This window comes from Aquarana catesbeiana, linkage group LG13 (assembly GCF_042186555.1).
Source record: "Aquarana catesbeiana isolate 2022-GZ linkage group LG13, ASM4218655v1, whole genome shotgun sequence".
Taxonomy (NCBI): domain Eukaryota; kingdom Metazoa; phylum Chordata; class Amphibia; order Anura; family Ranidae; genus Aquarana; species Aquarana catesbeiana.
The window spans coordinates 120,021,949-121,175,381 of record NC_133336.1 but is presented as its reverse complement, the minus strand read 5'-3'; the positions used below and the strand labels follow the sequence as shown (position 1 = coordinate 121,175,381).

Below are 1,153,433 nucleotides of genomic sequence, written 5' to 3'. Positions count from 1 at the left end.
TAAGGAGGGCTCCGCTGATCGGGACACTGATGTAAGGAGAGCTCCGCTGATGAGGACACTGATGTAAGGAGGGCTCTGCTGATGGGGACACTGATGTAAGGAGGGCTCTGCTGATGGGGGGACACTGATGTAAGGAGGGCTCCACTGAAGGGGACACTGATGTAAGGAGAACACCACTGATGGGGACACAGATGTAATGAGGGCTCCGCTGATGAGGACACTGATGTAAGGAGGGGCTTTGCTGATGGGGACACTGATGTAAGGAGGGGCTTCGCTGTCTGCTGGGGACACTGATTTAAGGAGGGCTCCGCTGGCGGCTGGGGACACTGTTGTAAGGAGGGCTCCGCTGATGGGGACACTGATGTAAGGAGGGCTCCGCTGGCTGCTGGGGACACTGATGTAAGGAGGGCTCCGCTGATGGGGACACTGATGTAAGGAGGGGCTCCGCTTATGGGGACACTGATGTAAGGAGGGGCTCCACTGATGGGGACACTGATGTAAGGAGGGCTCCGCTGATGGGGACACAGATGTAAGGAGGGCTCCAATGATGGGGACACTGATGTAAGGAGGGGCTCCGCTGATGGGGACACTGATGTAAGGAGGGACGCCACTGACTGCTGGGGACACTGATGTAAGGAGGGCTCCACTGGTTGCTGGGGACACTGATGTAAGGAGGGCTCCTGGGGACACTGATGTAAGGAGAGCTCTGCTGGCTTCTGGGGACACTGATGTAAGGATAGCTCCACTGATGGGGACACAGATGTAAGTAGGGGTTCCGCTGATGGGGACACTGATGTAAGGAGGGGCGCCGCTCACTGCTAGGGACACTGATGTAAGCAGGGCTCCGCTGATGGGGACACAGATGTAAGGATGGGCGGCACTGACTGCTGGGGACACTGATTTAAGGAGGGCTTCGCTGGCTGCTGGGGACACTGATGTAAGGAGGGCTCCGCTGATGGGGACACAGATGGAAGGAGGGCTCCGCTGATGGGGACACTGATGTAAGGAGGGGCTCTGCTTATGGGGACACTGATGTAAGGAGGGGCTCCACTGATGGGGACACTGATGTAAGGAGGGCTCCACTGATGGGGACACAGATGTAAGGAGGGCTCCGCTGATGGGGACACAGATGTAAGGAGGGCTCCACTGATGGGGACACTGATGTAAGGAGGGGCTCCGCTGATGGGGACACTGATGTAAGGAGGGGCGTCGCTGACTGCTGGGGACACTGATGTAAGGAGGGCTCCACTGGTTGCTGGGGACACTGATGTAAGGAGGGCTCCGCTGGCTGCTGGGGACAGTGCTGTAAGGAGGGCTCTGCTGGCTACTGGGGACACTAATGTAAGAATAGCTCCACTGATGGGGACACTGATGTAAGGAGGGCTCCGCTGATGGCGACACAGATGTAATGAGGGCTCCGCTGATGGGGACACTGATGTAAGTAGGAGCTCCGCTGATGGGGACACTGATGTAAGGAGGGGCGCCGCTCACTGCTGGGGACACTGATGTAAGCAGGGCTCTGCTGATGGGGACACTGATGTAAGGAGGGGCGCCACTGACTGCTGGGGACACTGATTTAAGGATTTAAGGAGGGCTTCGCTGGCTGCTGGGGACACTGATGTAAGGAGGGCTCCACTGATAGGGACACAGATGTAAGGAGGGGCGCTGCTGACTGCTGGGTACATTGATGTAAGCAGGGCTTCGCTGATGGGGACACAGATGTAAGGAGGGGTGCGCTGATGGGGACACTGATGTAAGTAGGGGCTCCGCTGATGGGACACTGATGTAAGGAGGGGCGCCGCTGACTGCTGGGGACACTGATGTAAGAAGGGCTCCGCTGGTTGCTGGGGACACTAATGTAAGGAGGGCTCCGCTGGGTGCTGGGGACACTGATGTAAGGAGGGCTCTGCTGGCTGCTGGGGACACTGATGGAAGGATAGCTCCACTGATGGGGACACTGATGTAAGGAGGGCTCCGCTGATGGGGACACTGATGTAAGTAGGGGCTCTGCTGGTGGGGGCACAGATGTAAGGAGGGGCGCCGCTGACTGCTGGGGACACTGATGTAAGCAGGGCTCCGCTGATGGGGACACTGATGTAAGGAGGGGTGCTGCTGACTGCTAAAGGACACTGATTTAAGGAGGGCTCCGCTGGCTGCTGGGGACACTGATGTAAGGAGTGCTCCGCTGATGGGGACACTGATGTAATGAGGGCTCTGCTGATGGGGACACAGATGTAAGGAGGGCTCCACTGATGGGGACACTGATATAAGGAGGGCTCCGCTGAAGGGGACACCGATGTAAGGAAAGAACCGCTGATGGGGACACAGATGTAATGAGGGCTCCGCTGATGGGGACACTCATGTAAGGAGGGGCTTCGCTGATGGGGACACTGATGTAAGGAGGGGCTCCGCTGTCTGCTGCGGACACTGATTTAAGGAGGGCTCCGCTGGTTGCTGGGGACACTAATGTAAGGAGGGCTGCACTGGTTTCTGGGGACACTGATGTAAGGAGGGCTCCGCTGATGGGAACACTGATGTAAGAAGGGCCTCTGCTGATGGGGACACTGATGAAAGGAGGGCTACGCTGATGAGGACACTGATGTAAGGAGGGGCTCCGCTGATGGGGACACTGATGTAAGGAGGGGCTCCGCTGATGGGGACACTGATGTAAGGAGGGCTCCGCTGGCTGCTGGGGACACTGATGTAAAGATAGCTCCGCTGATGGGGACACTGATGTAAGGAGGGCTCTGCTGATGGGGACACAGATGTAAGGAGGGCTCCGATGATGGGGACACTGATGTAAGTAGGGGCTCTGCTGGTGGGGACACAGATGTAAGGAGGGGTGCCGCTGACTGCTGGGGACACTGATGTAAGCAGGGCTCCGCTGATGGGGACACTGATGTAAGGAGGGGTGCCGCTGACTGCTAAAGGACACTGATTTAAGGAGGGCTCCGCTGGCTGCTGGGGACACTGATGTAAGGAGTGCTCCGCTGATGGGGACACTGATGTAATGAGGGCTCCGCTGATGGGGACACAGATGTAAGGAGGGCTCCACTGATGCGGACACTGATATAAGGAGGGCTCCGCTGAAGGGGACACTGATGTAAGGAGAGCACCGCTGATGGGGACACAAATGTAATGAGGGCTCCGCTGATGGGGACACTGATGTAAGGAGGGGCTTCGCTGATGGGGACACTGATGTAAGGAGGGGCTCCGCTGTCTGCTGGGGACACTGATTTAAGGAGAGCTCCACTGGTTGCTGGGGACACTAATGTAAGGAGTGCTCCGCTGGCTTCTGGGGCCACTGATGTAAGGAGGGCTCCGCTGATGGGGACACTGATGTAAGAAGGGCCTCTGCTGATGGGGACACTGATGAAAGGAGGGCTACGCTGATGAGGACACTGATGTAAGGAGGGGCTCCACTGATGGGGACACTGATGTAAGGAGAGGCTCCGCTGATGGGGCACTGATGTAAGGAGGGCTCCGCTGGCTGCTGGGGACACTGATGTAAAGATAGCTCCGCTGATGGGGACACTGATGTAAGGAGGGCTCTGCTGATGGGGACACAGATGTAAGGAGGGCTCCGCTGATGGGGACACTGATGTAAGTAGGGGCTCTGCTGATGGGGACACTGATGTAAGAAGGGGCGCCACTGACTGCTGGGGACACTGATGTAAGGAGGGCTCTGCTGATGGGGACACAGATGTAAGGAAGTATGCACTGATAGAGACACTGATGTAAGTAGGGGCTCCGCTGATGGGGACACTGATGTAAGGAGGGGTGCCGCTGACTGCTAAAGGACACTGATTTAAGGAGGGCTCCGCTGGCTGCTGGGGACACTGATGTAAGGAGTGCTCCGCTGATGGGGACACTGATGTAATGAGGGCTCCGCTGATGGGGACACAGATGTAAGGAGGGCTCCACTGATGCGGACACTGATATAAGGAGGGCACCGCTGAAGGGGACACTGATGTAAGGAGAGCACCGCTGATGGGGACACAAATGTAATGAGGGCTCCGCTGATGGGGACACTGATGTAAGGAGGGGCTTCGCTGATGGGGACACTGATGTAAGGAGGGGCTCCGCTGTCTGCTGGGGACACTGATTTAAGGAGAGCTCCACTGGTTGCTGGGGACACTAATGTAAGGAGTGCTCCGCTGGCTTCTGGGGCCACTGATGTAAGGAGGGCTCCGCTGATGGGGACACTGATGTAAGAAGGGCCTCTGCTGATGGGGACACTGATGAAAGGAGGGCTACGCTGATGAGGACACTGATGTAAGGAGGGGCTCCACTGATGGGGACACTGATGTAAGGAGGGGCTCCGCTGATGGGGACACTAATGTAAGGAGGGCTCCGCTGGCTGCTGGGGACACTGATGTAAAGATAGCTCCGCTGATGGGGACACTGATGTAAGGAGGGCTCTGCTGATGGGGACACAGATGTAAGGAGGGCTCCGCTGATGGGGACACTGATGTAAGTAGGGGCTCTGCTGATGGGGACACTGATGTAAGAAGGGGCGCCACTGACTGCTGGGGACACTGATGTAAGGAGGGCTCTGCTGATGGGGACACAGATGTAAGGAAGTATGCACTGATAGAGACACTGATGTAAGTAGGGGCTCCGCTGATGGGGACACTGATGTAAGGAGGGGCACCCCTGACTGCTGGGGACACTGATTTAAGGAGGCCTCCACTGACTGCTGGGGACAATGATGTAAGGAGGGCTCCGCTGGCTGCTGGGTCCACTCATGTAAGTAGGGCTCCGCTTATGGGGACACTAATGTAAGGAGGGCTCCGCTGCCTGGGACACCAGATGTAAGGAAGGCTCCGCTGGCTGCTGGGGACACCGATGTAAGGAGGGCTCCGTTGATGGAGACACTGATGTAAGGAGGGCTCTGTTGATGGGGACACTGATGTAAGGAGAGCTCTGCTGATGGAGACATTGAAGTAATGAGGGCTCCGCTGATGGGGACACTGATATAAGGAGGGTTCTGCTGATGGGGACACTGATATAAGGAGGGCTCCGCTGAAGGGGACACTGATGTAAGGAGAGCACCGCTGATGGGGGCACAGATGTAATGAGGGCTCCGCTGATGGGGACACTGATGTAAGGAGGGGCTCCGCTGTCTGCTAGGGACACTGATTTAAGGAGGGCTCCGCTAGTTGCTTGCTGGGAACACTGATGTAAGGAGGGCACCGCTGATGGGGACACTGATGTAAGGAAGGGCTCCGCTGATGGGGACACTGATGTAAGGAGGGGCTCCGCTGATGGGGACACTGATGTAAGGAGGGCTCCGCTGGCTGCTGGGGATACTAATGTAAGGAGGTCTCCGCTGGCTGCTGAGGACACTGATGTAAGAATAGCTCAGCTGATGGGGACACTGATGTAAGGAGGGGTGCCGCTGACTGCTGGGGACACTGATGTAAGCAGGGCTCCGCTGATGGGGACACAGATGTAAGGAGGGGTGCGCTGATGGGGACACTGATGTAAGTAGGGGCTCCGCTGATGGGGACACTGATGTAAGGAGGGGCACCGCTGACTGCTGGGGACATTGATTTAAGGAGGGCTCCACTGGCTGCTGGGGACACGGATGTAAGGAGGGCTCCGCTGGCTGCTGTGGACACTGATGTAAGGAGGGCTCTGCTGATGGGGACACTGATGTAAGGAGGGCTCCGCTGATGGGGACACAGATGTGAGGAGGGCTCCGCTGATGGGGACTCTGATGTAAGGAGGGCTCCACTGATGGGGACACTGATGTAAGGAGGCTCCGCTGACGAGGACACTAATGTAAGGAGGGCCTTGTTGATGGGGACACTGATGTAAGGAGGGCTCTCTCTCCCTCTCTCCCTCCATCCCTCGTTCATCTCAGACTCTAACCACAGCCCGTTTGAGCCACGCCCCCTTTAAGCCACGCCCAATATTTCACTTAAACTGCCCCCAACATTCAACGCAGTGCACTTAGCACACCACATTTTTCTTTCCCCGCCATCTACAAATAAATGCCCCGCCCCCTAACTATAATAAGACTCCGCCTACAGGCAAAAAAGTGTCCCTATAAATTTTTTTAGAATGTTGGCAACTATGGGCTGTCTGAGGCCTATCCAGAAGCAGGAGAGCAGCGTAGGGTTAGGACTGCTGGCCTGCAGTTCAACCAGAAGTAAAGGTTCAGCCAAGCGGGGAACCAGCTGTGGTTGGAGGTAGATGGGGAAGCTGTCGCCACTAAGGGACCATCCACCTTGACCCCTGGTGGAGACCCCTGTGAATAATCTGAAGTCAGTACCTGAAGTCAGTACCTGAGCAATCTTTTCATCATCCGGGGACGATGAAGAAGTGGAAAAGCTTCAGTGAGTGCCAAGCCAGGGACCCAGCGGGACAGCAGAGGTGAGGCTTGTGGAGCATCAGTGGGTGCCAAGCCAGGGACCTAGAGGGTCAGCAGGGGTGACGCTTGAAGAATATCTGTGTGTGCCAAGCCAGGGACCCAGCAGGGAAGCGGGGGTGACGCTTGAGGATACTGAATGCTAACAGTGAAAGAGCTCAGGGGATCTGGTGGCTAATGAATCTGATGTCTAGTGAAAAACTGGGAGTTCATTGAGCGAAGATCCACAGTGAGTGATTGTGGAGGAAACAGAGAACTGTTTGTGTTGTCAATAGTTGAATACATTACCGTTAGTAACTACTACAAGATTGTTGCAGAAGTGGTGTCTGGCTGGAGGCCTTCACCTGTATAGCTGTCTTTCTATAGAAGTCTCAGAGTCTGCTAATTATCATTGCATCTGCCTAAAGCGGAGTTCCACCCGTTTTTTATTTTATTAAGTCAGCAGCTACAAAAAGTGTACCTGCTGACTTTTAATAAACAGACACTCACCTGTCCCACAGTCCAGCGATGCAGCCACCTGGAGCCTCTCTCCTCTCCCCCCTCCTTTCCGCGGCGCCGTCATTGCAACTGTGGGCACCCGGCCGTGACAGCTTACGGCTTCACGGCCGGGCACGCACTGCGCATGCGCGAGTCGCGCTGTGCTCTGCTATTGACCAGGCAATCTTCTAGGACCTGTGACGTGTCCCAAGAGATTGCAGGGAGGGAGGGGCCACCTAGGAGGAGAGGAGGAGTTGCCTAGGAGGCCGAGAAGCGGAAGTAGGAATTGGGACAGGAAGTCCCTCTAAAAAGAAGGTACCCACTCCCCCCCCCAAAAAAAATGACATGCCAAATGTGGCATGTAAGGGGGCGAGGAGTGCTTAAAGCAAACCTTCCACTTTTGTGTGGAACTCCGCTTTAAGGGTGTCCTGGCCCTAACCCTCTCTCCCACAGTTCTGTTTTTGCATTGTAAAAGTGTCTGGCGCCCACCATGTCATCATGCATTACACCAACCATGCCTTGCAACCCACTTTACACAGAAGAATGTCAGCTGTCCCTAACTCTGGAGGTCATCATTAGGCCTCGAGGGGCCCCGGCACTTTGCTACATATAGTTAATAGTAAATTTTTACCTGAAAGATACAGTACACTTGCATTTTCACAAAGAAATTCAGCATCTGGCTACATGCAGATGTTTAAATATTGGAAAGTACTTTACTTCACACTACTCCACTCTGTACACCGTGGTGTTTATTATATATTCTACAGTACACCACGTCACTCTTAAATTCTAACATTGTGCTGTATACTGCACTGCACATTACTCAACTCTGTACAGTGTAGTGTAGTGTATATTATTTATATCACATAGCTCTATTCTGGACCCTTTGGTGTATATTATACACTATATTATATCCATATATTTCTCTGTACACTATATAATTCACATTTTTTCACTCTGTACACTGGTCTGTATCTTATGCATACTGTACACTGCTCCAATCTGTACACTGTGCTGCACATTATATACTCTATATAGCTCCATTTTATACACTGTGAGGAACACTACACTGTACACCTCTCCACTATGTACACTGTATATACTGCACGCTGCTACATTCAGTACACTCTGGTGTTCATTGTGTACCTTACATCACTCTATTCATGACTCGTGCTATAATTTATATACTGCCACTCCACTATATACTGTGCTTTTTAACAAATCTTTGTACTCCAGTTCATGTCTTGACTCTTAATGTCAGAAGTCATTAATTATTTTTTAACCTTTGTACCAATAAAAATTTAAACTTGATCATTCCATCATCTTCTTTGAATTATATACCATTGGCTGCATTAAAGCCCCGTTTTAGGTTTTTTTTTTTGGTTTTTTCGTTTTTTCACTATATACTGTGCTGTACATTTTATATTGCACATTAACTCCATCCTGTACAGTATGCTAGAGTACAGGATTCAAGAGTATGCATTGTACAAAGTGCAGAGTTCAGCAGTATGCTAAGTACAGAGTGCAGTGTTCAGGAGTCCGATTTGTACAGAGTGCAGGGTTCAAGAGTACGCTATGTACAGTGTGCAGGGTTCTGGAGTACGCTACCTACAGAGTGCAGGGTTCAGGAGTACGCTACATACAGAGTGCAGTGTTCAGGAGTACGCTCCCTACAGAGTGCAGGGTTCAGCAGTATGCTTCGTACAGAGTGCAAGGTTCAGGAGTATGCTTTGTACAGAGTGTAGGGTTTAGGAGTACGCTACGTACAGAGGGCAGGGTTCAAGAGAACGCTACCTACAGAGTGCAAGGTTCGGGAGAGCGCTACGTACAGAGTGCAGGATTCAGGAGTCTGCTACGTACAGAGTACAGGATTAAGGAGTGTGCTATGTACAGAGTACAGGGTTCAGGAGTGTGCTACCTACAGAGTGCAGGGTTCGGAAGTGTGCTATGTAAAGAGTGCAGGGTTCAGAAGTGCACTACGTACAGAGTGCAGGGTTCAGCAGTGTGCTATGTACAGAGTGCAGGGTTCAGTAGTGCATTATGTATAGAGGGCTGGGTTCAGGAGTGCGTTACGTACAGAATGCATAGTTCTGGAGTGCGCTACGTACAGGGTGCAGGGTTCAGGAGTGCGTTATGTACAGAGTGCTGGATTCAGGAGTGCGTTATGTACCTACTGCAGGGTTAAGGAATGTGCTACATACAAAATGCAGGGTTCAGGAATGCGTTATGTATAGAGTGCAGGGTTCAGGATTACGTTACGTACAGAGTGCAGGGTTCTTGTACAGAAGGTAGGGTTCAGAAATGCATTTCTCACTGGTCAAATCCAAAAAATTACTCCCCTTTTCCCCCCAAATCTTTCTCCTCCCCCAGTACAGTGTTCGCCTCCAACCAATATTCCCATTCTCGACAGGATTGCCATAACAATGCCCCCCTATCCCAACACAGACCTTAGATACAGCTCAGCTCTGTGCGGGCGGGATATTTTATTCCTCCTAAGCTTCTGTCATAAGGCAGATTAGAGCCGAGGAGGAGCCTAGGGGAGGCTTCCTCGGCTGTTGGCTCTTTTACACAGGCGGCAGGGAGAAATACTGCAGGTGTCGGCAATCACTGGCACTAGTGATTGCATTGGCGCTCACTCCTATCCTCAATCCCCTTGTCATTCCTGTATATCACAGTAGCTGTGACCAGGGATGGCGAGGACGGTTCATTGCAGCCACTTAGAGAGGAGCTGTCACTTCTAAATAAAGACAGCAGGCTTCTGTGTTTACAAGTGAAGATAGTGAGCGGCAAGCACAGTGGCGTGTGATTAGGGTGTGCCCAGGCACACCTGGCACACCCCGTGCACACGCCTATAGTACTATCTTAAAAATGTGAAGTATGGCCTTTTGCTCCCCTGTGATCAAGAATCAACTGACAACTGGCGTAGTTCAATGGCATCTGATGTGGCAGAGCCTCTCCAGGCTCTGAAAAGAGAAAGTATGTCACTAGCACACCATGGATGTTCAAAATGGGTTCAAAGCCTTATTCAGCGATCACATCATAATGAGCTGAAGCAATGTTTTGGAGCCACGCAGGACCCCTTAATCAGACATGTGACAAAGTGCAATACAGAAAGAAAACTATTTCAAGAACCATCCACCAATCAATGTACACATAATTGGCTTAGACCCACTCCCTGATGTCATAATGACATCATAAACCTGCCATAAGCTCATAATTCAAAAGGCTCTGGAAAGATCCCAACAATCTTGTTGGGATCCACCCAGCTGAGAGCTGAAGTTGGATGTGCCTGCCCGCCTGGCACTCCAGTGAGCGCTGGAGGAGGAGAGCAGGGAATGATAGTCACTGGTCTTCACTCTGAGCAGACCTTAGTGGTTAGCGGTCATGTGATTGCTCAGTTCTCGTGCTTAGAGCTGGGGACAACTGCAGCATAGAGATGTGTGGATGTTTTGTTTTTTTTTTACAACCCTAAAATCCTCCTTTAAATTCCCCCTATAGACAAGTTTCTGATAAATATGCCGCACAATCAGAATATGTAGACATTATTGGAAATTCAGGTTGACTGAACAATAGTTGAGAGGTCATGGCCTCCATTCCATGACACAATATTCCTCCATCCACAGCCAGGTATTTCTGTACAGCTGTATCAGGAAATGATTAACAAGCATAGAGCTTCTGAGAACTGACAAGGAAGCCTCCAGCACTTGCCGTGCCTGCTCACACTGAACTCACCACGTAGCTGGTGTCAGCTATAAATACTCATTACAGTGTGTATAAAGTCTGTCAGATTTGTGGCAACTTTTCAATGCAATCTCTTTTCAAGCCTGAAAATATCCGGTTCCAAATGTAAAGAAGGGACTTTTGTATCACGCTATAAAATCACTTCCATGAAGCATGACTTTTTTTCTGTACAAAAAAAAACATGATAGGGCTTCACATGATACAATCAAATACAATATTCTCTGCTCATTATTCACATAAACATGTATAATATTAGTGTAATCTTGCCTAAATCTTACTCCAGACATCTAAATATCTTGTTCAATAGGCACAATTATACTGTATATACAATATCTAACAAAAGTGAGTACACCCCTCATATTTTTGTAAATATTTTATTATATCTTTTCATGTGACAACACTGAAGAAATGACACTTTGTTACAATGTAAAGTAGTGAGTGTACAGCTTGTATAACAGCAGTGGCGGCTGGTGAAGTTTTAGGATGGGGGGGCAGACCCCGCCCTTCCTTTTTGACCCCTCCCACTTCTCATAAGCCCCATCCCCTTATAAAATCCACCCACTCCGTCCCCTGTATTCCACTTGCTTCCACCCAAAGTGTCAGGAGTATACAGCTCAGCATCACAGGATAGAGTATATAGCCCCAGCATCACAGGACAGAGTATACAGCCCCAGCTTCACAGGACAGAGTATATAGCTCAGCATCACAGGACAGAGTAAATAGCTCAGCCTCACAGATCATGGTATATAGCACAGCCTCACAGATCATAGTATATAGCACAGCCTCACAGATCATAGTATATAGCACAGCCTCACAGATCATAGTATATAGCACAGCCTCGCAGATCATAGTATATAGCACAGCCTCGCAGATCATAGAATATAGCACAGCCTCGCAGATTGTAGTATATAGCACAGCCTCGCAGATCATAGTATATAGCGCAGCCTCACAGATCATGGTATATAGCGCAGCCTCAGAGATCACAGTATATAGCACAGCCTCACAGATCATAGTATAGCACAGCCTCACAGATCATAATATATAGCACAGCCTCACAGATCATAGTATATAGCGCAGCCTCACAGATCATGGTATATAGCACAGCCTCGCAGATCATATTATATAGCTCAGCCTTGCAGATCATGGTATATAGCACAGCCTCACAGATCATGGTATATAGCACAGCCTCGCAGATCATGGTATATAGCGCAGGCTCCCAGATCTTGGTATATAGCGCAGCCTCGCAGATCATGGTATATAGCACAGCCTCACAGATCATGGTATATAGCACAGCCTCTCAGATCATGGTATATAGCGCAGCCTCACAGATCATAGTATATAGCACAGCCTCGCAGATCATGGTATATAGCACAGCCTCACAGATCATGCTATATAGCAGCCTCGCAGAACATGGTATATAGCACAGCCTCGCAGATCATGGTATATAGCACAGCTTCGCAGATCATGGTATATAGCACAGCCTCACAGACAACGTATACCCCACAGGTCATATCTGTACAATGTGTACCCCACAGGTCATATCTGCACAATGTATACTCCACAGGTCATTTCTATGTACAATGTATCTACACAGGTCATATACTGCATATATACATTGTATGAACACACAAGTCAATTACTGTATGTACACCATAACATTATGACCATTGACCAACCATCTGTGAATAATACTGTTTATCTGATTACAATGGCATCTGAAAGTCGGTGGGATATATTAGGCAGCAAGTGAACATGTTGTCCTTGAAGTTGATGTGCTGATATTTTTTAAGTGTCAGGGACTTCTTTCCTGCATTTCTTTGGGTAGGACAGCCCTACACCCAGCACACAGATACACAGATGTGATCCAAGCCTAGGGGCTCATTCACACATGAGGTTTGGGGACAGTGAAACCATGCGGTTGAGCTATGTTTTTACCACCCCCAGCTGCACCGCCTTTAGCTGCAGAAGCAGCGGCTGAGGTCGTACACATGCTTCAGTCACAGCAAGAAATTTACCCCGTCACATTCAATGGCACTATCAGTTAAAAGTAACATACATACATATACATACATAAACTCACAAACTTTCATATACGGATATAGACTTACATACACACAGTATATACACACACATTCATACATAAGGTCACATACATACACAGCACATATTTACATACATACAAACACACATACATATACACACAGGTATACACACATAAGCTCACATACACATATTTACATACATACATACTCAAACATTCATACATACCCACACATATATAAACGCACATACATACATATACATACATGCACACAACCCCGTTTTAGCGCTAAAAGCCTGTAAAAGCCTGTAAAGCGCCTCTCTGCTTTCACACTGGAGCGGTGCGCTTGCGGGGCGATAAAAAAAAGTCCTGCAAGCAGCATCTTTGGGGCGCTTTAGGAGCGGTGTATACACCGCTCCTAAAGTGCCCCTGCCCATTGAAATCAACGTGCTATTAACCATCGGCCACTAGCGGGGGGTTAAAAGCTCCCCACTAGCGGCCGAATAGCGCCGCTAAAACAACGGTAAGTCGCCGCTAAAATTAGCGGCGCTCTACTGCCGACGCCCCCCCACCCCCCCCACCCCAGTGTGAAAGTGCCCTAAGGGACAAAATAGGTTGTATATCATTTTTTAGAAATGTATGCAGTTATAAAAGATCAGTTATATAGTTGAACAATCCAATGTATACAACAACATTTACAGAAAGAGTGTCACAGAGAACACAAGAGCTTACTTACATTAACTATTAATCAGGGGCGTTTTCTCTGAGGCACACAACAACCACACTGGTGAGCCAATAACAGGAATGGAGGAAACGCCAATGAGGATGGATCTTATTCCAACTATATAGCAAGAAGTTGAAAAATTAAATAATCTTAATATGGGAGATGGGCTAAAAATGAAGAGATATTAAAATTACTAACTATTTTAATGTAGTCAGCAAAAAGGATGGAATGCTTTCACGAATGCATTCATTGAAGCCCAAGTATTATAAAAAGGCATTTGCAGAGTTCATTAAACAAGGGAACTTAGTAGTGTTTTTTCTTTCATTGTTAGGGAGAATTGTTAAGAATCATGGTGGAATTTATTATAGGAAAAATATGTTAAGATTTTTGGAAATTTAGAAATTGACAAATGTATTCCCAATGCATATTGTGGTATGGTATAGCATTTTCAGCCAACATAACTAATTCAGCCAACAGCAGCTGCAGGAGAGAGAGCCCTCGACAAGGGTTGGTAATGCCTGGGAGTGGTGACATCACCAGCTCCTATGGCCCATCCATTGTCGGTGTTTCCTCCTCTCCCCTGCAGCTGCCGCTGGCTGACACAGGGAAGTCGAATCGCATGACCAGACCAGTGTGGCCTGAAAATAGACAAAATATTAATGGTTAGGAAGAGTATAAAGGCATGTGATAGATTGGTTTAAATTTTGTTTTACATTCTAAAATGTTTGAATAAACTCCTTTTAATATTACCATTTATTTCAAATCTTTATTTTACAAATGAAGACAAAATACACAATGTACCTATGATGCAGGATTTACAGAGCAATATGTATGTTTAAAGATAGAGCAAAGTGTAAACTCTTTGCTTTCATACTCATCATTCTCCCCTGAACAGTACAGGGAGGGCGGGGGTCATTTCTTTGACTCATTCACTTGTATGTGTAAGTATGAGCTTAAAGAGAAGCCTGGAGCAGCCGAGTAAAATGAGGTATGTGCAGGGCGCACATGACGGAGGTAACAGGGTTAATGAGTGAGGGGGTGGGAGACAAGGTGCCGAGGGGGAGGATAACACAGGGAGGGGACTGATAAATAGAAGGCCCGCCCTGGGAGGTACAAGCAGAAAGTTGTGGAAAGTTGGCAGCATGGCGGAGATCGAGAAGATCATGGACAAGCTGAGGGAAGAAGCGGCAGTGCGGGGCACAGCTTGGCTCCAGGCAGCGATCGGTTCTGCGCTGGCAGGGGAAGAGCGGCTAACTAGAGAGAGCGGGAGAACCGGTAACAGAGCGCGCCGCTCTAGGCCACCGGAGCGTTTCTCCCCAGAGCATCCGGGGACATCACAGTGGCAGCTGGGTAGTCCCGGTGCGGGGCTCCCGGCGGGCCCACCGTCGAAAAAAGCGGCTGGAGTAGGAGGGAGCAGTGGCTATGCGGCCGCCGAGGACCGGAATACGGGGCGGGATAAGGAGAGAGCGGAGTTGAAGCCTAGGCGGAGAGGATCGGCAAGGAGCGCGAGCCCCGCCCCCATGAACATGGCGGGCGGCCCAGCGGGAGCACAGGCCAGGACAAGAGCGGGGGTGCCCGGGCCATCTGCATCTGCGGCAGGGGATCAGAGGAGGGGAGAAAGAGGCCGATCGGGCATGGTGAGCAGGAGAGCGGAGGCTGGCAGGACTGCGGTTCCCCACACCGGTCCTGGGAAGGCCGTCCGGAAGTCAGGAGGAGCGGTGAATACGCAGAGGAGGGAAAACACGGAGGTGGCTGCGGCAGCTATGGTCGGCAGGCTTAGCGGGCCCTCATCAGAGGAGGAAGAGGAGATCCCTGGTGTGCTGTAGGAAGGATCCGGATTGGAAGGGGAGGCGCACCCCCCTTCCAGGAGAGCAGCAGCAGAAGCGGGCGGAAGGTCGGCTGATGGGGCGTTACCTATGCAGCCCGGTAAGTCTCTTACATCAGGGCTTATTAGGGGTAGTGTTGATATGGTGGGGACAGGGGTTACTGTCGGGGGGCCAAGTGTTAGTGGGGTAAGCATTGGGCCTGCTGAGGAGGTTTCTGGTTTGTTGGGATTTTTGGCGGGCATCAAGGAGTTGGTACAGAAGTTTGAGGCGGCAGAACGGTCGGCTCCGGTACCGGCAACGGCGTGGGTCTCGACAGCCGGGAGTGCGGAGGTAAACATAGCTTTGCCAGCGGTGGCGGCAGCGGCACCACCTACGAGGCAGGAGGCAGCGGTGAGCGGGGATAAGCAGGGAACGGACACTGCAGTGGCGGCTAAGGAAGTTGCGGTTAGGCAGGATATAACTAGGTTGGGGGACGCAGCGCGTTGTGAGGTGTAGGTGTGTTTTGAGGGGCCATTAGGAGCTCACCTGAAGCAGAAGGTTCAAAAAAGCTGTGGAAGGGTGAGTACGTAGAAATTTTTTCGTTGTTGCCCCTAGAGAAGTTTAACCTGGATAGGGTTAAACCCGATAGTTCCAAGAAAGATGACGAGGAGAAGAGGAGATATCGGTTAATACCTAGGACATTTACAAATTGGTTTCAGGCCTTTGCAATTATGGCAAGCGTGATCGGGGAAAAACAGCCTGAACACTGTTCGGCGTTATTTTGCTATCAAGCTGCGATAGGGGAAGCGTACAGAGTTTACGGTGGCACAGCGTGGCTTAGGTATGATGAACAGTTCAGGCAGAGGCGAGCGGTGCGTCCAGGAGCTTCACTGGGACCACAAAGACATCAGCCTGTGGATGCACTTGATGACAACGGTGAGGGCTCCCAACCAATTTTTTCAGGGGGGAGCCGGTGGACCTTCAGCCCAGGGACACTCGGCTGGAAACAAAAAAGGGATCTGCTGGCAGTACAACACAGGGGCCTGTAAGTCTGGGGCCACGTGTAAGTATAAACACGAGTGTACAGCCTGCGGGGGAACGCATCCAGCGTCAAGATGCTTTAAGCAAAGTAAGGGGCGAGCAGGTGAAGCTGGGAACAAAAGGGAGGACTCCGGTGAAGGTGGAAAGGATGCGGCCGTTTCTAGGTAGGTATCCGGATAGGAGAGCGGCAGCCCTGCTAGAGGAAGGTTTTTCGGTAGGTTTTAGGATCCCATGCACGTTAATGGTTACTCCTCCTGTGCCAAAAAACTTACGTTCTGCATTGCAACATCCGGAGGTGGTTTCAGAGAAACTGAAGAAGGAGGTTGCAATGGGTAGAATGGGTGGCCCTTTCGCCGAGGCACCTCTGGCAGATCTGGTTGTATCTCCATTGGGGGTAGTGCCCAAGAAAGAACCCAATAAATTTAGGCTCATTCACCACTTATCATTCCCTAAAGGTGGGTCGGTGAATGATGCTATTGAACAGGAGGCGTGCTCGGTGATTTATACGTCATTTGATGCGGCAGTGGGATGGGTACGGCATTACGGTAAGGGAGCCTTGATGGCAAAGGCCGATGTGGAATCGGCTTTTCGCCTGCTGCCGGTTCACCCGGAAAGTTTTTGGCTGCTGGGCTGCCATTGGAATGGAGAATTCTATGTAGACAAGTGCTCGCCAATGGGCTGCTCAGTGTCATGTGCGTTATTCGAGCAATTTAGCTCGTTTGTGGAATGGGTGGTGAGGGACGTATCAGGGGTGAGTTCAGTCATTCACTACTTGGACGATTTCCTCTGTATTGGCCCGGCTTCGTCCAGAATCTGCGCGGTGCTCATGGCGACGCTGGCACATATCACGGACAGATTCGGCATTCCATTGGCGGTGGACAAGACGGAGGGACCATGCACGGTCATCAAATTTCTGGGCATAATACTGGATTCAGAGGCAATGGAATGCAGGCTGCCGGACGACAAGTTGGATGATTTAAAAAAAGAGGTTGCAGGTTTAATAGGATTGCAAAAAGTTCAGTTGCGAGTGTTGCAATCTGTGCTGGGTAAACTTAATTTTTCGTGCCGGATACTATCAATGGGGAGAGTCTTTAGCCGCAGGCTTGCGGCTAGCACAAGTGGCATACAATCAACAAGGCATTTCGTTAGGATAAAAAAAACGCACAGGGAAGATTTAAGGGTATGGCATACCTTTTTGGAGTCATTTAATGGCAGGGCAATGTGGATGTCGGGCCCAGTCAGCAATTTTGACTTGGAGCTCTTTACTGATGCGGCGGGGGCCACAGGTTTTGGTGCGTTTTTCCAGGGGCAGTGGAGTGCTGGTCCTTGGCCACAATCTTGGGTAGACGGAGGGCTCACGAAGAACTTAGTGCTGCTGGAACTGTTTCCAGTGGTTCTGGAGGTGGAATTATGGGGAGCATCTTTCAGGGATCGGAAGGTGCGTTTACATGGCGATAACTTAGGGGTGGTGCAAGTGATAAATAGGATTACGGCGTCCTCTCCGCCAGTGATCAGGTTACTACAGCACTTAGTGTTAAGATGTTTACAATTGAATGTTTTCATTCATGCTGTTCACTTACCTGGGGTGGAAAATGTGATAGCTGATGCGTTGTCTCGATTCCAGTGGGACAGGTTCCGAGAGTTGGCGCCGGAGGCGGAGCAACGCGGGGTGCCTTGTCCCGAGTGGATGTGGGACATAGCATTAGAGTCGCCGCAGGGTGGATCGAGCGGTCGGTAAGTGGGGGCACCTGGTCAGCATACCAAAAGGTATGGAAGGAGGGATGGCTTTCGTTGAAGGGATTGGGGAGGAACCGATCGGACGGGAAGTGAATTTGCTACTGTTATATTTCATTATTAGAAAAATGGAGGAAGGTTTGTCGGCATCTGTTATTAATGCGAAATTAGCGGGGTTGGCTTTCTTGTTCAAGTTACAAAGGCAGCCGGACGTAACAAAAGATTTTCGAGTGAGACAAGCGTTAAAGGGTTACAGGAGGTCGGTGGTGAAGCGGGACTCCAGGAGACCGGTTACTTTCAAAATTTTGGGGGGTGTTGTTTATCATTTGGAAGGGGTGTGTTTATCGGAATACGAAGGTTTGTTGTTTAAGGTGGCTTTCGTGTTAGCGTTCTTTGGGGCCTTCAGGATAGGGGAGCTGGTTAGTACTGCTAAGAAGGTAGAAGGGGGTTTGGGGTGCCAGGGTGTGAAGTTGGATAAAGGGGTGTTGCAGTTGTTTTTCAGGAGGTCAAAAACGGATCAGGTAGGGAAAGGTAAGGTGGTACAAGTTTTTCCGGTTCCTGGTTCCCCATTGTGTCCAGTGGCCACGGTCAGGGAATTTTTAGCGGTGCGTCCAGATTTCAAGGGCCCATTGTTAGTGCATCGGGATGGTAGTTGGTTATCCAGGTTTCAGTTCGGGCAGTTTTTAGAAGATGTTTAAAGGGGGTGGGTTTGGACGAGAGGGAATTTTCTTCCCATTCGTTCAGGATTGGGGCTGCTACGGAGGCATCCAAGCATGGTCTTGACGTGGAGTCAGTGAAGCGTATTGGGAGGTGGGAATCTAACAGGTTCCAATCGTACGTACGTCCTCATTTGGTGGTAGGAATATAAAAATAAATAAATAAATAAATTAATTAATTAATTAATAAATAAATAAAAAGAAGAGAAATATTGTAAGAAATGTTTAGTTTGGTTAATGTTTTCAGTTATTGACCTTAGTGGTTTTTAAGCACTGAATTGTTAGTGGTTAGTTTTCTTGTCTTCTTCTGATTTCAGGTCCGGTGACAAGATTGGTCTGGATTATGGGCCATTCTTATGTGTGCTGGGGGGCAAGAAAGGAGGATGCTCGTTAATGAGGGCAGGCAGTTGGGGTTTAACAAGCGAGATGTTTGCATAAAATGGTTGGGCATACCGGGCATGTTATGGGGTAGATTAGTGCCAGAAATGCAGCGTCACTCTCAGCGAGACAGACCACCTGACATCTTGGTGGTTCATGCTGGGGGTAATGACCTAGGATTGCGTTCCATGGTGGACATCACGCGGGACATCAAATGTGATGTGTGGCGACTGATGGCAGACTTTCCCCACACTATTATAGTGTGGTCAGACATGGTGGCTCGTAGATCTTGGAGAATGGCTAGGTCGGTGGCAGGCGTTAACAGGGCTAGGAAGAAGATTAATTGGGAAGTGAGTAAATTTGTAGTTAATAATGGGGGTTTGGCTATAAGGCATATGGAGTTGGAATTTGAGACCTGGAGGTACTTGAGGGCTGACGGCGTCCATCTCAATGAGGTGGGAATAGATTTATGGAACCTGGGATTGCAGGACAGGATTCAGCGAGCTCTTCGGGTTTGGGAGGGCACCCGCGAGTAAGGTTTTACTCTTGGGGTGCTGTGGCGGGCGTTGGTCTGTGCAAGGGAAGGAAGATGGTAAGTAAGAGTGGGATCTGACTTTGTATGGGTCCAGATGCTGGTTCCCGGCTAACGGAGGTTAGCCGGGAAGTGATATGGGGGCACTGCGGTCACTGGCAGTCTCTGAGCCAGCTTGTCGGCTTGAGGCCTAATTTTTGATATATTGATAAGGACTGCGGTGCCATAATTTTGGTGATGGCCATCGGATTGATTGTCAAGATGTTATTGCCCAGACCAACGCTCTCTTTTTTCCGTACGTTATTGTTTTTGTTTTATTTGATGGATATTTTTCCATAGTTAATTTTGAATAAAGTATGTTACGGCCTTTTATACCCCAAGAATGGTGTGGTCTTAATTTGTAGGGGATTAAGAATAAAGGGGGGTATAAATATGGTCAAGAGTAACATCTGGTATCCAACAGTCATGTACTGAGGTCTGTAAACCACCATTTCAGTAAAGCAGCTAAGACTTGTGAACATGTGACAAGACACCTGAGGATAAACCACTGCCTGGAAATGTATATATTCATATTTGTAAGCAATATGGTGCATATAATCGCATCATGCACCTCAATTCCAGGAAGCCTCAGGACCGTTGGATATCTGATAAGTGCTTATACATTTTAATATTGTGAGTAACTAGTAATTTTTATTACATTTCATCCTGTGGTTTTACACTATGTGGTTCTTTTGGCTCTTTTTTCACTGTACGGCGGAGCTTTGGATGTTGGAGGAGGATGTTTTGCCAATGGAATAGCTGGACCTAGAGGTGTTTCATAATATTCTATGTGGGACCTCACAGACACAGATGCGTTTTTTTGACTCTTTTGATTGAGAGAGTCAATTCCTTCTGGTAAGCGTTTGAAAGAGAATGTGGTGGTGGGTCACTGTGGTGATACATTATATGAAGAATTACTGAAATCTGTGGATGAAGATTGTTTTTTTTTTTCTTCTATCACTTTGGGACTCATATTATCTCTTTATTATATAGACTCACTTATATTTTATGATTTGTTTTTGGTGTTGGATATTTATTGATTCTGCACAGCACTTTTGTTTATATCGTTGATACAATTAGCTGCCATATAGTCATCTATTATACATCTCATGTGAGGAATAACCAAAGCTGTATCCTGTGATATATATAGAGGGTGTTTTAGAAAATCTGCCCCTTTAAATCCGTCTATAAGCCTGATACACACAGGTGTCAAATGCGTTGGAAAATAAGTACTAAACACATTTCCATTAAACATAAAACGTGTTGAATATTATATCATCAGTTTTAATTTTTTGAGACCTAAATTGATTGTCAACCCCTGAAATGAAAAATGAACAAATCATATTCTTCTGTAGTGTGTACTAGCCACATCCCAAAGCACCTAGTGTGATTTCTGTCTGCTATGTTTTTCCTCTGTTATCTGCATGAGTCACTCCTAATGCCGCGAACACACGAGCGGACTTTCCGGCGGACTAGGTCCTACGGGATTAGTCCGGCGGACAATCCGATAGTGTGTGGGCTAGTCCGATAGCTTTTTGGGATAAAAATCTGACGAACCTAGAAATAGAACATGTTTCAAATCTGTCCGACGGACTCGAAGTCCGACGGACTAAAATTGGGAAAACTGTTCGTCTGTGTGCTGGTTCGACGGACCAAATACCACACAAGGGAAGCTATTGGCTACTGGCTATTGAACTTCCTTTTTTAGTCCCATTTACGTCATCACGTTCAAACCAAACGGATATATGAACGGACTTAGTCCTATCGTGTGTGGTCAAGTCCGTTGGTTAGGAAAGACCGTCGGACCTAGTCAGAAAGTCAGTCGGAAAGTCCGCTCGTGTTTATTGCTCTGTGTTTATGCCGACACCGAGCAATCTCGGGAAACAGTCCCGCCACCCCCTCCAGCACACAGAAGGTGAATATCAGCCTCAACTGTGTATGTCTCCCTATGAGACTGTAGAGATGGTGTGTCCTTTCCCTCCACTCAAGTCTCAGATTGCACTCAGTTTAGAAATGGTGTGTAAAATGTATGTGTTTAAAAGGCTGTAGAGAAGAATGGGATGCAGATAAACAGGTACAACTTATGTAGAAGGATTTGTTTCATCTTTGTGTATCACCTAAGGCTAGTTACTTCACTGGGTATATATAAGAGTTTACAACAACTTTAACCACTTCAGCCCTGGAATAATTGGCCCATCAATGACCAGAGCACTTTTTACAATTTGGCACTGCGCTGCTTTAACTGGTAATTGCACGGTCATGCAATGCTGTACCCAAACAAAATTTGCAACCTTTTTTTCCCACAAATAGAGCTTTCTTTTTATGGTATTTGATTGCCTCTGTGTTTTTTATTTTTTGCGATATAAACGCAAAAAGACCAAAAATTTTGGAAAAAAATGATATTTTCTAATTTTTGTTATTAAAAAAATCCAACAAACTCAATTGTAGACATACATTTAGGCCAAAATGTATTAAGCCACATGTCTTTGGTAAAAAAAATGTCAATAAGTGTATATTTATTAATTAATTTTTCTTTTCTTTCTTCATTTTTATAACAATTGAGTTCTGAAGCGAATCCGATCGTTGCGGCCGCCGTACTGTAACGTCGCTCCGCCCAGCCGAGCCAACCTGCCGCAGTACAACTGTGGCGGCTGGTCCGAAACTGGTTAAGTTGGCTATACACTAGTAGTTTTTGTTTGAAATTTTTTAAGAACATTTGTTCAGTTTTCTAATTGTTAGTAAGGATGAGCTCAGGCGTGTTCAGACATGAGTCTGAACATGCCTGATGTATCCCGGTGGGAAGCTGTTAAATCTGGTGGGCAATCATAGGGCAGGAAGCATTGCCCCACAGCCGTACATATACACACCCCTGGCATACATGCAGCTGCGGGGTGGGGAATGCCTCCTGCACCTCATGCCTCTGCTTTGACAGTTTCCTATGGGATAGCTCAGATGGGTCAAGACTCGTATCTGAACATTCTTGAGCTTATTCCTGATCATTAGAGATGTGCTTGGACGTGTTCGGGATCCCACCTGCCTGATCCCGCAAGGAAGCCGACACTGCACACGGCTAATCACAGGCAGTGAGACATTTCCCGATCTGTGCAGCTGTGGATCGGGAAATGTCTCACTGCCTGTGATTAGCCGTGTGCAGTGTCGGCTTCCTGGCGGGATCAGGCAGGTGGGATCCCGAACATGCCCAAGGCCATTCCTACTGATCGTTAGTGGGATCAAATCAGTGTTCATTTTCACCTGCAGTGACTAGTGATATGGCCAGTGAGCAGCTTTATCAAATTTTTAACATAAATGAGAGTAAAAAATTCTGCCAAATAAGTGTGAATGCACAACTATACAGTAAAATCATATAAATAAAACAAACAAATTTGTATTATATCAAGCATTATAAAAGACACATGGATATTTCTAACCCTGTGTTAGTGTTTGGATGACTGGTGGTGCCAAGATTTCTTTGATGTTTATTTCCTTGTTTTTCCTGTAATCTTTGATTTAGCATTGAAGCCATCTGGTATTTATATGGAAAAGCCAAGATTTTCCTATACAACACTTTTTGCTGCAGACAAAACATACAAGTCAGCTGAAGGGTTGTTTTCAGTATCTATTTTTTCTAATCTGAAGACAGCATCCTATATTTAACAAAAAACAAAGCAAAAGAGGATATGTTTTATTCCTTAGGGCTGTTTAACACTATATTAAGCAACAAACAAAAACTATGCTATTTTTGTTCCTTATCAGAGGATCATATAAAGCTGTTGTAGCAACGTAACCACAAATATACAGGGATTTTCATAAAATTCACTAGAAGCATTTTATTTTCTTGACAACTCCATGTCCCTGGATCGAAACACTGCCCTCACGCCTTACAGGACCAGTACATACTGCAGATCTTTTCTGTCTCAGTTGTTCTGGTATACTTTCATTTACACTGGCCTTACACTATTACATTTTCGAAGGGACGTTTTTACATAACTTCATACGAACATGTATGAAAATTTTCAGGACATTCGCATATCTTGATGAATGTCGTTCAAAAATCAGTTTGTTAAAATTTAATTTGCCTTTATATGATTTTGAATTAATGTAATTTCCTGAACAAAAAACACATACACTGTTAGAAATTTGTTTGTCAGAGAAAGATTTTCTACCCTGCACCTTAGAATTTCCTCATATCTATGGTCGAAAATGAATGTCGATTTGACCCCACTAATGATTAGAAAATCAAACAAATGTGCTTAAAACAAAAAAATTTAAACAAAATTCTAATAATGTAAGGCCCCTTGCCAACTGCACTATATCCGAATGACGGCTACAGCACGGACAGCTAGTTCTGGGAGGCTGTCATATGACGGTCTCCTGGGATCGCACCTGCCGTGCGTCTGCCATGCGCCTGCCGCAGGGCGAAGGCGATGCTTTCTGTGATCACAGATTGAGGTAAAGAGCCAATCAGTGGCTCCTTACCACGTGATCAGCAGTGTCCAAACACAGCTAATCACGGATATCAATAGGAGCTGGTTATCGGCACTTCTTTCCTCATGCTGACAGCATGAGGAGAGAAGAAGGGGAGCTGATAACTGGCTTCTCTAAAGGGACATGTACACTGTTAATCAGGGCACTGATTATTAGTGTCCTGATTATCAGTGCAGTCCAAACAGTGCCCACCAGTGCTGCCAATCTTTCCCACTAGTGTGCTACCAATCCGTGCCCACCAGTGCTGCCAATAAGTGCCCATCAGTGCTGCCAGTCAGTGTCCATCAGTGCTTCCTCATCAGTGTCACTTATTAGGGTCACCTACCAGTGCCCATCAGTGCCCCCTATCAGTGCCCATCAGTGCCGCCTATCAGTGCCTATCGGTGTTGCCTATCAGTGCTCATCAGTGCCCCCTATCAGTGCCGCCTATCAGTGCCTATCGTTGCTGCCTATCAGTGCTCATCAGTGTCCACCAGTGCCACCTCATCGGTGCCCAGCAGTGCAACCTATCAGTGCCCATCAATGCCCATCAATGCCACTTCATCAGTGCCCATCAGTGCAGCCTCATCAGAGCACATCAGTGAAGGAGAAAAATTACCTGTTTCCAAAATTTTATAATAAACTGAAAACATTTTGATTTTTATTTCAAAATTTTCGGTCTTTGTTTATTTAGCAAAGAATAAAAAATCCAGTGGTGATTAAAGACCACCAATAGAAAGCTCTATTTGTGTGAAAAAAGTCATACAAATTAAATTTGGGTATAGTGTTGCATGACCGCTCAATTGTCATTCAAAGTGCGACAACACTGAAAGCTGAAAATTGGCCTGGGCAGGAAGGGGGTAAAAGTGCCCAGTAGGCAGTTGGTTAAAACCAGGCATGATATAAGTTTTTTATTTTGGAATTAATGATTCAGGTTGATTTGACACATTTGTGTTGTATTGCATTTTTATCTGCGTTGTCATGTATTAGAATGTCTTAACAACAAATGCTGATAGGCATTCTAGGTACGTATGTTTTCAACAGAGTTGTATTTGAATGGGTGGGGACAGAATTGTGCTTTATTTCTGGGTAGTGCCATATCTTGAGGGCTAATGTGTATACCCATTGCAGACTCTATTTTTAAAAAATGCATATTCCTTGGCCTTTCAACTAATAAATTCACATGGTATCTGTGGTGTTCACCCCAAACAAGTATAAAGCTAATAAAAGATAATTTAGTAACAAACAAATTGTGCACAATTTCCTCCAGATATACCAACAACTAGTAGAACTATATGTGGGGCACCCCATAATTAATTATGGTATTTAGGACAGTTGTGATGGCACAGAGCCTATTTGACTCATTGCCATAGTGGTAACTGTGACGATACGTAAGGCCAGACCATTGCCCTTCTCACCAACTCGTGATAAAATACTGGTCAACCTCACCCCATGCTGGCACTTACGCAACAATGACACTCTCAGCTGTGCCCTGCACAAATATTTTCCAGGTCGATGGATCACAATCTAAGTGCCAACAGACTGATGCCCCGTACACACGGTCGGACTTTGTTCGGACATTCCGACAACAAAAGCCTAGGATTTTTTCCGACGGATGTTGGCTCAAACTTGTTTTGCGTACACACGGTCGCACAAAGTTGTCGGAATTTCCGATCGCCAACAACGCGGTGACGTCAAGCACGTACGACGAGACTAGAAAAGGCCAGTTCAGAACCAAGCTCGGCACCCTTTGGGCTCCTTTTGCTAATCTCGTGTTAGTAAAAGTTTGGTGAAAGACGATTCGTGCTTTTTCAGACTCGTGGTTTTCAGATCGTTTTCTGCTGTTCAGTTTATGCTTGTGGGTTTGTATCTGCTCTTCAGTGCGTGCAGTCAGTTCGTATTGGAGTTTTCTGTGCGATCTTGTCCACTCGTTGCTGTTTTTCAGGTCGCTCTTCACAGGCCTTGCTGTTCTTTAGTGCGTTCTGTTACCTCGTTCTGAGCAGCCGACCGTTTTCTAGCCATGTTGCGTATGCGTACTCCTCGTAGAGTTCGTGCTGTGCGGGGGCTTGGTGTTGGGGTCCTGACCTTGACACAAGTCCAGTCCATGCGCGGCACCCTTTGGGCTCCTTTTGCTAATCTCGTGTTAGTAAAAGTTTGGTGAAAGACGATTCGTGCTTTTTCAGACTCGTGGCTTTCAGATCATTTTCTGCCGTTCAGTTTGTGCTTGTGGGTTTGTATCTGCTCTTCAGTGCGTGCAAGCAAGTTCCGCGTGACTTTAATTAGTCATTGTATTCTTGTTCGTTCGTTACTGTTTTTCAGGTCGCTCTTCACAGGCCTTGCTGTTCTTCAGTGCGTTCTGTTACTTCGTTCTGAGCAGCCGACCGTTTTCTAGCCATGTTGCGTATGCGTACTCCTTGTAGAGTTCGTGCTGTGCGGGGGCTTGGTGTTGGGGTCCTGACCTTGACACAAGTCCAGTCCATGAACAGGGTGGGGAGGAGTTCATGGACCAAGAATTGGTTGCTTCAGTGTGACCAGTTCTCTCATATGCCTTTGCTCCGTGAGATCCGTGAGAATAATCCTGATGATTTCAGGAACTTTCTCAGGATGACGGACCCCGTGTTTCACCGTCTATTGGCTTCGCTGACCCCTTATATTAGCAGGCAGGATACCTGCATGAGGCAAGCCATCACTCCGGAGCAGAGGCTGGTCGCTACCCTGCGGTACCTGGCGACGGGGAGAAGTCTGCAGGATTTGAAGTTCTCGACAGGCATCTCCCCCCAGACTCTGGGGATCATTATCCCAGAGACCTGTTCTGCCATCATACAGGTCCTGCAGAAGGAGTATATGAAGGTAAGATTTTGATCCTTTAATATCACATTTTATTGTATTTAATGTTTGCTAATATATTGTATTTCTTTCCTCATTCCCTAATTACCATGATTGGAATATGCTGTGAATGTCCCCTTTGTCCTCATGCATGCTGGATTTTTATGTAATTAATTTTTTACGTCCTTCAGACAGATTGTCCTTCACTAACCTCTCCAGCATGTTAGAAATGGTCCATGAGAGGGGGGGGGGTGGAGGGGGAATATGATAGGTGTACCTTATACTTTGGCGTTGTTAAATTCCCTTTACTAAATGCTATCTGGAGGTTGGCCAAGAATGTTTGTGTCTAATCTGCTTGCCATGTTTATGTGCAAAAATACTAATTTTTTTATTTTTTCCTCAACAGTTTCCTTCCACGCCACAGGAATGGCAGACTGTGGCCTCCCACTTTGCCCAGCGATGGGACTTTCCTAACTGCGGAGGGGCAATTGATGGGAAATATGTCCACATCGTCCCACCACCCAACTCGGGGTCGTACTATTTCAACTATAAGGGGTTCAATAGTATAGTGATGTTGGCGGTGGTGTCGGCTAATTACGACTTCTTGTATGTGGACGTGGGGAAGAATGGCCGGATGTCCGATGGTGGAGTCATCGCCCAGACGGAGTTCTACAGGCATCTCCAGAATGGCAGCTTGGACTTGCCAGCTCCAGAGGACAATGTTGAAGGACTCCCATTTGTGTTCGTTGCTGATGAAGCTTTTGCGCTGGGGGACCATCTTATGCAGCCATTCCCTATGAGGACCCTCACCCCGGAACAGAGGGTTTTTAATTACCGGCTGGCCAGAGCCCAAAGAGTGGTGGAGAACACATTTGGAATCCTGGCCAGCCGGTTCCGCCTATTTCTGACACCTATCCATATGGCGGAGTATAAACTTAATCATATCATCATGGCGTGCTGTATTCTCCATAACTTTTTAAGGAAACATTCGGCCAACTATGCTGGCTCTGTTGGGCCTGAGGACGGAGTGATACCTGAAACAACACTGACGGCGCTTAAAAACGGCCGTCCTGGCTTGCCCTCCCTGAGTGCCCATTACGATACCTGGAGTTCTTTGCGGGTAGGGGGGCCATCAATATGCCAGCAAATATGTGAAGCCTTTCTCAAATAAAAACAAAAAAAAGAAAATATTTGTGGACATTTACTGCTTGTGCTTGTTTTAGCTGACCCTGACAGAAATGTGTTGAGTCCAGAAAATGGCGTGATTGTGTAACCTTATACAAAGCACTATTGGCTGTTATTTACTAAATGCAAAGACACTTTTCACTACAAGTGCACTTGAAACTGCACTGAAACTGCACTTGTAGTGCCAAGAGGATTTACCCTTAGGAAATAACCCCCATTTTCACCGAAAAAACCAATTACATCACCACCAAAGTGTTTTAGCGTTGACACAATAATCCACACATTCTTGATTAACACACTTTTTAATACCTGCACAATCACATGTGCATTTAGCAAAGGTTTTTCTAACAAACCAACATGTTTGTTGTATAACAATTTTTGGGGTGGCATTATCACAAATAGAAATGTCCATTTAAGATAAAACAGGCATGTGTAAAACCAACCAGAAAGACACAAATCTTGATCTTACAACGTTCACATTTGGTAGAATTTGAAGGCAATATCACACATGAGTATTTAGGAACTGTGTTTGATATTGCGTTCAGATGGGGTAAAGTCACCCCAGGAAAAGCCAAATTTGGAAGATGCACAGCAATTTACGAATGTCAACATGTGCTAGCTGCCATCACGGGGGATCAAGGGACGTGTTTTGGGGGAGAAACCCCTTCCTCTCAGCTACTTTATTATTGAAGAAGGGTTTGCACCCCCAAAACGCCTCCATTGATCTCCCGTGATGGCAGATAGCACAAATTGACACACTGTGTGTATCCTCCAAATTTGGCTTTGGGAAAAATCACAAAAACATTTTTCACATTGTAGCACACCAAAAAACAAAGGGATTTGGAGGGGCTTTAAACTCGCCCCAAAACATCAATGATGTTTTGATGTTTTTGAATAACATCATTGATGTTTTTCTTGAGGTTTTCCAATTGTAAATTACACCCCATGATCTCCCCGATCAGGATCTGGGCACTTTCGGATGTGAAAGGATCTGGATCCACAACATCACGATCACCTAAAAAGAGAGGAACCCACAAAAAAAATAGGTATCAAAAATATGCCGGCATCCATCTCTTACCTGAGCCTGTGGTCGCAGACACTCACCTGTTGTGGTGACTAGTTCCACCACGTCTTCTTCCTCCTGCTCAGCTTGTGTTGGGGGGATTTCCCCTTCTTCCAGAGGGTGGTGGGCTCTGGTCTCCTCGGATGAGGGGTGTCCTCCGAGTCTTTTCTCCCCTATGTAAAACAAAATGGTATACTTAGCACACAGATATTTGATGGCAGAACTATAAATAGTAAACATTGCTTGGAAGTGTGGTACAATTGTCAATTTTAGCAGAGTTCAAAAATGTAGCATTTTCAGTGTCCTTTGTCAAGCTTCAATACTTTACCTGTTTGGTACAAGCTTCACAGATGTAGCCCCCCCTATAGTATACACTGGAGCACCTGTGTGGCCCCCTAATAAAAATGGTGTTCTTTTGTCCCACACTAGTGCTGCAGTGTCCAGATGTGAAAACAGCTGCTCAGTGTCCTCTCCTTAAACAGAATCTAGTTTGCATTTCATTCTAGTAACAAAGCCATCTACACAACCAAATTCGTTTCAGACAAGTATAGGGCGTAAAAATGGTGGCCAAATGCATATGGCCTAAACAATGGTGTTTTATAGGCCGAAAGAAAAATGTTTGATACGAACGAATAATGTGCCCATGAACCAGAAAGTTGCCATTTTAAAATGTACACTTGTAATAAAAGCACATGGAGCAGCACGAACGTAATAAACACAAAAAGAATAGGAACACAGCACAACTACTTACTTTTTTGCAGCACTCTCCGGATATTTCTGTACTGCTCATGTTCTCTTAATTTGAGGTCCGACCACCGCTTTCTGAGCTGACCTTTCGATCAACGTACCCCGAATTTCCGGTGCAGACTCCTGACCACTTTCACCATGATCTTGGCCTTTCTGACTTTGGGGTTGGGGTAAGGTCCATACTTTCCATCATAGTAGGCCCTCTTCAGGATGTCCAACATCTCCCCCAAGGACATATTTGAGGCCTTAAATCTACTCCTTCTGGATTGTGACGTTTCTGGATCCGGCCTTTCCTCCTCCTCCTCCTCGTTGCTACAATTAGCACGATCTTGCTGTGTCTCCGCCATGTGCTCTTCCCCCACTGCGCTGATCGAAAAGGGGCGGGGAATAGACTAGAAAGAACATCAGGGGCGGGCTGAGTTACACGCATGCGCAGTGTGTATAAAGCGTAACACGCGTACCTATTACGTACAATCTGTGAGCGGAGGAAGGAGCATCGGAGGCGCCGATCGTGATAACGAGGGTAAGATCTAAACTTGCGCCTATACTGCTTCGAAATGGAAGCCTATATTTTAACAAGATTAGGGGAGTTTGGCCTGACCTTAGGGTTTGTCTTGTGTTGTGTCTGGCAGAGAAAATGGATGGGTTCAACAACCACAACTTCCTCCCCCTGTTCATTGACAAATACAGGGAGCTGCCCTGTCTGTGGCAGGTGAGACATCCCCATTACAATAATAAACAAAAGAGGCAGGCAGCGCTGGAGAAACTGCTGGAGTTGGTGAAGCCGGTGGTCCCCACAGCAACCATCCCTTATTTAAAAACCAAAATTGGTGGCCTGAGGAGCACTTATCTTAGGGAGCGCAAGAAGGTCACAGATTCCCAGAGGTCCGGAGCTGCAGCAGATGACGTTTATGTCCCCAGGCTGTGGTACTTTGAGAGATTGCGATTTCTGTCAGACCACACTGAAGTCAGGGAATCCCTCTCCATTCTTCCTTCCACGCTTCCTTCCACCCCAGCTGAGGCTTCCGATGTCCAACCTGGGCCTTCCAGCCAGGAAGAAGTGGAGGAGCCCAGCTGGAGTCAGGTATAGCATTCTTCTACAGATTTCTGGTCAATAAAGAAATGATGTTTACTATAGATGTTATTATTAATCACTAATTGCTGATTGAAAAAAAGTGTTTTACTTATTAATAGACAGTAGTGGGCACACAAAATTGGTAAAAAAGAAACAAAAATGCTGGGCTCAGAATGATAGTCTGTTATATTTGTTAACATTCAATTTGCAAGGGTCAGGAGGTGACAATTGTGTGTGATTGCTGAAGAAAATACTAAAACTATGTCCCTTTTTCATACACAGGAAGACCTCAGCCAGGAGGAGGTTGTGGAATGTGGCAGTCAGGAGGAGGCGGGGATTAGTGGCAGCCAGGAGGAGGCGGGGCTAAGTGTCAGCCAAGAGAAGCCTGGGACAAGTCGAAGCCTGACTGAATCTCAGGTTCCTCCCCTCCGCCTTCCATATAAAAGAGCCAGGAAGACGACTCCCATGCAGGATTCAGCGTTCAGGCTAATTCAGGAGGCTTCGGCGTCCCTACGAGCCTTACCCACTCCTGAAGAGGCCTTTGCCTGCATGGCTGCCACCAAACTGCAGGGCATGCAGGAGGGTCAACGCAAGCTATGTGAGGACCTGCTTTATAAAGTCCTAAGAAAGGGGGTGAGTGAGGAACTAACACCCAAGACCGACGTGGTTGAGTTGGACCATCCTCCTCCTCCTCCTCCTCCTCCTGCTGCCACAACTCCACCACCACAGCCACCGCGTGGAAGGAAGCGTGGAAAGAAGACCTGAGAGTGATGACCCTGGGTTCAGTCTGGTCTGACAAAAGCTGCAGTCTCTCGTATGACCACAGCCTGGGGACACAGATGTCATCTGCTGCTTTCCGGATCTCTGGGACTTCTGGACCAGACTGCCCTCCCTTAGATAAGGACTCCTCAGGCCACCAATTTTGCTTTAAAATAATTGATGTCTGCCCTGGGGGCCCAAGGCTTCGCCAATTTCAGCTGTTTTTCCAGCGTTGCCTCCCTCTTTGTTTAGTTGTGAGCCCTTAATAAAAGTTTTTTGTTGTGAAATTCTACTCTCCTGTGTGTGTTTTCATCCAAAAAAGACAGTTTGTTGGTGAGGATTCAGGTACATTTCTAACATAAAATGTGAAATTAACAAGGGACAACAACACCAAACAATCTCCTACAGATTAAATAGAACAACATATCAATGGTGTTGTGGTAACTTGACACAAAAAACACACTCACAAATTTTAGGGAGTACAAATAAATATCCTAAAAAAAAAAACCCTTCAAAAAAATACAAACACAAAAAAAATCATCTACATTAAACACAAAAAAACCCCCAAAAAAACACCAAAATAATGTGGTCAGATGTGAGAAATCAAAATATATTGACTGAATCACGATAAATAGTAACGAAATAAGTTTGTGAGAAGTGTGTGTGAATATGAGCAGCAAAACTACTTAATTCTTGTCACATTATAAAGAAGAAGAGAGTGCGCTGTATTAAACCATTTTTAACATTGCAGCGTGACGAAAGCGCTGTATCCATTGCGAAGTTTACCAGACCGAGCTGTTCCGTGTCGGAATTTCTTCTGAGCATGCGTGGCACTTTGTGCGTCGGAACAGGCCACACACGTTCGGAATTGACGCGATCGGATTTTGTTGTCGGAAAATTTTATCTCCTGCTCTCCAACTTTGTGTGTCGGAAAATCCGATGGAAAATGTCCGATGGAGCCCACACACGGTCGGAATTTCCGACAACATGCTCCGATCGGACATTTTCCATCGGAAAATCCGACCGCGTGTACGGGGCATGAGAGTTATTGTCACTGGGTTAATTAAAGCAATTAAGCCTTTAAACTGCCACCACCTGTTTTACCGAAAAGCAGGAAAATTTCACAATTTTAGCAATAGCAGTTATGAAAAATAAACATCTGTACACACGCTGTCACCACAGACAGGTGTGTTAAGAGGGTTATACTATAGTAAGTAACGCTCTTCAAGAGACAGGGATTCTTTTAGTTTGCGTTAGCACATTAGAGATAGCTTTAACACTTTACCTAGGAGTTAAGGAGTTCCCTTGGTTCCTCATAACGTCTACAATAGGGGTGTTTGGGCTCAAAATGCTACCCAATAACCGATGAAGGTGAATATGACTTTATTCTGGCTATACTGTCATCAGGGCCAGCGCTCCCACTAGGCAAACTAGGCAGCTGCCTAGGGTGCACTGCTGCCTAGGGGGAGCAGCCACGGCCACTGACTTCCCCACGAGCCTGGGAACACAAGGGGCCCTACACAGGGATGGGACACTGACTGATTCTCCAGAGAAAGCAGCAGATGTGGGGCACATCCGTCACGGTTGCAGCAGAGGAGGTCAGCAGCAGCTCAGCCTGTGAGGAGGGCGATAGCGGAGGATCCCCATGACTAATCTAAAGGGGCGGAGTTAAATGCGTTGGGGGCGTAGCCTGGCCAGAGTTCAGGCTGAGGTTGCAACTCCATTCATTGCAGTAGGACATCATAGATAGACTTCCAGGGGTTACCCTTCCTTTTTTGAGCAATAGCAGAGGAGGTGAGCACAAGGACAGCTGGGGAAGCAGAGGAGGCGGGCACAAGGACAGCTGGGGAAGAGGAGAAGGTGGGCATGAGGACATCTGGGGAAGAGGAGAAGGTGGGCATGAGGACAGCTGGGGAAGAGGAGAAGGTGGGCATGAGGACAGCTGGGGAGCCAGAAGAGGCATGCACCATGTCTCCGGACATAGGAGAAATTCTGCTGCCCCGGTGAGTCCGCTCTGACCCTGTTGGCGCCGGGGGGGGGGGTTAGTCTTGCCTAGGGCACGAAATAGTCCAGCATTAGCCCTGACTGTCATGGTTTCAGAAAATAAGACATATGCTGGAATGATGGATTCTGCTGAAAGACATGTTCTAGGGATTACAACTAAGGTATTTATGACCCAATGTCTGCTAACATTCTAGTCCCTGAAGCTGTTAAGTCAGACACTTTTATTTGCCCTGAGAAGTGTATTAGGGTTAGATTCTGATAGTCCCATTAACAGGCAGATAAGAGATGTCTGGCATGCAACAAAGAGGTTGTGGATTGTATGAGCTGAAGAAGGGAGGGGGAAAGGTCGCTGCAGCAGTCTTCTTATGACAAGATGGCACGGAGGACCCTAACAAAATGGCTGCTACACACACAGCTATTTGTGTTCCCAGTACGCACAACCATTATATTAACAGCCATTGAGTGTACAGTGCATTCATAAAGCATTCAGACCCCCTTCACTTTTTTCAATTTTGGTATGGTGGTGCATACTACAGTTGTTTAAACTAATGTAGAACTATATGATTTTTTTTTATAAGGGAGGGTTATAATCCCTATCAGATTTTTTTCATCATCTATGTCCTATTGCAGAGATATCCCTTCACTTCCTGTCCCATAGCCAAGCAGGAAGTGAGAGGAAATCCATACAAATTAAGGGAATTCTTTGGGGACTCCAGGTCACCAGAACTAGTTTCCCCATTGGAAGGTTTCCCCTTTATTACTTTTCTGGGGACAACCCAAAAACTGTGATTTTCTTTTACTTTCATTTTGATAATGGTAAACAGGACAGAGAGACTGAATCTCCTTAACGGGTGCACAGACAGCAATGAAAACGGACAAGCATTCTAATCCCTTTGCACTCTATCCAAAACTAAAAAAAAAAAGTTTTTCATTTAGTTATACTTTAATTTTTTTCTCATTGAGCTACACTCAGTACCCCATAATGGCTAAGTGAAAATAGAATTTTAGAAATGTTTGCAAATTAATGAAAAAGGAAAAACTTCAATATCACTTTGGCATAAGTACTGTACTCAGATCCTATGCAACCATCAACACTTGAAATTTAGCTCAGGTGCCTCCGATTTCTCTTGATCGTTGCTGAGATGTTTGTACACCTTGATTGGAGTCCAGCTCTGGTAAATTATGTAAATGGATTGGACATGATTTGGAAAGGTACACACCTCTCTATAAAAGGCCTGACAGTTGACAATGCGTACTGTTTGGGAACAAAAGCCATGAGATCAAAGGAACTGCCTACAGAGCACAGAAACAGTATTATTGCAAGGCACAGATCTGGGGAAGGCTACAAAAAAACTTCTGCTACACTGAAGGTCCCCAAGAGCATAGTGGTTTCCATACTTCTCATATGTTTGGCACATCCAGGACTCTTCCAAAAGCTGCTTGCCTGGCCAACTGAGCAATTGGGGGAGAAGGGCCTTAGAAAGAGAGGTGAATAGGAACCTGATGGTCACTCTGCCTGGGCTCTAGAGGTCCTGTGTGGAGATGGGACAAAGTTCCAGAAGGACAACTGTCACTGAGGCCCTCCACCGATCTGTGCTTTATGACAGAGTTGCTAGATGAAAGCCTCTCCTCAGGGCAAAACACATGAAAGCCTGATTGGAGTTTGCAAAAAAGCCCCTGAAGGACTCTGACTGTGAGGAACAATATTCTCTGGTATGATTAAACCAAGATCGAACTGTTTGGCCTCAATTCTAAATGTTCTATCTGGAGGAAACCAGGCACCGCTCATCACCTACCCAATACCATCCCAACAGTGAAGCATGGTGGTGGCAGCATTATGCTGTGGGGGTGTTTTTCAGCAGCAGGGACTGGGAGACGGGTCAGTAGGGATGAGCCGTACACCCCCAGGTTCGGTGCGCAGCAGAACATGCAAACAGGCAAAAAATTTGTGCAAACACACGAACCCCCGTTGAAGCCTATGGGACGCAAACGTGAAAAATCAAAAGTGCTCATTTTAAAGACTTATAAGCAAGTTACTGCCATAAAAAGTGTTTGGTGACCCGGATCCTCCCCCAGGGGACATGTATCAATGCAAAAAAAGTTTTAAAATCAGCTGTTTTTTTCGGGAGCAGTGATTTTAATAATGCTTAAAGTAAAACAATAAAAATTAAATATTCCTTTAAATATCATGCCTGGGGGTGTCCTTAGTATGCCTGTAAAATAGTGCATCGTTCCCATTTTTATAACAGTGCCACAGCAAAATGACATTTCTAAAGGAAAAAATGTCATTTAAAACTGCTCGAGGCTGTAATGTATTGTCTCGGCAATATAAATAAAAATATATAAAAAAATGACGTGGATGTCCCCCCAAAATCCATACCAGGCCTTTCAGGTCTGGTATGGATATTAAGGGGAACCCCGCACCCAAATTATTTAAAAAATGGAGTGGGGGTCCCCCAGGCCCCCAGGCACTATATACTCTGAACAGCAGTATATATACTATACGACCTGCCCTATATACACTGCAGAAAATTAGGCCTTAGGTGTTGGTGGTACCAGAACACTGTAAGACCTCACAGTTACTCTTGTTGGGTGCAGGAATGGGCCCTGCTGTGAAATATTATATCAAGAATTGTAATTGCATGCCTAACAGGGGCAGAAAAATTGGGCCTTTGGTTTTGGTGGCGCTAGAACACTGTAAGCCCTCACGGTTACTCTTGTTGGGTGCTGGAACGGGCCCTGCGTTGAAATATTATATCAAAAATTGTAATTACATGCCCCTGTTAAACAGGGGCAGAAAAATTGGGCCTTGGGTGGTGGTGGTGGTGGTGCCACAACACTGTAACCCCTCACAGATACTCTTGTTGGGCACAGGAATGGGCCCTGCTGTGAAATATTGGATCAAAGATTGTAATTACATGCCCCTGTTAGCCAGGGGCAGAAAAATTGGGCCTTGGGTGTTGCTGGTGCCACAACACTGTAACCCCCCACAGATGCTCTTGTTGGGCGCAGGAACGGGACCTGCTGTGAAATATTGGATCACAAATTGTAATTACATGCCCCTGTTAAACAGGAGCAGAAAAATTGGGCCTTGGGTGGTGGTGCCACAACACTGTAAGGCCTCACAGATACTCTTGTTGGACGCAGGAACGGGCCCTGCATTGAAATATTATATCAAAAATTGTAATTACATGCTCCTGTTAAACAGGGGCAGAAAAATTGGGCCTTGGGTGGTGGTGGGGGTGCCCTAAACCAAAAATATTGTTGGAAGCTAGCATCATCAAGATTGAGGAGGAATAGGATAGTCAGCATAGGCAGTAGGCACCTCCATAGCAAATTCATCAGGTGCTTGATAGCTGCTGATCCAAGACTGATTCATTTTTATGAATGTGAGCCTATCAACGGAGTCTGTAGACAGGCGCTCTCTTTGATCCATTACAAACCAACCCTCCAGCAGCACTGAATGTTCAGAAAGCAGGCTGGATGCAGGACAGGCTCAATTGCATATTGAGCAAGTTTTGGCCAGTGGTCCATCCTCAAGACCCTGTAACCCAGTGGATGCTCTGTTTGAAACGTCTCCAAGTCTGCTCTTGCACCTAGATATTCCTGCACCATGTAATGCAGATGCTGGCCATGGTTGCTTGAACCAATCAGACCTTGGCGCTGAGGACTGAAAAATTGTTTAAAGGCATCAGTCAGCCGGCCACCTTCTCCACCATTCTTCCTCTGACTGAACGAAGCCTCAGCAACATGTTGTCCAGCACCAGGAAATTGTAACCTCCCAGGGTCTGGAAATGCGTTGCACAAACTTTTCTTCAAGGCCTCCTGAAGATGTTTCATCCTCTGTTTCCTCTGCTCCCTCTGCGAAGGCAGGATGAGTTCTGCAACCTTACCCTTGTAACGTGGATCAAGAAGGGTTGCCAGCCAGTAATGATCCCTCTCCTTGATACCACAAATCCCAGGGTCCTTTAGCAGGCTTTGCAGAATCAGGGAGGCCATGCAGCGTAAGTTTGCAGAGGCATTCGGTTCTGAGTCCTCTGGGTCACTAAGGATCACATGATCCGTAACTACCTCCTCACAGCCACGTACAACTCCTTCGGTTTCTGGGGACTGAAAACCATCCCTTGAAGACTGCTGCTGAGTGTTATCCTCTACATCCATGTTGACACAATCCTCCTCCTCCTCTTCTTCCTGTGTGTTTGGCGGGCCCGCAGGAATGATATCTGGATAAAGGGAGCCTTGAGAGAAAAGGAAGTCCTCCTCTTCCTCACGCTGTTCTGCCTCCAGTACCCTGTCCATGATTCCACAAAGTGTGCTCCAGCATGAGGGACAGTGTCACTGATGCATGCATTGTCGCTGCTCACCATCCTTGTGGCGTCCTCAAATGGTGACAGGACAGTGCAGGCATCCTTCATCAGTAGCCACTGGCGTGGCCAAAAGAAGCCAAACTCCTCTGACCCTGTTCTGGTGCCATACGCGCACAGGTACTCATTGATGGCTCTCTGCTGTGTGCGCAGCCGCTGAAGCATTGCCAACATTGAGTTCAACCTGGTGGGCATGTCACATATCAGGCGGTTGGTGCGCAGGTTGCATTCCCTTTGAATGTCAGCCAGACGAGCACTGGCATTGTATGACCGGTGGAAATGACCATAGACTTTTCTGGCCTGCCTCAGGAGACCCTGTAAGCCTGGGTACCTGCTCAAGAACCGCTGCACCACCAAATTCAGGACGTGTGCCAAACATGGAACATGGGTCAAGTGTCCCTGTCATTCCTGGCTGAAGCTGGCGTGGCATCAACCACCGCTGAGCCTGCCCTCGCAGAGCTGACAGAATCTCTGCCCCAGTGTGGCTCCTGTCCCCTAGGCAGACCAACTCAAGCACTGCATGGCATCTTTTAGCCCGACTGCTTGCGAAGTCCCTTGAACGCTTACAGAGCACCGCTTTTTCAGAGGACAAATCTGCAGAAGAGGCCATAGAGGAAGAAGAAGAGGAGGGGGAGGAGAGAGCTGTGGCAGAATCACCACTAGCATTTTGGAGGCGTGGTGGCAGAACAAGCTCCAATAACACTGAACCTTGTCCTGCATCCTTCCCAGCTGCCAGCAGAGTTACCCAGTGTGCCATGAAGGAAAGGTAACATCTCTGCCCATGCCTGTTGGACCATGAGTCAGCGGTAATATGAATCTTACTGCTGACCCCCCTGTCCAATGAGGCCAAAACATTGCCTTTCACATGCCGGTAGAGAGCCGGAATGGCCTTCCGTAAAAAGAAATGGTGTTTTGGAACCTGCCACTGAGGTACAGCACATTCCACAAATTCACGAAAGAGGGCAGAGTTTACCAGCTGAAAAGGCAGCAGTTGCAGTGCTAGCAATTTGGCCAAGCTAGCATTTAGACGCTGAGCATGTGGATGGCTGGGACCAAATTTCTTTTTACAGTTCAGCAACTAGGGTAGGGAAATTTGCCTGCTAAAATCAATTGGTGATGTACTGCTAGCAGATTGGCTGCAAGTACTTGGGACACCTATTGCTATACCTTCATTTCTCTCAGTGCAGGTTTTTGAGAGGACTGGAGGTATAGTAGGGTTGGAGATCCCAGATGAGGAGCAAGGTGAAGTCCGCCTTTTTCTTTGATGTGGGTCTTTCGAATGCTGTTGCCAATGGACTGCATGGCAGGTCGTCATATGTCTGGTCGAGCATGTGGTGCCCAAGCGGCTGCTGTTCTGGCCACGCTTGATCCACTTCAGACATAGGTTGCCAACAGCAATGGTGCAATCTGCTGCATACGTGTCGAAAAAGGCCCACACCAAGGAACTTTTAAAAGTCAGCGGTGAGTCAGCAGTGCCCTGCACCTGCGGAGTTCTGTGGTGTGATGCAATAGGGTGGCTGCCCTTAAGCTGCCCCCTAGAGGACATCCTGCCTCATTGGAGTTGTGCCTCCTCCTCCCCTCTTCTCTCAGGCACCCAAGTACAGTCAGTGACCTCATCATCCCCTCCTTCCTCATCACTGGAGCAATTTTGGCAGTATGCTGCAGCTGGGGGAACAATAATGCTAGTTTCTTGTTCTTCTTGGGCACCCCCTCTCTCTAGGCTCATGTTACTCTCTTTTTCAACCTGGGAACCAACATCAGAGCCTTCAAATTGCTGCTCATCCTCCAGCAGCATGTACTCTACACTGTGGTCAAATAATTCTGGGGACTCCTCGTGCATGATGATGGGGCTAAGGAAGGAGTGACTGTGGACAAGGAGCTGGTGGAATAAGCTGCTTTGGCAGCTGTGTTGGAAGGCAAACTACTCTGAGCCTGGGTGACAGAGGATGAGGAGGATGAGGGCGGCTTTCTTATCCACTCCACCAACTCTTCTGCATGTTGTGGCTCAATAATACGGCCAGCAGCAGAAAAAATGGACAAGCGTTCCCCCCAGCCCCCTGCAGAGGATGCACCATGTCCATGACCACCACTGTTGACTGTAGACAAAGAAGCTGCTTGCCCACTTTTAGTGACCTGTGAGCGTCTGCCTCTCCTTGGTGGCCTTCCAGACATGATGTATTTTTTGTTTTGCAACACCACACTTCACTGTATTAGATACTTTGTACACCGCCTGAAGTGTATTAGAAACTTACACACTGTATTAGATACTGTGTACACCACCAGAAAAGTAATAGAAACTGTACACACTGTATTAGATACTGTGTACACTGCCTGAAGTGTATTAGAAACCGTACAACGGCTGCACTGTATTCTATACTGTGTACACCATCAGAAGTGTAGCAGAAACTGTACACACTTTATTAGATACTGTGTACACCGCCTGCACTGTAGTAGAAACTGTACTACGGCTGCACTGTATTGTGTACTGTGTACACCACCAGAAGTGTAGTAGAACCTGTACACACTGTATTAGATACTGTGTAGACCACCAGAAAAGTAGTAGAAACTGTACATACTGTACATACCCAAAAAGACATGATGCTGTACTTGCTGCCAAAGGTGCTTCAACAAAGTACTGAGTAAAGGGTCTGAATACTTTAAGTACATGTGATTTTACATTTTTTATTGTTAATGAATTCATAGACATTTCAAAAAATTCTGTTTTCACTTTGTCATTATGGGGTACTAAGTGTAAATGAATGAGAAAAGAAAGTAATTTAAACAACTATAGTATCAGGCTGCAGCATAGAAAATTTGAAAAAAGTGAATGAGGTCTAAAACTTTATGAATGCAATGTACATCATGTTTGTGCACAATATTTACCTAATTTATCCCTTATACCCCTGGCCAAAGTTCTTATCCTTTCCCACAATAGCAATAAAAGTACTTTGACTACTGTTTGAGTCCTCTTTGAACAGGTCTTGCTCACTTCCTGTTCTGCTGACACCACAGACAAAAAAGGGAAAATAACCAAACAAGGCACCCAAGACAGTAGGAAAGACCTGTCACAGGATCCAGCCCTTTCTCATTGTACAAAAATTAGTTTTTGGCTGGATGGGTGATGTCACTTCCCCAATTCAGGAGAAAATGCAAGCCAGAAGGTTTATTGGTGGAGGTGAAGCGTACACATAAATGGATGGGATTGTATTTTGCAGTTCTTTAAGGCAGTATAATGATACCCTGATAAAAAAAACATTGAGAAGCAGGGCTGTATTGGGATGGTGTTAATTTCTTTCTGGAAAGTAATCCCTTCTGTATTCCGTAATGGTTACATCAATGGCTGCACATTCCCACCAATATTCTTTGTCTCCCCAAGAGCAATATCCAGGACCGTTTTTAAGTCAGGGCAAAAGGGGCAGCTGCCCTGGGCCCTGTCATTGTTGTGGGGCCCAAACCAGCTGCCTCATACTTGCCAACTATCCTGGTTTAAATTCCCTCGTCCCTTGAGGTTTTAGTCCTGTGCTATGTCCCGATATCTCAGTGTGAAGTGCTGCTACTAATGCTGCCCAGCTCTGCCCTATTGTTGTGCACAGATGACTCACCTGCAGACCCTGTGTTTACATGCAAATTACCGACATTCATATGTAAATAGTGGCAGCATTCATATGTAAATAGCAGCGGCCGGCAACATTGATTTATGTATATCATGCCCCCCTGAGGTCATATGCACAGTAATCTCTAACAACCAATCAACAAGCAGAAATCATGTGCTATAACCTCTAGCAACTAATCAGTAAGCCGTAATGTGTGCTGTAACCTCTAGCAACCAGTCAGTGAGCGGTAATGATACACTGTAACCTCTGGCAACCAATCACAATAGCTGCCTGATCTCATTCAGTAAACTAATTTTGAGTCTAGCTGCTATTTATTGTATGTCTTAGAGCAGGTGAAGAGCGAAAATGCATGGGGGGGGGGCCAAGAAAATTTTTGCCCAGGGTCCAATCAATATTAAAGACGGCCCTGGCAATATCACAAGGCCTCAATCTTCTTTTATGAGGGAAACCAGTACCTCCTGCCCTCATTCCATCCCCAATATGGTAGGTAATAGATATGGTGATACTTATCCACATGGATCAATCCTCCACAGGCCATCCCAATCACTCAGAAGCTTCCGCAAAGTCACTGTTTGTTACAAACGAGTTTTCTCCTAGTTGATCAAATACACCAATGCAGGCGACAAGAAACAACAAAGAGGCATGGAATGCTGTCAGAGAAATAGGTCTTCTCTCTCTTCCTTATAGACCAGTCTTGCTGTTTCTTTAAAGCCTAAATAATGTAATGATTAAGGCTGGGTTCACACTGTATTCGGATGAGGCTCACAGCAGGGGTCCGGTGTGTCCCCGTTTTCCATTTCAGGGATGAATCAGGCCTGTTTTTTTTGCCCGAATTCAGACCTGAAATGGAGCCAAAGACACACAGGACCCTTGTGCAATCCACTCCACAGCCGGAAACCGCAGCTTGGCATGTGACATAAGAAAAAATTACATCTTATTTAGCACAATTCTTCACATAACATACATACATTTATGTTGGTGTTATAAAAGTTATCTTGCCAAGGTTGATGAATTGTGTTACCTTTCGGTATGACTTTCCCTTAAATGTTACAACAAATGTACAGACATCTTAATCTTTTTCTTCCCAGGCACTGATTTAAAATGGCACCAGGAAACATAACGATTTTACATTGGTGTGATACCCACCATAGCCTCGGTGCTCTGAGACAAATCAGGTTTCATTGCCTTAAGATGGCCACTCTTTCTTTTTCTCACTTTTCTTTTACACTAAGGTTAATGTCAGAGCTAACAGTAAGGGTAGGGTGTGAGCCATATCTCCGACTAGGGTTAGCTTTACGTCTACAACTGGGGCTAGGGCTATGGCTGGTGTTTGAACTAGCATCAAGGCAATGAGAAAGTTCAAAAGCTTTGCTTGGATATCATATAGCATATGAAAGGGGTAGAGGCTGTAGTTACAGCAATCACAGATGCAATTGGGCTTCTGCCCAAAGGGTACCCAGGCGAGTTCAAATTCTACATCCCCTTTTCACTTGTATCAGCAGACTGGCATTTTGCAGAAGTTTCTATAAGCAGAGCTGGGCAGAAAGCTGTTCATGACCATCACAGCAACTCTTCCCTATGCGTCCCCTCCACTTGGTTATCTAATCTGTGATATCACAAGACCAAGAGCAAGGGTGTGACAGTGGCGTCTTTGCACTTACCTGCATAGCACTGTCAGGGACCTTCTGATATTACCTCTTTATTGGCCTACTCTGTGTGATCATAAGGTTCATTACTTTAGTATTGTGGGGTAGTAAAAATGGTAAGCCAAACATGGTGGATCACTGAGTGAACCTGGTCCAGAGCTTTCAGAAATTTTTAAGGTAAACATAGACAGTAAAGCCTCGTACACACAGTCAGATTTTCAGATGACTGTTCATCCATTTTTTGTTGCATGCTAGTCTCATGTCGAAAGTCTCATGTCGAAAGTCTCACCATACAAAAATTCTCATATGACAGAATTCAACTTCGGAAGTGATGTAATGTGTTGAATTGTTTTGTACATATTCTTTCTTTTCTGAGCATGCGTAGTCTTGCTCTTATGAATTTTTTTGGACAAAAACCGTACTAATTATGCGAAAATCGGACATTGTGTTCACACACGATTCAAATGTATGGTCTGCACATCCAGCTTTTGTCTGAATCGGCTGTCGAAAGCACCATACTAACGATCCGAAAATCGGCAGATCGTTCGTCAGACGAAATTTTACTTCTGATTTTCGTATCGTGTGTACGGGGCTTACAGTAAAGCTAAGACTACAAAGAGAGTGTATGTAATATTTTTATTGTGTGTGAGGTACGAACGATCACAATGAAAGATGAGCAATGCACGCTGAACAGGTTTGGCAAGCTGAAAAAGTATAGATCATTAGACCCCATTCACACAGGGACGACTTGTCAGGCGACCTAGTCGCCTGACAAGTCGCCTCCCGTTCTGTACTATGGAGCCGTTCTAAGGGGAGCGACGCAAGTCGCTCCGACTTAGAAAAAGGTTCCTGTACGACTTTGGGGGCGACTTGGGGCGACTTGCATAGACTTCTATGCAGAAGTCGTTTTGCAAGTCGCCTGGCCATTCGTTTGCAGGTCGCCTCGCTGAGGCGACCTGCAAGTCGTGTTGCCCCTGTGTGAATGGGGTCTTACCATTGTCCTATGCCAATAAACATATTGAGTTAAAAATAGAAAACAGCAGGGTGACTTTAGTTTTGGATAGAATAGGGAAGAATTAGAGCCTTCTTCAGGCTTTTATGGCTGTTTCCTCGCCAGGTAAGTTTACTAAACTTCCCATACCATGCTGGGAAGTAAACAGGAACACATCTGAAGTTGTCACTGAAGGAGGAGGTAAGGGGAAATCTCCAAATAGGGTCACTTGTTCTGGTAACATCTGTCAAAGTACTTTGGGAAGGTTTTCTATCACTTCCTGTAAAGGAAGTGAGGGGAAATATGTTTGTGGGGGGCACAAACCGTCAAACCTGACAAAGATTCTAACCCTGGTTGGAGGTCCACTTTAAAGCAGACATTCTTTGTATGTTACCGCCCCATAATATCGGGCCCAGTCCCTTCCCTATAAGCCATAAAATGTAATAGAGGTCAATAAACACTTACCTTTGCTCCAGAAACTACTGCTCAGCGTTCTGACAATGGCTGGGAAAAGCCCAGGAATTTAGTCATGTGCTCTGTTCTGAATACGAGTGTCAGGATAATAAAGTGAACAAAGCTTCTGTTTCTGCCATCAACAGAAGTATTTTAGAGACTCTCCTTGAGTGAATAAGGTAGCAGGAAGGGACTTTGGTTCACTGTAAAGGGCTCTGCTAAATGTTGGCCAGGATAGACAAATGTATTAATACATTTAGTATTAAAGGTATAGGTATTAGGCTGAGCACCTCCTTTCCTCGTCCCTATAGCATCCTTACTTAAACTTTTTACCCAAGAAGAACTCTTGAAATAGATTTCATGTGTCAGGGAACGCCTGCTAAAATTACGTCACGTAAAGTCAGTTTGAAGAATGCCCCTTGCAGTAGCGGTCAGAATACCACCCTTACAGACATCTAAAAAAAGATCATTGGTATCATTCTGCTGGCTCCGCCAACTGATGTTGGACACAGAACCATCAGAAAGGAGGTCAATCTGCCACAGCCCAAGGAACCCCCAACAGCCTCCGAAATAACCGTAAGGTCCCACAGAACCCTAATTGAGAATGGTCGCTCTATAGGGAAATGTAGGTGCCAAGTTACAGGGCAATGGGCAGTAAAGGATGATTAAAATGTATTGTTGGAATAAGTGCACAGCTGTGCTACAATGTTACATTATTGTAACATTAAAAAAACATTTTGGAGAAGTTACTTTTTTATTATGGAAGGTGTTGTTTGAGTGCTGACTCAATAGAATATTATAAATAGAATAGATTATAGAATAACAAATCATTAACTGTCTAAATGCTGGCTCTGTCTATTTGACTGATTAATAATAAAATTCCTTGTAAAAGAATAACTAATCATAACAAGTCATACAATACATCAATACTGTCTCTGGAACTGAGCAACTATAACCATGAAGAACAGCAAAACTCAAGATTTTGACTAGGCAAATAGAAAGGGCAAATTGTAGATATATAGTATGCTGAGCTGATGCTGCACTACACATTGTGAGTCACATCAGTTTACAACCTTGCTGGCTTCCTCCCAAGCTTGGTTTAAAGTTTCATGCTAATGCTATTTCGACAAACGAATGCAGCTGAACTGGGCGATTTCTAGGATACATTGTACAATGTTTAAACAGAATCACTTCATGTCATTGCACAGCTGTTAGTTCAGTTTTTTTTACATGGATGAGTTGGTGCATTGTAATTAGGCTCCCAAGTTTTTATCAGTTATGTTTTTTACATGATAGTATTTTGTGCTTTTGTCACTGGGATGATACCCTGTTGTCACAGTGATAGTATACATTCAAATTAAGGGTTCTAAGAAGCTAGGAGGACCTTACACTTGTAGAATTTTGTTCGAAGGTTTGGAAGAGAAAGTATAAAAATCGCTCATCTGACCATTCGATTGTGCCTTCATGGACTTGAGTAATTTTTATACAACTTTTCATTCGAGTACCATGAAAAGTACCATGTCAATTTCTCAATTCTCCTGGAATAAACTCTCTACCTCTAGAAAAATGTCGACGAGTGCATGCACATATGACTAGTTATGATTTTTCTCCTCTGGGATTGAATTCAACAATTTGAATTTCATTCCTTTCCATCTTGACAAAAACTTTCCATCCTTGTCCGTTGATTTTTTTTTTTGCTTGCCCTGGTCGAAACCAATTGTCAAATCGTTCCCTTTAACTTTTAGATAATCTAATACTACAGTTCTCTAATGACATTCTACAGATGTAATGCCAGCTTTAGGACTATAGTCAGTCATTATAGTAAGTACAGTAACGCCCCGTACACACGGTCGGACTTTGTTTGGACATTCCGACAACAAAATCCTAGGATTTTTTCCGACGGATGTTGGCTCAAACTTGTCTTGCATACACACGGTCACACAAAGTTGTCGGAAAATCCGATCGTTCTAAACGCGGTGATGTAAAACACGTACGTCGGGACTATAAACGGGGCAGTGGCCAATAGCTTTCATCTGTTTATTTATTCTGAGCATGCATGGCACTTTGTCCGTCGGATTTGTGTACACATGATCGGAATTTCCGACAACGGATTTTGTTGTCGGAAAATTTTATATCCTGCTCTCAAACTTTGTGTGTCGGAAAATCCGATGGAAAATGTGTGATGGAGCCTACACACGGTCGGAATTTCCGACAACAAGGTCCTATCACACATTTTCCGTCGGAAAATCCGACCGTGTGTACGGGGCATAATAGTTAAAGGTTACACCGAGTTTAAAGTCAGCACCTATTTGAGTGTAAAAAGCTAATTTTTCTGATTTATAATTTAATCTTCTGGCGTGGTAAGTTAATAACGCATATAATAAAAGCTGTGATAACATGCCAAATATTTATGCTATACCTTTCCTATAATCACGGATTTTGTGGCTATAAAGATCCATATATCTTATATTAAATACATGTGTGTATTCTATATGTACCTGAAGTTATATGTTTATCCTTGCAGGCTTATATTAGAGAGAATGTGATAATTAAATTGGACAGTTTGGCAAATCCCTAAAATGCCATCTTTTTCATTTTTTGCACAACCCAGGCCAGGCTAAATCTATATGTGTACAGAAAATCATTCTGTCTGACCTCTATCATTTCAGATTAAAAAAAAAGTGTTTAACCAATAACCTGCCGTATTTACTTACATTCAGAACATGCTTATGCCTAACTCTGAGAGATGGTTATTGTGCCCAATCTGAATCTAACTACTTCAAAAGACAGTAGAATATTTATAATAACATTATACATGAGAGATTATATTTTATAAAGTGAGTTAATGTGGTTTGGTTACTGGAGTTTCTTTACCCATATAAAGGCATGTTTTTTGGCATGTTGGGTTTGAAATAGCCTACTCTGCCATGATAATCCAGTTGTGTGTTGTCACCTTTAAATTAGTAGATTTGCCAGTTAACTGCTAACAATTGAGTTTACTGAAATTAGACTAGTTTTATTTGTTATTATTAGTTATTATTATTATTATTATATTATTATTGTTAATATTATTATAGTTATTATTATTAGTTATTATTAGTTCTGATTGGGTGCTGTGGGTTACTGCACTTTGCTGATTGCACTGTTTTACTGTATAAGCCTAATAGAATAATTTTAGTTACATTAGAGTGCCATTTACCAAGAGACTGTGGGGCAACTTAGATCATGCTATTGTAATTAGTTTTAGCTACAGTGTATGCTAAGGCCAAGAAATACTGTGTCAGTTTGTCAAATGATTTTAGATATGTGGCCATGTAAAAATATATTCTATTTTTATTGAGAAGTCTAGTGTAGACTAGTACGTGATTTGGATTACACCTGGTATGCTGTTCATTGCACATATTGTTTTTTGTTTTTTTGATGGGTGGTGACTAAACAAAGGTGATGACACAGGTATGTTGCAACGATTTCGGGCAGGCATGTCTGTTATGTTGCAGTGGCTTCCAAACTTTGTGGTACGGAAATGAAAAAGGACGTAATGTAATTAATTCACATTGTAGCCTAAAGGTATATACTGTATATACCTGTCCACAAGGGTTAAAAACAGACTGTTATAGTTCACATAAACACAATTCCATCATAAAGCAATCCTGCCTGAAGGACTAGAACTGTCTTTTTCAACCAGGGTGCCTTGGCAAAATGCCTAAAAATTGTCCAAAAATTGTATAGAAGCTGGTGTGTAGATGAAGCCTGCCTTTTAGTTATACAAAGCTTTTATTGTGCACCATTACGACCTTCTAGCTGCCAGCATCCTAATGACCAATGGCATCATCAGTTAATATGGAGGATGTCGGTCAACTGCACAGCATCCTTGTATCCCCCTCTCTTGCGTTGGGGTCACATTAGCTGAGTGATGGAGAAAAACTGAGGGAGAAGAGAAACATTGAAATACTAGTTATACCAGTTTGCAAAAGTGTATTTGCTTTGGAAGAATAAATACCCTCTAATGTTGGATATCCTACCTGTGTGGATGTTGCTGGATTCTGTAAAACTATTAAAATAGTTTTTACATTTTAGAATGGGTTGCCTCGAGCTTGTCCATAATTTTTAATGGGTGCCTTGACTGAAAGAAGGTTGAGAAACACTGGACTAGAAGCTTAAGCTGGAAACACATTATACAATGTTTATTGTTCAATTTCCTTTACATTTACTTTCAACTATGTAGTGCAAGGGCCTGCCTAATTGCATACAATTTGAAAGTGTTTAGGTTTGACCTTATATTATATGGTTTTGGTAAATCTAAAGGAAAGCTGTACAAGAAAATTGGATAAAAATTGTATAGTGTTTAGCCAGCTTTAGGTAATGAGCATACAAGTGTCATTCGTGTTTTTCTTTTTTTTACCTACACATTCTAGTTCCAAAAGTTGATCAGAGGCAGGTTGGACATTGATCTCATTGTGAATTAGAAACCCTATCCCAAAAAATGGGTGTTTTAAAGTAGTCTAGTGGAGTTCCTTTTAACTCTTAAGCCCTTATAATATATTTTCCCATGATACACTGGGCTCCCATGGTCCACAGGACTCCCAGACACACAGGGGAATATAAATTCCACAGTTTCCTGCCTTCAGGTGCTCCAAGAGTCCGCACCTGATGGGACAGCAGTGACTGGGCACGTTAGGTGCCACCAGATAGGTGAGCTGCTGGACAATAGCTCAAAATTAGCAGCTTTACCTTAAGCTCCAGTCTTTGTGGTGGTGGTGGTGTGTGAGTGTGTGTGGGTGGGGGGGGGGGTCACTGTGCTATCTGGCCCTGGAATAGTGCCTTTTCCGGGGTGGTCACCTCATTGTAATTCATCCCTGGTACTACTGCTGTTACCTATTCATCTAGACCAGAGATTCCTTCCTCCTTTCCTTTGTGGAACCTGTCCAGAGATCTCTGTGATTGACCACTTAGGCTACCTGCTTAAAGGATTTTAAGAACATTTGGCTATTTAAACACATCTAGCTTTTAGTGTATGAGGGAATCTAAACTGAATAATTAATAAACTAGTAATGCCAGATCAAAACCATGTGGACTGCTTGGTGATCCACATTTGGCTGGATTTTTCCCTATTCATAATTATCAAAGTAGTCATACAACAATATATTTAGCAATCAGTATTAAATAAATCCAACGTTTTATTTTTAGTTTCTTTTTGATTGTAGACTCTGAGAAGGGAATGTTTCACAAGAACTAGCTGTAGATTGCTGCTTGAGGCTTTATATTGTTTCAGTGTTATTGCAGCGAACGACACATAGTGGGTGGGTGGTAACCACACCCGTACCTCAGCCCTTTCACGTTTGTAAGTTTATCTACCGTATCTCAGTTTGTACGTGATGAGGAGCAGATATCTGTAAACCGCTCCCATGCTGCATATGATGTTAGACCTCCTCTTTTAACCCCATCTAAACTGTATCACATTCCAGTATTTTGCTCTGTGAGATGAAGAGATGTATGCAAAAGAGGGAAAACTGGGCAGAGGGAAAATAAAAAAAGGGGCAGTTTACCCAAAATTGAGTTATGTTTTTTTTTGTAAGATGCCAGAAAATTAAACCCCACTTTTCGGTGCGAACTAAAGCTCAGAGTTGTGAGATATCTGTGCTTGCATTTGTTGGTCTACAATGTATATATTTGCTGCCACCATTATAAAGGGGTCACTCTCACCCGTTGAATTTATGATTTAGTAGGTGAACACTCCAACATAGGTGGAAACAGAGTCAGAAACTATGGAAGAGACATATACAGTATAAGAAGCGGAGGATGACTCAGTTCACCAAACTACGACCAAAATATCTCTTTTCGGTGGACTGACCTTTGAACTTCTGTATAACCCTTGATTAACAGCTACTGAGAAGTGTATACAGAAAGGTGCTTACTTCATAATTCATAGTACAAAGATGTGCAATAAAGGTACAAGTGGGTTTTTGATTGTTTCATCAGGAAGGATTAAGTCTCTTGGAGCTTTGCTTTTTCATCAGACATGCATATCCACTAAACAGCAGACACTAGTTATACTCCACATAGGCTTTATTACATGGTTTTGCTTATGCCTGCTTAATCAGCAAAGAACAGTAAAAAGTAGACAAAATGTTTAAACATGTTTAATCAAAATATCACCAGCATTGATTGGACGTAATTGTTGCCAATCAATGGTCAAATGATCACATTGATTAAAAGTCATCTTGATTATGTCTTTTTATGCATATATAATACATCCTCTAGCCTCAAGATCAGACATTCAGGCTGAGGCAAGTTTTCTTAAAGTTCAAGAACCTTGCCCTGATGTCTTCAGTGGTCCCTATGTAGTGGTACCCCCGTAGGGGCTGCTGAAAGTTGTGGCCCACCTGTCACCCTGCCCAGCCCGGCATTCACTTCCCAATCACCTTGGAGATAATGAACAATCCATGTGCTTGTTTTTTGTATTTTTATTGAGGGATTTGAACTTGGATAGGGATGGGAATATATGGGATGCCCAGTAGAATGAACAATTGGTTGAATGTATCTCAATCAGTTGGGACAATTATATTAAGCTCCAGTCTCCTCCAGCACAACATTTGCTTGAAGACTGTTTCTCTCTCCTGCACAACACTTCACTTCCAGGTACAGCTAGCACATGATTAGGCCCAACACTGACTCAGTCAGGCTCTAGAAATTGCTATTTGTAGGCAGGGACCGTGGGTCCCTTTTAATGTAGTAGAATGAGAAATAGGAAGTCTTTTAGTGCTAGCTGTCCTATGGTGGACTGCTGCTTCCAGTAAGTCTTCTTCAGGCCCTGCCAGCACTCCTGGCTGCAGCTGCCCGACTTCACTGCTTGTGACATTGCAATCCTCACTGGCCTCACACCCACCCCCCACTGTTTCCTCTCAGTCCTCTCTGGCATGCCTCACCAGTCCTCCCAACTGCCAATATCACTCACCAGCCCTCCTTGCTGCAAACTGGTGGTTCCCTCCTGTAGACTTGGCAAAAAAAAGGACTGTGCTATTAAGTGGAGTGCTAAAGCTGCAACTTAAGGTGATATACAACACCAGCAAAACTATAAAACAAAAGCAGCTGCGCTAATGGTGAAAAAAATAGGTACAAAGGAAAAAATAATATATATATATATCACACACATATAAAAATTATATATACATATGCATTACACCGGGAATGTGATAATATTAAATGGAACCTCCAGACACAATATCAAAAGTGCTAAAGGTTCAAAAGTAAATGTGCACAAATACAGGAAACATAAAGTCTATAGTGATTGTAGTCAACACGTTGGTAATGTTGCAACACCCTGTGGCAAATCTTCATAAATTGTGAGACAGTGTAATCCACCACCTTAAGAAATGTAGGCTTACCAGATAAATCAGGCATGTCACCCACTCCGGGGCAGTGAAGATCTCCTGCTGTCGTCTGCAACCACTGTGAGCTATTCACCAACCTGGCGTTCTCATTGACTTCCGGCTAAGGGGATCCAGCAGTCCCGGTATAGCTGGCAGGCTCAATAGCTGGTATTAAGGCACTCAATCCTGCAAGTGAGGAATTGGTGTAGTAATCTCATCACATGTAGGTGACCATGGAAAAAAGACGAGAGAGTACCGCCATAGGTAAAATCCGATGGTTTAATAATAGTCAGAAACATACAAAAAAGTGCTATGGACCTAGCGCGCTGACCAATCCCTGAATCCCCTCCTCTCCCAACGGATAGTGTGGGGGATGGTTCAGAGTAGAGAGCGGGGAAAGGGGCCGGTATATATGTTATTTACTGTCCCCTTTCTTTTCTTAATGAACACAGTGAGTGATCAGCACTGATCACTCACTGTGTTCATTCATGCTAAAGCATAGTAAACTGTGTTTATGATGCTTCCGTTTGTGAATGAACAGGAAGCCACTCAGCAAAGAGCACCATTCATTCACTGTCCAGTGCAGCTGAAGTTGCAGAGAATGGGACTGGGGAATCTCTGTCCTCAGTCCCTTTCTCTGTCTGAAAAGTGAAACATCAGGGTTTAGACCCCTGATATTTCACCAAAGCCCCCCAATGGGGCTCCTAAAAAAATTGTAAACAATAATAAAAAAAATAAAAGACAACAAAAAGGTAATACAAAAAAACTACTGACATCATCCACTGCTCTACTGACACCATTCTCTGTCCTACTGACACGTGCACTGCATCACTGACTGACGCTGTCCACTACCCTACTGACACCATCCTTTGCCCTACTGACATGTCCACTGCTCTACTGAAACCATCCTCTGCCCTACTGACATGTCACTTTCCTTACAAAACTACTGTGTCTTGTAGTGACTTAGGGCAGGTAGATAGAATCAAGGTGTGGTGGTGACGGGACCCACACATTCAACACTCCTGGAAGTGTATGTACAGTATGTAATGATTCTGATGGTGGCTGTACTGTTTGAAGACAGCGTAGTTTGTTCTTGCCCGCTGAAAATGTTAGTATTCAAAATACGCTATTGGAGGATTTTTCTTGCAGAGCTTTAATTACACTGAGCAAAATTATAAACGCAACACTTTTGTGTTTGCCTCTATTTATCATGAGCTGAACTCAAAGATCTACGACTTCTTATATGTACACAAAAGACCTGTTTCTCTCAAATATTGTTCACAAATCTGTCTAAATCTGTGTTAGTGAGCACTTCTCCTTTGCCTAGATAATCCGTCCACCTCACAGGTGTGGCATATCCAGATGCTGATTAGTCAGCATGATTATTGCACAGGTGTGCCTTAGGCTGGCCACAATAAAAGGTCACTCTGAAATGTGCAATTTTACTGTATTGGGGGGGGGGGTGTCCGGCGGGTAAAAACCAGTCAGTATCTGGTGTTACCACCATATGCCTAAAGCAGTGCAGCACTTCTCCTTTGCATAGAGTTGATCAGGTTGTTGATTGTGGTCTGTGGAATGTTGGTCCATTCCTCTTCGATGACTGTGCGAAGTTGTTGGATATTGGCAGGAACTGGAACAGGCTGACGTATACGCCGATCCAGAGCATCCCAAGCATGCTCAATGGGTGACATGTCTGGTGTCTATGCTGGCCATGCAAGAACTGGGATGTTTTCAGAATTGTGTACAGATCCTTGCAACATTGGGCCATGCATTATCATGCTGCAACATGAGGTGATGGTCATGGATGAATGGCACAACAATGGGCCTCAGGATCTCGTCACGGTATCTCTGTGCATTCAAAATGCCATCAATAAAATGCACCTGTGTTCGTTGTCCATAGCATACGGCTGCTCATACCATAACCTCACTGCCACCATGGGCCACTCGATCCACAACATTGACATCAGCGAACCGTTCACCCACACAACGCCATACACACTGTCTGCCATCTGCCCTGTACAGTGAAAACCAGGATTCATCCATGAAGAGAACACCTCTCCAAAGTGCCAGACGCCATTGAATGTGAGCATTTGCCCACTCAAGTTGGTTCCGATGACGAACTGCAGTCAGGTTGAGACCCCCCCGATGAGGGCGACGAGCATGCAGATGAGCTTCTCTGAGACGGTTTCTGACAGTTTGTGCAGAAATTCTTTATTTATGCAAACCAATTGTTGTAGCAGCTGTCCGGGTGGCTGGTCTCAGATGATCTTGGAGGTGAAGATGCTGGATGTGGAGGTCCTGGGTTGGTGTGGTTACACACATGGCCTGCGGTTGTGAGGCCGTTGGATGTACTGCCAAATTCGCTGAAACGCCTTTGGAGACAGCTAATGGTGAATTAACATTCATTGAATTGACTTTCAATTCAAGGGCAACAGCTCTGGTGGACATGCCTGCAGTCAGCATGCCAATTGCACGCTCCCTCAAAACTTGCGACATCTGTGGTATTGTGCTGTGTGATAAAACTACACATTTTAGAGTGGCCTTTTATTGTGGCCAGCCTAAGGCACACCTGTGCTATGATCATGCTGTCTAATCAGCATCTTGATATGCCACACCTGTGAGGTGGGATTATCTTGGCAAAGGAGAAGTGCTCACTAACACAGATTTAGACAGATTTGTGAACAACATTTGAGAGAAATAGGCCTTTTGTGTACATAGAAAAAGTCGTAGATCTTTCAGTTCAGCTCATGATAAATAGGGGCAAACACAAAAGTGTTACATTTATAATTCTTCTCAGTGTACAATATTTAAAGCAACAGGTTGCTTCAAATTCATTTTTTTACAATGCAAGTCTACGAGTCTGCAGATTCATTGAACACAATGCACTCCCACTGTGGCTGATGTCTATGACAACAGTTGTTAAATGAGAATGAGCCAAAAAAAGATTTCTCATTAGTATTTAATCCAAAATCTCTATATGTAATAAAATAACAAAACAAAGAAAGATAAAGCATATAAAAAGTGAATGTCACTTACAAAACAACTTTATACTAAATCAGACAAAACTCTGTAGCTTTCACAAATAATAAAGGCTTATAAAAATAGTTGTTTCATAAATAGTAAATGCAGCCCACTCCTTTGTTCCAAGCCCAGGAGTCTGAGAAGCCTGAACCGCAGCCAGTTTCAATATAGTTTGCCTATCTCGGTTACCTTATGACTATAGCAGATCTTCTTTCAACTTGAAAAGGATGCTCAAAAATAATTCCAGGGAAATAAATTCTACTGGACAGAGTACATAAGGTCAGATAAATAAGCATGTGTGCCTCATATTAGCACCCCCACTAAACTGTGCTAACACCGACTTTATCATCAGCGTAGTATTCTCTGTAGAGAAGCTACTAGTGCTTAATGCTGAACTCCAGATAGCTATAAATTACACAAATTAATGTAGCTCTGTATTTATTAATGCATCATGATTTTTTTTTTAAATGCCAGCAGTGTATGTCCTTGAATCTGACTTGCAATTAGACATCTGCAATTCGTTTCATAACGAATCGAAATTCGGCCGAATTTTGCATCTTTCGGACATTCGGACCCATCCGAATGTCTGAAAAAAAAAAATTAACGAATTTCAACTAATACGAAAGAAATTATAGCGAATATAACGAATTCATTGGACATGATTCGGTAGTTCGTTAAAGATCTAATGAAACAAAAGGTCAACTCAAAGTAAATCCTACAGTCCAATCAGCTGATTCATTTTGTGCTGGAGGTTGGATTACTGGCAAAGTGCATTCCTGAGAACTGAGTGAGAAGGGTGTTGTATTGTATTTGAGCAAAGGAGAAGAGATATTGTCATTGTGTGTGTTAATAGATTCAATAAACAAATGACTTTCCAAACTACGAATCATTATCATGAATATATATACATACATAAACATTGAATTTTAACTAATACGAAAGAAATTATAGCGGATATAACGAATAAATTCGACATGATTCGAGATTCAGTATAATAAATATCTACTCTCTACAGAAATAACGAACTATCCGAAAACGAATTAACGTAACATAACGAATATAACAGAACAAAATTGTATGTATTTTACGAATGACAACGAACCGAAACTATACAAAATTTTCCATTTTGCACAAGTCTACTTGCAATCTCTGCACAGCAGAGCTCAGACTGAGGGAGGGAGAAGCAGCAAAAGGACCCAATCAGTTGTACTGCAGTGCACATGTGGTGACAAGAAACATGCTGCTAGGAGAAGAAAGCAGCGTGGCAGAAAAATAAACTCTTCAATTTGTTGCTTCTCCTTTCACTGTCCAGCCACAGGCCAGGTGGAAGGTCAAGACCTATAAGTGTAACCACACGTGGCCACAATTTGTGCTAAGAAGGAAGTTTAACCTTAGATTGAGGAAAGAGTTCTTTACTGTTAGAGCAGTAAAAATGTGGAATTCCTGCCCCCAAGAAGTGGTACTAGCTAAGAGTGTCGACAACTTCATAAGACTTTTAGATGTTTTCCTTAGGAAGCAGAATTTACAAGGCTATAAGAATTGGTATAGAATAAAAATCACACACTTGTACACACACATAGGTCAAACTGGATAGACCTGCGGCTTTTTTCAACCTTATGTACCCTAGAAACAATGTTATTGTTGCTTAAGTACAGCAGAGGAAAATAAGGTCCCTTGCCATGCCAGAGAGGGCGGTGGTATGTGGCAGAGATGTGGAAATCTCAGGACTTGATGGACTGAAATGCAAATTCATTGGCAAGAAAACCAGCTCCCTTCTATATATTTCATCTAAGTAGCTGTAGTTCAGCTTTAAATAATAGAGTTATTAACATCATGAATTTTGAAGAATCCAGAAATAAGCGGTTTGGAGACTTTTTGTAGCTTGATTGACAATGTAGTCTGTAGTCAATATGTAAAAGCAATTCAGCCAAATTACATCACACTATACAAAAAAAGGAAAAATCTGACTTGGGATCACATTTGGCATGTCATTTTTTTTTGGGGGGGGGGGGGGGGGGTGGGCGGAAACCCTCTTTTTAGAGGGTCCCAGCTCCCACTTCCTCCAGAGGCACCGTGACGCCGGAAGTAAGATCACCTCTCCCCCCCTCCCTCTCGGCAATCATCTGGGACACGTCACAGGGCCCAGATGATTGCCTGACCAGTCACAGTGTGCAGTTCTGCTCACGCATGCGCAGTGCATGCCTGTCTGTGAAGCCACAGCCGGGCACCCACAGTGACAATACTGACGCCGCAGAGATGAGGGAGAGACGAGCGAGGCTTTGTTCCCCCGCATCTCTGCACCCTGGGATAGGTAAGTGTCTGATTATTAACTCAGCAGCTGCAGTGTTTGTAGGTGCTGACTTTTATTATTTTTTTTTTTTTAATTGGAACTCCGCTTTAAGAATTTTTATTTAACAACTTCAATACTGGGCACTATCGCACCTTCCTGCCCAGGCCAATTTTCAGCTTTCAGTGCTGTCACTATTTAAATGACAATTGTGCGGTCATGCTACACTGTACCCAAACTAAATTTTTATCATTTTGTTCCCACAAATAGAGCTTTCTTTTGGTGGTATTTGATCACCTCTGCAGTTTTTATTTTTTGCTAAATGAATAAAAAAAGACAGAATATTTTAAAAAAAATAAGTTTTTCTTTGTTTTTGTTATAAAATTTTGCAATTAAGTACGTTTTCTCCTTCACTGATGGGGACTGATAAGCTGCACTGATGGGCACTGATAAGGCGGCACCAATGAGGCGGCACCAATGAGGTGGCACTGATGAGGTGGCACTGACGATAGACACTGATAGGCGGCACTGATAGGTGGCACTGATGGGCACTGATAGGTGGCACTGATATGTGGCACTGATGGGCACTGATAGGCGGCACTGATGGGCACTCATAGGTGTCACTGGTGGGCACTTATTGACACTGATAGGCGACACTTATGGGCACTGAAAGGCTGCACTTATGGATACTTATGGGTGGCACTGATAGACGGCACTGATGGGCACAGATAGGCGGCACTGATGGGCACTGAAGGGCATTGATGGGCACTGATAGATTTAACTGATAGGCATCACTGGTGGCACTGGCACTGGCAGGCATTTTATTTTGGCACTGATTGGCAGCTGCTTGGGCACTGATTGGCAGTTGCCTGGGCACAGATTGGCATTTCCCTGGTGGTCTAGGGTGGCATACCTGGTGGTCCAGTGCGGTGGCCATCCCTGGTGGTAGTGGCAGCATCCTGGTTGTCCTGGGTGGGCATCCAAGGGGGGGCTGCACTGATAAACAATCAGACCCCCCCTGTCAGGAGAGCAGCCGATCAGCTCTCCTCTACTTGCATCTGTCAAACGCGAGTGAGGAAAAGCCGATCAACGACTCTTCCTGTTTACATTGCGATTTACCTACATCGGAGTTGCGGTGCATCAGACTGACACACCGCAACAATGATTGCTGTTATGTGCGCCCCCGGGTGCGCGCAGCGGCTTGATATCCTGGCAATGTCATATGACATCTGGTCAGGATATCGCAACCACTTTGCCGACATCATATTGCTATATGGCGGGCGGAAAGTGGTTAAAGAAAAAAGTTCCAAAGACTCCTTTCACACAGGCAGCCAGGGGAAGTAAAACAGGTAGTTGATCTGTGTTGTTAGCACCTCCCAACTGCCCACCTACAAGCAGACATTTTACTGCTCAGGTGAGTACACTTTGTCGCTACTGTGATATTTTGTATTTTACCATCAGATATCGATTTTGACAGGTGGTACCCTCTGTCTGACTTTTATGAGGGTAGTAAACACTGCTGGTAATGTGAAAGCAGTCTATATTTTTTCAGTTTGTTTTACAGAAAAGTAAGAAAACAACACATGCAGAACAAAGTGTAAATGAACTGAAAACTGGCTAAAGGACAGAATTCAGAGAGTAGTGGTTAATGATTCTTACTCTGAATGGTCTAAGGTTATCAGTGGTGTACCCCAAGGTTCAGTGTTGGGACCCTTACTTTTGAATATCTTTATAAATGATATAGGTTCTGGGATTAAAAGTAACATTTCTGTCTTTGCAGATGACACTATACTATGCAGTGGAATAACGTCCTTATAGGATATCTCCAACTTACAAGCCGACCTCAATGCACTGTCTAATTGGACGACTTGACCAGTGTAGATCAGATGTTACCAACCTTCTATGTCTGCTCGACCACCGTACTCAGCTTACCCCTTAATATTAATTCCAATTAATGAGACCACACCTGGAATGGAGTACAAATGGCCATAGCAGCCTTCTTTATTAACCAAAACCCTTATTATTTCACATAAACATCTGAAACATAACAATTTTCTGCCTGATTGGTCTTTTGACGGTACCCAGAATCCAAATACTATTCCACTCCTGCACTGTGGGCCCTTTTACCATAATAGGCCTCCAGCCGTGAAAAACACCAGCTCGGAGACAACCGCCACTACCCGCAGTGCAACCATTACCATCTTCCAGTTAACCTATTTAACTGGAATACACCAGAGGGGATCATACCACCTATGAGTCCCCCTACTCTTCCATCTCCAAAGTATTTCCTTACACCGTCAAAAGACCAACCACTGCCATCCAATCAACCGATCAGCTGCCATGACTTCCACCGCAAGTCTTGCACCTGAAATGAAAGAAGAAACAAACAAACAAACAAACAACACAGGGAGGGTGGGTGGGAAACTGCCTGCTTTGTCACCTGTCCTCCCACTGAATGCCTGGGAGACCCCTCCTCCAACTTAAATAAACTACCTGTGCCCCTCCTCATTCTGTTACTCCTGACCAGTCCCAACTTTTCCCCTTTTCACATACACATCCTTAACCCTATGGTTGCCAACCCTTATCACACTGTCATGCTGCCCCTTTGCTATCCTTTCCATTTCATTTCCTTGTCAAAAGAAGTTTATTGAGTATACAATGTTATAAAGATACATAAAGTAAGTTTACAAGGATCTATAAAGTAAGCTCATTGTTTTACAGTAGGGTTTATATAGGTAAATATCATGAAATTTCAAATATTAAACATTGGGTTCACGTAAACCTAAATTAAAGATATATATCATTTCCTTAGTTACTTTTGTAGGTATTTAAATGATTTATACCTACTATACATATTGTTTACAAGTAGAGTGTATATAGGTCAAATAAATTCTGATAATGAGCTTTAATCGTAAGGTGGAGAAAAGGAAAGAGAAAGAAGAAAAAGGGTTGAAAGGTAGAGGTATGGTCCACAAGGTTGTCCCGCTCGTCAGTTTATTATTCTTTTTAGTTCTCTTTGAAGCCTTAGAATGGGTGTCTCTGTAAGTCATTTAATCTGTTACCATGGCAACAGGACAGAGTCATTGAAGTTTGACAGGAACTGTTGTTTTATCCAAGGATGCCAAAGTTTTTCAAATTTTGGAATTTGATTTTGATCGATGGCAACCATCTTAGCATGGGACATTGTATTATTCATTCTGTGAATTGTTTCTGCTAGTACCAATGTAGGAGATTTCCATGCCTTGGCCACTGTTTGTTTTGCAGCCGTTATTAGTTGGATCATAAGTTTGAATTGAGAGAGTGTTAACCATTCCGGTTTTAGATTAAGTAAAGTTAAATATGGATCTGGTTGTATTATTTTTTTAAATATTTTAGATGCAATCACGAAGACTTCCTTCCAGAAGGTTTGGATTACTGGGCACGTCCACCATATGTGTAAATATGTGCCTATTTCTGGGCATCCTCGAAAACAAAGAGCTGAGGTATTAGGTGAATATTTTGCCACTCTAGCGGGTACAAGGTACCAGCGAGTTAGGACTTTATAATTTGTCTCCAGTGCTAAGATGTTGGGTGAAGATGACTTAGATGTGAGCCATATGTTAGACCAGTCCGTGTCTTCTAAAGTTCGTCCCAGGTCCTCCTCCCACCTCTGAACGTAAGAGGGTCTATTAAGATTTGCTACTCCATATAATTGATTATAAAGTGATGAAATTGTACCTTTAGCAAATGGATCTTTTATACAGATTGATTCAAAAATGGATAATTGGGATAATGGTGTATCCCCCTTTAGGAATGGTGTATAGAAATTTTTGATTTGGAGATATCTAAATATCTCAGAGTTTGGTAGATCATATTTTTCTCTAACAGAGTCCTGCCTCTTTCAGAAAAAAGAAGGACTGTTGCGGTACCATAAGGAAAAGACTTGTTTTTAAAAGAATATAAATTTATTTCATAATAATAAAAAGTCCTACAGGGGACATATATTGTACAAAATCAACATGCTGGGTGTCCGTCTGGTGCAGTAAGCAGCTGAGTCTGGGCATCTTAAATGCCTCCAACCCGGAAGTTCAACGGCGACACCAGTCGCCGTGATTACTTCCGGGTCCGGTCCTCCACTGTTGCGCATGCGCGGGGGAATACCCGGCGCAGGCGCACAGCTCAAAAGTGATCAGTGCCTGAGCATTGATCATACGAAGCAGTAGCTGGGCTCAATAGAAAAAAAAAGCCGGAGGAGCGCAAGCCCGCCGTGGGGGGAGAATTAACTCCTCACATCCCTCCAAAGCAGAGTGGTCAGTGCAATGTTGATAAGGATTTCAATACAAACAATGTAAAACAAAGAATAGACTGGGAAGGGGGAGAGAGGGACGATGCATAGTCTCAAACGGTGGGGGCACAAAGAAACCCACAGTTACAGAGATAAGCATCATGACCCATCCCAGGACATATAAAATAACAGTTCAATCTAGGTATACATGGCTTTAATAAATAAAGCAAGCAATCTACTGAGAATTTGGAGTCAGCCACAAAGGAAAAGCATCAAAATTATCAAAATTAACAAGAATTAATATAGTGCAACCACTATATATACAGAGTCCAATCATGTACAGTCAAGGGGGAAAAAGGACCTGAAATTCTGCAAAAGGAAGCCCAAAAGTTTTTATATATGGTGGAATCACGGCAGAGACTGGGGGGGGGGAGGAGGGAAGGGGGGAAAAAGTAGCATTGTTACTAATTTATTCGAGAAAATATTTATATGAATGTGCCTCGTTGATACCAGGAGGAACACATGCATTAAGTCGCTCAATCCAGAGGGATTCACGTTTTAAAATTTCCCGGTCCCTCTCTTTGACAATCATTTATATATTTTTGCCTGTCATGTTGATACTATACTGTTTTCTCCCTTTCATAGACTATATACTATCAGACGCCTCCTGAAGAAGCGGCTGTGACCGCGAAACTGTAGAGGTCACGTCTGCAAGTATTACATTAGTCAACTCTCGCCTATGCATCTGTGTGGGCATTAGTTATACCAATAGAGTGTCAACAATGCTGTAAACAACCATTATTGTTTGTAAATGTTGATTTTGTACAATATATGTCCCCTGTAGGACTTTTTATTATTATGAAATAAATTTATATTCTTTTAAAAACAAGTCTTTTCCTTATGGTACCGCAACAGTCCTTCTTTTTTCTGAAAGAGGCAGGACTCTGTGGGAGAGGTCCCTGCTTTTGCTTCTCTTTCAACCCCATGTCTCGGCCCTATTCATATTCAGGATGATGGTACCTAATTACGAGATTATACCCCCTCTTGTAAACTTTGTGGCACATTTGTTAATTCTAATATTTTTCTCTAAGCGATGGGAATGAAAGGAATGATTTAGATGCTATGAAGTCATTTAGTGTCTGAATGCCTGATGTTGTCCAAGCTTTAAAAGAATTTGGGTAGATCCATGCCGGATAAAAGGCCGGATTTCTGATAAAAGAAAGGAGAGGATTGTGTGGAGATTGTAACTGATATTTGGTTTTTAGTTTATCCCAGAGAGATAAGAAGTGTTTAGTTATGGGATTATGAATTTTAAAGAGGTCTTTAGGATCAAGCCATAATAAATTTGATATTAATAGAGGGTCATTTTCTGAAGCCTCTATAAATACCCATAATGGGATTTCCTGTTTTGCATGGTATTTGGACAGACTGGCCAAATGTGCTGCTCTGTAGTAGTTAGTAAAATTAGGGTATCCCAGGCCTCCTTTATTTTTGGGAAGATGTAGTGTGTGTATAGGTATACGTGGTTTAGAAGAGCCCCATATAAACGAAGTTGCTCTTTTTTGTACTATTCTCAAAAAATAGGAAGGAATTGGAATAGGGAGGACTCTGAATAGATAAAGCAATTTGGGTAGAATAGTCATTTTGATTGCATTAATCTTCCCTATCCAGGATAAAGGAAGTTGCGACCATTGTTTTATTAGATTTGTGATCTGTCTTAATACAGGAGGATAATTGGTTGAGAATAAGTCAGAATGACATGCTGTTAAATGAATTCCAAGATATGGGATTGATTTTTCTGCCCATGTGAATGGGAGTGCAGCCCTAGCCGGGATCAATTCCATGTTTGTGAGTGAAATATTAAGCACTAGGCATTTCTTAGGATTAATCATAAGGCCGGATAGGGCTGCAAATCCATCAAGAGCTGGTATTAAGTTAGGACCAGAGACCTGTGGTGATGATAGAAAAAGTAATATATCGTCTGCAAATATACATAATTTGTGTGTAATACCTCCTACTTCAATGCCAGTTATAGTTTGGTTTGTTCTGATGTATTGGGCCATGGGTTCGAGTATAAGGGCAAATAATAAGGGAGATAATGGGCAACCCTGTCGGGTACCTCTTTCGATATTAAAGGTTTCAGATTTGTATCCAGCATATTTTATATAGGCTTTGGGTTTATTATATAATGCTTTGATCCATGTTAAAAAGTGGGGTCCAAAACCCCATTTTTGTAATGAATAATGCATATATTGCCAGGATACTGTGTCAAATGCCCTCTTAATATCGAGAGATAGAAAACATAAAGGGATTTTCCGTTTTTTAGCAATATGTGCCAATAACACTGCCCTGCGTATATTATCGCCTGCCTGTTTATTTGGCATGAAGCCTACTTGATCTCTATGTATTAATTTTCCTATAATGCTATTGAGGCGTTTTGCTATTATTTTTGCTAATAATTTAATATCGAGGTTTAACAGAGAGATAGGCCGATAATTCACACAGGAAGTATCATCAGAAAGGGGTTTTGGGATCATACAAACAATTGCCATTAGTGTTTCTTGCCGAAAAGAATGTCCATCTAGAAGTTTGTTAAAAGTTTCAGTGAGAATGGGAGAGAGTATTTCTGAGAATGTTTTATAGTATAAAGCCGAGTAGCCGTCTGGGCCTGGTCTTTTGTTAAGTTTTAGGTCTTTTATGGCGTTAGCAACTTCATCTATAGTTATAGGCTCATCCAAACTGCTTTTTTGATTCTGTGATAACTCAGGTAAGGTTATTTTTGAGAAGAAGGATTCAGCCTCTGTAGGATTAAATTCATTGTTTGTCTTGTATAAAGTTGCGAGATGTGAGTGAAATTTATGGACTATTTTAACTGGATTACAAGTGTAAACATTTTTTGATAATTTCAAACGTATTGGTTTGAAAGATTTGTTAGTTGAATTTAATGCCCGAGCCAAATATGTACCTGGTTTGTTTGTATTCATGTAGAAATTGTGTTTGGAGCGTTTGAGGGATTTATCAACTGACTCAGTGAGAAATAGATCGTATTCCAATCTAGATTTTTCCAGATGAGATTTTGTACTCTGAGATGGATTATCTTGAAATGATATGTAGGCTGCATTAAAATTGAGTTCTAGTTTTTTTGCTAGATTTTTGCGTTCCCGTTTAAATAGTGCCATTTGTCTTTGTATTGTACCACGCAAGACAGGCTTATGAGCTTCCCACAGTGTTATTGGGGAGATGTCTGTTGTATTATTAATTGATATGTATTCCTTTAAAGCTTGTTCAATGGCTATCTGATGTAGTGGGTGTTTGAGCATTATGTCCGGTAAGTACCACGTTGGGTCATGCGCTTTTGGTATGGCTGAGGCTATAGTAGTGTATACTGCATTATGGTCAGACCACGGAATCGGAATTATATCTGATGCAATAATTTCTGGTATCATTCCTATTGTTAGAAAAATATGATCTATTCTGGTGAAGGTTTGATGAGGGTGCGAGAAATAAGTGAATTTCTTTTTCATTGGGTTACTTTCTCTCCATGAATCTACCAGATTGTATTTGGAAAGAAGTTGAGAAAAAGGTAATCTAGAGGTTATTTTGGATGGTGTAAAAGGTGATTTATCTAGAAATGGGAGGAGGACCTGGTTCGAATCCCCACACATTATCACTGTTCCTATTTTGTGTGTATTAATCACTTGTAATATATGTGAGAGGAATGGTGTAGGTTGTTTGTTAGGAGCGTAGTAGGAAATCACCGTGATTGCTGTATCCATTATATAACCCATGAGTATCAGGTATCTACCTTCTGGGTCTTTAATTTCTGATGATAAGGTGAATGGTGTGGATCGGTGAAATGCAATTAGAGTTCCCCTTTGCTTGGTACAGGCAGAAGCCGTGTAAATTTGTTGATAAAAAGGAGAAATATATTTTGGAGTAGAATCTTTGGTGAAGTGTGTTTCTTGGAGGCATACTATGTGAGCCTTTTTGTTATGGAAAGTACGGAAGGCTTTGGTCCTTTTTTGAGGGACATTTATTCCCTGAACATTCAGGGAAAGTATATTCAGTGGTGCCATGGCAATAGATCAAATAGTTTTGACTTACTTTTTGTTCTGCAGAGCTGACTGCGCAGATCAACCTGTGTGGACTGAAGAGATGAATAGATAGAAAAGAAACCCGTGAATTCTGGAGTAAAGAGTAAACAAAAAACATATGAGATTAGATGATACATTGTATAAATTATTTTTTGCAAGTAATCACAATTTACCCGTGAAAGAGAATAAATATCTCTCTCAGGGGAATAAGTGCCTTCGTCACACTCCCACATAATATGGTTGGGAGAATGAGGAGGGCTAATGGGGGTACACGGATCTTCCGCTTACAGGAGAGAAGTGCTATGTCAAAAGACATCAAAATGATGTTTCATTAATTGGAGTGCAGAATATAGTTTTTGTTGAAATTATTTATTCCAGGTTGTATATGGTTAGTCTTGCCCTAGGCTAAATAATTCAGTTAGAAAGGTACTGTTAATAACTTTGGTATTGATGAAGGTAGTTTGAATTATTTTGGGATTTTAACCCTTTTAGAGTAAACAATTACATATTTTATTCATATGTAACTGTTTAGATATGTTAACTCATAAAATTGAGGTTGTATTGCTTCAGATTAGAATAAACAAAAACATTATTCTAGGAACTAGTTAGGTAATAATATATTTGTTTTAAGAAAAGAAAGAAAAAGCTTCCATTACTTCTGGGTTATTGAACATATTTGTCTTAAAAAGTAATAAATCTATTGTTATTACCTGATAATATATAACTGAACAAGAATTTCCTTATTTCACTTATATATTCTAAGGCTATATGAATCAGAAGTAATAAGAAATATAACTGGAATGTAACATGATCCCACACAGTGTGTGACTATCAGAATGCAGTTACATTCAGTTATAAATATAGGTTTTTTATAGAGAACCATCTCTTAGTATAATAAATGAAGAGATACCAGGAATTAGGATGTCAGTCCATTGAATCTTCTTGGTCCATGGATGATGTGGCATAACGGCCTCTTTTGTGAGAATGAGGATTCCCATTTTGTTCTGAAATTTTCTGGGTGCTGCCTGAAGGTGAAGATGATGCCATTCTTCTGCGTGTGGGAGTGTTGCTGCTTGTGGGTTCTGTCAGATTTAATTTTAAAAGGGTTTGTTGTAGTTCATCTGCTGATCTGCTTCTGTAAATTGTACCTTGGTAGTTAAATCTGACTGAAAAGGGGAAGCCCCATTGATACATAATGTTGTGGCGTTGCAGTTCCATTAGTTGGGGTTTCATGGATCGTCTTTTAGTAATAGTAAGTTGGGATAGGTCAGCAAAAATGTGATAATTGTGTCCTTGAAAATTAAGTTCCTTTTTTTCTCTTGCAGCAATTAGTATTTGTTCTTTCGTTCTGTAATAATGAAATTTTGTGATTATATCACGTGGCGGTCCATCTTTCTTTTTGGCTGTGAGGGCTCTGTGTATTCTGTCCAGTTCTAAACGTTCAATAGGGATATCTGGCTTTAGTTCTTGTAATAGAGCAGTAATAGTAGATTGCAGGTCTGTCACAGTTTCAGGTATTCCCCTTATGCGCAAGTTTGAACGTCTGGCTCTATTTTCGTAATCTTCGAGCTTAGTTTGAAGTATTAAATTCTCTTTTTTTAATTGTTCCAATTCTGTTATATTTTCTTGGGTTGTAATTTCAATTTCATCCATTTTTATTTCTAAGGCTGCGGTGCGGTTTCCCAGCTCTCTTATTTCTTTGGTTAGGCTTTTTGTTATTTGGTCTGAGGTTTGTTTTAAAGCCTTATGAAGCATCTTTTCAAATTGTAATAATATTACTGGGGATACTGAGGAGGCTTGTGGAGAAGTTTGTGAGAGGATTTGTTCTGTATCTGACTCAAATGGAGAGTCTTGCTGTGACATTTTCTGTCTGTGAGAGCGCCCTGATGCTGTATCTTGTGAGGTGACTGGAGCTGCTTCAGCTGCAGTGAGTGCCTGTGAGCTCTTTGTGAGGTGATTTTTATTTCTGCCACGGTTTCCTCCCAGTACCATATTTCCTGCCCAAACTTTCACAGTTTGTTCCCTGGGGCAAAAAGGTTCAAATGGATACCTTTTAAGCCTGCAGGCTCCGCTTTGTCCTTCTCTTCTCTCCTCAGCGGTGTGGAGCTCTAACAATGCATGTCTGCTCTGCTAGGCTCCGCCTCCTGCCCCTCCCTTTCCATTTCATTTCACTCGCTCCGGGCTTTCCTTGACCAGTGTAGATCAGATGTTACCAACCTTCTATGTCTGCTCGACCACCGTACTCAGCTTACCCCTTAATATTAATTCCAATTAATGAGACCACACCTGGAATGGAGTACAAATGGCCATAGCAGCCTTCTTTATTAACCAAAACCCTTATTATTTCACATAAACATCTGAAACATAACAATTTTCTGCCTGATTGGTCTTTTGACGGTACGCAGAATCCAAATACTATTCCACTCCTGCACTGCGGGCGCTTTTACCATAATAGGCCTCCAGCCGTGAAAAACACCAGCTAGGAGACAACCGCCACTACCCGCAGTGCAACTATTACCATCTTACAGTCAGAGGCGGCTCTCTAATTAGGCAAATTAGGCGGTCGCCTAAGGCCTCGCACTCACAGGGGCCTCGCGGACGCCTAATTTGCCTGTTCTCAATCACTGAAGTTGACGCCGGCGGCTCCGCCTACCCCCACTGGGACTCTGTGGCTTAGGAGCTGAGGACAAATCAGATACTGCCCGCAGCCTGAGGAATAGCGGCCTCATCACGGAGCGTCCCAGTCCGTGGGGCCTCATGTGTAAGTTTTGCCTAAGGCCTCACAAAGCCTAGAGCCGCCTCTGCTTCCAGTTAACCTGTTTAACTGGAATACACCAGAGGAGGTCATACCACCTATGAGTCCCCCACACTTCCATCTCCAAAGAATTTCCTTACAAAAGACCAACCACCGCCACCGCCCAAAAGGGTGACACCTTACCCTTGCGGGCCCCTCCACACCCAATATGCCCTTTTTAATTCCATCCTGCACCCCAGGGGCCACAAATCTAATCCCGCTGCAGAATAAATGGACTCCGTCCCTTCTCAGGTGCAACCCAGTGTCAAATTTTTAATTCCAAACAGCGTATAACATGCCACCTTTCCGAATAAAAGCGCCCCACCACCTTATTAATCATTATGCGAGTCTTGTTGATACAAACAACCGACCTCACCATGCACCAAGTCGTCCAGGCCACCGTGACGGACCACCAAAAACAATCATATTGGGGAATGCCGTACTTAGCCCAGGAAATCTCTTCTGATGTCCAAACTGAGCTACATACTGGAACCAATCCCAATATCATTCCCACCAACATAGAGTACTAGTAAGCCTGGTGACCTGTAAAGGCCTGCAAATGACTACCTCAGGCCCAATCCTGCTCCACATTACCCTGGCACCCCCAACCATCAAACACCCACCTCCCTCCTGAAACTCCCCAGCTGTCACCTATCGGGTCTAACAGCTGCCTGCCTTGGCCCCCAAAAACTTGTAAGTGGCCCAATATCCAGGTGAGTGGCTGCCCTCCAGCTGCAAGAGAAAACAAAACCCTGGATAAATCAAGCACCCCACCAATACTCACCCGCATAACCATAACCACAAGTGCCCAATCCGCAAACAATGTGGGCGAATGTAATACCGAAACTTCTTGGAGTTCCATCAGCCAATTCAACTAACATCCGCCACGTCCAACCCGCACCAAGCGGCCCCTGGTGACCTCCCCGATGCGGAAAGAGTACGAAGCATACTGATTTCCTTCCACCCTCCGCCCGAAGCCCTTTCCGGAAGATGGCCGTAAACTGAAGCCTGTGCCGCAGGGACCCATCCCCATGTATAAAATGGGCCCTTACGCCTGGGCGCCTATCCATAACTCCCTCACCGTCCTCCCCAAGCAGGTTGTGGAAAACTGTCAGTGTAAAACCGTTCCACCATCGCACCGTCACCCGCCTGGTCTGTCTTCGACCTGCGCAGCAAAAACCCTTAATCGGTCCCACCTACCGAGTACATCTTGCACCAATATACCCCCAGGGACCCAACGAAATGGACCACTAGCTCGCTGACCGGGAAGCCCCAAAACTTGGCAGAAACAAGGCCGCCTGGAATAAGGCAACCTCGTATATGGAGGAACCTAGTGAGCCCGATCCCGCCAAATGGCCTGTAACTTACCAAACGCAGGCCGCCTTGCGGTCTTGTGCTTATGCAACTTACACTACCCTTCAACCACCTGCTGAACCCAACACTTCGTAAAAGAAACATTTCACCCCATCCTGTAACTTATAGAAAATCCGCCATACCTGCCAATGTTTATTTAATTATTTATTTATGTATTATTATTTTTTTATTCTTATAATTACTTATTTATTTTTTTATTGTTTTATCCAGAGCGGACCCTGACATTCCGCGTTTCAAAAACCTAGATACCAATCTTAGAACCACCAGCCGTACCGCCAAATCTCCCCGTTCCACCCCAGCTAAGAGTAACCTCACGCCACTCTCGCCATACCTTTCCGTAGGCCTTCAAGTAGCCGTGCTCCACAGACCTTCCAATCCCTGCCCGACAACAACAAAGCAATTCCCCACAACCACCCGCGACTTTGCTGCCGCCGGTGCAAGCTCCCCAAACCTGACCCACTGAAGCCAAGACAAGGCGTCAGCTATCGTATTGTCTACCTCTGGGAGGTGCCCAGTATACAAATCCTGAACCACTCCCATCTCACCCCCATCTTTCCAAGGCTAGCACTACCAGAAAACTACTAGAAGTACTATGTTACCGATCAAACCCTCGCCTATCCTTGAACACAGCCAGGGGTCCGCCTCCAGTTCCCCTGGTAAAAAGGCACCATAGCCTAGAATGCCCCGCCGCGTACGTACACATTCCAGGTCAAAATTACTCCCCGACCCTAACATCCCCCACCGATCGCCCAATATATTGTTCCAGAAATGAGAGCCATATCCTCCAATGCTCCCTCTGCTCCCCCTGACTTATAAAGTGTGAAGGGGATGTAACCCCAGTTGTGGCAGCCGACCGCCGTAGGCATAAACCTTGCCCATGGGGATAATGTGGCCCGCAAAATGCAGCTTACCTAAAAGGGGGTTGTAGTACCCAAAGCCAAGCCCACGTATCCCCCGTCTCAAGGTACACCAATTTATCCCCTGGCCGACAGCACTACCTGGTGATCGAGTACGAGACTAGCCCTAGAATCGAAAGCATCCAAATAAGGGATGACGAGTACACCCCGATACCTACCGCACTACCCCTTCCACAAAGGAACTAAACTGCTCTAACAGAGCACAGGAAATTGAGCCTCCCATGGCAAACCACTCTCTACATAGAAGTTGTCTTGCCAATAGTACCCCAGAGGTCGGAAACTACCATGTGAACCAGGAGCAAATGAAAGGTGGAATCAGTGTCCACCGTGTGCCACCGGCGCCCCCCTCCCATATCTGCAAACCCAGCCAACAGCCATAGGTGGAGTAGCAGGCAACACTTGTGCGGCTCCCCACTTAGGCACCCTGCCCCTGCTTTTTGCCAGTCTCTCCGTTCCTATCCCCCTGGTATTGTGCCATGGAACTCAAGTTCCTTGCCATAGGAAGCACTCAAAACCAGTGAACCTGGGATCCCAAAGCCCGCCAAAAACAAAAACCCCACCCTTAGTAGCTCCACGGCCTCCCCCGTCTGGATATCCATTTAGAAAAGGTGGCATTCTGTTAACTTACCAAATCCCTCGTTATACTACCAACCGAGCCCCCCACTTCTTACCGGCCGGTTGTCCCATGTCGGCAGGACCCCCCCCCCCCCCGAAAAGACTGGTTCGGGGGCCCGAGCTGATCACACGAGCCGCTTCCAGAGACTGACGACCTGCGATTCTACAACTGTGACGGCCCTACCGCCCTACGCTGCAGAAACTTGTTCAGTGCCTCGTAGCCGCGCAGACCCATCGTAAACCCTACACGCTGCATCCTTATAGCAAAAGAGCGCCGAACGGTGTTTAGGGTTCCTCTCCCCTATGACGCTCACCAGAACAGCAAACACCTCCACCCAGTTGGCAAAATTTCATGTGAGCAACCTGTACTGCCGCCCGACTTCCACATCCATTTGTATCATCCGACTCAACCCAGCCAGGTTGAACTTTTCCTGCGGCAGCAGGGAAAATTCTCCACATACTCACACTCCCAAATCTTATCCCCGACGTCCTGTTGCAAATGGGCCCTAACTGCCCTGCCAAACACACATATATCTCCTGTTGCAGAGTCGGCACCGCCTCCATTTTCCCCCCACTGCCTCCTCCTAGGCCCCTGACTCCCCAATAGCGGCCGCTTCTGCTGCTACCCAACCCCATTGCAGTAGGGAAACCTACTGTACCCAGCGGGAGGGGGGGTTGGTTGAGGGGGTACCACCCCCAGGCCCCATACCAGAAGCACCAGTATCTATTCCACTACCCTGCTGGGCCCCATGTGCCGTTCGTGGGGCCGACCCCCGTTTCCCCCCGGCGAAGTGCTGACCTAGGTCCCGCAGCCACCTAACAAAGCCTTTCTTGGGCTTCCGTACCGGACGTGGCGGGTTGTAACACCCCCCACCTGCAGGGCGGGAGGTGGGTGGGGCCCACCACTATTTGTGCGGGACCCCCTCGACACCAAATTGACCCCGTCTGCAACCCCCACAAGTACCCCCAACACAGTGCCAGCATACGTCAGCATGGTAGTAGACTTACCGGGCTGACCTGGGTGGTCCCGACAGCCGCAGCTCCCGAATCCCCCGATGCTGTCTGGCTCTGCATCTCCTCCTCTCCTGAGATAGCCCGCTCACCCTCTGACTGGGCATCTGGCTTGCAGGCCTTCCGCTCATAACGGCCCAGGCAAGGAAGGTCTGGCCGCCATGGAACTGCACTGTGTTTTGGCTCCGCCTCCCCAGCGCCAGCTTCGCCCCCTTTCCTGGTGGGTGTTCCCGCTTCATCCTCAGAGCTGCTGGCCTCGTGAGGTAACGGCCCAGCAGCCATAATGACGCACGCACGCTACGACCCCCCCACCCCGCAACGTCAGAGGGGGAGGAGTCGGGTGGCGTCAGGTGATGGCCCGGCGGCCGTGCATAGCCTCTGTCATACCGCGTCTCCCCCTCGTCCCGCAACGTCAGAGGGGGAGAAGTCCGCTTGTTCCGGGCGATAGTGCAGGGCGGTGTCAGGTGACGGCCCAGCGGCCGTGCGTAGCCTCTTCCACACCGCGACTCCCCCCCCACCCCGCAACGTCAGAGGGGGAGGAGTCTGCGCGTTCTGGACGATGACGCCGAGCGGGAGGAGGAGCCGCGCGCCCTGTACCTGCCCCTCCGCCCGCCGGGTTCCGCCTCCGCCGCAGCTCCCGACCCGGCCCGCCACCTGTGGAAGCCATAAGATGTGCTTCCTGGTGCGCCGGATGGGACGATGGTACAAAGCCCAGGGGGACAATCTATTTGAAGGACGCTCCGGAGGCCTAGACCTCCTCGCATGTGAGATGTCCCACCCCCCTCAGCCGATCCAAGCACCTGGTCTTCCCGCAGGGCCGCGACTTGGCATTGCAGCCATGCAGGCCCCATTAATGTAGCCGCTGCCCATGACTGGGCCAGAATCCAGTCGATGTCGCTCTTATGTAATGTGACAAGCAGCAGCGTGGAAACCGCCTGCCTTGTCACCTGTCCTCCCACTGAATGCCTGGGAGACTCCTCCTCCCTCTTAAATAAACTACCCGTGCCCCTCCTCATCCTGTTACTCCTGACCAATCCCAACTTTTCCCCTTTTCACATACACACCCTTAACCCTATGGTTGCCAACCCTTATCACACTGTCATGCTGCCCCTTTGCTATCCTTTCCATTTCATTTCACTCGCTCCAGGCCTTCCTATGTGGCAGATGAGGTTTAATGTTGATAAATGTAAAGTTATGCACTTGGGGGCTAAGAATGTGCATGCATCATACATACTAGGGGGAGTACAACTGGGGGAATCAATGGTGGAGAACGATCTGGGTGTTCTGTTAGATCATAATGAAGTGTAATAATGGCATGGAATGCCAAGCTGCGGTTTACAAAGGGAGCAAAGTCCTTTCTTGTATTAAGAGACGTATGGACTCCAGAGAGTGAGATATAATTTTGTCCCTGTACAAATCACTGGTAAGACCTCATCTGGAATATGCAGTTCAGTTTTGGGCACCAGTTCTCAAAACGGATATCGGGGAACTGGAGAGAGTGCAGAGAAGGGCAACCAAACTGATAAGAGGCATGGAGGAGCTCAGCTATGAGGAAAGATTAGCGGAACTGAATCTAGTTTCTCTTGAGATGAGGAGGTTAAAGGGGGATATGATCACCATGTATAAATACGTGGTAAATAAGTGGTCCATATAGTGAACTTGTTGTTGAGTTATTCTCTTTATGGTCAACACAGAGGACAAGGGGGCACGCTTTACGTCTAGCGGAAAAGAGATTTAACCTCCAAATACAGAAAGGTTTCTTCACAGTAAGAGCTGGGAAAATATGGAATAGACTCCCTCCAGAGGTGGTTCTGGCCAGCTCAGTAGCTTGCTTTAAGAAAGGCCTGGATACTTTCCTAAATGTACATAATATAACTGGGTACTAACATTTTATAGGTAAAGTTGATCCAGGGAATATCCGATTGCCTCTTGGGGGATCAGGAAGAATTTGCTATTTTTTTTTGCCTTCCTCTGGATCAACTGTGAGTATAGGATTGTATATATGGGATTGTATGATTTTTTTCCCTTTTTATTGGTTGAACTAGATGGTCTTTATTCGACCAGACTTACTATTTAACTATGTAGCTAAAGCAAAGGGACTTATAGTACATGAAGGGGATTACGTGCAGTCTTTGAACTTTTTAGTGCAGACATACAGTATCACACAAAATAACTGTAAAGCGCATTTGTGAGGAAAGTCACTGATGTTGGACGAGAAGGCCTGACTTACAGTCTCCACTCTAATTCATCCCAGAGGTGTTCTATCGGGTTGAGGTCAGGCCAGTCAAGTCCCTCCACCACAAACTCGCTTATCCATGTCTTTATGGACCTTGCTTTATGCACTGGTCCAAATCATTTGGTAGAGGGAAGATTATGGTTTGAGGTTGTTATTCAGGGGTTGGGCTTGGTCCCTTAGTTCCAGTGAAGAGAACACTTAAGGTGTCAGCATACCAAGATACTTTGGACAATTTCATGCTCCCAAATTTGTGGGAAGGCCCCCTTCTTTTCCAACATGAATGCGCACCAGTGCACAAAGCAAGGTCCATAAAGACATTGATTAGTGAGTTTGGGGTGGAGGAGCTTGACTGGCCTGCACAGAGTCCTGACCTTAACCCGATAGAACACCTTTGGGTTGAATTAAAGCAGAGACTGCAAGCCAGGCCTTCTCGTCCAACATCAGTGCCTGGCCTCACAAATGCGTTTCTGGAAGAATGGTCAAACATTTCCACAGACACACTCCTAAACCTCGTGGACAGCCTTCCCAGAAGAGTTAAAGCTGTTATAGCGGCACAGGGTGGGCCAACTCAATATTGAACCCTACGGATCAAGACCGGGATGCTATCAAAGTTCATGTGTGTGTAAAGGCAGGCGTCCCAATACTTTTGACAATATAGTGTACATATTAATATCCAGTTTTGTGCATTTAGGAATGCATCCAGACCTTTTTTAAAAGTCTACTGTGCTGGTCAGAACTAATTTTTCAGGAAATCTTTTTTAACAATTTTTCAGCTCTTACTGTGAAGAAGCCCTCCATATGTAGAGGTCAAACCTCTTTTCCTCCAGTCATAAAGAGTGCCCCCTTGCCCTTTGTAATGACCTTAAAGTGAATAACTCCACACCAAGTTTACTATATGGACGACTTATGTATTTATACATGTTGACCATATCCTCGTCTCCAGGATTTCTCCAGAGCCTCTCGCATCTTCTGGAACTCGCTACCTCCACCTGTCCGGCTATCCCCTACCTGTCCGGCTAATCCCCTACAATCCCTGAAAACTCATCTCTTCAGGAAAGCCTATCACGTCTCCAACAAATCTCTTTTTACCACTTCCATCATCTCATTCCCCATAGTTACAACCTTTTGTACCATCTGTTCCACCCTATTAGATTGTAAGCTCTTCTGAGCAGGGCCCTCTTAATCTTCTTGTATTTTGTTGTATTATAACTGTATTGTCTTCTTTTTATATTGTAAAGCGCTGCATAAACTGTGGCCGCTATATAAATCCAGTATGATAATAATAATATTAATAATAATAATAATAATATCCCCCCAATCTCCTCTTCTCAAGAGAAAATATATTCAGTTCCTCTAATCTTTTCTCATAGCTGAGCTCCTCCATGCCTCTTATCAGTTTGGTTGCCCTTCTCTGCACTTTCTCCAGTTCCCCGATATCCTTTTTGAGAACTGGCGCCCAAAACTGAACTGCATATTCCAGATGAGGTCTTACTAATGATTTGTACAGGGGCAAAATGATATCTCTCTCTCTGCAGTTCATACCACTTTTAATATAACAAAGGATTTTGCTCGCTTTAGAAACTGCATTCTGAATCCTCATTATCTATTAATGTGTTTTTGGCTTTTCAGTTATATCATATCATTATGTGTGTAATGGTTTGTTTTTTATGAAGACCATTTTGTGCCTGGAGTGCTTAGATGTACTGACTAAGCTGCAAAGTGCAAATGGACATCATTTTCAAAGCCTGGAAACTATGGGAAGGAAGTGATCTACACAAAACCTCTTTATGTTGATTTTTCTATGACCTTGTCATACAGACACATTTGCACACCTCGCCTGATTCTCTCAGATGGTGGAAAGAAATGATACACACATCCTGCATGTTTCAGGCTGTTGGCAGTAGGACAGACAGGTGTCTTTTCAGCAGTGACAAATGTGTCACAGAGTCTTGTGTTCGTGCAGCACATCACGTTAATACATTCCTTAGACATCACCGGGATTGGTCCTCTTTTGGTTCCCTCCCACAACAAACATGGGTTTAAAGATTGATATAGATGTTCAGATATAGAAGAGTATAATCATAAAATACAACATTTTATTTTGCTTAACCTTTTCAGAACCTTAGAAAAGTGTTATTTCAAAGGTTATTTGTTATTTTATTTTATAATCACATGCACCTTCCAAAAGTTCCAATGGAACTATAGGTATAAAGAAAAAAAATGATAATATATACAGTACAGTGCCTTGAAAAAGTATTCATACTCCTTGAAATTTTCCACATTTTGTCATGTTACAACCAAAAACATGAATGTATTTTATTTATTTATTTATGGTCCTGTGCTGTCTGTCCTGCGGGAAGAAGCCGGACAATTGAGAAGACCCAGGGGAGGACCCGTCTTTGGAGAGGACCGAGCGGAATGCTGGTGTCTGAAGAGGGGAATGGTGACTCGATTGGAGGACGCATCTTAATCTAACCTATCACACAAGTACTGCCGGGTCGGCTTAAAGGTTCTGGTACTGTGTTGTTGTTCATCTAAAACTACTACATCCTGTGACAGAGGATCGTACAGTTAGATCGCTTTTCTAAAGTCTGTGGCAGAGACTTTTTGTTTGTGCTACGCTCCAGCTGCTAGGTCAGTGAGAGAGACCTATCCGGGTGGGCAAAGATTTAATCCTGGACTGAAGGTATAATCATTCCCCAAGATCTCAAATTCCTTAGTGTGCTAAAGAAAAGGTATTTGAACCTTCCTGCAACTCTTCTTCTACCTCTTTCCTGCTACTTCTTCAAGTTACTTCCTATTAAAGCATTGAAAAAATACTAAAGTGACTGGTGCCTACATTGTCAGAGACAAAGCTCAACATGGACTCTAAGGTGACGGTAACAGCCCGATTTAACTCAGCAGCTCCTTCGGGGGTTAGTGCTATATATATATATATATATATATATATATATATATATGTAGCAGTCACTACCTAAAGGTAGGTGATCTAGAAGTGTTTTAGTGACAGAATCCAGTTTCAGGCAAATTTAGCCAGGCCTGTGTTTCTATTTCAGGCCTGTATGTTTTGATCTGGGAGTGGGGGTGTTAGTATAGTGGGGGGTGTGACCACCTACATTCTGGCTCAGAGATCCTCTCCTGCTTTCAGTGGAATTGTTCTGGAAGGGAGGTTAGACTTGCATAGTTGCCAACATTGAAAAAAAAATATGTGGGACACTTTTTTGGCTGTAGGTGGAGCCATACAATAATTAGGGGGCGGGGCATTCATTGTAGGCGTGGCTTAGCAAAAAACCCATAAGTGCGGCACGCGAAGCGCGTCGCGGCGAAAATGGGCGTGGCTTACGTGAAAGTGGACGTGGTTTATGTGAAAAGTGGGCGTGGCTTATGTGAAAGTGGACGTGGCTTGAATGGGCGTGGCTCAAGAGGGTGTGGTTAGAGTCTGAGATGAATGAGGGATGGAGAGGGAAAGGGGGAGAAGGAAAGGGGGAGAGGGAAATGACGGGACAGCAGCCCCAGATCCTACACAATAGAAATATGTGTATTCTAGAAAGTTTAACAATCATCAGATAAAGATACTCCAAACGCCTGGTGTTAACGCTTCAATCATCCCGGCACCATGGTTGTTATGGTGTCAGGATGATTAAAGCGCATTATTTCTATTATTACATTGTAATATAAAAATTAAATCATTCAACTCACCATAATGCCGAATCAGTGGGATCCCTGAGCGTGTCACTAGCCACGTCGCCTGCCACCAGCAGAGTCTGTCCTTGCATCAGGTGCCCCCGCCAGAGTCTGTCCTTGCATCAGGTGCCCCCGGCAGAGTCTGTCCTTGCATCAGGTGCCCCCGGCAGAGTCTGTCCTTGCATCAGGTGCCCCTGCCAGAGTCTGTCCTTGCATCAGGTGCCCCCGCCAGAGTCTGTCCTTGCATCAGGTGCCACCAGCAGAGTCCGTCCTTGCATCAGGTGCCCCCGCCAGAGTCCGTCCTTGCATCAGGTGCCCCCGCCAGAGTCTGTCCTTGCATCAGGTGCCCCCGCCAGAGTCTGTATAGACCCCCTCAGTGCAGACCCACTCCATCAGTGCAGATCCCCTCCATCAGTGCAGACCCCCCCTCAGTGCAGCCCCCCCTCTATTATTGCAGCCCCCCTCAGTGCAGCCCCCCCTCTATTATTGCAGCCCCCCCTCAGTGCAGCCCCCCCTCTATTAGTGCAGCCCCCCTCAGTGCAGCCCCCCTCTATTAGTGCAGCCCCCCCTTTATTAGTGCAGCCCCCCCTCAGTGCAGCCCCCCTCTATTAGTGCAGACCCCCTCTATTCATGCAGACTCCCCCTCAGTGCAGCCCCCCCTCAGTTAGTGCAGCCCCCCCTCAGTGCAGCCCCCCCTCAGTTAGTGCAGCCCCCCTCAGTGCAGCCACCCCTCAGTTAGTGCAGCCCCCCTCAGTTAGTGCAGCCCCCCCTATTAGTGCAGCCCCCACTCAATGCAGCCCGGCCCCTGCTCAGTGCAGGAGCGGCCGGTGTTCTGCCGAGAAAGTTCCACTCGGCAATGGAGGACCCCCTGTACTGCGCAGGCACAGCGCTTGCGCAGTACGGGGCTGGGAGCTTTCAGCAAGACACGGCGACGACGCCGTGTCTCCTGCTCGCTTCAGTGGAGAGGGGAGGGGCCGTGCAGCTAAAGAAGGCGCTTCATTGGCTGCACGGATCGAGCCCCCTTCCCCTCTCCACTGAACACTAGAGAAAGAGAGAGCGGCGGCGCCGGCCGCCATTTTGCTGGAGCCCGCTGCTCCAAAAAAAAAAAACATTCCTGATTTTCCTTATGTAAAATCCCAATTCAGGACACTCTCCAATCGGGACGAGGGTCCCAAAATCGGGATTGTCCCGGGAAAATCGGGACTGTTGGCAACTATGGACTTGAGACCTGAGTGGCAGGCAGCTCATGTGGGGGGCTCTGACCAATCATTAATTTGCATTGGCAGAGGGCAGACCTCCTATATAAGTTGGGGTCACATGCTTCCGTCTATCTCTTTGAAGCACAAGAAAGACAGCATGGCATGCTGACGGGCCATACCGGGCATCCCCATGCGGGGGATGTGCCGTGTGCGTGGAGGAGGGATGGAGGAGCCACAGGGGAAAGAGCTAAAGTGGAGGATCTTCATCCCTGTGGAGTGCATCGGGTTTCTGTGGTCGGGGAACACAGTGCTTGATTGTAAAGAGGATCAAGCGAAGGAAGTAGAAGTAAAGCGGCGGAAGTGAACACGCTTATCGGATTCCTGTGACTGAGGAACACGGGACTATGATATAAAGAGAAGGTCATGGGTGATGATCTATCCTTTTGAATTCTTTATGGGCATCTCATACATCCCTGATATCTCTCAAAGTTTCATCCCATCAAAAAAAGCAAAGAAAAGGGAGAAACTGACTGTTGTTGTGTGTCTAAGGATTGACAAGGGGATGGGGCAGGGTGAATGGCAGATTGTACAACTAATTCAGCAGCTCCTTCGGGGGGTAGTGCTCCACACACACACACACACATATATATATATATATATATATATATATATATATATATATATATATATATATATATATATATATATATATATATATATATATATATATATATATATATATATATATATATTTTTTAGCAGACACCCTAGTGAATAAAATGGTGGTTGCAACTTTTTATGTTACTCAGTATTTGTGCAGCAATTTTTCAAACACCTTTTTTTGCAGAAAAAACTGTTTCATGAATAATAATTTTTAAAAAATCACTAAAGTTTGCCAAATTTTTTTGTATAATGTGAAGTTACTCCAAGTAAATTGATACCTAACACGTCACGCTTTAAAATTGCGCACACTGGTGGAATGGCAATAAACATCAGTACTTAAAAATCTCCATAGGTGATGCTTTAAAATTTATTACAGGTTACATGTTTAGAGTTACAGAGGAGGTCTAGTGCTAGAATTATTGCTCACGCTCTAACGTTCGTGGTGCATGTAACCTGTGTGTATCTGGCTCTTGCCAGTGCCTCGCCACCAGCCACTGACCTCACCGCACGTACCTGCTGAATACAAATGCATGCCACACTTTTCAGATATTTATTCGTAAAAAACTTTTGAAAATCATTTATCATTTTCCTTACACTTCACAATTATGTGCCACTTTGTGTTGATCTATCACATAAAATCCCAATAAAATACATTTACGTTTTTGGTTGTAACATGACAAAATGTGGAAAATGTCAAGGGGTATGAATACTTATTCAAGGCACTGTATATATAACACAGCAGTTTTAGGTTTTCTATTTTCTGACACATACACACCCATAATATAGTTTTATTACCCATTGATTGTACCAGTAGTTCTGTTGAGTTTCAACTTTCTTTAACAGGGTGAGCACACTGTTCATTTTGCAGTGAAATCACTGCAGTGTTTCCTCCCTGTGAACATATAGGGGTTGATTTACTAAAGGCAAATAGACTGTACACTTTGCAAAGTGCAGTTGCCCTCTGCAAGTGCAGTTGCTCCAGAGCTTAGTAAATGAGGTAAGGCTTCACGTTGCAAAGAGTACCTAATCACATGCAAGGAAAATAAAAAAAACTGCATTTTTGCTTGAACATGATTGGATGATGGACGTCAGCAGAGCTTCTGCTCATTTACTAAGCTTTGGAGAAAGTGCACTTGCAGAGTGCAACTGCACTTTGCAAAGTGCACAGTCTTTTTGCCTTTAGTAAATCAACCCCATAGTTTCACATATTTGTTCATTGACAGACACAGCCTTCTTTATTCAGAACAGTAGGGTTATATCATCTCCGCAGGAGTAGGACTAGGCAGAACAAAAAAGAAAACGCCCATGGGCTGATCTCCATCAGTATATAACCCCCTCCCTGCTCTAGGTATTACGTTTTTTTCTGCCTAGTCAGGAGTAAGGACCTAGTTCCCTGCTGGGATCTCTAGTCCTGGGAATTTTTTGTTTGTTATTTTCTCTTTTTCCTGGATTTTTTCCAGAGAGATCTACAATCAATTGCCAGGCTGGGCGACGGGCTGGACGCTTGATCCAGTGGCCACCCCAGTCTGGCCAGCGAGCGCGCGCAGACTACAGCTACGCGCTAGGTTGGCCGCAACATAGCCCCACTGGACAGGGGCTGGCCCCGCGAGTTAAAGGTCTCACGGGGTCGCATACGACCAGGTCTTGGCCTGTCTCGCAGCATTCCTCATGGCCAACAGCCCCCCCACTTCGGTGGCGAGGAGGATCTGTCTGAGAGCTGTCGCTGGAGAGGTAAGTAAGGGATCCCCTCCTCTCCTTCCCTGGAGTGGTGTGGAGCACGCGTACTCCCTGGAGTGGTCAGTCCCTCCAGAGCTCTTCTCCACCCCCTTCCCCCCTTCCTTCCCCTCTTCCTCCTCCCCCCCTTCTTCCTTCCCCCCCCTATCCCGGGTGAGGCCCAGGCTCCGGCCTAGGGGCTTTGGGACAAGGTTCCCCGTTTTTCCACCTTCGGGTTGTTACTGGGGGGGGGCGGGCATCTAGGGTAGAGTTGCCACATCATCCCTTTAATCCAGGACACATATTAATTACACAGGTTCTGTGGCCGATTAAGGTGGTAATTAAACTTACTTGGTGCCTTATCTGCATTAAATCAGCCTCAGAACCTGTGTAATTCATATGTGTCCTGGATTAAAGGGATGATGCGGCAACCCTAATCTAGGGTTGAGCCTGGGAGGTGAGTGGTTGCCGTAATTTAGGCCGCGGCTTTGCGGCCTACCAGCTGGGGGGCCGCTTTTGCGACCGGTGGCTGAAAATTTAGGCCATGGCTTTGCGGCCTACCACACTTCTCAGCCTACCGGCTTGGAGGTCCACAAGTTTAGGCCACGTCCTTGTGGCCTACTGACCGGATGTCCTGTCGGGCGGTCCGGTCCCATCGCGGGCCACGTGCTCACGGCCAAAATTTAGCCCGCGGCTTTTGCGGCCTTGGGCCGCGGCTTCTGTGGCCTCCTGGATCGCCGCCCCTGTGAAGGGCCCCGGTCTGTGCCCCTGTGCGGAGCCCCGGTATATGCCCCTGTGAGGGTCCCCAGTATGTGCCCCCTGTGAGGGGCCCCGGTCTGTGCCCCCTGTAAGGGGCTCCAGTATCTGCCCCCTGTGAGGGGCCCCGGTATTTGCCCCCTGTGAGGAGCCCTGGTTTTTGCCCTCCTTTGAGGGGCCCCGGTATTTGCCCCCTGTGAGGGGCCCCGGTATTTGCCTCTGGTGAGGGCCGTTGGTATTTGCCCCCTGTGAGGGCCCCCGGTATTTGCGCCCCATGTGAGGGGCCCTGGTTTGTGCCCCCTGTGAGGGGCCCTGGTTTGTGCCCCCTGTGAGGGGCCTGGTTTTCGCCCCCTGTGAGGGGCCCCCGGTCTGCGCCCCCTGTTAGGCTGTGAGGGGCCCCGGTATTTGCCCCCTGTGAGGGGCCCCCCGGTCTGCGCCCCCTGTGAGGACATCCCATATGTGGACCTCAGGTGGGAGGGGTTCCAGTAGGTGGCCCCCTCCCCCTGTGTTTTTTGGGATAGAGCTTAGGCATATAGCCTAGTATATAGCACCCCTGCCCTCCCCTCCCCCCTTTGTCTCCTATCTGGCACTTAGGACGTGGCCCACCTTGCGGGGTGGTGGCCACGCTCCCTATCTTGCCAAGGAGTGAGGGTAACTGCAGTAGGGCACGAAAAAGCGCTGGTATCGCACTTATTACATCTGTGCAGGAACCTTGCAAGATGGGGGATGCAGCGGTGGCTGCGGCGGAGAACTGATACCTCATAAGCCGTCTTGCGCGGCGAAAGCGTTCCCTTTTCCCTCTTATCTTGACAATATTGTCCTTGAAGACTGGGAGGGTCTAGAGTGCATTTGTGTTTCAAAAAAAAAAAACAAAAAAGAAAAAAAATGCTTGCTGTGAGGTACCCATTTGGGAATTCCCCTGCCTTTGCTGCATTGCCGGACCTATGGTCTAGGCACTCACAAGGACATTGTGTTTCCTTTCTTGTGTCCCTGGCAACACATCTCAAGGAATTTGTCTTATCTGCCCGGGATGTGGTTTGGGGGTTTCGGCTGTATTTGCCAGCCACTGAGTCTTTTGGAGGTCAGGCTCTCTGTACTCACGGACAGGCCAAGAAAGGGGCTGTCTGCTTCTTCTGCGACCTTCTTCTGGATGGATCAGACAGATGATGACTCTGGGCTATTCTGTCAGGAATTGGGTTCCTGCTTTCCCTGTTACGGCGCATTCTTCTTGGGCACCTAATGCGTCTTGGGCCTTCTGCTTTCAGGCGTTCCTGGCGCATTTTTTTGCAAGTTCTACAAAGTGGATCGGTTGACATCTGCGGGTGCCTTTTTTGGCCGCAAGCTTTTTGCAGGCTGCTGTTAAGAGGGTCTAATCCCTCTTGAAGGTGTATCGTTCAGGTTGGGTTCCAGCTTGTCCTGTGTGAAACTCCTGTTGCCTGGTTGGCTTTTGTGTTAGCCTTGGGATGGATTTTTCCCTGTCCCACCCCTCATGTTCAGCACTGCTTTGGGACATCCCTACCGTTCTGAATAAAGAAGGCTGTGTCTGTCAATGAACGAATGAGAAAATAGGATTTTTTACTTACCGTAAAATCTGTCCCTCCGAGTTCATTGACAGACACAGCACCCACCCTTCTATGGAGTTTTTTTGATACTTCTATTACTGCTTGCTACTAAACTGAATACCTAGAGCAGGGAGGGGGTTAAATACTGATGGAGGACAGCCCATGGGTGTAGCCAGGGGTTGTTTTTTTTTTGTTCTGCCTAGTCCTACTCCTGCGGAGATGATATAACCCTACCGTTCTGAATAAAGAAGGCTGTGTCTGTGAATGAACTCAGAGAAACGGATTTTACGGTAAGTAAAAAATCCTATTATTTACACAGCAGTTTTAGGTTTTCTATTTTCTGACACATACACACCCATAATATAGTTTTATTACCCACTGATTGTACCAGTAGTTCTGTTGAGTTTCAACTTTCTTTAACAGGGTGAGCACTGAAATCACTGCAGTGTTTCCTCCCTGTGAACATATAGTTTCAGCGAGCACAAAAAGTTAGTGCAGATTACCAAATAGGCAGATTAGGCAATGGCCTATGGGTATGAATGCTGTTCAATGGCCCTGCAACAACGAATCAAAATAAAATTAATTTGATCTTGAAAGAAAATTACAACAAAGCTTTCTTAACCACCTCAATACTGGGCACTTTCACCCCCTTCTTTCCCAGACCAATTTTCAGCTTTCCGTGCGCTCGCACTTTCAATGACAATTACTCAGTCATGCTATACTTAATTTTTTATCATTTTGTTCACACAAATAGAGCTTTCTTTTGGTGGTATTTATTCACCACTGGGTTTGTTATTTTTTGCGATATAAGTGGAAAAGTGAAAATTTTGAACAAAAAAAACCCCCCAATATTTTCTACATTCTGTTTTAAAAGAAATCCAATAAAATCCAATTGTGTCATAAATTTAGGCCAAAATGTATTCTGCTACATGTCTTTGATTAAAACAAAATCCTGATAAGTGTATGATAATAGGTTTGTGTGAAAGTTAGAGTCTACAAGCTAGGCTACATATCAGTGAAAATTGATCAATCCTGATGTACTGACGGCCTCATTTCTTGAGGCCCTAAAATGTCAGGACAGTACAGATACCCCCCAAATGACCCCTTTTTGTAAAGATGACAGCCCAAGTTATTTAGTAAAAGGCATAGTGAGTTTTTTTGAAGTTACAATTTTTTGCCTACAATAGTTTGGAAAATGAAGATTTTTTTTCCCCACAAATCTGTCATATTAACAAGTTATTCCTCACATATGGCATAGATAAACTTGCAGTTACACCCCAAAATATATTCTGCCACTCCTCCTGAGTATGGTGATACCACATGTGTGAGACTTTTCCACAGCCTGGCCACATACAGAGGCCCAACATACAGGGAGCACGTCAAGTGTTCTAGGATCATAAATTACACATTTAGTTTCCTGATTACCTATTACATTTTTGAAGGCTCTGAAGCACCAAAACAATGGAATTACCCACAAAATGACCACATTTTGGAAAGAAAACACCCCAATTTATATTCTATGAGGCATAATGAGTCTTTTATATATAAACAAGAAGGGTGTGTGGCGCTACCTGGAAGTCTTTATCAAGGAGGAATTGAGTAAAGGTATTGTATGTGTACTTGAATAAGCTAAACAATAATAGAGGATCTCCTATCTTAATAGATAAAATAATATAAAATATATAAAAAGTAGGAAGTATATTGTATAAGCCTAAATATCCATGCTAAGGCTCTGTGTGGTGTATAAGTATGCAGTGGGGAAAGAAACTATACGCATAAACCACCTTCAGCCCACATATACCAGTATCACATCTTCATAGGGAAAACTATGTCACATCTCTGAGGAATCAGAGACCCACTAAATATGATCCTCCAAGACAGGTACAATAATTAATGCAGTATTCCCTAAATAATTAAGCTAATAGCAGAGAAAAAACAACAATGTCTCTAGTATGCAAAACAAACAATTAAAGGAAGAAAAAATAAAAGTCCCATATGCGTAGTAGTGTCTGCATCAAATCTGGACAACATCAAGGTGACTTTGGTGCTTAAATATTATTCCAGGTGACTTCTGTGGTCCCCCTTCAGAATTCCCACTCACCGGATCCAGATACCCCTGCAGGGGTAGTAGGCCTGTAGTGCTTTTATGGAGGTCACTGCTCCCTGGTGTCCGCAGTGGGGGTTCCGGATGTGTCCTTATTAAGTGGTTGGTCCTGGTATGCCCATCATTGATATGTCAAAGAATATACAAAGAAAGAGCTCCCATGGTGTAGTAAATTTAAAAATCGGTCCGCTTATTCATAAAAAGCATAAAACAAACGCCAGGCAAATAACATCCAATAAAAACTTAAATTCCCATCAATGGCACCCGTAAACGGCGTGCATGTATTGCCGATACGAGTTAAGACAGCCAAAACAGCGTGTAACGAGATAGGGGATAACGCCAGCTTTTGCGTTCCACCTTCTCGCAAACACGGAAGTGACGTAGTGTGCGTCTTTTGAACATGTCATCTTTTTCCAGAAGTTTTTGGAAAATGTGGAAAAAAAGTGAAAACCTATTTTTTTTTACACAAAGTTGTCAATTTATAAGATTTTTCTTAGCATGTACATAGCAAAAATTACCCCCAAAATACATTCTGCTACTCCTCCTGAGTATGGCAATACCACATGTGTGAGGCTTTTATACAGTCTGGCCACATACAGAGGCCCAACATGCAGGGAGCACCATCAGACATTCTAAAGGCATAAATTACTAATTTCATCTCCTGAGTATCTATCATTATTTTGAAGGCCGTGGAGCACCAGGACAATGGAATTAGATGTGGCAGATGATCACGGACAGATGTGGCATATGATCACAAACAGATGTGCGCAGATGATCATAGACAGATGTGTGCAGATGAGCACGGACAGATGTGTGCAAGATGTGTGAAGATGATCACAGGCAGATTTGTGCCAGATGTGCGCAGATGATCACGGAGGACAGATGTGCACCAGATGATCACAGACAGATGTGCGCAGATAATGACAGACAGATTTGCGCCAGATCTGCGCAGATGATCACGGACAGATGTGCGCAGGTGATCATGGATAGATGTGACAGATGTGCCAGATGATCACGGACAGATATTCAGTGGGACAGATGTTTACTGGGACATAAGTGGGACAGATATGGGACAGGTGTTTACTGGGACAAGTGTTGGTGTTTTCACTGTTTGTGGACACTAGCTGGGTGATCAGTGTGTAAAAAGCTGTAAAAAACAGCTCTTAACACACTGATCCCCAGCTCGCAGATTCACTCTCTATTTCCTCACTGACTCTGTGTGAGGAGAAGCAGAGCCAATTGCCTGGCAATGGCTCTCTGCTAATATTACATGATGGCTGTTTGGACACAGCCTTTATGTGATCAGGAGGGCCAATCACAGAACCCTCCTCTTGAGCGACGTTGTCCTGTCTCTGGGGGACACGAGCACATCAGGATTGCGCAGCTTCGCGGGCACGCGGCCACGCGATCCCTCTTCCTGTGACCCCCCCAGGCTGTTTACATCACATGATGGCTGTGATTGGACACAGGCATCATGTGATCAGGAGGGCAAATCACAGAGCCCTCCTGCCAATCCGAGATCCGGGGGACACACGCGCATTGGGATTGTTCGGCTGCGGGCACGTGGCCGTGTGATCCCTCTCCTTCTGAAGGACATTCACCCAGAAGGAGGAAGCGCCCACCCGGCCATTTATGTGCAGTGGCCAGCTGGGAAGTGGTTAAATTGTTTACATAAGATATAAAAAAGTAATCAAGTTAAAGAAACTAAAACTTTTACATTAGAGACTAAAAATACAGTATTAATATAATTTTCCCAATAACAACTTAAAGTACATAATCTATAGAAATCAGGTTCAGGTCAATTTGTAAACAATTTTGGTGCAACCTATTTTCGTGTAATGTACAGTAGTGATGGACATTCCCATCTAGCGGCCAATGTTGACACTGCTTAGTTCAATGTTATCCCACTAGAGCATGCGCAAGAGAAATCTCCAGAGACCTGAGAGGGGGCCTCAAGGTTGCGACTGCAGATTGGCCTCCACAGAGTTTAATCCTGTAGTGCAAAAAGTCCAAAAAGTTAAAGTCCAACTCCAGCTACTACTTTTTTTTTTTTTACCAAGCAGTAGATTACTATTAGATGTGATTTGTTTCTGCACAGTTGCATGGGGAGTCTAGATTAGGACTAGAATCTAGAGCTCCAAAGGGATGAAGCAAAGGGGAAAATAATACTGGGAGTATGCTATAGGTCCCTAACCTGAGGGAGGAAGGGGAGACAGATCTCCTATCAAAATTTGGATTAGCAGCAAGGATGGGAAGTGTTATCATAATGGGGGATTTAAACTATCCAGACATAGACAGGGCGGAGGGAACCGCACATTCATCTAAGGCTCGCCAGTTCCTAAATGTCTTGCAGGACAATTTTATGGGTCAGATGGTAGACGCACCAACTAGAAATAAAGCGTTACTGGATCTACTGATTACCAACAACACAGACCTGATCACGGATGTGGAAATACGGGGAAATTTAGGCAACAGCAAATACGGTCAATTGGCTTCAGTATAAATCACACAAATAGGAAACATAAGGGGAATACAAAGACACAAAGCCAACTTCCCTAAACTACGAGCCTTGCTAGAAGGCATAAATTGGGATAGAATCTTAGGAACAAAGAACACTGAGGAGAGATGGGTTTGCTTTAAGAGCATATTAAATAAGGGCATTAGCCAATGCATCCCACTGAGTAATACATTTAAAAGAGCAAACAAAAGTCATGGATGGCTCAACTCCAATGTAAAAATGCATATAAAAGCAAAGGAGAAGGCCTTCAAAAAATACAAGGTTGAGGGATCATCATCAGCATTCACACTTTATAAAGAATGCAACAAGAAATGTAAGGGTGCAATAAGGACGGCTAAGATAGAACATAAAAGACACATAGCGGAGGAGAGCAAAAAAAATCCAAAGAAATTCTTTAAGAATGTAAACAGTAAAAAAGTGAGGACAGACCATATTGGCCCCATAAAGAATGAGGAAGGGCATCTGGCTACAAAGGATGGGGAGATGGCGAAGGTATTGAATTTATTCTTCTCCTCAGTCTTCACGAGGGAATCAGGGGGCTTCAGTAACCAAAACTGCAGTGTTTATCCTCATGACACATCACAGGAAGCACCTCCATGGTTAACAGAGGACAGAATTAAAATTAGACTTGGGAAACTTAACATTAATAAATCACCGGGACCAGATGGCTTGCACCCGAGGGTACTTAGGGAACTAAGTCAAGTAATTGTCAGACCATTGTTCCTAATTTTTACTGATAGTCTTCTGACTGGAATGGTACCAGCTGATTGGAGAAAAGCCAATGTAGCACCAATTTTTAAAAAGGGCCCAAAATACATCCCTGGGAATTACGGACCAGTTAGCCTAACATCAACATTATGTAAACTCTTGGAGGGGATGATAAGGGACTATATACAAGATTCTAGTAATGAGAACGGTATCATTAGCAGTAATCAGCATGGATTCATGAAGAATCGTTCTTGCCAAACCAATCTATTAACCTTCTATGAGGAGGTGAGTTGCCATCTAGATAAAGGAAGGCCCGTAGATGTGGTGTATCTGGATTTTGCAAAAGCATGGGACACAGTTCCCCATAAATGTTTACTGTACAAAATAAGGTCCGTTGGCATGGACCAAAGGGTGATTACATAGGTTGAAAACTGGCTACAAGGGCGATTTCAGAGGGTGGTGATAAATGGGGAGTACTCGGAATGGTCAGGGGTGGGTAGTGGGGTCCCCCAGGGTTCTGTGCTGGGACCAATCCTATTTAATTTGTTCATAAATGACCTGGAGGATGGGGTAATCAGTTCAATCTCTGTATTTGCGGACGATACTAAGCTAATCAGGGCAATAACTTCTCCGCAGGATGTGGAAACCTTGCAAAAAGATCTGAACAAAATTAATGGGGTGGGCAACTACATGGCAAATGAGGTTCAATGTAGAAAAATGTAAAATAATGCATTTGGGTGGCAAAAATATGAATGCAATCTAGGGTCTGGAGGATCTGGAGGATATTAGTTATGAGGAAAGGTTGCGAGCACTGAACTTATTCTCTCTGGAGAAGAGACACAGAATGGAGTTTAACAAGACTCGTGGCCACTCATTAAAATTAGAAGAAAAGAGGTTTAACCTTAAACTACGTAGAGGGTTCTTTACTGTAAGAGCGGCAAGGATGTGGAATTCCCTTCCACAAGTGGTGGTCTCAGTGGGGGGCATTGATAGTTTCAAGAAACTATTAGATAAGCACCTGAACGACCGCAACATACAGGGATATACACTGTAATACTGACATATAATCAAACACATGGGTTGGACTTGAGGGACTTGTGTCTTTTTTCAACCTTACCTACTATGTAACTATGTAACTATGACTTCAATGACCTGATCCAGACCTATATACTGTACAGAAAGTGATCCACTATCTCGATGACTTCCTGCTCATCGAGAAACCCAGTGAGTCCCCAGTAAACTTGGACAGCTTAAGGGTGGTATTTGGTAATCCTAATGTGCCCATAGCAGAGAATAAAGTAGAAGGCCAGGCACAGTCCATCACCTTCTTGGGTGTCATGCTCGACACACACTCTATGCAGGCCAGCCTGCCTCCCGATAAGTTGACCCGGGTCAGATCGGTCGTTCACACCTTTACCCTTACTTGAGGGTGCACCAAGAGACAGCTGCAATCTCTGCTTGGCATGCCTAATTTGACCATGAGGATCATCCCTCAGGGGGTGGTCCTTCATTTCGTGCCTCTTGGTTTTTCTCTAGCAGGCGCAAGATCCCGACCAATTTCTCAGGCTGGCAGCAATAGCGGATTTGTTAATGTGGGACGAATTTCTCACAAACTGGAATGGCATATCAATGTTCATTCCGCCAGTATCCTCTTCTTCACTTCGGGTAGTCATGGACACCACAGCCTTTACAGGCTTTACTGCAATTTTTGGCCATCATTGGTTTACAGGGCCATGGCCATCGAAATTCCTCCTGATCCCCGGGTTCAGTCAGTCATCCTCACTATTCGAACTCTACCCCATTGTGGCAGCAGTTCAGGTCTGGGGCAGCACCTGGGCAGGGCAAACAGTGACCCCTGCCACAGACAATCAGGCCACAGCTAATATCATAAATAAAGGCAGGTCCAAATCGCTAACCATCATGTCCTTCCTGCGCAGGCTGGTGCAACTATCCCTGCAGCATCAATTCAATGTGCACTGCATCTATATCCCGGGTAAGTGCAATGTCTCGGCTGACGCACTGTCCTGCTTTAAAATTCTTTTCGCAGGAACCTGGAGCTGACTCGACCACTTCTCTTATCCCACCTTGGTCGCAGCTGACACTGGGTTAAAGGAACACCTACACGATGCGACCCACCTCATAAATCAGTCATTATCCTGAAGGCCTACCACACCGCCTGGAACACCTACGACAGGTTTCTAGCCTCATACCCCAGGGCAGTGTCGGGAGACGTCAAGAATGTCCTGCCCTTCATATCATACTACTACAGCCAGCTGGCTCTATCACATAAGACTCTACTTAGCTGGCATCCAGCATTTCGTCCCCTTACAGGACCCTGCTAAACCATCCCTGTTTGCAGCCCACGCAGTCAAATCCATCCTACGCGTTATCTAGAGGCAGCGGCCTGTAACCAATAGCAAGCTCCTACCTGTCACTAGTGCCATCTTCAGGAACATGTCTATCATCCTTTCACACTCCCCGTTCTGGTTCTTACCCAGCCTGATCATCCAAGCAGCCATCTACCTGGCCTTCTACGGCTTCTTACGGCCTAGCGAGTTCACCGTCACCGGCCCCAGCTGTCAGGTACTGCGCAGACGCCATCTGACACGCCAACAAGATCACTTTGTCCTACACCTCATAGTGTCCAAAACGCAACAGCCCGAACCCAGGGTAGACATCAAGCTATTCCAAACCCACAACGCCTGGTGCCCAGTGGTGATTCTAGACCAGTTGTTGTCTCATCTGCCAGACCTATCGGAGTCCAGCCCTTTGCTACCTTTCCTTACAAACCCTCTGAGTGGTAGTCAGTTCACCAGACACATTAGGATCCTCTTGCTTAACTTTCAGATTGGAGCAGTGTCAGCTGCATCACAACACACGGTACCGGACCATGTCATCAAGAAGTTGGGCAGGTGGAAATCCACTTGCTTCGCTCAATATATTCCGAATCCTCAAGCCTTCGGTAAGCTCGCTCAGTAGTACGTTACCAGTTCAATAAAATAGTTACCTCCCTATCCAAATGTTCTTGCCCCCTTTTCTTGGCATACTGTCCAGCCGACCAAGGCACACTTCAGTTCTACTTTATGTTGTTAGTCTTGTGGCGTGTTTATGTGGTTCACATTCCTTACGATTATAGGTCTCCAACCATAAATAAGAAGGCCAGTATGGTGGCCTGAATTTATGGGAGGAGCCTGGGGGTATTTAAGCAGACCGCCCACCCATGGTCTTTGTCGGTTCCATTGCGCGATACCCTCCCACCCATTCCCATTTTCAGGGCACTTCTCTAAAAACACATCCTCTCTACAACCATCCACTCACTTATCTTGGGTATGCCCCCTTTTCTTGGCATACCGTCCAGCCGACCAGGGCACACCTCAATTCTGTCCAGAAGTAAAATGCAAATGTTTAATTTGTACTTTACCATTACAAATCAAACATACTGTATATTCCTTATTTACAACTATTTAACAGACTCTACAAACCCAAAAAATTAAAAACGTATGATCAAAGGAGAATAAAGAAACTGTCTCCTATTGTTAGTTATATACATGTTTCATCATTTATTGTACAAAGTTATATCTTAAAAATCATGGTAATCTCAAATACCACATCTAAAATCACTATTTTTAGGATATAACTTTGTACAATAATGCTCAAAAATGTATATAACAATAGGAGAGGGGGGCGTGGCCGGATGTGAAAGCGGTAGGACGTGATCTCCAGGAACTCCGGCTAGTGTCCGCTCTATTATCCTGATTGTACCCGACCAACTACCCAATCCCCGCCGCCTGACGGTTCAAAATCAAGGGGAAGAGAAGGGGAACGCAGCGATGCCATCCTCGAGCCAGAAGAAGCAGGCCAAACAGCATTCGCAGCCGCCACTAGATCAGAGGCAACTGCGATCACGAGAAAGCATGGCGTCTGGCTCCTCCCACATCATCACACTCCCTGTGTCGGCTACACAGTGCGCCAAAACACAGGCAGGGAAGATGGCGCAGCGTGAGTCTCTCCCACAGCAGGCTCCGGAGACATCTCCCTCTCTGCCACAGGAAATTGAGCTAGACACTGCTGCAATCACGGGTCCTATTCTGGAGGCCATTGCCGCTTCAAAGTCAGAGCTGGTCACCCGCATAGACTGTTTGGCGTCGGAGTGTAATCTAATCCGCCATGATCTCGACAAAATTAGAGGCAGATTAACAACAGCGGAGGACCGTATATCTGAAGTGGAAGATACTACGCATACACAAAGCTCCCAGATACATGAATTGAAAGATATGGTCCGGGCGCTGCAACATAGAGCGGACAACGCTGAGGACCGCCAACGCAGAAATAACGTAAGAGTGGTGGGGCTCCCTGAGGGGGTGGAGGGGTCATCCCCGTCGACTTTTGCAGAACAATTCTTTAAGCAATTATTATCATTGGGGGACCTACCACCAACATATGTGGCGGAGAGGGCCCATAGAGTCTCTACGGGAACCAGGCCTTCCGGAGCCCCACCCCGTCCGTTCCTGGTACGCTTTCTAAATTATAAAGACAGGGACATGTTACTGGCTGAAGCACGGAAGCACCAGGACCTCAGGTATGAAAATGCCAGAATTATGCTGTTTCCAGATTTCTCGGCGGAGACGCAACGCAGGCGTAGATCTTTCACGGATGTGAAGAGAAGGCTCAGGGAAAAAGAATTGAAATACAGCATGTTATATCCAAGTCGTCTCCGAGTGCAATATAAAGGCTCTGTAAAGTTTTTTGATACCCCACAAGAGGCGTGTGATTGGCTGGATGCAAACCCATAATTTTTTCAAGCACTGTCAGTTGACTCGGTAACATGTTTCGGTTTTTTCTATATACCTTTATTTTTTATTTTTTGCGGGAATTTTGTTATCTTCCAATTTAATGTTCCTGGCTGAACTAAAGTGAGACTCCGTGGCAAATTTGGATTGCTGAGGGGGGGTGATCCCCTGATGATCACTGCGTCATTCTTGAATACTGAAGGGAGACATGCCCTGTCTGCTCTGCTCTCTCTGTTTTCCCAAATTGATCCTGGGACTCTTAAGATGGGAAGGGAATGGAATCCTCACTACAGCTGTGTTCCTGATTAATTTTTCCTGATTTTTTGTTTTTTCTAACGTCAGTCTGTTTTACACGGGTGGTCGGGTGCAAGCTGTCCCTTATTTGAACTGTTGCCGGAGACCTCCTGGAAATGCACGGACATTTTTCTTTACTCAACGGATGCTAAACTTTCGTTTTCCAAGGTGGAACTCTCCAAGGGTTGTTTGTTTTTGGGATCAAGCTGCATACCGGACAATTGTTATTTTTCTTTTCCTTTTTTTTCTTTTTCTTTTTCAGTTTCAGATTGAGATTGAAATTTTGTTATACCTGATTTTAGGTTGGAACCATTTTTTAGGTTCCTCAGGTTCTGGTATGATAGCAAGGGGGGTGTTGTTAGACCACTGTCGCGGCTGCTTTAGTGATGCTGCATATATGTATCTAAAGGTACACATGTCCTCACATAGGGCTCTCCAAACATCTAATACTCAACTACATGTTATACTACAGGTCTTTTATTTCTTAATATCCATAGATGGATAGTAGCGTAAGGATTTCCTCATGGAATGTCAGAGGCTTGAACAGCAAATTCAAAAGAGCAACGGTTTTCCAATACTTGAAACAGGTAAAGCCACATGTCGTCCTCCTGCAGGAGACCCACCTAGAGGGCAGCAAAATTCTATCCCTGCAAAAACCATGGATACAGAGGGCAATTCATGCTACCTATTCCACTTATGCAAGAGGAGTATCGATACTAATAAGTAAAGCTATAGCTTGTACAATTCACTAGGTGGTTACGGATCCGGGGGGACGGTATGTGGCGGTCTCCTTAGAAATATATAATCATAAATTCCTATTGGTAAATTTATACGTGCCTCCTCCATTCCAGGTGAAATTTCTGTATGATTTAAGGGTAACACTGGCTCCATTTCTTCATTTGCCAGTTCTCATAATGGGTGACTATAATGCCATTCTGGACGGGGTACTGGATTCATCCAATGCCGCTAGGCCGGCCTCGGTGGATTTACGCTCCTGGGCAGATATGGCTGGCTTGACAGAGGTGTGGAGGTGGAAAAACCCTGATGGTACGGTCTACTCGCATTTATCTTCTGCGCACAGGTCTTCCGCAAGGATTGATTTAGCATTTGGAAGCGCAACCTTGTTGAAGTACGTGTGTGCAGCGGAGTACTTGTCGGGAGGAGTTTCTGATCATAACCCTCTTCTGTTTACTATGAAGTTTCCTTCGGGATCTAAAAAAGGGTGTTGGAGGTTATCACCCGACTGGTTACTGGAGGAGCAAGTGTGTACCCATGTTCAAAAATCAGTAGAAACATATTGGGAATGTAACGAAGGTTCAGTAAACCCTAACATAGATTGGGATGCCTTCAAAACAGTGATTAGGGGGGAATGCATTTCTGCTATCAGCTCAGCAAAAAAAGACCAAAAATCTGAGGGAGAGGCTCTTCTTACCAAGGAACGGGAGGCAGCACAGATGCAGGCAGACTCTCCTTCCGAGAAGGGGTATCTCTCGCTTCTAGAAGCAAGGCGCTCGATTGATTTACATTTTAAAGCTATGGCTGGCAAGGAGATTAAACAGAGGGCAGAGGTCATTTTTGCTGAAGGAGACAAGAATGGTAGGCTTTTGGCCAATCTGGCTGCTGACCAAAAGGCACCGGTTAGTGTTCCGGTGGTGAAAGGTGAGGGTGGGACTCTCATAACTGAACCAGAAGGCATTCTAGAGGAATTTGTACGTTTTTTACACAAAATTATATTCTCCTATACCACATTATAATGTTAGAGAGTTGGATGAATTATTACAGACCCTCAATATGGCCAAAATATCAGAAGCTGATGCTGCATCCTTGGATGAACCTATCTCTGTACTTGAAGTTGACTCCTTCTGAAGCCGGAAAAGGATCATTTGCAATGTTCCTCGTATCGCCCTATAGCACTCCTAAATATGGATCTGAAGATTCTTGCCAAAGTTTTAGCTATGCGTGTAGCAAAGGTCCTCTCAACGATAGTTGATATTGATCAGACGGGTTTTATGCCTGGTATGTCAACCGACACAAACCTGAGAAGACTATTTACACATATTCAATTGGAAGCATCTGAGTATCCGGCAAGGGTTGTTGTCTCTATAGACATTGAAAAAGCTTTTGACACAGTGGATTGGGGATATATGCATAAAGTGTTAGAAACTTTGGGGTTTGGTCCTGTGTTCTGTCGCTGGTTAGCGATGTTATACAGTGAACCCAAGACGGCAATAAGGCTGGGAATATCAACTTCTAAATTTTTTAAAATTAATAGGGGCACTAGACAGGGGTACCCTCTCTCCCCATTCCTGTTTGCAATGATGATGGAACCTATTGCCAGGGCACTAGTGAGATCTGATGCGGTGGGAGGAATTCAAGTGGGGACAATTCGGGAGTGTGTGGCGCTTTACGCAGACGACTTGCTGCTGTTCCTCCGGGATCCGGGGCCTTCCTTAAAAGCTGCTCTTGAGATTCTTGATAGATTTGCCATCTTCTCTGGCTTGAGAGTGAACTGGGGCAAGTCGTCTATATTACCACTGGGTCCAGGGGCACAGGGTGTAAGAGATAATACCCTTCCACTACAATGGGTTTCCACTATCACGTATTTAGGGGTCAGGATCACGGCTAACATACACGAATATATGAAGCTAAATCTTCTCCCCCTAGTGACTAGACTAAAACACAAGGTTCAATTATGGCAGAAGTTACCACTGTCGCTTATGGGAAGGGTGAGTCTATTAAAGATGAAATTTTTGTCTGTCATACTTTATTTTTTGCGCCATTCCCCCACTTGGATACCGAAATCTTTTTACTCCACTCTCAATGGAATCATTGGGTCCTTCATATGGCACCCACAGGAACCAAGGATAAGCTTAAAATCCCTTCAAGAACCATGGGGACAGGGAGGTTTGGCACTTCCAGACTGGCAAAAATATTACCTGGCAGGGCAAATGGTTTTTGCCAGACGCTGGCTGATGGCAGAGGGTGGGGACTCTGCTAATGTTCTGAAAGCAGCCTACATAGGGTCGTATGAAAGTTTGAGCTTAGCACTATACAGAGGGCCAAAGTCGGGGTTACCCATGACTACTTCTATGAGAGCCACTATTAAAGCATGGGGGGTTGCTACTACCTTAGTGTCCCCTAGTTATGTGGGAGTCACACCGTCTGCACCATTATGGTTTAACCCAAATCTTTCGCATTTCTGCTCCATTCCAGATCCTGTTGTATGGTCTGGTAGGGGTATAAAGAAACTGGAGGATATTGTCAGAGAGGGAGAGCTTCTTACTTTTGATCAGCTTAAGGCAAGACACGACCTTCCAAACTCTACCTTTTTTCGATTTCTCCAGCTGCGCCATGCTTTCGGGGCGCAGTTCGGGAATCAAAGGGTGGAATATCTCCCTTCTTCACTGGAACTTATGTTAAAAGATGAAGACTTGGCCAAACCATTATCAACTATATATAAATCTTTATTTAAGAAAACACAGAGTGGGGTAGTTAAATGTAAGGAAAAATGGGAGAGGGAGATTCCAGAATTGCAAGGAGAAGACTGGGATGATATGTGGGACCACCCATTTAAAAACCTAGTATCAGCTCGTGATCGGCTAATTCAATTCAAATTTCTCCACCGCATCTATTTAACTCCAGCTCGGCTGTCGCGGATTTTTCCATCCTCAGATGGAAAGTGCTGGAGATGTATGCTTTCCCCGGCAGATGCGAAACATATTTTTTGGGACTGCCCGGAAATACATATATTCTGGAGGGAGGTTACAGATTGTCTGACAGAAGTACTCAGTGCCCCGGTACCCTTGATGCCCAGAGTATGCCTCATTGGGTTGGTGGAAGAAGTGGTGCCATCTTTGGTGCACCGCACTCTGCTGAATATAGGCCTATTTTATTGTAAAAAAGCTATCTTACTGAAATGGAAGAACACGGCGGCACCCACACTTTCCTTTTGGAAGGGTTTGGTCAACTCGGTCATACCCTTGTATAAGACTACATATAGACTCAGAGGTTGTCCAAAGAAATTCTCAAAAGTATGGCAGCCATGGTTAGATTCAACAGTAACTGTAGGCTAATTAACCAATATGCTGTAGGCTGGTGAATTAACACCATGAAGTGGGCCTAGTGGGGATAGATGAAGTCATAAGTTCTTGATGTCTTTATTTTATAGAAGATGTCAGTATCTCCTGTTCTGTGTTTTCTATATAAAAAGTGAGGACAGTACTGTGTAATACAGAGGACAATATAAATGTATATTTCCAGGGTATAAATATTTCATTTAACACTGCAGCCGTGATAGTTGGTCGGGTTAGGGGGGAGGGGAGGGAGTTCAAGGGAGTAGTAGAATATGTTAGGTAAATGTACAGCCCTACGTGGCGGATTCGAGGATGGGTATGTTGCCCGTCTGGTTGTTGATGATATAGTGTTGTATTGTTTTTTCTTATTTGCAAAATAATAAAAAGAATTAAAAAAAAAAAAAAAAACAATAGGAGACAGCTTTGTTTCCTTCTTTGGTTTAAAGTTGTTAATATGTTTTTAATTGATTTGTTACTGGTAACTCCAAACCATACCTTGAATATATGGTCTAAGGTCTTGAGTCTAAGGTTAAGTGGTGCACATAAAATCACAATGCAATATTGCTTTAATCAGCAGGCTTTGTCTGTCACATTTTGGGGTAAATATCTGGACGTATTTCACCTTATTACGAATATCCCCACTCCCTAAAAACTTTGTAGCTCTGATAAATAATGAATCCGGTGGATTTTGAGGTACTATAAGAAGCTCATTTACTTCATCTTTGTTGTAATGAAAATTTTCATTGCTAAGTCATGGGAATCCTCAGCATAAGCTCAGATATGATGAAGTACAAAGTTATTTGGATATTGATCCATTAAAAAATAGCAAGCATTACTAATGACTAGGAGGAGCTCATGAGAGGAGTGGAGTACCTGAATTACAAATGTAATGAGAGAAGTATCTTATTATATGATAGGTTAAAGAAATATATCTCTTGGGCCGGGTTAACATATGTGTGGCCGCAGTTTCCAGCATGGGTTCTGCAGGACCCTTTTGGAATGCAGGACGCGGCTGACTCGGACCTGTGTGAATTGGCTTTATTGCGAGCCGGGCACACTCGCATGTCATGCAAATTGGATGCAGGGAAACCCGTATCCAATTCACACATATGTGAACCCAGCCTTAGGAGGGAGACCTAACCAAGAGGACCACACACACAGAGGGGTTATAAGGGGGAGGGGAACTTAGGGTGGTGAAGTATTGGTGACTCCTATTCTTTCCTGTTCTGTAACCACTCTTTGCTGCCCGTGTCTGCTAATACTGCTACTGTAACTATATTGGATATTGCAACCATTCTAAGTTCACAGTCAAAACAATTGATGAGGCCTATGGAATTCATGCATAGAGGAACTTTGCTGTCCTAAACTTGTAAAACACAGATGAGAATGCAACAAAATGGTATACTTAGAACAGGTGTGACAATGTATAACTGGTTTGCCAATATATAGACATGTATTTCTTCTTGTTGAAAAAATAGTAAAAGCTTTTAAGAACAAGAAGACTTTCATGAAAAACAATAATTAATATGCCAGAGTGCCAAGTTATTCCAGTAACCTTTGCACAGATTACTCATTAGATTTCCCCTTAACAAAAACAATAACAAGGCACAATTCCAAGTTTTGGTGGTAAATACATAACATTTGTAATGATTAGAATGCATATACTTAGTACCTGGTGGAGATTTTTTGGAAGCAGCAGTGCCCAATTGTCAGCCTTTCTAGCCTGTGGTAAAGACAAGCATAACCCTTACCCAACTAAGAGGCTGCGCAGCAGGCTCCATAAGGTAGCTGCTCACACCTTCCTGCACCCCCTGCTGCCCAATCCGCTACAAGAGCACCTTGAAAGTCCTGTTCAAATTTCTACTTTCTTAAACTCAAAACTTGTAAAGCTAACCTCACCCCATGTGAAAGTAACTAAGCCAGAGAAAAGGCCACTTTAGACACCAAGCAGTGTGTGATTCAGAGGAGAAAGTCAAGCATTACCACATACCCATAAGTACCAGGTTGTCTATCAGAGTGCCCATTTATTCATCAGACTTAGATGCAGGTGCTGGCCCCTTTACCTCCATCTTCCACAACTCTCTGGGTTCCTGGATGCCCAGGGAAGCTATGTTCCTAAACTTTCCTCCCTCAGCAGCTCAGACAGAATATACCAGATGAAGCATGGGTAGCTGAGTAAGTGGTTTGCAGCCAAGTGAGCGGCCCTCCACTATCAGAAAGAGAAGGGTTGTCCCATAGTGCTGAACATCCAAGGTATTCTAAGAAGGTGAGTGGAGTGGCAACCTCAGCCTGGACTCCGAACAGACCAGGGCGTGGCCTGGTTGCAGTCCAGGTTGAGGTTGTCACTCCACTCACCTTCTTAGAATTCCTCGGATGTGCGGCACTAGGGGACACTCTTTCTCTTTTTGAACTGCTACAGGAGCCAAGCCCCATCCCCATCCAGCACTCCTAGCAGCAGTTGCGGAGGAACCTGTTTGTATATATCCCCAGTATATCGTGCCTGAGCGGCACACATCCAGAGCTGCCCCTCCACTGTCAGAACCGGCATGTAGAAAGCCAGCCCAGAGCCTAACAGCATGAAGATTCTCCGGAAGACCCAGATACTGTGGGGAACCCCATCTAGTTTCTAAGGCCTCTTGCACACGATACTCCTGTTTGAGCATCTATTAGACATGTGCATTCGTTTTCGTCCGAATGCATTTTCGTCTGAATTTCAGGTATTTTCATTATCGTCTTAACAAACGATAACGAAAGTGCAGAATACGAAAACCGAAAGATCCAACATAAACAAATGCTTTATTTTCGTTTTCATTGCGACAACAGTTCGATATAGATAGGAGATTCGACATGACGCTGACAATAACAATCTGTGTCTATCGAACCTGTGGTCGAATGCGCCTAACCTTAACTCTATTAGTCCAAGATTATTCTACATAGACAGAAAAGATTCGACATAGAGAGAAAAGATTCGACATAGAGAGAAAAGATTCGACATAGAGAGAAAAGATCACTGCTGGAATTGGGTGGGGGAAGTAAAATAAAAATAATGATGATGATGATGAATGTTATTGGCCGATTGTAAACAAAGAGGAGGGGCAGTAAAATAGCTAGAACTAAGTACACACTTACAGCCAACTTAATTTCACTTACAATTTGCTAGCAGAGAGAGACACACACACTGAATCATTTCAGAAGCCAGTCAATCTTAGCTGGTCCGTTTGTCAGAGAACCTGAATTATATAGCAATTAAGCATAAGCACAGCAGCAGAACAATAGTGAAGCAAGCTACAGTTCAACTTAACTTTTTCATAATAATCTGCAGCTATTGTGTTAGTGTTGTGAACTTGATAGTGATACTAGTGTTGCTAGTGTTGTGATAGCCTCAGAGGCTGCCCGTGTTGTGGGGGGGATTTATTATTATAGATTCTATATTAGATTGAGATTGAGAAACGAATGTGAAAGTTGGCTGACTGTTGGGGTAGAGTAGACCACTCAACATGATTGACGTAGATTCGACAAAGCAACGAAAAACATACAAACGTCGAATCTTTGGCTTATGATGTCTGTCGAAAGTTCTAAGAAGATTTGATGGAGCAGCTAAACTGTACGACACTGCAATCGTACATTTCCGGTCAAATGTATCCGCCCATAGAAAAATTCTAATGTTGGTTGACTAGTAAAATAATTAATAAATATAATTATTACTAGTCATACAACATTAGAATTCTACCATAGCTAGCTTGTAGGTGGAAAATTCAACCGGAAATGTACACGTACAGCTTAGCTGCTCCGTCGAATCTTCTTTGAACATTTGACAGACACCATAAGCCTTCAATGACAGATTCGACCTTAATTAATTTGGATTTTTGGACGATTTTTAACGAAAAACTAAATAGATAAAAACGAATTTCGGACATAACTAAATACATTTATTTTTCGGGCGAAAATGAAATTCCGAAACAAAATATTTCAGTGTGCACATGTCTAGCATCTATTTTTCAGCCATTTTTCTTTTGTAAGTATTTGCGTGTATTTTCATGCATATGCATTCGCGCATTTTCATGCGCATGCGCACAAGCTTATGTTCGCGTTCACAATATGTTAATGGACATTTGCCCGCAAATGTGCACATTTTTGCGTGCATTTACGCGCATGAGCCAAAAAATTGCTGACTAAAAATGCAGATTTTTTTTTTTTTTTTACTGAAGAATACACAGCGCTTGTTTACGTGCCTGTGTGCATAGGCACATTACAATTAATGGGCTGTATTTTAGCTCAGTAAAAAAATAAGTTGTACTGAGCTTTTTCAAGCTGCAGTGTGCAAGAGGCCTAAGAAAGTTCTCCAGTTCCAATGCGGTCCTCTTCCCCCCCATCCCTCTAGCTCAGTGGTTCTCAACCTGGGGGTCGAATGACGATTTGCCAGGGGTCACCGAATCTTGGGCTATTCCTGAAGCCCATGCTGCTCTCCCAGCCTTTTCACAGCTGCCCAGCAGGGCTGTCCCTGAAGCCTGTGGCCGCCCAGCTGGGCTGTTACTGGAGCCCGTGGCCACCCACTCAGCCTCTTCGTAGCCGCCCATTCAGTTCACAGCATGGCTGGGAGGCAGAGACTAGAGGTCAGCTGACTAGTGAGGAATGTGAAGTGGGAGGGGCTGGAGGAGACCCTATCTCCTTATTTCGGCATAGGTGTCTGCTACGAGACACCACAAAGTCGGAGACACAGTGAATCCAGAGAGACAGTGAGTAACACTACCTGTGATTTATAGTTGCCATTAAAAGTCCCCACTACAGTTCTCAGATCAGCAGATGACCTTGATCAAGAGCACCTAAGTTGGCTCATCAGAACCCCCCCCAACACTACCACTGATCCCATTCCCCCCACCCTCCCACCAAGGAGTAAGAGCAGGCCCGGATTTACACCCTTTGCCGCCCCAAGGCCGGGTCCTTCAATGACCCCCCCCCCCACACACATACACACACCACCATTCTCGTCCTTTATCGATGACTGCTACAATAGATCAATTAAAAACATATCTCCACACACGAGAACACTGAAAATAACTGGCTTTAATTGTACAGACTGAAAATAATCTGTAATGCAGAAAATGCCTTTTAAAGATTATAACAGTAAGAAACGCCCTACAATTTTTTAATTCTAACTTTTCTTTTGGCAAACTCATTGATAATATCTTCGTAGGACAAAGTATTTAAAAGTTCTGACTCAATGGCAATATGCATTTTGCACCACACTGCTCAGCACGCAGTGGCGCTGTTGCAGTGTGAACAGGACACATAGAAAACTATTGTTTTCTATTGCCCTTGCAGAGACCTGTGTTTTTCTAGTGCAGAAATCACAGACCCCCTTTTACATCAGTGTCTTCAGTCCCCCCCTTCACATCACATCACAGACCCCCCCTTTTACATCAGTGTCCTCAGTCCCCCCTTTACATCACATACCCCCTTTTACATCACGACCCCCTTTTACATCAGTGTCCTTAGCCCCCCCCCTTATGTCACATCCCCCCGCCTCATCACAAACCCCCATCACAGACCCCCCATTACAGACTGACCCATCACAGACTGACCCCCCCATCACAGACCCTCCCATCACAGACTGACCCCCAAATCACAGACCCCTCATTAGAGACTGACCCCCCATCACAGACCCCCATTACAGACTGACCTGACCCATAGCAGACCCCCATCATAGACTGACCCCCCATCACAGACCCCCCCATCACAGACTGACCCCCCATCATAAACTGGTCCTGACCCATCACAGACTCCCCATTACAGACCCCCATCATAGACTGACCCCCCAAATCACAGACTGACCCCCCAATCACAGACTGAGCCCCATCACAGTCCTCTCTCAATATCAAACTCCTTTACAGCACAGCACCCCCCCCCCCCCAAAGAACCCTACCTTATTCACACAAGACATGGAGCCTGGCCGACCAGGACAACAGGTGGGACTTTTCACGTTAAAAGTGAGTGATTTATTGCTGGGACCGCCCCGCTGCCTAGCAACCAATCACCCACTTCTTAACTTAAAAAGTCCCGCTCTTTGTCTAGAGCGGTCGCGCTTCATGTTTTGTGTGAATAAGACAGGCAGTGTGGGGAGGGGGCAGTGCAGTTATATTAGAGAAGGCACAAACCTGCCGCACCTGCCATGCTGCTATGTTAGTGCGGGGGGGCGGCCACGAAAGCCGAGAAGTCGACGCAGGAGCGGCACCGCCCCTGCACCACTGCCGCCCCGTGGCAGTGGTGGGAAATCCAGCCCTGAGTAAGAGAAGGAATAAAAATAGAGAATACATGGAATGGAGAAGAAAAGAGGGGGAGGAACAAAGAAAAAGGGAGAGGGAGAATAAGATAAAGAACAAGAAAGACAGCTAGAGAGATGGATGGGGAAAAAAACAAGAAATTAGCATAGAGAGAGATAAAAGGAGAACAAAGAGAAAGAGCAGTGCATCCTAAAATGTACCATAAGGGGTTTTAATACTGTACAAGTGGAAGGGACTCAGGGAGCGCTAAATGTCCATGGGTTAGTGGTGCAAATTGTCTTGCCTTGGGTGCTGACAAACAATGCTGCAAAAATAATTTTACTATTAGGCTATGTTTCCACTATTGCGTCCCCAAAGTCACACGATTTACACTGCGACTTTGCTATGCAATTTGTGTTGCTATGTCATACGACCGCTGCAAGCCATGAGAGAACAAGTCGCACCGAAGTAGGAACAAAGTAGTGCAAGAACCTTTTTTGGAGTCGCTGCGACTTGAGTCGCACCAATTAGAACGGGGGCCATTGAAATACATGGGTTTTGACTTGTCATGCGACTTGACATGTGTCAAATCGCACAACAACTTGCAGTAGTGGAAACAGAGCCTTATGCCGCGTACACACGAGCGGACTTTATGGCAGACTTTGCTCGGCGGACTTTTCGACGGACTTTGTCTGCTAGGTGCGCCGGACTTAAAAACGGACGGACTTGGACACACACGATCACTCCAAAAGTCCGATGGTTTTGAACGCAGTGACGTACAGCACGTACGATGGGACTAGAAAAAGGAATTTCAAGCCCCACTATGGCACCCTTTGGGCTGCTTCTGCTAATCTCGTGTTTATCTCGTGTTAGTAGAAGTTTGGTTAGAGACGATTTGCGCTTTTCATACTTCAGCTTATTTCGATCGTTTTCTGTGGTTCAGTTTGTGCTTGTGAGGTTTGTATCTGCTTTTCAGTGCATGTTGGTCAGTTCGTAACCTGCCTAGCAGGCCGTTCTGGTCCGCTCGTTCCTGATTTTCAGGTCGCTCTTCATAAGCCTTGCTCTTCTTCAGTGCGTTTATTATAAGTTTGTTTGTTTGACCAGCCGACCGTTTTGAAGCCATGTCGCGTGGACGTACTCGTTCTCGAGTTCATGCTGCGTGGGGACTTGGTGTTGGGGTTAATACTTTGACCCAAGTCCAGTCCATGAACAGGGCGAGGAGGAGTTCATGGACCAAGAATTGGTTGCGCCAGCGTGACCAATTCTCGCACATGCCTTTGCTCCGTGAGATCCGTGAGAATAATCCTGAGGGTTTCAGGAATTATCTCAGGATGACGGACCCCGTTTTTGAACGTCTGCTGGCTATGCTGACCCCCTATATCAGCAGGCAGGATACCTGCATGAGGCAAGCCATCACTGCGGAGCAGAGGCTAGTTGCCACTTTATGTTACTTGGCGACTGGGAGAAGTCTTCAGGACTTGAAGTTCTCGACAGGCATCTCCCCCCAGGCTCTGGGGATCATAATCCCAGAGACCTGTTCTGCCATTATTCAGGTCCTGCAGAAGGACTATATGAAGGTAAGTTTTATCCTTTAACATTACATGATATGTCTTAAATGTTTGCTAATGTATTGTCTAAATGTCCTCGTTACCTAATTACCATGCTTGGAATATGCTGTGAATGTCCCCTTTATCTTCATGCATGCCTGTTTTTTTTACATTAATCATTTTTTGCCCTACATGCATATTTACCTTCAATAACCTCCCCACCATGCAATCCTGGGTCCATTTATATCTCTAGCCTCTAGTCCCTTGAACAATGTATATTGTCAGCTCCATTGTACTGTTTTACTCTCCCCCACCCCCTCAAATGTTTGCAACTGTCAGGTGTGTTTTTTACCCAAATTAGAACCCCTCCCCCACCCCCTCAAATGTTTGCAACTGTCAGGTGTGTTTTTTTATCCAAATTAGAACCCCTCCCCCACCCCCTCAAATGTGTGAAACTGTCAGGTGTGTTTTTTTAACCAAATTAGAACCCCTCCCCCCACATTCAAATTGATCAATGGGCCATCAGAGGGGGTGAGTAATCTTATAAGTGGGCCTTATGTTTTTTAGGATGAAAAGAAAAAAAACACATATTAATAATGTTTGACTGCTGTTGTTCAAGAATGTTTTTGTGTAATCTGATATCCAAGTTATGTTTAAAAGTACTTATCTTATTTTTTTTATTGTTTCACTCCACAGTTTCCTTCCAGTACACAGGAATGGCAGACTGTGGCCTCCCAGTTCGCTGACCGTTGGGACTTTCCCAACTGTGTTGGGGCGATTGATGGGAAGCATGTCCACATTGTGCCACCACCCCATTCGGGGTCTTATTTCTACAACTATAAGGGGTTCCATAGTGTAGTTTTGATGGCGGTGGTCTCGGCACATTTGGAATTTCTGTTCGTGGACGTGGGGAAGAACGGCCAGATGTCAAAAGGAGGAGTCTTTGCACAGACCGAGCTGTGCCAGCGTCTCCAGACTGGTGGCCTGGGATTGCCACCTGATGACCAGAATGTTGATGGACTCCCCTCAGTTTTTATCGCTGATGAAGCGTTTGCTCTCGGCGAGCACTTGATGAGGCAGTTCCCCCAAAGGACACTCACCCCTTATAGGTGGGTATTTAATTACCGGCTGGCCAGACCAAGAAGAGTTGTGGAGAATGCCTTTGGGATTCTGGCCAGCCGGTTCCGTTTGTTCCTCTCGGCCATAAATCTGGCGGACTATAAAATAAATCATGTGATAATGGCTTGCTGCATTCTCCATAATTATTTGAGAAGACATTCTGCTACATATATGACCTCTGTTGGGCCTGAGCCCGGACTTGTGGTTGAACAAACACTCACAGGCCTGGAAAGTGGCCGTATTGGCTTGGCCTCCCAAACCGCACGTCAAGTGCGTGACCGATATGTTAATTATTTTAATGGTCGGGGGGGCATTGCTATTCAATAAGAGCTATAATTTCTTACCAAAATAAAGGGAAAACATTTTTTGGAAAATGTCTTGTTTTTATTCTTGTTTGCATTTAGTTTTGTCTGTCTCCTAGTGCACTTGTAGTAGCAAGTGCATTTCCCTTTAGTTAATAAGGCCCTTTGTCACTGTAACCACACAAAAATTAGCAAAACACCTTATTAATAAATAATCAGCCACACACATTGTAGTAGTAAAAACATTTTACTGTGTGCACATTGAAAGGTGCATTTTTTGGAAACGTATTTATTTATTTTTTTGTTTTTTCAAAAACAATCTTTTCTTTTTTTTATTTTAGGCATATTTAAACAAAAATAGACCTTCTTTACAAAATGACAATTAACAACAGTGTTTTTAAAAACATACAAAAAAAAAGATCAACATGTTAATAACGGTGCTGGTGATGTCACCCTTGTAAAGCCTAAAATTTGCAGATGCTCAAAATTGGGTATTAAAAAAGGTTCTAGTCAACATGTGCTATCTCCCATCATGGGGGAGCAATGTACGTGTTTTGTGTGTGCAATCCCTTTGTTCCTCTCACAAATAAACATTTTTATGATGAAGGGGTTGCAAACACAAAACAAGTACATTGATATCCCCTGATGGAAGATAGCACATGATGACACACCGTGTGCATCTGCAATTTTTTTAATTTTTAGAAAAAACATGATTGATGTTTTTAGGCAAAACATTATTATATTCTGCCCAAAACATCAATCATGTTCTTCATTTCCTGTTGTATGGTGTCCAGCCGTTTTTTCATGCTGTCAATTTGGTCACGCATTTGATCAATTTGGCCATTCCACACCATTATCTGGCCAATAAGTCTTTGTGCACTGTCTGTGCTAAATGGCTCCTCCGCTTGGCCTTTCACAAGCAGAACCTCACCTAAAATGTTTGGATAAAAAAAGGGTTAAAATATGCACGCCTAAATAGATTACCTTAAGCTGGGGTGTCAGTCACTCACTTGTTGGGGTTGAAATCTCGCACACTTCCTCCACCTCTCCTTCCTCCAGCTCGTCGGGTGGGCGTGGTCTTGGGCTGGGGCTTGGGGTAATGTCAGCTTCAGGCTGGTGACTTGGGGGGGTCCTGGGATCCTTGGACTGTTGTCTGAGTCTTTTCTCCCCTATGATAAATAAACAACAGGTATAGTTAAAACACAGTGATATTTCTTTTTTTCAAAAATAATATGAAACGTTGGTTAGGAGTTGGGGACAATTGTCATTTTTTGGCCTCAAAAATTTAGAAGACAGGATGAAAATTCCCTCTGAACCAAAATTATAAACAATACACATTTTCATGCAAGTTTCACAGATGCAGACACCTCAATGATCTCCTATGTGTATTACCCCTCAAAAATTTCTTTATGGTCACATAGTACACTAGTGCTCGTGAGTCCAGATGTGGAAACAGCTGCTGTGTCCTGTCCTTACATTACACTGAATCATTTTTGAAGAAGCATTATATTTTCAAACACATCTACACAACATCACCACATTTTTGGAATACGACAAATTCTCAAGACCTAAATGTATGTCCAACCCTGTACCATAGTTTTTGGCGAAATAAATACGTCATTTTCTTAGTATCATATGTATTTTACAAAGAACGGTCTTTACGAACGATGCTGTCTAAACGAAAAAAATATGGATCAGCATGCAAGTTAAGTATCTCAATAGGAACACACAACAAGTACTTACTTTTTTTAAGCAGCTTCTTTATTCGCCAATATTGTTCAGGCTCCCTACTTTTGAGGTCAGACCACCGCTTCCTCAATTGATCTTTAGCCCGTTTAGTGCCAAATTTTGCTTCTAGAGCGGTGACAACTGAGGCCATTATTTTGTCCTTCCGCATATTGGGTCAGGTGTACGGTCTTTTTTTCCCATCGTAGTCCTCCCTTCTCAATATGGACACCATCTCCACCATCTCTTCAAAAGCCATGTTGGTGGCCTTATATCTCCTCCTGGATGTGGATGGTTGTGGCTCCGGGCTTTCCTCCGCGCTACTTCCAGTTAATCTCTCTGCCATCTTTCTCTATATACTCCCACTGCGCAACGAAGCGTGAAGGGGCGGGGACAAATCATACTAAAGAACGTCAGGGGCGGGCGACGCAGGGGGAGCATGACACATGCGCAGTGTATATAAAGCTATTACGATGGCCTACGTATGTCCGTGCGGAAGTAGCGAGCGTCAGAAACGAAGGTATGATGAAACGTGGGGGTGTATGTGTGTGTTTGGTGAATGTGTTTTGTGTGTGTGTGCGTGTGTGTGTGTGTGTATATATGTGTCCCCTAGATTCTGCCAAAAATAATCCTGGGAGTTCTGACTGACATTACAGTTTTTATCTTGAATCCCTTTAAGGAGGCTGATTTTTTTGTCAAGATTCATTGATTTGTATCAGGAAAACAAAAACCTGTGGGAGGTCAAACACCCATTATATTTCAATAGAGATGTAAGGAAGGCAACACTGGGCACACTTTTGGAATTTGTAAAGACTCGAGTCCCCCAGGCAGACCTCAAGTTTGTGGACAAGAAAATTGGTATCTTGCGCAATATGTACAAGCAGGAACACAATAAGATCCAGGAGTCGCTCAGATCCGGAGCAGCAGCCGACCAGGTTTATGTCCCCAAGCTGTGTTACTAACAAAAACTGCGATTTCTAGATGACCAGACAGAAGCAAGGCAATCACTTTCGACCTTTCCCCCCACCCTTCCCCCCATCCTTCCCTCCAGCCTTCCCTCAACCCCAGCTGAGGAGTCCCAGGAAGAACTGGGCCCTTTCATCCTTGATGAAGTGGATGCGCCCAGCTTCAGCCAGGTATCCTTTTTTGTTGAATTTGTGATTGTGTAAATATTAATGATGTAAACGTCTCAAATTTTTAAGTGCTTCTGAAAAAATGACTTCATCACAAATATTAATATGTAGACATATCACAAGACAGCAGTGGCCAAAAATATACTTCACTTCAGATATTGGTGAGCAGCTGGAATAATGGTGGGGTCAAATAGATAGCCTTTACTATTTGTTTTGAATTATATTTGCAAGTCATGAGCTGAAAATTGTGTGTGATTGCGTAACCCAAAATTACAACTATGTCCCTTTTTTTTACCAAGGATGAGCTCAGCCAGGAGGAGGCCTTGCCCAGTGGGAGAGAGGAGGAGGCCTTGCCCAGTGGGAGAGAGGAGGAGGCTGTGGCTGGGCCCAGTAGAAGCGGAGTCAGGTGCCTCCCCTCCGCATTACCACCAAAAGGCCCAGAAAAATGACCCAAACTGAAGAGGAATCACTAGTCCTCATTCGTGAAGCCAGCAAAATCATCAGCACACCACCCAATGCAGAAGAGGCGTATGGGACATATATGGCCAGCAGATTGCTGGGACTCGAAAAGGGGCAACACCTCCTCTGCGAGGGTCTGATTTTTCAGGCCTATCAAAAGGGATTGAGAGGGGCGCTTACTGCTAAAACATATCTAGCAGATGAAGCCACTCCTCCTCCTCCTGCCCCAAGTACACCACCAGAGGCACAGCCTCCGAGGAAGGCTGCAGAGACGCGTGGAGGGAAAACTGCAGAGAAGCGTGGAGGGAAGGCTGCAGGGCAGCGTGCAGGGAAGGCTCCACGGAAGAGTCAAAAGTGATTGCCTGGCTTCTGTCTGGTCTGACTGTGCTCCCTGTGCTCCCTAGTCGCAAGATACCAGTTTTCTTGTCCTAAAACTTGATGTGTGTCCTGGGGGATGAAAGGGTTCACAGATTCCAAAAGTGTCTCCAGTGTTGCCTTCCTCATTTTTTTTTCCCTAAATAAATGGATTTTTTCTTTACCTTACATTATTGACTATGTGTTTTTAATCCAAAACGACATTTGGTTTGGGAGTAGGCAGGTACAGGTCAAAAAGACTATGTGTGTTTTTTCCAAAAGGCTAAATCATTTGGAAAGTCAAGTGCAAAGTGCACTTTAGAAATTGCACTGCAAGTGCACTTGTTGGAAAAGCAGTCGCTGTAAATCTGAGGGAAAGAGCTGAAATGAGGGGAAGCTCTGCTGATTTTATCATACAATCATGTGCAAGAGAAAGGTTTTTTTTTTTTTTTTTTTTGTGGTTCCTTGCATGTGCCCCTCGGATCCACAGCAAATGCACTTCAAAATGCTCTTTCTGTGCAATTCCAAGTACAATTTGCACTTGTAGTGAAAAATGAATTTGCCTTTGGAAAATAAACCCCCCTATGTCTAATTAACAAGGGACACCAACCTCATTAAGGTTCATTAAAACAACACAAAATATTAAGGTTATTGTGGTCACTTGAAACTCCAAAACTAAAAAAAAAAAAATATATACATTTTGTATAATTTAGCACACATTGTAAAATAGACAGTGTTTAAATCTAAAAAAAAAGAAAGATGAGTCCAAAATCTAATTTAATACTTTATTTATGGAGATCTGGCTTTTTAAAAATATCATATTAGTCATGGCATGAATAAAGGAGGATAAATCATGAAGAAAGTAGTTTGTGAGAACTCTGTGTGAATATAAAGCAGCAAAACAACTTCATTCCTCTCGCATTATAAAATAAAAAGCGCTGTATTAAAAGATCACAGAAGAGGAATGTGCTAGCTTCAATACGAAGGCTAGTTTTACCAGACCGAGCGCTTCCGTCTTGTACTTACTTCAGAGCATGCGTGAGTTTTGGTCCATCGGACTAGCACACAGACGACCGGTTTGTCCGCTAGAAAGCAGAGTCCGTTGGATAGATTTGAAACATGTTTCAAATCTAATGCCGCGTACACACGAGCGGACTTTACGGCAGACTTTGCCCGGCGGACTTTTCGACGGACTTTACGATGGATTTTCTGAATGAACGGACTTGCCTACACACAATCGACCAAAGTCCGTCAAATTCATACGTGATGACGTACGACCATACTAAAACAAGGAAGTTCATAGCCAGTAGCCAATAGCTGCCCTAGCGTGGCTTTTTGTCCGTCGAACTAGCATACAGACTCGAGTTTGACGGATTGATTTAAAACATGTTTCAAATCTAAGTCCGTCCAACTTTTGAGAAAACAAAGTCCGCTGGAGCCCACACACGATCGAATTGTCCGACGAAATCCCGTCCGCCGGGCAAAGTCTGCCGTAAAGTCCGCTCGTGTGTACGCGGCATAAGTCCGTCCAACTTTTGAGAAAACAAAGTCCGCTGCAGTCCACACATGATCGAATTGTCCGACGAAATCCGGTACGCCGGACCAAGTCTGCCGTAAAGTCCGCTCGTGTGTACGCGGCATTAGGGTTCCCACAACTTGGAAAATTGTATCAAGGGGTAACGCCACTAGAAAGGTTGAGATCCACTGCTCTAGCTGATCGCCTGTGTTACTAGAGCTACCCTGTACTTCACTGAGAGGTATTTTGTTTATACAGATAGCAAGTAGCTATTTGTGTTTTTTTACTGAAGTAGTGATTCTCAACTGGAATCTCTGTTGTTATAGAATTGTATAGAGACTATGCTTTGCAGTCACATTTTACTGTGATTGATTCACACAGATAGTGCTGTGAAAAGTCCATGATTTTGCAGCTTTCATAATATGTCTTGTATTATTATGCAGTGTACGCATGCCCTTTGCTATCCTAAACCTGTTTTGCATTAGTAAATCCAACTTTGCACCTGATTAGTAAACTGGAAGTTACAGTTGCTCCTTGTGTGATGATTCCACAAATCACCTATTCTTTTAAAAGTCATAGGGCTCTGACTGTAGATAAGGAAGCAGAGGGGCATGGAGAACATATGCAGATACTTCCAAGTTTAAAGGTTTTCTTTGCTTTCACTGCAGAGTTTGTTTTTCTGCAGTCAGTACAGTAGTCACTTTTAAAGCAAGCATGTGCCACGGCTGGTGTTTGGTGAATGGTGCAGCACTGTTGTATGTGGGTAGAGAGATAATGAAAGGTATATCAAAATTGCCAACAGTCCCGAATTTCCAGGGACATTCCCGGTATTTGGACCTTTGTCCCGCTCTTACTGTGTCAAAGAAATTCCACGGGAAATTGGCATTTTCCCGATTTATCGCCAGAGCCGCCGCTAAAGGTCCAGGGCCGGCACTGGTGACTTTGTCTCCGCTGCCATTTTACAGAAGACCAGCTCTCGTGAGGAAGAAACATGGGTGGCAATGAAAGTGGCTTCCAATAGAAATGGAGCTACTCCATTTCTATTTGCAGATGCTTTTATTGCCACCCAAGCTCCGCCTCTTGTTTCTTCCCTTCGGCCTCCATGAGAGCTGGTCTTCTGTAAATGATGCAGAGACCGAATCACCAATACAGAACAGCGTGGACTAGCTGCATCTGTGGTGACAAAGTGACAAGCTGTATCTGTGGTGACAAAGTGACAAGCTGCATCTGTGGTGACAAAGTGACAAGCTGTATCTGTGGTGACAAAGTGACAAGCTGCATCTGTGGTGACAAGTGCGCTGCATCTGTGGTGACAAAGTAACAAGCTGTATCTGTGGTGACAAAGTGACAAGCTGTATTCGTGGTGACAAATGCATGGCATATGTGGTGACAAAGTGACAAGCTGCATCTGTGCTGACAAGTGCGCTGCATCTGTGGTGACCAATGACAAGCTGTATCTGTGGTGACAAGTGCGCTGCATCTGTGGTGACAAGTGACAAGCTGTGTCTGTGGTGACAAAGTGACACGCTGCATCTGTGGTGACAAAGTGACACGCTGTATCTGTGGTGACAAGTGCGCTGCATCTGTGGTGACAAAGTAACACGCTGTATCTGTGGTGACAAGTGTGCTGCATCTGTGGTGACAAGTTGCATCTGTGGTGACAAGTGAGCTCTTCTTCTGTGGTGACAAGTGAGCGCTGCATCTGTGGTGACAAGTTTGCTGCATCTGTGGTGACAAGTGGCACGCTGTATCTGTGATGAGAAGTGACACGCTGTATCTGTGATGACCAGTGAGCGCTACATCTGTGGTGAGAAGTGACATGCTGTATCTGTGGTGAGAAGTGACACACTGTATTTGTGGTGACAAATGAGCGCTACATCTGTGGTGACAAGTGATAAGCTGCATCTGTAGTGACAAGTGACACAAACTGCATCTGTGGTGACAAGTGACACAAACTGCATCTGGTAACAAGTGAGCCAAGCTGCATCTGGTAGCAGGCGATGTGGCAAGTGACACGCTGCATCTGGTGGCAGGCAATGTGGCAAGTGATATGCTGCATCTGGTTTTAGGCGACTGTGGCAAGTGACACACTCAGGGCTCCCACTGATTCTGCATTATGGCGAATTGAACTATTTCATTTTATATTACAATCTAATATAAGAAATAGTGCACTTCAATCATCCTGACACCATAACAACCATGGTGCCATGATGATTAATGCGCTAACACCAGGTGTTTGGAGTATCTTTATCTGCTGATTGTTAAACTTTCTGGAATACACATATTGCTATTGTGGTGTAGGATCTGGACCTGCTGTCCCTCCATCCTCCTTTTTTCCTTCCTTCTCTCTCCTTCTTCCCTCTCTATCGCTTTCTCTTTCTTTCTCTCTCCCTTTCTTTCTCTCTCCCTTTCTTTCTCCCTCCACCCCTCTCTTCCATCTCCCTTCTTTCATCTCAGACTCTAACCACACACTCTGTAAGTCACGCCCCCACATTTTCCCACCCCTGCTACACCACGCCTACAAATGAATGCTACGCCTCCTAATTACAATAAGACTCCGCCTACAGATAAAAATGTGTCCCTATACATTTTTTAAGAATGTTGGCAACTATGCTATATCATTCTAAATGATCTGGTCACCGTGTTATATGGATTATACTGACTAGGCGGAAAATACAGTGCCTTGAAAAAGTATTCATAACTCTTGACATTTTTCATATTTTGTCTTATTACAACCAAAACTTAAATGTATTTTATTGGGATTTTATGTGATAGACCAACACAAAGTGGCACATAGTTATGAAGTAAAAGGAAAATGATAAATGGTTTTCAACATTTTTTTTACAAATAAATATCTGAAAAGTGTGGCGTGCATTTGTATTCAGACCCCTTTACTCTGATACCCTTAACCAATTTAAGACCGGGCCTCTTTTTTAGATATGGTGTTTACATAAAATGGCGGTCGTTGCAATACTTTCTGTCACACCGTATTTGCGCAGCGGTCTTACGAGCGCACTTTTAAAAAAAAAAAATCAACTTTTTTGAATTAAAAAATAAGACACCAGTAAAGATAGCCCAATTTTTTTATATTGTGAAAGATAATGTTACGCCGAGTAAATTGATACCCAACATGTCATGCTTCGTGGAATGGCGACAAACTTTTACCCTCAAAAATTTCCATAGGCGACATTTAAAAAATTCTACAGGTTGCATGTTTTGTGTTACAGAGGAGGTCTAGGGCTAGAATTATTGCTCTTGCTCTACTGATCACGGCGATACCTCACCTGTGTGGTTTAAACACTGTTTTCATATGCGGGCGCTACTCATGTATGAGTTAGTTTCTGCACGCAAGCTCGGAGGGATAGGGCGCGTTTAAAAAATGTTTTTTTCTTATTTATTTTACCTTTTACTTTTTATTTTTACACTGTTTAAAAAAAAAGATGTGTCACTTTTATTCCTATTACAAGGAATGTAAACATCCCTTGTAATAGAAAAAAAGACCTCTTAAATATAAGATCTGAGGTCAAAAAGACCTCAGATCTCACTTTACACTAAAATGCAATAATAAAAAAAAATTGTCATTTAAAAAAAAAAAAAAAAAAAAAATTGTCCCTTTAAGAGCTACAGGCGGAAGTGACGTTTTGACGTCGCTTCTGCCCTGCACTGTCATGGGGACGGGTGGGGGCCATCTTTCCCTCACTCGTCTCCATGTCAGCCCAGGGGACAGACGCGATCGCCTCCGCCGCTGCCGACGGCTCCGGTAAGCGGCGGAGGGCACCAAATCGCGGCGGGAGGGGGGGCCCTCTCCCCCACCGATAAAAGTGATCTTGCGGCGAATCCGCCGCAGAGACCACTTTTGTCTCATAGCCGACCTCCGTCCGAACACGGGGATACCGGGATTATGGCAGCTAGCTGCTGCCATAACAACGATATCCGTCCCCAAAGTAGGGACGTACATCGGCGTGAGGCGGTCGGCAAGTGGTTAACTAAAATCTAGTGGAACCAATTGCCTTCAGAAGTCACCTAATTAGTAAACAGAATCAACCTGTGTGTAATTTTAGCTCAGTATAAATACAGCTGTTCTGTGAAGCCCTCAGAGGTTAGTTAGAGAACTTTGGTCAACAAACAGCATCATGAAGGGCAAGGAACACAACAGACAGGTCAGGGATAAAGTTGTGGAGAAGTTTAAATCAGGGTTAGGTTATAAAAAAATATCCCAAGCTTTGAACATCTCACGGAGCACTGTTCAATCCATCATCCGAAAATGGAAAGAGTATGGCACAACTACAAAACTACCAAGACATGGCCGTCCACCTAAACTGACAGGCTGGGAAAGGAGAGCATTAAATAGAGAAGCAGCCAAAAGGCCCATGGTAACTCTGGAGGAGCTGCAGAGATCCACAGCTCAGGTGGGAGAATCAGTCCTATTAGTCATGCACTATTACTATTAGTCGTGCACTCCACAAATCTGGCTTTTATGGAAGAGTGGCAAGAAGAAAGCCATTGTTGAAAGAAAGCCATAAGAAGTCCTGTTACAGTTTGCGAGAAGCCATGTGGGGGACACAGCAAACATGTGGAAGAAGGTGCTCTGGTCAGATGAGACCAAAACTGAACTTTTTGGCCTAAAAGCAATGTGGTGGAAAACTAACACTGCATATCACCCTGAACACACCATCCCCACCGTGAAACATGGTGGTGGCAGGGTCATGTTGTGGGGATGCTTTTCTTCAGCAGGGACAGGGAAGCTGATCAGAATTGATGGGAAGATGGATGGAGCCAAATATAGGGTAATCTTAGAAGAAAACCTGTTATGCCGCGTACTCACAAGTGGACTTTCTGGCAGACTTGGTCCGGCGGACCGGACTCTGTCGGACAATTCGATCGTGTGTGGGCTCCAGCGGACTTTTTTCTCCCAAAAGTCCGACGGACCTAGAAATAAAACAGGTTTCAAATCTTTCCGACGGACTCGAGTCCGGTCGAAAAATCCACTCGTCTGTATGCTAGTCCGACGGACTAAGACCGACGCTAGGGCAGCTATTGGCTACTGGCTATCAACCTCCTTATTTTATCACGTACGAATCCGTCGGACTTTGGTGTGATTGTGTGTGTCCAAGTTCGTTCGTTTGACAGTCCGGCGGACCTACGCTGCAAAGTCCGTCGGAAAGACTGTCGGACCTAGTCCATCGAAAAGTCCGCTTGTGTGTACGCGGCATTAGAGTCTGCAAAAGATTTGAGATCGGGCAGAGGTTCACCTTCCTGCAGAACAACGATCCTAAACATACAGCCAGAGTTACAATGGAATTGTTTAGATCAAAGCATATTCATGTGTTAAAATGGCACAGTCGAAGTCCAGACCTAAATCCAATTGAGAATCTGTGGTAAGACTTGACCATTGATGTTCACAGACGCTCTCCATCCAATCTGACAGAGCTTGAGCTATTTTGCAAAGAAGAATGGGCAAAAATGTCACTCTCTAGATGTGCCAAGCTGGTAGAGAGACATACTCAAAAAGACTTGCAGCTGTAATTGCAGCAAAAGGTGGTTCTACAAAGTATTGACTTAGGGGGGGCTGAATACAAATGCACGCCACACTTTTTAGATATTTTTTGTAAAAAGTGTTGAAAACCATATATCATTTTTCTTCCACTTATGTGGCACTTTGTGTTGGTCTATCACATAAAAAAAAATGTCAATGAGGTATGAATACTTTTTCAATGCACTGTATATAGTACCTTTGGTGCTTACTGTAAAAAAAAAATGGGAATGAAGAAAAACCAATGTGTGCATGGCAAGCTTAAAGCGGAGTTCCACACAAAAATGGAACTTCTGCTTTTCTGAACCCTCCCCCCCTCCGGTGTCACATTTGGCACCTTTCAGGGGGGAGGGGGGTGCAGATATCTGTCTAAGACAGGTATTTGCACCCACTTCCGGCATAGACTCCCATGGGAGTCTACGCCTCTTCCGTCCCCACAGCTCCCAGGAGAGAGCGGGGACCACTTGGGACGCGCAGCGCGACTCGCACATGCGCAGTAGGGAACCGGGAAGTGAAGCCGCAACGCTTCACTTCCTGATTCCCTCACCTAGGACGGCGACGCCAGCTGCCGAGAACCGAGCGGGTTCTCGGCGTCGCCTGCCGACATCGCTGGACCCTGGGACAGGTAAGTGGCCATGTATTAAAAGTCAGCAGCTGCAGTATTTGTAGCTGCTGGCTTTTAATATTTTTTTTTTTTGGCGGTGTGGGTGGACCCCCGCTTTAAAGAGGACATGAAACTATAGAAACTGTGTCCAAAAATGAGGACAACGCTCTAGTCACCAGTATTACTGACATACTATGCCTTGTTGTACTGTGTCTCTGTGTTGAGAGACACAGATCTACAGAAAGCAGATCCTTGTGTACAGTTTCCTCTCCAGGATGCAGAACGGTGAGCAGCACAGTAGTGACATCACCAAACCTTATTCCAAAATGTGTCAAAAATAGCACTGCCTCACTCTGCAGATCTACAGCTATGAGGCTCAATGCACAGTCAGTCAATAATTATTATTATTATTATACAGGATTTATTTAGCGCCAACAGTTTGTGCAGTGCTTTGCAATGTAGAGGGGGCAGTACAATTACAATACAGTTCAATACAGAAGGAATAGGAGGGCCTTGCTTGTGGTGCTTACAATCTAAAGTATAATAGAGATATAACCACATTTCACCCCATATCAGTATTAGTATCTCACCAAAAATGGCATTTTTGTTGCAGTGGATGCCTAAAATCTGTCTTGTATCTTTGTGCATACTTCTGGAAAAATCAGTGTGCCAATCACACAAGCAGCAAATGTCATTTCTGGGGGTGTTCCAGGCTGCCAGATTGCATTGAATTTTAGAGAAAATTACAGTGCTGCAAATTGTAAAGGAATGGTTATTAATAGTAATTAAATTACAATATGGCTTGTGTAGCATTTTATATGAAAATGGAGTTACCCTTTAACTTGACCTAGAGACACATCAGTAAGAAATCTCTCTGAAGTGAGTGTACATAACACCTTTGACAATTGTCATTGGAATCACAATGGAAGATTAGTTACTTCCTGTTTCGGGGACAACTGTAGAAAGTTGGATTTCCTCTCACTCTGAACGCCCAGGTTCACACTGACTGAGGGAATGAAATTGTGCGAGTTCAGCTGAATTCGCATAATTTTATTCCCACCTGTCAGTCCTGACTTGGGGGCGATTTCAGAGACATCAGTGTGGGTTGCTGCCCAGATGTCAATTGAAATCGCCCCCGAAGTCACCAAAAGTAGTACAAAAACTACTTTTGGGAATCGGGGCGGAGCTGCAAATGCAGCGTCGCCCCGATTCCGACAGTGCCATTGCCAGAAATTGCCGCCGATTTGGCATGCGATTTGACATGTCAAACTGCATGCCAAATCTCTCCAATGTGAACCAGGGCAACAGGTAAAAACCATTAGATTCTGGATTTTCACTCACCTTCTGTTCTAATGGTAACCCTAAAATTCTGGATGTTCTCTCCCTTTCATTCTTTATAATAATTGTTGGTGGGACATGCTGAATCTAATAGAAGAAGCACTCTGCACTGCTTTCGCTTGCAGTTACTTAGATTAAACTTGTTTTCCTCAATTTGAAAGGGAAGTTTAGTTCCCTATTTTCTTTTGTTTTTTTTCTATTTCCATTATGAAAAGTATTACAAAATTGTCTGCTCACATTTTACCACTTTAGAAGTTCAGTTAACTCTCCAATTCTGTCCTCACACTTCAAACACTTGTTCTGGTTCCAGACAAACGGCCAGTGAGCAGCAAAAACAGTCACCTGGGCTGTGGTTTTACCACCCCAAGGCTGCTCTCCTGAATTGTAAAACAAAGCTTTGTGGCAGCATGGTCCCACAATGTTAAATTGCTATTTGGCAATTTAAAAATTAAAAGTAAAATAAAAGAACCCTACAAAACAGGCGACAGGAGTTGGCAGTAGGACCTCCTGAACACTTGTTGGCTGGTGCTCCACAGCCCTCTGAAAAGCAATCCACCACAGATTACTTCTCAGAGAACAGTAGGCAGTAACCGCAAGCCTGAAAGTCTGAGAAAATTTAGAATATACCTAACCTCTATTCACACCTAGGCAATTTGAATGGCGGGCAGAATCTCTGCGCTTCTGCTTGCGATTCCAGAATCGTGGCAAAACACAGGGATGCATTTGCAAAGCCATTAATTGTTAATGGCACCCCAAATCACGCTGTAATCGTGGCAAAATCGCAACACGTGAAGCTTGTCGCTCAAAAAGGAGCAAATAGGCATGTATGAAATTCTTTTCATATGTTTTAGTTCAGTTTTTTTTTAAGTCAAAATGAAAAAGGGATACATTTCACTTCCCTTTCCCATTTTTGATACGGAACATATAAGGAAGAACAGAGGTTGCCACCATACAGAGCCTGATGGATGCAACTACAGGAGACCCAGTTACCTTGTAAATGGATGCGCCACATAAAATTCACCATCAGTCCTTCCAAGAGTCATATAGGTATATGTGTACAGGATGCGCACTAAATACCCTATGGAATCAGTTTATCACCGGTCATTATATATATATATGAATATATGAATATGTATAAGTATGAATATATAAGACCTATCTTGTTTGCTTCTGCCTTTAAATAAATAAGGAATTTGTAAGAAAAAAAGGAAATAAACACTCACCAGGTCTATATGACTCTCTAGACTTTATCCATTGACATATAAATATATATTCATATAGACAGTATGATATATTCATTTTTGGTCATTCAATCATTGTTGCATGCTTGTATGTGTATTTATGTTCTTTTTTTGATATGATGCTAATACTGTCAAATTTTCAAATACCATTTTCAGTGGATTTTAAAGGCAATTAATGTATTATAAATGGAATAGTATTTTTTTTTCAATCAAAAATGTAACTCCAATGAAAAACACAAAAATATGTGGCAAAAAGGGGAATCCTAGATGTGCCTAGACAAGTACTAGTCAGGTCTCAAACCGCGGACCTTCAGCTGCTGCCAAAGTCCCATGAGGCATTGCAAGGCTGACAGTTATAAGAATGACTCCCAAAGGCAGAGACATGATGGGACTTGTAGTTCTGCAACATCTGGAGGGCCACAGTTTGACACACTGTCTAGTAGGTCTGTATTTACCTCCTCTAATGGCTGCAGTCTGGCCAGTAAAAACCTAGTATCTAGCATTCCATGTATGGGCAGAACTTGATTCATAGCTCCCAACTGTCCCTGATTTGGAGGGACTGTCCCTGATTTGGAGCAATGTCCCTCTGTCCCTCATTCCTCCTCATTTGTCCCTCATTTTGGTCTGGTCTGTATAGTTGTATATAAAATGCACTTTTTATCTTTCAAAAAGTGTTTCCCAGTGCTAAACCTTTCATCCAATTTCTAAATTGCTGCATTTGTACATTTTAAAAGCCAACATAAGGGAATAGTAGTGGTAAAAAAAGCACTTGTGGATTTAATTAACCTTTTTTTGGGTTAATTCTCCTTTAAGGGGGTGTGGCAGGGGGCGTGTCCTATGCCTACATACATTTGCTAGTAGGTGTCCCTCATTCCCATCTCAAAATGTTGGGAGGTATGCTTGATCTACTGATCGACTTCTGTACAATCGCCCAGTCAGATTTTCCCTGCTTGATCAGTGCTGTAGGCTATAGCCTGCAATGCTGATTAGTGTATTGTGACGGCGGGGAAGTCTCCCCTCTATCAGAATACAATAGCTCAGTGAGGAGGATTCCTCATCCACATGGAGTGTGTGGATGGGGGAATCAAGTCAGTTTTCTTCGTTTGACCTACTGGTTAAACAAAAAAAATGTACTCACCCATGGGCTGCCTTATTCCTGCAGTACAGGTATGTGCCATTTAAGTCCAAAGGATTTTAGCTCACAGGAGCAGGCAGCCTAGCACTGGATTTTTACTGGCCGGGCAAGAGTCAACAAGGAAGACTGCAGCAATTGAACCTGAAAGGATTGGGGGATGACAGAGCTCATCAATCATTCCCTTGCACTTAAAGTGGTTGTAATGGAAGAAGAAGGATTTTTATCTTCACGCATATAATGCATACAATGCGTAGGATGCAACAGCCCCCCTAATACTTACCTGAACCCATCTGTATCCAGCGATGTTGCACAAAAGACTCGGCTGCCTGAGACTCTCCCTCCTGATTGGTTGAGTCAGAGTCAGTGAACCAATGTGGAGAGAGAGGGGCCTAGCCGTGGCTCCGTGTCGGAATGGATACATGGAGCTGCGGTTCGGCTTGGGTGCCCCCATAGCAAAATGCTTGCTATGGGGGCATTCGGCAGGAGGGAGGGACCCAAGAAGAGGAGGATCGGGGCTGTTCTGTGCAAAACCACTTCACAGAGCAGGTAAGTATAACATGTTTATTTTTAAACACAAAGAAAAGAGACTTTAGTATCACTTTAACTGGGTATTTAGGCCCCTTTCACACTGGGGCGGTTTGCAGGCGGTATTGCGCTAAAAATACCCCCTGCAAACCACCCCTAAACAGCCTCCGCTGTTTGTTCAGTGTGAAAGCCCGAGGGCTTTCACACTGAAGCGGTGCGCTGGCAGGACGGTAAAAAAAGTCCTGCCAACCGCTTCTTTGGAGCGGTGAAGGAGCGGTGTATTCACCGCTCCTAAACCGCTCCTGCCCATTGAAATCAATGGGACAGCTGTACGAGCGGATTTAACCCTTTTTCGGCCGCCAGCGGGGGTTAAAACCGCACCGCTAGCGGCCGAATACAGCCGCAAAAACGACGGTAAAACAGCGCTAAAAATAGCGCTGTTTTACCGCCGACGCCCCCACCGTCCCATTGTGAAAGGTGCCTTAGTGTAAACATGTCTTTATCTTATTCGCTAACATTTACTTTGGTAAGAAAAAATTCTCTTTGCTTTTGGAATAGGTTCACACCTTGTTCCTGTCATTTTTAGCACATTTTTAAAGTGTGTTTTCATGCATCCAACATTGTTTTGTTTAATCGATGAAAGTCAAATAAAGTAGAGATTTCAAAGGGGATGGAGGTTTGCTCTCATGTGCTAAAACACACAAAACTACATGTTTTTTACGACACTACCTGCCTCCGGTTTCCTCCCACACTCCAAAGACATGCTGGTAGGTTAATTGGATCCTGTCTAAAATTGGCCCTAGTATGTGTTTGTATGAATGTTACATAGTAGGTGAGGTTGAAAAAAGAAAAAGTCCATCAAGTCCAACCTATGTGTGTGATTATTTGTCATTATTACATTGTATATCCCTGTATGTTGTGGTTCTTATCTAATAGTTTTTTTGAAAATATTGATGCTCCCCGTTGAGACCACCACCTGTGGAAGAGAATTCCACATCCTTGCCGCTCTTACAGTAAAGAACCCTCTACGTAGTTTAAGGTTAAACCTCTTTTCTTCTAATTTTAATGAGTGGCCACGTGTCTTGTTAAACTCACTTCCGCTAAAAAGTTTTATCCCTATTGTGAGGACCCCTAATGTGAGTTATGGACCCTAGAATTTAAGTTACTTGAGGGCAGGGACTGATATAATTGTACAATAGATATGTAAAGCGATGCGTTAATTGATGGCGCTATATAAGTACCTGTAATAAAATCAATAGAATAGAATGTTCCTGTACATGTATCTTTTGTGACTTGCTATTAAAACAAATGGGGCCAAAACGTGCCTGTATTATTTTTCAATTATGTTGCAGCGCAGGTGCACGGGTGCACATGGGCGCCATACAAAAGAATGGCTATCTTTTGTCATGTATTGTGAATGGGCCTTAAGTGGACATACACCAGTAGAATTTTCTATAAAAATTTGTCTAGCTTTAGTAAATGAGTCCCCATGTGTACATGTCTGCGTATTTTGTGTTCTGTGTAGAAAACAGTTGTGTAGTTTGGGCTCATAAACCTTTTTTTCTTTGGTAGCTGTGAGTTTTTTCTTGTAGTGTGCAAGTTTACATGCTGGCTATATATTTTTAGCTATGATTAGATGTCAGGGTCACTACAGGCCAATGCTCATTCAATTATTATCATCTGCTCATACTCTTTAAGCTGCCCATAGACAGTAGGTCCATTGTTAATGTAGAAACCCCTCCCCAAGCCAGGTAGTAGAAAAAAAACTATTATGCCGCGTGCACACGGTCGGACTTTTCGTCTACAAAAGTCCGACCGACGCAGACGGACTAAAGCTGGCTGACAATCCGATCGTGTGTGGGCTTCCCCGGGCTTTCAGCGACTTTTCCAGCCGCAAATCTGACGGACTTTAGATTTGGAACATGCTTCAAATCTTTACGTCGTAACTACGCCGGACCCAGAAATCTGCTCGTCTGTGTGCTGGTCCGACGGACAAAAACCCACGCTAGGGCAGCTATTGGCTACTGGCTATCAACTTCCTTATTTTTGTCCGGTGTGCGTCATCACGTATGAATCCGTCGGACTTTTGTGTGATCGTATGTAGGCAAGTCCGTTCGTTAGAAAGTCTCTTGCAAGTCCGCCAAAAGTCCGTCAAAAGTCTGTCGGACAGGCTGTCGGACTTTTGTAGCCGAAAAGTCCGACCGTGTGTACGCGGCATTAGAATAGCTGTATTCTTCCTCGGCTTTATTATTAAATTGCAAATAAAACCATTGCCAGCGGGGAAACAGTAGAAAATTGATGCGTTTTGCGATGTACACACGCTTATGCCCCGTACACACGGTCGGACTTTGTTCGGACATTCTGACAACGAAATCCATGAATTTTTTCCGACGGATGTTGGCTCAAACTTGTCTTGCATACACACGGTCACACAAAGTTGTCGGAAAATCCGATCGTTCTAAACGCGGTGACGTAAAACACGTACGTCGGGACTATAAACGGGGCAGTGGCCAATAGCTTTCATCTCTTTATTTATTCTGAGCATGCGTGGCACTTTGTCCGTCGGATTTGTGTACACACGATCGGATTTTCCGACAACGGATTTTGTTGTCGGAAAATTTTATAGCCTGCTCTCAAACTTTGTGTGTCGGAAAATCAGATGGAAAATGTGTGATGGAGCTCACACACGGTCAGAATTTCCAACAACAAGGTCCTATCACACATTTTCCGTCGGAAAATCCGACCGTGTGTTCGGGACATTAATCGTAACAGGAGCCATATGCATGCAAGGGATTGAGAAGGTGATCTGCCCTAGGTTCACTTTTAGCATAGGGTGGTAGTGTACCATGGCCTATATTGGGCTTTTTTGAGGGTGGACAATGTTTCTGCCTCCTTCTATAATCATATTGATAACAAAAGGGTTTATAGAAAGTATAAAGAGAAGAGATATGTGTTGATCCCATATAAGGCGCTTTTCACACGGACGGATCGATCGGTATTGGCTATCACTTTTCTTAAGCGGACTCTCTATTGTCCTCTATGGAGCAACTGGTGTCAATGAACTTGTCTGTTGACACCTGCCAACATCCGATTCGATCCTATCCACTAGGATATTCGTCTAGCGGATCGGATCAGATGTGTAAATGGACAGGCGGTCTGTTTACATCCGACCACCCATAGAGGACAGTGGGCTGTGTCTGTGTCCGCTCGGCATAAGCCATCCGCCTGCTCAGCGGGAATTAGTGGACGGATTCCCCGCTGAGCAGGCAGACTCCTGGCGAAGTCCACCCATGTGAAAAGAACCTAATGCCCTGTACACACGATAGAATTTTCCAACAACAAATGTTCGATGGGAGCTTGTTGTCGGAAATTCCGACCATGTGTAGGCTCCATTGGACATTTTCCGTTGGAATTTCCAACAAACTAAATTTGAGATCTGGATCTCAAATTTTCTGACAACAAAATCCGTTGTCGGAAATTCCAATCGTGTGTACACAATTCCGACGCACAAAATTCCACGCATCCTCGGAATCAAGCAGAAGAGCCGCACTGGCTATTGAACTTCATTTTTCTCGGCTCGTCGTACGTGTTGTACGTCACTGCGTTCTTGACGTTTGGAATTTCCGACAACATTTGTGTGACCATGTGTATGCAAGACAAGTTTTAGCCAACATCCGTCGGAAATTAATCCAGGATTTTGTTGTCGGAAAATCCTATCGTGTGTACAGGGCATAAGTGTGGTCCACATACGTGATTGTCTCTTACATTATGCGCTCTCACAGACCTTGATTTATATGGTCTGTGTTGATTGTTTCTATTGAGATATATTTTATCTTTTTGCATGAATTTTTTTTTATGTAGCAAGCATATAGGGATTCATAGATTCCGGTCCTCCAGGGCTTTCTAAGGTTACAATTAGGCACTTACACGGTGCAAAACGGATACATTTTCTGCTGTTTTTCTGCTATGTGATGGTTTTATCTGCAGTTTAATAGTAAAGCCAAGGAAGAGTGCAGCTATCTGAATAGTTTTTTTTTTTTACTTTGATGTGCGGTGGGCGAGCCAAGCTGGCACCTTCACAGAGTATTTGAGCAGCAGAGCAGTAGAAGGCAATCACCTGGAGCAGTGTGTATCTATTTTGTGTTAAATTGGACCCATCCAGCTGGGACATTATATTCTGACAGCATACCCACCGCTGACAGTGGGACTCATCAGAATACACTGAACAGTGGCTGCAGCTGCTGATCAACAAAAGTTTTCAAAGAAGTCCCTTTGACTACTTCTCTTGAACAGAGCCAGTCACCCATGGATTGAAATTTGAACGGTCCCTTATTGTCCCTGCTGTCTTTGACAAGCTTTAAGGTTTTTTTTCTTGCTTTAAAATTTGCTTGTATTTTTTATTCTGTTTCTGATAAGCATAAGGTAGTAAAAAGCACCCTCACCAGTTGTAGCTGGTCACAAAGGGAGATTTTTTAATTTACAAGGAGGGCAATTCTTCTTTCTTGTATGAGAATCAAAGATCCAAATTACTGAGTGATGTTGGCCATAATCTCTTATGTCCTGTACACACGATCTGACTTTCCGACGGAAAATGTGTGATCGGAGCTTGTTGTCGGAAATTCCGACTGTGTGTGGGCTCCACTGGACTTTTTCCATCAGAATTTCCGACACACAAAGTTTGAGAACTGGCTCTAAAATTTTCTGACAACAAAATCCGTTCGTGTAAATTCCGATCGTGTGTAGACAATTCCGACACACAAAGTGCCACGCAGGCTCAGAATCAAGCAGAAGAGCAGCACGAGCTATTGAACTTCATTTTTCTTGGCTCATCGTATGTGTTCTTGATGTTTGGAATTTCCAACCAACTTTGTGTGACGGTTGTGTATGCCAGCCAAGTTTGAGCCAACATCTGTTGGAAAAAATCCAATGGATTTTGTTGTCGGAATGTCCAATCGTGTGTACAGGGCATTTGTTTTTTTTCCATTTAACCACAAACAAGGTGGATGGAGGAATCCCCCTCCCACGGGGAATTTGTATTCCGACTTTGCTGCCGCTAATTGAGAACATTTTTTCCAACATGTCCCTTTGATAGTCAAATAATCAACTACTGTTGAGCGGGGACTGCCAAATACTGACTGAAATTTGACCAGTCCCTGCTGAACTGGACAAATTTCATTTATTGTATAGCCAGCTTAAAGCAAGTCATGCACACAGCACACATAGATTTGCAGGCTGCCAGTGCCGGCTTTTGTATTCTGGCAGTCGTCACCACTGCCTGTAAAACTACCTGAACAGTGCATGCATCTGATTGGATGCAGAACTCTATGGCTGATAAGTTTACACCTGGGAGGTTGACGCTCTGACGTCATCGCCATCCTAGTGTGGACGGGTGCTCACAATGCTGGCCGGCTATTTGCTGTTTTTAATCTACTTATGTAAGTTTTCTACCTTTTTTTATTAAACTGTCCTGCCAGTATTACACTATGGTCAGTTTCCTTTCATTCACATGCCTGTGAGACGAGAGTTTGGGGTCCTTGCAACATCCTCTTAGCCACGCTGTATGCAGTCAAGTCACACCAGCTGGATTTTCCCATACCAGGACGGAACATAGGCTGGTTTTTGCTTGCCTTGTGGTAAGCGCAATATTTGTGCGGTGGCGGATCACTGAGTGTGGTGTCTCTTTCATCTTTACCACCAAGTCTGGTTGTGTCCATTCATGGGCTTCTCTCTGTGACTGATTCTGGTCAATTATCATATATAAAGATTTCCATCTACCACATATGGACATCACCTTTTGATTCACAGTTATATGTATGGACTTATATATATTTTTCTGATTATCGCAATGTTTCACATACATACATTAATTTTCTAACAGAGGTTTTTGGGACATCGATATAGGAATATTTCACATATCTTATTCATATATATTTTAGCGCGGTTATTTCTTTTTCTTTTTTCTTAAGTTTACACTTGCCTCCTTAAATTTTTCAATCAAAGGATAAAGGATATTGGACAGAAGGATGCCAATAGGACAAATCCCGGAGGGCGAATCCAGGAGTGAATTTCAGCCAGTTTAGCAGGAACTAGTGGAAATTCACTCTGTTTATGGCCAGTGTTAGTGTCACTCTCATTGTTGGGTAAGTATATTGGTGGGTGAATCGAGTGATGATGGGCAATCTACCCAACCATCTTTTTTTTATGGAGATCTCAATGCAGGAGATTTAAATGCTGGTATTTTTCCTAGAAAAGGTGACTATGCCCAGTGCAGGTTTATATCAACTGAGCAGCAGCAATTGACATATACAGTCATTACACTGAAGAAGCTCGTTCTCATTGGCGGGCAAAACGCGTCAACGTGATGTCATCACTATGGTTGTAGACCTGCATATACATGCATTCACGTTAAGAAAATAACCAGCTTGAAGGATCTATGTGATGTTGAAAGTACAAGAGATGCTGTCCAGGTGAGACGCCTGCATTGACGGGACTGACTGGATGGGCTGTGGCAGCAGTGTTATCTGCAGACAGTGCGTACCTATTTCTGCATGCCACTGGTATGGTTACTATGAACTTACCTATTGCAGCAGCACTGTCTACAGCTGTCGGACTGGCTGACACCTGACCCGCCAGCAGAGATGGCTAACTAAGGATTTTATTTACCCCTTCTCCTACCCCTTCTCCATGGGCTGGAATTTATAGACAGCAGAAATAGCTTCCCAGTTCAGTCAACACTCACCAGGGCATATCAGTAACCTGATTCTGCTCCAGTGATCCATCCGGGTTTTTCTCCACTGACACCCGCATCCAATTACGAACACTTCCATCTGATGGGGGCTCCCATGGAAAGGTTTACCTCATCTGAATTCCACCTCACTGTTTGATAGTGGCTGAGTCATTATTATCGGACTATTGTAATCCGTGCTTCTCGCCCTATTCAAGTTGGACCATACATGCCCCTCTTCCCTGGGTCCCTGTGGTGTATATGTGAGTAACATATGAATGTGGTGTGCTGCTATCCCAGATCTGACAACGTTGTCATCTATTGCACTGGTAGTAATGTATGTTTTTATATTTTTCAACATTGTTCCAATAAAGCTGTAAATTTTCTAAACACCCCATTGTCTCCGTATAAGGTATTCTTGGGGATCTGCAATCCTCTTTTTTACATACACTGCAATTTATAAAGATTTGAATGTGCCTTTTTTAAAGTATATATTGGCTCAATCACTAAAATTACATGAAAGATTAAACATATTAAAGCATTTTCAAAAGTAATATTTTTTTAACCACTTACCGCCAGCCGCCGCCAATATACTGCGGCAGGTCGGCTCATTCATACGAATTGCCGTAGGTGTACGTTGGATCCTTCCAGTCTTGTTCACAACTACAACAAAAAAAAAAATAGGCACCTGGGTCTGTGTTTAAAGCTCTTCAAATGTGCCAAACAACACGCATTAATGCTAAAGGCACATTTGTTCAGCATCAGTATTTTGAACAAGTTTGAAGAAGGCCTTAAGATGACATATGTAGTGTCCCAGCAACTAGGAAAGCCACAGAGCGAATACTTTCTGTGTGAGTTACTATGCAACGCATTTCAGGGCTCCGGCCTTTTCTGTAGAATCTTACAATTAATTTTCTTCAGAAAGCAGCCAGAGCTGGAGTGAAAAAAACCTCCCCTGTGTCAGCATGCTGTAGAGAAGAACCCTTGCTTCATGTGTGGAACCAGTGGTCTGTTTGGAGGTCTAACACATACTACATGTGCAATTAGTTTCAGCCCGAATACAAATTCAGACATATTTTTGGTTATTCGGATGAGAAAAAACCCCATAACAGGATATTACCACCTCCATGCTTTACTATAGGAATAGTGTTATTTGGATGGTGAGCTGTATTGGGTTTCCGCCAGACCTATTATTTGGTGTTGAGGCCAATTAATTCCATTTTAGTCTCATCTGACCACCTTAAACGCACCTTGAGGATTTTGAGGCCACATGGAAAAAGGTGTTATGGTCAGATGAGACTTAAATTTAATTATTTGGCCTCAACATCAAATAATATGTCTGGTGGAAGTCCAATACAGCTCACCATCCAAGCTCACCATCCAAGTAACACCATTCCTACAGTGAGCATAGAGGTGGTAATATCCTGTTATGGGGGTTTTCTCTGCAGCAGGGACTAGAGCACTTGTCAGGATAGAAGAAAAATGGATGGGGGAAAATACCATAAAATTCTTGAGTTTCTGCCCTCTGCCAGAAAGTTGTCACTGGAAAGAAGGTTGACCTTTCAACATGGCAATGACCCAAAGCACACAGCAAAAATTACCACACAGTGGTTGAATGAGAAAAAGGTGAATGTCTTTGCATGGGCTAGTCAGAGGCCAGACATAAAACCCATTGAAAATCTGTGGAATAACTTGAAGACTGCAGTTCACAAACGTTCACCATCAAATTTAACTGAACTGAGCAGTACTGCAAAGAAGAGTGGACAAATATTGCAAAGCCTAGATGTGCAAAGTTAGTAGAGACATATACCAACAGACTGAAGGCTGTAATTAAAGCAAGAGATGGTCCAACAAATTAATGACATGGGGGGGGTCATCCTCTCTCCAACTCAGTGATTCTGTTTTTGATTATTTTTTTCTGACATGTTGGTGTCATATCTTTCACTTGGACGTTATAAGTTGCACTGAGTAAATGCAGCTGGATAAAACAAAAACTGTCTCTGTCTTCATTGCAGGCTGCAAAGCAACAAAATGTGAGTATTTTAAAAGGGGGGGGGGGATTCTTTTCTATACCCACTGTATGTTTGTCCCAGACGTATTTGGATCCATCTTTTGTTGACTGATTCCAAGTCTGTTCCAAGCATCAGCTATTATTTTGTGTAAAGAAATCTTTCTTAGGTTATTTTTGAATTTTGCTCTACTAGTTACTTAACCGCTTGCCGACCAGCTCACGCAGATATACGTTGGCAGAAGGGCACATACAGGCATATTAACGTACCTGTACGTTGCCCTTTAAGATGCAGCATTGTGGGCCCGCCGCGAGCTCCATGAGTGTGATCGCGGGTCCCGTGGACTCGATGTCCGTGGGGATACCCGCGATCGTCTCACGGAGAGGAAAAATGGGGAAATGCTGATGTAAACAAGCATTTCCCCATTCTGCCTAGTGACACTGACACTGATCACAGCTCCCTGTTACACACAGCCCCTCCCCCCCACAGTTAGAATCACTCCCCAGGACACACTTAACGCTTACAGAGCCACCTAGTGGTTAACCCCTTCACTGCCAGTCACATTTACACAGTAATCAGTGCATTTTTAATCGCACTGATCGCTGTATAAGAAGAATACGTATCGGCCTAAACTGAGGAAAAAAAACTTTTTTTTATATATTTTTGGGGGATATTTATTATAGCAAAAAGTAAAAAATGTAGCGTTTTTTTCAAAATTGACGTTTTTTTTGTTTATAGCGCAAAAAATAAAACCCACAGAGGTGATCAAATACCACCAAAAGAAAGCTCTATTTGTGGGGAAAAAAGGACGTCAATTTTGTTTGGGAGCCACGTCACACGACCGTGCAATTGTCAGTTAAAGCGACGCCGTGCCGAATCTCAAAAAACGCTCTGGTCTTTTGGTAGCCAAATGGTCCGGGGCTGAAGTGGTTAAATAGAACAGGACCTGGTACAGAGCCTTGTGGTACACCACTAGTGACTGCTCTCTGTTCTGAATGAAGCCCACTTACAATCACACCCTGATATCTATCCTTTAGCCCACGTTCACACTGATTGCAGGTTTGAAATCGTACGAGTTCAGCTGAACTCACATGATTTCAAACCCACATTTCATTGCGAGTTCAGGGGCGATTTGACAGACATCTGTGTGGGTTCATGCACACATGTCTATTGAAATCACCCCTGAAGTCGCCAAAAGTAGTGCAGGAACAGTGTCGTTGCCGGCAATAGGCTCCTATTTGGCATGCGATTTGACATGTCAAATCAGCCCAATGTGAACATGGGCTCAGCCAACTGCATATCCACTGAACCACTCAATGGTTAAGTCTTAACTAGTACAACTTTTTTATTCTGTGGAACCATATCAAATGCTTTGCTGAAATCCTATTTAATTTGTTTATAAACGACCTGGAGGATGGGATAAACAGTTCAATCTCTGCAATAACTTCTCCGCAGGATGTGGAAACCTTGCAAAAAGACCTGAACAAATTAATGGGGTGGGCGACTACATGGCAAATGAGGTTCAATGTAGAAAAATGTAAAATAATGCATTTGGGTGGCAAAAATATGAATGCAATCTATACACTGGGGGGAGAACCTCTGGGGGAATCTAGGATGGAAAAGGACCTGGGGGTCCTAGTAGATGATAGGCTCAGCAATGGCATGCAATGCCAAGCTGCTGCTAATAAAGCAAACAGAATATTGGCATGCATTAAAAGGGGGATCAACTCCAGAGATAAAACGATAATTCTCCCACTCTACAAGGCTCTGGTCCGGCCGCACCTGGAGTATGCTGTCCAGTTCTGGGCACCAGTCCTCAGGAAGGATGTACTGGAAATGGAGCGAGTACAAAGAAGGGCAACAAAGCTAATAAAGGGTCTGGAGGATATTAGTTATGAGGAAAGGTTGCAAGCACTGAACTTATTCTCTCTGGAGAAGAGACGCTTGAGAGAGGATATGATTTCAATTTACAAATACTGTACTGGTGACCCCACAATAGGGATAAAACTTTTTCGCAGAAGAGAGTTTAAGAAGACTCGTGGCCACTCATTACAATTAGAAAAAGAGAGGTTTAACCTTAAACTACGTAGAGGGTTCTTTACTGTAAGAGCGGCAAGGATGTGGAATTCCCTTCCACAGGCGGTGGTCTCAGCGGGGAGCATTGATAGCTTCAAGAAACTATTAGATAATCACCTGAATGACCGCAACATACAGGGATATACAATGTAATACTGACACATAATCACACACATAGGTTGGACTTGATGGACTTGTGTCTTTTTTCAACCTCACCTACTATGTAACTATGTAACTATGAAATCAAGATATGCTATGTCCACAGCACCACCCTAGTCCAAAACATTTGTGATACAATCAAACAATTCACCCAGATTAGCCTGCCATGCTCTGTAAAGTAAAGCTCAGTAAAGCCATGTTGATTGGGTCCAGCAAGTTGTGCGTTTTTAACCACATGCCAACCAGCACGTGGCGATGTACATCGGGACAATGGCATGGCTGGGAAAATGGGCGTACAGGTGCGTCCCCTTTAAGTCGCGGTATTTAGGGCGCGCACGCCCGCCGCGTACTCCGTTACTGTGCCCGCGGGTCCCGATGATCATATGACCTCTGTTCTCGGCTGTATAAAGGGCTTAGAGAGGTGGGAATGGAGATTGTATGGGGTTGTGTACCTTTAACAAGGGGTGACTCTCCTTCAGTCCACCTGCCCTTATTTATCCATCTGAATGCATGTGCCTCCACTGACACTTATATTTTAGTGTTAGGACCACAGATACCAGGATGCCGTGACGAGGCTCTGTGGCTTATGCATGCGTTTGCAAATGCGGACGAAACCCCTGTTTTTAACGCATACTGTTATGCCCTGTACATACAGTCGGATTTTCCGACGGAAAATGTGCGATCGGAGCTTGTTGTTGGAAATTCCGACCATGTGTGGGCTCCATCGGACTTTTTCCATCGGATTTTCCGACACACAAAGTTTGAGAGCAGGCTATGAAATTTTCCGACAACAAAATCCGATTGCGTCAATTCCGACCGTGTGTGGACAATTCCGACGCACAAAGTGCCACGCATGCTCAGAAGAAATTGCGAGGCGGAACTGCTCGGTCTGGTAAAATTAGCGCTCGGAATGGATATAGCACTTTCGTCACGGTGCAATGTTTGAAATTGTTTAATGCAGCGCACTCTCTTCTTCTTTATAATGCTAGAAGAATGAAGTTGTTTTGCTGCTTATATTCACACAGACTTCTAACAAACGTATTTCTTTATTATTTATCTTGATTTCATCAATATAATATTTTGATTTGTCTCATCTACTGAAAAAATTATCAATGTTTTATTTTTTGGTTTGTATTTTTTTCAAGCCTGATCTTTTTTTTTTACCAGAATATTTTTGGGTGTTTTGTGTGTCAAGTTACCACAACATCATTATCTTGTATTATTTAATCTCAAGGAGATTGTTTGGTGTTAGTGTCTCTTGTTAATTTCACATTGTATTTTTGAAATTTACCTGCCTCCTCACAAACTGTCCTTTTTGAATGAAAACACACATAGGCGAGTATAATTGAAACACAAATTCCTTTATTAAGGGCTCAGAACCAAACAAAGTGGAAGGCAACGCTGGATAAACAGCAGAAATTGGCGAAGCCTTTGACCCCCAGGGCAGACATCAATTATTTAACTGCAAAATTGGTGGCCTGAGGAGTCCATATCTAAGGGAGTTCAATCTGGTCCAGAAGTCCAAGAGAATCATGAAAGCAGCAGATGACATGTATGTTCACAGGCTGTGGTCATACAAGAGCCTACATCTTTTGCCAGACCAGACTGAACCCAGGGCCATCACTCTCTGGTCTTCCTTACACGCTTTCTTCCCGGCCGTGGCTCTGGTGTTGGAGATGTGGCAGGAGGAGGACCTGGAGGAGGAGGACCATGGGTGTGCTGACAAATGTGGCTTTCACATGTGAGTTGGTCCCTCAACCCCTTCTGTAGAGATTCTAAAATGACACACTCACATAAGAGGCGTTGGCCCTCCTCCATTTCCATCATTTTGCAGGCTGTTATGGCAGCAAAATCCTCTTCCACACTGTGGGGTGTTCTGAGGGCCTCAGTAGCCTTCCAAAATAGGCCAATTGCAGCCTCCTGCAGGTTACTCCTCTTCCTGCCACTTTTTCTTTGAAGGCGGAGGGGAGGGACCTGGGTATTGGGCAGCCTGCTTGGCCCGGCCACCTCCTGGCTGAGACTTCCCTGTGTATGAAAAAGGGACATGGTTTTAGTTTTTGGTTCATCAATCACAATCAGAAATGATTACTCCAAACTAACATCTATTTTAAATCATTAATTTGACAACCAGAAATATTTTGAAGAATGCTATACCTGGCTCAAGCTGGGCTCCTCCACATGTTGCTGCCTGGAAGGCCCAGTTTGGGCGTCAGAAGCCTCAGCTGGGGGGGAAGGAAGCATGGAAGGAAGACTGGAGAGTGCTGCCTGGGTTCAGGCTAACCTGCCAGAAAATGTAGCCTGTCATAGTACCACAGCCTGGGGACATAAATGTCATCTGCTGCTCCTGATCTCTGGGAATCCTGGACCTTCTTGTGCTCCCTTAGATAAGTGCTCCTCATGCCACCAATTAGGATCTTCAAATAGGTGATGTCTGCCGTGGGGATCACTGGCTTCACAATTTCCAGCAAATTATCTAGCGCTGTCTTCCTCTTTGTTTGGTTCTTATAATCAGGGTGGTTCACCTGCCACAGACAGGGCAGCTCCCTGAACATATCTATGAATATGCATATAAAACACTGATTCTTCAAGATATCCATTTGCACTGCAAGACACAACACAAAACAAACCCTAATGTCAGGCTAAAGTCTCCTAATCTTGTCCCAATATAGGCCTCAATCTAGAAGCAGTATAGGCCCAATTTAAAATCTTACCTTCGTTATCACGATCGGCGCCTCCGATACTCCTTCCTCCGCTCACAGATCGTACGTACTACGCACGCGTGTTACACTTTATATACACTGCGCATGCGTGAAACTCCGCCCGCCCCTGATGTTCTTTCTAGTCTATTCCCCGCCCCTTCTCGTTCGGCGCGGGGGGGAAGAGCACATGGCGGAGACACAGCAGGTGTGTGCTAATTACAGCAACGAGGAGGAGGAGGAGAAAAGCCCAGAGCCAGAAACGTCACGATCCCGGAGGAGATGATTTAAGGCCTCAAATATGTCCTTTGGGGAGATGTTGGAGATGGTCCACATACTGAAAAGGGCCGACTATGATGGGAAGTATGGACCGTACCCCAACCCCAATGTCAGAAAGGCCAAGATCATGGCGAAAGTTGTCAAGAGTCTGCAGAAGAATTTTGGGGTATGTCGATCGAAAGATCAACTCAGGAAGCGGTGGTCGGACCTCAAATTAAGGGAGCACGAGCAGTACAGAAGGATCAGGAGAGTGCTGCAAAAAAGTAAGTAGTTGTCCTGTGTTCCTATTCTTTGTTTTTCTAACGTTCGTGCTGCTCCATGCTTTTGTTTACTGTTGCTTTTCTTTACTGTTGTACAGTTTAAAATGGCAACTTTCAAGTTCATGGGCACATTATTCGTTCGTATGAAACATTGTTCGTTCGGCATAGAAAACACCATGTTTTGGACATATGCATATGAATACATTTTTGTTAGCCTACTTCTCTTCAAATAATTTTGTTGTCTAGATGGGTTGTTAACTAGAATGAAATGCAAACTAGATTCTGTGTAAGGAGAGGACACTCAGCAGCTGTTTACACATCTGGACACTGGAGCACTAGTGTGGGACACAAGAAAACCCTTTTCATTAGGGGGCCCACACAGGTGCTCCAGTGTATACTATAGGGGTGACTCCATCTGTGAAGCTTGTACAAAACAGGTAAGTATTCAAGCTTGACAAAGTGACAAAAATAATTCTTCATCTTGGAACTCTGCCAAAACAGACAATTGTACCCCACTTTCAAGCAATGTTTAATGTTCCTATTTCTGCCCTCAAATATCTGTGTGCTAAGTATACCTATTTTTTTTTTACATAGGGGAGAAAAAACTCGGAGGACACCACTCATCCGAGGAGACCAGGGACTCCCCACCTCAGGAAGAAGGGGAAATCCCCCAAAGTCAACAGGAGGAGGGAGACGTGGTGGAAATAGTCACCACAACAGGTGAGTGTCTGCGACCACAGGCTCAGGTAAGAGATGGATGCCGGCATATTTATAATACATGGTGTGTTTTTGTTTTTATATTTTTAGGTGATCGTGATGTTGTGGATGAAGGACATTTCACCAGTGAGAGTGCCCAGATCCTGATCGGGGAGATCATGGGGTGTAATAGGGACTTGGAAAACATCCAGAAAAACATCAATGATGTTCAAACCAAAATGAAAAACATCAATGATGTTTTATGGAGAGTTCAAAACACCTCCGAATCCCTTACTTTTTTTGGTTATTGGAATCGAAAAATGTTTCAGATTTTTGGACATATTCGAGAAAAGACAAATTTTGAAGATGCACACAGTGTGTCAACATGTGCTATTTGCCATCACGGGAGATCAATGTAGGCGTTTTGTGGGTGCAACCCCTTCCTCAATAATAAAGTAGCTGAGAGGAAGGGGTTGCACCCCCAAAACACGTCCCTTGATCCCCCGTGATGGCAGCTAGCACATGTTGACAATCGGGAATTTGTGTGCATCTTCAAAATTTGGCTTTTCCAGGGGTGACGTCACCCCATCTGAATGCAATATCAAACACAGTTTATAAATACTCATGTCTGATATTGCCTTCAATTTCTAACAAAGTTGAACTTTGTAAGTTCCAGATTTGTGTATTTCTTGTTGCTTTTAAACATGCCTGTTTTACCTTAAATGGACATTTCTACTTTTATTAATGTGACCCAAAAAATTGTTATACAACAAACATGTTGGTTTGTTTTAAAAACCTTTGATAAATGCATGTGTTTGTGCTGGTATTAAAAAGATGTGTGGATTATTGTTTCAATGCTCCAAAACTTTTGTTGTGTTAAAATTGGTGTTTTCTGTGACAATGGTGGTTATTTCCTAAGGGCAAATCCACTTTGCACTACAAGTGCAGTTACAGTGCAGTCTCAAGTGCACTTTAGTGCAAAGTGTATTTTCCTTTAGTAAATAACACCCAACAGTGCTTTCTAATGTTACACAATCACGCCATTTTCTGGACTACCCACATTTCAGTCAGGGTCAGCTAAAAGAAAAACAAGCAGTAAATGTCAGCAAATATTTTAGTAGTTAAAATTATTTTTTTATTTAAAAAATGTCTCAGACATTGTCTGGCATATTGATGGCCCCTCTACCCGAAAAGTATTCAAGGTATCTTAGACAGACCTTGCAGGCACTCGGGGGGGGGGCCAGGACGGCCAGCTTCAAGCGCCGTCAGGGTTGGTTCATTTACATGAATTCCGGCCTCAGGCCCAACTGAGGCAGCATAGTTGGCAGAATTTCTCCTTAAAAAGTTGTGGAGAACACAGCACGCCAGGATGATATGATTCAGTTTATACTCCGCCATGTGTATGGGTGTAAGAAATAGGCGGAATCGGCTGGCCATGATTCCAAACGTGTTCTCCACCACTCTTCTGGCTCTGGCCAGCCGGTAATTAAAAACCCTTTGGTCCGGGGTGAGGATTCTCATAGGGAATGGCCACATAAGATGGTCCCCCAGCGCAAATGCTTCATCTGCAACGAAGACGAATGGGAGTCCTTCCACATTGTCTTCTGGAGGTGGCAAGTCCAAGCTGCCATTTTGGAGATGCCTGTAGAACTCGGGCTGGGAGATGACTCCACCATCCGACATCCGGCCATTCTTCCCCACGTCCACATACAGGAACTCATAAGTAGCCGACACCACCGCCAACATCACAATACTATTGAACCCCTTGTAGTTGTAATAGTATGACCCTGAGTTGGGTGGTGGGAGGATGTGGACGTGTTTCCCATCAATTGCCCCTCTGCCGTTAGGAAAGTCCCACCGCTGGGCAAAGTGGGAGGCCACAGTCTGCCATTCCTGTGGGTTGGAAGGAAACTGTGGAGTCAAACAAGAAAAATACATTAATCATTTTTCACATAAACATGGAAAGCAGATTAGACACAAACATTCTTGGCCAACATCAGTATAACATTTATTTTAGGGAGTATTTAAAGACAAAGGTATAAGGTCCACCTATCAGATTCCCCCTTCTCATGGGCCATTTGTAAAATTTTATGGGGGGGAGATGTTTTGGACAGGTAACCCTTTCCATTTCATTGAGAGATGAATGCCTAAATAATGTGTATTACTTTGGTCAGCCCCTCCTTAATTTACACTATTGGAAGCCCACTGGACAGGTAAGAAGTGTCATAATACAAAGAGATAAATACACACTGTACACATTTTAGCACAATTTTACATTGTGATATTACCTATCAAGAATATAATAGGATACAAAAACTTTAAACATTACCATTTGAAAGTATTCAGGCAGGCCCTTGCACTACATGCTTTGGGGAATAAAATCTGACCACAAAAGAGGTAGGTATAATGTGTATGGGTTTGGCAAAGTCAGCAGATAGAGGATTGGTATTAGCTGAGTTAGCAGTTGGGGGGTGGGAGGGTTCCAAATGATTTTGGGACACCAAAAAAAAAGCCTCTAGCACTCTGCCTGAATTTAAAGCACAAATCACAATTTTAAACATTTTAGGGGGTATTTAGGGTAATCCACTACTATGGAGCTGGCAAAATACATTAAGTGACTACATGAGGTGAATATAGTTCCAGGAGATCATGCTGGGGAGGTTAGTGAAGGCAAATATGTATGAAGAACAAAAAAAATTTACATAAAAATGCAGCATGCATGAGGACAAAGGGGACATTCACAGCATATTACAATCATGGTAATTAGGGAATGAGGAAAGAAATACATTACATTATCAAACATTCTATACAATAAAATGTGATGTTAAAGAATAAAAAATCTTACCTTAATATAGTCCTTCTGCAGGACCTGAATTATGGCAGAACAGGTCTCCGGGATAATGATCCCCAGAGCCTGGGGGGAGATGCCTGTCGAGAACTTGAGGTCCTGCAGGCTTCTCCCCGTCGCCAAGTACCGCAGGGTGGCGACTAGCCTCTGCTCCGGAGTGATGGCTTGCCTCATGCAGGTATCCTGCCTGCTGATATAAGGGGTCAGCAAAGCCAACAAACGGTGAAATACGGGGTCCGTCATCCAGAGAAAGTTCCTGAAATCGTCAGGATTATTCTTACGGATCTCACGGAGCAAAGGCATGTGATAGAACTGGTCACGCTGGAGCAACCAATTCTTGGTCCATGAACTCCTCCCCACCGTGTTCATGGACTGGGCTTGTGTCAAGGTAAGGACCCCAAGACCAAGCCCCCGCACAGCACGAACTCTACGAGGAGTACGTATACGCAACATGGCTGGAAAACGGTCGGCTGCTCAGAACGATGTTCGCACAGAACGCACTGAAGAACAGCAAGGCCTGTGAAGAGCGACCTGAAAATCAGTAACGAACGAACACGAACACAATGACAAGTCAATTGTACTCGCTGCACGCACTGAAGACCAGATACAAACCCACAAGAACTGAACAGCAGAAAACGATCTGAAAGCCACGAGTCTGAAAAAGCATGAATCGTCTCTCACCAAACTTTTACTAACACGAGATTAGCAAAAGGAGCCCAAAGGGTGCCGCGCTTGGTTCTGAACTGCCCTTTTATAGTCTCGTCGTACGTGGTGTATGTGACCGCGTTCTTGGCGATCGGAAATTCCGACAACTTTGTGTGACCCTGTGTATACAAAACAAGTTTGAGCCAACATCCGTCAGAAAATATCCATGGATTTTGTTGTCGGAATGTCCGATCAATGTCCGATCGTGTGTACAGGGCATTAGACAGGTTAAATCGGTTGTCTGCGAGCTGGTTGGTAAGTAGGCTTTGTTTTTTTCCTCAACATTCACCAGGCCTTGTTGTTATGTGTTAGCAGGAGGCAGAGAAAGAGCACTGATCTTCCCAGTGAAGAGCTGTGCGGGGGTGGGTTGTCAGCACAAGTGTTGGCCATTGGATTACAGGCAGGCTATACTTCCAGCCAGTAGTGTAGTGTGGGTTGTCAGCGCCCGGGGCAAGGCAAGTAATTTGCGCCCCCTAACCTGCAGACTTTTAGCACTCCCTGAGTCCCTTCCCTTCCTTATTCCTACACTAACCACTACACTACACACTAAACTGCCCTCTACACTACACACTAAACTGCCCACTACACTACACTACACACTAAACTTCCCACTACACTACACACAAAACTGCCCATTACACCACAGACTAAACTGCCCACTACACTACACACTAAACTGCCCACTACACCCTAAACTGCCCACTACACACTAAACTGCCCAATACACTACACACTAAACTGCCCACTACACTACACACTAAACTTCCCAACTACACACTACACTACACACTAAACTGCCCACTACACACTAAACTTCCCAAAACACTACACATTAAACTGCCCACTACACTACACACTAAACTGCCCACTACACTACACACTACACTACACTACAAACTAAACTGCCCACTACACACTAAGCTTCCCAAAACACTACACTACACACTAAACTGTCCACTACACTACACACTAAACTGCCCACTACACTACACTACACACTAAACTGCCCACTACACACTACACTGCACACTAAACTGCCCACTACACACTAAACTAAATACTACACACTACACTACACACTAAACTGCCCACTACACTACACACTAAACACTAAACTGCCCACTACACTACACAGTACACACTAAACTGCCCACTACATTACGCACTAAACTACACTGCCCACTACACTACACTACACACTAAACTACACACTACACTGCCCACTACACTACACACTAAACTGACCACTACGCTACACACTAAACTGACTTACTGGCTGCTCCATCTCCACAGACCATGTCCACTCCCCCCAGGCCAGCAACGTGACTCACAAGGGAGTCTCTCACTCACCTGCTTTTCTTCCATCTGCTCTGCTCTGCCTCTGTGGTCTGTCACACTGCCAGACTGCCTGCCACAACAGGGAAACAATCTGGGATCTGGTCCAGACTCCGGAGGAGAGGAGGAGGGGGAAGACAGCAGCGGCTCACAGCTAAGTGGAGGCCAGCCCCACTCACCAGCGATCGAGGACAGGCCAGCCCCCCCGCCGCTGCACATGACCCTATTCGCCCAATCACAGGGCACCAGGGGCCATCCTGTGACACAACATGGCGGCCAAAGCGCGGAGACACAGGAAATCAAAATTAGGAGGACGAAGCCGGGGAGGACACAGACTGGCGTTGGATTTTGCCCCCCCAAATGTTGCATGCGGGGCCACAGCCCCCCTCACAACCCCCACGCTACGCCACTGCTTCCAGCACAGCCAGAAAACTCACCTTGCTAAGATGGGTGTTGTAACGGAACGTCCCACACTCCGCTTGAGTGCTTCCATCATATACCGCTTCCTCCAGTCTGAATATAGATATTAAATATTAAAGCCGCATATTACAACCAAGAACAAACCAGGTCTCGTTTGGCTGCAAAGCTGGAACATGAACTGTTTATTTGCACAGAGGCACACAGAGATATACAGTAACTCACAAAAGTGAGTACACCCCTCACATTTTTGTAAACATGTTATTATATCTTTTCATGTGACAACACTGAAGAAATTACACTTTGCTACAATGTAAAGTAATGAGTGTAAACTTGTATAACAGTGTAAATTTCCTGTCCCCTCAAAATAACTCAACACACAGCCATTCATGTCTAAACCACTGACAACAAAAGTGAGCACACCTCTAAGTGAAAATGTCCAAATTGGGCCCAATTAGCCATTTTCCCTCCCTGGTGTCATGTGACTCGTTAGTGTTACAAGGTCTCAGGTGTGAATGGGAAGCAGGTGTGTTAAATTTGGTGTTATCACTTTCACTCATACTGGTCACTGGAAGTTCAACATGGCTCCTCATGGCAAAGAACTCTCTAAGGATCTGAAAAAAGAATTGGTGCTCTACATAAAGATGGCCTAGGCTATAAGAAGATTGCCAAGACCCTGAAACTGAGCTGCAACACGGTAGTCAAGACCAGACAGCGGTTTAACAGGACGGGTTCCACTCAGAACAGACCTTGCCATGGTTGACCAAAGAAGTTGAGTGCACGTGCTCAGCGTCATATCCAGAGGTTGTCTTTGGGAAATAGACGTTGGAGTGCTGCCAACATTACTGCAGAGGTTGAAGGGGTGGGGGGTCAGCCTGTCAGTGCTCAGATCATACGCTGCACACTGCATCAGATTGGTCTGCATGGCTGTCATCCCAGAAGGAAGCCTCTTCTAAAGATGATGCACAAGAAAGTCCGCAAATAGTTTGCTGAAGACAAGCAGACTAAGGACATGGATAACTGGAACCATGTCCTGTGGTCTGATGAGACCAAAATAAACTTATTTGGTTCAGATGGTGGCAACCAGGTGAGGAGTACAAAGACAAGTGTATCTTGCCCACAGTCAAGCATGGGAGTGTCATGGTCTGGGGCTGCATGAGTGCTGCCGACACTGGGGAGCTACAGTTCATTGAGGGAACCATGAATGCCAACATGTACTGTGACATACTGAAGCAGAGCATGATCCCCTCCCTTCGAAGACTGGGCCGCAGAGCAGTATTCTAACATGATAATGACCCCAAACACACCTCCAAGATGACCACTGCCTTGCTAAAGAAGCTGAGGGTAAAGGTGATGGACTAGCCAAGCATGTCTCCAGACCTAAACCCTATTGGGCATCCTCAAATGGAAGGTGGAGGAGCGAAAGGTCTCTAGCATCCACCAGCTCCGTGATGTCATCATGGAGGAGTGGAAGAGGACTGCAGTGGCATCCTGTGAAGATCTGGTGAACTCCATGCCCAAGAGGGTTAGGGCAGTGCTGGAAAATAATAGTGACCACACAAAATATTGACACTTTGGGCCCAATTTGGACATTTTCACTTAGGGGTGTACTCACTTTTGTTGCCAGCGGTTTAGACATTAATGGCTGTGTGTTGAGTTATTTTGAGGGGACAGCAAATTTACACTGTTATACAAGCTGTACACTCACTACTTTACATTGTAGCAAAGTGTCATTTATTCAGTTTTGTCACATGAAGAGATATAATAAAATATTTACAAAAATGTGAGGGGTGTACTCACTTTTGTGAGATACTGTACATATACAGCAGCAGGTTGGCTCTCCTGCACGAATCGCTGTATATGTACAGCAGCTCCTTTAACCGCTTGCCGACCAGCCGCCGTCATTATACTGCAGCAGGTTGGCATGATCCCGACGAGCCGTCGTAGCTGTACGTCGGCTCCTTTAAGCAGGATACCAGGCGCACGCGCGATGCACTCGGGGGGTGCCGATGCTCGTGGCCAACGATCGCGATGACCGCCGGCCACGAGCGATCGCGGGCACAAGAGGCAGAACAGGGACGTGTGTGTGTAAACACACACATTCCTGTTCTGTTCTGTGAGGAGAGACAGATCGTGAGTTCCTATTAGCTAGGAACCACGATCCGTCACTTCCTCTAGGTCAATCATCTCTCCCTACAGTTAGAAACACACATAAGGAAAAACAGTTAATTCCTTGATCGCCCCCTAGTGTTAACCCTTTCCCTGCCAGTGACATTTTTACAGTAATCAGTGCATTTTTATAGCACCTATCGCTGTATAGATGCCAATGGTCCCAAAAATGTGTCAAAAGTATCCGATGTGTCCGCCAGAATGTCGCAGTCCTGATAAAAATCGCAGATCGCCGCCATCACTAGTAAAAAAAAAAAATAATAAAAATGCTATAAATCTATCCCCTATTTTGTAGACGCTATAACTTTTGTGCAAACCAATCAATATACGCTTATTGCAATTTTTTTTTTTTTTTTACCAAAAATATGTAGAAAAATACATATCGGCCTAAACTGAAAAAAAATTAGCTTTCTTTTTTTAAAAAAAAATGGGGATATTTATTATAGCAAAAAGTACAAAATAGTGTTTTTATTTTTCAAAATCGTCGCTTTTTTTGGCAATGGATAAAAACCGCAATGATGATCAAATTCCACCAAAAGAAAGCTCTATTTGTGGGAAAAAAGGACGTCAATTTTGTTTGGGTACAACGTCGCACGACTGCGCAATTGTCAGTTAAAGCGACGCACTGCCGTATTGCAGAAAATGGCCTGGTCATTAAGGGGGCAAATCCTTCCGGGGCTGAAGTGGTTAAAATATAAAAGCACAACATAAACAGACAAAAAAGAAGACAAAAACCCCAAACAAACTGACCCTGTTTAACGATCAAATTAAAAAACTGAGTTTTAGTTGCACACATTTGCAAATACAGTATATGTGGAAGGCGCAGTGCCTACGTCAAGGCACCTCTGTGTACTGCAGTTCTAACTCTATATTTTTGAATCTCCAAGTTGGAGCATATAAACCAGTGGTTTGCCTAGAGGGAGCCTATGGAAATGATTTATTGCCGGAACCCGCTGATTGGCTGAACGAATGACAGAAGAGAGCCGTCTCTACAAACAGCAGCAATGTGCTGGTTTTTACTCTCTGCCTAGCACCGGCATATCGCCATATCGCTTGGTAAAACAGCACACAAACAGCTTGGTAAGACTGCACACAGTTAACCCCTTGATTGCCCATAAATGTTAACCCCTTCCCAGCCATTAGTATAGTGACAGTGTATGGTAATATCACTGATCACTGTATTCGTCTCACTGGTGAAATCAGTGCCAGTTAGTCATTTCCTCCCCAGAGTCAGTTAGTGTCAGATTCTCTACCGCACTATCACAGTCCCACTATAAAAAAAATTAAAAAAAGATATATATACGATCGTTTGTAGACACTTGAACATTCACGCAAACCAATCAGTAAACACCTTTTGTTTTGTTTTTTTTAACAAAGAAGTAGCAGAATTTTGGCCTAAATTTATGAAGAAATTACATTTTTAATTGTTGTTTATTGGATATGTTTTATATAGGGAAGTAAGAAATATCCTCTTTTTTTCAAAATTTTCAGTCTTTTTTTATTTATATAATAAAAAATAAAAAACCCAGTGGTGATCAATTCCCACCAAAAGAAAGCTTTGTTTCTGAATAAAAAGATATAAATTTGATGCGTGTACAGTATTGCATGACTGTGCAATTGTCAAAGTAGGAGCAGTGCTGAAAAGGAAAAAATGGCCTGGTCATGAAGGGTTAAAATCTTCCAGGAGCTGAAGTGGCTAAAAAAAAAAATGCTGCTTCTATGAGAGTTTTGTGTTTTGCTTGTAGAAGCAGCTCAATGTTATCCTATGTGCCCATGCACATTAGGACGTTTTTTTTTATTCTTTTCTATTCTATTATAGTCTATTATATTCGAATTTCAGAAGATGGTTATAATCTTTCAATTTAATTCTATTCTTTTTTTATTCTATTCCTTTCTATTCTGTTCTTTTATTTTCTATCCTATTTTGCTCTGTTTTACTCTATTATATTCTATGCTTTTATTTTCTGTTATTCTTTTCTATTTGTTTCTATTCTAATTCAAAAACGTTTCGAATTCGAAATTGATTCGAAAACTTTTCGAATCGATCCGAATTCGACCTGTTTCGAATACGAATAAACAAAACAAATTCCAAAAACTAATTATTATTATTATTATTAAAGGTACTTATATAGTGCCCAAAAATATCCAAAGAAGGTGTGAGATAAAGAGTGCAGGATCACGATCCAATAATCCACTCGATAGTGCCGCCCACCACCGGGAAAAAAATGGAGGCTTACCAGAAAGCCTGCGACCGCCCTTATTCAGGGGGGTCAAAACAGGCTTAGTAGATCACCGTTGATATCCTATTGGAACTGCAGCCGATGTCCCTCTGACCTCCTTCAATGATGGCTTCTCAGCAACAGCAGGAGACACTCAGGAGAGAATGGTGGTCCCAGAAACATTCCAGCAAGGATAAATCATAAAAAAGAAGAGGGGACTCCAATAGTGCAGAGAACCAAGTTCCATTTATTTAAAAAAGGCAGATAAAATAGCAGATACACTGCATAGGATCGCATATACAGTGCCAATGAAAAACCAGCAGGGAAACAGCAAAAAGACTCCACCGCCGTTTTACATTGAAAACGCTTATGCGCGATGCGAGTTCACGTTGTGACCCTACGGCCGTTTTGTCACAATTGACGTCATCGGGGGTTTTTGATGCTGGTTGCTAGGGAGTGAGTCAGGAAACTGCTGAATGTAAAAAAAGAATTGCCGGCAAAATAAATTGTGAAAAAAGTGGTGTGAGGTCCCCCCCCAATCCATACCCACACCCTCAGGTCTGGTATAGATCTGGAGGGGACCCCCCCATGCCAAAATGTAAAAAAAAAAATGCTCTTGGGTTCCATCCATACCAGATCCCTATCCAAACATGCAGCCCGGCAAGGGCCTCTTCCCCACAACCCTGCCCGGTGGCTGTGAGGGTCTGCAGGTAGGGGACTTATCGGAATCTGGAAGCCCTTTTAAGAAAGGAGGCCCTTGAATCCCGCCCCCCCATGTGAATGAGTATGGGGTACATTGTACCCCTACCCATTCACCAAAAAAAAAAAGCAGTGTAGTGTTACAAAAAACAAGAGACGGATTTTGACAAGTCCTTTATTAAAAATGAAGAACGCCCCCCTTCATAGCTCCAACGTGTCTTCTTTTTCTGGTACCGCCACCGATGTCTTCTTCCTGCGGTGATGTCTTCTCCCTCTGCTTTCTTCTTCCTCCGGTGAGGTCTTCTTCCTCCGCCGCCGATGACTCGCTAAAAATAAAAAAACAGTCCTCCTCTGACTCTGGTGTTTGCCAGTTCTTACAAAGGATATAAAAAGTCTACACACTGCTGTTAAAAATGTCAGGTTTCTGTGATGTAAAAAAATGAGACAAAGATAAATAATTTCAGAACTTTTTCCACTTTTAATGTGACCTATAAACTGTACAACTCAATTGTACAACTGAAATATTTTAGGTGGAGGGAAGTAAAAATAAAAAACTAAAATAATATGGTTGCATAAGTGTGCACACCCTTAAACTAAAACTTTTTTGAAGCACTTTTTCCAATTTTATTACAGCAAGTCTTTTTGGGTATGAGTCTATCAGCATGGCACATCTTGACTTTGACACTCTTCTTTGCAAAAACACTCCAAATCTGTCAGATTGCGAGGGCATCTCCTGAGCACAGCCCTCTTCAGATCACCCCACAGATTTTCAAACGGATACAGGTCTGGGCTTTGGCTGGGCCATTCCAAAACTTGAATCTTCTTCTGGTGAAGCCATTCCTTTGTTGATTTGGTTGTATGGTTTGGGTCGTTATCATGCTAAAAGATGAAGTTCCTCTTCATGTTCCGCTTTCTAGCAGAAGCCTGAATGTTTTGTGCCAATATTGACTGGTATTTAGAACTGTTCATAATTCCCTCTATCTTGACTAAGGCTGTTCCAGCTGAAGAAAAACAGCCCCAAAGCATGATGCTGCCACCACCACCATGCTTCATTGTGGGTATGGTGTTCTTTTGGTGATGTTCAATGTTGGTTTTGCTCCACAAAGTTGCACCTTGGTTTCATTAGATCATAACACATTTTCCCACATGCTTTGGGGGACTTCTTGTTTTTCTTCGTAAGAAAAGGCTTCCGTCTTGCCACTCTACCCCATAGCCCAGACATATGAAGAATACGGCAGATTGTCACATGTACCACACAGCCAGTACTTGCCAGATATTCTTGCAGCTCCTTTAATGTTGCTGTAGGCCTCTTGGCTGCCTCCCTGACCAGTTTTCTTCTCGTCTTTTCATGAATTTTGGAGGGACGTCCAGTTCTTGATAATGTCACTCTTGTGCCATATTTTCACCACCTGATGATGACTGTCTTCACTTTGTTCCATGGTACATCTAATGCCTTGGAAATTCTTTTGTACCCTTCTCCTGTCTGATACCTTTTATCAGTGAGATCCCTCTGATGCTTTGGAAGCTCTCTACAGACCATGGCTTTTTCTGTAGGATGCGACTAAGAAAATGTCAGGAGAGACCTACTAGAACAGCGGAACTTTATTTGGGGTTAATCAGAGGAGGCACTTCAACCACTTGCGGACCACCTGCCATCGTTATACGTCGGCATTTTGAAGGATATCGTTGTTATAGCAGCAGCTAGCGTCCATAACCCCGGTATCCTCTTCTTCAGTGAGCGGTCCGCTTTCAGATAAAAGTGATTCACTTTTATTGGCGGCGGGAGAGGGCCCCCCTCCCGCCTTGCTCCAGTGCCCTCCACCGCTTACCTGACCTGTCGGTAGTGGCAGAGGCGATCGGATCCTTCTCGGTCTGTGGTATGGAGCTGACTGAGGGGAAGATGGCCCCGCTCGGCTCCATACCATTGCAGGATGGAAGCGACATCAAAATGTAGAAAAATGTAAAATAATGCATTTAGGTGGCAAAAATATGAATGCAATCTATACACTGGGGGGAGAACCTCTGGGGCAATCTAGGATGGAAAAGGACCTGGGGGTCCTGGTAGATGATAGGCTCAGCAATGGCATGCAATGCCAAGCTGCTGCTAACAAAGCAAACAGAATATTGGCATGCATTAAAAAGGGGATCAACTCCAGAGATAAAACGATAATTCTCTCGCTTTTCAAGACTCTGGTCCGGCCGCACCTAGAGTATGCTGTCCAGTTCTAGGCACCAGTCCTCAGGAAGGATGTGCTGGAAATGGAGCGAGTACAAAGAAGGGCAACAAAGCTAAAAAAGGGTCTGGAGGATATTAGTTATGAGGAAAGGTTGCGAGCACTGAACTTATTCTCTCTGGAGAAGAGACGCTTGAGAGGGGATATGATTTCAACATACAGATACCATACTGGTGACCCCACAATAGGGATAAAACTTTTTCGCAGAAGGGAGTTTAAGAAGACACGTGGCCACTCATTAAAATTAGAAGAGCAGTGAGCATCAATAGTTTCAAGAAACTATTAGATAAGCACCTGAACGGCCGCAACATACAGGGATATACAATGTAATATTGATATATAATCACACACATGGGTTGGACTTGATGGACGTGTGTCTTTTTTCAACCTCACCTACTATGTAACTATGCAACGTCACTTCCGCCCACAGCTTCTAAAGGAACATTTTTATTTTATTTATTTTTTTATTTATTTCTATTTTATTTTTTCAAACAACTTTTTTTTTTTTTTTTTTTTATGTAAATGTGAAATCTGAGGTTTTTTGACCCCAGATAATAATATTTAAGAGGTCCTGTCATGCTTTTTTTCTATTACACGGGATGTTTACATTCCTTGTAATAAGAATAAAAGTGACACTTTTTAAAAAAAAAAGAACAGGGTAAAAATAAAAAATAAAAGTTAAAATAAATAAGAAAAATTTTTTTTTTTTTTTTAAATGCGCAACGTCCCGCCGAGCTCACGTGCAGAAGCATATGAAAACAGAGTTCAAACCACTCATGTGAGGTATCGCCGCGATCGGTAGAGCAAGAGCAATAATTCTAGCCCTAGACCTCCTCTGCAACTCAAAACATGCAAACAGTAGAATTGTTTAAACGTTGCATATGGAGATTTTTTAAGGGTAAAATTTTGTCACCATTCCACAAGCGGGCGCAACTTTGAAGCGTGACATGTTGGCTATCAAGTTACTCGGCATAATATCATCTTTCACAATATAAAAAAAAATGGTCTAACTTTACTGTTGTCTTATTTTTTTATTAAAAAAAGTGTATTTTTTCCAAAAAAAGTGCGCTTGTAAGACTGCTGCACAAAGACGGCGTGACAAAAAGTATTGTAACTACCGCCATTTTATTCTCTAGGGTGTTAGAAAAAAAATATATAAAATCTTTGGGAGTTCTAAGTATTTTTCTAGCAAAAAAAAAAAATATTTCAACTTGTAAACAAGTTTGAAAAATAGGCCCGGTCCTTAAGTGGTTAAATGATGGTGGGTGTGTACTGACTACAGTACTATTTAACATGAGTTTGAATGTGTATGCTTAATTCTGAACACAGCTACATCCACAGTTATAAGAGGATGTGCACACTTGCACACTTATGCAACCACAATTATTTCTCAATTGAATTGTACAGTTTATACCCCATTCCTGACCAGAGCCCTTTTTACAACTTGGAACTGCACTGCTTTAACTGGTAATTGCAAGGCCATGGAATGCTGTAGCCAAATAAAATTTGCGTCCTTTTTTTCATACAAATATAACTTTCTTTTAGTGGTATTTGATCACCCCCCACCGGTTTTTATTTTGTGCAATATAAACAAAAAGACCAAAAATTTTGTGCTTGGTTTTTGGGGTCCTGTACGTGGCTAGGCTCCCAAAAAGTCCTACACATGTGGTATCCCCGTACTCAGGAGAAGCATCAGAATGTATTTTGGGTTGTAATTTCATATATGCCCATGGCATGTTTGAGCATAATATCATTTGCTGACAACTTTGTGGAAAAAAAAAAATATATTGTTGTTTTCTCCAAACTTATGGCAAAATATAAAATAATTCATGGACTCAACAGGCCTCTTAGCAAATAGCTTGGGGTGTGGGGTGTCTACTTTCCAAAATGGGGTCATTTGGGGGGGGGGGGTTGTGCTATCTGGGCATTTCATGGCCTCCGAAACTGTGATAGGTAGTGAGGAGTGAAATAAAAAATGTACGCCTTTAGAAAGCCTGAAGACGGTGCTTGGTTTTCGGGGTCCTGTATGCGGCTAGACTGCCAAAAAGTCTCACACATGTGGTATCCCTGTACTCAGAAAAAACAGCAGAATGTATTTTGGGGTGTAATTTCACATATTCCCATGGCATGTTTGAGCAATATATCATTTAGTGACAACTAAAAAAAAAAAAAAAAATTATTGTCATTTCCCCAAAACTTGTGGCAAAATATAAAATATTCCATGGACTCAACATGCCTATCAGCAAATAGCTTGGAGTGTCTACTTTCCAAAATGGATTCATTTGGGGGGGGGGGGGGTGGTTTGACCTGTCCTGGTATTTTATGCACAACATTAGAAGCTTATGCCACAAATCACCCACTCTTCTAACCACTTGAAGACAAAGCCCTTTCTGACACTTTTTTTTATATGGAAAAATATTTTTTTTGCTAGAAAATTACTCTGAACCCCCAAACATTCCATATTTTTTTTAAAGCAAAGGCCCTACAGATTAAAATAGTGGGTGTTGCAAATTTTTTTTTCACACAGTATTCGGGCAGCGATTTTTCAAACGCAATTAGAAAAAAAAACACTTTTTGGAATTTTAATGCACTAAAACACACTATATTGCCCAAATGTTTGATAAAATGTAAAAGATGATCTTATGTCGAGTACATAGATACCAAACATGACATGCCTTAAAATTGTGCACAACCGTGCAGCGGCAACAAACTACATACATTTTTAAAAGCCTTTACAGGTTACCACTTTAGATTTACAGAGGAGGTCTACTGCTAAAATTACTGCCCTCAATTTGACATTTGCGGTGATACCTCACATGCATGGTGCAATTGCTGTTTACATATGACACGAGACCGATGCTTGCGTTCACCTTTGCGCGTGAGCTTGGGGGGACAGGGATGCTTTTTTTTTTTTTTTTGCTTTTTATTTTATTTTTACACTGTTCCTTTCATTTCTACTTTTTTAATAATTTTTATTGTTATCACAGAGAATGTAAATATGCCCTATGATAGCAATAGGTAGTGACAGGTACTCTTTTTTTTTTTTTAAATTGGGTCTATTAGACTCTAGATTTCTCCTCTCCCCTCAAAGCATCTGACCACACCAAGATCGGTGCGATAAGATGCTTTCCCAGTTTCCCAATGGCGCTGTTTATATCCAGCGAAACCGAAGTCATGAAATGCTCGTAGCTTCCGGTTTCTTAGGCCATAGAGATGATTGGAGCCCCTCAGCTCTATAGTCAGCTGGCGGAGCCACCAGCTGCATTATCAGGTTCCCCAGGGGGACAGGAGAGTCAGAGAAAACCAAGGAAGACTAAGGGGGGGGGTACGTTCCCTCGCCCTGCTTGTAAAAGCGGTCTAGAGGCTAATTAGCTGCTAGGATTGCTTTTACATAAAAGCTGACCGCTGGCTGAAAAGAACGACGCCAAGATGATACCTAAACCTGGAGGCATCATTCTGGTATAACCACTCAAACCACTCCGGCAACATACCAGTACATTGCTGGTCCTTGTTGGGCATATATTGTAATGTTCTTTTTTTTCATGCAGCATGTGGGCTGAATGAAAAAAAGATATTGATTGGTGGGTATGCCCACCATTAGAATATCGCCCTGCATCCACCCAATTCTAATGATGGGCATACATGCACCGTTTTTTTTTTTTAACTGTGGTGGTGAAATCACCTTCTGCAGCGCTGGAGTCGTTGATTTAAGTATCCTGAGAGCAAACGCTGTTGCTGTCAAGATACATAAATCAGTGCTGCAGCTGAATGGTGTACCTGAAAAGGAAACAATGGTAACAATAAAACATTAACTCAATAAAACCACAACAATCTGTTCCAAAAAAGAGTAAAAATATATGCCGAAGCATGGGGGCAATCCGCCCCTAATGTTAAGGGCAAATCTCCCCTCCACCCCTGCCCCCATGCTTCGGCATATATGCTTTTTTTTAACTGTGATGGTGAAAAAATCACCTTCTACAGCAATGAAATCGCTGACGCTGATGCTGTCAAGATAAATAAATCAGTGCTGCAGCTGAATGGCATACCTGAAAAGAAAATAATGGTTAACAATAAAACACAGGAAACAGTAAAGTATAAAAGAATTACATACCTGAAAAACAAACATCACAAAACAGTAAACATAGTAAAAAGAGCAGAACAATAGAGAGAGAACTATAGAGAGAGAATAGAGAGAGAGAGAGCAATAAAACGACTATTTTTAGGGGGGGGGGTTTTAACCTTTTTTTTGCACTTTTATTTGTAACTTTAACGGTTCCAGGTTCGGGTCTCTCAAAATGCGATGGCATATTTGGAGACCCTGTGAAAGTGTACCCTAGACTGTGCTGTGCTGTACCCTACGCTAATACTCCACTGGTGTGTGATAGCATTCGAAACATTCACCAATGCAAAGACCAGGATGGTCAGGACAGGAGGGACAGCATAATAGCGGGTGTCACGCCTATACCCATGCTTGCTACAGACACATCTTTTTTGGGGTGATCATTGGGTAGGGGTACCAGGGAGGACATACGGAAAATGGCTCTCATGCAGCAGGCTCACTGCATTTGCGTTGGGAAGGTGGGGCACAGCACCATCTGGAAATAGAAGGGCTGTGACAATCCCTTCCTGGAATTTAAGGATCCAGTTCATCCTGACGCTTTGTATAGCACACAAGGGTTCAGCAGAGCCAATTGGAATAAGTACACAGGCACTTTTTTGTACCAGCGTCTGGCCTTACGGGCAATTAAGTACAGCGTCATCAACTGGTCATTGAGGTTCACCTCTCCCATATTAGGGTTGTATTCGTGGACACAGAGGGGTTTCTCCACAACACCAGTCGCCGTAGAAAGTTGGACTGTCGTATCTGTATAAAGAGGGGACAGAACGAAAACATTCAATGAATCCCTCCACTTTCCTTTGAGCAAATTATTACTTCACAAGCAGGCTCTCTCCCCCAGCCTAAGACGGGAATCTACAAGTCGCTGGGGTAAGTACCGGCAATTAGATTGCATGGTACCAAATGCGCCAATTCCATGATCAAACAAGTGACTAAAAAGTGGCACGCTCGTGTAATAATTGTCCACGTACAAGTGGTACCGCTTTCAGAATAAGGGTGACACCAAGTCCCACACAATCTTACCAGCGCTCCCTATGTAGTTTGGGCAGTTCTGCGGCTCCATGTGACTATCTTTTTCCTCGTAAGCCATAAACTATATGTATACCCTGTCACAGAGCTTATACATCTTGACCCCATATCTGGCACGCTTGCTGGGAAGATACTGTTTGAATGACAAGCGGCTAGAAAACTTAATCAGGGACTCCTCAATGCAGACAACTTGATCGGGAGTAAACAAGGCTGCAAACTGTTGGTTGAAGTGGTTTACGAGGGGCAGAATTTTATGGAGCCGATTGTATTCTGGGTCACCCCGAGGACAACAGAGTTCTTTGTTGTTGAAGTGCATAAATTGCAAGATCTGCTTATATCTAGCCCTGGTCATGGAGGCAGAGAACATGGGTATATGGTGAATTGGGTCAGTCTACCAATATGACCGCAACTCACTTTTTTAAAAGTGATAGGTCTCCAATCTCTGGCAAGGGTTTAACTGGGGATTAGCGGCGATGAATTGACCAGCATACAAATTGCTTTGGTCCACAATAGATCTATAGAGAACTTCTGTGAAAAACAGCGAATACAAATCAAGTGACGTAAAGTCAACTGTTTCCACCTGAATTCCAGGTTGGCCAGTGAATGGGGGAAGTACGAGTGCTGCAGAAGTGGTGGGCTCCCAATTAGGATTGGCAAATGCAGCAGAAAAGGCACTATGGGCTCGACAGGCCTGTGTTTGTCTTCTTGGTGGCTGTGGGACACTACTTGTGCTAGCCACTGCACCAGCTTGAACTGCACTTATGGGACTCGCCAAGTCACCACATGATACTCTAGTGCTGGATGTACGACCAGGGTGCACTAGGCCGCTGGTGCTTGCCAGTTCACCAGAAGGATAAGCGGCACTAGTACTGGCTCTCTGCTCTATACGTTTCTTGCACCTCAACAACAGAAGAAGAACAGGGTCGGGTACACCTGACCTTAGCAGGGACCACTACTCTGTCATCAGAGCTATCTGTCAGGGTGCTGCTGCTGTCTACTGGATCGTATTCTAAGCCTAAATCTGACAGATGGGTGACTTCCTCTTCGCTCTCATCTGTCATGCTCAGAAACTTGTAGGCCTCTTCACTAGTGTACCTTCGATTGAAAATTGTGGCCTCTAAATTTTCTGGTACAACTAGTGAAACTCACAGGAAAAAAGAGCACCTGATTGTCAGCGACTGCTTCAATCGCTACCAAAAAAACTGTTAGCGTTCACAGGGATCAGGCCTGTCTCTGCGAACGCTGCAGTTATGTGTTTTGTAAGTGACAGTAATCGATTGATACTGCACATGGGTGGGCTGGGCGGAGGGGCTAAACGCAGGTGCTAGCAGGTATCTGGGCTGATCCCGCTAACGCTGCAATTTTGGGAACCCTAAACTGCTGGGGATGCTAGTATAGATCTGATCAGATCAAAGATATTGATCCGTTCAGACACTATACTACTAAGGGAGGTGTATGGTGTGTGCGTGGGTGTTAGCGCTACTGGCACTAATCTGACGCTGCCTGGGGCGACACAGAGCCTAACTGATGTTAAAAACAGATGTCACCCACTGGGTAATCAAGGGGTTAAACATTTATTAGGTAATATAAGGCGGGTACCCTGACGCTATAAAAAACTAACTAACCAGTTTCACCCGTGATACTAATACGTAGATCACTGGTGACAGGGGGTGAAAGGGTTAACTAGGGGGCAATCAGGGGGTTAAAACTTTTATTAGATAATAAATGGGGGTACCTGACGCTATAAAAACCTGACGGTGAAACGAACTAACTGGCTAACTAGCGTCACCCGTGACACTAATGTGGCGATCCAAAAAAAGATCTATTAGTGACACTGAGACAGGGGGTGAAAGGGTTAACTGGGGGCGATCAAGGGATTCAACCTTTATTAGGGGGGTTTAGGGGTACCCTAGACCTACTACTAACTGCCCTAACACTGATTAGAGTCACAAGTGACACCAATGCAGCGATCAGTGAAAAATCTAAAAAACTGCAATTGGTGACACAGTGACAGGGTTAACTGGGGGGGCGATCGGGGGGGGGGGGCTTGGGTGACAAGTGTGCCTACCTGTACTGTGTGAGTGTAGTGTTGGTGCAACTCACTGTAAGATGTCCTCTCTCTGGAACGGAAAAGAATTCCAGCGAGGGAGATGACATCACTTCACCTGCCTGTGTTTACACTGGAACACAGAAAAGGGAAGCATTTTCATTCACCAGAACCGATCAAAGACTGATCAGTTCTGCAAGAATCCGATTGCCACGGGCAATCGACGTGCAGGTACATGGTTTTGCGCACCCGTGCCACTTTGCTGACATATATCGGTGTGAGCCGGTCGGCAAGCGGTTAAAGGTGGAAAAAGTTCTGAAATTATTTATCTTTGTCTCATTTTTTTTTACATCACAGAAATCTGACATTTTAACAGAGGTGTGTATATCCACTGTGTATAGCCATGGGGCATGGCCATTCAGTAACTTCACCCAGAGAACCCGCCCCTTGTGACATCACCCTTCCCCCAAAGGACCCGCAATGTTGAGGGCATGCGGCCTGGTATGGTTTGGGGGGGCTCGCTTGTCCCATCTCTTTCCTGAACTGCCGGGCTGCATGTTCGGATAAGGGTCTGGTATTGATTTTGGGGGGGACCCCACGCCATTATCTTTTTACATTTTGGCATAGGGGGTCCCCTCCAAATTATACCTGACCCAAGGGGCCTGATATGGATTTTTTCTCAATTTTTTTTTTTTGCTGGCAATTCTGAGAGCTGATGACTCATTGGTTGTTAAGGATGCCGCAGATGGCTTCCTGGCCCGCTCCTTAGCAACCAGCTATATACAGTGTGTTTACAGAGAAAGAAAAAAAACACAAAATGCATGAAAACCGCAAGCAAAAACGCATCACAAACGAGGGTTTAAAAACACAAAACACGCTGCAAAATGTGCCTCAAAAATGCATCAAGCGCAGCCTGCATAGATGTGAACCTAGACTTAGAGGCTTAAAGTGGAACTTTAGTCAGAAAATTAACGTGGTTGTAAAGCCTTAAAGTGTTTGTTAAACTAAAAAAAAAAAAACTTGGATCCTGTTCCCTTAAAGCATGTTATACAGCACAGTGCTTGTGCTGTGTATTTTGCCCCCCTGCATCACCTGAAATACCTGGCTGATCCTGTCAGTTTTTGCCCTCCCCTCTGTAAACTGACCACAGTATATCATGGCTGTTGAGCCCTGACACCTTGGTCAGTTTATGTGCCTCCGTCATCCGCATCTCTCTTCTGTGTCATCCTCCCACCTCCCCTCCTTGCCTGTCAGCTCGTACCAGAGCCCCAAACTCCTGCTGGTATCATAAGACATTGTTGTTGCTACCATCCCCTCTGTTATAATAAATGCTGTGCCCCACTGTATGTTTTCTAAAAAATCCGCGGATAAATACCTTACTTTATAGCGCCGCTCAGCAGTCATGTGACCAGCCGTCTCTCCTCTCGGCTGACATCCGCGGGGGTTTCTCGGCTCTGCCCACTACAGCTGTCAGACCTGGAGAGGAGAGAGATGGCTGGTCACGTGACCACCGATTGACGCTATAAAATAAGGTATTTTATCGGCTGATGTTTTAGAAAACACATACAGTGGGGTACAGCATTTATTACAACAGAGGGGAGGGTAGCAACAACAATAAGTGGGTTAACAACCACTTTAAAGTTTTTCACCTTAATGCATTCTATGCATTAAGATAAAAAATGTTCTGTGCTGCAGCCCCTTTTTCTTACCTGAGCCCGATCAGATCCAGCAATGTACAAGAGCGCAGTGGCTCCAGCTGCTGTCTCTCTCCTCATTGGACATATAGATAGCATTTGGCTCCCGCTGTTGTTAATCAAATTATGAGACGCAGGGGAGGGGCTGGGGCCGAGTCCTGCTGTCTGTGTCAATAGAAGCGGCAGCGGGACTTGGGAGCAAGCCGCACAGGTGCCCCCAGGGAAAGTGAAAGAGGATCGGGGCAGGTAAATATAGGCATGTGTGTTTTGTTTATTTTTTAAACTCGAAGGTTTACAACCATTTTAAGTCCTGCAGAGTGGCCCCTTTTCCAGGTATAGTTGTGTAAAACATTCAAAATAAGAGCCTATATGGTTTAAAATCCAGTAATACACTGTCTCACCCCGCACTGCACATGCTCAGTTGCTCTCTAGTTTTACACACTGTGCCAAAGTTGCAGAGGCTGATCGGCAAACAGCCTAAAGGTTTACAGCTGCTCAGGGGTTCTGGGCTTCAACAAAATGGCATTCTCCGGCAAGATTAAACAGGAGCAATTGCTGGAGGCAATTTACATCACACAGTAAGCTTAGTATCATAATTAACATGGCATGTATGTTCATTGCTAAAGAACATTATTTTTTATCAAGTTGTTATGGGTAAAGTTCCACTTTAATATTCTGCATGTTATAATTACCCGTAATGAAAACCTCTCCCTTTGTGAGTTATCGTATCAATCAACAGATTATTATAATTCTCAGACTGTCCATCATATTGCCCCCACCACCCCCCCCCCCCCCCCCCAATAAAATTGCCCTCTCCTCCTTCCGCATTCACACTGTCCCCCTCCCTGACCTCCTGTGCACCCCTCATGTTCCTCTCTCCCCCCTCCCCCTCATCTTCCTCTCTCTCCCCTCATCCTCCTCTCTCTCCCCCCTTATCCTCCTCTCTCTCCCCCCATATTTACATAGTAGGTGAGGTTGAAAAAAGACACAAGTCCAACCTATGTGTGTGATTATATGTCAGTATTACATTGTATACCCCTCTATGTTGCGGTCGTTCAGGTGCTTATCTAATAGTTTTTTTAAACTATCGATGCTCCCCGCTGAGATCACCACCTGTGGAAGGGAATTCCACATCCTTGCCACTCTTACAGTAAAGAACCCTCTACATAGTTTAGGGTTAAACCTGTTTTCTTCTTATTTTAATGAGTGGCCACGTGTCTTGTTAAACTCCCTTCCATGAAAAAGTTTTATCCCTATTGTGGGGTCACCAGTACGGTATTTATAAATTTAAATCATATCCCCTCTCAAGCGTCTCTTCTCCAGAGAGAATAAGTTCAGTGCTTGCAACCTTTCTTCATAACTAATATCCTCCAGACCCTTTATTAGCTTAGTTGCCCTTCTCTGTACTCACTCCATTTCCAGCACATCCTTCTGGTGCCCAGAACTGGACAGCATACTCCAGGTGCAGCCAGACAAGAGTCTTGTAGAGTGGGAGAATTATCGTTTTATCTCTGGAATGAATCCCCTTTTTAATGCATGCCAATATTCTGTTTGCTTTGTTAGCAGCAGCTTGGCATTGCATGCCATTGCTGAGCCTATCATCTACTAGGACCCCCAGGTCCCTTTCCCTCCTAGATTGCCCTAGAGGTTCTCCCACCAGTGTATAGATTGCATTAATATTTTTGCCACCCAAATGCATTATTTTACATTTTTCTACATTAAACCTCGTTTGCCATGTAGTTGCCCACCCCATTAATTTGTTCAGATCTTTTTGCAAGGTTTCCACATCCTACGGAAGTTATTGCCCTGCTTAACTTAGTATTGTCCACAAATACAGAGATTGAACTGTTTACCCCATCCTCCAGGTCGTTTATAAACAAATGAACCACCGCCGTTGTCATTTTATGTCGCTACTTTGAAGAGGAATATTGTTATGGCAGCAGGTAGCTGCCATAACCCCGGTATCCTCTTCTTCAGTGGGCAGTCCACTTTCAGATAAAAGTGGTCTCTGCGGCGGATTCGCCACAAGATCACTTTTATCGGCAGCGGGAGAGGGGCCCCCCTTCCGCCACGCTCCAGTGCCCTCCGCCGCCGGCAGCGGCAAAGACGATCGGGTCTGCTCTCCTGTTAGGTATGGAGACAAGTGAAGGTAAGATGGCCCCCACCCGTCTCCATATCATTGCAGAGCGGAAGCGACGTCAAAACGTCACTTCCACCCATAGCTCTTAAAGGGACATTTTTTTTTTTATTGCATTTCAGTGTCTTTTTGACCACAGATCTCATATTTAAGAGGTCCTGTCATGCTTTTTTCTATTACAAGGGATGTTTACATTCCTTGTAATAGGAATAAAAGTGAATAAATTAAAGAACAGTGTAAAAATAAAAAATAAAAGGTAAAATAAATAAGAAAAAAAATATGTTTTAAACGCGGCCCGCCGAGCTTGCGTGCTGTCCGGTCGCCTTGAGGATAGGTGACAGATGCACACCGTTGGGATCAGGGGTGCTCCGCAAGGTAGTGGACCCTACGGCTGACTGCTGCAGATGGGAGTCAGGGTGGTAAGGAAGGCAGGGCTGCTGGAACACCAACACGGATCCCACCGGGGTTAGAGCGTAAGATTCCCTAGGGCGCGGAGTCTAAGAGCCAGCAGGTGTTCACCAGAGCCTCTATTGGTGAGGATGAACTGGGCTGCAACTGGCTCCAGGTCACGACCCCCAGCTCACACCCACAGTAGGCAACAGGAGGATAGGGATAGTAAGGGAATAAGACAAGGTCGGAGCCAGAAGCATACAAGGACAACAGAGTACACGCCAAGGTTCAGGGTCGAAGGCAAACAGGGATAGTCGAGGACACGTCAAAGGTCAGGGTCACAAGCAGACATGAATAGTTGGGAACACGCCAAGGTCGGTAACAGAAATAAACGTAGAGCACACGGCAAGCAGGAACAGGAAGCCAAACACACAAAGGATACACAATGGTTGATCAGCACTGCTGGCTTGCAGTGCACAGGTTAATATAGGGTTCCCTGATAGGGCCTGGGGTGGGGCCATGCTTAGAGGAGAGGTTATAAAACCAGCCAGGTGTGAGGGGCTGGCCTCTTAGTCTGAACACATGAGGAGCAGGTAAGCTGACAGAGAAAGATTACTGCATAACCATGACAGTACCCCCCCCCTCTTATGAGGCCTCCCCCTCCCCCGCCTGGACCCAGGCTTAAAGGGAAACTCCAGATGAAACCTCCTCAACAGACGAGGTGCAAAGATCTCAGATGCAGTGATCCAAGACCTCTCCTCAGGACCAAACCCTTCCATTGTATGAGGTACTGAAGAATGCCTCTACGGCGCCGAGAATCCAGAACTTGACTAACCGCGTACTTAAGATTATCCTCAGAGACCAAAAGACCAAAACCGAGGTAGGGAGAGGACAAGAGGACTTATTGAGGACGAAAGGCTTCTTAGGAATGGGTAAGGGCATAAGACGACCATCAGGAGTCTGAGCAGGGTCCCCCAGACCCTTAAAGATGAGCTGGACATCCAGCACAGGATCATCAGCCTGGGCAGAAGTCAGTGGATCCCTGAGACCAGGTTGGTTAGAAAGTAATGTGTCACTGAAGTCAAGCTGGATAACTTCACTGGGTACAGGCTGAACTGGTGCAGAGGCCGACTGAACAGCATTGCCTGGTGCAGCGACCACCAGAATCGCATCATAGCAAATGTGGAACTGGTGGACGAGTCAGCCTGGGTGTGCGTCCAAGGACTGGCAAAGGTAAATGGCTATGCAAACTGGAGTGAATGATCTGTTCAAGTTTACAGGTGGGCTCCTCATCCAGAGTGCCACACGACCCAAAGAGTGCCTCAGCCCGACTATTGCAGGAGACATTCCAGAAATCGTTATATGCAGCGGGAAGAGCAGAAGATACTGGGATGGTGGCAACAGGAAGTTTCTCTTTTGGGGTAACCTTGAGTAGGCAGGAAGAGGAACAGGAGCAACCCTAAGCCAGGATCCATCCAGCAGTCCAATCAACGTGTGGAGAATGGAACCGTAACCAAGGAAGACCTAATATGATAGGTGATGAAGCCTTAGGTAAGACAAGGAAGGATATCCACTCCTAGTGGAGTGTCCCTACCGACATCTTAACAGGGAGGGTTTGGAAGTGGATAGGGCCCCCTGGGAGAACAGTGCCATCAATCGCCAAAACCACCAATGGCGTTGAAAGGGGCAAAAGGGTAAGTTTCATGGAAGATGCAGTTCCCCAATCCACGAAATTGCCAGCGGTTCCCGGAATCCAGATGTGCCGAGACCGAACGAGAGGAAGCGCCGACATGAAGGAACACAGAAAGAAGACGAAAAGTTGAAGGTGATATTTCAGGTCTAATACTCCACCTTCCAGATGTATTAGCCCCGAGCGTTTTTCCGGACGAAGAGAACAAGTGTCACGAAAATGACCTTTGGCCCCACAATAGAGGCACAGGTCCAGAGTCCTGCGCCTAGCGTGTTCTTTGGGAGATAACTTGGTCCAGCCCAGCTGCATATGTTCCTCAGCAGGCAGGGAGTGCTCCTCGGATCGAAGAGAAGTGACTGGGAGCTCCGGCTGCCTAAGGAACGGGGAGTGCTGGTGTCTTTTTTCCAGGGCCCTCTCCTGAAAGTGAATATCGATCTGGTTACACAAGGTGATGACACCATCCAGATCAGCAGGAAGGGATCTTCCTGCTAATTCATCCTTCACTCTATCAGAGAGGCCATGTAAAAAGGTTGCAACTAGGGCCTCATTATTCCAGCTCAATTCGGCGGTGAGGATACGGAACTGAAGAGCATACTGTCCCACAGAAGCGGACTCTTGACGGAGACGTAAAAGAGCGCTAGCCGCTGAGGAGACACGACCCGGTTCCTCGAAGATATCCCGAAAAAGTTTCAAGAAATCAGACCGGCTAGAATCCACTGGATCATTCATTTCCCACAGAGGGGCAGCCCAAGCTAGCGCCTCGCTGGACAGGAGGGATATAATATAGGCTAATTTCGCCCGATCGGACAGGAAATTTTGGGATTGAAGTTCGAAATGAATTGTGCACTGGCTAAGGAACCCCCTGCAAGCCTTGGAGTCCCCAGAGAAACGGGCCGGAGCTGGAAGTTGTAATGAATGTGTGGCTGCGACTGGTGCGATAGGTGCGGTTGAGGTTGTTGAACCGGGGGTCCTAATGAGGCCTGAAGCTGTTCAAAACGGGATGCCAAATCCTGAAGGAATCGCATCACCTGGGTCTGATGCGATTCCTGGGTCTCAAGCCTGCGAACTAAGCCCTGCAAAGGATCATCTGCGGGAAGCGGCACATCAGCTGGGTCCATGGCTGATTAAACTGTCAGGTCACTTTGAGGCTAGGTGACAGATGCACACCGTTGGGATCAGGAGTGCAAGGTAGTGGACTCTACGGCTGACTGCTGCGGATGGGAATCAGGGTGGTAAGGAAGACAGGGCCGCTGGAACACTAACACGGATCCCACCGGGGTTAGAGCGTAAGATTCCCTAGGGCGCGGAGTCTAAGAGCCAGCAGGCAGCAGGTGTTCACCAGAGCCTCTAGTGGTGAGGATGGACTGGGCTGCAACTGGCTCCAGGTCGCGACCCCCAGCTCACACCCCACAGTAGGCAACAGGAGGATAGGGATAGTAAGGGAATAAGCCAAGGTTGGGCCACAAGCAGACAAGGACAACAGAGTTCACGCCAAGGTTCAGGGTCACAGGCAAACAGGGATAGTCGAGGACACGTCAAAGGTCAGAGTCACGAGCAGACAGGAATAGTTGAGAACACACCAAGGTCGGTAACAGAAATAAACGTAGAGCACACGGCAAGCAGGAACAGGAAGCCAAACACACAAAGGATACACAATGGTTGATCAGCACTGCTGGCTTGCAGTGCACAGGTTAATATAGGGTTCCCTGATAGGGCCTGGGGTGGGGCCATGCTTAGAGGAGAGGTTATAAAACCAGCCAGGTGTGAGGGGCTGGCCTCTTAGTCTGAACACATGAGGAGCAGGTAAGCTGACAGAGGAAGATTATTGCATAACCATGACACGTGCAGAAGCGAACGCACACGTGAGCAGCGTCCGCATAAAACGGTGTTCAAAGCACACATGTGAGGTATCGCCGCGATCGATAGAGCGAGAGCAATAATTCTAGCCCTAGACCTCCTCTGTAACTCCATATATGCAACCTGTAGAATTTTTTAAACGTCGCCTATGGAGATTTTTAAGGGTACTAGTTTGTCCCTATTCCACGAGCTGGCGCAATTTTGAAGCGTGGCATGTATGGTATCAATTTACTCGGTGTAACATTATCTTCCATAATGTTAAAAAAAATGGGGCTAACTTTACTGTTGTCTTATTTTTTAATTTAAAAAAGTGTATTTTTTTCCAAAAAAAGTGCGCTTGTAAGACCGCTGCGCAAATACGGTGTGACAGAAAGTATTGCAACGACCGCCATTTTATTCTCTAGGGTGTTATGCTGCATACACACCACCGTTTTTTCCATCAGAATAAACTGACGGTTTTTTCGACGGAGTTCCGCTGAAACGGACTTGCCTACACACGATCACACCAAAGTCCGATCATTTAGAGCGCGATGACGTACGACGGGCCCAGAAAAAGGAAATTCAATAGCCAGTAGCCAATAGCTGCCCTGGCGTCGTTTTTTGGTCCGTCGGAACAGCATACAGACGAGCGGTTTTCCCGATAGGAACTGATTCCATCGGAAAGATTTGAAACATTTTCTATTTGTAGGTCTGTCAGAATTTTCAAAAGAAAAAATCAGATGAAGCCCACACATGATCGGAATGTCCGATGGAATGATTCAGTCAGACCTTTTCTGCGGGAAAGTCCGGTCATGTGTACGCGGCATTAGAAGAAAAAAAATATAATGTTTGGGGGTTCTAAGTAATTTTCTAGCAAAAAAAATGTTTTTAACTTGTAAACACCAAATCTCAGAAAGAGGCTCAGTCCTTAAGTGGTTAAATAGGATTGGTCCAAGCACAGAACCCTAGGGAACCCCACTACCCACCCCTGACCATTCCAAGTACTCCCCATTAATCACCACCCTCTGAACTCGCCCTTGTAGACAGTTTTCAATCCATGTACTCACCCTATGATCCATGCCAACAGACCTTATTTTGTACAGTAAACGTTTTTTGGGGAACTGTGTCAAATGCTTTTGCAAAATCCAGATATACCATGTCTATGGGCCTTCCTTTATCTAGATACCATTCTCATTACTAAAATCTTGTATATAGTCCCTTACCATCCCCTCCAAGAGCTTGCATACTATTGATGTTAGGCTAACTGGTCTGTAATTCCCAGAGATGTATTTTGGGCCCTTTTTAAATATTGGTGCTACATATGCTTTTCTTCAATCAGCTGGTACGATTCCAGTCAGTAGACTGTCAGTAAAAATTAGGAACAATTGCATCTGGAAATTACTTGACTGAGTTCCCTAAGTACCCTCGGATGCAAGCCATCTGGTACCAGTGATTTATTAATGTTAAGTTTCTCAACATCTTCCCCTCATCCTCCTCTATACCCCTCATCTCCCTCCCTCTCCCCTCACCCTCCTCTATACCCCTCCTCTTTCTAGCTCCCCTCATCTTCCTCTCTCCCCTCATCCCTCCCCCTCGTCCTCCTCTGTCACCCCTCATCTTCCTCTCTCCCCTAGGGTGTCCACGTGTCCAATTAGCAGGTCTATTCCGGGTCCCTTCATTCCGGGACAATACAGTGTCCCGGAATGAAATTGACAGACCGAGCAAACCCCACTATAGCACTACCGCTCGTTCCGCCTCCAGCTCCATCTGAGGCTCTGGCCACTGGTTGCTTGAGCCGCCTAGCGTCTAGCAACCAGTGACGTCACAGTCGCGACTCCTGCCCAGCACGCAAAATGGAGAAGTAAACTTTCTCCTCCTTGCACCACTGCTCTCCACCATGCCGGATGACCTGTCAGCAGGGGCAGCACCAAAGACACTGCACTCTGGGTCACTACGATCTGCGCCCCGGCTGTCTCCCTGCCTCTATTAGCAGAACTAACCGATAATGCCACCCCCTCCTTGGCTGTTTACATCATTACATGTACACAGGAGCCGGAGGAGGGACACCGCTGTGCATTTCTCACACTGATCTGAGGTCTGTTCTAAGCTTATTTCATTGTAGGTAGATGGACAGAGGAGGGGAACAGGGACAGTGATCAGTAAAAAGCGCCCCCCCAGCACATATCTGACCCCCCTCCCTTCTAGCACAAGTGGAGAGGGGGGTCTGTATTTAATAGGGGGGGTCTGTACTTAGTGGGAGGGTCTGTACTTAGTGGGGAGGGGGTCTGTACTTAGTGGGGGGTCCGTACTGAGGGGGTTCTGTACTTAGTGGGGGGGTCTGTACTTAGTTGGGGGGTTCTGTACTGAGAGAGGGGGATCTATACTGAGGGAGGGGGGTCTGTACTTAGTGGGGGGGTCTGTACTGAGGGGGTCTATACTGAGGGAGGGTGGTCTGTGCTTAGTAGGGGGGTCTAATCTTAGTGAAGGGGGTCTGTACTGAGGGGGACTATACTTGGCGTAGGGGGGGTGACACCATGTTTTACCACACCGGTGGGGTGACACCAACCCTAGCAAAGCCACTGCCACCCACCTCCTCTATCTTCTCCGGGCCCGCTCCAGCATGCTCTAAAGCAGGGGTCCCCGGGCCGCACTGCCACTGGAAGGAGCCACATCGGCAGCCAGCGGCGGGAGGAGCGTTCACCTTCCCGGGGCTCCGATGTGTCGGACTGGTGGCAGGCTGCAGGTGGCAAGTGACACTGCATCTGGTGGCATGCTCTGGGTGGCAAGTGACGTGCTGCATTTGGTGGCAGGCGAGGGTGGCACGCTGCATCTAGTGACAAGTGACAAGCTCAGGTTTCCCAACGATTCTGCATTATGGTGAGTTGAACTATTTCATTATATATTACAATTCAGTAATAGAAATAATATGATTTGATCATCCTGACACCATATCGAGCATGGTGTTGGGATTATAATATAAGTGCTAAAATCAGCCATTCACATGACAAATCACTTGCCCCCGAAATCCCAGAGACTACATTCAATAGTTTGGAAATGTCGTCACCCTACTCTCCCCCCTCATCCTCCTCTCTCTCCCCTCATCCTCCTCACTCTCCCCCCTCATCCTCCCCTCTCTCACTCTGCTCATCCTCCTCACTCTCCCCCCTCATCCTCCCCTCTCTCTCCCCCCTCATCCTCCTCTCTCTCCCCTCATCCTCCACTCTCCCTCCTCACTCTCTCCCCTCATCCTCCTCTCTCTCCCCTCATCCTCCTCTCCCTCTCTCCCCTCATCCTCCTCTCTTTCCTCCCTCATCCTCCTCTCTCTCCCCTCATCCTCCTCTCTCTCCCCTCATCCTCCTCTCTTTCCCCTCATCTTCCTCTCTCCTTCCTTATCCTCCTCTCTTTCCCCTCATCTTCCTCTCTCCTTCCTTATCCTCCTCTCCCCTCATCCCCCTCTCTTTCCTCCCTCCTCTTTCTCCCCTCATCCTCCTCTCTTTCCCCTCATCTTCCTCTCTCTCCCCTCATCATCCTCTCTCTCCTCCCTCATCTTCCTCTCTTTCCCCAAATCCTCCTCTCTCTCCCCTCATCTTACTCTCATCCTCCTCTCTCTCCCCTCATCCTCCTCTCTCGCCTCATTTTCCTCTCTCTCCCCTCATCATCCTCCTCTCTCTCCCTCATCTTCCTTCCTCTCTCTCTCTCCATCCTCCTGTCTCTCCCCTCCGCCTCGCTCTGTTTACTACACTCAGCACTACTCAGTCAAAGGCTACATGCACATCCAGAATTCCTCAATGGCGGCTGACACGCCCTCTAAGACGCCGTCTCCTAGTAACCCGCTCCCACCCACGGCCGCCTCAGCCAATCAGACTTTCCATACATGTATCCCCTGAGCACGTGCGTCCCGATGCATTGCCTGCTAGAGAGCGGACAACGCCCGCCGAACACCGCGATTGGCTCGGGACCTCTGGGCGTGTCTGTCGACTTTAAAATGCAGGGACAAGCCCCACCCTCCTAGTGGAAAGAGCTCATTCTGCACGTACAGGGTTGTATAGGGCTGGCGGGGGCAGGGAGACATATATACAGACACGTAGCCGAAGCCTTATAGGAGGTGATCAGTGACAGCACATACATAGAGCCCTAGGTACATAGAAGACTGATCTCTAGTCATTGCCTGAACACTCTCCTCCATTGTGGGGCTCATGGACATTCCTTGTGTCATATTGTGTGTCAGGCAGGTGAAGCTCTTCCTTCCTCTGGTACAATGTTCCTAGAGAATTTGTAACCTGTCACCCTGGGACCTGCTTGTCACCTTCCCCCACCTGCCATGCCTCTCAAGCATGGCCCCTCGGTGGACCTTGAGAAGCTGGCCCTGGAGCACATCGTGCCCCGTCTGCGCTCGGCCGGCTACTGTTACTTGGACAACATCTTGGGAGAAGAGTTGGGGGACCAAGTTCTGGCCCAGGTCAGACACCTGCACCAGGAAGGGGCCCTGAAGGACGGCCAGCTAGCGGGGAACCTCCGAGGCGTCTCCAAGAAGCACCTGCGGGGGGACAAGATCGCCTGGATCGCTGGCACCGAAGAGGGATGTGAGGCCATCGGGCTGGTCCTTTCGGTGATCGACCGGCTGGTGGTGTTGTGTGGAAACCATCTGGGCCAGTGCTATGTGAAGGAGAGGTCCAAGGTGAGACCCTCGTCGTACTGGCTGTACCCTGCAACCTATCACCCATCTGTCTGTGTGGAGAGTTCTTCCATGTTTGGGAAAATCAAAGCAAAAATACCAAACCACATCATCACCAGCTCAGGTGTCCATCCACCAAACCTCTGGCCAAGTCTAACCTCTTCCATGCATCTGTCTTGTTGGTGTGTGTTGTGTGTGTGTTTATTTTTTCTTTCCTTCTTCTTTTTTTTTTTTTTTTTGCTCTAATATGTCTGCTTAGTTCATGTTGTCACGTTATGCTTTGAAGTCTGCTTTCATCTTGATGCTTCCTCCGCTCCCCTGTAGAATCCCATACCAGGACTCATTACATCCATCTTTTACCCCCTTTTTGTGCTTGGTGTCCTCGGCCTTCTGATGACTTTGTACTCACTGTATTTTACTTCCTCTACTTTCCGAATTAATGAAATGCACATTCTGGATTATGCTTCTATTGTCCCCATGCTTACCTTTAATCACCACGATGATCCTTCTCTTTTTTTTTTATTCCACATTCTCACCTTAAATTGTATCTTTAGGCGGAACCTAGGTTTTAGTTTTATAGTGGGGAAGGGTTGGACCATCCTGTCAAATTTCGATTGCAGTTTATATCCCCGTTTGGAGGAGGGGGGGGGGGGGGTGTTAGCCCCCTATTTGTAGTGGTGACCATCATTGAGAGGGGAAATCTAGAATTTTAGAGTTGTCCTCAGAACAAGGGGTAACGGAACATCTTCCAATGGTTACAAAAGCCACCTACAATAAAGTGTTTTTTTGGATAAAGTGGGGCAGAGATCCACCCTCTGTCACACTTTGATTATGTCCTCACTGGGGAAATTTCACCTCTACCTGTACAGGAGACCAAGAGAAAACATGAGCAGAAATCTAAAATGTTAGCGTTGTCCCCAGAACAAGAGTTAATGGGACTCTGCCAATGGGGACACTTGCTGTGGGAACAGCTGTCTATGAGGAGAATACACTTGACTTTGGGAGATTCCCTCTAACTTCCTGCTATGTCTCTAGGGCAAGAAGTGAAGGGAACCATCTCCAATGGTACAGACAGCAAAACCTATACTCACAAGGCTTAACCCTTCCCTACTCTATCCAAAACTAAAAGAAAAAAAACTTTTGACTAGATGAGCCTTTATATACCCCTCATATACTATTAGGTTAGCGCTCGTATTGCTGTATTGTCTTTTTTTCTGTGTTTCCTCTTTAGGGAAGTATTCACACAGCTAGTGGTCACATTGGGGGTTATTTATGAAAGGCAAATCCACTTTGCACTGCAAGTGCACTTGAAAGTGCAGTCGCTCTAAATGTAAGGGGTTGATCTGAAATTAGTGGAAGCTCTGCTGATTTTATCATCCAATCGTGTGCAAGCTAAAATGCTGTTTTTTATTCTCCTTGCATGTCCCCCCTCGGATCTACAGTGACTTTACTTCCAAGTGCAAAGTGGATTTTCCTTTAGTAAATAACCCCCATTGCGTTGAAATTGTGTAGTAATATGGAGGACATTTCACAGAAGGGTAGATAATCAGAGGGCACAATTTTTTATTGGAGGTAGGCACAAACTGAGCGGGGTGCAGGTCACGGTATAGATGGTGGATGTTGGTCACATTTAGCTGGACTTGTTGAAGACACTTTGCAGCTTCCAATGTGTTGGGAACATACCTCTACAATTATAGCCTTTTTAGATTTAGGTGACGGAGTTGCATGTTTAGATTGAAGTGCTTGGGAATGTTCCTGATACTTGTTAGAACTGAAGAAGGTGCTCAGATAATGTTGGAAATACTATCAACAAGTCCAACTGGATGTTACAAAGTTCTACCATGACCTGAACCCCTCAGTCTGGGCTTCTGCTAGACACACAGGAGTTGATTTACTAAAACTGGAGAGTACAAAACCTGGTGCAGCTCTGCATAGAAACCAATCTGCTTTTTTTTTTTTTTGTCAAAGCTTAAGCTGAAGATAGAAGCTGATTGGCTACCATGCACAGCTGCACCAGATTTTGCACTCTCCGGTTTTAGTAAATCAACTCCAAATTGTCAGTCCCATTCTGAATACACACTACAATTTTTCTTTAGATTTTTTTTTTCCTTTAGATTTACCGAATATAATATGAGGTCAAACCTAAACGCTTTGAATTTGTATGCAATCATGCAGTTCCTTGCAGTACGTAGTTGACGGTAAATCGAGCAAAAGTTGTATAGTGTGTATCCAGATCTCTCTGTACACGGTGCATTCTATGACCTGGGTGTAGTCTTACCCTGCTCTTACTACATCTGTACATTGAATTGCCTTTCCTCTACTTGCTGGATTATTTGCCCTCATTTGAATACTCTGCCCTCAATGATCGCTCCTAATATTGTTCACATGCAGCATTCTCTGTAGCTGAATCATCAACTTAAAGCTGGTCCTACATCAGTAATCATTTTGTAAACTTTTATATTTAGAACCTTCATTTGATTTTCTAATGATATTGGGGACAGATTGGCATTCGTAATGATGGGAAAAGTCAAAGAAGCAGGAGGCAAAATTTTTGTGCATGTGGTTTTTTAATTGGGGGAAAAAATGGTATATTATGTAAGGAAACTTGTTTAATACGTCTGGGTTTCCCTTCAAAAGCAGGTCTGAAAGGCAGTTTTAAAAGCTTTCAATTAAAATGAGTTGATTCAATGATAAGAGAGAACGTTCTGTTGAACAATTTTTCAGAATTTTCAAAAGAAAGAAAAATCCAATTGACTATTCAGTAGAAGGACTACAAATGCAATAACCTTTCTGATCATTTCAGTCTTTCGTCTCCATACTTGGTTATATGATCATGTAAAGACTATAATGGAGCTTTGTATTCCCGGTTACACTGCAGTACAGGAGCCTTGAACGTGATCCAAAGGCTTTGCCCCCATTCATTATAGGATTCTGTAACTCCTGCCCTGCAATAACTAAAGCAGTAGTGTGGTGAGGCACGTTGTTCACTATTCTGTACACTATTGAGACATTCACAATATCCCCATTTGAGGGGAGTCCAGTAAATACACACCCCCCCCCCCCCATAGGGTCACCATACACATTACAATCTGATATTAAAATCTTTGTACAATCTACTTTTATGTACTACAAGGAGCTCTCTAATTTCCCCAATCAGTTTGTATCCAATCACACAGGCCCTTGCACTACATAGTAGTTGAGAGATCTGTACACTCAGATTGTATAGTGTGTGGTGAGCATTATTCCATCAGATTTAAAAGCTGTACTTGACATTGCTGTCTTATAGTTTTAGTGTCCACATTTATATCCAGGACATCAAAGATAAAAATAAACATTTACAGTTGTTCGGTTCCCATGGATTACTGTTTTATTAGTTCCCATTTCTTTTCTAGAGCAGCCGATCGTAGCAGTCAAACATTTACATAACAATATGACAATAGTTAGACAAAACTGGTTGCTGTTGGTTTTGTATCGGTAAGTCTCTTGCATGGTGTAGCCAAGTGGTTCTCAACCTCGGTCCTCAAGTACCCCCAACGGTCCATGTTTTCAGGGCTTTCCTTTGCTTTGCACAGCTGCTTTAACCACTTGCCGACTGCCCGCCATCAATCAGAATGGCACTCCTGCGCAAATCACCGTAGTTGTACGGCAGGCCATTTAAGGAGTATAGGGGACGCCCGCCGCGTCCCTAAGGAGCCGGTGTGCGTGCCTGGTGGCTTCGATCTCTGCTCTGCGAGAACTGGGATTTGAACCCACAAATCCACGTCTTGTCAGGGGAGAGGAGACAGATCGTGTGTTCCTAGTATATATGAACGATTGGTCTCCTCCCCAAGTCAGTCCCATCCCCCCACAGTTAGAACACACAGTAAGGGAACACATTTAACCACATGATCGAGCCCTAGTGTTAACCCCTTCGCTGCCAGTGACATTTATACAGTAATCGGTGCATTTTTATAGCGCTGATCGCTGTATAATTGTCAATTGTCTGAATTGTCCACCACAATGTTGCAGTCCCGATAAAAATCGCAGATCGACGCCATTACCAGTAAAAAAATAATAATAAAAATGCCATAAATCTATCCCCTATTTTGTAGACGCTATAACTTTTGTACAAAGCAATCAATATACGCTTATTGCGTTTTTTTTTTTCCAAAAATATGTAGAAGAATACATATTGGCTTAAACTGATGAAGAAATTTTTTTTTTTGGGGGGGGGGGGGGGGTATTCTAGCAAAAAGTAAAAAATATTGATTTTTTTTTTTTTTTTTCAAAATTGTCGCTCTTCTTTTGTTTATAGCGCAAAAAATTATGCAGAGGTGATCAATACCACCAAAAGGAAGCTCTATTTGTGGAAAAAAATGGACAAAAATTTTGTTTGGTTACAACGTCGCACAACCGCGCAATTTTCAGTTAAATTGACGCAGAGCCGTATTGCAAAAAATGGCTTGGTCAGGAAGGGGGTAAATCCTCCCAGGGCTGAAGTGGTTAAATCAACATCGATGACATGGTATTGATAAGAGCTATTTTATCTAAGGGAAGTTCCCAAAACTTGGCCCCTTGGGAGTACTTGAGGACTGAGGTTAAGAACTTCTGGTGTAGACTAGCTTTAGGTAACCTGTGGTGACAGCAGTCTACCCCAAATGCAGGCCATGCTGGGACTTGTAGTTCATGTAAAGTGTCATATAAACAGTGCTTTCCAGGAACTTAAAGGAACAATTGCTTTCTTATTTTCCAGGCAATGGTTGCTTGTTATCCAGGCAATGGTGCTGGCTATGTGCGCCATGTAGATAATCCAACAAAAGATGGACGCTGCATTACTTGCATCTATTACCTGAACAAGAACTGGGATGCAAAGGTAGGTTGGAAATGCTTAAATTATTGTCTGAGCAACCCAGAACAAAGAGCCACAATTCTTGATTGAGCCGTAAGACCCTAGAGTAGCTTTGGATGCTTAGACCCCATACACACTACGACTTTTGTCTGATTTCCTTTAGATTTATCAAAACCATGTAGTGCAAGGGCCTGCCTGATTGCATACAAATTGAAACTCTTAAGGTTTGACCTCATATTATATGGTTTTGGTAAATCTGAAGGAAAAAATCTACAGAAAATTGTATAGTGTGTATCCAGCTTAAGGCTGGTCATACATGGATCAGTTTTTTTTTTTTTTTTTTTTTCTATCAGCCAGCAGTCAGATGGGGGGTGGGGGGGGAAACAATGGGTTTCCCCATCCACACAAGCAAAGTGGATGAAGGAATCCTCCCCGCTGTGTCATTGTATTCTGACAGCAGGGATTCCTCCCCTGTCAAGATACAGTGATCAGTACTGCTGCTAACTGGACAAATGTTTCCTAACAAGCCCATTCGTGAGAAGTCGATCATTAGATCAGCTTCTCATGAACTGGAACAGCCATGGATGGATTGAAATTCGGCTGGACCCTTCTGAACTGGCCACATTTTGATCCATATATGGCCAGATTTAGTGGCCAAGTTCTGCAGTTTGGCTGTTTTACAAATGATACAGGAGAGCACTCCTAGGGAGTAAATTGTCATATGAAAAAAAAAAAAAAAAACAGATTGACTAAAGTGGCCATACACAATGCAATCAACTTTTAAGGTCACCATACATGTTCCAATCTGACCTTACAATCGTTGTGCATTCAGCTTTAGTTATACCAAAACTATGTAATATGAGGATGTACCTAAACCATGCAATCAATCTGTAGCCAGTCTGGAGGGCCCTTTCACTACACTAAATCTAAAGGAGATCGTACAGGGAGAATGTAAGGAATGTATTGAGGTTAGGAGTTGCCAAAACTATGTAATACCAGGACAAAGCTAAACAACCAGTGAAATTAGTACCTAACCAGGAAGGCCCTTGTATGATATAGCTGCTGGTACACCCAAAGGACGTCCATTCAAATTGTAGGGTATATGGTCAGCCTTGTTCTCAGTTGAAAGTTCAGTGTGAGCAACATGGGCTTTTGTGTTCTATGTTACAATAAGGGCACTTTAATACTGAGCAGCGCCGCGGGTTGGCGGTAAAGCTCTGCTATTTTTAGTGACCCTTTACCGTCGTTTTTTTGGCCGCTAGCGGGGAGCATTTAACCCACGCTTACGGCTGAAAAAGCATTCCTACAGCGCCTCAAAGATGCTGCTTGCAGGACGTTTTTGAGCATCCTGCTAGTGCACTGCTCCAGTGTGAAAGCATTCGGACTTTCACGTTGGAGTGAAAGGAGAGGGGTTCAGTGTTCAAGGGTTCTAATAGACACCAGCATGTATGTCTCCCTATTTGACTTTAGAAAAAATACCCTAGTCTGATAGAGAGGTGTGTGTGTATACAGTATCTCACAAAAGTGAGTACACCCCTCACATTTTTGTAAATATTTTATTATATCTTTTCATGTGACAACACTGAAGAAATTACACTTTGCTATAATGTAAAGTAGTGAGTGTAAACTTGTATAACAGTGTAAATTTGCTGTCCCCTCAAAATAACTCAACACACAGCCATTAATGTCTAAACCGCTGGCAACAAAAGTGAGTACACCTCTAAGTGAAAATGTCCAAAGTTGGCCCAATTAGCCATTTTCCCTCCCCGATGTCATGTGACTCGTTAGTGTTACAAGGTCTCAGGTGTGAATGGGGAGCAGGTGTTTTAAATTTGGTGTTATCACTCTCACTCTCTCATACTGGTCACTGGAAGTTCAACGTGGCACCTCATGGCAAAGAACTCTTTGAGGATCTGGAAATAAAGAATCTATATAAAGATGGCCTAGGCTATAAGAAGATTGCCAAGACCCTGAAACGGAGCTGCAGCACAGTAGCCAAGACCATACAGCGGTTTACCAGCACAGGTTCCACTCAGAACAGGCCTCGCCATGGTCGACCAAAGAAGTTGAGTGCCCCTGCTCAGCGTCATATAAAGAGGTTGTCTTTGGGAAATAGACGTATGATTGCTGCAGGTTGAAAGGGTGGAGGGTGAGGCTGTCAGTGCTCAGACCATACTCCACACACTGCATCAAATTGGTCTGCATGGCTGTTGTCCCAGAAGGAAGCCTCTTCTAAAGATGATGCACAAGAAAACCTGCGAACAGTTTGCTGAAGACGAGCAGACTAAGGACATGGATTACTGGAACCATGTCCTGTGGTCTGATAAGACCAAGATAAACTTATTTGATTCAGATAGTGTCAAGCATGTATGATGGCAACCAGGTGAGGAGTACAAAAACAAGTGTGTCTTGCCTACAGTCAAGCATAGTGGTGGGAGTGTCAAGGTCTGGGCCTGCATGAGTGCTGGGGAGCTACAGTTCATTGAGGGAACCATGAATGCCAACATGTACTGTGACATACTGAAGCAGAGCATGATCCCTTCCCTTTGGAGACTGGGCCACAGGGCAGTATTGCAACATAATGACCCCAAACACACCTCTAAGATGATTACTGCCTTGCTAAAGAAGCTGAGGGTAAAGGTGATGGACTGGTCAAGCATGTCTCCAGACCTAAACCCTATTGAGCATCTGTGGGGCATCCTCAAACGGAAGTTGGAGGAGCGCAAGGTCTTCTAACATCCACCAGCTCCGTGATGTCCTTATGGAGGTGTAGAAGAGGACTCCAGCGGCAACCTGTGAAGTCCTGGTGAACTCCATGCCCAAGAGGGTTAAGGCAGTGCTGGAAAATAATGGTGACCACACAAAATATTGACACTTTGGGCCCAATTTGGACATTTTCACTTAGGGGTGTACTCACTTTTGTTGCCAGCGGTTTAGACATTAATGGCTGTGTGTTGAGTTATTTTGAGGGGACAGCAAATTTACACTGTTATACAAGCTGTACACTCACTACTTTACATTGTAGCAAAGTGTCATTTCTTCAGTGTTGTCACATGAAAAGATATAATAAAATATTTACAAAAATGTGAGGGGTGTACTCACTTTTGTGAGATACTGTGTGTGTGTGTGTGTGTGTGTGTGTGTGTGTGTGTATGTATATATAAATTTATATATATAATATTTACCTTTATTTGGGTTGAGTATTTCCTCTTTACATTCTTTCTTTCATATTATCAGTTCATCTATAAGGGATCGTTTTTTTATTGGATCATGGAGTTGATGTTCTGATTCTATAACCTCCCTGGTTTTACAGGTTCACGGGGGAGTTCTGCGAATTTTCCCTGGTGGCGGCTCAGAAGTGGCGGACGTGGAGCCACTCTTTGACCGGCTGCTTTTTTTCTGGTCCGACCGTCGCAATCCACACGAGGTTCAGCCTTCCTATGCCATTAGGTAAGCCCCGACTCATGTGGTGATTTGATGTATAATTGTCGTGTTTGTGTAGCATGCCGGATCCTCGTGGTCATAAGCACTTGTGGGGTTAACGCCCAATGCCCAGGATGGATCCTGCTCTTTTCAGTATGGAACAAAAACCCAGAAAAGAGAAAATGAAACCAGCAGCATTCCATATAGTGTAGTATGTTAAGATCCGCTTTATTAAACAAAAAAAAGTGCTCACTTACACTTTTAAGAAGTAGCGCTATGGCTTATCTCAATACAAATCCAGATAGGTAAGCCTGCTCAGATCGCTCAGCCGACAGCTCACTATGCGTGATGACATCATAGGGGATCTGGGAAGTAGTTATGTTTGGATGCTTACTGGATTTCCCCGCCAACCTTATCACATATTGAACATTGCTGCACATTGGAGTGGTTCCAAGTTTTTAAGTCGACTTTTTATGCACATCCAGATTTGTCAGATTGTTATATATACAGTATATGCGACTGCACCTGTCACTGATTGTTATGTGTATGGATGATTGGCACTATTTGTAACGAGTTTTCACGTGCACAATTATTTTTTTGCACTGTGTAATTTAAAGCTCATTACACTTTTTATATTTTGTATTTAGCGCTGTACTTTTTAATTTTGTTGTATATACATTTGGTTTTAGAAGTTTTGATGTTGATTTTGATTGATCACAGACCCAAGCGTGGAATCACATTTATATTTACATTACAGGTATGCTCTGACAGTCTGGTATTTTGATGCCAAAGAGCGAGCAGCTGCTAAACAGAGGTTCAAAAGATTAAGTGGTAAGTTGTGTCTGTGAAATAGACTTTCAAAGGCTATTGTAAAAGGCTGTTCTTTGGATCCCCAGCCAAAACTGAACATATATGTTTACATTGTTGATGGAGTGGAGAAGGATTTTTTTTTTTATCTTAAATAAATGTGAAGGAATATTAATGCGCAAAATCAAAACAACCAAAGAGCTGGAAAGGAGCTGCCAACATAAAAAGTGTACTCGCATAACTAAACCATTTATAAAACAAAATATGTGGCGCTCACTAACCTAAGTGAAGTACCTAGTGTAGAAAACAATACATCCGAGTGCAATAATATAATGAATAAAGCATATTGTAAAATAAATAAATTACAATAATGATAATAGTACAGTATTTAGTAAAGTGCAATAGTGCAAAATGATAAGGTGCAATGTGGAATCAATAAGCAGTCTAGAGCTGTTCATATTTTGCACAGCTCTAGATTGCTTATTGATTCCACATTGCACCTTATCATTTTGCACTATTGCACTTTACTAATTACTGTACTATTATCATTATTGTAATTTATTTATTTTATGATATGCTTTATTCATTATATTATTGCACTCGGATGTATTGTTTTCTACACTAGGTACTTCACTTAGGTTTGCTGTCTGTGGGAAGAATTCCCCTTATCAGTTCCAGTGGGACTATAATTTGCTGTAAGCCAAAATTCCTGTTTGTGTAGATTCTTCAAAGGAGTGTACTACAGAGAGGGGAATCAGGAAATCTAACTCATAGCCATGCTCTAGGTGTCACCAGAACAGGAAGTGAGAGAATCTTGGTGAATAATCGGGACAACACTAAAAAGAACTGCCCTTCCCCGTTCTATCCAATACACGTTTTGGCTGGGAATCCACTTTTACTGCAAAACCTCCCCTTTAAATTGTATGTAAGCCTTCAGAATAAACGTCTCTTGCTGCCTTTTGGATTGTTGATTTTATACCATTGATGTCTTGTGAGCTTACAACTTTCTGTACTATGTGCCGACTGTTATCAGGTAGAATTCTTCCCAGCTATCTCTGTGGGATACAAAACGCCTCACCATTATACTTGTAGAAGAGGAGAGGGAAAGATATTATATAGTCCTAAAATACTTCCTGTCTTAGGGTGACCACACTGCTCTTCCATAGATATTGTACAGGGACAGGACATTTTACTTGAGAAGCTCCAGGTAAACATAACGAGAAATTAAATGGAAAACAAAGGCAGATATTACATAAGTTTAGATGTTTTGTTGGGGGGGCATTAAAAATGTGTGGCTGAGCTGTGTTTTTAGTGCCCCCAACCAATGGCAGCTGACAGGGTTGTTTACATGCTGTGGTTGCAGTGTTTTACTTTCCAACTGCGGCAAAAGCTTTCCGACATGTCGTGATCAGAGGGCAGCAAGCGCACTGAGCGTGACCCATTCAAGCAAACGGAGAAGCTCTGCAAATGCCCCACAACTGCGTGCAATGTATGAGGTTGCAGCACATTTGTTGGTTAAAACAGGCAGTGAGGCGTCACATTGCCTCCTCGTCGCCTGTCAATAGCCTCTGAATAGCGATCTGAACATGGATCAAAGGAATAATAGACTTAGCTGCTTGTCTAAATCCAGCTTTAGCCCCCATTTACATTGAGTGCGGCTTGGAAATCGTGGTTTCACCTGAAATCGCACAATTTCAAGGCTGCATCTCAGTGCGACTTTGGAGACATCTGTGCAGCTTCAAGCATAGATGTTCAATAAAGTCGCACCCGAAATTGCCAAAAGTAGTGCATGTACTATTTTTTTCAAATCGACGCGGCACCGCAAAGTCGGCGTCTCATCAATTTGAACACTGTCAATGCCGGCAATAGGATGCGGCTTGTCATAAATCGCTGTAATGTGAACAGGGTCTAAAGGAATGGGAAACTACACCCCCCCTTTTTTTTTTTTTTTTTTTTTTTGCACATTTTGTGTTTAGATACACTGTAAGTTAACATTTTATTTTTTGTTATTTTATCCATATCAATGCAAAACCAGCATCGACTCCTATGGTATTCTGTAGGCAATCCAGAATGTATGCAGATATTACTGTTTTGTATCCACCCTCCACAATCTGTCATGTTTTCTTTGTGAGCCTTTCCCCCTTGTCAGACGATGCTGGGATCCCATTGACCACATCTCTGCTGAATGAGTTTAGCCCAATGACACCGCTTGATCATAACAATCACTAAATGACATGACTTGGGGAAAAATATAGTATGACCCGAAATACTTATTTTGGGCTGTGACTATCTTTTGATGTGTGACTAGCTTTGTGTTTTTTAGTTCTTTATTTAGGCTTCATGCACGCTAGCATTTTTCATAAGCTCAAGAAAAGCTAGAAACAATGCTGGTGGCTTTTAGAAGCATTTATGAGCATTAGCTTTTTATTGTTTTTGCAGTACATAAGGGGGAAAAAAAGCTGTTATTTGCATTTTTTTTATTACTAAAAAAAAAAAAACGGCTTCTAGGAGCTTAAAAAATGATAGTGTGCATAGAGCCTTTTATCCTCCAAGCACACTAGTGGTGTTTGTGTTTTGTTTTTTTTTTGTTTTTTTAGCTAAAAAAAACACTGGAAAAAGTGCTGGTGTTAGTGTTTTTATTAGCATTTTTGCACTTCCTGTAAAGACAAAGGGGGGCTTTAAAAATGCTGTTAATGGCGTTATGAAGTGTTTCTGTGGCAAAACGCTCCAAGATGCTGAAGCTCAAAAAACACTATTAGCCTAAAGTGGTGTGCATGGACACATAGGATAACACTATTTAGCTTCTGGGAGCAGAAAAAATTCGAATAGCTTCTAGGAGCTTAAAAAACCCCACTAGTGTGCATGGAGCCTTGTACCGGTGTTGGGTTGTTCTGCTTTGTTCATGGCTACAAGGACAGTTGTTTCGATCATTGTTGTGCTGTAAGCTATAAGAAGCACTTGGCTTTCATCGGCTTGGATAATGAGTTGCTTTGGCTAACTCCATTTCGGACATTGCTCTTCCGGTCTTTCAGCTTTTACTGAACTCTGGAACTCCATAAAGATCGCACTCGAATCCTATAGGCGTATAATCTATGTTTGTGAACTTTAGTCTCTCTCCACATTGTTGGAATTCAGAGGACGGTTTCTAACCATTTTCCTCTCAGGTTCTGTAGATGGGTTAGGCCCCTAAACTGGTCACGTATAGCTGGTATTTATAGAAGTGTGGTAGCACTTCTCTGGTTGCATTTCCATTGCTATTAAGAGCTTTGTGTTGTAGAAGCATCCAGATGTGTGTTTCCTGGTCTGTGAAAACATGTGCAGTGTGTGACTGTGTACGTGTGTGACACGGTGTACGTGCCTGTCTGTATGTCATAGGAGGAGCCTGACTCTGAAGGTTTTATCACACTTCCAGTCACAAGCGCTTTGGTGATTAAAGCAAGCAGGAAGCTGTCCTTATCAGAGGTCACAATGTCCCCTTATAGAATGTACACATTTACATTCATTGTTCTCCTTGTATTCATTCAGCCGCTGCTGTCACGGCCCTATCTGCTGGCAGAGCATATGTCAATGATGTATGTGAGCGAGGATTAGTTCTGGTATAGGCTCAGTTCATAAAGCCTAAGGGTCTTCATTCCAGCCAAGTGACTGCCATTTACAAAAAAAAAAAAACTGTTATAGCAGAACTGAGAATGCATTAAGGTAAAAAACCTTCTGCCTTCAGAACCATTTGAACTCCTGTGTATTAAATATTGTATTTTAAACTTCTACATTTTTTTTTTTTTTTTTTTTAAGTACATTTTTTAATATGTCTCAAAGCTCTATTTACCTACATAGGGAAATAAGGCATAAAGCACAACAAAACAGGCATCCCATAAGCTAATCTGTACTTTTTGTCATGAATAAATTAATTTATAGATCAAATGGTACTCTTGAAAGAAAAGTCAGTTTTAGGCTGGGTTCACACCATCACCGCATCCGGCTCACAGCTGCGGGTCCGGAGCGCGCTGGTTCACCGTTTTTCAGTTTGAATTTTGGGCTGAATTCGGACCTGAAACGGACCAAAAGACGCACCGGACCCGCTGCGGAGATATGTAAACCGGCTCCATAGAAAGCCGATCAAAATCTGCTATTGCGAATTGAATGCGGGGAACCCACATCCAATTCACCATGGTGTGAACCCAGCCTTATAGTGGAATTTGCAGTTCAGTTTTGGGCTCCAAATCACAAAAAGGATATCGGGGGAACTGGAGAAAGTGCAGAGAAGGGCAACCAAACTGATAAGAGGCATAGAGGAGCTCAGCTATGAGGAAAGATTAGTGGAACTGAATTTATTCTTTCTTGAGAAGAGGAGATTAAGGGGGGATATGATCAACATGTATAAATACATAAGTGGTCCATATAGTGAACACCTGGAGGAAAAGAGATTTAATAACCTCTACATACAGTAAGGCTAAAAGTGGATGTATGGCAACTGGCAAGATTGACACACCTATGAAAAGCAATCTGTATTAAGATTGCTTTTCAGAGGCATTTGACAGGCAATAAGAAGGCAATAGGTTGTCGCCTTAATGCCTGTTTTAACCCTATAAATGCTGTATTACAACTGCATGCGGCTCCATTTGCTTGAATGCGTCACATTCTTTGGTGCTGCTGCCCCTCAAACATGACAGGGTGCCCTCATTTTTGCCAAGGGTGCAAAGCATCATGGTTCCAGCATGTGAACATTACAACAGCAGAGGGAGACCGTAGTTGTCAGATTGTGCCTCGCTGTTGCAGGGTGGGTTTTGTCTGTGTTGCAACCCGCCCTTAGACACAGGCAAAACCCAGCATTCAACACACCAAACCTGTCCTGCAACACAGACAAAACCCGACATTGAGCACACTGTAAACCCGCCCCACAACAGCGAGGCACAATCTGACAACTACGGTCTCCCTCCACTGTTTGCATAGCTTTCAATTGTGCCTGTCAAATGGTATCTCCGGTCGAAAAATGCTTCCTATGATGTGCGTGTGCTCTATGGTGATATTATGCCAACTGATCTGGAAATCAGCTGGAGTGCCCTTCCGTACTGCGCATGTGTGAGCAGTTTTCGACTGAGGGCACTATTCGATAGAACACCAGCAGCACTCATACAGCCCCAGACCATGACCCTCCCACCACCATGCTTGACTGTAGTCAAGACACGCTTGTCTTTGTACTCCTCACCTGGTTTCCACCACATACACTTGACACCATCTGAACCAAATACGTTTATCTTGGTCTCATCAGACCACAGGACATGATTCCAGTAATTCATGTCCTTAGTCTGCTTGTCTTCAGCAAACTGTTTGCGGGCTTTCTTGTGCATCATCTTTAGAAGAGGCTTCCTTCTGGGACGACAGCCATGCAGACCAATTTGATGCAGTGTGCAGAGTATGGTCTGAGCACTGACAGGCTGACCCCCACCCCCACCCCCACCCCTTCAACCTCTGCAGCAATGCTGGCAGCACTTCTACGCCTATTTCCCAAAGACGACCTCTGGATAGGATGCTGAGCATGTCCACTCAACTTCTTTGGTCTACCATGGCAAGGCCTGTTCTGAGTGGAACCTGTCCTGTTAAACCGCTGTATGGTCTTGGCCACCGTGCTGCATCTCAGTTTCAGGGTTTTGGCACTTTTCTTATAGCCTAGACCATCTTTAAGTAGAGCGACAATTCTTTTTTTCAGATCCTTAGAGTTCTTTGCCATGAAGTGCCATGTTGAACTTCCAGTGACCAGTATGAGAGAGTGAGAGTGATAATGCCAAATGGAACACACCTGCTCCCCATTCACACCTGAGATCTTGTAACACTAACAAGTCACATGACACCGGGAGGGAAAATTGGCTAATTTGGCCAAATTTGGACATTTTCACTTAGGGGTGTACTCACTTTTGTTGTCGGTGGTTTCGACATTAATGGCTGTGTGTTGAGTTATTTTGAGGGGACAGCAAATTTACACTGTTATACAGGCTGAACACTCACTACTTTACATTGTAGCAAAGTGTCATTTCTTCTGTGTTGTCACATGAAAAGATATAATAAAATATTTACAAAAATCTGAGGGGTGTACTCACTTTTGTGAGATACTGTAGTTTGACAATAGAAGGTTGGAGCAGATGTTGTTAATGACACTGTGCCACAAATGATAGATTTAATTTAGGATGGAATAGGACTTTGGATATGCTTTTGGTTTTGTTTACAGGTGGGTTGTAAAAGACCTTTCTGTTGGAGATAATGACCTATGGATGTAGTATTAGAGCAACGCTGTTGACCAGGTCATCTGATGAGTCGGTCATGCTGTACTTGTCCCGGCTGGATTAAAATTGTGTTTTGATCTTTATACCGCCTCCACTTGCAACCTTTCCTGAAATGTGTTACTGCTAAAGGGCCTCTATGGTGCTGATAATGGCTACTGCCTAATTCAGTGTTAAAGCAAGTCTATGGTTTTCCCATATTGGGCATAATGGATTACAGGTTTAGACTAATCAGACTGCACCCTTTACTTTCTAAGTGCTACCCACCTACAGAAGCTTGTGAAATACCTTGTACTTCTAAGCACTGGAGAATGTGTGACATACTCATTGAGGAATCAAGGAAATCAATATATGCAACACAAGGCAAACATATATGCAAACAGATCTGAAAATATGCAGCACTATGCAAAAATCTTTATTCTGAATGTTCCTGATTTTGCATAATGCATGAACACACAAATACTGATAAACATGTAACTGCATATGTGTCCATGTGAGAGGGACCGACTAATTTGTTGGACACTTGACATGGTAAAACATTCCCATAATGATGGCTGACTAGTGTAATTAAAGGATAAATTCACCTTCTGTAACTGGTTACACGATTCACCCATATTCAGGGTGTAACATGTTACAAATGTACAAGTCTCTGTTTTCACAGTGAGCTCGCTGTTGCAATCAATTCAGTTCCATTCAGTGCTCGGTGAATGGGAAAACTACAAGTCCTGACAGCCTTTGCAGATGTCTTGTTCTTCTCAATGAACTACCAGGGTCTGTTGAGTGCTTCTAGGTAGTTAATTGAGCTTCCTGTCAGAGTGTAACTACCTGCTCATATTGGAGGTATGGGCAAAATCTACACAGTCTGCAGGACCATGGCATTGCACCCACAATCTGCTGATCGTGGGTGCAATGCTTTACAGGTCGCTAACAAATAAAAATAATAAATGCATTTTTTTTTTACCTGCAAAAAATGCATTTATTCATGTTGTTTGAAACTGAACTTAACCTTTAACACTGATTCCTGAGTTTATCATGTCTATATGCATTCTGTAGAATTTTAATATGACTACAAAGCCATAAAGATATAAAAATTGTTCATACAAATATATAGTTGTTTCTACATTTTTAGTTTTTATGTGACTTGTATTTTGTCTGTAGGATATTTGACTTTTTTTTTTTTTTTTTTTTTTTACACAGAATCCAGACAGGATCCTACTTCCAAGGACAGCTAAATGTCTATCACATGAAAAGATGGCATGTTGGTCTTTCTCCTGCATAGTGTCTGTGTACAAGTGAAGCTGGGGGTTATAAAGAGCCAAGACTTTGCTTGTGACCCTGCTACTGCAAAAGCACATCCTTTTCACAACCGAAGAAGACCACCTCCATCATTATAGAAGTCTAGAAGTGAAAGCAAGGAGCTCAGACTGAGTTATCTTTCAAGGACACTTTCAAGGCTATAAACCATAAAGCCAATGCTCAAGTCAAGCTGAGGCACTGGAGCCACCATCGCTGTCAGTACTGTAATCTGTTGGATGACAGAGTATTTGCCCATGTGAACTGTACAGGATCATCAAAACCTACGTCTGACACCTGCATTATTATATTTTGGTACAGCATGTTTTAAATACTGCAGAGTCTGAGACTGAACTGATAATAATGTATAATATATATATATACTATGGAAATAATTATGCATTTATTGATAGAGGGAATGGTACGGTCACTGACCAGAACACATGCCTGCGGGTCAGAGCATGTCTACCTTGTGATGAAAATGTTAAATAATTTTCTCTTGAAATGCTTTGGTAATATCGCTGTCTGTTTTTATAGCAGGCAGCATTGTTCAAGGATATTTGTAAGAGGTTATGCTTTTTAATTTTTATGCAGTCTTTGTTTGATTTTTTTTTTTTTTTTTTTCCCCGGAATAAACAGTGTAAAAATTCCAGTGTCTTGCAGTGTGACTTAAAATTTAAGTAATTTGAGTAATGCCTCGTACACACGGTCGGATTTTCCGACGGAAAATGTGTGATAGGACCTTGTTGTCGGAAATTCCGACCGTGTGTAGGCTCCATCACACATTTTCCATCGGATTTTCCGCAACACAAAGTTTGAGAGCAGGATATAAAATTTTCCGACAACAAAATCCGTTGTCGGAATTTCCGATCGTGTGTACACAAATCTGATGCACAAAGTGCCACGCATGCTCAGAATAAATAGAGATGAAAGCTATTGGCCACTGCCCCGTTTATAGTCCCGACGTACGTATTTTACGTCACCGCATTTAGAACAATCGGATTTTCCGACAACTTTGTGTGACCGTGTGTATGCAAGACAAGTTTGAGCCAACATCCGTAGGAAAAAATCCATGGATTTTGTTGTCGGAATGTCCGATCGTGTGTACGGGGCATTAGAGTTGGTCATTATTAAGCTTATGCAAGAAATTGAAGTCCTAAAATCTTTCATATGCATATTTATAATATTTATACTGGAATGGAAAGTCACCACTGACCCCTTACATCTGGTGTTTGCTGCCATGTCAAATAGCCATATAGTCTGTCTCTTGGCTGAGTGTGCATAACTGTATCAAATAACAGTAAATGCAGTGGTGTCCTGTAACATACAGTTCTCAGTATATTAGTAGCTGGATGGGTTTGAGCATTGCTGTCATATACTGTACATTTAAAGGCATGTTCTGTTCCTAACTAGCAAGTGGGGGAACCTCTTCACTTATGCTCTGTTGGCAAAGGGAAAATACCATTCTGCTCTAACCCCTATTAGTTGGCTATTTTAGGAATGAGAAACAACATCCAGTCATTTGCCCTTATATTAACAGATGTCTTAGGCCCATCCTGCTGAACGTCATGTATCTTGTGCGTTGATGGACTTACGAGAACATTTTGCTTTTGGTTTAGCCTTGATACAGTATTATACATAGTTTTTGTGAAGAGGCAAGTACACGCCATAGAAATTGTTGACTTTTCAAACACATTTGAGCAGGCAAACTTTAGATCTTTATTCTAACAGTGCTTGATGATAAAGGTTTTAAACATACAGCATAAAGACACAAGGAAATTGTTTCTTTTTCAATTTATTGGACTAAAATATTAATAGATGTAAAGGTGTGCTGTAGAAAAAAGTAAATACGCCCTTGGCCTTAGAAGCTAATATCGTCCCCTTTAGCAGAAATTACTTGCAGGCATATTGTATAATGGGCCAACCGTCCTTGTGGCCTCCATGCAAAATAAGTTGTTAGAGTTGCTAAGGTGTTCTGAATCCTTCAGTACAAACGGAAACTGCCCATCCCTTTAATTGGCCTTAACAGCAAGGAGCACATGGAAGGGTGATGCGTGTCAAACAACAACAAAGAAAAATTCCCATCTCTTCTTGCCAGCCTGCAACAAACCGAACTGTCCTGTCTAACAGTTCACGTTAACGGGGGCTTCATTTGCACACATTTTCAAATACATGCGTAAGCCACAGAGGCTGCCACAAGGCACCCAGGTATTATCTACAGTCCTAACTCTATCAATTTTGAGATCCTCAAAAGTAGACTCACATATAAAGTAATGGATAGATTGAGGGCACGTATGTCTGGAGGGAGCCCACTCAAAGGCACAGGGGTGCACTGGACACCCAGCAAATAGCACAATGGCAGCGAAGGTGACCAGTGTGCCCCCTCACCAAATAACCAACAGTACAAACAAGTGGCAAATACGCCATCCTATAACTGGCCTTAACAAGAATAGAAGGGCAACGCATGTCAACAACAAACATTTCCAGCCAGCAACAAAGCGCATTATCCTTTCTAACCGTTCACATTAAAAACAGGGGTTTAGTTTGCACACATTTGCAAATACATGCATCCTGAATCCTTCACCTTCATTAACTTCAACTTTCGGATAGTTTTTGATAGTTACTTTCTCATTGAGCATACTTTGATATATTGCAGTATTCATGGTTAGGGCCAAATCTGGGGGGATGCTGGGGTAGGGCTGCTTCCCCTCTAGGTTAGTCCCCAGTACCAGTGTCAGTGAGGGGCGGGAGCACTGTGCAGCCTTAGCAATGCCAAGTCAGCATGGCTACACAGTGCTCTGCCCCTATCCACAGTACTGCATTATTTGTTTTCAGGGTGGGGGGGATGGATGGGCAAAACGAGTATGTACACATGGTGCTGGCCATCTGCACCATGGAAATGTATGATGTTGATTCAGGGCAGGCACTGAGCCCTATTTCTGTCCAGATCTGCTCCACCTCTGTCATTCTGCCATGATAGAAGATTTGGAGGTATTTGTGAATGATGTAATATGGGGGGGGGGGGGGGGGGGGGCACGCATGTGGTGGCTTGGAGAGAGCGAGATCATATTGAGATTTTGAATACTTCCTATAATTGACTGAAAAAGGGTTTGGGAAATAACACTGGCCTAATACATGTGTTTTTTTTGTTGCAGCCATGTAGATAAGCCAAGAACTAGAACCACCTCTGCACTACCCGAAAGCAATGTCAAATATGACTGCCGGGTCGTGACTTGTGGTACAAACACACGCTGAGTGAACAGGGAATACAGGTTCCCTGCATCTGTCATACTCACAGATCATAAGTGCCATCAGGAAGATGGAGAGGATAAAATATAGGTGTGTTGACAGTAAGCCCCCCTGGACCTTTTTTTTTTTTTTTTAAATGCACTGTTAAATCAAGCCCTGCATGGTTAATATAACTGCAAACTGGCCATGCCCTAAGGCAGCAGCAAAACAATCCCAAAACCATAACATGCTTTACTTTTGGTATTTGACAACACAGCATTTTTGTTAAATTAGATTACAAGAATAAATACATGCCAATTGTATGTGTCATTTGTCTAAAGTGATTGTAAAGCTTTTTTATTAAAAAAAAACATGACATGACAAAACCATTGCACAGAGCAGGCCCAATCCTCCTTTTCTGGGGTCCCTCACCAGCGCTCCTGGCTCCTCCCCCTTCTGGGTACCGCCATAGGAATCCCCTTACTATGGAGCACTCATGCATGCTTGATTCCAAGCCGGGCTGTTTGCGTCTGCTCAGATATATGACGTGGTCAGCCCTGCCCCCGGCTGTCTGCTCACAGATTTTGACTGATAGCAGAAGGAGCCAATGGCTCCTGCTCCTTTCAGCCAAGCCTGGGAGAGATCTACACCATGCTGAATTGAGATCAGTCTCAGGTAAGTATTTAGGGGGAGCTGCTATTAAAGTGGTTGTAAACCCTTACAGACCACTTTTTGCTACAGGTAAGCCTATAATAAGGCTTACCTGTAGCTATCAAGGAGATCTCCTAAACCTGCACGGTCTAGGAGATCCCCTGTATCTGTATGTGCCATTTGCTTCAGTGAGTGGGCCATTACCGGCGGCTCCTACGCGGGAGTGATGCCCTCGCGGCTCCGGCCAATCACAGCGCCGGAGCCGCAATACCCGGAAGTAACCCCCGGAGTGATGTCGCCGGCCGGTGCTGTGTACGGGCACCGCAGCAAAGGCTTCAATCTCAGGTGAGTATTACATAATGCGTTAGTATGCTATGCATACTAGCTCATTATGCCTTTGTCTTGCAGGTGTTAGTTTTTTTTTCAAAGTGGGTTTACAACCACTTTAAGTAGTTTTTTTTTGTTGTTTTTTTTTACCTTTTAAGGCCAGGTTTACACAGGTACGACACGATTGTTGTACTACTGTCATCCTATTTTACCCTGCGACTTCAGTCCTACTTCCATCCGACTTGAATGAACAAGATAAGATTTTGCGCCAACTTTGAGATAGTCTGACTTGTCCTTTGACCAATCAAAACAATACCAGTGTGACATAAATTCCTTTTACTGCTGCTGTAATCACCATGTCGGATTCCACAAGTCGGATGGTTAGGACAAGGATCGGACTTCAATGATATTCAATGGGCTAAAGTAGGACCAAAGTAGTGCAGGAATGTTCAAAGTCGGACTGACTTGTGTCAGACCAATTAAGACGGCTCCTATAGGAAATCATTGATTTACACACGTCAAGCGACGTGCTCCCAAAGTTGGAGCGTATGTCGTACCAGTGTGAACCTGGCCTAATACAGAGAATGCATTAAGGAGAAATCTCTTTTACCTTTTCAACCACGTTAAGCCACATTTACCTGTAGATACTGATTAAATAAGTATGTAATCTCTAATACCATCTGTTATAACCCAAATTTACTCCACTGTACTTTTCATTTCATTTTCAATTTTAATTTCTACAGATATGCATGTAAACAAGTTTAATGCTTAAATAAACTTTAATGTTAAAAAAAAAAAAAAATAAGTATGTAATGGTTGCCTGTTCAAAAATGGCAACAATTTCCTTGGGGGTACTTACTTTTGTCCGTGTGTGTGTGTGTGCATATATAATATATACATATATATATATATATATATATATATATATATATACGGTATATATATACACACAGTCATGGCCAAAAATACTGGCACCCCTGCATTTCTGTCAGATAATGCACCACTTCACCCAAAAAATTGTTGCAATTTTTTGCCTAAATGTTTTAGGCATTCTCATGTTTATATCTTTTGTTTGTATTGGTATGACAGAAAAAAGTGGAGAAACAAAAAGCTAAATCTGACACATTCCATGCAAAACTCCAAAAATAAACTGGACAAAATTACTGGCACCCTCAATTTAATAATTGGTAGCGCACCCCTTGGAAAATATAACTGAAATCAATCGCTTCCTGTAATCAATGAGTTTCTTACACCCCATTACTGGAATTTTTGACCACTTTTCTTTCGCCAACTGCTGTCTCTCAGATAGGAAGGGTTCCTTTCCCCAACTGTTGTTTTGAGGTCTCTCCACAGGTGCTCTATGGGATTTATATCTGGACTCATTGCTGGCCAGTTCAGTACTCTCCAGCGCTCTGTCTTAAATTATTTCTGGGTGCTTTTTGATGTGTGCTTTGAGTCATTGTCCTGCTGTAAGACCCATGACCTCTGACGGACGCCCAACTTTCTGACACTGGGCCCTACATTGCACCCCAGAAATCTTTGGTATTCTTCATAATGCCATGCAACACGGTCAAGACATCCAGTGACTAAAGCAGCAAAGCAACCCCAAAACATCAGTGAACCTCCACCATGTTTGACTGTAGGGACTGTTTTCTTTTCTTTAAAGGCCTCATTTCTTTTTCTGAAAACAGGAAAATATTGGGCTTTACCAAAAAGCTGTAATTTTGTTTCATCTGTCCACAGAACTTTCTCCCAAAAGGATTTGGGCTTCCTCAGGTAAGTTTTGACAGTTTTTGGAGTTTTTAATGGAATATATCTGATCTGACTTTTTGTTTCTCCACTTTTTTTGTGCCATACTAATACAAACAAAATATATAGACATGATAATGTGCAAACATTGTAATTGCAACAATTTTCTGGGCAAAGTGTTGCATTATCTGACAGAAATGCATGGGGGGGGGGGGCAATATTTTTGGCCATGACTGTGTGTGTGTGTATATGTGTATATATATACAATATATACACACACACAGTATAGGACACTGCTACATTTCACGGCCATACATGAAGAGTCATCTTGACCATGGTGTGTGGTTTTCAAATATATTTGTGAATAATGGAACTGAATCCTCCTTCACTTTTAGGTATAGAAGCAATGAGATCTTGTAATGGGTATCAGGCCTGATGAACCATTTTTTTGCACCAGTTACTATTCCTTTCTTTGGGTAGCTACTTAACCTCTCCTAACAGAAATATCTGGGTTACCACTGTTGCCCATCTTTTAAAATACTAGTTGCCTGGCTTGTTTTTAGGCTGGTTAGGGCTGATATCACTCCTTAGGATTTCAGTGCAGCAAATGTAGCTTCTTGCCTTTTATTGTGCTCAGCAGTTTTTGCCCATTTTGATTAACTAGGCTGGAATAATGAAACTCCTGGGCATGCACACAGAATATCATTTATCCCATCATCCCTAACTTATTTACACCATCTGTACAATGCTGAAATTGTACACTGAGCTGCACATGCATGGCTGTGAGTGTACAAATCATAAAAAAAATGCTAGCAGAGAAAGAGGAAATGGCAGGAAAGACATCCAAAATCTCTTCTACCACACATATTTATCTCTTAGCAGTTTATTTGCAGGTTTAGTTCTACTTTAACTGCGCATTTCCAGTATTATTTAAAGCGGATTTCCAGCCGCAAAAGTTTTTTTTTTTAAAAGCAGCAGCTACAAACACTGTAGCTGCTGACCTTTAGAAAGGACACTTACCTGTCCAGGGAGCTCGTAATGTCGGACCCCGAGGCCGGTTCGTCCATCAGATCGGGTGCAGGCGCCCCCATTCCAACTAAGGGAAACCAGCAGTGGAGCTTTCAGGCTTCACTGCTGGTTTCCTACTGCACATGCCCGAGTCGCTCGGTGCTTCCTGAATGGCGCCGTCATAATCTAGGAAACACAAAGGTCCCAGAAGCAGCAGGGGAGAAGAGGGCGTGACGCACTTGGCCGCGGTGAGGCTGGGACACAATGCACTTCATAAAAGGTAAGTAAGGAAAAAAATAAAAATAAGATAGTTATCCAAAATCGAGCAGTGGAGGGGTTGTTATTCCTTTAAGACAAAGTTGTAAAAGTGGGTGGAACTCCACTTTAAGCATCCTGGTTCCACTGAATTCTTACCGGTTTCTTGGAAATCTGGATCTCCTCGTAATAGTAACTAAACACATGAGGGTTGATATACTAAGATGAATGCGCTGCGCCAGTTCATACATTAATTGGTGCGCTGGAAAAGTCATTAACCGAACGTGCAAACCGGCGCACTTTGAAGCGCAAATAACGATAATAAATACCCGCGTATGTAAACTGAAACTGTCGCTAGGGTATCTGCGGTTTTCTCATTGATAATAGCGCACATCCAATTGGTTAATTTCATTTCATTGGATCTGTCTTGTCAGGCAATCAGTAGGTATTCTCAGTTAATTAACCCTTTTTATGCTAATCTCATTCCTATTACTTCTAATATATCTTTGAAATGTTTTTTTTTTCTTTTTTTACCCAAATCTTTTAATACATTACAATGAAAAGAGAAGTGTTTCTAAAACCAATAAATGTATATTTTCATCGCTCGATCTTTAACCACCTCAATACAAGGCACTTACACTCCCTTCCTGCCCATTTTTCAGCTTTCAGCTCTGTCACACTTTGAATGACAATTGCACGGTCATGCTACACTGTAACTATGTGAAATTGTTATTATTTTCTTCACACAAATAGAACTTTCTTTTGGTGGTATTTAATCACTCCTGGGTTTTTTATTTTTTCCTAAAAAATAAAAAAAGACCAAAATTTTTGAAAAAAAAAAAGTTTTTCTTAGTTTCTCTCAGTAAATTTTGATGGGCATTGATAGGCTGCACTGATGGGCACTGATGAGGTGGCACTGATGAGGAGGCATGAGTATGGTGCACTTATGGCCACTGATAGGTGGCACTGATAGGCGGCACTGATGGGTGGCACTGGGCACAGATAGGCAGCACTGGTGGGCACGGATAGGCGGCACGGATAGGCGGCACGGATATGCAGCACCAATGGGCACTGATGGGTGGCATTGATGGGCAGCAGCGATGAGCTGCAGTGATGGGCAGCACTGATAGCTGGCACTTGTGAGCACTGATTCCTGGCACTTGTGGGCACAGATTGGTGGCAACTGTGGGTACTGGTTGGCACTGATTGCTGGCAGTGGTGGGCAATCAATTGTAATCAGGGCACTGATGATCAGTGTCCTGATTACATACCTAGCTGTCCCCTGTGAGGAGATGCCGCTGATCAGCTCTCCTCTCCTCACACTCTGTCAGTGTGAGGTGGGGAGCGCCGATTACCGGCATCTCCGCGTTTACATGTGACTGGCTGTGATTGCACACAGCCAATCACATGGTTAAAGAGCCACGGCTGCGGCTCTTTACACAGATCGGGGTCGCACCGTGTCCTAGGGGTTGCCCCCGGGGCGCGCAAGAGCAGTCGTTCTGGGAGGCCATCATTTGACGGTGGGCGGGTGGCAAGTGGTTAAAGGTGACCATACACTGCAATCAGTTAAATCTTAAATAAATTAGATTTAGTGCAAGAGCCTGTTTGATTTCCTATAATTTAAATTAATTGTTCAAGTGCGTCTTCCTATTACCTATTTTGCCTAAATATCGAGTTCGACAGAGATTGGCCAATCAGATTGCATAGTGCATGACCATCTTAAGTGCCAAATTTGGAATGTAGATGTGCCATGATGACCAACTTGTATTTTCCAAACAATATTTCTTGGGCATTATACAAGGCACATGAGAAACCACTTTTTTTCAAGACATGCTAGAGTGATCAGAAATCTTCAAACTACGGCTCTCCAGCTGTTGCGGAACTACACATCCCATGAGGCATTGTAAAACTATGACATTCGCAGACATGATTTGGGAGTGTGGCATCTACCCAACTTCTCTCTGCTGGTGGACAGAAGAACCTACATCTATAGATATATATTTGGGCAGCACAGTGGTGTAGTGGTTAGCACTTTCACCGAGCAGCAAAAAGGGTCCCTGTGTCTGCGTGGGTTTCCTCCAGGTACTCCGGGTTTCCTCCCACACAAACACCACCCCATGTAAAAATAAATAAAAAATGATCTTAATTTGCAAATAGGGATCATCTCTTCCTCAGAGAACAGTGAGCGGGACATGGCGGTGGGAAGAAATTAGCAGCAGTACAAGCAACTTCCTGTAGGGGCGTGATGTCATTCCTGTGTGCTGGCCACCACTTCTGGGAACCAGATATGCACCAGGGGTACATACCCCCACGCACACAGCGGCTGTGCATCTAACTGCAGGAACCCAATTTTTAGGGAAATTATGGGAAAAAATGGGCCATCAACATGCATCACAGTTGAACTTAGGAATGTGTTTTTGCATAGTTAAACTAAATGAAAACCTTTCTTATTTTTGCTTGGGGATAGAGTGCAGAGGGATTAGAAGTCCTGTCAGTTTTGGGGGGTGTCTGCACCCCTGATAGGGTGAAGACACCTCCCAAATTTTGACACTTTCTCCTTCAAATTTATTCCTATCATATAGCCAAACAGGAAGTGAGTGTAAAACCCTACCAATGTCTTTCCTTGGGGACACACAGGTCAATCTAAATAGTTTCCCCGTTAGGTAAATTGCACTCTAGCATTTTGCTGTGTACACCCCAAATTTTTAGGCATCTTGGACTTTGGAGTTTATTTACTAAAGGCAAATCCACTTTGCACTGCAAGTGCACTTGCTGGATATCCAAGGGAGACATGCAAGGAAAATAAAAAACAGCATCTCTGCTTCTACATGATTGAATGATAAAATCACCAGTGCTTCCCCTCAGATTTACAGCAAATACACTTGTATTGTAGAGTGGATTTGCCTTTAATAAACCCCAAAATACCTAATAATTTGGGGTGTACACAACAAAGTGCTAGAGTGCAATTTGCCTAATGGGGACACTAGTTAGATTGACCTGTGTGTCCCCAAGGAAAGACATTGGTTGGGATTTACCCTCACTTCCTGTTTGGCTATGTGACAGGAAGTGAAGCCAATTTTCAGAAAAGAGACACAAAGCCCCACCTAAAAAAAAAAAAAAAAAACAAGCAGGGGTTCTAACACTCACTTGGTTTCCCTCAAATGCCCACAATTAGAATAGGATTGTCTTGAGCTAGATTTTAGCCTAGTGCTCTAAATCAGTGCTTCTCAACCCTGTCCTCAAGTACCCCCAACAGGCCATGTTTGCAGGTTTCCTCCATCTTGCACAGGTGCTTTAAATCACAGTCAATGGCTTGGTATTTTGGCCAGCTATTTTAAAAATTCCCAAAACATGTCCTGTCGGGGGTACTTGAGGACTGAGGCTGAGAACCACTGTGCTAAAATGGAAAATTGAAAACTTACCTCTCTGTAATTTTCCTTTTCTGGTGCCTATCCATGGCAGCATACACACAATCCATGCATATGCTGCAATGAAGGCACCAGGAAAATAGGATTTTTATAACATTTTACCTGTAAAATCCTTTTCTTGGAGTACATCATGGGACACAGAACCTTAAGTAATTACTTAATGGGTTATAAGCCACCTTCAGGTGATGGACACTGGTTATACCCAATCCAGGAAGTTCACTCCCTATATAACCCCTTCTCCTTCCAGCAGCACATCAGTTTTTGTAGCAAAGCAATATACTTAAATACCAAAAAAGAGGGGATGGACCTCTGTATCCCATGATGTACTCCAAGAAAAGGATTTTACAGGTAAGCTGTTATAAAAATCCTATTTTCTTTATCGTACATCATGGGACACAGAGCCTTAAGTAATTACTTAATGGGAGGTCTCATAGCAATGCTACTTGAGGGGAGGGAGACACAACCCGGAGGGTACCCCCAGACTTGAGGATCTATTCTGCTGCCTGCAGCACACTGCGTCCGAAGGCAATATCCTCATACCTCCTTACATCCAGCTGATAAAATTTTGTGAATGTATGCACTGAAGACCAAGTTGCGGCCTTACAGATCTGAGCCATGGAGGCCTGATGATGCACTGCCCAAGAAGCACAAACCGCCATGGTAGAGTGCGCCTTAACTTGAAAAGTGAGAATCTTACCCCTTAAGTCATAAGTTTGAATTATCACTTGCCGAATCCACTTAGCGACAGTGGATTTCGACGCTGCCTGTCCTTTCTTAGGACCTTCTGGCAGAATAAATAAGACATCAGTCTTACGAATCTGAGCAGTTGCCTTTAAATAGATTTTCACTGCTCTCACCACATCAAGACAATGTAGTGACTTTTCTTCCCTGGAACATGGTTTTGTAAAAAACGATAGCAGGACAATATCTTGGTTCAGGTGAAAACCTGCAACTACTTTTGGCAAAAAGTCTGGACGAGGGCGTAACACCACTCTGTCCTCATGAAAAATCAAACATGGCTGTTTACAAGAAAGAGCGGCATTCCGAAACCCTCCTTGCTGAGGATGTAGCAACCAAAAATACCAACTTCCTTGTCAAAAGGACTAAGGGAATATGTTGTATCGGTTCAAATGGCTGTTTTTGTAACACAGACAAAACTAAGTTCAAGTCCCAAGGGTTCAAGGGAGGTTTGACGGGCGGATTAAGCCGCATTACCCCTTGTATAAAACCCGGACTAAAGAATGTGTAGCAAGTGGTCTTTGAAATAAGACTGATAAAGCTGAGACTTGGCCTTTAATAGTACTCAGGGCCAACTTCTTTTCTACCCCTAATTGTAGAAAGGCAAGAATTCTGCCTATGATATATTTCCGAGGGTTCCAACCCTTGGATTCACACCAGGAAACATAAGCCCTCCAGACACTATAATATATAGTTCTGGAAGCTGGCTTCCTTGAATTAATCAGGGTAGAGATAATTGACCCGGAAAGCCCACGTTTCTTTAGAATGTGGGTTTCAATAGCCAAGCTGTTAAATTTAGAGACCGTAAGGAAGGATGGAATATCGGTCCCTGTGAGAGCAGATCTGGCCATAGTGGGAGGGACCATGGGCCCTCCACTGCCATCTTTATGATTTCTGCATACCTTCTGGGCAATGCTGGTCCCACCAGAATTACTGGCTTTCTTTCTAGCTTGATTCTGCAAAGAAGTTGAGGCAGCAACGGAATAGCGGGAATGCATAGATCAGTGAAAACTGATTCCATGGGGTGACCAACGCATCTGTTCCGCATGCGAGTGGATCCCTTGTTCTGGCCACAAAGTTGACTAACTTCATGTTGAACCTGGACGCTAGAAGATCTACGTCCGGAGTCCCCCATCTTTGGCAAACAGCCCGAAATATGTAGTCCGCCTGCCAATTCTCTACTCGGAAGGAAGACTGCCGATAGGCACATAACATTCCTTTCTGCCCAAGTTAGACTATGGTTCACCTCTCTCTGCGCTGAGAGACTCTTGGTGCCCTCTTGGTGATTGATATAGGTCACAGCTGTGGCATTGTCGGATTGGATCCTGGCAGGACAATCCCGTAACCCAAAAGTCCAGGCCTTTAGAGCCAGACCCACTGCCTGAATCTCTAGGATATTGATGGGTGAGGTTCTTTTGGTTCTTGACCACTGTCCCTGGACAGTTGTCTTTTTTAGTACTGCTCCCCTGCCTGAAAGGCTGGCATCCGTTGTTACCACTTTCCAGATGACTGGTCTGAAGGATTTTCCTTTCAACAGATTCTGGGTTAGTAACTACCAAGTGAGGCTTTGGGACACTCTTGGGGACAGCCACATTGGCAAGTCTAAAGCTTGAATTGTTTTGTTCTAAGCAAACAGGATACTGTTTTGCAACAGTCTTGAATGAAACTGGGCATAGGGAACTGCTTCGAATGAAGCCATCATGGTTCCTAGCAACCTCATGCAAAGGCGAATGGAGGGATCGCCTTTTGACCTGACCATCTGCACCAGCTCTTTTATGGAGTTGATCTTTGCCTGTGTGCAAGAACACCTTTTCCTGGGCTGTGTCTATGATCAGACCCAAGTACTCCAGCCTTTTTAGCGGTATTATGAAGATTTCTCTAGGTTGAGAATCCAACCCAAACTTTCCAATTAGTTGGTTGTAGTGCATAAGCTTTGCTCCAAACGAGCCACTGACTGATCTATTAGTAATAGATCGTCTAGGTATGCTACGACTGTTATGCCCTGTGCCCTTAACCTGGCTAGTGGGGCCAGCACTTTTGTGAACACCCGGGGTGCTGTGGCTAGCCCGAAGGGCAGGGCTACAAACTGAAAATGCTGCTGTTCTAACTCGAACCGCAGAAACTTTTGGTGAGCAGGAAATATAGGGACATGCAGATATGCATCCCTGATGTCGATTGATGCCAGAAGTTTTCCTCCTAGAAGGATAGAAACTACTGACCTGATTGTCTCCATGCGAAAGGAGTGGATCTTCAGGAACTGATTTAGATTTTTTAGATCTAGAATGGGTCTGACATCCCTATTTGGTTTTGGTACCATAGAAAGATTTGAATAAAACTCCAGACCTTGCTCTTTTGTGGGGATCTGTATGATTACCCCTTGAGATATTAATCAGTCTAGTGCCTGAAACAGAGATTGTCTTTTCGCTGGATCTTTCGGAAAGCTTGACCTCAGGAAGCAAGAGTCCCGTAATTCCAGCTTGTACCCCAGCGTTACCGTGGAGATGACCCATCTGTCCTGAATTTCCTCTTTCCAGACTTCTGAAAACTGCAGAAGTCTTCCTCCCACCTTGGTGAGGGGGGTTGCCTCTTCATGATGAGGCTTTAGGATTCTGCTTTGCAGGTTTCCGACCCCAGGACTACTTTTGAGCCTGGCTCTGACCCTGAGGTTTTTCTCTAGAGTCTGACGGCGGAGGCCGTCGCCACTGCCTAAAGGCAGAAGCCCCTGGCGCAGGAGAAAGAGCCAATTTAAATGAAGGGCATTTATACTTTCTTTTGACTGGTAAAAGAGTACTTTTCCCACTAGAAACTGTTTGGATATATTTGTCCAAGTCTACTCCAAATAGTCGCTCCCAATGAAAAAGGAAACCAGTTAGGAGATTTTTACATGGTGCTTCGGCTGACCAATTTTTTAACCACAGGATTCTACGCATATGCACAAGCATAAGCGTAAGGCGGGATGCCTGGTGAATAGAATTTTTAATGGGATCTATGGCAAAGCATAATTCTTTTGGTAGTTCAGCCAATTCCCAAGCTTGTTGTGCAGGAATCTCTCTAAGGGCCTGTTTAAATTGGCCCTTCAGTGATTGACAGACGCCTATTGCTGCGACTGCAGGCTGAGTAACGGCACCTGCCAAGGAAAAAGTAGATTTTAATAGGGATTCCAACTTTTTATCTGTTGGATCCTTAAGCATTTGTGCATTGTCTACAGGACAAGTTAGGCCTTTATTCACACTACAAATCGCAGCGTTAACTGCTGGTACTTTCCATATTTTGGAGAATTTCTCCTCCAGGGAATAGAGAATTGAAAATCTCTTAGGAGGGAGAAAATGCTTTTCTGGGTGATCCCATTCAGCAAAAATAAGCTGTTCTAGTAATGCATGTGCTGGAAATGCATGCAAAGACTGAGAAGGTTTTAAGGAACCCAAGGAAGAAATCAAGCTTTCAGGAGACTGCGTTAGGGGCAGCATAAAAGTGGAACAAACTATCTCCATAAGAGTTTGTATCAGCAGTTTCATACAGGTTCATCTACCGTTGTTTCCTCCACAGAGGAATCATCGGTTTGTTTTTCCTCCTGATCGACTGAGGGTAACACCTCATCCTGAGCCAACTGTTCCCCTTGCAAAGGTTCTGAAGTGGGGTAGGGGGATCTAGCACGCTTTCTATCCATTTGAATGGAGGATGTGATTAAAGCCACTAATCTTCCTTCCAGACCCTGCAGGGAGGAGGAAAGGACATCTTCAGTCAGGTATACAGGGGCTGAGATGTGAGAAGCAGTTGCACCATCAATTTGTTCCAATGGCTCACCCTGGCTTGCCATAACAGGCAATTCAGGCGAGGATGACAGCATGGAAATGCGACTCGAGATCCTAATGCCTGGAGGTGAAAGCTTTACTTTTTTGGTTTTTGTGGTGTCTTTTTTGGTAGGCATAGTCCTAAGTACAAAAACAGAGGCACTATACAAATTGCACTTAATTGCTGAATATAGTCATGACATTTAAAGCTGCTCTAAACTTCAGAGTATATAAGATAAATCCGCGCTATGGCTAAGATGCTGTGAAATGTAGAGCTGCTGCCTCTACGGATACAATTCCACCTAGGTGGAGTGTATTAAAAGTGTGTGGAAAACAAGAGTAGATATGGCGCTGATCTTATGGGATAAAATATTGGTGATCAATTACCCTATTTGGTGCTTAATGTGGTTACTTAATTTCTGTGAATCTTAAATAATGTGTATATATGATAAACTAGCAAAAAACATAAGTAAATCCCTGTGTATACCAAAGATAAATTATTTCTTATCAAAAATTAAATCCGTGGATGATTTGGATCAAAATATATGATTATTTATTCCTACAAGGTTACAAGTTCTATTTTCACTTTGATACATAGTTCTACCTCATTATGATATGGGTGAAATTCCAAAGTAAAGTGCCACAGTCTTATATTTCATTATCTATATGAAAAACAACAACGTGCAAATAGTGCTGATATTACAATCAAAGTGACTTGTGCTGAATTTTACAAAAAAGTGACTCGTGCTAGATTGTACAAGAAAGTGACTTGTGCTGAGTTATACAAAAAGTGACTTATGTGCTACAGAGCCAGTATTTTTGGATAAGAAAAGTTCCATTAATTGCAAAAGTCTTTTAAAGTGGATCTGAGGGGAACCCCTCGCAGGGAACAAATTAATATGGGAAACTTCTCGTCCAGGTGTTGGCTGGATAATGGTGCTTCAACAGCGTGCTCTTATACTGCTTGCACTCACCGGACTCACTTCCCCCTGCAGGGGTACAGGCAGTCACAGTATTGGCCACTGTGCAGCCCTCCTGGATGTCCCCGGTCTGTGCTTTTAAATGTTGTTTCTCGGATTTACATATAAAAAGAAGGGAGGGATGCCCATAGTGTAAAACCGTAATGGTAAATTTTATTAAAGATGATAAAGTAATATTGTCTCCATTGTCTCCATCTCCATTGTCTCCAAGGCAAAAAGCAAACATAAAAGAAAGCGTTAGTCCTGTCATAAACAGCCTGTGTTCATTAGACTGGAGGTGCTGCAAGACGTCCGTAAGTCCCGCCCTACGCGCGTTTCGTCATCAGTCTGAGCATGCCCAGAAAAATCCAAGTGCTGTTCACACACAAAAAAAAAAAAACAAAGTCCCTGAGCATGCCAGCCCAAATGCATTTCACACACCAAAAGCCACAGGAAAAAAAATCAAAGTCCCTGAACATGTCCAGAATAACCCATATGCAGCTAGCACACCAAAAGCCACCCCTCTGTTCAAAGTAAGCACATCATCCAGCATGCTACAAAACTACAGATGGGACAAACACCCCCCCAGTCCAGGTGGTCAAACAAAGAGCCTAACATGGGCAAAAGTTATACAACAAATACCATTGCAGTCTATTGGAACTGACTTATTAATTTTGCTAGTCCCCACTTGGCTGGCTTATCTTCTTTTTATTGGCCTTAAAATGGGTATGGGCCCCAGGTCCCACCCTGAGGGACATATATCACTGTCACCAATTTGGACAACCCCAATACAAAACAAGGAGAAGTGCTTTATAAATGCAAAATTGCTTCAAAGCTAGTAACTTGGTGGGGGTAGGGTGCTAATGATGAAACCTAAATATGAGTGATTTTTCTTATTTTGCAAATGGCGGACTTTGCCTTTTAACGACATAGTTTGTGGTCATATCTTTTTACATATACAGTATCTCACAAAAGTGAGTACACCCCTCACATTTTTGTAAATATTTTATTATATCTTTTCATGTGACAACACTAAAGAAATTACACTTTGCTTCAATGTAAAGTAGTGAGTGTACAGCTATTAATGTCTAAACCGCTGGCAACAAAAGTGAGTACACCCTAAGTGAAAATATCCAAATTGGGCCCAAAGTGTTAATATTTTGTGTAGCCACCATTATTTTCCAGCACTGCCTTAACCCTCTTGGGCATGGAGTTCACCAGAGCATCACAGGTTGCCACTGGAGTTCTCTTCCACTCCTCCATGATGACATCACGGAGCTGGTGGATGTTAGAGACCTTGCGCTCTTGCACCTTCCATTTGAGGATGCCCCACAGATGCTCAAAAGGGTTTAGGTCTCTAGACATGCTTGACCAGTCCATCACCTTTACTCTCAGCTTCTTTAGCAAGGCAGTGTTTGGGGTCATTATCATGTTGGAATACTGCCCTGCGGCTCAGTCTCCAAAGGGAGAGCATCATGCTCTGCTTCAGTATGTCACAGTACATGTTGGCATTCATGGTACCCTCAATGAACTGTAGCTCCCCATTGCCGACAGCACTCATGCAGCCCCAGACCATGACACTTCAACACCATGCTTGACTGTAGGCAAGACACACTTGTCTTTGTACTCCTTACCTGGTTGTCACCACACATGCTTGACACCATCTGAACCAAATAAGTTTATCTTGGTCTCATCAGTCCACAGGACATGATTCCAGTAATCCATGGCCTTAGTCTGCTTGTCTTCAGCAAACTGTTTGCGGGCTTTCTTTAGAAGAGGCTTCCTTCTGGGACGACAGCCATGCAGACCAATTTGATGCAGTGTGCAACCTATGGTCTGAGCACTGACAGGCTGACCCCTCACCCCTTCAATCTCTGCAGCAATGCTGGCAGCACTAATACATCTGTTTCTCAAAGACAACCTCTGGATATGACGCTGAGCACATGCACTCAACTTCTTTGGTCAACCATGGTGAGGCCTGTCCTGTTAACCTCCCTGGCGGTATGATTATTTCAGATTTTTGCGTCTCAAAGCGGTACAATTATTTTGCATAGAAATTTGGCGTTTTATATTGTAGGTCTGTAATTCTTAGCAATAACACACTTAAATCTGTCCACCAAGATTCTAGTAGATATCCCAGGTAAGATAAAGTTTGAAACACAAAATCATAAATTATAATATAATAAATAAATATAAATAATAAAAAAAAAAAAATAGTATAATAATAATATAATAAATTTCCCCACGATTCACTATCGCTCAATTCTGCAAGTGTTCTAATTTACTATCGCTGTTTTCTAGCTGGTCTAAAGCCACTTTTGACGTAAAGGGACACTTTTTGGTTGCTATGGGCAATCTCAAGTTTCCAGGCAGAAAGAAAAGTATATATCATATAAAACTGCATGCAGGGCATGGGCCAAAGCATTGGGAACAAAAGGGAAGTGAAATGATTTCATACAGTACTGTAATCTGTAAGATTACAGTACTGTATGTGTTATGTTTTTTATATTTTTTTTAATTTGCCACCAGGCTCCGCCCCCATGCGTCGCGACGCTCACAGGGAACGGAGCCTGGCACAGAGAGGCTTCGGGCAGAGGACGGAGCCCGCGGACACCGCGGGGGGATGCCGCAGGATCCTGGGGACAAGGTAAGTAACCTGCACCAGGATCCTGAGATGTAATCCCGAGTGTGGCTCGGGGTTACCGCTAATGGTGCTGAAATTTAACCCCCGAGCCACACTCAGGAATACCGTCAGGAAGGCTACACAGCTGTATGGTCTTCGTCACCGTGCTGCAGATCAGTTTCTGGGTCTTGGCAATCTTCTTATAGCCTTGGCCATCTTTATGTAGTAGCAACAATTCTTTTTTTTTGGATCTTCAAAGACTTCGTTGCCATGAGGTGCCATGTTGAACTTCCAGTGACCGGTATGAGAGAGTGAGAGCGATAACACCAAATTTAACACACCTGCTCCCCATTCACACCTGAGACCTTGTACCACTAATGAGTCACATGACACCAGGGAGGAAAAATGGCTATTTGGGCCCAGTTTGGACATTTTCACTTAGGGGTGTACTCACTTTTGTTGCCAGTGGTTTAGACATTAATGGCTGTGTGTTGAGTTATTTTGAGGTGGCAGCAAATGTACACTGTTATACAAGCTGTACACTCACTACTTTACATTGTAACAAAGTGTAATTTCTTCAGTGTTGTCACATGAAAAGATATAATAAAATATTTACAAAAATGTGAGGAGTGTTCTCACTTTTGTGAGATACTGTATATGCTAAATAGTAACTCTACTTTTGTTGAGAAGAAAACATTCCACTCTGGGTGATCTAGGTACATTGCAGGGATTTTAAAAAAGGGTGTTGTAGATTTCTAAGGCTAGCCATACAATGTTCTTGTACAATTTTCCTTTAGATTTACCAAAACCATATAATATGAGGTCAAACCTAAACACTTTCAATTTGTATGCAATCTTGCACTACATAGTTAAGGTACAGTTAATCTAAGGGAAATTGAATAAGAAAATTGTATAATGTATGGCCAGCATAACTTTTGTTATTCTGAAGAAATAGTTGTGTGTTTGTCTGTGTCCATGTCTGGAAGTGATTTTATAATTGTCAATCAGCTGCTTCACCTGCAGGTCTCTAATGAGGAAAGTAGCTGGGTCTGCATCCCTTTAGACATAATTTCCCCTTAGGAGTATCTCATCAAAAGTGACAATTTTGTTGCAGGGGATTCCCAAAATCTGACTTGTATCTTAGTATGTATCATGAATAAATCAGTAAGCCATTCACACAAGCAGGAAATTACATATCCAGGGTCGTTTTGTACACAATCTGTGTACAGAACACCTTGGTTGCCACATTGCATTGCATTTTACAGAAAATGACAGCGATTGAAAAGGAAAGGTGGTTTTTATTACCATTTAATTACAGTATGACCTGTCTCTCCATTTTTTATATTTTCCAACGAAAGTGGCGTTACCCTTTAAAAATAGGGGATTGTATGGATAAGTTGTAAAAGGGGAATTACTTTATTAACTGAAAAAGATGATTGCTGCTCTGTGAAAAAGATATCGAACTAAATAACATTCTAAATAAATATTTTTTCGTTATCATAAAGAATCTTTATCATTCATCTTCCTTTAAGAAAAGAACTCTCCTCGCTTGCTACTAGGACTGCTACAAGGGTTAAAGGGGTTCTAAACCCTCCATCCTATGCATTTAGGTGAAAAAACACCTGGCAGTCATCGCCCCCCCCCCCCCCCACGCCCCCGTTTCACTTACCTGAGCCCCTTCATCTCTTCGGCGGGGACGCGCTGTCCCTCTCTCCACTGGGTCTTGGATCTTGATTAGATAGATTGATAGCAGCACAACCATTAGCTCCTACTGCTCTCAATCAAATCCAATGAAGTGGGCACAGGGGAGTGAGGCCAAGTCTGGCATTTGTGTATGTGGACGCAAATGCTGGACTCGGGAGCACGCCTGTAAGGTAACCCCCTCGGGAGAGCGCTTATCCTAGGGGGTTATCTGATGCGAACCACAAGAGCCTCTGGGGAACCCCAGGAGAGGATGTTCAGGGCCACTCTGTGCAAAAAGAGCTGCACAGTGGAGGTATGACATGTTTTTGTTATTAAAAAAAAAACAAAAAACTACTACTCTATTATGCATAGGGGACTGCTAAAAGCACTTTTACTTCCCTGGTCCTCTGCTCCTGCAGGCTCCTCTGCACTGCTAGACTGGTCCCTGCATCCTTTTCTGCTCTATGATACAGCAGTTGGATGACATCTGATGTCATCAGGACCAGTGCAGAACAATTGCAAAAAGAAGTCAAAACTTTCTGAAAGCTCCAAACAAGTGGAAGGGAGGGGCTGTATAAAAAAATAAACTCAATAGAATAAATAAGAAAATAATTGAAAAACACATGCAGAGATAGCCACAGGATGTGTGTTTTTTACAAAAGGGCAGAAACCTAAGAGCTACTAGCCTGGGTGGTAGGTGATATGTGTATGTGTATACAACCTGCAAACAATCTTGACAATGTATACTGTACAATAGCAAGTGTCTAAAGGCACTAATGGCCACTGGTGGTTAAATGCTAAATAAAGACATCTGACATCTTGCTACTCTGAAAGTCCCATGCTGCCAGGAAACCAGAGGGGGCACTCCAGATACATGAAAAGAAAAAAACAAAGAGAAACCAGCACAAGGCATTGAAGTGTAGTAAAAACAATAGGTGTTTATTAAAAATTGAATAAAAAGCAGATGTACTCAAAAAAGACAGTTGCAGAGGCTGTGGGTATAATGAGACGTGTACCTCCCGACCTGCTCTTGTCATCCAGCTGATCCAATGGGGAACTGCCTGGCCAGTAGGGATGGGCCGAACACCCCCCCTGTTCGGTTCACAGCAGAACATGTAATTTTGCTCTCGGACTGTTGTAAACACGGGAAACATGCACCACTTTACAGGCATACTATAGACACCCCCCCAGGTACGAAATTTAAAGGAATATTTCGCTTTTATTGTTTCACTATAAGTATTATTAAAATCACTGCTCCCGAAAAAATGGCAAGTCTCTCCCTCTGGCCCCACATCCAATCCTGGCATGTCTCTCACAGAGCTTCTCACTCTGCTTCCCACTCACCGACCCGGCATGGATCCTTCCTGAATGACTTTCCTGGCCGTGCTCCCCGCTGTCTTCCTCCTGCTCCTGTTCCAGGACACCTCTCAATGACCATGTAAAGAGAGGCTCCCTCCCAGCTCCCGAGCTCCAGGCCCGAGGTCACCCCCCCAGAAAGGGGGTCCCTCAAGGGCCACCACAGCCTAACACGCCATCATCTCAGTTCTTCTACCCGACAACTCCTCCCCCAACAGGCTGATCATGGGTATATATAGGCCTGCCCCCTGCCAATCCCAGTTGGGCTCCCAAATACACCTCAAGTCACTCCAACTGTCATGGATGTACTGCGCATGGCTCTGCAACTGGCTGCGGGCGCATGGGTCCATTGGGATCTGTTCCAGTCCATAGGCATTCAGCAGTGAATAGACATGCGCCAGTGCGCTAGTGCATGCACACATCACGGACGTGCGCACAGTGACACAGCTTTGGCGCCCAGTGATCCTTAAAAGGGGCCTCTTCAGAATGCATCCTTGCTGTCTGATCTGCAACTCATCCTGTACCCGATCCTGAACCCGCATCTGCTCCAGTGTTACCCGGCTTCTCCTGACCTCGCTGCTGTCTCCAGTCCTGACCCCTTGGCTTGCCTTTGACCTGCTCTGTGTTCCTGTTTGTTTGATCTCCTGTTGCCGATCCTGCCTGGACTTTGACCATTCTCTGCCTGCTGCTTCTGTCTGATTGATCCGCTGCTGTGACCTGGCTTGTCTGACCCTGCTCCTGCCTGCCGCCCTGCGTCTGTGTGCATCTGCCTACAAGTCCTGCATCTGTGAGCATCTGCCTACAAGTCCTGCATCCGTGTGCATCTGCCTACAAGTCCTGCATTTGTGTGCACCTTACTAGCTATACAATTTAAAGGCTGCGCTGCTAGTGCAAATACATGATCATATTAACTGAAAATACCATAATTATGAATGAACACAAGTGAATTGTTTCATAACACAAAAAAAAAAAAAATGCACATAAATCGCATGCAAAAAAAAAAATGCCCTGACACAGCTCCCACATCGTCACAACAATTACCTAGAATACATCAAACCCAACAGACTTCAAAAAAACAATCAAGAAATGTTAGGGGTGACAAGAGAGGGAGGAGGGCCTCTTACCAATCCCCACTTAGGGTGAGGGGTATGCCCGGAGGAGGATATCCAAAGAAACTCACAGGGGACCATACTCTTCCACCACAAAGAAGGAATGGTCACTATGAATATGGCTCTCCACACTACAAGGGTCCCTTCCGTGATCAGGGGAGAGAACATCAATACCCCAGAAGGGAAATAGATAGAACGCCATATTATGATCATGGCCCTAATAGGCATTATGATTATGAATACCGCTACAGGGACCGTACTTATTCTGAAAGGGATAACGATTATGGTTATGACTTTAGAATTGATACCCAGAACCGGTTTTTTCCCTTGAGTGACAGGGAGGGACCCACTGAATTGAGATCTGGTAATTCCGCCAACTATGGCCGTGATTATGAACATGTGAGACCAGGTCCCTCTGGTGAATATTCTAATAACCGGAAGGGGGCAAACCATTCACAGCAGGATTGGGGTTTTCCCAGGCCAAATCAAGGGGTCAAAAGACCGGTGGAAAACAAAGAGGAACCAGAGGGGGGAGGAGAGCACAGTCAAAAAAAATCAAGGAAGTGAATAGCGATGGGATCTTTAATCTCAGTTCTCAAGCTCTCACTGCCGCAGAGACCTCCTTGTTGAGTAAAGGTTTGAAATTTGCACCCCCTAAAAAGTTAAATAAGTTTCAAACCTATATGGATATACATAGATTTGTTCGCAAGGTAAATATCAAACGACATTTTGCGACCAATCAAACTATCCATACTATTACTGAACAACAACAAATCCAACACTCAGGGTTATCTAATGCTTCAACGTTCAATCCCCCTGGAACTTTGGCTCCTTCACTGAGGGTATTCAGGGATGTCCTTATACGGGATTTGGAACTTATAAAGAATCCGAATCCACGTATGGATAAGACCCTTGAGGAAGGGCTGGATTCACTCTGTAACAAAAAAAACATAGTGATTCGCCCGGCAGATAAGGGTGGGGGCATCGTCATTTTAGATAGAGATGCTTATCTCCTGGAAATACAGAACATTCTAAGTGATCAAGACACGTATGTCCGATTACCAGGTGACCCAACCCGCGACTATAAAAAGACGTTAATTCCTTTAGTTGACAAGGGTTTTAGATTGGGCATTTTAAATGAAAAAGAAAAACTCTTCCTCATTCCTAAAGCCCCGAGAATTCCCATTTTGTATTGTCTACCCAAGATTCACAAAAGTCTGACTTGCCCCCCGGGACGTCCCATTGTTAGTGGGATTGATTCCATCACGTCCCGGGTGGGCAAGTATATAGACCATTTCCTCCAACCATTGGTGCACACCATGCCCTCATATGTGAAGGACACCCGACATATAATTAATTTACTGTCGGAACAGAGGCCTAATGACCAGACATTGTTAGTGACTGCGGATGTCACATCCTTATACACCATCATCCCTCATCATTTAGGAGTGGCAGCCGTGGAACACTATTTGAAGAGGTTCTCTACCCTACAGGCACAACAACAGACATATATTTTGGAATTGCTTGAATACGCAGCTGGCCATAATTATTTTTGGTTTAGTCATCAGTTTTATCGCCAACAACGTGGCGTGGCCATGGGGGCAAAATATGCCCCCAGTTTGGCCAACCTATTTATGGCCAAGTGGGAGGAGGACGTCATCTATAAAGACCGAAATCCCCATCTTAAGTTTTGGGCTAGGTATATAGATGATGTCCTCCTCCTATGGGATGGGTCCACCTCTCAGCTTGAGGACTTCTTCTCCGCAATTAATGACAACAATAGGGGGATAAGGTTTGTCCATGAGAGCAGCTACGAGAGGATTAATTTCCTCGATCTCACCATCTCTAAGGAGGGTGATATGTTTACAACCATTTCCTTTTTTAAGAAAACGGATCGGAACTCCTTTATCCCCATTGGGAGCTGCCATCATGATCCGTGGCTTAAATCCATTCCGAAGAGCCAATTTACCAGAATGAGGCGTAATTGCACTGACATTAAAGACTACAGGGTACAGGCTGATATCATATCCAAAAGATTAGAAGAAAAAGGATACGATAAAGAACTTCTAGTTAGAACTAAGCAACAAGTTGAAGCCCTTGACAGAGCCTCACTATTGAATGAGGCCCCCAAGGCTAATTTGGGGGGACCGTCATTACCGTTCATTACGGGCTTTTCCACTCAACATTATCAGATCACGAGGATCTTGCGAAAACACTGGCACCTTCTAGAAAATGACAGGATCATTAAAACAATCTTGCCCCATAAACCACAGATTGTATTTAGGGGGGTCCCTTCGTTGCGGGACAGAATTGCCCCTAATGTTGTGGACCCACCCACTCAAAAGGTATCCTTCTTCCAGAATTTATCCGGTTACCACCAATGTCGAAGGTGTCAGATATGCTCACTCAACAGAAGCAAACAGAGAAAAACAGAATCCTTTGTATCCTCCAGTACCTCTAGGGTCCATAAGATCGAACCTTTTGTCACTTGTAGCACTAAAGGGGTGGTGTATTTATTGCAATGCCCTTGTGGGCTGCAATATATAGGCCGTACCAAACGCCCCATGCAGGTCCGCTTAGGAGAACACATTACTAATATCAAGAATGGATATCAATACCATTCGGTATCAAAACACTATGCTTTACATCACAATAGGAACCCTGCTAACACTCTATTTTTGGGGATAGATAGGTACAGTGCACACTGGAGGGGTGGATCCTTAGTCAGAGAATTATCTAGATTGGAAATGACTTGGATCCATCGTGTCCGGTGTTACACCCCTTATGGTTTGAATATAGACACTGATGTGAACGCCTTCATTGATAATGGTTGATTGTTCATGTGTGTAACCTTCATCTGAGATCATGGTGTCCGGAGGTGGGCTAATGAGGTATGGGAAAAGAAAAACTCCCCATAGCACATTCTTCCTTTTTTCTGTTTATTTATTTTTATTAATGAAATTTGGGACATGGAGGGCTGTGTTTTTTATAGAGCATCATTCTCTATGTTCATTTTACATTTGGACTTTCAGAGGGCATTCTACAATCAAACTTCTCTTTGGATTCTATGCTCCATTGTTGCAGAGATGGACCAATATGTATAGGTACACACTGACGGTGTGATCGTCTTTAAGTTTTATTATTATTATTCATTTAATTTTTTTATTAGAACACAAAGGGTTACTCTATACAAGAAAACCTTGGAACCTAAGGGTTAAATTTTCCTTGACTTGATGTTGCATTAGCTCACTAGGGTCCCCAGTGGCGAATCTACCTAGTTTCAGCCCCAATTAATGATAATATCAGGCCACCTGGGCATTTTTACATAGATTTTTTTATTTAAATAGATGTTATTTATTTAACAGATAGTTTGTATTTTTGTTTTCATTTTTTGCTTATTATGCATCTAATATCAGATGCGGTATTTTCCGATCTGAATTTCTGCATCCCTTTGACATCCATTTTTTTGTGGTCTATACGCTGTTGGCAACAATGGAGCGTATAATCCTATTCGCCCTGTTATAACCCTTTTTGCCCGGGTTGTGACGGTATACATGGTAGTGAATCAACAACATACAGTTTCCGCTTGCCCCATACAAAGATGGCGGCAGCGGCCTCGGACGCCCTGATCACAGAAGGGGGCGTTCCTCTGCTTTGAGTTCCCATATAGGTGGTGTGTCAGCATGCCGCCCGTACCCCAGGAAGACGACAGATTTGTCGAAACGGCGTAGGGAGGAGCGGCGTGCTGACGTCACCACCATACCACGCTGAACCCGGAAGAAACGGGCAGCAGCTGAAGCCGGCCGGCGCTACATGTTTTTATAAGCGATCTTTACTGCACAAATTGTAAGTGCTTTTCTTTTATAAATTAAAGTGGATTTTAACTGTATTACGCTATGGAGCATTTCTTTCCTATTTATCCATGGTCTGTGAGCGGATAAATCACGTTTGGATTGATTTCCTGGAGAGGTGGCTTCCGATCTGCGCACTGACAGAGACCCAGTGGCTGGGGGACACAGCCACATGTGTGCATGATCTCTGTGACAGGAGATCTTTGGATCTGGTCTGTGAGCGGATAAATCACGTTTGGATTGATTTCCTGGAGAGGTGGCTTCCGATCTGCGCACTGACAGAGACCCAGTGGCTGGGGGACACAGCCACATGTGTGCATGATCTCTGTGACAGGAGATCTTTGGATCTGGTAAGGGGCTTACCTTACTTGAGGTGGAGGATCTTCTCTCTATTTTAACATCACGCTCCCTACGGAGATAATCTTTATATCACTTGAAGGAAGGGTGTCTTTCTCCCTCTATCCAACCATTTTCTACACCCACAAGACCTACAGTTCATTTCAATCTATGACTAAATGGACTCTACTTAATCGTTTTTGTTTACTGAATGTTCCACTCATTTTTTTTGCATGCGATTCTTTTTTTTTTTTGTATGCGATTTATGTGCATTTTTTTTTTTTTTTTTTTTTTTTTGTGTTATGAAACAATTCACTTGTGTTCATTCATAATTATGGTATTTTCAGTTAATATGATCATGTATTTGCACTAGCAGCGCAGCCTTTAAATTGTATAGCTAGTAAGGTGGAGGTTGTTTCACATCTAAGGTTGCAGCAGCATTTTACATTTCAATTTTTGGTTTGAGATATTTGTCTTTTCATCACACACATGTGGGGATCATTTCCACTTATGGGATAGCGCAGTATTTTTTACGATATTACATTTGTGTGCACCTGCCTGCTACTTCTCAGCGTTCCTGCATCCGCAGCAATCAAGCCTGTTCCTGTCTCCACCAAGCAGTCTCCATCTTCAGTCAAGCAGAACCTGCAGGCTTTCCTACGCCGCTGTGCTCCGAGGGTCACTGTTTCCACTCCAGTGATCCCGGAACCAGAGCCGTACGAGAAGTCTCCCTCTGCATGTCAGGCTCACCTTCAAGGTACGTTACAGTATCAGACAGCCATGCCTGAGCCTGCAAGAGGGACCTCTCCCACAGATGAAGTGTGCCAGCACCTCTCTGCTCTTGCTCAAGTGGTGGAATCTCTCCGGGACAGTTACAAGCATCTGGAAGAGCAAGTGCAACTCCTGGGTACCCCTGCTAACCCTGCTATTGACCGGTCACCTTCAGAGACCCTCATCACACCTGCAGCAATGATGTGTTCTCCAGAACCAAGGGTCCCTACCCTGGAGAAGTTCTCTGGGGACCGGAATAAATTTCGGGCATTCAGCAATGCCTGCAAACTGTATTTCTCACTACAGCCCCGGACATTCACCCAAGAGACTATCAAGGTGGGGTTAGTTATTTCTCTGTTACAAGGAGCACCTCAGTCCTGGGCCCATCATCTGCTTGAGGGTAGCCATGTTGTACTGGACTCTTTGCAAACTTTCTTCAACGCCATGTCCTTACTTTATAACGATCTGCAGAGGTCTTCCACTGCAGAGGCTGCCCTTCATGCGCTCCAGCAAGGCCACCGATCGGTCGAGGACTACATTATGGACTTCAGACACTGGAGGGCAGATACCCAGTGGAACAGTGCAGCCCTGCAGCATCAGTTTCGTCTCGGCCCGTCCGAGGAATTAAAAGACGAACTTGCCCAGGTCAGTATACCAAGCTCCCTGGAAGCCTTGTTTTCTCTGACTATACAGATGGATCGACGCTTTCGTGAGAGTAAGGCAGAGAGAGCAGCCCAGCAGACCCATTCCACCAGTATACTACCCCGAGTGCCTGCTTCCACTTGTCCTGCTTCCTCTCACTCTGCTCCAGTACATGCTGCACCTAACAAACGGACTTCAGAACCCCTCGGACTTAAGCAGCTGGGGTTAATAAGGCCCGCTCTTTCCCCTGAGGAACGGTTACGACGACAGCAGAATAACCTTTGTCTGTACTGCGGGGAAGCCGGCCATTAAGTATACGCCTGTCCAGTAAAGCTCCGGAGATGTCTATCCATATCCTCGTCCAGTTACTCCGCACCTGTTGTCAGCACTACACAACTGGCTCTCCCCATCATTTTCCAACTTCCAGGAAGGACTGTTCCGGTCAAGGCAATTATTGACTCTGGGGCTTGCAGTTGTTTCATCGACCTAAACCTTGCTCGCCAACAGCTCATTCCCCTTCCAACCCAGGGCTCAAGGACTTTCCATTTTCCTAGCAGACGGGTCCTGCATCAAGTCAGGTCTGATCACCCAGCAGACCCCTCCATTACCTGTGATCTCTGCCACTAACCACAAGGAACTGTTAATTTTGGATGCAATTGCGTCCCCACTATTCCAAGTCATTCTAGGACTACCTTGGCTTCAGGCCCATAACCCGCAAATTGACTGGGGTTCTGGAAGTATCAAGTTCCAATCTCTCTACTGCCGGGAACATTGCCTGCCCACTCCTCCCAGAGCTTCTGGCCCCCTAGTATGTATGGAACCCAATCCGGAGGTACGTTCATTAGTGCCTTAACCATACCTTGAGTTTCTGCACGTTTTTAGTAAACGGGGTGCTGAGACTCTCCCTCCTCACCGCTCCTATGACTGCCCGATTGAATTACTGCCCGGGGCAGAGATTCCCTTCGGACAAATCTTTCCTCTGTCTGAGCGGGAGTTTGAGGTACTGAAGGAATATGTGGATGAGAACCTGAAAAGAGGATTCATCAGACCATCCACTTCCCCGGCAGGAGCAGGAATCTTTTTTGTTGAAAAGAAAGATCATACCTTACGGCCCTGTGTGGACTACCGGGAGTTGAATAAAGTTACAGTAAAGAACCGTTATCCTTTGCCTCTGGTACCCGAGCTCCTCCAAAGATTATGTACCACAGCTGTCTTCACCAAGCTAGACCTGCGAGGGGCCTACAACTTGGTGCGAATTCGTGCAGGGGATGAGTGGAAGACTGCTTTCTGTACTAGATTCGGCCACTATGAGTACTTAGTGATGCCCTTCGGTCTGTGTAACGCCCCTGCAACCTTTCAGCACTTTGTGAATAATATTTTCAGAGACTGCATAGACGTTTTTGTGATCATCTATCTGGATGATATCTTGATTTTCTCCTCATCCCTGGATCAGCACCGAAAGCACGTTAAGACTGTACTCTGCCGACTCCGGACTATATGCTAAACCTGAAAAGTGTGAATTCGAGCGGCAGAGTATTCAGTTCCTAGGTCTGGTGATCTCCACTGAGGGGTTCAAAATGGATCCGCAGAAAGTCACAGCTGTCCTGGACTGGCCTGCACCATCAGACAGGAAAGGGGTACAGCGGTTGTCGGATTTGCAAACTTTTACCGCAGGTTCATCAAGGGGTTCTCCAACATCATTTCCCCAATGACACAGCTGACTAAGCAAAATGTCCGGTTCCATTGGAATTCCGAGGCCCAGAGGGCCTTTACCACCTTGAAAGTACTCTTTACCTCTGCCCCCATCTTGAGTCATCCAGATCCCTCCTTACCTTATCTACTCGAGGTGGACGCCTCAGAAGTGGCAGTAGGAGCAGTCATCTCCCAGCGCCAGGGTCTGAAGAATTGAATGCATCCCATAGCCTTTTTCTCCCGTAAACTTTCTCCTGCCGAGAGAAATTATGATGTGGGTGATCGGGAACTCCTGGCTATCAAGGCTGTGCTCGAAGAGTGGAGGTACCTGCTGGAAGGGGCAGCACATCCCATACTCATATACACAGATCACAAGAATCTGGAGTATCTAAGAACGCGCTTGTTCTAAGAACAAGCGCGATGGGTGCTATTTTTCTCCAGATTCTTGTTCCATATCACCTACCGGCCAGGGTCAAAGAACGTCAAACCAGATGCTCTCTCCCATATGTTCGATGATCCTAAAGAGACTTCAGTTCCTGATACCATCTTATCCCACAACAACTTCCTTCTCCCTCAGTCTGATTTGATGCCCAGCCTAAGACAAGCCTCAGCAGGAATATCCAGTCCTTCGGGAGTCACCCTGTTGTCCAGGGATGGGGTACTTTGGAAAGACAATAAAATTTTCGTACCAGAGACTTTCCAGACAAAGGTACTCAGTCTTTTCCATGATAATCCTCTGGCTGGCCATTTTGGGGTCCACAAGACTCTGGAGCTGATTCAGCGCATGTTCTGGTGGCCGAACCTTGAGAAACACTGCAAAGAGTATATCAAGTCTTGTACTGTCTGTATTCAGAACAAGTCCACTAGAACTAAGTCTTGGGGGCTTCTCAGACCACTACCCATCCCTGACCGACCATGGAGCATGATTGCTATGGACTTCATAGTAGAACTACCCCTGTCTGAAGGATGCACGGCAATCTTTATAGTCGTTGATCGTTTGTCGAAGATGGCCCACTTTATACCATTGAAAAACACACCCTCCGCCATGGAGACTGCCCGGGTTTTCATCAGGGAAATTGTCCGGTTGCACGGAATTCCAACGAATATAGTTTCGGACAGGGTAGTCCAGTTCATTTCTCGTTTCTGGAGAGCATTATGTAAAGTCTTGAAGATTGATCTATCTATGTCTTCTGCTTACCACCCGCAGACTAACGGCCAGACCGAGAGGACAAACCAGACCCTCGAACAATATATCAGGTGCTTCACTACATTCGTTCAAGACGATTGGGTAGGACTGTTACCCCTAGCGGAGCTCGCTTTTAACAATGCCAGCCATTCTGCTACAGGCCAGTCCCCGTTTTTTGCTAATTATGGGTTTCACCCAGTCTTCTTACCTGACATTGTTCCGGAGTCTCCGGTCCCAGCGGTACAGACTACTGTTGACTTCTTGAAACAAAACAACAAACTTCTGGAAGAAACTATAGTCAAGGCACAAGCAACTAACAGGAAAACCTACGACCGGAAAAGAAGAAGTGAATTATCTCTCCACCCAGGTGACCAAGTATGGTTGTCAACTACCAACTTCAGAATGGCCTGCCCCTCAAAAAAACTGGCACCTAAATTCATTGGCCCTTTTCCGATTAAGAGAAAACTAAACAAAGTTTCCTATGAACTTACCTTACCAGACTCACTCAAGGTTCCCCCAGTTTTCCATGTGTTCTTACTTAAGCCCACGATACCAGACCCCTTTCCGGACAGGGGTTCCGGCCCTCCAGAACCCGCAATAATCGACGGGGACCAGGAATTTGAGGTGGAGGCTATCCTTGATTGCAGAAGAAGGGGTAATCAAATAGAGTACCTCATTAAGTGGAAGGGGTATGGCCCGGAAGAGAACTCGTGGGAACCTCAGCAGGATGTTCATGCTCCAAGATTGATCTGGGCGTTTTTTCACAGTCACCCCCAGAAAAGAGTTCTGTTGGGCACCCGGAGGTTGCCTTTAAGGGGGGGCAATGTCATGGACGTACTGCGCATGGCTCTGCAACTGGCTGCGGGCGCATGGGTCCATTGGGATCTGTTCCAGTCCATAGGCATTCAGCAGTAAATAGACGTGCGCCAGTGCGCGTGCGCACATTACGGACGCGCGCTCAGTAACACAGCTTTGGCGCCCAGTGATCCTTAAAAGGGACCTCTTCAGAATGCATCCTTGCTGTCTGATCTGCAGCTCATCCTGTACCCGATCCTGAACCTGCATCTGCTCCAGTGTTACCCGGCTTCTCCTGACCTCGCTGCTGTCTCCAGTCCTGACCCCTTGGCTTGCCTTTGACCTGCTCTGTGTTCCTGTTTGTTTGATCTCCTGTTGCCGATCCTGCCTGGACTTTGACCATTCTCTGCCTGCTGCTTCTGTCTGATTGATCCGCTGCTGTGACCTGGCTTGTCTGATCCTGCTCCTGCTTGCAGCCCTGCATCTGTGCTACTTCTCAGCGTTCCTGCATCCGCAGCAATCAAGCCTGTTCCTGTCTCTGCCAAGCGGACTCCATCTTCAGTCAAGCAGAACCTGCAGGCTCTCCTACCCCGCTGTGCTCTGAGGGTCACTGTTTCCACTCCAGTGATCCCGGAACCAGAGCCGTGCAAGAGGTCTCCCTCTGCATATCAGGCTCACCTTCAAGGTACGTGACACCAACCCTCTGCCCTGCCTCTTTTCCAGAACCTTCTCACTGGAAACAAAGGAGGGGCCAGAGAGCTGAAGCACAACTCTAGCACCTACCTACCTAAGGTAGAGGGTGCTACACTCACCCCCCCCCCCCCCCACCAGAATACAGCTGGTCCCCAGCTGAAAAAAAAATAGAAAAATGGCTCCTGGGCCTAGGAGCAAGGGCATCCTATGAATTAGTTGGATGGGGAAGGGAAACAACTTGGACAGGGCTATGGTACAAATAAGTTACGTACAAAAATAAATATGTATATTTTTCTCAAGTATATACATTGTACATCACCAATATACAACCCTAGCTACAGGTCATTGCAGCTAGACACATAAAACACTTCTGAGCCAGAGCATTTCTCCCAAGGGAAAAATGTTCTGCTCACAGAATTCTTGTCCTCTGGAATGATGGAGATGGACAGCTGTCCCATCCCTGAAGATCCTAAAAGAAGACATAACTCATAACATCCTACACTTACATGTTACCTGTACACTGTACATCACCACTGAAAAGGGGTTATGATCCTTCCAGCAGAGAAAATCAAATCAACACCACCACATATATTTCCTGCTTGTTTTGTTCTGTCAGAAGGGAAATACTAACCTAAAAATAGAACAACAACAAAACATGTACAAACTTGTGAACAGTCCTTCTTTGGCTCTTGATAGGAGGGGCCCCTCCTCGGACAACAGGCTCCAAAAGAGGTAGGCAGGAACAGTACATCCAAAGTGTCCATGATCAGACAGTCCCTCTATCAGGCACACTGGGTGGCAGGCATAGGCTGTTCCCAGGCATGTACTGGCCATTGGGACTACCGGGAGATTCCCGGTGGGCCGATGGCTCAGTGGGCCGGTCAGGTGCAGTCCTGGAGCCGCTCCTCTCTGACAGTGAGTGATCGCAATTTCACTCCTGTCACCAAGGAGCAGCTGCCGACACTTGCTGGAGAGAGAATTAGGCTTTCTGCTCCCTCCAGCCTGCAGGGGGAGATAGACAGCCGGCAGACTTTCCTTTCACTCTCCCCTTATCACCTGTCACTTATCATGTGACTTGAGAGAGAAATGAGATGCTGCCTTTAGAACTGTGAGTACACGTGGGAGGGGGAGGAGAGGGGGGACACTGATGTAAGGGGAATGCTGATGGGGACACTGATGTAGGGGGCTGCTGATGGGGACACTCTGATGTAAGGGGCTGCTGATGGGGACACTCTGATGTAAGGGGGCTGCTGATGGAGACACTGATGTGAAGGGGCTGCTGATGGGGACTCTGATGTGAAGGGGGCTTCTTATGGGGACACATTGATGTGAAGGGGGCTTTGGATGGGGACACACTGATGTGAAGGGGGCTGATGATGGGGACTCTCTGATGTGAAGGGTGCTGCTGATGGGGACTCTCTGATGGGGACACACTGATGTGAAGGGGGCTGCTGATGGGGACTCTGATGTGAAGGGGGCTGCTGGTGGGGACTCTGATGTGAAGGAGGCTGCTGATGGGGACTCTCTGATGTGAAGGGGGCTGCTGATGGGGACTCTATGATGTGAAGGGGGCTGCTGATAGGGACTCTCTGATGTAAGGGGAACGCTGTTGGGGACACTCAAAATTAAAGTGGGCCGGTCATGATGAAGTCCAGGGCCAAATTTTTGTCCCAGTCCAGCCCTGGCTGTTCCTGCAAGAAAAATGTCAGAAAGGAAAACCACACACAACTCTGCCACTTCCCTAGTCCTTATGACTGCTTCTATGGTGGCTGTACAGAACAACAGTCGTCCTTGGACATAGAAGCGGGGATCCGGCAATCTCCTCCTGCTATCCCCTTCCTCCCTGACAGAGACCGAATGGCTCCTGGTAGGCCGACCCGCCTTTACAACCAGGACTCGGTCCCTGTAAATGGCACATCCCAGCTTCTATTCCTCCTGAATGTCCATAAACCAGGCCCAGGCATAACTCTCTGGCACCCGCAAAGGCTTTGGGATGTGCATAAAATCGCAGACAAGGTAATCCTCCCACTCTCCCCGGGAGATCTCCACGATGTCCTTTATCTGGGAGGGGACATATGGGTAGTCCAGACCCCCCTCCAGAGCAACCCTTCTCTGTATATCCCTCTGCAAGTGAGAAAATCTGGGTAATTCTTTAGGTTTCCCCTTCCCTGGCAAGACACATGCATCCCAGGATCTCACCACCCACTGCCTGTAGGCGGGTGCTCTGGTCTGGGTAGTGGAGGGTCAGCTTACAAAAAGTTTGCTGCAATGGACAGGGGTCCATACTGTGGGCTGAGTATCTTCTCCTGCCTTTGACTGGGTCTCTGTGGGATGAGTATCTCCTGTCTCCCACTCCTCCTCTTCGGAATTCTCCTCAGGGGATGACCACTCAAAAAGTCCCTCCAAAGACCCAAACTTTTCCAGTGTTCTGCGGGAACCCCAATCAATGACCCAGCCCTCGCTTACCTCATCCAGCTCACCTGTAGGCACACCTCCCTCTAGCATGGGCTCCTTCCAGAGAGGCACAGAAAGGGACTTAGAGCTGGCCAGCTCTTCAGGGATGTCATTCGGCTCTTCAGGGATGTCATCCGGCTACTGCACACTGGCACGTGCAGTCGCCAGGCCCCTGGCCAGGCCACAGATAGTGACAGCATCCTCTTTGCCACATATGTCCTTTATCTTCACGCAGGAGTCACCAGGCCGCAACACCTCTCTGCCTCTGGCTGGTGATCTTTGGCCCTCTCCGGCCTTCCGAAGCTCAGGCGGCTGCGGTGTACAAAGTCCTGAAAGCAGGTTAATATTATAGTACTGCGGCTCCTGCTGGATGGGTCCCAGACTGGTCAGTGGCTCCTCACAATGGCCACACTGTGCCAAAGCAGTCACTCACGCCGTCGGAATCCGGCACTTAGGGCAGAGCAAACACAGCCACTCCACTCCGTCAATCACCCCCAAGGCGAGCCCTTCGCGAAGCTCCATCCGGACGCCAGTATCCACCAGCACCCGCTCCTGCACATTAGGTAACCACTGCAATGTGGGCATCAGCCAATAACCCTCTGCTATCTTCAGCTGCCTCATGGTGTCTGCAGCTAGCTGGAACCTGAAAGTTTCCTCCAGGGCATGGCTCTGCCCTCCAACTTCCCATCTGCTCGGCATCTGAGGAACTGATAAGCAGGCTCCATTCTGCATGCGCTGCGTTAACCCCTGGTGGAACAAACTGGAAATTGCAGGCACATGCTGATGCTAGCAGATTCTGCCCAGACATGTTGCTCGGCGCAGACTGCGCCATAGTATTTAGAGACTGAAAGCAGGTGTATTGTCCAGTGGTTGCCTATGTGTCAGATAAGGGTACTCACCGAGGCTGAGATGCTGAGAGCGGTAACCTCTTGCGACTAAGTGCACTCCACTCCTGGCGATGGTACAGGGGGTGAAGGGCACAAAGAGGCACGAGTCACCAGCAGGCTGGGCAGGTCTTGCGTGAAGGTCACCGGCAGGGAGAGAGCTGTGCAGGACTGGAAGATGCTGAAGCTCAGGAAGGAGGATGAACAGCTGCCAACAACAGGCCAGGGGTCAAACACCGTTGACTAGTAAGAGTCTCTGGATAGGCAAAAACAGTCTAGTGCAAGGACTGTTAGCAGGTCTGTCAGCAGGCTGATGACTAGTACTGAAGACTGATAGCAAAAGTCCCTAGGCAGGCCGAGGGTCAAACACAGGTGCCTGGAAGCAAAATCTGTGAGCAAGCCAGGGGTCGAGCACTGAAGACAATAGCAAAGTCCAGGAGCAGGCTGAGGGTCAATCACTGGAGACAGGAAGTAATATCCGTAGACAGGCCGAGGGTCAAACACAGTAAGCAAGTGGAGAAGTCTGAGAGGCAAGCCGAGGGTCAGATGCAGGTAGAGATCAGAGCAGGTCAAGGTCAATCCGGGTCACAACAGGTAATCAAGAATCAGGATACAAAGCAGGAAACACACGGGGAGCTGAAAGACAAACCAGCAATCTGGTCATGGCACAGAGTGGCTTTTATAGGCCAGTGGGAGGCTCATGTTGTGTGCACTATTGCGTACGCGCGTACGCCGTTACGCTGAATCGCGCACGCGCATTAGCCGTTTCACTGAATTGCACACAAACATTAGCCGTTTAGCCGAATTGCGCACGCGCATTAGCCGTTATACTGCATTGTGCCCAGGGATGCGCCAGAGTGCCGCTCTACCGCGCATGTGTGAAGGAAGGCAGCGATATTGGCGAGACTGGTACTTGCCTCTTTCCTGACACTATGGCAACAATAAAATCAACAACCCATGCCTGTAACCCATGTAACCGACTGACTTAAAATAGTCCCCCCAGGCTGCTTCCTATCACCCGGGGTAACAGTAGACATTCTCAAACACACTTTACTGTTTTCAAGCAGGAGTTTGGAGTAAAGTTCAAGTTTCATGTAATCCAGTGGGAAATGTCCACGCTGAACAGAGCGATGGACATATTTGTAATCCATGGGCACGATCGCCCGCCGTGGTTGCCACGGGTGACGGCATATATTTTACAGCCACTGAATTGCAGGATAGGTACAAGTGTCCGCCCCAGCACTGGTTGGGGTAACTGGGTAACAGGAACAACAATATTGACAATCCTGGATGATTGCTATTGACTATCGGCACTTGTAAAAACTGAATTGCAGGCAAAACACACCTTATTTGAATCCTCTATGCAACGGGACAAGCAAAGTCTTCTGCATTGCTAGGATAACCGTGATGGCGGATCTCGTGGGACCTCCAAATGTAGCGGTTCCCCCGTGGGGTCTTTCTGCAGTCAATGAACAGTCTCCTGCTTGTTTTTGTTGTTTTTATTAGGGGATTAAACTTGGATGGGGGGAAGGGACATGGGATGTCCACTGAAGAATATCACTTAGATAAAAATAAAGGTAGTCTCTGTTACTTCACATATTCTCTAGCACACTACTTGAGATCACTTGCTTTCCTCACACTGTCCAATTCTAGATTCCTGTCACCGTTAGCACATGGCTAGGCCTCACTCTGAATAAGTCCTAACATTTTCCTAGTAGCCATTTGTAGGCAGGGTTCTGCAGTCCCCTCTGTATTAGCAACCATTTTAGATGAAGAAGATAATTGTGCTAACTGATCCTCGTGGACTACTGATCCCACCATGTCCGATGCAAATCCTGCCAACGCTCCACCGACTAGACTTCAACAACACCAAAGTCTCTCCCTCTGGCTCCACATCCAATCCTGGCATGTCTCTGCCAGAGCTTCTCACTGTGCTTCTCACTCACCGACATTGGCATGGATCCCTCTTGAATGACTTTCCCTGCCTTGCTCCCCGCTGTCTTCCTCCTGCTCCTGTTCCAGGACACCTCTCAATGACCATGTAAAGAGAGGCTCCCTTCCAGCTCCCGAGCTCCAGGCCTGAGGTCACCCCCCCAGAAAGGGGGTCCCTCAAGGGCCACCACAGCCTAACACACCATCATCTCAGTTCTTCCACCCGACAACTCCTCCCCCAGCAGGCTGACCATGGGTATATATAGGAGGCCTGCCCCCTGCCAATCCTAGTTGGGGATTGGTCAGGGCTCCCAAATACACCCCATGTCACTCCAATCCTCTGCCCTGCCTCTTTTCCAGAACATTCTCACTGGAAACAAAGGAGGCTACAGAGAGCTGTAGCACATGTCAGTCACCTACTGCTACACTGAACCACTCCCCTGCCCCCAGATCAAAAACAAACAGGCCTAGCTCACAGCTAGGCCCACCCAAATCTACCTGAACTGGCAGTAAAACACAAACACTACTTTAGCACCTACCTACCTATGGTAGAGGGTGCTACACACTGGTCTGGTGACACTGGCACTAGTGTGGCAGTGATCAGGAACACTGTTGCTGGCTTACACTGGACTGGTGATTCTGGGATTTGTGTGGCGGCAATCAGGAAAACTGTTGCTGGTATACATTGGTCTGGTGACACTGCAATTGGTGTGGCATTCATAAGGAACACTGATGCTGGCATACCCTGGTCTGGAGACACTCGAACTGATGTGGCTGCAATCAGGAAAACTGTTGCTTTCTTCACTGATCTGGTGTGGCGGTGATCAGGAACACTAGGGACACTGTGGGGCTGATTTACGAACGTGTTGGCGCATTTGCGTGAGCAGGAATAGTGGCGCATACTTAAAGGAATAGAAACCTGCTGGTGACTTGCGCCGGATGCGCGGAATCGTTGCGCGCATGGGCGCAGACACATTCTTAACCTCCCTGGCGGTATGATTATTTCGGATTTTAGGTGCTGAAAGCGGTACCATTATTTTGCATGGAAATTTGGCGTTTTATTTTGTAGGTCTGTAAATCTTAACAATAACACACTTAAATATGTCCAAACCAGAGTCTAGTAGATATCCCGGGTATGATAAAGTTTGAAACACAAAAACATAAATTATAATATAATAAATAAAAATAAATAATTAAAAAAAAAAAAAAAAATAGTAATAAAATAAATTTCCCCACAATTCACTATCGCTCAATTCTGCAAGTGTTCTAATTTACTATCGCTGTTTTCTAGCTGGTCTAAAGCCACTTTTGACGTAAAGGGACACTTTTTGGTTGCTATGGACAATCTCCAGTTTCCAGGCAGAAAGAACAGTGTATATCATGTAAAATTGCATGCAGGGCATGGGACAAAGCACTGGGGACAAAAGGGATGTGAAATCATTTCATACAGTACTGTAATCTGTAAGATTACAGTACTGTATGTGTTATGCTTTTGACATTTTTTTGAATTTGCCGCCAGGCTCCGCCCCCGTGCGTCGCGCCGCTCGCAGGGAACGGAGCCTGGCACGGAGAGGCTTCGGAGGAGGACAGAGCCCTCGGACACTGCGGGTGACATCGCAGGATCCCGGGGACAAGGTAAGTAACGCCGCCCCAGGATCCTGCAATGCGATCCCGAGTGTGGCTCGGGGTTACCGCTAATGGTACTGAATTTTAACCCCGAGCCACACTCGGGAAAACCGCCAGGGAGGCTACATACAGAACAGACATCGGGCACTTGCTCATTGTAATGCTGATCATGTTAATGAGCTTTTCCTTATCACATGGAGAATATTGCTTCCAGTTTTATTCCATTCATTAATTTCTTTTTGAAACAACTCAATAATTATTCTAGAGATCTTCCTCCTATCAACAACTGTGCGAATATTCCCTGGACTTGGAAATCAAATGTCATAATTGTCAAAATGTAATTGTGTGCATTTTATGGTGATAATAATCTATAATCATTGGTGGACCTGAAACTTCCATGAAAACATCTTCTTAATACATGTCTGTGTATTGTGCATTCTGGACAACTCATTTCCCCATACACTGTGCAATGTGATTGGATGACATATAAATCTTCTCATCTATCTGAGCAATTCTTTCCCCATACACTGTGCAATGTGTAAAGGGTTAATACCCAAAAAGAGAAAGCAGCTTGTGTCTGGTGGTGTAGCTGATTAGTAACTCCTATTCAGAATGTGTCAGCACAAAACCAGATGCAGTTCCGTGCGTTTTTTTTCTGCCCTAAGGCTGGATTCACACCTATGCATTTTTAGTGCTTTTTGCATTTTGCAGATTTGCACTACAGAACGTGTTCCATAGGAAACAATGTTAAATGGACTTTACTGCAAATCTGCAAAATGCAAAAAGCACTAAAACTGCATAGGTGTGATTCAGCCTCAGGGCCAGTTCACAACAGATGCAGTCCCATGCACTTTTTTTCTGCACCAATACAGTCAGTTCCGGTCAGTTTCTGCACCAGAAACTGACTGCATGGTGTGAACTAGAGCCATTGGAATACATGGAAAACACTGTGCATGCATTTTTAGTGCAGAAAAAAGGGCACGGAACTGCGTCTGGTGTGAACTAGCACTAAAAATGCATGCAGTGTTTTCCATGTATTCCAATGGCTCTAGTTCACACCATGCAGTCAGTTTCTAGTCAGTTCCGGTGCAGAAAAAAAGCACTCGGAACTGCATCTGGTGTGAATTGGCCCTCAGAACTTTAGTTCTTAAAGAAACCAAAGGTAGTATTGTTGTAACCCCTTTTTTTGAACAAGCGAGAAAAATATATTGCTCACAAAGAGGGGAGTATTTCCAGCATATTATCTGTGTGATCATGTGTGTGTCTATGGGTACCCCCCCCCATGTATATTATCTGTGTGATCATGTGTGTGTCTATGGGTACCCCCCCATGTATATTATCTGTGTGATCATGTGTGTGTCTATGGGTACCCCCCCATGTATATTATCTGTGTGATCATGTGTGTGTCTATGGGTACCCCCCCATGTATATTATCTGTGTGATCATGTGTGTCTATGGGTACCCCCCCCATGTATATTATCTGTGTGATCATGTGTGTGTCTATATATATATAATATAATAAATCTATATAAAAAAAACACACACACACGGCATACATTAAGGCCCGGTTCACACTTGTGCGATGCCAGACATGTAATTCGCAGCACACTGCCGTTCACATTACATGATATCCATTGTACTCTGCTAAAAATATATATAATGTTTGAGGGTTCTAAATAATATTCAAGTAAAAAAATACAGATTTTAACTTGTAAATAGAAATAGGCTTGGTCCTTAAGGCCCGGTTCACACTTGCGCAATGCCTGACATCGCATGTAATTCGCAGCGCACTGCCGTTCACATTACATGCGATGTCTGTGCGATGCAATATCAGCCACACAGATAGTATGGCTGACATCGCACCGCATTCGGTGCAAACACGCACAGGACCCTTTTTTCTGTTCGGACCAGAATCGATTGCATGTGTGTTCACACATATGCGATCCGATTCATGTCCGAACTGTCGGTTCGCAGTGCGATATGCTAGCTGAACTGGGGGTGTTGTTAACAATGTATTGACACTCCCCACAATTCGCATATGGCAGTGTGAACTGACATGCGAGTCGGTGCGATGCGGGAACCCGCAGTGGATTCGCAGTGTTCTCGCATTGCACCAGTGTGAATCCGTAACTGGACTTTACAGAATGTGGAAAGCCCCTTTAAACTAGTGGGTACAAGGTGCTTTGTGGTTGGTATTGGGCTGAGCCCAACATGCCCCAAAGGCAGCCAGCTATGTTGAGTGCATGTGGCCTTGTATGGTTCGGGAGGGAGTTGGGCGATCGCTCTTCTCGCCCCTTTCCCAGCTGGCCCTGTTATTTGCTCTGAAAAAGGATGTGGTTTGGATTGGTGAAGGCAGCTCACAGCCTTTGGAGAATGGAGTGTGGAGTTCCCCTTTAAAAGCAAAAACTAGCCAAGGAAATCATATGTATTAGAGGGAGAAGGTTAACCTCCCTGGCGGTATGATTATTTCGGATTTTAGGTGCTGAAAGCGGTACAATTATTTTGCATGGAAATTTGGCGTTTTATATTGTAGGCCTGTAATTCTTAACAATAACACACTTAAATCTGTCCAAACAAGAGTCTAGTAGATATCCAGGGTATGAAGTTTGAAACACAAAAACATAAATTATAATATAATAAATAAATATAAATAATTAAAAAAAATAATAATATAATAATAATAAAATAAATTTCCCCACGATTTACTATGGCTCAATTCTGCAAATGTTCTAATTTACTATCGCGTTTTCTAGCTGGTCTAAAACCACTTTTGATGTAAAGGGACACTTTTTGGCTGCTATGGACAATCTCCAGTTTCCAGGCAGAAAGAACAGTATATATAACATAAAACTGCATGCAGGGCATGGGCTAAAGCACTGGGGACAAAAGGGATGTGAAATAATTTCATACAGTACTGTAATCTGTAAGACTACAGTACTGTATGTGTTATGGTTTGTACATTTTTTTGAATTTGCCGCCAGGCTCTGCCCCCGTGCGTCGCGACGCTCGCAGGGAACGGAGCCTGGCACAGAGAGGCTTCGGGCAGAGGACGGAGCCCGCGGACACCGCGGGGGGATGCCGCAGGATCCTGGGGACAAGGTAAGTAACTCCGCACCAGGATCCTGCGATGTAATCCCGAGTGTGGCTAATGGGACTGAAATTTAACCCCAAGCCACACTCGGGAATACCGTCAGGGAGGCTACATGCCCTTTTAGGAGGATCTAGAGGAGCGACAGTCTTTTTACATAATTTTAACAAGGTACATGTCACATGTTGGCAACGTAACACGCTAACATGACCTGTGTGCAAATAGCCGACAAAAAAACACATAAAAGTGAACCAGCGTAAGAAAAAAATGTCAAGTTTAGAGGTGCGCCCGTTCAATCCACGCAAATGCATTTACGTTACTTGACATTTACTAAGATTTTGGCCGTGCAGTGAACCAACGCATTTGAATGAGCGCAAATGCCGCTTGCGCATGCGCAGTGCTTAAATTGACCTCACGCAGTTCCAAACGTACTTGCAGGCACAGCAAACTTGTTCAGAAAAAGTTACTTTCTCATTCTATTTTGGGCATATTTGTTACTTGGGCAGTTATTACTATACTTCTTCACATCACCCCATAATATTGGCACTTCCAGCTTCTTTTAATTTTGAGTTGAAGATGTCCTGTGCCATGTCCATAGTGCGCACCGATCGCCTCCTCCCATGCGCCGAGATTACTGTAGTAAATGCGGAATAGCGCTGTGTTTTATGCATTTTGCATTTTGCATAAATGCATGGGAATTTTTTACATGGGTTCCTATGGAACATGTTCACATCAATTTTTGTGCCTCTGCATTTTTGGAAAGGATCGGGGACTTTTTTTCATGCAAAAAGCAGCGTTTTTCATGTAATAGAATTCAATGGACCCGCATCCAAAACGCAAGTACCGTGTTTTTACAGCGGTTTTACCGCGTTTTTGCCGCGTTTTGCGTTTTTTTGTTCATGTTCAAAAACGCGGCAAGCACCGCAAAAAAGCACTGCAGAAACGCTCAAAAGCAACATGCATAGATGTGAATCGAGCCTTACCGGTGCAAATGTTTCATAAATACCAAAACGTACGTAGCGCCTCAGCGTGCACCTCAACTCATGGCGCAAACGGTTCGTAAATCAGCCCCCGTGTATGGGGAAATGAACTGCTCGGACAAATGAGTGTATTTAACTGATTCAGTCCCAGAAGATTTTACCCCCTTCCTGACCAGAGCACTTTTTGCGATTCGACACTGCGTCGCTTTAACTGACAATTGCGTGGTCGTGCGACGTGGCTATCAAACAAAATTGATGTGCTTTTTTTCCCCACAAATAGAGCTTTCTTTTGGTGGTATTTGATCACCTCTGCGATTTTATTTTTTTGCTCTATAAACAAAATAAGAGTGACAATTTTGAAAAAAACGCATTATTTTGACATTTTGCTATAATAAATATTCCCAAAAAATATATAAAAAAAACATTTTTTTTCCTCAGTTTAGGCCGATCGTATTCTTCTACATATTTTTGGTAAAAAAAAATAGCAATAAGCGTTTATTGATTGGTTTGCGCAAAAGTTATAGCGTTTACAAAATAGGGGATAGTTTTATGGCATTTTTATTAATATTTTTTTTTTCACTAGTAATGGCGGCAATCAGCGATTTTTATTGTGACTGCGACATTATGGCGGACATGTCGGACATTTTTGACACATTTTTGGGACCATTGTCATTTATACAGTGATCAGTGCAATTAAAAATGCACTGACTCCTGTGTAAATGACACTGGCAGTGAAGGGGTTAACCACTAGGGGGTGGAGAGGGGTTAAGTCAGTACTAGGGATGTGTTCTAACTGTAGGGGGGATGGGCTAGCTGTGACATGACACTGATCTCTGCTCCGATGACAGGGAGCAGAGATCGAGTGACACTGTCACTAGGCAGAACGGGGAGATGCTTGTTTACATCAGCATCTCCCCGTTCGTCCTCTCCGTGAGAGGTATCCCCACAGCGATCGAGTCCGCGGGACCCGCGACCCGACTCACGGAGCTCCCGGCCGGCGCGCGCGCAATGGCACGGCGGGAAATTCAAATGGACGTACCTGTAAGTCCATTTGCCCAGCTGTGCCATTCTGCCGACGTACATCGGCGTGCGCCGGTCGGGAAGGGGTTAAACGTCATCCAATCAGATTGCACAGTGTATGGGGAAATGGATTGCTCATACGAATGAGTGTATTTAAACATCATCCAATCAGATTGCACAGTGTATGGGGAAAGAATCGCTCAGACAGATGAGTAGATTTATACGTTATCCAATCAGATTGCACAGTGTATGGGGAAACGAATTGTCCAGAATGCAAAATACAGAGACATGTATTGAAAAGATGTTTTCATGGAAGTTTCGGCTCCACCAATGATTATAGACGATCACCATAAAATGCACAATTATAAGTGCAGGGAACATCCGCACAGTTGTTGATAGTAGGAAGATCTCTAGAATAAATATTGAGTTGTTTCAAAAAGAAGTGAATGAATGGAATAAAACTAGAAGAAATATTCTCCATGTGATAAGAAAAAGCTCATTAACATGAATAAAACTACAATGAGCAAGTGCCCAATGTATAAACAGTTGTGCAAGCTGGAGAACGCAGATGCGCCTGTGTGCAACACACATATTTAACAAGCTAAAGTGTGTGTGCCCTGTCAGCGAGGATGAAATGGTGAGCTTTGACAATGCGCATGTGCAGTTAAGTAAGCTGAAAGAAGTGTGTAAAAAGGCTTGATTAGTTGTAAGACAGATCTACATGTTCTGGACAGAATTTGTGCATTTAAACAATATTATATACATACTTTTTAGCCTGGTAACAGAAGATGGTAAACTGTAGTAAAGTTATCCACAGTATTCAGACAAAAATGTAGAAGATTACATTGGCTGCGCTTGCTAATGGTAGGCGCGAAGGATTGCGCAAGTGCGCAATAGCGCTTCCTATGTAAATATGGTTTGGTGCATATAAGTGCACAATAATTTTTGATAAATGTCTTGAGTCCCGTTTTTTGTGCAATCGCTCCAATTTCTCCACTGCACCACAGGTGCAGGTCTTTAGTAAATCACACCCTGTAACTGGTGTGATGGGGATTGGAGGCAGAGGGGATGATTTACTAAAACTGGTGCACACATGATCTGGTGCAGCTGTGCATAGTAACCAATCAGTTTCTAACTTCAGCTTGTTCAATTAAGCTTTGACTATGAAACCTAGAAGCCGATTGGCTACTATGCACAGCTGCATCAGATTCTGTGTGCACCAGTTTTAGTAAATCTGGTTGGACTGGCTGCACTATTAGGGCTCATTCACATGTGAGATTGGGAAGGGCAATAAAACCTTGTGGTTCAGCCGTGGTTTTACTGTTCCCCAATTGCTACCCCTCTTTAGCTGCAGAGGCAGCAGCTGGGGGGGGGGGGGGGGGGGGTGTACACATGCTGCGGCTGTGATGCTGTGTTTCACATCTGTGGCAGGGATTATACCACAGAAGAGATCCTGCTCTGCTTGAGCTGTCCTCACACCTGTACCCTGCAGGATATGACACTTTTAATTGTATTTGTGAAGATGTTTAAGCCCAGGTTCACACTTCCCCGACATAATGTGACTTTTTACACTCTATGGCATTGAAGTTGTATCAAAGTCGGACCAAAGTGGTGCAGGAACTATTGGGGATGCCTATGAAATTATTGGGGATGCTTGTAACATTATTGCCTGAATATGTCCACGTGGGAGCAAATAACAGAAATACATTTTTAGAGATTACATACGCTTTAAATCAAAATGGTCAGAGAGGGGTATACTCAGGATCCTAATATCGCTCTTAAAGGTTAACTCCACTTTTGTTCAAAAAAATATAGCAAATAAAAAATATTTGATTGTGAAAAATAATAATAATAATAATTTATCAGTTACAATTGCTACAGAAGCCATTCTGTAATTTAATGTTATTAAAAACTACCTTTTTTCAAACTGTAGTTGGTATAATTTTCTACAAAATTCAATACAATATGGCAACCTGGATATGTTCTGTATGATGTTGGTGACAAGAACACCTCCAAAAATGTAATTTCCTGCTTGTGGAAAGAACTCTGCACAAAGATACACATCAGGGTCTAGGCATCTTCTGCAACAAAAAATGTCAATTTTGGTGAGACACTCCCTGAGGGTCGGTTCACACTGGGGCGACTTGGGATCCGACTTGTACGCCCTCAAGTCGCCCCAAGTCGCCCCAAGTCGCTTTGTATTTAGATTAACATGGTAGGCAATGGGAGCATCTTAATTGACACTACTGAAGTCGCTCCGACTTCAGAAAAGGTTCCTGTACTACTTCTATCTGACTTGTAGGCGACTTGTACCCATTCAACTCAATGTAAGTCGCCTGCAAGTCGGATCTCTCTGTAAAGTCAAGCGACTTTGCAGAGAAAACCCCTCCCTCCCCCCCTCCCTCCCAGAGAGGTGATTGGCCACAGGCAAAGTCGCCTGTCATGGAGGCGACTTCAAGTCGCCTCGTAATTTGCCGAAGTCGCGCTGAAGTCGCGCTAAAGTCGCGCTAAAGTCGCGCTGAAGCCGCGTTAAAGTCGCGGTACAAAGTCGCGCTAAAGTCGTGTTGCCCATGTGTGAACCGACCCTAAGCGTTTATCACTTCTAAAGGGATGGAAACACTGCAACTGTTCTCATCAGAACACATAAAGGGGATCAGCTGACTGATAATGAAAAAGTCTCCCATTCAGAGTCACTGTGCACAGGTCATTGCCTAACAAAGAGCTATTTCTTCAGCGCAGCAACAGGTAGGAATTTCCAACAAAAGTTGTTAAAATTATTGAAACGTACATTGATCTCCCAGAGTTTTTTGTCTCACATTTTTGCAGATAAAGAAGAAAATGAAGACTCTCTGTTCTGTAAAACCATTCAGTTTATTGAATATAAATGATAATACGTGTGTTTTCCTCAATGCAGCCGAGCTCAATGATGCCATTGGTGGGCAAAGTGGAGTATTTAAAAGATATATAAGGATTTTATAAATTATATTTGTCATAGCTGGTTATCACAGAATTATATTTGCACAATTATGAATTTCACTAAATGCACTTTGATTTGATTTTGCTCCTTAATATATTTTATTATTTGATTGCATACGGGAGCAATTTTTATTGGTATTAAAAATTTTGTAGTATTTTTTATTTTATTTTTTATTTAGATTTTATGCAGGTAACTTTTATCTAGACATTATTTAAATAAGAGCCCTTGCACACTGGGGCGGGGGGGCGGCGTCGGCGGTAAAACGCCGCTATTATTAGCGGCGTTTTACTGTCGGTATGCGGCCGCTAGCGGGGCGGTTTTACCCCCCGCTAGCGGCCGAGAAAGGGTTAAATACCACCGCAAAGCGCCTCTGCAGAGGCGCATTGCCGGCGGTATAGCCGCGCCGTCCCATTGATTTCAATGGGCAGGAGCGGTAAAGGAGCGGTATACACACCGCTCCTTCACCGCTCCGAAGATGCTGCTGGCAGGACTTTTTTTACCGTCCTGCCAGCGCATCGCTCCAGTGTGCAAGCCCTCGGGGCTTGCACACTGGGATGACAGCAGCGGCACTTTCGGGGCGGTTTGCAGGCGCTATTATTAGCGCAATAGCGCCTGCAAACCGCCCCAGTGTGCAAGGGCTCTAAGAGCAATGGGGTTCGTTTACTAAAACCGAGCATTCAGAATCTGGTACTGCTGTGGATGGTAGCCAATCAGCTTCTAACGTCAGCTTGTTCAATTAAGTTTTGACAATGAGCCCTCGTTCACACTGAGCACAGCTTTGAAATTGTACAAGTTCATGTGAACTTGCACGATTTCAAAGCCACATTTCAGTCCGACTTTGGGGGCGACTTGAAAGACATCTGTGCTGGTTCATGCCAGATGTCTACTGAAATTGTCAAAAGTAGTGCAAGAACTTTTGGAAATCGGTGCGACGCAGCAAAGTCGGCGTTGCACTGATTGCGACACTCCTATTGTTGGCAATATGCTCCGATTTGACAGGCGATCTGACCTGTCAAATCGCTCTGATGTGAACGGGGGCTAAGGCCGGGTTCACATTGGTACGGCGCGACAGTTGTATGACTGTGGATCCGACTTTGCCCTGCGACTTGAAGTCCGACATCAGTCCAACTTCAAGGAACAGGGATCCGACTTTGATCCCGACAATGCAGGCACCTTCTGTCTGGTATGAATCTTTAGGGGGAACTCCACGCCAAATTTGAAAAAAAAAGGCATGGGTTCCCCCTCCAAGAGCATACCAGGCCCTTCGGTCTGGTATGGATTTTAAGGGGAACCCCCCACACTGAAAAAACAACATGGGGTCCCCCCCAAATCCATACCAGACCCTTATCCAAGCACGCAGCCCAGCAGGTCAGGAAAGGGGGTGGGGACGAGCGAGTGCCCCCCCTCCTGAACCGTACCAGGCCGCATGCCCTCAACATGGAGGGGTGGGTGCGGAGTCACCGGGTGACATCATCCAGAGGCCACATCCCTTATGAGGTCATCGCCCCATCATGCCATGGCAGTGACATCACGGGGGGCATGGCCTACAGATGACATCACACGGTGACCCCGCCCCATGCCAATATAAGTAATGGCACACCGCGCACCCAGCATTAGAGCGGGAGAGAGCGTTGAGTCAACATTGGAAGAAGAACAAAGGGAGAAAACAGCGGAGAAGACCCGTCCAAAGAGCGAGAAGACAGCAGAGAAGACCCGGCAAATCAGAAGACAGCAGACAGGGGGAGAAGAACCGGGGAGAGCTAGAAGACATCAGCGGAGAGCGGAGAAGACCCAGAGAGGGGAGAAGAACCAGCAGAGGCAGAAGACATCAGCGGAGGAGACAGAAGAGGAGCTGTCTTAATAAATTACTTTAAAAACCTGTGTACTGCATTTTATTTTTAACACTTTTTTTAGGTGAATGGGTAGGGGTACAATGTACCCCATACCCCTACCCATTCATGTGGGGGGGGGGAGGCCGGGATCTGGGGGCACCCTTGTTAAAGGGGGCTTCCATATTCCGATAAGCCCCCCGCCCACAGATCCCGACAACCAAGGGCCAGGGATGTCGGGAAGAGCCCCTTGTCCTCATCAACATGGGGACAAGGTGCTGTGGGGTGGGGGGGCACAAGGCCCCCCTGCCCCAAAGCACTCACCCCCCCATGTTGAGGGCATGCGGCCTGGTATGGTTCAGCCCACCCCCTTTCCTGACCTACCAGGCTGTGTGCTTGAATAAGGGTCTGGTATGGATCTTAGGGGGGACCCCTAGCCATTTTTTCAGTATGGGGGATTCCCCTTAAAATCTGTGCCAGACCGAAGGGCCTGGTATGCTCTTGGAGGGGGGAACCCATGCTATTTTTTTTAAAGTTGGCGTAGAGTTCCCCTTCAAGATCCTCAGAGCACAAGTCGCATGCCAAAGTTGGATCAGTTAAGACCGCGATCCGACTTTGATCCGACTTCAGTGATATTCAATGGGCTGAAGTAGGATCAAAGTCAGACCAAAATAGTGCAGGGAGCATTTTCAAAGTCGGACCGACTTGTGTCAGACCAGTTAAGACGGCTCTCATAGGGAAATATTGATTTTTACACGTAATGCGACATGAGCTCCCAATATCAGAGCATTTGTCGTACCAGTGTGAACCCGGCCTAAAACCTGGAAGCTGATTACTACTACTACTGGTTACTATGCACAGTTGCACCAGATTTAGCACTCATCAGTTTTAGTAAATCAACCCCACGGTGTTTAGTGTGCAGCATAGCTAGGTTGTAGCTAACACTATTGTGTTGTATGGTCAATGCTACCACCAAGTGGCTCTTTTTAGTACTTCAGCAAATCCCTTTTACTACGCTGTATATGTTGGCTGTACTTTAGTTTTGGTTTATTTTGGGAAGAATTCTAGTAATGTACACATTCAATCACAGTTATGTTGTGACTATTTATGTTTCCGATGCAACACATGAAAGGGAAATATTTCTCCCTGTTTAGTTTCTGGGCGCTTATTACCCTGAAAGCCTCCCAGTGACTTTGGGATTCCTGTGTGGCTTTTCTGATTCAATCTACCAGTAAGAACTCTTTCCTGCTGGTGTACGCCTTTATTTCCACATTGTTGTGTGATGGGTTGATTTGTGACTTGTGGACCTAAACTCACTGTGCCCTATGTGCATGGATTGTGAGGCTACAGTACCCTCTGACAGTCAAAAATCAAACAGCTAGTTTTATTGAATCTGCAGTGTGTAATGGTGATAGATACTTTGGAATTTAAAAGAGAAGTATGGGTTTGGGGGGTTTTCCTCCATCATACTTACCCAGGTGGATGCAGCATCAGAGCGATGCTGCATCTGTACCTCGCCGCTTCTACACTGAGAACCGAGCCATCGAACATCGCCACTGGCTCAGTTCTCACAGCTCCCTAAGCAGAGAGCTGATGACTGTCAATCAGCAGCTCTCTGCTCTGCTCCTCCATGCTCACTGGAGCGCTGAGCTGTGGAGGGGCGGGGATAGGGTTGCCACCTGTCCAGGATTCACCCGGACAGTTCGGGTTTGGTTATTATTATTGATATATAACATTATTCAGACTGGACTATGGCTTCCCAGCTGCAGTTATCTAAGCTTAGAGTGTCTGTTACACTCTTTCACACTGCCCAAAGCCAGCACTAACAATTACCCCAAACACAGACGGGAGAGAGGAGAGAGGGCTCAATCTGCACCTCTTCCCCCCACCCCTACCCCTCTGTGTTTGCCCACACTCCAATCCCCGACGCTGTGCCTCAGAAAAGGAATAGAAATTTGAAGTCCAGCAGCCTCAGATACATCTGGATGAGAGGTGATGACTGCCAAGGGGTGAGTGAGCTCACCATCCATCCCTGTCTGTGACTGAAGTGACCGAAGTCTCCCCCCTTCTCTCTCCTGCATCTGAGGGAGTACACTAAAGTAAATCAGAGTTCTCAGAGTTCCCCTTTACACCAGAGGCCACAGTGTTTCCCCTTACACCAGAGTCCCCTTAAATCAGAGTCTTCTCCGTACATCAGAGTGCTCAGTGTTCCCCCTTAAATCAGGGTTCCATGAGCATCCCTTATGTTAGAGGCCCCAGAGTTCTCCCTTACATCAGAGTCTGTAGAGTCCTCCCTTACAGTGAAAGGGAACTCTGTGAGTTCAGATGTAAAAAGGGGGACTCTTGTTATTAACTTCATATGATTAGAAATGTTATTTAATAGCAAAATATATGTATAGTTTTTTTCTATAAAAAACTTGCTGTGGGCTGCAAAAATGTTCGGGTTTAACTTGAAGAAAAGGTGGCAACCCTAGGCTGGGAGCGGCTGTCTCAGGCTCTCAGTGGCTCGGTGAGAGGCTGAGACAGCATCAGTACAGGCACCTGGCGGATCCAGACTCCCATTGTCGGGATGATGTGGTACCTGGACTGATTTCTGTATACTTCAGTCTGCTCTGCTGAAAACGAGTCACAGGAGTGCAAAACGAATTGCACTCCTGTGACCCATAAGAGAAGCCCAGCCAAACAAGCTTTGGCTATACTTCTCCTTTAACTTCCACTAAGGCAAGCACTAAGGGCCGTGAAATTGCTATGTTTAACATGTTTTGCTATATACACCAAAATGGGTGCAATCTAAACCATTACTACTCTATCCATAAGAAACGAAAAAAAAAAATGTTTGTGCTATAGATACACTTTTAAGGCCTTGTTCACAAAGAATGTACTACAATGTATGCCTTTGCATGAGGCCGTGTTTACCCATATGGGAATTGCAGAATATGTATGTGTTTCAGACTTACATAGCTTTGTGAGGAACTCGGGGTGGGAACAGGAAGTAGGAAGTTATGAAGTGAAACTAGAAGAAAAGGCTTTTACATGCAGCTCACTGCTGGCTGGAATAAACAAGTCCTTCACAAGATTCAGCTGACTATTCATCATTGCTTCTACAAAATCTGCATGGTGACAGAAGTGGATTCGCTGAAACATCATGGCTCAGTTTGTCCATATGTAATATTTGCGAATAAAAATAAGTGTCCATATATAGTAACAGAAAATAAAAATGTGAAGTAATGATCTGGGGAACGTTCCCCAGACGACGCTATTTGTGGTGAAACGTACGTCGGGAGGTTGACGCTCTGACGTCATCACCATTTTCAGTGTGGACGGGTGCTCGCTATGCCGGCCGGCTGTTTGCTGTATTTTTACATACTCATGTGAGTTTTCTACCTTTATCTATTAAATCGTTTTTATCAGTATTACACTATGGCCAGTTCCTTTTTATTTACATGCTTGTGAGATGTCATTTTGGAGTCTCTGCTGTATCCTCCGGTTCCTGCCGCAAGCAGTCCAGAACGCCAATGGATCTCTCATACTGCTATTGAACATAAGCTGTGGTTGGCTTGCCTTGCGGTAAGCGCATTATTTGCCTGGTGGTGGATCACGTAGTGTGGTGTGGTTAACCGATACTGAACACAAGCTGTTGTTGGCTTGCCTTGTGGTAAGCGCAATATTTGCACGGAGTGTGGGGTCTCATCTTCACTACGGAGTTTGCTAGTGTTCACTCTAAGTTCCCTTTTTTTCCTGCTGTATCTTTATGCACTAGTGTAAGTTTTCTACCTTTTCTAAACTTTGATTAGTTTGGCAGTATTACACTATGGCCAGTTTCTTTTTATTTACATGTCTATGAGATGGAAGTTTGGTGTCCTCATTACATCCTTTCAGCTACGATGTATACAGTCTAAGAGCACATCTGGATTCTCCACACCAAGACGTGATACAGGCTGGTGTTCGCTTGCCTTGTGGTAAGCGCAATTATTGGGTATTTGCGTATACTGTATGGGTTGTCACTCATATTTTTTACACCATTGACTCTGGTTGGATTCACCCAAGGGGTCTTTCTTGGACTGATTTCAGATCATTACTTCACATTTTTATTTTCTGTTACTATATATGGACATTTATTTTTATTCGCAAATATTACATATGGACACTCATGTTTGATTCATACATACATGTGTTGACCCATGTACTTTTCATAATTTAATTTTTAAGATTTTTCAACATTTTTGTATTTATATATGTACTTCCTCACGGAAGTCTTTGAGATTGCTTCACGTGTTTCACTTATATTTAGCGCGGTTATTTCTTTTTTATTATTTCTTTTGGTGGTATTTGATCACCTCTGCGGTTTTTATTTTTTGCACTATAAACAAAAAAATAGAGACAATTTTGAAAAAAACGCATTTTTTACTTTTTTGCTATAATAAATATCAGCCAAAAATAAATAAAAAACAGTTTTTTCCTCAGTTTAGGCTGATACGTATTCTTCTACATATTTTTGGTAAAAAAAATCGCAATAAGCGTTTATTGATTGGTTTGCGCAAAAGTTATAGCATCTACAAAATAAGGGCTAGTTTTATGGCATTTTTATTAATAATTTTTTTTTACTAGTAATGGCGGTGATCAGCGATTTTTATCATGACTGTGACATTATGGCGGACAGATCGGACACTTTTGGCGCAATTTTGGGACCATTCACATTTATACAGCGATCAGTGCAATTAAAAATGCATTGATTATTGTGTAAATGTGACTGGCAGTGAAGGGGTTAACCACTAGGGGGCAGTGAAGGGCTTAAGTGTGTCCTAGGGAGTGATTCTAACTTTGGGGGGCGTGGCTATGTGTGACACGACACTGATCACCGCTCCCGATTACAGGGAGCGGTGATCAGTGTCCTGTCACTAGGCAGAATGGGGAAATGCTTGTTTACATCAGCATTTCCCTGTTCTTCCTCCCCCGCAGACATCGGGTCCTGGGGACCCGTGATCACACTCACGGAGGTCGCGCGCGAGCGCCCACAAGCCACTTCTTAAAGGGCAACGTACAGGTGCCTGTATGTGCCCTTCTGCCGACGTATATCGGTGTGAGCCGGTCGGCAAGCGGTTAATAATGACATTCCTAACAACTGGCTGAAATTCAAAAGAGAATGGTATGTGTACAGCAAAGCAGGACTCTCAGACAAGTCAAAAAAGGTACAAGCTTACACAATTTTGCTGGTTCAGATGCACTAAATAAATATGAGTCATTTAATTTTCAAGATAATAAGGACAGAGAGGATCCTGATGTCTTAATCAAGAATATACTTACCACAACGTAATTTGATAATAGACAGACATGCATTTAACATGATGGCTCAGAAACCTGATGAAGCGATGCAATCCTACACAGCCACACTGAGACTGTTGGCTAAAAAAATGTGATTTTGGTGCACTAACAGATGACCTGACGGGATTGTATGTGGTATCTTTAATCATGCAGTTCGTGCTCAGTTGTTCAGGGAGAAAGATTCAACACTGGAATCAGCTATCAGAATATGTATGTTGTTTGAACATTCTGAAAGGGCCACAAGGAACTAAAAAGAGAGGCAGAAGTATTTGTGCTGCAACCAGTGGCGACTGGTGAAGTTTTAGGATGGGTGGGCGCCAGAATCTGCCCTTCCTTTTTAACCCCTCCCACTTGGTGAAAATGGGCGCGGTTTCAACGGAATAGTGGGCGTGGCTTAAATTGTGTGGCTCTAAGGGGGTGTGGTTAGCGTCTGGGAGGAACAAGGGATGGAGGAAGAGAGGGAGGGAGGGACAGCAGGCCCAGATCCTACACAACAATAGAAATATGTGTATTCTAGAAAGTTTAACAATCAGCAGATAAAGATTCTCCAAACACCTGGTGTTAGCACCTCAGTCATCCCGGAACCAAGGTTGTTATGGTGTCAGGATAATTGAAGCGCATTATTTCTATTATTACATCGTAATAAAAAATGAAATCATCTCATCAAACTCACCATAATGCAGACTCAGTGGGAGCCCTGAGTGTGTCACCTGCCACGTTGCCTGCCACCAGATGCCATCAGGTGTCTCCAGCGGAGTCCGCCTTAAATCAGGTGTCCCCAGCGGAGTCATCCTTACATCAGGTGTCCTCAGCGGAGTCCGTCCTTACATCAGGTGCCCCCAGCGGAGTCCCTCCTTACATCAGGTGCCCTCAGCGGAGTCCCTCCTTACATCAGGTGCCCCAGCAGAATCCCTTCTTACATCAGGTGCCCCCAGCAGAGTCCCCCCTTACATCAGGTGCCCCCAGAAGAGTCCCTCCTTACATGAGGTGCCCCCAGCAAAGTCCTCCCTTACATCAGTGTCCCCAGCGGAGTCCCTCCTTACATCTGTGTCCCCAGTGGACTCCCTCCTTACATCAGTGTCCCCAGCAGAGCCCCTCCTTACATCTGTGCCTCCATCAGCGGAGTTCCTCCTTACATCTGTGTCCCCAGTGGAGCACCTCCTTACATCAGTGTCCCCATCAGCGGAGTCCCTCCTTACATCAGTGTCCCCATTAGCGGAGCCCCTCCTTACATCACATCTGTGTCCCCAGCGGAGTCCCTCCTTACATCAGTGTCAGCAGCGGAGCCCCTCCTTACATAAGTGTCCCCATCAGCGGAGCCCCTTCTTACATCTGTGTCCCCATCAGCGGAGCCCCTTCTTACATCTGTGTCCCCAGAGGAGCCCCTCCTCACATCTGCATCCCCAGCAGAGCCCCTCCTCACATCTGTGTCCTCAGCGGAGCCCCTCCTTACATCTGCGTCCCCAGCGGAGCCCCTCCTCACATTTGCATCCCAAGCGGAGCCCCTCCTTACATCTGCGTCCCCAGCAGAGCCCCTCCTTACATCTGTGTCCCCAGCGGACCCCCTCCTCACATCTGTGTCCCCAGTGGAGCCCCTCATTACATCTTTGTCCCCAGCAGAGTCCATCCTTACATCTGTGTCCCCAGAGGAGCCCCTCTATACATCTGTGTGCCCAGCGGAGCCCCTCCTTGCATCTGTGTCCCCAGTGGAGCCCCTCCATACATCTGTGTCCCCAGCAGGGCCCCTCCTTACATCTCTGTCCCCAGCTGAGCCCCTCCTTACATCTGTGTCCCCAGCGGAGCCCCTCCTTACATCTGTGTCCCCAGCGGAGCCCCTCCATACCCCTGTGTCCCCAGCGGAGTCCGTCCTTACGGCTGCATCCCCAGCGGAGCCCCTGCTTACATCTGTGTCCCCAGCGGAGCCCCTCCTCACATCTGTATCCCCAGTGGAACCCCTCCTTACATCTGTGTCCCCAGCGGAGCCCCTCCTCACATCTGTGTCCCCAGCGGAGCCCCTCCTTACATCTGCATCCCCAGCGGAGCCCCTCCTTACATCTGTGTCCCTAGCGGAGTCCGTCCTTACATCTGCGTCCCCAGCGGAGCCCCTCTTCACATCTGCGTCCCCAGCCGAGCCCCTTCTTACATCTGTGTCCCCAGTGGAGCCCCTCCTTACATCTCTGTCCCCAGCGGAGCCCCTCCTTACATTTTCGTCCCCAGCGGAGCCCCTCCTTACATCTGTGTCCCCAGCGGAGCCCCTTCTTACATCTGTGTCTCCAGCGGAGCCCCTTCTTACCTCTGTGTCCCCAGCGGAGCCCCTCCTTACATCTGTGCCCCCATCAGTGGACTTCCTCCTTACATCTGTGTCTCCAGCAGAGCCCGTCCTTACATCTGTGTCCCCAGCAGAGCCCCTTCTTACATCTGTGTCCCCAGCGGAGCCCCTCCTTACATCTGTGTCTCCAGCGGAGCCCCTGCTTACATCTGTGTCCCCAGCGGAGCCCCTCCTTACATCTGTGTCCCCAGTGGAGCCCCTCCTTACATCAGTGTCCCCAGCGGAGCCCCTCCTTACATCAGTGTCCCCAGCGGAGCCCCTCCTTACATCTGTGTCCCCAGCAGAGCCCCTCTTTACATCAGTGTCCCCAGCAGAGCCCCTCCTTACATCTGTGCCCCCATCAGTGGACTTCCTCCTTACATCTGTGTCTCCAGCAGAGCCCCTCCTTACATCTGTGTCCCCAGCGGAGCCCCGTCTTACATCTGTGTCCCCAGTGGAGCCCCTCCTTACATCTGTGTCTCCAGCAGAGCCCCTCCTTACATCTGTGTCCCCAGCGGAGCCCCTCCTTACACCTGTGTCCCCAGCAGAGCCCCTTCTTACATGTGTGTCCCCAGCAGAGTCCGTCCTTACATCTGCGTCCCCAGCGGAGCCCCTCCTCACACCTGCGTCCCCAGCAGAGCCCCTTCTTACATCTGTGTACCCAGCGGAGCCCCTCCTTACATCTGCATCCCCAGCGGAGCCCCTCCTCACATCTGTGTCCCCATTGGAGCCCCTCCTTACATCTGTGTCCCCAGTGGAGCCCCTCCTTACATCAGTGTCCCCAGCGGAGCCCCTCCTTACATCTGTGCCCCCCATCAGTGGACTTCCTCCTTACATCTGTGTCTCCAGCGGAGCCCCTCCTTACATCTGTGTCCCCAGCAGAGCCCCTTCTTACATCTGTGTCCCCAGTGGAGCCCCTCCTTACATCTATGTCTCCAGCGGAGCCCCTCCTTACATCTGTGTCCCCAGCGGAGCCCCTCATTACATCTGTGTCCCCAGCGGAGCCCCTCCTTACATCTGTGTCCCCAACGGAGTCCCTCCTTACATCAGTGTCCCCAGCGGAGCCCCTCCTTACATCTGTGTCCCCAGCAGAGCCCCTACTTACATCAGTGTCCCCAGCAGAGCCCCTCCTTACAGCTGTGTCCCCAGCGGAGCCCCTCCTTACATCTGTGTCCCCAGCGGAGCCCCTCCTTACATCTGTGTCCCCAACAGAGCCCCTCTTTACATCAGTGTCCCCAGCGGAGCCCCTCCTTACATCTGTGTGCCCAGCGGAGCCCCTCCTTACATCAGTGTCCCCAGCAGAGCCCCTCCTTACAGCTGTGTCCCCAGCGGAGCCCATCCTTACATCTGTGTCCCCAGCAGAGTCCCTCCTTACATCTGTGTCCCCAGCAGAGCCCCTCCTTCTTTAGGTGCCCCCAGCAGAGTCCCTCCTTACATCAGGTGCCCCCAGCAAAGTCCCCCCTTACATCAGTGTCCCCAGCGGAGTCCCTCCTTACATCTGTGTCCCCATCAGCGGAGCCCCTCCTTACATCTGTGTCCCCAACGGAGCCCCTCCTTACATCTGTGTCCCCAGCAGAGCCCCTCCTTACATCTGTGTCCATCTTACATCTGTGTCCCCAGCAGAGCCCCTCTTTACATCAGTGTCCCCAGCGGAGCCGCTCCTAACATCAGTGTCCCCAGCAGACCCCCTCCTTACATCTGTGCCCCCATCAGCGGCGTCCCCAGCAGCACAGCCCTCCTTCATGTCCCGTCTGTCTCTCCCCTTCAGCTACTTCCTGTCTTTCTCCGTAAAGTTTGCTCACAACAGTGCCTTGAATTCTGCTTCCTGATTATCTCTGTTTATGGCGAATTATGGTTTCCAACCTTCCATGTTGCCAGACTCGTTTGTTCCGCAGAGTATTCCTGCACTAGAGGAGTATCTCCGTGGTCTTCGTTCCACTTGGGCACAAGTCAAGGAGGCTTTTCGTCATGCTAATGATAGGTACAGACACCATGCTGACCGCAGACGCCTGCCTGCGCCTTCCTACCAGGTTGGGGACAGGGTCTGCGTGTCATCTCGCAACCTCCGACTTCGTGTTCCCTCACTGAAGTTCGCACCTCAGCTTATTGGGCCTTTCCGTATCCTTTGCAGGATTAACCCAGTGGCTTACGCCTTGGACCTTCCTTCTAGTATACTCATCTCAAATGTGTTTCATGTCTCCTTATTGAAACTGTTGGTCTGCAACCGCTTTACCACCTCGGTGCCACGTCCTCACCCTATACAGGTTGAGAACCATGAGGAGTATGAGGTACAATCCATTGTTGACTCCCGTAGGTTCCGTGGGCGCATACAGTACCTGGTGCATTGGAGAGGGTACGGTCCGGAGGAACGCTCCTGGGTCTTATCCTCGGATGTACATGCTCCTGCCCTCCTCCGTGATTTTCATAGATGTTTTCCCCTCAAGCCTAATGGTCCTCCGAGGGGGAGGGGTTGTTGAGGAGTTGGGTACTGTCAGGGCTGGCTCAGCCCTTCCTTCTGTGAACTGGCCGCTCAGCTGTCGGCTAATTTCCAGCTCTCATCTCTCTCCACAGTTAACCAGCTGTTGTGGATCTGCTCGTCAGTCCCGCCTACTTAAAGATCTCCAGCTCACTTCATTCCTGCCTTTGCCTTGGTCACATCACAAGAAACCATCTCCTGCTTTCCTGTGTAAAGACTGGCTTTGCTGACATCCCTTCTGGCTCCTTATCCTGCTTGCTGTTCCTCTACTTGGATCCCTGACTTCTGGCCTGGCTGATTACCCACTCTGGTTACTGAACTGTAGGTTTTCAGTTTATTTAATCATTTTTGTTCCTGTTGGTTGAATAAGATGGACTTTTTTTTTTCATCTTGACTGTACTGTAAAACTGTAAATGAACTATGACGGATAGTTGAACAACTAAGGTACATTAACACATTTATGCAGGTTCTTACACCAGTAAAGAAGAGAAAACCCTATAGACCCACATTTACTGGTAAGGGAAAGAAGACTCTACTGACCAGCATTTTCTAGTGAGGGAGAGAAAACCCAAAATACTAGTGTTTACTTACTAGCAAGAGAGAACCCTATAGACCATCATTTACTAGTAAGGTAGAGAGGACCCTGTAGACTAGCGTTTACTAGTAAGGTAGATAAAACCCTATAGATTGTGTTTACTAGTAAGAAAGGATTCTTTAGACCAGTGTTTACTAGTTGGAGAGGTTCCTCTAGACTAGTGTTTTTTAACAAGTAAGAGCAGACTGTATAGACCAGTGTTTACTAGTAAGAGAGGACACTCTAGACCAGTGTTTATTAGTAAGTAAGAGAGGACGCTATAGACCGGTGTTTGTTAGTAAGAGAGGACGTATAGACCAGTGTTTATGGGTTTTGCCCTGTACACACGGGCGGACTTTTCGGCAACAAAGGTCAGGCAGTCTTTCCGACGGACTTTCGAAGGACTTTTGACGGACTTTCGACGGACTTTTGAACAAACGGTCTTGCCTACACACGATCACACCAAAGTCCGACGGATTTGTACGTGATGACGTACGACCGGACTAAAATGAGGAAGTTCATAGCCAGTAGCCAATAGTTGCCCTAGCATCGGTTTATGTCCGTCGGACTAGCATACAGACGAGCGACTTTTTCGATAGGAACTGGGTCCGGCGGAGTTCCGACCCACACACGGTCGGATTGTCCGCCGAATTCGGTCCGTCGGACCAGTCCGGTCGAAAAGTCTGCTCGTGTGTACAGGGCATAAGAGAGGACACTCTAGACCAGTGTTTATTAGTAAGTAAGAGAGGACGCTATAGACCGGTGTTTGTTAGTAGGAGAGGACGTAGAGACCAGTGTTTACGTAGGAGAGGACTGTCTAGAACAGTGTTTACTAGTAAGTAAGGACCTTATAGACCAGTGCCTACTAGTAAAAGAAAGAGGACCCTATAGACCAACATTTAATCATAATTAAGAGAGGACCTTATAGACCAGTGTCTACTAGTAAGAGACAGAGGACCCTATAACTAGCATTTAATAGTATGGGGACCCTATAGACCACTGTTTACTAGTAAAGGAGAGAGGACCATATAAAACCAGTGTTTACTAGTAAAGGACAGAGGGGCAGCACAGTGGCTAAGGGGTTAGCATTTCTGCCTGGCAGTATTAGGGTCGTCGGTTTAAGGCTGGGTTCACACTAGTGTGAATTGGATACGGATTTCCCCGCATCCAATTCACACAGCAGGAGTTTGTGACCGGCTCACTTTGGAGCCGATTCACATATCTCTGCAGTGGCTCCGGTGCGATTTACACAGGAGCCCCCTGTGTCTTTTGGTCCATTTCAGGTCTGAATTCAGCCAAAAATTCGGGGTGAAATCAGACCTGAAGTGGTGAATGAGGATGCACCGGACTCCTGCTGGGAGCCGCTGCATGCTCATATGTGAACCCAGCCTCAATCATAAACCATGGCACTATCTGCCCGGGGTTTGCATGTTCTCTCTGTGCCTGTGTGGGTTTCCTCCGGCTAATTTGGTTTCCTCCCACACTATAAGGACATGTTGGTAGGTTAATTGGCCCTAGTATGTGTATGTATGAATGTGGATTAGGGACCTTAGATTCTAAGCTTCTTGAGGGCAGGGACTGATGTGAATGTATAATACAGTATGTAAAGTACTGTGTAAACTGATGGCGCTATACCTATAATAAATAAATCAAATAAATTCTATAAACCTGTGTTTACTAGTTAGGAAGAGAAGGGCCAGCATGTACTAGTTTGGGAGAGAGGACCTAAATACCAGCGTTTACTAGTAAGAAAGATATATACACCTGTGTATTTAACTTTTTGCCTGGAGTTCAGCTTTAAATAAAAGACCATAATACCTAAGCTAGGTATCTTAGCTTCTGGCATAAGATCTCTGAGATAGTGGCTTTACCTTTAAAAGATTAGTCTTCAAACAGAAAAAGGAAATAATAAATAGAGGTAAGGAAACCTTCACAGAAATATTGCATTTTCAGATATGAATATACTATAGATAGAACTTATATAATTCAGGGGTGTTTGTTTCGGCTTACCACATGCTTTCCTGTTAGATTGCTGCACACCATTCCACCTACAGGGGTGCTGCACTCCACTGACATAAAATTGTATATGAAGCAAAATAATCCGTAATGCAGCGTACACACGGGCAGACTTTTTGACCGGACTGGTTCAACGGTCTATACGACGGACTTTCCACGGACTTTCCCAACGAACAGACTTGCCTACACACGATCACACAAAAGTCAGACGGATTCGTATGTAATAACGTACGACCGGACTAAAATAAGGAAGTTCATAGCCAGTAGCCAATAGCTGCCCTAGCGTTGTTTTTTGTCCGTCGGACTAGCATACAGACGAGCGGACTTTTCGACCGGACTCAAGTCCGTCGGAAAGATTTAAAACATGTTCCAAATCTAAAGTCCGTCAGATTTTCGACCGAAAAAGTCCGCTGCAGGTCCGATGAAGCCCACACACGGTCGAATTGTCTGCCGGACTCGGTCTGTTGGACCAGTCCGGTCGAAAGGTCCGCTTATGTGTACGCGGCATTAGACCAAGTCACACAGAATATATGCAAGGTGAACTCCAGACAAAGAATAAAATCTAGTTAGTAATAATAAAAATTACTTATTTTTCTTTACATATATACATCTGGTAAAAGTGCCTGGATCTGACTTGATATTTGCTTCTTTTAATCCTCCTTACAGCAGCACTTAGACGAGATGAGGGAGGATGTAGGCTGCCCCAAATCCTTCTGTCTCTTCATGTAATCCCAGACAGATTCAATGATGTTGAGATCAGGGCTTTGTGGGGGCCAAACCATCACTTTCAGGACGCCTTGTTCTTTTTTATGATGAAGATAGTTCTTAAACTCCCTGGCGGTATTCCCGAGTCTGGCTCGGGGTGGAATTTCAGAACCAAAAGCGGTAACCCCGAGCCAGACTTGGGATCGTATTGCAGGATCCAGGAAGGGCTTACTTACCTTGTCCCCTGGATCCTGCGATGTCTCCCCGCAGTGTGAGCGACTCATCCTCCACTCGATTAATCACGGAGCCGGGCTTTGTTTCCTGCGAGCGTTGCAACGCATGGGGATGGAGAACGGCGCCAAATTCAAAAAGTGAAACACACACAATACATACACTACACTGTAATCTTACAGATTACATTACTGTATGAAGTTATTTCACATCCCTTTTGTCCCTAGTGGTTTGTCCTATGCCCTGCATGCAGTTTTATATTATAAAAACTGTTCTTTCTGCCTGGAAACTGGAGATTGTCCATAGCAATCAAAACTGTCCCTTTACATCAAAAGGGGTTTTAGACCAGCTAGAAAACAGCGATAATAAATTAGAATCACTCGCAGAATTGAGCAATAGTGATTTGTAGGGAAATCCGTCATCAAACACTGAAAAGTAATGACAGCGACAATTCTGCAACTGAGCAAATTTCTGTGTTTTTGATTTGATTACATTATTGAATCATTTTTATTATTATTATATTATTATTTGGTATAATTATTTATAGTTATTTATTATATTATAATTTATGATTTCGTGTTTCAAACTTTATCATACCCAAAGATGTCTACTAGACTTTTGTTTGGACAGATTTAAGTGAGTTATTCCTAAGAATTACAGGCCTACAATATAAAACGCCAAATTTCCATGCAAAACATTCCATGCATAACATAACGCTTTCAGCGTTAAAAATATGAAATAATCATACCGCCAGGAAGGTTAATAACATTGGCTGTATGTTTGGGACCATTATCCTGCTGCAGAATAAATTTGGGGCCAATCACACGTCTGCCTGATGGTATGGCATGATGGATAAGTATCTGAGGACACCATTGATCCTGACCAAATCTCCAACTCTATTTGCAGAAATGCAGCCCTAATTTTGCAATGAACCTCCACCATGCCTTACTGTTGCCTGCAGACACTCATTATTGTACAGCTCGCCAGCCCTTTGGTAAACAAACTGCCTCCTGCTACAGCCAACTATTTTACATTTTGACTTGTAAGTCCACAGCACCTGCTGCCATTTTTCTGCACCCCAGGTCCTATGTTTTCATGCATTGTGGAGTCACTGTGCCTTGTTTCCACGTCGGAAGTCTGGCTTTTTGGCCTCAATTCTTCCAAGAAGAATACTTCTGGCCAGACTTCTCTGGACAGTAGATAGGTGTACCTGTATCCCACTGGTTGGTAGCACTGCTGGACATCTTCCAATATCAAAGGGAAGTAAGCATGATGTGTCTTATCTGCTGCATTAAAGTGGTTCTAAAGCCTAATCATTTTTTACCTTAATGCATTCCTTGCATTAAGATAAAAAATGTTTAGGTATTGGCATCCCCCCTTTTACTTACCTAAGCCCTCATTCGATCCAGCATTGTGCATGTCTGCAGCTCTTCTCTCCCCTCACTTACTCGCTGGCTTTGCTGCCAATCAAAGCCAGTGAAGAGGGAGCAGGGCTGAGTCCTGTTGTCTGTGTCAATAGACGCAGCAGTGGGGCTCGTGAGGTAGCACGCACTATACAGAGAGGAGGGACCAGGAGCACCGGCGGGGGACTTGAGAAGAGGAGGTTTGTGGCCTCTCTATGCAATTCCATTGCATAGGGCAGGTAAGTATAGACATGTTTGCTATTTTTAATTTTTTTTTATTTTTACCTTTAAAGTCGCTTTACATTTCCTTGGCCGACCACTGCGTCTACAGTCCTCAATGTTGCCCACTCAATGATATCCTAAATGCTAAACACAGGCAGATACTTATCCATCATGTCATACAATCAGGGAGGCATGTGGTTGGCCCCAAATGTATTCTGCAGCAAGACAACGACCCCAAATATACAGCCAATGTCATTAAGAACTATCTTCAGTGTAAAGAAGAACAAGGAGTCCTGGAAGTGATGGTTTGGCCCCCACAGAGCCCTGATCTCAACATCATTAAGTCTGACTGGGATTAAATGAAAAGACAGAAGGATTTGAAGCAGCCTACATCCACAGATCTCCAAGGTTAGTTCTCCAAGATGTCTGAAACAACCTACCTGCCAAGTTCCTTCAAAAACTGTGTGCAAGTATACCTAGAATAATTAATGCTCTTTTGAAGTCAAATGATAGTCACAGCAAATTTTGATTTAATTTAGATTCTTCTTCTGTTCGTTCATTTTGCATTATGTAAATTGATAAAAATAAACAATTAAATTATACATTTTTGAAAGAATTCTTACTTTACAGCATTTCTTTACACCTGCCTAAAACTTTTGCACAGTACTGTATATCTGGACCCTTTTTGAATATTGGAACCACATATGCTCTACGCCAATCATCCCATACTATTCCAGTCGTTTATGAGTCTTTAAAGATCATGAAAAGTGGCTTGGCTATTTCTGGGCTAAGCTCCCTGCGGACTCTCGGGTGCAAGTCTTCAAACCCTGGTGACCTGCTAATATTTAGATTTTCTTGCCTGTTTCAAGACCTGTTTTCTTATAACCACAGGGGTGTTTCTCTTAATTTGGTATTAGCGTTAATATCCCTAATAAATCTCTTTTACGTATCTATAAACTGAAAAAAAGAATGAATGCACTACCCCTGTCATTTGTGACCAAAGTTCCATATTCACCTTTCATGGGGCCTACTTGTTTTGTCCTTACCTTTTTACTGTTGATTTTTATAGGTTACTCTTGCTTTCTGAAACAGTATGCTACTTATAATCGGTTTTCATACTTTAGAAAATCAGACCCATGGAGTTTGAAAGCATGGGCAAGTTATGCTTGCTTTCTGAAACAATATGTTACTTATAATCAGATTTGGTTGCTCTGATAGCCCACTTGCATTTCTTATTGCATTCTATGCAACACCTAAATGCTGAAGGTGTCCTTTCCATTATGCACTTTTTGTAAGGACAGATTTTTATCCCTAAATAGCTTTTTAAGATTAGCATTGGGCCACATAGGTTTAACTATTATTCTTTTATATTTGATACTCAATGGGATGCAATTGGGAACGCTATTGTTTAACACACTTAGAAGTACTCCCACTTCTCCTTTGTTTTTTTTGTTAACCTTTTCATGCTGTCACCTACCGGCCCTTTAAGAGGTTTATGATTCCGGCAGGGCTTAAGAGCATTCGACCGCTGTGATTGGCTGTCACGTGATCCGAAAACGCCATATCGCAAGCAGTGATCGGGAGCTTTCAGTTAGGCGCCAGTAACTGTGTCAGGAGCATGCAGCGCGTGCTCTGGGGACAGCTGTTTGGGCAGCAATTCACGCAAATATGTGGTCCCTTGGAACTAAGCACCAGGCGCAGAGAGGCCGCACATTTACGGCCGGCGCCAAGAGGTTAATACAATTTAGTCTAATTTGGTATCTAGTTTATCTAAATTGGTGGTAAGTAGAGCACTACTAAAGCCTGCTGTACTTAGGCCAGCCATAGACAGTTCAAATCTGAGCCGATTCAGCATAAATTAGCGGAGATTCAAACTGTGTATGGGCAGGCTGAATGTACAAAATTGATTGATCGATCAGCTTGGGTACAACCAGCCTGCTGGTTTACTTGTGATTATCACTAGTGGCTTACCCCGCTGGGAGAGCACAATGTCTCGACAGGGGGGATTTCCCTGTCAACACTGTCAGTGTTGATGGGGGAATCGTGGTTACAGGAAAGATACTTGCACCGTCAATGGCCTACCTTTTTTGTGTTCCACAAAGAAACTAGGATCTTACCAGTATGCAGTCTACCCTCACATATACCAAGTGCAGTGAACAGCCTCAGATGATACACAGGGATGAAACAAATCTCCCTACATAAGTTTTAGACCCCTTTCACACTCACAGCTGCGTTAGTGGTAAAGCGCCACTAGTTTTAGCGGCGCTTTACCGTCGTTTTAGCAGCACATTTCGGCTGCTAGCGGAAGCCGGAACCCGAAGAAAGGGTTAAATGCGTCCAAAAAGCGCCGCTGCTGAAGCGCTTTGCAGGCACTTCGGCAGCGGTGCCCATTGATTTCAATGGGGAGGGGCCGTGGATGAGCGGTGTATTCACAGCTCCTTTTTCTAACGTCCTGCAAGCGCATCGCTCCAGTGTAAAAGTGCTCTGGCTTTCACACTGGGGCTGCAGGGGAGGCATTTTTAGACGCTTTACAGGCACTATTTTTAGCCCATTAGAGCCTGAAAAATGCCTCCAGTGTGAAAAGGGCCTTACATGTATAGCTGCTGTCTTCAACTTTATATACTGTTTAGAAAGTTCAGCTCGTGTTAGAGATTTTCTCTCGCCAACACTGAGTGTGAAGTCTGGGAATACAGCCAAGACAGCTGATTGGAGGAAAGGCACATACCCCATCGCCACATAGGCAAAGACTCTCAGGGTTGTTCTTTGACATGGCAAGCTGCCTGCTAGTCTATTTATAGCTCCCGACACAAAATTCAGGCTGCGTTTATCTCATGTGTCAGAAAATTTGTCAGAAGTGATCAGGTTGATAACAGAACTGAGCAGGAGAAATCCACTGAACATAGTGCTTTGAAGAAAGATAAGAAAACTCTGCAGATATATGTGCCCAGCTCAAATTTCATGAATCGGGTTTACATCCACTTTAATCTAATCTAAGGCCAGCTTCAAACCTTTGCTTTGTGGCCCCATGGTATGCCCTCTCTTGCCACCTACACCGTTTGATCCTGACAGATCCCTACGCAAAGTTTGCAGGGAAACTGCCACCTTCAGGAGTGTCGATCTCCCCAAAAAACCTCCATATCATTACAAGATACAGTAATGACATAGATGTAAAAGGGAGGAACCAGTGAGATTGGCCAGGGATCCAGGAGATCAACAAAGTTTCAATTTCCCTGTGAAATTCCCACAAAGATTTCTGAGGATGTGAGCGGCATTGACAAAAGGAAAGGTGTGTATTTCATGTCTTTTTTTCAAAAGGGATGTCTTGACTAGAAAACATTAGTATAGCAATAGGGTCACTTTAACCACTTCCGCCCTGGAAGGATTTACCCCCTTCCTGACCAGAGCACTTTTTACAATTTGGCACTGCGTCGCTTTAACTGCTAATTGCGCGGCCATGCAATGCTGTACCCAAACGAAATTTGCGTCCTTTTCTTCCCACAAATAGAGCTTTCTTTTGATGGTATTTGATCACCTCTGTGGTTTTAATTTTTTGCACTATAAACGGAAAAAGACCAAAAATTTTGAAAGAAAATGATATTTTCTACTTTTTGTTATAAAAAAATCCAATAAACTCAATTTTAGTCATACATTTAGGCCAAAATGTATTCGGCCACATGTCTTTGGTAAAAAAAAGGTAATAAGCGTATATTTATTGGTTTGCGCAAAAGTTATAGCGTCTACAAACTAGGGTACATTTTCTGGAATTTACACAGCTTTTAGTTTATGACTGCCTATGTCATTTCTTGAGGTGCTAAAATGGCAGGGCAGTACAAAACCCCCCCCAAATGACCCCATTTTGGAAAGTAGACACCCCAAGGAAATTGCTGAGAGCCATGTTGAGCCCATTGAATATTAATTTTTTTTTGTCCCAAGTGATTGAATAATGACAAAAAAAAAAAACAATTACAAATTACACATCAGCTGCTTCTCCTGAGTACGGGGATACCACATGTGTGGGGCTTTTTGGGAGCCTAGCCGCATACGGGGCCCCGAAAACCAATCACCGCCTTCAGGATTTCTAAGAGCGTAAATTTTTGATTTCACTCCTCACTACCTATCACAGTTTTGAAGGCCATAAAATGCCCAGATGGCACAAACCCCCCCAATGACCCCATTTTGTAAAGTAGACACCCCAAGCTATTTTCTGAGAGGCATGTTGAGTCCATGGAATATTTTATATTTTGACATAAGTTGCGGGAAAGTGACAAATTTTTTTTTTTTGCACAAAGTTGTCACTAAATGATATATTGCTCACACAGGCCATGGGCATATGTGGAATTGCACCCCAAAATACATTTAGCTGCTTCTCCTGAGTACGGGGATACCACATGTGTGGGACTTTTTGTGAGCCTAGATGCGTATGGGGCCCCGAAAACCAATCACCGCCTTCAGGATTTCTAAGGGCGTAAATTTTTGTTTTCACTCTTCACTGCCTATCACAGTTTCGGATGCCATGGAATGCCCAGGTGGCACAAACCCCCCCAAATGACCCCATTTTGGAAAGTAGACACCCCAAGCTATTTGCTGAGAGGCATGGTGAGTATTTTGCAGCTCTCATTTGCTTTTGAAAATGAAGAAAGACAAGAAAAAAAAATTTTTTTTTTCTTTTTTCAATTTTTAAAACTTTCTGACAAAAAGTGAGGTCTGCAAAATACTCACTATACCTCTCAGCAAATAGCTTGGGGTGTCTACTTTCCAAAATAGGGTCTTTTGGGGGGGGTTTGTGCCACCTGGGCATTCCATGGCCTCCGAAACTGTGATAGGCAGTGAAGAGTGAAGAGTGAAATCACCATTTTACGCCCTTAGAAAGCCTGAAGGCGGTGCTTGGTTTTCGGGGTTCCGTACGCGGCTAGGCTCCCAAAAAGTCTCACGCATGTGGTATCCCCGTACTCAGGAGAAGCAGCTAAATGTATTCTGGGGTGTAATTTCACATATTTCCATGGCATGTTTGAGCAATATATCATTTAGTGACAACTTTGTGCAAAAAAAAAAAAAAAAATTTGTCTTTTTCCTGCAACTTGTGTCACAATATAAAATATTCCATGGACTCGACATGCCTCCCAGCTAATAGTTTGGGGTGTCTACTTTCCAAAATGGGGTCATTTGGGGGGGTTTTGAACTGTCCTGGTATTTTATGCACAACATTTAGAAGCTTATGTCACACATCACCCACTCTTCTAACCACTTGAAGCCCTTTCTGACACTTTTTGTTTACATGAAAAAATTATTTTTTGTTGCAAGAAAATTACTTTGAACCCCCAAACATTATATATTTTTTTAAAGCAAATGCCCTACAGATTAAAATGGTGGGTGTTTCATTTTTTTTTTCACACAGTATTTGCGCAGCGATTTTTCAAACGCATTTTTTGGGGAAAAAACACACTTTTTTTAATTTTAATGCACTAAAACACACTATATTGCCCAAATGTTTGATGAAATAAAAAAGATGATCTTATGCCGAGTACATGGATGCCAAACATGCTTTAAAATTGCGCACAAACATGCAGTGGCGACAAATACATTTTTAAAAGCCTTTAAAAGCCTTTACAGGTTACCACTTTAGATTTAAAGAGGAGGTCTACTGCTAAAATTACTGTCCTCGATCTGACCTTCGTGGTGATACCTCACATGCATGGTGCAATTACTGTTTACATTTGGCGCCAGACCGATGCTTGCGTTCGCCTTTGCGCAAGAGCAGGGGGGGACAGGGGTGTTTTTTTTTTTTTGCTTTTTTATCTTATTTTTAAACTGTTCCTTTCATTTTTTTTAAATCATTTTTATTGTTATCTCAGGGAATGTAAATATCCCCTATGATAGCAATAGGTAGTGACAGGTACTCTTTTTTGAAAAAATTGGGGTCTATTAGACCCTAGATCTCTCCTCTGCCCTCAAAGCATCTGACCACACCAAGATCGGTGTGATAAAATGCCTTCCCAATTTCCCAATGGCGCTGTTTACATCCGGCGAAATCTAAGTCATGAAATGCTTGTAGCTTTCGGTTTCTTAGGCCATAGAGATGTTTGGAGCCACTCCAGTCTCTGATCAGCTCTATGGTCAGCTGGCTGAATCACCATCTGCATTCTCAGGTTCCCTGTTCGGACAGGAGAGCCAGAGAAAAACACGGTGGGGGGTGGGCATTCCCTCCCACTGCTTGTAAAAGCAGTCTAGAGGCTAATTAGCTTTTACATGAAAGCCGACCGCTGGCTGAAAAGAATGATACCAAGAGGATACCTAAACCTGCAGGCATCATTCTGGTATAACCACTCAAAGTCCAGCAATATACCAGTACATTGCTGGTCCTTGTTGGGCATATATTGTAATCTTTTTTTTTCATGCAGCCTGTGGGCTGCATGAAAAAAAGAGATTGATCGGTGGGTATGCCCACTATTAGAATACCTCCCTTCATCCACCCACTTCTAATGATGGGCATACATGCACCATTTATATATGCCGAAGCATGGGGACATCCTCCCGCAAAAGGTAGGAGCAAATCGCTCCTCCGCCCCTGCTGCCCCCATGCTTCGGCATATATCACCTCCGCTGGAGCCACGGCTTTATATATCATGGGAGCAAACGATGTTGCTGTCAAGATAAATAAATCCGCGCTGCAGCTGAATGGCGTACCTGAAGACAAAAAAAGGTTAACAATAAAACACAGTAAACAGTAAAGTATAAAAATTGCATACCTGAAAAGCTAACATGATAAAACATAATAACAATAAAACATTGCAGAATAGAATACAGTAAAAAAGAGCGGAACAATAGAGAGGGAATAGAGAGAGAGAGAACAATAAAACAACAACTATTTTTTTTTTATATATTTTTTTGTGTTTTTTTTTTTTTTTACACTTTTTTTGTAACTGTAACTTTTGTAACTGTAACCAGTTCCAGGTTCGGGTCTCTCAAAATGCGATGGCATCTTGGAAGACCCTGTGAAAGTGTGTCCAGTCTGTGCAATGCTGTACCCTACGCTAATACTCAACTAGTGTATGGTAGCGTTCAAAACATTCACCAATGCAAAGACCAGGATTGTCAGGACAGGAGGGACAATAATAGCGGGTGTCACACCTATATCCGCACTTGCTGCAGACACAACATCTTTTTTGGGGGGGTTCGTTGGGTAGGGGTACTCGGGAGGACATAAAGAAAATGCCTCTCATGCAGCCAACTGCATTTGGTTGGGGATGTGAATGGGGGAAGTACGGGCGCTGCAGAAGTGGTGGGTTCCCAATTAGGATTGGCGAATGCAGCAGGAAGGGCATTATGGGCACGACGGGCCTGTGTTTAACTTCTTCTTGGTGGCAGCGGGACACTACTTGTGCTTGCCACCTCGCCAGCTTGAACTGCACTTATGGGACTCGCCAAGTCACCAAGTGTTACTGCAGTGCTGGTTTAACTACGACCGGGGTGTACTAGGCCGCTGGTGCTTGCCAGTTCACCAAAACGCTACCAAAAAAACTGTTAGCGATCGCAGGGATCAGGCCTGACTCTGCGAACGCTGCAGTTATGCGTTGAGTGTTTTGTAAGTGATAGTGATTGATTGATACTGCACTTGGGTGGGCTGGGCTGGACGGAGGGGCAAAACGCAGGTGCTAGCAGGTATCTGGGCTGATCCCGCTAACACTGCGTTTTTGGGAACCCTAAACTGCTGGGGACGCTAGTATAGATCTGATCGGATAAGATATTGATCCGTTCAGATACTATACCACTAAGGGAGGTGTACGGTGCGTGCGTGGGTGTTATCGCTACTGGCACTAACCTGACGCTGCCTGGGGCTGGTGCTTGCCAGTTCATCAAAACGCTACCAAAAAAACTGTTAGCGATCACAGGGATCAGGCCTGACTCTGCGAACGCTGCAGTTATGTGTTTAGTGTTTTGTGACAGTGATCGATCGATACTGCACTTGGGTGGGCTGGGCTGGGCCGGGCGGAGGGGCAAAACGCAGGTGCTAGCAGGTATCTGGGCTGATCCTACTAACACTGCGTTTTTGGGAACCCTAAACTGCTGGGGACGCTAGTATAGATCTGATTGGATCAGATATTGATCCGTTCAGATACTATACTATACCACTAAGGGAGGCGTATGCTGCGTGCGTGGGTGTTAGCGGTACTGGCGCTAACCTGACGCTGCCTGGGGCGACGCAGACCCTATCTGACCCTAAAACCTAACTTATATCACCGCTGGGCGATCAGGGGGCTAAACCTTTATTAAGTAATAAACGGCGGGTGCCCTGACACTATAAAAAATAAACTAACCAGCGTCACCCGTAACAGTTATACGGTGATCACTGGTGAAAGGGTTAACTAGGGGGCAATCAAGGGGTTAAAACCTTTATTAGGTAGTATATAGGGGTCCCTGATGCTATAAAACACTGACGGCGAACCTATATATTTACCTCCCTAACTAGCGTCACCAGTGACACTAAAAAATAATCTCTTAGTGACACTTTATTAGGGGGGGTTAGGGGTCTACCCTAGACCTAAAAGGGCCTAACACTAACTGCCCTACCACACTAACTGTCACAAACTGACACCAATGCAGTAATCAGAAAAAAAAAAAAACTGCTTGGTGTCACTGTGACGGGGGGGGGGTGATCAGGGGGTGATCGGAGGGTGAAAAGTATGCCTGGCGTGTTCTACTGTGTGTGTGTTGTGCACTCACATCGATGTCTTCTCTCCTCGGCGCCGGAACGGAAAATACCGAGCCGAGGAGAGATGACATCACTTCCTCTGCCGCTGTTTACTATACAGCAGCAGAGGAAGGATTTCATTGGCTGGGAGCGATCGCCTCCCAGACAGAATCCGACCGCCTCGGGCACCGGGGGGGGGGGTCCGATAGGACCCCCCACCCACGGGAGGCAGATCACGTACAGGTATGTGATTTTGCCTGCCTGTGCCATTCTGCCGCAGTATATCTGCATGAGGCGGTCGGCAAGTGGTTAAATTCTGCTATGCACATATTTTCTGTAATTGTACTTATATATTAAATTCCCATGTACCTTTACCCACTAGCTGAAATGTCAGACACATAATGATTGCAGTGGATGCCAATATTAGACAGAAGGGGCAGAGAAAAGCTGATTTGCAAAAATTCTTGTAAGCAATATTTCATTTTGGTAGTTGTGTGATGATGTCCTATTACATGCACTTGTGTTGGGTAGAGCTAGTGTTAGATGCATTTGATAAGGTACAGAGCTGAAATAAATAAGTGCACAGATTGAGGTTCGGGGTAAAACAGCTCCGTAGCATTAGGGCTATCAACTGAATATAGAAGCACTTTATATATTTAACCACTTCAGCCCTGGAAGGTTTTACCCTCTTCCTGACCAGGCTATTTTTTGCGATACCGCTTTAACTGACAATTGCGCGGTTGTGCGATGCTGTACCCAAATAAATTTGATGTCCTTTTTTCCCCACAAATAGAGCTTTCTTTTGGTGGTAATTGATCAACACTGCAATTTTTATTTTTTGAGATATAAACAAAAAAAGACCGACAATTTTGTAAAAAACAATATGCTAGTAATTAAAAATCGAATTTCTTCATCAATTTAGCCCAATTTGTATTCTGCTACATATTTTTAGTAACCAGTGACACCAATACAGTGATCACTGCTAAAAAATGCACTGATTACTGTATAAATGATACTGGCAGGGAAGGGGTTAACAGGGGGCGATCAAAGGGTTAAATGTGTTCCCTGTCAGTGTTTTTTAACTGGGGGGGGCGGATGCACTCGAGGCAGAGAGACATCTGTGTTCCCGATAAGCAAGAATCACAGATGTCTCTCTTCCTCACTGAGAGGACAGTTTTCCTTGTTTACATAGGCAGACCATCCTTCTCTCTCTCCACTGAGCGATCACGGGTAGCCGGCGGCCATCGTGGCCACCCGACCCGCTGTATCCAGTCACAGTGGGAGCGCAGCTCCAGCGGGGTGCGTGTGCTCCAGAGCCATATAGTCACATACAGGTACGTGATTATGCGCTTAAGGACCGCCCTGCCACAGTATATGTATGTGGGGATGTCATTAAGTGGTTAAAGCTGAACTCCAAACAGTTAAGAGCACAGACAAAATACTGTTTACCTGCCAAAGGATTTGTAATTCTGTTCAGCTAGTCTTGTGACCCAAGCACACTTGCCAAATGACACAGACAAGTCTTAGACCTGGTGCTGCCCTTCCTCCCCTAGTGTGAATGCTGCAATGCAGGGCATCATAGGATGCATGTAAACATTCTACTGAATACATAACTGGTCTAAATAGTATTATTATATTTGTCTGAATTTTACCTTTACCAAGTCACTAAGATCTGAAATCTATCTATCTGAAATATTTAGTTACTGAAAACAGGTTACATTTACACAAATACAAAAGTGACAATGTTCAGAAAATTTCTTGGGAACAACAAAATTATCCATATTTGTTTTTTAAAAAACAACTCAAATATGGCAAGTATTTAGGTCTGAATTACTAATGTGTGAAGCTAGATGGAGTGCAATGAAACCAAGGGAGTCTGTCTTCACGTTAAATATTCGATCAGAAAAAAAAAATATGAAAACATAGTGCCTGAATGTTTGACGTAAACATACGTATACTTTGTATTGCCCCTCTTCATACTTTAGCAAATCAGGCCCATGGAGTGAAAGCATATCAACATGCAAATCTTTGGCTGAAGATCCTTGAAGGCTGATTAGCAATATTAGCAACCTATATTTGCCCCAGCTGTAATTTTTTTTTTTGTTGTGGATGGTGTTAATGTGTGAAAGAAAAGATGCCAAAACTGCAAACAAATCCAAAATGTAAAGTTTATTATGAAAATGGTTCCTGCCGGATGAATCAAAAAATTAATTTACATAAAAGACAGCATGTATGATATGTAAGCAGGCCTAGAAAAGTATAAAAAAGAACCTTTTTTAAAAAGAAAAATGAAATTATGTACAGATTTTTTTTTGCTTTTTAATTTTTTTCTCTGGACCATATTAATCTGATGGTTAATGGAAAAATAATGTTTTTCTTATTTTATTATACAACAGATGAGGCACGTTGAGTTAAAACTGAGTTAGTCTGTAACACACAAGAAAAAGTATCCATACTGTTCATTTTTTTTATGTTTTAATATATATATCTCTCTTTTTAAATGTTTATGTTGATAACACTGCTGGGTTTACTGGTACAATTCTGTCTATTTCCTAACAACCCTCCCATTCATATTCTTAATAATTAATCAAAGTGGCACCAACCTTATAAAGTTTTCATATTAATTTACAGGAAATAGTTAAAAAACACAGACACGGTCGTCACAAATAAAAAAAAAAACTTTTTTGTCATTTTTGCAAACTGTCGAACAATTTATTTTGAAAGCAGCTGTTAAACTCGCTCAATTGAAATAACCAGAAATCTTCAATAGTTTATTATTATTAATAATATTATTTTTTAATTGTTTGACACAACACAAACACTTATTAAAAAAATATTAAAAAAAGGAAAGGAAGAAAAACGAACAGAAAACAAGATGGAAGACAAAGGGGTAAAACATAAAACCTTGACGTGAGTTTCAGTGTTTTGCAACCACCACAAATGTGCAGAGAGTTGTCTTTTTGACTTATTCCAGATGCGCAGTATTGAAAGCCAGCCTTCTGACAGAGAAGCAGGGCTAGCGTCACTGTCCTAACCCTTTCCCTGCAGGAAGACACAGAAGGCAATGGTAGAGGAGGCTTAAGGCTAGGTTTCCACTAGTGCGTCCCCAAAGTCGCGCGATTTTGCCGCGATTTTTTACCGCGATTTTACCGCGACTTTTTACCGCGATTTGAAGCAATGCCTGTATCTATAGACCTCAAGTCGCATCAAAGTGGGACCAAAGTAGTGCAGGGACTACTTTGAAGTCGCTGCGACTTGAAGTCGCACAGATATGAACGGTACTCATTGGAAATCATGGGAAACAATTTGTCATGCGACTTTTCAGTCCCAAGTCGCATGAAAAGTCGCACTAGTGGAAACAGAGCCTAAAGGTTGCAATTTATAATTAATCTCTTCCTACATTCCCTCACTGAAAAGATAGGAGGTAGAGCCAATGCGTAGGTCTGGCTTAATTTTCCGAACACAGCAATAGACAGCGAGGGATATTGGCTTGGGACATTGAAAGAGCACGTCCCCTTCTAACACATTCCCCAAATGTTACCGGATGATTGTAAGGCACCCCAATTAAACTAGGAGTCCACGTCATGCCTGTATTTCTGGAATGCAGAAAAAGTGGCTACCAGCTGGCATTGGCTGTAGTGGTAATTGATCTAATGGCTTTAAGAACTCTGCCAGGGCAGAGACATACCTGCATGGACTGTGAACAATGTACAAAAGTAGCCATAAAGGGCTGGACAGAATGTAGGAGCTATTTGTGTTTTGAAACTAGTGAGCCTCCTCTATTCACAGAGTAAATGAAAATGAAACTGGGCTTCTAACATGTCAGATTAACGAGTTTATATGTCCAGCTTATTGTGTGATGCTGTAGGGTCATCATTCTTCAAGCTGGGAAAGAAGAGGAAGCTAACCGTCCCTCCCTCGCACAAAGAAGGTATGCGGCCTTTTGAAAATGTTACATTGCTGGTTTATGTGGGAAAAAGACAGACTTGAGACAGAGGTAAAAATTACAGAACAGTCATTAAGACAGAGTACTGAAATCTCACAACAGTAAAAGCGATAGCAAAAATGAAAACAAAGAAAGAGCCAAGTTTACCCATAGGGTGTACCAACAGTGAAAGCAGCGTTGCCACTATACAAACATCCACGAACCCCCCAGGTACCACCGATTCACTGACACACAGGGAGTAAAGAACGTGACAGACCCAGACTACAGTTTTAAAAGCACAGAGAAAGACAACAGATATAAACACTCACATTAGCTTAGAATATACTGCATATTGTAACACACGTTGAAATTGGAATGAGACAGCTAAAAAGACACTTGGAAATGGTTCTTTTTTTTTTTTTTAAACTTTCTTAGATTTGTGTTTTTTCTTTTTTTTTTGTAACACACTAAGCAACACATTACAAAGTCTCACACCTGGCAATAGATGTTTCACGGATAAGCTGCCAAACAGACTGGAAGTAGGAAACAGAAACCCATTAGTCCATGAAACGTCACTTTTGGTTTCTTGTGACTCCGTTTTTTTTTCCCCTTCTGATTTCTGGTGGCCAAAACAAAACCAATATCTGCACTTTGTTTTTTTAATGTTTTTTTTTTCCTGGTGATTCCCCCTTACCCCTTCAAAATTTTGGGGGAGACTTTCTGAGTATTATAAAAGAAAAGTTGTATTTGCTAGACGTTGCCATAATTTGACGCTAGGCTTTCAACCTATCAAAGTGCATTAGACGGAGAGTAGAAATGTTAGAGGGCATTATGAAGAAATAATAAAGAGGTTAAGATGGTTTTTATGGGGTTTTTTTAACCCTCCATTTACTGTAAACTATAACAGGTAGACACAGTGCTGGTGAGGACACGCAACATGTAACAGCAAAAACATGATGGGTCAGTAAAGTGTTTTGTGCAATAAAAAGAGTCCACAAAGTAACCCACTGTATACACATCATACTGCCACAATCGTTGTTTTGCTTGGAAAAATTACCTGGCTTATGAAGTTTAAAATTAGCCGCAATGGCTTTTGCCCTTACAGGGCCAATCACATCAGCGGTCTACAACCCCATATTCTAAGCCTCTCTTGATAGCAAAAATAGCTATGATGTGTTTGAATTTAAAGAAATTCCCTGCTCTATGTCCCCTATCTGACAAAGTGTTAATAGCATATCTGATGTAGGAAAGGATTTATTCCCCTAGAGCTAGATTTGACTCAAGAGATCAAGACTATGAAAGTTAAATCAGCAAATATAGAAATGAAAATGTGCACATTTATCCCATCCTCTGCTACTTTCTTCTTTCTTACCATTTAGTTATTACATCCAGTGATACCATGTACTCTGAATGTGCTCATCCCTCAGTTCCTGCATTCTCCCCTCAAGTACAGCTTACAGTCTCCCAACCCCTTGGTCTGATCTTTTTAGCTCCTTCTCTGATTAGTGTCTTCACAGCCTGCCCCTTTGTTAGTCATTCGACGTAATTTTCTCAGAACTGCATTATTAATTTCACAAAGCTCTTCCAAAGGCTGCTGCTCAAAAGTTAACCGAAGCCCAGATGCTCCTACCAGGTGCTCCACCAGCCCTTCTGCAAAAACCCACCAGCTATTCCTCCTTTATGGTCCTGACTACAGTTGTAAAGCAAATGCGCTCTCCCTAGAGATCAATTCCGCTTCCATTCTATTGCAGGATAAGCATACCAGAACTAAAAAACAAACACATCCCTGCTGCCTTCCTACTTCTTCATGATCTAGAAACATGGAGGGATGCCTGTGGTAGTGTCAGGGTCTTAAGCAGGCCATAGACGAGTCAAAAATCAAACAAAAATTCCTGTTGATCGTCAGGTCTTTCATATTTTTGCATCAATATTGTGCCAGCTGCGACACATGATTTTTGTGCTGCAATCGAAAGTGCCTGATCCAACATGCTGGATTTTTTTTTTTAGAGAAACGAAACAAACGATGGCACAATCACATGCGCCGTTTTCATTTTTAGATTGACATAATGTTCGGTTTTCAACTCTTCTATGGCGGCCTTAACTGTTCAGAGATTACCATACAAGGAACTGTATGGGAAAATATATTTTCAGTTGTGGCAAGGAACCATGTTCTGGGAAATGCACTATGGTGTTGAGGTAAGCAGTGCAGGCTCATTGGATTGCAGACACAGAAAATAGCAGCATCTACTTTGGGGACAACTGCCACATATGCTTTTATTTACTTACAGAGCTCTGCAGACCCAGCACAGCTGAAAATATCAAATGATGCCAATAGTCCTGCTGATGAATCTGCATTTTGCTGACAGTCCATGCAGAAGGGATTTTATGCATGAATGTAAAAAACCCTCTGTGTGCAGCAGCCCCCCCCCAATACTTACCTGAGCACCCTCTCGATACAGCGATGTCCATGAGAGCCTTGCCTCTCTGGGGACTTGCACCCCTGACTGGCTTTTGGCAGCAGTGGGAGCCATTGACTCCCGCTGATGTAAATCACAGACAGTGAGCCAATCAGGAGACGGAGGGGGCAGGGCTGAGCCACAGCTCCATGTGTGAATGGACACACAGAACCATGGGTTGGGAGCATGCCTGCTTGGGTGCCCCCAGATTAAGCTGCTTGCTGTGGGGGTACCCGACAGGAGGGAGGGGCCAGAAGCACCGGAGTGGGACCCAAGAAGAGGAGGATCTGGGCTGCTCTATGCAAACCACCGCATAGAGCAGGTAAGTATAACATGTTTGTTATTTAAAAGAAAACAAGACTTTAATATTACTTTAAAAGGTAAATGGATGTACATGCATTTAACAACTGCCAGTCAACCTTCTAAGCACTGCAAAGTGCTCCAACAACTTGTAAGGTTGGCTTCTCATCTCATCAGGTTTATGATAAGTGCCAAGGAGAGGTGGTGGGAGATACAGACACTGCTGGTGTGGAGGTGATGAGAGGTGCAGACACTGCCAGCACCACTTGTTGGGAAAAAAATAGCATTTGCCATAAATTATTTGACCCCTCCATCGACCTACCCCAATACAGGAGACAGCAGATTGTTAAGTCTTTTTTATCACAGGGCAATGGGTTGCTTGGACAGAAGACACAGGTGATGAATTTACTTTATAGATAACCTGATATAATCTGGTCAGTGCTGTGCAATCTAGGTCTAGAGCAATCTGTGTTGACATTTGTGTAAATTCTAGTAGACAAAAATACAATCTATTAGGCCCATAAAGGAGGAAAAGAGGTGCAAACCCTGTCTATAAACCTGGCAATGTTTATATAGCAAAGAGTGCACTACTGCTGTTAATTATTGCACACTTGAATGTTGCACTGTCTATACATGTATCACATATGTAATTATATTTATGTAGAAAGCAGCATTAGTACACTCTGAAATAAAAACTGTGCCTGGACAGGAATGAATAAAGCAGGTTCTTCAGTCTTAGGAGCTGGTGAAGAGCCCTTCTTGCCTCCAAATCCAAAGACTTTGCATGGGCTTTTATAGCAGCAGTTAGGCCCCTGTTACCAGAACACTCTACTATTTAGCCCTCTTCCTATAGCATGCAGAGAATTGCTTTGGCAAGAAGGAAACTACTGAAGAAAGAACCATTCAATTCTACCTGTGCTCATTAGGTAAGTATACCCTTTTCTTATGGAGCTCTTGCTCAAGCACCTAAAGCCAGATTATCTTTAAAGCAGCAACTTTTCTAAACTACTGTAGATCCTGTGAACTAAGGGAAATTCACATGATACTAAGATATTACAAACAGCTAACTTCAGGGATCTGCCTGAAGCCACCTTTGATGAAAGTCTTCTTTATGAATCAGGTGTGTTGAACTTTCTTTCCTGCAAGTGACAAGTGTAAGAAACATCTTTAAACATACACATACATGAACCTTGAAAGGACAAGGCATCTTGGTACATCAATACGTAGCTGTCTTGATAACTGTTTCAACCATTTTTTAACAATGTTGTGGGCTTATGAAAGGCTGACAACACTTTCAGGATCCAGTAGTACAAGTTGAGTTAACTCTTTTCTGCCAGAGCAGCATGCAGTGCATTGATTTCTCTGGCAATTTAAGAGTTAACAGATCTAAGTTCTAGCAGCAGAGAGGGAGAGGCCTCAAAAGAATGAAAAAAATAAGTACTACACAAAATGCCATGTCTCATTATTTTGGCAGTGACTGGGTGAGGAGTAAAAATAAGACCATATAAAGTTCAGGGGTCAAAAATGGGGGAATCTAGGTGTGAGTCAAAGTGCTGGAATACTTTAGGTTGTAAAGGATCAGAACGCAGCCGTTGCCCCCAACTCTAAGTGACGGCACAACGGGCACAGTGCGAGCGGTCCCCAGGAGAGGCATCTGCCAACTAAGCCAAAGCCGCAAAAAGAGGCCGATGGAGAAAAGGTTTTGTGCAGCCCTGCTATAAGTATGAGGTGTGGAAGACGGGGCTACTGGTCCCAGAATGCTTTGGGAAAAAGGTATTCATAAGTACAACTCATGAGGAAAACCCAATTTTGCGGCCTTGGGTTAGGAAGCAGCGGAGGAGACATTGGGTGGCCAGGCTTATCTGCCCCTAGGACCAATACATAGCCACCTACATTCTGCATCATTTATTAATGTCTTTCCCTGCTCCTGCAGTCTGTTCATTTTTCTCCTCCTCATTCTCTCTACTTTTCATACACTTCTCTCCTTCGTTTTTCAGTCCTCTTTACGTTCTAGAGTCTGTGCTGCATGGATGCCATTGCTGTACACTGGAAATGGGAGAGAGGAGAATATCCCCTCAGCTGTAGTGAAGACACTGGCAGCAGGCACCTGGGTAAGACCAGCACCTGACACAGCTCCTCCAAATGGGCCAGACATGTTAAGTCGGTGGACATGATGGTACAGCATCTCCATTGGGGTCTTGGGGTCCAAACCAAAACTTGGGCCATTTACATCAACAAAGTTCACAGGATGAGCATTGGGCAGCAGGTTGCCTTGCATGGCCAGAGTCACCTCAGCTGGGGCATAGCGAATGGTGCCTGTAGTATATACCCTCTGTCCACTGCTTCCTGTGGCTGCAAGGGTTCCTGCCACGCGATGCACAAGAGGAAGAACCACGTTGCCTGCCTGAAGCCTCTGTAGTGCTTCCAGCTCACCTGCGTACAGAAGGGAGTTTGATGGGCCACCAGTTTGGGGAGGTTTTTCTCGAGGAGAGGCAGACAGTGGAGGTGAAAGAGGGTCAGAGTTGACAGGGCCTAAGCCCCCTGAGGATCCAGAGTATTGCGCTTTGCTGCGTCCAGCTCCCTCAGCCCCACCTGGGGGTGTGAGAACAGAGTCTGGTATGGAAACATGGAGGGCTGGAGGGGCAGCAGCTGTGGAAGATGGGGAAGGGGAGAAATGTTCGCCCCCTGTAGGAGGCTTGGTCATACTATAAGGGGATTCATTTCGTGAGATCTCTCGATTAGGTGGGAAGTTCCAAATACTGCTGTCATTATCAAAGTTAATAGGCTCTGACATTTCCGTCTTGATCTTTAGCACAGATGAAGAACAGCTTCCAGTTGGTGGAGGGGTGGAAGGAAGCAATCTTGGGGGATCCCCCAATGTGGTTTCTAGCCCACCAGGACTGGATCCTCCAGAGAGACGTCTCCTACGGCCTCCACATGGTCCCAAACCCTTTCTCCTTCTCCTTTTCCTTCGCTGATGTCTGCTTAGAACACCAGTAACACGCACACCCGTGTCTTCCTCATCATCCTCCTCTTCTTCCCCACTCTCAGAGTCTTTGGCGCTATCAGAGCTCAAAGATTCAGGTCCACGCATGTCCGTTTCACTCTCTGTGTAACGTTCTACTTTAATGTGCATAGGGCCCAATGCTCCTAGAGCGCCAATAGCCCCTATTGCACCCAACCCTCCTTGCTCCATCTCCTCTTCGGTTTTCCTCACTTCACAGTCTTCGCTTTCTTCACTTTCCTCACTGCAAGCATCACTTGAGCTGTTGGCCTCATCATCACAGTTCATGTCTGGGTCAGAGTGGGGTCCCGGTTGCTTGTGATCAGGCTCTGGGTCTTCACTCTGCTCAGAAAGGTTCCCTTTTCCATCTGACTTCGGATTATCATTATCCTCTGTAAGGATTAACAACATAGATTATTATTATGTTACATTTTTCAGTCTGTACAAAATTAACTTGAATCTGTTACTTTTAGTACCAGTGTGATTTCACAAAGAACAAACAGTATATTTGTTAAAAAGTCAGTCAACCTTTACAACTACATTGGTGTGACTTGTCATGAGATTTGACAGTTCCAAATCGCATGACAAGTCACACTCTATTGTTGACAATGGAACTGTTCAAATCAATGCGACTCCGACTTTGCAGTTCTGCACCAATTTGAAAAAAAGGTCCCTGCATTATTTTTTGCGATTTCAGGTGCAAGTTGCATAGACATCTGTGAATGAAGTGGCACAGATGTCAGCCAAGTAGCACCTGAAATTGCGCTGACCTGCTCCTTTGAAATCGTGCTACTTCAAGTGAAGTAGCACGATTTCAAAGTATCATTAATGTGAACCAGGACTTAGGTAATTTTTGCACATGGCCCTTGCCTTTCATTACATAATCTAATTTACAGAGTAACTTTAAAAAAAAAAAAATTATATATATATATATATATATATATATATATATATCTATATACACAGTATCTCACAAAAATGAGTACACCCCTCACATTTTTGTAAATATTTTATTATACCTTTTTATGTGACAACACTGAAGAAATGCTACTCTGCTACAATGTAAATTAGTGAGTGTACAGCTTGTATAACAGTGTACATTTGCTGTCCCCTCAAAATAACTCAACACACAGCCATTCATGTCTAAACCACCGGCAACAAAAGTGAGTACACCCCTAAGTGAAAATGTCCAAATTGGGCCCAGTTAGCCATTTTCCCTCCCCGGTGTCATGTGACTCATTAGTGTTACAAGGTCTCAGGTGTGAACGGGGAGCAGGTGTGTTAATTTTGGTGTTATCGCTCTCACTCTCTCATACTGGTCACTGGGAGTCAACATGACACCTCATGGCAAAGAACTCTACATAAAGATGGCCTAGGCTATAAGAAGATTGCCAAGACCCTGAAAATGAGCTGCAGCATGGTGGCCAAGACCATACAGCGGTTTAAGAGGACAGGTTCCACTCAGAACAGGCCTCGCCATGGTCGACCAAAGAAGTTAAGTGCACGTGCTCAGCGTCATATCCAGAGGTTGTCTTTGGGAAATAGACATATGAGTGCTGTCAGCATTGCTGCAGAGGTTGAAGGGGTGGGGGCAGCCTGTCAGTGTTCAGACCATATGCCGCACACTGCATCAAATTGGTAGGCATGGCTGTCCTCCCAGAAGGAAGCCTCTTCTAAAGATGATGCACAAAAAAGTCCGCAAACAATTTGCTGAAGACAAGCAGACTAAAGACATGGAATACTGGAACCATGTCTTGTGGTCTGATGAAACCAAGATAAACTTATTTGGTTTAGATGGTGTCAAGCGTGTGTGGCGGCAACCAGGAGAGGAGTACAAAGACAAGTGTGTCTTGCCTACAGTCAAGCATGGTGGTGGAAGTGTCATAGTCTGGGGCTGCATGAGTGCTGGCAGCACTGGGAACTACAGTTCATTGAGGGAACCATGAATGCCAACATGTACTGTGACATACTGAAGCATATTGAAGGGTATATTCCAACATGATAACGACCCCAACCGCAACTCAAAGACGACCACTGCCTTGCTAAAGAAGCTGAGGGTAAAGGTGGTGGACTGGCCAAGCATGTCTCCAGACTTAAACCCTATTGAGCATCTGTGGGGCATCCTCAAACAGAAGGTGGAGGAGCAGTGGAAGAGGACTCTAGTGACAACCTGTGAAGCTCTGGTGAACTCCATGCCCAAGAGGGTTAAGGCAGTGCTGGAAAATAATGGTGGCCACACAAAATATTCTCATTTTCACTTAGGGGTGTACTAGTGGTTTGTTGCCAGCGATTTAGACATTAATGGTTGTGTGTTGAGTTATTTTGAGGGGACAGCAAATTTACACTGTTATACAAGCTGTACTCTCACTAATTTACATTGTAGCAAAGTGTCATTTCTTCAGTGTTGTCACATGAAAAGATATAATAAAATATTTTAAAAAATACAAAAAATGTATCTTTTGTGAGATACTGTAATTGTTGTACAATCCTTATTGTAATTTAGTGTCAGTAAAAATACTTTTCTTGTTTACTATGCTGCCAACTATGATTATCTAAAGTCTTTTTCAGACAGGTGGTCAGGGGGAGGTGGTGAAAACTGGCAGTTGAGCAGTGGTTTTAAGTTCCCCTCACTTCCCATTTATGCACTTGAACTGTAGAAAAACAGCTGGACGGGGCTGTTCACATTACACAGCTGCAATGCTTTACTTTTCAGGAATAGAATTTTTAACTCAGAGTGCAGTTTGACAAGCAATACTGCTTTTTAAAATCACTCTTTAACCTTCCTGGAGGTATGATTATTTCAGATTTTTGCAGTAAAATTATTTTGCATAGAAATTTGGCATTTTATATTGTAGGCCTGTAATTCTTAGCAATAACACACTTAAATCTGTCCAACAAGAGTCTAGTAGATATCCCGGGTATGATGAAGTTTGAAACACAAAATCATAAATTATAATATAATAAATAAATATAAATAATTATAAAAAATAATAATATAATAATAATAATAAAAAAATAAATTTCCACGATTCACTATCGCTCAATTCTGCAAGTGTTCTAATTTACTGTCGCTGTTTTCTAGCTGGTCTAAAACCACTTTTGATGTAAAGGGACACTTTTTGGTTGCTATGGACAATCTCCAGTTTCCAGGCAGAAAGAACAGTATATATCATATAAAACTGCATGCGGGGCACTGGAGAAAGCACTAGAGACACTTGGGACCAAAGGGATGTGAAATTATTTCATACAGTACTGTAATCTGTAAGATTACAGTGTACTGTATGTATTATGAATTTTTACTTTTTTGAATTTGCCACCAGGCTCCACCCCCGTGCGTCGCGATGCTTGCAGGGAACGAAGCCTGGCACACAGGACATCGGGGAGGAGGACAGAGCCCGCGGACACAGCGGCGGGACATCGCAGGATCTTGGGGACAAGGTAAGTATATCGCACCAGGATCCTGAGATGTAATCCCGAGTGTGGCTCGGGGTTACCGCTAATGGTGCTGAAATTTAACCCCGAGCCACACTCGGGAAAACCGCCAGGGAGGCTACAGTTCAATAACGTCTCCTCACTGCCTGTCAAACGCCCTTTAGAAAGTGTTCTGAATGCAGATTGCTATTTAGAGAGCACCACACTCCACCATGAGTGTGATAGAGCCCAAAATCTAGCAAAAAAAAAAATCAAACATGGCTTGTATATACAGTAGCATTCTCTATATGGTTGTTCAACGGAACTTCTCTGGACATTTCATTTCCTGCTCAAATGACTGTCTTACTGCTCTTCTCAGTAATTTTATCACTGTGACTATAGCAGGAAGACCTTCCTACTCAACACTCAGAAAGTAGGATGTGGCTTCAGAAAGTAGCATTGTATTTAACAGACCAAACAACCACAAAAGCTAGTAGTAGTAGTTATATTCTACTGTAATTTTGGAGACATTTCACAGTTTATCCAAGCCTCTTTTTTGTTTAGTGTCAGGAACATTCCAGCCTTTATATCCACACAGTGTACAGCTGGACAATAAACATCTTTGACACATTCAATGATGATGGGATTAGGTTGACTATGCTACCCGTGTGGATATAAATACTGGGGTAAGTTCCTAAAATACAGTATGTCCATGTTCTACCCGGTAAGCAGAGGGTATGTCCTTTTTGCCATTTTTGAAAAACTGCCATTACAAGGAATCTGTGGTTATAATTCTGGGAATTCCCGTGATATGCTTTAGAATTTACCTGCTAACACAACTAAATAAAACAGCAGTTTCATATATACTATTTGGTAGATGGTATGATTTCCTCTTTCAAATTGTGGCCAACAGTTGATCAGAGATAAAATATAGAGGTATCAGAAATAGAAACCCTCCCGAAGGCTCTTACTCGTCAGACACGTCAGGTGTGGGACCATATAGTCTCAACTAGTAAAATATCTAACCCACAGGACCCTATGACCCCTCTCTTTGGGACCCCAGCTTTCCCCCCAGCTGTAAGTGGGAGGAGATTCGGACCCTGGAATAGGGAGAATCATAGACGCCTAGCTCGGACCCATCTCTAAGAACGGACACGCCTCCCCAGACAGCTTTGAGACACCCAACTATGTGGCTACAGAGAAGCCAAGTTGTGTCATATATACGTACCTTTTCTTCCTTATCGGATATCCTATCTGACCCATCGAATTTCGATGAACTGCTGTCACAACCCGACCCACCGACACACGTGGTATCCCTACTTTACTCCCTGCTACTTTACATATCTACCCCTGACCTTCCATCATATACGCAGAAATGGGAAGTAGACTTACAACACTCTATCTCACCTGCTGATTGGCAAAAGTACTTCGTCCTGACGCATAAGATTTCCCTAGCAACTAAGACTCAAGAAAAAGGGTTTAAACTGTTGACAAGATGGTACAGATGCCCTGCGACTATACAACGCTTTAACCCTTCTTTGCCAGATACTTGCTGGCGATGCCTGTCCTCTAGAGAGACAATGCTCCACATTTGGTGGGCTTGCCCTTCTATTCGGAAACTATGGCAAAAGGTCTGCAGCAGGCTGATGACGCCCTCAATTAAGCCCACACCAGAAGTAGCCCTCCTATCTATGATCCCAGGACCCCTCAAGTCAATTAAAAAAGATATATTGCGTCACTTTCTAGGACGGTGATTCCCCATCATTGGAGAACAGTGGCTGTACCTACCTTGGGAGAATGGGCTGTTGAAGTGGATCAGATAAAAGATGTGGAACGTCTGTTGGCGCAGGAAACCGGAAAGGAGGAACAGTTCTCCATCAATTGGACCTCATGGTCAATGTTCCGTTACTCCGAAGACTTTACTTTATGGGCTGCTGAGGATCTCCATGACCTCTTTATTGCCAACTCATTTAACCTACTCGCCATTACCGAAACCTGGCTCCACGAATCTGACACTGCATCTTCTGCTGCCCTATCCCATGGTGGTCTTCTCTGGACTCACTCCCCCAGATCCAGCGGATGTAAGGGAGCAGGTGTCGGAATCCTTCTAGCCCCACATAGCACCTTTCAGGTACTTCAGCCACTTCCCTCTCTGTCACTCTCCTCTTTCGAAGCACACTGTATTCGCCTTTTCACTCCAATTTCTCTAAGAATAGCTGTGATCTACAGGCCCCCTGGACCAGTATCAACCTTTCTTGAAGACTTCTCTGCCTGGCTACTCTACTTTCTTTCTTCTGAAATCCCCACTATTATTCTCGGGGACTTCAACATCCCTATTAATACTAACACTCCTTCCACTTCCAAACTTCTCAGCCTAACATCCTCCTTTGACCTGAAGCAGTGGATACATGCTCCAACTCACTCAGAAGGCAATATCCTTGACCTCGTGTTCTCTCACCTTTGCACTCCATGCAACCTCTCTAACTATCCATCCCCTCTCTCTGATTACCACCTTATTAGTTTCACTCTCTCTCTCTCCTTCACCTCCTCTCCCTCCAACCACCTTAAAGTTACCCGCAGAAACCTACGTCATCTCAACCCTTCTCTTCTCTACTCTGCTATCAACAACCTCTACGACAAAATCTCACCCCTATCCTGCACCAACCTAGCCACTTCTGTGTACAACGCTTCACTTCTAGCCTCACTGAACTCACTTGCCCCCCTCACTACACACAGAATCAAGCCCAGACCCCTTCAACCTTGGCAAACAGATGATACTAGAAGTCTGAAAAAACGTAGTCGTGCTCTGGAGCGCCTGTGGCGTAAGACTAAGTCCCAGAGAGATTTCTACCAATATAAATCTGCCCTCCAAAAATACAACTCCAGCCTCCTCTCTGCTAAGCAGACCTATTTTACCACTCTCATTAGCAACTTATCATCCTGTCCCCGTCAACTCTTCTCCACCTTCAACTCTCTACTTCGTCCTCCACCGCCTCCTCCCGCCAACTCACTCACTGCACAGGAGATTGCCAATCACTTCAAACAGAAGATTGATACTATTCGCGCTGAGATCTCTACTGTGCCGACACCCTCCACGCTTTACACTTCATGCCCACAGGCACAATCATTATTTCCCTCTTTCAATCCCACCACTACAGACGAAGTTGCTAAACTACTTGCTAATGTCCACCTTACCACCTGCCCTCTGGATCCTGTTCCCTCACAAATGCTACGTTCACCCTCTGGCCCTATACTACACTCTCTAACCCACATCTTCAATCTCTGGCATCTTCCCTAACTCTCTAAAACATGCACTTGTCAGACCCATACTTAAAAAGCCCTCACTGGACCCATCCAATCTTAACAACCTACGCCCCATCTCCTTGCTCCCCTTCTTATCCAAACTCCTCGAACGTCTGGTCTACAACCGACTGAGCGTCCACCTCATTGATAATGGCCTTCTCGATCCCCTTCAGTCTGGATTTCATCCTCAACACTCCACAGAAACTGCTCTCCGATCTACTAACGGCCAAAACCAATCAACACTATTCTGTACTCCTACTCCTGGACCTCTCTGCTGCCTTTGATACGGTTGACCACCCCCTCCTCCTCAAAAAATTACACGCCTTTGGTCTCCGTGACTGTACACTTCGCTGGTTCTCTTCCTACTTATCCAACCGCACCTTTAGTGTTTCTTATAACTCTACTTCCTCCTCTCCTCTTCCTTTCTCTGTTGGGGTCCCTCAGGGTTCTGTTCTTGGACCGCTACTATTTTCAATCTACACTGCCTCCCTGGGTCAACTGATAGCCTCCTATGGCTTCCAATACCACCTCTACGCTGATGACACCCAAATCTATTTCTCTACCCCTCAGCTCACTCCCTCTGTCTCCTCACGTATCAGTAATTTACTCTCAGATATATCAGTCTGGATGTCTCACCACTTCCTTAAACTCAATCTAGCCAAAACCGAACTTATAATTTTTCCTCCCCCCCTATGCCTCTTCCCCTGATCTCTCTGTCAAAATCGATGGCACAACTATAAGCCCATCCCCACATGCCAAGGTTCTAGGTGTAGTCCTAGACTCTGAACTCTCCTTCAAGCAACACATCCAATCACTGTCCAAATCCTGCCGCCTCAACCTCTGCAACATCTCCAAAATACGCCCCTTTCTAACCAATGACACAACAAAGCTCTTAATTCACTCGCTGGTCATCTCTCGCCTTGACTACTGCAACTCCCTTCTCATTGGCTTACCTCTACATAGTCTATCACCTCTTCAATCCATTATGAATGCCGCTGCCAGACTCATCCACCTTACCAATCGCTCTGTGTCTGCCACTCCTCTCTGTCAATCCCTCTACTGGCTTCCGCTCGGCCAAAGAATTAAATTCAAAATTCTAACAACTACGTACAAAGCCATCCACAATTTCGCCCCCAGCTACATCACTAGCTTAGTCTCTAAATACCAACCTACTCGCTCTCTTCGTTCCTCTCAAGACCTCCTGCTCTCTAGCTCCCTTGTCACCTCCTCCCATGCTCGCCTCCAGGCCTTTTCCAAAGCCTCTCCAATCCTATGGAACTCCTTACCCCAATCTGTCCGCTTATCTCCTACTTTATTAGCTTTCAGAAGATCCCTAAAAACCCTTCTCTTCAGAGAAGCCTATTCTACCCACACCTAACAACTGTACTTTCATTTTTTTCCATCAGCTCATCCCCACAGTTATTACCTTTTGTCTCCACTTGACCCTCCCTTCTAGATTGTAAGCTCTAACGAGCAGGGCCCTCTGATCCCTCCTGTATTGATTTGTATTGTAAGTGTACTGTCTGCCCCATGTTGTAAAGCGCTGCGCAAACTGTTGGCGCTATATAAATCCTGTATAATAATAATAATAATAATAATCTACCGATTAGCCATGCTGGAGTGATCTTTAACCTCTTTTACCTCCCTTACCCCTTCCTTGATGTAACCCTTCTTCTCTTTCCCTACTTGCTCTCCTTCCCGCATTGAACCTAACACCCAAGCATACGAACTGAGGCCATATGCCCAGTACAGAACCGTGAACTAGATATTTACCCTAAGATAATGAGGGATCCCTACAGCATATCATCCCGATTAGGATGGATCACATTACATCATAGATATGCGTTTAATCGGTATAGAATTGTAGGTTGGAACCCACTCACAAGTTGTTATTCACTCTTCTTTGTGGCATGTTATTATACCACGATGCACCACTATTACACCAGAATACTAAAGATAGGATGCTTCAGATTATGCATAATCCGTAAAAGTTTACCTCACTGCTGTAGGTAACTTACATGTGTATTATATTTTGTAACTTCACCTTTCAATAAAATAAGATTGAAAAGAAAGAAAAGAAATAGAAACCAAAAATGTTCTAGATGTAATTCTCTTGTACAGGTTTCAAAACAAAACACCAACATATCTACATACTTTGGCAGCAATAACAATTCCAGGAGCCATTTACAGATAGTAGATTCTTTGCTATTGCGGTAATGTACAAATTAGGGTTTTGACTGTGTTTGGCATCTACAGCGACCTTTTATTGTGATGCATTGTTAGCAATAAAGAGCATCATAACCACAAAGCAAACAGCTTAATTTTGTGGGATATCTATATAAGAGAACATCTCAGTTAGTAACAATTTATTATACATATCTGCCTCACCTGAATTATCCTTGGAGTCTGAATCTGAGTCAGAAGTCTCAGAGGATTCCGATGTCTTTTCAGGCAAATGTGGCAGCTGAGCAATATCCATCGGAATGTCCTTGTATTCTAGTAAACTAAACCAAATAAAAAAGATTTATTGACATGAAATCCTCAAACCACCATTAAACCTGCTGCTTTATAACCATATAAGTAACTGGTCACACAATTATATAAAAAAAAGCTAAAGAGATATAACAAAGATAATCAAGGCCACCAACTGACAATGTAAGTTTGGTTAAAGTTTTTTTTTACACAAAAGCATAACACAGGCACTTTGACAAGCTCAGGTCATACTATCCATTGAATAAAAGAATAAAACCTCTCATATTGCACAAACAACACTTCTGATGAGAGCCCTGAGGAAGGGGGATGGCCATGAAATGCATCAGTGTTGGTGTGGAATCGTATAGGAGCAAGCTGAGCAGATGTGCTGTCTTGTAGTGTTTGTTGCCTTAGCTGAAAGCTGGCCCTTCTTCTCTTGTGCCAGCTACAGGAGAGACTTGCTTTGGGATTGGTTCTGCTTTATTCTTTTTTGCAGGTACTGACAGGTACTTTTAGAGATTGTGAGATATATTATAAGGATCAGTTGTATTATTCTGAACAACTTGGATTCCCTCAGTGCCAATAAATATAGGGGTTTATTTACTAAAGGCAAATCCACTTTGCACTACAAGTGCACTGCAAGTGCACTTTGAAGTGCACTTGGAAGTGTATTCGCTGTATATCTGAGGGGGACATGCAAGGAAAAAAACATTTTTGATTGTACTTGACTGGATGATAAAATCAGAAGAGCTTCCCCTTAGATCTAAAGCGGCTGCACTTCCAAGTGCACTTGCAGTGCACTTGCAGTGCAAAGTGGATTTGCCTTTAGTAAATCAACTCCATAGTGTCATTGAACAGCATAATCTAGGTGTCAGATGGGTATGTGTGGGTTTCACAATATTCATGTTGTGCCCACTGATGACAACTCATGCTCAACTAAAGCAAAGCACCGAAATTTCAGACTTGAGCACATTCCATAAACTGGTTGGGGCAGGTGGCATTCTGGCAGAATTAAAAGATCAGAACAAGCTGCTTTCAGGTACAATCAAATAACACACACTAAGACTGGGCCTGGCAACAAACAAACAATAAGCCCTAGTTCACACTGAGGACGGGTTTGAAATAGTGCGAGTTCAGTTGAACTTGCATGATTTCAAACCCGCATTTCAGGGAGATTTGAAAGACATCTGTGTGGGTTCATGCACAGATGTCTATTGAAATCACCCCTGAAGTCGACAAAAGTAGTGCAGGAACTGCTTTTGGAAATCGGTGAAGTGTAGCAAAGTTGGCGTTGCACCGATTCAGACGGTGCCGTTGCTGGCAATAGGCTCTGGCTTGGCATGTGATTTGACATGTCAAATTGGCCCGATGTGGACGGGGGCGAGTGCCTAGACAGGCGGTAACCAAGGTATCAATCAGGATTCACAGAATAACTGCTAAACTTTGTTAGGACCAGATGGAATTGTTTAGTCAACAGCAATCCTGGCCCAAAGGGAAGGTCATGTGTGACATTTGAGCTGGCTACATAAGCATATAACTGGATGCCACCTAACAGTGGCTGGGTTATTGGAGCTTCATATTGTTTTATACTAAGTAGGACCCCAAACACACTATACAACTTTTGTTGTCTGATTTCCTTTAGATTTACCAAAACCATATAGTGCAAGGGCCTGCCTGATTGCATACAAATTGAAACTCCTGTTTGATCTCATAGTATATGGTTTTGGTAAATCTGAAGGAAAAAATCTACAGAAAATTGTATAGTGTGTATCCAGCTTTAGGCTGACAAAAACTAAAGTTTTCCTTCATTCAAACTTTTACCTTTCTATTCCAAGCTACAGAGAGGACACAAACTGCTAGAAATGTGCATAGCAATGTATGAAAACAGATAACACATATAAATTTTACAATATTCAGGATTGTGACTCATACAGTGTATTTTATCTACTGACAGCACGTGAAGTTCGTCTAGTCTAGAAGACCTTGCTGTGATCTGCTTCCCCTGAGCAGGCATGACAGAATTTCATTCTATAATAATTTGGGAAAGCAGGATGACTGTCATAGTGCACAATTTAGATATTGCTTGAAAAATCTACCACCACAATGTTACATCCGCCATGATACTTCATAAGGATTCACACACATGAGGGCTTGGCTTTGCCGGTTGCAAGCAAATAATGTCACTCCAAGTCATTACTGAATAGAAATTTTACTTCAGCATGTTGTAAATACATGAAAATAAACGGTGGCAACATTTTCTAGCACCTGCAAAGATCTGACTATGTCCTGAATATGCAAAAGCCAGAAAGTTAGTTTCTGGTCCATGAGTCGTCTCTCAGTGGAGGAAAGATGGGAGTGTACATTTTGGTACATGCCACACCACTGTTACAGTTCACTTTCTTTTTCCAATAGTGTTAAAGAGTGTAGAGTCATAGACCATATGCTTTCTACATACATAGCTCCATGTAGCGTCTGGCTTCTTTCAGGAAGGCAAGACTCATATTTTGTTATGACTAGAATGATTAATGTTCTTTTTCTGCATCTCAGTGACTGATGTGACAATGTCTATCCAAGAAGCAATACATATTTTAACACAATTGTTTCAAGGAAGCAGTTTGTTAAGTTGATAGACCAAACATGTGAATAGCTCTATTAGTAACCTTAACATATTTTATCAATGATTATCAAAACAATATAACACAAATGACAGGGATACACATATGGCATCATATTGTTGTCCCTTACAATATGTTAAGAAGGCTTTAATTCTTTGTGAGGTCTTCCTGACACTGGAGTATATGACATACATGCACTGCTGAATATGCTGTGTGCGTGGACTATGGACGTACTGGAATCATCTCCAGAAATTTTAAGGCTCAATTCCAGCTAATCAATTGAGCAGTATGAGATGAACCCTCTGTTGACAAATGTCTCTCTTTCCATATTTTGAAATCAATGTATTGCAAATAAGTCAAAGGCCAACATGGTGCTACAATCCCACAAATCATCCCCACATATACTAAGGTCTGGTTCACACCTAATGCATTTTTTAGTGCGTTTTCAGTTTTGCAGAAATACACTACAGTCCATTTGACGTGGTTTCCTATGGATATGATTCACATCTGTGCATTTTATGGAAAAGACCAGGAACTTTTTTATGGTTTTTGGTTCCATAGACTTCAATGGATCAAAAATGTGTACTGAAAAACGCAAAATGCACCTGGAATATGCAAACTACAACCTGCATAGATGTGAATCAGGCATAAATGAGCACAGCAAATTCACTTTAAAATGTGAATTATATGTCGCAAGTGAAGTTTCACTAAGCTTAGTGCAGGAGGTGAAGCTATGCTGACTTCAGTCATCCTATCGTGCAAGAATAAAATGCAAGAATAAAATTTTTTGTCTTTCATTTTCATTGCACGCGATTGGATAGTCTAGGCAAAGTGTACAGTATTTTAACTTAATTCAAAGCTAAGTAAACCTTCCCTTGCAAAGTGAACATGCTCTACTTCTTTAGTGCACCAACCCTCGTGTTTCCACAGTAATAATTTGACACAGCATGTATCACAATAATCTCTATACAACTGTTACATGACATGATGAAAATGGAGAAGAGAGGAAAATGTTTGAAACGACTGTGTAAAATCAGCTTTAAAGTCACAACTTTAAAATAAACTGGCTCCAAGTTTTCTTCATTTTTACACTGGTTCTAATTTATCAGCTCCTGCCTCTTTCTACCTTCTCTGATGAAAACAAGGGTGCTGTCATGTCAGTGATGCTATACATAGAGGTTGAATGCCAGTTATAGAGTCTGGCGGAGCTTGTACCCAAGGTATGAGGTTACCTGAGGATATAGTTGACCCAGATGATGTTCCTCTCATTGGCATTCTTGGCATTGATTGCGATGGTGGCACAGGACTGGACCCAAATGTAGCCACCATTCTTCTGCATCCACCGATAATACTTGGTCACACACTGGCCCTTGTTCAACACTGAAAGGAAAGAAAAGTCCTGAGATCTGTTCTAAGTACCAGTTATTATTCTAATCAAGTGCTATTTGCTGTTATATATTATGTTTTTTATTCAACAACCAAGGTCTCACACCTGAAAGTGTCTGAAGAAAGAACTGTCTGTCCTGCCCACAGTAATCAGTCACATTTTTCTTCTTTTCATGTTTCCAGTGTTGGTTGGAAAATGTCAAACATGGACATGTGCCACATTTATATGAGTACACTTAAATGATTATGTCCTAACATATGGACTCACATTAAATGACCAGCTGAACTTTCAATGTAATCACTTAAATACATGACTAAGGTATTTCAGATACTTCGGCTGCTTTTACCTTTTACACCAACCTAATACCTGTGATCCCCATAAACAACAGACCACAACAATTTTCATTTATGCATTTTAAAGGCCCTAGTGGCCATTTTATTAAACAAATAAAATACAACTTTATTATCACAATACATCTTATCCTTCATTTAAATATCTGAAATTACTAACCCAAGCTTAGTACATCAACTAACCTCATTAAAGTCTAGGATCTTGCAAGGCAACGTGTATTCGACCGACTGGCTGTATCTATCATCAAGATAGATTTCAAGGCCCTCAGCCGCAACTACACAAGCTCAAGGACTATTACTATTAAGATACCCGCGATACAGCCAAATGACTCATTAAAACTTTCCATTAATTTACCAGGGTAAGTACACCCATACCTGAGATGGGCCCCACCCTTCCTTCTCCAAACTTTTACCTGTCACTGCCTTCCAAGACCCTGAGACCCCTGCCAACTGCTACGACATATGCCCTTTAAGCAAACCATCCCCCAAAACACAATAACCCCACAAAACAATCCCCATATTCCACTCACTCTATGAGCAATGAGGCCGAACGTGAATGCAACAACCTAATGAAAAGCAAACTAAAACAAGCCAAATTATTACTGGAGGGAGGGTGGGAAAATCTCATTCCATGGTGTCCTAGCTCCGACTGACCCTAGGATACTAGTACCACCTATTTACTCCACCAAAACTCCACCCTGCCCTACCCTTGCCTTCTCCAATCAACTGGGACCCTTAGTTTTAAACAAAATTAAATATTTAAATCCTTACTATATACTCCATCCTATCCTGCCACCCAGTCATGTCCGGTCTTTTGCCTATGCTGCTCATTGACTCCATGCCTTATTCTTTCCAGTTGCCTAAAAAGGGTGCACAGACGTTAGTTTTCTTCATAAAGCAGCCAAAACTGCATAAAGCTGTAAAAAAAGACTGTCCCCTGCTAGCATAAAAATACCCTCTGTGTGGAAGCAGTGGTCTCTCTGCAAGGTCTATAGCTCTGCAATCAGCAAAACGTATGTTCCCTGCCAATTGAAGAGCTATAGCTCTGACTGCAGCACACTGACAAGGGACAGGCTTTTTTTTCAGATGTTGTTGGCTAAAGAAAACCAACTGTAGACCTTTGTAAACCTTGATGCATCTGGAATGTACTGTATTTTGATTATTTAAACCAGGGGTAGGCAACCTCAGCCCTTCAGCTGTCGTGAAACTACAAATCCCATCATGCCTCTGCCTCTAAGAGTCATGCCTGTGATTGCTAGGGTCTTGCAATGTCTCATGGGACTTGTATTTTCACCACAGCTGGAGGGCTGAGGTTATCTACCCCTGATTTAAACTATGTATGCATGTATAATTATGTTAAGTAGGTATGCATCTGACAGACAAATCTTAGACTGTAAGCTCCTTGCGTGCAGGAGCTGAAGTGAATGTACAGTATGTAAAGTGCTGTGTAAATTGTCTGGAGGGCACCTAATTTTAACTATTTGATTTAAAAAAAAAACTTGTCAGGCAGGACTATATAAATGCCTTTAACAAATAAATAAATAACTTTAGGAGGTAGGAAGAAGCACAGCCAAACTTGATCTTTACAAGAGAAATAGAAACAGGAATGGTCATTGGCCACAATGCAGTACATCTACTGCAAGGTATACTCTGATCCATCATATTGCTCAAAAACAGCATCACAGATTGGGGTGGGGGTTACAGGCAGTACCCCCATTCCAGGACTCTCCTGGTTGGTAGGGAGGCCTGGGCTGCTGGAATGCAGGAGAGTGAGTGATGTCACACCGGAGTTTCACCTGCACTGGAACCTGGTTGTGCATAGGATTATCGCTAGGGGTAAACGAAGAAGTATTCTCTGTCACTAGAGAAGATCATAGTGCCACCTGTATGGATCATGGCTGCAGTGTTCAATCAGAGAAGTCTTTCTGGGGGGTCCTTCTTGGCAATTACTACTAGCAATCTCCCCGCCATCCACAAGTAATGAGTTAAAAAAAAATATTGCTTGTGGGGCTTGAACATGGGGCCGCTGAAGAGTGTTGTTTGGGTTTGGACTGGGGTGGGGGGCCTGTCATGTAGGTTGTACGGAAACCCCATGATTTTAATGTCAGCCCTGCTCATAAAAAAATAAATGCATGCATAAAAAAGCCTAATGGTGCCCATATTTGTTTTCCATTTAATCAGGTAATGATCAATACTGACCAATTTTTGTAAAACCAGTTTAAGTGGGAATCAAACAGGCTTCTTTTCCACTTTCATTTTATTGCAATGTTTTAAAAAGAAAGCCTGAATGCACTGAAGATTATTGTATTCAAGTATTTAGCATACACAATAATGGAATGACCTAAAGAACCTATTGAGCAAATTAATTATTTAATCTAAAAATAAAAGATCAAACAAAATTATGTGTGCATTTATCCAAGGCGTTGTAAAAAAACGTTACTAAAGCTATTTTTTAATTTAAAGTAACAACCATGTTATTCATACCTGCTCTGTGCAACTGTTTTAAACAGAGTGGCCCCGAACTTCTTCTTCTGAGGTCCCCAACTGGTGCTGTTATGGAGACAAACACTGCAGGCTTGCTCCCGAGGTGTGCTGTGTGTGTCTATAGACACACATAGCGTGGCTCGGCCCTACCTCACTGGATTTGATTGACAGCAGCAGAACGAATTGGCTCCTGCCTCCATGTCTAGTAAGGAGAGAGAGAGGAGAGAGTCGTTGCTCTCAGGCACAGTGCTGGATTGAGATCAGGCTCAGGTAAGTATTTCGTGGGGGGGGCTGGGTGGGGGGAGCAACATTTAAAAGGTTTTTTACCCTAATGCAGAGATTGCATTAAAGTAAAAACCCCTTTGCCTTTAGAACCACTTTAAGAGCAGAAGTACCAGAGACAGGAGTGCATCTGATTTGAAATATGAGGTACATTCATACATTTAGAGCCATTGAGAGAAAGACCAGAGTTCAATACTGAATACTACTGCGGCCAGGATAACACTCCAAGTCTCTCTCTCTTGCCTGCCTGTTAGAGGTTATTTGAAGGTATTTGTGCAGCTTTGATCCCTGGGCTCATTTTGGGGATTCCAGTAGGTCAGAAAATACAGCACTTTCTTTTCATCTTGTCAGAGAGAATTTGCAGCTCTCAGAAGAACAAAATCCCAGTCGGAAAGGTGGGGTGAGGGGGACCAGAGACCACAGAAGTTAATATGTGAAGACAGCAGAGGGAAAGATTTGTGTAAATGAGGGGAAAAAGAAGAAAGTTTGAGAAATAAATGCGGTGATGATAATAAAAGTGACTGAAAAGAGAATGGATGTAGAGTTAAAAGAGAAAAGGATATTTGGGGTAATTTACAAAGCTCATAAATAGCAATGGGCAAGTAATGTAAAATCCGCTCCACTGGTGCTACAGCCGAGTGGGCCCCATTATTTGCTCCACCAAGCAAATTTTCAATTTAGCTGGCAGTTTTAGAAAGCTGATGAGACGTGGTCCAAAAAGCTACAGTGACACCCCCTGTGTGACATTATCACCTTAATGAAAATATAGTGCTTTCACATCAGTCCACTCATATTAAAGGCAGTGGGAATTTACTTTGGCCTTAAAAATGTAAACCCTCATTGGATTCTACTTGTGAACTAGAGGTCACTAGGGATTGGAGTTTCTTGTATTGGTGTCTGTTTTAATCCATGCCTGTTCCAAAAGGGAACCTAATTCACCTAACATCCAGGCTGGTATAGCACAGGTTTTGAATATGTCCTGTCTGTGCCCTCATCCTCCTGGACATGCATATCACAGTCCTATTATTTCCTATAAATCAGGGGTCTGAAATTGGCGGCCCTCCAGCTGTTGCGAAACTACAAGTCCCATCATGCCTCTGCCTGCGGAAGTCATGCTTGTAACTGTCAGCCTTACAATGCCTCATGGGACGTGTAGTTTCGCAATAGCTGGAGGGCCGCCAGTTTGAGACCCCTGCTATAGATGATCCAAACTCATGGTGGCCTCCAGCTGGTATACAGCTACAGCTTACCCATAGGAATGACTGAGGCTGTGGCAAGCGTGAGCAGTAGGAAAGAACCCAGCTGGGAAATTTTCCTTGCAAAGGCTGTGCTTTCTTGAGCATAGCTGCAAAGTGAAGATTGCAGGAGCAGGAAGAAAGGTAGGCATTTTACTAGGTGGGCTGGGGGTTTACTAAAAATGCAGCTGTCCTTTAAATATCTGCGTTTCACAATATTTAGAGTTGTTGTTAAGGTAGAAGTTGTTTTTTTTTTTTACCATAATGCATTCTCTGCATTAAGGTAAAAAAATCTTCTGTGTGCAGCCCCCCCCAAATACTTACCTAAGCCTGATATCGATCCAGCGTGGCTTACTGTCTCAGAGGCAACAGTGGAAGCCACTGGCTCCTGCTGCTGTCAATCACAGCCTGTGAGAAGGGAGCAAAAGGGGCGGAGCCAAGCTCTGTGTTTCAATGGATAGAGTGTGGCTCAGAAATTAGCTTGCACAAGTGCCCCCATAGCAAGTGGCTTGCACTTAGAAAAGGGGGGTGGGTGGGTTGGAGAAGCTGCTGAGGACCACAGGAAAGGAGGATTGGGGCTGCTCTGTGCAAAACCATTGCACAGAGCAGATAAGTATAGCATTTTTGTTTTTTCCTCCCCTATCCTCTTCCATAGACTTCCTCTCAGCTGATTAGCGGGGAAATATCAGCCCCCTGACAAAATCATCTTTATCTCATATATCTGCTAGGGCTTGATACTTGGTACATATTACTCTATTATGGCTTCTAAATACTACTAAATACTATGTTTATCACACCTCTGACCCCTACTGCCAAACTAGCAGGAGGAAGGCTTGAAAACTAATCTTACAAAGTATTATTTTACTGAAAGCGTAGTTTACTTATTTATTACAGGTACTTATATAGCGCCATCAATTTACGTACCACTTTACATATGCATTATACATTCATATCAGTCCCCGCCTTTAAGGAGCTTACAATCTAAGGCACAGGTGTCAAACTGGAAGCCCTCCAGCTGTTGCGCAACTACAAGTCCCATGAGGCATTGCAAGGCTGACAGTTACAAGCATGACTCCTTTAGGCAGAGGCGTGATGGGACTTGTAGTTCCACAACAGCTAGAGAGCCACCATTTGACACCCCTAATCTAAGGTCCCTAACTCACATTAATAAATACACATACTAGAACCAATTTACCTAGCAGCATGTCTTCGGAGTGAGGAAAGAAACCCACACAGGCACAGGGAGAACATGCAAACTCCAGGCAGGTAGTGGCAGGGTTGGGATTTGAACTGATGACCCCAGTGCTGCTAGGGAGAAACACTACCCACCTAGCCATTGTGTAGCCGATGCTTGGAATAGACAATCAGCAGAGGTAAAGAGTCAGTCAACAGTAAGGCCCCTTTCACACTGGGGCGTCAGCACCGTCGGCGGTAAAGTGGTCCTATTTTTAGCAGCTCTTTACAGACCTTTTTTTCGGGGGGGTTTCGGCAGCTAGTGGGGCAGTTTTAACCCCCGCTAGGGGCCAAAAAGGGGTTAAAACGACCCGCATAGCGCCGCTGCAGTGGTGCTTTGCCGGCAGATCGTCAGCAGTGCCCATTCAGTTCAATGGGCAGGAGCGGTTTAGGAGAGGTGTATACACCGCTCCAAAGATGCTGCTAGCAGGACTTTTCTTAGCGTCCTGCCAGCGCACCGCTCCAGTGTGAAAGCCCTCGGGCACTTTACAGGCGGGCTTTCACACTGGAGAGACAGGAGAGGCACTTTACAGACGCTATTTTTAGCGCTATAGCGCCTGTAAAGCGCCTCAGTGTGAAAGGGGTCTAAGTGGATTCAAACAAGCTTGGGGCACACACACAGACCTTTACTCAAAAATAAAAAATAAAAATAAGAAAAAATAAATAAATAAATTTAAAAATGGGGCAGACGCGATAGAAAACTTTGGTCTTTTTACTGCCATCACTCTTCTATGTTATAAGCTGCCATTAATGTCTAATCCTTTTAAAATTGGAGCTTCCTGAGTGCCACCTGATCCATCAACTTTAATACTCCCTAAGTCACCGACCCACAACAAATGCTCAAATTAGGCATTCAGACGTTATCCTGACTTTTCTTGCTGCATACTTGATCCAGGCCAAATACTCAGAAACAAAGTATGTATTTTTCAAGATATTGCTGAAATGATGACAGTGTTCTTCAAGTCCCTAACAAGGTTTTTTTTTTAACAGTCTGTAAGACTTATTTGCAAATAGATATTGGTAAAGCTGGAGGACTGGGGGATTTGTTGACAAAGATCTGATAGATCATTTTCCGTTTCTATATGAAAGAAAGGATATTTAACATATCTCCGTAGCACTATATCTTTCGGCTTGTGGATTTAGCAAAAAACAAATAATTCCAGAGCAGGTAACTCTGTGCTTTATCACAGGGCTATGTACACATAGGATTCTTACAAATGGGGAGCAAATGGTTAAATCGGTAGCCTTACGTGTAGCGATATGGGTTACAGGCTGCATAAATGTTAATGAGCATAATGCTTCATTGCCTGCATAGTAGTCAGAACCGTCATACAGTGTAGCATGTTCACAGAAAAATAATTAACCATGAAATTACATTGGTGTCTCAAAATCTTTCCATAAGAGACAGCGAGCAGAGGGCAGTTCCATCACGTCACCATGAGGGGGCAGTATGTCCTCAGCAGCCCCTTGTCCCCTTACTGTGTCCTTGTCTCTGTCTGTCTGGAATGGAAAGCCCTAACTGCTGTAATAAATTTGGCTAAATTAGTGGTTAAATGGTTATCTCAAGTAATATGTATTTGCATTAATCATCTTGCTGCAAAGCAGAGCTGAGGAGGGCTTCGGAGAAAGCACTAAATTCATATTGTCCATTTAATTGTGGCTAATAAGTGCTACACAATACAGAGTGTGCTAGGGGGGGCTGCAGTGAAGAGGGTTGTGGAAAGGGGGGGGCACAGGAGAAAACAGAATGAGGAGACCTGAGAGGTATATAGAAAAACAATGTAAGCATTATGTGATGTGTTTACAATATACAGGTACTCTCAACATAAGACCATGAGAAGATCCCCCCAGATGTGTTGGACTGTACTGGAGTTAGAGTAGAAGACCATATGCTTCATGTATGAAAACAGAATTTGATATTATCTGTCTTGTAAATAAAATTGTCACAAAAAGCAGTCAATATAGGTCATAAGAATAGAATCATACAGTACAGTATAAATATTAAATATTAAATAATTTAAAAAAAACATTGTATTTAATAAAGTGCATCAATCACCTATACATCAGTTGTGTCACCCAATGTGGGTGGAACAATTATTCCCTCTGACAATTCAAGGAGACCTACTGTAATCCCATGCCTGCCTCACAAAGCACAATACTAAATATTCTGTTGGGTTCAAAACAGAAAGTGTGTTTCTCTTTACCTAGGGACATATCAACTACTGTCCCCCATGAATCCCAACGCTGAACTCCAAGCAGCTATAAAGATCACATATGAAAAATAGGAAATTGGGAGGAAGGCCTCAATAAGAGACCTATATGGTGTACCAAATGAGGGTCTCTCATTGAGGCCTTCCTTCCAATTTCCTATTTTTCATATCTATTTTGGTGAGAATTTATCTCACTCCATGCTGATCTGAGAAACGACATAATGGAAACCTACCTACCTAATACATTGTGTATCACTAGGTGCATACTATACAATTTGACTATTGATACCTAGTTCCAATTACGGTACATAAGAACTAACGACTATCTTGGAAAATGAGGAGGACCGTTCTGTGGCATTATATGGGTAACAATGACCATTTGTAGGAGGACCATTCAATGTGTTTCTATTTTGATGTTTTTGACTATTGACCATGTGTTCTTGCTGAAACTTTTCCTGAAGAAACGGGTTATCTCCTGCGTGAGGCTCCCCTATGTGAGGTTCTTGGTGGCTCACGTAGGGGAGCCACCAAGAACCAATATTCAAGGAGTACTAGATGGTTTTAGTTATCTTTTATGTGCAGGTTTTGTGTGCTTTGTATGTTTTTTGATATGTATACATGTGCAATTTTAATCATATAATAAATTTTTTTTATACTTTTTACAAAAATTGGTTACCGTTATAGTCCTTATATTTAGTTTGTTAGGGTCCATTATTTTGTCTATAAAGGTCACATACTCATTTGGCTCTTTATTAATATATCTGTAAATGTATTTTTTTAATGCAAGCAGTGTAAATAACTGAATTTTACTTGTATTAGCCACTTGCAGTCTCTTTACAGCAGAGTTCAGACTAAAAGTAAAGGAAGCAGCACAAGCAGTCAATCCGTCCATGTGTTAGCAAGCAGCATTTTGAGAGGAGGAGAAAGGTGATTGACAGAGAGATGAACTCACCTGCATTCTTTCTACTCCTTTCACTGTCCAGTCACAGGTCGGGGTGTGGAGGAGACAGCTCAGTCTTAGTAAACTGCAGCAGAGGAAAAATAGGCCTCCTCTCCTTCTAGACTGGACTGCACTGTTTGCTAGAGCTATGTAAATCTCAGAACTAGATGGTCAGAACTACATATTATTATATACATGTATTTCATCTATGTATTTAGCTGTTTACCTAAAGTTCTGCTTTAAATGTCTTGTTAGGGTAATGGGTAAATTCAGCAACATTCAGGTTTTTCCTAAATGAGCATGCAATGCCATGACTTGTATATATGCTATTGGGGTTTGGATGAGTAGATCTTGCTATGCTTGTCACAAAGCGAGCCTCCATTCCCTGGAATCTATCTGATCTTCTCTGCCTTATGCATACTCCCGATGGACCTTTTCAGAATGTCACCTCCTGCAACTTTCCTCCACCCACATTATTTACCCCTCCCCCGGTCAATGTCTCTTGCTGAGATTTTCCTTTGAAATGTGTCATGGTGCTATTGTTATCTCTATGGGGTGATCCTGTGGTGCAGCACCGACCCCAATCCATCACAGGCGTAGTTAGGGTACTAAAATACTTAGACACTATTAGTAGGCTCACTTACATATGCATGACTGAATCTCTTGTAGATCCCATGGGGCTGATTTACTAAAGGAGTAGAGGCTGTTCACCTAACAAACGGTTCACTCTGGGGAGTGTATGGTCACTTTGCCTAGTAAATGACTAAGGTGAAGCTATATGCACTTTATTACCCAATAGTTTTGCTAGCAAAAATCTAAGTATTTTTTTTTAATTTCATACAAGGAAGGCCCAGTTTGATAGAATGGAAGGTTGTCTGTTCCCCCGTTTTTAAACCATATTTTCGTTTTCAGCTTTCTGTGTTTAATGACAAAATACAAAATACAATTGGGATAGTCTTGTCACTAATTTTCTGTCCCTAGAAATGACCATCATTCTGAACAATAGTAAACATGAAAATAGAATTCTTATGCTACATCCAGTTCTTACTACCTACTATGATTACGTTGTCGAGTTTTTACATCCTGTTCACAAATGTACGGCCGACCACAGAGCAATTTGAAAAAGAGTTGTGTGTGATTTCAGTCCAGTTCAGGTGCGATTTCTAATCTCATACACTACAATGCGCATTGGAATCGCACCAGAACAGCTGAAGGAAATCGCACTGGATCGGGCTCTGAAATCACACTGCAAACCGGCCCACACATATGTGAACCAAGTCTGAAGGTATCGGCTTTAGTATCAGATCATTTGCACAAGTACAAATACTCATGCAAATACCTGGTATCGGTACAACACTATTTTCAACCATGATGAAAACATTAGAAGGAGCAGGGTGGAAAACTTGTTTCAAAAAAACTAAATTCTAGCTGTGAATGTGGTTTTCTTTCAGAAAAAAAATCCTATGATACACTGTACATATTGTAATGAAACCTGTTTCATCCCATCTGGGATTGCAGTGAAATAGATGATCTGGACGAAATTTTGAAAGCTTTCGAACTAATTGATGGCAAAAAAAAAATGTTTTAAGAATTTTCTAAAGAGAAATTTTTATAATTGTTCCTACGAAATTCTACTAGGCCACCTTAAGTCCTTGTTCGCTCCAGTGCAGCTTTGAACTACTTACGCGCGATTTCAAAGCTGCAGATAAGTGCGATTTGCACCTTCGATTTCATTGCGGCTTGCGACTTGATTTAACAGAAGTTTATGCAAGTCGAAATTACATCGGAAAAAAGTAGTGTAGGAACCATTTTTTTAAAGTCCCCAATTTCAATGGTTTCATTGCCGGCAATGGGGTGCGACTTGTCATGCAACTTGGAACTGTCAAATCGCACTAGTGTGAATGAGGGCAGAAGGGTAGAATTTCCAGCGGGGAAACCTGATATTGTGACTACTTTCTAAAACATAAGAAGGAATTTCCCCTCTCTTTGGAGAGATTTCATCTTACCTTTTGCTGTGCTAATAGAATAGGTTGTAAACGGCATAAAAACAAAAAAGGAAGTCTTACCTATTCCATTAAAAAAAAAAAAAAACATTAAAAGTTTTGGTTTTGCATACAGCGTATTTTTACTTTTTTTAACCAAATTGGGATAACACTTTCCTAATATTTGTTACTTGTTCCCATGCATATAGCATAAAGTGGCTCTAAAGGCAGAAGGTTTTGTATCCTAATGCATTCTATGCATTAAAATAAAAACCCTCTGTGTGCAGCAGCCCCCCTCATACTTACCTAAGCTCATCTCGATTCAGCAATGTTGCATGAGAGCCTTGGCTGCCCAGAGCTCTCCCTCCTCATTGGCTGAATGAGGAGAGAGAGGGGGTGGACCGAGCCACAGTTCCGTGGATTAATAGACACACAGAGCAGCGGCTTGGCTCAGGTGCCCCCATAACAAGCTGCTTGCTGTGGGGGCACTCAGCAGGAGGGAGGGGCCCGAGGCGAGGAGGATCTGGGCTGTCCTGTGCAACACCACTGCACTGAGGAGGTAAGTATGACATGTTTGTTATTTTTAACGAAAACCCCCCCCCCAAAACTTTAATATCACTTTAACTTTTATTTAAAAATAGCTTTTTACATTTTGACTCACTTAAAAATTCTACCTTTTCCCTTCTATGTAATGTTAAGGAGGGGGTTGGGGGGGTTATGTTTACCATAATTAAATTGAGACTAAACACTGATTAAAAAAAATCTATTTAGTATGTTTTCATAACTCAGAAAAGTACCCTTTATTGTGCTCAATCTCCACTGAATCTCAAGATTCCTTTTTTTGGGTGCTGTGAGCCAACCTCCTGTTAGGGGGTGGCTACCTTCATTCTTTATGATCCCACTGTATGTAGGAACGTATGTAGGAACGTATGTTACCACCAATCTATCAAGGCACTTAAATATTACAAAAGGTACATCGATGATGTTATCCTCCTGTGGGGGGGTTTTTTGACTGATTTCCAAAGTTTTCTCTCAGGTCTGAACAACAATTACTATGGGTCTCCCAGCTGAATAGAGCTGGGAGACCATAAATTATTTGGATCTCACTTTAATTAAGCAAAGGAATAAGATAGTCACAAAGACATTCTTCAAGGCGATAGACTGTAACGGATTTGTACCGACTAACAGTTGTCACCATCCACAATGGCTAGGAGCAGTCCCCAAAGGTCAGTACATGCGCATTAGGAGAAATTGTGATAGTCTAACCAATTACCACACACAATCTGATGCACTCACCCTGAGATTTTGTGAGCAGGGTTATCCTCTCAAAGACCTTACCAAAATCAAAAATCAAGTTTTAGCTATGGATAGGGATTCTCTTCTAATCCCTAAAGAAAAAACTTCATCTTCAGGGGACCTCGCTTTTGTATCAGGGTTACACCGACAATATAGAAGTGTGGAAAAGGTATTCAGAAAATATTGGTCTATACTTTTAAAGGACAAAGATTTACAAAACTCCCTCCGAGACCTAAATTTATTTACAGAAGAGCGCCAGGACTTAGGAATATGATAGCCCCCAATGTACCAGATCCCCCCAAAAAACCCTCCACTTTTCTTGATGGATCAGGGTTTCATTATTGCACTAGGTGCAAAGCCTGTCGCACTACCAAACGAGTAGGAAAGAAGACATCCAAATTTCATTCCAAGGTTACACAACAGGAATTTTCTATTCAACCCCTTATAACATGCAACTCCAGTCATGTCACGTATGTATTGGAATGCCCATGCTCATTCCAATATGTGGGACGTACCACACGGAAATTAAGGGTCCGTATTAATGAGCATGTGGCCAACATTTCCAAAGCTTTTTTGAACCATAGCGTATCACGCCATTTTTGCATGGTTCACGATAGGAATCCTCATTTTTTAACCTTCTATGGGATAGATAGGATCACCCAGCATTGGAGGGGTACCGACCTTAAGAAGGCTATTTCTCAGAATGAAACCCAGTGGTTGTACCGTCTACAAACGATGCAGCCACAGGGCTTAAACATAGAGTTGGACCTCAATTGTTTTTTAACCAATGAGTAGGTTATATTTATTTATTCTCATCTCAGGAGATTTATTCTGCATCAAATTCAATTCACAGGTACACAATACAGTATATTTTTACTCAATTTATTTTAATTTCTTTTATCCATTTATCCACATTTATCTGTAAATCCATTAATTTTATATCAATATTATTCATTTTATTTTTTATTTATTTTTTATTTTTTTATCCACTATTTCTAATTTGATTATAAATCAACCACCTTTGGGTAGATGTTGTTTTTTAAGTCATCCTGGCAGGGTCAGACGTCTACCGTTCATTATATGGTTTTACCCCTTTTTTCTAGTACCATAATGCATGGGAGTCGTTCCCCATCATTATAGGTTCATTACTTCTATAGGATCTTAATGCATTATTGTAGTTTCCATTCGTGTCATTTTACTACTTGCAATTGTTGTATGGGATAGTTGTATAAGTGCCTGTGAACGGCGCTGAGGCTGGGAAGCATCCAACTCCCCCCTTTATGTTAATCAACCAGCAGTATTTAAAACCATCCCCATAGTGACCAAGTACGCTTCCTGAAGACGTGTTTAACGAAACATACGTCGAGGCGGTACTTGGTCACGCGATTACATCACATCCGGTTCCCGTGGTTGTCTATCTGTTGTGGGTGGAACGCACATCGCTGCTACCATTACCTTAAGCCGGATACCCATTGATTGTGATACGTTTTCCAGCCTCAGTGCCGGGCGATGGCACTCTCTATATAAGTAGCCAATTGGCTATGTTTGTTTTTCACTTTTTACAATAAACGGTATTACACTATTTTCGGTTCCTCCACATTTGTTTTATATCCCATGCGTGAGACCCTGTGATGTGAGGACAGGAGTCCGGTCTACATTTCTCCATTGCAGCAAGCATTATCTTGCTAAAGCCTATTTGACCTTTTTTTCATTAAATTGGTCAACGTCATCTAGTAAGCTGACACCCATTCCATGAGCACTTTTGGGTGATATCTCTATGACGGTGAAGGGGTTCCACTGTTGGTTTTTGATTTCCAGATTCAGACAAGGACTTATTTTTACACATGGACTTTTATGAATTTATGTTTCACGTGTGAACCACATGTTATAATTTATGCTTTATGTTATATGATCATATTTGGGGCATCTATGATCAATATATTGTCTGTTCACGAATTGAAGCAATTTGCCTGTGCTATCACTGTTATTTGTTTAGGCACAATATTCAAACACTCCTAGTTTGGTATATATAGGCAGGCTGGTGTGCTGTATTTTTTGCACTATTTTTATTTTTTGATTGTACATGTAATTTTATAACTACTTTGGTAATTTTTAGCGCTCCCCATTTTTCCTTTAGTATGTATGAACGTATGTATGAACGTATGTAGGAACATATGTAGGAAAGTATGTAGGAACGTATGTATGAACGTATATAGGAACATATGTAGGAAAGTATGTAGGAACGTATGTAGGAACGTATGTAGGAGAGTATGTAAGAACGTATGTATGAACGTATGTAGGAACATATGTAGGAAATTATGTAGGAACGTATGTAGGAACATATGTAGGAAAGTATGTAGGAACGTATGTAGGAACATATGTAGGAAAGTATGTAGGAACGTATGTAGGAACGTATGTAGGAAAGTATGTAGGAACGTATGTAGGAACATATGTAGGGAAGTATGTAGGAACGTATGTAGGAACATATGTAGGAAAGTATGTATGAACGTATGTAGGAACATATGTAGGAAAGTATGTAGGAACATATGTAGGAAAGTATGTATGAACGTATGTAGGAACGTATGTAGGAGAGTATGTAAGAACGTATGTATGAACGTATGTAGGAACATATGTAGGAAAGTATGTATGAACGTATGTAGGAACATATTTAGGAAATTATGTAGGAACATATGTAGGAAAGTATGTATGAACGTATGTAGGAACATATGTAGGAAAGTATGTATGAACGTATGTAGGAACATATGTAGGAAAGTATGTAGGAAGTATGTAGGAACATATGAAGGAAAGTATGTAGGAACATATGTAGGAAAGTATGTAGGAACGTATGTAGGAACGTAGCCATCCTCTCTTGCTTGCTCTTCAGATGGACTATGGACAATAGGATGTGTACTGTGCATAGAGCAGTGCTAATGACTGCAACTAATGTGCAGTACTTGTTCCAAATAAAAGAAAGTGAGATGGAAAGGGAGAGGCTCGGGAGCTTAAGAAGGACATTACAGAGTGACAGAAAAACACAGCAAGAAACAACTTCATGAAAAATACCTTTTAGGACCCATTCACACCAAAGTTTGTAGCTCTAAAACGCTCAACAAACCAAATCCCATTGATTTAAATGGCCCCTGTTCACATATGAGCATCCTGTCAACTGAAGCAAAATGTCTGTGGCTCGAAAAAGTACATGAGCTTCTTTTTGGCTGATTACAAGCATTTTTGGCCCCAAAGACTTCAATAGAGATGCCTAAAAACGCTTGACTTCAGCGTTTTATGAACGTTTTGTTGCTCGTTTTCTGCTCAAACAGCAGCTCTCCAGCCCTGATTCCCTCTCCTCCCCTTAGTGCTTTCTACTGGCTAAACAAAAACGCATGAAGCTGTAAAACGCTTGTAAATGCTTGTAATACACTTCCAAAAACTCAGGTGTGAGCTCAAGTGTAACTGCAGCCTTAGGGCCATTAAGTAGATGTGTATGGATTGTTTCTGGAGAATAAGGATATTGTTTAGTGTGACTTTAACCCTGTCTGTACTGTGCTGGCAGATCTCCATTATAAGTTGTAAACTGTCTGTACTAACAAAGCGGTAATGATCTCAAGGCTTGGGTGGTAAATTATCTGTTAATGCACTTTTCCTCAGTTTGTCCCTCTAACTGCACTTTGAAATTGTCCACAATAGTTTGCAGTCCTATGTATAAACCTGCTCCAAAGAAACAACTACAAGTCCTTCGTTCACACCGGGGCAGTTTCAAAGGTCGTCTGACTCTGAAGCCGCCCCGCACAGCGCGACTTCCATGTGGCTTGTAAATGACTTCTTTCACAGAAGTCAATGCAAGCCACTCCGAAGTCACCCCCAAGTAGTACAGGAACCTTTTTCCAAGTTGGAGCGACTTGAGTCGCTTCGATTAGAACGGTTCCATTGCACTGTATGGAGCGTGAATTGTCAGGCGGCTAAGTCGCCTGACAGGTCGCTGCAGTGTGAACTGAGCCAAAAGGTCAGAAATTTGTTTTTAAAAAATGTAAATATGCTATGTGAATGGAAACATATAACAAAGATATAGTGAGCGTTTGTCATATTTGATTGGAAAAGTAGAAATACACTATAACTATTTAAAAAAGTATTTTTATAATCTACTTTAGTAAATACGCCACAAGAGTTATTTGGTGTGTTGTTATCTATGAGTAAGTAAACAAAGTATACCACTTTCACAGCGAAATGTCCCCGGTCTTTAGTGTGCAGCTCTGCTGGGGGCTCAGCAGACATACTACAATATGTTAACTATAGCAGATTTACTGCTACAGGGTGTCCGTTATGTGCAGAATCACGTGTATGTATGTGATTCTGCAGCTCCAGATAGGGGGCGCACCACTTCTGCTGTGATTAGTCACAGCAGAAGCTGATCAGCGCAGGTGCTGGCCAATGGATGTCTGCCAGCACCCGTTGATCGTTAAGGAGAGATACACTATATTACCAAAAGTATCGAGTTGGTCCACCCTTTGGCTATAACAGTTTCAGCTCTTCTGGGAAGGTTGTCCACAAGGTTTAGGAGTGTGTCCATGGGAATGTTTGACCATACTTCCAGAAGCACATTTGTGAGATCAGGCACTGATGTGGACGAGAAGGCCTGGCTCGCAGTCTCTGCTCTAATTCATCCCAAAGGTGTTCTATTGGGTTAAGGTCAGGATTCTGTGCAGGCCAGTCAAGTTCCTCCACCCCAAACTCAGTAATCCATGTCTTTATGGACCTTGCCTTGTGCACTGGTGCGTAGTCATGTTGGAACAGGAAGGGACCATCCCTAAACTGTTCCCACAAAGTTGGGAGCATGAAATTGTCCAAAATGTTTTGGTATGCTAAAGCCTTAAGAGTTCCCATCACTGGAACTAAGGGGCCAAGCCAGACCCCTGAAAAACAACCCCACACCATAATCCCCTCCACCAAATGATCTGGACCAATGCACAAAGCAAGGTCCATAAAGACATGGGTGAGTGAGTTTGGGGTGGAGGAACTTGACTGGCCTTTTATAGCTGAAAAGGGTAGACCAACTCAATATTGAACCCTACGGACTAAGACTGGGATGTCATTAAAGTTCATGTGTGTGTAACAATGCAAAGCTCCATCCTGACAGCGGGGATATGAGGGATTTTCTTTCCCTGCAAAACAGGGAATAAGGTCCGATGAAGCCCACACACGGTCGGACTGTCCGCCGGATTCGGTCCGTCGGACCAGTCCGGTCGAAAAGTCCGCTAATGTGTACAGGGCATTAGTGTCCGCAGCAATATCGCAGCCCCACTATAACTTGCTGATTGCCGGCGTTATTAGTATAAAATAAATAAATCAAAATTCCAGTATATATACCGTAGTTTGTAGACACTATGACTTTTGCGCAAACCACTCAATACACACTTATTGGGATTATTTACCAAAAAAAAACAGCAGAATATATTTGGGCTTTATAAAGAAGTTTGATTTTTTTTTTTTTATTGGATATGTAAAAAAGTAAAAAATATAAATATATTTTGAAACTGGCAGTCTATTTTTCGTTATAGCGCAAATAGTAAAAAAACTCAGTGGTGCATGACCGCGCAATTGTCAGTTAAAATATCACAGTACCGTATCTCAAAAAATGGCCTGGTCATGAAGGGGGGTATATCTTCTGCAGGTCAAGTGGTTAAGTTATTATCAGCAACCAGAAGTGGTAATTATTCTACTGGCCAGATCACAGGCCAACCTGGCTATGGGTGGGAGCAGGTGATAGTCATGAAAGCCATGAAGGTAACTGCACGGGGTGATTATAATGCTTGTAAGATCCTTTTTAACACATGTTCTTAGCTAAAGATATCCATGTGTGCAATCCAAATATATAACCACTTACGTTTGTAAAAAGAAATTGCTTATAATACAGAAGAATCAATCTGAAAGTTGGTGTTATTGAGAGGACAGAGCCAGTGAAAACAGAGATGGAGAGGTTTGACAATCCTTGACACCTGTCACAAAGGATGCTGTATCTGCCTGCTATTAAAGCGTTTTATTGCCAGAGGGAGAGCAACTTAACCCTGCCTTAGTACAATCAATTGGTATTTTACTACACATGTCCTTGTATTCCTCCAAACACCTGTCTAGAGAGGGACGTTCCTCGACAAGGCAGTCTAATAACTGGAAAGAATAAGGTTTGGCTGCAGTGTGACTGGCAGAGCCTTTCTCTCTCATTGTCCTCCCCCCTCCACTTTCCTCTCTCCAGTCACCAAACTGGCAGCTTCAACATGAAAAGGAATAAAACTGCTTTAATCTGCACCTCTCGCCCACGGCACCCTGACAGTCAGCTCTGTCCTCCGCAGCAGCTTTAAAAACAAACGCCAGATGACGCCTCAACGCTGAGGGACGCAGCAGGGAGGGGGTGTAAGGGGAGAGGGGGTGATCACACACGGACGGGAAAGCCGTGAAGTCTCTGGGATTTGGGAAACAAAAGTTTCTGTGTCCTTCACTGCACAAGAAGGTCAGTAAATGGATTTTATTTTTAATATGTATTAAATCGCGTATTAGAAAGCACATATGCCCAAATGTGTAGAGGACACTGCCTTCCTATTGACGGAAGTTTGATTTATTTTCACGAATAAAAAACACCAGAATGTGAGAAGATGCTAACTCCATTCCCCTGCATTTATCAACGGGTACAAACTATAATCTGAGAAATGAGAGATCAGGTGTATCTATTTTATTTTTTTTAAAAAGTGCCCATTCCAGAATGGGAAAGGTTGAGGATATAACAAATGATGATACAGAAGTGTCTTAACAGGCAGTATATGCAGAGTGCAGAGGATATGACAGCAGGCAGCATGTACAGAAGAGTGGTGCGAAGAGTATGACAGAGAGCAGGATGTGCTGGAGGGGAGTGCAGAGGGTATGACAGAGGGCAGGATATGCTGGAGGGGAGTGCAGAGAGTATGACAGAGGGCAGGATGTGCTGGAGGGGGAGTGCTGAGGGTATGACAGAGGGCAGGATGTGCTGGAGGGGGAGTGCTGAGGGTATGACAGAGGGCAGGATGTGCTGGAGGGGGGTGCAGAGGGTATGACAGAGGGCAGGATATGCTGGAGGGGAGTGCAGAGAGTATGACAGAGGGCAGAATGTGCTGGAGGGGAGTGTAGAGAGTATGACAGAGGGCAGGATGTGCTGGAGGGGAGTACAGAGAGTATGACAGAGGGCAGGATGTGCTGGAGGAGGGTGCAGAGGGTATGACAGAGGGCAGGATGTGCTGGAGGAGGGTGCAGAGGGTATGACAGAGGGCAGGATGTGCTGGAGGGGGAGTGCAGGGGGTATGACAGAGGGCAGGATGTGCTGGAGCAGGGTGCAGAGGGTATGACAGAGGGCAGGATGTGCTGGAGGGGGAGTGCAGAGGGTATGACAGAGAGCAGGATGTGCTTGAGGGGGAGTGCAGAGGGTATGACAGAGGGCAGCATGTACAGAAGAGTGGTGCGGAGAGTATGACAGAGGACAGGATGTGCTGGAGGGGAGTGCAGAGGGTATGACAGAGGGCAGGATGTACAGAAGAGTGGTGCAGAGGGTATGACAGAGGGCAGGATGTGCTGGAGGGGGAGTGCAGAGGGTATGACAGAGGGCAGGATGTGCTGGAAGGGAGTGCAGAGGGTATGACAGCAGGCAGCATGTACAGAAGAGTGGTGCGGAGAGTATGACAGAGGGCAGGATGTGCTGGAGGGGAGTGCAGAGGGTATGACCGAGGGCAGGATGTGCTGGAGGGGAGTGCAGAGGGTATGACAGAGGGCAGGATGTGCTAGAAGGGAGTGCAGAGGGTATGACAGCAGGCAGCATGTACAGAAGAGTGGTGTGGAGAGTATGACAGAGGGCAGGATGTGCTGGAGGAGGGTGCAGAGGGTATGACAGGGGGCAGGATGTGCTGGAGGGGGAGTGCAGAGAGAATAACAGAGGGCAGGAAATGCTGTAGGGGAGTGCAGAGAGAATAACAGAGGGCAGGCTGTAATTGAGGGGAGTGCAGAGGGTATGACAGAGGGCAGGATGTGCTGGAGAGAGTGCAGAGGGTATGACAGAGGGCAGGATATGCTGGAGGGGAGTGCAGAGGGTATGACAGAAGGCAGGATGTGCAGGAGGGGAGGGCAGAGAGTATAACAGAGGGCAGGATGTGCTGGAGGGGAGTGCAGAGGGTATAACAGAGGGCAGGATTTGCTGGAGGGGAGTGCAGATGGTATGACAGAGGGCAGGATGTGCTGGAGGGGAGTGCAGAGGGTATGACAGAGGGCAGGATGTGCTGGAGACAGCGCAGAGGGTATTACAGAGGGCAGGATATGCTGGAGGGGAGTGCAGAGGGTATGACAGAGGGTAGGATGTTCTGCGGGGGGGAATGCAGAGGGTATGACAGAGGGCAGAATGTGCTGGAGGGGAGGGCAGAGGGTATGACAGAGGGCAGGATGTGCTGGAGGGGAGGGCATAGGGTATGACAGAGGGCAGGATGTGCTGGAGGGGAGTGCGGAGAGTATGACAGAGGGCAGGAGGTATAGGGGAGCAGTGCGGAGGGCATGACTGAGGGCAGTTTATGCAGAAGAGGAGTGCGGAGAGTATGACAGAGGGCAGTATGTGCAGGACTTGTGTAATGTACCATGTTGTTAGTTTAAGCTGGGGTTTCTGGGTAGTACTTAGTTCTAGGTAAGCACTGAGTAGCGCAAGGTATGATTCAAAGTCAAGCATTAACATCTAGTTCTATGGGTCTATTGGGCTATGATGGAGTACACTTTTGCTATGAGTGAAAGAGGTAATTTTTCAGCTAGTTTACAGGTATAATGAGAAGTATTTCCTTGTTCCGCTGCTAGTACACTACCATACTCATTGTAGTTTGATGTACAGAAAGTACGGCATATAAAATAAAAGGATGTATAGTAATGCTTGTATGAACATGCTTAGCAAATTAAAAATGTGTGTATAAAAAAAAAATTTTGGGACAAATACTATCTTATGAATAAGCTAAAAATTATTTAAATGTATAGTGGTACTCCAAATTAAAAGGTGATAGAAGAATGCCAATACACAGAAACAAATGTCGATGAAAGGAAAATGCAAAGCATAATGTTTAATTACTATATTGCCTCCTCCCTTTTTTGTTGGTACTGTACATTGTACTGCTAAGGTAATGTGGTCTTAGTTGCCGAAGGCAGAACCCAGTCAAATATAAAAAAAAATATATAGATACTTACAGATACAGGGGACAATCTACCAAGATGTACCATGTGGACATTATTCTAGTCTCCATACATTATTATGACCTTTGTTATTCCACGTATTGTCTGTGAAGGTTCTTCTCATTCATCCAAGTCATGGTACAGCTATAGTAGTTAGTTACATTACACTAAACATGACTAATGTTGAAGATGTTTTGTCTCCTTTTTAAGAAAGAACTGAATAAGCCACTTGGTGAGCTGCAAAGCATCTTCAGCATTACAGAACAACCAGCTATGTGTTATAAGCCTCTACATTTGTAGGTCAGGAAGTCCCAAGATCCTAAAACATCACTCATCTGTAAAGAAAGGTGAGGTGTATAGCTTAAACATGTATGTAAACTACAACAATTAACTTCTATTTTTTGCTCCCATTTCATGTGGTAATAAAAACCATAATGTTATATTTATTCAATAAGTGCAAAAAATAATTTAAAAAAATACAATACCTGTTGATCCTGCCTGAAATCTATTGAGCTTATAACTTCCTATTTCCTCTACAATGTTATCTCATGTAGCATCTTCAGCCCTTCCTAGACACCTCTGTGAACTTCAGAACATCCTGCCCACATTTTATAAAGGAGAGGTTCCCTAGTTCAAGCATATTTCCTTCTCTAGGGTGACAACACTTTTCCTCTATAGGATATACAGTAGTGAGTAAAGCCCCGTACACACGGGCCGAATATCAGCCAAAATCAGAAGGTACAGTAGATGCTGGCCGACTTTTGGCCCGTGTGCACAGGTCCTGTGCACAGACGTCAATCTCTGTTGAACAAGCATGCTGGAAAACCAGCATCTGATTGGCATCCGATCAGCGCTCGCAGCCAATGACTGCAGGTGGTGACCAGTGTGTTCTGGCAGGGGGGCAGCTCCCCCCCCCTTGCAGAACACAATAGCACAACAGAGAGATTGCTGTACTAACATTGAATAGTTAGTACAGAGACTGGTTCGTGTGCTGGTCAGTTTTTTTTGTTCAGTCCAGCGGGCTGACCATGTTTACCAGGCTTTAAGCTTGAGCTGGATAGACCTGTGCCTTTTTTCAACTTTATAAACTATGTAACTATGTAATGTGTTGTCACCCTAGGAATGTGTTGCTGGCAGGATTACAAGGTGAAAATAAAGCAAAAGAACCCTCAAAAATAAAATTCATGCAACCACCACATCTAAGGACTAGTAAGCTGCAATATATACAATATTTGTTCTTGGGTTTAAACACACTTTAATATGTATGGCCATCCTAAATATGCATAACTTTAGATAGCTCTGACACCCCCTGATCACGCAGCCCAACTGCTCTGCGATCCTCTGGGACAGGGAGGATGCACCGCACAGAGGCAAGAGGCTACAAACCCACCACAGACATGCTGACAGCAGGGAAATACTATAACACTTGAATAAAATAGGAAATCCTATTTGTCGTCATTCTGTGTATGAAAATAAAGGGGGTCCTCACATAGCTCTGGGTTTTATATGTACTCACTGTTATCATTTCTAGATTTACTTGGTGGTAAAATAGCATGCTCTGTTGCAACCAAGGGAAACACTGTATTTATATTGTCGGTTGTCATTTCATTGCAAAGTCCAAAGAGTGAGACTGTTGGTAAAACTGCATGGTGCAAAATATGGTGTAGCTCTGCACAGAAACAATCCAGCTTCCAGGTTTTATTGTCAAAACTTAGTTGAACAAGCTGAAGTTAGAAGCTGAATGGCTACTACCATTCACAGATGCACCAGATTCTGAGTGCACCAGGTAGACGAGGACCCATCTGTGTTTCTACAGAAATAAGTTGCATTAAAAAAAGAAATTTCCATTCTTAGTAGCCTCTTTTCCTTGATCCTGATAAGTGCACTTCTGGGCTCACCTTCCCATCCTTATTTTGTAAAAAAGTAATGCAAAGCTGAGATAAAGCCCAAGGGAGACCCTGGCTGATCAGTTTCACCTTCTCTGTACAAACACTTTCCCATCCTTCACTTCACCTCCTGAACCCTATTTGCTTCAGCACAAGGCTTGTTCACAGACTGATGGAATGCAGATAGCCCAGGAAGTTCAGGATACATGTTTTGTGGGGAGTGAGGCTCACAACTGGGAAGTCTCTGGAGTTATCTTTCAAGTATGAATGACTTGTGGGAGGGGGACGGGCAGGGGGTGCAAAAAGTACCCAGTGTTAGACTGACTGCACTGTGAAAATTAGTAGAGCCCTGATTGGCTTAGAGTGCCGCTGCTCCATCTCTGTGTCGCTATGCAGAAGATTGCAGCAGGCTGAGATTAAAACAGATTCAGATACATATGCCAATCCTACTGATATTTGCATCTAAATTTTTAGCAGAAAAAATACAAACTTTTCACAGCTGAGTATCTGTGAATCAGAAATAAAAAATCTATGCTCTGCTGAATCAGTGATTCCTAGATAATTTTTGATCCTGCAATTTTATTCTGCCATCATTAATTTCTAGAGAACAGGACCTTTAATATAAGCGTCCATGGTGGACATGGTTCAAGGAAGCTGAGGAACCGATAAGCACACTGCAGTGCAATGTATGAGGATGTGAGTCCTTGTCTGCCTGACCAAGAAAGACCCTTCCTAGCCCCAGATTATTAAATGTTACCTTTACTGGAACATGTAGGTGTGCTGGTTATATACAATCTCAGGTTATAGGGAGGGTTAGTATGAGGGTTGTAAGAGGGTTGCTGTAAAGGCTTAATGTTAGGGTTATAGGAGAGCTAGTGTGAGTCTTAGTGTGCCAGGAAGGCTTACTGTTAGGGTCACAAGGAGTGTTAGTGTGAGCCTTAATGTTAGGGTGACATGGAGGGTGAGTGTTAGATATGTGTCTAAATCTGCTTTCCTCTGAAGCATGATTCACATTTGGATCGTGCTTTGGGGGCTACTAATAGGCGATGAGGAAGCAATGTGACGCCTCCTCACCACCTATTTTAACCCCATTTTTGTCAACAATTACACACTGCATGCGGTTGCAGGGCATTTACTGGACTTCCCCATTTGCCTAAATGTGTTGCAGTGGGCAGGCTTGCCATCTGCCGATCACTGAATGTCGGTTAGACTTTTCCGTGGACGCAAAGGGAAGCATCGTGACCATGGCATGTAAACACCCTGCCTATTGCAGCCTAAGGTGGTGCAGTTGGCATATGGCAAAAACGCGGTTCAACCAAGCATTTTTAGGGCCCCCCCAACTACACATCTAAATTAAGCCTTCGTGTTAGGGTTACAATGAGCTTTAGTCTGAAGCCTAATGCTAGGGTTACAATGAGCTTTAGTCTGAGTCTTAATGTTAAGGTACAGGAGGGTTAGTCTGAGGCTTAATGTTAGGGATACAGGGAGCGTTAATATTAGGGTTACAGGAAGGGTTAGTGTTAGGTAGACAGGAAATATCATGTAAGGCTTCATTTTAGGATAACTGGGAAGGTTAGTGTAAAGTGTTACAATGACAAGAAAAGTTAGTGTTATGTTTACAGAAAAGTTAGTGTTAAGAATCATGTTACGATTACAGGAAAGGTTAGTGTGTGGATTACAGGAAGGTTAGTTTTAGATTAGTTAGTGTGACATGGAGGACAAGTGCTGGGATTACAGGAAGGTTAGTGTTAGGCTTAATGTGACACAATATCCTTCTTTTTTTTAAAAAAAATAACCCATACACATCCATTACCTAATTGCCCTGTTATCTATTTTTTATGAAAACTATTTTTTTGTCTCCTTGTAACATCCTTCATGGGTTTCCGAGCCTCCGTTTTTTTTGGAATGAGCAGCGTTTGTTAGTCGTGATGATCACGTGCATTGCTCAATGCACACTATACATCCTATAGTCCATAGTCCCTCCCGGCTATGTTCCCATTTACAGTGGTACCATGGAACTGTCAGGGCTGGGCTCAGCCCTTCCTTCCCAAAGCTGGCCGCTCAGCTGTTGGCTAATTGCCAGCTCCTCTCTCGCCACAGTGACTCACCTGTTGATGATATCCTGATCATCAGTCCTGCCCAGATGATCTCTGCCTTCGCCTTGGTCACATCTCTAGAGACGCTCTCCTGTGTTCCTGTTAAAGACTTGGTTGGCTGACATTCCTTCTGGCTCCAGATCCTGCTTGCTGTTCTACTACGCACATCTCTGGCTCCCTGATGTTTTTGATTGTCTGACTATCCGTTCCGGTTCCTGAACTCTGGCTATTTTTTTACTACGTTTACTCTGTTTACCTTTTTATTATTATTATTATTAAACAAGTGTGATTTAACTGTACTTCTGTCTCAGTCTGATTCATGGTTTCTGACAGGAACATTGAACAGAACAGAACATTGGATTGGATCACAGCAGCAAAAAAAACTACATTTGGAGAACTGGAAGATGCTGAGAGCAATTTAAAGGTATGATTTGTGTTTGGAATACATACTTGAATAGAATATATTGTTTTAAAGCAGAGTTTATCATCACTTTAATGTTGTTGTGAAAGGGGGGGGTTAGTGTTAGGGTTACAGGAAGGTTAGTGTTAGGCTTAATCTTAGTATGACACGGAAGGTTAGTGTTGGGGTTACAGGTAGGTTAGTTCTAGGCTTAAAGTTAGTGCAACATGAAGGGTTAGTGTTGGGGTTACAGGAAGGTTAGTTCTAGGCTTAATGTTGATGTGACATGGAGGGTTAGTGTTTGGGTTACAGGGAAGTAAGTGTTAGGCTTAATGTTGGTGTGCAAAGGAGGGTTCATGTTTGGGTTACAGGAATGGTAGTTCTGCCAAACTAAGACTTTCTGGTGCTGATAGCAAAAGGTACTGTTTTCAGGTATAGTTGTAAGGTATTAGGTGGGAAGGGGGCTGTTAAACAATCCTCTGAAAACCAATCAATCAATCATTTTCATTACTATTCTAAAGCAATGAAGGCTGAGATGTGAATTGACCACTTTGGGTAAAAGCACATCTCCGATCCCACATAAAAGTGTATTAGGAGCAGTCTGTCCTCAATAATACAAATTTCTGTGGACCCGCTGTTTAAATTTGAGTTTTTGTTGATATTGTTCTGCTCTACTTTTTTTTAGATCTATATTTACAGAATGCATTATTTTTCCTAAAACTGATATACTGATAAAAATAACACATTTATAGAACAGGAATTTTTTTTTTTTTAAACATTGAACGTTTTCAGAAAGATAACTGCAGATAACAGAAGATTGGTTTCTGTACTTGCTATCATAAAATGAAGGCCTACAATAACTAATTTTGCTAATTATATTTAAATACTTTACCAAATGAATATTTAAAAAGCAAACTGAACTATTCATGGGTTGGGTAATTCACTGTTATTTTAATTTACATTGCTGATGTATAATAGCAGATATAATGAGTGCCAACAGTTGCTCCCTGGTTAGACTTGTGTAAACCAGTGTTACCCAGTAATCCTCAGGAGTACAGGCTGAACTGCTATCCTGCTGGTTGTGTCTTTTTAAGTGATGTCTAGCGTCCCACAGCGTCCTTCATATGTACAGGAGATATTAGCAGCTGTAGACACTCCTGAGGCAGACAGGGTGACCTTTCTGGTGAGCCAAATGACACCCGCCTGCTCCTGGCAGCTTTTGCTTTTGTAATTTAGGGCTCAGTTAGGACTTTAACATTGAATGAAACAGCCATAAAAATGGCTCGAACATCCATATTCCATTTATCAGATGGCGGAGAAAATGTGTCCCTGAGGTGGAGATAGAAACACAGGGACACAGAGAACACTTGGACGAAGCAAACACAGACTTTAACTACCAGGAAGTCATATATGCCCTTTCGCATTAGAACAAGGGATCTTGTCTGATATGGCAAAGAGCAAAGTGAGGTGGGTCATAGCAGCCCAAACAGCAATCTTTTTTTCATCTGAAAGTTTCTAATTGGTTAATAAAAGTTACTGAACTTTTCATATAATCATTCATAAACTGCTTATTGAAAAAAATCCAAATTCACTTAGTGTTGATGTTTGATGAACATATTTCTAAAATGTGATTTGATTTTTATCTAAATACTAATAATAAAAAGTAATAAATACTTTTTCTCAGTATAAATTACAAAACATACAGCATTGTGCCTTGCTAGATCATTGTTGAATGATCATTGTTACTGAAGGAAATAGTACAGTATAGATTAATGGCGCGTACACACAAGCGGACTTTTCGACCAGACTGGTCTGACGGTCCGGCGGACAATTCGACCGTGTGTGGGCTTCATCGGACCTGCAGCAGACTTTTTCGGTCGAAAATCTGACTGACTTTAGATTTGGAACATGTTTCAAATCTTTACGTCGGAACTCCGCCGGACCCAGTTCCTATCGAAAAGTCCGCTCGTCTGTATGCTAGTCCGACGGACGATGACTGACGCTAGGGCAGCTATTGGCTATCAACTTCCTTATTTTAGTCCGGTCGTACGTCATCACGTACGAATCCGTCAGACTTTGGTGTGATCGTGTGTAGGCAAGTCCGTTCGTTGGGAAAGTTCGCTGGAAGTCCGCTGAAAGTCCGTCGGATAGTCCGTTGGACCAGTCTGGTCAAAAAGTCCGCTCGTGTGTAAGCGGCATTAGTAGTTATTGTTACCTCGGTTTTTCTCACAATGTGCGACTGAAAAGCGTAAGCAAAGCTTATGTACCTTACATACATAATAAATACATTAATAAAGCTTCATAGTTCAAGATCTTGTTGCGTTCTGACTATTTTGGATGGTTTGGACATTTGTTGTACTGTCTATGTATGGAGAATCATTATATTCTTACTGATGATGTGTCTAAAATTGTAATATGAATATTTTTTTGCACTTTAAATATTGATTTTTGCTACATATTAAGTCAGAGGGACTCTATCCTGGGAAAAACATGCAAGTTGCACTGCTGATTCTGCAAATATTAGTTTCCTGGCTGGCATGCTGATATTTTATGTCACTAGCCCAGAACAAGTGCAGATGCAGACTTCAGACTGTACTCTGACTTTCCTTTTATGCATACTTGTTCCAAGATCAGTGCCTCAGACAGTGCTGGAGTCAAAGGCTTAGCAAATAGAATCTTAAAAAAAACAAGCAAACATTTAAAAAAAATTAGAGGTACAGTGTTTCAGTTTTTAACACTAGGGTAATTTCTAGAAGAACAAAGAAAAAACTAAATTTCCACGGAAAAGTCTTCAAAACCTGGAACTGTCTCTGCATACCAGGGACAGTTATAAACTACTGTTGTACACTAGCCTGGATCTGTAAAAAAAAGGCTACAGGGAGCATGACCTAAGAACTGAAAAATGTGGGGGACAGGAGATTTCCTGGTTGGTAAACCATGAGATATTTTATGCTTGGTCTGTAGGTATATTGAGGGAGAGATGACATTGGGGAATGAACATTCTATTTATACTTGTTTGTACAATATACTATGAGATAATGGTCATTGGCCAATAACCTCTGGTCATCTCACAATCTACCCTCTAGATTTCTGATTTAGAATTAATATTCAAGTGTGTGGGTACATTTTTTTTCACTTCTTACACCTGGCTTTGTTATTTTGAGTATCCGTGTGTATTAGTGTCAGAATTTTGGGGAAAAGGCATATTTATTTTTTAACTCCCCCCCCCAAAAAAAAAAACTCAACTTAACCCCCAAATATAAACCTTGCATACACCTTCTTTCTTAATAAATACTATGACGATGTGAAAAAAATTTGCAAAATTTTGCCACTTAAAATATCTGGACCCAAATCAGAAGATCCAACCTGTGTCCATGTGAATTGATATAAACTGTGGTGCTGATGAATCATGTTTTCTGTAACACGCATTAGCTATACAGTCATTTATTATACACTTTTAAAGCATGGACGTTTATATTCAAATCTCCTTGTATTTTAACATAAATGTGCCGTGAAACAACGGCTTGTATTAGCAAAGCTCTAGAACTATAACTGCACAACATACTCACAGTCCAGGTGGCTGTGCCTGATTCCTTCTACATCTTCGGCATGGATAAAGTGATAGCATCTTTTACCCATCAGATCCACAGCATTGAGGTCCATGTAATCACTGACTCTGAAACAGTCATGGAAGTTAAAGTAAAAAAAAATGTAAGGTTGACATTAGAGGCAATACAAGCAAACAGGGAACTGATACAAGAGGTTATACACAAGCGTTGCCCAAATTTGTCATAAAAAGGGTTCAACCTGTCTTATGTAGCACCGTGTTGCATGTTAACTTTGCTGTGATACAGGACGTCTACTAAAACGCCTGTGATTAGTCATTAAGGTGAACCAAATGATCCGTAAACACTGAAGCAGTATATTTAGGAAGTATAAATCCTAATTGCATAAATTCATACAGGACATGTGGTCTCTGGTGATTTCAGTTCAGGCTGTGGTCATTGCATGCCGATCGCTTTGCAGTGACCCCATATGCAGGTGGAGCCAGTCTCTGCCAGAGTACCAAATGAATCCTATGATTGGTTGGAATGATGGAAATATAGTGTCCACAGACAGTAATATCTACACTATTGTATAGGAGCTGTACTAAGCTTTAATGCATATCTTATGTTCCGTAATAGCTTCATGGAAAGTCACATTTATTAAAATTTGATAGATTTAAATCTACTGCCTGTATGTGGCTTTTGAGCAAAAAACTGCATTTACTCATCACTTTGGTCTCATTCATGGTGCCAACAAGTATGGTAGCTTGATGGATATGTGAGTTACACCGACCGCTTCCTGCTTATATAGCCCTATTCAAGATTGTTCTCTGTGGAACTCTGTAGAAATGAGACTGACCACCTGAGACCCTGGTAGCAGCCTGCCTGGCCCCTAGTGTATTTTGGTGCCCTTGAGGGAGGATTGCACAGTCACTATGTTAATATCTGATAGGATGTATAAAATATTATATAGTGAGCCTGCCTGCACTACAGTCCTAGAATAGGGACATACTGACACTACATAGTGAGAGGAAAAGACTGCACTACCCTAAGAAGGAAGCTGCAGGTCAAACATGCACCAATCAGTCATAACTTTATGACCACTGAGAGATTAAGTGAATAACATTGATTATCTTGTTACAATGGCATCTTAAAGTTGGTGGTATATATTAGTCATCAAGTAAACATGTCCCTGAAGTTGATGTGTTGATAGCAGAAAAAATGGACAATCTCGCTTTGTTGTGTATGGGGCTGCACAGCCACAGACCGGTCAGAGTGCCCATACTGACTCGTGTCCACAGCCAAAAGCGTCTACAATGAACAGGCGAGCGTCAAAACAAGGGCAATATAAAAAGGTGGCCTCGTCCGATGAGTCACGTTTTCTTTTACATCATGTGGATGGCTGTGTGTGTTTGCCTCCCTTACCTGGGGAAGAGATGGCACCAGGATGCAGTATGGGAAGAAGGCAACCTGACGGAGTCAGTGTGATGCTTTTGGCAATATTCTGTTGGGAAACCTTCATATGGATATTACTTGACACATACCACCTACCTAAACATTGTTGATGACCAAGTACACCCCTTTATGGAATTGGTATTCCCTAATGGCAGTGGCCTCTTTCAGCAGGATAATACTCCCTACCACACTCCAAAAATGGTTCTAGAAGGGTTTGAACACAACAATGAGTTTGAATTGTTGACTTGGCCTTCAAATTCTACAGATCTCAGTCCAATTCATGGGGACCCACCTCTCAACTTACAGGATTTAAAGGATCTGTTACGGATGACTTGGCACCAGATACAGGAGAATACCTTCAGAGGTCTAGTTACCTCCATGGGCCAGGGCTGTTTTGGTGGCAAAAGGGGGGCCTACTCAATATTAGATGGGTGGTCATAAAGTTATGGCTGATCAGTGTATAAAGTTTTAAACAAATGTTTTTGAAAGGGTATTCTATATTAAGGAAACAGCAGGCAACTAAAAAGGCATTTGTGATTGGCTTTTCAAGCACTCACTGCTGGAGTGGACACCTGTCCACTGCTCTGTGATGTCATTTTGCACACCTGCGGCGGTGCTGTGTATCCTTTTACAGTTGGGTTGTTTCTACTGAGCACGTGAGTGCAATGCTTTTTAAATAAATTCATGTTTTAGACTGTACTACACTATGAGACTTCTCCTTTGTTTCATTTGGCCATTATCTGTGGATTCGTGGGCGAAGGAGACAGATATCCTCTATTGTCATCAAACTGGAGCTGATTGCCGGGACCCTCAGTACTATTGAAAGCGTGCTGTGATCTTTTCTCTGATAAGAGGCTGTGCATTGGGGAGCGGCACTTGAACACTGGAAGCACTTATATTCGTTAGAATGTGACTTAAAGCGGAGCTCCACCCAAAATGGGAACTTCCGCTTGTCTGACTCCCCCCTTTCGCTGCCGCATTTAGCATCTTTTGGTGGAAGGGGGAGCGGTTACCTGGTTTTGACAGGTACCTGCTCTCACTTCTGGCTGAGTTTGCCAAGGCAAACTCACCAGAGGTTTGGCCTCCCTCCTTCTTCTCCCACAGCCGGCCCATTGACAGAGTGCAGCGCAATTTGCGCATGCGCAGTAGGGAACCTGCTGTGAAGCCGCAAGACCAGTTTCCCTTAAAGGAGAAGGTGGCGGCAGCACCCAATAGCTGATTGGAAAATCGGCTCGGGTGAAGACAACGCTGGATTCCTAGACAGGTAAGTGTCCTAATATTAAAAGTCAGCAGCTACAGTATTTGTAGCTGCTGACTGTTACTTTTTTCTCTAGGAGCCTGGAGCTCCTCTTTAAAGCATCTTAAGTCACTGGTGGACTTTTAATATAATTTTTGGACTTTTTGGCACATATGGATTTATGCTTTGCTCTTATTATTCATGTCTATGTTTTTTGGTTTTGTTTCACTTTGTGATTGCATTTAAAGGGGGGACACACACTTATTTTTTGTTCTATTTACTGTATATTAATGGACTGAATAAAATATTACATTTGCAGGGACTGTGAAGTAGAATATAATCTAGTACCTCAGAGTGAAAATGAGCACTGTTGTATAGAAAAAAAAGGGGGGAGGGGGGTTAAAGGAGAGAGGGTAATAGTGTTGCCGGGGGTTCAGGTAAAGCAGCTGAAATGTGTATTTCCATCCTGAATCACTGTATATGCCTATATGGTCAACGTCAATCTACTATCTTGTACTATCCATCCTCTATGTTGTTGGTGACTCTTCAGTGTTTTCTTAAATTCCTGACTTTAGAATAATTGTTTGCACTGTTTTATATGTTCTTTTATTTCAAAGATTGTAAAGGAAGTAGCAGAAAATGAAGTCAAGGCCTCAAACATATTTCAAGGCACTACAGAGGGCATAGCTACCAATGATGGTGCTGTTAAGGGCATAACATATACAGCTACCGGTTACAACGTGACTATATAAAAGCTTTGCTGAACTGTAAAGAACAACATTACTCTCTGCCATTTACCACTCAGCAAAATTAGAAATAACTTGTAGAGTCTTTCAGAAGACTTTAGAGAGAGCTGACCACCACTGCTCTTTGTGACAATCCAGACAGTCTATTCTAACAATGAAGGCAGTAGCTCTTTCATGACAACCAGAGTTTTTTCCCCAAGAAGTTTTGCACACTGTTCCTGCTAGACTTCCATGTGCGCTGTGTATATTATACAAACAAAATATTTGGGGGGCACACTATAAAAGATGCATCAAAGATGGTGCAGCCATAAGACCATACAGCAAAACAAAATATTGCTATATGGTGCTAAGCCCACTTACAATCATGGGGTACTTTGTCGCAGTAAGTTGGCTTAGCGCCATATAGCAATATGGTGTGACCAAATCCCTATATTTTTTGATAATGTTTTTTGAAAATGTTTAGGTGTTTTAAACTAGCCTTGCTGGAGGTAAATGTCTTTTTTGCATGTGTGCGCTGTAATATTTTGTTCTGTGTGTATTATAGGCTGTGAGGTTTAGTTTGCTTGGGGTGAGGTCACCTCTATAGCTTTTTGGTCACAGGAAAGTTCAAGGTAATTAGGTGCATTAGGGTGACATCTTACCGGTTTATTGAGGATGTTGTTAGTCTAGGTTAAGGAAATATATATATATATATATATATGCTAAAATGTTACAGAAAACTCTAGCCTGGTCAGACTCTGTCCTCATTACTTCATTAGGCAAAAAGAAAAAAATGCAAACAGCTTGATGGCCATTTTGATATAAATCCCATTCCATTCTAAGGGGGTTGATCACGCCTGTTGCTAAGGCCAGTAATAAGGCAGAAAAACCTAAAAATGTTCACTTTGCGCTAATGCTCCTCCTTTTTTACCTTTACAGTCAACACAGAGGATTGTCAGTAGACATAACAGCAGTATCAACTGTTGCCTGTTGTTTGGCAATGAACTGGTTACCACATGACACTGTGATTGGTAAAGAAAATGGACAAACTCCACAGAATTTACAGAACTGGTTTCCCTTGGCTGTAACCCATTCCATGCCAAAACCCATGCACAGCAGTTCAAAGATGGCAACTTCTTTCATCTTCCCACCTCACAGGGGTTAAATCTGCCCCTCATTTGTCCTTTCTAAAGACTTTGTAAAAGTGAATGTAAATGGAAGTAATTAACGAGCAATTATTTCTGTCGGATCGTGAAGGCGGAAAACAACGAGGCCACTAATTACCCAAAGCGCGGGCGACACAACGCTTTCTGCGTGGCTGTATCGGAATTATAATAATCAGCGGATATTACTTGGTGAATGATATAAATGACAAAGCGTGTAATAACCTGTAATAGCGCTAATAATGGTAATAATAAGCCTTGTGATAATAGCAATGATCATCATTATATTGCATGAATAATGAGCCAGCTAATGAAGCTACACAGAACAATGGAAATCACGGCACAGTGTGTTGAACACTAACATACACACTGATATGTATATACCAACAATGGTCATCTACCTACAACACTACTGTATTTCTGTTCCATCTACATTAACCTATAGTAGGAAGTAATCAATACTTCTGGTGAACAATGTATGGCATTGGCCCAACCAGTTAGTAATTAAGCCTAGTAACTTTTGCATGGCATTTCAAGCTGAGCTCACATGGTGATGCCATCATCTTGTGGTGCCATGACAAAGAAAAGGGCTAAGATCCCAAAAAATTAACTTTTTTTTGCTTCATGAAAGTAAAAACTTTTCTTCTCTTCCTCCAATTCAGAAATGGACCTGTTCAGCACTCTTGCAATCTGGCACACAGGGTAGATGAATTACGTCTACGTTTGATGGAAATCTAGGCACTTATATTAACACTGTACAATTTGAAATTTCAATAAGGTCTCTGAGGTCATCCTCTAACCAGTGTTCTGTGGAACCCTGGGGTTTCTCCAGAAGTTCCTAGCACAGTTGCAAATGAATTTTCTGCCTATACTGACCACCAATCTAAATGGGGCAATTTTCTGATGATATCCAGTGTAACTGTTCACCAATGTTATGCACCCTCTGGTGCCTTGGAATGTCTTGAGACGGTTGTTGGCTGGATTGTTTTTGAAACAGCAATAAAGGAATTAAAAAGCAGCGAGTGACCTGGATTGCTAACTCTTAAAAAGTGGATACTGTGATTGTTCTGGAGGACACAGATTCTGCCCAGCAATCTAAAGGGGCATTCTTCCACTGACTACTACTGCAAAGAGACACTACCATTTTTTATGACTTGCATTAAAAAATAATTAAATTATTGCTGAATATATGTTTGTCGTATAGAGCAGAGGGCGGTACAAAAGTTATCCACCATGGGTTTCTAATGCTCAAGATATTCCACATTCTTTACTTTTCTATTTAAAACTTTGTACAACTTACTGATCATGAAAATGTACCAAAACTGTATTCATTTTAAGAATGGGTTCCGTGAGACCTGAACATTATTTTTGAGGGTTCCTCCAGAATTAAAAGGCTCTAAAAATATCTATACAATAGACTATATTTTAATCGATCCCTTGTTAAGTTCAATTAGGCTAACCACTTTTTAAAACATTACGAGCGCAGGGTACCGTTGTAAGGTGCTGCTAGTCAAAATGCCAATTTCAGTAAATCTCAAATTCTCCTTTTTTAATTAAATATTCAATAAACACAAAAGTTGATTTTATTGCATAGATGTCTTGTGTTTATTAAACAGTATTTGTCATAATAAAGCTAAAATACATCCTATATAAAATCAGTACCACAGTGCCACCCAGTGGTCAGATTATCTTTTTTATAGTAATAACATAAAGCTGAATTCTAGGCATAGATTTTATAGCATTGGTCGAGATTGGAACAATGTAACTATGCATATTCCATACCTGTGGGATCCCTGTGAAAGCTAGAATTCACTGTAGTCGTTTCTGTTAATACAGTGAATTGCCACCATCTTCTGGTTCCATGTCGAGCAATTGCTCTGTTGCATAGTGAACACAGGAGGCTCCATGTTCAGCACAGACATCATTCACAAAACACCTTGCATGAGTTCTCTGATTTTACTGAATGCAGTTTGTGTTGGCACCACCCCAACTCTCTACCTCATCTAATCAGAGAACGTCTTGTATTCTTTACAAAAAATGCAAGGCATTCTGTGAATGATGCAGAAGGGCAGCTGCTCAGCACGGGACCTGGAAGATAGCGAGGATCATTGTAGTAGTAGGGACCACTACAGTGATTTCCAGCTTCCACAGGGATCCCACAGGTATGCATGCATAAGCATACTTGCACTAGTCCAAGCTTGACCAATGAAACTATGCTAGAAAATCCATGGCGTTCAGCTTTAAACCAAGCAATGCTCAGAATGGGAGTACCATCTTTTACACAAAACATATTCCTAAAGCAGGGGTCTCAAACTGGAGGCCCTCCAGCTGTTGTGAAACTACAAGTCCCATAAGGCATTGCCAGGCTGACAGTTACAAGCATGACTCCCCCAGGCAGTGGCATTGTGGGACTTGTAGTTTCGCAGCAGCTGGAGTGCCTCCAGTTTGAGATCCCTGGCCTAAAGTATATAGTGAACAATTTAGATTTGTCTTGCTAGCCAAATTTATATCATGGCAGTTTTGTACATCTCGCATCTCCATGGCTCTATCAAATGCAGCATGTCAGGCTTGTTCAATAAAATCTGCCATGTAAGAAATACAGAGGCTGCCAATGCGTAGTCCTCTTATGAAAATGCTAATTTCCTGGCTGTCTCGTCGATCCTCTGATTTCTATACTTTGATCCACTGACTTGAACAAGTATGATTTAGAGTGCTGACATCATTTGACATCTCTTCATAATCTAACAATAAGGGGCCCAGGTCTAAAGCAATAAAGGACTTTTCCTCATTAATCGACAAGTAGAGCCCAGCTTTAGACTCCTCTGCATAGTGACATATAGGCTTCACACCCCCCTTCCTCTCTCAAATGCTTTGTAAATAACGATGGAATTCTGCTGTTTCATAATATGTGCAGGATATATCAATGTGCCAGTATTAAGAACTGTTGTGATTTCTCCACATGAGCCAATCAGGGTAATGCTTTTACTTTTCCAGCTATTATTTATCAAACAGGTGTAAATATATAATTGTTGGCTGATATTTCCCATGCACTTCTGATTCAACACATGGCTGAATGAAATTAGGGAGTCCACAGCGATCTGCCACCTGCCGTTCAGATTGTTTCCCAGTTTTGAACAATCAGATAATCACAATTGGTGTGGAAATCAATCAAAAAATCCTTTAGACAGGTGTTGTGCTGGTTTAGATCGATTCCCATCACATTCGGTTGCTCAAAACTGAGATGCAGATTGTTGTAGGTTATTACGTTCTATGTTATGTTTTTATGTTGGAAACTGACTGAATGAGGTTCTCTCCTGACTTACATAACCCGTTAGCCAAACAGAACATTTCTCCACACAGCCATTTGGCTAACAGGTGGATGGAACTCCTCCCACTGTGGTGCTTGGACAACATAGCTAGCAAGGAGGCGGCCACTTGGTAACCGATGCTTGTCTTATCTCCAAGCACTCACCCAAGACAAGCAGCGGCAAGAGGAATGCATTAGGAAGGGGGACTGACACACTTTCCTCTCTCTCTCTCTCTCCGCATTCCTCTTGTCATCATTTGTCTTGGACAAGTGTTTAAAGCCATAACAAGTGCCAGTTATCAAGCAGCCATCTCCTTGCCAGCTATGTTGGTAGATGGTTGCAGGAGGAGGGAAGGCCCTGTCTGACCTCATTGCTAGGCTTACAAAACATGTAAGAACATAGGGCAAAGTACTCTATGGGTGACAGAACACTGAAAACATTGACGTAAGAATTCTTATTTAGAAGAATGATAGGGTTTTACAGTAACAGACAACTGGGCAGGGGTGAAACGAATTCTTGCAGTTTTAGACCACTAAGGGGCATGTGGTGTCATTTCACTGAAGAAAAAGGAGGAGCTGAGTGCATTTGTGGCACACCAACAGGTATTTTTTGTATATGCAGGATCTTTAAAGGGATAAAAGATGGTGAACTATGCATGTAGTGCATTTTTCTGTCTTGACATATGCTTTAACTGCCGAGACCTTTCCTTGTTTACCAAGGAACTCTGTGAGGTTTGACAACCTTTAGAGTATCGTGTCATTTACACCATACCATTGGACTATAAAGTACTGAACACCGTAGGTATGTGTGAGCATAGTGTAATTGGTGTAACTGTAAAGTAGGCTGACTTAAATACACTGCAACTTTCTGTTTTAAGTCTCTGATATTTTAGATATATTGTGTTGTACAATGGTCCCCTCACTCTGTGATAAGAATGTATCAAGTGTTTTAAAATATTCATTGTGTTCCCAAAATGAGGCCAATACTCTGATGACGTCACCTACCTATTTTCACAGTATATAATATTGAGGTCCATGTTGACACGTGTTACAAACATGTGGCAGTCAATGCGGACTTCATTGATGGTTGGGGGAGGGAGCGCATGAGCCACAACTACTAAACCCATCACTTGTCCTGGCCCAGTACGCCCATGAGACAAAGACACACGGAGACGCAGACGTCCAGTTACATGAATCACCTGGAAAACATTAAAAGACACATCAACTGCCTCAGTAGATAGAAAAATAGGGAATTCTTTTTGAGGATTTGTCACAGCCATACACTGGTCAGTGATACCCTAAATTTATCATTTTGTTCCCCAAAGCATATACACTATAGCACTGTTTAAATGAATTTTTTGAGTCAAAAAGTGTAGATGATAAAGCAACCACCTGCCTCTAGAAATGTCACACTGAGAATGCCCATGTGTATGATTCTGATAATATGCCGTGTGTAGAGGGCATACAAGCTCATTAACTTGATCACCATTGCAACTACTATGCCATATATTAATGTCCAGTGGAGATTTAGCAAGTTATTTCCATGACTTTTGGCACAGGATTTTAAAAACAATTTCTTAGAACAGTCATCACAGATGGATATTGGATGTGTAATTCACATCTGATAATACAGGAGATAGTAATGAATTTGACACCCAAGAGGGCAGTAGCTGGGGCCATTCAATCAGGTGTTGCATTCATTACACACTTCAAGTGCTGCTGAATACTTGCATACGCTCTGCATATGCTCTGCTTCGAAAACAATGCAACATGGCGGCTCTAGAGAAACTAAAGGAGACGTCAGCAGTTCCCAGTGACAGTGGCTTTAGGTGGGTTGTCTTAATCTGGCGTCTGTCGTTCCATGCCTTTCAAAATCTGAATTTCCATTTTATAAGATTTGTTTGTATAAGCTTCTCTACTCTCTAAACATCTATACATGTGGTTATACCAGCCTTTTTCAACCAGGGTGCCTTCTGAGTTCTACAGGGATGCCTTGGCAAAATGCTTAAAAACGACCTGCCTTTTTGTTACACAAAGCCACAGGTTTTTACTATGCAGTATTACAACCCTGGGCACCATGCGGGCCAGCCACTGGCATCCTAACAACCAAGGGAGATGAGAATTCTAAAATACTAGTCAGTACTAGTTTGCAAAAGAGGAGAAATAAATCACCTCTAATGTTGGATGGCCCACGTGTGGATGTTGCTGCGAAATGTAAAACTATTACTTTGTTTTTTTATGTTTTAAAACAAGCTGCCTTAAGAATGTTCAGGATTTTAAAGGTGCCTTGACTGAAAAAACGTTGAGGAACACTGGAACACTTACATGTGTATACAAAGAGAAAATAGATAAATAAAAAGACAGACGGATGGAATGTGCGACACATTTATGAAGAGAGAGATATACTTTGTATACATATAAGAAAAACATGGCTGTAAAAGAGGAAGACACAAGGAGGAAAAACATAGACACAATATCCAAAAATGAAAGGCAAGAGATAGACAGAGAATGACCAAAGCAAGCAAATACAAAGCAAAGGGCAAGCATTAAGAAAAGAAATCCGGAAAAAGGAAGGCAAGTAATAAAAAGAAGGTCTGGTCAGTAGGAGGCAGGGCACCACAGCCTGAATCTTCCGAAGAGCGGCAGAATAGAGTGAGCAGAGTCCTCTTTGACACATGTGGGGAGTTTTGCTGCTGGATCGCTCATGGCAAGAAACACATCAGAGACTCCTGTGGTACTTTTATATATTTCAGCAGCTAAATCTAATATGACACTGAAAGTGGGGGGGGGGGGGGAGCGGAGGTACGCACAACGTCAGGAGCCAGCTCCCCTTCCCCTTCCTATGACCTTAACAGATAAAACTGGGAGAACTCTATTAACCCTTCATCAGCCAGTGCTGACTCCAGCTCCTTTTTTTTTTTTGCTTTATCTTATGTATTCTTTTTAAATTTAAATGACTGAGAATATGATTCAAGTGGTGAGTGGCAGATCTCGCCTATATGTGCGGACAGTAGTACAGAGTTCACAATATAGTTACTGTTCAAGGCCAAAGAGGCTGCAACAAACTAGTTTGTGCCCTACACCCTTTTTGTCAGCATTCAGGTCTTCCTGACCACTGATTGGGGTTTTCGACTTTAAAGAACAAGCCTAAGAAACAAGCAAATCCAATCTCTTGTCTTCTAATGTTTTCCAGGAAATGTGAGGAATGAACTGGGGTCAGAAAGTCCACTCTATTTGCCTCCTCTGCTGTGACCACTATGCCCTAAGGCTGAGTAGGACTATGGTATCCTGTGGGCCAGGGGCAGAGGGAATTACCCAGTCTCCTCACTAACAGCCAAAGGGGCAGGTGAACTGGAAGAAAGCAGGTTTAACCTGGTGTGAAGCTGGCCATGCACTGTATGAATATAGGAGAGTTCCTGACGAATTTCGATGAGTGGGTGGCCCTATCTCCACCTTCCTTGACATCTATAACATAAAAAAGTGTTTGCAAACAGTGGCTGCATTCAATCAGATGCAGAGACTGCTTGGGAATTTAGACAGCCAGCCCTGCTGGCTGTCAAAATACAATAACCACAATGGGAGATTTGTCCATCCATGCTGTATAGTGTGGAAGGAGGAATCAGTTTTTTTCGCTCAGCCTGCAAAGCCAACTTTGGAACGGGTAGTAGGAAGGCAGCACAAGTGCAAAACTACACAGAACACAATACTATCATGCAACACCCATCACCGGGATGGTCTACAACACTAATTCTAACTTATATAACTTAATTTTCAGACTTGCACGCATACAGTATATCCTATCTACTGCCTTTTAAAAGTATAACAGTAACTCCAACAGATACAAGAAAAATCATAGTGACCCAAAGCAACCAATCAGAATTCATCTTTCACTTATCTGTCTAGAGAAAACTGACAGTACATGGGATGCTATAGGTTTACACTGATCCTGCTAAATAAAGGAGACCAATTCTGCAAATCTATCAAGGCAACTATATGACCATTCCTGCTAGCTAATGTGATATGTCTACTTAGGCCTGTGACTAGCGTGACACATACAGTACACTCATAACAGGTCAAACCAACTTTGCTTTCTAACTGTAAAGGGCAATAACACTCTTATCTGTATAATGACAAATCCCAATAACTTTAAATGTAAAACTTGTAGCATATGATATGGTGCCCATTCTATGTTCTTGCAGTCTCGATGCCAGACAAGTATGATTGCTGTTCTCTCTCTTTTTTTTATCCTCTCTTGCCTCAGGAGAGAGGAACCATCCTGATTCTTTATACACTGAGGCTCTTCAAAGACACCTTTAGATTGTAGGCAGCCTGGGGGGGAATTCTCTCCCAGACACAATTTGGAAGCAACATGAAGGCCTTGAAGTTGAAAAGCAAAGCAGAGGGAGGACAGAGGGAGCAGGGCAAAGGAAGGGGGTGTGGGACGAAGGCTCAGTGTATTTGTCCTCCGTTCCTTCCACTTCCCCAAGAGGTAAAAAGACTTGTACACTCAGAGTTTTTTTTACACGTGAGTATAGGCTCTTGTTTATCTTGCTAGTTCCGACATTCCTAATTGGTTTAGGAAACAGGCAGTAAAATGGAAAGATATGGAACAAAATGAAGACAGACACAAAAATCAAACAGAGAAATTAAAAAAAATGATTTGCTTCCAGGTGTAGATTAATATTCAGATGAATTTCAGATAAGCAGCTGTTTAGTGACACATTTTCCACCACTCATAATCACATAATCCATGTAATAGAGCTTTATTTAATAATACTATGGAACTGACCACTAGTTCATATCAAATCACCAGAATTATGAGTTTTAAATGTTTTACTTACCTCAATATTAGCATGTACAGATCTGTCTGATGCAGAGAATCATGTAATCACGGGCAGTTGTCATTCATAAATTATATGAATTCTCCACAAATTCAACAAATCTGCATGTTTGTAATCAAATGATTAAACCAAATCCGTTCATCATTCACTGCCAACCAAAGCTGCATTTTAGTGGATTAGGACCATTGAATGCTGGTCTCTGGCTGCTATATGCTCAAATATCTTTCCTAAGAGAAACATGGTGACAGCTACTGGTGAGCTTCTTCTTAAAGTGGGAGTAAACTCCCATGTTTTATTTTTACCTATAGATAAGCCTATAATAAGGCTTACCTATAGGTACTGTAAATATCTCCTAAACATGCACCGTTTAGGAGATATTTACTTTAGATGCAGCTAGTGACAGCACCGGCGAATTCGCTCTGAAGGAACGGCATACCCGTGATGTTCCTTCAGAGTCCTATGCCGTAACCGGTGGCTCCTGCGCATGTGCGGTGAGTGATGTCATCTTGGCTCCGGCCGCTCACACAGCCGGAGTCCCCAAATCCGAAAGGGAAGATCAGGGGAAGATGGAAGTGCCTTCAGCAGTGACAGCGTCCAGCGGGAGGGCTTCGTTTTAAGGTAAGTTTAACATAATGTATGATGCATACTGGCACATTATAACATTGCCTTGCAGGTTTTTAAAAAACAAAAGCCAAGGGTTTACCACTGCTTTAAGATGCCAGTTTCTATTACATTCACTGGCTTCAATACTCACTGCTCTGGAACAAGCATGTAAATCAGGCAAGTCAGAATAAAATCAGAAGTCCTTAGTAGAATACTTGTTTAAGGTCAATGACACAATTATGGAAACAAGAGGGTTAGATTTATAGTCAGGCAACCAGCATTTGAAGAATAAGAAGCAGCAATGGTATGCTCTATATTTCACTTAGGAAAGGTTTCCTTTGAGGACACACTGGGGTTGATTTACTAAAACTGGAGAGCGCAAAATCTGGTGCAGCTCTGCATAGTAACCAATCGGCTTCCCACTTTTTTTTTTTGTCAAAGCCTAATTCAACAAGCTGAAGTTAGAAGCTGATTGGCTACCATGCACAGCTGCCCCAAATTTTTCACTCTCCAGTTTAAGTAAATCAACCCCACTGTCATCTTGCATGCTCAGGGCAAAGTGACAGTGTCTTTGCAAAGTGCCCTTCCATCCCCACTGATACTTATTTTGTTTGTGTCCCCCAACCATTTATTCCATTGGTGCAGCTGGCAACAAAACCCTGTGCTTTCAGGTATGGGCAAGACATTTGACTTAATACAATGTGATACTGCTCAGGCCCAGCAGCCAATCAAAAAGGTTGCTAGACCCTAGCACTATCACATTGGTAGTGACGTTACCACTCCGCCTACTGTCCGTCCAATATTAGCTAAAGAAGGGATGGAACAGCAGTAAAGTTCTCGGTGTTGGAGTATTTAAGGCATATTAAAAGTAGGAGATGATTCCTGCAGGCTCTACCTTGAACTAAGACATGATTTTATTGAGAGAACTGACATTTTTTGTAAGAAAATCCCTGCAGTCGGTTTCCTGCAATGCTAGTAACATCCAGACTGTTTCATTTTTAGCTTTGTTACCTGTTTTCGTTAACTCGAAGAGGGTTTCTAACTGCTGTAGTTAGCAGTTACCAAAATTCCCAGAAGACCAGTTTGTTATACCATGAGCAGCAGAATAGATTCTTTGGGTTTCATATAACATGTTGGCCATGCAGGAGAAATTCTTAGGCTGCAAAATGTGTTATACATTGCAGCCAGTATGTAACTCACCTTGTACCCCGACGATTTTATATGTACACCTCTTTTAGTCAGTGTAGATTTCATCCGAATGAAGAAAGACCTTTCTAAAGAGTTGTCCTGAGGGATAATTCCAGGGCTGGAGGACTCTGCTAAAAGAGAAGAATAGAGGTTATATACCATATAATATCACAAAGCTAACATAACCCAGTAAAAATTTAAATTACTAACAGTTTTGATTGCATAGTCCTTTGATTTATCTAAAGTGCACTCATATGCACATCCTGCACATTAAATTATTTTCATATATACAGTACATACTGAAAAGTACTGTGCTAATTTTTTATTGCATTGCTGACCTCTCACCACCATCCGTGTCTGCACCTTCTTTCACCACCCACCATGCCTAAACCCCCCTTTGCCACCACTGCACCTGCATCACGTTCTTTCTCTGTGCCAATGCACACCCCCACCTTATGTCTGCATTCCCCCTTCCCAGGTTTTACTAATACACTTGTGCCCCTTGGCTCTCATCACCATAGCACCCCTACCACCAACCCATGTCCACTTGTATGCCCACCATTTCACCACAACGCCAGCAAACCCCTGCTTTCACCATTGTGCCTGAAACCCCCACAGGGGGTTTCTTCTCTTACCATCTCTCTCTCACCACTTCATCTTTACCCCTATTTTCACCAGTGTGCTTTTGCTACCAAAGTACCTCCCCAACACCGCACCCGCACCTCCAATTGTCACTACCACTGCTACACAGCCCCCTTTTCACCACTGCACCTGTACCTCCACTCTCACCAAGCCTATGCACACTTTCCCCCACATTCACTCCAACATTAACATTGACCGGCATTTAAGGGCAAAGTTGATGGACCTAGACTGCCACTTTCCCAGCATGGCCAGCTGCCAGACTATAGGAACTTACACCAAAGCACTCTTCAATAGAGGGGTTAAGTAGCATGGCCATTGCTGGAATACTATGCGTGAATCAAGGATCGTCCATTGTTGCTATGAAACCAGTCTGAAAACAATGTGCTTTCAGAGTTTACTCCCTTTCCCAAGCTTCTAAAACATTTTTAAATTTTCAGAGCTGTTACTTTTTTGCGATACAAGCAGTCGGACAAAAGGTAATAACTTCAAAGATATGGTTAAATACATATTGGGTGAGATTTTATAAAACTGGTGCACATAGAATATCTCACAGAATCAGGTGCAGCTCTGCATAGTCACCAATCAGCTTCTAACTTCAGCTTGTTCAAATAAGCTGCGACAATAAAACCTAGAATTGCTGATTGGTTACTATGCACAGCTGCACCAGATTCTGTGTGCAACAGTTTTAATAAATCTCCCCACTGAGCTATACAGGAATCATTTTATTTATGTACATTGTTTTGTTAACATTGTACATTTACATAAGGCATTTTAGTAAGTGCCAGATAGTTGTTTGCTGGATGACACCAGCCTGGGGACTGATGGTTACATATAGTTAGTCTGGTTGAAAAAAGACACAAGTCCATCTAGTTCAACCAATAAAAGAATATGGCTATGTTTTGTCAAGCAAGCGATAGAGTTAAAAAACAAGAAAACTTCTATAGGTGAGGCAGCTTCAAAAAGCATAGAGATACAACCACATAGCAGGCGGTTCTATCAGGCAAAAGCTCACTTCTGGTTACTGTTGGAACTTTCTGTTAAATCACACCTCTTCACATTCCTATTGGCCCATTGCTTTAATGGGTTGCTTTCCTGGCCAATAGGAATGTGCAAGAGACAGGAAGGGATGCTGCAGCTTTGCCTTTCAGAACAGCCCACAATCTGGCTGTTGCAGGTATATGCAGGTATATCTAGATACCTGCACTTTATACCCACAACAGTTTTTTTTTCTCTCTTGAGGCAGTCTTTGAAATGGTCAAGGCATTAAAGCTGATTTACAAAAAAGGATTGAGATGTACACCAGGAAATCACATACTAGTCTGCCTAACATCAATAGTATGTAAGGTATTTGAGAGAGTGGTAAGAGACTCTATACAGAAATTTGTCTGTGATAAAGGTTTTATAAGTGACAGCATGGATTTATAAAAGACTGTTCTCGTCAGACCAATCTGTTATCGTTCTATGAGGAAGTGAGAAATTGGGTGTTGGAAGTCCAGTGGATGTAGTTTCCAGATTTAGCTAAAGCATTTGATACTGCATCTCGTAAAAATTTAACCTAATGTATAAGAGGGTCTGCTGGAATTTATCAAATGTAGTATCAAGTATATGGATAGGAAACTGGTTACATGATCTGGTCCAGGGAGTAATGATAAATGACTAATTTCCTGAATGATTTAAAGTTGTGAGTGGTGTGCCCCAGGGTTCTGTCTCGGGGAAAATGCTTTTCAATGATACAGAGGCTGGAATCAAGAGGTCAATTTCAGTGTTAACTGATAAAACCAAATTATGCTGGAAAACAACTTTGGCACAGGGAATAGTATCAATACAGGAGGACCTTGACAATATAGGGGGTTGGGCAGCTATATGGCAGATGAGGTTCACTACTGGTAAATGAAAATTAACAACGTGGATGGAGGACCTCAGCTATGAGTATCAATTCCATAGATTACTGTTATTTACTCTGGAGTAGAGGCACTTAAGGGAGTACATGATCACATTGTACAAATATATCAATGGTGACTTCAGTATCTGTAACAAACCATTTACTCTAAGGTCCCTGAAGTGGACATGCAGCCACAATATAAGGTTAGAAGAAGGAAGGTTTAATCTTAGATTGCGGAAAGGGTTCTTTACTGTGAGAGCAGCTAAAATGTGGAACTCTGTCCCCTAAAAAGTAGTGCTAGCTGAGAGTGTCAACAACTTAAAGGGGTTGTAAAGTTATTTTTTTTTTTTTTTTAAATAACAAACATGTTATACTTACCTTCACTGTGCAGCTCGTTCTGCACAGAGTGGCCCCGAACCTCGTCTTCTGGGGTCCCTCGGCGGCTGTTTCAGCTCCTCCCCGCAAGCATTTACCACCTTCATGCGAGCTCCCTCGCACGGTGGTGAGTGCTTGCGGGCGCGCTCCCGTGATACAGCCGGCGGCTATAGCCGCTCGCTGTATCACTCGGCCCCGCCCCCCGGCGCGCCGCGTCATCGGATGTGATTGACAGCAGCGCGAGCCAATGGCTGCGCTGCTTTCAATCCATCCACTGCAGCCAATCAGCGACCAGGCTGAGCTGCAATGAAGCTGACGAGGACGAGCAGCGAAGATTCGAGGCGTCAGGTAAGTAAAACGGGGGGCCTGGGGGCGGCGGTACTGTCAAAAGTTTTTTCACCTTAATGCATAGAATGCATTAAGGTGAAAAAATTTTTACCTTTACAACCCCTTTAAAGAACTTTTAGATATCTTCCTTAGAAAGCAGAATATACTAGGCTATAGGAATTGTAATATAATAGAATAAAAGTCACACACACAGGGTCACAGATCTGCAGCTTTGATCTGTCCTCTATTCCCAAAGATCAGCAGGTATGCTGTTACATGTAGTTCCATGGCTTTAACCTGTAAAGTTCTGCTGTTACCTGTTATCCCACAAGACTTCAATTCAAGACTAGCTAATCACCTTCTGCTGATTCTGTTAGCTACATGCCCAGCTAGAACATCTTCCTTTCTATTTAGGTTGGCTCATTGCCTCAGGCATCGCCTGAGTAAAAACTAGTGCTCGGTCCCCCTAGTGAGTTCCAAGAAGTTTCCTAGAGTTCCCTGTGATTCCTAGTGAAGGTGTTTCCTAGCAAAAAGTTTAATAGTGTCTCTGGCTTCCTGAGAATATTGTGCATGATCCCAAGAGTCCCTGTGTCCCTGGCTTCCTGCGAATATTCAAGTGAACCCTATACTCCTAGTGTTCAATGTTCTGACAGACTACTTATGACCTCAATATTCCTAGTGACCCAGTAGTTGGACCCCCCTTACTCCTGGTGTCTGTTTGCAAGCGTCCCCCAGTGCCTTCCAGGGTGATTTCTGTACCCCCCAGTGTCGTTTAGCCTGTCTCCAGTGACTCTCAGTGCGTTCCAGCTTGCAACCTGTATCCTCGAACCTGTTATGTCCCTTGTGTCTCCGTTTTCCTTGTGTACCTTTGCCAGCTTTTAGCCTGCCTTTTGTTAGCAGCACCTGTGCCTGCAGTCTGTTTCAGTGTCTCCCAGTGTATTTCTAGTCTGTTTTCTGCTGTGTCCCCATGCACTTCCACTTGCTCCTAGCGTTTCCTGTTAATCTCTGTGGATTACTACTCACTCTCAGTGACTTTATCCCTGCGCTCTACTACTACTGTTCACAATGCTTCTGTGCGTCCCTGTGCACTACTACTACTGTTCACAATGCTTCTGTGTGTCCCTGTGCAGTACTACTACTGTTCTCTATGCTTCTGTGTGTCCCTGTGTACTACTAATACTGTTCCCAGTGCCTTTGTGTGTCTCTGTGCACTACTACTGTTCTCAGTGCTTGTGTGTGTCCCTGTGTACTACTAATACTGTTTCCAGTGCCTTTGTTTGTCCCTGTGCACTACTACAAATGTTCTCAATGCTTCTGTGTGTCCCTGTGTACTACTAATACCGTTCCCAGTGCCTTTGTGTGTCCCTGTGCACTACTACTACTGTTCTCAATGCTTCTGTGTGTCCCTGTGTACTACTAATACTGTTCCCAGTGCCTTTGTGTGTATCTGTGCATGTGTTCCCAGTGTCTATGTTTCCATGTACACCTGCTAGCTTGAGCTGTGGTCCCTGCAACTCAGTGCTGCAAGGAATCCTTACCTGTTTATCAGTCATTTGTGCCCATTAGCTGCCTGATTGGATGAATTTGAGAACCACAACCTGTAAATCATCTGCAGTGCAACATCTCCACATTTAGAAGTTCTGGAGAAGGCCAGGTGGTTCCTTAGACTCTGCACCTCGGCCCTTTCAAGGGTTCTCACCTTCCCTATATGTGCGAGTAGGCTGCCTATTCCCCACACAGTAACAATAGGTATCCCTCCTGTCCTAGACTCTTCCTGTACCTCAACTGTATTCCCGTGTACCTGCATTCCCTGGGACCTCTGTGCACTTCCATGTACTCATACATATTGTTATCTCTGTGTTCCTGTAAGCTCAGGTTCGCACTTCTGCTAAGATACTCCAGTCTCCCTGTGAGGTCTGCACCCCAGTGCAGTCAGTGTTTCTTACTAGTATTATGTACCCTACCTGCCTGCACGATCAGCACCCCAGTCCTGCCACATACTCCTGGCATTCCTGTGAGTCCTGCATTTTGTGCTTTCCAAGCTTCTCATCTATGTACTTCCCTGTACCAGGTCAGCTGTAGCCTGCATGGGAAGGCTCTCGGAGAACACCTCCATCGCAGGCTGCATGGAGGGTCCATGATCCCAACCATAAACGACATGCCCATTCGTAAATTGAACTGGATGGACTGGTATCTTTCTTTTCACCTTATAAACTATGAATTCTTATCATACCTATGCAACATATATATGACATAAATATATGCACACTGTTTTCTTGTAACCAATATTTCTAACTCTCACTAAATGATACAGAACAATCTCACACAAAAATGATCTGCAGATGTTTCCTTAGTGCTATTCTGCCTGGAAGCAAAATGGTTAATCATAAGAGGCTGTTAATGGCATGAGTTGGGGTTAAGCACCCATCTCTTCGACAAATAATTCTGCTCTCTAATCCAGTGGAATCAAACCTATTTCTTTTATCACAGGGCTCCCATTTTGAATGAAACAAGCTCATTATTTCTAATCAAAAGCTGTAAGATCAAAAACTGAAGTGTCGGCTTCAGATCCAGCTGGTTCTAGGATCCGATGCTTGGCTTCAGCAGAGAACAGGATCATAGAAGCTTCACGATGGGGTGGGCCAGGACAGCTCAGGAAAACACGGCACGTACTAACTAATGCAACAGGAAAACTGTATCAGCCTCTGGCTGTAGGTTCATAAGCGACTAGACTGCAAAGGAACATGTTTTAGGAAAAAATATACTGGGAAAATAAGCGACTGCCATCAAGATCACTAAATTGTGAGCCCATATTGGTGGCCGGGGTTGAGGGCATGAGATTGTTTGGGGACACATTTTTGAAAGCTACACTCAAGTCTGAAATATAACATCATAGCACCCAACTGTCCCTCTCTTGGACTCAAATCTTGTGGTCCTTCCTTACTACTCAGGGCCTTGCTACCAAAAGTGTTGTACTACGCTAAACTGTTAATCCAACCTTTATATTATTGCATTTTCTATTTTGAAAAGCCAGCATAGAGAAAACACTGCAGCTAAAAAAAACAAAAAAAAAAACTTGTGGCTTTTGTAGCATTATTCAAACTTGTTTTTGCATTATAATTCTACTTGTTTAGCCTAACTTGGATGGGCTGTGTCCTTTGTCTACATACACTGAGCTAAAAAGTGTCTCAGAAACTTGAGAGATATATAACTGCAGCACTGTAACCGGGCATGTGTCTACTTTGACCTTGGACTTTATTTTTCTGAATATTATTGGCACCAGCTATTAGCGTCCAGGAATGTTTAAATACAAAAGCCATATGGATTCTTACATGAACCTTGGTATGCTTTGTGTAATTCTTCCAGATCTGTGTAGAACCCAGTGTGAAACTTTTCCTTTGTAAAGAGCTCCCTGTAATAAAGACCAGTCACTGCTGCTCTCTCTCTCTCTCTCTCTCTCTCTGGGGTGACTGGTCTTGTCTCTGCCCCTCCTGTAGATTTCTACTGTCAGCCTGTAGTGGGTGGACCTGCTAGGCCCCTCCCACAGCTATACTCATTGTACAGGCTTTGGACTGCTACTTTTACAGGGTAATATCTGGGTTTGCAAAGGCATTTGGTGCGCACAAACTGGATTTATATGCTTTGTGACTATTGAAGAATATATTTAAGTTTTTGTTCTCAGAGTTCGACTTTAAGCACCTACATTATACAGTAAATGTTTCGATAGAAAAAAAAAACATAAAAAAAAAATCATAATCACCACTTGTATAATCAGAGATTTTAGCGACAATCAAAACAAGTCGCCACTACAGGCATTAGACCACGGTTGAAAAGCAATCCAAGCACTAAAGACCTTTCTTTCTTTTTTTTTTTTTACCAGATGTTAACCAGTGTTATATAGGTAGGTCCTCTAAACCATAGCACAGTGGTTACCTTTGCAAGTACACAGGAAAAGAATGAGCTGTTCACTGCATAATCTCAACCCTGCAGACAGACTTTTCCTCTAATGATTATGTTCTGAGGATATCGGTAGTAGTCTTTTGTATCCATAGGCAGCCAAATGTCAAAGTCTACTGAAACTGAACTTATTGGTTGAGGACATTCTAATATCTACAATTATACAATTAAAGGAGCATAGAACTAGAACAGTCAATACCCCACAGTATTTAAGTAATGTGCTGTGTGAGCATAATATTATATGCACAATAAAACTGTTATTACAACAAAAGTCCACAGTCTTATGGTTGTTATAACAAAGTCCACGGACCATATAAGAAGATGATGAGGAGGGGAGGGAGGGTGTCCACGCTCAGGGCTGCCATCAGGGTGGAACAGAAACCATGTTCCAAATACAGTGAGAAAACACAAGGGGAGAGGTGCCTCTGGGTGCAGATATAGGACAAGTTTAATATGAAGATAAAAATACACAGGCAACTCACATTTTATGGGGTCAAAGTAAGCATTTGTCCCAACATAGGGGTGTCATCAGTGTGGTCGATCTGTTCCTGTTGTGTTGGCGCTCTATTTGCTCACTCCGTAACACCGCTAAGTGGTCATCTGCCGGCTGCAGTGGAGGATTCCTCAGAATGAGGCTTGAGGCGCAGATGGTTACCAGGCAAGGAAAGATGACGTCACTGGAAAGCAACGCGTTTCCTGAGCGTACAGGCTGCGAGTGACGTGGCGGCCGTGCTCCTTCTTCAAGCTGGTTGATGGGACTTACAAGCTAACATAATAAAGTATGGGAAGGGCAGTGGCCAAGGTAAAAAAGCACAGTGATTGGACGGCGCGTCATGGCAGGAGACCAGCGGCAATTCAAACACCGACATAGCAACAAAATAATCATTGGTGGGGACAAAATTGTACTATAATAAATACATAGGTGAAACCGAATCGTGAAAAATTTAAAAAAGGCAATGAGACACAATCCCTGGTATCAAATCAGTAAACATGATAAAAACAACAATGATGTAAAAGGAAAAAGGAAAGAGAAAACATCCCATATGAAAGTGGCCAGAACGAGCAAGGATCATTATAGTGAGAACATTGTGATGTACACAATCGATCATTGGTAAAAGACTGAATGATGATTTACATGATGGTATGGTGTATACACACGGGGGATGGAAATATATAATTACATCATGTAAATACATGAATAATTAAAAAAGAAGAAGAAAATACAATATATACAATGTAATAGTTGACAATTACTGTATTTATTGGCTTACATAGATGACATAGATGACCTCATTATCATCTGGAATGGCTCCCCCGATCTCATCTCCTCATCCAATATTGCAATGACAACATATATAGCTTGTCATTTACATCTGTAAGAAACCCAACTTCATTAGCCTTTCTGGACCTAGAATTAGGACATGATGGTCAGACCATCTATGCCAAGAATTACGCAAAACCTACAGCAGGCAATTCTTACCTACATTTTAAGAGCTGCCACTATCCGAAGTGGATCCAAAATTGCCCTAAAGGCCAATTCTATCGCATTAGATAGAATTGTACCAGAGATATCGATTACGTCTAACTGAGTGCCAACCTGAAGAACAAATTCCTTGAGAAACAGTATCCTGAGAGCCTGGTGGAAGAAGCATACAAACTGTACCTTCATGGAAAACCTCTAAAAACCAGTCAACCTCCTATAGATTGCTCTAGTAGGTTTATAACCACTTTCCATTCCAAACATAAAAAGATGGAAAAAATACTGTCCAATTACTGGGACATCTTACAGCAGGATCCACATCTAAAAACCATTGTTCCCCCCATGCCAGAGTCACATACTGTATGGCCCCAAACCTGAAGAACAAAATTGCCCCAAGCAGACTTAAACCAATCATATCATCACCATCAGTACCTATTTGATACCCATAGTGGGTATGTACCAATGCCGAAAAGTACTTTGCAAGACCTGCAAATTTGTACAGCATAGCCAAAAATCATTCAGCACAAAAAGGAAAACCAATCCACTAAAAGAGTTCTACAATTGTTCATCAGATTATGTTGTCTATGGCCTCACTTGCCCCTGTGGCCTTATTTATGTGGGCCGTACCATTCGAGCCCTAAGACAAACATTTGTTGAACATAGAAGGTTCATTGAGGGTGGCACAGACCCACACAGTGTCCCCAGACACTTTGCAGAGGCTCACCATAAATTGACTGTGGGTTTAAAAGTATGGGTCATCGAACAGATCCCTAGATCTCTCTCGACAGCCGAACGTTTCAAAAAGCTATGTGCAAGAGAGACCTATTGGATTTAGTGTTTGGATGCCCTCTCACCAGGAGGTATCAATGAGTGTATAGAAATAGCTACCATTCTTTGACATTCTTAATTTCATAATAATTCCTTGAACAAACATATCTGCTCATAGCCCAAGTTATTTGCGCTCCCTTTGCATGTTAACCAATTTATGCCATTTACCACATCTAACCAAAATCCATATATATCTTTCAGGTTGGCCTTCCTATCTTCCCTTCTTCTTTTTTGGGGGTGGCGGGTACCTGTAAGTATGGTCATACACCCCCATTCCCATTAGAAATTGAATGTATATATGCATATATGCATATGTGTACATGTGCGTGTGTGTATATATATGTATGCATATATATGCATGCAGAAATCCCCCCCCCTTTTCTTCCTATTATTACTTTTTTAGGTGTTATTTTCAAAGGTGTTCTTTGAAGATTTTACCATTACCTTATTTGTTAGTCCCACATCTACTAGTCCACGCACAACCCGTACTCTGCACGTTTTGCATTTACATGCTGTATGCTGTACATGTGTGCCTTGCACATGTCGCATGGGCGTGTTGTATGTTGAACATGTGAACCAGGTTTTATCTTCATTACTAATACATAGCCAGACCTCATCTTTCTTTATTTCTCTCTCCCCCCGTTTTTACTTAAATCATGATATTATATCTATATATATATATATATATATATATATATATATTTATTTTAGTATTTTGTTTTTACAACATCACATAAGTGGCTCATATCACATAAGTGGCTCACCTTTAAGTGGCTCACATAAGTGGCATCATCCATTATTTTATTGCATAATTCTAATTAATTGTCAACTATTACATTGTATAGATTATATTTTCTGCTTTTTTAATTATTCGTGTATTTACATATTGTATTTATATATTTCCATCCCCCGTGTGTATACACCATACCATCATGTAAATCATCACTCAGTCATTTACCAATGATTGATTGTGTACATCACAATGTTCTCACTATACTGATCCTTGTTCGTTCTGGCCACCTTCATATGGGATGTTTTCGCTTTCCTTTTTCCTTTCACATCATTGTTGTTTTTATCATGTTTAGAAAAATAAACAGGGAAGACATTGGGACTTTAAATGAGGCCGTTGGCAGGATGGAGTTAAAATAAAAGGTAAATTTATTGCATAGGCATCAAAAATACATAACACAATATGTGCATAGAAGGTTGCATGCGCATTCACGCTAAACAAAACCTGCATAAATATATGCTAATACAGAGGATAGCATGGTATCTGAGCAATAAATCAGAATTAACATACATCATAAAGGGAGTACATATATAACACTGGGAGGTACATGTTAGCATAATATAAAGGGTACGTATAAAAGTATATCCTAAAAACATTGATCCGGATGAAATCATATTAAAACAAAAGTAGCTGCATCCATATTGCCCGACGCGTTTTTGTGAATAACACTTCTTCAGGGGCAGATGCAGTGAGGTATCTGTAAATAACAAAATGTGAAAACATCAACCAATGAGCTAAAAGCAACCAGAAAGGACAGCGAGTCGATTTCTGGATACTTACACTATGTACCTAGCTAAGGTGTGTCGTAGGGTAGGCACCGGGCTACAACGATCAGTTTACAGGAAGCAGTTTACAGGTACACCTAATTTCCTGCTATACAATTGCTGCTGGAACTCTGGGAATTATGGTTACATCCCGGCATAGTATATGTTGGGTCTGATTCCCGGGCTGTGTTTTGTTTCAAACCCGGAGCTGCGATGCGCTCTGCGCGGCCTCCCCCTCCCCCTTTGGAGATCGGGCGGCAGATCACAGCGCATCGGCGTCACGTCTCGCTCCTCCACACGACGTCACTAGCTGGCGTTGCGGTGGAGGTACGCGCCTTTTCCAACCATCCGACCCAGCTGGACGTGGTGACGTCAGTCCTGGGCGGGTCCCTACCGCCCAGGTTGTAGTCCCGCCTCACGCATTGTCGGCTCCTACGTGACGTTGGCGGTCACTGCAGACGCAGGCGGCATGCATTTTTAGGACTTGTCTTTCTCCCTCAGACGCAGCCTTCACCCCCGCACACGTGCAGACGCCATGGCTTTAGCTAGCCTTTGTCCCAAGCGCATTAAGGTAACATTCAGTGGTTCCCCTTTTTGGTAATACTTTACTTTTTATACTCTTTTTGTCAACTACATTGGCTTATCTCAATGGACCTTTCCATCCATTTCAGATACACATCCATGATGACTCTGTGTTGGTTTTTGCTTTTTTGTTGGAGGTGATGGTCTGTGTTCTGGGGATGATGCCTATGTATGCCTGTCCTGCGTTGGGTCTCTGGCCGCCTCAGCTCCGGGGGAGAACAGATCGTTGTAGCCCGGTGCCTACCCTACGACACACCTTAGCTAGGTACATAGTGTAAGTATCCAGAAATCGACTCGCTGTCCTTTCTGGTTGCTTTTAGCTCATTGGTTGATGTTTTCACATTTTGTTATTTACAGATACCTCACTGCATCTGCCCCTGAAGAAGTGTTATTCACAGAAACGCGTCGGGCAATATGGATGCAGCTACTTTTGTTTTAATATGATTTCATCCGGATCAATGTTTTTAGGATATACTTTTATACGTACCCTTTATATTATGCTAACATGTACCTCCCAGTGTTATATATGTACTCCCTTTATGATGTATGTTAATTCTGATTTATTGCTCAGATACCATGCTATCCTCTGTATTAGCATATATTTATGCAGGTTTTGTTTAGCGTGAATGCGCATGCAACCTTCTATGCACATATTGTGTTATGTATTTTTGATGCCTATGCAATAAATTTACCTTTTATTTTTAACTCCATCCTGCCAACGGCCTCATTTAAAGTCCCAATGTCTTCCCTGTTTATTTTTCTGAACCCGGGATGGAGGTACTACCCTGTCCTCATTTAAAGTCCCATATCCTCTTTTTTTTTATCATGTTTACTGATTTGATACCAGGGATTGTGTCTCATTACCTTTTTTAAATATTTCACGTTTCAGTTTCAGCTATGTATTTATTATAGTACACTTTTGTCCCCATCAACGATTATTTCATTGCTATGTCAGTGTTTGAATTGTCACTGGTCTCCTGCCATGACGCGCCGTCCAATCACTGTGCTTTTTCACCTTGGTCCCTCCCCTTCCCATACTTTATTATGTTAGCTTGTAAGTCCCATCAACCAGCTTGAAGAAGGAGCGCGGCCGCCACGTCACTCGCAGCCTGTACGCTCAGGAAACGTGTCGCTTTTCAGTGACGTCATCTTTCCTTGCCTGGTAACCATCTGCGCCTCAAGCCTCGTTCTGAGGAATCCTCCACTGCAGCCGGCCGATGACCACCCAGCGGTGTTATGGAGCGAGCAAATAGAGCGCCAACACAGCAGGAACAGATCGACCACACTGATGACACCCCTATGTTGGGATAAATGCTTACTTCGACTCCATAAAATGTGAGTTGCCTGTTTATTTTTATCTTCACATTAAACTTGTACTATATCTGCACCCAGAGGTGCCTCTCTCCTTGTGTAATATCTACAATTACTTTATTTCATCAGCATGTAACAAGAGTCATGAAGCCACTAAAGGACAATTGATATTTAAGCAGTTTAACAAATACATATTATGACTTTTGTAATCACCTCAAGCAAGACGTTTGTATAAAACCCAAAACCTATGTGCTGTAACCTTTGTTTTAAAGGAGCTCCTGTAAGGATTCACCATTTGAAACACAGTTGTAAACATCTAATAGAACATCCAAGAGCCCTTTGATGTTAGGCAAGACAAACATAACTCACACAGAGTTATAGAACAAATACTGTAAGTTTTGTATGAATGCATCAGTCCAATTGGTTTTGTTAAGCATTCTTAACCACCTCAATACAGTGCACTTACACCCTCTTCCTGCCCAGACCAATTTTCAGCTTTCAGCGCTCTCACAGTTTGAATGACAATTACTCAGTCATGCAACACTGTACCCATATGAAACTTGTGTCCTTTTTTTCACACAAATAGAGCTTTCTTTTGGTGGTATTTAATCACTAGTGGGTTTTTTATTTTTTGTGCTATAAATAAAAAAAGACCGTAAATTTTGTGAAAAAAAATGCCTTTTTATTTTATTTTGCTAATTAGTAATTTTTCGTCATAAATTTTGGTCAAAATTTATACTGCTACATATCTTTGGTAAAAATAACCCAAATCAGTGTATATTATTTGGTCTTTGTGAAAGTTATAGAGTGCACAAACTATGGTGCCAATCTCTGAAAATCGATCACATCTGATCAGGCCTTCAGGTGAATCTAATTTCTTGAGACACTAACAAGTCAGGAAAGTACAAATACCCCCCAAATGACCCCTTTTTAGGAAGTAGACATTCCAAGGTATTAAGTAAGTAGCATGGTGAGTTTTTTTAAGTTGTCAATTTTTCCCACAATTCTTTGCAAAATGAAGATTTTTTTAATTTATTTCTTTTTTTTTTTTTTTTTTTTACAAAATTGTCATATTATCAGGTTATTTCTCACACACAGCATATTACACCCCAAAATACATTCTGCTACTCTTCCCGAGTATAGCGATACCACATGTGTGAGACTTTTACACAGCCTGGCCACATACAGAGGCCCAACATTGAAGTAGCACCTTCAGGCATTCTACGAGCATAAGTGACACATCTCATTTCTCAACCACCTATTACAGTTTTGAAGGCCCTGGAGCACCAGGACAATGGAATTGCCCACAAAATGACCCCATTTTGGAAAGCAAACACCCCAACGTATAATCTATGAGGCATAATGAGTCTTTTGAACGGTTCATTTTTTTCCAGAAGTTTTTGGAAAATGTGGAAAAAAAATGAAAACGCATTTTTTTTACACAAAGTTGTCAATTTATAAGATATTTCTAACACATAGCATGTATATAGCAAAAATTACACCGCAAAATACATTCTGCTACTCTTCCCGTGTATGGCGATACCACATGTGTGAGACTTTTACACAGCCTGGCCACATACAGAGATCCAACATTGAAGTAGTACCTTCAGGCGTTCTAGGAGCATAAATTACACATCTCATTTCATTCCCACCTATCACACTTTTGAAGATCCTGGAGCACCAGGACAGTGGAATTACGCACGAAATGACCCCATTTTGGAAAGCAAACACCCCGTTTTTTCTATGAGGCATGGGCTGCAAATAGGTACTCGGGTACTCTGATGGGCTGCAGATAGGTACTCAGGTACTCTGATGGGCTGGAGACAGGTACTCGGGTAACTTGATGAGCTGCAGACAGGTACTCGGGTACTCTGATGGGCTGGTGACAGGTACTCTTTTACTCTGGATGGGCTGGTGACAGGTACTCGGGTACTCTGATGGGCTGGTGAGGAGTACTCGGGTACTCTGATGGCCTGGTGACAGTTACTCGGGCACTCTGATGGCCTGGTGACAGGTACTCGGGTACTCTGATGGGCTACAGATAGGTACTCGGGTACTCTGATGGCCTGGTGACTGGTATTCGGGTACTCTGAAGGGCGGTGACAGGTACATCTGTAAGCAACCCAACTTCAGAGATCCAACAGTCTTATGGACTGTGACAGGTACTCATATGGACTGTGACAGGTACTCAGGTACTCATATGGACTGTGACAGGTACTCAGGTACTCAGATGAACTGTGACATGTACTCAGGTACTCAGATGGACTGTGACAGGTACTCGGGTACTCAGATGGACTGTGACAGGTACTCGGGTACTCTGATGGACTGTGGCAGGTATTCGGGTACTCTGATGGACTGTGACAGGTACTCATATGAACTAACAGATACTCAGATGAACTGTGACAGGTACTACGATGGGTGATGACAGGTCCTCTTTATTGGGGGGGTGGCAATCAGTGTGATTTGTGTACACTGTAAGCGGTAACGAGATGTGACCGCAATCTCCTCCTCACACATGATAGGTGTGTGAGGAGGAGAACCCGGTAACATCTCGTTACCGCGGTTTGTTGACATTTAGTGATCGGCTGTGAAAGGATCACAGCCGCCGGCCAATGGCTGTTTACCAGGAACATGCCGCCACCGACGTGCAGGCGCAGTTCGCCCACAATCGCAAGCATGCGCCGTGCACATGGGGGCAGAACCATCTGTGATTGGCTGTGACTTCATCACGGCTGATCACGTGGTAAACAGCCATGACCAATGGCTGTTCACCCCCCTCAGTGGCGAGCGGTGTCTCTATGACATGCCGTCACCGAAGGAACAGGGATGCGCGTGCACGATCGCGCGCATTCCCTGTTTAAATGGAGGGCCATCATATGACGCCCTCCCAAAACGAGAGCCGCGCCGCCTAGCTGTCATATGATGGATGGCGGGCGGCAAGCGGTTAAGGTAGTAACCTGCATTTGTGTATGGACCTGAATAACAAGTATACAGCCCAGATAACTAATATGATTTCTTTCGTCCCCTCTACAAATGTTTAGAACAGAGGTCTCCATTTTTTTTAAACAAAGGGCCAGTTTATTGTCCTTCGGACTTTGGGGGGTGGACTGTGGCCATTGAGAGTAGAAATTGTACTGCCATCAGTGGGAGTAAACCATGCATCTTTGGCATTAGGGGGAGGAATAGTGCCCCATTGTTGGTGTCAGTGGGAGGAATAGTGTCTTAAATCTGTGGCAAGAAAAGTACCCCTAGAGCCAGATAAAAGCAAGCAAAGAGCTGCAGTTTGGAAACCATTAGTTTAGAAGGTGTGGATCTGTGGGAAGACCACATATTCCCAAATCTAGTGCTGACAAATGAGTACAGCACAGTTATTTTAATGACATTTACGTAAATCTTCAAAATCACAATTATATAGTAGTTACTCTTTCATTACATGTTGAATTAATTAATATATGCTACAGGTGGATACACACTTTTGTGTCCACAAACCTGTGGAGGCCCATAAAAAAGTCAGTTATCCAACCATATATTATGATACAAAATGGTTCCATATGTATATCATATGATTCCTCCACTCACTAAATTAGTATAACTGAACTACCATGAGGGTCGGGCATTCAAGAAACTTTATTCATTTCAATGGAATGGACATCCCACCAAACACCACAAGCCCTTAAACCTTTCAAGGGTTACAGCTTGAGGTGTTTGGCAGGATGTTGGTCCCACTGGGAGGACTAAAGTTTATTGAAGCCTGATATGTGTTTTTATGCTGATTCAATGAATTTGGTGTACAATGAGGATGAGATGAGTCCTCGGGCCTGTGCAGCACCCATGGCTGGTGAGAACAGCCATAAGGAGCATAGGAGCCTTATGAAATAGTTGAATTGCAAAATCATAAAATTATAGCATAAGCAGAAGTATTTCAGAGCTACTGTAAGAGAGGGTCACTGTGTCCATAACCATAGTGTTATATGATGGAAAAAGAATAAAGCACATATTTCAGACTATAACATACAATGAGTTATACAAAAATAACACATAAATACACCTATTTAGATCTGACATTCCCAAACAGGCTCATTAACCAACACATGGTTCACAAAAGGCTCACATTATTAGCTGATCTTTGAAGTGCCTGGCTGGCTGAACACCTGCTGCACAATAGTCATTGTCATAACCATACGGCAAAAAAAGGCAATTTAAACTAGGCCAGTATAACAGGCCTATTTAGGAGCAATCATTGTGAGAGAAGTACAATAACTCATAGCAGTCGATCACACTTTCCTTCCATCTGATCTCTAAACTGACTTACCATGTCTTGTTCCCCTCTGTCTCTGTGTGGAGATTGCCATTTTGATCAAGAAGCAGAGTTTGCACAGAGCCACAGAATAATTGAATTGGGAAAAAAAGGGAGATTTTTGCACTGCGGTTTCCTCTCCAGCAAGGAAAACAGGGAGCAACACAGTAGTAATATCACTTACTGCAAATCTCCTTAGACTAGTAATTTACAGGCAGAAGCACCTTAGATTATTTTCCACTGCAGATATACAGCTGTGAGGCTCAATACACTGGAGTGCCTAGGCACAGGAAGGTCAATGCTTAGTAACAATGGTCATTTCTAGATGTTCCCTATAACACACTGTTGTCTTCACTTTTCGAGGTATTGATCCATGTTAAAATTTATTTTAAATCCTACCTATTTTATATCTACCAACAGATTATTTAATTGGGGAGTACAAAGAAAAAATAATGTGTATTAACCCAGAACAGCAAAAGATAATAGTTTATGGTGGTAAGCTCAGTAAAAGAAGAATTTTCATTGGATGCCATGGGTTACAACTTATTTGTAATGCCTTATTAAAGTAGACCTATCATCAAACACATTTATTTATGTTATATATACTGTATATGTCTGCTAGGCAATTTGTACGTTTAACACTTAAAGCGGAGTTCCGACAAAAAAATAAATAAAAGTCAATAGCTACAAATACTGCAGCTGCTGACTTTTATTAATCGGATACTTACCTATCCCAGGGTTCCCCTCTTCTCTGCAGCACCGGCATTGTCACTGTGGGCGCCCGGCTGTGGCTTCACATCCGGGCAAGCACTGCACATGCGTGAGCCGCACTGCACGCTGTGACTGGCCGGGCAATCATCTGGGACCTGTGACATGTTCAGATGATTGCCGAGAAGGAGAGGAGAGAGGTGAACTTACTTCCGCCGCTGCGGTGCCCCGGGAAGAATTGGGAGCTGAAACTCTATAAAAAGAGGGTTTCCATCCCCCCCCCCCCCCAAAAAAAATGACATGCCAAATCCCTTTTTGTGAACTGGTGCCAAATGTTGCATGTCAGGGGGTCACCTTCCCTTAAAGCGGAAGTTCCATTTTTGGGTGGAACTCCGCTTTAAGGTGTTAGCCCAGGAGCCTGCATTCACTATATCTGGTCTCCCATAGTACACAGAACATGGAAATGCAATAGTTTTAGTAAATATAAACTGCTAAATATCTTTTTTTCATCAGAAGTTACAGCAGTCCTGTAACTTCTATCAGTGTCTGGTTAAAGCTTTTAGGAGGAGTTTTCATTCTACTCTGACTGTCCTATGAGGCTGCAAAACCCCTGACCCTCTGTCTGGACAGTGCTGATTGACCCTGTGCTGATCACATGCACTCTCCCAAGAAAAAAAACTCTCTAGCAATACACACCAAACTGAGCATGTGCAGCTTGCCCCCAAGGCTCTGTTCTATCAGAAGGTGGTTTGGGGACTGTGGAAGAAGGGGAGGAACAGAGAAGACGGGATCAAACAGCCTTTTTACACATTTCGGAGGATTAACCCATTACGTTCCACATTGAGTATAACAAGCATGCTTTACTTCATATACAGACTGATTTTACTGTTATGGGTTTAGTAACCCAACCTCCCCTACTTCCTACAATGTCTGCTGTTCCTTCCAGAAAGACAGTGCCATCATCCAAAGTAAACATCTAGTTTTTGGACTGAGATGCTGGCTCAGAGATGACAGAATCATGAAAACCGTGGTGCTGTTGCACTTCTGATTTGTTCATACAGAGCAGCCACTCACCTTTTTAATAAACTTTATTTATATCAAATTGAAATACATTTAATACATGTTCAATACACATATGCAATATGAATAAGTCCAATTATGGTGAGTCAGTGGTAGAGAAGGATCTGGGTGTTCTGGTAGGTCACAGACTTAACAATAGCAGGCAATGCCAAGCTGCGGTTTTCAAAGCTAGACAAATTCTTTCTTGTATTAAAAGACCCAGGAGAGACATTATTTTGACCCCGTACAAATCATTAGTAAGACTTAATCTGGAATGTGCAATTCAGTTTTGGGCACCAGTTCTCAAAAAAGGATATTGGCAAACTGGAGAAAGTGCAAAGAAGGGCAACCAACTTGATAAGAGGCATGGAGGAGCTCAGCTATGAGGAAAGATTAGAGGAACTGGATTTATTCTCTCCTAAGAAGAGACGATTATGATCACCATACATGATCACCATATATAAATACATAAGTGGTCCATATAGTAAATGTAGTGTAGCGTTATTCACATTTAGGTCATTACAGAGGACAAGGGGCACCCTTTACGCCTAGAGGAAAAGAGATTTAACCTCCAAATACGAAAAGGCTTCTTCACAGTAAGAGCAGTATAAATGTGGAATATGGACTCTTTAAAAAAACTGGTTCTGGCCAGTTTGGTAGATTGTTTTAAAAAAGAGCTGGATGTATTTATTCCTAAATGCACAAAATACAACTGGATGTTTTTTTTCTATTGGTTGAAATACATAGTCCTTTTATAACCTGAATAACTATGTGACTAACTATATATAAAAAATATTCAGACTTATACTGCTACCTTACTTAAGGGTAACTATACTACCCTAGCCCTATAGCCCAGCAGGATTCAAAATGCCTCTTTTGCTCTGTTCTAATTCCCATTGCCCAGAAGAAGTCCATTTCCAAAAACCTAGAAATCTGATGTATGATTACAGCCTAATCTTTTTTCTGTCCAGTCTCAAGGTAATTCCTTCAATATGATCACTATAACCATCATCAAAAGATTATTATCCCTTTCCCTATGATGTGGTAAAAACACTAATGTTGCAAATGCCAGGCTCACCAAACCATCCAACCACTCTTCAACTCTATTCCGCATCCTCTTAACCTTTCTGCAGTGAAACAACATATGGCTGAGATCTGGATAGATGGACCCACATTTCAAACACTCTTTAATCCACTCACGATACCTCACTGTAGAAATATAAGCAATTTAAAATGAACTTCCCTAAGGTCAGTTCCCACAACAATGTACCTTTTTATAACTTTCCTCTAATAACTCACCTAGATCTCCTAAATTAGTGAAATAATTCATCCATTTGGGGAAAGTATTCCTCCATTTCTTGTGTTGGGGAAAGCATTCCTCAGTTTCTTGTTTTATTGGGGAAAGTATTCCTCCATCTCTTGTTGTATTGGGGAAAGTATTCCTCTGTTTCGTGTTGTATTGGGGAAAGTATCCCCCTATTTCTTGTTATATTGGGGAAAGTATTCCTCCATTTCTTGTTGTGTTGAGGAAAGCATTCCTCAATTTCTTGTTTTATTGAGCAAAGTATTCCTCAATTTCTTGTTGTTTTGGGGAAAGTATTCTACAGTTTCTTGTTGTATTGGGGAAAGTATTCCTTCATTTCTTATTGTATTGGGGAAAGTATTCCTCTATTTCTTGATGTATTGGGGAAAGTATTCTACAGTTTCTTGTTGTATTGGGGAAAGTATTCCTTCATTTCTTATTGTATTGGGGAAAGCATTCCTCCATTTCTTGTTGTATTGGGGAAAGTATTCCTCCATTGCTTGTTGTATTGGGGAAAGTATTCCTTCATTTCTTATTGTATTGGGGAAAGTATTCCTCTATTTCTTGATGTATTGGGGAAAGTATTCTACAGTTTCTTGTTGTATTGGGGAAAGTATTCCTTCATTTCTTATTGTATTGGGGAAAGTATTCCTCCATTTCTTGTTGTATTGGGGAAAGTATTCCTCCATTTCTTGTTGTATTGGGGAAAGTATTCTACAGTTTCTTGTTGTATTGGGGAAAGTATTCCTTAATATCTTGTTATATTGGGGAAAGTATTCCTCCATTTCTTGTTGTATTTGGGAAATTATTCCTCCATTTTTTGCTGTATTGGGGAAAGTATTCCTCCATTTCTTGTTGTATTGGGGAAAGTATTGCTTTATTTCTTGTTGTATTGGGGAAAGTATTCCTCCATTTCTTGTATTGGGGAAAGTACTGCTTTATTTGTTGTTGTATTGGGGAAAGTACTGCTTTATTTGTTGTTGTATTGGGGAAAGTATTCCCATATTTCTTGTTATATTGAGGAAAGTATTCCTCCATTTCTTGTTGTGTTGAGGAAAGTATTCCTCTATTTCTTGCTGTATTGGGCAAAGTATTCTACAGTTTCTTGTTGTATTGGGGAAAGTATTCCTTAATTTCTTGTTGTATTGGGGAATGTATTCCTCCATTTCTTGCTGTATTGGGGAAAGTATTCCTCTATTTCTTGTTGTATTGGGAAAAGTATTCTACAGTTTCCTGTTGTACTGAAGAAAGTATTCCTCCATTTTTTGATGTATTGGGGAAAGTATTGCTTTATTTCTTGTTGTATTGGGGAAAGTATTGCTCCATTTCTTGTTGTATTGGGGAAAGTATTCCTCCATTTCTTGTTGTATTGTGAAAAGTATTCTACAGTTTCCTGTTGTATTGGGGAAAGTATTCCTCTATTTCTTGCTGTATTGGGGAAAGTATTCTACAGTTTCTTGTTGTATTGGGGAAAGTATTCCTTCATTTCTTGTTGTATTGGGGAAAGTATTCCTCCACTTCTTGTTGTATTGGGGAAAGTATTCCTCCATTTCTTGATGTATTGGGAAAAGTATTCTACAGTTTCTTGTTGTATTGAGGAAAATATTCCTCCATGTTTTGTTGTTGAAAGTTCCTGAAAAGTACCCTTCAAAATTGATGGCTGTTTTGGCTCAGTGCCACTGGTTATGTTTGAGTGTGACCCGCATGGTAAAAAGTAAGTTACTTCTGCTTTAGATTGTATATGTTTTAGCACAACACTATTCAGTATGCAATCAAATGACAAAAATGTAGATGTAGGGACATAATCCCCAACCAGTGGCCCAGAGGTCACATTTGACTCTCAGTTCCTTCTTGTGGTGCCCTGAGCATCTTCTCAGCAGGTGCTCACTAAGTGTCTAAAAACACCCACTGCATTATATTTTCCACGGACATGATGCAAATTGGAAATCAGTGTCACTTCAAGTGTATTAACACTTTGCATGCTCTTCTTAAAGCACTTTTTCAATTTCATGACTTTGCTGGACGCAGTATATAATGTATGACACTAATACTTCAAAGTGGTACTGCTTAAAAACATTTAACCCCTCTGCTGCCACAGATGCCTTTGGAGAAAGAGTACCTTATGTAAAATTGGCCAAGCACTCGTATACAGTAAAGGTAAAGCTATGCAGTAGAAGCAGGAAATAGGTTAATAAGCAGTCTGCGTGCTCCAGCTCTGTGTAAATGCACTGCGTTGTGTGTGTATATTTCCTGGGGCTGTATCTTTTTGCCTTTCTTGTCTCTCTCTGTCTGCTCTCTGTCAGTACACCCAGTGGATTAACTGACTATTGAGGATTCTCTTTTAAAAGAAGCTCTTTTAAAAGGGTCAGATAAAGAGAGAGAGAGCGAGAGCGAAAGAGAGAGAGACTGTCAAAATGAGCCTTAGACAAAGATTTATTATAAACGATTTAAAGGGCTTAATGTATGTATCCCCAATGAGGCCTCGCAGCTATGAGAGGAGAGAGATGGATTGTGAAAGATGGCAGAGAAGGGAAGGAGGGGGCAGATTCTCTGTGGCCCCCTCACACACCCCTCTCCTCACACAAGCACAGCATGAGTCTGGAAACGCGTTCAATATTTCAAAACAGGAATTGTCCCTGTGTCACTGTGAGGACTGCTAATAATGGATGAAGCATGTGTCTAATGAACACATTGCAATGGTAAGGAAGCCTATGGAAAAGGTGGAAGGGTGGACTGGGAGATAAAGGACAGACAATTTAAAAGTTGACCAACTAAGTTTGCTATGATGGTAAATTGAATATACATTAATTATAACTGCTATTAATGTAGCTCACTGAGACTAAAACAGCTAGAGCTGGCTCAGTCCATATCACAAACAATCCCTTTCATTATGTTATTGTTGGGTGATGTGGTCCATCAACTCTACTGCAATCTTCCACTTTGGAGAGGCATGATAGAAAGCTGATGTCCTTTAAGGCTATCCAAATGTTTTTGTCTGATATATGTTGTATTCCTACAGTAAATCCGTAAGGAAAAATATATATGGTGCTTCACTGATTATTTAGAAAAAAAATAAGAAAGAAAAATATTTTCCAAACTAATTGTAATTGAATGTCTAATTAAGGCCAATTCTGACATGTGTCACATATATGTAAAAATCTACACTTGATCATTTTATTACTACAAAATTCCTTAGACACCCCCCCCCCCCAATGTTATATATGTTTTAAGCAGAGGCCCTAGAGAATAAAATGGTGGGTATTGCAATTGTTTATGTCACACAGTATTTGCACAGTGATTCTAAAAATGCAATTTTGTTTTTTAGACTACATGTTGATGAATTTAGTGCACACAATATAACACAAAATTTTTTAGTAAAATATAAAAATATAAAATATAAAAATATAAAATAAGATGGTAGGCCAAGTAAACAGACACCTAACATGCCACGCTGTAAAATTGCGTTACCCCATAGAACAGTGCCAAACTACGGTACCTAAATATCTCCATAGGTGACGCTTTAAAAGTGTTTCCAGTTTACCAGTTTAGAGTTCCACAGGAGGTGTAGAACTACAATATTTGCTCTTGCTCCGATGTTCATGGTGATACCTCACATGTGTAGTGCAATCACTGTTTACATATGTGTGTAGGACTTGCGTATGTATTTGCATTTGTGTGTGAGCACAGAGGGACAGAGGCGCTTTCATTTTTTTTATTATTATTTAAAACTTTTTTACTGATCAATTGTATTACTATCACCAGGGAAGAACAACATGCCTAACAGCATGACAGATCCTCTTTATGGAGAGATCTGGGGTCTATTAGACCCCAGATGTCTCCTCTGGCCTCCAAAGCATCTGATCAAACCAATATTGGTTTGATCAGATGTTTGTACAAGGCGGTAAGGGCTTGTAAACATCATACTGAAACCAGAATTGACAAAATCCTCATTACTTCCGCTTTTTGATCTCACAGAGAGAGGAACAATGTTAGTCTCTCTCTGTGTGCAGTGAATAGGATGCCGTGGACCAAAGCTCCCTGATGGGACAGAAGAGACTGGGAAAGACAGTGGTGGTGGCGGGAGGGGAGGGACCCCCTTTCATCACCTGTGAAAGTGATCAAGAGGCTGTATAGCCACTTAGTTACATAGTAGGTGAGGTTGAAAAAAGACACAAGTCCATCAAGTCCAACCTATGTGTGTGATTATGTGTCAGTATTACATTACATATCCCTGTATATTGCGGTCATTCAGGTGATTATCTAATAGTTTCTTGAAGCTATCAATGCTCCCCGCTGAGACCACCGCCTGTGGAAGGGAATTCCACATCCTTGCCGCTCTTACAGTAAAGAACCCTCTACGTAGTTTAAGGTTAAACCTCTTTTCTTCTAATTGTAATGAGTGGCCACGAGTCTTATTAAACTCTCTTCTGCGAAAAAGTTTTATCCCTATTGTGGGGTCACCAGTACAGTATTTGTAAATTGAAATCATATCCCCTCTCAAGCGTCTCTTCTCCAGAGAGAATAAGTTCAGTGCTCGCAACCTTTCCTCATAACTAAGATCCTCCAGACCCTTTATTAGCTTTGTTGCCCTTCTTTGTACTCGCTCCATTTCCAGTACGTCCCTCCTGAGGACTGGTGCCCAGAACTGGACAGCATACTCCAGGTGCGGCCGGACCAGAGTCTTGTAGAGCGGGAGAATTATCGTTTTATCTCTGCAGTTGATCCCCCTTTTAATGCATGCCAATATTCTGTTTGCTTTATTAGCAGCAGCTTGGCATTGCATGCCATTGCTGAGCCTATCATCCACTAGGACCCCCAGGTCCTTTTCCATCCTAGATTCCCCCAGAGGTTCTCCCCCCAGTGTATAGATTGCATTCATATTTTTGCCACCCAAATGCATTATTTTACATTTTTCTACATTGAACCTCATTTGCCATGTAGTCGCCCACCCCATTAATTTGTTCAGGTCTTTTTGCAAGATTTCCACATCCTGCGGAGAAGTTATTGCCCTGCTTAGCTTAGTATCGTCTGCAAATACAGAGATTGAACTGTTTATCCCATCCTCCAGGTCGTTTATGAACAAATTAAATAGGATTGGTCCCAGCACAGAACCCTGGGGAACCCCACTACCCACCCCTGACCTTCTGAGTACTCCCCATTTATCACCACCCTCTGAACACGCCCTTGTAGCCAGTTTTCAATCCATGTACTCACCCTATGGTCCATGCCAACGCACCTTATTTTGTACAGTAAACGTTTATGGGGAACTGTGTCAAATGCTTTTGCAAAATCCAGATACACCACGTCTACGGGCATTCCTTTATCTAGATGGCAACTCACCTCCTCATAGAAGGTTAATAGATTGGTTTGGCAAGAACGATTCCTCATGAATTCATGCTGATTACTGCTAATGATATCATTCTTATTACTAAAATTTTGTATATAGTCCCTTATCATCCCCTCCAAGAGTTTACATACTATTGATGTTAGGCTAACTGGTCTGTAATTCCCAGGGATGTTTTTTGGGCCCTTTTTAAATATTGGTGCTACATTGGCTTTTCTCCAATCAGCTGGTACCATTCCAGTCAATAGACTGTCTGTAAAAATTAGGAACAACGGTCTGGCAATCACCTGACTGAGTTCCCTAAGTACCCTCGGATGCAAGCCATCTGGTCCCGGTGATTTATTAATGTTAAGTTTCTCAAGTCTAATTTTAATTCTGTCCTCTGTTAACCATGTAGGTGCTTCCTGTGTTGTGTCATGAGGATAAACACTGCAGTTTTGGTTACTGAAGCCCCCCGATTCACTCGTGAAGACTGAGGAGAAGAATAAATTCAATACCTTTGCCATCTCCCCATCCTTTGAATCACTTAAATCACTTCTACATGAAAGAGCATCGGCTGCTGAAAATGTGGCTTATTTAAACTTTGATATTAACTTGGGACATAATTTTTCTTCTAAATTGGTCTAATTCATCAAATAACCCAGCCGATGGGCCAAAGCCATTTTTAATACTGATGTACTACTGGGATTCAACATGTATGACGTACCTTAGTAAGTTTGGATATAAGCTCAATATATGTACACCAGGAATGAAATAAGATAAAGTAACAAAAGAAGAAGAAAAAAAATACGATATCATTAGGTACTGAAAAAAATGTTACAAACCATTCAAGGAAGCAAAGTATATACTGTAACCCAGCTGTAATCAAGAGATGGAAGACAAACTGAGCTTACGTTAATTATTCCAAGGTACAGTGAGATTGGTGCATCACATGCTGGTAAACTGCACAATATGCCTGCTTACAATTACTCTCATGCATTGCTGTGGAATAATTACTTATACTGAGTCTCAGTTTAGTTCATTTTCAAACCTAAAATGAACAATAAGCATAAGTATTTGCTGAGCTCTTCAAAACTGAGCACCTGTGCATACAGGATCACAACTGCAAAGTTTTTAAAAGAAAAAAGTATACCCCACAATTCCCAGAGATATTAGCCTAGCCCACCATGCATATGGAACAAATATCTCACATCATCAAGGTCAAAATCAGACCCAATGGCTGTTTAGCATTGGTAGCTGGTGAATGCTTCTAGAAGAGGTTCCCCTCTCAAACACGGCCTAAAGTTGATGGGCACAAGGCTTCTATGATCCACTGTGGTCCTAGAAAGGAGAAGCAGGTCATTGGTGGTGGGGAGGTTATATGCACCTTGCCTGCCCGTAGGCTACTTTTTGCCCATGCATAAAAGTATAAGAAGTGTAAGCATTTTGTTCTACAGTTTTTTTCTTACAAAATTAAAGTGGAACTCCTGCAAAAACAGTTTGTTTACTTTTGGATAGATCATTTTTTTTATAGTATTTAGGGGACAAGCTTCAGCTGTTGAAGGTATTTGCACCACAAACATTAATCTTTGCCCAGCGGATTAAAGTACTCTGATTAACAGGAGATCAACTTTAGTTTATGTAAGATACTATTTAGAACTGGAGAGTCCTTATTTGTGGTTGCTTTCAGGGTTGTAGGAATATGTACATTTTGGATTGGTATTATTATGTACCAGCCCTCTGAATACTCCTTTATATGTCATTCTGAACTAAAGATCGCTATAGATATTTTTCTGAGTGGATACTGCTGCTGAGATATATACTTAGTTAAAAGAGATATACATTTTTTGTCCTGATGTTTATTCAAAGTTATGTTATGTTACTTATGTTTTCATCTATTATAATAGATTATGGGACACCTAGCCTTGCTGCCATCAGTGTATATTTAACCTATGGGCCCATAAACTTCTTATGATTGTAAGTGTTCTCTTGTACTGCAGGCTGAGATCTATGCATGGACTATGTTTTGAATACACACTCTGCTTATATATTTTTTCTTCTTTTTTTTTTTTTTTTTTCATGCAGTGTTCTGCTCTTCGTAGTTTCATGGTAAAAATATCTCGCCTGTTTTCAAAACTGCCTGGAGTCTTGCCACCATACCACTGGGGTCTGTCTTCTCTTATAGCTACCGTAGGTGGTAGGTAGACATGCATGAATGAAAAACTATTGATACATATGTCCTGATATATAGAATTATGTAACTGAAAGGATTTTCTATTTAGTTAGGTTTGCTCTCTCGCTGGATCCTAAGGAAAATCCTGTAGAAGCTTTACGTGAAACGCGTGAACCTTGTGGACCATATGATATAGGATTGGTGCAATCTTGAATACTATGTAATGTAGTACTAATATACTGAAAGATGCATGTTTGTTGGGTATTTTTGTATATATTCCCCCTTTCTTTTATAAATGTGGTTTTAATTTGATGGAATAAATAGTTGTATTATGTTTTAAATATTTCTGTCATCCTGTGTACCAATGAAATCCATTTTTTTCATTTTTGTGGTACTTTTGGATAGAATTGAAAAGGGTTTGGACCTCTGTGAAGTTTTAATTGCTGTCTGTGTCCCCATTGGGGTGATTTCACCTCACTTTCTGTCCCAAAGACACCAGATGAAATAAACTGTTAGTACACACAAAAGAATGTTCAGAGCCAATCAGGAAGTCTGTGCCTTGTACAAGGGTATTTTTTTAAAAGATATTTTTATTGAGTTTAAAGACAAACTCACATATAAACAAAAAGAAAAACACTTTGTTGCCCATCTTAGTGCACAGAAAAGGGCTATGAACTCAACAAACAATAAACAATAATGTTCAAATATTATCACACATGTCTCTTGTGGTTATTGAATATACAATGGCAAGGCACTCTACAGATAAGATAGTTTTGTGTCAAGTACATGTGAATCAAAATGAATGAGGTGGCTAGCACAACCAAATAATGATATAGCTAGCAGATTGACACTGGGGTAAGAGTTAGAGGGCTAGCTATCCATCCACCCCAAATTTTATGAAATGTTTTAGTTCTTTTCCGGGTCTCAAATGTGAGTTTATATAATGGTAGAGAGTCGTTAATTTGTTTCAGCCATGTGAGTCTTGTTGGAGACTGTGATCCCTTCCATAGTAATATGGACTTCTTTGCATAAAAGATTAAGATGCAGAGTAGTTTCTTAGCATGAGAGGGAATAGACAGGTCACCAAAAATGCCTAGAAGGCAGTTCTTGGGATTCAGGATATTTGTCAGACCTAGTGCAGAGGAAACAAAGGAACCAATATCTATCCAAAAATCCTGAACCATGGGGCAGGTCCAGAAGCAGTGTATGAAGTCAGCAGTTTGGCCACATCCTCTAAAACATTCTGCGGAGGGAGGACAACCCCATTTTACATAACTTTGCAGGAGTAAGGTGAGAATGATGAAAAATCTTCAGTTAAATAATGCGGTCCCGAGAGAATATATCCGAGGATTTATATGTATCATTAAATTCAGACCAGTCTGCCTCTGTGAGAGGGATGTCCAGGGAGGACCACTTCGTCTGAGCAACCTTGAATCTAGGATTACAATCTGTGTTGAGGGCAGCATAATATGTGCAAATAAGTTTAGTGGTCGTTTAATGTCGTAACATTTTATGCAGTGAGGGCACTCTGATAGGGTTGTCCAGGGAACCAAATTGCGCACGGACAGCATGTCGGAGCTGATAATAAAACAGGTAGGTGCATGGTAGGTCAAAGTCTGCACACAATTGGTAAAAGGACCTAGTATATAAGTGACATAGATATTTAATCGGGGGGAGGTCGACCAGAAGTCTATATAAAAATTTTCACAATGACCAATTGAAATAAGGAGAGGGAAGTACATAACATTGATGTGCCTGGGCGATACGGGACACACCCCCTATATACAACATTATGAAGGGTTTCTAAGGTGGAGGCGATAGCCCCCTCTGTAGTGGTGCAAGCATTGGCCGCTACCCGGTGTAGCCAGTCATGGATATGGACCAGTTGGGATACCAAGTAGTAGAGATAAAAGTTGGGAAATGCTAAACCCGCCAGGTGTGTGGGAAGCCGCAACATCTCAAGTGCCACCCTAGGAGGACGACCGTTCCTCAGGAACGCTGTACATATTGCATCAATAGGTATAAAAATGGATTTGGGGATTTTGCAGGGAGAATTGGCCATAATCTATAGCAACTTTGATAAATACATTTTAAGGACATTGGGTCTTCCCATAAGGTCCAGGGGTAGAGCCATCCATTGCTTAGTCTGAGTTTGCAACTAAGTTAATAGGGGGCACAAATTGTTGTTAATATAAACAGATAAAGGTAATTGAACTAACAATCCTAGATATCTAAAGGAAGATACAATTTGTAGTCTGGAGTCCGGGTGAATCATAGGTATCGCTGCTTGATCCAAAGGGAAAATATTTAAATAAACCCAATTCCACCCGGAAGCCAGAGTAGTCGCCAAAAGTGTTAATTTCAGACAGAAGAGTTTTTAAGGAGTCGTAAGAGCTATGGTACCGACAAGGAGGCCGTTAATTAAAGGGGAACAACGAATAGGCATAGCAAGAGGCTCCATAGCTAAGGCGAAAAGAAAGAGGTGACAATGGACATCCCTGCCTGGTACCTCTATTTATTGGGAAGGCATCAGTAACATGAGAATTGACTCGTATGCGTGTGAGTGGTGATGTATAAAGGAGTCTTATCCATGCTATAATGCGAGGGCCAAATCCGTAAAGCTGTAGCACCTGAAACAAGTAGGGCCACTCCACACTATAGAAGGCCTTACATGTATCCAGTGACACGATAGCACGAGTGGGAGAATAATCATGGGTATACTGTAAATTATGGAACAACCTGCAAATATTCATCCTTGCGAACCGACCGGGTATAAAGCCTCCCTGATCGCTCTTTACCAATTCTGCTACCACAGTATTCAGATGGTTGGCCAGAATTTTAGCTAGGATCTTAACATCCACATTGATGAGAGATATCGGGCAGTAGGAGTACAAAAGTATTTTTTAATTTGCAATAATAATTACCCCCCAGCTTCATTAATGCATATATAGAATAGCTGGCAGCTGCAATATAGAGATTACAATTATTGTAAAGGCAGAAGCTTATTATCTTATTGCATTCTATGCATTAAGATAAAAAACCTTCTGTGTGCAGCAGCCCCCCTAATACACATGATATTGAAAAAGCATGAACTTCTGTGTGAAACACGTCTACCTACCTTTTCCCTTCCCTGCCTGATCAGTTATGCTTGTTTTTTATGGACCTTGTTCTACAATAAAGCCGTTTTCTGCAAGCATTGAGTGTGCAGCCATCCAATCATTCGTACATCTGCTGACAAGGCTTGTGCTTATAATCACACTGGAAAAAATACAATTAAATCTCCTAGCTCATTCACGTTGTTTTCAATCAAGCACTGATTAAGGGGTTGTTTTTGGACCCCTGAAACATGTTAGGTACTCTTTGGATTGTCCCCTTGACTAGAAGAAAGTCGCATCCAACCTCTTAGCAGTGGTGCTTCAATTTCCATTTCTGGTGACAACATTGTCACTGTGGCAGGAAGTAAGGCAAAATCTCTAATGACAACACTAATGCCCCGTACATACGGTTGGATTTTCCAACGGAAAATGTGTGATAGGACCTTGTTGTCGGAAATTCCGACCGTGTAGGCTCCATCACACATTTTCCATTGGATTTTCCGACACACAAAGTTTGAGAGCAGGCTATAAAATTTTGCGACAACAAAATCCGTTGTCGGAAATTCAGATCGTGTGTACACAAATCCGACGCACAAAGTGCCACGCATGCGCAGAATAAATAAAGCGATGAAAGCTATTGGCTACTGCCCCGTTTAGAGTCCTGACATACGTGTTTTACGTCACCGCGTTCAGAACGATCGGATTTTCCGACAACTTTGTGTGACCGTGTGTATGCAAGACAAGTTTGAGCCAACATCCGTCTGAAAAAATCCTAGGATTTTGTTGTCGGAATGTTCGATCAATGTCCGACCGTGTGTAAGGGGCATAATAGCAATAAATAGCTTTCCCAACCCTACAGACAACAAATATTTATACTGCCATTTTGTATTTGCTCGAGTGATTTTCACTAACTACTAACTTCTAAAAAACAAAATTTTGACTAGAGATGCATTGTATCTTTAAACTGCTGTTGTGTATGTATAGATGACAGGTTCCCCCTAAAACCCATCTTAATCATCTGCAGAAATGTATTAGTCTGGCACTGAACTGGGTACACCTGTAATCCAGATTGATCACCAGAGTGTGAGTAATAGAATACAGTGCACAGTGATAAGAAGTACTTTTAACTGATAAAACAAATTGATCCTGAGCTCAAAATATAACTGCTTATATATTCATAAAGACCACAAACAGAAAATGAACTAATACACTAGATAAAATATAAGGTATAGTTGAGTATTTTGCAATATATATGTAAATGGCTTAGTGAAGCTACTGGTTTCTCTTTTATCGCATGAGGCTGCTCCATTTCTGGTATGGCAGCTGCCATTAAACATGTGGAGATCTACAAAAAAAATCATCTGGTACAGAACTACACGCTGGCAGAAGAGACACACTTCATGGACAGATCGGAAAACTAGGGAACTCAATTGTTTTTTTGCGTACAGAGGTTTGGGTCCAGCATTCTAACAGTTCAGAAATCACAGGTTTATTTAATTTTTTGGGTGTTCCCTTTAAGATTCACATTAAGTATTGTTCAGTAGTACAAGGATAAGGTGGGTGGAGGGTTAAGTGTTAAGGATTTATTCAAAGGTCTAAGTTGGTACACAATCAAAGAGAATTAACCCTCTTGACCTTGATAACGTTTTCCTTAAACAGGGTCGAGTGATTCACCAACATTCTTTTTCTAAGAAGGAAAAGATATCTGAAAATTAGAGCTCAAATGTAAGGATCACTGATTGGACAATGGCAAGACTTTCAAATCTTCAAACACCCATAACAAGCAGCCAATTAAAAATGTGCTTTCAGTTATATGGTTACATAGTTATTTGGGCTGAAAAAGGTACATATCCATTGAGTTAAATCAAAGCCTTATAAATAAATTAGAAACATGTATCCTTAAAAACCTAAATTCACAGTTGGTCCAGAAAAGGGCAAAATAACCCATGGCCCAAATTCTTTCCTGACCCCTTAAAAGGTAACTCCACTTTTGAGAGAAAAAAAGCAAATAAAACTAAAAATGAATATAGGGTAAACAATTGTGACACAAGTCATATTGTAATTTAATGTTATTTAAGAATTATCTTTCCTTTTTAATCTGCAGCACTACCATTTTCTGTAAAATGCAATACAATGCATTATGGTAACCTGGATGGTGTACAGAACATCGTCCTAAATTGTCTGCACTAAGATTTTTGGCATCCCCTGCAACAAAAATGTCATTTTTGGTGAAATACTCCAAAAGGGAAATCACATCTAAAGGGATGCAGACCCTGCAATTTTCCTCATTAGAGCCCTGTGATTGATAAGTATGCAATAACTCCCACACACTCCGCGCATTTATTTTCCACATGGACACAGACAAACTAAGAAAATGTACCATTTTAGAAAAAATATAAGGTAACGTTGAAACTGATGGCAGCCACACATGTCAAAAAAATTGGGACAGGGCTGAGTTTACCATGGTGTAGCATCCCCCTTTCTTTTAACAACACTCTGTAAATATCTGGGAACTTAACCACTTGCCTCCAACCCACAGTACATTTAATGCGGGCAGACGGCATAGGCAGGGTGGATCACATACATGTACATCATACAGCCTGTTCCAGACACAGTGGATTGCGGATTCCGGTACCCTGCCACTTTCAGCATCCGGGGGATCATGTGCGATCACATGATCACAATGTCAACAAAGCTGGTACAAATGAGTTTTATTCATAGTTTTATTCATAACAGCACCCTGCACCATGTGATTACCTGTAGCCAATCACAGATCACTAGTAATCACAGCTGCTGTGAATGTAACCTAATCATGACAGTTAAAAACATTGCTGTTACAATGATCATCATTGTAACAGCAAAGTGGTTAAAAAAATAAATAAAAATCCCTAGAGTAGTACAGTGTTACTATGATGACACCGAACCACTCTGATAAGAATATGTAAAAAAAATTAGTAAAAAGAAAATGGGTCATTTGAGAGGAATTTGTACTGTCCTGGCATTTTAAGGGCCTCAAGAAATCAGATTGGCCGTCATTACATCAGGATTGATTTTCAAATATATATATACCATAGTTTGTAGACACTATAACTTGCACACAAACCAATTACGGTAATATACACTTATTGGGATTTTTTTTTTACCAGACATGTAGCAGAATATATTTTGGCCTCAATTTATGAAGAAATTTGATTTTATTCAATTTGTTTTAATAGAAAGTAGATATTTTATTTTTCAATATGTTTTTTCATTTATATAGCAAAATATAAAAAACGTACCACCAAAAGAAAGCTCTATTCATGTGAAAAAAAAATTATTTAAATTTAATTTTCATACAGTATTGCATGACCGTGCAATTGCCAGTCAAAGTAGCACAGTGCTGAATAGCAAAAAATGGTCATGAAATGGGTAAAACCTTATGGAGGTCAGTTGGTTAAAAGACCAGTTGCTAGAGTTTTGGGATAGAAATATTGTCCCATTCTTACCTGATAAATAATCCTAAGTGCTCAAAAGTCCTGGGTCTTCTTTGTCGTATTTTTCGATTCAATAGGCACCAAATATTTTATATTATATTATTATATAAAAAAATGTATATATTTAACTATAATATAATTGGTGAAAGGTCTGGACTGCAGGCAAGCCAGTTAAGCACCTGGACTCTTCTACTACGAAGCCATGTTGTTGTCATAGATGCAGTATGTGGTTTAGCATTGTCCGGCTAAAATATGCAAGGCCTTCCCTGAAAATAGACCTCATCTGGATGACAGCATATACTGCTCTAAAAAAGGGATATATCTTTCATCGTTGATGGTGTCTTTCCAGATGTGCAAGTTTCCCATTTCATATGTACTAACGTACCCCCATCAGAGATGCAGGCTTTTGAACTGAGCACAGATCACAAGTCGGAAGGTCCCTCCACTCTTTAGCAGGGAGGATGCGGTGCCCATGTTTGCCAAAAAGAATATCATATTTTGATTTGTCTGACTACACTTTCACTTTACAACAGACCATGAGCATTGGCCCAGAGAAGATAATGGCATTTCTGGATCGTGTTAAAATATAACTTCTTATTGGTATGATTGAGCTTTAACTTACATTTTTGGATGGCATGACAAACTGTTCACAAATAGTGATTTTTGGAAGTATTCCTGAGCCTGTGCAGTGATGTCCATCACAGAATCATGCCCTTTTTTTATGCAGTGCTGTCCAAAGATCACGGGCATACAATACTGCATCTCGGCCTTGTACCCTGCGGAGAGATTTCTCCAGATTCTCAGAATCTTTTGATGATATTATGTACTGTAGATGACATATTTAAAGTCTTTGCATTTTTTTGTTGAGGAACACTATTCTGAAATTGTTTGCCCATCTCTACTTCTGAGACACTTTGACTCTCTAAGATGCTCTTTTTATGCCCAATCATGTTATTGACCTGTTGCAAAATGTTTTCCAGCGCTTCCTTGTTAGTACTACTTACTTTGCCAGCTTCTTGTTGTCCTGTCCCAACTTTTTTGAGATGTGTTGCTGCCATCAATTTCAAAATGACCTTATTTTTTCTTCTTAAAGTGGTTGTATTGCCCGCTTGGTGATTTTTACCTACAGGTAAGCCTGTAATAAGGCTTACCTGTAGGTAAAAAAAATATCTCCTAAACCTTTGACTCTGCATGCAGCTGCTGATGTCGGCGGCCCATGCGCTCTGCAGGTCCAGCGTATCCTGACAGAATTTGCCATAACGAAGGGCTCCTGCACATGCATGCGCAGGAGTGACGTCATTGCGCCTCCGCCCACTCACAGTGCCGGTGCTAGCGATCACGGAAGAAACGCTGAGAGAACATGTCACCTCCCTCAGTGGTAACCGGGCGTGCTGCAGGAGCTTCGTTCTAAGGTAAGAATTTCATAATGTGCTAGTATGCAATGCATACTAGCACATTATGCTATTGTCTTGCAGGTTTGTTTTTTTTTTTCAGTGGTTTACTACCGCTTTAAAATGGTACATTTTCTCAAATTATACATTTGATATGTTTTCTATTTTTTATTGTGAATAAAATATGGGTTCATGAGGTGTGCAAATCATTGCATTCTGTTTTTATGTAGATTTTACACAGTGCCCCAACATTTTTGGAATTGGGGTTGTACACAGCAGCTAGAACTAGCTCCTGTAGACATCTATTACACATTTTCACGGTTTACTATTAAGAAGCCTTCCCATATGCTAGCCTTAAACCATCTCTTTCCCTCTAAGCTCAGAGAGTGTCTCCTTGTCATCTGCAGGAACTTTAAAGTGAACAACTTTACACCAAGTTTACTATATGGATACAAGGTGAGATTGTCCCCATCTGAATTATGCTGTCTGCCATGACTTAAAGTGGTTGTAAAGGCTGAAGGTTTTTTACCTTCATGCATTCTATGCATGAAGGTAAAAAACCTTCTGTGTGCTGCATTCCCACAGCCCCCCTAATACTTACCTGAGCTCCCTCTTGATCCAGTGATGTGCATGAGAGCCTTGGCTGTCCCAGGACTCCCTCTCCTCATTGGCTGAGACAGCAGCGAGAGCCATTGGTTTCCACTTCTGTCAATCACAGCCAGTGAGCCAATAAGAAGAGAGTAGTAATTTATGAACGCATAGAGCATGGCTCGGGAGCGAGCACGCACCAATGCCACCATAGCAAGCATCTAGGAGGAGCCAGGAGGCAGGGGACCTGAGAAGAGGATAGGGGCTGCTCTGTGCCAATATGACATGTTTGTTATTTTATTTTTTTTAAAGGCCGAACCTTTAATACCACTTTCAAGCTAATGGAATAAATCAGCAATCCCCGAGAGGCTTCCCATTAAAACTAGAAATCCCATGTCTATTTGGAACTTTCCCAATCAGTTTAAGTGACTGAACCAAAACTATCAGCTTTGCACCTTGATAAAGACAATGCTGTAACACAGGAGAAACAATGGAACATCCTCTTTTGGCCTTATAATGGTCATGACTTGGATGTAAAACTGGTAACTTCAATTAACTGGTAAACTAATAACTATTTAAGAATCCAGCCAATATATTAGTGTTAGTTGGACATCATCCTTAATACCATCTATACTAAAGGATGCCAGTAGTAAGCAGTGGTATCAATACTAAATGTATGTGTACAAGATGAAACCTTTATAATATTGTGGGCTCCCTTGTGGCAGCCAAAGAGTTAAGTAATAGCTGTACAGCAGATGAATGTAACATCCTCATCTCCTCCTCTTAGTAAACCCAGTGTGTTTTAGCCTGTTTTATCCACACTGACTAGCGTAAGCTCTGATACTCGCCTGTCACGTCTAATCTTAAAAAAAAGAGAAACTGAAAGGAACAAATTAATATGCAAATTTCATCAGCTTTGTAATAAAAAATGTCCTTGGAAAAAAAAAGCTGAATAAAAAAGAAAAAAAAAAAAGAAAGAAGTGGAAGAAAAAAAAGAGAAGGTACAGCACCCGTGAGGTTTGGGGTTTGAATTATCACGGCCTCTGGATCCGGGATGTTGTTCAGAGAGAGAGAGAGAGGCCCGTTAGGAAATCAGGGAGGAGATCTGACTTGGAAATAATTATGATAAAGAAAAAACTGCGTGCCGGCTGAATAAATGCTTCAGCTCCTCACAAGGTCTCAGCTGCTTGCTATTCACTCAGAATTAACAGAATTCGTTAGGAGGTGGGGAGAGGATGAGAGTGCGTGTGGACACCTTGAATGCTGGGTGGAGGGAAGAATTGCAGAATAGGTTAAACACATGAACATTTTCAACTTAGGAAAGAGTGCCAAGTTCAGAAATGGTCATTTCAGCTATCTCTACTGATCATTATACTACAGCATATGATTGGAACAATAAGGGTCAAATTAAGTAAAGAAAGGATTAGTCACTCAGTGGCTAGCGCTGCAGCTTAAAAATGATGAGATCTTGGATCTGATTCCTAGGCTGTATTTGCTGTCTCTTTGTACATTTTTAATGGATTTCTCAGTCTTCCACACAGATACAGTAAAACCTTGGTTTGAGAGCGTTTTGCAAGACAAGCAAAATGTTTAAATACATTTTGACTTGATATACAAGCGATGACTTGATATACATGTCCCAACTGAGTATAAAAGAGAAGAGAGGCGCCTCTAAGCCTCGATTCACACAGGGGCAACGCGACTTCCACACGACTTTGCAACGCGACTTCAATGCGACTTCAACGTGACTTATAACACGACTTCAAGTCGCCCCCAGAATTTGCCTGTGGCCAATCAGAGCTCAGGAGGGAGGGAGGGGGAAGCATGTGTAGTGGTGACTTTTTTGTTACTACTTCCTGTGAAGTCGCTTTACTATAGATAGAGATCCGACTTGGAGGCGACTTCCATTGATTTCTATGGGTACAGGTCGCCTAGAAGTCGGATCGAAGTAGTACAGGAACCTTTTCTGAAGTCGGAGCAACTTCAGTAGTGTCAATTAAGACACTCTCATTCACTGTAATGCAAATCTCTTCTTGGGGCGACTTGAGGGCTTACAAGTCGGATCCCAAGTCGTCCTAGTGTGAACCGACCCTCAGTGTAGCAATATGGTTACATTTAATGAAGGTACAACATTTAGCAACATATTGCTACACTTAGAGGTGCCTCTCTTCTCTTTTATACTCTGTAGCTCCTGCTGGATTTTGCTTTTAATCCCCTTATGGAGGCTGCCATATGTGGATGGACATTTTCTGGTTACACAACCTACCACATTGCTATAATCTTTTTATCTGGACTATAAACTGAAGGACCTATGAATAAATGGTTGTGGAACAAATCATTATTTCTTATGGAGAAATGTGCTTTGATATACAAGTGCTTTGGATTACAAGCACGTTTCGGGAACAAATTATGCTCACAAGCCAAGGTTTTACTGTATACTACAAGTCCAGTGGCTCATATTAACCCCACAGCAAGGGACACTTCTTATTTCGATGTAAGTACTGTCGCTTGTGCTGATTAAAAAAAAAAACTAAACTAGTGGAACTTAACTCTCTCAAGCTATTTTTAATTATTATGCTGCAAGCATTAGTAAATAGATAGGTACATTATATTTCCTTGCTTTGACTTTTTTTTGTATTTTTTTAGCTACTTCCTGTTTTCTCGCCTAGACAAATTATGTCATATATCCCAGAAGTCTTCAGGAGGGGAGGAAGGACTTTCTCTGCTAAGCACACACCCTCCTGCCTGCACGCCTGAGCTAGGGCAAATGGATTCCAGGAAGTATATGCTACATGAATCATCTGCCCTTACTTAACCTCCCTGGCGGTAATCCCGAGTGTGGCGCGGGGTGAATTTTTTCACCAAAAGTGGTAATCCCGCGCCATACTCGGGATTGCATCGCAGGATCCAGGCAAAGTTACTTACCTTGTCCCCAGGATCCTGCGATGTCTCCTCGCTGTGTGTGCAAGCTGTGTCCTCCGCTCGATCTATCGCTGTGCCGGGCTCCGTTTCCTGCGAGTGTTGCGATGCATGGGGACGGAGAACGGCGCCAAATTAAAAAAGTGAAAAACACATAATACATACAGTACATTGTAATATTACAGATTACATTACTGTATCAAATTATTTCACATCCCTTTTGCCCCTAATGCTTTGTCCAGTGCCCTGCCTGCAGTTTTATATTATATATACTGTTCTTTCTGACTGGAAACTGGAGATTGTCTTTCTAGAAAAGCTAGAAAACAGCGATAATAAATTAGAATCACTTGCAGAATTGAGTGATAGTGATTTGTGGGGAAATCAAACACTGAAAGTAATGACAGCGACAATTCTGCAACTGAGCAAATTTCAGTGTTTTTGATTTGATTACATTATTGAATACATTTTTTATTATTATGATATTATTATTTTTTATAATTATTTATAGTAATTTATTATATTATAGTTTATGATTTTGTGTTTCAAACTTTATCATACCCGGGATGTCTACTAGACTCTTGTTTGGACAGATTTAAGTGAGTTATTCCAAGGAATTACAGGCCTATAATATAAAACACCAAATTTCCATGCGAAACAATGTACCACTTTTTGGTGAGTTTGGTTTGGTTTGAATATTAATCAAATTAAATTGGTTTGGTTTTGGTTTGTGGTGCTCAGATGCCGTGTAGTTCCACTGCTTTGAAGCTCCCAACACCTGGCCCACTTATACTCGCTGTCACTCCCTCGCCTCTATGTTGCTTTGCATTACTAACACCGTGCAAGCTCTATGTTGGTGTTTTCACAGGGTTGATGACACATTCTCCTCAGAAGACATTTGGACCTGAACACTACATCCTGGGAGGAGCCCAAATAGCTGACAGCTACAATGGAGGAACATAGCAATGTAGTAAAACAGCAAAGATCTTCTGCACCTTTACCATGACAAAGTGCAGCCGGCAATTTTATCACTTCAGTGGAATGCCCCATCAAGCTGATCAAGTTGTTAATGGCCTTTCCCATTAAAGTTAATGGAGCTTGGGCCCCATGCAGTAGGGATGTGGTGCAAAATTAAGAAGATCCTGAAAAGCTGCTGATTGGTCCAGGACAGGCCACAGAGTTGACCAGGGAGTATGTTAAAGGTGCACATAGTGGGGGGAGAATTCACTTACAGGTCTGTTCTATAAATGTCATTATCCAGGAAGTCTTTGGGGGTTATTTACTAAAGGAAAATCCACTTTGAACTGCAATTGCACTTGGAAGTAAAGTCGCTGTAGATTCGAGGGGGATATGCAAGGAAAATAAAAAACAGCATTTTAGCTTGCAAATGATTGGATGATAAAATCAGCAGAGCTTCCACTCATTTCAGATCCACCCATTAGATTTAGAGCGAAGGCACTTTCAAGTGCACTTGCAGTGCAAAGTGGATTTGCCTTTCGTAAATAACCCCCTTAGTGTTTCTAGGGAAAGTTTTTTGTGTACATTTCCCAGACAGCAATGCCTGAAATTCCCCTAATATACTTTGTATCTATGTAAATTATAACTGTATGTTTTATATTAAAGGTGTGTAATAATAAATTCAATTACACATGCAGTTATAGGCTGAAAGAAGGACCTAGAACCTAGCAGACTCTTCTGTCAATTTTTTTCATGCATAATACATTACCAGTACATTTAGGTGCACACAGATTTAGGAAAACATCATTCCATCATTTCATCAGTAATCTTATGTAATATCATGGTGTGTCCATCTGAGGTTTAGAGCTCTAGCACTGCTAGTTCTATTTCAATGTTTTTATTAAGGTTATATGGAAAAAGAGAGAGCATACAACTCGCATCCAAACCATAATATCAAGATAGAGATAAGATAAAGTCCCACAACACAGGTGGGTGATATCAGTATATCAATGGCAGGCATTACCAGCAAAATAAGGTATTGTCATATGAACTACAATCAGTAGGAAGAAAAGAACGGCTGCACACCACAGGAATGTTCCAACGATTTGTTTGAAGAAGCACTAAGCTCAGTGTGAAACGCACCCGTCACCTCCTGGGTTCAGACACTCTGTCTTTGCTGGCTGTCATTTGCTATATTTGGAATAAAATCATTGGAACATTCCTGTGGAGTGCAGCCATTCTTTTCTACCTATTGATCATTGGTGGTGAGCCGTGGCTTGCACCCAGCACATCCAGTCTGTAGTGACTGCTCACCTGGAGCAGTGTCTTCCTTGTTTGAATCAACTACAATCAGTAGTTAGACACCAAAACTTGTCTGCCAGACAGAGATGAACCACCCTATCAGGGCGCTTGGAAAGCCCACGCAGGGGACTTAAAAAAACATAATAGCTCAGCATCTCCATAACCCACCGGCCAGCTGACGTGGGTCACTAATGCTTCCAAAATCCTCATACCAAATATGGAAACCATATAAGTCTAAATTAGAAAGGGGAGAATAAAAAGAAAAAAAACAAGGGGGGAGTGAAGGGAAAACAGCCCAAGAGGTCCGTCAAAGAGCCCACTGCCCCGATCTGCATTCTTTAAGCGTCCGAGGGTTGGAGGTATTTAAGCCAAGCGATCAAAGTTCAAACCCAGCAGATTTGTCTTTCAGTATACTGAAAAGCTTTTTGTGTAACATGATCCATGCCAGCTTGTGTTTCATAACCGCCAAAATCTACTACCGGTTTCTTCTAGGCAGTCGCTATAGCGATTTTTGCTATCTGGGACCAAATACCATCGAGACAGGACCTTGTAGCCCGCTGTGACCAGATCCATATTCATAATGCTCTTATATGTCCATGTGGACCAGGACCATCAATCAGATAATTTGATTTCCTCCCCTAAATTTCGTTCTCATGCCAACATATAGGGTAATTTTCCAGTCGGATAAACAAATAATTTGTAGAACATCAACATACCCGCTCTCTGAGTCTCACCACAAAAACATTAGCACTGCTAGTTCTAAGTTAATATCCTAAATTTGAGGGGATTGACTAACTGCCTGGTTTGCCCAATCTGGAAGGGTTTGTATGGTTTTGAACAGGTACAGAAACCTCTGTGCTGCAAACAGGTGTTGGGAATTATTATAGGGCAAAAGCCGACGTATTCTGTTTAAAAGATAAGAATACTTTGCTTGATTTCTCCCTGCCTGCTACATGTTATGCACAAGCTTACGTTGACTGTCCTCCTTTCCACTACAGCTTAGGGCTTTCCCTGGAGGGATGACTGGGAACTCCCATAGAGTGTAATGACAGTTCAATGGAGCCTACACAAAGGTGCAAACGGACTGACACTATTCTCTGTGGCAGGTCACCATCATTACCCTGAAGTGTGCACTGGGCTGTATGCTCAGAATTTGTTAAGGCAGCTCTGGGCACTCAAGTATAAGGTGTTGTGGGAGTCACTATTGCTTAGGGCGAGGGGGTAGTAATAATCAAGTCTTAATTAAAGTGTTCATGTCCTTTATTTTTACACTCCTGGTTTCCAGGACTTAAAAGACTTTCTGCTTTGTGCTGAAACCTCCTCTGTACCTATTCATTTACAATCAATGAATTCCTAACTTCTATATAAATCAAATTGGTTACTACACAGATGACTGTACTGAAAACTGGTGAGGGCCAAAAGCCACCTATATTTGTTGGGAGTGCTGACTGTGTCCGCCCTTTCCGACCACCCCATTCATACATGCTGTAGATGCTTCCCACAATGAAGAGCATTCTATGACTGGAGAGATGGATAAATGGGTGGATGAATTCAATTCACAGAATGCTTTTCTTTGCAATAAGCAATATTACAGCTTTCATGAATGGAAGAGGGGGGAAACGGCTGGCATAGTTGGCACTCTTGATGACTGCCTATGACAGGTTCAACTGCTCCAAAAAAAAAAATCTAAGCTTTAAAGAGATCCTGAACAGGAAAGGTGGCTTCCTCAGCATTCAGGCTTTATAAAGAATGCAACAAGAAATGTAAGGGTGCAATTAGGACAGCTAAGATAGAACATGAAAGACACATAGCGGAGGAGAGCAAAAAAAATCCCAAGAAATTCTTTAAGTATGTAAACAGTAAAAAAGGGAGGGCAGACCATACTGGCCCCATAAAGAATGAGGAAGGACATCTGGTTACAAAGGAAGGGGAGATGGCAAAGGTATTGAATTTATTCTTCTCCTCAGTCTTCACGAGTGAATCGGGAGGCTTCAGTAACTAAAACGGCAGTGTTTATCCTCATGACACAACACAGGAAGCACCTCCATGGTTAACAGAGGACAGAATTAAAATTAGACTTGAGAAACTTAACATTAATAAATCACCGGGACCAGATGGCTTGCATCCGAGGATACTTAGGGAACTCAGTCAAGTGATTGCCAGACCGTTGTTCCTAATTTTTACTGATAGTCTACTGACTGGAATGGTACCAGCTGATTGGAGAAAAGCCAATGTAGCACCAATATTTAAAAAGGGCCCAAAATACATCCCTGGGCATTACAGACCAGTTAGCCTAACATCAATAGTATGTAAACTCTTGGAGGGGATGATAAGGGACTATATACAAGATTTTAGTAATAAGAACGGTATCATTAGCAGCAATCAGCATGGATTCATGAACAATCGTTCTTGCAAAACCAATCTATTAACCTTCTATGAGGAGGTGAGTTGACATCTAGATAAAGGAAGGCCGTAGACGTGGTGTATCTGGATTTTGCAAAAGCATTTGACACAGTTCCCCATAAACGTTTACTGTACAAAATAAGGTCCATAGGATGAGTACATGGATTGAAAACTGGCTACAAGGGCGTGTTCAGAGGGTGGTGATAAATGGGGAGTACTCAGAAGGTCAGGGGTGGGTAGTGGGGTTCCCCAGGGTTCTGTGCTGGGACCAATCCTATTTAATTTGTTCATAAACGACCTGGAGGATGGGATAAACAGTTCAATCTCTGTATTTGCAGACGATACTAAGCTAAGCAGGGCAATAATTTCTCTGCAGGATGTGGAAACCTTGCAAAAAGACCTGAACAAATTAATGGGGTGGGCGACTACATGGCAAATGAGGTTCAATGTAGAAAAATGCAAAATAATGCATTTGGGTGGCAAAAATATGAATGCAATCTATACACTGGGGGGAGAACCTCTGGGGGAATCTAGGATGGAAAAGGACCTGGGGGTCCTAGTAGATGATAGGCTCAGCAATGACATGCAATGCCAAGCTGCTGCTAACAACTCAAACAGAATATAGGCATGCATTAAAAGGGGGATCAACTCCAGAGATAAAACGATAATTCTCCCACTCTACAAGGCTCTGGTCCGGCCTCACCTGGAGTATGCTGTCCAGTTCTGGGCACCAGTCCTCAGGAAGGATGTACTGGAAATGAAGCGAGTACAAAGAAGGGCAACAAAGCTAATAAAGGGTCTGGAGGATCTTAGTTATGAGGAAAGGTTGCGAGCACTGAACTTATTCTCTCTGGAGAGGAGACGCTTGAGAGGGGATATGATTTCAATATACAAATACCGTACTGGTGACCCCACAATAGGGATAAAACTTTTTCGCAGAAGAGAGTTTAACAAGACTCGTGGCCACTCATTAAAATTAGAAGAAAAGAGGTTTAACCTTAAACTACGTAGAGGGTTCTTTACAGTAAGAGCGGCAAGGATGTGGAATTCCCTTCCACAGGCGGTGGTCTCAGTGGGGAGCATTGATAGCTTCAAGAAACTATTAGATAAGCACCTGAATGACCGCAAACCTACAGGGATATACAATGTAATACTGACATATAATCACACACATAGGTTGGACTTGATGGACTTGTGTCTTTTTTCAACCTCACCTACTATGTAACTATGTAACTATGTAGAGGTGACAGAACCTCTTTAAACAAGGGGGGGGGGACATGCTAACTGTGTCTTTGCAAGAGTTAATAAATTCGGTTTAGCTAGTCTTTCCATTGTAATATAGAGTATGTGCTTCATGTCCCTGACTAATTAAGCTGCCCTTCTCTGGACTCCTTCCATTTCAGGATATGCTTTTTTTGAGCTTATGCCCAAAACTGAAATGCCTAATCAAGATGGACATGCTATAAACTGCATTTGGGAAAATTAAGTCTGTCTTAAGTCTTTGCATCATTTAGTTCAGGAGCATATCTAGCTAGCTTTAGGTTTAATGTACACGGGATGTTTTTACAACCTCTCCTGAACGATTTACCTTGACAGATAGTAACCCACGTTTAAACCGTTCGTTTTGCCACATTTACATGCCGCGTTTAGCCGCGTTTGCGTTTAGTAGCGTTTGAAAAAAAAAAACATTTTTTTTTTCAAAATAGCCAAAAATGAAGAATGCCTTTAAACAAAACGCAGTTAAACGCAAGTCACCGCGTTTAGAAGCACTTGAAATGCCTCTAAACTTAGCGTCTGAACTCATTTTTTTGCTTTCCAAAAAAGGTCTCTAAACGCAACTGCCTAAAAACGTCATTAAACGAACCTGTGTACACATAAGATAACATTGGAAGCGTTCAGGGGCAACTGAAAAAAGCAGCCAACTGCCTCTGAATGTCCGTTTACCAGCAGCAGTGTACATGAGGCCTTAGAAGCTGCAGGTTGGCATTGCGTGTTGGTATTAAATCTGATCTGTAAGATCACTCTTTTTTCCATCATTGATTTAACAATTTTTTTCCCCAGAATTTTATGATGAAGCCAGGCACATAACTTTACATTTATCCAGATTGAACATCATTTCCCATGTACCTGCCCAGTCAACCAATGTGTTATCCAGTTCTGTTAGAAATTAAAACAATTAAAAACAAATGTTGTCACCCATAGCGGCCAATCCAGACTACTCTCTAAAGTGATCTATACACAATAAATAAACCTGATGGACTGCTCTGAAAAGCTGCAGTACTTTGCACATCATCACTGTCCTTGGAACTGCAGCAATGAAAAAGGCTGTGTGGGTTCCCATATACCAATACTGGAGCAAAAAACAAAAACTCGGGATGGTAGAAGCAGAAAAATCACAGTATACAGAAGACAGGTGCACAGCACAAAACAGATGCAGGCTTGCACAGTTGTGTTTACATGCTATTAAACCCACAAAACCCTGACATTTACCATATTGCAGGTGTGGCAAGGGTAAGTTTAACGGCATAAACACGCTGTAAGTAGTCTGTCATATTTCTTGTCAGCCGAGGCCCTTCCTCCGCCAGAGACTCGATATCTCGCGTCTCTATAATTGAATTGCTAGCGAGCCACAAGAGAGAACAGTACGCAGCAGCAGCGTGAGAAAAGGGGAGCGTACTACTGGTGAAAAGAGGAGGGAGAGGTGAGGGAGCGAGGGGATGGAAACTATATAGGAATATATGGAGGGTGGGAAGGTAATATGGAAAATAGGAATAAATGAGGAAGAGAAGACATGAGAAATATAAGAAATAAAATAGGGAAAAAGAACTGAAGCTGAAAAAAATGTAAAGGGTAGAATGGGAAAAAAATGGAAAAACCTGTCTCTGTGAACATGAGGCTTGCATGTATAGCCTATAGGAAACACGTTTCCAAATTTAGGAAGCTGCCTGCTTTTCAGGAAGTGACAGCTGTCATGTTTTAGGTGTACTGGTCAGTGTTGCCATATCTTGGCAAGTTTGTAACTTGAAGTCTATGAAGTCTCAGCTCCACAGGTATTCAGACTTTATAATTTATTGGATCTAAAATCTATTTTATCTAAACTAACGTTTTAGTTACTGATGAAGCCTAGTTGATTGAATCAGTCTTGTAAATGTACTGAATACCCCAAAAGTGAGATAAAAACATAGAAGAGTGTTGGCAGAAAAAATGACCAAGTGCTCCATCGAGTCTGCCCCCCCCCCCCCCCCCTTTTTTTTTTTTACTTTTTTTTTATCTGAGTCTTGCCCACATGTCATATTTTCTGATCCCACGCATATCTATTTGAGCGTTTTGGGTGTTCCCCCTTATAATGGCCAAAGCATGTGTGCAGATCCAGGAATTCAAATGCAGATATCTCACAATAGATTCCCTGAGAGATAAAAGAAACAGCCAAATGGTTTAATTCTTCACCATATATCGAAAACTGTAATATCAGTTTTGGGTAGACAGACCCTAAATCCATTAGGGGTTCTGGTAATCCATGCCTACAGAGAGATGTGTATACTGTATATTATTTCTCCAAATGGAAATGAACATTATTGTATATATTATCTGAATATATGGGAACCTGACTTGGCAAGGAGTAATGCTGTTCACACTGTAAGCCACTTAAAAAGGCATAATAATCTTTGGAAAAAGTATTTTAAAAATACCCGTTAAAGTGTTAATTATTATTTTATAAAAACCTTGCTTCTCTGTTAATATACTTTGTACTTATACATAGGGGCAGCCATAATTCCTCATCACATATTCCTGTCTAGTAGAGCTGTACAATAGTTACCCTTTACTGATCCTCTTATTTGACTTTACTTCTATAGGGCAAAGTTTATCACACTGAAAAGAATGAATTAAAAAAGTGCTCTGTATTCTCTAATGAAGTTAATTCTCCCAATGCTCCTGGCAACTAGAAATCATGCGATCTTAGTCTAGGCTTTAGGTCACATAAGGAAGCTTGCAAGCATTGTTTTCTTTTATCCATATCAACAGAGGGATGTTTTTTATTTAAATCTATAATGAGATTTGGTCTAGGCTTTAGCCCAGGTTCACACTGCTGTGAGATTGAAATCGTGCAAATTCATCTTAACTCACACAATTTCATACCCGCATGTCAGTCCGATTTCAGGGCGATAACAGAGACATCTGTGCGGGTTTCTGCACAGATGTCGCACCCAAAGTCGCAAAGTCAGCGTCGCACTGACGGTACGCATGCCAAATCGCATCAACGTAAACCTAGGCTTAGGTCACATAAGGAAGCTTGCAAGCATTGTTTTTTTATCCATATCAAGAGAGGGATGTTTTTTTTTTATAATGAGATTTGGTAATGTTAATATGTGTCCTATTGATTTATTTGAACTTTAATGATAAAAAATAACACAGGATAGTCTAATTTCTCTATGCCATCAATTATGCAGAGAAATACTAAATCTGTATTCAATTCAAGAAGATATGTTGCCAACAATGCCATACATTGTAAGTTAGTCCCAGAACAAGCTATGATCATGTAGCTAGTATTGGGTGTATTTATGACTGAAAGGATACCTTAACTTGAAAAGAAGCTAAACAAACAAAGGCCCAGAGTCCCCTCTCAATTCCAAAATACTGTCCCTCTTGTGCTCACATACACGGTGAAACAAGAGGAAAAAAATCGGATTCCAGCATTCCCCATGAGAGTGATCCAGAGAGAATAAGCACTAGGCAAAAACCTTGCAATGAAAAAAAAAAAGAAAAAAAAAACACAGAAAACCACAAACGTGGAACTTCAATTAATTTAAAGCTTCAATCAGCAAAGGATAAATCCGTCACAGATCTAATTACTAAGGCTCTCGGAAGGCCGGGGACAAGACGCCAATCTCGTGGCTGTTTGAACAGCGTGATGAACTGGGGAACGATGGATATCAAGTCATTTTGTTTAATTTATAAATGGATTTTCCCCTAATGCTTGAATTATCGTCAGAGCACAATGAAGGAGTAGGGGAGCACAGAGCCACAGTGTCGGCCCCCCTTCCTCCACCATTTTCTAGAATTGAAGCAATGAGCTTAAAGCCTGTTTAGAGTATTTTTATAGATGATGTTGGAGGCTTATCTTATAAAGGTCTGTTGGCCAAGAAAGAAGGCACGAAAATAAAATGTAGAGCTGTATTCAAATGCATTGCTTTCGCTGCTTTGCTGCTTCTTATCAGATCAGTCGTCATCAGAATCCTGTATTCAGAGTTCACGCAGTGTTTCACATTTGTCAATCCACACCCTTCACCAGCATGCAATGGCATTCTACACCTTGAATGTCACAAGCCTTCCTCAACCCTTATGGCGCATACACGCATGTTCAATGGGAGCTTGTAGTCGGAAATTCTGACCGTGTGTAGGCTCCATCGGACATTTTTTGACGGAATTTCCGACAAACAAAATTTGAGATCTGGATCTCAAATTTTCCGACAACAAAATCCGTTGTCGGAAATTCCAATCGTGTGTACACAATTCCAATGCACAAAATTCCACGCATGCTCGGAATCAAGCAGAAGAGCCGCACTGGCTATTGAACTTCATTTTTCTCGGCCGTCGTACGGGTTGTACGTCACCGCGTTCTTGACAATCGGAATTTTCGACAAGATTTGTGTGACCGTGTGTATGCAAGACAAGTTTGAGCCAACATCTTAAGGAATGTGCGATCGTGTATACCTTATATACAATCGTATATATTGTGTTTCTCTGTATTTTCAATTGCATACTTGTTTAATTGTTTTAACTAAATGTATTTAATTCTCAACTTTTGTCAGAAAGTATAACTAAAGGCAATTTTTTTTTTGTATAGTGGAAAGGAGAGCAATTGTCGGGTTTTTATCACAAATTTTGGGTGGTCACCAGAACAGGAACAGAGATAAAATCTTCCAAAAACCACTGATTCCCTCACTTTGGAAGGATTTCCTCACACTTCCTGTTCTAGCTTAGGGACAAGAAGTGAATGGAAATCTCCCCAATGGGACACAGATGGCAAAAAACAACCTGACAGCGGTTATAACCCTCCCTTACTATTTGGTGTGTTCACTGGTTCATGTCCTCTTTCTGAGAACACTGCATCCTTACCTACACGCACTGGGAAAATGCAGCATAGAACCATGCAGAGGGAACGGGCAGTCACCTCTCTAAACAGAGTGATGTAATCTGGTTGCACTGGATTTCTATAACAGTTATGTAATAAAGAGGCAGTCCACCCAAAATCTATTTCACTTACAGGTGGTATCTAGTGAGATGAGCATGTAGAAAGTGCTCCTTAGCATCTTAAAGAATAATTTCTAAATTTGAATGGAGTATGTCTATACAGATAATCACAAGCTCTTAAATCCCACCTACCTGGCTCTGGAGTCTCTGACTGTGAGGATGAAGATGCTGAACTGGCACCATCATCATTGGCACTCTGCGAGAGAAGTCCGCGGCCTGGTGGAAGTTTCATGCCGAGTTGCTCTGCCGTCTCTACGTGGTCCCCTGGGTGAACATAATCAAACATGCTGCTTCCAGTCAGCTCCACCTGCAGAGAATAAAAGATCATTCTAAATGTTCATGACAAATAAAACAAGAACTCACAAAGCAAACACCTGACAACCATGACATAAATAAGTGTATATATGCTTTAAACCATTGTACAATAAGACAAAGATATCTTTAGTCTTCTAAATGAGGAGTACACTGTATGCACTGAATGGGATTCCATAATAAATGTTGTGGGTTACATGCTGACATAAGACATGAAATATATAATGGGGTTGATTTACTAAAACTGGAGAGTGCAAAATCTGGTGCATAGAAATCAATCAGCTCTAACTTTAAGTGCCAGTTTCCAGGGGTGGCCCTCCACTTTAAGACATCATGCACAGCTCTCACTCTCATGAGAGTTTTCCAGGAAGGGAGGGAGTCATAAGAGGGCCAATGAGAGCTGCAGAGCTGGAGGTGTGCCTCTGTGTGTCTGCGCACGCCCGAGCGGCGCGCTGTGAATGGCCCCGTGGTGTTCTGGGAACACACACAGTTCCCAGAAGACAACGGGGCTGCTCACCGAGGAGCAGAAGACGCCAAGGAAAAGGAAGAGGCAGATTAGGAAGACTGCCTAGCAACAAGGGTTTAGGTAAGTTTACATTTTTTTTTTCAAAATGTTTTTTTTTTTTATTTTTTTTAGGATTTTTGGTGTATTTTTTTTTTTCAGGGTGGCCCTCCACTTTAAGACATCATGCACAGCTCTCACTCTCATGAGAGTTTTCCAGGAAGGGAGGGAGTCATAAGAGGGCCAATGAGAGCTGCAGAGCTGGAGGTGTGCCTCTGTGTGTCTGTGTAAATACAAGTGAACAGGCAGCAACTTCAGCTGCCCACAGTTAAAATGGATGCAGCCAGACTTAGTGGAGGGAGACTTCTGCAGCATATTTGGCAAGTACAGAATCACAGTATAAATAAAATAATATGCAAAGTGGTTGGAGGGAAGCTTCAGAATGGCAAAGATGTTTTTATTACAAATTATGTGTGCAGACTGCAGTTCCTCTTTCAGCTTGTTCAATCAAACTTTGACAAAAAAAATGAAAACTGGTTGGTTTCAATGCAGAGCTGCACCAGATTTTTGCACTCTCCAGTTTTAGTAAATCAATCCCACTGGGTTATTGTGGGTACCTCTTAGTGGTTATCAATAAAAATGGTAAATCTGGGATCCCAGAGGGTACCCCTGATTTACCAGAATTTGGTGTTTGGAGCCTCGAGAGGGATACAGATGGGTTCAAGAGGACTGGAGAGGGTAGGTTAGGGCAGTTGTGACTAGAGGTACACCTGTACATTAACCTAACACCCAAATACCCTCTGCATTCCATAATTACTTTAATGTGTGCCAGCGTTGTCAACCCTAGCCTGAGATCCCACAATATATGTCTTATCATCAAAGGCTACCAACACACAAGAAAAATGTCACACCTAAAGACTGTTGACTTATGTTCTACTGTTTCCACTGCTTACAGAAGAGGACCATTAAATCTGAAAGGATGAGTATTTTATAAATACTTAATAAAACCTTGGGGAAGAATCACATAATTTAAAGAACTGACCCTGGTTCCTAGATGAATCTGAAACATGAGACTTGCTACAATGTACCTGCACCAAACCTGAAGAATAAATATTTCCGACACAATGATGCAAAGAAAATAAAGCTGGTCATAGATAGACCAGAATTCTAATTTTCATCTATGGCCGTTCTCACTCCAGAGAAGTTGATCTAAAGATCGGCTCTTGAATGGGAATGTTGGAAAATTAGTGTTCGATCATTGGAGGAGTCCCCATTATAATAGCGCAGCAGAAAGGATTTACCTTGATTGCCTGGATGAGGGAATCCATTGGCCTATTTTTGATTAGCTGGCAGATCCATCTATGGCCAGCCTAAATTATGGAAGCACATGTAAAAAGATCTAGAGATATCATGCATAGATATCCAAGTAAAACTTACAGGATTTGTCATGAAAGCAGAGTAGTTGGAGGAAGGACAAATCCCGCATATAGCTGACTGTCCAGAGGTCCAGTTAAAAGACAATACAGACAGCCTGTTACCCAGATCTGGAATGTAGTTCCCAGTGGCTCATTGCAGTTGGCAATCAAGCATGGCCACTAAACACAAAAACAGGCCTCTGTAGCGTGTTCGCCTCCATCAGATATACCAAAATGTAGAACTTGGAAAGAGGAAAAAAAACTGTTGTGACCTGGACATAACAGGTTACATGACACAGAGCTGCAGGGGTTCCTGGAATCAACGGTGAGAAAGCAAGCTGGGTAATTGCATCACTGCATGGAAACCATAAAGGAGGGGCAGAGCGGGCATATTACTAACGCCAATTTGACACACACAATGGTGAGTTTAGCATATTTTGCTGCCCTCTGTCTTATGACCAAGAGGAAATTTGATCCAGGAGTGCAGAAAATGTTCCACTGCAGTTAGGAGGTAGATAAATTGCTTAAAAGGAAACAAGTCTTCAAATTGAAAAAATCGACGTGCATGCACTATAGGAGTGTCTCTCGTCTATAAGTATGTAACCTCCACAGATGCCGGTGTTTATCAAGTACTCCTTATGTAAAAATGAAAAAACATATTAATAAAAAGTTTTGTGAGAAAAGAGCAGTAACCCATTTCAAACTATCTTTTAATAGTCTTATTGCACGCTACGTCTTATTGAACAAGACTACTAGTATGTATGCAAGAATGTACAATATTTATCCTTTCCATGCTTCTGCATTAAAGTGGTATTAAATATTATATTCATTAATTAATATATTTCAGCTTAACATTCCCTAGGTGTGGTGGCTGCAATAGTTTCCTTTTTTAGGCTGTTTTCCCTGTAGTTTGACCTGGTTATTCACCCACCCAGTAACATATTTCCTGGCCGGATCACCTGGTGAATGTGTAGCTCAGGGTACATTATCGGCACAGTGCTTGTTTGCAAGGATGAATGAATGCCTATGCATGCATTGGAGCTATGCCATCCTGCTGGACACCAGATCTTTGGAGAAGAAGAATCTGAAAAATAACAGACTTACTGGCCAGTTCACTAGGTGAAAATAAAGGGAGAAAACTAAAAAAGAAAACTAATCAAGTCATGACATTTAAGGAATGATGAGTTGCAATAAATTACATAATTGTTTTTGATACCACTTTTAGTCAAGTTAAAATATGTCATTTTTTTTTTCTCAAAAAGTTTTCAAATAAAGGAAATATTTGCACCTCTTTCTATGTATAGATGAATTTGAAATGAAACCTGAAGTTGATGGAGCTTTCAAAATATGAATAATATGGCAGCGCCACTATTCTAGCTCTGTGGCACAGTGCTGGTTTTTCATGGCAACCTTGATTAAAATTGGAATACACAAAAGTGTTATAAAGCACCATTGCAACATTAAGGAATCTATGATGCTTCTTTCTCTGTGTCTGCCTTTATTAGGTCGGTATATTTCTCTGCTTGGCTCGTAGTTATTAATTTACAGAATCAACGCTGGGAACAGCTTTTGTGATCTCATATTAAATTTCCCCCTGAATCCGCCCCGTGGCAAAAATTACTCACATCGTTAAAAAATATTTAATTAGGCTGCAGTTTATAGCAGGCTCACAAGGGAGATACTAGAATTAATGTGATTTGCATGAATTCCAGAGCCCTTTTTTTTCCTGGCAGAGAAGAGTTGGGAATAGGGTTTTTATCGAGGTCGCTGACACAGACAAGGACAGAGACTCTTGAGGTATACAGAGATGTCACACAATGAAATCCCACAGCATCCTTGGGTTTAAAGCACAGATTACTGACTCTGCACTTTAACCCACCGCACTGCTTTGTTTAATTCTGCTTTGACCCAAGAACACACAGCTTTGTCCCTGTATCGCAGTCTGTGATTTATACGCTGATGTCCACCATAAACCACCACCCCGTCCCCTTTAAATTAATCAGAGCAGATATCAACAAGCTGCAGTGGTGACCTTCCCTTTCCACATACTGCCAAATAATTGACAGCCAACCGCCAGACTTTCACTTATAAACCTGCAACTCTTTTATCATATTTTCTCCATTCGCAATCAGTGGCAGCTGCACCTGTGTTGAGGGCCACATCTCACCTTCCTATATTGTCAGACGCTCTCAGTACCAGCTGTCAAATGTCCATCTATACAAAATTATTATATCAGCTTCCTGTTCAAGTGCCAGAGTGTCCATTTGCAGGCAATGGCAGTGCCAATCTCCACCCTCTTCAAACTGCCAAGACCTGACCTGTAGAAGGAAACAGCGCCTCATGTTTTGCCAGTTGCTTTGCCCACCTGGAAGGTGGTACATTGAACTGACTCTTTCCTTTAAGCCGGGACTGTGATCACCAGCGATAATAATGATGAAATGTGTGGATAGGAAGCAGAGCACAGAAACAATCAAGATTATTTCATTTTTGTTTAAACAGGCAATTAATGGCGGAGGAGAAATCATAGAGACCATGTGACAAGCACAATATGAGCTGATTGGTGGGGAAGAGAGTCGTTGCTAAGCGACAAGTAATGGAATAATTGAAGGAATACTCCTTTGACTGTTAGACAGGTTTAAAAATTGATAGGTTAAACAACCAGCTACATAAACACGTATGTCTCATAATTTATCAGGATTATTTAGGAGGAACCCTTAGGGAAGCTAATATAACTAGAACCGACATGGGTTTGTAGGAAGCCATCTTCTCATTGTGAACGGCAATGTATTAGGAGAAGCTTGTGTTATCCCAGTACAATACAGTATACTTTTCTGTCTGGTTATAATATAAAGAATTAGCATTTTTACTGCATACAATGTTAGATTACCCATGAAAGTGAAGGAGGAGAAGTAGCTTTTTAATGTGCAAGGGCTTTATTGGCCAGCAAATAGTAGCATGGGGCATATGTGAAGGCAAAAAATAAGCATTGCAAATTTGGGAGTTTAGGGGTAAAACAGTGCAACAACCCTGTGCAATCCATCAGAATTTTCCTTTACTGATCTGAATTTGATGGTCTACTACACTTTGCTTTTCATCATTGCTCTCTCACTACTTTTATGTTTACCAAAGCTAAACTCTAAGTAAAAACGTAAAAACCACCATCTAGTCTTGTTACACGTTCACTGGAAATCATTTTGTGTATTTTTTATGGAACCAGCATAGTTACCTGAATCAGTCTTCAGTAATCCCTTGCAAAGCAGGGAAGAGGGAAGCAGCACCTACAGGGAACATGCTTACAAGAGGGGAAAGCACAGACTCCACTAACATCCAATGGTGATCCTACCCTGCCCATTCACAGGCTGGGGTGGGACTTGGACCAGGCTGTATTTCTTAACAGTCTGTAGCTAGGCCCAGTTCCTGGCTGTGTTGTCTAGCAGATGTGTCTGATTTACAATATCAGCTAAAAATAATTATTGGCAGGCAAAACAGTTAACTGAATATTCATGTATCTGTCTGGCATTCAGCTTCAATATTCAACTATCACACATACTGTGTGTTGCTGATACAAGGTTTAGGATTGTCACAATTTCAATGTAACTATTTCAAGATTCTCGGCAGCCTGGATACATCTTTATGCATGTATTCAATCTAATGCAAAAATTCCTATTTGTAAATTTGCCTAATTTGAAAATTGTCAATTGAAAATTACTGTCTACTTATCCCCACTGACAGCCACAGGTGAACATAGATAACTTAGCACCCTCCACTACTTTCTCATGGGTGGTGGTGGTGGGGTTCTCCAACACATAGTAAATGGAGGATGTGCATGCCAGGTAAAGCGAGGATCAAACAAAGGTCTTATGATTTGTTTGTGAAGAACGAAATCCTGTTGAGTACTGCAAGCTTCATGCTGCTTACGCACAGGGAGAACATACTGGCAGGTTAGACTATTCTGATTCCATTACTGATCCACTGGCAAGCAGAAAATGACTCCCTGCCCAAATAATCTGTGTTTAGAAATAAATAGATATCGAACAACCAGAACATAAGTAGAATGTAGTGTCATCATGGACTCAATTGCCAACGTGACTACAAAACAAAAGAATGCCAATATATTAGGATCCAGCAACCCAAGAATGAACTAACAGCAAAATCTGCTGGTACACAGTCAGATTCACACCATTATGTTCAGAACAGAACAAGCATGCTGTATGGTTAAACAACAACTACATCTGGTTTTTATTCAAGCATTGCTGTGGCATACTGTCCTGCCTCCCATCTCCCTTTTGTTGGTAATTTGGTGGGCTTGGAAACACTTTTGCTGACCTGTTGGTAATGCATGAAAGGTATTCCATAACAAACCCACAGTAGGCTTCTTGCCAGAAAGCCTGCTGTATCAAAATGCCATGACTAGTATCAGTGAAGTTACATAATCACAGCCAAAAATGAGATTCAAAGCTGAAGGGTTGCATCTAATTGAAGATACATTAGTAGTCAAGTAGAAAGAGATAACAGACATTAGCTAGCCCGGGCTTTAGGAAGCAGAGCAACCAACACTTGGGGAGATCTGTTGAATGTGGCCACGGTGGATTACATAGAACAAAATTAGGTAAACTGAATGACTTTCTAACTTGTTGCGTTTCCTGGATGGCGTTAGTAGTTCAGATGTTCTATGACTGATTTCACTTGCTGTCTGGAATTGCTTTTTAATAATATACAAACAATGGGAACTGCTGCCATGTGGCCAGATGCTAGTAAACATGTAGAAGATCACAAGCATAGGCATGATCAGTAACTACTTCTATAATGTAAAAAAGAGAATATCTAGCATCTCTTTCAACAGAAGAAGTTAGAGTTCCGTGGAACACTGACAATCTTTAAGCACCTTATCCAAGGTCACAGAGTTCTGACATTGCGTCTTGTACCCAGCCTTCCACTTCAGTGGCTAGTTTCTTTAACAGAAGCCAGCGTCTCCTCCTCCTCCTTACATGAGGTGTCAGGAGGAAAGTGCTGGAACACGACCAAAAGGAAACATACATATTTCAGAAGTGCCGTTTCATTAGAAATCTCTTGTTGAGAAATGATTTATATCTGAGAAGGAGGAACTTGGAGTCTGGACAAAGGCATCATGGGATGTCAGCGTGTGGCAGCAGTCATCCTTCTCTTGGGATGGACAGTGACATATGAGAGGACCTGACGCTGACAGGGGGATTTAAAGCTTGGTGACAGTCACCTCCCACCCCCTCGCTCAAATTAAGCCTTTTATTGCCAGAAACACAAAAGTATGTGTCCCTGACATCTGTGTATTACGAGGATGTGACATGTCCCTCTGTATTATGAGGACAGAAGGCCTTTACAATGTATTATAACAGGAAAAAAGCTAAAGTCGTTGATGTCTGCATTACCAGAAGGCACCAAGTACTCATATTGAAAGATGGTATAGGAGGTATGTGCATGTGTTATTCAATTATGAACAACAATGGATTCAGACAATTAGGCATCTCTCTCATATATGAGTCGTGTACTGACATTTCCCCGGCCATTTGGGTGATTGGTTAGGAGTATTCTTATTCTCATATACTCAGACTCTTCATGAGCCTTTTACACTTGTAACAAGCAGAAGCAAGTGAGCCCCCAGCCACACAGGGGTTAATATGCTTCCCAATTCTCGCAGTCTCTCCCCTCCATAGGCTACGTGTGTTGACTCTCCTCTCGCAGGCGTTTAGTAATTCACGCTGACTGTTTGTCTTAATATTGCTCTCCGTTTTGCAGTACATGGGAATTATGCAGTTTAGATGTCTGTATATTAAAAAAGGATTTAATTAAATCTGGTGCCTAGAACACCCCCCAGCACACTCAGATCAGGCTATAATGACAAATTTACTTCCTATTTATTACCATGCACAGGGGACCTTCCTCGCTGTCTCCTCTCCCCCCCTTTAACTTTCCAAAATTCACATTCTCTGCATATTACCATAATATTCATTATCCCAACAAGGCATAAAATGTGACTTCCCACGAGTGCAATACCTAATTCCTCAAAAAGAGACAAAGATAGCGACATAATCATTGAATTACAACTTTTTACATCTGTTCATCTTGTCGGCATATCAATTCTGTTGTTATGGAAAAAGCTGAAACAGAGATTAGCAGAGTCCATATATTGGAGGGATTGGTGAGCTGAAAAAGCAGCTTGTAAAGCAGTGCTGGACAGCAAAACGGTGAAAATTATTAAAAACTGGAAGAATATTATTACTAATTGTATCAACCTAATAACAAAGCCTTCTTTAGTATAAAAGTATGAATGTTCCTATGGCAATAGATGCAGTAATGCTCACAATAAACCAGGCTGAAAATATATTAATGTTAATCTGTTTTTGAAGTTGAAAGATACATTGACCAATGGTGCATGTATTCTGTTTATAACTTTTTATGATCATCTGTGTTGCAACCTTTGTTGTTTGTATCAAAAACCCTTAGTAAATACCACTGAACATGAAAAACACATTAAAGTATATATATATATATATATATATATATATATATATATATACTGTATATGTGTGTGTATATGTATATAGTGCATAAGTATAATGGGGGGCCACAGTGTATAAGTATAGTGGTCCCAAGGGATTGCCAGGCCCCTATGATTTGTTTAAAGGGTGACACTGAATAAGTTATTTAATAACATGCTACTAGCTGGTCTGCAGCTGTTTTCCTTCAGGGTTTCACCAGTCCTAGTGCTGTTATACAGGAATAATAGGAAGGACGCTGTTGCTAAGAAGAAGAGAGGGTCATACTTACCTGTGATTGGAGTCCTTCGCTCAGCGGAAAGCTGGCATCCAATGGATGAAGGTTAAGTTCTCTGTATAGCTTGCATCCAGGAGGGTTTGCTGCACATTTTTTCTCCAAACCAGCAAGCTTCCCACCTGCCAATCCCTTGGATTTTTTGCAGACACAAACTTTATAAGGGGTAATGTTGGTAGACATATGATATGAATTTGTTTTTATACATCTTTGTAGTGTGGGCTTGAATCATTACGGCAGTACACATACTTTTTTTATTTATTTATGGTTTTAGTTCATTAAACTATTATTTGATTTCATGTTTTAACCAAAAAAAAAGTGGGCCCGTGTAGTCCCGTGTTACAAAAGGCATTAATCTAAATAGGCCCTTAATTTTTTTCAGTAACCTGCGATGGAAGAAATATGGGGGCTGCCATTGGTGAAATCCTACTGAAAATGTTGCTTGGCTGTCCTGCTGATCTAGCTGTCACAATGCTTTCCAAGTCACTGCCCTGGAACAAGCATAAATCTAAGTCAGAGTCACTTCAGAGGTCCTGATCTACATGACTGTTGCTGGTAAGTGAGTCGGGAACGACTGAAGCCACTGGGTCAGCAAGATAGCCAGGAAATTAGAATTTTTAGAGGAAAAATCAGAAATGTGCAATATATATTCAATCTCCTTTAGATCTTCTTAATCTGTGTATTATATGCCCAATCAATCCACTCAAACCAGTTTGGAATGAGGAAGGAACAGAAATGAAGGGAAAACACAAAATAGTGGAGTCGCTGATTTTCCCTCATTTTGACATGATTTCTGTGTACTTCCTGTTGTGTTTCCAGGAAAGGAAGTGTATTGAAATCTTCCAAATAAGATACTCAGACAGTAATAAAAACATGACAGAGGACCTTGGTTCCTCTTTAAAGAAGCCACGACCCCAATTCAGCCAGGAAATCATAGCAACCCTGTCTCATAATTCCTGAATGCACTACAATCAGACCAAAGGGAGATGGGGACCCCCCGCCACCCTTTGATTTTTTTTTGTTATTTCCCCCATGCATGTCTTTCTCCACATGACTACCCCATTTTGTTCCTCTGCTCCTTCCTCTACTCCCACCCTAATCATAACAATCTATTTACATATCCATCCCTTGCCCAATAAAAACTTCTCATTACCAACCCAATTGGAAATATAGCAGTGTGCTATGTACATCCACAGACAGGCAAACTGCCAGACAGCTCATACTGAAAACCTGTAGACTTTTATATATGCGTTGGTATCTATACACTAGTGTGATTATCATACAGTTGTAAATTTTTCTGTTTTTTCTTGGCTGAAGTCACAGCAGCCATTGCTGACTACCTCTCAAAAATGTTACTTGCCTCTGTTATGCTGAATCTTTGGGGTTGATTTTCTAAAGGCAAATAGGCTGTTCACCTTGCAAGGGCATTTTCCCTTAGCTTAGTGAGGTCAGGCTCTATTTACTTCATCAACCATTCATGAGTAGGAAAATTGGGGATGATTTACGAAAACTGGAGTAGCCCTGCATAGAAAACTTCCATTTTTTTTTTTGTCAAAGCCTAATTGAACAAGCTGAAGTTAGAAGCTGATTGGCTAACATGCACAGCTGTACCAGATTTTGCACTCTCCAGTTTTAGTAAATTAACCCCATTGCGTTTTTTTTCCTTGCTTGTATTCTTTGCAAAGTGCATTTTCATCACATTCACTAAGCTAAGGGAAAATTCCCTTGCAAAATTGACAGCCTATTTGGCTTTAATAAATCAACCCCTTTGTCCTCATTACTGACCTGAAACAAGAATGGTAATTCAGAAAGCCAGAAAACCTTATGTACATATTGTTCCAAATCAAGGACTCAAAGTGCTGAAGCAAAAGATTTTAGTGTGACGATCAGCCAGCTAGCAATCTCAGAAGGAAAGGGCAGTAATGGAAGCCTCTGTGCTTCTCTGGTGACAGGTTTCCTTTAAAAAAAAACAGACTTGTATTTGCATAAAACCTTTTTTGTGCATCGGCTACCTGCCTCCTGAGATTTGTCCAGCCCTGACATCATTCAGTGAGAATGACATGGTAATCACAACAGAATTATATTCATGTCAGTCTGAATAAACTAATAGATTGCACGTAACAGAAAATCCTTGGAAAATAACCCTTTAAGCTTTGCATGAGCCACAATATAATGTGGAATCACAAGCCATCATGAAGCTTCAGCTAATAAATGTATTCTGCTGCATCTATAATTAATATCTTATTTGGTAAGAGTGATGCATTAATGTGCACATCACAATCCTACCTATTAGCCATCAGACATAAATCTTGGGTAAAATGGTTCATATATATGGCATTCCGTGTATGTATGTGTGTGTTACGCTGGATGATATATGTGTGTACAAAGTCGTCTCTGGCTGGCAGTCTAACTGTTTGTTTTCACACGCTGAGCTGGGTATAATATTCTCGGCTTGAATCTTTATTACCCATCTGGCACAGCCCGTGCCTAGTATCATTCATTCCATTTACACAAACAAATATCAGGGCTGAACGTTCGCTGCATAGGGGCTGAGGGAAGCTCACCTTCCAGCCTCCTCATGTCGAGAAGCTGCCCGACCAAAGGGACACCAGGTGTGCAAGAGGTCAAGAAGAGGAAGATTCGGAGGAAGGGAGAATAAGCAAATTAGAGGCAAAAAGGAGGATGGATTTTAAAAAAAGGTACAGAGGGAGAAATCACAAGAAACTGATAGTCATAAAAATAATGACGGTCAGAAGTGGTAAAAGAGCTGATTAAATATACTGGAGAAATTGGATCTATTAATATTAAGAAAGAGGGAGCTATGCGCTAGACATGATTGAGACATTTCCTTTTAATTATTTATTTGTTTTACAAAGCAATACATAACAAAAGAAGCACTATCTAGGTATTAAAACTAAATGAAACCAGATTTGAAAGAAGGACTAAAGAAACAGACAAGGACAACAAAATGCAAACTAAATTCAGTTATTCTCTTCTAACTAGACCAGCACAATCCTTCAGCTTTAATAGCTTTCGACACCGAACGCTCTTAGTACGTCTATAAACTACATAAGACGTGTCTGACCTGAGATCATGCTACACGGAAAGGATAAAAGTAAAAGCCCATACATTCATTTTCAGTAGACATCTGCCTGTAAAGACGTGATAGTAAATAAGGGTGCAAAAAGTCAATCTAGCATTTCCTACTTTGAGAGAACTGGAGCTACTGTCATCTCTTTTTATATGGGTCCAACTGAAATTAGCAAGGTTCACCATAACCTAAATACATTCTTCATTGGCCTCACATAAAGAGCCAGTTCTAGAATATATATTTTACCGTTTGATAATGCTTGCTAAATTTTTTTTCACTATCCAAATAAAAGATGGGGTATGCCCCTCAATGTTTTTATGTACAAAAATGGCCTTAGGTACTTCAACATTTATAGTTTAATGACAAAAAATTGAGATGGGGTAACAACTGAAAAAACACGATAGTAACAGAAAGAGAAGCTATTGTATGGGACTATGAAGAAACATCTCTGAAAGGTAAGGCAATAAATTCTAGGAAGGAACTACAGCTATGAAAGCAGGTGAGGAGCAAACTATGGTTGGTGATTGAGTTAGGTGTAAATACTGGAAACCACAGCATGACGTGAACAACACTTAAAGTAATACAAGAGTGCCAGTGAGCCACAATGGAATCTTTTTTTTAATTCTTTATTTAAAGTTTTCAGCAGAATACAAAATACGGAATAAGAATACAAACAGAACAAAACAGCAAATTGTCAGGGGGAAACTCCTGTTCCAAAATGGAACAAAAAGAAAAGACAGGACAAAAAACGTGTTACTCCAGAACGCGACTGTAGAGCTCCCGGAAACGATCAAGAGTATATCAACCTACTACAAGAGGGTTCCCAACCACAAAGAAAGCAGGGTCCCCTCCATCACCATCAGGGTTTGGCTTCCACTGACATACTGATATATATTTCTGGATCCCCAGAGTAGCTATGATGAAATTTAAGGAAATGTCAGTGAAATTAAAAACATTAACCACATGAGACTGAGATGTAAGAGCAAGCAAAAAAATAAAAATCTTACGGGAAGTTAGCAAAGGTAAATGAGAAGTAACAGGTACAGTAAAATGAAAGTAAATAGTTGAAACTAATTTGATCCCCACTTACCAATGTTTAACAGACCTTTATCATTTCTAAAGTTACGCCATAGAATGGAGATAAGTGTGGGAGCACTACCTACAGAAAGCATGCTGTGACGTGTCAAGTGGTGGTCTAGAAAATCTTCTATCTGCATTCTATAGGGGAACTTCTGGAAACAATAAAAGCCTGTGAGTGCAGGATCAAAGTCATTTCTACTGCAAGTTTATCAGATATTTACTGAGATGTTCAAAGCATCCTGGGGTTTCAAGCTTAATGGAAGTGAATAATCCTTGAGCTTCTGGAGCGTTGACCTACTGTGACCTGTTTTCTCCAATTTGGAATAGTGGGGGGAGGAACTGCAGCTCACTTTGTCTATATTTATATGGTGAAATAGTGAACATAATTGATGATCTACACAGCTTTGTATGGGGATAAGGCACAAACTGGCTCATTCACGAAAGCTGTGCAGTATTATAGGGAATGTAGTAAGTCATGGGCACTACATTTGAATTTAGTCAAGAAAAAGAACAGGAGGTCAGGGAGAAGACCCTCGGTATGACAGTATGTAGAGATTCGGCAATCCTGGCATCAGCTGAAGAGTGCTGATAGAGGGTGAAGAAATAGTGATAGAATTACAGGAAGCATAGCAGCAGAAAAGCGTGAGGGAAGCTGCCGCCTTTACCACTGAGTGAGTGCAGCTGAGCTTTTCATTTCACTGTGAGCCCTGCGGTCTGTTTAGAGCAGGTCGATACACTTGTCTGAGGCAGAGAATGGATTAGCACATCATTCATGCAGCAGGCGGGAGGTGCTACCCAGGGCGACAGGGACCGAAAAACTAAATTACAAAATGTGGCGGGGCAGAGGGCATAAGGGGCAGATCACATGGGACAACTGGTAACCAAAAGCGTGGTTTGTTTGGCGAAAATGCGCAACACGTACAGGTCTACCTTAATGCACTCGACGGTATCCCAAACGTCTCTGCACTGGCAAAAAGTTTCTGATGACTAAAACTAGGAAAGCATAGTAAGTGAGTACTTAATAAAGTCTGACTGTTATTACTGATGACAAAGGAAAACAATTTCAAGGATAAGTACATTTTCACTTGTGTTCCTGTGCAGAAATAACTAAGGCATTCCCTCTATATCTGTACAGTATACTGGTGTAGTAATTGATATGGTTAGCCAACGGCACCCAATCTGCCACAAAATCTGACTGGAGGTAGCCTCTCTGTCAGGCTGATCACTGCAGGCACATCCCCCCATCCTCATGGAAATTATTTAAATGAAGCTAATGCAGTATATATGCAGACTTAGGAATGTATTTATAGACAATCTGCATAGACATTCACACAGTAAAAGTACATATATAGTCATTCTGTGCAAACACAAAAGTTATTAGGCTATTTCCTGTGCTGGTTGAATGTTTTTCATTGATTTTAAAACTGAAAATACTCCATTTACACACTAGTTGGGACTAAGTATCACAAATATTTCCTAGGATTCTTAGCACCTCTAGTGGCCAAAATGCAGTATTTTTGGTTTAAATCGATGAAAAACATTTGACCAGCACAGGAAATAACCTAATCATATTCATTTTTGTCCCATTTGCACAGAACAAATGTATATACACTTTCCCCAGGTGGATTACTATGCAAATTCCTGATAAATACACCCCTTAAAGTTAGTACTTTTAGTACTTTAGCCTAAAGAACCTATGTAGAAATGTACTACAACACTAGCTAGACTTTTTAGGTTTGGATAGCATGGCTTCACATTTCTGTTGAGTATTTAATGTAATCTGGATCCTCACCAAAAGAGAACAATAAAAATATGACAGAGGATCTATGCTTTTGTCCACTCTTTCTAGAACAAAGCAAAACGTTTGGAGTCTGGCATTATACGTTAATGCTACTTTTACATACTGGATAATGCAAGCTTAAAAAAGGGTATTCTGCCAGACTAAAACATCATCATAACAAAATAAACATATATTGAATTAGAACTTTGTCCATAAGCAGTGCCTAATGTAAACTGTCAGTTTGCAGAATAGTTTCAGCTTAAATATTTGTGGTCTGAGGACAAATAAAATGGTTCCCAGCGGTCTTTTTACGCTAAGTTTCATTGCAATCGAAGGCTGGCAGAATATTCCACAGTACATAACAATAATAAGATATCAAAACACCTCCAAGCCATAGTCTTCTTCTGAAAGAATGAAGCCTGCGAACGCTATCTGTCTCTAGCAGAGAATTGGTTAATGTATTGGTGAGCTGCCCAGCCAGATTACCTGCCAGCTCTGTACACACAGCCAAACGGAGGGACAATGAGGTTTCCTGTTGACATCTTTAATATTAGCCTCTCTAACTAACACCAATGAGCAGGAGATGTCACAAGGATGAAATATGAATTACTGCATCCAACATGTGCTCATTTATCAACGGAGGATGGCGGCAAGGGAAGCGGGAGGGGGCTGGCAGGAATAATATTTAGGAATTGGGAGGATACAGCTCTAGTTCTTCGTATAAAACCTAATAATATAGAAAAAGCTTCTGTACACATATCATATTACTATTAAGATGGCCATGTCCCCTAAACATTCATCAATTGATAGGCAAGTGCCTTAGGATTACATAACAAGACATGCATGGAGCAAGGATCTGCAGCAAAGATGGCTGCAGACATATGTATGTGCATTGACGACACAATGATTGTACAATTGTGCAATCTGATGTCAGGCCAGGCAAAACAAGAAAGACTGCATGCTTCAACACACACGCCATAAAATAACATCATATGAAAAATGAAGAAAAAAGGAAAAAAACTTCTCATAGGCAGAAGAGATCCATCACCTAAGGACACCAGCAAAAAGTGGAGTCTCACAAAGTAGATGGTGTTATATGAGCGTGCTCTAGGGCTGGGTTCTCTTTTGTGCGATGCAGAAGTGCAGAGAACAAAAACATCTATTGATTTTGCAGGTGCACAGCTTTGCCATTAATTCTTAAAGTGGTTCTAAAGTCAGAAGGTTTTTTATCTTAAATTGGATGTAAGCCCTCACATATACTCAGTGAAGTGAACAGCCTCAGATGATACACAGAGATGAATCAAATCTCCCTACATAAGTTTTACATGTATATCTGCTTTCTTGCTGTATTCTTTAGAAAGTGCACATCGTGTTACAGATTTTTCCTGTTCAGCATTGGGAGTGCAGTTTTGACATACACTGTGTGACAGCTGATTGGAGGAAAGGCACCCCCGTCCCTCCACATAGGCAGAGGAAGGAAGGAATGTGCAGAGCTGTGCTGTGAATAGATCAGCTCTCTGCTAATCTAATTATAGCAACCTCCCCGAAACAAATTTCAGGCTGGTTTTATATCGGTTGTCTGAGAACTTGTCAGAAGTTCTCATGCTGATAACAGAAAAATGGAATAGCAGAAAAACATGGGACTTAGGCCTTTGGAGAGACATAAGAAAACACTACAGATATATGTGCCCAGATCAAATTTCATGAATCGGGTTTACATCTACTTTAATGCATATGGTAAGGTAAAAAGCCTTCTGTGTGCAGCAACCCCCCTCAGCCCCCTAATACTTTCCGGAGCCCCATCTCGATCCAGCAATGCTGCATGAGAGTCTCAGCTGTCCGTAACTCTCCTGCCTCATTGGCTGAGACAGCAGCGGGGTGCCATTGGCTCACGCTGCTGTCAATGAAAGTCAGTGAGCAAATGAGAAGTGAGAGGGGGTGGGGCAGAGCCGTGGCTCTGTGTCTGAATGGACACACAGAGCAGCGGCTCGACTTGGGTGCCCCATAGCAAAGTGCTTGCAGTGGTGGCACTCGGCAGGAGGGAGGAGCCAGGAGCGCCGGTGAGGGACCCGGGAAGAGGAGGATCTGGGCTGCTCTGTGCAAAACCACTGTACAGAGCAGGTAAGTATAACATGTTTGTTATTTTGTTAACACAAAAAACAAGACTTTAGTATCACTTTAAGCTGTGACAATAAAACCCGGAAGCTGATTGGTTACTATGCACAGCTGCACCAGATTCTGTGTGCACCAGTTTTATTAAATCTAACCGCGCCCCCCCTCCCTCCCAGTGTTTGAAAAGAATCATCTATTATTATTTTGATCAAAATTGCAGATTTAAAAATATTGTAAAATAATGACTGTTGAAATTACTTAAGGCCCGGTTCACACATGTCTGGTGTTTGTTATTTTTAAACCAAAAAAAACAATACTTTAATATCACTTTAACTACCATGCATTTTGGTGCAGCATGAGTTAGTGATACTAAAGGAATTTTTTTTTTTATAAAAAAACAAACATGTTATAATTACCTGCTCTGTGCAATGGTTTTGCACAGAGCAGTCCAATTTCTCCTCTTCTCAGGCCTCCCACCGGTGCTCTGGCTCCTCTTCCCTGCTGAGTTCCTCCATAGCAAGCTGCTTCCTCCATCACTGGCTGTGATTAACAGCAGCCAGACACAGGTAGGTGCATCTGCACCTACCTGTGTCTGAGCCAATGAGGAGGCAGAGAGCAGGGAGAGCAGCTGTTCTCATGCACATAGCTGGATTGAGATCGAGCTCAGGTAAGTATTAGGGGAGCAGGGGGGCTGCACACAGAAAGTGTTTTACCTTAATGCATATAATTAATGAAGGTAAAAACCTGCAGCTTTTAGAACTAGGGTAATGCACTTCTTCAGAGCATTTTGGATGCGATAGACAACCGATTCAAATGAACAGGTTTCCCTACCACAACACTGCATATAACCCATGGTCTATGAATACAGGTCCTGTGTCCTGTACTGTAGATTACTTTTGGTAAAGTTTGCCTACCCATGCATGTAGTAAATGTAATGTGGTTGATCAGAGAGAAATAAAAATGTTCACATATAGGAAAGAAAGAAAACAAATGTTCATATATTTAAAATCTTCTTAATAAATTTGTGTTTAAAAGCACGAACAATAACATTTCAAGCGATTGGGTAGGACCTCTGAAAGGGGACACTTTGCTGCCTGTATAGAGTTTACACATGCATATCTAGCTATGGACTATGTAATAACTATCCTAGGTACAATATACTGTGGTTGATTTACTATTGAAAAATAGCCCGTCCATTTTGCAAGGGATGTTGCACTTTGCAGGAGAATTTTTCCTAGAGCTTAGTGAATGAGGTCAAATTTTCACTTTGAAAAAACAATACCTACCTACAGGAAAATGAAAAAAAAAATAGCATTTTTGCTCTCACATGATTGGATGACAAAGATTCACTGCATTCACTATGCTCTAGGGAAAGTTCCCTTGCAAAGGGCAACCTCCCTTGCAAAGTGAACAGTATATTTGTCTTTAGTAAATCAACCCCTCTTGCATTGTAAGACAGTTGAGCTTATAAGGCGGAGGCTGGTAGCTTCCACACGTTTCACGCTCAGCTTCCTCGGGAAGACAGAGGTAATTTATAGCATCATATAAACAATAGTAAGTACAAATGCAATATCATATAAAGGGTCATATAAACACTATGTACATGTACACTATGTAATACTTTGTAAAACATGTCATAATGTCTGCTGTTCAAGAGACAACTATGAAACCTTCCAACAAAGCCAACTGACCATAGAAACTTGATAGGCCGACTTTTTTTAAAACAGTTGCTTATTGTCACCCTCTCCTCCTTTCCTTTACTCTCTTGCCCACCAACACCTATAATCAAGCCTTCCACTCCTATTCTCCTGGGCCCTGAAGAGTGACCTGTGCCAAATGGCACCCAATTGTTCTGTTTAATTCCCCCTAGGGCTCTATATCAATCCCATTAAAGTTAATATACCCCAAAAATACAATGAACAGTCATAGCAAGATCACTGACAGGTAAACTGCATAACACTGATTATCCTGTTATGCCCTGTACACACGATAGGATTTTCCGTCAACAAATTTTGGATGTGAGCTTGTTGTCGGAAAGTCCGACCGTGTGTATGCTCCATAGAACATTTGTTGTCGGAATTTCTGCCAACAAATGTTTGAGAGCAGGTTCTCAAATTTGTTATCGGAAATTCCGAGCGTGTGTACACAATTCCGACACACAAAAGTCCACGCATGCTCGGAATCAAGCAGAAGAGCCGCACTGGCTATTGAACTTAATTTTTCTCGGCTCATCGTATGTGTTGTACGTCACCGCGTTTTTGACGTTCGGAATTTCTGACAACATTTGTGTGACCGTGTGTATGCAAGACAAGTTTGAGCCAACATCCTTCGGAAAACAAATCCACGTTTTTTTTGTCAGAAAATCCTATTGTGTGTACAGGGCATAACAATGGCATACGAAAGTGGGTGTGATATATTAAGCAGCAATTAAATATGTTTTCTATGAAGTTGATGTTTTGAAAGCAGAAAACATGTGCATCACAGTTTGTTGTGTATGGGGCTGCATAGTCGCAGACCGGTCAAGGTGCTCATGCTGACCCATGTCCACTGCCAAAAGTGCCTACAATGTGCACGTGAGCATCAGACCAGGACCACAGGGCAATTGCAAAAGGCACCCTAGTTTGAAGAATTACGTTTTCTTGTACAACATGTGGATGGCCGAGTGTGTGTGAGTTGCTGACATAGGGAAGAGATGGTATCGAGATGCAGTATGAGAAGAAGGCAAGTCTGTGGAGGCAGTGTGAAGCTTTGGGCAATGTTCTGCTGGGAAATCGTGGTCCTGCCATTTATGTGGATATTACTTTGACATCTACCACTTACCTAAACATTGTTGCTGACCAAGTACACCCCCTCATGGATTCCTTGATGTTTGTGGCCTCTTTCAGCAGGATGATATGCCCTGGCACACTGCAAAATGGTTCAAGAATGGTTTGAGGAACACAAGTTTGAGGTGTTGCTTTGAAAAAGAAGTCTGATTCATGGAGGCCCCACCTCACAACTTAGAAGACTTAAAGGATCTGCTGCTGTCAGCTTGGTGCCAGATACCACAGCATACCTTCTGAGGTCTAGTGGTGTCCATGCTGCAATGGGTCAGGTCTGTTTTGGCGGCAAAAGGAGTACCTAACTAATATTAGGTGGTTGATCATAATGTTATGGTTGATCAGTGTATGTTCATTGTTTTGTAGTGGAACTGTTTGCATTTCCAGCTTTGTATGTTTTCATTACGTAATGTACTGTCATGTCCTTTAGCTCAATGACTTTTCTATGCACCTTCTTTACTGTGTCATCTTTGCACTGCAGTCGCTTTCACACCATAGACTGGTCGAACAAATACATTGAAAATGTTTGTGTTGTCCGAAAGCCATCTAAGTCTATGGCCAGCTTCTCCCATACCAGGCAGGCTTTATAGATTTATTACGGGGCTTATTTACCATGGCAATGCAAATAGCAAAGTGCAGTAACCCACAATGGCATTTCCCAACATTTACAGCAGTCACTGCAATAAAACAGAACTACCGATTAGGAGCTTCTATGAACAGCAATTTCTTTTAATAAACTGGCCAATGTACTGCATCAATATCTACGTTATTTCAAATGCAAAATAGCCCATCAAATTGCTTTGCAATCTTCCATAAGCATTTATCATGAGCTGCCTCGGCTGCACCGAAGCGGTTAAACGCCCCTGGACGGCAATTACCCCTCCACGCCTGGGTTTCTGCCACAAATACACCTGTCTCCTCCCCTAAGCAAGAGAAACACAGGAACCTTGACTCTGAAAGTCAGGCCCTGCGCAGAGTGATAAGATTCCCTGGGGATCGCTGGCATTATCTCTCTTCAGCACTTGGACAGCTCCCAGCCATTGGCGGCCATGTGGCCGGCTCTTCTAGGAGGGAGGGGAGCCTTGCAGCCCCTGAGAAATCAATTTCCTCGCCTGCTCCCCTATTTGCTTTTCAGAATGCCCTTGTCGGACGCGCACTGAGACATGTGAGCGTGGCTCACTGATAATACAGCCAGTGAACTGTGTCCTGGGAATTGTCCGCCCCTCTTCCTGGAGCTCACAATTTCCTCTCTCCCGCCTCAATCTCTGCTCATCTCTCTCCATTCCATTAGCATTTCTGCCAGATTCTTGCTTAAAGTAAGCGAACAAGACAAATGTTTGCCTGCATTCCTATAAGCAACAGAGCAGATGTAGCCGTCCCTGATTTCCAGGTGACAGTCCCTGAAGTTGAAGGTTTGCCCCTGGAAAAAAAGAAAACAGTCTCTGGAAATGTTTCTAATTTTCAGTAACAGCCCAATCTGTCTTCAAACCACCTTGTCTGTGCGTTACATTCAGCTGACATTGACTGTTCATTCGGGGTTTTTAATGAACATGATTCATTTTAGAACTATGATTCAAATCCACAAATAGTTATTACTGTGCCAAGCAAATGGGTATATAGTGTTCTGGAGTTCTAGGTCTAGATTCATCGCTTCAAGGGCAAAATATGCCTGGAAAATTTTTTAAAATATGGACAATGCTAAATTGTAATTCAAAAATGTATCATACGCAAATAATATTTTTTTTTTCCTTCCAAATTTGATATGGTGTAAATTCAAGTATATATAATCTCATACAAGCTTTAGCCCTCGTTCACAATGGAGCGACTTGTCATGCGATTCACGAGGTCGAATCACATGACAAGTCGCACCCTATTGTCAACAATGGCACTGTTCAAATCGGTGCGACGGCGACTTTGGAATGCCGCATCGATTTGAAAATGTAGTTCCTGCACTACTATTTTGGGTGCGACTTGCATAGGCATCTGTGCATGAAGCCACAGAGATGTCTTCAAAGTCGTACCTGAAGTTGCACTGACATGCGGCTTTGAAATTGTGCGATTTCAGATGAAGTCGCACCATTTCAAAGCTGCATTTAATGTGAACGAGGGGGTTAAAGCTGAACTCTAGGCAGATATAAAAACACACATAAATGCAGCTCTGTAAATAACAACAAATCATTAGATGTACTTTTTAAATGCAAGCAGTGAAAGTATTTGATTTAGACCTGTTATCAGCCTCTGTACAGCAGGGCTTGAGTGTGAGGGCCGGTTCACACTGCTGCAATGCGGGAACCCTGCGAATCCACTGCGGGTTCCCGCATCGCATGTTTCCCGGCGGCAGTTCACACTGCCCTATGCGAACTGCTGGGAGTGTCAGGTAAAAGCTAATGACACCCCCAAATCAGTTTGCAGATCACAGTGCGATCTGCAAACTCGGACAGGAATCAGATCGCATGGGTGTGAACACCCATGCAATCTGATTGTGCTGCGGACAAAAAAAAAGGGTTTCTGTGCGAGTTTGATGCAAATTCCGCCATATGATATTGATGGCTGAAATCGCATCGCACAGAGATCGCATGTGATTTTCACTGCAGTGCAGTGCGAATCACATCCGATCTCTGACATCGCACCAGTGTGAACCGGCCCTGAGAGGTAGAAGCAGCACAGGGTGCCAAAGGGTTCAGGGGCTGACAAGAAGAATGCTCATAGAAGAAGAGAACAGAGTGACAGGTAGATGAACTCATCACTGTCCCTCTCCTTTCACTGTCCCATCACAGGTTGGGGCAGGTGCCGGAGGAGCTGGGCTCAGAGGAAGAGGACGGAATGATGCTGGCCATCAGAAAGACTAGTGGCATTGCAGCAAAAGCTGTTTTTGTATCTTTTAATGGTCTATACATTTTATCTTGTTGTTTTCTTGCTGAAGCTCCGTTTTAACACGTTAAGGCCCGGTTCACACCTATGCGAATTGGACAATTCGCCTGACATTTTTAAATGCAATAATTTGAAGGAGGCTGGTTCACATATGTGCGTTGCATTCGCACTCCACATTGCCCAAAAAAAGTGTGTGTTTTCTGGGCATTGCGGTGCAAATTGCAAGCACGTTATCTTCTATGGGAACGCATCTGATTCGCAGATGCATTCCGTTGTGAACAGGATAAAATCCTGATGTAAACCTGACCTGAACCTGATCAAAAACTGACGTGAAACGCTGAACAACTGATTTTTCTCTTTGCTGGGAAACCTGAGCCTCAATTCGCACCAGACATGTGTGAACCGGGCCTTAAGTAATTTCAACAGTTATTATTTTACAATATTTTTAAATCTGCAATTTTGATCAAATTAATAATAGATGATTCTTTTCAAACACTGGGAGGGAGGGGGGGCGCGGTTAGATTTAATAAAACTGGTGCACACAGAATCTGGTGCAGCTGTGCATAGTAACCAATCAGCTTCCGGGTTTTATTGTCACAGCTTAAAGTGATACTAAAGTCTTGTTTTTTGTGTTAACAAAATAACAAACATGTTATACTTACCTGCTCTGTGCAGTGCTTTTGCACAGAGCAGCCCCGATCCTCCTTTTTATAGGCGTTTACATTGAAGGTATGAACTATTGCTATCTAGGTATCCACACTAAATACTGAACATAAGGTAACAATGCGCACTGTAAATGTTCTCTTTAAAGTAGTGACAAATATAACTGCTTAAGATGCTCTCTGCAACCGTTCTATCAAACACGCGGAAGCTGTGTGTGACACTACAAAGACTTCACAACTCCCGTCACACAAATATCACTTTAATTACATGTGTTTGGTATAGCAGTCATTTGTACCTTTCATGAGCAGATGAAAAGCTTTCGTGGGGAGGGAATCTATGCATCGCAGAGAGCTACAAATATGAACTCTCTTCTGCCAACGCTGAATGCATCTGCTCACACAGTCCCCTTTACTCCCCTTTACTAAATTCTGATTCCCCAACTCCTAATGTGCAACATAACTGGCTTGTCATAGTGGGATAGATTTACTAACGGCAAACAGACTGCTCACTTTGCAAGGGAAGTTGAATTTTGTAAGGGAATTTTCCCCCAGTTTAGTGAATGAGATGGAGTTTGAATAACTACCATCATCCAATCACATGAAAAAATACAGTTTTTTTTTTTTTTTTTTTTTATATTTTTCATTGCACATAATTGGGTTTTATTTTTGTTAAAGCATAACTCCACTTTTGTTGAGAAAAAAAACATTCCCCTCCGAGTGATATATCTACATTACAAGGATTATAACACCCTTTGTTGCAGATTCCTAACCTTTGTTATTCTGAAGAAATCCCTGTGTGTTCCTCTGTGCCTCTGTGCTCAGTGGGTCTAATGGGAGTGGTTTCATATTTATCAGTCAGCTGTGCAGCTGCAGAGCACTAATCAGGAAAGCTGCTGGGCCTGCATCCCTTTAGGTGTGATTTCCTATTGGGAGTATCTCACCAAAAAAAGACATTTTTGTTGCAGGGGATGCCTGAAATCTGACTTGTATCTTAGGCAGATTTCTGACATTCACATGGTTAACAATGCTTGTATCCAAAAAATACTTCTGTGTTGTAGTCAGAGTGTTTTTTTTTTTTAAGTAGTTATGTTACATAGTTCCATAGTAGGAGAGGTGGAAAAAAGACACAAGTCTGTCAAGTCCAACCTATGTGTGTAATTATGTCAGTATTACATTGTATTACATTGTATATTCCTGTATATTGCGGTCATTCAGGTGCTAATCTAAACGTTTTTTGAAACTATCGATGCCCCCCTGCTGAGACCACCGCCTGTGGAAGGCAATTCCACATCCTTGCCGCTCTTACAGTAAAGAACCCTCTACGTATTTTAAGGTTAAACCTCTTTTCTAATTTTTATGAGTGGCCACGTGTCTTGTTAAACTCCCTTACGCGAAAAAGTTTTATCCCTATTGTGGGGTCACCAGTACGGTAAATTGAAATCATATCCCCTCTTTTCCATAACTAATGTCCTCCAGACCACTTATTAGCTTAGTTGCCCTTCTTTGTACTTGCTCCATTTCCAGTACATCCTTCCTGAGGACTGGTGCCCAGAACTGGACAGCATACTCTAGGTGCGGCCGGACCAGAGTCTTGTAGAGTGGGAGAATTATCGTTTTATCTCTGGAGTTGATCCCCTGTGAATATATAAAAACTTTAAATGTATTTTATCTTTAAATGCCACTACTGAATGCACCTGAATTTGACTTGATTTAAGTCTCTAAAAAGAGAAGTATGGGTTTTGTTTTTTAGAATCATACTTACTTAGGTGGTTGCAGCTTCGGTCCGATGCTGTATCTGTCCCCCGCCGGTTCTAACAATGAGAACCGTGCGATTAAACACCGGTGATCAATCAGTTCTCAGGGCTCCATGAGCAGAGAGCTGGTGACTGGTGACTGTCAGTCACTGCTGTCTGCTCTGCCCCCCCTTCTACTCACTGGAGCGCTGGGCTGTGAAGGGGCGGGAGTGGCCGGCTCAGGTTCTCAGTGGCTCATTGAGAGGCTGAGCCGGGTTCCAGTCCAGGCATGTAGTGGGCCTCGACTTCAATCTTGCCCGAGCCTGGCCGACTCTGTACAGCAACATACAGGCTGGGAGAGGGAGGGGCAACACCAGGAGCCAATCAGGTTTCTTTTATGCTTATGTGCTGCCAAGAGATGACCTCATCAGGCTTTTGCTCCTTCACTGTTTAATCATGGGCTGAGAGCAGGAGTTATACTGTATTTAGCTGTTTATCTAGAGTTCAACTCTAGATAACCAGAAAGAAAGATTGGGAGGGCTGCATATGGCAAGAAGATATAAGTCTGACATGCATGCATTTATAACCTATTTGCCTTGCTGGGCTATTATTAGTATTATTATTATTTAGGATTTATATAGCGCCAACATTTTGCGCAGCACTTTACAACATGAGGGCAGACAGTACAGTTACAATATAATACAATTCAATACAGGAGGGATCAGAGGGCCCTGCTCGTTAAAGCTTACAATCTGATGCCGCGTACACACGACCGGACTCTCCATCAGAATAGACTCCGACGGTCTTTCCAACGGAGTTCCGACGGAGTTCCGCTGAAACAGACTTGCCTACACACGATCACACCAAAGTCCATTCGTTTGGAGCGCAATGACGTAAGATGGGACTAGAAAGAGGAGGCTCAATAGCCAGTAGCCAATAGCTGCCCTTGCGTTGTTCTTGGTCCGTCGGACTAGCATACAGACGAACAGTTTTCCCGATAGGAACTGACTCCGTCGGAAAAATTTGAAACATGTTCTATTTCTAGGTTCGTCAGAATTTTCGAAAGAGAAGGTCCGATGAAGCCCACACATGATTGGAATGTCCGACAGAATGGTTCCGTCTTACCTTTTCTGCCAGAAAGTCCGGTCGTGTGTACGCGGCATAAAAGATTTGGATGGGCAGAGGCTATATTTTTTAAACGTTTAGAATGAGAACTTGGTGGTCAAGTTTATTTTCTCTCATTTTTTCTTTCATTTTTCTGTAATCTCTGTAGTTATAATAATGCCCTTGCCAAGCCTTCCCTTGCCGAATAAGGGCAATTTAATGTGTACTTATTATACTATTTAAAAAATAATAAAATACATAAAAGAAGACTAGCAAATCTGCACAAATAACATTATATAAAGTCCAATGAATCCTACTTCCTTCTATATCGCTCTTGGGTTAGACCGCAGTCTGTGTTGATAATGTCTTAAGAATTATTTTATGGATCAACTGTAGCCAACTGTTAAAAGTTGGCACGCTATTGCACTTTGATCATGGGATTCTCCAGAGATCAGCGAGTTAGCTGTCACCAGAACATGTTATGCTCAGACTGTCAAAATAATTCATACCTCTCAACAAGATGACTGTCATCTTCTAAACATGCAAATATGTGGATTAAAAAATGAATATATGAAGGTTATACATTATCCATTATCTGTCTGTCTGTCTAGGTTCCAGTAATGTAATTTTATACATTAGCCATTTTGTGGCCAGGTTTTGTTAACTAAGTGTATATAGGAGGTGCCTATCGTACACTTTATTATTCTAAAGTCACACTGGCACACTCCGGCACTATGGTTTTTATATGAGCAAGGTCATTAGTTTATATATTCACCTCTCAACATAATTTATCCCATTGTAAAAGCAAGGAAAATCTCCCATTCAAGCTGTAACACGTACAGAAGGAACAAGACAAGAAAAGTGTTACTCAAAGTTTATACATATTGCCCATGTCCCTCTGATATACGGCTCCATACCTCCGCCCTAGATCTTCCAGATGTGTCAAATTCCCGGAAAGTAGCAGTCTTTTTTTGGGCATATGCTCTCTTGGCACAGGAGGCTGTGCCTGTGGCGCGGACCCAGGAGCTGGTTCTGTGCTGGCCCAGGGAAGGCAGCAATAGTTTAGTAAGCTCCCCAAGCACAAACACTCTACCATCTGTTCAACAAGGAAAACACACACGTCTCAATTACAGGCAAATGCCAATGCACTGACAGGCAGGCTCAGCCTACAGCTGGGTGCGATGGTAGAATAAGAGTCGATGGGGCTGATTTCTCATCTCTGAAACCATTCATCTGCTGGACTAAATCAACTCCTATTGCCTTTGTGTTCCATCATTTCAAAATATGGCAAAATATTACAATTTACCACTTGAAGACCCGGTCTTTTTCTGACAATTTTTGTTTACAAGTAAAAATCTGTATTTTTTACTAGAAAATTACATAGAACCCCCCAAACATTATATAATTTTTTTTTTTTGCAGAGGCCATAGAGAATAAAATGGAGGGTTTTACTATTTTTTATGTCACAGCGGTTTTTAGAACGCAATTTTTTTTGGGGAAAAGTATACTTTAATGAATTTTAATGCACACAAACACAATATAATACTCAAATTTTTGGTAAAACATAAAAGTGTTACGCTGAGTAAATAAATGCCTCGCTTTAAAATTGTGCAAACTTGTGGAATGGTGAAAAACTACCTCACCATTGGTGACACAATAAAAAGCCTCTATAGGTTACTAGTTTAGGGTTACAGAGGAGGTCTGGTGCTAATATTATTGCTATTGCTTTGACGTTTGCAGCAACACCTCACATGTTTGGTGCGATCGCTATTTACGTTTGCGCGTGGGACCAACGCGTGGGTTCACCTTTGCACGCTTGCATGGGGGAAGGGACGCTTTACATTTATTTTTTTTTATCTATTTTATTGAATTTTTTTATTTATACAATATTTTATTATTATTATTTTTGTATCACTTTTATTGCTCTCACAAGGAAAATAAACATCTCTTGTGACAGCAAAAGGCAGTGACAGGTAGTTTTAATTTTGAAATCAAATTTCGATTTAATTTTAGTTAGTCTTTTGACTAAAATGCCCTTTAAGTTTTAGTCATATTTTAGTCATCTGAGTTGTTTTAGTTTTAGTCATATTCAAGTCGACGAAAATCTCCAGTACATTTTATTCTAACGTGTTTAGCTATATTTTAATGCATTATTTCTTTATAACTGCCAAACATTATATACTCCTAAAGTAAAAATCTAATAACATGTTTATTATTTATGGTATTAAGGTCTGACCATGCACTACAGACACAGATTTAGCCGTTGTGATATAAATTCTTTCTTCTAGTCTTTTGGTTAAAATGTAATTTTAGTTTTAGTCGTATTTTAGTCATCTGAATTGTTTTAGTTTTAGTCATATTTTAGTCGACTAAAATAGTATTAATTTAGTCTACGAAAATATTTTAGTTAACAAAATTAACACTGGTGACGGGTACTCTTTATGGAGAGATCTGGGGTCTGTTAGACCTCAGATGTCTCTTCTGCCCTTACAAACTTCTGATCACACCAAAATCGGTGTGATCAAATACTTTCCAAACTTAAAAATGGTGCTGTTTACAACAGGACCTCCTATACCAGTGATGGCGAACCTTGGCATCCCAGATGTTTTGGAACTACATTTCCCATGATGCTCATGCACTTTGCATTGTAGTTGAGCATCACGGGTAATGTAGTTCCAAAACATCTGGGGCCCCAAGGTTCGCCATTACTGTCCTAGACTATAGAGTTGATCAGAGATGATTCAGTCTCCGGTCACCTCTATTGTAAGCCAGCGCATACACCGTATCAGATGCTGGGCTCCCTGCAAGGATGGGAGAGCCCAGAGATGTAGCGATAGGCGGGGGGACCCTTCCTGCTGTCTGTAAAAGCTATCCAGTGGCTTATCAGCCACTAAGGATGGCTTTTACATAAAAGCTGGCCGCCGGCTTAAAAAAAAAATAATACAGGAATGATGCCTGTAGCTGTTGGCATCATGCTGGTATAACTGCTTAAAATCAAATGACTTACATGTACATGATTTGGCATTAAGTGGCTAATGTGCATTTTCAAGCATATTATTATTACATAGGAACGTCCCCCCATGCCTTAAACACCCACAATCTAAAAACAACCAAATGACAACGTTGCCACCAGGGGCGGACTGACAACTCATGGGGCCCCCGGGCAATAGACTATGGGCCCCTAGGCAATCACAGACTATGGGGCCACACAGTATACACACACACAGTATACAATCACACAATATACACATACACGTACACACAGTATACACAGACATGTTTCTATTGGCTGAGAAGGTACTGGAGAGGTGGGGCAGCTATAATCTCGGGATTTTTAGACCAAAAGGATGTCGGTAAGGGATATTTCAGAGACAGATGTAAAAAAAACTGATTTTTACATACTGTCCCTGGTTTTACTGAGGCTGACAACCCTGATGGGGCCCCCTAGTGGCCCAGGGCCCTCGGGCAGTGCCCGAGTAGCTCAATGGTCAGTCCGCCCCTGGTTGCCACACAGGGCCCCAAGCATCCACTCATGCACACACAGACCAAGAGTGAAACACAGACACGGGGTATAGTTATCTGAGCTCAAAACTTCACCGCTCTAAAGTTCAGAGGTATGCATGCCCAATGGGAGTTAATGCATAACTAAACTGAAGTGCAGTCTGCTGATCCTATCAGAGTTGGAATGTGGAGCTACAGAGATGGCCACCAGGTGTACAAACTGTCAGTGTGTCATGACTGATTGGACTACAGGGCAATGGAGAGTGGTATTGAGGATGGTAGTAAATAGGGCCTTGGGTGCGATTTCTGGTGAAAGTACTCAGCACTGTATATAGGATTGCATCCAAGTTCACACAAAATCATAGATGTCTTTAGGGAGTTCCGGTAGGCTGAAGAGTAAATCACACAGATATTGCACATCAACAGTCAAGCATAGGTGTCTCCATTGGTGGTTATCCGACCTTATGGCAGAAAGTGCATTGACCCTGAGAAAAGCCGAATTGGCTATGAGGCAGGGTATCCTATAGCTTTAAATGCAGTCCCATTCATAATGTCATCAACTAATGGACCATTGGGAATGCTTGGTCAGCAGTACTTTCGCCGCCAGTATGGAGGTACTGGATGATGATGCATACAGAGGCCATACAGCCAATGGAAATATAAGGAAGCTTTGCAGCTTGTAAAGTCCAGACTGTCATACGCCTCTTAGTCCAATGCACTAGGTTAGGATGACAATAAAGTACTGCCCGAAGGCTCTCACCACGTGTGTCCTTTATGCGTTGGCATCACTTTCCATGAGTTCATCCATCTGGGTACTCACATAACCAGTGCTGAGATGGCCTTGCTGGATAGCAGTGAAGGCCTCAACACATGCGTGATACACCATAATCGCCTCGAGCCAGTGTATTAAGCCCACCAGGTCTGTGCGGGCAGCGGATGTGACGCCGCCTAGATGCTGGAACGCATGGTGGAGCGCAGGGCCGAGAGGTGCTTCCTACGGCAACGCGTTTCGCACACGTAACCGTGTGCTTCGTCAGGACGTAGGGCCATTCCGTTCCTACGTCTTTTAAAGGGGCCTCCACTAAATTAAGAATCAATTACGTTGGAACAGTTGATTGTGGCCATCTAGTGGTGACATATCAAATATATAAAAATAGAGAACAGGAGTATCTATACGCAATTCAAATAACATTCATTCAACTGCATTCGTGCACTGGGTTTTAGTGCAAAAAGTAGAATCCTAATTAATTTACATTTAGGGGTTATTTACCCATGTCTCATGATGTCCCATGTCTCATGATGTCTCAGCAGAGACACGTCCTTTGGGGTGTCTCTATTATGGGGACGCCCCATACTATGCGGACTTAAAGATTACTTAGACCCCTTTCACACTGGGGCTGCATTCATTCCAATGGGCAGGGGAGATTTGGGAGCACTGTATATAGCGCTCTCAACCTGCCCCAAAGATGCTGCTTGCAGGACTTTTTTTTCCGTCCCACAAGCGCAACACCCTATTGTGAAAGGGTACATTAGAATGAATGAGAGGCGGTTTTCAAGTGCTTAGCAGAGGCTATTTCCAGAGCTAAAGCGCCTGAAAACCGCCCCAGTATGAAAGGGGTCTTAGGGTTCAAGGAAAATCTTTAGGCTCATCTCATTATTCTAGCCTTTTGGCGATAAAGTACCTAATCTGAATAAACCAGGATTTTTCTTTCCTAAGGAGTAATGTGTCAAAATCTCCTCTACGATTGGTCAAATTCAAAGCAAAGAACCCCTTGACCTTCAGGCCATTTGGTCGACCACCACGGAATTCCACAAAATGAAGTGCAACAGGTGTATCCTCATCTTGCCTAATGCTCTTTACGAGTCCACTGAATCTGATATGAAGTTTGTGCTTAGTTTTGTCCACGTACATCTCTGTACAGGGGCACTCCAAAATATATAGGGCTCTTATTGTGGCACAGTTAATAAACGGTTGGATTTCATAATTCCATGAGCCTTCAGCGTCTGTAAACACATTAGAACGATCCACATACCTGCATCGAGCATGCATACTTCTGAACTTTAGCGTGGTGAAGTTTTGAGCTCAGATAACTATACCCCATGTCTGTATTTCACCCTTGGTCTGCGTGTGTATGAGTGAATGCTTGGGGCCCTGTTGTTTGGTGCTTTGTGTGAAAACGTTGTCATTTGGTTGTTTTTAGATTGTGGAAGGCATGGGGGGACATTCCACATTTTGGATATTCATTTTCCTGAATTGTGAGAAAAAGATTTTTTCTATTAAAGATTTTTTCAGTTATTTGCACACTGTAGTTGGTCCTCCTTGTACAGCTCTTTTCCAGAGTTACCATTTTGGTTCCTTGCCTGTATTGTTTCAATTAGTTCCACTTTAAGCTACCTGCATAGAAAATTAAATTTGATATTTAGGCCTCATGCACGCAGGGAGTAAAAAAAACGCAGCTTCTACAGGCCTTTGGCATTTTTTTTTTTGCCTGTGAACACTCTATGTTAGCCTGTGTCCATGCACACATAGGTATTTACAGACATATTAGAAGTGGAGTGTTTACAGGTGGGAAAAAAAACACCAGTGTGTTCAGGAGAGGAGCTGAAGGGCAGTAAACCCACCCTGAACGCACCTAAATGTGTGTACATTCCTAAATACTAGACATGTTTAGTGCTTGAGTGTTCAATATTTCCAAAGGCCAGAATAAATTAATATGTTGGTCAATGGAACCCATAAACACTCAAACACTTGATGTGCCTAAATGCACCTAAATGCAGGCTTTAGGCACATTTGTGGTCTGCACTTCTCCTGCCAGGAGATAAGGCATTCAGGGGACCTGAGCAAACACTCAGTGTGCCTGAGGCCTTGGGAGAACTAGAGCAATTGCCATGCAATTATTTTATGTTAGCAACCATTTTAGGATGGAAGAGGTTTGTGAATTTTAATCTATAAAATTACTGCACAGGAAGTCAGCTCATGCACTAAATTACTTCTCTGCTATACTATATTTTAAATATATTCTGTTATTATAAAAAGAACATACAGGTTAAAATTAGAGAAGTACAGCCAAAGCTCGTTACAGCTGGCTGTACTTTTCCTGTGGATCACAGGAGTACACTTTGTTCTGCACGCCTGTGACCCATTTTCAGCAGACAGCGGGCTGAAGCCCACTGCCGGTGTTCTGCCGAGAAAGTTCCCCTTGGCGGATAATGCTTGCGCAGTAGGAACAACAAGGGAGCCGCTGAAAAGAGCCGAAGCTGAACACCTGAGTCAGCTGTACACGGCGCCTGCGTGCCAAGACTATAGTAAAAAAAAACACTTTGTAACAGGCCCCTCGCGGGCTCGCTATGCTCGCCACGCTTCGGGCACAGCCTCGCTACGCTCGCCGCGCTTCGGGCACGGCCTCACTGCGCGAGGCATTTTAATATTCTAACTCTATGTCCACTTGGATGGTGGGGCTTTAACATGGACTTAGGTTAGAATGTAGTGCGCAGGCACCATATAGAGCTGACGATCAGTTGTTCTTCTTCGGCAATTTTGGGCAGCTCCATAGTCGTTCGCACTGCGCAAGCGCAGCGCATGTGCAGTACAGGGGGGTCCTTATGCGCCGGGGGAACTTTCTAGGCAAGACACCGGCTAACGTCATAGAGCTGGTCCAGGCTGGGGCGAGATCACGACAATGAAGTCGGGATCTGCCCACATGCCTGGCCGCTCCTGCCCCGTCCACAGCCCAGCGCTCCAGTAAGCATAGGGGGGGGGGTAGACCAGATAGCTGGTGACAGTCACAAGCTCTTTGCTCAGGAAGCCATGAAAAGTATTTCCAGTATTAGAGACAGCGGGGGACAGATGCTGCACCCACCTAGGTAAGTATGATTCAGAAAAAAAAAACAACCCCATACTTCTCTTTTAAACTGTGCAGTAACAACAGCTATTGTACAACTCTCATGTACTCTGTTGGTGAAATTGTTGCACTTTCTGGCCCAGCAAACCTGCTGTGGCAATTATGAGGGGCTCCCACTCTCAATGTAAGATTGTAAATTTAGTTTGTATTATATAAAATGAACTAGGAAGTGCTGGAAAACACAAAGGTGGACAGAAACAACCAAAGCCCTCGGGGTGGTCAAAAACTGGGATGAGCTCAGATTTGGGCTGAACCTGGGTTCGGACTGAAGCCAGGAGGAAGCCATCAATCCCACCCACTGCCACCCATTTAACTACAGCCAGGGCATTCTCCACCCCCCCAGCAGCATGGACCAGGGACCAGGAAGCTTGTGACATCATTGACCCAATATGGCCACATGACCAAATTAGATCTAAGATATTGATTATTGGGTCAACGATGTCACAAGCATCCCTGCCCCTTTGTGTATATGCAGCTGGGGGGCGAGGAATGCCCTGGTTGCACTTGATTGGGCAGCAGTGAGCAGTAGGGATAGCTTCCTTCTGTGTTTGGTTCCAACTCAAGTTCTGACCAAATCTGGGTTCATCCTTAGTCAGAAAATACACCAAAAAAATTTACAAGTCACATAAGAAACAAGTGGCTGACTCCGCTCTTTAGTTAAAATAACATTTTTGGGTAGAATGACCTATTATGGATGTTTCTACAAATCTTAACTGTGCTATCCCACTGACTGCCTGTTACCTAAATCTACCTACTAGCTAGTTCAACAACCCATTAAACTACAAATCCTTACTACCAAACTTCTGCACATTGTAGACCAACAAGCACTTACACTGTATGCTGTAATGTATTGATTAAGTGTTTGCTCTGTCCTCCTTCACCCAGCTTAGCTGTCTTTCTAACCAGCACTCCATCACTTAGCTGGACAACCATATTACCCCATTTACCAGACACTAATGGACTACTTTATTACTGACCATCACATTAATGGATTTTCCCTTCACTGCTAGGTTAGCTTATTTACTATAGTCTGTTCCTCTACAGAACTACAATACAGAAAATAATAAGGTGACATTTATCAAACATAACATGTGTATAAGGAGGAGACAGGTGGATATAAAATAAAAATCGGACTTTGTAATTAGAAATAAACACATTTGCAATACACTAGCAACCAAATCAATTGTACACGTTTACTTGCTTGTGATATATTATGGCGTACATGTAAAAATGTAACTAGTCATTTTTTTTGTGTACATTACAGTAAAAGTAAAGTAGACCTGTCATGGAAGAAATATATAGTTTGTCACTGTTGACTTGTGAAAAGGATTAGTTGAGTGTCTGTTACCATGTCCCTCAGGCGTCAGAACCTTCTCAATCACTGACCTGGAACAAGTATGCAGATTAGGAGAGTCAGAAATCCTAATCTGCATATTTGTTCTGGGTCAGTAACTGAAATTATTGAAGCAAGAAGGTCAACATGACAGCCAGGCAACTAGCATCTACAGAAGAAGAATGGCAGTTTCTATTTTTTTTCTACACCGATCAGCTGTAACATTATGACCACCCACCTAATATTGAGTAGGTCCCTTTTTTGCAGCAAAGACAGCCCTGACTCATTGAGCCAATAAAACACATGCCCAAAAATTTGACAAATAAATTATATCAAGCAAAACAAAGTATACATAACTCATAATCATAAGTGCCTTGGCACCGGGTACTAATTTGTTACCACATCACTGAACTCCGCTACTCAAAATCACATGACCCAGCAGAGCGGTATTTATACACAATTTTTTAAAATCCCAATACTGGTTTAGTAATTACTGTCAACCATATTACTGGATTATATCCTTCATACAGTAGCCTTGCTTTATTTTTTTTCTGTTCACCATCAAATCACTAGATTATAAACATCTAGGTATTAAATTGCTCAATTTTAACCTCTCTATTGCTTTTGTGAATTATTTCCTTCTGATCAACACATTGCTGGATTACAACCTCCATACCGCCAAATTATTGGATTACCAATTTCCATACTATCACATTGCTGGATTACAACCTTCATATTTATCACATTGCTGGATTACAGCTTTCATATTTATTATCACATTGCTGGATTACAACTAGGGATGCACCGATACCATTTTTTTTACAATGAGTACAAGTACCGATACTTTTTTTTTAGTACTCGCCAATACCAATTACCGATACCTACCGCAACTGTTTTGTTTTAACTTCAGCTGTCAGCAATGGTACAAAGCATTGAAAAGTTATTTACAAATTAAATAAATAGATTTTTTTTTAATTTAGCGCTTTTTCAATGTGAAATGTGTAAACATGTGTTAAGATATATGTGTAAAAATATTCACTAACAAAGCAAACAAAAAAAAAGTTTTAATTGTTTACTGTTTATAAAATAGATGTGAACAAAAGAAAATAAGCAGGAAAATAATAATTAAATAGAGGAGAATAGGGAGTTAATTAAGGCTAATTAGAATAAATTAAGGATTAAGGGGTTAAACAGAGGAACATTTGTTCATCCCTTTGATCTGTAGATGAAGAAACAGAATTATACAAAAAGATACAATGTTTCTTTTTATTTTAGTGTTTCAGGGCTGAGCAATGTTGGTAATAAACATTGCCCGCTGCTTTTTTTTTTTTGACAGCTCCAATTACCAGACTTCTTTAACACAGGGGAGACCCACTGACAGCTCAAAGAACCTAGCTTGAAAGTATCGGTTTCACGTATCGGTGCATTTGCACGAGTACCGATACTTGTGCAAATACTCGGTATTGGCACAGATACCAATACTAGTATCGGTGCAACCCTAATTACAACCTTTACATCACCACATTTCTGGACTTCACCTTCCATACTGGCACATTGCTGGATTGCAACCTTCATATTTATCACATTGATGGATTTCAACCTCCATATCATCACATTGCTGGACTACACCTTCCATACTAGCACATTGCTGGATTACAGCCTTCATATTTATCACATTGCTGGATTACAACCTTCATATCACCACATTGGGGTACTACACCTTCCATACTAGCACATTACTGGATTACAACCTTCATATTTATCACATTGCTGAATTACAACCTTCATATCACCACATTGCTGGACTACACCTTCCATACTAGCACATTGCTGCATTACAGCCTTCATATTTATCACATTGTTGGATTACAACCTCCATATCACCACATTGCTTGACTATACCTTCCATACTAGCACATTGCTGGATTACAGCCTTCATATTTATCACAATGTTGAATTACAACCTCTATATTATGGCATTGCTAGATTACATCCACACTATCATATTACTGGATTACAAACTCTATACTATCGGTTTTTCTGGATTACAGCCTCCACAATACTACATTTCTGCATTACAACTCCCATAATATCACATTGCTGGATTATTTTCTTTCTACCACTCTGCTGGTTTACAACCTCTACACACATTGCTGGATTATATCCTTCCATCACTACAATGCTGTTTACAAATCTGCTCACCATTATACTTCACTATCACTATTGCTGAGTGGGTGATCATAATCACTCTAAGCATCACTTTGCTGTGTTGGATATTACAGCTCATATGACATAACTGCACTTTTAATTACCTTCCAGAAAACCTGACTGCCATGTTGCCATTCATGCACGCATCTTCCCAAAGTGCTGTACTGCTCTTCACAACACCTAATTGAAGAATGTTTTTATTTCTCTACAGAACAATACCCCGGAGCACTCCATAGTGTGTCAACGCAATAGAGTTAATGGAAAAACACCAAGCAGCAATTATGTACAATGATAATTCAAGCAGGCAGAAAGAGTTGACATGTTTTCCAAATATTTGACTGAATTCTCATTGTTCCTGCAGTTAGAGACAGATGTCCTGCCCCTTCTGGAAGAACTTCGATTCAGGGAAATCAGGTGAGATGGCTCCCATTTCTTCATCATAACTTTATTAAAATGCACTGCAGGTATTGCTCTATCACACTTTATTTAATGGGAGGTGAGCAGACACGCTGACGGTGTCAGATCCCATGGCACACATCTGGACCTGGATTAGCGGCTAATGGGACTCCGGAGACAACAGGGACACTTGACTGCCCTCTCCCAGGTCACAGCAGGCAAAGAGCACAAAACCACTGAGAGAAGGTAAATGTTATATAATCGCAGGTACTGCCAACAGCCTCAGCACTTGTCTGCTAAGTACACTAAGGGGTAGTCACAGAAACACAACAATGATACACAAAGGGCAGGACAATAAGGGTGTCACACATATACTAAGGTGCTGATCGTATGTAATCAACAAACTAACTATTAAGTACATTTAGTAGACGCACACATATTTTTTATAACGACTGTTGAATAGAGGATTTCTAAGGTTGACTAAAACCAGATTCCCTGTAGTGAACTGTCAATGTAACTACACATTTTTCTTGGCTTCTTCAGAAACAATCTCAGCTTTTATTTGATAGTAAACTAGTATCCAGAATCATTTATTCTATGTGTGCCAATTTATATGAACTGATGGGTGCTGGATCAGCAATTAAACCACACCTGGATGGGGTCTTGATGTTGGGTATGAGACAGGTAAGAGTGGTACCCCCCCATCCCACTGTGACTAAATGAGGGTACCTGTGATACAGTGGTCCTCCTTGTTTAGGGTGGAGAACCTCGTCAATGAGGCTGAAAGCATACAATGCAAATATTGACCAACTTTGGCATACTACATGTGAAGAACCACTACCCATAATCAGTGTGTAGGTGTCTGTCAACATCGTACTATGTGTAAACTTGGTATAAAGTAAATGGGTCTCTAAGAATGCTGTCTAGAAAAGAGAGGACATTCACAACAGGGAAGTTGGGATGTAGACCAGCCTTTTTCAACCTTTTTTTAACATAGAGGAACCCTGAAATATCTTTTTGTCTTTTGTGTCAGTGGTTACTCATCTGAGAAGCAGAAATCTCTCATTGTACAGGGAAACTCTAGCAACCTCTGGAGGAACCCCAGGGTTCCATGGAACCCTGGTTGAGAAACCCTGATGTAGAGCCTCTCTCCATTGGTAGGTTTTTACACCCAAAAATGTGGTCAATTACATATATGGCATTTCGGGGAACCCAAAACTTATTTCTGTGACCTCAATGGAGAACAAACATTCAGGTTATCAGTGTAAGGACTGTTGAATGATGGTGCTATCATTCACATAGTAGCTCCTGGTACATTGATAGGTTGCACCCACAAATATAATGTTTACACTACAGTTGTATACTTCAGCGTGATTGATTATCTTTAATAACTTTTTTGTGTTACTTACACTACTACAATTCTCTAGTAACATTCTAATATTTCAAGCTCATGACATTCTCTTTTACAGGATATGTTCCATGTATTAGATGAACACAGGAACTACCTAAATATGTACTATAAAGAAGCTGTTTGTGTTTCTATTAAATAATGCAAAGACTAAGGTCTGGATTCTATAGGAAATGTAGTATTGTATACTAGAATATTTACCTATTTGGGCTTGTTGATTGGTGTAGCGTTTATAAAGCCAAGCACAATTGCAACAGCAACCAATGGCAATTATTATTGTGCTGGCCTGAATAATTAGCTTCTAAGGTCAATGTGCTTTTCTCCTTGTACTTTATATTGAAGAAGCCTAAAAATATACCAGTGATACAGGCTCTATAGGTGCATGTTACGTTATATGTTTCCTATGGGGCACAGTAAACATTTTGATGTACAAAATTTTGGAGCAAAGAAGCTGAATTAAATATAGAGCCATTTTCTACAGCGACTAGATTCCTTTCTTTGATTCAAAAGCTGAACTCCAGGAATTGTTTATTTTTGAAACTAACATTGGTCTAGCTTGGTTACATCTAATTCATCATAGCTTACATCCGGAGGGCAGCTGAGGATACAGATGCTGTAGTAGCCTGTGATATACAGTTAGTGCTGGTCTCTTCCAGGTGTTTCTCATGTGACTTTCCATTTTTATACTGAATACAGGAAGTCACTTGCTCAGTACCTCCACCATTCAGAGAACATCTTGTATTTTTTCAATGAATACAAAGTGTTCTCTGATTGGATGTGGCAAAGATCATGACATCATCCACTCCGTCTCTCTGCCTCATACAGTCAGAGATCACCTTGAATTCACTGAAATGAATGGCGGAGGTGCTGAGTGAATGATTGCCTGTGTTCAGTATACAGAAGGAAAGGGGCTTGAGCATTACCCAGCAGAGACCAGCACTGATGGTATGTTACACAGGCAACTACAGTGAATTTTTGCATCCCCAGCAGCCCTCTAGATGTGAGATATGAAGAATTAGATGACACCAAGCTTGACTAATGCATGTTTAAAAAAAGATAATTTCTGGAGTTCAGCTTTAAAAGATAAAACTTGACAAGGCTGACATTTCCACCTTTTGTCCTCTTTTCACGAGGCAGCTCCCATGTAACCAGTTTAAAACAGGATTAGTGGCTTTTTTAGAGTGAGGAACAGATGAGCGACACTCACCTGAGACAAGCCAAGGTAGATGGACACAGTCTCCGAAATGTACAAAAATTTTCCTTCTTGATTTAGTGCAAATACAAAGCCGTCCAGAGACTGCAGGGAAAAGAACAAGAGACAGTCACAAACAGAGAGGCAGGGAGGAGAACAGGAGACAGCCAAGTTCAAACAACGAGACTATAGAAATAACAGAGGAACTGTGAACACAGAAACGCTAAGAGCAAGGAACTACAACAAGGAAATAAGACAGGGACACAGAAAGGGGAAGGCAGGCAATGGGAAAAGCAGAAACACATACAGAGACAGTTCACATTTCATTCTTGTATTGGTAAAATGTGGCATTATAGACAGTTCTCAACACAGTGGAGGGAGCACAATCTGCACACCGATATACATAGGGGGACATGACCATAGCTGCTTATCCTTCACACCATGAACGGCTCTGGACTTCAAAAAAAGTAACTCATAAAATGATGGTCATTGGTTATTACATTATAGTAATTTGGGAATAATGTGCACAACACATACAAAAATATTCAATTTTTGATTTCCATGAAAGCAAATTCACTTGTCTTAAAGCCCAACTCTGGGCGAAAAAAGTTTTCCTTTGCAGTGGGGCTGTGCCCTCAATGACTGGATTAACTGCCCGTTTTTGTTCAGGGTAGAGGAGAAAGGAGATTTACTGACCTAATCCTCCGATCCTCCCAGCACAAGACTGGTCCGGCACCCCACACTCCAGTGGTCTTGAATTGTGGACTGTTCCCGATGTCATCAAGCCCAGAGCAGGCTCCATATAGACCAGGAACAGTAAACTGCTGGATCGTGGGGGAGCACTGCTTTCCTGTAGAAGGAAGGATCGGGTCGGGTGAGTAGCTTTCTCCTCACCCCTAGACAAAATGAGGAGTTGATCTGTGCAGTGTGAGACGCACCACTGCATGGGAAAACTTTTTTTTGCGGAGCTGGGCTTCAAAGTAGAGTAGTATAAGAGAGATACAGTAGCTGCCATTGCAGAACCCCTACTAAACATGCTTGCTATATGGCTTTTTTATTACCCTCAGGCTTTTTTTTTTTAGAAAGTTAGGTTGGACTAGTGTGGTTAAGGTTAAGGATTACTATACTACATCTGTAACGGTGCTGGGGATGCTCAAATTGTCAGTGGCAGTCAGTTCCACATACAGTCTGAGCTGTAATCTCCCTGATTGTGCTGCAGGGACTTCCTGCCTCTTACAGTAAGTATAGAGTGCCTTGAAAAACTATTCATACCCCTTGAAATTTTCCACATTTTGTCATGTTACAACCAAAAATGTAAATGTATTTTATTTGGATTTTATGTTTTATAGACCAACACAAAGTGCCACATAATTGTGAAGGGGAAGGAACATGATAAATGGTTTTCCAAATTTTTTTACAAATAAATATCTGAAAAGTGTGGTGTACATTTGTACTCAGCCCCCTTTACTCTGATACCCCTAACTAAAATCTAGTGGAACCAATTGCCTTCAGAAGTCACCTAATTAGTAAATAGAGTCCACCGGTGTGAAATTTAATCTCAGTATAAAAACAGCTGTTCTGTGAAGCCCTCAGAGGCTTGTTAGAGAACCTTAGTGAACAAACAGCACCATGAAGGCCAAGGAACACACCGGACAGGTCAAGGATAAAGTTGTGAAAAGTTTAAAGCCAGGTTAGGTTATAAAAAAAAATCCCAAGCTTTGAACATCTCAGGGAGCACTGTTCAATCCATCATCCAAAAATTGGAAGAGTATGGCACAAATGCAAACCTACCAAGACATGGCCGTTCAACTAAACTGACAGGCCGGGCAAGGAGAACATTAATCAGAGAAGCAGCCAAGAGGCCCATGGTAACTCTGGAGGAGCTGCAGAGATCCACAGCTTAGGTGGGAGAATCTGTCCACAGGACAACTATTAGTCGTGTAAGAAGGTGCTCTGGTCAGATGAGACCAAAATTTAACTTTTTGGCCTAAAAGCAAAACACTATGTGTGGCGGAAAACTAACACTGCACATCACCCTGAACACACCATCCCCACCGTGAAACATGGTGGTGGCAGCATCATGTTGTGGGGATTCTTTTTTTCAGCATGGACAGGGAAGTTGGTCAGAGTTGATGGGAAGATGGATGGAGCCAAATACAGGGCAATCTTAGAAGAAAACCTGTTAGAGTCTGCAAAAGACTTGAGACTGGGGCGGAGGTTCACCTTCCAGCAGGGCAACGACCCTAAACATACAGCCAAAGCTACAGTGGAATGGTTTAGATCAAGGCATATTCATGTGTTAGGATGGCCCAGTCAAAGCCCAGACCTAAATCCAATTGTGAATCTGTGGCAAGACTTGAAAATTGCTGTTCACAGACGCTCTCCATCCAATCTGACAGAGCTTGAGCTATTTTGCGAAGAAAAACGGGCTAAAATGTCACTCCCTAGACATGCGAAGCTGGTAGAGACATCCCCAAAAAGACTTGCAGCTGTAATTGCAGCGAAAGGTGGTTCTACAAAGTATTGACTCGGGGGTGGGGGTGGGGGTGGGGGGTGAATACAAATGCACGCCACACTTTTCACATATTTATTTGTAAAACATTTTGAAAAACATTTATCATTTTCCTTTCACTTCACAATCATGCGCCACTTTCTGTTGGTTTATCACATAAAATCACAAAAAATTACATTTACGTTTTTTGGTTGTAACATGACAAAATGTGGAAAAATTCAAGGGGCATGAATACATTTTCAAGGCACTGTAGCAGGTCACTTAACTTACCATACCTTGTTCTTGCTCTGTGTGGAGGTGGCCATCTTGGTAGAAGCAGGGCTTTGCTTCCTCATGTAAGAGTCTCCAGATAGGAAAACAGTAGTGATGTCAGAGGCAGCAGTGGCTTAGATCTCACACTGCAGATATACACTTATGAGGCTGTAGACACAAGAGTGCCTAGGCACAATCACATAACAGGAAATAGAATGCTTCTTTCCAGGAGAAGTTCAAGTCAAAGGTACATTTTCAGAGTACTGTTTAGGCACAAGTAACACTTCCAAATGTTCCCTATAACATAAAATCTTCACTCTTTTAGTTCTTGTCCACTTTAATAATCATGGTCCCTCCATGTAGGTTTATTAGATGGCTTGAAGACAGCCTACTTCTCATGTGCCTGGAAAGCATTGTGATCTAGTGATTAGAAGCAACCTTTTTGCACTACATGCTGTATGGCTTCCATATAACTGCTCATTGCAGATTTTTAATGATAATTATGTTGCACCCCAAAGATCATTCTAGAGACAATGAAAAACTGGATTATAAAACTACTAAAACAAACAATTAGCAATATACAGTATATATTTCAAATCAATGCATGCTTCTACCTCTCAAGCTTGATGGGGGTATCAAACACTTGTCCTTATAAAAGGACTGCTACCGTACCTATACAGGTTATCAACAAGAATTCTTAAAAAGGTTCTATGGCGATCAGCTTGCTTATAGGTTATCGTTAAGTGCTACATTCTGAATACTGACGTAAGAAATAAAAGGCACCTTTGGAAACATATATTCTTGTGTTCGGTGTTTTTTATTTTGCTAATTATCATAAACCGCTTAATCCAGGATCCAAACAGCAAGACAGACAGAGAGTCAGGACAACGCAGTGTTGAAGTGATGAAAAAGAGGATGCATGTGCCCCCTAGTGGCTGCTTTGAAGCTTCTCTGATGTCTTGTAGCACCTGTTACAGGTATAAAAAGGTGCATGCCTATTTATGTCTTGGAGGTTAATATAAGCACGCATTATAAGCCAGCTAATAATTGATTTACAAAGCCTTATACTGAAAAGTGCAGCATGGGAAACTTGTTTTGGAAGATGAACAGGGAAAATATCAAAACCATAAACCCTAAAGTACACCAGAAAAGGGAAAGATCAACCAGGAAGAGAAATTTAGATACAACAAAAAAAAAGAAGCTCAATGGCAAGAAGAGACTAACCGATATAATTAGAAAATAAGCATAAAAGGAAATAGTAAAGGCGGAAGAAAAAACAATGTGCAGACAGAGGCGGGCAAAGCAGATCAGAACTTGGAAAGAAAGAGACCAGAGATACCACATGATCTCTTCAGAACTAAAAGCTTGCAGAGGGTTCCCTGCCAGATTGAAATAAGAGGTAGAAAGAGAATTGGCAAGGGATAGGCAGAAATGGAGGGAGGGAATGGAGGAATAAGGCAGAGAGAGGGAGGGAGGACAGGCCTCTCTCCTCAGGTTATGAATGAATGAGCACTGTTGTTTTTTCATCTCAGCGTGCAAGGATTTAATTAAGTGATAACAGTCACCTTGGGTGGCTGTACTGACCAGTAATGTGTAGGTAAGCAGCAGACAGGGGGAGCAGCTGCCTTAATCTATCTGCGGACTGGAAGAAGGGGCAGCATGGGGGGCAGGAAGCTGTTTGCCAATTTTTTTTTTCACTCATGATAAAAATCAGCACTGTGAAAAAAATAAAATAATATAGAAAAAAAAAAAACAATGAGTGCAAAGAGTGCAGAAACAGTGCGGCTACAATGAAGGTAGCATGTTGTCACCGCCCGCCATGTATGGCTGTGTTTCTGCGCAGTCAAGCTGCAGGGTTTTATTCTGGTATGATAACAGCAAAAGACTTCTATCATCATCTTCAATGCTGCCATCCTGGGCCCCATGGTTTTCTAGTGAGAAATACAATCACAGTTATGGCTTAAAGGAACTGCATCCCTAATATAAACAAATTAGTGTATGCAATGCAGCTACTCTTAGTATATAGAAATGATCAGATAAAAGTACTCATACCAAAACAGAAATGACATATGTGTCTATTCTACAGCCACAAATTCTTTCATGGCCGGTTATCCTCGTATGAAACCTGTACTAAAGGAAAACGCAGGCTGTCCTCACTGAACTGTTCTTTAAAAAAATTCTAGTTGCCTGGCTGTTTCTATACCTGATTGAAAATTATAGAGACTGTATCGGTAACTTAAAAAAATGCAAGGAAAAGCACAGAAATATCAAGAATTTTAAATGCTTGCTTGCAGCATTTTTATTTTAATGCAATATGCCAGAAAATGTAAATTTAGTAAATCTAGTTATAAGCTACTGTTGCAAAGTGAAATCAGAACACGACATCTGCAAACTTGTGCAAAATCACTTGCAGGATGCCTTGGCTGTGGCCATTCAACATTTTTTTAAACCATACATGGTGGTACAGCAGTGCCTACACCACCACCACTTGCACTGCAGCTGCTGTCCAATTTTAGAAAATATAGATAACAAGTGATATACTCACAAACACACAACATGCGCAAGCGTTTGAAAAAATGCAAATGAGACCACCTCAAGGTCCACAATGCTCACCTGTTGGTATGGCAAGACATCATAGCGTCCAAAGCGGCTTACACATTTTGAGGGTCAAGCCCTCATCCTCAGAGCTCATGCTCAGAGGAAGAGGGCTGGACCCTTGAAATGCGTAAGCCACTTTGGACGCTGAGGTCTTCCCATGCCATCAGATGAGAACTCTGAGAAATAGAGCTTGACTTTAAAAATGCACAAGCTGCTTTGGATGCTATGAGTTCTTCCCATACCATCAGTTGAGCACTGTGGACCTGTAGGCGGTCTCATTTGCATTTTTATTATACACTTGTGCATGTCATACTTTTTTGAGTATATCACTTGTATTATATATATAAATACATTTGTGTTATGGTAAAGCGCTAGGTCGGTGCGCCCTCTCTTTGTTGTTTTGTTTCCTGCACTCCATACTTCTGACTCCTGCAATCAGTGCATTATGCATTCCTGATCCCTGCACCTTGTGCATTACGTAACCCTGACACTTGCACTCTGTGCTTTACACTCTCCTGGCCCCTGCAGTCTGCGTTTTACTCACTCCTACTCCCTATTTGGTATACACTCCTGACCCCTGTACTCTCTACATTATGCTCTCCTGAACCCTGCATTCTACATTATGCACTCCTGACACCTGCAATATGTGCATTAAACATTCCTGACCCCTGCACTCTGTTCAGAACACACTCCTGATCTCCATATTCTGTGTGTAACTCACTCCTGACCTCTGCACTTTGTGTGATATGCACTCCTAACCTTAGCACTCTGTGCTTCATGCAGCTATAAGTCCTGCATCCCGTGAGTTATCCACTTTTCAGTTCTGCACTATACATAGCATGTTTTACATTTCATACTCCTGAACACTAGCCTCTGAGGCTCCATTCACATCTGAGCAATGCAGGAGCGTTTTTTTTTTTTTTCGTGCTTTTTCGGAGCAACACCAATTACTTAAATGGGACACCCTCCACACCAAAAACATGCAAAAGTAGCTCCTGTACCCTTTTTTAAAGCAGAGTGTATTTTAGAACAGTGCAATTTGCACATTTTGTTGCAAAAGCCCATTTCTTTAGCACATTTGGGGTACCATTAACATTAAATGCCACCTAAACATGTGTTTTGCACGTCTTGGCTCTTGTTTAACGTGACCTGGAATTCATGATTCCGAGTTTCCCAGATGTGAACGGGTCATATACTCCTGGCCCCTGCACTCTTTATGCTTTAAGAACAAGTGGTCACTGAATATGTTAATATAGTTCTTCTTCAAGGTAGGTCGTGTGCAGAAAAGCATATGCAATGGAAGAATATGCTTTTTTTTTTACAAATGATTGTGCTGAGGTCTCTGCTGTCTGTTATGCCTAGTATACACGGGCCGAATGTCGGGAGACATCGGCCGGATTAACAAAAACTGTCCGATATTCGGCCATTGTGTATGTCAATCGGTCAGACAGAAGCTGGCCAGTTGGACGAGCATGCTGGAAAAACAGCAGCCGACCGGCTCCTGATCAGCGCTCTCAGCCAATGGCTGAGAGTGCTAATCAGAGTGTTCTGGCGGGGGGCCATCCCCCTGTCAGAACACAACAGCTGAGTGGAGGAGATCACTGTACTGAAAATCGGATCGTTAGTACAGCGGCTCCGACTGGAACTGTCAGTTTTTTTTTTCATTCAACCTGATGATTTGAGCGAAGAAAAAAACTGTTTGTGTGTACCAGGCTCTAGACTCTCGCTTGTGGCACAGTAGTTACATTTTGAGGGTGCAAGGACTAAGGCATGTGTTTTCTATGTACACAGTGAGAAGGCTCAATTTTAGGCCCCTCCTAATTGCAATTTTGCCACATCCACAATTTACTACAAATGACTGCCATGCACCTCTTCATTTCCCTCCTCTGTGTGCCCGAAGTCTTTCACAGTCCTAGCAATGCCCCCATAAGTAACTACGTTTTGGAACCATGGGATCGACAAGACATTCAGGAATCCCAGTATTTTCAGAAGGAGAAGTCAGCAATGTGTTTTATAGTTTGATACCACTGGTAGCAGAATAGAATAAGAACTGTGGCATTGGATAGGAAGCTATAGTCTAAGGAGAGGCAGAAAGAGGACAGGTTGGCATCATCTATGAAAAGGAGGAGATGTTTACCCTAGAGACCTTAACCCACAGAGGAATAATTATACATATCGAAGGTCCCTAATACATATAATTATTGAAGCTCATAGCTCTCCAAACTTTAATGAAAATGCCTTTTTCAAACATTTCTTCCACAGCAATCAAATAGAGTTCCCTGAATTCTATAGATGTTCATTTTACTGAAAATGATTTTGCCAAAGGTTATTGCAGCTTGCACGATTCATCGTCCACGTCGGGCAGTACAAGGCTGGGCCACTGTGTCTATGGGCCCACAAGCAGTCGCACGGTGTGCTATAGTTATAGCCCTTTGTCTCTTCATTTTTAGCACGCATTTGGTAAGTTTTAACTGTTTACCATTCTGTGTCCTTTTGCCTTGATCCAGTACTGCATTAAAGTAGATTTTATTTTCTAGCTGCTCTTATATTAAACTTCACTCCTCCAAGAGATGCTCCCTAGTGTCCATGCCAGAGTGGGTGAGGAGGTTAGAACAGTGGGGGGGTAAGGGCAGTTTGGAGCAGAGGGCGAGGAGGCTCAGGAGAGAATCCACTCAGGATCCGCTTTATGTGCAGTAATTATGCTAATTGCATGGATGCCCTTGCTCGTTTTTTTTTTTGCCGAGCAGCTGAAGATAAATAAAGGGAAATTGCCCCGCACACGGTGCAGTGCAGGAGGAATGCTAAACAGCTCTGTTTGTTGTCTGATTATAGGTCTGTTTACACTAAATTCCGGAGGTAATTGCTGATTTTGATTGCACGCTTATTTGTGCGCCCGTACAGCCGGGGGACACTGGGGTCTGTCTGCCTTTATAATTAAATCATTTTGTGACATGGGCGGAGGTTGGGCAAGGCTTTCGTGTCCCTGAGATTAGTCTAGCACAGGGGAGATGAAAGGAAGACTGTAGTGGATCCACTAAATGGACTCTTAGCGAAAATCACCTGCACAGCAGGCCTTTCTCCTTTGTGATATGATTTGTCATTACATCTCTAATACTAAGAAAAAGAGCAATGACAACACCAAAGAACAACAGGAAGATTTAGGGACGTATCATAGAAATTGAAGCATTTCTCATTCATGCTATAGCCTGAGCAAAAACTGAACTGAACACACATTTATTTCATAGGACATTTTTTCCCAATCATCCCTTCTTTTCCTTATGAATGAAGTACCTGGGAAAGAGCTATTACACTAAACATGTGACTTCACTAGAATAGTTAGGATAGTCTGTCAATGGTCTGGTCTGATCATGCTGAGATAAGAAAAAATCCCAGATGGTGAACAGTCTATTGAAGCATGGCACTCTGGACTCACTGGATACCCTGCTGACATCACTGGCTGTAAAACTATAATAGTTTTAAGAAATATACAGTAAACAGGGCAGACATAATGGGACTGTTGCTGACATGTTTGATACATTTAGAAAAGTATCCAGATACATATATTATACACTCACTAGTGCTAAAGAATGTAAGCTGTATTAAAATCCATACTGCTACATCCAAGCAGAATTTCACTGTCCCCCAGCAACAAAACATGTAAACTATAGGCACTGAAAGTATAAGCATTGCCCAATCAGATCCTTGTATACAGTTTCTGACACACAATAGTATGCAAGTTAGTTTGATGGACAACAGGGATCCTTTCCTTCCCTCTAAAATTTCTGGACCAGGCTCTATGGGGTTTATTTACTAAAGGCAAATAGACTGTGCACTTTGCAAAGTGCAGTTGCACTCTGCAAGAGCAGTTTCTCCAGAGCTCAGTAAATGAGGGGATTTCCATCTGCCAATTTCCATCATCTAATCATGTGCAAGCAAAAATACATTTAAAAAAAAAATCCTTGCATGTGATTGGGAATTCTTTGCAAAGTGAAGCTTTAACTCATTTGCTAAGTCTGGAGCAAAGTGTGGAGTCTATGAAGGAGATTTACTAAAGGCAAATAGACTGTGCACTTTGCAAGGTTGCACACTGCAAGAGCAGTTGTTCCGGGGCTTAGTAAATAAGCAGGAGCTCTGCTGACTTCCATCATCCAATCACACGCAAGCAAAAATGCACTTTTGTGTTTTAATTTTTCTTGCATGTGATTGGGTGTTCTTTGCAAAGTGATTCTTTACCTAATTTACTAAGCTCTGGAGCAACTGCACTTTGCAAATTGCACAGTCTACTTGCCTTTAGTAAATCAACCCCTATTTGCCTTTTGTAAATCAACTCCTATATGTTAGAAACAGTGAATTAAGGTGAAAGATTTTAAGCGGAGGTCCGCCGATTTTTTTTTTTTTTTAAAGTCAGCAGCTACAAATACTGCAGTTGCTGACTTTTAACCACTTCCCGCCCGCCCACGTCATATGACATCCTGGGCTTTGGGCGGGTATATCTGAATGATGCCTGTAGTTAGAGTCCTTTCACACTGGGGCGGGGGCAGCGTCGGCGGTAAAACACCGCTATTATTAGCGGCGTTTTACCGTCGGTATGCGGCCGCTAGCGGGGCGGTTTTACCCCCCGCTAGCGGCCAAAGAAGGGTTAAATACCACTGCAAAGCGCCTTTGCAGTGGCGCTTTGCCGGCGGTATAGCCGCGCCGTCCCATTGATTTCAATGGGCAGGAGCGGTAAGGGAGTGGTATACACACCGCTCCTTCACCGCTCTGAAGATGCTGCTGGCAGGACTTTTTTTACCGTCCTGCCAGCGCATCGCTCCAGTGTGAAAGCCCTCGGGGCTTTCACACTGGAATGAAAGTAGCGGCACTTTCGGGTCGGTTTGCAGGCGCTATTATTAGCGCAATAGCGCCTGCAAACTGCCCCAGTGTGAAAGGGCTCTTACAGACATCATTCAGATATTGCCGGTTTCAGCCGGCGAATCTCTACACCATAGGAACGATCATAGCGGCCGTTCCACCGATTGATCGTTCCTATGGGAGACGAGAGGGGACGTCCCCCCCCTCCCGCCGCCCTCCGGTGCTTGCTCCGACTCACCGTTACAATCGGTGAAGTGGAGAGCAGATCCGCCGGCGCCGGATGTAGATCATAGAGATTTCCGGCGGACCAGATGGTCGCCGGAGTCTCTATGATCATCGGAGGCCGGGCGCGATGTTATGACGTCACGCCCAGCCTCTCCATTCAAAAAAAGGGCGCCGCTTCGGCTGGGAAGCGGTGATTGTTTTATTTTTTTTTTTTATTTCAGGCTTCCCAGCCTAGTGGTGAGATATGGGGTCTTATTGACCCCATATCTCACTATTAAGAGGACCTGTCATGTTATATTCCTATTACAAGGGATGTTTACATCCCTTGTAATAGGAATAAAAGTGATCAAAAATGTTTTTTTTTTTTTTTTAAAAATTGGCAAAATAAAAAAAACAAAATATAATTATCAATAAAAAAAAAAAAAAAATTTTAAAGCGCCGCTGTCCCCGTGTGCTCGCACACAGAAGCGAACGCATATGTAAGTCCCGCCCACATATGAAAACGGTGTTCAAACCATACATGTGAGGTATCGCCGCAAACGTTGGAGCGAGAGCAATCATTTTGTCACTAGACCTCCTCTGTAACTCAAAACATGTAACCAGTAAAAAAATTTCAAGCGTCGCCTATGGGGATTTTTAAGTACCGAACATTGGCGCCATTCTACGAGCGTGTGCAATTTTGAAGCGTGACATGTCAGGTATCTATTTACTCGGCGTAACTTCATCTTTCACAATATGCAAAAACATTGGGCTAACTTTACTGTTTTGTTTTTTTTTTAAACACAAAACAGTTTTTTTCCCAAAAAACACACGTTCGAAAAATTCCGTGTGAGATAAAAAGTTGCAACAACCGCCATTGTATTCTCTAGGGTCTTTGCTAAAAAAACATATATAATGTTTGGGGGTTCTATGTAATTTTCTAGCAAAAAAATGATGATTTTTACATGTAGGAGAGAAATGTCAGAATTGGGCTGGTAAGGAAGTGGTTAAAATAAGGACACTTACCTGTCCAGAGCACCTGCGATGTCAGCACCCGATGCCGAGCTATCCCTCGGCTGTCGGGTGCTGCCGTCCGCCATCTTCGGTAAGGGTATCTTGCGGCTTCACTTTCTAGTTCCCTACTTCGCATGGGCGACTCGCCCTGCACTATCCCACTGGTCCCCACTGTCTTCTGGGACCTGTGTGTCTCCCAGAAGAGAGCAGGGGGGACGGAGAAGGCGCCGGAACTGGCGTAGATACCCGCGGGTGGCTTGGGTATCTATGCCTGGAAGTGGGAGAAAAATACCTGTATTAGACAGGTATCTGCTCCCCCCTCCTCCCTGAAAGGTGCCAAATGTGACACCGGAGGAACCAGAAAAGCGGAAGTTCAATTTTTGGGTGGAACTCAACTTAAATGTAAAATAAGGCAATCTCACAATGGTCACCTCGTACATCATCTGGATGTCAAGAACACAAATGACCATTCTGAGAGGAGGACAGCAATGCGCTGCACTGTGACATGTCCTATTAAATGCAAGCTTAAATGATTGATGCCTAAATAAAACCTTTACTGAAAGGAATATAGAGGATTTCAATGCCAACCTTAGAAGGACCAGAGGCCTGTCTCTGGGTTCAGTTGGGGTCACTGACTTGGAACAAAAATGAGGGTTAGAAAGTCAGTCAGGTCAGAACACACAACTTAAATACCTTTATTAAGGGCCATGCCTCAGAAAGAATTGAAGCGAATGGATCAGAATGACAGCCAGGCAGCAAACATTTTCAGAAGAAGGGATCAGTAATGGTAGCCTCCATCCAACACCTCAAATTCCCAGGTATTATGGCAATTAACATTATTGAACATGGTTGGCTCTGCTCTTTGGTTTGATTACACAGTGTATGACAGCTATCATGGTCCTGAGTCTTCACAGAAACCCTTGTGACACATGCAGGTGCTTGGACCTACAGTACACTATTATTGGACAGCAGTACAATGTTCTCATAAGGGTCACTTACCTCCAATCTAATCCTAACTGTTAAAGCTGAATTCCGGGCACAACATTTTATATTTAAATATATTCCTGCACAGCATTAAAGGATATCAATTCATTTTGTGTGCACTAAATGCCTTTACAAACCCAGATATTACCCTGTAAAGGTGCAATGACATCATCACTGTTCTGTACATAGCCTGTGCAGAGAGCGGAGTTGTAGGAAGGACCCAGCAGGCCAATAACGACAGGCTGCCTGCCTGTAGAAAACTACCGGGCGGGGGGGAATGTATGACCAAGCATGACCAGTTACCCTGCACATGGAGAGAGAGCAACAGTGACTGCTTTTTATTATTGGAAGCCCCTTTCACACTGGTGACTGCACTGATCTAGAAGGAATACACATAGGACATAAAGAATTGGGTAAGAATACATATTCCTCTTGTATGTGGACATTATTTCCTTATCCTGGAGTTCAGCTTTAGGCAGACCATGGTGCTGGACATACATTGCTATTTTCTATACCTTCAACCTCTTTAAACAAGTCTTAAGTTACAAAAGTGATTGAATGGATCAACACCAACCCTACCACACTGAAATACAGAAAATATAAAATATAAACAATTGATAGCAGGTTGCCTTTTTTATTGTTTTTATGTCAGTTTCAAGCAAGTCGAAATTTCAAGAAAATTTCTGTACAATTGGTCAGGATAACAATGAACACCTACACTTACCCGATCCCTTGAGGGAGATATTGATTTTGTTCTGAGATGGCCTGTAAACCTAAGATCTAAATCACCTCCCTAACCTTGACCCTTATTCTAACCCTTATAATTCTATAATCAATAATCCCCAACATTTTACTTGACCCTAACAATTTATTCAATCCTTAAGGCCCGTACACACGATCATAAAATCGGACGAAAAATACCGCTTTCGACGCGATCATGCGATAATCGGATTGTTAGTACAGAGCTTTCGAGAGCCGATCACGACAATTCATCTGATATTATTTGACCAGACAAGCACGAAAATTTTCCTCGTACGATGCCAGACGATTTTCATTCAGTCAGTACAATTGTCGTCCAAAAATACAATACAAATACATTACAACACATGACATCACTTCGTTTTTTTTTTTCTGTCGTACGAGAATTTTCGTGACTTTGGTAACCTATTCAATTTCTACTTGTGACTGTTAAGTGAAAAAAGTTGTACGATCTGTCGTACGATATTCAGATCATGTGTACGGGCCATTAATTTCAACCCCGTTTTTTTTTTATCCATACCCTCTTATTTAATCGCCTATCCCCTTACCCTGATCTCCTAAACATTAATACTAACTTAAAAAAATTGAAATGTCCCAAGGTATATTCTATTTTTTAGGTAATTTATGTACAGCAGTAATCTCAATTTTACTGATTCATTTAGAAATTTTCATATAAAATGTAACACTTTAAGCAGATTCAAACTCCTACTGGATTATAGTTAGTTTGCTAAAGCATTGTGTATCACATACAATTGCCATTTTTTTTAATAAAATAAACATTTTCATCTATTTCTGTCCTTTGCTAGTCTCTGTGCTACTAATCTCCTGCATCCTCTCTGCAGACACTTCCTGTCTGCATGCACTCCAGTGATGGCTACCAGGCATATCCAAAGGTGACAACCATGGATCATATCTGTGTAATGAGTGTTGAAATAACCACTTCTAGTTCCTGTTGGAATCCCCTGGGACGTTTGGCTGCACTTTTTCCTATGGATCATGGGAGGGCAGTTCATATGGCACCTGTTTTCAGCAGAGAGCAGGCTGAAATTCGCTCTCTGCTGACGACACAGAAGTCGGTCCAGGCTCATCATGACCATCGAGTCGGGATCTGCCTAGATCATAGTTGCCAACATTGGGAAAAAAAAATTAGGGACACTTTTTTTGGCTGTAGGCGGAGTCAGCCTATAATTAGGGGGCGGGGCATGCGTTAGTAGGCGTGGCATATAAAAAAGGAAAAATGCGGCGCGCGCAAAAAATGGGCGTGGTTTACGTGAAATAGTGGGCGTGGCTTACATGGGCGTGGCTAAATGGGGTGTGGTTAGAGTCTGAGGTGAATGAGGGATGCAGAGGGAAAGGGGGGTAGAGGGATGGAGGGAAAGCAGACCCAGACCCTACACCATAATAGCAATGTGTATTCCAGAGTTTAACAATCAGCAGATAAAGATACTCCAAACACCTGGTGTTAGCGCTTCAATCATCCCGGCACCATGGTTGTTATGGTGTCAGGATGATTGAAGCGCATTATTACTATTATTACATTGTAATATAAATAATGAAATCATTCAACTCACCATAATGCAGAATCAGTGGGACCCCTGAGCGTGTCACCTGCCACGTCGCCTGCCACCAGATGCCATCAGGTTTCCCCAGCAGAGTCTGTCCTTACATAAGGTGCCCCCAGCAGAGGGGGGAGAAGGGGGTGCAGGTATGTTGGTGACACAGGGGGGAGGGGGGAATCAGGTATGGTGGTGACACGGGGGGGGGAGAGGGGGGTGCAGGTATGTTGGTGACACAGGGGGGAGGGGGGGAATCAGGTATGGTGGTGACACAGGGGGGAGGGGGGAATCAGGTATGGTGGTGACACAGGGGGGAGGGGGGAATCAGGTATGTTGGTGACACAGGGGGAGAGGGGGGTGCAGGTATGGTGGTGACACAGGGGGGGAGAGGGGGGTGCAGGTATGGTGGTGACACAGGGGGGAGGGGGGAATCAGGTATGGTGGTGACACGGGGGGGGAGAGGGGGGTGCAGGTATGTTGGTGACACAGGGGGGAGGGGGGGAATCAGGTATGGTGGTGACACAGGGGGGAGGGGGGAATCAGGTATGGTGGTGACACAGGGGGGAGGGGGGAATCAGGTATGTTGGTGACACAGGGGGAGAGGGGGGTGCAGGTATGTTGGTGACACAGGGGGGAGGGGGGAATCAGGTATGGTGGTGACACGGGGGGGAGAGGGGGGTGCAGGTATGTTGGTGACACAGGGGGGAGGGGGGAATCAGGTATGGTGGTGACACGGGGGGGGAGAGGGGGGTGCAGGTATGTTGGTGACACAGGGGGGAGGGGGGGAATCAGGTATGGTGGTGACACAGGGGGGAGGGGGGAATCAGGTATGGTGGTGACACAGGGGGGAGGGGGGAATCAGGTATGGTGGTGACACAGGGGGGAGGGGGGAATCAGGTATGGTGGTGACACAGGGGGGAGGGGGGAATCAGGTATGGTGGTGACACAGGGGGGAGGGGGGAATCAGGTATGTTGGTGACACAGGGGGGAGGGGGGAATCAGGTATGGTGGTGACACAGGGGGGAGGGGGGAATCAGGTATGGTGGTGACACAGGGGGGAGGGGGGAATCAGGTATGTTGGTGACACAGGGGGGAGGGGGGAATCAGGTATGGTGGTGACACAGGGGGGAGAGGGGGGTGCAGGTATGGTGGTGACACAGGGGGGGAGAGGGGGGTGCAGGTATGTTGGTGACACAGGGGGGAGGGGGGAATCAGGTATGGTGGTGACACAGGGGGGGAGAGGGGGGTGCAGGTATGTTGGTGACACAGGGGGGAGGGGGAATCAGGTATGGTGGTGACACGGGGGGGAGAGGGGGGTGCAGGTATGTTGGTGACACAGGGGGGAGGGGGAATCAGGTATGGTGGTGACACAGGGGGGAGGGGGGAATCAGGTATGTTGGTGACACAGGGGGGAGGGGGGAATCAGGTATGGTGGTGACACAGGGGGGAGAGGGGGGTGCAGGTATGGTGGTGACACAGGGGGGGAGAGGGGGGTGCAGGTATGTTGGTGACACAGGGGGGAGGGGGGAATCAGGTATGGTGGTGACACAGGGGGGGAGAGGGGGGTGCAGGTATGTTGGTGACACAGGGGGGAGGGGGAATCAGGTATGGTGGTGACACGGGGGGGAGAGGGGGGTGCAGGTATGTTGGTGACACAGGGGGGAGGGGGAATCAGGTATGGTGGTGACACGGGGGGGAGAGGGGGGTGCAGGTATGGTGGTGACATGGTGTGCAAGAGGGGAGCCAGGACCATCAATGTCCCCAGCCAGCGGAGCCCCAGTCCATCCATGCTGGACCTCAGCCTTTAAGAAGTGTACTGCAGGGAAAGCTCCAAGCCTCCCATACACTGAGTACACCCCCTCCCCCTATCTCTCCTCTCCCCCACTACACTGACAGGCCACTACTCACAGTGTCAGACAACTCCTGAACAGCCAGATGAAAGCCTCCCTTCTTCCCTCCCGTCACTCCCACTATTCCCTGAGCTCCGTTGGACACAGGGGGGGGGGGGGGAGGGTGATGGCAGTGGAGGCTGATCACGTCTTCCTTGTGTGCAGTGTAGAGCGGGGAGGGGTTGCCAATCCCTCCAACCAATAGGCTTCAGTGTACAATAGAATTTTCTATTTGTACACTGAAGAGAGAAGCGGATTGGCTGCCCCTCTCCCCTGCACTGAACACAAGGGGAACATTGTGACTGACTCGTGGAGGCAACGGCGGCCATTTTTGTGGAGCCGTTGCCGTTTTTTACAAAAACACTCACGATTTTCTCGGGACAAACCCCAAAAATTCGGGAAAACACCCGGGACAAAATTAAATCGGGACAAGGGTCCCAAAATCGGGATTGTCCCGGGAAAATCGGGACTGTTGGCAACTATGCTAGATCCCTGGACCGACACCCGGCTCGGCCTCTCATCGACCTGCTGAGAGCCTGAGTCGGCCTCTCCGCCCCCTCCACAGCCCAGAGCTTCAGTGAACAAGGAGGGGGCAGAGCAGAGAGCTGTGACTGACAGTCACCAGCTCTCTGCTCGGGGAGCTGTCAGAATCGAGTGATCGACAGTGTATAAATGCTCAGTTCTCAGTGTAGAGGCCCTGGGGGACAGATGCAGCTTTAGACTCAGGCTGCATCCACCTAGGTAAGTAAAAACAAAACAAAAACCAATACTTCTCTTTTAATAGCAGGTATTATTAGGTATTATTTTAATAAAGGCATCAGATCTAAATATATTGACAATTACTTTTGTAATGATTTAAACACGTTAAATCTTATATTTTAGCAATCGGGTCATATATACATTTTTTTTTTGCACATATGTAAGAGATGGTAAATCCTTTTAGTTTACAAATGTTCTTTTATACAACACATCAGACCTTCTTGCTCCTCTGCTGGAGTTCTCCATTGCCCCCCTCTCCTGAGGTTTCACCCATCATGGATCCCCCTAGATATCCTCTGCACATAACTTCACAAATCTGATCATTTCATAGCACAGACCCAATCACACATGGAGTCACACACTGAGTACGCTGGTAGTGGATCTGTTGCTCATAATAAACTGATAAGATGTCACATGACCAGCAACTAGAATCTCAAGCTACTTCTTCCCTGCTTTCCTGATCATGTGACTTGTGTCTACATTTCAGAATTCACCAGGAAGCAATGTGACCATAACAGCTGTTTGGAATGGGTGGTACATTTTTATAAAATATAATGGGCAATAGAGATTTTGTTCTTGAATTTATCACATTTTTCTACATGCTCCTACTTTAGCATTTTTTACCCTTTTAAAACAAGCGAGCATGAAATACATTTTCTTTTCAGGTACGTATATACATACACTGTACCATTATTTATTGTGTGCAATTTATTGGGGACTGTGCAGTCATAAAGATTTATGGTCTTTGGAAAGGCACTGCGAATATGGTCTGGGGGCACATATCCTAAATCAAGCTCAAGTTTGCACCAAATAACCATTTTTACCATCATGATTCATTTCTGAGAATTTAAATTCAGGGTTAGAGTGACCCTGAAAAGCAAGCAAGCAGTGATTGGTTTCAAATTGTATGCATGTGCACTTTCCCTGATTATTTCCTATGCTGAAATGGTAAAGAGTGGAGCACTAATGCCGGGCCAGTAATCAGCGGCAGTGAAAGGGTTACAGCTCTGGCTCAGTATCAGGCTGAATGAGAAGATACGGATCACACAGACGCAGTACTTAGTGGCCCAGAGAGGCATTTGTCTGCTCTGCGAGCTGCTCTTGACACATCCTCCAACGGAGAAGCTGAGTACTCTTTGTCTTGGGTTTGATGCAGGTTAAGTGGCCCATACATCTCTCTGGAATCTCAAAAGCACCTTGAAGGCTAATGGCAGCACAGCACACCGCACGGCCTCACTGATAGGATCTCCAGCAATTTCCCTTCTTCCACTGCGCTAATCACTTGTCTCTTTTACTCTGGTTTCTCCAGCGTTTGAAGCGTTCAGCCGAGTTTTACATTGTATTCTCCAACAATGATGTAAAGAGACCGTCACCCCTAGTGCATATGCTAGACTCTGTGATGCTAAGACAGGGAAGACCTGTGGCTCATTCTGCCTATCTATGCAAAGTGGTAACATGATGGGACTAATCGATGGACGATGGTGTCTAGGACTACAGGTAAAGAGTGAAAAGCACCAAAATGCACATTCTAGAAATGTGTGACATACAATGGGTACACAGTCCTTGACTAGAGTTTCACAGCATAAGCAATAGAATTGTGACCTTCAGTCTACACAACAAAAGACTGGCAAACCCGTGACATGTTTAGTACCTGCCACCCCGGAGACATGGCTGCACTCTACACAGCCTACTTTCAACTTAAACATCATTGTCAAATTACTTTACATGCTGCTAGTCCCTCTGTATGGAGGAGGTTTAAATGCTAGCGGGAGCGAGGGAGGGAAGGCGGTGACAGCTCTGTAGCTGGAGGAGGTATGAGGGGCTGCTGACATTCTTTGTGTAAAGGTCACAAGGCAGGTATCCTGCTGCATTGAATTGGAGGCAAAAGGTCAGACATGAGTTGAGAGATTATGTAATTATCAAAGACCACAATTGAACAGTGAGGGCAAAGAAAGGGCTGGTACCGTTGGGATTTTAACTGGGGATTAAAAATGGCCAATCTATACAAGGCATGCACAGACTTTACTGTAACTCACCTGAGGCCTTGGCTGAGCTCAGTGCTACTGCTGGGTCCAAATTTAATAACAGAGTATAAAAATCTAAATTATAGCGTAACCTTTGCCAACCAATCACAAATCTGCTGTCATTACTCTGGCAGCAGTAATCTATTCAAAACAGATCAGTATTTATTTGCTGTAGGTTAGTCCTCATTGCTGCTATTTGTGGTACAATAAGGCCCTGTTCACACTATAACATATGCCCATGCGATGGCTGTGGGGATGCACATGTGTTCTGTCAATCCCTGTGCAAGCAGTCTCATTCATGTCAGTTGGGACACAGCGGCTGCACAGACACAGACTGTCTGTGTTCGGGGCCACATACCCGCATGGCTTTCAAATTGGGAACAGCAGCTGTCAATGCAGCCCTTGTGTCCCGACTGATATGAATATGACTGCTTGCATGGGGATGCATGGAACACATGTGCATCCCTGTGCAGGAAAACACGGCCCTCGCACATGTGTACACAGTAGCACGCTCATGTGAACAAGGCCTTACAGTGGACAATCTAAGAACACAAGCACTGACTGTAATTTAAAATATCCTCTGCCTGCTAATCAGTCTGCTTAGGAGTATTATGAGTCCATTAACCATCCTGCTATTTCACTCAGCCCTGATAAAGTGGGCTTTTGTGGCCCTGAAACAGGTTGGCTGCCCTTTTGTAAACAATTAAAGATTTTGGACTATAAAGATTTTTTTTTTTTTATTCTCTGGAAAACAGAGCATAGAAATAGTTCCCAGGGAAACAACCTACCCCTAGGCTCTCATGTTTAATCCTAGCATTGCTTGAGTACAATCATCTAGTCACCTGTAACCTGGGGTTCTGGGAGCAACTGTATTACTAAACGATATATACTATACAGTATGTAAAAGAGAGGGGAAGAACAGGGCTGTTTCCTCTTTGATGCAGGTTGAGACTGCTGCCCCAGAATCATTGAATCAACAGAAAATTCCACCTCCTTTTCTAGTGCTCAGATGCTACCTGCTTATGTGCGCACTTGGGGAACTTTCAGGTAATGTGCCAATGTCTACCAATTCATAGAGAAAGAGATAGCAATGGTTAATGCTGGTGGTGGGGTATGCATATGAAAAGGTATATGCCATAGGGAGACACAAAGAAGACTTATGCCCCGTACACACGGTTGGACTTTGTTCGGACATTCCGACAACAAAATCCTAGGATTTTTTCCGACGATGTTGGCTCAAACTTGTCTTGCATACACACGGTCACACGAAGTTGTCGGAAAATCCGATCGTTCTGAACGCGGTGACGTAAAACACGTACGTTGGGACTATAAACGGGGCAGTGGCCAATAGCTTTCATCTCTTTATTTATTCTGAGCATGCGTGGCACTTTGTCTGTCGGATTTGTGTACACACGATTGGAATTTCCGTTTTGTTGTCGGAAAATTTTATCTCCTGCTCTCCAACTTTGTGTGTCGGAAAATCCGATGGAAAATGTCCGATGGAGCCCACACACGGTCAGAATTTCCGACAACACGCTCCGATCGGATATTTTCCGTCAGAAAATCTGACCGTGTGTACAGTGCATTACACTACTGAGAGAGAAGAAAGTTTATGTATATTTTGTGAGTCATTCTCTGGGGTTGATTTACTAAAACTGGAGAGTGGAAAATCTGGTGCAACTGTGCATGGTAGCCAATCAGTTTCTAACTTCAGCTTGTTCAATTAAGCTTTGACAAAAAAAACCTGGAAGATGATAGGTTTCTACGCTGCACCAGACTTTGCACTCTCCTGTTTTAGTAAATCACCCTCACTGCGTTCATTGTATTACATTTTATATAATTATAGATCACTAGAGAAATGCTGAGCTTCACAGATAACCGAACTTTAGTTCTTTGTATATCCAGGGACGTCTAGCAAAAATAAACTCTACCATTTCTTTAAATTGTACTTTGAGAGCTGTCATCATAAGCCCAGGCCCTTGTAAACATTGCTTTGTTTATATTCAGTCTGTTTGAACTATGCACTGATCAACATGGGAGACAACAGGGACCCCTCTACCTGCTTTGCACCTTTTTCTGTCCAGAATTACATAGAACGAGAGACAGATAGTTTAGCTAAACATTTGCAGGGGCTTCCGTCTTCTGAAATCTATGATCTGTGTCTCCATTGATTACATGTGTGCAGTGCAATTAAGAAAACATAATTTGTGGCTTTTGGCACTTAAGACACACTGATTTAACAAAACAGGCTTTGCAACAATACAGCTGTTTAGGGAAAAAAATAAAAAGGTCATGTGACCTGCTCTCCTTCAGTCTTGGAGCTTTCTCTGCTTCCTTAAATTTTATTATACCCCTTTTATTATATGGTGCCTTGAAAAATAATTCATACCCCTTGAAATTTTCCACATTTTGTAATGTTACAACAAAAAACAACTGTATTTTATTGGGATTTTATGTGATAGACCAACACAAAGTGGCACATAATTGTGAAGTGGAAGGAAATTGATAAATGGTTTTTAAATTTTTTTACAAACAAATATGTGAAAAGCATTTATATTCAGCCCCTCTGAGTCAATACTTTGTACAATCACCTATCACTCCAATTACAGCTCCAAGTCTTTGGGGATGTCTCTACCAGCTTTGCACATCTAGAGAGTGACATTTTAGCCCATTCTTCTTTGCAAAATAGCACAAGCTCTCTTAGATTGGATGGAGAGAGTCTGTGAACAGCAATTTTCAAGTCTTGCCACAGATTCTCAATTTGGATTTAGGTCTGGACTTTGACTGGGCCATTCTAACACACGAATATGCTTTCATGTAAACCATTCCATTGTAGCTCTGGCTGTATCATTATTCTGCTGGAAGGTGAACTTCCACCCCAGTCTTTTGTAGACTCTAACAGGCTTTCTTCTAAGATTGCCCTGTGTTTAGCTCCATCCATCTTCCCATCAACTCTGACCAGCTTCCCTGTCTCTGCTGAAGAAAAGCTTCCCCACAATATGATGCTGCCACCACCATGTTTCACAGTGGGGATTGTGTGTTCAGGGTGATGTGCAGTGTTAGTTTTCCGCCACACATAGCGTTTTGCTTTTAGACCTAAAAGTTTAATTTCAGTCTCATATGACCAGAGCACCTTCTTCCACATTACATAGTTACATACATATTACATAGTAGGTGAGGTTGAAAAAAGACACAAGTCCATCAAGTCCAACCTATGTGTGTGATTATATGTCAGTTTTACATTGTATATCTCTGTATGTTGCGGTCGTTCACATGTTTGCTGTGTCCCCTACATGGCTTCTCGCAAATTGCAAACGGCACTTCTTATGACTTTCTTTCAACAATGGCTTTCTTCTTGCCACTCTTCCATAAAGGCCAGATTTGTGGAGTGCACGACTAATAGCTGTCCTGTGAACAGATTCTCCCACCTGCAGTTGTGGATCTCTGCGGCTACTCCAGATTTACCTCTTGGCTGCTTCCCTGATTAATGCTCTCCTTGCCTGGCTTGTCAGTTTAGTTGGATGGCCATGTCTTGGTAGGTTTGCAGATGTGCCATACTCTTTCCATTTTCAGATGATGGATTCAACAGTGCTCCGTGAGATGTCCAAAGCTTGGGATATTTTTTTATAACCTAACCCTGCCTTAAACTTCTCCACAACTTTATCCCTGACCTGCCTGGTGTGATCCTTGGCCTTCATGATGCTTTTTGTGCACTAAGGTTCTCTAACAAACATCTGAGGGCTTCACGGAACAGCTGTATTTATACTGAGATTAAATTACACACAGGTGGACTCTATTTACCAATTAGGTGACTTCTGAAGGCAATTGGTTCCACAGGGGCTGAATAAAAATCTACGCTACACTTTTCAGATAATAATTTGTAAAAAATGTTGAAAACCATTTAATATTTTCCTTCCACTTCACAATTATGTGCCACTTTGTTTTGGTCTATCACATAAAATCTCAATAAAATACATTTACGTCTTTGGTTGTAACATGACAAAATGTGGAAAATTTCAAGGGATATAAATACTTTTTCAAGGCACTGTATGTTCATATCCATACAGCATACCAAAAAAAAAAAAAAAAAAAAAAAAATATATATATATATATATATATATATATATATATTCCTTACCTTTTAGAGGTTTCTGAGGAGAAGGTGTCATGGCTGATTGCATTTCTCAGCTAGCTTTGCATGGTCTATCAGAATAGCTGGGCTGGGGACTGGCTGAGTCCAGTTCTCATTACCATACATTTGAGAAGCCCAGCTCCTAAACCTTTACCTTTTGTTAAGACAGACAGTGTTCAGTACTAAAACAACTCATGAAATATCTGCCTCCAAATACTGTTAGTTATGGTAAGCATAGCTTCCCAGCCCCCTCACAACAATGAGGACTAAGTAGAATTTTTCCTTGCTCAAAGTTCCATAAACGAGTATCTAAAAAAGTAAGCTGTATTTTTATTATATATTTTTTTATTTTGTTATGTGAATAGGGACATGTAACAGATATAAAGTAGGTATTATCCCAATTTCAGACATCTCAAGTCTTCTGCGAGCCGCGGGAGCCTCCCGCATTTGGCTGCGGGCTCCCACGAGTGCAGGGCGATCTCCCGGTTGTGTCTGCCAGAGACAGACAGAGCAGCCCGAACGGCCAAATGGAGTACGGCCGCTCTGTCTGTGGCTGAGTGACAAGCGGATGTAAGGTGCTGCGAGCTGAGGCAGAAGGGGGGACAGCCCATACTGATGTGCCCTCCCCAGTCTGCTTTGGCTGCTGCATGGGCACGGGTACTTTTTTCATCCGGTCAATTCAGCAGGGAAGGAGGTGGGTGGGTGGAGGCAGTAGCGTTGTTATGAAGGGGTGGGGGTGCGGCCCGCATCCGGGTGACACCTGTGGGCAGCGGCATTGCACAATCCGCACACCCCACTGATCTGTGTCTTTCCCTCCCCGAAACGTTTCCCCTGGCTCTGGGCTCAGATCGGTACCCCGCCCCTCCATCCCTCTGCACTGCAGCTCCTCCCACACTACTGTACACAGGATGAATGAGGGAGTCCATGTAGGGACACACTGCTGTGCATATCCCGTGCTGTTCTGAGGTCTGAACAGTGTACTGTATTTGTACATAGACAAATGCTGAGGTCGCTATAGGAGGGGGGACTACTAGCACAAGTGGAGGGGGGGATCTGCACTGAGGGGGTTTATGCTGATGGAGGGGGGGAGTCTGGACTTAGGGGGGTCTATGCTGAGGGAGGGGGATCTGCTCTGGGGGGTCTATACTTATGGAGGGGGGTGTATATGCTGAGGGGGTCTATGCTGATGGAGGGGGGGTCTGCACTTAGGGGGTCTATGTTGATGGCAGGGTGGCTGCACTGGGGGGTCTATACTGATGGAGGGAGGTGTCTATACTGAGGGGGAGTTCTATACTGAGGGGGGTCTGTACTGAGGGGGAGGAGTCTATACTGCAAGAGGGGGGTCTGCACTGAGGGAGAGGGGTCTGCACTGTGGGAGAGGGGTCTGCACTGTGGAATAGTGGTTTGCACTGAGGGAGGGGGGTCTGTACTGCGGGAGGGGGGTCTGTACTGTGGGAGAGGGGTCTGTACTGCGGGAGGGGGGTCTGCACTGCGGGAGAGGGATCTGCACTGCAGGAGAGGGGACTGCACTGCGGGAGAGGGTTCTGCACTGTGGGAGGGGGGTCTGTACTGCAGGAGTGCGGGAGAGGAGTTTGTACTGCAGGAGAGGGGTCTGTACTGAATTTGCTGACTGGGATGCCTCACCAGCCCCATTGCAGCCAGACCCCAGGCTCCAGGACCAGCAGCCAGACCCTTGGCCCCAGTAGCCAGACCCCAGCAGCCAGAACCCAAGACCAGCAGCCCAACTCCAGCAACCGGACCCTTGGCCCCAGCAGCCCGACCCTTGGCTCCAGCAGCCAGACCCCAGGACCAGCAGCCCAGCTCCAGCTCTTAACTATGAGTAAGCATCTACTGATGTGAAACGCGTTAGCTGTTTGTGTCCTATGTATCCACTTTTTTGATGTGATCTGCAACATTTTAATGGAATAAAGGTGCTTTTTTTCACGGCAGTGCGGCCATCCGGAGCTTTTTGATTCATTACCTAGCCCAGCTCCAGCGGCCAGACCCTTGGCCCCAGCAGCCAGACCCCAATACCAGCAGCCCAGCACCAGCAGTCAGACCCTTGGCGCCAGCAGCCGGACCCTTGGCCCCAGCAGCCAGACCCCAGGCTCCAGCAGCCAGACCCCAGGCTCCAGCAGACCAGCACTAGCAGCCAGACCCCAGGACCAGCAGCCAGCCACTAGCAGCCAGACACCAGGACCACCAGCCCAGCCCCTGTGTGATCAGGCTGCATTTCATGGGCACTGGTAAGGCTGCATTTCATGGGCACTGGTGTAGCTACATTTAATTGGCACTGGTAGGGCTGCATTTTATGGGGGGGGGGGGGGGTCGGCACCGACACAAAACCTCACCTCCCTGACATTAGTTTGAAACCTGCCTGAAATTAGTTTTTGCAGGTTGGGATGTCCGCAATTTGTCTGCAAAAGTGGAAATACTTATTTTTATGAATGAGATGGGTCGCAGTGTGCATAACTCTCCATTATAAATGAGCTCCGAAATCTAACAGGTAGATGAAGAAGATATCGTCTTGCTCCTGGTCTGCAGACATGTGTCTGTCCTTATACTTTGCATATGTGACCAGTGCTGGAAACAAATAAAGGACAGCAAAGAATAAAGAAAACATACTCAGCAAGACTTCTTATTTATTGCCTTTTCCTTATTGTTCTTCATTATATGTGTAGAAGCCACTTTAAAGTATCATTTACTAATGGATATTCATAATGTCATAATGATAAGACATGATTTGTATATGTTGGCTTACAAATCTAAATAAAACTGATAGAAAATAGACTTAATAGTAATATTTACAATATACTGTATATCCAGTGTAAATACAGAATATAAGCTGTTATAAAACATTGAAATAAGGATTTCATTCTGTGGGTATCCAAGAACTGGAAGCCTATGTGTTAAATTATCTTTGCTTGCCGCTGCCCCTCCTTATTTCTTGTACACCAAGACTTCCTCCCAGCCAGGCCATTCTGATAAAGAAAAGCCATTTCTCTGATTAAAGTGTGAGACGGCAAGAAGATGCTATTTCTCTCTTAAAGAATCCAGCTCAGAATTTCAGGCATCAGAAAATCAATGAGAAACAGATTAATGTGAGTGCAAAACAGAGCACGGGGAGAAAGACTGCAGAAATGTGGTGCACGGACCATCTGTACATCCTCAAATCAGATTGTACTAAATGTATAAACACAAATCCTCCTTTCAGCTATCCTACTGCTGCTTCCCACAGACAGCTCAGTTCAGCTTTTAAAACTGCCAGACATATGTAAGGGTCACTTAATTAATCTATCAATTCTAAGAGAAAGTCACCAGGAGGTGGAAGGAAGGAAGAGAAGAATCCCAAGAAGAGGGCCGGATTGTTAGGTGCAGGTAATTCATTTTTTTGTTCTGGGCGTTTTTGTATGAAATGATCAGAAAGGGAAATGGTGTGCACCAGTCAGGTTCTCCTATTCATTTTCTAACCTGAAATTATACAGCAGTAAAAAATATTGAATTTACAGGCAAGTACCATCCCACCTATACAAGGAGGTACTCAGTGCCTGGCTAAAGAGAGGCCCCTCCCTTACTACGAAAAAGCCATGGTGTGTTTTGCCCTTCTGTAATTTGAAGAACTTACATTGAGGGAAAAAAGTATTTGATCCCCTGCTGATTTTGTACGTTTGCCCACTGATAAAGAAATGATCGGTCTATAATTTTAATGGTAGTTTTATTTTAACAGAGAGAGACAGAATAACAACAAAAATATCCAGAAAAACGGATTTCAAAAAAGTTATAAATTGACTTGCATTTTAATGAGTGAAATAAGTCTTTGACCCCTTCGCAAAACATGACCCCTTCGCAAAACCCTTGTTGCCAATCACAGGTCAGACATTTCTTGTAGCTGGCCACCAGGTTTGCACACATTTCAGGAGGAATTTTGTCCCACTCCTCTTTGCAGATCCTCTCCAAGTCATTAAGGTTTCGTGGCTGACGTTTGGTAACTCGAACCTTCAGCTCCCTCCACATATTTTTTATGGGATTAAGGTCTGGAGACTGGCTAGGCCACTCCAGGACCTTGATGTGCTTCCCTTTGAGCCACTCCTTTGTTGCCTTGGCCGTGTGTTTTGGGTGATTGTCATGCTGAAATACCCATCCACAACCTATTTTCAATGCCCTGGCCGAGGGAAGAAGGTTCTCACCCAAGATTTGATGGTACATTGTGCCTTTGATGCAGTGAAGTTGTCCTGTCCCCTTAGCACAAAAACACCCCCAAAGCATAATGTTTCCACCTCCATGTTTGATGGTGGGGATGGTGTTCTTGGGGTCATAGGCAGCATTCCTCCTCCTCCAAACATGGCAAGTTGAGTTAATGCCAAAGAGCTTGATTTGGGTCTTATCTGACCACAACACTTTCAACCAGTTCTCCTCTAAATCATTAAGATGTTTATAAGCAAACTTCAGACGGGCCTGTACATGTGCTTTCTTGAGCAGCAGGACCTGGCGGGTGCTGCAGGATTTCAGTCCTTCACAGTGTAGTGTGTTACAAATTGTTTTCTTGGTGACTATGGTCTCAGCTGCCTTGAGATCATTGACAAGATTCTCCCGTGTAGTTCTGGGATGATTCTCATGATCATTGATACTCCACTAGGTGAGATCCTGCATGGAGTCCCAGACCGAGGGAGATTGACAGTTATTTTGTGTTTCCTCCATTTGCAAATAATCGCACCGACTGTTGTCACCCTCTCACCAAGCTGCTTAGCGATGGTCTTGTGGCCCATTCCAGCCTTGCGTAGGTCTACAAGCTTGTCCCTGACATCCTTGGACAGCTCTTTGGTCTTGGTCATGGTGGAGAGATTGGAATCTGATTTAATACTTCTGTGGACAGGTGTATTTTATACAGGTAACAAGCTGAGATTAGAAGCACTCCCTTTAAGAGAGTGCTCCTAATCTCAGCTTGTTACCTGTATAGAAGACAACTGGGAGCCATAAATCTTGCTGATTGATAGTGGATCAAATACTCATTTCACTAATTAAAATGCAAATCAATTTATAACTTTTTTTGAAATGCATTTTTCAGGGTATCTGTGTTGTTATGCTGTCTCTCACTGTTAAAATAAAACTACCATTAAAATGATAGACTGATTATTTCTTTGTCAGTGGGCAAACACTCTAAATCAGAAGGGGATCAAATACTTTTTCCCCTCACTGTAAAGTGGAACTAAACCCTCCTATCCCTTACAGCTAAGGAAGCTGCCATCTTAGCCTCTGATCTGCTGTTGCCACGGTGCTGCACATGTGATCAGTTATGACACCAGCCGTTTGATGGCTTGACAGTTCAGCTGACCACACAAGCTACAGTGACAGTCATCATTTAGAGAATGCTTTACATGTAACTGTTTTGGGACACAGTTAAATTGATGGAATAAGTTTGTCTTTACAATAACAATTTCAGTTATTTTAAAAGTTGTGGATAAACTGGAGGAGAGAAAGTTTTCCAGAAATGTGAAGAACTTGGCCATAGCAACAACCAGGTTACATCTTTTATTCTGGGATACAAAACAATGAATTTGTTTGGTCACTTATATATACAAGTTCTACATTTTGTGGAGAACTTTCTCTAGTTTTTGATAAAGAGGCCACCAAAATTCGTCTTGTTCTTTTTTTCTAGAAAGAAAATAGAGTTTAAGAAGAATAACATGCATGGTTACATACAGTAGATACATCGATCCAGCATGGCCAGTATTTCTGATTGATCCATACCTGGCTAATGTCAATGGAAGCTGGAAATCACTTAAGTAGACACCGCTACTCCAGTGATCTCACTTGCTTCCATGTCCCATGCTAAGCAGCCGACCTGATGCTTACTAAATACAGGAGGTTAGACGATCAGAGAATATTTTGCATTCATTCAGAAAGTGCAAAGAATTCTATGAATGGTTCCCGTGCTAAGCAATCAACCTTCTGTGTTCAAAATACAGCAGGCCAGCTGCTCAGCACAGGGCCTGGAAGCAAGTAAAGGTCACTGGAGTAGCGATGTCTACTTCAATGATTTCAGCTTCCAGCGGCAATGGCCAGGTATGGTATATACATAGTTACATTGGTCCAAGCTGGACCAATATAACCAGGGATTTTTTTCTCGGAGAATGGGTAAAGGAACTCCCCCCCCGTCTGAGTCACCCCTTGTCTCTGCATACATTCAGTGCTGGAGGTGCCGGAACTGCGTTCCCCCGCGTTCCTGCTAAAAAAAAGCCCTGAATATAACTATGTATAAAATATCCATGCCTGGGATTCATATTTTAGGTATACAGTACCGAATAAATAAGTTACATATTCAATAATATGTAACTTATGTTCACCAATAAGTATGTTAAAGTGCATTTTAAAGGAAATCACTAGAATTCCTGTGACCTGAGATAAGAAAAATACATCCTGCCCGAGTGATGGTAATTACAGAAGGATGAGGAAAATGGACTTGAATGTAAACCCACACATATACTCAGTGAAGTGAACAGCATCAGATGATACACAGAGATTAAACAAATCTCCCTACATAAGTTTTACATGCATATCTGCAGTCTTCAGTTTTATATATTCTTTAGAAAGTGCACATCATGTTAGAGTTTTCTCTTCCTGTTCCAGCAGGGGGAGGGGAGTCTTGTCATACACTGTGAGACAGCTGATTGGAAGAAAGGCACACCCCCCCTCTCCACATAGGCAGAGACTTGCAGAGCTGTGCTGTGAATTGACCAGCTGTCTGCTAATCTATTTATAGCACCCACAAATTTCAGGCTGGTTTTATCACGTGTCAGAGAACTTGTCAGAAGTTATCAGGCTTATAACAGAAGAAAGGAGCAAGATTGGAGATAGATAAGAAAACACTGCAGATATACGTGCCCAGCTCAAATTTCATGAATTGGGTTTACATCCACTTTAAGCCAGCAATACATGGATCCAAATTCGTCCGGTTCAGCAAAGACTGGCGAAAATTCAATCCATGTATGGGCAGGCTGGTTGTACACAAGTTGATCTTTTGATCGACTTGTGTACAACCAGCATGCTGGAAAATGTTCTCTCGATCAGCACTGCCAGCTATAGCTGGCGGTGCTGAGGAGTGTATTCTGACAACAGGGAAATCTCCCTACTGTCAGAATACAAAGGCTCAGCGGGAGAGAAACCCCCATCCACATCAAGTGTGTGGATAGGGGGATTAAGTCTTTTTTTTTTTTTTAAGTAATCTTTATTTATTTTGTTTCAAAAATATAACATAAGTCATATAAGCAAGAAAACAGAAAAAGGCAAAGGAAAGTTATCCATTTTGTCAATAGGCCCAAATAGGTGCCGATCTTGAAAGTAATTTTCATTTGTTCAACCTGCTGGTAGAACGAAAAAAAAACCTGCTTTATGGCCAGCCTTAGTAGAAGAGAAACAATGATTAGATATAGATCTAACCTATAGGCATGGCTGAATTTATATCATTACAGATCCAAATCAAACTTTTAGAAAATTGACTTATCTGCTCAATCAACATTGATTCTTGCAGACAGAGAAAGCATAGATTTTATAATGAAAGAGGAGCAGTTTTAACAACGCAATTTAAAGAAAAGGTCATTTTGAAATTGATGGCAGCAACACGTCTCAGAAAAGTTGGGACAGGGCAACAAAAAGATGCCAAAGTAAGTGTTACTAACAAGGAAGAGCTGGAAGAACATTTTGCAACTAATTAGATTGACTGGCCTACAAGTCAGTAACATGACTGGGTCACTCAGCATTTTAGAGAGTCAGAGGGCATGATTTACTAAAGACAAACAAGACTGTGCACTTTACAAAGTGCTGTTGCACTCTGCAAATGCAGTTGTTCCAGAGCCTAGTAAATAAGCAGAGGCTCTGTTGATTTCCTTCATTCAATCATGTGCAAGCAAGGGTTCCCCAATCTGTGAAAAGTTGTGTCTAAAAATTGTTGCACAATTTCAGAGTAATGTTCTTCAACATAAAATTGCAAAGAGTTTAAATATATAATCATCTACAGTACATAATATTATAAGATGATTTAGAGAATCTGGAGAAATCTCTGTGTGGATGGGACAAGGTCAAAATGCAATATTGGATGCCCGTGATCTTCTGGCCCTCAGATGGCACTGCATTAAAAACAGGCATGATTCTGTGATGGACATCACTGCATGGGCTTGTGAATACTTCCAAAAATCACTGTCTGTGAACACAGTTCGCCATGCCATCCAAAAATTAAAAGTAAAGCTCTATCACGGAAAGAAGAAGCCAGATCTATACATGATCCAGAAATGCTGCTGTCTTCTCTGGGCAATAGCTAATTTAAAATGGCCTGTTGCAAAGGGAAAAACTATTCTGTGGTCAGATGAATTGATATTTGACATTCTTTTTGGCAGCCATGGGTGCCAGGTCCTCCAGACTAAAGATGAGAGGGACCTTATGGCTTTTTATCAGCGCTCAGTTCAAAAGCCTGCATCTCTGATGGTATGGGGTGTATTAGTGTGTATGGATTGGGCAGCTTGTACATCTGGAAAGGCACCATCAATACTGAAAGATACAGCCAGGTTTTAGAGCAGCATATACTCCCATCCAGCCTATGTTTTTTTCAGGGAAGGCCTTGCAGATTTCAGCAGGACAATGCTAAACAGCATACTGCATTTATGACAACAGCATGGCTTCGAAGTAGAAAAGTCTGGGTGCTTAACTGGCCTGCCTGCAATCCAGACCTTTCACCAATTGAAAATATTTGTAGTATATTGAAATGAAAAATACAACAGAGAAGACCCAGGACTGTTGAGCAGTTAGAATCCTATTTCAGGCAAGAATGGGATAACATTCCTCCCCCAAAACTCCAGCAACTGGTCTCCTCAGTTCCCAGACATTTACAGACTGTTGGTAAAAGAAAAGGGGATGCTAAACCATGGTAAACATGGCCCTGTCCCAACTTTTTTGAGACGTGTTTTTGCCATCAATTTCCAAATTACCTTATATTTTTCTTAAAATGGTACATGTTCTCAGTTTAAACATTTACTATATTTTCTACTTTTTATTGTGAATAAAATATGAGGTTTATGAAATTTGCAAATCATTGCATTCTGTTTTTTGTAGATTTTACACAGCGACCCAACTTTTTTGGAATCGGGGTTGTATATAAAACACCGTTTATAAGACAGGAACAGCTATCTTAGCATTCTCTGTTACTGTCCCAGTGATGTCTGACACCAGTTTATCAAAGTACTTCCCTACTGTGCCTCCCTGCATGCATCAGATTGTGATTAACAGATTAATCACACAGCGGTTTTATAAGTTGCCTGTTATGACATTCCTGTCCCTCCATCTGATGTTTTGATCCCTCCTTCTGTCAAGGAACATCCTCCATGTCACATAATATGTGTCACACAAGTTCATTTGCATGCTTTAATTTTATCTTATCCAGAGAGGCTAAGGACCTAACAGTTTTACATAATAGATATCAGAAGACTTCAAAAGAGCAACATTTGTCAATGCATGGTAACCTATCAGAATATACCCTCCCGTGATCTGACTTTTGGTAAACTGAAATCTGGTTGGTTGAAATTAATAATTGTGCTTTACATTTCATATCTTAGACGTTGCGTTACCTTAATAACTAAGCCTGAAAGAATTATTATTTATTCCCACTAACACTGTAAATGGCACAACTTTTGAGGGGCAACTGAATAAAAAGAATTTTAAAATGGAAAAATACAAGTTTCTTTTTTGTTTTGTCTTTTTTTAACAGAAACAGAAAGAATAACACAAGTTTACATATGAGGAGTGTTTATATACCAGGGCCCTGGAACAAAACCCCATCAACATCTCAAACAAATGCTTTTAGGGTGGTCATTTTTCGAAAACTTTGTATCATTTTTCATTTTAATTAATAATGACAAAGTTTGATATCATTAAAATGATCTATCTTTGCTTTTATGTAACTCTAAGCTCTTAAGGTTTTCGATGAGGTCCTCTGTCTACTTCATTTAACAATTTTGTGTTACCAAGTTCAACCTACTTTGGCCCTCTAAAGACTAGATCCCTAAACCTTTATGACTATGCATTGGCATAAAACTCTTTCACTGAGAATTGTCAGTGGGCGTCTGTTTATCATCATGATGAAAGCAGGCTTTTGCAGGGAACATCGAAGGTCAGGTTCTCAAACTACTAAATAATGAACTTGCTTCATTTCAGCAAGATGCTTAAACAAAAGGGTTCCTATCATTGCAATGGTGTTTACTCTGCTTGTGTACCCTGCTTGTGCTTCCAGCATCCTGCTCTTGTGTTTGGTTGACTACTCCTGATATTCTTGCTCTAGATTTCTGTTACCTTGCAGACAGATTTCCTTATTACAACCCTGCTTGTTCGTGTTTACCAACTTTGTCTGCCTGATGCCCATCCTGACCTCAGACCTGTCCCTGACTCTGTATCTGCCTGATGATTTGGTACTTTGCCTTTGGTTGGTGCTTGCTGTCAGCTATCTCCAGCGTAGCAAGCCCCACACACAGAAAGGCCACCTTGTTCAGATACATGACAGTTTATTTCTCCAGTAATTGTTTAGTTTTTGTAATACTTAGTGAAATACAGTAACCTGGGGCAGCCAAACTCAGACCAGCTTTTATGACTCTATAGCCTCGTACACACTACTAGTTTTTTTTGCCATTGGCTGAGAGCGTTGATCTGGAGATGATGGGCAGACCTTTTTTGGTCATGAGCCTTCCACAGAAGCAGCCGGCTTCTATCGGATCAGCTGCTGTACACACGGGCCGAAGGTCGGCCGGCATTCGGCCTGTGTGTACTAGGCTTTACTACCATAAACCCAACCATGTTAATTAGGAAATACACAGAGTTCATAGCTATTTTCACCTGGTCATTGCCAAACAACTTTTTCATCCACCTGCACATACTCTGACCTTAGGTTGCCACATCATCCCTTTAATCCAGGACACACATTAATTACACAGGTTCTGTGGCTGATTAAGGTGGTAATTGAACTCACTTGGTGCCTTATCTGCATTAAATCAGCCTCAGAACCTGTGCAATTAATATGTGTCCTGGATTAAAGGGTTGATGTGGCAACCGGGACCATGTCTGTGTCCCTGCATTGAGCAGGTAGTTGAATAAGCCATTAATCCCTATTGCACAAGCCTTCACAAGTGCAGGATCACAGAGTCTCCCAAGGGGAAGAAACCTCTGCCTGGCCCTTGGTGGGCCAGTACAGCTTAAAGTCTTGGAAGTCAAAATCTGAAGCCTCTGGTTATATTTCTGACTTTACTGAGGATGAGGATGGGCATATGGCACTTTGCGCTAAAAAAAGTTTAGTTATATTTTCATTATACCCTTAGCGCCTTGCTTTTTTAGTCAAAAGGCAAAGTGCTTAGTGCAGTATCAAACAACCAATCGGAATTCATCCTTTACTGACCTGACTCCACTAAAGGAAATTGTGATGGGTTGCAACTGGTTTCAGCACTTCGTTTATCAATGCAGGTTTCCCTGTTTAAAGCCTGGTACACACTATTAGATCCGGTTGGTGCCGCTATACTAACTAGGCAAAGTTAGTATAGCGATCTCCCCTGCTGAGCTATTGTGTCCTGACAGGGGGACACATCCCGGCCAGAACACTCTGATCAGCGCTCTCCACCATTGGCAGGAGTTGGTCAGCTGCTGGTTTTCCAGCATGCACGGCAGGCTTCTGTTGGACAGACCGACATACACACCAGGGTAATGTTGAACGTTTTTTTTTAACCACCCGGTGTCTCCCAACATTTGGCCCGTGTGTACCCGGCTTTAGTAAATTGGTGTTTAGTCTGTCTCAGAGGGAGACATATAATAATAATGTTCCAGAGATAATCAAGCAGCATAGCTTAGATCAGCATAGCATAGATTTTCACCCCTCCTTGCCTTATTTATACAGGCTCACTGGGTATATTTGTTTAAAGAGCATTTTTTTTTCACTTGGCAATTAGAAGGATACGCACCTTTAAATGGCGCCCAGCAGGTAGAGTCAGAGCCCTGAAATAACCACGCAAGGCATCAAGTAATTGCATTAGAGGGTGAGGTGATAATTACACTGAGTTGAATAATTCATTATTTAGGCTATTTGTAATGCATGCTAATCTGCTGTCATTAGACACTGCTAGAAAAACTGTGTTAGGGTGGTGATGGTACATGAACCTTACATGGAATGGGGAGTGAGGGCCAGGGTTCATGCATGTGGCCTTATAACTAACTCAGGAGGCTGTCTGGGAGACAGAAGGCAATTCACACATTGTTTATGAAAACAAATGGCCCAATGGATGAAAACAGCAAAATAACCAACCACACTGAATTTCCAGAGCTAGTCCTTGGTTTTAAAGATTCTGTCATTGGTACGAACTGGATTTCACTTCACTACAGATTTTGCGGTCAGTGAAATTTCCCTAAAGCTGAAGTTTTTAATTTTGTTCATTGAGCTGCGATATTTGCTTGAAAAAAAATCGAATCTTTATATATATATATATATATATATATATATATATATATATATGTATATATTTATTTTTTGAGGGGTGTATTTAAAGGGTAACACGTAAACACGTAACACGGCGAGAACCGGGATCTCTCAGGGGAGAAGTGACAGATCGTCTGTTCATACAGAGTATGAACAGCGATCTGTCATCTCCCCTAGTCAGTCCCCTCCCCCCTTCAGTTAGAACACACACTAGGGAACACAATTAACCCCTTGATTGTCCCCTAGTGTTAACCCCTTCCCTGCCAGTGACATTTCTACAGTAATCAATGCATTTTTATAGCATTGATCGCTGTATTAATGCCAATGGTCTCAAAAATGTGTCAAAATTGTCCGATGTGTCCACCATAATGTCAAAGTCCAGATAAAAATCGCAGATCGCCACCATTACTAGTAAGAAAATAATAATAAAAATGCTATAAATCTATCCCCTATTTTGTAGACACTATAACTTTTGCGCAAACCAATCAATATACACTTATTGCGATTTTTATTACCAAAAATATGTAGAAGAATACATATCTGCCTAAACTCTGAAAAAATTTGCTTTTTTTTTTAAAAATGGGGATATTTATTATAGCAAAAATATTGTGTTTTTTTTCAAAAACCGCAGAGATGATCAAATACCACAAAAAGAAAGCTCTATTTGTGGGGAAAAAAAGGACGTCAATTTTGTTTGTGTACACTTAAGGACCAAGCCTCTCTTTGAGATTTGTTTTTTACCAGTTAAAAACAGTTTTTTTTGCTAGAAAATTACTTAGAACCCCCAAACATTATATCATATCAGATCTCATATTTACACAAAAATGCAATAAAAAAAATAAAATTAATCGGAAACCAGACTGCCGGCCGAAGAAGAGGATACCAGGGTTATGGCAGCTAGCTGCTACCATAACAACTATATTCCTCTTCAAAGTTAGGACGTATATCGGCATGCGGCGGTCCGGAAGTGGTTTAAAGTAGTTTCGTTTATTTCATTTAGACCCCTTTCACACTGCCAGCATTTTTCAGGCGCTACAGCGCTAAAAATAGCGCCTGAAAAAAGCGTCTCCTTTCACTCCAGTGTGAAAGCCGAGGGCTTTCACACTGGAGCGGTGCACTGGCAGGGCGTCATAAAAAGTCCTTCCAGCAGCTTCTTTGGAGCGGTGAAGGGGTGGTGAACTCACCGCTCCTCCACCGCTGCTCCCCATTGAAATCAATGGAGCAGCGCTGTGATGCCGGAGCGGCGTTTTGCGGGTGGATTTAACCCCTTTTCGGCCGCTAGCGGGGGGGGGGTTAAATCTGCCCCGCTAGCGGCCGAAAAGCGCCGCTAAATAGATGTTAAAGTGCCGCTTTACCGCCGATGCCCCCGCGGCTCTTTGTGTTCTTTACATTTCTTTTCTTTGTATGTTTAATTGCTAGATGTATTGCTGCTTATCTATTTATTTTTTATTTTACATTACATAATGTACATAAACACATAAAATAATTATGATAACGAGGGTCCATTTGTACAAGAACAGTTCCAAGATAATTGAAAGGAGCTTCCATTACCCCCAGCAGGCATTTAAAGCCCAACTGTATTTCCATTTTTGCAATCAAATTTGAGAAAACACCAATAAAAGTTTCCATCCTACCCCGAATACCTACTTTATTTTTTGTATAAATATTTATCTTTTAGATGTTTCTTTGAAGAACGTTTCATGGTTCATGGCTGACTGCGAGCATTCTTCAACAAGTTTAGTGTAAGTATGTCCCTATAGAAAAGCTGCGGACAGGTTGAGCTCCCTCTCATTATTATACAATGGAGAAGCCCAGCTTCTAAATTTTTAACCTTTTGTTAGAACAGACAGTTTTCAAATATAGTTTAAAACTAACGAGATGAGTTCTGCCAACACAGTACAGGCATACCCCACTTTTAAGTACACAATGGGGTTTATTTACTAAAGCTAGAAAATGCAAAATCAGGCTCACTTCTGCATAGAAACCAATGAGCTTCTAACCCCAGCTTGTTCAATTAAGCTTTGGTAATAAAATCTGGAAGCTCATTGGTTTCTGTGTAGAAGTGAGCCTGATTTTGCACTTTCCAGCTTTAGTAAATAAACCCCATTGTGTACTTAACCCCCCTGGCGGTATTCCCGAGTCTGGCTCCGGGTGGATTTTTAATACCAAAAGCGGTATCCCCGAGCCAGACTCGGGATCGCATCGCAGGATCCAGGAAGAGTTTACTTACCTTGTCCCCTGGATCCTGCGATGTCTCTCTGCTGTGATCGGCGAGCCGCCGTGTCTCGCTCGATTCACAGTGCCGAGCTCCGTTCCCTGCGAGTGTTGCGACGCACGGGGACGGAGTTAGGCGGCAAATTCAAAAAGTGAAACACACAGTATAGATACAGCATACTGTAATCTTACAGATTACAGTACTGTATCAAATAATTACACATCCCCTTTGTCCCTAGTGGTCTGTCCAGTGTGCTGCATGCAGTTTTATATTATAAATACTGTTCTTTCTGCCTGGAAACTGGAGATTGTCCATAGCAACCAAAACTGTCCCTTTACATCAAAAGTGGCTTTAGAGCAGCTAGAAAACAGCGATAATAAATTAGAATCACTTGCAGAATTGAGTGATAGTGATTTGTGGGAAAATCCGTCATCAAACACTAAAAGTAACAAAAGCGACAATTCTACAACTGAGCAAATTTCAGTGTTTTTGATTTGATTACAATATTGAATAATATTTATTATTATTATATTATTATTTGTTATAATTATTTATAGTTATTTATTATATTATAATTTTTTATTTCGTTTTTCAAACTTTATCATACCCGGGATGTCTACTAGACTCTTGTTTGGACAGATTTAAGTGAGTTATTCCTAAGAATTACAGGCCCACAATATAAAACGCCAAATTTCTGTGCAAAATAATGGTACCGCTTTCAGCACCTAAAATCTGAAATAATCATACCGCCAGGGAGGTTAAAAGTGGGGTATGCCTGTACAGACAGGGTTAATTATGGGAAACGCAGCTCCCCAGCCCCCTAAAAAAACAAAACAAAAAAACTTATGCCGGCTATACAAAAGTCAAATTCCGAACTATTTTTCATTCGAAAATCGCACTTTTGAATAATCGTTTGATTTTCGACCATTAGTGGGGCCGCAACAATGGCCAATTTTCGTGTGGCCAACGAATTTGAGTGATCCGGCATGTTGGAAGTTTTTGAAAAACAAACTCATTTCTAATCAATGATGGTAGAATCATGAGAGAAATATAATCAAAAAAGAAATGCACATGAGCTGACCTGGAAAGAAAAGAAGATTCCCGGCCACGAAAATTATTTTCCATAACAACATGAGGTGAAATTGAAGGCTTGGTTGATTGCATTTTAAAATCAATGGGGAGAAGTACACCACCATCGGATTACAAAATGCACAAACTTTTAGATTTTCAATTGACAAATTGTTCGGAATTCGAACCATGTATGGACTGCATAAGAAGTATTTTGCTGTATTGGAGTTTCCAGAAAAGAGCATCTAAAGAAAGTAAAGTGCAATTTGTAAATAATTTTTAAAGGTATGCTATGTGAATGGGGACATGTAACAAACATAAAGTAAGTAGTATCCCAATTTAGCTGCAAAAGTGGAAAAACACCAAAAACCATCTTAAAAGAGATATATAGAGACGTATAAAAGAGATGTATATTTACAGTTCTTGTTTCGATCTGTTGTATATTAAAGTGTTACTAAACCCACCACAGTAAAATCAGTCTGTATAGGCAGCATAGCATGCTTGTTATGCTCATTGTGGAACTTAAGGGTTTAATCCTCTGCATTGTGTAAAATGGCTGTTTTATCCTGTATGCACAGATCCTCCCCTCCCTGCACTGTCTATCTGGGGGAGGCCAGCTAACACAGGCAGGGTTGCCGACCTGCACATGCTCAGTTGTGTCTTTTATGCTGGAGAGAACATTTCCTTGTTCTCAGAACTAGCCATGTCACATGATATTGACATCACACATGTGGGCGTATATACAGGCTGTAGTGGAACTGGAAATCTCCTCCTACCTGAACTCTCAGCACTGGAGAAACCCTGCAGTTTATCACGTGACCGGGGTATACAGATCATCCAAAAATGTATATAGTGGCAGTGTATTCATGTAAAAAGAAGATGTATAAGCTGTGGGCACTGGGGGGGGCAGATGAACTATTTTTATATTACTGGGTTTAGTAACACTGTAAGGTTTATGTATATGTGGAAGTTTGAATAAGTTGTTATAAATAAAGAAGATTAAATAGCGAAGTATGGGATTTTTTTTACCTAGCTGGATGCTGCATCTGTCCCCCACCAGCTCTAAGATGAGAACCGAGCGATCAAACACCACTGATCACTCAGTTCTCATAGTTCCCTGAGCAGAGAAATAGTGACTGTCAGCCACCACTGTCTGCCCTGACCCCTCCTCCTGCTCACTGAAGCGCTGGGCTGTGGAGGGGGCGGGAGTGGCCGGCTCAGGCTCTCAGCAGCTCACTGAGAGCCTGAGCCGGGTGCCGGTCCAGGCATGTGGGCTAATCCAGACCATATGGTCGCGATCGTTCCTGAGCCTGGACCGGCTCTGTGATATCAGCCGACAGCGGGCTTCAGCCTGCTGTCTGATGAAAAAAGGTCACAGGATCCACAGGGGAAGAACAGCCAAACAAGCTTTAGCCGTACTACTTTAATTTCACCTTCTTATTGATTCTAATGCATTTATTCAAAATTGTGTACTGCTACATTATGTACAAATGCACTGGCTTACATTCAAAGCTGTCTCAACTGAAATTTTGAAAGTATTCCACCTTTTCTAACTAATTTATATTTCAGTCCAGCAAACAGTTATTGTCTTCTTTTCAGTGATATACGGTGAAAAACACGATATAAAGCTAGAACATTCATGTACAATATTCTCCAAAAAATTGCTCCAAAACAATCTAAAATTTGTGGCACAAAATCTATTTACACAATTGGCTAAGTTGCCTTTTCACCAGTCTCTGTGTTGGGTGCACAGTTTGAGTTCTTCTGTCTCAATCCATATATAATATCATAGTGTGATCAGCATTCTGGACAACTCAGTTCTCAAACAACTTCAATTTAACTGCAGTCACAATAAAAGCAAAGATTGCTTATGTATTACAAACAAGTTCTTTTTTTCAGTGCTTTATCTTTGCATTTATTGTGACTACCAGGAAGCTGGCATTTTATGGGCACTGAGGAATCAGGAGGGCAGACCATGTTACAATATTATAAAATACTTAAAGCGTTTTTTACCCCCAAAACTTCATATTCCTGATATGTGGCTGTTGTACCATGTGCTATGTATGAGTAAGTATCCTGTTCTCTCTGTATTGCTTCCTTTATGTGAAATCCCTGGTGTTTCTGCCAGTCCCTCTGCTTTCCTATTAGAAACTGACCACACTAAGCAGGGGAGCACACTGCAGTCAGTTCTCTAGCTATGCTGGGAACTCAGCCTGCTCACCTCCAATGATCAGACCTGTCCTGACACGCCCTTGCTGCACAACCATTCACTGGGAAGCTCAGTTGTGCTGCTGCTTCTCCTCCTCTCCCCCCCCCCCCCCCCCAGCTCTTATGGAGCTGAGAACAAAGGGAAAGCGATCACTTATAAAAAGGGAAAAAAACTATTTATAATGTATTTCTATAGCTATACAAAAATGTTTTGCCTTTCATTTCTTTTTTAAATGTAATGGGTTGTTTTACAAGGTGAGCCTTTACAATCACTTTAATGGTTGTGCAGCAAACAAAACAAAACTGTGTGTGGAATTTTTTTATCAATGACTTTATAACATAAGCTATGCTGGAAGTCCTATGAAAATCCCAGATCAGCTTTATCTAGCCATGGGGGAGATTTACTAAAACTTTTGCACTCAGAATTTGGTGCAGTTGTGCATGGTATCCAATCAGCTTCTAACATCACCTGGTTAAATTAAGCGTTGGTAATAAAACCTGGAAGTTGATTGGTCTCTTTGCAGGGCTGCACCAGATTTTGCATGGTTCGGCTTTAGTAAATAACCCCCACCTGCTTTCAGATACATCGCTGTGATCCTAAGTCTAAAGAGAATGAAGCATAAAAGCTAAAGGAAAGATGTTAAGCAAACCAACCAACTTGAAGTCAGCTTTCTTTTTTTTTTTTTCAAATTCTTTATTTCAAAGTTTTTGACATACAATTTAAACAGGTACTGCAAACTGTACATATAGTAGTGGTCCTGATACAAAGAGTGAAACACAATGGGGTTGATTTACTAAAACTGGAGAGTGAAACCAGTGTTAATTTTGACATCAAATTTCAATTTAGTTTTAGTTATAGTCTTTTGACTAAAATGCCATTTTAGTTTTAATCGTATTTTAGTCATCTGAGTTATTTGAGTTTTAGTCGTATTTTAGTCAACTAAAATCCCCAGTACATTTTAGTCAATTAAATTCTAATGGGTTTACTTCAGTTTTAATGAATTATTTCTTTAGAACGGCCAAACTTTATATACTCCTGGAGTAAAAATCTAATAACATGTTTATTATCTATGGTATTAAGGTTTAAACATGCACTACAGACACAGATTTAGCCGTTGTGATGTAAATTCAATTTAGTTTTAGTCATAGTCTTTTGACTAAAATGTCATTTCAGTTTTAGTCATATTTTAGTCATCATTGTTTTAATTTTAGTTGTATTTATTCGACTAATATAGTATTAATTTAATCAACGAAAATAGTCAGGTTGAAAAAAGACACAAGTCCATCCAGTTCAACCATAAAAAAAAAATACATAAATAAAATAAAAAATATCGTACAATCCAATATACCCAATTCTATACCCACAGTTGATCCAGAGGAAGGCAAAATACCCCAGCAAAGCATAATCCAATTTGCTACAGCAGGAGAAAAAATTCCTTCCTGATCCCCCGAGAGGCAATCGGATTTTCCCTGGATCAACTTTACCTATAAATGTTAGTACCCAGTTATATTATGTACATTTAGGAAAGTATCCAGGCCTTCCTTAAAGCAATCTACTGAGCTGGCCAGAACCACCTCTGGAGGGAGTCTATGCCACATTTTCACAGCTTTTACTGTGAAGAAACCTTTCTGTATTTGGAGATGAAATCTCTTTTCCTCTAAATGTAAAGAGTGCCCCCTTGTCCTCTGTGTTGACCGTAAAGTAAAGTAAACTCAACACCAAGTTCACTATATGGACCCCTTATATATTTGAACATGTTGATTATATCCCCCTTTTTCTCCTCTTCTCAAGAGTGAATAAATTCAGTTCCTCTAATCTTTCCTCATAGCTGAGCTCCTCCATGCCTCTTATCAGTTTGGTTGCCCTTCTCTGAACTTTCCCCAGTTCCCCGATATCCTTTTTGAGAACTGGTGCCCAAAACTGAACTGCATATTCCAGATGAGGTCTTAGTCGACAAAACTAACACTGGTGCAGCTCTGCATACAAACCAATCAGCTTCCAGGTTTTGTTGGCAAAGCTTAATTGAACAAGCTGAAGTCAGAAGCTGATTGGTTACTATGCACAGGTGCACCAGATTTTGCACTCTTCAATTTTAGTAAATCAACCCCAGTATATTAATAACACACAAAAATAATGTCAAGTTGGGAGAACTTGCGAACCCTTGAATGTCAAAATATCTGATGTGAAAGGGATTTAGGAGAATCCGACCTAATATTTAAGGTCATAGCTTTGGGTAATATGTGGGATGACAGGTAACAGTGCGGTGGGGATGTCAGTAGGAGGTTCAGATGAAATGAGGGGGGAAGACTGATGAAGGAGGGTAGGCCACACAAGCAAGACATTGGGACAAGGGTGGGACAAATTATTGCTTTGAGTCTCCTCCAAACACTAGAGCCTGTCCTCCAAGCATCGCAGTAAAACCCCAGGGACTTATACGTTTCAAGTTTCAGGGTTCTTTTTTCTAATCTGGTTTCCCTTCAGTACAGTTTTTATATGTTGGCAAAATTTAAATTATGTAACCATAGCTAGCCATGTGTAAGTAAAACAGTCACATACCCTTTAAAACTGAAAATACGTTTCTTAAAGTGGTTTTAAAGGCTGAAGGTTTTTTCCTTAATGCAGTCTCTGCATTAAGTTAAAAAACTTTTTGAATGCAGCCCCCCCCCAGCAGCTTTTATGGCTCTTTTCCACCCCATTGGTTCAAACACAGCAGCAGGAGCCATTGGAAAGCTGTCAATCACAGCCAGTGAGGAGGGGGTGGACACAGAGCCAGCTCAGGAGCAAACCCGCACTCGCTGGGGTGGAGGATCCAGGAGCAGACTTATCTTACCAGAACCAAGAGGTCCCTGCAAACTATTTTCAAAGATTAACAGATACCTGACTAGTTCTGCTTTTTATGTCACAAGACCAGCAACTACAGTCCTTTAAAACAAAGAGGGGCAAAAGTACCTTTTTTTCACCAAAGCAGTAAAGCAGGCAAGTCAAACTGGTGTTTTTTTGAAAGTGACCTTCTATCTACTTCTTTGAAGCCCTCAGCAGCTAAACCATTTAAAGTCCAACAGAAGTCCCAGAAATAGATACGCAGTCAGTTAGACACTGAAGTTAATTTACTAAAGGCAAATAGGCTGTTCACTGTGCAAAGCAATTTCCCCCTAGATTAGCGAATGTGGTGAAAACCCACTTTGCAAAGAATTCCCAATCAGTAGGAAATCAAGGACATAAAAAAAACATCTTTGTTTGCACATGATTGGATGATGGAAATTAGCAGAGCTTTACCCCATTCATCTAAAAGGAAAATTCCCTTGCAAAGTGAACAGCCTATTTGTCTTTAGTAAATCAACCCCACTGCACTAGCATACTTCTTTTTCATAGTTGTATATCCACTTTCGTGATGTTCCAGGTGTCTAAATAGGCACCAGAAAAGAACAAATGTTATATTAATTCCTGCAGGCCTGGTCGGACATGGTCTCCTCCACTTGTCTTGTGCCACTTGTGCTAAGAGGTGTGGCTATTACTCAGCTCTGCCAAAGCATAGCATTGAAGCATTTTTAATGGCCATAAGCACCACTTCCGCTGAGAGAAAATTATATTTTCAAGCAGTCACACGTCAAAACATGTGGGCAATAAGACTACAAAAGAAAAAATGCTGAAGATGGGTGTTTGGTTTTCAGAGAATGCTATCTTATTCTTAGATAGAAGTACATGTTGCCAGGCTCAGTAAAGTAATTCAGTAAACCTAAATTAAAAATAGTGTTATTGGTTGCCTGACTGTTTCTATTTTTATTACTTTAAAGCGGACTTTTAATCAAAAGTGAAAGTGCCGCTTATTCAACTCTCCACCCCTGCCCAAAATGTTTTTGATATTTTCTCTTTTTTTGTATGGGAAGCCATTTCACTTTTGGACAGGTATCTGCTCCCACTTCCTCATTTCTGGCCTAGGCAAGAATGACGTGCACTTAGGAACGCTCTTTCGTTTCAAGAGGTTGCAGGACCAGTCCTGCAGTGCCACATGATTTTTCGCATGCTCTGTGGGAATCCGGCTCATGAAATCACAGTCTGTTATCATATTCAAAATGGCGGCGCCATGGATCCGCAGCAGTAAGAAGAACCAGATGCGAGAAGACAGCACTGGATCCCAAGCACTGGAAAAACCTTATTTTAAAAGAAAGCAGCTACAGTATTGGAAACTTTCCATAACTTGCACGCAACCAGTGAAGTCAGAATTCCTAATCATATTATGTGACCTGAGTACATGTCACAAGAAAGCCACTGGATCAGCATTAGCAGCATGACCTTCTTCAGAAGTAGTAGTCAGCAATGACAGTTTACAAATTTTCCCCATTATAGGTGTCCTTTGAAGGCACCTACTGGTTCCTGGGTAGGAGCACCATAGTGGATTCTCAGAAATTGTTACACTCAAGAAAACTTCTAAAAAAAAAAAAAGGAACAAAGTGCAGCCGATGTGCATACCAACAAAGTATCATTCACATGAAGCAAAGGTTCTTACTGTCTTATTACAGCTCCACTTATACTCCCGTTTTCATAAATCAGACCCAATTGATTTTATTGCACAAAACATTCAAGTAGACTAGCTAGAATAGACTTGGCTTGACTGTGTCTCCATTTTTTGTTTCTCTGTGCATCAAATGATCAAAATATACAGTGCATGTGATTATTTGTTTGCCATTAGCTCAAACATGTGCACTGATGAAATTAACACACATAACGGAAGTGTGCACAAGTCCTCGTCCAGCCTCATACAGCATAAATGCTGTTCTGCCTGCTGATAAGAGATTCCCACGAGCTTTGGGACATTAGGATTCTGCGAGAAGTCGCTGTATTTGTCTTCATTCTGTCTGACTGTCCTCGTGTGTTATTATTAGGGGCTGTCAAGCAGCTGCGTGCTAGAGAAAAAATGGCCTCACTTGGCTGTGAAGTTGAATGCAAACAGGCACTAGCAGACATTAACCCTGTTCTGCAATAAGAAACAGGAGTATAAACGTATTGATAATATCCTCATCGGGGTGCATTTGCCACACCGCCTACTTGTGTATGTTTAGAGGACACATCCTCACCTACATGTGTTATGTAATAAGGACAGGTTAAAGACTCATTGTCAAGAGTCTTTTGCGTGTTTGTTAGATAACAGATTATTTTTACATTTAATGAAGAAGTTTGAATAAGAAGAAACATTAACACTGCCAGAGGGCTAATTTTAACAGTATAGACAAAATCATAAACATCTAAGTGGCAATTTTTAAAAGCTGCTACTAAAAATTGGCAATGAAGGTTGTGAAAAAGCAGGTTCAAAACAGGTGAAAAATTGGAGGTCTATCCCAAAGTACAATCCCCCCCCCCCCCCCGATCAGTCTGTCCCCCATTATAATTCCACCCCCCCCAGGTCAGTTCGTCCCACAGTACAATCCCCCCCTCCCAGATCAGTGTGTCTCCCCCAGCACAATCCCACCCAGATCAGTGTGTCTCCCCCAGCACAATCCCACCCAGATCAGTGTGTCCCACAGTACAACCCCCCCCCCAGATCAGTCTGTCCCCCAGTATAATTCCACCCCTCCCAGGTCAGTCTATCCCACAGTACAACCCCCCCCCAATCAGTGTGTCCCACAGTACAATTCCCCCCCCCCCAGATCAGTGTGTCTCCCCCAGCACAATCCCACCCAGATCAGTGCGTCTCCCCCAGTACAATCCCACCCAGATCGGTCTGTCCCCCGGTGTAATCCCCCTCTCCAGGTCTCCCTGTCCCCCAGTACACCCCTCCCCCAGATCAGTCTGTCCCCAGGTGTAATCCCCCTCTCCAGGTCTCCCTGTCCCCCAGTACAGTCCCCCCCAGATTAGTCTTTCCCCTGGTGTAATCCCCCTCTCCAGGTCTCCCTGTCCCCCAGTACAGTCCCCCCCAGATCAGTCTGTCCCCTGGTGTAATCCCCCTCTCCAGGTCTCCCTGTCCCCCAGTACAGTCCCCCCCAGATCGGTCTGTCCCCCGGTATAATCCCCCTCTCCAGGTCTCCCTGTCCCCCAGTACACCCCTCCCCCAGATCAGTCTGTCCCCAGGTGTAATCCCCCTCTCCAGGTCTTTCTGTCCCCCAGTACAGCCCCCCCAGATTAGTCTTTCCCCTGGTGTAATCCCCCTCTCCAGGTCTCCCTGTCCCCCAGTACAGTCCCCCCCAGATCAGTCTGTCCCCTGGTGTAATCCCCCTCTCCAGGTCTCCCTGTCCCCCAGTACAGTCCCCCCCAGATCGGTCTGTCCCCCGGTATAATCCCCCTCTCCAGGTCTCCCTGTCCCCCAGTACAATCCCCCCCAGATCAGTCTGTCCCCTGGTGTAATCCCCCTCTCCAGGTCTCCCTGTCCCCCAGTACACCCCCCCCCGATCACTCTGTCCCCTGGTGTAATCCCCCTCTCCAGGTCTCCCTGTCCCCCAGTACAGTCCCCCCCAGATCAGTCTGTCCCCTGGTGTAATCCCCCTCTCCAGGTCTCCCTGTCCCCAAGTACACCCCCCCCCCCGGTTCAGTCTGTCCCCTGGTGTAATCCCCCTCTCCAGGTCTCCCTGTCCCCCAGTACAGTCCCCCCCAGATCAGTCTGTCCCCTGGTGTAATCCCCCTCTCCAGGTCTCCCTGTCCCCCAGTATAGTCCCCCCCAGATCAGTCTGTCCCCTGGTGTAATCCCCCACTCCAGGTCTCCCTGCCCCCCAGTACAATCCCCTTCAGATCAGTCTGTCCCCCGGTGTAATCCCCCTCTCCAGGCCTCCCTGTCCCCCAGTACAGTCCCCCCCAGATCAGTCTGTCCCCTGGTGTAATCCCCCTCTCCAGGTCTCCCTGTCCCCCAGTACACCCCCCCCCCCCCAGATCAGTCTGTCCCCTGGTGTAATCCCCCACTCCAGGTCTCCCTGCCCCCCAGTACAATCCCCTTCAGATCAGTCTGTCCCCCGGTGTAATCCCCCTCTCCAGGCCTCCCTGTCCCCCAGTACAGTCCCCCCCAGATCAGTCTGTCCCCTGGTGTAATCCCCCTCTCCAGGTCTCCCTGTCCCCCAGTACACCCCCCCCCAGATCAGTCTGTCCCCTGGTGTAATCCCCATCTCCAGGTCTCCCTGCCCCCCAGTACAATCCCCTCCAGATCAGTCTGTCCCCCGGTGTTTCACTGTTATCACAAAAAATACAATAAAATCGTTAAATAACCACACTGTACACAAGTGCAAATCCGCACAATATCACAATAAACAAACAAAACAAAAAAATTGAAACAATAACAATAAAGTCAAAATGTCTCTCTGCAGCCTCCCTAAAAGTTTAAAAAATCTAAAACAAATCCATAGATTGAGAGGCGCTCTCAATCTATGGATTTCTTCTAGATTTGTTAAATTCACCAAAAAATCATTATTATCACACATAACACAACACAACTAACAAAATTCCTGTTAAATTCCTCTTAAGGCCTTGTTACATGGTGTGTATTAAAGTGTACACCCGTGTGAGGGCTGTGTTTACATGCATGAGGATGCACAGGTGGTCTGTGTTTTCCTGTGCAAACAGTCCCATTCATGTCAACTGGGACACAATGGCTGCAGCTTCCATTCTCACATTCGTGTGCGTGCAGGTGCACAGACCAAACACAGACCGTGTGAGTTCAGGGACATGTACCCGCACCCACACGGATGTCAAATTTAGAGCAGCGGCTATGTCTGTGCAGCCGCTGCTTCCCAACTGACATCAATGGAACTGCCTGCATGGGGATGCATGAGACACCCGTGCAACCCTGGGCGGGTAAACACAGCCTCACATGGGTGTACGATGTAGTATGCCCTGTGTGAATGAAGCCTTACTATGTGCTTTGCTTTTAATTTTTATTTTACAGTGTTATTTTTAATATCTTTTACAGTTTTTTTTTTTTTTTTTGTGAGGGGGGGTAAACTTTGGTGAAACATTAGGGGGTCTAACAGACCCCTAATGTCCCTTTTTGGAGACAGAGAAAGTGACTGAGGACACAGAGTCATCATTTCTTTTCTCTGCAGCCTCGACTGCACTGCAGATGAATGAACAGGAGTCTATGTACAGAGACTTCCTACTGATTCACAAGTTGAAGCATAGTAAACGCAGTTTACTATGCTTCAGTGATGATTGAACACAGGAGCGATCAGTACCGATCGCTGACTGTGTTCATTTAGAAACATGACATATGTAGCAGCCTGAACCCTCCCCCCTCCCCTTGCTGTCCAATCCGATACCAATCTTCTTCCCCAGCAGCAGCTGGAGCTGGCTGGCTGGGGAGGAGTGGAAGCCAGCCAGCAGCCCTGCAGGAGGGGGTGCCAGGGATTGAAGTTGCGCAGTGGGTGGGATAGGGGTCACAGTGTCATGGCCAGGGGAATATAAATATATATTTGGACAGTTTGATTCCCCCCGAGTTTCCCCTGCAGTAGCTGAAGCCGACAAAAGAGGTGCTGCAGGAAGAGGACACTGGGGATCGGTGAGGGAGACCCCAATACACGTGGGTGTTAAAGTGGGGGGGGTCTTTTTGTGATATTAAATTCCCCTGTGGCTCCCTTGCAGCACCTGAAGCGGCAGAAAGGGAGAGGAAGAGAAGCTAGCAGCTGTAGGGCAATCACGGGGCATCGGTCCTACAGGGTATGGGGGGCACATAAGAGCGGGGGGGGGGGCATTTTAGAAGACAGATTGAGCAGTAGAAGCTCTTCCATGTGTGCAGTGTGTGAGAACACAGTGAGCCCCAGCCCTCCCAGGGCCCATGTACATCGCACACATTGTACCTATGGATGATACGCCACTGATTGTAACCAGCGTAGTTGAACGCGTCTCGCAGTGATAGCAATGGCACTGTGTAATACCACAGAAGGAGGGGAAGTGTAACCAGGACATAAAGATCATATATTAGTGTGCTTTTATTTGTATCGCACATTGGTTATATACAGCCGATATAACGCTGCAAATAAAACCACACTTATTCTTTGTGTGCTCCTGATTTTCCCTTTTCTAAGGAGAATGGCCAGTCCACCGACACGTTATAGGTAAAGCCTGGGGTTAAGTCTACCCCTAGCTTCTAATATACTAACATACTTAACCAGCAAGATCTATCTGCCACATTTCCTGACTTTTCCTTCAGTTTACCTGGGGGTTTAGATGTTTCCAGACACCTTTATGTGTTCTGTTTCATTCTCTATAATAGAGATGAAAATTTAACAGGGATTGTGGGGCCTCCTTATAAGAGCCACAGTAGGTGTGCAGATCAAGGAACTCATGTACAACTCGCCAAAAGAGATCTAAGGAACGTGAAAGTGGTTTAAAGGATATCTAAACCCAAGAACAAAAATGTAATATATTCCAACTTGCCAGTCCTTAGATGTGGAGGCTGCATTGGTTTTGATTTTTTTAAGCTAAGAACATTTTCAGCAAATGCAGAAAATACGTGTTGATCTTAGAAATGCAGTGTTCTTGTCACTTCTATGAGATGAACGCAAAACACATAAGTACATACCGGTACAATCTTCCTTCCAACTTATATTCGGTAAAATACACCATGCTCTGCCCTCTCCTCCCTCCTCCACTGAATAGAGATGAAGGGAGTAAACCATGTTGGTCCAAATAAGGAGATAAGCCTAATAACAACTATAGCTCCCTCCATAGATACATCGGAGGAATGGGCGTAGCCATCCAAGATAACAATGTTATTTGCAAGAAAAAAAAAAAATGACAGTGGAAATTACAAAACTAATTTTTGACCTGAAAATTGCCACGTTTTGCGTTTTTAAACCGCCTAACAACAAATTAGGCAAAAAAAGCATAAAAACACAACAAAAGCGCATGTGCAAAATGCACCGCAAAAGCACTGCAGAAACAGATCAAAAGCAAACTGTATAGGTGTAAACCAGGCCTTACTAAAAGTATGAATAATGGGTGGACTGACCCTTTAATTGCACCCGTTAATGCACATATGTAATCCATAAGGCAAAAAGGTTTTACACTGATAATGAAGCAGATAATGAATAGGCAGAGTATGTGTATTTGAAAAAAAGATGGAAAAGCTAATTTTATATTGATTTCTCCCCTGTAAACTGGTTACTATACTTTAAATGGAGCTATTAGTGACAGACAGCAGCATGTCGGGAGAAAACTTTATCACTGACACCTTTTGAATGACAACATGCAGTTTAGCGTATTAGAATATTCCCAGGTGGGGGGGGGGTAATTTCACAGGTGGGGGGGAGTCGTTTCACAGGTGGGGGGGTAATTTCACAGGTGGGGGGGGGGGGTCATTTCACAGCTTGTGCAATGTAAATACCTCATTACTGTACACTGTGCAAACTTGAAGTACCGTATATGTGAACCCTCACCTTGTAAAACAACCAATTCAGTTTAAAATTGAAATGAAAGGCAACACATTTGTGTACAGATTTAAAAAAAACATTATGAATAACTTTTGCTTTCTTTTTTTATAAGTGATCCTCTGTTCTCAGCTGCCAAAAGGGCTTGGAGAGGTAGGAGTGGAAAAACAGAAGTATACTGATCTTCCCACCTAATGGCTGTGCAGAGGGGCATGTCGGCACAAATCTTGGTTATTGGAGGACAAGAAAGCTATTCTCCCAACACAGCCAGAAAACTGACCACACTTGGAGGGATGAACTTCCATGCCTGGCGTGGTCAGTTTGGAATAGGAAGCAATATAAAGAAAAGGATACCTCTTAACACAAGTACATGGTACAAAACAGACACATACTGTATCAAGAATATGAAATGTTGGAGTCACATATTCTTTAACTGCAGATTCATACCGTTTCATACCGTTCTGTTTGTTATTCCTGGCCAAGTATACTACAAAAGATAAAAGGCTCACAAAATCAGGATATGAGATTGCTGTGGGCTTTCTATACGTATACTGAGTCCAGAGCACTTCTTGTCTCATCATGGTAGGCTTTATGTGAATGTTTTTGGCAGCTTTAGAAAGTCACAGCTGGCTGTACAATAATTTATAAAGATGATATCTAATCACTGAAAATTACAAAAGTGCTTATACAGCAATTTGTTAGGGAAAGTGTATTTTTAACTTCCAGGTACTTCCACCCCCCCCTCCCCATCCCCCCCCCCATCTGATACGAAACCTCACACTGAAAGAACCTTGGGACCCATAAAAAAAAGATAGCGCCAGAGATTCCCACCAGAGCTGATTTTACTGGGAATGATACTGGGGACTGTAAATGTTCAATTTTTTTTTTCAAATTTTCCCAAGGAGGAGTTAGTTTTAAAGAGGAACTCCAGCCTTTCCTCCTCAAAACAACAGATGCATTGTGCATGTAAATGAATCACATCCACACCTTCAGTTTATGTGTAACTTACCTCCTTTAGCTGTATACAGCTCCTCCTCCTGGCTGAATTTGAAAGTTCTCTGACTTCCTGTTTCCTTCTATTTCCAGTCCTGATACTACATGTCCCATGATCCTTTGAGCCTCTGTAGTTTCAGGACCGGCTATGTACTTGTACCAGTTCTGGGAGTTGAGGTGGGTGGGTCGTAGAACTACTGTGGGTGTTTCTGGGCCTTCATGTGGGTGGTGAAAGGTGTAAATGTGTCATACCTCCTCCTGTGTCAGTCCTGTCTTGCAGCATGCCAAAGAATAATGTCTTACTGCAAGACCACAGAGGAAGGGCTATGGGAGGTTATTACGAAGGTGTTTCCATCATATATAAATGAATCACTTCACTGGGAGGGCGGGATCTGAGGGGATGGACTCTCCCTGTTCACACTGGTCAGAATGTGTAACTGGGCCGGATTGATTTTCAAAAATCCATTCAATCCCACCCATCATCAGCACAGCTAGCTTTCAGAACAGGCTGTGTATGAAGGGGTTTCCTTCTGGAATAATGTTAGGATCTGTGAGGTGGGACTTGGGAGATTTGGACTCTCCCTGTAGGTGTGACTGGGCATATTCAATCCCACCCACCATCGGAGCTTTGTAGGAAGTTACATCATTTGCAAAGTCTGAAAGACTACAGAGGGAAGTGTTAAAGACTCTACCAGCAGGATATACAGAGTGTCACATGGTACAAAGCCACAACTAAACCCTGAATATCAGGAGATCTGCAGACAACAGAGCAACATGGTAAGGAGGTATAATGCTGGGATTGATTATTCCATTCAGTTATAGTGAAAAGAAAGTTGGAGCTTTAATATTCTTCCTGGGGTGGATAAATAAACAGAATGAGAAGGACTGCAATACTTATCTTTTCAGAAGAAAATGCTGCTTTAGGCTCCCAGCACAGATCACACGACCCTGCTTTTTGAATAGCAGACCATGTAAACAATTCAATGTAGGTCCACCTTAAAGAGTGCTGCTATGCACTATAACCAATTAAACAGATGACATAACATAATCATAATGCAATTTTTTGAAAAGCAATAATCCTTTCTGTCAAAGAATACATGCAAAATATTGGGAGCTCCTCCTCTTGAGCATGGTATAGATGCCAAGTTGGTGATGAGGGCTCAAACTATCATAGAATACCTCCCATTTACATACACAGGGTCGTTTATAGTTGTTTCTAGGCAGTTGAGTTTAGAAGCACTTTTTGGAAAGTAAAAAAATGCATTTGGGACGGATGTTCAGAGGCATTTGAAACGCCAAACACCTGTAACAGCTTGTAAACGGGTGTAAACGTGGTAACTCCCGTATAGCTGCGTTTCGTTTACAGACATTTTTAATTTTTGACTATTTAAAAAATAATGATTCTAAATGCAAACGTGGCTAAACGTGGCATGTAAACGCAGCAAAACGTCTGTTTTTAAACATTGGTCACTTAGGGGTTGATTTACTAAAGGCACATGGGCTGTGCACTTTGCAAAGTGCAGTTGCTCCAGAGCTTAGTAAATGAGCAGAAGCTCTGCTGACTTCCATCATCCAATCATGTGCAAGCAAAAATGCAGTTTCTTTTATTCTCCCTGCACGTGATTGGGTATTCTTTGCAAAGTGAAGCTTTATCTCGTTTACTAAGTTCTGGAGCAACTGCACATTGCAAAGTGCACAGCCTATTTGCCTTTAGTAAATCAACCTCTATCTGTCAAGTTAAATCCTTCTGGAGAGGTTGTAAAATGTGTACATTAAGCCTTATTGGTCTTATTTCACATCTACCAGCCAGGGTCTGTTTCTAGTATGTCTGTTGTGTTAAACTATGGATTAAATGGATTATCTGCAGTCTTTACTGATGTCAAATACCCACAATGATGTAAGTAAGATATCATGTAATTTTTGCCCAGACTTTGGGCCACAAGCAAGATAAAGAAAAGTGTCCCTTTACTCAAGTGGCACTTTTTTTTTACCCCAAAGGACAAAGTGATTTGGTAATGCTAGCATGTGTACTTCTGATTAAAAACTGTAATGATATGTCTAGTTTAACATTTCACGTTTTTAGTATTAAAAATATCATTGAATTACCATATCAGTGGAGTCCTTACAAAATCTGTGGAGTTTTTAAAATATGCAATATTTTTTTTCTCTATATAATTTGTGCTTCCTCTAAATGTTAATCTCCTATTAATTCCTATAAAATAAAATAATGTTTTAAACTTAAAGTAGATATAAACCCTATCTGGATTAATTTACTAAAGCACTGTGTATTATAAACAAATAAACAATTTCCTTTTTTTTTTGTTCATTAAATACTGTTTATATCTTTTTTTTTTAAATGTTTTGCATTTCTGTACTGCTGCTGGATTACATATGTGCATTTTTTAGCAGGTCCGTCTGTCTGTACCCACTCCAGTGTCAGCTGCAAATCATTGCTTAGAACTGGCTTTGTAATAGTGTTAGTGGTGGACAATGCTTCCATGCATGTACACCATTGGTAGATAGTTGTCACTCCAAAACAGGAAGTGCCTGAACAAAGCAGGATCACTAGACATTATTAGAATGGAAGCTCAACATTTAAAAACATTGAAAACAAGTTTTGGAATTACACTGAAACTTACACTTATATGAAAATTTAGTGGTAGTGATCAGATCTGGTTTACCATTAGTATGCAATTATACGCAGCAAAGCTTTTCTAGTTTTGCTCTCTCTATTTGTATACTTTAAAGCAGGTTTCTCCAAACTGTGGCCCGGGGGCCAGATGCGGCCCTTGAGGCACTATTCATCCTGCTGATATGAGACACTATTTTGCCCAGTGACACCAAAAATGGAGCAACATTCTTGCCACTGACATGAGCAATGGGGCACTACTTCTCCAATTGATGCCAACAATGGGGTATTATTCCCCCCTCTAATACCAAAGATGGGGTAGTGTTTACTCCCACTGATACCAGTAAATGTTTCCATTCCCGCTGGCCACAGTCCGGACCCCCTAAAGTCTGAAGGACAGTAAACTGGCCCATTGTTTAGTAAGTTTGAAGACTCTGGCTTTAAAGCATGCAAATTAATTTTACATTGGTAGAAAGCAAAACAGACCTAATCTGGCAATGTGTAAGGGCTGATTCACACATGGTTGGTTGAGGCACGCTCCCCCCCCCCCAACTGCTACCTCCTCTAGCTGCAGGGGCAGCGTCTGAGGGTGTACACATGCTCCGGCCGTGATGCTTTATGGCAAAAATACCAATTTCATCATGACTTGTTTAAGTGGACGGGGCCCGTCTGGAACCATCGTGTGTGGGGATTAAGGCGTCAAAGCAGGCAATGAGGAAGTGATACAACACCTCCTGACTGCCTGTGAAATGCTCACTGAAGAGCGATCTGATTATGGATTGCTCTTCAGAGACCAGCACTAGTGTGAACAAGCCCTAGTGTGAAATACAGTGAAACATTTCTGTATAAATAATTTGCTGTATGACCTTTTCATTTTATGGCGCAAGTGCACAAACTCAAAGCAACCAATCAGCAATCATCTTTTACTGTTATGAGTGTTGTAAATGTTCCTGTTTATCAGTAGAGACTTCCGAGACAATAAAAATCTCATTATCTGTATATTATACTTATATTTTATTTATTGAAGAGCAAAATTTAAAATGCCGAAACAGCTCAAATCAGCGTTTATACTCCAATTTTTATTGGGCATGCTGTATTATCATCCATGGTCCTTCACGCTCAGAAATGACAGCTCAGCAGCAGTCTTTCTAGAGATCTGGAAATGATTTTAGCACGTTGGCAGCTATGCCTTACTAAATATGTTTCTAGGTGTTGTGTATTAACAAGCAGTTTTAGATTGTGAGCTTTCTAGGCGAGTAAGGTCTTGTTATTGTGTTGTGATAGGATGGCTGAAACCTCCATTTGCATGTAAATTGTTTGTGCCTTGTCCCAGTAAGTAGCATCTATCTAGATCAATTACATCTTTCCCATACGTTGCGAGCAGCAGAGACGTCTACATATTTTCTGAAATATTCACTTCTACTATTAATAGGTAGTCTGCATCCTGACTATATTATTTCTCTCTTTCGTTCCTACAACTCAACCATTAACCCCCCCCCCCCTTTTTTTTTTCAGGGGTGTTTTTTTTTTTTTTTTTTATATAATTCATGCAGCTATTCTCTTTTCCTCTCTGCATCCTTAATTTTTCTTGTATCCACCCCCCTTCTTTACACAAACACAGCCATGCTAATGTGGCTGGGCTGACAGACAGGATGCTCTGCGCACTGAATATCATTTAGATAATTAAAAATGACAGCTGAATCTTGCCCGCTGCCGACCCCTAGACCCTCCCCCCTTCCCTCTCTCTCTTCCTCGGGAGGCCAGAACCTGACTGATTGCTGTCAGTCAGAAGCTGGGGTGCTGGTGAAGGGAGGGGAGAGGATGTCCGCCAGCACTGAACTCTGACCCTTGCCGTGGATCTGAAATAGATAATGACCTTAAAATGCTATTAGACTTTAAAAGCAGGCAGCGTGTGTGTGTGCAGGTCTCCCCGCTCCTCCCTAGGGGGATCACATGGATCACCTCCCCTCTGCTGCTCGCTCACAGGTGAAGGGTCCTCCAACACTTAGAAGGGAAATTTTGGTCTCATTTCCATGAGTGCGGATTTCGTCTGTAGTTGGTAACCCATTCATTACAGCGTATGCAAAGAAGCTCAGGAAATGGGTACATCAGCTGGATCCAATTCAACAATACTGCTAAGTAGTGAACATCACAAAACAATGAGTAATGCAGTCCAAAGGACTGTGATGGGGCCTTCTCAGATGGCACATTCATTTTCCTTATTTAAATATTGGCAGATTTGGACATTCTTTTATAGCCGTGTGTTGTCTAGACTGTCATAGACATGGTACAACCATGGCGAATGGTACGGCACTGGGAGAAAACAAGGTCCTCCTGGTATCGTATCTATAGGTCATTGTCTAATAACCGTTTCCTCAAACTGAAATCACTGAAGCAATTGGTTCATTATTCAACCTGCCAACAAGTAGTAACAGGTCATCTAGATTTTTACATGTTTTCTTATGATAAGCTTATCCCGATTCAAGCAAGCTTAATCAATAGAAAAGTGGAAGGAGCAAACGTGTTATATGTAAGATTTAGGCCCTTCAATGTGACCCACTCCAGAAAGTAGAGAATAGTCCAGAACTGAGGTTGTTTAACTTTCCCATTTAAATACTTTTTACAAGACCTCTACCCTTGAGAGTAGGCCAGCAAAAAAAAAGACCACGTGGTCCATCCATTTAGCCCCCTTTTTAAAAGAGGAACTTCAGTCTGCTCACATAATTTGTAATAAAAACATCTTTGGCATTCTGAAGCTTCCCTCCAACCACTTTGCAGATTATTTTGTATATAATGTGATTCTGTACTTGCCAAATATGCTGCAGAAATCTTCCCCACACTAAGTCTGGCTGCAGCCATTTTAACTGTGGGCAGCTGAAGCTGCTGCCTGTTTACTTCCTGGAGTTACACAGACACACATGGTCCAGGTTTGCAGCCACGCAGCTCTCATTGGCCCTCTTATGACTCCCCCCCCCCCCCCCTCTTCCTGGCAAACTCTCACAAGAGTGAGAGAGAGAGCTGTGCATGATGTCATAAGCCTAGGCTATTGACCAGACAAGAAAAGGGAAGTGGGCTGTATAAGGTATTTACTGGCAGAAAAAAAAATGTTTTACTATCCAAAGTTAAAACAACAAGGGCAGAAGATTTAATAGATGGAAAGTTGAAAAAATGACTGAAGGTCCTCTTTAAATTTAAAGCAGGACTTTACCCATAAGAATTTGATAAAAAATAATGTTCTTTAGCAAGGAACATAAATTCCACATTAATAATTTTGCTACCAATATTAGTGTGTGCTGTAAATTACCTCCAGCATTGCTCCTTTTTCTTCTTGCTGGAGGATGCCATTTTGCTGAAGCCCAGAGCCCCTGAGCAGCAGTAGATCATAAAGCAGAACCAAACCCATTGACTTAACAGTTTCAAAAAACAGTTACATTCCTGGAATGCCAAGATTGTTAACTGTCACATTTGCTTGTATCCTAAACCAAACTGTCAAACCATCAAATGGCTGCTGTCATAGCCGATCACATGCACAGCACCATGGCAGTTGTAGATCAAACAGAAGCAGCTTCCTCAGCTGTAAAGGATAGGAGGGCTTAAAGTGGTTGTACACTCTGTTACACCACTTGTACCTACAGGTAAGCCTATAAATTTAAATAATCACTATATATGCTGCCGGCGCTATTGGTGCATGCACACTGAAGAAACGGCCCGCTGGGCACTGATCATCAGTGCCCTGATTACAATAAAGCCCCAGCAGTGCCCATCAGTGCCACCAATCAGTGCCACCTTTCAGTGCTCATCAGTGCCTGCTCATCAGTACTGCCCATCAGTGCCGCCTATCTGTGTCGCCTATCAGAGCTGCCCATCAGTGCTTACCAATGCTGCCTATCAGTGCTCATCAGTGCCGCATATCAGTGCCACCTACCAGTGCCCATAAGTGCGGCATATTAGTGGCTCCTCATCAGTGCCACCTAGACAGTGCCCATAAGTGCCGACTCATCAGTGCCCATAAGTGCCACCTCATCCGTGCCGCATATCAGTACCAGTGCAGCCTCATCAGCACACATCAGTGAAGGAGAAAAATTACATATTTACAAAATTTACTGACAGAAACTAAGAAAAACTTTTTTTTTGGTCTTTTTTTCTTTTTTTTTGTAAAAAATAAAAAACCCAGCAGTGATTAAATACCACCAAAAAAAGCTCTATTTGTGTGAAGAAAATTATTAAAAATTAATTTGGGTAGTGTTGCATGACTGCTCAATTGTCATTCAAAGTGCAACAGCGCTGAAAGCTGAAAAATGGCCGGGCAGGAAGGGGGTGTAAGTGCCCTGTATTGAAGTGGTTAAAGTGAAACTTCACTCTCCCAATCAACACGGACTATTTTTAATCCTCATGCTGATAGCATTAGTAAATAGATAGGAACGCACATTTTTTAACTTTTTTTTTTTTTTTTTTACATTTCTTCAGTTACTTCCTGGTTTCTTGCCTAGGCAAATTATCTTATATATCCCAGAAGTCTTCAGAAGGGTCAACAATTGGGTTACTTTTTTAAGTAAGCAGGAGTCTTCAGGCGGGGAGGAGGGGGTTTCTCAGCTAAGCACACTCTCCCGCATGCATGCTTGAGCTAAGGGCAAACGGATTCCAGGAAGTAAATGCTACATGAATCATTTGCCCTTACTCAAGATGGCCATGGCTAGAAATGCTAGGGGGTTGTGTTTCAAAGTGATTTCTCATCAAAATAAAGCAGACATGTATTGATATAGGGAGTTTGCTTTGTTAATTAAAAAATCATTAAATAGTGTTTTTGGTTTGTGATGCTCAGATGCATTTAAGGCTGCCAGGAGATCAGCCTCTACAAGTTCGGCAGTGCCTAAAAATAGAGAGCAACTGAGCATGTGCAGAGCAGGCAGAGACGGTGTATTACTTTTTAAAATTAGATTTTAAAAAGTATTGGCACTTATTTTTAATGTTTTACTTTAGCTTTAGCTTTAACTCCAAAAGGGACCAGCCTGAAGTGATCTAGCAGGACTTACTTTTCTGACTAATTTAATTATTTATTTATTTTAGTTTTCTATCTTTTCTTGTCTGATTAGAGCCCTTGCACACTGGGGCGGTTTGCAGGCGCTATTGCGCTAATAATAGCGCCTGCAAACCGCCCCGAAAGTGCCGCTACTTTCATTCCAGTGTGCAAGCCCCGAGGGCTTGCACACTGGAGCGATGCGCTGGCAGGACGGTAAAAAAAGTCCTGCTAGCAGCATCTTCGGAGCGGTGTGTATACCGTTCCTTTACCGCTCCTGCCCATTGAAATCAATGGGACGGCGCGGCTATACCGCCGGCAAAGCGCCTCTGCAGAGGCGCTTTGCGGTGATATTTAACCCTTTCTCGGCCACTAGCGGGGGTAAAACCGCCCCGCTAGCGGCCGCATACCGACGGTAAAACGCCGCTAATAATAGCGGCGTTTTACCGCCGACGCCGCCCCCCGCCCCAGTGTGCAAGGGCTCTTATAGATCTATATTTGTCCCAAGCATGTTTACTGTTGACTGACTCACTACCTCTGCTGGAAGTCTATTCCAAGCATCAATAGTAGTTGAGGTAGGGAGGTAGACTGCCACTTTACTCAAAGGCCTAGGCTTGGCTTGTCTGGGTTTAGTTGGGGTCACTATTGGTGTTATGCCCTGTACACACGGTCGGATTTTCCGACTGGAAAATGTGTGATAGGACCTTGTTGTCGGAAATTCCGACCGTGTGTAGGCTCCATCACACATTTTCCATCGGAATTTCAGACACACAAAGTTTGAGAGCAGGATATAAAATTTTCCGACAACAAAATCCGTTGTCGGAAATTCTGATCGTTTGTACACAAATCCAATGTACAAAGTGCCACGCATGCTCAGAATAAATTAAGAGACGAAAGCTATTGGCTACTGCCCCATTTATAGTCCTGACGTACGTGTTTTACGTCACCGCGTTCAGAACAATTGGATTTTCCGTCAACTTTGTGTGACCGTGTGTATGCAAGACAAGTTTGAGCCAACATCCGTCGGACAAAATCCATGGATTTTGTTGTCGGAATGTCCGATCAATGTCCGATCGTGTGTATGGGGCGTTAGAATGGTTTTTGGCTACCATTGCCTAATTTGTCCCAGAATTTATAACTATGCCATGCATAAGGCATAGATTATTGTGGTCCTACCAAAAAAAACATGGAAAGGTGTAAAATGAAAGTAGTATAGCTTCCTATTGAGACCAATAAAAGGTATCTAGCTTCTCACACCTATCCTTGGTATAAAGTTGAACAGGAAAAATAATGTTTAAAATGCAACTACAGCCATGTTGTTGTAGATAACATGGTGAAGGGCTAGGACCTCTGTTGAGTTTGTATTGTTGTCTGTGCTTACACTGAAGAGATCTAACCTGTCTGTCATGTTGTCCATTGTGAATGGAAAAATACACATTTTGGTATCTGGAACAGCAGAGGGATTGGCTTCTAAAAGGGAAACAGGTTTTAGTGACAATGGTCAATGCTGAGAAGGTTTCTTCTCTTATCCCTGTCTGGAATATTTCCCCCTCATGTTTTGTCTGATTACATGCTGGGAGAAAAGTGAAAATCTCCCCGATATGCCTGGCCAGATTTACACTATGGCATAACTCATGGTTACACACATTATCTGCACAGCTGCAGAGAAGAGAGGGGTGCAGATAAACAGGTACAATTTATGTAGGAGGATTTGTTTAATCTCTGTGTATCACCTGTGGCTAGTCAATTCAATTCACTGGGTACATGTAAGGGTTTACAACCATTTTTAAATGGCATCCAAACGGACTATATAATGCACCTGTACTGCAGCATGCTGCAATATACGGCACACTGCAGTTCAGGTGCATTGCCTTAATGCATTGCTGAAAAAGGATCTTGCTGAGCTGGGATGCACGGCAGCCTGTTCATTTTGAATGGGCTGCAAGCACATCCAAGCTCAGCCAAAACTGCACCTGACCCTTTTGAAAACCTCTGTTGGGATTGTGCTACTTATGTGCCCCCTCCATAGAGGACTACCACACAAGCAATATCTGTGTGGACCTCGGACAAAAAAAAGGCAGCATTTAACATTTAAGGCCAGCCATAGATGGTTCAAATCTCAGCCGGTTCAGCAGGAACTGGCTGAGATTCAAACCTTGTGTGGGCAGGCCAAATTTACCAAGTTGAGCGATTGCTCAACTTGGGTACAACCAGCCTGCCGGATTTCACTTTTGATTATCGCTAGCGGCTGCTATAGCTGCTAGCAATAATCACTTCTTCTCCCAGTGGGACTGGCTTCTCCTGCCCTCCCACCGGGAGAAGACAATGTCTTGGCAGGTGGGGTTCCCCTGTCAGCACTGGTTGTAGGAAAGAAATTTGCACCTTCTATGGCCTGATTAAAAGAAGTTCTAACCCTTCCCTACATTATTCAGAACTAAAAATGCTAATTTGATGAAACTGAAGGATGTATGTTCAAGTCAGAAGAATGCCAGTTACGCACAACAATAGAGGTGACATACCCATGGCTAGCACAGTATGACATAGGCCACATCTGGCATAGATGAGCACAGGCCAGTCTCTAATAATGACATTGCTTTAAAGATAAAATGTTTTCTAGTGACAACGAGGTTTCCAGTCATTTTCCAGCTGCAAAGGACAACAGCAGCCAATAAAACCTGCATTGGCTGGCGGTATTGTGGTTATGAATGGGACAGCTGGTTGTAGATACACAGGGTGTTAGTTACCTGTAATCGGGTAGAAGGAGCTTACTGGCACACTTCTGCTAATGAATAAGAAAGCAAACATCATTAGTGCCAAGGGATTGACTGCCAAACACCTTGCTGCCAAGCACTTAACAAATTCAGTATCAAACCACTGGATTATTTGTGTATGTGGGGTTGTGAGCTTTCCATAAAGCTTTTCCCAGATGATATTAATGAGCCCCCTACCATTCTACCATAATAGGTAGTATGATAGTTATATAGTAAATGGTTGGCAGAAGATGGAATAACAGCAGTAGGTCCACGCTTGGATTTTCACCATTGTTCTATACAGTTGTTACACTTTTATCTGGAGTTTAGGGGGTAAACTGTCTATGTTATTCTGTTATTGATCCTGGCAGTGCTGTCTGTCACTGCAATTGACGTGCAGAGGTGATAGTGCCGTACGTGACATGGCGCTGTTTCCATAGAGCTGTACTGATGACCCAAACAGTTAAAGACAAGTATTTAACTCCTGACCTTGAGTGAGCAGCTTCTCCCCCAGGGGAGCCTACATTGGCTCCTTCATCCAGAAGGCTGCTGCAAGGAGGGAGCGTGCCACTGTGTTATTAATGAACAGTACAACACTATTCTCAATGGAGAGCCCAGGATGTGGAAGAAGTTGGGGAGAACCAGACTTATAAATGGTCCTTAATCAAAGACCATAGTCAAAGAAGCTTACAGAAAATATGATGTTTAGGCTGACAGTTGCAGCAGGCCTTTGGTAACATTTGTGCTGACATTACATAAACAAAGTAGGAGATCTCTAACCTCACTTTTCATCATAAACTATCCGTAGACTACCCAAGTAGTATGCATGGCCTTCTGAGTTACCCGTCATCCTATTAAATGTCACATTCTATTAAGAAACGCATAAATGCTTACATTATAAAACAAGACTTACAGTCCATATCTGAACATACAACCCAAGACAATTGATTAACACTGTCATTATCCAAGTCAGTAATTGACTAAAGGATACTAACTGATAACCATTTCCTAATTATGAGAGACAGGCATGTTAAGAATACAGCTCAGGACTAATAGAATAATTAACAGACATAAAAAATATTTATTTATTGTGTTCCTTTTTAGCAGGACTGTAGGATGATTATAGGTGCATAGAATATGTGTTACTGATAAACTGAATGAAGCTCTAGTGCAGCCTTTCTCAATCTTTTCAACACAGAGGAACCCTTGAAATGACTTCATTCTCAGGGAACCCCTGCTAAAAATGACTATATCTACAACTCATGATGGTCAGTGGGAAGAATGCTCCTTACACATGTGGTCATTGGGAAGAATTACTCACTCACTGATAGGTAAAAAGATCAATGGTGTCAGTGAAAACTTATCTAGGAAGCAAAAATTGCTCAAGGAACCCCTAGCAACCTCTGGAGGAACCCTGGTTATGAGTCTCTGCCACAGAGATGGGGTTCGGTGTTTTCTTTTAACCCTAGAACTATACAAAGTATTTACAAGCAGTTTGCTCTCCTGTCCGCATGATTTTTCTCTATATTACAGATCTCTCTAAATGTATAAAATAGACTGGCAGGTTCAGGGTCTTATCTGCAAATTGGTCCTTGAGTTTGTTTGATTTGTGTGATTGTGGTAGAAACATTGAATTGTAAGGTCCTCTGGGGCAGGGACAGATGAGCATGGATCTACGTCTTCTTCACTAAAGAGAATGTGAAGTCAAGTTCACAAAATACAATAACAATACCATATGAACAGAACAAAGCAGTGGCGGCTGGTGGTATATTTTTTTTTGGGGGGGGGGGGTCAAACAATGCACCCACAGTCAACCCTCACCATCAGGTCTCAAGTCGGTCGATCCCCAGCCCTGCACTTACCCCATCTAGGTCACGGGCAGCACTTCACCCGGACAGTGGCTTCCCTTGCGTCTCCTTCTCCTCGCCATCACGGGGGCTTCCGCTGTGCGTCTCCTCCCTCCTCCTCCTAGGTGGCCAATAGGATTGTTTCTCCTCTAGGCCAATCAGGTGATGGGTGTCAGACCCGCTTCCTGATTGGCCGGGAGGAGAATCAGGAAGACAATAGCAAATATTCATTTGCTAATGTCACACAACTGGGTGGGCTTGGGGCGCAGTGCTCTGCGCCCCGAGCCCATCCTTTTATGAAGCCAATTAAAGCCTCAGGCTCTAATCATGTGCGTCTAAAAAAAAAAAAAACAAACAAAAAAAACCCCTATTGGAATCCATGTGTCCGATGGCGCCCTACATGTAGATTAGGGGCCGGAGTTGAAAAAGTGACACATCTTATCTTTTCTTCATAGAAACAAAACTAGTTCTACTACACGTACATATTAAACAACAAGTATCTGTATCAACATATACATTTAGTTGCTCACATTTAAAAAAAATTCAATTTACTTGAACTCATTGAGGTTGATTTACTAAAGGCGAATGGGCTGTTCGTTCTGTAAGGAAAGTTACACTTTGCAAGGGGATTTTCTCCCGAACTGAGTGAATGAGACGAAGCTCTGCTGACTTCCATCATCAAATCATGTGCAAGCAATGCTTTTTTTTTTTAATTTCTTTGCATGTGATTGAGTGTTCTTTGCAAAGTGAAACTTCACTACATTTACTAAGCTCTGGGGCAAAATCCTTTGCAAAAGGAACAGCCTATTTACTTTAGTAAACCAACCTCACTGAATGTTCTACTCAGGTACTGAATGCCCATACAAAACCTTAAAGTATGTATGACAAAGCATCAAAAAATCACATACCCATCTAGGAATCAGTACTGCGCTAAAAGAAGCACATGACAAAACTAGGGCCAGGCAGATCTTCCTATGATATGAAGATGTCAACTAACCACTAAAACCCAAAATTTCATCACTCATACGTCCGATCACCAGGACAACGTCTAGTCCTGAAATTTGCCAATGATGTTGGTCCAGTGAAAAACCAACCTTGGCAAGGGAGGATTTTGGTAGAGTTGAGAAAACTCTTATTCTGCACTGTAATAGGGAAAGAAAATCTAGTGTTACAAAATCTTAATTTTATTTATTAACTTTACTATACACTGTACATGTTACATAAAACGCACTTATTCTGCTCTGCCAGTTATTCTAAATGTACTACTGAAACCACAAAGACTACGTTGTCTAGTCTTACCTTGTGATTGCAAGATACCAACAAGAAATACATTCTCTTTTGGTTTTCCAGATATAAACGATATTACCAAAAGTATTGTGACGCCTGCCTTTGCACACACATGAACTTTAATGGAATTCCAATCTTAGTCCGTAGGGTTGAATATTGAGTTGGCTCACCCTTTGCAGCTATAACAGCTTCAACTCTTCTGTGTTTAGGAGTGTGTCTATGGGAATGTTTGACCATTCTTCCAGAAGTGCATTTGTGAGGTCAGGCAATGATGTGGACGAGAAGGCCTGGCTCACAGTCGCCACTCCAATTCATTCCAAAGGTGTTCTATCGGTTGAGGTCAGGACTCAAAACCTGATAGATAGGACCCCAAACTCCCTTATCCATGTCTTTATGGACCTTGCTTTGTGCACTGGTCCAAATCTTTTGGTGGAGGGGGGATTATGGTGTGGGGCTGTTTTTCAGGGGCTGGGTTTGGCCCCTTTGTTCCAGTGAAGGAAACTCTTAAGACGTCAGCATACCATTCAATTTTTGGACAAAATAAAACAGAAATTAATCGAAACAATGAGGTATGATATGTATGTAAAGGATAGGAAGAGAGAAGAAGATAAGGGCCATTGATATGAATTTTTTATATTAAAAAAATGTTTTAAGTACATCATAAGTGTAGTAGGGAACTATCAAAGTTGGAAGGAAGAAAAGAAGAAATCCAGGGGGACCATATTTGTTCATATTTGTAGACCTTGTCATAAAGAATTGCAGTGATTGCTTTTGCTAAGGTTTGTTTGGCAGCTATGAATAACAATATTAAAAGGCAAAATTGATTATTATATAATATTTTGGTTTGCAATTTAGTAATGTCTCTTTTGGATTTTTAGTTAGTCCAAAAAGGGTATAGATTATTCAGTATATTCCTATTCCTTCCTATGATTTGATAAAGGGGCGCTCTGCCCTGAAACATGTAGCCACACCCCTCCACTTCCTGTCATCGTCACCCAGCTGAGAGAGGTGCTGTTTGCAGCCGCAGAAATCTTGCTACTTCTGGAAGTTGCTGTTGCTTATGTTCCAGTCCGAAGCCTGACAGCTGGACTTCCATCAAGAACTCAACTAGTCACGTGTCTGCAGAGCTCTGCAGCCTCACAGTAATCCTATAGAGCTCTATATGGGTTTATGACAAGCCTTGAGCCACTTTTAAAGCGGAGTTCCACACCAAAATTAAACTTTCGCTTTTCGGAACCCTCCCCCCCCTCCGGTGTCACATTTGGCACCTTTCAGGGGGGAGGGGGTACAGATACCTGTCTAAGACAAGTATTTGCACCCACTTCCAGCAATAGACTTTCTTGGGAGTCTACGCCTCTTCCCGTCCCCTGCTGGGACACACATGGGTCCCAGATACAGCAGGGACCATTTGGATTGCGCAGCGTGACTCGCGCATGCACAGTAGGGAAAACTTCCTGATTCCCTTACCGAAGATGGAGGTGGCAGCACCCGAGAGCCGAGGGAGAGACCGGCTTCGGGTGCCGACATCGCAGGCGCCCTGGACAGGTAAGTGTCCATATTTTAATAGTCAGCAGCTGACTTAAAAGAAAAAAAAAAATCAGCGGACCTTCATTTTAAGTAGTGAGTGCATTTTTATTGCCTTTTTAAAATAAATCGCTACACCTAGATGGGGTGCCCACGTGTTTGGTTTTTATAGATTATTCTGTATATGTCTGTCCAAAACGGCTTAATTGTGGGACATTCCCACCCTACATGTAAGAGGGTACCAACATTTATTTGCTGTTATTCTATTATCATTTTTGCTGTTATTCTATGACAATAAGGTCATTTTCCTAAACTTTTTGGCGCGAGATCTGCAATTCTATTTTGCATTATCAATCAGGTTCTTTCAACAAACATAAGCAAATATTAATAAGCATACCCAACAAAAGCTCAGTAAAGTGTGGCACCCGTGGCTTACGGCAACCTTGGATAATTAACACTGACCATACATACATATAGAGATTGATTTACTAAAACTGTAGAGTGTAAAATCTGGTGCAGCTGTGCATGGTAGCCAATCAGCTTGTTTAAATATGCATTGACAAAAAAAAAAATAAATAACTGGAAGCTGATTGGTTTCTATGCAGAACTGCATCCGATTTTGCAGTCTCCAGTTTTAGTAAATCCACCCCACAATATGCTGATGAGTATTCTGAAGGCGGTTGGGAACAGGGAAAGGGATAGTTATGGATGTTTTACTTATTTTGAAACTAAAATATATCCAAAAGATAAAGTTCCTTTTTTTTTACAGTTATATTCATTGGCACTACCTTAATCCCTATTTTGGCATAAGGGATGGGAATCATTGTTTTCCGTACAAAGATAAGAAAGTCCTTTAATACTACCATAGCCTTGGCTATAATTCTTTATAAAATATTACGATAATCATCTTATTCCATCTTGGAGATGAGACTGATACCTCCGGCCCCCTCTTCTTATGAGTCAAAGTGTGACACTGCTGAGCTGTAGAGCTAGACAGCCGCTCTCTCCACCATTCCTCGCTTGTGTCTTCGCTGGCTAAGCATGAAACAGCCTGTCTTAATCAACTGAGTGACAGAGGGTGCCGAGATCAGGAACCGCTACAGGTGTCAGGGGAGGAGGAGGAGGAGGAGGAGGAGGAGGAGGAGGAGGGAACTCACTGGTGTAACTCCTGTGCTGCCAACCTACACACTGTGCATGCTACAACCATAACACAGAGCTGGAGAAAACAAATTGGTTTCTCTCGGTCTGCTTGGTTTATCTGAAGGATTATGACATCCAATAAGACAATAATATTCACCGCAAAGATCTATATAATAAGGATGTGCACAACCTAATAAGGAAAAGTTTAGGAACACAAAGGGGTTTATTTACTAAAACTAGAGAGTGCAAAATCTCGTGCAGCTCTGCATAGGAACCAATCAGCTTCCAGGTTTTATTGTCAAAGCTTATTTTAACAAGCTGAAGTTAGAAGCTGATTGGCTACCATGCACAGCTGTACAAGATTTTGCACTCTCTAGTTTTAGTAAATCAACCCCAAAGCAACCAATCAGATTTCACATTTAACAGCTATTAGAAAATACACAGCTACCTGATTGCCAGTGCTCTTTGCACACAGCCCCATGCACAATGAAATCAGACCTAAATCAGCTTAAATGGACAAGGCCTAAATACTGTGGCTAATTGACCTTGTGACAGCAAGAAAAACAAATGTAGTTATGCCTGTACGTCAATGCCGGTACACACGATTGGACTTTCCACCAACAAAACCATGGATTTTTGTTCGAAGGATGTTGGCTCCAACTTGCATACACATGATCACACAAATGTTGGCCAACAATTAAGAATGTAGGAGCGTGGTGACGTACAACGAGCCGAGAATAAGGAAGTTCAATAGCCAGTGCGGCTCCTTCTGCTTGATTCCGAGCATGCGTGAACTTTTGTGCATCGGACTTGTGTACACATGTTCGGAAATTCCGACAGCAACGTTTTGTTGGTGGAAAATTTGAGAACCTGCTAACCAACATTTGTTGGCGGAAAGTCCGCCAACAAATGTTCGATGGAGCATACACACGGTCGGACTTTCAGCCAACAAGCTCACATCCAACATTTGTTGTCGGAAAATCCGATCGTATGTATGGGGCATTAGGCCTAGTTCACACCTATGCAGGTTGAAGTCTATGGAACCAAAAACCAGAAATAAGTCCCTGGTCCTTTCCATAAAATGCAGAGATGTGAATCACATCCATAGGAAATCATGTTAAATGTTAATCCCCCATACAGCAGAGCTCAGACTGGTTACAGGATTGGACAGTACTAGACCAATCAGGTGAGCTTCAAACAAGCTGACAGGAGGAGGGAGCACAGTAAGGGGATGGCCAGCTCAGTAGATTGCTTTAAGAAAGGCCTGGATACTTTCCTAAATGCACACAATATAACTGGGTACAAACATTTATAGGTAAAGTTCATCCAGGGAAAATCAGATTGCCTCTCGGGGGATCAGGTAGGAATTTTTTCCCCTGCTGTAGCAAATTGGAGCATGCTCTGCTGAGGTTTTTTGCCTTCCTCTGGATCAACTGCGGGTATAAAATTGGGTATATTGGATTGTACGATATTTTTTATTTTATTTATTTATTGTTTTTAAGGTTGAACTGGATGGACTTGTGTCTTTTTTCATCCTGACTAACTAAGTAACTATGTCTCGTAAGTCTGAAGCTGCTCATTCACTGTCCAATCAACTAGCTGGGGGCAAGGTGGTGTCAGCATTCTTTTCCTTAACATGGTTCTAAACCCTTACACATGCCCAAAGAATTGACTAGCCTTAGGTAAAACATAGAGATTAAACAAATCCTCTTACATAAGTTGTACCTGTTTGTAGCCCTCTCCTATTCACAGTCATGTCTGTTTTCAGAATTTCTGATCCTCAGGGGCAGGGACCTGATATCACACATTGCACAGCATACAGCAGGGAGCTGAGTGTAACCTGAGACCTGAGTGGAGGGAAAGGACACATTCAACCTCTACACAGTCTCATAGGGAAACATAGACAGCTGAGGCTGTCCATAACAGATTGTGTGTTGGAGCTCTCCTACCCTGTTCCCCTGGATCCCTTGGAATGTGCATAACCTGTCAGAAATGACCCAAGCAGATAGCAGAGGAAGGAGACAGCAGACAGAAATCACACTGCATGCTTTGGATTGAGGCAAATTCACACTATAAAAGGATATGCTTTGTTCCTTTTTCATTTCAGAAATTTACAACCACTTTAATTGTAAACGACAAAGTGGTGTCACCCACTTATCTATGCTGTCTGGTGGGGCTGTGTAAATCTGAGGACTGAATGGATAGAAATACATTCTCTGCCATGTGAAAAAAGCTACAAAATATGTGTTTCATCTGTATAATTAGATTACCTGGAGTTCAGCTTTAAGGGAAACTTGTGGCTGCTATTGCTGACATCTATCTTAGAATACTAGTTATCTGGCTATCTATGGTGTCAATACTTTTTGAGTCTCTCGGGCAGATCAGAAATTCATCCAGCCAGCACTTCCTATGCTTTTCATCCATTTACATGTCTTTGTGCAGTCTTCTAAACACTAGGTGTTGCCTAGTATTGGTGAACTTCTCACCAATAACCAGAAATGAGATTGGATTCTTCCATTATATGGAAAGCTCTTTTAGGCACAATGGATACACATCCACCATTAAAGTGTAAGTAAAGCCAAACCCTTTTTAAACACATTTTTAATGAGCACAAAGGACACAATTCATATATCACAGTCCAATGGAGAACAGAAAGGAGAAAGTGCAACATTCAGAATGCAGTGGAACAGAAAGCAAAAGAATTGCTTGGAGGTGGCCAGCCAAAAGCTGTAGGACCTGAAAAAGTCATACAAAACCATTCCAAGGGGAAGTCAAAGTTCAAAGGACCAGGGAATATTTGAACACATTCTTGCCAAATATATATAAAAAAACACTATACTTTTAATAGTGTAGGGAGGGGTTAATACCCCTGTCTTTTTGCCATCTGCTTCCTATTGGAGAGATTTCCCTTCACATCCTGTTCTGTAAACATAATTCGGGGCAATCTATCTATTAACCCCCTAAAAGATTTCCCCTATATTCCTGTTCTATTAAAAACTCAATCTTTTAATTTAACCACTTCAGCCCTGGTGGTATTTGATCACCTCTGCGGTTTTTATTTTTTGCCCTATAAACAAAAAGAGAGTGAAAAAAAGCAATATTTTTTACTTTTTGCTATAATAAATATCCCCCAAATATATATAAAAAAACAAATTTCTTTATCAGTTTAGGCCAATGTGTATTCTTCTACATATTTTTGGTAAAAAAAAATCGCAATAAGCGTATATTGATTGGTTTGTGCAAAAGTTACACCTTGTACAAAATAGGGGATAGATTTATGGCATTATTATTATTATTTTTTATTAGTAATGGGGGCGATCTGCGATTTTTATTGTGACTGCAACATTATGGCGGACACATCGGACACTTTTGACTCTATTTTGGGACCATTGTCATTTATACAGCTATCAGTGCTATAAAAATGACTGATTACTGTGTAAATGACACTGGCAGGGAAGGGGTTAAACACTAGGGGGCGATCAAGAGGTTAAGTGTGTCCTACGGAGTGATTCTAACTGTAGGGGGATGGGCTCACTACAACATGACAGAGATCACTGCTCCTGATGACAGGGAACAGTAGATCTTTGTCATGTTGTTAGGCTGAACAGGGAAATGCCTTGTTTACATAGGCATCTCCCCATTCTGCTGCTCCGTGATAGGATTGCAGGACACCGGCGGACATCGAGTCTGCGAGACCCACGGGCACGATCATGGAGTACGTGGCAGTCGCCGCGTGCCCCGCCAGCGGCACGCGTGCGCCCACAATGCCGCGTCTTAAAGGGGACGTACAGGTACACCCATTTGTGCAGCCGTGGCATTGTGCTGACATACACTGTCGTGCGCTGGTCGGCAAGCGGTTAAAATACTAGAATTCTGCTTTAGGCTCAGTTCACACTGCTGCAACGACACAGTCTTTGCCTGCGGCTTTGCCCTGCGACTTGGATGCTATTGAGAAGCCTGTACAATTACACCCAAGTCAGACCAAAGTAGTGCAGGAACCTTATTTAAAGACGGGGCGACTTGTGTACATCAGCTAAGACAGTTCTCATAAGGAAACATTGCATTTGACATGTTATGCAACTTGGGGTCTCGCAAGTCGGATCTCATGTCGCAGCAGAGTGAACCGAGCCTTAAAGGAAAGCGTCACTGCTAAGCAAATATATAATTGCTACACAAGATACTTTGTAATTTAATGTTATTAAAAACTCCATTCAGTCTGCAGCTGCTATAATTTTGTCCGCTGACATCCGCCTCCCTATAGAGAACAATGGGTGGCTCAATCGGGTCCACCTGAAAAACAGAAAGGCGGACCCGATCGGTCCGATCGTGTGAAAGGGGCCTGACACTTTCAAAGCATAATCAAGTTATTAGGAACAAAATGGTCTTAAACCCCCCAAAAACCTGTAATATATTGCAGCTTACCAATTCATAGATGTGGTGACTGCATTCGTTTTCCTTTTTTTAGGGTTTTTTTCCTTTATTTTCATCTGGTGATCCAGTCATTAACGTCCCTCCTGTTTTAGGGTGGCTCCTTAGGGTGCAGGAGTCACCCCTGGACAGCAGCACTATCTGGAGAAGACAGTGCTAGATGGTCTTGTAGATTTGGATGGTTTTAGATAAGCAACTAACAAGCTAAATACTAAAGCTGGCTAAAGAAGGTTTGTTTTGTTTTTTTCTTCAGTTCAGTCAGTAGGCTGAACGAAAAAAGAGAAAAATGAACAGATTTCACCATCCACACAAACATGGCGGATAAGGAAATCAACCCCGCCAGGAGATTGTATTCTAACAGCAGCTCCCTATTGGTTGCAGCCACTGATCGAGAAAAGTTTTTAAACTTGTCCATTTAACAGAAGTAGATCTAACTTTTGACTTCTGTTAAATAGGGAGGGCCACACACTGATGGAAATTCTGCTGGTCCCTCCTCAACCAGCCACATTTCATTCCCTCTATGGCCAGCTTACTCCAGCTAACACTTTTTTAGGCAGTTACAGAAAGAATTCTTTTCCTTTAGGGATGAAGATTTTAACTACATGAATAGAAGCTAATCCCTGTAAGCTCCCCTTTCAGTATTAAATGGTTTGTCTCAAACCTCTAACTTCAACTGTTGCTGGACAGCTTGGTCTGTTAAAGGACGTTGGAAAATAACAGACTAATGCCCGGTACACACGATCCGATTATCGGACGAATGATCGTCAATTTTTTTTTGCATGCTAATCTCACGTCGAATCTGATGAGTTTACTAAAGTCACGAAAATTCCTGTACAACAGAATAAAAATTCAGAAGTGATGTCATGTGTTGTAATGCATTTGTATTGCATTTTCGAACGATAGGTGTACTGATTACATGAAAATCGTACGATCTGACATCGTACGGAAAAAATTTCCGTGCATGTCCGATAGAATAATATCGGATGAACTGTCCTGATCGGCTCTCGAAAGCCCTGTACTAACGTTCCGATTATCGTACGATCGGATTTTCTAATCGTGTGTACGGGGCTTTACTGGCATGACCAACAGGTAAAAACTAAGTTACTGGGGGCTCAGAAAAACAGACTGCTTGGTTATTGTAGTGCCAGACTGCCTCATGTATGTCATTTGTTATTTTGCTTTTAGTACTTTAAAGTGATTGTAAAGGTAATTTTTCTTTTTTTTAAAATAACAAACATGTCATACTTACCTCCACTGTGCAGCTTGTTTTGCAGAGTGGCCCCGAACCTCGCCTTCTGGGGTCCCCAGGCAGCTCTCGTGGCTCCTCCCCACATCTGATAATCCCCTCGGATAAGTGCTTACCCGAGGGGGTTACCTTGTGAGCACACTCCCGAGTCCAGCATTTGCGTCTATAGACACAGAATGCCGGACTCGCCCCCCCCCCCGGTGCCCGTGTCATTAGATTTGATTGACAGCAGTGGGAGCCAATGGTTGCGCTGCTATCAATCTATCCAATAAAGAGCCGGGAGCCTGTGGAGAAGGAGCCAGTGCGTCCCTGCCGGCTGAATGAAGGGGTTCAGGTAAGTACAACGGGGGGGCTAGGGGGCAGGTGACTTCCAGGTGTCGTGACTGCCAGGTGTTTTTTCACCTTAATGCAAAGGATGCATTAAGGTGAAAAAACACGTACCTTTAGAACGCCTTTAATTATAACATTGAGACTGTTCAGGTGGCAAATAAAGACAGACCCTCCCACTTAGCAATCTTATTGAGAAAATCATAGTAAAGCCTAGTACACACAGGCTGAATACCTGACGACATTGGCTGGTTCAATAAAAACTGACCGAAATTTGACCCGTGTGTATGGTAGCCGGTCCAACAGTCATGCTAGAAAATCAGCAGCCGACCGGCTCCTGATCAGCGCTCTCAGCCAATGTCTGGAGTGTTCTGGCAGGGGGATCAGTATACAATAGTACAGCAAGGGAGCTGTACTAACATCTGATTGTTAGTACAGTGGCTCAGACCAGAGATATCAGATTTTATTCTAGTGTATACTAGGCTTAAGGCCCACACCAATCAGAACAGAAGCCATTTAGAGGTTTACCTAAATAGTCAGCAGTTGAAATTGGTGGTCGGCTTTAAAAATATATGTATATGACTTAAAGTAATACTGAAACACATTGGAAGCAATTATGATTTATTTCTATGTTGTAAAGTTGAAGATTCAGGCTTGTAAAAGAAATTTGCCCCTTTTGATTTTTTTTTTTTTAATTATAGGCTGTAATATGTTCCTTTCAATATTACTTCCTCCCAGAAACAACTACAAGAAAATAGAGACTGAAAGAAGCGCCAAAATATGCAGTAAATCTCTTGGAAATGTGTATAGAAAGCCAAGGTAGAGTGGCCTGAAGGTGGGTTTACTAAAAGTGACAATATTGCACATAGTCCTGTATAGGACTGTGTGCACTGTGCCCATGTCATGTCATAAGCTCAGTGATAGGGTCACGCTATTAGCCAATTTGTGTTCTTTGATACTCTACTCCACAAACAGGTCTCCCTGCTCTGACCGCGTGTGGATTTAATAGCCGTGCAACACGGAAAAATTAAGTAATTTTAATTATGCCTCCAAGTTATTTACTGCAATTAAGACCATTTATCATATGCAAATTAGTGCAAACGGGTCTCATTAGTTAGTAAATTACTCAATATGAGCCGAACAATGTAGCACTCCAGTTTGTAATGAAAAATCCCTGTAGAGGCGAGCAGGATCAATTAAGCTAATTTGCATATGCAAATATATTCACTTTTGCCATTTTTCTATCTTTAGTTCGGTGATTTGGGATGATTTTCCCTTCCAGGTGCTATTTTGTTCAGCAAATCAGCCCCCGCTGTGAGGATCTGGCGGAGACCTGCCGGGTCCAGCACAGGAGAGGTGGATGTGATGCCGGAAGCATGCAGGCTTTGGGAGACTCCCTACAGGCCATGGAGGACCAGGGGAAAATTTAATGCTTACATGAGATACATCACCTAGACACCAAGCCCAGCACTGCTTCATATGTTCACAAAGACACAATCAACAATGCACATGTTCACTCAACAAACTGTCAATGCATTTGTTGTTTACTGAGTAAAGGGAAATCTTTCTCTTATACAACCCCCGGGATTACTAGCACTTTGTTCCACCGGCTGCGCTAGTGCTGTCTATCGTTATAAGCCGATATCTGAATTAATGCTCCAGGATACAGAAAGATTCCTCTATAGGCGGCTCTGTTGGCCACTAATGAAAATGATGTGCTTGGTAGCCAAAGGGCTGCTAGAGAGACTTGCTTCTCCCATTGCTTTGTAAATAAACTGCATAGATATACAGAATGTTTAGTTACCATGCTCACTGGTAAAGTAAACCTATACTGGGAAAAATTGTTTCCAACGCTGTACTCCTATTTAAAATGCTAGTTGCCTGGCAGACCTGCCAATCTTCTGGCGTCAATGTCTTCTGATGCATTGATCTAGAATGCAAACGTATATAAGGGATTCTCACTTTACATGCTGAAAATGTGTTCATTTCAAAGCACTAAAGTCAGAATTGGCCAGGCAATGAACATTTTCTGGAGGAGGTTAGTAATGGCTGCCTAAGTATGTCTGTCATGACAGGTGACCTTTGTTTCCTTGTGAATAAATCTTTGTATGTTTGTAGGATCCCAGACAGATTCTTAATGAAGTCAACTGTATGTGTGGACTCTCTGGATATGTATTGTTGAAACATATGTAACAATGGCCCCCTTAGCAGCTGCTGGTTTTTATGGATCTTTCAACCCTTCTTCTGGTGATTTGGCTCTTCTTTTCTTCTTTTTAAAAATGTATTGGTTGAACAGTTCAAAAGAGAGAAGGTTGGGGGTACAGGATACCCCAAAACAGCAGCAAACAATTCCCTTGTAGTATCTTGTAGTAACATATTTCACAGGCTAACACAGATACCGTAGATCAGATAGACAGCTACCTTAAAAGTATCTTCAGCTCTCCTCACAGGCTAGTACTAAGCTATGACTGGCAATTTGCGCTTGTGGACTTTCAAGCTGAGGCCACCAATTGCCTAAGCAGAACTATCTTTAGCTTCAGCCTCCTTACCCAGACAAGAGGCCTGAGAAGCATGACCTGGACCTCTCTACCAAGGCAGCAGGACTGGAAGGCCAAGACTAAGCTCTTGGGTTCACATCCTTTCCAGGAAAAGCCTGGGAAGCAAAGACTGGACCTCTTCACATACACATAACTTCTTTAGGCAAAGCCTGGGTGGAAAGGACCCATCTAGAAGGTGTTTGTAAATATTTACTTCCTTCCCCAGGCTACATCACTAGAAATAAACCCTTCAGTGATTGGAGATGATGAAATACAATAAATTCATAACCCACAACATTGTATCTTTTCATTCTATCTACTGGAGAACCATCCCCAAAAACGCACCCAGATAACAATGCTCAGGCTGGCTACAGCCTAACTCTCAACACTAAATTTGGGCTAGGGACACACCAACTTATGGCACATACAGTATATTTGCTTTACAGTATGGTCAAATACAGTTGTCATCATTATGTAAATCACATTAATGTGCACACTATGGTGCCACTATGATATACCGGTAAATACATTCTTTTAAATAAGACTTCACAACAGCACAAAGATAAACTGCACACACATCGGAAAAACATGGAGGACAACTAACCAACTCCTTCAGCAGAACAACACTGAGATATTGTTAGATCACGTGACTTGTCTTAGAATTACATATTACAGGTTTAACTGAAGTGCAGAGCATTATTACCCAGACGGATCTTGAAATACTACTTTGAAGCAATGGGGGTACATTGAGGAGTGTAATTTACACAATGGTATCTCTGGTCTGTACCACGGAATCCACTGCTGAAAAAGCAGAACAATCTTAATGAGGTGCTTAGAACTAAAAGAATAAGGGGACAGATAGTCCTGAAATGTTTCCATGTCTCCCTATGACTCTTGTGAATTTTACACCTTGTATACAGGATCTCCGCAAGAACACATAATGCATACTGACTGCTCTCTTGACAATTGTGTAAAATCCAAAATGAGCAACCAGGTATTCAGTAAATGAGTATACTTTGTGTTGCTTCATAGTGAATTCTGGATGCACTGATGCCGCAGTCCATGTTTATCAGGGTGGATAAAAATTTGGATTTATTTGATTTAAATCTGATTTTTTTGATTTAAGTCGGATTTTTTTGATTTTTATCAAATTAATTTTAATACCGTAATTGCTTTTGGAGTAAAAATCTATGTAAAGATAGTTTTCTATTTAGGGTACATTAATAATTTAGTTTATTCAGCATGAAATGGAGCTTAGTTACGTAGTATGAGGCTTTATATTCTGCAGTATTTAAATTTTTGGTAAACTCATTCAATGAATGCAAACTCTGCAAGCTAAGAAAACATCCACTGCATTGATGCATTCACACAATTTGACAGTAACCATGAGATTATCTTTCATGATATAAAAAAAAAATTGGGCTAACTTTACTGTTGTCCTATTTTTCTTTTGTAATTCAAAAAAGTGTATTTTTTCCAAAAAAAGTGCGCTTGTAAGACCGCTGCGCAAATACGGTGTGACAGAAAGTTTTGCAACGACCGCCATTTTATTTTCTAGGGTGTTAGAAAAAAATGTATAATGTTTGGGGGGGTCTAAGTAATTTTCTAGCAAAAAAAACAGTTTTTAACTTGTAAACAACACATCTCAAAAAGAGGCTCGGTCCTTAAGTGGTTAAAGAGCACCTGATATTTGAGATCCATCGTGGCAACGCCTGTTAGCGGGCATCCACTCACCTGCTGCCACCACATCCCTCACCTTGTTGTGTCACTGCCGCATCATCAACCATCCCATTAAAGTGAATAGGACTGTCGGTGAGTCAACAGCGGGTCAGAGGAGGAGCCGCTGTGGGAAAGAGATGACAGTTGCTCTTTAAAAATTATGATTCAAATCGAGCCATTTTACTAGTGATTTGAATCGACTTGATTTAAATTGAATCCACCCTGGTGTTTATCATGTCCTACTTTATTAGGGGATCCCCTGGAAGAGCTAACATGCTCTTCAAAAGTAGTTCTTCCTATGCTGGATGCTCATAGGCACTAAACTTCAGGGACTGCACACACACTACCCTTTCCTGGTCAGTTACAGCTACTATGCTCTGCGGTTACTGCATGGTCACTGTGGGGTTGAATTACTAAAAGCAAATAGACTGTGCACTCTGCAAGTGCAGTGCTCCAGAGCTTAGCAAATGAGCAGAAGCTCTGCTGACTTCCATCATCCAATCATGTGCAAGCAAAAATGTTGTTTTTTTTTTTAAATTTTCCTTGCATGTGATTGGGTATTATTTGCAAAGTGAGGCTCGTGAAAGGTTTCCTGTTTGTGACGATGGAATGACACGTGTCTTACAGAACATGAACTACACCACTGGCACATCCAGACCTGTTTCTGCTGTGGCTGGTCTTAAATACTACTTTAAAATGATCACAGTATGCAACTTCAAGCAAAATTACTAGGACGCATTTGACAATACCCAGCTGCAGTGTAGCACCTCCACCTGTTATAGATTTATTTGGGTGAAAGGTAACTGGGTTGAAATGTTTAAAAAGAGCACCACCAAAAAATAAATAAATAAAACAAAAAAGACACGTAATCAAAAAGGAAAATTGGAACAGGTAAATGTGTTGAGCTGTGGCTTTCTTTACCAATCTGCAGTAAGACAGGTTGCAAGGATGCTCCATTATACGTATACTCGCCTTCCTGCCCTCTCTGTGTTGATGGCCGCCTGCGGGACTTTATCAATCACAGGCAGATGCCTGGTTTAAATGTCAGCGCTGGGGCTGCAGCCATCCATTCATCTACCAATTGATCAGAGGTGTCTGAGAAAGAGCACTGCTGAATTAACCCCTTCCTACAACAAACCCTTCCATCTTCTTTACAACCATCGAGAGGACATCGCTAACATTTATCATAATCCACTCTCACTAACAGATAGATAGAAGGCACCAATAACAATGGCTGCTTTCCACTACACCACCTTTCCACAAAAAAGCCACATCTACCACATTTATAGTAAATCTATTATTTTTTTTTATATAACAAAGCTTAGATTTGTCTAGTGGTTTTTTTTTTTAAATCGTGCCAGTGATTAATTATCCTCACTTAACAACTCCTGCCCTGTCTTCACCCCAAGCCTGCCTGATTCCACAAGAGACCTCGGCTTACTGAGAGGACACGAATAACTTAAATACAGTTTTCATATGTATTTTCAAGCAACCTCATCAACTATTTAAATGAAGTGTATTTCCAAAGGACAGAGGTTGCAGATCAAGAGGCTTTGCTTGCAGAAGTGGGGGTAAAGAAGCATGTTTATGGTCACAGGAGGAGAAGATACTGAAGTTCTTCCATAGACACCACTCTAAAGTGACTGGGATACTCTGAGGCCTGGTGACTGCATACTGATAATTCTCTCTCTCTCTCAACCCTGCTCATCTTGGAAGTCTACCATGCCCCCTTGCATTGTTGTGCACAGCCTATTTCATTAGGGTGTGCACCCCAGAGCACAACAGTGTTGCCAACCGTCAGTATTTTTACTGACAGCCAGTAAAAAACAGGCAATTTTCTCCTGCCAGTAAATGGAAAAAGTTGCCAGTAAAAAAAAAAAAATTTTTTTTAAATTACCATGGGAAATATTGGTATTTCTCGCTGTAATCCTCATTTTTATACTTACCTTTATTTTTCGCTCCCATTTTGTATTCCCATTTTTATTATTATTATTGTTATTATCGCTTCCATGTTTATCACCATGTACTTCTTCGCCTCATTCCTATTTTTTCATGTCATTCCCTATTCACTAGTGTATAACCTTCTTTTTATTCTGTGTATATTGTATTGCCTTGTAGTGCTCCTCCTGTCCACAGTTGGCTCTGTGCTTCTGTCGGACGACGCTGGGACCTGTTGTCCCACGGCCCTGGCCCATAAATAGCACAGTGCAGACATCTCCCAATTACTCCTATTAAAGGAGCAGTGGCTCCGAGTGCTTAGCCTTTTCCAACCTCTCCACAGCCCTCCTCCCTGGATGATCCCTCCCCTGGATACTGATCCCGGAAGCGATCAGACGACCTGTGACATCACGCGCGCTCCACGTGAGCTCCACGCCGGCCCCAGCCTCTTCCTGATGGCCACAGAAGGAGCTCCCGGCTGGTAATCCATCCTCTGCAGCCCAACATCCCTGGAGCGTCACCAGAACAGGACCAGAGGGCATACTGAGGACCGCACACTAATACAGATGAGCTTTTTTATATGTTTTTATCCTGTAAGTGTTATTTTACCTGGTGTCATTAAATAACAGTTGTTAATACTACACACAGGTGGTGCTTCCTTATCTACCCCTCTCTTACTGTGTCGTGTGATGTCGTGGTTCAAGGGAGCCAAGCAGAGCAGCCCGAGCATGGTGTGCGGGTCTGCAGGACAGGAACAGGGCAGGTCGGGAGCGGGACTGTCAGTGTTGTTTAGACTGGAGTGGACTGAAGGGACCAAGAGTCAATTTGATGCGTGTGTGCCTTCCTATTCTAATTTCTTGCCCTCCTGAGTCCTGTCCCTGAGCTACTTACTTACTATATTGAAAATAAAATAAGAAATATGTTTTTTGCCCTAATAGCTACCTTAAATCACATTGCTAATTGCATATTGTACTTTTTGTAGCCTAAATACTAAAATTTGCAATTAAAACTGTAATTTTGTACCTTTTGGAAATGCCAGTAAAAACTTGGCTGTGCCAGGAAATTTTGGGTGTCGTGTCAGTAAATTTTAATCTGGTAGGTTCGCAACACTGGAGTACAAACACACATGCTGTACATCATTAGAGTAGTGGATGGATCCAGTAGAGCAGAGATTTGTGTCAGTAGGGTAGAGTAGAGGGCAGTGTCAGTAGTTTTTTATCGTTATTATTTTTTCACAATTACATTTTTCTAATTATTTTTTTTACAATATTATTTTTTTAAATGTTTTTAGGAGCCCCGTTAGGGGGCTTTGATGAAATATCAAGGGTCTAAACAGACTCCTGATGTCTCACTTGTGAGACAGAGAAAGGGACTGAGGACAGAGATTCCTCAGTCCCTTTCTCTGCAGCCTCATCTGCACTATACAGTAAAAGAATGTGAAGTGCTCTGTGCTTAGCGCCTTCCTTTTCATTCACAAACTGAAGCATAGTAAACATAGTTTACTAAGTTTACTACGCTTCAGTTAAGAATGAACACAGGAGCGATCGGTAAATGAAGGGGCGGGTAAATTAAATGTTTACTGGCCCCTTCTCCTGCTCTCTACCTTGAAACATCCTCTGCAGCAGCTGGTGGGAAAGTAGAGTAGGGAAGCAGGCAGCACTGCAGGGGGGAGACAGGGGGCGCCAGGAAGAAGGGGGAACCAGCACCACAAAGGGTGATTAGAGTGTGCCCAGGCACACGCGGCACACCCTGTGCGTACGCCTATCATGCATGAAGAATGAAGCCTGTTTCAGCTCCAAAATATGAGGCCCTTCCATTATTAGCCTGATTTCAGGCAGTATGCAGATGATGAAGAAAGATTATGTAAAGATTATGTGCATACAAAGCAATTTTTTTTTTTAAAGAAAACATATATGGACTACTTTTTTACTGACTCTTTTTAAAAGTAAATCTAAAGCCAAAGCTTTTTTTTTGGATAGAGTATTGTATGATTTTTTTTATGGATAGAGTATGAAAGTATTAAAACTGCTGTCAGTTTTTTTTCCCCATCTGTTCCTTATTAGGGAGCTATTCCTTCACGTTCTGTCCTGTAGACTATGAAGGAAGTGAGAGGATATCTTTCCAATGTGAGGAAAATCCCCTCTTAGTTGTCACATGAACAAGTGGCCCTATTGGATGATTTCCCCTCTCTTCTTGTTCTGGTGGCAACTCAAAATTTTGGGTTTACTCTCACTTTCATTCCTGGTAACAATAGTGATAAGGACAATTAGAAAGGATGAATCTCCCTAACAGGGACACAGACAACAAAAGAATCCATAAAATATCAGTAGGGGTGCCACACCAATGGAGACAGAGTGCAGAATAGTTTATTATTAGATGAACAACAAGATAAGAAATCTAACATGTTTCAAGGATTCACAAATTTTACATTTCATCTGGACTTGTATGTTATGTCCTTCAGAAATGCATTAACACAGAAAGGTTTTACAGTGTTTATGGATTTCACATCCAATAATAGCAATATTAACACTATGCAGCACTGCATTACCTGATGGTACTAATATTGGCTGTGAAATCCACAAACATTTTCAAACCTTTCTGTGTCCATGCATTCCCATAGGACATAACATACACGCCCTGAAGAGGGATTTTGTGAACTTCCGAAGTGGTTTGGCTTTCTTGCCTTATTGACCCTCTAGTAATCAAATATTCTGGACTTTCCATTAGTGTGGCACCCCTATTGCTATCTGCTGGATTTCCCTCAGCTTCTCCTCTTTCACTAAGACGGTCATACACAAAATGGGACAATAAATATAGGAGATTTTAGTGCCTCTTATGTATGTACTTTAGCTATATAAACCTGACAGAGGTTGTTATCCTCTACTACGCTAAGATTTCAAAAGTGCTAATTAGTATTTTGTAATATACTACCAAAAGTATTGGGGTCAGGACTCTGTGTAGGCCAGTCAGGTTCCTCCACCCCAAACTCACTCCTCAATGCCTTTATGGAGCTTGCTTTGTGCACTGGTCCAAATCATTTGGTGGAGGGAGATTATGGTGTGGGGTTGTTTTTCAGGGGTTGGGCTTGGCCCCTTAGTTCCAGTGAAGGAAACCTCTAAGGTGTCAGCATACCAAAACATTTTGGACAATTTCATGCTCCCAACTTTGTGGGAAAAGTTTGGGGATGGCCCCTTCCTGTTCCAACATGACTGCGCACCAGTGCACAAAGCAAGGTCCATAAAGACATGGATGAGATAGTTTGGGGTGGAGTAACCTGACGGGCCTTCACAGGGTCCTGACTTTAACTCGATAGAACACTTTTGGGATGAATTAGATCGGAGACTGCGAGCCAGGCCTGCTCATCCACATCAGTGACTGACCTTAAAAATGCCCTTCTGGAAGAATGGTCAAACATTGCCATAGACACACCTAAACCTTGTGGACAGCCTTCCCAAAAGAGTTGAAGCTGTTATAGCTGCAAAGGGTGGGCCAAATCAATATTGAACCCTACGGACTAAGACTGGGATTCCATTAACGTTCATGTGCGTATAAAAGCAGACATGCCAATAATTTTGGTAACATAGTGTATATGTTGAAGGTGTAAAAGGATATAAATGGATGACAAACCAGAGTCTGACTGCTATTGTTATCTGCAGCCTTCAAGCTGCCAATCTTGAGATGATATCATGATTGGTAAAGTATTTTGGCAGCTCATTTCTTGGGAAGAAATAGAGATATAACACTGCTCATCTTTAGCTGCTATGGTGAGTTAAATCATGAAAATCTTCCTTCTGCAGTTCTTGATTCCTCTTTTTTTCTTGTAAAGAGAGTCAGGATAGGATTGCTTAAATCTACAAGCAAGACACATGCTGTATATTTAAAGTATTCCATTCTAATGCCCTGTACACACGGTTGGATTTTCCAATGGAAAATGTGTGATAAGACCTTGTTGTAGGAAATTCCAACCGTGTGTAGGCTCCATCACACATTTTCCATAGGAATTTCCAACACACAAAGTTTGAGAGCTTGCTATAAAATTTTCCAACAACAAAATCCGTTGTCCGAAATTCCGATCGTGTGTACACAAATCTGACGCACAAAGTGCCACGCTCCAGATGACGTCAGTGTGACGAAACGCGTAGGGTGGAGTCAGCATACATCCTTGCACCACTTCCTGCTCCAGAGGCTTGTGTCAGCAATATAGGCTTTTTTTACCTTTTACCGAATGTGAGTACTTTTAAACGTTTTTTACACCAATAAACGAATTCTTATACAGTATCACGCTATGTGGGCTCCCTCTTTCTCTTTCATTATGGAATTCCCTCATAATCTACACTAAGGACAGAGTTACCCTGTGTTATCCCGCGTTGCTACACAGTGGCATATACTGTGGATGTGGGAGACCCCAAGAGGGGGTGAAGGATCTGGTGAGTGCAGTCACTATAAGAGCATGGATTAAGGCACGCACTGAATGTTTACTCATTGGAATATCCACCAGAATCCAGGGGAATTTTTTTCACCGACACTGAAAGCACCTTATTACTTAACTGTATATACTAATTAATAAATTAATCTGTTCATTCACATCAGCACTTTATATTTACACCATTGATTTGTGTTATTGATCATATGTATATTGCACTTTTGTATTATTTTATTTATATTTTTATGGATATATATAGAGATTTTTTTATGGATCAAGTTAGTGCACACACTGCACTTTATTAAGTCAGGGAGACAGCTTGACTTTATGCACATTTAGGAATTTTATGCACAACCGCACTATATAGCACTTGAAGACATTCACTAAATAGGCAGCATCTATATATATTTTTTTCCCCACTTAATACCTTCCTCCCACAAGGGAGTAGCATACACCTGAATCCATCAGGTCTGGAACAGCACCATATCTACTTCTTTTTTCTTTCTCATATCATACTCCACCTAGTGGAAGTAATTGGTAGTGGCAGCAGTTCTAACAATATTTTATTCCATTGCAAGTATCCCATTGCGCGGGTGTTTTTTCCTTTTTTTTTTTTTTAAAGTGCCACGCATGCTCAGAATAAATTAAGAGACGAAAGCTATTGGCTACTGCCCCATTTATAGTCCTGACATACGTGTTTTACGTCACCACGTTCAGAACGATCTGATTTTCCGACAACTTTGTGTGACCGTGTGTATGCAAGACAAGTTTGAGCCAACATCCGTCGGAAAAAATCCATGGATTTTGTTGTCGGAATGTCCGATCAATGTCCGACCGTGTGTACAGGACATTATAGTGTTGATTTAGAAATATGCAAACACAGAAATGATTCTTTATATTGTGATATTGTGACATATGAATTTCTCTGTGTTGGCCTCTTCTGTCCATCCACTCACTTATCCATCTGCTCACTTCTGTAGTACCTTTAATAATCAATCTTTCCATTCTTCTCTCAGAATAGACAATTAAAATAAATTATTGAAACACCACTTTGTCCTTATTTCCCATAACAGAATATTACTTTTTGGGAAGGACACTGTGCCAGACTTCACAGGTGAATTGTGTAATTTTATAAGCCCAATGAATAGAGAAGGCAAGATGGAAGAGGGAATAACGTGGTTTAATATCATTTACAAGGACATTAAGACAATTTCAAAGGGCTCACTAAATCTAAAAAGAATGATGACAGAGATACAATCTTTTTCTTAGACCTGTAATAAAACTTTAACCCTTTACAACTAAAGATAAAGCCATCAGCCTATATTTAAGATGAACTCCAGATATACAAGAAAAGATTTACACTTATCCCACATTATGTAATTTTAAATACAACCCGGATTTCCAAAAATGTTGGGATGCTGTGTAAAGTCTACATAAAAACAGAATGCATTGATTTTATAATCTCATAAACCCAGATTTTATTCACAATAGAAAATAGAAAACATATCAAAGGTTTAAACTAAGGAAATGTTCCATTTTCACCACTTCCCACCGGCCGTACGCATATATGCGGCCTCTCGACAGGCGGGCTTTAACGAGGCCCTATGTAAATACATTACTGTGCCGAGAGCGCACTCCCCGTGCTCACCTGGCACAGTAACCAGTGGATACTGTCTGCCCATCACAGTGGTCACATGATTGGAATGCCCGCTTCTGCCTTCTGGCATTTAGAACCTCTTAAAGGACCAGGAAGCGGTGGGAAGGGGTTAAGAAAAAAAATAAGGTAATTTGGAAATTGATGGTAGCAACACGTTTCAAAAAAGTTGGGACAGGTCAACAAAAAGCTGGCAAAGTAAGTGGTACTAACAAGGAAGAGCTGGAAGAACATTTTGCAACTAATTAGGTTAACTGGCAACAGGTCAGTAACACGAATGGGTATAAAAAGAGCATCTTAAAGAGTCAGTGTGTCTCAGAAGTAAAGATGGGGAGAGGTTCACCAGACTGTGAAAAGCTGCATCAAAAACTGTCGAACACATTCAGAATAATGTTACTCATATTTCTCAATAGCAATATAATCCAAAGATTCAGAGAATCTGTAGAAATATCTCTACGCAAGGGCCAAGGTCGAAACGCAATATTGGATGCCTGTGATCTTTGGGCCCTCAGACAGCACTGCATTTAACACAGGCATGATTTTGTAATGGACATCACTGCATGGGTTTAGGATGACTTCCAAAAATCGCTGTCTTTGAACATAGCTCGCCATGCCATCCAAAAATGCAAGTTAAAGCTCTATCATGCAAAGAAAAAGCCATATCTGAACATGATCCAGAAACACCGCCATCTTCTCTGGGCCAAAGCTCATTTAACCACTTGCCTACCGGGCAAATTCTGACACGTCTTTATAAAAATTAATAATCAGTGTTTTTTTGCTAGAAAATTACTTAGAACTCCAAAAATTGTATATTATATATATTTTTTAGCAGAGACCTTAGAGAATAAAACAGCATTTTTTATGTCACATAGTTTTTGTGTAGCAAATTTTCAAACGCATTTTTAAAAAAAAAAAATACACTTTAATAAATTTAAAAAAACAAAACACAATTTACAACACAATTTTTTTGCAAATATGAAAGATGATGTTACGCCGAGTAAATAAATACCGAACATGTCACGCTTTAAAATTACACACGCTCATGGAATGGCGCCAAACTACGGTACTTAAAATTCTCCATAGGCGGCGTGACCAGTTTAGTGTTACAGAGGAGGTTTAGTGCTAGAATTATTGCTTTTGCTTTGATGTTTATGGCAATACATCACATGCGTAGTTTGAACACCTTTCGTATATGGGCGTGGCCTACATATATGTTCACCACTGTGCGAGCACGAGGAGCTTACATTTTTTTATTATTATTATTAATTATTTAATTTTAATTAATTTTCTACTATCCCTTTAAAAAAAATGTTTTTTCTGTGATCACTATAATTGCTATTGCAAGAAATGTGCTCTTTATGGAGATATCTGGGATCTATAAGACCCCAAATCTCTCCTCCACTTTTAAGGCCTTTTTCACACTTGTACGACACGACAGTCGTACAACTGTGGATCCGACTTGAAGTCCGACATGCGTCCGACTTCAATGAACAGGGATCCGACTTTGATCCCTGACAATACCAGGCACTGTCTGGTATGAATCTTTAGGGGGAATTCCACGCAAAATGTAAAAAAAAAACGGCATGGGTTCCCGCTCCAAGAGCATACCAGGCCAGTATATCTGGCGACGTCTTCTACCTTCTTCACTGATGTCTTCTGCCTCTACCGGTTCTTCTCCCCTCTCTGGGTCTTCTCCGCTGATGTATTCTAGCCCTCTCCAGTTCTTTTCCCTCTGTCCGCTGTCTTGTGCCACTGCTGGGTCTTCTCGCTCTTTTGCCTGGTCTTCTTCGCTGTCTTCTCCTTCTGTTCTTCTTCCGATGTTGACATGACGCTCTTTCCCGCTCTAATTCTGGGTGCGCGGTGTGCCACTACTGCCCCAAAGCACCCACCCCCCCATATAGAGGGCATGTGGCCTGGTACGGTTCAGGAGGGGGGGGCACTCGCTCATCCCCACCCCCTTTCCTGACCTGCCGGTTGTGTGCTCGGATAAGGGTCTGATATGGATTTTGGGGGGACCCCCATGCAGTTTTTTCAGCGCGGGGGTTCCCCTTAGAATCCATACCAGGTCAAAGGGCCTGGTATGCTCTTGGAGGGGGAACCCATGCCATTTTTTTTTTTTTTTTATTTTGCGTGGAGTTCCCCTTCAAGATCATCAGAGCACAAGTAGCATGCCAAAGTCAGATCAGTTAAAACAGCGATCCGACTTTGATCCGACTTCAGTGATATTCAATGGCCTGAAGTAGGATCAAAGTCTGATCAAAGTAGTGCAGGGACTACTTTGGAGTCAGCACGACTTGAAATCGTACTGATATGAATGGTAGTCATTGGAAATCATGGGGAAGGACTTGTCTTACGACTTTGCAGTCCCAAGTCGTAGGACAAGTCATACAAGTGTGAAAGGGGAATAAATGCAAAAGATAAAAAAAAAACAAAAAACACCTTTGATCTTTTGATTAAAAAAAAAGCCTTGTTTACATGCCAGAGGGACTGGAAGTGATGTCATGACATTGCTCCGGTCCTCCAAGGCCATAGAGATGAGCAGAGTCCATCTTGCCTTCCCTCATCTCTATTGCAAGCCACCAGATGGGTCCCTGGCTTCATCAATAGGTCAGGTAATCCCAGGAAACACCGGGAAGCAGTGGAGGGTGGCACCCCTCCCGCTGCTTCTAAAAGTGATCCAGTGGTGAATTCGCCACTCGGACCACTTTTCTCTTGTAGAGAATCGCCGGCTGAAAAAACAATATCAAGGTTATGGCATATTGCTACAGCCATATCCCTGGTATTCTATTTGCCAACCAGGATGTCGTCTGTGGTCAGAAGAATCGAAATTTGACATTCATTTTGGAAACCATGGTCACCACATCCTCCGTACTAAAGAGGAGAGGGACCTTGTTATAGGAGATCAGTTCAAAAGCCTGCATCTTTGATGGTATATGGGGGAGGGAGGGTGCATTAGTGAATGGAATGGGTAGCTTGCACATTTGTAAAGACACAATCAATACTGAAAGTTATATCCAGGCTTTAGAGCAGCATATGCTCCCAACCAGACAAGATCTTTTTCAGGGAAGGCCTTGCAAGTCTTAGCATGACAATGCTAAACTGCATTCTACATCTGTGACAACAGCATTGGTTTGTAGCAGAAGAGTCCGAGTGCTTAACTGGCCTGCCTGCAGTCCAGACCTTTCATCAATTGAAAAATACGACAAAGAAGACCCAGGACTGCTGAGCAGTTAGAATTCTATATCAGACAAGAATGGGGCAACATTCCTCTTCAAAACTCCACCACCTGATCTCCTCAGTTCCCAGACTTTTAAAGAGTGTTGTTAAAAGAAGAAATGATGCTACACCGTGGTAAACATGGCCCTGTCCCAACTTTTTTGAGGCATGTTGCTGCCATCAATTTAAAAATTACTTAATTGTTTTCTTAAAAAGGTACATTAAGTTTAAACGTTTTCTATTGTGAACAAAATCTGGGTTTACAAGATTTGCAAATCCTTGCATTCTGTTTTTATGTAGATTTTACACAGCGCCCTGATTTGTTTGGAATTGGGGTTGTACAGATTCTATAAAAACGTGCATCTATTTCTATGTTTGCCTCTTGCAATCCCCTATTTAAAAAAAACCTGGAGTGGGAGGGACAGCAGTGTGAGACAAATTTTTTGCATTACATAGTGAAGTAGGTCTAACGCTGGAAGCTTACTGACTGTAGGAATAATAACGCTTTTTCACTGTACTGTGAATAGGCTTAGGATAGGTCAATGATCAACCACATTTTTAAACTATAATGAAGAATAAAAAATGTCAGGGACCCGGTCGCAGTGTATGGTAGGGATGTACGGATCATAATGTATATTTTCACGTGTTTAGCTCTTTGCCTGGGTTTCACCTTTAATAAGGATGTACCACAAAACCAACGACTAGTGACAGCATAAAAAATAATGTTTTTTTCAGTGCACATTATTAAAACTATAACTGTCATGTCCATTAAACAAAATTTAGGTCTGTATTTATCCAACAAAAAACAACATTTAAAAAAGAGAAAAAAGAGGAATACAACAAATATGCAGCTTTGATTTGTTCTATTGGTTGCCAGGTGGGCAGAGTCCTCCCCTGGCTTCTCAGTTATAACATCATTTGCAATGTACAGGTAATGAATACATTGCCTTTTAGCTCACGTTTCTTTTCTGTACCTGTAAGATATGACTTCCTAGATGAGAGTCAAAGACGTCAGAGGCCACAGAGCTGGGACTCCTCCTCCTCTGGGATCCTATAACTGAAAAAGAAAAGCTCTTTACAAATGGGTTTCAAAATCAAATTCTAATTTTTTGACAGATAGCGCAGGCAATGTATTTGTACATTACATAATACATAAAAGAAGACAGGCCAATAATATATTGAGGGTACCACACCCTAATTTAGGAGAAATAAAGACACAAAAAAATGTACCCAGTGGACTTCCAAGGTACTTAAACAATTAAATAGTAAAGACATATCATTCTATTATTAATATAATATACAATTACAGCAAATTTGTATTCAATATCCTAAGTAAATTCATATACATATAACCATTTATGTAAAACCATCAAAATGCTGGACATAAAAAATCCCAAAATATGTGGAGTATTAGACTGGGGGGTGGGACTAGCCCTTGACCTGCGAAATCAGATTCTGCTTCTTCAGGAAGATGAATAAATGAGGTGTACAATCTAAGGTAAAACAAAAACATATTACAGTATAATATTCATACTAACAGCAACATATATATATATATATATATATATATATATGTATATATATATATATATATATATATATATATATATATATATATATATATATATATATATATGTATATATATAGTGGGGACGGAAAGTATTCAGACCCCCTTCAATTTTTCACTCTTTGTTATATTGCAGCAATTTGCTAAAATCATTTAAGTTCATTTTTTTTTCCTCATTAATGCACACACAGCACCCCATATTGACAGAAAAACACAGAATTGTTGACATTTTTGAAGATTTATTAAAAAAGAGAAACTGAAATATCACATGGTCCTAAGTATTTAGACCCTTTGCTCAGTATTTAGTAGAAGCACCCTTTTGATCTAATACAGCCATGAGTCTTTTTGGGAAAGATGCAACAAGTTTTTCACACCTGGATTTGGGGATCCTCTGCCATTCCTGCTTGAAGATCCTCACCAGTTCCATCAGGTTGGATGGTAAACGTTGGTGGACAGCCATTTTTAGGTCTCTCCAGAGATGCTCAATTGGGTTTAAGTCAGGGCTCTGGCTGGGCCATTCAAGAACAGTCATGGAGTTGTTGTGAAGCCACTGCTTCGTTATTTTAGCTGTGTGCTTAGGGTCATTGTCTTGTTGGAAGGTAAACCTTCGGGCCAGTCTGAGATCCTGAGCACTCTGGAGAAGGTTTTCGTCCAGGATATCCCTGTACTTGGCCGCATTCATCTTTCCCTCGATTGCAACCAGTCGTCTTGTACCTGCAGCTGAAAAACACCCCCACAGTATAATGCTGCCACCACCATGCTTCACTGTTGGGACTGTATTGGATAGGTGATGAGCAGTGCCTAGTTTTCTCCACACATACCGCTTAGAATTAAGGCAAAAAAGTTCTATCTTGGTCTCATCAGACCAAAGTATCTTGTTTCTCACCATCTTGGAGTCCTTCAGGTGTTTTTTAGCAAACTCCATGCGGGCTTTCATGTGTCTTGCACTGAGGAGAGGCTTCCGTCGGACCACTCTGCCATAAAGCCCCGACTGGTGGAGGGCTGCATTGATTGTTGACTTTCTACAACTTTCTCCCATCTCCCGACTGCATCTCCGGAGCTCAGCCACAGTGATCTTTGGGTTCTTCTTTACCTCTCTCACCAAGGCTCTTCTCCCCCGGCCAGCTTTAGGAAGGGTTCTGGTCGTCCCAAACGTCTTTCATTTAAGGATTATGGAGGCCACTGTGCTCTTAGGAACCTTAAGTGCAGCAGAAATTTTTTTGTAACCTTGGCCAGATCTGTGTCTTGCCACAATTCTGTCTCTGAGCTCTTCAGTCAGTTCCTTTGACTCAAATGAAGGTGTAGAACCATTTCAAGGATGATCAGAAGAAATGGACAGCACCTGAGTTAAATATATGAGTGTCACAGCAAAGGGTCTGAATACTTAGGACCATGTGATATTTCAGTTTTTCTTTTTTAATAAATCTACAACAATGTCAACAATTCTGTGTTTTTCTGTCAATATGGGGTGCTGTGTGTACATTAACGAGGACAAAAATGAACTTAAATGATTTTAGCAAATGGCTGCAATATAACAAAGAGTGAAAAATTTAAGGGGGTCTGAATTCTTTCCGTCCCCACTGTATGTGTGTACACACCTCATCCATTCTCCTGAAGTAGTGGAAGCTGATTCCGGGATACACGCTGAATCAAGGGCTAGTCCCACCCTCATTCAGGTCTGATACTCCACATATTTGGGGATTTTTTATGTCCAGTATTTTGATGGTTATACATAAGTCACCTATATGTATATATACTGAGGATGTGACCTTCTAGATGAGCTTAATTTTATTTAGGATAATGAATACAAATGTGCTGTAATTTTCTTTTTCAATTATTTTTATTATTTGAAAATCTGCAGAAAAGTACAGCAAGTACAACATCCATCGCACAATCAACTTTTTCATACAGGGCTGGTGGTATGTAAAAATCAGAAATCAGAAACCATATATTGCTTGGTCGAATAATATAGCGGTAGTCAACAAAAAAGAAAACTCAAGCACACTGAAAACAATTATCGACTATAAAATAGCATTATGATAACTCCATTCCTACCATTCAATGCACTACAGCCCATATGAGTCTGTGGGCTTCTACCAATAAATCACAGGCTCAAGTAGGCAAGTGTTCCCATATAACCCACAATGATAAGGGAGTTCAACTAATAAGTGGAAAAGGGTAGAGAAAAGTCAGAAGAAACTATATATATATTAAGGAGGGTCCTGAAATATACTTTATCCAGGGATCCCATCTTTTTCTCGTAGTAGGCCAGCCTGGAGAATAGCTGACATGCATTTATAGATCATAATCCATGTCAGTTTGAAGATCATAGGGGACTTCCAGGATATCGCAATGGAAATCCTGGCCCCTGTGAAAATAAAAGCGATCAAGCATCTCACTTATCCTGGTATCCCCTCCACCAGTCTCCCTAAAAGAGCCTGCTGCAGAGACTTCCCTAGATTCATGGGTATGCCGTTCCTTCAGAGCGCGTGAGCCGGTGATGTCACCCTGATGCTGTTTAGGAGATACTAATTTTACCTAAAGGTAAATATTATTATAAATAATAACTAAATTCCACCTCCCTTTTAAGAACAATAGACCCACACAACTCTTGCCGATGGTTGTGGGGGTCTGCGGGCGGACCCCCACAACCCGTGATATTGCTATTTGTGCTGCTACTTAATATAAAACAAAATCATAAAAAAAGGTGACGTAATCCTCAGTGAAACACTAACAATAATCCACAGTAGTGCAAACAAACCATTCAACAAATAAATATAAAACAAAAATCAATGTAAAACTAAGTCCTTAAAGTAAAAGTCCATATATACAGTGCCTTGAGAAAGTATTCATACCCCTTGAAATTTTCCAAACTTTTTCATGTTACAACCAAAAACGTAAATGTATTTTATTGGGATTTTATGAGATAGACCAACACAAAGTGGCACATAATTGTGAAGTCGAAGGAAAATGATTTTCAACACTTTTAACAAATAAGTATCTGAAAAATGTGGACTGCATTTGTATTCAGCCCCCTTTACTCTGATATCCCTAACTTAAATCTAGTGGAACCAATTGCTATCAGAAGTCACCTAATTAGGAAATAGAGTCCACCTGTGTTTAATTTAATCTCAGTATAAATACAGCTTTTCTGTGAAGCCCTCAGAGGTTTGTCTGGGAACCTTAGTGAACAAACAGCATCATTAAGGCCAAGGAACACATAAGACAGGCTAGGGGTAAGGGTGAAGAAGTTTAAATCAGGGTTAAGTTATGAAAAAATATTCCAAGCTTTGAACATCTCACAGAGCACTGTTCAATCCATCATCCGAAAATGGAAAGAGTATGAAACAACTGCAAACCTACCAAGACATGGCCGTCCACCTAAACTGACAGGCCAGGCAAGGAGAGCATCAGGGAAGCAGCCAAGAGGCTCATGGTAACTCTGAAGGAGCTGCAGAGATCCACAGCTCAGGTGGGAGAAGCTGTCCACAGGACAACTATTAGTCGTGCAGTCCACAAATCTGGCCTTTATGGAAGAGTGGCAAGAAGAAAGCCATTGTTGAAAGAAAGTCATAAGAAGTCCTGATTGCAGTTTGCGAGAAGCCATGTGAGGGACACAGCAAACCTGTGGAAGAAGGTGCTCTGGTCAGATGAGACCAAAATTGAACTTTTTGGCCTTAAAGCTAAACGCTATGTGTGGCGGAAAACTACCCTGAACACACCATCCCCACCGTGAAACAAGGTGGTGGCAGCATCCTGTTGTGGTTTTCTTCAGCAGGGACAGGGAAACTGGTCATAGTTGAAGGGAAGATGGATGGAGCCAAATACAGGGCAATCTTAGAAGAAAACCTGTTAGAGTCTGCAGAAGACTTGAGACTGGTGCGGAGGTTCACCTTCCAGCAGGACAACAGCCCTAAACATACAGCCTGAGCTAAAATGGAATGGTTTCGATCAAAGCATATTCAAGTGTTAGAATGGCCCAGTCAAAGTTCAGACCTAAATACCATTGAGAATCTGTGGCTTGAAAATTGCTCTTCACAGACGCTCTCCATCCAATCTGACGGAGCTTGAGCTATTTTGCAAAGAAGAATGGACAAAAGTGTCACTCTCTAGATGTGCAAAGCTGGTAGATACATGCCCAAAAAGACTTGTAGCTGTAATGGCAGCGAAAGGTGATTCTAAAGTATTGACTGAATACAAATGCACGCCACACTTTTCACATATTTATTTGTAAAAAAATTTAAAAACCGTTTATCATTTTCCTTTCACTTTACAATTATGTGCCACTTTGTGTTGATCTATCACATAAAATCCCAATAAAATACATTTACGTTTTTGGTTGTAACATGACAAAATGTGGAAAATTTCAAGGGGTATGAATACTTTTTCAAGGCACTGTAAGTGTTACACACAAGTGTTGATTCTTGCAAGAAATTATGCACCTTGAATCCACCACCAAAGTGACAAAAGTGTGTCCCGCTCCCTTTAGAGTAACACTTGACCTAATTGCCATTCATTCTCATAAGTGGCAATAGTGCTTAAGTTGTTCAACTCCATTCCGAAAATTCTAAACCGAATCTCTAAATTCCTTATTCCATTAATTCTCATTTTAACAAGCATATGCAGAAGAAAGAGAACAAAAATAGTCTACAATAGTGTATTGCTTCAAACCACAAGCTTTTTTAATTGAAAAGAAATACACTCACGTTTAAAATTAAATATAATACACATTGAACATAAAATGGTGCCAGGTAACAATCCTGCAGCGATCTCACAACCTCCACGCTGGTTGCAGTGGCTGCTAGGTTCCCGTTTCACATTCTCCTGATGTCACATCTAGTTGCTGCGTAACCATGCTGGCGCGTTTCATTATATCCGACTTTGTCACGGTGGGGGGGTCAATGTTGTCAGCCAGGGGCACTGCTTACTGTCATTTTTTACACTACGCCTTTTTTTTTGTGAATGAGTAGGGGTACCCCACACATTCACATGGGGGGGCTTGACCTGGGGGCCCCCTTGTTAAAGAAGGCTTCCAGATTCCGATAAGCCCCCCGCCCGCAGACCCCCACAACCACCGGCCAGAGTTTTGGGGGTCTGGGGACAAGGTGCTTTGGGTGGCAGAGATTTCTGGATAAATCCTTTCTCTAGATTTTCCGCAACATACTCTGACATGGCCTGGGTCTCTGGGAAGGATTGAGGGCATGTGATCTGATATGGATTTTGGGGGGCCCACGCCATTTTTTTTTTAATTTTGGTGTGGGGTTCCCTTCAACATCCATACCAGACTCGAAGAGCCTGGTATGGATTGGGGGAGACCCCAAGCCATTTTTTTCAGATTTTTTTCTTAGCCAGCCTTTTTTTTTTACATTCGGATGTCAGCAGGCAACCCCGCTGACAGCTGCGTACTCATCGGTTGTTAAGGACGCGGCGGTCGCTATTCACAGTTTGTTATGGAAAAAAGAAAACCATGCAAAACACATGTAAAAAGGCATCAAAATGTAACAAATGGGTTTTTGGTGCGGAGCAACTGAAGTTTATTACATGCAAAATGCAATCTGCTGCGGGAAAAGAATTCCCTGACCCTTTTCAAAAATGCAGCGGCTAAAAAACATATAGATGTGACCGTGTCCTACAGGAAACCATGTTAAATGGATTGTAGTGTGTTTCTGCAAACCACAAAATGTACATAATGTAAAAAACGCATAGGTGTGAACCTAGCTTTAGCTATAATAAACCCCGCTGAATCTGGAAGATTACAATGGCGGTGATGGACGAGGGATATGAAGATGAAGATTTCTCCTGAAACAAGTGCAAGAATCAGTACAAAGGACATATCATACTAATGGTGAGTTATGTCCCTTGTGATGATTTTTTCCATTTGCGTTTTAGCTAAACATAGGCTTTAAACACAACAAACAGTTTTGGCCAAATTTCCAAAAAGTTTACATAAATTAGGCGAAGAAAAAAAATGTACACGGCATTGACCATGTTATACTTGGTGGAATCAGATCTGGGGTGTTAACACAAATAAACAACTACTGTCAGGAACGAGCATGTCCTAGTTGGCCTAGGGTGCACGGCTGCTGGAGCGATGCTTTGCCACCATGCCTGTTTCTTCACTGACTGCCACTGTTTGGTACAGTGGCAGTCACTACAAGATCACTACTTTATAAAGGCATTATATAGAGTGCTGTGCAGTGTTATGCCCTGTACACACGGTCGGACATTGATCGGACATTCCGACAACAACATTTTTTCCGACGAATGTTGGTTCAAACTTGTCTTGCATACACACGGTCACACAAAGTTGTCGGAAAATGCGATCGTTCTGAATGCGGTGATGTAAAACACGTACGTCGGGACTATAAACGGGGCAGTAGCCAATAGCTTTTGTCTCTTAATTTATTCTGAGCATGCGTGGCACTTTGTGCGTCAGATTTGTGTACACACGATCGGAAATTCCGACAACGGATTTTGTTGTCGGAAAATTTTATAGCCTGCTCTCAAACTTTGTGTGTCGGAAATTCCGATGGAAAATGTGTGATGGAGCCCACACACGGTCGGAATTTCCGACAACAAGGTCCTATCACACATTTTCCGTCGGAAAATCCGACCATGTGTACGGGGCATTAGACTTTATTACGAAAAATGTTATCTAATTATAATGGAAGTGAATATATATTTGGGTTTATTATTATAAGCTATAATAATAAACCCAAATAATTACTTACGTGTTCACAATCACAATAAATAATACACATAAATATCTACAATAAGAGCTTATTGAGACCATAATGCATATTAACACAACATGTGGTAGTGGTTGTAGCTTGGCATAGTGGTCCATTGCACTTAAAAGGTAAATGCACTCCAACACACGTCTACAGTGGGCTGCATTATAGCACCCTAACACACAAATGCTTTATAGTTTGCTCTGCACTGAAAAAATGCACAAGACTTATTATTTTCATGCTTTGACATCCCAATCAAAATAAATTGGCTGCCTAACAGAATGCACCTTAACACATGAAAATTCACATATGTTTCAACAACTCTTAAATAAGCTACTTATTTATTATGTATTTAATTATTTGCAAGTGGATTTCACTTGGATTTAATATTATTACTATTATTATACTGTGGATAGTTATATTTATTCATTGACATATATTGTAAACGTTTAGACACCAATTTGTGTTAGGCTTCATGCGTTAAGACAACCCATTCATTTTGAAATGCCTGGCGGCACACTTTAATGCACTAATAATCAGACTTTTCTTTTTTTTAAACACAGCCCACCTTAATGCCAGCATGTGCATGGTGGCACAGTAGTATGCAGGGCTGTTGATTGCTACTGTAACAGTATGTTAGGGTGAGATTCAAAATCAATGGCACTGTTCATGTTTTGAAGTGTTGGAGCATTGTGTGATAAAACAGTTTTGCTGCACATGTAAAATAATAAATCCTGCGCTGCACCAAGAATAAACAGCTATATGTGTGTATATATAGATATACAGGTGGGACGGAAAGTATTCCGACCCTCTTAAATTTTTCACTCTTTGTTATGTTGCAGCCAGGGGCGTTGCTAGGTCTAAAAAAGAACTGGGGCTAGAGCCTATGGCAGTGTAGTAAAGAAAGTCATACGCTTGGGTGGGCATACACATGTATATACAGCAACATACGTGTGTATGTATATATATCCCCAGAGAGCCCCCCCCTTCAGGGTCCCTACATCAGGGTCCACAGAGAGCCCCCCACTTACATCAGGGTCCCCAGAGAGCCCCCCACTTATATCAGGGTCCCCAGAGAGCTCCCCCTTTACATCAGGGTCCCCAGAGAGCTCCCCCTTTACATCAGGGTCCCCAGAGAGCCCCCCCTTTACACCAGGGTCCCCAGAGAGCCCCCTTTACATCAGGGTCCCCAGAGAGCCCCCCTTACATCAGGGTTCCAAGAGAGCCCCCCCTTACATCAGGGTCCTCAGAGAGCCCCCCTTACATCAGGGTCCCCAGAGAGCCCCCCTTACATCAGGGTCCCCAAAGAGCCCCCCCTTACATCAGGGTCCCCAGAGAGCCCCCCCCTTACATCAGGGTCCCCAAAGAGCCCCCCCTTACATCAGGGTCCCCAGAGAGCCCCCCTTACATCAGGGTCCCCAGAGAGCCCCCCCTTAAAATCAGGGTCCCCAGAGAGCCTGCCCCTTAAAATCAATGTCCCCAGAGAGCCTCCCCCTTAGCATCAGGGTCCCCAGAGAGTCTCTCCTCCCCTTGGGGACTCCTGGATAGACTCGGGGCTATGGGCCCCAGATTCGGGGCTATAGCCCCAAAAGCCACCCCCTAGCAACGCTACTGGTTGTAGCCATTTGCTAAAATCATTTAAGTTCATTTTTTTCCTCATTAATGTATAAACAGCACCCCATATTGACAGAAAAACACAGAATTGGGGACATTTTTGCAGATTTATTAAAAAAGAAAAACTGAAATATCACATGGTCCTAAGTATTCAGAGCCTTTGCTGTGACACTCATATATTTAACTCAGGTGCTGTCCATTTCTTCTGATCATCCTTGAGATGGTCCTACACCTTCATTTGAGTCCAGCTGTGCTTGATTATACTGATTGGACTTGATTAGGAAAGCCACACACCTGTCTATATAAGACCTTACAGCTTACAGTGCATGTCAGAGCAAATGAGAATCATGAGGTCAAGGGAACTGCCTGAAGAGCTCAAGACAGAATTGTGACAAGGCACAGATCTGGCCAAGGTTACAAAAAAATTCTGCTGCACTTAAGGTTCCTAAGAGCACAGTGGCCTCCATAATTCTTAAATGGAAGACGTTTGGGACGACCAGAACCCTTCCTAGAGCTGGCCAGGGGAGAAGAGCCTTGATGAGAGAGGTAAAGAAGAACCCAAAGATCACTGTGGCTGAGCGATGGGAGAAAGTTGTAGAAAGTCAACCATCACTGCAGCCATACACCAGTCGGGGCTTTATGGCAGAGTGGTCCGACGGAAGCCTCTCCTCAGTGCAAGACACATGAAAGCCCGCATGGAGTTTGCTAAAAAAAACACCTTAAGGACTCCAAAATGGTGAGAAATAAGATTCTCTGGTCTGATGAGACCAAGATAGAACTTTTTGGCCTTAATTCAAAGTGGTATGTGTGGAGAAAACCAGGCACTGCTCATCACCTGTCCAATACAGTCCCAACAGTGAAGCATGGTGGTGGCAGCATCATGCTGTGGGGGTGTTTTTCAGCTGCAGGGACAGGACGACTGGTTGCAATCGAGGGAAAGATGAATGCGGCCAAGTACAGGGATGCTAAATACTGAGCAAAGGGTCTGAATACTTAGGACCATGTGATATTTCAGTTTTTCTTTTTTAATAAATCTGCAAAAATGTCAACAATTCTGTGTTTTTCTGTCAATATGGGGTGCTGTGTGTACATTAATGAGGAAAAAAATGAACTTAAATGATTTTAGCAAATGGCTGCAATATAACAGAGAGTGAAAATTTAAGGGGGTCTGAATACTTTCTGTCCCCACTGTATATATTAGGGCTGCAACTAACGATTATTCTTATAATCAATTAGTTGGCCGATTATTGTTTCGATTAATCGGTTAATAACCTTAAAAAAAAGTGTGCTGTATTATTTATTTAATATGTAAAGTTTTAAAAAAGGCAATTTATTCTTAAATATCTCTATGCAGTGGTAAATATAAATAACCAACTATATTGTTAGGGAGCAAAATATCTAATCCACTCTGAGAATAACAGACAGAAGAGATATATTGTATATACTATTAGAAGAGATATACTGTATATACTATTAGAAGAGATATACTGTATATACTATTAAATGGTGAATCTGGTAAATATCATCAGACTCAGAGATCACATTTTTTTATTTAAAAAACAAAGTCTTCCTTAAAAAAAAATGTCATTTAAGAATGTTCGTTTGATTTTCTAACCGATAGTGGGGTCAAATCGACGTTCATTTTCAACCACAGTGACGGGAAAATTTGGAAATAATAGAAACTTATTGGTCAAAGGAATTTGCAGACAGTGTATGTGGTTTTCGTTCAGAAATTACATCCATTTTAAAAACAGAATGTTAAAAACAAGTGAAAATTTCAAACAACATTCTTTCATTCAGTGAAGGTACAAAAATTTTTCGTCTGAATATTCTCGTCTGAAAATTGATCAGTGTGGCCAGCATAAGGCTCGGTACACACCTATGCAGTTTACTTTTGATCTGTTTCTGCGGTGCTTTTTGCTGTGTGTTTTGATTTTTGCGCATGTGATTTTGCTGCGATTTGCATTTTTGCTATTTTTTTTGGCCAATTTGTTGTTGGGCATATTAAAACACAAATTGCTGCAAAAACGCATTACATGCTTTTCTGCAGCTTCTCCATTGATGTATATTGAACCAAAAAAGCACCGTTTTGCGTTAAAAAATACCAATTCCAAATACGCAGTGGCTGAAAAAAGCATAGATGTGAACGTGTCCATAGGAAACCCTGTACATTAACTGTAGTGTGTTTCTGCAAAAAACACATAGATGTTAACCAGCTCTAAGACGTTTAGTAACATAATGGGGTTAAAAAAACTAAAATGAGGCCTTTATAGTACAAAAAAAGCAAATAATCGCTATAGTAAGGGGGTTCATTTTTTGTACTGTAGAACTGTGAAAGTAATTAATCGATTAGTTGTATCAGCCCTAATATATATCTAGATAGATAGATATAGATAGATATATATAGATATATATCTATATCTATAGATATATATCTATAGATATAGATATATATCTATAGATATATATCTATATCTATCTATATCTATAGATAGATATATTTATCTATAGATATAGATATATATATATATAGATATATATATCTATATATATATATATCTATATATATATATACACAGTATCTTACAAAAGTGAGTACATCTCTCACCTTTTTGTAAATATTTTATTATATCTTTTCATGTGATAACACTGAAGAAATTCCACTTTGCTACAATGTAAAGACGTGAGTGTACAACTTGTATAAGTGTAAATTTGCTGTCCCCTCAAAATAACTCAACACACAGCCATTAGTGTCTAAACCGCTGGAAACAAAAGTGAGTAAACCCCTAAGTAAAAATGTCCAAATTGGGCCCAAGGTGTCAATATTTTGTGTGGCCGCCATTATTTTCCAGCACTGCCTTAACTCTCTTGGGCATGGAGTTCACCAGAGCTTCACAGGTTGCCACTGGAGTCCTCTTCCACTCCTCCATGACGACATCACGGAGCTGGTAGATGTTAGAGACCTTGCGCTCCTCCACCTTTCCTTTGAGGATGCCCCACAGATGCTCTATTTATAAGGTTTAGGTCTGGAGACATGCTTGGCCAGTCCATCACCTTTACCATCAGCTTCTTTAGCAAAGCAGTGGTCATCTTGGAGGTGTGTTTGGGGTCGTTATCATGTTGGAATACTGCCCTGCGGCCCAGTCTCCGAAGGGAGGGGATCATGCTTGGCTTCAGTATGTCAAAGTACATGTTGGCCTTCATGGTTCCATCAATGAACTGTACCTCCCTAGTGCCGGCAGCACTCATGCAGCCCCAGACCATGACACTCCCACCACCATGCTTGACTGTACCCAAGACACACTTGTCTTTGTACTCCTTACCTGGTTTCCGTCTATTTACGTCTATTTCCCAAAGACAACCTCTGGATATGACGCTGAGCAAGTGCACTCAACTTCTTTGGTCGACCTTGGCAAAGCCTGTTGTGAGTGGAACCTGTCCTGTTAAACTTCTGTATGGTCTTGGCCACCATGCTGCAGCTCAGTTTCAGGGTCTTGGTCTAAGGTCTTGTAGAGCAACAATTATTTTTTTCAGATCCTCAGAGAGTTTTTTGCCATGAGGTGCCATGTTAAACTTCCAGTGACCGGTATGAGAGAGTGAGAGCGATAACACCAAATTTAACACACCTGCTCCCCATTCACACCTGAGACCTTGTAACACTAATGAGTCACAGGACACCAGGGAGGGAAATGGCTAATGGGGCCCAATTTGGACATTTTCACTTAGGGGTGTACTCACTTTTGTTGCCAGTGGTTTAGACATTAATTGCTGTGTGTTGAGTTATTTTGAGGGGACAGCAAATTTACACTGTTATACAAGCTGTACACTCACTACTTTACAATGTAGCAAAGTGGCATTTCTTCAGTGTTGTCACAAAGATATAATGAAATATTTACAAAAATGCAAAAAATGTGAGGGGTGTACTCCCTTTTGTTAGATACTGTATATATATATATATATATATATATATATATATATATATATATATATATCCAGCACGTTAATTCATTGTCCATATATTACATGACTGTACACCATGTGCAAACGTGATCCTGCTTCACCCTCAATATTTCCAGTGACACGTCTCCATGTTAAATCACCATTCTTTGTGAAGATATTTCACCACCGCTAGCAGCTCATCTCACAGTGTTGACCTACTACACCTTCGGTCAAAGATTGCATTTGTCCTTTTAAGGAAAATGATGGAACCGCTGTATTATACAGACGATGTCATCTCCCAAGGTCCTTAATATCCAGAGACCAATGCCAAAATATAATTGAAAAATATCATAATGCAGTCAAGAAATACACTCACATTCAATTGTGCACTATGCCAGTCCACTGAGTCCATGACTCATCGAATATTTTTTTTGAACTTCCTGTCAAATGTTTGCCAGTTCAGGACATTCCTAAAAAAATATGAAGGAAAGTGCCACCATTTTTTCCACAATGCCAACAGGTGTCAGGGAGGTATGGATTCAGGGAATGCAACCAACTGGGGACCCTGTACGACTGCATCATTATGTTAGATCCTATTTCCTGGAGATTGTTATTGATGGATGATTTGTGTGCAGAGTAGTATTTTTTCCACCTGTTCTTGGGTAAAGAAAACCCGTAAGTTCCTTTTTCATGTCTTTATGATATGGAGAGGGCATATCTCCAAGAGGGCTGTAATCAAAATGAAGCAGAGTTTGGAGAATTAATATCAGCTTTGGCCTTTTTCACTATATAACAATTCAAAGAAATTAAAGGTGGAGGTAAAATCTCCTTTCATGGTTTCGTTTTTGTGCAGCTCCTGTGGGAGTGCACAAACAATCTCTCACTCTAAGCCTTAACACCGGGACTACATGTTCCATGAACACTTGCACTCAACTTGTAATGCACATGTGTGCTGCAGTATTACAGGTGTACACAATGCATTTTTCCTCATATAATTATTACAGTTTTTTCATTAAATATAATAAACTTCATTGGCCAGGCAAATGGCAGGTGGTATGAAAGATCTCTTCAGAACACAGATAAAGTATGTCCAGAGTGTCAGAACCTACCTGTTTAATCTTCAGGGGAGGAGGGGGAGCACATACTGCAGTGGCTCCATAGAGACAACACTAGTGATTGGAGCCACTGCAGAAACAGGAGTGAAGTTAGGCAAAAAAAAAATAATCTTGTGCTGAATGGAAGAGACTGTAAGCAAGTTGCTTTAGCAAACAAGATTACGTATAAGTCTGGCTATTTGATGTTTTTTTTTTTTTTTTATAAATGGGTTTAATAACACTCTGAATGTTGGGTGGATAAGTTCCACAGTTGATCTGTGCCATTCATGGCTATCAGCAACAATCTGTACATCTAAGATATGCTGATTCACAGAAAATCTGCTTTGTTGGTGGGCACAGAGCCGTTCATAGACATAATGAGCTATTATATTCCACTAACACATCTGCAGATCTTCTTTGTACATTTTCAGTCCTATTTCTAGTCCCTGCGGAAAAACAAACTTCTCTCTTCCTGTCACATGAAGGCTAATAAAAAGGAGAATACTGAATGGAGAATGAAAAGATTGACGCTTATTAATGAGAGAAGATTTTACTAAAACTGCCCATAAAGATGATATCGTCCCATATGATTGTTTATATACTGTACATATCTGGTGATTAACTTTTGCCTAAATGAGGCCTCAAATTGCCATCCCTATCCCATCTAGCTGCTCTCTAGGTGAACAGTTACCTGTGCAGGTTAGAGAACCTGTGTGATTGCTACTGTACCCAACACTGCTTTAGTCCTCCTTCGTCTCCATTCAAAAGATCAGGAAAGTTCAAAAAGCGAAATAGTCCTGTTTGTCAAACTCCTGGCAGATCAGTGCTGTAGGTGTTCAGATTGTTCCTAGGACATCTGACCACACTCTAATAACGGGGGTGGGGGGAACTTAGACAGGCAGACAGATTAAAGTGTTACTAAACCCAGGGCCCTGCATTCACTATATCTGGTCTACCACAGTACAGAGAACATGGAAAATGCAATTATTTCACAAAATATAATCATCAGCAGTTAGAGCAGTCTTGTGACTTCTATCAGTGTCTGGTTAAAGCTTGTAGGAGGAGTTTTCATTCTGCACTGACTGTCCTATAAGGCTGCAGGACCCCTGACCCTCTGTCTGGACAGTGCTGATTGGCCCTGTGCTGATCACATGCACTCTCCCAAGACAAAAAAAACCTCTCTAGCAATACACACCAAACGGAGCATGTGCAGCTTGTCCCCTAGCCTGTGTCTTATCAGGAGATAGATTGCAGACTGTGGAAGAAGGGGAGGATCAGAGGAGACAGGATCATAAAGTCTTTTTACACAATGCAGAGCATTTTTCCCCTTAGGTTCCACAGTGAGTATAACAATCATGCTTTATTACATAGTTAAATAGTAGGTGAGGTCGAAAAAAGACACAAGTCCATCAAGCCAACCTATGTGTGTGATTATATGTCAGTATTACATTGTATATCCCTGTATGTGGTGGTTGTTCAGGTGCTTATCTAATAGTTTCTTGAAATTATCGATGCTCCTCGCTCAGACCACCGCCTGTGGAAGGGAATTCCACATCTTTGCCTCTCTTACAGTAAAGAACCCTCTACGTAGTTTAAGGTTAAACCTCTTTTCTTCTAATTTTAATGAGTGGCCACGAGTCTTGTTAAACTCCCTTCCGCAAAAAAGTTTTATCCCTATTGTGGAGTCACCAGTACGGTATTTGTATATTGAAATCATATCCCCTTTCAAGCATCTCTTCTCTAGAGAGAATAAGTTCAATGCTCGCAACCTTTCCTCATAACTAATATCCTCCAGACCCTTTATTAGCTTTGTTGCCCTTCTTTGTACTCGCTCCATTTCCAGTACATCCTTCCTGAGGACTGGTGCCCAGAACTGGACAGCATACTCTAGGTGCGGCCGGACCAGAGTCTTGTCGAGCGGGAGAATTATCATTTTATCTCTGGAATGAATCCCCTTTTTAATGCATGCCAATTTTCTGTTTGCTTTGTTAGTAGGAGCTTGGCATTGCATGCCATTGCTGAGCCTATCATCTACTAGGACCCCCAGGTCGTTTTCCATCCTAGATTCCCCCACAGGTTCTCCCCCTCTGCAGAGGTTGAAGGGGTGGGGGGTCAGCCTGTTAGTGCTCAGACCATATGCCACATACTGTATCAAATTGGTCTGCATGGCTTCCCATAAGGAAGCCTCTTCTAAAGATGATGCACAGTTTGCTGAAGATAAGCAGACTAAGAACATGGATTACTGGAACCATGTCCTGTGGTCTGATGAGACCAAAATAAACGTATTTGGTTCAGATGGTGTCAAGCGTGTGTGGCGGCAACCAGGTGAGGAGTACAAAGACGAGTGTGTCTTGCCTACAGTCAAGCATGGTGGTGGGAGTGTCATGGTCTGGAGCCATCACTGGGGAGCTACAATTCATTGAGGGAACTATGAATGCCAACATGTACTGTGACATATTGAAGCAGAGCATGATCCCCTCCCTTCCCAGACTGGGTCGCAGGGCAGAATTCCAACTAGAGCTGGGCGATTTTCTAAAAAAAAAAAAAAATCTGCGATTTAAAAAAAAAAAATCTCGATTCATGATTCGAATCGAGTTTTGTTTTTTTTTTTGACACCGCGCCGGTCCTGAGGAGCCCAGCCCTAATTCCAACATACGATAACGACCCCAAACACGCCTACAAGATGACCACTTCCTTGCTAAAGAAGCTCAGGGTAAAGGTGATGGACTGGCCAAGCATGTCTCCAGACCTAAACCCTATTGAGCATCTGTGGGGCATCCTCAAACGGAAGGTGGAGGAGCGCAAGGTCTCTAACATCCACCAGCTCCGTGATGTCGTCATGGAGGAGTGGAAGAGGACTCCAGAGACAACCTGTGAAGCTCTGGTGAACTCCATGCCCAAGAGGGTTAAGGCAGTGCTGGGAAATAATGGTGGGCACACAAAATATTGACACTTTGGGCCCAATTTAGAAAATTCTCACTTAGGGGTGTACTCACTGTTGTTGCCAGCGGTTTAGACATTAATGGCTGTGTGTTGAGCTATTATGATGGGACATGAAATTTACACTGTTATACAAGCTGTACACTCACTACTTTACATTGTAGCAAAGTGTAATTTCTTCAGTGTTGTCACATGAAAAGATATAATAAAATATTTACAAAAATGTGAGGGGTGTACTCACTTTTGTGAGATACTGTATATACTTTGTGCTGTCTCTCTTTCATTTCTGAAAGTTCGGGAAGTATGAACAGTTGAGAGAACAATGTAGGTGGAGTGTGGGGCGGGATACAGGCATCCAAAACAGGAGGGTATTAGAATAGGGGGCAAATCGGGGGGGGGGGGGGGGGGGCAATGTGAATGAGGAGGGGGGATAGAGGTGAAGAGCGCGATGAGAATGCGGGAGGGGCAGATACAGGGGGAGAGCAATGTGAATGTGGGGGCTGGGGGGAGTGGGGCAGATACAGGGGAGAGAGCGATGTGACTGGGAAGGAAATCGGGGCAGATATAGGGTAGAGAACAATGTGAATGGGGGTTGAGAGTGGGGGCAGATACAGGGGAGAGATCAATGTGAATAGGGGGAGTGGGGCAGATATAGGGGAGAGAGCAATGTGAATGGGGTGTGTGGGGGAAGATACATTGGAGAGAGCAATGTTAATGGGGAGAGTGGGGGTAGATACAGGGGAGAGAGCAATGTGAACAGGGGGGAGTGGGGGAAGATATAGGGGTGAGAGCAATGTGAATAGGGGGGAGTGGGGGCAGATTCAGGGGAGAGAGCAATGTGAATAGGGGGGAGTGGGGGCAGATACAGGGGAGAGAGCAATGTGAACAGGGGGGAGTGGGGGAAGATATAGGGGAGAGAGCAATGTGAATAGGGGGGAGTGGGGGAAGATATAGGGGAGAGAGCAATGTGAATAGGGGGGAGTGGGGGCAGATACAGGGGAGAGAGCAATGTGAATGGGGTGGGGGAGTGGGGGCAGATTCAGGGGAGAGAGCATTGTGAATGGGGGGGAGTGGGGGCAGATACAGGGTAAGTGTGTAATGTGAATGGGGTGGAGTGGGGGCAGATATAGAAAGATAGAGCAATGTGAATGTGGGGGGTGGGGGCAGATATAGGGGAGAGAGCAATGTGAATGGGGGGTGTGGGGGAAGATACATTGGAGAGAGTGATGTTAATGGGGGTGGGGGCAGATACAGGGGAAGTGAGTAATGTGAATGAGGGGACAGGTATAGGGGAAAGAGCAATGTGAATGGGGGGGGGGGGGCAGATACAGGGGAGGTGAGTAATGTGAATGGGGAGAGTGGGGGCAGATACAGGGGAGGTAAGTAATGTGAATGGGGGGAGTGGGGGTAGATACAGGGGAGGTAAGTAATGTGAATGGGGAGAGTGGGGGCAGATACAGGGGAGGTAAGTAATGTGAATGGGGAGAGTGGGGGCAGATACAGGGGAGGTAAGTAATGTGAATGGGGGGAGTGGGGGCAGATACAGGGGAGGTGAGTAATGTGAATGGGGGGGAGTGGGGGCAGATACAGGGGAGGTAAGTAATGTGAATGGGGGAGTGCGGGCAGATACAGGGGAGGTGAGTAATGTGAATGGGGGGGAGTGGGGGCAGATACAGGGGAGGTAAGTAATGTGAATGGGGGGAGTGGGGGCAGATACAGGGGAGGTAAGTAATTTGAATGGGGAGAGTGGGGGCAGATACAGGGGAGGTAAGTATGTGAATGGGGAGAGTGGGGGGAGATACAGGGGAGGTAAGTAATGTGAATGGGGAGAGTGGGGGCAGATACAGGGGAGGTAAGTAATGTAAATGGGGGGAGTGGGGGCAGATACAGGGGAGGTGAGTAATGTGAATGGGGAGAGTGGGGGCAGATACAGGGGAGGTAAGTAATGTCAGTGGGGGAGTGGGGGCAGATACAGGGGAGGTGAGTAATGTGAATGGGGGGAGTGGGGGCAGATACAGAGGAGGTAAGTAATGTCAGTGGGGGAGTGGGGGCAGATACAGGGGAGGTGAGTAATGTGAATGGGGGGAGTAGGGGCAGATACAGGGGAGGTGAGTAATGTGAATGGGGAGAGTGGGGGCAGATACAGAGGAGGTAAGTAATGTCAGTGGGGGAGTGGGGGCAGATACAGGGGAGGTGAGTAATGTGAATGGGGGGAGTGGGGGCAGATACAGGGGAGGTGAGTAATGTGAATGGGGAGAGTGGGGGCAGATACAGGGGAGGTAAGTAATGTGAATGGGGAGAGTGGGAGCAGATACAGGGGAGGTGAGTAATGTGAATGGGGGGAGTGGGGGCAGATACAGGGGAGGTGAGTAATGTGAATGGGGGGAGTGGGGGCAGATACAGGGGAGGTGAGTAATGTGAATGGGGAGAGTGGGGGCAGATACAGGGGAGGTAAGTAATGTGAATGGGGAGAGTGGGGGCAGATACAGAGGAGGTAAGTAATGTGAGTGGGGGAGTGGGGGCAGATACAGGGGAGGTAAGTAATGTGAATGGGGTGAGTGGGGGCAGATACAGGGGAGGTAAGTAATGTGAATGGGGGGAGTGGGGGCAGATACAGGGAAGGTGAATAATGTGAATGGGGGGAGTGGGGGCAGATACAGGGGAGGTGAGTAATGTGAATGGGGGGAGTGGGGCAGATACAGGGGAGGTAAGTAATGTGAATGGGGTGAGTGGGGGCAGATACAGGGGAGGTAAGTAATGTGAATGGGGGGAGTGGGGGCAGATACAGGGAAGGTGAATAATGTGAATGGGGGGAGTGGGGGCAGATACAGGGGAGGTGAGTAATGTGAATGGGGGGAGTGGGGCAGATACAGGGGAGGTGAGTAATGTGAATGGGGGGAGTGGGGGCAGATACAGGGAAGGTGAGTAATGTGAATGGGGGGAGTGGGGGCAGATACAGGGGGAGGTGAGTAATGTGAATGGGTGGAGTGGGGGCAGATACAGGGGAGGTGAGTAATGTGAATGGGGGGAGTGGGGGCAGATACAGGGGAGGTAATTAATGTGAGTGGGGGCAGATACAGGGGAGGTAAGTAATGTGAATGGGGGGAGTGGGGGCAGATACAGGGGAGGTGAGTAATGTGAATGGGGGGAGTGGGGGCAGATACAGGGGAGGTGAGTGATGTGAATGGGGGGAGTGGGGGCAGATACAGGGGAGGTGAGTGATGTGAATGGGGGGAGTGGGGGCAGATACAGGGGAGGTAAGTAAAGTGAATAGGGGGAGTGGGGGCAGATACAGGGGAGGTGAGTAATGTGAATGGGGGGAGTGGGGGCAGATACAGGGGGAGGTGAGTAATGTGAATGGGGGGAGTGGGGGCAGATACAGGGGAGGTGAGTAATGTGAATGGGGGGAGTGGGGGCAGATACAGGGGAGGTGAGTGATGTGAATGGGGGGAGTGGGGGCAGATACAGGGGAGGTAAGTAAAGTGAATGGGGGGAGTGGGGGAAGATATAGGGGAGAGAGCAATGTGAATAGGGGGGAGTGGGGGAAGATATAGGGGAGAGAGCAATGTGAATAGGGGGGAGTGGGGGCAGATACAGGGGAGAGAGCAATGTGAATGGGGTGGGGGAGTGGGGGCAGATTCAGGGGAGAGAGCATTGTGAATGGGGGGGAGTGGGGGCAGATACAGGGTAAGTGTGTAATGTGAATGGGGGGAGTGGGGGCAGATACAGGGGAGGTGAGTGATGTGAATGGGGGGAGTGGGGGCAGATACAGGGGAGGTGAGTAATGTGAATGGGGGGAGTGGGGGCAGATACAGGGGAGGTGAGTAATGTGAATGGCGGGAGTGGGGGCAGATACAGGGGAGGTGAGTAATGTGAATGGGGGGAGTGGGGGCAGATACAGGGGGAGGTGAGTAATGTGAATGAGGGAGTGGGGGCAGATAAAGTGGAGCTGAGTAATGTGAATGGGGGGAGTGGGGGCAGATACAGGGGAGGTAAGTAATGTGAATAGGGGGAGTGGGGGCAGATACAGGGGAGGTGAGTAATGTGAATGGGGGGAGTGGGGGCAGATACAGGGGAGGTAAGTAATGTGAATGGGGGGAGTGGGGGCAGATACAGGGGAGGAAAGTAATGTGAATGGGGGGAGTGGGGGCAGATACAGGGGAGGTGAGTAATGTGAATGGGTGGGAGTGGGGGCAGATACAGGGGAGGTAAGTAATGTGAATGGGGGGAGTGGGGGCAGATACAGGGAAGGTGAGTAATGTGAATGGGGGGAGTGGGGGCAGATACAGGGGAGGTGAGTAATGTGAATAGGGGGGTGGGGGCAGATACAGGGGAAGTGAGTAATGTGAATGAGGGGACAGGTATAGGGGAAAGAGCAATGTGAATGGTGGGGGGGGGGGGGGGGTGCAGATACAGGGGAGAGAGCAATGTGAATGGGGGGGGGGGCAGATACAGGGGAGGTGAGTAATGTGAATGGGGAGAGTGGGGGCAGATACAGGGGAGGTAAGTAATGTGAATGGGCAGAGTGGGGGCAGATACAGGGGAGGTAAGTAATGTGAATGGGGAGAGTGGGGGCAGATACAGGGGAGGTAAGTAATGTGAATGGGGGAGTGCGGGCAGATACAGGGGAGGTGAGTAATGTGAATGGGGGGGAGTGGGGGCAGATACAGGGGAGGTAAGTAATGTGAATGGAGGGAGTGGGGGCAGATACAGGGGAGGTGAGTAATGTGAATGGGGGGAGTGGGGGCAGATACAGGGGAGGTAAGTAATGTGAATGGGGGGAGTGGGGGCAGATACAGGGGAGGTGAGTAATGTGAATGGGGGGAGTGGGGGCAGATACAGGGGAGGTAAGTAATGTGAATGGGGGGAGTGGGGGCAGATACAGGGAAGGTGAGTAATGTGAATGGGGGGAGTGGGGGCAGATACAGGGGAGGTGAGTAATGTGAATGGGGGGAGTGGGGGCAGATACAGGGGAGGTAAGTAATGTGAATGGGGGGAGTGGGGGCAGATACAGGGGAGGTGAGTAATGTGAATGGGGGGAGTGGGGGCAGATACAGGGGGAGGTGAGTAATGTGAATGGGGGGAGTGGGGGCAGATACACGGGAGGTGAGTAATGTGAATGGGGGGAGTGGGGGCAGATACAGGGGAGGTAATTAATGTGAGTGGGGGAGTGGGGGCAGATACAGGGGAGGTAAGTAATGTGAATGGGGGGAGTGGGGGCAGATACAGGGGAGGTGAGTAATGTGAATGGGGGGAGTGGGGGCAGATACAGGGGAGGTGAGTGATGTGAATGGGGGGAGTGGGGGCAGATACAGGGGAGGTAAGTAATGTGAATGGGGGGAGTGGGGGCAGATACAGGGGAGGTGAGTAATGTGAATGGGGGGAGTGGGGGCAGATACAGGGGGAGGTGAGTAATGTGAATGGGGGGAGTGGGGGCAGATACAGGGGAGGTGAGTAATGTGAATGGGGGAGTGGGGGCAGATACAGGGGGAGGTGAGTAATGTGAATGAGGGAGTGGGGGCAGATACAGGGGAGGTGAGTAATGTGAATGGGGGGAGTGGGGGCAGATACAGGGGAGGTAAGTAATGTGAATGGGGGGAGTGGGGGCAGATACAGGGGAGGTGAGTAATGTGAATGGGGGGAGTGGGGGCAGATACAGGGGAGGTGAGTAATGTGAATGGGGGGAGTGGGGGCAGATACATGGGAGGTGAGTAATGTGAATGGGGAGAGTGGGGGCAGATACAGGGGAGGTAAGTAATGTGAGTGAGGGAGTGGGGGCAGATACAGGGGAGGTAAGTAATGTGAATGGGGGGAGTGGGGGCAGATACAGGGGGAGGTGAGTAATGTGAATGGGGGCAGTGGGGGCAGATACAGGGGAGGTAATTAATGTGAGTGGGGGAGTGGGGGCAGGTACAGGGGAGGAAAGTAATGTGAATGGGGGGAGTGGGGGCAGATACAGGGGAGGTGAGTAATGTGAATGTTTGGGAGTGGGGGCAGATACAGGGGAGGTAAGTAATGTGAATGGGGGGAGTGGGGGCAGATACAGGGAAGGTGAGTAATGTGAATGGGGGGAGTGGGGGCAGATACAGGGGAGGTGAGTAATGTGAATGGGGGGGGGGGGGGCAGATACAGGGGAAGTGAGTAATGTGAATGAGGGGACAGGTATAGGGGAAAGAGCAATGTGAATGGTGGGGGCGGGGGGTGCAGATACAGGGGAGAGAGCAATGTGAATGGGGGGGGGGGGGCAGATACAGGGGAGGTGAGTAATGTGAATGGGGAGAGTGGGGGCAGATTCAGGGGAGGTAAGTAATGTGAATGGGCAGAGTGGGGGCAGATAAAGGGGAGGTAAGTAATGTGAATGGGGAGAGTGGGGGCAGATACAGGGGAGGTAAGTAATGTGAATGGGGGAGTGCGGGCAGATACAGGGGAGGTGAGTAATGTGAATGGGGGGGAGTGGGGGCAGATACAGGGGAGGTAAGTAATGTGAATGGGGAGAGTGGGGGCAGATACAGGGGAGGTAAGTAATGTGAATGGGGAGAGTGGGGGCAGATACAGGGGAGGTAAGTAATGTGAATGGGGAGAGTGGGGGCAGATACAGGGGAGGTAAGTAATGTGAGTGAGGGAGTGGGGGCAGATACAGGGGAGGTAAGTAATGTGAATGGGGGGAGTGGGGGCAGATACAGGGGAGGTGAGTAATGTGAATGGGGGGAGTGGGGGCAGATACAGGGGAGGTGAGTAATGTGAATGGGGGCAGTGGGGGCAGATACAGGGGAGGTAATTAATGTGAGTGGGGGAGTGGGGGCAGATACAGGGGAGGTAAGTAATGTGAATGGGGGGAGTGGGGGCAGATACAGGGGAGGTGAGTAATGTGAATGGGGGGAGTGGGGGCAGATACAGGGGAGGTAAGTAATGTGAATGGGGGGAGTGGGGGCAGATACAGGGGAGGTAAGTAATGTGAATGGGGGGGAGTGGGGGCAGATACAGGGGAGGTGAGTAATGTGAATGGGGGGAGTGGGGGCAGATACAGGGGGAGGTGAGTAATGTGAATGGGGGGAGTGGGGGCAGATACAGGGGAGGTGAGTAATGTGAATGGGGGGAGTGGGGGCAGATACAGGGGAGGTAATTAATGTGAGTGGGGGCAGATACAGGGGAGGTAAGTTATGTGAATGGGGGGAGTGGGGGCAGATACAGGGGAGGTGAGTAATGTGAATGGGGGGAGTGGGGGCAGATACAGGGGAGGTGAGTGATGTGAATGGGGGGAGTGGGGGCAGATACAGGGGAGGTAAGTAATGTGAATGGGGGGAGTGGGGGCAGATACAGGGGAGGTGAGTAATGTGAATGGGGGGAGTGGGGGCAGATACAGGGGGAGGTGAGTAATGTGAATGGGGGGAGTGGGGGCAGATACAGGGGAGGTGAGTAATGTGAATGGGGGGAGTGGGGGCAGATACAGGGGAGGTAAGTAATGTGAATGGGGGGAGTGGGGGCAGATACAGGGGAGGTGAGTGATGTGAATGGGGGGAGTGGGGGCAGATACAGGGGAGGTAAGTAATGTGAATGGGGGGAGTGGGGGCAGATACAGGGGAGGTGAGTAATGTGAATGGGGGGAGTGGGGGCAGATACAGGGGAGGTGAGTAATGTGAATGGGGGGAGTGGGGGCAGATACAGGGGGAGGTGAGTAATGTGAATGGGGGAGTGGGGGCAGATACAGGGGAGGTAAGTAATGTGAATGGGGGGAGTGGGGGCAGATACAGGGGAGGTGAGTAATGTGAATGGGGGGAGTGGGGGCAGATACAGGGGAGGTGAGTAATGTGAATGGGAGGAGTGGGGGCAGATACAGGGGAGGTGAGTAATGTGAATGGGGGGAGTGGGGGCAGATACAGGGGAGGTGATTAATGTGAATGGGGGGAGTGGGGGCAGATACAGGGGAGGTAAGTAATGTGAATGGGGGGAGTGGGGGCAGATACAGGGGAGGTGAGTAATGTGAATGGGGGGAGTGGGGGCAGATACAGAGGGAGGTGAGTAATGTGAATGAGGGAGTGGGGGCAGATACAGGGGAGGTGATTAATGTGAATGGGGGGAGTGGGGGCAGATACAGGGGAGGTAAGTAATGTGAATGGGGGGAGTGGGGGCAGATACAGGGGAGGTGAGTAATGTGAATGGGGGGAGTGGGGGCAGATACAGGGGAGGTGAGTAATGTGAATGGGGAGAGTGGGGGCAGATACAGGGGAGGTAAGTAATGTGAGTGAGGGAGTGGGGGCAGATACAGGGGAGGTGAGTAATGTGAATGGGGGGAGTGGGGGCAGATACAGGGGAGGTAAGTAATGTGAATGGGGGGAGTGGGGGCAGATACAGGGGAGGTGAGTAATGTGAATGGGGGGAGTGGGGGCAGATACAGGGGAGGTGAGTAATGTGAATGGGGAGAGTGGGGGCAGATACAGGGGAGGTGATTAATGTGAATGGGGGGAGTGGGGGCAGATACAGGGGAGGTAAGTAATGTGAATGGGGGGAGTGGGGGCAGATACAGGGGAGGTGAGTAATGTGAATGGGGGGAGTGGGGGCAGATACAGGGGAGGTGAGTAATGTGAATGGGGAGAGTGGGGGCAGATACAGGGGAGGTAAGTAATGTGAGTGAGGGAGTGGGGGCAGATACAGGGGAGGTGAGTAATGTGAATGGGGGGAGTGGGGGCAGATACAGGGGAGGTAAGTAATGTGAATGGGGGGAGTGGGGGCAGATACAGGGGAGGTGAGTAATGTGAATGGGGGGAGTGGGGGCAGATACAGGGGAGGTGAGTAATGTGAATGGGGAGAGTGGGGGCAGATACAGGGGAGGTAAGTAATGTGAGTGAGGGAGTGGGGGCAGATACAGGGGAGGTAAGTAATGTGAATGGGGGGAGTGGGGGCAGATACAGGGGAGGTGAGTAATGTGAATGGGGGCAGTGGGGGCAGATACAGGGGAGGTAATTAATGTGAGTGGGGGAGTGGGGGCAGATACAGGGGAGGAAAGTAATGTGAATGGGGGGAGTGGGGGCAGATACAGGGGAGGTGAGTAATGTGAATGGGGGGAGTGGGGGCAGATACAGGGGAGGAAAGTAATGTGAATGGGGGGAGTGGGGGCAGATACAGGGGAGGAAAGTAATGTGAATGGGGGGAGTGGGGGCAGATACAGGGAAGGTGAGTAATGTGAATGGGGGGAGTGGGGGCAGATACAGGGGAGGTGAGTAATGTGAATGGGGGGAGTGGGGGCAGATACAGGGGAGGTAAGTAATGTGAATGGGGGGAGTGGGGGCAGATACAGGGGAGGTGAGTAATGTGAATGGGGGGAGTGGGGGCAGATACAGGGGAGGTGAGTAATGTGAATGGGGGGAGTGGGGGCAGATACAGGGGAGGTGAGTAATGTGAATGGGGGGAGTGGGGGCAGATACAGGGGAGGTAAGTAATGTGAATGGGGGGAGTGGGGGCAGATACAGGGGAGGTAAGTAATGTGAAGGGGGGAGTGGGAGCAGATACAGGGGGAGGTGAGTAATGTGAATGGGGGGAGTGGGGGCAGATACAGGGGAGGTAAGTAATGTGAATGGAGGGAGTGGGGGCAGATACAGGGGAGGTAAGTAATGTGAATGGGGGGAGTGGGGGCAGATACAGGGGGAGGTGAGTAATGTGAACGGGGGGAGTGGGGGCAGATACAGGGGAGGTGAGTAATGTGAATGGAGGGAGTGGGGGCAGATACAGGGGGAGGTGAGTAATGTGAATGGAGGGAGTGGGGGCAGATACAGGGGAGGTAAGTAATGTGAATGGGGGGAGTGGGGGCAGATACAGGGGGAGGTGAGTAATGTGAATGGAGGGAGTGGGGGCAGATACAGGGGAGGTGAGTAATGTGAATGGAGGGAGTGGGGGCAGATACAGGGGAGGTAAGTAATGTGAATGGGGGGAGTGGGGGCAGATACAGGGGGAGGTGAGTAATGTGAATGGAGGGAGTGGGGGCAGATACAGGGGAGGTGAGTAATGTGAATGGGGGGAGTGGGGGCAGATACAGGGGAGGTAAGTAATGTGAGTGGGGGGAGTGGGGGCAGATACAGGGGAGGTGAGTAATGTGAATGGGGGGAGTGGGGGCAGATACAGGGGAGGTAAGTAATGTGAATGGGGGGAGTGGGGGCAGATACAGGGGAGGTGAGTAATGTGAATGGGGGGAGTGGGGGCAGATACAGGGGAGGTGAGTAATGTGAATGGGGGGAGTGGGGGCAGATACAGGGGAGGTAAGTAATGTGAATGGGGGGAGTGGGGGCAGATACAGGGGAGGTAAGTAATGTGAAGGGGGGAGTGGGAGCAGATACAGGGGGAGGTGAGTAATGTGAATGGGGGGAGTGGGGGCAGATACAGGGGAGGTAAGTAATGTGAATGGAGGGAGTGGGGGCAGATACAGGGGAGGTAAGTAATGTGAATGGGGGGAGTGGGGGCAGATACAGGGGGAGGTGAGTAATGTGAACGGGGGGAGTGGGGGCAGATACAGGGGAGGTGAGTAATGTGAATGGAGGGAGTGGGGGCAGATACAGGGGGAGGTGAGTAATGTGAATGGAGGGAGTGGGGGCAGATACAGGGGAGGTAAGTAATGTGAATGGGGGGAGTGGGGGCAGATACAGGGGGAGGTGAGTAATGTGAATGGAGGGAGTGGGGGCAGATACAGGGGAGGTGAGTAATGTGAATGGAGGGAGTGGGGGCAGATACAGGGGGAGGTGAGTAATGTGAATGGAGGGAGTGGGGGCAGATACAGGGGAGGTGAGTAATGTGAATGGAGGGAGTGGGGGCAGATACAGGGGAGGTAAGTAATGTGAATGGGGGGAGTGGGGGCAGATACAGGGGGAGGTGAGTAATGTGAATGGAGGGAGTGGGGGCAGATACAGGGGAGGTGAGTAATGTGAATGGGGGGAGTGGGGGCAGATACAGGGGAGGTAAGTAATGTGAGTGGGGGGAGTGGGGGCAGATACAGGGGAGGTAAGTAATGTGAGTGGGGGGAGTGGGGGCAGATACAGGGGAGGTGAGTAATGTGAATGGGGGGAGTGGGGGCAGATACAGGGGAGGTAAGTAATGTGAACGGGGGGAGTGGGGGCAGATACAGGGGAGGTGAGTAATGTGAATTAAGAGGCAGATACAGGGGGAGAGTACATTTCATTGGTGATACATGAGCTAAGTTCGCTGTTGGTGGTGGAATCCCACAGCAGTTAAATTGGACGCTGTAATCCATCTTAATGCTATATAGGATGAACAGAAAAAGAGGTTTCTAAAACAATACCACACAATGACAAGATTTTTTTTTACATAAAAGTTTGCAAAAACCATTAAAACGATGTGCACCTATGCATGTCTTATATGGCTTTTAATCAGCGTGGATCATCCGATATATACAGTCCTGTAGAAGGATAATTGAATATCTGTTAGAAGGAGAAAGTAAATGAACATTCAGGCCCTTGGCAACCACCATTGTTCAGTAATTTAATATCCTTGTGCCGAGTTCTCTGAAGCCACCATTGTTCAGCAATTGATTATCTGTGTGCTGAAGCTCCTGCAGCCCTGTCTATGAGAAAATCTCTATTCGGGGGCCAAGGGCTCCTCTACTGCAGATGCCAGACAACTTGTGTCTAAACTCCGGGCCTTGGGATTAGTAAGGCGAGCAGTTCAGTCCACATTACTCCAAATTTAAAATGACACCTGAGTGCCACAGTGCCAAGTCCTGATTAACGAGGTGTAATTAACCTACTCGTTGTGAGATACGGAAATTAGAATTAATCCATTAAAAGTTTTTTCTTCTCTTTTTTTCCCCCCTTTAATTATAAAACTACAGTAAAACCAGTCTGTCTAAAACTCTTCCACTGATTGCCTTGGTTATAACATCATTGTTTAGAGCAGAACAATGCTGTTAGCTTATACTTTAAGCTCATTAGTGTTCAGAAGAGGCTTAAGCAATATTTCATCCTCGTGCTGGAGTACACTACTACTACTACTACTACTACTCCCAGCATTTACTAGGGCTGTTCACTATGATGTTATCCTTAGTGTCATTTATGAATATTGCATAGGTATGTTAAAAAATAATAGTAACTATCAAAAGCCTTTAATTGTCATGAACTGGTATTTTATCTCAACGGGCCAACATTTCTACACACCTCTAATTCCAACAGCTCCAAAGGACAGCTAGCAATTATCACTCTCCACTATACCACCACAATATTAGTTGAAATACATAAACTGTATAAAAATGTTTTTACTTGCCAAAGGATTTGTAATCCCCTTCAGAGAGTACTGTAATTCCAGACATTCCTGTCTGACAACACAGCCAGGTCATAACAGACCCTGATGCAGGACACCAATCAGTTTGCCATTGGACAATAAAGGAGCAGCAGCACACTGATGAAGTTATCCATGTGGTCTCCATCCTCTCAGCATATTCATGTTTGTCTGACAGCAGTGTGCAAAGCAATATAGCCCTGATTGGTTTACAGCTTGGCCCATTTCCCTTCCAGTCTCAGTGCTGGGGTAAACAGATACTGATACCAAAACAAATTCATATTTATGCTAGTTCTGTATAGTCATATTTAATGATCTTTTTGGTAAAGGTATTACAAAATTATATTTTTATATCTGCTTCAGGTCAGCGATAATGAAAAATTTGTCATGTAAAAATAAGCAGACTGCCACTATATCCAGCCTTTTGAAAAAATTGTTCTTATCTCATGGCTTTAATATTTTTTGAGTCAGTGATCTAAACCATGTGTGTAGATAAGGAGTTCTGACTTTACTTGCCGCATGCTTGTTTTAGGTCAGGAACTGACTAAGTTAGAGATTAGCCAAGTATCTAACATTTTTACATGTAGGGAAGCTATAGCAACTTTGCTTATTTTTTCAGGTCAGTTGTCCATTAAATGTTCTGTTATTTTCATTAACATCATCTAGTAGTTAGTGTCCATAAATTCTTTAATCCTTTCATTACTATGGATTAAGCATTTTTTTTTTCACAGTGGCGTATGGAGATGAGGCCACACCGGTATCTGGAATCTCACCTTACCCAGGTATCATTCTACAACCTGCCATGGCTGCATAGAAATGTGAGCCGCAGCGCTTTACTAAGGTGGCAGAACAAGTAGGCAGTACCAAATGGGAGGCTTGTTATTTTTGCTAATGTACTAAAATATAGATTTTCAGATTGGCCACTAGAGGGGGCAAATACTCATTTTGCAACCACTGTCTTCCTTTTTAACCACTTCCATACTGGGCCAGTTCTGGCATTCCTCTCCTACATGTAAAAACATAATTTATTTGCTAGAAAATTACTCAGAATATTATATATATATTTTTAAGCAGAGACCCTAAGGAATAAAATGGCAGTCGTTCCCATTTTTTATGTCACAAGGTTTTTGCGCAGCAATTTTTTCAAATACGGTTAAAAAAAAAAAAAATACTTTCATGAATTAAAGAAAAACCAAAAAATAAAGTTAGCCCAATTATTTTGTGTAATGTGAAAGATGATGTTACGCCAAGTGAAAAGATACCTAATATGTCACGTTTTAAAATTGCGGACCGGCGTAAAACTTTAGTACTTAAATATCTCCTTAAACTACGCTTTAAAAAATGTTACAGGTTACCAGTTTAGAGTTACAGAGGAGGTCTTGCACTAGAATTATTGCTTTCATTCACGGCGATACCTCACATGTGTGGTTTGAACTGTGTTTACATATGCAGGTGCAACCTACGTATGCGTTTGCTTCTGCAATTTTTTTATATTGTTTATTTTATTTTATTTTTTTTCACTTTCCCTTAAAAAAAAAAAAAAAAAAAAAAAAACTATCTAGGGCTTCCCAGCAAAAAAAAAAAACAGCTGTGTTTACATCTGCCAGAGCCGGGAAGTGACGGCCTCCGAGGGTCATCTGGTCCCCCGCCAGCTCTATGATAAACCGTTGCCGCCGGCGAACTCATTCTCCGGCTTGCCGATCGCATGAGCGAGCCAGGAGAAGCACTGGAGGTCTGTAAAAGCAATCAAGCAGCTAAACAGGCGCTATGATGGCTTTTACTTTGCAGGGAGTCGCCTGCCTGCAGCTGCACTCAAAGTCCAGGACTTTATATGACGTTCTCCAGCCGGGAAGTGGTTAACATCTGTTAGAATATTATATTGGCCCCACAGGCTGTGCATTGTTTTGAAATGAGTTGGGCAGCTCATAGACTAATAGTTGTCTCTGATCAAATGAGTATTGAGTATGAATAAGAGTTTTTGATTACAGATGGAAAGGCCAAATCATTTCTTCTAGGCTGTATATTGTTTAAATGGTACCTGTAAATACTTGCTATTATCCCAATAAAAAGACTGATAGGCACTGAGCTGCTTTGTGTCAGAAAAATCCAAGCATTTTAGAGATTTCCTGCAGCCTCTTTTAGCCTCAATGCAGCAGGTCAGCTGGAAACATTGGTGTGACTGTCCCCATGTAAGGACAAAACAAGAAAACTGACGGGCTTCCCAATTTCATACACAGAGAAGCAAAATGTAGCAACTGTAACTAAAAAGCTGTTTTCATCTTCCATAAAATATAAATCGAGATTGAGATTTTCCCATTTGTGTGTAGAAGAAATACTGATTTGTGTCTGTCGTAGATGGGAAGCGTAAAGAATTACCCTCCTCTTCCTCCAGGGATAAAGCGTCTCTCTTGCACTGCTCTATGCCCTTGTCACTATGACCTTGGACTCGGAATCCCCGCTTCAGCCACTGTTGGGCCACCAGCATGTATTTCATATGCAGATGAGAACTGATATATGCAGATCGGATGCATTATATGCAAATGTGAATCATTCAGATGTAAATTGTCTGCCCTGAAGCATGTTGACTGTGTGAGAGAGGCTGTGTGTATATATCTCAGTCTGTGCAAGTGTGGCTGTTTGTGTCAAACACAGAATCTGACGGCAGATAAGAACTGCTTGGCCTATCTGCTCCATGACTAGACTTTTTATTCCTTGCCCTTTTGTCTGTCTAAAGGATTTTCTGTTTCCCTGCATTTTCATGCATTCTTGACAAAAGTGTGTCTGCATCACCTAAAGTCTGGCTGTATAGCAATAATACACACCTCAATGCATTTAGGCTGGCATTCAAGCTAATGCTGTGGATCTATATAGGCTTTTTAAACAACATACTGCAAACCACAATAAAGTACACTACCCTATGGCAACTGCCCAAACCCCCATCCTCCTTGCCAGAAATATCCAGTGCATGGGTGGGACAGTAGAGAAGATCATCAGATGGCTTTACCTACCAAAGTTATAGCTTTGGCAAGACAATCTCTATCAGATCACTGTTAATTCTGAGCATAATGCCTGGTACACACAATGAGATTATCGGACAAATTATCGTCCATTTTTTTTTGTATGCTAATCTCATATCAAAAATTAGGTTTACTAAAGTAATGAAAATACTCCTATGGCAGAATAAAAATTCAGTAGTGATCTAATGTATTGTAGTGTATTGTAATTTCAAATGACAACTGTACTGATTAAACGAATATCGAATTGTATGAGAAAAATATTTTTGCTTGTCCGGTCGGATAAAATCCAATGAACTGTAGTGATTGCTTCTCAAAAAGATCTGCACTAATGTTCAGATTATCGTATGATCAATTTGAAAGTGGTATTTTTTGTATGATTTTCTGATCGTGTGTACGAGCCTTAAGACCTGTGACTGATTGTGGGAAAGATTGGGGCTGATTTAAGACACTTTAATAAAGGTATGCTAACTGTTAAATGACCATGACTCCTCACAGAAGCAATGTTTGCTTAGGTACATAGGGATTCAGTAGTGACTTTCAGCCATAACTTTTACTTTCTTGCAGCTTCAGAGTATTTAATATAGTCTGTTTTGTGTAAGTATGGGAAAGAAGATACATTCTTTTGAAGGACCCACAAATTCCTGCTTATTTGTAGGGCCTTCAAAAGAATGTAGCAGGAAACTGAGAATTCATCGAACAGCTGTGTTCAAGCAGCACCTCAAGGAGAACAAAGGATGGTACAAAGCTTGTTGAGAAGAACGCATCAGGTATAGAAGAAGATAGTAGGTATGAAGAGGGTTGTAGTTTGGTTATTTTCTTGACTTTTTTCAAAAATGCACAGTAATAACTGAGACTATTCCACCTACTTTTTCCTAGCCTAAACTGCTGGGGCTACCATGGTTCCAGGCAAGCCAGGTATATGAGACTACCCCTTTTGTCTAAAAGTAAATCTTTCCAAAAATGAACCTGTGCTCAGACTGTGCACACTAAAGTTTTTACATATTCTGATCAAACAAAAAAAGAACCTTAAAAGTCCTCATTCTGTAGCTATAGGCATTGTGGAGAAATTCATCTTCAAAGTTTACAACACAGGCACGAAAATCTCTGCAGCATAATCTTGACAGGCTGCTAGCTAATGTAAACACACATCAGGTACTAAAAGCAGCAAGCTGTTAAGCCTGGTACACACTATAGGCTTTTTTCCAAATGAATGGTTGAATGAAAGAAGCCTGTCAGCTCCGGTCGGACCCGCTGTACCCACTATGCGAAGTAAGTACAGCGATCTCCCCCGCTGAGCTGTTGTGTTCCCTCGCCAGAACACACTGATCAGCGCTCTCTGACATTGGCTGAGAGCGCTGATCGGGAGTCAGTCAGCTGTTGGTTTTCCAGCATGCTCGTCCGACAGAAGCCAGTCAAAGGCCAGCTTCTTTCGAACAGACCGACATACAGTACACACGGGCCGAATGTCGGCCATTTTTTATTTTTTAACCAGCAAATGTCTCCTGACATTCGGCTTGTGTGTACCCGGCTTAAGAAACCAAGTAAAGCCCAAATTTTTTTTGTTATATTTGAGAGTCAATTACTTCACAGTACAAGCAGCTTGATATGTCAGAGATGACTTGTTTTCAAAGTGTATTTACTGCTTGTTAAATATATTTTAATTCTTTAGGATTTATAGTGTGGACAGGTGCACTTTAAGATAAATACAAAAGGTAGCATTATAGACCTCCTTCTGAAAATGCTAGTTACTTGGCTGCTATACCCCCACCCTGGCTGTATTACTCTGGGTCACTGACCTGGATAAAACATGCACATATCAGTAATGATGGAGGACATACAGAAGTCAACACCTTTATACTTCTTTCATATCAGTGACTCAAAGTGCCGATGCAAAAGAGGGGTCAGTATGACAACTGGGCAACTGGGTATTTACAAAATGACAAGACAGCAATGACAGCCTTTCCGTTTTCTCCCAGGAAAGGCTTCCTTTATAAATAACTTCCAATATGCACTAAAACCTCAATGATTGGAAGACTGGGGAGACTAGAATATTTAGTTTCCTAATAAATGAAAGATGCATTTTAGTGATCATTTGTCCATGCACATTGCACCGTGTGTAACTGAAGCTGTGTGACGGCCTTGCTATGTCTGTCCCTTTGAAGTGTATACAGTTCAATCCCAGCGCATAGCTTGCTTTGCTCTCTATCTACTCCCACGATGCTTTCCTTTGGATTTCAACACTCATTGCTTCTGTTTTGACTTCTACTTTGCCAGCACTCTTTCTGTGCCACCTCTTTCTTTTTCTCAATGCCAGCGCTCTGTGCCTGACTCTCACAACAGGATGCTCTTGTCCCGTTAGAGCGTAGAAAGCCGTGGGACTGTGGCAGAATTGCTCTCCTTCAAACAGACTCAGACTGTCTCAGAAGTGTGGGAGCTCTATCACACGGGCCAGCTCAGCCATAGCCCCCCTGTGGATTCCCGTACCATGAAGCTTCTTCCTGTGAATGGGAAGGATGTTTAAGTCTTGAAGTTACTAAGCAACTTGTTGTGCTTGCACAGCAGACAGCAGCAGGGCAGCTTAGAGCCCAGAAAAAGAATTCAGGAAGGGGGTGCAGTGTCGTCATCCAAAAGATATGTGGGCAAATGTAACCTTTTGCTCTGTGCTAAGAATTACCAAAGCACTGCAGAGAAAAAAGCCAGCCTCATTTAAGCAGCCTATTGGCGTGTCAGATAATGATGTCATTCACCTTGAACGCTGGGATGTCAGTACATAGCATTGCAGGTTTCAATGAAGAATGAACAATTTGTCTTGAAGAGAATAAAAACCCTCTTGTGTGATATTATTTAACAGTGTGACAGCTACTTCAAAGACTGCTTCTCTTTAAGACAGCAGACCTAGAGCTTGCTAGTAAAAAACAAAAAGCTCCCTTCTAACAAAAGTATTCAAAAAATGTATCCACGGCATGGGGGGACAAAAAGAGAAGGAGAACATCTCTTTTTTAAGGTGTCACCCTAGATAAACAATCATTTTTTTTTTTTTTCATAACATTTACTGTACTTAGATATAAAGATATATTCAGTATTTTTCCACGTCCCTGTAGAATCTGCACACATTGTTTGTGGAGCTTTTGGAAGCCATGTACCACATGACCTAAGTCTCACTTCACCAGTTCTCATTCCAACCCAACGTCATGGCTGGCATGAGAGAAAAGGACCATATGTCACTCTCCGGGCCGCTCCCATAGTCATGAATTAGAGCCGGCACTGAAATGGTCTCCTCTGCTCCATATACTTTGAGAATACATCACTGAACAGCTCCATAGCCCCTATTCTATGTTGACTGATTTTACATGCTGGTATAAACAATCATCTCACAGATGTAACTACAGCAGTTCAGTAACCAGTTCACAGATATCTCCTTTAGGAAAAGAAGGTTGCTGATGAATGAATTATGATTTTCTTTGTATTTTTCTAAATGATTCCTTATTATCATAAACATGGAATCACTGCTTCCTTAGGTCTATAAACTCTGATTGCCACGGTGGCCACACATGAATTGATATGATCACCCAATCGATCCTTGGATGCGATTAACATGATCAAACTAATTAAGGATAGTAAATTACACACCCTTCATTCAATCGATTTACTCTGCTCTTGATTGATTTTTGACTCAAGTCAATTGGCCATGGCAGAATTCTGTCAATCGCTTCGGATTGATTGAACAAATCGGGCAGCACAGTGGCTTAGTGGTTAGCACTCCTGCCCTGTAGAAATGGGGCCTTGGTTTGAACCCCAACCAGAACACCATCTGCATGAAGTTTGAATGTTTTCCATGTGCTTATGTGGGTTTCTTATGGGTATCCCAGTTTGTTCCCACACTCCAAAGACATGCTAGTAGGATAATTTGCTCCTGGTTTATACGATGTCTGTGTGTGAATGTGAGTTAGGGACCAAAGAATGCAAGCTCTTTTTGGGCAGGGACCAATGTAAATGTATAGTATGTAAAAGTTCTGTGTGTACAACTTGTGTAGTATTACTTGGTCAAGTTCGTCTATAGGTTGGAGTTGTTGGTGCTAGACATATCTTAATAAAGTAGTTCAAGCATAAGAAGCCATTTGGAAAAGAAAAAGAAATGAACTCATAAAGACAGTATATAATTAGTAGGCTGACCAATATTCCCATTTACGGGCAAATATACGCATGGAGTCCAGGAGAGTATGATGCACCCTCTCCATCAATCTGATAGACTCCATACGTAGAATCACCTGTGACCATGGTACCGAGGGGGACCGGCAGTCAAGGGCTATTGCCCACTGTATGGCAGTAAAAAATGTATGTGTCAGCTTTTGACGGGGTGGAACTTCTTGGAGTTCGGCAAAAAGGATACACATCTGGTAAGTCAGGTAGCCCTGTTATTTGAAATACCTTCATGGTGGTCTGTTGCCATAGAGGTCGTAGGGCTTCACAGCTCCAGAATGTGTGAAGGAGAGTGCCCCTATCACGACATCCCCTGAAGCATGTGTTGGGTACTAAAGGGAATTATCAGTGCTTTATAAACACCTGTAATAAATAAAATTACCCGTGTGTATGTTAGATAACTGATCATAATATAGATTCATTTAACGGGTTGTAAAGGCTAAAGGTTTTTCACCCTAATGCATTCTCTACATTAAGGTAAAAAAAAAAAAAAACTTTTAGGTGCAGCTCCTCCCTCTTCCCCCCAAAATACTTACCTGAGCCCGATCTCACTACAGCAGTGCTGCTCTCTCTTTCCTTCCTCAATGGACTCAGTGAGAGCAGCAGGTGCCATTGGCTCCTACAGCTCTCAATCAAATCCAGTGATGAGGGAGCGGGGGGTGGGTCTGAGCTACAATACCTGTATGAACAGACACACACAGTGTGCCTTGGGATTGAGCCTGCATGAGTACCCTCCCAGCAAGCAACTTGCTAGGGGGGTAATCAGAAAAAGGGAGGAGCCAGGAACGCCAGCAGGGGACCCCAGAGGAGGAAGGTTGGGGCTGCTCTGTGCAAGACCATTGCACAAAGCAGTAAGTATAACATGTTTGTTGATTTAAAAAAAAAAAAAAAGATCCTTTACAATCACTTTAACTAATCAATTTTGTATGTGTTGAATCATTTCATATTTTAATCGATGGCAAATTGCTTGCTTGTGATCACTCATGCACAGATCAACTACAAATCAATACGTATATGGTCACCATAAAAAAGCCAGCTTCACTGGCTAGGATACCTGGGATTCTGACAAACTAGAAGCCTGTACAGAATACTCTTATACATATGATATCTTGTATATTACATTTACTAGTCCATTTAAAAAAAAGCCATTGCTTTTCAATTCAAGAAGAATTTGCCGTCGGCTGGATGTACGTGAGCCCTAAATCATATTTAGATGCTTTTATCCCACCTAATGACAGCCATGGGACTATTTCTTCTTCCCTTTTTATATTCCACATCAGAAGAGACCAATAAAGTACATTGTGTCCCAGCTAGAGACATATGAATAGATATGTTACTTCCAAACAGGGACATATCGCCAACGAGGCAAAGTGAGACGACCACCTCAGGCGGCACTCTATGGAGGGTGGTACTGAGGCTGGAAGGTCCATACCGAACAATCCATCCTCACTGCCGCTCAGTAATGTTTCCCTGTATATAACGCTTTAAAACAGCTAATGTGGTAGCACAGGGATTACTAAATGCTCCTGTATACAGTCAAAAAATGATGGTACAAGAAGGTATGAACTCACTACAGAGACCAGCACTACAAACTCTGGCTTAATATGAAGAGTAGAACTGGCTGGCCAGGTTTTGCTACATGCTTTATATAGAATGCAAAGTGATAGGAGCCTCCAGTGGAAAAAATCCTGACACCTGAATGTGAGGATGGAGCTACTCAAATCCAGTTGACTGAGCAGACAGCAGCACCTTGGCCCTTCACCCCTCCTCCCTGGGTCTTTGAAGCGTGACCTGCAGCCTGGGCCAGTTTCCCATGTCTACCAACTGCAGCCCATGCCACAGCTCTGATTCTAACGGAGAGAACGAAGCCATGTCTGACTGCTCCCCTTGCCTGTCATGTAAGAGGGTCTGCAGAGGGGAATGCTGACAGGTGCACTCATACTACGATAAGGGGACAGGGAAGTCTATATATAGACATTTCTATATGTATATGCATGACCAGATTTCTAGAAGCTCGCTGACAATCTCTTCTTGCCTCAGGTAAAGGGAATAACAAATAAATGCACAAAGAGCAATCAAATATGACAATACTACAAAAAGACTGCATGCTGGCATACGTTTTATATATAATGGAGCAATGCTACTACAAATGTACTGTGTGATGGTGATTTTGGGACACTTTCACTGTACACATGCATTATGCAGAGCTGGGATCACGGATTCTATCTGCTGTTGTGTGATATCAGTTAAGTCTGCACATATACAGTATCTCACAAAAGTGAGTAAAACCCCCACATTTTTGTAAATATTTTATTATATCTTTTCATGTGACAACACTGAAGAATTTATCAAGGATTCACCTGACACCGGGGAGGGAAAATGGCCCAATTAGCCATTAGCCCCCGAACTCTCTAAGGATCTGAAAAAAAGAATTGTTGCTCTACATAAAGATGGTCCAGGCTATAAGAAGATTGCCAAGACCCTGAAACTGAGCTGCAGCACGGTGGCCAAGACCATACAGCAGTTTAACAGAACAGGTTCCACTCAGAACAGGCCTCGCCATGGTCGACCAAAGAAGTTGAGTGCACATGATCAGTGTCATATCCAGAGGTTGTCTTTGGGAAATAGACATATGAGTGCTGCCAGCATTGCTGCAGAGGTTGAAGGGGTGGGGGGTCAGCCTGTCAGTGCTCAGACCATACGACGCACATTGCATCAAATTGGTTCCAGAAGGAAGCCTCTTTTAAAGATGATGCACAAGAAATCCCGCAAACAGTTTGCTAAAGACAAGCAGACTAAGAACGTGGATTACTGGAACTATGTCCTGTGGTCTGATGAGACCAAGATAAACCTATTTGGTTCAAATGGTGTCAAGCGCGACACGGTGGCAACCAGGTGAGGTGTACAAAGACAAGTTTGTGTTGCCTACAGTCAAGCATGATGGTGGGAGTATTATGGTCTGGGGCTGCATGAGTGCTGCCGGCACTGGGGAGCTACAGTTCATTGAGGGAACCATGAATGCCAACATGCACTGTGACATAATGAAGCAGAGCCTGATCCCCTCGCTTCGGAGACTGGGCCGCAGGGCAGTATTCCAACATGATAACGATCCCAAACACACCTCCAGGATGACCACTGCCTTGCTAAAGCAGCTCAGGGTAAAGGTGATGGACTGGCCAAGCATTTCTCCAGGCCCAAACCCTATTGAGCATCTGTGGGCATCCTCAAATGGAAAGTGGAGGAGCGCAAGGTCTCTAACATCCATCAGCTCTGTGATGTCGTTATGGAGGAGTGGAAGAGGATTCCAGTGGCAACCTGTGAAGCTCTGGTGAACTCCATGCCCAAGAGGGTTAAGGCAGTGCTGGAAAATAACAGCAAATTTACACTTTTATACAAGCTGTACACTCACTACTTTACATTGAAGCAAAGTGCCATTTCTTTAGTGTTGTCACATGAAAAGATATAATAAAATATTTACAAAAATGTGAGGGGTGTACTCACTTTTGTGATGTACTGTATTGGTACATAGGTGTCTGTTTATGAAGCAGTGAACAGCATTGATGCAGAGGATCGCCACTGATCACAGTCCATAAACGGTTTATGAAACAGAGAACGTGTTTGAACGTGTTCTCCTGCTGCTGATCTCCGCACACTGAGAATCCTCATTGACTGACACATAAACGGTCAGGTTATGAACCTGTGATCTCAGCGCTTCACTGGCGATCTGTGTCAGCTAGGGTTGTCCCGATACCGATACTAGTATCAGTATCGGCACCAATACGAGCATTTGCCTAAGTACTTGTACTCGGGCAAATGCTCCCGATGCTTCCCCCGATACCTGGAAGTCAGCGGTGATCGGCACGTGGGGGAGTTACAAGATTCTCCCCCAGCGGCTTTCAGCAGCTTTAGTGACATACAGCGGTGATCGCTCACCGCTGACTGTCACTGCATCCTCCTCCATGCCCCCTCCTTTCCTCTGTTCCCCTCCGCTGTCCCCCTCTGTTCCTCTCTCCTTCCCTGTGTCTCTCCGCTGTCCCCTCCGTTCCTCTCTCCTTCCCTGTGTCTCTCTGCTGGCCCCCTCCGTTCCTCTCTCCTTCCCTGTGTCTCTCCGCTGTCCCCTCCATTCCTCTATCCTTCCCTGTCCCCCTCCGCTGTCCCCTCCGTTCCTCTCTCCTTCCCTGTGTCTCTCTGCTGTCCCCCTCCGTTCCTCTCTCCTTCCCTGTGTCTCTCCGCTGTCCCCTCCATTCCTCTCTCCTTCCCTGTCCCCCTCCGCTGTCCCCTCCGTTCCTCTCTCCTTCCCTGTGTCTCTCCGCTGTCCCCTCCGTTCCTCTCTCCTTTTCTGTCCCCCTCCGCGGTCCCCTCTGTTCTGCTGTCCCCCTCCGCTGTCCCCTCCGTTCCTCTCTCCTTCCCTGTGTCTCTCCGCTGTCCCCTCCGTTCCCCTCTCCTCTGTCCCCTCCATTCTGCTGTCTCTCTCCGCTGTGAATGGACAGAGTCAGCTGACTCTGTCCATTCACATAACTGAAACATTGTAATCTCTTGTGATTACGATGTGTCAGTTTATGAATGGAGAGGAGCCGCTGTCTTCTCTCCATTCATTCTCAGTGCAGCTGAGGCTGCAGAGAAAGGGACTGGGGAATCTCTATCCTCTGTCTCTTTCTCTGTCTCAAGGGGGAGATATCAGAGGTCTGTTAAGACCCCTGATATCTCACCAAAGCCCCCCAACAGGGCTGATTAAAAAAAAAAACAAAAAAAAAAACAAAAAAAAAACATATAAAGAATAAAAAAAAATTATTGTAAAAAATAAAAATTGTAAAAAAAAAAAAAAAAAAACACACACACATACACCGTTCACCCCCCCCCCCCCCAAAAAAAAAGAAAACACTGTTAAAAAAAAAAAAAAAAACTGTCACGTGACATTAAAAAAAAAGTATCGGTAATCGGTATCGGCGAGTACTTGAAAAAAAGTATCGGTACTTGTACTCGGTCCTAAAAAAGTGATATCGGGACAACCCTAGTGTCAGCATTCCCCCTCCCCAATTTACCAGCTCAGAGGTGGAGAATCAGGGAGTGAAGAGAGAATCTGGGGAGAACTGAGGAGGAAAGAGGAAGATTATTAACTTCCTTATACCTCGTTCAGACCCCCCAAGACAGTACCCATGCCCCCCTGTCATATGTGTATATATATATACATATATATATATATATATATATATATATATATATATATAAAACGTGTGTGTACATAAACGTGTGTATATGTGTGTGTGTATATATATATATATAATGTAGGGGGACTCTTTATTTTATTAGCATTAACTACGCCGCCTGTCTGTGTACGGAGCAGTGATAAGTTATCACTGCTTAATAAACTGACATCTCTATGTTTCTGTGAATTTCTGGTGTTGTAATCTCGTAAAGTCTCACGAGATTCCAGTATCAGGGGGCGTTTTTCCACTGTTTGAAGCGTTTGTAGATCACTTCACTCCTCCAAAGGAGAAGTGATCTACAAAGCTTCATAAACTGGCATTCACGGGAGAACGGTCTCCTCTGAGAATGCCGGAGAATGGAGCAGTGAAATGTTTTCACTGCTTCATAAACGGACACCATAGTTAGTCTGGTTGAAAAAAGTCATAAGTCTATCTAGTTCAGTCAATATTGTGAAAGCATCCAGGAATTTCGTTTTACAAAAAATGTTTTGGGGAAAAAAAACAGATGGTTATATAAGGTATATATGACATAGAATATGTTGTTTAATACAGAGTATGTTCTTGCCCCCAATATACCAGTGAAGAGAAAGCAAAATGTTCAGAAATGAAAGACTTTCTATTAATAGTTTCTACATAGACATAAAAGTACCCAGCTAATTAGGCTACATTCCCAACTCTGTGTTGTTCGTGAATTGCAGTTGTGGTGGTACATTTTAGGGGTGGTTTACTATTTGACCCTATGGAAGTTGTACATTGCTGGAAACCACACCAAAGACATGCATTTATACCGCATTAAAGAATGGTAAATGTTGCCTTGGATATTTGACATACACTACATTATCAAAAGTATTGGAACGCCTGCCTTTACACGCACATGAACTTTAATGGCATCCCGGTTTTAGTCCATAGGGTTCAATATTGAGTTGGCCCACCCTTGGCAGCTAGAACAGCTTCAAATCTTCTACTGTCCACAAGGTTTAGGAGTGTGTCTATGGGAATATTTGACCATTTTTCCAGAAACACATTTGTAAGGCGGACGAGAAGGCCTAGCTCGCAGTCTCCACTCTAATTCATCCCAATGGTGTTCTATCAGATTGAAGTCAGGATTCTGTACAGGCCAGTCAAGTTCCTTCACCCCAAACTGGCTCACCCATGTCTTCATGGACCTTGCTTTGTGCACTGGTCCAAATCATTTGATGGAGTGGGGATTATAGTGTTTTTCAGGGGTTGGGCTTGGCCCCTTAGTTCCAGTGAAGGGAACACTTAAGGCTTCAGCATACCAAGACATGTTGGACAATTTCATGCTCCCAACTTTGTGGGAACAGTTTGGGGATGGCCCTTTCCTGTTCTAACATGACTGCACACCAGTGCACAAAGCAAGGTCCATAAAGACATGGATGAGTGGGTTTGGGGTGGAGGAACGTGACTGGCCTGCACAGAGTCCTGACCTCAACCCAATAGAACACCTTTGGGAATAATTAGAGCAGAGACTGCGAGCCAGGCCTTCTCGTCCAAAATCAGTGCCCAAACTCACACATGCGCTTCTGCAAGAATTGTCTTCACAGAAGAGTTGAAGCTGTTCTAGCTGCAAAGGGTGGGCCAACTTAATATTGAACCCTACGAACTAAGACTGGGTTGCCATTAAAGTTCATGTGCGTGTGAAGGCAGGCGTCACAATACATTTGGTAATAAAGTGTATATGTGTGTCCACTGGGGTTTCCTTTGTTAAAGAACCACCCCTGTGATAGCAGGGGGGTTAACAAGACTGGCTGGGAGAAGAGATCCCCATCACCAAAAGAGGTGCCATGGAAGGTCACGTTACTGTGGATTCAGTTAGGTAATTATGGAGTTTAGAAACATTTTTAGAAGCACTAGGTAAACTTGTTTGAGGTGGTGAAGGAGGCTACTGCTTGTTGCATTTTCCAGCTACAAAGGAAATGTCTGTCTGTAAGAAGCCATGTATTATGTATTCCATGCTTGTTACTGAACCAGGTTCCTTGGTAAAGATTTCATATAGGAGATGGGTAGGTAAACAACCCAAACCTTAGGAATCATATGCCGAATCTAATACCCAAAATTTATAGCTGTGTTTTTTAACTACACTAAAATATACAGGCAATATTGATCACTTGGTACTGAAAAGTTTAACCACTTGTTGGCAGTTACCCCTTTAAGCTAAAGTTACAGGAGATTTTTAGTAGCTTAATCACGCTACCAAGTTTGCTAGCGTATAATCACTAGAACTAGCAATTAATCACTAAACAGATGAAGCAAAGGGTTCACTAAGGAGTAAGGTACTAAGAAGTAGTATCTAGTAGAGATCGATCTTGCATGATTCAACAATGCTCCATGAATGTGCAATTGATCACTACATGACGCTACTGCACAGTAATTGATCAATCTGTTTAGCAATAATTTGCTCCTCCTAATGTTCATTCTCTTGCAATATTAGTAGTAACACCACAAAAATTTCCTATGTAGCTCTAGGGGAATTAGGTGACAACAAGGACACCGTTAAACCTCTCAGTATATTGAGATTAAAATCACTTGTACAGCTCAATTCCTAAAAAAAAAGCAGAACCACCCTTCGAACTCCTGTGTTACTCATACCATAGTCTAAGAATTTGCAGTTGAAAGTGTATCATATAAGTGCCATCAGGACCTGGTGCGATCACAGTTATGCCACGTACACACGAGCGGACTTTCCGGCAGACTTGGTCCGGCGGACCGGACTGCGGCGGACAATTTGATTGTGTGTGGACTCCAGCGGACTTTTTTTCCCCAACAGTCAGATGGACCTAGAAATAAAACACTCGAGTCCGGTTGAAAAATCCGTTTGTCTGTATGCTAGTCCGACGGACTAAAACCGACGCTAGGGCAGCTATTGGCTACTGGCTATCAACTTCCTTATTTTAATCCAGTCGTACGTTACCACGTACGAATCCGTCGGACTTTGGTGTGATCACGTCCGTTGGAAGTCTGTCGAAAGTCCGTCGGATAGTCCGTCGGACCAGTCCGGTCCAAAAGTTCGCTCGTGTGTACGCGGCATTGCCACGGTGCATTCTAAAAATCCCTAGGTTTAGTAGTACATCAGGAAAAGTAAAAACAAATGTCCTGAAAACCAATCGCCTTGGCTTTTAGCATGCCAACGCACTACCACAACTGGGGCTGATTTACACACTGGAAAAACAGAGGAAAGAAAACTGAGTGGGAATTGGAATCTGAAGGATTGTTATACGCAACACCTCCTTTCTTCCAATTTCCACGCATCAGCTTCACTGTGCCGTACCAGTACTATCTGTTTAGTGTTAAATAAATACTGTATTTTAGATAGCAGAGTGTGACGTTTGTACCGACAGTAGGTATTTGAACAGGTGTCAGTCTCTTCAAAGCTGAAAATCCAAGGCATAGCTTGTGCACACAAGATCTTATGGAGCTGTCTGCTGCGGACACCTCGATTTTAGCAGCAGACAGTGCACGGGTGAGGGGAGGGGGTGCATGTATTACATGGGGGAGACAAGGGGAATCAGCAACAACCTGCGGCTGGTGTTCCATTCTGCCGAACAAGACGATAACTCATCCAGGCAGAAAAATATCATCGCTGAGGGAATACAAGCGCTGCCTGAGTGTAATTAGAGAGTAACCTGCACTAGAGCACGCTACGAGGATCCACTCACACACAAGGGAGTTTCCAGACAGAAGTGCGTCACACTGGATTAACCAAATCCATTACAACATTACCACAGTATACAGCCAAGCTTTTGCTGACAATGTTTTCACTATGAATAAGAGTGTGTTGCATGGCCGCCAGCTGTTGTGATCTACGACCTCTCATCTGTACATGTACGGGCTCTCTGTTTGGCACTGTGCTCTGACGTTTCCCTACCCCCCGGCAATGTACACTTGTTTATCACGGTTTGAGCAGACGCCGTGCTTTGGCATGGTGCTCTGTATTACCTGTCGCCACTCTGCTGCTCCTTTATCCTTTAAGAAATTTGTTGCACCAGCTTTTGGTTGATTCTACTATTTACTACACTCAGGCTGTCAAAAACTATGACAATGGAAACAAGAAAACATTGAGGGTGTTGCCCATAACCAGCAGCAATTTCCACCTTTCAGTTTCCTACTAGAGGTTATTAATGAAGGCCAAAACTGAACATTATTTGTTCCTTTTCCTATGTCTTATAAATCAGACCCTTTCTTCTTTCTTTTTTTTTTTCTTCTCGCTGATCCCTGCATACAGGCTGATTACCAGTGGTCTCTTTTTCCAATTTTTGGCAACTTTTTATGAACCTGTAGCAAATGAAAATGCAAACTACTGAGGAATGATCTGCATGGGTGTATTGCTCTCCATGATGAGTACTATTATAAGGCAGGAAAAACCTGGCCCTGTTTAAACAACCTTTTTGGCACTTGTGTGTCATTACCATATTGGTCAAACCACAGTGGAGTGAATAGAGAATAAAAAGGGCTTCTTTTTCAGACAGAATTGGTGTCATATATTTACACTTCTGGCCTTTTACTGGTTCCTCATTTGGTTCCTTGTATGAAATTTAATCTAAGGCTAGGTTCCCACTTTATGTGTGTGTAATCACACGCTTTCCAAAAACACGCTGCTGTTAGTAGACACAGTGGTGCCATTATTCCTTAATTGCACCCCCTTGCATAGAAAACCACAATGTGTTTTCCCGTGCTATGAACCACATAGCTTTTTAGGAAAGATGCAGGGACTATTTCCCTGCATGCTCCATAAATACAGCAGCCTATTCAAATGAATGGGCTGCTGTGCCCCAACAAATGTGATTGCAGGGAAACCGCAGTAGTGTGAATCTAGCCTAAGAGTCATCAGAACTTTAACTATGCCCCAAAACAGCTATCATGATTTAGAGCAGTTCTATATTAACTCCAGCTGCCAGAGACAATGCACTTAAAGCATACTACTGGACAGTAAAGGCATGCTAAAATTACATGTGATAATATTAAGATGCCAATGTAGCTTACCCTAAGATCTATTTAGAATTGCTTAAAGTGTATGTAATCTCTAACAATTAACATATTTGCTCCCTTTTGGTCTGTTAAATATGTGATTATTAGCATTTTGTTCTATATTAACAAAATGGTAGCGGTCTGCACATAGACACTGACTCCCTGTTGCATAAATAGGGTTGAGAAGGGTAAAAGATAGCTTCAGCTCCTGTTCTCTACCTGTAGATAACTCCTCAGACACGTTTCGCCCTTTTCTGGGCTTAATCGTTATACTGTATATGTTTTGTAACTGAAAAAAAATAAAATAAAACAATTGATTCTGCCAGGAGCCGTGTAAGCTGATAAATTCTTGTACTATCTTGAACAATTCTTATACAAAACCTCCAGCCAGGAAATGCATTTCTTGTAGGATCACCAGGTGAAAATAAAGGGAAAGTATGAAAACAGAAAATGAATTCAGCCATCACATCTAAGGACTGGTAAGCTGCAATATATTACATTTTCTTTTGCTTAGATACACTTTAATTATCAAATAACTAGGTTAAACTTTTACGCCCTGTACATACGGTCTTTTTTTTAGTTGGAAAATGTGTGATAGGACCTTGTTGTTGGAAATTCCGACCGTGTGTAGGCTCCATCACACATTTTCCATCGGAATTCCCGACACACAAAGTTTGAGAGCTTTCTATAAAATTTTCCGACAACAAAATTCGTTGTCGGAGATTCCGATCGTGTGTACACAAATCCAACGCACAAAGTGCCATGCATGCTCAGAATAAATTAAGAGACGAAAGCTATTGGCTACTGCCCCGTTTATAGTCCCGATGTACGTGTTTTACATCACCGCGTTCAGAACAATCAGATTTTCCGAAAACTTTGTGTGACTCTGTGTATACAAAACAAGTTTGAGCCAACATCCATCGGAAAAAATCCATGGATTTTGTTGTCGGAATGTCCGATCATGTGTACGGGGCATAATAGTTTCTTGTATATCTGTAATTTATGCTGCAATATATGACATCTTTTTCCTGGGTTTAGGTACAGTTTACTGGCCTCTTGCTTTAGAGGCATAATGGTCCAATAATTACAAGCAATGCCACCAATTGTGACATTAGTTATAAGTGAACAGCAAGAGGGCAAACATGAGCATCCCATTCAGTTAGAAGGGTTCATTATCACACAGGAGACTCCCCAATTTGTTTCCAGTTATGTATCTAAAAACAGCTAATGATTCCTGGGCTAGACTGACATGAATCATACAGTTTATGTGACTCAATCTGGTCTAGTACAGAACATAGAGCATTGTTTTTACCATTCCCTTATAAAAGAAAACAGCAGATTCTTTTTAATAAGAGCGCTGGCTGTCACAGTTTTCTATTGTGGGTGTCTTGTCAGTAGACACTTTCTGAGTCATCAGTATCAGTAATATTTCGCTGTGTGCCTTCAGCCATATGTCAGAATATTACATACACTCTGTGTGATTACTGAATCTGCTCCTGACCCCTTTCCTTGTGCTCATTCACTATGCTGTGTCAGAGAAGTCAGCCGGTTCAGAACTCTGCAGGTAACTGTTAAATACAAAAGTAACTTTGCAATTGTACCAGTAAAATTGAAAATGTGAAATCTTCAAATGATTTGCGAGACTATACCTACTTGGCCGAGGTCTCTATTTTACTATAGAGCACCATGCCATCCCACTAGTTCCAATTGCCTTGTTGCAGGTCACCCACTGTTCTCAGAAAGAGAATGATGTTGGACAACCAGAATCTTATAAGAAATTGAATCCCCAACCAGAAATACATTAGACACGAGAAGCTTGTAAAGTCAGGTTTGCAGTGGAAGGTGTTCTCCATGTGCTGTGTCTACCACAAAATGCAACCCCTTCCAGCCCCCAATTATTTTTCCTCTAGTGGTTAGTATGGAATGTTCATCAGTGGGGTGTGATTTTTATAGTGAAAGTTGATCTAATAGTATCACAATTAGTGTGATCACAGGTGAGGGGGCACAAGCTACTATTACAAGTTGAAATAGTTATCTGTGGTATTCTGCACTCTAGTGGAAAACTTTATTTTTTGCACCTATATTATGGGTAAATGACAGGCAGAAAAACATTAAAAGGTGCACGTTTAGACAATCTTTTTGCCCCCCCCCTCTACCTGTGAATTAGAGTACCATAGAAGTCTATAGCGTTTGTCTCCCAGACAGGATATGGATTTAGATGAGCCCCATTAAGGTTTGGAACTCTACTGCACAGGTGTGGCCAGAGAGAGAGGACTAGCGGTGCTGGATGTCAACAAACACAGGATGCCACAGGCGTCAGATCTTGGCAAATATGCATCTGTGATGCGGGAGCGTGGGTTCTGTTAGGTCATTGAAGGGGGAGGGGGGAGGGATAAATGCACATATCCTTTAAAAGGTCAGCCGTTTGCCACAAGGTTCAGGTAAGACAGTGAAATAATTTGGCCCAACACATATAAGCTATGCACCTGACACTTTCTGCCAACATGCACATGTTCCAGCAGGTTTCTTGATAGTGCCAATGATGGACCATGTCTGCACAATGTGTATCAGTACAGCTAACATATAACAGTAGGTGCTTGAACAAGGACTGTCATGGCAGAATTAAAGTGATTGAAAAGGATCAAAATAAAAAAAAAAAGAAATAAATAACAAGCATGTCATACTTACAGTACTTGTTCTGTGCAATGGTTTTTACATCCTCTTCTTTTCAGGTCCCTGCTAGCGCTCCTCCCCCTCCACAGAGTACCCACCATAGCAAGCTGCTTGCTATGGGGGACTCGTGCGGGCTCACTCCTGAGCGAGCTCTGTGTCTCCATTGACACACAGAGCACGGCTCAGCCCCGCCTCCCACTCCCTCCTCACTGGCTGTGATTGCTATCTCTGAACTAATAAAGAGGGAGAGAATGGAGAGAGCAGCTGCTCTTGTGCACAGAGCTGCATCGAGATGGGCTCAGGTAAGTATGAAGGGGGGGGGGGGCTGGGGGGAGCTTTATGCAGAGGGTTTTTTTTTTACCTCAATGCATAGAATGCATTAAAGTACAACACAACTGCTTGTGAATGTCACATTGGCTGCAGAGGTCAGCAACTATAGAGAACACAATGATGCTTCAAATATGCAGCATGATGAGTTCGGAAAGTCAGTATGGTGGGTACAGGACTCAAAAGAGTATAATTTTGACAGGCTGGAATCCTTGCAGAATGAAGGTGACAAGTGGAACATGCAGCATTACCCTGATCTGGGCAGGCTACATAGTCTATACATTAATGGTTCTGTTTAGCTCTGCAGTCCATTGAGCAGTTCTCTCTTGTAGGGAAAAGCACAATGCAGATACACATATCACAGGTCCCTTAGGATCTGGTGCCACAGAAAGAACATATTAAAATAAAAGCTTCCTCTCCCTCTGGGCTTTTGATCATAGCTGGGCCACCGACACAAACATAAATATAAATTTCACAGAAAATAACCTGCTTTACTTCAACTACCTGAGCAATAAAAATTAATGAACTCCAACGCTCCCCCAGCCTCAGCTCCAAACGGCTCTGTAGGCCAGCCTGCCCGGGCCCAGCTGAGTGATTCCAGCGCGCCGCACGCTATTCATCTCTCCCTGCTAGGACAATTTTAATTTAAATGCAATTAGAGGCCAGGAATGAACATTATGCATTAGATAAAGCCTGAACATGAAGACTATCATAAATACCATTTCAACAAAAAGAAAAAAAATTAATTACAGAGCATTAGGGCAGAAGTCAGGGCTTCATTTGTGTGTTCCAATAAATGTTAAATACTTTTTAAACATACCAGCAAAAGGCTATAGAGAAAGACACAAAAGGGTCATTTATGACAGACTGTCACAGTGTCATACTTTTCACCACCCTGCTTTGTTCATACACATTCCGTATTTACAGCGACATGTGTCACTGCCATTCCTACCTCCAGTCAGCAGGAACATGGATTACAACACTAATGTCTACTATAGCATGCAGGGGAAAAATGGAAGAGACATCCAAGAAGAGGATTAGTCTTTAGGGCTGCAAAATTATTTAACTTTAATTAGGATTGCCAAGGCTTCCTACAAGAACACATAACCAAACAACGTGTGCAGGAACACTTCATTTACGTCAGTGTGTTGGAACTGTCCTAAGTACTGAAAGTCCATTTTGCTAGGCAGACACTTCTATATGGAGGAATACTATGTTTTGGAATGGTGGTACTGATTCATCAGACAGGTAATGCATGCAGCCTACTAAACCTGGGATGAAAACTGGGGTCCAACCAGAGCTGGGCATCCAGTGTTAAGCCCAGCCGTAAACCTGTAAAATTTTGTTTGAAAATTCTAATTTATGGAACATTCATTGGATTTTGTAATGATTAGTGGGGTCAAATCGACAATCGTTTTTGATCCAGTGACAAGAATATGAAGGAGCAAGATGGAAAATGTTTCTCATTTCTTATCCTAACAAACAAAATTCTAAATTCTAAGCGCAGGTCTGGACGAAAGGGCTTTTGAATGATCTAAATTAGATCTATAGGTAACTGAATAAAACTGCAAGCAAACAGCTCTTTATTTATAACCAACACTTACCTGCCTGCTTGTAGTCTTCAACTGAATGCACACAGAGCTGCACATGTACAGCTCATTGTGCATTCCTGGCACTCTGACTGTGCAAGGAAAATAGGCTCCCGTGCGCATGTCAGGGATGACGTCATTCCACCACCAGCCATTCAAGAGGCTGAAAACCCAACACCTGAAAATAGCCAGGAAGACGATGACAGCGACTGGCATGGGAGTTAACCGTCACATCACTGGAATGAGGACATATTTCTTACAGTTTATTTCCACTCTAACTCAACAATGGCAAGATTGGCTGTTCTGCTGAATGATTATTCTGAATTTCGAACAAAAGTTCAAAAATTCTACCAGTGTAAGGCCAGCTTTTGAGCCACCCCTTTTTTTATTTTTACACAGTCTCTTCAATTTTTTTTTTATCACTTTTATTGCTATCACAAGGAATGTAAACATCCCTTGTAATGCCAATAGGCATGTGACAGGTATTCTTTATGGAGAGATCTGGGGTCAAATCCCTTCTCTGCCTATAAAAGCATTCAATCACACCAGGATTGATGTTTTCTAATGCTTTGATTCTTTAAAATGGCGTAGCTGACATCCGGGTAAAGCGGAAGTGAAGTCAGGACATCGCTTCCAGGTTACCATAGAGCCGAACAAAGCCGATCCGGTCTTTGTTCGGCTCTCTGATTAGCTGGTGGAAACACCTACTGGACACTTTGGGTCACCCAATGGGACGGGAGAGGCAGAGAAAGCCGTGGAAGGTGGCGGGGGGAAGTCTCCTTCCGCTGCTTGTTAAGCAATTCAGCAGCTAGTAAGCTTTGCTTTTACAAGAGAGCCTACCGTCAGCTCTAAGAAATGGTACCTTTCTTTTCTTGCAGCTGCAGGCATCATCCCGGTATAACCATTTGAAGTGTAGTGTGTGTGTGGCGCTGCTCTGTTATAAGTGTATTCTTATACCCTGTACACACGATTGGACATTTATCGGACATTCCGACAACAAAATCCATGGATTTTTTCCGACGGATGTTGGCTCAAACTTGTCTTGCATACACACGGTCACACAAAGTTGTCAGAAAATCCGATCGTTCTGAACGCGGTGATGTAAAACACGTACCTCAGGATAATAAACGGGGCAGTGGCCAATAGCTTTCATCTCTTAATTTATTCTGAGCATGCGTGGCATTTTGTGCGTCGGATTTGTGTACACACGATTGGAATATAACTGATCGGATTTTGTTGTCGGAAAATTTTATAGCCTTCTCTCAAACTTTGTGTGTCGGAAATTCCTATGGAAAATGTGTGATGGAGCCTACACACGGTCGGAATTTCCGACAACAAGGTCATATCACACATTTTCCATCGGAAAATCCTATCGTGTGTACGGGGCATAAGATGTAAATGAGAAAACTTTGGCACCTTTGTGAACATATGTGAATCATTTCATCAAAAATATAATAAGGTGACAAGTGCTAATGCTACTCAATACTCCTTAGAGACATACACACATATAAATCATATAAATGTTACATATACATGAATAAAGTGACAGGTGCTATATTAGGCAGCAATCTTCAAAATATAAACCTTATATCGTAAATTCAATCCAAGGTGCAATAACGTGCTAAATGGTGATGAAAAGTCCTATTGTCATATTTGGATCCTAAAGTTGATAAAGAAACAGTTCCAAACAGACTGTTTATCAACTTGACTTTTCATCACCATTTACCATGTTATTGCACCTTGGATTTAATTTATGATATAAGGTTTATATTTTGAAGATTGCTGACTAATTATTCCACCTGTCACTTTATTCATATAAATGTAACATTTATATGCTTTATATGTGTGTATGTCTCTAAGAGTATTGAGTAACATTAGCACTTGTCACTTGATATATATATCGAATAATAGGGTGAGTTACTTCCCTTTTATCTCTGTGCTTTCCTGGAGCAGTGTCACGGTGTGCTCCCAATGATCCATCAATATTCAGTAGGAAAAGACAATGGGACACGATCTCCAATGTAAACGTTTTTTACTGAAAAATCTTCAAGACATATATAATGTGGCAGCTATGAGTATACCATGCCCTCCTGATGAAGAGCATGGTATCCTCGTAGCTGACATATTATATATGTCTTGAAGATTTTTCAGTAAAAAACGTTTGCATTGGAGATCGTGTCCCATTGTCGTTTTCTAATATATATATATATATATATATATATATATATATATATACACACACACACACACACACACACATACAGTGTTCATACCCCTTGAAATGTTCAACTTTGTGTCATGTTACAACCAAAGACCTAAGTGTATTTTATTGGGATTTTATGTGATAGGCCAACACAAAGTGGCAAATAATTGTGAAGTGGAAGGAAAATGATAAATGTTTTTCACATTTTTTTTTACAAATAAATATGTGAAAAGTGTGGGGTGCATTTGTATTCAGACCAATCCCCCCCCCCCCCCAGTCAGTACTTTGTAGAACCACCTTTCACTGCAATTACAGCTGCAAGTCTTTTTGGGGATGTCTCTACCAGCTTTGCACATCTAGAGAATGACATTTTTGCCTAATCTTCTTTGCAACATAGCTCAAGCTCTGGTGTCCTATTATGAAGCAGTGAAATCTATTCACTGCTTCGTTCTCCGACATTCACAGTGGAGATATTTCTCCTCTGTGTGCCAGTTTATGAAGCGGTGTAGATCACTTCACCTTTGGAGGAGTGAAGCGATCTACAAACGCTTCAAACATGCTTCTAACGCCCCCTGATACTGAATCTCGTGAGACTTTACGAGATTACAGTATCAGAAATCCACTGAAACACAGAGATGTCAGTTTATTAAGCAGTGATAAATTATCACTGCTTAATACACTGACAGACAGTGTGGTTAATGTTAAAAAAATAAGGAGTCCCCCTACATTATATATATATATATATGTATACACACACATACATTATATATACATGTATATGCACACACATTATATATATATACATATACATTATATATATATATATATATATATATATATACACATAAATATGACAGGGGGAAATGGTTACAGTGTTGGGGGGTCTGAACGAGGTAGAAGGAAGTTAAAAATCTTCCTCCTTCCTCCTCAGATCCCCCCAGATTTCCTCTTCACTCCCCGATTCTCCATCTCTGAGCTGGTGAATTGGGGAGTGTGAATTCTGACACAGATCGCCAGTGAAGCGCTGAGATCGCAGCTTCATAAACTGGCTGTTACTGTGTCATTCAATGAGGATTCTCCGTGTGCGGAGATAATCGGCGGGAGAACAAGTTCAAACACTTCTCCCCCAATTATCTCTGTTTCATAAACTGTCTATGGACTGTGATCAGCAGCGATCCTGGGGATCACTGCTGATCACTGGTTCATAAACGAACACCAAAGTCAGATTGGATGGAGAGCGTCTGTGAACAGCAATTTTCTACTACAGATTCTCAATTGGATTTAGGTCTGGACCTTACCTGGGCCATTCTAACACATGAATATGCTTTGATCTAAACCATTCCATTGTAGCTCAGGCTGTATGTTTAGGGTCGTTGTCCCGCTGGAAGGTGAACCTCCGCCCCAGTCTCAAGTCTTTTGCAGACCCTAACAGGTTTTCTTCTAAGATTGCCTAATATTTGGCCCCATCCATCTTTGCATCAACTCTGACCAGCTTCCCTGTCCCTGCTGAAGAAAAGCTTCCCCACAATATGATGTTACCACCTCCATGTTTAACAGTGGGGATAGAGTGTTGAGGGTGATGTGCAGTGTTAGTTTTCTGCCACACATAGCATTTTGCTTTTAGGTTAAGAAGTTCCATTTTAGTCTCATCTGACCAGAGCACCTTCTTCCACGTTTGCTGTGTCCTCCACATGGCTTCTCGCAAACTGCAAAAGGAATTTCTTATGGCTTTCTTTCAACAATGACTTTCTTCTTGCCACTTTTCCATAAAGGACAGATTTGTGGAGTGCACAACTAATAGTTTACCTGTGGACAGATTCTCCCACCTGAGCTGTGGATCTCTGCAGCTCCTCCAGAGTTACCATGGGCCTCTTGGCTGCTTCTCTGCTCTACTTGCCCGGCCTGGTCTCCTTGCCCGGCCTGTCAGATTAGGTGGATGGCCATGTATTGGTAGGTTTGCAGTTGTGTCACACTCTTTCCATTTTCGGATGATGGATTGAACAGTGTTCTGTGAGATGTTCAATCCTTGGGATATTTTTTTATAACCTAACCCTGCTTTAAGATTCTCAACAACTTTATCCCTGACCTGTCTGGTGTGCTCCTTGGCCTTCATGATGCTGTTTGTTCCCTAAAGCCCTCTAACAAACCTCTGAGGGCTTCACAGAACAGCTGTATTTATACTGAAATTAAATTACACACAGACTCTATTTACTAATTAGGTGACTTCTGAGGGCAATTGGTTCCACTAGATTTTAGTTAAGGGTATCAGAGTAAAGGGGGCTGAATACTAATGCAAACTTTTCAGGTATTTATTTTTTTTAATTTTGAAAACCATTTATTATTTTCCTTCCACTTCACAATCATGTGCCATTTTGTTTTGGTCTATCACATAAAACCCCAATAAAATACATTTACGTTTTTGATTGTAACATGACAAAATGTGGAAAATTTCAAGGGTATGAATACTTTTTCAAGGCACTTTTTTTAGAAAAAAATGTAGGGTTGTACAGTAAAAGTATAGTTTTATTTCTTGAGTAAATACCCTTCTTAATGCCTGCCAAAAGTCAGCTGGTCTTGCTTGCTGTAATTTGGCATTACATGCTATTGCTAGTCTGTCATCTAATAGAACCCCAGATCCTTCTCCATCCTTGACTCCCCCAGAGGCAATCCCCCTAGCTTGTAACTCCATGCATTATTTCCTGTTATGAAGTTGGTGCCCTTCTTAGCTTTGTATCATCAGCATACACTGACATTGAAGTAATTATTCCAACCTCTTTATCGTTTTTGAACAAGTTAAACAGAATTGGTCCCAGGACAGAGCCCTGGGGCCCCCCCGTTCACAACTTCAGAATATTAAGAAAATATGCCATTAATCGCCACCCTCTGGGCACGCTCCTGCAACCAGTTTCCTATCCAAGTACATAGCATGTCATCAATGCCAAAAGATCTTAATTTGTAGATTAATCGTTTGTGGGGTACTGTATCAAATGTCTTGGTGAAATCTAGATACAACACATCCACAGGCCCTCCTCTATTCAAATCACAGCTCACCTCCTCATAGAATGTTAAAAGGTTGGTCTGGCAAGAACAGTACTTCATAACTCCATGTTGGTTATTACTAATGATACTATTTTTATCAGCAAATTCTTGGATATGGTCCCTTATTATTCCTTCCAATAGTTTAAATACTATTGATGGCATAGTTGGGCAAATCGGGATAAGTCCAGAAAAAAAATCAGTTCCTGAAAGCCTTCAATAGTTTACTATGGGTAAGCTGTACTGTTATTCTACATCAACCATTCTCAACTCTTTTATCCCAAAGGTATATTCCTTGTCGTACATAATATATCCAATTATAAAGGTTTATATATACAGTATCTCACAAAAGTAAGTACACTTCTTACATTTTTGTAAATATTTTATTATATCTTTTCAGGTGACAACACTGAAGAAACAACACTTTGCTACAATGTAAAGTAGTGAGTGTACAGCTTGTATAACAGAGTCAATTTTCTAACTTAACACACAGCCATTAATGCCTTAACTACTGGCAACAAAAGTGAGTACACCCCTAAGTGAAAATGTCCAAATAGGGCCCAAATAGCCATTTTCCCTCCCCGGTGTCACGTGACTCGTTAGTGTTACAAGGTCTCAGGTGTGAATGGGGAGCAGGTGTGTTAAATTTGGTGTTATCGCTCTCACACTCTCATTGTGGTCACTGGAAGTTCAACATGGCACCTCATGGAAAAGAACTCTCCAAGGATCTGTAAAAAGGATTGTTGCTCTACATAAAGATGGCCTAGGCTATAAGAAGATAAGTGAACTTTGGGTGAAAACATTGATAAATAGACCCATAAGTATGCTATATACTTTTATTTATTTTATATATATATATATAGATAAATAGATAGATAGATCTATCTATCTATCTATCTATCTATCTATCTATCTATAATAAATAAAAGTATATAGCATACTTATGGGTCTATTTATCAATGTTTTCACCCAAAGTTCACTTATCTTTCACCCAGGAGTCATACATTTTCAACTGGAATCATGTGAAAAATGGGTAAATGTTGTGTAAATCTCACAAATGAAACACAGACAGTTAAAATTTTAGCCCATCTATACTCAGTGTACTGCTTCTTTAAATTAGTGGTCAGTATATTGCTCCATAATATAGGTGGCCAGTGGGCTAAATCAGAAAAAATCTTTATCCACACAATAAAGTGATTGAAAACCCTCGCCTAGTAAAACAACCCATTCAGTTTAAAATGAAAATGAAAAGAAAAACATTTGTGCATATATATATATATATATATATATATATATATATATATATATATATATATATATATATATATATATATATATATATATCTATCTATATATAAAAAAGACAAATACCTTTTTTCCCCCTTTTATATAAGTGATCATCACATTCCCTCTGTTCTTAGCTGCATAAGAGCTGGGGGGAGGAGAAGCAGCAGTACATTGCTCTTCACAGTTAAAGTGGTTGTAAACCCTCTCCTATACCCAGTGAAGAGAATAGCATTATATGATATACAGAGATGAAACAAATCTCCCTACATAAGTTTTACTTGTATATCTGCTGTCTTTCCCTTTCTACACTCTTTGGAAAGTACAGATAATGTTAAAAAACTTTCTTCCTGTTTCAGCAGCACATAGGGGTGGGTGTGGAGTCTGGGCTTACACTGTGTGAGAGCTAATTGGAGGAAAGGCACCCCCCTCCACATAGGCCGAGGAACGAAGGAACATGCAGAGCTGCATTATGAATAGTCAAGCTCTCTGCTTATCTACCTTTAAGCTCCCTCCCGACACAAATTTTCAGCTGTTATCTCAGAACTTGTCAGAAGTGACTCTGCTGATAACAGGAACGGAGCAGCAGAAAGACAGGGCACTTAGAGGGAGATAAGTAAACACTACAGATACATGTGCTTAGGTCAAATTTAATTGATGCGGTTTACAACCACTTTAAAGGCTGTGCAGGGGGAGATGTCAGGACAAGTCTGATCTTTGGAAGAGAGCAGGCTGAGTTCCCAGCATAGCTAGATAACTGACCATGGTGTGTTCTCCTGTTTAGTGTGGTCAGTTTTTGATAGGAAAGCAGAGGGACTGGCAGGAACACCAGGGATTTCAAAGGAAGCAATGCAAAGAGTACAGGATACTTTTCTATACAAGTACACGGTATAGCAGGCACATATCAGGAATATCAAATGCTGCATGGTGCATTCGAAGGTATGGATGCATCCGTAATGTGTGAATTGAAGAATCTCAGTTTTTTTTTCTCATTCAGTCCACTGGCCACACTGACCACCTATATAATGGAAAACTACACTAACCACCAATTTAACCACTTCCGGACCGCCACATGCCGATATATGACCTAACTTTGAAGAGGAATATTGTTGTTATGGCAGCAGCTAGCTGCCATAACCCTGGTATCCTCGTCTTCGGCCGGCGGTCCGGTTTCGGATATTAGTGGTCTCTGCGGCGGATATGCCGCAAGATCACTTTTATCGACAGCGGGAGAGGTCCCCCTGCCGCGCTCCGGTGCCCTCTGCCGCTTACCGCAGCCGTCGGCAGCGGCGGTGGCGATCGGATGCTGTCCCTTGTGTGACATGGAGACGAGTGAGGGGAAGATGGCCCCCAATCGTCTCCATATCATTGCAGGGCGGAAGTGATGTCAAAATGCCACTTCCGCCCATAGCTCTTAAAGGGCCATTAAAAAAAAAAAATTTAAATGACAATTTTTTATTTATTTATTTATTTATTTTTATTGCATTTTAGTGTAAATATGAGATCTGGGGTCTTTTTGACCCCAGATCTCATATTTAGGAGGTCCTGTCATGCTTTTTTTCTATTACAAGGGATGTTTACATTCCTTGTAATAGGAATAAAAGTGACACATTTTTTTTTTTAAAAGAACAGTGTAAAAATAACAAATTAAAGGTAAACTAAATAAGAAAATTTTTTTTTTTTTTAAACGCGCCCCATCCCGCCGAGCTCACGCGCAGAAGCGAATGCATACGTGAGTAGCGCCCGCATATGAAAACAGTGTTCAAACCACACATGTGAGGTATCGCTGCAATCAGTAGAGCGAGAGCAATAATTCTAGCCCTAGATCTCCTCTGTAACTCAAAACATGCAACCTGTAGAATTTTTTAAACGTCGCCCTTGGAGATTTTTAAGGGTAAAAGTCCGTCGCCCAATCCACGAGCGGGCGCAATTTTGAAGAGTGACATGTTGGGTATCAATTTACTCGGCGTAACATTATCTTTCAGAATATAAAAAAAAATCGGGCTAACTTTACTGTTGTCTTATTTTTTAATTCAAAAAAGTGTATTTTTTCCAAAAAAAGTGCGCTTGTAAGACCGCTGCGCAAATACGGTGTGACAGAAAGTATTACAACGACCGCCATTTTATTCTCTAGGGTGTTGGGAAAAAAGTATAATGTTTGGGGGCTCTAAGTAATTTTCTAGCAAAAAAAACTGTTTTTAACTTTGTAAGATTTGTAAACAACAAATCTCAAAAAGAGGCTTGGTCCTTAAGTGGTTAAGGGAGCAGTATACTGAAGACAGACGTCCTACAATTTTAACTGTCTGTGTTTCTTTTGCGCACATTATTATTAGCTATTTAAGTAATATTACATGAATATTAAAATTTGGATCAATATGTGACCAGCTTTAGGTGGTCTGCAAAAAACAGCCCCTCCATTGGTAGTCAAGTTGTAGATGCCTAGCCCAACTAAAATAGAGCAGACAGTATCTATGTGTAAATTATTTAGAAAGATTGCTAAGATTACATAGACTATGAGATGCTGCCCATATTTTGGATGCCAAAATATCACTCCCAAGAAAACTGTGAATTTTGCGTGTATGCAATTAGTACTTTCATTAGAACAGCTCTTCCAGTTTAGAACATTGCATATTTGTAACAACTATTTGACCATGTAATGACACTGCAGACATTATTCAACTGGCAGTAAGATAGGTGGACAGATAGCTAGGCACATTGTAAAGTTTACTACACTCACAACTAATAGTGATCACAAGACAACATGCTGTACTGATATACTAAGTCAGGTCTTGATCTCTCACCAAGCTACCCTAGCATTCTCATACACTCTCATTAAGATGCTCCAAGTACGCCCATTTATACAGGACATTTTCATTTTGCCTTTCAGAAGTCTCTGATTAAAATGTTGCTGCCCTTTCAGCTTAATTAGTTTTGCCAATTATCATGACACTTTAACCCCATAGCTCTGCCCACAAATCAAGCAAATCAGAACAAACCAAAAGCCAATGAAAACAGTCTTGGAATAAAAATTATTTCACCCCACATAGTCTATTCGGAGCCTTAGTTCAAATACTTAAGTATCCTTAATCAACAAACTGTTTAATATAAAATCCAAAATTGACTTAATAAGAACATAAGACTCCTATTTAAGGCTCATATTCATTTACTAACCACCTCATGTTGTCCCCAGCTTAAAACATTTTCCATTTCCACATGTATAAAGTTATAAAGTTTATATGTATAAGTTAGAACACCAGTACATGTCCTCACTTTTTTGCCAAAGCTCCTAAACTCAACCCCATAAAAGCCAATGTGTCAATGTACACATAGGCTTTTAGCAGAGTTTAGGAGCTGCTGTGGTTAGGAGAGGTTCAACCTCCCTCTCCTGAACGTGGAAGAATTGCGTTCAGGATAGGAACGTTTTGACCGCCAGCTGCAAGAAAACACAAAACACGTCAAAACCACGGCGTGAGTTAACGGCCAAGGGTACATTAAGCCTAAAGCTGTCAGGAAAGAAATACAGGGGCTTGCACTGGTGAGTTTTATTTACATGATTGCTTCATCTATAATGAAGTAAACAGTTGTGTGTAGAGCTTTGTGATCATTCATGAGGTCTTCTAGTGGAGCTCAAAGCAAACTATTCTTCTATGTTTGTAAGCAAGTAGCAAAACCAATAAGGGCTCAGTCACGCCAGCAGCATTGGACAATGTTGGGCAGCAATGCCCAATACAGTAGCAACCCAAGGACAAGGCAATTGGCCTTATGTCCTTTAGCTTCAGTTCACACAAATGTGTCACGTTGGTGTGCGCTAAACAAAAATGGGTCATGTTGCATTTCTGTGATCCGCTGCACTGTAACATGTTGCAATGTACTACAGTGCATAGAGTTACATAGATATTTAAAATAAAGAAAAAATGCAAGCACTACAATGCGTTTTAACGATGCATTACAGCACATGTCAGTGCACATCTACACCACACACACCCTATGCACAAAATAACATGCTCTGTGTGGTGTAAGCAAGTCCTACTAGAAAACACATTTGCTTGCCCAAAAAAAAGCAATTTATCAATTGTTCCCAGTATGCTGTGTTGTTACATAATATTAAATGAACTTGTTTTACTAAAGGAAAATTAAACATTACCTACAGTGTCTTCTCTGCAGTATATATGATGGGGGGATCCAATCGATATCCTAAGTCACTCCAGCTCTAGTAAAATAAAGTTCTGTAAAGCCCTTACTGGAAGTCAAACTACAAAGTACAGATTGTGAATTCAAAACCAAGTATTTCTAGAGGGTTGGTTCACTTTAGCATCGTGTGCTCATGGCCAGTAAGGTTGCAAGTCTGTAACATATAGTTTACTTATTCTACATCACTTTTTTCTACCCCTTATTCCTCCACACTGTACACTTATACAAAGATGAATCTTTATGTCCTGCTAGATCTTGTTTTTGCTGAATATATTGTGCAATGCAAATATATGAACCCATCATTTTAATTTTTCAATGCATTTTTATTAACAGAATTAGTCATCTGGGATAAGTTACATAGTTTCGTAGTTAGGTTGAGAAAGGTCCATCTAGTTTAACCAACAGAGAAGGAAAAAAAGAAAATAAAGAAAACCTCCAAACCATCTGGTGACTCCATAACTAAATTAAGGTGCCAAGGCTCCAAACTGAGCTTATCAGGCTCCATAATTCATGCCGCCAAACAAAAGAAAACAAAGCTATGCACAGGCAGTCATCCAAGTAAGCATTCGTGTTCGAATCTGCTTTGGCTCCTCCCATGCCACGCCCCGCAAATGCATTTCACCCTCCTTGGGCTTACTCGTAGAGGTCTCTTTCCATCCATTTAGCCCTCTCCCCGCCCCCCCCCCCCCCCCTTATTCTCCCCTTTCCACCTTTCCTCCCTACCCTCAATAAGCAAATGTGGTACAAGAAAGAAAAAATTCTGTGATTGAGGAAAATGACTAGATATTCCTAATGAGGCAAACATCTTAATCACTCCTAATGTGGGGCATATACAGTAAATAACATAGCTAATAATTAGAGATAGACCCTGGTCATTTCACCTTATTTTAGGAAATTAAGGTCTATTATTTACTTTAAAGTAAACCTGATCTGGCCTAGAGTGTTTCTAAAGTAACATATTTGCTGAAGTATGAACACTTTGTGGAGTCTGCAACGTACCCGTGTTGGTCTTCATATCAATCTATGTGTCCCTATAGTGCTCCCATGAATCCTCGACCCAGGCTGGGCATGGGACCTCAACTTCTGCCCTAGTTAAGATTAACCTCAATCCCCTATTGGCACTAAGCTCTGGCTCTGTCACTAAACTTTTAAGCACCAGAACTCAGGTAGGCAGTTTGACATTTGACAGCTCTGTCCATGGGTTTAGGGCTTAAAAAATATGGGGCAGGGTTTAATAATGACTTAGGCAAAAGTCCAGACTGCATGTAAAGTCCTGGGCCTAGGATTCAATATGGCACCTACAGTTCAGCAGTACTGATACCTTAGAATTTTTTTAAGCCAGAAAAGGTTTACTTTAACAACTTCACTACAGCTATACAGTTAAAAAAGGTGGGTTGGTGGAGTGAGTTTCTGCAGTGCCATTTACAAACATCACCGTCAAAATAAGGCACAGGCATCCAGTGTGCCCCTTAAATGTGTGCTATCATTAGACAGCTCAAATCACAGATTAAAGGGACAGAGTCTACCAGAATAGTTCTGTGACTTGTGATCACTGGGATGGCCAATCACAAATGTAAACAGTACTACTGCTTACACTTGAGAGCTTTCCCCTCCTTAATCTGCTCCCAAAACTCTTTATTCCTCCTCTCAGTGGTTTTCCTGACAATCCTGTAAGTTAAACTGCTCTCACTGATCACCAGGGAAAAGGGGCTTCCGCTGACCACCACTGAGCAGAAAGGGGATACCCAGGGAGGGCAAATGAATTATAAAGGGGCACACTGACTATCAATGTTATGGGGAAAAAACACTGACCACTAACAGCTTTGGGGAACTCACTACTGATCATCAACATTTAAGAGGGTCTACACTACTGGCCACCAATATTTAAAGGGGTACTCACCACCGACCACCACCATAAAGGGGCATTAACTCCGGACCACTAAAAACAGCAAGCTGTTCTGTGCATTACATAGTCCTGACCCCTGCACTCTGACTGCTGCACTGTGTACACAATGTTCTAAATGAAATTGTTTTGGGGGAATTTTAGGGCCTCAAAAATGCGATACATCAGGTTCTTCAAAATTGTTTGCATTTTCACTTATGGCTCAAGGGGTTAAAAGCCTCCTTTAAACAATATTCTATTCTGCATATGGCTGCACAGCATACCTATAGAAAAGACACAATTATATATGTGAACAAAATAGTACAAAATAGTACATTTTATAGTGTGTAGTGCCTCAAACGTGCACTTTATTGCTAAGCGGGCTTAAGCCAGAAGAAAAGCTATAATTTAACTGAGGTTATCCCCAAAATGGTTGCTTCCCAGCAACATAAGTGCTTATCATCCTTTTAGGTTGCCTTCAAGTATCAGTTTGTTTTCTCTATAGGACCACAAAGTATATCATTTTCCCCTGAGAATGTACTATTCTATATAATAATTACAGCCACTACGCATATTGGAACTAAAATACACAGTAAAACTAACTAGTATACACATATAACTAGGATAGCAGGCTGCGGAAATGTACCAGTGCTGCACATATTGTTTGCAGACCGTGGCATCTCACATAGCTATTTGGTGAAGTATATATAATGCGCCGACAGTTTCTCCATTCTGTTTATTACGACAGGAAAATGTCTGGATAACTGCAAAAGCAAATTGTGCATGTGAATTAGCAGAATGACTGCCTGTATTACACATTACTCAGAAATAAATGTGGTCATCAGTGACTTCAAAGCATCCCTGTGGTGTTTGTGGTGTTACACTTGTCTATTACACTCTCGGAGAGCCCCACTCTTACTGCAGCCATTGTTGAAGAGCATAGCATAATAAATACTGTCTTAGTGAGCAATATAATCAATACTCCATCTTCAAGAGACAAGTAAAAGCTTTTTAACTCATTCATTAACAGATGAGGACTTCTGACCTTAAATACTATGGATCTCCTTTATGAAACCTAGAGAACAGGGTGTCTTTGTTACTAACAGCAACCAATTACCTGAAGCTTATATGGATGAGCCCCACCATGGAGCAGTTTATTGCCCTATTATTAAAATTATCTGTTGTAATATTATTAGTAAGAAATACTCTTTTAACTGTTATGCCCTGTACACACGATAGGATTTTCTAATGGAAAATGTGTGATAGGACCTTGTTGTCAGAAATTCCGACCGTGTGTAGGCTCCATCACACATTTTCCATAGGAATTTCCGACACAAAGTTTGAGAGCTTGCTATAAAATTTTCCGACAACAAAATCTGTTGTCGGAAATTCCAATCGTGTGAACACAAATCCGATGCACAAAGTGCCACGCATGCTCAGAATAAATTAAGAGATGAAAGCTATTGGCTACTGCCCCGTTTATAGTCCCAACGTACGTGTTTTACGTCACCGCGTTCAGAATGATCGGATTTTCCGACAACTTTGTGCCACCGTGTGTATGCAAGACAAGTTTGAGCCAACATCCGTCGAAAAAAATCCATGGATTTTGTTGTCCAAATGTCCGATCAATGTCCGACCGTGTGTACAGGGAATTCGTTTATGCATAGCATGTACAGTAGATGTTTGTTTAATAGAATGTATAATATTTTAATATTCAACATATACTGAATAAAATGTCATATCCAGGATAATATGGCAATGTATGTCCCCATATGTTATGTTAAGCTGCAATCCATTTAAAAAGTATGAATGTGGGTAAGTAGTCCTTTAATCAATGGTTAAAGTGTATCTCTAGTCAAAACTTCCTCTTTTGGCTTTGGGTAGGGTAGAGATTTGTTAGAAACCACTGTAATGTTTTAAGTACTCAACAAATTCTATCCTTCACTATACCTTTAAATGCCTTTGGGGATGACACTCGCCCAATGGTGATACTAAAACTATGAAAATGGCCAGAACACCAGTATGCAAATTTAGCATATAGAAAAAAATAAACAATAACAAACACTACAGGCTCCTTTCTCAAAGTGAGATAATTATTTCCCATTATCTCATCTTGAGAAAGGAGCCTGTAGTGTCTTGGAAATGTAGATTCTACGTTTTCTATGTGCTACATAGGCTGTAATGGCAACTAATGCCGCGTACACACGGTCGGACTTTCCGGCATACTTGGTCCGGCGGACCAGAGTGTGCCGGACAATCCGCCCGTGTGTGGGCGGCGGCGGACTTTTCCGGCGGACTTCTTCCCAAAAGCCCGCCGGACCTAGATTTCAAACATGTTTGAAATCTTTCCGTCGGACTCAGTTTCGGGCGGAAAGTCCGCTCGTGTGTGTGCTGGTCCGACGGAAAGCCCGCTCGTGTGTAGGCTGGTCCGACAGACCAAATACGACACGAGGGGATGGTATTGCATCTCGCGCTCGCTGCAATAGGAAAAACAAATCTTCCTATTGCGGCGAGCGCGGGGCATACCAGGCCCTTAGGTCTGGTATGGATTATAAAGGGGAACCCCGCTACGCCGAAAAAACGGCGTGGGGTCCCCCTAAAATCCATACCAGACCCCGATCCGAGCACGCAGCCTGGCCGGTCAGGAAAGGGGGTGGGGACGAGCGAGCGCCCCCCCCCCCTCCTGAACCGTACCAGGCCGCATGCCCTCAACATGGGGGGTGGGTGCTTTGGGGGAGGGGGGCGCCCTGCGCCCCCCCCCCCAAAGCACCTTGTCCCCATGTTGATGAGGACAAGGGCCTCTTCCCGACAACCCTGGCCGTTGGTTGTCGGGGTCTGCGGGCGGGGGCTTATCGGAATCTGGGAGCCCCCTTTAATAAGGGGGCCCCCAGATCCCGGCCCCCCACCCTATGTAAATGAGTATGGGGTACATGGTACCCCTACCCATTTACCTAGGAAAAAAGTGTAAGTAATAAAACACACTACACAGGTTTTTAAAATATTTTATTAAACAGCTCCGGGGGGGGATCTTCCTCCGGCTTCGGGGGTCTTCTTCCGGCTTCGGGGGTCCCTCCGCTTCATCTTCTCCCGGCATCCGGTTGGTTCTTCTCCGCTCTCCGGCCTCTTCTCCCGGTGTCGCAGGTCTTCGGCCGGCCCCTCCGCTCTCTTCATGTAGCTCTATTGCGAGCGGAGGTCCGGACTTCTGGGCTTCTTGGCTTCTTGGCTTCTTGGCTTCTTGGCTTCTTGGCTTGGCTTGGCTTCTCTTCTCTTCCCCCAGATGTTGACACGACGCTCTCTCCGGCTGGACTGGTTTCTGAGGGCTGCGTTGTGACTTATATAGGCGGAGACCCCGCCCCCATATGATGTCACAGTCCCTGGGCATGCTGGGACTGTGACGTTTTAGGGGGCGTGGTCGACCACGCCCCCCGACCACGCCCCCTAAAACGTCACAGTCCCAGCATGCCCAGGGACTGTGACATCATATGGGGGCGGGGTCTCCGCCTATATAAGTCACAACGCAGCCCTCAGAAACCAGTCCAGCCGGAGAGAGCGTCGTGTCAACATCTGGGGGAAGAGAAGAGAAGCCAAGCCAAGCCAAGCCAAGAAGCCAAGAAGCCAAGAAGCCCAGAATTCCGGACCTCCGCTCGCAATAGAGCTACATGAAGAGAGCGGAGGGGCCGGCCGAAGACCTGCGACACCGGGAGAAGAGGCCGGAGAGCGGAGAAGAACCAACCGGACGCCGGGAGAAGATGAAGCGGAGGGACCCCCGAAGCCGGAAGAAGACCCCCGAAGCCGGAGGAAGATCCCCCCCCGGAGCTGTTTAATAAAATATTTTAAAAACCTGTGTAGTGTGTTTTATTACTTACACTTTTTTCCTAGGTAAATGGGTAGGGGTACCATGTACCCCATACTCATTTACATAGGGTGGGGGGCCGGGATCTGGGGGCCCCCTTATTAAAGGGGGCTCCCAGATTCCGATAAGCCCCCGCCCGCAGACCCCGACAACCAACGGCCAGGGTTGTCGGGAAGAGGCCCTTGTCCTCATCAACATGGGGACAAGGTGCTTTGGGGGGGGGGGCGCAGGGCGCCCCCCTCCCCCAAAGCACCCACCCCCCATGTTGAGGGCATGCGGCCTGGTACGGTTCAGGAGGGGGGGGGGGCGCTCGCTCGTCCCCACCCCCTTTCCTGACCGGCCAGGCTGCGTGCTCGGATCGGGGTCTGGTATGGATTTTAGGGGGACCCCACGCCGTTTTTTCGGCGTAGCGGGGTTCCCCTTTATAATCCATACCAGACCTAAGGGCCTGGTATGCCCCGCGACGGGGCTCGCAAGGTGTCAATCTCGCCGATAAAAGCGGCAAGATTGACATCCTTTTCTAGTCCCGTCGCACCTGAGTCACGTTCAAAATGAACGGACTTGTCCGTGTGTGGGCAAGTCCGTTCATTCTGAAAGTCCGCCGGAACTCCGGCGAAAGTCCGTCGGAAAGACGGGCGGACTTAGCCCGCCGGAAAATCCCGGCGTGTGTGGGCAAGTCCGTTCGTTTTAAAGTCCGGCGCACCTGGCGGACAAAGTCCGTCGGAAAGTGTGCCGGACCAAGTAGGATAGAAAGTCCGCTCGTGTGTACGCGGCATTAGACCTCAGTAAAGATTTTAGGCCTTTACCTACCTGGCTGTTTTTGTAATATAGGTTTTTAGTGTAGTCTATGCGCCCTCTAATCCAACCCCCCCCCCCCCCCCCCCACACCACCACCACAAAGAGATTCATTATTACTATTTGTCCAGGTAACCATTATTACTGCAATAGAAAGATAGAAAGTGAAAGGAGATCCAAACTTTATGGTTGTCACTGATACTGGTATCTTTTATTGATCACCAATGCTGGGTCATTCATCCTACCATAGACCACTAACAAGGGGCCTTTCATGTTGGGATCATCAGTTTATTCATGTTTGTTGCTAAGAAAAAAATGATAAATACTGATTCAGGTGACAACAGTTTACATCGGTTTGCACAGTTCAGTTCATTGTACATCCATTTTTCCATCCTTCTTTTTTCTATCTTGTTGCAGAAGCCAATCATAAGTGACAAAGGTATAAACATTAGACATGTGCATTCGTTTTCGTCCGAATGCATTTTCGTCCGAATTTCAGGTATTTTCGTTATCGAAAGTGCATAATCCGAAAAACGAAAGATCCGACATAAACAAATGCTTTATTTTCGTTTTCATTTCTTCCACAGTTTGATATAGATAGGAGATTCGACATGATGCTGACAATAAAATCTGTGTCCATCAAACCTGTGGTCGAATGTGCCTAACCTTAACTCTATTAGTCCAAGACTATTCGACATAGAGAGAAAAGATTCGACATAGAGAGAAAAGATTATTCTCATTCTCATCCCAAGATCCGGCCCCCTGTGTGATGTCACCACCCGTTGCATGCTCAGTACATGTTTCGAGGTAACTTCCTTTTCTTTAGCTGTTTACATGCAGAGCTACAGGAATTAAATATCTAAGCGATAGTAATGGATTTAAAAGAGTCACCAAAAGAGAAAAAAAGACTGCTGATTGAAAGTCTGAAGATAAATAATAAATCATTCTAAAAGAACAAGATATGTAAAATAGACATTCTAAACATGTGTGATCAAATCAAAAGCTCACCAAAGGGATCATGGTAACTAGTGAACACTAAAATGTATATAAAGATTATTCATACAGTATATAGTGTACATATACATAAAAATGGATGAATTGGGTAAAGATGAAAAGAGGAAAAAAGATAAAGAAATTAAATAATCATTCTAAAAGTCAATACATACTTGTCATAAAGAAATATACTAATCATAGAATGAACTTTAGGAAGGAAAATATGACCCATGAGTAATAATAATAATGAGTGAGCCACAATTGCATAAAACATGATGAATAAAATATAAAATGTAAAAAACGCCAGGGTGTGTGGACTGTATTGTGATCATTCCATTTCCATTTATGCAATGTTACCCACTTTGTGAGTAGCATAGCGTGTTTTAATAAAGTGTTTTCATTGATGGTACAACCTGAATTTCAAAATGTGGGATGCTGTGTAAAATCTACATAAAAACAGAATGCAATGATTTGCAAATGTCATAAACCCATATTGTATTCACAATAGAAAAGAGAAAAAAATATCAAATGTTTAAATGTACCATTTTAGGAAAAAATTAAGGTAAGTTTGAATTTGATGGCAGAAACACGTTTCAAAAAAGTTGGGATAGGGCAACAAAAAGTTGGAAAAGTGGTACTAACAAGGAAGAGCTAGAAGAACATTTTGCAACTAATGAGGTTAACTGGCAACAGATCAGTAACATGACTGGATATAAAAGAGCATCTTAGGGAGTCAGAGTTTTTTAGAAGTATACAGTGCCTTGAAAAAGTATTCATACCCCTTAACATTTTTCCAATTTTGTCATGTTACAACCACAGACATAATTGTATTTTATTGGGATGTTATGTGAAATAGACCAACATAAAGTGGCACATAATTGTGAAGTGGAAGGAAAATGATAAATGGTTTTCAAAATGTTTTTCAAATAAATATCTGAAAAGTGTGGCGTGCCTTTGTATTCAGCCCCCCTAAATCAATACTTTGTAGAACCACCTTTCGCGGCAATTACAGCTGCAAGGTTTTTTCTGAGGTATGTCTCTACCAGCTTTGCCCATCTAGAGAGTGAAATTTTTGCCCATTTCTCTTTGCAGTGGGTTAAACAAAAACAAAAACAGGTCGAAGCCACCATACTAACACTGGATTGGATCTCTCCTGCTGTGCTATTGTGTTCTGACAGGGGGACGCAGACCCCGCCAGAACACTTCGGTCAGCGCTCCCAGCCATTGACTGAGAGCGCTGACCAGGAGCCAGTCAGTAGATCATTTTCAGAAATGACCCTTTGACAGAAGCCAGATGAGCTTCAGCCAGCTTCTGTTGGACCGGCTGCCATACACACGGGCTAAATGTCGGCCGGTTTCTATTAAACCAGCCAATGTCGCCTGAGATTCGGCCCATGTGCACTACGCTTTAGGAAGTTTAGACATAGCTTATGTTATGTGTGCAGAAATATAATGGTATAATTTCAGTGTTTAAGGATCCTTTGTCTTGAGGTTTAAAGTGGTTGTTAAGCCACTATACTACAAACATATCACCCCCTCTATAAAATAACATTATGTGTCCTTATGTCTGTGTTATTTAAAAAAAATGCAGAGTATACCTTATATCACAACTTCTCCCGGCGCTCACCTGACTCTTCGGCTCTCTCTTCCCCCTGGCTGACAGCTATAGTGGGCGGGGCCAAGCACTCCCGCTGACGTCAGCCAGGGAGGAGAGAGGAGAGAGAGCCGAGGAGTCATGTGAGTGCCGGGAGACGCTCTGGTATAAGGTATAATCAACATTTTTTTATATAACAAAGACACATAATGTTATTTTACAGGGGGAATAGTATTTTTATAGTGTAGTTATTATAGCAGCAGGAGGGGAGGGCTAGGGAATGGACGGAGCTGACAGGCAGGGAGGGGAGGGGGGAGAGGACAGGGAAGAGCAGACAGAAGAGCTGCGGATGACAGAGGCATTTAAACTGACTATGGAGTCAGGGCTCAGCAGCCATGATAAACCGTGGTCAGTTTACAGGGGGGTGGGCAGAACCAGGCAGGATCACCCAAGTATTTCAGGTGATAGAAGGAGCAAAATGACACAGCACAAGCACTGTGCTGTTATGCATGCTTTAAGGGAACAGAATCCTTTTTTTTTTTTTTTTTTTTTTTTTTTTTAGGGTAACAAACACTTTAAGTGTGTTAGACTCCCACTTGTGGCACAGTACTTAGCATATGTTTAACCAGGCCATTTAGGCCATGCTCACTGTTCGACAGGACTGATAAGTGGCTGATAAGCATTCAGAAATAGAAATGTCTATCGCTATTTAAAGTGCATGCATTCTTTAGGCCCTACATTTTATATACACACATACTTTTCTCCCAATATACAGAATCTGTTATGAATAGAGGGAGCTCCTGATTTTGACAGGTAATAACCAGCTCCCACTTTTTGCTCTCTTAAGCTTTCCTTTCTCCTGTCTCATTCATCTTCACGCAGATTACTTTTACCTCATCATCAATGTCTTATTCTTTTTTGTTCAACCTGTCTTCTAATCATAACTTCTCCTCTGTGTCATATTACATCTTGTAGTCCCACTTTCACTATACCTCAATGTATCTGTCTCTCAGCCTCATTTAATACAGATATGACTTTGCGGGAAAGGAAAATGATTTAATTTATGATCACTCGTCCCTGATGTGGATCCTATGAATGTGAAAATCTGTGTTCCTAATTTTAATTGCTCCATTCGCTCCCTGCAGGAAGGCGGCTAAATTGGCTGAGTGAAATAGTGGCGAGTGGCAGGAAAACAGAGTCTGGGTTTTGTAATGTTTCTAAATAACAATGCCATTTTCACAGCGTGTCTCAGTGAAGCATGATTACCAGTCTGAGAGAGATTTTCTGATGTTCACCTGGGCTCCGAGATACAGTCAAACAGAAATTAGTCATCTGAAGTGTGGGATTTACATACAATACCAACTATATAAAAATAAAGCCATAGTATAGTAAGTGTACTTTTAGGATCTAGAATGAAGGTCCAGGAAAAATCTAGTGGGAAATGTCATGTGTCGAACCAAAAGAGTTAGGGTAGTCATAAATGGACCACGCCAACCCCCAATATAAACTTTGCAGAGGATCATGCTGTTTCAGGCTACTGGGAGATAATAACTGTATCTCACAATCAGAGAAGCTTGCTAGTGCTTTAAAAGATTTTCCAACAAATTTAAAAATTTACATTATGTTAAGTTTGACTTCATTGAGAAGAGAGAATGTACTAACCAATCCTGTCCATCAGGCAGATCAGATGAGAAAGAGTGGCAGCTCTACAGACAGGGCAGAATGTAGACAGCTTCTTGTATATTGCCAACCATAGAAGTACTAAAAACTGGATTTGTGAGGCAATAAGTAGTCATGTCTTGCGCTTCTATTAGTGGCAGATTATCCTCTTCCACAAAACATTGCGATCATTTAAATAAACTTTTCCTGAGAGAAACGCAGTGTTTGCCATTGCTGAACTCCTTTTTAAATGGCTTGTTACCTGGTTCTTTTGACAACCCTTCATCTACAATAGTCTGGAACTCAAAGCATTGAAGACAGAGATAGGCAGTCAACTAGCAATTTTAGAAGAGACAGTCACCAATGGCAGGCCTTCATTTCCCCCATGACTGGTTTTCAAAAAAGTATATACACATATACATGTTTCCCAAAACAGAGTTTCATCACCTTGGTCTATCAACTGTAACCCCAGAACTGGCCACCCACAGGTAGAGTTTCATTCAGAACAACAGAATCTACAAAGATAAAGATAAGATAAAGAATGACGGACCTACCTAAACAATTTATTTGAATAGTATTCAATTAGATAACCCACACATTACATGCTTATAAATTCTGCTGATCTGCCGTATCAAATTTGAACCAATACCTGTCCATGTATAGTCAGCATTAGTGTACCAGAAGGTCCTAGAGGAAAAATAAATGTATGATATTAATCAACCTGCTAAGCAAGTTTTGTATTGGCACCAGCCACTATTGTTTTTTTATCCTAAGAGGACTCCACTGCCAAAGGGTAAAGTTGAATCAGTTTTTTTCATTCAACCAGCAGGTTGAACAAAAAAAAACTGACCCAGTTCCCCATTCACACTCTCAATGTGGATGTGGGAATCCTCCCTACTGTGTCATTGTATTCTGACAGTGGGGAGACTCTCTCTCCATCAGAATACACAGAACAACATTACAGTCTATAGCCTGCAGTGCTGATCGAGCAAGAAAATACTAACAGGGTGGTTGAACAGAAGTCAATCTGTAGAATGACTTCTGTTTAACAACAGCGGCCACACATGGATCAAAATTCAGTGTCGATTCATGTATGGCCAGCTTAACTTGCTGCTCAGATTATGCTTAACTGTAAGATAGCACAACCATTGTCAGTGATGGCACAGTGAAGGGCTGTGTGAAAGTTATGCTATCTTTGTGTGTTTTCTGACACTGGTTAACCGCTTCCCAACCAGCCTCCGCAGTTATACTTAATTAATGCCAATGGTCCCAAAAATGTGTCAAAATTGTCCGATGTGTCCGCCATAATGTCACAGTCATGATATAAATCATAGATCGCCACCATTACTAGTAAAAAAAAATAATAATAAAAATGCTATAAATCTATCCCCTATATTGTAGATGCTATAAACTTTGCGCAAACCAATCAATATACGCTTATTGTGATTTTTTTTTACCAATAATATGTAGAAGAATACATATTGGCCTAAACTGAGAAAAAAATTTGCTTTTTTTAAAAAAAAAATGGGGATATTTATTATAGCAAAAAGTACAAAATATTGTGTTTTTTTCAAATTTGTCGCTTTTTTTTTGTTTACAACACAAAAAATAAAAAACTGCAGAGGCGATCAAATACCACCAAAAAAAGCTCTATTTGTGGGGAAAAAAAGACGGCAATTTTGTTTGGGTGCAACGTCGCGCATCGCGCAATTGTCAGTTAAAGCGATGCAATGCCGAATCGCAAAAAGTGCTCTGGTCATGAAGGGGTTAAAATCTTCCGGGGCTGAAGTGGTTAAAGGTCCTCCTAAAATATGCTGAAGCCAGCAAAACATACCAAAACTAAAAAATACTGCTTCTGTATGTCAGTGTAGGTATGATATTTACAATGAAGTCAAATGGCACAAAAACAAATCTGAAAAAATAATATATACAGTATATATATATATATATATTTTTTTTTTCTTCTTTAATACAGAGTACATATCATTGTCTGAGCTTTTATGTTTTTTATTTATTTATATATTTTTTTATTGATTTGTAGAAAGAGTGTGCCCTATTCTGATGTTAACTGCTATTTACAGTTTACAGAGGTAGAATGTGTATGTTGGTAGAACAGCAAACAAACTGATGCAGTTGATAACTATAACACGCGTGACTGATCTCCAAGGTTCAAATGTTGTCTTTATAGCTTAGAACTGGATGAAATAGCTGAAATAAACCTCTGATCTCAGGGAATACTTATGTTAGATTTCAAATAAACTGGAAACTATTCTGACTGTTTAAGGAAGAAACAGTAGCTTTTTAGCCTAATGTTATGTTTTTAAAATTCTACAAAGTTATCTAAACAATGTATTAGGTCATATAATTTGACATCTGCACCTAACACAAGACGAGTATATAGAGCTAGAGCAGTGATGGCGAACCTTGGCACCCCAGATGTTTTGGAACTACGTTTCCCATGATGCTCTTGCACTCTGCAGTGTGGGTGAGCATCATGGGAAATGTAGTTCTAAAACATCTGGAGTGCCAAGATTCGACATCACTGAGCTAGAGTATATGTTAAAGAATATGTTACCCCGATATTTCATATTCCCAGTGGCGGCTGGTGCTCCATTTTTTTTTGGGGGGGGGGGCTGGGGCGCAAACAAAGCCCCAACCAACCCCATACCCCCACCCCCCGTCACTCGCCCGCAATAGGGTAGATAGATAGATAGATAGATAGATAGATAGATAGATAGATAGATAGATAGATAGATAGATAGATAGATAGATAGATAAATAAATATACAGATAACTAAACAGATAAATGGACACACAGACAATTCAAAATGCTAACCACAACATACAAGGCCATCCACAACATCACCAACCTCATCTGCAGAAATCGCCCAAATCATCCCCTCCACTCCTCCCAGGACATCCTGCTCTCTAGCTCCCTTGTTACCTCCTCTCATGCTCGCCTTCCGGACTCCCTGCCCCAGTATATCCGATCAGCCCCTAACCTGTCCACCTTTAGGAGATCCCTGAAAACTCACTTATTCAGGAAAGCCTATCCCACACCCACCTAACAACTGCCCCCGAGCCACCCCCCATCAAATCATTCCCTGCATCTATCACCTTTTGTACCAACACCCCTCCCTTTAGAATGTAAGCTCTACGAGCAGGGCCCTCCTGTACCTTCTGTATTGAACTGTACTGTAATTGTGCTGTCCTCCCCCCCCTTCCCCCCCTCTACATTGTAAAGCGCTGCATAAACTGTTGGCGCTATATAAATCGTGTATAATAATAATAAAGATAGATAGATAGATAGATAGATAGATAGATAGATAGATAGATAGATAGATAGATAGATACACAGATAGATAGATATTGGGTGGGAGGGGGAGAAAGAGAGAGATGGTGAGATAGATAGACAGAGAGATATATAGATAGACAGACAGACAGACACTGGGTAGGAGGGTTGCACAGACGTCATGCTACCTATAGTGCATTTAAAGTTTTTTTTTAAAGGACCTTTTTTATGGTAACTAGCCTTGAGGGGGGGGGGGGGGTGTACGCCTGTGCGCCCCCTATGGACGGGCCGCCACTGCATATTCCTGATATGTGTCTGTAGTACTGAACTTGAGCAGTTCTGCAAAGAAGAGAGGGCAAATATTGCAAAGTCTAGATGTCCAAAGTTAGTAGAGACATATCCCAACAGACTAAAGGCGGGAATTAAAGCAAAAGGTGGCTCAACAAATACTGACACAGTGGGGTTTATTTACTAAAACTGGAGAGTGCAAAATCAGGCTCACTTCTGCATAGAAACCAATCAGCTTCTAACCCCAGCTTGTTCAATTAAGCTTTGGCAACAAAACCTGGAAGCTGATTGGTTTCTATGCAGAAGTGAGCCTGATTTTGTACTCTCCAACTTTAGTAAATAAACCCCAAGAGCTAATCCTTTTTTCCAACTCAGTGATTCTGTTTTTTTTTTTTTTTTTTTGAAACATTGGTGTTATATCTTTCACTTGGATGTTCTAAGTTGCATGGAGTAAAGCTGGATAACACAAAAACTGTCTGTCTTCATTTCAGGCTGTAAAGCAACAAATGTGATTACTTTAAAGGGGGGGGGTGATGCTCTTCTTTACCCATTGTGTGTATATATATATATATATATATATATATATATATATATATATATTTCAGTATGGTTCAATAGGTTATTGGCTTTCTCGTACTGGCTGGGTAAGAGTCACCTTGACATGTGGAACCTCACGTGGACCAACTTCTTCATCTTTATGTTAGTGGAAGGCTCCGCTGGGTTTGTTAAAAGCAAACAAACTGAATAAACAGTCAGAGCAGAGCTAGTTCATATGATGGTGGAACCTAACGCCAACATATGTGACCACAGCTCAAACTAAGTGTGTGTGTACCAGGCCCAGATCACAGATAAAGCCCAGTCCAGGAAACCGTTAAAGTGACTAGTCAGTGATGACTTTACATGGCAGGGTGACAAATTAAAAGTATTGGTCTCCCACAGCAAAGGTTAGAAAGCATAGGTGGCTGGGAAAGATGGGAATGTGAAGATAGGCATATTGAATGTCTACCAATGCCAGAAATTCCACCTAACTGTTTACATTTGGAGGCACTCAATATTTGTTTCTTTTTACTATATGCAGCCCTGACATTTATGTACACTGTATTCTATCTTAGTTACACTTTCAAGTGTACAGTAAGTAGGCCCTTTACAATGATTACATTATTCAAGAAAATCATCAGGAAAAAAGTATTTTTAGATACAAACCATGTAATTAGGCATAATTATTAAGGCAAAATGCACAGCGTAAAGTACAGTAGCCCACAACAATTAATCACAATTCACCCGACAATTAATCAGAATTAATCTGGCTGGTAGGTATGGGTTATTGCACTTTGCACGTAATTGCTGCTTTTTGTAACAAATTAAGAAGATGTGGAGAAAGTATTCCATGTTTGCTTAAAGCCTTAGTTAGCTGTTATATTTGCACAGTTTCCTATGAATCAAACATTTTCCTGTCCATATTAATCCCACCTACAAACAGGAGGATGGTCTCTTCTTTGCCACTAGGTGGGGCTTATAACTGATGTTCCAAAAGCACCACTGTTTGGCCTTGTTCCATTCCTTGCACATTTCTTGGTAGACTCCTATGCTGGGCAAATGCCCTTCTGTAGTTGTTACAACCCAATGCAAACTGATTGGGGAACAAAATAATATATGTATTTTAAAATGCATTCCTTATCATTTCGTTATTTATTTAAGCAGGATGTGAAAATGGCACTGGATGTGAAATGGTAAACATACCCCAACGTCTCCAGTCTCCGCTCATACCAATGTTTGCAAAAGCTGCCGTGAGCTGTGAAAGTGTTAATCAACACAGTAGCCAGACACTGCAGCTTGTAGAGACTAGTGAATTGATTTAAAAGGTTTAATACGAGCATCAGCTTGCGCCTATTACTGCTAGTAAGCTGTACTGAGGTTATTTGTTCGCTTGGAAAAAATAGTGCTGCTTAGAATGAGCACATTAAGGGTAAAATTGCAGAGAAAACCCCATTACAACTTTATTGCTGGCAAATTGGAACCAAAGCTCGTCTGTATTTCAATTACTCAGTTACCAAAGAGATAAATCCTTTCTTCTATTTTTTTTTCTGCTCTCTCCCTTCTCTCTCTCCTTTTGCAGACGTTCAATCTCAGACTCCGTGATGAGAAATCCTCTTATTATACCCTACCGACAGCACGCGGTTTTTCTTAGCAATTTCGAGAAATTGTCCATTAAGTTCTTTTTATTACGTCCCAAAAGCTTCTAAGCTCACAAGACATTTATCATGGAGAAATGCTGGCCGAGGCGTTTCAAGGTCCCTCCCCACCCCCCATTCCCCGTCAGAGCTTCACCGAATTTTTTACATACGTCATGCGGTGTATGTTTAACATGTGGTACACATGCATCTTTATTCACTTCTTTTCTAAAAATGGCGCTAAAAAAAAGTTTCAGAGAAAAGAAAACAATGACACTTTTTTCAGTACCTTTGCTAATGGAAGAACTGTCTTCTGAATGTGCATATGAAGTTCTGGTTTCTCCTACATCCTTGCCAGTTAATCTCTACCAACCTGATTCAAAACTATGCTAGAAGTAAGCTTGGGTTTTTTGATGAAGGAATCAACAATGTTCGAGATACTCAAATAAAATTTAATTTGTGCATGACACAAAAGTGACTCTCGGTAAGTACCAATAAATCAGATCAAGTAAATATGCAAATCCAAAGCTCAAGAAAACAAATGTCCTTAAAAGAGAAGAATCCCTTGGGTGAAAAAGTCAGGAACTAGGACTATTCCTCTGCGTGAATGAGCCCTCCACCAGCACACAGATTGCTCGCTCACCTAAAGAGTAGACCCCTGAGTTAACAGGACGGTCAAACTCACTGATTCCCACTGCCCAGGGATGGCGGGTAGCAGAGGCAGACTGGTCCCAGCCGCTCCAACATCAGATACAGCCAGGGACATATAAAAAAATAACAAGATAACAAGATAAGATAACAAACTCTAAGTGCTCTCTGTATGAGGAAAAAAATCACACGCTTTATTAGATAAAACTCAATGTTGTCTATTCTGTTCATTCAGTGCCTCTCAGCTCAGATAGCAGCGGGTGACATCACACGACATGGCTCCTCCTCCCGTGCGCGTTACGTCCTACGGGACTTCCTCAGGGGGGTCCAGGTAAGTGACTTTTTATTAAAAGTCAGCAGCTACAGTGTTTGTAGCTGCTGACTTTTCTTTTTTTTTAACCTGACTGAAAAACCACTTTAAACCTGGCCATATGGTACACGAAAAATCGGACTATAGCGATTTTAAAAAACTAGAGAATTTTCGGAAGGGCAAAAGATACTACCATCATGTAGCGACCAAATTTAGAAATATAAACGTTCAATGGACATATGGACAATGGACATAAAATAACCGCTTTATCGGTTGATTTGGTCACATTAGAAGGGAAATGACGAAATAAAATAGACCTCTCTTCGTCCCTTCCGTGTATGCCCACTTGGTGTACCGTACGTTTGTTGTGGACAGATATTTCTTGTACTGTTCATTCTCCACCATTCTTGTACTGTTGTAGTATTGTAGTATTCTTGTACTGTTCATTCTCCATCATGCCTGTAAACTTTATCATGCACTTTGCATAATCTTGCTTATTGGGCAACTGGTGTCATTCCTGATACAGTAGCTGTTTAAGAAAAAGGTGCCGTTTTATATCAATAAGTAATATGGGCCTTGTTTTATTACCTAGTGAATAGCGACAAATGTGTTTGCATCATTTGATGTCATAACCATATATACGGTACTATCATTATTGTGCTTTATGTGCGAAAACATGCAGCCTTGTTACTATTATGGGACTGGAGACAAATAAAATTGCACTGTTATTTGAAAAAATAAAAAAAATTTTGATTGCAATAAAGTTTGCTAAAAGGAATTTTGATTGTCTTTACTTTGTCAGCTCATTTTTTACATGACTGTAGTCAATGGCAAACTCAAATGTACTATGTGCCCTGCTAGCTGAATGTGTATTTTAGCTTGTGTAGATAAAAGATCGTTGTGGCTGCATGTGTTATCACGGATTTGTTTACTTCCAGGTTAAAGTCTTCTTGCACCTGCGCACGAAAAAACAAACAATTTTTCTCATGCAGGAAAGCCACTAACCTTCCAAATTTCTTTCATTCAATAAAAATTTTTCAAAATTGTCAATCGAATTTTCGGGGCTGATCATCAGAAAATCAGCCGAACATTCGAAACAATAGAATTTCTTCCGATTTTTCATATAGTGTGAGGCCAGCGTTAGCAAGTGGATCATATCTAAGAATGGCATGGATTAAGCAGTCATTAGATATACCTGGATCAAGCAGCCATAAGATATCTGACCAACCTTTTATCAAAAGGAAAATAAAATATATTTATATATTTAGGGTAACAAGCTGATACATATATTTATGAGCCGCATATCAGTCTAGAATCAATAATTTTATATCATATATTTTAATGATATGTCTGTGAAGGTTCTCATTTATCCAGGTCATAATATACAGCAGCTAGCAGTAGGCAATTATAGTGAACAAGATCTGTTTGGTAATGTTAATGCAAACAACTTACAAGGCACAGAGGTATAACAAGCCAATATACAGTGCCCAAAGGAAAAGGCTCACCCGAACACGGGTATAGTAAGCGTTATTTGTTTTTAAGTGAAGTTTGGGTGAGGTATGGTGAAGGGCTTATTTACACTTCCACCTTGCAGTCATTGCAATATTACGTGTTGCGATAACAAAAGTAGCATGCGTTGGTATGCCACTGAGTTGGAATGGTATCTCAATACACTAAAGCAATGCATCTACAGCATGCCACAACACACTGAAAGGATGGTAGTGCATTGCGGTGCATTAGAAAGAAGGGCCCTGTACTTTTTTAAACATGTTAAAAAAAGAATTTAGAATTGGCTGCCTTAACGCAATGCACATTGCTGCATGGACATGGTTCCTGACTTTGTAGATTCTTCATTATGTTTAGTTTGACTTATTTAGCTGAACCCTGGGCATATTTTAAAGTGGACATAAAATGATATTTTGTCTGCTAAAGAATTATATATCATAAACTGACACTTTCTTATAAAAGAACTGTTTTTACCATTTTTGTCATCCTTTGTTGCATCTTATTTCTGCTGATTACCTGCATTTCAGCAAAAGCTGTACAGCATTTCTCAGGGCTGGGTTCCTGAAGCTGACAACTGAGGACCATGCCTGTGTAAAGTGTATTAAAATGGCAACTTGTAGTCTCTATCACAAGCCTTGGACATAAATACAATACAGGAGAATTGGGAGACTGGAACAGAATGTTGTCACCCTGTAACAGGAAGTGCCTGAATAAGGAACCTAATGGTAGGATCACCAGATATTATATTACTGAAAGCTGCAGATTTAAAAATACTTAAAATTACTTTTGGAATTACATTAGAGTGTTAAAGCTAGGAAGACGTTTTAGGGTTTAGGCTAACATTTTAAGTTTGTAATAGCAAGACAGAGATAGAGACCCACATACATACACACGTGTAGATGGAAAAATCTGTTTTTTGTTTTTTTTTTTCCTCGTTCAGCTCGCTGGCTGAACAAAAAAAAAATCTAACCACCAAAGCTCAGCTTTAGAATGAATTAAACCCAGAGCATTAGAAAAACAACCAGGCACATAGCATTTTTCTAGAAGGAGGTCAGCAATGGTCGCCTACATACATCTCTCATGACATGTTTCCATTACAAATGACCCAACCAAACAAACCGGTACAAAACAAGGAGTCTGGGGATTACGAATGACTGTTTACTCTTTAAAAAAATCTGGAAAAAATCCAAGCCTGCCATGCTGGGAAGTAGTACAATGTGTTCCCAAACAGCAATGAAGGTTTTCTGAATGGAGTGCGTCCTAGCAAAGAGCAAACCAATGTGTAATTGGAAATGAAAGTCCAACAAGTTTGCTCTTGGGTCAGCTCTGTGTACTAACCCAGGCTACTGTTTGTTATAAACTGACTTCTAAATATTCAGATATATACTTTTGCGCAAGTCATATTAACATGCTCATTAAACCTGAACTCCAGGTAGATATAAAAGTCAAAAACGTAGCTCAGTGATCAATAATACGTGCTTAAATGTATTTATATGCAAGCAGTGTAAGTATTTGAGTTGGCATCAGCCTCCTGCTGCCCCTGTACAGAAATGCTCAGATCTGAGGAGTGGGATGCAGCACAATGAGCCAACAGCTGAGTACAAAAAGAGATGAGCTCATCAGTGTGCTGCTTCTTCATTCACTGTACTGTGTGGCAGAGCTGTTAAAATTTTAGTACAGAACGGACAGAAATGCAAATCCTTTTGGCAGGTAGACTTTCCCATATATCTGTGTATATAGTTGTTTGCCTGGAATTAAAGTGGTTGTAACCTTTAAAAAAAACATACTCATGTCCCTTTAAGGCACAAGATATAGCAGAGTGCTTTTGACATGTCAATTGTCCCTTTCTATGTTGTACAATAGCTGGCTGATCCTGTCTTCCCCTCTGTAAACTGACCACGTTTACCATGGCTGCTGATTTCTGATAGTGTGGTCAATTTAGTGCCTCTGTCATCCAGCTATCTCCTCAGCGCAGGGATGTTGCTAAGTGGGAAAAAGATTCAGCTCCCACATTTTAAAGTAAGTCCAGCCCAAGCTCCACCCAATGCCCCCCTCACCCCTGCCCAATGGGCTGCGGCCTGTTCCAGTGCGGGCATCAGTGACAGCACACTGGGCTGAGGGCTCACTTGAGCTGGCTGTGGAGTGTGTGCTGCTGCGGCCTGTTGCTCTGCTGTCCCACAGGTGGCGGACCGCAGTACAGCATATGTGGAGGGGAGGGCTTTAAACAGACCTGGGAGCCAGAACCGGAACTGGATGGAGGCCACACTAAAGCCGGTGTAACCCCCCAGCCCAACAAGAAATTATTAATGTGGTTTCTGCCATTCTCGCTCTGGGAACTGTCTGGTGAATAAGCTGTGATTTGTGCAGGGCCGGACTGGGAATAAAAAAAAAACCCTGGAAATAATTTCATACCATCCCCATAGCATTATTATACCAGCCCAACAGCATAACGTCATTATTTTCTTGTTCAAGGGAAAACCATGCATTTTAAAGCACATTTGAAGAGTGTATTATAGATAAGATAGAAGTGAAAGCACCTAGGGCTTTATATATACAGTACAAGAGCAAATTTCAGTTAACAGTGGAGCAATCATCAAGGGGGACCCCAGGAACTCTGGGAATGTGGGGGGGGGACTAATACACTAAGGTAATACACTAAGGTAAGGGGGTGGGGGGTTACTGATATAAGGGAGAATCCGTTATATCAATTCCTCCTTACATTACTGTATTCACTTCCCCCTTACATCAGTGACCCCCCCTCAGACTGGCCTGGCGGCGCTGTCACTGACCTCCTCGCAGGTGCACCGTGCAGGGCTCAGTCAGACGGCTCCAGGTTGGTGGCTCTGGTTTTATCCTATAGTCTCCTCTCCACAGTCCACACACATCTGATTTTTTCCATGACCCCCATCCCGGCGGCACTCCCACTCTTGACTCCTCTCCAGACACCCCCTCAGAGACTGCAGACATGATAAAAGACAAGAGATTCAAAGGTTGTGGACATTATACAAGAGATGGTTAGAGGCTGCGGACATGGTATAGGAGATGTCAGAGGCTGCAGACATAATACAGGAGATGGTCAGAGACTGCAGACATGATACAAGAGATGGTCAGAGGCTGCAGACATGATACAAGAGATAAATGCAGCCTCAACAGTGCCCATCAAATACAGCCTCATCAGTGCCCATCAAATGCAGCCTACCAGTGCCCATCAATGCAGCCTCATCAGTGCCCATCAAATGCAGCCTACCAATGCCCACCAATGCAGCCTACCAGTGCCCATCAATGCAGCCTTCTAGTGCCCATCAATGCAGCCTGCCAGTGCCCACCAATGCAGTCTTCCAAGTGCCCATCAATGCAGCCTACCAGTGCCCATGAATGCAGCTTACCAGTGCCCACCAATGCAGCCTACCAGTGCCTGGATGGATCACACCCAGACCGGGGATCTCCTACTGTGTCAGGGTCGGAGCTTGGATTTTAATATCCTGATGGCCACTGTAGCAAAGTCCCATCTCCTAGACCGGCTCCTGTGATACACGTCCCACTGATTCAATTGGATTAGTGTTCTGTCTATCACAGGAGCCAGTCTAGGAGGCGGCACTTTGTTACAGCGGCCGCCGCACATTTCAGACCTAAGCTCCGTGACACTCTCCGAGATTCCCGCTGTGTGTGACGTAAAACAAGGAGAGAAGGAGTGAGGGGAGAACTCAGGCACTTGAGCTTCGGCGCCCGGGATGCCCAGGAAGCAGAGGGAGGTCACATGACAGGACAGCAGGGCTTTGCAAAGAAGGTTTTTAGCATTATAATTTTAGGAAAACACACACTGTACTGAACAGGGACCTAAAACAGAGTGAATCAAAGGAATTAATAAATGTGACTTTACAACCATTTCAAACTTAAAAATGAAACTCTTGGAGAAAGAATGAGGCCTCATTCACACCATGTGCAGAGACGTCAGTTTTTCGGCATGTGTTCTGCAAGGGTACAAAAAAAACCAATTGTTCTCTATGTGCCCTGTTCACACCACAACACTGGTTTCACATGCAGATTTTTTCTGCATGGGAAAAAACTGATATGACATCAACTTGGTGTGAACAGGGCACATAACTGACACAAATGAAAACTGATGTCAACGTGCATAAAAACTCACTGAAACATGCATGAAAACTGATGTAGACTGATGGGAAACTGATGTCTCTGCAAGTGAAATCTGCGCTGTATGCTGTATGCTGTATCAGTTTTCATGCACGTATGGTGTTTACAAGCCCATAATGGAAATACATAGAGTATACAGTATGTGAACAGTGTTACCTACCAAAGGGTTTATAATTCTATTCAGCCACTCTTGTGATTCCAGCACCACTGCCATACTACATAACCAAACAGGTAACATCAACAGTTCCTATTTTAAATGTGCAGCTCCCTATGTCAGACACCTGCTCAATAAATGGTGAGTCAGCCGAGTGTGGGTGTCTATTCATTGTCTAATTAATTGGCAGGTAACATAGGAAGCTGCAAAACTAAAATCTGTAATGTCAAAGTAGGGTGGCAGGTGTAGAATCACACTGGCTGATCACCTGTGTATTAATTTGTCTGCCTGGAGTACCTCTTTATAGTGGAACCAAACTCTGCAGTACTTACCTCCACTCCAACAATCCGAAGTCCATGATGCTCCCCGTCACCACTGACATCTTCTCCCCAACTTCTTCCAGGTCCTGGGTCTGCGGGCATCTTGATCGGGCAATGCAGATTGGCATAATTCCTGTGCATGGAATTTATTCATCCCAGCACCAAGGCACTGGCCCAATAATATACCCTGAGCTGCGCATGCATGTACAATCTACAGGAGAAAGTAAACAGTCAGGCAGGTTTGATTTATTGCAGAAGAGAAATATCATGTCTCTTCCTAAATAAAAGGCCTACCTGCTGGCATTTTTTTTTAACTTTAGTTCCACTTTCCACTAAGGGAAAATGTAAAGCTATTTTCCAATCCATTACATTCATTCTTTTATTTAATTTGTGTTCGATTTGAAATTTTCATTGTAACATTTTAAATTGTATATATTACCATTTCAAATAAGTGTATATATACATCTCATTTCAAATAATTGTGTTTTTAGCTTGAGCAAGGAAACAGTTAAAGGTTATCTAGCTGAAAGCAAGATAAGGTCTCTTTTTCTCTCAGATTTCTGATTATTAGAATAAGAATCACTGATATGTTGATTAGACACCCCCTCGTGTCTCCCCTCTAAGCCCAGCTTCTAGCGGTATCGCCAGAGAGGTGAAGCATGTGGCATAAAATCTATAATTGTAATCAAGTGTGTCTAAAAGCTGTCATTACCAGGAGCCATTCCAAAGTCAAGACAGCAATAAGGCACCCAGAGGCGGTTTGCAACTCATCTATGTTGGGGATAGTCTAAAAAGATAGCTGCATTGCCCAGAGCCCCTGGTGCTCAATGTCACTGAAGAATTACTGATCCCTCATTGCATCCCAGGGATTACTTTGGATGTGAGCAATTAAACACAGTATTGGCCCCATTTTGGAGCCTAAGGCATTGTGACCTTTTATTAAAACCCCAGCAGGTTCCCCAAGGACCAGGTGAAAGGTCACAAATCAAGACGTCACCTGCCCTGATAGAACTGTCTGTGTGAGGGCTGTAAGAGGTAAATGTATTGGACAGATGCGAGACGGCTACAGAAGGAATAGAACAAAACACTTCTCACAAGGGTCCCTTCTTTGCAGCTAAATCCACTTCCTGCAAGTACATACATTGGCCTCATTCATAAGTCTTTTGAAACACATTCTGACAAAGAGCAAAGCTGAAAGTATATCTAAAGTCAACAGTTTTTTTTAGATTTGGATAGAGTAGGGAATGGGTAAATCTCCTAGCAGTTTTTTTTCTTCTTTTTTTTTTTTGCTATGTCCCTTTGAGAAGATTTCCATCACTTCCTGTTTTGAGACACAAATGGAAGTGAGAAGAAACCTCTCTTAAATAGTAGTTGCTGCAATAATTTTCACCACTGGAAGATGGATTTCCCCAACAGGGACACAGACAGCAATAAAAACCTAAAAAAAAGAGAAAGGCAACACTCAACCAGTTAACCTTACAATTTTACTGAGGTCACATTGCAGTTTTGACAGCAGAATGCACAAAAACAGGCATAATGCACTGATGTTTCAGGCTGGGACAGACCCCTTTCACAAAGTGAAACACAGCTATGTCTGTCTGTCTGTCTGTCTGTCACCTTGAGAAAGTTGTTGGTCGCAGCCCCAAAATATTGGTATGATGATGCCAGGTTTTGCACATTGTGCTGTTACCATTGCAATATGACCTCAGTAAAATTCTTTTTTTCGGAGCTATAATACAATATCACCCTTAGCTGCACACTCCCTACCTGGAGGAATTAGGGGTCAGATGAAGGATGGGTTTGTTACAAGCAATACAAATCTGGCAGGGGTTTTAAAGTCTCACCTACTTTCAAAACAAAAAGAAATGTTGACTTTTAATACACTTTGGGGGAGATTTACTAAAAGTGGTGCACTCAGAATCTGGTGCAGCTGTGCGTAGTAACCAATCAGCCTCTAACCTAAGCTTGTTCAATTAAGCTTTGACAATAAAACCTGGAAGCTGGTTGCTTACTATGCACAGTTGCATTAGGATCTGTGTGCACCAGTTTTAGTAAATCTCTCCCTTTGTGTGTAACCTTTTTAAACCTCTCCCTCTCCCCCTTTGTGTGTAATGTGCTGAAGCCCATAGCCACTCACTGGAAGGTTCATTTTGATTGGCTGCTGCTAAGTTACCTGTTTGCCTGCATTACTAAGTAAGACTGATGTTACATATGCAGACCAATATTACATAAAATGCCCAACTACTTGAAAGTTAAGCCAAACAACACAAATTGGTCATTTCAGTACTGCTCTGTAAAAGAACTGCAATGCATCTCCTGAATCTCAGCTACTTTCTCCTATGTTCAGTACATAGGTAAATGCTGCATGAAAGACGTGAACACTTACAGTAGCTCCTTTTTTTTTAATAAAAAAACAAATACAGTTATTTTAATGGCTTTTTAATTCTTTGGTGAGTTAACATGACAACTGTAACAAATGCTGTCCTGCATTCTACTCCCAATATGCTATGATATGTTGTCTAGCATGATAAAGCAATTCCCACAGTCATAGTTTTTACTAGAACTACTGTATGTACTATTATATTCTGTGACAGTAATAAATAAAGTTGCAGCCCTGCACAGAGCCCCTGTTTAGTTTTATTAAAAAAGAAAACTTCCCCCACCGAGACCTTGGTTTCTCCAATACTTCTATGGGTCCAAGATTTCTGGGCTGAAACCCATCAACCACACCACCAAATAAAACAGGCCTCATTCCCTGCAACCACTTTCCTAGCAAACTCTATTGGCATGTGCCATTTAGATGAGAAGTATGGCCAAAGCTTTTTTGGCTCTATTACTCCTATGGATCACAAGAGTGCAGTTCGTTCTGCATTCCTGTGACCTGTTTTCAGCTGGCTAAAGTCCACCCCACTCAGCTGGTCCAGGCTAGGGAAAGATCCCGGCTTTACAGTTGGGATCCATCCAGATGCCTGGACCGGCAGCTGGCTCATCCTGCCAACTCTGAGTCTGAGCCAGCGGCTCTCTCCCCTCTTCAGCCCAGTACTTCAGTGAGCACTGGAGGGGCAGAGCAGTAGGGCTGCAACTAACGATTATTTTCATAATCGATTAGTTGGTCGATTATTGTTTCGATTAATCGATTAATCGGTTAATAACCTTAAAAAAAAAAAGTGTGGTGTATAATTTAGTTAATATGTAAAGTTTAAAAAAAAAAAAAAAAAAACTATATGGTTAGGGAGCAAAATATTGAATCCACTCTGAGAATAACAGACAGAAGAGATATACTGTATATACACTATTAGAAGAGAAATAGTTTCTTGGCCAATTTGTTGTTGGGCAGATTAAAAAATACAAATTGCTGCAAAAATGCATTATATGCTTTTCTGCAGCTTGTCCATTGAAGTATATTGAACCAAAAAAGCACCGTTTTGCGGTAAAAAAAAAAGTCCTTGACCCTTTCCAAATACGCAGCGGCTGAAAAAAAGCATAGATGTGAACGTGTCCCATAGAAAACCATGTAAATGAACTGTAGTGCGTTTCTGCAAAAAGCACCAAAAAAACACAAAGATGTGAACCAGGTCTAAGACGTTTAGTAATATAATGGGGTTAAAAAAAACTAAAATGAGCCCTTTATAGTACAAAAAAAGCAAATAATCGCTACTGTAAGGGGTTCATTTTTTTACTGTAGAAATGTGAAAGTAATATTTACAGTAGAGATTATTTTCTCTTTTTGTACTATAAGCCCTCATGCACACAGGCTGTTAAAAAAACGTTATGAAAACGCCAGTATCTTTGCAGTGATTTTTTTTAACTTTTTTCAGCGTTTTTCAGCGTTTTTGCAATAGCGTTTTTGAGCGTTTTTTAGCGTTTTTCCACGTTAGCGTTTTTGAGCGTTTTTTTTTTTTTTCAAATTTTTTTTTTTTTTTTTCAATGGATCAAAAACGCTAAAAAACGTTGGTGAATGACGTTTTTGAGCGTTTTTGAGCGTTTTTCAGCGTTAGAGCGTTTTTACAGCTGAAAAACGTCTCTCAGAACCCACTGGTCCTGGGTTTTTTTTACAGCTTAAAAACGCCTATGCCACTTGCAGCTCAAAAACGCCTAGGTGGGCATGAAGCCATAGACTAACATAGACAGGCCTTTTTAAGCTGCAAAAAAAGCTCAAAAAAGCAGCTGTAAAAACGTCCGTGTGCATGAGGACTAAAGAGCTAATTTTATTATTTTTAACCCCATTATGTTACTGGCCGATTAATCGATTATGAAAATAGTAATCGATTATGAAATGAATCGATTAGTAGTCGATTAATCGATTAGTTGTTTCAGCCCTACAGAGCAGAGACCCCTAACTGACAGTCACAAGCTGTCTGCAGGCTGAAGACTGAGAATTGAGCAATCAGCAGTGTTTAATAACTCAGTTTTCAGTGCAGAGGTGGCGGTGGACAGATGCAGCCTCAGATTGAGGCTGCATCCATTTAGGTGAATATAAGGTTTTTTTGTATATTCCATTCTTCTCCTTTAACTGCATCTTTGGCTTTAATGTACAGTACTCCCATTTTTTTTGTAAAGTATAGGTGCAGTAAATCTTACTTCAGTGCTGATATGTGAATGGGGCCTATTTTTTTTGTTACCAACCCAGAATTTCTCTTTAAGATCTCTGGACTGATATAATATAATAACATAATAAAAAATATATTTTTGTGTAATTTCCTGGGAATACAAATTTGAGCTCTTTTCCACATTTTGTATACACCTGTGCGATAGAAAATCTGCTGAGTGATTTCATCAATTGCCATTAGCAGAACCATATTTTTACCATCTATTTTCCAGTATAAAGATTACTTTTTTCTTAAATAACAAATACTTTCACTGCTTACAGAACCAAAACCTGTGAAAAATACTGTGTTATAACCCTGGTAATGATATGCAAGTTTGGCACAGACTAAGTCTTATGCCGTAATAATGTTGTGAGGAAAGGGAAGAGATGGCTTTACCTGTCAGAAGGCTGTGGCTTGGACGGTAAGGAAGAAGTGATCTATTCTGAGCAATCTGGCTGCTTTTGCTGCACATTTGAAAGTCCTTGACTCTGGTGAGTGTGAAATTCACTAGGCAGTGGTGTGCGGCCAGACATTAGAAGACCTGTCCTTGATTGGAGTAGGTGGCGGATGACACATTTATTTTTTATGCTTTTTTGGAGCATTTTGACGGACTCTATCACAGAGACTTTCTTTAACATCACTTTATTTTGAATATATTTACTTTGATTATTATGTGCATTTCTACATAGACATCTGGTTGGAATGATTTTCTTTTTATTTCACTGGATGCTTTTTTTTTTAACACACACTGTTGATTTACAACTTGGTTCACATTTATATTTTGGCTCTGCAAACACATTTTTATACAAAATTTTAATGAGCTTATCTCATATACACTGTCATAAATTATGTGTTGCTTGTGCCCTACTTCAGATCATCTGGTATCTAGGATCTGTACCAGTCTGTGCCACTGTTCACCACTGCATCATCAGGACTTACTAATCACCAATGAAGGAAAGTAATTTTGGTTGACAGTAACAACATTTAGACCTGATGAACTATGAGATACCGAGGAGGAGCAATGAAGACACAAGTAATATTTTGCAAAATTTTTACCATATGCATGACTACTGTATGCATATGAATTTCATGAATAGCAAAGGTTTCCACATGAGATGTTTCAGCTTACCTGGGTAACACTATGGTTATGTTTTGTGGTCAGATTGGATAGCAACAAAACATAGATTAGCTATACTGCAGCTTACCACTTCTTAGATGAGATGGCTGCATTCATTTTCTTTTATTTAGGTATTTTCTCTATAATGGCACACATCAGGGCTGCCCGCTTTCCCCTTTACTTATTGTGTTTTCTTTGGAACCCTTTTTGGCTTCTATAAGAGCTAACTATGAAATTGAAGGCACAGAGGTTGCCGGACAAGAACATAAGATATCCGCCTTTGCGGATGATATTTTGTTATATATAACAAATCCTACACAAACACTCCCAAAGATTCTGGTAGAACTGAGTAAGTACGGGGTTGTATCAAATCTTAAGATTAATATGGAGAAAACAGAGATATTAAATATCTCTGTTCCTTTAATTGAAGGTAGGGACCTTAGAACTTCTTATCCCTTTATGTGGAAGCAAAAAGGATTAAAATACTTGGGAGTATTCCTGTCAGTATCAATAACAGATCTATATCAAGACAACTATCTACCTCTATTAAATAAAATTAAACAAGATTTGAAAGGATACCCTGCACATAGACTGTCATGGTTCGGCAGGATAAGTGTGATTAAAATGGTGATCCTCCCGAAGGCCCTATATATCTTTCAAAGTCTCCCGATTAACATCCCCGGGGCTTATTTTAAAACTCTTAAATTGTTACTGCAGAAATTTGTATGGAACAATAGAGGTAATCGTATTGCCTATAAAATAATGAGTAGACCAAAAGAGAAGCGGGTATATTCCCTATAGATCTAGAAAAATACCATGAGGCAGCAGTACTGTGGAGAATTATGGACTGGGTTCATGGTTCCCTGCATAAAAAATGGGTGTTGGTGGAGGAAAATATGAGTAAGGCTGCCTTGGGCCGGATCATCTAGATCCATACAGAGGTCTATCTAGAAAAATGGCTCCAATCACTACAGAAACATTGAGAATATGGGATAGGCTACATGGCAGCATAATAGTCCCCTGGGGTCCCTGACAGGTAATAATTATTTCCCGCCCGAGAAAGATAATAAATTGTATTTAAAATGGTCTACCTCTGATTATCCAAGGCTAAAAGATGTTCTGATAGAAAATGCCCTCTGTTCATTAAAGGACTTGCGAGAAAGATACAGTACAACTCCATGGGATGGGTGGAGATATAGACAACTCCAACATTTCGTAGAGTCTCTCCCAAAACCCCTCCACGTGGCCAGTAAGCTAAACCCATTGGAAAGATTAGTCGACCAAGGGGGAATAAATAGACAGGGGATCTCTAGAATATATAAGATGTTGATGTCCCCTTTGGACGATGGGTCCATGTGTCCTTTGGAGAGTTGGGAAGTAGACTTGAATAAGCCATTGCCTTAAATAATAAAAAATAAAGTTCTAGACTATGTTCACTCCACTTCAACGGACACAAGGACAAAAGAAATGAACTATAAACTAATAACTAAATTGTATTATGTCCCATTAAAATTGCAGAAAATGAACCCCGATATATCGCCTCTATGTTGGAGGGAATGCGGGGAGGTTGGAACCCATGCTCATATATGGTGGCAGTGCCACCTGATCCAGCCATATTGAGTGGAAGTATTAGATCTAATCAAGAAGATCAGTGGGAGTGAAATTGAGCTAGACTCTTGGCAATGCTTGTTCCATGTGAAGGGGGCTTCAAGGAAGACATATAGAGCAGCAATCACCCCATTCTTATTGAATGCAGCGAAAGCATTAATCCCGAAACACTGGAAGTCGAAGAAAATACCGATGATAAAGGATTGGCTTAGGGAGGTAGACAAAATCAGTCTTATGGAAGAAGTAATACACTCGCAAAATGACCCAGAATCCAGATTTGTTAGCACTTGGAAGAGTTGATTGTAGTTTAAACAATCCCTGGTCTATGCGAGCTATATGGGGAGCAAGGGTGGTATTTAGAGGCCCATCTCCTATCCCCCCCCCCTTCTCTTTTTTTTTTTTTTTGACACAGGAGAAAATGCACGATTTTCAGGGGAGATGGTAATGGTGGAAGAGAGACGAGACTCTTTCTTCCTCATAAATAAATAAAAAGGGTAAGGGAAGGTCACAGATTCATTTAAACAATAAGAAATTTGCTAAGAGTATTTATTATTAACTATTAATATTAACTATTAAAATTATATGAAGGAACTGGGGGAATTATTCACTAATACACAATAAGGCAAGGGCAAATAGATTGAGGGTTAGGGGATAGGTTCTTCACGGTATGGAATAATGGGAGGTGGGGGGGAGGGGTTACCTTTTTTTCTTTTCTTTCTTTCCTGGGGGGGGGGGGGGGGTATTTTTTATTTTTACACTTTTCCTGAGAAATGTGAAAAATGTGGTCTTTAGAGAGGAGTGTGCTACAGGATGGATCCAGTTTTGTGTTTTTATGCTTTTTTTTTTTGATGTTTTGTTTTGTATACTTGTCTTTGAAATGATATGAAAGGTTTTATATGTGTATAAAAATGTAATAACAATAATTTAAAATATTTAGGCATTTTCTTCTTTTATTTTTCTCTGGTAGTCCTGTAAATAGCACAATCCTTGTACTTTCATGTCTACTCTCATTTCTCCAATGCTTTTATGGAGGCAGCCATTGTTGTCACACAGGCTAGACTTCACAAATGTGTGCCTTTATCCATCTCCATTAAATTGGTGAATTGATGGGACACTTTATATAATAAAGATAATGTTCTTGTGCTTTAACTTAACTTTTTCAGAGGAAGTGAAAAGGATGCAGCATTTCTGGCAAGATCTACAGGTATTTTCTGTACTTACAAAAAAATGTTTTATCCTGAAAAGTGAAAACAAATGCAATAACCACATCTAAGGACTGGTAAACGGCAATATATTATATTTTTAGTTTTGGGTTTAGATACGCTTTAGGTTTGCACACAGGCAGAGTACAAATCAGAGTACAAATCAAATGAGTTCTGTAGGTAGCCTGCATAGGACTGGACTGGTGCTCTAATGCCCCGTACACACGGTCGGACTTTGTTCGGACATTCCGACAACAAAATCCTAGGATTTTTTCCGACGGATGTTGGCTCAAACTTGTCGTGCATACACACGGTCACACAAAGTTGTCGGAAAATCCGATCGTTCTAAACGCGGTGACGTAAAACACGTATGTCGGGACTATAAACGGGGCAGTGGCCAATAGCTTTCATCTCTTTATTTATTCTGAGCATGCGTGGCACTTTGTCCGTCGGATTTGTGTACACACGATCGGAATTTCCGACAACGGATTTTGTTGTCGGAAAATTTTATCTCCTGCTCTCCAACTTTGTGTGTCGGAAAATCCGATGGAAAATGTCCGATGGAGCCCACACACGGTCGGAATTTCCGACAACACGCTCTGATCGGACATTTTCCATCGGAAAATCCGACCGTGTGTACGGGGCATTAGTATTACCATACAGAACAGATGACTGCAGAACGATGGGCACCCAGCAAGAGTCCAGTTCCATCTATGCACCACCTCTTCCAGTATGATTATCTATAGATTTCTTTACTTCCCTAGAAAAATAATTGTACATCCTTTGAAGTACAAAGCAGAAGACCCAGGATAGTGAGGTGAGAGCAGCGGCTCACTCTTACACAGGCAACATCTGGCCATATGGTTTACTCAACAGAGATATTTTACTAAAGCCATGTCCAATTGACTTTTGTTCTGTGCCTCCAGTTCTATGTTTATTCAGCACAAAAAATAAAATAAAACATTTTATTTATTCATTTGATTTTAATTCATAGCTGCTATTAAAGGTCAAACGAATGAATGAATGGAACTGAAACTGAAATGTCCAGTGAATCATCTCCACAGATGAAGATGATTGTGTCAGTAAGTGGCCATGCGCTGTCCAGGGTGCTGATCTTAGTACACTGACGTACATAAGAGACAGCTCTACCAGCAGCTGCAAGCTTCCAGCCCTTGAGTCACACAGCTGGCTGTCACATCACACTCTCTATCTTCCTCCGATGTCTGTCTCATAATAGAAGACGTGAAGCTGTTTTACAAAAGTTGAAATTGCTCAAAATCAAAGAATTCTTCCTTTTTTTCCCTGACATTTGAATTCATGCAAACTCAAAGGGCTGGGAGACAACACACTTTAATTATAATATACATTTCTCTTGCCTAAGTCATGCCAATTACATCTGATTGGATATTTTCTTTATTCAACAAGCCCCTTTCATGTCATTTTAATTTACTGTCAAAGCAGACGGAATATTGGAAACTAAATTATTTACTTCAACCCATAAACCAATAATGTTCCATTTGTCTCGTACGTGGAGAGTCTGGGCTAACAAGATTATTAAGGACATTGCTTGTAATAGTGAATGTCCTTCACCGCGTGTCTGCTCCCGCTGCGCTCTCAGAAAGCAGACTTCAAAGCCCCTCATGCCATTCCGTCACACCGCCTCTGATTTCAATTACTGCCTCTCTGGGCTCTGTGAGAGTGGATCAGACGCTCTCCCTGCCCGCTGCTGTCAGCCACACTGAGAGCTTGTGTGCTCACAGGGGACCAGTATTCCCAGAGCTCACAGAGGTACACATACAGCTAAAACTCCTCAAGAAACTCTCTTCCCCTTGTACTCTCTTACTCACACAGACTTCCACTTTTAAGAGGGCATTCCACATTTTACCGTGCTTTGTTCTCCATAAAAACCACAACAGTTAATCAAACTGGGCCTGACATTTCCAAGCCTCCATGATGACATAATGGGTGCTTAGCATTTTGCTGTATTTGCCAAAATACAGTTTAGGGTTACAGCATCTATGTCAAGAGAGCCCTGCAATAATATGGAACAATTAAAAAAAATCAAATTGCAGCAAGGAACAGTAATGAGGCTTTATTAAAAAGCACTGATGTGTTGCAGACCATAGCACCGATTGGAAATCATGTTTCGCTACGCTGACAACAATAAACTGCCAAAATGTAATATCTGATTGTTTGCTGTGGGTTACAGCACATCATTACCACTTGCCCCATGTTACTTAATAAGCCTTTGCGGTGAGCAGTAATACAAGTACAAAGAACAAATGAAAGCATGTACTAAACACCTGGATAGAGTATTGAAAACTTTGTCATTAGTCACCCTTATTCTACTTGACAAAGTGAAGAATAATAGTGATGTGTACAGTCCAGTAGCTCTTAAAGAGGAGTCCCCCCCCCCACCACAACAAAATTTAAAGTTAGCAGCCAAAATTACTGTAGCTGCTGACTTTTAATATTAGGACACTTACCTGTCCAGGGTTCCTGCAATGTCGGCACCCCAGGTAATTTTCAGATTGGCTCTCGAGTGCTGCCACCACCATTCATGGCAAGAGAAACCTGTAGTGAAGCCTTTCGGCTTTGGCATGTGCGAAGCGCACTGTGCTTTCTAACTGGCCTGGCGTCGGGGGGGGCCAAACTTCTGAGGGAGGGTGCCACAGCGCTGTCTCCTTGAAGTGGGGATAGGTACTTGTCAAAAACAGGTACCTGTTCCCCCCTCCCTCTTGAAGGGTGCCAAATGTGGCACCAGATGGGGGGAGGAAGCACTTTTGGGTGGAACTCCACTTTAGGATACAACCAGAAACCATGCCTTAAAGCAAAATTAAACCAATTGCTTTAACTGTTTCCAAATAGAGTTACCCATAACTTTCAGTTACCTAAACTCTCAACCCAACTATCAAGCCATCGAATGGCCGGTGTCATAAATGGACACAAGTGTAGAACCAAGGTAGCTGCAGATCAAACAGAGGCTAAGATGGCAGCTTCCTTGGCTGTAAAGGATAGGAGTGTTTAGTTCCGCCTTAACTGGGATGACTACAACACACTGCAGTATGAGTCATTGTGAATCTTTAACCGTTAACTGTTGCTTTACATTGCTGAGTAATCTCAACTGGCCACGTTCTTCTGCAATGCATGGTTCCATGAAGGAAGCAGATCATCTTGTAGAGGAGACTCTGAAGCAGCCACCCAGAACCACATCTGCATGTTAGTTAGAGGTAAATGTATTCACTAAGTCAATGTCTCTGGCCCAATATATGGCACATAAGTCATAAAATGGTACATTCCACAAGAGTTTTTGACATGGTATTTCTTGTACCTTAAAGCATCGCGGGACCCCTAGACAGGTAAGTGTCTTAATATTAAAAGTCAGCAGCTACAGTATTTGTAGCTGCTGACTTTACATTTTTTGGTGGGGGGGGGGGGGGGGGGCTGGAACTCCTCTTTAAACACTCTTGTGACAAATAAATAAAGACCTTTGAGACTCTAATTTGACAGAAAAGAGTGCAAACAATTCCTATTCAGTTAACAGAATGTACTGTGCATAAACATCTCCCGTAATAAAATTAAAAAAAAGTAAAATTCACAATGAACACTACAAAAATGTTTGCACTAAATACTACCAAAATAATAGTAGAACCAACCAGGTTATAGTGTGAGAGCCAAAAGGATCCAAACAAACCTTCCACGAGTATCATATAAAAATATAGCAGTCAGTAGGTTAGCCACGCAGACCTCTCCTTTATTCCCCAGTATCAAACTATGAATCCAGAAGACATGTCAAAACGCATGAGGGGGGGTTAGCATTCAATAATTAAAATACTGTCGGACAGTTTGAGGATGATCTATTCTGTCCTGGCTTATATTTGCTGAGCTGAGAAACCAGGATCAAAATAAATGTGCCTTGCTGCAATCAGCTGCCAAAAGACAAGGAAGCCCATCTGCCTTGTTTTCCAGAAAGAAGCACTACAAAGTACTCAGCCTCCAGCGATTCCATATACTTTTTTACAAAAAAACAAGCAGGCTTACTGTGGAGCCTCTACTTCCATTCAGAAATTTCTAGCTAACCTTCCATTGCTTCGAGTTGTCTAATTAAAAAATCACTACCCTGCAAAATGTCTTCCAGGAAATTTATGGTTACAGAGTTTTTTTTCTTCTCATTCTAAAAACAAACACTTCTCCTCATAGACATTAATATTTATAAACCATTTTCGTAGATATTTAGCTGTTTGACAGGATAAACTACAGGTTGTGCGGAAAATTTTCTACTGCACCGCTGCACGACACAACAACTATCTTACATGTCAAGATCATTTAGTGCGTTGGAATTCTATTATATCCAATTCAACTAAATGGAGCCAGGCATGATCATAATAAAGTCTATTCAATGCACAGAAAATGGCTTATACCCATCAAGAACACCATGAAATATTATTATTCTTCAGAATGTCTAATGTAAGGTGTGTGCATACAAATCTTCCAACCTTTTCAACAAGCAATGGTGGCCAAAAAGCCTCGATAGACTATGTCCAACACCACCAACAAAGGCACTCTATGTTCACCATTGCTGAGCTCCACTCTCTTTTTGACCTGAACATTAAGGCTGGGTTCACACTAGTGCGAATTGGATGCGGGGTTCCCTGCTCCAATTCGCATGTCAGGAGACTGTGACCGACTCTCAATGGAGGCGGTTCACATAGCTCCAGGATGGCTGCAAGGCGGTCCATTTCAGGTCCGAATGCAGCCAAAAATTCAGCTCTGAAAACGAGCTCAAAGAATAACTTTTTTTCTTCTGCTTCTCCTCCTCCCTCCTTTTTATACAATAGCAGATTGTTTCATTTTGGAAATGCTTTGTACATTTGTTGCTGTTCTACAGCAACATCTACTGCTCCCACGTCTAGGCAAAAATGCCTGATTCATCCCTGAAATAGAGAACAGGGACGCACCAGACCCCTGCTGTGAGCCGCTCCGCACAGCAGTGTGAACCCAGCCTAAAGTAGAACTATAGGTAAAACGTTGTTTGTTTTTTCATTTTTAATAGAGCAAGGGAGGGTTATAACCCCTGTCAGATTCCTTTTCCCTGTCTTCCATTGCAAATCAAGGGAATTCCTTGGGGATCCCAGGGTCACCAGAATTAGTGTCCCCATTGGAAGATGTCCCCGCTATTACTTTTCTGGGAACAACCCAACATTTTGGATTTTCTTTTACTTTTACTTTCAATTATAATAGCAAACGGGACAAAAAGTGAGGGTGAATCTCCCTAACGGGGGAACAGACAGCAATACAAACTGACAGGGCATCTAATCCCTCTCCACTCTGTCCAAAACTAAAAAAAGTTTTTCCTTTAGTTATACCTAAATTACCAATAGAAATCAGGATTCTTGGATGGTATGTACTAAGCCTAACTAGACAGCTAACATCATAAATATGGCAGCAAATCATGGCCAATATGAATTTCCATAAACTAGATGCGCAGACGATCCATTGCAATTACCTAAAGCACTTGGCAATGACAAAAATACAACCTTAACATACTGTACATTGCCATAACACATTATACTCATCTAATGCAGCATGACCCCTGTACATATCTTACTAGAAATGTGTGAAATTTAATATAGACAAAACACACAGCATGGCCTGATCACAGGCATTTTATTCAATATAATTAAAACAGGACACAGTAATTCTATACAATATACTGTAATTAAAAGAGGGTTTCCTATCTGAGTCAGCACTGATACTAAGTGAAAAAATATGGAATAGGTCGTGACATTAAAATACTATACTATATAATGTGTCTATACAACACAGATCATGATGTATTTATACATTTATACTGTAATACGTAAAGCAGATCTTCACCCACCAAATTCACTTTAACTCTCTGCCTTTGGCGCTACCCCCCTCCCACAATAACAATAATTGTTTTTTTTTACCGGGAGAGCTATTTCTTGGAGGTTTTCTTTTTTTTTGTTTACTTTTTTTCCCGGCAGGCCCACCACCCTACAACAATTTTGGACTAAGCCAAAATGACATGTCCTGCTCCAGAAGTTTTCTGGGAGGCCCCATCATGTAACCAAAGAAGCTGCGGGAGCCCATTCACAGAGAGGCTGGGGGGGGGGGGGGGGGCAGAGCCTCACAAGTCATCAGGGCCGGGCTGCCTGAACCTGGAAGAGGCAGACAACTGAAGAGAGCCATAGGAGTGGAGGCACTGATAGATGAACATCAGATTGCTGCAGGATGAACCTGGATCAGGGCAGGTGAGGGTGTATTTTCAAGAGAACACGGCATAACAGGTAAGGGGGGGGGGTGGAGGGGAGAAAATGTAATAAATTGTATGTACCTGTAACATGGACGAACAAGGAATTATCTTTGGAAGTACATTTTTGAAGATTCCAATTAACAAATACATTGTGATTGATGAGGTTCTGCTCACTGCTTTCCCGATATGTATTATGAATAATCATGTTTTTCCTTAGAAGACAATAAAATACACCTTTCCTGTAATAAACAGACAATTGCAAATGGCTATGCACTTTCACTTGTCACATGTTGTCATTGCACTACATTGGCTGGAGACTTCCCCTGCTGATAAAGGGTAACATCCCAGTGATGGCTTTTCCTCTTACTGAATAAGTATGCTCGGTCAGGGATCTAGTCATTTGAAAAACTGAATTATGATGCCATTCCCATTAAATCTCAGTGAATGCCACAAAAAATTGCCCAACCATTCCAAAAGACGGTTCATTCTTAATAAGAAAGATTCATTCCAAAATCAAATTGTGGTCTCAACTATTTAATTTTTAATACATAGGTACCAACATTTCCACAATATGTAAGCTAATAACAGGAAGCTATAATGAATTTTCAGTAAGGATGCATTTTTTATTTGACGAACATTTACCTGTAAGTAATTTTTTATGTAAATGTTCCCTTTAATAGGCATCTGTACATTAGCTGTTATTAGCACCCTTGCTTAAAGGAAACTCTAGTTTAAAAAAAATCTATTCAATTATGTATTCTTACCTCAAAAAAATTCCTTCTATTGGAGGCTCCTCCACATTCCTTTTTTACTGCTGTGATGCAACTTTCTGTTAGGTGGTGGCTTTATATTTTCTCCATGGTCCCACTGTGTGTAGGAACCTAACCCTCTCTTGCTCACTCCTGAGTGGACTATGGCCTATGGGATCTGTGGCGAGCATAGAGCAGTGCACATGACCACAACTAACATGCACTGCAGATTCAAATCAAAGGGAAACGAGGGGAAGAAGGAGAGTTTCAAGTTCTTATGAAGGACATTACAAAGAGGCCGAAAACAAATTTGAAGCAAATTAATAAAAAATAGATCATATGGCCTTTAAAGTGGTTCTCTAGCCCCCTCCCATTTATTTTATAATCCAAGCATACCTTGTGGTGGGTACTGAATGTTTCAGATACTCACCCACCCAGCGATCCAGCAGTGTCTTGTTGAATTCTTTCAGATTCTTTCAGAATTCTGCACCTACTCCACCATCTTGCTGTGTGACATCATTCCAAGGCCCACTGGCTCTTCCAGGTTGAGCCGACGGCCTCAGGATGATGCACTCTCTCTTCTTTTCTCTATGAAGCACTATGCCTCCTTGGATATGCACATCACATATAGCCATAGCAGGTATAATGACCGTCATTCACCTAGGTGAATGATGGGCATTAGGGGATGGGATGAAACTCTTTTAAGTAAAAAAATCAACAACAAAAAAAAGTGTGATTTACATGGGGAAGAGGGGCAGAGGAGTAGAGAGGAGGGAACTTTACAATAAGGGTGAAGTTCTGCTTTAAGTAGTTTAGTAATTTGGAATAGTTTAGTGTCACTTTACCCGTTTGCCGCCCGCCCACCGTCAAATAAGGGAAGACCGGTGCGGCTCTCGTTCTGGGAGGACGTTATATGACGGCACCCCAGAACGGCCACTCTCGCATGACCCCGATCTCTGTAAAGTGCCGATGACACGGCTTTTTAGCCATTGTTATTGGCTGTGTCCAATCACAGCCGGTCACATGTGAATGCGGAAGTGCCCTTAATCGGCTCGCCTCACACTGACAGAGAGTGTGGCGAGGAGTGCCGATCAGCGGTATCTCCTCGCAGGGGAGACCAGGGCAGGTAATCAGGGCAATGATCATAAGTGCCCTGATTACAGGAAAGCCCCAGTAGTGCCCATTAGTGCCCCCAATCAGTGCCCATCAGTGACACCAATCAGTGCCCATTAGTGATGCCAGTCAGTGCAGCTTTTTAGTGCCCATCAGTGCCTGCTCATCAGTGCTGCCCATCAATGCCAATCAGTGCCTATTAGTACCACCCATCAGTGCCCACCATTGCCGCCCATCAGTGTCACCTATCAGTGCCCACCAGTGCCACCTATCAGTACCCATCAGTGCCGCCTATCAATGCTCATCAGTGCCACCTATCAGTGCAGAATATTAGTGTCTCCTCATCAGTGCAACCTAATCAGTGCCCATCAGTGCAGCCTCATCAGTGCACATCAGTGAAAGAGACGTTACTTATTTACAAAGATAATTGACAGAAACTAAGAAAAGCTTTTTTTCTTTCAAAATTTTCAGTATTTTTTCTTTTTTTTTTGTAAAAAATAAAAAACCCAGCAGTGATTAAATACCACCAAAAGAAAGCTCTATTTGTGTGAAAAAATAGATAAAAAATTAATTTGGGGACAGTGTTGCATGGCCGCGCAATTGTCATTCAAAGTGGGACAGCGCTGAAAGCTGAAAAATGGCCTGGGCAGGAAGGGGATGAAAGTGCCCAGTATCGAAGTAGTTAATGACTTGTAAAAGTAGCTAAGTTCAGGTGCACATTTGCTGCAACAAACGCAATCTACTCAGTGTCACCTCTTCTGTCCTGTGGCATAAGAAGCTCTGAAGCCAAAAAGGTCACTACTTAATGTAATGAATGAAACCCAGTATGTTACACAGTTACATAGTAGGTGAGGTCGAAAAAAAGACACAAGTCGATCAAGTCCAACCTATGTGTGTGATTATATGTCAGTATTACTTTGTATATCCCTGTATGTTGCGGTTGTTCAGGTGTTTAACTAATAGTTTCTTGAAACTATCGATGCCCCCCACTGAGACCACCGCCTGTGGAAGGGAATTCCACCCATCGCTCTTACAGTAAAGAACCCTCTACGTAGTCTAAGGTTAAACCTCTTTTCTTCTAAGTATAATGAGTGGCCACGAGTCTTGTTAAACTCCCTTCCACGAAAAAGTTTTATCCCTATTGTGGGGTCACCAGTACAGTATTTGTAAATTGAAATCATATCCCCTCTCAAGTGTCTCTTCCCCAGAGAGAATAAGTTTAGTGCTCGCAACCTTTCCTCATAACAAATATCCTCCAGACCCTTTATTAGTTTTGTTGCCCTTCTTTGTACTCGCTCCATTTACAGTACATCGTTCCTGAGGACTGGTGCCCAGAACTGGACAGCATACTCTAGGTGCGGCCGGTCTTGTAGAGCAGGAGAATTATCGTTTTATCTCTGGAATTAATCCCCTTTTTAATGCATGCCAATATTCTAGATAGATAGATAGATAGATAGATAGATAGATAGATAGATAGATAGATAGATAGATAGATAGATACATAGATATCTAGATCTAGATATATATCTATATATATATAGTTTGCTTTGTTAGCAGCAGCTTGGCATTGCATGCCATTGCTGAGCCTATCATCTACTAGAACCCCCAGGCCCTTTTCCATCCTAGATTCCCCCACAGGTTCTCCCCCCAGTGTATAGATTGCATTCATATTTTTGCCACCCAAATGCATTATTTTACATTTTTCTACACTGAACCTTATTTGCCATGTAGTTGTCCACCCCATTAGTTTGTTCAGGTCTTTTTGCAAGGTTTCCACATCCTGCGGAGAAGTTATTGCCCTGCTTAGCTTAGTATTGTCTGCAAATACAGAGATTGAACTGTTTACCCCATCCTCCAGGTCGTTTATGAACAAATTAAACAGGATTGGTCCCAGCACAGAACCCTGGGGCCCCACTACCCACCCCTGGCCATTCCGAGTACTCCCCATTTATCACCACCCTCTGAACTCGCCCTTGTAGCCAGTTTTCAATCCATGTACTGACCCTATGGTCCATGCCAACGGACCTTACTTTGTACAGTAAACTTTTATGGGGAACTGTGTCAAATGATTTTACAAAATCCAGATACACCACGTCTACGGGCCTTCCTTAATCTAGATGGCAACTCACCTCCTCATAGAAGGTTAATAGATTGGTTTGACAAGAACGATTCTTCATGAACCCATGCTGATTACTGCTAATGGTACCGTTCTCATTACTAAAATCTTGTATATAGTCCCTTACCATCCCCTCCAAGAGCTTGCATACAATTGATGTTAGGCTAACTGGTCTGTAATTCCCAGGGATGTATTTTGGGCCCTTTTTAAATATTGGTTCTACATTGGCTTTTCTCCAATCAGCTGGTACCATTCCAGTCAGTAGACTGTCAGTAAAAATTAGGAACAATGGTCTGGCAATTACTTGACTGAGCTCCCTAAGTACTCTCGGGTGCAAGCCATCTGGTCGCAGTGATTTATTAATGTTAAGTTTCCCAAGTCTAATTTTAATTCTGTCCTCTGTTAACCATGGAGGTGCTTCCTGTCATGTGTCATGATGATAAACACTGCAGTTTTGGTTGTATGTTTACATTTTACAGAACTATCAACTGGTAGGATGTAGACTGGCTGAATAGCACCCACAAATATAAAAAAGCCAGACAATCAAGTTACTTAATAACGCCTATGAAGGTGTGAGTTGGAAAATCATCTTGCTTTAAATATAGTTTAGCCAGTTTTATCCCATTGATTTTTAAGAAATTTTGCAGTTCACAAGTTTACTTAATACCACATTGCAGTCCCAAATAGACAGCATACAGCACCTAGCATTTCTCATTATTTCATAAACCATTGTTAACTGCTGTATGAGCCTCTGAAATCCCGCTCAGGATGAGAAATCCTGGAAGGTGCAGGGAGGACTAGGGTTTTACAGACCTGTGACCTAAAACAAAGGTGGCAATTTTGTCTGATGAACCAGTCAATCGATATACTAAGATCAAGAGAAAATGGCTTCATGTCTCAGGGACACTGCTATTTCCTAGTGAATTGACCGGCCGCTTTCTATATTCAGTGCATGTATTTGACAGCAGATAAAGGAAAACATATTTCTTATAGGAGGGTCAGCTGGGGGAGCAAATCCTTCCCAGCCTCTACCCCATCTCCAGCATTACGATGTCATCAGCATGTATAAGGCTAGGATCATACTGCTGCAATAAGATTTTGATCTGACTTTCAGTGCAATTATGTAGTGCTACTTGGATGCAACTTTGATAGGGTTTGTATATTCTTTGAGGCCAAAATTGCAATGGAGTTGCACCAAAGCAGTACAGGGACTTTTTCCAAAATCTCTGTGTTGAGTCGCATTGATTTGAACAGGTACCATTGAAAACAATGTGATTTTCCTTGTCATTCAATTCTGTGTGACTCAAGTCGCATCTGAAATTGCACTAGTGTGAACCAGACTTAACAGATTCAACTATATATTTAGAAAGTTGATCTGTATATCATCCTGACTCTTTAAAGAAATCTAATTTTCATTAAAAAAAAGATGAATTATGCCAAAAAATGTAAATGTTTCTTAATATAGTGCCAAATGTGTCATTGTGTTGGCATGTAGTACAAACCATTCAGTGCCATTCACCTCACTGCCATCAAATGCTGCACGGGGGACATTCCAGGTGGGTGCCTGTAACGCCTGAATGAATGTACAGATGTGCTACCTGCAGCACTGCCCAACAAAGCCATGTGCCCTGCATGATTGATGTTCATCATTATCTGCAAATGTGCATGAGGGAAAATATCCACATTTGGAGATCCCATTAGCAACATATTAGCCCCATCTAGGTTCAGCTCCCATTGTATAAGTCTATAACTAAGCATCAAATGTAAAGCACTGTGCTCTTTAACATCACTATCCTTGTTGGAGCTGAAATTAAAACTAGTACGGTATATATGATGGTGATGAGGTAAAGGATAGCATAGAGAGGGGACAAATCGCTCCTACATAAAATCATTGCTATCAGTCTTTTATCCTTTTATCTTCTGATGATGTCTATCTGTCTGTCTATGTGAGGCCCAGATGCAATCACCCCAGTCAGAGTAAATAGTGGGCTAGTGTAACTATAGCACCCCCTCTTCTCTTAGGGCAAGCAAGCCAACCGAGTACAATCAGGTCTACCAGGTAAAACCAGACCAACTTAAGCAGGACAACCAGTACTAGGTTGCCTCCAGGACTTAAAGGGGATCACCCCACCTTTAATACAAATGATTCAATTATTGCAATGTATTTATTAAAACTAAAAAGATCACAAGATCTCAGGGAAAAGGCTTTTCTTTTCATCTTGTGCATGCACAGTATGACATTACACTTGTCTGTTGAAAAAAAGCCCTTATCCTAAGATATTAACATAAAGTGTTGCAGCGCAATCTATGAAACTCCTATTATCAACATATCACTAGAAGGACAATTAAAACAAAAGGTACAAAAAAAAAGGTACTACATCAAAAGAGTCTTTCATGAGACCATACAGTATACTGTATAGTCTCTCAATGGAAAGCATCCAATGTATATGACGGGTTAAAGTAAATCAGAAGTCGTACTAAGCACCAGCTGTACCTCCACAGTTAAAGATCTTGGGAAAATCCAGCTGAAATGAAGGTACAAACAAACAGAGAGCGGGGGGGGGGGGGGGGGGGGTGTAAGTGAGATTAATAGAGAATAAAAACATGTTTTTAATCTCTTTTTCTAAGATCTTGCAGTTAAGTGATGGTAATATAGCCTTCCCAGGTTGCATTTCTGGGCCCTAACTATATCTTAAGTCAGCCTTTCTCAACCATTTTACCCCAGGGGAACCCTTAAAGTAATTTTCAAGTCTCGGGGAACCCCTGATAAAACCCATTAATGCCATTTTTTACAGTGGTGGCAACCCCCTTACGGAGAGCTTTAAATATCATTGGTGTCATACCACTGGCTCCTCCAAGTGGCATTGGCTCAAAACTATTTAGGCACTATCAAATAGATGGTAAATCAGCCACAGCTCAAGGAACCCTTAGCCACCTCTGGAGGAACTCTGGTTGAGAATGGCTGTCCTAAGTGGTTAACTGTATCAGAAAAAGGTGACTCAAGGTTAAGGTGTACTGTGCAGTGATGGAGACATACAAAATTGCCAGGCACACCGTTAGACAGGGTGGAGCTATAACAGGTGGCAGGCAGTTGGCAGGTTGGCAAAAACTAGGGATTTAAAGCACAGGTCAGGGAAGGTGGCAGACAGTAGGCAGAATTTGAGAATGTAGTAATGGTCAGGGCAGGTGGCAGACAGTAGGCATATTCAGATGATGTAGTAAGCCCCGGAAAGGAGTGTAACAGTAGGCGTAACCTGAGAATGTAGCAAAGGTCAGGGCAGGAGGCAGATAATAGGCATAATCGGGGATGGTAGCAAAGGTCAGGGCAGGCAACAAGCATAATCAGGGAACATGTCAAAGGTCAAGTCAGGCAGCAGACAGTAGGCTTCATCCAAACAGCAAACAAAGGTCAGTAACAGGGATAAACAGACAGATAATCAAACTTAATCAGCTGGAATGCTACCACAAGCCCAGACGCATAGGCTTGAGAGGTTTAAATAAGGTGTCACCTGCACCAAGGGCCAATATTGGAGCCTGGGGGTGTGTGCCAAGTTCCACTGCTTGGTAACTGACAAAGAAGGGGGTGCATCCTGTTGTCTGGCAACTGGGATGCATGTAGGCATGGGGAGACGATGCGCCACTTTATGTTGCTCTGCAACAGGGACGTAAGCCAGCCTAGGGAGAAGAGACGGTGGCCCTGTAGAAAACCAGAATAAGACAGTGGGAGTGTATTATCCAACAAAAAAACAACAAAAACAAAGAAATGCATCCCCTTTAAACAGGGATTTTAAAAAAGATTAAAAAATACAACACAATTACAATTTGATTTAAAAATACAAGACCTCAAATATAGTATCTGCACTAATGGCCACCTATGGTAGAGAAACTCACCTGTCTTATACAATCCTGACTAAATTCACCTCCATGGTCACTGCACTGAATTTCTCTTACTACTGTTTAATGCAGTAGTAGGGTTTTGTACCATGTTAGCCATCAGTAGGTTCAGAGTTTAAGTGACACCCTTTATTTGCTAACTCAACTTAACCCGGATCCTCACCCTCAGATTTAAGTTCCCTCCTTTCCACCCCTCCTCCCCTCCTCTACGCAGCGCATGTTTTTTTATTTTAATGTAAAGAGTTCTCTCCAGCTCCTCCATGCACATCAGGTGCCTAGGTGAGTGACGTGCATTACACCTGCTGTGCCTCCTGGGATATGCACGTCACATATCCCAGGAGGCATAGTGTGTCCCTGAGAAAGGAGGAGGGGTTGTGAGGCCCGGCAGCTGAATCCAGAAGAGCCAGAAGGCCTCCCAATGACATGACACATTAAGATGGTGGTATGGGACAGAGCAGGGGAAGAATGCTGAGAAGATTCTGCAGGACAATAATGGATTCACCGGGCGGCTAAATATCTGAAATGTTCAGAACCTGCAATAAGGTATGCAGGGGTTTGAAAAAAAATGGGGTGGGGAGGGTGGAGATCTTTAAGTTAATAAAGATGCAAGCTGCCCTTGAGATGCCTTAGATCCCTTCTTCAGGTTTTTTTTGGGGGGAGAGGGTACCTTGTTTTACCCTCCCCCACTTTTGCTTGGATCGCCTAGGAGATCCAAGTGGAAATTTGCCCCCCCCTCCTATTTGCCTGCAGCATTCTAAGACACGTCACAGGCCCCAGAAGGCTGCAGAACAGTTCATAAAGTGGGAAGCCAGCTGTGAAGCTGCAAAGAGTCACAGCCGGCTTCCCTTAGTGAACTTGCTGGCGCAGGGGACCCGAAGGCTGGCGAAGAACTGGCCCGGGTGTGGACAGTGTTAAATCCCTGGACAGGTAATGCCGCATACACGCGATCGGAATTTCCGTCAGAAAAACCTTGGATGGTTTTTTCAACGAAATTCCGCTCAAGCTTGGCTTGCATACACACGGTCACACAAAAGTTCTCTGAACTTTCGACCGTCAAGAACGCGGTGACGTACAAGACTACGACGAGCCGAGAAAATGAAGTTTAATGCTTCGGAGCATGCGTCAAATTGTTTCCGAGCATGCATAGGAATTTTGCGCGTCGGAATTGCTATAGACAATCGGAATTTCCAAAATGAACTTTTTCCATCGGAAAAATAGAGAACCTGCTCTCAATCTTTTGCTGGCAGAAATTCCGCCAGCAAAAGTCCGATGGAGCATACACACGGTCAGAATTTCCGCCCAAAAGCTCACATCGGACTTTTGCTGGCGGAATTTCCAATCGTGTGTACGGGGCATTCTTGTTCTTTTATAAAAATCAGCAGCTAAAGTATTTGAAGTAGCTAACTTTTATTTTATTTTTTCTTTCTAGGGTGAAGACCCTCTTAGTTAGCCAATAAAGGTTATGACTTAAACTCCAAACTTTCCACAATATTATTCAATGCTCATCTTGATTTTCCATTCTTCAATGTGAAATCCTGGTCGCATTTAATGCCATAAATGCTACTACTGCAGACTCTGGCTGGACTTAAATAACTGCGATTTTTAAATGGCAAATCATTGATTTTATCTGTATTAGACACTCTGGGGGTTATTTATGAAAGACAAATCCACTTTGCACTGTAAGTGCACTTGGAAGTGCAGTCGCTCTAAATCTAAGGGGTAGAACTGAAATGAGTGGAAGCTCTGCTGATTTTATCATCCAATCATGTGCAAGCTAAAATGCTGTTTTTTATTTTCCTTGCATGTCCCCCTCGGATCTACAGCGACTTTACTTTCAAGTGCACTTACAGCGCAAAGTGGATTTTCCTTTAGTAAATAACCCCCACTGTATTAGAAATACAATTTTCAGTTCTACAATTAGGGATACTTTGCATGCTATGTATTGTACAGAAGAGCTCAGTGACATGTATAGGATATGTCTAATTTCACCAACTTAAAAGAAAAAAAGCTCTACGTAACTAAAGGAAGCAGCTGCATTTGAGATATTCACCTTATCAGCAAAGCTTTATTAGAGCATCTTAAACCTTTGAGCAGCAGTTTGCCTTCCTGATCTTTCCTTAGGAATAGACAGTACCTTATACACACTACTAGAGCTTCTTATGCTAATAGGACTTCTAACTACAGTATTTATCATTTAGGCTACTTTCACACTGAAGGTGTTTTTCAGGCATTTTAGCGCTAAAAATAGTGGCTGTAAAGCGCCTGAAAACCACCTTCCATGCCACCCCAGCGTGAAAGCCTGAGTGCTATCACACTGGGGCAGTGTGCTTGCGGGACGTTACAAAAAGTCCTGCAAGCAACATTTTTGGGGCAGTTTGGAAGCGCTCTATACAGCGCTCCTAAACTGCCCCTGCCCATTGGAATGCATGGGCAGTGCTTCCAAAGCACCTGAAAAGCACTTCGGAAGCACCGCAAAATTGACGGATTTAACCCTTTGTTCGGTCGCTAGCAGGGGTTAAAAGCGACAAGCTAGCGACCCAAAAGCACCGCTAAACAATGGTAAATCGCTGCTACGAGTGGCGCTTTATCGCTAACGTGGCGTGGCTACAGTGTGAAAGTAGCCTTAAAGCTAGTGTGAAAGTAGCCTTAAAGCTACTAAATATTTCTGTTGAAAATACCACACTTAGCCCCTAGATGACACTAAGTACCATAGCAATACTCAGAGTTATCTAGTGGCCAAATGCAGTATTTCCATTTTAAATCTGTGGACAACTTTCATCCAGCGCAGGAACAGCCTATTAACATTCGTTTTTTTGCCCCATTTGCACAGAATGAATGTATGCTATTACTGGGCAAATTCCTATGTACTGTTTTTATAAATAAGAGGGGCATTCAAGTTAATCCTGGAATTAAAATTTTACAGTTATAAAAAGGGATGCTAATGTAGCGGTCCTACACGCAGTGATAAGTGATAAGTGCGTCCTATGACTGATAGGAGGAGCACAAGAGTCAAACCTTTCTGTGAGAACATTGAACACAATCATTCACAAACATTTTCATTTTTAGCGCATGTTGGGTACCAAGACAGCTTTCCGCTTTTGACCAGCACAGAAGAGTTAAAGTCTGCACTGTGTTGAAGGAGCATTTTGATAGGGAAGCCCAGGATTTTCTGGAGCGCATCATTACATGTGATGAAACCTGGGCACATCATTTCACTCTGGAATCAAAAGGAGCATCAAAGCAGTGGAAGCATGTGGACTCACCACCACCAAAAATATGTTGCAGGTACAGTGATGGCAAGGTTTTTCTGGGACAAACGTGGCATTATTCATGCAGATTTTCTATCATGGGGTGTCACTATCAACAGTGAATATTACTGTTGTTCCCTGAGTGATGTGCATAAGCATCTGCGTAAAAAGTGGCCTGGTTTGAGCACTAAGGGTGTCAAATTTCTCCAGGACAATACACAAACTTTCCCGCACTACATGCACATTACAGCAACCCAGATGGGAGGTATCGCCACATCCCCCTTACAGTCCGCACCTCACTCTGAGTGATTTCCGCTTGTTTGGACCCCTAAAACAGTTCCTCGGAGGTCAGCATTTCAGCAGTGATGGGGAAGTGAAGCAGGCTGTCCTAGGATGGTTCAAGCATACTGACAAATCTTTCTATGCCAAAGCTTTCCAGGCATTAGTTAAACACTGAGATAAGTGTATAAATGTAGCAGGGGAGTATGCTGAAAAATAAATGTATTTTCCACTCCTTGAAATTTGTTCTTTTATTATATAAACTCAAAAGTCCCAATTTGACTCGAATGCCCCTTACATCCCATAGCGTCACAGGCCAATGTGCCAGAATTTGTGTCCAATAAATTGTTGAAATGTACCCTGAATTGGAGTGCTCAGGACTTCCTATTTTATGATTCTGATCCTGCATGGCACAATCTGTTGCAGTCACTAAAATCACCCTCCTGGTCTAGCACTGGAAGGATTGTGCAGGATAGGATTTATTTATTAGAAGACTAGCTGAACGGAATGACTTGTTTGTGACAGGTAAGGCAATCTCTGTGTATACATTCGATCTGTTTGTCTACAGACACTTCTAGACAGCTGCTGGTATTATATAGCTGAGATCACGTCCCGGAAGATGTTATCTATAACGAAACTTGTCGGACGAGGCTACGTGCTGACGTCGTCGCATCCACACTGACCCCGGAAGCGCGGGTGGACTGTTCCCTTCTTTTGCCGCCAAAGAGATTATTCTAACAAGTCTAATTACTACATGCAGTATGTAAGTGCAATTTTAAACTATTTTAATAAAGGGATTAAGCAATTTCACACTATTGGAATGTCTCTCTCCCTATATACCCTGTTCTGTGGTAATCAATACGGCTTGCCTGGAGAAAAGAGGCGGGAGTCTGGGACCTTAGGCGGGCATATCTATCTACATTATACCACTGAGGGTTATTATTAAAGCTTGTTTGACCTCTCTAGCAATAGCGGGTCAACAGGATCTGGTAAGGGCCCCTTGTTAAAGTGGTTGTAAACCCACTTTTTGGACTTCTACCTATAGGTAAGCCTACAATAAGGCCTACCTATAGGTAGTGGAAATATCTCCTAAATGTGCGCCTTTTAGGAGATATTTCACTTGTAGTCCACCGAAAAATCCAACGGCACATGCGCGGGGAAGAAACTAAACTAAGTGCCGTTTCTTCCCTAGCCTGTGTCGTTAATCGCGGCTCCCTAGCGCATGTGTGGGAGTGGCGTCACGCGGCTGCGGTGAATCACAGAGCCGGAGTCCGTGGGCCTGGAAGGAAGAGGGGCCAGAAGATGGATGCTGCCTACACAGGGGACATCGCTGGATTCTTTTGCAGGTAAGTGGCACATAATGGGCTAGTATGCGATGCATACTAGCTCATTATGCTTTTCATTTGCAGGCTTTGCAGTGAGCAAAAGAGGAAGTAAAACCCATCAGGGTTTACTTCCTCTTTAACTGAGGTGGTGGGTGTTACTGAAGGAGCTTCTACAGATTTTGGTCTTAGAATCCCTAATGAAAATTTTTTTTGAAGAATTTCTACACTACTATTTTTTCACCTAGACTTTTTACGTTTTACTTTCTATTTATATTTTATAACAATAGTCGTACTGTTGTTTGATCAATGTTTATTGAGGTTTGCTCACTTTATTTTTAATGAGCACATGTTTTTTTTTGCGATTTTAGCTGAGATGCCACTTTAAATTGTGGCAGCATTATACCACATGCTCTGTAAAAACTATTCTTTCAGATTTCTTCTTGAAGAACAAAAGATAATGGAACAGCTTGGGTGGAGAAACAGCAATTATAGGACTTTCCACAGGAAAAAACTACATATCAGGGAGTAAAAAAAAATAAAATATATACTGAACAGTATAACACTTCTTTTATTTTACATATAAATATACATCTAAAACCAGACAACAATGATTGGTGCTAACTTAGCATAAAAATCACATTGACACTACTTTTCCTTCAATGTGTTGTTGTGCCACTGGTAAGAACTACATGGACAGCCCCACATCAGTGCAATGCTCTACTGTACTAGTAACTGGCTCATTTCTTAACTACAATAAGCTAATCTAAATTGCATTAACAGATTAATTAGAGAGAAGAGAAATGTGAAGAAACACCAGGAGGGAACAGAATGACCTTAGGGCTGATCTCTGTCTCAGTGGAGTAGATGGGAAAATGCACTCAATGCGGACCTCACTTGCCGCAACTACAATTAGAGCCTGTGTCTGTGTTTTTTACACCAGAAGGAGCGGTAACTACTTTTGTGTAAAAATAAATAAGGAATGATCAGAGAAGATCCTTTCAGCACTATATGAATTTTAAACACACTGGGCCTGATTCATTACAGTTGGGGAAAAGAAATGGGAGCAAAATTAGAGCTGCCGCCCATAGCAACCAGTCACATTGCTGCTTTAAATCTTCTACAGAATTAAAGGTGAAATTTGAATGGATGGTATTGGCAAAAACTTCACTTATTTTCTTATCTCCATATTAAAATGGCATAAACCCTCACATATTCTGCTTTATTTCAAAAGTTTAAGTCTAGGAGGAGGCTCTAGTTTCCTAATGGTTTGGGGTCAGTTCTATTTTATTTTTTCTAAAGATATTTTTTTATCGATTTTTTAATTTATCATTTATACAAAATATACCAATAAACTGATATAATAAATAATCCCTCAGTTTTTCTCTCTGTATATTAATTATTTGTGTCATCAGTAGAGCAGATGTTACAGTTACAGGTTTGCAGAAATAATATTGAGTAAAGACAAAAGACCAATGAGATGATTAGCAAGGTCCAAAGGAGAACACATGTACAGAGGTACATTAGGAGACTAAATCAAATTAGGAACTGTGGAAGTAGATGCTAAACAAGGGCCCCAAATGCAGTCAAATGTGTGTGGACGACCTCTATTTTCCCCAAGGTTGGAGGAAGAGGATTCTTCCTAGTTAAGGGGTCAGTTTTATTTTAGTTGTTTTCCTTTTGTGTATACATTCTTATCAGTTTTAGTTATTTTTCTTTTCAAGCAGAATTTACTATGCTTAAAAAATGTTCCCTCCCCCCTTCTCCTTCTACCTATTTTGTCTAACCAGCGCAAAAGAGATCTGTATACTTGCCTAACCTTTTTAGTCTGCTCCAGTCACAAGATCTGCAGCTCTGGCTCCCCTGTGCCATTCAGCAGCTACTGCAGGGGAGAGGAGGGAGTACTGACAATGAGTAGCCTATGAGTCATGTCACAGCTTTCAGAATTCACAGTCGAGCACACCCTCCTCTCCCCTGCAGCCCCGACTCATTAACCTGGGGATCACGTGACCTGGACCAGAGCAGACTGAAAACAGATAAGTATATTCATCTTGTTTACACAGATTAGGTAGTATAGGTAGCAACATATTGCCACTTCATCTTCTGTCAAAAACCTCTGCAGCTAGCCAACACAGTTCACTCATGTCTAGAAAGCATCACAATGCAGGACCCAGTAGCAGAAGTCACATCACAGGTGAACCCTGCAATCTTCCAGTCCAGCGGGAATCAAGTATGGCCTCTAAAGGTATTGCTGAAGATACTCTGATTAGTAGAGAAAACTTGTCTATCCTCCTAGGACACTAGCAAAAAACTTGCTGGGTGAGTCATGCTGTATGTAGAAGGGTTTATACGTTTATACCAGGCTGGTCACTGTTTTTTTTTGTTTTTTTTTTATGCCAGTGTCCACATCCTCCTGTAGGCAGCAGTATTACCCAACAGTTTTTGAATCCTATGTCCTTCAATGAGCAAGGAAGAAAACATATTTCCAGGGTCTTTTATGCAAAGTAAAAAAAATAGGCAGCCTAGATCACATGCCCTCTGGCTACCAGAAGCACTGTGGGTATTTAGGGATTGTAGGGCATCTTATATTTTTAGTCAAACAGACCTTATCCGGTAGGCTTGCAGAGATATAAAAGGATTGACAAAACACACAGAACTACTAAACAGGAAGAAAAACCTGAACAAACACAGTCATCCCCATATATAGTATCTCACAAAAGTGAGTACATCCCTCACATTTTTGTAAATATTTTATTATATCTTTTCATGTGACAACACTGAAGAAATGACACTTTGCTCCAAAGTAAAGTAGTGAGTGTACAGCTTGTATAACAGTGTAAATTTGCTGTCCCCTCAAAATAACTCAACACACAGCCATTAATGTCCAAACCGCTGGCAACAAAAGTGAGTACACCCCTAAGTGAAAATGTCCAAATTGGGCCCAATTAGCCATATTTCCTCCCCAGTGTCATGTGACTCGTTAGTGTTACAAGGTCTCAGGTGTGAATGGGGAGCAGGTGTGTTAAATTTGGTGTTATCGCTCTCAATCTCTCATACTGGTCACTGGAAGTTCAACATGGCACCCCATGGCAAAGAACTCTCTGAGGATCTGAAAAAAAGAATTGTTGCTCTACATAAAGATGGTCTAGGCTATAAGAAGATTGCCAAGACCCTGAAACTGAGCTGCAGCATGGTGGCCAAGACCATACAGCGGTTTAACAGGACAGGTTCCACTCAGAACAGGCCTCGCCATGGTCGACCAAAGAAGTTGAGTGCACGTGCGCAGCGTCATATCCAGAGGTTGTTTTGGGGAAATAGAGGTATGAGTGCTGCCAGCATTGCTGCAGAGGTTGAAGGGGTGGGGGGGGGGTCAGCCTGCCAGTGCTCAGACCATACGCTGCACACTGCATCAAATTGGTCTGCGTGGCTGCTGTCCCAGAAGGAAGCTTCATCTAAGGATGATGCACAAGAGAGCTCGCAAACAGTTTGCTGAAGTCAAGCAAACTGAGGATGTGGATTACTGGAACCAAGTCCTGTGGTCTGATGAGACCAAGATGAGCTTATTTGGTTCAGATGGTGTCAAGCGTGTGTGGCAGCAACCAGGTGAGGGGTACAAAGACAAGTGTGTCTTGTCTACAGTCAAGCATAGTGGTGGGAGTGTCACGGTCTGGGGCTGCATGAGTGCTGCCGGCACTGGAGAGCTACAGTTCATTGAGGGAAGCATGAATGCCAACATTTACTGTGACATACTGAAGCAGAGCATGATCCCCTCCCTTCGGAGACTGGGCCGCAGGGCTGTATTCCAACATGATGATGACCCCAAACACACCTCCAAGACGACCACTGCCTTGCTAAAGAAGGTGAGGGTAAAGGTGATGGACTGGCCAAACATGTCTCCAGACCTAAACCCTATTGAGCATTTGTGGGGGATCCTCAAACGGAAGGTGGAGGAGCGCAAGGTCTCTAACATCCACCAGCTCTGTGATGTCGTCATGGAGTAGTGGAAGAGGACTTCAGTGGAAACCTGTGAAGCTCGGGTGAACTCCATGCCCAAGAGGGTTAAGGCAATGCTGGAAAATAATGGCGGCCGCACAAAATATTGATACTGTGGGCCCAATTTGGACATTTTCACTTAGGGGTGTACTCACTTTTGTTGCCAGTGGTTTAGACATTAATGGCTGTGTGTTGAGTTATTTTGAGGGGACAGCAAATTTACACTGTTATACAAGCTGTACACTCACTACTTTACATTTTAGCAAAGTGTCATTTCTTCAGTGTTGTCACATGAAAAGATATAATAAAATATTTACAAAAATATGAGCGGTGTACTCAATTTTGTGAGATACTGTACATATACACTAGCAAACTGCAAGCAACCACTAGATTTTAAATACAATAGCTCATAGTGGTAAGATCATTTACATAAGCCTTGATCGTTTTCACACATACAGTATATAACTAAAAACTTAAAAAAAACTACAGCTCCTTTACCCCAAATTTTCATGGAGGTGTTGGCAGGAAAGTGGAAGACAACCCCTTCAGGCCATTATTTACTAATGAGATTTGACAATGAGAAGATGGTGGCCTTTTATCATATAAAAATACAAAATGGCAATTAAAAATGAATACCCTGCATGGACGCTGGAGTCAAGGGTTTCAATCAGCCATACACTTACCTCAGAGATAGCCTCAGCTGGATACAGTCAATTCATACTAAATTACTGCTACTTACTAAAATACTGCATTATGGTAATGGATCACATTGCTTTTACTATCTCTCTGCAATTCTACAATACACAGACTTTGAACAGTGACTTTTAGGAAGATATTTCCACTGAGTCATAAAGGATTGCTACTCCTGCAGTCTTTCCAATAATTCCCTGTTTTACTGTGTATGTAACTAGTGAAAAAGTAGAATGGGGGCAACAATTCTGCCATCTTTAGGTTATAATCAGTCAGGCCTCTGCTGCAAGCTTGCAAAAAGTGAAATTTGATTTTAGCCTTGAAATCTGATAGAGTGCAATTATAAATCATTGCATTTATACCCATGTATCAGACCCATATGATGGAGCTATGTAGAAGAGACAAAAGTCAGAGTTATTGCCATGGTGGTAGATGGCTTCAAACAACAAGTAGTATGCAAATAGGGAGCCAGTATACGGCCATGATGTTGTTCCAAAGCCTCCTATCCAGAGCATTTTCAAGCAGCAAGGGAAAAGGGTGGAACATATGAGCCTGCTAGGGTCTTATCTGCTCCCACATTCTGCGATTCTGTATGAGAAAAATTATTTGTCATTATTATGGAGGGATTTGAACCCATGCTGCTAAACACACCGCCCTGATTTGAAAACGGATGCGTTATGGGAGCAGCGACCAAAACAGCTCTCCTCCTCCTCCTCAGCCAAAAGCAATTTCTTTTTCTAATTTTAGTTATGCACAAGCCTGCGGGCATCATGAGCGTTTAGTAATTAGTTTTATAATTACTGCTGTTTTGCTTGCTGTCATTCAATTTTTCTTACAGCCCGGCCCGGGAATGCAATGTCTCTTGCCCACAGCTGTGGAAATTGCTCTACGATTAGAAAGCAAAAAATAAATAAAAGAAACAGGGAGATAACAAACGGCAACAGTCTTTGTTGGGGGAGATGCAATGGCAAATTCTGCCCATTCTAGTTAACCCTTGAATGGGACTCTATTCAGGAAGAGAGACAAGCATCAGTCTATATATAAAAAAGAGAGTTATCTCATCACTGGTCACACCATTGATTTACGTATACTCCTGTTACAGCAACAACCAGGCCTGACCACAGCCACAGGGAAAGGTCTGCCTAAGTCTATGGACCTCCCGACTACCAGAAAGTCAGTATTTACATAGAAGACGCAGCAGGGTTCACTGATTGAGGGGTTATACGGGCAAGGCAAGGAAAAATCTGACCAACGTTTCTGCGTGCAGCTTAACTTCATATGTTTTTTTTTAACAGACGTATAATTAAAGTGAACATATAATAAGTCCATTATGCATATATTTACCTATTTTAGTGTTGCAATCAAAGTTACAGACAATAAACTATAAAAGTAATATGGATGCTAAATACAATATACGATATAAAAATCATTAGCAAAACTGAAACATTAGAGTTGTATTTGCTTACACTATTAAAGAATATGTAAACCCAACATATGTGCCTGCTGTACATGTACTTGTATGAAAAAGTATCCTGTTCTCTTTGTATTGCTTCCTTTGTGTGAAATCCCTGGTGTTCCTGCCAGTCCCTCTGCTTTCCTATCAGAAACTGACCACACTAATCATGACAGCACAGCTCTCAGAACTCAGCCTGCTCTACTCCAATGATCACACTTATCCTAATATGTCCCCCTGCACAGCTATTCACTTGGAAGACCAGTGTGCTGCTATTTCTTCTCCCCCGGCTCTCTAAGATCCTTATGCAGCTGGGAACAGAGATTATGTGATCACTTACAAATGTTTTGCCTTTCATTTATATTTGGAACTGAATAGGTTGTTTTACAACGTGGGGGTTTACATATACTTTAAGCATTTCGGAAATAAAATAGTATCACCCTAAAGGCAGTATGTATCATAATATGGTGACTGTAAATGTCATGTTGTCCAGAAAAATGAATGATGGCAAGTATGTGCAGGTATGTGGCTCTACAGCTTAAAAATTAATTTTACTGTAAAGTCAGGGAGCATATTTAGTAAAAAAAAAAAATTGGTCTTCACCTGTTATTTACCAAGTATGTACTGGGGCTGATTTCATTGACAATACTCACCAGCAGAATGGGCTGTATTCCCAATCCTGTAGAACATACTTTGGTCTCTCCCTGACAGGTCTGCTGATTAGGCTCAACACGACCAAGACTGGCTGTTCCAAGTGTGGGTAAGCTTGTAGAGTGGAGGAGGGAGCACTGGATACAAATATTTAGCTGGTAGGTGAGAGATCTTTTTTTAAACTAGATAACCTAGGTTCAGGAGCTCTCTACAAAATGGAGGACCCCCTGGATATAGGGGTCACTTGACTTCAGGAGTTTATATATAGTTGAGCCAGAAGCAATGCCAAACAAACAAGTTAAAGGAGAAGTCCAGCCTAAGCTCGTTTGGCTGGGCTTCTCCTATGGGTCACAGGAGTGCAATTAATTTTGACCCGTTCTGACACATTGCAGAAATCAGTCCAGGCACCGTGTCATCCTGACAATGGAAGTCTGGATCCGCCAGTTGCCTGTACTGATGCCCGTCTCAGGCTCTCAGCGAGCCGCTGAGACAACCGCTCCCCGCCCCTCCACAGCTCAGCGCTCCAGTGAGTGTGGAGGAGCAGAGCGGAGAGCTTCTGATTGACAGTCAGATGCTCTCTGTTCGGGAGAGCTGTGAGAACGGAGCCATCGCGATGTTTGATCGCTCGGTTCTCAGTGTAGAAGCACTGGGGGACAGATGAAGCATCGGGCCGATGCTACATCCACCTAGGTAAGTATAATGGAGGGAAAAAACCCCAAACCCATACTTCTCTTTAAAGAGTCCAGAAATTTTACTTATCTGTATTTTTCTGTTGAAATCAATAAATTATATTTCTGGACTCACAACACATATATATGGTACTACTTCTGGCTCAACTATATATATAGACATCTCTTAGGACTAGGCTGAGCTGTAAAGCTGAAGGCTACTGTGCTAAAGTTGCCAGTTCTATAGGAACCTGCTGCTGGACTGCTGCTGCTCTTCCCCAAAGGGGAACACTACCTAGAACAAGGGCTTGTTCAGGACTTAGACCAAGTAGTTTTAGCTGAGCAGAAGTGTATTTGCATTTCTTAAATTTGCTGCTGTATGTACATTTTATTTTTGTTTTGCTGGAATAAAACAGTTTGGTTTTGTTTTAAATAGGAACTGCAGTCTGCTCACATCATTTGTAATAAGAACATATTTGCCATTCTGAAGCTTCCCTCCAACCACGTTGCATATTATTTTATATATACTGTGATTTTGTACTTGCCAAATATGCTGCAGAAATCTCCCTCAACTGAGTCTTGCTGCAACCATTTTAACTGTGGGCAGCTGAAGCTGCTGCCTGTTCACTTCCTGGATTTACACAGACATATACACCTCCAGCTCCGCAGCTCTCATTGGCCCTCTTATGACTCATCCCCCTCCCTTTCTGGCAAACTCTCACAAGAGTGAGAGAGAGAGCTGTGTATGATGTCAGAAGCCTAGGCTTTTTACCAGACAAGAAACAGGAAGTGGGTTGTATAAGGGATTTACTGGCAGAAAAAAAAACTGTTTTACTATCCAAACAACCTATTAAAACAACAAGGGCGGAACATTTAATAGATGGAAAGTTGAAAAAATGACTGAAGGTCTGCTTTAAGAACTAGCGGGTTGTGCTACTAAAAGTCTGATATTTACAGTAACTATTTATTTTCTTTATCCTATATATTATTTGAAGCTAAGTCTGGCCATAGCTGTCACAGATGCCTGGCTGAACAAAGAGAACGAATTCCCTATCTACACATGGGAGATGGATGGGGGAATCCTCCCCTCTGTGCCACTGTATCCTGACAATGGGACTCCTCCGCTGTCAGAATACACTGATCAGCAGCTGTAGCCAATTGGTTGTAGTCAGCTCATTGAGAACCTTTTTCCAACAGCTCCATTCGACAGACATCAATCGTTAGATTACTTCTGTCAAGTGGGAACAGCCATAGTTGAATGGAAATTCAGACAGTCCTTGCTGAACAGAATGCATTTTGATGTATGAGCAGCTAAAGTGGATGCCACTTCCTGTCCACCCACTGGGACCTATTGAGGCTGCATTCATACCTGACCAGGGCAGTTTGCAGGCATTTTTGAGTGCTTTTGAGCATTTTTGCTTGTACATACAAGCATTTTAGAACTGGGTTTCAAGCGTTTTATATGTGCATTCGAGCTTCAGGAGTTTTTGTTAGTGGAAAACACTAGGGAGAGGAGACAAATTTTACAGGCTCAAAATGCCTGAACTATGCCTGACAAAAAGCCTGAAAATGCTCAGAGCATTTCAATGCATTCCCATTGACATCTATGGGGCTGAAAACCCCCAGAAGTAGCTCATGTGGCTTTTGGAGCATCAGGCATCAAGTTATAGGGGCCTGAGCACTCATATGTGAACAACCACTATTAAATTACACACAATTTTGTTTGTTGAAAGTTTTGGAACTTTGAGCTTCAAGATACACAATGCTCAGGTGTAAATGAGACTTGAGTCTTGAGGGACTGAATGCTCCGGACTCTGAGGTAGAAGCAGTGAGATCTATGGGAACAAGACTGTGCAGATCTATGGGAACAAGACTGTGCAGGAGGAGAGGGAAGAAGGAACAAGAAGAGGTATGGGGGGGGCAATAGAATGAAGTGACAGGGTGTGGAAGAAATGAAATCGGGGAAACAGAGAAGGCCATTTAGTCAATCCACAGTTGTAAGAGGCAACCTAGTTATCAATTCAAAAGTGAGGAGTTCCAAAGAATAGAGACAACCTCTGCAAATGGAGAAAACATATTGTCCCAGCATATCGGGGAGATGTATAATGTGCTTTTGTAGTATAGGAGGTTTAGGCCACAGCAAGGACGTTGTGGCAACGTACAAAAACCTGCAAGCAAAATTTCTTAATGCAGATAGTAAGTACTTATCTGATGTCTGTACCAACTGCTACAAAAGCCAGTAAATGTTTTTGTTAGTTTTGATATCTACATAGAGCAGACAAGAAACTACAGGGTTGATTTCCTAAAAGCAAATAGGTTATATGCTTAGCAAAGGAATTTTCCCTTAGTGTGGTAAATGTGCTTTGTGAGCTTAATAAATGTGGTGTAAATTCAGTTTGCAAAAAATACCCAATCATGTTCAAAGATTAAAAAAAAATAGTATTTTTGGTTGCACTTGGTAGGATGAAGGAAGACAGCAGAGCTTCACCTCATTCACTATGCTATGAGAAAAGTCCCTTGTAAAATAAATAGCCTATTTGCTTTTACTACATCAGCCCCCCTATTATGATATGCCCAATATCCATTTAGTGCCTGCTCATTTTCAGTGACTGCAGAGAATAATGAATAGGCTCAGCTTGAATAGCTCAGGTTAACTGGTTTACTTGAAATTATTTTCCTATTCTAGGCCCCTTTAATCTTGCCATACTCTATGAAAACAATTTTTTGGAAGGCCTCAGAAAAAATGATCAAAGCCTCTAAGTGATTTCCTATTATTTGATCTGCATGCAAACCCTAACAATGAGTTTTCCTTGTTTGCTTCTTTTTGGTATGTTAAATATACCACTGAAAGAGTTCCGTTATCTCTGTATTTACTGTAAGTTATAACTTTTATATACTGCCTGTAAGTTCAGAAAAAAAATTGTTGATCCTGCAGAAGTCTAGGGAGTTTGCAAATTACTGTGCACTCTCAAGTAGTGTTTTTGGCCCCGCCCAGTTTGCCTCTTTGGACTACAGAATACCTCTCCTTTAGGGTATGCAGATGAGAAAAGGACTACAGAATACCCCCCCTTTAGGTTATGCAGATGAGAAAAGGAGAAGGGGGTTCTGTAGTCTTCGGTTTAATAATTTTTTTGAAGTATTTTCACAACAGAGAATACAAAAGTTACGACAAAGAATGCAGATCTTTCACAATGTAAAATACATACAAAATGGCTAGTAGTCCAAGCATTTTAACATAAAAGAGCGTGGTTCTGTAGTCTTAACTTTCTCTCCTAGGGCGACAACGCTGCTCTTCCACATATGCAGTACAGTGAATGAGTGTTGTCACCTTAGAACAGAAGGTATGTTAATCACAGAATAATCGTGTGAAAATAAGGGCAAAAAAGAGTTTACTAAAAAAACTACTGCAGACACCATATCTAAATGGTAATCTGCAGTGTATTCCATTTTTGTTTTTGGGTTTAGATATGTTTAAGACATGTTACATAATAATGAAAAAAGGGCCATCTGTTTCTGGCAAAATGTTGGTATCTTAAGCACCAGACACAGGTACAGATGCAAACCTGATTACTATACAAGAAAACATACAACTGCAATAAACAAATATGTAATGTTCCAAAACAGAACTTTACAAAATGAAATTATAAGTCCCAGCAATAAATCTCTGCTTTCAGAAGGAAAGCACTGTGGAATTTGATATAATATACAAATATGCATTTGGCCAGGACAGGGTTAAATTTACAGACAGCCTATGTTTGCAGCTCTGTCAGTCACTGAGCATACCGGACTCATTAATCTGCCATCTTTGTTTACCTCATTGCACAGCCTGATTAAATGAATGATCGCTGACAGCTCTATGCATTTTTATTGTGCATACCCCGACAGCAAAGAACCGTTTAATGTCAGCTAGTATGGAGCCTAGAACGACAGAAGCGGAATCTGTGATGAGAGCCTATCACACTCCAAATGGTTAGGGACTCCAAGTCTACTGATTGTAGACAGTTTCTTCAATAACGAATGCTCAAAGTCCCATGGTTTAAAGTAGATCTATTGCTTTCCCTCAATGGATGCTGCCATTTTGTGGGCTGAGCAAACATTTGCAGACATACAGTGTGCCAGTTATCAATATCCGTGTCGCATGGGGCACAAAGTGCCCAACAATCTGTTCCAAATGAATGTCTGATAAATAAAATGCCATAATAAAAGTAATAAAGCCTGTAGGAAATGCAGAGGTATCTGTGAAGACTCTAAAGGAAATTTGTATTTAGAACACTATTATATAGAAATTTTTTTGCCTTAAAGGGGTTGCAAACCTTCGTGTTTTTTGCATTAAGGTGAAAAAACACCTGGCAGTCACCGGCCACCCAGCCACCCCCCCCCCATTTTACTTACCTGAGCCCCTTCATCTCCTCAGCGGGGATGCGCTGTCCCTCTCTCCACAGGGTTCCGGCTCTTGACCGTATAGATTGATACCAGCGCAGCCATTGGCTCCCGCTGCTGTCAATCAAATCCAATGATGCGGACACCAGGGGGCGGGGCCGAGTCCGGCATTGGTGCCTGTGGATGCAAATGCTGGACTCGGGAGCGTGCCCATAAGGTAACCCCCTCGAGAGAGTGCTTCTCCTAGGGGGTTATCTGATGCCGGGAGGAGCCGCGAGAGCCGCCAGGGGACCCCAGAAGATGAGGTTCGGGGCCTCTCTGTGCAAAACGAGCTGCACAGTGGAGATAAGTATGATATGTTTGTTATTTTTAACTATCACTTTAAAGCTGAACTCCAGCACTTCAGCACTAAAAAAATGACAATCCAGCAAGGGGTAACTGCTGCCTCTACGGCCATGAAATTTTAATCTGATATCTAGAGACAATGTATATTTGTGCCACTTTACATTCATAATATATTCTAATATTTCCAGCAGTGTAAGACTAAACTAGTCGTTCCAACCTTTGTCCATGTAGGAAACCATTGAGAAACATTTCAGGGTGCAGGAGCCCCTGCTCTTGGCACATAATGCACACTGAATATTTTGCTAACTCTCCTAGACACCTTTCCTCCTGGCAGCAGAGATTTGGCAGAAAAAAAAAAACGCTTAATGCTTGTAAACTCATGTAAAGCGTTTAGGCACGTCAAGCACTTGGGCATTAATTCATTTCACTGGCCAGAATAAAAATATAATCCAATATATATAGTATCAGCCAACGACATCACCGGAGCATGCACACTGCGCTCTCAATAGACGGCATGCCATCCATTGAGAAAGCTTTGCCGCAGCCGTGACTCTCGTGCGCATGCGCAAAGTTATCGCGGCCCTACCATTGACACTGCCGGAGCCCATGAACCTGGAAGGAAGACTGGGTGAAGGTGTAAGCCCTGTTAGCAGTGACCACGTGCTTCTGGAGGGCTTCGTTTCAAGACAAGTCTTTCATAATTTGCATGCATTTAATGAATCCTAGCACATTATGCTCTTTATTTGCAGGGGGAACATTTTTTGCACTTTACTACCGCTTTAAAGCAAAGCCCTGCCTGCTGAGCCAAATGGAGTCATAGCTATTATAATATAGAAATGTTATCAGTAATAAGAAATACATTGCTGATGTGAGATGGACATTGCAGTAATCTAGCAGTTTTAAGGCAAGTCTTTCACAATTTGCCTCTATGCAATGCATACTAGCACATTATACTCTTAGTTTGCAGGGGGAAGGTTTTTTTTGGAGGGAGGGGAGTTTTTGTGCTTTACTAATGCATTAAAGCAAAGCACTACCTGCTGAGCCAAACACACAGTCCTAACTATCATAACGTAGAAATGTTATCAGTAATAAGAAATATTACATTGCTGAAGTGAGGTGGACAGTGCAGTAATCAAGGAGTTGTACAGTGAGTGACCATAGTGAGCACACACACCTTTGACAGAAGTGTTGGGTGGTGGGCCTTCCATACGTAGATTCCATGGTGGGTCTCCTTGGTTGGCAAAGTCTCTCATCTTTAAGTAGCTGATGGTCAGGCGGATGATGGATGCCTTGTCTAGCTGACTTGTGATGGCCGCGGGCAGAGGGAGCAGTTTGGCAAGCTCGTAAAACTCAAAGTTCTCCTTTCCACGCCGGGAGCGGGCAGCGTCCCTGGACTTTTCTTTCCGCAGGGCTTGTAAACTGAACATAAAGAAAAATAGAAAACATCATTCAGGATACTACACTATTTATCAACTGATATTTACCCATTACACTAAAAATGTAAAATCTGTGTTCTTACAAATAAACTGCACATTGACAGCAACGTACACAAGCGGCTTCTTTCATTTAAAGCAGAACAAATAACAAAAAAATAAAATAAAAGCCCATTAAAAGCTAAAAAAAAAAAAAAAAAAACTTTTTTTTCTGCAATTTTACCTTCAATTACTCCCTCAGTGCTTTTTCCTCTGCCACTAGATGTTCTCAGTCTGATGGCCAGCATCATTCAACCCACCTCCTCTGAGCCTAGGCCATCCTGGACCCACCCCAGCCTGAAGAAGAAGCAGCTCAGTGAAAAGCTCATCTCTCTGTTACTCTGCTTTGACATTCTATCAGCATATGAACTGATTGGCTCCTTGTGCTGTTTGTTTCTTTCTCTCACACTCCAGCCCTGCTGTACAGGGACTACAAGAGGCAGATACCAGGTCAAATTCAGGTCTTTATACTGCTTACATTTAAAAAAATGTATTTTATGGTGTATTCATGATAACAGAGCTGCCTTTTTGGTTATTTTAAATGTGTCCACTGTCCCACTGTATGTAGGAACATAGCCATTCTCTCTTGCTTGCTCTACTCTACTTCCCCTACACTATTTATCTAAACAATTGGGCTATAAACACACTTTACATCTAAAACTCATATTCATCACAATCCAAGTTGTTTTTAGTAATTTTTTAATAGTCACAACTCTGCTTATTTTTAATTCTTATTTTTAAGTTCCTGGAGCAGACATTTTTTCACAGTGACAGTATCTGGAATTTTCACATTAATGCACACACCCATCAAAATGGATACAAACTTACAACAAGCAATTTCAATCTGGCAATCAATGAAAAAAGAGCGATCACTGGAGCAGCACTGAGTCTGCCAGACAGCAGAGAAAAGTTTTCAGGATGCATGCGGCACCAGCAATCGACACTCAGGAGGATAATATGAAAGTAGGTGCACAGTCCAAGCTGGCCACCCTACACACACACACACACACACACACACCACAATCCCAGGAAGTTGCACACTTTCGATCAGCATCGCACCGATCCTGATATCAGTGGCGATACTAAGCATTTGCACAAGTACTTGAACTCGTGCATATGCTTCGATACTAAAACAGATACCTTCAAGCCTGCAAACTGTAAGACCCGGTTCACATATATGCGAATTGGATGCGTTTTGAACCGCATCCAATTTGCATGACATGTGAACCTTCAGCCTTTTTAATGGAGACGGATCACATATTCGCGGGCCAGCCGCAGCACGTTTTTTAAAAGAGTTTGGTACGATTTTGAGCACAGTTCAGGTTAGATTTCTATTGTCATGTACTTTGACAATTTGCACCTGAATTGCACCTGAACCACTGAACAAAGTCACACCATAGGGGGCAGAAATCCCACTGTCAAAACCAGGCCGCACATATGTAAACCCAGTCTAATTGCCACCTTTATAGAGAAAGATGCAGGAGGATGTCGCGCGAGGGTGCGGCAGTGTGAGACGTGACATCCGGACCGCAGAAGCTCTGGCAAGTGCTCTACCTCTGCACCACCAAAAATAGGTACCACCAGCAAAATAGGCATTGGTAATTGGTATCAGTGTCTACTTGAGAAAAAGTATCAGTATTCGTACTCCTCTTAAAAAACTGGTATCGGTGCATTCATACTTTCTATGCCAACTTACTGGGTACACTACCCCTTTGGCCTGACCTGGTGGCTGCAGAAGGCTTGAGTTTATGAGGGCAATTCTGTGCTGATCAACAAACGCCTCTCACTTCCCCATCACCCCATTCCCCAAGCATTCAGCTATCAGACCGGACTCTTGCCTCCAAATGGGGCTTCTTTGCAGTGTAGCAGGCCCAGACATACTCAGGCAAGCATCAGCAGCACCTACATGTACACTGAGATCCTCCATGATGCTGAGATCTGCAATGTCCTACACTCCTGCGGGCCTCCAAAACTAGGGAAAAGCTGCAGGTTTCCCTTCAGCCATCTTTACTTACTGCTCTGTACAAGTAAATAACTGGAACTGACAGGCGCCCATGGCAGCCACAGCTGCCCAGAAGGACCCAGCATATATATAGTGATAAGCAGTAGCTATTAATGGCACAGTGCAATCATGCCAGCTACATAAATCACTACTACAAGCTACTTGTGAAGTTTACAAAATAAAAAGCCATTTGCCAGACTTGTGATTGTTTACTAATTTAATGCAAGTGATTTTGGGTAACTGACCTACTACAAAAATCTACCGTTTGAAATTTAGCATTCACCTCTCTGCTATCACATCCTTCTGGGTGGATTGGATAGAAGGATAGGATCCCTCTAATGAAGATGTGTGACATGGGAAGAACTATTCCCTAATAATCCCACATGATTGAAAGCTTAGTGTGACTTCTGAAGCATTTCTGAAGCTCCTATAGCATTTGCACATGCCTTCTGACTTTGTCCTTATGTGTCCAATACACGTGATGTACGCATTGCTGAACTTCACAAGCTGTTGATCCCGTTCAATCTGAGTAGCAGTAGGAACCATATATATGAAATGTTGAACTATTTGCATTATTCCAGTACGAGCCAGATATAGTTAAGGGTTAATTTTCTGTAAAAGTCCATGTTTCTCTCTCTTTCAATGTAGAGTGTCAGACGTACACCAGGTTATGGATTTTCCAGAGCACACCTTCTATTAATCAATTACTCCGGCCTGCGAGACGAGAGGCTGCTCAGCACCCCCCCAACTCCCCCATGAAAAATTCATCAAAGGACGGAGTTCTGGAGCTTTGAAGCCTCCCTGCACCTCTCGTGTTTCGATGTCTAGCGATCAGAGGCACCACCCGTCGCTCCCCACCCTGGCCTCTGTAATGGGAATGCTTGTTCTAACATGCTGAGCTTTTCGCGGCATCTAACGGGAGAACAAGTGAAGAGGAGCCACTCTTAGGACTCTGGAGGAAATCTTGGTGCCTCTTTTCCTATTAACCACCTCTATGCCAATAACACATGGCCCTTTAAAGCAGAATTCTAGACAAATATGAACATACATCATTTTAGTACAGCTGCTTGCTCCCTACCACCATTAAATAGTGCTAAAACATAACATTACCAGTATAATTATCAAAAAATATATATCTATATTAACCCCCTTAGAAATCACACTAATGCCCCGTACACACGGTCGGACTTTGTTCGGACATTCCGACAACAAAATCCTAGGATTTTTTCAGACGGATGTTGGCTCAAACTTATCTTGCATACACACGGTCAAACAAAGTTGCCGGAAAATCCGATCGTTCTGAACGCGGTGACGTAAAACACGTACGTCGGGACTATAAACGGGGCAGTGGCCAATAGCTTTCATCTCTTTATTTATTCTGAGCATGCGTGGCACTTTCCCGTCGGATTTGTGTACACACGATCGGAATTTCCGACAACGGATTTTGTTGTCGGAAAATTTTATAGCCTGCTCTCAAGCTTTGTGTGTCGGAAAATCCGATGGAAAATGTGTGATGGAACCTACACACGGTCGGAATTTCCGACAACAAGGTCCTATCACACATTTTCCGTCGGAAAATCCGACCGTGTGTACAGGGCATAACAGTGAGCAGTGGCGGCCGCTCATGCAGGGGCGCCGGATCTACATGCGGGGTGCCGGACACATGGATTTCAATGGGGTTTTTTGTTTTTTTTAAGCCCATGATTACAGCCGTAAGCTGTAATTGGCTTAAAAAAAGGGAGAGCTTGGGGTGCAGAGCCCACCCACTTGTGTGATGATAGTGAATTAATATTCGCTATTGTCTTCCTGATTCTCCTCCCTGTGACCTGATTGGCCAGGGAGTCTTAGACCCCTTTCACACTGAGGCGTTTTTCAGGCGCTTTTGGGCTAAAAATAGCACCTGTAAAGCGCCTGAAAAATGGCTCCCCTGCAGTCTCAGTGTGAAAGCCCGAGTGCTTTCACACTGAGGCGATGCGCTGGCAGGACGTTAAAAAAAAACTCCTGCAAGCAGCAACGCCGCCGAATCACCGGGTCATTTTAACCTTTTTCGGCCGCTAGCGGAGGTTAAAAGCACCCTGCTAGCGGCCGAAAACCTCCGCAAAAACAGCGGTAAAGCTCTGCTAAAAATAGCAGCATTTTACCGTCAACACCCGCCCGCTCCATTGTGAAAGCAGCCTTAGGACTCATGTCCATCTCCCGTGAGGGAGGGGGTTTGGTGTTAGTTTGCCGCCCCCCCTCCCCCCAATATATTAATCACCGGCCGCCACTGACAGTGAGCCTAACTCTGCTGCACTGAACAGTACCACCATTTTAAGGAAGAGTAACTAAACCTAAAATCAATTTTTTCTGAATGTCTTGTTTCACGTCTCGCACTTCCTCGGAACTAGCAGAAGCGTTATCAGCCTGCTGTATGCTCTCTTTGGACACTGGGCTGTCTATTGGGTCTATGAGGCATTCCAATGGCCAACGGAAGGAGCATGCACGGTACGCTGACAACTCTGCTGCTAATTGTAAAGCAGTGACTAAGGCAAGTCATAGATGATTCCATTGGAAAGGTGGAAGGAAAGAAAATTGCACTATTGTGTTCTTTCTGGTGGGGGGGGGGGGGGGGGTGCAGCGAGCCATCCCGGCTGGCAGAACACAATGATTACTGCTAGCGGCTCTTGCCGCCAACGGTAAACGTGCTTGCAAAATCTGACAGGCTGGTTGAATTCAAGTCTATTGATGGATTGACTTGGGTACAACCAACTCCCAATAGATGGTTCTAATCTCGGCTAGTCCCTGCTTTTGCGATCCATCTATGCCCGACTTTAGCGCTGTCAGCTTGCAACAAGAACTCTTTAGGCAAGAGGCTTTGCAAGAGATTCACAAAAAACGAATAGCTTCATAAAACTAAATACAGTGAGATATGCTGCAAAACATAATGAAAAATAGATTTTGGGCTCATTCACACTAGCATTGGTCTCTATAGAGCGATCCACATTATGACAGGCATTGAGGAGGCATTGTATCACCTTCTCAACACCTACAATAACCCCTTGATCCCCATACTAGCATGCCGCAACTGTGTGCATTACATGCAGCTGCTGGGTGCTTTTGGCGCATTCCCATTCACTTAAACAGGTAACATTCTGCAGGCCCTGTGCCTGCTGTAAGTGGCAAGAGATATAATTCTGCACTTGACAGCCGCAGCAAATGTACACCCCCAGACGCTGCTTCTGCACCTAAAGGGAGTAGCGGTTGGGGGGCTTTTACCACCCCCTAACTGCAAGTGTGAACAAGCTCTCAGGGTTTACATACACTTTTAGAAGTTTCAGACATTGGACATGGAATTTATGTGAGGATAAGGACAGTAGCATTACCAATGTGGTGATTCGCACTGTTAATTCAACATTAGTGTCTGTTTCCAGAGCATTTTATTTTTTTTACCTGACACAAATCCAAATGGCCTTATCTTCAAGTTCTGAAAGAATTTTGTTTTACTGCAAAGTGCCTAATATACTATGTGTAAACAGATACAGGATCTCCAGTGGCCTGTAAAATAGCTTTATGTTCCCCAAGCGATGCTGTCACTCAGGGCTGTGTCCTCTACAGAGAGCTGCAGGATTCCTGGGAATGCAAAAAGACTTCAGCTTGATTTGGTGGAACGAACTGTAAAGCAAAGCAAAAAGATTGCTGCTACGTATTCTGGGACAGGACTGCATATTGTTTTGTTCTCTACATACAAGTACCGGAAGTACCTATCCTGGAGTTAAAGAAATCAGCCTTGTAAATGAAATATTTTTTTTTTAATATTGATATGAGTAAATGTTTTCTAAATACCTGTTGATCCTGCTAATTTCCTCTTTCTCTTTATTTGGGTGACCACCAAATGAGGCAGGACGGTGGTCGTCCTGTGCATTCATCTATTCTGCTACACTCAATGCCCCCTGCTGGTTGATTGAAAGCTGCTGTTACCATTTAACAACAGAAACTGGGGTTTCCAGTAACTAAAGCCAGCCAAAACAACCGCTAGCAATAATCGCATGAAGAATCTGGCAGGCTGGTTGTACCCAAGCTGATCGACGTGGGTACATTCAGCCTGCTCATATATGGTTCAAATCTCAGCTGGTTCCTGGTGAACCAGCTGAAATTCAAACCATCTATGAGCGGCTTAACTGCCATATTTGCTGGACAGCATGGTCCGTGACCGTGACAGGAAGAGGAGAAATAATTGATCAATAGTCTGAACTACTTATTGCTACACTGTATGTGTTCATCAGTTAACCCGTCTATAGATGGTTCGAATCCCGGCTGGTTCCTCGAACCATGTATGGGCAGACTCGATCAATCAACTTGGGTACAACCAGCCTGTTGGATTTTACATGTGATTATTGCTAGCAGCTGTTATAGAACACAATTGTAAACACAATAGCTGCATGGGAGGTTCCTTGGTTGCAGAAAAGAAAATCCCTCTGTCTATGGCCGGCCTTACTCTTATGCCCTGTACACACGGTCGGATTTTCCGATGGATTGGATTGTCAGAAATTCCGATTGTGTGTGGGTTCCATCAGACTTTTTCCGTCGGAATTTCCGTCACACAAAGTTTGAGAGCAGGATATAAAATTTTCCGACAACAAAATCCGTTTAAATTCCGATCGTGTGTACACAAATCCGACGCACAATGCTCAGAATAAATTAAGAGATGAAAGCTATTGGCTACTGCCCCGTTTATAGTCCCGACGTACGTGTTTTACATCACCGCGTCACCGGCCCAAAATCCGTCGGAAAAAATCAGTTGGATTGTGTTGTCGGAATGTCCGATCAATGTCCGATCGTGTGTACAGGGCATTAAAGTGTTACTAAACCCAGGAGCCTGCATTCTAGTCTCCAACAGTTCACAGAACATGGAAATGCAATTATTTTGGTAAATATAAACTGATAAATACAATTTCTCATCAACAGTCTTATGACTTCTATCAGTGTCCAGTAAAGCACTGGTTAAAGCTTTAAGGAAGAGCACTGGACAATGCTGATTGGCCCTGTGCTGATCACATGCACCCTCCCAAAAAAAAAAAAAAAACTCTCTAGCAATGCACATCAAACTGAGCATGTGCAGAGTGCCTCCAAGGCTTTGTACTATCAGCAGATGGATTGGGGACAGTAAAAGAAGGGGAGTATCAGAGAAGACAGGATCAAACAGCCTTTTTACACAATGTGGAGGATTAACCCCTTAGGTTCCACAGTGAGTATAACAAGCATGCTTTACTGCATATACAGACAGATTTTACTGTTGTGGGTTTGATAACACTTTAACATGTAGTGTAATGCACCATGTGCTGAAGACCCCTTCTTCTGATACCTTTACCATATACATAGTTACATTATGTAGGTTCTACACCTATATCTGTGGCTTGCCTAGGATCTGAATAGATAAGTGTCTATCACCCACATATGATCCAGCTCTGCCAAGTGTTTAGGCCTCTGCAGACGACATTTCTCTCCCCACCGTGCATCACAGGGACACTCAGCCTGTCGTGTTCTACAGCAGCGATCTGCCATTTATATCAGGCCAAAATACGCTGCTATATTTAGTTGTGAAATTGGCCTTTTATGTTCCTGATGTTTACAGAGTCGAGGAGAAATTAATGTTGACAGCCGCAGGCGGCTCAGCTTAACCCTTTACTTCTTGTAGCGTTCAAACCAGCACACCTCTCCACGGGGGATGGATGATTGTAATTCTGATGTTGTCTATGTGGGGGAATGGGAACCTAAAATAAGTCCCCTTAAAGACAATATTAGGGAATTTGGGTCACTTATCATTTTGTACATCTATCTATTAACCATTTCCACCCCTAAGCCTGAATAACCAGAACCATTTCTTAGAAAAGTGCATCCTTTTAGCAATTAACCATTTCATAGTCAGAGAATTGACTCTAATCCTTATCCCTGGATGCAGATGCCTGCTAAAAAGAGGTCTTGACACACTTTTATCCCCATCAGCTATTTACTAACAGACAAATAGAAAAAGATATGGTAAATAGCCACAATTATCACTAGCCAAGTCTTTGATACAGGACATGCAGAATAGAGGTGTCACATCGCATTACTGTACTGACACGTGATTCGGTGGGCGACCCTCATTCAGGTCACATACCCCCCTCATTCCTCCACCTCACACGTCAAATCCAATCAGCAACAACAAAGCACAGGGCACAGGAACGCATCTGTACTATGCCAGACCTGACAACAGCGAAGGTGTCTTCTCAGCCGGCGCGCTGGATTGTAAGCTTTTACGTCAAGCAAATACAACAGCTTATTATTATTTTTTCATACTTTGCATAGCACATTTTATGCTCGGTGCAGATCAATTTTATGGCCAGTTCAGATTCACCCAGAACTATATCACTAACTTTATACAGTGAGCCATTAAAACTATTGATTGCTTTATTACAGCTATTCCAAAATACGCTGACAGATTAGCAAAGCAGTCTAAAGAGTACTACTGACATCCAAAGTGCAAAAACCTACAGCAACCAATCAGATTTTAGTTTACGGAGTTAAAGATGAATTCTGATTGGTTATAATGGATTACTGCATTTATTAAGGGCAAAGGTTCTGTTAAAAGCACCAAGTCAGGTCAGGATGGATTTTCACATAGAATTTACCGGACATTCTGGCCTAGAATCGTCTGTTACAATGATCAGAAACCACTTTCAGAAATTATTAGATTACGTTTATAAAAATGCAACAGGTTTGTTCAACATTAAGCATAGTTACCTAATTTACCTATAGGTTGTTCTACTTTCCAGGTGAGTTGAAGCAGAGGAAAAGAAGATGGCAATAGTAGTGATGCACCCCATTAGCTAGCTAAGAGATGAAATCCCTACAGATTGAGGGGCAATTTCTTGGATCCAACACGTCCTATGTTCAACATGTAATCAGTGGTGGAAATCCATATAAAATATCCATCCGATGTAATATTTAATACTTGATTTGTATCTGCTACCTCTAGCTCTTGTGAATCCCATATCCTAATCTTTTTTGGATGTAAAAAAAAATAGTCTATAAGTCATAAAAAGTATTTTTGTGCATGCTCTGAGGTTTTAACCTTTTAGGTATACAAAAACATATTGAGATCATCAGAAGATCCAGAAATGATTACCTTAGGCCCATTTTACATGGGTAAAGCTGCTGACTCACGATACATAGTGGATCACTGTCAGCAGTGGCTGGCCAATGGTTAGCAGGTGATCAGGAGGAGATATGCCACCTTCCGCACACCTGTCTGAAAAGGGGTTTCACACTAAAATCCCTCTTCACTGCACCGCAACCATATCCATTAGATACAGTGGCAGCAATGCCCCAACCACTTCTATGGGGCACGTTGGCAATCGGTACTGCCTTGCGAACACGACATGCTTTTTTTTGGCTGTGTGTGCAAAGCCTTGCATCCACCACAATTTGTATGTGGTTGTCTGGAGGGCATGGCCGAGTTTGACAGGCAGCTGAGGTGTATTAAAAACACTCAGGAAGGTTGATTTACTGAAGGTAAATACTGTATATTGTGCACTACAAGTTCAGTTGCTCCAGATTTGAGGGGAAGCTCTGCTGATTTATATCATCCAATCATGTGCAAGCAACAATGCAGTTTTTTTTTCCTTGCATGTGATTGAGTATTCTTTGCAAAGTAAAGTTTCTTCCTTATTTACTTAGGCCCCTTTCACACTGGGGCGGGGGCGGCGTCAGCGGTAAAGGGCAGCTATTGTAAACGGCGCTTTACCGTCGGTATTCGGGCGCTAGCGGGGTAGTTTTACCCCCCGTTAGCAGCCGAGAAAGGGTTAAAAACCACCGCAAAGCGCCTCTGCAGAGGCGCTTTGCCGGCAGTATAGCCGCTCTGTCCCACTGATTTCAATGGGCGGGAGCAGGGAAGGAGCGGTGTATGCTCCAAAGATCCTGCCAGCGCACCACTCCAGTGTGAAAGCCCTCGGGGCTTTCACACTGGAGACAAAGCAGCAGCACTTTCGGGTCGGTTTGCAGGCACTATTATTAGCACAATAGTGCCTGCAAACCTCCCCGGTGTGAAAGGGCCCTAAGCTCTGAAGAAAGTGCACTTGCAATGCACAGTATATTTGCCTTTAGCAAGTCAAACTCATTGTGTTATGGGCTCAACTCCTGTGTTATCTCAAAGGGTCCAATTAGCTCTCCTAGTTATGACCTGTGTGTTGGTGTCCTTTGATGTCATCTTGGTGAACAATACATTACATTTTGGATTTCAATCAATGTGCTGCCATTTCTTCATTTATCTACTTACCCACAGAGGCAGGCCGGGGCTAGCACTTGGTTGGACATTGCTTTGTGCACTGGTGGGCAGTCATGTTGGAACAGGAAGGGGCCATCTCCAAACTGTTCCCACAAAGTTGGGAGCATTAAATTGTCCAAAATGTCTTGGTATGCTGACGTCTTAAGAGTTCACTTCACTGCAACTAAGGGGCCAAGCCCAACCCTTGAAAAACAACCCCACCCTACAATCCCCTCCACCAAATGGTTTGGACCAGTGCACAAAGCAAGGTCCATAAAGACATGGATGAGTGAGTTTGGGGTGGAGGAATTTGACTGACCTGTGCAGACTCCTGACCTCAACCCGATAGAACACCTTTGGGATGAATTAGAGCAGAGACTGCGAGCCAGGCCTTCTCATCCACATCAGTGCCTGACCTCACAAATGCGCTTCTGGAAAAATGGTCAAACATTCCCATAGACACACTCCTAAACCTTGTGGACAGCCTTCCCAGGAAAGTTGAAGCTGTTATAGCTGCAAAGGGTGGGCCAACTCAATATTGAACCCTACGGACTAAGACTGGGATGCCATTAAAATTCATGTGCGTGTAAAGGCAGGTGTCCCAATACTTTAGACAATACAGTGTATATAATGGTGCAGGGTGATGTGAAAACAAAGCTATACTATAGATATATGACCAGTCCTATGCCTGGAATGCAGCTTAGGTCCAGTCTGGCTCTACTGGGGAAATGTAAAAGTGACCATATGTGTTTAAGTTTACCTCTATATGGTTTGTTAATTTCAAAGGGAAAAGTAGGACAGATAAAATAAACAGGATGGAGACAGGAGAGCCATTCAGAGTAAAGTATTACATTGATGAATAAAATTGAAGATACGAATGCTGTATTATGAGCAGGATAATGACTTGCATCTTGGCAGGTTGCAGTGGAAGTCCTAACGCTTGTCGATGCTGTTCCTCAAGTTTGTGTTACACCCAATCTGAAAAAATCAGCTACTCACCACAAAACATGGTACTGCTGTTCCCAACAAGTTATACAGAATTCTATACTTTCTGAATCTAATGCTGGTCATACACTATACGAAAAATTGGCCAAACCCATTTTCAAAAAATAACATTCGGCCGTGAGCACAAACGATAGTGCCATCATGTAATGACCGATAAATCACTCAGTGGACATAAATGAATGCATTTTTTGTTCTTTTTTTACATATACCTAGTGCAGACAGTTCAGATGGGAAACACATTAACCTTTCAATTTATTGTTCGTTCGGCAGAAAATTTCCAAACTTGTCCTTTGTTTTGTCGACTCAAAAACATCCCAAAGATTATCATCCCATTAACTGGCCGAAAAATGAACGAACTGTCTAAATGACCGAATTTCGGACGATTTTTTGTATATTGTATGGCGAGCATAACTCTTTTCACTTCTCGTCCCACCACCTGGGAAGCGTGCCTTTAGTGGGCCCCTCTGCAACCTAAGTTGTTTTCAGGACATTTTACACACACCCCCTCGATGATCAACATTAGTCTTTAACCTCCCAAGCGGTATTCCCAAGTGTGGCTCGGGGTGAACTTTCAGTACCAAAAGCGGTAACCCCGAGCCACACTCGGGATTGCATCACAGGATCCAGGCAAAGTTACTTACCTTGTCCCCAGGATCCTGCGATGTCTCCCCGCTGTGTGTCCTCCGCTCGATCTATCGCTGTGCCGAGCTCCGTGCCCTGCGAACATTGTGATGCACAGGGACGGAGCACAGCGCCAAATTCAAAAATTTAAAAACACATAACACATACAGTACACTGTAATCTTACAGATTACATTACTGTATCAAATTATTTCACATCCCTTTTGTCCCAAGTGGTTTGTCCAATGCCCTGCATGCAGTTTTATATTATATATACTGTTCTTTCTGCCTGGAAACTGGAGATTGTCCATAGCAACCAAAAAGTGTCCCTTTACATCAAAAGCGATTTTAGACCAGCTAGAAAACAGCGATAGTAAATGAGATTACTTGCAGAATTGAGCGATAGTGATTTGTGGGGAAATTCATCATCAAACACTGAAAGTAATGACAGTGACAATTCTGCAACTGAGCAAATTTCAGAGTTTTTGATTTGATTACACTATTGAATAATTTTTATTATTATTATATTATTATTTTTTATAATTATTTATAGTTATTTATTATATTATAATTAATGATTTTGTGTTTCAAATTTTATCATACCCGGGATGTCTACTAGACTCTTGTTTGGACAGATTTAAGTGTGTTATTCCTAAGAATTCCAGGCCTATAATATAAAACACCAAATTTCCATGCAAAACTGTACTGATTTGAGCATCAAAAACCTGACATAATCAAACCGCCAGGGAGGTTAATCAATAAAACAGCCTCAGAATAAAAGACCATTCATACAGTATATCTAATGCACATATACACTATTTTGTATAGAAAAGAGTATAAAGTTTGTACTTTCTGTAAAGTAGTAATGCACAATATTTGTTCCCGGAGATTATCTGTTATGATCTTTTTCCACTTCATACACTATACAGTTATATAAAAAGCCAACACGATCATTTGTGTGGTTGTGCAGAAAGTTTTACATGAGTAAAACCATTTTCTGCAAGGGAGAAGCGTATTGTTCACAGAATCTCAATACAAACAATATTAATGTGTTACACCCCCTCTGGGGTTAAGAGCATTTTATCTATGAATTCATTATTTCGCCTACAACGGATAAAAGAATCTCAGTGCTCTCTAATGATGGGACCTACAGCTGATTTAAACCTAACTACTGCAATTTCAGCAATTCTTCCTTAAAATCATAGAGGCGTGTGTCTCCCCCCGACCAACCCATATCACACTTGACTGGCAAAATGATGGCCTGGTGTTTGGTTAAATTGTTCTTCCTGTCAGTATAAAAAAGCTTAGAAAAAAAAATTTCAGTGTCAGCCACCCTTCTTCCAATGTCTCTGCTTCTGTGAAGCTTAAGGTGATTTATGTGTGCATTTATTTATCCTGTATTCTGCAAAGCCTTTAAGGGAAACTCCACTTTTACCCCGATAGTCCATTAGGTGCTTCCAACACTTTCTAGAATCATTGTACTATAAGGTTTGGGTGACTTGCTAAGATTTATCACGCTTTTCCTGCCTTGTTAGAAATGTTCTATGAATATAATAAATCAAACATGTGCTCTTGCCCATGTAGAGCATAACAATGGGTTCTCTCTTAATACCCCCCTTCCCAGCAGCACACACCCCATGTTCCTTAGCCCCCCATCACTCTGTTCAGTCGGAGAGAAAAAAAATAGCTGCTACTTTTAAATGAAGGGGACACATATAACTTACACCATGTGACAGCACTGGTGGAGGGGATTAGCCCTGTGCTGGAAAATGGGAACAGAAATCGTCCTCAGCCCTGTGTAAGCTCAGACTGGAGTGACTCATATTTTCAGGGGTGATCATTCATTTCGTGCCAGTAGTCTGAAAGCCAAATGCTTTTTTTTTAAATTTTGGATAGCGTAAGGGAGGGTTATAACCCCTGTTAGTTTTTTGCCATCCATTTCCCAATTGGGAGATTCCCATTTACTTCCTGTTCCAAAATTACAGCAGGAAGTGAGATAAAATTCCTTGAAGGTGAGCAAAATCCCTGCTTGTCATCAGAGCTAGTATTCCCATTGGAGGATCCCCCCCCCCCCTCTTCCTGTTCTGGTGACTACCCAAAATTTGGAATTCTCCTTCACGCTCAGTGATAAGTCACCAGGAGAAATAGAGATGGTGTTGGAATAATAGAACTAATAGGTGTTCTAATTCTTCTCCACTCTATCCAAAGTTATACTTTAAGGCCACATTCTGGCACTCGGTCACGTCACTATTTGCTTTTCTTGCACATGCCTCTCTTTGGGAGAGCCCGTTCCACCAAGTAGTTGCAGGACCAGCTCTGGCAGGTCCTTAAGGAGCAGGGTCCACCTGGCTTCAGCTTAGATAGACCATAGAGTGCCTTGCCCCTGTCAGGACACTTGAGGCCCTGGGGGGGTTCAGGGTTTGAGACCCTTTCTTTATGGAGGTGGGACTATTACTGTGCCCTCGTGCATGTTTTTTGAGTGCTGTGATTTCAGAGGCCCATTTTTTTGCTCAGAGGGTTTCGACAAGCACCATACTGTACTGCAAAGCTCCGTTAAAAAAAAAAGAAAGAAAAAATATACTTTAGTTTTTAAATTCTTTGTCTCATATATTCTTGGTAATAGTTCATAAACTGATTAAAATATTCTCCTACTAATGGCTACCTGTATAAACCTGTTAAAAAGTGAAAAAAATACCCTTCTTGGGCAACTGCTGCATGAAAATTATTTGAAAGATATGACACCTGGTGGATATACTGTTTTCTGATGTGAGAACAGACATTCACTAAGATGTGAGGAAGAGTAAAACACAAGTTTTGTACTGTACTAGAAGACAGCAATGTCAGGAATCAGGATATGTAATGAAGAATACAGGGTTTAAATGCTAGCACCTGCTAAGATTGTTCCCATTAAGCTGACCACATTCACATAAAAATCCTGAACTGAATTTTGCCCTGCAGAAGCATCAACTATATAACTGAATTCCATGTAAGAGCATCGTGATTTGCTTTTCACACATTTACTATTGGACCTTCCCTAGCATAAGGCCACGAAGGTGTGGAGACCAGAGAAGATGAGAATGGGAAATGAAAGAGCAATAAGTGCTAAAATTTATTCTGACTTGGTGCGGACTGTACTGAGAGCTGGCAGTAATTCAGCAAATGGATTGCCGCCAATGAGAAAAACCCATTTGCCATTGAAATTAAATTCTAGCTTCATACAACTCAAGTGTACATTGTTCTTCACTAATTCCTGTAGAACTGGCTGTACAGCTGGCTTGCAGCATGGCATAGCCAGGCCACTCATTCAGAAAGAATAATCCCTGAGCTTCATTACTGCCTATGTGAGGTTATTCATCTATTTATTATGTTAAAGGAATCCTGTACTGAAAGAAATACACATGTAACCATTGCTGATCTCTTCTTAACATGCTAGTTGCCTGGATGTCTTGCTGATCCAATGGCTGCACATTTTTTTCCATCACTGACCTGTAACTAGTATCAGGTGTTCTGACTTTGCTTTGACTTCACTTGCTACATGCCTTTCACCTTTCATGATTAGTGACTTTGAAGGTATTGAGACCCCGGACAGCCAGGATAATCGCATTTTTCAGAGATCAGTAGTGACATCCACCTTCTTTTATCATGGTTAGCCCACCAAAAATAGAAATTTCCCAAATGTTCACACAGTGCGGTCAATATACTAAAATGAAACTTAAAATGCAAAAAATATAAAAACACGTTTAAAGCGTATCTCAACCCAAAACCAAAAATGTTTATAAAACATTATACTGCCGCTTATCAGTTCTTATATGTAGTGTTTGCATTCGTTTTCTTTTATTAAGGTTTTTTTCGCCTGGTAATCCTACCAATAACAATCTCCTGTCCTTGGGGGGTGACAGCATTTTTTTTTCTTTGTATTTCTGAAGACGCAATGGTTGCCACCCAGGCTGCACTTTAAACATGCCTGCCTCTGCTCATATCTAATACAAGAGGAGTGTGGAGACTAATGCCCCGTACACACGATCGGACTTTCCGACAACAAATGTTGGATGTGAGCTTGTTGTCAGAAAGTCCGACCGTGTGTATGTTGCATAGGACATTTGCTGTCGGACTTTCCGCCAACAAATGTTTGTGAGCAGGTTCTCAAATTTTCTGACAACAAAACTTGTTGACGGGAAATTCCAAGCGTGTGTACACAAGTCTGATGCACAAAAGTCCACGCATGCTCAGAATCAAGCAGAAGAGCCGCACTGGCTATTGAACTTCATTTTTCTCGGCTCGTCATACGTCTTGTACGTCACCGCGTTCTTGACGTTCAGAATTTCCGACAACATTTGTGTGACCATGTGTATGCAAGACAACATCCTTTGTAAAAAAATCCACGGTTTTGTCGGAAAGTCGGATCGTGTGTACGGGGCATAATAGTTTACTGAAGGAAGATAAAGGTGGCTATACAGTATATGGATTGAACATAGGTGTGCGCAGCCTATGGAATTAGGGTGTGCACCCCAAAGCTCAAACACACACTACCAATCACTCACGATGTTCATTCAGAAAGGGATGGGGTGGTAAATTAAAAATTTACTGGCCCTTCACGCACTCACCCTAAAACATTCTGCAGCAACAGCTGGGGGGATAGGAGAAGAGGGAAGCTGGCAGAGCTGGGGGTGGGGGGGAAGGAGGGGGAGTCAGGTCAGTAGGGGGAATCTGTTCTGCACAGGGTGATTAGGGTGTGCCTGGGCACACCTGGCACACCCAGTGCGCACGCCTATGGGATTGAAATTCTGCTTGTTCAGCAGGGAACAGCCACATTTCAATCCATGTGTAGCCACTGCAGTTGAACAGAAGTTGATCTACGAATCAGCTTCTGCTCAACCTCCTTATCAGATAAGTGCCGCTTGATCAGTGGCTGTAGCCAATGGCTGCAGTGCTGATTTGTGTATTCTGACAGCATGTGGATACAGGACAAATGTGTGGATGGAGGAATCAGTTGAGTCCTTTTCTCCAAAGGAAACAAAAGGATAATGGGTATAACAAAGGTCCACTTAATTTATAAGATACTCTCCTACCACTCACCATATAAGGTGTTGTCACTGTAACCATAAACTGTAGACAAAAAGGAGGGTATCCCAATGAGGGTCATTGGGAAAGCATAACGGTTACTATTGGTAACAAAAGGGCAGTACTACAGTGGTATCTAAACAAAAAATATATTTTATTGGCAAACAGTAAAAGCAACAATGTGTTACACTCTGTTGTAAATTGCAGCTTCACAGTGTCTTCATCAAAGGACAACAAACACGGACATACATGTAACATAACAACATTTATACAAATAAAACACAAAATGTCTGGATGCCTAATTTAGTGCACAGGCAGGATGTCAAGCGATAATAATCGCATGCGTGGCTAATTTAATACAACAATGCGTGTGTAATAATATGTCATCAGGTCTGTAAATTACCCCGGGGGTGTTGAAGGGATAGTGAAACCTCTCTTTGCCAGGTCCTTAATGGGATGATGGTAATATCACAGAAATCATGTGGGGGGTGGGGGGGGGGGGTCTGTGGAATATTCAAGGTGAGAAGAGATTTACTTTATCCATACAGCAGAGTCATGGCTGCATGTAAGGCTCGCTGGTACGTGCCACTGATAACAACAATCATGGGACACATTGTCAATGTCACTGGGATCTCTTGGACATCCAGATACGATAAAAAAATTTCATTTTCCCATTGAGTTAGATGGCAAAGTTTAGTCATCTTCCTCTAATCAAGGGATCAACTGGTAATACATCCTAAAGTAGAGAGAATATATCACAGGCAACTTGTACACTTGCTGTTATTCATCACTATTAATGCAGATTAATTAAATTGTGCTGACAGGTGGAATGTCATCTGCCGCATCAGTGGGAGAGGTAAAAGCAGTGGGTCGGCCAGCAGAGGACTGTCAGTTATGCAAGGGAAGAGGAGTAGATGACAGGAGGAGGCTGAAGGTTTAAGCCATGGTCATATTAAAGTCTAATGCATAAGATTCTAGATATGGCTTAGGTACCTCACCACTGTGAATGCTTTCCTCCAGGCTGTCTTCATTCCCATGTCCTCTCTGCACTTGGTGCCGTATATAATATCGACTCTGCAGGTTTGCTTTCCAAACATGTGGTGTAAAGGGAATCGGTACTGCAAGGACCTGACAAGCTTCCGCTGAATCAATCGCGGCGCAGCTCAGAGTACATTTCCTCCTGTTCACTGCCCGCCAACACAAGCGGGGATGTTACAGGTGGCGTAACGGGCGTTGATGATGTCAACGCGTTTCGCTATGGAAGTAGCGTAGCTTTGTCCGAACGTTAATGGGTCTGTAACCAGCGGCCCTTATAAACAGTGATCTTCTTCCAATGGTCTAAAAAGCTTTAAAGGGACATTAAACATGTCCATTATCCATTGTAAAATATCTCCATTGTCTTCTTAAGGAATTTCTCATATATTTATTTTGATTTATTATGTCAGACGGTATGAATATATAAAAGGAGAAAAAGGGAGATATTTTTGGGGGGTATATTTGGAGAGTTGGAGAAGAACAGAGTATGATATTAATATTCTTAAGATAATCTAGCTATAAAGTACAAGATAGATCAAAGGGCCATCCTGAAAGTATAGCAATTTATATACAGAGTCTTCGGGGGGGTAAAAAGGGGGGAAGAAAGGGAAAGAGGGGAGGAAAAGGGGGGGCAGGGGAGAGGAAGAAAGGGGGGAGAAGAGGGAGGAGAGAGGAAGAGAGGGGAGAGGAGGAAGGTAGGGGAAGAGAGGAAAGCACAAGGAACTATCATCTCAGTTTTTCAGGAAAACCTGGTTTTAGTTCAATATTAAGTCCAACTGGCGTGAGGGACTTCAACCTATATATCCACCATTTTTCCTTCTGGAGCAATACAGGCGGTCCCCTAGTTACAAACATCCGACTTACAAATGACTCCTACTTACAGAGGGAGACAGCAGGAAGTGAGAGGAAATCTACCCCTAGGAAGGGAAATTCACTCCTGTAAGAGTTATTATGGGAAAAAGGTACATCCACTGATGCGTTATCACCAAGGCTTGTTTCCACAACAACCCAACATTTTCAAAATCCAATTGTCATTGGGACAGAAAGTGAGATTTAAAATCTTCTGAACAGGGACACAGACAGCAAAACAAACGTTACAGGGGTGTTAACCCTTCCCTAAACTATCCGAAAAGCTTACAAATATTTTGTTTTGCTGGAGCTACACTTAAAAAATGTACCTGTTCTGACTTACAAACAGATTCAACTTAAGAACAAACCTACAGACCTATCTTGTTTGTAACTCAGGGACCGCCTGTATACGGTTGAAGTACCCCCTTCTTGATGGTAATTTAAAGGGTGTAAATCCCTTTCCCCTTCAAGCCTTCAGGATTAGCACCGTGGGATGACGAAAAGTGTTTTGCCAGAGGGACTCTCTGGGTCTTTCTCATTAAATTCCCTAAGATGTTCGCCTATTCTGACCTTCAGAGGTCTTTTCGTTTTACCTATATAGATCTTCGGACACGGACTTGTGATCATATAGATCTCTCGTGTGGTAGAGCAATTAACTAGATCTCTAACTTCATAGCTGTTTTGTCCTAAAAGCATCCATAAATACATTGGTTCGATCTACAAAGAGGCATTTATTACATGGGTACATTCCCTTCATTTTGAGGTATGCCGGCAACCAGCTTGCATTCGGCTCTTTTACAAATTCAGACTGTATCAGCATATCCCCTAACTGTTTAGCTTGTCGGGCAACCATTTTGGGAGTGCCTCCCACTATGGCAGCTATACTTAGGGTCCTTGTCAAGATATTCCAATTCTTCTCTAGGACGGTACATACATTATTCCATTGGGCACCATAGTTTGTTATCAATCTTACTGCATTTGAGTTTGGTTGTTCCTTCTTTTCTATTTTATTCTCCATTGACAGAAGATTTATGGGAGTATCGGAATCTTCCATAAAGATCAATTTCCTCTTTTTTAAGGTCACTTTTTTAGTGCAATTTCTTTTTATCCTTAGGAACTGGCCTACTGGAATACAATTTTTTAGCCATGGAGGGTGGTGGCTGTCAGCTCATAAGAGAGTATTTGCTGCTGTCTCTTTGAGCCCTTGCACACTGGGGCGGTTTGCAGGCGCTATTGCGCTAATAATAGCGCCTGCAAACCGCCCCGAAAGTGCCGCTGCATGTATTCCTGTGTGAAAGCCCCGAGGGCTTGCACACTGGAGCGATGCGCTGGCAGGACGGTAATAAAAGTCCTGCTAGCAGCATCTTCGGAGCGGTGAAGGAGCAGTGTGTATACCGCTCCTTTACCGCTCCTGCCCACTGAAATCAATGGGACGGCGCGGCTATACCGCCGGCAATGCGCCTCTGCAGAGGCGCTTTGCGGTGGTTTTTAACCCTTTCTCGGCCACTAGCGGGGGGGTAAAACCCCCCCGCTAGCGGCCGCATACCGACGGTAAAACGCCGCTATTAATAGCGGCGTTTTACCGCCGACGCCGCCCCAGTGTGCAAGGGCTCTTTGAGGAATGTCCTAGTGCAGATCCGTCCCTTCTCCATGGAAATCCATAGATAAAGGAAAGAAATCTGCTTCCGATCGTATGTGTGTGAGGCGTATATTCCTTATATTATCATTGAGTTGATCTAAGAATTTGTGTAGGTTTTCAAGGACGCCTCTCCATAATAACAGCACATCATCAATATACCTTAACCACGTATGTACGTGGTCTTAGTACATCGACGAGGTCAACGCCTCTTCTTCTTCCTAGAGGCCTAGATGGAGGCAGGCATAGGCGGGTGCCCACACTGCCCCCATAGAGGTACCTCTTATTTGTTGGTAGTAGTGAGTGGAGCCAAAATGTGGGTAATATAGGTCCAGAAAGATTTCTACTACCCTTACCCCGCATGTATGGGCAATTGAGGTGTAGATACAATATATCGCACTGCAATTGTGGCACACCTCGTCACATGAAGCATGTCTCCCAAATGAAGCCACTGAACTTTTTTTAACAAAAAGCTTCACATGATGTGGTTTGATGCAATTTACCGCATGACAATAACGGCAGAACCGCATCGCGTTTTTAGGTGCCATTTAAATTAATGATATCTGAATTGTGTGTTGTGCAATTTGTCATTTACACCTATGCGTTTTGAAATCACGGGCAGAATCATGGTGATTCTGCCCCCGATTCAAAATGCCCAGGTGTGAATGCAACCTAAGACTGTTTTATGCTTTCAGTTCAACTCACAGGAAGTGACAAGGACATTGCATTTTTCGCAAGATCAAAGAGTACTTTCTGTACTTCATGAAAATGTTCTTGAGAAAATAAAACTAATGCAACCACTGCATCTAAGTAGTGGTAGTCTGCCATATATGAAAAATTTGTTCTTGAGTTTAGTTATGCTTTACATGACAATAAATGACTATACAGTTTACATTTTCAGATGTGTCACAGACTCAGTGGCTTAGTAGTTAGCACTAGCGCCTTGTAGCTTTGGGGTCTTTGGTTCATATCCCAGTCAGGACATTACCTGTGTGGAGTCTGCATGCTCTCCCTTTTCTTTGCGTGGGTTTTCCTCCTTAATCGGCTCCTATCTAGATTGGTCCTTTGTACTGTACATGTGAATGTGTATGTATGCATGTGATACAGAGACCTTAGATTGTAATCTCCTTGAGGGCACAGACAGATGTGAATGTGTCAGGTATCCATACAGCACTGACAAAGGGCTGTGTACATTGCCAGCACTATATAAATACCTGAACTAAAAAATAAATGTGTCAATGTCCACCAAAGATTAATTTGCTGCATTGTCTATAGGAACCTGCATTGTCTATAGGAAGAGCATCCCTGTTGTGTCCTATTATTAGCAGTGATCTTATTCCTTTTCCAAGAAGTTGGGAGTTCAGATGCATAAGGGAGGACTAGAGCTGCACGATTTTGGCTAAAATGAAAATCACAATTTTTTTGCCTAGAATAAAAATCACGATTCTCACAGTGTAACATCTTTTTTCACTCATTCATTAAAGTGTTTTTTTTTTTTTTAAATTGCGTTTGAAAGACCACTGTGTAAATACGGTGTGACATAAAATATTGCAACAACCACCATTTTATTCTATAGGGTCTCTGCTAAAAAAAATATATATCATGTTTGGGTGTTCCAATTAATTTTCTAGCAGATAATAATGATTTTTACTTGTGAGCAACAAATTTCAGAAAAGGTTTGGTCTTTATGGTCAAACTTCCTTCATTTACACTCCGGAGTTCTTTCCTTTGATAACAGAATGAAAATATACTTTGTTTCTACTTATTCTGTGTTGTGCTAAAACTTGGCAGGCTGCCTGGATTTTTTTCCCCAAGCTGTGAGAACTCTCTGCACTTGGAATAGAAAGAATCGTGACATGCTGTTTTGAAGATCGGGAAAGGAAAAAGATTGTGATTTTGATTCTTAACGATTAATCGTGCAGCTCTAGGGAAAAAACAAGTTTCTCAATTCTGGAATACAAACACTTTAATACAATGTGTGCATTTCTTATATACAACCAATAGCAAAGTGTATATAGCATACATCTTATCCAGCAATCTTGTGTTCTCTGTGTTCATGGAGCCAGGAGAATTCTGTTCTTCTAATCCACAATGTAAATAGTCAATTCAGAATGCACTTACATTATGATTATAGGTTACTATAATGAGAAAATTAAAGTACATACACAACATATATAAAGTTTCACTTGCCCTGCACTTACACAACAACCAAAAAAATCAAGATAAATTTATGGAAACATGGAGACACATTTACCCATAAAAGTAAAATGTTACAATTCTCTGAACACACATTGGACAATATGGGACCACATATATCAAGACAATAAAAAACAATACCATAAGTGTCTTACAATCCTTTCATCCCCCCCATACAATTCCTTCAGGAAGATTCACTAAAGTGACTTGAGTCCCTTCCAGCATGATGAATTCATCCCATCAGAGACATAATCAGCTGGATTACAATATAGCACCAGACAACAACTCGTTACATGTATCTCCGCAGACTAAAGCGAGGGTGTTCCTCCTACTCATGTTATAAAACATGAAAAATACATGCTCTAAAACTCATCTAGCTGGAGAAAAAAAGTGTATTCCCACATCTGAGAGATGGAGACGTCAAAAGTTATTATGCTTGAAAAATAATTTCTAGGCTTCAGTACCCCTGACAGTACAGCCTGGCAAGCAGGTCTCTGCAGACAGCCGAAGCGCACAGCATCATTATATATGGAGATTGAAGTAGGAGAGCTGCCCAAAATGGAAGCTTTGTGTTCCAGGGACATCCAACAACAATGTTCCTCCCAGCAATAGGAGTATCCACAGTTAACTTGAAGCATTAACATTTATTCTTTTTAACATCTTCATGACTAGAAGGTTTACATCCTTCTTTACATCATTTTTGTTTCGCTTGGTTTCATGAAATGAAAAATGTGCAGGCACAATGCCAAAGAAAGCCCCGCCTGCCCTATTATAGCATTGGAAAGTGAAAGTTGGCTAAAGAATTGTATAGTCTTGCCTTGTAGTCTGATCGTTGTGACCTCTATAGTCAATGAGTAAAGGGTGACCACAGCATGGTGGTTACACTCTTCTGTACATGGTCATTTATACATTCCTAAAGGCAGTCAATATGAGAAGGTAGCCAAGGACATCATATACAGGCAGTCCCGGGTTACGAACAAGAGTTTTGTAGGTTTATTCTTAAGTTAAATTTGTATGTAAGTTGGAACAGGTACATTATTTAAGTGTAACTCCAGACAAAAAAAATATTCCAGATAGCATAGGGAAGGGTTACCTGGCCATGCAGTGATGTGGGATTGCTGAGAGGTCTGCCGGACAGTAGGTGGCAGCATGCAGGGAGCAGCAAGATGGCTGCCCGGTGGTTTCTGGGATCAGCGTGACGTCACACCGCCTCCGTTCTTAAGTACGAATCATATGTAATTTGAATGCTTGTAACTTGGGGACTGCTTATAAACATCTACAGGCACCCAGATTACGGTGTTATTCCAGACAAACCTATTTTGTAGGAAGAGTGAGGAAGGAAATTTTCATTGCTGCCTTTGTTCCTACAGGGAGGATGTTCCCTCCCTTTCACTGTCTCTACATCTGGTACTGGGAGTAATGTCTTCACGAGAAGACAATCAGCAATAAGATTTTAAAAGAGGTCCTGAACATATTTCCACCAAATGAGACAATATACAGGATATAATGATAAGGGGTTCAAGAAACTAAAAGGCCCTTACTCTAATTAGCACCTACTACAGTAAAGCCTTCTTAAAACAGATGTCGTTCACATGTTTCATTCCATATCCCAAAAATAAGAGGATCATTCCCCATTTTAAAAGAGTGAGTAGAGCCTGCAATAACCTCTATGGCTATACTGTCATGTTGGGTCCCAAACCCTACTCTATAGAAGCCATGGTTACCGTACACTGCACTGATGATGGCCAAAGAGTCTGAAACAGCTCTGGGCAGTTTTGAACAAATGGTTCTATAATATGAAACTATATGTACACTATATATCAGCAGTTCTGGATGTGCATCTAGCTGGAAGGGTGAAAGGCAATGATTTGCTTGGCTCCATCCACTCTCCTGGAATGGGGATAATCTTCTTATTTTTGGGATATGTGATGGAATGAGACATGTGAATAACTTCTGTTTCAGGCAGGCTTTACTGTGAATCTCCACCAAAGAAATAGTTTTTATTGCTGTCCTGGTCTCCATTAGAGAGATTTTCCCTAAAATTATTTCCTTTCAAGGAGATGATGAAAAATCCCCCACAGAGACACAGAGGGTATTACAAAGTCAAACAGAAGCTCAAACCCTACCCTTCTCTGCCCTAAACAAGAGAAATAGCCTTGGCAAAAGTCACACCCGAAAGCCTGCTACAGACGCTTCGAAACTCAGCCGGTTCAACAAGAACCGGCCAAGATTCAAACCATGTATGGGCATGCTGAATGTACCAAGTTGATCAATCGATCAACTTGGGCACAACCAGCCTGCCGAATTTTACATTCAATTATCGCTAGTGGCTGGTAAAGCCGCTAGCAACAATCACTGTGGTTGCAGAAAACAAATTTGCTGTGTGTATGGCCTGCCTAAGAGTATAGCAGATAACCTTGTGGAACCCCTCTTACAGGGTAAGCTTTTTAGACATGTTGAAATTTTGGCAGCCTGTGATTCTCCACAAAAAAAGAGGAGTATGCAGGGATCCAGGTCATTAAAATATAAACTTAGGACAGTCATGCAGGCTTCTGTGTTTTTCCCAAGGTGGCCACATTTGCTAAAATCTGCAAAGAAACCTAAATACTATGTATACTGTACAAGCCTAGTTCACATCCACTAAAAACAGAAGAGTATGTGAGGCTAATTGCAAGCTGCAGTCTGATGAGTCTATAGGAGGACAGAAGACCAAGTGCCCAATACACCCCTGCCCTTCGGGTCCTCTATAGATGCTGCACCTGTGAGCTATACCATCCTTCCAGCCACTGCAATGAGCAGTGGCTGGAAGGATGTATCAAAGTCAAGTCCCGCATGTCAGCCCCAATTTCACAGACATCTGTGCGGGTTTCTGTACAGATATCAATGGAAATTGCAAACTTAAATTGCAAAAAGTAGTACAGAAACTACTTTTTGAAATCCGTGCGGTGCCGCAAATGCGTCGTTGCACTAATTAGGACAGTGTCATTTCCGGCAATTGCCGCCGATTTGACATGTCAAATCGCATGTCAAATCGCACCAGTGTGAACCAGGGCTAAATCTAGATGATCCCAGAAACAAAGCAGTAAGAGGATATCTCTCAATAGAGAGGAGAAATCCCCTCTTAGGCAGTGGTCATCAAAACACATGATTAAAAGAATACCCCTCACCTCCTGTTCAGATGACAACTGTAAAATTTTGGTTTTCCATAGTGACAGAACATAACCGCTCAGAATAGGTGTCCCCATTAAAGGATTCCCCCTAAATTCCTGTTCTTGGTGATCTCTTAGACAGTTGTCACCGGAACAGGTGTTTTTCCTCCCCTTCTGTTCTGGTGGCAAATTAAAGTTTTTAGATTTCCCGTCACTGTCTGCTTCAATGACAATCATGACCAGGGAGGATGACTCTTCGCAGCAATAAGAATAAAAACCTTAAAGTACATGTGAGCACTCATCTTGTAAATCAACCCATTCAGTTTAAAACAGAAATGAAAGGCATATATATATATATATATTGTGGCGGGGCGAGCCAGGTTTTGCAGAGAACAGCCACACTAACGATGCAGGTGTTCTGAGTTTATGTTAGTGACAGAGATAGAGGTCAGTGCCCTACCCTCCCGAGGGGGTCAGTGATTGCCAGCGAGCTGTGAGAGGTGCACGTTGCACCATATTGTCCAGGACAGGACAGATTGAGGCACGAGCCTGAGAGAGAGACAGTCTGGGATGCTGCAGAAAAGACACAGAGCTGAGGTTCAGCATGTGTGCATGAGCACTGGATGTGTTTGATGGTCAGGAAGACCAAAACTACTAAGTTGAGCAGTAAAGCTGTGAAGAGAGCCATGGTACAACAGATACATTTCTGGAATATGAAATGTTGGGGTAACATACTCTTTAAAGTGGTTCAAACCATTCTCTACTCTGTTCAAAACTAAACAAAAAGATTCTACAAAGAATGGTTAGAAGTGTCACTTTTTCTGGTATTTTAGAGTGTTTTGGATAAGTTAAATGCAGTAAAACACACATTTATGATGTTATAATGTGAATCCAACCTTATGACTCCATCACACATTTGAGGCTCTGCAGCCTACTTTGTATAAAATGACAGTTCATATCCCTTCTTCTGATGAATGAAGGGAGGTCCAGCTTTCTGCAGCCTACACAACACAAACTGGTGAAGTAGAAGCTTATTGGGAAGGAACAGGGCTGTGGGCTAACTGGTCTCAGATATAAAATAAATGTCTCACAATGTTTAAAGGAAACCTTTAGCACTACAAACATAGAAACTCCAGTTACTGCTACCTTTGTAAAAAAAATGCATGCTCCAGGGCCATTCTTCTAAAGTAAGTGAAATGGAAAGCACTTTTGTGAAGAACATTGTGCAAATATAAATATAAGAGTATTTTTTTAAGCAGCAGTATAGTCATGTTTAGGCCATACCACAGCTTTATAAAGGGGCTCCCTATTCTCACATACCAGGCACAGGTATAGTCATGCTACAGGTTGCAGGAAAGAAAATCTCTCAATTCCCCCATCAACACAGTCAGTGTTGATGGGAGAATCCCTCCCACTGAGCTATTGTGTTCTCCTAGGGGATGGGAGACCTGTCCCTGCTTGGAGAACAAAGTGATTATTGCTAGTGGCTATAGCCGCTGGCAATAACTGCATGCTAGAAATCCAACATGCAGATTGTACCCAAGTAGATCGATGGATCACCTTGGGTACAATCAACCTGCCTAAACATGGATCGATTCTCAGTCAATCCCTGCTGAACTGGCCAAGATTCAAACATCTATGAATGGCTTTACCAACTAACACAGCATGTAGGATGTTACCACCAGTGGCGGCAGGTGCTGAATATTTTGGGGGGTGGCAAACAACCCCCCCGGCGGGTCTAACAGGAGGGCGGGGATCCGTGCCTTACCTTCTGATGATGAGGCAGTGCTGGATCCTGCAAGTGGCTGTTGCTGTCCCAGCGCCCGCTGCTTCTTGCTCCAGCTGGTAACGGGTCGCCGATTCTGACAGAACATCGGGGCCATTGCTTCTCCTCCCGGACGAACAGGAAGTGGGTCCTAAGACTCCCTGGCCAATCGGGTCTCACAATCCGCTTCCTCATTGGCTGGGAGGAGAATCAGGAAGACAATAGCGATTCGCTATTGTCACACAACTGGGTGGGGTTTAGGGCGCAGTGCTCTGTGCCCCAAGCCCATGCTTTTTTGAAGCAAATTAGAGCCTCAGGCTCTAATCATGTGCTTCTAAAAAAAAGAAAAACCCATTGAAATCCATGCGTCTGGCACCCTGCATGTAGATTAGGGGTCAGACACATGTATTAGGGGGGCGGCGCCCATGCACTCCTAATGGAGTGTCCGCCACTGGTTACCACTAAATCTAATGACACATGCATAGATTTCTCTTGTACTGTACACGAGCAGAACAAGAGTAATCTAATAGAATCTCCCCTGTTAATAGTAACCAAGCAGCCACAACACCCATAAGTGCTTGAGTATTGAGTAAACGGTGACAACATCTCATAGGATGCAGTCACTACTTGGCTGTAAATTTTCTACCTGGCACCTTCAATTTTTTTAATCCAAATTTGTTTGGCCGGGTGGTGCCAACAGGACCACCCACAGCTCAAATTTTAGCCATATTGTCAGGAATCCATTGAAATTCAAGCCATGCATGGCCAGATGAAGGGGGAAAAGTTTGACAGATAATGTATGTAAGCATTCTAAAGTAAGGATGTAGGACACATCTGCTATAGAACACTTCCCATCTTATAATGTCCATGAGGAATCTAGCCACCCTTGCTGTGATAAGAGACTGATATGGCAGAAGACAGAAGCTTGTCCTAATATGATTCCAAGATTTATAATACCACCGCTACCTTTCACAGCAATGTATAAAATGAGGACACACAGGAGCTATAAAACTGACATTAAAATTTTCATGATAACAAAACAATGACATATTATGCTGTTTGAGCAATATGTGCTATATTGAACTGAAACTTTTTTCAGTTTTGGATACAGTGAGACAGTATTATCACATTTGTTAGTTTTAATTGCTGTCCAACTCCATCTTATTTTGTGTAATCAGGATAAAGGTGAGGCAATATCTCTCCAAAGGGGAGACAGCAACACATGTATTTGTCAGCAAAGTATAAGAGGGTTAGAGATTCTTCTTCCATTCCCGTCGGTCTCTGGAAGAGTTGGGACCGGTTGTGAGACGACTCAACACACTGGACCACAGGCAACCATAAAACCCTACAAGAGGTTCTAACCCTTCCGTACACTATCCAAAACCCACAAAAAGCATTAGTTGGGGTTCTACACCAATCCATTAGTAATTAAATTAAAGTTAAAAAAATTGTTATTTTATAAAAAAACAAAAAAAAAACAAATGGCATTCCCTTTATTGTATATAATGGTATTGATAAATACCAAGAAATAGTTCTGATTAGTGTGTGTGTGATAGGGCTGGGCCGATAGAAGTGAATTGGTTCTGACGGATGTACAGTAAAGTATTTTTTCCTTCAATGAAGATCTGTGATTAAAATATGGGTATAGGTAGACCCTGTTCTTGTCCTAGGCTGCTACCTCTCTGATAGCGACATAAGATTCTCTAGCCAAATGGTAATTTCTTGGATCTATATAGAGCAGCACCTGGTGCAAGTTCTACTCACTTAAAAGACTTCTTTAAACCCTTAATAGTTAACAGCATCAACTAAATCCAATGCGTTTCGAGGAAAAAGACCTTCTTCCCCTTTTTCAGGGTGTGACAAGTCACTGTAAAAGTGGCTACACATTATACAATTTTCTTGTTCAATTTCCTTTAGATTTACCTTCAACTATGTAGTACAACGGCATGCCGGATTGGATACATTTTGAGTTTAGTTTTAAACTCATATTATATGGTTTTGTTAAATCTAAAGGAAAATTGTACAATGAAAATTGTATAGCCAGCTTTAATAAAATCACAACAGAATGCACAAAGGCACCTGTGTTAATGAAGATGCAGGGGTAAGGTGGACACTAACCTAGCCATCAGGTGAAGAAGGGGGAGGCTTTTCTTCCCCCAAAACACGCTGGCTGTATCTAATGCTCTTAACCATTAAATGTTTCAAAAAGACCATTAAGATAGATGAACTTTTGTATCAGGCTCCTTGCCGACCACATTCAATAACTGGTTCTCGCCAGCTCATTAGATTGTTTTAAAAAGGAGCTGGATGCATTCCTAAATGCATGAAATATAACTGGATATTAACATTTATAGGTAATAACACCAGAGACTGTTGATTCAGGAGATGTCCAATTGCCTTCAGGGGATCAAGAAAGATTTTTTTGCCTGCTGGAGAAAACTGGACCATGCTTTTTTTTTTTTTTTTGCCTTCCTCTGGATCAACTGTGAGTATAGGATTATGTATATGGAGGTTTTCTATTTATTTTTCTTTTGGTTGAACTCGATGGACTTGTGTCTTTTATCAACCTATCTGACTGTGTGGCTACCAGATGGGTTTAACATCTGTGTTACTTGGAATTTAGTTTATCATCTTTTCAACCACATCTTCTGCCTTACCTAACTAAAAATTGGACCAAGACTCACAATGCCTACTACCAGCACCAATAACAGGTTCGAGCTGCTTCCATTAACATTCTCATCTCATGAGTAGTAATATCCAGTAGCAAGTTTAAACAAATAGAGCACTGAGCAACACTGGTGCCAGGAACTCATGCCAGACGTGGCTACTAGGACTTTGCTGGCAGCTCAATGTTTGACTGTAAATCAAAAGCAAACCTATAATTTAGAGGGAAACAACACAGAATGGAAGCTTGTCACAGCTACACCATGGATGTCACTATAGAGGTAATTACAACTATTTCTAAAATTAGCATTTTACATAAGAAACACTAATGTAAAGCAGCAATTAAATATTGGATAATTACACTGTGTAATTTTATTTTCTTTGATTTGACAGTTTTGTTTCACCAAGACACTTCATGTTCTCAATTTCTCTCAGTCATTTAGACTTCACTGACACTGTCATCATTTCACGTTCTCATTCCCTGACACTCACACTTTGTGGGGCTTTCTCAGAATGGTGATATTTCCCTGCCCGGTTTGCCACTTCTACCCCTAAAGTCATGCTCTCTATGAACCAATAGATTACTTATTTTTCTTCAAAATATTAAAGTGCTTGTACAGGCTTAAGGCTTATTATCCTCATTCATTCTATGCATGAAGATAAAAAACCTTTTGTGTGCAGCACCCCCCCCCCTTTTATACTTACCTGAGCCCCATCTCGATCCAGCGATGTGCACAAGAGCAGCAGCTCTCCTGGGTTTGTCTGGCCAGTGGGGAGGGAGCCAGACACACAGAGGCAGCTCAGGAGTGAGCACACACGATTACCCCCATAGCAAGTGGCTTGCTTTGGGGGCGGGGGGGGGGGGGCAGGAGTGCCGGCGGGGGACCCGAGAAGAGGAGAAGGATCGGGGCTGCTCTGTGTAAAACCATTGAAGAGAGCAGGTAAGTATTAGGATTAGTATTAAAATAAAATACGAGCCTTTAGTATAACTTTGAATAGAAAGGATAGGATACAGTATGCTGAATGGGTACATATTAAAGTGGATATAAACCCTCACCTATATCCATTGAAGAGAACAGTGCTGACAAATGCTTGAATTGGTTGCATTCAGCAGGCTTGGTGACATGTTGGTTTGCTTTGCAGTGGGTGCGAAGCATGGCGGCGCATGTAAATACCCCCCTTCACTGCCATTGCAACTTGAGGGGAGGGCAGCTGGGGAGCACTAAAAATGCAGCTTATCCGTGCATTTTTACTGCCCCCCAATCACATGTCTGAACATAACCTTAACAACCGTTGATGCAAGATATCAGTCACACTGAGAATGCATCAGTTGGCCAACTCGTAAACATACAGTACATTGTGAGAAAGAGCAATAAACCACAATAACTGGGGTTGATTTACTAAAGGCAGATAGACTGTTCACGTTGCAAGAGAATTTTCCCCAGAGCTTATGGAAATAAGACGTGCAGGGGGAAAAAATAAAAAATGCATTCCTGATTTTATATAACTGGATGATGGGAGCCAGAAAATCTTCACCTCATTCACTAAGCTGTGGAGAAAATTGCATAGCACTGTAAAGCAGGAAGCAGAAACTGAATATGTAACTAGCAAACATGGCTGTCCTAATGTACATATATAATTACATACTAATAAGATTATAAACATCAAGCTGATCTCTGTTACATTTATTTAAAAAATAAAAAAGACTATACATTTCCTTTAGGAGCTGCCAGTCTACATTCACTTAGAGGCATTTTTAATTAGGGCTGGTTCACACAGGAACGCACAGGTTCCTGTGCGCATTTTTGCATGTTCCTGAGCGGTGCAGTTTGAACAGCCCTTTCATTTCATTAGGCTGCCAAATGTGTGGGAAAGCGCAAAAAGTACAAGTGCGACTTTGAAACATGCGCTGCACCAAACCGCATAGTACTGCATGTGCATGTTTGTTAGATGCATCTGGGATGCCAATAAAGAGGAGGTCCAGCCTCCTTCAGAAAAAAAATAAAATAACGTAGCTGCTGACTTTTAATATTAGGACACTTACCTGTCCAGGGATCCCATGATGTCAGCACCCCAGCCGATTTTTCCATCGGTTCTCTGGTGCTGCTGCCGCCACTCCTTCTAATGGAAACCGGCAGTGAAGACGTTTACCTACTGCGTATGCGCGAAGTGCGCTGCGCTTTCTGATTCGCATGGCGGTGGAGGGAAGGGGGGGGCATAACTTGTGGCACCGGAGGGGGGGAGGAGGCAGATAAGCGGAGCTTTCACTTTTGAGTGGAGCTCTGCTTTAACAATTACTGGCACATGTGCACATCTAACAAGGGCAGTGCTTTAACGTTGGGTGCGAAAAACGCGCATGGAAAGTGCACTTCCCACAATGCAATTGGTGTAAACTGGCCCTTAGTGTTAGATAAAGGAGTAGGAAGGCTGTTAATGTCAAATGACCAGTTAAAATGTAAAGGGTAACTCCAAGGATTAGGTGTTAGATTAACAATTAGGGATAGGTTAACTTTGAAGGACACTTTAGCGGATGTTTTTTTACATGTTTTGGTGCCAAAGCTTTCAAGTCAAGAATTTCCAGAGCCAAAAACAAAATGTACTATATTACATATATAACAGTAATCTATTACATATAATAATGATGAAAGATTGTAAGTTGTTAAACCTTGCTCACCTTCTCTGCATATCAACTGCCATGACAATGACAAAACTAAAATGTGAGCAATGAACTGGCCATGATCATTCAAGGCCTGTTCAAAGCCCAAGGTGTAAACTTGGACATTGACCAAATGGGCTGTTTGCATTTTAAGAAGAACTAATTTTTCTTTATTTGTCTAGAATAGCGTTACTCAACTTCAGTGTATTACATTCTTCTTATGCTCCGTACACATGGTCGGACATTCCGACAACAAAATCCTAGGATTTTTTCCGACGGATGTTGGCTCAAACTTGTCTTGCATACACACGGTCACACAAAGTTGTCGGAAAATCCGATCATTCTGAACGCGGTGACGTAAAACATGTACGTCGGGACTATAAACGGGGCAGTAGCTAATAGCTTTCATCTCTTTATTTATTCTGAGCATGCGTGGCACTTTGTGCGTCGGATTTGTGTACACACGATCGGAAATTCTGACAACGGATTTTGTTGTCGGAAAATTTTATAGCCTGCTCTCAAACTTTGTGTGTCGGAAAATCCGATGGAAAAAGTCCGATGGAGCCCACACACGGTCGGAATTTCCGACAACACGCTCCGATCGCACATTTTCCGTCAGAAAATCTGACCGTGTGTACGGGGCATTAGAGTGGAACTAAACCCTCCCATCCTTTACAGCCAAGAAGCTGTTATCTTGGCCTCTGATCTGCAATTGAAATGATTCTGCACGTGATCCGTTATGACACCAGCCATTTGATAGCTTGACAGTTCGGTTGAGAGTACAAGCAAACGTGACAGTTATCATTCACGGCATGCCTTAAATGTAACTGTTTTGGGAAACCATTAAGTTGTCAAGTTTAGTTCTGCTTTAATAGCGACAGTATTATGAACAACATAGTCTATACTGTACAGCTGTATTGCTTAGCAGTGGGATGTATGTGAGATGTGTTGTTTCTAAAAAAAGGTATCTAAACATTTAGACCACCCACCCCTTCCAACCCAAAACCTCTCAGTACCCCTAAGCATAGAGCAAATTGAGTTTTTTTGTTTCTATTTAGCCGAGGTCTACTCTATAGACTTGCCCACAGCATAATATGCTGTATAGATAGATAAAATGCTCTCTACACAGTAACAGTTGTGATATCTACCTAATGTAATTAAAAGAAAAACACTGGAAAATGCTATTTAAAAAAAAAATAGTAAAAAGAAAACAAATACCTTTCCTTAAACTGATATCCTTTGATTACCTTTGTCTCTATAGACCTGAGCATATTTCCACCCATGCTACATCAATTATTGAGCGTCATTCTACTGCTTGAGCTTCTACCTTGTCCTACAGCCTACTGATACAATATTCCCTAATATCAGCCACAATATATCCTGTTCATTGCATCCAGAAGTTTGTGTTACACTGCTCAGCCACCTTCTTTCCTGTTCCTGAAACATATTCGGCTTTCTGTTAATTCTGAACATAGCTTCCATGTTCCATTTTACGGCAGCCTTACCCCTTCTAAATATAATAGTTATATTTTTATTTAAATCCATGCCTTCTTTCAGCGGCTGTTCAAGTCACTTGTCAACCTTTTTTAATGTAAAAGTAAGTTAAATCTCTGGTGTAAGTGGGTACCACAAACTTAAATGTTACATTCTTCCCCACAATAAATAATGATGAGGTACCTTAGGTTGAGGTCTGGAGGACAGGGGACGGTACATGCGCTGATAGGCCTGGAGGCTCCCCTGCCATGAGAGAAAAACAAATGATATACATAAGGCAGGAGAGGCAAAATGCAGGTTATATGTATGTAGCTATGTAGCTACTTCTCTCTATCCAAACCTCTAGTAAACAGACTTCCTACAAATAAAGACTTCATACTGTTGTACTTTTGGGGCACTTTATTGTAGCATTAAATACTTATAAATTACACTTCATCATCACAATTTCATTCAATTACCCAACATGGTTCTAATGTGTAACCAAACACATCTCATAGACTCCCCACCTTTATGAGCATTTTCCATGATACACGCATATTTAGGGTGTAACATGAAGCTTGGTCAGTGTTCTGTCTGTCACGGTGACAGAAGGACTTGTAATTCTCAATACAGTGTGTTGACGTCACTGCACATGTAGTCCATTGACACTTCCTCCAGCCCTATAGGTAAAGATCTATACCTGCAGCTGCAGAAAGAGTCTGCAGGAACAAGAACATTGCACCCATGATCAACTGATCGTCGGTTGCAATGCTTCCCTGGCTCCTATGCAAAAAAAAGAAAGGAATAAATGCACTTTCTTTATTAATTAATATGTGTGCATTTATTATTTTTTGTAACTTAGCCGAAGTTTGTATATGCTGGCAGCTTTCATTAAACATTGTCTATTCCATTTGTTATTTGTTTTAATTTCCACTGTAATCTAACGAGTTTTAGAAATAGTGTCATTAGTTTAGGCCAGTGGTCTCCAAACTGCGGCCTGGGGGCCAGATGTGGCCCTTCGTTTGCCTTAATCTGGCCCTTGGGGCACTATTCCACCAACTGACACCAACGATGGGGCATCATTCCCCCTACTGACACCATCAATGGGGTACTATTCTCCTCATTAATATCGACAATGGGGTACTATTTATCCCATTAGAACCGATGATGGGGCACTAATGCAGGGGCATTTTCTACTCCCACTGGTCACAGGCAGGCCCCCCTAAAGCCTGAAGGACAGTAAACTGGCCCTTTGCTTGGTAAGTCTGGAGACCCCTGGTTTAGGCAATTAAAGATCAACCACCCCCTTAGGAACCACTGACAAGTTATTACTTATAGTTATGACTATATCAACAAGAGAAAAAGAAACACCCCCAAGGATGGACAGAGCCATACTATAAAAAAAAGTATGGGATATCAGTTCTTGATAAACTGCCGAGCTGATTACTGTGTGAACCTACATAATATGTGTCCAGTCTTCTTCTACGTTTTTATTTTTTGTCAGCTCCATAACATTATTAAAGCGTTTGTTACCCCAACACTTCATATATCTGATATGTGCCTGCTATACTGTCTACTTGTAAGAGAAAGTATCTTGTTCTCTTTGTAAAAAAAGGTAAAAGCATCACAAGTAAGTTGGTATACCAGTTCCTCTAGTACACCATCTCTAAATGAGACCATATAGCTTTTAAAGCAAAAAAACCCTCCAGATCTTTCAACATAATGGGGGAGATTTACTAAACCTGGAAAACTCAGAAACTGGTACATCTGTACATGGTAGCCAATCAGCTTCTAACATCAGCTTGATCAATTAAGCTTTGACAGTAAAACCTAGAAGATGATTGGTTACTATAAAAAGCTGCACCAAATTCTGAATACTCTGGTTTAAGTAAATTTCCCCCAATAAGTCTTTCCATATTCATTAACTGTTTTCACAAAGTGTTTGCATATTGTAAAAAAAACAAAAAGCAAAAAACCAAACACACACACCTTTAATGTAGAATTTATTTTGGTATCATACTATCATGTTCATTCAGGAAGGCTCCTACATTATTTAAAGTTAGTGTGCTTATATCGAAATCAGAGTGGATCACATGTGTGTATTGTACTATTAATATAAGATTGTTTTAGTGCTGGAACTTGCCAATTAATCATTCTACCCCCAGTGATCACGTTGCCCATAGCCTCCTAATCCCAGACAGTTTAATGTATATAAGGCACCTGCAGAAACCACAGCCAAGGGATGACGAAAACCTTAGCACAGTTTCAACAACCTTGCACGAACATTATTATATTTCCCTTCAAAAGTCATGTCCTGATGTACCTGCAGAGCACCTCCCCAGATTGCCAATACCAAAATACAGTCAGAAACGCTAGGGGGGGGAGTGGGCCAGGGTAGTTTTAGAGCACCTGCATGTCCAGATCCCCTCCGGTATCCATGGCCAGCTTAGATCAAACAAATAGTTATTAATTAGTATTTATCTTATTATAGCTAAACATTTCTGTATCAAGCTAAAGAATTTGAACTAGATGGACTTTTTTTAACCGGACTAACTATGTAACTTTGTTGCTTTATTGAAGCACTCTCTAGAAACATGTGCAAGTAATTTCTTAAAAGCTGTTCCAGCAATAATCATTAATCCAAGTTGGGAGCGAGCTGCAGGATACAAATCTTTAGCCAGTAGGTGAGAAATATTTGTTTAAGCTGGGTAACTTAGGTTTGGCAGCTCTAAACAAAATGGGAGTCTCCTTAGAAATTGGGGTTTCCTGGCTTGAGAAATCTATGTATAGTTGAGCCAGAAGGAGAGCCAAACACACATGATGAGAGTTCGGAAATGTATTTTGATTTCACTAATGGCCGAGGCTCAACAAAGGACACCCCAATGCATTTTGGGGTCAAACAATCCCCCTTTAATTGTCATAGAAGCTAATGGACTCTAATCTAACACATTAGGTAAAACAATCAGAAACAGAAGGAAAAGCAGTGAGTGTATACCTGCGTTAAGCAGTTGTGCATCCTCAACTGCATGGATGCTTAAAACAATGTGGAGATTTTCCCTCACTCCCTGTCCTGATATCTGTAACATAGGAAGTGAGTGGGGTTTCCAAAAAGACATGAAGGTGCATTCATCAACAAACACAAAACATTTAACACTCCCCTGCCACCATTTGGCCCCACATAGGCCCTGAATGGAGCTGTTGGTATTGGTAAATCTGCCTAGTTTTGAATGGAGACCCAATCTGTCAACTGTCATAAAACAATCATAAAGAAATTTAGTATTGTTAGCAAAATGTGTCGGAAATCATACTTGTCATATAGTGCTCTCTAAGGAAAAGATTGAAATCACAAATCAGTTATCAATGTACTAATAAATAACTATGACTGATTATCATACACTTTCAATGCTGCTCTAAGAACTAAGTACGCTGCTGCATTGTGGGGCTTGTAGTGTCAGTTGTCGGGTTGCGGCTCCTGTTGTAATGCCTCAACGCCCTCATAATCCCTATGTCTTCTGTGTTTCAAAGAATTTCTCTGGCATTATGAGTGCAAAGTCATCAAAAGCAGCCTGGAGTCTTCTCATATTAATCCCCAGTGTGCACACTATTGTAATGTATTCTGCTCCTGTATCCGGCCTAAACCCTAAATAATCCTTATTACTGGCTCTGGAATATATTGAGAAGAAAGTGAGAAACAGAGGACAGCCTCTCCATTACTAGCCAGATCCATTCTTACACCAGTAGTTTTTAAGAGTAGACATATTCTGCTGCTTGATTTTCACTAGCTGTCGGCTGAATGATCAGAAATCTTTCACTGAGTGTTAACTATCACTCCATCAAAAAGAGTGGGATTCGTTGGGATTATTATTTGGTGAGCAATACATAACTGTATTACCTATTACATTTCCATAATTTACATTTCATAAAAGCAGTGCAAAATGTAAATATGTTATACTGACTTTAATCGTAGCAGGTAGCAGCATAAAAATATAACTACAGCAAAAAAACTTTTTGTATTTACTGTAGTAGGAAGCTAGTACAATCTGTATCATTATTTTTTATTTTTTTGTTTATTAGTGTTTTTCGCAGTTCCTTTAAAAAGAAAGGGGGGAAAAAAGCTCAAAAAACACTATAAGTAGCATTTGGGAGCATTTAGCAGCGTTTTTGATGGACAAATGCTCCAACAAACCCTACAAAAACTGTTTTTTTTATCTGCTCCTAGATGCTGAAGCGCAGAAAACACCAATAGCCTAAAGTAGTGTGCATGGACACATAGGATAACACTATTTAGCTTCTAGAAGCAGAAAAACATGCTAATAACACCTTCCAGGTGTTTAAAAAAAAAACGCTAGTATCCATGGAGCCTTACATAGCTGTCCCCATTGAAGAAATCCCATTATCTGAAAGTTATTACTACCTCTGGCAATCCTATGCTTAGAGTTCACATAACATCTGGCTTCCCATGTTTTATAAAAAAAAATCCAACTTGCTCACCACCAAATTCTGCAAAACTATTCTCTACGGCTGTGACATTTGTTTTACATAAAACACCTTATTTAATTTGTGCTCTTATCACAAAACCAATAGTTGGTTTAACCTCCCTGGCGGTATGATTATTTCAGATTTTTAATGCTGAAAGCGGTACAATTTTTTGCATGGAAATTTGGCGTTTTATATTGTAGGCCTGAAATTCTTAGGAATAACTCACTTAACTCATCTGTCCAAACAAGAGTTTAGTAGACATCCCGGGTATGATAAAGTTTGAAAAACTAATTAATAAATTATAATATAATAAATAACTATAAATAATTATAACAAATAATAATATAATAATAATAAAAATGATTCAATAGTGTAATCAAATAAAAAACACCTGAATTTGCTCAGTTGCAGAATTGTCGCTGTCATTATTTTCAGTGTTTGATGACGGATCTCCCCACAAATCACTATGGCTCAATTCTGCAAGTGATTCTAATTTATTATCGCTGTTTTCTAGTTGGTCTAAAACCACTTTTGATGTAAAGGGACGGTTTTGGTTGCTATGGACAATCTCCAATTTCCAGCAGAAAGAACAGTATTTATAATATAAGACTGCATGCAGGGCACTGGACAAACCACTAGGGACAAAAGGGATGTGAAATAAATTGATACAGTAATGTAATCTGTAAGATTACAGTGTACTGTATGTGTAATGTGTGTTTTACTTTTTGAATTTGGCGCCGTTCTCCGTCCATGTGCGTCGCAATGCTCGCAGGGTACTGGGCTTGGCTCCGTGACAGATTGAGCCGAGGACGGTTCGCACACAGTGCAGGGAGACATAGCAGGATCCTGGGGACAAGGTAAGTAAGCTGTACTTGGATCCTGCGATGCAATCCCGAGTGTGGCTCGGGGTTACCGCTTTTGGTGCTGAAAATCTACCCCGAGCCACATTCGGGAATACAGCCAGGGAAGTAAGGAAGTTCTGACTTCTTCCAGATCAGTGACCTAATGTACATTGCTGCTGCTGCTAAACGGATGTTTAGGAGCAGTTGGGCATTTTTTTCAATTGCTCCTGAACTCTCCTCTATGTTATCTTATCAGTACAATTACATAGGTTCGTTTATAGCCGTTTCTAGGCAGTTGAGTTTAGAGGCTTTTTTTGGAACCCAAAAAAATGCGTTCAGAAGCTGTGTTTAGAGGCATTTCAAGCCCCAAATGCGGCTAAACGCGGCTACCTACATTTAGGCGCATTTTGTCTAGAAGCATATTTAAAGGGAAACATTTTATTCATTACTTTTGACCCTAGAAAATGCTAAAAACACAAAAAAAAAACTCAATTATCATTGCCTGCAGGCTTGATATACCATGAGATATTCCCCTAATCAGCCAATTAAGCTGTACAATATACGACTTGCATTACTTGATGCTGAAGTTAAGAGTCACCAAGAGAGGTTCCTCTGGTGGCACACTTTTCCACGTGTCCATGCTGACTAGACGGGGTCTAACCTTTTCAAGAAAACGTCAAAGGTGACAATTGACATACATGTAAAATTAAAAACAATTCTATGGGTAATTACGCAGCTGAACATAGGTATTAGAAAGTATCCTGTGGACATACGTCAATGGATGTGTCCAGTAGGGACGAACTCTGGTCCTCTCCCGCAATTTTCTACATCTTTGGAGCCTCAGCAAAAGCAACATCAGGAGCATTTCCTCACACATGCTCATCATGGGATCCATATTAACAAACCAACCAAAAAATAACAGCTAGCTTATAAGCACACTGCTTTCTCAGCTGCTACTCACACTGTTCTCTCACAGAATTCCTGAAATAGTTAATAAATACTTGTTTTTAGTGCTTTCTAATCATTTGGGAGGGTCTCCTGAGGTTATCTTTAGTAAACGCTTCTGAACTCTAAACACGGCTTGTAAACGCTGCTAAACACACTGTGATGTTTCAGCGTTCAGGAGAGGTTGAGGAACGTCCTGTTTGCAATTTGCAGCTTGTTCTTGTACAGGTTTCCATTAACAAACTTATCTGGGAAAAGGTCTGGCTATCATTTTTAACTTCCCAAGCACCATAAGTATAAATCAGCACAGAGAACACTGATGCTTTAGCTGGAGCTGATATAGAAGACTTCACCTGGGACAGTCGGTAGTATTTGTTAAGACAAACCATCCATAAAAATGTAACTGCGTTCCTAAATATTTTACTAAGGAAAGCACGCTTCTAAACAATTTTTTTCTTACATTTTTTTCATATGTTGAGATCCTACGCACAACATTTTTTCACAGAAGGCAACATGCTCTCTGAAATGACAATGGAATTACATTGGAATATCCAACAAAATATAACCAATGTATAGTGGAGTTCAGTTTGACTTTGCAAGTCTTTGAGGCACGTATTGTAGTTGGGTTGTTGACTGTCTTTTTTGGACAACCCCTTAATCATCAGCCATTCCATTCCGTCAGACAATTTCCACAGGAAATAAACAAAGGTTTGTGAAACATAGGGTGTCAAAGAAAAATACACAGGCGTACAAAGTGTTATGTTTATTATGGACCTGTTCTAAGCTAATGCTGTTTCGAAGTTGCCATGATACAGTACGGATCTGTACACCACTAGAGAAAAACAAGTCCTACAATAACGAAAGTGCACTGCTCTTTTTTTTTTTTTTTTTTACTTTTATGATAAATAAAAGTAATAAATAGTCTTTTGGGTAACAGAGCAGCCTTGACAATGAATAAATGAATGACAAGACTGTGTTCTTTCAATAATACAAAATACCTAAATGGGTTATTTACTTCAAGGCTGCTTTAATTACAGAAGAATTCCCATTTCATAATGAAGTCCCCTGCACAAGTCATGGAGGAATTTAAAACAGATCTTTTCATGCCATTCATTAGGCTCTTGATTTGCATAGGGCTGGCCTGGCATCGTTGGGCTTGAACACACATAGCCTTTGGTTCCCTTGGCCCCATGCACCAACTACACTACATGGATTAGAATAGTTCTATCAAAAGAAGCACAAGGGACTGTCAAATTAAAAAAATATGTTTTTAAAGATACTGTTTGTAAAATGAGTGCCAAGCACCTCAATCTATGACAGCGCTCCTAAATATTGTAAATTAATTTTAATCACAGCAAAAAAAAAAGGGACTCAGGCAAGACTACTAAATAAGAATGATGAATGTGGTAACATTATTTATTAAATATATTACAAACAAAGCCTTTGTAACGAAGGCCATCTAACTGTCATCATCTGGATGATCAAATGATAATGGAAAAAATCTCACTTGTAAGAGTTTTATCCAAAAACATGTTAAGCTTCATATTTTGTTGCAAACATTCCAGCATACAGTGGGGAAAATAAGTATTGGATCCCCTACAGATTTGGAAGTTTGCCCACTTATAAAGAAATGAAGGGTCTATATATTTTATCATAGGTGTAATTTAAATGATAGAGACAGAAAATCTACAAATCCAGAAAAGTAGTAGAGAAACCCTTGTTGGCAAGCACAGAGGTAAGACGTTTTTTGTAGTTAGTGACCAGGTTTGCACACATCTATGGAGGGATTTTGGTCCACTCTTTTTTACAGGTCTTCCCTAAATCCTTAGGACCCCTTTCACACTGAGGCGTTTTTCAGGCGCTTTTGGGCTAAAAATAGCACCTGTAAAGCACCTGTAAAACGCCTCCCCTGCAGTCCAAGTGTAAAAGCCCAAGTGCTTTCACACTGGGACGCTGCGCTGGCAGGACATTAAAAAAAGTGTGTATACACTGCTCCTACACTGCTCCTGCCCATTGAAATGAATGGGCACTGCTGCCGGAGCGCCTGCAAAGCGCTTTGCCATCGGTGCTACACTATGCATTTAACCCTTTATTCGGCCGCTAACGGGGTTAAAAGCGCCCTGCTGCGGCCGAATACTGCCACTTAAACTATGGTAAATCGCTACTACAACTAGCGGTGTTTTACTGTAAACGTATGAAAGCAGCCTAAGGTTTCTTGGCTGTCGCTTGGCAACTCAAACTTTCAGCTCCCTCCATAAATTTCCTATACATTTAATGTCTTCTTGGCCACTCTTTTGTTGCCGTGGCGGTATGTTTTGGGTCATTGTCATGCTGGAAGACCCATACACGACCCATCTTCAGTGTTCTGGCTGATGGAAGAAGGTTCTCATCCCAGATTTTACAATATATGGCCAAATCTAATGGCCCCTCAATGTGACAAAGTCGGTCTGTAATTTAGCAGAGAAACAGCCCCAAAGCATCATGTTTCCACCTTCGTGCTTGACTGTAGAGATGGTGTTCTTAGGGTCATAGTCAGCGTTTTTCTTCCTCCAAACATGGTGAGGTGAGTCCCCCTTCTCAAGAAGGCACATGTACAGTCATGCCAATGAACATCTAAATGATTCAGGATTGGGAGAAAGTGCTGTGGTCAGATGAGACCAAAATTGAGCTCTTTGGCATTAACTCGACTTGCTGTGTTTGGCTGTTTCTCTGCTAAAGGTACAGGCCGACTTTGCCACATTGAGGGACCAATGGACAGGGCCATGCATTGTAAAACCTTGGATGAGAATCTTCTTCCCTCAGCCAGAACACTGAAGATGGGTCATGGATGGGTCTTCCAGCATGATAATGACCCATACTGTCAAGGCAACAAAGGAGTGGCTCAAGAAGAAGCACATTAAGGTCATGGAGTAGTCAGTCTCCATACCTTAATCCTATAGAAAATTTATGGAGGGAGCTGAAACTTTGAGTTAGCAAGAGACAGTCAAGAAACCTTAAGGATTTAGAAAAGATCTGTAAAGAAGAGTGGACCAAAATCCCTCCTGAAATGTGTGGAAACCTGGTCACCAACTACAAGAAACGTATTACCTCTGTGCTTGCCAACAAGGGTTTCTCCACTAAGTACTAAGTCATGTTTTGCTTGGGGATCAAATGTTTTTTACTCACTTAACTGCAACTTAATTTATAGCATTTGTTTTATGTGTTTTTTCTGGATTCTGGTTGATATTCTGTCTCTATCATTTGACCACTTACGGACCGCCCGCTGTCGTTATACGTCAGTACTTTGAAGAGGGATATCGTTGTTATGGCAGCAGCTAACTACCATAACCCCGGTATCCTGTTCTTCAGCGGGCGGTCTGCTTTGGGATAAAAGTAGTCTCTGCGGCGGATTCGCCACGAGATCACTTTTATCGGCGGCGGGAGAGGGCCCCCCCTCCCGTCACACTCTGGTGCCCTCCGCCTACCGGAGCCGTCGGTAGCGGCAGAGGCGATCGGGAAGATGGCCCCCATCCATCTCCATATCATTGCAGGGCGAAAGCAATGTCAAAACATTACTTCCGCCCATAGCTCTTAAAGAGACTTTTTTTTTCAAATGCCGTAATTTTTTTTTTTTATTATTGCATTTTAGTGTAAATATGAGATCCAAGATCTTTTTGACCCCAGATCTCATATTTAAGAGGTCCTGTCATGCTTTTTTTACATTTCTTGTAATAGGAATAAAAGTGACACATTTTTTTTTAAAAGAACAGTTTAAAAATAAAAAATAAAAGGTAAAATAAATAAGAATTTTTTTTTTTTTTTAAACGCGCATCGCCGAGTTCCCGTGCAGAAGCGAATGCATACGTGAGCAGCGCCCGCATATGAAAACCACACATGTGAGGTATCGCCGCAATTGCTAGACCAAGAGCAATCATTCTAGCCCTAGACCTCCTCTGTACCTCAAAACATGCAGCCTGTAGAATTTTTTAAACGTCGCCTATGGAGATTTTTAAGGGTAAAAGTTTGTCACCATTCTACGAGCGGGTGCAATTTTGAAGCGTGACATGTTGGGTATCAATTTACTCGGTGCAACATTATCTTTCACAATATAAAAAAAAATTGGGCTAACTTTACTGTTGTCTGATTTTTTAATTCCCAAAATTTTATTTTTTCCAAAAAAAAGTGTGCTTGTAAGACCGCTGCACAAATATGTTGTGACAGAAAGTAGTGCAACGGCCGCCATTTTATTCTCTAGGGTGTTAGAAAAAAATATATATGTTTAGGGGTTCTAAGTAATTTTCTAGCAAAAAAAACTGTTTTTAACTTGTAAACACCAAATCTCAGAAAGAGGCTTGGTCCTTAATTGGTTAAAATACACCTATGATAAAAATTATAGACCCTTCATTTCTTTGTAAGTGGGCAAACTTACAAAATTTGCGTGGGATCAAATAATTATTTTCCCCACAGTATATAACTGGATAGGAATAAGGAAAATATTAATCAAATTAATTAAAAAATAAAATCCACACAATATATGTATTCCATAGGATCACTCAAAATTAGTTTGCCATTTCTTAGTGAAAATCAATCACCAGAATAATAAAGTAACTGGTAAACATGCTGTCAAATATGTTCTGCTAAAAGAACACAAAGGGGTTGATTTACTAAAGGCAAATCCACTCTGCACTGCAAGTGCACTTCAAAGCGCACTTGGAAGTGCAGTCGATGTAAATATGAGGGGAAGATCCGAAATGAGGGGAAGCTCTGGCGATTTTATCATCCAATCATGTTCAAGCAAAAATGCTGTTTTTTATTTTCCTTGTATGCCCCCCCTCGGATCTACAGCAACTGCACTTCCAAGTGCACTTGCAGTGCACTTGTAGTGCAAAGTGGATTTGCCTTTAGTAAATCAACCCCAAAGTCCTTAGCTGATGGATGTATAAATTACACTGGGTATTCGTTATAACTATGGAAATCTCCTCCAGGTTTTCTGTACAGATACTCCTTGTTTAACGGCTTCTCTGACTTACAACCCGCTCTCCCCACCTGAACAATGTGCTGTACATCATTATATTGTACAGTACAGTACAGAATTTTCATTTGTGTTCTGTACTTATGCAAATTAAAACAACGTTATTGAGCTGGAGTTTTGTGTTCAGACCTTTTTTCACAATACAGTACAGTACAGTAGTTAAGAATTCTTAAAATAATTGATTTCTTGTGACATTTAACAACCAATTTGTTTAAGGACCTGGTCTTGGAATGGAACCTGGTCGTTAAGTGAGGAGTACCTGTATTATAAAGAATTCCATAAAAGTTGGCAATTGATGAAACACAAGATAGTTACTACCTCAAGTTCACGCCAAAATGGAAAGCAGAGGCTGTAAATATAGAGCCAAAACCAACAGAGAATCCCAGAGCTGAAAAGTAGAGCCCCTCTAAGTGGCTCAGTACTGCTCCTGCCTGGAGCTGTAAGACCTTAGAGTGGAGGGCTGTAGTTTTTGTCCGGTACTCTTCACATGCACCTAATGCTTCTCAGCTCTACAGATTACAGCTCCAACTTTTTGTCCCTTATAGAGCCCAACTGAAGAAAGCTCATCCATCTTTCTAGATATAAACTTGTTGTTTCCCTTTACTTCAAAAAAGTGGCACTAAGACACAGAGACCAATTTTTGCTATATGTAAGATACATCTAATGAATTCTAGAGAGTTAAACTACTCACTAGCTTCTTACTGTATCTCTCTTTTAAATTTAACAGAAATACTGCAGTACATCAATCACAAGTATAATGTTTTTATTGAACTGGCCGATGACACCTTACATTCGGCTTAAGCTTCTGCACTTTCTGAACAGCAGTGTGGTGGGTCTCTCTCTCTCTATGTACCCTATACGTCCTGGTTTTGAACTGATTCTTGTCTTTGCTGAGCCCCTTTTTCTTTTAGTTTTGCGTAGAGCAGAGAAAAGTTACATTTCTTTTTTTTCTGTCAGTGACCACATGGGGAGATTTTCTCTCACCTGAACAAGAAAAGGGGAAGAGGTTGTCATTGGGATAGGAAGGCACAGACAGCACTAAAAACAGCTTTCTAAGTTCTAACTCTTCCCCAGACTATTAAAAAAATCCTGATAGATACTAATGGGAAATTTCCCTATATACAGCAATAAAACCCAGACAAAAACGACAACTCATTTCTACTCTAGAACACAATAGAAAAGCTTTGTCGGAAGTTGAGCTTGAACTTGGACCTGGTTTGATTTGAACCTAACTGTGGACTTGACAAGCCTGAATTTAATACTATACCATACATACTTCTGATCTATCCCATAATATAAATGCATCATCTGGCATTTCAAAATACAACTGTCTACCAAGGATGAATCAGTCTTTTCATTAAGTACTTTGATTTCTGTGTGTGAACAGTTGTGTATTTGAAGTTTTTGCTCACACACTGGAAGAGAAGTGAATCACTTTACATGAATACATCCAATATTCTTTGATCATGGTTATAATCCAAAGAATTTTATGTGTGAGATTGACACTGTAATTCTTGAGTTCCTATTAGAGAACAGAATATATGAAGATCACAAATGAATGAAAATTTTAGAGTACAATATTAATACCTTAATTGTTTGTTATATCTACTGTGATTTGAAGCACCTTTATATATGTTCCCCCAGATTTGTCTTGGAAAATATAATAAGATGGTAACTCATAGATGTATTATTTATCTTATTAATTAAATTCAACAATTTTTATAAGGTGATATTGGCTTATTTTAAAATATTGATGTTTACCAAGCTTTAGAATAATACAATTGTTCTATAATACAACTGGTATTTCTTCATTTTCAGTGGATATAGCTGGATGACAACATTTAGGCTGTCTTTATTACAGAGGTTGATTTTATATAGTTGTAATAATTTAGGCTGAATAACAGGTATGGCAATTTTTATATAGTTACATTGGTCCAGCTTGAAGTATGTATGGGCCATACCTGTAGGATCCCTGTGGAAGATGGAAATAACTGTGTTAGGCACTGCTACTACAGTGATCTCCACTAGCTTCTGGGTCCCTTGCCATGGGAACACAGGAGGTGACTCACTTGGAACGGGTGCCATTTAGGGAACACTTTGGGTGTTCTCAATGAACGCAGTGTTCCCTGATTGAATGAGGTGGAGCAGTGATGCCACCTGTTCACTGAATGCCGCCCATACTGAGCAGGTGACCTCTTGTGTTCAGTATGCAGAAGTGCAGACATTCAGCACTGGACACAGAAGACAGCGGCAATCACTGTAGTAATAATGTGACTTTAAAATAAGCATCATTTCTGTTTAGAGGCCATGCCTGTTACCTCTTATTCAACTTTTCCTTGTTTTCCTATAACTGTATATTACTGACAAACATTGTAATTGGTGTGCACACTTTTAAAGTTCTGTTCTCTTTTTGCATGAATAGATAGTGAGATGCTAGGTAGGCTTTAAAAGTAGAATCCATTGAACAATGAAAATTAAGATTTGAAAGGCATACAGGGAGCAAGCCTAGTCCTCCTCATCCAGGCAATGCCTAAATGCATCAGTCAATCCTATTCCCTTACAACAGGAATCATATGCCTACTGAGATAGTGGAACACTCATTAATAGCTCGCACAAACAAGACAGCCCAAAGTTTCTAACAGCCAATAGTCAATATCAAAAAGTAGTAGTAAATTTTGGGTACCCAGGTGATTTAAGCCATAATGTGCTAATACATATGCAACTCACATCACAGCACATCATGACTTACCTACTAAAGGAGGCCCTCCAGTGGTGCAATGTCAGTGTTTGGGTTCTGTCATCTTCACCTCATCTTCCTGGCTTCCGTCTGTTTGGCCTCTTAAATGGCCGGGATGTGATGATGTCATTTGCATATGGGAGGCACACCACCACACAACAGATAAGGTACTATGCATGTTGAGCTGTGCATGCATGGCTCAGTTAACATGAGAGCTGACAGGCAGGAGGAAATCTTATGGCAGAAGAGACAAATAGGGTCTTCTCTGTCATAAAAACCCTGTTTGTCAGCACATTTTAAATATGTGAGTTTAATACCACTTTAAAAGTCTGAATGTGACTTGTGATACAGGAAGCAGAGATGAGGGGAGGCTCACAGCAAAGGCTCCAGAAAGTCCACGTCTACTGCCCTCCTAATGACCCTTTCAGGAGGTCTCTGAAAATTTGTCTACAGTGGATTACAAAAAAACAGTATGAACTTTTGTTTTCTAGAAGTGCTCTTTAATAACTAGATTTTTCATTAGGAATAATAATTAGGAAAAAGGCTGTTCCAAAGGTGATTATACACAACAGCTTCTAACCATTCCATAAAGAATGATTTCACTGGTGTACATAGTACAGTTTGACAGCCATCAGGTAATCTTTGAAAACATGTGCCGATAACTCTCCAATAGGAGTGCTGGATAATGCAGTTTTCACATGACTGACCTGTAAGTAAAAACTACACCCATAAGCTGTGTGAAGCAATCATACAGCCTGATTAAACTGTAACACCCATCTCAGATCTTCTTTGGACAGGGTATTTGCAAATTAGAAGAGAACAAAAGGTGATTGACATCCCAGTGTTCAGTGTCTACACGTGACGAAACCTCAAATGTGTGTAGATCATGTGACATCTATGACTTAATTTTGGTACATTTAACTTGTGCTACCCTTAGACACCTAATGGTAAAATGGGAAATTTGGTCCTGAGTTGCTCTTTTTTGTTGCGATTGTTTCATATGCCTGTAGGCTTAAATAGATGACTTTGTTTCTATTCTAATCAACTTGACACAAAATTATGTCAACGCAAAGGTGGCTAATTATTAATTATGTAAACTACCTGTGCTTTGCCCAAGCAACAGGTAAATAATTCAGACCTCCACAGAGGCATATACTGTTCTGGAAACACCCCCTCATCCAAGGCACAGGGTCTAAGCACTTGCCAGTTTTCATCGGAGCTCCTGATGGAGGAGAAAGGTTTTCCTGTGTGCTGGTACCAGATCACGTTCTTCAGGATTACCCCACCAAGGGTACAGTAAAGGATATGAACCTGCTAGATTTCACTGGAGCTCCTCATGGTGGAGAAGGGTTTTGCTGTGTGCTGGCACCAGATTGTGGCCCTCGGGATTGCCCCACCAAGGGTATAGTATAGTATAGCTTTTTTACTGAAAGGTGGGTAGCTGGTAAAAAGACACATCACCAACCACTTCCAGGGCAGATGTTTAAATACTCCTCTGGGTCAAAGGACATTCCCAGCACCGTTTCAAGGAACTCAAGAAGTCCTAGCAGAGATTCTGAGAGTGCTATTGGAAGTACTGGCAGGGATACTGAAAGTCCTGGCAGGAATTCTGTGGACCTGAAGGTCCCAGGAACCCTGGAAATGAATAAATAGGATGAGTAGGAGTGTGTCCTGAAAATGCAGGGAGTGACACGCTTCTAAAACTTACAACCCTAATTCCAAAAAAGCTGGGATGCTGTGTAAAATCTACATAAAAAACAGAATGCAATGATTTGCAAATCTCATAAACTCTTTATTCACAATAGAAAATAGAAAACATATCAAATGTTTAAACTGAGAAAATGCAGCATTTTAAGAAAAAAAAATAAGGTAATTTTAAAATTGATGGCAGCAATGTGTTTCAGAAAAGTTAGGACAGCGCCACAAAAAGCTGGCAAAGTACAACCCCAGAAAGTGTGTAACACCGCTCAGACTGTGAATTCCTCATGGGTGCTGGCCCCGGCTCACCACCGTCAATAGTAATAGAAGAAAAAGGAAGATAGGTTGCACACCATGGAAAGAAGAACTTCTGTGTAATACTTGCTTTATTTTCAAAGTGCCAAAGGACGTAAACAGGACATTACAGGAACATTGGTAGACCGATTTCACATGGATAACTTGTGCTACAAGCATGAGTTATCCGTGTGAAACCGGTCTACCAATGTTCCTGTAATGTCCTGTTTACGTCCTTTGGCACTTTGAAAATAAAGGAAGTATTACACAGAAGTTCTTCTTTCCATGGTGTGCGACCAATCTTCTTTTTTCTTCAAAGTACAACCCCAATTTTAAAAAAGTTGGAACAGAGCCATGTTTATCACGATGTACCATCCCCTCTTCTTTTAACAACACATTTGTAAATTTCGGGGAACTGAGGAGATCAGTTGCTGGAGTTTTACGAGAGGAATGCTGTCCTATTCTTGCCTGAGCATAAAACCTGGATACAGTCAAGTCCATAAATATTGGGACATCGACACAATTCTAATCTTTTTGGCTCTCTGCACCACCACAATGGATTTGAAATGAAATTAACAAGATGTGCTTTAACTGCAGACTTTCAGCTTTAATTTGAGGGTATCTACATCCAAATCAGGTGAACGGTGTAGGAAGTTTGTAGGAGTTTGTATATGTGCCTCCCACTTTTTAAGGGACCAAAAGTAATGGGCACGGATTAACAATCATCCATCAAACTTTCACTTTTTAATACTTGGTTGCAAATCCTTTGCAGTCAATTACAGCCTGAAGTCTGGAATGCATAGACATCATCAGATGCTGGGTTTCATCCCTGGTGATGCTCTGCCAGGCCTCTACTGCAACTGTCTTCAGTTCCTGCTTGTTCTTGGAGCATTCAGTTTTGTCTTTAGCAAGTGAAATACATGCTCAATCGGATTCAGGTCAGGTGATTGACTTGGCCATTGCATAACATTCCACTTCTTTCCCTTAAAAAACTCTTTGTTTGCGTTCGCAGTATGCTTCAGGTCATTGTCCATCTGCACTGGGAAGCGCCGTCCAATGAGTTCTGAAGCATTTTGCTGAAAATGAGCAGATAATATTGCCCGAAACACTTCAGAATTCATCCTGCTGCTTTTGTCAGCAGTCGCATCATCAATAAATACAAGAGAACCAGTTCCATTGGCAGCCATACATGCCCACGCCATGACACTACCACCACCATGCTTCACTGATGAAGTGGTATGCTTTGGATCATGAGAAGTTCCTTTCCTTCTCCATACTCTTCTCTTCCCATAACTCTGGTACAAGTTGATCTTGGTCTCATCTGTCCATAGGATGTTGTTCCAGAACTGTGAAGGCTTTTTTTAGACATTGTTTGGCAAACTCTAATCTGGCCTTCCTGTTTTTGAGGCTCACCAATGGTTTACATCTTGTGTTGAACCCCCTGTATTCACTCTGGTTAAGTCTTCTCTTGATTGTTGACTTTGAGACACACACACCTACCTCCTGGAGAGCGTTCTTGATCTGGCCAGCTGCTGTGAAGGTTGTTTTCTTCACCAGGGAAAAAATTTTTCGGTCATCCACCACAGTTGTTTTCCGTCGTCTTCCGGGTCTTTTGGTGTTGCTGAGTTCACCAGTGCATTCTTTCTTTTTAAGGATGTCCTAAACAGTTGATTTGGCCACACCTAATGTGTTTGCTATCTCTCTGATGGGTTTGTTTTGTTTTTTCAGCCTAATGATGGCTTGCTTCACTGATAGTGACAGCTCTTTGGATCTCATATTGAAAGTTGACAGCAACAGATTCCAAATGCAAATAGCACACTTGAAATGAACTCTGGACCTTTTATCTCGCATTGTAAAAGGGATAATGAGGGAATAACACACACCTGGTCATGGAAAAGCTGAGCAGCCAATTGTCCCATTACTTTTGGTTCCTTAAAAAGTGGGAGGCACATATACAAACTGTTGTAATTCCTACACTGTTCACCTGATTTGGATGTAAATACCCTCAAATGAAAGCTGAAAGTCTGCAGTTAAAGCACATCTTGTTCGTTTAATTTCAAATCCATTGTGGTGGTGTGTAGAGCCAAAAAGATTAGAATTGTGTCGATGTCCCAATATTTATGGACCTGACTTTATATCTTTCAGCATTGATGGTGCCTTTCCAGATGTGCAAGCTGCCCGTTCCATATGCACTAATACACCCCATACCATTACAGATGCAGACTTTTGAACTGAGCTCGGATAACAAGCCTGGATGGTTCCTCTCCTCTTTAGTCTGGAGAGCATGGCGCCCATGGTTGCCAAAAAGAATGTCAAATTTGAGACAGCGATTTTTGGAAGTATTTCTGAACCTATGCAGTGATGTCCATCACAGAATTATGCCTATTTTTAATGCAATGCCGTTACTATTGTGTTTCAGCCTTGTCACTTTTCATCAGATTCATCCAGATGCTTGGAATCTTCTGATGATATTATGTACTGATGATGATATATTTAAAGTCTTTGGAAATTTAGGTTGAGGAACATTATTCTGAAATTGTTCAACAATTTTTAGACACAGCTTTACAGATTGGTGAGCCTCTGCCCATCTTTGAGACACTGACTCTTTAGGATGTTCTTTGTATACCCAGTAATGTTACAAACCTGTTGCTCATAAACCTAATTAGTTGCCAAATGTTCTTCCAGCTCTTCCATGTTAGTATCACTTACCTCGCCAGTTTTTTGTTCCCCTGCCCCAACTTTTTTGAGACATGGTGCTGCCATCAATTTCAAAATGACCTTATTTTTTCTTAAAATGGGAAGTTTTCTCAGTTGAAACATTTGACACCTTACCTTTCTTTCATTCCCCCATCACTCCATGAAACTGCCAGGAGTGAAAGGAAAGCCCTGATATGCTATAAGTCATAGCACACAAGGGGCTGTGGACTTCCTATGTACCATTGCTGACTGGCCCAATGGGCAAAGCACATGTCTGCTTTAAGCAAACTGTCTTATATAACAAGCTACTGATGACAATCTATAATATGTATCTATAAAAACATTAAATGCATACAGAGGGTTGATAGTAAATTCATATTTTTAATCCAATATAATGTGTGCTGTGCTTGCCTTGCTATCTGTGGCATTCTGCAGGAGACTAATACACGGATGCCTCTGAATATGAGCATTTCTTTCAGCCAAACAATGCCTAAATCAGCCAGTGTATGCTATGCATATACATGAGCAACATTCGAAGGCTATTAAGAATGAACACACAAATATAACTTTTCTGCTGCACTTCATAAGCAGCAAAATTTATCATGAAGGGCCTTGTTTGGGAGCAGATAATTTAAGCAAATATACCATGAATGACAAGCAATGTCTGCAAACTATGTATGTTTAAAGGAGGCCTACAGTAACATGGCAAACAAGATTCATAAAAAATCATGTCAATGTGCCAATGTGTTTGCATTTCTAATTTGTGGAATCCAATGAACAAATGTGAACTGAAAATTTAGGTATTCCTGCTTCCTGACATAATAAATATATCCATACAACTAACATAAGAAAACTAGGCTTATACTAAAAGTAAATTGAGTATAACTCAGTAAAACTGAGAGTAGAAATCATCTTACTCAGTCTGCCTAAAAACATCTCCTTAAAGCTGAACTCCAACTTTCTTTTCCCGAGAACTGAATGGAATAATCAATCCCAGCATTGATCATACCTCTGTATCATGTTGCTCTGTTGTCTGCAGATCTCCTGATATTCTAGGTTTAGTTGTAGCTTTGTATCATGTGACACTCTGTATATCCTGCTGGTAGACTCTGTCACTTCCAAAGCCACTTCCTGCAGCAGGTAGAGTCTATAACACTCCCCTCTGTAGTCTTTTTTTAGACTCTGCAAATGATGTAACTTCTTTTACAGCTCTGATGGTGGGTGGAATGGAATACATCCTAATTAGCATTCTATCCCGCCCAGTCACATTTACAGGAAGAGTACAAACCTCCCAAGTTCCACCTCACAGATCACAGCATTATTCCAGAAGGAAACCCCTTCATGCACAGCCTGTTTTAAAAAGCTAGCTGTGCTGATGATGGGTGGGATTAAATGGATTTTTAGAATTTAATCCTGCCCAGTTAAATATTCTGACCAGTGTGAACAGGGAAAGTCCCACCCCTCAGATCCCGCCCACCCAGAGTCCTGCTCTCTGTGAAATGATTTACATATGATGGAAACACCTTCATAATACAATCCCATAGCCCTTCCTCTGTGGTCTTGCAGTAAGACATTATTCTTTGGCATGCTGCAAGACAGGACTGACACAGGAGGAGGTATGACACATTTACACCTTTCACCACCCACATGAAGGCCCAGAAACACCCACAGTAGTTCTACGACCCACCCACCTCAACTCCCAAAACAAGTGACTCCCATAGCCTGCCCTGAAGCTACAGAAGTTCAAAGGATCATGGGACATGTAGTATCAGGACTGGAAAAGGAAACAGGAAGTCAGAGAACTTTGAAATTCAGTCAGAAGAAGTGACATCACAGATATAGAAACCTGCTGTATACAGCTAAAGGAGATAAGATACACATAAACTGACAATGGGGTTCTGATTCATTTACATGCACAATGCATCTGTTGTTTTTGGGATTAAAAGCTGAAGTTCTTCTTTAAATCTGAACTTTGGAATTAAACAAATATTGTCTAATTAAGCCTTTTTTTAACCAAGATTTCTTCTGAAAGTGCCACAGGCTTCTTAAATTGGATGTAAACCATCACATACCCAGTGAAGTGAACATCCTCAGATGATACACAGAGATGAAACAAATCTCCCTACATAAGTTTTACATGTATATCTGCTGTCTTCAGATTGCTATATTCTTTAGAAAGTGAACATCATGTTAAAGATTTCCTCTTCCTGTTCAGCACTGGGTGTGGATTCTTAGCATACACGTGTGATAGCTGATTGGAGGAAAGGCACACCCCCCCACTCCACATAGGCAAAGGAAGGAAGTAATGTGCAGAGCTGTGCTGTGAATAGATCAGCTCTCTGCTAATCTATATATAGCACCCACCCCAACACCAATTTCAGGATGGTTTTATCTCAGTTGTCAGAGAACTTGTCAGGAGTTATGCTGATAACAGAAGAACGAAGCAGCAGAAAGGGCTTTGGAGAGATTAGAAAACACTGCAGATTTATGTGTTTAGGTCAAATTTCATGAATCAGATTTACATCCACTTTAAGCAGTGGCAAATTTTCACCTGCTTACACTGACCACTAATGCAAGGGGGGATTTTTTCACATCCCTTCAGCAATGTAAGGTTTCACTTTAAACTTATGTTAGCAGACCACCTTTTTTATTGTCTACTTTTTTTCTGTTATTATTATGAATGTCATTTGAAGAATATTACTGATGCTAATTTTGTCATTTACAACAGGTACGTTTTAAAAATGATCTCCCCTGGGTACCAAATACTCCAGGACACCACATTCCTCATTCTTTCATTTTAAAGTTTCCACAGCTTACTAAGCATGCTATGTTGCACGAGCTGTAAGTTTCCCAAGGCCTAAAAAATATTCCAAGAGATCCTTGGGGTAAAAGGGTTGAGAAAGGCTGGGGCTTCTGAGAATGTGACGCTATTCTGTGGATGCCCTCTGTACTTTATTGCAGCATTATATGAGTATGGATTTCCTGGGACTTTATTGGTTCATGTATTTTGTAATGCTAGAACTTATTGCTTTTGTGTTAGTGTTAAGAAATAGGTTTATATAGTCAATATATTCATTGGTTAAAGATGTTTCCAATTATGCTTGGTATATAGCTAGTTAAAACAACTGTACAATATTGGTTAGGATGTTCATAGCTGTGTTTAGTATATAGGTGATCAGTGCGCACTTTATCAACATTTGAGTTTGTTTTTCTTTGTTAATGCTACTGGTGTTGCTTTTACATACATTTGTGTTAAATTTACAAGATAAGTGCCCTTTCAGGAGACCCTTTGGGGTTTACAAGTGCAATGAATTTATAATGTTACTGTAACTATGATAAAAATACTCCTATTTGTATGCACTTGTACACCAAGTTTAACATGTATTTACATTTCAGTGGCTTCCTAAAAGAGTTACATGGGATTTTAATTGTTTTCAGGAGTTAGGATGTTATGTTTTGTCAATTTATTACCTTAATAAATTATATATGTTTTACATGAGCAGTGCGCAGACACAAAATGTACCCATACATCCACAAAGAAGTTACAGTGAAGGGAAAAAGGTATTTGATCCCCTGCTGATTTTGTATGTTTGCCCACTGACAAAGAAATGATCAGTCTATAATTTTAATGGTAGGTTTTATTTTAACAGTAAGAGACAAAATAACAGCAAAAATATCCAGAAAAACACATTTCAAAAAAGTTATCAATTGATTTGCATTTTTATGAGTGAAATAAGTATTTAAACCCTTATCAATCAGCAAGATTTCTGTCTCTCAGGTGTCTTCTATAAACGAGCTGGGATTAAGAGCACTCTCTTTAGGATCCAATCTCAGCTTGTTAACTGTATAAAATACACCTGTCCACAGAAGCAATCAATCAGATTCCAATCTCTCCACCATGGCCAAGACCAAAAAAGCTGCCCAAGGATATCAGGGACAAGATTGTAGACCTACACAAGGCAGGAATGGGCTACAAGACCATCGCTAAGCAGCTTGGTGAGGGGGTGGTTGGTGCGATTATTCGCAAATGGAAGAAACACAAAATAACTGTCAATCTCACTCAGTCTGGGGCTCCATGCAAGATCTCACCTCCTGGAGTTTCAAAAATCATGAGAACGGTGAGAAATCAGCCCAGAACTACACGGGAGAATCTTGTCAATGATCTCAAGGCAGCTGGGACCATAGTCACCAAGAAAATAATTGGCAACACACTACGCTGTGAAGGACTGAAATTCTGCAGCGCCCACAAGGTCCCCCTGCTCAAGAAATCAAATATACAGGCCTGTCTGAATTTAGCTAATGAATATCTGAATGATTCAGAGGAGAACTGGGTGAAAGTGTTGTGGTCAGATGAGAGCAAAATTGAGCTCTCTGGCATCAACTCAACTCGCCATGTCTGGAGGAGGAGGAATGCTGCCTATGACCCCAAGAATACCATCCCCACCGTCAAACATGGAGGTGGAAACATTATGCTTTGGGGTTGTTTTTCTGCTAAGGGGACAGGGCAACTTCACCGCATCAAAGGGACGATGGACAGGGCCATACACCTTTAAATCTTGGGTGAGAGCCTCCTTCCCTCAGCCAGAGCATCGAAAATGGGTCGTGGGTAGGTATTCCAGCATTAAATGACCCAAAACACATGGCCAAGGCAACAAAGGAGTGGCTCAAAAAGAAGCACATTAAGGTCCTGGAGAGGCCTAGCCAGTCTCCAGACCTTTTATACCATAGAAAATATGTGGAGGGAACTGAAGGTTCGAGTTACCAAACAGCAGCCTCGAAACCTTAATGACTTGGATCTGCAAACAGGAGTGGGACAAAATCACTCCTGAGATGTGTGCAAACCTGGTGGCCAACTAAAAGAAACGTTTCTTTGTCAGTGGGCAAACGTATAAAATCAGCAGGAGATCAAATACTTTTTTCCCTCACAGTACCTACAGCACCAAATTTAAATGTACTTCTGAGATAGTTTATTTATAATCTAATAACATGCAATGTTAACTTGCACCTTCTAAAACTAGCAATATACTTTCTAAAAAAGACACAAATTCATATACACAGATCAGACATAACATTATGACCACTGACAGGTAAAGTGAATAACATTGATTATCTCAATACAATGGCATCTGAAAGTGGGTTGGATTTACTAGAGAGCAAGTGAACATGTTGCCTCTGAAGCTGATGGGCAACTGTAAGGATCTAAACGACAGGAGCCAAATTATAATGGCTAGACGTCTGGGTCAAAGCTACTCCAAAATTGCAGGTCTTGTTGGATGTTCCCAGTCTGCAGTGGTCAGTACCTACCAAAAGTGGTCAGAGGAAGGAAAACTGGTGAACCAGTGACAGTGCCATGGGTGGTCAAGGCTCTTTGATGCACGTGGGGAGCGAAGGCTGGCTTGTATAGTCTGATCCAATAGAAGAGCTAGTGTAGCTCAACTTGCTGAAAATGTTAATGCTGATTCCAACAGAAAGGTGTCAAAACACACAGTGTATTCCAGTTTGTTGTGTATGGGGTTGCGTAGCCACAGACCAGTCAGAGTGCCCATGCTGACCTGTGTCCACAGCCAAAAGTGCCTACAATAGGAATGTGAGCATCACAACTGGACCACGGAGCAATGAAAGAAGGTAGCCTGGTCTGTGAATTCAAGAATGATTTCAGGAGCACAACGAGTTTGAGGCATTGACTTGGCTTCCAAATTCTCCAAATCTCAATCCAATCAATCCGTTGAGAGCATGGGCCAGCCCCTCTCACCCCCTCCACTGCCCAGTCAACTGGGGAGCGCTGGGGGGAGAGCAGAAAGTTGATGACTGACAGTGACGGCTCTCTGTTCAGAGCAGAGGGGAAGAACTGAGCGATCAGTGGTGTTTAATCACTCAGTTCTCACTGCAGAGGGTGGGGGACAGAAGCAGCATTGGACCGATGCTGCATCCACCTACGTGAGTATAAATGTTAATTTTGTTTTAAAATCCCAGACTTTTCTTTTAAGGATAATATGGCATCTTGTGTAAATATACTGTATACAGTAAGTTCAGTAGTGTTCTCTATAAAGTTAATATAGAGGGCACAAGGGCACTCCTGATTGGAAGAATAGAGGATTTACCCCTGTATATGAAAAGGATTCTTTACTGTACAAGCTGTGAGAATGTGAGACAGACTTTCATGACAACTGGTTCTATCAGATTCAGGAAACATCTTAAAAGAAGTACAACATAAATATACTAATCATAATTAATACATAGCAAAATCTTGATTCGGAGAGGCTCCAGATTGCCTTGGGGACTAAGAAGGAATTTCTGTCCCTGTTAGAACAGAGTGACTTACTGTATAAAGCTAATATATCCTATTGATTTGTATAATACGAATTTTAATGACAGGGCTGTTTTAGGTGTGCACAGCTTCTATTTAGTTCCCTGCAATTTGGCCTGCCAAAGTATGGTGTGTTCATTCACCACACAGGGGAATTATGTTTGTTTTGCACGTCGTAATGTGTCCGATTAGCAGGCATTCGTATGCGTCTCTTCGGCACACTTTTTGCCTCCGTGAGAGAGGCTTTTGACATTTCCACAGTAAGAAAACATATTACAATCGCTGCCCATTAATGTTATATATTTGAAGCATGACACATAAAGGTATCTGGAAATATGACTATGATGTTGCACTATGTAAGACATAGTGGATAATGCAGTTAAGCGGTTTCTGACCGCAGCCGTCAGCAAGACTTGGCGAGCACCTTGTACTGCACCCCCTCCTAGCCCATATCACTGCCGGGAACTCACACCTATGCAAATACACTGAGCCGTGCATGGATTAGCATATGCAAATAGTTCTTATGCATATGTATTTTCAGATGTGTTGGCTGCGGGGTGAGGGTGGAAAAGGCCAGCAGAGAATAACTCTATCCTGAGGAAAGAGTGCGAGATGAGAGAATGACCCTGACATTAAATCTCCTACACAGACATGCACACGCACGCTATATAACGATATCCTGTATATTCGACGTGAAGAATGCACATATGCATCCACTAACAACCCTTATGTTGATTTATGAACATGGATATTTTTGCCTAATGGCAATTCTATAAAAAATTTAAATATTGCTAAAAAGTTTGAAACTCAAAATAATATACAAGTTCTACCCAGCAGAACTAAAGCTGGCCATAGATAGATCACTTTTTTTTTTCATTTAGCCAGTGGGCTGATCGAGAAAAAAACAAAATGAATTCCTCCATCCACACAATCAAGGTGAATGGAGTAATCCTCTCTGCTGAGACATTGTATCTTGACAGCAGGGACTCACCATTGTAAGAAATTACACTGATCGGCGGCTGCAACTTATTGGCTGCAGCCGCTGATTGAGAAAATTTTCCAACAACTCCCTTTGGCAGAAGTTGATTTCTGTTGAGCAGGAGCGATCCCTACTGAACCGGATGAATTTTGACCCATCTATGGCCAGATTAGCAAGTAAATTAACTAGGGCAGCTAGCAATGTGCAATAACCCATACCAACTAATCATATTTCAAGCAGCTACATACTGAAATCACATTGGGTGTAGTCTTGTCAGATTAATCAGCAGCATAAGGAATATGGTCACAAGTGCGGTGCACATTGGGGTCTAGCAGTAGTTCTGATGCACCTAGTTCAATTGGAAAACTGTAATACAATGGACACCTCTTCTACACACCACAACTCCCACTATACATCATCCATCAAACAAGTTCAACTACAAGCTAACATATGGCAAGTCCTACACACAAGCCAATAAACAATAACACCAGTAACACACTAGCCAAAAAGCTGAAATGAAGCATGCACACTGGTCAGCAGTCTTACTTTAGATCAGGCATCACTAAATGGTGGACCGCGGTCCAGATCCGGACCGAGCCACTGTCCCATCCGGACCCGCTGTCGCAACATTTCTCTTCCCTAGCCTCGGCCGCTGTCATTCTCTACATGCCGGGAGGCATGATGTTAATATGCCGGGTGCGGGAGGCCTAGCACTGCATTGGAGGGGCAGGTAATTAACTGAGTTTTAGTAATAAGCTGACTTCAGGAGGCACAGCTCTGCATTGGACGGGAGCAGGAGCTGCCGGCTGTTAACTTTTCATATTAACCAGCAGGTGATTGGTGGCTAGGACCACCCTGCAAACTGTGAAGTGAAGTGGGGGACTGTGATGTGCGAAGGACTGAGGACTCTGATATAAGAACGGGATTGTGATATAAGGAGGAGCTGTGATGTAAAGGAGTCTTTACACAAACGTGATTCGGACCTCTGCTGGAATTTTTTTTTTACTGATCGGACCTCCGTAAAATGTAATTCAATACCCCTGCTAAAGATTAATGATCAGACTGGAAATCATGCTATATACTAGCCTGACAAAGTTTCATACAAGTGTCACCTCTGTCTTCAGTAGTGCTTGGACAGGAAGGAGAGGTGTATTCAGGATACAAGAGGCCAAAAACTTACAGATACTATGACAAAAATCCATCTGAACAAGGTTTACAGTGTGGGTACAACCATATATAAAGGTCAGATAGTGTCATGTCTGTAATTCTGTAATAGAAGCGTAGTGTCTGAAAGACTGACAAACTCTGCCAAGTGCCAGTTATAGTTGAAGATACCATCCTACAGAAGCTTCATCTATGCTTACAGACTACTGTAGAGAAAAGCAGCTAGCCAGAATGGATTAGCAGTGTCATCAACCTGCTGGATTGGGATGGTTTCCTGCCCCGATAAAATTATAATCTGAATAATTACTTGTTACGACTTGCTTGAGCCTTACACAGCTGTATTGACTTGATACATGCAGAACTAATGGAAACCATCTAGATTTCTCATTGCCCATGTTTATAAAAACCAGTGTGGCTTGAAGGGCAATTGCCTCCATACCTCTCACTGCTGGTCTCTTCATGTGTGTACATACTAAACCTCATGCTATCATTTGACACAAAGGCAGACTAATCATATTGTTTTGTGTCCTTGATGCATATAATGATTTAGAACAATTTCATCATTCTGATTTGGTTGTTTGGTATGTCTCCATGCATGTAATTATCTGTCTGATTTGATCAGGTCCTTCAAAGATCTGCGTATAGTTGGAACTGTGGGGATGAATTGGAGTGGAGATGCTCTAGTGAAAACTGCATTTGTTTATGATACAGACTGGGCCTTGAACATTTTTGTGTCCATGCCTCACCATAATGATTGTTATGAAGGTAAAAAGAAATCTGAAAAGTACACTAATTGACTAAGTGACATCTGATGGGCTGCTGTGGTTATTGTACCTAGAGATGCTAGCATTGCTCTCTGCATGGCCTAACTGAATAAGACAACTCTCAGGCAGTGCCCTTCCTTTTAAAGCCCAACTCTAGGATATCAGCCCCACTCTAACTGCTAGTATGAAAAAAATATATATTCAAATGCCTATATTATTTACCTGAAGCTGCTGTCATGTGACAATCCTTTTTTCTTTATCTCTTTACTTTACTGGTGTCCCTCTTTGGGTGTCCATATCACTGCTTGAATGATGTGGACACCTCCTATTGGTGGAGGCAGCACTTCCAGTGGCTGGGTCCTCTCTCATAAGCTTCAGAGGCAGGAGAACTCTAGGGGGACAGTGAAGGGACCAGTGACTAAGAAGATAAGTAGGGAAAAATGTACGGTCTTCAGGGCAGGAAATTAGCTTGGCTTATAGAGGAAATTGTGACTTTTGTTTGGAATCAAGGCTAAGTAAGGTAATTGCTGCGCAATGCACTATTTAAGTTTCATTTTTGCACAGACTTGAGCTTTAGGTTTGTATCCATTGTACTTAAAAAGGAGCTCCAGTCTCTCCCAACCCCCCCCCCCCCATAAAAAATTTAAAGTCAGCAGCTACAAATACTGTAGCTGCTGACTTTTAATATAGGGACACTTGGCTGTCCAAGGATCCAGCCAAGGATCCAGCCTTGTCCTCACCCAAGCTGATTCATCAATTGGCTTTGGGTCGAGATGCCGGCATCTTGACTAAGGGAAACCGGCAGTGAAGCCTTGCAACTTTACAGCTGGTTTTACTCTGAGGTTGTGAATGGTCCTGCAGTCTTCCTGTGACCTGTGATGTGTCCCAGAAGGCTGTGGGGGAAGGAGGGGGGTGATCTAGCCAGAAGTTGGAGCTGGTACCTGTCAAAATCACATACCAGCTCCCCCCAAAAAAAGTATCAAATATGGCAAAGGAGGGGGGGATGTCAATAAGCGCCTTTTGGGTAAAGTTCCACTTTAAGTCACAGATACAGTATAACACTCCAACATTCTAACATACACTCCAGGATATGATCATGTTGTGATCACTGTGCATTAAGATTTGGGTTCACCAATATTTGTCTTTGCAAAATGCCTGTCACATATAATACACAATGCACAAAAACTGCTGTATCGACCACATTTTTAGTGGACATTGGGGCACACACAATGCCGGGAAGGGCATAATTTACTCTTTATATATGCTACCTTCTCACTGAACTTAGCGCATTGAGCCCAAGCGTACCTTGAACAAACCCTTAGAGAGATTACTATTACTATATATATAATACAGTATATTAATTTTTTATATACGGTATATAAATCATTTTAAAGCATAATTTTTTCAGTGTTGATAATTCATCATTTTTTGTCTGATAACAAATCCGAGTATGAAATGTGCAGAATATACTTTTTATCAGCACACATGCCATTATTGTCTCCAAAAAGAGTGATTGACCTGTCTGTGTGGAAGCCTTCGTGGGACCAAAAATAAGCGCCTGTGTATTTGTACTTGAGCTTTCCCAGTAAGTCCATTCTGTGTTTCTGTGTCTCTCTGGTAAGGCTGTGTTCCCTGTCCTCACTACCCATATTATCTGACAGAATAATCAGTCAATTGAATCAGAGAATTCCTTTCCGAGCAGGGTAATTTTCTCTCCCAGCCCCCTCCTCTTCTCTCTGCTCCATCAGACTCAGCCACCTGCTATAGTCACTGAAGTGGAACGTCTTGGAATTAGCCCTGAAATTAGCACCAGTCCCCAGTTAAAGAGCTGGCAGGAGCCGAACATGCCACCATATTAGCCAAGTAAGCTTCGGCTGCTAGCATTCCATGGGCCAGACTGGGAACAACGAGGCCCAGGGTCATCCTCCGCCTGCTGCCGGTTTTGAGCAGCATCCTCTCTCATGCACCAAACAAATAGTCCCTCTGCAAGCAGGGTTTACAGTGGTTCGATCTGCTGTTTATTCACACATACTGTAAGTGAAACAATGTGCGACACCAAAGATATGGCATACAATAAATGACTAACTGTTTGAATGTTGTTCACCTTCTAATTATCCTATATCCTGTATAATAACTACACATAATGTGTGAGGGTCAGCTACACTCGTGGTCAGTTAGCCCTTCCTAATTCTTATGTATGTACAGTACATTGTCTTGGTTTTCAAATAACTGGATGCTCAAATGTACCATCCAGTGAAAATGTGATAATTGTTTGTTGCTTTTTCTTATTACTCTTTTGTATAGTAAGTAAAAATTTCAATAAAAATTTTCAGTAAAAAAAAAAAAAAAAAAAAAAAGAAAATTAAGCCTCTTAATGCATACAGGAAACATACATACTCATAGTTTTAGGTTTGTAGGAATGCACAGCATTAATGCTCCAGTCAAATACAATCCTTATTATAGGCAATATAGTGATCTGGCAACACCTTTTGCTTTTGTGTTTGTAATGCAGTAGAAAAATCACCCACGTACATACTGAAGGCCTGGGGCATTAATGTGTCAGCACAAAGCCCTCATTCACACATGAGTGTAGCATAGGTATGCAATTTTGAGGCTTTTTGTGTGTGCATTTTTTGCATGTGAAGTGCTATACAGGAGCTCCTTTGGAACAGGTTCATGTGTTTTTGGCCATGGACTGTTAATTTGCAAACGCATAAAAAAAGTGCAAAAAAAAGAACTTTTTCACTCGCTCTCATTGAAGTCTATGGGGCCAAAAATGTCCCATTCTGCTTCAGAAGTAGCTCATGTACCTCCTTGAGCTTCAAGTGTTGAGCTACAGTCACCTGAATGCTAAAATGTGAACAAGGACAATTGAAAATCAAAGCATTTTTCTTGTTGAGCATTTTGGAGCTTCAATCTACAAAAAGGCCAGGCGTGAATAGGGCTAAGAAGTTCCCCACAGCCACAAATCAGATTAAAATCTTCCAAGCAGAGTGTACATTGTACAGCACAGTGTTCAGGCAATAGTGTCCCCCCTTCCCCTTCCTTTCTACAAGTCAGGAGCTCTGTGAAATCTGGCTGAAGAGTTACATTAAAGCCAAACTCCAGGAATGATCATTTTTGCATACTTATATTGGTCCATCTTGCTCTATATAAGTATCCATACCTGATAGGCTGCTGAAATTCACAGTAGAAGTCCACACTCTATACAGTGACAGCCTTGACCTTCCTTCCAGGTGCTCCTCCAATGGATTCCCCTCTACTCTCTGAACACAGGGGGTCACTTGCTTGGCACCACCATAATTAAGGGAAAATCTTATATTATTGTTTAATAAATACAAGGCATTCTCTGAATGGGCAAAGTGGTGATCAAGACATCATCTGACCCTCCTCTCCACCTCATCCAATCAGAGAACTCCCCACATAATTATTGAAAAAAATACAAGGCGTTTTCAGAATAGTGGCAGGGATGAGCACGCAACTCCCTATGTTCAGTGTGCAGAGGGGAACTAGTTGTAGCAGCCCCCTGATATCACAGCTATCACTGTATATGGCACAAACTACTACAGTGATTTTCAACATCACCAGAGGCTCAGAGGATATCAGATATGAATATTTACATTAAACCAAGCTGGACCAATGTAAGTTTACAAATAAAGATACATCCTGGAGTTCTGCTTTAAGATTAGAGATAGCTTAGTGAACTCTGATTTTATTATAGTTGCAATGTTTACTGGGTGTCATTAGTAGCTTACTGACTGATGACCCTTTTTGCCTATAATTACTCATCAAATGTTCAGCTAGGCTACAAAAAATGTTTTTTAGTATTACTGTAAAGCTGCCCCTACACATTACATGACCAGACTTAAATTAAGATCGTACCAGCACAGTATAATGGGTCAACAATGGACTTACCCCTGAACAGACTACACAGAACCCAGGAAAATCAGCTGATTCTTTATGTAGTCTAAAAAATAAACATGACAGATATCGGGCTTCCATCATGTGAATTTAATCTCCGTATATTGTAAAATGAAAGTAATGTACACAATTTTACATGATAGATTTCTTTATAGCAATGGATGTGTGTGAAATGGTGTAGAATTTACATGAATCTCTTGTCTCTGTTAATACAGTTTCTTTGTCCAAGGACAGTTCTGTCACCTTCCCATCTGTCCTGTGAAACATTTTGTGTGGCAGACAGGTGGCCGGACGGAAACCCAGCTCCTCCGGGGCCCAGATTTGATTAAATCTGCGGCATAGGTTGTCTGAAAAACCAGGGGCTGGCAGCACCGCTCTCCCTGTCTGGCCTTCAGATCAGGAGCGCTAGTGTGTGAACACAGACCGCAACATTAACAGCCAAATCCATGCTGGGCTTTTCTAAAAACCTTCAACATATAAAACCTCAGTGCCCAAACTACTCTAGTCTTTCTGTACATAAAGAGATTGCTGCAGCGATTTCCATGCAAGTGATGATTTAAAGAGCTTGTCACCAACGTAAAGAACTACTGGTAAAAGCACTGGAATATAACTTAAAATGTGTACTTGCAGTGTTTTGCCAAATTATTTTAATTCAGTGGCAATGTGCCTCTGAACTCGCTAGAAAAATTGGTTAGTCAACGCCCTAGTACAGCCCCTACCCTTGCAGGTCATAGTCATTCCTTGAGTGTTTACTTACTCTCTGTGCTGGCCCAGCTCCTTCAGCCCTCCCTAAACAATCTTTATGTAGCTGCGAGGGAAGGCATTAGGGGAATACTAAAGGGCATCACTTGATTGACAGCTATAAGCCTGCTGAGCTTGCTGATATCATATTTAAAGAGGAGCTACACCCAAAAAGGAAGCTCCACTTCTCTGACTCCTTTCCCCCTCCACTGCCACATTTGGCACCTTTTGGGGGTGGGGAGGCGGGTACCTGGATTTGATCACTACAGCCAGAAGTTCAGCCCCCCTCCTCCTTACCCCGCAGCCAGCCCATTCACAGCGTGCAGCGCGATTCATGCATGCGCAGTAGGGAACTGGTTGTGAGCCGCCAGACTTCACTGCCGGTTTCCCTTCATGGCGATAGCAGCGGCAGCACCCAATAGCCGACTGAAAAGTCGGCTTGGGTGAGAACACCACTGGATTCCTGGACAGGTAAGTGTCCTAATATTAAAAGTCAGCAACTACACTATTTGTAGCTGCTGACTTTTAAAGTATTCTGCAGGAGCCTGGAGCTCCTCTTTAAGATGGTGCCAAGCAGCAGTCTGGAGGCTCCTGGATGTATACACGGGGGGGGGGGGTGGGGGGGTTACATGCACAGAATACATTAACTGCACATATAATATTATTGGAAGATTTTGTGAAACTTATTGTCAAGTGACAGGTTCTCTTTAAAAAATGTTGTTTAGGTATTGATCAACCTCACCGATCCACAGTGTTCCCCATCACCTTTATTTTCTTTGCCCCAGAGCTGAAATGCAGCTTTTATCTTAGGATGGTGAATTGGCATGAATAGTAAGTAATAGTAATGTAAAGGTATGGAACACTTTCCATGTGGACAGCACCTCCACTTTTCATTGTGCCATGATTTCATGTACCAGGACATCACTTTGTGACTGAGCTCAGCTACACTATAAAAGCATCACTTTTTGTACTTTGTGCGAATATTTTCATTGAAAGCTGCAAAGTGATGGCAGAACTGTTGCCTGTAAGAGGCCGGCTGGTTGAAGAACGTGGCAATCTTGTCCAGAGGTGAAGAGAGACATCTGATGTCATGTGACACACATGGATCGCAGTAACGAGGTTGATTTAGTGGGGACACCTTCTTTGGAAGTGCGGATGGCGGTGTGTGACGATAAAGCTCCATAAAAAGAACTCATTAAGCAGAGGTAAAGTAATTATGGATTGCAAAATCAATAAAGTTAATTTGTTTAAACAACAAGAGACATTTTTTATGACAGTGTCCAGTGCAGAGAAATGAAAGCACTTCTCTGCTATACAGTACAATGTTTTAATGCAAAGATGTACAGACTTTAACCTTCATCTCGCCAACATGGCTAAATGGTAGCACTGTGTGTGTCACTGGAGTTAAATGTAAGCTACAGCAAGGACAAAAAAAAAAAAAACATTTACAGAATACAACATTATGCGTTATCACTATTTCTATGTCCTACTGAAAAAGCCTGTCACTAAAGTAAAGTCACCCAACACCGGATCTTCTCATTCCAACCTGACCCCCCTCAGTACGCAAAATACATAGGAGAGAAGGGGCCAACAGAGAAGCATAACCATCCATATTCCCACCGCGCACATTCCTGGAAAAGGCTATACAATACAATGAGAACTATTTACAAACATATATATAAAAAATACAAAGTTTTTTATTCTATTTCACATTAAAAACAATACAATTTCTTTAAAAACATAATTTCCATAAGAATATGTCTAAAACAAAAGGGGAAGAAATTCCTTTAAGTAGTTCAGAGCTTTGTCACTTTCAAGGATCCACGGATAGCTTCACAAGTGGTCTACGCGTTTTGCAGGAACTCCAGCTTCCTCAGGACCATAGGAGTTTTATGAACAAATTTGTATCAAGAGCTCTGACTGAAATGGACTATTGACCATTTAACTAGTTACATAGTCAGGTTGAAAAAAGACACAAGTCCATCAAGTTCAACCAATAAAAAAAATAATAATACAATCCCATGTATGATCCAGAGGAAGGCGAAAAACCCCAGCAAAGCATGATCAAATTTGGTCCAGCAGGGGAAAATATTCCTTTCTGATCCCACGAGAGGCAATTGGATTTTCCCTGGATCAACCTTACCTATAAATGATAGTATGCAGTTATATTCTGTACATTCAGGAAAGTATCCAGGCCTTATTTAAAGCAATCTACTGATCTGGCCAGAACCAACTCTTGAGGGAATCTATTCCACATTTTCACAGCTCTTACTGTGAAGAAACCTTTCCTTACAGGGAGATTAAATCTCTTTTCCTCTAGATGTAAAGAGTGCCCCCTTGTCCTCTGTGATGACCTTAAAGTGAATAACTCAATACCAAGTTCACTATATGGACCACTTATGTATTTATACATGTTGATCATATCCCCCCTTAATCTCCTCTTCTCAAGAGGAAATAGATTCAGTTCCTCTAATCTTTTCTCATAGCTGAGCTCCTCCATGCCTCTTATTAGTTTGGTTGCCCTTCTCTGCACTTTCTCCAGTTCCCCGATATCCTTTTTGAGAACTGGTGCCCAAAACTGAACTGCATATTCCAGATGAGGTCTTACTAATGATTTGTACAGGGGCAAAATGATATCTCTCTGGAGTCCATACCTCTCTTAATACAAGAAAGGACTTTGTTCACTTTGGAAACCGTAGCTTGGCATTGCATGCTATTAATCAGCTTATTATCTACCAAAACCCCCAGATCCTTTTCCACTTCGGACTCCCCCCAATTGTACTCCCCCTAGTATGTATGATGCATGCATATTCTTAGCCCCCCAAGTACATAACTTTACATTTATCGACATTAAACCTCATAGTTGCCCAATTAAACAGTGCATTGAAGTCGGCTTGTAAGGCTACTTTCACACTGAGGCATTTTTCAGGTGCTAAAGGGCTAAAACAAGCGCTTGTAAAGCGCCTGAAAAACGCCTACCCTGCAGCCCCAGTGTGAAAGACCGAGGATTTCACACTGGGGGTGGTGCACTTGCAGGACACTAGAACAAGTCCTGCAAGCAGCATCCACTGCCCCTGCCATTGAAATCAATGTCCATCGCTGAAGCGCCCACAAAGCGCTGTGGCAGCAGCGCTTTGCGAGCGCTTTTAACCCTTTATTCGGACACTAGCGGGGGGATTAAAAGCGCCGAAAAGCGTTGCCATAACAGCAGTAAAGCACTGATAAAATTAGCGGTGCTTTACTGCCAACGCTGCCCCAGTGGGAAAGTAGTCTAAGTTGGAGACATCCTTTAAGGACGTTATTCCATTTTTATTCGCATAGTTTAGTGTTATCTGCAAAGACTGAAATGGTACTTTTAATCCCAGACCCTATATCATTTATAAATGTATTAAAAAGTAAGAGTCCTAACACTGAACCTTGGGGTACACCACTGATAATCTTAGACCTTTCATTAACCACTACTCTCTGAATTCTGTCTATCGTTTTTGCAAAAAATCCACACAAAACAAAAAAAGGAAAACCGTCTCCACAGATTACGCATACTGGCCCATGGGATAAGCCCACATCAGGTCATATAATGTTGTCAATGTTGTAACAGTCAAATGGTACTTCATTATTGCATGTTACACAGGTCCCCATAGTATAGGTAGAAAGCAAAATCATCTATGTGGGTCTAAATTGGCCTGCTTGCACTTGCAGTGTATATCTGTTTGATACAAAATAGGGATCATGGTAACATAGTGTGTCCTCTCTATCAGCAGCAAAGGGAACTCTCCTATTTATGATGTGATCATACTTCACAAATAAAAACATTTGGACGAAATCTGTATACAGTAAAAGGGACTAAGTCATGGATAAAATACACATACAGGAACTGCTTTACTTTCCAAAGTAATTGTATTTCTGTCCTTACAGTTCTGAGATTTACACAGCTCTGCAGCACACCACAACCCTTTCTGGCAGGGTAGCAGACTCCCCCCCCCCCCCTGCAGTTCATTAAAGCTGGCCATACATGGGTAGGAGTTTATCTGAATCCTGCTGAATCGGATGAAATTCATTCTGCGGGTGCCCCTGTCAGCACCACCCAGCTCAGCAAGTCAATTTTTTTTAATAAACTAATGTGGAAAGAGCCAGTGAAAGGAAAAGCAGCTGAGTGATGAGCTCATCTCTGCCCTCTCCTCCTATCAGTATTCCCCTTGCAATACAGCACAACTGATTGGTCCCTTATGCTGATTCTCCCTCCCACAGGCTGAGCTCTACCATACAGGAACTGCAAGAAGCTGATACCAAATCACTGCCTGCCTTAAAAAGTAAATAGCATGATGTATGAATGAATACAGAGCTGCATTCATTTATGTTTTTATGTCTGCCTACAGTTTTTTTTTTTTTTTTTTAAAACAAACATGTCATACTTACCTCCACTGTGCACAGAGTGGCCCCGATCCTCCTTTTCTGATGTCCCCTAACGGCGTTTGCGGCTCCTCCCCGAAACCACCTAGAAGTGCTCTCTTTGGGGGTCCCCGTGCAGGCGCGCTCCGAGTCCAGCATTTGTGTCCATAGACACAGAATGCCGGACTAGCCCCCCCCCCATCACTGGATTTGATTGACAGCAGCAGGAGCCAATGGCTGCGCTGCTCTCAATCTATCCATTTAAGAGCCAAGACAACGGGCAGAGAGGGTGTGCCCGTCTCTGGCGTGGGAATAACAGGGCTCAGGTGAGTAAAATGGGGGGGGCTGGTCAGTGACAGGAGTTTTTTCACCTCAATGCATAGAATGCATTAAGGTGAAAAAACACGAAGGATTACAACCCCTTTAAGTTTAATTCTCAGCAGCTGTGTATATCTTTAAAACAGAGCTTAACATTTGCAGTGGCATTTCAGTGTTATTGTGAGAATTGTGAAGAAAGTACAAAGAAAAAAACTAGAGCATAAGTGTAAATATTCTGCTAAATCGTCAAGCCCAAAAAAGCAGCAGACCTAAATAGATCCTCGGACTGCAATCCTCAAAGCTTGAGGGCAGCCAAAAGAAAACACAAAAAAGAGAAGACAGAAGTCATATCCACATAAAAACCTTATTGGTGTCTTCAAAACATAACATCTTATGAGCATTAAAGCCCCATTCCGGGAATAGTCCCCTACCCACTCATCCTTACATGATCACTGTAGAGAAAAAAAATTTCCCTGTTCAAAAGCCCTTTATACCTACCTTAAGTGGTGGTCATGTGAAGTAAACAACCTTGAGCCTTCTTCTCTTCCTACCTACCTGCTCGCAGTCTTCTGTGTAATGTAAATTGAACTGCGCATGCACAGCACAGTTTACATCGTTGTCCCAGTCCTTGTGTGCCAGGATAACTGACTCCTGCTCATACACAGCTCAGTTTACATTGCTGGTACAATCCTTGTGTGCCAGGATAACTGACTCCTGCACATACACAGCTCAGTTTACATTTCTGGTACAATCCTTGTATGCCAGGATAACTGACTCCTGCGCATGCACAGTTCAGTTTACATCGCTGGTACAATCCTTGTATGCCGGAATGACTAACTCCTGCGCATGCACAGCTCAGTTCACATCTCCAGCATAGTTCCTGTATGTCAGGATGACTGACCCCTGAGCATGCGTAGGAGTTATGTCATCCCACGCCAGGCAATGAAGTTTCCCAAAGACCGCCACACAGCAGGAGCCAGGGAGAAGATGCCAGTGCCAGTGCGGGACCCCTCACAGACTTTCTACTGTTAGAGAGGAGGTGAGCATAGTCACTTTAGTTCCACTTTAGGTGAATATATTTGCCCTCACAAGAGAAAAATGCTTAGTTGCATGGGTTAGAGGTGGGTAGGAGGGAGGTTTAGTGAAAAATGGTTTTAGCCTGGAATAGGGCTTTAAAATAAAAAAAAAGTCTATTCCCCATTGTATAAACTACATTTCTAATGTATGTAAAAAATAGCCTATAAAAAGGAGTGGACTGGTCAGTGTAGTGGGTATGCGTACTGTGTAGTCTCTTCCCTGGTCTTGTCCAGGCAGGCCAGTGGCAGTAATGATGCAGCTTGCAATTATCTCAGTATCTCGAATTATGTGCACAGCATCGGCTCCTTCTACCCCCCCACCACCACCACCACCACCAAGCATCACAGCTGCTGCAAGGATTGCTACTGTGTTAGCTCTGCCCTGTGCCTCCTATGTGAGAACAACCTATATATTCTGGTTGTATAGAATTTCTAATTAAAGAAAAACCTGACACTAATCCACACAATCCAAGCTGAGCATATTATACAAAATACATAAACATAGGTTATCCGCAGTGAAAACCACATGTCAAAACAACCAGTAGACCCAGAGACATTGGCTGCTAAAATTAAATGCAAATCTGGACATTTCCTTTAAAACTCAAGCTTGGCCTCAGCTTCTCATTCCATATTTGTCCATTAGGCCATCTGCCATATTAAAGAGATGGTGTGGCTGGAAAATAAATGTTTAAAAAGACAGCATTTGAAAGTAGAGTTATGCGTTTCCCTTCAGCTCTGAAGAGACACACTGGTGACATGGGAGACAGAAGACCTCCAGTGCGCACAGCGGGGACACAATGTACCCAGAAATCTGTTAATAAAAAAATTGTCATGAGATTGTTTCAATCATTTGTACAGCTGTCAAGAATAATCAGAATATTTTGTCTAATACACTTATTTCCTATGATCGTCAACTTCATGCAATACTTGCACTACCTGAATCAGGAAAATAATTCAATATAGCCCCTAGATGGAGCTGATTATAGGAAATAAACATATTAAGCAAAATACAGGGGTTATTTGTGACGGCTCTGTGTGTGCTTGACACATTCGCACAGTAAACTCCTAAAAAAGACCCCAAATAGACCTCAATAGAGAGAAGATCAGCTACAGTTGTATGCAAAAGTTTAGGAACCCCTGACAATTTCCATGATTGTCATTTATAAATATTTAGGTGTTTGGATCAGCAATTTAATTTTGATCTATCAAATAACTGAAGGACACAGTAATATTTCAGTAGTGAAATGAGGTTTATTGGATTAACAGAAAATGTGCAATATGCATCAAAACGAAATTAGACAGGTGCATAAATTTGGGCACCCTTGTCATTTTGTTGATTTGAATACCTGTAACTACTTAGCCCTGATTAATTGGAACACACAATTGGTTTGGGGAGCTCATTAAGCCTTGAACTTCATAGACAGGTGCATCCAATCATGAGAAAAGGTATTTAAGGTGGCCAATTGCAAGTTGTTGTTCTCTATGACTCTTCTCTGAAGAGTGGCAAAATGGGGGCCTCAAAACAACTCTCAAATGACCTGAAAACAAAGATTGTTCTACATTATGATTTAGGGGAAGGCTACAAAAAGTTATCGCAGAGATATAAGCTGTCAGTGTCCACTGTGAGGAACATAGTGAGGAAATGGAAGACCACAGGCACAGTTCTTGTTAAGGCCAGAAGTGGCAGGCCACAAAAAATATTAGAGAGGCAAAGGCGAAGGAAGGTGAGAACGGTCAAAAACAGCCCACGGACCACCTCCAAAGACCTACAACATCAAATTGCTGCAGATGGTGTCACTTAGCATCCTTCAACAATTCAGCACACTTTGCACAGGGAGAAGCTGTATGGGAGAGTGATGCGAAAGAAGCCTTTTCTGCACACACGCCACAAACGGAGTCGCTTGAGGTATGCAATTGCACATTTGGACAAGCCAGCTTCATTTTGGAATAAGGTGCTGTGGAGTGATGAAACAAAGATTGAGTTATAGTTCATAACAAGGGGCATTATGCATGGCGGCAAAAGAACACAGCATTCCAAGAAAAACACTTGCTACCCACAGTAAAATTTGGTGGAGGTTCCATCATGCTGTGGGGCTGTGTGGCCAGTGCCGGTACTGGGAATCTGGTTAAAGTTGAGGGTCGCATGGATTCCACTCAAAATCAGCTGATTCTTGAGAATAATGTTGAGGAATCAGTCACAAAGTTAAAGAGTTACGCCGGGGCTGGATATTTCAACAAGACAACGACCCAAAACACTGCTCAAAATCTACTCGGGCATTTACGCAGAGGAACAAGTACAAGGTTCTGGAATGGCCATCCCAGTCCCCAGACCTGAATATCATTGAACATCTGTGGGGTGATTTGAAGCGGGCTGTCCATGCTCGGCAAACATCAAACCTAACTGAACTGGAGATGTTTTGTAAGGAGGAATGGTCCAAAATACATTCATCCGGAATCCAGACACTCATTACAGGCTATAGGAAGTGTCTAGAGGCTGTTATTTCTGCTAAAGGAGGCTCCACTAAATATTGATGTGATTTTTCTGTTGGGGTGCCCAAATTTATGCACCTGTCTAATTTCGTTTTGATGCATATTGCGCATTTCCTGTTAATCCAATAAACCTCATTTCACTACTGAAATATTACTGTTTCCTTCCTTGATCCTTGATAGATCAAAATGAAATTGCTGATCCAAACACCCAAATATTTATAAAATGACAATCATGGAAATTGTCAGGGGTTCCTAAACTTTTGCATACAACCGTAGTACTGAGGCACTGATGGTATTATAACTGAACTGTCTTTGTTAACATTGTTTCAGTAACTTTTTGTTTAAAGGACTTAAAGTATAACTAAAGGCAAAACTTTTTTTTTAGTTTTGGGTGGAGTGCAGAGGGATTAGAACACCTGTCAGTTTTTAGCTGTGCCCCCGTTAAGTAGATTCACCCTCTCTATTTATCCTGTTTACTATTATCATTGAAAGTGAAATATAAAAAAAATCCCAAATTCTGGATTGTCCCCAGAAAAATAATAGAGTGGAGATCTTCCAATAGGGACACTGGTTCTGGTGAGCTGGGGGTCCCCAAGGAATTCCCTTAATTTGTAGGAATTTTCTCTCACTTTCTGTTTGGCTATGGGACAGGTAATGAAAGGAAATCTCTGCAATGGGACACAGTTTGTGTAAAAAATCTAACGGGAGTTATACCCCTCCCTTGCGCTACTCAAAAATGAAAAAAAAGTTTTGCCTATAGTTCTACTTTAAGGGAAAGCTCTGAACAATAAAGTGGTAGGATGCAGCTTGACTTTTACAGGAAAAGTTGAAATGTGTATACAAGTTGCAGCTGCCCATCTCTAAAGCTGCATTCACACACCAGCTTTTTAGAAGTCGCGCATTTTTAACCGCGATTTTGCCGCAATTTTGTTCAGGTCACCAAAGTAAAAGGCAGAAAAATGCCTGTAATCTGCCCCAAAGAAGCTCGTGTCCTTTTTTGAGCTTAGGGCATTTTTCAGGCGTTTTGCTTCAGGTGACAAAACGCTCTGCTGTGAACAGATGCCATTGAAATGAATATGATTTTGCTTGTTGGGCATTTTTTCGGGCGTTTTATGAGCTGAAAACACTCAGGCATGAATGCAGCCTAAAGGTCTGCTGATCCTCTTGACATGCAGTTTTCACTTACGGTAATCAATACTTGTGTATTTTTACTCAGTCTGAATTGCCCCGGTTGATGAGGAGATCAGGCTAAGGCAGGGGTCTCAAACTGGTGGACCTCCAGCTGTTGTGAAACTACAAGTCCCATCATGCCTCTGCCTGTGGGAGTCATGCATGTAACTGCCAGCCTTGCAATGCCTCATGGGACTTGTAGTTTTGCAACAGCTGGAGGGCCGCCAGTTTGAAACCCCTGGGCTAAGGACATAAACAAACAACTGCTAATTTCACAAGCATAGAAAGGAACCTCACAGCTCAGGCTAGGTTAAGATTTCCAAGTTAGAAAATATTTTTGTCAGATGGAAGGCTGTACAATTGATGCTGAATGATAAGCTAATAATTGTTACATGAGCCTAGTCTGGGGTAGATAAGGAACCCTCGTATTCCCAACACAAGGGGGAAATTTGAAGTGACATTAAACTTTTTTCATTTCCTTAGTATGCCTCTTCTTCATGCATCATACCTTTCATTTCCTCAAATTTTATCTGGTTGCCCCCTCTTTCCATGCCGGCCATAGACAGTTTGAATCTCAGCTGGTTCTGCAAGGACCGACTAAGATTTGAACCATGTATGGGCAGGCTGATTGTACCCAAGCTGATCAATCAACTTTGGTACAACCTGCATGTTGGATTTTGCCAGCGGCCATAATCACTGTGTGTTGCCCCGGCAGAAAGGGCTCCCTGTGCCCCCCCCCCACCAAGGCAACACAATAGCTTTGTGGGAGGGATTCCCCCATCAACACAGTCAGTGAATCTAGCAATTTTTTTTCCTGCAACCCCTGGTTGCAGGAAAAAGAAAAACACCTATGGCCGGCTTTAGAGGGGCTCCTTTCCCTTGAAACGTCCTATGGATCTACCCTTGTGTGCACACTCCCAGAAAGAGGACTACATTGCAACGTGCATATGCTGCCTTTGCATCTGGGCACTGGAGAGGAGAACAGACACACCTCTGCTCCTCCTCCCATTGAAGGGGATTGACAATGACTCCCAAGTGCCGGCAACATTTTCACCTTGGGCAAAATTCATCAATGATGGAGAGCGCGATGACCGTTGGGACTGATCAGGTGACTGACTGACTAATATATTGGGAGCGCTTCCTTCTCGGAAGTTCATGTAGGCTACAAGGAGAAAGACAGCGTATGCTGCTGTAAACAAACAGTCGTGTGCGTCTTTCTGCACTTCTTCTTGGCAAGAAATCATTGATCGGCCTGTGCTACAATCAAAGTTTAGGCTTTACTACTACTCTAGTACTATTAAACAAAGCACGCTGCATGAAAAAAGTTTGGTAAAACTACCTTTGTCCGGACATGGAAAAAGCACCCATTGGCTAAACAAAAACGATCTGTAGTAATCCTTCACAGTGGCAGCTCTGTCCATGCTCCGTTGAACATTTTTCATGTGTCATGAACATGACCACATTTACAATCCAGGTTAGCCACCTGTGAGAGCAAATCGTAAACGCGTGCCGATGACTGTTTTAATTTTGTTACAGCGAAACTTGGAAATTTGTCTTGGCACAAAGCTTGTATCATGCGGCCCTATCCTAATAGGTTAAAACAGAGCAAGGGTTTAGGCAGCAGTGCTGACAGCAGATCAGAGGAGAAAAGGCCAAAGAAAAACTCACAAAAATTCCGTCTCAGGGCACACAGGGAGCGCAGACACAGCTCAGCGCACACAGCAGCCCAGGCTCACAGCTGCTGGGAATAGGCAGCTCTTCTTATGCAGACGTGCACGAGGTATGATTAGAATTCCACTTAAAAGTTTAGATATGTAAATTAAAAAAAAATAATAATTACAAAAACTCCCCAGCCATCAGAGTGTGTTTGTTCAAATACAAATTACGCTCCCACATCTGCCACTTATTAATTTTGAACTTTTTACTGCGCCGATTCCTCAGTTCAATCTGTTTATTACCATGAATCCATTTCCAAAGATTGTCTCTAATTAAGCTATAATTTGGATCAGCCAGGTAAAAAGCAGAAACCAAGGCACATGTTATATATACACATGTACATATCTTAGTGCAAATTGCGAGAAGCCATTTAACATCTTATTTTGCTTTCTCCCGCTGCTTGCTAACCCTTTGATTGCTGTAGAGGTCACAAGCAGAATGCGCTGAAGTACAAGCCACTCTGAAAAGGGAAAGGATTTGTCACCTTCTTTGTATAACATTGGGTGCTGTTCCCTACCCATATTTAATATGAATCAGACAAAAATGGATGGAGAAGAAGCTTTTCTGATTTAGGTGAGGTATATCTGACCTTGTGCATACAGTGAACTTGGTTTGGAGAGTTTTGAGAGCATGCGTGGACACATACAGGAATATACTTCCTTAATTTAATGAAATATCCAATATATTGCCATGTTTCAAATGATCTTTGTCAGCAAACTCTACTTTGTGTCAGAACTGCCCTGTCCCTATGTCAATGTGAATGTGAAAACAGATTGAAATGGGTTGATAGAAGGAAGACAACTGCAGGCGAGAAGGATAGTCAACTGCAGGTGGAATGCACCTATCAATGAAAAGCATAAGCCTTTGAAATGCACATGAATGCCCCTGGAAGCAAGCTGCACTTGCCCATTGACCCAAGCCCCTACACAAATTATTTCAGGTCCTCAAATGTCAAACAAAAGTTAACATTTCTAAAACAGATCCTCACTAGAAGCTGACTGGTTATACATTTATACTAATTATAAATTGTTGTAAAAGGCAAAGAAAGATCTTATTAGCAAAAAAAGAACTATCTATGGATGACCAGAAGAAAATCTCCATATACTGCAGACTGTAGACTTATCACTGTATATAGGGCACACCGTTGGGTATTCTAGTGTGACTCAAAGCATCTGCAAAATCAGTTTCAGTGGAGAGGAACTCCACTTATCACCAGTTGCAGTTCAAATGACCTTATAACAGTGCTCCGTTAGACCTCATGCACACTAATGCTATATACACACGATAGGATTTTCCGACAACAAAACTGTGGATTTATTTCCAATGGATGTTGGCTGAAACTTGTCTTGCATACACACGGTCGCACAAATGTTGTTGGAAATTCTGAACGTCAAGAACACGGTGACGTACAACACGTATGACGAGCCGAGAAAAATGAAGTTCAATAGCCAGTGAGGCTCTTCTGCTTGATTCCGAGCATGCGTAGAATTTTTTTGCGTCGGAATTGTGTACATACGATCGGAATTTCCGACATCAGATTTTGTTGTCGGAAAATTTGCGAACCAGCTCTCAAATTTTTGTTGTCAGAAATTCCGACAACAAATGTCCAATGGAGCCTACACACGGTCGTAATTTCCGACAACAAGTTTACATCAAACATTTGTTGTCGGAAAATCCTATCGTGTGTACGCAGCATAAGTGTTTGCTTAGGTCCTCTGAACGCCTTTTCTCCTGGCAGGAGAAAAGCTGCTTAAAAAACACACGTAAAACCACGTTTTGCACAGGTGTTTAGACTTGTTTAGGCGTTTGAGTGTTAATTTATTCCATTGGCTAGAATATGAATTTATTCTGGCCACTGGAATGAATGAACGCGCCCAGTGTTTAGCCATGGCAATCTTTTTTTCTGTCCAAAAGCTCCTCTCCTGAACATGCTGGTGATGGTATTTTTCTTTCTGCCTGTAAATTCTCCCGTTCTATTAAGCCTGCACACTTATGTGTGCATGGACACATATTCTAATACAGAGGGGTGTTTAAGCACTTCAGCCCTGGAAGGTTTTAGCCATTTCCTGACCAGGCCATTTTTTGCGATACGGCACTGTGTCCCTTTAACTGACAATTGCGCTGTCACACGACGCTGTGCCCAAATAAAATTGATGTCCTTTTTTTCCCACAAATAGAGCTTTTTTTGGTGGTATTTGATCACCTCTGCGTTTTTTTTTTTTTTTTGCGCCATGAACAAAAAAAGAAGCGTTTTTTAAGCTCAGTGTGTATGAGGCCTTATATTTTAAGCAAAGGAATGGTAGATTATTGTTTCTAGTTTTTACCACAACAGCAGGTTTGCCAGACTGGGGCCAGCAGGGCCTCCCATAAGTTAACCCCACATTCATAGGAATGGACTAGTGGACATTCAACTCAGCAGTCTCAACGAACTTCAATCCTATTGATATAATGCATATGGTTGGACATTCTTCAGGTGGGAATCACTGCATCTACTAAAGCTGCTTTATTGATAGTGAAAAACTATCTGAGCTCCAACAGTTTATGGCTTTACTGAAAGAAAAATTGGTACCATACAAAAATGTAATTTTTCCTTTTGTTTTCCCAGTTTAATACCTTTCTGTAACAGTCTACCCCAGATGTTATTATTCGTATTTTCTAAACGAGGTAAACTTATGCCTATGTTACAAAAAATCTGCAATATTTGCTTGCATTAGAGATTGCTGCTTGAGGGCTCATGCTTTCCTAAGTAGTACTATGGGAACTCTCCCAACGTTAGATAACACTTGAAGTTTTTTGGGTTTTTTTTAACAAAATGGAGAACCTTAATCAACTATTCTATTCATGAAATATTCTTTCTAACCAACGAGAAAAGCACACACCATTATCTGCAGTTTGCCATTAAGAAGGGTGGTTCCGTTCATTGTCTTGTCCCACTGGGTTCTTGGATTCCTATCTGCCCAAGGCCATATCTGCATAGCAAATGTATACTCTAGCTCTGTGTTTGTTTGCATCCACTGGCTGTGTATTATTGTGCTTGAAGTCCAGATTTCAGACCATGTTTCATGTTATAATCATATTTAGGGTGTTAGATGAAGTATGGTCACATACATCCCCTAAACCAAAACTGCATGGCTTTGGCTGCACAGCCAGATCATTCACTCATTGGGATCGCTCCCAGTAAATTATTACATGTCTCATTTGCCACAATGGCAGAGGGACTGTGCACTGCTTGGTGATCCCTCTTCAGTCACTTTCTTGTACTCCAGCTACCACTACTATCAGCCCATGTCCTTAACAACGTATGGACCTGAGGCTGGGGTAAACATTAAAGAAGCCTGTACTCTGGAGGCTTCAGTGCAAAAAAGTGGTACATGCATAATGATCATAGGATTAATGTTGCTGTATTTACTACTCTTATGCAAAAGGAGGACTTAGTCTTCAAAAGTAAACTTTTCTACTCATCTGATTTAATCCGAGATGGGTTCAAATAAACCACAGTAGAAAAATGATCTAGTTAACTCTGTGGTCTATCGGACTGGTACTTCCCCCTGTGATTTACACAGCAGTCTTTATAGACAGGCAGTCAAGTGCTCTAATTAATCATCAGAAATCCTTTTCATAAAATCAGGTCATTGATTTATTTAAAGAGAACCTTTCTATTTCACAATAACGTACACTTCATACAATGAGCTATTTAGTCATGCTTCCTTTTCTAAAATGTACTGCCTCAGCAGACTAAACATGTTGCTATTGATAAGCAAATTTCGACTTAATCAAAAGTCAGCAGCTAAGCCCTAATTTCTCTAATACACCTCCCCTGAAATATGCAGAGAGCAGTGACACCTTTCAAAGGAAGGCAAGAAGATGTAGACTAACATATAGTTCAATAAAAAGTAATCAATCAATGTAGAGGGAATGGGCCTTCATGTCTTCTATACATAAATGTATAGGAATGCAAGGAAAGAGCAAAGATGTCTGATATGTCTGGCTTCACTTCTTCTTTATGCTTTAGAAGGCAAGATGGCAGGGCCCAGTAGTGAGAAAAGCTGAGAACAAAGTGGGCGAACTGCAGCAGATTTAGTTTTATTGATTATGTACCAATAAGTTGTTTGTAAGCTAAATAGTTATTATATGACTGTTTCTACTGTAAACAGCTGCTTTAAAGTGTGTCTTTACCTAACTACAAATTATCTTTTTCTACAGCCAAAAGTATTGTCCAAAACACGTGCAAGTCATCCCTTGATACCTTTCTATAGTAAAACTATCAGAACTTACTATTTAGTGGCTTCCTCGGTGTACAGTCCTCTGACACAGCCAATTCCGAAACAGTAATGAGGACAGCTCTGTCAATTGCACTATGAAAATTATTGTCAAGGCCAGATGTTCGTGTGTCGTATAAAGGCAACTGAGCTGGATGAAAGATAAATTTGGTCAAAGAAAACCATTAAAGTGATACTAAGCATACAATGTTTAATGCCATTATCCCTTCAATTAATGCATATGATCAGGCCACTGTATTTTAATTTAATATAAAAAGCATCTTATTACCTTATTTTATCATTGCTGTTTCTACTACTCTGCTGACATATGCTCTATAGCAGCAAAGGACGCTTGGGCTATGAATCTGTGTCTACATAGTACTAATTGGTATTGTGCCGATCACATGACACAAAAAAAGGCTTTCAACATGGAGAATCAAAATAAATAATTAATAGCATTAATCGGACCTGAAATGGTGAACGAGGACGCACTGGACCCCTGCAATGAGCCGCATGCGAAGATAGTGTGAACCCAGCCTTAAAGTTTATAACATACCTAAATTTCAAAGAAAATATTTATTATTTGGCAACACCATGGTGTAGGTGAATTTTTAGCTAACTGACAATAGCTTTCACTCTGTTCACACTGTAAAGAGGTCTATAGAAGGCTCTGCCAATCACAGGCTGTGTCATGCCCCTTCAGCCCGTGTCTATTGTGTGTATGTACTGGGACTAACAGGGAGGTGAAACCTTCATCAATCAACAACTTATATCCTGCTCACATAGTGTTTAGCAATACGAGGTCATGGAGGAGGAGGGAGGGGAGTGTCATTTACCACTGTGTAAAAGTCCACATGTGTTACTCTATAGTCACGTAAACTGCGCAGATAAGAAAAAAGAAGAAATTAACAGAATAGAAGGGAACTGAAACGATAGCATGATCAGTAGATGTGGCAATGGCTGGTCTACACAATCTGAGGCTGTGGTAGGGATACAGACAAGGAGGGAGGGACAGTGAACAGCAGGATTTTTTTGCAATCTACAGAAAATGAATGCTGTAGTGGCAAAGTGAGACTGGACACAATGGGGTAGATTTCCTAAAACTGGAATACCCAGAATCTGTTGCAGCTGTGCATGGTAGTCAATCAGCTTCTAACCTCAAGTTGTTCAATTAAGCCTTGGCAATAAAACCTGAAAGCTGATCAGTTTCTATGCAGAACTGAGCCTGATTTTGCACTATCCAGCTTTAGTAAATAAACCCCAATGTAATATAGCCTGCATTGACTGTTTATGATTTGGGTTTAATAGCACTTTCAATCAGGAGTAGCATATTGCATCCAATCACACAGGGGTTGCTTTACTAAAGGCAAAAAGACTGTGAACTTTGGAAAGAGCACTTGCTCCAGAGCTTAGTAAATGAGCAGAAGCTCTGCTGACTTTCATCAACCAATCATGTGCAAGCAAAATGCTGTTTTTTTATTTTCCTTGCATGTGATTGGATATTCTTTGCAAAGTGAAGCTTTACCTCATTTACTAAGCTCTGGAGCAACTGCACTTGCAGAGTGCAATTGCATTTTCCAAGGTGCATAGTCAGTGCATTGGCCTTTAGTAAATCAACCCCAATGTACCTTGTTTATATATATATATATATATATATATATATATATATATATATATATATATATACCCGATGTGATTGTTCAACAGAACAAAGCCCAAGAAGCTCAGGAAAGGAGAGGCAATGAAATGGAGAATAGATTTTGAACAAAGTCCAAACATGAGAAGTTTGTGGTTGGTGTATATATGTATGTAAAGTCTCCGATGGTCAATTGTTAGCACAGGTGTCCATCATGGCAAGAAGCTATAGCGTGGACACGTTCACTTTATTCTATAAGGGATTCCATTATCAGGCAGAGGTGAGAAATGCACTAACAATCAGGCTGCAATTCATCAAATGAGATCAACATCAGGGCAAGAAGGAAGAAATCTGACGTGGTCTAGATAAAGGCTGATTTTCATGAACACTGCTGATGGTGTCATTTGAATATTGCTCGTATAGACATGTGATGTCCATTGTACTCGACGGCTGAAATGACATTTCTAGTAATTGTGAAATGAAAAGAAGATAAAAAAAGATAATGAACTCCTCCTACGACCGCTTGAGAATTAATCATGTGAAAAAAATTAATCTGCCACTTTTCAAAACTGTTTAAAAGGTTTTGTTTCAAGTTACAGTATTTATTATAGCTTGCCAAATTGTTCTCACTCAAACGTCCTGTGAAAAATACAGTTTTACTGATTAATGAGAACAGTTTCACTTCTCAAACTTCACAACTGAATCTCTTTTGGAACAAGTATGTCAGTCTCCATTCCATTCTTACTGACGACTGTTTGAGGTTATTAAAGTGATATTTTACAGATAACCCAATTCAATGACTCCTGTAAGTGCCTGTATGATTTCCATGTGCAATTTTATGCTGTGCTAGTTTTATTATTATTGTAGGTTGCCATATTTTTGTTTTCTGTGTTCTATTTGTTTCGGGTAACTTAATTAACTTAACATAGATACAATTGCACCCCTCTTTAATTTATGACCAGAAAATCTGGGGAATATCAGAATCTTCGTTCGTTCACCTTCAACCATTACAAAAGGTGGGTAGATATATGTCAACATTTAAAGAGGAGCTCAAGTCACAAAATATCTGAGTAGGTTACAATGGTCTCTGCACATGCAGTTTCTGCAGCCTTTCACTCTCTATATGCCATAAGCAGGGCTGGGCAACATTGTGTGGGTAGGAAATGAGAGGGAGGAGTCCATATTTGACTTGCACATCCCATAATTAAAGTAGTTCTAAAGGCTAAACGTTTTTTACCTTCATGCATAGATAAAAAAACTCTCCTTTAATAGCCCCCCATCCATAAACACCTGCCTGGCTCCTCTCTCGATCCAGGACTGGTCAGTCTACTCCAAACCAGGTGTGAGGCTTGCTGAATGGGCACTCGGAGGAAAGAAGGAGCAGACGGCACCAGAGAGGGAATCCAGAAGAGGAGGTAAGGAATCGCTATGCACAATACCATTATAGGTATCACATAGTTATAGCATCTTTTTTATTTATTTATTTTTTTTTAAATTGCTTTACAATCATTTTAAGTTGGCTATTTTATGGGCTGTCCCTTTGACTTTTATTGTAAAAAAGTTGTATTTGGACCTCTCAGCAGTGATGTGGCATTTTAATTTTGATTCCAATTTCCAAGTTCTTCTTGATGTCTGTGTCACCATTGGGTAGATTCATCCCTCTATTTGTACTGGTGACCACTGTGACTAAGACAAAAGTGAGAGAATTGTCATGGGAGCAAGGGGTGAGAGGAACTCTTCAAAAAAGGTGAAATACCCTGGTGACAACTGTCTCTTCACTTGCAGAAATTTCCTCTCATTTCCTGCTGCATCTCCAATACAGGAAGTGATGGTAAAAAGACAGGAAGTGGTGGTAAGTCTCTCTAGTCGGACAAAGACAACTAAAAATAATCTGATGGGGTTTAACCTTTCAATACTCTAGGGAATTGCAATGTGGGTTTGGAATGTGGATCTGGCATACCATCAACAGAATAGATTTTGAGTGCCATTTCTAGAGCTACTATGCTGCCTGCAGCTATATTTTCAGAAAGACATGCAGCAATGTGCTGGTCACAATGACAACACCGTGATAGTCAAAGTGAAGAAAAAAAATATATAATTCTTACCGGACATCAGCCTCCTTCAGAATATTATGTCATACATCACCATCCTTTACTGTATATTAATGTGTAAAAGGACACTAAAACTGTTGCCGGATTATGCCGACATTCTTGTACACATAAATATGTATGTACAGAATGAGCGTGTGATTGGACATTAGGTAATGGCAGCTTTTATACAATCCATTTTTGCTTTCTATGTTTTAATATTGCTTGTATTCGCTCGGTGCATATGTAAGAAAACGAAAAAAGAAAAAGAGTTTAGAAATGAGCGTGTTGAACGCAGTTGTGTTAATGTTTTTGGTACGAGAGATGTTCTCACTCTGTTTACAGGCCTCCAGTGTGACATCGGAGATTGTGGGAGAGGAGGAGGGGGGTGATTAAGAATGCAATTCTCAAAAGCTGAGCAATTCATTAACAGGCGGAGATCAATACTCTTCCATTACTTTCCCTTAGCTGGGGTGTGAGGGCAGGATGTAGGGGAGATGCACAGGAGAATCTCAGCCCTCTCCCCCTCCTCTCACTTGCTCAAAGACATTCAGCCAAGACATTAACCCCTGTGCTAGAAGACAAAAACAGGATCATTCACAGTCTAACTTCCTCAAACTTTTCTGCTGTCGCTCATCGTCTACTATATTAATGAACAATTTATGCCAAGATGCTATTTAAAGGAACTGAGTTGTTTGCATGCTCTTTCTATATTTATTATGGTCAAGACTAGAAAAGACAAATTAAAAAAAAAAAATATATATATATATATATATATATATATATATATATATATATATTAGGGTAAATATGAAATATAGCGTAAAATTAGCATCCAGCCATACGATAGAGCTGTGGACTCCTTTTCTCACATTCAGCCATTTTAGTTTTCATCTAAACTAACAAAAAGTTGATTTATACCTTACCTGAGGGCTCAGTAAGAGATTTTAATTAGAGAGAGCTATCTAATAGTCCTTTGTGTGCGTGTGTATACTGTATATATATATATATATATATATATATATATCAGCCCGTCCATTAGGGGCGCACGGGTGGCGCATCCCTAAACATGCGTCCGGCCACCTAATCTACATGCAGAGTGCCGGATGCATGGATTCCAATGGGGGGGATATTTTTTTTTTTAAGCATGTGATTAGAGCCAGAGGCTCTAATAGGCTTCAAAATAGGGTGGGCCCGAGCCCACCTAGTTATGTGAGAATAGTTAATGAATATTCGCTATTCTCACACTGATCCTCCTCCTGGCCAATCAGGAAGCGGGTCACCCAATTGGCAGAAAGGACAAGCGCTCCTATTGGATGCCTAGGAGGAAGAGGATGAGGGAGGAGATGCACAGAACCTAGATGGGGTAAGTGCTGGATGAACGACTGACCACAAGACTCCCCCCTAACCGAGCAGTAGCGGGGGGCTTGGGGGTGTGTGGGGGGAGTGCTTGCCACCGGCCGACCGTGGGGCGGGGGGTGGTGTTGTTGTTTACCGCCCCTCCCAATATATATATATATATATATATATATATATATATATATATATATATATATATACACACACACACACACACACACACACACACACACACACAAAAAATGCTCTGGTCGTGAAGGGGGTAAAACCTTAAAACCTTTTGGAGGTCTAGTGGTTAAGGCTTGACATGTTGGGTATCTATTTACTCGTCACAACCTCATCTTTTATAATTAAAAAAAAAATATGTAATATGATTTGTTTTCGTGCTGGAGAAAGTGACTGCCTCCTGTTTGTTTATGTGGTCATTGTTTTATCCCTTCTCTTGTAGACTGCGCTCTCACTGCCTAAGAAAAGGCTAGAGGTAAATCACCTTATTTAGTAAGAATATGAAAAAGCCGTTATTACTTTAGAAAAGGTGACCACAACGGCGTAAATGATTCTAAGAGATTGTATTGAGTCTGTGAAGGTCACTGCTCTTCAATCACATCAGAACAATTGCTGATATTACCTGCAATGTAAAGCAACTGACTACACCAGTGTGCTTTTGCTAACTGGGCCACGTTGGGAGCCTTGGAAGGCTCACTGTCCCATGTAGAGATCTGTTATTGCCTTGCAAATCTCTGAGGTTTCTCAGGGATTGTTCTTATTTTTCCACAGAAACATCTCTGCACCACAGGCATGTTGCATCTGTCTGCTGGAAGAGACCTGCTCATGCATGGCCACACTTGCAAGTGTATATTAATATTCTTTGTTTATGTTCTTGCACATCTGCATGAAGTTTCCATCATCTAGGCAGATATGAATATTTATGAACAATTAATTACTGGCACGGAAAAAATACTCACTCTGCTTCTAAGGCTCTTGCTGAAACTTTTGTATTAGGCAGCATAGGCTCCTACTAGCTATGGATGGCTTCATACCGTTTAGTGTAATACTTCTTAGCAGGGTGTTTCATACAAAGCCAAGAGTAGAAATTAGTTTTTCTTATGAAAGATATCTGTGACATTAATTATACTCTGCTAGAAGCTTCACCCAGTCAATGTACTTTGGGCAATGTACAGCACCTTGGATACCCCAGATTCCTAGCAGCTTGTGGCACAGTGTATAAAAAATATTATTTAGGCCTTATTATACACTATATGTTTTGTTATAAAAAATATTATATTCAAGCATTTCATATTCCTAAAATGTTTCTGTTGTTCCATGTACTTGTGTTAAAAAGTATCCTGTTCTCTTTGTATTGCTTCTTTTGTGTGAAATACCTGGTGATTCTGCCAGTCCCCCTGCTTTTCAATTTCAAACTAACCATGTTAGGCATGAAAGCTCATCCATCCCAGCATGGTCAGTTTTCTGGCTGTGCTGGGAGCTCAGACTGCCTGTCATCCAGTGATCAGACTTGTGTTGACACCCCCCCCCCCCTGCACAACTTTTCACTAGGAAGATCTAACCCCACCTCTCCAATCCCAGGTGAGAACTGAGGTTATGTGATCGCTTATTAAAAAAAAAAAAAAAAAAAGGGAATTTATGATTATATATATATATATATATATATATATATATATATATATATACACACAACATCTCACAACAGTGAGTACACCCCTCACATTTTTGTAAGTATTTTATTATATCTTTTCATGTGACAACACTGAAGAAATTACACTTTGCTACAATGTAAAGTAGTGAGTGTACAGCTTGTATAACAGTGTCAATTTTCTGTCCCCTCAAAATAACTCAACACACAGCCATTAATGGCAACGAAAGTGAGTACACTCCTATGTGAAAATGTCCAAATTGGGCCCAATTAGACATTTTGCCTCAAAGTGTTACAAGGTCTCAGGTGTGAATGGGGAGCAGATGTGTTAAATTTGGTTTTATCGCTCTCACTCTCTCATGCTGTCACTGAAAGTTCAACATGGCATCTCATGTCAAAGAACTCTCTGAGGATCTGAAAAAAAATAATTATAAGATGGCCTAGGCTATAAGAAGATTGCCAAGACCCTGAAACTGAGCTGCAGCATGGTGGCCAAGACCATACAGCGGTTTAACTGGACAGGTTCCACTCAGAACAGGCCTTGCCATGGTCGACCAAAGGAGTTGAGTGCACATGTTCAGCGTCATATCCAGAGGTTGCCTTTGGGAAATAGACATATGAGTGCTGCTAGCATTGCTGCAGAGGTTGAAGGGGTGAGGGGTCAGCCTGTCAGTGCTCAGACCATACGCCTCACACTGCATCACATTGGTCTGCATGGCTGTCGTCCCATAAGGAAGCCTCTTCTAAAGATGATGCACAAGAAAGCCCGCAGTTTGGTGAAGACAAGCAGACTAAGGACATGGATTACTGGAACCATGTCCTGTGGTCTGATGAGAGCAAGGTAAACTTATTTGGTTCAGATGGTGTCAAGCGTATGTGGCAGTAACCAGGTGAGGAGTACAAGTGTGTCTTGCCTACATTCAAGCATGGTGGTGGGAGTGTCATGGTCTGGGGCTGCATGAGTGCTGCCGGCACTGGGGAGCTACAGTTCACTGATGGAACTATGAATGCCAACATGTTCTGTGACATACTGAAGCAGAGCATGATCCCTTTCCTTCGGAGACTGGGACGCAGGGAAGTATTCATGTAGTAACATGATAACGACCCCAAACACACCTCCAAGACGACCACTGCCTTGCTAAAGAAGCTGAGGGTAAAGATGATGGACTGGCCCAGCATGTCTCCAGACATAAACCCTATTGAGCATCTGTGGGGCATCCTCAAACAGAAGGTGGAGGAGCGCAAGGTCTCTACCATCCACCAGCTCCGTGATGTCGTCATGGAGGAGTAGAAGAGGACTCCAGTGGCAACCTGTGAAGCTCTGGTGAACTCCATGCCTAAGGGGGTTAAGGCAGTGCTGGAAAATAATGGTGGCCACACAAAATATTGACACTTTGGGCCCAATTTAGTTGTTTTTGGATGTTTTCACTCCGGTGTTTACTCACTTTTGTTGCCAGTGGTTTAGGTATCAATGGCTGTGTGTTGAGTTATTTTGAGGGGACAGCAAATTTACACTATTAGGCATCATTCCCACGAGGCGGATCCGGTGTCTCGGAGCCCGCCTCAGTCCGCCAGCTCAGCGGGAGATCTCTCCGTTGATCTCCGCTGAGCTGGCGGATGACAGGTCCCTCTCTGCTCACTGAGCGGGGAGGGGCTTGTCCAGTGCCGCTGCTGCATGTCTATTTTCATCAGATCTCACCCGATCCGATAGCGACGGATGCGAACGTAGGGGCATCCGTCTGCTTTTAGCGGATCTGACCGGGTCACTCCATAGACTAGCATGGAGTGCCCGTTCAGGTCCGCCGTCAAAACTGACAGGCGGACCTGAACGGTCCGACCGTGTGAAAGGGGCCTTATACAAGCTGGACACTCACTACTTTACATTGTAGCAAAGTGTCATTTCTTTAGTGTTGTCACATGAAAAGATATAATAAATTATTTACAAAAATGTGAGGGGTGTACTCACTTTTGTGAGATACTGTATATATATATATTTACTGAACACCTCCCAGAAATGTAATTTACTGCTTGTGTGATTGGCTCACGAATTTTCCCAGAAGTCTGCACTATGATGCAAGTCAGAGTTTGGGCATCCGCTGCAACAAAAATGTAATTTTCGGAAATTTGGTGAGGTACTCCAAAAGGGAAATCACATCTAAAGGGATTCAAACCCTGCCACTTTCCTCATTAGAACCCTGCAAGTGAAGCAGCTGATAATTAGTCATTCTTCTCACATATACATTGCAAATGGACACAAACAGCTATTGCTTCAGAATAACAAAAGGTAGGACTACACCCAGGGGGAATTTTTTTTCTTAACAAAAGTGGAGTTCATTTTTAAAGTGTTATGAAACCATGTCCCCCTTAAGGCTGCATTCACACCTGAGCGTTTCAGCTCATAAAATGCTCGTAAAACGTCTGAAAAACGCCCAACAAGCAAAATCCCATTCATTTCAGTGGCACCTGTTCACATCTGAGCATTTTGTCACCTGAAGCAAAATGACTAAAAAACACCATAAGCTCAAAAAAGAACATGAGCTTTTTTGGGGCAGAGAGCCTAAAAGAAAATTCCACCTTTTGCAAAGCAATAAATAAAATAAAATGCACCCATATTGCAAAAAACAAAAATGTATGTTTCTATTTTTTGCATTTGAGCCTACAAAGCATTGCAACTGCGATCAATGGATCACGGGTACAATGCTCTGAATCCTGCAGGCTTTTCCTCCAGCCATGTAGCTGACATTCTGTACCGAAGTAGGGATCTTTAGCTTTGGAGCTGCAGGAAGTATGAATGGACTACAAATGAGGTGATGTCATTGTATTGTGCTCCAATGTGAGCTATGAGTCCCTCTGCTGTGGTGGAAGACGGGACTTGTAGTATTTTTATTCACAAAATTAAAAAAAAAAACAAAATTGCTTGCTAGAGCCACACTCAGACACACCAAATTCAATTTTACAGGCGCTGACAGGAGAAAAACCCCTGGATTCTGTATATGCAGGGTGGGGGCTGTGAATGCTGATCATGTTTCTTATTAGACATAAACATGTGTGTAACATAAAACATGGTCAGAAATTTAGGCTGGCCATACATTATACAATTGTCTTATTAAATTTCCTTTAGGTTTACCTTCAACTGTGCAGTACAAGTACCTGCCTGATTGCATACAACCTGAAAGTGTTTAGGTTTGACCTCATATTGCATGGTTTTGGTAAATCTAAAGGAAAATTGTATAATGTATGGCCAGCCTTCTAGCACATAGCATTTATTTTTTAATTCAGGATGTAGCTTCGAAAAAATGAAATTACTGAGAGAAATAAGAAGACTGCCACTGCTCTGGAAATGCAGGTTTCCTGGCAGACATGCCAATCCAGTAGCTTCAATACTTCCTAAATCATACACTTAGGGCCCGTTCACAAAGGTGCAGCGACTGACATTTTTCCGCAGACTGGGAAAAAAGGTTTCAAATCTATACAAAAAAAGGTGTGAATCCAGCCTCAGGTAGATAGGTTCACTTAATATAAAGTTGTTTGGTTCATAGGAAATACAAAATTTCAACAGACAGTAGAAATATACAAAAATATTAGCATTTATTGAACTATATATATAATACAAACAACAGGAACATGAAAGAAACATGAAAAAACAATCTATATATGATATGAGCCCTAATGCATCAACGTAGACGCATTAGGACTCATATCATATATAGATTGTTTTTTGTATATATGATTTTTATCAATGTTTCTTTCATGTTCCTGTTGTTTGTATTATATATATATTTCAATAAATGCTAATATTTTTGTATATTTCTACTGTCTGTTGTACCTTTAAAGTCCGACCACAGGTTTTCCTTTTTTGGAATTCTTTTTCTTTATTTTTTCACAAATTTACGGATGAGGCATTTCGAGTGCTGTTTCTTTTTTGTATTCACAAAATCTCAACAATCTAAAGACCCCAGCCAATAAATAGAGTCACTTTAACTACACCCTTTCTGCTGTTATCGATGATTAACACCATGCAATATTCAGCAGAAACTAAGGTAATAAACTGTAGAATGAAATAAAAAATTTATAAAAAAACCCTACATGGGTTATGCATCCCTCTGCAGGGTGGGTTACCCAAAACAAAAGACACAGCAGGTACAGAATCAGTTGCTAGCAACTTCACTGTCATTTGATTGCTGTTGGACATGATTGGCCAACGATAGATATGACAAATGCAGTTTATATTTCAATGTGTCAAAGTGTTTCAGAGCCCTGGAGCGGCACACTTTATTACTTTTCTTTCTTTTTTTTTCCTCCCTCCTCCTGGAATCAACTTCAATTCCACAGTGAATTACAGGAATTTTACTGACCCTAAGCATGTCACTAGTCATATATAACATAGGGATTTCTTCTACATAGAGCGGTGGTACAGTACAAGCTACCATGAACACCTTTAAAACATGACAGATAGATAGATAGATAGATAGATAGATAGATAGATAGATAGATAGATAGATAGATAGATAGATAGATAGATAGATAGATAGATAGATAGATAGACAGTTAGAAAACTTGTTTTTTTTGTGCAACTCTAAACCAACCATGTGAAATGCAGCACCAAAAGCAGCAGTCGAAATGTTAGGTGCACCCTAGAGAATATATAATAGTTTAAAATTACAGTTGAGAATGCAGGTAGAAATACCATTTTTGAAACTTTTGCAAAATAGGATCCCTAAGTACACTAAAGTATGCAGCCCTGGATAGACAAACACCTTCCCGTCTAGAAGCCCGATACATCCTGCATGGCAAACCAATACTGACCCCCATAGCGGTCAGGACACCACTTTACACCCCCTGGAGCTCCCCCCCCACCTATCCCAAGCTATTAACATTTTCTGCAGGTGCAAGCACTTACGTCTCTAAATTTGATCTATCTAAAATATAATATATTTAAAAACACATGTACTAGACTTAAAGTGATACTAAAGTCTATTTTTTTTAAGTTAAAAATAACAAACCTGTTCTGTGCAGTTGGTTTTGCACAGAGCAGCCTGGATCCTCCTCTTCTCAGGTCCCTCTTCAGGTCTCCTGGCCCCTTCCTCCTGTTGAGTGCCCCCACAGCAAGCAGCTTGCTATGGGGGCACCTGAGCCGAAACGCAGCTCCCTGTGTCCATTCAGACACAGAGCCGCGCTCTGGCCCCGCCCACTTTCTCTCCTCATTGGCTGACTGACTTTGATTGACAGCAGCGGGAGCCAATAGTGCCGCGCTGCTGTCTCAGCCAATAAGGAGCGAAGTCCCGGGCAGCTGTGACAATCCTGCAACATCACTGGATCTAGATGGACCTCAGGTAAATATTAGAGGGGCTGCTACACACAGAAGGCTTTTTATCTTAATGTATAGAATGCATTAAGATAAAAAAAAAACTTCTGACTTTACAACTACTTTAATACAAACATTGTAACTATTCTTGTGTATCATAAAAACGACAAAAGACAAATTGTAACCTGCCTATGGTTCCTAATAAAAAAAAATTATGAATAAAAGAAAAAAGAAACTTCTTGGCTTTTTATAATTGTCACTATGCTAATCATAAATAATAATGTGGAATCCAGACAAACAAAAATACAGTTAAAAAAACAGATATTTTTACAGTTTTACCTGCGAAAGGATCTAAAATTCTGTAGAGTGATTCTTGTGCTTGGCACAACTCTGCCACAGTTCACAGGCAAGTAATAAAGCTTCCAAAGTCATCTCTATATCTCCAAACTGCTTACAGGACAGTAAATCCAAACCATCACCTTTCTCTAATTAGCAGGGAGCCATAAAGTGAAGTAGGAAGTAGCAGATTGATCTTACTGGCTGTGGCAGAGCTGTGTAAAGGATAAATCTGGCTGAACAAGGTTACAAAGCTTTTATCAGGTAAATTGGTTCACCTATATTTAGTTCAACTATGTAACTGCAATTGTCAAGAAGTCAACGGTACAGTTCTGGTAAGCTCCTGAACTTTTCATACATGTCTATAATTTTTACCCAAGTCTCACTTACATGAATTATGTTGACAGAGCACGTTACAATTTGATTTTGGAGTATACATTGGTACATGGAACAATGAGGTTGATTTACTAAAGGTAAATATTCTGTGCATTGGTGCACTGCAGTTGCTCTAGTTCCGAGGGGAACATGCAAGGAAAAAACTGCATTTTTGCTTGCACGTGATTGGATGATAGAAATCAGCAGAACTTCCCCTCATTTCAGAGCTTCCCCTCAGATCTAGAGCAACTGAACTTGCAGCGCACTTCTAGCGCACAGTATGTTTGCCTTTAGTAAATCAACCGCAATGATTAGGGGAAAGATTATACAATAGTACAACTCTTACATACAAAAGCATGAGAGCCGGCTTGTAGGAAAAGGCTTCATTACATGTGACATGTGTGGCTACATTTCTCATTAACTTACTTACTGTTCACATTGACAGTGACTTGTCATGCGATTTGACCTGTCAAATCACATGACAAATTGCTCCAATGTGAACAAGGGTTTACAGTCAATGAATGCTGAAAAAAAACACAATAAAGCCTTGGAGCAATTTATAAAGCCTACAGCAAAAAGGGAGCAACTGTTCTTGCCCAATTTAGCAAGAAATCTGATTTGTGCGGGTAACAGCTTCTGTTTTTGTAAACCAGCCTTCCTGATCCTAATGATGACATCTTAGGGGATATGCACAGCTTTTTGGGGGCACCACAGTGTCTATCATGGTTCAAGATTTACTCAACATGTCTTGATTGTCATGTGAATGACCTCACAATCTGTGTCATCTCTAGTTAGGTTGGGTTGATCTCTGTCAGCAAAATCACAAGATGGCTGTTTTACTAAAACAAAAACAAAAATTGTTAATTTTTTTCCAGTGATATATGAGTGGTAATAGTTGCCCATTATTCTTAAACAATGCCTTGTCAAGTTGAATGAGGACTTAACAGGTTTTCCTATAGAACTGAAGTGAGTCAATTTTTTCTCTTAAATTTTGTTGTGAGTAGAGAAACCTTTCCATACGGGAGCTCTCCATCTCATTGGCCTTTTAGCAGACTCCAATTGGATCAGATCTTGTTTTTTATCAATGCCGGCCTTCCTATTGTCACTTTTTCATAAAGCCCAATTGTGGTTAGGTTATAGTAGTCCAAAGGATGGTTTATTCCATGACAGCTGTGGATCTCTTCAGCTCCTTAAGGCTCGTTCATACCATGTGTGGTGACCTGTGTTTTTCTGCAATGGATTAACACTGGTCACCACAAGGGCACATACAAAACAGTCTTTTTTTATGTGCCCTCGTTCATTCCACACAGCAGAGAGGTACAGTAAAACGCAGCATGCCCTTTGGCCTTGTTGCTGCTTCTCTGACATATGGCCTTCTTACACAGTCACTGGTCTTTGGTAGCGTCCCCTTTGTGTCATATTTTTTTCATTTTTATTTAAATATGGCTATGCATATTGTTTTAAAACCCCAAAACTGTCTGAGGCTCTAAATTAACTTTATTTCACAATTATTTTCATAGCTACTTGGTCTTCAAAAGCAATTTGTTTTGATGTTCTTTCCAACAAACTCTGGGGCCCTCCAAAAACAGGTGTATTTATTTAGAGATCATGTGACACTATAATTGCACAGATGGACTCCATTCACCTAATCATGTGACTTCTAAAGGTAACTGGTTACATTACATTTTATTTAGGATTTTCACAGGCAGCACTTCCTGCAATCAAGGCTGCAGTTTGGTATTGGTATTTAAACTGTAAAACTTTGTTTCCATCTTTTGGACAGTGTGGGCAATTTTGTGTAAATTAGTGGTATTAAATTCAAAATGAATCCATTTTTATTCCATGTTGTAACAAATTTTGGAAGAGGACCAGGAGCTGAACAGTTACACAAAGCACTACATTTACACACACACCAAATTATGTTTTAAGGAATATGTACTACACATCCACCTCTGCTTGGTGTGTTAATATATAGAAAAGCTTGAATACATTCTGACATGCAACATGAACATATTACACTTCCCTAAGTAAGCTTATTTCCCTTTTTTAGCCTCTGATTCTGATCACGGTAACCCACTTTTCTGACAGGCCTCAACAATTTCAGATCCTTCCTTTGGTGAACTATGCATCAGTTTTCCCACTCCCACCATTTCCTCACCTCGTGCCATTTTTTTGGCCAAAATTGAAGAAAAATTATAAAAACCCTTAGGGAGAATATTATAGAGAAACACTGGATTACTGCCTTACCCAGGAATCTCAAATATCCCTTCAACAAATCTGTTTTTTAACATATATACAGTGCCTTGCAAAAGTATTCACCCCCATTGGCATTTTTCGTGTTTTGATGCCTCACAACCTGGAATTAACATGGATTGTTTGAGGATTTGCATCATTTAATTTACAGAACATGCCCACAACTTTGAAGATGTTTTTTTTTATTATGAACAGTCAAAAACAGACAAAATAACAGAAAAAGTCTACGTGCATAACTATTCACCCCACACTAAAGTCAATACTTTGTAGAGCCACCTTTTGCGGCTATCACAGCTCCAAGTCGCTTTGGAGAAGTCTTTATGAGCTTGCCACATCTTACCACTGGGATTTGTGCCCATTCCTCCCTGCAAAACTGCTCCAGCTCCTTCAAGTTGGATGGTCTGCGCTTGTGAACAGCAATCTTTAAGTCTGACCACAGATTTTCTATTGGATTGAGGTCTGGGCTTTGACTAGGCCATTCCAACACATTTACATGTTTCCCCTTAAACCACTTAAGTGTTGCTTTAGCAGTGTGTTTGGGGTCATTGTCCTGCTGGAAGGTGAACCTCCGTCCTAGCCTCAAATCACACACAGAGTGGTACAGGTTTTGCTTAAGAATATCCCTGTATTTAGCACCATCCATCTTTCCCTGAACTCTGACCAGTTTCACAGTCCCAACTGCCGAAAAACATCCCCACAGCATGATGCTGCCACCACCATGTTTCACTGGTTTCACTGGGGATGGTGTTACATAGTTACATAGTTAGTAAGGTTGAATAAAGACACCAGTCCATCCAGTTCAACCTGAGTGAGTACACCCTCACATTAGTCCCTACCCTCAAGGAGCCCACAATCCAAGGTCCTCACATTCATATACTAGGGCCAGTTTTTTTTTTTTTTTTTTGGACAGAAGCCAATTAACCTACCAGCATGTCTTTGGAGTGTGGGAGGAAACCGGAGTACCCGGAGGAAACCCACGCAGGCACAGGGAGAACATGCAAACTCCAGGCAGGTAGTGTCATGATTGGGATGTTCTTTGGGTGATGTGATGTGTTGGGTTTGTGCCAGACATAGCGTTTTCTTTGATGATCAAAAAGTTCAATTTTTGTCTCATCAGACCAGAGCACCTTCCTCCATACATTTTGGGAGCCTCCCACATACCTTTTTTGCAAACTCAAAACGTGCCATTTTGTTTTTTTGCGGAAAATAATGTCTTTCTTCTGGCCACTCTGCCAAAAACCCCAACTCTATGGAGCACATGGCTTTTTGTCATCCTATGTACAGATATTCCAGTCTCTGCTGTGGTACTCTGCAGCTCCTCCATGGTTACATTAGGTCTCTGTGCTGCCTCTCTGATTAATGCCCTCCTTGCCCAGTCCGTGATTTTTGGTGTGTGGCCGTCTCTTGGCAGGTTTGCTGTTGTGCCATGTTCTTTCCATTTGGTAATGATAGATTTGACGGTGCTCCTAGGGATCATCAAAGATTTGGATATTTCTTTATAACCTAACCCTGACTTGTATTTCTCAACAACATTGTCCCTTACTTGTTTGGAGAGTTCCTTGGTCTTCATGGCAGTGTTTGGTTACTGGTGCCTCTTGCTTAAGTGTTGCAGCCTCTGGGGTCTTTCAAAAAGGTGTGTATATGTAATGATAGATCATGTGACACTTAGATTGCACACAGGTCGACATCATTTCACTAATTATGTGACTTCTGAAGGTAATTGGTTGCACCAGAGCTTTTTATGGGCTTCATAACAAAGGGAGTGAATACATATGCACATGCCAATTATCAGTTTTTTATTTCTGAAAAATAGTTTTATGTATATATTTTTCTAATTTTACTTCACCAACTTAGACTATTGTGTTCTGATCCATCACATATAATTCAGATTAAAAAACATTGAACTAAAGGCTGTATTGTAACAAAATAGGTAAAAAGCCAAAAGGGGTGAATACTTTTCCAAGGCACTGTACCTCCATAGTCCTGGCATCCCCAGTCTGATATCCATCCTATATTCTGCTCTGAACACACAGTCACCCCATACCCCACTCACATACATGACAAAATGGAAAAAAAGACTTTTCCAATTCTATAACAACTGAAGATTAGAGAAAGATCTGGTCCAGAGTGGCTTAATGCTCCATGATAATGGAAGCGGCTAACAAGTTCTTACTGAGGTTGTAAAGGGTCCAAACATGAATTGTGAAGGCCAACCTATCACCCAGTGATGGTTGCTTCAGGGGTTGTGGTCATAAAGATGAGTTTTTGGCATACTAAACTGTAAATCTTTTGTTGGCAATTGGCCCCTTCTGATATACCATTTATGAAAATTGAGTAAACGTATTAAAATAAAAAAAATTTCAGTTCTTCAAACACATTTGCTGCCTATGCTGTCACATATTTACCAAATTGATTTCCATTTCCTATTTTTGAGTAAATTCTTGCCATTTTAAGTATGGCCATTTAAGCACAATATACCAAGTTAAACTGTAAAATCATCTAATTGATTTGTTAGAATATACTTTGTTTTTTTTTTTATGTTCATCTACCAGTAGACATTGGACAATATCCCAGGGTTCAGATTGAAGTATGCAGTGGTGCATTTATTACGCGTTCATTTTGCTCCTATTGCAATTTGAACTGAGGTCAAATAAGTCTATGCTCATTTCTACTGAATAAACATGTCCAAGTACTGACAATACGAACTGGGAAGGAAAAGAGAGATGAGAAGAGAGCAGATACATGGCAAGAAATAAATGGTTCGAAACAGAAATTGGTTCATACTATTAATGTCTACAGCAAGAGAGTTAGGAGAGGATTAGAAAGAGACCCTATAAAGCTTAGACAGACCAGACACTCACCTAAACTGAGGCAGATAGGCACTCATCTGCATTGAGTCGGACACACACTCATCTGAGTTGAGATGGACAGACACTTACCTGAAGAGTGGACATACACATACCTGATAGTAGAGTTATACAGATACTAGGCTAAGGAAAGAGGCTGACACTAAGCTGCATCATGAGGCTCACAGACAAAAGGCTAACTTCTAAAGCTCTAACTCAGCTCAGGGATGAAGCGCATAGACATTCAGTAGAAGGATGAGGTAGATAGACACTCTGCAGAGGGATGAAGCAGACAGATTTTCAGCTCTGGGATGAGGAAGACACTTAGCACAGGGATGAAGCAGATAGATATTCAGCAAAGGGATGAGGCAGAAAGACACTCAGTAAGAGGGATCAGGCAAACAGATATTCAGCTCTGGGATGAGGCAAATAGACATTTAGCAGTGAGATAAGGCAAACAGATATGCAGCAGAGGGATGAGTAAGATAGAAATATAGCAGACCGATGAGGCAGACACTCAGGAAAGGGATGAGGAAGATGGACATTTAGCAGAGGGATGAGGAAGTTGAACACTAAGCAAAGGGATGAGGAAAATGGACATTCAGCAGAGGGATGCAGAAGATGGACATTTAACAGAAAGATGGGCATTTAACAGAGGTATGAGGAAGATGGACATTTAACAGAAAGATGGGTATTTAACAGAGGTATGAGGAAGATGGACATTTAACAGAAAGATGGGTATTTAACAGAGGTATGAGGAAGATGGACATTTAACAGATGGATGAGGAAGATGTACACTTAGCAGAGATGAGGAAGATGGACATGTAGCAGGGGATGAGGAATATGGGCATTAAATAGAGGAATGAAGAATTGGGACTTTTAGCAGAGGGATGAAGAAGTGGGACTTTTATCAGAGGGATGAGGAATATGGGCATTTAGCAGAGGGATGTGGAGGATGGGCATTTAGCAGGGGGATGAGGAAGAAGTACATCTAGGATGAGGAAGATAGAGATTTAGTAGAGGGGTGAGGAAGATGGACATTTAGCAGAGGGATGTGGAGGATGGGCATTTAGCAGAGGGATGAGGAAGAAGTACATCTAGGATGAGGAAGATAGAGATTTAGTAGAGGGGTGAGGAAGATGGACATTTAGCAGAGGGATGTGGAGGATGGGCATTTAGCAGAGGGATGAGGAAGAAGTACATCTAGGATGAGGAAGATAGAGATTTAGTAGAGGGGTGAGGAATATGGACGTTCAGCAGAGGGATGAAGATGATAGACATTTAGCAAAGGGGTGAGGAATATGAACATTCAGAAGAGAGATGAGGAGGATGGACATTCAGAAGAGGGATGAAGAAGATAGGCATTTAGAAGAGGGATGGGGAAATGAATATTCAACAGGGGAATAAGGAAGATGGACAGTGGGATGAGGAAGATAAACATTCAACAGAGGGATGAAAAGGAAGCGAAAGTAATGTCACCAGCATACCAGGATCTCCAACAATGAAAAAGAAGGACACTTAGCAAAGGGATGAAGAAGAGGGACATTTAGCAAGTGGATAAGACACCCAGACACACAGCAGAGGGATAAAGAAGAGGGACACTAGCAGAGGGATGAAGAAGAGGGACATTTAGCAAGTGGATGAGACACATAGACACACAGCAGAGGGATGAGACAGACAAGCACTGCTTAAGGATGTATTCCTTTGTGTAAAAATCTGTTATTAGTGGAAAATACTAGATACAGTTTTGGTCGGTCAATAAATAAATGTTTTCTGCTGTTTTATATAAAGCATTAACTGACTGGTTAGCAGTATTTGAAATTTCTTTCAGCCTAACACTATATTACAACTGTGATCATCAGAGGAGAAAGCTAACCCCTTCGCTGCCACAGAGAATTGTGTGAAATTGCCTTCAAGCTAACATCTAGAACAGAAGGGTTTGAAAGGATTATGGTGAGTCTCCGAGGTACGCAGCCACCAGAAGACAATACCACAGGGTCACGGCAAGATGCTGTGGGGCAGAAAAAAAGTAAAATTGAATTGCTTACCCTCTCTGAACCATGACCCCTGCTCCTGGGAGGAGATGGGAGCCTGACAGAAGCCCTGAGCTATTGGCAGACATCAGCAGAGACATCTAGGCTCCACCCTACCTCCATTTATTTGAGGCAAATTTAATGAAGCATGCATACAGCCTGTTCTTACCCTTTCCCGCTCTCGCTGCTCATTCCTCCTGGAATAAAATGCCTGAATGGCCTGGCTTTTCTGTGTGTTATAAAAGGAGAGGAACCTATGCAACTTTTACGGGGAATTTAACATAAATGTTCTAAGACAGAGCTGCAATTGCAGCATTTCCAAATTGATTCATTCAATAAGCAGAGATCGCTGATTATTATTTACAGAATTTCTAGTACAAAATAATGACTAGTAGAAAAAAAAAAATCAGCTGAGACTACACAGATTTTCATTCACCCCATATTCTAGGATTTTTCAGCTTTCAGACAGATGTATGAATTGCAGCACACTAAAAACAAAGTTCTGCAAACAAGGTGACTGCTAACAAGAGAGGTTAATCTCAAGATAAGCGATTAAAAATCTGCCAAGTTTTTTAGACCTTTAGAGAGTTGCTGGTCTGAATTTGTAAATTGCCTAGATGCTAACAAAGTCTACAATTAACAATAAACATCATCATAATTAAGTGCAGTTTCCATAACGTGCCTACAATTTGAATATCTTTGTAAATTAATTACAAGTTTAGTTTATAAAAGGCTACATTTTCTAAAGGCAGAAGAAGTTATTTGAGAAGAATAAACAACCTTTATACTCCCCATATCACTTTTATTGCGTATAGGTTTTCTTGCTCTAAAATGGAAAATTGTATCAAATATTTACTGTAATTTTTCCTTCCTGGTGCCAATCCATGGCAGCATACAGTAAAGCCAGCCATACATGGATCGAACTTCAGCCGGTTCAGCAGGGATTAGCCAAATTTCGATCCATGTATCCATTGATCAACTTAGGCACAAAAAAAACCTGTCCAATTTCTCTGCATGCAATTACTGCCAGCGGCTATAGCACTATAGCAGCTAACAGTAATCATTGTATTCTGCCAGCTGGGAATGCTCCCTGTGCCCCCCCCCCCCCCCTCCCCTGACTAGCAGAATACAATTCAAGCTGCGGGAGGCATTCCCTCATCAATACTGACTGTGCTGATGGGGGAATCTAGTGAATTTCTTTTCTTCCACCCATTGTGGATTAATCTATGCCTTCATGTGGTGTAGTATGCAGCCATGTTGTTACCGGAAAAGTGGGTTTAGTTGTGTTTAGTCACAATTACACGTGTTTAGAGGTTTTGATCGGACACTTGATGCACAGAATTCTATTACGCAGCTGAAAACTAAACTAAATGCAGTTAAACACTGAGTTTGAATGACACAATTGAAAAATCATTACCTGCATTTATATGCACTTAGAAATGTTCATTAAACACAAGTTTGGCACTGCCAGTGGAAATGAGGCTTAAGGGAAGTTCAGAGAAATTTGGATGCTGCCATTTGCCTTCCAAAAAGGCTGTCTCTGACCTCAGTACTTTGAAGAACAAGCATGCAGTAAGTGAAGTGAGTAAAGAAAAACTCCTTAACTGCATACTTGTGGTGACTCTGGAAGTTCTAAGGTGTTTGGATCAGCATAATAGCCAGGAAAGTAGCATTTTTAAAAGAGCTCTGTAATGGCAGCTCACTTTAATCAGGGAAGTTTTTATTTAAAGGAAACTTTAACCTTAAAACCCCTTTCACACTGAGGAGGTTTTCAGGCGTTCTAGCGCTAAAAATAGCCCCTAAATAGCGCCTGAAAACCGCCTCCCATTCATTTCAGTGTGACTTTTTACACTAGGGCGAGGTGCTTGCGGCACGTTAGGAAAAGTCCTGCAAGCAGCATCTTTGGGGTGGTTTGGGAGCTCTGTATACAGCATTCCCAAAATGCCCTGCCCATTGAAAAATTGAAAATTTGGAAGCGCCGCACCCTTCTTTGGGGTTAAAAGCGCCCTGCTAGTGGGGCAAAAGCGCCTTGCTAGCGGCACAAAAGCGCCGCTTCATCAGCGCTAAAGCGCCACTAAAGCGATCGCCGCTTTAGCGCTAATAGCCGTCGCTCGCAGTGTTAAAGGGTCTAAATCATAACTCCTTTAACCCTCCCTCCTATCCCTACTTAAACCCCCATCCTAGATCCTTACCTCTGCAGCAAAGCAGAATTTTGCTGTGCCAGAAAAGAGATCCTTTATGGCACTGACCATCCCTGCATACTGACTACTAATGCACTTGCATCAGGTCTGTACCAAGAACAGATTCAGCATGGTTCGTCTGTCTGACGGACCGACTGACCGAACGGGGGAGGGGGGTGGTGGCAGGTTTGACTGATGGACTGACCGAATGAACGGGGGAGGGGGGGATGTCATGTGGTTTGTTTGCCGCCTCTCCCAAAAGATGGAGCACCAGCCACCACTGGTCCTGGATCCTAAAACCATACTAACCTAACCCTTGAGCTAATATTAAACACTACTGCCCCTTTTGCAGCATACTCATTTTATCCAGCATCTGTGGCCTGCACTTTTAAGAACAAGTCAGCATCAAAAATTCCTGTATTCTGACCCTGACAGGTTATTTTTAAGGATCAGGGGGATCAGTTCCCAATTCTGGGTTGGCACAGCAACCTGATCAATATATGTATGTCAAACTTGACACTGGGAAATCAAGTCGCTGATAAGCATATACTTAAAGCAACAAAAAGTGACTTTGTGAAACTGCAACCCTCATCATGTTTGAAAAGCTAAGACTTTTTTTTACCTTATATGTTTTTTAGTGATTTCCACTCCACCCCCTGCTCCCATTCTCGCCTAGGCAAGCAACCTCCTGGGATATCTACAGTAGATATCCCAGGAAATAATGGCTCCCACTGAGTGGCTTGAGGGGGAAGCACCCGGAGGCACTTCATTAGGGGGTTGGTTACAAAAACCCAGAAGAGGCAACTGGCTCCCGGTGGCATAAGAAAAGGAGATGGTGGTGTGGAACCCGGTGTGTGGTTTTGGATCACAGCAGTACATTGATGGATTTGCTGGACATGTAAGTAAGGTAATTGAGCATAACCCAGCAAAAGAGGTAAAAGGGTGTTAAAAGCAAAGCTAACCCTTAGGAGATCCTAAGTTCCTCATTAAAAGCCTCTGACTTTACATAAAAGCACAATGATTATTAAGACTATGTAGTGACACTACTTTTTTAATTTCATGTTTTTATGACACCTTTAAAATTATTTGTGCTTTTTAGCACCAGTGCTAATTACAGCTTCGATGCCAGGTGCACAAGAGTGTTAATTAGGAGATTAATTAAAATCTTTTTTTTTCTCAGATGATAAACTGAAAGGTGAGGAAAAAAAGCACAATCATAAATGAGGCGCTCATGTGTTTCTTTAAGGAGAAGATTGTCTCTATATTATTAAATATAAGATACTGTACTGATTTCTCTCTTAGATTTTTCTTCCTATCCTCCCTGATTTCTAAAACTATGTATTGTATCCTTAACAAACAAGACAAAACCTAAATTAATCTGGCTGCTAATCCCCTCTCACATAGTGACATTAGTAGACCTCCGAGAACCTTATCTGAGAAGATTAGGATAAAACCTTTTTTTTTCTATAATAAGTTCTTGTGATCTGCATTGAAAACAGCTCATTGCGGTCCTGTGAAGAGGAGGAACTGAGGACACAAAGTAGGAAAGAAACAAAGAATTAGAAAAGTTATCTGGAAGATGTTTTCATATTTGTCTGCTGGATGAAAACACAAGGAACAAAAAAAAAAAAAAAAAAAAAAACAATGGGCAGTTATACAATTAAGAACTACTACTCCCAAATTCATATCCTGAGGATATTAAAAAGAACCTATCAAGACTGAGTTTATGGAAGAACTGGGATATTCAGCATTACACCAATGAAATATTTATATTCCACCTTATGTGGATTTCTTTACGTTGTGTTTGCCTTTTCAGCCTAATGTGAGCCTGTTCTTTGTCCATGACCACTTGACTACCAATTCCTCCATATATACTTATCTAGCCTTCACTGCCCAGACACTCTGTTCACCAACTGAAAAGAAGAAAAGAAGCCTTTTGTAAGTTCTAAAGCTGGGCATGCACTGCTTAAATTTTGCCGATTCCTGCTAGCTCAGCCAAAATTTTAAGTGGTAGTATACTCCACTTTGTGATTTTTACCTATAGATAAGCTTATAAAAACGCTTACCTGTAGGTAAAATGAATATCTTCTAAATGTCGTAGCCATGACTCCTGCATCATCGCGGCTCAGCCCATGGAAGGAAGACCAGGTGAAAATGGAAGATGGGCTTTGTTTCTAGGAAGGTCCTTCATAATGTGCTAGTATTTGATGTATACTAGCACATTATATTACCTTGCAGGAGAAAAATGTTTTCTTTTTTTAATTTTTCAGAAGTTAACTACCACTATAAGCAGCGTATAGCCCTCCTGGCATCACTCTGTTCAACTGACATTTGTGGAAGGTGGCCTGTCAGAAGATCCAATCAAATGCAAGCACTGTTTGGGTATTCTGACAGCTGGCAGAAGTAATTTGTCCATCTGTGCTGTCAGCATGAATGGGGAAGAATGGGTTAAGATTTCTTCCCATCAGACTGCAGACTGAACTAAAGAAATCTACATGTCTATGGCGAGCAGCAGAGTGGAGGAAGAGCAAAGGAGCAGTAAGTACGTGCAGTCCATGTAGGGTAGCGGTGGTAGATGGCAGTTAGGTGAATGTGTTGCTATGGCAAGAACAAATATCAGGTTCACTTTATGTCAAAAGTCAGAGATCAACGCCCTACCTCACACACCATCTCCCAGCTTCATACCATACCAGATTTAAAAAAAAAAAACAGAACAGTTTTTGAGAGTCCCCTGGAATTCATAGAGACTAGTGAAGACAGATTTTGCGAAAGTGTCTCTCATGTGTTCTAAAAGTGGTGCAGCCTGTGCCAAAACTTGTACTTGATTTCGGCACATTCTTCCCCACTTTTAGAACACAAGAGACACTTTCGCAAAATCTGTCTGCGCCAATTTTTCTCTCTCTGTATGCCAAAAGACAGCGGGTCTTAATTAGCTCTACTTTTGTAACATACAAACTATCTGTATATTTTTTTTTTCTTAGAACTTTATTATATATTTAAAATATTACAGAATACAAATACCAATAGAGTCTTACAATATCAGATAGGTATGGTATAAGCAAATGAACAAAGGTAACAGACTTATCTGGTGAAAGAGGACAGCATACAGTAGGTATTGCATTTACAGTAGAAAGGCAAGGCACTCAACAGTTGGGGTGGCCACCTAATGTGCCTTAGCAGTGAATATACTCCACAATAGAATGGCTAAAAGGCATTATTACTATGTGCCAGGCTCAGGGGTGTGGCTAATCTGCAGCATGCGTAACTTACTCCGAGACAAAGCAATCTATTACAGGGCTCGATTAACATACATCAAAAATGAACTATCGGTATTTCATTTTGAATTTGCTGCATCCATTGCGCCACAATGTAAAAGCGGTGCATTTTAGAACTACCTGAACTTGGTGCACGAGTCGCTGTCGGAACCAAAAGTGGTGCATATGCTACATGAATTTGGTGCAACACATTAACGAGAGGGATTAACGCTGAAAAAGTGGGGCAGCCACTTTGTTGTATTCTGCCCATTATTTTCCCACATAAGTACATAGCATTATGCATGCTCAGAAGCTGAAAGACAGTCTGGGGAATTCAATAAAGCATTAACAATAGTTTTCTGGCAGTATCTGTGCCTAATTTAGGATAGCATTTGCATCAGTTTTGGTAACATTACCAAAGCATGCAACAAATTCAGGTCATCCTTACTACCGGAACCTTAAGACCATACTACTATTGCAGCATCACATTCTTAAGGACTTACCACCAGTTTGCAGATTAGAAAACTGGTGGTAATTAAGACCAACTCTGAGATGGAGTAAAGAGATAAATAGCAGTGCCTATTGGGAGGATAGAGTCTGATAGGGAACTGAAAGACTAGTCCCCCATCAGGTCAGCCTTACTTTTGACTGACAGCAGATGTCAGTGGGCTGATCCAGAGCCACTATTGGACTGAATAATAGCTATGATTCAGCCTACTGACATATGCTTAAAAAAAGAAGAGGGACCAAGATGGTCCCAAGAATGCCAACAAAGGGAGAAGCTACCACAAAAAATGTACAAAAAACTTTATTGAAACATCTGTATAAAAGCATATGATAAGGGATCCCACGTCTGCGGATCTAGTCCATACAGGTGGGATCCATTGCTCCACAGTATCAAGAGACCATGTAAAATAAAAAAGCATAAGACAACGTTGTATTAAAAATAGACAGTGGTGGGTCGACCCACCTTCCCCTACATTCCCCTTCCAACCCCCAAAGCCCCCAAGGAGACCAAGCAGGGATATATAAATAAATAAATATATCCCTGCTGATACTGTGGAGGAATGGATCCCACCTGTATGGACTAGGTCCGCAGACGTGGGATCCCTTATCATATGCTTTTATACAGATGTTTCAGTAAAGTTTTTCGTACATTTTTTGATCTCACTAGGTGGTAGCTTCTCCCTTTGTTGGCACTCTTGGGACCATCTTGGTCCCTCTTTCCTTTTTTAGGTTCATTGTTCTGTGCTACTCTGGAAGGAGCCCGTCAGTTTGACGAATCGTTTAGATCATATTCATACAACCATTACAGTACATGAGTTGATTCAAATATAAGGGGTGGTTTTTTAGCATTACTTTTTTCACTGACATATACTGTCAGTCAAAAGTAAGGCAAACCTGATGGGGAACGAGTCTTCCCCATCAGTCTCTGCTCATCCCACTACATAATTTCTCGGCCATGCGTCTGTCTGTGTGTTAGGCGCAATTGCTGGGAAGGAACACACTGAGGAAGGAGTGTCCAGTAGTGACAGCCTTTAACAGATTCATGTACCTGTTGCTGACAGGTACTGTACATGAATGTGGCACAAATACCGACAATTTTGGTGCAAAGGCCCAACAGAATTCTACAAAAGGTCTTTGATACTATAAATTCCCCTCAGTGAGTCAAGTCCAGTAGTGATCTTAAGTGAAAGTAACAAGCAGTAAGAGAAGTGAAGGAGGGATGTGCATTAAATAAATGTACTGATGGCTGTACATGGGCTGTGCTATAGAGTTCCATTTCCTGAAGTTTGATTGTCATTTGGACAGGGCAACTTGCAGCAAGTCCACCTTTATAAAATAAACATGTGCACAGGCAGTGGTGGGTGAGCAGCAGGGTTCAATGAACGTAAGCAGCATCCCAGGCAGAATGGGTGTTTTCTAAACCCCGTCATTCAGAATGCACATAGACATATACATTGGTGTATGTGGTAAGGTTAAAGCAATGTTTAAACTATGGAATCTAATAGCGGCTAATCAGTATCATCTTTGTCTGGTCTGACTACGGTACACTAATGAAATCTGAATGATTGTTTTGGGTCATTGCACCTTGCAAATTATCTTTGCTCTTTGCATTGCCTTATTAAACAAGCCTAATTCTTTTCCATTTAAATATTGTTGTCTGCCGGAGCCTATTAAAGCAGACCTTGCACCTATGACCACAAAAAAGCACTTAAATGCAGAGTATAAGTAAATTCACACAAACAATATATCCTGCTATGTACTCCGCCCCAAACTGCAATGTCAGTGCAGCATACTCCTGCGTCTTAGAGGACCTGCACATACATAAGGCCATTCAGTGCCCCTGACACTCTCATTACCTTATGTCAGTTCTAAGCAGTGTAAAAGACAAGGCCGCCATAATTAGTAACAAATCCAGCAAGCCAGGTTCTAGCAAGCCTTGCTCATAGGCCTGCTGAAGATAGCCTATACATTATATTTAGCCGCTGTCTGATTACTAAAATTAAAATGAACTCTGGCTGGGTGGAGAGAGCGGCAACATATTACTTTAAGCAAGCAGGAAGTTTTATGTTTCCTGATGCTTCTAATGATATACTTCTAAATATATCAATGGAATTTTTAATGCAAAGTCAGATTTAAAACTAAAATTAGGTGTGACATTTTTTGGAAATCCATAAGCATACTTTATTAAAATTACACCTAAATAGCTGCAACATTCATCATAATTTCAATCAAAAGTACACGGCAGTTTAATTGCTAGGCTGCAATACAGTCAATATAGTACAGAGATAATTCTAGGACAATGTTAACATCAGAAAATGCTAAAGGAACTGCCGTATAAATTGGATTTATGCTTAATAAAACTTTATATTAAACATGTATAGTACTGTCTTCATTCCCCATACAGGGGGTCCTCGGGTTACAAACAAGATAGGGACTGTAGGTTTGTTCTTAAGTTGAATCTGTTTGTAAGTCGGAACAGGTACATTCCTTAAGTGTAGCTCCAGCCAAAAAAACTATTTTTAAGATTTTTGCATAGCATAGGGAAGGGTTATCACCCCTGTAACATTTGTTTTGCTGTGTGTGCCACTATTCAGAAGATTTCACCTCACTTTCTGTCCCAATGGCAATTGGATTTTGAAAATTGTGGGTTGTTGTGGAAACAAGCCTTGGTGATAAAGCATCAGTGGAGGTACCTTTTTCCCATAATAGCTCTTACAGGAGTGAATTTCCCTTCCTAGGGTAGATTTCCTCTCACTTCCTGTTATCTCCCTCCGTTTGTAAGTAGGAGTCGTTTGTAAGGCGGATGTTTGTAACTAGGGGACCCCCTGTATTAGAATAAGGAAAGCTGACCTTCTCCCACATATTTCACTTTCTCTCCTTTTTTTCTGCCCATTTTCTTTTTAGGAAGTCCCCTTCCTGTTTTCTATCCCACAAATGCAATGGCATGGCACACGTTTTTGAAATCCTGAAGAGACTAGAGGTCGACCGATATATCGGCCGATATTTGGCGTTTTTTTTACTTAATCGGCATCGGCCGATTGTGCTGATAAAAAAGGCCGATTATAACTTCAGCCGTGACTTGCAAATGACTTCTGTAATAGAAGTTAATGCAAGTTTCCTGAAGTTATCTGTGGAGAGGATTCTCTCCTCCTCTGGGCAGCCTGCCAAGTCTGATAAGAAGATACATTGTATCTCTTCAGGTTCTTTTTATCAATAGACTGAACTCTGTGTGTAGAAGTTCTCAGTTTAACCATTTAAAGACTAAATCTTTTCTGACACTTGTTGCTTACAAGTAAAAATCCTGTATTTTCTGCTAGAATTAGAACCCCCAAACATTATATATATTTTTTTAGCAGAGACCCTAGGGAATAAAATGGTGATTGTTGCAATATTTTATGTCACACGGTATTTGCGCAGCGGTCTTTCAAACGCAATTTAAAAAAAAAAAATACAGTAATGAATTAAAAAAAAAACCTAAGCAGTAAAGTTAGCCCATTTTTTTTCGTCCAAAAGTTTTGATTACCTGTTTTTGTGTATTTATTATTTAAGATATTTTTTTTTTGTTTTTGTTTTTTTTTCTAAATTATACATACAAGTGAACTGATTGAAGGTTTGTTTTGTTTAATGTTTAAATGAAAAAACATCTCTGTATTACTTAAGGCTGCTTTCACACTGGAGCGGGCATGCGTTGATGGTAAAACGCTGCTAGTTTTAGCAGCGCTTTACCGTCATTTTAGAGGCGCTATTCGGCTGCTAGCGGGGCGCTTATAACCCAGCTAGCGGCCGAGGAAGGGGTTAAATGCGCCCCTGAAGCGCCGCTGCCAAAACGCTTTGCAGGCGCTTCAGCAGCGGTGCGCATTCATTTCAATGGGCAGGAGTGGTGGAGCAACGGTATACACCGCTCCAAAGATGCCGTTTGCAGGACTTTTTTTTACATCCTGCCAGCGCATCGCCTCAGTGTGAAAGCACTCGGGCTTTCACACTGAGACTGCAGGGGAGCCGTTTTACAGGCACTTTATAGGCGCTATTTTTAGCCCAAAAGCGCCTGAAAAACGCCCCAGTGTGAAAGGGGTCTAACTGTTAGATTTTATGAGATGAAGGGAAAAAAGAAAGGAAAAAAAAGAAATCGGCCAAATATATCGGCCCAAAAAAATCGGCATCACATATCGGCCATCGGCCACCGCGATTTCTAAATATCGGCATCGGCCAGAGAAAAACCCATATCGGTCGACCTCTAGAAGAGACCTGCAGCATATTTGCACATGCACGGGATGGTAAACAAGGACTTTCAAGATGGTGCCACAGAACCTGACCAGAGCCAGAAGAACCATAGTTGCAAGAAAGACAGCACTGGACTTCATGGACTAGTAAGTATTTTATTTTTCCTAATGATTATTATTTAGGGATAAGGATCAGAAAGCTTAAGTTTCACTTTACTTTGGTTGAAACTCCCCTTTACACAGTGTGCTCAAGAAGTGCCATACTGTCAAAAAATAAAAATTAAGATATCAGTCGTCCAAACCAAGAGAGAATGTCAAGCAATAGAAAATAACAGTATACTTAGGGCTCATGCACACTGGAGCATTCCTCCCTACCACTGCCCAGGGACATGAATAGGTATAGAAGACTATACCCAGGTATGTGCTGCCACTTGCGTAACCTAGCACGTGTGTACAGACGTAAGACCCCAACACCAACAGTCTACTTTTCTTGACTTATGTCTGTGCACATGTGCAACTTTATATTAGTGGTGACATATACCTGGTTAAAGCTGCCTACAACCTTTCATGTCTATGGGTAGCTGTACATAGCACCCGGGGCTCCCAGGCAAAAAAATATGCCAATTTGTTTACATTGTAAAGATAAATGCTCCTGTGTGCATGACCCCTTAAAGCAGTGGTTCTCAACCTGGGGGTCAGGACCCCTTTGGGGGTCGAATGACAATTTGCCAGGGGTCACCGAATCCTGGGCTGTTCCCAAAGCCCGCGCTGCACTCCCAGCCTTTTCGCAGGCGCCCAGCTGGGCTGTTCCTGGAGCCTGCGGGCGCCCACTCAGCCTCTTTGCAGCCGTCCATTTAGTTCACAGCATGGCTGGGGGGCAGAGACTAGAGGTCAGCTGACTGGTGAGGAATGTGAAGTGGGAGGGGCTGGAGGAGACCCCATCTCCTGATTTCGGCATAGGTGTCACTGCTACAAGACACCACAAAGTCGGAGACATAGTGAAGCTGGAGACACAGTGAGTAACACTACCTGTGATTACAGTTGCCATTAAAAGTCCCCACTACAGTTCTCAAATCAGAAGATGACCCTGATCAAGAGCACCTAAGTTGGTCAGAACTCCCCCCAGAACTGCCACTCATCCTATTCCCCCCACCAAGGAGTAAGAGAAGGAATACAAACAGACAATACATGGAAGGGAGAAGAAAAGTAGGAGGAGGAACAAAGAAATAGGGAGAGAAAGAATAAGAAAAAGAACAAGAAAGATGGCTAGAGAGAGGTATGTGGAAAAAAAAACAAAACAAGAAATTAGCAGAGAGCGAGGTAAAAGGGAAAGAAAGGAGAACAAAGAGAAAGAGCAGTACATCCTAAAATGTACCATAAGGGGTTTTAATACTGTACAAGTGGAAGGGACTCAGGGAGCGCTAAATGTCCGAGGGTAAGGGGTGCAAATTTCTTGTCTTGCCTTGGGTGCTGACAACCCACGCTATGAAAATAATTTTACTGTTAGGGGTCCCCACAACTTGGGAAATTTTATCAAGGGGTGACGGCACTAGATGGTTGAGAAACACTGCCTTAAAGAGTATGTAAATTTTTTTTTTTGGGAAGGGGGATAGAGTAGGTAATGATAAAAAACCCAGGTCTGTTTTTCCCTTTTCCTGTTTATGTCTCCTTGGGGAGATTTCACTTCACTTCCTGCCCCCAGAGACACATCAGAAAGGTATAAGAATTCTCTCCAAATCAAAGAGAAATCTAATTTCAGTGTTGACAATAGAACAGGTGTCTCAAGATTTCCCCACAGCTTCTGTTCCCGTTACATTTCTAAAATATTGATTTCCCATTACTTTCTCTACTAGTGACAATAGTCATCAGGATAAATAAGGAGGGTGATCACCCCAGCGGTAACAGAGGCAGCAATAAAAACCTGACAAAGATTTGAACACTTCCACACTCTATTTAAAAAAGTGATTCTAACGCATAAACCTTTTTTACCTTAATGCATTCCTTTCATTAAGGTAAAAAAAAAAAGTTTAGGTAGCAATATGCACCACCCCCCGAGTTCTGAGTTCTCACTCGATCCAATGCTGTGCCCGTAGCGGTCCTCTCTATTCTATCCACTCTCACAGGCTTTGCTAAGGCCATTGGCTCCTGCTGCTGTCAGTCAAATCCTTTGATGAGAGAGCAGGGGGACAGGGCTGAGCCGTGTTCTCTGTGTCTATAGATGCAGGCAGCGTGACTCAGGTGCCAGCCTGTAGGTGTGCCACCATAGGAAGCGGCTTCCTATTGTGGGACACCAAGAAAAGGAGGAGCCAGGAGCACCGGCAGGAAACCCAAGAAGATGAGGATTGGGACCGCTCTATGCAATTCCCACAACACATTACTGTTATTTAAAAAAAAAAAAAATAGCATTTACAATCACATTAAGAGAGCATCTCAGAGAGCCTTCTGGACTAGAAATCCAGTACCTTGAAATTTTGACAAATATAATAAATCTAGCAATCTGCATTTTAAAGAGTTGGGTAAATTTTACTGTTCTCCGCCATTTGTCCATCATTAGTGGATAGCCAATTAGGAGCAATAACTTTTCTAGCTACAAAAAGAAATTAGTAAACTGTTAAATACTCCCAAAACTTTAAGTTTCGGGTCTAGAAGGATCGAGCAGCCCACACAATCAAGTCTGACATAATTTATCCTAATTTTAGACTTCATATCACAAAAGCTGAAGTTCTGATAAGAGAAAGAAGACATTCAGATTGCTATATTTTTGTATATATCCTAAAAATCCAAAAATCATTGCTGAGAGGGGCAGCAAAACTACAGATAGAACTTATAACACCAATTTCAAAAATATAACCAACAGAAAATGGTTTAATCATGTACAGTCCATACGCCAAATGATACAAAATAATCATGTACTGACCTTGGAGAAAAACATATTCAAGTATTTCATACTTAAAAACATACAAGCAGTTTATGATGGCTTTCTTTAATGTGAGGCTGGTCAGGTGTAACGCGATCGAATGCAATAATGAAAAGCAGATTTACACACCGATAGAGGCAGATTAAACAAGGCATTGGAGACAATGCATGATGAAATGAATAGGAATACACATATGTGAAGAAGTCAGGAATGGAAGAGAACATGTTACCTATTCACTAAGGTTATACATGACAGCAGAGACAAGTTAGAAGATGGACGGGAAGTGAGAATAATGAATCTAGAATTCCTAAACAGTTCAATTCAATGTGATAATGTAAAATATGACTGTAAACACTAAGCAGATTGTGGTTTTATGCTATGGTCTTCCTACATTAAATCTCTTTCCTTCAATTTACCGGTTTCCCTCATCAGACAGAAAGAAAGAGACTTTGGAGCTCCTGTGATGTCTGGCACTCGTCTAGAGCCAAATCTAGCATGGCCTGTGAAGTCTAACTAATAACAAACAGAGCTCTGGCTAGTCTGGTGTCAGTAAAGGTGGACTTTCATTGCAATCCTAGTGGGATCCTTACCCTCTCTGCAATTTTTTTTTTTGTATGTTAGGGCCCATCAGCCACCTTAGAAGTCTCCTCCATTTCTGAAGCCCTCTTTGGAAACACATTACATTACATATCCCCAGAGGCATAAGGTAATGCGGCCTGAGGACTGACCTGAAAAAAAGAAAACTAATGCAGCCAGCACATCTAAAAAAAACTGATAAGCTGTTTTTTTTTCTGAAGTTGGTAATAATATAAAATGCCATTTCTCTTTAAATATTGCTTTTTTTATAATATTAGAGTTCAGGGGTGGATAAGGTTTCTGAAGAATCAGGAGGGAAGAAGAGAGTCGTGACGCATGCTGCTCTTAGGACGATTACACCTTCATACACATAGGAACCCCTGAGACTGAATATCATGCATAAACAGCTTACTGTGCACCAGTCCGAGAGGGACGTCAACCCCAGTATACACAGCCAGCCAGTACCATGGTGAGTGCCGCACATTTAAGCCTGAAGAACACAAGTGTCAGAAACAGATGGTTCAGGTCTGCAAAACAAACATTCCTAAACGGATCTGGATCTAAATGCATCCCATGATCTTCTATGCACATTCACTCAATATTTCGATACGTTTAACAAATCAAGAAAAAAAAATTGCATTCATGGTCCGTTTAGTGCTGGTTTTGCAGAGCTGAACGAACCCAAATAGACATAAATGTATGTAAATGTGACTAAATGCATCTAAATGTGTCTAAACCTGCTTAACCACCTCTTGTTGTCCATGTAACTCAAACGTGCATTGAACCAAAGGGTGGGCTTTAATGCCTACACGCCGCATATATGCGTCCATGTGGTAGAGAATAGAGATTTCTGTGTGCTTACTGCATGCCCTAGCACAGGGACCACGCTGTCAAAGCAGCTCCAGGTCTTTTGTAAAGACAGGGAGCCAGCAGGAACGGTTTACTGATCAGGGGACCACAGTGATAGCCAATCACAGTGGTCATGTGATCAGGCAGACCTTCCCGCCCCCCCCCCCCCCCCGTCTTGGCAGGAAGAGGTTAGAGCAGTAACATCTGAACACAGGAACAAGTGATCTGACAAGCATAAAGTTTTCTCAAAGCTAAAGACGGGAATTCCGGTGTGTGTGAGGCCTTATATTCATGCTATTTAGGGAAGGTTATGTGATTAAAGATAAAAGAAGGCTTGGGACGTTTCTTAATCCATTCTTAGCTCCTTTACTACACCTTGGGATAGATAAAGCGGTCTCCTATTTGTGACAAGGTTGAAAACATCTGTGCCATGACCTCCGTATTTTAGTGGACTTGGACTTCTAGCTTGTTGCTTTTCTCATTGCTAAAATAATAAATATCAAAATGATAATTGTTAACAAGAAACAACCAAATAATAAAGGACGTAGAGTTCCAGAGCAACCACATTTGTATAAGGCTGATACCATTAAGCTACTTTCTGTTACTTTTCAGTGTCATGCCGGCACTCTCTACTAGGTGACAAGATAGATTATTGGGAAAGCAGGGATCCGCTATCCCCCTTCCCCCGCCCATCTAGCAAAGCAGCATTGTTATCCTGGGGAGTTGGAGAAATTGTGCGATTATGTTTTGAGGAGAGAGACACGCGCACACATCATGCTCTCGGATAAACAGCGTCAGGTTCCTGTGCCTCCCCAGGCCTTGTTCATCCTCCCTCCTTCCTGCGCCAGAAAATGGAATCAATTGCTTGCAATTGGCAGCTCTGTGTTTTTAGCAGCACGTCGGGCGAGATGTTCAGGTGCTCTGATGGTTTTGATCTCCTGTCGACTCTCTTTCTCTAGGCTTCCCGTGGCTCTGCTTTGTGAGCTGAATTTTTTCTGCAGGTTAAGGACCTATCTGGGTTTTAACCCCCTAAGTGCTAGGTGGGCTCTTTGTTTCTCATCATCCAACAGATCACCATCAATTTTCTTATTTATAGAGGAAATGTACTAAAGACTAGAACGTCCTTATGAGAACTCACTCCACTCTATTTTGTTAAAGCCAAAATGTTTTTTTTCAGAAACGTGATTTCTGGTCTTACGTTTAATGAACATTGTTAATTTTCCAGATACCTGCATGCAAGTTTGATATAAAACTCGCACCATACAACTAGAGTGTTACAGCGCTGTACAACACGCAAATCGGACTCATATTATAGTTTATGGAGTTTTGCGCAAAGCATCAAAATACCACCAAAATACCATCAAAATACTTCCTTGTAAATGATATGCTTTTTGCAAAACATAGCATAACATGGACCAGGGACTATGTTTGTAATATCTATGGAGAGCACTCAACTTTACCTGAAACCACCTATCCACTTACCTAGCGATTATTCTATGTTCTATGAAGCCTCATAAAGACTTTAAACTAACAAATCAACAACACTACAACCATGATCAATGTCCTCCTGATCTAAAATACCCCTTCACCACATAAATCCACAGCTGTGCTCAAGACTTGACCCCTTGTGTACATGGACAATCTGGGAGAAGGCCACTGTAATCGGTCTCCACTTCCCATCAGAAGTATGGAAAAATGTATCAGCCGCACTCTACTCTTAGCCATATTTATTATTTATCAAAAAAATGACTGCATCCAATAATGTCTCCACCTGGGAACCAACCTTTCTTGACACGTTTCACCACTGCTGGCTTGTTCACAAGGATAGGGGAAGGCCAACCCTATCCTCACCACTATGCAGGAAAAACATGAGCAAATTAAAAGTACATGGTGATGTAGCGCACTAAAGCCCACTGCACAGTACAAATGTATCTTCTTATCCGTTAACTACTAAGGAGTTCAGAAGGGACTTGATAAATCTCTGGGTAAAGTAGAAAACCCAATAAATAGGTAACTGCATCATAAAAAAGTAACTCAATCACATAGGCTGGCCATAGACCTAAGAAAGTGATGGAATGTAAGAAATTGTCACATATTACCCCAAATGGTTGAAGAACCTAAAGGGAATGCATAGTATTTTTTTACATCCTGTTTTTCATTATGCTCTGTACCAATAAATAAAATCCTTTAACTTAAATTAATTTTCAAGCAGATAAAATATAAAATATTAAACACTAATATTTTATTTTTACCCCCTGCAGACTACAGATGGGGAGACACAATTAGAACATGAATATAGAAAGAGTAAGGGAAAATGGCGCTACCCTGGTGTGGATAGGTACAATCAAATAAAATATATTAATATATATACCCCCGTGTGCTTTTATCTATACCAAGTGTGTAAGTGTGTACCCGTTATACAGGTCTATTCAGAGATGTTTTGCAGGTATGTAATATATATTCAAAAATGCAGTAAAGCTGCATCAAAGGCTAAAAGATGCACCTACCTTAATTATACCTCCTATATCAAACCTCTGACTATACCATGTGAGACAAAACATAAAAATATATAAAAAACTTCACATTAGAAAGTGTATAACCAATACCATACAAAATAAATAGACCTCTAGACCTTATAAATATAAACAGTGACTGACAGACCATATAAACAACGGTCACAATGGTATTGTGGTATATAGGAGTTCACTATAATAGTCCAAATCATAATATGAGTGAACTGAGCTTTTGAAAAGAAAGTGCTTGTGTAAATCAAAAAAGTGCTTATCTAAAGCAAAAAATACGTGTAAAAAGTTAATTAGATCATATAAAGTGTGATTCCATAATCCAGACCGGGACCTCCAAACACCTTCTATATTCAGGTATGTTCCACATCAAGAAAATCCAGTGACATCTGTGCACATTAGAACTGGTGACTCAGGTGCTCCCCCAATGTGTCCCCACTCACCAGAAGTAGTCACCCCTGCAGGGGTAATGCACATAGAGCGGGTAGTTGCAGCTGGATTTGCTCCTCGGATAGCGTTGTTGTTCCTCTGCACCTCCGTCAAACCGTGTCTACGATCCAGAGCCTCCCAGCATGAGTTCTGAGTCCAGGCACCTCCGATGGTTTCACCTCAACACAGGTTCAGATCAAAGACTGAAAGACTGACACGGTTTGACGGAGGTGCAGAGGAACAACAACGCTATCCGAGGAGCAAATCCAGCTGCAACTCCCCGCTCTATGTGCATTACCCCTGCAGGGGTGACTACTTCTGGTGAGTGGGGACACATTGGGGGAGCACCTGAGTCACCAGTTTTAATGTGCACAGATGTCACTGGATTTTTTTTTGATGTGGAACATACCTGAATATAGAAGGTGTTTGGAGGTCCCGGTCTGGATTATGGAATCACACTTTATATGATCTAATTAACTTTTACACGTATTTTTTGCTTTAGATAAGCACTTTTTTGATTTAGACAAGCACTTTCTTTTCAAAAGCTCAGTTCACTCATATTATGATTTGGACTATTATAGTGAACTCCTATATACCACAATACTATTGTGACCGTTGTTTATATGGTCTGTCAGTCACTGTTTATATTTATAAGGTCTAGAGGTCTATTTATTTTGTATGGTATTGGTTATACACTTTCTAATGTGAAGTTTTTTATATATTTTTATGTTTTGTCTCACATGGTATAGTCAGAGGTTTGATATAGGAGGTATGATTAAGGTAGATGCATCTTTTAGCCTTTGATGCAGCTTTACTGCATTTTTGAATATATAGTACATACCTGCAAAACATCTCCCAACAGACCTGTATAACGGGTACACACTTACACACTTGGTATAGATAACAGCACACGGGGGTATATATATTAATATGTTTTATTTGATTGTACATATCTAAGTGCCACACCAGGGTAGCGCCATTTTCCCTTACTCTTTCTATATTCATTTTTATAGTCCTCATTGGGGACTAATTAAGGGAGGCTGCAACCTCTATTCTCCTAAGTGCGGATCTCTAACATACAATTAGAACATGAGCTTTTTTGTAGGCTATTTTTACAGCTTTTGTGCGCAAAATAGCCAGCTAAATGGAAGAACACTCCCCACCTTTCTCTTTTTTAGCACACTGGGGGGATATACTAAAATTGGTGGACTCAATATCTGGTGCAGAGAAGTACACGGTAGCCAATCAGCTTCAAAATTCAGCTTGTTCAATTAAGCTTTGGCAATGAAACCTGAAAGCTGTTTGGTTTCTATGCAGAGCTGCAGCAGATATTGCACATTCCGGCTTTAGCAAATAACCCCCATGGCATCTTATTCATTTACACACAGACTACCAACAGGCATGCAGAAAGTGCTATGGAGTATTCACACCAGCTGCTGGTCCGATGGGATCACCGCAGTGCTCATGCACCGATCTCAGCACATCACACTGTTCATTTTTCTTTTTCAAACCAACTCTATTGAAATGTCACATGCACCACACAGTGCAAGGCAGTGGATTGTCTCACACTGCGCTGAGTCGAAAAAGTACAGCCTGCCGTACTCTTTTTCACCGCACACTGTTCACACACCATGGCAATGTGGTGGCGTGAAGCGGGCACATAGAAGACAAGGCATTTTGCCTTGTCATGCTCTGGGACTGTTCTGGAATAGCCACCCAACCACATCTGGTGTGAATGAACCCGTAAGCTTTCATTTCATTTGTAGACTAATTAGTGTCATGTATGCTCCCTGCAATAATTATGTTTTACAAATATTTTATACAAATTTAAAAAAAAGATATAAATTGGCAGTTTTTAATCTTGTATCTAAAAAAATTAAAAACTGACCTAAAGCCATTTATGTTTCTCTTTAGATCAGTGGTTTCCAAACTGTGGCCCTTTGCTTGCCTTTATTCAGCCCTTGGCTCACTATTCCTCCCAGTGATACACAACACTATTCCACCAACAATGGGGAACTGTTCCTCCCACTAACACCAATGATGGGGATTATTCTTCTAACTAATACCAATGATGAGACACTATTATTTCCACTAATACCAATGATGGGGCACTAATCCTCCCACTAATACCAATGATGGGGCACTATTCCTCTCACTGACACCAACAATGGGGCATTATTCTTCCCACTGGTACCAACAATGGGGAATTGTTCCTCCCACTAACACCAAAGATGGGGATTATTCTTCCAACTAATACCAATGATGGGACCTTATTCTTACCACTGATACAATGATAGGGCACTATTCGTCCCACTAACACCAACAACAGGGCACTATTCTTCCTACTGACACCAATGATGGGGCACTATTCATACCACTAACACCAACAGGGCACTATTCTTCCTACTGACACCAATGATGAGGCACTATTCCTTCCACTGACACTAATTATGGGACAGTAATCCATCCACTGACACCAATGACGGGGATTGTTTATTTCCTTTTTTTTTAACTTTATTGAAATGTCACAAAATAACACTTGATTCAACTCTAAGCAAAATAGACAAGCAACATTTTGTGATCTGTTGACATTTTTCTGTGTTGCGCTGATTTAAACTGCAGACATGCCAGATTTTTAGCAAACTAACATAAACGCACATTATTGCAGCTCAATGCACCTGGCGTTAACGAGCCTTAAGAAATAAATAATTAGCAATTAACTGTGTATAAGAATGAAAGGACTTACAGTTTAAAGAAGCATTTTAAAGAAGAAATTCTGGTATGGATGTCTTTTCACATAGTTACATTGGTCCACCTTATAGGGGGCAGTGATGTAAGCCTCTCCACCTCCTTCAATCAGAGAATGCTTTGCATTCATTAAGAAAATGCAAAGCATTCCTAGAATGGCTCTGAGGGCAACCACCCTGTTCACAATGCAGCAGGGCAGCCGCTTAGCACAGGACCAGGAATCCAGTGAACATCACTTGGGTAGTGGTGTCTACTACAGTGATTTCCATGGTACTGTATATGCATAGTTACATTGGTCAAAGTTGATGTAACTGTAAAAATGTCCATACCTGGAATTCCCATCCTCAAGATGTACATAAAATGAAAACATTATCTGAGATACTAGCCAAACTCCAAAATAATGTAAAAGAATGGAAAGAGGGAACATTTTGGGCTTGGAAACTTCAGAAGGGAATTTGTCACTTTACAAGCAAATTTTCCGCTTAGCCTAGTGAATGAAAATTCCCTTTGCAAAGAATACCCAATCATATGCAAAGAAAGGTAAAAACAAAGAAAAAAAAATAATTTTTGCTTGCGCGTGATTGGATGATGGAAGTCACCCAAGTTTCACCTTATTTGCTGGGCTAAAGGGCAATTCCCTTGCAAAGAGAATAGCCTATTTGACTTTGGTAAATCAACCCCACTGAGATTAAATGCTATTACAATTTTATTTACTCAGGCACAATGCAATATATGTGAACTCATAGCCAATCAGAATGTATCTTTTTTTGATTTAATTCCATTGAACTGAAAGCTGACAGGTTGCTATGTGCTATGGCACATTTGCTCACCCTTATTGTTTTTTACATGCCTGTTAAAGACCATTCATCTAGCGCAGGGGTCTCAAACTGGTGACCTTCCAGCTGTTGCGAAACTACAAGTCCCATGAGGCACTGCAAGGCTGACAGTTATAAGCATGAGGCATGACGGGACTTGTAGTTTCGCAAAACTGCTGGAGGGCCACCAGTTTGAGACCCCTGATCTATCCCTTTGGTACCTAAGATACAACATATGCCAAGACGGTTGAAGCCTTGGAAAATAGATGAATCTTCCTCCTGGCTTGTTTTCAGAATATTACCTGTCTGGAAGGTTGTGTTCCTTATCTGACAAAGATGTCTACATTGCCTTACTTGGCACCCTCCCAGTTACTTGTCACACAGAAAGGGTTAACATTTTGATCAGTGGTGGCTCTGATTATACACTGCCCATTACATTGTGTTTTTAGAGCTAGGAGAGGGAGGAGGGAGTGTTAACTACAGAAAGAAAAGCATCCAAGAAGCCATTACAGGGTGACACTTTGCATTGCAGTGACAGATTTGGCCAGACTCCAGCTTTCCATCTGCCAGGCCTTTGATGTCTCTACATTCCTCTACCAAAAAATAAGTCAAGGAGAATACATTTTGGATAGTGAGGCCATCCCTTGTCTTCCTGTTCAACCAACTTACTTTATTCTACCTGAAATCGGGAGTCATGATGTCAGACAATCCACTGCAGTGTACATTCACCCATAATGAATGCATGCCTGTCAATTTATACTCTGTGAAAAACTCTACACAATAAGCATGCGCACAAGTTAATTAATGCAAGGCACGCCATATGTGTGCAAGAGTTTACACATAACAAGAACATGACAATACTCAGAGGACATTATCAATCAAACATTTTAATGGCAGACACCATGGGTTTGATTTACAAACAGCAAATAGACTGTTCATTGTCAATGTGCAAGGTAATCTCCTTTGGGCAGGCCATAGACATTTCGAATCACGGCCAGAACAATGTATGGGCAGGCTGATTGTACCAAGTTGATTAATCAACCTGGGTATGACCAGCCTGCCGGATTTACTTGCGATTACCACTAGTAGCTGCTATAGCCACCAGCAATAATCACTGTCTTCTACCGATAGGGACGGCTCCTCTGCCCCCCCCCCCCCACCGGGAGAATACAATGTCAGCACTGTCTGTGTTGATGGGGGAATCGTGTGGATTTCTTTCCTGCAACCCGTGGCTGGCAACCCTATCTATGGCCTGCCTAAGTTTAGTGAATGTGTTGAAAATGTACTTTGAAAAGAATACCCAATCACATGCAAGGAAAAATATGTACTTTTCTTGCACATTAACGGATGATGGAAGTCAACAGAGCCTCACCAAATTCACTAAGCTAAGGGAAAGCCCCTTGCAAATTGAACGGCCTGTTTGCTTTTAGTAATCCATCCCTAATGGTTAGCTAACTTGAGACTTTGTAGATGTTACAGGCTGTTCGCTTTGCAAGGGAATTTGCTCCAGATCTTAGTGTATAAGTTAAAGTTGTTGTAAAGTCAGAAGGTTTTTTATCTTAATGCATTCTATGCATTAAACTAAAAAGCCTTCTGTGTGCAGCAGCCCCCCTAATACTTACCTGAGGTCCATTTAGATCCAGCGATGTTGTAGGAATGTCTCTGCCGTAAGGGACTCCCCACTTCAGTGGCTGAGACAGCAGCGCAGGGCCATAGGTTCCCGCTGCTGTCAATCAAAGTCAGTCAGCCAATGAGAATAGAAAGGGGGTGGGGCGGGCTGCAGCTCTGTGTCTGAATGGACACAGGGAGCCGTGACTCGGCTCGGGTGCCCCCATAGCAAGCTGCTTGAGGAGGGAGGAGCCAGGAGAGCCGAAGAGGGACCCAAGAAGAGGAGGATCCAGGCTGCTCTGTGCAAATCCACTGAACAGAGGAGGTGAGTATAACATGTTTGTTATTTTTATTAAAAAAAATTAAAAATGAGACTTTACAATCACTTTACCACTTGACAACTGGGCACTTAAACCCTCTTCCTAACCAAACCAATTTTCAGCTTTCAGTGCTCTCACACTTTGAATGACAATTACTCAGTCATACAACACTGTACCCATATGAAATTTTTGTCCTTTTTTTCACACAAATAGAGCTTTCTTTTGGTGTATTTAATCACCGCTGGGTTTTTTATTTTTTGCGCTATAAATGAAAAAAGACCGAAAATTCTGTAAAAAAAAATACATTTTTCTTTGTTTCTGTTATAAAATTTTGCAAATTAGTAATTTTTCATGATAAATTTTAGCCAAATTTTATACTGCTATATATCTTTGGTAAAAAATAATCCAAATCAGTGTATATTATTTGGTCTGTGTGAAAGTTATAGAGTCTACAAGCTATGCTGCCAATCACTGAAAATTGATCACACCTGCACGGTCTATCTCATTTCTTGAGACCCTAATAAGCCAGGACAGTACAAATACCCCCCAAATGACCCCTTTTTGGAAAGTAGACATTCAAAGGTATTTAGAAAGACGCATGGTGAGTTTTTTGAAGTTGTAATTTTTGTCACACAATTTTTAGCAAAATCAAGATTTTTTTTCTTTTTTCACAAAATTGATATATTATCAGGTTATTTCTCACACATAGCATATGCATACCACAAATTACACCCCAAAATACATTCTACTACTCCTCCTGAGTATGGCAATACCACATGTGTGAGACTTTTACACAGCGTGGCCACATACAGAGGTCCAACATGCAGGGAGCACCATCAGGCGTTCGAGAAGCACAAATTACACATTTTTTTTTTACACAAAGTTGTCCATTTATACAATATTTCTAACACAAAGCATGTACATGGCAAAAATGACACCCCAAAATAGATTCTCCTACTCCTCCTGAGTATAACGATACCACATGTGTGAGACTTTTACACAGCCCAGCCACATACAGAGGTCCAACATGCAGGGAGCAACGTTAGGCGTTGTAGGGGCATAAATGTCAAATCTAATTTGACTACCTATTACACTTTGGGGCACTGTAGTGGCATGGATGAGCCATGGATGGGGATGGCTGAGTATGGATGGGATGGCTTTTCTATGGCTGAGTGGGTATGGCTGAGTATGGATGGGATGGCTGGGTCGGGTATGACTGAGTATGGCTGGGTCGGGTATTGCTGAGGCTGGGTATGGCTAAATGGGGATGGGATGGCTGGGTTGGGCTGAGTATGGATGGATGGATGAGTATTGCTGAGTATGGATGGATGGATGAGTATTGCTGAGTAAGGATAGATGGATGAGTATTGATGAGTATGGATGGATAGATGAGTATTGCTGAGCATGGATGAGGATGAATGGCTGAGTATTGCTGATCATGGATGGATGGAAGAGTATTGCTGAGCATGGATGAGTATGGATTGTTGAGCATGGATGGATGGATGAGTATTGCTGAGCATGGATGGATGGATTAGTATTGCTGAGTATGGATGGATGGATGAATATGGATGGCTGAGCCTGGATGGATGAGTATTGCTGAGTATGAATGGATGAGTATTGCTGAGTATGGATGGATGAATGAGTATTGCTGAGGATGGATGAGTATGGATGGATGGATGAGTATTTATGAGTATTGCTGGGATGGATGGATGAGTATTGCTGGGATGGATGAGTATTGCTGGGATGGATGGAGGAGTATTGCTGGGATGGATGGATGGGTATTGATGAGTACTGCTGGGATGGATGAGTATTGATGAGTATTGCTGGGATGGATGAGTATTGATGAGTATTGCTGGGATGGATGAGTATTAATAAGTATTGCTGGGATGGATGAGTATTGATGAGTATTGCTTGAATGGATGAGTATTGCTGGGATGGATGGATTAGTGCAGGAATGGGCACATATCAGCGCTGTGGGCACTACACATCCAGCCCACAGCGCTGCAGCACTTGATCTCTCCCCTTTCTGTACCAATCTGTACAGAGAGGGAGAAAGGAACTGGACGTGACGCTGGTTTGTTTACAAGTGATCGCTCCGTCATTTGATAGAGCGATCACATGGTAAATGGCCACTATCAGCAACCATTTATCGTGGTCCGTGATGTGCCGGGTCCACAGATATTCCCGGGAGCAAGATTCTGGGAGGGCGTCCATGGACTAAGCCGACCGCGCTGCAGCCGTCTTTCAGCTATGGCCCGGTCGGCATGTGCTTAAAGCTCTGCAGACTTCCATCATCCAATAGTGTTAAATTAAAATTTCCTTTTTTTTTTATTTTCCCTTTAAAGGATTGGGTATTCTTTGCAAAGGGAAATTTCACCACATCCACTAATCTCTACGGAAACTTCCACTGCAAAGTGCAACTTCCCTTGCAAAGTGAGCAGCCTTTTGCCTTCAGTAAATCAAACCTCATGGAACTATGATTTGGAATGCCTGTGAACACTTCCTATCTAAAAAGGAGGGTTGAGCGATACAAAAGCTAATAACTGTGATGCATGAGTTGATGGAGAAAATAAAAGCTATTTTTTTAGGTGGGGGTAGGTGCCTCTGGCAGACAAAGTAGGAAATAGTTACACAGATTGACAGATTGGGGTAGGGAGTTCCAGAAGATGGGAGAGGCTCTGTAGAAGTCTTAAAGGTGAGCTTAGGAAGAGGTGACAGGGAAGCTAGGGAGCAGGAGATCGTAGGGGAATTGAAGTGGATGGTTAAGCTGATAGTTTGAGAAAAGGCTGGTGATGTAGCTCTAGGCAGAGTTGTGGATAGCTTTGTATGTTGGTGTTAGTTTTTTTTTTTTTATTTGTTCAATAAGCAAAAGCCAGCGGAGGCGGGTATAGCCCACGTAAAGGTAGGCCAATGAGATGGGAATTGTAAAACTTGAGGCAAAAGATAACCAGGGGGTAAATTAGTAGCCCTGGGATGTTATCTGTTAACAAACTGCTAATTTTGGAGATTAAAGCTGACCGTAGATGGATCGAATTTTGGCCGATTCAGCAGGGACCGGCTAAATTTCAATCTATGGTCGTTCCCATTAAAGAGGAGTCCATCTCCTCTCGAATGGGACTGCTGGTAAGTTTTCTTTCGATCAGCTCATGCAGCCAATCACCTGCAGCACTGATCAGTGTATTCCGACAGCGGATGAGTCCCCAGTGTCAGAAAACAATAATACAGCAGGGAGGATTCCCAAATCGGCCTCGGTTGTGTGGATGGGGAAATCTAGTTGTTTTTTTTAAATGATCCATGTATGGCCAGCTTAAGGTGGCAAGTTTTGGACAAGGATTGGATATGTGTGTGAAGGAGAAGTCCAAGTACAGGATTACACCTAGCACCCTGGTATGAGGGGAGGGACTGATATTTGTGCTATTGATCTTGATGGAAATGTCAAGAGAGGAATCACAAGGGAGAGAAGATATTATGGGCACCGTTTTTGAAAGCTTGAGATTGAGGAAGTGGTGTAACATTCATACTGATATGTCAGTTAGTAAATCAGTGATGAGTGATTGTGGCTGGTTGGAGGGGCCAGCAGGGTGCTGTACATAGCTTCCTAAAAGCATCACAGCAACCTTCCTCAGAACTTCCACCAAGAGCCCTCAGCCTAGATGCAAGCAGTAGGCTTGTACTTGGGAAGAGTTAGGCAAGTATCCAGCTGCTTTGATGAGCGGATGTCAGTCTGAAGGAGTCGGAGTTGCATTTGCATGCAGACCTCCATTGGTAATGGCCTCATGTAATGCTGAACCCACATGATTGAAAGAGCTGAAATCTAACAAATGAAAGGGGCAGGCAATGGACAGAAAGGCTGGGGAGGAAACAGCAAAATGATGCTGTATGTGATCTAATCAGGAAATGAGGCGGGCCCTTTATCTGACTTGCTGCAGTTTCTAATGCACACTGTCAGTAGATCACAGTGTGCAATGAAATTAAAGTATAGGAGAGAAGCATGTACAACTTTTCAACACTGAAAGGAAGGATGGATTTCAGCTTGAACAGACTAGAAAGTTCATTGTTAGAGATTACATACGCTTTAAAGAGACAGTCGTATATTGTCACCCATGACAATCAAATCCACAAAGCCTTTTATTCAACATGTACTCTGCTCACAAAATAATATTATTCAATTCTGTATTAATGGGCCCTGTGAATGAAAATGGTTTTAAGCAAGTAGCAACCAATAATTTAATTTACTTTTCAGGATGGTACTAGAAAAAAAAGAAGATGCTGATTGGTTGGTGTCGGTATTAATACATTCTCCCATAGAACACTTTTTGTACATGAAGTCATGTGAGCTTCCTGAAACTTATAATGGATTAATAAAATCCTAAGGCCGATCTGTGCAACAAACAAGAAAGAAGCCATTTTACTCTTTCACAGCTCTGCATAAATAACTGAAGGAAAGAAAACGGGGCTGTTGCCAGCAGGATGCAGGTTCCAGATGTCTTCTTTCCAGTGAAGATTAGAAGACGGACAATAAAAGGAGGCATTTGACTGGCTGCATTAAACTACTCTGCCATTTTCTTCCTAAAGTTTTATATATATGTATATATTACAAGCCAGGCTATGTTTCTGTTTTCCAAATATATACTATAGATACATATTTATAGATAGATTTTATAACTCATCTAAATTGTACATTTTTATAGGTAAGGCTCAGTCACCTTTTGTATCCTGTGATTGTAGGAAACAATAACGCTAATGATAGGTTATCAGTAATATTATCAGCAAATTTTACCCAATCCAACTAATATTCAAACACTTCAATACATTACAAATGTTACAACACATATCACTGCAGGCGCTCTCTAAAACCCCTATTCACTTACCCTAAACCCACAGTCACATGGCACACTGGGTCCTGAGCCTTCTATCTTTTGCAGGGAGAAAGGTGTTCATGTCGCCCAGCTGCCTGGATGCCATGCACACTTGGCATTGGCTGCCCCAGTGCCCGGGGTTCTTTCAGCATACAGAACACTTTAGTTGCACAAAGAGTCTTTGTCTGCTAAAGCTATGCACATTGCGCTAATTTTATGAATTCTTTCGTGATCACATTTTAATGTACACAGCTTGAATGATGTTTGCACTTTCTTATTAATAAATCCATACGTTGTTTGATCTACGCCATGTGGAAGCCTTCCTTTTGTTTTTTTATAATCATCTTTTACCTACTGCTGGAGAAAAATTCTTTAAAGATACTACACAAGATCAGGAGATTGTGGTTGCCTCCCGGCTTCTAGTTTGGCCTGTTCATCCCATTGCTGAGAGCGAATGTCCGTACCTTTCCACCATTGGAGATCATGACCTGGGACTTGGCTGTCCATATATGATCGTTAGACTCACCGCTGCTGGCGTGTGCGTCCACGCCCTATGGTAAGAGTACCTACCCCTCTCCCTCAGTGGTGGAAGCACAGTCCTGGGTGTTTTAAGAGTACGAGAACATCACCATCTATGCTTTTGGGATTTATTCGATACTCATGTGGAAGAGTACATCTTGACACTCACCATTGATGGACTTTATATTGTAATAAAATGCATTGAGGTTGATTTAACCACTTTCCATCCCAGCGATCGTGAAATGACGTCCGCAGGAGGGATCCCCCATCCTAGGCGGGCATCATATGACGTCCTCGGCTTCCCGGCCGTCTAGGGGGCGCCACTCAGGAGCCGATGCACGTGCCCGGTGGCCGCACTGCCAGATAACAGAGCAGGGCCGTGGATCTGTGTGTGTAAACACACAGATCCACGTCCTGTCAGGTGAGAGGAGACCGATGGTGTGTTCCCAGTACAAAGAAACACCGATCAGTCTCCTACCCTTGTGAGTCCCCTCCCCCTACAGTTAGAATCACTCCCTAGGTAACACATTTAACCCCTTGATCGCCCCCTAGTATTAACCCCTTCCCTGCCAGTGACATTTATACAGTAATCAGTGCATTTTTATAGCACTGATCATTGTATAAATGTGAATGGTCCCAAAATAGTGTAAAAAATGTCCGATATGTCCGTCGCAATGTCACAGTCATGATAAAAATCGCAGATTGCTGCCATTACTAGTAAAAAAAAAAAAATAATAATAAAAATGCCATTAATCTATCCCCTATTTTGTAGATGCTATAACTTTTGCGCAAACCAATCAATATACTCTTATTGTGATTTTTTTTACCAAAAATATGTAGAAGAATACATATTGGCATAAAAAACTGAGGAAAAAAAATTGTTTTTTTAAAAAAAATTGGGATATTTATTATAGCAAAAAGTAAAAAATATTGTGTTTTTTTCAAACTTGTCACTCTTCTTTTGTTTATAGTGCAACAAATAAAAACCGCAGAGGTGATCAAATACCACCAAAAGAAAACTCTATTTGTGGGGGAAAATAATAATAAAAATTCCATTTGGGTACAGTGTTGCATGACCGCACAATTGTCATTCAAAATGTTACAGCGCTGAAAACTGAAAATGGTCCTGGGCAGGAAGGGGGTGAAAATGCCCTGTATTGAAGTAGTTAATTATTCACCAATAATTCACTGGTATATTGTTTACACATATATTTGATTTTTTCATACCTGGTTGGCACTTAAAGGGGTTATAAACCTTCGTGTTTTTTCACCTTAATGCATTCTATGCATTAAGGTGAAAAAACACCTGGCAGTGACCGGGCCTCCTAGCCCCCCTGTTTTACTTACCTGAGCCCCATAATTCTGTTGGCGGTGACGCGCTTTCCCTCTCTCCACGAGGTCCCGGCTCTTGATCGGATAGATTGATAGCAGCGCAGCCATTGGCTCCCGCCACTGTCAATCAAATCCAATGACGCGTGCGCCAGGGGGGCGGGGCTGAGTTCAGCATTCGGTGGCTATGGATGCAAATGCTGGACTCGGGAGGGCGTTCGCAAGGTAATCCCCCGGGAGAGCGCTTCTCGTAGGGGGTTATCAGATGCGGGGAGGAGCCGCGAGAGCCGCCGGGGGACCCCAGAAGAGCAGGTTCCACTCTGTGCAAAACGAGTTACACAGTAGAGGTAAGTATGACATGTTTGTTATTAAAAAAAAAAAAAAAAAGGAACCCTTACAGCCACTTTAATCACTTGATCTCTGGGGTGTCATCGGATAGAGGTACCATATACTAGCACTGGATTTATTGATTAGTGTATGTCTTCATTTGACACTTTACTGCACAATTGATTGTTGTGCATGTTCACCCATTACCCAGTTCATTCCTGGACTACATATGTAGTTGTAGCGCTGCACTTTTTTCCATATCTCTTGTTTACAATTAATCTTACTATGTTATTTATAATTTTTTTTGACTAGTAGCGCAGTCATTTTCTTCTATACTATTCAATAGGGCTTAAATGATAAGGTAAGTTGGACTCAAAAAAAGAACGTCACCCCCCACATATATTTTCTTTCATTCCCATCTTACCTTGTTTGCTGGGTTCTCGTCTATCAACATATTCCCACACCCAGTGAATCCAGCACAGTTCTGCTGTAATGCACCGCTCTGCTGGAGCACACCAGGTCCCATGCTGCCAACTTCTGTTCTTGTGTCATCAGAGAAACAGCTGTCTCCTGCTGGTTGTTGCCCACTGATGATGTTCTGCAGCACATGGTGGTGTAGATTGCCCCAAAACCTAGTCGTAGGAGTATCCCAGGGGCTGCTGACAGTAGGTAGTACGTCATTCTAACCTAGGCAAGGTGGAGGTGCAGGGCCGGACACATCATAAAAGGCATTTCCCCCAAAAAATAATCAAAAGTGGTCGAAAAGTGCGAAAGTCCACTTTTAAGTACTATATCAGGGCTTAATATCATTCATCCCCTATGCCTTCATATTTAAAAAAAATGTTCAGAGCCTACCTTCCATAGCTGCTTCCTTTACATTATAATGTTTTCTCCAACAATAAACAATAAAAGGAGGCATTTGACTGGCTGCATTAAAGTGATACTAAAGCTTCGTTGTTTTTTATTTTTTTTTTATTTTTTTAATAACAAACATGTCATACTTACCTCCACTGTGCAGCTCGTTTTGCACAGAATGGCCCTGAACCTCCTCTTCTGGGGTCCCTCGGCAGCTCTTGCGGATCCTCCCCACATTAGCTAACCCCCAAGGAGAAGCGCTCTCCCGAGGGGGTTACCTTGCGGGTGCGCTCCCGAGTCATTCATTCGGCGTCCATAGAAGCCGAATGTATGACTCACCTCGACCCCCCCCCCCACCCCGGTCATTGGATTTGATTGACAGCAGCGGGAGCCAATGGCTGCGCTGTTATCAATCTATCCAATCAAAGCCGGGACTCTAGCAATACACATCAAACTGAGCATGTCTCCTCCTAGAGCTCTGTACTATCAGCAGATGGCTTGGGGACAGTAAAAGAAGGGGAGGATCAGAGATGAGTATAACAAGCATGCTTTACTGCATATACAGACTGATTTTACCATTGTGGATTTAGTAACACTTTAATGATATGCTAGACTTAGTCTGGCCATTGCCGAGGTCAAAATATAATTGAAATATGGACAGAAGGTGTTCAAAACAAACTAACACAGGACCATAAAAAAGAGAGACATAAGTAAAAGAAGAAAGTGAGAGAGAATGTGAACTATTTTCTATGGTAATCTGCATTCATCCTAAATGTGCATTTTCTGGCTCACAATGAAAAGAGTCATCTGAGCTACATAACCTCTTGATACAGTTAAGATGCACATGCCAGAGGTCTCAAAAGTGCAAATATAATTATCTAAACAATGCATTGCACATACACAATGTCCTAGAGTTGCATATCAGTTCAGGGTTTTCTGTGAAGTGCTAAAAAAATGTTGGCATTATATTTACGTTGCCATAGACATGTAGGCATGATCCGACCGCCCTTTGACATTGATGCTCGCTCCCTAAACATGAATAGTCACATTATGCAACTATTTGTGCTTAGCCTATGAAGAGGAGTGGGGGAGGCTTGCTGCAGACTTAAGAAGAAAACAATACCCGGACTAGCCTCGGCGGGCAGCGCCTGCTGGAGACCCACATACATTAGATCCGTCATCTTTTATTACAGCTATAAATGTACAAATTATCAGAACAATGAAGTTGATCCTTTTTTTTTTCGATAATACGATTAGCAATGAGAATAAATGGAACTTTACTCCAAACATCCACAAAGTCATCACTGTCCTTAAACAAGCAGTGATATGAACGTTGACAGGTTTATTGTTTCTGAACTGGTACACCAAGAAGAAAGCAGAGAATGGCACAGAAGAAAAGGAGAAGACACTAGGTTTGTTGAATGTGAGTGTCCTGCAAGGTACATTCTAATTAGGTTTGAGGCTCCAAGCGCCTCACTAGCATGTTAACTCTGCAACATGACAGCATAATTTGACTTCTTAAAGGATTATGCAAATTACCGCTCATCATTTCATTACAAGACTGGAAGGAAAAAACTGACAGGCAATTTATACATAACACACCTTTCAAATCCCCTACACGTGTAACACCTGGGCCATGTAACTGTGCTCCCGGGACAGTGCGTTCATTACACCGCTACAATCCTAAGAAGCAGAAATTGCTTTGCAGCATAGGAAGAACCTGGCACACAAGAAAATATCCTTAAGAATAATATGCAATTGGTCATGAGAGAGGCATCGTTGGAAAACTTTCCGCCACATTCAGCTGTATTAACACATAGGGCCAGATAAGCTTAGATTGGTAGTTGTGGAAGAATAAGAATAGTCGGATGTGATGTCTTATTCTAGCGCACCGAGTGTCAAACAGAGCTTTATGTCGCAGTGCATATAGTATATTTGGTGCATATTAACCACTGTAAGTGTCTTGTGGAATCATGACACACTACTGCACACTAAAATTGTGCCAACTTATTTTCCATATGATTATTTACTTGGTGTAGATTATAAGACTTTTTGTGCAAAAATGGTTTTTTTTTATATTTTAATTTTCATACTAGATGTATCTTTTATTTCAAACCCTTCAAACTGAAAGCGGAGCTCCACCCTAAAGTGGAACTTCCGCTCATCGGATTCCCCCCCCCCCCTCCGGTGCCACAATTGGCACCTTTCAGGGGGGAGGAGGTGCAGAAACCTGTATAATACAGGTATTTGCACCCACTTCCAGGAATAGCTAGCCACAGATGCCCCCCCTCCCCCCCGTTGTGTTCTGGGAAACACACAGTTCCCACAACACAACGGGGACCAGTGAAGACGCACAGTGCGACTTGCGTATGCGCAGTAGGGAACTGGACAGTGAAGCCGCAATGCTTTAATTCCTGATTCCCTGACCGAGGATGGCGGCGGGGGCAGCCCAGAACCGATCGATTGCTCGTCATCTGCTGCCAACATCGCGGGCACCCTGGACAGGTAAGTGTCCATTTATTAAAAGTCAGCAGCTGCACTATATGTAGCTGCTGGCTTTTAATAATTTTTTTTAAGGTGGACCTCCTCTTGAACTATCATTTGGGTAATGCAAAATGTTGGTTTCCGTGCACCAAATATTTGGTGCGCTGTCAATAGTTTGTCTAGCCCAATAGGGGAGATTTACTAAAACTGGAGCACACAGACTGTAGTGCACTTGTGCATAGTAACCAATCAGCTTCCAGGTTTTATCGTCAACGGTTAATTGAACAAGCTGCAGTTAGAAGCTGATTGGTTTCTATGCACAGCTGCATCTGATTCTGTGTACTCCAGTTTTAGTAAATCTACCCCAATGTGTTACTGGTATGTTGACTGAGCGTTGATTATTAAATAATACAACTAAAAAGTTAACTTGTCTTTAAAATTATATCTTGTGATTTTTCAGGACACTGAGGGGGAGATTTACTAAAACTGGAGCACTCAGAATCTGGTGCAGCTGTGCATGATAGCCAATCAGCTTCTCACTTCAGCTTGTTCTATTAAGCTTTGGCAATAAAACCTGGAAGCTGATTGGTTTCTATGCACAGCGGCACCAGATTTTGCACAATCCGATTTTAGTAAATAACCCCCCTGAGTGTCAGTATAATGGCAGTGAAAAAGAAGTCTACATGAATCTTGGCAGAAACAATCATTTGTAGAGGTTTTGATAAATAGTCTTAAACGGCATGTTGCTGAAGCGCCCTAAAATGTAGAATAGATGAACCGTATGTTGTCTAATGGTAGAGCAGCTCATTGTTGGCCTGTGTGATGTAGTTCTATCCATAGATGCCACAAATCTTGCTGCAGTCTCCTCTTTTTTCCACCATGGTCGTTGTACAATGTATCACTGCAGGCAGAGAGGCTTGAGCCTAGTATTTGACAGGTGTGGGACACACCTAAGCAGTAAAATGGAATGGGTTCAAACTAGTCTCTAAAATTGACTTTACATTCGAAGAATTGACATACCTAAAATAATGAAGAAAGAACACTATTTTAAAACCTTCAAGCACTGCTGCCTACTGCAGACCTGTGCAAACCATTTTTTTAAGTCTACGTGTTTTTAATATGTACATAAACTTATAGAAGGCAGAACAAGCATTACACTAAAATATATGTATATACTAGGAAGGATTCCACAGAAGTTTAGGTTTGATAATGTAAGATTACTAAATCTGCCTTATTTGCATATAAAGCCTGAAGGTAAATGACTGCTCTGGTATATAAAACACACTAGCGTAGATTTTTGCATAAGCATGCCCCTACGTGGGAGCAGTCAATATTGCTGATAGGTTACTCAGCCAACAAGTACTGCAATGTGCGTGAAGCCGTGTCTACTTTCACCATGTCACAGCACTCGGGATGTTTTGGGGCGCTTCAGCAGCACTTTCAGTATTTCCCTGTGCACACGACCGGTTTTTCCATCGGAATACACTCTGAAGGTTTTTCTGACAGAGTTCCGATGGAATTCCGCTCAAGCTGTCTTGCATACACAAGCTAACACCAAATTCCAACCGTCCAGAACGCGGTGACATACAACACATACGACGGGACTAGAAAACGGAAGTTCAATAGCCAGTAGCCAACAGCTTCCGTCTTGTACTTGCTCCAGAGCATACATCATTTTTGGTGCGTCGGAACAGTATACAGACAAGTGTTTTTTCCGATAATAATTTGTTCCGTGGGAAAAATATAGAATATGTTCTCTAAGTCCGTCTGAATTTTCGATGGAAAAAGTCCGATAGGGCATACACATGGTCGGAATATACGATAAAAAGCTCCCATCGGACTCTTTCTGTCGGAAATTCCGCTCGAGTGTACACGGCATAACACCAAAGCTTTGCTCCTTCACCTCATGGGTCATACAGGTTCTCTTTGGGCTCAAAGGAACTCATCCCAATTCAAACAAACAACAAACCAGCTAAACTGAACCATGATCTTATCAGCTTGACTGGTGAGATCATAGTCCCGTTTATAGCAACTCTGAAAATGTGGATATTCTGACTCCTGATGGAGACATCACAACAAATGACACATCCACAAATTACAACTTTTGTGATACTAAAGAGCCACCAACTAATACAAGCAGGGCAGCAGCTGGAACATCCAATGATCACATCAACCTGACTGGAGATACATATTCCTTTTATGACAACTCTACCCTTTATGAAAATGTGAACACTTTGATTCCGGATGGAGAAATCATAACTACTAAAGCGGCCACAAAATACGATTCCAAAAGCATCAACATAAAAGGCAACATGGCGAGTATTTTTTCTCATAGTTATGGCATCCCTTGCTGCGATTCCAGTCATCGTTAACCTTACTACCTTTACATTCATGCCTTGCTGTCTGAACTACAAGTAAAAATCCCACCCGGCAAGTAGCTAAAGTGAATATAAAACACTACACAGTTCATCAGACAGACTATGATCTTCAAAGTATAACTGTTCTAAAAAAATAAACATAAAAAATATTTTTTTTAAAAGACAGCTCTTCTGTCATAACTGCTAAACAGCCAATCTGTACCTGATAGATTACAACATTTTAACACTGATTAGGCAAATCATGACAAGGGAAACTTGTAGTGAGAGAAATACAGGGGTTTCCATTGCTGATTGTCCAACAAAGAAGTTATCAAAGACAATCATTGTCCATCATAGAAGTTATCTGGCTTTTAGGAAGCCATAATAATGCAAAACTCTTGATCTGCCAAGCCAGTACTACAGTAAGTCTTGAAGCCACTAGATCAGCATGACAGGCAGGCATCTTTTTTTTTTTGCCTCATTCCCACGGCTGCTTAGGGCCATACACAGCAAAGAATGTGCATATTTTTGCAGTGTGTAGCACAGGTGGATGCGATCAGACAAGACCAAGAAACCTATACAAATCAAAGACAGGCAGCTGTTCAAAAGTATTCACACATCATGTGGTTGCATGTGGTTGGGGACAAATCAGAGCATGCAGACGGGTTACATCCAGGGCCACTCATCTGTCCCTAACCACCTGTAACCACTTGCTGTACGATTACATTCAAACAGCCTCGGGCACCTGTCATTGATTTGTACAGGCTTGCTGGCCATGGCTGATCGCTTCCACATGTGTTATGTGCCATAAAAATACACCCAATCTTGGTGTATGCCCATGCACAACCTTGTGAATGAGGTCCACCAAAAGAAAGCTCTATTTGTGGGGAAAAAAATTATCAAAATTTCATATAGGTACAGTAATGCATGACCACACAATTGTCATTCAAAGTGTAACAGCGCTGAAAGCTGAAAATTGGTCTGGGCAGGAAGGGGGTGAAAATGCCCTGTATTGAAGTGGTTAAAAAGCCCTCACTGGAACCCACCAGTCTGAGAAACTTAAGACCAATCTTCTTGCTCCCATTCACCTCTCCTAGTCTACAACCGTCTGAGCTCCTACCTCACTGATAACAATCTTCTGGACCCCTTACGGTCTGGCCTTCACTCACTACACTCCACAGTCTGGCCTTCATTCACTACACTCCACAGAAACTGCTCAACTAAGGCTCACTAACGATTTACTAATTGCTAAAACCAATGGCCACTACTCCAAGCTCATACCACTAGACCTTTCTGCTGCCTTTGATACTGTTGACCACCCGCTCCTCCACAAAATACTCCACTCTCTTGGCCTTCAAGGCTATGCTTTTTCCTAGTGCTCCTTCTATCAATCACAGCGTTCTTTCAGTGTCGTCTGAAACTCTGTCTCCTCCTCTCCACTCCTCTTTTTGTAGGGGTCCCCCAAGGTTCTGTCCTTGGACCCCTCCTCTTCTCTATGCACACCTCCTCCCTTAGTCACTTGATAGACTCCCATGGCTTCCAATACCATCTCTATGCTGATGACACCAAAATCTATCTCTCTACTCTCCACCTCACCCCATTAGTCCCCTCTTGCATTACTAACTTATTAACTGACATGGATGTCACGTCACTTCCTCAAACTCAATCTTTCCAAAACTGAGCTCATAAAATATTCCCTCCCACCTGTCCTCTCCCCCTCTCCCCTGACTTCTCCATCAATATTAATAATACAACATTAGTCCCTCCCCAGGGTACTATGTGTAATCATGGACTCTGACCTGTCCTTTCAGCCACAAATCCAATTACTGTCCAAAACTTGTGGACTTCACCTCTGTAACATCTCCAAAATACACCCATTTTACCCGATGAAACCACTAAGCAACCCATTCATTCCTTTGTTACCTCTCGCCTTGGCTTTTGCAACTCACTAGGCCTACCTCTACGCAGGCTATCCCCTTTCAGTCTATCATGTATAGTGCTGCCAGACTCATCCGTCTTACCAACTGCTCAGTGTCTGCCACCCCTCTCTGCCAATCCCTCCACTGGCTTCTGATTGCCCAATGAATACATTTCAAAGTATTAATAACAACATACAGAGCCATCTACAACTCTGCCCCAAATCTTGTCTCAATATATCACCCAAACGGTCCTTTCTACTCCTCCCATGGCCTCCTGCTCTCTAGCTCCCTTTTCTCCTCCCCCTATGCTCATCTCCAGGGCTTCTCCAGAGCCACTCCCATCCCCTGGAACTCCTTACCCCAATCTGTCTGGCTATCTCCTACTCTATCCACATTTAGGCGATCCATGAAATCTAATCTCTTCAGGAAAACATATCCTGCCTTCGGCTAACAACTAAATCTTTTATTTCTCCCATCAGTTCATCCCTTGCAGTTATTACCTTTTGTTCTACTTGCCCTTTCCCATTAGATTGTAAGCAGGGCCCTCCTAACCCTCATCTACTAAATTGTATTGTTGCTGTACTGTCTTCCTTTATGTTGTAAAGTGCTGCGCAAACTGTTGGAGCTATATAAATCAAAAATAATAATACAATTTCATGTGTAAAGTGCTGTGTAATATGATTAGCTAAGTGAAAGATAATATTTGATTGGTTTTCTTTGTACATTTAGCTATTTAGCTTAACTTTGACTAATTGCTACAGGATACTGCACTTTGCACATTGCTTTCTGCCCAGTAGAGTAAAGCTGGCCATACACTCACAGATTTCTTTGGTTTAGCGCGCAGACTGAATGGAAGAATTCTTAACAGATTCCACCATCAACGCTAACAGTGCAGATGGACGAATTCCTCTGACGGCTATTGTATTCTGACAGCTGGCACTGGTGGGTATCAGAGCACTCAAACATCTGACTGGGTGTAGCCACTGTTTGACTGACAATTTTACGTGCGCCTCTTTCGATTTTTGATTGAAGCCTGTCGGTGGGAGAGTGCTGGCAGGGACATGCACAGCACAAATTTTGGCCTGTTCATCAAGAACTGGATGAAATTGTTCAGTGTATGGCCAGCTTGAGCCAATATGTGCCTGTACAGCCCTATGAATCTTAGAAACACTTGTCAATTAACACTATACTTACCAGGTCTGCAAGAAAGCAAACACCAAGAGCGTTCCAGCTGTGAAATCAGCACAAAATGAACAGCAGCAAAACTTGAACGATGCAAATGTCTACTAGACTGCAAACTTCCTTCACTGGGCACGAACAATAGAGTTATGTACACAAATAAATCTGTCTATTTTCCAACAGTAACCAAACTCATGAAGTGCCCCTGTTAATCCAGCACTGACTGATGAGGGGGTTAGCCAGCAGGGCAGAATTTAAATAATTAGTCAGAAGCGGTGGAGCTGGAAGGGTGAAAAAGGGGAGGACGAGAGGAGCAGGGAGATGCTTTGAGGCAGGGTAGTAAATTGCTCTATTTTCGCAGGTAATTTAAATGCAAACTAGCAGCAACTTATCACAAGAATGGATTTTCCACCATCTGGTCAAATAACAGGGGATTTGTTTAGTGCCATGCAAAGAATCGAGTGATGGGGAGAGAAGGCAGATTAGCAGGTAAGTCCTACAGTCGGGCAAAATGTATTTTGTGCAAACAAGAACAGACGAGGCTTTTAACAATTACACCTGTCAGAACCTCCAGAAAGCAATCCATCTCCGGCGCCCAAGACCAGGCAAGTTCATAACCAAATGGGATTGAACTGCGTGCAGCTTTCCGAGTTAAGGATGAAGTGGGCACGGCGGAGGCGGGATGTGAGTGAGAGAGATGGGGTACGGGATGTCTGAAGATGATGGGCAGGTGTTGACGTCTACAATCCGTGAGGAATAAAGTATAAACCATGCATGGAAACACAAACACATCAATATATTCTGGTGTCATACAAGTAATACCATTACATCCACAACATAGAAAGCCTGCATTCACAGCTTTCCACCATGCCCATAAATCCATTCTCCTTATAACATATTGTATGGTTAATTATTTCAGTGCCTCTGGCGGGAACGACAATAACGTGTATATAAACAGGCGGGCAATGGTTCGGCTGCTATGAATTTGTATGTGGAGTTGCCAGGTCAGCCATTTAAAATCGGACACATATCAAACAAACACAACGCGTGCCTGCAATACAATCAGTTCAGATGCATGCTGCCTATCTCTTATTTTTATTACACTGGCAAGCTAGATTCACCTGAATTATTTATAGGAGCTTCCACCAAGTCAAATATCACCAGAAAAATTACATAATATCAAGTCCATTTGGTATTTCACCAGAAGCCCTAATGTGTACAACTCCCACAGCTTCTGCTATAATGGTTATCATTTGGGATAAGCTTGGGTTACGCTTGGGTTCAGTCCAAACCCATGTTTGGCCAAACCCAAAAGTAAGCCATCAGTGCTGAACCAGCAATCAGCTGCATTGACCCTGGGGCCATATTAGGTCAATGATCTCAAAAACATCCCACCCCCTTTGTGCACATGCAGCTACAGGGTGGGAAATGCCCCATCCACAGCTGATTAGCCTGGAACTGACATCTTACTTTATTTTTATTATTTTATAACAGTATTTATTATTTTATAACAGAAAGTTAGGTCAGGTCACATTGTATTTGAAAGTATCAGATTTAAAAATCTAGAAGGATACGTTTGAAATTGTGTGGTGTAGTGGGTAGCACTTTCACCCAGCAGTAAGAAGGGTCGCTGGTTCAAATCCACGACACTACCTGCCTGGAGTTTGCATGTTCTCCCTGTGCCTGCGTGGGTTTCCTCCGGGTGCTCCGGTTTCCTCCCACACTCCAAAGACATGCTGGTAGGTTAATTGGATCGAGTCTAAATTGTCCCTAGTATGTATGAATGTGAGTTAGGGACCTTAGATTGTAAGCTCCTAGAGGGTAGGGACTGATGTGAATGTACAATGTTTATGTAAAGCGCTGCCTAAATTGACGGCACTATATAAGTATCTGAAATAAATAAATAAATAAATAATAAATGTTGAAGCATATATGAAATTTTAGTGATTAGCTTTACATATACTTCAAGATTATACATTTAAAATTATGCTTTATATCATACATTGTAAACAACCTTTGTTTTTACTTTTTTGCATTTTTATTTTATAAGCCTGACTAAAATACATAAAGTAAATATGTGCAAAATCATGACACATTCCCTTTAACTTGTTCAGATCCGCGCTATAGCCGAATGACGTCTACAGCGCGGACCTGCTTTGCCGGGAGGACGCGCAGGCCGCTCGGGACGTCCTCCCATGCCCGTGCCCGAGAGGCCTGCGTGCCCCCTGCAGGGCACATGTGATGGCTTAATGTACACGGGATGTTTTTACAACCTCTCCTGAACGATTTAACTTGACAGATAGTAATCCATGTTTAAAACACCTGTTTTGCCCACCAGCGCCACCTACTAGTGCCCACAGTGCCACCCATCAGTGCCTACAGTGCCACCTATCAGTGCCCACAATCAGTGCCTCATCAACAGTGCTGCCCATCAGTGTCACCTACCAGTGCCCATCAGTGCCACCTATCAGTGCCCATCAGTGCCATCTATCAGTGGTACCTATCAGTGTCCATCAGTGCCCCCCATCAGTGCCATCCATCAGTGCCACCCATCAGGGCCCATCAGTGCCATTTTATCAGTGGCCATCAGTGCTGCCTTATCTGTGCCCATCAGTACCACCTTATCTGTCCCCATCAGTGCCGCCTTATCTGTGCCTATCCGTGCTGCCTTAACTGTGCCTATCAGTGCCCATCAGTACAGCCTATCAGTGCCCACCAGTGCAGCCTATCAGTGCCCACCAGTGCCGCCTCATCAGCGCATATCAATGAAGGAGAAAAATTACTTGTTTGAAAATTTTATAACAAACTATGAAACATGTTTTGTTTTTTTTCAAAATTTTCCATTTTTTTTTTGTTTGTTTAGCAAAAAATAAAAACCCCAGCTGTGATTAAATAACACCAAAAGGAAGCTCTATTTGTTTGAAAATAATGATAAAAATTTCATTTGGGTACAGTGTAGCATGACCACGCAATTGTCATTCAAAGTGCGACAGCACTGAAAGCTGAAAATTGGCCTGGGCAGGAGGGGAGTTTAAGTGCCCAGTAAGCAAGTGATTAAAGAAAACTTTTCCATTTAAATATCAGTTTTGGGCAGAGGGTAGATGTGGCAGAATATATATATAACATTATATAATATACTTCTGCATCCTCGTTCTTTAGCTCCACTGAAAAGATGTTCCTAAGGGAATTATATGCTCACAAGCAAATACCACAGGAACCGTATAGGTTTACATTCCTGCCCTCAGTACCTGCCATTCAAAGTAGCCGTGAAGCAAGGTGAGAGTTGCGTAATCCATTCCAGAAGCATGCTTGTAATCCAAAGCACTCGTATAGCAAAGCAAGTTTCCCCATAGGAATGAATGGAAACTCAGATAATTTGTTCCAGTGTCACTGCTAGTGTATGCAGTACCGCATGTGGCAAGAGGTGTGGGGGCGCCAGGGACACTCAGAAACACTCGGAGGCGCTTGGAGACCAATCGGAGACGTTCAGAGACACTCAGGAACCGAGTGTCTCCAAGCGTCTCCGAGTGTCTCTGAGCAACACTGGCGCCCCCGCACCTCTGGCCACATGCAGTACTGCACACCCCAGAGGCTTGAATCCTACTCGTTTTGCAAGACAACGCTCGCAAATCGAGTCAGGTTTTTATTTAAAAAATAGCTCGTAATTCGAAATACTCGTAAACCACGTTACTAGCAATCTGAGGTTTTACTATATATATATATATATATATATATATATAGTATATCCTCTTATTTATGTGAGCAGGTACTGATAAGCTGTTTACTAAAGCTGGATACACTATACAACTTTTGTTGTTCGATTTCCTTTAGATTTACCTCCAACTATGTAGTGCAAGGATCTGCCTGATTGCATACAAATTGAAAAGTGTTAAGGTCTGCTCTCATATTATATGGTCATCCAAATCAAAAGGATAAAATCTAAAGAAAATTGTATAGTGTGTATCCAGATTAAGGCAATGCAGGCAATGGTGAATAACTGTGGTTTTATAAATAAGGACTGCTACGCTTTACCTTACTGATATTTAGACAGTATGCCCAATGTCGCCTGCATTGCAGTGTCTCCCTCTAGTCACCAGAGAGCGCTGATGTGCCCAGGCTTCCCCCGCCTTTAAAGGTCTTGGTGTGTACCTGTGCATATGACAGTTTGGGATGTATGGGTCTAGAGTAGACGGGAGTGATAAATGGAGCCGGCCTGTTCTTCCAGCACAACACGCTGAAAGCAATAAGCCTGGCCCAGCTCCCACTAAGGAGATAATGTCCTTGATTCCATCAATACAGATTACGAGGCAGGTGAGGGGGCTACGCAGCTTAATAACCTGCTGCCTGCCATTGAAAGAACTGACATGGAGAGCGTGAGAGGGAGGCAGGAGTAAAGAGCAGGAAGAAAAGAAAGCAACGTGGAGAGAAGAACATAAATGAAGGAACCGAGTGGAGCCAATAAGTTAAAAAATGGAAAGATAATACATGTAAATGGTTACAGTATCCAAAGTCAAAAGGAAAGGTACAACTGTCTAAAATATTAATGGAGGAACAAGTATACAGAATGTGCTGTAGAACATTTTTCAACTGAGGTGCTGCAAGCATGGGACACAGTTTGTTCTGGATCGGCATCATGCATTGGCACGGTGTGGACAGGCCGTCTGCCACCAACATAATAACCAAAGAAGCTCTATGGCCAGAATGCATGGCATCATTTGTTGCCATGACCTGTCCACACTTCGGCAACGCATGATTCACAGCAGGTGAAATGTAGGGCTGGCCCCAGCATTCAGGAGAAGACGGAGGTGCACCTCCATCCAGACAGGCTCCACCTTCCGCCTTCTGCCATGCTGCCAAACCCTAAGATCCTGAAGAGAGGGCAAAGGGGCTTCTGATGTGATGGGAGGCCTTTTATGTGACTGGGGAACCCTGATGTAAAGGGCAGAATCTCTGATGTGATAGGGGGGCTCTAAAGTGAAAGGGGACTCTGACATAAAGGAAGGACTCTGATGTAATGAATTGACTCTGATGTAAGGGGGGCTTCTGATGTGTGGGGGAGATTGTTATGTGATTGTGGGACTTGGGGGGGGGCATGTGATGTGAAACTAATTTCATAATTTCGAAGTCGGTTGTATGCATCGTCTCAGGCTCAAGTTTCCCGATGACGGAAGGAGCAGTCACATTTTTTTTTACATTTTAGAATATACAGTAAAACAGATGTGTAGGGAATATTATTCCCCCTAAATACAGGGATTTTGTGCAAAACAGCAGGTTAAAGGAGACAACTATCTAATCATTTTAACTATATAGGCCTGAAAGCAAGTTGCCACAATGCCCTGAACCGAATGACCCACTCAAAGCGATTTTTCAAATTTCCCGTAAAATTCAAGTCGCCCACCATTTAGGTGACATCAGCTGCACTCCTTGCTAAATTCTCCTTGGGAATACATATAATATCCAGCAGAGTTCCTTGACAGTACTATTCAGCATCCATCCAAATGAAATTCTGCATAACTATCAATGTATGGAAGGGAATCTCCCTCTTATGGTCATAAAATTTCAAAAACCCAACAGGGGATCAACCTTAACCAGACGGCTTATGGCAGACATGTCCTTCACTCAGCTTATATAGCAGCACTCTAAAGAAACAAATTGTTGAAAGTAAATTTGAAATAAGTAATTACAAGAAGGACGGTAAGGTAGAAGCTCTTCTGAAGATGCTCCTATGAGAGATAGTAAACAAGTTTCTCTCCATGACTTTTGCTGAGCGATCAATAGCTCTTGATGTTCTCAGCAATCAGACATACATGAGCAGGCCATAGGCTGGCACGTTTCTGCACTCAGCTGGTTTGCCTTATGCAGAACATGCCCGGAGTCTCCTTGCTATTTCAGCCAGCAAGGGCAATTAGGACATTCATTTAGCTAATTGTGTGCAGGTTCTCTTGGAGCCTGTTCCATGGCAGGCCGGGCTACCGCAGTGCCAATTTATCATTCATCACATGGGTGGGGCTCCAGCCAGCACAGATTAAAATATGGATAGGAATGACGGAGAGGCCATGCCTCAGGTGACTGTTCACTATTAAACGGTATGAAGAGCGAGAGAGAGAGAAAGAAAAATAACTTGGCGTGCAGGAAATGGAGGGAGGGCAAAGACTACATGCATATGAGAGGACATCAGAGACAAATAACACAGCAGCAGTATGAAGATGCACTTGATAAACAATGATGATCCAAGAACGGAGAGAAAGCAGAGGTAAGGACGGGCAGACAGATGCAGGAACAATTCCGAAAGAACAAGAGATATATTAGAGTGTGACAGCATAACTCAAAATAGCACAGAGGACTGTGGCAAAGAGTGAAAAGATCCTGATATCAGGGGGTCAGTATGAGCTGAGCGCAGTGCCCATGAGAACCATGGAAGAAAACAGAGATGATGGACAGAGAGAAGACAGACTATGCAGAGCGCAGAGCCCAGGGGATGCACTGAGATGGCAGCCATATATAGAATGACAGCACAGGATTCTGGGACCGAAATGATAACATAATATCAACAGGCACCAAAGAAAAAGAACCTCATCCACAAATCTGAAACACCCATCCAACTAGACAGACACTGACTGAGGTTTTGTGCTATAAGAGTGTCTTTCTGTAATAAATATGTGTAAAATGTGTAAATTTAGAGACAAATCCGCAGATCTAGGTTTCTGCCATTCAGCCATAAGGTTTAGAGCTCTGGCTGTTCTTTGTCTGGAATTACACAGTAGTCTGGTAAGCTTAAGCAGAAGTAAAGGTAAAAAAAAAATGCCAGTAGGTAGGGTCTCCTCTTATGCCAAATCTCTTCTGCTGTTGTACATATACTATATTACCAAAAGTATTAGGACACCTGCCTTTACACACACATGAACTTTAATGGCATCCCAGTCTTAGTCTGTAGGGTTCAATATTGAGTTGGCCCACCCTTTGCAGCTATAACAGCTTCAACTCTTCTGGGAAGGCTGTCCACAAGGTATAGAAGTGTAGAAGTGTGTCTATTGGAATGTTTGACCGTCCTTCCAGAATCGCACTTGTGAGGACAGGCACTGATGTGGACGAGAAGGCCTGGCTTCTGCTCTAATTCATCCCAAAGCTGTTCTATCGGGTTGAGGTCAGGACTCTTTGCAGGCCAGTCAAGTCCCTCCACCCCAAACTCTCTCATCTATGTCTGTATGGACCTTGTTTGTGCACTGGTGCGCAGTCATGTTGGAACAGGAAGGGGCTAATCCCAAACTGTTCACACAAAGTTGGGAGCATTAAATTGTCCAAAATGTCTTGGTATGCTGATGCCTTAAGAGTTCCCTTGACTGGAAGAAAGGGGCCAAACCCAACCCCTGAAAAACAACCCCACACCATAATCCCCCCTTCACAAAATAATAAAATGATTTGGACCAGTGCACAATGCAAGGTCCATAGAGAGTTGGATGAGTGAGTTTGGGTTGGAGGAACATGCCTGGTCTGCACAGAGCTCTAACCTCAACTCGATAGAACAACTTTGGGATGAATTAGAGCATAGACTGTGAGCCATGCCTTCTCACCCTCATCAGTGCCAAATATGCCTCTGGAAGAATGGTAAAAAATTCCCATAGACACACTCCTAAACTTTGTGGACAGCCTTCCCAGAAGAGTTGAAGCTGTTATAGCTGCAAAGGGTGGGCCAACTCAATATTGAACCCTACAAACTAAGACTGGGGTGCCATTACAGTTCATGTGCATGTAAAGGCAGGCATTCCAATACTTTTGGTAATATAGTGTATACAGTGGAGAAAATAATTATTTGATCCCCTACAGATTTTGTAAGTTTGTTAAATGGGGCTTCCAGATTCCGATAAGTCTCGCAGACCCCGACAACCAACGGCCAGGGTTGTTGGGAAGTGGCCCTTGTCCTCATCAACATGTGGACAAGGTGCTTTGGGGTGGGGGGGCACAGGGTCCCGCTGCCCCAAAGCACTCACCCCCCCCCCCATGTTGAGGGCATGTGGCCTGGTACGGTTCAGGAGGGGGGGGGGGCGCTTGCTCATCCCCACCCCCTTTCCTGACCTGCCAGGCTGTGTACTCGGATAAGGGTCTGGTATGGATTTTGGGGGGGACCCCCACAACGTTTTTCCGGTGTGGGGGTTCTCCTTAAAATTCATACCAGACCGAAGGGCCTGGTATGCTCTTGGTGGGGAACCCATGCCGGTTTTCTTTTTTTTATAATTTGGCGTGGAGTTCCCCCAGTCAAGACGGCAATCCGACTTTGATCCGACTTCAGTAATATTCAATGGGCTAAAGTAGGATCAAAGTCGGACCAAAGTAGAGCAGGGAGCATTTTCAAAGTCGGACCAACTTGTGTCAGACCAGTTAAGACGGCTCTAATAGGGAAACATTGTTTTTCACACGTCTTACAATATGAGCTCCCAATGTCGGAGCGTTTGTTGTACCAGTGTGAACCCGGTCTGAATGGAAGAATAAGATTCTGTGGACAGGTGTCTTTTATACACATAATGATGCACCTTCTTAAATTGACAGGACTAATCTGTGCACTACAGGAGCACATACTGTAGCTAGTCTGTGGGAACCAGAATTTTTGTTGGTTGGTAGGGAATTAAATACTTATTTTACTCACTGAACTGCAACTTAATTTATAACATTTGTATCATGTGTTTTTTTCTGGATTTTTGGTTGAAATTCTGTTTCTATCATCAAAAATACAGCTATGATAAAAAATTATAGACCCTTCATTTCTTAGTAAGTGGGCAAACTTACAAAATCTGCAGGGGAAAAAAATATTTTCACCACTATATATATAGTATCTCACAAAAGAGAGTACACCCCTCACATTTTTGTAAATATTTTACTATATCTTTTCATGTGACAACACTGAAGAAATGACACTTTGCTACAATGTAAAGTAGTGAGTGTACAGCTTGTATAATAGTGTAAATTTGCTGTCCCCTCAAAATAACTCAACACACAGCCATTAATGTCTAAACCACTGGCAACAAAAGTGAGTATGAGACTTTGGGCCCAATGTGGACATTTTCACTTAGGGGTGTACTCACTTTTGTTGCCAGTGGTTTAGACATTAATGGCTGTGTGTTGAGTTATTTTGAGGGGACAGCAAATGTACACTGTTATACAAGCTGTACACTCACTACTTTACATTGTAGCAAAGTGTCATTTCTTCAGTGTTGTCACATGAAAAGATATAATAAAATATTTACAAAAATGTGAGGGGTGTACTCACTTTTGTGAGATACTGTATACATGGGGCATGCTCTGCTGTGATGTCTGTGCTCCCTGCATCCACTCTGTCCCTGCCGATGCCATGCCCTTTGTGACAAAATATAAATACAGCGCTCACAAACAGAGACCCATAATAGGTGACAAAAACATATAGTCCATATAAAAAAAGTGTTTCACAACTAAATAAAGTCCATATAAGAAAAAAAAAAAAAGCCCTTTCCCTTTTGTTCTGAGTTTGCCATCTTCCTGATTCACTTCTGCAAGGGTTGATGAAGCAACTCACGTACATACGTGGCGGGAGTTACGTTATCTTATATATATGCTTACTAGTGTAACCACTTATGGTCCGCAGCCAGTCACAGCCGCTAGCGATAATCGCAAGATAATCTAACAGGCTGATTGTGCCCAAGTTAATTGATCGATCAACTTGGTACATTCAGCCTGCCCGTTAACAGTTTGAATCTCGGCCGGTTCCTGCTGAACCGGCCAAGATTTAAACTGTGTATGGCTGGCCTAAGGAAGTTACTGGGTGCCTGGCAGACAGATCTGAGCTCTGCTAAGTGCCCCATAAGTGGCAGGCATTAATTAGCAAACTGAGCCCAACAGCTCACTTCACATATTTCTTGCCAGGCTCACTGTGGTTAAAGTGGTATTATAAATCCAAAACTAAAAATTCTATATACTGCAGTTTACCAATCATTAGATGTGGTGGCTATATTGGGGTTTTTTTAGGCTTTTTCCCCCTCTGTTTCCCCCTGGTGATCTGACCAATAACACACCTCTGGTATTAGAATGAATGAAGGAGCAGAGGAGCAAATTTGGACAGCAGCATCGTCCGTCTGGGAGCAGGGGAGAGTTAGCAGTACTAGCGGATTTAAGTGCAGTAACAAACTGAAGCCAAACTCCAGCTAATAGTTTATAATCAGCTACAGCATACAGTTTTTTTCCTTTTGGGATAAAGGTTTTACATAAATAAAAACGTATCATTTTAAGCACCCTTGCCAGTGCTAAATGATCTGTCTCACCCTTGTAACTGCAAAAGAGCTTTTCTGTTGAAAAACAACAGACTTACGGACTGGATCACCAGATGAAAATAGAAGAAAGAAAAAAAAGAAAACAAATGCAGCCAACACATCTAATAATTGGTAAACTGCAATATAATAAATGTTTTCTTTTGTGTTTAATACATCTTTAACCCTTAAAAGCCTGTGAATCACATACAATCGCAGGGCAGTTGCAGCGTGGCCCTAGTCACATGCAATAGGGGGTTACATTTTTGCCGCAGCATGTGTACACCCCTGCCTGATGCCTTTACAGCTTAATGGGGAGCAGTTGGTGGGTGGTGAAAATGGAAGTCAACAACCCCCCCCCCCCACACACACACACAAGCATAAATGATCCCTAAGTGCACTGGTGAGATGTGGTCCCATTCATTCTGAAGGACATTCCTGTAAATAGATGGTGATATTGGGCCCTTATTGTAATGTATTCAAAAATCCAACAGGTACATTTCTGGATTTGCATCAGTGTTAACTGGGAAAGTTAAAATGTATTCCATGAACTTTATACCGATATGGAGTTGTTCTCAGTGCCAGGTGAGACCTGTTTCCCAATACCAAAAGAAACTGTCATGCCAGGTGCAACGGGAAATGCCAGTGTGCACAAAAGCCAGATTTTACAATTACCATCTTAAATGAATCATTGTCTATTCATAAAGCACTATTAATCATCATGCTGCAAGCTCAAAATTCAGAATGGCAACGGACTCTTACATTTGTCTGAATGACTTTCACCTTCTCTACTGTTCTGCCTGTTAATAAGAGGTTAAGCTGCATATACAATTCTGAGTTTGGCTAGAAACATGCCCAATCACATCCAGGCACGTATCAAGACAGTCATAAATGGGGGCTTTTGCCATCCTCAGCTCTGCTATGAAAAAATGTATTTATATTGATGTTATTATCAGACAATTTTCCTCAATTTCAGTGAAAGGGGAAAGGAAGTAAGGGGAAATCTCCCAATGAGGACACAGTGAGCATTCAAAAAACGAACACAGGTTATTGACTTTTCCAAAAAGGCTTGGATGGAGTTGAATTTTAAATCATATTTAAAATTGAACATTCTACAAGCTTTAAGCTTATCAGTCCTGGATTCATCTGATGGGTGTCCCAAAATTGACTAATGTCATTGTGAAAGTAGACAAAAATCTGGGCAACAAACATTTTTAGGAGGAGCTGTAAACATAATTGACCAAGAAAAAGCAAACACTCAAACTCTAACCACCCTTAAAGGGCCTGTATGCAAAGAGGTCATTGTAGAGAATTTCATTCCATTTTTTTTGCATATTTTATTTTCTAATTTTATCATCTGTCTCAGTATCATTATTACTTCTGTCGTGCAGCACTGTGGATATTTCTAAACTGCCCCAATATTGGAAAGGTTTTTCATATGAATTCAATAGAAGATGAAAGTTTAAGGCTTCAGACAGCTATGGTGGTTTTTCCAAAATATGAGCCAGATTGAGGAATAATACTCCATATTCTCATCGCACACTTTCCTGGATGAAGCTCTATAAAATTTGGGTGCAGTAGCAACCACTAGCTGGAAACTGGTTCAGAAAATCACAATGTGGATATTTGCTTGCACACCGCACATCAACAGGTAGCGTCCAAACCAATTTCTATTGAAGCATGATCACATCACAGAGCAGGTAGTACAACGTTTTGGAGTCACGCATGCCTGACGAAGGGGTCCTGCATGACTCTGAAACGTTACACTACCTGCTCTTTGATGTGATCATGCTTCAATAAAAATTGGTTTGGATGCTACCTGTTGATCCGTGGTGTCCTGGCAAATATTCAGATTGAGCAATGACCCCCAGTTTAGGATTGAATGTTCTCATTTCTCATTTTAAAGAATAAATCCACGCAAAACAAATAGTTCATCTTTACAAATGCCATATAAATAGAGATTTTTAACAATACAAGTTTCTTATCTACTGTATGTTCCCATCTGGTTTTGGTTTGACTACTTTGCAAAAAAAGGTACCAGTTCATTTCAGATTTCAGATTCCAATTTACCCAAAATTCATTACCACAGTACCTTTTTAGCCATTGCAGACAGTGTACTCTATTCCAGTGGACACAACTTGATGGAAATAAATGGAGCTTCTAGGAATTCAATTTTAGATTTTAACAAACTTTTATAACTCACACTTAGGCCCCTTTCACACGATCGGACTGTTCAGGTTCGCCTGTCAGTTTTGACGGCGGACCTGAACGGGTGATCCATGTTAGCCTATGGAGCGATGGATGTCAGCGGAGACATGTCCGCTGACATCCGACCCAGTCCGATCCGCTAAAAGCAGACGGATGGCCCTATGTTCAGATCCGTCGCTGGCGGATCGGATCGGGTGAGATCTCCGCCCGATCTCTCCATAGGCAGCAGTGGCCCCTCCCCGCTCAGTGAGCAGAGACGGACCTGTCATCCGCCGGCTCAGCGGAGGTCAACGAAGAGATCTCCTGCTGAGCCGGCGGACCGAGGCGGACTCCGTGGAAGCGGAGTCCGCCTTGTGTGAAAGGGGCCTTACAAAAAATACCTTCACCTAACTTTCTGTATATATACTGATGTTCTCCTGGATGTTTACTTTTGAATGACTCCATGGACTTTTGCATTCTCTTGTGGAACCTATTTATAGCAAATATGTACTTGATGTGTATTTTATCTTACATCTCCTTACAGTTTCATAGTTCAAGAACTTTTTTTCAAAATAATAGCTTGTGTAACTCCTACATTGTTTGAAAATAAAATGACATGAGCTTGAGTTTCTCTTTTATGATGCAGCATATGGGTTCACATACAATGACACAATGCATACAAACGAAACATCACAATGATCATTAAGAACCTATAGTGATGTCAGAGTAATAAGCATAAACAGAATCATATGCAGCTTATAAGACAAATAATAGGTAACTGCGGTAGAACATAATTGGATTTTGAATAAGAATTTGCAGACATAACTATGCTAAACTCCCCATGCACAATCCACCTTTAAGTCAAAATATAGCAGATGTGCATTAGACAGACAGGTACGCATCCTAGGTATCTCTCCAGACAGCTAAGTAAACAGAGCCGCGCACGCACACACACTGTGCAGCCAGCCGCACTCTGCAGTATATTAAGCAGCTGTTTGCATGTGCCGGCCGTGTCCGGAGTGACAGCTGTATTTTCGCTTGCTTTGACATTGAGTCTGATCTGGGTGAATAGCTCATATCCATTAAAGTGCTATTACAGCAGTGACTGGCTGCCAGGCGGCTCCTGATCAATCCTAACAGCCAGTGAGCTGTCATATGGCGAGAAGCAGAGTTTAGTGCTCACACAGGGAAATCAAACATCGCCAACTAAAAGCATAGCCATGGCCACACACTTGCAGGATCTCTACTGGTCTTGTATAGTATTAGAATTTTTAACAATCTTGATAAGCAATGCAAATTCTTCACAAGACACAAGAAAGGTAGGTAGTGAGGATGAAGGGATGCAGTAATCCAGTCATCACGATGAAATCTCTAGAACAGGAATTATTAAACATAAATCATATTAGGCTACAAGGTGCCAAAGCACAGGCTAGTCATATTAGTTTGTCCTAAGATGGCCATAAAAATTGCAGCATGGTATAGATCAGTGGTGGTCAACTTACTAGCTATGGAGGCCTTAACCATGGCCCTTGACATTCCCAGGGAGCCACACCTAATATTCGGTGCATGTACAGTTGTGCTCATAAGTTTACATACCCTGGCAGAATTTATGATTTCTTGGCCATTTTTCAGAGAATATGAATGGTAACACAAAAACATTTCCTTCACTCATGGTTAGTGTTTGGCTAAAGTCGTTTATTATCAATCTACTGTGTTTACTCTTTTTAAATCATAATGGCAACAAGTTTACATACCCTGGTGATTTTGGTCTGATAACATGCGCACAAGTTGACACAAAGGGGTTTGAATGGCTATAAAAAATACCATCCTCACCTGTGATCTGTTTACTTATAATTAGTGTGTGTGTATATAAAAGGTCAATGCGTTTCTGGACTCCTGACAGACCCTTGCGTCTTTCATCCTACACTGACGTTTCTGGATTCTGAGTCATGGGGAAAGTAAAAACAATTGTCAAAGGATCTGTAGTTAAACTGTATAAAACAGGAAAGGGATATAGAAAGATATCCAAGGAATTGAGAATGCCAATCAGTAGTGTTCAAACTCTAATTAAGAAGTGGAAAATGAGGGGTTCTATTGAAACCAAACCACGGTCAGGTAGACCAACTAAAATTTCAGCCACAACTGCCAGGAAAATTGTTCGGGATGCAAAGAAAAACCCACAAATAACTTCAGGTGCAATACAAGACTCTGAAAACATGTGGTGTGGCTGTTTCAAGATGCACAATAAGAAGGCACTTGAAGAAAGATGGGCTGCATGGTCGAGTCGCCAGAAGAAAGCCATTACTATACAAATGCCACAAAATATCCCACTTACAATACGCCAAACAGCACAGAGACAAGCCTCAAACCTTCTGGCACAAAGACATTCGGAGTGATGAGACCAAAATTGAGCTTTTTGGCCACAACTAGGGGTGCACCGAATGGGTTTTTTGGTGCCAAACCCGTTCTTGAAAATGAAAAATACATTAGGCCGAAAACCGAAACCAATACCGAAAATTACCGTAACTGAAAATGACTCTTTTTAAAACATATTTTTATATAAAAATGTATTTTTATATTTTAAATAAAATGTATACATTTTTATATAACACATCGCTAATAGTATTAGCAAAATTTCCATGCGGTGCACCTCTAGCAGATATGATACAGGAGATGGTCATAGACTGCAGACATAGTACAGGAGATGGTCAGAGACTGCAGACATACTACAGGAGATGGTCAGAGACTACAGACATAGTACAGGAGATGATCAGAGACTGCAGACATAGTACAGGAGAGGATCAGAGACTGCAAACATAGTACAGGAGATGGTCAGAGACTGCAGACATAGTACAGGAGATGATCAGAGACTGCAGACATAGTACAGGAGATGATCAGAGACTGCAAACATAGTACAGGAGATGGTCAGAGACTGCAGACATAGTACAGGAGATGGTCAGAGACTGCAGACATGGTACAGGAGATGGTCAGAGACTGCAGACATGGTACAGGAGATGGTCAGAGACTGCAGACATGGTACAGGAGATCATCAGAGACTGTAGACATAATACAGGAGATGGTCAGAGACTGCAGACATAGTACAGGAGATGATCAGAGACCACAGACATAGTACAGGAGATGATCAGAGACTGCAAACATAGTACAGGAGATGGTCAGAGACTGCAGACATAGTACAGGAGATGGTCAGAGACTGCAGACATGGTACAGGAGATGGTCAGAGACTGCAGAAATGGTACAGGAGATGATCAGAGACTGCAGACATAATACAGGAGATGATCAGAGACTGCAGACATGGTACAGGAGATGGTCAGAGACTGCAGACGTGGTGCAGGAGATGGTCAGAGACTGCAGACGTGGTACAGGAGATGGTTAGAGACTGCAGACGTGGTACAGGAGATGGTCGGAGACTGCGGACATTGTACAGGAGATCAATGCAGCCTCACCAGCATCCATCAAATGCAGCCTGCCAGTGCACAGCAGCCTACCAGTGCCCATCAGCCTACCAGTGCCCACCATGCAGCCTGCCTTAGTATGTCAGACAGGATCAGGACAGGGCAGTGTTAGCAAAGCAAAGCCAAGAACAGTGCTCCATCTATGGAGGAAAGCTGTCAGCACAACGCGTTAAGAAGCGGCTTGTCAGTATGATCAGTGGTAGGAGCCTTAGCTTCACCGAGCTGGCTCACTGTTTCTAACAGCATGTCAAACAACAAGTCCTGCACTCTTAACCCCCGCGGCGCTGCAAGCTGATAATGCTCCTCCGATTGATCATACCAACAAGCCGCTCCTTATCGCGGTGTGCTGACAGCTTTCTAGAGCACTGTTTTGCGTTCTGCCTTTTAGCTGCTTCATAGAGGAGGGAGGGAGGGGAGGAGAGAAGAGAGAGTAGAGGACTGGACGAGAGCGCTCCAGAACGACACCCCCCGTACTGGACGGCACCAGGGGCGGGGCCCCGCCCCATTTTCGGCTCTATTATCGGCATGTTTTCTCTTTCGGCAAAGTGCCGAAAACGCCATTTTCGGCCGATACATTTCGGCGGCCAAAATTTCGGTGCATCCCTAGCCACAACCATAAACACTACATTTGGAGAGGAGTCAACAAGGCCTATGATGAAAGGTACACCATTCCTACTGTGAAACATGGAGGTGGATCGCTGATATTTTGGGGATTGTGAGCTACAAATGCACAGGAAATTTGGTCAAAATTGATGGCAAGATGAATGCAGTATGCTATCAAAAACTACTGGAGGAACATTTGCATTCATCAGCCAGGAAGCTGCGCATGGGACGTACTTGGATATTCCAACATGACAATGATCCAAAACACAAGTCGACCTGTCATTGGCTACAGCAGAATAAAGTGAAGGTTCTGGGGTGGCCATCTCAGTCTCATGACCTCAATATCATTGAGCCACTCTGGGGAGATCTCAAACATGCAGTTCATGCAAGACAGCCCAAGAATTTACAGGAACTGGAGGCTTTTTGCCAGGAGGAATGGGCAGCTTTACCATCTGAGAAGATAAAGAGCCTCATCCACAAATACCACAAAAGACTTCAAGCTGTCATTGATTTTAAAGGGAACAATACACGGTACTGGGGTATGTAAACTTTTGATCAGGGTCATTTGGGTAGTTTCTGTTGACATTATGATTTAAAACGAGTAAACCCAGTTGATTGATAATAAATGGCTTCAGCCAAACACTAACCATGAGTGAAAGAAAAGTTTTTGTGTTATCATTCATATTCTTTGAAAAATGGCCAAGAAATCATAAATTCTGCCAGGGTATGTAAACTTATGAGCACAATTGTAGTGCTACAGAGGATTGTCAGAGACTGCTATTAAACTTAGAGCTATAAATATGCTGCAGATTACTGTTACACCGGCCATACATTGATTGAAATTTAGCCAGTTCAGAAGGGACCGACTGAATTTCGATCAATGGATGGGTAGGTTGGTTGTAACTACCAGTCTGTCGGAAAATTTCACCGTGATCAGCGTCGCTGGCTATAGCTGGCAGCATTGATCAGTGTATTCTGATGTCAGAGCACAATAGCGCAGCCCTCAAATGTGTGGACAAGGGAATCGGGTAACTTATTAGTACCGGTGGTACGAAAGAAGAAAATGACCAATGTATGGGCTGCCTTAGAGGCTATGGATATGTTAATGGACATTGCTGGAGAGCAGGGTTATTAATGTTTTAACAAATCAATGCTCCCACTATTGGATGCTGAGGCCTGAGGTATCTTGGGCCGCAAATTGGGCATCAGGGGTGTAGATGGTTTTGGCAAAATTGAGTAAGCCCGGGTTCACACTATAACAGGCTGCGGATCGCACAGGAGCACTGTGTGTCCCCGTTCCTCATTTCAGGGACGAATCAGGGCTGATTCTATGCCTGAATTGGGCCCTGAAACGGAGCCAAAGACGCAAAGCGTTTTTGTGCAGTGCACTCCGTAGCCGCCCCAAAAATATGTGAACCGGCTCCATAGGGAGCCGGTCACATTCTCCTACTATGCGAATTAGATGTGGGGAAACGCACATCTAATTCGCATAGGTGTGAACCCGGGCTGAAACTTAATTCATGTGGAGCAAGAATAACTACACTACACTACAGACATTCTGGACTGCTTTGTGTGCCGCTCAATCTCACTGGAACAAGGTGTGAATGCCAAGCATCCGCCGCTGGGAGTGCTGAAAGGGGAGGGAGCTTGTACCAGCTCCTTCAATCACTGGCAGTAAGGAAAGGACTTCCTGGAGCCACATATCTGTGCTGTCCCTAAACTAGATGTATGAATGGCAACCTCAGCCTGGACCACGACCCCAACACCTTTTATTCTTCCCCTCGGAGCTTAGTCACGACTAAGCTCCAAGGGGCAGGGTGAAATATGTTGGGGGTGTGGCCTGTTCAGGGTCCAGGCTGAGGATGCCATTCATACATCTAGTTTAGGGACCGCATGGATGTGCGGCTCCAGGGAGTCCTTTCCTTACTACCACTATATCCATTGTAGGAGACCTAGTGGCTCAAAAAATATCTTTCGATTGGCTTGCATAGAGCAAGTTAATTGTGCACTACACTGTAAGATATAATAAGAAGCAGTAAGGGATCAACAGAGTGGAGAAGGGTTAAAAATTGTATTGGGTTAATAAGGGATCACCAGGGTGGAGAAAGGTTAATCAATTTACTGGGCTTGTGTCCCCACTGGAGGGATTTCCAGTTGTAATGACCACGTGGCTGAGGTTCTAGCCCTTTCCTATCTACTAAGCATTTTTTTATTGCTGTTGTGATTCAGTTGGAGAGAAGCTGATAATTTTCTGCATGAAAAATAAGTTAGTCCTGTGTTTTAGCAAAGGCAGGGCTTTTTTTCAGGGGGAACTTGGTGGAACTCAGTTCCACCACCTCTGGCTCAGACCCTTTGGTGTCTGCTCACCACAATCACTTGTAAACACAGTAGTCTGGTTTCTATGTTTACAAGTGACAGCTCTGTACTCTGTATGTAATGCAGTCCTGGTATTTAATGCCCCTTTAAGGCCCTCCTACTGTTCGTGAAATTTGACTGACCACACCCACTAATTGATGTGATTTGGAGAGTGTGTGTAGGGGGAGGGATTTGTGGGGTCCTGGTTAAGTTCCAGCACCTATTGTTTGAGGAAAAAAAGCCCTGAGCAAAGGTATGAAATAACAAGGGCATGAATTGGGCTAGGTCCACCCCAGAAATACATATGTTAAAGTAGTACTAAAGCCTTGTCTTTTTTTAACAGCAACACTTTGATATAATATATTTAACGCAGGAGAATAAACAATGCCTTTTCCACAAAGTTCAGAAACCAGGCCAGTGCACATGTGTGCCCTTGCATTTATAAAATTTGTAGGGACGGTGCCTGCACAATACGCACAGGCAGCTGGGATTATGCACAAACCATGCCTCTGTTCCACCTCCAAGGGAATACAGAGGAGCACCTCCTGCATGTTGTCCCATCAGGCTGACTGTACACATTGGTGCTGGCAGTGTCTACACACTGCCCTGTATTCTGATCCCAAGAGCGCAGACAAATGGGTGGCTCTATAAGAACTTGCATGGGTGGAGAACCAACCTGAAACAGAAAACTGGGACCAGCACTAAAGGGACCAGCAGAATCTAGAGCAAAGGACAACTTGACTAAAAGAAGCTGCATTCACTGAAAGTCCTTAGCAGCAGAAATCCTAAAAACATTAAGGCCGGTTCACACTACAACATCTGCGTTCTGAATGTGTTTCTGCATGCACATTTTTAATAATTTTTAATGCATTCCAGTGCAATTTTGATGTGTTCCAGTGCGTTTTTTATGCGTTCCAGTGCATCTTTTCCCCTCTTTTTTTCCCCATCTAAACTGAGGAATATCAAGGACATGTGTGTTCCAGTGCCCTTTTGATCCATTTTGCCACACTCCATATGCATTCCACGCAGAAAAATGCAACATGTTCTGGAACGCACTGCATTGGTGTGAACCAGGGCCATTGGAATTCAGGTTAGACACTGTCCATGCATTTTTTTATGCAGAATAAAAATGCACTGGACTGCATCTGGTGTGAACCAGTCCTGAGGCTTTAATATTACTTTAATGCTGCATTGTTTTATGTTGACACATCATATTAAGGCTTCATCTGACTAGAACTGCAAAATGCAGGGCAACATCCTACAGGATGCAGGACTTTTCACAATGCAAAGCCACACATTGGTGTGATATGGTCTGTCCACAGACTTTAAAATGAAGCAAAATACAAGGGAATGTGTGCAGTGTAAATGGCCATTTAATGTTTTGGTCATTTCAGCAGTGAGGAAAGGATGGAAGCAAGGGACATTTTTCAGGTGGGATTGACATTCTTTCAATGCTTTTCAAACATGAGGTATGAGCTTGAGTCAAGAATCATTTCAAGACAATAGACTTGTGTTTGGGGATGTATGGTAGTACCAACAACATTCATGAAGAAGTCATTGAATTTGCTGAGCTACCCCATATATTCTCTAAATCCTGGTGAAAAGGTACATTACCAATGAAAGTCTGTGTTAGACATAATTACCATTATTTTCCAACTTCTTATAGTAGTAGCAGAGCATAGCACACTTCACTTTTCCTGGCAATAGACTCTAGCTTTTTCTGAAGTATCCCATGATTAAGGCACCCAGTTGGAGTGTCTGGAGCAGCTACTAAAGGAAAAGCAACCAACATTAGATGTTCTAAAAACCTCATCCTGCATGTTTTGAATTAAATGGGAACGGTTACCAATATAAAAAATCCAGCTATTCTAATTGGTACATATTGATACAAAGGGGCAGCAGCTTAACACTGTGATCAAGAAGACCAATCTGTGGTTGGGCCCAAAAATGCATAGTAGTACCAGCTCTCTTATTGGAGTAGGGGAAGAGGACGTGTGAGGATTTGTGCTGGGAGCAGTGATACTTTTTTTTTGGGGGGGGGTGTGCTTGGGGAGATTTGGGAAGATAGAGGATTTAAGCTGGGAGGTGGGATGGGGGGGGCAAAGATTTGTGCTGGGAGGGGGAATTTTAGCAGGGATGTGGGGGGATTTATGCTTAGGGGGTTAGCATGCTGACTAGTTCTTAATTTATCTTGGAAGGGGGATTTTTGCTGAGACATAACGCTCATACATCTTGGGGGGGTGGGGGGGCTTGCTCTAGATGACCTTGTCCTGGTACTGGATGTGAGCATACCCTAGGTGTAGTCTGTTCATCAACACACAAAACAAAGTTTTGGATGGCCTGCTAAGATTTCCACTAAGATAAGCTGTAGGAAAATATAGATATTATTACATTAGGGGAAAAAAGATAACCAAAATTTGATTGGTTGTTCTTGTTTCATCATCAGCTATAATGTCCTGTCAGCTCTCCTGCTAGGAGAAACTACAAGTCCTAGCACTGTCTGGATACAACTTAACAATGTGATATTCAAAAAAGATCGGTGATATGCAGGAACCTATGAATAGCTGAGTAGATATATCAATAAAAGCAGAACTGTGATTGGTTGATGTGGATTTCGAAATACCACTAGGCTAGAACATTATTAAGCCTACACATTTGTTTAAACGTGGGCTCCAGCTATGATCTTAATTACATATTACCATTGGTTCAGCTTGGACCAATGTAAGTATGTAAATCCTTAACCTGAGCAACCACTGTGGAAGCTGACAATCACTGTCCCCACTGCATGCTGACCACAGGTGGTTTCTTGCTTGGCACTGTCAGCATTTACAGAACACCTTGTATTTTTTTCAATGTAAGCAAGGCATTCTCTGATTGGACAAGGTGGAGAGGAGGGGCAGTAGCATCACAATCTCCACCTCGTCCAATCAGAGAATGTCTTATATTCTTTGAAAAAATTACAAGGCCTTCTATGAATGTCCATGGTGCTGAGTGAGAGACCCCCTGTAATCAGTATGCAATGTGGCAGCCGCTCGGTACAGGGCCCAGAGGATCGCAGCTACTGGTGCCAACTCCTAAAGCGACTGTCAGTGCCCACAGCAGACAGTTGTGTCTATGCATACTTGCATTGGTCCAAGCTCCGATATCTGGAAATCAGCTTTACAGCAATTTAAATAACTAGTAACAAGTATATTAAGTCCAATATTTGCAATATGTTATATGCAAGACTATGCATGTAACCATAAGGAATAATCTTCAGTGTTCTCTACTTGTCTCCTAATGAAGCTCTAAATGAGTGTGCCCTGCTCCTGACCTGATAAAGTTTTGTACAAGCACATTATTATCTTCATTATTACAATGTTCTCTTGTAAACTGAGATCTGAGTGCAAAGAGTTACAATGTTACACAGTCAACTGAAACAGCTTACAAGGAAGAATCCAATGTTTCAGTCAGCTGTGCACATTGTAACTCTTTGCTTTATGCACATTTCCCAGCTGTCAATTTACATTGCAACACTTTACAAGAGAAGTTGATCTATTGAGCTACTGGGAGAAGAGCTGATATAAACACCAGCCGGCTTCTGAACTGACAGGAGAGAGAAGGCGCTGCGGAGAGACATAGCGCGGGGTAAAGGGAGATACTGAACACACAAAACACTGAGGAATTGTACAAATAAAAGAGAGACCATACATTACCCACATATTGAGGCATGGACCCCGAAAACACAGAGAAGAATTCTGGCATTTAAAAAAAATTTATTTGTTGTTCTTAAAGATACATATAAGCTAAGTTTACCCATAGCTTTACACAAAGAAGACATACTATAAGTTTAGTGGTCCTTTATAGAACGTATTTATTCTATGCCAATTGTTAACAAAACAGAATGCTGCAAATAAATTGTACCTGTCCCCATGCATAGTAGAATCAGGCATTTTCTGCCCTGTATATGTCCCCATAGAGAAAGTGACATCAATGACAAGCACCTAATTGAGGTTACTACTGACTTTATGGTTTATAGTCTCATGAAATGTACATATCACCTATGTAAACAGTGGAGAAAATATCCTGTGCATTCCCCGCTATTCTTTCTTTGTTCTTTTTTTCCATGCAACTGCGTGAAATTTATAATCTAGCATCTGTGCACTTTAACTTATCTGCACATTATTTACAGTAGTGATTGCACAGTTAAAGTAAACTGTGCATATTTGCCTGTGCAGTTCCTACACAAACTTAAAACGAAATAGCAAGTAACCCAAGACCTAAGAAGGTGGGTAGAGGAGGGGTGGATTTTCACTATGAGAATGGCACAGAGGCTTGAGAGGGCAGGCCAGGTTTTCACCAGGAATGACTCAGAGTGTGGTGGGGGCAGGCCAGGTTCTCCATCAAGAAAGATGCAGAAGGGTGATGGGGGGCAAGTCAGGTTTTCTATCAGGAATGATGCAGAAGCTGGTGGGGGCAGATCTGGTTCTCCTGTAGGAATGACACACAAGGGTGAATAGGATAGGCCAGGTTCTCCATTAAGAATGATGTAGAGGGGAGTAGGAGGGAGGCAGGCCAGGATTTCCATCAGCATTGGTGCAGAAGGTGGTGGGGGCATGCCAGGTTCTCCATCAGGAATGATACAGAAGGATGAAGGTGACAGGCTAGGTTCTCAATTAGGAATGATGCAGAAGGGAGGTGGGGTTCCTTTAGAAAGCCAGGTTTTCCTTTAGAAATTATGCTGAAGGTGGTGGGGGCAGGCTAGGTTATCCATCAGGAAAGACACAGAAGGGACATGCCAGGTTCTTCATTAGAATTGATGCAGGAGGTGGGAGAGGCAGGCCACATACTCCATTAGGAATGATGCAAAAGGTAGGAGGCCAGGTTCCCCTCCAGGAAGCTTGATAGATATTTACCTTCTAAAGTGACCTGCAATTTTGGGCACCCAGGGCACTGAATAGCTAAGGTAAGCTGACACATATGAGGAAAAAGAATATGGTTGTCTATCAATTTTAACAATGTAAGACAACTCCTGCAATACATCGAGAGCAGTGCCATGCTGTAAGTATTCCTTTAGCCTTAAATACATACAGTACATACAGGAATGCATACAGGAATATGGAAGACCCCCCCCCCCAAAAAAAAAAAGCCAATAAGGCACTGCATACAAGAATGGGGAAGACCCCAAACAACAGAGACCACAAAGGCACTGCATACAGGAATTGGGAAGGCCCATAAAAACAGGATCCAAGAAAGCGCCGCATACAGAAAATACAGAAAGATCCAAAAACAGAAGCCAAGACACTGCATACAGGAATGGGGAAGGCACAAAAATGGGAGCCAAGAAGGCACTGCATACAGGAATGGGGAAGGCACAAAAATGGGAGCCAAGAAGGCACTGCATACAGGAATGGGGAAGGCAAGAAATAACAGGAGCCAAGAAGGCACTGCATACAGAAATGGGGAAGACCCCAAACAACAGGAGCCAAGAAGCCACTGCATACAGGAATGGGGAAGGCACAAAATATCAGGAGCCAAGAAGGCACTGCATACAGGAATGGGGAAGGCACAAAATAACAGGAGCCAAGAAGGCACTGCATACAGGAATGCAGAAGGCACAAAATAACAGGAGCCAAGAAGGCACTGCATACAGAAATGGGGATGACCCCAAAAAACAGGAGCCAAGAAGGCACTGCATACAGAAATGGGGATGACCCCAAAAAACAGGAGCCAAGAAGGCACTGCATACAGAAATGGGGAAGACAGATAAAACAGGTGCCATAGAAAGTACAGCACACAGGAATGGGGAAGATCCAAAAACAGGAGCCAAGAAGGCACTGCATATAGGAATGGGGAAAGCACAACAATTAGGAGCCAAGGTGGCACTGCATACAGCAATGAGGCAGATGTTACATACTGGTAGACACTGTGCACAAGACCGAGGAACACTGCTCTAACATAAATGAAGCAGACAATGAATACTGGAACGTGGCAGGTATTGTTTATACTAGGAATAATATATATATTATATATAGTATATTGTATAAAAGGTAGGAAGTACATGCAAAGAATGCCAAGTGCCATATGTATAAACAGGAAAAATTAAACTGCACATACTAGCATGATCACTATGTTATACGAAAGCAAACAGCACATGCAGAGGGGGTTGCGTTAAACCTGCTTCACTAAAATTGCTTCTAAAATATTAAGTAAGTAGGCATCAATCCAACTGAAGATATATGACAGCAAGACTGTGAAAAAAAAGAATAGCTAAACAAACAAACCTAAAACAATAGAGCAGGTTACCAAGATGCCACTAACAAAAAAATTCAATTTCTGAGGGATCCACAAACAAATGGAACGCGTCAAATATAAATGAGAGTTGTGTATTTCTTCTACTTGACGCAGGTACAAACGGATAAAATAAAACAAAATAAAAAGTGCCAGCGCTACTATCCGGAGATCAATAAATAGACCCCTAATGTCACATTGTGAAGGAGAATGAGCAAGGTAAAAATATGCTTTGCTCCAATCTCCTGCACAGTATCTGGGAGATAAGGTTCAGATAGCTCGGTATAATTTCCTTTGGCAGAGTAGTGTTGCAGAGACTAAAACATAAAAGAATAAAGACCAGTGAATTATTGTTATGGGAGATTTCTCCACTGCATTATTTCTGCACTGCTAGATCTTATTTGGCTGTTGTGATTTCACACAGTCAGTGACCTTTTAATCTCTAATTAAAATGCTGATTGCCTGTTAAGTAAGGCTGCGCAGTTATGGTCAGAGATATTCTGCGTGCTAAAAGTGTGGGCTGGCACAGTAATCCCTATGAGCCTATAGACAATACAGCCGCGCTTTGCCCCCAGCCAGGGTGACTAGTCAGGAATTGCATTCCGTTTGCCACGGCTCTGATCCGAGTATGTCATCCCACCGAGAAGTTCTCATACATGATAATACATACCAAAGAGACAAACCGCTTCAATTACAAGAGAGATCTTATCAAAAGCAAAGGAGTTAACATGCTCCAGAAGATGATCATTAAATAAAGTACAAAGCCAGAGCAAGCTAATAAACGATTCAGGACTCCAAATTAACACTATGTTTTTTAAACAGTGCAGTCTGTGTGGCACAGATTGTTACATCTCCTAAGAGCCCTTCATTTTTTTAAAAAATAATCACGTCGCCGTTGTTGTAGTTGTATTAAAGCATTTCTTTCTCTTCTACATCTCCAGCAGAGAACATAGTATCAAAGGAATACATCCCAGGACCCTCAGCACCAGGCTCAGGAGATACAGAATACAACTCATTGGAGGCTGGAGGGGGTCTTGGGGCAAAGCCTCGCTGGACAAAGTCCTACAAAAAGCATGGCATTGCTTCAACCTAGAGATTATGGCATGAAGGTATGGCTTCTATTACACAATTATGGCATGAAGGTATGGCTTCTATTACACAATTATGGCATGAAGGTATGGCTTCTATTACACAATTATGGCATGACTGCATGGTGTCTATCAAACAATTATGATACAATGGTATGCCTTACATAAAATATTTATAGTATGGTGATATGGCTTTTATCAAACATTTATGGCATGATGGTGCGACTTCCATCAAGTAATTATAGAATGATATATGACTTCTATACTGACTGACTAATGACCGAGGCATGATCATATGCCTTCTACATTATGGTACACTGGTACTGCCTTTTTTTTAAATTATAGTATAGTAGTATGGCTTATATCAAACCTTTATGGTATGGTATAGCCTCCATCAAGCCATTATGCTTGATGGAATTATTAGGCCTTCAATTAGTCTATTATGGTATGATGATATGCCTGCTATCAATCTATTATGGTAAGATCATATGCCTTCTATCAGTACAATATGGTATGATCATATGCCTTCTATCAACCCATTATGGTATGATCATATGTCTTCTTTCAAGCTACTATGTATGGTATGATCATATGTCTTCTTTCAAGCTACTATGGTATGATCATGTCTTCTTTCAAGCTAAAACAAGGCGGATCCTCGTTGACATGACAGGGGATGAGAGAGAGAGATCAGCTGTTCCTAGTGATCTTTCTCTACTCCCAGTCAGTCCGTCCCCCTGACAGTTAGAAAGCCCCTTCTTCCCTGCCAGTGCCATTTATACAGTGATCAGTTCATTTTTATAGCACCAATCACGGTATTGATGTCACTGATCACCAAAAAGTGTCACTTAGGGTCAGATTTGTCCTCCACAATGTCGTAGTCCCACAAATCGCAGATTGCAGCCATTACCAGTAAAAACTATTTTAAAAAATTAAAAGTCCCTAAATCTTTCCCCTATTTTGTAGACGTTATAACTTTTGCGCAAACCAATCAATATACGCTTATTGCAATTTTTTTAACCAAAAATATGTAGCAGAATACATATTGGCATAAACTGATAAATACATTTGTTTTTATATATATATATATTTTTTTTGGATATGTATTATAGCAGAAAGTGAAAAATTGTTTTTTTTCAAAATTGTCAGTCTTTTTTAGTTTATAGCGCAAAAAATTTAAATCTCAGAGGTGATCAAATACCACAAAAGGAAAGCTCTACTTGTGGGAAAAAAAGGACATCAATTTTGTTTGGGTACAGCATTGCACAACCGCACAATTGTCAGTTGAAGTGCCGCAGTGCTGTATCACAAAAAATGATCTGGTCAGGAAGTGGGTAAATCCTTCCGGGGCTGGAGAAAGTGGATTTAAACCCAATTCATGAAATTTAAGCTGAGTACATATATCTGCAGTGTTTTCTTATCTCTCTTCAAAGCACTAAGTCCGGTGGCTTTCTCCTGCTCTGTTATTCTGTTATCAGCATGATAACTTCTGACAAGTTCTCCAACACAGGAGATAAAACCAGCCTGAATTTTGTGTCAGGGAGGATGCTATAAGTAGATTAGCAGAAAGCTGCTCTACTCACAGGACAGCTCTGAAAGTCTCTGCCCATCTGGAGGGGGGTGTGTACCTTTCCTCCAATCAGCTGTCTCCCAAAGTAATCCAAGACTTCTCTCACAGTGCAGAATGAGAAAGTGAAAATTCTTACCCAATCTGCACTTTCTAAACAGTGTAAAGCTGAAGACAGCAGAAATACATGTAAAACTTATGTAGGGAGATTTATTTCATCTCTGTATATCATTTGAGGCTATTCACTTTACTGGTTATATGTGAGGGTTTACATTCACTTTAATGCATTCCCTGCATTAAGGTCTAAAAATGCCCCAATACCTGGACCCCCCCCCCCCAACTCTCCTATACACTTACCTGATTCCTCCCAGCGCTGTCCTGGTGTAGCACCATTCTTCTCTCTTCCAGGTCTCACAGGCGACACAGGCAGCAGTAGAAGCCGTAAGTTTCTGCTGCTGTCAGTCAAATTTCTGTGAGGAGGGAGTGGGGGCGTGGCTTCCTTGCACTGTGTGTGTCTATGGATGCACACAGCCCACCTCGGAAGCATGCCTGCACGGGTGCCTCCTTAGCACCCAGCTTGCTAATGGAGCAACTGGTGGAAGAAGGAGTGAACAGCATCGGAGGGGGACTGCCAAAGAGGAGGGAAGGGAATTCTCTGTGCAAATATAAATGCACAGAGCAGGTAAGTATGACTTCTTTAAAAAAATAAAATAAATAACCTTTAATTATGAATTAAGTCGTTATGGTAAGATGATATCCGTTCTACATTATGGTATATGGTATATTATATTATGCCTTCTAGCAAGCCATCATGATAGGCCTTACATAAGGTGGGTACCGTAGAGATTATCTTAAATTTCAGGGTTTTCCTGTCACTTCCTGTTTTGCTTATGGGGCAAGAAGTGAGGGGGAATCTCCCCAATTGTATACAGATGGAAAAAATAAACCTTACAGGGGCTATAACCCTCTTAAGACTCTATCCAAAATTACAAAAAGGTTTTGCTTATAGTTCTACTTTATGCATTAAAATGGTCATGGTAATCCCCCCCTTACAGGGGTCCCATATTAAGGACATGTGAAATAAGGGAAGCATGTTACATTTGGGGCAAATTTAATAAAGGCAAATAGACTGTGACCTCTGCAAGTGAATTTGCACTCATTTTCCTCAGAGCTTAGTAAATGTGGTAAACCTCTGCTGATTTCCCTCATCCAATCATATGCAAGCAAAAAAGCATTTTTTTTTAATTTTCCTTGCCTCTGATTCATATTCTTTACAAAGGGAAGCGTCAGCACATTAACTAAGCTCTGGAGAAAATGAGTGTAACTGCACTTGCAAAGTGCATAGTCTATTTGCTTTTAGTAAATCCACTTCTTGTGTTTTTGTTGTGATTCACCACATACTGGGTTTGATTTACTAAAAAAACAGACTCTTCACTCTGCAAAGTGGATATTTACTTAGCTTGGTGAATAAGGTGAAGCTATATTCATGCTAAAGTCCAAATCGTACACATGGAAAATAAAAAAGCCATCATTTTTGCTTGCACTTAAAGCGGTAGTAAACTCTCGATTTTGATTTTTACCTACAAGTAAGCTTATAATAAGCATACTAGCACATTATGATATTGCCTCGCAGGAGGAAACTTTTTTTTTTTTTTTTTTTAAGAGAGTTTACTACCACTTTAACTGGATAAATAAAGTGAACACAGCTTCACCTTATTCACTAAACAAATTAAACAAACATTCACTTTACTTAAAGCACAGTATAGTTCCTTAGAGAATCAACCCAAATGTGTTTTAGGACTCTTTCCTTCATATTGCATATAGCATTAAACATTCAAAAATGAACCCAATGATCTTGAACAGCTTACAAGGTCATAAAGAATTAACCCTTAATAATCCAAATTGGGAACCACATTCCCAAAGTTCATGCTCTAGATAAAGGAAGACCAGTAGATGTGGTGTATCTGGATTTTGCAAAAGCATTTGACACAGTTCCCCATAAATGTTTACTGTACAAAATAATGTCCGTTGGCATGGACCATAGGGAGAGCACATGGATTGAAAACTGGCTACAAGGGCGAGTTCAGAGGGTGGTGATAAATGGGGAGTACTTGTAATGGTCAGGGGTGGGTAGTGGGGTCCCCCAGGGTTCTGTGCTGGGACCAATCCTATTTATTTTGTTCATAAATGACCTGGAGGATGGGATAAATAGTTCAATCTCTGTATTTGCGAACAATAGGTAATAACTTCTCCGCAGGATGTGGAAACCTTGCAAAAAGATCTGAACAAATTAATGGGGTGGGCAACTACATGGCAAATGAGGTTTAATGTAGAAAAATGTAAAATAATGCATTTGTGTGGCAAAAATATGAATGCAATCTATACATTAGGGGAAGAATCTCTGGGGGAATCTAGGATGGAAAAGGATCTGGGGGTCCTAGTAGAGGATAGGCTCGGTAATAGCATGCAATGTCAAGTTGCTGCTAACAAAGCAAACAGAATATTGGCATCCATTAAAAAGGGGATCAATTCCCGAGATAAAACGATAATTCTCCCACTCTACAAGACTCTGGTCCAGCCGCACCTGGAATATGCTGTCCAGTTCTGGGCACCAGTCCTCGGGAAGGATGTACTGGAAACGGAGCAATTACAAAGAATGGCAACAAAGCTAATAAAAGGTCTGGAGGATATTAGTTATGAGGAAAGGTTGCGAGCACTGAACTTATTCTCTCTGGAGAAGAGACGCTTGAGAGGGGATATGATTTCCATTTACCAATACCATACTGGTGACCCCACAATAGGGATAAAACTTTTTCGCGGAAGGGAGTTTAACAAGACTCGTGGCCACTCATTAAATTAGAAGAAAATAGGTTTAAACTTAAAGAACATAAAGGGTTCTTTACTGTAAGAGCGGTAAGGATGTGGAATTCCCTTCCAAAGGCGGTGGTATCAGTGGGGAGCATCGATAGTTTCAAAAAACGATTAGATAAACACCTACTGACCGCAACATACAGGGATATACAATGTAATACTGACATACAATCACACACATAGGTTGGACTTGATGGACTTGTGTCTTTTTTCAATCTCACCTACTATGTAACTATGTAACGCAGCAAATAAAACACACTGTTGTACAAACATATATACTGCAATTACAATATCAGCCAAATAAAACCATTTAAGTTGATCTAAGTTGTTATTTGGTATTCTACCTCCCACCTTCCAAAGTATTGTAAAGGTATTGCCTGTTGAAGGGAGGGAAATGATTTGATTGCCCTAGTCTGGTCAGGAAGGAATTGTTTCCCTGTGTGAGGCAAAATTGGGCACAGTTTCTCAGTGGGTCTTGTTTTGCTGGAGTTTTCAAAGGTTGAACTCAATAGATGGGAATATTTTTTCAATTTAGTTTAACTTGAACTTCGCCCAAAAACGTATCTTTTGTTGTTTAGCTTTTGATAGAGTGGGAAGGGATCGTATACGCTTCTAACTGCTGTCTGTGTCTTCTCTGTGGTCACTGGGAAAGGAACAGTGCTACTTTAAAGCGTAATTCCACCCAAAACGGGAACTCTCGCTTATACGCTCCCCCCCTCCCCCCCTCCGTACCACATTTGGCACCTTTCAGGGGGAACGGGGGACCACTTCCGGAGACGGGCCGCGGCCCGATCTCCTGCAACTTCGGCCCCCCTCCTTCTTCCTCCGCCGCCGATCTTTTGTGTCTTCCCCCACCTGGACACCGATCGCCTGCTCTATCCATATGTGATTCCCCCTGCTGGCATGGGGGGGCTGGCAGGGGACCCCCATGCACCTTGGGTCCCTGGACAATGTCCAGGGTTGTCCATGCGAAAATACATAATAATAATAAATAATAGATAGATGGGGGACCCCTTGCAGGATGAAGATTCTTTTGAGGTCTATCTATTTGTGCCTTACCCATGGCCTATCCGTAGCCTTACCTTTGAGGGTCCCTTAATTTGGGCATTAGTGTTTACATAATCTATTGAGGATGGTACTATCTCATTTCCTGCCTTCATTTTGTGGTAAAATCATTTGTTATTTTCAGGGGATGGATTGTGATGTGTGTCAGGTGGCCAAGTGTACTGGAATTACCAGAATAAGTGGATCTATTATGAGGCCCTCTTCTTACATCTCTGTATAGATGAACTATACTTACCTGATATTGTATGGACCCTGGTTCTTTGATCTTGTGTGGCATGCTTTGCAGCATTTCTGTGTTAGCACCTCAACTCCTGAAGAAGCTAAATACGCAAAACATGTTGAGCTTCATGTGAAATGCTGGTGAAGCCCTCTACTATTTTTTCCTCATAGTTTGTAACTCAACAAGCTCAGTATATACTTCAGTGTACTGTACTCTTTAACCTGGTCCACCACCTTTAGCGACATATAGTGCATAATTCTACTTTGTTCTTAACTTGCATGGTTTTACTTCTCTATTTTTACATAGTTGGTCAGGTTGAAAATAGATACAAGTCCATCTAATTCAACCAACTGTGCTTTAATAAAGTTGTGTATTTTATTTTATCTGGTGTGGTTGTGCCTATAAAGTCCATGAACTGTGGTTCAATTTTCGTTACCACTTATACATACTCTTAGGCTACTTTCACACTGAGGCGTTTTACAAGCGCTAAAGCGCTAAAAATAGCGCCTGCAAAGCGCCCCTCCTGTTACTCCAGTGTGAAAGCCCGAGTGCTTTCACACTAGATGGTGCGCTTGCAGGACGCTAAAAAAAGTCCTGCAAGCAGCATCTTTGAGGAGCTTTAGGAGCAGTGTATACACTGCTCCTAAAGCGCCCCTGCCCATTGAAATCAATGGGTAGCGCCGCCAAAATGACAGTAAAGCGCCGCTAAAAATAGCAGTGCTTTACCACCGACGTCCCCACGCCTCAGTTTGAAAGTGCCCATATAGAGATGAGAATAGACGCTATTTGTATTGTGGGAACGTTAGACACAGATTTTAGCGCATTGCAACTAGTGCGTTAAAATACAACTGTGCAAATAAGTCATAAAAATTTTTTTTTGCTCCTTTCTCTTTTAAAATAACATATTATATTGGACGGTCTTTTTCTTTACAACCCTGTACACAAAGGATCTAACCAGGAGAAGTGAATTTATTTTTACCCCATTTTATCCTGGCAGAAAATAGGAAGATGATCCTTTCTTCTGTTTGATATCATTGGAAGCGAACCTCTCCTGCACTGTCAGTCTATTTCTGTGCGTTCAAAGCTCTTCCTGTGAGCCCGTGTCACCTGTTTGTGATAACTGCATGGGCTCACCAGCCATGTCTGTGCACTGAGCTGTTTGGAGGTGCAGTACATTACAGGAGTAAATACCAGCATGGTCCCTTTGGCTTCGTTTGTTTCATATCAGAGCTTTGGCACAGCTGTCTTATGTGATGCTTCAGCCTGCAAGGGGATGCGGGATTAAAGTGAAAGAGGTGCTCGAGTGAAATGCTACTTATCAAGTCAGTGAGGCCTTTGTAAATAAGAAATCAATGATTCAATGTGTATTATTCATCTCTCTGTTCTCCTGACTTCTAAAAACATACTTTGTTTAACCCCGTTGCTGCCAAAATGACTCCCTCAAAAAAAGGGGTTAAAGTAAAAGGAAAGGCTAAGGAATACATCAACATTTAAATATCCGCACCCCTTTTCTCCCTATGGCCCTTCAGACATTTTATATCAAATTGCAATCTAAATACCTTTTTTAGCCCTTTCTTCTATATGGGCATCGCAAAGCTTCGGTCCCTCACTCTTTCTGGTGCAGCTGGTCGGAATGAACCCTCTCCAACAGTAGCTAGAGCACTGGATGTTGGAAAGTGACATCACTGCGCTATTGAATATTGGACAAAGGTGGAGATCAGCGTGTCACCACTCCTCCTCTCCACCTCATCCAATCAGAGAATGTTTTGCATTCATTGAGAAAAAATGCAAAGCATTCTATGAATGACGGCGGTGCCAAGTGAGCGACCCCCTGTGGTTACTATACAGAAAGGTAGCTTTTCGTCACAGCACCCAAAAGACCAAGTGTAGTTTGAACTCCTAAAGTGCTTTACAGCTTCCACAGAGGCTGATCAGGTATCACATATGCATACTTACATTGTGCCGAGCTGGTCCAATGTACAAATTCAATATATATTATGCCCAGAGTTCAGATTTAAATGCAGGTTTATTATTTAGCCATTACTTCTACTTTAAGGGCTCCCAGGGGGCAGTAAATATAGGGGGCTGAGTTGCAGTTTGTCTGCGGATGAGTCCGCCACCCGATCCCTCCCTCTAACCTAAACACAGCCACCAGAGGGGGTTGGACACATACCGCAGCCAAATTATACCCCCTGTTGTGTTCAGCAGGTGGTACCATTACTATAGGCAGCACATTTAAAGTGCAACTAAACTAACTTTTAGAAAACTGGGAGCAGGCAGCTTTTTGTTAGTACAAACATACTTGGCTGCTTGCAGTTTTCTATGGAATGTACAATGAGCTGCACATGCTCAGTTCAGTGTTCATTCCCAACATACTTCGGCTGTTCCGGAATGACTGACTCATGTACACATGCATGCAATGATGTCATCCCGTCGGCCAATTAGGAGGCCAAAAACCCAAGGAGATGACAGCGGCTGGCAAGGGATGTAACCGTTACATCGCTGGAGGGTGGAGTTGAGTATACTGGGGTGTTTAAGTTCCACCTCAAGTGAATAGGGCTGTGCTGCAACCACATGCCATGAACACAGTTGTGGCACAGTGGTGAAGGCTTTTCAGGATTAAAGCAGGCGGTAAGTAGGCAATATATTGGCTCCCAGCCACCTGTTAACCATCCTCTGAAAAGCAATCCACTGCAAATTGCTTTTCAAAGGGGTGGCAAGGGTTGCCACCAGTTTAAGAAATATTTTCAGTGTCTTTATGTTTTGATGAAATCACAGATTTCCACCTGGACCATATGGAATAACTCTCAAGTGTCTGGGCACACGTCCGTGTTGAAAAGCATATCAACAGCAAAAACAAGAATGCGTACTTGTAAATGCAGTGCTCCTCTAGGATGTGCGGAATGAGCTAGTCTATGTAAGTACAAAGTCTGCACTGAAAGCAGCAATGTGGAAAGAAGGATGAAAGGTTGGATGGATGGAAAAGAGATGATTGAAGTATGGTTCACCCCTGCAGCTCCTGTAGTGGATCTGGTTTGGATCATTTCATAAAGTAAAGAAGTAAAGAACAGGATGCTGAGGTTAATACCAAGCAATGACACATTTATTAAAAAGCAGCACCAATCCGCCAGACTGTAGGGCCACAGTATATAAGGGACATCAAGACATAAGGCAGGTGAAGGCACAATGTGTACAATGGCGACTGCTGAGCATGCAGCAACACAGGAAACCAGGGCGGCAAAACCAGACAGTAATATGGAATATTAGGATACACCTGTTGCTCTAAAACAAAATAAAAAATCATAAATAAATAAATGCAACAAAATCAAAAAGTATTTTCTACAGTAATATAAAAAACAATATATTGAACCAGTAAGTCCTACATAAAAAGGAAAGTGAGTTCATCATAAACATTATAATCAACATAAAAAGAAATCAAGTCGACTCTAGAAAAATCTCAAATTCTCCAACACCAGCACTTCCAAAGATTCTCGTGATGATCACCACCATCAAAGATAGATATACACTTACCACCTAGTTTTGACCCTCTGAAAAGAGAGGTCAAAAAGCACTTGTATACAATATATCCCAAAAGAATCTCTTTGCACCTCCAATTTCAGGGGTCTCGGAATGATCCTGAGGCTGGTGGATCCCAGAGAGGGTGGAAGAGCTAAACTTAGTAATGCCGCGTACACATGACCGCACATTCCGACAACAAAATCCATGTTTTTTTTCCGACTTCCGACGGATGTTGGCTCAAACTTGTCTTTGCATACACATGGTCACACAAATCTTGTCGGAAATTCCGACCGTCAAGAACACGGTGACGTACAACACGTATGATGAGCCGATAAAAATTAAGTTCAATAGCCAGTGCAGCTCTTCTGCTTGATTCCGAGCAACGTGGAACTTTGTGTGTCGAAATTATGTACACACGATCGGAATTTACGAGAACGGATTTTGTTGTCGGAAAATTTGAGATCCAGGTCTCAAATTTTGTTTGTCGGAAATTCTGACGGAAAATGTCCGATGTAGCCTACACACGGTCGGAATTTCCGACAACAAGCTCCCATCGAACATTTCCCGTCGGAAAATCCGTGTGTATGCGGCATTAGTGGTCACAGAAGTGTGAGTGTGGACTGCAGTAGCGCATTGCTGGATCCTTCTACCATTTGGTGAGACAACCCCTGGAGTTGGACATGGAAGGAGATTCCTTTGGGATATATTGTAAACAGGTGCTTTTCGACCTCTTTTTTCACTGGGTCAAAACTACCTGATAAGCATACATCTTTCCTTGGTGGTTGTGATCATCACGTGGATTCTCTGGAAGTGCTGGTGTTAGAGAATTTGAGCGTTTTCATTTAGAGTAGACTCAAGTGGATTATATTGGTGGACTCACTTTTTTATGTATGACTCACTGGTTCATTATATAGTTTTATATATCACTGTGGAAAATACTTTTTCATTTTGTTTTATTAATTTATGACTTTATATATTGTATATTAGCACAACAGGAATATTCTAATATTGATTCAACTATGATAAATATCTCATGGTACTTTTGCAGCTTCTAAGCACATTTATGTTTTGTTAGATGCACACAAGCACGGTATAAAGTTCTTCTTTCTAGTAATATGGAACAGACCAGTGGCATCTTCAGCCACGCTCAGAAAATGACAGCTGTCAAAATGTCTGGATGATGTTGGGAGTGGATGGGCATAACGTATTTCAAGGGGCTCTGTCTTCTTTTTCAAATGCATGTATTGTATACTACTGGCTGGCTTTGGAGCCCTGGTGTCCCGTGTTGCTGCATGCTCGGCGGTCGCCATTGTACACATGGTGCCTTCAGCTGCCTAATGTCTTGATGTCCCTAAGATGCTGTGGTGGATTGGTGTATATTCACATGTAAGTGTGCTTCTTTTTAATAAAAGCATATTGACTTATATGCAACTCTCCACCAAAAAAAGTCAGACCTTCCACTGCTGCTTACTCAGCTGCATGTAAAGTAAAAGTAAACGTGCTTTCTACAGAGGCTGGACCAGCTTTACAGTAATATTATCTCACCTTGTATATAAGATTCAGAAAGCTTTCAATTATTGACGATCCAGAAAACTGTGAAGAGAGCAGGAGCATAAAAAGAGAACCTATTATATTGCTGAGCAGTGGCAATGAAAGGCGTCCATACAGTACCAGGCAATAACGTAAGGAAGACTAAACATACGGTCTTGTTTAATGTACATATCTGCAACTCTAAAAATTGCCTCGATTCATATCATATTAATTTCACAGAAGACCAGGAACGATCTAATAATCGCACGTTTTATTTACAAATGAAAGGAAATGCTTCCAAGTTTTCCGTTTATTAGTTTTTCTATAAATAACCCTTTGGCACATGTCCATTCTGTGAATCTGATTTTCTACTGAAAGCCAACAAGGTCACAAGCTCAGAAAGACAACGATGCATTTTATAACCCCAGAAAAACACACATTACAGATACATGCACTTCCATAACAGAATCTATGCAATAAAACAGCAGACAAACTTAATTATCATTGAACGAGATTATGTATCAGGGAAGCTGGATTGTGTGCAGAAAAAGTATATTGCCTGAGAATCTCTCCCGTTAGACCAGCCTTTCCCAACCAGGGTTCCTCCAGAGGTTGCTAGGGGTTCCCTGATTAAATTCTGTCTCTTGGGTAAGTAATCGCTGACTGCAATGATATTTCTAGCTATCAGTAAGGCCTCAATTGTGGCACAGTAAAACTTATACAACACTTTACATTTCGCAGGCACAACTGCCACCAAACTCAACTCATTCAAATGAATAGGACCACACTGCAACCAAGTACATAGCGTGTGGTGTGTGCGCCTTTCAGTGGTTAAGACAAGTATTCAGGAGGTGACATATCGTCTCCAAGCCACCTGTCAACTGCCTCCAAAAAGCAATCCACTGCAAATCGCTTTTTCCGAAGGGCGGTAAACTCTATTGCACATGTAAACGAGACCTAAGGGAGAGAAGATTTCCTTTCTACTGACTACAAATTTCAGTAACATTCTTTCTACTGACGGTCACACTAATGTAGTATTAAATAGCAAGGGTGCCCTGAGACCCGAAAATTATGTAAAGGGTTCCTCCATGTTAGAAAGGTGCAGAAAGGCTGCTTTAGGATCTGCATCACTATGGAAATGTCCAATGTAATCTTTAGATAGGCTGTTTTTAGGCAAAGAAAGCCTACATTGGCCTTTCTCCGATATTAATCAGCCACTGTGCTGGCACACCTTCAATGTATGAGACATTTACTCTGAAATAACCATCACAATTCAACAGCAATTCCTCATTTGCAGAATGTGATGTACCCCACACTAAGCACAGCCTATTTCTGTGCAAGTCATTGATATCTGATGGAAATTGTATAATTACACATAAGCAATTATGTGAATTAGGACTAAGGATATATTTGCTGTTATTACAACTACAGGTATAATCCACATAGATGGAAGGCAGCCAATATCCCTGGCTGTACATCCACTCAATCAGTTCACTAAGAATTAGTGACATCATGCTGGTACGAGGAGCTTGCTCACTCTGGAACTGAATGGGTTAAACAGTGCAGCTGCCTTGAAAAGAGCGGGGATGTTTTTAAGCTTATGAGAAGAAGAGTCCCTAGTCAGTGGATATAAAACACAACTAATGGGACCTGCTCCCAATCTGCTGGCCAGTATCAATGCTCAAGCTCTCCGATGGAAGGGATTTCCTTTTCAACATACCATAAGCCTTTTACTGCTCTAATTGTTACTCGTGAGACCTGGCTCCAGCTCAGGGCTCCGCTAGCACCAATATGGAGAGAGGGATGGATGAGTTGTGTCTCAGACCCCATCTTTTAATGGGCAGGGATGACAAGTAAGTGGCATTTCATAGCACTTATCCCATGGGTTGGTGGTGACCAACTGAACATGGGGACCATCGTGACATTACTGTAAAAATACAACATTGCAAAGGTCTCTGATCTGTTAGCTAAACTGCAATTCCATGAACGAATGCAAAGCTAATGCAAGATATACTTTTACTAGTGCACCGCGTATGAAATGATTGAACAGCCTTCTAAAAAAACATGATAAAATGGCACATCCTAATAAAAATTATATTTTGCCCGCCAAATGCAAATATCTTTCATGGACTCCAGGAGCCAGTTTACCTTATTTACTTCCCCATAGTAGGTCTCTTGTCCCCTCCAGTTAGAGACATTGCAAGGCCAAGAAGGGAAACTTTACTTCTGTTACGTTCTTTCTAATGGCAAATGTAATCCTAAACAGGGACTTTAGCAGTGAGGGTGAAACCCCACAGTAGATGTCACGTGTGTCCTTCACAGTGTTGGAGACTGCAGCTACTGGTAACATGAACACTTGGCCACATTACCCAATCTCTAAAAAAGTGATGATTATTTTTTTTCCAGATAAACCAATAAATTTATATAAAGCAAAGTTAATTAGATCTGAAAATCAAAGCAACCAATACACCTTAAAATGACAAATGGTGCCTAACTTTTTTATTCTGTAAATCTGTTGCTAATAGAAGCAAATGTTCCTTGATTCATTAAAATTATCAGTGGGCAACCTGATTAAACCACCTGAATCTGGAGTAATTTTGACCACCCCAGACGCTGATGATGGCAGAAGAGGTCATTCCTCATTTTAAAATATAATCACCATAAAGAGATGAAACTGCAATAACTGTATATATTTTTTTTTTATTATTGAAGCTCGACTCCGACCAAAACTGATATTTAAATTTTGCATAGTTGTTAGCAAGTTAAATCACAGGTGGGTTTCATATACCTCTCAGAATCTGCAGGGGTGAGATATATCCAATAGATTTTCCAGCTCTGCCCAACTGCACCCCACATTATGAAGACAAATGACAATATACCACATTCTCCCCATGGATTCTCTATAATGAGGAATCAGCAAGTAACTTGCAAGTCCATCAGTAAAAATATCAGTTATAGGTCTAAAAATAGCCTAAAACCATAATAAACCCTCCACTACCAATAACCACAACCCTGGCAATACTGTTGATAGTCTTCCTCTATGTCTATATTATCTGGCCAGGCCTAGATTTCCCTAAAAACCCACCTAGGCCATGTGCGCAGGCTACACAAAAAGAATTAGGAACATTACAAATGGAGATCTCCAAATAAACAATACAAAGGGGTGTCATATACACAAAAGAATTTCCAAAAGAAAAGTAACCTGGACTTTTGGGGCACCACTCATTAGAATATTAATATAAACATAAATGTTTTATATGTTTTATTTTACATAAATACCTCAAAAAATCTAAGACTCCATATCATAATGTTACATCTCCCCTTGGGGAGTAAACCCACAAAAAAAAAAAAAAAAAAACCTGTAAGACAAAGGCATAATGAGCTAGTATGCATCGCATATTAGCTCATTATGATATACTCACCTTAGAACGAAGCCCTCCCAGCGGCGCCCGCACATCGCTAAGACGGCTGACATCTTCCCCGGTGTTTCTTCCAGGTTCGTGGGCTCTGGCACTGTGATTGGCCAGAGCCGCGATGACGTAATTCCCACGCATGGTACAGGGCCCTGAAGAAAAGGAATGGGCAGCCATTTCTTCAGAGCGCATGCGCCGATGACGTAGTCGGCGGTGTATACAGTAAATATATCCTAAACGGTGCAAGGTTAGGAAATATTTACAGTACTTATAGGTAAACCTTATTATAGGCTTACCTATAGGTACAAACAAACCAGGGGAGTTTACTTCCTCTTTAAGATGATGCAAATAAAGGAGTTCTGCTTTTCACGATCCATTCTGTCTGAACTGCATTACTTCCTGAGCTCAGCACCAGGTAGGTGGGATGGGGGCAAACGGTAAGAAATTAACCCTTTCATTTGAACCCTTTGTACCGCTGGCCAGCTATCTCTATTGCAATCTTCTTAAAGTGATTGTAAAGTCTTGTTTGTTTTTCTATAAAAATAATAAAAATGTCATACTTACCTGCCCTGTAGCAGTGGATTTGCACAGAGCAGCCCAGATCCTCCTCTTCTGTATATATGTGTGTATATGATCAGTTTTACAAGAGTACCATAAGACAGAGGTGTATGAATTGGCTTGAGCTCTGGAGTCTCACCTCTGCTGCTTCAGCTTCATGAACAGCGTTTTATTCCAAGGAGGTGAAAAGCCTCTCTAAAGAGATCACTTCCAGTAAAGGAACTAACAGGACGTCATTCACAGAGAGGCAGGGCAGGGAACCAACGGCCCTCTCTGTCTGCATGCTGACAAGGTCACATCTAACTGACTGCTATATAACCAAAATGCTTTGCCTCCTGCAGATACATACCGTGTACAGATCGCCATCCTGCCATTACACAGAGAGTGCAGACACCCTTTATGCAATAACACACAGCACAGACGTGCAAGCATTACAGACACCTTTTATTTCAAGTGAATCTGGACTTCCGGCATACAGGTACATAAAGTGTGAGTGCTATAAATGAACATACATGAGACAACATGGCTGTGAATCTATACATACGGTCTGTGCCACATGTCATCACATATAAACTAATTCATTACTGCCACTTTTCAGGGCATTTATTTATATTTTGATTTTATTAAAGTGTTACAGATTTAGTATGTTTAAATATCAAAATAAACATCTATACTGTACAGAAAGAACATAGGGATTGATTTACTAAAACTGGTGAATGCAAAACCTCATGCAGTTCTGCATAGAAATCAATCAGCTTACAGGTTTTTTGAGAAAGCTTAATTGAACAACCTGAAGTTATTATTATTATACATCATTTATATAGTGCCAACAGTTTATGCAGAGCTTTACAAAGTTAGAAGCTGATTGGCTTCCTCACTCATTGGCTGTGACTGACAGCAGAAGGAACCAATGGCTCCTGCTGTTGTATATGAGCCGATGAGGAGAGAGAGCCTCTGCTCTCGTGCACATCGCTGGATCAAGATTGGGCTAGGTAAGTATAAGGGGGGAATGCATACAGAAGGTTTGTTACCTTGTTCTCTTAGAATTACCTTAAAGTGGATGTGAACCCTCTAAGTGGATGTATACCCAGTGAAGTGAACAGCCTCAGATGATACACAGAACTGAATCAAATCTCCCTACATAAGTTTTACTTGTATATCTGCTGTCTTCAGCTTGCTATATTGTTTCTTATTCCTATTTCAGCTGTGGGAGTGGAGTCTTGGCATACACTGTGTGACAGCTGATTGGAGGAAAGGCACCCCCCTTCCACATAGGCAGAAGAATTAAGATACTTGCAGAGCTGTGCTGTGAATAGACCAGCTCTCTGCTAATCTATTTATAGCACCCACCCTGACACAAATTTCAGGCTGGTTTTATCTCCAGTTTCTGAGAACTTGTCAGAAGTTATCATGCTTTTAACAGAAGAACGGAGCAGCAGAAAATCATGGGACTTAGTGCTTTGGAGAGAGATAACTAAAATCTACAGACAGATGTGCCCAGGTTAAATTTCATGAATCGAGTTTACATCCACTTTAACTATTTTTAATCCCTATGCTGCTAGAATTAGTAAATAGATAGGAAGGTATATTATATGACTTTTACCCTTTTTTTTTTACATTTCTTCAGTTGCTTTTTGGTTTCTGGCCTAGGCCAAAATGATGTCATACAACCCCAATTCCAAAAAAGTTGGGTTGCTGTGTAAAATTACATAAAAACAAAATGCAATGATCTGCACATCTAATGAAACCTTATTTTATTCACAAAAGAACAGTGGTCTTCAACCCACTGACACCAATGATGGCACTATTCTCATTGTTACTGACACTTCTTCCCATTAAAACCACTGATGGGGCATTGTTTATGCCCACTGATGCCAGGGGATTTTCTATTCCCACTGGCCACAGTCCAGTCCCCCTAAAGGACAGTAAACTGGCCCTTTGCTTAGAATGTTTTTGATATGTTTGATATGTTGATATGTTTACTGCAATAGTAAATATATCAAATGTTTAAACTAAGATTGACTGATGGCAGCAACATGTCTCAAAAAAGTTGGGACAGGGCCATGTTTACCACGGTAGCATCCCCTCTTTTTTTAACAACACACTGTAAACATCTGGATACTGAGGTGACCAGTTGCTAGAGTTTTGGGAGAGGAATGTTCTCCCATTTGTTGGATGAGCATATGCTGCTCTAAAACCTTGATATATTTTTCAGCATTGATGGTGCCTTTCAGATGTGCAAGCTATCTATCCAATACACACTAACGCACCCCCATACCATCACAGCTGCAGGCTTTTGAATTGAGAGCTGATAATAAGCCAGAAAGACCCTCTCCTCTTAAGCCCCCTTTCACACTGATACATTTTTTCCTGCATTTTTACCTTGCAAGAAAAATGTTTCCCTTTAACCCTATGGGACTTTTCACACCACTGCGATGTGGGCGTGGTGCATTCTGAAAAGTCCTGCATGGTGCATCTTTAATGCAGTTTCGAGAAACGCACCAAAAACACAGCTTCCCATTGAAAAGAATGGAAATTGCAGCAATTGCACTGCAATTTGCATTTTTGGTGCTTTTTTGAGTCACATGTCCATTATTTACAGGTGCAGGCAACCCATAAACGCACAGGAAACGCATATGAAATACAGCAAGATTTTGCTGCAGAGTAGTGTGAAAGGGCCCTTAGTCTGGAGGACGCAGCACCCATGGTTGCCCAAAAAAATTGTAAAATTCTGATTCATTTAGCCACAGAACAGTTTTCTTCTTTGCAACAGAGCACAGAGATTTCTCTAGATTTTCAGAATCTTTTGATGATATTATGTACTGTAGATGACGATATATTTAGTCTTTGCAATTTTATGTTGAAGAACATTATTCTGAAATTGACAATTTTTAGACACAGCTTTCCACAGATTGGTGAACCTCTGCCCATCTTTTCTTCTGAGACACTCTGACTCTAAGAAGCTCTTTTTATACTCAATCATGCTATGGAACTGTTGCCAGTTACCCTAATTAGTTGCAAAAGAAAGGTTCCTCTAGTTCCTCCTAAGTACCACTTACTTTGCCAGCTTTTTGTTGCCCTGCCCCAACTTTTTTGAGACATGCTGCTGCCATCAATTTCAAAATTACCTTTTTTTTTCTTAAAACGGTACATTTTAATAGCATAAACATTTGGTATGTTTTTATATTTTCTATTGTGAATAAATTATGTTTATGAGATATGCAAATCATTGCATTCTTTAATTATGTAGATTTTACCCAGTGTCCCAGCAGTTTTGGAATTGGGGTTGTACTTCTCAGGAGTCATCAGGAGGGGAGAATTTCTCACCTAAGCACACCCTCCTGTCTGCATGTCCGAGCTAAGGGCAGATGGTTTCTAGGAGGTAAGTGCTACATGAATCATCTGCCCTTACTCAAGATGGTCGTGGCTAGAAATGCTAGGGGGTTGTTTTTCAAAGTGATTTATCAACAAAATAAAGCATGGAGACATGGATGGATGGGTGAGTTTGCTTTTAATATTACAAATTAATTGAACAGCATTTTCAATTTGTGACACTCAGATACAATTTAGTTCTGCTGTAAGGTAGTATTTTGTTGTATGTAAAATGCTGTCCTAGTAAGACAAAGAGAGTAAAGATCTCTCTTATAACAGTTTAAGGAGATGGCAGATGACTATATATTGGGGAAGGGGTTGGGTGAATGGGTGTAAAGGTTTGGGGTGGGCGGGTGAATGTAGGGTCTAGGTAGAAAAGGTAATAGATCTATGTAGCGCCATGGCTTATAAAACAAGTCTGAATATTGTTCTTGCAAGGCTGTGCTTGTGTTGTAAAACATCCTCTAACAGGTTAACATTAAATCATGAAGACTGAGCGACACACAAACCTTTCCACTCAGTGATTGTGCAAATGGAAGATTGCATGTTTGTGCACCTGTCTGTGATTTTTGTGAGATGATTGCTGTGCCGTTAATCACACAAGACTAAACACACAGCCATACAGGACCAATAGCAGACATTATTATATCTCACTGAATTTAATGCAATGGAGTTAGTTATGAAGCAACTGAACTGCAACATTGTGCAAGACTGTACAAGGCTACGCACAGAGCCATGCATTAAATATTGAATTTTAGGAGGTACAGAAATCCAGTGGAAATACTCTGCTAAGCACTATTTACTTCTCCTGCTGTAAAAATGTACATGTTGGGATTTTTATTAAAAATCAACACTGACATTTTCTTTCATATAAAATATAGTTTCTGAAAATTTCTCCCAATTATAAAGCTGCTCTGAGCAAATGTTCTCTTAATTTTTTTACATTTCAATAGAGGTGAACAGTAAAGTCCACAGAACATAAAGAATTTCTACTATATTCTACTATATTTGTCTTTGATTATTTGATGAGATGGAGAAAACTTTCATTAAGGCCGCATTTTTTAATTTGCACTTTTGCAATTATAAACTTTACGCATTCAAAAAAGAAAAAGAATCTGAATCTCACTGTGTTCATGCCATCAAGCAGCCCATAGCTGATCAAAAATCTTTTGTGTAGAGTGGCCATCGTCCAAGAACTCTTGGGGGGAATATTGACAACAGTAGTTAGAAAGCCTGACGTAAACACCATTGTTCTTCCCTGAAATAAAGCTGGCCATACACTGCTGAATTTTTGTGCCAACATTCACACAAAGATCGTCCGTCATACAATTGGTTAATACCATCAGTGACTATACAAACTTCATGTAGAGCAGGGATCCTCAAACTACGGCCCTCCAGCTGTTGCAGAACTACACTTCCCATGAGTCATTGTAAAACTCTGACATTCACAGACATGACTAGGCATGATGGGAATTGAAGTTCCTGAACAACTGGAAGGCCACAGTTTGAAGACCCCTGATGTAGAGGTACTAAAAACGTTAGTTCGATTGCCATTATAATGTTGCAAATTTGCAAAACAGTAGTTTTTGACCACACTAAACATTAAAAAAATCAAACTAACATTTCAAAAACAACTTTGTTCTAACAAAGCACTTGTTGTCTATATCGACCTCGTCTCTTCTGCATTTACATCATGTTTGATGGCTTAAAGAGGAAGTAAAGCCATTCTGTAGGCTTGTACCTACAGGCTTACCTGCGGGTATTATGAATATCTCCTAAACCTTCAGTTTAGGAAATATTCAAAATTCATGCAGCCGGTGATGTCACTGGCACATGCACTCTGAAGGAACGTTATACCCATGCCGTCCACGCCACAAACTATGACTCCCATACTGTGACATCATCACAGCACGGCCAATCAGACAGCCAGAGGACGTAAACCCAGAAGGAAGACCGGGTAAAGATGGAAGTGTCTGTAAGAGCTCACAGCACGGTGGTGCAGGGCTTCGTTCTAAGGTAAGTATTTCATAATGTGCTAGTATGCGATGCAAACTGTTGGTGCTATATAAATCCTGTATAATAATAATAAGAGTAATGCTTTATATCCCTGAGTCTACCACTGTGCATCCATAGGCCCATGATTGTACTTCCCTGAAGATATATGGGCACACAGCAACCTTTATTCCTGACAGGGATGAACAGAGAACATGCACATCTAAACATATCCTAGGAGTGCCAAGAAAAAACATTTCCTGTTTGTCTCACCTCCCCTATTCACAGCAAGCTCTTTTTTTGCATATGCTTCTAGATACGTTATTTAAAGAAGTTGTAAACCTCCACTGCCCCCCACCCCCCAAAAAAAAGCCTGCAAGACAATGGCATTCTGAGCATTCTAGTATGCATCGCTTATTATGAAGAACTTACCTTAGACCAAAGCCCTGGATCGACGCCGGAACACCGCTCACGCGGCCAACATATTTCCTGGAGTTATACAGTACACATATCATATTATACAATTTAAGCAATCAAAACAATAAAAGAGGTACTGTATAATATGATATGTGTACTGTATAATTCTACATAAGTTTCATTATCTATTGTTATGCAAGCTATTGTAATTTTAATATTTTTAGATTCATAATCATTCTTGTTTTATATAGGTACATCCTGCCTCCTGTAGTAATAATCAAGACAGCCTGTCACACCAGCGCGCTTGATATGCATTAGGATCACCTGTGAGCGGTTGCTTTGGCACTGCATCTACACTTCCTGGCCGACCAGACCTTAAATACTACTTCCAATATGGCCACTGACAGAGCCTGACGAAGAAGCACGCATGCTCTGAGCGCGCGCTCCTCCCCACTCCCCAGAGCTGTTCTGAGAGTCTGGAAGCGCTGGGAGCCACCAGCCTCAGCCAGACTATTAGCTGCCTCTCCACCTGTGAGCCGACCGCCTTCCCATAATGAGTGGATGAACCTCCTTAATATTCAAATGCGCTGACAAAGCTATGATCTTGTGAGTTACCAATTGTCTACTTTGAAATAAATGTTTTTACATTGCTGCACTTAGATTGGCGCTGCTCTCCTTTGTGTCTTGTTTCCTGCAGAGCTCCTTCTAGCTTGTTACGAGCCGGCAGCCGTCCTCAGTCAGCACACCTGAGACCACCATTACATTCTTGTGCTGCACATGAACTATCCTACATGGACACCCTGTTTAAAGAGAGTATTTAATTACCCACACTCTCTCTGACCATCTGACAGAGCTCACATGAGTTTGTAATTTTTCCTTATTATAGGATTACCTGTAGGTACAATTAAAGAGGAAGACTTTACTTCCTCAGTAATGCATGTGCTGTAGAGAAATTATGATTTTACACTCACTATAGATTTACCTAGGTATTTTTATCTTTATCACAAAGATGGACAAATCTTTTAAATGGATTTCCTATATCTGTGTCATACTATTATGGCATAAAAATGGTGTTTGCTCAGTAAGCCAAGTCCAGTGTCCTCGTGTCAATAAATATATATTGAATGTCATGATTCTGGTGACTTACATCTCAATAAATGCAAGTGAACCAAACATGTGATAGAAGAGCTAACTACAGACTGATGAGCGATTGCAAGCATGTGTTCATCAGTTGAGTTAAGGAAGAGATCACAGGGGGTCCTGGAGGTTTACTATTTATATGAGGAAAAGTAGACTGCTCTTCATTTTGTAAAAACTTACATTGGAATTTGTCAAAATTATATTTTAGAAAGAACACATATTGAAAGGCCGTATGCAGTCATTTGCTTGCCTTTATTTGGCCCTTCCTTCCATCAATTTGAGGCACTATTCTTCCTACTGACATAAATGATGAAACACTATTCCTTCCACTAACACCAAAGATGGGGCACTAGTCCACCCCTGATATCAATGATGGGGCACTATTCCCCCCAACTGATACCAACAACGGGGCTTTATTCCTCCCACTAATACCAGTGATGGGGCACTATTCCTCATCCTACTGACCACAGGTTTTATGCAATTTTTTTTACTCCCGCTGACCACCAAGCCTTAGGCATTGTTTACTTCCAATGAACTCAGGTCATTTTCTACTCCAACTGGCTACAGTCCGCCCTCTAATGTCTGAAAGACAGCAAACTGGCCCTTTGCTTAGAAAGTTTGGAGACCCCTGCTCTATTAATATACAGTATACTGCCTCACTCCACTTCTACATATCCAATGATCCTTAATCCTGCAAAATATATAAACTGTGCAAATAACTTATGAAAATTTTAACTTTTACTTCAACTTACCCAATTCTCTGCCTTAATTTACCAGTACAGGTCAGAAAAAACTGATGAAAGCCCTTAGAACCTGGCCATCGCTAATTCTGTACGCACATCTGACCCTTTAAATTCTACATAGATAATAGCATGACAAACTATGCAGAAATTAGCAAATGGAGATTAGTTTGCGAATGGAGACATTACTGGTAAACAGAAGTAGTCTGAATATGACCTAAAGCAGAAAATAATGTAAATCCGACCTTGGAACTGGGCAATCAGCTCTCATCTGTCTGTATAGTCTCATTAACGGAGGTGTTATGCTGATGTCTTGTCTCTCTCTGCCTCCTCTGAAAGAACCTCGGCTGTTTTCCTGCCTGTTCACAGAGCCGCTGCCACTGCACAAGCCTGGCGTGTCAACTCTGAAACATGCATTTATGATTAACACGTCTACATTAACACTGTAATGCAGGAAGATGTCTCTGGCGATTTATACCAAGCGCTCCGGGCCTAACTCTCTTCCTACCAGCAGATTCAATCACAGTGCAGCTTAACCCTTCTCAATAAGTGCAAATAACGAAACTATACTATCCATAACTTTCTAGTTGTCCTCAGTTATCACCAGGAATTCAATGGAACTCTATCTATCTATAAAAAAACATATAAAATTATTGCATTAATGTCATAGTGAGAACAGCTGCTGGCACTACAATCTAACAGAGAGAGTATTGTGTAACAATCAAAAAATAAAAAAGTGCAGCGCTAAAAATGAAACACAATATATGCCTAAATAAATATAAATGAACAGTAATGGTACCATATATCAAACGATAAAGTGCAGTGTGCAAATAAGCAAGTTGAGCGATAAAAATGAAACACAATTTGTACTCAGATAAATATACATGTACAAAATTAAAACCATATATCAAATGATAAAGTGCAATGTGTGAATAAATGAATATGTGCAAAAAAAGTCCAAATAGTGCAAAAGCCACAAGTAGAAACTGTATATAAAGAGCAGCCACTGTGTGTCAAGACAGTCCAGATGTGAAAAGTTGGAGATGAAATCCACTCTAGTAGCAGTTATAAAAAATAACCAATGTCCACTCAATGTGATTATAAGGCTTCGTTTTTTTATTTTTTTTAAATAACAAACATGTCATACTTACCTCCACTGTGCAGTTTGTTTTGCACAGAGTGGCCCCGATCCTCGACTTCTGGGGTCCCCCCGGCGGTGCTCGTATCTCCTCCCCACATCGTATAACCCCCTAGGAGAAGCGCTCTCCCTGGGGGTACCTTTCGGGCGCACTCCCGAGTCCAGCATTCGGCGTCCATGGACGCCGAATGTAGGACTCTGCACCGGCGCCCGCGTCATTGGATTTGATTGACAGCAGCAGGAGACAATGGCTGCACTGCTATCAAGCTATCCAATAAAGAGTCAAGACAATGGGGAGAGGGGAAGAGCGTATCTCTGGCGGGAGAATACAGGACTTACTACAGAATACAGGATTTTTCACCCTAATGCATAGGATGAGGGTTTACAACCCCTTTAAGGAGTAACCATGACACGTGCATCCACCACCCAGAAGGGAGAGTAAACATGCTTACTGAAACATATGGACTCAACTGCCAGCAGCAAAGAGTCAAACACGCATAAAGATGGAAATACCAGGATGATGATCAAGGGAGTAGTCTGAAGATCTGTCCCCAAAACTCTTCATCACGTCTAGCCCCTTTGTTTGATCAACATTCATATAAAACAAAAGGTCTCCACATAGTGTAAAACCAACTCTTACGTACTTTATTTAAAAGGTAGAAAACTTACATCAATTCTGAAGTAATAGGCATATCACTAGTACATCTCCATAATTGTTATCACATAGGAAATGACATGGAGCAGGCTCAATCAGACCCGACATGTTTCGTCCAAATCTATCTATCTATCTATCTATCTATCTATCTATCTATCTATCTATCTATCTATCTATCTATCTATCTATCTATCTATCTATCTATCTATCTATCTTATCCACAAGTCTGTTTGTATACTATATAAGAATGTGCTATGCTTTAAAGATCTCTTTTGTATTGATTTTCTCTTTCAATATAAAGTTTTATCTACTTTTGTCTGTTTCCGTCTATATATTTGGGTGTAAAGGTTCTCAAAGCTCAGCTATTGGTCCTTCAATATTCTTTCTTCCTTGACCAAAGGAAATGTAGCAGTTTTGATAAAGCTACACCAGCCAGATATAAAGGACACCAAATAATGCATCTCTACAATCATTACCAAATCTCATTATTGTATTTTTTAAACATAAGCTATGTAAGATCCTGATCCTGATTTTGTATCTGCCTCTTGCAGTCTACTGTACAGCAGAGCTCATAGGGGGAAAGGAGGAAAAAAGCATAGATAGCTGGTCAGGTACAGTATGCTAAAGGAAGGAAAGAGCAGTGTGGCTGAGTGATGAGCTCATTAGTGTGCCACTTATCTTTTCACTGTCCAGTCACAGGGTGGTGGTGAGGAGGAGACCTATAATTTAAAGTGAAAGTGCAGCAGAGAAAAATCAGGTCCCCTCCCCTGCCAGGCAGAGCTGTGTAAATCTCAGGATCTGGATGGACAAAAATGTAAATAATTTTGGCAAGTAATACAGCTCTCATATATGCATTTAATCTGTGGATTTACATTTTTGCTTAAAGTTTGGCTTTAAATATGATTTTTATTTCTAGTTTCAAGAGAAAAGGAAAAATAACTGGGAAGAGTGTAACACCATGCCTACTAATTTGCTGGGGCAGGTTGGCACTGCTGGTTCTAGGTTCGATAATTAATTCTGCCTGGTTTTCTGTATTTTTTAACTATATTAAGGACTTCAGGGTAGGTATCAGATACCTAACTGGTGGCTCACTAATGTTCTAGGTTATACAAGATCAAAGCTACAAATAGGTGCTTCTTGTACTGTATTTTATAAGTCTTGTTATATAAAATCATGTAATTGTATATTATCATATATCTTTGATAAGTCGAGCATGCCTTCTGTCCAACCCCAACCCCATGCCAGTACATAAGTAGTCAAGTAATAGGAACCATCTATCTCCAGGTTAACATCATCAGCAAAATGCTGTTAAAAAGGATACACATAGCATATAAACAGCCTGTTGGTATGTTTATTTATAACTGAATGGACGCAAATGTATGGAAAAATTGTTCCTTATGAAACATTAAAATGGTCCATTGGTTTGTTAGGTTTTATTCCCACACACACTTACAATGTGTTGTGTGTGAAGGAGCTCATATTATTAAGGGGATGTTCATATATATGTTGTGAACAGACTGAGCTGCTGCAATTTTTATTTTAACATATAGAAAGCCTTCCAGTGAACAGCTTATTCAAAACAGGTTGCATTGCTTTGCAATCGCACTGTTTAGCAGGTCTGGGCAATGGCCGGAACGGTAATTTACAGAGCTGGCTGCTGCAAGAGACTGATTGTCATGGGCTCTCGGACTTCCAATTTGTTTTGCTATGTATATTCTTGTGCAAGGGTTGAGGGGTGACAGTGCTGGCTGCCAGAAAGGGTACACTGCTATATAATTAAGGGCATCCACATGTAGTTTATATCCATATCAGTTGGAAGAGGTTGATATTGGTAGAACACCGTGCAGAAATCATCAGGCCCTGGTGTAATGAAGCAATATTCTGCAGAGAGCTCAGTCTGCAGCCAGCAGCCAGACAGGAAAGTCTTCTGCTCTATACTATAATACACAGCCCACTCTACACAAGTTTCCGAACATTCTGCATACAATGCTCCAGAGTATTACCCCCACCCCCTTATCTGTCTCCTATTGTTTTATTCTCTTTTCCATATCAAAAGTATTTCATTACCAGTTATCTGTCCGGTACCCTGAGAAGCAGTAACAATTAACATCCCCAGCCCCCTCCTTCACCATCTTCTTTCATTGTGATTGATACCAGCGTTGGCTTTCAATTTGTTCCAGTACACAGATCATGAAATTCTAAATGTGATCATCCTTATTGACCTACACTCTTTTGCGCCTGGATAAAACAGGCACATTACTTTTGTTGTGGAGAGAGATTTTTTTAAAGAGTATGTTTGGAGAGAGATTTAACCTGTTCTCCACTATGGGATCTTGACAGTTATATCATGTTGTACTACTCTGACAGGTACAGGACTTCTCTCAATCTATAAAGATGTAGAGAGCCACATCACCAACGTAAAGTAAACAAAGTTTCCTTGTTTTGCATTATATCCTTAAAGGTACCCATACTCAGCAGAGTTAAGTGAACATGATCTGATGATAATTACTGGCCACATGGGATGGAAATAACTCCACAGGCTGACATATCAACCTGCATATAGAACTGCCAGAGTAAAAGATACAGTTGCACAATGCCACATACAGGTACAGTTCCACAATGTGCAATGTGGCCCCCTTTCACATGCTAACTAGAGGTGAAACTCAAGTGTGAGCAGGTAACTCAGGACCTCCTAGAAACAGAGTCTGAGCACCAGATAGTTTTCACCAGAGTTCCTGATAGTGAAGATGGGTTTCTCTGCATGTTGGTACCAGGATGTGACTTCCAGATTCACCCTGATCTAACATGTGGAGGTACTAGTAGGGGTAGATGAGCGCAGGAGCTTTCTGGTGGCAGTGTCGTACACAGAAAAAGTGCTAAGAAAAGAAATAGGACTGTGGAGCACACCGAAACAGACTGTAATGCAACACAAAAGCGTACTGAATGAAGCTGCGGATTGGACCTGGCAGTAGAGCTGTGGACCTCAACAGATTAGGTTAGGGGGGAATGGAGACATAAGAACTGGAAAACATGCAAAGGGTCAAGACAGAGAGCAGACAAGAGAATCCAGAGAGAGATCCGAGGTCAGTACATAAGAAGTCATTTCAATGTAGAAACTGCCAGGGAATAAGTGCATTGGGGACACAGAGGATGCATTTATGCTGAGTGCAGGTGGATTGCACAGGGAACACACTGGCGCTGGAAGGCAGGATGTGGCTAGAGTGCACAGGAACACACTGGAGCTGGAAGGCAGGATGTGGCTAGAGTGCACAGGAACACACTGAAGCTGGAAGGCAGGATGTGGCTGGAGTGCACAGGAACACACTGGAGCTGGAAGGCAGGATGTGGCTGGAGTGCACAGGAACACACTGGAGCTGGAAGGCAGGATGTGGATGGAGTGCACAGAAACATACTGGAGCTGGAATGCAGGATGTTGATGGAGTGCACAGAAACATACTGGAGCTGGAATGCAGGATGTTGATGGAGTGCACAGGAACACGCTGGAGCTGGAAGGCAGGATGTGGATGGAGTGTACAGGAACACGCTGGAGCTGGAAGGCAGGATGTGGATGGAGTGCGCAGGAACACACTGGAGCTGAAAGACTGGACATGGCTGAGGTGCACAGTAAACACACAGAAGGAGTAGAGATGGGTGCAGCTGGAGGGCACAAGGAACACACTGAAGAAGGAAACTGGATGCTGCTTTAGTGCACAAGGATCACACTGGTATTGAAAGGCTCAATGCTGCTGGGGTGCAAAGGGAATACAGTGCAGCTAGGACAGGTACTAGGAGTAGGAATAAGGAGTAGGAGGTAGAGAAAGGTATTAGAACAATCTCTCAGGAAACACTTAAACACATGTCTGAGGGACAACAGGTAGCAGAAGAGCTTTGCATGTAGAGATGCGGAATTACAAGTAACGGCCTGCCTGCTGGTCCTTGGGACTGCAAGTAACAGATCAGCTACAGGTAACAAGTCAGCCTTGCATTTCCACAGAACTATAGATGACAGATGACAAATCAGCTTTGCAACTGATCAGTGACATACACATAGAGAGAACTAGAGAAAAATCACAAACTTTATAGGCACATATGTATAAAATTAACACATTTATTAATGATATATTTTAATGAATGTATGTTTTTACCTGATTAGATTGTCAAAGCTCCTGAAGAAGCGATAAGGTCACGAAACATGTAGAGCAATACTCAGGAGGTCGATAAAGGACAAGTCACACCCCAGTGACGGGAGAATATGCAATCTTTAGTGTACGGTTCACATATATAAGTCGTATATTTGTTAGGTTGTCCTCTAGGGAGATGTGCAATTATTCCACGACCGATCATTGATTTTATAGGAAATATTTTTAATTTAGACCAATAAATTTGTTAATTTTATACATATGTGCCTATAAAGTCCATGATTTTTTCTCTAGTTCTCAATATGCACATTTAATAGGATGTGGCACGGGATATATTATAGGTGCCCATAGGCCACCAAATTTTCTTATTCCATACAATTACACATATAATTGGTCCCCGCATAATCCAGACATTTTGGCTCAAGTTCTAAATTTAACATCATTGATGCTTTATAGTTTTGACAAGCCACTTCTTTAGTTCTGAGTGTAAGTTCCATTCACTTCACAATGTGAATGGTATCAATAACTTTATTACAGGGGTCTCAAAAATGTCTATACAAAGGGCCAGTTTACTGTCCATCAGGCGTTAGGGAAGCCAGATTGTGGCCAGTGGGAGCAGAAAACACCCTGGTGTCAGTAGGAGTAAACAATGCCACATCAATGGCTTTAGTGAGAGGAAAACTGCCCCATTGTTGGTATCTGGTGCCCCATCTGTGTCCACAGGAGGAGCCGTGTCCCATCATAGTGTCTGTGGAAGGAATGGTGCCCCATAATTGGTGTCTGCGGGAGGAGTGGTGCCCCATCATTGGTGTCTGTGAGAAGAATGGATCTCCATCATTGGTGTCTGTGGATGAAATGGTACCCTAAAGGCTAGATAAAGGGAAGCAAATGGCCAAATCAAGACCAAGGGGCCGCAGTTTGGACACCACTGCTTTAATAGATCAACCCCCATTCACTATGCCACTATCTCAAGGGCTGAAGGTCAAGGTGAGTATCTCTTATATTACCTAAAGTGATTAGCAGGATCATTTGCATTGTCATTCAGGTCATTTTTGAGAGGACTGCCCTACATAAGTGTAATTCTGGAATAGTATATAGCAATTATCAGCCTATGATTATTTAGTAAGAATACAAGTATATTACATCTAATTATGTCTCCACATAACAAATGAGAACAAGGAAAGCATCACTCCAGATGTAAAGTTTACTTTCTACAGCTGACTGTCTGGATTCACATGAGATAGGTAAGGCTTTGCTAAACTCATGTTTGATCTGTCTGCTTCAAGCAGTTACATTACATAATTATAAAGCAGTATATAAATATTTTTTGTGGCTAGCTCCTGACACTAAAGACATTAAATTAAACAGGTATGTAGAGCAGACACTTTCTTTGTTTACAATCCTGGTCTGCAGGTTCAATGCAGAATGCAGACAGGCTGATTGTAAACAATGAAATGTTTACATTGCTCGTAAAGACAAGCACCAGGAAAGAAAAGGCAGATGTAAAGGGTAATGGTTTAGATACTTGCTTTCCATAGCTATATAAAAAGTTCACAGCACACTTTTATTTTATAACATTAGCCTTGTAATAGCAATACAAACAATAGATACTTTTGACAACCCAATATAAGCTTACTTGAAAAAATGCCTTTCATGCTGTGAGTGCAGCCTGTCTGCTGGCCATCTCTTTCCACAACTTCCTGGATTCTATGCATGCTTTGCAGGTCCTCCTCTGCTCAATTCTTTGGAATGCTTTCTATTTCTAAGAACTACAAATTCAATGGTGCCTTTATACATGCAAGCAGTGATTCCTGTACTGACTCCACCTTCTGAACCTTCCTCTCAGCACCTCTGTAGTTTAGAAGGCAGAATTCAAGGAAATAAATGTGGGGCTCTTCACAAAGTATATGTACAAACCTCAGGAACATTCAGATTAATGGAAGTATGCTAGAAATAATTGAAGTTCAATGTGGAAATGAAAAGAATGATTTAAAATGTTGATCATAGATACACTTTAAGTATATCTAAAGCCAATTTTATTTTTCATTTATTTTGGATTCAGTAAGAGAAAGTTAAAACCCCTATCAGTTTTTTTGCCATCTGGGTAAAATTACGGAGATTTCCCATCACATCCTGTCCTACAGACACAAAAGGAATCTGTGGATTAGCATTCACGTTCTGTGACAGTGGTTACCAGGACAAGTAAAGAACAAAGATCCACAGCAGAAACAAAGACAAGACTAAAAAGCTGACTTGAGTTCTTATTCCCACTACTCTATGCAAAGCTAAAGCAAAATTTTACCTTTAGATACACAAAATATTGTTTACACCTGTACAATGCATTGAGGAGAAATGGTCATAAAGTACATTTTTTGCTGATTATAGGTTAATGGCCTATTTAGAACTGTGAAGGATGCATTGGGGTACATGTTCTTTCTTCTATTGTATCTCAATTTACAATGATGTAAGGGTTATAGGAATAAAGCAACACATTTGCATCTATCAGAAACAGAGCTGCATTGATTTCACAGTCAAATTGGGACTGTTCCAGCATTTTTCAATAATACTAAATTTAACAAACAAGAGTAACAAGGCGGTTTTGATTTTTCTTTACTTGAATCTTGCTAATCTATTTGTCTCCCAAATTCCCCATAATGCAAATTCATCCCATAAATCTAAATATCAATACTGCACTTAGAAAACAAAATTGTGTCTACATCCATTTGTTGGAGTAGAGAGGGAATAGGTTAACAAAACAGTGTGGTGACCATCCCTTGTATCAAATCACTCCTAGATACCCCTGATAATGCCATCTCCTTCGTGTCTCTTTTTAAATCAAACCCATTTAGGAGATTTACACATTTGATTTAATCTCTTCTAATTAGAGTGTTTGTAGATTCTTACAAAACAGTCAAATGTTGAATTTGCTGTCTATTTTCCTTTAGGCTTGTTTGTCACTTTTCCAAATGTGCGTGCTTCCAAATAACGGCTCGGCAGCATTTGTGCAATAGAATATCTCACACAAGAAAATCAGATAATTTTTTACTTCTTAGTATTACAGTACTACAGTTTTTTTTTTTTTTTTACAGTCAAGGAGAAATGTCACATAAAATAGGAATTGAATGGTAACTCCACTTTTAAGAAAAAAATAAAACATAGCAAATGAAAAAAAATATAACATACAATTGCTACACAAGCCATATTGTAATGTATTTTTATTAAAAATTAACTTTCAAGCTGCAGCCTTATTAAAAGGCTATCAACTGATTAGATCGAACTATAACCCACACCCCCTCCCCCCCTTTCCTTCCTTCCCCCCTTCCCCCTTCCCTTTCCCACACCCCTTCCTTACCTTCCCCTCTTCCCCCTTTCCCTCCCCCCCCCCTTTCCACCTTCCCTACATGCCCTTTCACTTCCCTTCTCACCTTTTTCCTCCCTTACCCCCCTCCCCCACCCCCTTACCTTCCTCCCTTTCCCTTTGTCATTTCTTTTCCTTCCTTTTTCACCTCAACCACTATATATTTTTTTGAGTAGAACATACATTTTTAATTCAATTATCACTCATACTTGTATCACTTCTCTGGCTAGATTCCAGCTGACAAGCTCTTCTGGGCCTCCTTCGGCACCTTTTATGTGCACTACTCAGTGAGGGTTTCCCTGGTTTTGACATTGAGTCGCAGGTATAAGATCTGCATATGGGTGAGCGTTTCATGATGGCCCTGGCGGTCGACAGTATACCCTATTGTACTTTTACTTTATTATTCTATTATTCTGTATTATACTTAAAGTCAATGTAATGCTTTTTACTTTGTTCTGTTCTATGCAGTGTTACATCTAATTGCTTTTAAAACATCCCCTGATGAGCCCAGAGTGGCGAAACATGTCGGGACAATCACTCTAATGCTACTACTGAGTGATTATATTTTATCATCTGTTTTAAATTCCTAGATGTATCCTTGAACATGTGTGCATAATTTATATTGAAATTTTTAATTATGTTTTGTATGTAACAATAAAAATCTTGTCATTTTACATACTTACTGAGGAGCATTGTAATGACTTTCCTCTTTGCTGGCACCCCTAAAAATCCGCCAAATAATTTACCTTTTTACATGATTAGATTGAAGGCAGACACTCCCATTTAGAAATCAGCATTTCAAGCACATAGTTGAATATACAACTTTTCTTCGGGCCTCAAATCTTGGGCTGCTGGTAAATGGACATTTAAAATCATTGGGGTGTTTTTTCCAGCAGCCCCTGAACTCTCCTCAATGTTATCTTATGGGTACATGTACACTCTAGTGTTTATAATAGTTTAGAAGCAGTTGAGGTTAGAAACATTTCTTTGAAAGCAAAAATTTGCATTCAGGACGAAGGTTCAGGGGCATTTGAATTGCCAAATGGTTGTAACAGAGTGTAAACACATCTAAACGCAGTAAATCATGTTTATAAGCATTTTAGTTTATAGGCATTTTCAATGGGAAATCATGTCCGACCACTGGCAATGTTAAAAAACAGACTTTCCAGAACCCTTGTATATTGCAGGCTGCGAGGAGAGAGAGAGAGAGAGAGAGAGAGGGAAAGAGACAGAGAGAGATTTTCCTGCATTTTAGGCATTTGGGAGGGTCTACTGATCTGTAAAATCTGTTATCTGTCAAAAACGCTGCTAAACGCAAACGCTCATAAACGGCGCTAAACACGGCATGTAGAAGTGGCAAAATGGATGTTCTTAACCGTCGGTTACTAGCTGTCAAGTTACAGCGTTCAGAAGAGGTTTTCATGTCCTGTGTACATGAAGCCCTAAATTGATTGTAAACCTTGTTTTTTCTCAAAATAATAAACCTTATACTTTCCTGCTCTGTGCAAAACCATTGCACAGAGCGGCCCTGAACCTCCTCCTCTGGGGTCCACCAGCAACAATCTTGGCTCCTCCTCTTCTCCAAGTGTCCCTATAGCAAGCTGCTTTCAATGGGGGCACTTGTTCAGGCTCGATCTACAGCAGAGCTGTGTGTGTCTGGTTCGGCCCTGCTCCCTCCTAATAGGATTTGACTGACAGTTACCAAGTCTCCTGTGAGAAGAAAGAGAGTGGAGAAGATCGCTGCAGACGGGCACAGCACTGGATTGAAATCGGGCTCAGGTAAGTGTTTAAGGGTTGGCTGGGGGGAGCAGCTTAGATTGCATTTAGGTAAAAAAAAAATACTTTCTTTGTCTTTATAACCACTTTAAGAAGAGAAACTGGTAAGACTCTGTAACAAAGTTTGAAAAAATCCTTTAAATGGTAAAAAGTAAAAGTGGTATTACTCTTTAACGCTGCCTAAATCCCCCCCCCCCCCAAAAAAAAAAAAAAAATCGTTGGGTAATGCAAAGTGATGTATTTTCTCCCTTCCCTTCCATTTTGTATCTGTATAATTTCATTACTCAATGTACTTCCCAAAAATGTATTTCAAATATATGACATGACAGGTACTGTAAGTAAATTATTCACTTTGTATTACCTCTTAATAATCTTTTTCTCTTGGCACTGCACAGAAGTCCATTTTGTACCATATGTTGAAACATATATATATATAGAATCCTGAGAGGGTATTAAACCATTGTCTTCAATATAATGGGGTTTACACTTAAAGGCAGTTAAGGAACTTACCAATGCAAAAACAATATAACAACAAAGTGCTAAAGTCAGAACATTTACTCAATGTACCTCATCTCTGCTTTGAGTACTCTACTGCAGCAAAAGCAACAGCACCTATGCAGCACATACGCAACTATTCACAGTGCTAAATTTAGTTATCAAACGAAGTAGACCTAATGCAAAAAACTGGAAAAAGTAGAGAGTTCTCTGTTGTAAGTAGCAAGTAATCATATTTTTTATTTAAAGTAGAACAGTGGCCTGGTATTGGACATAATGCTTTTTTTCTATTTTTTAAATAGTCTGACTCCTCTATACACGTTATATAGAAACAGGGCAGACAGTTAAATAAAACAGATAGAAATGTGCATTGATGTAAAAAATGAAATAAAGAATACAATATTTTTCTAGTATTTAAAAAGTACAAAGTGTACACTAAAACTAATAAAATTAAATCAAGAAAAAATTGTATGTGTGTCAACCTCTGTAGCTTTAAACACAGTGGTGAAATCCATCCTCAAATTTGCAGCAGAAGCTTTTTTTTCATTTTCTCTCCTGTGTAGAAGGGCTAGAACTTCTGTCAACTTTTAACTGCTCTGTGTCTCTACTGGGAAGATCTACCCACAACTTGTCAAATGGTGACCACTGTCACAGGACATTAACTGAAACATTTTGCAGTTGTCATAGGTACTTGATTTAAGAGGATTTCTTTTAAAGAGAACTTGTTCCAGTGACAAGTGTCATAGGTGAAAATTACCACTACTTTTAATAGATTTCCGGTCATTTTTTCTTATGTCTCTGAGCCAGAAAGTAAAGGATGATCTGATAGAGATCCAGACAGTTTTACAAAGGTTTTAACCAGTCCCCTAGCTATCGTAAGCTTAAAAAAGTAACCTGACAACCACCGCCCCCCTGTCCCAGTCAGAACTAACAAAAGACTAAGGACCCTCCTCAAACCCCAACCTGACAGAACGTGGGTCTGACAATTAAGCACTAAGGTAACCAGCACTTCATTGTGAACCAAAGGGATAACAGTCACAATACTCACAATACCTGGAAACACAAGACATTTCACCAACTCTCTTGCGTGAACAGAGCAATAAGTAAAGATATGTATACACAGCAGGGGACAAGCTATAAAGTTAACCTGAATGAGTAATGCATAGATTCCTTTGTGATGGTTGAGTGTCTGTGAACCATACCTGATCCCCATCATTGATAACAGTGGCAAGCTAAGGTAAAGGAGTGGGCCTAGACCATTGATGGCGAACCTTAGCACTCCAGATGTTTTGGAACTACATTTCCCTTGATACTCATGCACTCTGCAGTGTAGTTGAGCATCATGAGAAATGTGGTTCCAAAACATCTGGGGTGCCAAGGTTTGCCATCAATGGCCTAGACCAATGTTTCTCAACTCCATTCCTCAAGTACCCCCAACAGGTCATGTTTCATCCGAGGGAAATTCTGAAAACATGACCTGTTGGGGGTACTTGAGGACTGGAGTTGAGAAACATTGGCCTAGACAGTTCCTAGCTCTTTTGAGTAATGTGCAATAATCTTTGGCAACCAACTAGATTCCAGCAGCTTAGTGTAGTCACACCAAAGCCAGATGAAGTCTTGGGACAGGTTGATGTCATTTACACACTGCTTTTGGCCTGATTTATGAAAAGGCACATATTAGGCTCTAATTACTGTTAAAATGCACGCAGACTACACTTCTTATCTATGGAAAAATTGGGGTGCTGAGCCATCAAACTGGATTGTTTCCATTGTGTTACACTGCAAGCTCCATCGATAGCATTTTCTCTTTGTGCTGGCAAGAAAGCAGTGCTCTTATCACTGTTGTTACTGTACGGTTTTATTATAAGAGAAATGCTTATACTGCAGGCAGAGTATAAATAAAATGATACAGAGGATTAGTCTATCGCACATCTCTCTTGGTAACACATTTTGGCCAATGCAAATAGCCTGGGTAATAAGACACAGTAGACACATAGGGAGCGTGGGTATCTCTCGAGCAGGCTCGGCTCTGTGCCGCTGCATTGTTTTGATGTAGTGAAGATGAATCTAGCTAAAAAGGATTACACACCTATCATTTATTTAACAAGAGCATCGTGTCCTCTGCCTGGGTTTTAGGTATGCCGTGTGAATTCTTGGAACAGATTTATTCATATGTGGCTTGTATATTAACAGCTTTTTTTTCTGGATTCTGCCTTGGCTGGGTGTGCAGCTGAGAGGAGAATGCGCCCTTTTAACAAGTTGATTTATTTCTAGAGAAGAAGAGGGGAAGAAGGAATAAAAAGCATTGCACTTTTTCAAAGACGAAGAAGGAAAAATATTGCAATAAATGTTTCATACATTTTTGTTTAACTCTTTATTAAAACATGGGGTGTCATCTAATGTTTTAACTGCACTTAAAAAAAACATGACCAGTGGACAAAATAGAAATCCACACCTACACCAATGTCTATGTGTTTTTATTTTTTAACATATAACTGAGTTGGTCTGCTGACCAAGACAGATATATTATAGGATTTATTATTTTATATAAGCTGCAAGTTTGTATTCATGAAAGAAGGAATCATTAAAGGTATACATTAAAATTGAGGTATGAGTATGAATTTTATATAAGTATCTGAGATTCTTCGCTTTAACGGATTAGCACACTGGTGTCAACTTGAGGATGTAAATGTAGAAGGTTGTGGTCCAGGTTATTAATTCTATATTTCGATTTTACAAAGAACAAACTTTGAAATAGCAGAACCTTGAACTGTAACATCAGACTTTCAACCATATTGGCAAATTAATAATTGGGGGTCCTAGCTTAACATTGTTGACCATCCCTAGCTTACAATACTTACAATTTATTTCTACAGTCTATTTGCTGGAGAGCTCTGTTTTTCTTCCTGCTGTAGTCATGGTACATTAGGTCACCCTTTGGTGGCATTAGCCTGATGTTCTGGGACATCAACTCTTGCTCTATTTGCAAAAGCACCTACTGTGCGTTCCTGGAAGGGACATGGTGTTTTTCTTTGGTACTACACACTTTGACCCAGGGTGATCTGCCCGTGTAGGGCTCTCCACAATGTTCTCAGCCACTTTCCAACATTTCCCTTTTGCCTTACAACTAGACATTTCGTCAGTTCTTTTCTCCTCCATTATATTCCTGGATCCCTCTACTGTCATGCAAAGTTAGAGTGACGCCTTCTTAGAATGCAGATGTTCCACCCAGAAGCCATATGAGAAGAGTCATGGGCTTAGCAGTCTAGGTTCAGGTTAACCCAAATAGAATTTAGGTTGTGGTAAGTGGAGTTGACATTTTTTCTTTAGCACAGGTGGAATATTTCCTTAAACAAATTTGCAGTTTACTATTGATTTTACTTTCTGCCCTGAATATCCCTTCAACCTGATCAAATTGACATATTTAACAAAGTTTAAAAAGACTACAGTTTTTAATGAAAACACTGATTGATCAACCTGCAAGGGTTTTAGTAAGTTTTACTCAAGGCAAATTCATAATAAAGTGAATGTTTTAATGAAACTGCATTGAATAAAAAAATGAAAATATACCAGCAGGCATTCAAACAGAAAACTACTTTGAAGTAAAGGATCCAATGAGAGGTTTCCATGAGCAACATCAAAGAGAGCAAATAGGAATATTCAACTCATAGGCTACTCATAGGCTACTAGCTCAGGATCCCTGTGAAAGCTAACAATGTTGCAGGAACCTGAATTCCGTTTCTGGGAAGATGACATCAGCATTTTTGTAGACACTATGCACCAGGAGTAGTTGGATAATGCAAATTCAATGTATAATACTCGGGGTTAGAGGGAAATGTACACTCATACCTCCGTGTTAAAAAATTCCATCCATGGAAATTACTCATTGGGGGGATTCAGGCCCCTTTCACACTTGTGCGGCTTCAAAGTCACGTGATTTTACCACGATTTCGCGCCCACGATTTTACTGTGATTTGGGATAAGTACTACTTTGTATGACTTTACAGGGTTGAGGTTTACAAAAGCTGCTTGTGCTTACAAAGTAGTGCTGAAATTGTGTCTATATTATTCAGGTACGATTTGCATGCTACTTGAGGATTTAACATTGAGGTCTATGGACATCAACTCGCATGGAAGTTGGACCAAAGTAGTGCAGGGACTACTTTGAAGTCGGCACGACTTAAAGTCGAGCCAATATGAATGGTAGTCATTGAAAATCATGGAGAATGACTTGTCATGCGATTTTGCAGTACAAAATCGTGGGACAAGTCATATAAGTGTGAAAGGGGCCTTACTAAAACTTGAGAGTGCAAAATCTGGTGCAGCTGTGCATAGTAGCCAGTGTTGCCAACCTACCAGATTGAGACTTAATGACACAACGCTCAAGTTTTTGCTGGCATTTCCAAAAGTTACAAAACAACAGTTTAAAGTGCAAATTTCAGTATTTAGGCTACAAACAAGTACAATATGCAATTAGCAATGTGATTTAACCGCTTAAGGGCTACCACACATCACACAGTCCTGTGGACACGATGTCCACTGGGAACCAGGTGATCATTCAGATCGCCATTCTGCTTGTAAGGAAGACAGAGATATTGTGTTTCTGCTAAGCAGTATTGTATTTCTACAGTTAAACCACCCCCGCACAGTAAGGCCCCTTTCACACTGAGGCGGTTTGCAGGCGGTATTGCGCTAAAAATACCACCTGCAAACCGCCCCTAAACAGCCTCCGCTGTTTGTTCAGTGTGAAAGCCCGAGGGCTTTCACACTGAAGCGGTGCGCTGGCATGACGGTGAAAAAAGTCCTGCAAACCGCTTCTTTGGAGCGGTGAAGGAGCGGTGTATTCACCGCTCCTAAACCGCTCCTGCCCATTGAAATCAATGGGACAGCGCGGCTATACCGCGGCAATACCGCGGCTATAGCCGCGGCTATAGCCGCGCTGTACGAGGGATTTTAACCCTTTTTCGTCCGCCAGCGGGGGTTAAAACCGCACCGCTAGCGGCCGAATACCGCTGCAAGAACGACGGTACAGCAGCGCTAAAAATAGCGCTGTTGTACCACCGACGCCCCCACCGCCCCAGTGTGAAAGGGGCCTAAGAAAGCACTTCCAGGGAACACATTTAACCCTTTGATAGCCCCTGATGTTAACCCCTGCCAGTATCATTAGTACAGTGACAGCGTATTTTTTAAGGAATGATCACTGGTCCCCAAAAAGTGTCACTTAGTGTCAGATTTGTCCGCCACAATGTCACAGTCCTGCTAAAAATCGCTGATCGCCACCATTACTTGTAAAAAAAAAAAAAAAAAAAAAGTCCATAAATCTATACCACAGTTTGTAGATGCTATTACTTTTGCGCAAACCAATCAATATACGCTTATTGGGATTTTTTTTATACCAAAAACATGTAGCAGAATACATATTGGCCTAAATTGATGAAGAAATTTTATTTTTTTACTTTCTTTTATTGGATATGTTTTATAGCAGAAAGTAAAAAATAATTTTTTTTTTTCCAAAATTGTCGGCCTTTTTTTGTTTATAGCACAAAAAATAAAAACCGCAGAGGTGATCAAATACCACCAAAAGAAAGCTCTATTTGTGGGGAAAAAAGGACATGCATTTTATTTGGGTACAGGGTCGCACAACGGCGCAATTATCAGTTAAAGCAATGCAGTGCAGTATCACAAAATATGGCCTGGTCAGGAAGGGGGTAAACCTTCCGTAGCTGAAGTGGTAAGGTAGATATTAAGGCAAAAAACATATTCCTTATTTTATTTACGATATAATAAGTAAGTAGCTCAGGGACAGGACTCAGGTGGGCAAAAAATTAGAAAGGGTGACACACATGAAATTGACTCTCACAGGGACCTTAACAGCAGTGTGCAGCAGCACAGATGATGATGACACCTCACTGACACGACACGTCACTTCCTGAGTCACAGTGACAGTCTCACTCCACGCCAGGTGATCCCTTCAGTCCACTTCAGTCCAAACAGCACTATCCCGCTGCCAGCTTGCCTTGCCATCCCGCAGACCCGCACACTAGGCTCCGGACGCTCCACTGGGCTCCCTTGCACCATGACATCATGCTCTGGCACAACCTCCGCCAGACCTGCCCCCACCGGCGCTGCCTGAACACACTGTAGCAGGCACTATGAGGTGGTCTCGGCCAGCTCCAGACCGGAACTGCGCATGTGCAGCTCCGAGCCAAGCATCACAGGCATTACTGGCAACCTTTTCCTGTCAATGGCATTTACTGGCAGGAGAAAAGTGCCAATTTTTTACTTTACATTTTGTCAAAGCTTAATTGAACAAGCTGAAGTTAGAAGCTGATTGGCTACCATACACAGCTGCACCAGATTCTGAGTCCTCCAGCTTTAGTAAATCTCCACCACTGGGACCAATCGGAGATTTCCAACATGGGGAAGCAAACCAAGAGTAAGCTGGATATACACTAGTAGAACTCCATTCAACATTTTTCATTGTAAGAACAGTGTAATAACTTTTATTTTTTTAAATATTAATAGGGTTCAATTGACATTCGCTTTCGACCACAGTGACTATAGACGTTAGCAATAATCACTGTGTTCTCCTGGCAGGGACGGCTCCCGGGCCCCCTCGCTAGAAGAACACAATGGCTCCGCGGGAGGGATTTCCCAATCAACACAGTTAGTCAGAATCAAGCGATTTTCTTTCCTGCAATCCGCGTTTGCAGGAAAGAAAATTGTATTATCTATGGCCTGCCTAAGTCTCTGAGTAACGTTGCATTGTTCGGCTGTAACAACTAAATTATTTAAATGGGCTATGGGATATGAGCTAGATTTAAAAAAAACATACAAACCATCAAACAAAAAGTGTTCTCAATTCTCTACATTTTTAGTGGCAGAATCTTTACATTAATGTTGACAACCAAGTTAAAGATATTAAGAAAATAATTTCTGTAAAATGTTCTCAAAATATAATGATCAAAGCTACGCTTTTCATTTAACATGGTTTCCTATGGAACACGTTCTGTAGTACAAATCTGCAAAATGCAAAAACACAAAAAATACATAGGTGTGAATCCAGTCTAAGGGCCCGTTCACATCACATGCAGTGCAGTGCTTTTTTTTCTGCTTCAAAAATGCATTTTTTTTTTTTTATAATTACATTTTTATTTTATTTTATTAAGATTCAGATTAACAATCAAATTAGGACAAAACATTTACATAATTTTAAAAATTCTATAACACATCTCAAAATATACCGTTCAAAGAAAAAAGAAAAAAAAAGAAAAGAAAAAAAAGAAACAAAAGAAAAGGAAACAAACACACACAAAAAAACCCTAAATCAGTACGGAGAGTGTGGGTTGTGTTTTCTAAAATAGGAAGGGAGTCCTAAGTGACTATACACCCAGTGAGACATTGGTGAATCTTCATCTAAATCACTAAAACTCAAAAAAAAATGTAAAAATTTGAGAGGCCTCTAAGGGCCACACTCCCACCAAGTGCTTGTCTATCACTCCTTACCAAGAACACAGAGAGAGTGGTAAATGTTATTTTTACTTCTCTCTCTCCCTCCCCATACCCAATCACACCAATTACAATGTCTCACCAAGTGGAAAAAATAAAAAAAAATAAGTAAAAAAAAAGTGATCATTATCCCTACATTTACCCCAATCCATGTGTACCCTCTCTCTTTAGCACATCAAAATATATACTGCAACTTCTTCCCTATTTCAAACCACTCTTCCAGCTACCCCTATAACTCTTTCTTTGGGGGGTAATATCAGAGATAGTAATTCAACACACATTTCCCCTATGTATGTGTGTATACATGCACCCGTCTGTACCTACATATCCATATGTACACACATACATATATACCACAAAAAAAAAAGGGGGATATAAACATTCAAGGTCATCAACCTATGTAACAAATTCACGGAGCATTTATGCAGAGAACATGGAGAACAAGCGGCATTTTATACACACTTAAGTCATAGACAATGTTCACTCTATCCCAATCTCTGCAGGAATGAAATTCCCAGCCTGCCCATATATTTTTAAACTTATCTTGTTGGTCTTTAGCTACGTACACCCATCGTTCAGCTTCCATTATTTTTTTAACAGAAAAGTTTATTCAAGTTTCACATGAACAAAGGTATGCAGTGGTACAATCTTAATATTCAGACATTGAGAATTTGGGAGTGTTAGATTACATTTTAAGTCAGTAAAATACATTATAAGCAGAAGGCAGTGACTGAAGAGCATATACCGGAATACATCTATGTAAACCCATCAGCAGCTTAAGCAGGCGGTATAGGGGTAGTCAACATTGGAGCAAGATGGACATAGCGCAAATCAAGAGAGGGGATGGGGCCAGGCAAAAAGGGGGGGGAGGGAGAACAATCAGAAGGATATCATTAGTGTCCACTAGGGGGGGGGGGGGTAACCCACCCCACCTATACCAAGAACCCACCACCCCTCATACCCATCCGACTACAAGTTGTTGTCCGAGTCCTACTCCAGGGGAAGTCTCCGCTCACTCACCCACCCTGCCCAAATCTTGTTGAACTTTTTGGGGCAATTACATCCCATATAGGTCAACTTGTATAAGGGGAGCGCCGAGTCTATCAGGGTCTGCCATTGTTGTATCGAGGGTGGAGTAGGCTTGTTCTAGTTTAGTGCGATCGCTTTCCTTGCATAAAGGCCGCGTAAAATACAAAAAGCTTATTGGATTGGGGGGCTTCTAGCGTGTCACATATTCCAAGTAGTAAAGGTAGTGGCTCACAGGGGACGTTCAATTTACCCACTAAGCCATCTCCGGGATGTCCTTTTGCCATACCGAAAACAGCTGAGACACCCTAGACGTATCCAGGCCCGCCAGAATAGAGTACAGGGTGGAGAGAACGCTACCCGCTCCCGGGGCTCTCAGGGAGACCTCAACTGTATGCATCTCCATGCTAATAACTCGTGGAAATTGGGCTTGGTAAGCATGCCGTAATTGAAAGTATCTAAAGAACATGCGGTTGGGCAGGTTCCTACTTCTCTTGAGGTCATCGAAGCTGATCAACTTCCCATCGGTCACAATGTCACCTAGGGTTTTGATTTCGTATCGTGCCCAAATCACTGGATCAGGGATAGTGTTGAAATGGGGCAGCCTAGGGTTCCCCCATAGCGGGGTATGCGGAGACCATGTGTCAGGTTTCTCCACCCTTGAACGTACAGCCTCCCACACTTTCAAAGTAGTAGCCATAGGAACGATGATGCGAGGGTTGGACCGCGGACCCCGGTGTATCAGGTTCTTCAGCTCAGTGTAAGAACCCAAGAGAGCCGCCTCAAGGGTGGACGCCGGGTTAGCCGGCTCCTCAGAGAGCCACCAGTGAACCGTAACCAGGATAGATGTCAATCCCCTTACCAGGCATAAACCCTGATTGGTCCTCATGTACCAAAGTGAGAATAACCTCGTTCATCCTACCGGCCAGGACCTTAGCAAGTATCTTAATGTCAACATTAAGCAAGGATATGGGCCAGTAGGATGTGTACAGTTCAGGGTCCTTATCCGGTTTGGGGATTACCACAATGATGGCCTCAGCCATAGAGGCCGGAAGGTCTCCGTCCTCCAGGGTCTGGGAAATCATGTCATGTAGTCTAGGTAATAGTTGTTCGCCGTATTGGCGATAAAATTCAGTTGGTAGGCCATCAGTACCAGTGGTTTTCCCCGCCTGCATGGCCCCCAGGGCCTGCTGAATCTCTTTAACAGTAATTGGACTGTCCATTCTTTCTCTGTCAGTATCTGTGAGTTTTGGGAAGGTAATTTGATCCAAGTAGGAACTTAGTTCCTCAGGAGTGTATGTCGCCCTAGAGGCGTATAAAAGTTGGTAGTAGGAGGCAAAGCGGGCATTAATAGCCTGGGGATCCACCACCACCGCCCCCCCCCCCTCATCTTTGATGCCGGCTATACTAGTGACCTGCTGTTGTTCCCTAGCCAGCCAAGCTAGGAGCCTGCCGGTCTTTTCTCCCTGCTCAAAAATCCGCTGGGTCTGCGTCAGCTGATGTTTTTTGGCCTTAGAAACCCTCAGCAGGACCACTTCCGGATAGGCAGCCTGCATGTCTAAACAAGTAATCAGGTTTTTGGTAATGACATATTGGGACTCTAGGGAGCTAGCTTTGGATTCGGCTTCCTCTATAGTTATAGCTGCATCCCGCCGCGATCTCGAGATGGAACCCTGGTAGCATCCCCGAATGTACGCCTTGAAAGCGTCCCATACATCCCCAGACGAGGCCGTGCAATCGTTTAGCCGCCAAAAATCAGAGATATGTTTACCCGTTTCGGAATCTACAGTGGGATCCGAGATCCAATACCGTGAGAGACGCCAGACCCTCTCTGATGCAGGAGTTTGCGAGCGAAGACAACAGAGCATGGGACTATGATCTGATATGCCTCTCGGAAGCATTTCCACCTTGCACACCCTCGATAACAGCCCGGGGCTGGCGTAAATTAAGTCTGTCCTTGAGAGGGTCCGGTGTGTGGCTGAATGACAGGAGAAAGCACGCTCCTCCAGGTGCTTCCACTGCCAGACATCCACCAACCCATAAAGGGAAGCCCAACTAGACAGGGGAGAACCTGTGGCAGAGCCCGCCGTCAGTTTGTCTAGAGCAGGACTCGGAAGCATGTTAAAATCACCTGCCACCATAATATTATCTGTTGTATAGTTGGACATAATAGGGATCAGGGTCTTCAACAGTGAGGTGGTAGCAGGCGGAGGCAAGTACAGGCCTAGAATAAGCATATCGAGAGTATCAATTATAGCATGCAGTAACACATACCTGCCCCCTGGGTCCAGTTTTACATCTAGTAATTCAAAGGTCAGGGACTTGTGCATATAGTATGCTGACCCCTCTAGCATAGCTGGAGTAGGTAGCGTGGTAGTAGTGTCCGACCCATGGTTTTTTGAGGCTCATGACCCTGCTACCCACCAGGTGAGTCTCCTGCAAGATACATACGTGCGGGGTATGTTGTTTGAGAAAGGCCATTACAAGGGAACGCTTGATCCTGTCATTTAGGCCTCTAACATTCCAGGAGACTATCCTAATGGGAGCCATGGGCCGAGTCTAAGTATGTTAGCTGCATAGTACCAGTGTGCTCCAGGACCCGGGGGGGGAGGTCCCTTCCCTCCCCAACCAACCCCCAATGCTCCCCAACCACCCTCCCACCAATCAGCCACTTATTAGACGTATCATGTAATCTCTAACGTGAGTAACCACTGCATTTGCCTATCAACCTTTTCAACAAAAACATTAAGGAAAAACAGAAAAGAAAAAGGTATATAACCAGCCCCCCACCCTGCACTACCATTAGAAAAGAAACAAACATCATGGAATACTTGATCCCCACAACCCCTCTGGTCTAACCACTAATCCCCCTTCAATGTAGGAAGTCCTCCTATAGGAACAGTGAGATTAGCTGTCAACCGAACAATCAGTTCTCCATAACTATGTGATCCAAGGTTCCGCAATCTAGGTAGCCTGCGTACATATTTAACCAGGAGTGCCGAGATTGCGCATTGCATGGGGCAGATAACATCTTATCCATACCCGGCACAGTAGAACAGAAAAAAGAGAAAAAGTCAACCAAGAAAAAGGAAAAAAATAATAATTTGTGAGTCTCCTTTATAGTCACAGGGTTAAATTGCAGCCGTGCTCCATAGATATATGTTAGGCAGTCTGTAGCGCCTGTGGCCATCGTAGACACATTGAGGACATTCCCACTGCACTCCCCTATGCATGGGGTCGTTTCCCAGTGAGGAACATAAAGATGGCCGCTGCTGTGCCCTCATCTCCCGGGCAAACTATAGCCATGCGCCTGAGGAAGAAAATGTCAAGTCATCCCCCCTACCACAGCGTATATGAGATTTCCCAAGATGTTCAGTCTCAATCGTGGGGGGGAATAAACCCCCTTGCAGAGTACCACAGAGCAGGGGGACCAATCTCCATATACAGTAGGTGTTCCTCATAGGGGCCAAAACGAGCCATCAACAGCGGATGAAAAACGTGTGCAGGAGACACCTATAAAATGTGCTTAGTCTTATGGCCATTGTAGCATGACAGTCATACTCCCCCCTATCCTCCGTCAGGAAAAAGGAGGGGGGGTCGGATCCTTAATCTAGGCCAACTTGGGAACAGCTGCGAGCCAGGCATGTAACAAGAGTGAGTAAGTAAGGGAAAGAAAACAGTTACCTCGCTCTAGGTAGATTATCGAGCCATTGGGCTACATCCTCCGGGGAAGTGAAGTACTTAACTTAGTAGATTCACCATCAATGACTCAGAGGCGTGCAGGAAACAGCATACTGTATTTCATCCCCCTCAAGTGCAGCGTAGATTTGACATGATCGAAGGTGCGCCGGAGGTGTTTCTATAGAGAAATCCGGGAACACAATTAATTTGGTGTTCTCGAACCGGAGCTCTTCAATTTTCCTTGCCTCTCTGAGAACTAGATCCCTGTCACGGAAGTTCAGTAGCCGGAATATGAATGTGCGTGGTGGGGATCCCTGTGGGCCACGAACCGCTGGCATTCTATGGGCCCTCTTCACCACAAATTGCGGGGAAAACTGCGCTCTAGGTAGCAATGTGCGGAGGAGCTGTTCCGCAAAGGTAGTAGGGTCGTTGCCTTCCGCACCCTCCGGCAGTCCAACCACTCTAAGGTTGTTTCTCCGGCTCTGGTTCTCGCTGTCTTCGGCTCGGGACTCCAGCGCTTTCACTTTGACCTGCAGCGTTCGAAGGGACTCGTGGTGATTATGCGTAGTGTCCTCCACCTCCCCCACCTGGCGTTCTGCTTCACCAAGTCGGTCTCGGAAATGGTCCATGTCCCTCCTAAGTAGCCCCACATCAGTCTGAAGGAGGTCGATCTTCTATGTGAGAGTGGTCTTGCAGCTATTAATAGCCTGCATGAGAGCTGTGTAGCAATCTTCCTCTATGTCTGATGGGTCTGCCGGCGCCGTTTGTGTCGCCATATTGGGGCTGCACGTGGGGGCCTGCTTCGGAGGCCGCGGAGAGGTTTTAGGAGCGCCGGCGCCTCTTCTCCCTGCTCCAGACTTCCCTTTGCGCATACCACTCAAGGAGTGAGGGACACTTCAGGCTTCACAAGTGCAAGCAATCTCTTATATTTTGGATAAAATTAGCAGTTAGATGCGGAGCTCAGGTCACACGCGTCTGTTCAGGTCTCCAGCTTAGCCACACCCCCCAGCTTCTATTTTTAAATTAACCTCTCTTTTCCAATCCAGTAAAGTAGGGCATAAAGCCTGTTTCCAAAACCTTGGTATTAATAATTTGGCTGCATTCAATAAATGCGGAGTATTACTTTTTTTGTAAGACTTATTAGACATTGGCGCCCCATGGAATAGAAAATAAAAGGGAGTGAATTCAATAGAGCCTAACGTCAGCCTTCTAACCTATGGAACAATCGCCTCCCAGATTGGTTTAATCTCCATAGATGGAGAAATGTGCCCTTTTGCCCACACCCCCTCCAGCAGCCGGGATCAGCTGTCGAGTTCATCTGTGCCAGCTTGACTGGAGTCAATACCACCTACCATTTTTTAAATTTGTATAGAAGTAAATACCTGATTTAGTTCTCGTTCTCATTCTCCAACAACATAAAGGACTCTGGTATTTTGGCCACTTAAAATCAATTTATACCTTTGTGATAATAGATGTTTACCATTTGGTATATGTACACATAAAGATTTAAATGTAGTAAATGAATTCAATGGCCTTAGTAGGGGTTTCAATTTATTAAAAAAAACGTCATTTGATAATATCTCCACCTGGCTAGGGTGCATTCCCCTGCAGGTTATATGGGTTCCAATGGCATAGTTCACACCAGTGCAATGCGATCCAGTGCTTTTCAGTTACAGAAAAAAAACATGCTGCTTTTTTTCTGCACAGAACTGTACTGGAATGCAGTAGAAAGCATCAAAAACACACTGGAATGCATCAAAAAAGTGTTAAAATGCACATGCAGAAACGCATCAGGAACAGATCCGGAGGACGGTTTTCTGGTGTGAACGGGCACTAATACTTTTTTTTTTTGTCTTACATAACTATCTGTGGATGAATGTAAATGCTCACAGCAATGGGCAAGGCTAAAACAGAAGAGGACCACCTCTATTATATTATCACCTATATCTATTTAAAAGACAAACTTATGCCCAGAGCAGAACATCTATTAAAAGGTGGTGAATTCTACAATACTACTGATATTTTTTTAGGATGAACTCCAGATAGATATAGCATTAATTAAACACAACACAATTAAATTCAGTTGCATTTAGTAAGAATCCTTACATGTATATTTGTGTTACATTTTTTAAATGACTGTACATTCACCTGTAATCCACAGCACTTAGACTGGGGGAGGGGCAGTAATCAGAGATGTTCAGAAGCCTATTGCTTTGTGCGATGCACACGTAAATGGTGTGGAAAGCACATGGACAACCTCATCAATATGCCACGGCTCCTTCATTGTCCAATGACAGGCTTGGGCAGGTCCTACACCAAGCTGTATTGTTTAACTGCAGTACAGTCTACAAAAAGGATGAGATATATGAATTACAATATTCTAAAAAAGTCCAAACAGAAGCTACACTTTTAAAGTGATTGTAAAGTCTCGTTTTATTTTAGTTAAAAATAACAAACATGTCATACCTACCTGTTCTGTGTAGTGGTTTTGCACAGAGCAGCCCAAATCCTCCTCTTCTCGGGTCCCTCATCTGCTAGCCTTGCTCCTCCCTCCCGTTGAGTGCCCCCACAGCAAGCAGTTTGCTATGGGGGCACTGGAGCCGAGCCACAGCTTCCTGTGTCCAATTAGACACAGAGGCGTGGCCCAGCCCCGTCCCCTTTCTCTCCTCATTGGCTGACTGACTTTGACAGCAGTGGGAACCAATGGCGCCACGCTGCTGTCTCAGCCAATGGGAAGGGGAGTCCCGGGCAGCCAAGACACTCCTGCAACATCGCTGGATCGAGATGGGGCATATGTAAGTATTAGGGGGGCTGCTGCACGCAGAAGGCTCTTTATCTTAATGCATAGAATGCATTAAGATAAGAAAATCTTCTGCCTTTACAATCACATTAACAGTATTTGACCTTTCATTAATGGGAACTTGAAGTAAACGTCATGGGTGGTGCCATGCCAGAACCAGATGCAAAAGTGTGAAGTCCCAAGCACTCCAAATGAATGCATTTCACATGTTTATTGTGAATACAGCTTCACATAGGGCATAAGAAACTAACATTTTGGGGTCTCGCAAGGCCCTTTTCTCACGACAACATATTGAGCTATGTTCCCTTAAAAAAAGGGACCCTGCGAAGCCCCAAAACTTGGTTTCCTATGCCTTATGTCACATTGCATTCACAATAAACACGTAAAATGAATTTATTTGCAGTCCTGGTGACCTTGCATCTTTGCATCTGAATCACAAGAATGGCTAGGCAGAATTTTCAAATCTTTTTAACAGTTCACATATATGAATGTCAACTACAGCTTGGGTTTAGATTGTGGCTTGATGTTTTCTTTGCTTTAAACTGTAAATAGTTTGTGCAATAGGCAAAAGCTGACAAATGCAATTTACTTGGTTGTAGTCATCTTTTTCCATTACTAGAAATGCCCATATACATATATTTCATAGCAGTTAAGTAATAGGTACTACCCAACTGAATGAATGACATCCAGGAATGATTTTCAATTGCCGTTGATCTTTATTGGTTTCTCTCTGACCACACTTTAAATGATATGCAATTACTTTAAAAATATTGCATTGAGCAAGTGAAATACTACGTGTGTAGTTAGCTTAATTCTGTTTGCACTGAATTACTTGTAACCACAAATCCCGAGTCCCAGTAGGCAGATCAGAGGACAGTCATGCCTAAACAAACTTATCAGTAACCATATGATACTGTATTGACTCTGCCTTATTTTACATTTTGGAAAGCATAATAAATTATCATGGAACCTAATGCCTCAATGTCCAGAATAATTAGAAACTAAGCAGACTTAATGCTAAAAGGAAGATAGCAAAATGCTACAGCATTAAAGTGATAATAAAGTCTTGTGTTTTTTTTGTTCAAAAATAACATGTTATACTTACCTGCTCTGTGCAGTGGTTTTGCACAGAGCAGTCCAGATTCTCCTCTTCTCAGGTCCCTCTTCGATGCTCCTGGCCCCTCCCTCCTGTTGAGTGCCCCCACAGCTAGCAGCTTGCTGTGGGGGCACCTGAGCCGAGCCGCTGCTCTGTGTGTCCATTCAGACACAGAGCTGTGGCTCGGCACCGCCCCCTCTCTCTCATTGGCTCAATTACTTTGATTAACAGCAGTGGCAGAAAATCAGGAGGGAGAGTCCTGGACAGCCAAGTCTCTCGTGCAACATCGCTGGATAGAAATGGGGCTCAGGTAAGTATTAGAGGGGCTGAGGGGGGATGCTGCACACAGAAGATTACATAGAATGCATTAAGATAAAAAAACTTCTGCCTTTAGAACCACGTTAAGTCAATTATATAGATTGATCAACATTCTAAACAAAGGGCCAGTTTACTGTCATTTAGACTTCAGAGGGATAGGACTGTGGCCAGTGAGAGTCAAAAATGCCCCAGCGTCAGTGGGAGTAAATAATGCCTCAGGCTTGGCAGTCAGTGGAAGTAAAAAAGTTACAAAAAACCTGTGGTCAGTAGGATAAGGAATAGAGCCCCATCAGTGGTATAAGTGGGATGTATCCCTTTGTTGGTACCAGTGGGAAGAATAGTGGTCCATTTGTGGATGTCAATTGGAAAAATAATGTCCAACTGCTGGTGTCGGTTAAAGGAATGGCATCTAATTTTTGGTGTCAGTGGGAAGAATAGTGCTCCAAGGGTTGGATAAAGGCAAGCAAAGGGCTGCAGTATGGGGACCACTAATATAGATAAACAGAGTAGAATTTCCCATTCGCATAATGGTGACCAAGCACAGGGCACAAACACAGTAACTGCTTCAAAACAGTGTGAAGGAAGGGGTTAACCAAAAATAAGTCCATGAGACATTTTGAAAAAAGTCATATAATGTGTGAATTTGGTCTTAAAACAATAACGAATAACTCCCAGACATTCTTTCATCCCAGTGATTGATATATCATCTGACAGCCCTGATCACTGGAGAATATGGAGGAGCCAATCAACTGCTGGACACAGCGACAGGTTCACCATGTTCCTATTGGTTAATTGATGCATTTACAAAAGTAGGGACCTATGTAGAGGGATCTGTTCTGTCATACATAATTATGTTAACCAACAGGAAGTATTTAGCTAAGTTCCACTGGATAAATGGCAGAATTGTAAATGATGGAATGAAATTCCCACCCCATAATACCCCCCCCCCCCCCCCCAACAATACCCCACACAAAAAGGTCATAGGAAGTTTCCATCTATGAATGTGGGAGAATGCACCTGGTGCGCAAATGAACTGGGAACATATAATAGGCCATTAGAATTTTTAAAAACAGGATTAGTGATTATCTGCCCCGGCCAAGTAGATCTTACCAACTTGCTGCAAAGTAAATTGGTCATCTCTATTTAATATCAATGTACTCAAACCGTAAAAAGAATAACTAGAAAATAGTTCAGATGCAAAACTGAAATTGTGCAATTTTGAGAACTAGGCAACCCATCCTATTTTCAGTTATTATGAAGGCATAAAAATAACGCTGCTTGTATGTCATATATTTTAGACTATAAATTCAAATGTCATCCTTGGATCAGCAAGCTTTAACCCCTTCTTGACTGGGCAGACTGCAAGCGAGAGGGTTAACCCCTTGCCACCCGCGGCACCGCGCACTCCTTTTTTGGCAGCGGGCTCTAATCGGCAGCAGCTGGAAGAAGGTGGCTCCTATTTTTCCTGTCCTTCCAAGGCTAGGCCAGCTGCCAGCTCTCTGAATTATGAATAAGCAATGAACAAAAGAATGCAGATATGGTGCTGACAAGATAATCCTAGCAAATTTATCTGTGACAAATTTCCCGGGATTAACAAATTACATTTGCACAGAACAATAAAAAAGGGGATAAATATGCAAAGGGAGAAAGAAGAAGGTGGTAGGTGTGCAGTGGCAGGTATAGTGAGAGGAAGGCACAGTGCATCTTAATAAAGACACAGGGCCAGGTTAACTAAGCAGAGCTCTGCCATATGACTCCCCCTGAAGCTACAAAACACTTTATGTCTCCTGTAATTAATAGGCTATATCTGCCTGGAAGGACCATGACTGATGAGTAATTATGAGTGTTTGGTTCTTCAGTGGTCAGGAATAATTAGCCCCATGTTTTTGTAAGTTGTAACATGGTGACTGATAGGTTATTATATATGAGTGGGTGCAGAAAAGAGAATTCTTGGGCATTAATGTGCCACATGTGCTTAATTTTGTTATGGTATTTTTATTGTGTGTGAAGGTGGTTCATGTTTTCGGCCATTGTGAGGCCAGTTTTCCCTGGATATAACACTTTGAGGAGCAGATGGAGAAGCACATATCTCTTGGGTCTCTGAAGCATTGTCTACGATCGTCCTATATTTGTAGCACGCATCACTTTGTTAAGTGGGTTGACAATGTAGGAGGGAAGTCACAAAGGTTACAATTTGTGGAGGTAAAACCATAAAGGCTTTGAAATAGGTGTACCAAAAATGTTTAGTTTTTGGCATGGATTGGCCTTTTAATACAAATATCCTGGGGAATATTTAGAGCTACATTTATCACAACGCTAAAGATGAATACTAACCAGTACCACTGAAAGTAGCAGACTTGGAGGCACAAAATGTCACAGCATAGACTTCAAGGGATACTCTTGGCAGGGTAAAAGAGTAAAAGGCCTTGTTGGATTTTTTATTTTATGAAATAACAATAATATGGGGCATTCTGCAGTTTACATGCCCATTTTCTGCAGTTTACATGCCAGAATGCAATCAAGCGGATGAAAGATATAGCACCTACTGATGTCCAAATACCATCTATTATAGAAGTTAACTTTGGGGTGTATCTGCTCTAGGCACATGTGAATAGTGATGTCTTGTCCTAAAGTGTTACTAAACCCACAACCCTCTGTTCCTCCCTTTCTTTTACTGTCCAATCCATCTGCTGATATTACAGAGCCTTGGAGGCACTCTGCACATGCTCAGTTTGGTGTGTATTGCAAGATAGTTTTTTTATGGGAGGGTGCATGTGATCAGCACTGGGCCAATCAGCACTGTTCAGACAGAGGGTCTGGAGTCATGCCTCATAGAACAGTCAGAGAAGAATGAAAACTCCTCCTACAAGCTTTAAACAGTGCTCAGCCGGACACTGATAGAAGTCACAAGACTGCTATATACTGCTGATGAGAAAAGGTATTTAGCAGTTTTGTAAAACAATTGCATTTTCATGTTCTGTGTACTGTGGGAGACCAAAAATAGTGAATGCTGGGTTTCGTAACACCTTAAGGGCTCTGTAGGTTTTTGTTTCTGACCTTATTCTGTAACACAATTACTATCACAAAAGCTATAAGCTGTACAGGACAAAACTGAGCATTTGTCACACGCATTGTCCATCATACAAAAGGTCTCCAAAATTCCCCCCCCAGCTTTGGAGAATCCCAATGACTGCACATTGTTCGGCGGGTATGCATTACATCTTAGCTGCTACAGGACAGCCCCTGAGTAACCAATTTAATATAAATTTGTTTATATGCAAAATACTCGAAAATTAAAATAAACCTAGCATCCTGGACTAAAATACCAGAAGATGATTCAGTAATTTAAATTCTAGAGCACTTGGTGTGGCCATTTATTTTTGGGGCTATGTATATCCAGCTATCAGGCTTCGGCTGAAATGCATTAGTGTTTTCTTGGGCTTGTTTGGATGTTCCACATCACTTATCTTTTACCAAATACAGTACTGTGAAGAAATGTTATCTCACTCCACATCTCTCTTCAAATGTATGTATATACAAGCTGTTTTACACAGGTCAGTCCCCTGCTGTTACTTCTTATTCGGTGACTTGCCAAAAAAGTCACAATATACAGTCTAAGGCCGGTAAGACATAAGTTCCGACTTTGGGAGCACATGTTGCATGACGTGTATAAATCATGGGTTCCCAATGAGAGCCGTCCTAACTGGTCCGACTTTGAAAAAGGTTTCTGCACTACTTTGGTCCTACTTCAGCCCATTGAATATCATTGAAGTCGGATCAAAGTCGGATTGGAATGCAACTTGTGCTCTGAGGATTTTGAGGGGAAACCCCACTCCAAACTGCGTGGGACCCCCCCCCCCCCAAATCCATACCAGACCCTTATCCGGGCACGCAGCCCGGCAGGTCAGGAAAAAGGGGGGGAGCGAGCGCCCCCCCTCCTGGACCATACCAGGTCACATGCCCTCAACATGGGGGGGTGGGTGCTTTGGGGCAGGAGGGCCCTGCACCCCCACCTCAAAGTACCTTGTCTTCATGCTGATGGAGACAAGGGCCTCTTCCCCACAACCCTGGGCGGTGGTTGTGAGGGTCTGTGGGTGGGGGGCTTATCAGAACTTGCAGGTCCCCATATGCCGGCCCCCCACCCTATGTGAATGAGTATAGGGTACAAAGTGTAAAAAGAAATAAAATCAGCATACCGGTTTTTGACAAAGTCCTTTATTAAAGCAGCTCCAGCGTCTCTTTTCCCTCCGATTTCTTCACCCTTAGGTGATTTCTTAATCCTCCGGTTCTTCTCACTTCATTGATGTCTTCTTCCTCTGCCGGTTCTTCCTCTGGTTCTTCTCTCTCTGCTGTCTTCTTCTGCTGTCTTCTTCCTATGCCGGTTCTTCCTCCAATTCTTCTCCAGACGCTAGCTCTCGCTGTAAATGTTAGCTCCGGCGTATGCCTTTACTTATATAGCCATGGGGCGTGGCCATCTGATGACGTTGTCTGGATGCCCCCAGGGCATGATGGTGTGGTGACATCACATGGGGCCAGGCCTCCAGATGACATTATCGGATGGCCACACCCCGTGGCTATATAAGTAATGGCACACGCCGGAGCTAACATTTACAGCAGGAGCTAGCAGCGGGGGAAGAACCGGAAAAAGAACCAGCAGAGGAAAAAGACAGCGGAAGAGGACGGCGGAGAGAGAAGAACCAGAGGAAGAAGACAGCGCAGCGAAAAGAACCAGAGGAAGGAGACATCTGCGCAGCGAGAAGAACTGGAGTATGAAGACATCACCAGGGGGGGAAAAAAATGGGAGGAAGAAGAGACGCTCGAGCTTCTTTAATAAAGGACTTTGTGTGCTGTTTTTATTTATTTTTGACACTTTTTTTTGGATGAATGAATAGGGGTACAATGTACCCCTACTTATTCACATAGGGTGGGGGGCCAGGATCTGGGGCCCCACTTGTTAAAGGGGGCCTTCAGATTCCTATAAGCCCCCCAGCCCGCAGACCCCGAAAACCACCACCCAGGCCAGGGTTGTCGGGAAGAGGCCCTCCCCCCAAGGTGCTTTGGGGTGGGCATGCCCTCACCCACCCCCCCATGTTGAGGGCATGTAACCTGGTATGGTTCAGGAGGGGGGGCGCTCGTTTGTCCCCCCCTTTGCTGAACTGCCGGGCGACGTGCTCAGATAAGGGTCTGGTATGGATTTTGGGGAGGGCCCCACACCGTTTTTGTTTACATTTTTGCATGGGTGTTCCTCTTAAAATCCATACCAGACCGAAGGCTCTTGTATAGTCTTGGGGAGGACCCCACACAGTTTTTTTTTATTTTGGTGTGGAGTCCCCTCCTCAAGATTCATACCAGACTCAAAGGGCCTGGTATCGTGGGATCAAATTCGGATCCCGTTCATTGAAGTCGCATGGAAGTCTGACATGAAGTTGTAAGGTAAAGTCAGATTGGAAGTGGTCCGACTTTCATGTCGTACCAGTGTGAACCGGGCTTAAATGAGTAAGCACTAGGAGAGAGGAAATTCTTCCTCTCACCTTTAGGAGACTCAGATAACATAATTCTCCAAGCATGCTTTCCCAGGCAGGCCATTAAAGACTGTACCATAGACTGCTTTGTCACAATAAGAGGTACACTTTTTTACACATGCAGACTTTCAAAGTCTATACGTGAATGCAACATGACCTTATGGTTGTGCTTTGCTGTGCTTTTTGCTGCATTGGAGTTGAGGTAGAGTGTAGATAGAAATTAATCCCTTAGATATTCAGCACTTCAGATATCACGAAAAATTAGACAGCTCAGTTTTAGTCCAATGACAAACATAGTTTCACATGATACTTACAAAGCAATGGAGTGCATGCTGCAGGACCTAAAGTTCTTCTAAGCCTACCCATGAGGATAAATGTTGCTTGGACACTGCCACCCTCACTATTCCATTACAGGGCATACAGACTACATCCCATTCTTGTATAATACAACAATGTTTAAAGCAAATATGACACTTTCTCTTTAAACAAGTTGTGGCCAAGGAAAAATATTACAATTCCTAATTTCAGAGTCAACATATCTGATGATGTATAGTACTTGCAAAACTTTACAGGTTTCTTTTTCATATTAGATACACTGTAATTTGGAGAATACTCAATCACCAGGTGCACAGTTCAATTAACTTTCTGTTTGCAAATCATAGTAAAGAAAATGAGATATTAATTTCCATGCTCAATTCTAGAAGAATAAAATAAATGAATAAAAATCACTATGCATATTTTGTATGTGCTCTCTGCCAGAAGGGTTTAGGAGATTAGAGGGCAGCTTCTATGATGGGACTAGAGCGCCATCTCCTGGAGAGAATTTGGGGTCAGTTAAAAAGTAACATATGGAAAAGTCCAGCATATGGGATTAAAGTAATGTCCAGCATACAATAAAACAGCATGGAATCATTTGGTGTGGAATGCTAGCCAAATGGATAATAAGGGATAAGAGTATAGCACATTCTCAGACATGGGAGCCAAGATTCTAGGTCTAAGATTGTAGGTCATCAAGTTACCCTGACTAGCAGGACCAATGGAGACCCCAGGTGATAAGACTGCAGGGTGACTTACTTCCAGTGTTTATACAGCATCAACAAATTAAACAATGCTTTCAACTATGAACTCCAGTCCTTGGGCAAGTGGAGCTTACAACCTAATGTCCCTAGTATAATCATACAAGTAATCCAAACACATTTCATTCTCATCTCAAATAAATTAAGCAGATGCCTGTTACCTACCAGTATGGTAATAGATTATAGTAGTAGAATTGATATATGGTAGTCCAGTCAAACATCGAGAGAAACTCCATCCAGTTATGTTACTGGTGGGATGTCAACACATGTGCCCAACACTCCAAGATATGAGTGCTAAGCAATGTATCACCATGCTTCCCATGAATGGATACATCCACAGAGCAGTCATTCAAATGACACCGCAATGCAACCAATGGTGTAGTAGAACAGTTGGCCTAAAGAAGCCACATGTCAATCCCTGCAAAAGGGCCCCAGGGGACAGTACATATTGCAAGGAAAAACTAGAAAACATTGCTAGGACAATGGCAGTTACATGCCATTATGGCCGGGTGAGGCCTACACAGCCATGATGATACTGCAAACTGAACATCAATACAACTTGATATGCTAGCACCAAAGCATCATACACTTCTACTGCATTGAATCCATCTACAGGCAGATTGTTTCCAAAGGAAGACAAGGCTCAGCTCGCTCTGATCAAAATAAAAATGACAGTGTCAACACACGGATCAGTCGCTTCTCAAAGACAGCTTGATCATGAACCAGTTTTTAGTTCATACACGGATTCATTCATTTGGGTACATCACCCACTATGCATGACAATTACCTGTATAAACTCTTACACCAAAGTACCCCAACATCTTCTGCTTCCTTATAAAAAAAAAGCTTATTTAAAAAAAAAAAAGAAACCAATGCAGCCTTCTCCACTTGCAGGAAAGAGTTAAAACTGATTTTTGTCTCAGCAAGGGCACAGCGTCCTTCCAGCGCTGAGAATCGGCTTGTGTTGCTGCAATTTCTAGTTATAAATTAATGACTTTTTTATTGTTATTTCCCTCCATACCAACTTAAAACTGTGGGATCCATTCCAGGAACCTTCTCCAAATTCCCGACCCTGTGCTAACAGAGGTTTGTGACGATAAAGGAATATGAACTGTACAAATATTGAGATGAATGATTTTAAACAGTTGTCAGCATAAGTTTTAATACAAGGCATTCCCCGCTAACATGTAATCCTTACTGTTGCCAAACGTGTTAACAATTTTTACCTTTCTTACCAAGGTTTGGACAACAAAATATTTAAAAAATATGACACAAAAATGTCCCAAGGTCATCAACTCACCATAAAAGATGCCATTTACATAATCTCATATTTAATATAAATCATAACATTAAAGACTTAAAAAAATAAAAACTCAAATAAAAATGTAAAAAACATAATGAGCTAACCCTGGATAAACACAAACAAGATAATACAATTTTACCCGAAGACTCAAATGCCTAAGCTCCAACAAAAGCAAAATGGTCTGTTTAAAAGAATTCAATTGCAAGCTTTTCTATTTAGAGTTATTATTCCTTTTGATTTATGTAGTGTATAGTAAAATATTAAGGTTAGAGCCTTATGACGTCATAGCTTCATACAGTGCTGCAAAAGATATTGGCACTTTATAAATCAATAAATGGTAACCACAATTAAAAAAAAAAAAAAAAAAAAAGCTAATACTAAAGTCTGTACATTTACCCTGGCTGATTCTGCTTTTCACAGCTATTCACGGTGGGTTTGTATAAGAAGAGATGCTCATTTCTACAGACGATCTATATGCCTGCTTATGACAAGCTCACAATCAATCATATGTCATTATGTAGACGCTCTACTATTTGGACACTGATAGTTTTCAAAAGCTTTTGTTTTGATAAGGAAATGTAATCATTTTTCCATAACTCTATATTTTATACACCATATGTATATTACATATTTTGTTCTGTAAAGCAGGAGATTGAATGAAATTGTTTTCCAGTTCCACCGGTAAAACAGAGAAGCCCCTCCACTGTGCCCCAGTGAGATTTGGTGGGTAGCGCTCTGCTCAGACCCCGCTGATTAACTATTCTGTTTTCTTTACAAAGAAGCTTCAAGGCTGCCTTGGTGCTCGGATGCTCCACCTTTTATACCACTACACTTCTACATCTCTGGGAAGACCACTGAAAGCCATAGGAAAAAAGGTTCAGTTTTGTCATGGAGATATACACATTTATAGGAGATAACTCTCCGAGGTTATACCAAGCTCTCTGAGAACAATCCCCATGACAAAAATAAAAATTTTTAGCAGCACAACTGATTTAATGGGGGTGATTTAATAAGAGAATAAGCTTGTTACTTAGCAGTGTGAATGTTCACTGCAATTAGTAAATCAGTTAAAGAGCTCTGTTCACTTTGAATATCCAATGATGTGCAAGTGAAATAATAAAAAAAAAAGTATTTTTGCCTACTCAACTGTATAATATTTTATATATATATATATATATATATATATATATATATATATATATATATACGAAATATCATGGACTTGGAAGCATGGCATTATTATAACTTAAGCCCAATGAAGTAGTATTGACGTTGTTAATGCCTCTTACGCACATTGTGCACTAATTAAGGCACTTGCAACCATCACCATTGCCACTATTCCATATGAGGGATCATATTCCCCAGGGCTGGGACAAGGGGTGGGCAGGAGGGACGGCTGCCCTGGGCACCGTGGTATCATGTGAGGTGGGGGGGGGGGCACCACAAGGAGATTGGGGGGAGGATATTTATGTTGGGAGAGGGAATTTGGGGGGGCGGTATGGGGTAAGAATTGTTCTAGGAGGGGAGATTAGGAGAGGTGTGCTACGAATGGTGATTTGGGGGGATTTTGCACTAGGATGGGGGAGTGGAATTTGTGCTGGGAGGGGGGAATCTGGAGTTAGGGGGAGAGGATTTGTGCTCGTAGGGGAAATTTGAGGGGTAGAATAGGGGAGGGGGGGCATTTTTTGGGCAGGTGGTGGAGTATTTGTGCTGGGGGGCATACTTAGAGAGAGGATGTGAGGTGAGGGGGGGGGCAAAGATTTGTGCTTTCAGCAGGGGGCAGATTTGAACTGGCAGGAGGGGGAATTTCTGCTTAGACGGCAAACATGCAGACTGATCAAACTCAATTTTTTTTTTGGGTAGGGAGGAGGACATTTGCTCATACATCTTAGAGGGGGGGTGCAATTTGGCATGTTCGCCCTGGGCTCTAGATGACCTTGTCCCGGCACTGATTCCCTAAAATATGCCCAGGAGTGTCTGGGTTACAGAAAAAGGGGTACACACAAGGTGAACCCATCTTTACCTTATTTACTAAGCTCAGAGAACATCCATGAACCCACAAATCTGGCCTATTGTAAGCCTTCAAGAGAGCTTGAGCTGAGTTAGTACCGCATTTATTATTGACTGAATACAAAACATTTTGTGAAGCAGAACAGACTTTTTAACATATGTACTAAAAAATACATTATTTCACATTTGCATTATTCAACAACCATGACATTGATGATGAGGAAGCATTAACTTTTAAGAACCGAACAACGTCTTTTACTAGTATCACTACTTTAAAATGAACCTGGGAGGAGAGCAATATGGGAGCAGCCATTACTGACATTACTATCATTCTGATTCCAGCTTCAATACCTAATCTGGGACTAGCATGCTACCAGTGAAGTTCTATCCTGCATGCAAGCTTCTAGGAGAATGACTGGATTCATAGTGAAGCAAGGATGAAGGAAACATAACCAGAACCCACACTTTTAAAAATCAAAGGCAGCTGCCATATTTGGGTCCTCATAAATTCCATTCAACCTAAATATAATTGATCTCCATAGGTTTCTGCATTTTGTGTATCATTCTTCTTCTTTGGATTGAGTCACTGAATAAGCCTGCATGGGGACATATACTACAACCTCCAGTTGTGTTGTATCACGTTTTGAAGAAAACATTGCCAATTCTACAACCTTGTTTGCAAATGCGTAGACCAAGGTATCCCTTCATCTCTCAATAGCTCTATAATTACCTCTCAAGCCATTCAAATACAAACACACACCACTTTGGTTTTAATTTCTGTTTTAATTCCACTGCTATTGATCTGTTTGCAGCCTGGAGAAGATTGGGCTGAAGGTCTTAATCAGAGAGGGAGAAAGAGCAAAAGCAAGAGAGATATTGGAAAAGATATATAGGCAGCGACAAGGAGGGTTAAATAGAAAAGGTAGAGAAACATGTATATACAGAGAGCGAGATGCACGAGCACGGTACGGAACGGCACTGAATGAGCGCCAGAAAAGGGCAATGAGTGACAGACAAGAGCCAAGACGGAGAGTAAGAGACACAGGCTGACTAACATTCCAGAACAAAAGAGGCTATGGCCAGAAAGCAGCAAATTAAGTTTGCTGATTCTCTGTCATTGCTTATTATTATATCCCTCCCGCAGGCAAATCCGCATCACGCCAGAAGGATTATATCATTTACACATGCAAATGGGCTCTGTATCTTCATATGGAGATCATGCAAGGGAATCATTCCCACTAGACGCCGTACAGTGAAAATACGCAAACATATACACCCTGCATAGACTTAAGTGGAGAGGGGGTGTAGGACACTAACGGAGGGAGAGACAATGTGCGACAGAGAGGAAAGGATGAGAGACACAGTCACAGAGGATAGCTATAGCCTGTGTTTTATAGTAGAATTATCTAAAGGTGTGGGGGGGGGGGGCAATAATTACTTTCATGGGGGGCTGCTTTTATATATATATATATGATCAATGGTTGGATCCCCTTTCTGCCTTTCTGTTACATCTTGGAATGTGCACAGTATATGATCTAAGTAAATTACTCATCCAAACATTTGCACTTCACACATTTTCCTCTTCCTACAGTGGCAGTGCCTACATAACTTAACATATGTCTTACCAAGTGGTTTGCTACACATAGCGGTTGATTTACTAAAACTGGAGCATGCAAAATCTGGTGCAGCTCTGCACAGAAACCAGTTTTTTTTTTTTTTTGTTGTCAAAGTGTAATCGAACAAGCTGAAGCTAGAAGCTGATTGGCTACCATGCACAGCTGCACCAGGTTTTGCACTCTACAGTTTTATTAAATCAACCCCATAGTTTCAGCCAGTCAACCCTTTATCCCAGAAGGAATCCCTGCTAAACCAATTAATGGGGGATCAGTGGGAAAAATGTCCCCTATATTGGTGGCCATTGGAAAGAACATCCCCCTAACCAGAAATGGTTAGAATACCACCATTGCAGACAGCTAAAAAGTTTTATGGTGTCTTGCTCTTCCAAGTGACTTTGACTCTGGAACTTTGGAAATACTACGAAATGGGAGGTATATCAGCCACAGCTTTACGAACCACTAGAAACTACTGTAGGAACCCTAGGGATCCAAATAACCCAGGTTGAGAAAAACCTGGTTTACACCACAACATGCATTTACAAGGGACCGTAAAACCAAAATCCCACAAATACTTTATCAACATATATAAAGATGGAGACCATCATCTTCATGTCCTATATACAGCTGTTTCCTCAGTCACTTATGTGCTTATCTAATAAATCAGCGCAAAGTCAGGTGACCATGAAAAGGGGACAAACCCACAACAGGCAATAAGAACTCATCTTTTTCCTCTGACTAAAGTAATCCAAAAAGATACTTGGTTGGTATGGCTTACTGAACTTGGCCTGCTTTATTAAAAAGGGGTGTAAATGAAAATGTCTGTAGTTTGTTGCTTAAGTCAAGCTCAACTGTACATGTGCAATGGGTGGAATCGGAAAAGTGTTTCTTAAAGCAACCCCAGATGTTGCCAATTTATAAAGTTATGATTTTTAGAACTTCAAATATACATTCAATTATTTGTATAAATTAGCTGATATCCTAAAATAGACATGGATAATTTGAAATCTGTCTACAATGGGATTCAGTAGCAGGGGCACTCTACTATGCACATCCTTACAGCTACGGCACTCTGAACAGGAAGTGTGCCCACACTTAGGTCCCAGATTTCCTTTTTTTATGGCATGGGTTTTTCTGGAACTGCACTGAGTTATCTGGTCAGTTTGGATGCAAGACGTATTTAGCAAAGCTCATCTTTAACTTTAAAATTATACGGCTATATAACTAAAGTATCTGTAAAACTAATTTTTAGGTAATTCAGATTTTCTTCTTGTCATGTGTCCCATTTAATACTGTGTAATGCCAATATTATCAAGACTAAGTAGATTGGCCTTATTGTAGGGGTTATTGGTTACACTTTCTCCTGGGTCGGCTTTAGGTAAGGCTGGCCATATATTATACAATTTTTTGTACCATTTTTCTTGAGATTTGTCAAAACCATTTAATATGAGGTCAAACCTAAACACTTATAATTTGTATGCAAACAGGCAGACCCTTGCACTACATACTGTAGTTGAAGGTCTACTCTAAAGGAAATTGAATAAGAAAATTGTATAACGTATGGCTAGCCAAAGTAAGCTTAAGGAAAGGACGAACAGAGGTATTGTCCCTAGAATCCAGATGTTTATTCTTACCACACAAACTCCATTATATAAAGCAGACTGAATCGAGGCCGCATTGGCAGTTCTTTCAATCATATACAGTATGTATCAGAGGTGCACTGAAATGAAAATTTTGGTTCCAAAACTGAAACCAAAAATTCAGGATGCACTTGGCCAAAACCGAAAATGACAGTTTTTAAAAAATATATATGTTTTTTATATAATTGCATTATATTCGACTTTTTAGTTATTTTCATGAATTTAAATTAATATGAATTTATTGTCGGCCATTATTTGCACCTTTAGTGAACAAAAGCTCAGGAAAAATGCATCTCTTTAAATTTTATGTATGTCTTTTCACTGGTCCGTTGCATTTTTGGTCAATTAAAAAAAAACCCACCTCCCTGTTGAAATGCATTGAAAACACAGCAAGAACGCATCATCAATACCACACCTGTGTTATGTTTTTGATGCGTTTTTTTTGAGTCACATGACCTATGAAAAACACACCATAAGCACGGTAAAATTGTTTTCAGCGTCATTATCTGCATTTTTTTCTCTCCTATTTTCAGCTAATTTTCAGCGGCCGAAATTTTGGTGCATCTCTAGTATGCGTTCTAATATTTATTCCCATTGTATATCTGGTTTGGTAAACTACGGCTGTGAAGACATTACTGGAAGACATTACTGGAAAAAATCCCCAAATCATGACTATGGGTGGAATCAAAACAGTTTTTATTAATTAAAAGTGATATTTCATATGCTTAAAAAAAAAATCGACAAGTCAGTTCCCCAATATAAAAGAAGTGTTATCTCCTCTCCTCCTCTCTACGTTTCAGTGCTGCAGTGTTCAACTTTTCCTGAAGTGTCAGAAGTTTGTGTCCCTGCCATGTTCTGTGGTTCTATCACAAGTGATAACTGAAAATGTAATTTAGCTCTAATAATGACCACTTTATACGAGTCATACAGACCATCACTAATGCTCCAAATCAAAGTCCATGAATCACTGATCAGTCCATGCGCAAACATCACAAAACATTGCACTGAAGCCATTGCAGAGAAATCCAAATCCACACATGCTATTATCATATACACCACAACATCCCACATAACAAGTAACTGAGATATCTGAATCCTCTCCATCAAAACAGGAACCAAGTAGCAGGACTCAGATGCTAGCTCAGTCATTTCCTTAAATAACACACTGCTACGTCAGGGTACAGAGCAGATATTATATCCACACAGTCTGTGTTTTCAAACACAGCAAATATGGTTTAGGAAGCAGTGCCAGCTTCTCCTAAATAAATAATAAATACTAAAATAAATCCAATGCTCTGCCAATAGATAAGATAAGATCCTGAGATATCTGCTTGTCCTCAAAAGCACTGCTGTGCCACCAAAACCCACTGTGAGCTCCTGGTCATCGGGTAAAGGTGACACACACAGGATGCCAGGCGTGTTCCCTTTTCTCCACAGCAGAGAGTTTTAAGCACATGAGTTGTAAAATAGCACTTCTGAAGTTCTTGTTATCTTCCCCTAGAAAATCCCTACACAGACTGATCATCAACCAATTATCGCAAGCAATGCTTGGGTTGGGATTGCAGGGTTCAATCTACATCAATACATATTCAGATCCCCATTAGTAAGCCAGTTCCAGGACAAGGTCCTCTAGTATCTACGGTGAAAATGAAAACATGCCCCACTGAGACCACAAATAGGTTTGCAACAAGTGAACGTAAAAAATTGTCAGAATTCCTTATCTCTAAATATGTTCTGGGGTCAGAGGCTTAAAAAAATATTGAAGTCAAAATATTAGCATGTGACAAGCAAGCAGCTAGCATTTTTAACAGAAGAGGTTGTAGTATCGGCCCACAATTTCTCCCCCTCCCTACATCAACATTCTATGCTTTAGTTATGTAGAGATCTGCGCGTTGATCTACAGATTTCCAAGATTTGTGTCAGATGCTTAAAGCCCAATAGCAGGAAAATTAGAGAATATCCCTTGGGGCTGCACCTGCACTGCTTCTTTAGGTCTAAGAAACTTTTAAAGTATATTTATTTACCCGATCCTCCATGCTGCTAGACTGGTCCCCACAGCGTCTTCTTCCTTACTCTCCAATTGCCTAAAGGTCCTGATGTCATCAAGACCACTGCAGGATTGATAGTTCTGCACTGGACGTGATGACGTACGAAAAAATGCTTCTTCTCTCCCCTTGACTAAATAAGCAATTAACTTTTGCACTGTGGGCTCAGCACTATTGCAAGGGATCATTTTTAAATTTCCCAGACTTGGATTTTAAAAAGTATGCAAACTCAAAAACAAGAGTTGAATATATTAACTTTATCCCGGAGAAGGTCTTTAAGGCAGAATTAGCTTTAATTTAGTTATCAAGTAAACTGACAAAAATAGGTGTTGATTTACTAAAGGAGTTCAGTTGATTTACTAAATTGAGTAAAGATTTACTCCAATTATCCAATCATGTGAAAATCAAATTCCTGTTTTTTGAACACAGCTATAATTTATTAAGTGAAAATCCTCAACTCCTTTGGTAAATCAGCCTCATTAGATGTTTATATACATACGGGTGAAGAAATATTCTTTACGTTCCCTCATTCATAGACTAGTTCTCTTTTTCATAAATGGCTCTCCTGATGGCCTCAAGCCGCATGTTCTTTTTGCTCTTGTCAAATTCAAATTCTGGCAAACAGCGGCTGTGATTGAGGCCTGTGCATTAGTGCCCCTCCATCTGCTCTTCACGAGCTCTCCCAACCACCTGATGGAACACTAGAGAAGAACACTGCTAAAGCATCCAGCCTAATGGACTAATCTCTCAGTATAAAAGAAGTCTCAAATGCATTGCTTGAAAAACACCGCAAAATAAAGGAGATGCCGAAACTAGGGGGAAATGATAACATTAATCTCTAAGATGTCCTCTTTCTTGTGTCTCATATGGGATTTTGAAAGCTTTAGCTAGATATCTGGTAAATGCTCCAGCTCAGTCAGATTGTTAATAAATATGCGGGATTTAATTACAAAGATATACAAATATAATAAGACAATCTTTCCTTTCGTAATAATGAAAGAAACAGACATCTGGGACAGAATTATGTCCTCTGAAATACTCCTTGCTGTTTGAAGGTGATTCTATGGCAAACCTGAGAAATGTTTAGAAATTTTTTGAGTCAACTGCCACGGGCACAAGCTGAAATTTAAAAATTTGCATCAATCAAACTAAATCGGAACTAAAGGCATTTTTTTTTTAAACTTACAAGCAGGCAAGCTATCTATTGCAGAACAGACATGCAATGTCTCTTCTGCAATGAAATACACCTACCGGTCTGCTCACAGTCTTCTGTAAAATGTAAATTGAGCTGAGCATGTGCAGTTCAGTTTACTTTGCCATCACATTCTCCGTATGCTGGGATGACTGACTCCTGCATGTGCAGGAGTCACGTCATCCCGAGCCAGCAAATGAAGATGCCCAAAGAGCAAAGGCCAGCACCTGGAAGGAGTCATGGAGAAGATGTCAGCCCTGGTGAGGGACCCCTTCTGGACTAGAAAGGGGATAAGTATACTGGGTTTAGTTCTGCTTTAAAGGTGAATTCCAGGTATAGACTTTAATGCATAGTTACCTTGGTCTGGCTTGGAATAATGTAAGTTTACCTATTCCATACCTAGGGGACCACTGTGGAAGCAGAGAAGCACTCTAGTAAACAGAGCTACTACAGTGATTGCTGCAGTCTTCAGAGTCTCAAGCTGAGTGGCTGTCTTTCTGCATAATGTATTTTTCCAATGAATACGGCAGTCTGATTGGACAAGGTGGATGTTGTGATGTCACAGCCCAACTCTCCATCTTGTCCAATCAGAGTATGCCTTGTATTAATTGAAAACACTACAGGGCATTCAGTGATTGGCAGCCATGCTGAGCAGGTGACCCCTTGTGTTAAAAAAGCAGAAGGGCAGCCGCTCAACATAGGACCCGGAAGACTGCAGCAATCACTGTAGTAGTGCAGACTACTAGTGATTTTCCGTTCCCACAGCAGCCCCTCAGGTATGGAATCTGTATACTACATTGGTCCAAGATGGACCAATGTAGCTCTTCAGCAGACACTGTACCTGGAGTTCAACTTTAAATAGTGATCAATTAGCAAAGGTACAAACACACACTGCTATATTTTAAGTGGAAATGTGGAACTTTTACCAACACACAGAATGTCTATGTCAAAGTACCCTTTTCACCCAGGCCATACTTTGGCAAAAAGTATGCTCACATGCTGTTCTTTTAACATGCTAGAAACCAAACTGTTATTTTGACCTACTGGCTTCAATACTTTCTGTTACCAACCCACAACACATTCGTACCTATCTTATCGAGAGGAGTAAAGAGGGTGTCGTGCAGTAGTCTTTTTCTGTAATGACAATGTTGCTCCTCAATAGATTCAGTACAGTAAGTTAGAATTGTCACAGTAGAGCAGTAAGTGTGTTACTAGCAGGATCACCAGATTTTAAATAAAGCAAATTAAAAAAAAAAGAAAACTAATGCAGCCACCACATCTAGGGACCTTTTAAACTGCAATATATTATATTTTTGTTCTTGGGTTTAAATATACATTAACTGAACTTCATCCATAGTGGAAGTCCTCCATAACTTACTTCACACTCCACTGAACTTTATAAGACCTTTTATATGATGCAGCTTATATTTTGTCCTTACTGGCCATGCATGGGGACACAACAGCAAACTGTCCCCTGTCAATCTGCAGGACCGTCATCTCTTATACAAGCTGCCAGGGGCTTGGTCAGCCTCCTCTTCCTTTGTGCGGCTTGTCCAAGAGTGATGGCCCCAGCATAAGCTGCATTTGTAAGCCAATATCTTCCAGTGCAGGACCTGATCCTGCAAAATACACATCTCCGTTTGGCTCATTTTTATGGATTTATGCATAAACTGTTAGCTGGAACGATTACTGCTCAAGTAACGAGGAGGAGGTTGGGAAGCTTTTGACAGCCTTGTTCATTTTTTTCTTTTCCTTTTTTTTTTCCTAATGACTTTATCAACAGAAACCTATCCACTGTAGCCAAGACTTGTATCTGTCAGAGGTGCTTGGTTAACTACCAAAAATGCTTTTGCTGCCCAGGCAACATTTCAATAACAACGGTGTGTTTGTACAATATAATATATAGCAATATAGTAAACAAAGAGAAAAAAAGGCGAGAGAAGGGGAAATGGGAGGAAGTACTGAGGCAGAAAATAAATATTTGATTATTGTCAAAACTGTAATACTTAAATTAACTACATAATACTTAGAGATTTTGCATGTTGCAAAGCTATAAATATTTTTAAAACTTACCAATATGACAAGGACTGACTTAACACAGATTTTTCAGCACTTAAAGCCCAACGCCACCTTTTTTATGGTTTTCACCCTACGTCCTTCTGCCCTCCCTGAAGTCTTTCTTTCTTTTTTTTTTAATTACTTCATATATTTTATAAAGCTGTAGTTTAATCTGCTTTCCCTGGTTTTTCCCTCCCCTCCCTTATCAACATGCTAATGAAATGTTTGAAGCAGAGTTCCGCACTGCTGACTTTTAACATTAGGACACTTACCTGTCCTGGAATCCAGCTATGTCGGCACCCCAGCAGATGTTTCCATCGGCTCTCGGGTGCTGCCGCTGTCATTGCCTGTAAGGGAAACCAGCAGTGAAGTCTTGCGGCTTCACAGCGGGTTCCCTACTGCACGTACGGAAGGCGCGCTGCGCTTTCTGAATGGCCCGGCAGTGGGGGAAGGAGGAAGGGGGCCAAACTTCCAAGTGATCACGCCGTCGCAAGATCTCTCGGAAGTGGGGACAGGTACCTGTTAAAAACAGGTATTCACTACCCCCCCGATAGGTGCCAAATGGGGCACCATAGAGGGGAGGGAGGCAGATAAGCGGAGCTTCCACTTTTGGGTGGAACTCCACTTTAAGACCCCTTTCACACTGGAGGTGTTTTTCTGGCATTTTAGCGCTAAAAATAGTGCCTGTATATCGCCTGAAAAAAGCCTCAGCTGCAATCCCAGTGTGAAAGCCAGAGTGCTTTCACACTGGAGCAGTGCGCTGGCAGGGTGACACAAAAAGTCCTGCAAGTAGCTTCTTTGAAGCACTTTAGGAGCGGTGTATACACCGCTCCTATAGCGTCCCCTGCCCATAGAAATCAAAGGGCAGCACGGCTGAAGCGCCTGCAAAGCGCCTTGGCAGCGGGGGCTTTGCGGGCGCTTTTAACCCTTTTTTTGGCCACTAACGGGGGTTAAAAGCGCCCCGCTAGCACCGAAAAACGCCGCTAAAACTAGCGTTGCTTTACCGCCAACACCCAGGTGCTGGCAGTGTGTAAGGGCTCTAATGCCTCGTTTACACTGAGCGGATCAGATCGGTTCGGTTCAGTACTGTATGCTATTTTGGGTCTTTCCATTATGAAAGCGGCCCATACAACCAAACCGTACCGCTCCATTCAGGGTCCTGCTTCAGATGTGGAGCCATAGAAAATGGAACGGTTCGGTTAGGGCGGAGCTACGATACATTCCACTGATTGGCTGACAGAAGACCCTCTGCTGTGCTATGCTGAGGCATTTTTTCTAAACCCTGTATTGCCCCTTGTGGTCCCACTTGCAGTGAAAACGCTCACCAGAATAGACCGGACCATTTTAGGCCATTCAAACTGTACCGACCCAAACCGATCCGCTCAGTGGAAACGAGGCATAAGTAAAATGATTATGTTTTCATTACATACCTTTTAGATCTCAGTGCTTCCCTATGCAATGCAGGCAGATGATGGTTGGTGGGAGAGGCCAACAGGGTGCTATATTTATCTTTCTTAAAAACATCACAGCACCTTGGTACTCCTCTGAAGAGCCCTCAGCCTTGGTGAAAGCAATGGTATGGATCTTGGGAGGAAGAATGCAAATATCAAAGTGCTTACATCGGTGGGTGTGAGTCTGCAGAAGTGAGTGTTTCTAGACAGGCTGCATTTGCATGCAGATCACAGTAGGTATTATCCACGTGATGCTGAGCCTCCATGATTCAAAGAACTAAAGTGCAATGAATGAAAGGGGAGGGCCAGGGACAGGCTGGGGACAAGAGCGCTAAATGATGCCAGACATCCTCCAGACAGAAAATCAGGTAGGCTTTATTTAATTGCTGCAGCTTTAAATGTACAATGTGAGAAGCTCACAGTGTGCTGTGAAATCAGAGTAAGCATTTCCAATGCAGGAAGTGGAACCTGTACAAACTGTGTAACACTGAAGATAAAGCTGGAGTTCAGCTTTAAATCTTCAAGTTGCTGACCACACTAAGCCACTGTTTCACAATTGGCAGCAGAATTAGCCTGCAGTGAATGCTTCTTCTGTAGACAGACTATGGCCAACTGAAGGAAAGCACACAACAGGCTGACAACTCTGCTGTCACTTGTAAAGCGTTGGCTCTGCGGTGTCAGCCTGCAACAGGAAGTGCTGTTATACTGCAGAATCTCCACGTAGGAAACTCTGCAACAGATTCAGAAAAATATTTGCTCAAAAAATACTGTATATAGTGAGATATGATGCCAAATATACTGAAAGATAGATGTAACATTTATATACACTTTAAAGCGGAGTTCTGCTTAAAAAAATAAAATAAAAGTCAGCAGCTACAAATACTGCAGGTGCTGACTTTTAATAATTGGAAACTTACCTGTCCCAGGGTCCAACGATGCGGGGAAACGAAGTCCCACTAGTCCCCCCCTCCTCTCTGCGACATCGTCACTGTGGGCACCCAGCTGTGGCTTCACAGACAGGCACACAATGCGCATGCGCGAGCCTCACTGCGCGCTGTGACTGGTCGGGCAATCATCTGGGACCTGAGACGTGTCCCAGATGATTGCCGAGAGGGAGGGGAAGAGGTGATCTTCCTCCCGGTGCTGCGGATGCGCCAGGAGGAAGTGGGAGCTGAGACCCTCTAAAAAGATGGTTTCCGCTCCCCCCCCCCCCCAAAAAAAGACATGCCAAATGTGGCATGTCAGGACGTCACCTTCCCTTAAACTGGAAGTTCCATTTTCGGGTGGAACTCCGCTTTAAAGAAAACATTTATAGAGAAAGTACAGCTGCTGCCATTACTGACCTGATTCTGAAAATGCTGATCTAATGGACCCAGTACCTTGTGAGTCACTGACCCAGAACAAACATGTATATCAGGAAAGTCAGAGTGCTGTCAGAGGTCCTAATCTACATACTTGTTCCAGGTTAGTGACTCCTAATGTACTAAAGCTGTGGGATCAGCTTGACAGATGGTGAATTACCATCTGCAGACGGAGAGGACAACAAGACCTCCATATTTCCCAATCCAGATTTCCTTCAAAAATCAATAAACATATACTACAGGTATTGCACCAAGAGGAGACTAGACATCAACATGATGCACTAATATATTTGTGAAGTCTGATACAACATGAAGCCCGAGTGAATAATAATTTATCAACCTTCCATCATCTGGGTATCCAGCGTCTCATTTGGATGATGTTTGGTACTGTTTTCATTCAGTTTACTGTATGCAGACTAAAATACTGGCACTAGCAAAGAACATGAAAGTATATTCTCTATGCTGCACTACAAAGAAGGAATAAAGAATGTATACATAACAAGCAAATAGGGCTTCCACCACGTGGAATGAAAAATGGGGGCAGCTTCTAAGCTTTAGGAATCTTATCAATGGCGGTGTAAGTGGCACTATTGACTGGAAGTGGATGTAAATGGTAAAATTTTATGGGTCTGGAATCACAGCCATTTACAGGATCTAAACTTCAGACAGATATATATAAAACAGATGGAATTGGAAAGGAAGCGTAGCGCTTAAAAATAAAAATCAATAATAAAATTCATCAAAAACCTTCGATCGATCAGCATAAAGTCCCTTTAAGGTGTCTTCATATATGGAAGGAAAGATAGACCATCACCATCATCCAATAGTACTGACTCTTACCATCAGTGTATGGGGTATACACTTTTAAATATACTGAATAGATCCTTCCTACAAACACTGTTCCACTCCACATGTGGTTAAAGCTGCTCCACCTCATCTAAGACCAATAAGGGTGAGGGAATCACTCCTCATCCAGAAAAGACCTACTGCAGGCAAGCTCCAGCATCCACATATATATGAAAATAGAAAGGAACGCTCATTGCGCAATGATCGATACAAACCAATTTATTGAAGATAAAAATGGATCCACTCACATTTAATGTAGGTAAAACAGGCATGTAGAAACGTCCAGCGTTTCAAACTACTAAGATGGCCGCCACATCACCGCCCACGATCTGCATCACATGTGCCAGACTTACTGAAATCCTTAGATTCTCCCATCCATGCTAATCAGTGTGGACAAAGGAATCTCCCACTGCTGGATAATGAATACTGATAGCCAGCACCTACAGCTGTCAGAATACCCGAACAGTGAATGCAACTGATTGCCTCGGTGTTCAGCCGACCGTTTTCCACCCAATTCCTTTGATTTCTCAACTGAAGTTTGTTGAGCCAGGCGGTGTCAGCGGGGCCACCGTTGCTCGAATTGTGAGCTCTGTAGAGTCAGTTTCATGCCTGGTTTACGGCTGTACAGTGTTTTATCTGCGTTGCATTTTACATGCGTTACCTTCAGGTGTTTTGATAAAAGTGTATCAAAGATGCAACAAGCAGGATTTATTTTACCACACCGCACCTAAAGCATACCTAAAAAGCACAGGTATAAATAGAACCTTGTAAAACAAGTGTATAAAAACAAGTGTATAAGTGCTGCAACCTTCCCAGTCCCAGTCTCTGCCTGGTGCTCAGGCCTTGAGGCTGCTGACACCTACAATGTACCAGAATAAGGAACGGGATGGTCAGCACTCAGGATAACATCCAAAATAGTATTCCTTTATTAAATACATGTACAGAGCTGATAAACAGCCTACGTGTATCGGACGTTAGTCCTTAGTTATGGCTGATAAAAAACAAAATAAGTAACACTTAAATAGTACATACAAAAGTCACATGATTGACCAACACGGGTGAATTAAAAATGCAAAAGGGAAAACCTGGCATGACTCTATGCAATGGAACACATCACAAAAAGTAGACATATGAAAAACCAGGCATATAAAAAGTGACCCACAATAGCATGCGTAGTTTGTATTTTTTCCGAAATGAAACATCATAAAGATAGTGGGTGCTATATGAAGATGATATCGCCTAGATCAGTGGTTCTCAACCTGGGGGTCGAATGATGATTTGCCAGGGGTCACCAAATCCTGGGCTGTTCCTGAATCCTGCGCTGCTCTCCCAGCCTTTTCGTGGCCGCCCAGATGGGCTGTTACTGGAGCCCACGGCCGCCCACTCAGCCTCTTCGCAGCCGCCCATTCAGTTCACAGCATGGCTGGGGGGCAGAGACTAGAGGTCGGCTGACTGGTGAGGAATGTGAAGTGGGAGGGGCTGGGGGAGACCCCATCTCCTGATTTCGGCATAGGTGTCACTGCTACGAGACACCACAAAGTCGGAGACTTAGTGAAGCTGGAGACACAGTGAGTAACACTACCTGTGATTATAGTTGTCATTAAAAGTCCCCACTACAGTTCTCAGATCAGCAGATGACCTTGATCAAGAGCACCTAAGTTGGCTGATCAGAACTCCCCGCCAGCACTGCCACTCATCCCATTCCCCCCCACCAAGGAGTAAGAGAAGGAATAAAAATAGAGAATACATGGAAGGGAGAGGAAAAGAGGGGGAGGAACAAAGAAAAAGGGAGAAGGAGAAAAGGATAAAGAACAAGACGACTAGAGAGATGGATGGGGGAAAGAAAAACAAGTTAGCATAGAGAGAGATAAAAGGGAAAGAAAGGAGAACAAAGAGAAGTAGTGGTACATCCTAAAATGTACCATAAGGGGTTTTAATACTGTACAAGTGGAAGGGACTCAGGGAGCGCTAAATGTCTGTGGATTAGGGGCGCAAAGTACTTGCCTTGGGTGCTGACAACCCATGCTACAAATTTTTTTTTTACTGTTGGGGTCCCCACAACTTAGGAAATTTTATCAAGGGGTCACGGAACTAAAAGGTCCACTGGCCTAGATACTAATAATAATAATAATAAAAAAATATATATATTGTGTAAGCATATGAAAAGCCTGGCATATAAAAAGCAATCCACAATAACATACATAGTTATTATTATCTCAAAACAGAACATCAATTATGTCAGTGGATGGTTCATAAAGATGACACTACCAGGACATAAAAAAATAAAATAATGATATTATAATTTTTTCTATTTTTTATTATTAATTATATTATATTATATTATAAGAACGTTTTTCTTTTTTTCTTCATATAAAAAGCTAGGCATATGAAAAGCGACCCACAGTAGCATGCATGGTTTATAAGCCCAACATGACGTGCAATTAAACACATCACAGAAAATGTAGACATAGGAAAATTAAAGGCATATAAAAAGCAATCCAACAACATGTATGGTTTATATGATTATAAAACAGGACATAGTTACATGGGGCTACTTAAAGATGATACTGCCTGGACACTAAATTTATAAAAAATTATTTAAGAAAAAGATCTAGATCCCATCTGTGGTTCAGTCCCTGTGGGGTGCGGGTCTGAATCCTGTGTATCCAGTAAACTTCATGTTCTAAAATTCTGTGATGTCCGTCCCCCCCCCCCCCCCCCCCCGGCAGCAGGCAAAATCCTCTCTATACCACAAAAAGAAAAAGAGGACAAATCTCCCATCTGTACATCTCTAAAATGTTTGGACACATTGGAGATATTTCTGGCATTGGGGTTCAAACTGACAGTAATATACTGAGATGCGTGTGCGTAAGGGCCGTATGGTACATTTATCACATTGGATTAGATATACCACATGATCCCAACCACAATTAATGTGCTGTGCAATTGTATGTGTTTCTCCTGTGGAAAAACATGTAATATTCTTCTTGGGTCTATGAACCCGACAATATTTGTATGTACTGACCCCACAGCGAAATGATCCTGGATAGGAGAGCCAGGTTTGGCTGGTGACATGGGATCTGACATGGACTAGGTACCAAAAGTGAATGCAAAGTATGGCTACTAAAACCAATACCTTTGGATAAGAGGTTATGTAATGCCTTATCAGTATACAAAATGGGTACGTTCTTTTTCATTAAACTCACTATTTTATTATACTCTACAGAATAGGTTGTAACAAAATGTAACCTCCCATCTTTTCTATTTTTGGCCCTGGACCTAGATAAAACAGAATGAGTACTGGAGAGTAGATCCTCCCGTTGTTTATGACAATTGACATTAAGTCCCCAATCTTTAGTCCATTGAGGGTAACCCCGATTGGAGAGTCTATCTCTGACAACCTCACACTCCCTGGAAAAACAAAGGTCAGTATAGCAGTTTCTCTTTGCACGGATAAACTCCCCTACAGGGATGGCATTTATGGTATGAGTAGGGTGGCAACTGCTGGCTATAAGGGTGGCATTACCCGCATAGGACTTCCTAAAAGTAGTAGTTTAGACTTTAGAAGTTACAGAATCACCTTGTAATGTGATGTCAAGATAATGAATAGAAAAAGGGTCAGAGGAACCTGTAAATTTAAGACTTAAAGAATTCCTGTTGACATAATCCAGCAAAATATTAAGATCAAAAGCGGTTCCGTGGGTGTCCCAAATGATCATCAGATCGTCAATGAAGCAACCATACCAAAAAAAAAAAAAAAAGATAAAAAAGGGGTTATTATGTGAGAAGATAACACACTCCTCCCGCCACCCCATAAATAAATTTACTAATGATGGTGAAAATGTGGCTCCCATGGAGGCGCCGCATAACTGTAAATAAAAAGAATCATCAAAAAGAAAAAAAATGATGTGTCAACAGGAATTCAATACATATCAAAAGGAAGCTCTGAAGCTCTGGAGAATAACTACTGTACTTATTCAGGTGATGTTGTATCACTGTGATAGCAAATGGAAACCTTAGGCCCCTTTCACACTGGGGCGGTTATTGCGCTAAAAATAGCACTTGCAAGCCGCCCCTAAACAGCCTCCGCTGTTTGTTCAGTGTGAAAGCCCGAGAGCTTTCACACTGAAGCGGTGCGCTGACAGGAGTAGAAAAAATCTCCTGTCAGCCGCATCTTTGGAGCGGTGAAGGAGCGGTGTATTCACCGCTCCTAAACCGCTCCTGCCCATTGAAATCAATGGGACAGCGCGGCTATACCGCGGCTATAGCCGCGCTATACGTGGGGTTTTAACCCTTTTTCGGCCGCCAGCGGGGGGTTAAAACCGCACCGCTAGCAGCCGAATACCACAGTAAAACAGCGCTAAAAACAGCGCTGTTTTACCGCCGACGCCCCCTACCGCCCCAATGTGAAAGGGGCCTTAGAGTTTTACAAGTCTTCAGAATCTTATAAGCAGACAATGGATACTAGCTGGGTCCTCACAGAACTGAAAGCTATGGCCTGCTGTTATTTATGACATTCTACAACTGTCATTTGCAGGAATGGCGGCTAATGTGAAATGAGCGCAGTCATTTAAAGCAGAAAGGGCTATCAAAACATGCATTCAGCTGCCACACCCAGAAAATGCATGCTGCAAGTCATGCAAAATTCACTCTTACGCCGCGTACACACGAGTGGACTGTCCCGCAGAAAAGGTCCAACGGAATTCCGATCGTGTGTGGGCTTCATCGGACCTTCATCGGACCTTTTCTATCGAAAATTCCGATGGACCTAGAAATAGAACATGTTTCAAATCTTTCCGACGGACTCGAGTCCGTTCGAAAAATCTGTTTGTCTGTATGCTAGTCCGATGGACAAAAAAGGACGCAAGGGCAGCTATTGGCTATTGCCTACGAACTTCCTTATTTTAGTTCGGTCGTACGTCATCACGTTCGAAGCGATCAGACTTTGGTGTGATCGTGTGTAGGCAAGTCCATTTCGTTGGAACTCCGTCGGAACTCAGTTGAAAAGTCCTTCGGAGTTCTGGCGGATGAGAAATCCGCTCGTGTGTAGGCGGCATTAGGCTCCATGCACACTGGAGCTCAGAAACGGTCGTTTTTTGGAGTCATGGACGCTTTTCAGCTTTTTTTAGCAGTGGAGTTTATGGGCTGTTTTCTAAAAGCCATAAAATCGCGTTCAAAGTGCCGGTTTTCTGACCACAAAAAACGGTAAAAATGCCAATAAACGCGCATTAATTAGCATTTGGCGGTCTATTTTTGCATTATGGGATTTTTGGGGTGTCTTCTGTGTATTTTTATTAAAAACGCCCATAAACGCTAACGCTAAAAAATGCTCATAAACGCTAGTACAAAACACTGTTAAAATCATGTTTTCAACCAGCGTTTTCTGCCAGCAATCTGGCGTCCAGAAAAAGCTTTTTTGAGCTCCAGTGTGCATGGAGACTTAGCCCCCTTTTACATGAAAGGTTCGATCAGGTCTGCTTGTTGGTTTTTCAGGCAGACCTGATCAGGCCCTCCATTCACCCCCATGGACCAGCAGGTGTAAATAGACTTGTGTCTGTTTACACCCGTCTACCTCCTAACCAGTCTGGCCCGCTAAAAAAAAATGGAAGGGGATCCGTCTCCCTCCATCTAGGTGGATGGGACTGGAGGGCAGTCGAGTATAAACTGACAGCGGAGTCCGTCTGCTGATCCCCTGCTAATCTGAGCAGAGCAGGAGGATGACAGGTCCATATCTGCTCAGTTTCTGCAGAGCGGACACGGACCAGCAGGCCTAAACGGACCTCACTCTCAGTTTACACCCAGCTACCCTCCAATCAGTTCTGCCTAGATAGAGGAGGATGGATTCTCTTCTTTTTTTTTTTTTTTTTTTAGTGCACTGGATCTGATTGGAGGTAGGTAGGTATAAATTGACACAAGTCTGTTTACACCTTCCGGTCCATAGGGGAGAATGAAGGGTTCGATTGTGAGGTTTGTTGGGGGGGGGGCATTTCTTCAGGTGGTAAAACCCTACAGTTGAGCCACACTTTTACTGTCCCCAACTGCTACCCCCTTAACTGCAGAGGCAGCGGGAGGGGTGCACAAAAGCCACGTCTGCGGCAGGATTTATACACCCCTATAGTTGCATAAGGCAACTGTAAATTTTGTCGTTTCCTTGACAGTATTTTCATTGTTATATGTTCTAAAGCCTATGCTTCCAGGTCAATAAGACTTTCAAGATCAATGACTTTGTTACAGATCACTTCAATTTATAACACTATTTAATCACTTAAATAATAAATATCTTTATTTATAGCGCTATCGTACTTGTGTAAAGCACTGAAGATCTCTTGTCAATAAAAGAATAAAATCTTTACCTGTTTTCGGCAGAGAAGTCATAGAGAAGGAGGTTGAACAGCTTAGCAGTTATATTACTAGAGGATATTTTTAGGGCTGAATTGTAAAATTTGCAGTCACAGGGGTCCGAAGCGCATTGCACGGTGCTTCTGTAAATAAAAGTATTTAAAAAAAATACTTTTCCCTCACAAAGTGAGTTTGAACTGACTGAATACGCAGCTTTTTTTAAAAAAAATTCTGAATGAAAGGACATAGCAGATTAATGAGTGTGGAGATGCTAATTCCAGCTCTGTAACAAAGGGGCCTTTCTGCGAGCGGATTTCACACGCAACAATTAAACATATAATCATTCTGAGAAAATGCAAAATGCATGAAGTTTTGCTTTCTCAGAGAGCAAATTATATGCGAGCAGCAAGAAATGATTCTACAAAGCCAAACAAGACCTGCTGATACATAACAAGAAATTGAGATTTAAAGAGCTACCACCATATTTACAACCAGCGCATACCATCGCATAACTATCTCTACTTCCTCTTACCTAACATAGACTTGGTAAAGGTAAGACATAGTCAATAAGACAAATAAACATAAAAGTATATCTTAAAGGAGATCTATCATTAACTTTAAGGATTATGTTTGGTCACAACATACAGCAGCATAATATAAAAAAAAAAACGTTTTGAGCAACAGTCAAATTACAGTTTCAGATCTGCCTGGGAAATAAATGCTTGGAGAATAAGGTCATCAGTCTTTTGCAGGCAGGAGGAAGCATTTCCGAGTCTTTCCTCTCTCGCCGATCGATGTAGTGGTCTGGCAGGACATAAGGTAAGAGGCAGTGGGGGATGTGGACAAAGACTTGATCTGTGTGAGACTGAGAAGGATTTTACACTGGCTGGTAATGAGGTGAGATGAAGTAAACGGGCTGAGCTATGTAAGCATGATGGATTTTTACATTGGCTGGTCAAAGATTGAGAAACAACAATACAAGAGCTGAGCTGTACGAGACAAAGACTGGATTTCTAAATTCTATAATGTGATCTAAAAAGGATATTTTTGTGACATATATTATACCATGTACTGTATATAAAATTTGGATGATATATATTAGATTCGTGTCTTTTCTGCCTTGATTATGGGGGTTTGTTATCACAAAAAGTTTAGTGATCATCATAACTTTCACCTATCAATAATCACAATGGGGTGGATTTACTAAAACTGGAGAGTGCAAAATATGTTGCAGCTCTGCATAGAAACCAATCAGCTTCCAGGTTTTATAGACAAAGCTTAACCTCCCTGGCGGTTTTCCCGAGTGTGGCTCGGGGTTAAATTTCAGTACTATTAGCGGTAACCCCGAGCCACACTCGGGATTGCATTGCAGGATCCTGGTGCAGTATACTTACCTTGTTCCTAGGATCCTGCAATGTTCCCCCGCTGTGTCCGTGGGCTCTGTCCTCCGCCTGAAGCCTCTGTGTGCCAGGCTCTGTTCCCTGCAAGCATCGCGATGCACGGGGCGGAGCCTGGCGGCAAATTCAAAATATTTAAATATCATAACACATACAGTACACTGTAATCTTACGTATGAAATTATTTCACATCCCTTTTGTTCCCAGTGCTTTGCCCAGTGCTCTACATGCAGTTTTATATCATATATACTGTTCTTTCTGCCTGGAAACTTGAGATTATCCATGGCAACCAAAAAGTGTCTCTTTACATCAAAAGTGGTTTTAGACCAGCTAGAAAACAGCGATAGTAAATTAGAACACTTGCAGAATTGAGCGATAGTGAATCGTGGGGAAATTCATTTTTTTATTATTATATTATTATTTTTTATAATTATTTATGTTTATTTATTATATTATAATTTATGATTTTGTGTTTCAAACTTTATCATACATCTTACATAATCATACCGCCAGGGAGGTTAAAGGAGAAGTCCACCCAAAGTTTGTTTGGCTGTACTTCTCCTATGGATTAGTTTTGCACTCCTGTGACCCGTTTTCAGCAGACAGAGGACAAAAGTCAACTCTCTGCTGATGTCACGGATATCAGTCCAGGCACCACATCATCCTGACAATAAAGTCTGGATCCGCTAGGTGCCTGGACTTACACCCCCCCCACTCAGCCTCTCATTGAGCCGCTGGGAGACTGAGCGGACCACCCCCGCCACAGCTCAGTGCTCCAATGAGCGTGGAGGGAGATGAGCAGAGAGCTGTGACTGACAGTTGCAGCTCTCTGCTCAGGGAACTGTCAGAACTAAGCGATCGGTGATGTTCGATCGCCCGGTTCTCAGTGCAGAGGCGCCGGGGGGACAGATGCAGTATTGGACCGATGCTGCATCCACCGACATAAGTATGATTCTAAAAAAAAAATGAAACCCATACTTCTCTTTTAATTGAACAAGCTGTGGTTAGAAGCTGACTGGTTACCATGCCACTCTCCAGTAAATCAACTCCACTCATTGACCTTCATTGCTTTAGAAGGGCTCAGCTCAATTGATAGAGCAAGATGAGTTCAATGGATTCAATAACAATAAAGGTGGGTCCCTAGATTACAATTCATCTAGAATCTTTTTTAGAGGTTCATCACAGTGATGCTTTGCAAAGTGATAGTTTTTGGACTTTTATATTGCTACAAAATTCTGTTATATAGTGGTTAGCACTTATGCCTGGCAACATTAGGGTCGTTGGTTGGAATCCCAACCATGGCTCAACCTGCCTGGAGTTTGCATGTTTTCCCTGCGCCTGTGTGAATAAGGGCAGATGGTTCATGCAGTATATACTTCATGGAATCCAGATGCCCTTAGCTCATGCAAGCAGGCAGGAGGTTGTGCTTAGCTGATAAAACCCTCCATCATTTGCCTAGGCCCGGAAACCAGGAAGCAACTGAAGAAATATTTTAAAAAAAGTTTAAAACATGTAATTATGATACACTTGGAGACACTTTTGAAGAGCAGCATTGTCGGTCTGGGGTGAGAGTAGTGTTTGATCCACTAGCAGATTTGGATAGAATTGACCAGGAGTCTTCAAGCTTTGTAAACAAAGGGCCAATTCACTGTCATGTAGACTAAAGGGACTATGGCAACTGAGAGTAGAGAAGGTCCCGACATCAGTGGGAATAAACAATGCCTCATCTTTGGTATCAGTGGGTGGAATAATGCCCCATCATTGGTGTCGGTTAGAGGAATAGTGCCCCATCATTATTGTCATTAGGCCCCATTGTTGGTGTCATTGGTAGGAATTGTGCCCCACCGTCTGTGTCATTGGGAGGAATTATGCCCTTTTACTGGTGTCAGTGAGAGGGAATGATATCCCATTGTTGGTATCAGTGGATGAAAATAGTGCCCCAAGGGCCAGATAAAAGCAAGCAAAGGGCTGCATCTGGCCCTCTTGGCCACAGTTTGGAGACCACCGGACTTGACTTACAAACAAAGCTGAACTCCAACTAAAACTTTTTAAGCAGCTAAAGCAGTGTTTTTCCTTTTGGGATAAAGGTTTTACAAAAATGAATAAAAGCTGACCATTGTCAGCACCCCTGACAAATAAAGGAAAAAAGCTTTAAAAAAAAAAAAACTAATCACATTTAAAGTGATATTAAAGTCTTGTTTTTTTTCTTTAAAAATAACAAACATGTTATACTTATCTGTGCAGTGGTTTTGTACAGAGCAGCCCAGATCCTCCTCTTCTCGGGTTCCTCGCTGGTACTCCTGGCCCCTCCCTCCTGCCCCCACAGCAAGCAGTTTGCTATGGGGGCACCCAAGCTGAGCCACTCCTCTGTGTTATCATTCAGACACAGAGCTGTGGCTCGGCCACGTTCTCTATCTCTCTCCTAATTGGCTCACTGAATTTGACTGACAGCAGCAGGAGCCAATGGCACCCCGATGCTCTCCTAGCCAATGAGGAGATAGAGTCCCAGCCAACTGGGACTCTCCTGCAACATCACTGGATCGAGATGGGGCTCAGGTAAGTATAAGGGGGGCTCCTGCACACAGAAGGTGTTTTATCTTAATGCATAGAAAGCATTAAGATAAAAACCTTCTGACTTTGGAACCACTTTAAAGACTGGTGAGGTAAATTATAGTTTTTGTTTTTGAGTTTAGATATGCTTTAAGAATCATTACACTTTATTAAAAAGTGCCATAAATTCAGTGGACTAGGTTAGTTTCCAATCAAATTTCACCAAACTTAGAAGTCGTAATGTGACTGGTAAAACATCAACCAGAGAAAACTCTTATTTTTTTCAGAATTTTATGCTGGGGGCTATTAATCACCCTTCTTTTTGAAAACCAGAATTAGATTTACATCATTGCAGGGTATATGACTGTGCTGCTGGTAATGTTAAGACTTCTCTGGAATATGCCGCTCACATTCCACGCCCTTTGAAAACTTGAGTGTAAGCAATAATTTATATATATGGAATGTGAATAGGAAGTCATAATATGGACAGACTTTTTTGAAGAAATGTATTTATTCTGTTGGTTCTGGATACCTCCTTTTAGTTCCTCTCTTGCCTTCTTTTGAGCAAGGGTTGGGTTTCAGCTTCTTGACTATATGGTGCATGGCTCAACATTTCTATATGTTCATCTCATGATGAAGCAGATCTCTTGATCTAAGAAACATGTAGAGCTCTACCCCTACCTCATCAGCTAAACCAGCGTAATATAAAGCGTTTTACCTTGATATTGAAAAGCATTTCAGTCTCTAGTTATACTGTTGTAATGAGAGGTATTGATGAAGTGCTGGTCTACAAACCCATCTATATAGAGCAGCCATTCTGAAACCTTTTTACAACAGAGTAACTCCTACAAATTATTTCTAGGTCCTGGAGAACTTCTGCTACAACCAAAATGTTGGGGGTCAGTGGGGAAAATGACCCTTACATTGGTCAGTTGGAAGATGCCTCCCTTACAGTGGTGGTCTGATTGCCACCTTTACAGACAGCTAGAAAGGTCTCTGGTGTCATTCTACCAGCTCTGCTAAACGGCGTTGTCTCTGAAGCTATGGAGACACTATTTAAATGAGAGGTCGATTAGCCACAACTCAAGGAAACCCTAGCAACCACTGGAGGACTCCTAGGATTCTATAGAACCCTGGTCAAAAACGGCTGTCAGAAAGGAAACTCACATGAGAGGAGCTCTATAATATCTAACTACAGTTGTTTATGTAGAGACAACAAATCAGCAATGGCTGCTCCCATATTTCTATCCAGACGGGTTCCAGACAGTGACGAAAATCTAGTAAATAACACAGAACCACAGTGTTTTGATATCAGGTAGCCCCCCTGGTGGTATGATTATGTCAGATTTTTGCGTCTCAAAGTGGTACAATTATTTTGCATAGAAATTTGGTGTTTTATATTGTAGGCCTGTAATTCTTAGCAATAACACACTTAAATCTGTCCACCAAAAGTCTAGCAGATATCCCGGGTATGATGAAGTTTGAAACACAAAATCATAAATTATAATATAATAAATAAATATAAATTATAAAAAATAATAATATAACAATAATATAATTAATTTCCCCATGATTCACTATCGCTCAATTCTGCAAGTGTTCTAATTTACTGTCGCTGTTTTCCAGCTGGTCTAAAACCACTTTTGACGTAAAGGGACACTGTTTGGTTGCTATGGACAATCTCAAGTTTCCAGGCAGAAAGAACAGTATACATAATATAAAACTGCATGCAGGGCATTGGACAAAGCATTGGGGACAAAAGGGATGTGAAATCATTTGATACAGTAATGTAATCTGTAATATTACAGTGTACTGTATGTATTATGATTTTTCACTTTTTTGAATTTGCCGCTAGGCTCCACCCCCATGCGTCGCGCTGCTCGCAGGGAACAGAGCTCGGCACAGAGAGGCTTCAGGCGGAGGACAGAGCCTGCAGACACAGCGGGGGGACATCGCAGGATCCTGGGGACAAGGTAAGTATACCGCACCAGGATCCTGCAATGCAACCCTGGCTTGGGGTTACCCTAATGGTGCTGAAATTTAACCCCGAGCCACACTCTGGAAAACCGTCAGGGAGGTTAAAGAAGGTCAGGCAAGTGTAAAAAGCTCATGTACATACACAAATATACAGACACATTATTTTTTGTTTAAATGAGGCTGGCCATAGAATATGCCATTTTGTTTCTTCAAACCACAAGTTGAAGTAAAGAAAATTGCTTGATTTCCCCCATCACTGTCACCCAAGGTGCAGAGTCTAAGCACCTGCTGCTTTTCACTAGAGCTCCTGGTGGTAGAGATGGTTTTCACTGAGTGCTGGTACCTAGTAATGGCACTCAGGATCGCCCCACCAAGAGATGAGCAGGCACAGAGAGGCTACAATGTGGGGACGGTACACAAGGGAGTGACTGGTCTGGTCCAATCGAGAGAATGGTCTGGTCCAAGCATTGATTTGTATTGGGCAAGGCAGAAGAAGAGTGCTCAGGACAATCTGGATTCGCAACAAGTGCCACTGGAAGTTCTGGATAGAATTCTCGATTTTCTGGCAGGGATTCAGAAAGCAACATTGGAAGTACTGGTATAGATTCTGGAAATGCTGACAGATGTCCTGGTGTACCTGGAGGTCCTAAGAGAACTGGAAATACAAAGATGGGAGGAGTATGAGCATGTCCTGGAAATACAGAGATGGACAGCAACATACTCCTAACACTACATTTGTCTGAACCAAGAAAACTCTTTATCTTTTTCTATATTGGATGATAGAACAAGAGAGAAGGCAAAGGAAAGGAAACCCACCATAAATGCAAGTCTGCACTTTCCTATATGCAGCTCTGGGTGCATGGTTCGGAAACAATGGGGTTGATTTACTAAAAATGGAGAGTGCAAAATCTGGTGCAGTTGGGGTTGGTAGCCAATCAGCTTCTAGCTTTAGCTTATTCAATTACGTTGATTGGTTTCTATGCTGAGCTGCACCAGATTTTGCACTCTCCAGTTGTAGTAAATAAACCCCAATCTGGTTAGCGATGCAACTGTTTTGGCATTAGGGTTGATTTACAAAAGAAGAAGATGCGCTTCACAAAGTAAATGTTCACTTTGTATACCCAATCATGTGCAAGGGAAATAAAAAAAAAAAAACAGCAGACTGTTGTTAAAACATGATTAGTTTGTTAAGGAGTATACACTTTGGGACTGTCTTAAAATTGTAAATATCCTAGGCATGGTAGCTTCTCTTGTTGCTTTGTAACCACTCATACAAAAATACTTTATAGAACTCCTTTATGTAATTTTCTCAAAAAGCTAAATAAAGTGATCCTCCTCAGATCAAGAGTCTCTAGATCACTTGACACTAGAATGATATATTTGGTACAGAATTGGTTAAAAAAAAATTTCTCCTTAGCTGCAACCTTTAAAATGCCAGAAGCCGAGCAGGCAGCGCGATTAAAGGGCATTAAATTAAAAGATCCCCCTCCTACAACTTCAATCAGAATTTCAGGCCGTGTGTTATTTAGCTTCAGCTCCTCAAGTGCAGCAGAATAACAAATTGCAACACTTTGATTTACTTTCTGCCGACACCAAATGGCGACAGGTGATAAAGAGAGCGCTGCGGCGCGGGGACGAGAAGCTTTCCCAGGAAATTAATTCCATCTTAAAGATTTCTATCCCGATATAAATATGTATGGATGTATTTACTTGTTACTCACTATATATATATATTTATATATATATATATATATATATATATATATATATATATATATTATATTTTATATATTGTTTATATTTCTTTGTTAAATACAAGGATAACATAACGTTATAACGTTCTATTTTATAACAATGACTATGGAAATGTCTTACTCAGAGTATCAGATATTGCCTGCTTACTTTACTTAACGAGACCACTGTACTTATCCTTGGTTATAAAGGAAGAAACACAATAGAAGGAACTATCACTCTATTAGTCCACTGTGAGGTTTTATAATTTCATAACATGAAAAACAATGATAATGTAGGAGTGCATTCAACACTTCAAAAATTTCCATACTCCCCATAGCAATCAGTTTCCAATTGTCCGTCTTATTGAAGAAAAAAAGGAAGCACCATATTGGCTGCTGTAGGCAACCTCTCCACTTTGCCTTTCCAAAATGACAAGTGAATAAAAAAATAAAATCACTTGTAAGTAAATGTTGGGTTTATTTAATAAGGCAATCAACAATGTGATGCATGCAGTAATCCATATCAACTAATCACATATAATCTTTTTAATAATCTAACTGCAGCAGTGCTGGACAAATCCCAGGTTTTTTAACCTATTTTACTATTGTTGTTGTAAGTACCTGCAAGCTTCTTTCTCAATCTGAACACTGGGATGAACAAATATTGTTTAAATATAAAATGCATGTGTATACTTACTTGAAAATTGGTTTTCTTTGTGTATTTCTTCCAGATCTGTGTAGTAATCCAGTGTGAAACATTGCCTCTGTGCAGGAGCTTCCTGTAATGAAGACCGGTCCCTGCTGATCTCTCTCCTTGTGCAGGGTGACTGGTCTTGCATCTGCCCCCCTGTAGCTTTCTGCAGACAGCCTGTAGTGGGTGGGGCCTGCTGGGCCCCTCCCATAGCTCTTCTGTCTGCACAAGATATGTACAGCACAGTGATGCTGTCACCCCAACTTTTTTATGGGAATAGCTAGGTTTGTAAAGGTATTTATTGAACACATAGTTCATTTATGTCCTTTGTGGCTATTGTGGAATATGTTTTATTGTGCCTGGAGTTCACCTTTAAAGAACACCAGGCATGACTCACACATTTTTAAACACAACCCAGAAATGATAAGTAAGCACTCTAAGGAGCAAGCATATACCTCTGTATATCTTCATGGGTAAAGTAAAAGTATGATGCTGCAACCTGAATCAAAGTCCAAAATACAGGATAAAGTAAAAGCTGCCTGTGCCAAGACAAACACTGTACATACCATCCAACAGTAATAGGACAGAAAAGTCTGGCAACTTAATAAAGCCTTATGGATTTTATGTGAAGCTGTACCAAGTTGCAGGTTTTTCTCCTTTCTCCTATATCTTCAGGTGTACCCTAGAGCAGTGGTCTCAACCTCAGTCCTCAAGCAGTGGTCTCAACCTCAGTCCTCAAGTACCCCAACAGGCCATGTTTGCAGGTTTTCCTTTATCTCGCACAGGTGCTTTAAATCAGAGCCAATGGCTTGGTATTTTGAACAGCTATTTTATCTAAGAGAAATCCCCAAAACATGGCCTGCTGGGGGTACTTGAGGACTGAGGTTGAGAACCACTGCCCTAGAGGCCTACAATCCCATACCGCTCTAGTATGAATATTATAATACTTCCTATCAGCTGCTCCACCCTTCATATCCCACACCTTCCTATTAGCCTAGCAAGGAAGTGCAAAAGGCAAGAGGAGGAAGTCAGCTATCCACACATCTACGTGTGTCAACATCTGCATAATAAAGCATCCTCAGAGTTAGATTTAGAGAATCCTTATTACAAAAGTGTCAGAAAAAGTGTGGGGCTCGCCCTTATACCAGAAAAGTACAAGATTATATATAACTTCTTCTGCCTCTATCTATAGATCTACTGCAAACACCTACAACTCCAATATAGGCTGGGGAGAAGGAGAGAGTGGCACTTTGAGTCTCTAACCTAGAAGAAGTATTCTGCTGGTAAAGTCAGGATGAAGTCATAACTGCTGACCTGCATGCCCTCCTAAAGGCCAATAATATAAAAAAAAGTGCCAGCAATGGAAGCCAACCTGTTCATTCTCTACAGAAAGGATGCAAACATTCGCCTTATACCTGCCATTGTTTGCAGCTTGTACTTTACACTTTTGGCTTTATTCATTGACAGTAACTTCACCCCCATAAGACAATGACCTGTGTGGCCTAACAAATGGCCAGTTTAAAAACCACCTTGGAAAGTCAAGAACAAGTTTGTTGTGAACAAGCAAGCTACACGCTTGTGAAACGCGTCAAGTGCAATCCCTGTTTCTGTCTGGCAAACCTTTGACAAAAAAGAATATATTCAAGAAAGATTTTGGAGTTCCAGTGTGCAAACATTTTTTGTTTGTTATTAAAAACCACCTTTCAACTCCAGTCAAAAAGAGAATATAAATGTGATAAATTTTACTGCCCCCTCTCCAACCAAAAGTCTTAATATGTGCATCTGCTTCAGCAAATTATCCCAATATTATAGTGCCTGGTGCATACAGAATCATTTGCATAATGTAATTCTATAGATACTGACTATACTTATGGCTAATAAAATCAAATGTTCTTGTTAAAAGTAATATCCAAGCTCTTTTTATAAATTATTAAAAAGTCATTTCAATGAAAGATGTCATTTAATATTGACTACACATGAGTGGCACTTATCACTGGTTTTAGACATCTAATGGATCCTCTTTTTAACTGTTTGAACATGATTTCCAAAATGATATGGTAGTCATGCATTGCTCTCTCTTTTTCACAGAGATTACTGGGGATACAAACAGCCAGTAACAAACTACCGGAAATGCATATCTGAAATTCTAGTCTTTATAATATGGGTGATACATTACCAGCTAGGACTCTTCTATCCTCAGTCCCAATCCAGAAGGGAAGCAGTGACAATCAGTGCTGAATGAAGCTGAAGAAGTATTTAACACTGACAGAGAAATTGATCAATGCACATGGCTACTGAATGAGATTGTGCCTACCCTATTAATACAAGTAGGACTGTTTTCTAGCAGGTAAAGGACTTCAAATCTGAATGATTCAGCAATGGTTTGCTTCTACACATGTAAGTAAAGCTAAGCTCCACACTGAAATAAAAAACACGAGCAAACCAAGTTATTCAATTATTAAGTAGATGAAGGCTCAGTACATAGAGCTAATCAAAGATTTTTGTACACTGCTGTCAGTCTAACAGGTGTACGTACTTGCAAGAGGGCAGAACACAGAGATGAGCTCATCAGTGCTCTACTGCTTCTTACCCTCCGGTCACAGGCAGTGGCAGGTACTGTACCAGGCTACACCTCTTAAGCCATACCCCCCCCTTCCCCACTTAAAGGGGTTGTAAACCTTCAAGGTTTTTCACCTCAATGCATTCTATGTACCTCCTGTAATGCTGCAGTCCCCCCAAGCCCCCGTTTTACTTAGCTGTCCCCCCTTTATCTCGTCCCAGGGACGAGCACACCAGCAAAAGCCGGTGTCTTGGGTCCTGATTGAATGGATTGATAGCAGCGCAGCCATTGGCTCCCGCTACTGTCAATCAAACCCAATGACGTGGGCCCTGGGGGGCGGGGCCGAGTCAGGCATTCGTGTCTATGCAACAGTAATAAGGAGAGCCGGCAAAACTGTAATCCTTGAAGTGACGTTTATTGGTACATCAGAGTGACAATAAAACAATAAAGCTGACGCGTTTCGGCAATAGCCTTAGCTATTGCCGAAACGTGTCAGCTTTATTGTTTTATTGTCACTCTGATGTACGAATAAACGTCACTTCAAGGATTACAGTTTTGCCGGCTCTCCTTATTACTGTTGCATTGGAGTGTGTTGGGACACATCGAGCCTCGGCACCTGTGAGTGGACCTGGTGTATTGATTAAATTGTCCCTGCAGAGAGCGCTGTTACCTTTCTTCTTTTCCATTCGTGTCTATGGACGCAAATTCTCCCAGGGGTTTATCTAATGCGAGGAGGAGCCGTAAGAGCCGCCGAGGGACCCCGGAAGAGGATGTTCGGGGCCACTCTGTTCAAAACGAGCTGCACAGTGGAGGTAAGTATGACACGTTTGTTATTTTAAACAAATAAAAAAACGAACCTTTAGTATCACTTTAATACTAAGCACTAATAAAATGTATATATGAAAACAATTAAACTTATAGTTACACGCCTCTTTAGTATTCGCCCAATCCCATTGGTCATACCAGGCCGCGAAACCCGTGCTACTATTTCAGACAAAAAAATGAAAAGGTCATCAGTGCCCAGCCAATTTCTTCTGGTGCTGCGCCGCCTAAAATATCTGAGCCGAATCTTGTGCATTATCACAGCAGGTACTGCTTGTCCAGAAAGGGCCCTTTCCCTGAAAGTACACAAGATCTTAGGGAGAAGGCCTTTTTTTCCCCAAGATCATGAGAACTCTTTGGAAGACACCAGTGAGACAGCCTTCCCAGCGGGCATCTGGAAGGCACTGGCTACATCACTGGTGCCTCAAGAAACTAGAAGCGAGTTAAAGGAAAGTGTAACTTTACCCATATAATGTTCAGATGACTGTGATGTGTTTTCATATCAGCATGCAGAGCTGCATGCATCTGTTCTTTTTTTTTTTTTGCTGGGAAAAGAAGGAGGTCTATGTGTGGTCTGCATGGAGGTACCTTGCTGTGCTGTCTGGCAGGGACATCCAGAATATACAACTGACTGGCAAGATTAAAAGTTCTTTGACAGATAAAACAGATCACATCTTTATGTTTCAATTATGTATTTAGTTGTTTGCCTGGAGTTGTTGAGCTATAGGCAGTAGTGAGAGTCCAAGCATGTACCACAGACAATCCTCAATACCAGCAAGAATGATCTCTGGAAGTTTAAGCAAAAGCAGAATATGATACCAACAGTGAGCTTTTATTCTCTAACTAAATAAAAATAAGATCAGAGTAGTTTAGATGAGCAACACTTCCACTTTTCTTTACTCTAGTTTTCATAAATAATCTCCCGATCTAAGGTCCACTTTACCAAGCCTTTCTGTAAAATAAATCTGTTTCAAATGGGAAATTTACATAGAATTATAAATAAGCATATATTTTGTCTTATACTACAATTTATAGCCACTATGGTTGTTTTTTAGAATAATTCCAGTGTGCATTTACCTAATTATTATGATATATGGACAGGAACAGTTGGCTATTATGAATGCACACAGCCAGCAGTCCACGAGGCCCATTTGTCCTTATTTGTAGAGAACAAATATTATTCGAAAAAATGTAAAAATACAATCAGAAAGCAGCAAAGCATTTCAAATGGTACATGTACTGACACTTTCAAAATACTGCCATAGTGGTATGTGTATTATTATGTATGGTATAACTTGATGTAGAGTTATTCACTTTCAGGTCATTACAGAGGACAGGGGGTATTCTTTACGTCTTTAGGAAGAGATTTAATCTTCAAATACAAAAAGGCTTCTTTATAGTAAGAGTTGTAAAAATGTGGAATAGATTCCCTCAAGAGCCGGTTCTGGTCAGCTCAGTAAATTGTTTAAAAAAAGAGCTGGATGAATTCTTAAATGCACGAAATATAACTGGATACTGATTTTTAGAGGTAATATCGCCAGGAGTAGTTGATCCAGGGAATATCCAATTGCCTCTGAGTCCTGAGGGATCTTGAAGAATTTCCCCACTGGAGTGAATACTTTATTGGGGTATTTTTTGTCTTCCTCTGGGTCAACTGTGGGTATAGGATAGCGTATATGGAGTGTGTTTGTGTGTTTTTCATTTTATTGGTTGAACTAAATGGACTAATGTCTTTTTGCAGCCTGGCTGGCTTTAATGAGCCACACTTGTAGACTTCAGAGTGGACCTTCCACCCAAAACTAAAAAGTCCTGCTTCATACAGCTCTGCATGCTGATCTCACAACATCTTCAAGTAGTTTTAGTAAAAGATTTTTTTTGGTACTTACATATTTAATTCAACTTCCAGGTATTCAGAGTCACTGGTAATGCGGCTCTGCATCCCAGCTGCCCCCTGGGAAGGTTACATCACCAGTGCCTGACAGAGAGATCTCATTCCTAAACGTTGAGATCTTGCAAGATCTTGGGGGTAAAAGGCATTTTTTGAATTGTGTATATGTTATCATGGCTTCAGCCGCATGAGTGTGGGGAAGCGTAATGGGCTCAGGTTACTGAAGCCATGGCAACATAATAGATAATACCAAAATGTGCAAGATCCTACAGCATGTGGGTGAGATCTGTGCAGAAGAAGTTGGCCATCGATGAAGTTTACATAAGGAGGAGTAATGGGACATTAGCATTAAGGAACACAATAAGAAATGAGGCAACCAATACTGATTTTATGTACTCGTTCCAAAATGCTTATTTTGGTAATGGTGTGGGTTTCAGAGAAGGTGTGTGTGTGTGTGTGTGTGGGGGGGGAGGGGGGGGGGGTCCGCTTTACAAAACCAGGTAACAGTTAACAAGCAAATCTTGCCTTTAGCTGTCAAGCAGAGTTTAATTCACCCATTGGAATGAATGGGCCATGGCACGCAAGCGCGATGAAAAGAGGACCTGCTGAGAGGCAGCCAGACAGATAGGTAAAAATAACCCAATTTTCAAAAGGTGAAAACAACCCGATGGAATCAGCTTAGTAGATAGATTTCACCAATTTTAAACTTGCCAACATTTTTATAAACAATGAATCTAGCATAACCCATTCAACTCTCAAAGTGGAGAAGGAATTTTCTGTGCTTCAATATTTTTTTACTGTATTGTATACCAGTTTATTTCTTATTTTTTTAACCAATCGCTCTACTTTTAACCATTTTTTTTTTACATTTTAACACTGCAGCTTTACAATGGCACACTTTCAACCATCAGACAATATTACAGGCTACAATCAGGCACTGTAGTCAAAGAACAAATATTTCAGCTATCCTAATAAGAATATTATACATCTTTCAATACTTCTGTGTTCCCAAAAAATGCTGTTACTGAACATAGTGAGCTCTCTAGTGTTTAGCAGGCACACATGATGTTTGATGTGAATAGCAAATGTACAGTATATATTACATCTCCATAGTTCATAGCTAGTCACCTGACATAACGTAACCATCCAAACCCTTGGGAGATATTTAATAAAACTGAACAACCCCCCCAGATCCAACTGAACAGTATTAACTTCTCAGCAAGTTCCATTCATTAAACGCATTGGTTGGTTGCTATATGTATACAACATTATACTATGTGCGGTAACCAAATAAACCTAAATATGCTTTTCTGAAAAGGTATTAACATCAAACCAATATAATAAAAGGCTTTTATGTAAAGTCCCATTTGATGTTCTGTACTAAGGTCACAAATGTTACCTAGAACACATTCCATAATCAAAAAGCACTAAAGAAGAACTCTGCTCTACATACTTTTTAGGCATCTTGCTCGTGGCTGGCGTACTGCATAAAATCAGGTATATTTCTCTGCCTGGGAGTAAAGGTGGATTGTACAGCCATGTATAGCTCACCTGTACAAATCAATGACAGGCTGGCTGAAAAAGCGGCTGTATGAGTATATACGCAAATTTTAATTTTTATATGTGACTAGGAATTACACTATAATCCATAGCAGACCCTCTGCTTTTTTAGCATCAAGGTTTGCATTTTGATTACATGGTGTGGTCAGTTTTGCTGAAAACTAAGCTGAATAAAATCTATTCACACCCTGCAATAAACACAATGGGGATGACTTACTAAAGACAAAGAAGCTTTTACTTTGCAAGGGAATTTGCCACAGAGCCTAATGAATGTGGTGAAATTTCACTTTGCATTTTTGTTTGCACATGGTTGGATGATAGAAGTCAACAGAGTGCAAGTTCCCTTGCAAAGTCCAAGTTCCCCTCCAGAGTGAACTGTTTATTTGCTTTGAGGAAATCCACTCGATTGTCCTTTGCATCACATGCATTCTTTTCTCTGTCCAAATGCTGGGTTTTCAGCCCTATCATTATATCATCACACAGAAAGTACCCTTCCTCAATTGTAAGGGTTTTAATTCTCATCAGGTCTATAGAGGTAGAAGAATAAGCTGTACATTTGTAATACTTACCTTACTCCTTGCTCCAACAGACTCCTTGAGGACTGAAGTTGAGACTTCTATCAGTGTCTGGTTAAAGCTTGTAGGAGGAGTTTTGATTCTCTTCTGACTGTCTTATAAGGCTGCAGGACCCCGACCTTCTGTCTAGACAGTGCTGATTGGCCCTGTGCTGATCACATGCACTCTCCCAAGAAAAAAATAATTCTCTAGCAATACACATTAAACTGAGCATGTGCGGCGTGTCCCCTACCCTCTGTACTAGCCAGAGATGGATTGGAGACAGTGGAAGAAGTGGAGGAACAGATAAGACAGGATCAAACAGCCTTTTTACACAATGCAGAGGATTAACCATTCCACAGTGAGTATAACAAGCATGCTTTACTGCGTATAGAAACTGATTTAACTGTTGTGGGTTTATTAACACTTTAACACAATCTTTGGATGATTTGTGGTGCTGAAATATTTAACATATCTGCATTTTTCCATCCTGCAACACAGCTTTCTGAGTTTCTAGAAATTAATGAAATATCACAATGTGACATTTTAATAAAGTTAAAGTAAAGTAAATGCTCTCTTATGTGTACCAGGATGGCCTTGACAGTCAACCTTCCAGACAGGTTAAGGACCAAGCAATATACATGAGAACCCCGCTGACAAGCAGGAAAGGCAAACCAGCGAATACAACAGAAATTCCATCAGAAAAACAACAAACATAGCGATGCTTCCAGGAGAGTAAGAAAAACAATCTAAACTGAGGAAACAAGGAGGGTACGAGGGGTTTTTAATTGTCTGCCTTGTTTTTTCTGTAGAGGGAGGACCAATCATCTCAGGCTGTTGTTCTGGAATACGACTGGGGAACGTAAGCTTAAAAAGTGCAAGACATCATTATTTTATATCACTGCATCACCCCTACCTGATAGGCATAAGCTCCTCCTCCTGCTTCCTGAAATATGGACGCTTACTGTAGATGTGGACCTGTTGCGCACTCTCTGGATGTGCCTCAAGATTAAACACGTTTGGAACTCAGTAGTGCATTATGTTATCACGTTCTTAGTAATCTACCTATCACTAACCCAATTAGCAAGGATAACTTGCTACAAATTTTCACGAGCACTTGAAGCACAAGTTCTAGTTGACGCTTTTCCAATTTGTAGCAAATTTGCATGGCAAGTCTCTAGCAAGTGCAAAGTTGCAGTGGTGAGTCTACAGCAAGAGCTCTGCAAGTTTACAGCATGGAAATTCAGCCACAGTGACCCCTGTGGTGGGATGACTATTGCACAACATAACTGAACCAGAACTTGCAGCAGACTTGCAGAATGTTTGCAAAGAAAGTTGATCTGCAGTCATGCAATGCGGACTTGCTGCAATTGTACAACAAACAAGTGAAGCCTGGCAAGTCTAGCAATAGCTTAGCAAGTCATTTTCAAACTTGCAACACAATTGCTTGCTATCTGGGAACCCCTGAACAGGCACTTTTTGGCATTCTCAACATACTGATATTAAAATTTCAAGCGGCTGTAAACAACTCCTCTTTATTCTAGCCCTCGAAGCACAGAAAGTTATTCTACATAAGTGTATATACCCAGAACCCCAAGCCTCCCCCACCCCCACTATTATAGACAAATTATCCTATTCCAAATTCTGCATGGAATGGGTGGGTTTTGCATAAAATTGGTTCAAAAATTCTTTGATGTTTCGTAATCTTTCATCCAAAGCTTACCTACAACCTATAGTGCAATGCTTCCATTTCACTTGATGGTATCAATTCAGCCTCCTAACTAATGACGCTCTACCTCCCACTTAAATCAAATTGTACTTCCTAACCTGATGATCAAGGCCTCCTCCTCTTTCCTCCGCTCACTACTGGTCAGGTCCGACCACCATACATTCAAGTGCTTATTAAAGCAGTATTAAATGGAAAACCAAAAATCTCATATATGGCAGCTTACCAATCATTAGATGTGGTAGCCACATCAGTTTTTATTTTTAAACTGTTACTAAACCCACAACAGTAAAGTCAGTTTGTATATGCAGTAAAGCATACTTGTTATACTCACTGTGGAACATAAGGGGCTAATCCTCCACATTGTGAAAAAAAGCTGTTTGATCCTATCTTCTCTGATCCTCCCCTTATTTTACTGTCCCCAATCCATCTGCTGATAGTACAGAGCCCTGGAGGTACTCTGCACATGCTCAGTTTGGTGTGTAGTGCTAGAGAGTTCTTTTTTTTCCCTTTTTTTTTGGGGGGGGGGGGGGTGCATATGATCAACACAGGTCCAATCAGCACTGTCCAGTCAGAGGGTCAGGGGTCATGCAGCCTCATAGAACAGTCAGAGGAGAATGAGAACTTCCCCTACACGCTTTAACCAGTGCTTGGCAGGACACTAATAGAAGGCACAAGACTTCTATATATATTTTTACTGTTAATTGCATTCTTGCATCAAAATAAAAATGAAAACAAAAAAGCATAAGGCACCACCGGCCAGAGCTGACACTTCCTGCATGTTTAAACACTGCGCTGTACCATGCAGAAAGTGTTAACCAGGCCTGAGTTTTACACCCTATTCCTCTACCCAGTAGACTTACCAAGTATTTATCCCTTGTGGCGCACAGGGGATGTCACCGCAAAGGTAATTTTTGTGCAATGTTCGGAGTTAGGATTTAACATCTATGCAACCCTGTAACGCATGGGGATCAATTCACTAAAGGCTGACCTATGCAATAAATTCATTCCTGGGTATGAGTACATACTTTTTTTTTTTCAAATAGAAACTCTATGTTTAATTCACTAAAAGATTCACAGATTAGATGACATATTACATTAAAAAAAAGTCACAAATATTATCACTTGGGTTATCTTTAAAATTTCAATAGTAAAATAATTACTTCCTGCAAACAAATGCAATTCCAAACCAATATTTATTAATGTGATCTGATTGTGAGATAAAAACAATGAATCCCAGTTAAATTATCTACAAAGGTTTAGGGAACTGACAGTGTTAGCAGGCAAGTGTGGTGACATTTTATAATAAGGGGTGCTGCAGTGCAGTGCACCTCATAGTAGGGATGAATGGTCTACCATGTTAGCTCTGGTCTACCATATTAGCTATTGGGAATCCATGCCCTCCTGACACGCAAAACAGGGACACAGAAGCTGTTAACTCAACACTACTGAAAGTCCTACTGTTTAAACCAGCCATCGCACATGATGCTAATAGTACCATCTAACCTTGTGCCAGCACCAGAGTGAGACATTTGTCACAGGTCTCAGCTTGCTGTTGTCATTTTACAATCCTGGTTTAATGTTTCACTTCATTGCCTAGTTCTAGATAGAGTATGGAGTGGTTAGATCCTCTGTCAGGTTTTCACTGCTGTTTTCCCATTGAGGAGATTCCCCCACTTTTCCTGTCCTGGTATCCATAATTCTGCCACCAGAACAGGTGAAAGGATATAGAGAACTGTGAAAGGATTTCCCCCCACAACTGGGGATTTTTCTTCACTTCCTGTTGTTCTTCTGGGAGGGGAAGTGAGGAGAAATCTCCTTAACAGAAGGCAGACAGCAACCCCATTGATTTTCTAACACCTTGATGTCTAGCCTACAATCTGAGGGCCACTTGCAGACCTTTGGTACTTACTGACTGGTCCTCAGGTTCCAGCAGCCAACTGTCACTGTTCTCCCCATCTCCCCAGGTGCTAAGGCCAATAAAGAACATATATAAATTAAACTGGATTCTGCTAGTAGACTTGTGTAACATGTCCTCAGTCTCCATCCACTTCTGCAGCATACCTGCAGTCTGACCACTTTCTGCCCTATCTGGTAATCAGCACTTAATAGATGCCTTGTCTGAGATTCAGCACCTCCTAGATGCTCCATCTGAGGATCAGCACCACCTAGAGGCTCCATCCGAGGATAAGAGCCTCCTAGATGCTCTGCATGGTGATTAGTACTTCCTATCTACACTGTATGGTGATCAGCACCTCCAAGATCAGGGGTGTCCAAACTTTTTTCAAAGAGGGCCAGATTTGATGAAGCGAACATGTGTGAGGGCCGACCATTTTGCCTGACATTCTTTGAACCATTAAAATTTGGTCTAAGTGTGTTCGTCCGAGCACTAATACACTGCCCAACAAGAATTCTCTTGCCTTTGTGGCTGTGTGTGGTGAAGAGATGAGCTTGGGCGTGTTATTTGGATATACCGTATTTATCGGCCTATAACATGCACCTTCACTTTAAGAGGGAAGTTTCAGGAAAAATCTTACATTTTAAATTAAGAACTGTGAAGCAAAATAAGGGTCAGGGCCCATCAATGCAGCCTAATCAATGCCTGTCTGCAGCCTCACCATTGCCATGAATGCAGCACCCCCATTGACATAAATGCAGACTCACCATTGCCATGAATGCAGCACCCCCATTGACATGAATGCAGACTCACCATTGCCATGAATGCAGCACCCACATTGCCATGAATGCAGCACCCACATTGCCATGAATGCAGCAACCCCATTGCCATGACTGCAGCATCCCCACTGACATGAATGCAGACTCATCATTGCCCTCAGTGCAGCCTGATTCATGCTCATCTGCAGCCTTGGAGGAGACAGGGAGGGGGTGGGAGGAGCGCCAACACATTACATACAGGAGAATCTCTTTTCTCGGCAACCTCTTTAATACAAAGTCCCGCCTACTATGATAGACAGAACAGTCGTCCAATTGTAGCGTAGGAGACGGGACTTCCTTTTACAGTGACTGCCATGTAAACAGGAAATTCTTCTGTATGTACGGCACTCGTCCCACCCCCTCCCCGTCCCCTACAAGGCAGCCAGCATATATATCTTTTGAAGCCCTCGGCGCCCGGGGATTCATTGGGGGCCACAAAAAAGATATACATAGGGGGCGTGGCCGGCCGGAGAGGAAGATGGACGCCTAAGCTCACAGCTCGCCAGCCAGGGGACACAATCCAGCGCAATCGGCCGCAGCAACGACGCCATCCTCACACATCCTCACTCCTCACCTTCAGGGGACAACGATGCAGGCATCCAGAAAGAGATTTACCGACCACAGGCCCCAGAAACTGACCGAATTTGCCTATAAGCCGGCGGGCCGGGAAATCCAAGATGGCGCCGACCAGGCCGCGCCGCGCGGACCTTACACGGACCTCCCGGACGCTTCCACGGCTGATTACTCGGATCAAGGTACTGTACCTGACCCATCCCAGAACCCGGAGGGTGACCCCCTCCCCAGCAGCCCAGCCAAAGCTAAAATGCGGCTGGACACGCCACCGCACCGGTCACAACACCAACAAATTGAGGCCCAGGCTCCTACTCCCTTCTCCATAGACCAGGCCCTGATCTCCTCTATGGCATCCTTCCCTACCTCAGGGCAACCAGTCATGGATACCACATTGAAGGACATGCTGATCTCCCTCCAGACCTCCCTCATGACGGACCTCTCATCCATGTTCCACAGAATCACCTCTGATATTCACTTGCTAGATAACAGGGTGACTAACACTGAGAGAGGGATTCAGGCATGCACATCCACAGTTAATGAAATCATTGATGCCTATGACACAGTTAAAGAAGAACAGGCATGGATGCGGGCCAAGCTGGCCGATTTAGAAGACAGGTCCCGTAGGAACAACATAAAGTTGAGGGGTGTCCCCGAAACCATACTCCCCGCGGAATTGCCGAGATACGCAAAAGAAATGATGCATATTGTGATTCCTGAAGCGTCCCCGCGTGATGTAATCATAGATAGGATTCACAGAATTGCCAAGCCTGCCCACCTAGCAACCTCGGTCCCCAGAGACGTCCTAATGAGGGTCCACTTCTACCACATTAAAGAGAAACTCCTCATGGGGCTCAGAGCTAAATCACCCTTACCTGCTCCCTACACTGGCATCCAACTCTTTCCCGACTTGTCCAAGTACACCCTCCAATCGAGAAGACATCTTAACCCGATAACCAAAAGCCTGCAAAACCACAAGCTACAATATAAATGGCGCTACCCCGCAACCATCCTTATTGTACACAATGGCCAAACGCACGCCATTGGGGATCTAGAAAAGGGCCTAAAGCTTCTCCACTCTTGGCGGATAATCCCCGAGTTATCCAAACCACCTCCTTCAGACAGAGGACCCACTACGTCCCGCAACTCGCAAAACCGCAATCTCAACTGAGGGTGTATACACCACTACCACACTTGGCCGCTAACACTCATTATGGCTCCCCTGAGCGCTGGCAACCTGATTCTGATTCTCTTGCCTTCTTCTCCCGGTATCACTGACTCTCTGTACCCCCTAATAGAGGATTACACGGTGTTCTTCACCCCCTCTAGGGGTCCTTTTACCACTAGAAGCACCACCTCCAACAACTAAACCGAACTTCCCACTATTGGATCATATCGACAAGCCTCACCACTTGTATTATACTATACAAGTTATTGTTCTACCACTGACTTTTTTTTTCTCTCTTCCTTATCTCCTTTTCTTATCATTTTTTACTGCATTTTAACACATTGCTCTATTCGCAGTATTCTAGTCCTATCTTGTTTCAGCCGTCCAGTCTGCCAAGAAGATACCACCAATCCCTTGACCCAGGATCCTCCTGCACCTACTTCCACGACCAGCCTACTACCGCTGCAACCTACCCTCAAGTCTCGTACTTCTGCTACCCACCTGCTGAATCCCAACGCCAGGTACCTCCGGAACTACCCACCGTCAACTAACTGTAAGTGTTGTGCACAACTCACACCGCAAGATGCCAATCACCATTCTCTCCTTGAACGTCAACGGGCTAAACCATCCCGCCAAACGTCACTCACTGTGGAAAACCGCCTCGGCTCTCCACAGCGACGTGCTTTGTATCCAGGAAACCCACCTGCTACATTCCAATACACCCTTATGCAACAACTACCAATATCCACACATCTTCCATGCCACACACCCCACTAAATCAAGAGGGGTCATGATAGCATTTCGGGACACTTTAGACTTCCAACTCCTTGATTCAATCTCAGACCCAGAAGGTCGGTTTATTATCCTAATCTGCACAATCAACAAAGCAACTTATACCCTAATCAATATATACGCCCCGAACTCCCACCAAATGAGATTCCTCCACAAAGTTCTTCGCTCTGCCAACACTATCCGAAAAGGCCACCAGATCATCTGTGGAGACTTCAATCTAGTACCAGACGTCTTGATGGACTCCACCTCACCGACTAAACGCCGTGACTCTCCTTTAAAGAAATTCATCGCCTCCCAGGACCTGTATGATGTCTGGAGATGTCACCACGGCTCTGAACGTGACTTTACTTTTTTTTCACCCAGACACCGCTCGTACTCAAGAATAGACCTGTTTCTTTCTGACAAATGTATTTTGCAAAAAATTTCTGCTTCTCAGATCCACACCACGGCATGGTCGGACCATGCCCCCATATCTATCACATTACAAGACACCAATTTCCAACAAAATACGTTTCTCTGGCGTGCTAACAACTATATTATACAAAACGACACATACACCCCAGAAATTTCAAAACACATCAATGAATTCTTTTCCTTGAACAAAGGCTCGGTACCCGACCCTGCCGTGGTGTGGAGCGCTCACAAAGCATTCATACGAGGGATGTTAATTAAACTTGGTTCTCAGCATAAGGGGAAGAGGACGCAGCAGATAGACAAACTGACAACCCAGATAGCGACCCTAGAGGACAGGCTCAAAAAAGACCCCCGAGACCCACAGGCCAACCAACTACTAAACCTCAGGCAGGAACTTAGAACTCTACTTCTCCACTCCTACGAATTCCTTCACAGGAAAATCAAAGCGTCTTCATACTCCACCTCCAACAAAGCTGGCAAGAAACTCTCCCAACGACTAAAAGGTAGACGCACCAAAACTAAAATAACCCAACTCATTCACCCCCATACCCACACCCCCTTAAGCAACCCCCAAGACATAGCTGATGCCTTCAGCACATACTATGAAGACCTCTACAACCTGAAACAGGACCCCCATACCCCACAACCCTCCCAGGACGAAATAGATCACTTCCTCTGCAAACTAAATCTACCCAAACTGACTGAGAAACAACTGACCTCCTTAAATGCCCCATTCACTGACCAAGAAATTAAAAAAACCATAGACTCCCTCCCCAGCGGGAAAGCACCAGGCCCCGACGGAATAACCGGGGAATATTACAAACAATTTCATTCACAATTGATCCCACATCTTAGTGACCTATTCAATAATGCTGCCTCCTCTTCTACCTTTTCGCCAGAATATTTAAAAGCGTTAGTTATCACGATACCGAAACCAGGGAAACAGTCGAATGTCCCCCAAAACTTCCGTCCCATCTCCTTACTCAACCTCGACCTCAAACTATACGCCAAATCTATAGCGACAAGATTACTCAAAATTATGCCCACAATTATAAACCAAGACCAAACAGGATTCACAAAAGGCAGACAAGCCTCAGATGCCACCAGGAGGATGATTAACCTTATTCATCACGCTGAGTCCACCGGAACGCCTTCTCTGCTCCTTTCCCTGGATGCAGAGAAGGCGTTCGATAGGGTTCACTGGTCCTACCTAGCGTCAGTCCTCCGGAAGTTTGGATTTCAAGGCCAGATTCTCGGTGCCATTATGGCTTTATATTCCAACCCCGAAGCTCAGGTTTACACGGAAGGCATGCTATCCCGACCATTCCCAATTACAAACGGTACCCGCCAAGGTTGCCCCCTATCCCCCCTCATATTCAACATGGTCATGGAACCCCTAGCAGAACATATCCGCTCTAACGCCGACATCTCGGGCATAAAGATTGGCCCTCACCACCACAAAATTAGCCTGTTTGCGGATGATGTTATCCTCATCCTCACCAACCCGACTGTTTCCCTGGCAGAAGTACAAAAGATGCTAAATTGGTTTAGCTCGATATCATATTACAAAATCAATACGACTAAATCCTTCATACTAGACATCAAGGTGGACGCTACTATAAGAAACCTCCTACAAGCCCAATACTCATTCGCCTGGGCAGACTCCGACATATCATATCTAGGCATACAACTACCGAGGACGACTAAAAAACTCTACACATGTAACTTTCTGCCACTCCTCCAAAACATTCAAGCGACCACACAAAACATAGCGAAACACGAACTCTCCTGGACAGGTCGTCTTGCGGCCTTTAAAATGATCTGCCTTCCCCAGATACTCTACTACTTCCGTACCATTCCTATCCCCCTACCCACCACATTCTTCAGATCCCTTCAGACATTATTTAATAAATTCCTCTGGAAAGAAAAGAGACCCAGATGTGCCCATACAAAACTGATCAAACACAGACTGGTAGGAGGCTCGAGCTCAATAGACTTTGAAGACTACCACCTAGCAGCTATTCTGGCCCAACTACCCTGCTGGTTTAAACCATCCCCGTCCACTCTATGGGGCCACATTGAACAATCTTCACTCATAAGACCAAACCTAAAAACATGGCTGTTAAGCATTCCCCTAGGCGCTCCAATCCCGAAATCCCTGTCTCCCACCGTGAAAGCCTCAGCACAGGCATGGAAAAAAACGTCATCCCAAATGCAATACTCTCCCACCACACCACAATCCCACATCCCCATAAAATCCTTACTCCACCTAATGCCAGAAATCTCACTTTCATCTTGGATCCTTAAAGGTATAAACTACATACAAGACATACTACAAGAAAACCACATCAAATCATTTCCTCAACTTCAAACCACATACGACATACCCGCATCCGAATACTTCACCTACCTCCGTATACGTCACTGCCTGCAAAATATACCATTCCCCATCTATAATATACACCCCAAGACTTGGGAATACCTCACCGACCCCGACACAAAAATCAAAGGCATCTCATATTTTTATAATAATCTGCACCAAAAACGTACCTTTACCAAAATGCCACCCCACCACACCTGGGAAAAAGACCTTGCCAAAAAGTTTACAGACACACAATGGCAACAAGCCCTCAAGACTATCTACAAATCCACCAAATGCGCGGCCCTATGGGAACTCACACAGAAGATTACACTAAGATGGTATCTGACCCCCGCCCGCATAACATCTTTTAACCCTCAAATCCCTAATACTTGCTGGAGATGTAAATCTTCCACATGCGACCTATTACATGTCTTCTGGTCGTGCACCAAACTCCGCAAATACTGGGAAGACACCTTCCACGTAATCTCGACCATCACTCAAATCACGACCCCTCCAACACCGGCCCTAGCGATCCTCAACCTCACTATTGAGGACTTTTCTCACCCCCTCCAATCCACAATCACCCACATCCTCATGGCAGCCAGACTCAATATAGCTAGACACTGGAAATCTGACACACATCTGACGATTACGCAAGTCACAGACTTGGTATCACTACACTACAGTTACGAGACCACCACAGCCACACTATCTGGGCAAGCCACTAAAATACGCACAGCATGGCAACCTTGGACCGACTGGACTAGAAACTGCGCACCCCGCGCACAAACAAACGGCTGTTCTGATCCTCCTTCTTGACCGAGCAATACCCATCACTATCTAAGAATCTTATGATACCTTTATAATTGAAAAATTTCAGTTTTTCTTTTTCCTCCTTTTCCATTGTTTGGAACTTTCGTGTCCACCACAGAAGGGTCCGCTTCACTCCTGTGCCACTAAAGGTCCCACATGGGGTGACACACTTGTGAAGTGGACCGAATAAGACCTATCAGAGTTTTTATTCCTGTTAGCATTAACGAAATGACACGACTATTACTTACATTAGTATATATATGTTTTTACTAGATCCCGGTTTGTGGATAGAAGTTCATATCTATGATTGTTATACAGACGTCATTGCACGACGTACAATGTTTAATTGTACAATGTACTCTTTAAAAACCTAATAAAAATATGGAATCAAAAAAAAAAAAAAAGATATACATGTCCAAACTACCAGGCAGGCCGTACGAAACCGACACACGGGCCGCAATTGGCCCACGGGCCGGACTTTGGGCATGCCTGTTCTATATACTCTGTATAGTGATTAGTATTCCCTAAATGACCTGTCTGAGGATCCGCACCCCCTAAATGCCCTGCTTGGGAAGTCAGTACCCTCTAGATAACCCATCTGAGAGTCAGCACCCTCTGGACCCCCTGTCTGCGGGTCAGCACCTTCTAGATGCCCTGTCTGTGGGTCAGAACCCTCTGGACTCCCCATCTTGGATCAGAACCATCTAGACTCCCTGTCAGGGGGTCAGCTCCCTCTAGATGCTCCGTCTAGTAGTAAGCACCCTCTGGATTCTCTTTCTGAGGGTCAGAACCCTTTAGATGCCTTGTCTGGGGGTCCGAACCCTCTGGACTCCCCCTGTGGGGGTCAGCACCTCTGCATTCTCCATCTGGGGGTCAGCACTCTCTGGACCCTCCCTGAGGGGGTCAGCACCCTCTAAATGCCCTGTCTTGGGGTCAGCACCCTCTGGACTCCCCGTTTGGGGGTCTGCACCCCCTGGACTCCCCTGTGGGGTTCAGCATCCTCTAAATGCCCTGTCTTGGGGTCAGCACCCTCTGGACTCCCGGTCTGGGGGTTATCACCCTCTGAACTCACTGTTTCAGGGTCAGCACCCTTAAAATGCCCTGTCCTGGGGATCAGCACCCTCTGGACTCCCTGTCTGGAGGTCAGCACCCTTAAAATGCCCTGTCCTGGGGATCAGCACCCTCTGGACTCCCTGTCTGGAGGTCAGCACCCTCTAAATGGCCAGTCTAGGGGTCAGCACCCTCTGGACTCCCCATCTCGGGGTCAGCAACCTCTGGACTCCCTGTCTCGGGGTCAACACCCTCTAAATGCCCTGTCTTTGGGTCAGCATCCTCTGAACTCCCTGTCTGGGGTCAGCACCCTCTGGACTCCCTGTCTAGGGATCAGCACCCTCCCCGTCTCGGGGTCAGCACCTACTGGACTCCCTGTCTGGGGATCAGCACCCTCTGGACTACCCATCTCGGGGTCAGCACCCACTAAATGTCCTGTCTTGGGGTCAGCACCCTCTGGACTCCCCGTCTCGGATTCAGCACCCTCTGGACCCCCTGTCTCGGGGTCAGCACCCTCTGGACTCTCCGTCTTGGGGTCAGCACCCTCTGGACTCTCCGTCTCGGGGTCAGCACCCTCTGAAATCTCTGTCTTGGGGGTCAGCACCCTCTGGACTCCCCGTCTCAGGGTCAGCACCCTCTGGACTCCCCATCTCAAGGTCAGCACCCTCTGGACTCCCTGTCTCGGCGTCAACACCCTCTAAATGCCCTGTCTTTGGGTCAGCATCCTCTGGACTCCCTGTCTGGGGTCAGCACCCTCTGGACTCCCTGTCTAGGGATCAGCTCCCTCTGGCCTGCCCGTCTGGGGTCAGCACCCTCTGGACTCCCCGTCTCAGAGACAGCACCCTCTGGACCCTCTATCTCGGGGTCAGCACCCTCTGGACTCTCCATCTTGGGGTCAGCACCTTCTGGACTCCGCCGTCTCAGGGTCAGCACCCTCTGGACCCCCCGTCTTGGGGTCAGCACCCTCTGGACTCCCCGTCCCAGGGTCAGTACCCTCTGACCTCCATGTCTCAGGGTCAGCACCCTCTGGACTCCCCATCTCGGGGTCAGCACCCTCTGGAATCTCTGTCTTGGGGTCAGCACCCTCTGGACTCCCCATCTCAAGGTCAGCACCCTCTGGACTCCCCGTCTTGGCGTCAACACCCTCTGGACTCCCCGTCTGGGGGTCAGCAACATCTAGACTCCCTGTCAGGGGGTCAGCTCCCTCTAGATGCTCCATCTAGTAGTAAGCACCCTCTGGATTCTCTATCTGGGGGTCAGAACCCTCTAGCTGCCGTGTCTGGGGTTCACACCCTCTGGACTCCTCCTGTGGGGGTCAGCACCCTCTGGATTCTCCATCTGGGGGTCAGCACTCTCTGGTCTCTCCTTGTGGGGGTCAGCACCCTCTAAATGCCCTGTCTTGGGGTCAGCACCCTCTGGACCCCCCATTTCGGGGTCAGCACCCTCTGGATTCCCTGTCTGGGGGTCTGCACCCTCTGGACTCCCTGTTTCAGGGTCAGCACCGTTAAAATGCCCTGTCCTGGGGATGAGCACCCTCTGGACTCCCTGTCTTGGGGTCAGCACCCTCTAAATGCCCTGTCTTTGGATCAGCATCCTCTGGACTCCCTGTCTTGGGGTCAGCACCCTCTAAATGCCCTGTCTTTGGATCAGCATCCTCTGGACTCCCTGTCTGGGGTCAGCATCCTCTGGACTACCTGTCTGGGGATCAGCACCCCCTGGACTCCCTGTCTGGGGATCAGCATCCTCTGGACTCCCCGTCTCAGGGTCAGCATCCTCTGGACTCCCTGTCTGGGGGCCAGAATCCTCTGAACTCCCTGGCTGGGGGTCAGCATCCTCTGGACTCCCCGTCTCTGAGTCAGCACCCACTGGACCCCCCCCGTCTCAGGGTCAGCACCCTCTGGACTCTCCGTCTTGGGGTCAGGACCTTCTGGACTCCCCGTCTTGGGGTCAGCACCCTCTGGAATCTCTGTTTTGGGGTCAGCACCCTCTGGACTCCCTGTCTTGGGGTCAAAACCCTCTGGACTCCCTGTCTTGGGGTCAAAACCCTCTGGACTCCCCGTCTCAGGATCAATACCCTCTGGACTCCCCGTCACGGGGTCAACACCCTCTATACTCCCCGTCTCAAGGTCAGCACCCTCTGGACTCCCTGTCTCAGGGTCAGCACCCTCTGGACCCCCCATCTCAGGGTCAGCACCCTCTGAAATCTCTGTCTTGGGGGTCAGCACCCTCTGGACTCCCCATCTCAAGGTCAGCACCCTCTGGACTCCCTGTCTCGGCGTCAACACCCTCTAAATGCCCTGTCTTTGGGTCAGCATCCTCTGGACTCCCTGTCTGGGGTCAGCACCCTCTGGACTCCCTGTCTAGGGATCAGCTCCCTCTGGCCTGCCCGTCTGGGGTCAGCACCCTCTGGACTCCCTGTCTGGGGATCAGCACCCTCTGGACTCCCCATCTCGGGGTCAGCACCCACTAAATGTCCTGTCTTGGGGTCAGCACCTTCTGGACTCCCCGTCTCAGAGACAGCACCCTCTGGACCCTCTATCTCGGGGTCAGCACCCTCTGGACTCTCCGTCTTGGGGTCAGCACCTTCTGGACTCCGCCGTCTCAGGGTCAGCACCCTCTGGACCCCCCGTCTTGGGGTCAGCACCCTCTGGACTCCCCGTCCCAGGGTCAGCACCCTCTGGCCTCCATGTCTCAGGGTCAGCACCCTCTGGACTCCCCATCTCGGGGTCAGCACCCTCTGGAATCTCTGTCTTGGGGTCAGCACCCTCTGGACTCCCCATCTCAAGGTCAGCACCCTCTGGACTCCCTGTCTTGGCGTCAACACCCTCTGGAATCCCCGTCTGGGGGTCAGCAACATCTAGACTCCCTGTCAGGGGGTCAGCTCCCTCTAGATACTCCATCTAGTAGTAAGCACCCTCTGAATTCTCTATCTGGGGGTCAGAACCCTCTAGCTGCCGTGTCTGGGGTTCAATCCTCTGGACTCTTCCTTTGGGGGTCAGCACCCTCTGGATTCTCCATCTGGGGGTCAACACTCTCTGGTCTCTCCTTGTGGGGGTCAGCACCCTCTAAATGCCCTGTCTTGGGGTCAGCACCCTCTGGACTCCCTGTCTCGGTGTCAACACCCTCTAAATGCCCTGTCTTTGGGTCAGCATCCTCTGGACTCCCTGTCTGGGGTCAGCACCCTCTGGACTCCCTGTCTAGGGATCAGCTCCCTCTGGCCTGCCCGTCTGGGGTCAGCACCCTCTGGACTCCCTGTCAGGGGATCAGCACCCTCTGGACTCCCCATCTCGGGGTCAGCAGCCACTAAATGTCCTGTCTTGGGGTCAGCACCCTCTGGACTCCCCGTCTCAGAGACAGCACCCTCTGGACCCTCTATCTCGGGGTCAGCACCCTCTGGACTCTCCGTCTTGGGGTCAGCACCTTCTGGACTCCGCCGTCTCAGGGTCAGCACCCTCTGGACTCCCCGTCCCAGGGTCAGCACCCTCTGGCCTCCATGTCTCAGGGTCAGCACCCTCTGGACTCCCCATTTTGGGGTCAGCACCCTCTGGAATCTCTGTCTTGGGGTCAGCACCCTCTGGACTCCCCATCTCAAGGTCAGCACCCTCTGGACTCCCCGTCTTGGCGTCAACACCCTCTGGACTCCCCGTCTGGGGGTCAGCAACATCTAGACTCCCTGTCAGGGGGTCAGCTCCCTCTAGATGCTCCATCTAGTAGTAAGCACCCTCTGGATTCCCTATCTGGGGGTCAGAACCCTCTAGCTGCCGTGTCTGGGGTTCACACCCTCTGGACTCCTCCTGTGGGGGTCAGCACCCTCTGGATTCTCCATCTGGGGGTCAGCACTCTCTGGTCTCTCCTTGTGGGGGTCAGCACCCTCTAAATGCCCTGTCTTGGGGTCAGCACCCTCTGGACCCCCCATTTCGGGGTCAGCACCCTCTGGATTCCCTGTCTGGGGGTCTGCACCCTCTGGACTCCCTGTTTCAGGGTCAGCACCGTTAAAATGCCCTGTCCTGGGGATGAGCACCCTCTGGACTCCCTGTCTGGAGGTCATCACCCTCTAAATGCCCTGTCTAGGGGTCAGCACCCTCTGGACTCCCCATCTCGGGGTCAGCACCCTCTGGACTCCCTGTCTTGGGGTCAGCACCCTCTAAATGCCCTGTCTTTGGATCAGCATCCTCTGGACTCCCTGTCTGGGGTCAGCATCCTCTGGACTACCTGTCTGGGGATCAGCACCCCCTGGACTCCCTGTCTGGGGATCAGCATCCTCTGGACTCCCCGTCTCAGGGTCAGCATCCTCTGGACTCCCTGTCTGGGGGCCAGAATCCTCTGAACTCCCTGGCTGGGGGTCAGCATCCTCTGGACTCCCCGTCTCTGAGTCAGCACCCACTGGACCCCCCCGTCTCAGGGTCAGCACCCTCTGGACTCTCCGTCTTGGGGTCAGGACCTTCTGGACTCCCCGTCTTGGGGTCAGCACCCTCTGGAATCTCTGTTTTGGGGTCAGCACCCTCTGGACTCCCTGTCTTGGGGTCAAAACCCTCTGGACTCCCTGTCTTGGGGTCAAAACCCTCTGGACTCCCCGTCTCAGGATCAACACCCTCTGGACTCCCCGTCACGGGGTCAACACCCTCTATACTCCCCGTCTCAAGGTCAGCCCCCACTGGACACCCTGTCTCAGGGTCAGCACCCTCTGGAATTTCCATCTTGGGGTCAGCACCCTCTGGAATTTCCATCTTGGGGTCAGCACCCCCTGGACACCCCGTCTCGGGGTCAGCACCATCTAAATGCCTTGTCTCAGGGTCAGCACCCTCTGGACTCCCCATCTCGGGGTCAGCACCATCTAAATGCCCTGTCTCAGGGTCAGCACCCTCTGGACTCCCTGTCTCTGGGTCAGCACCCTCTGAACTCCCTGTCTCTGGGTCAGCACCCTCTGGACTCCCTGTCTCGGGGGCAGCACCATCTAAATGCCCTGTCTCAGGGTCAGCACCCTCTGGACTCCCTGTCTCTGGGTCAGCACCCTCTGGACCCCGTTTTGGGGTCAGCACCCTCTGGAATCTCTGTTTTGGGGTCAGCACCCTCTGGACTCCCTGTCTCGGGGTCAGCCCCCACTGGACACCCTGTCTCAGGGTCAGCACCCTCTGGAATTTCCATCTTGGGGTCAGCACCCTCTGGAATTTCCATCTTGGGGTCAGCACCCTCTGGACTCCCCGTCTTGGGGTCAGCACCATCTAAATGCCCTATCTCAGAGTCAGCACCCTCTGGACTCCCCGGTCTCGGGGTCAGCACCATCTAAATGCCCTGTCTCAGGGTCAGCACCCTCTGGACTCCCCGGTCTCGGGGTCAGCACCATCTAAATGCCCTGTCTCAGGGTCAGCACCCTCTGGACTCCCTGTCTCTGGGTCAGCACCCTCTGGATTCCCTGTCTCGGGGGCAGCACCCTCTGGACTCCCTGTCTCTGGGTCAGCACCCTCTGGACCCCGTTTTGGGGCCAGCACCCTATGGACTCCCCATATTGGGGTCAGCACCCTCTGGACGCCCCATTTTTGGGTCAGCACCTTCTAAATGCCCTGCCTTGGGGTCAGCACCTTCTAAATGCCCTGCCTTGGGGTCAGCACCCTCTGGTCTCCCCATCTAGTAATCACATCTACAGTCAGACGACCATTGTATGGATCAGGGATGTCACTATGGGTTGCCAGCCATGCACACAATGTAATAAAGCAAACAAAGTTGTGCCCTGTCACCTGGCACACGTCTCCATGTACACACAGCCTCCTGCACACCAGACGGGTAAAGTTGGCACAGCACACCATCGCTGCCATCCTGGCACACATCCCCGGAGCCCATGGCCGGGCACACGGCGGTGTAATGGCAGCACATGTGCGGGCTCTGTGTACATCATGTTTCAGACACGGCTCCGTCCGCCGGGCCTGCCCGATCCCCGGCCTCTCTTACCGTTCTCTGCGGGAAGGGTCCTGCTGGAAGGCGGGCTTTGTGGGCGCCATGATCCGGGCCCCGAGATGTGCGGATGATGAGATGTGCGGGCATTCCGTGCCCGGTGCGGGGAGGGGGAGGGGGGGAGCCGGTGCTCTGCCTCCTCCCGAGGGGTGACAGCGGCTCTATCTATCGCTGCATCCCTCCATCACAGCCCACCCCTCTCTCCTCCTCTCCTCCTCTCCTCTCCGCTCTATTTACCTTCCACACTCACCACAACTTTCCTCATCTCCATCCAACTAGGCACACAGCACTGCTATCTATACATATACACAGGTCATATCTGTACAATGTGTACACCACAGGTCATATCTGTACAATGTATACACCACAGGTCATATATGTACAATGTATACACCACAGGTCATATCTGTACAATGTATACACCACGGGTCATATCTGTACAATGTATACACCATGGGTCATATATGTACAATGTATACACCACGGGTCATATCTGTACAATGTATACACCACGGGTCATATCTGTACAATGTATACTCCACAGGTCATATCTGTACAATGTATACACCACAGGTCGTATATGTACAATGTATACACCACAGGTCGTATCTGTACAATGTATACACCACAGGTCGTATATGTACAATGTATACACCACAGGTCATATCTGTACAATGTATACACAACAGGTCATATCTGTACAATGAATACACAACAGGTCATATCTGTACAATGAATACACCACAGGTCATAGCTGTACAATGTGTACACCACAGGTCATATCTGTACAATGTATACATCACAGGTCATATATGTACAATGTATACACCACAGGTCATATATGTACAATGTATACACCACAGGTCATATACACAACAGGTCATATATGTACAATGTATACATCACAGGTCATATATGTACAATGTATACACCACACGTCATATCTGTACAATGTATACTCCACAGGTCATATATGTACAGTGTATACCCCACAGGTCATATCTGTACAATGTATACATCACAGGTCATATATGTACAATGTATACATCACAGGTCATATATGTACAATGTATACACCACAGGTCATATCTGTACAATGAATACACAACAGGTCATATCTGTACAATGTATACACAACAGGTCATATATGTACAATGTATACATCACAGGTCATATCTGTACAATGAATACACAACAGGTCATATATGTACAATGTATACATCACAGGTCATATCTCTACAATGAATACACCACAAGTCATATATGTACAATGTATACATCACAGGTCATATCTGTACAATGTATACATCACAGGTCATATATGTACAATGTATACACCACAGGTCATATCTGTACAATGTATACACAACAGGTCATATCTGTACAATGTATACACCACAGGTCATATCTGTACAATGTATACATCACAGGTCATATCTGTACAATGTATACACCACAGGTCATATCTGTACAATGTATACATCACAGGTCATATATGTACAATGTATACACCACAGGTCATATATGTACAATGTATACACCACAGGTCATATATGTACAATGTATACACCACAGGTCATATATGTACAATGTATACATCACAGGTCATATCTGTACAATGTATACATCACAGGACATTTCTATGTACAATGTATACCACACAGGTCATATATATATATATATATATATATATATATATATATATATATATTAGGGTTGTCCCGATACTAGTGTCGGTATCGGCACCCATACCGAGCATTTGCCCAAGTACCTGTACTCGGGCAAATGCTCCCAATGCTTCCCCCGATACCTGGAAGTCAGCGGTGATCGGCACGTGGGGGAGTTACAAGCTTCTCCCCCAGCGGCTTTTGGTGACATACAGCGGTGATCGGTGCTTGTAACTCCCCCACACGCGATCACCGCTGACTGTCACTGCATCCTCCTCCATGCCCCCTCCGTTCCTCTGTCCCTCTCCGCTGTCCCCTCCATTCTGCTGTCCCTCTCCGCTGTCCCCCTCCGTTGTGCTGTCCTCCTCCTCCTTCCTTTGTAAATGGACAGAGTCAGCTGACTCTGTCCATTCACATAACTGAAACATTGTAATCTTCTGTGATTACGATTTGTCAGTTTATGAATGGAGAGGAGCTGCTGTCTTCTCTCTATTCATTTTCAGTGCAGCTGAGGCTGCAGATAAAGGGACTGGGGAATCTCTATTCTCGGTCTCTTTCTCTGTCTCAAGGGGGAGATATCAGGGGTCTGTTAAGACCCCTGATATCTCACCAAAGCCCCCCAAACAGGGCTGATTTAAAAAAAACAAAAAAAAAAACACATATTGCAATAAAGAATAAAAAAAAATTATTGTAAAAAATAAAAATTGTAAAAAAAAAAAAAAACACACATACACCGTTCACCCCCCCCCCCCCCAAAAAAAAAAGAAAGCATTGTTAAAAAAAAAAAAAAAAAAAAAAACTGTCACGTGACATTGAAAAAAAAAGTATCGGTAATCGGTATCGGCGAGTACTTGAAAAAAAGTATCGGTACTTGTACTCGGTCCTAAAAAAGTGGTATCGGGACAACCCTAATATATATACTTGTACAATGTATACCCCCCACAGGTCATTTCTATGTACAATGTATATACAAAGGTCATATACTGCATATGTACATTGTATACACACAAGTCATATATACAATGGACACACAAGTCAATTACTGTATGTACACAAAAGTCATATATTTACAATGTATATACACACAAGTCAAATACACCAATCAGCCATAACATTATGACCACTGACCAACCATCTGTGAATAATACTGTTTATCTGATTACATTGGAATCTGAAAGTCGGTGGTATATATTAGGCAGCAAGTGAACATGTTGTCCCTGAAGTTGATGTGCTGAGATTTTTTAAGTGTGAGGCTGCATTTACATCTGAGCGTTTTCAGCTCATAAAACACCTGAAAAAAACGCCTGAAAAACGCCCAACAAGCAAAATCCCATTCATTTCAATGGCACCTGTTCACATCTGAGCATTTTGTGAAGCAAAACACCTGAAAAACGCCCTAAGCTCAAAAAAGAACATGAGCTTCTTTGGGCGCATTACAGGCATTTTTCTGCCTTTTACATTGGCAAAAAATGCAGCAAAATTGCGATAAAACTGCGCAACTTTGAAATGCTCAGATGTGAATGCAGCCTAATGCTGGCCATACACTATACAAAAAATCGTCCGAAATTCAGTCATTGTGCCCCTTTCACATGGGTGGCTGTTCTGCCACTGTTAAAAGCACGTTTTGTTATTTTGAAATTCCAAGACCCCAGGCACAGCGATCACTTGCATTTGTACAATGCGATTAGCTGCGTTTACATGCATTTACATGCTGCTGCGTTTAGCTACGGTGGAACAGTCTTGCCATTTCTGATGTGCTTTCTGTTGTTTTTCTTTTCTTGTTGCCGCTGCTATCTGCAGGAGAAATAGTACACTGCGATTACCTGCAGTTATGTGCAGATAGCTGCAATAAATCGGTCCTGGACGCAGTCAAATTTATTTTTTCTAATCGCACAAAAAATCCCATGTAACGAAACCGTTGCTAAACGCAGTGTGTGAATGGGTCCATAGGACAGCATTGTGTGAGTTTAGGTGCGGTAGATAACTTAATCTATCCACAGCTAAAATCTGAATTCTATCCGCCTGTGTGAAATGGGCCTTAGACAGTTAGTTTTTCAGCCAGTTAATGGGGACAAAATTGATAATCGTTGGGACGTTTTTGAGCCAAAAAAACGAAGGACACGTTTGTAAATTTTCTGCCGAACGAACGATACATTGAAAGGTTAATGTGTTTCCCGTCCAAACTGTTTGCACTAAGTATATGTAAAAAAATTAACAAAAAATGGATTCATTTATGTTCCACTCAGAAAAGGCCTCACCATGGTTGACCAAAGAAGTTGAGTGCATGTGCTCAGCGTCATATCCTGAGGTTGTCTTTGGGAAATAGACGTATGAGCTCTGCCAGCATTGCTGGAGAGATTGAAGGGGTGGGGGGTCAGCCTGTCAGTGCTCAGACCAGCCACACGCTGCATCAAATTGGTCTGCATGGCTGTCATCCCAGAAGGAAGCCTCTTCTAAAGATGATGCACAAGAAAGCCTGGAAACAGTTTGCTGAAGACAAGCAGACTAAGGACATGGATTACTGGAACCATGTCCTGTGGTCTGATGAGACCAAAATAAACGTATTTGCTTCAGATGGTGTCAAGCGTGTGGCGGCAACCAGGTGAGGGGTACAAAGACAAATGTGTCTTGCCTACAGTCAAGCATGGTGGTGGGAGTGTCATGGTCTGGGACTGCATGAGTGCTGCCGGCACTGGGAAGCTACAGTTCATTGCGGAAACCATGAAAGCCAACATGTACTGTGACATACTGAAGCAGAGCATGATCCCCTCCCTTCGGAAACTGGGCCGTAGGGCAGTATTCCAACATGATAACGACCCCAAACACACCTCCAAGACGACCACTGCCTTGCTAAAGAAGCTGAGGGTAAAGGTGATGGACTGGCCAAGCATGTCTCCAGACCTAAACCCTATTGAGCATCTGTGGGGCATCCTCAAACAGAAGGTGGAGCAGCGCAAGGTCTCTAACATTCACCAGCTTCGTGATGTTGTCATGGAGGAGTAGAAGAGGACTCCAGTGACAACCTGTGAAGCTCTGGTGAACTCCATGCCCAAGAGGGTTAAGGCAGTGCTGGAAAATAATGGTGGCCACATAAAATATTGACACTTTGGGCCCAATTTGGACATTTTCACTCAGGGGTGTACTCACTTTTGTTGCCAGCGGTTTAGACATTAATGGCTGTGTGTTGAATTATTTTGAGGGTACAGCAAGTTTACACTGTTATACAAGCTGTACACTCACTACTTTACATTGTAGCAAAGTGTCATTTCTTCAGTGTTGTCACATGAAAAGATATAATAAAATATTTACAAAAATGTGAGGGGTGTACTCACTTTTGTGAGATACTGTACATGCACACACATCTATACATACACACACATACAGTATATACATAAAGTCTTTTTAAAACTGTAGTACTCTACCCATACCTGCACTTGTGGGTCCTGCACTGTAGGGGAGGTGCAGCAGGTCAGGACATCTCCCCTTCCACTGCTCTGAACTTACTGTCCTGATCAAGCTCCCGCTGTGCCTTTGTACAGATGAGCGGAGCAGTAGGTGTTCAATCACTGGCTTTCTCAAACAGGATGCCGCAGCACTCCAGGCAAACTTTGGTGATACCCCAGTTAGAAAAAGCTGGTCTAAGGGGACCAGGTAAATCAGCTTTGCTTACCTGATCTTCTGCTCCCACATGCTCCTCTGTGCTGCCAGACCTGTTCCTGCAGCCTCTTCTTCCCTGCACTCTGGTGGTCTAAGGTCCTCTGATGTCATCAAGACCGATGCAGGGACCATAGCCTTGCTCTGGAGATGAGCATGCTTAGGGACAGACCACCTGTCGGAGTGGAGGAGAGTGCAGTTTGTCAGGGAAGTGGAGGATCAAGTAAGTAAAAGTGCTGTTACTGTCCCATAGACTAAACAAGCAGTTAACCCATGCAGTGCGGGCTTAGTCCCACTGTAAGGGAGGACTTTTAGTATTCTTAGAGTTGGGCTTTAAGGAGTACTATAGGTTATTGGCTAGAAAACTTCAGCCAAACTGCCAGATATCTCCCCCAGGAAATTCAGCTAGGAATCTTTTTTGCTGTTTGCAATAGGCCTTAGTTATGAGTATCAGGGCCCCATCTCCATCACTGCAGCCTCTCCTATGGAACCCCCCCCCCCTTATTGATGTTCACAATCTTTTATTTATTGGTCCTAACGTGGCTTAGAATATTGTGACAATGTTTAAAAAAGCTGATATGACATGATTATTCTTCTAGTGATGATTGGGAAAGTGTGTGGTCAATGATTTCCCTGTGCCAATCATAGGCACAAGCCTACTGTACCTAATGGTAAATCCAGCCCAGAACACCATCATAGTGCAGCACTACTAAGTGATCAACAGGCTGTCATTATAATATCTATAGGTAGCTTTATTTATCCATTCTCCTTCCGTCTTACACATTATCTGCTGAATTCATTGTCATTTCCTGGATATGTTGCAGTGATTTGTGTTCTCTTCTCTTTCCTTATAAATTGAACCGTCAAGCACTCTCTGTAAAGGTAAATGATTTAGCGTTTTCCCTTTTCTTCCAGTCCATCATTACCCCTGATTCTGTGAGCGGATTTCCCTATGGTTTAGGTTTTACACCAGCCCTGTGACCTGGGTGTTGGAATGGATTTGCTTCTGGCAGAAAATGTACTGCCCCTTGTTCCCTCTCTCACCTGGCTTTACAAATGTTTTCCCTTACCAATGGACACCTGTAGAATGCTAACATTACAGAATTCTACGTTTAGACTGCCAACAATAAGAGCTCATTTTAAAGCATTTCTAATTGGACGAAATACAGTTTAGAAATCCCGATAAGTAAGCCATTCCTTTAGATGAGATTCAGATTTAAATTATTCTTTTGATTGCACGTTTATATATTATTAGGATAGCTTCAGAGACAGGGGGATGTAATGCTGAAAACAAGCTGGGTCCAAAATTAAAATTATTTTGGGTAATATCAAGACTAATTAGTATTTTGGGTCACTCTATGTTCTATTCTTATCCCATTTTTCAGGGTGACTAAAACATGAAAACCTCAGACACTGACTGACAAAGCAAATATTTAACTAATGTGTCTACTAAGGACTAGTAATAACCAAATCCCAAAAATGTGTGGAAACAGAAAATACATACCAGCAATAAAGCTTAGAGGCAAAGGGGAACAGTATGATGTCCCCTTTAACACCATCTATCATAAGACCCCTTTCACACTGGAGCGCTATGCAGGTGCTACAGCGCTAAAAATAGCACCTGCAAAGCGCCCTGAAAGAGCCGTTCCTGTCTCTTCAGTGTGAAAGCCCCGAGGGCTTTCACATTGGAGCGGTGTGCTGGCAGGACGGTAAAAAAAGACCTGCTAGCAGCATCTTTGGAGCGGTGAAGGAGCGGTGTGTATACCGCTCCTCCACCGCTCCTGCCCATTGAAGTCAATGGGGCAGCGCGGCTATACCACCGGCAAAGCGCTGCTGCTGCAGCGCTTTGCGGGTGGTTTTAACCCTTTTTCGGCCGCTAGCGGGGGTTAAAAGCGGCCGAATACCGAATAAAAATAGCGGTGCTTTACCACCGACGTTGCCCCCGCCCCAGTGTGAAAGGGGCCTAACTGAAATCCTCCACTTAGCATTATGTAGACCAGCCTTTCTCAACCTTGTTACTTTTTACTGGAGCCACTGAAAAAATTGTAATGTCTCAGTTAAACCCCTGCTAAAAACATTTAGTTGGTGGTCAGTGGGAAGAATGGCCCTTACTTCAGAGGTCAATAGGAATAATACTCCTTACATTGGTAGTCAGTCAGAATAATGGTTTTTACATTGGTGGTCAGTGAGAAGAATGGTCTTTACATTGGTAGTCAGTGGGGAGAATGTCACTTACATCGGTGGTCAGTGATGAGAATGCTCCTGACATTGGTGGTCAGTAGGAAAAATCCCCCTTACATTGAAGGTCAGTGGGAAAAAAATGCCCCTACATTGAGGGTCAGTTAGAAAAATGCCCCTTACGTTGGTGGTCAGTGGGGAGAATGTCCATTACATCAGTGGTCAGCGATGAGAGTGCGCCTTACATTGGTGGTCATTGGGGAGAATGCTCCTTACATTGGTGGTTTAGTGGGGAGAATGCGCTTTACACTGGAGGTCAGTGGGGAGAATACACCCTACATTGGTGGTCCAGGGGAAGAATGCTCTTTAAATTTATGGTCACTGGGAAGAATGCGCTTTGCATTGGTGGTCAGTGGAAAGAATGCTCCTTACACAGGAGATCAAAGGGGAAAATGCGCCTTACATTGGAGGTCAGTGGGGAGAATACACCCTACTCTGGTGGTCAAGGGGAAGAATGCTGTTTACATTAGTGGTCAGTGGGGGGAATTCTCCTTACAATGGTGGTCAGTGAAAGAATGCTCCCTACATTGGAGGTCAACAAAGCGAATGCACCTTACACTGGAGTTCAGTGGTGAAAGTACGCCCTACATTGGTGGTCTAGGTCAAAATGCTTTTTACATTAGTGGTCAGTGGGGAGAATGCTCCTTACATTGGTGGTCAATGGAAAGGATGCTCCTTACACTGGAGATCAGTGGGGAGAATGACCACTGCCAGGTGCCATTGAACCTGGTATTTTGCAGGCACCATCAGATGAGAGGTTAATCTGCCACACTTGGAACCCTGGAAACCTCAGTAGGAAACCTAGGGTTCCACTGAACCCCAATTGAGCATGGCTAGTGTAGACAGTGCTTATCGTGCTGATTATTCTATAAGGCTGGAGTCACACCTATGCATTTTTAGTGCTGTTTGCATTTTGCAGATTTGCACTACGGAACGTGTTCCATAGGAAACCATGTTAAATGGACTGTAGTGCAAATCGGTATAATGCAAAAAGCACTAAAAATGCATAGGTGTGAATCCAGCCTTAGGGCTGCCTGCTGTTTACTCATAAATATCTGAAATGTATGGGATTATTTAAGGAAGTGTAAAAATAATCAGTTCAAAGCTATTGTTGATTAAGCAAAGTGAATGCTTACTATATAAAGTGCAGCTGTGATGACTTCTACCATCCAGTTATGTAAAAGGCAAAACCCTCTTCACTGGAATGGAAATTTAAAGCTTCACTTTATATTCAGTAAACCACCCCATAGTCTTCTAATAGGCTGATTCTTCTATTTTAACACATGGTGGTGCTTCTCTGGGAAAAAAAAATAGCAGGCTCTATTTTAACCATTAGCAGCATTGGTGCCAAAGCCCATTTTTACAGTCAGGACCAGAAAAGGACCAGGCAGGTGGAAGCTTATTCTGCACACAACTAAAGGGATAACATTTTACAGCATTGATCCCATATCCTTCTTATTACTGGCTATAAGTTTGGGGAATGTGGCAAAATGCTTCTAAGGAAGATATAATTTATAGTTCTGCCCTTGGTAATACCACTGACGCATGAAGAAAATTTGTAGAAGAAGCTGTCAGTGAAGAGATGTAAGGAATACTCATGCAGTCATCCTATAACATGAAGTGAAGGGCTGAAAGGTGCAATACGGGGCTATGGAGAAGTTGTTCCACCTGGATATGAAAGGGTGGAAGGATATAATAAATCGATGCTGTATGAGGCTTGTACAGTTCATTGCAAAAGCACAGGATATATTTTTCATGATGTGCGATTCCTGGTATAAAATAAACCATGACAATGTAGTTACAGGTGATGTAAGAAATATGTACTTAAAATGAAGATGCTGTGAGAAGGGTGTTATTTGGGATCACAGTACATTGTTCAGAGGATGCTAGTTGGTCTTCATCTCTAAACACAATATATTTGCTGTGACTGTGTAGAGGAATAATAACCTTAGGCTTGTTGCTGCTGTCCCCTATGTGTAGTGCTGATATCTGTGGGATCTTAATGAAATCAAAGCTCTTAATACAAATACGTTCCTTAGCCTTGCGTGTTGTAGCTAAAATACCAATGCCTTGATATAGGAAATGGAAAAATGTTTTCTTTAGCTAAAGCCAATTATTACCAGTGACAAATACTAAGCACGGCAGATTGATTCTAAAAATTAAATATCAATAACACCACTCCCAGTCTGCCTCCATCGGTCCTATCCAGCCAATAATGTTTGATCCTCATGTTTCAGACACACAACATACAGGCTCAGTTCTCTCGTCAGCATGGTATTCATTCTAGGGGTCAAGCATAAAAACTGAAACTGGTACTCACATTAACTAATCAGATGTCCCCTTTAATTTACTTTCTAATTGGTCACTAAGGGATGAAACTGCACTCTGGTTTCCTTGAGAATACATACATGAAACACGCCAACTATAATAATAGTGTCTATCTGATGGTGACTCCAAGTAATGACATGAAGAGGACCTCACATGATCCATCTTTCAGCCTGGCCTGGAAGACGCAATATCCAGATTCACCAACATTGTGGCTTGCCTACTAAGATATTATTTTATTTATTTATTTCAGATACTTACTGTATATAGCGCCGTCAATTTACGCAGCCCTTTACATATAAATTGTTCATTCACATCAGTTCCTGCCCTCAAGGAACTTACAATCTAAGGTCCCTAACTCACATTCATACATACTAGGGCCAATTTAGACAGGGTCCAATTAACCTACCAGCATGTCTTTGGAGTGTGGGAGGAAACTGGAGTACCCGGAGGAAATCCACGCAGGCACAGAGAGAACACGCATAGTCCAGGTAGGTAGTGTCGTAGCTGGGATTCAAACCAGCGACCCTTTTGCTGCTAGACAAAAATACTAACCACTACACCACTGTGCTGTCCATTATGGAGCTATAGGAGCCCTATTCTATCTCTATCATAGGACATAACTAATAGCTAGAGTAAAAAAGAATAAGAAAATGAGTGTCTTCATTTTAATAATAAGGTACTACCGGATGATAAATGCCTTTGTGTTACATTAGACAATGGTCTGGAGAAGAGACCACTTTTTCTAGAACACCATGTGATGGTATATGCATAGATCCAGGGCCAATGCCACATGGCAGAGCCAGTGACATGGTGCTAGTAACCTTTTTTAGCAGTCTTTAAGGGTGGAATTTTGACCACCACTGTAAGAAGGGCACTCTTCCCACTGACCACCAAGGTGGGGGATGGGGGGGGGCATTCTTTCCATTGACCACCAATATAAGGGGGGGCACTCTTCCCACTGACCACCACTAAAGGGGAAGCATTCTTCCCACTGACCACCACTGTAAGGGGGGCATTCTTTCACTGACCACAAATGTAGGGGGGGCATTCATCCCACTGACCACCACTGTAATGGGGCCATGCTTCCAACTGACCACCAATGTAAGGGGGGCATCCTTCCCACTGACTACCACTAAAAGGGGGGCATTCGTCCCACTAACCACCACTAAAAAGGGAGCATTTTTCTCACTGACCACCATTGTAAAGGGTGCATTCTTCCACTGACCACCAATGTAAGGGGGGCATTCATCCCACTAATCACCACTGTGAGGGGGCCATTCTTCCCACTGACCACCAATGTAAGGGGGGCATTCTTACCACTGACTACCACTAAAAGGGGGGGGCATTCTTCTCACTAACCACCACTAAAAGGGGAACATTCTTCCCACTGACCACTACTGTAAGGGAGGCATTCCTCCACTAAATACCAATGCAAGGGGGGCATGCATCCCACTAATCACCACTGTACAGGAAGCATTCTTCCCACTGACTACGAAAGTAAGGGGGCATTCTGCCAAATAATGACCACCAAAAAAGGAGCATTCTTCCCACTGACTACCAATGTAAGGGGGGAATTCTTCCCACTGATCACCACTAAAAGGTGAGCATTCTTCCCAATGACTACCAATGTAAGAGGGGCATTCTTCTCACTGACTACCAATAAGATTCTTCCCACTGGTCACCACGGTAAGGGGGCATTGTTCCCACTAACCATCAGTGTAGGAAGGCTTTTCCAGATGATCTACTATTTGTTTTAGCAGGGGCTTCCTGAGACCTGAAAAAATGCCCTAAACCAATGTGCCAAACCTAAACTTGTGCCACCTGCTAAATGGCCTATCTGTTGGACACCATACATAATGTAAAAATCAGCTAAAATAAATTAGGTCTATACAAGTGATATGCTACTTAATGGGTTGCTGCAAAGAGTATGGTAGCTAGTACAGTATACTTGTGTAGCAGAACTTTTCCATGGGTGTATTGCATTAAATGTGCACTAAACACATCTACATATACTGAACACCCTTACCCAGACAGCATCAGATACAGAATATACCCAGAATTTCTTTAGTCGTCTGTTACATTGATGCAGACATATGGCACATGCATTCTGAGACACAGTTTATGTGTAATGTATATGAAGCACCAATAATTCTATAAATGTGTGTGCGTATGTCTGACAGAAAAATGAATAAATAGGAGCTCACAATAGAAGCTGAGATCCTTGGACATGTCAATAAACCAATACTGATCACACAGTGTTTTACATCTTCCAATTACAGGGGCTGACGTTCATCTCACTCAGACCCATAACAACCCCCTCCCCCTACGCTGTCAGGCAATGTTGATGGTTGATGATGGAGCTATGTCTGCCAGGATGCAGGGCAGTGCCATTGATGGGTTAACTCTTTGTGCTCTATGTGAATCTGCCGTAGGTTGTTCAGAAATGAGCAAGAGGCCCCTCTGACAGCAAAAAGGGTTGGACAGCTGGCTTCTAAAGTAGATGGTAGTACAAGTAGATTGCCTGAAGAATAATTGAATTTCGGGGCTCTCGTGAAAGCAAACACTGGCTGCGCTGCCTCCTTTCTGTGCTGTACAGGGTGGCAAACTCACTGATTCAATTATTTGCTAGTAATTCAATGTATACCGTGTGCAGCATTTTACTACTCTATGCTTTAAAGGGCTAGACACTATTTAATCTATCCATGCTCATGCATACTAGACTGCAGGGTTCAGTGTTTTGCTCACATCAGGGATCATTGCTCTAAAATGATATTATCATTATAATGAATGTAAGATTTCATAGTATGGGCAAGTAGAAAATCAAACCAAAATAAACCACAGTTGCAACATTTACTATATACTATATTACCATAACTTTGGCACTATGTAGGAAAACTTCATACAAGTCATATATGAATTAATTGTTTTCTTATTGGGGACTTTAATCTTGTCCTATAGAGTCAATTAAGACCAAGTCCATTTTGGCGCTCAACCCAACAACTACTGACCCGCCTCTTTGAGGTGCCGATACCCATGACACCGAAATTCTTTTTGCTGCGCCTCTCTACATTAAAAATACCAGATCACTATAAAAAACTACTTAGGCACATCCTTACAGCTGCAGGTTGCCTTGTCGCCCTCAACTGGAAGAGGCGCTCACCACCCTCACCAGATGCCCTGTATGCCAGGGACAAGGATGTGGAGCTTATGGAGAAAATGACCACTAGGATACAGGACAGACTAGAGGACCACGATGAGGTCTGGGAGCTGTGGCATCTCTGGGAGGACCCACCTTGAGCCAGTGACGGAGCTAATGTGATAACCCTCTACTTTTTCTCCCTCTCTCGTTTCTTCTTCTTTTTTTCTTTACTCTTCTTCCTTCTCGTTAATCTCCATGCCATACTTTATGTGATGTCAGACTTCATGCACTGCCTAATACTGTTTCAAAGCAATTTCACTACTGAAGTTGATAATGTATAATGCTATTTTTTGAAGAAGGCTCCTCCTTCCTCATTATTTTATTTTTCTATCATATTCTTGTACTGTTTCTCCTTCGAGACAACCAATAAAATGTTATTTGGAAAAAAAGATAAAGCACAATGTGCAAAGGGCAGTAACCTAGAACGACCAATCAAAATTATTTTTCTTTGGTATGACTGCTATAGACCAGTGGTCGCCAACCTTTCGGACCTCATGGACCACTAAACTCACAATTTTGAATCCCGTGGACCACTAACATGAATTTTACATGCCTTATACATACAGTGCTCCGGCTCTCTGCCCCACTCCCCCTGGATCACACTGGTGTCTTATACACACGGCAAATTATAAGATGAAACAATCAGCACCACAAGTAAAAAATATTGTGATGTTTAAATAAGATAATCTAATAATAAACGTGCACAGCTGCTAAACATTCCAAGTGGTAAATAAATAAATGTAGCACTATGTGTAAAAATATATATAAATATAAAGTGCAAATCTCTAAAATAAATAAATCCTACATATAAATGAATGGTCCATAAAATGAAAAAATGAAGAAATGAACATGAAAAACTCTTCTTGTGATCAGTGTATCCACACAATTCCACCACAGTGATTGTTCGTCCTCAAAAGGAGTGCACTGGTGGTGGTGTACATTCCTTTTGAGTTTTTCATGTTTCATTTCTTCATTTTTTTATTTTATGGACTATTCATTTATATGTAGGATTTATTTATTTTAGAGATTTGCACTTTATATTTATATATATTTTTACACATAGCGCTACATTTATTTACTTACTATTTGTACACACAATGCTCCGGCTCTTAGCCCCTTTGCACTCTGCATCACACTGCTGCCTTACACAGACTCATCATTGGATCTCACCTCTTTATCCAGCCATGTGCTGGAGCTCCATGCTCCCTCCCACACTCTATGATCAGCGCTGCCATTGGAAGTCCTTTTCTTTCTTTACCTCCCACTCTCTGCACTACTCCTGGCGCTTCCCTCTGAGTTCTTAGGAGCCGCCACTACAGAGGAGGCATCGGGTATCAATGTGCGCTGACAGTATTGACTGTCAGTGTGCATTGAGGACAACACTGGAAGCAACATTCTGCCGCAAATGTTGATTTGCAGCAGAACCCCTGGGGACCACTAACATTTTCTTGTGGACCAATCCACTGGTTGGCGACCGCTGCTATAGACTATATAACTGAGAAATTGGATTGTTTGCTATAGACTGTTACCCATCATCCCTTTGCAAACCTCTATAAAACATATTCTTTCTGAAATTTGCCTCCTTATATACAGTATATTGTTCAAATACGTTTATTTAAGACAACAACCCTTGGAGCAGTGATCTGCTGATACACATGGGAACCAGATCATTTTAAATCTAATTTTTTTCAATAGTTGTGCGCCATTACAACAGTGAAATCTAAACTGTGATTGGTTGCTTAGTTCATGACTATTCTATGTGTTGGTATATAAAGATATACATTTACTGCAACTCAATAAGAGGCTCATCTACTCCCAGTAGCAATCCATTAAACATTTTAATTGCAGGATTACAAAATATTAGGTTTATAAAAAGCATAATTACCTAAAGCATTGATATTTGTTTGCATCTCACCGGCTGCACATGAAAAAGCAATGTATTGATCATAGCATAAATAATATATAGAATACACAGCATGAGAACACACCATGCAGGCCATCCCAATCTCGTCACTAACTTCCCCACTTTCTCACTATTTAAACATGATTTTTGAAGATTCACACAACTAAAATTGAATTCCAGACACAAGATCTGTTATATAAATATACATAGACACATTTCACATAGCTGTTACTATAAAAGTTCATTGTGGGGCTAAGTACTTGTGTATCAATCTATGTATACCAATGACTTAGGACAAAAACATAGATAATGTGTGTGTGTTACATGGGCATTGTCCCTACAATGTACATTACACCATTTCCAGCTTATTCAGGACAGAGTAACATTGCACTTTTCTGTTTAATAATTCAGGATGATAACTAAAAAGATTTATTCTGATTTCTTTGGGTTGCTGAACTCCACTTTATACATCACTAAACAAATTTCTATCTATCTATCCGTCTATCTATCTATCTATACAGTTGTGTGCAAAAGTTTTTAACCCATCGCTAAATTTCTGAAGGAAAAGTTCAAAAAATATGAACTGACCTTCTTCTATGTCGTTAATATTAAAAACATTAATACACACGCAGTAGCACACAACGTTGTAATTTGCAAGGCAATTTTCCCCCACAGCTTAGTGAATGTATTTACATTTTTTTGTGTTGCAAGGAATACCCAATCACGTGCAATGAAAAAAAAAAATAGCATTTTTGCTTGCACATAATTGGAAGATGGAAGTCAGCGGAGCTTCACTTCATTCACTGAGCTCTGGTGCATATTCCTTTGCAAAGTGCAACCTCCCTTGCAAAGTGAACAGTCTATTTGCCTTTAGTAAATCAACCCTACAGTATTTTCCATTGTTCTTTCCTTGTTGAAAAATGGTTTCAATAATCATAGTCACGGACAAAAAATATGCAAACTTCTAACATAATGACATTTTGAAATGAGAGTCATTGGAGTAAGGTATTCTAATTAAGCACAAGGAACAAATTGTGCTGCCGGCTCCTGCTTTAGTAGAAATCTTCCACCTCTGATCCCCCCACCCCCCACAATCTTCCCAATCTTCCGGTGTGGCAGGGGTTAATAGAGCCAAAGAGACCTGTCATATGTACTTGTCTAAAGTGCCAACTATGCCCACCCTTTCCGCACCCCTCCTCTGTTCATAGAGGCTGTACTATAGCTTCTATGAGTGAAATGTAATATATATGAATGGAGGACGGGCAGATAAATGAAAGGTCCACTTCCTTTATATATAGGTTGTTTCTCACTCATAGAAGTTATAGTACAGTTTCTATGAGTGTTGGAGGGAGCGCAAAGGGTGTGATTGCATATGACACGTCCCTCTAATTTATTAACACCGGTGGCACCAGAAGATTATGGGCCCAAATAAAATTGATGTCCTTTTTTTCCCCACAAATAGAGCTTTCTTTTGGTGGTATTTGATTACCTCTGCGGTTTTCAAATTTCTGCACTATAAACAAAAAAAAACAAAAAAAGACTGACACTTTTGAAAAAAAAATATATTTTTTTTACAGTTTGCTATAAAGCATATCCAATAAAAAAATTTATAAAATCGAATTTCTTCATCAGTTTAGGCCAATATGTATTCTGCTGCATATTTTTGATAAAAAAAAATCCCAATAAGCGTATATTGATTGGTTTGTGCAAAAGTTATAGCGTTTACAAACTATGGGATATATTTATGGAATTTTTATTTATTTATTTAATTTTAATAGTAATGTCAGTGATCAGGGATTTTTAGCGGGACACTGCGGTGGACAAATCTGACACTAAGTGACACTTTTTGGGGACCAGTGACACCAATACAGTGATTAGTGATAAAAAAAATGCACTGTCACTGTACAAATGACACTGACAGTGAAGGGGTTAATATCGGGGCAATCAAAGGGTTAAATGTGTCTCTAGGGGTGCTTTCTAACTGTGGGGGGTGTGCTTTGACTAGGGGAAAACAGAGTGCCGTGTTTCTGCTTAGCAGAAAAACACAAGATCTCCATTTTCCCCTATGATGGAATGGCGGTCTGCCTTACCACCATTCTGCCTCTTCTGAGAAGGATCGGCGGGTCCCGGCGGACACCGCATCCACTGGACCCGCTGATTGGCTCCCACTGTGTACAATCACAGTGGGAGCGGGTTGTCGGTGGCGTGCACGTCCCAGACATCATGCACAAAATCATGTACAGGTACGTAATTTCGTGCAGAAGGGCTGCCCTGCCGCAGTATATGCGTGGGGTGGTCCAGAAGTGGTTAAATGACCTATGAAAGAATTCATGGAATTCACAAGACCTGAAAGGAGTATAGGATTCTAAAGACTTGGGCTTCATCACTCAGGCAGATAATCCACAAGACAAAACGAATTGCTACATTCCTGCCAAGATGTTTGAGTCATTTGTTAAATAAGTGTTACAACTTAAAGATCATATCACGTTTTAGGAGACATTCATGGAAAAGTCATTAGGGGTTAAAAAAAAAAAAATGTCTTACAGTTATTTGTACTATATGTATATTACATGTATACTTTATAACACACCATATTGCATGACTAGTAATGGCAATGTCAGAAAACTACACATCCATGAAAATATACCATGCTAGCATTAAAACAAAACAAACAAAATCATCCTACATACATTTCTAAAAAAAAAAAAAAAAGTTGAGAATCTTCACAAATTAAAATGGATATTCACTTCAATTATCCAATCATGTGAAGAGCAAATCCCTGTATACTTATTTTATCAGCTCATGATTGGACCATTGAAGTTAATATTTACACAATTTATTGTCTGAAGAATCTCAACCTCTTCAGTAACTAGGCCCAATGGCCTCAACGTAATTTATTGTCTGTACCCTTAGATTTTAAAGTCCACACTATAAAGCTTTAAGTATTTTGGATAACATATCAACTATTTAGACTATACGTACTCTAGTAGATTAGAGGGTTCAACTTCAAGTGAAATAAATCTGTGAAATGGCAATGCTATCTGAAACCATGTTAAAAACTGAAGGTCTAGCACTCATGTAGCACTATTCCAGTTGGGAATACGCATGTGGCTACACTGGGGGGCCTGTCTGTGCAGCTTCTCATGTACCACTAATCCCAGTTGGGAAGGTGAATGTGGCTATGCTGAGGCTCCAGAGAGACCCCACAAGGCAACGTAGCCACCTCATAAGAGGAAATATAGTGGTGAATACCTTCAAGTAGATCTTCTGCAGCATGGGGGGACCTGGGAGGAAAATGACTGCTCATATGTCTAATCAAGTAAGTGAGACTAACAACATATAAAACATATTTTGAAGGTTTAATAACACTTCAACATCTGCTAATGAAGGCTAAAGAAGTATGCCAAATATGCATACATGAATAGCAGATCAGAGAATATCTGGACTACATTGCTAAACTGGTTTATATGTAAGAACCAGTGTTTCTCGACTACGGCTACGTGGACCCAAGGGGTTCCTTTGATGTCACTAGGGATACCCTGAGCAGTGAGCAGTGGTGGACTGATCTCCAACCTACACCAACCTCCCATGCAATAGGCAATTTTCCGCTAAGCACCAGTGTAAGGGGGTCACTTCTACATTGACCACTAATGTTAGAGGACACCACAACTTATACTCTCCGCCTTTTATTCTGCAGTTTATTCAAAGAATATCACTCAAATCATTTTAGTAGGGGTCTCTAAAATGATCTGCCCAGGGTGTCAAATATGCAAGGTATGACACATTCCTTTGAAACTATTTTTAATTTATTGATCACATTAATAGTAGACACTGGGGTTGATTTAGTAAAGGCAAATAAGCTGTGACCTTTGGATGGAGGTTGCACTTTTTATAGGAATTTTCCCCTAGGCTTACAGAAGGCTGTGAAGTTTCACTTTGCAAAGAATATCCAATCGTGGGAAATAAAAATACAGCACTTTTCCTGGAACATGATTGGATGATGGAAGTCAACAGAGCTTCACCCCATTTATTAAGCTCTGGGGATAATTACCTTGCAAATTCCAACTTCCCTTGCAAAATGAACAGTCTGTTTGCCTTTAGAAAATCAACCCCAATGACCCTCTTACACTATCAATAAAGTAAATGTCTATTTATAAAAATTAATTTCTCTTTTTTTTCCTTGCTTCTGTGCTTTCTCTTGTTCAATATCTCTGACTAATGATTGCTGAATAAAAAGTATATAATATCTCTTTATATACAGTATATATTATTAATATTTTATGAACTGCAACACAAGTATATTCATTTGTTATGTAAAATAATCGTAGCTAATTTACAGACAATATTAATGCTAATGCATTTTAAATCATGATACAATGCAGTTCTACTGAATGAAAACAATATGCTTAAAATAAGGGACAGCAGGACAGACAACGCTCAAAGAAATTCTCATTTACCCTCTCCCAGTGTTACATAGTTACACAGTTACATAGTAGGTGAGGTTGAAAAAAATACACAAGTCCATAAGTCCAACATGTGTGTATGATTTTTTGTCAGTATTACCTTGGATATCCCTGTATGTTGTAGTTGTTCAGGTGCTTATCTAATAGTTTTTTAATTATCGATGCTCCCCGCTAAAACCACCGCCTGTGGAAGAGAATTCCACATCCTAACTGCTCTTACAGTAAAGAACCCTCTACGCTTTCTTGTTAAAAAAAAAAAAAGAACCCTCTACGCAGTTTAAGGTTAAACCTCTTTTCTTCTAATTTTAGTGAATGGCCGCGTGTCTTATTAAACTCCCTTCCACGGAAAAGCTTTATCCCTATTGTGGGGTCACCAGTACAGTATTTGTACATTGAAATCATATCCCCACCCCGGACCATTCCGAGTACTCCCCATTTATCACCACCCTCTGAACTCATCCCTGTAGCCAATTTTCAATTCATGTACTCACCCTATGGTTAAATCATCTAAATACCATTTGCATTGAAAATGTCTATATAAAGCAATCCTATTTTTATTTTAGAAAATCTATGTGATTCTTTTGGAGTACAAGCATTCAGGCATCTGCTCCAATCACATCTGTCATCCGCACCTTTGGAGATTTGAATCATAGCTCCTGTATGTGGCCACTCTTCCTTAGCATTTAATGGCTGAGCATGCTTTGCTCTCAATGCAATAGCAGGTTCCCCTATTCTACTCCGTGTAAGCTGTACTCAATAGAAAGCAGGTGCTGCGTATCAGCTGCTTGCCCATTGCTAGAAAACTAGGTAAAAGTTTTTGTTGGTTGTATGCACTACAAATATAAACTATGTTGCGCATCATAGGTTTTACGATGCAGCAGCTGGGGAAAGATAGCTGAGTGAAATCATTTTATACCTCGCGGAGTGAGGAATAGTGATCAATTTATTTGGTTATATGTATTGATTACAACAGCTCCCCATATAGAAACAGTAACCCAAAATTCACAGCCTGGAGTTCTTTTTATGAATTTATCACACCTTTGTCTTTACAGGTATCCTAAATATTAATTTTTTTCACCGTCTTTTTTGACGGCAGAAAAAAATAATTTCAATGAAGTCAGTTAAAAAAAAAAAAGCACATATTTAAAGTTTCATAAAAATGCATCTTTTTCATAGAGGCTTATTTTATAAGGGCAATTAAGTACTGAATTATGTTTGTTCTGTAAATTAGGCATTCATTTACTAAGAGCAGCCACAGTTATCCCTCTTAAAGTGGCTATGACAGAACTATCTCTACTCTAGCCATTGCAAATTCTGTAGTAAGTCAGTGCCTATGGGTGTCACAAGTAAAAAGTAAAGACCAAAGAAAGTCAGCTGCATGTGCTCGGAGCTTTTTTCTTACTTTCAAATATTATCCTGGGTAGCCAAGCCACCTACTGCATCTAAAATCTCTTCTGTCTTTTACATGAGAACTTGTTACATATCTTCAAGTGAGCTATGATAACAAATGTAAAAACCTTTGTCAATTTTTTTTTAACTTAATTCAAATTATTATCCTGGGTAGCAAAGACTATTCAGTCCATCTAATGTCTATTTAAGATAGGTTATCTATATTTTACATGAAAACTTCTTACATACCTTCAAAGAAAAGGGATTGATTTATTTAAGTTGAGCTAACAAATATAATAACCCGTATCTAAAATGTTAAAATTTTATTCAAATTATTATTCTGGCCAGCCAAGCAACTGGATCTAATATCCATTTTGGATATGCAAAGAGAAGGTGATCCTACTGCTATGTCAGGGGCCCACCTATCTCTGGTTTCCCCCATCTTTACATCTGCTGCTGGCAAAAAGTACTATTTAATAGGATAACCTTCCCACTGCCATCATGGAATGCAGCTGTTTTGCTCATAGAAGTAAAAGATTCTACAAAAAAGCACAACTGTTGGGGAGTTCCAATCCTTTGATGAGGCCTGCAGTGGCTATTTTCCTGACCATGGCCTCCTGGCTACACCTTGGTATACACTCAGATATCAATCTTTTAGACTAAGTAATACCATGACAATTCATATATGAGATGCCCTGTGTCGAAAGGTGTTCTCACACTATGATCTAAAAGAAAAAATGTCATTAGTGCCCCTTCCAGGTTATAACAGAATAGTATTACGACAAAGGGAGAACCCTATCTCCACTAACCCTATGGCCAAGCCAGAGCTTCTTATATTACCTTCTAGTAGAAAATATGTTTGTAGTAAAGAAGGGGACGGGTTGGTAATGTCTGGTTGTACTAAAAGGATACTAACAACTGTTTTATTGAAACATCATTTGGGATTGTGATCGGGCAATGTATAAATTAACCCTAGAGTGAAAATTGGCATCTTTGAGCAATGGAAGTGCTTGTTATTGGTCACAGATTCTTGAATATACCGGGAAAGCTATATGACCAACTATTGGTCATTCCCTTATTTCTATACAGAAAGGAACATTTTTTTTTTAACATTCAAGCACCTCATGTATACATTAGACAAGTCAGAGAAAAGTTGAAGTGGATCGTCGTGGGGTGTAGTCCACATGAGGATGTCTAGATCTTCTACCACCTTTTCAATCAGAGATCTGTCTGTCTGAGGCATCATAATGGTGAAACACATTACTATGATAGGACAGGCTATATAGACAGTTGAAGAACGCCCTTTGCCGATAGGCACAAAACATTTTAGTAATTCTGCAGTTCTCTCGTATTGAAGCTCTGGTGATACACTACTCATATAGACGCATACCTATTCTCTAGAACTCCAATTTTCTTGCATCCTACAAAGTCAGAGATGGAACAAAACCAGTGGACATCAAGCAACAGATAGCACACAAGCTAACCACTCCTACTGATCTGCATTGACAGGATCGGCATATTTACTCTACCAGTCCAATCTAGACATAAGCAATGAATAAACTGTCAATATATCGAACGCATTTTCATACTTTTCTAAGAAACATATACAGTAAATACATTATATGTCATTGTCAGACTACAGAAACAAAAAAAAATGTTCCTTTTTATTTTCTGCAGAAAATCCAACCTCCCTGCTTGGCCTCCTTTCATATTCAACAACCTCTTTGCACATTTACTGATCCTGTCTCTATAGGCGAAGAAAGGGTTAACGTAATCAGGATTATGATCGCTTCTGTAATCAGCGTTAGCAAAAAGAGTATTGCTATTTTCCTTTGAAAGATGCTGCAGTGATGTGTGAAGGAGCAGACATCGTATACTATAGGAATGCTTGGTAACATACATTTTAAAAGAAAAAGCACGAAAAAAAAATAAAACCATTGTAGGAATTAAATTAAGGTTTAAACACCAGTAAAAAAAAGAATAAAGCCATATATATACATATATATATACATATATATATATATATATATATCTACTGAGGTGCAGGGGTAGCACAGAATAAATACTTTTAATAGTTACTACTATTATTATAAATATATTTTTTACTCTTGTTTGCAAAAAAAAAAAAGCAAACGTATACTATGCTATAGTAACTTAAATATATTCAAGAATAACACACAGCACTTCATGCTTAGTATTTAGTAGACTTCTGTCATTACACTGGATAATGCCAATTCTTTGAACTTGATAAATACCATAAAAAAAAGTTTCTGGAAAAGCTCAAGGAACAAGCCTAGTGTAAATCAGGCAAAGAAATTACAAAGAAAATAGGATGACTTAATAATATAAGTTTTATCCCTAACATTTTTGGCAAAGCAATGTCTTGTGTCATGGTGTCTCTTTTTTTTTCTGTATAAGTTTGTGTTTAACGAGATGTATTATTGTGTTCGATTGCAAGCTCTGCGTTGAAATCAATGTCTCATTGTCTTTCTTGGCTGACCTCTGCTCCCCCTCCTTCCCTTGTCCCCATCCTATGACTGATCCCTAGCACTTTGGGGAGTGACAGGCCATTTCCATATGTTCTGATAAACAAGGTGCGGGTAGAGAGAGGAATATGATTAACCCCTGCTGATTTCCAATTCTCATCCACCTCTGAAGGACACGGCTTGCAGAGTATTAGAGCTTCAATCACATCCAAAGATTGGGATGGAGAGATACTCGCAATGCCTTAGAAATTGCTCATAATAGGCCAACAACTAGGAACCAAATAGAAACCTCTAATAGAAATGTACAAGCGAGGTTTACAGAGGAAAAACACAATTTAAGCAGCGGCAAAAAGCTATAAAATATATCTGAGTATATGTGTATGTATCCATATATAACTATACATACTATATATATTGTCTATGTGCAGGCACCTGTCATACAAATGTAACCCCCACACTTATCTCCTTGAATCTAAAGTGTCTGCAAGAAATATGTATAACCTTTTTTTACTTTTAAACCACATACATTAAAAAAAAAACAATAAATAAATGCCAGACATCATGATCTCAATATATTTCAGGAACTGCCTTGCTTATTTATCTAATATTTAAAATAAATTAAAATGTTCACCTAAATATAGAATCAAACATTTACAGAGCAACGCACTAAAAGGGTGATCTAGAAAGAGCAAAAACATTTATATATATATATATATATATATATATATATATATATATATATATATATATATATATCAAATTTACATATCAATAAGTAATCATAGTCCATTAAAATTACCTTATGCCAGACTTTATGGTCAGTCCATTGATAATAACCGAGTTGACCATGCCATAAAGCCGATATATATATATATATATATATATATATATATATATATATATATATATATATATATATATATATTTATATCACAGCACAGCTTTCATTAAGAACATGTGAAAGAGCTACATGCTGCATGTGGAAATAAGTGAGGAATATTATATAATAATGTCACATGTGTTACTACTGAACATTTGGAAAAGTGATCTGCAGCCGTCCCATACTTCTCAATAATGTTTCAGATAGATAGCGGCAATGACAACAGACAACAGACAGTAACAGCCAGATATAGTGATGGATAAATAGTATAGACACATACATAATAACATGTCTGGGCAACTGGATCAAATGATGTGTTTGATATTGAAGCAGAGAATGAAAAAAAAAAATATTGATAAAGGAAAAATGTCTGCATACTTATTTCTGCATATTCACTTTTTACTACTAAAGTGATGATGGTGATGATGATGATATACATATATGATGATTGATATCTAAATATTTTAATGAGATATATATATATATATATATATATATATATATATATATATATCACTATTAAAGTAATAATTATATATGTGTATATACAGGTATATACCCACACAGTATAACTATTAAAATAATAATGATATATTATAGATATATACATAAAACTACTAAAGTGATGATGATGCAATATATTTTTATAGTTATAGAAAAGTACTAAAGTATTGATATATATTACTTTATATTTATGTATCAGTGCGTGTACCAAATCTATGATGACTTTGAAGGTGGTCAAAAAAGTCACATATTGACTTTATGGATGCCCACTATCTATCTTTCATTGAAGGTGAAGATTAAACTTCTTTGGATGAGGGATTCCAAGGGACATATTTACAGAGAGAAGAAGACTCATCCCAGACTCTGGCTGGAGGGCACAGAACAGGGCAAGATGGGAAAACTAGTTTAGAATATATCTGAAAATTGGAAGATGGGACTGAATCCCCAACACAAATATACACACACATATATATATATATGTATATATATATATATATATATATATATATATATATATGTATATATATATATATATATATATATATATATATATATATATATATATATATAATTCACAATGTCAAGAAATAATGCACATAATATAAAAGCATGTACCCATATAAGAACACATTGAATGTGTATATAAAAATTGTTTATATTATATATATATATATATATATATATATATATATATATATACACATGTACAGTCATATACCTAATGGTATGTTTATATAAATAATGATATATGTGTATATCAACTACAATTGTATCCAGCATTCCAGCATGTCAGGGTATAAATCTAAGCGGGATGTCCGGTTGGTAGTGATAATAAGAAGTTTGTGCCCCGGGTGTGATGTGTGTCCATCCCATACAAAGTACAGAGAAGTGTCTGGAAGTGATCGGAGAGATGATCGGAGTGATGATCGGAGTGATGATCGGAGTGATGATCGGATGATGATCGGAGTGATGATCGGATGATGGATGGATCCCCCCACCATGGTGTATACATGGTCTCCCGGTGTCACCCCCCTAGCCGGGCATTGTGCCCTAGGACATGTCCCCATTGAAGGTGTGTGACCCCCTATGATCGGTGACTCACCATAGCCAAGTGCCCGACATCCCCCCGCTGGAGCTCGGAGGACCTGCCAGTAGGAGGGTTGCCTTGAGGAATGGCACAGAGCTCTGTATACCCCGTTGATGCCAGGGATCGCAGATGGGGGGGTGGTGGTGGTGTTGGTGGGGGGGGGGGGTGGGGGGAGAGGTGCCCATAGAAGAAGTATGGAGGGATGGATGGCATGCACAGCACACAGTCCGCACTCACCGCTGCTGGTACGAGCTGACCCCGGGCACATTGTGCGGGTGGCTCCCGTTGGTTCCCCCGCTCCTGGCCGCCCCGGGCTCGGGAGGAGCCCCGCCAGACCCCGGAGCCGCCGTCACCTGCACACTGAAGTCGGGGAAGATCCGGATCATCGCGGCGACCGCTGAGCGACTAAACCCGGGCAGATCGCATCCCCTGCCCGGGGAATCCCGCACACCATCCGGCACTGAGACCCGGGAGAGAGACGGGGAGACAGACAGAGAGGAGAGAGAGAGAGAGAGAGAGAGAGGAGAGAGAGGAGAGGAGAGAGAGAGAGAGGAGAGAGAGAGAGAGGAGCCTCACACCATCCTCCTACTGAGCGCTGCCTGCTACTACTGAGCCTGCAACTAGTTACTGGGGACTACACACTGCACCGGAGGCTCTACATCTCCCATCACCCCATCTATATACTATATACACACCACACATCACCCCATCTATATACTATATATATACACCACACATCACCCCATCTATATACTATATACACACCACACATCACCCCATCTATATACTATATACACACCACACATCACTCCATCTATATACTATGTACACACCACACATCACTCCATCTATATACTATATATATACACCACACATCACCCCATCTATATACTATATACACACCACACATCACCCCATCTTTATACTATATATATACACCACTCATCACCCCATCTATATACTATATATATATACACCACACATCACCCCATCTATATACTATATACACACCACACATCTCCCCATCTATATACTATATACACACCACACATCACCCTGTCTATATACTATATATATATATATATATACACCACACATCTCCCCATCTATATACTATATACACACAACACATCACTCCATCTATATACTATATATACACCACACATCTCCCCATCTATATACACCACACATTTCCCCATCTATATACTATATACACACCACACATCTCCCCATCTATATACTATATATACACCACACATCTCCCCATCTATATACTATATGTACACCACACATCTCCCCATCTATATACTATATGTGCACCACACATCATCCCATCTATATACTATATGTACACCACACATCTCCCCATCTATATACTATAAACACACCACACATCACCCCATCTTTATACTATATATACACCACACATCACCCCATCTATATACTATATACACACCACACATCACCCCATCTATATACTATGTACACACCACACATCACTCCATCTATATACTATATACACACCACATATCTCCCCATCTATATACTATATACACACCACACATCACCCCATTTATATACTATATATATATATATATATATATATATATATATATATATATACACTACACATCACCCCATCTATATACTATATACACACAGCACATCACTCCATCTTTATACTATATATATATCACACATCTCCCCATCTATATACACCACACATTTCCCCATCTATATACTATATATACACCACACATCACCCCATCTATATACTATATGTGCACCACACATCACCCCATCTATATACTATATGTACACCACACATCTCCCCATCTATATACTATAAACACACCACACATCACCCCATCTTTATACTATATATACACCACACATCACCCCATCTATATACTATATACACACCACACATCACCCCATCTATATACTATGTACACACCACACATCACTCCATCTATATACTATATACACACCACACATCTCCCCATATATATACACCACACATCACCCCATCTATATACTATATACACACAACACATCACTCTATCTATATACTATATATATACACCACACATCTCCCCATCTATATACTATATACACACAACACATCTCCCCATCTATATACTATATACACACCACACATCACCCCATTTATATACTATATATATATATATATATATATATATATATATATATATATATATATATATATATATATATATATATACACTACACATCACCCCATCTATATACTATATACACACAACACATCACTCCATCTTTATACTATATATACATCACACATCTCCCCATCTATATACACCACACATTTCCCCATCTATATACTATATATACACCACACATCACCCCATCTATATACTATATGTGCACCACACATCACCCCATCTATATACTATATGTACACCACACATCTCCCCATCTATATACTATAAACACACCACACATCACCCCATCTTTATACTATATATACACCACACATCACCCCATCTATATACTATATACACACCACACATCACCCCATCTATATACTATGTACACACCACACATCACTCCATCTATATACTATATACACACCACACATCTCCCCATCTATATACACCACACATCACCCCATCTATATACTATATACACACAACACATCACTCTATCTATATACTATATATATATACACCACACATCTCCCCATCTATATACTATATACACACAACACATCACCCCATCTATATACTATATACACACCACACATCACCCCATCTGTATACTATATATACACCACACATCTCCCCATCTATATACACCACACATTTCCCCATCTATATACTATATACATACCACACATCTCCCCATCTATATACTATATATACACCACACATCTGCGCATCTATATACTATATACACACAACACATCACCCCATCTATATACTATATATACACCACACATCTCCCCATCTGTATACTATATACACCACACATTTCCCCATCTATATACTTTATATACACCACACATCTCCCCATCTATATACTATATACACATCTCCCCATCTATATACTATATACACATCTCCCCATCTATATACTATAGATACACACCACACATCTCCCCATCTACAGTATATACTATATATACACTACTCATCCCTCCATCTAAAAAAAAAATTATATACACAACACATGCCTCCATCTCTATAAAATGTATATACACCGCATATCCCTCCATCTATATACAATGTATGCACATCACTTATCCCTCCATCTAGATTCAATATATATACATCACACATCCCTCAATCTATATACTGTATATATACACCACATATCCCTCCTTTTATGTATTATATATACACTACACATCCCTCCATCTATGAACAATGTATATACACCACCATATATACTCTATATACACTATACTTCCCTCCGTCTTATATACAATACACCACACATCCCTCCATTTATAAACAATGTATATGCACCACACATCCCTCCATCTATATACTTTGATATACACCACACATCCCTCCATCTATATACAGTACTATATATACACCACACATCCCTCCATCTTACATACAATGTACAGTATCTCACAAAAGTGAGTGCACCCCTCACATTTTTGTAAATATTTTTATTGTATCTTTTCATGTGACAACACTGAAGAAATGACACTTTGCTACAATGTAAAGTAGTGAGTGTACAGCTTGTATAACAGTGTAAATTTGCTGTCCTCTCAAAATAACTCAACACACAGCCATTAATGTCTAAACCACTGGCAACAAAAGTGAGTACACTCTCTGAGGATCTGAAAAAAAGAATTGTTGCTCTACATAAATATTGGCCTAGGCTATAAGAAGATTGCCAAGACCCTGAAACTGAGCTGCAGCATGTGGCCAAGACCATACAGTGGTTTAACAGGACAGGTTCCTCTCAGAACAAGCCTCGTCATGGTTGACCAAAGAAGTTGAGTGTACTTGCTCAGCGTCATATCCAGAGGTTGTCTTTGGGAAATATACTGCATGAGTGCTACCAGCAATGCTGCAGAGGTTGAGGGGGGGTCATCCTGTCAGTGCTCAGACCATACGCCGCACACTGCATCAAATTGGTCTGCATGGCTGTCATCCCAGAAGGGAGCCTCTTCTAAAGATGGACCCACAAGAAAGTCCACCATCAGTTTTCTGAAGACAAGCAGACAAAGGACATGGATTTCTGGAGCCATGTCCTGTGGTCTGATGAGACCAAGATAAACTTATTTGGTTCAGATGATGTCAAGCGTGTGTGGCGGCAACCAGGTGAGGACAAAGACAAGTGTGTCTTGCCTACAGTCAAGCACGGTGGTGGGAGTGTCATGGTCTGGGGCTGCATGAGGGCTGCTGGCACTGGGGAGCTACAGTTCACTGAGGGAACCATGAATGCCAACATGTACTGTGACATACTGAAGCAGAGCATGATCCCCTCCCTTCGGAGGCTGGGCCTGCAGGGCAGTATTCTAACATGATAACGACCCCAAACACACCTCCAAGACGACCACTGCCTTGCTAAAGAAGCTAAGGGTAAAGGTGATGGACTGGCCAAGCATATCTCCAGACCTAAGGCCGATTGACGAAAGGTGGAGGTGCGCAAAGTCTCTAACATCCACCAGCTCCATGATGTGGTCATGGAGGAGTGGAAGAGGACTCCAATGGCAACCTGTGAAGCTCTGGTGAACTCCATGCTTAAATGCTTCAGCCCCGGAAGATTTTACCCCCTTCCTGACCAGAGCACTTTTTACAATTTGGCACTGTGTCCCTTTAACTGACAATTGCGTTGTCATGCGACGTTGTACCCAAACGAAATTTGGGTCCTTTTTTTCCCACAAATAGAGCTTTCTTTTGTTGGTATTGATCACCTCTGCGTTTTTTTTGGGTTTTTTTGCGCTATAAACAAAAAAAAAGCAACAATTTTGAAAAAAACTCCAATATTTTTGACTTTTTGCAATAATAAATATCCCCCAATTTTTAATTTATTTCTTCATCAGTTTAGGCCAATATATATTCTACAAACTTTTGGTAAAAAAAAATCGCAATAAGCGTATATTGATTGGTTTGCACAAAAGTTATAGCATCTGCAAACTATGGGTAAGATTTATGGCATTTTTATGGCATTTTTATTATTTTTCTACTAGTAATGGCAGTGATCTGCGATTTTTAGCGGTACTGCGACATTGCGACAGACAGATCGAGGAGACTTTTGACACTTTTTTGGGACCATTGGTATTTATACAGCGATCAGTGCTATCAAAATGCACTGATTACTGTGTAAATGTCACCGGCAGGGAAGGGGTTAGCACTAGGGGGCAATCAAGGAGTTAATTGTGTGTTCCCACACTGTGTTCTAACTGTATGGGGATAGGATTGACTAGGAGAGGAGCTATATGGTTTTTCCTAATTAGTAGGAACAAACCATATGGCTCCTTTCCTCTGACAGCACAGAGATTTGTGTGTTTACACACACAAATCCCTGTGCTGGTGCTCGTGCACGCAATTGCGCTTGGCCAGCGGCAATAATGCCCGCTGGCCACGCACATTGAGTCCCCCGCCGTGCAGCAGGCGTGCGCGTGCCTCTGGCAGCGTGCGCGCGCCCTCTGGTAGCCGAAAAAGGGTAGGATGTACCCATACGGGATTTCACCCAGGAGAGCCATTGTGCCGCAGTATATCTGCGTGACATGGTCGGCAAGTGGTTAAGAGGGTTAAGGCAGTGCTGGAAAATAATGGTGGCCACACAAAATATTGACACTTTGGGCCCAATATGGACATTTTCACTTTAGGGGTGTACTCCCTTTTGTTGCCAGTGGTTTAGACATTAATGGCTGTGTGTTGAGTTATTTTGAGGGGACAGCAAATGTACACTGTTATACAAGCCGTACACTCACTACTTTACATTGTAGCAAAGTATCATTTCTTCAATGTTGTCACATGAAAAGATATAATAAAATATTTACAAAAATGTGAGGGATGTAATCACTTTTGTGAGATACTGTATATACATCACACTTCCCTTTATCTATCTACAATTTATATACACCACACATCCCTCCATCTATATACTCTATATACACCACACATCCCTCCATCTTACATACAATGTATATACACCACACATCCCTCCATCTTACATACAATGTATATACACCACTCGTCCCTCCATCTAAAAAAAATTATATACACCACACATCCCTCTATCTATATACTCTATATGCACCATACATCCATCTATCTATATGCTCTATATACACCACACATCCCTCCATCTCTATAAAATGTATATATACTACACATCCCTCATTTATATACAATGTATACACACTGCATATCCCTCCATCTATATTCAATATATAAACACCTCACAGCCCTCCATCTATATACAATGTATATACACCTCACATTCCTCCATCTTTAAACAATGTATATACACCACACATCCCTCCATCTATGTACTGTATACCTGTATATACCACACATCCCTCCATCTATATACTGTATATATACCACACATCCCTCCATCTATATATAATGTACAGCACTGTGCAAAAATTTTAGGCAGGTGTGATGAAATTGTGTAAAATAAGAATGCTTTCAAAAAATATATTTTATTGTTAATTTTTATCAATTTACAAAATACAAAGTGAGTAAACAGAAGAAAAATCTAAATCACATCAATATTTGGTGTGACTACCCTTTGGGTTCACGTCAGCATCAATTCTTACACTTGCACACTTTGTACACTTGCACAAAGTCTGGGATTTTGTAGGATTAGAGTCAGGTGTATGATTAGCCAATTATTCCAAGCAGGTGCTAATGATCATCAATCTTGTGTAGCACCCTGAAGTTTAGACAGGGTTGCTATCAAATCTAGTTAGCAGGCGCAGGGGCGTACCAACAGGTTGGCGAGACCGGCGCCCGCCAGGGGCGCAGGCCGAGGGGGGGCGCAAATTGTCAGTGTTCTACTGCTCTTCTAAGCAGGGCTGGACAGGCCTACCGTGTCCTTCTCGTCAGAACACCAGCAGACACACACACAGAGACCGTCAACTGCCCTGCCCCGCCTGCCAGCAAATCCTTTCAGCCGATAACTTGTGCAAGGGCGCAGCTAGCACCTCAGCACAGGATCTTGATATGTGGGTGGTTTTTTTTTGACTGGGGGTGGTACATGTGACTGGGGGGGTGGTACATGTGACTGGGGGGTGGTACATGTGACTGGGGGGGTACATGTGACTGGGGGGGTGGTACATGTGACTGTGGGGTGGTACATGTGACTGGGGGGGTGTATGTGACTGGGGGGTGGTACATGTGACTGGGGGGGCGAATGTGACTGGGGGTGGTACATGAGACTGGGGGGTGGTACATGTGACTGGGGGGGTGGATGTGACTGGGGGTGGTACATGTGACTGGGGGGTGGTACATGTGACTGGGGGGGTGTATGTGACTGGGGGGTGGTACATGTGACTTGGGGGGTGAATATGACTGGGGGTGGTACATGAGACTGGGGTGCATGTGACTGGGGGGTGGTACATGTGACTGAGGGGGTCATACATGTGACTGGGGGGTGTATGTACTGGGGGGTGGTACATGTGACTGGGGGGTGGTACATGAGACTGGGGGGGGCATGTGACTGGGGTGGCATGTGACTGGGGGTGGTACATGTGACTGAGGGGTGCATGTGACTGGGGGGGTTGTACATGTGACTGGGGGGGTGGTACTTGTAAATGGGTGGTACATGTGACTGGAGGGGGTACATGTGACTGGGGGTGGTATATGTGACTGGGGGGTGCATGTGACTGGGGGGTGGTACTTGTAAACGGGTGGTACATGTGACTGGAGGGGGTACATGTGACTGGGGGGGTTGTACATGTGACTGGGAGGGTGGTACTTTTAAATGGGTGGTACATGTGACTGAAGGGGGTACATGTGACTGGGAGGGCTGTGCATGAGATGGGGAGCTGAGAGCCCCAGCGCTCAGTACTAATTATTAATAAAATGAATTGCATATATTAAGAGTACTGGTGTCAGTGTGCTCTATCTCAGTGCTGATGTCAGGTGGTGTTTGGCTGTGCTGTAGCAAGGTCCCGCCCCCCTAGACCAGCTTATGTGATAGTAGATGGAACAGTGATTGAATCAGTGTTTTGCCTATCACACGAGCCACTATAGGGGGTGCGGGACCTTGCTACAGCACAGCCGAACACAGACCCAGCCAGCTCTGTGACACATGGAGATGCCTGCTGAGATGCCCGCTGTGTGTGATCCAGGCAATGCCATGGTGAGTATGTATTGATAGGCTCAGTAAGGCTGCATTCATGCTCAGTAAGATACCTTACTCTATCGAAAATAAAAAAAAAAAAATGTTTTGCACGTAGTTCTCCTTTAATTATTAGGACTCTTCCTGGCAAAGCCGATACAGTAAAAATGAAAAGCCAATGCATTCTGTACAGGAATAAGCACACATGAGTTCAAATGAAAAGCAATACCTGTAAAAAATATGTACTTGGTATCTGAATGAAATACATCTGCTAATGAATTTCTAGTTGCCTTGCTGCTCTGTTTGTTTGGTTGTCTCCTTATGGCATGTCAAAGCACATGTAAACTAGTGTTTTTAATATTCACTAATACTACCTTTTTTCCACAAACAAATTCATAAATACATATATTTATGAACCAGAGCAACTAAGGATCCTCCAACACTGTGCACAGAGGATCCCTTACCAGCCCAGAACACACAGTCTGCAGACTGGGACACAGCATCCACACTCCATCAGTGAACCACTCTAAGGTTAGGTTGACATCTCAGTAGGTGTGGGAATATGTGTAAATCGCACTCCTTCCTGCACCCACTGCAAAAATGCGCTGCTGTTTCGTAGATGTGTGGGTGTGCTATTAATGGAACCCCCACTCACTGGAAACTGTAGCGCGGTTTCTTGTGCTGGGACCTGCACAGCACTATGCGGTTTCCATGTGGCTGCGTTTTTGGAAAAGGTTCAAAGGCCTTTTCCCTCCATTTTCTATAGGTACAGCAGCCCATTCAAGTAAATAGGCTGCTGTGCATATCTAAAGCAGCTACCTGGAAAACGGCATAAGATGAAACTAGACTATAAAAAAAAAAAACATGAGGTCAAGGCTTTTGACCTAGATCAGGGATCTCCAAACTACGGCCCTCCAGCTGTTGCAAAACTACACGTCCCATGAGGCATTGTAAAACTCTGACATTCACAGACATGACTATGCATGCTGGGAATTGAAGTTCTTGAACAACTGGATGGCCATAGTTTGGAGACCCCTGACCTAGACTATAAGCCTACATACTGTCTTGTGCTTAGCATGATGACAGCCTACTGAGAAGCTGAGTCTAAAGCCTCCTACACACGATCAGATTTTCTGACGGGAAATGTGTGATGACAGGCTGTTGGCAGAAAATCCGACCGTTTGTACGCTGCATCGGACAATTGTTGTCGGACTTTCCATGGATAAATGTTGGAATGGCAGGTTTTGAAATTTTCCGCAGACAAATCTCTGTTGACAGATTTTCCGAGCGTGTGTACACAAGTCTGTCGGACAAAAGTCCAAAGTACAAACACGCATGCTCGGAAAGCAAGGATGAGCCAGAAGCGGTCGGTCTTTCAAATTATGAAATCTCGAAATGCAGCGCATATTCTCTTACTCTTTAATGGGATAATAATGAAGCAGCTTTGCTGGTAAAACTGATGGAGTTATTGCAAACAAAATTTTCAAAGGCTTTTTTTTCTAGTGATAACAAGAATATTATTATTATGCTTTTTTTTTTTTTTTTATTTTTTTTTTTTTCGAGCAAGTTACCACAACACAATTATCCCGTAGTTTTTAGGATTAAAGATACAACTATGTTGGTGTCCCTTGTCAATTTTACATTGTATTTTTTTTTAATGTAACCGCCTACTCCTAAACTGTCTTTTGAAGTAAAACACATAGCCAAGTATTATTTTCCACAATTTTTTTATTGTGCATTAAAAAAAAGAAAACAAATAAAATTAGACATGCTATCTGTCATTAGAACGTAACCAAAAAGTGCATTCTATGCAAAAAAATCCGAAAAACTCTGAAAATAATTCAGATTATTCTCCTGGAGCTCCCGCAGCAAAGGCATATGATATAATTGGTCACAATTAATAAAGCAACCAATTTTTGGTCCAAGAAATCCTCCTCCTCCTGTTCCTGGACTGGACTTGGGTCAAAGCAATAACTCCAAGGCCAATAATAAATGGCACATTATCTCCTCCGATTCCGCAACATGTCTGGTTAACGAACGGCCGTTCAGAAACAAACTGAAAACCACCAACTGAAAAGCGCAAACTGAAATGCGCTAAATGAAAAATACGAAATGAAAAGCGCGAATCAACACTCACCAAACTTCTACTAACACAAAATTAGCAGAAGGAGCCCAAAGGATGGCACTAAAGAGCTGAAAAACCATGTAGTATGCCACTACGTTCATGTGTGTTGGCCGACAACTCCTTGCCATTTGTATGTGTAGCGCTGACAATATTTGTTTCTAGTTATGTGTAATGCTGTAAGGTTAATAAGTTGGTATATGGCGCCATCTAGCGGCCAAAATATATAATTGCAGCACCTTTATATTTTATCATTTGGGGAGTGACATGGAAGTGTTTTATTGTTTACTTCTGGACATTAACTTGACCTACCCACAATGCTCAGTAACTCCCACAAACCTCAGGGAACAGAACTGCATTGTGGGGAGACTATAAAAAGGCTGGGAGCAGCCATCTTAGGTCTCTTGTTCCTGGCCTGTCAGCAGGGCTCTGTGGGTGTGTGTGTGTCCCACAGAGCTGCGGCCTACCCTGTGCAGAGCGGAACAGCAGCCAGTGATCCTGCCATAGATCAAAGTGTGCTGGAGTAGCAGAAGTGATCGTTTCAGAGACCCATGAAGGAGGTAACCGAGGACACCTGGTCGTTAATGAACGGAACGGCATAGCAGCGCAGCTGTAACTTCAGATAGACTGAGGACTTGTGGAACGGAGACATCCATTCGTTTGAATTCAGTGCGGTGAGAGGGCTAACGCCCAGAAGTTTGTGTCACATTACACACATCTATATTGTTTGCAAAGTGTTGCTGGGACTGATAGTCCCACGGAACAAGTTCAGAGAGAAAAACATCATACTTGCACAGACCTTAAGTTAGACTTCATTACCTAGGAATTGACGTGGAATATTTGTTCCCCTTGAGAAGGAATATACAACCAATTTTACCTGGTTGCAATTACTATCATGCATCATTCTACACCATTTCGTTTGGTCACAAGCCCTGTGAATTACAATTATCGATTCTTTAGCTAGCAGAAGACTGAAGATAACAGGACTATTTCTATCAAAGCAAGTCCTTGCATTTAGTCATAAAATAGAGTGACTGCACTGTCAAAGCAGGGGGAGGTCTCTAGTGAATTAAAACTGTGGGGTGTTAATATTCCTATGTTTTTTGTGTTTGCTACAGTGTGCTGGAGGTGGGAAGGTGCCTAGAGTTGAGGAGTTGTCACTTCGAGCACTGGTCCCACCTGGAGACACATTAATAGGGGGCCTATTCAAGAAAACCATATGTATGTGTTTGTATATGTACTAAGATTGTTGTGAATATTCACTGTGCTTTCACGTTACTTTGCTTGACAGTATAGTCATTGTAATTACTTTTTCTATCAGTTCAGTAAAAGAAGTAATTTTGGTTAACCACAAATTTTTGTGTGCAGTGCTGTTTTTCTCCTGCAGGTGGAGCAACAAACACCCAGTTAGAGGTATATATTATTGTAATATATATATATATATATATATATATATATATGGTGAGCTATATTTTATATCAGTATTATTACAACACTGCATTACAGCTGTGTCAGGGGGTGTAAGTGATCAGAGAACAGGCCAGATCAATATCAGCAGCTCCTTCGGGGGTATTTGCTACATATGCAAGACAAAGTCCAGGCACACGCCTTCGGACAAAAGTTGCACAACTTTTGCATTGTATAACATTCAGGTACGACTTTCATGCAACTTTTGAGGATTAACATTGAAGTCTATGGCCCTCAAGTTGCATGAAAGTCAGTAGTGCATGAACTACTTTGAAGTCAAATAAACAGTGTGCGTAGTATCTAGTATCAATATACTTATAGACGGATCGTTTACACCTATACACACTCTCATGAAAAGTATACCAATGTGCAATGGGCACCATTTATGATTACAACTACTTTGAAGTAGTTTAAGTCACACATGTATAAATGGTTATCATTGGAAAATATGGGGAACGACTTGTCAGTCAAAGTTGCATGACAAGTCGCACAAGTGTGAATGGAGCCTAACACTTTGTTACAATTTGTATCATATTACATTGGCTACACTATATGTGGTGACAGAAGTTTTATCGCATGGTAAAACGCCTGTCACTGCATGGACACACAGGAAACAACTATTTCCTATGTGTCCCATTCACACTGCATCACAGCCTAGTGCTGCGCTGCAGTGTGCTGCAATAAAATTCATTGTTTCGCAGTGCACCAGATTCCTGAATCGCAGTGCAATGTTGGGCAAAGCAGCAGCAGTGAATGAAGTGTAGATTTTGTACACTTCAAATAAAGTTAAAAAAAAAAAGGAGGAAGCAGTGTGTTACGCTTAATCATACACCGCACTACCCTCTAACAGCCGGCAACACAGAGTGGCCAGAGCACTGAATCGCTACGGCTGCTCTGCAATTTAGCGGATGCATGGTGTGAAGTCACCCTTAGAGCAAATTGCATCATAGATGTCAATTTTGATTTTACTTTAATACCACTTTAATGATTTCTGACCATGAACTGGCATTGTTTTGCACAGCAGGTGCACTTGGAGTATCTGGAGTATCTGGAAGTCTACCAACTGTATATACCTTCTACATGTGCTTTGCCTATGACAGTAGAAGCTCATACCCTCCATTCAATGCAAGGGTGATCAGTTAAACTTAAAGTGATTGTAAAGGATCGTTTTTTATTTTTTAAAAATAACAAACATATCATACTTACCTCCACTGTGCAGCTCGTTTTGCACAGAGTGGCCCCAAACATCCTCTTCTGGGGTCCCCCGGTGGCTCTCGCGGCTTCTCCTTGCATCAGATAACCCCCTAGGAGAAGAGCTCTTCAGAGGGAGTTACCTTGCAGACGAACTTCCGAGTCCAGCATTTGCGTCCACAGACACGAATGCTGGACTCGGCCCCGCCCCCTGACGCCCGCATCATTGGATTTGATTGGCAGCAGCGGGAGCCAATAGCTGCACTGCTATCAATCTATACAATCAAGAGCCGGGACCCCGTGGAGAGAGGGAGAGCGCGTCCCCGCCGAAGAGATGAAGGGGCTCAGGTTAGTAAAACGGGGGCTGGGGTGCCGGTGACTGCCAAGTGTTTTTTCACCTTAATGCGTAGAATGCATTAAGGTGAAAAAACAGGAGGGTTTACAACCCCTTTAAAAAGTGATTGGCAGCCATGAAATACTAAGCCCAGCCTAAGCACTAAGCCTTTTGTACTTAAACACATTTGCAACAGTGTTTATATCTCTTGCTTCTGTATGATACGAGAAATGACTTGCTAAGCCTTTAACAAAAACAATACCCACATCTAACATACCTCCAGAATTCATAAAGAGTGTCATAGATACTCTTTAGCAATCTGTCTACGCAGTAGTGCGACAAATGGTGGAACAGATTCCTGTATGGGTCGGTAAGGTGTATGTGAATCTGTCACAACTCTGGTAAAACTGTCACAAGCATCTCTCCTGGGGAGTAGTTGCGTATTACAGGTAGATACGCTACATGGAGAAATTTGGAGAGCAATGGAAATGTATTAACCACTTAAGGGCCAGACGTATTTTTCAGACTTGTTGTTTACAATTTTTTTGCTAGAAAATTACTTAGAACACCCAAACCTTATATATTTTTTCTTCAGACACTCTAGAGAATAAAATGGCGATCGTTGCAATACTTTATGTCACACCGTATTTGCACAGCTGTCTTGCAAGCGCAATAAAAAAAAAAAAAAAAAAAATACACTTTTTTAAATTAAAAAATAAAACAACAGTAAAGTTAGCCCAATTTTTTTTTTTTTATACTGTGAAAGATAATGTTACGCTGAGTAAAATGACACCCAACATTTCACGCTTCAAAATTGCGCCCGCTCGCAGAATGGTGACAAACTTTTACCCTTAAAAATCTCCATAGGTGACATTTAAAAATGTCTACAGGCTACCAGTTTTGAGTTACAGAGGAGGTCTAGAGTTAGAACTAGAATTATTTCTCTCACTCTAATGATCGCGGCAATACCTCACATGTGTGGTTTGAACACCGTTTTCATATGCGGCCGCGACTGCGTGCGAGCTTGGCGGGATGGGGCACTCTAATTTTTTTTTTCTTATTTATTTTATTCTTTATTTTGATACTGTCCTTTAAAAAAAAAAAATTTGGGGCACTTTTATTCCTATATAAACATCCCTTGTAATAGAAAAAAAGCATATAGGACCTCTTAAATGTGAGATCTGGGGTCAAAAAGACCCCAGATCTCACATTTACACTAAAATGCAATAAAAAAATAATTAAAAAATTGAAATGTCAAAAATTTCCGCTTTAAGACCATTGGGCAGAAGTGACGTTTGATGTCGCTTCCGCCATCCAATGGTGTGGAGCCAAATGGGGGCCATCTTTTCCTCACTCGGCTCCATGCCTGTCAGGGAAGAGGACCTGATCGTCTCCGCCGCTACCAGCGGGTCCTGTAAGCAGCGGAGATCACCGGAGCACAGCGGGATGGAGGGCCCTCTCCCGCCCACGATAAAAGTGATCTTGCTGGGCTCCTCTCACAGCTCTCCTCTCTGTAGAGGCTATGTACCGCACAGTGAGGAAGTAGCAGCTAATTAAGTCAGCAGCTACACATACTGGAGCTCAGGGGCGGCCCGTCCATTAAGGGTGCACGGGTGACGCCCCACCTATCCATGGTCGCTCCCTCAAACCAAAGGTCCGGCCCCTTGCAGGACGCCGGATGCATGAATTACAATGGTGGGGGTGTTTTATGAAGCACTTGATTAGAGACAGAGGTTCTAATAGGCTTCAAAATAGGGTGGGCTCAGTGCACAGAGAATGCGAACGGAGCCCACCCAGGTGTGTTACAACAGCGCATTAATATTCTGATCCACCTCCCGGCCAATCATGAAGTGGGTTTTGAGACCCGTTACCCAATTGGCTGAAAGGACAGGCAATCCTTTTGGACACCTATGAAGAAGGAAGGAGCTGCATGCTAGAAGCGACCGATGGAGGAGTGGACACGGAGCCGCTGCCCACTACCCACCTAGATGGGGTAAGTGCCTGACCGACCGGCAGACAGCAGGGAGGGGCTACGGCCACTGCTGTAGCTGCTGTCTTTTAATAATAGGACACTTACCTGTCTAGGAATCCAGCAATGTCAGTACCCAAGCCGATGTTTTCATCGGCTCTTGGGTGCTACCGCCGCCATATGCCTATAAGGGAAACTGGCAGTGAAGACTTGCAGCTTCACAGCCAGATCCCTACTGCTCATGCGCTAAGCACGCTATGCTCTCTAACTGGCCCAGTGGTGGGGGAAGAAAGAGGGAGGAGAAGAACTTCTGACGTACCTCGCTGCAGTGAGGTCTGATGAAAATGGGGACGGGTACCTGCCAAAAACAGGTACCTGCTCCCCCCTTCCCCTCGAAAGGTGCCAAATGTGGCACCGGTGAGGAGGAGTAGACATATAACAGAGATTCCACTTTTGGGTGGAACTCCCCTTTAATAGTTAGTTAATATCTGGGTTTACAAAGGTGTTTTTTGCTAACTAAGTGGATTTATATCCTTTGTGGCTATTAAAGAATCATTTCAATTGTGCCTAGAGCTGGCCAGTCAAGAGGCCAAAAATATGTCTCTCAGGAGAGGATGACAGTGGCCCACAAAGGATGTAGTCATTGGATCACTTGAGGGTGCAGGTGATTATATTGGGGGGGTTCAGTTCTGCTTTAACCCCTTCAGGCTGACCGTACACATACATGCGACCTCACGGAAGTGGGCTGATTTTCCGTGGGGCTGCATATATACTTATCTCCATTTGTGCTGGGAGCGCACCGCACAGCATGCTCCCAGCACGCTCCCAGCACAGAGACCGCCTCTCATTGAGAGCCCCCGGGTCTCGTACTAACAATTGGGAGCTGTTCAGGGTCAGGGTCACCTGATCGCTGTGATAGCCTCTGATTGGCTATCACAGAGATCAGTCACTGTGAGCCCGTCCCTGTATTTACTTTCTCTTCTGAATGAAGAGAAAGATATGTTGTATCTTCCTCTTCTTGCAGGAGAGGAAAATGTAAACAAACCAAAGTGTGTTAAAAAAAAAAAAATTTAAAATAAAGAAAAAAACAAAACAAAATCAAGGTTTGCCAGGTTTACTGTTGGGGTCAAAGGTCAAGGTTAATTTGTTTTCAATTAGTATCAGTGTCAGTTAGTGTTAGTGTCAGTGTGTTTTAGGCAGGATAAAAAAAAAATGTGCACCATTGTTTCTGGGCTGTATTATGCCCTGTACACACGATCGGACATTGATCGGACATTCCGACAACAAAATCCATGGATTTTTTCCGATGGATGTTGGCTCAAACTTGTCTTGCATACACACGGTCACACAAAGTTATCGGAAAATCCGATCGTTCTGAACGCAGTGACGTAAAACACGTACGTCGGGACTATAAACGGGGCAGTAGCCAATAGCTTTCGTCTCTTAATTTATTCTGAGCATGCGTGGCACTTTGTGCGTCGGATTTGTGTACACACAATCGGAATTTCTGACAACGGATTTTGTTGCCGGAAAATGTTATAGTCTGCTCTCAAACTTTGTGTGTCGGAAATTCCGATGGAAAAAATTGTGATGGAGCCTACACACGGTCGGAATTTCCGACAACTATCACACATTTTCTGTCGGAAAATCCGACCGTGTGTACGGGGCATTACGGGTACAAACAACAACTAACATACACATATGTGGTATTGCTGCAATTGTCAGGAGCAGAATTTATTTTGGGTTGTTGTTTGGTGGCAAATTATGATAATAGCAAGAAATATAAAGCTAAATTAACAAAAAAATGTTTTTTTGTTACTATTTTTGGCCAGTTTTCTTTTGATAACAAAAAAAAAAAAAAAAAATCAGGAGATATCTGTTACCATTTACCACCAAACAAAAGCCCAATTTGTCCTGAAAAAAACAAGGTATAATCAATCTGCATGCACAAAATAGTTGTGATGTTCATTTTTACTAACACACGTCAAAGTTGCAAAATTGTGCATTTACGCATTTATGTTTGTTTTACTCTTAGGTATGAAGGGGCTAAAACATGTGAGTTGGACTTCAGCTTTAATTTGTTAGTCACTTATCTAAACCTATTAATCCATGTAACACTACCTTCTCCAAGCAGTGCCGCTGCCCAAGGGTGTCTCCATTGCTCCTTCAGATATAGAGGAGCCACGCTATTACAGAAAGTGTGTTACTGGCCAGATCACCAGGTGAAAATAAAGATAAAAAAATGAATGCAGCCACCCCATCTAAGGATTGGTAAGCTGCTAAATATTTAATTGTTGTTTTGGATATGCTTTAGATATGCAACTCTCAAAATTCCAATCAGGAAGCTTTTTTTATTCAGAAGATGCTGCAGGGTGCAGATGCATTTATGCCCTTTGGCAAGGATGAGCACAGTGGCAAGTTCTCAGCCTTGTCAACAGTACACCATCTACTGATAGAAGTGAAAGGCTATGGAAGATGATCACTGGACCCCGGCCTTTTCACAGTGACTACAGCTGACATTGATATTGTCACAGTAGCAAAAAAAAAAATGTACACATATTAAGTGCTGTCAGGCATGTGCAAATGATTATGATTGTGCATGAGGGCGCCTCAGGTTATTTAAATGCAAGAAATACATGTACAGACTGTTTCACTGGGACACATTACTGGAGGCGGTGCAAATCTGTCCAGATGTCACAAGGGGTTAATGGTACCGCATATGCAAAATCCTAATTGCAGAATACATTTACTACCTGGAATTTTATTACTGAGAAAATCACCTGAAACCCACTTATATTTTCATGTTTCTAAAAACTGGAGTTTCAGTGAAATTTTCTAATGAATAAAAAAAATAACTATTTGCTAGTTATAAAATCATCGGCTAAGCATTTATTATAAATATAAATATATAAATATGAAATGGCTATGCTATAGTAATACAACATTATACTCATTTCATTGAGAGGTAGTCATTTTTAAACATTATGGTTCTATGAGGCCTTTTATATTTAATCCAAACAATCATTTTAACAAATGTTCATGTTTTTTTAATAATTTCTCATTTATTAATGCTAACAATAAAGTTCTCCTATTTGCCCCCTTGGTCTGTTAAACATACAAATTAAAGTATTTTATTATACCTGTTTGACAAGTGCAAAAAAAAAGATGTTCCAGCTAGAAATCTGAAAAAAAGCTAAAAACTGTCTGCAGACAGTTAGCATTGTTCCCTGCAATCTCCACAAACTACAAAACAGCCTCCATTCCTATTATGGAGAAGAGAGGGATGTGAGAGCATGCAGTTCTAACACAGTGTTATGTGGTTCTAACACACTCCCTGTCCTATGGTGACAACAATGCCCAGTACAGTTATCATCCCAGTGATGGCGAACCTTGGTACCCCAGATTTCCCATGATGCCCATGCACTCTGCAGTGTAGTTGAGCATTATGGGAGTAGTCCCAAAACATCTGGGGAGCCAAGGTTCGCCATCACTGTCCTAGGACAAGAAGCGTGTTAATGGCAGGATCACCAGGTGAAAAAAAGAAGAAACAAAGGGTTAACCGCTTGCTGACTGCCTCATGCAGATATACTGCGGCAGAAGGGCTCATACAGGCAGAATCATGTACCTGTACGTTCCCCTTTAAGAGGCGGCCAGCGGGCGCGCACCCGCGGCAAGCTCCATGAGTCAGGTCGCGGGTCCCATGGACTCGATCGCCACGGGGATACTCGCGATCTCCTCACGGGTAGAAAGAACGGGGAGATGCTAATGTAAACAAGCATCTCCCCGTTCTGCCTAGTGACAGTGTCACTGATCTGTGCTCCCTGTCATCGGAGCAGAGATCAGTGACATCACACACGCAGCCATGCCCCTCACAGTCAGAAACACGCCCCTAGGAAATGTTTAACCCCTACACTGCAACCTAGTGGTTAACCCCTTCACTGCCAGTGTCATTTACACAGGAATCAGTGCATTTGTATAGCACTGATTGCTGTATAAATGACAATGGTCCCAAAAATGTGTCAAAAATGTCCGATTGCCGCCATAAAAAAAAAAATTATTAATAAAAATGCCATAAATCTATCCCCTATTTTGTAAACGCTATAACTTTTGCACAAACTGATCAATAATTGCTTATTGTGATTTTTTTTACCAAAAATATGTAGAATAATATGTATCGGCCTAAACTGAGGAAAAAAAATGTTTTTTTATATATTTTTGGGGGATATTTATTATAGCAAAAATTAAAAAATAATGCTTTTTTTCAAAATTGTCGCTCTTTTTTTGTTCATAGCGCAAAAAATAAAAACCACAGGGGTGATCAAATACCACCAAAAGAAAGCTCTATTTGTGGGAAAAAAAGGACATCAATTTTGTTTGAGAGCCACGTTGCACGACCGCGCAATTGTCAGTTAAAGCGACGCAGTGCCGAATCGCAAAGTATCCTGGTCAGGAAGGGGGTAAATTCTTCTGGGGCTGAAGTGGTTAAAAAAGAAAACTAATACAGCCACCACATCTAAGTAAAGGTAAAGCTGCAAACTATCAGTTTTTGTTGTTGGATTTAGATCAGTGGCGGTGCGTCCATAAGGGTGCACGGGCGCTACCCCTCTCTCCTGCCACCCCCTCTAGCACCAATAGATAGATTCATGCATTGCATGAATCTATCTATGGCCATTGCTGCCACCCCCCTTTCGAGCGCCGGGCGCCTGAATTACAGCGGCGGGGGGGTGTTTGTTTTTGGAGCACTTGATTAGAGCCATAGGCTCTAAAAGGTGTCAAAAAAGGTGACATGCGTGTTAGAAAAGCGAATGAAAATTTGATTTCCTAACACTAAACCGCCTCTCCGCCAGTCAGGTGCTTGGGTCTGTTACCCGTCACCTGATACGACAGGCGCTGTGATTGGACGCCTATCAGGCACCCAATCATAGCAGAGGATGGGAAGAGAGGACAGGAGAAGACATCAAGGAGCATCGAGGAGCTGTCCCACCGAGACAGGGTAAGTGCGGGCGGGGGCACACTGGCAGCATTTGTTATGGCGCAGTGGGAGCAATTGATGGGGCACAGTGGGAGCATTTGATGGGGCACAGTGGCAGCATTTGATGGCACAGTGGGAGTATTTGATATGGCACAGTGGCTGTGTTTGATGGCACAGCAGCAGCAATTGATGGGCACAGTGGGTGCTTTTGATGGCAAAGTGGCTGTGTTTGATAGTACAGTGACAGCAATTGATGGGCACAGTGGCTGCATTTGATGGCACAGTGGCTGTGTTTGATGATACAGTGGTGGCAATTGATGGGCACAGTGGCTGCGTTTGATGGCACAGTGGCTGCGATTGATGGTACAGTGAGGCTGCAATTGATGGGGCTTTTTTTCAAAATTTTTCAGTTTGCGCCCCCCCCCCCAAAAGAAAAAATTTTGAGCACCAGCCACCACTGATTTAGATACATATTATGTATAAAAGGACGCTGTAACTAATGCATGAATCTAAACCCCTTACACATGATCAGATGTTCGATGTCAGGTTGTTGGCGGAAAATCCGACCGCGTGTATGCTCCATCGGACAATTGTTGACGGACTTTCCGCCAACAAATGTTGGCTAGCAGGTTTTCAAATTTTCTGCGAACAAATGTGTGCTGTCGGATTTTCCGATCGTGTGTACACAAGTCGGTCGGACAAAAGTCCAAAGTACAAACACGCATGCTCGGAAGCAGAAGCGGTCGGTCTCGTAAACTAGCGTTTGTAATGCAGAATTAACATTCATGACATTGCAAATTATGAAATCTCAAAATACATCGCACATTCTCTTCTTCTTTAATGGGATAATAATGAACCTGCTTTGCTGGTCATACTGATGGAGTTATTGCAAACAAATTTTGAAAGGCTTTTTTTTTCTAGTGATATCAAGAATAATATTGTTATGTTTTTTTTTTGTTTTTTTTCTTTTTGGTGCAAGTTACCACAACACCATTATCCCGTAGTTTTTAAGAACAAAGATACAACTATGTTGGTGTCCCTTGTCAATTTTATATTGTATTTTTTAAACTGTACCTGCCTACTCCCAAACTGTCATTTGAAATAAAACACATAGCCAAGTATTACTCTCCACAATTTTTTTATTGTGCATTAAAAAAAAAATAGACATGCTATCTGCCAATAGAACTTAACCAAAAAGTGCATTCTATGCATCCAAAAATATAGAAAATATACCAAATCAAATCATTATTCAACCAAAAATATAATGTCTAAGCAATAACTCCAAGGCCAATAATAAATAACACGTTATCTCCTCCGATTCTACAACATGTCTGGTTGACGAACGGCCGTACAGAAACTAACTGAAAAGCACGAAATGAAAAGCGCTAACTGAAAAGCGCTAAATGAAAAATGCGAAAAGAAAAGCGCAAATCAACACTCACCAAACTTCTACTAACACAAAATTAGCAGAAGGAGCTCAAAGGGTGGTGCGAAAGAGCTGAAAAACCACGTAGTACGTCACTACATTCATGGTTGTTGGCCAACATTTGTGTGACCGTATGTATGCAAGACAAGTTTGAGCCATCACCCTTCAGACAAAATTCCACAGTTTTGTTGGCGGAAAGTCCGATCGTGTGTACGAGGCATTAAGCCTGGTACACACAGGCCGAACCCGGGCGACATTGGCCGGTTCAATAAAAAACGGCCGACATTCGACCTGTGTGTATGGCCGCCTATCCGACAGAAGTTGCCCTTTGGCCAGCTTCTGTCGGACGAGCATGCTGGAAAACCAGCAGCCAACCGACCCCAATCAGCGCTCTCAGGGCCGGATTTCCCACAAGGCCACCGAGGCCAGGCCTTGGGGCGGCAGTGGTACAGGGGCGGCGCCGCCCCCCACACTAACATCAGCATGTAGTGCACCCGGGCGCCAGAGAGGTGGGGGCGCTGAAGCGCTAGAGTGCTCCTCTCCCTCCTCCTCCTCTCTGTGTCCAGACTGAGGCGGCTCCCTCCGCAGGTCACCGCCGCCACCACTGTGTTTTTCTCTGCTCAAGCCCGTCCCCCCTCCCTCCTCCTGTCAGAGAAAGAGAGCAGCCGCCGGAGATCGGAGCGGCTGGTCTCTGTTTGGGGGGGGGCGTGTTCTCCTCTGTCTCTCACTCCCGCCCAAGCCTGTGCCTGTCTCCATCTGTTCTGTTGTACACACTTGGAGGGGAGGCTGTCCTGGGGGGTCTGTACTAATGGAGGGGGGGTTGTCCTGGGATGTCTGTACTAGTGAAGGGGGGGTTTGTACTAATGGAGGGGGGGTTTGTCCTGGGGGGTCTGTACTAATGAAGGGAGGGGTGGTTTGTCCTGGGTGGGGGTCTGTGCTAATGGAGGGGGTGGGGGTTGACCTGGGGGGGTTGTACTAATGGAGGGGGGTTTGTCCTGGGGGGGTCTGTACTAATGAAGGGAGGGGTGGTTTGTCCTGGTGGGGGTCTGTACTAATGGAGGGGGGGTTGTCCTGGGATGTCTGTACTAGTGAAGGGGGGGGTTTGTACTAATGGAGGGGGGTTGTCCTGGGGGGTTTGTACTAATGAAGGGGGGGTTTTGTCCTGGGGGGTCTGTACTAATGAAGGGAGGGGCGGTTTGTCCTTGGGGGGGGTCTGTGCTAATGGAGGGGGTGGGGGTTGACCTGGGGGGGGTTGTACTAATGGAGAGGGGGTTTTCCTGGGGGGGTTTGTACTAATGGAGGGGGGTTTGCCCTGGGGGGGTCTGTACTAATGAAGGGAGGGGTGGTTTGTCCTGGGGGGTCTGTACTAATGAAGGGAGGGGTGGTTTGTCCTGGGGGGGTTTGTACAAATGGAGGGGGGTAGACCTGGGGGGGTTTGTACTAATGGAGGGGGGTTGTCCTGGGGGGGTTTGTACTAATAGAGGGGAATTTGTCCTGGGGGGGTCTGTACTAATGAAGGGAGGTGGGTTTGTCCTGGGGGGGTCTGTACTAATGAAGGGAGGTGGGTTTGTCCTGGGGGGGTCTGTACTAAGGGAGGGGGGTTTGTCCTGGGGGGGTCTGTACTAATGAAGGGAGGGGTGGTTTGTCCTGGGGGTCTGTACTAATGAAGGGAGGGGTGGTTTGTCCTGGGGGGTTTGTACTAATGGAGGGGGGTTGTCCTGGGGGGGTTTGTACTAATGGAGGGGGGTAGACCTGGGGGGTTTGTACTAATGGAGGGGGGTTGTCCTGGGGGGGGTTTGTACTAATAGAGGTGGGTTTGTCCTGGGGGGGTCTGTACTAAGGGAGGGGGGTTTGTCCTGGGGGGGTCTGTACTAATGAAGGGAGGGGTGGTTTGTCCTGGGGGGTCTGTACTAATGAAGGGAGGGGTGGTTTGTCCTGGGGGGGTTTGTACTAATGGAGGGGGGTTGTCCTGGGGGGGATTGTACTAATGGAGTGGGGTAGACCTGGGGGGTTTGTACTAATGGAGGGGGGTTGTCCTGGGGGGGGTTTGTACTAATAGAGGGGCGTTTGTCCTGGGGGGTCTGTACTAATGAAGGGAGGTGGGTTTGTCCTGGGGGGGTCTGTACTAAGGGAGGGGGGGTTGTCCTCGGGGGGTCTGTACTAATGAAGGGAGGGGGGTTTGTCCTGGTGGGGGTCTGTACTAATGGTGGGGGGTTTGTCCTGGGGGGGAGGGTCTGTACTAATGGAAGGGGGTGGTTTGTTCTGGGGGGGTCTACACCCAGGAAAGTACACCCAGGGCTCCAGAGGGAGAGGGCAGTGCTGAGGGAACACCATCAGAGAGAGAACCCCGCTGCCCTGCGCCACCAGAGGGAAAGCCACACAGCCTGGCGCCATCCCTGGTGGAGAAAGGAATGGAGTCATTGCAGGAATACAGATCTGGGTGCTACCCAACGGAGTTGCCACGGGCAATTCAAAGTGAGCTGACAGGTGAGAGGGCCGATCGGCCATTATCTACTAATGTCCATAGGAACTGCAGTCTCTGACCATCTCCTGTATCATGTCTGCCGTCTCTGACCATCTCCTGTACTATGATTGAAGTCTCTGACCATCTCTTGTATCATGTCTGCAGTCTTTGACCGTATTATGTCTGGGGGCTCTTTCTGGTGGTGTAGGGGGGGGGCGGCATTGAAGGGTCCGGCCTTGGGGCGGCAAAGGGAGTAAATCCGGGCCTGAGCGCTGATTGGAGTGTTCTGGTGGGGGGGGGGTCCCCCTATCAGAACACAACATCTCAGCGGGGTAGATCGTTGTACTAACATCGGATCATTAGTACAGCGACTCTGACTGCAGCTGACAGGTTTTTTTTTTGTGTTTGCTGGGTTGAATGGAAAAAAATATATACCAGGCATTAGTTGTGTTATGCTGTGTTCACACGACCAGACTTTTGACGGACTGAATCACGTCGGCCTTTTCAACTGCCTTTCGACTGACTTTTCTATGGACTTCCGTCGGATCGGACTTGTCTACACACAATCACTCCTTTAGTTAAAAAGAGAGTCACTAGCGCTTGTGCAGGGTTGTGCCTGCTCACATGGATGGCCGGACTGTGGTTGGTATTATAGGCATGGATCGTTCCCGTCAAGCTCATTCAAGATAGGATAAGGATACATAGGAAACAAAAACAGTCTCCATAGCGTAAAACCATTTATTAAAAAAGTAAACAAATTAAAAAGCCAAATGGCCGCTTACATTGGTGGGTGCCTACCCGGCACTGGGGCTGCTTGCATGTCAGGGTGACTTCGCAGTCAGAAAAAGCCTTTCATGTCTCCTCCACGCTGGCGTGCGTTCCAGCTTACACAGGGGGGCAGCCAAAGGATCCGGATGTTGTTGGGTGATAGGACATGTGACCACGTACCGCTCCGACGTACGTTTCATAGTGAACGTCTTCAGGGAATGAGCTTGACGGGAACGATCCATGCCTATAATACCAACCACAGTCCGGCCATCCATGTGAGCAGGCACAACCCTGCACAAGCGCTAGTGACTCTCTTTTTAACTAAAGGAGTCATTGGTATCTGGTAAGCAGATATCTACTACTTCGAGGTGTTTTCCTTTTCTTATTTTCCTTTGGTGATGGAAAACCTTTTGTTTACAGCAACAAGATTGGGATATTATTGAAAGATATCACTTCAACCACTTCAAATCACTTTTTTATGTGGACAATCAATCACTATATATTTTTTTCACTATTGTGGTAACTTCAATGTGTAATCTAATTATGATTTGTCATTATTATGTTTTTCATTTTTTTGGTAATGCAGGAAATTTATTTATTTAAAGCACTTGAATAGTATGGTATCTAGCGCCCCCTAGCTTTCTTACATTTCCATTTTTTGGTAATGCAGGAGATTTATTTATTTAGAGCACTTGAATAATATGGTATCTAGCGCCCCCTATCTTCCTTACATTCCTTTTTTTGATTATCTATTTTTTTGATTATTCAAAAATTGGGGAGCAGCTTACACTGATTGTTTATATATTTCCACAAATTTTCTTTATTGTTGGGAATGTTTTCTTACTAGATGTATCACCAGTATATGTAATTCATATATATTATCTGCTATCGACACCACTGGCGCGAAGGTTTTTACTATTTTCTACACACAATCACACCAAAGTCCGACGGATTCGACCGTGATGACGTACGACCGGACTAGAATAAGGAAGTTCATAGCCAGTAGCCAATAGCTGCCCTAGAGTCAGTTTTCGTCCTTCGGACTAGCATACAAACGGATTTTTCGACCGCATTCGAGTACGTCGGAAAGAGTTGAAACGTACTAAATCTAAAGTGCGACACATTTTCGACAGGTCCGGTAAAGCGCACACACGGTCGAATTGTCCGACGGATTTGTTCCATCGGACAAGTTTGGTGGAAAAGTCCGGCTGTGTGTACACGGCATTAGTTGCACAAACAATGGGGGTTGGGGTTAAAAGGGAAATAATTAATTCTTTTAGTATAAATATCTGCATTTGCCATTCCCCAAATGAAAAGTGCCATTACACAAGAGCTATGTGTTGCTGCTCCAGCAGTGCCAAATTACTTTAAAAGTGATATGGGACAATTTCTTTTTATTAATGTCCTATAGTGTGCAGCAAAAAACTCACGCATTTGCACTAATATTCTAAGATAAAACTTGTTCTACAATGTACACCATCAACACAGTGTCAGAAATACTGTAGTAAGGGGGTGGTGGACAACAAGGAGCAGCACCAGCAGGAGGGTAAGGAGAGGTGGATGAGTTTGGACAGACCGCGCACCACTATTATACAACAAATTAATGAATTGTCATCAGGTGATATTTTGTTGAAATGGCATTTATTTATATAATACGCTAAATAAGTGCGCATACAGAAATTATCGCCTTTTTCTCCCTGCGTCAATCCTTGTTATTCCCCATCGATAGCGTCTGTGGCTTGATGATAGTCTTATGATTAGCAAATGGAAAAAATGAGAAGATAATTTTGCAACCCTGCTTAGATATTCTGTTTTATGCAGACATATCACTGTATGCATATAGAAAAACGCTAGCTATATTAGTTTTTATTATAGTCATTAGATTTATTATATTGTTGATAATGTAATAAGCAGAAACACCTCTTCAAAAGATAAAAAGCCTTGCATTGTTTCATGGTAGTCAACCTTGTGGCTTCATAAATTGAGCCACTATATTGTGGCACCATTGGTGTGCGCAGCCTATTGCATTAGGGTGTGAATCTCAGAGCACAAACACACATTTGTGTATATCAGCAGAGCAGTGGATGTGTCAGTAGAGCGGAGATTGGTGGCAGTGGACGGTGGCAGTAGTTTTTCTTTTTATCATTTTTTTATTCTTTTTTTACACCTTTATTTTTTCATTATTTTTTACAATATTATTTTTTATTATTATTTTTTTATTTTATTTTTTTGCAGCCCTGTTGGGGGGGGGGGGGGGGCTTTGGTGAAATATCAAGGGTCTAAACAGAAAGAAAGTGACTGAGGACAGAGCTTCCCCAGTCCCATTTCTCTGCCTCAGCTGCATTGGACAGTGAATGAATGGGAAGTGCTCTTTGCTGAGCGGCTTCATCTTCATTAAAAAAAAACGAAGCATAGTAAAAAACAGTTTGTTATGCTTCAGTTCTGATTGAACACAGGAGTGATCGGTACAGATCACTCACTGTATTCATTTATTCATTCACTCCACTGGTTACTGTTTGCTGACATGTAATATGATTTTTACAAAGAATGTCTTCACATCCTACAGTCACAAAATATACAACTTATGTATTATATATTGCTAACTGTTTAGGCATGCTTTCACAATTTGTGTAAATGCTGAACAATCTTCAGATACACCATATGCCTAAACCAATTTTTGTGCTGCAGAAATATCATGTGGTAATGAGAAACTGCCATGCAGCATGCCAAAATATGACCATAAGATGAAATGCAATGTCATATATACCTGAGAAATATCAGCTAGATAATTTGCTCATGAAATGTGGCGGGAAGAGCAGTTACACTAAATTGTGTGTGACTTTTAAAAGCCGAAAATATTGGTGCAGATGTATGGTGTCCTGTATTGGTACAGGACACCATACAGCATCAGACGGCATCAGGGAGACCACAAGGATAGCCAAGTAACGATTTTGGCATCCAGTCATGGACCACAGGCTGTAACATCCAAACCTGTAATTGGGTCTTGAATACTAACAGTAATTACCAATAGATGACATAATCCGTGTGTGTGTTTGCATATATATATCCCCTTATGGTGCTGAGAGCGCTGCAATGTGGAAAGAAACACTACTACAATAAAGGAGAATCCACCTATAAGAATGTACCATTCATCATGCAATATACCTCCCATCCAGTCGTTTCTCTCTATATAGGCACACTACAACCTACAGACCAGTTTTGGCTGTCTAAAACCCCGTACACACGAGCGGACTTTTCGACCAGACTGGTCCGACAGACAATTCAACCGTGTGTGGGCTGCATCGGACCTGTAGCTGACTTTTTCGGTCGAAAATCTGACGGACTTTAGATTTGGAACATGCTTCAAATCTTTCCGACGGACTCGAGTCTGGTTGAAAAATCCGCTCGTCTGTATGCTAGTCCGACGGACAAAAACCGACGCTAGGGCAGCTATTGGCTACTGGCTATGAACTTCCTTATTTTAGTCCGGTTGTACGTCATCAGGTATGAATCCATCTGACTTTAGTGTGATTGTGTGTAGGCAAGTCCGGTCATTAGAAAGTCCGTCAAAAGTCAGTTGGAAAGACCATCGGACCTTTGTTGTCAAACAGTCCAACCGTGTGTACGCGCCATAAGACTCTGATGAAGAGAAAACCCCTCGAAACGCGCTAGCCATTTATTCATTCATCCCTTGTATGGGCATTAATTCATACTATTTTATCAAATGAGATCACTGTTATCTATTTATTCATGAATACGTAGTATTTTCCTTGTACATACCAATTTGTTTGGAATACATTTTTTTATTGTGATTAATGAATCAGGCCACACACCTTCCTTCTTCCTTTTTCAGTTATTAGGTTGCCCCCACTCTCTTGAATGTTGGTGAGTGTCATAGCTCCCTAAATAGTGGCAATTTCATGAAATAAAGAAAAATATAGATTTCAGCACAATTGTGTTTAATTATACAACGTAAGCTCAGTTCACAAAGGTTAACACATGTAGAGATTTTTATTTTGTCCATTATGACTGTAATTTTCATATCTCTTTGAGCTTAGCTGAAAATAACTGTCACTTTTTTAAAATTAAAGATCCGTATCTTGGAGTATTATCTTAATAAATTGAGGCTAATGCCTGTTTAGATGTAATGTGTTTTGTGACAGGTCCTATTTAAAGCAAAATTCTAGGCAAACAGCTAAATACACATATGAAATGCATATAAAGGCATTTATATTTCTGTATGCCTAGCGTTGAGATTTACACAGCTAAGAACATCAGCACAGTCAGGTCTAGCAGGGCAGAGGGACTGATCTTTTTTTGCAGCACTTTCATTTTCATTTTCAAGCCTTTTCTCCACCCCACCTTGAGACTGGACAATAAAATGAGACGAAGTACAGCATCATGGTCACTCTGCTTTCTCCCTCTATCAGCATGTCAATTGCATTACAGCTCTTTGTAATACTGTTCCCTCCTCCTTTCTGAGCTCTGCTGTGTAGGGGCCAAGCCAAAATCAGGTACATCGATTTCTTTGAACGGAGTGAGTAGTTGAATGATGGGACCTCCATCGCCCCTTCACAGAATGCAATGCATTGTGGGAGAATATTAATACAAGCTCTCTGAATACTGGAGAGGATAGAAGGGGGCCGGTGAGTGGCACAACTCTTCACAGTAGCAGCGGCTGCTGATAACTGTCACAGCATGGAAGATAGCTGCTCAGGCAGCTATGAAGGAGACCCTGAAGAGAAGATTCTACTAGAAACACCTGCCTGAAGGTAATGGGATACATGCAGTTAGACATAACTAATGTGTTTGGTACTGTATCCCAAAAAAAAAAAAAAAATACTACACTTAGGATTTAACTGTGATGTGTCCCTCCCAATAGTAACTAAACATCCTTGCATTTACCTTAGGTAAGTGGGTGATGTGGTCTGGGGGCCTACACCATACCGGGTGGTGCTCAGTTACAGATGCTTCCCTGGGGCCTTACAAGTAGTCAGCTTTTGCATTGGGAACCCAGTACCCCTGGCACCACTTTGCAACCTGACATTGCATCTCTCTGTCACCCAGAATCCATACCACGGAACCTAACTCTGAACCTACCTGCCTCCGTCACTCTTACCACTGTACACCCTCCACTCTTGACTCTGAACCTACCTGTCTCTGGACACTCTTACCGTTGCACCCCCTGCACTGATGACTCTAAACCTACCTGTCTCTGGACACTCTTACTGCTGCACTCCCTGCACTGATGACTCTAAACCTACCTGTCTCCGGATCACTCTTACCACTGCATCCCCTGCACTCTTAACTCTAAACCTACCTGTCTTCTGACATTCTTACCACTGCACCCCGACTCTGAACCTACCTGTCTTCCAGCACTCCCGACATTGCACCTCAGATGCTGCACCTTTCTGCCAGCCAGTACCCCCATACCATCTAGCAACTCTGCACTGCATATTTCACTTTTGCTAACCCTGTCCCGGCTAACCTACTTCTCTGTTTCCCACTTCTCACCATTGCAGGGGCATGGTAAGAGAATGGGAGGCTGAGCCCGGAGTTCTCTGCCCACTTAGTGTATTGCTCCACCCACCTCCTCCTCCCCCTGGTGACATCACCTCCTCTGTGCAGGCTGTAAGTGTACATCATCTCCTGTAGACTCAAAGGATTTGCTTCAACCACCTGGAGACTTAGGAGAGGACCTTCAAAACCAGGAGTTTTGTACTAAGCAACAATGCTCTATGGTCAGTCAGTCCTCCAGCCTCTGAGAGCACTGTGCACACAATGTTCCTGGGGGTAATGGGAAGGTGGTGCACACTTCCTGGTTCAAAGGATGACAAAGCCAAACACACATAATTACACCCTATTACCAGGGAACCCTTCCAATGTCCATTATCCACATGTATTCTTTATTTCATTTGCTTTTTAGGGTTTGCTTTATTTGAATACAGCCCTGCCATTTATCACTCCTACCCTGTATGATTGTATCTTCTATATTATTATTTTCAACATGTAATCTCTGCATCAGGCTGAAACTAAGGGAGACTGAAACTCTATTTTACTTCCCGTATTCTTCTCTTATAATAAGTATAGGATAGGATATGATGATTAAAGGGCAGCATTCATTTGTGTCTTTTATGTTTGCCTGGAGTTCAGTGTTTGACACAAGTAGACTGTATTTGATTAAATAAAAAATAATGATGATAACATAAAAAATATTTTATTGCAAACAATCAGTGCCAGGTCAAGGTCTTCCATTTCTCCCATGTCCCCAATGGTAAGAGGTGGGTGGGATGAGAGGAGTATGGTGCAAAGTGGTAGGAGAGTGGGGGTGCTATTGGAAGGGAAGGATGGGGGTGATATAAGTGGAAGGTGCAGTATGGCAGAAGGTGGAGATGCCTTGCAAATCATAGGGAATAGAGGATGATAGGATGGGGACCATTGTGATTAGGCCCAGGTGTGCTGGCAGAGTAGAAGAAACATAGTGAGAGCAGCGGGAGCAAGGAAACAGGAAAGATGTTCTAAAGAGATGGGAAAGAGGAGACACAGCACTGCTTGTAAACACAGAGCCATGCAGTTTACAGATCTAGGGGCTCTAATCCCACTCTGATTTACTGCCAGGACTTCCCTGTGGGTGGAGAATGCGGGCAGTGGCACTGCAGCACTGTCTTTCACAAATTCTGGACCCTCCCAGTGAGAAGGGAATCTAGACAGTGACACTGGGCAGGGAAGTGGGCAGTAGCGTTGTCAGTTATAAATTTTACACCATTGCTGTAGACAGGGAGCCTATGTAGTGGCATTGTCTTTGAAACTTTGCTGACTGGCTCAGAATGGTAGTAAATAAAGTAAAACAATATTTATTTGTAATACACAATTGCAGTGCTGGGAGGGGGGGCTGGAGGGGCAGCTGCCCCGTTGCAGTTTTTCATGTGCACCCCCCACTGCGCCCTCTTCTCAGACCTGTTATTGCATATTTAAAGTGAATACAGCTTCACCTTATTTATCAACAGTTACTTTGAAAACTGAACATATACTTTGTAATATGAACATTCACTTAGCTAGGTGAACAATTCCTCAATTCCATTACTAAATCAGCTCCACTGTTTCCTTAATCCTCTATATTGCCTGTGTGGATGCCAGGCAGGAGGCATGGTGATTCTGCTAACAAAGGCACATTACTAGTAATTTGCAATTTACATTTCATATGACATATCAGTGTTTGTACCTGCCGCACAGCTGTCTTACCTCCAGCACAAAAGCTGTGTGATAGTTGGGTTGGTACATCTCAGCTCCGGGATCTTGATGGCTTAAATAAATTGCTATGATGTATGATGCTAGCACATTTGAGAGTGCCTCTGCCTCTTTGGCTGTAAAAAAATACATTAAATGTATATGAAAATTGCTCAGAATCACTGGGTGAACAGACATAGGCTAAAGTGACAACCGTTATTTCTGTATATTGAACTGTTAATACATTCATTTTTCTGTCTCAAATACGGATGTCTATCGAGTTCAACCTTCTAGCATTAGCCTGTTTTTATTAGTGTAAAGTCTAATTCATTAATTGTTGTAAAGCTGATCATACATTACACTCTGGTTGTACAATCTTCTAAAGATCTACGAATATCTTTGTAGTATATTGACCTACTTACCTGGTTGGGCATTGAATAGTTATTTTATCTTGTCCCTCACATTGCATAGTTTTATCAAACTAAAAAAAAATAAATAAACAGATTGTTCAATCAGGTTGTGAAGTGTATGCTTTAGTCTGATCAGACTTTACGGTGTAAAACTCATACAAAGTTTTTCTATCTTTGTAGCCTGCCCCTGCACTGCAAGCGTTACCTGCTTGTTTATGTCTAGAGGATGGTAAAAGCGGTTTTACTTACCTGAACCTCCACTCTGGTAGCAAACAGCACTTCCCTTATATTCCTGTGGTGGACCGTGTCCTCCCATCCAATGCAGAGCTATGGGACCTGTCTTAGCTTTAATAACATCAGGAGCATCCGACTACCAGAGTGCAGGGGAGAAGATGCCTCAGGGATCCTGAGGGAGTCAAGGGTCAGGTAAGTAGAAATGTTTTACCTGTGCCCCCTAGATATAAACCAGCAATTAACCCTTGCAGGGCAGGCACAACTCCACTGCAAGGGAGGACTGTTACATTTCCTGGAGTTCAGCTATAACGTTTGTATGGATTTGGGCCATTCTGTTAGAAAAAGTGGAATTGAAAGACGGATTTTAACGCCTACCACTATAATCCCAATTGGGAAAAAAGTACTCAAAATGTATGTAAAATACAAAATGTATTTAAACAACATGAAAAATATCAAAAAATATCATAAAACATGTCATGAAGACTGGTGTATAGGTATAAAAGTAACACTTTCCCATATATACAGATGTAGCTAAAAAGAGAAACCTGTACTGGTGGCCTCTGCATTTATGAGTGTACAATTATTTTTGCAATAATCTTCTATTAAAGGCCAGCCAACGGAATCAAAGTGCCAACACCAATAGATCACTACGCGTTTCGCCAACAGCTTCCTCAGGAGATCCTATTGGCACTCCATGGGACGTCTTATCCACCGCCTATGTGGGGGAAGTTCTGGCAACTGGGACCGGCATCTTGAGGAACCAAGGCTCGCTTTATATATGAGGGTATCTACATGCTTTTGAGTATCTCTATCAAGGATTATCTGAACAGGACATATAACATATCTTGTCTGGTCTATGGCAATGTAGTCCTTAACTTACCATTTAAAGCTTACCTCATATCTACATCTACAAGCTAGACCTGTGCAGTTTATTTCATGCCGAATTGAAATTCGGAAACATTTTCAGTTTTTAAAACGTTTTCAAATCAATTTTGAATAGTTTTTGAATTTCGAATAGTTTTTAAATTGATATGAACGAATAGTTTTCGATTTGTTTTCCAATATCCAAAGAGAAATAAATAGAATAGAAAATAAAGGAATAGAATAGAATAGAATAAAATAGAAAGAATATAACCATCTCCTGAAATTTTAATCTCAAATAGAATAATATTGAATATATAAGAAAAAAATAGAAAGAATAGTAAAAAAGGAATAGACTAGAATTGACTATAAAAGAATATAAAAGAATAGAATATAAAAAATAGAATATAATAGAATAGAATGAATATTACCATTTCACAAAAATTCAAATAGAATCTATTCAAGTTTGAATAGAATAGAAAAGAATAGATTAGAATAGAATAGAATAGAAAATAACAGAATAGTATAGAAAAAAAAACAACAGAATAGAGTAGAATGGAATAGAAGAATATAACCCCCTTTTCTGAAATTCTAATTTTGATTAGAATAAATTTGAATTTGAATAGAAAAGAATAGAATAGAAGAGAAGAGAATAGAAGAGAATAGAAAATAATAGAATAGAATAAACAAACAGAAAAATAATAGAATTAAAAAAACAATAGCATAGAATAGAATAGAAAGAATATAACCATTTCCCAAAATTCAAATAGAATCTATTCAAATGTGGATAGAATAGAAAATAATAGATTAGAACAGGAAGATGGTTATATTCTTTCTATTCTATTCTGTTGTTTTTCTTTACTATTACTATTCTGTAATTTTCTACTCTATTCCAATCTATTCTTTTATATTATATTCAAATTTGAATTAATTCTATCTGAATTGGGAATTGGGAAATGGTTATATTCTTTCTCTTCTACTCTATTGTTTTTTGAATTCTATTTGTTTGTATTCAATTATTTTCTATTCGAATTTCAGAAGATGGTTATATTCTTTCTATTTTATTCTGTTATATTCCATTAGTTTCTATTTTATTATGTTCTATTTTATTCTGTTCTTTTATTTTCTATCCTATTTTATTCTTTTTCACTCTATTATATTCTATTATTTTATTTTCTGTTATATTCTATTCTATTTTTTTTCTATTCTATTCCTTTATCTTCTTTTCTATTTTATTCTCTTTGGAAATTGGAAAACTTTTCAAATTCAAAACTTTTCGAATTCAAAAACTTTTCATATTCATATTTGAAAACTATTCGAATTCCGAAAAATTCAATCCAAATACGAATAAATGAAACAAATTCCAAAAACAAATTAAACAGATTAAACAAATTTAATCAAATGAATTTATGCACATAACGAATAGAAACAAAATAAAAATATTTTTTTTTATTCTGCACATATCTACTACAAGCTGCTTTTGAGGGTGAAGCTCTTCATATGGCTGTTTGGTGCACCCTGTATACTCCTTTTGGGGTTGGTCAAGCGTGTCCTCCTTTCCCTTCCCCTTCCTTTTTTTCCCCCACCTCGTGTCTCCCATTTCTGGTCATGTACCAATAGGAGCTCCTGAGGAAGTTGTTGGTGAAACACGTAGTGATCTATTTGTGCTGGCACTTTGATTCTGTTGGATGGTCTTTAATAGAAGACTATTGCAAAAATAATTGTACATTCATCAATTCAGAGGCCATTTTTTTTTTGGATGTGGTGCCACACAATACGGGTTTTGTCTCTGTTTTCTCCATTCTGTTGGAAGAGTGTACATTAAAATTTAGAAATGAGCAAAACATTCTTTATAAAATACGTCTTCTATAATGACGTATAATTATGTAATTAATAACAGTTCTTAAAAGTTATGACATGGTTCATGTTGTGTCATTACTTATAAAGCTCTTGATAAAGACAAACATTTCTTTGACATACAATTCCTGGCAAAGCGTAAAGCCAGAAGACTGCTAAATCAGAAAGTACACATACCAAAATCAGCATTCTAATCCATAGCATGCAGATTCCAGAGAGCTCCACATATGTGGGGTGGATGGTATAATCCTGAATTATTCACTCTTTGCTTTAATTACCAAGATTTTTAATCTGGCACCTATTGAAAGGTAGCTGTTGAAACAAAAGGCCTTCTGTAGGTGGGAGACAGTAAGGACTTGCAGTTTATAGGAATATCTTTCCTACTTTGCAAGCAGGTAAGCAAAAGGGGTTTCCAGATCAGAAGATCAATGACAGAAAACATTGGGTGGGAACTTGCATCTAGACATGTGCACTGCCGAAAAATGTGTTAGTTTTCATTTCATTTGTTTTTTTGTTTTTTTTTTCGTTTTTCGGGTCATTTGTTATGATCAAAATTCGTAAATTTGTAAATTCGTACATTTGAAAATCCGAAATTCGTAAATCCATATACCGTATATTTGTTAATTCGAAAATCCGATATCCGAAAATGCATAAGTTTGAAAATTCAAAAACCTAAATCCGGAAATTTGAAAATTTTGAAATTTAAAAATCCGAAATCCGGAAAATTCAAGATAACAACTAATTAAATAATAATAACTAACTATTCAATTATAGGTATTGGAATTTCCTTTCAAATTTGGCTGTTAGTAAACGTAAAGAATACGAATTTATCCGAAGTTACGAATTATCCGAAATAATGAATGCCGCATGGAACCAAATGGAACAGAACAAATTCATAATTAATAACGATAATAAACAGTTTCATTATTATTGTTATTCATTATTATTAATTAATTAAGTTCCATTAGTTTAGATATGGCATTCGTTATTTCGGAAAATTCGTAACTTCGGATAAATTCGTATTCGTTACATTCACTAACAGCCAAATTTGAAAGGAAATTCCAATACCTATAATTTAAAAGTTAGTAATAGTTAAATTACTATTAGTTATTATTTCAGATTTTCTGTTTTCGTTCTTCTTTGTATTTTCGTTTCTTTTCGGATTTTCGAATTTCGATTTTCTGAATTTTCGAATTTTCATATTTTAGAATTTTCAGATTTTCAAATTACGGAATTTTAAAATTTTCGAACTTTTGAATTTCCGAATTTCAGGATTTTTTCAATTTTCCAACTTTCGAATTTCAGAAATTCAGAAATTTGAAAATTTGTAGTCCGGAAATTCTAAAAATATTTTAATTTACGAATATTTGGAAAAATTTATTAAAGGGGTTTTTAGTTAATTCGTATATTTCCAACTGTTACCTGAGAGGGTAATTTCTCACCACCAGGAGGGTGACTCTGTTCCTCCAACCCCCACCTTCTCTGTGGCCAGGTTTGCACCAAGCACTTTACAGTACCTCCACTCAACTCCTAATTGAATTTAGTTCTCCACCTTTAGTAATGCAGTCCTTTAATCTACTGAGACAGTAATGAGGCCAGGAAGCTTTAACTTTACTGAACAACTAGTAATCAGGTTACGATCATCCACAGTTTGGTATATTTGTCATAGTATAGGAATTAGAACAATCCAGAACATTTGCCCCGAAGAGGTAACAGTTTCTCTTCCATAACGTGGTCATTGAGTGGTACACTGAGGTTTATGAACATGAGATAAGCCGCCATAGTGAGTATCTCAGTTTATCTCCACAGTACAAAGGTTTATGAAGCTGTGATGAGGAGTGGGAAGGATGTTCTCTGCTTCTCATTGCACCTCAGTGAAAAGCTGATAGTGACAGTAATGCAAACAGCCAGTTTATTAAGGTGCGATTGTAGGCAGGTAGGGGTTTAGTGCTGCGCCATTTGGGACGGGTATGGATAATTATGTTCCTGGGTTTTCTTCTTGTGGGCTTTGCTGGGCCCAACCTACTGGTTCTGTGTGTTATAACAGGAAAAGGGGGTTCGCACCCACTAGCTCCTAGGGGCATGGGATTGTGAGCTAAAGAGATGAACGTCACATCTCTGGAACCTGGATCACCCATATGAGAAAAAAGAGAAGGGGGCAAGAGGAGGCCTCCTAAAAAAGATGGTCCGCTCAAGAACAAACTGTTGTGAACCTGAAAAAACTTTATTGTGTCAATTTACTAAATAGAAACATAATCCACTAACCATGTATATTTAAAAATAGGGCAAAGAAAGTCCTATTGTGTCCTGGTGGCCACCACAGACATTACACATACATCAAAATTTCATGCACTCCCACTCATCAAATTAATGTCACTGAAGACCCGGGTCTGTACAATTTTCATGGGATTCCAGAGCAAGGAGATGGCTTCATGAATAATAGACATTCGGTCCTTCTAGGATAAAGTGCAAGTGCTGGTGAAAAACAAGGGTCCCATACAGATGTGAGCCAATAGCTGATTAGGCATATATGTGTGTCAACCGACAAGGAGAAAGGGGGGGAAGAGCGTCCTGATTGATTAGTGAACGACTGCAACTCCAAGGGGGGGAGGGGGAGGAATGGTGGAGAGGGAGCAGCCTCACATGTATAGCATTGAAGATAGACGGAGGATAGCCATAGATAAAGTGCCTCCTATATGTAAGGGTACATTTTTAGCTCACCGTCTGACGTCTTCAGTAAAGTCAAGGGCTGCTGATGACCGCACTCATGTGGGTAAAAGACACGTTCATGCGGCGTATAAGTTTATTGTAAACGTGAGCTGTTACTTCCAGGTATCCTCCAGCAAGATGTGCGGTGAGTCACAAGGTTCAAACATACTGACATTTCATACCTAGTAGATTAAGCAGTCATAGGGAACACTCAGAGTCAATGTTCACCACAAAGGCTCCGTCTGATGTCCAAGATCAGGTTGAGACAGTTAAAATGTTCACATCCAATTTCGGGAATATCCTTGTTGATGTGTGAAAGTCTGTGTGCCACCTGCACATAAGTCAGATGCTGAGCGCTTTCGCTTGTTTCCAAGCTTCCTCAGAGCTAGTGTGGTATCAGTAGCTGAGTGTTTAAATAGCCTTGTGGCTAATGTTCCATTTCCTTTTCCTTATAATCAGCACCTGAATACCCTGGCCTGACCTTAATTACAATCACCAAAATGTGCCAAACACACTCATACACACATCTATACAGACAAACCATTAATGGTAATGGATATATAGGGATTCAATCTGATCGGCTTGTGTATGTGATCAGATTTGAATATTACATCTCCCACCATATATCATAAGATAAGAAAGGACTTGTCAAACAGTTACTATTAATACACAGGACCCACGATCAGGAAGTGCTGCATTGTTGATCAAGCCTGTGCATAAGTGGCCGTGTATTAAACAACAGTGGGATGATGATGATAATATCATATAAGGGTGAGAGGGAACAGTCTATTGTTCCAATTAAATTAAATTGCATCTCACATACAAAAAATAATAGATAAATAAATCATCAGTCAAAAGGTAAATATCCCCGCAGTTAGTTCACGGCCACATAGTGGACAGACAAAAAATGGAACAATAGAAGTAAAAAACGCAGCAAGCTTTGATTCTGAATAAAATGAATTACAGCTACATCCTGTGTATTGTCATCACTACATGAGATAGGGATATTATTGCTGGTAAAGTCGCACATAATGACTAAATATAGAGTGATTCCAAATGGTCTAAAAGTGCAGTTACGTTTGAACATTCCAGTGTCCCTATCCCCACATAGGGCAACAATAAAGTATATTGTGCAGGTTATTATTTTAAATATGAATGTCCATAGTGAAAGACATTACAGCTTTAATCTACTCAGTTAGTATATAACCTGTTGATTAACATGAACTGAAATGAGATAAAATCGCAAATGACCATTTCTTATAAATTGCATCTCACACACTAGGTATTATCATCCATGTGGTAGTCAAGGATATAATTATAGATCAAATTGCATACAATCTATTTTTCTTAAAAATTATTATCGGTCAACAGTCAGGAGAAGATGTGGATCCCCAAGCCAATCAGGCTTCGGACAAGAGCAATTAGATTATTTCCTATTGAATCATTGTTCCAAAAAAGGGGACAAATTGAATTCATTATTTAACCCAGAAGGCTGCATACTGTTTAAATAGAAGATCCACATCTTCTCCTTCTGATATAGGATCTTATCGAAATCTCCACGTCTATGGGGTAAGTTAAGTCTGTATATACCCTTGACCTTAAGGCCATCTGGTTTGCCCTCATGTTTTTCTAGGAAATGCAATGACAGGGGCCGGTCATCATCCTTGTTGAGGATACTCTGGATGTGTTCGCCAGTCCTGATTTTTAGTTCTCTTTTGGTTTTACCAACATAAATAAGGCCGCACGGGCAAGTCAACATGTAAATTACCCGTGTGGTTGTACAGTTAATGAAACTGTTGATTCTAAACCGTCTTTTATTGTCAGAACTGGAGAACACATCCGTCCTGTCCACATACCTACACACAGGGCATCTGCCACAACTGTACATACCTCTCAAGGGTGGAAGGTCAGTAAGCCAGCTGCGTTTTTTAGGGCGGGTATACTCAGAATGCACCAAACGGTCCCTCAGATTAGTTGCTCTACGAGCAGTGAGCAGGGGTTTTTGGCTGACAAGTCTTCCCAAGATGGGAGCCTCAGACAGGATATGCCAATGACGACCCAAAATTTCTTTAATTTGGTCCCACTGGGTACCAAATTTGGTAATAATTCTTAGGGGAGGGTGATCTGAGGTTTTTCTCTTTTCTTTGGTGGAGTTCATCAACAAGGACGATCTATTTGTCTGCAGTGCTCTTTTTTTAGCACGTCTAATACATGTGTGCGAATAGCCCCTGTCGCGAAATCTCCCATGTAAATCATACATTTCTCTATGGAAATCCCCTTCCTCTGAGCAGTTCCTTCTTGCGCGGAGGAACTGTCCCACGGGGATACCCCGTTTTAGGGATGTGGGATGATGGCTAGACGCCAGCAGCAAAGTATTTGCCGCTGTGTCTTTTCGAAAGGTTTTTGTATGTATCTTATCATCCTTTATAAACACAGTGAGGTCCAAAAACGACAGTTCATTGGCGTCATATGTATATGTTAACTTGATGTTACGATCATTGTCATTAAGTTCCTCTATGAATTGTGTCAATTCAGATGGCAGACCATCCCAGATCATAATAACATCATCGATGTACCTCAGCCACAGGCGACAGTGGCTGAGGTACATCGACGAGGGGTACACACATTCAGATTCCCAAAAGCCCAGATGCAGGCATGCGTATGATGGGGCCCATGGGGCACCCATCGATGTGCCTCTAATTTGTTTGTAATATGTCCCAAGAAATTGGAAGTAGTTATTTTCTAACATAAATAACAAAAGTTCAATGATAAATTCGTTTTGCCCAGCTAATAATGGGTATTTTTTATCCAAAAAGAATTGTGTCGCTGCTAGTCCCCATCTGTGCGGGATCGATGTGTATAGCGACTCTACATCGATTCCGACCAGTAACATGCCCTTAGGTAGCGATATATCTGCCAGATGCCCCAAAACATCTCGTGTGTCCTGAACATACGATGGTAGTTCATGTACGAGTTCTTTAATCAGTAAGTCCACATACTTCCCGACCCTTTCAAGGGGACCCTTCACAGCTGACACTATCGGTCTTCCCGGGGGGTCGGTGATGGACTTATGTAGTTTGGGGATGGTGTATAAAGTGGGGATGTTGAATTCACTGACACTGAGGTATTCGCATTCTTTTTTGATAATTAGACCTGCCTCAAGGGCTAGTTCAAGTTTAAAGTTTAAATCTGAAACCATTTGAGGAAATGGATTCTGGTGTAGCCATAAATATGTGGACTCATCACGGAGGAGACGCATGGTTTGTTCCTCATATAGGGTATGGGACATAAGGACCGTATTACCTCCCTTGTCACTTGCTTTGATGACAATATCTTTTGCGTTCTCTAATTCCCGTAGGGCCCTTCTCTCTTCACGACTGAGATTATCATATCCTTTATACTCCCAGTTGACACCCGCAAGATCCCTTTTTACCTGTTCCAAAAAGAACTGAATATGTCTATGTTTGGACAGGGGGGGCATTTTTTGAGATTTAATCGTCAATTGGGGTGGACGAGGGCAGCTACGTGATGACTGGGTGATTTCCCCTTCTGAGTTCCATTCTTGATTTTCATCAAGAAGGGCGATCAGGGCCTCAAGAGAATCACGTTCTTGTTTGTCTAGCTGGTCCATGTCTGTATCTTGAATATCCCTCTTTGCGTGCCAGTACCTAAAAATTAGTTTCCTCAGAAACAAATTGATATCTTTAAAAACCTCAAATTCACTCATCGTTGTGGTGGGAGAGAATGTTAGGCCTTTTTGTAACAGGGAAATATGATGGTGATTTAGGGGGAAATCTGATAGGTTGACAACCTTCAGATCTGGTTGTAGTTTTTCTGAAGGGTCACTAGGTAGATTTTTTTCTTCTTTATCTAGAGTTTGCGTGACCCTGATCTGAGTTCCCTTTGATTTTCCCTTCCTTCTTTTCCTTTTCCCCACTTTCCTCTGTTGGTTTGAGTCTGGGTTTTGGTCATGGATGTAGTTGGTTGGATGCCTGTCCTGGGGAAAGCATCCCCTTCCTGATCTAAAAAAACCACATTTTTTTCTGGTTGTTCAGGGTCACTGTCAGTAGACGTATACCTGGGTCTGGATGCACCTGATCGATTTCTCCTGCCCTTACGTGACCTACTCCTCCCTCGAGGTATTGTGGGGTCAAAGACTTCCCCTTTCTCCCAATCTAGAAGGTTCTGTTTGAATTTTTCTTGTTTGGATCACCCATACCATGCCAGTATTGGAAATCCCACTGTTAGGAGAGACTGCTGGGACTTGCAGTGCTCCTTGAAGAACCCTATTATGGATTCTACTAGGAATGGACTCTTATCCTATGCAGGTATGCTGGGGCAGCCAGAAGCCTGAGTTTAGGGACTAGGGATGAAGGAAAAGACTGCCCTTTATGTTGAATTGTTACCTTGTGAATGTCATAATGCCACAATATTTAAGTAAAGCTTTTGAAACTGTGCCCTTGCCTGGTCAGAAGTTACTGAGGGTGTGTAATGCAAGTAACCGTCTACAGTTCGGGTCACTAAACACATTGGGGTATGAAGATAACCATACAAGAGTTACAATACAGTGTGAAGATACATTAATTACCAAGGGTAACAAAGGTTTCTCTAGCAGCCCATCGTAAGAGTGTACATGTGAAAGGTAAAATAGCCTCTTGCAGCTAGTGGGATGTTGCTGGCACTACTTCTGCAGCGATCAATGGGAGCAGATCTGCACCACCAGGGCCTTCAGCCTGTACTCAGGTATAGAAGAGTTAAGTGAAGTGCACGCATGGAGAGGTGATACACTGAACAGGCGGAGAGGGCATTGGCTCTGAGTGCCCCTCCTAAATGCACAACTAACCGTGGTGATGTTTAGTACAAATTTATTCCAGTTCAGTCCTCTGTTCCAATCAAGGTACCCCATGTGTAATGCAGTGACTCTGCCCAAAGTGTCTAGTGTAGCCCAGAAGAACCCAACCTGGGGTAGGCCTCTCATGTGACCCTTGAACGAGGAGGGGAACATGGAGGATGTGACTACCACCCCACGACCCCTAGCCCTTGTAGGATGTGAGCACCTTACTGACCGTCTTCTCTCTTCGTGCTTTTCTACTTCAAAGGTAGCGATAGCAGGGAGAGAAGAGGGAAATGGCCATGATGTAAGGTGGAACCAGGAGGTTATGTCCTCTGCTTCCTCTGTCACCGCTTGGCAGCCCCTATAAAAATTAGATGAAGTTTTATATATATATATATATATATATATATATATATATATATATATATATATATTGATCTAAAATTTAAAAAAGGGCTGCCAACTGGTGCCAGAGGAAGCAGGAATCCCCCTGGTTTCTCCTCACATCAGGCCCATTTCCCTCTTTTCTCCTTGATATCGCTACCTCTGTATGTTTATACAGTCTATATATGTGAGAGGGACCAGTCATAAATAACTGTTTTTATTTATATCATGACAATTCAGTGACACTTGTTACCGAGTGTATTTCTTGTTCAACCTTTTTATTGAGCAAGAGTAAATGGTCTGGTACACAGCGTGACCACTGTATAACTGAAAAGACATAGGAAAAGTACAAAGCATCCATATAACCACATGAGCGAATAGAACGTAACTGAGTGTTTTTATGGCTATATAAATACACTCAGTTAAAAGTGTCACAGGAATGTCTTCATCAATAAAAACACAATTATTTATGAATGGCCCCTCGCACACAGGTCTTTTATTAAATTTCATTTTATTTTCTAACTCTTTTTTTTTTGTCCTTTTTTACATTTCATTTTTCATTCATGGGAATTGGAGGCCCTGATCCTACAAGCTAATAGACTCAAATCTCACTTCTAGTACACTAAGTATTTCATTCACTTCTCTTTTCAGTCAGAGAAAAGAAGTGTAATGGTTAAAGGGGAACTATACTCACCTGTTCTCCAGATCTGTGCTGCCCCCGGAGCTCCATGCCGGCCACTGAGATTGTCCACCCGGCGGCTTCCAGGTATTGATCCCCAGCCATTTCCATTTGCTGAGTCATGATGATGCCACACCCGTGCATGCACAGGAGTTCAGTTATCTCTGCATTGCCGAAATTCTTATACTGAGCTGTGTAGACATGTACAGAACAGGAAAATTTGTTTATTCTTGGCCCTTTTGTTAGGCTTCAATACCCAGGCAGTTGTGAGGCTTCTGTAACATGTGATTGGCTCTCACAGCAGTCACATGATCGGGAGACTGTCCTGCACACAATTTAATAGCACCAAGGACGCATATGTACATTAACGCCCACCTTTCCTCCCGCTGTATATATGTGTTACACAGTTGGCAATTAAATAAATCCTAAATGTACTTTTAAGCATTAGCTTAGCATGTCATTATCCACTTGACCTCTAGAAGATTTACCCCCCTTCATGACCAGGCAATTTTTTGCTTTTTCGCACTGCGTTTACTGTAACTGACAATTATGCAGTCATGCAACGCTGTACACATTGTACACGTGGTATTTGATGACCTCTTTTTTGTTTTTTTTTGTGCTATAAATGAAAAAAGACCGACAATTTTGACAAAAAAAACCAATATTTTTTGCTTTCTGCTAAAAAAACACATCCCATAAAAAAAAAATCTCTTGATTTGGCTTTTTGTGTCTCTCTATATAAATATATGTATACTGTATATATTCTATATATGTGTATGTATATATATATATATATATATATTCATGCACACATAGGTTTTTATCACAGTTTTTTTTCAAGGAGAGTTTAGTGGTAGAAAAAAAAAACCCTCTGCCAGCGAGTTCTGGAGCAGCAGCGTTTTGGCAGAAAACCGCTGATAGCTATTAAACGCTACTAAACTCTCCTAAACTCTGCTGAACGCCGGTGTCAAGCATTTAGCAGAGTTTTCCTTCTTTTAAGCGGAGGCCACCGGTGTCCTTAACAACCAATGATTAGCTGAAGCCAGCCGCCGTTTACTTAACAACGAGTGAGTCATCGGCTGTCAGTAGGGTTCCCCACTTACAGCTAAATGTAAAAAAAAACATTACTGGCAATAAAAAAATAAAAAATAAATGGCATGGGGATTCCCCCAATTCATTCCAGGCCCCTCTGGGTCTAGTATGGGTTTTAAGGGGAACCCCACACCCAATTTTTTTGTAAACGGCGTGGGGTCCCCCTCATGGTCCAAACTAGACCTTTAACCGAGCATGCAGCAGTGCCCCCCCCCCCTGAACCATACCAGACCACATATCCTCAACACCGGGGGAGGGCATGCTGGGTTGGTGACATCACAAGGTAGCGGTGCCACCCAGTGACATAACTGGGTGGCCCTGCCCCTTAGTAATTTAAGAGCTGTCAGACGGCAGGAGCCTTTGTCGTGACTGACGATAGATCTACAGCAGGGGACATATTTTTTTTTTAAATAAAGGACTTGTCAAAAACTTGTGTTGTTTTTATTTACTTTTTACACTTTTTTGGTGGATGGTGAATGAGCTTTGGTGAATTTGGTAAACATTGTTAAATCCCATAAGCCCCCTCCACAGACCCCCACAACTCCCAGCCAGGGTTGTGGGAAAGAGGCCTTTGTCCTTGTCTACATGGGAATAAGTTGTTTCGGGGGGGCTCATCCCCCTTTCCTGGCCTGCTAGGCTGCATGCTCGGATAAGGGTCTGGTATGGATTTGGGGGGACCCCATGCCATTTTTTAAAAAAGTTTTGGCGTGGGGGTTCCCCTCAAAATCCATACCAGACCTAAGGGTTTGGTATGGATGTAGGGGGTGGACACCACACCGTTCTTAGGACATAAGGACCTGGCATGGATTGGGGGGACATTTTTTTTCTTATAATTTTATTGCCGGCAATATTTTTTTTTCATTCAGCTGCCAGCAGAACCCCGCTGATAGCTGGTGACTCATGCATTGTTAAGGATGTGGTGGCCGGCTTCCTGGCCCGCTCCTTAACAACCACCTATTCACTAGTTGTTGAGGACGCCGGTGGCCCCGCTCCTTACAGTAGAACTATAGGCAAAACTTTTTTTCCATTTGGGATAAAGTGAAAATTGACCCCTGTCAATTTTTTTTCGTCATCTATGTCCCATTTTGGAGATTTCCCTTTACTTCCCGTGCCATAGCCACACATAGCCACACAGGGAGTGAGAGGAAATCCCTGTGTCCCCGTTGGAAGATTTCCCCTCTATTACTTTCCTGGGGACAAAACAAAATTTGGGATTTTCTTTACTTTCACATTCAATGATAATTGTAAACAGGACAAATAGAGAAGGTGAATCTTCTTAACAGGGGCACAGACAGCAATATAAACTGACAGGGGTTCTAATCCCTCTCCACTCTGTCAAAGGAAAAAATAAAAAAGTTTTGCCTTTAGTTATACTTTAACGGCTTGCCAACCAGCTGTCATTATACTGCGGCAGGTCGGCTCTCCTGCGCAAACCGCCGTGTGTCACGGGAGCGTGCCCACAGGTCCGGCGGACTCGATATCTGCTGGCGACCCGCGATCACATTGTACAGAGTAAACAAGGTGATTCCCCGTTCTGCCAGATGACATGTCAGAGATCTTCTGTTCCCAGTGATCGGGAACAGCGACCTCTGTCATGTCCCTGGTAGTCCCTCCCCCTACAGTTAATACATACCTAGGGAATACACTTAACCCCTTTATCGCCCTCTAGTGTTAACCCCTTTCCTGCCAGTGTAATGCCCCGTACACACGGTCGGACTTTGTTCGGACATTCCGACAACAAAATCCTAGGATTTTTTCCGACGGATGTTGGCTCAAACTTGTTTTGCGTACACACGGTCGCACAAATTTGTCGGAATTTCCGATCGCCAACAACGCGGTGACGTCAAGCACGTACGACGAGACTAGAAAAGGCCAGTTCAGAACCAAGCGCGGCACCCTTTGGGCTCCTTTTGCTAATCTCGTGTTAGTAAAAGTTTGGTGAGAGACGATTCGCGCTTTTTCAGACTCGTGGTTTTCAGATCGTTTTCTGCCGTTCAGTTTGTGCTTGTGGGTTTGTATCTGCTCTTCAGTGCGTGCAAGCAAGTTCCGCGTGACTTAGTCATTGTGTTCTTGTGCGTTCGTTTCTGTTTTTCAGGTCGCTCTTCACAGGCCTTGCTGTTCTTCAGTGCGTTCTGTTACTTCGTTCTGAGCAGCCGACCGTTTTCTAGCCATGTTGCGTATGCATACTCCTCGTAGAGTTCGTGCTGTGCGCGGGCTTGGTGTTGGGGTCCTGACCTTGACACAAGTCCAGTCCATGAACAAGGTGGGGAGGAGTTCACGGACCAAGAATTGGTTGCTTCAGCGTGACCAGTTCTCTCATATGCCTTTGCTCCGTGAGATCTGTGAGAATAATCCTGATGATTTCAGGAACTTTCTCAGGATGACGGACCCCGTATTTCACCGTTTGTTGGCCTCGCTGACCCCTTATATTAGCAGGCAGGATACCTGCATGAGGCAAGCCATCACTCCGGAGCAGAGGCTCGTCGCTACCCTGCGGTATTTGGCGACAGGGAGAGGTCTGCAGGACTTGAAGTTCTCGACAGGCATCTCCCCCCAGGCTCTGGGTATCATCATCCCAGAGACCTGTTCTGCCATCATACAGGTCCTGCAGAAGGAGTATATGAAGGTAAGATTTTTATCCTTTAATGTCACATTTTATTGTATTTAATGTTTGATAATGTATTGTATTTCTTTCCTCATTCCTTAATTACCATGATTGGAATATGCTGTGAATGTCCCCTTTGTTCTCATGCATGCTGGATTTTTCTGTAATTAATTTTTTAGGTCCTTCATACAGATTGTCCTTCACTAACCTCCCCAGCATGCTCTACGGGGCCCTATATTCACCTAATGTGGTCACTTAAAACAATGTATTTTATCAGCTCCATAGTAGTGCTTTAACCCAAACACCCCGTAAAATGTTATTTTCGCTTTAAATTCAGGCAGAGTGGCAGAGGCTTTTTTTTTTGTTTTGTCCCCAAATCATTTTTAGTAACCCTCCCTCCCCCAACTGCTAAGTCAGCTGATCCCAATTCTCTATCTATCCTCAATCATCTATCTGCTGACTTTGCCAAACCCATACACACTATACCCATCTCTTTTGTGGTCAGATTTATGGATGAATTCCCCAAAGCATGTAGTGCAAGGGCCTGCCTGTATACTTTCCAATGGTAGTGTTTAAACTTTTTAGATCCTATTATTATCTTGATAGGTAATAGCAGAATGTCCAAATGTGCTCAAATGTGTACAGTGTGTATTTTTATCTTTGTATTATGACACTTCTTACCTGTCCAGTGGGCTGCCAATAGTGTAACTAAGCAGGGGCTGTTCCAAGTAATACCCTGTATTTAAGCATTCATCTCTCAATGAAGTGAAGAGGGTTACCTGTTCACGATCCCCCCCCCCTATAGTGTTAGAAATGGCCCATAAGAGGGGGGGGGGAATATGATAGGTGTACCTTATACTTTGGTGTTGTTAAATTCCCCTTAATAAATGCTATCTAGAGGTTGCCCCAGAATGTTTGCGCCTAATCTGCTTGCCATGTTTCTGAGCAAAAATATTAATATTTATTTTTTTTCCTCAACAGTTTCCTTCCACACCACAGGAATGGCAGACTGTGGCCCTGTGGCCTCCCACTTTGCCCAGCGGTGGGACTTTCCTAACTGCGGAGGGGCAATTGATGGGAAACACGTCCACATCATCCCACCACCCAACTCGGGGTCGTACTATTTCAACTATAAGGGGTTCAATAGTATTGTGATGTTGGCGGTGGTGTCGGCTAATTACGACTTCTTGTATGTGGACGTGGGGAAGAATGGCCGGATGTCCGATGGTGGAGTCATCGCCCAGACGGAGTTCTACAGGCATCTCCAGAATGGCAGCTTGGACTTGCCAGCTCCAGAGGACAATGTGGAAGGACTCCCATTTGTGATCGTTGCTGATGAAGCGTTTGCGCTGGGGGACCATCTTATGCGGCCATTCCCGATGAGGCCCCTCACCCCGGAACAGCGGGTTTTTAATCACCAGCTGGCCAGAGCCCGAAGAGTGGTGGAGAACACATTTGGAATCCTGGCCAGCTGGTTCCGCCTATTTCTGACACCTATCCATATGGCGGAGTATAAACTTAATCATATAATCATGACGTGCTGTATTCTCCATAACTTTTTACGGAAACATTCGGCCAACTATGCTGGCTCAGTTGGGCCTGAGGCCGGAGTGATCCCTGAGACAACACTGACGGCGCTTGAAATCGGCCGTCCTGGCTTGCCCTCCCTGAGTGCCCATGATGTCCAGTTACGATACCTGGAGTTCTTTGCGGGTAGGGGGGCCATCAATATGCCTGCAAATTTGTGAAGCCTTTTTCAAATAAAAAAGCAAAAAAAAGAAATTCGTTGTGGACATTTACTGCTTGTGTTTGTTTTAGCTGAGCCTGACAGCAATGTGGGGAGTCCTGAAATTGGCGTGATTGTGTAACCTTATACAAAGCACTGTTGGCTGTTATTTACTAAAGGCCTATACACTTTTTATACTACAAGTGCTCTTGAAACTGCAATGAAAATGCTCTTGTAGTGCAAAGAGGATTTGCCATTAGGAAATAACCACCATTTTATCCGAAAACAGCAATTACATCACCACAAAAGTGTTGTAGCGTTGAGACAATAAACCACACATTCTTGATTAACAAACTTTTTAATACCTGCACAATCACATGTGCATTTAGAAAAGGTTTTTAAAACAAACCAACATGTTTGTTGTATAACAATTTTTGGGGTGGCATTATCAAAAATAGAAATGTCCATTTACGATAAAACAGGCCTGTGTAAAACCAACAAGAAAGACAAAAAACTTGAACTTACAAAGTTCACATATGGTAATACTTGAAGACAATATCAGACATGAGTATTTAGGAACTGTGTTTGATATTGCGTTCAGATGGGGTCAAATTACCCCTTGAAAAGCCAAATTTGGAAGATGCACACAAATTTACGAATGTCAACATGTGCTAGCTGCCATCACGGGGGATCAAGGGACGTGTTTTGGGGGAGCAACCCCTTCCTCACAGCTACTTATTGAGCAAGGGTTTGCACCCCCAAAACGCGTCCATTGACCTCCCGTGATGGCAGATAGCACATGTTGGCACACTGTGTGCATCCTCCAAATTTGGCTTTTCGAAACATTGCAAAAAAATTTTTTAACATTGTACCACACAAAAACAAAAGTGATTTTGTGGGGTATTAAATTCGCCCCAAAACATTAATGATGTTATTATTTTTTTGAATCACATCATTGATTTTTGTCTTGATTTTTTCCAATTCTAAATTACACCCCATGATCTCCCCGATCAGGATCTGGGCACTTTCGGATGTGAAAGGATCTCGATCCCTAACATCACGATCACCTAAAAAGAGAGAAACCAAACAAAAACAGGTATCAAAAATCTGCCAGCATGCTGCTCAGAGCAGTGCCACTGGGGAGGGGGGCGTGACCGGATGTTGAGGTGAGGGAAGGCGCTGTGGCCGAGCCTAGCCCTCGCTCCTCGCTCCTGCTTTGACACCTGACATAGTGTGACCCAGGAGAGTTGCTGCAGAGGGGGAACGCCTGGAGCGTTTGGAGAAGCCACCGTGGACATGACTAGCTGCCGCACTGAGCCGGGCTACTCGCACAGAGCTCTCCTGGGTGTAACATCAGCGGCGCCTGTCCCTGTGAGAGAGGGAGGTGCCGTTACCTGGGATCGAGCAGTGGTGCTGGAGAGCCCCTGGAAAGACTGAACAGCAGAGGACTCCATCCGAAGCACTGGAGGGGTGAGTCGGTGGCTGTTTGCACACTCACCTACAGCACATTATAACAGCAGAAAAGGACACTTATTGCTACAATTTCGGCAGGGGAATAAGAGATACACAGGTCCAGGTCCCAGGGCGAGGACTGGGACTGTGTGGAGATTTGTAGTACACTGTCGGAAATGTCTAGAAAAAAGGGGATGGAGGACGGGCCGGCTCAACAAGGGACAGGGGCTCTTGGAACCCGCAGCGCGAAGGAGAAGGGGAACCAAGTGGCCAGCAAATTGGAGCACTTTGCGCACACCCCAAACCAAACCCCTAATAAATCTAGTAGCATAGGGGGGGTCAACAACAAGCTGGCCACCCTGGGAGGAGAAGCCAGATCCAGGAAAACGGGACTTTGGTAGCTATGCCAACAGTGGACCCGGCAGTAGGGGGGTCCCGGAAAAGCAACGGGTCTTGGGTCTGGAGGGGGCGGTAGGGGGAGGCCAGGGTGGCCCGGTAAACGAGAGGGAGCCATCCCTAAATGATATTCTTTCAGCCGTCAATACTTGCAAGCAATCAATCAATGATTTATCTGAGCAATTTAAAGGAATTAGAGATGAACTGCTTGCTGTTAAGGGGGAAGTGCGCGCAGTTTGTACCCGGACAACAGCGCTCGAGGAGAGATTCAGCCAAATGGAAGACGATGTGTATCCATTAAAACAAGAAGTAGCACTCATGAAAATCCAATTGAAGGATTGTTTGCAGAAAATGGACAGTATGGAGAACAGGCTGCGTAGAGAAAATCTGAGGGTACTTGGGCTCCCAGAGGGCTGTGAGGGGAATAACCCCATTCAATTTATGGAGGACTGGCTGAGGGAGAAATTTGGTAGGGACTCATTCTCAAACACCTTTGCTATCGAGCGCGCACATAGGATAGGCCCCAGAGTTGCAGCTCCAGGAGGCCACCCCAGGCCTTTCATTTTTAAGCTTTTATGTTTTCGGGACAAGGTCACCATTTTACAGAAAGCAAGAGAGTCAAGGAATATCCAGCACAATGGAGCCAGGATTTCAATTTACCCAGATTTTTCCCCCGACCTACAGAGACAAAGAGCTAAATTTGGAGAAAGTAAACGAAAGCTTCAACAACTTAGAATTAATTATGCGCTTTTGTTCCCGGCACGGTTGCGCGTCTCAGCTCTGGGGGAGGTCAGGTTTTTTTCTACCCCCAATGAAGTTGTCAACCTGGTTAGAAAAGAACAAAGAAAGAATTAAACGAGGAGAAAGAAGTTAGGCGTCTTTTGGAACTCCTTGTTTACTTGGTTTCCTTTTTTTTTGGGTCTTATTTATTTTATTTTTTTTGTTTCCTTTTCTCTTGACTTTTGTTTTTGACGATGTAATTTTGGAGTGGAGTGGGGGGGGGGAGGGGGGGATTAAATACATTTATAACACATTTATAGAGATAAATACACAAATTATATGCACAGTAACAAGCACAAATTTTTTCTTAGGGGGAAAGTCCCCTCCTACTAGGTTTGGCTCATGGCTTTTTCTTAAGCCTCAAAAGGTTTTGAAGGTCACAATAGAAGCTCGAGGGATAGGCCCAAAATTGGGCATGGGGGTATTGTGTGGGCGGGGGGTGGGAGGGGGGGAGAGGGGGGGTGACGGGAGGGGGAGGGGGAATGGGGGGTGCGGGGTGGTGGGGAAGGTGCAGGAACGCAATCAGGGACGAATGGCAGGGAGTGTTGATGTGGGGGGATGTGAGTGGGTTCAGGTTGCTAGATTAAAGGGACTGAAAAAAGGTAGGGTGATAGATAGTATCCACAATAGGGGGTGGTTTGATTTAATAGGAGACCAAAGTACTGCAAAGGCACCAGACCCAATGGCTCATGAGCACTGAAAGAAGGTGTAAAAAATTCCCGGGCACGGGAAAACGGGATAATATATGCTCATGGAACGTAAGGGGGATAAAGGATAGACTTAAAAAACAAGTAATTTTTTCAATAGCCAAAAAGGGGAACGTCAAAATACTCTGCCTCCAGGAGACCCATCTGGTAAAAGATACAATTAAAATCTTAGGTAATAAGCAGTTTCAGACACAGTTTCATTCTACTCACTCATCCTATTCAAGAGGGGTGAGTGTATTGATAAGCACAGATTTGGCTTTCTCCTGTGGGCAGAGTAAAGTAGATGAAAATGGAAGGTACATTTTTCTCTCTTGTTTAATAGAAAATAAAAGATTTATACTGACTAATGTCTATATCACTCCCCCATTTAGTACGGAAATATTGGAAGATCTAGCCAGATTTATAGCAGATTTCCCTGGGACCCCAGGAATAGCAATGGCAGACTTCAACATGACGATGAATAGGAGCATAGATACGTTCCCACCAAAGCGTAGAGCTGGAGAGGCCACCAGGAGACCCCTTTCGCAATACTGTGACGAAATAGGGCTGGTGGATATCTGGAGGAGGAGGCATCCGGCAGAGAGGCAGTATTCATGCCACTCCAGGACTCCTGCCACCTTATCCAGAATCGACCTTGTTCTGGGTAACGAGGAAGCGCTAAATGTAGTGGAGGAAATAACCTACGAGCCGAGAGGTGTCTCGGACCATACGCCAGTCATTACTGCTGTGAAAGTAGGGTGGCAATATAGTAGAGGGAGCTGGAAGATTAACCCCTTCTGGCTCGAACTTATAGGAGAGGAGGAGAAAATGATGGAGGGGTTGTCAGAGTTCATTAATATAAATTTAGGATCAGCCCCATTGGGGTGGTCTGAGACTCCCTGAAGGCATACCTCCGAGGAACCTTAATTCAGAAAATCGCATATGTTAAAAAACAGTCACAAGCAGAGGAATTGGGAGCTAAAGAAAGTGCAAGATTGGCGGAGGCGAAGTTCGTGGTAACACCATCTCAAGCTAACTATGAGCGTTGGGTGGGGAGACAGGAAGAGTATAGTAGGGTACTCCGAGAGAAGACGGAAAAGATTAGATCTTTTCAGAGGCGGAGCTTTTTTGGAGAAGGAGAGTGAATTGGGAAAGCTCTGTCTCTGATAATCAAGGCAAACGGCCCCCCGAGTGTGGTGCCAGCAATCGAGGGGAGGTAATAAAAAAAACTACCCCCGATATATTAGGTGAGTTTAGGACATACTTTGAGAAGCTTTACAGCTCCTCCAGGGTAAATGTGGAGGGGGAAATGCAGGGCTTCTTTGAGGGGCTGGGGATAACTCCGGTATCAAACGAGGAACGGGAAATGCTAGATGCCCCATTGACTCTCAAAGAATTGCAAAGGGCAGTTGGAGTCATGGCGGGCCAAAAGTCTCCAGGCCCGGATGGCCTACCCATAGAATTATTTAAAAAATATGGGGAGGTATTGCTACCCTTACTCTTGGAGGTATTTAATGGAGCCAGGGAGGAAGGGACTTTGCCCTCCTCTATGTCAGAAGCTATAGTAATAACTTTGCTGAAAGACGGGAAGAACCCAATAGATATGTCTTCATATAGGCCCATCTCGCTCTTGTGCTCGGACGTGAAGATCTTGGCTAAGGTATTAGCCGCAAGGCTGAATAAGATAATTTCTAAACTAATACATACAGACCAGACCGGGTTTATCCCGGACAGATCTACAAGCACGAACATAAGACGGGTATACCTTAATATGCAAATCCCCATAGAAAATAGCGGCAGGAGAGCAATTCTTTCATTAGACGCAGCCAAGGCCTTTGATTCTCCGGAATGGCATTACTTATGGAAGGTGTTGGCGGAATACCAGTTTGGCCCTGGGTTTGTTCAGTGGCTAAGATTATTGTACAATAACCCGAGGGCCAAGGTGAAAATCAACGGACAGTGCTCGGAGTGGTTCCAGTTGAGCAGGGGTACGAGACAGGGGTGTCCTTTGTCCCCCCTGCTCTTTGCTTTGGCAATTGAGCCCTTAGCTGCTGCTCTGAGGATGGCACAGGGTGTACAGGGGTTTAAAAGAAACAGAGGGGTGGACAAAGTGGCCTTGTATGCCGATGATATTCTGCTGTTTCTGGCGGATACGCAGGATTCACTGGAAATAGCTATGGGGATAGTTAAGGAGTTTGGTGTCTTCTCTGGGTTATTGGTTAACTGGGAGAAATCAGTGATCCTGCCCATAGATGCCCTGAACGGGCCCCTCCCTCATCAGGCGTCCCAAGTCCAAGTAGTCAGGCAAATGAAATATCTGGGGATCAACATATCTAGAGATCCAGGTCAGTATATATCCGGAAACCTAGTTCCATTGATGAAAAAGCTGAAGCAGAAGTGTCGAGTGTGGAGACGCCTGCCCCTCTCGGTTGCCGGGCGCTGCAACCTAATCAAAATGGTCTGGTTACCCCAAATCTTATATTTTCTGCAGAACTCTCCTGTTTGGATTCCCAAGCATTGGTTTAAAAAAATAGACAGTGTGTTCAGAGAGCTCATTTGGAAAAATGGGGTGGCCAGGATCGGCTTGCGGACGTTACGGCAATCAGAGGTGAAGGGTGGTCTGGCGGTACCAGATCCACGAGACTATTTCCTGGCAGCCCAACTGCAACAAGTGGGAGGCAGTAATAGGCTAAGAGAAGAGGGAGCGGGGGGTAGCATTCTGTTAAATGACACCAGACATGACACAATTGCAGAGGGATTAGAGGCAGATTCATTTTGTACTAAATGTCCCACTACCCGAATGATGGTACAAGCTAAAAAAACTCTGGGATATACTGGTTTCGCGGAATTCTCCCCACTCTGGGATAATAATAGCCTTAATGAGCTTAAAAAAATGGGGCGCTTTGAGGAATGGGACCGTCGGGGTATTCATTACTTGGCACAGGTGTATAGGGCAGGGAGGCTGAAGTCCTTTCGGGAACTGGTAGAGGAGTATGCAATCACCAACAGGTCATTTTATAGATATCTGCAAATTAAGCACGCCCTGGAGGCACAATTTGGGCAGGAAGTGCCAGTGTGGTGTGAAATGGCCTCTTTGAGAAAGCTGATCGATGCAAGCTCCACAAGGGGTTTGATCTCTGACATATATGGATGCCTGAAGGCAGCAGCTCAGGAAGGTTTGGTGGAAAATAAAAACAGGATTAAATGGGAGAAAGATGTGGGAGCACTGTCTGATGATCAATGGGAGTATGTCTTGGCGTCTGGGCCTAGGGTCACTCTCTCTCCCTCACAAGTGATGTCTCACCTTTATTTATCCTATAGGGCATATAATACACCCCTGAAATTATTTGAGTGGGGTAAGAGACCCGACTCGAAGTGTCAAAGATGTGGAGGGGGGTACGGAGATTTGATCCACATGTTCTGGCGATGTCCCAAATTGCATAGATATTGGAAAGGGGTGGTGGATAAGATAAACCTAGTGTTTGGGACGTCGCTGAGGCTGGAGGCGAGAGAGTGCCTGCTGGGACTGATGGGGGAAGGAGTGACCTCAAAGGATATACAGACGGCAAGAGTTAGATGCCTGTTTCAGGGAAGAAAGCTTATTGCACAGCACTGGCAGAGAAAGGAGGCGCCGACGGTGACAGAATGGGAGAATGCAGTAAGGGAGGTGATTTGTAGGGAAAAGTATATTTATAAGAAGAGGGGTAACTATAAGAAATTTGGGAAAATATGGAAAGCATGGCTGGACCAGGATAGGGTTGGATCGGAGGGGAAGGTGGTATGAGGATGGTATGGGGTGAGCTTGGCGTAGGATGTATGAGATGGTGAACGGTGGATGGTTGGTAAGGGGTGGGGGAAGGGAGAGAATGGGAGGAGAGGAAGGGGGAGGAGGAAAGGGGAGAGAAAAAGGAGAAAAGAAAAGAAACCTTTTTTCTTTTTCGAAGATTACAGCTTATGGGTACCTTGAACAGGCACATACTGGATGGATAAGAATGTACGGATAAAAACGGACAATACCAATGTGCCCTTGATTTTAGTGATAGTCCCTATTTTTGTATTTCTTCTTTCTTGGACTTGTCTGCTTTGTGTATGCTGTAATGAAAAATTTTTTTCAAATAAAGAGATTTATAAAAAAAAAAAAAAAATCTTCCAGCATCCATGTCTTACCTGAGTCTGTGATCGCAGACACTCACCTGTTGTGGTGCCAATTTCAACCACATCTTCTTCCTCCTCCTGCTCCACTTGGGTTGGGGGTATTTCACCTTCTTCCACAGGTGGTGGGTCTCTGGTCTCCTCGGATGAGGGGTGTCCTCCGAGTCTTTTCTCACCTATGTAAAACAAAAATGGTAGAATTAGCACACAGTGATTTGATGGCAGAACTATAAATAGGAAACATTGCTTGGAAGTGGGGTACAATTGTCAATTTTAGCAGAGTTCCAAGATGTCGCTTTTTTATTGTCCTTTGTCAACCTGCAATACTTACCTGTTTAGTACAAGCTTCACAGATGGAGACCCCCCTATAGTATACACTGGAGCACCTGTGTGCCCCCCCTAATAAAAATGGTGTTCTTGTGTCCCACACTAGTGCTCCAGTGTCCAGATGTGAAAACAGCTGCTCAGTGTCCTCTCCTTACACAGAATCTAGTTTGCATTTCATTCTAGTAACAAACCCATCGACACAACCAAATATTTTGCATCCAAGTAGGCCCTAAAAAATGTTGGCAAATGCATATGGCCAAAACAATGGTGTTTTAGAGGGCGAAAAAAAAATGTTTGATACGAATGAATATTGGGCCCATGAACATTAAAATTGACATTTTAAACTGTACAATTAAGAAAAGCATATGGAGAAGCACGAACGTAATAAACACAAAAAGAATAGGAACACAGGACAACTACTTACTTTTTTGCAGCACTCTCCGGATCTTTCGGTACTGCTTGGGCTCTCTTAATTTGAGGTCTGACCACCGCTTCCTGAGCTGATCTTTCGATCGTCGTACCCCGAAATTCCTGTGCAGACTTTTGACCATTTCGCCATGATCTTGGCCTTTCTGATATTGGGGTTGGGGTAAGGCCCATACTTTCCATCATAGTCGGCCTTCTTCAGGATGTCGACCATCTCCAACATCTCCCCAAAAGACATATTTTTGGCCTTAAATCGTCTCCTCCTGGATCGGGACGTGTCCGAATCCGGGCTTTCCTCCTCCTCCTCCTCGTTGCTATAATTAGCACGCACCTGCTCTGACTCTGCCATGTGCTCTTCACCCACTGCGCCGAACGAAAAGGGGAGGAGAATAGACTAGAAAGAACGTCAGGGGTGGGCAGAGTTACACGCATGCGCAGTGTGTATAAAGCGTAACACGCGTGCGTAGTACGTACGATCTGTGAGCGGACGAAGGAGCATTAGATGCGCCGATCGTAAGAACGAAGGTAAGAGCCAAACTTGTGCCTATACTGCTTCTACATTGAGGCCTATATTGTAACATGATTAGGAGAGTTTTGTCTGACATTAGGCTTTGTCTTGTGTTGTGTCTTGCAGTGAACATGGATATCTTATTAAAAGATAATGACTTCATGTCACTATTCATTGATATGTTAAGGGAGCTGCCATCATGTCTGTGGGAGATCAACAACCCACATTACAAGAACCAAACAAAGAGGAAGGCAGCACTGGATAAATTGTTGGAAATTGTGAAGCAGGTGATCCCCACGGCAGACATCACATTTTTTGAAGATCTTAATTGGTGGCCTGAGGAGAACTTATGTAAGGGAGCGCCAGAAAGTCCAGGATTCGCATAGATCCGGAGCAGCAGATGACATCTATGTCCCCAGGATGTGGTACTATGACAGGCTGCATTTTCTTGCAGGCCAGACTGAACCCAGGCCATCCCTCTCCAGTCTTCCTTCCATGCTTCCTTCCCCCCCAGCTGAGGCTTCTGACGCCCAACCTGGGCCTTCCAGGCAACAACATGTGGAGGAGCCCAGATTGAGCCAGGTATAACATTCCTCTAAATATTTCAGGTTGTCCAATCAATAATGTTAACTAGATGTTAGTTTGGAGTACTAATTTATGATTGTGATTGATGATGCAAAAACTAAAACCATGTCCCTTTTTCATACACAGGGAAGTCGCAGCCAGGAGGTGGCCGGGCCGAGCCGGCTGCCTGATATGCCAGTCCCTCCCCTACACCTGGAAAGAGAAAGTGGCAGGAGGAGGAGTGCCCTAGAGGAGGCTGCCATAGGCCTCTTTTGGAGGGCTACAGAGGCCCTGGGAGCACCACACACCGTGGAGGAGGACATTGCTGCCATCATTGCCTCTAAAATGCAGAGGATGGAGGAGGGACAACAACTCATGTGTGAGTCGCTCATATTGGAGGCTCTTAATAAAGGTATGAGGGGCCAAATTACATCTCAGAAAAACAAGAAAAATAGCCCTGGGACTTTAGATGAGGTGAGAGAGGTTTAGCCAATGTCCACAGTGAACACTGAGACAAAATCAATTTATTCATTTCAAAATGTTATGTAACTGAGCGGTAACAACAATGATTGTGAGTTACCAGGCATAATAGACAATGTACACAACACAGATGAACGTAAATATACAAAGATTTATTACAAATATTATACATCAATGAGCAACAATAAAACTTGAAAGTTGCTGGGTCAGTAAGTACACATACAAAATAAGATGATAAAATGTACATACATGTGGACAGGGAAGTATGTAAACATAATGCAGACATCAATAATACCCAGCATGTGCCGGCATAAAATAAGCATCAATAAAGCCCTATGCATTTCGCGAGACCCTGCTCGCTCTTCAGGGGCGGATGCATGAATGTTGTATCTGCAATGTAAGTAATAAGATCAATAAATGTATGTGGTTGGTAAATGGGGGCAGATGGAATAATTAGCAAGAGAGGCCTAATGCAGAGACCTCATACTTACCGAAGTCTGAGATGAATCGCCAAACGCTGGATATCAAGATGGCAGCAGTGTAATGCATCCAGCTCGGGAGCTGAGGAGGCGGAACAAAACAAAGGCCACAATAGGGGAACATCCGGAGGATCAGCACGGACTGGATAGGGGTATTTCTCACTGCGGTCTCCACTTAGCCCCTTAAAATTGTGTCTGGAAAATGTCTGCAAGGATGCATATATATCAGAGGGCATCATAAATGCAAAATGAACTTATTGTATAGGGTTCTAAGCTTTAATTTATATATACATAAAGATGTAAGTGAGTGAATTAAGCTTATGAGAGTATCTTGGTATGAACAAACTAACTGAGATATGGAATATAGTAAATGCATGAATGCATGGTTATAAAACTGGTATGAGCAGAGAGATTACGGGGCAATGTAGAATGATATAGTATTACATGTGTATAAAAACAATGTAACAAACCCAATAGATGTCAGGAAAGTAAAAAAGTTGTACCTCAATGGAGTGAAAAACATCCAATGGTTGTCAGTTTGTTCTTAGAGATGTGACCGCTCTATCCAATCGCCAAATAGTGAATCAGAATCCCAACCGTGCTGAACGTCCAGATATACCCACAAGACCCCGAAGGCTACACCCCCAGCGTCATGTACGGGCGGTGACGCATGGGCATCCAAAAGACATCCACCATCAAAGGGGGGTGCACAGATGCAACAACCACCCAACCGTCCGGGATGACCCACACAGCCCACACCTGAGTTACCTCAGGGAGACGTCAGTGTATGGGCGTGGAAAAACATGGCGCCGATGTGCAGGTGGCCACCCCCGTCAACAGACAGGAGAGGACAGCAAGAGATCAGGAACAGAGCTCCCCTATGCACATCACAGCCCCCGAGCTGGATGGAAACTACTGCCACAAAAGACCACCAGCGAAAGGGGAACAGCTCAGCCCTGCAAGGCCCCCTGGGAGCAGTATGCAAATATAACTGGCCAAAAGGTGATAATACACTAGATGTAATATGGACAAAGGCTAATGGTAACAACAGACCAGTGTGTGGGCTGAATGGGTGTCTTCCACCCGGGTTCAATCAAAAAAAGGAAGATTAAGGTCTGGTGTGACCCCTCTGACACCTCCATCCCTAATAGTGCACAAAAAAACAAGAAAAATAGCCCTGGGACTTTAGATGAGGTGAGAGAGGTTTAGCCAATGTCCACAGTGAACACTAATGCCCCGTACACACGGTCGGACTTTGTTCGGACATTCCGACAACAAAATCCTAGGATTTTTTCGACGGATGTTGGCTCAAACTTGTCTTGCATACACACGGTCACACAAAGTTGTCGGAAAATCCGATCGTTCTATACGCGGTGACGTAAAACACGTACGTCGGGACTATAAACGGGGCAGTGGCCAATAGCTTTCATCTCTTTATTTATTCTGAGCATGCGTGGCACTTTGTCCGTCGGATTTGTGTACACACGATAGGAATTTCCGACAACGGATTTTGTTGTCGGAAAATTTTATCTCCTGCTCTCCAACTTTGTGTGTCGGAAAATCCGATGGAAAATGTCCGATGGAGCCCACACACGGTCGGAATTTCCGACAACACGCTCCGATCGGACATTTTCCATCGGAAAATCCGACCGTGTGTACGGGGCATGAGACAAAATCAATTTATTCATTTCAAAATGTTATGTAACTGAGCGGTAACAACAATGATTGTGAGTTACCAGGCATAATAGCCAATGTACACAACACATTGTTGTTACCGCTCAGTTACATAACATTTTGAAATGAATAAATTGATTTTGTCTCAGTGTTCACTGTGGACATTGGCTAAACCTCTCTCACCTCATCTAAAGTCCCAGGGCTATTTTTCTTGTTTTTTTGTGCACTATTAGGGAAGGAGGTGTCAGAGGGGTCACACCAGACCTTAATCTTTCTTTTTTTCAAATTACATCTCAGACACACCTTTGCGAACTCACAGATGGTCCTCCTCCTCCTCCTGCAGGTCCTCCTCCTCCTCCTCCTTCTCCTCCAGGTCCTCCCAGTCCTCCTCCTCCAGGTCCTACTCCTCCTCCTGCCACATCTCCAACAGCACAGCCACAGCCCGGAATGAAGCGTGGAAGGAAGACCAGAAAGTGATGACCCTGGATCCAGTCTGGTCAGCCAAAAGATGCAGCCTCTTGTGGTACCACAGCCTGGGGACACAGATGTCATCTGCTGCTTTCCGGATCTCTGCGACTTCTGGACCAGACTGCCCTCCCTTACATATGGACTCCTCAGGCCACCAATTTTGATGTTCAAGAATTGTTGTCTGCCCCGGGGGTCCCAGGCTTTGCTAATTTCTCCTCCTGATCCAGTGCTGCCTCCCTCTTTGTTTGGTTCTGAGCCCTTAATAAAGGATTTTTGTTTGTAATTATACTTGCCTATGTGTGTTTGACTTGAAAAAGGACAGTTGGTTTGTGAGGATTCAGGTACATATCAAAAATACAATGTGAAATTAACAAGAGACACCAACAACAAACAATCTCCTTGAGATTAAATAATAAAAGATATAATGGTGTTGTGGTAACTTGACAAACAAAACACACACAAAAATAGTCTGGAGTAAAAATAAAAATAAGATTAAACAAAGATCAGCCTTGGAAAAAATACAAACATAAAATCTAAACCAAAAATGGCTTTAAAGCTAAAAAACAAAAAAAAACATTCTGTCAGATGTGACAAATAACAATATATTAAGGGAATCCCAAGAAAAAAACAAAAAAATAAGTTTGTGAGAAGTGTGTGAGCATATGAGCAGCAAAACTACTTAATTCTTGTCACATTATAAAGAAGAAGAGAGTGCGCTGTATTAAACAATTTTTAACATTGCACCGTGACGAAAGTGCTGTATCCATTGCGAACGCTAATTTTACCAGACCGAGCTTTTCAGTGTCGAAATTTCTTCTGAGCATGTGTGGCACTTTGTGCGTCGGAACAGGCCACACACGGTCGGAATTGACGCGATCGGATTTTGTTGTCAGAAAATTTTATCTCCTGCTCTCAAACTTTGTGTGTCGGAAAATCCGATGGAAAATGTCCGATGGAGCCCACACACAGTCGGAATTTCCGACAACATGCTCCGATCGGACATTTTCCATCGGAAAATACAACCGTGTGTACGGGGCATAAGTTTTACATTGATCAGTGCATTTTTATGGCACCGGTCAATTTAATAATGTCACTGGTCACCAAAAAGTGTCATTTGAGGTCAGATTTGTCCACCGCAATGTCACAGTCCTGCTAAAAATCACAGATCGCTGCCATTACCAGTAAAAACAATTTAAAAAAGTCCCTAAATCTATCCCATAGTTTGTAGACACGTTAACTTTTGCACAAACCAATCAAAATACGCCTATTGTGATTTTTTATACCAAAAATATGTAGAAGAATATATATCAGCCTAAACTGATGAATAAATTAATTTTTTATATATTTTTTTTTGGATATGTATTATAGCAGAAAGTAAAAAAAATATTTTTTTTTCAAAATGGTCGGTCTTTTTTTGTTTATAGGGCAAAAAATAAAAACAGGAGAGGTGATCAAATACCACCAAAAGAAAGCGCTATTTGTGGGGAATAAAGGACATCAATTTTGTTTGGGTACAGCGTCGCACAACAGCGCAATTGTCAGTTAAATCGACGCATTGCTGTATTGCAAAAAATGGCCTGGTCATTAAGGGGCAAATCTTTCCAGGGCTGAAGTGGTTAAAACTGAAGCTACTAAATGTAGCTTACACACTAGGCTAAACACTGCTAAACGCCGTCAAAAAATGCTAACCATTTGCACTTTTTGTCCAGCATTTCTAAAGCAGTTTTAAGCTTTCTAGTGTGCATGAAGATGGTAAATAAGCTTTAAAAAGCCCTCCTTGACCTTTGCAGCTGCAGACACGGGGTGATTTACTAATGCCCCGTACACACGGTCAGACTTTGTTCGGACATTCCGACAACAAAATCCTAGGATTTTTTCCGACGGATGTTGGCTCAAACTTGTTTTGCCTACACACGGTCGCACAAAGTTGTCGGAATTTCCGATCGCCAAGAACGCGGTGACGTACACCACGTACGACGAGACTAGAAAAGGCCGGTTCAGAACCAAGCGCGGCACCCTTTGGGCTCCTTTTGCTAATCTCGTGTTAGTAAAAGTTTGGTGAGAGAAGATTCGCGCTTTTTCAGACTCGTGGCTTTCAGATCGTTTTCTGACGTTCAGTTTGTGCTTGTGGGTTTGTATCTGCTCTTCAGTGCGTGCAGTCAGCTCATATCGGAGTTTTCTGTGTGATCTTGCCTGCTCGTTGCTGTTTTTCAGGTCGCTCTTCACAGGCCTTGCTGTTCTTCAGTGCGTTCTGTTACTTCGTTCTGAGCAGCCGACCGTTTTCTAGCCATGTTTCGTATGCGTACTCCTCGTAGAGTTCGTGCTGTGCGGGGGCTTGGTGTTGGGGTCCTGACCTTGACACAAGTCCAGTCCATGAACAGGGCGGGGAGGAGTTCATGGACCAAGAATTGGTTGCTTCAGCGTGACCAGTTCTGTCACATGCCTTTGCTCCGTGAGATCCGTGAGAATAATCCTGATGATTTCAGGAACTTTCTCAGGATGACGGACCCCGTGTTTCACCGTTTGTTGGCTTCGCTGACCCCCTATATTAGCAGGCAGGATACCTGCATGAGGCAAGCCATCACTCCGGAGCAGAGGTTGATCGCTACCTTGCGGTATTTGGCCACAGGGAGAAGTCTGCAGGACTTGAAGTTCTCGACAGGCATCTCCCCCCAGGCTCTGGGGATCATTATCCCAGAGACCTGTTCTGCCATCGTACAGGTCCTGCAGAAGGAGTATATGAAGGTAAGATTTTTATCCTTTTATATCACATTTTATTGTATTGAATGTTTGATAATATATTGTATTTCTTTCCTCATTTCCTAATTACCATGATTGTAATATGCTGTGAATGTCCCCTTTGTTCTCATGCATGCTGAATTTTTATATAATTATTATTTTAGGTCCTTCATACATATTTGCCCTTCAATAACCTCCCCAGCATGGTGTCTCCTGGCCTATATTCACCTCATGTAGTCACTTAACAATGTATTTTATCTGCTCCATAGTAGTGCTTTACCCCAAACACCCCCTAAAATGTTTGGAAATGTTATTTTTGATTTAAATTCAGGCAGAGGGCCAGAGGCTTTTTTTTGTGGTGTCCCCAAATTTTTTGTAACCCTCCCTCCCCCAACTGCTAAGTCAGCTGATCCCAATTCTCTATCCTCAATCATCTATCTGCTGACTTTGCCAAACCCATACACACTATACCCACCTCTTTAGTGCTCAGATTTATGGATGAATTCCCCAAAGCATGTAGTGCAAGGGCCTGCCTGTATACTTTCCAATGGTACTGTTTAAAGTTCTTGTATCCTATTATGATCTTGATAGGTAATAGCAGAATGTCCAAATGTGCTCAAATGTGTACAGTGTGTATTTATATCTTTGTATTATGACACTTCTTACCTGTCCAGTGGGCTGCCAATAGTGTAACTAAGGAGGGGCTGTTCCAAGTAATACCCTGTATTTAGGCATTCATCTCTCAATGAAGTGAAGAGGGTTACCTGTCCAAGAGTTCCCCCCCTATAATGTTAGAAATGGCCCATGAGAGGGGGGGAGGGGGAATATGATAGGTGTACCTTATACTTTGTTGTTGTAAAATTCCCCTTAATAAATGCTATCTGGAGGTTGACCCATAATGTTTGTGTCTAATCTGCTTGCCATTTTTCTGTGAAAAAATAGTAATGTTTATTGTTTTTTCCTCAACAGTTTCCTTCCACGCCACAGGAATGGCAGACTGTGGCCTCCCACTTTGCCCAGCGGTGGGACTTTCCTAACTGCGGAGGGGCAATTGATGGGAAACACGTCCACATCGTCCCACCACCCAACTCGGGGTCGTACTATTATAATTACAAGGGGTTTAATAGTATAGTGATGTTGGCGGTGGTGTCGGCTAATTACGACTTCTTGTATGTGGACGTGGGGAAGAATGGCCGGATGTCCGATGGTGGAGTGATCGCCCAGACGGAGTTCTACAGGCGTCTCCAGAATGGCAGCTTGGACTTGCCACCTCCAGAGGACAATGTTGAAGGTCTCCCATTTGTGTTCGTTGCTGATGAAGCGTTTGCACTGGGGGACCACCTGATGCGGCCATTCCCGATGAGGACCCTCACCCCGGAACAGAGGGTTTTTAATTACCGGCTGGCCAGAGCCCGAAGAGTGGTGGAGAACACATTTGGAATCCTGGCCAGCCGGTTCCGACTATTTCTGACACCTATCCATATGGCGGAGTATAAACTGAACCATATTATACTGGCGTGCTGTGTTCTCCATAATTTTTTAAGAAAACATTCAGCCAACTATGCTGGCTCAGTTGGGCCTGAGGCCGGAATACCAAATACATCAACAATGACGGCGCTTGAAAGCGGCTGTCCTGGCTTGCCCTCCCTGAGTGCCCGTGATGTCCGGTTACGATACCTGGAGTTCTTTGCGGGTAGGGGGGCTATCAATATGCCAGACAATCTGTGACACCTTTTTCAAATAAAAAACAACCAAAAGCAATTCTTGGTGGACATTTACTGCTTGTGTTTGTTTGAGCTGACCCTGACAGAAATGTGTTGAGTGCAGAAAATGTCGTGATTGGGTAACCTTATAAAGAATAGTGTTGGCTGGTACTTCCTAAATGCAAAAACACATTTCACTACAAGTGCACTTGCAACTGCACTGAACCTGCACTTGTAGTGCAAAGTGTATTTGCCCTTAGGAAATAACCCCCATTTTTGCATAAAACAGCTATTACATCACCCCAAAAGTGTTGTAGTGTTGAGACAATAATCCACACATTCTTGAGTAAGGCACTTTTTTATACCTGCACAATCACATGTGCATTTACCAAAGGTTTTTAAAACAAAACAACATGTTTGTTGTATAACAATTTTTTGGGGGGGGCATTATCAAAAATCGAAATATCCATTTCAGATAAAACAGGCCTGTGTAAAACCAACAAGAAAACCAAAAAACTTGAACTTACAAAGTTCACATTAGGTAAAACCTGAAGGCTATATCAGACATCAGTATTTAGGAACTGGGTTTGATATAGCGTTCAGATGGGGAGAAATCACCCCTGGAAAAGCCAAATTTGGAAGATGCACACCAATTTACGAATGTCAACATGTGCTATCTGCCATCAGGGGGGATCAAGGGACGTGTTTTGGGGGAGCAAGCCCTTCCTCAACGCTACTTTATAATTGAGTAAGGGGTTGCACCCCCAAAACGCGTCCATTGATCTCCCGTGATGGCAGATAGCACATGTTGGCACACTGTGTGCATCCTCCAAATTTGGCTTTTCTAAACATTGTAAAAATTTTAGTAAGATAAAACAGGTGATTTTGTGGGGTTTAAATTCGCCCCAAAACATCAATGATGTTATTATTTTTTTTAATAACATCACTGATTTGTTGCTGGATGTTTTGCAATTGGAGATTACACCCCATGATCTCCCCGATCAGTATCTGGGCACTTTCAGATGTAAAGCGTTCTGGATCCCGATCACCTAAAAAGAGATAAAGAACAAAAAAAACAGGTCTCAAAAATCTGCCAACATCCATCTCTTTTACCTGAGTCTGTGGTTGCAGACACTCACCTGTTGTGGTTCCAATCTCCACCACATCTTCTTCTTCCTCCTGCTCAGCTTCTTGGGTTGGTATTTCCCCTTCTTCCAGAGGGGGGGTCTCTGGTCTCCTGGGATGAGGGGTGTCCTCCGAGTCTTTTCTCCCCTATGTAAAACAAAAATGGTATAATTAGCACACAGATATTTGATGACAGAACTAGAAATAGGAAACATTGCTTGGAAGTGGGGTACAATTGTCTATTTTAGCCGAGTTCCAAGATGTATATTTTTTATTGTCCTTTGTCAAGCTGCAATACTTTACCTGTTTGGTACAAGCTTCACAGATGTAGCCCCCCCTATAGTATACACTGGAGCACCTGTGTGCCCCCCCTAATAAAAATGGTGTTCTTGTGTCCCACACTAGTGCTCCAGTGTCCAGATGTGAAAACAGCTGCTCAGTATCCTCTCCTTACACACAATCTAGTTGGCATTTCATTCTAGTAACAAACCCATCTACACAAACAAATATTTGGCATCCAAGTAGGCCCAAAAAAAATGTGGGAAAATGCATATGGCCTAAACAATGGTGTTCTAGAGGCCGAAAGAAAAATGTTTGATACGAACGAATAATGGGCCCATGAACATTAAAGTTGACCTTTTTAAACGTTACAATTACTAAAAGCATATGGAGCAGAACGAACGGAATAAAGACAGAAAGAATATGAACACAGCACAACTACTTACTTTTTTGCAGCACTCTCCGGATCTTTCGGTACTGCTCTGGCTCTCTCAACTTCAGGTCCGACCACCGCTTCCTGAGCTGATCTTTAGATCTTCGTACCCCGAAATTCCTCTCCAGACTCCGGACCACTTTACCAATGATTTTGGCCTTTCTGATGTTGGGGTTGGGGTAAGGCCCATATTTTCCGTCATAGTCGGACTTCTTCATGATGTCTACCATCTCCAACATCTCCCCAAACTACATATTTGTGGCCTTAAAACGTCTCCTTCTGGATCGGGACGTGCCTGGATCCGGGCTTTCCTCCTCCTCCTCCTCGTTGTTAGAATTATCACGCACCTGTTGTAACTCCGCCATCATGCTCTTCCCCCACTGCGCCAAACGAAAAGGGGCGGGGAATAGACTAGAAAAAACGCCAGGGGCGGGCGGAGTTACACGCATGCGCAGTGTGTATAAAGCGTAACACGCGTGTGTATTACGTACGATCTGTGAGCGGAGGAAGGAGCATTGGTCGCGCCGATCGTAAGAACGAAGGTAAGAGACAAACTTGGGCCTATACTGCTTCTAGATTGAGGCCTATATTGTAACAAGATTAGGAGAGTTTGGTCTGACATTAGGCTTTGTCTTGTGTTGTGTCTTGCAGTGAACATGGATATCTTAATGAGAGATACTGACTTCATGTCACTATTCATTGATATGCTAAGTGAGCTGCCCTGTCTGTGGAAGATTACCCACCCCCATTTCAAGAACCAAGCAAAGAGGAAGGCAGCACTGGAGCAATTGTGTGAAATTGTGAAGCAGGTGATCCCCACGGCAGACATCACTTATTTAAAGATTTTCATTGGTGGCCTGAGGAGCACATATCTAAGGGAGCGCAAGAAAGTCCTGGATTCACAGAGATCCGGAGCAGCAGATGACATCTATGTCCCCAGGATGTTGTACTACGACAGGCTGCACTTTCTGGCAGGCCAGACTGAACCCAGGTCATCCCTCTCCAGTCTTCCTTCCACGCTTCCTTCCCCCCCGGCTGAGGCTTCTGACGCCCAACCTGGGCCTTCCAGGCCATATGTGGAGGAGCCCAGATTGAGCCAGGTATAGCATTCCTCTAAATATTTCTGCTTGTCCAATCAATGATGTTACCTAGATGTTAGTTGGGAGTACTAATTTAGGATTGTGATTGATGATGCAAAAACTAAAACCATGTCCCTTTTTCATACACAAGGAAGTCTCAGCCAGGAGGGGGCCGGGCCGAGCCGGCTGGCTGATATCAAGGTCCCTCCACCCCCCCCTGAAAACAGAAAGTGGCAGTAGGATGAGTGCCCTAGAGGAGGCGGCTATCAGATTCTTTTGGAGGGCTACAGAGGTCCTGGGAGCACCACACACCAGGCAGGAGAACATTGCTGCATTCATAGCCTATAAAATGCAGAGGATGGAGGAGGGCCAAAAAGCCATGTGTCAGGCCCTCATATCAGAGGCTCTGGAGAAAGGTGTGAGGGGCCAAATTACACCTCACACACAGCTTTGGGATGGTCCTCCTCCTCCTCCTGCAGGTCCTCCTCCTCCTCCTCCCTCTCCTTCAGGTCCTCCCAGTCCTCCTCCAGGTCCTCCCAGTCCTCCTCCTCCTCCAGGTCCTACTCCTCCTCCTGCCACATCTCCAACTGCACAGCCACAGCCCGGAAGGAAGTGTGAAAGGAAGACCAGAGAGTGATTGCCCTGGATCCAGTCTGGTCGGCCAAAAGATGCAGCCTCTTGTGGTACCACAGCCTGGGGACACAGATGTCATCTGCTGCTATCCGAGTCTCTGTGAATCCCGGACCAGACTGCCCTCCCTTACATATGGACTCCTCAGGCCACCAATTTTGATGTTTAAGAATTGATGTCTGCCGTGGGGGTCCCAGGCTTCACTAATTTCTGTTGTTGATCCAGTGTTGCCTTCCTCTTTGTTTGGTTCTGATCCCTTAATAAAGGATTTTTGTTTTGAATTATACTCTCCTATGTGTTTTACTTCAAAAATGACAGTTGGTTTGTGAGGATTCAGGTACATTTCTAATATACAATGTGAAATGAACAAGGGTCACCAACAACAAACAATCTCCTTGAGATTAAATAATAAAAGATATCAATGGTGTTGGGGTAACTTGACACACAAAACACACACAAAAATATTCTGGAGTAAAAATAAAAATAACATTGAACAAAGATCAGCCTTGGAAAAAATCCAAACATTAAAGAAAAAAAAAGGCTTAAAATCAAAAAAAAAAAAAAAACATAAAAAATATAAAACTGTCAGATGTGACAACTAATAACAATATATTCAGGGAATCCCACTAAAAAACACAAATAAAACTTTGTGAGAAGTGTGTGTGAATATGAGCAGCAAAACTACTTCATTCTTGTCACATTATAAAGAAGAAGAGAGTGGGCTGTATTAAACCATTTTTTACATTGCAGCGTGACGAAAGTGCTGTATCCATTGCGAACGCTAAGTTTACCAGAACGAGCTGTCCCGTGTCGGAATTTCTTCTGAGCATGCGTGGCACTTTGTGCGTCGGAACAGGCCACACACGGTCGGAATTGACGCGATCAGATTTTGTTGTCGGAAAATTTTATCTCCTGCTGTCCAACTTTGTGTGTCGGAAAATCCGATGGAAAATGTCCGTTGGCGCCCACACACGGTCGGAATTTCCGACAACACGCTCCGATCGGACATTGTCCATCGGAAAATCGGACCGTGTGTACGGGGCATAAGAAGAAGGCACTGCACCAGTTTATACATTAATTGGTGCACCAGAAAAGTCATTACTCGAACGTGCAAACCGGCACACATTGAAGCGCAAATAGCGATAAGAAATTCCTGCATATGTAAACTGCAACTGTCGATAGGGTAACTGCGGTTTTTTCATTGATAATAGCGCACATCCAATCCAATTTCATCTCATTGGATGTGTCTTGTTAGGCAATCAGTAGGTGTTCTCAGTTAATTAACCCTTTTGATGCTAATCTCATTCCTATCACTTCTAATATATCTTTGAAATTCGCTTTTTTCTTTTTTCACCCAAATCTTTCAATACATTACAAAGAACAGAGAAGTGTTTCTAAACCCAATAAATTTATATTTTCAGATCTTGATCTTTAAAGGTTAGATTTAGATTTAGTGCAAGAGCTTGTTTGAGTTCCTATAATTTGAATTAATTGTTCAAGTGCATCTTCCTATTATCTATTTTGCCTAAATATCGAGTTGTACAGAGACTGGCCAATCAGATTGCATAGTGCATGACCATCTGAAGTGCCAAATTTGGAATGTATTTTCCAAACAATATTTCTTGGGCATTATACAAGGCACACGATAAAACACCTTTTTTCAAGACATGCTAGAGTGATCAGGAATCTTCAAACTATGTCTCTCCAGATGTTGCGGAACTACACATCCCAGGAGGCATTGTAAAACTCTGACATTCACAGACATGACTAGGCATGATGGGAATTGTAGTTCCTGAACAACTGGAGGGCCGTAGTTTGAAGACCCCTGTGCTAGACCATTATTATGCTTCCAGAATTGGGAGTGTGGCATCTACCCAACTTCTCTCTGCTGGTGGACACAAGAACCTACATCTATAGATATAGCTATATATATACACACACACTGAAGCAGGAAGCAATATACATTGGCCTGGAAGTGAATCTGTACACAGGAAGTAGGTGTGTGTTTTGAGGCCAAATCATTTAGACATACACACATGACCTACACAAACACCACCCCATGTAGAAATAAATTTAAAATTATCTTAATTTGCAAATAAGGATCATCTCTTCCTCAGAGAACAGTGAGCGGTACAAGCAACTTCCAGGAGGGGCGTGATGTCATTCCTGTGTGCTGGCCACAGCTTCTGGCAACCAGATATGCACCAGGGGTACATACCCCCACGCACACAGCAGTTGCTCTTCTCACATACACAGCGGTCGCGCATCTAGATGCATTTGGCGCATCTAGCTGCAGGAACCCAATTTTTATGGAAATCAATAGTAAAGCAGATGCAGATTTCCAGGACTGGACTAACAAATGTTTATAGTGAAAGGCAACTGGTGTTTTCTAGTAACCACTTGCCAACCAGCCGCTGCAGTTGTACTGCCGCAGAATGGCGCGGCTGGGCGAAGCGACGTTGTATTACGTCACTTCGCCCTACGGCCACTAGGGGGGCGCGTGCCCACTGCTCGCCCCCGGAACCGATGTGAGTGCCCGGCGGTCACAATCACCGCCGGGCTCCCACGATCGCTGCTGACACACAGAGAATAGGGATCTGTGTGTGTAAACACACAGTTTCCGGTTCTCTGAGGGGAGAAGAGACAGATCGTCTGTTCATACAGAGTATGAACAGCGATCTGTCATCTCCACTAGACAGTCCCCTCCCCCCTTCAGTTAGAACACACACTAGGGAACACAATTAACCCCTTGATTACCCCCTGGTGTTAACCCCTTCCCTGCTAGTGACATTTTTACTGTAATCAATGCATTTTTATAGCACTGATCGCTGTATAAATGCCAATGGTCCCAAAAATGTGTCAAAATTGTCCGATGTGTACGCCAAAATGTCGCAGTCACAATAAAAATCACAGATCGGAGCCATTACTAGTAAAAAATAATAATAAAAATGTTATAAAACTATCCCCTAATTTGTAGCCGCTATAACTTTTGCGCAAACCAATCAATATATGCTTATTGCGATTTTTTTTACCAAACATATGTAGAAGCATACATATCAGCCTAACCTGAGGAAAAAAATAGTTTTTTATATATTTTTGGGGGATATTTATTATAGCAAAAAGTACAAAAAAATTGCGTTTTTGTTCTAAATTGTCACTCTTTTTTTGTTTATAGCGCAAAAAATAAAAACCGCAGAGGTGATCAAATACCACCAAAAGAAGGCTCTATTTGTGGGGAAAAAAGGACGCCAGTTTTGTTTGGGTGCAATGTCGCATGCTCTGGTCAGGAAGGGGGTAAATCCTTCTCGTTTAAACAAGGTCTAAATGGGCCATTGACATGCATCACAGTTGAACTTAGGAATGTTTCTTTGCAAAGTTAAACTAAATTAAATTCTTCCTTATTTTTGCTTGGGAATACAGTGCAGAGGGATTAAATGTCTGGTCAGTTTTGGGGATATATGCACCCCTGATAGGATGAAGAAAGAAGAAAGAATTTTGCCAGTTTCTCCTTCAAATTTATTAACTTCCTGTCACATAGCCAAACAGGAAGTGAGGGTAAAACCCTACCAATGTCTTTCCTTGGGGACACACAAGTCAATCTACAGTGGGGACGGAAAGTATTCAGACTCTCTTAAATTTTTCACTCTTTGTTATATTGCAGCCATTTGCTAAATTCATTTAAGTTCATTTTTTTCCTCATTAATGTACACACAGCACCCCATATTGACAGAAAAACACAGAATTGTTGACATTTTTGCAGATATATTAAAAAAGAAAAAGTGAAATATCACATGGTCCTAAGTATTCAGACCCTTTGCTCAGTATTTAGTAGAAGCACTCTTTTGATCTAATACAGCTATTAGTCTTTTTGGGAAAGATGCAACAAGTTTTTCACACCTGGATTTGGGGATCCTCTGCCATTCCTCCTTGCAGATCCTCTCCAGTTCTGTCAGGTTGGATGGTAAACGTTGGTGGACAGCCAATTTTAGGTCTCTCCAGAGATGCTCAATTGGGTTTAAGTCAGGCCTCTGGCTGGGCCATTCAAGAACAGTCACGGAGTTGTTGGGAAGCCACTCCTTCATTATTTTATCTGTGTGCTTAGGGTAATTGTCTTGTTGGAAGGTAAACCTTAGGCCCAGTCTGAGGTCCTCAGCACTCTGGAGAAGGTTTTCATCCAGGATATCCCTGTACTTGGCCGCATTCATCTTTCCCTCGATTGCAACCAGTCGTCCTGTCCCTGCAGCTGAAAAACACCCCACAGCATGATGCTGCCACCACCATGCTAAACTGTTGGGACTGTATTGGACAGGTGATGAGCAGAACCTGGTTTTCTCCACACATACTGCTTAGAATTAAGGCCAAAAAGTTCTATCTTGGTCTAATCAGACCAGAGAATCTCATTTCTCACCATCTTGGAGTCCTTCAGGTGTTTTTTAGCAAACTCCATGCGGGCTTTCATTTGTCTTGCACTGAGGAGAGGCTTCCATCGGGCCACTCTGCCATAAAGCCCCAACTGGTGGAGGGCTGCAGTGATGGTTGACTTTCTACAACATTTCTCCCATCTCCCAACTGCATTTCTGGAGCTCAGCCAAAGTGATCTTTGGGTATACTTCCTTTGAATACTTAGGACCATGTGATATTTCAGTTTTTCTTTTTTAATAAATCTGCAAAAATGTCAACAATTCTGTGTTTTTCTGTCAATATGGGGTGCTGTGTGTACATTAATGAGGAAAAAAATGAACTTAAATGATTTTAGCAAATGGCTGCAATATAACAATAAGTGAAAAATGTAAGGAGGTCTGAAAACTTTCCATCCCCACTGTAAATAGTTTCCCCATTAGGTAAATTGCACTCTAGCATTTTGCTGTGTACACCCCAAATTATTAGGTATCTTATACTTTGGGGTTTATTGACTAAAGGCAAATCCACTTTGCACTACAAGTGCACTTGGAAGTGCAGTTGCTGGAGATCAGAGGGGGACATGCAAGGAAAATAAAAAAACAGCATCTTTGCTTCTACATGATTGGATGATAAAATCACCAGTGCTTTCCCTCAGATTTACAGCGAGTACACTTGTATTGCAGTTTGATTTTGCCTTTAATAAACCCCAAAATACATAAAATTTGGGGAGTACACAACAAAGTGCTAGAGCGCAATTTGCCTAATGGGGACACTAGTTAGATTGACCTGTGTGTCCCCAAGGAAAGACATTGGTAGGGTTTTACCCTCACTTCCTGTTTGGCTGTGACAGGAAGTGAAGCCAATTTTCAGAAAAGGGACACAAAGCCCAACCTAAAAAAGACAAGCAGGGGTTCTAACACTCACTTGGTTTCCCTCAAATGCCCACAATTATAATAGGATTGTCTTGAGCTAGATTTTCTAAATCAGTGGTTTTCAACTCTGTCCTCAAGTACCCCCAACAGGCCATGTTTGCAGGTTTTCCTTCATCTTGCACAGGTGCTTTAAATCAGAGTCAATGGCTTGGTATTTTGGACAGCTAATTTAGCCAAGTTAAATTCCCAAAACATGTCCTGTTGGGGGTACTTGAGGACTGAGGCTGAGAACCACTGCGCTAAAATGGAAAATTGAATAATTACCTCTCTGTAATTTTCCTTTCCTGGTGCCTATCCATGGCAGCATATGCACAATCCAAGCATATGCTCCCATGAAGGCACCAGGAAAGTAGCTTTTAGATAAATCACACCTTTTTTGTTTTGCCATGCCAATCAGCCTAGTTAAGCTGCAGCTGGGAAATCTGTTACATGAAAATTGTTGGGGGGGGGGGGGGGATAGTGTAAAATGCATTATTTGGATTGAGCATGCATCTGCAAAACAAATTATTAACAAAACACATAAAACATAAAAATTTGCTACAAATTTTATCGGTCAACAAAACAGGACTTGGAAAAGAGCAAGGAAAGCGAAAAACACATCTATGTTAATTTGAGACACTAACAGAATATTGTTTTGAGGTCTGACCATTTTGCAGAGGAAATTAACAGGAGTTAAAGGACTGCATCCACAAACGGACAGTTTCTTCAGGTTTTAAACATTTATTAGTCACAACATCTTGAGGAAGATTTAGCAAAATAATGCAGCACAGACAATTAAATCAAAGTGAAACTGACAACCTACAAACAACAAACATTGACAACTTAAAAAATATTTCAGGGAAAAATATCCCCCCCCAAAAATAAAATAAACAAAAGTAAAAAATACTTGCTCTAGAACACATCTGTTTTGCAAAGACATAACAAAGAAAATACAAAGAGAAAATACATGTGTTACATCTGCAAGCTTTATATAACATAGGTTTGTGTGTTAATGAGGCAATTGAAAACACATGCACAGTCCATGAAACACACAAAATGCAAGTTCACCCAGCGTAGAGACAGAACTTCAAAGTGGGTACACCTGTTAAGGATGTCCTTAAATTACTGACCCAAAAAACACACTCTCTGAGCATGCCCAGAAAAATCCAAGTGCTGTTCACACAAAAAAAGTCCCTGAGCATGCCCAGAACAACCCTAATGCAGCTAGTACATAGTACATAGTAAATAAGCCACCCCCCTGTCCAAAATTAAGCACATCATCCAGCATGCTACAAAATTACAGATGTGACAAACACCCCCTCGGTCCAGGAGGGCAAACAAAGAGCCTAACATGGGCAAAAGTTATACAACAAATACCATTGCAGTCTATGGGAACTGACTTGTTAATTTTGCCAGTCCCCACTTGGTTGGCTTATATTCTAGTTATTGGCCTTAAAATAGGTATGGGGGCCCAGGTCCCACCCTGAGGGACATATATCAATGCCACCAATTTGGACAACCCCAAAAACGAAACAAGGAGAGGCGCATTTAAAAATGCAAAATTGCTTAACAGCTAGTAACTTGGGGGGGGGGGCATACTCTGCCTGTAAAGTGGTGCATCTGTAGCATGTATCCAAAATGCTGCTTCAAAGATGTACGGCTTTAGAGAAGACTTACAAATCTTTTTTTTCACAAGAAAGAAGGCTTACAAATCTACATTGCAGCTGCAAGAAACAAAAAATAGACTGTCCCCCCAATTCATACAAGGTCATTTGGGTATGTTAAAGCAGGATTCCGTCCCTGAAAAAAAAAAAATTAAAAGTCAGCAGCTACAAACACTGTAGCTGCTGACTTTAAATAAGTACTTACCTGTCCTGGGTGCCCGCGATGTCGGCTGCCCGAGGCCGACCCGTCCCTCGGCTCTCGGGTCCCGGCACCGCCATCCTAAGTAAGGGAAACGGGCAGTGGAGCCTTGCGGCTTCACTGCCAGTTTCCTACTGCGCATGCGCGAGCGGCGCGGCGCTCTGTGAATGGCCCCGTTGTTTTCTGGGAACAAACACAGTTCCCAGAAGACAACAGGGCTGCTCACCAAGGAGCAGAACACGCCGCTGAATAGGAAGAGGCAGATTAGGAAGACTGCCTAGCAACAAGGGTTTAGGTAAGTTTACTTTTTTTTTTTTTCAAATGTTTTTTTTTTAATTTTTTTTAGGATTTTTCTTGCAATTTTTTTTTTTTTAGGGTGGCCCTCCACTTTAAGGCTTAAAATGAGAACCCCCACGTGAAAAATACCACCCCAAACTAAAAAAAAAATATTGTGCCCTACACACTAACAAACCCCTAGCCAAACACACAGCAAGCCAGCCCATGAAAGGGGGTGGATGCTTTGGGGCAGGTGGGGCTCAGGCATTCCAATAGTTAACCACCTTGTTCCCATATTTAGGGGGACAAGTGCCTCTTCCACACAACCCTAGGCTGGGGTTGTGGGGGGCTGCAGACAGGGGGCTTTACTGAATGTGGAAAGCCCCTTTAAACTAGTGGGTACAAGGTGCTTTGTGCTTGGTATTGGGCTGAGCCCAACATGCCCCAAAGGCAGCCAGCTATGTTGAATGCATGTGGCCTTGTATGGTTCAGGAGGGGGTTGGCCGGTCGCTCTTCTCATCCCTTTCCTAGCTGGCCCTGTTGTATGCTCTGAAAAAGGATGTGGTTTGGATTGGTGAAGGCAACTCACAACCTATTGAGAATGGAGTGGAGTGTGGAGTTCCCCTTTAAAAGCAAACGCTAGCCCATGGAAATCCAAGGGATTGGAGGGGCGAGACAAGAGCATTGGAGAATCGAGTGTGGAGTTCCCCTTTAAAAGCAAAAGTTAGCCCATGGAAATCCAAGGGATTAGAGGGGGGAAGACAAAAGCATTGGAGAATGCAGTGTGGAGTTCCCCTTTAAAAGCAAAAGCTAGCCCAAGAAAATCATATGCGTTAGAGGGGGGGGGGGGTGTAAATGCCCTTTTAGGAGGAGCTAGAGGAGCGAGAGTCTTTTTACATAATTTTAACAAGGTGAATGTCACATGTTGGCAACGTAGCATGCTAACATGACCTGTGTGCAAATCTCCTTAAAAAAACACATAAAGGTGAACCAGGGTAAAAAAATAAATTGTCAAGTTTAGAGGTGCAGCCGTTCAACCCATGCAATTGCATGTACGTTTCTTAACAACTACTAAGATTTTTTGCAGCGCAGTGAACAAACTCATATGAACGAGCGCAAGAGCTGCTTGCGCATGCGCACTGCTTACATTGATCTCACGCAGTTCTAAACGTATTTGCAGGCACAGCAGGCTTTCTCTGAAAAAGTTACTTTCTCATTCTATTTTAGGCATATTTGTTACTTGGGCAGTTGTTACTAAACTGTCTCACATCACCCCATAATATTGGCACCTACATCTTCTGTCAATATTGAATTGGAGATGCCGTGCGCCATGTCCATAGTGGCGCACAGATTGCATTCTCCCATGTGCCGAGATCGCTATAGTAAATGGGGGATTTGTGCTCTATTACCGGTGCACCATTTCGTAAATATGGAAATGTGCGTTGCCCCTCGCCGTACACCTCTACTGATGGTGCACGGCTTTGTTAAAACACCCCCACTGTGTGGTTTTTCATCCTCAAAGTTCAGAGGGAAAACAACAAAGTATTCAAAAAAGATAGGGACAAAGGTCCCAAAAGGTATTCTTCAGAAAGGATACAGAAAGTGTAAAGGACTAATTTAACTTTATTTAATTGTACAAAGACAAATAAATACTTGCAAAAATACTTGTCTAAAATAATGAAAAAGATCCCAAATCCCTCCTTCAAACACATTTAATTAAAATTAAGACAAGAAGGTCTTAATGGAACACCGGTGTCCATAGCAAATCCAGCCATACACATCAGTCACCCATCTCACACACACGGTTCAATCTGATTGTTGTATATTCAACGCAGATTGGCCTGGTAACTCAATAGAGACAAAAGTCACTGTGATATAGATGAGATTAGCCAAAGGTGATTATGTATAGAGAGTTTGTGTGTTCCGATCAGCATGTAACTTCCACTCAAACTTGTAAAGCAGCAATGCATGTGGATTTCAAAATCGCACAGATTGAAAAGCGCAGGTCATTGGTTGCTATGTAAGTATGGATCACAATTGATTAATCAGGGATAACATCGATCAAAGGATGTTCAGCAAGTAACTTCCACTCAGACTTGTAAAGCAGCAATGCATATGGATTTCAAAATCGCACAGTTTGAAAAGCGCAGGTCATTGGTTGCTATGTAGGTATGGATCACAATTGATTAATCAGGGATAACATCAGTCAAAGGATGTTCAGCAAGTAACCTTTGACCGATGTTATCCCTGATTAATCAATTGTGATCCATACTTACATAGCAACCAATGACCTGCGCTTTTCAATCTGTGCGATTTTGAAATCCATATGCATTGCTGCTTTACAAGTTTGAGTGGAAGTTACATGCTGAGCGGAACACACAAACTCTCTATACAAAATCACCGCTGGATAATCTCATTTATATCACAGTGACTTTTGTCTCTACTGAGTTACCAGGCCAATCTGCGGTGAATATACAACAATCAGATTGAACCGTGTGTGTGAGATGGGTGACTGAAGTGTATGGCTGGATTTGCTATGGACACCGGTGTTCCATTAACATCAAGTATTTATTTGTCTTTGTACAATTAAATAAAGTTAAATTAGTCCTTTAAACTTTCTGTATCCTTTCTGAAGAATACCTTTTGGGACCTTTGTCCCTATCTTTTTTGAATATATGCCCGGCCTTTGGCCCACACACAGGGAATGGTTCTTTTCTAAGTTTATACTAACAGGTTTAGTATTCGATGACGTGGGTCACCACTCACCTCACCGAGACCTGCCCTATAGGACTTTCCTCTAGATGAGCTTGGTCTCCAGTTTTTGTTGTTTTTCGGAAAACAACAAAGTACCTTTCTCTCAAGCAGATCAGCTCACCTGCCTGTCTAACCTGCCAGCCTTCGAATCTTAACTTGAAGGACCGCACTGCATCATTACTTGTGAAATTTAAGGAAGAATTGCTCCATAATGTCTGCAGCTAAAGAAATCAGAAAGGGTTTGTTTTACAGCATTTTAACTGCTTATTAACAATATAAAAATATTTGAAAGTCCATAGCCTGACCACCATTCTACTTTAAAGACTGGTGGCCATGACTGGGTTAAATAACACATCCATTTCACAGGAAATATTATGTCAGGATCAGAATTGTAGCAGGATGTAACGTGCAGGGCATTCTTTCAGTTTCCACATACTGTATATCATCAGATAACTTTACAAATGTGTAGAAATGAAGAGGAGTATAGACATGATGCAATCACATAAATCGCTAAGACCTAAAAGGCAGATTCTAGAATATTATTCTCAGTTAAAATGAATTGCTGAGAGTCGATTATTACTGGGATCAGCAGCATGTTTCTATTGTTGCTACAAAATATCTAAAATCCATGTTCTGCTGAATTTATACTCACAGTGGCCAGTATGCCTCTGTTAGATGATGGCCTTTCCTGAGCCAATCAGATTCAGCTGGCGTGCAGTAATTGTTTTTGGACCGATCAGCAAATAAATTGACTGGAAAATGTATAAGGTCAGTTGCAGGTTTCTGAGTTCCACTGTATGCACAAAGCTACTTGTGTGGAAAGACCTGAAGTCCGGTTAAACCAGAAGCATTTTTTTTTCTGCAAAGAATTAAGTGATTGCATGTAACAATATGATCACTAAACCAAATCATTTTCTTTCCTAGAATATGAATAAATCTGTCCATAGCTACAGTGGTGCAGGGGAACCTGAGCAAGACCAACTTTCGAGCCCCCAATTTAAAGGGTCACTCCACTTTTGTGAAACATATAGCAAATAATAAAAAATATATATAGATCATATAAAATTGCTACACAAGTCATACTTTAATTTAATGTTAGTAAAGATTACCTTTCCTGCTCAAGCTGCAGCCACTGTTGTTTTCAGTAAAATTCAAAGCAATATAGCAACCTGGACGTGCTCTGTACACTGTTGCTGATTGGCCCACTGGTTTTCCCAGAAGATAGAAGTCACTAAGATACAAGATTCGGCATCATTTGCAATAGAAATTTAGTTTTGGTGAGATACTCTCTAAGGGCCTGTTTACACCAGAACTTGTGCGGGAAACCTGCGTCCCGTGCAGATTTTTTGCACTGCATTCAAATTGCACTGCAGTTGCAATCTGCAGCGGATGTTAATGTAAAGTGAAAACTTATAGCATAAAAATGGCTCTCACAAGACCACCGCAGCACAAGGAATGGGTTACAGCTGTTAATGCAGTCCTCATGCAAGAGAAACTAACTTATGCACATAGGGAAAACCCATTTAAATTTGTACGCATCTGGGATGCCTGGTTAGATACTCCTGGATTGGCCCCATTACAACTGGTCCAAAATAGAATTTTAGGAGGAGGTAATTCTGTTCATCTAACATGTTTGATAAGGCTCGCACTAACTGACTATCAGACTATTAATGATGGACCCAAGGTCCTATAGGACTAGAAATATATACTCAGGTAAAAGTGACATGCAGTGGTCACTTTAGATTAGGGTTGCACCGATACTAGTATCGGTATCGGTATCAGTGCCTATACCGAGTATTTACACAAGTATCGTGCAAATGCACTGATACTTGAAACCAATACTTTCAGGCTTGGTTCTTTGAGCTGTCAGTGGGGATGAGCAAATGTTCTAATGTTTAACCCCTTATTAACCTTTAATTTACTCTAATCAGCCTTAATTAACTTCCTATTCTCCTCCATTTAATTATCATTTTCCTGCTTTTTTTTTTTTGTTCACGTCTATTTTATAAAGATAAACAATGAAAACTTTTTTTGTTTGCTTTGTTAGTGAATATTTTCACACAAATATATTGACATACGTTTACACATTTCACATTAAAAAGGCGCAAAATTAAAAAACAAATCAATTTATTTCATTTGTAAATGACTTTTCAATGCTTTGTTCCATTGCTGACAGCTGAAGTGTAAACAAAACAGTTGAGGTAGGTATCGGTAATTGGTATCGGCGAGTACTAAAGAAAAAGTATCGGTACTCGTAAAAAAAAATGGTATCGGTGCATCCCTACTTTAGATATATGATTTTTGTTTTTGTTGGGTTTCATTTTTATTTTTTGTGATGCTAATATACAATCCAGTTTAAGCCCGGTTTCACACATGTGCGGTGCGAACTGAAGCTCAGGTTTCACTGGGGAGATAAAAATAACTTGTTCAAAGGTTCATCTGCGTTTCAGCTGCGGATCAGAGAGCAGGGAGAGGGGAAGGTGTAGTGAGGAGAAGGAGAAAATCCATGTTCACAACGCAATGCATCTGCGAATCAGATGCATTCCCATGGAAGATACTGGGCTTGTAATTCGCAACGCAGACATTTTTTGTGCAATACGCAGTGTGAATGCAATGCACATATGTGAACCAGATGCATTCATATGAATATATTTTAAAATGTCCTGCGACTTGAATGCGTTGTAAGCCACATCTAATTCGCATAGGTGTGAACCCGGGCTTAAGGGTTTAAGATACTCTCTTCTTGCTCCCTGGGGTTACTTTTTTCCTTTAACTTTTAATTTTTGCCCTGGGGAACAAGGATAGGGACATAAAAGACATGGAAATACATACAGATTGGTTAACATATATCTAGAGGTATACCTAAATTGTTATCTGCAACTAATAACTGACATTGTTTAAGATGTATATAATAATGAAAAATGATTACAAGAAACCTTTTTGCATATCAGTTTATTACACAGTGTTATACACTCCACGTATTGATGACTTTGTATACTCATATCATTGTACAAAGCTTCTAAACTTAAAGTCCTATGTGTTTGTCATAAAAGTTTTCAATAAAGAGTATCTGATTTAAAAAAAAAAAATTATTGACACCCCAAATGCAGGTTGCAAATGTAGTGCGTTTGCCTCTTCCAGATCGCACAGAAATACCATACGATCTTGTTTCAGTGCATTTCCAAAAGTAGTGTATGCACTACTTTTGGTGCAGTACAATGTGATTTGAGCCCATTCAAAATCAATGGACTCAAATCTCACTGCACTGAATCGCATGAGAATCACACAAAAACCACAGCACATTTCTGTGAGATTCCTAGTGTGAACCGGTCCTAAGGATTAGCTACTTCTTTTTAGACACTATAATTTTCCTCATTGAAACACAAAGAGTTCATGAGCTGAGTAAAGAATGTAGTGCAACAAACAATTATTTCTTCTGAACAGGAAAACCCTTGCAATGTACATTGAACACCCAGAGGGGATTGTTCTTTCTCAACAAAAGTGCAATTACTCCTTAATTATTGGCCAAGTAAAACGATTTAATCACTGTTTATTGATTGACAGATTCATAGATGTGAGCAGCCTTCAAGTCTTTTTTCTAACAGTGGACAGGGGTCCCACCACCCATCAGACCCATATCTTTGACATAACATGGACCTCAATAAGTACTAGAGGGCCTCTGTGGAACTGCAGAGTCTGCACAACTGGTATTTCTGTCCCTGCATACCTAAATATGCAATAATTACGTGCACTTTCACACTCACAGCGCCCGGGTGTCGGCGGTAAAGCCTTGCTATTTTTAGTGGGGCTTTACCGTCGTTTTAGCGGCGATTTTTGGCCGCTAGCGGGGTGCTTTTAACCCCCACTAGTGCCCGCAAAAAAAGGGTCAAAAGCGTCGGCATAGCACCGCTAAATTTCAATGGGCAGGGGCGCTTTAAAAGCGGTATATACACGGCTCCTAAAACTCCTCAAAGAAGCTGCTAGCAGGACGTCCTGCCAACGTTTTTTTGACGTCCTGCCAACGCACCACTCCAGTGTGAAAGCCCACAGGCTTTCAGATTGGAGTGACAGGAGAGGCGCTTTACAGGCGCTTTTCAGGAGCTTTGCAGGCGCTATTTTTAGAGCTATAGCGCCTGTAAAGCACCTCAGTGTGAAAGGGGTCTTACTGGTTTTGGTGGGAATGTTCAACATGAAATAATTATACTGAAGATAAACTAAATGGTATTGCATATGGTTAAATATGCAATTAGCCTTGATACAAGAAGTTCAAGCAGTCATACGGCTAAGTACAGCATTGACATGCATATGCTGTATGCAGGGCCAGGTTGGGGCTAAGGCAGGAGAGGTACGCACCTCAGGTGTTGTGCTTGGGGGTGCACAACTGGGGTAGCAACCACTTCTTCCTGCATTGTCTGACCATGCTCTACACTGCATAGGAAAGAGCTGTAAAAGGACGGCTTAATCCTGCTGATTACAATTGCAATTTTTACTATGATTCCAAAATGACATTATCTTTTTATGAAATTAGGTAGGTGTAACCCTCAGTAGGTTTGATGCAACATAAAGAGACTTTGAAGATTTAGTCCTTCCAGTTCGGGCCATTGTTTAATTTCAATTACTTAAGCAAATGAACAAGAAAATAAATAAATAAACCATTACCAATGTACCTATCAGGATCATTGAAACTATCTAGCACTCATGGGTCTCCAAACTATGGCCCTCCAGTTTTTCAGGAACTACAATTCCCATCATGCCTAGTCATTTCTGTGAATGTCAGAGTTTTACAATACCTCACGGGATGCGTAGTTCTGCAACAGCTGGAGGGCTGTAGTTTGGAGATCCCTACGCCTGATGTTCAATGTAGACGTGTGAGATTCGTTTCATTCTGAATTGAAACTTAGATGAATTTTTCGTTATTCGGAAATTCGGATGTATTACAATTACGAATTACAAACTAATTTAAACAAATCCGAAAATAATGAATCCAAAATAACGAACCGAAATTCAGACAAAATTTGATTCTAATTCTAAAAAAAATTCGAATCAAAATCGAATTTGAAAAAATTAGAAATCAATTTTCTAAAAAAGAATACAATAAAATAGAATAAAAAATAATAAAGCAATAGAATAAAAATGAAAGACTAGTAAAGAATAGAATAGACTTTAATAGAATAGAATAAAATAAAATAAAATATAACCTTCTTCTAAATTTGAATTTGAATAGAATAGATTAGAATGGAATCCAAAATGATAGAAAATAGTAGAATAGAAAATAAGAGAATAGAATAGAATAAAAAACAATAGAATAGAATAAAATATAAAGAAAATAGAATAGAAAATGGAATAGAATAGAAAATTATTGAAAATAATAGAATAGAAATAACATAACCATTATATTCTTTCTATTTTATTGTATTCTATTGATTTTCTATTATATTATATTATTTTCTATTCTATTCTTTTCTATCCTATTCTAATCTTTTCTATTCAAATTCAAACTTATTCTATTTGAAATACAAATTTCTTATGATGGGTATATAACTATCTGCTGAAATTCAAATTTTAAATAGAATGAATTTGAATAGAAAAAAATTAGAATAGAATAGAAAAGAATAGAATAGACTATATAAGAATACAAAAGAATAGACCAGAAAATAATAGAATAGAAAAGCAATAGAATAAAATAGAAAGAATATAACAGTTATGCCCCATCAACATCTGTCACAGTGCACCAGTGCCCCATCAACATCTTTTGCAGTGTATCAGTGCCCCATCAATGTCTGTCACAGTGTACCAGTGCACCATCAACATCTGTCACAGGGTACCACCAGTTTCCCATGCACATCTGTCACAGTGCACCAGTGCCCCGTCAACATCTGTCGCAGTGTATCAGTGCCCCATCAACATCTGTCGCAGTGTACCAGTGCCCTATCTACATCTGTCACAGTGTACCAGTGTGCCATCAACATCTGTCACAGTGTACCACCAGTGCCCCATCAACATCTGTCACAGTGTATCATTGTCCCATCAACATCTGTCACAGGGTACCACTAGAGTCTCATGCACATCTGTCACAGTGCACCAGTGCCCCGTCAACATCTTTTGCAGTGTATCAGTTCCCCATCAACGTCTGTCACAGTGTACCAGTGCACCATTAACATCTGTCACAGTGTACCACCAGTGCCTCATCAACATCTGCCACAGTGTACCATTATCCTCTCAACATCTGTCACAGGGTACCACCAGTGCCCCATGCACATCTGTCACAGTGCAGAATAGAATCCAAAACAATGGAATCCAAAATAATAGAAAATATGAGAATAGAAAATAATAGAATAGAAAAACAATAGAATAGAATAGAATAGAATAGAATAGAATAGAAAAGAATAAAATAGAAAATATATAACCTAACCATCTTCAGAAATTAGAATTTTGAATAGAATGAATTTGAGTAGAAAAGAATAGACAATAATAGAACCAATTTTTTTGGTTGAACTACATGATCTTGTGTCTTTTTTCAACCTGACTAACTATGTAAAAAGAATAGAATATTGTAGAAAATAAGTGAATAGAATAGAGAAGCAATATAATAGAATAAAACAAAATAGAAAGAATATGACCGTCTTCCGAAATTCGAATTTCAAATAGAATAAATACGATATAAAATTTTGAATAGAATGAATTTGAATAAAAGATAAGAATAGAAAAGAATAGAATAGATAATAAGAAAATAGCATAGAAAAACAATTAATATAGAATAACATAACATAGAAAGAATATAGCCATTATATTCTTTCTATCTTATTCTATTCTATTGATTTTACTATTCTATTCTTTTCTATTCTCTTATTTTCTATTCTATTATTTTCTATTTTCTATTCTATTCTAGTCTTTTCTTTTCAAATTCAAATTCATTCTATTTGAAATTCGAATTTTGGAAGATGGTTATATATTCTTTCTATTTTATTATATTCTATTGTTTTTCTATTCTATTCTTTTTCTGCGCCATTCAAACTCCATGTATATTATGCTGTCCTAGTAAAAAAGACATCCTATGTACGAGTACAACTTTTTTTTATATAGCTTTGGATAGAGGGATGAGGGGTTAGGACCCCAGTGAGTTTTTTTTTTAATTTAAACCATAGAAATACAGAAAGGAGCACCAGACCAAATTTGGATAATGGAGTCCAAGATAATCTTAATTGTTGGTTAATAAGTCATATAAAACAAACCACGTTTTGCACCAGTTTTCTGTAATGTTCTTTTGATAAAACCAAATAAAAATTTACTATTAAAAAAAGCAAAACAGCCACTGAGTTTCAGGGGCAACATTACTCCTCCTTTATCAGGGTTCCTTTACTGCTCAGCAACTGCTGTCAAGTTGTTTCACCATGAGGAAAGTTTAATATTGGTTCTAATCTATCCTTTCAAGTTTTATCCAGTGTTGAGTCCTGATGAAGTGTGAGTTATGTTCCCCCCCACAACATGCTGGCTATTTTATGACTTTTTTGCCACCAATGAAAATTATTTTGGACTGTTTATACAATTTTTGTCTGGTGTTCTTTTTGTATTTCTATTTTTTGAGCTACTGTTGGGTGCCCATTGGGGGCAACTTTGCTATGTTGGAGCCTCCTCAACAGAGCTATTGAGCTTGCTTGACATTTTCCTTCATCTGACTAAACTTGCAAGTCTAGAAGTTTAAAGCACCTCTTTATGGTTTTTTTTGAGTATTTTTGTCATGGTTAGGGGTCAGGCTCAGAGAGCAGTAGCTATAACAGTAGAGAGATTCACACTGACCAGCAGGATAAGCACATAAGCAGGTCACTTTGGCAGATGACACAGGCTCACCTGAGGCACAGGGTCTAAGCACTAACCGATCTTCACCAGAGTGCCTGGTAGTGGAGATTGGTTTTACTCAGTGTTAATGCCAGGTTGCAGTCCTCAGGATCGTCCACCTGGTAGGGATCAAGCAGATGCTTAGACAGTAAACAAGCCAAAGATCAGTAACAAGTGATTGCAGGTTGGAATCAAACAGAAGCATAGTCATGGAACAAGTCAATGGTTGGTAACAAATGGTAGCAAAGATAAGGACTGCTGAAGATACACAAGGAGCAAAATATTGGCTGGAGAGAACCTAATACTCTAGCAAACAGGAAGTGCAGAGACATGGATTCAATCAAGAAGTTGATTGGAGGAACAGAGTTCAAGACAAGATTGTTCAAGGTATCAAACAGGGAGCTGCCCAACATCTAAGGGGGCACAGTGAGAAGAGCTATTGCAGAGGTCCCAGATTAAGATCAGGACAATTTTGTTCTGAAGGATTCTATTAGTGTCTGTGTTCTTGTTAGGGTGAGTTATTCTTTCCATCTGCCAATGAAAGTGACAGAAAATCCTATATTTTCAGTTGTCACAACAACATAAAGGGGGGCATCTCCCAAATGGGCAAATACTCACTTTGGAGAGTTTTTCTCTCCCTAATATCCTCTTCACCAGTGTTGGTCAGCTTTCTTGATATGGGGAGCCTCAAGTGCAGCGCCTGACATCATTAAAGGGCCACACATAAAGTTCTTTGAATGCTCATTATCAGAGACAGCAGACACACAACAGGATACAGTCAAAGACTATGGGCATGATACAAGAAATGGTAAGAGCCTGTGGACATAACACACCAAAAGTGCCAAAGGGATGCATGTGGCCCACGAGCTGCAGGTTGGACATCAAGGCTTTTTCTAAAATGCAAAGTTTTGTCTTTCAATATACTTTAGTGATAGCTGTGACCTGTCTCAGTGCTCTATTCTGGCTATTTTGACATTTGAATTTTCATATAATATATTTATTTCTATGGACTAGCTCTTCCTTATTTAGTATTTTGTATATTTGAGAATTACTGGCTAACTTATTTTATCATCAACTGGTCAGGAGACATACATGTATGTGCGCCTGATATTAGGATTAATTGTGGATTTAATATCTAAACTCCTCTTGAAGGATTTTTTTTCTTTTTGGGGGGGATCCTTTTGCAATTGTTTATGAATATTACAATGCACAATTGATTCCATGAGTCTTTATGACAGTTTGTGTCCTTAATCACCTATGGAATTAACTTTTTAGAACTGTGAATCTCAATGCGCAGATGTAGTTTTTGCAAATGGCGAATGTGCCATCTATTATTCGTTGTAAGTTTTTTGTATTCCTTTGAAAATGTATGTCAAGTCAAAAGATACCAGTAATTCCTGGGGCCCATGTGCTTGCATTGTGGTTTTATCATTAGTCCTTAACTAAGCAAGGCTTTAACCCTTGAGGCTCATTTGGGATTAGTGTTTTCAACAGTTTGCAGCAATTTTTCTCCTTTATTTTCTTTATATAGATTGAAGTAAATATATATATTTTCCATGAGAATTCCATTTCTGGCATATATCTCCACAACTTTAAGAACCATTTAGGGTGGCACAGTGGTGTAGTGGGTAGCACTCTCACTTAGCAGTAAAAAGGGTCACTGGTTCAAATCCCGACCATGACACTACCTGCCTGGAGTTTGCATGTTCTCCCTGTGTCTGCGTGGGTTTCCTCCGGGTACTCCGGTTTCCTCCCACACTCCAAAAACATGCTGGTAGGTTAATTGAATCCTGTCTAAATTGGCCCTAGTATGTATGAATGTGAGTTAGGGACCTTAGATTGTAAGCTCTTTGAGGGTGTAGGGACTGATGTGAATGTATAATGTATATGTAAAGTGCTGCGTAAATTGACGGCGCTATATAAGTACCTGAAATAAATAAAATTAAAATAAATAAATAAATAAAAAGAACCATTTAGATTATTGATTATATCATACTTTGATCATAAATTTTACATTCACATCAGTACAAAGTCTTTTACATACCAATTGGTGGGGAAGATCATGAGTTTATCTCACATTGTGCTTGCACTTATTTTATTTGGTAATATTTGGACTCTTTTCATTTCATTTGTATACATGCTCCTCCAGCACTTTTGTGAATCACATCACTTATTTTTTTTCACCTATCACATTTAAAGCATCAGTTTTTTTTATTTTGGTATGTAGCATAGATATTTTTACTACCTTAGTTTTGAAATCTTTTTAATAGGGACCCTATTCTCTCTTGTTTTGTTTTTCTGATTGCACAAGTTCATGTTAACACATAGGGGGAGATTTACTCAAACTGGAAAATGCACAATCCGGTGCAGCTCTTATAGAAACCAATCAGCTTCCAGGTTTTTTGAAAAAGCTTAGTGGTGGTATCTATAAACACTGGAATTACAAAGACCTAAAAGGTAACTACACCTTTTTTTTTAAAGATCAATATTCTAATTAACCTAGCACTTAATAAACCAGCAATATAAATGCTATATCTTTTTTACACATACTATAAAGTTAGATTTTGTCCTGATCTGCCTAACTTAACCCTGTTGCCAAAATCATCCAAAATGGTGGCTGATGACATCATCATTATCTGAAAATCCAGATATAGTTTATGTGGGAAAAAGGTAGCGCTGATTAAACAAGTGTGCTCACAATAACAAGTTCACCAATTATATACAGGCATACCCCACTTTTAAGTACACAATGGGGTTTATTTACTAAAGCTGGAAAGTGCAAAATCAGGCTCACTTCTGCATAGAAACCAATGAGCTTCTAACCCCAGATTGTTCAATTAAGCTTTGGTAATAAAACCTGGAAGCTCATTGGTTTCTATGCAGAAGTGAGCCTGATTTTGCACTTTCCAGCTTTAATAAATAAACCCCATTGTGTACTTAAAAGTGGGGTATGCCTGTAAAGCCTTTCTCCTTATCTCTCTAAACTACCCAAAGTGGAAAAGTTCCTTCACAAGTGCTCATTGACCTCCTCCGGTGCAGTGGCTTTCCATGTTGTCCACATCTTGGCCTTTAAAACTGCTTTGTTGTTGTACTTCTGGTATAAACATTAGTTACGAGGTAAAAGGAAGTTATAAATCTTTTTTCTTCCCCCTCAGATCCCCCCAGATTTCCTCTTCACTCCCCGATTCTCCACCTCTGAGCTGGTGAACCAGGGAGTGTGAATTCTGACACAGATCGCCAGTGAAGCGCTGAGATCGCAGCTTCAAAAACTAGCCGTTACTGTGTCAGTCAATGAGGATTCTCCATGTGCAGATTATCTCTGTTTCATAAACTGTTTATGGACTGTGATCAGCGGCGATCCTGGGGATCACTGCTGATCACTGCTTCATAAACAGACACCTAAGTGTTGGAAGCAAACTTTATCATATGTTCCCACACTTTTAGTGTAAACAAAAGTTTTAACTGGTCACGGTGCTGATTATCTGTAATGTTTGAGCCTTTCCAAGAATGTGAAAATAAGGTAATTAAGCTTCATGTACACAGGATGTTTTTACAACCTCTCCTGAACAATTTAACTTGACAGATAGTAACCCATGTTTAAAACTTCAGTTTTGCCGTGTTTACATGCTGCGTGTAGCAGTTGCGTTTAGAAGCGTTTTAAAAAAATTAATAATAAAACTTTTCTTTTTCAAAATAGCCAAAAATGAAAAACACCTGTAAACAAAACGCGGCTAAACATGAGTTTCCCACGTTTAGCCGCATTTAGAAGCGTTTAGCGCTTGAAATGCCTCTATACTCAGCCTCTGAACCCATTTTTCTGTGTACATGTACTGATAAGATAACAGAGGAGAGTTCAGGAGCAGTTGAAAAAAAATGCCCAACTGCTCCTAAACGCCCGATTACCAGCAGCAGTGTACATGAGGCCTTAGGTGCAAAATAAATTACATCTATTTGCTTAGTGTGCTATGATACTGATCTTCAATGTTGGCTTTGTACCATCTGCTCCCTCTGTGAACTGTCCAAGGTTTTGAACTTGTGTTACAGAATAATTCATTAAGTGAAAGCGTCTTTAATGCGTAAGACTTTCTACACAGCTTGACTCCCACAGTCTTTGACATGTCAGAGGAAAATTAGCTAATATGTCTATCATTTGTATTTAATTTGTAGGTGTATTTTGGTAAAATGGTAACGTTTTGGAAAAAGCTTCAATAAGAAGCTTCAAACTGGAGTAATTGTAAGTAAAAGCTGTAAATTGTTTGTTATAAGTAATAAAATTTAAGATGATTTCATATCAGCATGTACTGTTGGGGTGCATGCTGATGTGATTTTTAGTGACAGAGGAAATGTCAGTGTTAAGCAATATTTTCTAATTTTACAAAACATCAGTTTACTACAAATAAGGTTATTCATTAAATTGGTCAAAAAAAAAAAGGAGATATGATCATTTTCATAGATGCTTTATGCACTTTTTGTAATTGAATATCTCTTTACTGACACATAATCACACATAGGTTGGACTTGATGGACTTGTGTCTTTTTTCAACCTCACCTACTATGTAACTATGTAAATGGCTTTGTTTACATTTTTACTGTACGATTACAAGGTGACATCAGGGGCTTTGTTAGACCCCAGTGGCAATCAGGGCATATGCCCAGATTCCTCCATCGAGTGCCCAAGTTGTCCTTTGCAGTAATTGTTGCCATCATGCCAAGTATGAAACATATTTTAATATTTGCTCAACTTTGGCTGGGAGATTTTTTTGTACCCAGTCCATACCCCAATAGTAACTGCATTTTTCTTTAACAGTTATTTAGAATCATGTTTGATAGATCATTTAGCCAACTGAAGACTCTCCTGCACTTTCTTTTTTCACTTAAAATATTATTGCCCATTGATTAACATTATGATTAAACATTTTTGTACTTTTAAGAGCTTTTTAAACATCACTGTAATTTGCTTTTCAATTGAATCATTTTTTTGACTTATTAATATTTATTTTTAAGCAATGATAATTCATTTGTTTTTTATAGTTATGTTCTTATAGTTAAAAATAATCGCAGTTATGACTGTTTAAATGTATACAGTTGAATAAGTTTTACAATTATATTAAAAGCTTTTTTGAGTAGGCGCAGATTTCTCTGTAACCTCATTATGACTTTTTTATAATTTCAGCCAGGCTATGACCTTTTAACTATATAGATATTCTTGAAGTGTTTGTAAATGATCACCTTGTAAAACAACCTATTCAGTTTAAAACAGAATTAAAAGGCAAAACATTTTTGTATAGATATAAAAATACATTATAAAGACCCTTTCTTCCCTTTTTTAGAAGTGAGCATATTCCCTCTGTTCTCAGCTGCATAAGAACTGCGGGGGGGTGGGAGTAGAAACAGCAGGACACTGAGATTCCCACTGAATGGCTGTGCAGCGGGGGCGTGTCAGGAAAAGTCTGATCATTGGAGATTACACTGAGTTCCCAGCATAGCTAGAGAGCTGACCACAGTTTTGTTATCCTGCTTAGTGTGGTCAGTTTATAATAGGAAAGCAAAGGGACTGGCAGGAACACCAGGGATTTCATTTCACACAAAGGAAACAATACAAGGAGAACCGGATACTTTCCCATACAATACATGGTACAGCAGGCACATATCAGGAATATGAAGTTTTGGGGGTAACAAATGCTTTAAGTAACACAATTGCTTTGAAATAAATCCTCACTCATCTCTGTAGCTGCAGGCACCATGGAATAATTCATCCAGAAAATCCTGAGAAAAAATGCTTTGCCCTATTGTTTTTTATCAGTATGTTGTTCTATTCCTTCTGCTAGCCTTCTAATCTCTAATGTAAACACAAAGTACACGCACAGTAGGATGGGAGAGAGCAGAGTACTAAGGCCTGACATACAACTTCACTTATTAATTTTGAGGATGATTTCCACTGTGTCTGCAGCTACAGAGGTCAGTCAGGAATCACCTTAAATCTTATTTACTACTTAAACTACCAAACAATGAGCCACACACCAGCAACGTCACTTCTTCTGGCAAACTTTATTTGAACAGGCAACACATCCTGGATGCCTCAAGTTGAGGACCACCCCTCTAAAGCAATTCACCCTTCCAGGCTTAGTCAGGCATATTTACTGTCTTTTAAGGATATGTAATTAGTTGAATGTCCATAACTAGCATTTTTAAGGCAGCTTCAGATCTTGCTCTTCTTATGAAAGATAACTACCTTAAAGCTGAGATTTAGTATTATGATGTGTATCCGAATACCTGCAGGCTGCTACTTCTTGTTAAAATCTTCCCTTCAGTACCTCCTTCATAGCTGCCAGATATTGCCCTGAGGGGCTATCTTCTGGTACTATGAGATGTACATTTCCCATGAGTATTACACATGATTCAAAATCTCTCCTGTGGAGACATAGAAATTTACACAGTTTTTTTAAAACCAACTTTTATTGAAGTTTCCATAACAAACAAGCAATACAGACATGCATTATGGCTTAGAATGGTTTGCCAAATTACTACTAGGTCAGCATAATATAAAACCAGATTGAGATATTATTACCTTATGAAGAGTATATTATTGACTATTATACCATACCGGCAGAGCATACAAAACTAAAACTAAAATTGAAATAAATGTGGTGCAGACTTCCTGACTAGTCCCACGATACTAAGCTAAGCAGGGCAATAACTTCTTCGCAAGATGTGGAAACCTTGCAAGAAGATCTGAACAAATTAATGGAGTGGGCAACTACATGGCAAATGAGGTTTAATGTGGAAAAATTTAAAATGATGCATTTGGGAGGCAAAAATATGAATGCAATCTACTCACTGGGGGAATCAAGGATGGAAAGGACCTTGGGGTCCTAGTAGATGATAGGCTCAGCAATGGCATGGAATGCCAAGCTGCTGCTAACAAAGGAAACAGAAAATTTAGCATGCATTAAAAAGGGGATTAACTCAAGAGATAAAACGATAATTCTCCCACTCTACAAGACTCTGTTCCGGCCTCACCTGGAGTATGCTGTCCAGTTTTGGGCACCAGTCCTCAGGAAGGATGTACCGGAAATGGAGCGAGTACAGAGAAGGGCAACAAAGCTAATAAAGGGTCTGTCTGGAGGATATTAGTTGAAGAAAGGTTGCGAGCACTGAACTCTCTGGAGAAGAGACGTTTGAGAGGGAATATGATTTTAATTTACAAATACCATACTGGTGACCCCACAATAGGGATAAAACTTTTCCGTGGAAGGGAGTTTAATAAGACACGTGGCCACTCATTAAGATTAAAAGAAAAGAGGTTTAACCTTAGACTGCGTAGAGGGTCCTTTACTGTAAGAGTGGCAAGGATGTGGAATTCACTTCCACAAGCAGTGGTTTCAGCGGGGAGCATCAATAGTTTCAAAAAAATGTTAGATAAGCACCTGAATAACCACAACATACAGGGATATACAATGTAATACTGACATATAATCACACACATAGGTTGGACTTGATGGACTTGTGTCTTTTTTCAACATCACCTACTATGTAACTATGTAACTATGCTTAACCCAGGTTCTAATCCCAATTTGGTGCAAACAGCCAGTCACAGGTTATTTTTAGACAGGTGCACAAAGTTTCACTCAGTCTTTCATACAGTGATCAGGCAGATAGGGGGTCATTTACTATAGCGCCGAAAAATTATCCTGCACTGCCAGAAAATAGCGCCCAATTAAGGCCAATTAAGACTTCAACTCTCAGGAACTGGACGCTAATGCGAATGGAAAGCAGCGCTATTGCCAGCAAACATGCTTGTCAGATCACATATGTGGGAATAGTGGAAGTCAATAGGGCTCGAACCTGCCAAATCCAAAGTTTTCACTGAGGGCTTATATGCAAGTTCTTTGCCATGAAAAGTGTATGGGGACCTGGGACCTGCCCCAGGGGACATGTATCAATTGGACAAAAATGTTTTAAAAATGGCCGTTTTTTCAGGAGCAGTGATTTTAATAATGCTTAAAGTGAAACAAAAAAAATTAAAAATTGCTTTAAATATCGTGCCTGGGGGTTTCTATAGTATGCCTGTAAAATAGCGCACCTTTCCCGTGTTTATTACAGTATCGCAGCAAAATTACATTTCTAAAGGAAAAGATTTCATTCAAAATTGCTTGCGGCTGTAATGAATTGCCTGTTTCCGGCAATATAGAGTAAAAATCAAAGAACAAAACAGCGTTGGTTCCCACCAGTTCATACCAGGTCCTTTGAGTCCGGTATGGATATTAAGGGGAACTCCACACCAACATTTTTTTTAAAATGGTGTAGGGGTCCCCCCCAAAATCCATACCAGACCCTTATCCGAAAAGTGAAAGGAGGGGACGAGGGAGCACCCCCCTCCTGAATAATACCAGACCACATGCCCTCAACATGTTGATGGGGACAAGGGTCTCATCCCCAAAACCCTTGCCTGGTGGTTGTGGGGGTCTGCGGGCGGGGGGCTTATCGGAATCTGGAAGCCCTCTTTAACCAGCCCCCCATGTGAATGGGTATCAGGTACATTGTACCCCTACACATTCACCAAAAAAAGCGGTGAAGTATTACAAAAGATAATAGCCGTTTTTTGACAATTCCTTTATTAAAAATGTCTTCTTCTTTCCCTCGCATCTTCCTCAATCTTCCTCCAGTCTTCCTTCAGTTTTCTCCTTCTTCTTCCAGCTTCGTCTTCCCCCGCTTCTTCCTCCATCTTCCTCTGCTTCTTCCTCCGGTCTTCTGCATCTTCCTCCGGTTTCTTCTTTCCCGGTCCGTCCTCCGGTCTTTCTCCTCTGCCGCTCCCGCCGCCACGCCCGCTGAGCATTCAAAAAACAAACCTCCTCCGGTGCTGCGATAGGGCGGATGATGTCACGCCGAGACTCCACCCCTTGTGACTTCACTGCCCGGGGCATGATGGGTCAGTGATGTCAGAAGGGGGCGGGGTCTCCTGCTGTCATCCAGTGGCCACGCCCCATAGTTATATATAATATGTGTGCTATGGAGGCGGACAGATCGGCTGTCCGCAGCATCGGAGGAGGTTTGTTGTTTTCATGTTCAGCAGGTTGGTGGCGGGAGCGGTGGAGGAGAAAGACCGGAGGATGAAGCAGGGAAGAAGAAGCCGGAGGAAGATGAAGAAGACCGGAAGAAGAAACAGAGGAAGATGGAGGAAGAAGCGGGGGAAGAAGAAGCTGGAGGAAGAAGGAGAAAACCAAAGGAAGACCAGAAGAAGGTGGAAGAAGAAGCGGGGGAAAGAAGAAGACATTTTTAATAAAGGAAAAAACTGGCTATTGTCTTTTGTCACATTTCACTGCTTTTTTTGGTGAATGTGTAGGGGTAACCGATACCCATTCACATGGGGGAGCCCCCTTGTTAAAGGGGGCTTCCAGATTCTGATAAGCCCCCCGCCTGCAGACCCCCACAACCACAGGGCAAGGGTTGCGGGGATGAGGCCCTTGTCCCCATTAACATGGGGACAAGGTGCTTTGGGGGAACCCCAAAGCACCCTCCCCATGTTGAGGGCATGTGGCCTGGTATGGTTCAGGAGGGGGGATGCCCGCTCTTTCCCCCTCTTTCCTAACCTGCCAGGTTGCGTGCTCGGATAAGGGTCTGTTATGGATTTTGGGGGGGGGGGCCTACGCCATTTTATTTAAATTTTGGCACAGGGTTCCCCTTAAAATCCATACCTGACCTGAAGGGCCTGGTATGGATTTTGGGGGGACCCCATGTCAATTTTTTAAAAAATTTGGCGTGGGGTTCTCCTTAAAGTCCATTCCAGATCCAAAGGGCCTGGTATGCACTGTGGGGGGGGGACCCTACGCTGTTTTTTTTCCTTGATTTTTGAATAGCTGGATTTTTGGAATTCCACACCATAATATTATTGAGTAATGACATACCATTGCATGCATTTGAAGAGTTAAAATGATGGAATAAACCAAACTGATGTGCATTCGCTAATTATGCTGCTGAGTACATTGTACGTTTTCAGGAGGTGATACCATGGGTGGGATTCAAACCCATGTAGCAGGGCATACCATTACACTATGGAGCTGAGCACAATCATACATAGACAATACTATTACTAATGTTTGATTCTTTTCATTCTATACAGTAATGTTTTGCATTTGAGGCATTAATATTATGGTACCAACCATGCTCATGTGCCATTGGCTATTGGGTAGGGATGAGCCAAACACCCCCGGTTCGGTTCACATCAGAACTTGCGAACAGGCCAAAAATGTGTGCGAACACCGTTAAAGTCTATGGGACACGAACATGAAGAATCAAAAGTGCTCATTTTAAATGCTTATATGCAAGTTATTGCCATTAAAAGTGTATGGGGACCCGAGACCTGCCCCAGGGGACATGCAAAAAAGTTTTAAAAACAACTGTTTTTTCAGGAGCAGCGATTTCAATAATGCTTAAAGTGAAACAATAAAAATGAAATATTCCTTTAACTACTTGCCTACACAGCACCTACACCCCCTTCCTGCCCAGGCCATTTTTCAGCTTTCAGCGCTGTCGCCAGGGGTGTTGCTAGGTGGCAAAAAAAACATGGGCTTCAGCCTGAAGTCCGAGCACAGCCCCGGGGGGTAGTACCTACCTGATGCGCGCTGACCTACTTGACACTGACCTACACTGACCTACCTGACACACACTGACCTACCTGACATACACTGACCTACCTGACATACACTGACACACACTGACCTACCTGACACACACACACTGACCTACCTGACACACAATGACCTATCTGACATACACTGACCCACACTGACCTACTTGACACTGACCTACTTGACACTGACCTACCTGACACTGACCCACACTGACCTACCTGACACTGACCCACACTGACCTACCTGACACTGACATACCGGGATCTTCTCACAGTGGCATGGCTGCCGCATTGTAATACCCGCCTTCTGGAGCCTGCAGCGCCTATGATGGACGTCACACGTCCCACGGTCCCCGCATTGGACCAGTGGGACGTCCATCAGGTGCTGCAGGCTCCAGAAGGCGGGACCTGCTATTACACTCGGCCGCGCTCGGGGTCAGATTGGTCCCCGCTCGGCGGCGGCGCTCAAGGCTAATAATAGAACCGTGCCCACCCAAGACCCGGGGCTTTTGATGATGAGGCAGCACTGATGGGCACTGATAGGCTGAACTGGTGGGCATTAATGAGGTGCCACTTATGGGCACTGATGAGGCTGCACTTATGGGCACTGATTAGGTGGCACTGATGAGGAGGCACTAATATGCCGCACTTATGGGCACTGATAGGTGGCACTGATATGTGGCACTGATGAGCACAGATAGGCGGCACTGATGGACACTGTTCGGTGGCACTGATGGGCACTAATAGGTGGCACTGATAAGCGACACTGCTAGGCACTGATAGGCAGCACTGGTGGGCACTGATAGGTGGCACGGATAGGCGGTACTGATGGGCACTGATGGGCATTGATGGGTGGTACGGATTGGCGACACTGACGGGCATTGATGGACAGCAGTGATGGCCATTGATGGGCAGCACTGATAGGCAGGACTGATAGCCAGCACGGACTGGCATCACTAATGGGCACTGATTGGTGGCACTTGTGGGCAGTGGTGGGCACTGATTGGCGGAAGTGGTGGGCACTGATTGCTGGCACTGGTGGGCACTCATCGCCGGCACTGATTTGTGGCACTGGTGTCACTCTTGTAATCAGGGCACTGATGATCAGAGCCCTGAATACATGTGTAGATGTCTCCTGTGAGGAGATGCTGCTGATTGGCTCTCCTCGCCATACATTCTGCCAGTGTGAAGCGAGGAGCGCCGATTACCGGCATCTCCATGTTTACATGTGACTGGCTGTGATTGGACACAGCTGATCACATGGTTAAAGAGCTGCAGACGTGGCTCTTTACAGAGATGATCGCTGCGCGCGTGTGAGCGGCCGTTCTGGGATGCCGTCATATGACGGCATCCCAGAATGAGGGCCGCACCGCCCCGTTGTCATTTGACAGTGGGCAGGCGGCAACTACTTAAATATTATGCTTGGGGGGTGTCCTTAGTATTCCTGTAAAGCTCTCACAGATCCCCACAACCACCGGGCAAGGGTTGTGGGGATGAGGCCCTTGTACCCATCAACATGGGGACAAGGTGTTTTAGGGGGACTCCAAAGCACCCTCCCCATGTTGAGGGCATGTGGCCTAGTCTGGTTCAGGAGGGGGGGGACGAGAGAGCACCTTTTCCTGCGGCCTGCCAAGTTGCGTGCTTGGATAAGGGTCTAGTATGGATTTTGGGGGGACCCCCATGCTATGTTTTTAACTTTTGGTGTGGGGGGTCCCCTCCGAATCCATACTAGACCTAAAGGGCCTGGTATAGAAGCAGTGGGACCCCATGCAGTTTTTTTGCTTTTTTTTGGGCTGGCACTTTTTCTTTTTTTTACTTTCAGTGGGGAAGCCACTGACATGGTGGCTCGTCCCCCCCCCCCCCCGGTTAGCAACCAGTTATATACAGTGTGAAAATAATAACTCCAAAACACATAAAAAATCGCATCACAAACGCAACAGTTGCATTTCTGGTGTGGTTCCATTGAAATCTATTACCCACAAATCGCGAGAAAAAATCCAGTGCATTTCCAAAAATGCACTGGCCGCAAAATGTACTGTACAGTGTTTCTGCAAACTGCAAAATGCACTAAAAAATGTATAGGTGTGAAACTAGGGTCAGGGCCAGTTCACACTGGAGTGATGCAGGAACCCTGCGAATCCAGTGCGGGTTCCCACATCGCATACAACACGCAGGCAGTTCACACTGCCATATGCGAACTGCTGGGAGTGTCAGTAGAAAGCTAATGACACCCCCAAATCAGTTTGCATATCGCAGGGTGAACTGCAAATTCAGACAACACCCATGCGATCTGATTTGGCTGGGGACCAAAAAAAGGGTCCGAAAGCGATGCAAATGAGTTTGCATCACACAGGCATTTGATTTGCAGTGTGGGGCAAATCACATCCGATGTCGGACAGCACAGGCCTAAGGCCCCTTTCACACTGACTTGTCCTGCGACTCTTGCGTCCATAGACCTCAATATTACACTGGCATTGCTTCAAATCACACCAAATTTGCGGCAAAAAGCGCTGCAAAATCGCTGGACTTTCAGGTCGCACAAATGTGAAAGGGGCCTTATGGACCTCAAGTTGTATGAAAAGTCGTCCAAATGTGAAAGGAACCTAATGAGATTAATTGATAACACCTTTGAATTAGGCCCTATTTGCACTTGTGCAACCAGTGCTTGTGTAATCCTGCAGTATATGGACCTCAAGTTGCATCAAAGTCAAACCAAAGTAGTGCAGGGACGAATTTGACCCACTTGCAGGATGCACAAATGAGAATAGGGCCTAATTTAAAGGTATTATCCATGAATCTCATTCACACTGCTGCGACCTGAAAGTCACACTATTTTGCTGCCACTTTGCTGCTGCAACTTGGCCCCAACTTCTAGGAATGGCCTGTGTAATATTGCGTACCTCAAGTCACATGAAAGTCACACCAAAGTAGTACAGGGACTACTTTGCACACCAAAGTAGTACAGGGACTACTTTGAAGTTGTTGCAACTTGAAGTAGCACAGATACAAATGGTTATCATTGAGAATCCTGGGGTACAACTTGTTATGCATCTCGGATGTCCAAATTTGCAGGAAAAGTCGCCCAGCTGTGAAACAAGTAATATATATTTTAATATAAAGGAGCTCTCATTTATATTTGCATAGTCCTTACTGATTAACATCAGCAGAACAAATGCAGGAAGTGATGTGTGCATATGGGCCAGAAGCAAATGTGTGGTGATGGCAAACAAATCAATGAACCCCACCCACACCAAATCTTACTACCACATCCACCCCCACATTGACTAAGCACAAGTACATATCCTACACTTACCCGGCAAATGAACAGCACCTCCTCTTTGTTAAAGAGGGACCTCGGTCCTCGCCATGTCCACCTAGATGGAGATCCTGACCAGCGCAGGAATGGATGATTACAATGACTCATTTCCAGGTCAGAAGGTGAAACACGCTCTTTTGATCGCAGCTGCGAATATTTGATCGCAACCACGATTAAAATTATTTTATTTTCAGATATGTGAATCTGTATTTCTACATAATGATATTTGAAGGAAAATTTAAGGGAGTTTGATAAGAAATGGTGTCCCTGGGATAGCAGAAGCTGAATTACAAAGGCCCAGTTTGAGCCCTGGTTCACATGGACAGCGGGAGGAAATCGTGCAAGTTCAGCTGAACTCACATGATTTAATTTCCGCATATCAGGCCCGACTGCGGGGGGGAATTTCAGAGACATCTTTTCAGGTTTCTGCACTGATGTCAATAAAAATCACACCCCGAAGTCCCCAAAAAGTAGTACAGAAACTGCTTTTGGAAATTGTGGCGCCACACCAATTAGAATGGTGCAATTGCCACCGATTTGACATGTCAAATGGCACCAATGTGAACCAGGGCTGACACATACAACACTGTCTATCCACCAGCTGAATTCATTACCTGCAATTCTCCACAGCTGTTATATATATAAAGATTCCACCTTTATCATTTACTTGCAGGTGTGCTGAAGAGATTAGTTTTTTGGTGCACAAATACATATAGAAATTATAAGATATCAAAGAAAGATATTGCACTTCCACAACCCCCCCCCCCCCCCCCAAAAAAAAAAACTAATTAAAAAGAAGAGAAAAAAACACAACAAACAATATTGTACTTTTATTTTACCAGCAGAAACAAAATTATGCATATTCATTTACTAGCTTCAAAAAAATTTCTACAGGATATATGGTGCTAAATTTAACAAAACAGTTAGCAATTGGGTTTTAAGGGCCTTGCTCATAGGAGCTTACAATTTAAAATTTGTCTAAACCTTAGAGTGGACACAGCTTTACTTTCAGTGTATAACGGGCAACACATCACATTTTTATCTGCAAGATTATAGAAACATACTTAACAGTCATTCTTACAAAGCATTCCAACATAATATTTAAAAAGGCACATATTCAAAATATAACACCCACCAGCCCACATTCCACAAACATACATACATTTGTGAGTTTGTTCTGCTGGAAGCTGCATTTCTGTGTACATGATTAAGCAATAAGATCAAAGAGTAGAAGGTCAGCACATGCTCCCAAACCATGTTTGCATGGTCAGACAGGAACAATACACACACAACAATGACAGCATGGCCTTATAAACCCACTTTTGATTGTAAAAATACACAAGAATTTCAGCAAACAAACAGCCCTAGTTGGGCGTTTGTCAATATGCACAATATTATTCCTTCTCCCCCACAAATCACTGCAAAAATCCTGGCCTACTCAGGCCAAACTAATCCCCCCTACTGCACCCCCTTATATAAGATAGGTTGTATTGTTAGCACACTGACACACGCCCAATAGAAGTACACGCCCTACCCAGTATCTTTCCATCTGTCTCTTCATGTATGTCTAAAGTGATTGCACCTGATGAGCAGGAACACATAATACTATTTGCAACTGTGTTAGCCCTTGGCTATGTGCATCAAATCTCCAACTACAGGCCAAAGATCAAAGTCCATTTGCATGCACATAAACAAAGCAATAGTTTTCTAAGCATATGTACCTGTGCAGTGTAAACCCTACAATTTTAAATGTCAAAGTCCCTGGGCATGATTAGTGCTAACAAACATTACCATCTGTCCCTGGCTGCAATGAGCTTCCAATCTAAAGTCCAAAACTAACTTTCTTATATTAGAGACTATTTCGACAGGAGACAAATAAGATGCCAGCATGTCTTTGGATTGTGAGAAACCCATACAGGGAGATGTGACAGGGATATAAACTTCAACACAAGCATTAGCATGTTGGGGAATTGAACCAGTAACCAGTGCTGCTAGACAGAATTGCTACCCACTTAGCCAGCAGGCAGCCTCACACATGTCTGCATCTCTGTGGTGTGAACCAGCCCTAAGTCCATAGCCATGCTCAGTGTCACAAGCAATATATAATATATTGGCCTGAGTATTGGGATGCCTGCCTTTAAATGCACATGTACTGTAATTGCATCCTAGTCTTAGTCCATAGGATTCAAAAATAATTTGGCCCACCCTTTGCAGCTATAACAGCTTCAACTCTTCTGGGAAGGCTGTCCACAAGGTTTAGGAGTGTGTCTATGGGAATGTTTGACCATTCTTCCAAGTGCATTTGTGAGGTCAGGCACTGATGTTGGACAAGAAGGCCTGGCTTACAGTCTCTACTCTAATTCATCCCCAAGGTATTCTGTTGTGTTGAGGTCAGGACTCTGTGCAGACCATTCAAGTTCCTCCACCCCAAACTCACTCATCAATGTCTTTATGGACCTTGCTTTGTGCACTGGTCCAAATCATTTGGTGGAGGGGGGATTATGATGTGGGGTTGTTTTTCAGGGGTTGGGCATGGCCTCTTAGTTCCAGTGAAGGGAACTCTAAAGGCATCAGCATACCAAGACATTTTGGACAATTTCATGCTCCCAACTTTGTGGGAACAGTTTGGGGATGACCCCCTCCTGTTCCAATATGACTGCTCAAGGGTGCACAAAGCAAAGTCCATAAAGACATGGATGAGTGAGTTTGGGGTGGAGGAACTTGACCGGCCTGCACAGAGTCCTGACCTCAACCTGATAGAACACCTTTTGGCTGAATTAGAGCAGAGACTGCAAGCCAGGCCTTCTCATCCAACATCAGTGCCTGGCCTCACTAATGCACTTCTGGAAGAATAGTCAAACATTCCCATAGACACACTAAACCTTGTAGACAGCCTTCCTAGCCTTCCCAGAAGCTGTTCTAGCTGCAAAGGGTGGGCCAAATCAATTTTTAACCCTACAGTCTAAGACTGAGCTGCCATTAAAGTTCATGTGTGTAAAGTGTGTAAAGACAGGCGTTCCAATACTTTTGGCTAGATAGTGTATCTTGCAAGATTTACAATGGTGGTGGAACCCTCCTACACATAAATACTACATTTAGACATAGTTTTATGACCTGGGAGATGAGACAACTTCTCTACATGAAGCGGCATGGGATTTAAACCAAAACACTCAGGGATGCTAAGTATAAGTTCTAACCTCTAAGCCATGGAGCTGCCACATGTGAAAACCTCCTACACATAAATACACATAAATACTGCATTTCTTCGGACATACAGGTGATGGAATTACATTACTAGAGACTTATTCTTTTTTACTTATTCTGTGATATTTGGTGGTTCTTTGTGGGTGAGTGTAGAATAGTGATATTACCCTCATTTTTTGGGAAATACATTTTGATTTCTGTTGGTACCCATATCACATTTTTTGGGCTCAAATTATGATTATTGGGAAAGAATAAAAAGCACAAAAAATTGTGACTCATTTAAATTTGCATCAGCAATAGTATTGTTTGTGGATTGTAAAGACACATGTGTCAGTTTGGGTAAAGATTGTTGTGAGATGGAGAGTAACAAGCGTAAGTGACAGAGAAAAAAATATTTTACCAAATTCTCAAAACATTCAACATTCTAGCATTCTTAAAAACAAAATAGATTAAAGTGGAGTTCCATCCAAAAATGGAAGTTCCACTTTTTGGATTCCTCCCCTCCTGCGGTGTCACATTTGGCACCTTTCAGGGGGGAGGAGGGAGCAAATACCTGTCTAATACAGGTATTTGCTCCCACTTCCTGGCATAGATCACCGCGGTGATTGCAGTGACCTACGCCACTTCCGCCGCCTACGCCATCCTCCCCCGCTGTATTCTGTGAGACACAGAATACAGCAGGGACCTGTGAGGACGCGCAGCGCGGCTCGCGCATGCGCAGTAGGGAACCAGGAAGTGAAGCAGCACGGCTTCACTTCCTTATTCCCTCACCGAGGATGGCTGCGGCAGCAGCCAAGAGCCGAAGGACGGCTCCACTTCCTTATTCCCTTACCGAGGATGGCGGCGGCAGCAGCCGAGAGCCGAAGGACGGATCGGCTTCGGCTGCCGACACCGCGGGCTCCCTGGACAGGTAGGTGTCCATATATTAAAAGTCAGCAGCTGCAGTATTTGTAACTGCTGGCTTTTAATATTTTTTTTCCAGCAAACCTCCGCTTTAAGTAGAAGCAACAATGTTGCAAAGGAAAATGTATTTCAGAGAAACTACAACATTAAAAGGATTTTTTGGGGAAGTTACAATTGTACCATTATAATCAATGGCTAAAACTTGCATTGGACTATAATAGCGCTGATTTTCACTCCCAAAAAATGCTCTTTAACACAGCGCTCATTTTGGTATTTACTATAGTGCCCTGTAAAAAAGACACTGGAGCTAAAATCAGAGCTATTTGCAGGTTCAGTTGTGTTGGCACCTAGTTGCACAAAAACGGGGAGTTTATCTCTTCTCAGACTTTTAAAGATATTTCAGTGTAGAAATCACTTTTTCACACAGTTTAAAAGCAGATTATCTTTAAATAATATACTGCATAATTCAGTACTATTTAGGCAATTATGTCATTCTCTAAACATTATTTCCTTGAGCACTACTCCAGATTTTAGTAGAGTAATGCCCCGTACACACGGTCGGACTTTGTTCGGACATTCCGACAACAAAATCCTAGGATTTTTTCCGACGGATGTTGGCTCAAACTTGTTTTGCGTACATACGGTCGCACAAAGTTGTCGGAATTTCCGATCGCCAACAACGCGGTGACGTCAAGCAAGTACGACGAGACCAGAAAAGGCCAGTTCAGAACCAAGCGCGGCACCCTTTGGGCTCCTTTTGCTAATCTCGTGTTAGTAAAAGTTTGGTGAGAGAGGATTCGCACTTTTTCAGACTCGTGGCTTTCAGATCGTTTTCTGCGGTTCAGTTTGTGCTTGCGGGTTTGTATCTGCTCTTCAGTGCGTGCAAGCAAGTTCCGCGTGACTTTAATTAGTCATTGTGTTCTTGTTCGTTCGTTACTGTATTTCAGGTCGCTCTTCACAGGCCTTGCTGTTCTTCAGTGCGTTCTGTTACTTCGTTCTGTGCAGCCGACCGTTTTCTAGCCATGTTGCGTATACGTACTCCTCGTAGAGTTCGTGCTGTGCGGGGGCTTGGTGTTGGGGTCCTGACCTTGACACAAGTCCAGTCCATGAACAGGGTGGGGAGGAGTTCATGGACCAAGAATTGGTTGCTTCAGCGTGACCAGTTCTCTCATATGCCTTTGCTCCGTGAGATCCGTGAGAATAATCCTGATGATTTCAGGAACTTTCTCAGGATGACGGACCCCGTGTTTCACCGTTTGTGGGCTTCGCTGACCCCTTATATTAGCAGGCAGGATACCTGCATGAGGCAAGCCATCACTCCGGAGCAGAGGCTCGTCGCTACCCTGCGGTACTTGGCGACAGGGAGAAGCCTGCAGGACCTCAAGTTCTCGACAGGCATCTCCCCCCAGGCTCTCGAGATCATTATCCCAAAGACCTGTTCTGCCATCATCCAGGTCCTGCAGAAGGAGTATATGAAGGTAAGATTTTTATCCTTTAATATCACATTTTATTGTACTGAATGTTTGATAATATATTGTATTTCTTTCCTCATTCCCTAATTACCATGATTGTAATATGCTGTGAATGTCCCCTTTGTTCTCATGCATGCTGGATTTTTATGTAATTATTTTTTTAGTCCTTCATACATATTTGCCTTCAATAACCTCCCCAGCATGTTCTCCTGGCCCTATATTCACCTCATGTAGTCACTTAACAATGTATTTTATCAGCTCCATAGTAGTGCTTTACCCCAAACACCCCTAAAATGTTTAGAAATGTGATTTGTGCTTTAAATTCAGGCAGAGTGCCAGGGGCTTTTTTTTGTGGTGTCCCCAAATCATTTTTATTAACCCTCCCTCCCCCCAACTGCTAAGTCAACTGATCCCAATTCTCTATCTATCCTCAATCATCTATCTGCTGACTTTTCCAAACCCATACACACTATACCCATCTCTTTTGTGCTCAGATTTATGGATAAATTACCCAAAGCATGTAGTGCAAGGGCCTGCCTGTATACTTTCAAATGGTACTGTTTAAAGTTTTTGTATCCTATTATTATCTTGACAGGTAATAGCAGAATGTCCAAATGTGCTCAAATGTGTACAGTGTGTATTTATATCTTTGTATTATGACACTTCTTACCTGTCCAGTGGGCTGCCAATAGTTTAACTAAGGAGGGGCTGTTCCAAATAATACCCTGTATTTAGGCATTCATCTCTCAATGAAGTGGAGAGGGTTTCCTGTCCAAGATTCCCCCCCCATAATGTTAGAAATGGCCCATGAGAGGGGGGGAGGGGGAATCTGATAGGTGTACCTTATACTTTGGTGTTGTTAAATTCCCCTTAATAAATGCTATCTGGAGGTTGGCTAAGAATGTTTGTGTCTAATCTGCTTGCCATGTGTAAAAATAGTAATTTATTTTTGTTTTCCTCAACAGTTTCCTTCCACGCCACAGGAATGGCAGACTGTGGCCTCCCACTTTGCCCAGCGGTGGGACTTTCCTAACTGCAGAGGGGCAATTGATGGGAAACACGTCCACATCGTCCCACCACCCAACTCGGGGTCATACTATTTCAATTATAAGGGGTTCAATAGTATTGTGATGTTGGCGGTGGTGTCGGCTAATTACGACTTCTTGTATGTGGACGTGGGGAAGAATGGCCGGATGTCCGATGGTGGAGTCATCGCCCAGATGGAGTTTTACAGGCGTCTCCAGAATGGCAGCTTGGACTTGCCACCTCCAGAGGATAATGTGGAAGGACTCCCATTCGTCTTCGTTGCTGATGAAGCGTTTGCGCTGGGGGACCATCTTATGCGGCCATTCCCTATGAGGACCCTCACCCCGGAACAGAGGGTTTTTAATTACTGGCTGGCCAGAGCCAGAAGAGTGGTGGAGAACACATTTGGAATCCTGGCCAGCCGGTTCCGCCTATTTCTGACACCCATCCATATGGCGGAGTATAAACTTAATCATATAATCCTGGCATGCTGTATTCTCCATAACTTTTTACGCAAACATTCGGCCAACTATGCTGGCTCAGTTGGGCCTGAGGCCGGAATGATACATGAAACGATACTGACGGCGCTTAAAAGCGGCCGTCCTGGTTTGCCCTCCCTGATGCCGTGATGTCCGGTTACGATACCTGGAGTTCTTTGCGGGTAGGGGGGCCATCAATATGCCAGCAAATTTGTGAAGCCTTTATCAAATAAAAAAACAAAAAAAAGAAAATCTTTGTTGACATTTACTGCTTGTGTTTGTTTTAGCTGACCCTGACAGAAATGTGTTGAGTCCAGAAAATGGCGTGATTGTGTAACCTTATACAAAGCACTGTTGGGTGTTATTTACTAAAGGCAAAGACACTTTGCACTACAAGTGCACTTGAAACTGCACTGAAACTGCACTTGTAGTGCAAAGAGGATTTGCCCTTAGGAAATAACCCCCATTTTCACAGAAAACACCAATTACATTACCACCAAAGTGTTTTAGCGTTAACACAATAATCCACACATTCTTGATTAACAATCTTTTTAATACCTGCACAATCACATGTGCATTTAGAAAAGGTTTTTCAAACAAACCAACATGTTTGTTGTATAACAATTTTTGGGGTAGCATTATAAAAAATAGAAATGTCCATTTAAGATAAAACAAGCGTGTGTAAAACCAACAAGAAAGACACAAATCTTGAACTTACAAAGTTCACATTTGGTAGAATTTGAAGGCAATATCAGACATGAGTATTTAGGAACTGTGTTTGATATTGCGTTCAGATGGGGTGAAGTCACCCCAGGAAAAGCCAAATTTGGAAGATGCACACAAATTTGCCAATGTCAACATGTGCTAGCTGCCATCACGGGGGATCAAGGGACGTGTTTTGGGGGAGAAACCCCTTCCTCTCAGCTACTTTATTATTGAGGAAGGGGTTGCACCCCAAAAACGTGCCCATTGATCTCCCGTAATGGCAGATAGCACATGTTGGCACACTGTGTGCATCCTCCAAATTAGGCTTTTATAAAAATCGCTAAAACATTTTAAACATTGTAGTACACAAAAAAACAAAGGGATTGGGAGGGGTTTTAAACTCGCCCCAAAACATCAATGATGTTTTTATTTTTTTGAATAACATCATTGATGTTTTTCTTGAGGTTTTCCAATTGTAAATTACACCCCATGATCTCCCCGATCAGGATCTGTGCACTTTCTGATGTGAAAGGATCTGGATCCACAACATCACAATCACCTAAAAAGAGAGAAACCCCAAAAAAAAAAGGTATAAAAAAATATGCCGGCATCCATCTCTTACCTGAGCCTGTGGTCGCAATCACTCACCTGTTGTGGTGACTAGTTCCACCACGTCTTCTTCCTCCTGCTCTTCTTGGGTTGGTGGGATTTCCCCTTCTTCCAGAGGTGGGGGGTCTGTGGTCTCCTCGGATGAGGGGTGTCCTCCGAGTCTTTTCTCCCCTATGTAAAACAAAAATGCTATACTTAGCACACAAAGATTTGATGGCAGAACTATAAATAGGAAACATTGCTTGGAAGTGGGGTACAATTGTCTGTTTTGGCAGAGTTCAAAAATGGAGCATTTTCAGTGTCCTTTGTCAAGCTTCAATACTTTACCTGTTTGGTACAAGCTTCACAGATGTAGCCCCTCCCTATAGCATACACTGGAGCACCTGTGTGGCCCCCTAATAAAAATGGTGTTCTTGTGTCCCACACTAGTGCTCCAGTGTCCAGATGTGAAAACAGCTGCTGAGTGTCCTCTCCTTACACAGAATCTAGTTTGCATTTCATTCTAGTAACAAAGCCATCTACACAACCAAATTAGTTTCAGACAAGTAGGGCGTAAAAATTGTGGCCAAATGCATATGGCCTAAACAATGGTGTTTTATAGGCCGAAAGAAAAATGTTTGATACGAACGAATAATGTGCCCATGAACATGAAAGTTGCCATTTAAAAATGTACACTTGTAAGAAAAGCACATGGAGCAGCACGAACGTAAGAAACATAAAGAATAGGAACACAGGACAACTACTTACTTTTTTGCTGCACTCTCTGGATCTTTCTGTACTGCTCATGTTCTCGTAATTTCAGGTCCGACCACCATTTCCTGAGCTGATCTTTCGATCGTCGTACCCCGAATTTCTGGTGCAGACTCCTGACCACTTTCGCAATTATCTTGGCCTTTCTGACATTGGGGTTGGGGTAAGGTCCATACTTTCCATCATAGTCGGCCTTCTTCAGGATGTCCACCATCTCCAACATCTCCCCAAAGGACATATTTGATGCCTTAAATCGTCTCCTTCTGGATCGTGACGTTTCAGGCTCCGGGCTTTCCTCCTCCTCCTCCTCGTTGCTAGAATTAGCACGCACCTGCTGTGTATCCGCCATGTGCTCTTCCCCCACTGCGCAGAACGAAAAGGGGTGGGGAATGGACTAGAAAGAACGTCAGGGGCGGGCGGAGTTACACGCATGCGCAGTGTGTATAAAGCGTAACACTGTGAGCGGAGGAAGGAGCATCGAAAGCGCCGATCGTGATAACGAAGGTAAGATCTAAACTTGGGCCTATACTGCTTAGAAATGGAAGCCTATATTGTAACCAGATTAGGGGAGTTTGGCCTGACCTTAGGGTTTGTCTTGTGTTGTGTCTTGCAGAGAAAATGGATGGCTTCAATGACCACAACTTCCTCCCCCTGTTCATAGACAAATACAGGGAGCTGCCCTGTCTGTAGCAGGGGAGACATCCCCATTACAATAATAAACAAAAGAGGCAGGCGTTGGTGAAGCCGGTGGTCCCCACAGCAACCATCCCCTATTTAAAAACCAAAATTGGTGGCCTGAGGAGCACTTATCTTAGGGAGCGCAAGAAGGTCACGGATTCCCAGAGGTCCGGAGCAGCAGCAGATGACGTTTATGTCCCCAGGCTGTGGTACTATGAGAGACTGCGGTTTCTGTCAGACCACACTGAAGTCAGGGAATCCCTCTCCACTCTTCCTTCCACTCTTCCTTCCACCCCAGCTGAGGCTTCCGATGTCCAACCTGGGCCTTCCACCCAGGAAGAAGTGGAGGAGCCCAGCTGGAGTCAGGTATAGCATTCTTCCACAGATTTCTGGTCAATAAATAAATGATGTTTATTAGATGTTATTATTGATCACTAATTGCTGATTGAAAAAAGTGTTTTACATATCAATAGACAGTAGTGGGCACCCAAAATTGGGACAAGAATGAAAAATGCTGGGCTCAGAATGATAGTCTGTTATATTTGTTAACATTCAATTTGCAACAGTCATGAGGTGAAAACTGTGTGTGATTGATGAATAAAAAACTCAAACTATTTCCCTTTCTCATACACAGGAAGACCTCAGCCAGGAGGAGGTTGTGGAATGTGGCAGTCAGGAGGAGGCGGGGATTAGTGGCAGCCAGGAGGAGGCGGGGCTAAGTGTCAGCCAGGAGAAGCCTGGGACCAATCGCAGCCTGACTGAATTGCAGGTTCCTCCCCTCCGCCTTCCATATAAAAGAGCGAGGAAGGCGACTCCCATGCAGGATTCAGCGCTCAGGCTAATTCAGGAGGCTTCGGCGTCCCTCCGAGCCTTACCCACTCCTGAAGAGGCCTTTGCCTGCATGGCTGCCACCAAACTGCAGGGCATGCAGTTGGGTCAACGCCTCCTGTGTGAGCAACTTATTTATAAAGTCCTAACTAAGGGGGTGAGTGGGGAACTAACACCCAAGACCGACGTGATTGAGTTGGACCATCCTCCTCCTCCTCCTGCTGCCACAACTCCACCACCAGAGCCACCGCGTGGAAGGAAGCGTGGAAGGAAGACCAGAGAGTGATGACCTGGGTTCAGTCTGGTCTGACAAAAGCTGCAGTCTCTCGTATGACCACAGCCTGGGGACACAGATGTCATCTGCTGCTTTCCGGATCTCTGGGACTTCTGGACCAGACTGCACTCCCTTAGATAAGGACTCCTCAGGCCACCAATTTTGCTTGAAAATAATTGATGTGTGCCCTGGGGGTCCAAGGCTTTGCCAATTTCTGCAGTTTCTCCAGCGTTGCCTCCCTCTTTGTTTAGTTGTGAGCCCTTGATAAAAGTTTTTTTGTGGGAAATTATACTCTCCTGTGTGTTTTCATCCAAAAAGGACAGTTTGTTGGTGACGATTCAGGTACATTTCTAACATAAAATGTAAAATTAACAAGGGACAACAACACCAAACAATCTCCTACAGATTAAATAGAACAACATATCAATGGTGTTGTGGTAACTTGACTCAAAAAACACACACAAAAATTTTCTGGAGTACAAATAAAAATCCCCCCCAAAAAAAAATCAGCCTTGAAAAAAATACAAACCAAAAAAAAATAATCGGCCTTAAAACAAAAAAAAAAACAAAAAAAACTCACCAAAATAATGTTGTCAGATGTGACAAATCAAAATATATTGAGGGAATCCCGATAAATAGTAAAGAAATAAGTTTGTGAGAAGTCTGTGTGAATATGAGCAGCAAAAATACTTAATTCTTGTCACATTATAAAGAAGAAGAGAGTGCGCTGTATTAAACCATTTTTAACATTGCAGCGTGACGAAAGTGCTGTATCCATTGCGAACGCTAATTTTACCAGACCGAGCTGTTCCGTGTCGGAATTTCTTCTGAGCATGCGTGGCACTTTGTGCGTCGGAACAGGCCACACATGGTCGGAATTGACGCAATCGGATTTTGTTGTCGGAAAATTTTATAGCCTGCTCTCAAACTTTGTGTGTCGGAAAATCCAATGGAAAATGTCCGCTGGAGCCCACACACGGTCGGAATGTCCGACAACACGCTCCGATCGGACATTTTCCATCGGAAAATTCGACCGTGTGTACAGGGCATAAGTGTTTGGGAGCTTATTGGTTTCAGCCAGGAAATTCGATTTTGGGAGTATATTTTTACCAGCGCTATAGTGAATACTGTTTTATCTCATTCGCGGTAATTTGCGGTAATTAGCACTGCAGCGCTATAGTAAGTGACCCCCATAGTGTATTTTTGTGTTTTTTTGTTTTGTTTTAAAGGACTGGGATAGGGGTCAAGAAAAGCCTTGGGATACCCAGAACTAAAAAACTTGAAGGAGGAAACAGTTAGCAAACTGTACAGGAAATAGCAAACATTTCACCACAGGTGGCTCCCACTATTGAAACAGCTCTGGCTAGCAGGTCCAGAATAATTCCTCTAGAAAAAAAGAGGCACAATGGCAACAGTCTCTCCCCCAGGTTTTCTCTCAGGCCTACTCACTGTGTCATTGGCTATCTGGATGCCTCCTTCAATTTTTGGCTTACACTGCACCCAGAGCCTTCTGATAAGATCCTTCTTGGACGTTACCTGGTTGTTTCTGCAACTTGAGAGTGATCCTTCAGCTCCTTGGTAAGCAAGAATCATCCATAACTACTTGCAGCTTCTCAGAGCTTTGAAAGGTTTAACTGCACTTCCAGGCTGGGTCACTCTCCAGCAGGCAAGGGACCCTGTTACTCTCTCTCAGCCTTCTGCTGATCATTCTCCGACCAGGGATTGGCTGAGGCCGTATACCAGGTCAGCCCAGTCTCTACCCTCTCCACCCACTATGTTCGAGAGATTTCTGGAAAAACAGTGAGAGACAGGCAAGCCTGCAGCTGCAGAGCCAAGAGCAGACCAAAATAATCAAACCAGCTCCACTGCTTACAGCAGAGCCCAAAAATAACTAAATGTACCTAATTATACTAGCACCTATGTAGGAGGGTGCTACGTAAAAAGAAAAGAAAACAAGTATTTTCAGAGGACCCAGTCACCAGCACACTCATATAATAGCCAATAAAAAGCATTTAAGATAGATATAAAACTGTGACTCAAGAAGGGACAGTTACACTTGTTTTTTTGTAAAATTAGGAAAGTTTAGAACCCCCACAATGTTTTTATTGGTATCTGTACTTTTCCTTCCATTTCGTGTGGATGTGACAGTAACAGGGAAAGAGAGAAATTTCCCTCAAAGGGGTCACAGATACAAATAAAAAATATTTACATTTTTCCATGTGTATCCAAAACTAAAAAAAAAAATATTTGGTTTTAAATAAACCCATTAGGATGTTAAAATGGCTGTTTTGATCTTTCCTTGTCAAAAGAAGTTTATTGAGTATACAATATTATAAAGATACATAAAGTAAGTTTACAAGGATCTATAAAGTAAGCTCATTGTTTTACAGTAGGGATTATATAGGTAAATATCATGAAATTTCAAATATTAAACATTGGGTTCACGTAAACCTAAATTAAAGATATATATCATTTCCTTAGTTACTTTTGTAGGTATTTAAATGATTTATACCTACTATACATATTGTTTACAGGTAGAGTGTATATAGGTCAAATAAATTCTGATAATGAGCTTTAATCGTAAGGTGGAGAAAAGGAAAGAGAAAGAAGAAAAAGGGTAGAAAGGCAGAGGTATGGTCCACAAGGTTGTCCCGCTCGCCAGTTTATTATTCTTTTTAGTTCTCTTTGAAGCCTTAGAATGGGTGTCTCTGTAAGTCATTTAATCTGTTACCATGGCAACAGGACAGAGTCATTGAAATTTGACAGGAACTGTTGTTTTATCCAAGGATGCCAAAGTTTTTCAAATTTTGGAATTTGATTTTGATCGATGGCTACCATCTTAGCATGGGACATTGTATTATTCATTCTGTGAATTGTTTCTGCTAGTACCAACGTAGGAGATTTCCATGCCTTGGCCACTGTTTGTTTTGCAGCCGTTATTAGTTGGATCATAAGTTTGAATTGAGACAGTGTTAACCATTCCGGTTTTAGATTAAGTAAAGTTATATATGGATCTGGTTGTATTATTTTTTAAAATATTTTAGATGCAATCACGAAGACTTCCTTCCAGAAGGTTTGGATTACTGGGCACGTCCACCATATGTGTAAATGTGTGCCTATTTCTGGGCATCCTCGAAAACAAAGAGCTGAGGTATTAGGTGAATATTTTGCCACTCTAGCGGGTACAAGGTACCAGCGAGTTAGGACTTTATAATTTGTCTCCAGTGCTAAGATGTTGGGTGAAGATGACTTAGATGTGAGCCATATGTTAGACCAGTCCGTGTCTTCTAAAGTTCGTCCCAGGTCCTCCTCCCATCTCTGAACGTAAGAGGGTCTATTAAGATTTACTACTCCATATAATTGATTATAAAGTGCTGAAATTGTACCTTTAGCAAATGGATCTTTTGTACAGATTGATTCAAAAATGGATAATTGGGATAATGGTGTATCCCCCTTTAGGAATGGTGTATAGAAATTTTTGATTTGGAGATATCTAAATATCTCAGAGTTTGGTAGATCATATTTTTCTCTAAGCGATGGGAATGAAAGGAATGATTTAGATGCTATGAAGTCATTTAGTGTCTGAATGCCTGATGTTGTCCAAGCTTTAAAAGAATTTGGGTAGATCCATGCCGGATAAAAGGCCGGATTTCTGATAAAAGAAAGGAGAGGATTGTGTGGAGATTGTAACTGATATTTGGTTTTTAGTTTATCCCAGAGAGATAAGAAGTGTTTAGTTATGGGATTATGAATTTTAAAGCGGTCTTTAGGATCAAGCCATAACAAGTTTGATATTAATAGAGGGTCATTTTCTGAAGCCTCTATAAATACCCATAATGGGATTTCCTGTTTTGCATGGTATTTGGACAGACTGGCCAAATGTGCTGCTCTGTAGTAGTTAGTAAAATTAGGGTATCCCAGGCCTCCTTTATTTTTGGGAAGATGTAGTGTGTGTATAGGTATACGTGGTTTAGAAGAGCCCCATATAAATGAAGTTGCTCTTTTATGTACTATTCTCAAAAAATAGGAAGGAATTGGAATAGGGAGGACTCTGAATAGATAAAGCAATTTGGGTAGAATAGTCATTTTGATTGCATTAATCTTCCCTATCCAGGATAAAGGAAGTTGCGACCATTGTTTTATTAGATTTGTGATCTGTCTTAATACAGGAGGATAATTGGTTGAGAATAAGTCAGAATGAGATGCTGTTAAATGAATTCCAAGATATGGGATTGATTTTTCTGCCCATGTGAATGGGAGTGCAGCCCTAGCCGGGATCAATTCCATGTTTGTGAGCGAAATATTAAGCACTAGGCATTTCTTAGGATTAATCATAAGGCCGGATAGGGCTGCAAATCCATCAAGAGCTGGTATTAAGTTAGGACCAGAGACCTGTGGTGATGATAGAAAAAGTAATATATCGTCTGCAAATATACATAATTTGTGTGTAATACCTCCTACTTCAATGCCAGTTATAGTTTGGTTTGTTCTGATGTATTGGGCCATGGGTTCGAGTATAAGGGCAAATAATAAGGGAGATAATGGGCAACCCTGTCGGGTACCTCTTTCGATATTAAAGGCATCAGATTTGTATCCAGCATATTTTATATAGGCTTTGGGTTTATTATATAATGCTTTGATTAATGTTAAAAAGTGGGGTCCAAAACCCCATTTTTGTAATTAATATATTGCATATATTGCCAGGATACTGTGTCAAATGCCCTCTTAATATCGAGAGATAGAAAACATAAAGGGATTTTCCATTTTTTAGCAATATGTGCCAATAACACTGCCCTGCGTATATTATCGCCTGCCTGTCTATTTGGCATGAAGCCTACTTGATCTCTATGTATTAATTTTCCTATAATGCTATTGAGGCATTTTGCTATTATTTTTGCTAATAATTTAATATCAAGGTTTAACAGAGAGGTAGGCCGATAATTCACACAGGAAGTATCATCAGAAAGGGGTTTTGGGATCATACAAACAATTGCCATTAGTGTTTCTTGCTGAAAAGAATGTCCTTCTAGAAGTTTGTTAAAAGTTTCAGTGAGAATGGGAGACAGTATTTCTGAGAATGTTTTATAGTATAAAGCCGAGTAGCCGTCTGGGCCTGGTCTTTTGTTAAGTTTTAGGTCTTTTATGGCGTTAGCAACTTCATCTATAGTTATAGGCTCATCCAAACTGCTTTTTTGATTCTGAGACAACTCAGGTAAGGTTATTTTTGAGAAGAAGGATTCAGCCTCTGTAGGATTAAATTCATTGTTTGTCTTGTATAAAGTTGCGAGATGTGAGTGAAATTTATGGACTATTTTAACTGGATTACAAGTATAAACATTTTTTGATAATTTCAAACGTATTGGTTTGAAAGATTTGTTAGTTGAATTTAATGCCCGAGCCAAATATGTACCTGGTTTGTTTGTATTCATGTAGAAATTGTGTTTGGAGCGTTTGAGGGATTTATCAACTGACTCAGTGAGAAATAGATCGTATTCCAATCTAGATTTTTCAAGATGAGATTTTGTACTCTGAGGTGGATTATCTTGGAATGATATGTAGGCTGCATTAAAATTGAGTTCTAGTTTTTTTGCTAGATTTTTGCATTCCCGTTTAAATAGTGCCATTTGTCTTTGTATTGTACCACGCAAGACAGGCTTATGAGCTTCCCACAGTGTTATTGGGGAAATGTCTGTTGTATTATTAATTGATATGTATTCCTTTAAGCTTGTTCAATGGCCATCTGATGCAGTGGGTGTTTGAGCATTATGTCCGGTAAGTACCACGTTGGGTCATGCGCTTTTGGTATGGCTGAGGCTATAGTAGTGTATACTGCATTATGGTCAGACCACGGAATCGGAATTATATCTGATGCAATAATTTCTGGTATCATTCCTATTGTTAGAAAAATATGATCTATTCTGGTGAAGGTTTGATGAGGGTGCGAGAAATAAGTGAATTTCTTTTTCATTGGGTTACTTTCTCTCCACAGATTGTATTTGGAAAGAAGTTGAGAAAAAGGTAATCTAGAGGTTATTTTGGATGGTGTAAAAGGTGATTTATCTAGAAATGGGAGGAGGACCTGGTTCGAATCCCCGCACATTATCACTGTTCCTATTTTGTGTGTATTAATCACTTGTAATATATGTGAGAGGAATGGTGTAGGTTGTTTGTTAGGAGCGTAGCAGGAAATCACCGTGATTGCTGTATCCATTATATAACCCATGAGTATCAGGTATCTACCTTCTGGGTCTTTAATTTCTGATGATAAGGTGAATGGTGTGGATCAGTGAAATGCAATTAGAGTACCCCTTTGTTTGGTACAGGCAGAAGCCGTGTAAATTTGTTGATAAAAAGGGGAAATATATTTTGGAGTAGAATCTTTAGTGAAGTGTGTTTCTTGGAGGCATACTATGTGAGCCTTCTTGTTATGGAAAGTACGGAAGGCTTTGGTCCTTTTTTGAGGGACATTTATTCCCTGAACATTCAGGGAAAGTATATTCAGTGGTGCCATGGCAACAGATCAAATAGTTTTGACTTACTTTTTGTTATGCAGAGCTGACTGCGCAGATCAACCTGTGTGGACTGAAGAGATGAAAAGATAGAAAAGAAACCAGTGAATTCTGGAGTAAAGAGTAAACAAAAAACATATGAGATTAGATGATACATTGTATAAATTATTTTTTGCAAGTAATCACAATTTACCCGTGAAAGAGAATAAATATCTCTCTCAGGGGAATAAGTGCCTTCGTCACACTCCCACATAATATGGTTGGGAGAATGAGGAGGGCTAATGGGGGTACACGGATCTTCCGCTTACAGGAGAGAAGTGCTATGTCAAAAGACATCAAAATGATGATTCATTAATTGGAGTGCATAATATAGTTTTTGTTGAAATTATTTATTCCAGGGTGGTTGTATATGGTTAGTCTTGCCCTAGGCTAAATAATTCAGTTAGAAAGGTACTGTTAATAACTTTGGTATTGATGAAGATAGTTTGAATTATTTTGGGATTTTAACCCTTTTAGAGTAAACAATTACATATTTTATTCATATGTAACTGTTTAGATATGTTAACTCATAAAATTGAGGTTGTATTGCTTCAGATTAGAATAAACAAAAACATAGTTCTAGGAACTAGTTAGGTAATAATATATTTGTTTTAAGAAAAGAAAGAAAAAGCTTCCATTACTTCTGGATTATTGAACATATTTGTCCTAAAAAGTAATAAATCTATTGTTATTACCTGAAAATATATAACTGAACAAGAATTTCCTTATTTCACTTATATATTCTAAGGCTATATGAATCAGAAGTAATAAGAAATATAACTGGAATGTAACATGATCCCATACAGTGTGTGACTATCAGAATGCAGTTACATTCAGTTATAAATACAGGTTTTTTTATAGAGAACCATCTCTTAGTATAATAAATGAAGAGATATCAGGAATTAGGATGTCAGTCCATTGAATCTTCTTGGTCCATGGATGATGTGGCATAATGGCCTCTTTTGTGAGAATGATGATTCCCATTTTGTTCTGAAATTTTCTGGGTGCTGCCTGAAGGTGAAGATGATGCCATTCTTCTGCGTGTGGGGGTGTTGCTGCTTGTGGGTTCTGTCAGATTTAATTTTAAAAGGGTTTGTTGTAGTTCATCTGCTGATCTGCTTCTGTAAATTGTACCGTGGTAGTTAAATCTGACTGAAAAGGGGAAGCCCCATTGATACATAATGTTGTGGCGTTGCAGTTCCATTAGTTGGGGTTTCATGGATCGTCTTTTAGTAATAGTAAGTTGGGATAGGTCAGCAAAAATTTGATAATTGTGTCCTTGAAAATTAAGTTCCTTTTTTTCTCTTGCAGCAATTAGTATTTGTTCTTTCATTCTGTAATAATGAAATTTTGTGATTATATCACGTGGGGGTCCATCTTTCTTTTTGGCTGTGAGGGCTCTGTGTACTCTGTCCAGTTCTAAACGTTCAATAGGGATATCTGGCTTTAGTTCTTGTAATAGAGCAGTAATAGTAGATTGCAGGTCTGTCACAGTTTCAGGTATTCCCCTTATGCGCAAGTTTGAACGTCTGGCTCTATTTTCGTAATCTTTGAGCTTAGTTTGAAGTATTAAATTCTCTTCTTTTAATTGTTCCAATTCTGTTATATTTTCTTGGGTTGTAATTTCAATTTCATCAATTTTTATTTCTAAGGCTGCGGTGCGGTTTCCCAGCTCTCTTATTTCTTTGGTTAGGCTGTTTTTTATTTGGTCTGAGGTTTGTTTTAAAGCCTTATGAAGCATCTTTTCAAATTGTAATAATATTACTGGGGATGCTGAGGAGGCTTGTGGGGAAGTTTGTGAGAGGATTTGTTCTGTATCTGACTCAAATGGAGAGTCTTGCTGTGACATTTTCTGTCTGTGAGAGCGCCCTGATGCTGTATATTGTGAGGTGACTGGAGCTACTTTAGTTGCAGTGAGTGCCTGTGAGCTCTTTGTGAGGTGATTTTTATTTCTGCCACGGCTTCCTCCCAGTACCATATTTCCTGCCCAAACTTTCACAGTTTGTTCCCTGGGGCAAAAAGGTTCAAATGGATACCTTTCTGCAGGCTCCGCTTTGTCCTTCTCTTCTCTCCTCAGCGGTGCGGAGCTCTAACAATGTATGTCCGCTCCGCTAGACTCCGCCTCCTGTCCCCCTCGCTGTTTTGATCTTTCATGTTTCTGGATAGTAGTAATTGTATATTTTTAGTTTTAATGCCATTTGCTCTTATTTTGAAATACATTTTTAATTAAGCTAGAAAATAGCAGGAATTTAAATAAACAGGAAGGCATCATTTTTTTCTTTCCTAATTTTTTGTTTAGAAAAGTGAGCTTAAGTCATTCATTTTCATGGTGTCTTTTATGAGATTAAACTCTGGGAGCAATTGGTGCGAGTGTAAAGGCTACATGAGAATATGCTAAGCAATTGCTGGGATTTGTCATGAGAGAATCACAGAATTATCTGCCTTTGACCTTACAAAACTGAGGCATGTGTGCTGTGGTGCCTTGAAATCCCTTCACTTTAAAGTGTCATTAATACAGTCAGTCATCAATAGCATACAAGATGGTGCTGGTATTGTCTGAATACATTAGTGTCAACTGACAAGTGACCAGCATTAGATTGCCCTGGTTAGAACAATGCCACATATCTGAAATTTGGAAAATATCCAAGCATATTGTACATTTGCAAGGATTGTTTTGTTTGCAGGAATTATAGGAAAACTGTAATTTAAAAACATATCATTTAATGCAATTTATCTTTTATCATTTTCTATGCTTTTCATTACATTTTTCATTTATTGCATTTGTTATCTTTCATTATTTTTCAGAAGGGACATTTATACAGCGGTATGTTGTACATACAGGTCTGCAAATACAGTGTTGAATGGAAAACAATTTAATGTGTATCAGAAGACACAGAAGACATAATTATTCTGAACACTAGAGGTAAGAAATTGTAGATGTAGATGCCAACCAAGGACCCCAGATCAGATCAAAAAGTTGTAGGCCAGCTCTATTTTATGTGATTCTATGTAAAGATAGGATTTGATCAATTTATGTCTTCCAAGTTACCAGAGTTCCTCCAGGTTTGAATAGCCTTATTGACATAAAAGAAGAGCATTTGCAGGAGATGCATATTTGTATTATTAAAGCTGCCCTTCCATTGCAAAAGGGGTAACCTCTTTTATTTAACTTAAGAATGCATAGCCTGGCATTTTAATTTGTAATATACCCTGAAAAGGTAACATGTAAACTACACAGGAAAATGTCAATGATTTTTTTTACAGTGCATTTTTATTATTTATTTATTTTTAAGCCTTTTTTGACTTTTCAACCCTTTTATATGATGAGTTTGGTTCTTGTTTTTGGAAGAGGTTTAAAAGCAATATAAAAATGTAACTGGGTTACAAGGAAAGGGTTAACTACTTATTACAATAAAAGGCAAAATGTTTATTAAAAGTTCTGGAATCCACTCCGATCTGCCATTGATTGGTGGGTGCCTCTGGGAGGCAACATGTAGCAGACTCTTGCAGGCCGATAAGGAGTTTGTAGATGGAGAATAGGTGATAATGCATTAAAGGTGTCACTTGGTTCAGTGTGCTAGACTAAAATAGTAGTTTTCATTTTCTCCTGTGCTAAGGCCTGTTTACAGCAGCATGTAGACCCCTCTCTGAACTTAAGAGGAGCTTCAGCATGCCCATATACTATCAAGCCCCCCCCCAGATGTTTTTTGTGAGATTGCGAAGGAAGAAATTACTTCTACTGTCAAAGCATCAAGTACAGACAGTTCAAACTGTTTTCCTACCAATTAATAGTCAGTTGATAAAAAGCTAAGTAATGTGCAAGTTCTGTAGCTGTTCCCATGAGTGAGCCTTGTTATCCATAAAGAAGCCTTTGTGTGAGAGATAGTTCAGGGTGTATTAATGAGAGAGAATGGAAATGAATGAGAGATGTGGGCCTTGGGCCAATTGCAACCAGAAACTATAGGACATCTCACATCACATGCTGCAGGTGTGGGCAGTTGATTAGAAAGCTAGGTAAAGTGCAAGTTCTGCAGCTATTTCCATGAGTGAACCTCATTATCCATAAATATTTTTTTTGTGTTTGAGATTGCAGTGTGTACTAATGAGAGAGAGAGAGTGGACCCGAGTGAGAGATGTGGGTCCGGGGAAGTTTGGTACCAAAAATTGGAACACAGCTCACATCACATGCCTTATAGTCATGGCTGAATATGGGGGAGAAAAAGGTCTTCTGAGGAAATGAGGGTTCTGAAGTGATACAAGGATGCTCATTTAATGTCTGAGTACCCCAGAGAAATTAAATAAGGGCAGATGTGGTAAAATCTTTTTGTTAAAGTCAAGCTGTATGTACAAACTTCCTCAGTACAATTTCCGTGAAGTATATGAGAAGAAATTCTTACAAAAATTGAGAATTCAGCCTATGATATTAACTCTTTTAGGGTTGGCAACCTATTCTTCATACAAATCCTTTATAAATAAAATGATTCATCTCAAGAGTATTGCTCCATTGCTTCAACCAGTAAATGGCTATTTATATATACAACTATCATTTTTACATAGTAAGCTCCCGCCATGGACTTTTTGTAGGCCCAGCATTGTTTGTTCATGGGCAAACTTATGTGACATCTTAACAGAGGTAGTACAAAATAAATATTTGTCCTGGGTGGTCTGAACTTCATCCTTTTTTTTACTTCAGTAAAAGTGGATGTAAACCCTCACATATACCAAGTGAAGTGAACAGCCTCAGATGATACACAAAGATGAAACAAATCTACATTAGTTTTACATGTATATTTGCAGTCTTCTGGGCATACACTGTGTGTGAGCTGATTGGAGGAAAGGCACACACCCCCACTCAAAATAGGCAGGGGAATGCAGAAACTTGCAAAGCTGTGCTGTGAATAGACAAGCTCTCTGCTTATCTGTCTCTACATTACCTCCCTGACACAAATTTCCAGCTGCTTTTATCTCCTGTGTAGGAGAACTTTTCAGAGGTGACTTTGCTGATAACAGAGGAACGAAGCAGCAGAAAGACACTGGACTTAGGGCTTTGGAGAGAGATAATTAAACACTACAGATACCTGTATATGTGCCCAGGTCAGATTTCATGAATGGGTTTACATCCACAAAATATTTACCCCCCCCCCACACACACACACACACACACAGTTTTTTTGCCATCTTTATTCAGGAGACAAAAATACAAATAGCTTGATAATTAATTGGAAGTTGCTGTCAAGTGACCCCTTGACTTATACTCTTAGTAGTACCTTTTGCTTGAGGTAGAATGAAACAGCAGGTTCACATTATCCTGTGTCATGACGTAGGCTTGTCCTAAGATACTACATGTCCCTTCATTCATATAATAACCCCGGACTGCATTTAGACATCACTCTGTTCTAGACACACCTTAAGGCTTAAGGCATTTTGTCATGTTTTTATACTAAAAACTAAAAGAATGTGCTATTGGTTGCAACATACAATCTGCTTTAAATATAGAACTATTTTTTCAATGGTACAGAGCAATGGACTCATGGGATCTATAAATAATTTTCTGACTCCTTTCAAGACACCTTGTAGCCCTTCTCCTACAATTCTCTTGCTAAATTTACTGTAGCTAAAACTATCCAAACATAGCCAGAAGAATAAAACAAAATAAGGAAAAACATATCACAATGATACAAATTTTGATGTTTGATGCTGCCCCCTATATTGTTGCTGCCCTAGGCACTGGTCCAAAGTTGCCATTACATAAATATAGGCTTGTGCTTACTCACAATTTTAAAGGAGAGAAAAATCTGATGCTATGTGGGGACACACTTTATTTTTTTTGTTTGATGGCATCTTTTATGACACAGTTAGTCCCAAGACCCAAGTTGTGATGTATGAACCTGTGAATAAGAAAGCAGATGCAATGTCATGGCTATAGTAAGGAATACCCACGTGCACTGGACAGAGTGTGAGCTTTATTACACACCCAACTAGCCAGCACAGGTAATGTAACAACACTTCAACATGAGCCCTGTCCTGACCTTAATTTTGACTTTGGTTACTTATCTTTGCTGGCAGGCCATTTTGTACCTGGTATAGTCTACATTCCCAGTCACTGTCCCTGTATGTCTTACTTTTTTTTTTTACCTCACACTTGCTCACCCTAAACCTATACCTGCTTGTATGCTGACTCTGTACTCTGTAATTTCTGCTGGCCTGACTTGACTTTTGTATGTGCTGACTAGGTCTTGTTTTACCACTTTGGTGCCTGGTGTTGCCTTTCCCACATTCAAGGAAACAACAGTACAGAACAGGTGACTTCTTCACACCAGTCTCAGGTAAATGACACCATGCTGTCTGGAAAAATGATCTAATTCAAAAAGGATTTAGTGTCATGTGACATGACTTTCTGCTCGGAGTTTGCTGGGTACCCTGCTATGTTGCTGTCCATATAGTGAAGCAATATAGGTACTAATGCTAAGCATAAGGTCATTCCAGGGAACGCAAGAAGCCTAGTTTGGAACATGAAATGAAAGAGTAAAAAGAAATACTCTAATGATGTCCAGTTGAGGTGACATTTGGGTAAGAGGAAATATTTACAAGGCTTGATAGGGACTGCAAATGATGTTAGCCTTTCCCATAATACACCTGACACTTTGCACTTGGCCAGGAAGTGCAGCCAGACAACCGTAGCAAACACGTCTGCTTTTAAATTCTGCAGCTAAATAATGTGTCCTAATTTGTTTAGAGCCAAAGAGTGAAGGTAAAGGTTAAGACTGATAGAACAGAGCCCGGACAAAGCGTGCACTGAATGTGATACAAGATGTATGTCTTAAATTATTTATCTTTTTCAGGCTTTGTCAATACTGGTATAATTCAGACCTCAAAAGAGCCCCAGGAATCCACAAGCAGATCAATTCCTGCTGATAAAATCCCTGCGGAATCACAAAGTTTCAGATAGTAAGGAGGATGCGGGGAGAGAAAGGGGGGGATTGGAAATAGCTGTTTTTATTTTCTTTTAATAGATTTTTCTTACCCCTGAGGTGAGCAAGATGTTCATTTTTTTAACTCTAGTACTGCCAGAGGGATAGAGGGAGGGGGAGCCATGAAATAGTTTGCAGTGTGTTGCCAAGCACTTCGGCATGTATTAACCCCTGAGGCCCAGGATGCAAGATCTCCCATTTTGGTACATTTACATGACATCTAGAATTATGTTGCAAAATAGAAGTTTGTGGAAATATTAAACATGCTTTGCTTATGATTTGACATGCATTAATTAGTTGATTATTTATGAACATTATGAATTTTGAGAAATCTTTATTAGGTGTGTGTTGAGCTACGACTTTCAGACTTCGACAGCTCAAGTCACATGGTCTACAAATGGTTTCATTATGCAGCTGCTCCAGCCAGTGATCTATTCTCCATTTTAATTCTTGTGCATGCTAATTAGCCCTTTGCTTGATGAATTCAGAAGCTCCTGAACATTATGTAGTGTTAGGTTCTGACACCATTTGTTGTTCTGATCCTTTTTAGCATTTCATATAGGGTTTGTTAGGATCTAGGTTTTAGTTAACCAGGCAACCCTACTTCCAAAAATGATCTACCTTATCACTTCTCAGCAGAATCAATTTTTTTTTATATTGTGTTCACCTGTTTTAATCCTTTTTGCAGCTCAGTGCTGCTGATCTTCTGCAGTTAACCATTATCTGCATACACGCACTCCAGTGATGGCTGTATAGCATTTCTCAGGATGGTTTCTTAAAGGATGACAGCAGTGGATCATACCTGCGTAATGTATGTTGAAAGAGCCGCTTCTACTGAAAGCCTGTGTGACAGGGTGACAATAAAAGAGTACCAGGGGAGGACTGACAACTCATGGGGCTCCCGGGCAATAGGAGATTATGGGTCCCCCGGGCAATAGGAGAAGATTATGGGACCCCTGGGCAATAGGAGATTATGGGGCCCCCAGGCAATAGATTATGGGGCCACACAGTATACACACACACACACATACAGTATACACACACAGACACACAATAAACACACACAGTATAAACACACAGAACACACATACACACACTGAAAAGGTAATGGAGAGGCGGGGCAGCTATAATCTTGGGATTTTTAAAAAAACACAGATTTTTACATACTGTCCCTGGTTTTATTGAAGCTGGCAACTTTGATGGGGCCCGCTTAGTGGCATGGGGCCCTCGGGCAGTGCCCGAGTGCCCAAATGGTCAGTCCGTCCCTGAAGAGTACATTTGAGAGACAGGTCAAGGGTGTTGTCACCCAAAACATAAAGTCCCAGAAAATGCTTTGTACAAGCACTGCATATTTAAAATTACATCAGCAAGCTTATAAGAAGTTCTAGAACTTGGTTTTATGTATACTTTAATTGTAGGACCCAAAAGTTGTACAAGGTCTACTACATAGTCCACCAATCAAGAACTTTAAATATATAGAGTCATCCCTGGAGTCATTTTTGTACCAATATAAGCAGTAGATAAGCATATTCATTTAAAATGATAAGCCTAGAATATGGGCTTCAGCCTCAAAGTTACATACATTTTTACAATTTAGGAATCCCCTAATAAAGGAATTAATTATTTGTTGCCACAGGCTGCCTATAATAATTGGTGAAAATGTTTCCAGTTTTAAGGTTACTAAGGTTTTGTTTTCAATAAAAAAAATCAGAAAAACTTAAAAAATTCAAGCAGAGGCAATTGAAAGGGGAACAATTACAACACAAGTAAACATAAAAACTTGAGATATGATCCTGCTGGAAAATAGCTATCACTTTTTTTATAAGGATCCCCAAGAAATTCTAACATTAGTCAAGATACATTTTGAGGTAGTAGTTATTATATTTGCTTAGTATTGTTGAAAATGATGGTTAAAGAGACCCTGTCTCCAGTTGGTACTCAGCAAATGTAAGGCGGGAATGGAATCTGTATTAGGAATACTTACAGAACTCCTGTCTGCTGCCGCAATGTGACTCTGAAAATCAAAAATCTGTCCTCTCCGACACCTACAGTATGTGAAGGGTTTATTTTAGCATCATGAAAAATAAGAACATATAACAGCATTATGTTAATCTGGGAATAAGAACAGACAAGTTAGAAAAAGGAGAAAGGAATTTAAGGGGAGCTAGAAGTGGGCTTTCTTTACCTTTTAAAACTATATAGTAGTTTAAACGTTAAATGGGTGTGTGGACAAGGGATTATAGCGGTGCTAGGGTCAGGAAGATTAGAGAAGAAAAGATAAAACAAAAAATACTAAAATTACAAATTTTATTAATAGTCTATCATAAATACAATGTACATTATAAACAATTCATACAGTAATTATACAAATTTTGTGGATACATGTACTGTAAGTGACCCTAAGAATGGTCAAGTGGGCCAGATGGCAAGTGGCCGTTGAAGGAGGGGGGGCTCATTTTCCTACATGTTTCGCCAAAACATTGGCTTCTTCAGGGAACAGGAGCTCATAGGGTGGATATATATAAAAAATTCTGTGTGGTGGACATAAAAACACATGTTAGAAATATTAATTTGACCAAACACTGCATAGTAAAAACAATAACACATTGCAACTGTGGCTGGACATTCATGCAACCCTAAGCTCCACACCACTAAACGGAACTGCGGACATACCTGGGGCGTCAGTGCCCAAGACGGGAGGGAGGAGAGGGAGAGGGGGAACACAGCCACCCAAGGAGATCCCCACAGGGGAGCAGGCAGACCGCGCTGTAAATTGTGCCTGCAGGGGGCATACAGTAGACCTGGCAAAGGAATGTAAAGATAGTCATGTGTCATAATGCACTGTGGTAGTTATTCCAGGAATAGAGGGTTGCGCATATATGCATTGTACAATGCATATATGCGCAACCCTCTATTCCTGGAATAACTACCACAGTGCATTATGACACATGACTATCTTTACATTCCTTTGCCAGGTCTACTGTATGCCCCCTGCAGGCACAATTTACGGCGCGGTCTGCCTGCTCCCCTGTGGGGATCTCCTTGGGTGGCTGTGTTCCCCCTCTCCCTCTCCTCCCTCCCGTCTTGGGCACTGACGCCCCAGGTATGTCCGCAGTTCCGTTTAGTGGTGTGGAGCTTAGGGTTGCATGAATGTCCAGCCACAGTTGCAATGTGTTATTGTTTTTACTATGCAGTGTTTGGTCAAATTAATATTTCTAACATGTGTTTTTATGTCCACCACACAGAATTTTTTATATATATCCACCCTATGAGCTCCTGTTCCCTGAAGAAGCCAATGTTTTGGCGAAACATGTAGGAAAATGAGCCCCCCCCTCCTTCAACGGCCACTTGCCATCTGGCCCACTTGACCATTCTTAGGGTCACTTACAGTACATGTATCCACAAAATTTGTATAATTACTGTATGAATTGTTTATAATGTACATTGTATTTATGATAGACTATTAATAAAATTTGTAATTTTAGTATTTTTTGTTTTATCTTTTCTTCTCTAATCTTCCTGACCCTAGCACCGCTATAATCCCTTGTCCACACACCCATTTAACGTTTGATTATTTAGGGGATGAGGTGCTGTATCCTCTGGTACCATCTAGCCATCTTTACTTTTTTTATATAGTAGTTTACCACTTATGATCAAGAAAAAAAAGAGGTGAAGGTAGTGGTGTGATAAGTCCTGTAGTGTGTTGATCACTGAGAATTGTGTGTTCAAAATGTGTTAATTTAAAAAATAAGAGAAAAAACATATTATTAATTTGAATGTATTGGAAGAACTATAGGTAATGTAGATGTAAAAAACCTTTGGTGGTCCAATACAGTGCTGAGTGGGCAGTCAACTAGACCTACCAAATGGGCATGTCAGGTTCTGTGAGTAATAAATGTAATGCCAAATGTTTGGAGATGTGATGTGATATTAGTAGTAGAGAACAGTAGTAGTAGAGTAGTAGAGTAGTATAATAGTACAATAGTAGTAGTAGAGTAGTAGAGAGCATAATCAGGGTCAAGATCTTTACTGGCTGACAGACCATCCTACTAAGAATAATTCACAAAAAGAGTTATGCAGTATACACGCGAGCCGAATGTCCAACAGAAAAAGTCCGACAGGAGCTTTTCATCTTATATTCCGATCGTGTGTATGCCCCATCGGACTTTTTACGTTGAAAATTCTGACTGACCTATAAAGAGAACATTTTTTTTTTAAATCCTATTGGGAAAACCGCTCGTCTGTATGCTGTTCCGACGTACCAAAAACGACGCATGCTCTGAAGCAAGTACGAGACGGAAGCTATTGGCTACTGGTTAGTGAACTTCCGTTTTCAAGTCCAGTCATACATGTTGTATGTCACAGCGTTCTGGACGGTTGGAATTTGGTGTGACCGTGTGTATGCAAGACAGCTTGAGCGGAATTCCGTCGGAACTCCGTCGGAAAAACCTTCAGAGTTTATTCCGACGGGAAAACCGGTCGTGTGTACAGGGCATTATTGTGTATTGAGTAGCAGAGTAATATTATTTCAGCAACTCTATAGTATTTGTACTCCAAAACCAAAGTTTATTTTTTTTTTCCCATATGAAGTAGTTCTATTTGTTCTGGGGCTGTTGAGGCTCCAGATATATTTTAGCATTTTCTTTTGATTGTGACGCATAATGTGGCTTGGTATATGGATAGGGAGAAGTAGAATATAATAGATTGGAAAAGTATGTAATTTGTATAGCATTTATTTTCCCCAGCCAGTAGATAAAAAAATGCTGTAGGCTCCCTGGAGACCCTGTAAATGCTGGAAGAGTAGCAGGTAGTTTCCTTTGTAAAGGGCTTCATAAGTAGATGTAAGATGAACTCCTTAGTAAAGGAAGCTGGAGACTCGATCAAAAGCCAAGTTATGTTGGAGTGTTATTAGCGTGTCAGAGAGCACACAGATGTTACAAGCCCTTCATTGTGATTGATATACAAGGTACCTTTAAAGAAACCTATATTGTGAAAATGTAGACCTTGAGTTGCCTAGCTGTCATGTGAATCCAATGGCTTTGGTACTTTGTGAGCCACTGACCCACAACAAATTTGCATTATATGACTTTTGACTTCATTAAGACATCCCTGATTTGCATGCCTGCTCTGCATCAGTGCCCTGGAAAGTATGGAAGCTGGAGACAGCCAAGTAACTTGCTTTTTTTAGTCATATTTATGAAGTGATGAAGTCTCCCTTTTTTACTACCGCAGAAAATGAGTCAATGCATATTTAAAAAAAATTATTTTATTAGTGGGCCTAGAACTACTAAAATGTGGATAGACATCATGTTACTATAAACACAGTATGAGATTGATATCACTTATTTAAATTAAATGAAGGCTCTCCTGTTACTCATAGCAACCAACCAATATTCAGAGCATGGAGTTCATATATCCTCTGATATGTTAAAATACTCCACTGTTGTCACTTAACATGGCATGTAGTAACATGGCATATATCAACACATGAATAGTCAAACACTTTACTCCTTAATCACAGTCTAATGCAGATCCATTGTTCATATCAAACTTATTCAGTTCAGTTCATTCATATTCATAAATCAGTATGTCATGGTGAGTTTGTCATACTGATATGCACCACACTTGATTATATATTATGATTCATTGAACCCATTGCCTGTCTTGTATATAAAACCTCATAGTTCCATAAGTCACATCAATGTAACCAATATACAATATGCTATGACCCACTTACAGTCAGGTATAAAGTGTAGTGAACCTGTATGATAATTAGTCCACGAATGTTTGGCACTCACTGTAATTGTAGCGGATTGGTAATTCGCTCACTAGGAATTATCTGGCTCTTTCATCAACCAGAGAAGACATATAGTGATTACTATTGGCAGCATCCCTGAGATATCTTCAGCATAGGCAGCTGTCCCTGGGAACAGTGTGGTGAAGTCCTCTCAGATAACAACATGCCATCAATATGACAGCTTAGGCTGGACACTCTAGTTTTCTTCAAGGTGTTTTTTTTTTCAATATTGACACAGATTTGTGGGAAAAGGGACATTAAAATGAGCAAAGTTCTTTAAGTACAAAAGCTTTGATTGCAAATAGCAATACTACACTCTATATCAATAATTTGCACTCCACTTAAATCTTTATTTTGTTCCAGGAAAATAGTCAAAAGCTCTAATTGCAGAACAAATAAAATTGGGGTTAGTGGGCATCTCTGCATGGTACCATATTCAGTGTCGAAGGTGTCCAATCCATAGGAAGGATTTACCCCCTTCCTGACCAGAGCACTTTTTCCAATTTGGCACTGCGTCGCTTTAACTGCTAATTGCGCGGTCAAGCAATGCTGTACCCAAACTAAATTTGCGTCCTTTTCTTCCCACAAATAGAGCTTTCTTTTGATGGTATTTGATCACCTCTGCCGTTTTTATTTTTTGCGCTATACACGGAAAAAGACCGAAAATTTTGAAAAAAAATGATATTTTCTACTTTTTGTTCTAAAAAAAATCCAATAAACTCAATTTTAGTCATACATTTAGGCCAAAATGTATTTTGCCACATGTCTTTGGTAAAAAAAATGTCAATAAGCGTATATTTATTGGTTTGCGCAAAAGTTATAGCGCCTACAAACTAGGGTACATTTTCTGGAATTTACACAGCCTTTAATTTATGACTGCCTATGTCGTTTCTTGAGGTGCTAAAATGGCAGGGCAGTACAAAACCCCCACAAATGACCCCATTTTGGAAAGTAGACACCCCAAGGAAATTGCTGAGAGGCATGTTGAGCCCATTGAATATTCATTTTTTTTGTCCCAAGTGATTGAATAATGACAAAAAAAAAAAAAAATTACAAAAAGTTGTCACTAAATGATATATTGCTCACACAGGCCATGGGCATATGTGGAATTGCACCCCAAAATACATTTAGCTGCTTCTCCTGAGTATGGGGATACCACATGTGTGGGACTTTTTGGGAGCCTAGCCGCATACGGGGCCCCGAAAACCAATCACTGCCTTCAGGATTTCTAAGGGCGTACATTTTTGATTTTACTCCTCACTACCTATCACAGTTTTGAAGGCCATAAAATGCCCAGATGGCACAAACCCCCCCAAATGACCCCATTTTGGAAAGTAGACACCCCAAGCTATTTGCTGAGAGGCATGTTGAGTCCATGGAATATTTTATATTTTGACACAAGTTGCGGGAAAGTGACAATTTATTTATTTATTTATTTATTTTTTGCACAAAGTTGTCACTAAATGATATATTGCTCACACAGGTCATGGGCATATGTGGAATTGCACCCCAAAATACATTCTGCTGCTTCTCTTGAGTACGGGGATACCACATGTGTGGGATTTTTTAGGAGCCTAGCCGCGTACGGGGCCCCGAAAACCAATCACCGCCTTCAGGATTTCTAAGGGTGTACATTTTTGATTTCACTCTTCACTGCCTATCACAGTTTTGGAGGTCATGGAATGCCCAGGTTGCACAAACCCCCCCCCAAATGACCCCATTTTGGAAAGTAGACACCCCAAGCTATTTGCTGAGAGGCATGGTGAGTATTTTGCAGCTCTCATTTGTTTTTGAAAATGAAGAAAGACAAAAAAAAAATGTTTTTTTTCTTTTTTTAATTTTCAAAACTTTGTGACAAAAAGTGAGGTCTGCAAAATACTCACTATACCACTCAGCAAATAGCTTTGGGTGTCTACTTTCCAAAATGGGGTCATTTGGGGGGGGTTTTGTGCCACCTGGGCATTCCATGGCCTCCGAGACTGTGATAGGCAGTGAAGAGTGAAATCAAAAATTTACGCCCTTAGAAAGCCTGAAGGCGGTGCTTGGTTTTCGGGGTCCCATACGCGGCTAGGCTCCCAAAAAGTCTCACACATGTGGTATCCCCGTACTCAGGAGAAGCAACAGAATGTATTTTGGGGTGTAATTTCACATATTCCCATGGCATGTTTGAGCAATATATCATTTAGTGACAACTTTGTGCAAAAAAAAAAAAAATTTGTCTCTTTCCCGCAACTTGTGTCACAATATAAAATATTCCATGGACTCGACATGCCTCTCAGCAAATAGCTTGGGGTGTCTACTTTCCAAAATGGGGTCATTTGGGGGGGGTTTGAACTGTCCTGGCATTTTATGCACAACATTTAGAAGCTTATGTCACACATCACCCACTCTTCTAACCACTTGAAGACAAAGCCCTTTCTGACACTTTTTGATTACATGAAAAAATTATTTTTTTTTTGCAAGAAAATTACTTTGAACCCCCACACATTATATATTTTTTTAAAGCTAATTCCCTACAGATTAAAATGGTGGGTGTTTCATTTTTTTTTTCACACAGTATTTGCGCAGCGATTTTTCAAACGCATTTTTTGGGGAAAAAACACACTTTTTTACATTTTAATGCACTAAAACACACTATATTGCCCAAATGTTTGATGAAATAAAAAAGATGATCTTAGGCCGAGTACATGGATACCAAACATGACATGCTTTACAATTGCGCACAAACGTGCAGTGGCAACAAAATAAATACATTTTTAAAAGCCTTTAAAAGCCTTTACAGGTTACCACTTTAGATTTACAGAGGAGGTCTACTGCTAAAATTACTGCCCTCGATCTGACCGTTGCGGTGATACCTCACATGCATGGTGCAATTGCTGTTTACATTTGACGCCAGACCGACGCTTGCGTTCGCCTTAGCGCGAGAGCAGGGGGGACAGGGGTGCTTTTTTTTTTTTTTTTTTTTTTTTTTTTCTTTATTATTTTTTTGCTTTTTTAACTTATTTTAAAACTGTTCCTTTCATTTTTTTTTTTTTTAATCATTTTTATTGTTATCTCAGGGAATGTAAATATCCCCTATGATAGCAATAGGTAGTGACAGGTACTCTTTTTTGAAAAAATTGGGGTCTATTAGACCCTAGATTTCTCCTCTGCCCTCAAAGCATCTGACCACACCAAGATCGGTGTGATAAAATGCTTCCCCAATTTCTCAATGGCGCTATTTACATCCGGCGAAATCTAAGTCATAAAATGCTCGTAGCTTCCGGTTTCTTAGGCCATAGAGATGTTTGGAGCCACTCTGGTCTCTGATCAGCTCTATGGTCAGCTGGCTGAATCACCGGCTGCATTCTCAGGTTCCCTGTTGAGACAGGAGAGCCAGAGAAAAACACGGAAGACGGTGGGGGGGGGCATTCTCTCCCACTGCTTGTAAAAGCAGTCTAGAGGCTAATTAGCCGCTAGGATTGCTTTTACATGAAAGCCGACCGCTGGCTGAAAAGAATGATACCAAGATGATACCTAAACCTGCAAGCATCATTCTGGTATAACCACTCAAAGTCGTGAATGGTGTACCTGAAGACAAAAAAATGGTTAACAATAAAGCACAGTAAACGGTAAAGTATAAAAAATTGCATACCTGAAAAGCAAACATGATAAAACATAATAACAATAAAACATTGCAGAATAGAATACAGTAAAAAAGAGCAGAACAATAGAGAGAGAGAATAGAGAGAGAACAATAAAACGACAACTATTATTTTTTATTTTATATTTTTGTTTGTGGTTTTTTTTTTTTTTTTTTACACTTTTTTTGTAACTGTAACTTTTATAACTGTAACCGGTTCCAGGTTCGGGTCTCTCAAAATGCGATGGCATCTTGGGAGACCCTGTGAAAGTGTGCCTAGTCTGTGCAATGCTGTACCCTACGCTAATACTCAACTAGTGAATGGTAGCGTTCAAAACATTCACCAATGCAAAGACCAGGATTGTCAGGACAGGAGGGACAATAATAGCGGGTGTCACGCCTATATCCGCGCTTGCTGCAGACACAACATCTTTTTTGGGGGGGTTCGTTGGGTAGGGGTACTCGGGAGGACATAAAAATGCCTCTCATGCAGCCGACTGCATTTGGTTGGGGATGTGAATGGGGGAAGTACGGGCGCTGCAGAAGTGGTGGGTTCCCAATTAGGATTGGCGAATGCAGCAGGAAGGGCATTATGGACACGACGGGCCTGTGTTTGTCTTCCTTTTTGGTGGCAGCGGGACACTATTTGTGCTTGCCACCTCACCAGCTTGAACTGCACTTATGGGACTCGCCACGTCACCAAGTATTACTGCAGTGCTGGTTTGACTACGACCGGGGTGTACTAGGCCGCTGGCGCTTGCCAGTTCACCAAAACGCTACCAAAAAAACTGTTAACGATCGCAGGGATCAGGCCTGACTCTGCGAACGCTGCAGTTATGCGTTTAGTGTTTTGTAAGTGACAGTGATCGATCGATACTGCACTTGGGTGGGCTGGGCTGGGCCGGGTGGAGGGGCAAAACGCAGGTGCTAGCAGGTATCTGGGCTGATCCCACTAACACTGCGTTTTTGGGAACCCTAAACTGCTGGGGACGCCAGTATAGATCTGATCGGATCAGATCAGATATTGATCAGTTCAGATACTATACCACTAAGGGAGGTGTACGGTGCGTGCGTGGGTGTTAGCGCTACTGGCACTAACCTGACGCTGCCTGGGGCTGGTGCTTGCCAGTTCACCAAAACGCTACCAAAAAAACTGTTAGCGATCGCAGGGATCAGGCCTGACTCTGCGAACGCTGCAGTTATGTGTTTAGTGTTTTGTAAGTGACAGTGATCGATCGATACTGCACTTGGGTGGGCTGGGCTGGGCCGGGCGGAGGGGCAAAACGCAGGTGCTAGCAGGTATCTGGGCTGATCCCGCTAACACTGCGTTTTTGGGAACCCTAAACTGCTGGGGACGCTAGTATAGATCTGATCGGATCAGATATTGATCCGTTCAGATACTATACCACTAAGGGAGGCGTATGCTGCGTGCGTGGGTGTTAGCGGTACTGGCGCTAATCTGACGCTGCCTGGGGCGACGCATATCACCGCCGGGCGATCAGGGGGCTAAACCTTTATTCGGTAATAAACGGTGGGTGCCCTGACGCTATAAAAAATAAACGAACTAACCAGCGTCACCCGTAACGGTTATACAGTGATCAGTGGTGAAAGGGTTAACTAGGGGGCAATCAAGGGGTTAAAACATTTATTAGGTAGTATATGGGGGTCCCTGTCGCTATAAAACGCTGACAGCGAACCTAAATATTTACGTCCCTAACTAGCGTCACCAGCGACACTAATACAGCGATCAGAAAAATGATCGCTTAGCGACACTGGTGACGGGGGGTGATCAAGGGGTTAAAACTTTATTAGGGGGGTTAGGGGGGTATCCTAGACCTAAAGGGGGCCTAACACTCACTGCCCTAACACTGTAACTGTCACAAACTGACACCAATACAGTAATCAGAAAAAAAAAAAAAAAACCTGCTTGGTGTCAGTTTGTGACGGGGGGGGGTGATTGGGGGGTGATTGGGGGGGATCGGGGGGGCGATCGAGGGGGGGATCGGGGTGTTTTGTATGCCTGGCATGTTCTACTGTGTGTGTGTGTTTGGTGCACTCACATTACAGTCTTCTCTCCTCGGCCCGGAATGGAAAATACAGAGCCGAGGAGAGATTACATCATTTCCTCTGCCTCTGTGTACAATACAGAGGCAGGGAAATGATCCCATTGGCTGAGAGCGATCGCGAGGGGGGGGGGCACGAATGGATGGCCTCCCCCTCACCACCGATCGCCGGGGGAGATTTGCCGACCGCCGCAGGCACAGGGGGGGGTCCGATCGGACCCCCCACCCGCGGGCAGGCAAGGACGTACATGTAAGTCCTTTTGCCTGCCCGTGCCGCTCTGTCGACGTACATCGTCGTGCGGCGGTCGGCAACTGGTTAATGGCAGAGTGCACAGAGTTATTGTATGCAAACTCAGCAATAGGCAGTAGAGAGACCCAATCGTCCTGTGAGAAGACAGAAAAGCAGCGAAGATACTGTTCCAGAGTCTGATTAGTTCTCTCCGTCTGCCCATTCGTCTGGGGATGGTAGGCAGACGAGAATGCTAATTCAATTTCGAGTGACCCACAGAGAGCCTTCCAAAACTTGGAAGTGAACTGAAAACCTCGATCCGATACTATACTTGACGGAACTCCATGCAGTCTCACTACTTCTTTAATGAAAATTTTTGCTGTTTTCAATGCCGAAGGTCTGCCTTTCATGGGTAGGAAGTGAGCCATCTTCGACAATCTATCAACGATGACGAAGATGGTGTAAAAACCCTCTGCCAGAGGGAGCTCTACGATGAAATCCATTGAGATCATCTTCCAGGGCAGACAGGTAAAGGTCTTAGTAGGCCCCAGGCTTTTGTTCGACTATTCTTATTCCGAGCACAGGTGGTGCATGATTCCACATAGCTCCTGCAGTCGTTTGCCAGCTGAGGCCACCAAAATGAACGTTGTACCAGCTCTGTCGTTTTCAGAACACCAAAATGTCCGGCCAATTTATGGTCGTGGCAGAGTTCCAGTACTGCCACCCTCAGATTCTCTGGAACCATAATTTTGTCCTTGTGCCAGAATAGGCCATCTTGCATGCTTACATTATCTTCAGTAGATGGGGACCAACCCACGGAGGCTTGTCTTATTTGGGATAAAATGTCCCCTTGAAGTAGCAAGAAATTTCCAGCAGGAAGGATGGTGTCTGGAGGTAAGGGTTCTCCGGAATCATGGAACATGCGGGATAACGCATCCGGCTTAATATTTTTAGAGTCAGGTCTGTACGTGATGTGAAACTGAAATCTGGAGAAAAACAGGGCCCACCTTACCTGCCGTGGTCTCAGTCTTTTGGCAGTTCTCAGATACTCCAGGTTTTTGTGGTCGGTATAGACCAGGATGGGATGCGATGATTAGCAGCAAAATTTAGTCAATGAAGCAGCTGCATGCTCCAGAGTCAATTATCACTGAGACTGGCAGATCCTGTCCTGGAAGCTGTAGAACAATGGAGAGAGCAAGGTGGTTAGCAGGGTTAGGCAAGGCAGGTGCATACTTAGGAGAGGTTAAAGGGGACTTACGTGTCTTGTTGGGGCAATTTGAAGGGACAAGTTGATGAGGTCGTCCAGAGATTGGGGTATTCCAACCTGTGCCAACTCATCCTTAAGCGGATCAGATAAGCCCATACGAAATTGATAACGCAGGGCGGCGTCATTCCAGTCTGTATCCGAACTCCAACGCCTGAATTCCAGGACATAATCTTCTGGAGGTCTATGCCCTTGTTGTAGAGCGTGCAAGGCGGACTCAGCGGTGGCTTTTAACTGGGGGTCCTTGTATAGCTGAGACATTGCAGCGAAGAAGGCATCCAGGCTATCTAGAAATGCTGACTTTTGCTCCAGCAGATGGTGGGCCCAGGTCTGCAGTTCACCGGATAGAAGAGAAATTACAAAGCCCACCTTGGTCGCTTCCAAAGAAAAGGTGCGTGGTTGTAAAGCAAAGTAAAGTTCGCAGGCGTTGCAGAAGGACCGGTATTTACTACGATCTCCAGCAAATCTTTTGGGCGTGGGGACCCTGGGTTCAGGGGGCAGCATTACCACTGAAGGTGCAGATGAGAGTCCAGCAGCAGAAGCAGCTTGAGGGTTAGCAGGTGAAGACAACACCTGGACACGCTCTTCCAGTCTACTATAGCCTTCCTGAAGGCTCTTTACAGCTTGTGTGAGACCCGCCAGGTGTCTGCACAGTTCCTCCATGGGAGAAGTTCCCTGCTCGGGCTCGGACATGGCTGTTCGATACTGTCAGACTTTCACGTACCTGACTGACGAACCCGATACAGCAGGGGTAGAACTCCCTTACGTATCTGGTTCCCGGCCCCTGGTAGTATGAACAGGAGGCACGGGAGCACAGAGTGGTATGAGAGCCTGGCGGGCGGCTTGCAGAGGTAAGGCCCAGGATCCAGGTGTAAGAGGACTGATGGTCCTTGGCAAGCTGAAGCACAGGCAGCAGATGCAGAGCAGGAGCGGGGTAGACAGGTCCAGGCACAGACAGGGTTGGCAGCAGGCAGTCAGCACAGTACAAGGGAGCAGGCAGATTCAGAGTCCGGGTCACAAGCAGGGTTGGAAACAGGCGGGCAGCATAGTACAAAGGAGCAGGCAGGTTCAAAGTCAAAGGCAGGCCGAGGTCAGGTGCAGGCAGACAGCAGAGAGGAATCCAATAGACAAGCCGGGTATCGGGGGGGATCAAACATTCAGACAGGTAAAAAGGAAGCACAGGTACTGGGAGCTGCAGATCGGACAGCACTGAGCAAAGTGCATCAATGGTTTAAATAGGGCGATTGGTGCCAAACCTCGTGCCCGCACAACAGCGCACGTGTGCGCGCCAGGGTGCCCAGTACTGGATCTGTTCAGGGAACCCCTCTGACATAGGGACTTTGTGCGGTTCAATCTTGACCCTGTCTTGGCAGCAATCAAAATCAAACTGAAAGGGTGGAGCAATCTTCCCCTTTCCCTCATTGGACGCATTAATTTTCTCAAAATGAAAGTCCTCCCTAAACTCACGTACATTTTTCGGAACTCCCCACAATGGCTGACCAAAACCTTCTTTAATTCCCTTAAACAACTCTTCCTCTCCTTTATTTGGGGATCTAAGCCACCTAGATTCAAATACACCACTCTGACCAGGCCTGTGGATAGTGGGGGCTTGGCTCTCCCTAATTGCCACAAGTATTTCTTGGCTACTCAGCTTGTGACCGCCCATTGGTGGTTGCAGCTAGACCTGACCTACTCTGCGACGGTGCTGGAGGCGGCTATAGTGGGGTCTCTGGAGGCCTTGAAGGGGTTGCTATACAGGGGGCCTAAAACACCTCATCATCTCACCTCTTCTATGCATACCACTATGCGGGCATGGAGAGCGGGTGAGGCGCTGAGGGCACCCCAGCCGAACTCCTGGTCTCCTCACACCCCCCTGTGGCTGAACCCTAATCACAGTTCAATACCATCCCAGATCCACAGGCCTGGGCCAAATACAAAATACTGACCCTTGAGCATGTTATCACCAATAGAGAGCTCACCCCCTTTCATGTTCTATGCACCAAATTTAATGTACCCGCATGGGCCCATTTCAGGTATCTTCAAATCACTCACGCCTTCAGGTGTCAGTTCTTAGGCCAACCAGTTGTTCTGGCATATTCAGAGCTCGAATCTACCCTTCTGGTGGAAGACCTGGAGAAACCCACGTCTCAGCTCTATGGGTCCCTGCTGCCAGCCCCAAGTTGTCCTCCCTCCACAGGAAATGGGTGGGGGACATACCGGAGCTGGACGAGGATGACTGGAGGGAGATTTGGGATTTTCCCTTCTCCCTTCTGGTCTCAGCAAGGGACAAATTGGTCCAATACAAAATTGTGCATAGAGTCCACTACACGCCCCATAGGCTGCACCAGATGTTTCCGGCGCATTCTCCGGCGTGCTGGCATTGCTCCTACCAACCGGGGGACTTTTTCCACATTTTCTGGGTTTGCCCAGCAATCGAACACTATTGGAAAGAAGTACTCCAGGTGATTGCTAAGGTCACTAAAACTTGTATTCCTTTTGATCCTAAATATTGCCTGCTGGGGCTGGTTGGAACAAATGTCAATGCTTAGAGCCAGGAAAACACTCATATCCCTGCTATTATACTATGCTCATAAGACAATTACGGTGAACTGGAAACAATCGTCTCCCCCTTCTGTCAGATTCTGGAAAAGCCTAGTAAATGCCAGTTTACCCCTTTATAAAGCCACCTACTCGGGCAGAGGTTGCCCACAAAAATTTGAAAAGGTGTGAACCTGTTGGTTAGATGATCATGCCACGGCAACAGATGCAGTAACCAATTCCTAGATTAACAATTTTTCTCTAGTCTGTTAGTATATCGACCCAACTATTTTTATGTTGCATTATCCTGTCATTACCAGCTTGAGCACAGCTTCTCCTGAACTTAACCTCTCCCCATATTGGGGCTATAGTATAAATCGGTTTGTTTATGTTATATGTTGTGCCCTGTTGTGGTCTGTTGCCGCATCAGAGGATCCGCCCCTGCGTGGGCAAGGTTTGGCCCCTGCGTGGGCTAATTTTGTATATCAATAAAAAACTCAATAAAAAAGATTTTGCAAAAAAACCCCAAAAAAAGGTGAATGTATTTTATTGGGATTGTATGTGATAGACCAACACAAAGTGGCACGTAACTGTGAAGTGGAAGGAAAATTATAAATGCTTTTCAAAATTTTTTACAAATAAATATCTGAAAAGTGCATTTGTATTCAGCCCCCCTGAGTCAATACTTTGTAGAACCACCTTTCGCTGCAATTATAGCTGCAAGTTTTTTTGGGTATGTCTCTACTAGGTTAGCACATCTAGAGAGTAAAATTTTTGCCCATTCTTCTTTGCCATATAGCTTAAGCTCTGTCAGATTGGATAGAGAGTGTCTGTGAACAGCAATTTTCAAGTCTTGCCACAGATACCCTATTGGATTTAGGTCTGGTCTTTGACTGGACCATTCTAACAGATAAATATGCTTTGATCTAAACTAGGGATCTTCAAACTAGGGCCCTCCGGTTGTTGTAGAACTACACATCCCATGAAGCATTGTAAAATTCTGACATTCACAGACATCACTAGGCATGATGGGAATTGTAGTTTCTGAACAACTGGAGGGCCACAGTTTAGAGACCCCTGATCTAAACCATTCTATTGTAGCTCTGGCTGTATGTTTAGGGTCATTGTCCTGCTGGAAGATGAGCTCTAAAAGGTTTTCTTCTAAGATTGCCCTGTACTTGGCTCCATCCATCTTCCCATCAACTCTGACCAGCTTCCCTGTCCCTGTTGAAGAAGAGCATCCCCACAACATGATGCTTCCACCTCTATGTTTCGCAGTGGGGATGGTGTGTTCAGGGTGATGTGCAGTGTTAGTTTTCCGCCACACATAGTGTTTTGCTTTTAGGCCAAAAAGTTCAATTTTGGTCTCATCTGACCAGAGCACCTGCTTCCACATGTTTGCTGTGTCCCCCACATGGCTTCTAACAGACTGCAAATGGGACTTCTTATGCCTTTCTTTCAACAATGGCTTTCTTCTTGCCACTCTTCCATAAAGGCCAGATTTGTGGAGTGCAGGACTAATAGTTGTCCTGTGGACAGATTCTCCCACCTGAGCTGTGGATCTCAGCAGCTCCTCCAGAGTTACCATGGGCCTCTTGGCTTCTTCTCTACTTAATGCTCTTCTTGCCCGGCCTGTCAGTTTAGGTGGACGGCCATGTCTTGCTAGGTTTGCAGTTGTGCCATACTTTTTCCATTTTTGGAAAATCTCCATGAGATGTTCAAATCTTGGCATACTTTTTTATAACCCAACCCTGCTTTAAACTTCTCCACAACTTTATCCCTGACCTGTCTGGTGTGTTCTTTGGCCTTCATGATGCTGTTTGTTTACTTAAGTTCTCAAACAAACCTCTAAGGGCTTCACAGAACAGCTGTATTTATACTGAGAATAAATTACACACAGGTGGACTCAATTTACAAGTTAGGTGACTTCTGAAGGCAATTGGTTCCACTCGTTTTTAGTTAGAGGTATCAGAGAAAAGGGGGCTGAATACAAATGCATGCCACACTTTTCAGATATTTATTTGTAAACAATTTTGAAAAACATTTATGATTTTCCTTCCACTTCACAATAATGTGCCACTTTGTGTTGTTCTATCACATAAAATCCCAATAAAATATATTTAAGTTTTTTGGTTGTAACATGACAAAATGTGGAGAATTTCAAGGGTTATGAATACTTTTTCAAGGCACTGTAGTTTCTCTGGGCTGCCTTCCTAATTTAGACTCTTTGAGAGCCACCTTTAACTTACCAAATCACATTTTTTTGTTTTCTACAACTCCGCCATGCACAATTCCAGCAAGGTATTGTGCTAGTCTCCCACCCTTTAGAGGAACTCCTCACAATGGAGGATCTGGATAAGCTGCTCTCCTCTATTTACTCCTTACTTAACACTGCTCATGGACCTAGACTGGTGTGCGGATTTCCTTTTCCTTACTCAGGAGGACTGGGATAAATGGTAGGACACAATCCCAGCTAGGGTCAGATTTGTTCAGCTTAAGCTTTTGCACAGATGTCTGCCATAGCTACCGATATGGGCACTCTCATCCACAAGCTGTGGACCTGCCCTTGATTGCAGACCTACTGGAGCAAGGTTGTGTCCACTATAAATAATGTAGGTAACCTGACAATTTCCAATTTCTGTAGACCCTCTCATTTTTTTGTTGGGTATGATTGACAATTTGGGATTAATCTGCTATATCAAGGTCATTGTATTCTATCCTGCATACTGTGCTAAATGGGACATACTGTTGAAGTGCAAGACTTACCAGCCTCCCACCGTAGAGGAGTGGAAAACAGCCATAAACATGATTCTTCCTATATATAAACTGACCGATGCCAGTTGCAACTGCCCAAGGAAGTTTGACAAGGGTGGTATCTGCACTGGATGATGCGTATATATGTATGAAGTTACTGTGGTCATGTACACTATTAATGGTCTGTTACTCTACTGCCATATTTTCTGCTTTTCCAATGTGTTCTATAATATGCATAACCTATACTTGTGTTAAAAACTCAATAAAAAATGTTACTGACAAAATCTGGCCTTTTGAGGAGGGGCTGTGTAAAAATTTCTGTGCCGCATGTCCTGTTCCATGAAAAGTGAAGCAGCAGTGGCAGCACCACTTTTCAGAGTTTTGTTTTTAGGATTACTTTAAATTCACAAAACATTATATATTTTCTGAAATCATAGACTTTTGAGAATAAAATGGTGGTAGTTCCAATTTTTTATGCCTTATAATATTAGTGCAACTGTTTATCAAACCCATATTTTCAGTAAAGAATAAATTCAAGTTAATTTTAGTACACGCAAACGCAATATATTACTAAATCTTTTAATACAATATAAAAGACGTAGTTACTAGAGGTAAATAGATACCAAATGCGTCAAGCCATGATACTGTGCATGTACAAGTTAATCATATCTACTCAAAAGCTGACAGGTAACTGTGAGATTGTAAACAAACTCAAATATTCTGTTTATAAGTCAGTGCTGTCACCCATGTATGCCTTAAATCAGTGGCAGTGAAAGGCTCAATGCACAGCTGCCAGGTCTGGCTGCAGTTAGCACTCACATGCAGCCCCTGAACCATATTCTGGCTCGGATCTGGTGCTGATGCAGACAAACTTATGCCCTGTACACACGATAGGATTTTCCGATGGAAAATGTGTGATAGGACCTTGTTGTCGGAAATTCCGACTGTGTGTAGGCTCCATCATACATTTTCCATAGGAATTTCCAACACACAAAGTTTGAGAACTTGCTATAAAATTTTCAGACAACAAAATCCGTTGTCAGAAATTCCGATCGTGTGTACACAACTCCGACGCACAAAGTGCCACGCATGCTCAGAATAAATTAAGAGACGAAAGCTATTGGCTACTGCCCCGTTTATAGTCCCGACGTACGTGTTTTACGTCACCGCGTTCAGAACGATCAGATTTTCCGACAACTTTGTGCGACCGTGTGTATGCAAGACAAGTTTGAGCCAACATCCGTCGGAAAAAATCCATGGATTTTGTTGTCGGAATGTCCGAACAAAGTCCGACCGTGTGTACAGGGCATTAGAAGTAAGAACCCCATGAACTATTGGGTGTTCAGGCTGGACCACTGGCTTGAGCTTGCCCAATATACCAGTGTGCAGGGCAAGCCAGTGTCTAAGAGGGCCTTTAGTACATCAGGAGGTTTTGTTATGGAAAGGCATATCCACCTGTCCTCTGACAATCTGGATGTACTCACTTTCATTAAAATGAACCAGTCTTAAACTAGCAATGCCTGACAAACTTCTGATTAGGGTTGCCACCTGTAGGGGCTTCACCCGGACAGTACGGGTTTTGAATCATGGGTCCGGGTCTCCTTCCACCTGGTACCTGGACACATGATTCAGACTGCACTGTGATTTCTGTGCTACATCTGCTCAGCTGGTGGAGGAACATGAGTAGTTAATGCTATCAGGAGTAAGTTCTTATCTTTATTCAGCAGTTCCGACAATCTAATCTGAGTCCTCAGCACAATGATTACTCCGCCTGAGCCCGAAAATCATCAAATAGTCCCGGCGGAGTAATCCTTGTGCTGTTGTTCCTGGCAATTACATTCCCCTGTGTATTTGTATAGAAGTGGAGGTCTGGACTCAGATTAGATTGTCAGAACTGCTGAATAAAGATAAGAACTTACTCCTGATAACATTATAGAGATGGAGTGCAGAGCCACAGTCTAGATCACCACAGGAGGTAAGCACTTGAGCCCGGGGGTTAAATAATGTTCCTTCTCCTGGCCCCCAGCTGAGCAGAAGTTTTTTTGGAATTGCTGCAGACAAGAGGTTACCTCACAGAATATACTGGCATGGCTGAACAGCCTTAGCCTGGGTTCACACTTGTGGGAACACAGACATCGCATGTGATTTGCACCCGCATTGCTGTGCCAATCCCGTGCGATGTCTGTGCGATGTGAGCTCAGCCATACACTGATGAAGTCACGTGATGTAACGTAACATGTAGGGCGTGGCCGGAAATACAGAGCTGACCGGAAGTGACGTATGAGGCGTCTGGAACGCTGTTTTTGCACTTTAAATGCACTTATGTAAGAATCCATTTGGCTTTTGAATAAATCTATAGTTGTTTTACGTTTTACACTGTGGGAGGCATTTATTTTATTCTCACGTGACATCCAGAACTCTGAGTGACCTGGTAATCGGGAGTCTGGAAGTGGAATCCTGCTACCCTTCATAAGATACCTATAAGGCTGATTCAACACCACATAGAGATATCCGAAACTCCGAGTGACCTGGTAATCGTAAGTCTGGAATTGGAAGCCCGCCACCACCATAAGATACCTTAAGGCTGATTTAACACCACATAGAGGTAAGAGTTCTGTGAGCACTAAGCTTTTGTGTGAAGTCACAGGAATTTTGTTTGCAAGGAAATTCAATTAGAGTGATTGTTTTATCAACACTTGGAAGAATTTATGGACTGTACAATATTATGCAATTGTGTTTGTGACAATTAGCACGTCACTGTTTATAGGTTTTGCAATTTTGGACATTACTATAGAAGTTGCGCTGATCACTTTATACTTACACTACAGGTCTAGCAGCAGTTTCATTTCATTTATACAATTTTTTCGTTTTATTCACTTGGTAGCGCGAGGGACCACACTTTTCATACAGTTGTATGGATAAACTCGCACTAGATTTGCAGGAAAATAGTGCAGGGACTTTTTTCCTCGCGCTGGAATCGGCTGGTTGTTCTCGATTAAGCGATCTGATTCCTGTGTAAGTTCACAGTTCGCACTGCGATCTGCGAACTGATCTGGGGGTTCGCAGAGGGCAGTGTGAACTGCCTGCGGGAGAGATGCAATGCCGAAACCGGTGCTGGAATCGCGCTGGTTCCCACATAGCTACAGTGTGAACCTAGGCTCAGGGCTCGTTTACACATGCAGTGCCCTCTGAAGAGCAATCCATGTTTAGATTGCTCTTCAGAGGGATTTTAACAGGCAGTGAGGAGGTGTTATATTACCTGCTCACCACCTGTTTAAACCCCACAGCACTACCCTGCAACTGAATGCATTGCACATGGATGCAGGAACCCCCCATTCACTTGGATTGGCCACATTCAGCAGGCATTACTGCTCGCTGAACCCAACAGTGCAGACAACTTTTGCCACACTGTGATGCAAAGAATTTTGGCTATTGCGTGTGTACATCCCCCCTCTGCTGCCTTTGCAGTTTAAGAGGAACAGTTGGGTAGCAGTAAAAACACAGCTCAACCTCTATTTTTTATTGTCCCCCAACCACAAGTGTAAATGAAGTCGCAGAGCACTCTCAAGAGTAATCCACAGTGGATCATTTTTTAAAAGTATTTGACAGGTGGTGAAGAAGCGTTATTTTTTTTTCCTCACCACCTGTTTTTAACCCCTAAAATCCCATGCCACTGTCCTGTAGCCATGTGCATTGCACACAGTTGCTGCACAGCCCCATTCAGTTGAATGGGACGAGTTAAGCAAGTGCAGTGCCATAGGCTAGTGGGCTCTTTCACACGGGTGATCCTGCCGGCGGACTCCGCTTTGCTCAGCGGGGGATCGATCTGCTGATCTCCGCTGAGCAGGCAGATGACAGGTCGGTCTCTGCTCACTGTGCAGAGACCGACCTGTCAGAGCCCGGTTCTCCATTTTCATCCGATTAGATCCGATCCACCAAACGGATGGAAAATAGGGCCAGAATCGGACAGAATCGGATCGCATAGTGGCGGGTGTCAGCAAACATGTCACCGCTGACATCCGCTGCTCCATAGAGGTGAATGGACGCTCCAATCAGGTCCGCCTGATAAACTGACAGGCGGACCTGATCAGAAAGCCCATGTGAAAGGGGTTTTAGTGTTCAGGTTTGGCTTGAAGAAAAGGTGGCAACCCTTCTTCTGATGCTGATACTATAGACTAAACTTTTTTTGGTCCCCTCCAAAAAAATAAACCTGACACCCCTCCTGGTCTATTCTGGCACTCTGGCACTGAAAAACATGCCATATAATGTTTCCACAACTGGACCTCAGCTTCCAAATTTATAATGTTTGCTGCAGGGTAAATCCTGCATTGTGCCTTGAAGTCTGTGGCCTATTGTGGTGTTCTGACACTGTAAGGATGCCACATAATGTTTCTGCAGCTGGACCAATGGCATTGTGCTTTGAATTTAGAGGGTTACCCCCAGCATTTCATGTTCCTGATATGTACCTGTTGAACCATGTATTTGTGTTAAAAAGTATCCTGTTGGGGGGCATGTTCAGACTATGAAGCTGAGCAGAAGCTAAACTCTAGACCTCTGCACCTCTTGGGCAAATTGGAGGACTTTTAACATCTCCAAACCCTCGACCTGCACATGACAAGGGGCAGAAAATACCCAAATCAACAGGCATTCACTGGTATCTTTCCTCTGCTACCCCTTACTGGGCTATGTGCAGCTGCACTAATTTGGTGCCCTGCCGCACTGCCTCTCAATCCTTACGAGGAACAAACACAAATTACAGAGGCCCCCTTTTTCCAGCTGAATGACCAGTCCAAGATCGAGCTGTCAGTTCTGTGGAAGGCTCACAAATGTACAATTATGGTAGGAATGCACGATAGGAAAATTTACGTTGAGAACGATCTGCTGATTTTCTACTCCTTGATGCCCAGCAAGTAATACCCGATATTGATATTGCGAATGAAAAAGACTGATTAAAAAATGGAAAAATTGTGTTGTATCACTTGTGAACAAACAATTTTCTATTTGTTGGTGTGAAGGTCGTCCATAAAACATCTCTTGAACATTATCATGCATGAGCGTAACTAGTAGACGACCCCACTTGTACGAGACACATCAACACTACGTATGAAATCGATTGCTCTTTTAAATTTTTTTTTTAATTGGTTAATGTTGTCGACGATTTCGACCAGCGAACGCTGTTTCGTTGGTTGTCGGTCGAGTGATCAGTCGATTTTCTAACCGTGTATTCTTGCTATTAGGAGAATATTTCTTTTATACAATCATGTGTTTATTGTTTATCAAAACAAACAAGGGTATAAGGGCTCTTTCACACGGGGCGGATCAGTGATGATCCGCCCCGTGAACACCCGCTTGCTCAGCAGGGATCGCTCCACCGATCCCCGCTGAGCAGGAAAATGACAGGTCCGTCCCTGCACACTGTGCAGGGACGGACCTGTCAGAGCGCCGCTCTCCCCTATGGGGGATCGGATGATGACGGACCGTAGAGTCCGTCGTCACCCGATCCAAAAACGTATGGAAAAGTAGGGTTTTCCTTCGTTACACTTTTCGGATAGGAGCGGGTCGGATGTCAGCAGACATGTCACCGCTGACATCCGACGCTCCATAGGGATACATGTATGTCCGTTTTTCATCCGAAAACGGAAGGATGAAAAACGGACATACGGATCCCCCATGTGAAAGAGGCCTTAATCAGGGGTAGGCAACCCCCGGCACTGGTGCCGCAAGCTGCACACGAAGCCTCTTTTGCTGGCACTCGACTCCCTACCCATCAGCAGAGCAGCACAGGGAAGTGTCAGTCACAGTCCTGCTAGCCCCGCCCACCATCTGGAGGAAGATGACTCACTTGGTTGCCACTACCAATCTCAGAAAGAAGGGATTTCACTGTGATTGAGAAAACCCCAATCAGGTAACAGTTTGTGGAATTAATGTTGCGCTTCTGTGAACTTTGTTGAAATTATTCCTGAACCTTTGCGTCACTTACTACTGGACTCCCGTACTCTGTGTCCCTTTAAGCCAGAGCCAGTATTCAGCGCAATGAAAATCACACCCAACTTTTCTTGTGGCGTGGAGCGCTGCACTTTTCCTCTGCTGCTGGGGCCCAACTTATGATCCTGCACACAGGCCCACTGCTTTCAGAAAATACCCCTGACCTGAGCTCCTCATTGCGCATCCATTCCAGATGCTTGTATATGACATCACATACATCCCATACATCACATACAAGCACGAGAGTTGGATCAGCAGGATGAGTGTGCCAGGACAGGTAGATGTGTCTCATCTCTGCTTCCTTTCACCACTCTGCGAATCACGCATATCATAGATGAGAAGCGGGAACAGCCATGGAGCAGATGAGCAGGAGGGTACAGTGGTGGGAAAAATGAGCAGGAGGGGTTCAGAGGCGGGACAGATGAGCAAGAGGGAACAGCGGTGGGGCAGATGTGCAGGGAGGTACAGTGGTGGAAGACATGAGGAGGGGGTTCAGCAGTGGGACAGAAGAGCAGGGGGGTACAGTGTTGGGGCAGATGAGCAGGGGGGTTTAGTGTTGGGCCAGATGAGCAGGGGGTTCGATGTTGGGCCAGATGAGCAGGGGGGTTTAGTGTTGGGCCAGATGAGCAGGGGGGCTTAGTGTTGGGGCAGATGAGAAGGGGGTTCAGTGGTGGGACAGAAAAGAAGGGGGGTAAAGTAGTGGGGCAGATGTGAAAGGAGGTGTATTGATGGGACAGATGAGCAGGGGGTTACAGTGGTGGGGCAGGAGAGCAGGGGGAACAGAGGTGGGGCAGAAGAGCAGGGGGTACAGAGGTGAGACAGATGTGCAGGAGGTACATTGATGGGGCAGATGAGAAAGCAAGTTACAGTGGTGGGGCAGATGAGCAGATGGGTTCAATGTTAGGACAGATGAGAAGGTGATTCGGTAGTGAGACAAAAGAGCATGGGGATACGGCAGTGGAGCAGATGGGGCAGATAAGCAGAGTGGTTACAGTGGTGGCAGATGTGCAGGAGGTACAGTGGTGGGAGGGATGAGAAGGGGGTTCAGCGGTGGGACAGAAAAGCAGGGGGGGTACAGTGATGGGGCAGATGAGAAGGGGGTTACAGTGGTGGGACAGATGAGCAGGGGGGTTCAGTGTTGGGCCAGGTGAGAAGGGGGTTACAGTGGTGGGAAAGATGAGCAGGGGGGTTCAGTGTTGGTGCAGAGGAGAAAGAAGGTACATTGTTGGGACAGATGAACAGGGGGTTACAGCGATGGGGCAGAGGAGCAGGGGGGGTACAGTGGTGGGGCAGATGTGCAGAGTGGTGCAGAGGAGAAAGGAGGTACATCGGTGGAACACATGAGCAGGGGGTTACAGTGGTGGGACAGATGTGTAGGAGGTACAGTGGTGGGGCAGATGAGAAAGGGGATTACAGTGGTGGGGCAGATGAGCAGAAAAGTTCAGTGTTAGGACAGATGAGAAGATGGTTCAGTGGTGAGACAGAAGAGCATGGGGGTACGGCAGTGAAGCAGATATGCAGGGAGGTACAGTGGTGGGGCAGATGAGAAAGGGGTAACATTAGTGGGGCAGATGAGCAGGGGGTTACATTGGTGGGACAGAAGAGCAGGGGGGTACAGTGGTGGGACAGAAGAGCAGAGTGTTACAGTGATGGGACAGATGAGCAGGGTGGTACAGTGGTGGGACAGAAGAGCAGGGTGGTACAGTGGTGGGACAGAAGAGCAGGGTGGTACAGTGTTGGGCCAGATGAGCAGGGGGTTCGATGTTGGGCCAAATGAGCAGGGGGGCTTAGTGTTGGGGCAGATGAGAAGGGGTTCAGTGGTGGGACAGAAAAGAAGGGGGGTAAAGTAGTGGGGCAGATGTGAAAGGAGGTGTATTGATGGGACAGATGAGCAGGGGGTTACAGTGGTGGGGCAGGAGAGCAGGGGGAACAGAGGTGGGGCAGAAGAGCAGGGGGTACAGACGTGAGACAGATGTGCAGGAGGTACATTGATGGGGCAGATGAGAAAGCAAGTTACAGTGGTGGGGCAGATGAGCAGATGGGTTCAATGTTAGGACAGATGAGAAGGTGATTCGGTAGTGAGACAAAAGAGCATGGGGATACGGCAGTGGAGCAGATGGGGCAGATAAGCAGAGTGGTTACAGTGGTGGGCAGATGTGCAGGAGGTACAGTGGTGGGAGGGATGAGAAGGGGGTTCAGCGGTGGGACAGAAAAGCAGGGGGGGTACAGTGATGGGGCAGATGAGAAGGGGGTTACAGTGGTGGGACAGATGAGCAGGGGGGTTCAGTGTTGGGCCAGGTGAGAAGGGGGTTACAGTGGTGGGAAAGATGAGCAGGGGGGTTCAGTGTTGGTGCAGAGGAGAAAGAAGGTACATTGTTGGGACAGATGAACAGGGGGTTATAGCGGTGGAACACATGAGCAGGGGGTTACAGTGGTGGGGCAGAAGAGCAGGGGGTACAGTGGTGGGACAGATGTGTAGGAGGTACAGTGGTGGGGCAGATGAGAAATGGGATTACAGTGGTGGGGCAGATGAGCAGAAAAGTTCAGTGTTAGGACAGATGAGAAGATGGTCCAGTGGTGAGACAGAAGAGCATGGGGGTACGGCAGTGGAGCAGATATGCAGGGAGGTACAGTGGTGGGGCAGATGAGAAAGGGGTAACATTAGTGGGGCAGATGAGCAGGGGGTTACATTGGTGGGACAGAAGAGCAGGGGGGTACAGTGGTGGGACAGAAGAGCAGAGTGTTACGGTGATGGGACAGATGAGCAGGGTGGTACAGTGGTGGGACAGATGAGCAGGGTGGTACAGTGGTGGGACAGAAGAGCGGAGTGTTACAGTGATGGGACAGATGAGCAGGGTGGTACAGTGGTGGGAAAGAAGAGCAGGGTGGTACAGTGGTGGGACAGAAGAGCAGGGTGATACAGTGGTGGGGCAGATGAGCAGGGGGTACGGTGGTGGGGCAGATGTGCAGGGGGTTACGGTGGTGGGGCAGATGTGCAGGGGGTTACAGTGGTGGGGCAGATGTGCAGGGGGTACATTGATGGGGCAGATGAGAAAGGGGGTACATTGGTGGTGCAGATGAGCAGGGTGGTACAGTGGTGGGGCAGATGTACAGGGGGTTACAGTGGTGGGACAGATGAGCAGGGGGTTACAGTGGTGAGGCAGATGAGCAGGGGGTTACAGTGGTATGGCAGATGAGCAGGGGGGTTACAGTGGTGGGGCAGATGAGCAGGGGGGTACACTGGTGGAGCAGATGTGCAGGGTAGTACAGTGGTGAGGCAGATGTGCAGGGTGTTACAGTGGTGGGGAAGATGAGCAGGGGGGTACAGTGGTGGGACAGACGAGCAGGGGGGTACAGTGGTGAAACAGATTTGCAGGGGGGGACAGTGATTTGAGGTGTGAAGGTGCATGAAGTGGTGCTGATCTAAAGGTGTGGAGTTGCAGGAATTGGGGCTGATCTGAGGCATAAGAGTGCAGGATGTTAATTTCTCACCACTAAAGTAGTTTACAGCATTTACTTTATAAAAAATTATTTTTGTGATTGAGAGTGTGAAGTTTACATTTTTTTTTTTGTTATAAAATTGGCACGCTCAATTTCTTTGGAAACATTTTACGGCACACTGTGCTCAAAAGGTTGCCTACCCCTGGACTAGGCCATAACAACTGAAGCTAGTGAAGGCCTGCCAAAAAGGCATGACATTTAGGAGAATCTTTGAACATTATCTATTCCAGCCAAACCTGTTTAAACTTCTCGTTAGAGTCATTGTTTTCAGCTACCAATTCCTCCATGTTCCATAATGTCATTAAGAGTCTCAAGCCATTCAGGGAACAAAGGTGTGATGGAAATTTTCCAGTATTTAGGTATCAGCTGTCTGACAGCAAAAATAAAAAACAGGAGGAGAGAGGTTTGGTCCAAGACAGTGACTGAAGCAGAAGAGTAAGAAGGGCTAGTTTAGGAGAATTAGAGATATCAATGCTTGAGCTTACAAATTATAAAGGCTAAGCACCAAATCCCAAATTCGTATTTTAGATGGGGTATTGTATCAACGGGAGAGTAACTTGAAATTGCATTCTTGGGTAGCACAGGCAATGGAGAGTTTGTGAGTATTGACGAAGATCTATTCCTAGTCATTATCAGACAGAGAACAACCAAGCTCTCAAGACCATTTAGTTGTAAAAGGAGGGAGGCCAGAAGAGAACCGGCTGAATAGGAGGGTGTATACTTTGTCAATGGTGTGGGTCCGAGGTGAGGAAGTGACGTACAGTTGTTTAACTGAAGTAAGCAGATGATGAACAGCAGGAAGCAGTAAAAACCTTGCAATTGATGAAACGGAAACCGAAGCCCCAGTGCACAGCTTGGATATTAGAAAATGAAAGCAAGGAGCCAACTCCCAAAGAATAATTGAAAAAGTGCTGAGTGTCACAGAGTACACGCTAGGCTGCCCCACATCCCAAGTTGCAAAACATTGAAAGAAGATCAGGTTTCCTCTGAGTGGGACTTTTAGAGAGGGGTAGATAGCATAATGAGGTATGAAGACAATATATAAAAAGTATATGAGATTTTATTCAGAAACGTAGATTTAAAATAATGAGCACATATATACACTACACATATCAAAGAGTCATAATTCAATACTGGACAGGACTAATCTTGCAATAACAATTCAAATAAGACAGCTGATAATCGCAGAGATCTGTTTAGTTGATAGTGAACACAACAGAAAAAACCCAACGCATTTCAAAATTGCTATTTCTTCAGCAGGGGTATATGCGATCCGGTCGCAGAACGTGCAAACGTCTGCAATTTAAGCAAATAAACACAAATTAAATGCGTAATATTGACTATACACAGACTGATAGGTACGTATAAAATCACACCGTACTCTACATTTGAATGTGTTTAGACACTGACCGTGCAAACTGTGTAATTCTTGAGGTATTTTCCTATCCAGGATATATAATTTTAAAACAGTGTGTGTTGCAGCTGTCGGCCTGCACGGCCCTCGGCCCGACGGGGTAGATCAACGCACCAGCACAGGTGGATAGGTCCAACGGCAGCAGAAGGGGGAACAAGAACAGAGTCCCACACAAAGGACAACCCAGGCTGGCCCTCCGAGGTATACCCCTTACTGTAAAGGTATGGAGAAGAGAAAAAGACAGAGAGGTGGTATATGTTAGAATGGTTCATGGAACTATCACCCACTAGAAATCCACCCAGCAACCACTATATAAGATTAAATATGCATGCATACATGCACACACCTATGTGCATATGCATATATATACATATGTATACATAAACGCATCAAGACATTTCCAATGAATAGCATCGTGGTATGTACCTTGCCGGGGGGCGATCACGTAGAAGGGGGGGGGGGAACAGATGCAGAAACCACCGAACAAGGACCTGCTTGTGTGCAGCTCTACAGACACATGAATCAGGAAGCTTAAGTAACGCTCAAGGGATTGATCTATAGTAAAAAGCAGAGGGCATTGCATCATTAAGAGGCAACCATTAATAACAGCCATTGGAGCGCACAAGGCACAGAGCCTGGGCGCCTCCTTAGTTGAGTCTTAGTAGACATCGAAAGTAACAAAAGTTCAGATTCAAGGAGTATTACCTGATGGGTCTGAGAGCTCCGTGATGCAGATCCTGGCTTGTGTCCAACCTCACAACAAACATACAGCAGCTGGAGGGTGGAGGGGTTTAAAATAGCATGAGTGTCTGGCAATAAGCCAATCACTACATGCATACACTCAGAGGGGTGGGGCTACCCGGAGCGTCCCCCGAGACGGCGGCGCGCAGACGTCGCCTCTTAGCACACCAGGGGGCGTGTGGATAGTGACGCATTGCTCCAGAAGGATGCAGTGACGTCAGGCCCTGGGATCCCCTGTGTGGTAGGGGAAGCCTAATGTGCCGGCTGCGCCGCCACGGGTCGTCCTCCCGCGGCGCACAAGACACGGATCGCGTGACCTGGGAGGGGACACGCGATGTCATGTCAACAAAGGAGGCCGCCCATGCCAGATGGCAGTGGGCGGCCCCCGTGCGCCGAGTGTGGAACTCAAACCACCATGGGCCTAATGTGCTGCTGCACAGACACCCCGCCGCACACAGGGCACGGACAGGCCGATCAGATGGCACACCAGCCTGAGAGACATCACCATATAGATATTCCCCAGAATGAAAAGAAGGAACAGCAGAGTTGATGACCCACAGCAGTATGTTATATGTTTTCTGGACACAGTAATAAGTTGAGATATAGTTTACATCATGGTGGTACAGTTGAAATTATTATCAATACATTTCCTCGCCACATTAGACAATATGTATATGCATTCTGAATAGTACAATAGACTCACATAGAGTTTACATCATGATGAAGATGGCTACATTATTAACAATACTGGTCATAACCTAGACAAAACTACAAATGCGGTTGCTGGGAACAGAGAACATGGCAAACATAGTGAATGGGGGTTATATAACCTGAGATGGTTTTAAATGCAGATAATTTACATTTATCGATCAATACAGTTAAATGGAGAGAAGAAAAAGGGATAATACTGGAGGAGACAATTAAATACTTGGTGGAAAAAGTTTAGCCAAAGACCGAAAGACTTAATGCATACAGTAACAATAGGCCGAATGATTTTGAGTTGCTTAGGTCGGGTCTGGTGGTTCCCATTCTGACCCTCCAGAAGAAAAGCCCTCCAAAAAGGGCCTATGAGAAATTGACCCGTTTGAACCGGCGGGCGAGGTAGCGTTTAGGCGGAAAATCCACCTCTGCTCTCGTTGGAGCAGGGTTTTGTTCCAATCACCACCTCGCATCCCGGGATGGACGCGGTCAAGAATCACAAAAGAGACTTTGGGAAAGATACCATCATGGACATTGGTAACGTGTCGTCCCAGGGGCAGACTGGGATTGCACGTCTGCATAGAAGCAAGATGGTGGTAAGCACGTCGCCAAAATTCTTGGGCAGTTTTGCCAACCTAAAAGCACCCACAGGCACATAGAAGAAGATAGACTACACCAGACGTGTTACAATTTGCAAAGTGTCTTGGTGAGTATTTCTCACCGTTAGGGAGTAATAGATTCCTAGAGGTGTTAATGAAGCGGCAATAACCGCAACCCCCACATGTAAAAGAGCCAAAGCGTTTGCAAGGATCCTTACAACCCCCTTCTTTAAACTCACTGGCCACCAATTGATCCCGAAGTGATCTTGCCCTCCTAAAGGTGAAGGAAGGAACATTTGGCACGAAGGGGCCTACATTTGGATCCATCGTTAGGACGTGCCAATATTTGTTTACAATTGCTTTGATTCTTTTGTGTTGGTTAGAGAATCCTGTAATGATTGATATTGGGTTCTCTTTTCGGGTCTTGGATGATGGATTGTACAGTAGGTCTTGTCGGGTTTTTTTACATGCCCTCTTGTATGCTTTTTTCAAACATGACTTCGAGTAACCACGACTTGAGAGTCTCGTCCTTAGTGCGTTGGCCTCCTTCTTGAAGGTAATACTATCCGAACAATTTCTTCTAATCCTTAAGTATTGACTATAGGGAATAGAATTTGTAAGGGCCCGAGGGTGAAAACTGCTGGCGTGTAGGATTGAGTTACCTGCTGTCGGCTTTCTGTAAAGACTGCCACTCAAAAAGCCATTTGCATCTTTGTGTATGGTCACATCAAGGAACGTAATGCTAGAGATATCATGAGTCATGGTGAATTTGAGGTTGAACTCGTTGTGATTGAGTTCAACCAAAAATTTGTCCAGTAGTTCAACAGATGTGTCCCATTCCAGGAACACGTCGTCGATATATCGCATCCACATTACTACATGCTCCATGAAGGGGGCAAGATTGTCATCTTGACTAATCGCCAGCTCCCACTCCCCCAGGTACAGATTGGCGTACAATGGGGCACACGAGGTCCCCATCGCAACACCCTGCACCTGGAGGTAGTGGGAGCCGTTAAAGACAAAGTGGTTATGGTAAAGAATGTATTCCATGGCTCCCAAGACAAAGTCTTTAGTGGATTGATTGAGTGCATTATCCCGCGAGAGGATATGTCGAATACACAGGAGCCCTTTGTCATGTGGGATACTGCTATAAAGTGCTTCCACATCAATTGCCACTAGAGATGCTAATGGAGGAATGCAAATTCCGTCAATGTTTTGAAGTAATTTCAAGGTGTCTTGTATGAAGCTGGGGAGTTCGGCCACATATGGTCAAAGGTATCCATCCACATATTCACTCAGTTTTTCAGAGATTGAACCATTGCCTGATATGATTGGTCTACCGGACGGTTTCTGTAAACTCTTGTGTAGTTTCGGTAGGCAATAAAAGGTTGGCATGCCTGGATTCTTAGTTCTTAAATATTCCCATTCATTTTTGCTGAGTACATTGGAGGTCATAGCCTTGTCAACCAGGTCGTAGAATTTTTGGTTAAATTTCGTGATTTTGGTGTCCGATATCTTCTGGTACCATGTTTTGTTATTAAGGATTTTATTACACATGTCAACATAGAGGGCGTTATCCATAACCACTATGTTTCCACCTTTATCGGATGGTTCAATGGTTATGGATGTATTGCTGGAAAATGATTTTATTGCATCTCTTTCCGTTCTTGATAAGTTGTCCTGATCTGGATATGAGGTCTTAATTTTGCATATTTCACTGTATGTCAATTTAATGAAGGCTAGAACATTTGCATTGATGCTAAGCAGTGGAAATTTGTTGGACTTCTTTTCTCCCAGGACGTGGCGAACTTGCGGCCACCATTATCTCTCCGAACTTAAGAATGCATCTGAGTGAAGATCGATGGTGAAGGAAGGATTGTCTAATAAAGGGGTAAGTGGGCCAGGCAAGGACAATAGAGGGGAATATTTCTTAGCCATGGAGCCAGGCTGAAAAAGGAATGGGTCACCCAGATCACCCAGTCCACCGCCTGAATCAGGCAGCTGGAGGTGTCTATCTACACAGAGAATGCATAATTAACTACTGTACAGGTTCAGAAAAAAATTTGTAAATGTAAAAGGTCCTTATATGATTTTAGAAATAAACCGGGCACTTTTCTAGCATGGGCCTTATGGGGGACACAAACAAAATCACTTGTGACGCATGTTACCATTCATGGTGGCACCAAGATAATTTACTCAGCATCTATTGCCCAGGTTTTCCAATGATTCTATTACAGGCTATACAATCATCATAGTCCTGGGCCTTCGCTCTCTTTTTAGGGAGCTGATTTGACAGCATCCTTTGTGGAGTTGGGTATGCCCACTTTCCGGATGCAGGCCCATGAGGAATTAGAAGGTCCGATTACAGTGGAGGAATTGGACGTAGCCTTCTCCTCCTCTAAAACAGGTAGGGCCCTGGCCCTGATGATTTTTCCCTTAATTATTACAAAACATTAAAAAATGTGGTTTCTCCCTTCTTCATTCAAACCTATAACTTTATATCCTCCCACAGGATATGTTGTGGGCTCACATCATGGTAATTCCGAAACCAAAGACCATACTCAATTTGATAATTACAAACTTTTAGCTATTTTAAATGTGGATTTAAAACTATTATCAAAAATGATAGTTGCTTCCTCATATTCCTTGGGTTATTTATGCTGATCAGGTGGGTTTTTGTCCCGCAGAGGGAATCTATAGGCAACACCATGAAAGCTATTGACCTGATCTGCTCCGCTCACTCAAAGGCTAAGCCTTTCATGCTCCTGTCTACCAACGGGGGGAAAGGCCTTCAATCGGGTGGACTGGCAAATCTTGTGGTCCATTCTATCTCTATCTATATTGGTTGCATATTGGCCTGGGCCATCATATGATGGCATGGATCTCAGCTCTTCCTTCACATCCCACAGCAGCTGTGTGATGTGATTTATGCTGTATGGGACCTGGCAGGAGTGTCCCCTGTTCCTTTTATTTTTTATTTTGACCCTTGAACTCTTCTTATGTAAGGTAATTATTATTATTATTATACATGATTTATATAGCGCCAACAGTTTACAAAGCGCTTTACAATGTAGAGGGGGGAGAGCACAATTACAGTACAGTTCAATACAGAAGGGACAGGAGAGCCCTATTCATAGAGCTTACATTCTAAAGGGAAGGGGTGGTGGTACAAAAGGTAATAGATGCAGGGAATGATTTGATGGGGGGTGGCTCAGGGACAGTTAGGTGGGTGTGGGATAGGCTTCCCTGAATAAGTGAGTTTTCAGGGTTCTCCTAAAGGTGGACAGGTTAGGGGCTGATCGGATATACCGGGGCAGGGAGTTCCAGAGGATGCGAGAGGCTCTGGAGAAGTCCTGAAGGCGAGCATGAGAGGAGGTAACAAGGGAGCTAGGGAGCAGGAGGTCCTGGGAGGAGCGGAGGGAACGATTTGGGCGATATCTGCAGATGAGGTTTGTGATGTAGCTGGGTGCGATGTTGTGGATGGCCTTTTATGTTGTGGTTAGCATGTTGAGTTTTATACGGTGGGGTATGGGAAGCCAGTGAAGTGATTGGCAGAGAGGGGCAGCAGTCACGGATCGATTAGTGAGGTGTATTAGTCTAGCAGCAGCATTCATAATAGACTGAAGGGGGGATAACAACAAAACCTGGGGAGTGCTCAGGAAAAAACTCCAAGCCTACTTACCACCAGCTGGCAGACAACCAATCAACCTGTCTAACAGTACGCGTTAAAAACAGGGGTTCAGTCCGCATGCATTTACAAACGCATGCGTAAGCCACAGAGCCACGTCACGGCACCCTGTAATCTGTGGTCCTAACACTAAAAATTTGGGTGTCCCCACAGTGGAGGCACATGCATTCTGATGGTTAAGTGAGGGCAGGTGGTCTGAGGGGAGCCCACCCCTTCTTAAAGGTACAGGACACACCAGACACCCAGCAAATAGCACAGTGGCTGCAAAGGTGCTGGTACATTGCTGGACCAATACACACCCCAACGTGATTACAAAAACATTGCCACCACCCGCACTTATAGCTGGCTATCGCAGTAAGAGGCATTGGAAGGCCACAAACAGATAACAACAAAATCTGGGGAATGCCCAGGAAAAAACTCCAAGCCTACTTACCACCAGCTCGCAGACAACCATTCAACCTGTCTAACAGTACGCGTTAAAAACAGGGGTTCAGTCCGCACGCATTTACAAACGCATGCGTAAGCCACAGAGCCACGTCACGGCACCCTGTAATCTGTGGTCCTAACACTAAAAATTTGGGGGGGGGATAGCCTGCGTAAGGGTAGTCTATTAAGGACAGAGTTGTAGTAGTCAAGGCGGGAAATAATCAAGGTGTGAATAAGTTGCTTTGTGGTGTCATTAGTTAGGAAGGGTCGAATTCTGGAATTGTTGCGGAGGTTAAGGCGACAGGATTTAGCCAGTGATTGAATGTGGGGCTGAAGGAGAGTTCAGAGTCAAGGATTACACCCAGCACCCTGGCATGTGTAGAGGGACCATTGGTTGTGCTGTTGATCTTAATGGTAAAGTCATGGGGGGAGGGGACCAGGAAGGAGGAAATATAACAAGCTCAGTTTTAGACAGATTGAGTTTGAGAAAGTGGTGTGACATCCATACCGATATGTCATTCAGAAAGTTTGAGATCCGTGAGGAGATTGAGGGGGTGAGTTGAAGTGTGGAGAGATAGATCTGGGTGTCATCGGCGTAGAGGTGGTATTGTAAGCCATGGGAGGTTATCAACTTGCCCAAGGGAAGAGGTATAGAGTGAGAATAGGAGGGGCCCAAGGACAGAACCTTGGGGTACCCCAACAGAGAGAGAGGAAGCGGAGCGGAGGAGATGGAGTTGTAAGTCACACTGAAAGTGCGCTGAGATAGGTAGGAGGAGAACCAGGATAAAGCAAAATTACAGAGGCCAAGGGAGTGTAGTTTGCTGAGGAGGAGCAGGTGGTCAACTGTGTCGAAGGCAGCAGAGAGGTCTAAGAGTATGAGTATGGAGTAATGGCCATTGCTTTTAGCAGTTAGTAGGTCATTGGTGAGTTTTAGTAGGGCAGTTTCAGTGGAATGTTGTGGACGGAAGCCGACTGTAGGGGGTCGAGAAGGTTGTTGTCTGTGAGGTAGCGACTCATTCAGTCATGGACAAGGCGTTCGATAAGCTTGGAGGCAAATGGGAGATGAGTCTTAAGTTATTCAAACAGATGAGGTCTAGTGAGGGTTTTTTAAGTATGGGGATAACCAGTGCATGTCTGAGCGGGGAAGGAAAGGTGCCGGAGGAGAGGTAGAGGTTGAAGATGTTTGTTAGGGAGTTTAGGATAGAGTGGGAAGGTGGTTACCGTAATTGTGAGGGAACAGCGTCCAGGGGACAGGTGGTGAGGTGGGCCATGGAGAGGAGTTTATTAACTTCATCGGTGGTAACTGGGCAGAAGGAGGAGAGTATTGAGTGTGGTGTTGGACCTGATGTGTTGGGTAGGGGAGGAAGTTGAATGCTGGATATCTCCTTATCTCCTTATCCCAGCACGGCTGGGCTCTGAGGAAGAAGGTAATCCTTTGAAACGCGTCAGACGGCAATGGCCCCTGTATTCTCCTCTGTTACCATCTGGAGTCTGATGTCACTTTGACCGATTGCTATCGTCTGGAGACCATTTATATTACGACTTTTCTTCTATATGTTTGTAAGTAGTTTCTTATTTCATTTTTTAATAAAATATATCTAAGAATAATGCACAAGGTTGGTGCGTCTTTGTTTTCTTACCTTTTTATTTGACTGCTAGGATACCCCTATCCCTGGGGGCAGCAAGGCTTTAGACGTTATCCATTACGAAATCTAGTCCATCTGGTAATTCTCTTGTGCGCAGGAGTGTTTGTTTTCTGCTATCAACAATTCTTCCCCAATTGCTCTGCCCTCCCTCGGGTCCCTGTTAAACATTGCCGATCGCTCAAAGTGCATCCCACATTAGGCGCCACAGTAGCAGTTATCCACCAAATTTTCTCCCAAACGGATCTGTCTCCTTTCCCTTCTCTGTTGAGGCTGGAGCTATTTAACCCTGATTTTACCACGGAGACTAGTAGAGACCAGTAGATCTAGATGTATGCATTACCAGCACGGCTGGATGACTTCACAGGACATCTGCTTCCTCATACAACCTCCATTGAGTCCTTGGTCAGCATATTAAATGTGCCATTTTTCGCAATTGATACCAGATCCAGGCCTCTACATAATGTCTGCCAGCCTGCCAATCCTCTGTCTCCTCCCTGTCTCTTTTGGCCCTTCCTAAGCTCCTGCTGTGAAGAGGCCTTGGTCATGGTGTTGATTAGGGATGAGCCGAACACCCCCCAGTTCGGTTCGTGGCAGAACATGCGAACAGACAAAAAATGTGTGCAAACACGCAAACACCGTTAAAGTCTATGGGACTCGAACATGAAAAATCAAAAGTGCTAATTTTAAAGGCTAATATGCAAGTTATTGTCATAAAAAGTGTTTGGGGACCCGGGTCCTGCCCCAGGGGACATGGCAAATGGCAGACTTTTCAGGAGCAGTGATTTTAAGAATGCCTAAAGTGAAACAATAAAAGTGTAATATTCCTTTAAATATCATGCCTGGGGGTGTATATAGTATGCCTGTAAAGTGGCGCATTTTTCCCGTGTTTAGAGCAGTCCCTGCACAAAATGACATTTCTAAAGGGAACAAAGTCATTTAAAACTGCTTTGCAGCTGTAATGTAATGTTGCCCCCCCCCAGCCCATTCTCGGGCCCTTTGGATCTGGTATGGATATTAAGGGGAACTCTGCACCTCAATAAAAAAAAAAAGGCGTGGGGCCCCCAGGCCCTATATACTCTGAACAGCAGTATACAGGTGGTCCCCGGGTTACAAACAAGATAGGGGCTGTAGGTTTGTTGTTAAGTTGAATCTGTTTGTAATTTGGAACAGGTACATTTTTTAAGTGTAGCTCCAGCCCAAAAATCTATTTTTAAGCTTTTCGGATAACATAGGGAAGGGTTATCACCCCTGTAACATTTGTTTTGCTGTCTGTGCCCCTGTTCAGAAGATTTCACCTCACTTTCTGTCCCAATGACAATTGAATTTTGAAAATGTTGGGTTATTAGGGAAACATGGATTGGTGATAAAGCATCAGTGGAGACACCTTTTTCCCATATTAACTCTTACAGGAGAGAATTTCCCTTCCTAGGGGTAGATTTCCTCTCACTTCCTGTTGTCTCCCTCTATTTATAAGTAGGAGTCGTTTGCAAGTCGGATGTTTGAAAATAGGGGACCGCCTGTATATACTATACGGCCTGCCCTATACACTCTGCAGAAAATTGGGCCTTAGGTGTTGGTGGTACCAGAACACTGTAAGCCCTCACAGTTACTCTTGGTGGGCGGTGGAATGGGCCCTGCTGTGAAATGTTATATCAAGAATTGTAATTACATGCCCCTGTTAAACAGGGGCAGAAAAATTGGGCCTTAGGCGGTGGTGGTGGTGCCACAACACTGTAACCCCTCACAGATACTCTTGGTGGGTGCAGGAATGGGCCCTGCTGTGAAATATTGGATCAAAAATTGTAATTACAATACAGTGCAGCCGTAGTGCAGTTGCTACTACTTTTCTGGTGGTGTACACAGTACACAATACAGTGCAGCCGTAGTGCAGTTGCTACTACTTTTCTGGTGGTGTACACAGTACACAATACAGTGCAGCCGTAGTGCAGTTGCTACTACTTTTCTGGTGGTGTACACAGTACACAATACAGTGTAGTGCTGTGTTGCAAAACAAAATATACATCATGTCCAGAAGGACACCAAGGAGAGGCAGACGCTCACAGGCCACCAAAAGAGGGCAAGCAGACTCTGTGTCTACAGTCAATAGTGCTGGTCATGGACATGGTGCATCCTCTGCCGGTGGCCGTGGGGCACACTTGTCCTTTTTTCTGCTGCTGGCCATGTTATTGAGCCAAAACATGCAGAAGAGTTGGTGGAGTGGATAACAAAGCCGTCCACATCCTCCTCATCCTCTGTCACCCAGGCTCAGAGTAGTTTTCCTTCCTATGCAGCTACCAAAGCGGCCTATTTCACCGGCTCCTTGTCCACAGTCACTCCTTCTGTAGCCCCACCATTATGCACGGAGGAGTCCACCAAATTATTCGACCAAAGTGTCGGGTACATGCTACTGGCTCCAATGTTGGTTCCCAAGTTGAGGAAGGGAGTAACGTGAGCCTAGAGAGAGGGGGGTGCCCAAGAAGGACAAGAAACTGGCAGTCATGTTCCCCCAGCTGCAGCATAGTGCCAAGTTTGCTCCAGTGACAAGGAGGGAGGGGATGATGAGATCACTGACTCTACTTGTGGGTGCCTGATAGAATAGAGGAGGAGGAGGAGGTACAACTCCAACGAGGCAGGATGTCCTCTAGGAGGCAGCTTAAGGGCAGCCACCCTACTGGATCACACCGCAGAGCTCAGCAGGTGCAGGGCACTGCTGACTCCCCGCTGATTTTGAAAAGTTCCTTGGTGTGGGCCTTTTTGGACACGTGTGCAGCAGTTCGCACTGTTGCTGTTTGCAACCTATATCTGAAGCGGATCAAGCGTGGACACAACAGCAGCCGCTTGGGCACCACATGCTTGACCAGACATATGACGACCTCCCATGAAGTCTTTTTCCCGTATACTATATTTGAGATTTAATATCTCTCAGATATGATTGGGGTTAAATGAGAGTTCTTTGACCATGAGTGGAAGCTTTAACACAATAACAGCATTTACTGGTGAGTAGTTGAAAGTCTATCTAATACACAACCATCTATCTATAGTCTATACCAAGGAAGAAAATATTAGGTTAAAATAAGAGAATTACATGAAGGAATACAGAGTATATTCCTGAAAACATTAATCTACAAACATGTTTAGTTACAAGTAAAATGCAGACCTTTCCCATAATTACCCTTTGCACCAAGGTTCAATTCTGATGGTTGCTCTCCCACAAAAGTTTGTGATTCCCTCCCATCTAGTCTGTGTATATCATTACATGCTAATGCCTCATTGGTTGGCATAGCGTGGCTCTGGTTGGTGAGCTTCCCTATTCCTGGTTAAGGACTGGCTACTTCTCCAATCCCTATACTTTGCATAAGTCAGCCCCCTTTAATGCAAATCCTTGTGACTATTCTGAGCAGGAGCTTAACTTGAAGTTAAGTATTTATTATGGGTTGGCCTCCCTTCGTTGCACATCCCAGCATGGGATCCTGTGAAGTGAGTACGTGTAAAACAATGAGGTTTGGATCCCATTGTTTGTATACACAAGCCTAGGCACCGACTTGTCTGGTCTACCAGAGATTTCTGTGAAGATAACATAGATAAAAGCTAAATTAAATATATTCATAATTCCAATATTTTACCGCTATTAATGTAGATTTCACATAAACTCATAAGGCAACAAGTCCATTGGCAACAGCACTTGAAAGACCCACATCAAAGAAAAAGGCGGATTTCTCCTTGCTCCTCATCTGTGATCTCCAACCGTACTATACCTCCAGTCCTCTCAAAAACCTGCACTGAGAGGAATGAAGGTATAGCAATAAGTGTCCCAAGTACTTGCAGCCAATCTGCTAGCAGTACACCACCATCTGATTTTAGCAGGCAAATTTCCCTACTCCAGTTGTTAAATCGTAAAAAGAAATTTGGTCCCAGCCATCCACATGCTCAGCGTCTGAATGCTAGCTTGGCTAAACTGCTAGCACTGCAACTACTGCCTTTTCAGCTGGTAGACTCTGCCCCCTTTCGTGAATTTGTGGAATGTGCTGTACCTCAGTTGCAGGTTCCAAAACACCATTTCTTTTCACAGAAGGCCATTCTAGCTCTCTACGGGCATGTGGAAGGCAATGTTTTTGTCTTGTCAGACAGGGCGGTCAGCAGTAAGGTGTATATTACCACAGACTCATGGTCTAGCAGGCATGGGCAGGGATGTTACCTTTCCTTCACGGTGCACTGGGTAACTCTGCTGGCAGCTGGGAAGGATGCAGGACAGGGTTCAGTATTGTTGGAGCTTGTTCCGCCACCCCGCGTCCAAAATGCTAGTGGTGATTCTGCCACAGCTCTCTTCTCCACCTCCTACTCTTCTTCTTCCTTTATGGCCTCTTCTGCAGATTTGTTCTCTGAACCAGTGGTGCTCCATAAGCGTTCAAGGGGCTCCGCAAGCACTCAGGCAAAAAGATGCCATGCGGTGCATGAGTTACATAGTTACATAGTAGGTGAGGTTGAAAAAAAACACAAGTCCATCAAGTCCAACCTATGTGTCTGATTATATGTCAGTATTACATTGTATATATGTTGCGGTCATTCAGGTGCTTATCTAATAGTTTCTTGAAACTATGGATGCCCCCCACTGAGACCACCGCCTGTGGAAGGGAATTCCACATCCTTGCCGCTCTTACAGTAAAGAACCCTCTACGTAGTTTAAGGTTAAACCACTGCTTAGGGGACAGGAGCCACACTGGGGCAGAGATTCTGTCAGCTCTGCAGGGGCAGGCCCAGAGGTTGTTGACGCCACGCCAGCTTCAGCCAGGAATGGTTGTATGCGACAATGGCACCAACCTTCTATCCACCCTCCAACAGGGACACTTGACCCATGTTCAATGTTTGGCACATATCCTGAATTTGGTGGTGCAGTGTTTCTTGAGCAGTTACCCAGGCTTACAAGATCTCCTGAGGCAGGCCAGAAAAGTCTGTGGTCATTTCCAATGGTCATACAATGCCAGTGCTTGGCTGGCTGACATTGAAAGGGAATGCAACCTGCCCACCAACCTCCTCATTTGTGATATGTCCACCAGGTGGAACTCAGTGTTGGCAATGCTGCAGCGGCTGCACATGCAGCAGAGGGCCATCAATGAGTACCTGTGTGAGTATGGCACCAGGACAGGGTCAGGGGAGCTTGGCTCCTTTTCACCACGCCAGTGGCTACTGATCAAGGATGCATGCACTGTCCTGTCACCATTTGGTGAGGCCATGAGGATGGTGAGCAGCGACAATGCATGCATCAGTGATACTGTCCCTCTTGTCTTCCTGTATGTCAGAATCGAATTCCTCTGCAAACTTTCGCAGGCTTTGCAGAATCGGGGAGGCCATGCAGCGTAAGGACCCTAGGATTCGTGGTATCAAAGAGGGATCCTTACTGGCTGGCAACCCTTCTTGATCCATATTACAAGGGTAAGGTTGCAGAACTCATCCTGCCTTCACAGAGGGAGCAGAGGATGAAACATCTTCAGGAGGCCTTGAAGAAAGGTTTGTGCAATGCATTTCCAGACCCTGTGAGGTTACAATTTCCTAGTGCTGGACAACGTGTTGCTGAGGCTTCGTTCAGTCAGAGGAAGAGCAATGGAGAAGGTGGCTGGCTGACCGATGCCTTTAGACAATTTTTTAGTCCTCAGCGCCAAGGTCTGATCGGTTCAAGCAACCATCGCCAGCGTCTGCATTACATGGTGCAGGAATATCTAGGGGCAATAGCAGACCTGGAGACCTTTCCAACAGAGCATCCACTGAGTTACTGGGTCTTGAGGATGGACCACTTGCCAGAACTAGCTCAATATGCAATTGAGCTACTGGCCTGTCCTGCATCCAGCTTTCTTTCTGAACGCACATTCAGTGCTGCTGGAGGGTTTGCAACGGATCATAGAGTGCGCCTGTCCACTAACTCCGTTGATAGGCTCACATTCATAAAAATCAATCAGTCTTGGATCAACAGCAGCTATCAAGCACCTGATGCTGATGTAACTGATTGATTTTTCTATGGATGTGGGATCCCTTGAAGACTGCCTATGCTGAGTGACTATCCTATTCCTCCTCAATCTTGATGATGCTAGCTTCCAAAAATATTTTTGGTTTAGGGCACCACCACCACTGCCTAAGGCCCAATTTTTCTGTCCCTGTTTAACAGGGGCATGTAATTAAAATTTTTGATGTAATATTTCACAACAGGGCCCGTTCCTGCACCCAACAAGAGTGAGGGGTTACAGTTTTGTGGCACCACCACCACCAAAGGCCCAATTTTTCTGTCCCTGTCCCAGCAGCAGAAAAAAAGGGCAAGCATGCCCCACGGCCACCTGCAGAAGATGCACCATGTCCATGACCAGCACTGTGGACTGTAGACATAGAGCCTGCTTGCCCTCTTTTGCTGGCCTGTGAGTGTTTGCCTTTCCTTGGTGGCCTTCCGGACATGATGGGGATTTTATTTTGCAACACCACACTACACTGTATTGTGTACTGTGTACACCACCAGAAAAGTAGTAGCAACTGCACTATGGATGCATGGTACTGTGTACACCAACAGAAGTGTAATAACAACTATGGGTGTACTGTATTGTGTACACCACCATAAAAATAGTAGCAACTGCACTAGGGGTGCACGGTACTGTGTACACCAACAGAAGTCTAATAGCAACTATGGGTGCACTGTTTGTATTGTGTACTGTGTACACCACCAGAAAAGTAGTAGCAACTGCACTATGAGTTCACGATACTCTGTACACCAACAGAAGTGTAATAACAACTATGGGTGTTCTGTATTGTGTACACCACCAGAAAAGTAGTAGCAACTGCACTAGGGGTACATGGTACTGTGTACACCAACAGAAGACTAATAGCAACTATGGGTGCACTGTTTGTATTGTGTACTGTGTACACCACCAGAAAAGTAGTAGCAACTGCACTATGGGTGCACGGTACTGTGTACACCAACAGGAGTGTAATAACAACTATGGGTGTACTGTATTGTGTACACCACCAGAAAAGTAGTAGCAACTGCATTAGGGGTGTACAGTACTGTGTACACCAACAGAAGTCTAATAGCAACCATGGGTGCACTGTTTGTATTACGTACTGTGTACACCACCAGAAAAGTAGTAGCAACTGCACTATAGGTGAACGGTACTGTGTACACCAACAGAAGTGTAATAACAACTATAGGTGTACTGTATTGTGTACACCACCAGAAAAGTAGTAGCTACTGCACTAGGGGTGCATGGTACTGTGTACACCGCCTGAAGTATAGTAGAAAAAGTACACCAGGAACAGCCTGCAGTCAGATATAGCTAAACTGTATACAGTGGATATATATATATATATATATAAAAGACTGTCTGTATATATATATATATATATATATATATATATATATTATATATATTAAATACACTGCAGCTAACGGAATAACCTGCCTGCCAGAAGTATATTAGAAAAAGTACACCAGGAATGGCCTGCAGTCAGATATAGCTAAACTGTATGCAGTGGAAATATATATACGAGACTGTCTGTATATGAATGAATGAGTGAGTGACTTGTATAGCGCTACCTATGCGAACTGAATCGCCTCAGGGCGCTTTGCCGCCGGTGTCCATCTGCGGTATAGCACGGTGCTTTATCCCATGGGGTCCCGAAGCGCTTACAAACACATACACATACAACATACACATATTTGGCCAATTTTTTCGACAGGATCTAATTAACGTACCAGCATGTCTTTGGGGTGTGGGAGGAAACCGGAGTACCCGGAGGAAACCCACGCAGGCACAGGGAGAACATGCAAACTCCAGGCAGATGGTGTCATGGTCGGGATTTGAACCATACACCGGGATTTGAAATACACTGCAGCTAATTAAATAACCTGCCTGCCAGAAGTATATTAGAAAAAAGTACACCAGGAATGGCCTGCAGTCAGATATAGCTAAACTGTATGCAGTGGATATATATATATATATATATATATATATATATATATATATATATATATATATATATTAAATACACTGCAGCTAACTGAATAACCTGCCTGCCTAAAGTATATTAGAAACAGTACACCAGGAATGGCCTGCATATATATATATATACACGAGACTGTCTGTATATATATATATATATATATATATATATATATTAAATACACTGCAGCTAACTGAATTACCTGTCTGCCTGGAGTATATTAGATTATTCAGTGGATATATATATATATATATATATATATATATACAAATAAATATAAATGCAGTGCTAATAAGTGGTATATGAAGCAAGGTGACAGCATATCACCCCGGAAGTGGTGTAAAGTTACTAATGGCTTGATGGTAAAATATAAGCAACTATGTACCAAAACAAATAAAGTGGAAAGTCAATCTCCAATAACTAAAAAAATTTTGTCCATGGTAAAATAAGTGTTCTTCAATAAATGGAAAAAATATATTATGGGAAAAAAGGTGGATATGTGTGAATGGTGCCTTTCAACCAATAGGTAAAGCGAAACCGTTGTCCTCGTGTGATCAAGGTTCACATACAGCTGTAATGGCAGAAGAAATGGATACGCTTACCAGAAAGGGTGAACACACTCAGCCGTACGACGGTATGTCAGTCAGGCATTTGGATCAATCAATCCTAAGGGTGCTTGATGGAAGGCGCTGGTGGTGTGAAGATGCGTTCCAATGGCCTCATCTGGAGCAACCATAGAAGGATGATGATGATCAGGTCCCCAGTGGATGAATGTGCTCACATTCACGGAGAGCAGACAGCTGGAGCATGCAGGCTCCACAGCACAGGATGTCAGATCATAAGGGAGAGAAGAGAAAGTCTCCACATGAATGAATCCAGTATAGAAGGTTTATTAAAAAATGCCAGAAAGAGGAGGATATACAAACACCGAAACTGGTGAGCATAAATGATGATCACAGATAGGTATAAAAATACAGGGCACAAAGGGCTCAAGACTGTCTGTATATATATATATATATTAAATACACTGCAGTTAACTGAATAACCCCAGATGATGTCTGTTGAGGCGAAACGCGTCGGTATTCGTTGCTGGTCCACAATTACTGTCCTACTTTGATGCGCTTGTTATTTCATTGGAAAATGTAAGTGTAATTCTTATGTTTTTGTTCTTAATAAATATCTTTTACGGAATTACACTATTTGCCCCCCCTCTTCTCCTTTTCACTCCCATGTTTTGGTTGATCTATCTCTGGATTGAGTTTACATCTGTCCTGCTGAATCCATCATTTGGAACGCCCACCCGGAGGTTGCAGCATATGCAAAGAAAAGGTGCCTCTTGGTACCCCTAAAAGCTTGATTGGCTTGTCAGGTGTACGCTTGCACAGGTCCAATCTTTCTGATAAGAGACTGGCATTTCTGGTGGTGGATTCTTCATGTCACTCATCACTCACCTTGATGTTTATTACAGATTACAGTGACTGTCACTCATTTGATTGCATCACATATTTTTGGGACTTACTATGACCCTTTGCGATCCTCCATTATCACAAATGGACACTATTTTTTGAGTATTTGTCAATATATATTCATTTCTCACTTCATTTTTTGTCATTTGATCACATTTTATATTTTTGTTATGTTGATCACCCTCATTACCATTGACATCATCCTTTAGCGCTGCACATTTTTTCACTTTTTTGAGTGTTTCTTTTTTACACTGCTGTGCTAGCCGCTGTATATATATTTTTTCTGACAGCGCGGTATATCTAGTTTTTTAGAATAACTTGCCTGCTCAGTCTAAATGATACTCTCTCTCCGTCCACGCCAACAACACACTGGCAGCCGACGTGCAGGCTGCCTTATATAGTGTGGGGCACCTTGCCTTTGGCCAATTATGGCTCTCTTAGCTGAGGGTGCTGGGATTGGCCAAAGCATGCAGGTCATGGTGCATGCTTTGGCCAATCAACATACAGCAATTCACTGCGCTCCCGCAGTGCATTATGGGCCATTACGCGCTGCTCGACTTTGGCGCGAATGGCCCATAATGTTCGGTTTTCGATGAACGGGCGAACAGCCAATGTTCGAGTCAAATTTATGTTTGTCCCGAACAGAAAGCTCACCCCTAGTGTTGATGTTTTCAGTAACTCCTCCTTTGGCAGTTGGGCGATACTTGAGAAGGTGCTTGCAGTGGTCAATGGGAAAGGGGAGATGGGGCATGGGGGACTGTTCCTTCTGGTCCTCCTTGTCAACTGCAGATTGCCAGCTGCTTTTGGTGTTGAAAATAAAAAATATCCACATCCACATTCCATTAGGCATCATTCATTCACACTTGTGAAAAGAGCTAATCTGCAAATTCTGGCGGATTCTTGTGACTGTATTGACAGGAGTGTCCAAACTGCTCCATCCATTCAGAATATGCAAAACAATGACAGGCTGACAGCTGTTCCCACTTGTTTGGGTGTATTTGGATATGCACAGATAAGCTTTGTTTATGGACACATAATCTTCCCTGGCTGCAGTGTATGGGTTCAGGGAAGATCATGTGTCCCTACCGACAACTAATCGGTCCATGTCTGAATACATTCACACAGGTTGGGACAGCTGCCAGCCTGGCACGCACCTGTCATTAGTTCCACTATAGTGCTCACACACTTTCCTTATGTGCCTAGTATATGCATCTTGAGATTTTACCATTTTGTGTCTAGACTCTTGACTGCAAAACAAATGACAGAATAAATGTTTTTTTCTTTTTCTGTTAAGCTGCCCATACATAAAACAAAATTTGGTTCAGCAGGGATGGGCCAAATTTCGATCCATATATGGCCACTGTGGTTGAACAGAAATTGATCTACCAATCAAATTCTGTTTAACCACCCTGTTAGGTTCATTTCAGTCAATCAGTGCTGCGGGCAATAGGTTGCAGTGCTGATCTGTGTATTCTGATGGCGGTGGGGGGGGGTGTCTCTCCAATGTCAGAATACAATGATACAGCGGGTGGATTTCCACATCTACATCGAATGTGTGGTTAGGAGAATCTGGTCAGTTTTTTTCGGTTCAAGCCACTAGCTAAACAAAAAAATACTGATCTGTGTATGGCCAGCTTTAGATACCCTGTATGGCCAGATTTAGATACTTAGCAATTGATCACTCTTTGGCTATTCTGCAAATCGATGACAAGTTATATTATTCGAGATGCTTGCTTTGTCATATGGGACATGATGAATGATGTGGTTGTATAAGAAGAATGGTCAAATATAGCATGTTTTTTCCAAGAGTACTGCAATTTCTCCAGTTTTGTGGGAGCAATAGATGGGAAACACATATGGATCAATGAAGCCAATGTCGAGTGGCAGCAAATACTTTAATTCTAAAAAAATAGTTTTACCCAATTGGTGGCCGACAATGTAAATTCTTTGCTTCCAGGAACAAGTCCTGCTCAACCCTTTGTCTTGGCCATATTCTAATCACCATCTGGATTTCAACTATCACCTGATCAGAGCACAAAGAGTTGTGGGGTATACTTTTGGCATCTTTTCCAATAAGTGGCCTTTTCTGCACACTCAAATCATCATGAACATGCAGAAAGCAATCACTGTAGTTAAGGCTGCATGTGTCCTGCACAATTTTGTTCACCAGCATGATGGGTTCCATCTCGAAGATCCAATAACCCACTCAATGAAAAGGACCCATTGAACTGGAAGCACACACACAGTGCAAACTTTAGTAATAATTTTGCATTCTTCTTTATGTCTCCCACTGGAGAGCTCATTTGACATCTTTACACTGTAGAGTAATTTGAAACAAAGACTTGAAATCTACTGACTTGTTTTGATAAAATGTCAGCTCTCTTGTTGTTTTCCGTAGTAAAATGTAAACAATCCAAAATGTTTTGTTTTTTTCCTTTTTGCTATTTTACATTATTTGCAATAGAATTTTTTTGCACCTAGAAGTGCCTCTCAGTAAAAAAAAGTTTCACAGGTTTGTCACAAGGTTGGCGTATGCTGAATCCTAATGACAAATCTTCATAAGCTACTTCACATTGGGCTCACATAACTGCAAAAACATGCTGCTGAAATGTTGCACAAAACTTGTAGGAAGGTTTATATCAGAAAAAACATGATCATTATGAAATGCAGTTTGAGCATACATAACAAAGCTGCTGTACACAGATAGAGGTTTTTAGCTTTGTTGTCTTTCTGAGAGGCAGAGTAGCTTCCCCAATCAGGCAATACCTGTGCCACAACTTCTTACCAGGCCCTGTTTTTTCTTCCTCTGGGTCCTTGGGGTTATGTACTGTGATCCCATGTGGATGATTTGGGGCCTCCCAGAAGCAACATGACAGGAGGATTTCTTGCCCGCTGTCCAACGCATTGTCAACACCCTGCTTGGCAACCCAGTGACCTAGCCAGTCGACATCGACAGAGTCCACTGAACACTGGGATATCTCAGTTCCAACATGTCACTGCCGTGTACATTTTTTCAAGCAAAAGAAGGCCATACTCCAAAAGGTGTGAGAAAAAAGGACAATTTATGTGGCGCCCAAATTACACGTTTCCCAGACCTCTCCAAGCAGACCCTGGCAAAATGGGAAGTACTTCATCTCCTGACGCGAACTCTACAAAAAGCAGACATTGCCTACAGGTGGGAATACCCCTTCCATTTACTAGCAAGGAAGGGCATATGATCATATGTTCTTAGAAACATAGAAACATAGAAAAGTGACGGCAGAAAAAAGACCTAGTAGTCCACTGAGTCTGCCTCCCCCCCCCTTTTTTTTTATATGTTTTGTATTTTTTAGTTAACTTTTTTGTCTAAGTATAAATCTGTGTTTGTCCCAAGCATGTTTGAAGCTGTTTACTGTTGACTGGCTCACTAACTTTGCTGGAAGTTTATTCCAGGCATCAACTACCCTTTCAGTAAAATAATACTTTCTAGGATTAGTTTTGAACTTTCCTCCAGTTAGTTTGAGGTCATGTCCCCATGTTCTTGATTTTGGTTTCATATTAAAAATACTGCCCTCCTGAACCCTATTCAGTATGCTGTATTTAAAGCGGAGTTCCGCCGACCAATCATTTTTTTTTTTTTTTTTTTAACCATGCAGACACAGACATATTAACAATGTTACACTCACTTGTTTGGTGAGCTATGTCCCCCGATATCCGTTTTCAAATGAAAAAGATAGTTTAAAAAATTGTGCACAGCCGGTTCCATCTTGCTTGAGGGCATGTAAAGCCCACAAGCATTTACTTCCTGGATGCAGTGAATGCTGAGCTACCAGCATCATTCATCGCTCGTTCCCACGCATGCGGAGCGCCGTAAACACTGAGGTTGCAATCACAACGGGCGGCGTCCGCACTGACCCCTGGGAATGATGAAACTTAGCTCCCAGGAGACAGTGCGCCGCCCTCCCAGAATACAGTGCGCCGCTGGGGATACAAGCCTACTCCCGTGGGGCTCCTAAACAGGGAGTTTAGGAAACTAGAAAGGTACATTTATTACAAGGTAAATAAACAGCCAAAAAAAAAAAATGTTTTTTTCATTTTGACATCTGTACAATGGCAGGAAGGGATTGATATAAACTTTACTATATGTGTGAACCTCCGCTTTAAAGGTTTCAATCATGTCTCCCCTTTCCCTTCTTTCCTCCAAACTGTACATATTAAGTTCCTGAAGTCGCTCTGGATATTTTTTATCCTCTAGACCTTTCACCATTTTTCTGTCTCTGGATTCGTTCTTTTTTTTTTTAACAAATACAATTGAATAGTGTTGCACTAGTCCTAAGCATAACCTGCAAAACGAGTCCATGGTTCATAGTCTATTCACAATAGTGATATAAAAGGGAAACTGGATCCTGGAAATGCCTTGCTGCTCTCTGCACTAGCGGGACACCGGAAGCTGAAAACAGATAAAAGAAAGAGAGAGCACACAAGCTACTGGTGCAGTATCCTTTTAATATAAGAACAAAAGCAAAGTAAGATACACTCACAAACCTGTTTATGGGATTCTGGGAGAAACTGTTTATCTGGAGTGCCAACCCTTTCAGTAAACATCTTTTCTAATATGGTAGGTATATTGATGACCTCATTCATCTGGGAAGTCACTCCAGATACCGTTTCTCTGCCTTTGTTGATTACGGCAAAAAAAATCCTTATAACATAAATAGATATAGGGAGGTTTTATGGGATTTTTAAGGTGCAAGTAAGGTACAGTGATCTCAAAAAGTAATATAAAAATATGTTTTAGTTAAACACAGATAAAAATTGTTGCATAACCTATCGTACAGCCAATATAACAGACTTAGGAGAAATTATACCCACAGAATAGACTACCAAGAACAGGGTCAAATCCTTCTAAAAAAGTTTCTTGACAATGGGTCTGATAGGGAGCAATATACAGGAGGCATTTAATAAATATGAGAATATACTGTAGATAGGGTACGTAAGACAGTGAAAACCTCTGGTGATTTCTCAACTACATTTATCACTGGTTACAATAATCACCCTTGGGCAATTAAAGGCATCTTGAGAAAGCATTGGCCAATCTTGCTTCAAGATTCAGTTCTGGGAAAAATCCCCCCCCCCCCCAGGCCAAATTCTATGTTCAGAAGAGCTACTAAAAGTTAGGAGTCATAAACCTCAAACCAATACTATTACTCTTCTTTTTAACATCCAAGGCACATTAATGCCCCGTACACACGGTCGGACCTTGATCGGACATTCCGACAACAAAATCCTAGGATTTTTTCCGACGGATGTTGGCTCAAACTTGTCTTGCATACACACGGTCACACAAAGTTGTCGGAAAATCCGATCATTCTGAACGCGGTGACGTAAAACACGTACGCGGGACTATAAACGGGGCAATAGCCAATAGCTTTCATCTCTTTATTTATTCTGAGCATGCGTGGCACTTTGTGTGTCGGATTTGTGTACACACGATCAGAAATTCCGACAACGGATTTTGTTGTCGGAAAATTTTATAGCCTGCTCTCAAACTTTGTGTGTCGGAAAAGCCGATGGAAAATGTGTGATGGAGCCCACACACGGTCGGAATATCCGACAACAAGGTCCTATCACACATTTTCCATCGGAAAATCCGACCGTGTGTACGGGGCAATACAGTGCCTTGCAAAAGTATTGACCCCCCTTGGCATTTTCTGTGTTTTGTTGCCTCACAACCTGGAATTAACATGGATTGTTTGAGGATTTGCATCATTTAATTTACAGAACATGCCCACAACTTTGAAGATTTTTTTTTGTTTATTGTGAAGCAAACAACAAATAGGACAAAATAACAGAAAAAGTCAATGTGCATAACTATTCACCCCCCTAAAGTCAATACCTTGTAGAGCCGAATTTTGAGGCTATCACAGCTTCAAGTAGACATGTGCATATCGTTTCGTTCTGAATCGAAATTCGGACAAATTAATTTTTTTATATTCTGTTTCATTGTTTTTCTATGCTATTCTTTTCTATTCTATTCTAAACTTTTCTATTCGAATTTGAATTCATTCTATACGAAATTCGAATTTCGGAAGATGGCTTCTGAAAGTGGAATTTTGTATAGAATGAATTCGAATTTGAATAGAAAAGATTAGAATAGAAAATAATAGACTAGACAAACAATAGAACAGAACAGAATAAAATATAATATATTTTATTCTATTCTGTTCTATTGTTTTTCTAGTCTATTCTTTTCTACTTTTCTACTCTATTCTTTTCTATTCAAATTCAAATTCATTTTATAAGAAATTTGAATTTCGGAAGATGGTTATTTTCTATGCTGGTCTATTGTTTTTCTATTCTTTTCTTTTCTATTATTCTCTATTTTATTCTAATCTTTTCTATTTGAATGTGAATTCATTCTATACGAAATTTGAATTTCGGAAAATGGTTATACAGAAACAGAATGAAATAAAATGAAATCGAATTCTAATAGAAATGACTAGAACAGAAAAACAATAGAACAGAATAGAAAAAAATATAAAATATTCTATTCTAATCTTTTCTATTTGAATTCATTCTGTACCAAATTCCAATTTCGAAAGATGGTTTTATATATATATATATATATATATATATATATATATATATATATATATATATATATATATATATATAAAACCATCTTCCGAAATTGGAATATAAAATATTTCTTTCTATTCTGTTCTATTGTTTTTCTATTCTATTCTTTTCTATTAGAATTTGATTTCATTCTATTTCTATATAACCATTTTCCGAAATTCGAATTTCATATAGAATGAATTTGAATTCAAATAGAAAATATTAGAATAGAATAGAAAAAATATAATATAATATTATTTTCTATTCAAATTCGCATTCATTCTATACGAAATTCAAATTTCAGAAGCCATCTTCCAAAATTCGCATTTCGTATAGAATGAATTCAAATTCGAATAGAAAAGTTTAGAATAGAGTAAAAAAGAATAGCATAGAAAAACAATGAAACAGAAGAGAAAAAAATATAATATATATATTATATTTTATTCTCTTCTGTTCTATTGTTTTTCTAGTCTATTCTTTTCTATTATTTTCTATTCTAATCTTTTCTATTCAAATTCAAATTAATTCTATACAAAATTCTAATTTCAGAAGCCATCTTCCGAAATTTGAATTTGGCATAGAATTAATTGAAATTCGAATAGAAAAGAATAGAATAGAGTAGAAAACAATAGACTAGAAAAACAATAGAACAGAATAGAATAAAATATAATATATATATATTATATTTTATTCTGTTCTGTTCTATTGTTTTTCTAGTCTATTCTTTTCTATTATTTTCTATTCAAATTCGAATTCATTCTATACAAAATTCGAATTTCAGAAGCCATCTTCCAAAATTCGAATTTCGTATAGAATGAATTCAAATTCGAATAGAAAAGTTTAGAATAGAATAAAAAAGAATAGCATAGAAAAACAATGAAACAGAATAGAAAAAAATATTTTTTATATATATATATATATATATATATATATATATATATATATATATATATATATATATATATATATAATATTTTATTCTCTTCTGTTCTATTGTTTTTTTAGTCTATTCTTTTCTATTATTTTCTATTCTAATCTTTTCTATTCAAATTCAAATTCATTCTATACGAAATTCTAATTTCAGAAGCCATCTTCCGAAATTCGAATTTCGCATAGAATTAATTCAAATTCGAATAGAAAAGTTTAGAATAGAATAGAAAAGAATAGCATAGAAAAACAATGGAACAGAATAGAAAAAAAATATAATATATATATAACCATCTTCCGAAATTGGAATTTGGTACAGAATGAATTTGAATTAGAATAGAAAAGATTAGAATAGAATACATTATATTTTTTTCTATTCTGTTCTATTGTTTTTCTATGCTATTCTTTTATATTTTCTATTTTATTCTAATCTTTTCTATTAGAATTCGATTTCATTCTATACGAATTTCAAATTTCCCAAAATGGTTATATATAGTTTACTTTTTCAAATTCAGTTAATGTTTTTTTCGAATGCGGTAGAATTTTTTCGAATTTGATAGTTTTTTCGAATGTGGTAGAATTTTTTCGAATTTGACAGTTTTTTCTAATGTGGTAGAATTTTTTCGAATTTGATAGTTTTTTTTCTAATGCGGTCGAATTATTTCGAATGCGGGCAACTTTTTTCAAATTCTAATACGAAACGAAACGAATTCCGAGAACGAATGTAACGAATGCAACAAATTTAACTAAACAAATTTAGTTAAATTACGAATCGAAACGAAACTAAACTAAACAAATTTTTTCTTTCTGCACATGTCTAGCTCCAAGTCACTTTGGATAAGTCTCTATGAGCTTGCCACATCTTACCACTGGGATTTTTGCCCATTCTCCTTGCAAAACTGCTCCAACTCCTTCAAGTTGGATGGTTTGCGCTTGTGAACAGCAATCTATAAGTCTGACCACAGATTTTCTATTGGATTGAGGTCTGGGCTTTGACTAGGCCATTCCAACACATTTACATGTTTCCCCTTAAACCACTCAAATGTTGCTTTAGCAGTGTGTTTGGGGTCATTGTCCTGCTGGAAGGTGAACCTCCATTCTAGCCTCAAATCACACACAGAGTGGTATAGGTTTTGCTCAAGAATATCCCTGTATTTAGCATCATTCATCTTTCCCTCAACTCTGACCAATTTCCCAGTCCCGACTGCTGAAAAACATCCCCACAGCATGATGCTGCCACCACCATGTTTCACTGTGGGGATGGGGTTCTTTGGGTGATGTAATATGTTGGGTTTGCGCCAGACATAGCGTTTTCTTTGATGGCCAAAAAGTTCAATTTTAGTCTCATCAGACCAGAGCACCTTCCTCCATACATTTTGGGGGTCTCCCACATGCCTTTTTGCAAACTCAAAATGTGCCATTTTGTTATTTGCTGAAAGTAATGGCTTTCTTCTGGCCACTTTGCCATAAAGCCCAACTCTATGGAGCGTATGGCTTATTGTCGTCCTATGTACAGATACGCCAGTCTCTGCTGTGGAACTCTGTAGCTCCTCCAGGGTTACCTTAGGTCTCTGTGCTGCCTCTCTGATTAATGCCCTCCTTGCCGTGAGTTTTGGTGTGCGGCCATCTCTTGGCAGGTTTGCTGTTGTGCCATGTTCTTTCCATTCGATTATGATAGATTTGATGATGCTCCTAGGGATCATCAAAGATTTGGATATTTTTTTATAAAAAGAGACAAGGTGAGCCAATCTAAGTGCAGTATCAAATGCAACTTTATTAAATAAAAAAGAGACGGCCGAATGGCTACTCACAAATACTCAGAAGGAGTTAGGCATGTATACACATGTAGGTGGTCCATAGGCAAAACCGCAGCTATTCACAGTGGGTGGTCCTGAAGATATGCAAGACGCTGACTGGAACATATTCATAGGCAATCCGTGGTCTGTGGTGATGAGTGTCCTTCGTGCTATCAATAATGTGTAACAAATAGATGGGCTAATTGCAGCAAAACCTAAAGTGTTCACAGCAACACAGATATATAGAAAACTAAAAAGCAAAATGATTTTGAGCAGTAATCTAATTACCTGAGGGGAACTCCTCTAGGTATAATGTTGTGAAAACAATCATAACAGGAATACTAAAGTGCATTGAGTGCATAAAGAAAAAATAAAATATAGCAAAGGAGTAATCATAAACTCATGACTGGTATATGTAAAATAAATAAATACAAATAGTATAAAGTGTCTGATGAATAATACCAAAGAAATGGTGGTAGAAAATGCACCAATAACAGTGAAAAAGTGCAATATAGGGTTAGTAGTCCAAGAATAAGATAGATGGACAAGCTAGGTCGACATGGTATGTTGGACTATACTAAAAAGTCACGGACATGGGATAAGAGGTTAATCCAATGGGTGGCTTCTTAATAGTAAAATAAAGTGGTGTTGCCCATATAAAACTCCATACAATTTGCTGGATGTAGTCTCACAGAACTCTCACCTCAAAGCTGATTAATCATTGCATCTGTGATTTCTATATATAGGGGAATTAGGACCTCCTTCTTCTTGCTGGTGATCCCTTTAGTGTTGCATCCTAGTATTCTATTCGCTATTCCCACTGCCTGATCACACTGTTTGCTCATTTTGCAATCATCTGAATTAAGTATCCCTAAATCTTTTTCCTCTCTAGTGCTGACCAACACTGTACCCCCAATGTTGTACTCTCTCAGGGGATTCTTTTTCCCTAGGTGCATTGTTTTACATTTATAAACATTAAACTGCAGTCTCCACTGCTTTGACCAAACTTCCAGCATGGCCAAATTATGTTCCACGTTACAGACGCCTCCAGGGATTTCAACCCTGTTGCACATCTTTGTATTGTAGCGGTACCCCATAAGGGCTGCTGGTAGTTGTCGTCCATCTGTCACCCTGCCCAGCCAGGCACACAATTTTCAGTCACTCCTCAGACAGAAAACAGTCCTCACACTTGTTTTTGTTATTTTTATTAGGGGAATTCAACTTGGATGGGGAGAGGGGAATTATGAGATGCCAGTTGATTGTAGAAACAGATACAGGGACTTGAGAATTATATACATCTCCAGTATATACACTTCCTACAGTAATACCTTCATGCCCTGTCTGTCTGCTTACCTCTGGTCTGTGTATCAGCCTTAGGGCCTGCACTCTCACACCTGCATGGTTAAGTAATCCTCCCTAAGCATGGCTCCACCCTAGCCTCTACAGGATACACTATTTAACACCGTGCTGTCCAAGCCTGCCTTGCCTGAGCAATATTGTGTGTTTGGCTTCCTGTATGCTTCTTGCCGTGTGCTCTACGTCTGTTTCTGTTTACCAATCTTGGCTTGTTCTGTGACTATCCCTGCCTGCTTGATACCCTGACCTTTGGCATGTTCTTTGTCTATCCTTGTCTGCTAGTTGACCTTTGGCTTATCGCCTGACTATCCCTTGTTGTCCTGGACTGTTGCTTCCTCTCTATCCTCCAGTAGCCTACCGTGAGTGTGAGCAGGGAGACCCTGGGGGCCGTGACCTGGAGCCAGTTGCAGAGCACCACTAGAGGCTCTGGTGAACACCTCCTGGCTCCTAGACTCCGCGCCCTGGGGAATCTTATGTTCTAGCTCCCAGTGGGATCCGTGTTGGTGCTCCAGAGGACCTGCTTTCCTGAACCACCCAGAGTTCCATCTGCAGTAGTCAGCCATAGGGTCCACTACCTTAGCGGTTCTGACCCCAACGGTGTGCATCTGTCACCTGGCCTCAGGTGACCTGACACCCCCAGGACCACCTAGCACTGGTTTGCAGGCCTGACACTAGCTTGGTCAGGCCTAAAGGGAATGCCCTTTGCAAGCAGGGACCTCGGGCCCCTATGGGGTAGCAAAAATAGAGGTAGTCCCAATGCTAGCTGTCCACATGGCTACTGAGCCCAGTACCACATCTTCAGGCCCTGCCAGCCCTCCTGGCTGCAGTGCCCCTCTTCACTGCCCCGTATCACCACAGTCCACTCCACTGGCTTTGCACCCATCCCAGACTGCACTCTGGCATGCCTCCCTAGTCCTTCCTGACTGTGTGTCACTCACCAGCCCTCCTGGCTGCAACCTGTTGTTTCTCCTGAAGACTTTGCCTGGCAGTGCTCCCCTGCTGTCCTCTCCTCTCTCCTAGCTACCGTGCCACCTGACCAGGACACCTCTGTGTGTCTTGAGAGAGTCCTGTCTGCACCTGAACCCAGGCCCAAGGTCAACCCCCCAGACTGGGGAGCCTAGCACTCCATCTTCAGCTTCCACCTGAACTACTCCTCCATAATTGGGCTGACCCTGAGTATTTAAGGAGGCCTTCCCCCACCAATCCTGATTGGGGATTGGTCAGGGCTTCTCAGAACACTCCAACACTGCTCCTCCTTCCTTTCCAGAGGGTTTCCAGAATGTCCTGGAAAGAAGTGGGAGGTCTAAGTGATGCTGCCTGTGAGTCATCCAGCTCTGCCTGAGTCACTCCCAACCCAGATCAAACAGACAGGGAAGCTGGGTAGATGATAGAAACGTCAGCTGTGGTAAGTTCCTGAAGAACGGTAGACTCCCTACACTTGACGTCACGGTAGCTTCCCTATGGATTTCTGGTGCATATTCAACTTTGTCACTTTTTTGTCACACAGGGACACCATATCAGGGATCTTTTCACACTTACGCTATTTGAACTCTTCTTTATTGCAGAAGAGCCTATCCCCCACATGGTCTCCGAACCGTATCAACTGTTGGGCTCCGCCACCTCTGTCACTAAACCACTTTACATCAGGGAATGGGAAAGGGACTTGTGGATGGAGTTTTCCCGGACAAAGCTGGACCATTTGTTTCAGCTCACTCATTCTAGCTCCATAGACTCTAGAACTCAAGAAACGAATTACAAAATATTGACTCAATGGTACTGGACACCTGCTGCTTTGTCGCGGATCTATCCCTCTGTCCCTGGCCATTGCTGGAGAGGCTGTGGCCACCGTGGAACACTGTTACACTTGTGGTGGGAGTGTCCGGTGGCCAGACCCTTTTGGGAGGATATTAAAACTCAGCTAAAGGAAATATTGGGCTCGGATATTCCGTTCTCTCCGCTACACTTTCTTTTTCATGTCCCTCCACTACCAGTTAGCCAATACAAGAAAAGCGCCTTGCCGCATCTTCTAAATGTGGCTAGACGCTTGCTCCCTGTTTATTGGAAGCGTGCACGTGTTCCAAGCCAAGAGGAGTGGATACGGAAGGTGCAGGAGAATGGAAGCACAGGTACGTGTCCTGGGGAGAGGGTTTACCCCCTCCTCTCTACAATAATTTTTTTCTCTTCATGTTCTTTTTGTTCAAATATGTTATTGTTCTGAATAAGTCTGTCACAATTGAGATCAATAGCGGCATTTTCTGGTTATAGCATCATAAGACATATCCCTTCTAGCCACAACCCCTCCCTCCCCTTCTGGTCCTAGGGAGGGTGCTTATTTCTGTGTTCTGTCCTGCGTTAGCTCATTTTAGGATGGAACCTCTGGTGCGGGAGGTCTGATGGAGGCCTACTAGGCCCCCCTCCTTCACCAGAGGCATGCGGGATAGAACCCCTTTGGTCCTGTCCTTGTGTACAAGACGACTACTAATGGAATGTTTTAATGTTCACTTGACATTGCCTAGGCCTGCCTTGGTCGAAATATGTGTTAGTCTTATGTTCTTCTTAGTAAGAAAAGTTCGACATGTACTGACACAATGCATACCACATGATGGCGTTTGCGCCAGTTTTATGTATATTACATGTTTTCCTTTAATTTTCAAAAATGTTCAGAACAACTATTGTCATTTGTATCTTTTTATTTTGCTAAAAATAAAGATTACATAAAAAAAATAATAAACAGGCAGCCAAGCCTGGAATTTACCTACACCAACAAAAACCTAACCATTACCACTTCTAGCACATTAGTGGATGCTACAGTATCAATAGCAAAAAGACATACCTTGCCCAACAAACTTTTAGTTATATCACTCACATATAGATTAAATAGAACAGGACCTAGTACAGAGCCTTGTGGTACACCACTAGTGACTGGTCTCTGTTCCGAGTGAACCCCATTTACAACCACACTCTGGTATATATCCTTTGACCAACTGCATATCCACTGAACCACCCAAGGGTTAGGTCCTAGCTTGTACACCTTTTGTATTAGATTATTATGTGGAACTGTATCAAATGCCTTGCTAAAATTAGGATATGCTATGTCCACAGCACCACCCTGGTCCAAAACATTGGTAATATAGTAAAAGAATACAATCAGATTAGTATGACACGATCTGCCCTCAGTAAAGCCATGCTGCTTTGGGTCCAGCAAATTGTGTATTTTTGAGTGATCAGTGATCCTTCCCTGCAGGAGTGATTTGATTTCATTAGCTTGACTACAACCAATGTTAAACTCACTGGCCTGTAATTGCCAGCTTCTACCTTGCTGCCTTTCTTGTGGATAGATACAATATTAGCTGCCAGTCATGAGGAACTTCTCCTGTTAGAAGAGATTGATTAAAAAGATCTGTTAATGGTCCAACAACTATACCTCAAAGTTCTCTTAGAACTCTAGAATTAATACCATCAGGGCCCATTGCTTTATTAAGCTTAAACCAAACCAATTCCTCTGCTATCTCAGTCTCCAGAAATCCTAAAAACTAACCATCATTACTAGGACCAATATGATTCCCCAACTTGTTATTGTTAGTACTGTAATACCCTCGTACACACGATCGGATTTTCCGACAACAAATGTCGGATGTGAGCTTGTTGGCTGAAAATCCGAGCGCATGTATGCTCCATCGAACATTTGTTGGCAGACTTTCCGCCAACAAATGTTGGCAAGCAGGTTCTCAAATTTTCCGCCAACAAAACTTTGTTGTCAGAATTTCTGATTGTGTGTACACAAAAGTTTACATTTGCTCGGAATCAAGCAGAAGGAGCCGCACTGGCTATTGAACTTCCTTTTTCTCGGCTCGTTGTACGTCTTGTACCTCACCACGCTCCTACATTCGTAATTGTTGGCCAACATTTGTGTGACTGTATGTATGCAAGACAAGTTGGAGCCAATAACCTTCGAACAAAATTCCACAGTTTTGTTGTTGGAAAGTCCTATCGTGTGTACGGGGCATTAGTGTTAGAAGTCTGAACAGAAGTGTTTAAATGGTTTGCTGCAACAAGTGTTGTGTCCAGTTTTCATTTTAGTTATCCCATTTTTTTTCAATCTATCACTAATGTACCTAAAAAAGGTTTTATCTCCTTTCTTAATATATTTAGCAATGTCCTCCTTTTTCTCTGCTTTGGCAGCACTGAATATGTGTTTGCCCCCCTTTTGTCTACTTTTATACCCTTTTCTGTCAGCTACACCTCCTGTTTCCTTATATCTTCTATATGGTGATATATTCTCCTTTATTATCCTACTAACCACTTTAGTGAACCATATTGTTTTTTTTATTTTAACTTACCTGATATAAATTCCAGTTGCTTCCAGGACAGTGCCCTCTGATTACTCACTCCTGTCATTTTACTCTAACCTTACAATTCATTTTCTAGAAACTTTCCCGTTTCAGCAAACTTTGTCCTTTTGAAATCTAACATTTTTGTGTTTGTATATGATTTTTCAGTTCTTGTTTTAATATAAAACCAAAGACATTGGTGGTCACTAATTTGTCAGTACTAGGTCTAGAATACGATCAACTCGGGTTGGGCTTTTTACTGTTTTTAAAGGAACCACATTTAGTGCTTCCATTATAGCCCTGGAAGGATTTGCCCCCTTAATGACTGGGCCATTTTTTGCGATACAGCACTGCATCACTTTAACTGACAATTGCACGGGCGTGTGATGCTGTACCCAAACAGAATTGATGTCCTTTTTTCCCACAAATAGAGCTTTCTTTTAGTGGTATTTGATCACCTCTGTGGTTTTTATTTTTTGCGCTATAAACAAAAAAAGAGCGCCCCTATATTTCTTAAAGCGGCCGACGTACAGCTACGGCGATTTGCCCAGCAGTGCCAACCTGCCGTCGTATAGCGACAGCGGCTGGTCGGCAAGCAGTTAATGTCAGGCACGTTGAAGTTACCCATAAAAAAAAACCTCTCCCTTCATTGCCATTTGAGTTAGTTGGTCAATCAACAAGTTATCATAATCTTCAGTCCTGTGGGTCTGTATACTACACTAATTCTAAGGGAAGATCCCTCACTGGTTGGAAGGCAGACCCAGAGGGTTTCCAGTATTTCATTTGTTTTTTTTAATTAATGTTAGCGTTATGCTATTTTTTACATGTACGGCAACTCCACCTTCCCACCTTCATACTCTGGCGTTCCTATATAGTGTATACCCTGGTATAATTATTTCCCAGTCATTTGAATCCTTGAACCATGTCTCTGTAATTGCAACATGGTCCAAGTTGTTCCTAGAGTATTGGCCAGGAGTAGGAAACCAAGATGCAGATGCCCTATCTGAAGGCCATATGTTACAGACGTTGGCCTGAAGAGCTGGGTCCATTTGACTCCTGAGGGAGTGCACACAGTGTGCCAAGGAGTAGAGCATCATCATAAGGAGACAACGGGAGCTGCAGCTGTGGGAGTCACCCTTGCTGTAGTGCCCCAGTGCTACTGTGATTTGAATCAAGTGCGCAGCCAAGAACTGCCTCAGCTGACCAAGGAAGACTTGAGAAGGGATTGGCGGGAAGATCCACTATTTAACCTTGTTAAGAAGGCATTGTCAGCCCGGGACTCTCAGATGCTGCTAAATAGTTCTATCGAAGGCTCAAAAGTAGTTCATAAGGAATAGATACGAATTGGAAGGCGGAGTCATATACAGGAAAGGCCCATCTGAGTAACCAGAAGGTGTTCGTCAATTGTTTCTTCCTGAAAATCATAGACTGTTAGTACTGACAGCTCTTCATGGTGACCATGGGCATTTAGGGCATTTGGGGCCAGATAGAACCCTTAAGCTAGTTAGGGACCGATTTTATTGGCCATCCATGAGGGCCGAAGTCGAAAGTTATTGCTGTTCCTGTATTCGGCGCATCCAGAGGAAAACTTTGCCTGGTAGAGCTGCCCCAATGGACCATCTGCAAAGTCAACGGCCAATGGAACTGGTGTGCATTGATTTCTTGTGTCTAGAACCTGACCTGAGTGGGTGAAACAATGTCCTGGTTGTGACAAATCATTTCACCCTCTATGCTCAGGCCTTACATAGTTACATAGTTAGTAAGGTTGAATAACTTATAAAATGGACACCAGTCCATCTAGTTCAACCCGAGTGAGTGTCTACAATTGTCCCTAACCCTGTACATTGTGTCTCATTAAAATGCTCATCTATTATATCATTATTTATTTAAGGTATCCATATAGCGCCGTCAATTTACACAGCGCTCCACAAATATAACGCACACTCACATCAGTCCCTACAATCCAAGGTCCCCAACACATTCATATACTAAGGCCACTTTTGGACAGAAGCCAATTAACCTACCAGCATGTCTTTGAAGTGTCGGAGGAAACCGGAGTACCCAGAGGAAACCCCCACAGGCACAGGAAGAACATGCAAACTCCAGGCAGGTAGGCCAACCAAAGAGCAACAAGCCAGTACTGTTGCGAAAACTCTGGTGGAGAAGTTTTTCATCCATTATGGTTTACCTCAGCGCTTGCATTTGGATCAAGGTCAGGACTTTGAGAGTAAACTGATAAAAAGACTGTGTGAACTATCGAGCATTCAAAAATCTAGAACCACACCTTCAATCGTACTCTATTAAACATGCAAGGAACCGTACCTCTGGAAAAGAAACAACATTGGGGTGACTACATTGCCACAGTAGTCCACGCTTACAATAGTACGGTGAGTGACTCTACCGGATACTCTCCTTACCGGTTGATGTTCGGAAGAGAGGTCTGTTTGCCTGTTGATCTAGCTTTCGGAACGTTCCTGGATCACACTTCTCAGGCCTCTTATCGAGGATATGTTAATAGACTTCGAAGAAGCTTGAAGACTGCCTATGAGATAGCCAAGGAAGCATCCACCACTAGAGAACAAAGAAAAAAAAGGAACTTTGAGCTCAAGGTCAGGGTTCAGGACTTGCAACCAGGATATGGGTTGCTGTTACGTAACTTGGGGGTGCCAGGAAAACATAAGCTGGCCAATCTATGGCATTCTCAACCATACATCGTTTGCAAATGATTACCTGGGCTTCCTGTTTACCAGATTCGCCCTGAAGGGAAGACCGGTCCACTCAAGACATGGCATTGAAAATCACCTACTGCCCATCTCCGAAGCTGTTTGGGTATCTCCACCTCCTTGCTCAGATGCACCTCGCCTGCCTACCTTGAGGTCTATAACCCGTCGGATGCCTGAATCTACTGCCCCGAAGGCAGAAGAAGAGGAGAGTGATGAGGAAGAATGGACCCTTGACTGATTATAGATTCTCCCGCTTGAGGTTACCACCAGAGTCTCTCAGTCTCCAATAGAAGACATGGGTGAAACATCTCAACCTGAAAGGGTAGAACATCAGCCTTTTGAGACAGAGGGGCTCACACCCTCCCCTGGGAGAGGGACTGGAGGGGTTAAACTAGAACCAGCTGACAACTTTGAACTCCAAGATCTTGGAGAAGTTCCAGCCCCTTTCATCCCTGATGCAGGAAGAGAGACTGCTCCTGAGAGCTTGGAATTACCAGAGCCCAGTTGTAGTTTTTGGGGTCTACACAATGGGTTTGAAACATTAGATAACATACACTCAAGACTAAGATGGAAAATCCATCCACCTAAAAAGATTAACATATGACATCCTTGAAGAAAACTAAGATGAACTCATTCCTACAGCTCAACGTTCCAGCCAAGTGCCAGCTTCCTCTACTAAACCTTTGGTAGATGGTGACCCTGTTCCGCCCTCTAACACTACTGGGTGGGTCACTAATCTACTACTGACCTGTCATCAAAATAATATAACTTTGTCTGATGGTGTATATAGTTTACTGTTTGAAAATCCCTCTATTAGTCAGCTGTTTGCTACTCTAGATTCCGGTTAATAGACAAATTAGTCGCAAATCTTTAAGTGTACTAATCAATAGATAATTTGATGAGATTGTATCCTGTCTTCGGGGAAGTGCGGGGGGGATGTAGCCGACAGCGGACTACAGTTATCTGGCACTGCAGACTTACCCTCTCCGTTCTTAGACTGTCTCTGTGTTCCTCTAGTGCTGGGCTTGGATTACATGCATCATATTCCTGAGCCAAGCAGAGAGCATTGTGGGAACTGTAGTCTTCTGAACAGACATCCTTGATCTGCAGAACTATCCATGAACTACACCTCCCAGCAAGCCATCTGCTCGAGGGAGAGAACTCTGGGAGAAGCTATAAAGGGATCAGCAGACCAGGTCCAAGCTCTCTTGCTTCCCGGATCCCATCAAGTAAATATCCCCCTTTGCTGCTGTGCGAGAGGACTGCAGTCTAGGCAACACTGCACTCCCAGCTCCGACCCAGGCGGTTCTGACGCCGCTTGCTACACAAGGGGCACCACCGCAGAATCGCTGTAAACAGCAGGACCAGACGATTCACTGTTCCAGCAGCCAGTCCGTCATCTCAGTCCTTTCTGCAGAGGGAAGAATCTACTTGGATCGCTCTTCAGGAAGTTCCTACACTGTCTCCAGATTGGCGAGCAGGCACCTGCCCACAAATCCAGTACCAGTCATTAGCATACTCCACAGGACACTGTATAAAGACACCTTATACCTGAATTACCCTAAGAATTACTACTGGTCAATCTCAGATGCTTTGCCTTGACTGCATATCACACATTTAGAAGTCTTATTTCTTTGAGCTCCAACTGCCGGTGAAGATAACTGCAAGGCCTTGCATTTTGAACACTGCTATTCTATTACTATTTAAAGGGACACACCACTAGTACTTATATTTCTCATTAGGATTAAAGATATAATAGGGCGGCCTGGGGTTCCCCTTTAGCAGTGGCATTATATACAGTACCCAGTAGCCCTTTTTGAGATCCATTCATTTATTGTCTGCTTTCTGTATGCCTTGATATTATGTATCTGTCATTTTCAACTGAGTCTTCACTGTTTATCCAGGATTGGGCTGACTAATACCCTGTTACAAGACTCTCCTCTTGATTAAGTAAAATCTGAGAGAGCTAATCAATCTACTTTGTGTCAGTGTGTTATTTAAAGGTATACACAACATGTCTGAACCTTGAGTGTCAGGAGGGCTGGAAAGTTCACAGGGTCAAGGTGGCGCAGACGAACATGCCATTCTAAGCAACCCCCAAGGGGGCAGTGCTACACAAATATCATATCAAATATTAATTCATGAATTGTCCGCTCCTCATTCCTCTCACATACTTAGTCTTAATTCTCTTGTTCCCTCTGAAGAATTCTCGCTGAAATACTCATCAGTGGATTTGGCCATTCAGTGCATTTTACAGTCAGGTGGGGGCACATGGTTATCCAAAGCTGACATTTCTGATGCTTTTAAACTCCTCCCCATCAAACCTGCCCTCTGGCAATGGCATGGTTTCAAATGGTGTGAGCATTATTATTTCGCCACTAAATTGACTTTTGGCTCCAAGGGCAGTCCCTGGCTCTTCAACACCTTCGCCTAAGCTCTCAATTGGATATTGTCCAATTGCAAAGGTTGTCATAGGGTTATTCATGTCAGGAACCATGAAATCAGACCGAGACAGAAGTACAGTTAAATCACACTTGTTTAATAATAAAAGTAAAAAGAACAAATGTAGTCAAAACATAGCCAAAGTTCAGTAACCGGAACGGATAGCCAGCCAAGCCAGAAGTCAGGGATCAAAGTAGTGGAACAGCAAGCAGGATCTGGAGCCAGAAGGGATGTCAGCAAAGCCATTCTTTAAACTGGAACGCAGGAGATAGTTTCTTGTGATGTGACCAAAGCGAAGGCAGAGCGCCTCTGAACTGGATGGCTTAAGTAGGCAGGACTGACGAGCAGGATCATCAACAACCAAGTAACTGTGGAGAGATATGGGAGCTGACAATTAGCCGACAGCTGAGCGGCCAGCTCAGAGAAGGAAGTGCTGAGCCCAGCCCTGACAGTACCCCCTCCTCAACGACCCCTCCCCCTCGGAGGACCACCAGGCTTGAGGGGAAAACGTCTATGGAAATCACGGAAGAGGACAGGGACATGTACGTCCGAGGATGAGACCCAAGAGCGTTCCTCCGGACTGTACCCTTTTCAATGCACCAGGTACTGTATGCGCCAACGGAACCAACAATTGACTGTACTTCATACTCCTCATGGTTCCCAACCTGTACAGGGTGAGGATGTGGCACCGAGGTGGTAACACGGTTGCAGACCAAAGGTTTTAATAAGGAGACATGCAATACATTCGAAATACACATATTAGAAGGAAGGTCTAATGCGTAAGCCACTGGGTTAATCCTGTGAAGAATACGGAAAGGCCCAATAAACTGAGGTGTGAACCTCAGTGAGGGAACACGAAGTCGGAGGTTACTAGTTGACAGCCAAACCCTGTCCCCAACCTGGTAGGAAGGTGCAGGCAGGCGTCTGTGGTCAGCATGGAGTCTGTACCTATCATTAGAATGACGCAAAGCTTCCTGGACTTGTGCCCAAGTGGAATGAAGACCACGGAGATGCTCCTCTAACACAGGAATACTCTGCGGCACAAACGAGTCAGGCAACATGGAAGGTTGGAAACCATAATTCGCCATAAACGGTGGCAATTGGGAAGCAGAATTCAAGGCACTGTTGTGAGCAAACTCTGCCCACGGTAAGAGGTCTGACCAGTTGTTATGATGGTCAGAAATATAGCAACGTAGGAATTGCTCCAAGGACTGATTGGCTCGTTTTGCGGCCCCATTAGACTGCGTGTGATACGCAGAGGAGAAAGCAAGCTAAATTCCCACTTGTACACAAAAGGCTCGCCAGAACCAGGACACAAACTGACTACCCCTGTCCGAGACAATCACCTTGGGTAGACCATGTAAGCAAAAGATCTCCCGAGCAAAAATGGAAGCCAGTTCCTTAGAAGTGGGCAAATTCTTAAGTGGAATACAATGACACATCTTTGAGAACCGGTCAACCACCATAAGGATAACAGTGTTGCCTTGGGAGTTGGGTAACTCCACAATGAAATCCATAGACAGGTGGGTCCAGGGCCTCTCACCATTGGGTATGGGTTGTAGGAGGCCCACTGGAAGGTGTCGTGGAGTCTTACTCTGAGCACACACGGAACAGGCAGCTATGAAGGCAGTTACATCAGCATGTAGACTAGGCCACCAGAATTGTTGATTCTTCCCAGGGTGGGCAGCTGCCTTGGGAGAATGGTAAGTCTGGAGCACGGCAGTACGGAGACTCTCTGGGACAAAGCAGCAGTCACAAGGTTTCTCAGGAGGAGCATGGACCTGAGCAGCAAGAATTTTGTCACCCAAAGGAGAAGTGAGACTGGTGCGAACCGTAGCCAGAATACGATCAGGAGGAATCACAGGAACCGGAACCGACTCCAACTTGGAATTGGAGGAAAATTGTTGTGACAAGGCGTCAGCCCTTACATTCTTAGTACCAGGTAAGAATGAGACAATGTAATTGAAACTTGACAAGAAAAAAGCCCATCGTGCCCTTCTGGGAGAGAGGTGTTTAGCCTCAGACAAGAATGTGAATTTCTTATGGTCTGTAAGAATGAGAACTGGCACAGAGGTACCTTCGAGGAGATGTCTCCATTCTTTCAGGGCTAAAATGATCGCTAACAGCTCTCTGTCACCAATCTCGTAATTGCACTCCACAGGTGACAATTTCTTCGAAAAGTAGCCACAAGGATGCATAGCGCTCTCAGAGGTAGGACGTTGAGACAGAAGGGCGCCAACACCAGTCTCAGAAGCATCAACCTCAAGGATAAAAGGTAACATAGGATCAGGATGTGCCAACACAGGAGCAGAAACAAAGGCAGCCTTGAGACTCTCAAAGGCCTTAATGGACTCCGGAGACCAACTCTGTGGGTTACCGTCTTTTCTGGTCATATCAGTCAGGGGCTTGACCAGAGACGAGAAGTTACGAATAAACTTACCATAATACTTGGCAAAGCCCAGGAAACGCTGCAGAGGACGTACACCCACGGGTCGGGGCCACTGTAGGGCTGCCGAAAGTTTCTCTGGGTCCATTGAAAATCCAGCAGTGGAAATGACATAGCCCAGGAATTTACCCTGTTCACGATGCAACTCGCACTTCTCCAGTTTACAATAGAGATTGTTCTCTTAGTTTCTGAAGCACATGACAGACATCTGTGTGGTGGCTCTCCAGGGACCACCACACATAACTGCAACAAATCTAGGAAGACATCGTTAATAAATTCCTGGAAAACTGCCAGGGTGTTACAAAGGCCAAGAGGCATTACGAGGTACTCATAATGGCCTGTTCTGGTATTAACCACAGTTTTCCACTCGTCGCCCTCCTTAATCCTCACAAGATTGTATGCCCCTCTCAAATTAAGCTTTGTGAAAACCATTGCTCTCTTGAGGCGGTCACATAACTCTGTAATTAATGGAATCGGATAGGCATTCTTAATCGTGAAATGATTGAGACCCCTATAATCAATACAAGTCTCAGTTCACCACTCATCTTCTTCACAAAGAAGAAACCAGCACCAGCATGGGACGAGGACTTGCAGATGAAACCTCGAGAAAGTGCGTCTGCAACATGCTCCTCCATGGCCTTATCCTCCAAGACCGACAAAGGGTAAACCCGGCCATGAAGGGGTATGGCACCAGGTTGAAGGTCAATTGCGCAATCATACGGCCAGTGTGGAGGCAAACTACCGGCTTGACCCTTGTCAAAGACATCGCTAAAATCGCGGTACTCCTCTGGCAGGGAGGAGTGTGAAGAGGTGCACAGGACCTTGGCTACCTTCTGGAAGCATGTCTTACTGCATTGTGGCGACCAGGAGAGAACCTCAGCACGGAGCCAATCAAAAGAGGGGTTATCCCTCTGTAACCAAGGATAACGAAAAACCAGCGGAAACTTAGGTGAGGAAATAACTTGGAATTGGATTATCTCATGGTGAAGAGCCCCAACGGCCATAAACAACAGAACCGTCTCATGAGTCACATGGACACAGCTGCAGCGGAATCGAGTGCTTCGATACAAAGGCAGCATCAATGAACAGGCCTGCAGCCCCAGAGTCGATTAGAGCCAAGAAAGGGTAACCGAAACCAGGAGCTTATCCTTCAGGATAACTAGGGATGAAACAACGTGACAGGACCTCAAGGTTCGAGCATTCCCTCGACGGGTAGGACAAGACTTCAAAGAAACGCGTGAAGCCGAAGTGCATGGGTTCATCTTCACTGACTGACTCGGTACCAGGAGGCATAGAAGGTGAGGGAGAGAGGCAAGGGTGGGACTGCAAAGCTCGGAGACAAATGTACAGGAGGCTTCCACAAGAGCTCCTTAATAGGGATGAGCTGAACACCCCCCTGTTCGGTTCGCACCAGAAAATGCAAACAGGCAAAAAATTTGTTCGAACACGCGAACACCGTTAAAGTCTATGGGACATGAACATGAATAATCAAAAGTGCTAATTTTAAAGGCTTATATACAAGTTATTGTCATAAAAAGTGTTTGGGGACCTGGGTCCTGCCCCAAATGCAAAAAAAAGTTTTAAAAATGGCCGTTTTTTCGGGAGCAGTGATTTTAATAATGCTTAAAGTGAAACAGTAAAAGTGTAATATTCCTTTAAATTTCGTACCTGGGGGGTGTCTATAGTATGCCTGTAAAGGGGCGCATGTTTCCTTTGTTTAGAACAGTCTGACAGCAAAATGACATTTCAAAGGAAAAAAAGTAATTTAAAACTACTGCTGGTCCGACAATACACATAAAAACAGCATGGGAATTCCCCACAGGGCCCTTCAGGTCTGGTATGGATTTTAAGGGGAACCCTGTGCCAAAATTTTTTAAAAAAATGGGGTCCCCCTAAAAATCCATACCAGACCCTTATCCGAGCACGCAACCTGGCAGGTCGCAGGAAAAGAGGGGGGGGGACGAGAGAGCGCCCCCCCTCCTGAACCGTACCAGGCCACATGCCCTCAACATTGGGAGGGTGCTTTGGGGTAGCCCCCAAAACACCTTGTCCCTATGTTGATGGGGACAAGGGTCTCATCTCCACAACCCTTGCCCGGTGGTTGTGGGGGTCTGCGGGCGGGGGGCTTATCGGAACCTGGAAGCCCCCTTTAACAAGGGGACCCCAGATCCTGGCCCTCCCCCCCTGTGTGAAATGGTAAGGGGGCACAAAAGTACCCCTACCATTTCACAAAAAAAGTGTCAAAAATGTTAAAAATGACAAGAGACAGTTTTTGACAATTCCTTTATTTAAATGCTTCTTCTATCTTCTATCTTCTTTCTTCTATCTTCTATCTTCCTTCGGTTTATTCCTCCATCTTCTTCTGGTTCTTCTGGTTCTTCCTCCGGTGTTCTCATCGCATCTTCCTCCGCAGCGTCTTCTTCCCTTCGTCTTCTGGGCCGCTCTGCATCCACCATAATGGGAGGCTCCCGCTGTGTGACGCTTCTCCTCTTCCGACGGTTCTTAAACAACGGAGGGTGGGGCCACCTGGGGAATTGATGGGGACTTCCCTGTGGCATTCCCCATGACGTCAGAGGGGGGCGGGGTTTTACCCGTTTATCTGCAGCCCTTTTTTCATTACATCCTTTCAAAGACCAACATTTATAAAGCTTGTCTGAACTTTTAGAAAAAAAGGGGGTGAAGAGCTGAAATTACACTCTGCAGAGCTCAGTGAGGAGAGCTCTGACAGCTGATTGGGGGGAAGGGACACACCCTCCTTCACACAGCACGCAGGAACAGAGCTGAAGTGGCCAATCAGCTGGAGGTCCCTCCCCTGTCACAATATTTTTGCTTGGTGTCAGGAAAACTTGTCAGAAGTGATTCGTGCTGATAGCAGAGGAAAGAAACAGCAGACAAAAGTACACACTATAGAGGGATGCGCTTTGTTTGTATTTCATGTCTGAAGTTTACAACCACTTTACTTGATTATGGGGAACTGTATCGAATGCTTTTGCAAAATCCAGATAAACCACTTCCACAAGCCTTCCTTTATCTAGATGGCAGCTCACTTCCTCATAGAAGAATAACAGATTGGTCTGGGAGTAACAATCTTTTATAAATCCATGCTGACTACTACTAATGATACTGTTTTCATCAGCAAATTCTTGGATTTAGTCCCTTAACATCCACTCCAATAGTTTATATACTATTGGTTTTACACTGACTGGCCTGTAGTTTCCAGGTATATATTCTTTTTAGATCTGTGTACGTGTCTGTAGTGATAAAACATAGGGTAAAATATGCAATAGGGAGAACAATAATATACTTGTGGCAATATACAGTATGCAGAAACCACACAGATCAGCAGTGGGTCAAGATTATTTATATGACCAGATAATCTGTGGTAGTTGAGTTCTCCAGAGCATACAAAAGAATACGAGTTGCATGCTTGGCAAAAAAAAGTAAAACATATGTAATGAACATGGGGCTGAATTCCAGTGATGGCCTATCCATAAGGGATGCAGGGGTGCCGCCCCCCTAATCCATGCGCCCGGCCCCTAATCTACATGAAGGGTGCCGGACGTATTGATTCCAATGGGGTTTTTTTTCTTTTTCAAGCACATGATTAGACCCTGAGGCTCAAATTGGCTTAAAAAAAGGGTGGGCTCGGGGTGCAGAGCACTGCGCCCTAAGCCCACCCACTTGTGTGACAATAGCGAATTAATATTCGCTATTGTCTTCCTGATTCTGCTTCTGGCCAATCAGGAAGCAAAGCGGGTCCTGAGACCCAATTGGCCAGGTAGTCTCAACTGGGGCTCTCTGTGGCTGGCCACCTTTTCAGGAGGAGGAGCAGGCTGAGCCGGAAACTGGGGCATCACCTCCGAGTATCACCGCTACCCTGAGCTACAAGAGGTGCTGGTGGCCATGTGGTTGCAATGTCCCTCCATCAGCCAGATCTAGATCATAGGAGGGAGCTACGAGGGCTGGGAGCTGCTGGTCATAGAGATCTCTGATAAACCGAGAGAGCGTGAGCCTGGTGAGTGAGTGACTGGCATCCTATGGATACACAGGGGGAGCATAGAAAATAGCCCATCATACCCACTGACAGTAATTGGGAAAAAAATTATATATATACACAGGGGTGGACTGACAACATTCTGGGCCCCAGGACCAAATAAAGCAAGGGCCCCCTGTCAGGGCCCACCCATGACCCACCCCTTGACTTAGCCCCCACATTTTGCACAAAGTACAACAGAGAGTCTGTTAGAAAGCGTCCCCTCCAGGCCCCACTACATATGAGTATAATAGGACCTGGACCTGGAGGGGGCCTCTTTCTAACAGAGTGTACAGTGAAAACCTACATTCACTCTGGTCTTCACGGACCCCCTCCTTGTGCCATGACTCTCACCCCTGTAAATTACATACTCCTGACTCCTGCACATTACTCACTCCTGACCCCTACACCCTGTACATTATATACTCCTCACCCCTGCACCCTCACTAGGGGGTGATCCTCTGGGGGAATCTAGGATGGAAAAGGACCTGGGGGTCCAAATAGATGATAGGCTCAGCAATTGCATGCAATGCCAAGCTGCTGCTAACAAAGCAAACAAAATATTGGCATGCATTAAAAAGGGGATTAATTCAAGGGATAAAGCAATAATTCTCCCACTCTACAAGACTCTGGTCTGGCTGCACCTGGAGTATGCTGTCCAGTTCTGGGCATCAGTCCTCAGGAAGGATGTACTGGAAATGGAGCGAGTACAGAGAAGGGCAACAAAGCTAATAAAGGGTTTGGAGGATATTAGTTATGAAGAAAGGTTGCGAGCACTGAACTTATTCTCTCTATGAAGAGATGCTTGAGAGGGGATATGATTTCAATTTACAAATACCGTACTGGTGACCCCACAATAGGGATAAAACGTTTTCACAGAAGGGAGTTTAATAAATTAGAAGAAAAGAGGTTTAACCTTAAACTGCGTAGAGGGTTCTTTACCGTAAGGCGGTGGGTTCAGCGGGGGGCCTCAATAATTAAAAAAAACTATTAGATAAGCACCTGAACGACCGTAACATACAGGGATATACAATGTAATGCTGACCTATAATCACACACATAGGTTGGACTTGATGGACTTGTATCTTTTTTCAACCTCATCTACTATGTAACCCTGTACATTACACACCCCTGACCCCTAAACCCTGTACATTACACACTCCTGACTCCTGTGATGGAAGTGGGGTGGGGGGGCAGTGCGATAATTGTAGAATATAATAGAGGAATTTGTTGGGGGATGGGGGGGGGTCAAAGTTGGTGTACAGTGCAGGGTGGAGGAAAGTTCAGGGGGGCAGTAACAATGATAACCTGAGCTGTCATTTCACCCCCCACCGGTATTCAGCTAAAGTATCCATGTACAGCTGGAGAGGGGAGCAGTATATGTAATAATTGGGGTCCCTGTGTATGATTGTGGGGTGCATTCTATCATTCTATGCATTGATAGTATGGGGGGGTGGACACTCGCCGACTGATACCTCCTGTAAAGAGCGATCAAGCACAGTCTGGAAAGAAATCAGGCGATCTGTACATTATCCTACGATCCCCTTGATCACTCACCGCTCACGCCCCCATCACTTACCTTCTTCACTCTCTCCTCTGCTCGCATACACCGCACACATCTCCATGGAGATTGACATCAACAATCACCACAGCAACTGGGGGGCGGAGCTTACTCCACAGCAAACACTGGGCCTGCTGCAAGGGGCATACTCAAAGCATTTGGGTATGCCCCTTGCCCCTGGGGCCCTATGCCCCGGGGTGGATTCTATACCTGGCACTCCCCACTCCAATCAGAGTCCGCACAGAGCCCCCCTTGCATCCAAGTCCGCACAGACCCCCCTTGCATCAGTGTCCATACAGAGCCCCCTTGCATCTAAGTCCACACAGAGCCCCCCCTTGCATCAGAGTCCGCACAGACCCCCCTTGCATCAGTGTCCATACAGAGCCCCCCTTGCATCTGAGTCTGCACAGAGCCCCCCTTGCATTGGAGTCTGTACAGAGCCCTCCCTTGTATCAAAGTCCACACAGAGCCCCCCTTACATCATAAGGGGGTGCTCTGTGGACTCTAATGTAAAGGGGAACTCTGCTCACCAAAGCCCCCCCGTACCAAAATCTGCACAGAGTACACCTTAAATTAGATTTATACAGTGGGAGGCAGGAGAGAGGTGAGCTTACTCACCCCAGGATGGAGGCTCAGGCAGAGGCTGTCTGCAGCTTTTCTCTTCTGGGTTCAAACATCCCGCCCACACAGGGGGCAATAGGAAGAGGTGAGCTCTCTCTCTCCTCTTGTGCCCGTGCAGAGAGAGGAGGTGGGTGTCAGGGCCGGTGTGCTCTGAGGCTGAGCTGTGTGTAAGAGAGACACACAGCTCAGCCCTGCAGCCATTAATCTCGGAGGAGACACAGTCACCGCTTACCTTCCGCTTTGTGGCCTGCTCCTCAATAGGCCGGGCCTGAAATAAATGGTCGCCGCGGGCGACCCGCAAATTTTTTGTCTCTGAGCTGGAACCAGAGTTCCAGCAGGCGGCGCCGGAGGGCCCCCTTCTGCGGCCGGGCCAGGGACCACGACCGAACCGACCGACCGGTCAGTCCACCCCTGTATATACATATATATATAATATACATACATACATACAGTATCTCACAAAAGTGAGTACACCCATCACATTTTTGTAAATATTTTATTATATCTTTCCATGTGACACCACTGAAGAAATTACACTTTGCTACAATGTAAAGTAGTGAGTGTACAGCTTGTATAACAGTGTAAATTTGCTGTCCCCTCAAAATAACTCAACACACAGCCATTAATGTCTGAACCACTGGCAACAAAAGTGAGTACACCCCTAAGTGAAAATGTCCAAATTGGGCCCAAAGTGTCAAAATTTTGTGTGGCCACCATTATATTCCAGCACTGCCTTAACCCTCTTGGTCATGGAGTTCACCAGAGCTTCACAGGTGCCACGGGAGTCCTCTTCCACCCCTCCATGACGATATAACAGAGCTGGTGGATGTTAGAGACTTTGCGCTCCTCCACCTTCCGTTTGAGGATGCCCCAGAGGTGCTCAATTGGTTTAAGTCCGGAGACATGCTTGGCCAGTCCATCACCTTTATCCTCAGCTTCTTTAGCAAGGCAGTGGTCGTCTTGGAGATGTGTTTGGGGTCATTATCATGTTGGAATACTGCCCTGCGGCCCAGTCTCCGAAGGGAGGAGATCATGCTCTGCTTCAGTATGTCGCAGTATATGTTGGCATTCATGGTTCCCCTCAATGAACTGTAGCTCCTCAGTGCCGGCAGCACTCATACAGCCCCAGACCACGACACTCCCACCACCATGCTTGACTGTAGGCAAGACACACTTGTCTTTGTACTCCTCACCTGGTTGCCGCCACACACGCTTGACACCATCTGAACCAAATAAGTTTATCTTGGTCTCATCAGATCACAGGACATGGTTCCAGTAATTAATGTCCTTAGTCTGCTTGTCTTCAGCAAATGGTTTGCGGGATTTCTTGTGCATCATCTTTAGAAGAGACTTCCTTCTGGGATTACAGCCATGCAGACCAATTTGATGCATGCACGGCTTATGGTCTGAACACTGACAGGCTGACCTTTCAACCTCTGCAGAAATGATGGCAGCACTAATACATCTATTTCCCAAAGACAACATTTGGATATGATGCTGAGCATATGCACTCAATATCTTTGGTCGACCATGGCGAGTCCTGTTCTGAGTGGAACCTGTCCTGTTAAACTGCTGTATGGTCTTGGCCACTGTGCTGCAGCTCAGTTTCAGGTTCTTGACAATCTTCTTATAGCCTAGGCCATCTTTATGTAGAGCAACAATTATTTTTTTCAGATCCTTAGAGAGGTCTTTGCCATGAGGTGCCATTTTGAACTTCCAGTGACCAGTATGAGAGAGTGAGTGTGATAACACCAAATTTCACACACCTGCTCCCCATTCACACCTGAGACCTTGTAACACTAACAAGTCACATGACACTGGGGAGGGAAAATGGACAAAATTGGACATTTTCACTTAGGGGTGTACTCACTTTTGTTGCCAGCAGTTTAGACATTAATGTGTGTGTTGAGTTATTTTGAGGGGGCAGCAAATTTACACTGTTATACAAGCTGTACACTCACTACTTTACATTGTAGCAAAGTGTCATTTCTTCAGTGTTGTCACATGAAAAGTTATAATAAAATATTTACAAAAATGTGAGGGGTGTACTCACTTTTGTGAGATACTATATATATATATATATGTGTGTACGTCCATCTCAAGCGGGGGGTGGGGTGCTTGCGCCGATCGCCGCCTTGCCTTCCATCTGGGGAGGTGCCCTTAGTTTGCCACGCTCCCTACCCCCGCCCCCCCCCCCCCCCCGAAATATTTAGCACCAGCTGCCACTGCTGAATTCTCATTTCTTTGTATTTCCTCTGGGGAATGTGAAAAAAAATGTAGGGGAGCAATGAGAGGAGGGATATAAAAAAGAAAAGGGAGAGGAGGGGTGGGGAAATGGGAAAGTGGAGGTGTAGGAAGTGGGGGAGGAGGTTACTAAACATCTGGGATGGTAATAGTTATACCTTCTGGATTGGGTCCAAACAGAGCCTTCTCTTTATCAGAATATTTGAAAGCATTCCAGTGGAACCAGGTTTTGGTGTAGACCTCATGTTAATCGTGAGAGGAAAGAACAAGGTCCTCCAGGTCATTTATTTCTTCGACTTTAAAGACCCACAATGAAATAGAGGGAGGTTGTGGGTCTTTCCACTTTAATGCGATGCAAGACTTGGCAACATTGATGAGGTAGTGTAGAACGGATTTTTGTATAGGTTTTATTTGTATCTTTGTTTACACAGGCAGATCCCAGTTCAGTGTAGTTTACCAACGATCGGCAACGATCGGCAGATGCCAGAGGACATTGAGTGACCGGCACCTGCAAATCGGCTTCTGCTGTGAATTATCACAGCAAAAGCGGCCCACTGGCGGTGCATGCACGCCCCCTGCAAGAGGAAGTGCAGGATCATGTATATATATATATATATATATATATATATATATATATATATATATATATATGTAGCACTGGTAGATTTTTCATCTACCGCTTATAGGTAAATTTAGTGGGTTATCTGTTTTATACATAGTCAGATTTAGCCTCTGTTCCAGTTTGGCTGTGTTGCGTGTAGTTTCACACTGTGCCTGTGGGCGTCGTTGTCACCATGGATCGGTGTTGGAAAGGCAACGCGCTGAAACGTATGGGTGCTCTTCTGTCCCGGAGATAACTTGGTGGAGGTGGTCCTCTGAGTTGCATTCTGGGAGAGGGTATTTATGGGACAGACGCTATCTTTTAGGTCTGTTTCGTTCCACCTGCTGGCCCTCCTGGCAGACAGGTATGTGTTAGGAGTACTACCGTGTGGTCCTCCGACCGGGAGGACCACATTGCTGCAGCGTGTGGGTGGGCCCAGAAGCCTGTCTGGGGCCTACCACAGAGGCGAGGGAATGGTCCTGTGCTGTCTGTCCTACGGGAAGAAGCTGGACAACTGAGAAGATCCCAGGGGAGGACCCATCATGGAATGATCATGGAGAGTGCTGGTCTGGAGAGGGGCCTGGTGACTCAGTTGGAGGACGCATCCTAAAGTTAACCTAACACATAGTACTGCCGGGTCAGCTTAAAGGTTCTAGTGCTGTGTTTGCTGTTCATCGTAAACCATTACATCCTGTGGCAGAGGATCGTACTGGGTTTCTATTCCATTCAAGTCTGTGGCAGAGACTTTTGTTCGTGCTGCGTGCCAGTTGCTAGGTTAGTGAGAGAAACCTATCCGGACGGGCAAAGATTCAACTCTAAAAGGAGAGTACATTCATCTACAAGATTCTAATTCATAATACTACATCAAGAAAAGGTATTTGAACTTCCCTGCAACTCATTTTCTACCTCTTTCCTGCTACTTCCTTCAGTTACTCTTTATTAAAGCATTGGAAAAGATACTCAAGTGTCTGGTGTCTACACTGTCTGGTATTAAACTCAACGGGAACCTAAACCTGGTTCTGCTGAAATTGAGGTAACGAAGGTGACGGTAGCAACCCGCTTTAAACCAGCAGCTCCACCATGAGTTAGTGCTATATATATATACACATATATATATATATATATATATATATATATATATATATATATATATATATATATATATATATATATATATATATGTGTGTGTGTGTGTGTGTGTGTGTGATCCTGCGCACAGCTGCTGCCCTGTAGCAGTAAAACTGCTATAGGGCGGTCAGCAAGCATTTAATACTACTTTAAGAAAGCTTTGGATGTGTGCATAACTACACAGAATAAAATTATCTATTAACATTTATAAGTAATATAATATACAGAGTTTGTTGATCTAGGGAATATCTGGATGCCTTAGGGGTGTCAAACCGGCGGACCTCCAGCTGTTAAGGGAATACAAGTCCCATCATGCCTCTGCCAGTGGGAGGCATGCTTGTATCTTTCAGCCTTGCAATGCGTCAGCGGACTTGTAGTTTCGCAACAGCTGAAGGGTCACCAGTTTGAATCAGGAAGGCATTTTTTCCCCAAATTGGACCATGCTTTTTATGGCTGTTTTTTTCTTTCTCTGGATTAACTGTGGGTATAAGGTAATGTATATGCAGGTTTTCAATTTTCTTTATTGGTGGAATTTAATGGACTTGTGACTTTTTTTCCCAATCTGATTATATAACCAGGGATTTTTTCTCAGAGAACATAAATCCTGTATGTAAATATGTAACATAATAAATGCATATTCAGTAGGACAGAGCAACAGTTCTGTGAAAAGCCAGTAAACACCCATTCATAAACTGTGTTTGACTCTAAATACTGTAGAGTGATTGCAATGTGTGTACTTTATACACAGTCATTGCACTGTATTTTATCTTATTAAATAAGCTCACTGTATATACATGTGAGTAAAAGGCACACATTTTTTTCAGTTGGATCATTAGTTAACTGTCAAAAAAGATTTTTGCCTATACACACAAAAAAATAAGCACCGGTACATTCCAAAAAAAAAATGAGACAGACCAAAGATAAGTGCATTTCTTAGCATTTTTTTATTTAAGTTCCCATGCATATTAATTCATTTAAGGCCAATATCCCCCACATGACCACACAACAGACATTTAAGCTTCTGCCACTGATATAATACATCCATGTATATACAGAGAATATTCACACATTCCCCACCTTCCACCCAGGATTATCTATTGATTTCTCCTCTACATCTCCTCTTCATACTCCACTTCCATTCAAGGATCTTTTTCAAACTTTTTTTTAATGAATAAGACATATGGCAAGGCACCATTTCCTCTGAATATAGCTCATGTGTCACTTAGACGTTTTCAGGTGTCTGTTATTTTACTTCTAAGCATTTTGTTTAAATAACCTAAATCAGAAGATACATACAAACTAAGAAGTATATCATAAAAGAATAATAAAGCACTGGGTCAAATACTAATGTAACATGTAATTCTCAACTGTTTCTGTATCCTAGCCCATAGGTTCACATGGGCTATGATTGGAGACCACCAGAATCTTCATCTTTTACAGGATTGACATTGTAGATTTTTACTATGCCATCATCAAACAAGTTTGTCATGATAGAACCATAACCAATGGGAGCAAATGTAAACTTCAGCCGGCTGCACATTACTTTTGCTTATGGATTAACTGTGTCTTTACACTGCTATTTGTGCATTGCAGCTATTTCTATGGCACACTTCAAGAACAATTATAGTGTGTTTTGGACAATGTTATTTTCATTTGTTTTTTAAATTGTTATAGTACTGTTGAATTATTTGTATAAACCTTTTGTTTTAACAAATGTTTATTAAGGCTGGGTTCATACCTAATATGGATGCGGCTCACAGCAGGGGTCCGGTGCATCTCTGTTCTCCGTTTCAGGGATGAATCAGGCTCAAATTTTTGCCTGAATTTGGACCTGAAACAAAGCCAAAGATGCACAGCACCCCTGTGCAATGTGCTCCGCGGCCGCCCCAGAGATGAGCCCCATTAAGAGTCGTCACAATCTCCTGTCATGTGTATTGGATGTCGGTTTTCACATGAACCCAGCTTAAAGGGTTTATACAAACATTCTAATGCTTGAAAGATTAGCACTGTTTTCTGGCAGACAGTATTAATCCACCAATGCAGACTATGATGTATATGCTAGCAGAAGGAAAGGGATGTGTCCTTACTCAGTCTGCTTAACATAAAATGTCCACTTTATGACTAGGGCTTCTTTATAGACTTACTTGGAGCACTACCTGCTGACTTCAAGTGGAAAATATTAAACATATTGATATGTTTCTTTTTAAAAAGAAATACAAATATTTAATAGTACTGAAAATAACAAACCTATACAAATCTATAGATTATATTTTATATATTTTCAATAATTAATTATTGGTTGCCTTGACACACTGTTGGCAATCTTAGTTACTGGAAAGTAGACACAGCCAAAGAGAAAGCAGTGAAGTCCTGTGAAATGAATTTTAGAGAGACTTGTCAAGGAATAAGAGTCCCATTTTTAAGATCCATAACAAAAATAAGGCCAATGTGTGATTTTTTAAAACTGCAGGCAAATTAAGTTTACCTTTACATAGTTCACCTGAAATCTGGGTATTTAAGAAATGAAATTCAAGTGGAACAATTACCTAGATACTGATGTTGTCACAGTTCCATTTACTAGTGGACTAAGAAAATGGTTTTTCGATATGGATTGCGAGTTACAATGTCATCTTAGAAAGAATACATTTTTTTTGTTATGTTGATTTGTTGACTACAGCCTTTCTGGCATTTTACTTTAAAGGCGTGATTTCATGGAATAAAAAAATAAATAAATAAAAATAATGATTGGACACATTAAGAGAACGCAGGTTGGTGGACCTGGCAATACATTCATGCTTTTGTAAATGAACTCTAAAGGGACTACTTTATAATGGAGAATTGATATCAACTATCCACTACCTATCATATTCTACTCGTCAACACACAAAATGCAGGCCACAGTGTAGATCCTACAGTATTTCACAGTGTTCTCTCTGCTTTGACACACTTTATTTTTGCTCACATTCTCCTTCATTTATTAGTGCTCTACCATCTTCAGACTTCTGAACATGGCTGTGCCTTATAAATGTGTGCCATTTGTTATCTTTTTAAAGCAGGAGTATGGCAGCAATATGGCATTTTTAAATTAGCTCCTAAATGTATTGCAATATCATACACGGTTATATGTTTCTTGAACTATATTATCATTATGTTTTGAACTGTTTTACGATTGAACGCATTCTGGGCAGTCTATTTAGCTGGAATATTTGATGTTGTTGGATTAAAATATTTCTGACAATTTATTCATTTATTTTTTAAATCATTAATTATATCCATATACAGCAAAAAATGTTTTACATTTTTAAAAACAAAAGTTGAACATTTCTAGTAATTGTGTTTAACATCTCCACTTGAGCGCACATTCATATCTACTAGGTAATTAGTGGAAAATTTAATTTTTTTACGACCATTAAAATTACAGCATATAATGGTAAGAGTCAGAGGAAACCTTAGTGTAAAAACATAATAGCCATACATGTATGGTATCATTTAAAAAATGCTAGTAAAGTTCAGAAGTTAGAATAAAATTTGACATAATTTGGCAAAACCAAGAACACTTAGGCAAGGACCCAATGGCAGAACTAATACAGAAGAAAATATTATTTGCAGAGCAGCATCTATGTACTGTACTGTAAGTGCTCTAATATCCACTGTAACAGCACACTCATAAAGGGAAAACGTGGCTAACATTGTACCCTGGCCAATTTAAAGTAAAACTATATTTTTGTTTGGACACAAATATGACTTTAACATGTCTTTTGGTATGCCACTTGTAGAAACCTACTTTTTCTGCCCATTGTAATTTAAACAACATAGAAATCCTAGAACCATTCATATTTCCTATAGCATAATTTAACATTCAACAAAGGCTATTTAGGCTTTTCCACGAGACTTATTTAAAATTAAAAGCCTATCATTTATGTGAGAGATAACAGTGCTTCATATTGTTGTCAGACAGCTTTTGGTGCCCCAAGCCTCCAATACTTACGGCAGACCTACCCTAGCTATTAGTCACATCACATTTAATATAGTGTGTTCTCCATCTCTGATTGTGCTCTCATACTGTGACATTTTCTTTATGAATTGATTTTAATGAATTTTGCATTGCTGATGGCAAGGAAAATGTATTTAAAAGTCCCCTCTTTCCCTCAATGCTGCAGATCTACAGTGCATAAAGCTATATTCAGCCCTGCCTACAAGCACAGAGGTCTAAATCCAACCTTTGATCAAAGCTGAAACAAAAAGCTTTGCAACATGCTCTAAAAGTTTCTTGTTATTAGCTTGGTGTGTCTAATTATGGAAAATGAATATGCAATATTATCAAAATAAGGTTATAAGATAAAACTAGAAAATAGAAACATCAATATACTATATATGCTGGCACAAATAAGTTATATGTTAGTAGCATCCAGAAATCAAGTAGCTTACTATGGAGTTCAGGGGTGAAAGGATTCCAGTATAGGAATCTTTCTCTCATTAATCCAAGCCGCAAAAATGCTTTTTAGTTTGGCAGGCTGTGTCTTTAATATTTAATGTACTAAAAGCACTGTCTGCTGCAAGGCTCAAAGTAGTAGAGGACAGCTTTCGGAGTACACTTGGTTCCACATACTTTGCCTGGATGGTCCTATCGCCCCTGCCACTATAAATACCCGAGTGTAAATTTAAATGAAAAACCTCTCAACCTTCTTTGCAAGAAGTAGTCTCTACTCTAGTATATGAGAACAATTTGTCAGGTGTTAATGTAAGGGCTAGTTTACATTTGCTTCAAAACATGGCTTCGGTCACGCTTTGTTAAAGCTCTCTGAACACCAGTCAAAGCTACTGTAACTAAATAAAATGGTTGGCTTACAGTCCTGTTTACACCTTGCTTTTGCTTGGTGCTTCGATGAGGCTTCGATGAGGAATCGGTGGCACTTCGATGAGGCTTTGATGAGCCTTTGGTGGGGCTTTGGTGAGGCTTTTTGGTGCTTTGATGAGGCTTCAGTGGGGCTTTAGTGTGGCTTCATGCGAGCTTTGCCATAGACTTCTATGGAGGCTTTGAAGACGCTTTGAAGCACCACTAAAGCTACAATTTTGAAGCGAAGCTGAAACAAAGCAATGCAAAAGCAAGATGTAAACAGGACTTTAGGCTAACCATTTTATTTAGTGACAGGAGCTTTAACTGGCGTTCAGAGAGCTTTGACAAAGCCTGTCCGAAGCCTTGTTTTGAAGCAAGTATAAACTAGACATTAATGTTTGTTGAAGCCAAAGCAAGTGTAATTGAGCCCTAACTGTTACCTTGAAAAAAGGTGTCTCCTTCACACTATAGCACCTAAGTGATGTCACTATGCCATCATCATCATCTATTAAACATTTTCAGCAACTGCAGTATAGTGCAAATCGTTACAGAAAGAAATCATGAAACAAAATTGTCAACTGTAATCAGATCTTGCACAAGCATATTCCTAGTTTGACTCCAGTGTGAACCCAAATTTGCCTATAAAATGAAGCTACAGAGAGTGAAATATACTGCAAAATATTATAATATGATTGCTCTGTGTGGTGTATAAGTTAATCAGGCATATTTGGTAAGGCACTGTAAAGAGCACCAAAGATGTGCAAAATGCAGACATCTAGAGCCAACAAATATTTCACTTTATAGAATTAAGATTTATATTATTCCTTACTGGTTGTCCTGGGCTGCTGCAGTTTGCACATCCCAACTGCCTTTTGTGCTGCTTTAAAAATATGTCCTTATCCAATAAAGGAATGGTAGTCTCTGCTGGAAATGCATCTATGCTAAATTTGGAAGTGTTCAGATGATGCTGGTGAACCCGATGCTTAACTTTGCCTAATTTCCACAGAAAGTCTCTTAGTATGGAAATATACAGTAGATCCTAGAGGTCACATTTGTCAATAGCCATTTTTAAAAATGCTCATTTTCAATTATTAAGGTTTATTAATGGCTGATGATGTCTCTGTATTGTGTTTATTGTGCCATCATTATATTAAAGGAGATGATGTGACCACATGAAGTGCTAAGACTTCCTCTGACAGCACAGGTAGCTCTTATAACACAGGTATCCTCAGTCATATCCTGTTTTATAAGTTCTATAACGTAACCCACATTTGCCATTGTTATTTAGTATAGGTGAAGATATTGTACAGTCTCTTGTATTCTCCACTAAATCTAAAACTTGCCACATATTACCATTTAACAGCAAGTAAAGAAATGTGAATACCCTTGTGGACAGCTTCAGTTAATATGTAGCTAGTGATGGTGGAATGCCAAAGTCTACCTAGGCAGTAGAGTGTGTTAAATGTTTAGATAAATGCTCATGTGTAAGCAGCCAGCAGCTTTTTGTAGGCAGGAAGCAGCTGTAAACATATTTAGCAATTGCATTTCACC

General features: G+C 42.6%; 2 protein-coding genes and 1 long non-coding RNA gene across 12 annotated transcripts; 2 read left to right on the top strand and 1 right to left on the bottom strand.

Moving 5' to 3' along the window:
* Positions 1-170,093: 170,093 nt before the first annotated feature.
* Positions 170,094-188,062, top strand: EGLN3 (egl-9 family hypoxia inducible factor 3). Its single transcript, XM_073610566.1, has 5 exons — positions 170,094-170,776; positions 175,506-175,625; positions 178,915-179,051; positions 179,782-179,855; positions 187,304-188,062. The coding sequence occupies exons 1-5, from the start codon at positions 170,420-170,422 to the stop codon at positions 187,336-187,338; spliced, it is 723 nt and encodes a 240-aa protein (XP_073466667.1). The 5' UTR covers positions 170,094-170,419; the 3' UTR covers positions 187,339-188,062.
* Positions 188,063-263,666: 75,604 nt separating this feature from the next.
* NPAS3 (neuronal PAS domain protein 3) lies at positions 263,667-941,997 on the bottom strand. 10 transcript variants are annotated; one of them, XM_073610105.1, is made up of 13 exons: positions 941,622-941,997; positions 670,751-670,810; positions 635,857-636,101; positions 593,152-593,319; positions 509,471-509,553; positions 417,972-418,061; positions 377,861-378,035; positions 327,563-327,678; positions 321,924-322,117; positions 313,056-313,162; positions 283,725-283,872; positions 279,794-279,909; positions 263,667-271,083 (listed from the first exon to the last, which is right to left on the bottom strand). In XM_073610105.1, exons 1-13 carry the CDS (start codon positions 941,768-941,770, stop codon positions 269,681-269,683), a joined length of 3,054 nt encoding a protein of 1,017 aa, XP_073466206.1. In that variant the 5' UTR covers positions 941,771-941,997; the 3' UTR covers positions 263,667-269,680. The 10 variants fall into 10 exon arrangements, with proteins under 10 accessions (XP_073466206.1, XP_073466205.1, XP_073466210.1 ...); XM_073610104.1 differs by having other exon boundaries at positions 327,563-327,681; positions 941,622-941,996; XM_073610109.1 differs by lacking the exon at positions 941,622-941,997 and adding an exon at positions 941,400-941,487 and having other exon boundaries at positions 327,563-327,681.
* LOC141117317 (uncharacterized) lies at positions 302,115-318,737 on the top strand. The gene is made up of 3 exons (XR_012237137.1): positions 302,115-302,393; positions 309,420-309,510; positions 317,388-318,737. It is a non-coding gene; the product is annotated as an uncharacterized lncRNA (long non-coding RNA).
* Positions 941,998-1,153,433: the final 211,436 nt, after the last annotated feature.

Excerpts from the sequence above, each read along its gene's own strand:
- EGLN3 (XM_073610566.1), top strand. The coding sequence starts at position 170,420 with ATGCCTCTCAAGCATGGCCCCTCGGTGGACCTTGAGAAGCTGGCCCTG. Across the intron at positions 175,626-178,914 it reads ACAAGAACTGGGATGCAAAG|GTTCACGGGGGAGTTCTGCG; the intron begins GTAGGTTGGAAA and ends CTGGTTTTACAG. Across the intron at positions 179,052-179,781 it reads CAGCCTTCCTATGCCATTAG|GTATGCTCTGACAGTCTGGT; the intron begins GTAAGCCCCGAC and ends TTTACATTACAG.
- NPAS3 (XM_073610104.1), bottom strand. The coding sequence starts at position 941,770 with ATGATCCGGATCTTCCCCGACTTCAGTGTGCAGGTGACGGCGGCTCCG. Across the intron at positions 670,811-941,621 it reads GTCAGCTCGTACCAGCAGCG|GGGAGCCTCCAGGCCTATCA; the intron begins GTGAGTGCGGAC and ends CTCTCATGGCAG. Across the intron at positions 509,554-593,151 it reads CACGGTGCACCTGCGAGGAG|TTATAGGATCCCAGAGGAGG; the intron begins GTCAGTGACAGC and ends TTTCTTTTTCAG.